We start from the raw sequence: 1,060,361 nt of genomic DNA on the forward strand, positions 1-1,060,361 counted from the left end.
TTTAAAAATACCCCGCTTTACGGATTACGGTACCAATCCGAAAAAAAATTGCTCATTGATCCGAAACCAATCTCCAAATAGACCATCCATCAATTCTGAGCTTCAAGTTTAATTAAAAATCTGCGGTTAACATTCCACATCAAAGCTTAAGCTGAGATTTTGATCAGTCAATTTGAAGGCTAGCCTTCCCACCGATCAACTATATCATTTCTTCTGCCAGAAGCTAGGGGAACCAATATTAGTTAATTGCATAAATAAGTTGCAAAAAGATGATTTTTTCAGCACGAGTTGTACATTTATCCAACGAAACTTGCCGAGTTGGATATATACTACCAGTGCTGAAACATCGAGTTTTGCAACGAGTCGCATACAAAATTTTATGCAATGTTTTTTTTCATAACGCAACCCATTTGAGTTGCATAATGTTCATAATCCAAATGAGTTGCATTATGAACATTATGCAATTCTTTTTCATTATGCAACTCATTTCAGTTGCGTGGGCTTCGTGGCCGTGCGGTCTCGGAGTGCGGGTTCGATTCCCGCTCCAGTCGGGGAAAACTTTTCGTCAAACGGAAAATTCTCTATTGGGCCACGGGGTGTTATGTGTGTTGTCCGTTATCTCGTGTATGTGATGTTCAGTCTGTGCAGCCTCTGGCTGAAGACGGTGTAGTGTCTTTTTATAATGAACCAGTACGGAAAAGTAAGTCATTATTATACTGAAATGAGTCAGATAAAGTTGAAATTATGACTCTGAATTGCATAAAAATATTTTGGCCATGCATTTAGAACGTCATAGATGTTAACTGAGAGAGAGAGAAAAGTACAGGAAATATTTATAGAGATTTGTTAATTTTAAACAACTTTGAGAATGATCGAGTACGGTTCCGGAAAACTTCTAAGGCTAGAGTGCAAAGCTTATGCAATATTTTCTAGGAACAAATTGAACTCACCGGCGGCCAAAAGCTTACATCCCAGCTGATGTATATATATGAGAACTTTTTCACATCGTGAGAAAACGATGGTGGATGTTAGCCTTTAGCCCTTTCGTCTGGCCGGGGGTCGGCGAAAGATTCGCTCATATTAGTTATTTATGCATGAAAAATTTAGTGAATCCTAGCATGAAATAAAAATGCAGATTAAATTTTTTCCCCACTATTGCCCCAATGTTGCGGAAAGATGGAGAACGAAAGAAAATATGAATGCCTGCGAATTAAGAATCGTGCGGCTTGAGCGAAGACTGGCAAAGGCAAAGTTGTGGTTTTAAGGGAGCGCGCGAGCTGATGCTAGCAAATGCCTTTTGGGGGTGCTTATATTTTTATTATACGGCCGAATGGTGCGGTTTTCTGGTTGGCCGAATCTGGATTTTGCGGCTTCCGTCCAGTGAAAAGCTCGGGGTGTGGAGGGGGAAATCATGAAATAAACTGGATGAAATAGTGGCGTCACTTTGATTAACTTTGTATGGGAATGCTTTTTCTCTAGTGGGCGAGATGTTGACTTTATTAATCATAGTCTATGTAAGTTATATTTGATTGTTTGAAATGATAGTGGGTTCATTCTTTCAGAGAATATCCTAAGCCTAATTTTGTCATACTTAACAATATTACATGATATCGAACCAAAAGTGTGTCTAACATTATAACAGGTTACGAAAATAAACATAAATTTTCCTAAGTATACTTACAGGAATAGCAGCTCTGATTGAAGTATAATCATCTTACGAAAATAAGCATCTGTCCATTTAGCATGAAATAGGATACAGCAAGGAAGACATTTTTTTCAGTTTCTACTCCTATCAACAACAGAAGGCTAACTGGGTTGATTAGATCGATTGATGGCATAGATTAATATGTATATACAGAAATTCAATAATTTCCTACCGGTGCACTTGAGGTGTGTCATCTTCAATAGTAGTTTTACTTATAAGTATCTTAAGCAACCAAAATTCATCAAACCAATAAAACTGTCATCATCAACTTAGAAGAATCAACAAAAAGCAACAAAACGCACCAACCAAAAGAACAATGTGTACGAGTGTGGCAGAGCGTGTGTTTGTTTCAGGGAGTGTGAGAGGGTAAGAAGAAAAGAAAACTCAGTTTTGCTTTGTTTTTCAATAGTCATACTCCGTTGTGGGGAGTATGATAAATGCATTCACATTTCGTAATTTTATTGATCCGTTTCTTGTCTATCTTCTATATTCTTGTCAATTTTTAAAAAAGGATTACCTCTTAGCAGTACTTTGCTGTAAAAATGATATTTTGTTCTTCTCAGTACGGTTTCATCCTACTACTTAGCATGTTACTATTCTCTTAACTCTCGTGTCTGTATGTACAACGGGAAAAATCTATAATACAATCTACTTATCAGTTAGAGTATAAATACGGCGTATGATACATAATACCACTCGTTTTGTTTTCCTTTGCATTATTTTGTTTGTCTTGCAATTAATTAATTTGTGTGTGACTCGCGCATTTGAAACCTACACCAATTCGAATGGGGAATTCGATTGTTTTACCCTAAGGTCTTCGTCGGTTCGCTGAAAACCGTATCCCCGTTGACTTTGAACAGCGTCAAGGGAGAAGTTTTCCGATTCGTGTCGTTCGATTTGCTTTGTTTATTTTTTTTTATCTTTTACACAAAGTCCAAGAATTGTGATAGCAAACTAATTGTTTTCGTCCGTTGTTTTCGAAATTAAGTGTTATCTACCTAGGAGGAGTTCTGTACATTTTTTTGTTATTTCCTAAGAAACAAGGTTACAAGCTTTCTAATTGAAACTTCGATCATTTCCATTACACCGAGTCCAGTTTAGAACAAGGGGAACGTCACTAACCGTGATAATCGAAAACATACGTATTTATACGCTGATATCCGTCGTTAACTGAGTTCAACCGCTGATCGGTTAGCAGAGGTTCGTGATGGATAGCAGAGGATTAGTTCGAATTTTTACGATTAATATGGTTAGTGACATTCCCCTTGGTTTCGAAAATCATATAATTATTCAACGTGTTCTATCATACAAAAAAAGTACGTATTACAATCAGGTTTATTACTTACGAAGCTTACATGAGGATTCCGTTTCAAACGCTGATTCCCCCCTCAAACGCTCAAACGCTCAAACGTTTTTTTTTTGTAGAACTGGATATAGAATACTAGCTCTCTCGGCAAAGGTCGAACATACTGCCTTCCTACTTTGAGAGAACTGTCCCGCAAATTTATCTGTGTGGGAGCCCACCCTTTTCGGAGGGTGAAGGGGTTTTAGACCATGCTAAGAACCTTCCCCGTCAAAAAAAAAAACCTGCATGCAAATTTCCACGCTAATTGGTCCAGTAGCTTCCGAACTCAAAAGGGTCTGACAGAGTAAACATAAAAAAAACAACATAAACACAGATCTATGTTCTTTCGCTTACGACAGTGCTGCCAGTTAATCAAAATTTAAGGTAATCACTGCACACTTAACGGAATTAAAATTTAAGTGAACATCGATTGTGTAATGTGCACTCGCATTGTGGTCACAAAAAATATGATCAATTTTCAAAGCAATTTACAATGTTGATAATTCCTTAAACGTAGAAGAAGGGATTACGTGTTTTTTGTTTCCGCAAACACACTAAAAAATCCAGATGATAGATGGCCAATCTGGGAGTCAAAAAATTATCCTAAAATTTCTCTACGTCATTACTTTTTTTGTAATAAGTTATTACTGAAAATTTGCCAAGATTTCCTCCCATAGTAGTTGAAACTCTACTTTTAATTTGTTTGATGTTTTTTTCAATGCTCTTCCTTGAAAGTTTTTCATTATTTCTTTCTGGATTACGGCCGAGGCTTCCTGATTTTGCAAGAAATTGCTCACAAGTTTTCCAGCGAAAGTTTTCTCAGAGTTTATTTCAGTATTAATCAAGCAAGGTGGCGAATGTCTCCTCCGATTTCAGTTGGAGATTTTTCTCCGAGGTTTTTTTTTTTGAGGTTTTTTGAGTTTCATTATGGTGTACATATCTCCAAGTATTATTAGATTATTAGATCCCTTTAGGTGCTATTCCCCAGATTCTTTCCGGAGATTCTCCAAGTACTTGCTCTGAAATATCTGGCAAGACTTCTGTAGAAGTTGCTACTGGGATTTTCCTGAACTCCCTCTCGGAATTTCTCTTGAATATTTCTCCGGAATTTCTTATGGTGTTTTTCTCGAGACTTCTACCAAGTGTTCTCCTAGGACCTCTTACTCGGCACATTGGATTTCTCTAATATAGTTCATAGGATTTCTCCCCGAGTTCTGATGGGATTTCTCCAGGATTATTACTTCCAACGTTCCCTCTGGTGTTTGTACCAGTTTTTTTTTTTAGATATTTTCCTTTATTTCTCTTGGAGTTCTGTTCGGAATTTCTAGTGGAAATCGTCCAAGGATTTTCCACAGGGGATTCCCTGGGATTTATTTCAATATACCAGGAATTCCAAGTAAAGAAATCGAGATTTCCTACCACCTAAGTAAAATTTTGAGGAACAATAAGTCTTATAGAAGTGTCGAAAACCATCGTTGAATTTAATACATTTTATTAGGGATTTAATGATGGTTGAAAGAAATTTCTAGAGTATATTTGACTAAGGGCCGATTTCTTCACCCTGGCTTAAGCGTTAAACCAGGTTTAACTATATGGGTAAGCCTGGCTTACCGGTTAAGCCGAGGTGAAGAAATCGGCCATAAGAAATGTTATTTGGAGCAGCATGCTGAGAGAATGGACCTACGATATTTACCCTAGGATAGTTTCTAGAAGAAATGCAGTCAGAAGTTGTTAATGCAAGCGGAGTGTAGCGTCGTAAGATGGTCCGGGAAACATCTTGACAGTAACTTATGGAGGAAATTGCCTCTTGTTAAATTTCCACATAATAAAGAGAGAATGATAATAATCCAAGAATAGCTCTGGTAAAACTTCCAGGATGAACCTTGTTTGAAATCTTGGGAAACTCACTAAGAGAAATCCCAGATGGCAATAACTGAAAAGAGCTTCGGCTGCAATCTCAATTGGAGCTCTTTGGAGTTATTTTGAGAAACTCCGCAAAACTTTGTGGGATATGCTTCGCGGGAACATTCTGGAATAAATTCGGTTTAAGGAACACCGGGAAGAATTCCGAAAGAATTTGATAAGAAATACAATAAGAAACTGCAAAAAATACAGGAAAGTTATTTTTTCAAGTAATTCTTAATGGTCGAATCTGTACAATTGGTCATCAGTTTTCACGGACATGAGTCATTAGGGAGCGTCCATAAATTACGTCACGCTTAAATTGCCAATTTTCAACCACCCCCCTCTCCTCTATGTTACACTTTTTGTATGAGACCTCTGAAATATTTGTATCGGTTCTCACACTTTACTGAACCCCTCTCCCCCCTAATAGCGTGACGTAATTTAAGGACGTTCCCCTAGGGCAACTCTCAAACAATCAAATATCTTTCGATCATCTGCCATAAGACAACAACAAAACAATTGGGAACCCAGGTGTAGCTTAGCCAAACAGTGGAAGCAGTCCCAACAAACATTTTTGCTGTATAAAAGTGGAACAAACCATTCTTAAGCAAACTTTAGCTTAAGAAACTGTTATTCAACTACTTCTGTTTCTTGGGGTGGATTACAGATGATACTTGGAGGAAGATAGAGTAGCCAAGGAACGACAAATCCAGGATAGAACGAGCGAAAATACAAGAAGCCAAAGCTGTAGCCCGTCAGTGCTATTCGGCTTTCGAGAAGGAACTAAAACGCTCATGAAAACGAGACAAAATATGCATGGCTAGGGAGTCCAACCGACGAAGCCGATAAAGTCCAAATACCGGCGACACTCGTGTCTTCCACTTTGTAGTTTGCATATTTGCTTCTGCGAACCTGAGAACTTGTTCTCTAGGAGGAGCGGCTCACTGACTGATGTCCGAGTGCCAGGGAATAACTAGAAGCTCAATTGTGCTTCCTGGTCTTCCGGAAAGTAGGGGGTTGGTGTCCGGATCGAAATTTTACAAACCGAGACCAACAGCAACGACCACAGCGGACAAAAGGACTTGCGATTGGAAACTCGGTGCGTAGAATTGTTTTATCTTAATTTCATTGGGAGCACCCGCATACTCGCCAATCTACTGAAGGTATCGGCCATTGATCCCTAACCAGCACCTTCTTAATTTCGTCGATCGACCACTAACTCATCACGCGTCTCAGAATGTCGCCCATCATGATGAAAGCTGTTCTCAGCTCGCATCGGCTGCCGCAACTCTAGTAGACGGTATGATTACCTCTAACGTTAAGTGCCATTAAGGTTAAGTCATTATGGAGAAGAAAAACGCAGCATGGGCTGTAATGCTACAGCAATGAACCCGGCAGAACGTGAAATGAACAAACAGAAGCGGAAACAGCGAGCCCGCCTCTTTCAGGAGAAAAAACCGCCGGCCGGAAGAAGCGGACTGCAAAGAAATGGAACTACTGTGCTATTCTCAAGAAACACGGAATATCTGCCAGAATCTCAACGCATCCCGTAACGGCTTCGTGCCGCGAGCCGAGATATGCAGGGATAAGGTCGGGGTCGGGTCCTCTTGACGGATAGACCTGAGGTGACTGAAAGGTGGAAGCAGCACTTAGAAGAGCTCCTGAATGACCATAGCGACAATTATTCCAGTGCAACAGAGGACGGAAATAATCCAACGCTTACGCTGAGGGAAGTTAAGGATGCCATTCACCAGCTCAAAACTAACAAAGCGGTTGGCAAAGATGGTATCGCAGCTGAACTCATTAAGATGGACTCAGAAAAGTTGGCCACCTGTCTGCACCGGTTGATAACCAGGACCTGGGAAGCAGAACAGTTGACGGAGGGGTAGAAAGAATGGGTAATTTCTTTCAACAAGCAAAAAAGACTACCATTTGTAATGTAAGAACTTCAGAGCGATCACCATTTTGAATGCCATTAATAAAGTACGACCCAGAACAGCTTTTGTAGTCTGCCACCTAAAACTAAAGAGTTCGTGGGGAGTTATCAAGCTGACTTCATTGATGATCGGTCGAATACGGACCAAAACTTCACCGTACGGCAAATACTTCCGAAAAGTCGTGAATACCAGGTTCCAATGCATCACCTGTTCAACGACTTCAGGGCGCCATACGACAGTATCGACCGACCAAGCTGATCAATGCATAGATGTGCAAAACTGCGTAAAGGTTTCGGGTGAACTATGCAGTTGCGATAAGGTGACGGACTCTCATGCCTACTCTTCAACATCGCTTTAGAAGGTGTAATACGACGAACCGGTTCAACAACCGTGGTGCACAGACAAACAGACGTAACACTTGCGAAATTTCCATCGACCACGCTTTTAACGATCATTTCAAATTTTCATAGTTGTGGCTTTCACAACCAGAGGCGCACGCATCATTTTTCTATGCGTTTGACGTTTCACACTAGCGCCTTCTGTTGACGATATTGCACAACACAGTAATTCGTGCAACTTTTCCACCAGGTGATGGTAGTGTGAACTGGGCGATGGATTTCCATGAAAATCGTTCAAGGTGTTACATCTGTTTGTCTGTGGTGGTACGATCTTTACAAAATCCTATCAATTTATGTGCTTTGTAGACGACATGGATTTCATCACCAGAACCTTTGGAATGGTGATCGAGTTGTACAAACGCCTAAAACGTGAAGCAGCAAATATTGGACTGGTGATGAACGCATCAAAAACAAAGTTCATGCTGGTTGGCAGAACCGAACTCAACTGGACCGGTGAGTCACCAGTGGAAGTCGGGCCTCAGAAGCAACTGCGGTCTAAAAAGGTTCACCGACGCACCAAATACATCACCCAAGTAACACGCATGTTATATAAAAGTTTCGACAGCGCAGGTTTTGGTTGTATAGAAGTTTATTTTACGTTATTTCAACTCAAAAAATAAACTTCTATACAACCAAAACTTGCGCTGTCGTAACTCTCTTATAACATGTGTGTTGCTTGGGCATGTACGCTTATGAAACGGATGGTCCTCTACGGACACAGGACATGGACGATGCTCGAGGAGGACCTGCAAGCACTTGGAGTTTTCGATCGACCCGCGCTAAGAACGATCTTCGGTGGTGTGCCGAAGAACGGCACAAGAAAGCGAGAAGCACATTGTAGGGAATTGCTTAAAATCAGAAAAGAATTTCGTGGTTCTAGCGTAGACCCAGAAAACTTATAATAAAACCAGTAGTTCTATAATGAGCTCTGTTCAGCCACCTCAGGATGTTAACCCCAATAAGAACATTTAATAGGAATACGACTACCCAGTGTAGTAGATGAGCATCACAATGAAGAAATGTTTAAAATAAAACTTACCAGCTAATGGTGCGAACTGAATAATAACACTAGTTTACAGCATTTTTGAACTCGGTAAGCTGATGATCATTTTTGGTGTAGAATCATGCCCTGAGTTCGAAAACGCGAAGGAAAAAAAATACAGTAGAGCGGAAAATTTTCCGGCTTTCCATACAAGGTTGATGATTTGAAATCGATTTTTGTTCTATTTTTAAGCAACGTCGCTCACTTCACACACCTCATTCTCCGTAATCAATGCTCCGATTCAGCTGAATTTTTTACTGTAACTCGTCTACATATGATATGTCAAATAAACGTCGAGAAAGAATTTTTAAGTTGGTTTTTTCTTATTGAAAAAAATACATTTCTTCAAAAAAATTAGGGAATTTTGCTAAAATTTAAGAAGATTGTCCCTAAAACTCGCCAATATCTTGAACTTCATCAATCTGACGCAAAACCTGTATTCAGATGACCGAATGGTATTGTATTCAGCTTTTAATTTATGGAAAAAGATTTAAAATTGGTTGAACAAAACGCAATTTATTTGAATTTTAGTAAATTACATATTTTTAAAAGTTGCAAAACTCGATATTCAGCTAAATCTCAAAAACTGATCTACTTAAAATTTTTTGAAGGTCGGTTTCGAAATCAGCACTAAATTGTGCTTCAAAAATGTTGGTCGTTGACAGAAGTTCACGACTTTCGTTCTATTTTGTAAACTTGTGTAATTATTATTACGGGGGAGAAATCATACGCGATTGGATCAAAACAAAACAGGCCAAATTTGACGTTTCTCACTGACTGCGGACTGCCGTCAAAGCAGCATTGAGCGATCATGAATTTTCAGTCGATCATCTAATATTGCATGCAATGTTTAGAAAGCTGCTTAAGCGCTGTTTGCAGGTCAGAAGGAATTTCTCAGCCTATCTTGATGCATGGGAAATTCCTTGCCTGAATCGCTCAAGAAACCGGTTTTTCTTTGATCGCAGTACGCAGTAGCGAAGAAATGACAGTTCAAATGGCAGTCACCGAAGAAAGTTTCTGCCAGGAATCACTCAAGAAGTTTCTTGAGCAATTCCTTTCGAACTCGAAACTGCGCTTTAAGGTGAAACGCTTTAAGAGCTTTTCGAACAAAGTGGTTACACTTAGTAGCGTTGTTAAAAAGATGGATAGCGAGTTCGACTTACAGATGTGTGTGCGTGAGAGGACGGTTGGTAGGTTCGAGGGTGCCGTTTTGAGATGATTCAGAAAACGAAGTTCAGAGCTGACAGACGCCATTTTATCGCTCATTTAATTTGCGTTTTAATTTTCTATTTTGCGGTCGGAAAATGGATGCGGGAAGTTACCACACCCAGATGTACATGTATAGTGATTATATAGTTCAATGCCGAAATGTCCATAGCAGTAAATTGTTTACTTTAGAAGGAAACGTTAACTATTTGGTCATACCATGAGAAAATTTGCCATTTATGCCGGAACAGAAAAACAAGTACCAAATAATTCGTTTTTTAGATTTTTCTTTTTTCCTTCCCTCTGTTGACTGCGGGTATTGTATGTACACTACCCGTCAAAAGTACGGACTCACAAAAAGTATTGCAACAATATTGCATCACCCTGACTCACCCCGATATCTCAAAAACTTGAAGACTTACAAAGATGCTGTCTTCAGCAAAGTTATTCAGAAGCCCAAGAGCAACAACTTTTCTGAATGCGGTATTTATGTAGGTGTTCTGGTTTTAGAGATATCGAGGTGAGTCAGGGTGATGCAATATTGTTGCAATACTTTTTGTGAGTCCGTACTTATGACGGGTAGTGTATGTGTCACTTCTGGAAACGAACTGTTACTCAAGAATTACTCCTCCAGAAATCCTCAAAATATGAATGGATATCTCCAGACCCATCTTCCTTAAGGTAACGCTTCGTTCCAAAGTGATGATTCCGTACGATTCGTTGATTTCCCTTCCTGTGAGTTATGTGTGTATGCATGAAAAGTGGGCTGACACCGTGGCGTATAGTGTTGTGTGTCTGTTCTCATCAAAAGAGGTGGGAAAATTATAAATCGGGGCTCAGGAAGTACGAACCGAATTAATATCGGAAAAATATGCGATAATTTAAATTAAAATCGACCTTTAATTTATGAATTTAAGACATAAGAGGGAAAATTTGATTTTTGCCTACTTACGAATCGTAATCCGAAAAGGGTTGCGTTCATGTTAATGATTAAAAATTTATAATCATGAATATTGGATGCACTTTTTTTTGGTTCTGGTGCTCGTTGCGGTGATGCGTGTTCCCTGGAGGCTGCCACGGGAACACCGGCTCCCTCCTGGTGATTGACGGCGGCGGTTTTCCCGGCACTCTTAAATAACGTTTGACTCCCGTCATCGATATCGAATTTAATATAATACTTTTTAATGCATTTATCGCTCTCGGTTTAATGATTTTAATAATTTATAGCAATCATTCATAAAAGTTGAAAACATTGTGTCCGTGCATACTGGTTTGGCAATAATTGTAAAATACCTATCTTTGAGCGATGTTACTGTTGGGGTTTTCGACAAAATGAAACATACTTCTGTTGAAATAATGCAAACAGTCGTCGTTTTACCTCTGCCGGGTTTTCATCAATTCCATGCGTTGTCTTGGTTGCACTCATGTCAAGCAGCAGCGATTGACAGATGGACCGATTCACATACATACACATCCAACAGTAGTCATAAAAATGTTTCCCTTTTACGTTGAATAATTAAATGACACTCACTGGTTGCATGTTTTTACGTTAAAATTAATTAATGACTCGTGAACCCGGATGATATTTATCGGTGAGCTGTTTTTGTGTTTTTTTTTATCGCTTTCATAAAAGTGCTTCTTTTGTCTATAAGTTTGCTTTTTAAATCCACTAATTAGTCCGTACTTTCTGCAAATTATCCTCAATTTACTGCCTACAATTGGATCACAATAACGTTGTTTTCTGTGTTTTTGCTTTCTTAACTATAATTCGATAGAGTCATGTTCCATACTTTTTGTTTTACTTAGTCTCGTCATCTTATGATTGTTCCGCTTCAAGGAAGAGAGGGGCTGATTAGCACAAATGAGTTCCCGCCTCGTGTGTCATGAGTTTCAATGTGAGTGATTTGCGTGCCTCGTTTCCTCTCGTTCGTATTTGTCTTTGCTTTGCCGTTTCTTCTTCAACAAGTTATTGGATTTGATAAATTCGTTCGATTCTCACTTGCTTTGCGCTCTTTGCTTGTTCACCATCTTCTTCCTTTCGTTTTGTTTCTTCTTCTTCTTCTGATTCTTAAATGTGATGAAAGTATTCACTATAAAAGTCGGAGAGAAGTGATGAGGCAATGTTAGTTTTGCATGCTTATTTTCTTCTACATCCTAACACTCAGAACAATGAGTAACTGAAGTCTTGAATTCAATGAAGGCAAATTTTACTGAAACTAAACTGGAATTCTACAAATTCATGTACTCATCTTTTAAATAAAATACATATAAAATGTACAAACTAAATTTAATTTATTTCAATTTATATTGTGAAATAAAAACAACCAAGCGAACGAAAGGTTATAATGTCACATTCCGCAAACTAATAAGAAATTCTCGCTTATACAAACGAACCGAAGAGCAAAAACCACAAAACCGAGTCAACAATTCAAGCCGAGATGATGGAATCGTGGAGCAAGTGACGATGATGATTATCGTGTCGTGGTGATACACTAAGGTAGGTATAAGGCTTTGGAAGCACTAGAATTGTAAGGTGACAGGGACTGTCCAGTGTGTTGGTGTGATTATTGGTGGTGGAGGTTGGTGAGGAGGTTTGTTTGACGGGAAGTGGCGAGAGAGGGGAAGGATTTAAAAGGTAGAAGCAGTTGGTTTGTACCCGAGATTTTTCCGCTGCAGAAACAGGTGGATCTCGCGGAAGTTGGGCCGGCTGTTTTCGTTTCGCTGCCAGCATTCGCACATCAGGTCGTAGATTTCCCGAGGGCACCCGACCGGGATCGGTAGTTGAATCTGGAAGAAAGAGAATGGGGTGAAGCATGATTAGTTGTATGGTTTTGCGGGGAATGATTAAATGTTAATCCAAAATTTGTCATTGGCAGATCTGAATGTAGTTTATAGGGTCTGGGACCATTTGGGCAGGGGGGGGGTCTATTTTCGGCACTACTGCTATAATTCAGTGAATTTGGACCAATTGACTTACCCTCTGCCCAAATGGTCCTAGACTCTACAAACATAGTTGGGGTTCATCAATTATAGCCAGGGATACCCGGGTACCTGTACAAGATTCTCGGAAGTTACTTCCAGAATCGAGTACTAGTCTAAGGCAGCACTTTCGCCTTTCGCACTAGGTTCCATCCTGGGTTCGATGTTATAGAATGTCATATACGATGAGGTTTTGAGGTTAAAGTTCCCGGTGGGAGTGGCGCTCGAGGTCTACGGTGAATCGGTCATAGAAATGGAATTGACTGCTGCCTACTCGGTCGCAGTTGTGGAGGAGTGTATGCGCTCCAGAAAACTGGAATTGACTCACCACAAAACTGAGGTGGTGGTTGTGAACAATCAAAAGTCGGAGAGCAGCAAGTTAGCCTGTTGTTGAAGGATTCGCTCCATTCATTTATTTTTATTACATTTATTTAGTTCAACATCAGATTCATCATCTTCTTCTTTATGGCTCTACGTCCCCACTGGGACTTTGCCTGCCTCACTTCAACTTAGTGTTCTTTGAGCACTTCCACAGTTATTAATTGACGAGCTTTCTTTGCCTGCCATTGCATGAATTTGTATATTGTGTGGCAAGTACAATGATACACTATGCCCAGGGAGTTGAGAAAAATTTTCCCGACTGGAACGTGAATCGAACCCGCCGTCTCCGGATTGGCGATCCATAGCCTTAACCACTACACAGCAAAAAAATATGAAAGTTAAACAGCACGTAAATTGAAGATCAACTGAAATTTGCGGCAGAAAAATGTAAATCACCAACATTTAACGTCAGCCGAGTAGCCCGCTGCTGGTCAGACGGCTTGTTTACAGATTTTAAAGCATATTCGCTTTAAATTTACATGCATCTGCTATAAACCATGCCAGACACTCTCCGTCGTCAGCTAAAGAACGGCTGCTCGCAGCTGTGGCGGTTTCCCCGTTGTCTCTCTCAGTACTCTTTGCAGCAGTCGGAGCTTGTCGGGAATGCGTGCATTATGGTTGAAGCAGTTTAACTTTGACTGTCTGCTATTCAACAAGCTGAGATAGCCGAGAGAGCTCGGGCGTGCTACTCACACCCCAAGGATCTGAGTTCAATTCTCGCTTGGAACTCGAATTTTCTTTATATTTTCTAACAGATATCTGCAATGTAATTTTAAGATCGCACAAAAATTTTCATCATATGTGACGGGGTCCTTTTGTTACATTCGATCCGTCATAAATTTACAGGTTTTTTCGAACTGTGTAGGCTAACTGGAGACCCCTACATCAAATTCATGATAACACTGAACCAACAATTTGCAGCCATAATACTCAATTTGCAGCTGCAGCTTTCCAACGTCGGTCACACCCAACGCTCGCCAAATCACGCTCCATCTGGTCCGCCCATCATACTCTCTGCGCTCCACGCCTTCTCGTACCAGCCGGATGGTTAGCAAACACCAACTTTGAAGGGTTGTTGTCCGGCATTCTTGAAACATGCCCTGCCCACCGTATCCATCCAGCTTTAGCCACTTTCAGGATTTTGGGCTCACCGTAGAGTGCAGCGAGCTCGTGGTTCATCCTTTTCCGCCACATACCGTTTTCCTGTATGCCGCCGAAGATCGTCCTTAGCACGCGTCGCTCGAAAACTCTAAACTCTGAGTGCTTGCAGGTCCTCCTCAAGCATGGTCCATGTATCGTGCCCGTAGAGAACCATTATTAGCGCCTTGTACATGGTACCTACATTTGGTGCGGGGATGAATCTTATTTGACCGTAGTTTCTTCTGGAGCCTACATAAGGCACGACTTCCACTGATGATGTGCCTTCGTATTTCATGGCTCATTGTCAGCCGTTAGCAAGAAACCGAGGTAGACGAATTCTTCTACCACCTCGAAAGTATCCCCGTATATCGTAATATTGTTGCCAAGTCTTGTCCTGTCTCGCTCAGTCCCACTTACCAGCATGTACTTTGTCTTAGCCGCATTCACCACCAGTCCGACATTTGCTGCTCCACGTTTCAGGCGGGTGCACAGTTCTGCCACTGTTCCAAATGTTTTAGCAATATTATCCATGTCATCCGCAAAACAAATTGGCCGGATTTTGTTAAGATCGTACCCCGGCTGTAGAGTCCGGCTCGTCGCATAATACCTTCCAGGGCGATGTTGAATAGGAGGCAGGAAAGTCCATCACCTTGTCGTAGTCCCCATCGAGATTCGAATGAACTGGATAGTTCACCCGAAATCCTTACGCTGTTCTGCACACCGTTTTTTGTTGCTCTTATTAGCCTGGTAAGCTTCCCGGGAAAGCTGTTCTCGTCCATGATTTTCCATAGCTCCGTGCGGTCGATACTGTCGTATGCCGCCTTGAAGTCGATGAACAGGTGGTGCGTTGGGACCTGATATTTACGGCATTTCTGGAGGATTTGCCGTACGGTGAAGACCTGGTCCGTTGTCGACCGGCCGTCGATGAAACTGGCTTGGTAATTTCCGACGAACTCATTTACTTTAGGTGAAAGACGACGGAAGATGATCTGGGGTAGCACTTTGCAGGTGGCATTTAAAATGGTGATCGCTCGAAAGTTTTCACACATTAACTTGTCTTTCTTGTGGATGGGACAGTTTATCCCTTCCTTCCACTCCTCTGGTAGCTGTTCGGTTTCTTAGATCTAGACCACTAACTGGTGCAGACAGGTGGCCTACTTATCCGGGCCCATCTTGATGAGTTCTGCTGCGATACCGTCCTTACCAGCCGCCTTATTGTTTTTGAGTTGATGGATGGCATCCTCAACTTCCCTCAGCGTGGGAGTTGCTTCGTTCCTGTCCTCTGCTGCACCAACATTGTCATTTCCTCCGCTGCCTTGATCCCCCGTGTCTGCCGTGACGCTTGAGCCTACACAGCTAGTCGCGTTCGGTAATTTTTACCGAAATCTCAACTGCTGAGCGTTCGGCAATGTTCGTTTTACCGAAATTCTGTAAAAAATTACCAAATTTCGGTAAAATGTTATCGTTTATCTGTCAAACTCTAACGAAGTTCGGTAAAATGCCGTAAAAAGATAAGCACCGAAAAATCAACAAGAGATTATTTGCCCCATATTTTCAACATATAGAATCGATCACTTATCGTCTTTTACCGAATATCTCGCTTCATCTGCTTCCCGATCAACATGAAGCCAACTCCACGTTCTGCCTTATTGCCACCGTTGTAGTAGCCGTGTTCTTAAGTTTTGGGCCAGTGTATCTCCTGGATAGCTGCCACATCCACGCCAACACTCTGCTGCCAGCGAGCCTGTAGCCCAACATATCCCGAGTAGAGGAAAAGAGCTCAATAGTAGCATATTTTTTTAATATGGATATCAAAAAGTGATATGGGTTTAATTGACATAAGAGATAAAAGATCTAAAAATAAAATCAAAAATTTACTCCTGAAACATCATCATCATATCATATTTAGATTTTGTAAGATCTAACCAATAGCAGCGAGCTATTCGTTTGATCTTGAAATATCAAAATTTGATATTGTTCAGATGTTCCAGGAACATTTTTCAGATATTATTTTCAGATCTTTTATCTCTTATATCAATCAAACCAATATCATGTTTTAATCGTCAGTATTTTACCTCTACCCGGGATACGAGTATGCTCAAAGTAGTGCTGTTTTATGTTCCGATTTTCCAATCGCTGGTCTTAGTTCGTTGCCGTATCTACTGTCGTTGAATCAATCCGCTTGTTCCACTTCTACTTTTCTTGGTGAATGTTGATTTTCAGCAGGCTACCTTACCGGAGCCGCACTACCACACTAGATATATGGTAGAGGCTTCTTTCAGGTTGTCAACTTGACGAACCAAGCTATTTTCATCACAATAAAAAAATATAATGACGTTTATTGTAATATGGTCATGTCTTATTTTAAATATGTATGAGTTTACTAAATACTTCACAATAAGTACAAAACATAAAATCATATGCGATGAATGTTATCCATCATCCGTACATATTGGCAATAGTTACTCAAAATGGTACTCTCTATTATGTGATACTTGCATCCTTATGCGACTCCTGCTTGTCTGGAGCTCTAGGTAATATAATCTGTCACCACTTGAGAGAAATATAAAATGCTTTAAAAAATCCAGGTGAAATCGATCTCTCAGCTTGTCTCAAGTAGGGATACATATTCTGCACCAGAAGGAAATTTGCCATCATGATTTATGCCTCCGAATTGGTCAAAACTCATACCGTTTCAACTTTTATGTGACTTTTAAAAGAAAGGAAAAAGTAATGCAATAGGGTAAACCTGAATCAAAGCTATTTTGCTCGCGCAAGCGAAAGGAATTCCTCCGCTCCTCTTCCCCGAAGTTCCTGCTGTGGGTAATAAAATTGATAAAACTTCACCCTCACCTGAGTCTAGCTAGGTGTATTTTTTTCGCTCTTTCACTTTTTCTGTTTGTGGCGATAGGTGGTGCACACAGAGTATTCGATTTGCGAAATATAATAAACCGGGAATGGAATTTTATCCTGGCCCTGCTTTTCCGGCGCACCACATTCCGTTCGACTACGATCCAGAAGTTCCCCGTCCCATACCTGAAGGCAAAATTTGATTTGAATCTGATACACTTTTGTGCTACTACTGTGGCTGCTGCTGCTGTTACTTCAACCACCTCCTGAGGGGGCCGTCGCATGTTTCGATCCATAGCCGTTTGGGGAGCGCAGCATTTCAGGATACTGTGGAAGCGGAAAAACCTTCCAGAAATTAGGGGGAAAATTGAATTCCCTCGGTGGCGCAGCCAGCGATGGTTGGTATCTTAATCAAAAAATTGTGCTGCTCTTTTGAGGTGAAAATATACGTCGGCATTGTTCGGCACGCTTCGTTGTGTGCATGGTGTGTACGCATGATGTAAATCTGGGAAGCGTTCCCCCGATTGATTGTTGTTCGGATTTTCTGTCATAAATTGCAGTTATATCTAATTGACGTTTTATCACTTTTGTATTGGTCGTTACATGGAGTCTTTGTAAGAATTTCTGAAGGAAACTGTGGAGTGAGGCCTGAAGATATCTCTGTAGGAATAATCCATGAAAAAATCCAGGTGCAATCCATGAATATGTACATCCCAAGTGAAATTGTTATTGATAATAAGCGGAATTCTTGAAGGAATCTCTGGATGAATTCCCGGGAAAACCCTTGCAGAAATACCTGAAAGAACCTCTGGAGAAGTTTTTGAAGGAATCTTTGAAAGAAAAAAAAAAACTCTTGAAGAAATCCCATGCTGAACTCTGCATGGGATTCCTGGACAAATTTCGAAGGAATACCTGCAGTTTCTGAAAGAATTCCTGCAGGAATTTTTGAAGCAATCCATGGAAGGGTCTCTGGAAAACTCACGAATAAATTCCTCAAACTTTAAGGAATTCTTAGATATTTTTTGGAGAAATTCCTAAGGTTTTCCTAAAGCAATCCCTGCATGGAAGGAATACCATTAAACAAGTCATCAGATGAACTTCTTAAGAAATATCCAAAAGTTTTTTAAGGTTTTTTTTTATAAATCTTTCTTGTTATTGTTTTTCTCCGATTCCAATAACACATACACGGCTTTAAAGGCAATAATTATTCATCTTTTTCAATGCTGCGAATCCGCAAACGAATGATCCATCCAGCCATCTCTATCAGACCAAGAGCCAATTGTATCTGTACCGCTAAAAAGACCGCTTCATCCTCTGTGTTTTCGATCAGGACGAAGACAAAGAGATGACACATTTGACGTCATAATGTCGGTTTGCCCGTCGTCCATCCGGAGTGCCAAAGAGTTTCATTTCGATTGGAGAGTAGGTACGATTCTCCGACCATCATCGTCGTCATCCGTTGTCGCAGACCTGTACCCCTAATCCCTGTTGGGAATTGTGGCATATTATCGGATATCGAAATTGATTGAATCCACTGCACTGGCCCTGGATGCGAGCGCTGCGAGTGAAGGAGGGTCGGGGACCTCGGTTCTCCTCATTCACCGATGAAGAGTACTTTTAATGGGCTATGGGACATTTGGTTTCCCAATCGGAAGGCCATTTTCTGCTACATTAGTGTGGTTTTTGCGGTGAGGAGTTATTAGTATCACGGGAGCACCTTAAAAGCTTTTTGCGCAAGGGGCGATTCGGTTGCTGTTGCTTGGTGGACGATAATCATTGCCATTATCCTGGCACTGAAAAATGAATAACCGATTCCGATGACGACACTGGCTGAGCGATGGGGGAGTCATGAAACACAATCCACGTTCCTCGAGCAGCCCACGTTCGACGATTTCTCAATCAAAAATGAATTTATTCCTGGATATGGATTCCGAAAGAGTGCTTCATACGAGACGGGTTGTCAACTCGATTTTATGAGATATAGCGAGAATATCGAGTAAGTGAGTAGCAACAATGCATTATCGGAAGCAACTGATTCCTACGTGGAGGAATGATTCTACGCTGGCTCGAATGATACAAAGATGACTGTAATACGTGTTACTCGGTAAAGTTTAGCAACGAGATAGAAGAAACGCTTCATATTAAAAAGTGATCCGTCTTCTTTGAAGCAGAACACGTTCGATATTGACACAGGAGTTTATTGCGATGATGGGTTTCAACCTCATTGCAATATACTAATGTCAAGCTGATCAACTACGATATGAAATAACAAGCAGTCCAACGGGTCATTGCTTCTGCCATAATTGACTCACTGCTTTTGCCATAATTGACTCTTATTTATCATCACAGGTGTGGAGCGCACATGCCTTTCACGTCGACGACTTAGGATCAAATCCCACTCCCGACAAACTCACCGAATGTGTTTTTTTTTTTTCTTCGGAAGGGAACTCAAGCCGTGGGTCCCGAGTAGACGTGTGCACCGCCGCGCCGCGCCGCCGTCGCCGACATTTTTTCCACGCCGCCGCCGCCACTCGAATTGACCCGGCGCGCCGCTGTTCAAATTTTTCCACGCCGCCGAACCAAATTTCCCACGCCGATCAGAAAGCGACTTGGGTATTTTATTTTGCTAGCCAGCACATAAAACAGTACTGTTCTTACCTGTAGAGCTGTAACAATCTGTATTGGATAATATTTTTGGCGCATTTATACTGAATATTATTTATTAATTTAGGGCGCATTTTTTTTTGGCATGAAAATTTGTATGTGGGCGTTTTTGGAGCCTGGGAGGGTCTTAGCCAGGTCTCAGACGCCTCCCTCTCAGTAAAGAATGATTCCCATACAAATGAATTGGTAGGTTCCTCAGAGAAATCTATAGAGTTTCCAGGGGTCATCCAGGCGTTCCTTGTCGGATTCCCAGGGAGTTTTGGATGAGTTTCTTCCAGAAGTTTCTCCTGAGATTTTTAAAGAGATTCCGTCTGGGATTCCTTTAAGAGCACTTGCCAGGATTTCTCCAGGAAGTACTTCCGAGATTTTTCCAGAGAATTTTTCAGGGATTTCTTATGGAGTCCCTAAATACCTTCAAAATCCCTTCCGAAATTTATCCACAAATTAGTTCCGAGTTCTTTCAGGAATCTTAGATTACCCCAACTGTGATTCTTTTGGGAATTTTTCCCGTGATGTCCTCATAAAATTAATTTCTCCATAATGATTTCTCTTGGATTTCCTTCTGTGATTTCAAGAGAAATACACCAGAACTTCAATGGCTCTGTAGTCACTTGTCCAATTTAACTATATTACATTGAACAAATGGAATATTTATGGGTGTCCATCTTGCAGAGGATCTCTTGTTTTGGTAAACCAAATTGACACTCAGTAGCGCTACTGATGCTGTAAGGGCGTGTCAAACTAGATGTTAGTCACACGAACAGTCGCGACATTGGACTTCTGTGGCTAGTTATGCTAACGTACAGGGGATGGCCAAAATGTTTGAGATAGGCAACTTTTTTTCTCCCACAAAAAAAAATTCAGCATGCTGTAACTTTTCAAAGAGTGCATAAAAAAATCTCAAATTTTGACTGTTTGTCGACCTATTATTTGTGCATCATTGGTACAAATTTGGGCTCGATTGATTAATTTTTCGCAAAGTCGTTCGGGTAAAACACTATTATTTAGACAACCAATTTTTGAACTGTCATATCTCGGAAACCAGTGAACTGAATTGAATGAACTTTTTAACATTCATCAACAATATATTGATACTTAATATAACGCTATAAAATGTAATATTTTCTCACGGCGAATTTATTTACATCGGGTTGAAATTTTTAACCATATAGAGGAAAATAAGTCAAATTTACAATACCACAGAAAAATTACTAAATGTGTTCTTTCTTCAACCTAAATATCTGATTAGAGATAACTTGAGAACAGAAGTGGAAAAACTTTGGATATCAACACTATGACTTCTATGAAAAGTTACAGTATGTTGAATTTTTTTGTGGAAGAAAAAAAGTTGCCTATCCCAAACATTTTGGCCATCCCCTGTATTTGCTCAGGGAACTCCATCTAAGATTGGTATTGGGGTTCCTTCAGAAGTTTCCGCTGGGGTTCTTTCTGAGATTCCTTAATTGTTCCTCCAGGAGCCATTCTCAGGATTCCTTCAGAGATTTCTTTTGGGTATTTCTTCCGGGATTTCTACAGACGTTCCGGGAATCCTGCAGGCATTCCATCCTTGATTCTCAATAGTTTCTTAAGGAATATCTTCGGAAGATTTTATTTTACTTCCTGAAAATATTTCCGGAATATAAACCGGGGAGTTCGCTGTCATCCGATTTTTTTTCCGGGAATCCTCCAGGAGTTCTATCTGGGATTGCTTAAATAATTTCTTCCAAAATTCCTACAGAAGCTCCTTCCAAAAATTCACTCTGGGTTTCCTTCCGAGAATTTCATGCGAGATTACTCCCGAAGGCCCTTCTGGGATTACTTCAGGAATCCGTTCTGAGATCTTCCAGTATCCTACAAGGGGGAGTATTGTGTTGTTCCTTGCTGTGCATGCATCGCCCCTGTTTGGGGTGAGTATCCCAGCATATTCGATCGCGTTCGCTATTGTCTCGCGCGAAAACGAAAACAATAGATGCGCGGGTGTTTAATGTTTAGTTTTGTGTTGTTCCATGTTGTGTATGCATATGGTTTGGTTTATCAATGTGTCCTTTGTTGCGTTCAGTTCATTTCTGCGTGGAATGGTCTAAAAGTTTTTGATCCCTGATGGGGTGGAGACGCGCGACAGGATTTCTTTTATTAGATATGTTTCGTATAGAAAAGTGGTCGATTGTGCGCAAAAGTTAGTGTTTATTGATCCATTGTCAAATCATATCACCAACCATAGGTGACTCTCAGACTGACAATGTACCTTACCCAACTAACAAAAAATTCCTTACTGAGACAAACGTGGAGATGCAGCGATTCGTGGTCTTTTTAACAACGTTTGTCTTACTAACATTTCTTTCCTTCTTCGACGTAAGGACGTGGCCGGCGCCGTTATTGACCTTAATAAAGTTCAGAGCTTTCGAACTGTGTAAATTGGGAATAGTAACCCGAGCAGAAGAAAATAACAAGTGAATAACATATCAAGGTATTAGTCTTATATACTACCATATCTTGACAAGCCCTTCATTAGGCTGTAATAAGAGGCAAAATAACAAAAACGAATACCAAAATTTTGTATAAATGACACCTACAAAATAACAGGTCTTGTTATTTCAATAAAGAATGCATACCAAAGATTTCAAGTGCTGTATTTGTTTTTCTAAAGTTATTGAATAACAAACTAATAACATTTCTTGTTATTAAATGTTTCATTTGTCCGATGACTTCATGATGTAACAGCAAATCTTGTTCTTCAATTATTTTCACTGCTAAACCAACAAATACTACAACAATACCAAACTCTGCTCAAATACCTCCACTGTTATTGTGATGTTTCCATAACATTTCGTATAATAACGCAGCAATAACAATTTTAGGTATTAGAGCACATGTTGCTCTACGCATGGCATTTGTAAGGTATGCCCTTCTGCTCGTGAAGCTAGTCCCAAGCCCTATTCATTGGTTTCTTGTGCAATTTCGATTGCTCTGGTCAATCACGGAGTAGCAACTACGAATTGTGCGGTCATCTATGCTCATGCTCATGCTCTTCCAATATCCTACAAGGGGCCGTCCATAAATGATGTAGCATTTTTTAGCCAATTTTAGACACCCCCTCCCCCTTGTTGCCTATTTTCCCATTCCTAATACATGGCTCGTAGCAATTTCAGGGATCTTCTCCCCCTAAAACGATACGTCATTTGTTGACAACCCCTAAGAGCTTATTTCAGTATTCATCTAAAAACTTCTCCGAGATTCTTTTTTGAAACTCCTTCCGGGATTGTTACAGCAACTACTTCTGGGATTGCTTTAAAAATTACGTGAATTTCTTCTGGGCTTCTGTCAGGAATTGCCTCTGGAATTTTGTCAGGAACTCTTCCGTGGAATTCCTTAGAAAATTCATGCCGGGATTCTTCCGTGAAGTTCTACTGAAATTCTTTCAGACACTGATTTCGGGAATTCTTCAGGAACTCTTTCCAGGATTCATCTAGGAACTCTTTTTTGGTTTCTTCCAAGAGAAGCTTCTAATGGACATCCTCCTAGAGTTTATTTGGGAGTATTTTGGAAAATTGTTTCTGCATTTTTTTTTATTTATGGCGTTCCTCATATTGGCAAGCCTCGTTGGATAAATGTACGACTCGTGCTCATCATTTTGCAACTCGTTACATAAATAACTATTAATGTGTCGCATTCATGGGTTGGTTCTAGACATGGGTAACTCACTCGCGAATCGGCCCAAAGAATCGATTCGCGAAACAGAGTGAGTGAACCATGATTCTTTTAAAAAGAGTTACGATTCGCTGAAGTTCATTACAAGTCCAACAAGTTGCCGAAAAGAGTTGGCTTGACTGCGCACATTGCGATTGGATCATTTTTTCGTCTGATTTTTGTGTGATTGGCTCGCACCACTGATTCGATTCTTTATTGGAAGGAATAAAAATGTGTGTATCTTACATTTTATAACGTTATTCTAAGACTGTTGAGTCGACGTCGACTTCCGTACCAAGGTAGTGGATTTTAACACTGGGCACGTAAGAAAAAAATCAGCCTGAAAAACGAAATGTTACTTCAAATTTCGAAAATGAGATACTGAATCGCTAGAAAGAGTCCGCGGTTTGATGTGTCGCATCGGTTCCGGGACACTACCGGTTCAGTATGGTCTGAGATCATTTTCATGGTTACCATTCATCAAGTTATCAAAAATTCCGTAGTTTGATGTGTCGCATGGATGGGTTTGCAGCGTTTTCATATCTGGCCCCTGCCTGGGATACCGGTCTGGAACACCTAAATGGCCATAACTTTGGAACGGCTGGACCGATGCGAACCATTTTCAATAGCAAACAATGAGACCAAATTCCGCGTCGAATGAACCGCTGGTTATTAAAATCGGTTGAGGTTTACTGCCAAAAAGTGATGTGAGTTTATTTGTACACACACATGCACTACACACACACATACACACACAGACATCACTTCAATACGTCGAGCTGAGTTGATTGGTATATGTGACTCGACCCTCCGGGCCATCTATCGAAAAGTAATTTTTGGAGTGAACATACACTCCCGTTCAAAAGTTTGGGGTCACCCCCTCAAAAACATGTCACTTTTTTAGGCCCATATCTCCGCCAATTTGCGTCCGATTTTAAAACCCTAGGTTTCATTCAAAAGATAATAAGTCAAAGAAACTTTGAACATGATTTAAAAGAAACTTCTTCAAAAAATTGTGTATGTAAACTTAACTCAAAGTTGCCAAATTTTCTAAAAAATGAATATAAACTTACGGCAGTGTCGCTGGAAGTTGGGTCGACCAAATTTTAAGATGAGAGCGGTAATATGACCCATTTTATATTAGCTTTCAACTGCTTTTTACAGAACTTAGCTAAAAAATCTAGAAAAAAGTTATTAAGTAAATTAATCCTTGATGTCATCGACCAAAAGTTTGGGGTCACCCCTCAATATGCTGTATCGGCCAAAAGTTTGGGGTCACTATCGTAAAACATGGAAAAGTGATTTGTTGATATCTTTGTTATCTTTCATTCAATTTTGATTCTTCTTGGCTTATTTGAAACAAAATTAATGATACTTACTGCATAGACATTGAACCACACATATTTGTTGAAATTTACATACTAAAACTTAACGTAAAGTTGCCTCATTTTTTGAAGCGTGGTAAAATGTGCTAACTTTACATAACATTTTTATATACAAAAATCGTTAAATACGTTAAGTTGAAGACATCAAACGTAAATTTAGTTAATTATCTTTGAAATGAGCCAAAAATAATTAGAATTGAACTATAGATGACGAAGATATCACCAAATCACTTTTCCATGTTTTACGAAAGTGACCCCAAACTTTTTTTTTTTTTCCAATTCTATTTATTTAATAGGTCCATGCGCCCGGGAGCTTAACGGGACCGAAAAGTATGTTTTTACAATAAAATGACAGACGAATTGGAATCACAGTCGCTCTGTGATCCCAGAATAGCACCACACACTTTCTTCTTCTCTTTTCCACGTTTTTTCGACAGCCGCCGCTTGTTTGTATCGTCGCAGCTTTCGTACGGAGAAGATGAGCTATCGTCGTGATCGTTCCCAACGTCGTCGTCGTCGTCGTCACCATCGGTATTTGTTCTCTGCTGCTGTACTAGGTTCGTAGCTACGTTGTTCGGTTGAGGCTCGCATTCAGCAAACGTACGTTTGTCTCTTGCTTCGACCGATGGACTGATTGGTGGGAAATCAGCCTCGTCGAATTTCTGCTCGGTGGATGATGATTGATTTATAACCGCGGCGGCGGCGGGACGTATGTTAGAGGAAGTTACCTCCAAACATTTCTGCTGCGGATGGACAGGTTTGCAGCACCATCTACACGTCTTAACTTGGTTTGGATGAAATACGGTGGCAATTTCATTGCTGATAGTAATGAACGAAGGAATGGGCTGTTTGAGTCTTATCTGCAGCACTCGGACACCGTTGAAAACACCGGGAAAATAGTTCTTCCATCGTTCACCTTGTATCGATATCACATCACCGAGCCTTCTCATATACTCCGCGACAACTACGTGGGGTATGGATGGAGGAAGGTCACACACACGAACTGTAACAGCCTCGCTATCCACATACACGGGGATCTTGAACGGCTTGCCGTTGCACACAATAGACCGTTGAATATTGTGCGCTTTTTCATACCTCAGCGCTGTCTCGTTGTCTATCATCTCAATAAAAACACAGTTGCGGGTGTTGTGTAGTTGAATACACTTTACGTCCGCGAGATTTAGTTTAAGCTCCTTTTCCATGAAACACTCGATTTTACATAATTCGGGTCGCGTAGGAAGAACGCCAAAATCAACCACAAGCGTATTTTTTCGAATACAGCTCATTTTGACAAAGGAAGAAAAGCAATGTACGGGAGCGATAGGCAAACACGACCGAAGGCTGTGAGCGAAGGCTGTCAACTGACCCCAAACTTTTGGCCGATGACATCAAGGATTAATTTACTTAATAACTTTTTTTTTCTAGATTTTTTAGCTAAGTTCTGTAAAAAGCAGTTGAAAGCTAATAAAAAATGGGTCATATTACCGCTCTCATCTTAAAATTTGGTCGACCCAACTTCCAGCGACACTGCCGTAAGTTTATATTCATTTTTTAGAAAATTTGGCAAATTTGGGTTAAGTTTACATACACAATTTTTTGAACAAGTTTCTTTTAAATCATGTTGAAAGTTTCTTTGACTTATTATCTTTTGAATGAAACCTAGGGTTTTGAAATCTGACGCAAATTGGCGGAGATATGGGCCTAAAAAAATGACATGTTTTTGAGGGGGTGACCCCAAACTTTTGAACGGGAGTGTATAGCCTTTCCAGGACACTTAGTGTACGAGAAAGGCAAAAACTGGACGAAATGTATCAAACTAAGGACAATACGGCTAAAGTGGAGCATAATATTGATGCACTTGTTGACTTCATGCAAAAGATGTCAAGGCGTCAGTGAGAATTACTCAAGCAATATCGCGATTGATGACTTCCATGGGTATGGCACTTCATATTATAATATTCATACATTTTGTTTGATCACGAAGCTACTGGGAACCAGAAGAAGGTGGATGTGAATCTTTCCAATCTTCTGGGTGACGTACATGTCATGGTGTGTAACGATGTGCTTCGCCAAGCTTATCGTGCTGAGTAATAAATATTAAATTACGTTATGAATAATGTTAATTTGGCTCTGGTTCGGCTCGGAATTGGAAAACTATTACTCTCCACTCGATGGTGTTTGTAAGATTGGCTCCGATGTTCCATCGCGCTGAACGAATGCGTCAGGATTAACTGATTCCCCGCAGCCATATCAGAGCGTCTCAATTCCGTCGCCTTCGGGCGATGATTACAACAAAGTGTGGAACACTCGTTGTCGCATAAACTTGCCCGAAAGCAAAGGCAGCTCGCAATCGCGCTCGCGCGTGTGTTTGCACGCTAGCGTTTGTAACGAGCTAATTAGTCTGTCGTCATTCTAGTTTTAAAAGGTAAATTGAAAGTTTCACCTCGATTTCGGTCCACCTGCGTCGGCGGTAACCGGTCCCGACTCCTGCCTGCATCAACGGAAAACCAAAATCTTCAGTTGAAGTGGCGCGACGGCGACGCCTCGCTGAGCCCTGGAGAGGAGTGCCATCATGAATAGGAAAGTAGCTTGCTTGCTCTTCGTTAAACTACCAATTATCACCCTGTTCCGGATGCTGGCTGGCTGGCTGTCTGTCTAGCTGGGCTTAGGGCAGGTCCCGCGCGATGGATCAAGGATATTCTAACTTACACGGAAGCCAATGAGCCGAAGGGGGTGGGTCATGAATTATTAATTGGCAATTTACATAAATTAAGCAGAGTTTAATTTGGAAAATAATTGCTTCTCCAGAAATTTCGCACTATCACCTCTCGTTGTCGAGTTGAGAGAGTTGCGAAAGACGGTGGCGGATAGTTGCTTGTAAAATATGTTAATTTTTCTTGCTAGTACTGGTTTCGAGGAGATGTCAAACTAGCTCAGGGTAATTGGTTGCTCCAGATCTCAAAAAATGTGTTATAATGTACTCTTCACATAAACGATTCGATAACCATAAACTTTTCTGGAACTGTTGGCAGTATACATTTGGGTCAGTCCAACCTTTGGGGCTGTCCATAAACCACGTGGTCATGAGGGGGGGGGGTGGGTTCGGCCTATGAGCATTTTGTATGGACGGAAAAAAAAATTTGTATGGACAAATGACCACGCGGGGGGGGGGGGGGGGTTGAGAAGTCCCAAAAAAATGACCACGTGGTTTATGGACAGCCCCTTTCACGACACCATCCCGACCCCACCCACGTCATGAAATACTCTGTTGTACAAACGTTCTGCAAAGCGATGTTCGATGGCCATTTTGACCGGTTTGCCTAGTTCTGTTTAGTGCTTGTTCAGTCTGTACAACCTCTGGTTAAAGACGGTATAGTGCCTTTTTTCTTTTCTTTAAATTAATTCTTTCTACATTGTTTCTTGTTCATGGTCAAACCTCTGTGTGTCATGCCCTAACCAGCCAACCATCTATAGTAATGGGCCGACCAGAATAAAGCCAGAACATTAGCCTACAATCTACAATAGAAGATGTTTATGCTTGAAACAGTAACTTTACCCAACCAAGCAGGATTCGTTACACTTTTGGAATCTCAAGTGAGTTTTTAAGACACTTCTGAAATATCCCATAGTAGTTGCAATAAGGTAAAACATGCTCCAGTCAATTTCATAGCGACCTGGAAGCAAAAAAGTGTGTTATAAGGTTGGTACCGGTTTGTGAACGAATATGTGTGATGATGACACGAAAAACTCGTTTAACGAAAGTTTCAACAAGCCAACAATGACTGGCGTGAATCAGAGGTTACCTACTCTTAGGTAAAGAGATCCTTCACTCCGCTACCAACAAACATGTAATGAGACTAGTGATCTTTGCTGTAGCTGAGAGGATGCCCTTACAGTGGCAAAAGCACTAAAAGAAAAGAAAGCCCCTGATTCAGATGGTATTGTAGGCTGCAATCCTGGCGTTTCCGAACATCTTCGGGAAAGTGCAGCAGATATGTATACAAGATAGCTACGTCGCAGACATTTGGAAGATTCAGAAGCTGTTGTCAGAACCAGGCAATCCGTCAGGAGACCCAGCATCCGTCCTATCAACCGACATACCTGCTGGATACTCTTGGAAAACTCCCGGGAAACATCATAATGAACTGGCTTGTGAAATGTAGCGGAAGCTTAAGCGGATTTTTAAATAGACAGTTCAGTTTCAGGAAAGTGAAGTCGATAGTAGATGCCGTCCAGACGGTCATTGCGAGTAGGTGGGAGCCTAGGTTTCTTTCCTAAGCGAATCATATCCACCTTTGGCACTGAGAGGTGATTGAGCACCGGAAGATACGAACTGCTGAAGCGGAGTCAGGCCCGTGCACAGAAGTGGCACCAAGGGAGGGTTTTTTTTTTCGCAATTTTGAGAAAAGGCAGAGGGACGCCTAGTGTATGAAGCGTCCCCCGTGAAGTGTAGCCCCCCCCGCCCCCTTTTGCACGGGCTCGAGCGGAGTAAGCATATGCGTGGCGGGGGACCAGCAGTGGGCTCAGGAACGATGCCAGTAAGCTCCTGGTTATGGTATACTGGTCATGTTTAGCAATTGGTAGCTGAGATGGCACACGCTTAGGTATGCAACTATGCACAAGTGAGCTGATGGTGACAGCATTCTATCCTCTTAGTAAGGTCGGGTGACACTGCCTTGAAACGGTGGATAGACTAATGTCGACGCTGTCTTCCGGCCCATAAAACGGTCTTAAAGTACGTTCCTGATCTGTGCCCAGCTTAGGCAACTAATTAGGTGGAAGTAGGTTCAGATGAACACTCCTGTAGCGCTGATCCGACTCTGAGCCTAATCCCCATTGAGGGCCTGGGCTAACCCTTGGCAACTACTTTATTTGCAATGAGGGATACTGGCTCTTAGGGGGGCCCAACAGACATGACTTCGAAATCCATCAACATTAACAACGTGATCGAGAATGGACCCGAGCAGGAGAAAAAAGCTGAAGAATAACTAACTCAGGTATGGAAAACCGAATACCTACAACCTGAATGAGATATTAAGTAGCCCTGCATAAGAGGTAAAATACCTAAAATAATAACTGGTGTGTATTCTGTGCATAACGCGTGAATAATGACATCAGGTATGGCAATACCTAAATAATAATCGGTGGTTTTTCCATACAATTGGCGATTTTCCATAATACCTCAAGCAGTCCTTAACTCCAAACCAATAGCTCGTTGAGGTATTTCATCAATACCTACAAAATACCAGAATAAGTTATTTTCAATACCTGGATAACCGACCAATACCTTGTCTTGGTATGATACCTGACTTTGGTATGCTCCAGTTATACGGCAGTTATTCATTCCTGCTCGGGGAGTAGCGGAAGGAGTGGCATTGAACCCGTTTGCGAAGCACAGATGACCAGTGCGGACCTCACGCGGGCGCTGTACCGCAACAGGAGCGGGTTACCAAAGATGTTGGTAGTTGCCGAACAGCTGGACGAGCTGATCGGCTACACGAGCGGGCGGAACAACATCAGCAAGAACCTGAAACAGGGCCTGCTAAAGCTCCACAAATTGCTGGCTCTGGTCTAGGAGGAGTATAATCTCCTGGTCAAGGACGGGGAGTGCGGCGTACGCGAGCAAGGAGGGACGGACCAGGCGTACGAGCAGCTTCCTCATTGCGGGTAATGCGACGATGCAGCACGAAACCATGCAGCTCGCCGGGGCCGTAGCAGAGAGGTCAAATCGGCCCACGGTTCGAGCTGCATGGTCGAAGCCTGCTGAAGAGTCGCGACCCAAGAAGCGCTCGGCAGAGAGGGGCGTAAAGCCGAAGAGGGAGAAGGGAGGGATCAGCGCAAGTAACCAGGGTGCCAAGCCGGTTGCGAAACGCGCAAGAGGTAGGAAAACCAAGTCCCAAGTCCCTAGGTCAACCCTAGGAAGAACGGAAGACAACCGGACCAAGGGAAGGAGCACCCTTGAATTACGGTAGGAAAAAATAAGGGGTGAGAAATGTGAAACCATAGGGCCCATATAGCCGAGGCGGTAAACGCACGGGTATTCAGCATGACCATGCTGAGGGTGACGGGTTCGATTCCCGGTCGGTCCAGGATCTTTTCGTAAAGGAAATTTCCTTGACTTCCTTGGGCATAGAGTATCTTCGTGCCTGCCACACGATATACACATGCAAAATGGTCATTGGCAGAGGAAGCTCTCAGTTAATAACTGTGGTAGTGCTCATAGAACACTAAGCTGAGAAGCAGGCTTTGTCCCAGTGAGGATGTTACGCCAAGAAGAGGAGAGAGGAAATGTGAAACCAGCCCGCAAACGAGAGAGAAGTGACGCACTGGCAGACACGATGAGGGCCATGCGAGGCGAAAATCGTCTCTCACTATTGGGCGCGGATTTAAAAAGCATCCAGCGTGCCAGGACGGTAGAGATAATGCTTGTGCTGAAGAAGGAAGCAGCCAAGAAAGGCACTTCCTGCAAAGCACTTGCCCAAGAAGTACTTGGCGAAACAGTGCAGGTAAGGGGCTGTCCATAAACCACGTGGTCATTTTTTTGGGACCTCTCAACCCCCCGCCACCACCCCCCCCCCCCCCGCGTGTTCATTAGTCCATACAAAATTTTTTTTTCGTTCATACAAAATGGGGCCGAGGGGCCGAACCCCCTCATGACCACGGCCGAACCACCCTCATAACGGCGGAGGCAACTCTCCAGTGTAAAAACCTGCACGAGATTGCCGACGCAGAAGAGCTCGCAGCCGCAATTAAAAAGTAGTGCGACATACGTGTACCAAGTGCATCGATCGGCCAGTGAAAAGGCCCTGCTGGAACTCCGATTGCCACGTTCAAGCTCCCCGTAAGGGGAGGCGAACAAGGTGATTACAGTCACCAAGCCCAAGGTAGCTTGGTCAGTGTGCCCGCTCAGCATTACGAGATGCCAGTGGCGTGCTTCAAGTGCTTTGAGCAAGGGCATAAGTCGTGGGCGCGCAAAGGGCCCAACCGGAGCAAGCTCTGTAGGAAGAAGGCTACCCAAGTAACCAAAAGTTCAGATAAAAAGGTACTTCATAAGCTAAGCAGCTTGTTCGAGGTTGCTCATTAGCCTTCTGAGCAGCTTCATTTTTAAGTAATTTTGGAACTTGAAAGTTCACATAAGCACGCTGGATAGCTTTCTAAGCAACTTCTGACAGAACTTTGACAAAACTCATGCAGAAATCAGTAAGTAGCCGTTGTACAGGTCGGACGTGTTTCATATTTGCTCCGCTTTGAATAAATCGCGCGCGTTTGTAAACATTTTTTTTTTGTCATTTGTAACTGCTGCGTAAGTGAACGATGCCGTGCGCGAGTAATATTTGTACCGTCAGTGACGATAGGCATGTGTGGTATTGCCATGGATCGTGCGGAAAAAAGTTCCATGCGGCATGCGTCGGTGCTCAGAGAAATCATGAGCAAAGCATTCTTGAATATATGCTACCGATCTGTAATGATTGCCAAAAGCGTTTCTTGCTTGAGGTGAACTTCGAAAAATTCTTCGACCAACAGCAGGAAAGCATCAGACTCAACAAGTTGATGATAGAGTCCAACCACAAAATTGCCGCCAATCTCAATAAATTCAATATTAATGAAGGCTTCGAGAGTATGGAAACACTTTTAAACGACCTAAAATCCGATTTCGAAGCTACGACAGCAAAAATAAGCAACGCCGCTGTCGAAATTGCCAATAACTCTGCTAAGGTGAACGAACTGACAGCCCGGATCCAAAACGGAAAACATGACGACGTTGCAATAAAAAATCATTTAACGTCGTTGTTCGACATATCGATGCAGGCAACCAAAAACAACATAATGGATTATGTTGATGCGCTGACTTCCGATCTGACAAGAGAGCTAAAACATATTTGCTCTGAATTCGAAAAAGTCAGCGGCCTTATTATCGATATGGCAGGCCATTGTACAGAGCATAACAACAGCCAATCAAATTTGATCTCAGTCGATATTATTGATGAATTGAAGCAACTTTCCTGCGCGGTTAATTCGCTCGAAATTAGAACCACATCGTTGCCATCAACAGCAGCACCTTCAAGTCTAGGAGCCGAAATGTCCGCCAAAGCAGCAAATGTAGCTAATGTATCCAACTCTGGCGGCTGGAGAATGCTTGGTGCGCGAAATGTATGGAAGGCCAGTTGGGCAGAATACGATGCACGCCAACTTCGTCGCGTGGAACAGCAGAAGCAAGCCGACAAAGCTAAGAAACGACGCAAGCGCAATGCAGTGCAGAAAAATAAAAATAATAAAACTAATCATCGATGGAATAATAGCAGCAATCCAAATATCCGCAACCAAAATGATTGTAACAACTACCGTCCTACTGTTTTCAACAACAATAAAAATAACCGTCATCAAAAAGTTGGAAAAATGCTCCCTCCGGATAAGGATCTTCTAGCAGCCGCTAAGGTAACCTTCTCCAACCCTCCAGTGGGAAATCTACGTGGGATCCAATTTCGAAGAGGTGAAGTGCTAAACCCATACCCGGTGGACAACGAAATCCCACAAACGAGCTACACATCCACGTCTAATTGGTCATGCGGTCCCACATTTTCCCAGCATTGCTCATCATGTTCATGTGAGCGATCGTGTTTTCGCTCAGCCTGACGCGTTCACCAGAACCAGACGAGGACGAACCGGATGGTAATATAAGTATAATCTCAAATCATGACTCTACTTTTGAATTAACAAGTGTTGTAACAGAAGAAGAAGAGGTACAGAGCTTAAAAAATTCCAATAATATTACTGAAACTTTTGTTCATTATCCATACTTGAAATCAGAAATTTTGGTATACTGTCAAAATTTTAATCGTATGAAGAGTGCGTCTAAGATGCACGAAATCCATAATAAAGTTTTGTCTTGTCCATATCAAATTATTCTAGGAACAGAGACTAGTTGGGATAAGACTGTTAAAAGTGAAGAAGTTTTCGGAAATAATTACAACGTTTTCAGAGATGATCGCGATTGTCTAACGTCTGAGAAGAAGTCCGGGGGTGGAGTATTAGTTGCTGTTTCGACAAATTTAAACGCAGATATCATCAAAACGACTAAATTTAAAGAGTTTGAGCATATATGGGTGAAAGTGCACATAGCAGGTGAAACACATGTTTTTGTCTCTGTGTACTTTCCACCCGGTAATGCTCGTAAAGTTATTTATGAAAAATTTTATCATAATGCTGAAAATATCATCAGCAATTTTCCCCCCGAAATAAAAGTGCATATTTATGGAGACTTCAATCAACGTGATATCGATTTCATCCCAGACGTTGACAATGAGAGCATCTTGCTACCAATTTATGGAGAGAATGAAGCGGTGCAATTTATATGCGATAGTTCTGCAAGTCTTGGTCTCAATCATATTAATAATGTTAAGAATCAACAGAATCGCTATTTGGATCTTTTAATGACGAATATTGATGAAGATTTCTGTGTGGTAGAATCATTGCATCCCTTATGGAAAAATGAACTATTTCATACAGCAATTGAATTCTCTCTAATAGTGAATGTAAACAATAGACCTGAAGAATGTGATTTTGAAGAAGTTCATGATTATCGTTCGGCAAGTTATGATAATATACGACAACAAATTTCTCTGGTGAATTGGCAAAATATATTAAGAAATGAAGAAAATGTCGAAGATGCCGTTAAAACATTTTACAGAATATTATACGGTATAATTCACGACACTATACCTTTGAAGAAAAGAAGACGTCATAATACCTCAAGGTACCCCATTTGGTTCAATCGAGAAATTAAAAACCTGAAGAACAGAAAACAGAAAGCACATAAAGAATACAAGAAATATAGGAATGATCAAAGCTTATCCAATTATTTAAATATTTGCGACCAATTAAATCATGCCATTGATATTGCATCTGAAGAGTATAACGAAAAAACTGAGCGGGAAATAAAATCATGCCCGAAGAATTTTTTTAATTACGTTAAAACTAAATTAAAATCTGACAATTTTCCACCTGAAATGCACCTTGACGAAAAAGTTGGAGTAGACTCTGAAGCAAATTGCAATCTCTTTGCAACATTCTTTGAAGAAATCTACACCACACATTCGGAGGAAAATCGTGATCGTGAATATTTTTCATTTCTTCCTGAGCTATCTAAAGACATCAACGTTAATCAAATCGAAGTACATGACATTACGGATGCATTGAAAAGTCTAGATGCCTCCAAAGGTGCTGGTCCGGATGGGATTCCACCAGTATTCTTGAAAAATGTATCAGTAGAACTTACATCCCCGTTATACTGGCTGTATAATATGTCACTGGAATCAGGTAATTTCCCTGAAACGTGGAAAAGCTCTTTTTTAGTGCCAATTTATAAAAGCGGCAAAAAATCCGACGTACGTAATTACCGTGGAATAGCTATAATCTCTTGCATTCCCAAGATCTTTGAGGCAATAATCAATAAAACTTTATTCGACATGGTCAAAAACAGAATAACTCACACGCAACACGGATTTTTCAAAGGACGTTCAACATGTACAAACTTGCTCGAATTCATACATTATTCGTTGACGGCCATGGACAATGGCAATCATGTGGAAGTTCTCTATACAGACTTCAGTAAAGCTTTTGATCGAATTGACGTACCAATGTTGCTTTTTAAACTAGAAAAAATAGGATTTGGTTCAGGTCTTCTTAAATGGGTCGGGTCATACCTTTCCAATCGTCAACAAATAGTTAGATACAAGGGAGTAAAATCCAAACCTATTCAAGTTACATCTGGAGTTCCTCAAGGATCTCATTTGGGCCCATTATTATTTATTCTGTACGTCAACGACATTTCCTTCATTCTTAAAAAAGTTAAAGCTCTCATATATGCCGATGACATGAAACTCTTCCTAGAAATAGTAAACGATGAAGACTTGCACACTTTTCAACAGGAAATCGATATGTTTTATGTGTGGTGTAAAAAAAGCCTTTTACAACTGAATGTGAAAAAATGTAATTCCATAGCCATAAGTAGGAAACGTAGCACACCAGATGTAACAATATTATTAGGTGATCAACAGGTAGAAAAATGCGTCAGAATCAGAGATTTGGGAGTGATTTTAGACTCCAAACTAACTTTTACTGATCATTATAATACAGTTATCAACAAAGCAAATAATATGTTAGGCTTCATAAAACGATTTAGTTATCATTTTCACGATCCATATACAATAAAAACATTATATGTAGCCTATGTACGTTCAATTCTAGAATACTGTAGCATAGTTTGGTCACCATTTTCGGTTACACATGAAAGTCGTATAGAATCAATTCAGAAACAATTTCTACTATTTGCGCTTCGTAAATTAGGTTGGACAAGGTTACCTCTTCCGTCTTATGAAGCACGATGTATGCTCATTAACATTCAAACACTAAAAGAACGACGCGAATTTGCAATGTTATCATTTGTAAACGACATCGTTTCGCAGCGTATTGATTCGATAGAGCTTCTTTCAAAATTAAACTTTTATGCTCCCTCTCGACAACTACGAAATCGTAGTATTTTTTATACAAACCATCACCGCACTAATTATGCTAAATTTGGTCCCATCAACCAAATAATGACAACCTACAATAAATTTTGCGAAACTATAGATTTTACAATGACGAAATCACAACTAAAAAAAATATTTACATCAAATCGTAGTTAAAAATAAAATAAGCAAACAGTTCTAGTTTTAAGTTCAAATTGTACTGAAATGGTCTACTTATGATTGACTACATGAAATAAATTTGTAAAAATTTGTAAAATTTGAAACAAAAATGTATTTTTCAGAATCACAACTCTGTTGGTGGGTTTGTGATTCATGTCTGGAAATTGCTTCTGATAATTATATTTTCACACATGTCGCTGCTATGTAGATTTGAACTGGATCCTCCTGCGTGATAGCCTGCCGACTTGCCGTTGCGCTGCTGAAGACACTTGACAAAGTCAAGCTAATTTCACTACTGTACAAATGTGCAAAACTAGCTGCCGACAGAAAATTGATTATAGTCAGACTTTACCTGCTGTTCACTCAATCGCAACTGTAATACTGTGGTAGAGCGTTGGGTTCTCACGCAGCGACTATCGGTTCGAATCCAATGGGCGGCAATTTTTTTGCTCAAGCCAAATATTCATTAATTTGATAAATTCATATTTGTCTTTTATTCGTGTATGCTTAAACAGTTATTTTCTGTAAAAGAAATAAATTTCATTGAAATACAATGCTACTGTTCAGTTCTATGAACTTGAAAGTTCCGACAAAGTTCCGAGTAGCATCTTAAGCAACTTTAAAGTTCCGCGAAGTTCAGATAAAGTTCCGAATGGAACTTTCTGGCTGCTTAAATAATGAGCCTTGCCGGAACTTGTAACCGTGGAACTTCGGCAAGGCTCATCGTTAGCCTCTTAAGCAACCAGAAAGTTCCATTTGGAACTTTATCTGAGCTTCGTGGAACTTGAAAGTGCATTTTGTCATTGGAAGCAGAACTTTTGGTTACTTGGGAAGTTGGGGTAAACATAAAACATTCATTTTGCCCGCATTCAAAAGAAGGATGACTGTTGTCATAAAACATATCAAACATTAGAGGAGTGTTATTTTTGTAGCTCAAGTAAAAAATACTTGAAAAGTGCCTAGAAAATCATCAATATCTTTTGAATGGAATGACGTAGCAATATTCTCTGCGCATGAAATTGTGCGTTTTTGGAAGCTATAAAAATGCTTCTTAGACTACTTTGACGAGAAAGTTGAAACAAAAAAAATAATAAAGCGATAAAACGATTTGTTCTAGCCTCACTCTATGAAAACTATGGGAAAATGCTCCAAATTTGGTCAAAACAGGTAAAAGGCATACTACACGATGCGTTAAACAGTTGACGTATACTAAACTAAACCCCAGTAACACAGACTGCCCGGTGGCTATGTATGTGAAGTCTGAGAATAAGTCTCGGCTTCATTGCTCTCACTTGTAATTAGTTAGTGGGCACAAAAGCAACAGTGTTGTGGATAAGCCGAAACAGAGATGAAGCTGTGAGATAGAAAGTGTTTTTGACGTGTTTTCCGGAGTCAGTTTAGTTTTCTATTCCGCAGAATTGTAATCTGTTCTGTGGCTTAGTTGGTTAAAGCACCGGTGTAGCGAATGCGGAGTCGTGGGTTCGGATCCCACGCATTTTTTTTTACAAATTCATCTCTCAATTTGCCAACTAACAACATTATGTGCCTTTTATGTAATGTAACGTTTTGACGTTTTTTTATCTTTTTAAGTAAAATGAAGTTTAAACTCAATTAGATTAAATTGTTATATTACAGTACAGTAATTAGAAGTTTTCAGTATCTTGAACCCTGTTGGATCGTTACGCCCAGGAGAAAAAGAAAGTGTTGAAGAGAAGATGAACCAATGGCAATAATAGTACTAATCAACAATTCTAATGAAATTGTTATAAGAATCAGAATTAAAAATTGAGTCAATTTAGTAATATTGAAAGTGACAATGCTAGGATAAACAGGACTATTAATGAGTTTTTTTTCACAAATATTCGTCTACCCCACATATAGACTATCCACTTCAACAGTCGTTTCTAGTCACCAACCGACGACAGTCACCATCATCATGAATGTCATCGTCGTCCGGTCGTCTCGTAGGTAGTTAGGTAGCTACCATTTTCTTCGCCTAACGAGCATCGAATTTCCGCCTGAATGAAAATGAAGTATCCTCGAGCGAACGGGCTTGAACGGGCTTTGCACTCAACTTTGCCTCCTTCATAGGCAAACCTTACACGTTGTGCGGAAGGATCCAAAGGGTGCGAAGGCGGCTCCACGAGATTCCCAAACTTTAAACGACATAGACTTCGCACATTCACTCGGTTCCAGGATGAGTGACTTCCGAGCGGCAGCAGAGGAAGTACCCTTTCCAATTCAATCCCATCTCATTCACAAACGATGTGCTCCAAAAATGTCCACTTCGACTGTCTAGTTCTTTTTGCTTCATTCTATTTTTTTCCGACAAAAGTATCCCATCAGCAGAGACGAGTGTTTGGGCCTAAATTTGATTCCTCGTTAAACCTGCAGCCCTCCCTTACGAGTAGGAGGAAAGTGTGTTCAAGCAGGATCGGTAGAGCGAGGAGGTGCGAAAAACCGGAAGAAACTTCACACTTTTAGCGAGACGAAATTGTTCGTCACCACTTGAAAACTGGTAGATGAAAAGCGCAGAAATTTGAACACTTGAAAAGGCCGGCGATGCTTGCATGATGATTAGTTTCATGTCTGCCATCGATTAATTGCGGTAAATTATGTATAAGTGTCTGTACAAAGTTAATGAGAGATGCATAACTTGTTCTTTTGAACCAGATATAAATCTATTTTCGCTTCAGTGAGAATGTAACATCCCAAGTAACACACTTGTCACACTTACTTGCTAGAAGTAAGTCACAGTGACTTCTGCGCAACAAAAACCTGCGCCGCCGTGACTCTTCTGGGACAAGTGTGTTACTTGGGATGAGTAACACATTTCAAAAAACTCTAGCAAATTTTGACATTGCCAGCTACCCTCCCGGTAGAAATTATCCCCATCCAAAGTGTCATCCTGTTTATCCAACACTGAAAGCAAATCAACCCCACCTAGGAATAGGTCAGGGATGATGTTAATAAATGATTACCACCATCGCCGTCGGCCGCCATCACTAATGCATACTTGATAGTGATTGAGAGGATTTTCAGAGCTGAACTCAAATCCCAGAGACTCTGACCAAGCTCAAACCTGGACCGAGTCCGAGGCATGAAAATGGTTTTCCCCAAACGGTCGGTGAGCGTTCTAAGCTGGACGAGAGTGGTGGGCTGACCAGGAAGAAGGTCGTAGAATTGTTCGCAATATCATAAATGCAAATTATAACGACATTTGTGGCTTTTGGCTTCAACCTCGACCAGAAATGTTGAAATGGTTTGCCCGTCGATACTCTGGTATGCGATTGCTCGTTTCGATTCGATTGAATAATTAATTGGTTTTATATGTGCCGGGTGTCAGTTTCTCAGCTTTCCATATTTCCTCCCTCTCCTGTGGCTGCTTCCAGTTTCCACCTATTTCCTCTCTTTGTGACAGCGACGACTGAATTCAATAGAGCCATCATTTCGTATGACAAGTTATTGATTCGATTGGAAACGGAAGCTATCAGTCGCCATTATTGGCTACCGGGTTGTCCTCAGAGATTCCATTTAATAGTGAATAGGAAACAATTGAAACCTTGAAATTTACTAGTAAACTAGAAACTAATAACAAGACACTGAGAATTGTCACATAAAATCTTAAATCCTAGAACTAAAAACATAAATTGAACGGGATTGAAAAAAAAAATATAAATGAAATCTACAAAAATTGACAACTGAAAATTAAAACCAATAAACTAGAAACTAGCTGTAAAGGTAAAACAAAAATAGTTAACTGAAAACTGATAACTGAAATGTGACAACAGATCAGAAAACCGAACACAGAAAATTAAAATTTAAAAACCGATTTCTGAAAACTGGAAAACAAAAACCAAGAACTGGACGAGGGTTATTTAACCGTTATGTGTCCGACAAATTTTTTGCTTTTTTCTACACCGTGCTTTTTAAATGGATGCTGGGTACCCGGGTACCCTGTCGGCCACATAAGGGTTAAAATTATGAACTTTACATCGGGAACCCCTTATACTCGTAATCATCCCAATACCACCCACCCAGCAAGAATGTAATCAAAATCATATTAAGCAACTTACGTGTTTCTTGTTGTCCTGGTACATGTGCCCGATGTTCTCAATCACCTTCTCGTCGCTCAGGTTCTCGAAGGGCTGCTCCCGGGCGAACGTCAGGATTTCCCACAGCGTCACGGCAAACGACCACACGTCAGACTTTGATGTAAATTTACCCTGCGTGCGTGGTGAAAATTTAATTAATTAGGGACATCAGCTGCGTAGTATTGGGTCGTGCGGTTTCATTTGTCGGAGCGAGGCAATAAGCGTAATCCTAGCACCTATTATCTGCAGCTTTCAAACACTCGCACACTCACGCACCTCATCCGGGAATTAGAAACGGGGGTGGTGTACTTACCATCAGGACGCTCTCCCATGCCATCCACCGGATCGGCATCGGTTGTGATTGTCTTCCTGCTCCCTCCAGGTGGCAGTAGTCTGCAGGATATGCAATGCGGTTTATCACAGTTCCTAGTGTACAGATTTTTATCTCCAGCTGTGGTCCTACTAAACAGCTCCTGCAATGGGTTGGAAAAACGAGAACGTTATTGGAGGGCGAAACAATTTAATTATGAAATGGTTTCACACCACGGAGCCCGGGAGCCGATTGATGTGTGTATTGCGGCGGTGAGTGCAGTTTTATTGACAGCAGCGTATTGTGTCGGGGAAAATTGGCTCATCAACAGAATAGCTGAACAGAGCTATTGATTTCAAAATGCTTGCAGTGGATTCACCAGTTAATTAATTGGGGCGTCATGCGATTTTTTTCAAAACTTTCAGTTATTCCTCATATTTGCAAAATTTAAAATCATTTGATTATGCTGTAGCACGCCATACATGGCATGCCATAGAGAAGAATAACGTTGATGGGATGGACCGTAGCTGGTGTGATGGTTTAAGTCCGTGACTATCACGCCGAGGAACTGGGATCGAATGCCACTCCCGACATACTCACAAAATGAGTTCTTCCTTCGGAAGTAATGATATAATCTCTCTCATGCTGGTACATCAATCGCTAACATCTTCTACGTACTTCTCTAAACCGTGGATAAATGAACGCCACGAAGCTTCGTTGTCTGGACAGGCTGGACAAATCGGGGAATCTGCATGTCCAAATCGATGCAAATAGCTTCTAAATCATCGATGGCCCAATAGAAACTGCATCAGGTGAAGCTCACTTCACCGTGTTTTCTGGTCGTGCACACCGACTCATTTGGGATGAATCGGTGAGTTTACCTTGCGTTTGTAATTAACCTTCCCTGAAAATATTCTACATTCAAGTCCAGAGTTGACCAACTTGCTAACTGCCACTATTGAACGCGTTCCTTACATTCAGAGTCACTACTGCACAGTAGCGAATTCCCCTTCTCTTACGATGGAGTGCTTTCCCGGCGATTTCTGTAACCGACAAGATAGCGTCTGCGGTCGGCTTCCCCTTTCGGAAGCCGTACTAGCTAATCGAGAATCCATCTACACTACACCCTTGGTGTGCCTCAACATTCTATTGAGGATGATCTTTTCGAACACCTTATCCGCCGTGTCGATCAAGCATTTTGGTCTATATGCTGATGGGTCTCCGGGTAGTTTCCCCGCCATTGGCAAAAGAACCAGGCTCTGTCTCTTCCAAACTTCTGGGATAACTCCGTCGTCCAGCAATTTCTCGGGAGTCTCTGCAATAGCTACTATTAAGGCCAGGTTCGGAACTCCGTCCGGACCTGGGGCCTTATCTACGCTAAGGGATTTTGTCCTCTCTTCATCGCCAGCCCCAGTCCCCGGTTGTCCTACGATAGGAGGCCAAGAACTAGGATCATGACGCGGAAAAAGCCCCTCGATGATCCCGTCCAACATTTCTGGATATTGCACTGTAAGAGCCATTACACCTCTCGTCTTGGCCATCACGATCCTGTAGGTATCATTCGCATTGGCACTCTGACAGACACCCTTTTGCTCTTCCTCAGATCGTGCTCGCTGTATCCGCTGCCTAGCCCGTAGGCAGGCGCGGCGCAGGTCCGCAATCGCGTCTGTCCACCAGTAAGCCGGTAGTCTCTCATTTCTTGGGTGGACTCGCCTGTGCATGGTCGCATCACACGCACGCGAGAGCACCGATACCAGCTCGTCGCAGTCTAAACCAGGTAGGTTTCACTTACGGCGGAGCGTCTCTGAATACCCCTTCTGTGAAGTATGATGTTTTTCACCTGCGAGGGCTTGGCCCTGGCCTAGCCATTTCTTTTGGTACCCACTGCCTGCTATTGTTGTAGTCGATACTGTGGGAACTATCAGGTGATCGCTGTGAGTATAGCTATCGTCTACTCTCCAGTCCGAACTACTTGTTAGGCCAGGACTACAAAAAAGTAACGTCAATTATTGACTCCGCACCGTTCCGACTAAAGGTACCGACATTAGCCAAGTCGACATCTTGTATGGCCAGTGTCTCTAGTAGGATCCTCATTCCACGGCCCAGCCATTAAAGTCACCCGCTATTTCCTGTTAGCACGGTCGCCATACAGTCCAGCATCTGCGTGAGCTGCTTGATCGACCACCGTCGAGATGCAAAGCAGCTACAGAAGAAGACTCCGTTTACTTTGGCGACCACAAAGCCCTCATCGGTAGTAGACATCAACTCCTGGACGGGGTATTTACCCGTCGTCGATATTGCCGCCATTTTTCTGGACCCATCCACGACCCAATTGCCGTTGCCGGCGGGTACTCGGTATGGGTCTGCTATGATGGCGATATCCGTCCGCCTGACAAAGCAGTTGCTGAGCTGCGTCACAGTGGTTCAGGATCAGCTGCGTTACCTGAACTGTGATTTGTTCACTGCGACTTTCTTGAAGGCCGGGCACCTTGGACCACCCGTTGGATGCCTGTTGTTCACGGATTTCTCGGAACAAATCCGGCAAATGGATGGACTCGTGTTGACTTGTGCCCTGGATCCAGACACCTTGAAACAAACCTCCGGTGGCTTGGAAATATCAGATGTCATACGCACCAGTCTACCTTGATTCTCCCTACTTTAACGGATTTTTTTACGGCTGCCTCAGGTAGCTGAACCAAGGTTACATGGGTCCCTGCCAGCACCTTCCGTAGCTGAACGGCTGCGGCGGCCACCTGCACGTCGCACTGTTGCCGTGCCGAGCTCTTCCGTTTTGGTGACCTCGTCTAGGTGTTTCACCTTCAAAGTCGCCTCTTGCGTAAGAGCCCTCACCTCTATCCCTTCGCTGAGGAGCTCTTCCGCCAAACTTTTGAAGGCAGCACCCTTGCGTTTACGTACACGTCAGCTCCCAGATCCACGAGCTTGGCGTTGCTTCGCATCGTCTTTAAGAAGTCCGAGCACTTCGGCTGCTCCTTCTTGATGACGAGCGCATCGCCTTTCTCGCACTTGGTACCTTTTCAGTTACGCCTTCTTGGTTTGGCGTCCCTGACTTCCTCGACCTGTGGCTTTTACTTCTTCGTCTTCCGCTAGACTTTTTTCCAAGGGGATCCTCCCCTTAATTTACCCTACTCTGTGGTTGCCGAGGGCCTAACAACGGTTGGATCCCCCTGTTTCCTTCCATCCGGAACGGGCCAGCCTTTTCAGGCCCACCCTTCCCAGCTTTCTGGGACGCCTGGCTGAGGTCCGACTTGCCGGCATTACTGCCGACCTTCGGGGCTAGTATTTTCCTAGCCTTGCGGGCATCCGCACACCTTTTGGACTTCCTGCGAAAAGCGAAGGTCTCCGTCTGGGTCATCCTCGGAACTTTTATTTTCGCCGGTTTCGCCGCTGCTGCAGTCTTCACGAGTCTCACGTGATCCTGCTTGGCCTTGTCCATCGATTTACGGAGTCGCAACAGGGTCGTTTTCAGGTCCTTACTTATGTTGGATAGTCCTTCTCTCTTTTCGTTGATGGCCCTCATGAACCACGCTCCATCCAATACCTCCACCGGCAGGCTAGCCGGAAAATGGATCGGAGCTCCTACGTTGGAGCTTCGTGTGCAGTTTCCCGCTCCTACCTCCTCGCTTCTCCTTAACGGAGACCTCGCCAACCCACTTCTTGCGAAGGGGTTAGCCTCGCCACTACCACTTCCTCCTGATTGATTATTAGTTAAATTGTTCTTCATGCTTAATCCCACGAGTAGCACGGGAAAGGAGGTCCACCACGCCAGAGCTCTGCATTAACGCGGTAAGGGACAGGCTCCGTTGACAATCGAGCTTCTTTTTCACCCCTTCGATCACTCATTCCTTGGCACGGGTCACTTGACACCTTGAATTTGGGGTTAGTAGTCCTATTCTTAGCCGGCGACTACGCGGCTGACTCGCAAGTGGGGGTTCGTCACGCCCCGGGACTGCAATCCTTGCTGCCCCAGGGCCAGGGTCTTTCTAGCCTATCGAAAATGTATTCAGGAGTCGACAATGTCCAGTTGGCAAACAAAGCTCTAAGACTAAGTTAACAACTTTGGGAGTGCTGGTAGAACACTAAGCTGAAAAACAGAGACTGTCTCAGTTAGGGAATGTAGTCAATACTAGGAGGAAAAAAGATCATCACTAAGAAAATAATAGTAGAAACACCCAATAAGTTCTATCAATGAAAAAACAGATCGATCTTAGATTTCATTTTTCAACGAAAACAATTCAACCATGTAAAACGCTCTAACAAGCGAAAAGCGCAGCCCCGTGTTCCGTTTGTTTTGATTACTTTCAATAACGTCATTATGGAATAAAGTGCAGCGTAATTTATTTTAATAATTTATCGCACACGGAGGTCGTTAAAGAGGGCAATTTCGTCGTTCTGTGTCTGTGTGCCCAACGCATTCGAACGTCCGTCCGTCGTCCGTAGCGTCGGTTGACGTTGTCGACGTCGATGGGTCATCCTCGCTCTTACCCCATACAGCACACACCCCGATGATGCGATGATGGCAGCGAGCGATACACAAAATCCATTCACATTCCGTCCATACTGCTAGATTACGTTAATAAAATATCCAATCAACTATATTGCACTCTTTTATGCTTCGAACGGGTGTGATTTTTTTCTGCTGCTGAGTTGTTGTCGTCGCATCATGGTCGCAGCCAGAGTCTGAGTGCATATTGCACACTGCGATGCATTTGAGGCAACTACCGTGGCGAGTAGTGTATCATTAGTCGTTAGCAGTGGCGTAGCTAGGAATTTGGGGGCCCGGTGCGGAAGCAAATTGGTAGGCCCCCATGAAAATTACATAATATATACATATTTTACAATGATAAATCTATACATTTAATCGTCGAATAATCTCACTGTTATATTTTGTACAAAACTTTGAAAAAATCTCGCTTTTTGTACTCAGTATTCCAGTGATTCTGGCAGTGATGGCCAACGGAAGGTTAAAAACTATCTAACTTATCTTATTTTCTGTTTTCCTTTATGATTTTTTTCGGGAGCGCGAGATTTTTTTATAAGAATTATGCTGAAAATGTTTTAACAATTTATTTAGAAATTGCACCAAATAATCACTTATAAACGCTTTCAAAGATTGCTTTACTATTTTCTTTAAGAAATTTTTCTTGAAGAATAATTTGTATTCAAGAAACTTTTAAGTTGTAAATGCAAGGATATCATTCGGTATTCCTCTAAAAGCACTCCTTCAGGAATGATATCATTAGCCTTATTAATTAGGCTTTCAGTCCCTTGGCTGGTTCACCTCAGACATGCAGGAATGTTTTCAAAATACTACAGAGTAATTCAAAAGATTCTTGCAAAGGCTTCATCGAGTATTTCTCGAAATATTAGTTCAAGAAGCTATCAATTATATTCTGAGGATTCATCTAGAAGATCATCTAAAGAATTCTTTCAAAATACCAGAAAAAAATGCTACAAAAAATCATCAATGATTCATTTAGAACCAGATGTTCTTCCAAGAAATTACATCGGGATTCCCTCAGAGGAAGAGAAGCCCTTCTAGAGTTTCTTTAAACATTCTTCCGTTTCTTTCAGAGAGTCCTCTTAATATTCCTTTGGTGATTTTCCATAGATTCTTCAAGTATTTCTCAATACTTCCCTCAAATAACTCTTTTAGATATTTCTCCAATAATTAAACTTGGAATTTTCTCAAGCATTCATCACTTATCTTAGTGTCCTTTCAAAGATTTCTTAAGAATTACTTCCTAAGATTACTTCAGAAATCCCACCAAAAATTCCCTTTTCCAAAAAAAATCTTCAAGGATTCTTCAAGAAGTTTCTCTGAGGTTATACTAAGAGATTCATCATAGGATTTCTCCATTAACCTTCACATACCCGCCCCCAACATCTCATTTTGAAAATGCTGGCATTTCGTCAATTTTCATCCGATTTTTTTGAAGTCGCCCTTAATCGATCATAAATTGTTGCAAGTTAATTACACTCAAGTGGTCATGTAATATCCGGAACCATTCCGGAGATATTCCGGATTGTACTGGGGTCAGGGGGTGGGGGAGGGTTTTGTTTTGTCAAATGGCTAAAAGTGATAATTTCGTGTGTTATTGTGTTTGAGAGGCATCCGCGGAACCCGTTTCAGGTGTTCCGAAGCAGCCATATCAGTTGCCACATACTTCAGTCAACTTTTTCTGCCCCATTCTCTTGAAATCATGAAGTTACGTATACATCACACGGCATGTTTTGGTTGCAAACCAGGAATGTCCCCGATGTCAACCCCGTGGAACGTATGCTAGATGTTCCGGGGTGGCCATATTAGTTGATACAGACTTCAGGTTATCGTTTCTGGCTCAGTCATTCGAAATCATGAAGTTTGATATGTCGCACGACATGTTTTGGATGAAAACCAGAAGTGTCCCAAATGAGGCCCCCGCGGAACCTGTCACAGTGATCCGGATGGGTCAACTTATTCAAATCTGCTTATCGCAGTTGTGTTTTATTGTTCGCAATGAAAATTCAACTGAAAATCGATGGTTCAAACACAATAACACACGAAATAATCATTTTTAGCTATTTTGGCACCCTCTCTGACCCCAGTAGAATCCGGAATATCTCCGAAATGGTTCCGGATATTGCATGGACACTTGGGTGTTATAAACTTGCACCAATTTATGATCGATTGAGGGCGACTTCAAAAAAATTGGATTAAAATTGACGAAATGCCAGCATTTTGAAAATGAGATGTTGGGGTTCGGGTACGTGAAGGTTAATTAAACAAAATCTCCAAGGGTTCCTACTGAAGAAATTGAGTTAATAAAATTAAATTAATTAAATTAAATTTATAGATGGACTTCTGTAAGAGTTCTGTAGAAATTCTTTCGAAAAATCCTTCTGCACTTCTTCTAACGAATTTTTCAATATCCATCAACTCTAGGAGTTTTCTCAAGGGTTCCTTCAGGATTTTTTGCTGGTATTCCTCTGGGCACTTTTCAAAAAAAATCTATTTCTCCAAAATTTATGATTGATTCGTCCAGAATTATTACGTTCTTTTTTATATAATCCGTGTTCACTTCTAACAAATATACAAAAATAAGAAACAGAACAAAAACTTTTTTTTTTATTTGTGAATTTTAACTTAATGCTAATTCTTCACACCAAAAACGCTTCATTCCATTGTTTTGAGTGGGATAAAAATGGCAGTGTAAATGGCTAAATAGTAAAGAAACAGATATCCTATCTTATCAAAACAAATAACTTCACCGCTCCAAGGATTTAGGAAATGTTCTAAGGTTATTCAAAATTCTAAAGAATTTCCTTCAAGGCAGCCTTTAGAAATTGCTCCCAAAATCCCTTCAGGATTTTTTCCAGAGATTTCTTTAAAGGGCGAACGCGATGAAATTGCCACACAGAAAATATTGTATAACTTTTGATTGCGTTCGTCAAAATAGCTAATTTTTTACCATGAATAGTATATTATGTGTAGCTAATACCATAAAATTTTTATTAAAATCGGTTGAGTACCTACCTTGATACCTTGTTGGCTACAAAGTAACTTTACTCCAATGCCGAGCGTATAGTAGAGCACCATCTTCGTCGGTCTTGGGCGATGTTCCTCCAGTTTCCCCGAACGTGTAGGGATCGTAGATCTTCTTCAACCGCGTGCAGCCAGCGAGTTCGCGGCCGCCCACGAAGTCGCCTACCTCTACCGGGTTCTCTGCTGAATATTGTTTTCGCTATTCTTTCTTCCGACATTCGCACTACGTGTCCAGCCCACTGAAGTCTGCCGTATTTTATACGTTTCACAATATTCGCATCTTCGTACACTTGGTACAACTCGTGATTCATGCGTCTGCGCCACATTCCATTTTCTTGTTTCCCACCGAGAATTGTCCGCAGCACTTTGCGCTCAAAAACTCCAAAAGCTTTTCGGTCTACCTCCTTTAACGTCCACGCTTCGTGACCGTAGAGGGCAACCGGAAGAATCAGCGTCTTATACAGAGCGAATTTTGTTTGCGTTTGCAAGTTACGGGACCTAAGCTGGCTACGCAATCCGTAAAAGGCCCTATTCGCAGCTGCAATACGCCTTTTCACTTCACGGGAAACGTCATTGTCACATGTCACAAGTGTTCCAAGATAAACAAATTCTTCAACAACTTCAAACACTTCCCCATCAATCACTACCTCAGCACTAACACCACTAGGCCTGCTTCTGTCTCTACCCGCTATCATGTACTTCGTCTTGGTAGAGTTAATCGTCAAGGCTATCCTCGCTGTCTCTCTCTTCAGAGGAGCATAAGCTTCCTCCACTGCCCTACGATCGATGCCGATGAGATCAATATCGTCCGCAAAACCGAGGAGCATGTGCGACCGTGTGATGATAGAGCCATTCCTCTGCACGCCTGACCTCCTAATCGCTCCTTCGAGTGCAATGTTGAACAATAAATTTGAAAGAGCATCCCCCTGCTTCAATCCATCCAAGGTCACAAACGACGTAGACACTTCGTCCGCGATCCGAATACTTGATTTTGATCCATCCAGCGTTGCGCGTATTAGCCTAATTAGTTTCGCCGGAAAACCATGTTCTGACATCATCTGCCAAAGCTCATTTCTTTTCACTGAATCGAACGCTGCTTTAAAATCAATGAACAGATGGTGAGTCTGCAAGTTATATTCCCGAAATTTATCTAGGATCATCCGCAGGGTAAACATTTGATCCGTCGTTGATCGGCCCTCACGAAAACCAGCCTGGTATTCGCCGACGAAGGACTCCTCAAGAGGTCGCAGTCTGTTGAACAGGATACGCGACAGTATCTTATACGCCGAATTCAAAAGGGTAATCCCTCTGTAATTGGCACACTCCAGTCTGTGCCCTTTCTTGTAGATTGGGCATATGAGGCCATCCAACCAACTGGTGGGCAATTCTTCATCCTCCCAAATCTTTAATATAATCTGATGGATTGATTGATGTAGCTGCTCGCTTCCGTGCTTAAGAAGTTCGACCGGGATCTCGTCCTTCCCAGCAGCCTTGCTGTTTTTCAGCTCCTTAAGGGCCTTTTTAACCTCATCCAGTGTTGGTGGTTCCACTGCTTGACTGTCATCCATTATGTTAATCCTGTTCCTGGGTGCTCCTTCGCTGCTACCATTCAACAAATCTTCGAAGTGCTCCTTCCACCTGGCTGCCACCATTGTTTTGTCTGTCAGCAAATTTCCTTCCCGGTCATTGCACATGGCGGGCACTGGCGCAGCCTTGTGCCGCGCGCCATTGACAGTTGCATAAAACCTCCGCATATCGTTCCTGTCCATACTTTCCTGCGCTTCAGCAATAACACTCTCTTCGTGTTGCCGTTTTTTCCTGCGGTGGATTCGTTTCTCTTTTGCTCTTGCAACCCTGTACCGCTCTCTGTTCTGCCGGGTACCGGCCACTAGCATTCGACTTCTGGCGGCATTCTTTTCGTTCGTCGCTCGTTGGCAGTCCTCGTCAAACCAACCATTACGTTGGCGTCGCTGAGCGATACCAATCACCTCTTGCGCTGTTGTTGTCACTGCTTCGTGGATACTTCCCCATAAGCTGTTGACATCTCCAGATCCGTTGGTCTCTCCTATCCTCTCGTCTAGCTTCTGATGGTACTGTGCAGCAACCCCTTCGGCTGACAAGCGCTGGATATTGAAACGCATCGTCCTGTTGTTTCTTGAACTCGTGACGCTGGATAATCGCGCCCGAATTTTAGCGGCTACAAGATAATGATCCGAGTCGATGTTCGGGCCTCTGTAGGACCTCACATCTATGACGTCCGAGAAATGTCGCCCGTCGACCAGCACGTGGTCTATCTGGGAGCAAGTGTCACCACTCGGGTGTCGCCAGGTGTGTTTTCGGATATTCTTACGTGCGAAGTAGGTACTGCTGATTGCCATCCCTCTAGCAGCAGCGAATGTCACAAGGCGCAGACCATTATCGTTGGTAACAGAATGAAGGCTTTCCGTTCCAATGACAGGCCGAAAGAAACTTTCTCTGCCGATCTGCGCATTTGCATCTCCGATGACTATTTTGACATCTTGTTTTGGGCACTCTCCGTAGGCCTTATCAAGGCTCTCATAGAATTCATCCTTCATGTCATCGGGTTTGTCGTTCGTTGGCGCATAGATGCTGATCAGGCTGTAGTTGAAGAACTTGCCCTTCATCCTCAACACACAGATTCGGTCGCTTATCGGCTTCCACCGAATAACTCGCTTCATCTGCTTCCCGATCACTATAAAGCCAACTCCGCGTTCTGCCTTATCGCCGCCGCTGTAGTAGATGTGGTACTTGAATGAAGTGTTGGCGATGGGATCCACCGCTCGGAATTCGCGTTCTCCAGTTTTGGGCCAGCGTATCTCCTGGATAGCGGCCACATTAACGCCGACATTCTGCAGTTCACGAGCCAGGAGCCCAACACGTGCGGGTTCATTCAAAGTTCTCACGTTCCAAGATCCGACTTTCCAATCGTTGTCCTTTATTCGTTGCCGGGTCTGTTGCCGTTGAATCAATCCATTTACTCTACTATTGCTTTTCTGGGTGTTTGAAGGTTTTCAGCAGGCTACCTTACCGGGGCCGCGCTGCCTACATTGCGTTGAAGGGGCTGCCTTCTTAGGTATAGCTGACGCAATACAGCATTTCATACTCAGCCGCTGGATGCCAGAACAGACGCTGTTTGAGCCGCACCTCCTTGGTGAACAGACGCTCGGGACGTACCTCCTCAATCTAGCTGAAGTCAGAAGGACAACAGTGCCCAGGCTGCACTACCAGCGAAGCACACAACTCTTAGCTGGCGGTCTTTGTCATCGTTTGACCCGTGGAAGCATGAGGTAGGAACTTGTGAGGACCAGAGCTATGGTGGACGCTCTCCTTATCGACTCACCGTTTTGCAGCCCAAAAATCGGTTGAGTATTGGCGCATATATTGTCGATATAATAAAATGAGATTATAGAAAATTTGTGCACCCATTTCAAAAAAATTACATAGGCTATAACTTTTTTGTTACCTCATCAAAACGTTTGAAAATTTCGCTCGACATTCTTGACATAGTATCAATTAAGTGGTAAAAATTTGATCGAAATCGGTTCAGTACTTTTTCTAGTAAATATCCAAAGCTCAAATCGCTTCATGGTAAATTTTAGGTACTTTTTGACCACTTTTAGTTTCGCGTGCACTATTTTGACTGTAGAACTGGTAACACTGTCCCGATTTTTATAAAACTTTGATAGTGTAAAATTGTTGTGTTAATCTGTTTACAGTGAAAATTTCAGCCATTTTTGTTGAGTACTTTCAAAGTAAGAGCAGTTTGAATTTCACTAGGGTAGAAGCTTCAGTTTTGGCCAGTCCGGAGTTTTGGCCATAGTGCGGTATTGAGCCTGTTGCGATCTAAATCGGCGTAAATTTAATTTTTACTAGTAGATCCTAATACAATATGATGATTACAGCTGTGAAAACCACAAATTTTGATTAAAAACTAGAAGAAAAAAATATATTTCCTTAAAAAATCTGCTCCCATATATCTATTTTGGCCAGGGTGCTTCTAATTTGGCCACTCCTATAAGAAATACACGTGATTGGCCAAAATAGAAACCAAGCTTAAAAATATGGCCAAAATTGCGGCAGAGCTTCTATTTTGGTCAGTGCTACTTTTAATACAAAAATCAAGTATTGGCTTGATTACTGCATTTTTTCTTCAAAATATAGATTGAAGCCTTTCATTTGACGCATTGGTTGTTTTCATAGGATTATTGGTTATTTTAATACAAATGATTTCCCTTAGACTGGCCAAAACCGGTGCCCGCACCTTATACCAAAAACCACATTCGCTTATTGTGACATAGAGCGACATATATGGCTATAACTTTTTAACGGTATGATCAAATTGAATGAAATTTTGACAAACTACTTCTACTTCTACTTGTAGTGGGCACAAACAGGAGTGTGTTGTGGATTGGCATCTAAGCCGAGAAGAGAGGTGAGTTTGTGAAATAGGAGTGTTCACGCGGCTTCGGAGTCAGTTTGGCTTTCTATTCCGCAGAACCATTACCTGTTCTGTGGCTTAGTTGGTTAAAGCGCCGGTCTAGCGAATACGGAGTCGTGGGTTCGAATCCCACCAGAACGCGATTTTTTTCACAAATTTCATCTCTCAATTTGCCAATTAGCAACATTTCGTGCCTTCTAATTTAAAAGTTTTTCCAGTATGTTTCAGAAATACCAGCAAACCTGGTAAAATACCAGTAAAATGAGCAATATGTATCAAAGTAACCTAATTCAACTTTGAATATTATTGCCGAGAAATTCCAAAAGAGTTATGCCGAAATAGTTTTCAAAAACATTTGCAGAGAAAATTCCAAGAATACTCTTATAGGAACTTTCGGATCAAATCCGGATCAGATTTCCCAAGAATTTGCCAAAAAAAACCGCCAAAAGATATTTGAAAGTTTTTTTCGGGTAACTTACAGAAAACTCGCCGAATAAATTACAAAAAAATGCCAAATGAATTACCCAATCAATTCCCGTAGGGATTGGCATAGAAGTTTCCAGAAAAGTGTTAAAGTTATTCCGAAAGTTATTACCAGAGGAAAGTTATTACCAGACGAATTGTCAAAAAAAAGTCTGTGAACAGTTGCAGACGGAATTCCCAACAAAATTTTCGTAGAAATAGAAATCTAAAGAAGTTCGTAGAAATAAAAATCAGATGCCATTTTTGTAGCATTTCTGAGAATTAGTTGAATAAGTTTCCAAAGGAAATTCCTAACAATTAATCAAATATATCGTCAGAGGAAATTTTCAGAGCAATAGCCGAATGGATTTTCAAATTAGTGTTTAAAGATATTCCTCAACGTATCGGTACACGGGTTTCCGAATTAATTACTGAAAAAGATAAAAAAAAATCCGAAGAAATACTTCAAAAATTGTAAAAAATGATGTAAAAATTCTCACAGGAATTGCTCCAAGAGATTCTACTGGAATTCCTCAATGAATCCTTTAGGAATTCTTCCAAGGTTTTTATCAGCTTTTTTTCTATTGATATCTTTAACGGTTTCTTTAGTGATTACACCAGTTTCGTCCGGATTTCTTTCACGAAACTTCTAACGAAATGTTTCTAACGATTTCATCAATATTTTTTACTCAAGTGCGGAGCTCCAAGAACTCTTTCTTGGATATCTTTTACGATTCATCTGGGAAATACTTCAAGGACTTGTTTACAAATTCCTCGAAGATTTTCTGCGAAAGTTGCAACAGTGATTCCTTAGGAAACTTCTTCTTCAATTCCTTGAAGGATTTTCTTCAGTATTATGTAATCCCAAGAACTCTATAAAGAGTTTCTTAAAGATATTTACAAACGATTCCCACATGTTCTCTTCAGCATTTTTTCAGAGGAATACTTTGGAGTTCCTTCAAGATTTTTTTAGAAACTTCTTCATGGGTTCTTTTTGCACTGCCTCATACGATTTTTCTTGGAAGTCCTTTCAAGGATTTCTTAAGAATTTGTTCAAGTATTTGTTTAGTAATCATACCTGCAGGGATTTCCTCATAAATTCCTCTAGTAATTATAATTTGTGTAGAACATCATTCAAAGATTCCTTAGGCAATGTTTTTAAGTCCTTTTTCACAATTCGTTCAAGAATCTTTTAAGAAATTCCAGTAAAAATTTAATCTTTTCAACAAGGATTTTGTTTTTCAAGTTACGTATAAAGATTCGTTCATGGATTTCTCGAAGTTTTTCTCCAGATAACCCTACAAGGATGGACACATTCATCCCTAAAGAATTCCTGCACAAATTTCCTCAGGGGGTCAAATTCACCCAAGGCCTCCTGCGGAAATTCTTTTGAAGATTGTTTTTTTTTTTATTTGCACCAAAAAATTTTGAATTCTTTGGGGTTTCCGTCATTGATTTCTTGAGAAATTATCTAGGCATTTCATAATTAGTTCTTCCAAAAATCCCTTTGCTTACAGATTTTTTTTTCAGGAATCCTTTAAGTAATTACTCATAGTACTCCTAGTACTTGTAGTACTACTTCATAGTACTGTAGTAATCCTTCCAGAACATCATCAAATATACCTCCAAAATCAACCCAATGATTCTTTCCTAATACATCTTAGAATTCATCTAGGCGATTCTTGAAGATTTTTTTTAGAAATTTCAACAAAAAATCCTACAGACATTTCTACAAGAGTTCCTTCGGGAATACATTCAAATTTCTTTGGAAAATCTCCCAAGGATCCATTCGGGTATGGCTTCAAAAATCTCAAAAAATCATCAAATATATTTTCCATGAGGAACTACTGCAAGATTTCTTCTTGAAGAAATCTCTAAAATCATTCTTGGAGAAATTCCTTGAGGTCCGTCTGAAGGATTTCTTGAAGAGTTTCGTGATATAATCCTTGAATGGCTTTATGAACGGTTCCGAAATGGTATTTCTGAACGACTGCTTGAAGAAATTCTTACAAAAAAAATCTCAAAGGAATTCCTGAAGGATTTCTTGATAATTGTTTGAAGAAATTCTTGAAGAAATGTCAGGAGGAGTTCCTGAAGCAATCATTGTAAGTATTCGTAAACCAATGCTTAGAAAGTTTTCTTAAGCAATCCCTGAAAAAAGTTCTGAAGTAAATCATAGAGGATTTTTTGTAGAGGTCTTTGAAGTAACTGCCAGATAAATCGAAAAATTTATTCTTGCCCGAAGGAATTCCCACAGAAACCCTTCAAGAACGTAACATGCGTTCAGTTCTTAACTTTGATAAATGGAGCCCCTGAATTTCAGCTGCTATCTTATGCTAAATCAACACCTATGTTTGGTTCTGTGGTTAGGATATCAGGGAATTTTCATAATGCTCATGAATTATACTTCCATATCGGTACTGAATATCGTAAAATTCAATTTTGATTTTATTGTATTTTGGGGCTCCTGCAGGTGCAAAGAGTAGTCATCAAATTAATATAAACAAAACTAACGAAACTACCTACATGAATAAAGTGTGTACATTTATAATTGTTAATAATAGAACATCAAAATAGCCATCTGTGTTCCCCATTCCAAAATCTCTTGATAATCACGAAGAGGCCCCTACATACCTATCAGCAGATCGGCAAGTATTTAACTTATACTTATATGTAGGAATCTTTCGCTAATCACAGAACTTTATTCAAACTGGGCCCCCGAATTCAGGGGGCCTCCAAATCAGGGAAGGTTTATAACACTAGACCTGCCGTGATTTGGAGGCCCCCTAGATTCGGGGGGACGGTGCAGACCGCACCCTCCGCCCCCCCCCCCCTTGCTACGCCACTGGTCGTTAGGGTGAAGGTGCTTGCTTATGTGGAAAGGCCCATCATCATACTGCTTCCATATGTTCATAGCAATGTTCCTCAAGGAACTATGACCTAGAAGTTGCAAACTTGTAACAAAAGTACAGTCTCTTCATAGCACCCAGAATTCAAAATTTCGAGCCATATAACGATCTCTTGCTCCACAGAGGCTGCTTAATCACTTGCGTGTCCCTCGATTCCACGCAAGGACGACCGCCGTGCCGACCGTCTACAACAGCAACCAAACTGCTGACGGGGCTCGTCGCGAATTCCGCCAGTCAGTAAGCCACAGGACTATGCCGGATTGCCGAGTGCAGCGAACTCGCGCATAGTTTTCGTTACATTCTGCGAATTTATCCCCCTGATCAGCTTAGGACAATAATCAGATCGACACACACTGCAATTCCAACAGTGAACCGCTGCCCTGCTGCTAGGTGCTCTTTCGGTTGGATGGAGAAAATGATGACTGTGATGATTGCATTTTCGGCCGATTCCCCATTCATACCGGGTGGCGTGCGAGAGACATCCGAACGCAAGTCAAAGCCTCCGAAACGAGTGAAACATATTTTCGACGACCGCGGCCGGCGATACTCCTCCGGTATGCAATGTGCTTACATACAATAATGTAGCAAATATGATTGCCAACTACATACTCTCACTGTACCTCGTCTTCTGCCTTCCAATCCGAACCGGGCAAGGTCTGTTTGAATGCACGGATGAATGCGTTGCAATGCGAGAATGCTGTGCCGATTGGCTAACGGTCACGGAGAGGTTGCGCTGGAAACCATTTATCATACGTTTATGAATTTGCCGTTCCGAACGGTGGCTTTGTGATGAACTTTGGAAGCTGTTTTTTGGATGGATGATAGGGGCAGTCAGTAGTGGAACGCAGGACATGTAGTCAACTAACAGTCAGTTTTACGCTGAAGCGATTATAACGGCAGTGTATGGAATTCCAGATAAACATTGCATGGTAATCTTTATACGAAGAGGAGTGTTCAGCAGTACGTACAATAAATGTTTAGCTAGCGTTGGAACCTTAATTTGCGCTTACCGAAAGAGTCAGGACAAAGTGGGATGGAAGCTATACCTAAAGTGGCAGCCCCACCACGGTAGATAGGAGACCTTAGGCCAAAACTTACTGTTCACGAAACTCAAAAACCGTTACAGAAACCAAAAATGAAGGATGATGGGACGACATGGTCTCGGAGAAATTGGCGCAAACGGTGAGCTGCTTGCAGAGTTTTGTGGCATCAATGACATGGTGATTGGGGGATCGCTCTTTTCCCATCGAGCAGTGCACAAAGTGACATTGGTTTCCCGTGATGGCATCACGGAAAATCAAAACGACCACATGTGCATCAGTCGGAAACGGAGACGGATAGTTCTTGATGTACGGAACAAACGTAGCACTGACATTGCGTCCGCCCAGCATCTCCTAATCGACAAGATCTGGCTGCGCACTGCTAGGGTTCAACGACCCTAGCGGGCACCGGTTTAATACATGCCTGTTTGAAGATGTCTTCATCGCTACTGGCGAAAACACGAGTAGCCAAAGCCGTAGCCCGTCAGCGCTATGTGGCTCTCAAAAAGGAAGTGATATGCTTATGTAGACGGAACAGAAGAACGTTAGCGGACTTCCTAGCCAACGAAATCGAGAAAGTCGCAAACACCGGCGACATCCGTCTCCTCTACGATGTTTCACGACGCTTTAGTGGGACTAAGATAAAAGATATGATGCCCGTGAAAGACACGTCTGGACAGTTTGATCGACTCGGCTGACCAGGTTGTTACATGAAATAACATGGAAGCCTACAACTGCTCTATTTTATTTTTCACTTGGCGCCCAGCCGCGAAAAATAAAACAGAACACTACAAATGTACAATAATGCACGACTTCACATATTGAAACACACATAAAACATGAATGGCACGGTAAAGGATGGGTATGCTGCGCAATTCAGATCCCATTGTGATCCACTAGCCTCTGCCCAGCAACTCCTATCCCTACCTCCTCGCGGTACCGACCGGAAACTATGAGCAACCTTAGGGAAGATCGGGTAACCAACCCCGGTGGGAGCTTTGGTCGTAGGCTGACAGGGAAGGGGGGGGCTTCGGCAAACCTGAGCGTCTGTTCTCAACAAGAAGCGGCTCCCTACAGCGTCTGATCCCCATGATGGGGGCGGCTGATCTACGTCCAAGCGCCGGGGAAGGACTCTAAGCTCAACTGTGCACTATGGTCCTCCGGAAAGTAGGGGGATGGTGTCAGGCCCTTCGAGCCAGCCGTAAAAAACCATTGTAACGGAAAATCAGCAACAGAATAATACGAACCGAGACCAATGGCAACGACCCCAGCGAACAAAAAGGACTTGCGATTAGAAATTCGGTACGTGGAACTGCCGATCTCTCAACTTCATTGGGAGCACCCGCATACTCGCCGATCTACTGAAGGACCGCGGGTTTGGCATCGTAGCGCTGCAGGAGGTGTGTTGGACAGGATCCATGGTGCGAACGTTTAGAGGTAATCATACCATCTACCAGAGTTGCGGCAACACACGCGAGCTGGGAACAGCTTTCATCGTGATGGGTGATATGCAGAGGCGCGTGATCGGTCGGTGTCCCATCGACGAAAGAATATGCAGGTTGAGGATCAAGGGTCGATTCTTCAATTTCAGCGTAATAAACGTGCACAGCCCACACTCCGGAAGCACTGATGATGACAAGGACGCATTTTACGCGCAGCTCGAACGCGAGTCCGACCGCTGCCCAAACCACGACGTCAAGATCATCATAGGGGATCTAAACGCTCAGGTAGGCCAGGAGGAGGAATTCAGACCGACGATTGGAAAGTTCAGCGCCCACCAGCTGACGAACGAAAATGGCCTACGCCTCATCGATTTCGCCGCCTCCAAGAACATGGCCTTCTTCCAGCACAGCCTCCCGTATCGTTACACCTGGAGATCACCACAACAAACGGAATCGCAAAGCGACCACGTTCTGATTGAAGGACGGCACTTCTCCGACATACTTCGATACGTCAGGACCTATCGTGGCGCTAATATCGACTCTGATCACTACCTGGTGATGGTTAAACTGCGCCCAAAACTCTCCGTTATTAACAATGTACATTACCGGTGGCCGCCCCGGTACGATTTAGAGCGACTGAAGCAACCGGATGTCGTCACCGCATACGCGCAGAATCTCGAGGCAACGTTGCCGAATGAGGGTGTGCTCGATGTGGCCCCTCTAGAGGACTGCTGGAGTACAGTCAAAGCAGCCATCAACAATGCAGCCGAGAGCACTATCGGGTACGTAGAACGGAGTCGACGAAACGATTGGTTCGATGAGGAGTGCAGAGCGGTTCTGGAGGAGAAGGATGCAGCGCGGGCGGTAATGCTGCAGCATGGAACCCGACAGAATGTGGAGCGATACAGACAGAAGCGGAAGCAGCAGACCCGTCTCTTCCGGGAGAAAAAGCTCCGCCTGGAAGAAGCGGAGTGCGAGGAAATGGAACTGCTGTGCCGTTCACAACAAACACGTAAGTTCTACCAGAAGCTCAACGCATCCCGCAAAGGCTACGTGCCGCAAGCCGAAATCTGCAGGGATAAGGACGGGAGCCTTCTGACGGACAAACGTGAGGTGATCGAAAGGTGGAAGCAGCACTTCGACGAGCACCTGAATGGCGAAGAGAATGTAGGCGCGGAGGACCAACGCAGCGGAGGAAATGACTATGTTGGTGCAGCAGAGGACGGAAACGAACCAACTCCCACGCTGAGGGAAGTTAAGGATGCCATCCACCAGCTCAAAAACAACAAAGCGGCTGGTAAGGACGGTATCGCAGCAGAACTCTTCAAGATGGGTCCGGAAAAGTTGGCCACCTGTCTGCACCAGTTAGTAGTCAAGATCTGGGAAACCGAACAGCTACCGGAGGAGTGGAAGGAAGGGATAATCTGTCCCATCCACAAGAAAGGCGACAAGTTAATGAGTGAGAACTTTCGAGCGATCACCATTTTGAATGCTGCCTACAAAATGTTATCCCAGATCATCTTCCGTCGTCTGTTAGCTAAAGTAAATGAGTTCGTGGGAAGTTATCAAGCCGGTTTCATCAACGGCCGGTCGACAACGGACCAGATCTTCACCGTACGGCAAATCCTCCAGAAATGCCGTGAATACCAGGTCCCAACGCATCACCTGTTCATCGACTTGAAAGCTGCATACGACAGTATCGACCGCACAGAGCTATGGAAAATTATGGACGAGAACAGCTTTCCCGGGAAGCTGACTAGACTGATAAGAGCAACGATGGACGGTGTGCAGAACAGCGTAAGGATTTCGGGTGAACTATCCAGTTCTTTCGAATCTCGATGGGGACTACGACAAGGTGATGAACTTTCCTGCCTACTATTCAACATCGCCCTGGAAGGTGTGATGCGGCGAGCCGGGCTCAACAGCCGGGGTACGATCTTCACGAAATCCAGCCAATTTGTCTGTTTTGCGGATGACATGGATATTATTGCTAGAACATTTGGAACGGTGGCAGAACAGTACACCCGCCTGAAACGTGAAGCAGCAAAGGTCGGACTGGTGGTGAATGCGGCTAAGACAAAGTACATGCTGGTAGGTGAGACTGAGCGAGACAGGACAAGCCTTGGCAGCAATGTTACGACGGGGACTTTCGAGGTGGTAGAAGAATTCGTCTACCTCGGTTCCTTGCTAACGGCTGACAATAACGTGGGCCGTGAAATACGAAGGCGCATCATCAGTGGAAGTCGTGCCTACTATGGGATCCAGAATAAACTGCGGTCAAAAAAGATTCGCCCCCGCACCAAATGTACCATGTACAAGACGTTAATAAGACCAGTGGTTCTCTACGGACACGGACGATGCTCGAGGAGGACCTGCAAGCACTCGGAGTTTTCGAGCGACGCGTGCTAAGGACGATCTTCGGCGGCGTGCAGGAGAACGGTGTGTGGCGGAGAAGGATGAACCACGAGCTCGCTGCACTTTACGGCGAACCCAGCATCACGAAGGTGGCCAAAGCCGGAAGGATACGGTGGGCAGGGCATGTTGCAAGAATGCCGGACAACAACCCTGCAAAGTTGGTGTTTGCTAACCATCCGGTTGGTACAAGAAGGCGTGGAGCGCAGAGAGCACGATGGGCGGATCAGGTGGAGCGTGATCTGGCGAGTGTTGGGCGTGACCGACGTTGGAGAGCTGCAGCTGCAAATCGAGTATTATGGCGGCAAATTTTTGATTCAGTATTATCATGAATTTGATGTAAACTAAATAAATGAATTGAGATGTATGGAAAAACAAATAGATTAGTCGATGCATCAAATTTTCAATCGAACGTCAAATCTGTGCTGCTGTACGCCAGTGAAACTTGGTGTGTATCAGTGGAGAACACTCAACGGCTGCAGGTCTTCATCAATAGATGCCTGCGGTATATAATTCGTGCATGGTGGCCTAATACATTTTTAGGAATGTGGTGGATTGATTGATGCAGGTGTTCGCTACTGCACTTAAGAAGATCACTAACAGTATGCCTAAATGACTAACGCTGTTAGGTACGCTGATTACCGCACAACCCATAGCACAACTTCCTTTTCAGAAAAACCCAAAACCTCTAGACGTACCACACGTACCGTGGTCAACGACCGACGACTCCCGACGAAGACCTCAACATGCACTGCAAATGACACAAAGTGACTGGCTAATGGATTTTTACCGGGTAAACTTTATTCTATTATTTATTTAAATGATTTGCAAATGCACTCTTACACTTGAGCTGGTTGAATGCCAAATCGTCGCACTAGTCGTCGTCGTCGTCAGTTTGTTTTGCCATCCGATCGATGGCACTACTGGCGGGTCTGTCCCGTCGTCGTCGCGTCGTCGTAACAGAGACTCGACTGCTGGAGCCCGAAGAGAAAGTAGCAAAGTTCACATCCATCAGCAGTTGGCGCTGCTAGAATCATTGCATACGCTTTAATGGTGATGACGACAACTGCGACGAGATGATGAATGCGACGACGATAGTGAGACAAAGGTCACAACCAGTCAGGAGAGGGGCTACCCTTTGGATCCCTTGCGACCCCCTAGACAGGTTACGGGCGGATTCCGATCCGAATTGGAAAGTGCAACGTCTTGGTACTGCTCGCTCGTCCCCTATCCGAGCGTTGTTGCAATGTAGAATCGTGTTAGGTATTTGCTGTCGACGAGGGGTGGAATCTTGTACCTCGGAATGATGAAGCTCGCGCGCAGGTGGAGGGTGACGACAGGAAAATCTTCGCACAGTCAGTCGGGTAAATGGGGATATAAATCACAATCATAATGAATCCACTCGTCTTTGGAAAGTGCAGAAAGTCGTTTCTCAAGTAACTTTTTTGTTGTTGGCTGCCATCATCTCCATACCAAGTGAGTGTCGTCCGTCGTCGTACCTCTCCGGCGCTGCTGGCTCGGTTGTTGATGGCTTAATGGCTGTTTGCCGGTTCTTATGAATGGGTCATCCAACCGAGTTCTCGTGACTATCAGAACGTCTGGCTCCCAGATGACCGAGGGTTGGAAGGTGAAATGCAAAAATCGGTGGACTGGAAGGGGAAAACAGATTGCATAATGGTGTACTTTTAACGAGATGCGCGAATAATGAAGTTCATTCATCACCTGTGACTTCTTTGGCTCGGCGAGAAGAAACGTGAAATCCTTGGAGCGAGCAGATTTGAAATAATCATATTTTTCATGGATTGTCACAAAGTGAAGGCGGTAGGAAGCTAAGCATTGAGTACCTTTCTCAAGTAGACACAAGTAACAGTACGTGCTTGAGTGATACAGCAAGTTCGTTCACCGAATTATTTCTTCGAGAACTAATGCGACTGTCTGTCTTAATTTTCTGATTTTTATTGTCGAACAGACAATGTTCTTGATTCATTTACTTTTGGCTCTTGGAATTAAATTGCATCTATAGATGAATTCTAAAAAGATTTCCCATTTGAAAAATAGGTATATGCAATTTTTATTTCTGTTCTTTTTTTAAGTTATAAACCCATGAAGGACAAGAGAAAAGTAAATAACTCAAATAATCAACTAATGGAGTTTAGATTATACACTCCCGATCAAAAGTTTGGGGTCACCCCCTCAAAAACTTGTCATTTTTTTAGGCCCATATTTCCGCCAATTTGCGTCCGATTTCAAAACCCTAGGTTTCATTCAAAAGATAATAAGTCAAAGAAGCTTTGAACATGATTTAAAAGAAACTTATGCAAAACGTTTTGTAAACTTAATCTAAAGTTGCCAAATTTTCTAAAAAAAAAAAAAGAATATAAACTTACGGCAGTGTCGCTGGAAATCGGGTCGACCACATTTAAAGATGAGAGCGGTAATATAACCCATTTTCTATAAGCTTTCAACTGCTTTTTATAGAACTTGGTTAAAAAGTCTAGAAAAAAGTTAATAAGTAAATTAACTCTTCATGTCATCGACCAAAAGTCTGGGGTCACTTTCGTAAAACATGGAAAAGTTATTTGGTGATATTTTTTAGAAAATTTGGCAACTTTGGGTTAAGTTTACATACAATTTTTTTTTTTGAAAAAGTTTCTTTTAAGTCATGTTCAAAGTTTCTTTGACTTATTATCTTTTGAATGAGACCTAGTGTTTTGAAATCGGACGCAAATTGGCGAAGATATGGGCCTAAAAAATTACATGTTTTTGAGGGGGTGACCCCAAATTTTGATCGGGAGTGTAGTTGGCTATGTAATGATACAATCTTCTAAACAGTACCTAGTTGTGGTTGTAGATATGGTGGAAGGAACTTCAGGATAGTTTGGAATACCCAGCCTTGCAACCTATGTATGTATAATATGCCGGTTTAGAATAGGATTTCGGATTACCTGTTCCATTGGTAAGGGTTCAGGAAAAAGGAGTTCGAGATGTTAAACGACCCGTGCTAAGGAATAAATAATCGAGGAGAGAGGAAAGATGCTCGATCGTTAACGGAGCCTATTGAGCACTGGGCGGGCACCTCTCCTTGCAGTAAGCGAGGACTTGGTCGAAAACAGGGTTGAAGACTGTTACAAGTGAGAGTTCCCCGTGTGACAGCAGACGCGGTTCATCCTGAATGATCTCCCATTGGTTTGCAACTGTTCCAAGACCGTACCACAACCGATGTCACAGTATAAATAGTCTGTTTTACGCAGGTCCAATCAGAGAGCTTCTCCAGAGTGATTCTCTCGTGCTTGCATGTATTCGTGGGTACGTGTAGCGTGGTTCATCAGCAGAAAGCAATGGAACAGATGCCCTAGTTTGCCTTCTCGGGTGGAGGTGGATCCTACGACGAATGTCGCAGTGTGAACGGACTGTTCCATATTGGACGGGTCAGATAGCTTCTCCTGAGCAGGCTCTGGGTATTTCAAGGCTGTTACTGCCGCAGTCTCGATGCTAGTCTTCACATGGCGTACCTGGTCGGCTTGGAATGCTCCTTCCAAACGTATTGGTATTTGATATCGTAGGATGGACAATTGGATGCAATTCTGTTCTTGGCTGTGTTACCGTCCCAAACGGTAACATGTTCGTGGTTTATGGCTCGGGAAAGATAATAACAACCAATCACGTCGACGTGCAATTTGAATGTACTGCGCGGTAGCACCACTAGCGTTGCGTGGGTTGTGCTTACCAACTAGCATTGAAGTCGGCTGCAATGTGGCAAGCAGCGAATATCAGAAGGCAGTTAGACCCGAAAGAGAAGTGCGTACCGAAGAGGGGCCGGTCGTTTGGGCTCGGGGGCAGTGAGATTCAGCGTTTTCGCAGCACGGACGTCTGCGCGGTCGGTGTGAAACTTTTGCTCGAAGGATAGGAGAAACCGACAGAGAGTTTCATAAAGTTTCGAGACCAACAACCTACACCCCCTTCTAATCTCAGGGAGGAGGGGCCCTCAATAGTGACATCATACACGCAAGTTGAACTCCAGGAAGTTCATGGCGCTATCAAGGCGACCGGTTTCCCATTATTGGTCCATGTGGACGTGTATCGCCGAGTCGAACAACAATTCGGTAGACCCCGGGCGAACCCAGGGCGGGAGGGATTCTTGCGCCTCACCAAGTGATAAGTGTACGCTGGATGCATGTCGCTGTGCTCTCGCTCCCAGATGAAGCTTCCCCACACGCCTCATGGACATCCTAATCCGATCCGGCATTCCGGGTCAACAACACCAGAGAGCACGACCCAGCGTAATCAACAGGCCACCCCGGGGCATCCCAAGTAAAGAGCTATGCGTCGTCGACTCCCCCCCCCCCATCTCTTCTTTGATACGGAAAGCTCCAAAAACGCTGCCGCCGTCAGGATCCAAACCAGCTGACGATTCACTCCAAGTTCGTCACGCCCACACCCTTGCCAAAAACGCTTTAATAGGTGGGATACAATAACAGTTTTTAAACGTGAGCAATCTTTAACTTTCCCCCGTCAACCGAAAACTCTCCCCACCTGTCAACGCCCTGAGACTCGGAAGCAAAACAGGGCTTTCGCACCCACCCCCGAAGCTGCCGACGGTTAGACCAGCAGCTTAAGGCTTTTTACGGCATCATCAGCATCGGCAGCCATGTTGGATATGTAGCTCGAAATTTCAAAGTGATAATTCTCAGTCACGAAAGCAAATATTTGTATGAAAAAGTATCATCCTATATGCTCACTCGCAGTGATTGCGATGATACTTTTTCAGCTGCGTTACTGCAGAATTGTCAGTTTTTTATCACTTCAAAAACGCGAGGCAAACAATCATTGAAAAGCAAAAAGTCAATGATTCGTTTGAAAGCTCAGTGATGCATCATGACACCTTAAGGTCTAGGTGGGTCCCCTTCTAGGACAGCACAAGCTCCCGAGGTCAAAACACGTTTCAGTTGACTCGAGTGCTTCTTCTGAGCGGACTCCGAGTGGTGACTTCACGGTTTAACTTGGTGAGTCAGAGCGTTCCACCCAACCGGACTCCGACTGACTATGGTTCCGTACACTGTCCGGCTGCTGTCTGATCGCATTCTCTGAATCGACGGTTCTACAATGGATGCATCAGAGAGGACTTTGCGAGTATACTGCGATTGTTGGTGAATCCGAGTTCTTCCTAAAGGTTGCCAATTCTCGCTGGCTGGTTGGATTACTTGGACGGATATCGCATTGCCACTCGGTAGCTGCGCACAGGACCAGCTGGATAGCTTTGTTGGTGTGAACTCTGCCTGGAGGGAAGTAAAACTTCTCTCTTCTCGGTAGTCTAATACCTCTGGTGGCGTTCGTCCTCTGAGTGACGGGTGTTCTTCAACTGGTCGCCTCGATGACCAAGGAAATATTTCTGCTGGAGCCAATGACCTTTATGATCAGCGGATAAACTTCTCGGCGGCAAAGATGTCGCTCTTGATGATAGTCGTACTATGACAGGTAGGATTCTTCGGCTAACTTCCTCGATATTCTTCGATGGTGTCTTTGGCGGCGGCAAGAATGTCACCGTTGGTGCCGATCGTCCACAGACCGGTGGGAATTCCTTGGCTGATTGTATCGATGACCAGTGGGACGCTTCAATGACGAACCGGGGTCTGTAAGTCGGTTCCACTACATATGTGCAGTGCCTGCAGTGATTCAAGCGAGTAGGAGATTCCGTCGGTATTCTTGGCGAGTTGTGCCTCGCAAGACCTAGGGATGCCACGGAATGCAGGGATCCGACTCGATGAAATGTTTGGGGCTCCGCAGTGCCTCAAACGGAGAATTTCTTTCCGCTGAAGAAAACGCACGGGATGTACTCCTTCATTCCCCAAGATTTTCCAAGATTCGCAGTACGTTCGGTGATATGCAAAGTCACCGAACTTTTACCGTAAGTGCAGTTGTCCAGATTACGGTAAAATTCAATGTTTTTTGTTTGTATGTATGTTCTGTTTGAAATGCTTTATTGACTGACATATTTTGCATGTTTAATCTATATTGGTGGATGTTTTGGTGATTTGAGAGACATTTTTTTTTTTTTCATTTAGTTTGAACTTTGATTTTTGATACTAACATATTCGATATCAGTTTTTTTTCACTGTCTTGTCCACTTAGCTGGAACGAAATCAAACTGTACTACCTATCAGTACTATTCAGACTACATCTAATTCTGACTGCTTTTATATTGCAATCTTCCATTAGCTGCCCTGAAAAGCAGCAGCAGAAGACAGTCTGGGATCGCAGGACCTGGGATTTGCTTTCATTCCTCGACTCGCAAACACCCATTTGGATTCTATTTAAATTAGCCTTGATTCAATTGCTCGACAAACAAACTCATCATTGCACTCTCGACATCTCCTCTTCGGCACTCGGCTCTTCGGGGCACAGTCAGTGTGTGCTTTTTTGTTTGTGTGTCAATTGAAAGGAGAGAAAAAGGGACATTACGGGTTCGTAGAGCCACACACGTTGCAGTGAGACTCCCACCCCACCTCGGACTAACCATTCCATCCAAAAGAGTGGACATTCAAACGAGGAGAGCCATTTCAGAGAAGGCAGATTTATTTAGATCTTTTCGTTCGATCCATTATGGTCATTATTTGCTCCATTTAGCTTTTGTGCTTTTGCTTTAGTGGACGTCATCCATTGATGATGAGGGGCGATCGTTGTCAAGTACGAATTGAATTATAGAACTGAACGACAAAAGAGGGGGTTTGTTTGGGCATGAATCGAAAAAAAAGCACAAAAGCGTCTGAAAACATATGACAAATACTGCCAGGTTTAAGGCGGATACAGTTGCGATCGATTGCTCGGAGAAAACCAATTTGACTTTTGCGCGAGCATTCTTTACAAAGTTTAGATGTATGCTGTGGTAATACTTCCATCTTTCAATCCACTATAGGATATCAGGCGGACAAAAATCAGAAAAGTGACTTCCACTAATGCTTGTTCTGAAATTTTCTATCGATAATAAACATATAAACTAAGAGAAATCTAGAATTTCTAGTTTCTAGCTGATGTAGTTACAAAGATATTGAGTATCAAAGTTGAGTAAAGCTAAAAAAAATGTAATTTTCGCAAAAAAACAACACATAATTGCAAATCGATATTTTCTAATTATTATCATCATTATCTATTGGTTTCAATACATCATTGGTAAGATAATGAAGCAAGCTTTCCAACAAACACGTGGTTTTGTGAAATAATTGAACCATTGTATGAAAACCCTAATTAATCCACCTAGCGGTGATGGTGCCTTTCTCGTGCTTGAAAATATCTTTTCAACAAATTTCAAGCGACATGTTGATGACATTGACATAAATACAAAATGAAAACTGCTTGCTAAATCTACTCAATATGGATACATTTTATATTAGCATAACATCCAATATTCAGCAAATATAAGACAACGATCCAAAACTCAAACCAAACAAGTGTCATGAAGCCGCAAAATTTTGAAACGTCATTTTAGATTTTCCGGTCATCATTTTATGACTCCGGATATCTACCCCAACTAAACTAACCGCCATCTTGAACATTGAGACACCATCCTGGATGTTCTGGTATTCATACTTGGACTCTGCACCTAAAATTACATAAAATAGTCGCCGTATTGAATTTTGGCATGTCGTTTATGATTTTCTGGTTACCAGTTTTGGACGAAGACCGGCATTCTTCTTCTTGGGTTTTCTGATTACAAATTTTGAATTCTGGACATATTTTCATACAAAATATGCCCATAATGCAAGAATTAAAAATCCTATAAAATAGGCACTAACTTGAATACAGGGCCATTATATTGGACTTTTGACCCCTATCTTGGATACTCTGGTGGACTCCGAACCTATTTCCCATACCAAATACACTTATTTTACATAGTTTTAGAGTTCAAAATTCCATAAAACAGCCACCATCTTCTGTTGACGCGATCAAATTCTTATTTTTCCATCTTGCTAAATTTACACCTTAGGAATCTGAAATGGTACGATTTGATGAGATCGCTTTAGTTTTGTCTATATTTTGATTTCATATATGTGAACTTAGACCTATTCGTCACTGTTGTTCATACCTAATGTTTATCAGGTCATTAAACAAAGCCACGATTTAATTTTTCACATGAATGTTGGTTCTGCAACACAACAGCTAGTCTCTAATGTAATCTAAGGCTATTTTCTTGCTAACCGTTCATTAGATTATCAAAAAATCTGCGATCTGATGTGTCGTATGTATGGGTTTGGTTCATTTTTATATTTGGTAATTTCCGATGGGATAGCCGGATCTGATTCCATGAGTCATGGACCATGACACTACCGGTTGTCCCAATTATGGTCTGAAAATGCTATTTATTCAGCTTTACCTAATCACCGCGATTTGATATATCGCATGAATGGGTTCGCTTCACTTTTACTTCTAACCACTTTCGAAGCCACAGCTGAACCCGCAACACTACCGGGAATCTAATGTGGTCTGACCCTATTTTTCCATCAGGTTGTCGATAAGTCGTGATCAGTCTTGTTAGAGATCACAGTCATTTGGGTCTTTTCGTCGATATTGGGCCTCCTTTGTCTCCGACATTCGCAACACAAGCAATCAAACTACTGTTCGAAACAAAAATGTCAAACGAATGCACTTCACCACGATAGCGGTTTCGGGAGACGGTTCGGCTTTTGTTATTCCTGTCTTCTTCCATAATAAGAGCTATGTTGCCCATCTGCACAGTTAGAAAAAATCACCGACTTCGGTAATGTTTTACCGAAATCTCAACCGTTAAGTTTGTTTTACAGGAAAAATTCGGTAAAGGTAGCAACTTCTACCGAAGTTCGTTAGAGTTTGACAGATAAACGATAACATTTTACCGAAATTTGTTATTTTTTTTACAAAACGCTCAGCGGTTGAGATTTCGGTAAAAATTACTGAACGCGATTAGCTGTGTGTGTGTCGTATTCAATGCAACATGCAATAATAAACTAATATTAACATTCATAATCGGAATAGGCTGATAATCTATGCGTAAAGCTAAAATTAGACACATGTCATCGTGTCAGATGACATTGATTTGACCCTTTCTTATGTTTATTGATCTTCGTTCTACTGCTCGTGTTGTGTGTAGGTAAGAGGTAACAATAGCGCACGAATGTAACAAGGCCGACTGACACCCGACTGCGGCAACGAAATGAAGGTAGTAAAAAGTGTCGAATGTTTACAAGACTGGTCGTGTTTTGATGTATCGTATCCATGGGTTTGGTTAAATTTTACATTTTACTACCCGGATCTGATTCCGGGTAACTACCGGCTGAACCAAATATGGTCTATCATTATTGTCTTGTTAACTGCTCATCGGTTAACCAAAAACGCTGCAAATTGAAGGTGTCACATGCAGGGTTTGACAATTTCGACGGGACTCTCGGAACCAATTCCGGAACACTACCAGTTGTCTTTAGTGTGACGTAAGGCTATTTTATAGCTAACTGTTCATCAGGCTATCACAAAAGACACGATTTGATGTGTCACATGCCTGGATTTGGTTTACTTTTACATTTAGCCTCTTCCGGCCACTCAAAACCGATTCCGAAACACTTGCTGGTCGTTCATTGGGTAAAAAGCCGCTATTTGATGTGACGCATGTACGGGTTTGTTTCTCTTTCAGATTTAACCACTCCGGCGGGAACCCCGGAAGGGGTTCCGGAACACTACTGGTTCAGATATGGTCTGAGATGGTTTTCCTGCTCATTGTCCATCAGGTCATCGAAAATGCCGTGGTTTGATGTGTCGCATGTATGGGTTTGGTTCAATTTTATATTTGGCCACTTCCAGCGGGACGCCTAGAATCGGTTCCGGAACACTACCTGTTCAGATATGGTCTGAGATGATTTTCCTGCTCATTATCCATCAGGTCATCGAAAATGCCGCGGTTTGATGTGCCGCATGCATGGGTTTGGTTCAATTGTATATTTGGCCACTTCCAGCCCGCCTAGAACCGGTTCCGGAACACTACCGGCTCAGATATGGTCTGAAATGGTTTTCCTGCTCATTGTCCATCAGGTCATCGAAAATGCCGTGGTTTGATGTGCCGCATGTATTGGTTTGGTTCAATTGTATATTTGGCCACTTTCAGCCGGACGACTATAACCGGTTCCGGAACACTACCGGTTCAGATATGGTCTGAGATGGTTTTCCTGCTCATTGTCCATCAGGTCATCGAAAATGCCGTGGTTTGATGTGTCGCTTGCATGGGTTTGGTACAATTGCATATTTGGCCACTTCCAGCGGGACGCCCAGAACCGGTTCGGGAACACTACCGGTTCAGATATGGTCTTAGACTATTTTTCTGCTTACCGCTCATCAGGTTATCGAAAATGCCGTGGTTTGATGGGTCGCATGCATGGGTTTGTTTCATTTTCATATCTGGCCCCTTCCTGGGGTACCGATCCGGAACACCTAAATGGCCATAACTCCGGAACGGCTGGACCGATCCGAACCATTTTCAATAGGAAACAATGGGACCAGATTCCGCGTCGAATGAACCGTCGGTCGTTAAAATCGGTTGATGTTTACTATCTAAAAATGAGGTGACCTTTTTTGTACACATACACACACACACATACATACACACACACACACACACACACACACACACACACACACACACACACACACACACACACACACACACACACACACACACACACACACACACATACATACACACAGACATCATCTCAACTCGTCGAGCTGAGTCGATTGGTATATAACACTTGACCCCTCCGGGGGCTCTATCAAATTTTCGTTTTTGGAGTGAACATATAGCCTTTCGGTACACCTTGGTGTACGAGAAAGGCAAAAAAGGTAAAGAAGAAGAAGAAGTTGAAAAAGGCATGAGATTCAAATTTTGATAATCGGCATCTTTTTTTCCAAACATTCCCAGGCTCAAAATCAGTTTATGGTCAAGCTTTAGGTCTACTCTAATGATTTTGTATGCGAAATGCTGCGGTAAATTGCGGTCTTGGGAGATTCAGCGTTTTTTACGCACGAGTCCGCCCGGGCGCACCCCTTGAGATTAAACAACGATTCTCAAACATTCTAAGCAAATTCCCTTGGAATTCATTTTTGAAAGTAACTACACAATAGTGTTGATCATTCTAAGCACAAAAAAAATAAAATAAAAATTTAAAAAATAAAACAAATTCAAACTTTTTATATATTATCTGTTATTTGACCATATTGATAATACGCCTTTTTCAAAACTTGGTCGTGATGTTTAAAAATGTTCATAAACAATATATTTTAGTCGAACCAACTACAGAATACTAATAAATCCTCGAAAATATGACGAAACTATTTTTGTCCGCCTGCTTGTATGGGAATCCCCCATAGTGCAATCATCACACGCTTTTTTAGGATGTTGCTGTAGGGAATCGCACCACTTGAGCGGTGGCTTCGTCTGTTTTCCACTATAACTCAGTCAAATTTGAACCAATTGACACTTTTGGAATGTGGCTATAGTATCTACCCGTGTACAACATTTCACCCAAGCAACACACATGTTATAATAGAGTTACGACAGCGCAAGTTTTGGTTGTATAGAAGTTAATTTTACGTAATTCCAACATTGTGTTGAAATAACGTAAAATTAACTTCTATAGAACCAAAACTTGCGCTGTCGTAGCTTTTATATAACATGTGTGTTACTTGGGCAAGTCAATTGGTTCAAAATTGACTGAGTTATAGAGGAAAACAGACGAATATAGAAGCCACCGCTCAAGTGGCGCGATACCCTAAATCATTTTAGAAAATATTGAAAAATCAATTTAGCATTTTCTTTTGTGAAAATCTCAAAAAAGTACGGATTTCTATTGGCAATGAAAATAGTAAACTAATGTTTATCAAGTGGTATTTTTCTGTATGTTTGTATCAAATACCTTAGTATTTTTGTAAGTATCGGAATTATTACAATCTGAAAAACGTGCTTAAATGTAGTCACCATTATTGTTGTGCTAAGCAAATAACGAGGTGGCCATTATAAGCGTCCATCTCAAGCAGAACTAAAGCGAAACGGGTCAAACACTTTATTATGGTTTAGATTTATTATTTCTAGACATGGAAAGCGAAATTTCTCCTTCTGCTCACATTATCACAGCGGAGGGTATAATTTTATACCGTATCGTACCGTTCTCCTAGCAGATGGTAGGTGGAACTATTAGAGTAACCCAGTCCCAATAATGGTAAAGCACATCGTAAAAATTATGCAAATCCCTTTCGAAATTGGACTTTCTTTCCACCAGTCCTCCCTCTTTTCTCAAGCTTTCTAACAAAGGACCTAAATTGCTTAGAATGAGCACACATAATAAAATTCAATTTTCCAATCATTTCCATCGTCTTGTTAACTCGCCTGAAACTCATATCGACAGATGATTTACATCCAAAGAAATGAACGCAGACGAAGCGGCAACGTCGATCAGACCAAGAAACTCAAGCCGCCCATTTCAGTGCAGTGGAAGGACTCTGGTCAAGCCAGGCGAAATCAGATTACTACTTCATCATCCCATTTAACGCTCGGTTTCGTCTGGCTGGACGGCGATCTCTTACAACAGCTTCAGTGCTTCGGCCAGATTCAATTTGAGAAACGAAACAGAAACCAAAATCGACCCGAAACCACACTCGAAAGTACCTAGTCCTCGTCGTTGTCGGCGTCGGCATGCAACTAACAACAACTCCTAACACGAACGGCTTGGTGTGGCATAAATCAACTCCACTCCAGGATTAATTATTCAGCACTGACCGCATGGAATAATTCATCCCAGGACTACGACAACGGACGGACGGACGCAAAAGTGTAAAGAGTATCAGTTTCGTGTCGAGTTTGTTGTCGAGGCTGCGGCTGAGAAAGAGGCAATCGGCGAGTGTGTGTAACAGCCGGCCAAACAAAACGAACGAAAAGAGGTTCCATCAGAGGGCCGGGATAAGACAGGCACAGGCCAGTTCAACAATGAAGCCCGAAATTGCCAGTCGTTAGTATAATAAATTAAAATCTAAATAAATAAACGCACTTATTTGGTGGTGGGAAACTTGCAAACTCGCGCATTTCCATCGGATGGAAATATGCATGCTTTTGTTCGGATGCAGCAGGGCTACAATTGAAACCGGTGATAAATGGTTTGAATTGTGGTGGAATTTTGTGAAGTGCCTATTATGGTTGTTTTGAAAATGTGGCATTTTTACTTTATTCGTTTATTTTGTATAAGTTTATCTCTTGCATATGTTGAAATGAGATATTTATTTATAACTTTGCTATGTTATGCTTATTAAACTATGACACATAATCTACCATGGCTCTGGAAAATGGAATGCCTTGGAGCCTCGGAACACAATATGAGAGAAATTTAGATGATTTAGGAAATCCAAAATATCTTATAGTCCAGAGCATGGACCCATGCAAGGGGTTCAGGGATCCGTTCATTCCCAAGTAACATTTGGATTACCATTACCAAAACCTTCTTTCTTTTATTTTGGTTTTAAGAACCTCTTCTAACCTATTTGATTTAAAAATATTACTTGGGTTTTTGTTTTTTCTTTTTTTAGTTTTTAACATCCCTACACTTTTAAAGCTTTCTTTAAAGCCTATTTGAACTGCTGCTTTTTTTTAGATGAAAACATATTTTAATTTTGTTTATGGCAAATTTCATTTTCCGTGAAAGTGTATTCAATTTCACTCAACTCCTTTACTATGATAGAATACTTAATGATTGGGTAAAATTTTAAATATCTAAATTGTGTCTACTACGGGCTCCAGAATAAACTGCGGTCAAAAAAGATTCATCCACACACCAAATGCACCATGTACAAAACGCTAATAAGACCGGTGGTCCTCTATGGACACGAGACATGGACCATGCTCGAGAAGGACCTGCAAGCACTAGGAGTTTTCAAGCGACGTGTACTAAGGACGATCTTCGGCGGCGTGCAGGAGAACGGTGAGTGGCGGTGAAGGATGAATCACGAGCTCGCTGCACTCTACGGTGAACCCAACATCCTGAAAGTGGCTAAAGCTGGACGGATACGGTGGGCAGGGCATGTTTCAAGAATGCCGGACAACAACCCTGCCTGGTTTGTGTTTGCAAACCATCCGGTTGAAACAAGAAGGCGTGGAGCGCATAGAGCACAATGGGCGGACCAGGTGGAGCGTGATCTGCCTAGAGCTGGGCGTGACCGACGTTGGAGGGCTGCAGCTGCAAATCGAGTATTGTGGCGGCAAATTTTTGATTAAGTGTTATCATGAATTTAATGTTAAACTAAATAAATGAAAATGAAAAGAAAGGCATGGGTCTGAAGGCATTTGGAGTTGTTTTGTCCCGTTTGCCAGTTTTTGGGATCAAAACCACACGAACCCTACGCCACGTTTAAGGAATGCCAGCTAAAGTAATACACTGGAACGTCTTTTCATGCACATCCCAACTAACAATTGCAAGTCACAAACAAGCAAGCTTGCTGAATTGTTGCTTTATAATGGTAATGATAGCTGAACTAAAATTATGCTCTACACATTACTGTTTAAATGATTTTTCAATTGAGAAAGTAGTCAATGTTCGACTTTCCTCATCGATATCAACAATGATAAATTAAAACACTTGTCAAAAGTTTAACAAGAAGTTTATTCGACAAGCATTGATTTCTTAACAAAATAGTTTAACAAAACATTTGTCTGCATCTTCTTAAGCTGATGTATCGATAAGCATATGCTCCTGAACAATATGCTTTTCACTTGTCAAATAAACGCCTTCAGCCCGTCATAGTTTGACTCGGAACTTTGTTCGGATTATGGGATAAATCATGGATCAAACTGATTAGACAACCAAGTTATTAAAGAACCAATATTTTAAACGAATCACATAAAATAAAACAGAATAGAATTATGTAGTTTAATATCGAGAGCCAAGAGACGTAATCAACGTAAGAATAAGGCAATTATTTATTATTATTAGTCTGTAACAAGATATCTTGTACCTTGATTATTATATTTTTTTTTTATCTTCCGTAGCAGTTCGATTATACGAGACGCTTGGATCGAGGCATATGACATTTCAGTGCTGTCGTGCTTACTAAATATTGTTCCCACAGTCACCTAGATAACCAAACAGCATTCAGAAATCGACACATTTCAAGTATCCCTAAACATCATTATGCAATATTTATTGAACATAATATCAAGATTCCATGACAAAAGCATAAATAAAAAAAATGCTTAACGGATCTTCGACTGAGCATGAGTAGATTACCTGAACAGATGCTGTGAATGCACCATGCCCAAGACCATACCGCACCACATAATGTCATACATTTTTAGATCGATATTTAATATTAAAAATAAAACATATTCATATTACAATTAGTACGTCTGGAAACAATATCTTCAATAAGGATCAACACTTTTTGGCCGCATTCGATACAAATTTGCTCACCGTGTGATAAAAATACTGACAGCGAAATCAGAATGGAAAACACGTGTTTTGGGCTGAACAGCTGTTGACGTTGAGGCGTTGTTCAGTTGATTACCACGTGCTGTGCTAATTCACCACTGCTGAACACAAGTTCAGGAGTGATCATTATTGAGTCATGGGAAGATTATGTTTTGCTTTGGGTGCTGCATCTCACCATCTCTAGGATGGCGCAGATAGGAAGGCATGCGGCTGGCAATCGACAGGTCTCGAGTTCTAATCCGGATTTAGGTAATTTTATATGTAATTCTTATTTCATAATAGGTGTTCTCAGCATGAGAGCAAATAATTACTCTCGTGAGAGTTCAAAATTTTTGCATTTTATTTATTTTCAGTCATTTTTGTCAATGCTGAATAACAACTTTCCTGTACATTTGTAAAACGTTTTGAAACACAAAAAATTAAGTTGGTGCACAACATGATGCTTTATAACTTCTCCAAATTTGTGTGAACAAAACCCGCACATAGGTTGTACGTGAAAATAATTCAAATGTTATTCAACATTATGCTGAATTAATTCGTCATAATGGTGCCTATTAAATGAGTGATTGTTAGTTGGGATGGCTGGGACTGCATAAATTAAAATGTGCATTAATTAAAAAAAGGTATAAAAAGAGGAAAACTCATGCATAAGTTAAATTTCTGCTTTAATGAGGGAATCTTGTTCGCGAGAACCGGTCTTGCTCCAGGACATTTGAGGTGGGGCTAAGTTCCCAGAGAGACCAAAAGGCCTCCAAAATTACCCTTAAACCTTCTCGGATCACATGTAACTCATCTGAGACCCTACGAAACACCCGAAAATGCCTGCGTAACGCCTCTGACTCTCACCAAAAATGCTCTGAAACTTCCTGAAAACCCGTCAAAATTCCTCTGAAACTCTCCCCAATACTTTCGAAACACCCTTCAGACCCCTGAAAACCCCCCATGGCATCTCCTGGTGCTCCGCTGAAACACCCAGGGCCCTCCCTGATATGCCCCTGTACTGGCTGTGAATATTTTGGTTAAAAGCGGACAAATCGCATCTTTTCCTTGTTGAAGTAAAGCTGGGGAAATTCGGTCTTTCCCGGCAGATTTATAAGGTTAAAAAGAACTTAATGCCCATTCGACCCTTGACGGAGTGAAGATTGCACAAGCTTATGGATAGGCATTGGTCGATCGTGCGTGTCTTGCCTCATCTAAGTCCTGTTCTCCATCCGAATAAGGATTCGACCATGGGAAGTGAATTTTCATCATTACTTCTAATGGTTCAGAAGAATCTACTGTAAAAGTGCCGTCTTCTTTTTTAAGACTTCCAATCCAATACCATTTGAATGGTCTTTCGAAAGGACTTTATGAAGCATTGTAAAAGCGTTAATGATGTATTTACATACCCGTCTCCAGTCCTTCTGTTTGGCTAGCCTCAATTCTCTGTTATATTCTGTAAGGACTTGTTTACACTGAAACCAATCAGATGTAACTTTTGCTCTATTGAACAACCATCAGATGGTTGTTTGTCTAGATTCTAGTTTCTTCCTCAGTTCTGCCAGCTTTCCATTCCACCAAGTGACATCCTTGTTGAATGACCTATCTCGGATTGGGCAGCTAGCATGATATGTTGAGATCATTTTATATCAATAATGCCATTTTTCAACTGTAAAACATACAAGATCACCCTTATATGAATATCCATTCATTAAATAAAATCGGTAGAAGTCCGAGTTATCCTGTCTGTTATCCTTCTTAGTTACTAAAATGGCTGTTCTTGGATTAGACTGACTTTCGTCATACAAGAATCTACAATTCTGCGTAGAGTGACCCATTACCTTTCCCATTTTACACAATTGAGCTTATGGTGAAGATATTACTAAGCCACACCTCGAATTTTCAAGAGCACAAATCTGAAGAACCAAAAGACGGTTTGCGCTGAAAAGTTGATCGATTGGTCAGCACCAGCGGGTAACCAATCGATCAACTTTTTCACCTTAGAGTCTTTCACCGGAACGCGCACGCTGATCATAAAAATAGAAGCTCAGGCTTGCAAAATAAACCGTACTCCCTTCCCTGTCAGCCAACGACCGAAGTTCCCAGCGTAATGTTTCAAGACAAATCAAACTGAATAATCATTGCTTGGATTTAAAATTGACATCCCGGGTAGAGCGAAATTGCAATTGAAGGGCAAATTTTACCATCAAAATAGAATGTTTGAATGGCATAATTTGCTATTACAGTAAGGACCCGATTTTGTCAGCCCCTGGTAGCATTTTGGGCTGACAAAATCTGGTACCTGACAAAATCGGGACATTTTATAAAATCATTTTTTATTCATGAAAAGTTGTTCTGAGCACGTCAGAGACGGAGATAGGTGTGGACGGTCTGCTTTGGGTTCGTTCAAGTATTACGTAACGCCAATGAGGGGGGGGGGGTCCAGCACTCTGTTACGCTTCATACAAAATTTTAAAATTTCTCTTTCAAAAATAGTTACGCTGTGGAGGGATAGCGGATAGGGTCTAAAATTGCCAAATTTTGCGTTACGTAATATTTGAACGAACCTTTTGTGGTAAAAAAATCGAAAGGGTGTTAAAAGCACAGAAAAAATGGTATTTGGCAAAGTTAACATTCAGTGCTTTTTTACAGCAGAACTATTAAATCTTTAATTTCTTTTTCTTCTTGTCATAACATCTCTACTGGAACACAGCCTTCTCCTAGCTTCCAGCAATTGTGGTCTATAGAAGACAGTTGACACTGGTTAGCGCAGTTTGAATCATAACATCTAACTCTAGCTGTCAACGAATGAAAATGAACCAACATCTGATTGACAAGTATGCCCTGATAAAAATATACAATAAAATCGCCATAAACTTCCATTGAATAATGATAAAGTTGATTGTTCAACAACAAATCATATTGTGTACGTATTTTCCTGCTGAAAATTATGTATTGGAACTACAATATGTGCACAATAAAATGAATGGCACTAGAGATTTCAATAATAAAAACACCATAAATTGAATGGTAGTTGACTTGAATTTGCTCCAGAAAATTTGGATTTTTTTATGGTAAAGATACATAACAACCCCCATTTTCTATTGTAAAAGTGACATTTACAATACATGCTATGGTGGAAAACCATAGGGTCTGTTGTTACTCTATCGTTTTAAACAATTGAAATCATGGTAACTACCATTCATTTCAGCGTGTTGTAACAATACATTCTGTTGTATCTCTATGATCTTTTTTTATCAGGGTGGACATTCAAACTGTCCGAAATGGCTACGTAACCCTCAAGACGTTCCGGAAGGGATCCCGTCAGTAGTTTCTGCAAAAACTTTTACAGGAGCTCCGGATAAATCCCTTAAGTAATTTCTGAAAGAATCCTTTCTGCAATCTCCGTAGAAATCTCTAGAGGTATTTCGTTAGCATTTTCTGAAAAATCATTGCAATCTTTGAAGAAATCTACTTGAGAAATCTATGGTGGAATTCCTGCAAAAAAGTACTGGGGAAATATCAGGAGCAGTTTAAGGAGAAACCATATCAGAAATGAATTGCAGAAGAATTTCCAACATAATTTTCAAAAGGAATTTCAGAAGCAATTCCAAGGGATTTTCGTAAAGAAATACTAAGAGGTAACCCAGGAGAAATCTCAAGCGGGACCTCCGGGAAATCCATAGAGGATGCCCAATTGGGAAATCTAATAGAGGAATCATAGTGAAAACTCTAGAGGAATTCTTGTAAGAGTAATAACTGAAAGCATTAATAGAGGAACATTTTACCAAATTCTTAGAAGGATCCCTGAAGGAACCCTAAGAGGAATTCTTGAAAAAATACCTAGGAAATTCGCTAGATTTATTCATCACTAGGTTGGCTCCAGGGGTACGTTCTCTTCCATTTGGAAAGGTTGTGCCTTCCGTAGATTTATTCATGTACTAATGCAGGCAGTAATTCATACACAGATAAAAATAATGAGATTTACGCGTCTTGTAAACTTCATTTAACTCATGTAAACTTAATGTTATGATGGTTTACATGATATATCATGTAAATTTATGTTATAAGTCATGTAAACTCTCAGTGTCATGCTGAATTACATGACATATAATGGAAGTTTACATGATATTTCATGAAGTTTGTCATGTAAAGTCAATAATAATAAAGTAAACTTCAATGATATCCCACGCTCCAATTATGTGCATCATATGTCACAGAATTTTACACTCTTTTTTCGATCTGTGTATAGGAAATATTTCAGAAGTATCTACAGAACACTCTGAATACAATACATCACTAGTGAAGAAATTCTGAAGGAATCTGATCAGGAGTTCGTCAACTTGGGGGTATCATGGGAAGAATACATGAACAATTCTTAGGGAAATATCTGAAAAGGTTCTTATAGACATTTCCAGAAAAGTTCTTGGAGGAACTCCAGCAGAAGTTCCTGGACTATCCAAACAGATATGTATGGAGAAATGCCAGCAGGATGTCTTGAAAGAATCGCTAGGAAAATCCCTGGATAAATCCACGTAGCAAATGTAGGAGGAATTCTTGGAGAAATCCTTGGAGAAGCCCCTAGATACATAGCTGTAAGAGGAGTTCATGTAGAAAATTTTTGAGAAAAAAATGCTGTAAGAATATACTTTTGGAGGAATCCTAGCAGGAGTTCCAGAACAAGTCTCAAGAAAAGCTTCTGGAGAAATTACAGGAGGAATTTTAAAGAGACACACCATAATTAATCGTTAAAAACTTCCGGCGGAATTCTTGGAGAAATACCAGCAAAAATTGTTACAAGAAACCACGCAAAAGTTCTTGAAGGAATCACAGCAAGATTTTTTTGGGGAATCCCATCTCGAATTCGTTAAGAATTTCCAATGAATACAATTCTGACAGCAATTTTTGAAGGGAATCTACAATACAAATCTCATAATAAATCTAGACCAACATGTAAAAAAGGGCGGAACAACCATTGCATGTCTCAACTTCTTCCACTTCGTCTAGGAGTATTTCAATTTGTTTATGCAAACTTATCCCGTTTTCAGATAGAGGGGAGTCTGCTCTATCTGTTACTGGTCAGAGATTACATGAAAAATGGGCCATGTGCAAAAATTCGAAATGGTTGTTGCGCCAAATGTTAGTCTATCTGGATCAATCCACACAAGTAAACCTAGAGGAATCCCAGAGATGCTGGAAAGAAGTAAATGGATTGACTTGTAATCACAACAACAGGTAGCGTTTATTGTTTGTTCTGTTCCTGAAGAAATTCAGAAGAATAGTCTTTAAGCCCATATAGCCGATGTGGTAAGCGCATGTGCAATCACCAAAACCATGCTGAGGGTGAAGAGTTTTATTCCCGGTTAGCTCAGAATCCATTTCACAATCGACATTTACTTAACTACCTTATGTATAAAATATCTTCATGACTACCACACAATATATGTACAAATGCCAAATAAACATTGGCCGTGATGGATCTCAGCTGAAAATTGTAAAAGTTCTCATAAAATACTTAGCTGAGGAGCAGGCTGTGTCCCAGTTGGAACGTTACGCCAAGAAGAGAGAGAGTTGGAATCTTTTAGCAATTTAAAACAATATTGGTTTAAAACATTGGCGAGGGTTGGGTGCTAAAATTGCCTCAATGTGTTGATTTGCAAAACAAGTTTGGCCATTTTCAAAAATTACACGAGTTTTGTACATTTCGTATTTTTCCTATGACGCCTAAAGACATCAACTGCATTAATAATGATTATAAAATTGAAATTCTGAATGAAATACAAATTTATTTTATTACTTCAAAAAAGGCTGACAAAATCGGGTCAATCAGCTCGGGGGTAGACAAAATCGGGGGTAGACAAAATCGGGGGCTGACAAAATCGGGTCCTCACTGTAGTTTGTTTGAAATAAGAGTTAAAATAACAAAAATAATAACTAAATTTCTATGACATAACAACTAAAGAATAACTGATTTTGCCATTGTAATAACAAAATAATAGCAAAAAGAATGTTAAAATAATAACATATTTTAATATGATGGTAAATAATATTATTGTTTTGATATTGTGGCATGATAGTGTGATAGTAACATTTGCTATTATTATGTTATTTTACTATTTGATAATAACTCCTCAATTACAAGTTTTACAATGATAGCATATTTTGTTATTCATGTGTCATCCTGAGTTATTCATAAAAAAAATTAAAGAATTGCAAATTTAGATATGATGACAAATTATGTTATTCATTAGTTATTGGTTTGTTATTCACCTCTACCCGGGATATGTAACATGTTTCGGCTCACATCATCTATTAATTTTATCTGACCATCAGTTCTCATAACGGATTACGGGTTTTTCCAAGCACACCCTGACATAAATCCTGTGGTTACTTACACACCTTCCTAGCTGTTGGCATCATTAGAAGATAATTAGTGTCCTGTGAGCCTTCCACGTATTAATAACATACAATGTGCAAACCTATTTTCCGTTGCTTGTAGCTTATCTTCCCTTTAATGGCCCGAGTCTAAATTATCTTAAAACCGGCATCGTTGCATCCAAAGCCGTACAAATTGACCATGCTTGCACCACACCCACTCACTCACACCCGCCGCCACCAGAAAATCTCCCCTCCAATAAGTCCTCCCGTGAGCGATGCCACAGTAGGAACGCGCACTTCGTGCACCACTGGCCGAAGCACATTCAGTGATTATAGATAGATTATCTTAATTTTTTCCCTCCTTTGTCCGGGTCCGGGAAATGGTTGCTTCCCTTTGTCCGGGCTTAAGGTTGGACAGCTCTCCTGGAATCCCTATAAATCTGCTTCCTCGGCTCCAGCAATAATAAGTGCACCGCCGCCGTCGCTTCTGCTTCGAATGGCGCAGTTTCTGCTCCTGATGATGATGACGCCGACGACGACGACGACGACGACTGTGTCGAGGGCTATAACCGTGTCGCCTGCAGCAGCCTTTGCCCTTCTCTCGACCGAAAGCCAGAAACATGTGTTTTTGTTGTACGGCGATTAAAGTACTTTAATTCTAATTTATTACCTAACAGGGATCGGTGTATTACACAGCCTAACATTCTTGTTAACGCCCGTGTGCATAGAAGCCGGTAGTCGCCGGCCGCTGCCCGGTGGCCACGTACCGTAAAATAAGGGGAGATTGATCGCAGATGTAATAATTGTTGGTCAAGATCTATTTGTTAGGATATGAACGCAACGCTTCAGCATGATCTTAGAGGTTGGTAAAATATTTAAATCAGCTGTATGATGTTTTACCATTATCTACTGTAGCTCGTTTCTTTTCACTGAATCGTACGTCACACCGAAATTAATGAATAGTTATTAAGTATGAAAGTTAGGGCCTATACAGCCGCCGCTCGACGATACGATTATTGGTAACCTTGCCGGTAAGTGTGCGGGTATTCTGCAAGATCATGCTGAGGGTGACGGGTTCGCTTCTTGGTCAGCCCAGGAACTTTACGTAAATTTAATTTCCTTGTTTTCCTTGGCCACAAAAAGATCTCAGTTAGCTCAGAAGAACGTGTTAATTTGGTTCCCGGAATTTGTTAATGATTTATTTGAAGAATCTTTGCATCCCAATCAACTTTGCTGAAGACGAAATTTTTCATGTAAGGTACACCGGGGCAAGTTGAAACGGATGGGGCAAGATGAAACACGAAGTTTTAAAATAGATTTCAATACAATTTGGAAATTTAGCCTTCGCTAAAAGATGGTTTGAATCAAAAACTATGTGTTATGGCGATTGAACTGTTTATCGCCATTAGAAAACATCATGTTAACCCGCTGTTTCATCTTGCCCCAGCCGTTTCAACTAGCCCCGGTGTACCTTAGTCTGGATCTCGAGATACAATGGTATATTCCTTCAAACAAAGCAGATGAAAGGTGCTCAATAAGTTCCCGTTTGACGGTACCCAGCCCAGGTAGTCCGCATCAGGTCTAGTGAGTGTCATCTTCCCATGAATTGTTCCATGGCGCTAGCGTAGATTCGGTCTGTTCCCCTGTCTGACTGCATGCCTGCCTATCCACACCGTTATTACCGAAGTGAGAGGCCTCAGGTGTGCAATGCTACTTTTGTTGTCCCCGGTCCCCGTACCACACCCACCCAGCCTAGCCCCGACTCGCACCACAATGAACGATATAACAACGTACGCCATTTGTTCGAAGGATGATAATAATCTTGCAGCGAGAGAGATTAAATGGCTTTTGTGCGATTTCAATTCCATTAAAACTCTGTCGCACCAGAAGCGGAAATTTGAAGTCGTACCTAGCAGCGCGATGAGATAGGACACGAATGTGGGTTCATGCAGAGGGAAATGTATACTTTTTTTATTTGGGGAATTACAATTCTATTCAGATTTTGGCTCAATTTTTATTCAATCGCTGAACATGAAATTTTCTTGAGCGCAATGTTGCGGGAGCTCAGCGATGGATCAGCTTATTCTCCTCAAATTTTTAAGTTTCAGGAGCAGCATTTTAATAACAATGCGTTAAACGAATTTCCAGATTTGTACAGACGACGGACGTTGCTTTCCAGCTTACCACGGTAGCTTTCGATATTTAGCGCCGTGCCCCACGTCATGGCGTCGGCCCATTTTTTCCTTGTAAACCTTAGGGAGAAAATATAATCAACAGACATCCGAACAGGAAAGTCCGGGCAGTGTGAGGCTTAGGCCGGCTTTTACAAAAGTAAAAGCCAGGATTACTCTCTCCTTGACCCACTAAGCACATTCCCATGGTCGCCAAACCCTTCATCTCTCAGGAACCACTATTGTTTAAGAGAAGGGCACTTCGCACCTACAAGGTTCGCTGCGTAGTTGCAGCAACTAACATCTATGACTCGCTTTGGAGAGTCCACCAAGATAGTATGCTGGCGCTTAGTCAGTTTCCCGAGTGGTAATCACCACCCCATTTCTCCTCGGAAGGCGGACAGGGTGAACCACCACACATCCGCCTAAGTGTTTTGCAAGCATCAAGAACTGATGCCTACGTGCAACACGATCTGACCTGCTGAAGACAAGGTTATCACTACCCTTTAGGCCCAATCAGCTGTACCAGAAGATTGCTGACAGTAGGGTCTCCATCTGCTCCGACCCTTACCGGGAACCCCTTTCCAACCGCGGGCTTGGATTCAACCCAGTAGACCGACACCACAACAGCAATGTTCTGAGGATGTTCTCTCTGCGACCACTTAACGCGCCACCTCCTCTATACCTTCAAGACGATGTGGGTGATAACCGTTGACACGGAATTCCAGTCAAACTCATCACTACACATTCTCTGGACGAAATTGTTAGGAGTTGTGTTTTCCCGCATGTGACAAGCATGCAGTCACGCATTGTGTGAAAACGCGGGCACACGAACAAAACGTGTTCCGCCGGACATTTCGGAGAACCCACATGACCGAAACAATGTAGATACTGTCGGAAGCAACCATGGCCTGAATGGACCTGTGCCAGGTGGAATGTTACTTCCCCATGGCACCTATTAATCTAAACTATCTACTCTCGGAATCAACCTATGGGTCCAATTTCCTTTGTTGGAACTGTTCCACGCGCGGTGCCATTTGACCATGAAGACCATCCTGGCAGTCCTGCGTATGCCTCTTGTGCCGGGCATTCCGAAGCACTCTATGCCCTGCCCGATAAGGATGCCGATAGGCACCATACCAGTGATGACGCAGAGCACGTCGTGTGACACGGTACGGTACCCGCTCGCAGCCCTCAGGCACATCAATATGTAAGTACTTTCCAACTTACCAAGGTAGCTCTCGGTACTTAGCGCCGTGCCCCACGCCGGGCCGCCTTAGTATGGACGTAGCGACACAAGCCATAACCTTGCGCTTACTGGCGTATTGGACATCATCCGGGACAGTGCTACTATAGCTGTGGAGGCTCTTTTGCAGGCGTAACTAACGTGCTAAAGAAGGTAAGCTTATCGTCGATCATCACGCCCAATTATTCCACTGAGCGCTTCGAAGTTATGTATAGTGCAATCGCCTACACCAATCACCGCTTGCTGCTCCGACTTCCGATTGCTCACAACCATCATCTCAGTTTTGTGGTGAGCCAACTCCAGTTTCCTGGACCTCATTCACGCCTCCACAACCTTGATCGAGTTGGTAGTAGTCAATGCTACTTCTTCGATCAACTCACCGTAGACTTCGAGCGTAATGTCATCAGCAAAGCTGACGATCTCCACTTCTACCGGGAACTTTAACCTCAACATTTCGTCGTACAGGACATTCCACAACACCGCACCCAGGATAGAACCTGGCGGGACTCCTGAGGTTATGTGAAGGCATTTTCGACCCACCTGTGTGTCGTAAACTAGTACCGTAAACCGGGGTCAAATTGATCAGCGGGGTGAAATTGATCATTTGGGTACTAAATTGTAATTGCATACCAGGAACTTCTAAGCGTCGCAATGATCTCAAATTTCTTACCTCATCTAGCTCATAGATGTCTAGAGATGAGTTTTGATTTTTATTTGTTTAGTAAACAGTTAGTTTTGCCTTACTTTTTTAGGAATTTGCAATGTATTTCTCACTTAGCTGAAGTCATTGCTTCTAAACAATCGATTGCCACTAGGACTTCCCGTAGTTTTTTTTGTTTTAACATATTTGTGGAGCCTTGGTTGGAAAGTAATGAAGCTATTCTGAATATAAATAAGTTACAAAAAAAAATCATTTTTTGACGAAAAAGTCATTTATTGTAACAAAAATCACATATTTCAAAGAAATCTGCCTACCTTTAGGCGTTAAGGGAGAATTTTCAAAATTTAATTTTGCATTTTAAGTGTAAAACCCAAGTAACAATTCAAAATCATTAATAAGCATGTCAGTTGATTAAATGTGCTACAAAGGCGCCGACAGTTGTACAAGAGTTTATGTTGAACAAAATGGCGAATAAATGTTTCATGCAGTGGAAACTGGACGTTAGTTAAACATATTTCTGCTCATTGAATAACCAATGGTATAAAAGTTTAAAAACAGTTGCTTAAGTATTCACATCATCTGTCTGATAGTGCTCTAATAATGATAGAATACAAGCTGCTTCCAACGTATTAGATGCCGTTATTCCACATAAGATCTTCAATGGAACAAGTAGCCTATATAAAGTTTAACAACTTTTGCTTGATCATTTTATTCAACTACACTGATATAGCTTAACAAAAAGATATTACCATGTTTCTTCAATACAAATGTTACACTTTTATTCAAGCAATGTTGATTAGCAGTGGTACTGTGTCACTTAATTATCGTTGTTCGCCCTGCCCCTTTTTGTAAACACGATTGCTGATCAGGAGCCTAAAAAGAGAAACCGCGGCTACAAGCTTGAAGACCAAACAAACTTCTTGCAGCAGCTCTAAATATCACACTCTTCACACTTTTAAAAACATTCTGACTTACCTTTTACATTACACGCTCCAACGGCAGCAAAATTGGTAACAAAAACACCAGAAAAAGCAGCTGAAGTGGATCCTGGGCGGCTCCTCTGTTTGGTATTGACAATCAACTCTATACATTTTGTTGCCACCGGTCAAACCGGGCTTATCTTCCACAAATTTTACACTTTCTCCTCCCGACACAAAACAGGAGCAGTGAAAATAAATAAAGTTTACTTATTTTGACGTTCAAATAAAAAAAAAAGTTCGAAGCGATACCAATCTTACAACACAACACCGTGAATTACTGACAGACTAGCAAAATAATTAGCATGCATGCCTTATGATTAAACGTTGCGGTTACAATTATTCAAACATTGATCAACTTCAATGTTTATGAAGATAATTAGTTGAATAAAATATGTAAGCAATGTTTAAGCAGCATATGTACGGTAATGCATTCGACTTAGGAATTGAATATTTATATACTGCTTTAAATCTGTCGATTCATGTAATTCGGATTGAAGCAGAGCGGATGCAGACGAGTGTGAGCCCAAAGATCCAGAGTTCGAGTCTTTCAATTGACGTGATTTGTCCCATAAAATGTAATAAAATAAAGATGTTGGGGGTACATAATCAGAGAGAGCTATTCCAGACACAAATGCAGAAATGTTGAAAGTTAAATCATTTTCTCATTTTATTGTTACATGATGTATTATACGAATCAAAATAAAATCTACTTTAGCGACTACTTTTACCCGCAATCAAAGATACACGCGAGATTGTCGCCTAAGGAAACAGACCTGTTTTCAAATTTTCCATCACAGGGCTCTTTGATAATTCTTGAAAAAGGGTCGCCACATGGCCGGGTGATGTGATGACTGCTGCGACTGCACATGCTATTTGCACCGCGATTTAAATTCGACCATCGCATAAGGCCTTGGAAAGTAGTCGCCAAAAGTGTGCTTTTCATGCAACGCACAATAACATGATGTTGAAGAAACGTTTAGAATCGTTTTTGTAGCAATTATAAAATCATATCTATAAATAGAAATAAATTTCTTAAGTTATATCACGGCTCCAGCATGTTTTGATTGTATTATGGTGGAATAAATATCGAAGAAAGCTTGTTATTATGCGCTATGCTGCTAGTGCACAATAACGGTTTCTAAAACCATTCTTAAATGATTAAACAAATAGCGTCATACAACATTGTTTAATAAACGTTGAAGTAAAGTTTATGATGTTTGTGTAAATAGCTGATGGTTCTAACGTTGAACAAGAGTTTCACAACCGATGTACGATCATTGGATAAACATTCATTTCATCGTGCTTATAGAACGGTTGACGTTGAATAGATTCTCATTTTTGGGCGAACAAGAGTTGAAGAACAGTTTTATTTCAAAATTATTCAAATACAATACGACTTCTAGTTTAATAACGTTGCTTTGAGGAACATTTCTTAAAGCAAAAATTGTTTCTTGGGAATTCACTAGTTGTAAGAGTTTTAAAGCGTTATTCGGGTTGTAACGGTCGGCTGTACTCCCCCTCCCCCTAGATCGGTACGTAATTTGTGGACGACGCCTTGGGTGTTTGTTGTTCACGGATTTCCCGGAACAATTCAAACACGGAGGAGGACTCGTGCAGTCTTGTGCCTTATACCCCTCGTCGCTGCATCGCCTGTACGACTTGCTCCTGTCAGGACCTTTACAGTCCTATGACTTGTGTCCTGGTTCCAGACACCGGAAGCAAACATCCGGTGGTTCATGCAAGTTTGTGCATCAGAGTGCTTCCGTTATCATTCCGGCACATTCCGACTTGCTGCTCGAACTCAGCACGAACTCGGCACAGTAGTTCCGTTTCTTCACACAACACTTCTCGTTTGTGACGGTTTTCTCTCGAAACAGGCTTTTGTTGCTTTTGAAGTTCACCAGGTAGTAATATGAGTTGATATTACGTGTCCAAAAATCTAAACATGGTAAATTTCACGATATCGTTTGCTGGGGTGGTTTCCAGGTGTTACAATAAGGGAAGTTATGCTGTATGAAGTCGTTGGTCTACATGTACAAAGATGTGAGCTGATGAATCTCCGAGATATTTTCATCAACAGTTATCACCTTGTTTTTGAACTTGATTATTCTATATAACTTAGCAATTTTGAAGTTCTTTCCAAACATTGTACCGAATAACAAACCATCGTTGTTGGTATAAAGGTTTCAGCTTCTATAGTCAAACCGCAGCCACTACACAAGCTCATCCTCCAAGTGAAGCTCCACGTGCTAGTGGCTAACAAGTTTTCAGGTCCCTGCCGAACCCACCCAGCAACCCTTCTGCCCATGCAACAGCAACGCCACAAACATGGAAATAATGCGCCTACAGGGACCTTAAATCATCATTAGCCCTAGAAAATGTGTTTCCCTCCGTATGCCAAAGTGTGTAGTTGTTGGTGCTTTCTCCGCTTGCATCTTGTGTTCATTCAAATTTCTCCTTACAGTAGTAGGTGAAGTAGCTACAACACCACCATCGTCAGCATCGTGGCATCATCATTCGTTGGAGAGTAGAATATGTTTTGTGTCTAGTTCGGTCGTAGATGGGTGGTAACCTTGTATATGTGGGCTGGGCGTCCGTTTTGCTACTGTTGCTCGTCGTAACACACGGAGGAACAACTTTTAGGATACATTTAATAGTGATTCATTAGATCGAACAGCACAACTTTTACCATGAATAATTATTCCGATAAACATGTAGCTCCCGCGAGAACCTAATAATGATGGTCAATATTGTAAACCATGTTTCCGAAAGTTTGATATTGAAACCCGGTGGCCAGACATCAAATTACCCGGGTTATGTTCTTCGGGGGTGAATGAAAAATGTCAACTCCCAAAGCTAGCAATTACTACGAAAGCTACGCTGTAAGAGCCCCATTAATAATTTGCAACGAAATTAAAAGCTTAGCCGCTCTGAACCGAACCGAGTGGCAGCAGCGGAACTTTTTTCCATTCGTCACTCAAAAAACGACTGAAATCCTCTTATGTGTAACTTAATTATACCTGGCGAATCGCTCATCCTCTCCATTGCCATTGCATTGTCGACGCCATCATCTATCAGACGTGTGGTATGAAGTACGAATGAAAAATATTATATCCCTTTGCGCGTGGTAAACTTGTCACATGTCAGACAATGGGCTTGGGGAAAGTTTTTTTTTTAATTCATCACTAGGTTGGTACTCTCCACGTACTCGTCATCATTTACACATTCGATGTGGGAAATGGAGTCGACAATGATGCCACAGAGTCAATGGACTTGAGGGCAGCGAAAGGGTGGTCCAAAATTGTAAGCTGTGATAAAGTCAACTGAGATGGTTTATCTACATCAGTCATATATTTCAATGCCAATATATTGGTCCTCAATGTATCGATTGCGCTATTCAATTGTTTGTTGAAGTATCGCTTTCACCTTTCAATCAAAACATATCCTTCGGTCAGTATCTTAATAAAGTTTGATTGTATCGGATTTGTGATTCTCCGATTATTCCTGTTCATCAAACCTTTTAGCACCCTAGCATGAACTAACAAACCCTGTATGCCAGGAAAATCTAGGGATCTGGGCCGGGGATCTGAATACTGAAATAAATTTTATTTATTTATTTATTTATTTATTGTGATTACCTCCATCTGACAAAATGTCTCAATGAAGCTTAAAAATTAAAAAAAAATGCCTCATATCGTACAATTAATTAAAAAACATTGGTCATGAACAAAAACAACTAACTCATGGTACGGAAGTATGACGTAAATCGTTGTTGGAGTGTGGAAACAGATACATTAAAGTCGAAAATGTGAGCTACGGTGTTGAAAGTTTGCGACATAAAACGAACAGGGTCGTGCTGTCCATAAGCGGTGTTCCGACCTTCCAACCTGAGGAGGTTTTGCCTCCGGAGCGATCGTGCTGGAGCATTAACGTTTATTCTGGCCAAAAGTTGAGAAGAATCAACGCTGCCGTTCAGTAACTTGACCACGAACATAGTCTGCGCGGTTCGGCGTCTATTCTCCAAAGTGTCGATTCCCAGTAGTTGACAGCGATCATGGTAGAGAGTCATGCGTTGATCATTTTGCCAAGGAAGATTCCTTAGCGCGAAACGCACGAACTTTTTCTGGATTGATTCGATGCGAGATATCCAGGTGGTTTGATAAGGGCACCACACGACGACGGCAAACTCAACAACGGACCGCACAAGTGCACAATACAGTGATTTTAAACAAACCGGATCGCGGAATTCATTAGCGATTTTCATTATAAAGCCAAGCTGTCTGTTCGCTCTCGATATAACGTCTTCATAGTGGAACCGGAATGTAAGCTTTTCATCTAGGATGACGCCGAGGTCGCGTATACGGTGCACTCGTTCCAGAGGTATACCAGATAGCGTATATTGGTACATGATCGGTTTCAGTTTTCTGCTAAAGCTAATCACCTGGCATTTGTTAACACTCAAGGTTAGGCAGTTATTTACGCACCACTGCTCAAATCGGCACAAGAGCGACTGTAGTTCAATACAGTCACCAAGGCTATTGACAACCATGTAAATTTTGGCGTCATCGGCATAAAACAGTCTCACCCCAGGCGGCAGAATTAAAGAAACATCGTTGATGAAGAGCGAGAAGAGTAGGGGCCCAAGGTTACTACCTTGTGGAACTCCAGAGACATTTCGGAAGTGCTCGGATTGGCAGGGTCCCAATTTAACACACAACGATCTGCCAGTCAAATACGATCTGAACCAGTCCACGCATTCTCGAGCTAATCCAATCTTTGCCAATTTTTCAAGTAGTATTCGATGGTCAACTCTGTCGAAGGCAGCCTTGAGATCGAGGTAAACAGCATCTACCTGCATTCCGGCGTCCATTGCCGGCAGGCACGTTGAGATGAATTGCGTGAGGTTGGTGGTAACTGACCGTTTTGGAAAAAACCCGTGTTGGTCGATTGAGATGTAGTGTCGACAAGAAGCAAACAGTGCATCGTTTACTATAATTTCGAATACTTTAGAGCAGGCAGAGAGCGAAGTTATTCCACGGTAGTTACCCACATCGCGTTTGTCTCCTTTTTTATGGACTGGGAACAGGAACGAATGCTTCCAGCTGTTTGGGAACTGCTTGCATTGAAAGGAGAGGTTGTAAATCGTAGCTAAGGGTTCTTGTAGAACGGAATGACAGCGCTTTAGCAATACTGGAGGTATTCCATCAGGCCCCACGGAGTACGAAAATTTTAGCTTCCTTATCGCTCTAGTGACATCTTCAGCATCGATCCGAAAACAGTTGAAGTCCAGTACATCAGACGGCGTGTCAAAAACAGCTCTTTCGACTTCAGAGGGAGTTGGTACAAAATCGTTAAAAGCCTTGTTGAACTGAGCAGCAAACAGTTCGCACTTTTCATCAGCGGAATTGGCTGAGTTAGTTCCGAGAAACATCGAAGTTGGCAATCCGTCTTCATTCCGCTTTGATCTAACAAACGACCAGAACTGCTTAGGGTTCGACCGAAGATTACGTTGAGTGCGATCTAAGTAATGTATATACAGGAGCTTGTTGTATTCCCTGTACTCCCTACTCGCGATGTTAAACTGCTGCTTGAGATACGATGAGCGACAATTGCAATATCTGCGAAGCGCAGCAGAACGATGGCGTTTTAGTGAGCGCAATCTATTATTTGCCCAAAGCGGTTTCGGAGCGGGTCTTACAAGAGGCACGTGCGTTGATACAATACGACTAACAGTATTTGTGAAATATTCAACAGCGTCGTTGACGTTCTCTGCCGAGCTTAGGGGACTCCAATCAACAGAAGTCAGAGCAGCGTTCAGCGTGGTGAAATCGGCTCTTCGGAAATCGAGAGAATTTGAGTCGAAGGTGGCTTCAAATGAGACAGGCGCCGTGTAACGAACATTTACTTCCAAGGGCGGGTGACTCTGGTCGACAGGTACGAGTGGTTCTGCAGCTGCAGTCACAGAGCAATTAGGAAAGGCTGCGTCATTAAGAAGAACGAAATCTAGCACGCGTCCTCTGATGTTTTCGATTGCGTTGATCTGCGTTAAGCCGTGGAGGTTGAAGCCGTCTAAAAGCACCTTACTAGCAACTGGAAGGTTAGACCGATCCAGATCTACCGATGGAGGCTCGGGACCAGAAGGAGTCCATAGAATCGATGATTGATTGTAATCGCCAAACAACAGAGCGTAGTCATGGGAGCCGAGGCAGGAAATAACAGATCCAATGGAGTCTACATGATTATGAACGTCAGTCAGATTACTTTTGCGATCCGGTGGCAGGTAGAGGACACCGATGCTGATAACGAACTTTGCCATGTCAAGCCGAATCCACAGTTGTTCTAGGGAATCATCTATAATGGCAGGGTCACAGTAGCTGCTGATACTCGGTGAAACGGCAATGAGAACTCCTCCACCTCTGGATTTCCTGCTATTGACAGGACTACGATCGGTTCTGTACACGCTGTAATGATTTCCAAAAAGCTGTGCAGAGAAGATGGTATCATCCAGCCACGTTTCAGTCAAAATGATGACATCATATTCCCTGTCGCTGACTGCCAGGAAAAAGTCGTCGATTTTGGTACGGAGTCCACGCACGTTCTGATAGTAAAAGCGTAGCTCGTTGGGAGAGAGGCTTGCACGAGTGTGCGTCAGTGGATGAATTTTGAAAGTTAAGTGGAAACTTGCCTGAAGCGAGAGGACGGAGGCCCCCGTCACCACACTCGACTGCAGGACCAGAACGACTGTGATGACCGGAACCTGCAAGCGCGACTGAGTCGAGGGGCTTGGGAGTCTCCTTGATGCAACAGGCAGGGCGTTCTGGTTGTAGTGATGTGTCCGAAGCTTGAGTCACAGCATGTAACCTGCAGAAGGGCGACGACATATCAGGACCGGAATTGTTCTTAGTTGAAGGATACTTGCCTGGAACAAGAGGGCGGAAGATCCCGTTGCCATACTCAACCTCAGGACCAGAACGACTACGATGACAGGAATCAGGAAGCGCGACTGGGTTGAGCGGCTCAAGGACTTCCTCAGTGCAGCAGGCAGTGCGTTCTGGTTGATGCGGTACATACTGGTCGGAGTTGTTTGCTGGTGATATCGATAAGGCAGTGTTGAAGCTGGTACTGGAAGCGGAATGTGGTTCAGAGACGGAAGGCGCAACAACGAAACTATACTTGCCGGAGAACGGATTTCGGTAGACCCTAGATCCAGACTCATACTCAGGACCGGGATGGCTGCTGTGCGCTGGCAGGAGTGGCTCGACTGAGATGAGCGGACTAGAGCCTACCTCAATACTAGCGGAGAATGTGCATCCCGGTTCACCGTCGAGAAGGAACAAATCACATGGATGCGAGGATTTTAGGAGTTTGCATTTATCGGGGCTTGTGCGGCTTGGTCGGCATCCATTTGCGGTTGATTCGATGGAGGCTCGTTGATTATGTTCCCCGTCAGTTTTACTACATTTGGCAGGTTTTTTGAACCGTAGTTGACGAATTCCCTAAACGACACATCGTCAGGCCATGTTTCAGACGACAACGCAGTAGTTTTGAACTGCGAACCAATTCCCACTTTGAACGACACAAAACTCATGTTACTAATGTCAGCATTTTTGGGCACGAGCTTGGTAGCCTTTATCACGTCTTCATTGCTTAGGCCAACACACTCACGAGTAAGCGCTATAATTTGTTCATCGGTGGTGCTAGGGTGAAACGCCGATAAATACACCCAAAACAGCTGATCGTTAGTTAAGCTCACGGTTTGAACAGACCCTTTCAAAGCTCTTGTTCCCTTCATGTTTTGCAGCTTCCGATTCGGCGTGACAATAGATCCGTCATTCCCTCGTTGACGTTTTGCTGAATTGGCCTTAAAATTGCTAGTTGCAGCAGTATTCCATGCATTAGCAGGGGGAAGTAGCGGTGTTGACGGAATCACGTCGACCTTAGAGACAAGCGTTCCAACAACATTGCTTAGTTCAGCGATGTCAGTTTTCATGTCGTTGATCGTATCCCGCAAATCATTGGTATCACAGCGATTTGTATCGGAGCGATTTGCGTCGCAGCGATTTGTCATATTTCGGAAGTGGTCATTGCAATACAAATTGGCGCACTTGCCACACATCCAGAAAACACAATCTACATTCGATCTGAGTTGGTCTAGTAGGGGCTTATCGACGTGGGCACACAAAGCATGGAACGAACCACCGCAGTATCCTCGGCACGTAACTCGCTCGTCATCTTTGACATTCTTAGTGCAGCGATCGCAATTCATTGTTGTTCGAGCTAGATATTGACTCGCCTTCCACCTAAATCAATTTCTACTTGTCTGCGATGCGATCCACTTATATGAACACACCTATGACAAGTGTGGTAGTATCGCTATTCAGCAATAGATGGCGCTGTTCAACACAGATTTGACGTTTGGGTGTTGATTAATGTGATTGTGATAAATTCCACACGAAACACTTTTTCAACAGTTCCACGAAATTCACTAATAACACTGATACGGCAATCGAACGCTTAAACTGTCTATAGTCCGTTATAGAGACGGTATCACAACGGCAGAAAACCAACCGGTAGGTAATAAAAACAAAGAATTTACGCACGAAAAATCAATTCCAAATAACACAATAAAAACACCGATTAGTCGATACAGCAGTGCTGCCAGGATTCCGTTACCATCATTAGATCGGATCAGTTACCATCATTAGATCGGCTCCAGAGGCACGTTCTCCTCCATTTGGAAAATTTGTGCCATAAACCATGCAGAAACCTGCTAATCACAAGCAGTCATTTCATAAATTACTTATGCGTAGCCAGTCTGACTGCTTGGGACTAGCGGTGCCCGCCCTAAATACACCACTGTTATTGGAACCATCAGTGACATCTAATTCGGAAATCTGCTGAAATACATTCGCTCTGGATATGAAGTACTTCTACACTACCACAACTATGAGTATCTTGTTTTGGAGAAATTTCTATTCGTTTATCCACGGCAACGATCATCGACGATGTGATACGGAGGTTGAAGACTAATTTTATTACGAACTCTATTCAGTATAGTATCGGACGGGAACCGCTGCTGGGTTTGCCCCAGCAGTCATTTTAATATGTTAATTGTACTCCTGTAAATAAATGTATAGTCCTTAAAGTAAATATATTCGGTAGTTCATGACCAAATTTGCGTGTGCATTTAATGGACGGTTAGAAAGGATTGCCGTCAAGTATGTGGGTTCCTCCTAGTCAACCTCGGATCAACAGTAGGTGCTATTGAATCCCCCCCCCCCCCCCCCCTTTAACGGACCTTCTCATGCTGGAACATCACGGTTCGTGTTGGGAGCGATCACCAAACTACAGTCCACTGGCATCGAAGACCTGCGACCCAACACTGACTAAACTGTAGCAGCTTCATAGTTTGATCTGCTGAGCTTATTGCATTGGTAAAATTCGAACCACCCTAACGATCGGCTTCAATTCTCACAAACTCCCACTGGTGAGTAAATACACGGAGTGAGTGCCGGACGATTTGATGAAGTTATGACTGATGTATTATGCATCAGGATATAGTGCGGATAGGCGGAGGCACTGCTCCACTGTATTTGCCAGAGAAGTAACTTTCCTCGAAAAGGGAAAAGTACAACTCCCTCTCTCGTCCTGCTACCGGACGATGTTTGCAGGAAATAGGGGGAAGCCCCATACCCAACTCTATGCTCTCGGACATTGTCAACCACATTTACCTCCCCCGACTCGACCCGGGCGGCTCAGGTGGAAGAGACTCCCGATGCGCTGACCGGTTCCCGATACATACAAGTGGACATGTCGCTTGTAAACCTGTACATTAAAATTTCGTCCCTGGGTTGGAGAATAAATTATTCAAACCCAGCTGGAGAAAAATAATACCCCGGACTCGTGTCGTCGGTGCAGCGCATAACAAAAACCCGTTATTAAAAATTCTTTTCTCAATTTTTCCAACATTGTTCCGCCTGGTGAATAATGAATCAGGCAAAGTTATTTGGAGCGACCCTTTTTACAATACTGCGCGCGGCAAAAACTGTCAAATCCGGTTTAAACTATAAGCGCATCAACAGAAGCAACAGCAGCAACAGCCGTTTCAAAAACATCAAACAACTCTAAAAACCGATGAAAAAGGCAATTCTATAGCTGTCTGTCGCTGTCACATATCCCATTGCGGAACGCAAATCAAAACCAGGATCAGGATTCGTGCAAGTACCTATTTCTTCACACCACCACCTGGCCACCATGGAGCTAGCTTTATCTCCAAACGTAGTGGCAGAGGCGTGTATGGGGTTTTCAGACAGGGAACAGAGAAATTCATCTATATTCATTCACTTCTTCTCTAAGCAATAGAGCGAGGGATCTGTTCAACAGGCAGCTGAGAAGAAAATTATTTAATATACTATGCTCAGGAAACGGGGAACTAGGACCAGCGCTAACGCCAAAGAAAGGCTACTTTCTCAACCTAACCCTTTGCTGCTAAACTCATTGTTTTCGTGGAGCCGCCATAAGAAGGTGTTGTTTTTCGAAAGGGTCAGCTACGAACTTCGTGACTCGCTCTTGAGGATGGTATGTCGCAGGTGTATTTCCAGGCGTATGTACAGCCGCTGGATGCCAGACCAGATGCTGTTTGAGCTTGGTGTCAAACCAAGGAGCAACTCCTTGGTGAACAGACGCTCGTGTCGTACCTACTCAATCTAGTTGAAGTCAGAAGGATAACAGTGTTCAGGCTGCACTACCAGCTTAGCACACAACTCTTAGCTGGAAGTCTTTGTCATCGTTAGACCACCCAAGTAACCAAAAGTTCCACTTCCCATGACAAAATGCACTTTCAAGTTCCGCGAAGTTCAGATAAAGTTCCAAACGGAACTTTCTGGCTGCTTAAGAGGCTAACGATGAGCCTTGCTGGAACTTGGATCACAAGTTCCGGCAAGGCTAATTGTTAGCCTCTTAAGCAGCTAGAAAGTTCCATTCGGAACTTTATCTGAACTTCGCGGAACTTCAAAGCTGCTTAAGATGCTATGTCGGAACTTTGTCGGAACTTTCAAGTTCATAGAAGTTCAGTTTAGTAGCATTGTGTTTCAATGAAGATTAAATTTATTTCTTTTACAGAAATCAACTATTTAAGCGTGCACGAATAAAAGACAAATATGAATTTATCAAATCAATGAATACTAGGCTTGAGCAAAAAAAAAAAATGCCGCCCATTGGATTCGAACCGACAGTCGCTGCGTGAGAGCCCTACGCTCTACCACAGTACTACAGCTGCGATTGAGTGGACAGCAGGTAAAGTCTGACTTGAATCGATTTTCTGTCGGCAGCTAGTTTTGCACATTTGTACTTGTACAGTAGTGAAGTTAGCTTGACTTTGTCAAGTGTCTTCAGCAGCGCAGCGGTAAGTCGGCAGGCTATCACACAGGAGGATCCAGTTCAAATCTACATAGCAACGACATATGTGCGAATATAATTATCAGTAGCAATTTCCAGACGTGAATCACAAACCCCCACCAACAGGGTGTGATTCTGAAAAACACATTTTTGTTTCTGCATGAATTTTGACAAAGTTCTGTCAGAAGCTGCTTAGAAGGCTATCCAGCGTGCTTATGTGAACTTTCAAGTTCCAAAATTACTTAAAAATGAAGCTGCTTAGAAGGCTAATGAGCGACCTCGAACAAGCTGCTTAGCTTATAAATAATCCTTTTATCTGAACTTTTGGTTACTTGGGCAGTGGAAGTATGAGGTAGGAACTTCTCAAGTTGAATGTTAATTCCCCATGGCGGTTATTGGCTCAACTATCTACCCTCGAAATCCATCCACAAAGTGCTCACCTTTCTTCAATGGAGCTGTTACACGCATAAAACTGGACTTTAGATGGAACCTTACAGAATTCCTGATGTTTTGTGAAAGCACTTCCGAGCCGCTTCTGTGTCATATACCAGTACTCGATTCTGGAAATAATTTTCGAGAACGTTGTGCAGGTACTCGGCTATACCCTGACTTGGGCGCGCTCTAGCAATAGCTGCTCATGTGGCGTTATTCAACGCATTCCTTACATCGAGGGTCACTACTGCACATACATGAAGCCGAACTGGTTGTTCGAGAGACCACCTACACCCTCGATGTACCTCAACAATCATGATCCTTTCGACATTTCCCGCCATGTCGAGCAGCATTTTGGTCTATGGACCTTTGACTACCTGGGTCTCTGGGTGGTTTCTCCGCCTTTGCCAATAGGATTAGGCTCTGCCGCTTTGAAACGTCTGGGAAGATTCTCTCGTCTAGACTTTTTTGCATAGTGCAGCTTAGCATCTCCGAGACCTCTGCAATGGCTACTTTTATGTCCTAGATCGGAGTTCCATCCGGATATGGGGCCTTACCTGCACTGATGGATTCTGCAACAATTCTAAGTTCCTCATCGGTGAGTTTCCCCTCATCACCCGCTCCAGTCCCCGGTGATTCTACAGAAAGAGACCACAGATTCGGGTTATGAAGCGGGAAGACTCTCTCGGTTTTTGAAGCTTTTTTTTTAAAGAATATCTATCCGTGATGAAAAAGATCCCTGATGACCATTTGAGGATATAAATTGTCAAAAACCTCCTGAAATCGTCAACATATTTTATACTGGCAAACTTCTGTTAAATATTCGAAATTTGCAAAAACTCCTGGAGATATTCCCAAGAATTTCCTGGAGGAAATCCCAAGAAACCTCCGTGAAATTCCAGGAGAAATTCCCGGGGAACCCTTGCAGAAATTCCCGGAGAATGAATGAATGTTCTGGGAAGTCGTGGAAAAATTGCCAGGGATCTGCAAAAACATTTGCCAGCGAACTCCTGGAGGAATATCCGGGGAACTCCTGGAAGAATTCCTGAGAAGCTCCTGGAGGAATTTCCTAAAACTTCTGTAGAAATTCCAGAGGAATTCTTGGAGGAATTCTCGTAGAACTTTTGGGCGTTTTCCCGAGGAACTCTGAGAAGTATTTCCGAGAAATTCCAGGAGGAATTGCTATGGAACTTCTGGTTGATATTCCTTTAAATTCCTGGAGGATATTCCTTTAAATTCCTGGAGGAATTTGCAAGGCACTTCTTTGAGTATTCCTAAAGAACTCCCGGACCTTGGGAAACACTTGAGAAATTCCCGCGGAACTTCTAGAGGAATTCCTGATGGACTCATGGAGAAATTCTCGAGGCACTTCTGCAGGATTTTTCAAGGAACTCCTGGACGAGTTTCCGAAGAACTTGTTTACGAAATCCTGGGTAATAAGGACTGTATCGGAAATTAACTATATATGTTCAAAACATCCTAAAAAATAATTTATTCAAGTTATAAATAATTTTATTTTTGGAGGTACTATATAAATCCTCAGAATAAGGAATGGCACTTTTGCTTTTGTAAAAATAATTATTTTACATGGTCATCAATCTCAAAGTTTAAACGCATGATCTTGAAATTTTGGACACCTCTTTAAAATTTGAAATTGCGGAAAAAATGGATTTTTTTAAATATTTTAGCGCTAATATACACACTTAGAAATTCTGAAATTTCCACGAAACGGAATCACCAAAGAACGTAAACGTTTTCAAGACTGAATCACAAATTGGACTCAATTTTACGCGCATCTTGAAAGTGCTGGTTGGTTGCGTTAGATGTCAACAAATCCGTTTCACCAGAATCGTAGAATCAGTATGACGTTCATCAGCCACCTACTAACTCGGTGAAATAGCCGAGAGGTAAGAGATGAGGCTCACGATCAGCAGATCCGCTGTTCGAATCTCATCCATGGTGATATTTTACTTTTCTTTGTTTTATCTGTCGAATCGGTTCTAGCGATTGCTAGACGCTAAGAAATAATAAGTTTTATTTTGGGGTGCCTTGAAAGACGTAAATTAACATGTTATAACCTCTAAATTTGTGTATTTGAAGATGCTCGTATATGTCAGGTTTAGGACACTTAAAATTACATGATATTTTCTAGGTGTGTATTCTTTCCCAGATTGCTCATAATATACACACTTAGAAATTCTGAAATTTCCACGAAACGGAATCACCAAAGAACGTAAACGTTTTCAAGACTGAATCACAAATTGGACTCAATTTTACGCGCATCTTGAAAGTGCTGGTTGGTTGCGTTAGATGTCAACAAATCCGTTTCACCAGAATCGTAGAATCAGTATGACGTTCATCAGCCACCTACTAACTCGGTGAAATAGCCGAGAGGTAAGAGATGAGGCTCACGATCAGCAGATCCGCTGTTCGAATCTCATCCATGGTGATATTTTACTTTTCTTTGTTTTATCTGTCGAATCGGTTCTAGCGATTGCTAGACGCTAAGAAATAATAAGTTTTATTTTGGGGTGCCTTGAAAGACGTAAATTAATATGTTATAACCTCTAAATTTGTGTATTTGAAGATGCTCGTATATGTCAGGTTTAGGACACTTAAAATTACATGATATTTTCTAGGTGTGTAGGTAAAACATTTTTTTCAAGAAAAAATTCGACTCCATTTTAGCGCAATTCTTAAAAATGAAAAAAAGGTCATTTTTCAGGGACCCCATTTTTTGATGCTCATTCAAAGCACGATTACGCAAATAAAAAATACATCAAAGTGATGATTCAATTTTTTTTTAATTGGAAATGTTTTTAAACTTAACGACGAGGTAGCTTTAGTAGAGAACGGAATTGTATAACCTTTGCAGATATTTAGAACAGACTGTCAAAGTTCGCCAAAAAATTAGTGTTTTTTTTAGGATAGGTCATTTTTCAAATGTTGAGGGTTTTTCGATCATAAATATTTTTTTTAAGTTGGTGTTCGGTGATATGTTATGTGTACATAACTGCTAAGAATAATTAATATTTTTTGGGTTTTTCGCCGTACAAGTTTTATTCGCTACAGGTTATTGAAACGCTGAAAAATCTTTAAAAAACAACAATTTGTCCAAAACTTTAATTTGTGAGATGTATTCATTCTACAATATTTTCAATAATGCTAAACATTTTTCAAATTTTTTCAGGCTGTTCTAAACTTGACTGTATTGTGAAGATTTGATAGAAGAACCGAAATGATAAGACAAAACATGCTTCGAGATAGAGCATCCTGAATGTTTATAGTTAATTTCCTATACACTCCTTACCTGGAGGGAGTTTCGAGAGTTTCGAGTTCCGTGGAACTCCTGCAAGATTTTCTAAAGGAATTGCTGGGGAAATTATCGATGACCTCCTGCAGGGATTCTCGGAGTGCTCCTTGCATTTCCGGGGAAATGCTGGAGGGATTCCCGGTGAACTTCTGCAGGAACTCCCTAGGAACACTAATTTTCGTGGCTTAGTGGATACATTTCTGGGAACTTCTAGAGACATTTCTGGGAACTTTCTTAAAGGCTTCTCAGGGAAATCCAGGATGGTTTCCTGATGAATTCTTGAAGTTGAAATTCTTGAGGAACTTCTTCATGAACTCAAAATACCTAGAAGTATTCCTGGGAAAACTATGGAGGGATTCCTGGAAAATTCCTAGAGAAAATTGTCGGAGAACTCCTGGAGGAATTCTCGGAGAACTTGGAGAGCAATTTCTGATTTGGAATTTGGATGAAATCTCTGGGAACTCTGGGAAAAATGCTCTGGGAGGAATTCCCGGGGAATGAACTGCAGCATTCATTTCAAACAGTTAAACTGAGACCATCGCAACATTCTCAAAAAGATTGATGTGATCCAAAACATCATAATTTGAAGATATGTGATTCATTTCTGAATGGAAACCGAGAAAAATGTGGTAACACTGGCCGAAAACGAGATAAAATAGTGAAAGACGGATCCGATTTCGGGGTGGTGCTTCAAATCCAGTTTGATTTTCTATTTCACAGAATCGCAACTTGTTCTGTGGCTTAGTTTTTTTTTATTAGGATCTTTAATAAAAGGACTTTCAGCCCCTGGCTGGTTCTCTCTGTGTGATGCCGGGCTAGCGATACGGAGTTGTGGGTTCGAATCCCGCTTCCGGGATGTATCTTAGAGTGTTTTAGAATTTATTTTGGACTTTCTTCCAGAATTTCTTACGGTGTTCGTTCAGAATATCAGTAGCAGATAATATTTCTTCTGCAGTTCATCCTACGATTTCTTTTAGTGGATTTTCTTAGTGTTTGTTGGCATTTGCTTCCAATATGTCTTGCTGCGATCGTCCTGAGATCTCTGCAGGAATGCTCCCAATTTTATTCTTACAATCACCACCACAAATTGTCCTGATGGAATTCATTTGACTGTTTCTTCTGGGATATAGTTTCAGATATCTATCAAAATGGCAAGGATAATATCGGAATTCTCCCTTTTTTTCGAAAATGGTAATATTCCATAATAATTTACTAATTATCCTAGCATTTTCATTAGAACCCCAACCTCAACAACTCCAAGTACAATGATCAATCGACTAGTCTGCCCAATGACCTTCCGCCTGATGACTTCTGGCCAAATGGCATTTGAACGAATGGCCAAACACCCTGAAAAAGCCATTTCCTCTACTCACACAGCATCAAATGAGGGGAGAAATGCGTCCCCACCGAGAGCACTCGAAACCGCCGCTGACTGTCGGTGCGGTCGAACGGTGGCGGTGGGATTCAACACTGTCAGACTAAATGGAGCGAAAAAAGTGCTGTTGAATAATTTATATTAATTCATTTTTACATGTTACACAATCGGTCGAGAGCGCAGTTACTCGTCGTCGTCATCATCGTCCTCGGTGCTGCGGTAGTGGCTTCCTGCTGTGGTTGATTGCCTCTGACGTGCTAATTTTCATACGATTTTCCCAACTCTACCCGCCCGCGCGCACCACCGCCGAGCACAATATACATTACGCAAATATACACACTCTGAAAGACACGGCCAGCCCACATGAAAGGCTCTCGTTTGGGGTCCGGAATGGAGTTCACTGGTCCATGATGGTGGTGGGTCCAGGTGGATGGGGTGGGGGCGGCCAGCGGTCTGGTAAAAGCTATTTGATTGATTGGTTTTCCAGTACATTTCCAATACAATTTGAATATCGAACATGTCACCGGCAGTCAGCCAACCGAGTGTGGTTGTTGGTGAGCACCTTCTCGTACAATGTTTCAACGCGGCCTGACAGTAATACGTGTGCCGTTGACAAGTGAGCCTCTGGCTGTGTGCATTTAGGCTTCAGGTGCTCAATGACACTGACAGGCAACATTTTCACCTGATGGAGTATTGGGATGGATATTTTCGACATTGACGTTGCTGGAGGCTGTTTCTCAGTAAAATTTCGGTGATCCATTTGCCATTTCTTTTTACTCTGGTAATTGAATTCAGTTTTGAGCGATTGCCAGAAAACATATTCCGTGCACTTCTACGGTAAGGGTATTAAAGCCAAGGATCAGGAAAAAATCATTTGTTTCACTTTATTTATGACTGGTACACATTTATTGGCACAGCATCACATTTAGCACATCACACTCCATCAGATGTCCCTCAAATCAAAACCCGTGTTGAAACTTAATGAATCACTCCATTGCAAGGCACGTTAATACGTTACCAAACTAGGAACTCAAATCAAAAGAAATTTTCTAGGGATTCGTTCAATAATTCCCAAAGATATTTCTACAGAAATTTCTTTAAAGGTTTTTAGGAAAAAATCCGCAGAAATTACCTCATGGGTTTTCTAAGGAGTTTTCAAAACATCTTTTCAGCATTTTTCGGAAATTGTTTATAGGTATTGTATGGGTTATTCTTCAGAAATTCCATTGGCTATTCCTCCGAAAATTCCTAAAGGATTTTTTTTGGAAAATATTACATTTTTTCAGAAATCACTGCATGGATTTCTTTTGAAACCAATGGGGCACGTTCGGTGTAGTACTAGATTTGTAGTAATGAGCTGAATTTTAGTGGTAAGAAGGTCAATTCTCCGTTTCTGCAATGAAATGGTGCAAAAAGCGTGGGTATTAAGATTCCTTGCTTAATTTGATGCTGTTTGATCAAAATTTTGTATAACTACCCAGGTAACCACTAAGCATTTGAATAAGCCTTACAGCAGACCGTATTGAGTATTTGAAGTGCTTGTCGCACCGCATAAGCACTTCGAATGCATAGCTGCCTTAAATCAGCATTAGCTGTGCTATTCAAGAACCTTCGGCTCTTAATTAGCATTTCAAATGCTTGAGGGGGAAACAATCGAAATGCTTTTCAACTGCTCTACAAATGCTAATAGCAAAGAGTATGGGTAATATATTATGCATTTGACAGCATATGCTGCCTCTCTCTTACAGAATCTATGCCTCTGTTGACAAATTTGTACTTCTGAGTTGCTTTAGCGATTTTTCCTTATTCATCCAAAAACTGCGAAGCAAATATTGCTGTAGCAGGTTTGAATTGGGAGCATTGCCGTCGAGAAATTACCACACCTCATTTTCTCGAAAAATGTGTACCAACTAGGTGGACCTTCGGTGGATCATAACATTATTCGAAAGAGATGGAAAAGGGAATGAGAACGCTTTACACACTAATGTCTCTTTGAAAACATGTTTTGGGTGTCGGAACTGAAGCTGTTTCCAAACCATTCTCTATATTGGGGATAAAATTGGCGCACACCATCGGACCAACTTTAGCGTACCCTGGAGCGTGGAGCAGCAACTTGAGAAGTAAACATGATACCGGACCATAAGTTCAAACCCCGAGAACACCAAAACAAGCAAAAAAGGTGGTGAATCAGCTGGAGTGTGGATCGACGAAAGAGCGAGAAGCAGACGTAAATCTATTTTTGTTTTGTTTTGCTCGATGAGGCGTTACCGGCGTTACGCTTCCTTGACATTTTGATACGACGTTCCTGAAGGTGTTGCACTCAGACAGCCCGTTATTTTGCCAAAACCTGCTGTTGGATAGCACTTTAGGCGTATATAGGGCCAATTTGCATTTAATGCCATGTCTTAAGGTTAACTATAATGCTGCAGAAATGCTATTTTAAATGCTTACTGGTTACTTGGGTATGTCGTTTATGTTGCAAGAATTGGAGAAAACAACAATACTATTGTCCAAAGTTTTGCTCAAACAGCATCAAATTAGGCAAGGAATCAAATATCCATACTTTTTCCACCATTTTATTCCAGAAACTACAAATCCATTACTACAAATCTAGTACTTCGCCAATATGTCCTATTGGGAAATTCGTCGATAGTTTTCGCCAGGAATTTCCCAAACGAATTCATCTATAAACCCATCAAATTCTTTCATGGATTCCTCCAAAAAACCTCTATGAGTTTCTTCAGAAATGCTTTCAGAACCCCAACAAGAATTTCTGAAGGAATTCTTGGAAAAAATTCTGGAAAAAAATGCAAGAATCTATGCAGGAACCTCCGGAGGAAATTCTGAAGGAAACACTAAAGGAATTCCCACTTGAATCGCTGGATGAATTCTTGCATGATTTTGCGACAAAATTTGGAGGAATTCCTGAAGAAATTATAAAAAAAACTTCAAGGGGAAATTCTGATAACATTCTTGGAGAAATACGTTCAGAAATTTCTGAGGGAATACTTGTACGAATTTCTGAAGCAACTTTTGAAAAAAAAAATCCAGTGGATTCTCAGAAAATTAAATACCATTTTTAAGAAATTCGTGAAAACAATCCCAAGTTTTGATTTCTTCGAGAATCTTTTGAAACATTTGAGAAGGAATTCCTGAAAATCCTTGGAAAATTTCTTGCAGGAATATTCCAACAAATGCATGCACAGGTATACATTCTAAAGGGATATAGTCAGCAGTTTTTTATGAATACTTGCAGAAATCGATAAAGAAGTTCCAGCAAAAAAATAAAAAAAGAGCAGTAAGTCCTTTAAGAAGCTCAGAGGCATTTTTAATGGTTTTCTTGAAGGTAATCGTGGAGAAAATTCTAATTGAACACATGAAGAAATTTTTGGATTAATCTTTTAAGGAATTCTTTATTAGCTTTTCTGCAAGAGAGCCTGTAGGTATATTAGTAATTCCAGAAAAAAAAACGCCGTTAAAAATATAAATTCATTCCGGGTGTCCCGGAGTACTTTTGTGTACAGTATCCTTGAAAAATATACTGATCTAGAAATGTTTTTCTCACTCCTTACCAGAACCGTTACAGAATATTCTGATAATTGATCCATAGATTTGCAGGCTTGATAATGTCCATCTAGATTGAAAATTTCGACATTAGCGCCATCTGACCGTGCTTCCACATGGAATCCTTCATTTAGCCCCTTCCAGTTCCTTCCGGAACTGGTTTTGGATGCCCACTCTGGCAATCTGACCGGGCGAAACTTTTTTGGTAAAACAACAATAATTGTAAATTTGTTTTATCAGGGTGATGAGTTTGATCAGGGGTGAGAGATGAAAGGGGTTTGGGCCGGGATGTCAGATGATTTTTGAAAAATCTGTATAACTCTTTTTAAAATCTGTATCTTATACATAATTTGGGAGAAAAATCTGCATCCCATACAAACATAAAATGGCCCTTCTAGTTGAAAAATCTGTATTTCATATAAAACGAAATCTGTATGGAAGCCTATGAATGCCTCATGAAACTCATCTGAAATCTTCCAAAACACCATGAAACGCCTTGAAATACCTTGAAACGTATTGGAACGCTTCTGAATCTACTCCTAAAGCCCTATGGGACAGATCTGAGAACATGTGCAGCCCCCCGAAACCTCATAAAATACTTCGAAATGCTCCGTAGAATCTGCAGCCCCTAAAAACACCCCTGAAACCTTCGGAAACGCTCAGAAATAGCTTGAAACGCCAAACGCTTTGAAACGTTTCTGATCTATGAGCCTAAGAAGCATAAAACCTCTATGAAACATAATGAAACGCTTTGAAATGCCTTCAATCACGTTGAAACTCCTTTGACCCCCCTCCGCTCCAAAAACTCCATGGAACTGGCTTCAAAGCCTCTGCAGTCCCCTGAATCCCATATGAAACATTCTAACTTGCCTTGAAACTTTTGAATCGTTTCTGAAATCCCTTCTTAAACTCAGTGCAACTGATCTGAATGCCTGTGTAGCTCCCTAAAACCTCATTGAAACATCTTGAAATGCCTTGAAATTCTTCTTAACCCATCCATAAAATCCCATATAACTGACCTGAGAGCCCCCATAGCCCCCTAGAACGCCTCTGAAACCTTCTGAAACTCTTCATAGAACCCCATAGAACCGACTGCTGTCGTTCTACGCCTAATTATGTCATGTATATTAGTGTGGGTCATCGGAAGCGTTTTCTCAGATCAAAGCTTTTTTGGTTCCGTTTCGGGTCCTGAGTATCTGTGCAAAATTTGAGCACGATCGGTTGCGTCTACACTTTGCGCATTGCAATTGAAATTTGTATGGGATTTTGTATGGGAAAACATACTTTTCTGCATTTTAGCCATAAGTTGAAAAAGTTTGTCTGAAACTTTTTAACCGATACTGTAAAATGATAGCCTAGGTTGTTCTGAAGAACTTTGTTGAAGACCGCAAAGCGATCCGATGCTTGTGAAAATAGTTATAACAAACGAACCGCATGCATGTGTTTATGTTTTAACATGTAAAGGAATAACAATAGCAAAAAAATCATGAGGTTTCGCCAAGCAATGCCAACGCTATAACTTTTTTCATAAGCATCAGATCACTTCGCGGTCTTCGACAAAGTTTTTCAGGACACCCTATGCTATGTTTTCCCTTTAACGGTTACACGGTTTTAGAAAAATTCGAGCTTGTTATGAGAGAAATGCAAAAAAGTGTGTTTTCCCATGTAAAACCCCATACAAACTTCAAACGCGATGCGCAAAACGTAGACATAGCCGATCGTCCCCAAATTTTGCACACTTATTTGGGTCCTGAAATGGGATCAAAAAAGCTTTGATCTGATGGGATACCATTGAATTTTTCACTTTTCCATATAAACGATGACCCACTCTAAATAGGGACTCCCAATACAGGACAATCTTCAGCACCAACCACCCCCCCCCCCAACCACTCCGAATCCTTATGAAACGACGGAACGCCTTGAAACTCAAAAAGCCTTCAAGAAACTGACTGTAACGCCTTGAAATGCATGTAAAACCTTCCCTGAAGCTCATATGAAAGCTTGTGAAGCGCTCTAAAACCCTCTGAACTCTCGTGAAACGCTTCTGAAACCCCCTCTAAAATCCCTCAGTTACGCCCTGAACTGTTCTGAACGCCTTGAAACGTAAGACGACCTTTAACATCTTGCAATTCGACTAGGTTTTCTCACTTTTCTATATGGTTTTCCTGATATATTTTTATGAGTCAAGTATTCCCAAAACATTTTTAGAAACTGCCCATTTGCTATATAAACATATACAGTCGAGTCTCTCACTGAACGAAATCCTATTAAACGGACCTATTAAACGCTTATGGGATTTCGGCTCTTTGGGGGTGTGGCCTAATATATCGGGTGTGTTAAGACACAGCGGTTCATATGATTAGTCGGCAACTTGGCCGCTTTAGGCACAATCAACAGTTTGATGCTAAATTGCACTACAGGAACCATATCAGGTTGTTAAGCAAGCGTTACGATATGCGACAGCTCAAGACCCTGATAATTTGGAAGGATAGTGTCTTCGGGAACGTTGTTGGGTACGCCGATAACTTACAGATGATGAGTTGCGAAGTTCGATTTTTCTCCACTGGGCGGCCTAATGAGCAAGTAAATTTTCAAAACCTCGTATTTCAGAATCCCGATAACTTAGAAGTTGGTGTCTTCGACAAAGTTGATCAGTATGACATAGACCTATATAAAAATAAACACTTGTTTTGGAATTCTGCCACTAGGCGGCGCTAACGAACATGCAAATTTTAGAATTCTGTTAGCTCAAAATCCTGATAAAAAAAAGTTTGTTTCCTTCGGCAAAGTTGCTCAGTATGACAAAAACTTACGTAGAAATGAATACTTGCTTCGCAATTCTGACACTAGGCTGCACTAGTGTACATGCAAATTTTAGAAATCTGATAGTTCAGATTCCTGATAACTTGGCATCTTTGGCAAAGTTGATCAGTATGACATAGACATGGTGATACGAGTTCGTTTAATATAAGCTGCATCTAATGCTTTGATAGAGATATTACTAAGATTCCACTTCAAGGTGAATTGTAACCTCTCGGTTCAGTATACTTCACTATAAGGAAAAGAAAAACAAAAAATAACTGACCGCCGCAACACCACAATAGATGTGTAAGGATGTATCCGTTTCCCCCATATTTATGGAAAAGCAATTGCACTTACCTCGCTGCTAAATCACGATGCACTACGTTCATTTGCTCTAGATACTTCATACCGGAGGCTATTTGTGTTGCGATGTAAATTAAACATCCGTAGCTGCGGAGAAAGAGAGAGAGAGAAAACACAATGAAAATTGAATTAGAAATAATAGTGTTTGCAATGCATTGCTGCGCCTGGCTTGGCTAGCCCTGCGCTGCTGGAGCTACATAGCTCGGTATTGTGTCGCTTTCGCTATCTCCGGGTGTAGATCTCTGCCACTACAGTGCTGGTGGTATCACCACCAGGATTGGATATGAATGTGGATGGTTGGTGCAAAGTTTCCGCCCAGAGAAATTGTGCCCTTGCGCTAACCCTTCCATATCTTACTATTGTATGAAGGTCTGTATCAGATTTCACAGGGACTTGGTGCTTCGGCACGTAACGTGCATTTGGTGGAGAACGTGGACTAGGTTAGTAGACGATACATAGTAGTGAATGTTTAATGTCCATAGGTGTTGTTGGTTGGCGACAAAAAGAATTCACTGCTTTTTTGTAGGCTTCCTGTTATCCACAGCTTCGAATGTAAAGCTTCCGAGTTGAACAAGAACGGGCCGGCTGAATGCAATTATGCTACATTGGAACACGTTCCAATTCCATCTTTTATACAGAAGTCATACGAACAGCATATTTGAAAACTAAAATAAAATTGGGTACTTGAATACATATTTTAGATTTTTGGATTGAATGAAACTAGAGCCACGGAGTTCTTTTTTTAAATCGAACTGATAAATTTAAATAATAGACAAGCGTCTTGTTGTAGAAGAATGAGTTTCCATGAATTTCAACGAGTTGATACCCAAATGCACACAGTAAATATTTCTGAAAATTACTCCCGACGTAAACAAACTTGACATGAAAATTTCTATTCTATAACACAATTTTACATTCAACAATTTGTTGTACGGAATGTTGAGTGCAAGCTTCATACTGAGAGCAAGCTGTAAATTTCAGAATTGATGGAATAATGTTTACGATATGATGGGGTCCTTTTGTTACAGGTTATACGATGTAACATTTTTTAACTGTGCAACGCAAATGAACAAGTCTTTACAAAACCAAGTGAGTAATAGTAAAATAACATCATCGCCCGACTCTATATATCTACAACGTCGTCCACATTTCCTAATCAACGGCGAAGCTCGCTACCAGCTGAAGCTTATGTAACGTTCCTCCCGTTTTAGTCACAATTGCTGGCACATCCGAAACACTCTTCTCTCCAGTGAGTTCTATTGGTGCAGTTGCCGCCGCACATTACGTAGCCAAAGGAAAACGAACTACCAGGCTAGAGCAGCAGGACGAAACTCGATCAGAGAGGCAGGATATAACTAAATAACCCAACACTCGGGAACCCATCCCGGTGGTCTTCGTAAAGAGTTGCTGCATTGCTTCAGTTTACATAGTAGTTTTCAAACAGTTCGATTTTAGCTAAACTTTTCTTCGATGTAATAAAAATCCGCTTCAAATATCAGAAAGTTTATAAATGAGTTTGAGTAATTATTTATATCTGAACAAGTACTAAATCGTAATGACTAAATACTTCTCGGTTGAAAACCCCTGGATCTGCTACAATATGGCAGAATTATTATTCTCTTATTGCAGTCTTGTTTTAACCTACATTGTCATCCCTCTACTCAGCAAAGGAAGAAAACGGTCGGCTGTTTTGAGGGTTTGCAGGTTTCCCAAAGCTGACATGTATACGTTTTGGATGATACCATCCTTTTTCACTTAGACTTGGGTTCACCGGCTGAAAGCCACACAGACCGCAGACAGCAGAGGGCGCAAACGAGCCCAGCTCCGGGGCCAGATGTTGTTGTGCAGCCTGCCATTGGCGATGCAGCCTCGGGGCTGAGTGATCGTTCGGGTGAATATTATAATCCTCTTGGTTGCAGTAAAACTCTCTCTCAGTTGCCCCTTTCCGAAAGAAAGCTAGGAAACTACATTCGGACGGCGGCAGGATAGCAATGGCCATGTAAGGACGTGTGCAGATTGAAGACTGTGCCTTCCTGCCATGGATCGAAATGGACTTGGAATGTGATGTGAATTGCTTAGAAGGTGAGGACCACAAACAAGAGATGGGTATTAATTATTATTGCCCAAGTGATATAACATGTTTACTAGGAAGACAAATGTCGAGCAAACGAGTGGCGAAGGCATTTATGATGTAAGAGCTTACTTGCATTTCAACAACATGTAGTCTAATCTGGGCCTTGGAAGTTGTTCTTGGAGCAGATCATGACCGACAGTCAATAGCAATGCATACAATATTAATCCTAAATATGGAAAACAGTTCAAGCACATCAGTCTTGGAGTGTTGAAATAATCGTATTGACTCGTGTGGGTGTGCCGGAAGGATTCTAAATAAATATTTAATGAAATCAAATTGCCTACGAATGAAGTTTGATTTGGAAATTGCTTTAGGTTATAATGAATTTCAATCTACACCCTCAGGCTTTTTTCTATCCCCTTACAAACTATACATTATAAATGCCATTGAACGATTCTCAATCAAGCATGGTTCTGCCACTACATTGCCTATTTAGGGCCAACCAAGCATAGAAACACTATTAACAGACAGTTTTATGAATATTCTTTCAAAAACAGAACGGTGCAAAACTTGATATTTTTCGAATCTGATTTTTTTCATCTCTCATCTGTAGAGCCTTTTAACCACTGCGTCCATTATGTAGGAATATTGTGGTATGACCCATATTTAATTTGGTGCTAGTCAACTATCCTGTCACAATTGAGCCGTGATGGGCAATGGTTGATTTCACACCTGATCCCAACTAGACACAACTCTTTTTATAAACTTTATTACCCTGTTGGGATTACTTCTCCAAATTTCCAAGGGCTCTAGAAACCCTTTACCAAATATCGCCAATCTCTGATGGGACAGGGGCATTTTTTAATTATCATACAAAGGATTCTATAACATTTACCCGAAAACCATTTACCCGAAAGACATTTACCCGAAAACCATTTACCCGAATGTAACATATACCCGAATGCCAAATACCCGAATGCGACATTTGCCCGAACGCGACATTTACCCGAATGCGACACAATGCGACACATACCCGAATGCGACGTTTATCCGAGTATTTTATTACTCTGCATAAATTATGATTTTGTGAGTAAAGTTCATTTGTTTTGTTCAATGCAAAAAGTACATGTATTATTTTGTGTTGCGGCTCAGACAAATATTTTTAATGTCGAATTCCTCAAAAACACATTTTATTAAATTTTCTCTGAAATAATCCGCGATAGGAATTCACAGGGCAAACACCAGAACAAAAATAATCACTGCAGCTTGATATTTTTTGTGTTTTCTGTTGGCATTCCCTCTAGAGATTTACCCTTCTTTGATTCATATTCTGTTCATTCGATACGCAAAGAACAGTTTATGATTTAAAGAAAAGAAAAAACTCTATTTGTAGGCAGAATGGTCATTAGATCGAATCGATTAGAGAACAGCCCTCGGCAAATCAACATAACATTAGAAAAAAAACTTTGATAAAAAAGTTTGCAATTTGTTCACGATACAGAACATCCTGTTACTAAAAGAAGGGAAAATTCTTAGGTGTACATTTGGAACCCATCACTCAATCCTGTAAAAATGAAATTTAGAAGAACATCCTATGATCGAAAGAAGAAAAAAAACTCATATACAGTTAGTAGTTCGAACGGCAATAAAATATGCAGCAGTACAACTCGAAAGAACAGCTTTTGAAGAGAAGGAGGAAAAATCTCCGAAGGATAGGAATAGTTTGGTTACCAAACAACTTAGTGAGGTTAACACTATTTCTGTAAAAGAAACTCTACCAAATTACCCCTAATGCCACTGCCCGAAATCCATAACTCCGAACAGGCCTTTATCCCAAAATCCATTACCCCGAATGGGTCATTAGGGGAGACTGGGGAGACTTGATCCCTTTTTCTTAATTTACCTGAATCTTTAAGAAAAACACAAAACTAGATCCGATTTCCGTACAAAATGGCAGGTAAATAACTATTGCAAGTTAGTACACAACAGAAGGCCTTTAAATTATTGTTAAAGTTTTCAAAACTGTGTATTTATGAAGGCATGTCTTACGATGCATTTTTCAAAAATGGGTGACACTTGATCCCCCTCTGAGCACATGGTGTATTTAAAGGGAAAATAATTCCAGAGTCTTCCTATTCATTTTCTTTTCGAGTTTTCTTGTATTTTCGATGAATATGGAGTGTTTGAAATTGTAAGATTTCCTTAAATTTTTAGGGATATGCCGAATTTTCAAAATGGGGAGACTTGATCCCTCTTTTCTTGGTTTGTACTTATGTTATAATTTTCTGACACATTTTATCGTTGAATAGACTAGAATTCCAAGTAAATAGAGGCTTCCGAATAGAATTTTATTTTTCACATGTACAATGTGTGTGTAATCCTCGAGGGATCAAGTCTCCCCATGTCACTGTTGTGTATACTAAACTGAATTAATTAAAATGTGTTAACAATAGCCTTATTTGGATAAATAAGTTTGAAAGTATTTAATTCAAACTATGTGCTGTGAAATTTTGACACGATTCGGTTCAATTTTCACAAAGTTATTGAGATTTTTCGGAATCGCCTAAAAGATTTCTGAAGGACTGAAAACAAACCATCAGCCGTTAAAAAATAATGCAGTGTACAATCGAAATCACTTATAGCCAAAACATAGTCGTTTATCCAGCAGTAGTTTTGGAAAAATTATGCTAGAAGAAAAATGTTTTTGATTCCGAGCAAATATGGGGGGAACAAGTCTCCCCAGGGATCAAGTCTCCTCAGTCTCCCCTACCCCATTACAGGTAAAGAAATGAATAGTAAGCCCAGCATACTAACCGAGTGGTCATTAGGCCGAAATAATGATAGATCGATCGATTATCAGGCCTCGAAAGAACAGTCTACTCTAAAAAAAGAAAATATCTGATCAAGTTGCAAATTTGGCCACCATTCAGTTGTGTAAATCTTAACTTGAAAGAACAGCTTATTATTCAAAGAAGGATAAATCTTTCATGGAGTTAGATGTTCGCCTGCAAATAAACTATATAACATTCCAACTCGAAAAATAGTCTCTATTTTCAGTTTGATCGACCAACTCAGCTACAGTACTCAGTTGGACACTGCAAATTCAAAAGAACAGCCTATTTTAAAAAGAAGGCAAATATTAGAAGTAGTGAAGAATACTTGCAATATGGCTGCTAAATTGTGACCGAGTATATAAATGTATATAAGTAGCTCAAAGCAGCTTGTGTCGTTAAAATGTAATAGTTTGGTAATGAAAAAGACATTACATTCGAATGTTCAGTTTTGCTAAAAACAGTTTAATTTATCTCAAACTTCTTGATGACAGTTTAGCATTCATCCTCATTATAGATAGTAAAGTAAACATAGATCCGCGTGAGATGAATCCGTTGTATCCAAACGAACTGTCAAAATCTGTATTCAAACGAGCATGACATCATGATTTGGATAACACGAATGGAGCGCACGACGTCATATTCAATCGTCGCACTTTTGAAAATTACTACTTACACGTAATTTATATATTTTAGTCACCAGTGTCCGCGGATCTATGTTTACTCTACTATCTTTAATCCTCATGACTTTCGGCATGAACAATTTTTAGCCGAATGGCTCGATGTCTTTTCGGGCATTCTCACTTATCAGAAAGCTAGCCATTTGACAAGGTCTAGGACAAGAATTCGGTACCAAATGAAGTATAATGAAAACGAACTTCGTGGGGGTATGGTTATAAGATCGTCTATTTGAAAGAACATTCAACATTTAAAAGAAGGAATCATTTCAGGTTAAAATACTTATAGCTTTCAAAGAAATAGCTGTAACTTCGAAAGAACTTTCATAGCTTGAAATAAAAAGAATTCTCAAATAAAAACTTCAACAACTACATTGTAACAGCATTTTATAGTTTCAAAGAACAGCCAATAATAAAAAGAAGGGAGAATTAGCGCCAATAGCAAATGTTTAAGCATATTTTGAGAGAACTTAATTTTTTATTTCTTTTTATTAGGGAATTTTAACTTATGCTAATTCTTCCCTCTAAGTAAACCTTTCATGAATCACAAATCTTTCATGAATATTGACAAATCATATGGGGATCAAGTCCACGGTTTTTTTTTGCATTTTTCGGGTAAGTGTCGCGTTCGGGTAAATGTCGTATTCGGGTAAATGTCGCATTCGGGTAAATGTCGCATTCGGGTAAATGTCGCATTCGGGTAAATGACGTTCGGGTAAGTGTCATTCGGGTAAATGTGTTTCGGGTAAATTGTTTTCGGGTAAATGTTATAGAACCCATACAAAGTGGGCCGAAGGGTCTCAGATTTTCATGAAACTTTTTCCACAGGCAGGGCTAATGGATGTATGAACAAAATAAAATTGAGAAAAAAATTCAGTTTTTTTCTAAAAAAAGTTTTTGAAATGCACTTTTTTTTTTGTTTTTGAATTATAGCCAATTTTGTTGAAAAATGTCCAAATGTGCCATAAAAGCCTTTTCTTTGAAAAATCATTTTTTAAATGAAAATAAAAGCAAATTTTCTCAAAAATCAAAAAAAAAAAAAAAATAAGAAGTGGATAAAGTTTTCCACAAAATTTTCCATCGTTGAGAAAATTCATAAAGAAAAGCCTGGAAAACTATGTCCGAACTCGTGGAAAATTTTCAAAAAAATATTTTTGGGAATGTAATTTTATAAGCTTTGATCGCTGAAATTTTTGGAATGTACTCTTTTCTCGTTACTGAGTTATGGTCAATTATGTATGTGAAAATGACCGTGTAAGCCTATATTATATGGTAATTTTTCACAAAATTTGCCATAACTCAGGAACGAAAATTAAGTGCATTCCAAAAATTTCAGCGATCGAAGCTTATGGAACTACCTTCTCAAACATATTTTTTATAAATTTACCACAAGTTCGGACATAGTTTTTCCAGATTTTCTTTATGAATTTCCTCAACGGTGAAACATTTTATGGAAAACTTTTTCCATTTCCTGTTAAAATTGGCTTTCATTTTCATTAAAAAACTTTTTCTCTACGATGTTTCGTCCTTGAGTTATGATTTTTCAAAGAAAAGGCTTTTATGGCACATTTGGACATTTTTCAACAAAATTGGCCATAACTCAAAAACGAAAAAAATGCATTCCAAAAATTTCAGCTATAAAAGCTTATAAAATAACCTTTTCGAAAATATTTTTTCAAAAATTTTCCACAAGTTCGGGCATAGTTTTTCCGGCTTTTCTTTCCGAATTTTCTCAACTGTGGAAAATTTTGTGGGAAACTTTTTCCAGTTCTTATTTTTTTTTGGATTTCTGAGAAAATTTGCTTTTATTTTCTAAAAAAAACTTTGTTTCTACGATGCTTTGTTCTTGAGTTATGATTTTTCAAAGTAAGTAGTGTCAGGGGAAAACAAAAAATTTCCACCTGAGTTTTCCGGGAAAATAGGCGACCCTGAATTTTCCTCAATTTTATTTTGTTCATATATCCATGAGCCCTGCCTGTGCACGCTCAGAAACCCGTTCTGATAAACGTGAACAAACAAACGCAAATATGAGAACAAGCAAATATACACCGTGAACTGGAACTAGTTCCAGTTGTCAATATGGGCGTTCTGGAAAACGTGAAATCTAGTTCACGGTGTACATTTCTTATTGTTGTTATCGTTGCTATGCATAGTTCACGATTGTTCCCGTTGCCGTGATTAGGAGTTCACGTATATCGGAACGGATTTTTTTGCGTGTGGAAAGAGTTTCATGAAAATCTGAGACCCTTCGGCCCAAACCCGTACGGTAAAAAAAAAAACCCACAGCACTCCGCAGTTGCAGAGTAGATGCTCGGTAATTTCGTTTTCCGTTTGACAAAAACGACACATTTGGAGGATTGGATTTCTCCAATCTTACTTAGACGATATTTACTCGGGCAGTGGCTAGTCATCAGACCAGTAATAGGGCACCTCACTGTTTTGAATTTGTATGGGATTTTGACGTTTCTTGGCCTTGTTGTTTACAAGATTTCTGTAAGAGTGAAAGAGATGGAGAGGATTCCATGCAGTGCCCTATAACCCTGAGATCTCTTCTGTTTAGATTCAATAAGGACCTGGCTTTTTCTGCACTGCGTTTTATGATCCTTTTCGCTTGCTTGGATGTTTCCGTGGCATTCCAATTAGATTCTACCGTGGACATTTCCCAAGTTTTTAGTTTTATCCGAAAAGCACACTCAGGAACTCCACAAAAAGGTTCAGGGCCTACAAAGCTTTATGCCGCACCCTGTCTAGCGAGAATGTCGGCATTTTCATTCCCCAGTATTTCACAATGACCGGGCACCTAGAATAAAGTTACCTCGTTCCTACTGGCCAATTGCTTCAGAGAAATAATGCATTCCCACATTGATTGGATGGATTGGCAAGTGAAAGTTCTTTGCGCATTTAGAACCGCCTGACTGTCCAAAAAAATACAAATCTCGGCAAACCTATATATATTTTTTTTTTCAGACAAATATTGGCACACTCTAGAATGGCTTGAACTTCCGCTTGAAATACAGTGGGACTGCATCCCATCGGTATAGCTTTACTGATACCAGGGCCAAAAACACCAGCTTCAGTATTTTCTCCCATCTTGGACCCATCAGTATAAAATACAACAGAACCTGGACGTTGACTTGGCCCACCAGCATCCCAAACATACACAGATCGAAAAGAGAGTGTAAAATTCTGTGACATATGATGCACATGATTGGAGCGTGCGATATCACAGAAGTTTACATAACATATCATGTAAAAGTCATAAAATATCATGTAAACTTCCATTTTATGTTATGTATTTCAGCATGACTCTGTGTGTTTACATGACATATAACACAAATTTACATGATATATCATGTAAACCATCTTAACGATAAGTTTACCTGACGTATAAATCTCATTATTTTTATCTGTGTAGCGACATCACTTTGAAGGGAACATCATACTTGGTCTCCGAAATCATCCAATCTTCTACTGTTTTTATGCCCATGTTTAATTTGAAGTCATTGATGATCCTCAAATGTCCCCGTCTAGGACTTTATTGTAACGTATAAACTGCAGGGCACTTTTTGCCGCATGAATGTGATACATACATCATATTTATGTATTCGCTAGTCTGCAGACATCTTGAATTATTCCTTAGATTTCCTGAATAAATTCAATACTTAGTTTTTTTTATTGAAAAGTTGTAAATGAAATACCGAGGAACCATTGATAGATTTTGAAAAAAATATTTGTTGAAGACTTTGTTAGGAGAGTTTAAGGTAGAGTAGTCTTCAAGAAATCGCGTAAGAATTCATAAAGATATTACTGAAGAAAAATTGAAAAAAAAAATCAAATAAATATCTGTGTGAATTCTGGAAAGTTTTCAGCAGAAAAAATGCTAACAAATCCGAGTTGAACTTGTGATGAAATCTTGGATAAATATTTGAATCACACAAACATATTTTTCTGAAATATTGTTAACACATTTTAGCGGAATATATCCTAGAAAACTTGGGTAGTTGTACTATGTTGGAATTATTTCGGCAATGGCGTAGCTGGGAAATTGGAGAACCGATGCGGAACCAAATTTGTAGTCCAATGAAAATTACAGATGTACATAATTTACAATGATAAATTTATACATTTAACACTCGAATTATCGCGCTTTTGTATTTTGTACAGAACATTGAAAAAATCTCGATTTTTTGTATTCAGCATTAGCGTGATGCTGGTCGTGCACAGTGTTTTATTTTGCCGATTTCGTGCGCTTTTTTAATAACGTTTCAAGCGATGATTTTAGCGATATAGTTTATACGGAGAAGTTTCTACATTAGACAAGGCGCATCTTTTGATATAAAGAGTTGATTGACCAATCTTCCTATAAGTGAGATGCAAAAAATAGTTTTTCAAAAAATGCATATAGACATTTGATGTCTTCGGCAAAGTTGTGCAAAATGCAATTTTGAACAACTTTGTCAAAGACGCCATAATGCTGAATTTCATACTTTACGAGATATATTGCGTTGTATGTGCATGACCCCTAGAAATCATATATTTCATCATAACTTTTAAACGGTATTTTTTAGATTTTTTGCCTCTGCTACAAAGTTTTTTGGAATATAAAAATTGCGCAGAGAACAATTTCGAACAATGAAACAACTATATTTCTACTATATGAAAATGGCTTAAACTTTTGTATGTAAGTGTGTTCTTTATGTTACAAACAATTATCAAATATTGAAATTATTCAATAACTTCTTCATTTAACGAGATAGAAAGTGGCAATGTTCAGCAAAATTGTGTATTTTTATATGCTCAACAGAACATGCAAGTAATGTAAAAATTGTGGATTAAAAGTTATAATAAAAATCAATTTCTGAGTGATTTTTATATATGTTTTTTTTAAATTCGTTAAAATAATCATAGCTTTTTACCAAGATTTTCTCCAATTTTTTCATGTTCTAGAAAGTTGTTGAGCATACAAGAATACACAATTTTGCTGAACATTGTGACGTTCTATCTCTTTAAAGTAAGAAGTTATTGAATAATTTCAATATTTACCATGACACATAAAGAATACACTTGCATAAAAAAATTTAAGCCATTTTCATGTAGTAGAAATATAGTTGTTTGATTCGAAACTGTTCTCTGCGCCATTTTGCGCCGAAAAAAGTAACACAAGTTCAAAATTATCCTATAAAAATCAGTAATTTGTAAATAACTTTGTTATTTCAAAAGCTAGCGTTTTTCGATGTTCAGCAAAAACATGTATTTTTACATTCCAAACAACTTTGTAGAAGACGCAAAAAATCTAAAAAATACCGTTTAAAAGTTATGATGAAATATATGATTTCTAGGGGAGATGCACATACAACGTAATATATCTCGTAAAGTATCAGATTCAGCATTATGGCGTCTTTGACAAAGTTGTTCAAAATTGCATTTTGCATAACTTTGCCGAAGACATCAAACGTCTTTCTGCATTTTTTGAAAAAATATTTTTTGCATCTCACTTATAGGTGGATTGATCAATCAACTCTTTATGTAAAAAGATGCGCCTTGTCTAATGTAGAAACTTCTCCGAAGAAACTATATCGCTAAAATCATCGGTTGAAATGTTATTTAAAAAAAGCGCACGAAATCGTCAAAATAAAACACTGTGCAGTGGTGGCCAACTAACTGACGGAAGGATAAGCATTATTTTCTGCATTCCTTTATGAATTTCTTCGGAGATTCCTGCAAGGATACATCCTGGAGCGTAAGATTTTTTCTAAGAATTATGTCGACATTTTTTTAAACAATTTATTCAGGAATTGCACCAAGTAATCCTTTGGAAATTAGGTAAAGATTGCTTTATCGTTTCTTTTCAAGGATTTTTTTTTCTGAAATTCCTCGAAGAATTGCTTAAAAAATCACCGCAACGCTATTTTTTCAAGAAAAATTTCTGCAAGGATTCTTCAAGAAGTTTCTCTAAGCTTTTACTAAGAGATTCATTCTAGAATTCCTCCAGGAAATTTCCAAAGAATCCATTGAATATTTTTTGTTAATCTTCAAGAGTTCATACAGAAGTTCCTCAAAGAAAATTCACAGAGGAACTAGGAATTCTATAGAAATGCTTTCGGAAAATCCTTCTGGAATTTTTTCACCAAATTCTTTATTATCCATCAACTCTAGGAGTGTTTCCAAGGATTCCTCTAGGATTTTTTTGGTAGCATTCCTCTGGGAACCTTTTTATAAATTTCTATTGTAATTTTTGATAAGACTATTTGAAATTCTAACGAGAAACCTGTTGAATTTTTTTCAAAGAATATTTTAGTAGTTCATTCAGTAAGTTCTCTTACGGTTTCTCCAAAGATTCATTTAGAATTTATTAAAGTATTCTCTTAGAATTTTCTAAATTGATTTCATTCATTCATTCTTACAGATTTCCCCAGGTATTTTACAAATTAATTGGTACAAGAAATGTTTGGAAAACTCTTTCATGCAAGGGTTTATATAATCACTACCGTCGTACGGGGCTTCTTTATACACTTTTTCATGGTTTTTCAACTTTATGACATTATAACTCCCAGAGTTATGAATGAATTTCCATAATCTTTATACACAATAATCGTGAGTATGTTTTTAATATGTATGCAAAATTTGAGCTAAATCCATCAATAAACAAAAAAAGATGTTCATACACCAATCGGACACATCTCATATAGCACTGGATGAGGGCTACTTTGGATATTTTTAACTATAACAAAACTGCATATAAAATTCCGGGATTATTTAGAAAACTACATTGTACCAATACTGTAGCATACTATATCGTACATGATTTCAATAAATATATGCGTTTTTAGATGGTTCTGTACTATCTTTAGTATTATGAGCAGCAAGATATTGTAATTTAGAGAGCCTTAAAAAAGAGCCCATCAATCCTTTATTTAGATGAAAGGTCAATTACAATGTATAACGATTCAAATATTCGGTTGTATATGCTACGCACGGTGTCAAAATTTTGATTATTATCAAACTTTCATGTACCTCGGATTTTTCTTCATAGAATGTTAGAATTTCGGCTATAATGTATAAATGTAGAACTTGAAAATATTCTATCGGGGAAAATTTGAATTAGCTGAGTTTTTGGCTATTTTCCATACTAAAAATCAATAATTACTATTTTAGCCCAAATAACGTCCCATACAAAATGTATGGAAAAATTTTCGCCGATGAAATATTTTCTAGTTTTCCGATTATGAATATATAGCCCAAATACTAATCATTTTCGAAGAAAAATCCAAGGTACATGAATGTTCGATAATAATCGAAATTTTGACACCGTGCTACGTTGATACATTTTGAATGAATTGATCAACCCTTTGAAATTTATGAATTGTAGAAACTACGTATACCGTACCGAGCAAATGTTCTGATACGTTATGTATATTTTTTTGGTTTATTCGATGTTTTGTTCGCATCCTAACAAACAATAAAGGGTTTGTTTGAAAAACAATTTCAACCAAATAAAGGGTAAAATATTGCTTCATAATAGTCCCAAGGACATCCAATAGATTAGAACCATATTTTGTACCGCATTACGGTACTGCGAGATTTTTTTTGAAGATTCTTACACACATTCCTCCAAGAAATTCTATATGAATTTCTCCAGAGGATGCTTTGCATGTTAGCCAAAAAACACTTTAATAAGCCATTCAAGGATTCAGGAGCTCCTCGCTAAGATATTCAAATAAAAAAAAATAAACGGCTTTGTGATTTTTTTTGTAGGAAATTGTTTGTGAACTTCTCTGGTAATCACTTTAATTTTTGGAAATTCCTTAAGTCATTCTTTTTAGAGTTTCTTTGACCGTTTCGTTGTAAATTCTTGGATTTTTTTTCATGTTCGCAAGAGTGTTTCTAATAGAACTTCAAGAGTAGTAACAGACAGAATTCCGAAAGGAATTATCAATAGATATTTCTAGAAGAATTAACAAAGGAATTTTCTGAGGAATTATCGGAAAAGTTTTTGAAAAATTGCCACCATAATTTACAAACCAATTGACTAAGGAATTATCAAAGCATCTGTCGAATGAATTTTTAAAGGAACTATTGAAAAAAATAAAAAAAAAGTGATTTTCAGATACAGGGGAAAGACAAAATGATCGGGACAAGCAAAATTTTCACTTTTCCAAAAATGTTCAACTAGCTGTAACTTTTCGAAAAGTGCATCAATTATTCTCAAATTTTTACTGTGAGTGCATCAACTAGTTGTGCATCAGTGGTTCATTCAAATTTAAAAAAGATCGGGCCATTCTCCACGAAATTATAAAGATTCTTGAAAAAGGTAAAATTATCCGATAGCCAACTTTGAGTTGTTATATCTCCGGATTCAATGAACCGATTGAAATGAAATTTTGACTATTAATGACTTATATAATGAACTCCAGAAAACATTTGACTTAACTTGAAATTTTTACCAAGAGACAAAATTATAGCGATTTTAATTTTTTCACGATTTTTTAGTAAATTGGTCCAATTTTTATATGCATTCTATAACTTTTTCAATTTATTGGTGGCTATGTTGTTACTTTTCTTCAAAACACATTTATGTATTAGTCAATTAGAGGGAAATCAAATGAATTATTTGCATCTTGAATTTTGAAACGATGTTGATATTTTGGAAAATTTGGTGTTTTATTAGAAAAATAATCTAATCGTTATAATTTTCTTCCGTGTTAAAAATATTAAGTTAAGTCAATGGTTTTTCATAGCTCATTATATAAGTCATAAATGGTCAAAATTTCATTGCAATCGGTTCATTGAATCCGGAGATATAACTGCTCAAAGTTGGCTATCGGATAATTTTACCTTTTTCAAGAATCTTTATAACTTCGTGGAGAATGGCTCGATCTTTTCTAATTTTGGACCACTGATACACATCTAGTTGATGAACTTACAGTAAAAATTTGAGAATATTAGATGCACTTTTCGAAAAGTTACAGTTAGTTGAACACTTTTTGAAAAGTGAAAATTTTGCCTGTCCCGATCATTTTGTCTATCCCCTGTATATTGGCAAAGGGACCGACGATAAAACTTTCAATGAAAATGCTGATATCGCGTAGCAATTGCCCAATGAGTTTCAAAAAGTAATTATTGTCAAAAATCAAAACCTAAATCAATTTCGAAGTTTCCAGAAGAGTGTTAAAGCTACTCCCACAGTAATTTTCAGAGGATTTTTCAAACGAATTGTAAAAAAAAAAAAGCCAGCGAAAAGTTGCAGACGAATTTTTTTTAAAGAGATTTGCGTTGAAATAAAAATCTGAAGAACTTCGCAAAGCCATTGCTGAAGCATTGCCAAGAATTGATAAAGAAGTTTCCGATCTTACAAAAAGAACTAAAAATTTCATGAATAACAAAAATAAAAATATCCATCGTATAGAAATAACTCTAGAGAAAAATTGCAGAAGCCCTAAATGTTATATACGGACCAGTATTTGTCCAGTTCGCTCTGGATGAAAGTAATTGACAGCCCAATGCTTATTCTGTTAATTAGTGAAACGTTTCCAGAACAAAGAAAAATATAACTTTTATTGATGACTCACCTTAACGAATTATGCTGCACCAGCGTGCCGGTTTCGGCCGTGTGCTCCTGCAGGAATTGGTTCAGGTCCGTGCCGAATTTGTAGTCTAAAACGATACAAATGGGCTCGTCCTTCAGGCAGGCACCGATCAGTTTCGCCACGTTCGGGTCGTTCAGCCGGCTGAGCTGTTTGGCCTTCGCCCGGAACTCCTTCTTGACGTGCTCCGATGCGCCGGGGCGAAGCGTTGACACTGCGACCAGGTTCGAACTGTAGGAGAGAGGAAACAAAAGGAAAACTAAAATCAAACCTCCGCAAAATTGAAAAGTGCGATTTCACGTCAAATGCGACCGGCTCAAAAACTAATTGCTCACATGGATCTCGTTCTCTGTTTGCCTTGGGGCCATTTCCGAAGCGGAGGGGTCACATTGGGAATGTCATCCATATCAGGCTCCATTCGAAACCTACTCCAAAATTCAATTCACCGTTGTTCGGGGACCCACTAGGACAGGAGGAAGCAACCGTGCTTTATCGCAGAGCTTAATTTTCTATTCACTTTACCCTTGGCTCGGTGCATACTTTATTCTCCACACCCAACCAGACCCAATAGAATCCCCCAAAATTCAAACGCTGCCCTGGAGTACCATTCCGGCGGAATTCGTGCAGAATAGTGATGTAAAATGCATGTACCCTTTACAATATATGGCTCTTGGTGCCATCGTCTCAGTTCTCGACCAGCTTTCGGAGTGTCTCGTGTTTTGTCCTGCTGGCTGGTCTGGCACCGGCGTTGCTGCCGCCGCCGGTCATGCATAGTAAGAGACCTGTCGGCTATTGCTCCGGTGGTGTCGTCGTTCTGTGCCTCGATAGAGTGCGAAACACTGGTATGGGACTCTGTGCGAGTACAATGGATTTTTTTTCCAGAGGCGAATTCAGATGCAATATTTGTTTTATTCCTGTACAGTCATAGCACAATCATGGGTTACTCACAATTATGGGCCATTTCCATTTGATTAACATGGTGAACTGACTGACTTATAATTGTGACAGACTGACCCAGAATTGTGCAATGACTGTATTTTGTTGGAAAATATGTGGAGATTTTTTTTTCTTTCCTGGCGTGGTAGATTCGTGAGATTCCAAAATGAGAAAAAAAAACTATAATAATTTAAACTCAGATAGTAGCGGTAAAGGTGAGGTTTACTCTTTCGCGTTAGGTGGGTTTGTTGAGACTCAGTCTCTCCGTAAAACCCTACAGCCGAGAGACCTTAGTGTGAACTGGAAGCATTAAGCGTGTAAGTGTCTTTTGTGAAAGTTAAATATGGCGGCCAAGCAAGACCATGGTAAGCACATGGCAACTGTGAGCCGGAGTTTACCAAGCCAGATACCTTCGCTTTCGTGTGTAGCCCGAAGGTTACGCTGAACGCGATCCTTTTATATAATGAGATTATCTGCTGATCAGATACCCAAGAGGTGGTTCCCCGGGTTATGTGGGTTTCCACCCACTAAAGACTCATTCTTTCTTGCTTACCGAGTCGGTTTTCTCGGTAGGGCGATGGAAGTGCGAGTGAAAAATCCGGGTTCAGAATCGCGCTACAATAATCGTAGATCAGTCGGTTTCCACGGTAGGGCGATGGAAACGCGAGCACGAAATCCGGGATCAGTGGTCATCGTGATCAAATAAATCATAATCGTGATGAAGACCGCGACGTGTATTTCCATATAACTAGTGGATCATATCACCTAATAGAAGTGGCTCCTAGATCCACACCTTACCCTACCCTACTAACCACCATTCCTTCCCGTGACAACTGTGGGGATGCTGTGGATTCCACGGTTTCTAGTAGCAACGGTTGTCGAACTAACATTCCTTCCCTTTCCTGATGACCGTAAGGACGTGGCCAGCGCCGTTATTGACTTTAAATAGCTGAACTCTCGAATTGTGCACATTGAGAATGGTTAGCTAGTCCCAAGCTTTCACATTCATTGGCTCTCTGTGCAACTTCGATTGTTCTGGTCAATCACGGAGTAGCAACTACGATGTGTACGGTTATCTTTGCTTTTGCTTTGCTTTTTTACTAAAGACTCATTCTTTCTTGCTTACCTTCGTGGTATGCCGGTTAGAGATGACTTCGGAAGGGGGGGGGGGGTCGTACATGAGTACTCTCTATTGGTTAGCGTTCCACCAGCTACCGCCTTGAGTTGTCCTCTCTCCTCTGGCAGCTTGTTGCCTGGCTAGTACCACCTAGTACTATAGACTACCCGATGGTCTCCTACGTACTCGATTATTGCTCCACAAACCGTGGACATTCAAAGAGCACATGCTCCGCGATGTCTTCGCAGTTTGCACATTCCGGACATGCGGAGGAGCCTGCATGTCCGAATATGTGCAGATACCACCTACAGCACCCATGGTCTGACAGAAATTGTGTCAAGTGAAAGTTCACCTCGCCATGGGGCCTGCTCGTCCATTTGGACACGCTCGATATGAGCCTGTGTGTCCATCTTATTGGAGAAATCCCATTCCCTCTGCCACTTCAACATACATGTAGATACATGTAGATGATGTTATGGCGATCCGTCTCGCGCCCTTATGCCAAGTCGCTCGAAGCACTCTTCGCTCTTTACCACCACTGCACTGGTGCTTTGGGCATATTACGACAAACAATCACAGAAGCGTGAAAGGCAGCCGTCAGGCAAGGAGCTACCAGCAAGGTGGCGCTTACAAGGCCAGGTTTACTACCTACCCCTAAACTGAAGGGCAATAGTGCCAACAAGCTAGACCCCGGGCAAGCGCCCCAGAAAGCTGGTAAGCGTGGACCTGAAAAGGCCGACTCGTCTTAGGGGGATCACTCCTTGGACCCAAGTGGATAGAAAAAAGAGGAAGTAAAAGTCGAAGGGACATAAGAACTGGGACGCCAAACCAAGGAAAGTTGGAGGGCAGGTGCCAAGGGCGAAAAGGGTGACGTGCTCCTCATCAAAATAGACGAGATCACTGACATGGAAGAGCTCGTTGTGGCACTTTGGCAAAATGCAAGGTGCAAGTTCAACTACTGAAAAGTCGCAGTCGCGAACGAAGCTCAAGCACGGTGCTCCATTTACCGTTATTATAAAATAAAATATACCATCAAAACCTGAAACGCCATTCTCTTTATTTATCTATCCTACACCTCTGGGCAAATTTTTAAAATCATCGTTGGGCGAAATTTTGAGTTACGCCCTTTTAAAGGGCCTAACCTCTAAAAAAACGTGTTTTCTATAGAATAACACCACATTTCATAACAGAATCATGAATTAAAGGCATCAATAACAAAAAATATCATGAATAATATTGAAATTTGGTAGTATGCATCCATATAAATATCGGTGAAGTGCATTTTCTATCAAAATTGGTCATTACGTCAATATACGGTAGGTGTTATTAGGACCTATAGAAAATAAACATTGCATCGGTGTAACAATTCAATTGAAAGTATATTGTGTTGTGATTCCATATGTCTATAGATGTTCGTATTACTCTCAGTCAAGGCGATAGTATTCAAATGCATCCAGCACCAACATTTCAAAAGGACGTAACTGATCTTCAACACAATATCTTCTCCCATAGCTGTGTAGATCGTAGATCTTTCCCAGGATACCAACAACCACTATCGGAAAGAATTGCATTTTCTCCGTCCAGTAGTGGTTGTACATTGCGTCGGAGATATAGAAGTTTGGTTTCGGTAAGCAGTTTCGACTTTTTGAAATGTTAGCACCGATTGAGTTTAGATAAGGGCGAAAGTAACATGATCGATTTCTTTTCATCAACTCTCTCTTCTGCACATTAAAGTGACAAGATGCAAATTCAATCGATTTTTCTCACACTTAGACGCTAGATTGCATCGCAATTTAGCGATTTATGACCAAAAAGTGCAACCATACTTACATCTTGTCACTTTAATTTGAAGAAGAGAGAGTCGATGAAGAGAACTCGCTCATGTTACTTTCGCCCTTATTTAACCCGGGAGCGGTCGCGTCGTGTACTGAGTAGACGCACCATGAAAAATGCAAGCTTGTGATACACAGTGTGAACCTTGTGCCGTTGTAGGTAGTCGAAGACGTGACTGCTCGAAGGTTGAACTCAATCTAGATTATACTAACATTTGAAAAGTGCGTAACAACCATTGCAAATTTCTCCTTCTTCAAATCCTGATGAGCGTATTTCCCATTATTCACGTAAACTCTAACCAGTAACAGGTAGAGCAGTCTCCCATCTATCTGATAACAGGATAAATTTACATGAATGAATTGAAACACGCCTAAGAGAGACGGAAGAAGTTGAGGCGTTCAACGGTTGTTCCGCCCTTTTCACATGGTGGTCTAGAGAGCGTACACTCTCTACACAGGGACAAAAGGTTTTACCTTCATATTTTGAAAGAAGAAAAAAATTCACCCTGCAAATTATGCTTGATTTTTGTTGCCTGTTCCGACTTTTTGTCTTTTGTCCTTTCCATGTTTTGGTTTCTATTCTTATACAGGCCCGGATTAAGGATTGTGGGGGCCCGGGGCCAGAGCGGATGTGGAGGCCCCTCGGAGGTACAAAAGCCAAGAGCAAATAAGCTTTTCTTTGTTTTTGTTGATGTTTAGCAAGCAAAAAGGTTTTTGTGGGGGCCCCTAAAATGTGGGGGGCCGGAGCCCTGCCCCCCTGCCCCCACCTGAGATCCGGCACTGCTTATAACTTATGTTTTGCACACAGACATATATTTTTCTTGTTTAATTTATTGTTGCCCATAGTTTTGACTATTGTTTTCAAAGCAGATTTGCTGTGTAGAGAGTGTACGCTCTTAATATATCGGTGCTAACATTTCAAAAGGGCAAAACTGCTAGCCGAAACCAAACCTTTATCTTTCCGACGCTATGTACAACCACTACTGGACGGAGAAAATGCAATTCGTTCCGATAGTGATTGTTGGTGTCCTGGGAAAGATGAGATACGATCTACACAGCTATGGGAGAAGATATTGTGTTGAAAATTGATTACGTCCTTTTGAAATGTTGGTGCTGGATGCATTTGAATACTATCGCCTTGACTGAGAGTAATACGAACATCTATAGACATATGGAATCACAACACAATATACTTTCAATTGAATTGTTACACCGATGCAATGTTTATTTTCTATAGGCCCTAATAACACCTACCGTATATTGACGTAATGACCAATTTTGATAGAAAATGCACTTCACCGATATTTATATGGATGCATTCTACCAAATTTCAATATTATTCATGATATTTTTTGTTATTGATGCCTTTAATTCATGATTCTGTTATGAAATGTGGTGTTATTCTATAGAAAACACGTTTTTTAGAGGTTAGGCCCTTTAAAAGGGCGTAACTCAAAATTTCGCCCAACGATGATTTTAAAAATTTGCCCAGAGGTGTAGGATAGATAAATAAAGAGAATGGCGTTTCAGGTTTTGATGGTATATTTTATTTTATAATAACGGTAAATGGAGCACCGTGTCAAGGTGATCTTTGCGGTATGTGAATTTGACATACATAAAACACAGGAGCTTTGGTTCAGGCGTCTTCAATCGGGACATAAGTCATGGGACTGAAATCACCCTGACTTTGTATGCGATGTGGAGGTGAAGCCCATAACGCGCAATTCTGCACAAACCCTCCCAATTTTTTGATTTGTTCTGGGAAAACCGCGATCAGTAAGCACTCGACGGGTGGCCCAAGGTGCCCAGCCTTTATAAGAGCCACAGCTGACAAGCCAAAGTGCAGGTAATGCAGTTGAACCTGACCCACTGTAGTGGCAGTGGCTGAGTGTGGAACAGGTATTGCCATCATAGCGAATCCTTAACGAATACCCGCGATTAATGGCAACTGAATCGCAAATGGGATCAAAATGGCGACGATGTGGATATCGAGGAAATATCCAGTCCAGGACTTGGTGTCAACACCTTACGAGGGCTTTGTGGTCGGCATGGTTAACAGCTAGGTTAACAGGGTCTTCTTTGTAGCCGCTTTGCAAGTCCAATCTTGGAAGTGGATCCAAGCTAATGAGAACCTGCGCCACTTCTTTGTAAGGGTTAGGCGACGGACGCCGCGAGCACGTACAGATGAGAATTGAAATTAACGACAAGTTGCGTTCGCGACTGCCAAAGTCGCGCTCAAGACTGAGATACTTAAGGGCAAGCCAAAAGGCCTGCTATGAGGGAATGCTGTAGAGTGCCTCTACGAACGCATGGAATTATGCCTACGGGGTCGTAATAGCCAAGACAAGAGCAGTAATGCTTCAGTCTGACATGTGGTCGAAATATTATGCTGAGAACTGAATGTTGATCTGTAAAAATGTCTTGTACTTTCACGCACGAAGTTTGCGAAGAGCACCCAAGCTATCCAGTTTTAAGCGTGATGGTGAAAAAAGTTGGCTTGGCAGTTTCAAAGATCCAATCACCATAGGCGAAACTACGATTTTTTGACAAGGGGTGCACTACAAACAAATATTCATTAGTTCATGCATTCATCATTCATCGCCCCATATCTTACAGCAACGTATCAAAATTCTAAGGGGTGCCTGGCAACTCCGGCTCCCCCGGTAGTTTCGCCTATGCCAATCACAGACAAACAGACGTAACACTTGCAAAATTTCCATCAAACACGCTTTTAACGATCATTTTGAATCTTCCTAGTTGTGGCTTTCACAACCAGAGGCGCGCGTTTTTCGTAGAGTTTAACGGTTTACACTAGAAAAGGCGCTATTGTACAGTGTTTCGTGAAACATTTCCACCAGGTAGTGTGAACACAGCACTAAACGTTTCTTAGCCTTGAAACAACGACTAGAAGCCCATCCAAAGCTGAAGATTCAATACTATCATTTTACCGTGAGTATGCGAATATTGGTCATTTGAAGCAGCAGGATAGCTAAGGTTCTGATTTTTCCATCCACTTTCTTCCGTGTTACTCAGGGTTGAAGCCAGACAGTATCAAGAACGAAATGCGAGTAGTTTCCGACACATCTGCGACAAAACTTCCACAGGTGTCTCGCTCTACGATGCCTTGATGGTTGTGCCTGTCGATCTGAACGATTTTCTGGCTGACGTGGAGAAAATGTACTGGAGGATCCAAGTTTCATAGTCAACTCAATGGCTCCAGTGAATAATGTGGAGGGATTCTCCAAACGATCCTAACCGCATTTATCAGTTACCTATAGCCACATACGGTACAGCATACGGTACGTACTTGGTGACCAAGCGCCTGCAACAGCTAGCAGAACTTGATGCCGAAAAGTATCCAGCTGCGTCGAAGGCGTTGAAAGACGATTACTGTCGATGATATGTTGAGCGGAGCCGATAGAATTGAAGCCGCTTTGGGGCTGTCCATTAATAACGTTTATGGGGGAAGGGGGGGCTTGAGAAATCTTACGCGCCATACAAAAATATTTGGGTTCTCATACAAAAAATCTTACAAGGGGGGGTGGGGGTGTCGAAAAATCGTAAAATTTCCCTTACGTAATTAATGGACAGCCCCTTTGCAGCTACCCAGTGCAATGCTCGATCTTTTATCCTCCGGTGATTTTACTTTGCGGAAGTAAAACACTTATTCCAGTGCGCTTCTACCAGAGAACTTCGTCGACCGTTATCGGGAGCTTGAGATAGACTCTGCGAACACACCAGTATGGAAATCCGAGGCACCCATCACTAAACGAATTGTGCTTGAGGACGAAAGTTATTGCGATGCATTGCTGACTCCTTACTTACCTTATCGGTCAGATTAAGGCCTGAGTGTCCTCTGCTGTACGTCCCCAGTCTACTCGGTCAATGACTGTGTGTCTCCAGTTCAGCACTCTGTGATAGGTTCGCAGAACCATTTAAGTCGGTTTGCTATTCAACATCCTGATGACGCGACCCGCCCACCGTAGCCTCCCGATTTTCGCGGTATGGACGATGGCTGGTTCTCTCAGCAGCTGATGCAATTCGTGGTTCATTCACCTTCTCCAAGTTTCGCCTTCCATCTGCACTCCGTCGTAGATGGTAAGCAACACCTTCCGTTTGAAAACTCCTCTGCACGTAGAGTCAATGTTTCGTGCCCATAGGGGACTACCGATACAATCAGCGTTTTGAAGATACTTAACTTCGTATGATGGCGAACTTTGTTCGATCGTAGAGTTTAAAAAAAAAACTAGTCTTCTTTTTACAATGCGTCTCTGAATTTCTCTGCTGGTATCCTTGTTGGCGGTAATCAGTGAGCCCAAGTACACGAACTCTTCAACCGCCTCGATTTCATCATCGTCGATAGAAATTCGGGGCGGCGGACGCAGTAATTTTTCCCTAGAGCCCTTTGCTATCATGAACTTTGTCTTTGACACAATGACTAATCCGATTCGCCTGGCTGCATTCTTCAGTCGAATGTACATTTCCGCCATCGTCTCAAATTTGCGAGCTATAATATCAATAGCATCAGCGAAACCAAGCAGCTGAGCGGGCTTCGTGAAAATCGTTCCACTCGTGCTTATCCCCGCTCTCCTTATTACACCCTCTAAAGCGATGTTAAACAGCAAGCACGAAAGACCATGACCTTGCCGTAACCCTCTACGAGATTCGGAGGGACTCGAGAGTGTCCCTGATACTCGAATTACGCACATCACTCGATCCATCGTCGTCTTGATCAATTGTACCAGTTTATCCCTGAATCCGTATTCGTGCATAATCTGCCATAGCTCGTCTCGATCAATTGTATCATACACCGATTAAAAATCGATGAACAAGTGATATGTGGGCACGTTGTATTCGCAGCATTTCTGCAACACATGGCGGATAGCGAACATCTGACCCATGAATCCAGTCTGATATGGCCCCACGAACTCTCTTGCAATCGGTGATAAGCGGCGGCATAAAATTTGAGAGAGTATTTGTAAAAACCGAGTGTCGCGTACGCCTTCGCGGTCGTTGCTGCTGTATGCTGGGCAATATTCAGTTTACTGTCGAGAAGAACTCCAAGGTCTTTTATGGTACTGACCCTGGTGATACTGGTTGATGACATTTTATAATCGAAAAGATCTGTGCTTGTTTTCCGACTAAATGTGATGACGTTGGATTTACAGACATTCACTTCCATACCATTCAGCTTGCATCAGCTCGATAGGACATCAATATCGGCTTGAATGGCACATCATTCAACCAGCAATGCGATTACACGAAAGAACTTCAGGTCGTCTGCGAACATCAGCTTCGGAGATTTAATAATTTCGCATAGGTCGTTGACAAACAGCACAAACAAAAGAGGGCCCAAATGACTTCCTTGAGGCACACCGGAAGTTATTTCGAAAGCGGCCGACCTCGTACCACCGATGCGCACATGGGCATTGCGTTCTGTGAGGTAGGAAAGTATCCAGCTTGAACCGCTAGAGATTCCTGTAGAAGTTTCTTCAGGGTTTCATACAGCAGTTCTGGCAGAAATTAGTCCAGAATTTTCTTCATGGATTTCTTCAGGAGTTTCTTTCAGGCTACTCCTAGGATTCCTTCTTAGATTCCTCCATAAAATTATTCGGGGATTCCTTAGTGTAAATAGTGTGACTTTATTATCAAGTTTGATTGTTTCTGTAGATTCTAAGAAAACAAAACAAAATGCTGTAGCAAAATCAATATTTAATTGTCCTTCATTTGCAATGGAGTAATGCAATATTCATTACACTAAGGATAGCGGTAATGTCTCAATATGCCTTTCTAATTGTAAATATGTGTTATCCCTAACCTCAAAACAGCCACGAGTTCTTCGGCTTCCCAAACTAATATAGTATTAAAGCAGTTAAAAATTTGAAAAATGTAAATTACTTAAAATCAAAAATGTACAAATCGTTTCGGCTCGTTTATGCCCATCTCAACAAACATTTTAGCTGTGGCGTGGAACAAAAATAACTCTTGAGCAAACTTTAGTATAAGAAACTGTCTAATCATGCAGTGACGGACCCGAACAGAAACAGAAAAGGTATTCATTCTAACGTAATAGATTATGTCATCAATGGTCATGAAAAAGCTCAGACTACAAATTCTAGAGCGTAATGACAACTTCTTTGCTTTGCCAATGTTGAAATTATAGTCAAATTTTGGCCACGCCGATTGACGCCGCCGCCGCCGAAAGCTGCCACCGGCGTGACGCCGATGACGCCGCCGCCGCCGGTCAAAAATGGCCCTCACGCCGCCGCCGAGCAAAATATAGTCGGCGCACAGGTCTACTCCTCACGTACGACCAAAAAGATTGCGGATCGTGCTTGATGTTTTCCTCCGTGCGTCGAATGTAGCAGCTAAAGCATCATGCAAGCAAAGAGTTATATTCGCTCTCTAAGCAACGCAGTTCAACTTTACGCTGTTCATTCTTCGATCGGAAATAACGTTTTCGGGACTTGCGAAGACGATTACGTAAACGTCGAAGTTCGTTATTACACCAGGGCTGCCTTCTCGTCACGCCACGCCAGCATTGCTTCAACGGGACAGCCTCCCTCAGAATATCATACACACGATCATAGAACACAGAAACTGCTTCGTCTATGGGGTTGTCCATTTATTACGTAAGGGAATTTTCACGATTTTTCGACACCCCCTCCCCCCCCTTATAAGATTTTTTGTATGAGGACTCAAATATTTTTGTAGGGCGCGTAAGATTTTTCAAACCCCCCCTCCCCCCATAATCCCTTACGTAAATAATGGACAGCCCCTATGCTGCATCCATTTAAGCATCCGCCCCAATCAACAGCCCTTATCCTTTCGTTAATCGTTGCGAAGTCACATTCATTTAAATCAAAATCGAAAGGATCCGAGACGTCCGACGCATTTGGCTTAATGGTTTCGAGTTTCAGTACAAAGGGGCTGTGATGAGCGTCAATTTTTAACAGCGGAATAGGGAGTTCCAACAACTCGATACACTTATCATCATTGACGAAAGCCAACTCAACAAGTCTCCGGTTTACATTAGTCAAATTGTTAATTTGATGTAGGGTAAGAAATCAAACTTTGAACTAGTCAAATTGTAATCTTAATTTGAACCATTTCGAAATTCATTAAAACGACGAACTTTTTAGGCAAATACTGTCCCGAAAAAGATGTTGAATAGCTTTCCGTAATATAACCTGATAACATGGACCTTAAAAGCATTGAAAAAAGCGTTTTTGTCATGGAAAACAGGCAATTGAAAAATCAATGTGATTTCATCCATTTCCCCTCATAGAAAGCACATTTTTGGTGCACTCGTACAGCTCATGCATTGTTTCACACGCAATATGTGAACACGTCAAATGAAAGCTTATTTATCGTAGAATCGATCAACCGAATAATATTCCACATTATTTGTCATAAAATTATCAATTCAAGAAATTCTTACTTGGAGAATGTTATCTTAAGTTGAACCATTTGTAATCTAAATTTGAACTAGTAAACGGGGAGCGAGCTTCCAGTGTTGGCCTGCAGACTGCGCTAGTGGTTGTTTTGTTTACTCTTGGGGGATGAAAAATTCCAAATTTAGTTTCCAAGTTCCTGAAGGTTTTAGAACATTCTTAGTCGAAATTCCACTGCCTAATGAAAAATAGTTATGGGAATTAGCAGATCCATGTGTTTTTCTATTGTTCAGCACGAAATTGGCTGTTGTGGGAGATGCTCGAGTTGCTGCCGTCAATAGTTCAAATTAAGATTAAAATTGGTTCAAATTATGATTACGATGGTTCAAATTAAGATTAAAATCATTGTTGACGAATAAACGAATTTTTCAATGAAATTCAGTGCAAGTACAAACTTTTTACTACTTAACAGAAAGCTTATACCCGTGGCTTTCATGTACAAACGATTTTGCCGTAGTAAATTATTTCCAGGTGGGACAAAAAATCTGGATAATAATATCTGAAGTGAAAAGTTGTTGATTTGGGAATGACTGCTTGAGACATGAAAGTGAATATAGATGACAGATGGTAGATAGTGTTTCGCTTCGATTGACTGCTTACTAATAGTTGTGAATTAGAGTAGTGGTAAGGCTGTAGATTGAAACGGTGAAGGTCCTGGTATCAAATCTGGGTGTGGCACAAACTATTTTTCTTATTTTTGTTTTTAAATCAAAACATTTTCAACAACAAATCGAAGCGATGTTCCATTATAACTAAAGAGGCATTGGATGCTCCTTTCCAAGTGATATTCAAATGATAACGAATTGATAGGCAAGTAGTGCGAATTCAAGTGCCAATCCCTGCGTATCAGCGTGCTGAATTTTTACCGTGTGGTAGATAGATCACGCATATAAACAGTGGAAAAGATGGTAGATCAACCCGCACGACGACTTCTTCTAGGCTATCACAATCGGGAATGGTGATAGGTACACTACGTAATCCGTTTCTCACACCAATTGAAACTCCTCCACCACGCTGAAAGATACTGGTATTGACATTTCTATCGCAGCGGTAGATTGTGTAGTTGTGCGTGAGCTCCGAGTTTACGATGTCGTTCTTGAGCCAGGTTTCCGCAAAAGCAATAACATCGCAGTCACTTTCGGATAACGCCAGAATCACGTCATTTGTTTTCGTTCGAAGACCACGTTCATTTTGATAGTACAGAGTGAAAGTGTCTTCTAGGGTTTTTGGATGATTCACGCTAGATGTCGGGTGCTGACTGTTAAGTAGCTCAGTTTCGGAGCATTCATTGATTGGATCGGTGCTACTAAGTGATGATCGGTGGTTATTGTGAATAGTTGTCCTTTGGTGATGGTTGGAAGCGAAACGTAGAGCGATTGAAATCGAATTGGCGGTTGAAGAGCGATTGAAATCGAATTGGCGGTTCAACTGCAGGTCCAGCCCAACTTTAAAAGAAACAAACGTAAGCTCATCGAGTGCTTTCCCTTTTGGCACTACCTTGACGAAATCCACAGGTTTGTCTTGTCAGTATTGAGATTCTTTTTGATCAGTTTCTCTATTTGTTGTGTGGTCGCTTGTGGGTCGAAACCGGAGAGATACAGCCAGAATTTTTCTTCCTTTTGAGTAGCTAATGGAATAGATTCGTCCGGGGCAATTTCTCTAGTATCAACGGATGCTTTTTCGTTGTGCGGTGGTTCATCCATCAGAAGTCTTGGACGTTTTCTCGGCGGCACTTGGCGGTGTTTTGTGCAATTTCCGACCTCAACTCATCGAGTGCTTTAGAGTATTCATCGGTCATCAAGCTGATCACACTATTAGTGGATATAATAGCCAGACGAAAATTGGCGTTTGACATCATTTTCGAACAGGCTTGACACATCCTGTTACCGTTGAGAAACGCTAACTTTATTTGTTAGTTCTTAAGAATAAATTTGTTAAATGGTTAGTATTTGGTAGTAGTTAGTTTGATAATTTGAGTAAAATTGTTAGTAAATTGATGTTTTGTTAATTGTATTTTGTTAGTAAATTGTACGTTAGTAAAGATTGTAAAAGATTAAATAAAATTCAGAACAATATTTGTTACTATACACCTTCACCCTACACTGAACAGACCTAACACAACACATACACCAAATGAGTCAAAAAGGGGAAGAGCTGCCATGACACAATCCACGTCAAAAAGGGAAATTAAAAGGGAAAATGGGAAGAAGGCAAGAGGGACAGGCTACTGGGTCGAACCAAGCGAAGAGCAAAGTCTTTCCGTTGTGACCTCTCGAGGCAAATAGTTCGTCTTAGCGCCAAATTCGGTACAGTCAAATTAACCGTTGGAAATATCCACGTTAGAAAGTCAATCGGAAAGTTGAATTTTGATTCGAGTGAAGTGATTATTGAATCAGGTATGAACCACTAAATAATTAGCTGGTGATTCCGTCAACGTTACGCCCAGTAGCCCTGTGAGAACCTCGCCTATAACCCCACTTTCTCAGGACCCATTATTATAGGCCTATTCAGCCTGGTAGTGGCCACCCGTGGTCTGTGACCGCCTGTGAGGCATCCCGTCCGCCATCAAGGAGGCCCGAACAACGCCCTTCCGTTCGGTTAGTGGCCCTCCCGGACAGCCCGAAGTTCCGTCTGGCGTTGAGGACCCTCTGACGCCCAGAAAGCCCCGTAAACGCCCGAAGTCCTCGGAATTCTCCGTTGAGACCCCTGGACATTAGCCACCACGCCACCCCGGTGGTCAGATCAAGCGCGAAGGTTGTGCCGCGCACCCCGTCATCCCGTCCAAGCCCGTTGGTCCACCGAACGCCCAGGATACCCGCAGGAAACCACCCCAGTGCTCCACTTCCGGCCGGCCGCAACGTTCCACACTCCACACAGACACTGCACACACACAGTAAGTCGAAAATAAAAAGTGAAAAGCAAAATAGTGTTTCACTTGGGTTCTTGACCAGCGAAACGTGCCGACCCTAAGAGTCTCGCTCGCTAGGCGTGGTCCTTCCGACCCGCCAAGTAACAATCCAATACAACTGAGAGCAACCAGATACGGAATTGCGGATATCTGTTGATTGATGAACGCCTTCCAGACGAAAAGGTGATTTACAGAAGCCATTGCATATAATTTCATCCTCTTTCTTGACACTGTTTGTGCAGGCGAAACAAATCGACTCCATTGTTGTTTGACGGATTGATTCGCTCGAAGGATGTAACACAGTTTTCAGGAAATAAGCTGGGATAGCACCGGTAATCGTTGAACTCCAGATGAATCAGATGAGTCGGTAGGTAATGCAGTTAGATTTTAGAAAAAATCAGAAAACAGCACACGAGAAACGTAAAAAAACACAGAATTAGCTCAGAGAAAAAACACTAACATACAAGTTGTTTACCTAAACACCAACACTGTTATATGAGAATCCCTATTAACGTGGGACATCTATGCTGTACTCGGCAGTAGTGCTTTCACCAATGCTTCTCCACGGTATTGTTGACTTAGACCGTTCACAATGCTGTTTTATTTTGTATGGCGAGTTTTAAAATTTTTAAAACTCGCCATACAAAATAAAACAGCATTGAGAACGGCCTTAGTGTTATCATATTTGATGTTGAGCTACATATATGAAATGAACAAAAATGAACAATGTGAAATCGGTTTGAAATATACACGAAACCCGCTGATATTAGTCTAACGCTGTCTTCGACTCATTCCTTGCGTTGACTCCTTCAATTGTTATGCAGCTAAACAAATCAACGATATGTCGAGTCTGATTGAATTCGATGCAAAGCTTCTAAATGCCGAGTTCTCCCATCCAATCAAACTGGAGTTCCCATGAATAGTACTTCAATATTTCCATGGCAGTCAATAATCCACCGCTGTTAGTACTGGAATTCATATTCCTCATCCGACAGGTGCCAATGAAGGCGCACAAATTTGATGGAGCAGGATCGATGAATAATTTGTGTGATGGTACCTTGCCTCTTTACTGCCTGTGTCTGTCTACCGTGTTTTGAAAACGTAATTCCGGGGCTACCCAAAAGCTATATCAGAAATTTTCATTTTCCAATTCGCTTCCGGCATGCCGATGCGATAGGACCTGGGTATTGGGAGCAACGGCACCGCTTCTTCACTATGGGAGGCGAAAACATATTTTGTTGTAGAATATTCGCGCTCCGCTCAGTGGGTGTTTTCGTTCTCCCGCGAAGACAATTTGCAATGAAAACAATGTTCCGCGCGGAAAGCGCGGAATGATGTGCTTCGTCCGACGACTAAGCTCCGTTGGGCGCTGGAATAATGGTTTCCGGCTGCGGCCCAATGCAATGCGAATACCGAACCGATGCCTACAACAGCGGAATTTTGGGTGGGAGTTAATTAAATCCAAACATTGGAATCGGCGGTGGTATCGGTTCCTAGAACCTAGTGAAAAGGTCACTTTGTCACGTACCTTAAAATTAAAAGGAAATCGACGTAAAAAGTTTGCATTTAACTTTGTGGGTATATTTGATATAAAGCTCCAGGTATTCAACTATTGAGCTACCTCGTTTTTGCACTGGTTTGATTTCATGCCATTGCCAAAAGTACCGTATAGCTAAACTTCGTCTTTTTTGCATGACGTTGTTTCAGTTACTCCAAAAATATATGTTTTTCAGTTATTCAAAGTCTTGTTTTCTTCAGCATACCAGCATACCTACTAAATTATTTATTTGTATTTTTGTTCAAGATCTGCGGAACGTAACCAAGAATGAAATCATAACCGAACCGGCTGGGAAGTATTCAAATACCGCTAGTCTAAAATACTATACACAATTTGACTTCCCTAAAACTTCAATTTTCCAACCTTCTTTCCGATGTGAATAAACCTTGCACACTTGTAACCGGTGGTGTATGGCCTATGTTTAAAATTCAACATAACTCTTCAACCAACGGCTCCCCCGGTGCAGGTCCTGTACCTTTTCTGTGCACTCTGACTCACTCGGACCGTCTTTCGTCCTTTTGGTTGGTCGGACGGAACGATACCCCGGTCTCTGTTTCTCCTCTCCCGTGGGACATCCAGAGAATGAACCGGGTAGCTACCGTCCTGCTTTATTCATTGACCAGAAACGGTGCATTGTAAGCGCTGACTGGGGCCCGTTTGCCGGAAGGGATCTGGAAGGTTGGAAGTAACGCACCAAGAAGCATTCCTTTCGGCTCCGAACTGAAGTTCCTCCTGGCACTTGTGCACGGCTGCTGAAGTGGTAGTTTTGCGATAGTGCAGCAACGGGTATCATAGTTGCTTGTTTAAATATTGTAATACACACTACGGAGAGCTTGGCTCGGGTGATGGCATCGGATGGATGACGACGTCGCTGTCGACGACGGTGGTCGCCATTAGGAAGGTACCTACAGTACCTACAGTTCACGTTCGCTAGCGAATTCGTCAGCTCAGGCAACTCAACCTCGAAGCCGACGAGTCGTGAAAGTGCATTTTAAATATTTATTTAATTTACTTTTTGTGTTTCAGCGTTTCTACTGTTCCATTGTGCGGAAAGGTAAAACGGTAGAATTGGCAATGAGGATGACTGCAAAATCGAGCTCATATAATATGCCATTTGCGTTTGTTTTTCAATTTTTTAGGAGAGCACAAATTGAGTGGAAAACTCCATTCAATTGAGTTTTTGCGTGATGATGCTAAAACTCTATCAAAGTTTCTCTATTCATGTTCAAGGATGGATCTTCTGATGGAATTTTCGATAAAGCAATCAGAGACACATTTTGTTGGATGTTTGAACTAGTTTTAAATCGATCGTCAGTAATTACATGTTTTCTTGGTCAGTCTAGATAGCTGTCAATTGGCTGAGAATAACACTATTGACCACCTAGCAAGATCCCGAGCAGAGGGGAATACCTTCCAAATACCATGCAAAGAACAACCTGTGCTCTAATACCAAAAATTGTAATTGCTATGCTATTCTACGAAATTTTATGAGAACATCATAATAACAATTGGAGGTATTTGAGCAGAGTTTGGTATTGATGCGGTATTTGTTTATTTAGCAGTGAAAATGACCGAAGAACAAGTTTTGCTATTACATCTTAGAGCTATCTAAAAATTTGCAATTTAACAGCTAGAAATGTTATTACTTTGTTATTCAATACCTTTTGAATAACAAAAACTGGACTTGAAATTTTAGGTATGCATTCATTATCCAAATTAAAAGACTTGTTATTTTCTAGGTGTTCCTTATACTAAATTATGGTATTCGTTTTTGTTATTTTGTCTCTTATTACAGCCTAATGAAGGGCACATCGAGGTATAATGGTATTCAAGATTAATTCCATGATTTGTTATTCAATTGTTATTCTTTTCTGCTCGGGATTCCACTAAACTTTAACTATCACCCATATTGTTTCGCGTTAGGCGTTTTACACAGTGTTTTCAACGTGTCCTTGCCTTTCAGTATTCTTCAATCGCTGCTCGTTTAATTTTTATTGACTACATTTAGGAAAAGTCCAGATCAATCGTGTTAAAAAAAATAACAGTAATAGTCAATCTTTGCAAACTTGTGCAAACATTTTTAGAGAAAAAAAATCAGCAAAGTTATCTGATTTACTCTTCAGTTGCCATTTCGTTTTGGGCCAGAACTACAAGAAGTAATGTCGATGATCGACTCCACGCCGTTCCGGCTAAAGGTACGCCGACATTAGTCAGATCGACATCTACCATGATCAGTGCCTCTCCTAGTCGACCAGTGATATGATGTTGAATAAGATGTTAAAGTGGAGGCGAATGCGTACATTTTACATGCGCCGAAATGGAGGCATGCACGTATAAGGCATCCATTTTATCGTCATATCCAACAACTTGTACGATTACTCGTTGTCTGGGTAGCAGCATTGAAGTCACCCGCTATTACAATCGCTCTGTTAGCTCAACCGTGTATATAGCATCTGCGTGATCTGCTCGAACGACCTCCGCATTGTAGCTACCGAAGAAGAATCCGTTCACCTTGGCGACTATGAAGTCCTCGTGGGATGTTGACACCAAGTTCTGGGCTGAGTACCCGAGCAAAGTCTGACAGCAAATCGAAAACAAATTTTGATGTTGTGATATTGCAAATTCTGATTACTCAGGTTGATGTTGTTTTGGTCGTTTTAACGGTTAAAACATCAAAAATGAGAGCAGAAAAATGTTCCTGTGAGATCAAGTTGAAAACAATTCCTGCTATCAGTGATGGTAAATTGATTACTATTTTTGTTATCAGTGCGAAAAATTAAAAAATCGTTAAATGTTGAGTTTTTCGAATAATATGGAAACCTAAATGCAATACGTTAATTTCACTGATGGTATATCATTAGATGCTTTATACAAGGTCACCAAGAAGTTTTGAAATGACTTAAATACTTAAACATTTGTAATAATTTTAAATGACAGCAAAACGATATCAAAATTTGAAATCAATCAAAACAATCTGATATCAAAATATGATATGAATTTGCTGCTGATTACAAATCGTGTTTTTGATTTGCTATCATTTTGTTGTTAGACTTTGCTCGGGTATTTATCCGTCGTCCTTATTGTCGCCATTTTGGACCCAAACGGCGACATGAGAGTGTTTCGGGAAGTATCATTAGAAGAATTTCTGCGTTTACCATTTGATGAACTCATCGACAAATGTTTCTGGAGCTTTCTGGAGAAATAATGAAAACGATCAAGACGAACCTTCTCAAGAATTTTAAGAGGGATGTGTCAGAGAATTTTCGCAGGAATCCATGAAATAACTTCTTAGAAAATTATCGGATAATAATTCCTGGAGATGTATTCCTGGATATATAATTCATTGATATTATTATCGAACACAGAATTTCCAAATCAATCCTTGGAAGAGCAATTCCTGAAAGCGTTTTTGCTAGAATGCTTAGAACATTTTTCGATGTATTTTTTTGGAAATAGGAGTACTCTGATTACGCTCATGCCTGCGTTGGATCTACAGTTGTCGTGAACAATCTGATCCATTGTAGATGAGGCCATATAAAGTTTGTGGATTTTGTAAATATGGGGCGATGTTATTTAGGCGGGAAAAGCGATGTGCCACCGACGCTACTGAAGTTACCTTAATAGCTTAATCAAGTTTTAGTCACTTGACAGTCACAAAACGGTTTTCTCACGAAGGAAAATGTAATATTTTTTGCCCTTGGAAGAATTCCTAAATAAACCCCTGGAAGCATCTATGTGCGAATATAAAAAAGAATTCATGGAGGAATTCTCGAAATAATTTCTGTTGCTTTCGAAGTATATCTGCAAGGCTATGGGAGAAATCTTGGGAATGATTCTTACAAAAATTCTCCTGCGAGTATCTTTAATCACTTAACCTAATTTACAGCTCTATTGTCCACTGGGGCACTACGTGAGCAATTTCAATTTACGCCTGCACTTACATTTTGTACAGCGCCTGGATTCTATTCTACTTTATCGAACTGGTTGCCTTTCTGCTGCTTTCACTTTTTCTACTTTATACCTAGTAGAATGATGAGCACAAGGATGATGATGGATGGCCGTTGTTCCTTTCCAGTCCGATTGGGGGTCCATTATGAGTAGCAAGCAGTTCGCCGATGTCCAGGTATCCAGGTCCGTTTGAGCCAAAGGGCTCAGAAGAGGGTCAGTGTCAGTTGCTCTCGGGGAAAAGCAACTGACAAAAATTGCGAGTATCTTTGAAACAGCCTACGCCATTACAATGGAATGTATGTAAAAATCATCAAAGAAATACCTAGGCAAATCCTTTTGAATGTCCTGGAGAAGTCATTCAAGGATTTCTATGAGATATCATCTGACAAATTTCTGCATAAATCCTTGTCAAAAATCATGAATGAGTCCATTAAAGAATTACTGGAGAATCCACGGAAGAATTTCTATAGGAATCCTTAGGATGATTCCTGGAGAAATCCTAGAAAAGTTCCTTGAGATATCTTTGCAAAAAAACTCAGGTGGAATACCTGAATGATTTTTTGGAGAAATTTTCGGATGAATTCCTGGAAGAATAATCAGGAGGAGTTCCTGATGAATTCTTTGATTTGCGATTCAGCATTTGACCATGGATTTTAGTCAATTATTGATTGCAATTTTCGTTTCTTTATTGCATTTTAGATACTTTTTGTTGTGAAATCTCATTTTTTTTTTATTTCAAAAGCTCTTTTTTATTGCAAATGGGATTTTTTTTTATTATCGTACAAATTGGGCCGAAGGGTCTCAGGTTTTCATGAAACTTTTTCCGCAGGTAAGGATTATGGATGTATGGATTAAAAAACGAGGAAAAAATAGGTTCACATACATATTTTCTGGAAAACCCAGGTGGATTTTTTTTTGTTTCTACCAGATACTACTTACTTTGAAAAATCATAACTCAAGAACGAAGCACCGTAGAAACAAAGTTTTTTTTTCTAAATAATGCAAATTTTCTCAGGAATCCAAATTTTCAAAAATAAGGTTGAAAAGTTAATTTCATAAGCTTTAATTGTTGAAATTTTTGGAATGCACTTTGTTTTCGTTCCTGAGTAATGGCTAATTTTGTAAAAAAATGACCATATCAGCATATATTTTCACAAAATTGGACATAACTCAGGTACGAAAATTATGTCTTCCAAACATTTCAGTGATTCAAGCTTATAAAATTACCTTCTCAAAAATATTTTCATGAAAATTTTCCGCAATTTCGAGCATAGTTTTTTCCGGCTTTTCTTTATAAATTTCCTCAACGGTGGAAAAAATTGTGGAAAACTTTTTTTACTTCATTTTTTTTTTATTACTGAGAAAATTTGCTTTCGTTTCCATAAAAAAAAAAAACTTTTTCTCTACGATGTTTCGTCGTTGAGTTATGATTTTTCAAAGAAAAGGCTTATATGGCACATTTGAAAATTTTCACAAAATTGACCATAACTCAAAAAGGAAATAAAAATCCTCAAATGATGATTTATTAATTGCATTTTCGACATTTTTCATTGCTCAAAAATCAGTTAGGGTATTGTACTATTTGGGCAGTTGCACCTATTTTGGGCACTTGTCGCTATATCTTAGTCAATTCCAAACCGATTGATTTGAGTATTTGTACAGAGTTAGATACTGTACGTGCCTAACTCTGCACAACATTTCAAATCAATCGGTTTGAAATTGACTTAGTAATAGCGTCAAGTGCCCAAAATAGGTACACCTGCCCAAATGGTACAAGACCCTATTTATAGAATATTTTGATTTACGCATTTACTCGTTTATGAAACTTTTGTTATCTATAACTGATTACACTCCTGGTTATTCACTGTGACTTTTGGATTTTTTATGGGAAATTATTTACATATTTACTATTGAACATTTTATTTTCTACCTAGGAAAAACCTTTTCCAGAAATACCGAAGGATTTCTCGAAAGAGTTCAAAAAAAAAAATCAAGAATTATTTTGAGAAATTCCTAAGAGAAAAAAGAAAGTTTTTAGAGAAATTTCATAATTTTTTTATATATTTATTTATTTTGTTAATGTTAACATTATTGCACATTCTTTAACGAACTTTTTTGAAAATTTCGGAAGATTTCTTTGAAAGAGTTCGAAGATTGTCGCAATCTCTGGAAGTTTTTCTTTGAGAAATCCGTGTATAGATTCCTAGTGGAGTCTTTGAGTTGAGTTGAAGATATTTTTGATGAATAATAAAAAAATATACCTCAAACCCTTTTGAACCCTGAAATACTTGAAGAATTTATTATGAAGACTTCTTCGAAAAACTCCTCGAAATCCTAGAAAATTTTGCGAAAAAAATCCGGAAGAATCCTTGGAAGAATTCCAAAGGGAAATTCTCGCAGGCAGTTGTGGAGAAAATATTGAAAAATGCATGGAGAGTTAATTTTTATTCTTTCAATATTCCCTATTCTCACAAGAACTATTCCATTCACTTCTCAAAGAAATTCTTCACGCTCTTTTTTAAGTTTTCAGGATTCTTCGGAAAACCTAAAATTATTTTTTCCCCAAAATTCTTCAGGAAATCTTCCGAGGATTTCCCCAATAAAGTGTGATCCAGCCCTCACAGATACTTCCAAGGATTTCTAATTGATGACCTCCAAGGGCTTCGTTGCAAATAAAAAAAAACAAAATTTCATCTAAGGCCATCTCCAGGATTTTTCCAAGAATTCTAACAGGAAAATTTTGATAATCTTATAAGATTTCTCAAAAACTTCCCTGAAAATTTCTAAAAAAACAAGAACTGTCTTAAGAATTCTTTAAAATTACTCTTCCAGGATTTCTTGTATGGATTCCGCCAAGCTATCATCCACGATTTTTTTTCAATGATATCTCCGAAAAGCGTCCAAGGTTGCTCTTAAAATTCTAACAAAAATGTCTCTAACAAATCTTAGAAGGACCCTTCCATGTAATTTGCAAGGACTCCTCCGCCATTTTTTAAAAGAGTTATAACATGGATTCCCTCAGAATACTTCATGGATTTCATAAGTAATGGTAGGGCTGTTCCAAAAATTTTCCCAAAGATTTCTCTAAAAAAACATACAAAAATAACATGTATATTTTAAGTCTTTCATGCATTTATTCAGGTATTATTATCAGGTCTGCTTCTCAGAACTCTTTCAGAAATCATGCGGGAAAATCCCCCAGGAATTATTTTAAGAATTTCTCCGGATTCTCCAGGTACTCCTTCAATGATTGCTTTAAGACAGATTCCTAGAATTCCTCCTTAAAATTTTCTAAGAGAACTCCAAAGAATTTATCCAATTATTCTTTAGAATCTCTTTCCAGGTTTCTTTCAGTCTGTCTTCCACACATTCCTTTATAAAACCTGAGGTTTCTTCAAGGTTATCCTCTTTGAATTTGTAATATATTTTCAAGTTTTTTTTTTCAATTTTTCTTGAACATCCCTGCAAGGATTCATACGGTTTTACTTCCATAAATTACTCCAAGATTTCCTCCTAGAAATTTTACAATAACCTTCCAAAACTTTCTGCAAAATATCTTTCAGGAATGTTTACAGAAATCCTCTCGGGATTTTCTCCTCAGATTGTAACTGAATGTAATCAACGATTCTTTTGATATATTTTTCCAAATAATCCATCGGCGGGTTCGTAGTATGAAGGAATATCTTCAAGAATTTGTCTAGAAATTCTTTTAGGGATCCCTTAATATTTTTAAAAACATTTCTCGAGAGTTTTCTTTTCAAGTATTTTTCCAAGGATTCCCCAACGAAATTTTCAAGAAATTTAGCCATAAATCACTGCCAGGAATCATGCTGAAAATCCTCCAGGATTTTTTCCATGCCTTTCTCCAACTGTTTTAGGAATATCTAAGGTTTTTCCATTAATTCCATTATTAATTCCTTAATCACAAGTATTCCTATAAAAATCTCAAAGAAAACCATTGAAAAATCTTTAAAAACATTTCAGTCAAATGGTTGATCAAACTACGTATGACGCAATCTTTGTCACTAACGATCAAACGTAGTTCAAGACTGAGCGAGTACATCGGACGTCGTGTGGCCAAATTTGACAAACCGTTTCGGTGTGTAGATATGCTGCAGTGTACTGAGACGTGCGACTTCAAGGCGATTCATCTACTCTGCTGGTAAAACATATAGTCGTTTTTTTTTATCTGTATTAACGAGCTTTTTAGCCCTAGGCTAGTTCATCTCGGGACCCACGCTTTACTTCCCTTCCGAAGGAAGAACTCACATTTTGCGAATTTGTCGGGAGTGGGATTCGATCCCAGGTCCTCGGCGTGATAGTCAAGTGTTCTAACCATCCCACCAGGTCCGCTCTACTATATAGTCGTTGTTTTAAACCAAATATTAAGATCTAAATAACTAGAAGACAGATATTGTTCATGTTCCTATCAAATCCCCGACATAATTACATAACACGATGTATGTGTTTCAGTATTGATCGATTAACTTTTTGTCATAAATGCCTATCACATAATGATATGAGTTTATATTTTACGATTACGTGAAATTTTCCATGAATTTTGCAACTGACTGTAACTAAGGCTGAAATTTTCCACACATTAGTTCATTTCCATCCTACCATTATCCCTATTCCGTTCCACATAGAACACCAAAACTATGCACCGCATCAAGTTTCGCGTGCGCTGCACCAAACGTTAAAAATGACTAAATCTGCACAAAATTCCTGGAAAATTCCAGCCTAGCTAAGCCGAACTATGCCAGCTATACCGTACGGCGGCAGCCAGCAATCCCCAACGGGAGCGAGGGCAATAATTTACTATTCTCGGCTATCTTTGGCCCCAAGTTTGGCTCGTCGTCGGTGTTGGCTTGGCCATAGCAAACCGGCGACCGTGTGGTATTTCGTCCGACAACAGCGAAAGAATGTGCTGCCGCTTGCTGCTAGAGCTAGAGACGAACAGAAGTCCATCGTCCGGTCGGTCGTCGGCCAGTTAGTTGCCGGTTGGTCGATAGTGGTCTCTTACGGTATTATCGGTACTCGGTTGTCGGAGTCGGGGAACCTCATCACACACAGACACCACTACTCACCTGTATCCTTTGGTTTCGCAGAGATGCAGTTCGCCGAATACGCCGCAGCCGAGCTTTTCCACTATCACCAGCTTATCCCGGGGATACTCGCTGAGCTGTAAATCATCGTCCGAGACACCGTGATCCAGATCGCTGTAAGCGTTCAGTTGCTGCTGCTGCTGTTGGTTGGTCTGTTGGTTGTTAGAGGGCGTCGTGGGGGCGGTGGATGATTTACAGATGGCAGTGGCGGCGTAGTACTTCTCCGGCGGTGGGGGCACTGGCGGCGGCTTCGGGAAGATATTGTTCAGTGTCGGTGGTGTCAGCCTAACGCTCACGTATCCGCCGGGAATCTTCGGTATCAGGTCCTGCATGTGAGGCACGGCGTACTCCTGGCACACAATATCGGGTACATCTAGAGTGGGGGTAAAGGGGGGAAAGAGAAAGAGATTGAATAACGGGGTGAGTGAGATTGGACCATATTGTTGCTTTTACGGTGGTATTGGTGGGAGGATTGCGACCATTCGGGCGGGTGAATGCCAGTCAGTGTTTGCCTTTTTGTGGGCAGTAAAAACAGTTATGGAAACACGAACTACGCCAGGATGGGTTTTGCCATAATAAAGCCATCTATTAAAACGCCATTCTGTGTGAATTTTTAATACTTTTTACCGGTTGCATCGGACGGTCGTCGGACTTGTGCACATGGTCAGTGTTTTGCAGAGTGCCATGTGACAGCTGAAGCAGTCACTACAGAAGCTAGCGCTCAATAATGTGTTTAAATATTAAAGGGTATTACCATAAATTTATATTAGCAGCTTTTCTTACCGGACAAGCTCAAGCAACCGTACTCTGGTCCGAGAGCGTAGGACTTCGATGGTGGTGGATGAAAAATCCTCCATAATCCATCCTCTAGGAGGGATATGGCTGGCGTCCGAGAAGTGCCAAACTAGAGATGTGACGAATTCGCCGAATATCTGCATCAGATAGTGTTGGGCGGGCAACAAATAAAAGATGCAACCGACCAGAGCTCATAGTCGTAGTTAGGTATAACGAAGATCAATGAAGAAAATTATGTTAGGAAAAAATAATTACGTTTTACTTTTGAAATGAACTTCCAAAGTACACACGACGACTGAATGAAACATTTAAGGCTGATCAAACGACAAACATACATATGACTGAACTGTTGATTCGGCTAACTATAAATCAGTGTCAAGCCCAAAGTTTGTATTAGGACAGAGATATGGACATGTAAGGAATTCGAAACTTTATCCAAACTTTGGTTCAGAGTCAATTAAATCATACGATGCTACAGCGCAAGGACGAGTGGAGGACGATCTGCTGACCCTTTGCAGAGTGCGGAGCTGGAGACACACAGCCATGGACCGAGCAGAATGGAGACGACTACTATGTACAGCAGAGGTCAATCAGGCCTTAGCCTGACCGGTAAGGTAAGGTATGCTACAGCGCGAGTCATTTAATTTCCAGCGATTGTAGAATGAAAAGTTACCCACTCATACACGGCGAACTGCGTTTACTGAATTCAGATACTCGATTTGAGTTCGAAAAGCGATTAGGCAGCATCCATTTATTACGTAACACTACATTTTTGACCCCCCATTTTTCCTCCATAACGCTTTTTTGTATGAAAATCCTAAAATTTTTGTACGAGCCGTAACGCTTCGTCATACTTCCTCTCTCCCTCTAGAACGTTACGTAACTTGTGGACTATAAATAGTTCGGCTACGGAAGGGCCCGGCATGGATACAGGTACAGCCCACATGTGGCGAACGCAAACAAGTCCGTTAAAGTAGGGAAGCCGATGGTGGGCTGGTCAGTATGCCAACTGACCTTGCATGAGCCACCGGACGTTTGCGTCAGAGGTCTGGAACCACACACAAGTCATGGGACTGTAAAGGCCTTGACAAGAGCAAGCTGTGCAGGCGATGCGGCGCTGAAGGCCATAAGCCACAGGGCTGCTCACGGCCCACGTGTTTGACTTGTTCCGGGAAATTCGTGAACAACAGGCACCCAACAGGTGGTCCAAGGTGCCCGGCCTTCAAGAAAGCCGTAGTGAACAAATCACAGTACAGATAACGCTGCTGAACCGGAACCACTGTGACGCAGCTCAGCAACTGCTTTGCTAGGCGGTTTCTGAGTGGGGGACGGATCTCGCCATCATTGCGGACCCATACCGAGTACGCGTCAGCAACGGCAATTGGATCGCGGATGGGTCCAGAAAATGGCGGCGATATGGACGACGGGTGAATACTCCGTCCAGGAATTGGTGTCTACTGCCTATGAGAGCTTCGTGGTCGCTAAAGTAAACGGGGTCTACTTCTGTAGCTGTTATGCGCCTCCGCGTAGATTGAGCAGTTCACGCAGATACTGGACTGTATGACGACCGTGCATATACAGGGTGAAAGACGGTGGTAATAACGGGTGACTTTAATACCTGGGCCGTGGAATGGGGAAGCCGTTTCACGAATCAGCGGGTCAGCTCCTGCTAGAAACACTGGCAATATTAGACGTCCACCTGGCTTATGTCGGTACCACGAGTACCTTCAGTAGGAACGGTGCGGAGTCGACCTGTAAGCTCAGTAGTTCGAACTGGAGAGTAGATGATGGCTACACTCACAGCGATCACCTGATGGTTCGCTACAGTATCGACTACATCAGGTAGAATGTAGAGGGAAAGGCTGCTGGGACAAGGCCAAGTCCACGAAGGTTTAAGACATCATTTTTCGATTAAGGAGTATTTAGGGAGGCGCTCCTCCGAGAGCCCAACCTTCTTGGTTTAGACGGCGACGAGCTGATAACGTTGCTCTCACGTGCGTGCGATGCGCCCATGACTAGACGAGTCTAACTTTGAAATGGGCAACCACCGGCTTACTGGTGGACTCAAGCAATTGCGGACCTACGCCGCGTTTGCCTATGGACTAGGCGGCGGATGCAGCGAGCACGATTTGAAGAAGAGCGATATGAACGACGGCTGGTGTTCGCCGCTGCAAATGACGCGCTGAAGCCCGAGATAAGGGCAAGCAAAAAGGTCTGCTTCAAGGGTCTCTGTCAGAGTGCCAATGCGAATCCATGGGGCGATGCCTACAGGACCGTGACGGCCAATACGAGAGGTGTAATGGCTCCTACAGAGCAATCTCCAGATATGTTGGAGAGAATCATCGAGGGGCTTTTTCCTCGTCATGATCCTGGTCTTTGGCCTCCTTTCGTAGGACAGCCGGTTACTGGGGCTGGCGATAAGGTGAGGGTCACCGATGTGGAACTTGCGGGGATTGCAAAGTCCCTTAGGGTAGGTAAGATTCCAGGTCCGAGTGGAGTTCCGAATCTGTCCAAAAAGTAGCTATTGCAGAAGCTTCCGAGATGTTCAGATCTTACTTACCTTACCGATCAGGCAAAGGCCGGGGTGGCCTCTGTTGTACATAGTAGACGTCTCCATTCCACTCGGTCCATGATTGTTTGTCTCCAATTCCGCACTCTGCGTAGGGTCCGAAGATCGTCCTCCACTTGGTCGACCCACCTAGCTCGCTGCGCTCCACGTCTTCTTGTTCCGGTTGGATGACTCTCGAGAACCATTTTAGTCGGGTTGCTATCCGACATCCTGATGACGTGACCCGCGCACCGTAGCCTCCCGGACGATGGTTGGTTTTCGCAGCAACTGATGCAACTCGTGGTTCATTCGCCAGTCCCGTCTTCCATCTGCACTCCGCCGTAGATGGTACGAAACACCTTCCGTTCGAAAGCTCCAAGGGTCCGTTGGTCCTCTGCACGTAGGGTCCATGTTTCGACCGGATTGTAGATAGTTAACTTCGTGTTACGGCGAACTTTATTCGATCGAAGAGTTCTGCGGAGTCCAAAGTAAGCACGATTTCCTGCCACAATGCGCCTCTGAATTTCTCTGCTGGTGTCGTTGTCGGCGGTCACCAGTGAGCCCAAGTACACGAATTCTTCAACCGCCTCAATTTCATCATCGTCGATATAAATTCGGGGTGGCGTGTGCGGAGATTCCGCCCTGGAGCCCTTTGCCATCATGAACTTTGTCTTCGACACATTAATGACTAATCCGATTCGTCTGGCTTCACTCTAGAAGTACGACGCGCTCCGTGTCATATCTGGTATAGTGCCTATCGGCATCCTTATCAGGGAGGACATGGAGTGCTTCGAAATGCGAGGTACAAGAGGTATACGCAGGACTGCCAGGATGGCCTCCATGGCCAAATGTCAGCGCGTAGGACAGTTCCACCAAAGGAAGCTGGGCCCATAGGTTGATTCCAAGATATAGTTGGAATAATAAGCGCCATAGGGAAGTAACATTCCACCTAACACGGGTCCTTTCAGGCCATGGTTGCTTCCGACAGTATCTACACCGTTTCGGGTGCAGGTTTTCCCGAATGCCCTGTTTGTGTTGGTTTGGAGGAAACGGCGGTTAGTGTGCCCGCGTTTTCGCACAATGCATGACCGCACATGCTTGCCAAATACGGGGAAGACAAAACTCCGGCCAACCTTGTCCAGAGGATGTTTAGTTTTCAATGGCTATCACCCAAATCGTCTTGGAGCTACACAGAGGCCGACACGTAGACTCGGATAACGGCTAGTTCAGATGCGGTACAAGAGGTGGTCCAGGGATTCGTTCGGAGTCGGCTTCGTAGGTCATGCCGGTGCCCTGCGGTCGAAATTGACCCTTACAGCGATTAAGTGGCCGTGAAGAGAACGTTCTGGTAGCGTTGCTGTCGTGGCGTCGGTCTACTGTGTTGGATCCGAGCCCGCGGTTGGAAAAGGGATGTTCATGACTGCAGGCTACGCAACTAACCTTGAGGGTGCGATGTGCACTAACCCCTCCACCTTCTTGGTGGTTCCGGAGAGACAAAGGGCTTGGCGGCCATAGGAATGTGTTTAGTGGGTCGAGGAGAGAGTAGTCCTGGCTTTTACTTTTTTTTGTAGAAGGCGACCTTAACCCCATACTACCCGGACCTTCCTGTTCGGGTGTCTGATGAGCAGATTTTTCCAATAGGGTTTAGAAAAAAAAAATACGAGTAAAGAGCTCAGCAAGCAGAGGATAAGCGTTTAAAAGGCGTTTATCAAAGCCCAACAACTTTTTTGTACCATACCACTGTTTTCCCCTACAGACGCCATTGGCCGTCGCCGTGGTCGTCGGTCTCAATACTTGAACTGCCATGTGCACCGGCATAGTCATCATCCTCGCTGAACGGCGATGGATGCAGTGTTTGCTATTATTGCAATTGGCAATAAAATTTTATGTCCTCGGCTGAATTGTCATTTTCAATTTCGTTCAATCGAGAGGAATTGCAGCAGCAGCAGCAGCATTGTCGGACGAAGGAAAGTACTCCCCAGAATGGCGACGGTGCACATTGTTCAAGTGTCACGGAATGTGTGGTTTGTGTAAGCGCTTACTTCCACTTCACGACCACATGGCAATTCCGTTGCCGGCTTCAGGATAATACCCCTTTTGAAAAGGATCACTAAATCGAATCTTTTGCGCAGAGTTGCAATACCCAGATGTGGTTGATTTCGACCCGACTTGTACCGCAATTTCCCGCTTTACATCACATCAAAGTGCCTCCCACTTGGTTATCTCTCCTATGACAGGCAGCACATGTTAGCAGGACTACTCGCTAGTTGTGGAACGAAGCCCCATCCAAAGAAGAAGGACCCACGGTTTGAATTATTTGTGCTTAACGATAACGATATGTTCCTCGAGTTTGTGCCGTCGTCGTCTTCCTCGCCGTTTCCATGTGAAGACAGTCAACAAACGATGATTATGTTACCCCAGTGCCTTCGTTCTTTGGTTGGTTGCTGGAGCACATTGCATTTCCTAGCGTTTGATATCCACCATTAGAGTCACATCAAGAGGCCATCATAAACGAAACTGTGTCACATTTCAGGGTTCACGTGTTCCGTGAATGGCAGAATGTGTTCTTTCGGCGGTGGCAGCGACGGTGGTTGCTGCTTGTTCCTGCTCCTGGTGCAGATAAGAGAGGTGCGAGGATGTTCCTGTCACCGTTATGGTGCTTCTAACTTATGGTGCGCTGTTGACTGAAAATCTGAAGTTTGCGACAGAAATACTAAAACTGCAAAGGTTTTGTTTGTTGATGATAGCCACCAATCGCAACCGGATCCAAAAAGATTCATACCGCACCAAAAGTACCATGCAAAAACGCTTTTAACACAGATGGTCTCTACGGACACGAGACATGGACCATGCTCGTGAAGAATTTGCAAGCTCTCGGAGTTTTCGTGGGATTTAGCACGCATAAGGACGAACGGTTGTGGCGTGTGACGCTGCATTCTATGGCAAACGCAGCAGCAAGAGCCGGAACGATACGGTGAGCAGGGCATGTTACAAGAATGCCAGACAACAACCCTGCAGAATTAGTGATCGACAAAAAGGTGAAGATCGCAGGGAGGGAGCAAGATGGGTGGACCAGAAGGACGTGACCTGACGAGCATTGAGCTTGATGAAGAATAGAGAGCGGCAGCCACAATCTCAGTATTCTGGCTTACTACTGTTAATTATGTGTGATTTTAAATTTAATATATTTCGCAGGTAATGTATGTACATGAGCACTCCAATTCATGGACAAAGGATTTACCATTCTACAAATTATCGCGAATTTTCAATTTTTGATCTATCTCGGTCCACACAGCCACTCAAAAGAAAAGTTCATCGCGCTTTTTTTTTTCGTAGTATGTACGTTCGTACGGAGGAATCAAATTGACATTTTCTTATTCCACGTTGCATCATTTCGGGCTGACAGGCGCAATAAAATATGTAGCAAGGTGAAAACAATTTTCCGCGCGTCGTGCAGCCGTCAAAGCAAATTGCGGGTAAAAATCGTCCTGACAGCTTATAGACAACGTGTTGTTACGCCGCCACCATCGCTGCTGGTTGCGCTGTGCCAAGAGTATCGGACATAAAAGTTTTGAAGTTGGTTTAATGGGCGATTGGCAATTTGGGTGATGTAGTCGGGTGGAGTTATGGGGCGATGGCTTGATGTCAATGTCCATGAATTTGTAATGCTGGGCGATCAAGGGGAGTATGGTTGTTTGCTTTACGGAGCTTTTCTAAGATGCTGAACATTTGACCGTGTGCTGCATAAAAGTTAACGTTTTGAAGAGTTTGGCGTTACTTATATTGGCTCAATCCATCCCAGTCAGTGATGAACAATGAAATTTATTGAAATTTTCTGTTATGCTTACCTGTATAATCTGGCGTGATATGATGTCGCTGCATGTCGTTCATCGAGCACCCGCTGGCAGCACTGGTGTACATGTTGACATTGAATGGCTCGTGGTAGAGACTGCTTTTGTCAATCGATTCGTTATCGTCTATCGAAACCTGCAAGAAGGAAGGTAAAAAAGAAACTATTTACTAAACTGGTTGTCAAAAATTTACGTTTCTAGTTTTTATCGATGTTGTTCTTTTTGTAATGTGATTCCTAAGGACATAACCCTGCTTAGTTTGGATGAGGTAATATTCTCAATAGCTTACAATCTTAGCATGTATGCTTGGCCGGTGTAGCTCCAAGAAATGTTCAATTAACATGATTCAAGGTGTTTTATGTGCGCTTTGAAGCATTCAAGGGAGCTACAGGGAGATTGAGATTTATTTCAAGGGGGACCTTTCAAAGGCGTAACAAAAGGTTACAAGAGGAGCGGAATGTCTCTGAGACTCCTCAATCGCTCTAGAAACCCCCTGAAACTCCCCTGCTTTCCTGAGACTCCCTAAAATTCCCTGAAACTCTTCGGAGACCTTGATACGGCTCTAAGACCTCCTTGAATCCCCTTAAGACGTCAAGAACCCCTTGGAAACTCTCGTGGAGTCCCCTGATATTCTTGGAAAACCTTCGAGGCCCCTTGAAACGCCCTGAGACTCCATGTAAACTTCTGACACTTCTAAGATTCCCTGAAATGCTCTTGAGACCCTTTGAAACAACTCTGAGAATCGTTAGAATGCCCTGAGGCCCCATGATGCCCCCACAGACCCGCTGGAATGCCCCCTGAAAACCTTGAAACTCCCTGAAGTTTCCCTGATACTTCTTAACACCGATAAAAAAACCCCTCCTTAATTCCCCTGAAGGCTCTCTTAAACGCTCCTGAGGCCCCCTCAAACTCACATGACCTCTTACACCACCCTCACCCCCATACAATCGCTTGAAACCCACCGAGGCACCCTAAAACGTCCCTGAGACCTCTTGAGACCTCCTGGAAATCCCCCCTCCCCCTGATATCTTGTGAGACCTGAGACTATTTGATACTCATTGATAACCCTTGTTTCTGTGATTCGGAGTCGCGAAGCCTAGTGCTGTAGCCGAGATACTACCTATGGCGGATCGGATGTCCCTGCAGCTATCTTCAAGTGTAGCTGCGCCAAGCTACTCTGGTACGACGGCGAATGTGAACAGCTGAAAAACGAGAAGAATGCAGCATGGGCGAGAATGCTACAACACCGTACGAGAGCGAATGAGGCACGTTACGGACAGGTGCGGAACAGGCAGAACTTAGTCTTCAAGATGAAGAAACGTCAACAGGAAGAACGAGATCGCGAAGCGATGGAAGAGCTGTACCGCGCTAAGGACACATGCAAGTTCTACAAGAAGAAGCTGCACCGCACGCGCTGAGGCTTTGTGTCACAAGCTGACATGTGCCGAGATAATCACGGGAATATTCTAACGAGCGAGTGTGAGGTGGTCGAGAGGTGGCGGCAGCACCTCACTGGCGACGTTGCAAGCACCGATTGTGGCGCGGTAACAGATCTAGGAGTATGTGCACAGGACGAAAGACTTCCGGCCCCTGACCACCAAGAGATTGAGGAGGAGGTTGGCCGGTTGAAAAACAACAAAGCCGCTGGAGCAGATCAACTACCAAGCGAGCTTCTAAAATACGGTGGAGAAGCACTGGTGAGAGCACTACACTGTGTCATTACCAAGATTTGGGAGGAGGAAGTATTACCGGAGGAATGAATAGAAGGTATTGTGTGTCCCATCTACAAAAAAAGGCGACAAGTTGGATTGCGGGAACAACCGCGCGATCACTCTACTGAGCGCTGCCTACAAGATACTCTCTCAAATTTTATGCCGCCGATTGCAAGAGAGTTCGTTAGGCAATATCAGGCTGGATTCATGAGTGAACGCGCTACAACGGACCAGATGTTCGCCATCCGCCAGGTGTTGCAGAAATGCCGCGAATACAACGTGCCCACACATCACTTGTTCATCGATTTCAAATCGGCGTATGATACAATCGATCGAGAACAGCTATGGCAGATTATGCACGAATATGGATTCCCGGATAAACTGATACGATTGATCAAGGCGACGATGGATCGAGTGAAGTGCGTAGTTCGAGTATCAGGGACACTCTCAAACCCCTTCGAATCTCGCAGAGAGTTACGGCAAGGTGATGGTCTTTCGTGCTTGCTGTTCAACATTGCGTTAGTAGAAGGTGTAATAAGGAGAGCGGGGATAAACACGAGAGGGACGATTTTCACGAAGTCCGTTCAGCTTCTTGGTTTCGCTGATGATATTGATATTATAGCTCGTAAATTTGAGACGATGACGGAAACGTACATCCGACTAAAGAGGGAAGCCAGGCGAATCGGATTAGTCATTAATGTGTCGAAGACAAAGGGCACCAGGGAGGAATCTCCGCGCCCGACACCTCGAATTTTTATCGACGGTGATGAAATCGAGGCGGTTGAAGAATTCGTGTACTTGGGCTCACTGGTGACCACCGACAACGACACCAGCAGAGAAATTCAGAGGCGCATTGTGGCAGAGAATCGTGCTTACTTTGGATTCCGCAGAACTCTACGATCGAATAAAGTTCGCCGTCACACGAAGTTAACTATCTACAAAACGCTGATTTGACCGGTAGTCCTCTATGGGCACGAAACATGGACCCTACGTGCAGAGGGTGTTGCGTACCATCTACAGCGAAGTGCAGATGGAAGACAGTACTTGGAGAAGGCGAATGAACCACGAGCTGCATCAGTTGCTGAGAGTACCAACCATCGTCCACACCGCAAAAATTGGGAGGCTACGGTGGGCGGGTCACTTCATCAGGATGTCGGATAGCAACCCGACTAAAATGGTGCTTGAGAGTCATTCTACCGGCACAAAAAGACGTGGTGCGCAGCGAGCTAGATGGGTCGATCAGGTAGAGGACGATCTGCGGACCCTTCGCAGAGTGCGGAACTGGAGACACAAAGCCATGGACCGAGTAGAATGGAGACGACTACTATGTACAGCAGAGGCCACTCAGGTCTTAGCCTGACCGGTAAGATAAGTAAGGGTACGAGTCCCAATCAAACCGCGATTATTTTTTTCACAAATACATCTCTCAATTTGTAGCAGCATTTTGTGCTGTCTAATTACAACGTTTTCCTGTACAAGAGGTAAGTTGGCCTTTGGCGTACGGACGTCCGTGCCACAGACGCGTGAACGTCATAAGAATAACAATTTGTGGATTGATTTTACTGTGCTGTGAAGTTCAAGGAAGGAAGGCTGACGCAAACCTATGTTTCTGGCTCTAGTGATGTCTATGAGTTTATATTTATGAATATTGTTTTTAAGAATAAGAATTGTTTTTAAGAATAAGATTCACATCATATTTCCAACATTGGTAAACTGAATTTAAGGAAAGGTTTTTGGAGTACATTGCTCAAAATTTCTAGAGCACCGTTTTTTAGAACCGTTGAACGGATGTGGATTAAAATGCATCACGCGTTCCCGAGCAAAAGCAGATTTCAAAATGATAACAAGTTCTGTTACCTGGTTATCATTCGTTTGATAATTGAGTTTGTTTTCATTTAGGTTGAATTAAGAGCCAACATAACAAAAATGATAACTCAAATTTATTCCACCAATACCAAAATGATAAGAAGTTAAGTAATCATTGAGTTCAAGTTGATAACTAATTGTGTTATACAATATTTTATTCAATATTACATTTAGTTATCAACATGAAAAAATACAGCTGATTGATAACAGGTTTTGTTATCATTTAGTTATCATTCTAAGCTATTTTATCGACGAAAATAGTAAAAATCTACTTTACCGACATGGTTAGCAGTTCAAAAAAGTTGCTTATAACTATAACACATGTTTTCAACTATTGCGCCCAGTGGGTCTCGAACCCTGATCGAGTGGTTACCGGTTGCAGCCGATAGCCCATATACCAACGGGACTCAATGAGAGGGAGAGTAGTTGAAGGCTACGCTTTCGTACTGCAGTCGCATTTAAGATGGAAAGCGGAATCTATTTTTAGATTCGAGGTCCACCAGACACTCAGTTTTGGGAAAACTTTGAAATGTGCGTTTGGAAACTGATAACATATTTTGTTATCATTTAGTATTTTTATGTTATCGCGACAGACCAAAATTATAGATAACTAAAATTGTTATCATCTGATTATCATCAATTGGAAAATATGATAACAAAAATAATAAAATGATAATACCGATAACATAGTTTATTATCAAAGTGATATCACTTAGTTATCCGCCTTTTCTCGGGTTGACAACCACTGAACAATTAGCGTGATGCATTTTCATCCAAATCCGTTCAACGGTTCTAAAAAACGGTGCTCTAGGAGTTTTGAGCTATGTACTCAAAATACCTTGTCCTTCATCTAGTTCCAGGCATGAACAAACTTCAAGTAACTTTATCCAACCACTCCTCTGTCAGCCACGATTTTACATCAATTGGACCAACCAACAACGTTTCCAATTTGTTGCATCCATTCCGCAGCGAGCAGAATATTGATAGCTGACAACCTCGTTGTGGCAGCCACTTATGCGCACCTACTTAATCGGCCTTCGAGTGCAGTCAGTGCAGTGCAGTGGTGCGTGTACGGTAGAAAACTGACATCGGATGCAACCGCTTATGTCCATCTAGCTTTGGCCAGTTGTCTGTCCGTCTGTCCACCCACCAAAGTGTTGCTAAAACAAGCCAGGTCCATGTCCAAGTCCCAGTCTCAGAGAGAGAGATATACCACGGTTCAGGTCTAATGGTCGAATCGAAGTGAACGCATGCATGGCACTACTGGAGATGTATGTAATGCGTCGCTGTCAGCATCAGCAGACCCGGGCTTGGCCAGGCCAAGCATCCAAAGTGCAACATCAAAGGGTAAACTCATTACCAACAACGCTGGGCATTTGGATGATTTACATTGCAATCACTCTGGTGGTGGTGGTGAGTTCGCGGATTGGCTTCGGAGCCTGACCGCTTGGCAGCACCGTAAATAGAGATGTTTGCAGCAGTCAGTGGAACGGACGATTTATGGCAGATAATGATGGGCAAACATCTTGTCAGGTCCATCTGCTGATTGGCCGATGAGTTATGAAGTGTGGTCCAGCCCAGTCCGTAGATGCGATGTTGGAAAAATGTCAAAAGGAGGAGTCGGAGGTGAAACTGGCACTGATTGACTTGATGAAATATGCTGATGAGCTAAGTAGGATAGTGTCAGCTCACTATTGATACATCAAACGGAAACGTTCTTTGGAATGTGAAAAGCAGGTGATTGATCTCGTTTTGAATAAGTTCAGTTTTGTATGATGTAGGATTGCTTGCTCAATTTTCTGCAATTACATTGCAAATTCTTACTCATGTTCGTGACTCGTGTATTTTATGGACATTCTGGACAAATTTTCAGCGCACGATTTCAAATTTTAAAATACTATTATTTGGAACATTCATCCAAAAGATAACTTGCACTTAGCTAAGAGCACAAACCCGCGCTTCTTCACATGACACAGAGTAGACAAATAAAAAAACGCATTAGAATCGCTAATTATAAATATGCATAAACGAACCTTGAAGTTGCTGTTCAGCCGCTTGTCGATCCCCAGACTGTCGGTATGCAGATTGTGCTGCAGTGCGTCCAGGACGGCCGCCGTTCGGGTGCGTTTGTTCTTGGCCACGATGAACAGGATGATGGCGATCAGCAGCAGGATAATGGTGGTCAGGACCGCGATGATGACACCGACAAAGTGCGGCTCCGGTTCCTGGTCGATGGGCTTCGGCGAGATGACTGCAACGAGTAGAAGCGAAAAAGGAAGAAGAAATTGTGAGAGATACGCACGAATGGCAAGGAAAGGGTCACGTCGTAGTTGTTGTGATAAGGTGCATCCGTTGCGTATTAAATGGACATTAAGATGAAGAGCACGCAATGTTTACTTGCCCTGCTATGGTCTGCTTGCGAAGCAAATTGTGGACAGAATTAATTTTAATTGTAAATCGCCAGCACTCCAATCAATGCAAATTTGAAACACTTTATACAATATTGTTGTGTGAAACGCACTATAAAGCATTGTCCAGTTAGAATCCGGACGCAGATAATCACTTATATCTCAGGGGTGGAATAACAAACAGAAAAGGTGAAGCCCTCAAAACAAAGATAATTTACTGTAGTTTCATGGAAAAATATCAATAAAATTATTTAATTTAATTTTTAATACATTTTCTCATTGTTTCCGTGATTACTTCCTTAAAAATCTGCACAATGGTAGTAAATTTTAACATCAACCCCTTCGGCGGATTTGTTTAACAATCAGGTCATCCCTGTAGTGTCCTGAGACCCTCTACAAATCTGATTAGCACGCGATTCTTGAGGTTATCATCTTTGTACACATTTGGTGTCAAAATCGTGATGTGAGAAAACGATGTCCAGAGCTCGAACTTCCTGGTAAATCTTGGAATTCCAAGCAGATTTATCCATGAACATAAACTTTAATCTTCCTTGGGCACTTCCTCATGGCATGGTTAACAACATCTGTGCACATCACACATAATGGTTATGGAGACATTAACAATTTTCGCGACTGTCGTACCTGACCACGCTTAATTTTCAGCGTGTTTGTGCAAGATTTTTTTCCTTCTCTTGTCTTCAATCTGAAATAACTTTTCACTCATAGCAAGAAAATCGATGAAATTTTCACCATCAATAGAGTACTTGTTTATGATCAGACTGCTGTAAAAAAAATATGATTATGATCATTGAGAGCGTCACAATAAATTATCCTTTGCGTCCGGATTCTAACTGGACAATGCTTTATTGTAGGTGTTTGAGTTTCAGTATCGGTCCCTAGAAGACTATTTTGGGTATGATACTTTACTAGATTTTTCAAATCATATCTTGTGTATATGTTTTGAGAAATCCATGAAGGAATACCTGATCCGGAAATTCCTCAAAGTATTCCCGAGAGACTTTGTAGAAGTTCGGAAGTCCTTGGAAGGTTTTTGGATCATTATTTATATGTATTGTTTTTATACGAATACAATATTTTTTCAAAGCTGTTCAATAACTGATCGGCCTCCCAAAATAACGAATAACATTTATTATACTTTTTATGTTAATTTTGTAGTCACAACTATTATTATGTCAACTCATTCTTGAGTAATAAATACAAAATAAACCCAATAAATAATAATAGTTTACTCGTTCTAAAGTAATAAATACTTTCTATCTAAAAGGCATTGTACAGCCAATGCCCCATATCAGCAAACATTATTTCCAAAGGTAACGATTGATTCAAACCTCATTAGTCCTCCTCTTGGAGCCACCATCAGCACAGCAGCCATCAGCAGCCCAGGATGCAAAGTAGCAACATCCATAAAGTATCACGTATCAGTTTCTTCTTTCTCGAATGGTCAGTTGGGGAAATCTGCAAACTGAAGTGGTCTGTGCCGCCGACAGGTCCCCGGGCTATTTTACTATTGATAGAAAATGTTTACAGCTTCTCAACGATATTACCCCATCTTCCGGGGCTTGGTCAGCAACCAAGTGGGGACGACGACGACGACGACTCGTTTGCTAATGAATCGTGTGCATCTCTGCTTTGGCTGCCGGTCGATGGGACCGATGATGGCGCTCCTGTTATGCGGGCACCACCTTAACAACGTCCAAATGGATGATGTATGCAGGGCGGTGTCTTTCTTCGACCAGATGGATGGACGGACATGCACTCAAATACTGATTACGGCGATGACGACGCATGGCCCCATACGAAGAAGAAGCATTAGATTATTGATCGATGGCACAAAGTATGTGATAATTTGAATAATTGATGATGTGCATAATAAATGCAAATTAGTGTAAGATATTTGATCTTTGCGCCATGCCTGCTGGAGCTCCAGAAGGACGAAGGTAGCCTCATCTCAGTCAGTGGCAAGTGCCCCGGTGTGTTGTTTGCTTTGATCGTGGGGCGGAAGAAATGACCACATTATTCTGTGAGGAGCACACAGTTCGGTCCAATCATCGCCAGGTGAAACTCCCGGGAGAGTTAAGCGCAGTCGGTAGAGCATGCCACTTGATTGCTTCAAAAGGTAGTTAAATTGCAATTACTTCCATGTCAATAGTTGATTAGGTTTCGGTTAAATTGGTGTACTCGATGAAATTATGGATGTTTCTCTCTCTCGCTGCTCGAATTGGCACGTGTTGGACTTGTTCAAACCGTTGAAATGAGAGAAACGTCTAACATTCAATGAACATTCTATTCGATTCTCTGTCTTTATCTCCGTATTGTAAACTTCCGTTATTGGACTCTACCTCTTAGAGGGGGGTCTAACTTTGTCAGAAGCAGGCGGCCCAAAAATGCTGAGCGGATACCCTGACCAGTCCGCTATGATCTCCTCGACTAAGGATCCCGTCTAAACAGTATAGAAAATCAGGACATTTGGTTTAATTTCTCGAAAATGAATAAATCTCATCGGATTTGTTAAGAAATATTGACCAAAATCAGTCCAAAATCAGGACATGTCCTGCTGAATCAGGACGGAAAGGGAAACATGGGCAAGCTAGATTTCAACGCTGTGAGATCACAGGAGAATACGCTCGACCCTGGAGCAGGGATGTAAAATATCACGGAATTTCTTTAAAAAAAATCATGATATTTTAGTGTTTCTACCATTTTATGAGAAAATTTCCATCCGAGTGCATCAGCAATCTGTAATGTTGATTAGTTATGGAAACTTAAACATGTCACCGAAAAAAAAATCGTCCCCTTAATGCTAGAACTAGGTAACTCTAAAATCATAGTTTCGAGAAAAACGACTGTTAATTTTTCATGCAGTTCTTCCAAAGGTATGGAGCCTTGAAAATAATATTTTTTTAGCATTGATTGCTTATTCAGCTTCTACTCTTTCTGCTACAAGAAAAAGTTTTAAAGTATTTTGGTTTAAACCTTTGATAAAAACAATAAATGGTTAAAAAAAATTGTCGAGTTACCTAGTCATAGCACTCGAAATGCAACATAAATAATGGAGGAGATGTTCAGAGATACTTAGTTTTTACCACTATTGATATCATTCTTTTCAGTTTGATCTTAATGTATAATGCAGCGTACCATTGAAAAGAAATGTGTTTTGGCTTATAGCATATTGACAAATTTGCACTTTGCATCAAAAATATTCATGTTTATTCATTAACCCTTAAAATGACAGTCCAAAAATTTTCAAAAAGCAAGTTCTCAGCGATTTTTTTAAGCTTTTATGCTGAAATTTTGTATACATCAAGGGGAATAGTTGTACTGAAGTCGTATTGATGGATATCCCCTTACACTCTCCCCCTTTTGGTGGGGTGTCGAAATTGGTGGCTTTTTTCGAATTTTTCGGAAATGTTCTGTGAAATTATTAACACTCATGATTTTTGTCATTGAAAAAAGGTTACGGAGATCCTTGATGTCCGATTTACCTCGGTGACCATATCCAATAAACCTAGAATTTCCCAATTCGTTAGGGAATTTATATCATATGCTCTGTAAGCGCCTGAATGTAATCCATGCTATATATTCAAGGGACAATTATGCAGAATACTCATAGAGCCGCAAGACATAAGCAGGCAGTTGTTTACGGTTTGTTTGAATGTTCTAGTTAGAATATGGCGCTGTCCATAAACTACGTAGACTTTTTTTCAGCCATCTCAGACCCCCCTCCCCCCTCGTAGACTTTTGTTCATACAAAATTTTCGAAATTTGTATGGAGCGTAGACTTTTGCCAGACCCCCCCCCCCGTCCCCCCTTAAAGTCTACGTAGTTTATGGACAGGACCTATCCAAAATATCCTGGAGTTAAGACTTACATGGTCAACAGGATCTACCGCAGCTCCAATTCAATATAACTTTGCGGATTTTTACCGCTAAATAAGGGCGGGATTATGAAGATGTTGTTAATTAGTTTAAATTTTCACCTATATGGTTTCGCATTATGCGATTTACACAGTGTATTCTGTGTATTCTCGAATTTGGCGTTTTCCAATCGATACCGATCTGGTTTTATTGCTGCTGTTCTATGTTGTGCTGTTGTTGCGAAGAGTTTAATCTTGCCTAGTTTGGGTAGTGGCAGCAACAATCAATCTTTGCAGACTTATGTAAAATGTTTCAGCCCAAGTGGCCTTGGTCCAAGAACCTTACCTTCGTAAGGGGAATTTCTATCTAGGAAACCTTGTGAACCCGGTGTTTACTACTTTCAGTAAACATGAAATGACAAACTCACGTGTCATGCCTCGAGCCTGTGTGCCTGTCAACAACGCAATAGTTGTTACACTCAGTTCTGAACTAACCACCAGAGATGTATGTGCTATCACAATTGATGTATCTGTTGGAAACCTCAACAGGAAATACGTCTATTGTTCGGTTTATTTACCGCATGTAAACCATCCCCTACGAATGCTTTCAAACAAGTCATCACATACTGTACTTCAAAATTGTTGGCAGTGATGCTAATGCTCACTATATCATTTGGGGTAGCTCAGACATTAACTTGAGAGGCTCCAGTTTGATGGAGTACTTAAGTAGTACAGATCTTGCATTACTTAACATAGTCAACCGCCCAACCTTCATGGCATCTGCTAGAGAGGAAGTGTTAGACATAACGCTTTGCTCTAGTAGAATTAGTCACGAGTTGACCAATTGGCATGTGTCAGATGAAGAATCTTTATCTGACCATCGCTACATCTTTTTTGAACATTTAAATGTTACTTCGCAAACATTGCGTTTCAGGAATCCCCGGTCAACAAACTGGGATCTTTTTACTGATTTGGTTGCAGTCAAATTTCATGGACACTCCAAGTGATTTAGATGATGTCTTTGATACTACAGGGTGCGGCAGGAAAAAATGTGAAAAGTTCAAGTTCGCTAAATATGGGATATATATGACTACTTTTTCATGACAGTGTATCAGTCAATGTCTATATTCTAGCACTGAAAAATAAAAATGAACATATTTGATGTTTAACATGTGATAATGTAGGGCTAATAAGCGGATATCAATAAACTGCGCGCCCAATGGTCATTAAACAAAATAACTATAACAGTAGGAAAATTAGCTCAAATTCGATGAACAACCAGATCACACTGATACAGAGCCATGTAGTTTCACATACCAGATGGAATAAGTACATATATTTGATGATTTTGTAGAGAAAATCAAAAATTTTGTTTTATCAGATGCGAAATTTAGCGACCTGTGTGATTTTCTGCGGTTTTAAAATTCTGGTTGTCTTCATCTTCAGGCGCCGCCCTGTAAAGGTTAGTGACCAAAATGGGAATTTTTTTAATTAACTTTTCAGAAAACTAGCCTATTATAGATCATGGGACGTTGAAACATAGATTGGTTAATGTCAAATGGACGAAAATGAGGTTTGAAGTTGAAAAACACTTTCGCATTTTTTCCTGCCGCATACTGTACAACGGCCTTCATCATAGAAGCTTTTGAAGAATCTTGCCCTCTGCGGTCTGTGAAGACCACAAGAGGAACCCCTTGATGGAACTCTGATCTGGCGAAGCTCAGGAAACAATGTAGAAAGAGTTGGAACAGACGACGTTCGGCCGGATCGGAGGCTTTCAGCTCGGATATTACTGTGAAGTTTATTCCGAAAGTGGGTCGTGCGTCGTATGAAGAAGCAAAGAGTTTCAGACCTATCAGTTTGACCTCTTTTCTTCTGAAATGCTTAGAACGCATTGTGGATCATCACATCCATAATGTTCATCTGGCCAACGTGCCTCTTCATGTGAACCAACATGCCTACCAATATGGACTTAGTCCATTGTGACTGTTTTACACAAAGTTGTTTACGATATCGAGAAAGCATACGCTAAAAAGCAATCTTGTTTGGGTGTTTTCTTAGATATCGAAAGTGATATTGATAGCGTTCTTTTTGATGTCATATTGGAAGCCGCACGGGATCATGGTATATCTCCAATGATTTCCAATTAGATTCACCAAATGCTCAAAAACCGACATCTCTTCTCGACATTGCGTCTATCAGGGATTAGGAAATTGAGTGTTTGTGGATGCCCCAAAGGGGGAGTCTTGTCACCGCTTTTGTGGAATCTCGTAGCAGATACGCTATTGAGGCAACTCAATAATAGTGGTTTTCCTTCTTATGGTTTTGCCGTCGACTACCAAGCATTTTTAGTTGGTATGTGTATTACCACCCTTTTCGACCTGATGCAAAGCGCAATTCAGGGTTGGTGTCGCCAATATGGCCTTTCGGTTAATCCGAGTAAAACATCTATTGTTCTTTTTGCGGAAAGGCGAAACCGTAATGGTGTTCGACCTTTGCGTCTCTTTGATTCTGAAATCGATGTGACTGAACGTGAACAGGTAAAGTACGTTGGAGTCATTCTTGATTCTAAGCTTGCATTATTGCATTCTAAGCTTTCCTGGACACCTCACATTGAGTTCAGAATCAAGAAAGCTTGTATGGTCTTCGGGTAATGCCGGCGATCCTTTGGTACAACTTGGGGTCTAAAACCCAAGTATATCAAATGGATCTACACAACTGTTGTTTGGTCAATATTGGCTTATGGATGTCTTGTGTGGTGGCAAAAGGGCGAAATGAGAACGGTCCAATCAAAGTTAGGCCATCTCCAAAGGATGTGCTTAATGGCGATGTCTGGAGCGTTCTCTTCAACTCCCACGGCAGCGCTCGAAGTTCTCTTTGACGTTGCTCCACTACACATTCATCTCAAACAAGAAGCACTTTCTTGCACTTACTGTCTACGGGTACTCGGTCTACTAGAGGAAACTCCTGTGAACTGCACATCAACACACACCTTGTTGTTTCCACTTTTGGTGAATTGGGGCAAAATTGTCCTTGTTCCAAGTGATCTTACAATTGCTTGTAATTTTCCATATAGGAAATTTTCCATGAAATTCCCTTCCCAAGAAGAGTGGACATCTGGTTATCTGGAAAGAAGTATTTCAGACGGCATCGTATGTTACACTGATGGCTCCCTTCTCGAAGGTCGAGCAGGTGCTGGTGTATATTCTCGTGAGCTAAGGCTGTATCAGTTTTACTCACTTGTTAGACACTGCACCGTTTTTCAGGCCAAAATCTTTGCTCTTATGTACGGAGTGCAATCAGCACTTCAGCAACACGTAATGGGCAAAGTAATATACTTCTGTTCAGATAGCCAGGCTGCTATTAAAGCACTTGCTTCGGCCAACTCCAGGTCGAAGATAGTTATCGCTTGTCGAACTCAAATCGAGGAGCTGAATTCAACAAACGCTGTTCACCTTCTATGGGTACCTAGTCATTCTTCCATCGCTGGAAATGAATTGGCTGATGAGTTAGCTCGCTCTGGAGCATCACATGACTTCATTGGCCCTGAGCCAGCTATTCCGATATCGAAGTGTTGGGTAAAGCTTCAGATTCACACCTGGGCTGCTACTCAACACAGACAATACTGGAATAGTTTGGAGTCATGTCGTCAAACCAAATTGTATTGTACTGGCGAAGACTGGCGCTCGAGCCTAGCTATTTAGCACTGTAGTTGGAGGAAATGCCAATGCAGAACCCGTAGCTTCCGGGAAGGTAAGCCCAGCTCCCTGGGTTAGTGGGTTGGTGTCAGGCCCTGCGAGCCAGCCGTAAAAAAGACTAGCACCGGAAAATCAACAAGAGAAGAATGCGAACCGATACCAATGGCGACGACCACAGCGACGAAAAGGGACTTGCGATTGGAAGCTCGGTACGTGGAACTGCAGATCTCTCAACTTCATCGGGAGCTCCCGCATACTCGCCGATATACTGAAGGACCGCGGGTTCGGAATCGTAGCGCTGCAGGAGGTGTGTTGGACAGGATCTATGGTGCGAACGTTTAGAGGTAATCATACCATCTACCAGAGTTGCGGCAACACACGTGAGCTGGGAACAGCTTTTATAGTGATGGGCGACATGCAGAGGCGCGTGATCGGTTGGTGGCCGATCGACGAAAGAATGTGCAGGTTGAGAATCAAGGGCCGATTCTTCAACATTAGCATAATAAACGTGCACAGCCCTCACTCCGGAAGCACTGATGATGACAAAGACGCATTTTACGCGCAGCTCGAACGCGAGTACGACCGCTGCCCAAACCACGACGTCAAGATCATCATAGGGGATCTAAACGCTCAGGTATGCCAGGAGGAGGAATTCAGACCGACGATTGGAAAGTTCAGCGCCCACCAGCTGACGAACGAAAATGGCCTACGCCTCATCGATTTCGCCGCCTCCAAGAACATGGCCATTCGTAGCACCTTCTTCCAGCACAGCCTCCCGTATCGTTACACCTGGAGATCACCACAACAAACGGAATCGCAAATCGACCACGTTCTGATTGATGGACGGCACTTCTCCGACATTATCGACGTCAGGACCTATCGTGGCGCTAATATCGACTCCGATCACTACCTGGTGATGGTTAAACTGCGCCCAAAACTCTCCGTTATTAACAACGTACATTACCGGCGGCCGCCCCGGTACGATCTAGAGCGACTGAAGCAACCGGATGTCGCCACCGCATACGCGCAGAATCTCGAGGCAGTGTTGCCGGACGAGGGTGTGCTCGATGTGGCCCCTCTAGAGGACTGCTGGAGTACAGTGAAAGCAGCCATCAACAACGCAGCCGAGAGCACAATCGGGTACGTAGAACGGAGTCGACGAAACGATTGGTTCGACGAGGAGTGCAGAGCGGTTCTGGAGGAGAAGGATGCAGCGCGGGCGGTAATGCTGCAGCATGGAACCCGACAGAATGTGGAGCGATACAGACAGAAGCGGAAGCAGCAGACCCGTCTCTTCCGGGAGAAAAAGCGCCGCCTGGAAGAAGCGGAGTGCGAGGAAATGGAACTGCTGTGCCGTTCACAGGAAACACGCAAGTTCTACCAGAAGCTCAACGCATCCCGCAAAGGCTACGTGCCGCAAGCCGAAATATGCAGGGATAAGGAAGGGAGCCTCCTGACGGACAAACGTGAGGTGATCGAAAGGTGGAAGCAGCACTTCGACGAGCACCTGAATGGCGAAGAGAATGTAGGCACGGAGGACCAAGGCAGCGGAGGAAATGACTATGTTGGTGCAGCAGAGGACGGGAACGAACCAACTCCCACGATGAGGGAAGTTAAGGATGCCATCCACCAGCTCAAAAACAACAAAGCGGCTGGTAAGGACGGTATCGCAGCAGAACTCATCAAGATGGGCCCGGAAAAGTTGGCCACCTGTCTGTACCAGTTAGTAGTCAAGATCTGGGAAACCGAACAGCTACCGGAGGAGTGGAAGGAAGGGATAATCTGTCCCATCCACAGGAAAGGCGACAAGTTAATGTGTGAGAACTTTCGAGCGATCACCGTTTTGAATGCCGCCTACAAAGTGCTATCCCAGATCATCTTCCGTCGTCTTTCACCTAAAGTAAATGAGTTCGTGGGAAGTTACCAAGCCGGTTTCATCGACGGCCGGTCGACAACGGACCAGATCTTCACCGTACGGCAAATCCTCCAGAAATGCCGTGAATACCAGGTCCCAACGCACCACCTGTTCATCGACTTCAAAGCGGCATACGACAGTATCGACCGCACAGAGCTATGGAAAATTATGGACGAGAACAGCTTTCCCGGGAAGCTGACTAGACTGATAAGAGCAACGATGGACGGTGTGCAGAACAGCGTAAGGATTTCGGGTGAGCTATCCAGTTCATTTGAATCTCGACGGGGACCACGACAAGGTGATGGACTTTCCTGCCTACTATTCAACATCGCCCTGGAAGGTGTTATGCGACGAGCCGGGCTCAACAGCCGGGGTACGATCTTCACGAAATCCAGCCAATTTGTCTGTTTTGCGGATGACATGGATATTATTGCCAGAACATTTGGAACGGTGGCAGAACTGTACACCCGCCTGAAACGTGAAGCAGCAAAGGTCGGACTGGTGGTGAATGCGGCTAAGACAAAGTACATGCTGGCAGGTGGGACTGAGCGAGACAGGACAAGCCTTGGCAGCAATGTTACGATAGACGGGGATACTTTCGAGGTGGTAGAAGAATTCGTCTCGGCTAACGGCTGACAATAACGTGAGCCGTGAAATACGAAGGCGCATCATCAGTGGAAGTCGTGCCTACTATGGGCTCCAGAAGAAACTGCGGTCAAAAAAGATTCACCCCCGCACCAAATGTACCATGTACAAGACGTTAATAAGACCGGTGGTTCTCTACGGACACGAGACATGGACGATGCTCGAGGAGGACCTGCAAGCACTCGGAGTTTTCGAGCGACGGGTGCTAAGGACGATCTTCGGCGGTGTGCAGGAGAACGGTGTGTGGCGGAGAAGAATGAACCACGAGCTCGCTGCACTTTACGGCGAACCCAGCATCCAGAAGGTGGCCAAAGCCGGAAGGATACGGTGGGCAGGGCATGTTGCAAGAATGCCGGACAACAACCCTGCAAAGCTGGTGTTTGCAACTGATCCGGTTGGCACAAGAAGGCGTGGAGCGCAGAGAGCACGATTGGCGGACCAGGTGGAGCGTGATCTGGCGAGTGTTGGGCGTGACCGAGGATGGAGAGCTGCAGCTGCAAATCGAGTATTATGGCGGCAAATTGTTGATTCAGTATTATCATGAATTTGATGTGAACTAAATAAATGAAATGAATTGTACTGAGCCATCTCCAAGGGTGGCGAAGTATCTTACAAATCTATCAAAGCCGAATTGCAGCATTCTGGTCAAAGCATTGACTGGCCATTGCCGACTCAGCTATCACATGGCAAATATTCAGCAAGCTGATTCATTTGCATGTGATAGCTGTGAATCCGATTATGGAACTTCGTATCATTTGATATGTAACTGTCCAGTTTTTGCGCAATTGCGTTTCCGAGTATTCGGTAAACACTTATTAAGTGAAACTGACTTCAGAAACCTGACTCTTCAGGATATTCTGTTGTTCTTAACCCGCTGTGGTAAAGAGCTGTAGGCACTCTCTCGCTTTATGCGTTATTACAGTGGCCTTTTCAGGGCGCTGTTTGAACCCATTGTGGTACGCTTATGCGTTAGTATCCTCTTCCAGGGTACTATTCCTATTTCCCTACCTGTCCTTATCCTCATCCCTATCCTTATTTCCTTCCTTTTCCCTCAGGTAGATGATGAAATAGGCTATTATTTTGGCGATGGCACAAATGACCCAAATGGAGGATAACGTGCCTCTGGAGCCGGCCTTCTGATACCTGATACCTGATAGGATATCCAAAATATCCTGGAGTCAAGACTTATATGGTGAACAGGATCTACCGCAGCTCCAATTCAATATAACTATGCGGATTTTTACCGTTATGTTCAGAATCTACGTCAATCAGCATCCGACCTACGTTTGCAGTTATTGTCCTTTAATATCCATGATGCGCCACAACCTTACAAGAAGCCCTTCTTCGGTTGTCAAATATTGATAGGTTTGCTACATGTCCATAAGATCAGGACTTACAAGTTCAACGAAATTTTCCATAATTACCATGCAATCTACACTTGCGGTTTACGGGTATGAGAAAATCTTTTTAGGAGGTTGTATGGCATTGTAAGGTGTGCAAAATGTCCTAGACTTCAGGGCTTTCAAGTTCTTCAGAATCTATCTCAATTGCCATTCAATCTACGTTTGCAGTTATTGTCCTGTAATATCAATGGTGCTCCCCAACCCAACGACAAAAGCCTTTTTTCGGTAGTCAAATATTTTCGAAAACCGCGAAGTGATCCGACTGCTGTGAAAAAAGTTATACCCTAGGCCAGCGGTTTTCAGATCGTGCGCCGCGGTGCACTTGGTGCACCGCGAAGCCATGGCAAGTGCACCGCAGCATGCATATTTAAGTTTAACTATAAGTTTTGCATATTTAAGTTTAACTATAAATTCATTACCTATTTCATGAAAAAATAATTCGACTTAATTAGAACAACTGAACTATTGTAAGGTGCTTGAGAGGGATTGAGAGTAATAGGGTATCGCGCCACTTGGGCGGTGGCTTCTATATTCGTCTGTTTTCCACTATAACTCAGTAAATTTTGAACCAATTGACTTGAAATGTTGTACACGGGTTGATACTATACCTGTCTCACCACATTCCAAAAGTTGTGTCAATTGGTTCAAATTTGACTGAGTTATAGTGGAAAACAGACGAATATAGAAGCCACCGCCCAAGTGGCGCGATTCCCTATTTCCATTATTCTAATCATTATTAATCATGGAACAAGTCTGCCAAAACTTTCGCAATAAATATCATATTTTTCCAAGAACTCGTAATGAATGTTTCCTACAAGGCATCTGCAATGTATCTCCAATGAATGCACTTAAAAAATCTCAGAAGAAATCTTACTAATATTTCTGTGGCTTTGCTTAACACCAGAGAAGGAATCTATCACTGATCTCGAAATCAGGTGAACACACAACTCCTTCTGAATTGACAAGAGTGCCTGGAAGGAACTTATCAAAAACATATGCCAAAGTTCTAAAAATAAAGCTGTGTCTTGCTAAACATTTTTCAGAAATCCAGTAAAAGTCTTGGAGAAACGTCTATCAAATATTTTCTAGTGGCGATTTCCTAACCTCAAACCTACCTGTCCAACGAACGTAAATTCTTGAATTTTGTTATCAAATTGGCTCGTACTTTGTAGAAAATCACTAAGGTTGTCGTTTCCGTCCCTTTTCAATTTGATTCGGATTCAAAATTCTCCACAAATTCCAGTTTTAGAGTCGTTGAAGAGAAAAAAGTGAGGTTACGAGACGCTACTGCTAGAAATAATTCACTAGTCTTGGAAGGACTTCACCGAAGTTCTTAAAAAACAAAACACCACTAATTCAGCTCAAGATTTCATTCATCATTTATAAAGATCTTGTCTGAAAGTTTCCAGATACATTCTGAGCAAGAAATACTATAAGTCGAATAACTCAGGCCAAACATGTCTAAAGGTCCTATCTGCAGGAGAGAAGCTCTCTTTGGTTTCCCTCTCTTTCGTTAATATTTCAGCTGTTTATTTGTATTATGATTGTCTCCTTGCATTGAACGATGGTCAAAACAATCGTCTTTTGATTTGTACTGCAAAAGTAGTTGAAAAGTGTACCAGTACATTGCAATAATTGAAAGAGAAAGTGAACAAAGAGAGCTTCTCAAATACAGATAGAACCTATTGAAATATTTGGCCTGAAACTGTGTCACTTCACTATGCTCCGATAAGTGATGTAAAAACGTAAGACAGTGTCATAATTGATGGGAGAAAAACTAATGTCGAGTGTATGCACCTTTGAATTGCTATGAAAAATTCGACAGTTTTTTTTACGAATTTGGAATTGTTTTTTTTTTAACAATGATGAACATGTGTACCGCGGAGCGATTTATTTCCAAAAAGTGCACCGCGAGCTGAAATGTCTGAAAACCCTTGCCCTAGGCAAAGTGAGGCAAAGTATTGAGATTTCATTATTGATATTATTCCTTTACATGTATTGGAAAAACAACAATAAAGTTTATCCTTACTTTACCTAGGGTATAACTTTTTTCACAGACGTTGAATCACTTTGCGGTCTTCGACAAAGTTGTTTGGCATATAGCCACCTACAATAATACCAAAGGGTTTGATTATTGAACGATTATAGCGCCACCTAGCGGCAAAATTCGAAAACTTAAACCTTCTGCATACATTTGGCCAAGTTTTCCCATACAAACTTCAAGCGTTTTGAGCGCCCCCTTAGGCTTAATTGATTTTGCTCAAATTTTGAACGTAGCTTCTGGGAGTCCAAATCAACTGATTTAGGAAGTAAGACTTGGCATTTTTCGAAATTTTTGTTTTTCATATAATTGTGGGCCACCTTATCCATGGTTCTCCGCAATCTAATGAGAAGTCCTTTGACGGTTGTCAGAAATTGTGAGGTTTGCAAAAATCCTGATGCTTGAGGCTTTCAGGGTCTATAAATTCTACCATAATTGACATCTAATTTACGCTTGCGGCTTATCCGGTATATTGCAATCAGAAGCAAGTAATTTTATGATTTGCAGACATGGTAAGATTTGCAAAATTTCCTCAATTGCAATGTTAGTTGATAGAAATCATACTACAAACGTGTCTGCAATTTGTTAGAATGTGATCCTTTGAACTGCTAGAAGCAAACATTTGCAAATAGCTTTGGTCATCGAAAACTTAAAATTACCTTAAACAAATCAACGTTGTACCGATCACACAGATTAATTCAGTTTCAAAGGATTCCTCATTGATCAACATCAACAACAACGACGACAACGCCAAGGATATCGAAGAAAAAATAAAGCATTCTCGAAACCGAAACTCACTTTGCGTCACATGGTTCCGCTCGCCTTTGTTGGCAGTTTGCACTTCGTCCCGCTGCAGCGGATATTCGATGGAATTTTCCTGCGAGATTGAATTTCCGTTCGCCTCTTCGTCGGAGAAGTTGCCAATCACGGGACCTGGGGAGAGAGAGAGCGTGCAGAGAAAGAACGTAAAAAGTTTATTAGTTTCCCCTCAGTTGGTGGATGTGTGTGTGTGCGAATGTTTGTGTGATCATCATCGTTCGTTTAGTTTATAGTTCGTTTTAGAATGCATCCAGGTATGTGCAACGACGACGGATATTTTCTTCCTAGTCTGTAGTCTCTGAGTGTAGCTGCGCTTTTGTATATACACGGCGGCGATGGATGCCTTTGCTGCACACTTCCTGTGGTCGTTACTAATTGCATTTATCCCAGCTGCGGGAGAAAACATGTTCACAATTTTGCCCGTGAGTTATGACCGGAGCAGAACTTCCTTTTTGCTTTTGCTCAGATGTGCTAGATCGGCAGTTGCCCGAGTAGAAAGGAATCACAAAGGTGGAACAATTTTTCCCTAAGCAACCATGGCGGTAATGCATGATTATAAACGGACACGGAAATTTCAGAGGGTTTTGGGGGAGTATCTTGAGGGATTTTGGAGGATTTCAATGGCGTTTCAGATAGTTACAAGGGGGATTCCGAAGAATTTCAGGAACAGTTTCCAGGTAGTTTCAAAGAGAGTTCAAACAATTTCAAGATTTATCAGATTTCAGTGTCTCCAGTTAGCCTAAGTGGTTAAGGTTATGGATCGCCAAACCGGAGATGGCGGGTTCGATTCCCGTTCCGATCGAAGAAATTTTCTCCCTGGGAATAGTGTATCACTGTGATTGCCCAAAAATATACTAATTCATACAGTAATGGCAGGCAAAGTAAGCCCGTCAATTAAAAACTGTGGAAGTACACAAAGAACACTAAGTTGAAGAGAGGCAGGCCAAGCTCCAGTGAGAAAGTAGAGCCATAAATAATAATAATACGAGGAAGAGATTTCAAGGGACTTTCAAGGCCGGTTGTAGACTAATTTCATGGGGTTTAGGGCTTAAAGGGATATCAGAAAGTTTTACTAGGCTTTCAGTGAGATTCCAGTTGGGTTTCAGAAGAGTTTTTATCAAAGATTTTGATGGGGTTTCTAGGGGTTTATGATGCTATAGTAAGTTTTAGGGAAATCCCAGGTTGTTTCTAGAAGATTTCAAGCGTATTTTGAGTACGCTAATTTAGGTTTTTATTGGGACTTGGTAGGTTTCAGAGGATTTTATGAGAGCCTTTCAACGAACGTACACTACGCCAGCGAACTGTTCCCAACGTGATGCGATAGTAAAGTTTAAAATGTTAAGAGTGGACTCGTCATGTTGTTAGACGTAATATCAGCAAAATTATTGTCATGACAAACTTCAATAGACCGATTTCTCAGGATTGGCATTTCCCGCATCAGCTGTATCGCTGTTATTTTTATCCACTCGGGTTAGAGAGCGTGCGCGCGACTTGAAAGTGCGAAAAACGCTGCGGTCGGTCCCCGTTAATTATTTAAACCATCGAAACGTTCAACACATCATCGAACCGCTCCTCCGGGTACAGGAAAGAACGTGTGTGGCAAAGCTGCCTAGTGCCTTCGCGAGCTGATTTGTATGCAGACTGAAAATGTTTGTTTTCCATTATGGCTAATTTTTTTGTGTTAAACAGTACTTGTTTTTGCGCATACTGTCTAATGGCAAAGATTGCACTCGAGAATGGATTAATCTCCAGTTTTTCATTCTACTGGTCTAGAGCATTTGTCACTTGTTTATTGTAAAACATTCTCTCTAATATGAAGTCTTCGAAAACCGTGCCAAACGGCAGCGCCATGCATAGCGCATCCAGCCGATATTAATTGCTCTGGTCTATTCCTCCGGGAGGACAACATCACGCCGAATGCCAACCAGCTAGCACACATGTGCCAATTTGCGGTTGAGTTTTGAAGAAAGAATGGCGTCCTCTGTGATGTGACAGTTTGCCATAATTTACGGTGTTTAATTTATTCGCTCGCTGAGCGCATCCGAATGCGTGTATGTAAACGGAGAATGTTTTATGGGATGATTTACGGTTCATTTGAATGATAGAGAAGAGTACAGGGAGTCATGGTTCTATGAGAATGAGTGCCTTATTTTTGTATTGTAAGAATTGAAACATATTCAATTCAATTCGCTTTATTTTAGAGACTTTCAGCCTTGGGCTGGTTCATCTCTAATTGAAACATACAATTTTAAATTTGATTAACTTTTTTACTAAGTTTTGATCATGCTCGATCTCATATCTCAAAACCATTCAGTTTTCCGACATCGTTTTCAGATGAATAATTTTCAGCGATGAAGTTCTCCCAGAGGGCCCATCTTTAAGTGGCTTATTGAAATGCAAATGACTGCAATGCTACCACCTATCACGAATCAGAGCTGATGCTCTTGATAGTTTAAAACGAACTTAAGACGAACCGTACCTACACAAATTGGTCCGTCTCATTATCCTGCTTTGCAGGGCGGGCACACCGACCAACAATCAGGCAGTGGCGCACAGTGACACTGATTATGATTTTGGTGGTCAAATGTTACAGAGTGATACATTGTTTATGTTGTCATACGTTTATGTACAGAAAAAGGAAGGACTTTTACCTTAATTGTGCACCATGGTAGACTGGAAAATTGGGAGCCAATCAGCCATTGAACATAAAAAGATAATACGAGCTGAGACTAATAACAATACCCCAATGATGAAACATGACTTGTGATGAGAAGCTTGGTACGCGGAACTGCCAATTTCTCAACTTCATTGGGAGCACCCACAGACTCGCCGATCTGCATTCAACGTCGTCCTCCAACCCTCTCAAGAATTGCATGCATGTTTATGTTGTCCATGACCATGTGACATGATAAAGGCACAACATATTTTTTTCTAAGCCATGGCGTCAGTTATGTCAAGCTTTTTCCTGTGTAGAGATTAAGTATCACATAAAACACAATCCTTCGCTTAGGTGGTAAAAGGGGATGATGGTCGGACTGGCTGAGTGTTTGTTTAGAACAGCCTTACCATTCGGGGGTTGTTCCTAGTAAACTTCCCGGTTGTTTTAAACTTACTTACTTACGCGATGGGCTCAATTCGAAGCTGTGAGTCTACAGCGAATAGAGCAAACGCCGATATAGAAGCTTCGTGCTAAGCCAATCCTAGCCTCCCCCCCCCCTCTTCTTGGCGTAACGTCCTCACTGGGACAAAGCCTGCTTCTCAGCTTAGTGTTCTATGAGCACTTCCACAGTTATTAACTGAGAGCTTCCTCTGCCAATGACCATTTTGCATGTGTATATCGTGTGGCAGGCACGAAGATACTCTATGCCCAAGGAAGTCAAGGAAATTTCCTTCACGAAAAGATCCTGGACCGACCGGGAATCGAACCCGTCACCCTCAGCATGGTCATGCTGAATACCCGTGTGTTTACCGCCTCGGCTATATGGGCCCTAGCCAACCCTAGCCTGCCGTGTTATATTAGCTATATCCATCTCATTAAATACTTGGGATATTCCGTAGTTCACGTGATGTCGCCAAATGCCGTCCTCCAGTTTACCGCTGAGTATTGTTCGCAGCATTCGTTACATTCGAAAACTCCAAAGGCGCTCCGATCATGGCTCTCCGATGAACTCCACGGTTCATGTCCGCATGAAGCGACCGGGAGAATCAGAGTCTTGTACAACGCGAGTCCTGTATTTGTTCGCAGCCTACGGGACTTCAGCTATTTTTGCTGGCCGGAAAAGGCTCGATTCGCAGCCGCAAATGGTCATCTCACCTCGCGGGTATGGGTAGCATCACACGTCACTTGAGTACCAAGATAAACAAATTCGTCTACAACATTAAACTTTTCACCACCTTTCGAGAGAGCATCGCCCTACTTCAGTGCGTCTTAAGGCTTCTTTCGGCATCATCAGCATCGGCAGCCATGTTGGATATGCGGCTCGAAATTTCAAAGTGATGATTCTCTGCAACCAAAGCGAATATTCGTATGAAAAAGTATCACTCTATTAGCTCACTCGCAGTGATTACGATGATTCTTTTTCTGCTGTGTTGCTGCAGAATTGACAGTTTTTTATCACTTCAAAAACGCGAGGCAAACAAACAATCATTGAAAAGCAAAAGGTCAATGCAGGGCCGGATTTAAGGGGGGGCAGGGGGGCCATGGCCCCGGGCCCCCACATTTCAGGGGCCCCCACAAAATGTTACTTCAAATGGGAAGCGAAAAAAAGTAGTACTAGAAACATCTTGATTTAAGTACTTCTACTCTCAAGATGTGTGTGAAATATTGTTTGAATTAAAAAGAAGCAGATATCTGCCTTTAAATAAAATTTCAAAATTTTCCAGAAAGTGGTTAAGATTTTTAAGGTTTGAATTGATCACTCTTGTGAATTACACAAGTTATTTTACCGAAATACATGAGAAAATCTTCACCTAAATTCTGAATGAAATCTTAAACGCTATGGAAGATAAAATCGAAAAGATCTGCTGAAAATTCGTGTTTATCTCTGTCGAAAATTATTGGTGTTATTTTTTTTTTAATTTCCTACATAATTCTTTGAAGATTTACAAGTGGTTCTATCAGAATAAAGAAAAGTTTTTAGTATTGTAGAGTTTGATTGTGCTTACCAAACTTATAAATTACATATTCAAATTGAACCACAGAATTGTTAAAATATTTCTTTTAATGAACTAGCAAGAACTTTAGGTCGGATTTAGGTGGAGATCTGGTCCGATTTTGTTTCAATATGATTAAATCCATGACGAAATTTTCTTCCCGACTTGAATGTGTAATTTAAGGCGAACTCTTAACAAATCCATAGGATCCTTATGGAAATTGCAGTAGATATTTGTGGAGAAATTCTTGAAAGATTCTGAAATATTTAAAGTTTTCCAAACATTTTTTGTTTAAATTGGCTAAAAATTCGTCCGCCAGACTGCCAGAGATTATTATGAAATTTTACTTATAACTCTATTTAAAGTGAAACAGAAATTCCATCAGGAACTCATTATAGATTTGCTATGAAAATTTTTCAGCAGCTTTTAGAAGAATTTCCGCTAAAAATATCACTATATTTTTTGCTTTTTAAAGTTTCACAAGGAATTCTTAACAAATATTCTGCGCGTTCACCAGAAACTCCTCTCGAAGTCGTGTTTGTTTATGCTTAAGTTCCACAAAAAAAAAATAAACCTGGTAATCGATCAGCAACTCTATAGATTTCATCAATGATTCCGCAAGAAATTCTGTTTGGAGGGTTTGCAATAACTGTCCCAAAGATAGCGTTATAAATTTTATCTTAAATTTATCGAAAATGCTTCCTATAATATGATTTTTAATTTTTTTTAATGGACTTTCTCATGAATTTCGACTTGATCAATGGAATCTAATACCCCGGACAGATATGTGATACGAGTGTGATACACGTACAACGGTACTCACTGTCAAGAAAATTCTAACAAGACTGACTTAAACGGAGAGAATTATCAGTGTGGCACTCATTTCAAGCGCAAATTTACAGTGATTCCTGTATCACATGTGTGTCATAAGTATAATACTATGAACACTCTCAGATAAAGCGTTATTTACTTGATAACATTTCTTTTACAATCGTCTTCAGACTAGATTTTCATATCTGGATCTCTGTTATGCTTAGTTTACAGTGGATGCCTTTTTTTTAGTTACGCTTATTAAGCTATATTATAATTTCTTCAATAACAACCCTAATTTTTGGAAGAATTTTCCATATTTTTTTGGATTTTTCTACAATGAAAAAAAAAATATCTTCTAAAAAGAGGGCCCCCACAACACTGCGGCCCCGGGCCCCCATATTTGTAAATCCGGCCCTGGGTCAATGATTCGTTTGAAAGCTTCGTGATGCATTATGACACCTTAAGTTTCGAAACAAAATTTCATCAGCAACCCGTACACTTGATTTCAATTCGTCCAGCGTCTGACAACTCGGCTTATGAGCACGTCATGAGACGCCATGGAGAAATGAGCGAAAACGGAGAGCTGTTTGCAGAGTTTTGTGGCAACAATGACATGGTGATTGGGGGATGGCTCTTTCCTCATCGACCAGTGCACAAAGTGACATGGGTTTCCAGTGATGGCGTCACGGAAAATCAAATCGACTATATCTGCATCAGCCGATGGAGACGGAGTCTTCTTGATTTGTGGAACAAATGTAGCGCTGACATTGCGTCCAACCATCATCTCCTAATCTGCGAGATCTGACTCCGCATTGCACAGTGGCTGATTTCGTCATTTTAGCGCGCTTAATTAATAACTTTTAAACTATGACGTTTAGCATCATGGTGTCTTCGAGAAAGTTTTTCGCTATAATAAGGAGCTTCTTTTGAACTATTGTAAGAAATGATCAATCCCCCTAAAAGTGAGATAGAAAAGTTATTTTTTGCATTTTTCAAGATACAAGGTTGGTGTCTTCACAAAAATTGTAGATAATGTTATTTGGAGCAACTTTGTCAAAGACGCCAAGTTTGTAATTCCGTTACTTTTCAAGATACGTTACGTTTTTTATCATCAGCCCCTTGAAAAGGGTTTTTGCGCAATAACTTTCGAAGGATTGATCCTACATTTTTCTGATGTTCTACAAAGTTATAGATAATGGTAAAACACATAACTTTGCCGAACACGACATCCTGCTAATTTCAAAAATAAAATAGTTATTACGGTTTTTGTAGTTTTTTGGGGCATATTTCAAGCATATATAAACTAGCTATAGGCAATTATATGCAAATTTCCTTTTACGCATGTAAATATACAAGTAATTGCCTCTCTTAGAATGCCAAAACCATCAAACTGTAAGAGACTGTAAGATGGTTTTTGTACAGAAACTTTCAACCATCTATGCTACTTTTATATGGGATTTATCCGTATCTTCACCATTTTTTTTTGAGAGTTCATTCCAGCTTGCATTTGTATTGTTATTGTAAGTGTGTGAATATATAGAAAGGATTGTGGTGCATTCTGCAACATTCATGAAGTACGTTACATGAAAACTTACTATCTACTTCTATTTTCTGACTAACTGGCAGTGCTGCACGTAGTCCACGAAAAGAACGCATAAAGTGTTACTTTTTTTGTCAGATCACGATTAAACAGCACCTTACTGTAAAGTACAATAAGATTTATAATTAGCTATAACTATTGTAGACATGTACTAGAGGGAGCCTTCACAAAATATGTCACGCGCAAGTTTAGAATTTGAGAAAAAAAAAATGGGACTTCATTCGCTCTTTTCGTGGACTACATGCAGCACTGTGAGTTAGTAAGAAAATATAAATAGATGATAAGTTTTCGTGTAACGTACTTCATGAATGCTCCAGAATGCATCACAATCCATTCTATATATTCACACACACGTACAATAACAATAAAAATGCAAGCTGCCATGAACTGTCCAATAAATATGTTGAAGATATGAATAAATCCCATATAAAAGTAACATAGATGGTTGAAAGTTTCTGTACAAAAACCATCTTACAGTTTCTTACAGTTTGATGCTTTTGGCTTTCTCAGAGAGGCAATTACTTGTAAATTCACATGCTTGAAAGGAAATTTGCATATAATTGCCTATAGCTAGGTTATATATGCTTGAAATATGGCCCGAAAAACTATAAAAACCGTTATAACTATTTTATTTTTGAAATTAGAAGGATGTCGTGTTCGGCGAAGTTATGTGTTTTACCATTATCTATAACTTTGTAGAACATCAGAAAAATGTAGAATCAATCCTTCGAAAGTTATTGCGCAAAAACCCTTTTCAAGGGGCTGATGATAAAAAACGTAACGTATCTTAAAAAGTAACGGAGTTACAAACTTGGCGTCTTTGACAAAGTTGCTCCAAATAACATTATCTACAACTTTTGTGAAGACACCAACCTTGTATCTTAAAAAATGCAAAAACTAAATTTTCTATCTCACTTTTAGGGGGATTGATCATATTTTACTATAGTTCAAAAGAAGCTCCTTATTATAGCGAAAAACTTTCTCGAAGACACCATGACGCTAAACATCATAGTTAAAAAGTTATTAATTAAGCGCGCTAAAATGACGAAATCAGCCACTGTGCATTGCAAGGATCCATCGACAGGAGAAGAAAATCGGGCGCCAGTTCAACACACGCCGACTGGAAGACTCTGCGGTGAAAAGGTGCTTCGTCGAGGAGCTAGAGAACCGTGCTGCGGATATTCCAGAAGGTGGAAGCGTAGAAGATCGATGGAGCGCCCTCAAGAACGCCTTCATCGCCACCGGCGAGAATAATTTGGGTGAGCTACGCACCCGGAGAAAGCAGTGGAACACAGATGATTCCTGGAGAAAGATACCCAGACAAGATGTTGCATAAGATGATAAAGTGGAGGCCATATGCGTGCATGTATCCATTTAGGCGCATGTAAAATGTACGCATATCGCCTCCACTTCAACATCTTATTTAACATCTTATACGATCTCTGGTTGTCTGAGTAGAGGAGCGTAGGAACGCCAAAGCCGCGATAGCGAGCGAAAACACGAGGAGCCAGAGCCGTAGCCCATCAGTGCTAGTCGGCTCTCGAGAAGGAAGTGAAACGCTCATGTAGACGGGACAAAACAGCGTGGACGGACTCCCTAGCCGACGAAGGCGAGAAAGCCGCAAACACCGACGACATCCGTTTCCTCTAATACCATGTCTCACGTCGCCTTAGTGGGACCAAGATGAATGCAATGATGCTCGTGACACGTTTGGACAGTTACTGACCGACCCGGCTGACCAGTTGAAACGCTGGTTTAAGCACTTTGAATACTTTTATCAAGTGCCAGCCACGCCATCAACACCTCATGCTCCATGATCCGCCAAGGGATCGACGCATTACCCGTGTCAACACCGAAGCTCCATCAGTTCAGGAGATAGAAACGGTCATATGTAGCATGAAATCGAACAGAGCCCTGGTGGTCGATCGCATATCAGCCGGGATGCTCAAAGGTGATCCCATAGTAGCTGCACAACTGCTGTGCTGAATCAATTATTCTGCAACATATGGGAAACCGCGACATTTCTGGCCGACTGGATGAAATTCAAGTACTTCATTTGCCACAGAAGAGTCACGGCGGTGCAGGTTTTTGTTGCGCAGAAGTCATTATTTCTTACTTTCAACAAATAAATACTTACTTGCTAGAAGTGAGTCACAGTGACTTTTGTGCAACATTAACCTGCGCCGCCGTGACTCTTCTGTGACAAGTGTGCTACTTGGGAAGGCGTCCTAATAAAGGTACCCAAAAAGAGTGACCTGAACTGCATGCGATAATTGGCGGGGTATCATGTTACTAGAAATCCTCTACATAGAGATGAGCGAAAGTTACATACGTCGATTCGGCAACGCTGTTTGTTTTGTTTACAACAGCTGCCAACACTTGCTACAAAGCTAGATGTTCAAACTTTGTGGTTCAAGTTGTTTTGTTTACATTTTCTAATTATGGAAGAATTTTTTTTCAAAATTTTGTTGAAATAGCGGAGCAATCGAAGAAATCTGAAATTTATTGCAAAAGTGTTACGCTAATTCATATCGGCAGAAGTGAAGCAAGAAGCAGCAATGGAAGTTTTTTCGACAAATGCAGCAACAAAAGTGTCGTCATAACAAGCCCGTGCACAAGGGGGGGGGGGTTTTGGGGGTTAAACCCTCCCCATTACCGACGCTTCATACACTAGGCGCCCCTCCGCCTTTTGCCGAAATTGGGAAAAACCCCTCCCTTGGCGCCACTTCTGTGCACGGGCCTGCGTCATAAGCATGAGTTTTTGAAAGCAGAATTAATAAATTTTTATCTTTTTACTAAACATACATATGTCGCCAATTTCTCGATATTAAAAATAAATAATTTTAATTTATTTAGTTCCGATGCAACGCAGCAGAGGCAGACCCTAGCAGAGGCAGCAGGTAGTAGTGGTGCGATCAACCCCTTCGCAAGAAGCGGATTGATGAGGTCTCCAACAATAAGAAGCGAGGAGTCAGGTGCTGGAAGCTGCTTACGCAGCTCAAGCGTGGGAGCTCCTGTCCACTCCACGGCAAGCCAGCCGGCGGAGGTTATGGACGGAGCATGGTTGCTGAGGGCCATCAGCCAAGTAGCAGGAAAAGGACGGCCCGCATTAGAGGTAGCTGAGCAGCAGCTTGGCAAAATTATCGACTTTGCGACAACTAAGTCGAATATAAGCAAGGACCTGGAAACGGCCTTGCTTCGGCTTAGAGCGTCTGTCGATGAGGCCAAGCAGGAGCACGCGGTCGCGTTGCTGGCTGCAGCAGCGGCGGAACCCGCAAAGGAGAAAGCGTCTAAGTTTACACAAACGGAGGCCTTCTCCTTCGCGGGTAGTCCGAAGAGAGTGGAAGCGAATGCTCGTGACAAACGTGACAAGCATTCGCAGAAGCGGCCGAGGCAGCCCGCAAGGCCAGGCGTATAATAACCCCGAAAGCCGGTGGTAATGCCGGAAAGTCGGACCCCAGCCAGGGTTCCCGGAAAGCTGGGAAGGGTGGGCCTGAAAAGGCCGGCCCGTCCCGGAATGATGGGAACAAGGGGTTGCGACCAATGGTGGGCCCTCAGCAGCCACAGAGCACGGCGATCCAAGGAGAGGACCCTCCTTGGACAAAGGTAGAGCGGAAGAGGAAGAAGAAGGTGAATCCGCAGGCAGAAGTGCAGGACGCCAAGCCAAGGCGTAGGATGGCAGGTGCCAGGCGCGAGAAAGGTGACGCTATCGTCATCAAGACCGAACAGTCTAAGTACTCGGACGTCTTGAAGACGATGCGAAGCGACGCCAAGCTTGAGGGTCTTGGAGCCGACGTACGCAGTATTAGACGTACTCGTACGAGTGAGATGATCCTGGAGCTGAAGTGCCAGAAGGAACACAAGGGCGCCGCCTACAAGAGGCTGGCAGAAGAGGTCCTTGGTGAGGGTGTGCAGATGAGGGCTGTGACACATGAGGCGACTCTGAAGGTCAAAGACATTGACGAGATCACCGAAGTGGAAGAGCTCGTCACGGCACTGCGGCAACAGTGCGATGTGCAGGTGGCCGCCGCAGCCGTTAAGCTACGGAGAGGGCCAGCAGGGACACAGATAGCCATAGTTCAGCTACCTGTGGCGGATGTTAAAAAGTCCGTTAAAGTAGGAAGTATAAAGGTGGGCTGGTGTGTATGTCACCTGACATTCCACGAGCCACCAGAGGTTTGCTTCAGGTGTCTGGAACCAGGACACAAGTCGTGGGACTGCAAAGGCCCCGACAGGCGCAAACTGTGTAGGCGATGCGGCGCTGAAGGTCATAAGGCCCAAAGCTGCACGAGTCCGCCCATTTGCATGATCTGTACCGGGAAAACCTCGAAAAACAGACATACGATGGGTGGTTCAGGGTGCCCGGCCTTTAAGAAAGCCGCAGTGAACAGCAAATCACAGTGCAGGTAACGCAGCTGAACCTGAATCACTGTGATGCGGCTCAGCAACTGCTTTGTCAGGCGGTTTCTGAGTGGGAGACGGATGTCGCCATCATTTCGGACCCATACCGAGTACCCGCCGGCAACGGCAACTGGGTCGCGGATGGGACCAGGAAAATGGCGGCGATATGGACGACGGGTAAATACCCCGTGCAGGAGTTGGTGTCTACTACCTACGAGGGCTTCGTGGTCGCCAAAGTAAACGGGGTCTTCTTCTGTAGCTGTTATGCACCTCCGCGGTGGCCGATCGAGCGGTTCACGCAAATGCTGGACCGCTTAACGACCGTGCTAACAGGGCGAAGGCCGGTGGTAATAGCGGGTGACTTTAATGCCTGGGCTGTGGAATGGAAAAGCCGTTTCACGAACCAGCGGGGTCAGATCCTGCTAGAAACACTGGCCATCTTAGATGTCGACTTGGCTAACGTCGGTACCAAGAGTACCTATAGTCGAAACGGAGCGGAGTCAATTATTGACGTGACCTTTTGTAGTCCTGCCTTAACAAGTAGTTCGAACTGGAGAGTAGATGATGGCTACACTCACAGCGACCACCTGGCGGTTCGCTACAGTATCGACTACAACAAGAGCAGACAGCGGATAGAAGAAGAGGCGGCTAGGCCAAGACCAAGCCCTCGTAGGTGGAAGACATCATACTTCGACGAAGAGGTATTCAGGGAAGCGCTCCGCCGTGAGCGAAACTTAATCGGTTTAGACGGCGACGAGCTGGTAGCGGTGCTCTCACGTGCGTGTGATGCGACCATGCCTAGGCGAGTCCACCCTAGAAATGGGAGGCCACCGGCTTACTGGTGGACCGACGCGATTGCGGATCTGCGCCGCGCCTGCCTACGGGCTAGGCGGCGGATGTAGCGAGCACGATCAGAGGAAGAGCGAAACGAACGGCGGGTGGTGTTCGCCGCTGCAAAAGCCGCGCTCAAGACCGAGATAAGAGCAAGCAAAAAGGCCTGCTTTGAGGGTCTCTGTCAGAGTGCCAATACGAACCCGTGGGGTGACGCCTACAGGATCGTTATGGCCAAGACGAGAGGTGTGATGGCTCCTACAGAGCAATCTCCAGAGATGTTGGAGGGGATCATTGGAGGACTTTTTCCGCGTCATGATCCTAGTCCTTGGCATATTTTCGTAGGACAGCCGGGGACTGGGGCTGGCGATGAGGAGATGGTCACCGATGTGGAACTTGCGGGGATAGCTAAGTCCCTTAGCGTAGGTAAGGCCCCAGGTCCGGACGGAGTTCCGAACCTGGCCTTAAAAGTAGCTATTGCAGAAGCTCCCGAGATGTTCAGGTCTGCTATGCAGAAATGCCTGGACGAGGGAGTTTTCCCAGAAGCTTGGAAGAGGCAGAGCCTGGTACTATTGCCAAAGGCGGGGAAACCACCCGGAGACCCGTCGGCATATAGACCAATATGCTTCATTGACACGGCGGGGAAGGTGCTCGAAAAGATCATCCTCAATAGAATGTTGAGGTTCACCGAGGGCGTAAATGGTCTCTCGAGCAACCAGTATGGCTTCCGGAAGGGGAGGTCCACCGTAGACGCTATCTTGTCGGTTACAAAAACCGCCGAGAAGGCACTCGAGCCTAAGAGGAGGGGAATTCGCTTCTGCGGGGTAGTGACTCTGGATGTAAGGAATGCATTTAATAGCGCCAGTTGGGCTGCTATTGCCGATGCGCTCTTGCGTCTGGGGATACCGGAGTACTTGTACAAGATTCTCGGAAGCTACTTCCAGAATCGCGTACTAGTTTACATCACGGAGGTGGGTCGGAAGTGCTTTCACATAACTTCAGGAGTCCCGCAAGGTTCCATCCTGGATCCGGTGTTATGGAATGTCATGTACGACGAGGTGTTGAGGTTAGAGTACCCAGTGGGAGTGGTGATTGTCGGATTTGCCGACGATATTACGCTCGAAGTCTACGGTGAAACGATCGAGGAGGTGAAGTTGACTACCGACCACTCGATCAAGGTTGTGGAGGCGTGGATGCGGTCCAGAAAACTGGAGCTGGCTCACCACAAGACAGAGGTGACGGTTGTTAACAACATGCAGTCGGCGCAGCAGACGGAGATCAGTGTAGGAGAGTGCACTATCCTGTCGAAGCGCTCTGTCAAGCACTTGCGAAGCGCAAGCTTCTGGCTAGTGTTGCTACGTCCATACTTAGGTATGGCGGCCCGGCGTCTGGTACCGCGCTAAGTACTGAATGCTACCGACGGAAGCTGGAAAGTACTTACAGGCCTATGTGTCTGAGGGTTGCAAGCGCGTACCGTACCGTGTCACACGACGCTCTCTGTGTCATTACTGGTATGGTGCCTATCAGCATTCTTATCAGTGAGGACATGGAGTGCTTCGAAATGCGCGGCACAAGAGGCATACGCAAGACTGTCAGGATGGCCTCTATGGTCAAATGGCAGCGCGCGTGGGACAGTTCCACCAAAGGAAGGTGGACCCATAGGTTGATACCGAGGGTAGATAGTTGGATTAATAAGCGCCATGGTGAAGTTACATTCCACCTGACACAGGTCCTTACAGGTCATGGTTGCTTCCGACAGTATCTACACCGTTTCGTGCATGCGGATTCTCCCGAATGCCCAGTGTGCAATGGTTTAGAGGAAACGACGGAACACGTTTTGTTCGTGTGCCCGCGTTTTCGCACAATGCGTGACCGCATGCTTGCCACATGCGGGGAGGACACAACTACGGACAACTTGGTCCAGAGAATGTGTAGGGACGAGATTAACCGGGAGACTTTTTCGGAATATACAATCGAAACGTCGGGCGTAGAAAACATGCTTTAGTTCTGACCGCTCTAAAGACTGAAAGCCGAAAAAGTCTCCCGGTACGAACTCCCAGCAGTCGAAAGCATCCAAGTTAGACGAGATTAACTGGAATGCCGTTTCAACGGCTATCACCCATATCGTCTGGGAGCTACAGAGGAGGTGGCGCGTGTACTCGGAGAATGGCTAGTCCAGATGAAGTACAAGAGGTGGTCCAGGGGTTCGAAGTCGGCTTCGTAGGTCATACCGGTGCCCTGCGGTCGAGATCGACCCTTACAGCGATTAAGTGGCCGCGGAGAGGAAGTCCCGGTGGCGGTGCTGTCGTGGCGTCAGTCTACTGGGTTGGATCTGAGCCCGCGGTTGGGAAGGGGTCCCCGGCAAGGGTCGGGGTAGGTGAGACCCTGCTGTCTGCAACCTACGGATGCATCTGATAGGGCCTGAAGGGTAGTGATACCCTTCCTTACGGGCAGGTCAGATCGGGTTGCATGTGGGCATCAGTTCTTGATGTCCGCTCAGCAGTAGGGCGCGGGCGGGGTTGACCCTGCCCGCCTTCCGAGGACAAAGGGAGTGGCGAGGACCACTCGGGATACTGGCTAAGCGCCAGCATGCTGTCGTGATGGACTCTCCAGAGCGAGTCATCGATGTTTGCTGCTACTAGGCTACGGCAGCTAACCTTGAGGGTGCGATATGCACTAGCCCCTCTCTGAAGCAATACCTTCTTGGTGGTTCCGGAAAGACGTAGGGTTTGGCGACCATAGGAATGTGTTTTAGTGGGTCGAGGAGAGAGTAGTCCTGGCTTCTACCGGCGTTGTAGAAGACGGCCTTAACCCCACACTACCCTAACCTTCCTGTTAGGGTGTCTGATGAGCAGATTTATCCCCCTATGATTTAGAAGGAAAAAAAAAGACCCAGAGGCTCATGGCGGCGCATCCTCAACAACGAAATCAAGCAAGTCGACAGAATTTTGACCTGGCCAGGACGCTGGATGCCAGGACAGACGCTATTTGAGCCGCACCTCCTTGGTGATCAGACGCTGTAGACTTTTTCTTTTTCTTTGTTCTGGATCGACAATTTCTTTGTCTACCATTGCATGAAATCGTATATTGTCAGGCAAGTACAATAATGCACTATGCCCAGAGAAGTCGAGAAAGCCTTACCACTAGGCTAACTGGAGACGCTGTAGACGTACCAACTCAATCTAGCTGTCAGCTCAAGTCAGAAGGACAACAATGCCCAGGCTGCACTACCAGTAATATTACAGGCAGTTATATTAATGCCAAACTATAAATGTGTTGCGGGAAACATTCAGTTCTTAACTTGTAAGACACTAACAGATCTTCAGCAACACACAGACATTGTATATGTAGGGATATCACTTTGAAGAAGAAGAATCAGTACAGAATATAGTTTGACCATCTTTAAGATAATAGCAACCTGTGTGCATCAACTGTGAGAACGGAGCGCAACGAACGGTAACAAAGTTCATCAAAGCCACTGGTAGGTATGCATTGCAATCGTCGGTGGTGAATTCTCGTCCGTCCACCGCTTCGCACTGGGTTGGTCCCGCCGTGCGCCGCCGTGCCGTGGCCATCATCATCATCATCATTGAATCGGATTCGCTTCGGGGAAAGATCCGCAATTGCTGATAATGCGCACCGCAGCGCATCATTTACGGAAGAAGGAGACCCCGCAGTGCAACAACGAACGAACGCGAACGGGGTGCGATATGGCACGAGTAAGTCTGGAGCCGTAGCCGCAGCCACCGCCGACGCCGCATGGTCCTGGCGCATCGAGATGGAAGCAAAACAGCAAGAAAGCGTTCGACCGGGCACCACAACCATCACCACCACCACGGGCAAGGACGGCAACGATACTCTGAACTGATGATGATGATTGCGATGATGATTATGATGGAGCGAGCGTGGGAGACACTAATGGCAAGGTAAACAGAAGCAAACAGTTTCAGTCTCTTAAGATTAAAGGGACCAGGGTGGCGGGGTGTTGACGTGGCAAAAGGCGACAGATAGTGATATTGGGATCAAGTTCTGCTGAAGTGTTTTGTATCGATTTATGCGAAGTGGAATTGAAATACTCTATCAACGTGATGGAGGAGTCTTTCGGGTACTATACAGACCAATAATGTCTTTCGAAAAAATAGCAATATTTTAAGTAGATGCTTCTTGCATAGATTGATAAAAAATCAAGTGTACACCTGAACTTGTAGAATTCACGTCCTCTATTAAAGTTACATTAAGGAGGTTTTACGAGGAATTAGTGACGGTTAAAGTGCATTTGAGACTAGTTAAAGTCGGGGAGAAAGAAGGGCGTTGGGAATCGTATGAATTATCCAAGGGTATTCAAGAAGTCCCTTGTCTATGGATAATCAGCTCTACATACTTATCAATACTATTAACAAAGTTCATGCTTACACATGCATCCAACCATGTTTGGTCAAGTAGTGAGTTCAAAGACTGTTGTAGGATTCCGAAAACTCCTTGACACCTTCTGAAATCTCCGGAATCATACCAAAAAGCATTGAAACCCCTCTTAAGTCCCTCTGAAAAACAATGAAACACCCTCCTGAACCACCATTAAAACCCTAAAACCCATGAAGAAAATGAAGAAGCGTTTGGCCCTTACAGATGTTATTAGCTTATGTGCTGTAGAGTTGTCTTGTTTTATTCCAGAAATGTTCATTTAGGTATATTGACTCTTACTGAAGTATTAATTTAGTAACATTATCTGGGAAGACAATTAGGGATTCAAAAACAACCACTTCTTCTCAAGAACCATTATTCTTCATTCCAAGAGCTAATAAATCATAATGATAACCACAGAGAGCAGCAGCAGCCAGCTCAGATTGAGCAAATACCCCCAGGGTCACATTCCCGCGGTCGGATGATTCAGGCACGTTCGCCCCCCCCCCCCGTCCGTCAGTTGTCGATAGTGGAAGTGGAAAGTTCACAAAAGGGTCCTACTGTGCACCGAAGAAGGTCAACGGGATCACCACGAGCGTGAGTTCCCCGACTCGGCTGGCTCTAGGCAAACAGGCAAACATACTTACTGGAAATAAACGATATTTCACTCAGCATAATCCACCGCATGGCGAAGTAGAGGTGAACCTGGATGTACCGTCCGATGCGGTGATGTAATTTGATCGTGACATCACGAGCGCTCTCCATAATCGCATCCGGCATGTAGGAGAACTGCACCGGCTCGCTGCTGAAGTGCTGGCCACCGATGCTGAAGTAGACCTTCGCCTGGAGGAATACCTGCAATTTTCAGTGCAAACAAAGAGAAGTAGGAGATGAGTCTCTCTTATATACGCTCGGTGTGTGTTTTGTGTAGGAAGGGGTGGTGGGATGGGGGGGTGAATTGCTAGAGGTGGATATTAGTGTGCACGATGAGTATAGTGAAATATAAGATTTATTGCTAATAAAGCTGGTATCTGTTTGCTGATAAATTATCGTTTGCTCTGCACATACAAAATCATTCGATGGGGATCCATGTTTAAACAGATAGCGAGTGAGAAGAAAAATAACAAAGCTCAACCAGTAGTAAAATTACACGCAAAATTTTAAAACCATGTTTGTTATACTATTTTTTTCAAAAGTCGTAAGTATTCCGAAACAGTGCTGCAATTTTTCGACAGGCCGTTATGATAGCGATATTTTGCTTTTTTCATTTTCTCCGTTTTGGTTTTCCTGTCAAAGTTGCTTTCCGATCAGCAACGCGGGAGCGAAATGAAATAGGTACTCACACTCGCACGCAGCGTGCTGAAAGCGAGAGCTGACAGGGCTAAATTTCCATTCAATTTTCTGTAGTTGAGTGTTTTCACCCGTGCTAACGTATAGGGCACTCACTCTCACAAGCCACCGCTTGAGACGAATGGCCTTTCAGCATGAGTAGTGTGTGGATGATTGGGAATTGATCTTGTTGGGTCGCTCACGAATGGAGCTCTCGGACTCTGTCAGTTCTCACATCGAGGAACTGAAAACGACCGCCGCAGTCATTCATTTTCAGCTGAAAAACAGGCACTGAGACTGATAGTTTGCAGGACTGTTCCGAAATATTTCTAAAAATCCTCCTCGCAGGGATTTCTCCGGGATTATACCAGGTGATTCACCCAAAGTTTCTCTCGGGTACTCTTCCAATTTTTCACGTAAGATTTCTTCCGAAGTAGTAACACCTGATCATTTTCATAAAGAAACTCACAGAATTTCTTCTAGAGGTTTTATTGGAATTTCTCTTGTTATCTTATGTTTGAATCATTTATGGCTTTAGCGGTCGTTGACAGTAGAGTACAGTAAGAGCAAGGGAGTAAATATCACAGCTTAACATTTTTTTGTCTCAGAAGCGAACTTATGTGTCTCTGACAGGTTTTGGGTCGCTGAATCCGAGTCCGGCCTCAGATTTGCTCCAGCACGTCACAATTTTGAGCTGTACCTCAATTTATAGGGAAAAATGGGTGATTTTGGGCTTTTTTGACTGCAAGCTATGGAGCATGGAAATATTTTTTTTTTAAGCAATCAAAGTGTTAATTGATCAATTAACATCAACATTTCTTTGCTACGAATGTGTTTGAGATTTATACGTCGACAGGTCAGATTGACCTCCAACGATGAACAAGCCAAAGAGCTGATGTGAACGGTGCGGAAAGTGCAGCCACAGTTACAACTACAACACCCGCAACAGCAGCCACAGGACCAGCTCCAGCAGCAGCACACCAAGAACCAAGGGCGTTGTGGAATGCGCCTCCACCCTGAAGAACCAGTGCAGTACCGTAAACCGGGGTCAAATTGATCAGCGGGGCGAAATTGATCATTTGGGTACTACATTGTAATTGCATACCAGGAACTTCTAAGCGTCACAATGATCTCAAACTTTTTACCTCATCTAGTTCATAAATGTCTAGAGATGAGTTTAGAGTTTTATTTGTTCAGAAAAAAGTTAGTTTTGCCTTATTTTTTTTAGGAATTTGCAATGTGTTTCTCACTTAGCTGAAATCTTCGCTTCTAAACAATCGATTGTCACTAGGACTTCCCGTAAATTTTTTGTTTTAACATTTTTGTGGAGCCTTGGTTGGAAAGTTATGAAACTATTCTGAAAGTTCTTTTTTTGACAAAAAAAGTCATTTATTGTAACAATAAACACTTATTTCAAAGTAAATTGCCTAACTTTAGGCGTTAAGGGGGAAATTTCAAAATTTAATTTTGCATTTTAAGTGTCAAATTCACAAGTTGTAAGAGTTTTGACGCGTTATTCGGGTTTAGAAAAGCAAAGTTAAGTGGATAAGGGGTTTTATATTTTTAACCTATGCTTAATTGTATACTGATCAATTTCGCCCCAAAGTGGCATCATAAATTTTTTGATTTTTGAATTAATTTAACTAAAAGTTTAAACTTGTTGAACAAAATTCTGTCACATGGTTTCATAGAGATCCACTGGGTACTGATTTTACAGAAATTCTTTTGGCAATATTTGAATTGTCACTCATGTTATCCGCAAAGTTGTTTTAAAGTGATCAATTTGACCCCGGATTACGGTACCTAGTGGTAAATATGGTAGTCCGTGAGTAAGTTACCTTTAGATTTAACATATGGACGACGAAATGATTATTGATAGCAAAAAAAGTTTCGCATCACCCTACAATGTGATTATTTCAGGACTTAGAGGCACAAATCACTTATGACCACCCTAATTTGCTTTGAAAATGCAACTCGTACTCACAACCTAATTGGTTCTAGGTTTACTTCATTTTCCCTCCTTATTTTGGATGATGCTAAACTTTTCGGGTGCTGCAATACCGAGTATTGCCACGATTCCATATTATTGGCGGGTAGTGTATATTAAATAAGGTAGGGCCCATATAGCCGAGGCGGTAAACGCACGGGTATTCAGCATGACCATGCTGGGGGTGACGGGTTCGATTCCCGGTCGGTCCAGGATCTTTTCGTAAAGGAAATTTCCTTGACTTCCTTGGGCATAGAATATCTTCGTGCCTGCCACACGATATACACATGCAAAATGGTCATTGGCAGAGGAAGCTCTCAGTTAATAACTGTGGAAGTGCTCATAGAACACTAAGCTGAGAAGCAGGCTTTGTCCCAGTGAGGACGTTACGCCAAGAAGAGAGAGAGAGTATATTAAATTAAGCTATAATTTATATTATGAACTCAATCAACTTATAGCTTTAAAGTTGAGAGGAGTAAGAGATAATTTCAAATTTCGGTCTAAGTTGTGTGTGGTGTTATATTTTGTCCAAGATTAAAAAACACAATAATAACTACTCTTATAGAAGTTATTAAAGTGATAGCCTTACTTGTTGCTCCGTGAAAAAGGTAATATGTTGGACCAGTGGTTATAAGGTTGAACCATAACGCGGGCCAAATTGCGGTTTGTCGTCAAAACCGTGGACCGCAGAATAAAAATCATTATATATTTAAATTATTTAAATAAAAAATATTCAAATTCAGAAACCTACATTAACAGTTATAAGTGTAGAATTAGTTTAAGTTAAAATACACGTTAATGAAAAAAAATAATACAGTAACAATAATTGATATGCAATCAACTAAACATGCCCTATTCTTCACATCACAACAATTTCCAAATCTCGAAAATAGATAAGGTACTCCGGGGCAAGTGGGACCTAAAAAAGTGCTTATTTAGTTTTGTCATGCCAAAAATTTCTGAACACAAACTATTAAATAAATTACGTAACACATAAAATAACAATTCGCTGGGAAACAGCTTGATTTAAATCTAGCAGCTCGTGCAAAATAAATTGATTTTTTAAAACAAAAAGCATCATAAAGTTAGATGACAAAATGTTTTGAAACTTGCTCTTTATATTACATAGTTGATGAATCTCGCTAATAGGAAATCTGGGGTTTCGAGATTTTCAGTAACATCTTCTCCCTTACATAAACTTACGAAATAATGTTTTTTGACCATCAATTTTCAAAGGGCGGTTTTACTACTTTTATTTATAATGGACGGTTCCTGGATGCTCATAAGAACCCATTATGCAGCGTAAAATGAAAAAAAAAAAAAATGGAAGATATATAGATAAGAACATGAAAAATACATACTCTCTAAAAAAAAATTACCCAAAGTTTTACCATTTTAAACAAGAATTTCATCAGCTTAATAGAGGTAATCATTGATTGATTGATTTGTCTTTATTAAAGAGACTTTCAGCCCTTGGCTGGTTCGTCTCTATAGAGGTAATCAAGTAAAATTCAATAGTATATTATTTAAGGTGCCAATTTTTATTGACTTTCGTCCTAATGCCATCTCAGACTGGACGGAAAAGATGAGATCAACCTAATAAATTGTGTTTGTTTATTCTCATAGGTCTCACTTGCCTCAGGTAGCGAAATGCACTGGGGCAAGTGAGAGTAGTAAACTCAAGGTAATAAATAAAAATCATTTATAACTTTTTCGCTTAAATTTATTTGCAAGAACTCCAAATATTATCCTGAAACTGAAAAAATATTTGTAGAATAACAAATCTATTTTCAAACGACGAATATAGTAGAGCACGTCAATCTCACCTAGTGAATTTAAAATTATATACATATGTACAATAGTAACAAAAACGATCTCTTTATGGTCAAACTGCCCTTTGAAGTTTTGTGATTTTGAAAACTAAATCAACAGACATTGAATGTACTTTCCTCAGGAGCTGAAATTTTGGTTTTGAATCCCACAAAATTGAAACAGGCACTATATAAATAATTAACATTTTTAAAGGGGGAAAAACAGTCGAGCCCTATCAAAACCTTCGGGTCAATCAACTTTCTTTTACATTTAACTTATGAATGTACAGTGTCACATCAATTCCACATCATACCTGAAAACTTTGCAAATACCTATCGACGGAATTTGAGGACGAAACTTTTTGACTAAATTTCGTTGCGTAATTGACTACGATACATGGATTTTTTCAAGCTTGTTACGAAAGTTAATTAGTTTGATTAAATTTCAATATTTGTTTGGTGTGCAAGCAAAATCAGCCGCTTTATCGTAGTGTAAACAATCCTTGATAGCAAGCGCACGAAACTGAAGTGAGCGAGATTGAAATCAACACGATCGGGAGAAATTTTGCTTGCAAAACGCAATGACAGCGGCACATCCGTTGAAGACCTCCCCGCCACATACAGATCGAATCCAGCAGAAGGTGTACGTTCGATGATCTACGCGGACGACAATCGATCGCTCCGTTTCGGAAAAGTGCCTCGAAACAAAAACTGCCGAAGATCACGTGTTACAACTGGTAGCAGAGAGGATTGATCAGCTTCTCAATTACAAAGTAGGTGACTAAATTGGATGTTTATGTGCAAAGCTGATGGCCGTTTTTTTGCGACTGATACGGCAACATACACGAGGCAAATCTATCGAGTTTCATAACCCCACTTTTACGACAATCGCCGGAGGGGGAACCACACCACGCCGAGCGTAGGACACCTGCACCTAGCACGACGATCCGGTCACAATAATCTGGTGGAACTGTGAAAAGCAATAATAACATGTAAGTTTAAGACAAAAAAATCCCGGAGGAAATGTACGCTAACCTAAATATTCGCCATAGTGGTTTAAACATCTCGGAGACCGAAACGGAGATCTAACCGGCGGACACTCCATTAGACGGATGTTACGTTTAAGTATGAGTTAAGAATATTACGTGTAGAAAAATTAGAATCGACTAGCACTGTTGTACGAATCACCTAACAAATTCGCAAAGCTGGCGAACGAGGACGCGAGCAACGTTTTCCGTCGTCGTCGCATCGGCAGTCCCCACACGCAAAAACGGCTACGCTCAAAAATGTGTTCGGCCTGCACATTTTTAGTAAACATCCATGCCGCACATGATTGTGTTGGAAACACATATTTTTTTTAAATTGCTGGTACGCTCACATGAGCATGTATCTTGCAATAATTTCGACATGGCAACCTCACTGGGTTTATAAACCACCTTCAAATACCGAAAAATATTGATATTTTGCAAAAATGTGATCGAACGAGCAATTTTAAAAAATGTGTGCGGCATGGGTGTGAACCAAAAATGGGAGTTTTTATTTTAGAGAGCATGGTGCGATCGGGCCCATATAGCCGAGGCGGTAAACGCACGGGTATTCAGCATGACCATGCTGTGGGTGACGGGTTCGATTCCCGGTCGGTCCAGGATCTTTTCGTAAAGGAAATTTCCTTGACTTCCTTGGGCATAGAATATCTTCGTGCCTGCCACACGATATACACATGCAAAATGGTCATTGGCAGAGGAAGCTCTCAGTTAATAACTGTGGAAGTGCTCATAGAACACTAAGCTGAGAAACAGGCTTTGTCCCAGTGAGGACGTTACGCCAAGAAGAGGAGAGGAGGTGCGATCGGTCGGATCGGTTGGCACTGCGATCGAGCGTTCTTTTTGCAAACGATTGAGTGTTTTAGTGCCGGTGCAAGAAAGAAGTTTGATTGACCGCCATAGTCGATTGGCATTCTGGTAGCGAACGATTGCGTGGTGACGCACACCATTGCCGAGAAAACATCCGGACGTAGAAGGCATCAAATGGTGAGCGAGACCCTCTCGAGTGCTAAGCAAAACCTCTAAACCAGATCCCAAATCACTGCAGTTTGTCATCGACACGTGGCCAGACGGTGCCAAAGAGAGGTTTACGGCATCTCCCTGTAAACAGCAGCGGGCGCAGATTCGGATTATTCGTACGGTGAGTCACACTACAGAAAATCGGCTGGAAGCTAAACTTTGTGCGTTAATAAGATTAGCCGCTCTCGAAGCCGACGGGCCCCACCGATCACGTGAGGAACTTTTGGCATCAGGACGGGGACAAAACGATCAACAATAAGCACACCGTAAAAACCATTGTCTTTGGTGACGTTCGTGACATCAGCGGAGAATTGGGCGGTAGGTACGATTGGCAGTGCGAACAAAATGGCCGACTAACTGGATCCCAATTACAGGCCACCGATCACGGCACCGCAGGAGCTGCATAAGAACCTCGTGGCGACTGAGGTTGGCTTTAGTTGCATTACGGCAAACACAACCAACGTTGGGTAAGTTTAGCGGAGAATGGAGTGTGAGCATCCACTAACCCGTGGAACGACAGGGTTTTTTCGTTGCAGTCTCAAATCACTTGGCACACTGAAGGAAACTGAGCCACAACCAACGCCCAGGGGTTCTCAACACGCTCGCGGTGGATCAGCCCAAGCAACACTGGAGTTTTGCGTTTGGGGCAATCGAAGGAAACCGATCTGCGGCCACGCAGTCGCGGAACCCCCGGCTGGGATTGACTTTCGGTGGACGACCCAGGTGGCACAGAAGCTGCGTGCGCCAGAGGGCGCATAGCGCTGACACCCAGCAAGAATGCGTCGTTTTGCGGGGTTGGAAGCGGCAAGAGCATGATGGCCGGTGCCGTGAGTACCGTATATTAGTTTAAGTCAGTATGTGTAGATAAGGTACCCCGGGGCAAGTGTGAGCTCTACCAAGTCGGGACACTTGCAACACGGACCGAAACGGAGGTTTAACCGGCGGACAATCGATTGGACGGAGGCGCAACAGCGCAACGCTCTCCACGATTGCTTCGGGAAGTGGGAGCCAAACCAACACTAAGCGAGAGCCTTCTGAAGAAAGTTTGGCAGAAACTCTGATCGAAAATAAATCTAACCTTTTTTCGGCATCTTAGATCGGCATTCACGAGGCCAAGCTGCTTTTCGAAACGATACCCAGTTTCCCACGAGGCCTGTCGTCAAGTGATCCACAACAGCAGATCCTGCGAGGCGAGTTTCCGTGGTCGCTCATCCTGAATCGTCGCGTGTTGGCCGCTGGCTAGCAGAGAAGAACTCGTCTGATCGACGAGAGGTGGGAGGTCTTCTGGCAATCCTGCAGCGACGAACGAAGCGAACGGATGTCATTCCGGAGATGTAGAATCCCAGCTGCTTCGCCGAGCAAGCAAGAAGATCGATTGGTGCACCCGTGAGTAACAAAGATGTTGTAGGGAGTGATGTTCTTTCACTAGGAGATTAGGGGCTAGCCAGAAGCTTCCAGAATAAGAAGGAGGGAATTAATAAAATGTTTGCACACTAAAATTATGCTTTGTGGCGTTATTTGTGGTTAGCCGGTCCGATTCTTGCCCTTTCCCACTCAGCAATATTGCTTCACAACAAGCTTTATAAATTCCAAACTCATTGAAATCCCAATCCAAACAAACTAAAAGACGAAATTTAGATAGCACCTCGTATTTAGTAAAATCTGCACTCAAAATCTCATCAAGAGTTTGTTATTTTGTCAAAAGAAATACAACCTGTAGTATTTTGCACAAGCTCAGTAATAAATGCAACTAACTATCTTGTAAAACTTATCAATATTATAAATTACACCTTTAAAATTCACAATTTAAATCTCCTTCGAATGGGATTAGATGAACATCCAACAAAAAAGAAGCAAACCCATATGCGACTGTTGAATCGAGCTCAGTTAAATGCCTACTGGCGCGGATATAGTCGAGTGACTCCGTAGCTTGAAGGAATAGAAGCGCCCGTCTAGCGAATTGGGTTCTTTAGGGGTACCCGGATTATTTCATAATCGGATTCTCCGCCCCAAAATTAGTCTAAATCCGAAATTTCATAATTTTTGGAGTCCAGGAACTATTTTTAAAATGCATTTAAAGTTTGTATGGGAAAATTTTTTTGTTCGGGTCGAACTGTCATTTTAGCGATTGAACTGTCATTCTATCCACGAAAGTTAAAACTGTTTTGTTAATTTGACCTTCAAAACAAAGGTATTGGAATCCAATAAATTGACGTAATACTCAGAAAAATGAGCTCTTTCGCTTAGGCTATAGAAAATAGCAATTTTTTATTCATTAAACAACCCAATTGGGAGTCGTGAGTCCGAGTCTCACCGGAGTACGTAAATTTCTTTTCATAATTCAAATCTCAATTTGTTCGTCGAGCACATCTTTTTGTTGTGAACATGAATGTCAGAGCATTTGCAACAGTGTAATTTCAACATGGCTTGGTCAGCCGTAGCAAAATAAAAAAAAACACATTTCTCCGAAGTTCCTCCTAATGTTTCTCATAAAGTTTAACCCGGGATATCTTTCACGAAAGATGTTTTGAAGTTCTTGGAGTTCTCCTGACACTCCTCCAAAGAATTTTACAGTAGACCTTTCAGCGATTTTATTAGAAGGTTGGAAAGAGGAATAAGCAAGAGCAATTTTAGAAGAAGTCTGGGAAAACAATTATTGATGAAACCCACAATGAAATTCGGGATGAAGAATCCCCAGGAGGAGCTCGAGCATTAATTCCGACTGGAACTTTGGGAGTTTTGTTTTTGTTTTTCAGTCCTGTGTCCAGTCTACTTCCTTGATTTCCTTGTTGATGCTGCGCCGCCATGAGCCTCTGGGTCTGCCTCTGCTGCGATGTGCTGCTGGATTATTATTGAATGTTTGCTTGCAGATTTCGTTTTCACCCCTTCGTAGAATGTGCCCTATCCACTTCCACTTCCGCTCCAAATTTCTGGGAGTCTGTCCGGCATTTTTACATAAGCGTACGCATATTGAGCGCTTCTTTAGACTTTAATCGATGTCACTCAAATTATCACCGTAGCTTCTGGGAGTCTACAGATTCAAGAGGTAAAATTCTGCATTTTTCAAACTGTCTATTTGTCATATTAATGTGGGCCAACCCAATACATATCTGCATTATAAACTAGGTTACTGTGTATACAGAAAAAAAACTCTTCCTCAAAAAACCAATCATCACTGGCCATACGGTCAATGCAAATCCATATTGGATCAAAACAGCTCATAGAACTCGCCCCTCTTTAATCCAATAATCCTATCAAGCGTGACTCCATCATCCCCGAACTCCCGAACCCCAAACCGCACCCTCACACTCACAAATTGCTCCAATATAACTCGGGAAACGGATGTTGAATCTTTGATCATCGTTTCTTTTACTCCCACCCACACAACGCCGGATGGTGGTGCCATATTCTTTCATTTTTTTTTCTCATCAGAGGAGCAAACTCAGTTAGCGCTGGTGCTGGTCAGCCAGGAGGCGGGACCCGGGGCTTGCGGGTGCGGAGCGCGACGAGGTCACCAGATCGATAGAGGATTATCGCTTTAATGGAGAAACTTATTAATTATGAGAAAATAAATGGAACAAAATATAAACGTATCTTGGCAATATAAGAAGCTTACGGCTCTGGGCTGGGGGCGTGCGAGATGGCGAGGGATGCTGAGCGGTGGGAGGTCAGGATCACTACTCCAATACGAGGAAGAACCGACAAAGAAGAGAAACGATAAGTCCTGCTTCTGCTGCATCGCTGATAATGCTCGGAGCCAGCTGGAAGAGGACTCTGGACTGATGCCACGCCGCCGCGCCACCAAGCGCTGAGTGAAGCAGAAAATTAGCACTAAAGCACAAGGTCTTTTCTTGGAAAATGTCATCTTATTATATCTTTAAGTGCTTTTTCGTTCTAATTTGAACGGTCGACGTTTGAAAAATAAAACAGAAGAGCGGAGAAAACAAGTCATTCGCTTTTTTTTATTGAGAGAGGGTGGACGGAAGTGGGTGCCCTTTGCGGGGTGGACGTTTCCCCGACCCGTTAAATAATTGTGTGTTCCGATGGAACTGGAGAAGACCAATAATCGCTTTTATCGGAGCTTTGAAGGAGAGGATGTGGAAGTTTGTTTTAAAGTGGGTTCGTTTTCAGTCATTTGGCACTATTCCGTATGCAGTTTTTCCTTAGCAAGCTACTGCACAATGCATTTAGAGAATTCTAAAATACCGTGTTTGTACTATTTGTACATATAGGCCCATATAGCCACAGCTGTAAAAGTGTAAGTATTTAGTATGGTCATGCTCAGGGTTTTGATTTCCAATCCGTCCAGGTACTTTTCGTAAAGGAAATTTTCTTAACTTGCGAAATGGTCATATGCAGAGGAAGCTCTCAGTTGATAACGGCAGCCTATTTAAACAAATAGAAACGCTCCATAGAAAATCAAAAAGCGCTCCATAAAGAAAGAACAAATGTTCCATGAAAATGTGCAATGTTACCCATAAATAATTGAAAACGTTCCATACTCTATAAAAAATGTACCGGTAAAACATAAAATTTTCTCATTAAAAGTGAAATTTTGCACCAATAAATAATACTGAAATGATCCATAATAAAATGCAAATGCTCCATAAAAAAAATGCAAATGCTCCATAAAAAAATAATATTGTACCCATAGAAAATTGAATATTGCTCCATAGAAAAACTAAATTGCACCGTAAAAAATTGAAATTGCACCATAGAAAATAGATGAATTCTCCATAAGTATTATCAAACTGCACCATAGAAAATATGAATTGCTCCATGAAAAATTGAAAATCCTCCATAGATAGCATATTCTCATAATTTAATTCGACAGGGCTGGATTGCTTTACATTGCACTGCTTCAGTGGTGCAAATGTTTAAAGTTATTGAGAATTTTTATTTTTTATGGAGCAAGTTCTATTTTATGTGGTGTAGTTTGATAATACTTATGGAGCATTTGTCTATTTTCTATGGTGCAATTTCAATTTTTTATGGTGCAATTTAATTTTTCTATGGAGCAATATTCAATTTTCTATAGGTATAATTTTATTTTTTTATGGAGCATTTGCATTTTTCTATTGAGCATTTGTATTTTGTCATGAAGCATTTCAGTATTATTTATTGGAGCAAAATTTCACTTTTAATGAGAAAATTTTGTGTTTTACCGGTACATTTTTTATAAAGTATGGAACGTTTTCAATTATTTATGGGTAACATTGCACATTTTCATGGAACATATGTTCATTCTATATGGAGCGCTTTTTGATTTTCTATGGAGCATTTGCTATTTGTTATGGTTGCAATAACCTTTTGCCGTTGATAACTGTGGAAGTGCTCCTAGAAGCTGAGAAGAAGGCTTTGTCCCAATGAGGAGGTTACTCCAAGAAGAAGAAGACTACTTGTACAAGAAATCATCATGTTCCCAATTCCCATTTGTAAAGCAAATTAACTCCTTCATTGTTCCGTCTACCGATCGCCTCCTTGGACTGGGTCGATTTTTGCCTCCTTGTGACACTCATTACCAACTCTTACCTCTACACGAGAAGAGCACATTCGTTTCGTACTCACTTGTGTACACAGCTAGGAGAGGAAAGTACAAGGACCAAACATAATCCACAGCATGGCAACAACAATGAAGGAAGCCTTAAGCGTGCATGCCTTATCGGCCCAAACGTGGTCTGGATTCCTGTTCCGTTGCAAGGTTTTCCCCCTGCATTTTTGTGTGCTTTTTTTTTGTTTTTGGTCCTCCTGCGTTCTTTGGCTTCCACCAACGCCGAGGACGATGACGACGAGGAAGAGGCATTTGTTTAATTCACCCTTTTTCACCGTTTCTTTCCATTGCCACCGCCGCTCCACCGACCGGGAGGGTCCTTTTGTGTAACCTGGCATTTTCCTTGCCATAGCGCATTGTGTGTGCTTCCTCAAGTGGGGTCGACTTTGAACTCTTTTTCCTCGGCTTTTGTCCCCCCACCCGCGTGACATGCCTTGAGATGGGCAGAAAGTGGCGAAGATGCTGGGGGTAAGACGCTCAGCAACAGCGACCAGGAACAAAAAAGTTAAATCCGAAGGAGCTGGTGCGGATGAGAAAGCACAACTCATAGGAACCAAACATTTTTCTACCGGCAGTGCGGGTTTGAATTGTGCGGGTTCAGAAGGACTTGTTGGAATGCAAATAATTTAGCTACTTTATCGGCGCTGCAGTCTTGGGGAATCAAAACGACTGTTTTAGATTTGTCCCGACGTTTCGACTCTGTTTCGAGTCTTCTTCAAAGGGAAACTGTAATGGGATCTTTATTGGTGGCATGAATTATGGGTAGTATTAGTTGACTTACATTCTGACTAGTCGCTTTTACCATGCAATGATTGCCAGCAGTGTTACATTGGTATGACTCAAAACAAATTAAAAACAAGATTGTACGGACACAAAACACATATAAACAAACTTAACAGGTTAAAAGAGTTAGGGCACACCAATATAGACACAGAGATGATAACACTAGGAGAAAAAACAGCGCTCATCAAACACTGCATCGACAACGATCATAGTTTCAACCTGGATCGTACTACAGTGATTGATAGTAGTAGAAACACAAACACATTGACATTTCTTGAAATGTGTCATATAGTTAACACACCCAACACTGTTAACCACCGCACTGACATTGACGGATTGAACACAACGTACGCAGCCATTCTCAAAACTATAGGTGAAACATTTCAATCCCAAACATAGCTAATGCATCCACCATCTTTGAACAAACCGTTACCGCGTTCACAAGTGCAGTGCAGTGCAGTACAGTGAAAATCAAGTGAAATCGCCCAAAAACTAAGCTACGGTTCACTTGACAAGAAATGTAGGTCAAAATCACACCACACGCTGTACCTATAATGCATTTATATATGAAAAATTAATTTCACAGCCGATGTATAGAAACAAACACGACACCGACAGTCCTATGTCAATTCTAACAAAAAGCGACTAGTCAGAATGTAAGTCAACTAATACTACCCATAATTCATGCCACCAATAAAGATCCCATTACAGTTTCCCTTTGAAGAAGACTCGAAACAGAGTCGAAACGTCGGGACAAATCTAAAACAGTCGTTTTGATTCCCCAAGACTGCAGCGCCGATAAAGTAGCTAGATTACACATATCAGTCGAACTCTCATAAGTACCGCAAATAATTTAGTTATTTGATGTGCAAGAACGTAAAAGCAATGAGTTGTTTTAACTAATGCGAAGCAATAGTTCTTTTGGTGTATACTGTTTTAAATTCACCATGGATGTGAACAACATATAGGGTAGCAGGCCACTTGGGCAGTGGCCGGTATTTTGGGCACTCTTTGCTATAACTCAGTCAATTCCAAACCAAGTGACTTGATATTTTGTACACCATTAGATACTATACGTATCTCGTCGCGTTCCAAAAATTGTGCCAATTGGTTCAAAATTGGCTGAGTTAAAGCAGAAAAGTGCCCAAAATAGGAGCCCTGCCGAGATGGTTCCACTTCCCTATACTTATTTTTAAATTTTGCTTGTATTGTTATCTCATTGATTTCTAACGTTCTGTTACATTTATCAAATAAATTAGTATTATTTTTATAGCATGATTAAAAGTGCAAAAATGGGTTTGAATTCACGACCTTTTGATCAGGAAGAACAATTGCAGCCACTCTACAACACAGTCTCACAAGGTGGAGTTGCGCAAACTCTGAAACAACTAATGTTCGAAGTTGCTGCATGGTTGTAAAATGCAAGTTTGTTTAAATTTTCACAAATTTCTTGTTAACTTGTCTGATTTCACTAATTTTCTCCTAGGAATGCTTGTTTACAGAACAGTTTCGTTGATTTTTTCACTGAATAATGTAATATAAACCCTTTGAAGTCCTTCTTAAGCCGACCTGAAACCCCCTCAAAAAATCCATCAAGCACTTTAAATCGCCTCGAAACTCACTTATATTCCCAGAAACTCCTAGAAACCCCCTGGTACCTCTTTCAAACTTTTTGGACATCCCTGAAGCGTTTACGAAACTGTCTAAAGCCCATTGAAATTACTTGCTATATAACTGAGCCCAGGAAACCCCTTAAAACCCTTCAAAGTATTCCTGAAACCTTTCTGAAACGATTCTGATGAGCTCTTTTACCCTCTTGGAATGCTCCTTAAACGCCTTCAAATGCTCTGCTACCCCCTGAAACGCTCTTTAATAGTTATTTATGTAACGAGTTGCAAAAAGTTGATTTTTTCAGCACGAGTCGTACATTTATCCAACGAGGCTCGCCGAGTTGGATAAATACGAAGAGTGCTGATAAAATCGAGTTTTGCAACGAGTTCCATACAACATTTTATGCAATGATTTTTTCATAATGCAACTCATTTGAGTTGCATAATATTCATAATGCAACTCAAATGACGTACGGGAAATAATAGCGAGTGGAGTTAAGAGAAGTTTATGGCGTACTCAGGGGGGAATGACAAGGAGAAGGGGAGGGATTGGTACTGTTTAAGACTTCCTAAAACATTTCTTGGGCATAAGTCATCGAATTTACATATATAACTTGTGTGTGCTTGAATGATTGAATGAAAGTCAATAGATAAGTTCAATGTTTGTTTAACCCTTATGTGGCCGACAGGTTACCCGGGTATCCAGCGCCCATTTAAAAAGCACGGTGTAGAAAAAAGCTAAAATTTTGTCGGACGCATAACGGTTAAGAATCTCTAAGAGCTCCCTTGAGTATAGATCGTAAGACACACAATCGTAAATAATCAAAACGTTCCGAATCCCTTCTAAAACCATTTTTAACGTTCACTTTGGAGCGCCGCTGAAATCTCCCTGAAGCTCACTGTAACGCAACTGAGAGCCTCAGAAACCTCCGAAAACACCTACATAACTATGTTTGGCTTTTCTGTCACGGTCAATTATAAGTGGGCTGATACGCTTTTGTTGGGTGATATAGTATCACCATAATTTAACCTGACCGAAAAGCCAACCATAGAAGCATAGCTCTGCCAATTCGTCGGTCGTTTTCACAATCACCTACATGACGTCTGCGTAACGCCTCTGAAATCTGCCAAAAATCCTATGAAGCTGCCAGAAATACCATTGAAATCCCCCTGAAACCCCTCGGACCCCATGTAACGCACCTGAGACCCTCACAAACCCCCAAAAACGCCTACAATCGTTTTGTAGGCGTTTAGGGGGGTTTGTGAGGGTCTCAGGTGCATTACATGGGGTCCGAGGGGTCATTGCCTAACGCCGATGACAAACCCCCACTCCACTTCTCCAGAAACTCCCTTGAGAGAACTCTGAAACCTTTAAATCTCCAGACCACTCGCTCTCCTTAAACTTCTTTGCAATCCTCAAACCCATTGAGGTTATAAACTGGGCAGACCCGATGCATTACCTAAATGGAGATTTAGGTGTATATCACCTCAAACGCATCTGAAACCCCTTGAATGACATAAGAATAGGTCCAAAAATGCCCTTGATGTCTTTGCTATGCTATGCTAATGAAACCGTATTAGCTTTTTCAAACGTCCTAAACCCTCCAGAACTCTACAGTTCCTCTGAAAACTCGTTCAAGATTTTCCTATGTAACTCTTTTAGGATTTTTATCGAAGAATTCCCTCAGTTATTCTGCACAAATTTTTAAAGATTCCTGAAAAAAAAGTGCTTCAGAGATTCATCTTAACTCTATCTCAAGAATTTATCACTGATGGTTTTCTGTAGAAATTCCTTAAGGAATTTCAAATTTTTTATAAAAAATCATAAATAATTACACCAGAGATTAGCATTGGAACTTTTTCAAAGTTTGGAGCAAGTCACATCAAGGATTGCTCCAAGCATTCCCTTAAGGGTTTCTCTGGGACATTCTAGTAGGGGTTTTACTAGAAGTTCTTCTAGGGATGTTTCTGAAAACTCCTGTATGGATTCCTTTGGGAATTTCTCTAGTGATTTATCTGGGAAAGCCTCCAGATATTCCTCTGAAGATTCCCCTGAAATACTTTTAGACATACTTTCAAGGGGTACTTGTAGATATTCTTTCAAATATTTCTCTTGAAGTTTTTTTTTTTTTATTATTCTTCAATCACTTAACCTAATTTACAGCTCTATTGTCCACTAGGGCACTGCGTGAGCGATTCCAATTGGAAGCTGTACATACACTTTGTACAGCGCCTAAATGTATTCTATTCTAATTCTAATTCGATATCGAACTGGTTGCCGTTGCGCTGCTTTCCATTTCTACACTATCATGGTAGAATGATGAGCACGAGGATGTTGATGTGTGGCTGTTGGTTGTTCTTGTTTCCAGTCCGATTGGGGGTCCATTATGGGTGGCCGTTCGCCGATGACCAAGTATCCGGGTTCATTTGAGCCATGGGCTCAGAAGAGGGTCAGTGTCAGCTGCTCTCAGGGGGAAAGAGCAACTGACGAAAGTGCCGGGGTTGGGATCGAACCCATGACCATCTGCTTATGAAGCAAACGTGTAGCCACTACGCCACGGGCCCTGGCATATTCTCTTGAAGTTCCTCCAGATGTTCCTCTAAGAGTTGAATATCCCTCCTCTCGAAGTCTCCATAGAAATTTCTCTGGGAATTCCACCAGGAATACATCTCTTAATCTTGGATTTCCTTCAGTAAATAATCTGGGAGTTTCTCCAGGAATTCCTCTGGGAATTCATCCAGGATTCCTCTGGGAATTCATCCAGGATTCCTCTGCAAATTTCTCCAGGAATTCCTCTAGAAATTCCTCCAGGAATTCCTCTGGAAATTCCTCTGGGAATTCTTCCGTGAATTCCTCCAGAAAATCCTCGGGGAATTCCTCCTAGAATTGCTCTAGGAATTTACCTGGGATTTCCTCCAGGAATTCACGGGGAATTCCTCCAGGAATTCATCTGAAAATTTTTCCAAGAATTTATCTGGAAATTCCTCCAGGAATTCATCTGGAAATTCTTTAATAAATTCCTCTGGAAATTCATCTGGGAATTCCTCCATGAATTACTCCAGGAATTCTTTGGGGAACTCCTTTGGGAATTGCTCCAGGAAATTCCCTGGGAATTTCTCCAGGAATTCCTCTGGGAATTCCTTCAGGAATTAATCTGGGAATTTCTCCAGGAATTCATCTGGGAATCCCTCCAGGAATTCATCTGGGAATTCCTTTATCAATTCCTTTGCGAATACCTCCATGAACTCTTTTGGGAATTTCTCCAGCAATTCCTCCAGGAATTCTTCTGGGAATTCCTTCAAGAATGAATCTGGATATTCCTCCAGGAATACCTCTAGGAATTCCTTCAGGAATTCTTCTGAGAATTCTTCCAGGAGTTAATCTGGAAATTCTTTCAAGAATGGCTCTGGAAATTTCTCCAGGATTCCTCTAGAAAATCCTCCAGGAATTTCTCTGGAAATTCTTTTAGGAATTTCTCTGGAAATTCCTTAAGGAATTCCTCGGGGAATTTCTCTGAGAATCGCTTCAGGAATTTTCTTGGGAATTTCTCCAGGTATTCCTCTAGGAATTTCTCCAAGAATTCCTCTGGGAATTCCTCCAGGAATTTCTCTGGAAATTCCTCCAGGAATTCCTCTGGAAATTCCTCCAGGAGTTCCTCTGGAAATTCCTCCAGGAGTTCCTCTGGAAATTCCTTAAGGAATTCCTCTGGAAATTCCTTAAGGAATTCCTCTGGAAATTCCTCCAGAAATTCCTCTGGGAATTCCTTCAGGAATTAATCTGGGAATTTCTCCAGGAATTCCTCTGAGGTATCCTCCAGGAATTCCTCTGGAAATTCCTCCAGGAATTCCTCTGGAAATTCCTCCAGGAATTTCTCTGGAAATTCCTCCACGTATTCCTCTGGAAATTCCTCCAGGAATTCTTCTGGAAATCCCTCCATGAGTTCCTCTGGAAATTCCTCCAGGAATTCCTCTGGAAATTCCTTCAGGAATTCCTCTGGAAATTCCTCCAGGAATTCCTCTGGAAATTCCTCCAGGAATTCCTCTGGAAATTCCTCCACGTATTCCTCTGGAAATTCCTCCAGGAATTCCTCTGGAAATTCCTCCAGGAATTCCTCTGGAAATTCTTCCAGGAATTCCTCTGGAAATTCCTCTGGGATTCCTCTGGAAATTCCTCCAAGAATTCCTCTGGAAATTCCTCCACGTATTCCTCTCGAAATTCCTCCAGGAATCCCTCTGGAAATCCCTCCATGATTCCTCCAGGGAAATTCCGCTGGGAATTCCTCCATTAATTCCTAAGAAATTTCTCGGGGAATTCCTCCTGAAATTGCTCCTCTGGAAATTCCTTCTGTAATTAATATGGGAATTCCTTCAGTAATTAATCTAGGAATTCCTCCAGGAATTCATCTGGTAATTCATCCAGATATTCATCTGGGAATTTCTCCCGGAATTCATCTGGGAATCCCTCCAGGAATTCATCTGGAAATTCCTTTATCAATTCCTCTGCGAATACCTCCATGAACCTTCTGGGAATTGCTTCAAGAATGAATCTGAATATTTCTCCAGGAATACTTCTAGGAATTCCTCCAGGAATTCTTCTGAGAATTCTTCCAGGAGTTAATCTGGAAATTATTTCAAGAATGGCTCTGGGAATTTATCCTGGAATTCCTCTGCGAATTCGTCTAGGAATTCTTCTGGGAATTCATCCAGAAATTCATTCCCTCATTCATATAAAACTTCTTTAAGGAATTCTTCTGAGGCCTCCTCTGGGAATTTTTCCAAAAATTCCTCTGTAAATTGATCCAGAAATATATCTGGGATTCCATCCAGCAATTCCTCTGAGAATTCATCCTGGAATTCCTCAAAAAAATCATCCTGGAATTCTTCAGAGAATTCCTCCAGGAACTCCTATGGAAATCCATTCGTGATGAAGATGAGGATTCTTCCAAAAGTTCCTGTGAGAATTCTTCCAGCTATTCCTCTGGTAGTACTTCCAGGAATTCCTCTAGAAATTCCTCCAGGAATTTCTGTGGAAATTCTTTAAGGAATTCTCTCAGGAACTCTTTTGGGAATTTCTCCAGGACTTCTTCTATGATTTTTTCAGGAATTTATCTGTGAATCTCTTCAAGAACTACTCTGGGAATTCCTCCAAAAATTCTTCTGGAAATTCCTTTAGAAATTTCTATGGAAATCCTTGAGGAATTCCTCTAGGAATTTCACTTGGAATTCCTCCATGATTTCCTTCAGAAATTCTCCTGGGACTTTCAACAGAAATTCTCTTGGAATTGCTATACGAATTTCTCTTCAAATGCTTCAAGGAATTCTTCCAAAAATTTCTTCAGGAATTCCTGTGGATTTTTTTCGTAAAACTTCTCTATGAATTTCTTCAGAATTTCCTCCAGAAATTTCTCTGGGAATTTCCATACGAATTTATCTGGAAATTCTTCAGAGAAATCCTCTAGGACTTCCTCCAAAAACTCTTCTGCAAATTTATCAAGGAATTCGATTGGGAATTCTGCCAAATAATTCCTCCAGCAATTTCTTTAAGAATTTCTCCAGGAATTTCTCTGGAAATTTCTCCATGTATTCCTTTAGGAATTTCCTCAAGAATTCCTATAGGTAGCACTTCAGGATTTCATCATATCTTCAGACATTTCTTTGGGAATTCCTCGAGGAATTACTCTGGGAATTCATCCAAGAATTCATCGAAGAATACTCTGGAAATACTTGAAGGAATTCATCTAGGATTTCCTATGAGAATTCCTCCGGGAATTGTTCTTGAAATATCTCCAAGAGTTCTTCTGGAAAAATACCTGGCATTCTTTTGGGAATTTATCCAGAAATTGCTCTGCGATTCATTCCAGGAATTTCTCAGCAAATTTCCCTGAGAATTTGTTAAGGGTTTTTTTTTCTGGAAATTTCTCCTGGGATTCCTCAATGAATTCCGCTTACAATTACATTGGGAATTCCTCAAGGGATTCCTTTGGAAAATCCTGGAGGAATTCTCTTGGGTTTCGTCCAGGGATTTCTTTAGGATTTTCTCCAAGAAGTCCTCTGAGAATTGAATAATGGATTTCTCGCAAAATGTCTCATGGTACATACATTCTTCCAGAAAATCCTCTGGATATTCCTCCACGGAGTGCTGTTTGGACTCCTGCAGGGATTTCTTTGGGAGTTTCTCCAGAAATTCCTCTGTGAATTTTTCTAGGGATTCCTGTGGGATTCCCTTCAAATATTGGTACTGGTTTTTCCTCCTGGGATTTGCCTGGAAATTCCTCCAAGGATTCTTCTTCGACTATTTTTCAGTTTTTTTTTCGGAAATCAAAAAAGCAATTCTTCAAGGAATTTCTCTGGGAATTCTTGCAAGTTTTCGCTGGTTATTCCGGTCCAGATATCTTCGAAATTTCCTTTGTTTTTTTTTGGGATTTCCTCGAGGGATTTATCTGAAAGTTCCTTATGGGATTCCTCTTGTAATTTTTTTGGGCATTTCTCCATGGAGTTTTCTTGGAATTGCTCCAAGATTTTTTGTGGGATTTCCATCACGGTTTTGTCTAGAAAACCCCCGATAGAATTCCATCATAAATTTATCTGGGAATTTAATAGGAATTCCTTAGGGAATTCTATTACGAAATCCTCCATCAGAGAATTTAAGAGAACACGGAAGAACTCTATCAGGAATTTATCTGTGAATTGTTCAATCAGGAATTACTCAGAGAGTCAAACCAGAAATTTCTCTGGGAATTTTCTACGAATAGCTTTGTGCGTTTAGGATCTTTCAGAGATTCCTCTGAAAATATCTCTATTCTTCTCGGATTCGTCCGCTAGGTATCCCCTGGAGGACTCTTCCGGGGAGGCATCCAGATTTTTTTTGAAAATTATTTTATTTTATTAAAAATTTCCTCTAGGATATACGATGGAATGTCAATAGTTTAGGTCATGGAGACCATCGGAGAATATTTCGCCAATACTTTTTCAAATAGAAGAATCAACAGATGTTACATGTATTTAAAATCCTTTTAGTCTAGTCTAGTCTACACATACACAGCCAATCGTTGAAAGAATCCTGGAAAATGATAGAAACGACTACTTCCATAATTTGTCATTATTAATTTTTGCAGTATATCGGAGATGCATTACAATCATTAAAGCGGCCAGGCCTAGTGTGCAGCTTTCAATTGCACGTATTTAAAATCCTTTTGAACAAATATACAATAGGAAAAGTAGGATTTGTTGGTTTCTATTTTCCAATATTTTTTATCCATAGGTGATACTCTATTCTCAGTTATTAAAAGTTTTTAACATTGTTCGATGAGAAGGACCTGTTTTGAAATCCTGTGGAAGCCAAATGAGAGTTTTTTTGGAAGGAAAGTAAAGCCGGGGTTCCCGGATGAACAAGTCCAATGCTTAAAACCTGATAATAAAGATAAAAAAAAACAACTTCGTTCGATGAACTACTGTAAGTTCCGGTAGTGCGGAACACCCGTCGGATTCCAGTGGGTGCAATGGGAGGAAGGAATGTATGTTTGTTGGACACAAAAATAAAAGGGAAAAGAATTGTGAGCAAGTGAGAATGGAAGGAAGAAGAAGAAAAAAGCACTCACCTGTACATCCTTGCTGTACATGTTGTTGGTGTGCAGAACCATGGCACTAAAGTTCCTCACCGTGTCGAACTCGAACACCATCTCGACCGGTTTTCCGGCCCAGCCAAGTGAATCATTGCGCCAGCCGACCCAGTCGTAACCTAGATATAGCGGGATTGGATGCGGATCCGGATTGGACGGAGGACGGTGGATCCGCGTCGTGGTGGCGTGAAACCGAGGCATCCCGGAAGGCAGATTTAAAGTGGGCACCCGGCATGGAAGAAAGCACAAGAAGAAAAACAAGGAAAATTAAAATTAATGTTTCCACAACATGTGATACGGTTGTATGTGTTTGGTGTTCTTTTTCATGCTGCTGCTCCATTTTTCGCTGGAAGGGGAGATCGCCGTGGTGGTGTTGGTGTCCGACAATGCACCTGACTCTGAATGATTGCATGGGCAGGTGAGATGCCTTATACTGTCAAGAGCGTGAAAACGGGAATAGTAGTCGTCGTTATAAACCGTTGTTGGTACCAGAGATCTGGGGTGGAATATGAGTAAAGAAGTACATGTCGGAAGCATATTAAGCTATGCTTCCTATGATGTCGAAGCAATTTTCAAGGATTTCGCAGCTAGTTAAAGACTTTTATAAAGAAACCAAAAAAAAAAAAAGCTGCCAATTGATTCCGATATTAACGTTTTTCTTTTCACCACGATTTGAATCAACGCTTATACAAAGTTATTCAACCAGTTTATTCTATGATTTCAATGCACCTCAGACAGCGCTGAGTACTCCAATTCAAGAATGTATTCAATTGCGCCCCATTCAAGTACCTCGTTGAAGATCGCTTACCGCAATTTTTACGATTTTCCGAACAATTTATCCCATGATTTCTATGCATGCATATGTGTGGTCCCTCAGTGACAGACACGCTCAACCCAATATTCAAATTCAAGAGCACTGAATTTAGCATCAATTTCCAAGGGCAAAGATGGGGTCAGGACGGCATCCGCAGTGCTTGCATACAAAACCCAACCAGCCGGGGAATGAGGAAGTCAAGTGGGTGGAGCAAGGATGCCACTCATATATACGATGGCTTGGCTGCTTGAGCATGATGATGGGTTGCCTGCATTGCCTGTGACCCCCTTTCTTGGATCTCAGTGGATGTGGGGACACCCAGGCTAGAGAGGGGGACTCGAGAAACTGATGCCTGCAAGTGTCGCTTGAGAGGACATAAATGGGAAAATGTATACTCGTGCACGTTATCTAGTTACACTGATTTTATCCTTGGCAGTTGTACCTGTGTGGTGAGAGGTACCGCAGCAGACATTTTTTAACTCGGAGGGTAGGTTTGTGGCGCAGAGTAGGGGAATTCCTCCTCATACTACATCTACACCATCGTCGTTGCATTCCAATAAAAATGGTTGCATTTTTGCTGTGAGTTCAACTGGCTCAATGGAGCAATTTGTTTCAATTTTTGGCCTTCTGTAGTTTTAAATTTCTCCTTAATTATAAAGAGTAGAATTTTGTTGAATGTTACTTATAGGCATGTATACTTCTTCGAGATCATTGCAACAACATTGTGAGATGTGATATTCAACTTCCATTTATAATAATTACACTAGTTTACAAAATAAAACGAAAGTCGTGAACTTCTGCCAAGGACCAAAATTTTTGAAGCATAATTTAGCGCTGATTTCGAAACCGTGCTTCAAAAAATTTAAAGTAGAACAGTTTTTGAGTTTTAGCTCAACATCGAGTTTTACAACTTTTTAAAATATGGAATTTAATAAAATTCAAATATCTTGCGTTTTGTTCAACCAATTTTAAATCTTTTTCCATAAATAAAAAGCTGAATATAATACCTTTCAATCATCTGAAAGCAGGTTTTGCGTCAGATTGATGAAATTCAAAATATTGGTGAGTTTTGGGGACGATCTCCTTAAATTTTAGCAAAATTTTCTAAAATATTTGAAGAAATGTATTTTTTTCAATAAGAAAAAAATAATTTAAAAATTCTTTCTCAACGTTTATTTGACACATCATATGTAAGCGAGTTGCAGTAAAAAATTCAGCTTAATCGGAGCATTGATTACGGAGAATGACATGTGTGAAATGAGCGACATTGCTTAAAAATAGAACAAAAATCGATTTCATATCATCAACCTTGTATGGAAAGTCGAAAAAATTTCCGCTCCACTGTAATTTTTTTCCTTCGCGTTTTCGAACTCAGGGCATGATTCTACACCAAAAACGATCATCAGCTTACCGAGTTCAAAAATGCTGTAAACTAGTGTTATAGCATGGAACGAGCTCACCAATCAATGTGAAGCCATCCATCGCAGCGTCACTGGTCAGATGTACACTAAATTCTTTTGACGTGGTTTTATTTTATACAATTTTCTCGAAATTATCTCCATTTAAGAATTTCTTAAGAAATTCTTGTTGGATTTTTTTTAGGATTTAATGATAAAGATTAATGGAAGAATGTCTCAGAAAATCTTTGGCATACCAAAAATGTTTCTAGAGATGTTTTTGAGGGTGTTCTCAATAAAAATTAAGGTGGAATGCCAAAAGAAATTTCTAAAAACATTTTGAAGGAAGTTATAAATAGATTCTTCAAAAAGAAGTCGAATCCTTGAAAAAATCTAAAGCAGAAATCCTTGAAAAAATCTTTAAAGAAATATCCATAAGAATCCCAGGGAAGTTCTTTGCAGAAATCAAAAAGAGACTTTCTGAGGACATAACTGGAGGAATACGCAAAGAAAAATCTTGGGTTGAATTCGTGCAGAAATTCCTGAAGGAATTGAACAATTGAAAGAAATCATGCTTGAATCTCTTAAGGAATCCCCGGCGAAAATTCTTGAAGGCATTCCATCGGGAATTCCCTATATAATTCTTGGAGAAATTCCTATATAGTCATTTCTGTAGATATCTTTAGATTTTTTTTTAAAGTAATAATCCTGGGATCAATTTTCAAAGGAATAATGCCTGGAATAATATATAAAGGAAAATTTGAAGGATATTTTTCTATAAATCCGTGAAGAATTTTCTATCAATTATATTAAAAAAAATCTGGGGAAATATCAGGAGGAATCATGAATCTCTGAAGCAGTTATTTCAAGATTTGCCAAATGAATCCCCAGGGAGATTCCTAAAAAAAATTCCATGGATGCACTGTTGAGTAAGTTAATGGCAGGTTTTCTAGAGAAATTCTTGGAGAAATTTCCGTAGGGAATTCTGGATACATTTCTAAAGACATTCATGAAAGTAATTTCTGAAGCAATTTATGTAATACATATTCGTGAATAATTCTTCGAGAAATTTATAAATGAACCCTTGAATGGTTTCCTTATGGAATCTCCAGATGATTTTTCTGAAGGAAGCTATACAGCGATTTCGGAAGCAATTTTTGGACGAAATTTTTAAGGAATCTCAGGAAGAATTTATAAAAGAATCCCAAGACAATTTTGTGATGGTATCCCTGAAGTTGTTTTTAAATGAAACTTTGGAGATTTTTGGAACAAAAATTTGGAGTTTTTTTATAAATCCTTGGAAAAAATCTGAAGGAATTCTTATAAGGAAGGATTCTGTGGAATATTTTTCAAAATAATTCCTGGAGTAATTCTACATTTAATGTATTCTTTGAAGATTTTTTTTTTGAGAATTCTCTGCAAGAAATTCTAGAAAAATCTCTGGAGATTCAAAAGACTCCCTGGAATAAAATTTCAAAGAATTCCATCAAGAGTTTTTCGAAGAAATCTCTGGTAGACTTTCTAAAAGAATTCCTGGAAAAAAATCTTAAGGTATTAATGGAGGATTTTCTAGCAGAATATTTGAAATAGTTTCTAAAGGAAACTTCAGAATAATTTAACCCTTTAATACCCAACTCCGCCTTTATATGGGGTATAGCTAGAGCATTTTTGTATTTTTTTTTTCTTGCCTGGGCAATCAAAACAAACAATCTCAAAATGGTTTTGGCGTCTTTTGAAGCTTATTATCATTTAGAAAATCACTGAAAAATTGATGTTTTGGTCACCTTTCAGATGTCATTGTTTCTTTTGTATTCAACTGCAACAATTGACGTATTTTTTATTTTTTCCTCAATCATTCTATTATAGCAAAACAGTTTGCAAAACAGAGTTGAATACCGACTCAAATGATTTTCCCAAAAATTACAAGGAAAATAAAAAGTTTCATAAAAAAAACATGAAAATATTCTCACAATAAACATTTAATCTCAAAATGATTTCTTCTTAAAAAATCGGTATGCTAAATAGGCTTCCAAGAAAAATGTAAAAGTGCAGGGATGTTCAAAAATAAAAACTAGAAAAATCAAACCCCAAAATTCACAAAATCAAGAATTGGGAAACATGCTTAAATTGATTTAGGTGACGAAAAATGATATTGAGATCAAAATTTTAAATTCGGGTATTAGAGGGTTAATAAATTCTTCTTGGAATTCCACCAAGAAATCCTCCAGAAATACCGCCAGAAATCACTCCGGAAATTCCCTCAGGAAGTCCTCCAGGAATTCCTCCAGGAAATCCACCAAGAATTCCTCAAGGAAATTCTACAAGATTTCATCCAGCAATTCCTCCAGCATATCTGCCCAGAATTCTTTAAAGTATCCTTCCAGGAAATCCTACACAAATTAGCCAAAGAATTTTATCGGGGGGCTCGCTAAGACTTCTGTCAAGAATCCCTTAAAAAAAACTTCAAGAATTCATCCGAAAAAAATCTGCAGAAATTCCTTCATGGATACCTCCAAGATTTTTCATGAAACCTTCAGAAACTCCTCAAGAAAATGATCCTGGGACATCTCCAGGGATTCTTCCGAGAATTCCTTCAGGGATTTCTTCAGAAACTGCTCCGAGACTTCTTCCAAGAATTCAACCAAGAATTTCTCCAAAAATCCGAACAGGAATTTCTCCAAGAATTTCTCCAAGAATCTCACCAGAAATTTCTCCAATGAATCATCAAAAAATTTCTCCAAAAATTCCTATAGTATTTTTTCCAAGAATTTCTCCAAGGTATTCCTGCAAAACTTCTGCCAAGAATTCCTCCAAGAATCTGTCAAGGAATTTCTCCAGAAATTGTTCCAAGAATTCTGACAGGAACTCTAATAAGAATTTCTCCAAGATCTGATCCAATATTTCTGTCACAAGTTCCTTCAAGAATCCCTTCAGAAAATGGCTAAGGATTCCTTTATGAATTCTTCTAGGAACACCTCCAAGGATATTTCAACAAATATTTTCAGGAATTCTTCCAGGAAATCCTTCAACATTCCCTCCAGAAATGCGTACAGGAATCGTCCAGGAATTCCTCCAAGAAATCCGCCTACAGTTCCCCCATAAATCAATCCCTTCAAGAATTCCAGGAGAAATTCCTGATATACTTTCTGGAAGAAATCATGTAGTGATTTGTGAACGAATTTTTAAAGAAGATGCTGGGGGAATTCTTAGAGGAAAGATTTCCTTGAGGAATACCTGGAGGAACTACTGGATAAAATTTTAAAGTTTTTATTTTATGGTGGGTTTTCTGGAATGATTCTTGGAGAAATTCCTGGAAAAATTTCTGAAGCAATTCTTGGAGGAATTTCTAGAATATTTCCTGGAGGAATTCCTAATGGAGTTTATGGAGGATATTCCTGTAGGAATACCAGCATATTATTTCAGGAGGAATTCCTGAAATAATTCTTAAAGGAATTCCAGGAGGAATTCCTAAAAAAAATTTCTTGTAGGAATTGCTGGAGTATTTCCTGGAACAATGCCTAGAGGAATTCCTGTAATACTTTCAGTAGGAATGCGTTGAAAAGTTCCTGGAGGAATGTCTGGAGGAAATACTGAAGCAATTCGTGAAGGAATTCCTGGAGTATTTGCTGGTGGAATTTCTGGAACATATCCTGCAGGAATTCCTGGGAATGCCTGAAAGAATTCCCAAAGGAATTCCTTGAAAAACACTGGAAGAGTTGCAGGAAGAATCCGTGTGAGGAATTCCTGGAAGAACCCCTGTTGGAATTTCTGGAGGAATTCCGGGATAAATTTGTGGAGAAATTCCTGGAGAAAATTTCTGAAGGAATACCTTGATGAATTCTTAGATAAATTAGCAGTTATTCCTGGAAAAATTCCTGGACGTAGTACTGGAGGAAGTCCTAGAGAAATTTCTAGAGAAATTGCCCAGGAAAATTACTCGGAGGAATTCCCTAGAGGTAATACTTGGAATAATCCTTGGGGGAATTTCTGGAGTATTTCCTAAAAGAATTCCTGGAGGAATTTCTGGAGGAATTTCTAGAAGATTTTTTGGAGGAATTCCTGTAGTAATTCCTACATCAATTCCTGATTGAATACCTGAATGAAACATGAGTTAATAATGGAATCCATTGAGAAATTCGTGAAAGAATTCCTGAGGGTATTCCTGAAGGAATACTTAAAGGAATTTTCTAGAGGAATCGCTAGAGGCATTCCTGGAAAAAATCCTGGAGTAAATCCAGGGAAAATTCCTGGAGGAATCCCAGGAGGATTTTCTGGAGAAACTCTTAGGAAAAATTTCCTGGAAGAGTTTTCAGGGAACTCTTGGAGAAATCCTTGGGGGACTCCCGAGGAATCCCTGAAGAACTCTCGTAGAATCCTCGGAGAATTCCCGGTGGAATTCCCGACAAACTGCCGGAGGAATTCCCGTGGAAATCCTGCAAGATTTTTTGAAAGGTTTTTGAAATAATTCCCGAGGAACTCCTGCAGGAATTTTAGAATAACTCCTGAAGAAATTTCCAAGAAACTGCCGGGAAACAAGTGAAGGATTTCCTAGGAACTTGTAGAAGTACACACGATAAATTTCTGAGAGACTGCCGGAGAAATTCCCGAGGAATTCTTGGGTAAGTTTCGACACATCAAAATACCATAAAGATCATGTCAATGGATGCACATACAACAGAAAGAGACACTCAAAATATCATGAGATTCAACAAAAATATTCGTGAATCAATTACATCGATAAAGTAGGGATACAAGAGTAGAGTTTGATGGGCTTAATTCCAGATTAGTTTGGATGACCCAGATCACCAAGTGAATGTTGCTGAGTTATCAGAATTGTACTCTGAGGCTCTAAGGGTAGCGTTGATTATATTCCGCAAACATTTGCTACAATAAAAACATTCTAAGATTTACAGATATTGCGAGATACTTCAACATACATTGCAATGTATGTTGTGCATTGGGTCCATGTGTATGCCAGTGAACACCCAAAAGCTACACATAGAGATACTCGTAATACTGAGAGGTGCAACAGACACAATCGTGAAAGAGTTATGCAGATAGAGTGATGAGAAACAAGAGTAGAGGATGTAGACCTTGAAGGTCCTAATTCCAGAATAGTTTGGAAAGCCTGGAATATCTCATGAATGTACCAAAAGCATTATAGTTCTGCACTAAGGCTCCATCAGCAATATGGACTACATTCCGAGTTGCTCGTGGCATTTCGAGGTCTGAAAAACATCAACGTGACTAAATTTCTGAAACAGAGTGAACACAAATTTTGGAAGATATTGTAGATCTTAAGAAAATTAATTCCACGGTAATGTGGATAACCTAGATCACCCAATTCATGTACCATGGATTTTCTAGGGGTACTTTGACACTTTTTGAGTACCGTAGATCATGTTCTGTGATAATTAATCTTGTATTTTATGGTTTTGTGACACAAACTTCGGAGTACTTTGGAGGCCTTAGAATAGCTCTGGAATCATAACTTCAATAGACTATGATAGATAATAATACACTGCATGCCATGGATCAGTTAAAACTATTAATGATTAGCAAAAAGAAAAAAAAATATAGCAAAAACATGTCAAACTAAACAAAAATAAATATAAAAATCCACTTATTTTTGGGTACCCACAAAAGGGGAGGGGGGGTGCAAAGGGGGGTTGATACTATGCATTTCTTAACACAACTATTCCCCTTGACTATAAAAAAAATCCAGGGTAAAATGTTTTAAAACTAATAAGATATTGCATTTTTATCAAAAGAAGATTGTTCCGGATGTATGGACAGATGGATAGCTTATTGATGAAATCACGAAAAAATTAACAGCTGTGGTTATATTACACTTAAACAGTAGACAAAAGCTTTACCAACTAAGGTACCGAGCCATTTGATGACATGGCATTCTATTTTTTTATAAAGGAATTTCTTAATTATATTATTGTCTATATTCATGGAGTAACTTCTGATGGTGGAAAATATCCTAAACCCACTTGTGATCGCGCTGTCGTATTTTGTACAAGACCGTGAAAAAAAAACTCGCTTTTTGTGTTCAGCATTAGCGTGATGCTGCTGTGGTGACCAACCGCGCGAGTTGTGGAAAGTTAAAGAAATCTTTGATAGATTTGTGAAATCCATGGAGGAAATTCTGAAGAATTTAGGAATTTCCTGAAGAAAGTGTCCGAATGAATTCTTGAAGATTTTTCGGAAGACCTCATGAAGGTATACTTACGGGATTTTCTGGTGGAATCCACTGATAAAGTGTCAACGACATTTGTGAAGAAATTCATTCAAGATTTTATGCATCCCTGGAAAAACTTTAGAATACATATCTGGCAGATTTTCTAATGAATTCCCTGGATGAATTTCTAAATAAGTAAATGGAATAATTTCTCAAGCATTCCATGCCATTTTATTTTGCAGACAAACTCTTTGGAAAAATTATTGAATTTTTTTCTGAAGGAATTTTTGAAGCGATTTCTAAAAAACAAAACCTAATGAATACTCGGAAAGTTTTTTTGAAGAATTCTTGGAGAAACTTCCAAAAAAATCAATGGAGGAATTTCGTAAAAAATGAAAGATTCTTTGAAAACTCCTAGAAGATTTGCTGAGCGAATTACTAAATAATGGAATCTTTTTCAGCTCTTAAACTTGAAGGAAGTCGAAGTCGAAGTAAATAAGACGAAAGAGAGATGGTTTGTGAAAATAGAAGTGTTCATGGTGTGGGATTGGAGTCAGTTTGGCTTTCTGTTCTTGTTCTTTGTCTTACTTGGTTAAAGCGTCGGTCCAGCGAATACGGAGTCGGGGGTTCGAATCCCACCAGAATTCGATTTTTTTTACAAATTCGTCTCTCATTTGGTCAATTATCAACATTCAGTTCCTTTTAAATACAAGTTTTTCTAGTAAATCTGGAAGAATTGCTCACAAACTCATGACTTCAAATTTTACACCAACTCACAAGTCAACTTTCCGCATACGGAGGTCAGCAGTTCCACAGGAGCAGCTACTAATCCCAAACTGAAACTTAAGCACAACTTCTTTATCATTCATGACGGCAATCTTTTCACTCCATCATCATCCCTCGGCTACGCAGTCAGTGCAGTAGTGGTGCTGTCACAGCAGGACGTTAATCCGAACCAGACGGCGATGGTGCTTGTTGTTATCTCTACTTATAGTTGGCAGCTTGACGCTCGCCATGTTTGAAACTTTGTCCAGCAGTGCCGGGGTCAGACGTCCAACGTGTGCCGACCAGGGATTTAGAGAAAAGCTTGATTCAATCTGCATATATGTAGCATAATAATGCATATGTGCTTCTTCTGGGACAGGGAACGGAGGGTTGGCTAACCGAAAGTCTGAGAAATGTGGTTTGATCCGTAGCAGCTGCTCTGGGTATTATCCCGTTCAACCTTGGCATTCTGGAGAGGACGGAGAACCGCAAACCTGTCCATGTTGTAACCCGAGACCATTGTGACAATAATTTTCGATTAAAGGAATTCAAACTGACCGAGGTGATCTGCAATTCAAAACCGCATTTTTCCATTTCCCAAGAATAGAGCTAGTCAAAATCGGGCCCGTCTATCTGACCTAACGATTTCCCAGAGCTGCTGGCCAGGTGAGCTCACATGTGCCGCATTGTCCTGCAGATTGTTGCTGTTGTTGAAAGACATCGGGGGGTTGGTTGGGCTGTGCGGTTTGGTCAATGGATTTTTATCGTCCTGTTGTGTGCATTCTCAAACAGGATTCGGATGGACGGACTGTCGTCGGTCGGGGTGGATAGCTTACTTGCAGATGGCAAGCAGTCGTCAGCGTCATCGCATCATCATCAGTAGCAGCAGCAGCAACATCTGTCCGTCCACATGAAATCTCGGATCAACTCGTCCGATGTCGTTCCATTCCTCCTCCGAGAGTTCAGCCAACTTGCTTTTTGCTGTTGTCGTCGTCGTCGTCGTTGTCCAGAAAAGGATATGGAAACTGATTGAAACCGCAACCCACTGACGATGTGGATGCCACTAGTGACTGCTTCTTGATTCGGTCGTCCTCGTCCTCGTCGTCGTCGTCGTTTGGTTGTACTGATTCTTGGTCAACCTCGTCCTTCTCCGACTGTTCAACAGTGTACAATAAAATTGTATTTCAGTCTATTGCGAAACGAACACTTTGCTGACTGTGTATATCCCGGATGTTGGTCTGAAGAAGTAGCTACATAACGACTGATGACGTCGGTGGTTTTACCCTTTTTTGCTTCCGAGTCTGACTCAGAAGACCGTTTCCAGGAAGCATATTTTCTATTGTTGTAATGGGCTGCTCTCTAACCGATGTTGTGGCTTTGCATACCGGAGTAGACCAGGTATTACCAGCAGGCAACCACTGCGCTCATTATAATTACAGATTCCGATCTCTGCGTCCCGACGAAACAAATTTCACTCATACCGGTACTGGTAAACATTCTCGACGCTTCCAAGTTCCAACCACCACAAGGCCAACCCGACATGGTTCCAATCCCCAAAATAATATTTGAACTCCCTTCCGGGCTGCGTGTGCTTGCTGATTTACGAATTTGCAAAACAAATTGTGCGACCACGCGGCTGCTGCTATGGTTGCTACCAAAAACTGTGCGCTCATTTGCGTGTTGCGTGCTGGGGAATCGAAATCGTCGTTTATCGTCCTCATCCCCTACCGTTTGGCGTGCCCTCCTTGCCCTCCGTTACGCCACACAGTCAACAGATCCGGATCCGGCCGGGTTTCCTAACATCGTTCTCGGTGTTCTTCGTGAGCAATCACGCCAACATAGGTCCCAGCCGGCATCCGAAGGGGGGGAATACTTTTCCTCATTTCCGCTCGCGTTTCGCCATTTCGACAATGTTTATTTCTTTTTACTTCGGTTACACGAGCTCGTTTTTTTTGCGGATAGAGCACATAAAAAATCGTAGGTCGTTTGGGTGGGACTCCAGTGTGTCACGCTCATTCGGTAAAGGTTTTCTGGTCGCGTGAAGTTAAAAATCATTTGATGAAGTAGTTCAGTACATTCAGTTATAGATCTATAATCAGTAATAGATCTGAAATCGAAGTCTTTGTCTACTTCTATGTGGCCGAAAGGTGTTGTCTACAGAGAGTTAACCATCAACAGATTCGATGAAAATGATTGGCTAGTGGACCAGTCGCTGCAGCCGACGATCCACTGGGCACTCCGATGAAGTTATTATGACGAAATAGACCACATTAGCCACATTTCCTGTTTTACCCTGGGATGTGTACTTTTCATCGCTAAGTCAAATCTGTGAATCCGTCCCTCCAAATCCTGCGTGTCAAGTGGACGATGGAGTTCCTATTCCACGTAATTTTTTTTTTTTTTTTTTTTTTTATGAACTTAAAAAGCAGTAGATGTTTCTTAAATTTCCAACCGTTTTAATGAAATCATCAGCGCATCTAATGCTTCTTCAAATACTGAATTGCCGAAACTATTAGACTACACTAGCGTAAGTAACAATAGAATGCGTAGCGTATCCCAAAAGATGCAGACAACGGAGGTGTTGTCCTAGCTACCATGTATATGATCATGGAAGTTAACGGTCGCTCTAAAATGTACTCCTTTTTTCACAAGCTCATCGCTCCTCCTTGAATACCAACGCAGCATGTAGAAGCCGCTGCCAATAAGTTAAAGTCATTCAAAACAGCTAGACCATGCGACATCCCTTCAATGCTTCTTGAAAATTGTATGGCACGCTGTTATCGTAATACTAAGGAAAAATACTCCTGCTGAAAGACGTAATGACCCTTTTCGTAGAGGTCTCATAGTGCCATGGCCACAAACTCCTCCAGAATCTTGGTTTTATAGTAAGTGAAGTTGATTTTCACGTTTTGCCTTTCTCGTACACTAAGTGTACTGGAAAGGCTATATGTTCACTCCAAAAATGACTTTTTGATAGAAGGCCCGGAGGGTCAAATCACATATACCAATCGACTCAGCTCGACGAATCGAGGTGATGTCTGTGTGTGTATGTGTGTGTGTGTGTGTGTGTGTGTGTATGTGTGTGCGTGTGTGTGTGTCTGTATGTGTGTGTACAAAAAAACTCACATCACTTTTTGGCAGTAAACCTCATCCGATTTCAATGACCAACGGTTCATTCGACGCGGAATCTGGTCCCATTGTTCCCTATTGAAAATGGTTCGGATCGGTTCAGCCGTTCCGGAGATATGGCCATTTAGGTGTTCCGGAACGGTACCCCACGAAGGGACCAGATATGAAAATGCATCAAACCTATGCATGCGACACATCAAACCACGGCATTTTCGATAACCTGACGAGCTGTAAGCACAAAAATAGTCTAAGACCATATCTGAACCGGTAGTGTACCGGAACCGGTTCCGGGTGTCCCGCCGGAAGTGGCAAATATCAAAGTGAACCAAACCCATGTATGAGACACATCAAACCACGGCATTTTCGATAACCTGATGAGCAGTAAGCAGGAAAACCATCTAAGACCATATCTGAACCGGTAGTGTTCCAGAACCGGTTCTAGTCGTCCCGCTGGAAGTGGCCAAATATACAATTGAACCAAGCCCATGCATGCGGCACATCAAACCACGGAATTTTCGATGACCTGATGGATAATGAGCAGGAAAATCATCTCAGACCATATCTGTACCGGTAGTGTTCCGGAACCCGTTCTAGGCGTCCCGCTGGAAGTGGCCGAATATACAATTGAACCAAACCCATACATGCGACACATCAAACCACAGTATTTTCGATGACCTGATGGACAATGAGCAGAAAAACCATCTCAGACCATATCTGAACCAGTAGTGTTCCGGAACCCGTTCCGGGGTTCCCGCCGAAGTGGTTAAATCTGAAAGAGAAACAAACCCGTACATGCGTCACATCAAATAGCGGCTTTTTAGATTACCTAATGAACGGCCAGCAAGTGTTTCGGAATCGGTTTTGAGTGGCCGGAAGAGGCCAAATGTAAAAGTAAACCTAATCCAGGCATGTGACACATCAAATCGTGGCTCTTGCGATAACCTGATGAACAGTTAGCTAGAAAATAGCCTTACGTCACACTAAAGACAACTGGTAGTGTTCCGGAATTGGTTCCGAGAGTCCCGTCGAAATTGTCAAACCCTGCATGTGACACCTTCAATTTGCAGCGTTTTTGGTTAACCGATGAGCAGTTAACAAGGCAATAATGTTAGACCATATTTGGTTCAGCCGGTAGTTACCCGGAATCAGATCCGGGTAGTAAAATGTAAAATTTAATCAAACCCATGGATGCGGTACATCAAATCACGACCAGTCTTGTAAACATTTGACACTTTTTACTACCTTCATTTCGTTGTCGCAGTCGGGTGTCAGTCGGCTTTGTTACATTCGTGCGCTATCGTTACCTCTTACCTACACACAACACGAGCAGTAGAACGAAGATCAATAAACATAAGAAAGGGTCAACGTGTCTAATTCTAGCTTTACGCATAGATTTTCAGCCAATGCCGATTATGAATGTTAATATTAGTTTATTATTGCATGTTGCATTGAGTACGACACACAGATGGGCAACATAGCTCTTATTATGGAAGAAGACAGGAATAACAAAAGTCGAACCGTCTCCCAAAGCCGCTATCCTGGTGAAGTGAATTCGTTTGACATTTTTGTTTCGAACAGTAGGTAGTTTGATTGCTTGTGTTGCGAATGTCGGAGACAAAGGAGGCCGAATATCGACGAAAAGGTTCAAATGACTGTGATCTCTAACAAGACTGATCACGACTTATCGACAACCTGATGGAAAAATAGGGTCAGACCACATTAGATTCCCGGTAGTGTTGCGGGTTCAGCTGTGGCTTCGAAAGTGGTTAGAAGTAAAAGTGAAGCAAACCCATTCATGCGATATATCAAATCGCGGTGATTAGGTAAAGGTGAATAAATAGCAATAAAATATTCTCAGACCATAATTGGGGCAACCGGTAGTGTCATGGTCCATGACTCATGGAATCAGATCCGGCTATCCCACCGGAAATTACCAAATATAAAAATGAACCAAACCCATACATACGACACATCAGATCGCAGATTTTTTGATAATCTAATGAACGGTTAGCAAGAAAATAGCCTTAGATCACATTAGAGACTAGCTGTTGTGTAGCAGAACCAACGTTCATTTGAAAAATTAAATCGTGGCTTTGTTTAATGGCCTGATAAACATTAGGTATGAACAACAGTGTCGAATGGGTCTACGTTCTCATATATGAGAACAAAATATAGACAAAACTAAAGCGATCTCATCAAATCGTACCATTTCAGATTCGTAAGGTGTAAATTTATAGCAGGATGAGTCAACGTTGAATGGAAAAATAAGAATTTGATCGCGTCAACAGAAGATGGTGGCTGTTTTAAGGAATTTTGAGCTCTAAAACTATGTAAAATAAGTGTATTTGGTATGGGAAATATGTTCGGAGTCCACCAGAGTATCCAAGATAGCGGTCCAAAGTCCAAAATAATGGCCCAGTATTCAAGTTAGTGCCTATTTTAAAGGATTTTTAATTCTTGCATTATGGGCATATTTTGTATGAAAATATGTCCAGAATTCAAAATTTGTAATCAGAAAACCCAAGCTGTGCGCTGTTTTACAAGGTCTGTAATTTGACTATAGTTTGAATGGGGAAGAATGCCGGTCTTCGTCCAAAATTGGTAACCAGAAAATCATAAACGACTTGCCAAAATTCAATACGGCGACTATTTTATGTAATTTTAGGTGCAGAGTCCAAAAATGAATACCAGAACATCCAAGATGGTGTCTCAATGTTCAAGATGGCGGTTAGTTTAGTTGGGGTAGATATCCGCAGTCATAAAATGATGACCGGAAAATCTAAAATGACGTTTCAAAATTTTGCGGCTTCATGAGTCATGACACTTGTTTGGTTTGAGTTTTGGATCGTTGTCTTATATTTTCTGAATATTGGATGTTATGCTAATATAAAATGTGTCCATATTGAGTAGATTTAGCAAGCAGTTTTCATTTTGTATTTATGTCAATGTCATCAACATGTCGATCGAGTTTTGATGAAAGGATATTTTAAAGCACGAGAAAGGCACCATCACCGCTAGGTGGATTAATTAGGGTTTTCTCAATAAACACCAGTGCTCTGCACTGCAGTTGGAGCTTTCCACGTCTGGATACGGTGCTCTAGTACTGCGGGATGTTTAAGTGAGACGAGCGGATTCTGGCCACCGACAGCCGACGATTTTGGACATTGGCGGCTATTGGAATACTAATAGATTATCTTTAGACAACTCTAATTCCTGACCTGTGTGCCACAAAAGTATAAGTTTAACATTATTGTTACCGCAGTCCAAGGAAAGAAGTCGTCGATTCTTCAGTGAACAGTTTATTGACAAATTGCTTTCAACCTTTACGTCCCAGAAGTATTTGGCGCATTCAAAATTTGATGTTCGTTTGGACCTATTTTCTTCAATTTTTACTCGATTTTGATGAAAATTTGATAGAATAACCGGAAATGACCACCATTTCATAGAATGCACCGGTTGGTGAAGTTGAATTACCGGTTCCGGATTTATACGGAAATCCAGTGGGGTACGTGGGATGGCCAAATGAGACATTTTCGTTTTTTATTAACATCTGAATCATAAAATATGCATATCTTTGGAGTCCCGTCTTCCATCTGAACTTCACCGTAGATGGTACGCAACACTCCTCTCCTCTTCTTGGCGTAACGTCCTCACTGGGACAAAGCCTGTTTCTCAGCAGTTATTAACTGAGAGTTTCCTCTGCCAATGATCATTTTGCATGTGTATATCGTGTGGCAGGCACGAAGATACTCTATGCCCAAGGAAGTCAAGGAAATTTCCTTTACGAAAAGATGCTGGACCGACCGGGAATCGAACCCGCCACCCACAGCATGGTCATACTGAATACCCGTCCGTTTACCGCCTCGGCTATATGGGCCCATGGTTAGTTCGCCGTAACACGAAGTTAACCATCTACAAAACGCTGATTAGACCGGTCGTCCTCTATGGGCACGAAACATGGACTCCACGTGCAGAGGACCAACGCGCCCTTGGAGTTTTCGAACGGAAGGTGCTGCATACCATCTACGGCGGAGTTCAGATGGAAGACGGGACTTGGAGAAGGCGAATGAACCACGAGCTGCATCAGCAGCTGAGAGAACCAACCATCGCCCATACCGTAAAAATTGGAAGGCTACGGTGGGCGGGTCACGTCATCAGGATGTCGGATAGCAACCCGACTAAACTGGTTCTTGAGAGCCATCCGACCGGTACAAGAAGACGTGGAGCGCAGCGAGCTAGGTGAGTCGACCAAGTGGAGGACGATCTGCAGACCCTACGCAGAGTGCACAAACAGTGGAGACAAACAGCCATGGACCGAGTGGAATGGAGGCGGCTACTATGTACAGCAGAGGCCACCCCGGCCTTAGCCTGATCGGTAAGGTAAGCAAGCATATCTTCGGATACTTTAAGGTCATTTGGAACTATAGTGGCCTGTTCCAAGCTATGACAAGATATTGCATACATTTAGGCGTTTACCGATGTTCGACAGGGACAAGGTTACTTAATAAAATAGGTTGTCTGAGATGGGCCAATGTGAGGGCGAGCGGAACGCGGGGGGAGGGGGTAGGCAGGGGGTGACGGAGGAGGAGTTCCCAATGGAAGAAGATTTCCCGGTGAAGGAGCGGAAGGAGGGAGGGAGGCAGGGGGTGATGGGACTGGTGAAGGATTTCCCGGTGAAGAAGGATTTCCTGCTGAAGAAAGTTCTCCCGGTGAAGGACCTACCTTGCGGAAGAAGCGTAATTGGAAAGGAGGGGAGGGGAGTGGCAGGTGGTGAGGGAGCTGGCGTAGGATTTCCCGGTGGAAGAGGATGTTCCGGGCAAAAAGCTTCCTTGCGGAAGGAGTTAACGCCTCCCGCACCTAAAATCCTACTTAGAGACGAACCAGCCAAGGGCTGAAAGTCTCTATAATAAAGACAAATCAATCAATCAATCAAAATCCACTTCACCGGCAAAAGCCCCTCCTGCACAAACACCTCCCACACAGCCTGAAAAGCTCCCACACCTGCAATCCTACTTCATCGGAAATCCAAGATGGCCACCGGGCCAAAACTGGGAGTCAGACAACCTATATATTCAACAAACCTTGGCCAGGGAGGGCAACTAGGCTCCAAAATGTCTGAATTGCACGGCGGACAAGAGTCATACGACGGGCTGGCCTAAGTGTCCAGAACCAACCGACGATAACGCAGGTTACACAACTAAACCTGAATCACTCTGAAGCCGCACAACAGTTGCTGAGGCAGTCAGTATCGTAGTCAAGTACAGACATCGCGCTACTATCGGATCCATACCGCATCCCATACCCATACCGGATACGGTCAAACTAACGGTGATCTGTACAACCGGTCGTTGTACACGTGTACACGTCGTACGAAGGCATCGCAATAGCGAAGATCAACTGGGTGTTGATTTGCCTCCTCCCAGGTGGCCGACTGACCAGTTCTCATCTATGCTGGTTTCACTATTAAGCCCACTAGTTGGATTGAGTCCCGTAGTTATCGGTGGAGACTCAACGCCTGGGCGAAAGAGTGGGGTAGCCGCTCGACTAACGCAAGAGGCTGGACTCTACTCGAAGCTATGGCTCGATTGAACGTGGATGTCACGAACGTAGGCGACAGAAAATCCTACAGTATAAACGGTGCAGAGTCCATCATTGAAGTGACCTTCGGGAGCCCGGGTCTAACCCCTAGCTCGGACTAGAGGGTCGACGATCGATACACGCTTAGTGACCATATGGCGATTCGATACAGGGTGGAATACGGAGGAAGACTGCCACTTCTGAAGGTCATCAACCGTCATCAGCGAAGCTGACCTGGTGCTTCGAACAGCCGGCATTTGTGGAGCGATTGCTTATGGAGGGTAACACTGGCGACCTATACAACGATGAACTATTAGGAACCCTAAGCCGTGCATGTAACGCCGCCGCATAGCCAAGGCGATCCCTCCCAGAAATGGACGCAAACTGGTATACTGGTGATATCTGAAAATCGCAGAACTACGTGCGTCCTGCCTAAGAGCTATAAGGAGGACGCAAAGAGCTCGCACCAATGAGGGTTAAATGGAACGAAGAAAGGTCTACACGGCGGCTAAACTGGCACTGAACAAAGAGATTAAGGTACGTAAGCGGGCGTGCTCTGAAAATCTCTGCCAGGCAACCATAACGACCCTTTGAGGTGATGCCTACAAAGTAGTCGTGACCAAATCGAAGGGCGCGTCAGCACCCCCAAAACGCTCCCCCGAGAGAAATTCCAATGACGAGCTGGTAAGAATGGTATTTCAACTAAACTAATCCAGATGGACCCAAAACGGTTGACCACCTGTCTGCACCGGTTGATAGTCAGGATCTGGGAAACTGAACAGCTACCGGATGAGTGATCTTCTTCTTTCACAATAAAGATGGTCATTTGGACTAGAATAGGTTTCCTGACTAGCTAACCGACCGATCAAAACAACGCAGAGATTGAAGAGATTCAGATTAGCTATCTTGTACCTTCGGATCACTCTGGGTCTGCAACAAGGTGGCGGACTCTTATTCCTACTCTTGATCGTCGCTCTGGAAGGTGTCATGCGATGAGTGGGGCTGAACAGACGGGGATAGGATCAATTCTTTCACGGATCGACGTACGCCACTTGGAACGAGCCCAGTACGTCGCGACCGTCAGGGAGTTGGTGACGGATATCACGACACTTCAAGTAAGTTTTTACGCGGTAGACGGGGACCTACGAGCTGCAACAAGGCATTTGAACCCTTTTTGTCTCACTCAAGTTTATCAAAGAGCATGAGTGAAAAAAAAGGCTGCCTGCGCTAAGAGAATATGTAAGTGATCACTACCATAAAGATTGTCGTCTACTTGCCACGTAAACTGACCAACGACATTTCAAGAAGCAATAGAAAGATCGACTGGACTGCTGACTGAACCCCAGTCTAGTCGATCTTCAAAATTCATTACCGAGCTACTTAGCATATCCAGTAACAGACATAACCTTTTACGTTTATCTTATGCGATCTTATGATGGGTAATGAGCGTTTCGGTCACCCAAAATCATGTAATTGCAGCACCTTATTTGGTAAATCTTACGTCACAACCAGTCCAAAGCCGCAAATTGTGGCAAATGTGAGGAATGCTTTTGCAAAAAAAATGTAAGAAAAACAGTCGGATTAGTCGACGCACACAAATATGAATTTTCAGTTCATACCAGCGCTTGAAAAGTGAAGCGTTTTATCTCAGTCGAATCAAAACTTGACCGGCGATTTTCAACCCAAAGCGGTAGCAATATGCCTTCATTGGCTAACATGCTTCTGAAACAAGTGGGAGCGGGAGCAAAAAAAATTATGAGTAAAAGTGAGGAACGAATCTCTCTCTTCACCGGTGTATACGGCAACGGATATACTTGGTTTTTATCCCGTTATTACAGTGCAAATGACATAAACTCGAATTAAATCGATTATAATAGTCACGTTCATCATTCTCTAACGGACAAATTGATTGTTTTACAAGTTTTGAGCTAAAAATAAATCCACTGAATCATTTACGCATCTTCACAGAAGCAAGTGAGAAGAATGGTTTCCAGACAGTATGCTTCACCATCCAACCGACCGATGAGGAATAGTGGTCGTAGTTGGTTCGGTTTCGCTTCGTTCGCTGTGCGTGTTCGTTCGTAGTGATGCATCATGATGGTTGGCGCTGATAACTGATCGTATTTCTCGTATTCAATCGAGTTTAAGCACTGGTTCATACGTGAAATCTGTGCAACTCTACGCCAGTGAAATCCGATGTGTATCAGTGTAATTGAAACCTACAAACAAGTTTTCCTTATTCATGGCTCGATCAATACATCTGTATCAGACCTACCCTGAAGTTCATGATTAGGAAGCCTAAGGACTTTACTTCAGCATTCTGCCTTCAGTCTATTTTAGGCTACCCTTTTCTTCTGTGTACGCCTTGCGTCATTATAATTGCGCAATTAATTCGTGCCTGATTCACAAGTTCAACGTTCTGGCGAAGGGAGTTTACCACTCCATGACGGACGGGATGCTAAATCATTCAAACGCTAACTTTACCAGCATCCAGCATCCGCTTTGCCATGCCATCCGAATCCTGATGGGCTGCGGTGGCTGACAGTATGTAGTCGACTGGCAGAAGGTGATATTTAATGCCTTTTCGGGTCGGGAAAGAGTAATGATCTCTGTTATTAGATTTCTTGCTCCAGGGGATGCAGCATCCGCCCGGAAGGAAGTGAGGAGCATGAGCTCAAGGATTTTCGTTCAAACATGATTTGAAATCGAATTCAAGAGGTGCCGCGCGTGTGGGTCTACTTAATGACTGATAACAAATCATTTTATCCAATGCAGAAGTTAGTAAATGATGTGCTGATGATATCCTAAAGACCAAACTCTGAGCAAAACATCTCGAAAAAGTAATCAATTCCACTCAAATGATGCATCTCATCAATCTCGAAAGTTGTTACCTGAATGAAGTTCCACCGAAAGATATGAAGACTCAAAGTGACAGCAACTCCACTGTGGTATTGATTTTCCGCGGGAAACTTTTCTAATCACGATAGTATACGGCGGCACCTGATGAACGCTGGCAATGCAGAAGCAATGATTTTCCAACATTCCTTCCCGGAATTTGATAGACGATGGCAAATTGCGGTATCGATGTGCGTTCCACACCAGCTCCTGTTGGAAACACCGGCTGAAATTAATCATCGAGTTTTTGAAGCGTGCTAAATGACGCAAGGAAAGTTTAAAGGAAAAGTTGGCTCCTTCGGGGTTTAGTTGCTGCTGAATCGATACACTGACTGGGATTGTAGGCTATGTAAGGGGGTTGAGTGCAGGACCAAACCGCACCTCGCAAGAAGTCAGACGGTGAAAATCAATAAAGCAAACAACGTTTTATGGGCCGCACAAACAAACGACCCAGCAAAGTCCCAGCAAAGATCCAACCTTCTTTGGTGCTGTGTTTTCATCGATGGCAGCAATAAATACCAAGATGTGCTCCTTCGGTGAGTGCGGCAATGCCAGTGAGGATGAATAAAATTTGCAGATGGCGCAAAATGGAGTGTGCGGCGGAGTGGTGAATTTTACGGAGCATCCACCTGTTCCTTGCGGTTGAACGATATTGGATCCGACTGTGAGGGAACCGATTGATGGTGTCGATGTCGTGCTGGGTTCAGGAAAAGTTCGATAGGACTCTGGGTGGGATAGAAACAGTTGGTCGGATAATGGAAGGGTACTTCGTACGATTGATTCTAGTTATTATTATTATTAATATTTATTAAAGACACTTTACCACTTATGTGGCATTCGTGTCTGGATTGATTCTAGTGTTTGCTTGTTCGTCTTTTGTGAATGTTATTACTTTTAAACTTGTTAGAATTTATGACCCGTATAAAAATAATAAAGCCACAAGGTTTCAAATTATACATTTATAGTTTTTTTTAAGTTTATCATGCTTAATAGTGTCTTTTTGCTTATTCGCACTGCACTGAATACAAAGTTTACTTGAGTCCCCGATTGATTTGGTCAAGTTGAGTGATTAGTTCAAACTCCGGTAAAGCACAGCCGAGTTTTTTTTTTCTGATGGCTGGCGTGAGTTTACGAAACGCAAATGGAAGTTTCTTCCAAATGAAAGCGTTAGTTTACTTCGAATTGCAAGCTACCTTACTTTCCTGCAATATGCTGGCTGATCCAATTTACAACCAATCGGCTTCCATCGACCGAAATTTTCAAAAAGCAAACAAATTTCTGAATTAACAAATATAGAAGCCATTACATAGATAGAACACGTTGTACTATGAAAGAAAGAATTTTAAAAAAATACTAGAACTCAATGTTCTACACTCTTGCAAATATCACGATCATTATCAAGCTGTTCATATTGCTGAGGCACCCGTATCAGTATCGAAATGTTTCTTTTCATCTACACTTATTTTTTCTACACTCGTAAAATTTGTATACCAGTGAAAGTACAGTAACTTGCTGCCATTCCACTTCATTGGCCACAAATAACTGTCACCATGCCAATCGTAGAAAAAAAACCCTCACTGAATGGAACACACGCTTCCACCAGTTTTGTATCTTCCTTCCTATAGAGAAGAAAGAAATCGTTCATCCGTAATGGCTCGTTATCGCTAGGGCAGGGACAAATGCGTCCGACCCACTTTCAACCCCAAGGACTCTTCCCAGCTCACTCCCAACAAAGCAGACAACCAGAGGAGGACTTCCAGATCAGCATCTTGTTCAACTTGTTCCGCACAGCAGTAGGCAAATTGGTCGATTCGGTCGGTGCCGTCGGTGGCCAAGTCAAAGACGCACGTTTCCATTAGATACCGATTCTTCTTCCGGTAAAGGGCAGGGGGGACGACCGAAGAAAACACTCAGGCAACGAAAAAAGAAAAACCAAACCGAAAGGATAATATTTCAGAATTCCCCACATCCCCACTCGAATTGACTTCAAGGAAAAAAAAATCGAAGAAACGGCGATTGCATCGCCGTCGTCACTCAGTCTTCTTCGACCAGGGGGGGGAAGATAAAAATCAATAACGTTGGTCTTCGCAGGCAAATAAATCGTGGTCCGTACGACTCCAATCCACACATCCCTTTGGTCTGGGAAGGCGAAGTCTTGTTCCTTCCGATGAATGGACCTAACATCCCCATATAACGAATCCGCCTTCCCAATTTGGCCCTATCAAATCAAATTGGGGAAACTTTTGTTCCAGCCCCGTGCTTTGATGTTTGTGCAAAATTGAGGGTTAAATCGATGAAGGTTATAGCAATAATATTGTGTGGGTGGAATTGGAGGATGATACTCTGTTTTTTTTTTTTTCTTTCCATTTTTATATATCGGGATAGATTGTTGACCTCTCTCGGCATGATCTTGAAGCACGTTTTGTTGACTAAAAAACTCATGTAGATTTTCAGCCTAGTGGTTAAGGCTATGGATCGCCGATTTGAAGACGGCGGGTTCGATTCCTGTTCCAGTCGGGGAAATTTCCTCGACTCCCAGGGCATAGAGAATGATTGTACTTGCGTCACAATACACAAATTCATGCAATAGCAGGCAAAGAAAGCCCTTCAATTAACCCGTAAACACCCGGGACGATCTACTTTTGGTAGAAATGCAATATCTTCTTTGTTTTAAAACATTTTACCACGGATTTGCATGGTACCTCCCCCTTTTGCGTGGAGGCAAAAATACGTGGTTTTTTTTTGTATTTTTAATAAATTCTATATGTATTTGCTCAAATTTAATCGTTTTGCTAATCATCAATAATTTTCACTGATCCTAGACATGCAATGTATTACTACCCATCATAGTCTGTTGAAGTTTTGGTTCCAGAGCTATTCTAAGGCCTCCAAAGTACTCCGAAGTTTGTGATACAAATCTAGCATTCTCAATCAAATTTTATACACGATGGATGATCACAGAACATTGTCTACGGTACTCAAAAAGCCTCAAAGCACCCCTAGAAAATTTATGGTACATGAATTGGGTGATCTAGGTCATCCAAACTACTCTGGAATTCATTTTCTTAAAATCTAAAACATCTACCATCGTTTGTGTTCACTCTGTTCAAGAAATTTAGCCATGTTGATGTCCATTAGACCTCACAATGTTATGAGCATTTTGATATTGTGGTAGTTGGACATTCCGTGAAATACAAATGGCCTCCAATACACTTTGAAGTTTGGCTTACGATATCTACATACTGTCTCATGCTTTAGTTGTGAAAATTTTTCGTGGAATGTAGTCTATAGTGCTGATGGAACCTCAGTGCACATCTATAATGCTTTTGCTACATTCATGGGATATTCAAGGCTTTCCAAACTATTCCGGAGTTAAGAACTTCAAGGTCTACAGGCTCTACTCTTGTTTTTCTTCATTCTATCTGCATAATTTTTTCACAATTGTGTCTGTTGCACCTCATTATATTACGAGTATCTGTGAGTACTTGTCTGGTGTTCCACAAGGCAGCAACTTGGGGCCATTACTGTTTTCCATATTCCTCAATGATCTGTCCAGCGTGCTTCCACCAGGAATCCGTCTGTTTTACGCAGACGACGCAAAGTTATACGTGCTAATTCGCTGCCTCCAGGATTGTGTACAACTACAGCTGTCTATTCAGTCCTTCGTCGAGTGGTGTACTACCAACTTGCTGACGGTGAGTCTGCATAAGTGCCACGTCATATCCTTCCATAGAAAACGAACACCAATTACTTATGCTTATGTCATCGGCGGTCAACCACTGGCACGTGTAACTGAGGTGCGTGATTTGGGCGTAATTCTGGATACTGCGATCACCTTCCGAGTACACTACAATGACATAATTTCCAGAGCAAACAGACAACTTGGATTCATGTTTATAATAGCTGACGAATTCCGCGATCCTCTATGTTTACGATCGTTATACTGCGCTTTGGTCCGATCTATTCTTGAATCGAATGTGGTAGTGTGGTGTCCCTATCAGTCAAGTTGGATCGCTAGGATTGAAGCGATACAACGAAAGTTCGTGAGATACGCCCTCCGTAATCTAACATGGCAGGATCCTATCAATCTTCCAAGGTATGAGAACCGTTGCAGATTGCTCGGCATCGAAACTCTTGAACAGAGAAGGAAGGACGCTCAAGCTGTATTCGTGGCCAAAATTCTGCTGGGAGAGTTGGATTCTCCTGAGATCCTTAGCCGAATCAACATTTATGCTCCAATGCGAGTACTTCGCCAACGTGGATTTTTAATGCTTGAATCGAGAAATTCAGGCTATGGAATGCATGAACCAATCCGGTTCATGTCTGACATTTTCAACAGTGTACACTACCTGTTCTAATTCAACACTTCCGCCGAGTCGTTCAAACGAAGGCTTCAGGATAGCCATCGATAGCTCAGAAGCTGAACATACTCTGTGGAAGAAACTATGTGTTTTTATTTTATGTATATATTTTTTTTGTGTTATGTGTAATGCTTTTATAGAATGACTTTATTATTTGTAACAATTTAGTTTTTAAGGCATTTTTGTATTATTATTATTATTATTATTTGCCTATGTTTTAATGTGTATATGTATTCAAAAGATGCAGGGTTTTTATGCCTATTTGAGTGATCCGTATGATGTGGGCAACTCAAAGCCAGGCTTCATTAGGGCTCTATGCCAGATGAAGGTCAAAGAAATAAATAAATAAATAAATAAAATAAATAAAAAAAATTGTTGCTAGTTGGGTGTCCACTAGCATACATATGGACCCAATGTATTTTGAAGTATGGGTCGCAATATCTGTAAATCTTAGGATATTCATATTATAGCGAATGCTTAGAACCTCAGAGTGCAATTCTGATAACATAGCAACATTCACTTTCTGATCTAGGTCATCCAACTATTCTGGAAAAAAGACCATCATGCTCTACAAGCTCTACTCTTGTATATCTTTATTTTATCGATGTACTTCTTCCACGATTACCTCTGTTGTATTAAAATTTAAAAAAAAAAGTTATGAGTATTTCTTAGTGTTGCTTGTGCATCCACTGACATACAAATGATCTTTATGATATTTGAAAGTGTCGGAAATTACCTAAGAATTCCCCAAGGTGTTCCTCGGAAATTCCTCCAGGAGTCCCTTAGAAATTCATCGCGATGTTCTCCGAGAACATCTACGAGTTCCTAGGGAATGCCTCAGGACTTCCCGTGATATTCTTCAGGAGTTTCTCAGCAGTTTTTCGAAAATTTCTTCAGGAGCTATACTCTAATTCCTTCAGGAGTTCCTCAGGAATTACTTTAAGAACTTTTCGAAAAATCCTGCAGGAGTTCCTCGGGAATTCCTCCAGAAATTCCCCAAGGATTCCACGGGAGTCTCCCAAAGATTTCTCAAGGCATTCCCTTAAAACTTCTCAAGGAAATTTTCACAAGAGTTTCTCTAGAAATTTCTCCTGGGATTCCTCCGAGAAGTTTTCCAGGGATTCCTCAAAAAACTTTCCTAAGAATTTCTTCAGGGATTCCTCCAGCAATTTCCCAAGAAATTCTTCCAGGGATTCCTTAAGAGATTCCTTCAGGGATTCCTTCAGGAAAACCCCCAGGGATTCCTTCGCGAATTTCTTCATGGACTCATCAAGGAATTCAGTCAGGTATTCCTCCTGAGCTCCTTCAGGAATTCATCCAATATTTGCTCCAACAACTAATCCAGGGACTTCTTCAGGATTCAAGGGATTCGTCCAGGGATTTCTCCAGAGTTTCCTCCAGGAATTCTTTCAGGGAATACTCCAGGAATTCCTCCAGAGAATTTCTCCGGGTAATTTCTCCAGAAATTCCTCCAGGATTACCTCCAGGACTTTGTTAATGAATAACTGCTAACTTATGTATGAATTCCTCAAGGGATTCCTTCAGAAATTCCTCCACGGTGTCCTCCAGAAATTCTTCCACGAGTTCTTCCAGGAATACCTCCAGGAATTCCTCCACAAAATTATCCCAGTATACCTCCAACAATTCCAACATTGGTTCTTCCTGGAATTCTCACAGGGATTCCTCCTTAAATTATTTCAGGAATTCCATCAGTCATTCCTCCAGGGATTCCTCCAGGAATTCTTCCTGGATATACTCCAGGATATATTCCAGAAATCCCTCCAGCAAATACTCCAGGAGTTCTTTCAGAAATTACTCCAGGAATTTCTCCAGGAATTACTCTACGTATTCCTTCTGGAAATACTACAGGAAATCGTCTAGGAATTGTTCCGGGAAACACCCCAGAAATTCCTTCAAGAAATATTCTAGGAATTTTCCGGAAATAACTGCGGGAATTTCAACAAGAATTGCTGTAGGAATTACTACAGGAATTTCTCCAGAAATTCCTTCAATTCTAGTTCTTGCGGGAAATACCTCACGTGAATTCGGAATTACTCCATGAATTCTTACAGGAAATAATTCATGAAATCTTCAATCCTCCAGGAAATTCCTCCAGAAAATACAAATTGAAAAAAAATTGAAGGAAGTTTTGAAGGAATTCTTGGAGTATTTCCTCGAGAAATATTGGAGGGATTCTTGGAAGAAGTCTCGGAGCAGTTCCTGGAGAAATCCTTGGAGGAATTCTCGGTGGAATCCCTGGAGTTGTCCCGGGAATATTTTCTTGAGGAATTTCTGGAGGTTTCCTGAAGAATCTAGGAGGTAATCGTAAAGGAATTTCTGGAGGATTTTTTAAATGGATTTTTAAAGGAATTTCTTGAAAAATACCTGGAGGAATTTCTGGCGAAATTCCTGCCGATATTATTGGCAGATATCTTAGAGGGTTCTCTGGTAAAATTCTTGGTGAAGGTTCAGTAGGAGTTTTTGGAATTCCTGGAGGGATTCTTGGAAGAATTCTAGGCAGATGTCTTGTAGGTATTTTTGGATCAACTCTTGGAGAAATTCCTTCTGAAGGAAGTTTGAGAGATATTTCTGGGGGAATTGCTGGAAGAATCCCTTGAATCCTGATTAGTTGCTGGAGGAAACCTAGGAATAATTTCTAAAGGAGCTCTGGAGGAATTCCTGGATGAATCCATCGAGGCATCCATGCAGGAATCCCTGGGTGTATTCCTGAAGGAATCCTTGAAGGAATTCATGGAAGAACTTGTAGAGAAACCGCTGGAGGAATCCCTGGAGAAATTCTTAGGAAAATTCCGGGAGAAATTTCTGGAAAACTTCCTGGAGGAATCCCAGGATAATTTTCCGGAGGAACTCTTGGGAAAACTTTCTTGATAAGTTTTTAGGGAATACCTGGAGAAATCCTTGGGAGACTCCCGTGGAATCATCGGGGAATTTTCGGAGGAATTCCTGAGGAAGTTTTAGAGGAATTCCCGAGGAACTCCTGCATGATTTTTCGAAAGGTTCTTGAAGTAATTCCTGAGGAACTCCTGAAGGAATTCCAGCATAGCTCTCGATGAAATTTTCGAGAAACTGCTGGGAAGCTCCTGAATAATTTCACGGGAAGTCCTGAGACATTCCCAAGGAACTCGTAGAGGTATTCTCGGAGAACATCACGATTAATTTTTGAAGGACTCCTGGAGGAATTTCCGAGGAACGCCTAGAGGAATTCTTAGGTAATTTCCGAAACATAAAGAACATTCGTATGTCAGTGAATGCACAAGTAACACAAATACTCAACAAATTATGAGATACAACAGAGGTAATCGTGGAAGAAGTACATCGATAAAATAAAGATATACAAGAGTAGAGCTTGTAGAGCATGATGGTCTTTATTCCAGAATAGTTTGGATGACCTAGATCACCAAGTGAATGTTTCTACGTTATCAGAATTGCACTCTGAGGTTCTAAGAGTAGCGTAGATTATATTCCGCAAGCATTCGCTACAATAGAAATATCCTAAGATTTACAGATATTGCGACCCATACTTCAAAATACATTGGGTCCATGTGTATGCTAGTGGACACCCAACTAGCAACAAATACAGATTCTCGTAATATAATGAGGTGCAACAGACACAATCATGAAAGAATTATGCAGATAGAGTGAAGAAAAACAAGAGTAGAACCTGGAGACCTTGAAAATCCTAACTCCAGAATAGTTTGGAAAGCCTGGAATATCCCATGAATGTAGCAAAAGCATTATAGACGTGCACTGAGGTTCCATCAGCACTATAGACTACATTCCACGAAAAATTTTCACAACTAAAGCATGAGACAGTATGTAGATATCGTAAGCCAAACTTCAAAGTGTATTGGAGGCCATTTGTATTTCACGGAATGTCCAACTACCACAATATCAAAATGCTCATAGCATTGTGAGGTCTAATGGACATCAACGTGGCTAAATTTCTTGAACAGAGTGAACACAAACGATGGTAGATGTTTTAGATTTTAAGTAAATGAACTCCAGAGTAGTTTGGATGACCTAGATCACCCAATTCATGTAGATGATGAATAAGGTACTGATTTTAGGTATCTGCTGTAACAGGTTTGTTATCTTTTTCCGGTGCCAACTAGGGTGTACATAGTGAGTGAGATTATTGGTGAAAAACTACATAAACGAATGAAAATACGTTCGAAAAATGATACAACGCCAGAAATTACCGTCTGGATTTCACGATATTATTTGCTGTGGTGTTATCTCTGTGCCTTCGTACAGATTCCCCTCAATAATCTTCCTTATGCCCAAGAAATCCCCTTGAAACTCGTTGTGCCCCCATTGAACCTCCTCAAAACCACGACCCTTTATTAAACCTGCCCAACTGGTCTCTTGTTGTTTAGTTTCATGTTATGGCACAAATTTTTAAAATGGAGGCCAATGTACCTCCAGTAGCCAACCTACTGATAATTCCATTTTGGCACAAATATTGGACCTTTTGAACCCCCAGATAACCTTCAAAACCAACTCTCAACCAACGCCGTTATTCCTACAACTAAAACCCATTGAAAATTCCTCATGCTCTCCTCCCTTATACACTTTTATTTCTCTTACCCCCCTTACCGCCCTCTATAAAGATGGTTATAAGTATCTATCATCACAAGCTTCTGGATGTTGATAAATGATAAACTGAACTTATTGCTAGACTGACTGTGTATGGTTTTATCCGTTTTGACCTAGAATTATCCCAACAAGCCAAAAAGTTCTCATACGCATATTAGTTTACCAAAAACTTGTTTCTTTCTAGGAGAGTGCAGCATGCTCAAGTAGCTTCGAGGAATGATGCGTTTTAAATCTGGACTCGTATTTATGGCATCTTTTGAGTAATATTTTACAAGTTAACATCGGGTGCTAAAGAGCTCTAGTTTGGTTGACCGCTCATAGTTTCTAGTCCAATGTCATGAGATCATCTACGCTCACTCATACAATCGGATGACAGCTTGGAAACTATTGGGACTAATAGTCATGGCGGTATTTCGAATATTTTAATCGAGAATGACGCTTGTCACGCCAGATTGAATAAAGTTGAGAGAAAGGAGGAGGAAGTTATTATACAATTACTTGCTCACAGGAGACATAAGATACCACTGCGTTACAGAAAATTCACTCGGTTGCCACAGTGTTTGGGCAAGTGTTTGGGAAATAACTATTTTATAGAAGTTTACATAGGTGCATGGTTGCCACACGCTATGTCCAAAGGGAAGTATTATGAAAAGTGAATGTACCTCAAAGTTTATTCGCTAGAACCATATTTTTGGACCTCTAGATTCAGAATATGTGCGATTTAAAATAATCCATCTTGGGTTTTTTCCCCATACATTTTTATATGGGATGAAATTAACCTTAAAATGATTTTTTTCGCCATTTGTATGGAAAAATAGGAAAAAAATCAAAAAAATCGAAAAACCCAAGATGAAATATTTTAAACCGCACTGATTCTGAAACTAGAGGTCCTAATCTACGATCCTATGGAATAACATTTGAGGTACATTCGGTTTTCATAATACATAAGTGACCCGATTTTGTCAGCCTCTTTTCGAAACATATTTTTTGCTTCCCCCAAAAACATAAACAGGTTTTCAAACTTTTTATTCCCCTATGTTCTGAATTTCAGCTGTAGTTTGATAGGGAATCGCGCCACTTGGGCGGTGGTTCTATATTCGTCTGTTTTCCACTATAACTCAGTCAAATTCGAACCAATTGGCAAAACTTTTGGAATGTGGTGAGATAGGTATAGTATCTACCCGTGTACAACATTTCAAGTCAATTGGTTAAAAATTGACTGAGTTATAGTGGCAAACAGACGAATATAGAAGCCACCGCCCAAGTAGCGCGATACCCTAATAAACATGAGCGAATTGATTGAAACTTGATCGTAAGATAACGAGAGCAAAAAGTTTCGCGTAACATGGGGCTGACAAAATCGGGTCCTTACTGTACTTCCCTCTGGACATAGCGTGTGCCGTATGGTTGACTGAATAAAGTGATAGATTGTATGTTAACCCAAGTAGCACACTTGTCACAGAAGAGTCACGGCGGCGCAGGTTTTTGTTGCGCAGAAGTCATTGTGACTTACTTCTAGCAAGTTTGTATTTATTTGTTAGAAGTAAGTCACTATGACTTCTGCGCAACAAAAACCTGCGCCGCCGTGACTCTTCTGTGACAAGTGTGTTACTTGGGAAGGATTACTTTGAGTTTGAAGTTAATGCTCCATAGTTCACGTGTTGTCGATTCCCAAATGTTTCACCTCTGATATGTGCTCTTTTAGTTTTAGTTTCTATTGTTGTACATTTTTTTTAATTGAAAACCAAATTCCTGATTTTGACTAAATTCATCCTCACATAAGTGTGCAATAAGAGTTAATAACTGCGGACAAATTTCCGTTGCGTTTCGTTCAGCTCACAGACCCGTACATATGTACGATATGGTGTACTAGTGAGGGAAATTAACTTTCTGGCAGTTTACAACAGCTTTTTTGCCCTACACTCAGCAACTCGAAATTTAAACAGCGGCTGCAGCATTCCTGCATTTTCCATACGCTGCTGCTGCTGCGCTACAAAGTGTGGAAATGAGCTTTGTTGTGTGTAGGCTCTAGAGCGAACATAACCGCAAATTCCTCCCGTCGTCGTCGGGGGCTCACTGCCACTGCACTGCACTGGCTGACTAGGGCAGACGTAAAAGTTTTATCTCGTATCATTAAACAAATACTTCAAATTATTGCACTATTTTCTGGTAATGAAAGCTGGGGAAAATTTATTTAGTTCAACTAGTTGGCGCGGGGGTAATTAATATAAATATTTCAACGTTTCAAACACATGCACTTTCCGGAATGGCAACAGAGCGCTTCGAACTCACAGTTGCAGCAGCAGCAGCAACAGCAGCAGTGCTTGTTCTTCTTCTGTACCGGAGAATTTCCTTTGCAATAATGTTACTTTTAGAGAAATAGAAGACATGGAAGTGCATATACGACGACGGAGACGACAACTACACGGGAAGACACAAGAAAGGACTCGAGACTGTAGCCTGTGTGGAACAACATAGCAATTTCAGGCGTGGAAACTCTCCTTGAGCCAAGTTCTGAACCCGGCCAGCCTCGGCACTGGGACCCGACAGGATGGAGGTAGCAATCTTGGTAAATGGCAAATTGTGCCTGCATGTGGCGTCTTTAATCGGTCCGAACAGGATTAGGTTGAGAGGGGGAGAGGTAGGTGGTTCCACCGTGTGTAAGGCGAGACGAGCCCAGAGAAAGGAGTGTTTTTCACTTGCGAAGCAATCAACATAAGAAACAAAACGAGGAGGAAAATTGTTTTGCTCGTTGGGCCGGCCTCGTTTGTCGGTGGGTGTGGGCGAAACTTTGCACCAAGGAGCAAGGATTGAGTTATTGTGTGGCAAATGAACATATTTGTCTGCTCTTGCCATTTCCATTGATCTTCTGTTTGAGAAAATGGTTAACGTTTCATTCCTGGTGCAATGTGTGGTTTGTGCTTTCGAATGAGCAGTTCGAGAAAAATTGTCGATACATGTGGGTTGCCTGTTCCAGTTTGGAATGCATGCAACTATCGCAGTGAAACCTTTTATGGTAGGTCAACATTAGGAAAAACGCCTGATCCTGTCAACCACAGGGAGTATTTTCATTTTTTCATATTAACTCGTCCGTCCCCATTAAATTTGAGAAGGGGTTCGGTAAGACTCCAAGCCAAAGGACCTCATTAGCTGTCGATGGATATAAATGATTTCTCTCCACTGTACCCTTTTCCATCAGATTATGGCACATCCTACGTACGAAATCCACCACAGCACAATCGATACCTAACCACCTTCTCCAAGAAAAAAAAAGAAACCATCGAACAATTTATCCCTTTCGGCACTTTCGACGCTGCCACCGCATGATAAATCCTTCAATTTATAACACCATTTGCCGGGATCGCCAAGCCGCCGTCGTGAAAAATGGAGCAGCTTTTCTTCCATTCCTGTTACCGTCCCCACCTCTGGCTCGTATAGAATTAGAACACTTACCCCAAAGTATCTAAATACCAAGGTAAGAGATTCCCGCTAATATTCGCGGATTAGTGAGAAAAGGAAAAAAGCAAAAAATAGTTATGAAGTTTGCGCTGATTTGTATGGGCGCATCACTATTTAGCAAACTTTCTTAAGAATTTAAGCACTCCAATCATAGAAGCTATTATTTAATTGCATCTCACTGGATTAAAAGTGACTTCCATGCAATAAAACAGGAAATATCGCCATTTGAAAATTGGTAACAATTTTTTTTTAATTGGTTCTAAACATATTTTTTCAGCATTTAGAAACATCTAAACTACTAAAACTTCACAAACATTGCTGAAATAATGACATTTTAGTGTAAAAACACCAACTTTTCATAACTAACGCAGATGTGTTGGTGAGTCTCATTTTTGACATTTGCGGGAATCTCTTACCTTGGGTATTTAAATACGTTGCACTTACCCTTGCCGAAACCGTGGATGTCGGTGCGAAAGTTATCGGCTCCCTTCTGCCCGTCCACCAGCTGACCGAGGCCCCCGACGAGCCGGTCGCCTTCCTCCTCGCCGTCGTAGATACGATCCGAGAGGTCAACCTCCATGCCACGGATCACACCCTTCGGTATGCTGTAGGAGAGTAATCCCTCTGTAATGAGAATGGGTTGAGAGAAATTAGGGAGTTAGGCGTGAGTTACTAGTGATGCTTCTATTCATGGCGATATGAGAATCCATTTTATTGTTCACAAACTTTTCAATTCAATACATAAAAATGTATGCTTTTCGGGCCCGTATGAATTTGATCACCAATATTAACTTCATTTCCCGATCACCCTAGATAGCTGTGTAGTGTCGGTAGCGGTTGGTTCAACTGGCTAAGAATAGCACTACGGACCGCCTGTTCCAGTGGTAGGAGTCCACTAATCAGGTGACCCCTAATTCAAGGTGTTATGCGGCTTTACGCTTACCGTGCCTATATTATAAAAACCTAATCGCAAACGGAGCCTGTGGAGTACCACCCGAGCAGAAGTGCATACCTTACAAATACCATGCAAAGAGCAACATGTGCTCTAATACCTAACATTGTTATTGCTGCGTTATTCTATGAAATGTTATGAGAACATCACAATAACAGTTGGAGGTATTTGAGCAGAGTTTGATATTGATGTAGTATTTGTTGGTTTAGCAGTGAAAATAATCGAAAATCAAGATTTGCTATTACATCATGAAGTCATCGAACAAATGAAACATTCAATAACAAGAAATGTTATTAATTTGTTATTCAATAATTTTGGAATAACAAATACAGCACTTGAAATTTTAGGTATGCATTTATTATTGAAATAACAAGACTTGTTATTTTCTAGGTGTTATTTATACTAAATTTTGATATTTATTCTTGTTATTTTGCCTCTTATTACCACCTAATGAAGGGCATATCAAGGTATGATAGTATTCAAGATAAATACCTTGATATGTTATTCACTTGATATTTTCTTCTGCTCGGGCAGGGCACCCTCCACAGTATTTGCCCTTACTGTGCTAACCGGAGCAATAGCGCGGTGGACCTTGTGTTTCTCCAAGACAATCAGCTGCCTTTCTTAAATCTCATACTTGAGGCTGAATAAGGGCGGGATTATGAACATGTTATTAATTAGTTTAAATTTTCACCTATATGGTTTTGCATTATGCGTTTTACACAGTGTATTCTGTGCACTCAAATCGATACCGATCTGGCTTTATTGTTGTTTTTACTTAATCGTTTATTTTAGGCTCATGCGCCACCAAGCATAACGGAGCCGAATTCAGTTAAAATTGTTTACAATTTCATGTTTTGACTATGAAAACTATGTTAGTTTTGGGGAACCGAAAAACTCGCGGTTTGGTCGAGGTTAGAGGGAACAAAAATATTTGAGGAAAGGATAGGGTGATGGGATCTTTTCGTTGACACATTACAGCATGGTATGGCGAATTACAGCTGGTCAACTGTAGAGTGGACAAACAACCTGTAACGATACAAACAGACGATTTTCGAAGGGACACGAGGTGGACAGGCGGAGCAACAAGACTGGGATATCAAACAAAGACAAGGTGGACAAGTGGAACAACAAGACGGGGATATCAAACGACGACTTCAGCTTGCTTCAAGAAGTCGTACACAAGCTTCATGTACTCAAGATCTAGTTTACCCAACACATCTCTAATGTCTTCCTTTTCTGGTTTCCCTCGGGCCCTGAGGGATGCACATAAATCGGATCTGGCAATACCGTATTCGGGGCATTCCCACACAACAAGGTTGATATCATGATAGCCTACACCACAGCTACAGCGATTGCTATCTGTGAGCCCTATTCGATAGAAGTGCGAGCCCAAAGAGTAGTGATTGGACATAAGTCGACACATAATCCTGATAAAATCTCGACCCATTTCCAACCCCTTGAACCACGCCGTCTTCGATACCTGTGGGAATTGAATGTAACCACCTGCCCATTTCCTCTGCATTCCATATTTGTTGCCAACTGACTAAGGCATGCTGACGAGCAATCGAAAAAAATCATTAAAGGCGATATGCCGGTCATAAATATCGCCTTCCATAGCGCCCACCTTGGCGAGCGAATCCGCTTTCTCATTACCCGGGATCGAGCAATGCGAAGGGACCCAAACCAAGGTGATATTATATGCCTGATACGATAAAGCACTCAAAGTTGATCGAATTTCGCTCAGGAAATACGGGGAGTGCTTCACCGGCCTCATTGAGCGAATAACCTCAATTGAGCTGAGACTATCCGCAGGGAATGAAATTATCAGCAAATTGAGACGAAAAACGGCGTTTTTCGAGCAACCGATTTTTTCTGCTTTTACTTTTCCTGTGAGAAATGTTTATCGGTCGTTGCTGTTTGTCCCAGATCAAAGATAGCCGAAAACTGGAAATCTCTCTTTTCATTTTCGCTATCCAACTTTATCGCCTGCAAAGTTATCGCGATAATTATCAGAAGGCAAATAACAAAAATTTGCCGCTAACGGGATTCGAACCTAGACCCTCCACAAAAATGTGTATGAGCGCGCACCATAACCACTCGACCACACAAGCTCTTCGAGAGAGGACAGAAATTTTATACATAAAAGCTACAGCCGGTGACGACGGTACTACGTAAAGGCGAACAAAGAGCAGAAAGCAAACCAGCCAACTTTTCATTGCAGATGATAATCGATTTTCGGCGCAGCGGAACGAGCGAAAACACATTCTCGGGAGAAACCCGGGTCTGAATTTATCGCACGTCTTTTTTCGCCGATAATGCGTGTGGGAGAGTTTTCTACTATCGCGATCGTGATCGATAATTTCATTCCCTGACTATCCGTAAAAATGAAATATTGATCAGAGGGAAGAGAGGCGATTCGCTCTAATGCGTAGTGTATAGCCGCCAATTCTGTGACAAATACTGAGCAAGGACTTTGAAGTTTATGGGCGCCACTATGAAGCTCATTAAATACACCAAATCCATTTGTTTTTGACCCGTCAGTGAAAAACCTTTTGTCGCAACTGACTTGACCAAACTTGCTGGCAAAAATTTTTGGAATGTGCTCCGATCGGAGCGGATCTGGAATTCCACGGATTTCTTGCAACATGGACAGATCAAAAACTATAGTGGAATTGGAGAAGTTTTGGAAGCAATCACGGTTGAGAAAATTCGAAGAAGGGTTAACCTCCAGAGTCATGTACGAGTAGTACACTGTCATAAACTTTGTTTGATGAAATCGTTCGATCAGCTTTTCAAAATTTTCAATTACCAATGGATTTTGCACCTCACAGCGGATGAGAAACCTTAACGACAATTCCACGAAACGATCTGATAAAGGGAGTACTGCTGCTAGTATCTCCAAAGTCATTGTGTGCGTCGAGTTCATGCAGCCTAACGCGATCCGAAAACAACAATACTGGATACGCTCTAGCTTCAGGATGTGTGTGTGGCTTTATTGTTGCTGTTCTTTTTTTTTTGCTGTGATTGCTAAGAGTTTATTCTTGCCTAGTTTGGGTAGTGGCTACGGTTAGGATAGCTCAGATCAATCTTCAGCACAAAAGAACAGCAACGATCAATCTTGAGCAGACTTATGCAAAATGTTACAGTCCAAGTGGCGTTAGTCCAAGAACCTTACTTTCGTAAGGGGAATTTCTGTCTAGGAAACCTTGTGAATCCGATGTTTGCTACTTTCAGTAAAAATGAAATGGCAAACTCGCGTGTCATACCTCGAGCCTGGGTGCTTGTTAACAACGTAATCGTTGCTACACTTATCTCTGAACTAAACATCAGAGATGTAAGTTTTAGAAATAATATTTAGGATTCATTAAGACTAATACTTGTTTTTAGATGAATGACTTTCAAATAAATATATGTGCTGTCACAATTGATGTTTCTGCTGGAAATCTCAATTTATTTCCTGTATTGTTCGGAGTATTTACCGCATGATGAACCATCCCCTACGGATGCGTTCAAACAAGTCATCACATACTGCACTTCAAAAGGCCACCGCTAATTGTTGGCAGTGATGCATATGCTCACCATATTATCTGGGGTAGCTCAGACATTAACTTGAGAGGCTCCAGTTTGATGGAAAACTTAAGGGCCGATTTCTTCACCTCGGCTTAACCGGTAAGCCAGGCTTACCCATACAGTTAAACCTGGCTTAACGCTTAAGCCAGGGTGAAGAAATCGCCCCTAAGTAGTACAGATCTTAGATAACTTAACATAATCAAGCGCCCAAGTTTCATGGTATCTGCTAGAGAGGAAGTGTTAGACATAACGCTTTGCTCTAGTAGAATTAGTCACGAGCTGACCAATTGGCATGTGTCAGATGAAGAATCTTGATCTGACCATCGCTACATCTTTTTTGAACATTTAAATGTTACTTCGCAAACATTGCGTTTCAGAAATCCCCGGTCAACAAACTGGGATCTTTTTACTGATTTGGTTGCGGCCGAATTTCATGGATACTCACCACCCATTGACACTTCAAGTGATTTAGATGATGCCGTTGATACAACGACCTTCATCATGGAAGCTTTTGAATAAGCATGTCCTCTACCTACGGTCTGTGAAGATCACAAGAGGAACCCCTTGGTGGAACTCTGATTTGGCGAAACTTAGGAAACAGTGTAGAAAGAGTTGGAACAGACGACATTCGGCTGGTTCGAAGGCTTTCAGATCGGCTCGCAAGGCCTATGGGAAAGCTCTCAGGTCTGCTAAAGGATGCGGCTGGAAAAACCTTTGTACAAATGTTTCCAGTTTGAGTGAAGTCGATCGGTTAAATAAAATCCTTGCGAAATCTAAGGATTTCCGAGTGAACGAACTTCGTTTGCCAAATGGCGATCTGACTTCTTCTGATGAGGAAGTTTTGGAATGCATATTCAGCACACACACTCCAGAATGTGTGGATATCACATCTTCGGATGAGCCTGATGTCTTTTATTGTAGTTATGATTCCCTGGCCTCGGCTCGGAGTATTGTAACTATAGAACCGATTGAGTGGGCACATAAAAGCTTTGCTCCTTTCAAATCTCCTGGGGCAGATGGGATTTATCCTATTTTGCTTCAGAAGGGATTTGATCATTTCAACATCCCAACATCCCAAGCAACACACTTGGACATTAATAAGTTGCTGTAATTTGTATACAACTATATTGAAAGTTATGCCATTTGAACCAATCGTCATATTAACGACTAAATTACAACCAAAAAAGCGCAAGAGGTGGAGCCAATATAAATCATCCATTCGTGATATAAACGGTTTTAATACGCAATCGAATTATAATCAAGATGCAAACTGTGACCGGTTCGACAACTAGTCAGCTAGTCACCACATTCGTCACTGCCAGTGACTATGCATCCAAAGTTTCGTTCAAGTGATCAATAATTATGTGCACAAATATACCGCAAAAAAGTCTGACAAAGAACGTCAATTTGTGTGCCGCTCCAGATTTATCGGTAAGTCACGCATTTTGGTTCCGTATTATCAACGCGCCTCAGTCTACCTATCATTTTGCGAGTGAAAATTTAAACATTTGCGTGGATCGATTAAACTTATGCTGGTAAATTGCCTTTACCTCTAGCTAAAAATTTACTCAAGAGTAGGTAAATTCAACCCAAGACCCCCTTCATTCAACCCAAATTTGGCTTATTGGCCTCAAGGGCCCCCGTTGGATAAACACATCTTCGTTTATTTACGACAACATCGGTGGGGGAGAGAGGAAAAACAACCTAAAAAAATTGATATACTCATTTTAGAGTAAAATCGACCCAATACAAAATAGTTTAAATTTTCCATGTAGAACATAAGTAACCAAAAAAGCAGGCACTTGGACGTGTACTTCCCATTTACGTCGACAAGAAGCTGCCCATTTATTACGTAAGGAAAATTTCACGTTTTTTTTTTTTTGTAAAAAATGTAAACCCGTTGTAAAATTTGTCGTGGGAAACTCCTAATGTTTTTGTACGTTACGTTAGATTTCTCAAACCCCCATATATTCCCAGTGGTAGGTACCAGTCGTTCAGTACTGCGAAAATGAGGCTTTTTTATTGAGTCATTTTTACACTTCCAATCAGATTTTATTTCTATTTTACCACTTTAACTTTATAAAATTTATAATATGTCGATAAATTTATGAAGAAAAAATTACATTTTGTTTGTACATCATTTTCATAATTTTTGAATCATTTTGGTTTTTTATGGTGCATTTTATATTTTTCACGATCACAAAAACATTTTGCCGCACATTTTGGAACTTCTACCACTCCTGTCAAAATTTTTCGTTATGTTCTAAATAAGTTCCAGGTGCAACATGTTTATAACAATCAGAATCAATGTTTTAGTTGATTTGGTTTGTAAACGGTTGTAACTAAGATTCGTTGAAACAATAATATTATACTTCAGTTACAAATTGGTTTCGCAAGTTTCGACTAATGATGACGTTTGTTTTCATTTTGCTAGTTGTTATAATGATGTTATACCTCAGTTTGGCATTACCAACAGGATTTTAATAGGTTTTAATTTTGTTTGTTTCATGAAAACTCAGTTGCAACATGTTTGCAACGATCATCATTTCCATTATAGTTGCAGGTGCTACTTGTGATGTTCTGAAAAAAAAAAAAATACTTGTTTGCAGTTTTGCTACAGGGTATATTCCCAAATCATGGCGGGATATTACTGTGAAGTTTATTCCGAAAGTGGGTCGTGCGTCGTAAGAGGAAGGAAAGAGTTTCAGACCTATCAGTATGACCTCTTTTCTTCTGAAATGCTTAGAACGCATTGTCGATCATCACATCCGTGATGTTCATCTGGACAATGTGCCTCTTCATGTGAATCAATATGCCCACCAATCTGGTAAGTCCACTGTGACTCTTTTACACAAGGTTGTTTACGATATCGAGAAAGCATTCGATCAAAAGCAATCTTGTTTGGGTGTTTTCTTAGATATCGAGGGTGCCTTGGACAATGTGCCTTTCGATGCCATATTGGAAGCCGCACGGAGTCATGGTATATCTCCAATGATTTCCAATTGGATTCATCAAATGTTTAAAAACTGATATCTCTTCTCGACATTGCGTCTAGCAGGGATTAGGAAATTGAGTGTTTGTGGATGCCCCCAAGGGGGAGTCTTGGCACCGCTTTTGTGGAATCTCGGACCAGATACGCTATTGAGGCAACTCAATAATAGCGGTTTTCCTACTTATGGTTTTGCCGACGACTACCTAGCATTGTTGGTTGGTATGTGTATCACCACCCTTTTCGACCTGATGCAAAGCGCCCTTCAGGTAGTTGAGGGTTGTTGTCGCCAATATGGCCTTTCGGTAAATCCGATTAAAACATCTATTATTTTTTTCACGGAAAGGCGAAACCGTAATGGCGTTCGACCTTTGCGTCTCTTTGATTCTGAAATCGATGTGACTGAACAGGTAAAGTACGTTGGAGTCATTCTTGATTCCAAGCTTTCCTGGACACCTCACATTGAGTTCAGAATCAAGTAAGCTTGTATGGCCTTCGGGCAATGCCGGCGAGCTTTTGGTACAACTTGGGGTCTTAAACCCAAGTATATCAAATGGATGTTGGATCAAATGGTGTTGTTCGGCCAATATTGGCCTATGGATGTCTTGTATGGTGGCAAAAGGGCGAAATGAGAACGATCCAATCAAAGTTATGCCATCTGCAAAGGATGTGCTTAATGGCGATGTCTGGAGCGTTCTCTTCAACTCCCACGGTAGCGTTCGAAGTTCTCTTTGACGTTGCTCCACTACACATTCATCTCAAACAAGAAGCACTTTCTTGCACATACCGTCTACGGATACTCAGTTTACTAGAGGAAACTCCTGTGAACCGCAGTTCAACACACACCTCGTTGTTTTCACTTTTGGTGAATTGGGACAAAATTGTCCTTGCTCCAAGTAATCTTACAATTTCCCATATATGACATTTTCCACGAAATTCCCTTCCCGGGAAGGGAACATCTGGACATCTGGATATCTGGAAAGAAGTATTCCAGACGGCATCGTATGTTACACTGATGGCTTCCTTCTCGAAGATCGAGCAGGTGCTGGTGTTTATTCTCGTGAGCTAAGGCTGTGCCTGTCTTACTCACTTGGTAAACACTGCACCGTTTTTCAGGCCGAAATCTTTGCTCTTAAAGTGCGGAGTGCAATCAGCACTTCAGCAGCGCGTAATGGACAAAGTAATATACTTCTGTTCAGATAGCCAGGCTGCTATTAAAGCACTTGCTTCGGCCAACTCCAGGTCGAAGATTGTAATCGTTTGTCGAACTCAAATTGAGGAGTTGAATTCAGCAAACGTTCTTCACCTTGTATGGGTACCTGAGCATTCTTCCATCGCTGGAAATGAATTGGCGGATGAGTTTGCTGGCACTGAGGCATTATGACCTTATTGGCCCTAATCCAGCTATTCCGGTTCCGAAGTGTTGGGTAAAGCTTCAGATTGACATCTGGGCTGCAACTCAACACAAACAATACTGGAATAGTTTGGTGTCATGTCGTCAAACAAAATTGTATTGTACTAAGCCGTCGCCAGGGGTGGCGAAGTGTTTAACAAATTTGACTTAGTAGAATTGCAGCATGCTGAAAAAAGCATTGACTGGCCACTGCCGACTCAGCTATCATATGGCGAATATTCTGAAAGCTGATTCATTTTCATGTGATAGATGTGAATCCGATTATGGAACTTCGTGTCATTTGATATGCAACTATCCAGTTTTTGCGCAACGCGGTTCCGAGTACTCGGTAAACACTTAATAAGTGAAACTGACTTCAAAAACCTGAATCTTCAGGATGTTCTGTTGTTCTTGACCCGTTGGTTGTGGTAACGAGTTATAGGCTCTCTTTACGCTTTATGCGTCATCACCGTGTCCTTTTCAGGGCGCTGTTTGAACCCATTATTGTGGTACGCATATGCTTGTATGGCGATCCTATTTCCTAACCTACCCTTTTCCTTGTCCCATCCTTTTTTCCTTCAATTCTCCCTCAGGTAAATGATGAATAGGCTCATGTTCATGGCGATTCATGGAGGAGATCGTGCCTCTGAAGCCGACCTACTGATACCTGATACCTGTACCACAGAATGGAATAGAGAAAAGACTGAAAAGTACTTCCACAAGCATCAATTAGTATTAAAACAAATCTTTCTGAATGAAGTGGCTTGCCTGGTAGCCTAAAACCATCAAACAAAGAATTCTCTTATTTTTTCCCAGCCAACTTGAATGATCAAAAATATCGCTCAATCCCCAAATTCGACACTTCGCAACTTTCCCAATATATCGCACCTTCAATGAGGGTGCGCGGGCAGCAGTCAGTGGGTATTCAACTTTTTCAATGCGGAATTTAATCCCCACTTCTCAGCTCAGCGACCAGGCCACCGGCCAACCGATTGGAAAAGTTTGAATAGTCATGAAGCAAAAAGATGAAGGGTAAAAGGGTATAATGCGCCCCACCGGGGCAAAACGCCCCACTCCATTTTCTAGCGATTCAAGCGCTTTTCGCATGCGTGATCGATTAGAAATCTCAAATATTGAAGAATTATTGCCATCAAGCTGGTCCGTTAAAGGATTGGTACAGAAAAGCAATAAAAATATCAAAAAGTCTGAAATCGAGGCTTTTGGCGTAATATTTTACCTCTTGTAAGCTGACTTCATTGTAAACGAAGCTAGTTCTGTTTGCTTGTGTTACTTTGCAACTTTTATGCAGTTAATCACTTGTTGAAAGACTCTCCTAGGATATGCATGTGGTGAAATTATCCCCTGGGACAGTTTTATCACGGGGCTGGACGTTTTTCTTTTGATGGGGCGTATTGCCCCGTTTGTTTTGAAAAGGCAAATTTTGGAACGTTTTCGAAAAACGTTTCAAAGCTTCCATAGACACCTCTCCAAAGGTAAAGTCCGCACGCAACACATCATTAACTTTAGTAACAACGATTTGCAGTGAACAATAGATGGAATAAGCCACCAGTTTCAGATATATTGCCATTTCTGCTTAGGGGGGGGCATATTATACCTGTTTACCCAAAATGGATTGAAAATATGGCGAAATGAAAATTGCTCAATTTGCCTCGGCTCTTTTGAAATTTTAATTCACCGTTGGTTGGTGCTGTCGCTGCTGCTGCTGTAACTGCCTCAATTTGCTTCTATACAATCGACGCCGACGTCGTCATCGCCGTCGTAGTAAAACTCAATGCTACCTCCAGCAGTTCAGTGGGTGGTAGGTCGCGTTCTCGCGCTGTCCACACAGCGGTCGGTGCAGTAGTTATTGCGGATGTACCACCGCAAAAGGCGAATATTGAACCAATTTTGTCGAGTCGAGTGTTCGCTGCCTGCCGCAAACGCCGTCGCCGCCATCGGTCAGTACCTACAGTATAGTAGTAGTGGGCGGCTTAATTGAATCGATTCCTACCGCAAACTTGTCAGGAAAAATCGTTTTTCGTCGCGAGGCGGGCGGCGGTTACGACGACAGTTCAGGACCAGAGGACATCAGCAGCTGACAGTTCCAGTTGATGACAGTGTATGTTCTATACTGCTTTTTGTAGTGATGTGATCACATTTCAGGATTTATGCATGTTGTTAGGCGGACCTGCTGTCATGGTTAAATCACGTGACTATCACGCCGAGGACCTGGGATCAAATCCCATTCCCGGAAAAATTCTGGAAATTTGAATTCTTTCTTCGGAAGGAAAGTATGTAAAACGTGGTTCCCGAGATGTATGAAGATAGAAGATAGAAGATAGAAGAGATGGAAGATACAAGAGATGGAAGATACAAGAGATAGAAGATACAAGAGATGGAAGATACAAGAGATGGAAGATACAAGAGATGGAAGATACAAGAAATAGAAGATACAAGAGATGGAAGATACAAGAGATAGAAGATACAAGAGATGGAAGATACAAGAGATGGAAGATACAAGAGATGGAAGAACATAAAAAATTAATCGAGCATATGATTCTGAAAAGCTGTATCTGCGGTGACACCGAACAACCAGCACGCACAGGTTCGTTCAAAACTGGCGATAGCTGAAGTTTAAATGTGGTTGGTGGGCAATTGAAAGCGAGAATGGATTTCCTTTTGCGTCATTGACGCTGGCCGTTTGTCCTCGCCAACAGGGGTTGGTCAATTCCATCCTGCTGGCTCTGCACCATGTACAAGGCCAGATGGAGACGTCAAATGGAATAGAGAGCTTTGGTCTAAAATGGACAGATGTCTGTATGATGGACGGACATACTGGTGGCGTGATACCTGCAACAAGCTTTTTCAATTAGCTTTGGAAATCAACGGGAACTATTCCGATGAATGGCAGGTCAGACTCACTTGTTTCCTGGAGATGGCTTCCAATTATGGGGGTCATGTTCTAAGTCACTCAATAGGCTTGGCAGATTTCAAACCATTTCAACTCTACGCTTATGATTTGTGCCACTTCTAATGCATATTTGAAAGTTTTAAGTCAAATAAGAATAAATCAACGAAAAAGTGACTCATTTTAAATTTTCCCTGACACTAAATACGGGATCTATTGAGGTGAAATCATTAATACAAATCGAAGGAACATCAATCAGGTTTCCGTGGAAATAAAGTTCTCAATACCAAAGATGCTTTGTGCAATCAACGGAATACTCAAGCCGTAAGCTCAATTTTCATCAAACCACCGAAAACGACTCTCCATTGAAGTACATTACGATGATTTGATTACGCTTCCTCATGGTAAATTCAGCAATCAGCTCCTTGTAATCGACACTTTGTTCACCCCAAATGCATGAACCAGTTTCAGATAACAATCAACTTAGTCTGCAAATCGATTTCATGCATCTTAAGAACTTTCTCCGCTCTTCGTCTGCGTTTCTAGAGCGATAAAACAATCCACTGACTGCATAATGCTTTCTTCTCGTTCTGAAAACCAGTCGACTTTATTACACCGACAGCTGTTCTCCAGTCGATGCCTCTGCCGCCACAAGGATCATGATGACAATGACGGCAATGCCAACAGTCTTTGCTGGAGGAGAATCGAGTTGCATTGAATAAAAGCGATGTCGTAGGCGTTTATTGAAAAAAAAACGTGGCTAAACCGAGACTGCATTAATCGAGGAGCATGCTGTTAAAATTTAAAGAAGTATTGCTCCTAGCAAGTCTCAATCACACGAACCCTGAATTATCAAGTGAAAAATAATGGCACAGAAAAGGCCAATTCTGAAGTGACTGACTACAAAAGGTAGTTATTATCTTATGTGGATATTGCACTGGAAAGGTTACTGCGAAAACTGGCTAATACTCTCAAAATCCTTTCTGGACGCAACATTTACCATTGATTTTATCATATTTTTTCCAAAACAGTTAAATACTTTCTCATTGCAGTTTTTAATCTAAGTTCATCCTAAATCAGCTCCAAAATAAACATATATTTGCGTTTTCTATGCGGGATGACAGTGCAGTGGAAACGAGTTGTTCCTGTTTGGAGGTAGAGTCTCTCGGATTCATACAAATCTCAAAATGTCTTGTTTCGTCTGTTAAAAAATGTTCATCCCGGTCATTGCTATGACGCACCAACGAAAGTTACATAAAACCTCCGCATATGGTTCCGATCCATGCTTTCTTGCGCTGCAATAGCCACACTCTCTTCGTGCTCTTGTTTATCTTTTTCTCTTGTCACCCTGTACTGCTCTCTGTTAAGCCGGGTACTGGCCACTAACAATCGGCTACTAGTAGTATTCTTCTCATTCGTCACTCGTTAGCAGGGATGCCAGATGATTTTTCGAAAAATCTGTATCGCTCTTTCCAAAAATATGTATCCCATAAAAAATTTGGGTGAAAAATATGTATCCTATACAAAAATAAAATAGCCCTTCAAGTTAAAAAATCTGTATTTCATACAAAACGAAACCTGTACGGATGCTCAAAAATCTGTATAATACAGATAAATCTGTATATATGGCATCCCTGCTCGTTAGGCATTCTTTGCCTAAACAGCTATTATTTTGGTATCATTGAACGGTAACTATCACCTCTGTTGTTGTTGTTGTTGTTGTTGTTATTGTTGTATAGATTAAATATCTGTCTTAAATGATCAAATTCTTCGGCTTCACCTATTCTCTTGTCAAACTTTCTTCGCATTGTTTCCGATCCATTATTGAAATCATAGCTTTTACCGTTAAAGAGTTCCTCCCTACCGTGTTGTCGTCAAACATGCAACACGTACAGGGCACCCATTCGAAAGCATCGAAAATAAAAGCATCAACCCAGACATAAACACTTGTCCAAACAGACATAAACATTTGGTCCAACTCGTTTGCCGCGGTACCCATTCCGCCTGGTGTGGAGGTCGGGACTAGTCCTGTGTCGCACCCAAAGACCATTTTCCGCTCTGACACGGGTAATTGCATGTAAAATAATAAATTATTATTTTAAAAGCATAATTTTCGTTACTGAAACAGAAATTATCATTTATTCGCACGTACACAACCGAGTCAAGCAGGAGGACACAGCCGACGGGGTCCTCTTCGTTTCTGTTTGTACAAGCTCGTCTGACTCTCGGGGCCAAACCTATTCCGGTTGTTCCCATAGTGGTGGTAGCACCTTCCACCGGTCAATCCCAGACTGATCCCCTGAGCTGGCTGGGTGGCTACCGGGAACCACCGACCAACCAACCGTCAGGATGGTATCGCCACCGGGCTGCTATTATGGAGTGAAAATAAACATTCAAGTGTCTGATATCTCATGCTATCTCATCCCTGAACACGTACGGCGTTGGAGTAATCGGGTTAAAATGTACCCGGGTGACGTTTTCCCAATCACATGATTGTGAGGCACTTTGGAGTTATTTTAAGGGAGTCATTCAGCAAGATCATTCTGAAGGTGATGGGTTCATTACCCGGTCGGCTCAAAGACTTTTTATAAACGGAAATTTGCTGGAATTCCTTGAGCATAGAGAATCTTCGAGCCACACGATGTAGTCGCCGGTTAAGAATAGGACTACTAACCCACATTCAAGGTGTCAAGCGACCCGTGCCGAGGAATGAGTGATTGAGGGAGTGAAAAAGATGCTGGATCATTAATAAAGCCTGTGGGGTACCTGGGCACCCCCCCCCCCCCACAGCATTTCATCCCTTAACGCGTTAATGAAGGGCTCTGGCGTGGTTGACCAAGAGGTACCAGAAGGTACAGAATTGCACGGGAAAAGATTTCCGTGCAATTCGTGGGATTTAAGCATGACAACAAATCAAAATCAAAAACAATTAACAGGAAATAGTGTTAGTGGTAAGGCTAACCCCTTCACAAGAAGTGGGTTGGCGAGATATCCGTTAAGGAGAAGCGAGGACGTAGGTGCGGGAGGCTGCGCACGCAACTCCAGCGTGCGTGGAGCTCCGAACCACGCTCCGGCAGAACAGCCGGTGGAGATACTGGACGGAGCGTGGTTGTTGAGGGTCATCAAGCAGAAAAGAGAAGGACTGCTCGCAATAAAGGTGGCTGAGCAGCCGCTTGGCAAGATCATCGACCTTGCGTCCACAAAGTCCAACATAAGTAAGGACCTAACAACGGCCCTGTTGTGACTTCGTAAGTCGATGGAGGATACCAAACAGGATCACGTGAGACTCTTGACGACTGCAGCAGCGGCGGAACCGATGAAATCTGAAGTTACGAATTGTATCCAGACGGAAGCTTTCGCTTTCGCAGGTAGTCCAAAAGGTGAGATGGATGAGACTGCTCGTGGCAAGCATTCGCAGAAGCGGGTGAGGCAGCCATCAGGTGAGGAGCTATCTGGCGGTGCTCGCAAGACTAGAAGGATAATATCCCTGAGGGTCGGCAGTGATGCCGGCAAGTCGGACCCCAGCCAGGCGTACCGGAAAGCTTGCAATGGTGGGCCTGAAAAGGCTGGTCCGTCTCGAATGGAGGGAACAGGGGGTTGCGACCGTTGTTTAGCCCTCAGCGACCATAAAGTAGGGTGAACCAAGGGGAGGACCCCTCTTGAACGAAGATCAAGCGGAAGATGACGAGGAAAAAGCCGCAGGTCGAAGAAGTCAGGGACGCCAAACCGAAAAGGCGTAAAAGAGTAGGTGCCAAGCACGAGAAAGGCACCGCGCTCGTCATCAAGACCGAACATTCGAAGCACTCGCAAGTCTGGAAGGCGATGCGAAGCGACTCCATGCTCGTGGATCTGGGAACCGACGTACTTGTACGGGCGAGATGATCCTGGAGCTGAAGCGCGATAAGGAGCGCAAGGGCGCCGCCTACAAAAGTTTAACGGAAGAGATCCACGGTGGAGGAGTAGAGGAGAGGGCTCTCACACAAGAGGCGACTCTGAAAGCGAAAAAACTACACGAGGTCACCGAAGTGAAAGAGCTCGCTCGGCAATGCGGAAAAAGTGCAAGATGCAGGTGGCCGCAGTAGCCATCAGGCTACGGAAGGGGTCGACAAGGACACAGGTAGATTTGGTTCAGCTACCTGTGGCGGACGTAAAAAAGCCCGTTAAAGTAGAGAGGATTAAGGTAGGCTGCTGCGTATGTCATCTGACATTGCACAAGCCACCGGAGGTGTGTTTCAGGTGTCTGGAACCAGGACACAAGTCATGGGACTGTGAAGGCCCTGACAGGAGGTAACTGCGTAGGAGATGCGGCGCTGAAGGTCATAAGGCCCAAAGCTGCACGAGTCCGCCCATCTGCATGATCTGTACCGGGAAATCCTCGAACAACAAAGAAAGCCGCAGTGAACAACAAATCACAGTGCAGGTAACGCAGCTGAACCTAAACCACTACAGCACATCAGCAACTGCTTTGTCAGGCGGTTTCTGAGAGGGTGACGGATATCGCCATCACAGCGAACCCATACAAGGTACCCGCCGGCAACGGCAATTGGGTCGCGGATGGGTCCAGAAAACAAGGCGGCGATATGGAAGACGGGAAATATATCATCCAGGAGTTCGTGTCTACTACTGTAATTATTTTGTTTTCAGTTTATCTTTGATTCCGACACAGTGCGCCTAGCGCACACATTAAAATATTCATACCTCTGAATCAAGAGTTCTCGTCTAGTGTATGATAGGCGGTACCGGACTTCGGTACTTGCGAAACTATATAAACAGAGCCCAAATCGTGAACGGGGCAGAAAGTATTTGTCGATCGGCTAACATCGACCAAGCCAGCAGCTCCAGCCAAGAGATCCATTTGGCTGTGTAGGATCGACAAGCCGTCGTTTCCATACCACTGGACGGCGTTCGTTGTAGGTAGCCAATTGCTAGCCTACCATCCAGCTTCATCGCTTCGATGGCTTCGCAGACGGGAAGCTGTCGACACTCGTGGTTCTACTGTCGACGAGTGAACATCTCCGAGCAGACCCGGATCATGCAGTCGGCGCTATCGTCCACTCACCATCCTCCACCCACCCCTCGCCAACAACGGTCAAACAGATCAGGTTGGAGATCTGTGGTTTTTACTGCAATCAAACCTGTCAAGAGTTATATGAAATCTTTTTTCCCATCAAGTGGGGTGGCGGTGGTCTACAGAATCGTCATGTCGGACTGCGCAGGTCTTGGAGTGCCAGCTAGTTTGCAGAGCACCAAACCAACCGACGTAAGTGATATAAAAGTGTAAACCCTAGAAGCTTAGTGATGAGTGTTAATCATCTGCAGCGCAAAGCGGTCGGTTGCGGGAGTATCGAGCAGTACTTCGTCCTGCCGGCGCCCTTCGAGGTCGTGAGTAGATGCATGCGAAGAATTGAAGAGTGTACACGAAAAAAAAAAAGCAATGTAGTATTGTTGATTGGCCAATCGTAGAGCAGAAGTAAATGTGACGAGAATTTTTGATTTCTAAATATAGTTTGCTTTTTCTTTAGATGTGATTTTGGTTGATTTTGTAGTAATTTTGATGATTTTAGCTTGTGATTTAAAGTGAACTGCGAACATATTTCGCGAGAACGGTGTGGACTCACGACGAGGCCGACGAGTTACCGGGCAAACCTTGATCTGAGACTTGGCAATCCTCGACTGGGGATTGGCGCTTAAGCCAAGTTTTATGGCGAGATTTCGTTCGTGGTTCACTCAGTGATTGTGTCTTGTTTGATTTGTTTGGTCCACCGGAGAAAAACCGTTACACTACCTGTGAGGGCTTCGTGGTCGCCAAAGTAAACGGGGTCTACCCAAGCAACACACAAGTCACAAAGAAGTGTCGACAGCGCAGGTTTTTGGTTGGACACAAGTCATTTTCAAGTTATTCTGCCTTTGAGTTAAAATTACATGAATATCGCTCCTGTACAACCAAAAATCTTCGCTGTCAAAACGCCTTTGTGACTTGTGTGTTGCTTGGGTACTTCTGTAGTTGTTATGCGCCTCTGTGGTGGCCGATCGAGCTGTTCACGCAGATGCTGGACTGTATGACGATCGTGTTAACAGGACGAAGGCTGATGGTAATAGCGGTGACATTAATGCCTGGGCCGTGGTATGGGGAAGCCGTTTCACGAACCAGCTGGGACAGATCCTGCTAGAGACACTGGCCATACCAGATGCCAACCTGGCTAATGTGGGTACCAAGAGTCGGAACGGTGCGGGGTCGATAATTGTCATTACTTTTTGTAGTCCAGGCCTAACAAGTAGATTGAACTGGAGAGTAGACGATAGCTACACTCACAGCGATCACCTCGCGGTTCGCTATAGTATCGGCTACAATAACAGCAGGCAGCGGATAGAGGAAGAGGTGAAGCCCTTGCAGGTGGATGACATCATACTTCGACGAATGGGTATTAGGGAGGCGCTCCGGCGTGAGCGAAACCTACTTGGTATAGACGGCGACGAGCTGATAACGGTGCTCTCGCGTGCGTGCGATGCGACCATGCCTAGGTAAGTCCACCCTAGAAATGGGAGGCCAATGGCTTACTGGTGGACCGACGTGATTGCTGACCTGCTCCGCGCTTGCCTACGGGCTAGGCGGCGGATACAGGGAGCACGATCTGAGGAAGAGCGAAACGAACGGCGGAGGGTGTTCGCCGCTACAAAAGCCACGCTGAAGACCGATATTAGGGCAATCAAAAAGGCCTGCTTTGAGGGACTCTGCCAGAGTGTCAATGCGAATACGTGGGGTGATGCTTACAGGATCGTGTGGGCAAAACGAGTGGTGTAATGGCTTCTACAGAGCAATCTCCAGATATGTTGAAGGGGATTATCGAGGGGCTGTTTCCACGTCATGATCATAGTCCTTTGCCTCCTTTCGCAGGACAGCCGAAGACTGGGCATGGGAATGAGAAGATGATCACCGATGAAGAACTTGTGGGGAAGCAAAGTACCTTAACGTAGGTAAGGCCCCAGGTCCAGACCGAGTTCCGAACTTGGCCTTAAAAGTAGCTATTGCAGAGGTTTCCGAGATGTTCAGGTCTGCTATGCAGAAATACCTGGACGAGGAAGTTTTGCCAGAAGTATGGAAGAGGCAGAGCTTGGTTCTATTACCAAAGGCGGGGAAACTACCCGGAGACCCATCGACATATAGACCAATATGCTTGATCAACACGGCAGGAAAGGTGCTCGAAAAAATCATCCTCAATAGAATGTTGAGGAACACCGAGGATGTAAATGGTCTCTCGAGTAGCCAGTACGGCTTCCGGAAGGGGAGGTCGACCGTAGATGCTATCCTGTCGGTTACAAAAACCGCCGGGAAAGTACTCGAGCGTAAGAAAAGGGGAATTCGCTACTGCCCGGTAGTGATTTTGAATAAATGGAATGCGTTTAATAGCGCCAGTTGGCCAGCTATTGCAGATGCGCTCCTGCGTTTGGGGATACCCGGGTTCCTGTATGAGATTCTTGGAAGTTACTACCAGAATCAAGTAAGGTACCCCGGGGCAAGTGGGACCTAAAAAAATGCTAGTTTGGTTTTGTCAAGCCAAAAAATTCTAAACATAAATAATTTTATAATTCCAATGGTTCTAAAAGACATTGTAGGTATATTCCTTCTTAGTAATTGGCATTAAAGCTGTTTCAAAATTTTTAAATTCTGTATATTATGCATATTATGAAAAGTGGAACACATCTTTATTTACACCGTATCACGGGGCAAGTGGGACCTTTTCGGATTTTTTGTAATAATGGCTTAATATAGTTGCTGCATATATGTAAGGTAGCATAAATTATAAATATGTTATGCGAATAACTATGTTTAGCGATTTATGTTGGAAAAGTTTTGTGGTATCGTGCATAAATTACGTAACACATATAATAACGAATCACTGAGAAAAAATGACTTAACTCTAGCAGCTCGTGCAAAACAAATTGATTTTATTTATACAAAAACGCCCTAAGGTTAAATGCCGAAAGATTTCCAAACTTACTTTTCATATTACGTAGTTGATGAGTCTCGCCAAAAGGTTTTTCAACATTTACAGACGTTATGTTTTCCCTTACACAATATTACGATCATTAAATAAAGATTTTAAAATCGTGAACTCCGAATAAGTCGTTTTCCAATTTTTTGATACTTTATGGCCGGTTTCTTAAAATTCAGAAAAACTCATTATGCAGTGAAAAACGAAAAAGTAATAGAATTTGCTTGAACGAAAATATGAAAAAATAGATAATTTCGAAAAAAAAGTTCTATCAAAGACTTCACCATTTAAGCTTCATCATCAGAATGGAAGTAATTAAGTATAATTCAACGATTGATTACATAAGGCGCCGATTTTTACTTCACTTTTGAGTGAATTTCGACTTATGCTGAAGAAAGCGAGATCAAACTATGAAATTGTGTTCGTTTACTCTCATAGGTCTCACTTGCCCCAGATGTTGAAATGCACTGGGGTAAGTGAGAGCAGTTAACAAAAGGTAATAAATGAAAATAAATGACAGCTTTTTCGTGTAAAATAATTTGCAACCACTCCAAATATTATCCTCAAACTGAAAAAGTTTTACTTTATCTGTTATTCTATTTTTAAACAACGAATGTAGTAGAGTACGTTAATCTCACTTAGTGAATTGAAAATTACCTATGAACAACAATAACATATATGGTCTCTTTATGGTGAGAACAATAACAATTTTTGAATACTAAGTATCCGTTGGTGTGATACCTATGTTTTCTATGAAGAATGTTTGCCTTAAAAATAAAAAAATAATAAAAATTATAGCTGTAGGTCTCACTTGCCCCGGATTCTCACTTGCCCCGGGGTACCTTACTAGTTTACGACACAGAGGTGGGCCGTAAGTGCTATCACATAACCTCAGGAGTCCCACATGGTTCCATCCTGGGTCCGGTGTTATGGAATATCATGTAAAATGCGGCGTTGAGGTTAAAGTTCTCAGTGGGAGTGGTACTCGTCGGGGCGCCGACAAAATTACGCTATATGTCTGATAGTAATGCATATTGTACTTATTCAGTAAATATTTGTTCCAATTGTTAATCATATTTTCCCTAAGAAGTTCATCCTACCCCATTTCTCTCTACTGACTGTGTAGCGGACCCCCGCACTCCAATCCACAGATCCGTTGACGGTACGTATGGCTCGACAGCAGCAGTCACACAACAATAACAAAATAAGGCAAAACTTTTTTTTTTGGTCCTGACGGAAGCTTCCATTTGACGCCGGAGCTGGTGCCAAATGAAATCGATTATTAAGGCTTCCACTGACTATGGGGGAGTATGGGGTAGAGCTATTCCATTTTAGTGGGCAACATGGACGAGACGTGTTGGAGCCCCCAACAGTAGGTAGGTATTCCCAGCACGTCCAGAGTGGTTAAGCCGAGGAAATAAAACGTGAAATCAAATCGCATTCCGCGGTCGTCGTCGTCGGCACGCAATGACAATTTGATTGTATCCGGTGTGGCGTGGTTCGTTGGGTCCAGAGTCGCGTCTGACTGCCTGGGGAGGGTGTTTAGTTCGCTTTTCGAATGTCCCGGCAGTTTTGGGTTTTGGCTGGGGTGTCATTGACTGGGCATGACTGGAAGCAAGCCTAGTTATAGAATTTGACACTTTTTAATGGCCACGGAATGGCCACGAAACGGAGCAGCTGTTGTGACTCTGCGGTACAAATTGAGTTTGTACTGGCGAAGGACGATTGCGTGTAGCGCTGAACGAGCCGAGGAATCGACGAAATTGTCGAACATGAAAGCTTATTAAGCCGTATCGGTTATTGTTAGGGAGACATTCCGTGAAACAAAAACATGAGCAATTGAACAATAATATAGGACTATCTAGACTCACCATTAAATATGTGAAGCGAGAGAAAATGCTTGTAAAAAAATGATCTCAGCATTGAAGAGTTGGATGCTCTTTGGCATCCAATGTTTACCGAGATGCAATCTTAAAGAGAAATGGAGCCTGAAAACCAAAAATCGTTCCCCATTACATTCCACTTAATCTTCCGGAGCCATCGTATATCATTTTCGTTCATCCGCCCCAAACTGGCGTTTAACAGCTCATTACTGCACCCGAATGATGTCTTATTTATCAGTAGGAAATTGTCAGCATGTGGCTCTCCCTCAGCCAGCATGTTTCCCCAAGTGATCATTCCCAAAACGGCCCGTGAAGCTTCTGCTGTTGCTGCTGCTTCGAACGCACTCAGTAAACAAACACCTCAAAGAGCTCGATCCCCGAAAAAATAAAACACAAGAAAAACATAACGACGAAGCTGTGCCGCGCTGAGGACCATGGAAAAAGAAATAAAATATCATTAATTGAATTGTCTGGTTTATGTTTAAACGAATGGCTTCCGTATTAAACAAACCGTTTAGCCACCCGCTGACTGAATGACCGGTGATGCTGCTGCTGTTGGGTGGAGTGAGTGGACGGACGGTACCAGCTCGCTTCGGCTGCATTGATCTCAGCTGAAGGCAGATGACGAACGACGACGAGGAGGCCCCAAAATGCAAACAAGCTTGGCGAGAGATCGCGATAGCAGCGCAGACCGAGCAGTCGGTGAGCTAATGATAATGATTATTATTCAATATTCAAAACAGTGTTGAGTTGTTTTCAGTTTTTAGTCGGGTGAAATGTTTACACTTAATGCTAGTTCAAAGTATGTATCTATTCAGTTAATCGTAAATGTATGTATATGGCTTGTTATATTGTAGAAATCTTCCAAAATCGTTAATTTTCCTTTACGATACTGTAATACAGATTCATTCGTTCCATGAAATGCTTTGAAGTGCCTCTCTCTCTCTCTCTTCTTGGCGTAACGTCCTCATTGGGACAAAGCCTGCTTCTCAGCTTAGTGTTCTATGAGCACTTCCACAGTTATTAACTGAGAGCTTCCTCTGCCAATGATTATTTTGCATGCGTATATCGTGTGGCAGGCACGAAGATACTCTATGCCCAAGGAAGTCAAGGAAATTTCCTTTACGAAAAGATCCTGGACCGACCGGGAATCGAACCCGTCACCCTCAGCATGGTCATGCTGAATACCCGTGCGTTTACCGCCTCGGCTTTATGGGCCTGTATGAAGTGCCTGTAAGCGCCTTTTAAACGAACGATAATCCAGATGTATATGATGATAGTTTGGAAGTGGTGAATTCATAATGAAGTAAACGTACTTCTTCTGCGGTTGTTAACCATGCATCTCCAGTTATCAGGATAATGAGTTCACTCACTCACTTTAATTTATGTTTTTACTTGTGCAATAGATTTTTTTCCAATATGGAAGAATTTATTTCGTCATCCCATCTTTCAAAATTCCTCTACCCCTAACGCTATTTCATTACCCAGGCCGGACGTTTATGAATATTTATGCCCCCAGCCAGCGCCACCAATGCCTCCCTCTGCGGGCAGCTATTTCAATCACAGCGTGCTTCATCCGCTGGCGTTGCTTCTGGCTTCCAACAGTGAATAATAAAATCGGGAAATATTTTATCACCGTCCAAATAAGCCAAATGCCACCAACTGAAACCGAACCATCCGATAGTAACCGGGAACGTTGGCTATCTGTTTCAACCTGGTGGTTTTGGGGAAATTCACCACAGCCATGGAATTTGTTATTTGAAAATTCCCATCCCGATTTGTTGGCGTTTTGTGTCTAGATATTACCATCACATGTTCTAGACTTCTAGAGATATATATGCGCAATTGTAGAAATTTCGTAGATTTGTTTTTTGATTTTAGAGATTTTCGATGATTTTTCTTGAATTGTACAATAGAGAGATATAATTTTCTCTTTTCTCCGAAAAGCTTAAAAAAAATAATAATCCTAGACAATTTCTCTGGAGATATCCGAAAGCAATCGAAGTTCTCCCCAAACCCTTACGCTGTTTTGCACACCGTCCATCGTTACTTTGTTTCAGTCTGGCCCGCCTTCCAGAAGAAACATTCTCCCCCATGATTTTCCACAGCTCTGCGCGGTCGATACTGTCATATACCAGCTTGAAGTCGATTAACAGCTGATGTGTTGGGACCTGGTATTCACGGCATGCCTGGAGCATTGGCCGTAAAGTAAGGTGAGAATCTGGTCCATTGTCGATCGGCCGTAGACGATACCACACTGATATCTATCTTCCCGAGAACACATTCTGCCGGGTTTCATGCTGCAGCATAATCGCTCACACTGCGTTCTTCTCTTCCATTCGGCACTCGTCGTCGAACCATTCGTTCTGTCGACTCCTTTCCATGCGCCTTATGGCACCCTCATCTGGCAACGCTCTTTCTCTTTCTTTCGATCAGGCTAAGGCCGGGGTGGCCTCTGCTGTACATAGTAACCGTCTCCATTCCACTCGGTCCATGGCTGTTTGTCTCCAGTTCCGCACTCTGCGTAGGGTCCGCAGATCGTCCTCCACTTGGTCGACCTACATAGCTCGCTGCACTCCACGTCGCAACACCTTCCGTTCGAAAACTCCAAGGGTGCGTTGGTCCTCTGTACGTAGGGTCCATGTTTCGTGCCCATAGAGGGCGACCGGTCTAATCAGCATTTTGTAGATACTTAGTTAACTTCGTGTTACTGCGAAGTTTATTCGACCGTAGAGTTCTGCGGAGTCCAAAGTAAGCACGATTTCCTGCCACAATGCGCCTCTGCTGGTGTCGTTGTCGGTGGTCACCAGTGAGCCCAAGTACACGAATTCTTCAACCGCTTCGATTTCATCACCGTCGATATAAAAACGGGTGGCGAGCGCGGTGATTCCTCTCTGGAGCCCTTTGCCATCATGTACTTTGTCTTCGACACATTAATGACTAATCCGATTCGCCTGGCTTCACTCCTTAGTCAGATGTACGTTTCCGCCATCGTCCTAAATTTGCGAGCAATAATACCAACATCATCGGCGAAACCAAGCAGCTGAACGGACTTCGTGAAAATCGTCCCACAAATATCCCCGCTCTCCTTATTACACCTTCCATCGCAATGTTTAACAGCAAGCACGAAAGACCATCACCTTGCCGTAACCCTCTGCGAGATACGAAGGGACTCGAGAGTGTTCCTGGTACTCGAACTACGCACATCACTCGATCCATCATCGCCTTGATCAATCGTATAAGTTTATCCGGGAATCCGTATTCGTGCATAATCTGCCATAGCTGTTCTCGATCGATTGTATCATACGCCGATTTGAAATCGATGAACAAGTGATGTGTGGGCACGTTGTATTCGCGGCATTTCTGCAACACCTGGCGGATGGCGAACATCTGGTCCGTTGTAGCGCATTCACCCATAAATCCAGCCTGATATTGCCCCACGAACTCTCTTGCAATTGGTGATAGACGGCGGCATAAGATTTGAGAGAGTATCTTGTAGCCAGCGCTCAGTAGTGTGATCGCGCGATAGTTCCCGCCATCCAACTTGTCGCCCTTTTTGTACATGGGACACACGATACCTTCCATCTACACCTCCGATAATATTTTCTCCTCCCAAATCTTGGTAATGGCCCAGTGTAGTGCTTTCACCAGTGCTTCTCCACCGTATTTTAGAAGCTCGCTTGGTAGTTGATCTGCTCCAGCGGCTTTTTTGTTTTTCAACCGGCCAACCTCCTCCTCAATCTCTTGGAGGTCAGGGGCCGGAAGTCTTTCGTCCTGTGCACATACTCCTAAATCTGTTACCACGCCACCTTCGATATTTGCAACGTCGCCATTGAGGTGCTCATCGTAATGCTGCCGCCACCTGTCGACCACCTCACGCTCGCTCGTGAGAATATTCCCGTAATTATGTCGGCACATGTCGGCTTGTGGCACGAAGCCTCTGCGCGAGCGGTTCAGCTTCTCGTAGAACTTTCGTGTGTCCTTAGCGCGGTACAGCTCTTTCATCGCTTCGCGATCTCGTTCTTCCTGCTGGCGCTTCTACATCCGGAAGACTGAGTTCTGCCTGTTTCGCGCCTGTTTGTAACGTGCCTCATTCGCTCTCGTACGGCGTTGCAGCATTCTCGCCCATGCTGCATTCTTCTCGTTTTTCAACTGTTCACATTCGCCGTCGTACCAGTCGTTTCTGTGATTCGGAATCGCGAAACCTAGTGCTGTAGCCGAATCGGATGTCCCTCCAGCCATCTTCAAGTGTAGCTGCGCCAAGCTGCTCTTCCGTTGGTAGGGCCACTGCTAAATGCTGCGCGTAGTCTTGAGCCACTTCTACGTTACGCAGCTGCTCGATGTTGAGTCGCGGCGTTCGACTTCGACGCGTGGTGATAACTGTCGAAAGTTTTGAGCGCATGCATACTAGCGTGGTTCAAAAAATCGGTTTTGCTCCACACCGCTTATTCGATTCGTAACCAGATTCTAAGCCTTCTCCCAAAATTTGAGCTAATTTGGTTGAAAATTGAGAGTGCACAAGCCCTTCAAAGTTTATATGGGATTTACTATGGGAAAACGACGTTTTTCATCCAATTGACAGTAGCATTTCCCCAAATGCCCTAGAGTGTTAATTGACCCTTGGTTCTCCTAGGCTACTCTATCAGCTACAACTTTACCGAAGACCACATTCAAATCGGACGACTCATTAATTAGTTATCGATTTTTATCTAGAATCAAAATCCTTGATCATTGTGGTTACACTATTCGATGGGCATCACTGCAATTTGCCTGGTAACATAGTAGCCATGATTTCTGTGTGCTATCTTTGGCGCCATGTGCAGCAATGTTGCCTGCTGGAAAGCTGAACGATCACTGTTAAAGTTTCTCCAGTTGGATAAAAATCGATATCTAATGAATGAGGTGTCCGATTTGCATGTGGTCTTCGGCTAAGTTGTAGCTGATAGAGTAATCTAGGCGTACCATGGGTCAACTAACCCTCTTGACCACTTGGGGAAATGCTACGGTCAATTGAATGAAAAACGTCGTTTTCCCATAGTAATTCCCATAGTAATTGAAGGGCTTGTGCACTCTCAATTTTCAACCAATTCAGCTCAAATTTTTGGAGAAAGCATAGAATCTGGTTATGAATCGAATAAGCGATGTGGAGCAAAAACGATTTTTTGAACCACGCTAAATTGCATACAGCTACTAAATAGTGATCCGAATCTATATTCGCACTGCGGTATGTGCGGACATTGGTTGTATCCGAGAAGAATATACCGTCGATTAGAACGTGGTCGATTTGGTTTTCTTTTTGATGGTCGGGTGATCTCCAGGTGGCTTTGTGGATATCTTTGCGGGGGAAGAAGGTGCTTCGAACTACCATACCACGGGAGGCTGCAAAGTTTACGCATCGCTGGCCGTTATCATTTGATACGGCGTGCAGGCTGTTTCGCCTGGCTGTTTCGACCGATTACCGGTCTGTACATTTCCTCCCTTCCTACCTGCGCGTTCATGTCGCCGACAACGATTTTCACGTCACGCGGCGAGCAACCATCGCATGTTTGCTCTAACTGCGCATAGAACGCTTCTTTCTCATCATCAGGTCTCCCTTCGTGGGGGCAGTGGACGTTGATGATGCTGTAGTTGAAGAAACGGCCCTTAACTCTTAACATGCACATCCTTGCGTTGATCGGCTGCCACCCGATCACACGTTGTCGCATCTTGCTTAACACTATAAATCCTGTTCCCAGTTCATTAGTGCTGCCACAGCTTTGGTAGAAGGTAGCCGCTCGATGCCCGCTTTTCCACACTTTCTGTCCAGTCCAACAAAGTTCCTGCAACGCCACGATGTCGAAGTTGCGGGGATGTAGTTCGTCGTAAATTATCCTGTCACATCCTGCGAAACCTAGTGACTTGCAATATCATGTTCCAAGTTTCCAATCGTAGTCCTTATTTCGTCGCGTGGGTCTTTACCGATTGTATCGAGTCGTATTTTCTCCAATGTTATTCGCAATGGGGATTTTACGGGTGGCTTATTGGGCCTACGCCAACACTCCTGTCTCGCCGGAGGGCCATCATGCCAGTTCTGTTTAACGTCCCAACCAACACTGGGACGACCACGCTGATGGGGCTACCACCTTGGATCTAGCTGGGCGTGGTGCAGCGTTTCTTATTCAGCCGCTGGATGCCAGAACAGACGCTGTTTGAGTCGCACCTCCTTGGAGAACAGACGCTCGGGTCGTACCTCCTCAATCTAGCTGAAGTCAGAAGGACAGCAGTGCCCAGGCTGCACCACCAGCTAAGCACACAACTCTTAGCTGGCGGTCTTTGTCATCGTTTGACCCGTGGAAGCATGAGGTAGGAACTTGTGATGTGAGGATCAGAGCTATGTTAGACGCTCTCCTTATCGACTCACCGTTTTGCAGCCCAAACAAAATCATTCACTCTGTAAGATTAGATGGTTGTGATTTTCATACAGCATCTTCAGTGTTGACGTCACTCCTGCAGCGTTGGATGGATGGAGACAGCGACATCAGATTGCTTCCACTACATAATGCCCTTTCCTTAAGGTACTTTGGAACTACATTCACATACAGTCAGGAGACTACGTTTGAGTATGCAGCTTTATCTCGTCGTCGATGAGGCTGTTGTTCACCACACAATGGAGTTGATCTTTCCCTGAGATTAAATGAGGCGGCTGCATGACTGCCTTTGTCCTCGACTGAGAAAGTAGTGCAGGTTGCTTTTTTAGGTTTTTATTTCTGTGTGTTTTAACCTACGCTAATTCTTCACTTAGTGCAGGTTGCACCACGTATCAGTTGAACGACTCCAGAGGCACGTTCTTTTCCATTTGGGAAATTTGTGGTTGCGCTAAACGACTACTGAAAATTTGTGAACTGGAAGTGTCGCCTGGTCGGTGATGCATCATGATGGTTGCTGGACTCCGCGAGTGAATCGCCACAGCCCAATCTTCCTCATCCTCTAGACCGAAATCTACGTCGGCATCAAAACGATCTGTATCGGCCGTACGCTGTTCGATTTTCAAAGTATTGCCCATGTAAAAAACAAAAAGATAATGATTCCTATGAAAGCTAAGCGATGCATCATATCACCGTAATGGTAACACTTCTACGATTAGTTGTGGTAGCAGTTCTACTAGGAGCACGCTGATCGACGGGCGTGCTTTCAATGACAAATCCTTTAACATGAATTCGCAAAAGAAAATCAAGGAAATTAATCCTGGTAATTCTGATAGCCAGCGATGGAAATGAAGAACGTGAAACCAACTCGAAATACTGTTCAATAAAATCTGGTGATATTTTTTTCAAGAAACTACCGATCAAAACGGTCCTTTCTACGGTGACCTTTCCTTCACTACCATCTGGATCTGGCTGTCCGACACACTGCTGTTTGTGTCGATTAAGTTAGCCGAAATTGCCTTGTATGTTTAGATATTTCGATTTCAAACAGACACACCCGGCCCCATGTGGACCGATGAGTAGCGAATAAAAATAACAAACTAAATCTTCCCATCGAGCAGATAGGTATAGACAGCGAGAGAAAAAATCCGCCAAGAATACACTCGACGTCAGTCATAGAATTTTTCTGGCACCGTATGGTGTTTATATTACATCGTTATTAATTTTTCTCGTCCCATCCCGTCGCCGTCGCCGTCGTCATCGGATCGAGCATCATCTCGTCAAGAAGAGCATCAGACGGGCAGATTGTGCACAAAAGTATACAGACACATCTTCCAGTCAGTAGTGAACGAACGAGCTCGCTGCTGCTCCTGGCTGCAACTAAGCTGAACATCGGCAGTCATTCATATAAATGAAACATTAAACTCTCTATTCCGGTACGTCGTCGTCATCCGCTTCGTTTCGACGGCTATCGCTGGTGGCTCATCCTCCTTCGACGGATGATGGTGAATGAAGCGCCGCCGTCATTTTCCAGCCGTTCGCTGGTTGTTGTGCAGCTACAGTATCCATCAAAGCGCTACCGAGGGGAGATCGGGATTTAACATAGTATTCACGGGTGCAAAACGCATGATGCGTCCAAATGGAAAACAACCTTTACTTACCGGGTGCATTTTGCTTCCCAGTCTCCCCTACTTGCTCACTCCGGTGCTGGTCAATGAATCATGAGCGTGGCGACTCCAAATAGGCAACAGCAGCAGTACCAGCAGCAGCAGCAACGAATTGAGCTTCCGTCTACGAGCCCCCAGCTCCGAAGGGGTTATAAATTGCACATCACAGCTCTATCTATCCATCGTGGCTGCAGTCCGACGACCATCAACAACCCCTGTTGAAGAGTTATCCTATCCTGGACGAACCGACATGGACAACGCTGCGAATGAGCCCAGGTCACTAGACCGGCTCAGATCCAGCTTCTAGAATCTAGACTGACCTCATGTCGAACAATCTCATGCAATGTATTGCACAAACTTCTTGAAATATTTCAAGTTTGGACTACTCCGTCGATTAAACGACGTCCTACAAATTGTATTGAACCTGTCTACTGTCCGTGATCCAACTCCCACACCCAAGCGCGTCCCGAACGATGGATACCAGATGGGAGTGTCGTCCTGCGTCCCGATTGCCAGTGCCGTAGCGTATCGTCGAGATTATTTATCAAAATGCACGATAATTTATTTAAAATTGCATTAAACAAATTGCCCAGTGCATGACTTGGTACATTTTGAAACTGGGCAACGAACGGTAGCATGATGGTAGAACCAGCTAGCTCCTCCAATGACGTTGACGGTGAAAACATATTTTTATTTCGCATAAAGTGCACACTCTGGCCAGTATGATGGGCAGCTTGATTTGCATCGCTTGCAGTAGTCGGCAGGGTTATAAAAACTGTAATCCGGCTAACTTATCGATAACTGCAGACATCATTTATCATGCCACATTCGCTTGTACATTACGAAAGCTAAATGTATTTTATGTGGCGCATTTATTAATGTAGGAAACTCAAAAAAAAATTTGACTCGATCACAGAACACAACTTAATTTTAGTGGATCACGCTTTTTTTCCTTGTTTTTTTTTGCAGAACTATGTATAGTGATTCTCGAAAAAATGTTTCTCCGAAAATTGCTGAAAAAGTTTCTTAAGAAATACTTCCTGAAGCTTCTCTTGTAATTTCTTCAAGAGTTCTCAAGGAAATTTCTTCATGAGTTTATCCTGGATAATTTTTCAAAGGCTTACTTACCTTACCGATCAGGCGAAGGCCGGGTGGCCTCTGCTATACATAGTAGCCGTCTCCATTCCACTCGGTCCATGGCTGTTTGTCCCCAGTTCCGCACTTTGCGTAGGATCCGCAGATCGTCCTCCATTTGGTCGACCCACCTAGCTCGCTGCGCACCACGTTTTCTTGTACCGGTCGGATGACTCTCGAGAACCATTTTAGTCGGGTTGTTATCCGACATCCTGATGACGTGACCCACCCACTGTAGCCTCCCGATTTTCGCGGTATGGACGATGGTTGGCTCTCTCAGCAGCTGATACAGGCTGACGGGAAGACGGGACTTGGAGAAGGCGAATGAACCACGAGCTGTATCATACAGCTCGAGGTTCATTCGCCTTCTCCAAGTCCCGTCTTCCATCTGCACTGCGCCGTAGACTGACTGGCTTTTCGGGCCCGTATGAAGTTGATCACCAATATTAACGTGTTTTCCCGATTAGCCTAGATAGCTGTGTAGTGTCGGTAGCGGTTGGTTCAACTGGCTAAGAATAGCACTACGGACCGCCTGTTCCAGTGGTAGGAGTCCACTAATCAGGTGACCCCTAATTCAAGGTGTTATGAAGCTTGTGGAGTACCTGGGCACCCTCCACAGTATTTTGCCCTTACTGCGCTAACCGGAGCAATAGCGCGGTGGACCTTGTATTTCTCCGAGACAATCAGCTGCCCTTCTTCAATCTCATACTTGAGGCTGAATAAGGGCGGGTAATGAAGATGTTATTAATTAGTTTAAATTTTCACCTATATGGTTTCGCATTATGCGTTTTACACAGTGTATTCTGTACATCTTCGCCTTTGGCGTTTTCCAATCGATACTGATTTGGTTTTATTGTTGCTGTTCTTTGTTGTGCTGTTGTTGCGAAGAGTTTAATCTTACCTAGTTTGGATAGTGGCTACGGTTAGGATAGCTCAGTCCAATCTTCAGCATAAAAGAACAGCAACGACCAATCTTCGCAGACTTATGCAAAATGGTACAGCCCAAGTGGCCTTGGAACAAGCACCTTACTTTTGTAAGGGAGATTTCTATCTAGGAAACCTTGTGAACCCGGTTTTTGCTACTTTCAGTAAACATGAAATGGCAAACTCGCGTGTCTTACCTCGAGCCTGTGTGCTTGTCAACAACGCAATTGTTGCTACGCTCATCTCTGAACTAATCACCAGAGATGTATGTGCTATCACAATTGATGTATCTGTTGGAAACAGGAAACAGGAAATACGTCTAATGTTCGGTTTATTTACCGCATGATGAACCATCCCCTACGGATGCTTTCAAACAAGTCATCGAATACTGCACTTCAAAAGGCCTTCCACTAATTGTTGGCAGTGATGCTAATGCTCACCATATCATCTGGGGCAGCTCAGACATTAACTTGAGAGGCTCCAGTTTGATGGAGTACTTAAGTAGTACAGATCTAGTATTACTTAACGGCGACCGCCCAACCTTCATGGTATCTGCTAGAGAGGAAGTGTTAGATATAAAACTTTGCTCTAGCAGAATTAGTCACGAGCTGACCAATTGGCATGTGTCAGATAAAGAACCTTTATCTGACCATCGCTACATCTTTTTTGAACATTTAAATGTTACTTCGCAAACATTGCGTTTCAGGAATCCTCGGTCAACAAACTGGGATCTTTTTACTGATTTGGTTGCGGCCAAATTTCATGGATACTCACCATCCATTGACACTCCAAGTGATTTAGATGACGCCGTTGATACTACAACGACCTTCATCATGGAAGCTTTTGAAGAAGCATGCCCTCTACGGTCTGTGAAGATCACAAGAGGAACCCCTTGGTGGAACTCTGATCTTGCGAAACTCAGGAAACAATGTAGAAAGAGTTGGAACAGACGACGTTCGGCTGGTTCGGAGGCTTTCAGGTCGGCTCGCAAGGCCTACAGTAAAGCTCTCCGGTCTGCTGAACGATCCGGCTGGAAAAACCTTTGTACAAATGTTTCCAGCTTGAGTGAAGTCAGTCGGTTAAACAAAATCCTTGAGAAATCTAAGGATTTCCGGGTGAACGAACTTCGTTTGCCTAATGGCGATCTGACTTCCTCTGATGAGGAAGTTCTGGAATGCTTATTCAGCTCACACTTCCCTGGATGTGTGGATATTACATCTTCGGATGAACCTGATGTCTTTTTTTGTAGTTATAGTGATTCTTTAGCTTCGGCTTGGAGTATTGTAACTATAGAATCGATTGAGTGGGCTCTTAATAGCTTTGCTCCTTTCAAATCTCCTGGGGCAGATGAGATTTATCCTATTTTGCTTCGGAAGGGATTTGATTATTTCAAACATGTTTTGAAAAAAAATAAACTACTTGTTTGCAGTTTTGCTACAGGGTTTATTCCCAAATCTTGGCGGGATATTACTGTAAAGTTTATTGCGAAAGTGGGTCGTGTAGCCGGGGCCCGTGGCGTAGTTGGTCACACGTTCGTTTCATATGCGGATGGTCATGGGTTTGATTCCCAGCCCCGGCACTTACTATTTTTCGTCAGTTGCTTTTCCTCCGAGAGCAACTGACACTGACCCTCTTCTGAGCCCCATGGCTCAAACGGACCCGGATACCTGGACATCGGCGAACTGCTACTCATAATGGACCCCCAATCGGACTGGAAAGGAACAACGGCCATCCATCATCATCCTTGTGCTCATCATTCTACTAGGTATAAAGTAGAAAAAGTGAAAGCAGCATAAAGGCAACCAGTTCGATAAAGTAGAATAGAATCTAGGCGATGTACAAAATGTAAGTGCAGCTGTCAATTGAAATTGCTCACGTAGTGCCCCAGTGGACAATAGAGCTGTAAATTAGGTTAAGTGATAAAGTAGTAGTAGTAGTTCATTTATTTATCTTTTAGATAGTTTACAAGAAATTCATACAATGATATACTGTTTACATAGTTCATACGACAAAAAAAGCTTAACCTATGTTAATTCTAATCCATATTGTACATTTTCGTTTGAATTCTCCAATTGTGCTTACATTTTTTATATCTTCAGGTAATTCATTGTATAGTCTTATTCCTTTGTAATATATCGATTTCTGGTTTGAAGTCATAGTAAACGGCACAACACGCAAATCGTCAACTCGTCTTGTTCTATGATGATGTAGGTTTCTTGATCTTAAAATTATATTTGATAGGTACATTGGTAAAAAATTGTTCGTCAGCTTATATATCATTAACAGTACATTATAAATAATTCGTTGTTTGACAGATTGCCATTGTAAGGTATCTAACATAGTCCGAATTGGGGTATACTTACTACAGTTTAAAATGAACCTCATGAACTTATTCTGCAACTTTTGAAGTCTACTTAGGTGTGTGTCACTTGCAAGAAACAAAACTGAGGAACAGTAATCAATGTGTGGCGCAGCTAATGATTTATATAAGAACAGTTTACTCCAAAATGTTAACTGACTTTTCAGACGTACTAACATACCGTATTTCTTAGCCATTTTCTTTACTAAATTATCTATGTGTTCACTGAACGTTAATCTGTGGTCAATTAGGACTCCCAAATATTTAAATACTTCTACTCTTTCAATGGCAGACCCGTCAATCGCAAGTGTCAGTTCCTCTGGGTTGATTTGTTTTTTATTAGATATAACCATTGATTTTGTCTTTTGTACATTTAATTTCAATTTTTTAAATTTTAGCCATTTGGTCAAGTTTGAAATATCCGCTCTCATCTTCATATTAGCGGTAGATGGATTTTTATCACCAATAAATAATACAGTGTCATCAGCAAATAAGTTAATGTCGCAAAATGTAATGCCCTTTTTCATGTCATTAATGTATAGAATAAACAGTAATGGACCCAAAACACTACCCTGCGGAACTCCTATCGGAACATCTGCGGGTGCTGAAGTAGCACCATTGTACTGACAAATTTGTGTTCGATTTCTCAAATACGACTCAAACCAACGAAGGACTTTTCCTGCAACACCATATTCGCGAAGTGTTTTCAACATAATTGAGCGTGATATTGTTTCAAATGCTCTTTTTAGATCCAAGAATAACACTACAATTGTCTTTTTCTCTTCTATCATTTGTTTCCACTTATACAACAGTAAATTGAGCGCCGATTCACAAGAGTGTTTCTGCCTAAATCCAGATTGCTCCTCGATTAGTATTTTTTCATTATTTAAGTATTCAAGCAACTGATCCTTAACTATGATTTCTAGCACTTTTTCATAAATGGGCAGCATGTTGATTGGCCTATGTTCTTCCGCTTTCATTGTTCCAGTTATCTTTGGAATCGGTACAACAACCGATTGTTTCCAACCACTTGGGCATTCACCGACTTCTAGAGATTCATTTATTACATCTAGTAAATAACCACCCGTTACCTCAAATGAGTCTTTCAGCACCTGTAGGTTCACATTATCTATACCTGATGAACTACTTATTTTGTACACTGCTTTCTTCAAAGTATCCAACGAAATCTGTTGAAATGCACTCCATTTTTCTAATAACTGGGTGTTGTCATCAAAAATATTAGGTACATCTTCTATACTATTATTTATCTCGTTTACACTATCTATAAAGTACGAATTAAAGTTATCACAAATTTCTTGACAATCATCTGTGCTTTTTCCGTTGAAACTAATACAACCAGCCGACTTTTCTTTATTTTTCCACAGTGTTTTTAAGGTTTTCCAAAGCTGCTTACTATTGTTCTTATTTTGTGATATCTTTTTTTGAATATATTCTGCCTTGGCAGTTCTGAGGGAGTGTGAATACTCATTTCGTAACACTTTATAATGTTGCCAATCAGTCTCATCCCAACTCAAACTCGCTTTTTTATAAGCATTATCTCTCAAAACTTGCAGATTTTTCAGTTCTAAGCTGTACCACTTCTTACGAGAGCGACATTTTATGCTCCTTATTACAACAAGTTCATTTACACTTTCTTTCATTATTGTTGCTAAAATATCAGCTTTTTCATCTAACAATCTTGGACTATCATTTGGTAGTTTACCCCTCAAAAGTGCTAGTAATGCGTCTTTAGAATATTTCTTCCAGCATTTTATGGTTATGAAATTATCACAAGTATTCTCAGTATTTTCATTAAAATCAATCCGTAATGTTTCGTGGTCCGATATTTTACTGTCTTCCTCAACTGAAACTTGAACTGCTTCATCATTACTAAATATTAAATCTATCATTGTTTCTGATGATCTGGTACGCCTTGTTACATCCTGAACTTTTTGACTCAAATTGAAGCACTGCGTGACATTACGCAGGTTATCGCTATCTCGCAGATTCCGCCAGTTGATATTGAAATCTCCAGCAATTAAATTCATTTGATTATCATCCAGTATGTTTTCAAACCAACTTTGCTCCAGGTATTCCAGGAAGTCAGCATCACTACTATTTGGTGAGTGATAAAGTAAACCAAATACTCCGTGTTTTAGGCCTTTGGTTACTTTCACTGCTAAAAACCAATTTTGACCTACCGTGCAATTACTTATTTCTCTATACCGTATAGAGTCATGAATATACATCATTACTCCTCCAGTATGCCTTGAGCTGGAAAAACAGCAGCATAATTTATAATTTCTTATACTATACGCAGCGACATCAATATCAACTGTCAAATGAGTTTCGGTTAGCATAACCAATTTTGGCCTTTTCTTGTCTATAATGACCTCAAGCTCTTCAAAGTGAGAAGTAATTCCAGCAATATTTAAAACAATAATGTCCGCCGTATCTTTTAATTGCTATTTTTCATAACCAATCAATTTCTTCGACTGTTTTATTTTGTGCGAATAAATCGGGCAATTAAAACTCCATGCAGCATGATTGACGTCCAATTTAGTATTTCGGTCTTTATTAGAAACTGCGCAGTTAATACATTTCAGTTGTTCAGACGAACACTCCTTAATATCGTGGCTTCCAGCACATATTAAGAATAAAAAAAAAAGTGGGTCGTGCGTCGTATGAAGAAGCAAAGAGTTTCAGACCTTATCAGTTTGAACTCTTTTCTTCTGAAATGCTTAGAACGCATGGTGGATCATCACAACCGTGATGTTCATCTGGCCTACGTGCCTCTTCATGTGAACCAACATGCCTACCAATCTGGTAAGTCCACTTTGACTCTTTTACACAATGTTGTTTACGATATCGAGAAGACATTCGCTCAAAAGCAGTCTTGTTTGGGTGTTTTCTTAGATATCGAGGGTGCCTTTGACAACGTGCCTTTCGATGCCATATTGGAAGCCGTACGGAGTCATGGTATATCTCCAATGATTTCCAATTGGATTCACCAAATGCTCAAAAGCGATATCTCTTCTCGACATTGCGTCTAGCAGGGATGAGGAAATTGAGTGTTTGTGGATGCCCCCAAGGGGGAGTCTTGTCTCCGCTTTTGTGGAATCTCGTAGCAGATACGCTATTGAGGCAACTCAATAATAGCGGATTTCCTACTTATGGTTTTGCCGACGACTACCTAGCATTGTTAGTCGGTATGTGCACCAGCACCCTTTTCGACCTGATGCAAAGCGCCCTTCAGGTAGTTGGGGGTTGGTTTCGCCAATATGGCCTTTCGGTTAATCCGGGTAAAACATCTATTGTTCTTTTCACAGAAAGGCGAAACCGTAATGGCGTTCGACCTTTGCGTCTCTTTGATTCTGAAATCGATGTGACTGAACAGGTAAAGTTCGTTGAAGTAATTCTTGATTTCAAGCTTTCCTGGACACCTCATGTTGAGTTCAGAATCAAGAAAGCTTGTATGGCCTTCGGGCAATGCCAGCGTACTTTTGGTACAACTTGGGGTCTAAAACCCAAGTATATCAAATGGATTTACACGACTGTTGTTCGTCCAATATTGGCTTATGGATGTCTTGTGTGATGGCAAAAGAGCGAAGTGAGAACGATCCAATCAAAATTAGGCCATCCCCAAAGAATGTGCTTAATGGCAATGTCTGGAGCGTTCTCTTCAACTCCCATGTCAGCGCTCGAAGTTCTCTCTGACGTTGCCCCATTACACGTTCATCTCAAACAAGAAGCACTTTCTTGCACTTACCGTCTACGGGTACTCGGTCTACTAGAGGAAACTCCTGTGAACCGCACATCATAACACACCACGTTGTTTTCACTTTTAGTGAATTGGGACAAAATTGACCTTGCTCCAAGTGATCTTACAATTGCTTGTAATTTTCCATATAGGACCTTTTCCACGAAATTCCCTTCCCGGGAAGAGTGGACATCTAGATATCTGGAAAGAAGTATTTCAGACGGCATCGTATGTTACACTGATGGCTCCCTTCTCGAAGGTCGACCAGGTGCTGGTGTTTATTCTCGTGAGCTAAGGCTGTATCAGTCTTACTCACTTGGTAGACACTGTACCGTTTTTCAGGCCGAAATCTTTGCTCTTATGTGCGGAGTGCAATCAGCGATTCAGCAGCACGTAATGGGCAAAGTAATATACTTCTGTTCAGATAGCCAGGCTGCTATTAAAGCACTTGCTTCGGCCAACTCCAGGTCGAAGATAGTTATCGTTTGTCGAACTCAAATCGAGGAGCTGAATTCATCAAACGCTGTTTACCTTGTATGGGTACCTGGTCATTCTTCCATCGCTGGAAATGAATTGGCAGATGAGTTAGCTCGCACTGGAGCATCACATGACTTCATTGGCCCTGAGCCAGCTATTCCGATATCGAAGTGTTTGGTAAAGCTTCAGATTCACACCTGGGCTGTCACTCAACACAGACAATACTGGAATAGTTTGAAGTCATGTCGTCAAACCAAATTGTATAGTGCTGAGCCATCTCTACGGGTGCCGAAGTATCTAACTAAAGACTGCCCCAGAAAGTATGGACGCACCTAGTCTTCAGTTGTCTGGGCCTGATCGATGGTTCTTGTTTCGGGCTCCGTTTTGTCTGTTTCTGCTTACTATAGGATTGAAAATTCAAACGTTCGTTGCCACGATTAACATTGGAATTCAAAATGGTAACTTTTTTGGTCATACCCCGCTCTGTGTTAGTTAGAAGATTTTTTGTTGTGCTCAAACACCTTCATTATTTGTTTATCTAGCATGATAGCATGATCTATATATTTTACCCAATTTTTGTCTATGCTTTAACGTGTTATTCCCATCGTGGTTGCTAATTGCTGGTTGCACAATTTTCTTACTTACTCCCACCATATTTTGTTCTTTTCCTAAGTGACCTTTCAAACTCTGTACATCGTTTGTGCACATTTTTTCAATGGTGTTCCTTTGAAAGTTCATGTATTTTGAAATACACTGTTGGAACCGCAAAAACCGTCATACAAATGCTGAGAAAATAGGTTGACCAACAGGATGTAGCTTTCAAAAAGAGCTAGTCATCAATAGTTATGAAATGCCAGTATTTTCTTACTGCGTCCATACTTTCTGGACCGGTGTTTAATCTGTCTATGCAGAATTGCAGCATGCTGGTCAAAGCTGATTCATTTGTATGTGATAGCTGTGAATCCGATTATGGAACTTCGTATCACTTGATATGCAACTGTCCAGTTTTTGCGTTTCCGAGTATTCGGTAAACACTTATTAAGTGAAACTGACTTCGCTGTGGTAAAGATCTATAGGCTCTCTTCCGCTTTATGCGTTATTAAAGTGCCCTTTTCGGGGCGCTATTTGAACCCTTTGTTGTACGCTTGTGCGTTAGTACCCTCTTCCAGGGTATTTTTCCTATTTCCCTACCTGTCCCTAGCCCCATCCAAATCCTTTATCCTTCCTTGTCTCTCAGGTAGATGATGAAATATGTTGTTATTTTGGCGATGGCACAAATGTCCCAAATGGAGGATAACGTGCCTCTGGAGCCGGCCATCTGATACCTGATACCCGTCTTCCATCTGCACTGCGCCGTAGATGGTACGCAACACCTTCCGTTCGAAAACTTCAAGGGCGTGTTGGTCCCATGTTTCGTGCCCAAAGAGGACTACCGGTCTAATCAGCGTTTTGTAGATAGTTAAGTTCGTGTTACGGCGAACTTTATTCGATCATGGAGTTCTGCGGAGTCCAAAGTGAGCACGATTTCTTGCCACAATGCGCCTCTGAATTTCTCTGCTGGTGTCGTTGTCGGCGATCACCAGTGAGCTACGGAATTCCCGGTGAAACTCCCAGAAGAACTAGTAACTAGGAACTAGCTGCTAGTAGAATTCCTTCTAGGACTCCTAAAACCACCTAGAGGATCTTCAATATCAATTCCTAGTAGAACTTCGCGAGGGATTCCCAGTGGAACTCACCAGATGAAACTCCAGAAACTCTAGGAGAAACTGCTAGAGGAATTCCTGGTAGAGATTCGTGAAGAATCCGATTTTCACGAACCATAGAAGCCCAACCATCCACGTAAACGTAAACAAAAATGCCATTCCCAAATGGAGTGCATCCTCTTGCATCTCTCGGATTTCTCAGTAACAGTAGCATAAGCAGCAGCACCAGCCGCCGCCTTTTTACCACCATGACAGCGAACATGTGTTTGTAATTTATAATGATTTTTCACTTTGCTCTGCTGCATCTGCATAGTATGCACCCAGCCCAGGCCTTCCCCATCCCATCCCGCTCGATTACCCCTAGTAGACCCAAATCCAGACTCGATTAACGATTAAGAACCATCCAACAAGCGCAACGACCTCGTTAGACTCTCTAGAAACACTTTTACTTTATGGCCGTGTTTTGCTTCTCGTTTTCCAAATTATGAGTCCCGTTCCTCCCTCCACCTTGGGCATCCTTCTTCAGTCTTCAGTCACTGAAGAATGTCGGGAATGTTTCTTATTTTACGCTTTTCAGGCACCAATTATGCTTTGCTTTGATGAGTATGGTTTCGGAATTTGATGCTCGGCTCGTTTAGTCTGTTAGAGAGCGATTTTTGAGCGGAAGAAGGGCGATCATGGCCAAGTGCACTACATTTGTTTATGAATGGGGACATTGATGGGGCGATAGTATTTGAAGATAATTACTTCCCAATTCCGAGCGCCAGAAGACAAGTGGCATTCTTCCACCCTAAAGCGTTTATGAGACGTGTCGGAAAAACTAATCAGATGGAGTCGAGAGATAGGCACTTGGATGTTGGTTGTTTGTGTGGTATAAATGCTGCTGACACTATCAGATGTGTGGATCTCTTGCGGAGTGAGGAGTCGTGCGTGACCGCAAGTCCAAAGCAAACATTGCAGCTAATTTACTATCGAATGAAACGAAAAGTAGTTCGCAAAAGGCGAAGATAAATCACGCATCGTCTTGCCGGGACCAAAATAAATCAATCATCCTCAGAAGTGCTCCGAATGCGAAGGGGAACGAGTCGATGTCCAGATCTGGGTCACTTCTCAAAGAAGCAGGCAGATTATTAGCTCAATCGCACAGAAACGAGTCATGTTTGCTCAGTAATGAGGCTAATAGAGCAGAAAATGCCAACAAATGCTGAGCGTTTTTCACACACAGTCCCAGTGGATAATTTCATCGAAGAAGTTAGTTAGTCATTCTCAGGCCCGGGCTGTGGCGGTTAGTCGCACGGTTCAAGCACGTCAAAATGTCACTCACTGAACGAGCGCTGTTGGTGAAAGTCACGCTAAATTCTCCCCTCCAGGAAGTCTCTAACGAACAAGCTTAGCCGACTGGGAGGGACTAATTAACAAATCAGTAACACGCACAAATTAGCACATGGAGCTATTTAGCAAAGAAATTTGTAGGTACTTATTGACCCCCTTGTTAGAGAGGAGATTGATCATTTGTTCAGAATTTGTTAGTATGAATATATATCTGCAATAGAATAAGAGTCAATTTTCTTCTTCTTTTGGGCGTGGCGTACCACCTGCTTCTCAGATTTTTCTCCTCTGTTTGGGACGTAAACTACTGTGGCCAATATTTGATCTATTGTGATTACCTAACACCTTCGAATGAGGTTCCCTAAGTGGTGTACTGGAGGTTTCACTTCTTGAGTTCTGTCACTTACAGCACATTTATTAACTCAGAGCTTTCTCTGTCAATCATCATTTTGTTTTTTAATATCTCAGTTGAATATCGGTTGTTGTCCGGCATTCTTGCAACATGCCCTGCCCACCGTATCCTTCCGGCTTTGGCCACCTTCTGGACGCTGTGTTCGCCGTAAAGTGCAGCGAGCTCGTGGTTCTTCCTTCTCCGCCACCGCCACAAACCGTTCTCCTGCACGCCATCGAAGATTCTCCTCAGCACGCGTCGCTCTAAAACTCCGAGTGCTTGCAGGTCCTCTTCAAGCATGGTCCATATGTTCGTAGGGGACCACCGCACCGGTCTTATAAGCGTTACATGGTGCATTTGGTGCGTGTGTAAATCTTTTTCTGGAGCCCGTAGTAGGCCCGACTTCCGCTGATGATGCCCCTTCGAATTTCACGACGCACATAAATGTCAGGCGTCAGTAAGGATCCAAGGTAGACGAATTGCTCCAGCACCTCGAAAGTTTCCCCGTCTATTGTAACATTACTATTCAGACGGATCCGGTCGTGGTCGATTCCATTTACCAGCATGCACTTTGTTTATGAGGCATACACCACCAGTCCGACCTTTGCTGCTTCGCTGCATCCTTCTTTCAGGCGGATGTACATCTCTGCCACCGTTCCAAATGTTCTGGCGATAATGTCCATGTCGTCCGCAAAGCACACAAATTGACCGAGTTTTGTGAAAAGCGTTTCCTGGTTGTTGAGCCCGACTCGTCGCATCACACCTTCCAGAGCGATGTTGGAAAGTAGGCATGAGAGTCCGTCACCTTGTCGCAGTCCCCGGTGAGATTCTAATGATTTGAATAGTTCACCCGAAACCCTTACGCAGTTCCATTGTCCACCGTCCATTGTCAGCTTCCCAGGAAATCCGCTTTCGTCCATGATTGTCCTTCGGTCGATACTGTCGTATGCCGCTTTGACGTCGATGAACAGATGATGCGTTGGGACCTGGTATTCACGCCATTTCAAGAGGATTTGCCGTACGGTGAAGATCTGGTATGTTGTCGACCGGCCATCGATGAAATCGGCTTGATAACTTCCCAACTGGGTCTTCAGTTAGCCTAGTGGTTAAGGCTATGGATCGCCAATCCGGAGACGGCGGGTTCGATTCCCGTTCCGGTCGGGAAATATACTCGAATCCCTGGGCATAGTGTATCATTGTGCTTGCCTCACAATATACTAATTCATGCAATGGCTGGCAAAGAAAGCCCTCCAATTAATAAATGTGGAAGTGTTCAAAGAACACTAAGTTGGAGAGAGGCAGGCCAAGTCTCAGTGGGGACGTAGAGCCATAAAGAAGAAGAAGAAGAAGAACTTCCCACGAAATCATTCGTTTTAGGTGACAGATGACGGAAGATGATCTAGGATAGCACTTTGTAGGCAGCATTCAAAATAGTGATCGCTCTGAAGTTCTCACATTCCAAATGGTCGCCTGTCTTGTGAATGGAGCAGATTACCTCTTCCGGTAGCTGCTCGGTTTCCTCCGTTGATGTGGTCTCCAGTGCCTACGTTCTCCACGCCACTCAGGTGCTGATAGAAGTGCTGCTTCCACCTTTCGATCACCACATGTCCGTCCGTAAAGAGGCTTTCGTCCTTATCCCTGCATATTTCGGTTCGCGGCACAAAACCGTTGCGGGATGCGTTGAGCTTCTCGTAGAACTGCCGTGAGAACGGCACAGCAGTTCCATTCCCTCGCACTCCGCTTCTCCCAGGCGGCTCTTCTTCCTTCGAAATAGGCGGGTTTGCTGTTTCCGCTTCTGTTTGTAACGTTCCACGTTCTGTCGGATCCCTTGCTGCAGCATTACCGCCCACGCTGCATTCTTCTCCTCTAAAACCGTTCTGCACTCTTCGTAGAACCATTCGTTCCGTCGATTCCGTTCTACATACCCGATGGTGCTTTCGGCTGCGTCGTTGACAGCTGCTTTCACTGTACTCCAGCACTCCTGTAGAGGGGCTTCAACGAGCTCGCCCTCGTCTGGAAATGCGGCCTCGAGATTCTGTGCGTATGCTCTAGGTTGTACCGTGGCGGTCGTCGGTACCGTACATTATTGATGACGGAGAGTTTTGGGCGTAGTTTGACCATCACTAAGGTAGTGGTCGGAGGCGATGTTGGCGCCACGATAAGTCCTGACGTCGATAATATCGGACGAGTGCCGTCCGTCAATCAGTACGTGGTCAATTTCCGATTGCGTCTGCTTTGGTGGTCTCCAGGTGTAACGATAAGGGAGGCTGTGTTGGAAAAAGGTGCTGCGTATGGCCATATTTTTGGAGGCGGCGAGATCAATGAGTCGTGGGCCGTTTTTGTTCGTCTGCTGGTGGGTGCTGAACTTTCCAGTCGTCGATCTGAATTTCTCCTCCTGACCTACCTTAGCGTTTAGATCTCCTATGATGACCGGAGTTTGGGCTGTGCATGTTTATTATGCTGAAGTTTCAGCGGAGAATCGGCCCTTGTTCCTCAACCTGCACATTCTTTCGTTGATCGGCCACCAACCGATCACGTGTGTCTGCATATCACCCATCACGATGAAAGCTGTTCCCAGTTCGCGTGTGTTGTCGTAGCTTTGGTAGATGGTATGATTACTTCTAAACGTCGCACCATGGATCCTGTCCAACACACCTCCTGCAGCGCTACGATGCCGAGCCCGCGGTTCTTCAGTAGATCGGCGAGTATATGGGTGCTCCCCATGAAGTTGAGAGATCGGCAGTTCCTCGTACCGAGTTCCCAATCACAAGTCCTTTTTGTTCGCTTGGATCGTTGCCGTTGGTCTCGATTCCTATTATTCTGTTGCTGATTTTCCGTTACAATGGTTTTTTTTACGGCTGGCTCGTAGGGCCTGACACCAACCCCCTAGTTTCCGGAAGACCATAGTGCACAGTTGAGCTTGGAGTCCTTCTCTGGCACTCGGACGTTCATCAGCCACCCGTAACATGAGGATCAGACACTGTTGTAAGACGCTTCTCCTGAAGACCAGACGCTCTGGTTTGCTGAAGCAAACCCCTCCCTTCCCTGTCAGCCTACGACCAAAGCCTCCACCGGGGTTGGTTACCCGATATTTCCTAAGGTTGCTTGTAGTTTCCAGCCGGTACCACGTGAAGGTAGGGATAGGAGTTTCTGGGCAGAAGCTAGTGGATCACAATGGGATCTGCATTGCGCAGCATACCCAGCCTTTACTGTGCCTGACTTATTTCCTTTCAGGCCATGGTTGCTTCGGACAGTATCTACATCGTTTCGATCATGCGGTTTCTCCCGAATTCCGGTTTTTGCTGGTTTAGAGGAAATGGCGGAATACGTTTTGTTCGCGTGCCCGCGTTTTCGCACAATGCGTGACCTCATGCTCGTCACAAGCGGGGAGAACACAACTACGGAAAATCTTGTCCAGAGGATGTGGAGGGATAAGTTTGGCTGGAATGCCGTTTCAACGGCTATCATTCATATCCTATAAGAGGTGGTCCAAGGGTTCGAAGTCGGCTACGTAGGTCATACCAGTGCCATGCGATCGAAATCGACCCTTCTTTGTGATTAAGTGGTCACGGGGACCCTTGGTTGGATCGGAGCCAGTAGTAAAGGGCCGTCGCTCTACTTGGTTGGATCCAAGCCGACTGAAAAGAGGTCCCCGGTACGGGTCGAGACAGGTGGAAGCCCCACTACAAACAACTCCTTCAGTTACCAGCTGATAGGGCCTGCAGTAGGTCAAATTGCGGTTCACGCAAATATAAGTTCAAGTGCAAGTGATGCTTGCAGGCAGAACAGTTGGGTGTGAGCGTGGTTGTTGACTCTGCTCGCCTTCCGAGGACAAAAGCAGTGGTAAGGACCACTCAGGAAGCTGGCTAAGTGCCTGCATGCTACCTTGGTGGACTTCCCTAAACGATGTTCATTACTGCATGGCTACGCAGCTAACCTTAAGGGTGCGATGTGCTCAAGCCCCTCTTTGAAGCAATTCGTGGTTCCAGAGAGGCGTAAGGTTTGGCGACCATAAGAATGTGTTTAGTTGGTCGGGGTATAGTCCTACCATCTACTTTGCCTATAGGAGTGGGTCCCCAACCCCACACGAAGTACGTGGACCTCCTTGTTCAGGTGGCGCGTTAACTCAAGGAGTGCCTAGTGCAAGCGCTAATCAAGAGGCGGTTCAAGGGTTCGGACCCGGCTACGTGGCGGTACCGTCACCGTCAATGCGCTTGTACAGGGGATGGCCAAAATGTTTGGGATAGGCAACTTTTCTTCTCCCACAAAAAAATTCAACATGCTGTAACTTTTCATAGAGTGCATCAAAAAATCTCAAATTTTGACTGTTTATCATCCTATTATATGTGCATTATTGGTACAAATTTGGGCTCGATTGATTAATGTTTCGCAAAGTTAGAACCGTTCGGGTAAAACACTATTTTTTAGACAACTAAATTTTTGAGCTGTCATATCTCGGAGACAAGTGAACCGAATTGAATGAATTTTTTATCGTTTATCAACTGTATGTTGATACTTAATTCGACGTTTTAAAATGTAATATTTTCTCAAGGCGAATTAAGTTATACCGGGTTGAATTTTTTACCCATATAGAGGAAAATAAGTCAAATTTACAATACCACACAAAAATTACTAAATGTGTTCTTCCTTCAATCTAAATAGCCTCTAATATATCTGATTAGAGATAACTTGAGAACAGAAGTGGGAAATCTTTGGATATCAACACTAAAATTTATTGACAATGATGTAAAAAAATTACCTTTTTTTGAGAAAAACCCAAAAATTGTCAATCTATGATAACTTTTTTCAACGTTTAAAAAGCACCTATGTTTTAATAGTTTGTGAAGCATTTGCATATTGTTAGTGTACGTTCAAAATTTCATTCAATTCGGTTCACTGGTTTCCGAGATATGACAGCTCAAAAATGAGTTGTCTAAAAAATAGTGTTTTACCCGAACAGTTCTTACTCCGCGAAAAATTAATCAATCGAGCCCAAATTTGTACCAATGAAGCACATATAATAGGTTGACAAACAGTCAAAATTTGAGATTTTTTGATGCAGAAAAGTTATAGCATGTTGAACTTTTTTGTGAGAGAAAAAAAAGTTGCCTATCCCAAACATTTTGGCCACCCCCTGTATACTAGGCTGGATCTAAGCCCGTGGATGGAAGAAGGTGTAAAAAGAACATGTCATACCTGCATGTACTAGCGAGAAAATCGAACCGCGGTGCACTAGTTCTTTATGCCCACTCAAATTATGCCGAAGAGTCCAATGTAATGTCAATATATGAATATACACATTCACTTTTAAATTACCAAATCCATAGTTATCATGGTGTTTTATTCTACGCGTGTATTCATACCGGAAGATAATGTAATAAATTCAGCACAAATCAGACGAAAAAGACATGGAAACAAACTACCAAAAACTAACTGTTGCAAAAGTTACTGGATTAGTCACTCACCGTCCCACTCGCAGCCGATGATTTCCGCCCGGAGGCAAACCGTCCGGTCGTACTGGCTGTACGGGTAGATGCGAATTTTCGACGCGAAGATAATTGGCTGCAGAAGGTTCTCCACCTCGCTGTAGGTGTTGGTGTTCCCGGACAGGATCTGCAAATAAATAAACGAGAGACGAAAACCGTATTATGAATCAACTGGCTGGCTGGCTGGCTATGGTGAATCCGAGGGCAGTGATATGAAACACAGAAATGCCTCGTTTGCTGGCAAAAGATTTAGTTCCACTAGTGGGAACGACTTTCTTTTCGCTTTTATGAGCTCGAATTCGCACATCTATATGCCCGCTTTTACAAGCTATGTGGCTCTAAGCTGAAAGATTTGTTCTTTATCTTCTGTTTGTGTGTGGTTATGTTGGGTGCGGACGGAGGGGGTGAGGTTGATTTCCAGCTTCCGACACCGAGTTAGTTCATCAGACGAGAACGAGAACACAAGAAGCTGCTGCTGACTGACTACTGCTGCCGTGGCTCTGTGGCGCTCCTTGAGGTGCGGATCCAAATTACTTTTTTATGAAGCTCGCCCTTCGCAGCCCAGCCAACCAAGGCAGATGTAGGCAGATTTATGGAAGGTATATTTATAAACCATTTCCCCGCAACTTCATTCCGTGCTGGAAGAAGGAGATTTATGCCGGTTCATTTTGCTTTTGTTCTTGCTTTGAATCTTTAATTTTGCACAGCCATTAGTGAACTAAGATGGTGCTGTTATTTCTGCAAAAGGTATTTCTTTTGGTGAAATTGATTTCTGGTGGGATAATGTCTTCTAAATAGGTTTCGAGAAAAATTGAGATTTTTCCATCAATTTGTACTTAGGGATCACCAAACTTTGAAGATAAATGACAAAAAAAGAAGTAGAGCCATCTTAGGGATAGAAACTTTCGGAAGATTAGCAATACATTCGAAAACTTTAGAAACTTGAAAAAAAGCTCATCCTTTAATGATATGATTCCCTTGCATGGAAACATGGAAAGCACTTGCTCCTGCTAGTATTATCGAAAGAAAGAACACGTCAAAAAGTCGTTTACTACAACTACAAGTGGCTCCATAGCTTGGAGAAGTAAAGAGTCTTATGTTCGATTCTCACTCATTTTTTGTCAATTGAATTTCAACTTGTCCATCGACCACTTGTTACTGTTGTGTACAGTACTGTCATTGTAACATCATAGTTGGGGGAATGCTTAAAAACCCTGCAGGAATATCTGAAGGATTCTACGGGACATTTTCGAAGAAGTTTCCTACATACTTGAGAAACTCTTTGGGAAGCCCCTGGTGGAATTTCCCAAAGAATCTCTTGAGGTGTTTTCAAAAGATTTCCTTCAATGTAATGCGTGGAAGATTTTCAAGAAGAATTCCTGGAAAAAACCACGACTACATTTCTGATGCAATCCTTGAATATCAGGAAAATGTGTGAATATTTCTAGGGAAAATCTCTTGTGAAATTTCTGGAGGAAATCCTTCTTGAATATATGTTTTGAGAAATTTCTGAATGAATTCCAGAAAAATCGGGGAAGAGCTTCCCACACGTATCGTTGGAGAAATTCCCAAAAAAACACCAGTAATATTTGCAGAAATTGCTGAGGATATCTCTATGTACATTTCAAGAAAACATCCATGGAGAACTTCGTGAGCTACTGGAAAAAATCATACAAGAATCTCTGAAAGAACCACTGAAGAAATTCCTGGTGACAATCCATCCATTGGAATACAAAATGAAATTTTTGGAGAAATTCCTGAGGGTATATTTGAAGGAGTTTGTGAAGCAGTATCTGATTTTTTAAAGAAATCCATGAAGGATTTTATTAAGCAATTCGTGGTTATTATTAGCTTTATTAGGGAGATTTTCAGCCCAAGGCTGGTTCATCTCCAAATTCGTGGTGAAAACTTCCAATTCAATCTTTGCGAGATCTGTGTTTTAATCCCTGGAGGGTTGTGTAAGAATAGAGAAGTTCTTAATGTATCCGTGTAAGATTTTTCAATAGAATGCCTGGAAAAATGTTGCCTGGAATGCTTGAACGAATTTCTGGAAAAAAAATTGACAACTTCGTGAAAGCCTTTTGGGAAGGATTTCTGAAGGTTTTTTTACGGAACTTAGAGGAATGTCAAAGAAATCCATGTAAGATGTTTTTAACTCATTTCTGGAGTATTTTCTAGAATTTTTATAGGAATCCCTATAGGGATTTTTAAATGATTCTTTAGAAAAGATTCTAAAACAGTAGGACGCAATCAGTTAAGTACGAAATTGTAGTAATGAGCTGAATATCTGTATGGGGAGAAGACAAATTCTGCGTTTCTGCAATAAATAATGTAAAAAGTGTGGGTATTATGTTTCTTTGCCTAATTTGATGCTGTTTGAGCAAAAATTTGGGAAACTGTGCTGTTGTAGAGACAAGAAATGTAGAAAGCAACAACATAACTACCCAAAAATTTGCTCAAACAGCATTAAATTAAACAAGGAATCATAATACTCACGCTTTTTGCACCGTTTTATTCCAGAAGAGGAGAATTTGCCTTCTCGCCATACAACAAATTAAGCTTATTACAACAAACCAAGTACTGCACTGATTGCGTTCCATTATATTGAAATCTTTTCAAATTAATCCTAAAAGAATAATGAAAAAAAAAATCCGTTATGGAATTGCTGTGGGAATTTCCAAAGGAATAACTGATGGAATCACTGAATAAATTAGCTGAAAAAAAAGGTTTCCTATAAAAAAACTCTGAAGTTCTGAAGAAACTGCTTCAGAGATTTCTGTAAGAATCCTTGAAAGATTAGATGAAGAAAATTCTGAAGAATTATCGGAAGGAATTAGTGAAAATTTTTCTGGTAGAAAATCTGGAGCAATTTTCAAGTAAATCCATTAATAATTTCTGAAGTAATCCGTCTCGAAATTTGTGAAAATTTATGAAAGAATTTTGGAACGAACTCGTGAAAGTTTCTAAGAATATACTAAAGAGAACTTCGTAGTAAACTGTAAAACAAACGCTGGATGAATTTATGAAGGCGTCGTTGGAGAACTTTCTAAAGATTTATATCGGCTCTCTGAAAGAATTTTTGAAGGAATTCGAGAGGCATTTTTTAAGAAGTCTGTGGATGAATTTCTTGAGGACTCTTTGACAGACTTTTTTTTTATGAAATCGATGGAGAACATTTTCGCTAAATATCAGACGAGAAATTTCTGAAGCAATCACTCTAGGATTTTCTAAGAGAACCCAAGAAGAAACTTCTGAAGCAATTGTTGAATAGAAATGCAAATGAATCCCTAAATGATTGTTTTGGAATCCCCTGAAGGATTTCTGTAAGTCGCTAAAAGAAATTCTTATAGAATACATTTAAGATTTGTAAATGAATTGTATAGAAAACAGTTTTTAGATGGAATATTTTCTGTAGAAACCCATTGGAAGAATTTCTGAAGGTACCCATGTTTGAAGGAATTTTTAAAGCAATCCATATAAAATTTTCCAATGGAACTCTTTGATAAATTTATGAAGGAATCCTTGAAGGAACATTTAAAGCAACATTTAAAGAAAATTGTCGAAGCCTTTTCCGAAAAATCCGAGATGGATATCCTTTGGTAATTTCAGGAGAAATCCTTGTAGTAATTTATGATTAAATCCCTGGATGAATTTCTGAAATTATTTAATGGAATGGCTTGAGGAGCTTCTGAAGGAGTTTCTAGAAGAATTTCTGGAAGAATTAAGAAAAAAAAACATGATTGTTTTTAATCTATCCATGCAAGCTTTTCTAGGACAGTTCTTTATGTAATTTCCTAACAAATTCCATTTAAATTGGAGAAATTTAAAATGTACAGGGGATAGACAAAATGATCGGGACAGGCAAAATTTTCCCTTTCCAAAAAAATTTCAAATAGCTGTAACTTTTCGAAATGTGCATGAAATATTCTCAAATTTTCACTGTAGGTTGATCAACTGGTTGTGTATCAGTGAACAAAATTTGGAAAAGATCGGACTATTCTACACGAAGATACAAAGATTCTAGAAAAAAGTTATAATTATCCGATAGTTAACTTTGACATGTTATATCTCCGGATTCAATGAAACGAATGCAATGAAATTTTGACCATTAATGACTTATATAATGATCTTTGAAGAAATTTTGACTTAACTTAAAATTCATAACACGGAAGAAAATTATATCGATTAGATTATTTTTCCAATTAAACAGCATTTTTTCTCAAATTTCAACATCGTTTCAAAATTCAAGATGCTAATTATAATTCATTTTAATTCCCTTCAATTGTCTTGAATATAGATATGTTTTGAAAGACAGTAACAACATAGCCGGAAATTCATTGAAAAAGTAATGGGATGCATATTAAAAATAGACCAATTCACTAAAAAATCATAAAATTTATGTAATCGCTATAACTTTTTCTCTTGTTAAAACTTTAAAGTTGAGTCAAACGTTTTCCAGAGCTTATTATATAAGTCATAAATGAACAAAATTTCATTGCATACGGTTCATTGAATCCGGAGATATAACAGCTCAAAGTTGGCTATCGAATAATTCTACCTTTTTCTAAAATGCATATAACTTCGTGCAGAATAGCCCGACATTTTCCAAATTTTGTCCTCTGATACACAACTAGTTGATTGACTTGCAGTGAACATTTGAGAATATTTGATGCATTTTTCGAAAACTTACAGCTAATTGGGCATTTTTTGAAAAATGAAAATTTTGCCTGTTCCGATCATTTTGTGTATCCCCTGTGATTCCCTATAGAAAAATTTCAAATCGAGCCTTCCCGAGTAGAATGGCATACCTTACAAATACCATGCGAAGAGCAACATGTGCTCTTATGCCAAAGATTGTTATTGCTGCGTTATTCTACGAAATGTTATGAGAACATCACAATAGCAGTTGGAGGTATTGGAGCAGAGTGTGGTATTGACGTAGTATTTGTTAGTTTAGCAGTGAAACTAACCGAAGAACAAGATTTGCTATTACATCATGAAGTCATCGAAAAAATGAAACTTGTTATTTAAACTTTGTTATTTAATAACTTTGGGATAAAAAATACAGCACTTGAAATTTTATGCATTAATTATTGAAATAGCAAGACTTGTTATTTTCTAGGTGTTTTTATACAAAATTTTTATATTCGTTTTTGTTATTTTGCCTCTTATTACCACCTCATGAAGGGCAAATCAAGGTATGGTAGTATTTAAGATAAATACCTTGATATGTTATTCTCTTGTTATTTTCTTTTGCTCGGGTTGGAAGAGTTTTTGAAAGAACCCGAGAACTACTGGACGAATTATTTTAGGTATTTTTGAAATATTTCCTGAAGATAAACTGGAAGAATATCTGAATTTTTGAAAGAATCACTACCAACTTTTAAAAAGATCCCTTGAAGAAATCCCTATATGGGTATGTTCTCTCGAGAAACAAAACTTTAATAAAGAGCTCCGGAGGGATGAAGTCTTGTATATCAATCGACTCAGCTTGAAGAGTTGCACGTCACCCCACAATAAGATAGTAAATATCAACGGATTTCAACGCTTTTAATTCCATTCGAAGCAGAATACTGTCCCATTGTTTAGCTGTGGTCATTTTATTGACCCAGATCCACAGCGGTAGAAGTGGCCAAACATGAAACTGATGAAAACCCTATCATTCGACACAAATTGAGGCTGAATTTTGGCTGAAATATGTCGTCTTACTTATAGTTACAGAATTTAGTTAAGGGTTCAAGAAATTCAAGATGACGGAACAAAACTCAAGATTTCGGGTAAAAATGCGAGATAGTGGACCAATATTAAGATGGCGGATGTTGTATGCAGTTTTAGGCTCTAAAGCTTAACGATGTTTGGCATGAAGGAGATGCCCCAGAGTCCAAAAATGGTGATTAATGGCGGTGGATTAATGGTGGTGAAAATGATGGGATAATGGCGGTACGAAATTCAAGATGGTAGCCTAAAATCAAGATAATCATTGAAATATTGAAATTAGAGTTCCATAACCATGCAATATGGGTATCCAATATAACCAAAAGTTCAGATAAGAGGCTACTTTATAAGCTTCCCAAGTAACATTTCAAGCTTTATGCTGCTCTATTAGTAGTTTTCATGACCAATTTTATAAAACTGCCAATAAAACCAAGTATTCCATAACAACCTTCTGACAACCGCTATAATAACGCCTTCCAACCAAGTGGACCACACTTATAGAGGTTTTCAAAGCAAAGTGGAGAGCAACAACAAGTTTGCAATAAAGCCAACATGTTTCTCATTTTTGTTCGAACAATTTCGACAACCAGTATCTATTTGCAAGTGTGAGAAAAGGACAACAAACTAATGTTGACATCGCAATCATCTTATGGATTTTCTCTATCGATTATCACTAGTAAATATGCATGATTATAAGTAACTTTGTGGTGATTTCTGAGACATTTTACTATGTGCAGAAACAATGTTACCGTGAATAAGTGGATTATGAGTGCTCAAAATTAACGCGCTTCCCAAATAGTGCTGTTTTGGAGATAAATTCTGACTTGTGAAAAAGTGAAATTTGTATATTCCATGCATATGCATCTTTCTGGATGTGGATTATTATTGGCATGCTGTCTTGTGCATCGAATTATTAGAGTATGTTTTATTTAGACGATTTTACTCGGATATCCCACTTCATAACGCAGGGGTAAAGTTCTGAATTCCAATATGGCAGCCAATATTGCCAAGAAAAAAGTGCTTCCGGTAATAAATCCGATATGCCTTCGGTATAACTCCAATAAGTGTAATTAGACATGTCATTACCACAATAACCCAGCAACAAATCCACTTGTGGTTCTCGCTACTTTGTAAGAGATGGCGCTCAAATCGGTATTGAATGACATTGCACTATGGTCGGCTATGGATGGCTAAGAATGTTTCAGTGAAAGTTTGAACATATCGAAATTTACTATATATTTTTGAAACAGAATTTTTAGATCTAATTTTGAAAATGGTGAATTAGCAAACAATCAATATTAAAAATACATTAGCGTTTGAGCCATGATTACAAATGGTATAAGTTTTGGCCATCTAATATCGACCAGGCGAGAGAACATGCAGCGTTTATTCGTCTTGGACACAATCACGGGAGCAATCGACTGCTCTTCGCTTCTTGAGCAGATACCGTTTAATATTCTACCTCGGCGGTTCCGGTACTCTTCTCTCTTGGCTGTCCCCTATCACCGAACAAATTACGGATATAATAACCCACTTGACTCTTGCATTCGCTTGTTTAACCTTCCTTTTGCATCACGTTTGCAGCAGCTCGCTGATGTCGTGTATGGTTTGGGTCAAAAATGACCCTAATGCCAAAGGAGGGTTAATAATGTTTGTGAAGTGTTCGATTTTAATATGTCCAAATCTGTTTTTAAAACTCGACTGAAGAGAATTGTTTAGATCCTAAGATAATTTAATTGTGTTAGTTTATAAGTTCAGTCTGTACGATGTATGTCGAAGACGGTGTAATAAATAAATAAATAAATAAATATGGTATAGTGCATCCACTGGCATGTTATCAAAGCTGCGATGTGTCTTTTAAAAGTTATTTTATAGTATTCTTGGTAACTGCTATAAAACCTGTTATAAATCAAATAATTTCTGTGTCGCTTAGTCTTGTGACAATTTCATCGATGCTTCATAGAAAGCTTTTAGTGTTAATTAAAACTTAGACCGGTGGCATTGGAGATGACCGTTATAAATCTTTCATAAAACTAAAATAAATCAATTAAGTTCTGTAAATGTTACTTGGAATTAGCAGCTTGTTTGAGGTTGCTCATTAGCCTTCTAAACAGCTTAATTGTTAAGTAATTTTGGAACTTAAAACATCACATAAGGTAGCTGAATAGGCTTCTAGGCAGCTTTTGACGGATCCCTCTGATTATACATAAACTATACTGCCCCCACTCGCATAACAGTCCCATCTTTGCTGGGATTCCTATTCATATGGGACAGTTATGCGAGTGGGTGCAGTATATGTACCTTGAGTTATGCTTGAAAAGATGAATTAAACACGAAAAATGAACCAATTTCAAGACTTGGTATCATCTTCCAATTCTAAAAATATGCCAATATGTATCCATGCATCTTTATGAATCACATGTCCATGTCTGAAAAAGGTGTACACACGTTGGTCCCGTTGGGAAAACCGTGTCAAGCGAGAAAATTCTTTCGTAACATAAAAAGATTTACCCTTTTGACAATCTTTTCTCATGCAAACCTATCCTATCGGAAGCTCAGCAGGTAGACACGATATGTTAAATTGAATAAAAATAAATAATAACGATAACGAGCCGGGTTGTTGCATGCTGAGCTAATATCTCTAAGCAAACATATTTCGTCCTTCAGCAGTCGGACGATGTCGAATGAAACCCTGCCTTGACCAGCAACCAGCAGAGTTCGAGTGCAGTCCTTAAAATCCTAGGCAAACATCGTCCATCTCCGACCCATCTCCACCCATCCGTGCGTCCGACGAGTGGGAAATCTGATAGAAAGTGTTTACCCACTATATTAGGACCTTTTTCCTCTGCCTACCTGGAAGTAAGGATCCCCAGGGTGCCCTTCAACCACAGAAGATGCTGCCGTAGCTGTCCTCCGCACTTTTGCGATGCGAAGGACACGACGAAGTTCCCAAGAAGAGAACATGTCACCATAACTGTGCAAGCTTTCCGTCCAATCCGAGGCCGAAGTGTGTGTAATTTCAACATAAGCCACTTATCGATTTTTACTTTTGTGTTTCGCCAACTTCCGAAAAGGGCCACCTACCACACGGTCACCGCAGGCAATAGAAGAAACACTGGCATTCAGAGCGGAGCTAATTTTCCGAGAAGGTGGATCCGTGACCGTTTCGGTTTTGCTGGTAAGCGGCGGTGCGGTGTTTGCCCGTTGGACGAGTTTTTCATGGCAACAACAGCCTCCGGATTGTTTTTCAAAGTTGCCCACCCAAAGTCACCATCCATCCGCTGCGCCGGTTCTGGTGGTGGAGGTGGCGCTGGCGAAACACTTTTTCCAAAACAAACAAAAACCTGTTAGTCCAGTTCGGTTCCGGAATGGTCCGTGGGTTGGTTGGTGGGAGACCGGGAAAAGTTTGGTTTGAACGATGGAACCGGGTACCCACCATACCAAGAGGGGAGCCAATCCAGGGGGCCACTGAAGACGGAACTGGGGCGCCGCCAAGTTCAGAAAATGAAAGACCGAAAGCATGGAAATAATTGAAAGTCGTGGAATATAGTGAAAACAACCAGCTTAATGGAAAACAGCGCTTCGGGGGATAGAACAAAAGGAAACTCCACTCCGAAGCCAACAGCGAGACCAAGAAATGTAAAACGTAAGGCTCGGAAAATTTGTCATAAATTAACGAGTGAATTTTAAATTACCTGAATCTAATTACTTGGTTTTTCCGCGACAGCCACCGGCAATGGTTTTGTGCTTCAATGAACGCCATCAGGTTGCCCGCCCCCCCTGGCGGACAATGGAGCTCGGAACTCGTTATCAAACGGAGGAAAAATAATGACGCGAACGTTGAAAGAGATGTCCTTTTTGTTCACGGCGACAAAAATAAGAAAAGCGCCAATCCCACCGGCTGTTCTCGAGGTACATAATTAATCCGCCCGAGGTTTTGCTTTGTAATATTGTGCTGGCGGGGTCCGGGCTCAGCTTTCAGGGTTGCTTTGAGGTGACCATTTCAGCTGCCACTCTTCCGACCGACTGACTGGGGTAATAAGCCCTTTGCGGAATTCGAAGTTTACTCAGCCCCACTCTGCCCAGCGAAGGGAGCGAGAGGCATTCGTTATCAAAGCACAAAGATCAATTTTCGCTGGAAAAACTTCATCAAGCGTGAAATGGCGAAAAACAACATCAACCGATGCGATGGCGAAGGCACACGAACCGAGTGGTCTTGTAATGGAAACAAAACAAGTACCCATTATCAAGCGGTGGGTAATCGAAAACTGAAAGAGCTTTCCCGGAAATGTGTGTTTTTTTCCAGCATCTACAACTGAGCTGGAAGGATTTACACCAATTGGAGGAACGAGCATCCTTGTTGTTTTGTAATTTACTAAATTAATTGAATAATTGCGGGATTTTATCGTCACGGCTGAAAATGTACAGACCCAATGTTTGTAGAATATGTAATATTGTGTATCACAATTTTAAATCAATGGTCAAGTTTCTTTTTAACATCTTCTCTATTACAGTACTTCGAATGTGTTGTAATATATTCCCATAGATGCCAATTTTGTTGGATATCTTTCATCAATTGTTTATATATACTTTCCTGCAACACTTCCAATCTAGGTTCTTTAATCACAAAGCTACTGAACCCCTCCCCTACATTTGTGTCAATAAAGAAAAGACAGTACATACCAAAGCAAACATCCTCGCAGAAAAACACAAACCCGCTGGAGTCGTCTTTCAACGGGAAACAAAAGCAAAACTCATTATAGGTTGAAATATCTTCCCATTTTCCGTCATCCGTAGTAAATTTCCCAGCGGATAAAGTCTGTATCCTCAGACTCCCCATTTCCCCTTCACAGCCTCAACGAAGAATCCTTTGCAAATCGTATTTCTTCTACTCAGCGGATGGCCTCTCTGACGATCTTTTGTGGTGTACGAAATGCGTAAGACAGCTGCCACTGACTGGCACTGGTTAATTCCTGGTGGATGCTCGACTCGCTCCACGTGGTTCATAAAACAACAAGGTACGAACCGAAAATATTGGTAATAACCAACACGAAGATATGAAAATGGAAATAGGAATCAAGCATTGAATGTTCAAATTTCTCCATTCGTATCCATATAAATTGTGATGGCTATATGTATGACATTGTAAAAAGAATATTCTCAATTTACATTTACACATTTTCCAGATTGGTAAGCATTAAGCTAATTTCTAATCATATCTCGAATCATTTAGCATGCCGTGTCCAAGTATGCTATTTATTTTTTCATTAATACTTTTAATATTTATAAAATATCCAGTCAAATATCCCATTTTTATCCATGATGTATGATTTTTATGCAGGAATTAGAAATATTATTTAGGAAAACAAAGCACTTTAGGTTACACCTGCTCAAGTAAAAGGATGGTTTTAATTTGTTTTATTTTATTATCCTTCAAAGATCCGTGTTCATAAGGCGCATTAAATTTATCGAAGTACAAATGACTATTTCACCAGAAAAAAATATTCGCACCACAATTTCTGGTCATAGAAAGCCAATTTTAAGTTGAAATAGTTTAGCTGAAATAATATCGCAAGCCATATTTTGCATTTGAATAGTTTTTTTTTTTTTTTGATAAAAAGAAGACGTGTAATTTGTTTATTGAAAGTTGTCAGAATAATGTAATGTAAAACATACTAAGAAACATTATTAAGTATGCTTTGATTCATATAGAACATGAATATAACATCTCAAATATGTTGCCGAAGCTCCACCTTCTGCGCTTTTTCGGTCATATATCTGTCTGAAAAACGGTTTTATTGTTATGAACCAAAGCACAGTAACTGGTCATATTGGAGTCGAAATTATTGCTATAAAACATGTTGTGTTACTAGGGACGGTTTTGGAGGAGACCACCCGACGTGAAACGTTACAAACAGAAGCGGAAACAGCAGACCCGCTTCTTTCGGGAGAAAAAGCGCAACCTGGAAGAAGCGGAGTGTGGAGCGGATCTGATGTGATCGTAAGATCACTTGACTATCACGACGAGGACCTGGGATCGAATCCCACTCTCGACAAACTCACTAAGCCTGGGTCCTTCCTTCGGTAGGGAAGTGAAGCGTGGGTCCCGAGATGAACTAGCCCCGGGTTAAAAATCTCGTTAATAAAGATAAAAACCCTAATTAATCCACCTAGCGGTGATGGTGCCTTTCTCGTGCTTTAAAATATCCTTTCAACAAAACTCGAGCGACATGTTGATGACATTGACATAATTACAAAATGAAAACTGCTTGCTAAATCTACTCAATATGGATACATTTTATATTAGCATAACATCCAATATTCAGAAAATTTAAGACAATGATCCAAAACTCATACCAAACAAGTGTCATGAAGCCGCAAAATTTTGAAACGTCATTTTAGATTTTCTGGTCATCATTTTATGACTCCGGATATCTACTCCAACTAAAATAACCGCCATCTGAACATTGAGACACCATCTTGGATGTTCTGGTACTCATTTTTGGACTCTGCACCTGAAATTACATAAAATAGTCGCCGTATTGAATTTTGGCATGTCGTTTATGATTTTCTGGTTACCAGTTTTGGACGAAGACCGGCATTCTTCCCCATTCAAACTATAGTCATATTGCAGACCTTGTGAAACAGCGCACAGCTTGGGTTTTCTGATTACAAATTTTGAATTCTGGACATATTTTCATACAAAACTAGCTGTACCCGGCAAACTTAGTCTTGCCTACTGCGTTTTTGACGTTTCAAGTTTCTGTCCAAGACCAAGTCCCCGGTCACAAAATGTATGAAAGATCGATTTTCAAAAACTCTCAATTTTTCCATGTTTTTTGCCTCATAAACCTTCCTTGGGTGAAAACTAACAGAACAAAACTAAGACGATCAAAATCGGACCTTCCGTTCGCAAGTTATGCGCGGTCCCACGTATGCCACTGCTTTTTTATATATATAGATACAGTATCGGACAAAAAAAATGCACCAAAGCCGTTTTTCCATACAAACTACTCAACTTCAGATTGCCATATCTCTGTTATTTCTCAAGCGACTGTTTTCATTTTTCTGTGACGAACTACAAAGCATTTCAATTTTCAAAATATTTTGAAAAAGTTCTGTAATATCTATTGATACAAAAGCTACAGATAGGTTGAATTTTGACAATAAAAATGCACCAAGACATGAAGTTCAATAACAAAAAATGGTTACGAATCTGAAATGGTACGATTTGGTGAGATCGCTTCAATTTTGTCTATATTTTGTTCTCATATATGAGGACTTAGACCTATTCGTCACTGTTGTTCATACCTAATGTTTATCAGGCCATTAAACAAAGCCACGATTTAATTTTTCACATGAACGGTTCTGCTACACAACAGCTAGTCTCTAATGTGATCTAAGGCTACTTTCTTGCTAACCGTTCATTAGATTATCAAAGAATCTGCGATCTGATGTGTCGTATGTATGGGTTTGGTTCATTTTTATATTTGGTAATTTCCGGTGGGATAGCCGGATCTGATTCCATTAGTCATGGACCATGACACTACCGGTTGTCCCAATTATGGTCTGAGAATATTTTATTGCTATTTATTCACCTTTACTTAATCACCGCGATTTGATATATCGCATGAATGGGTTTGCTTCTCTTTTACTTCTAACCACTTTCGAAGCCACAGCTGAACCCGCAACACTACCGGTAATCTAATGTGGTCTGACCCTATTTTTCCATCAGGTTGTCGATAAGTCGTGATCAGTCTTGTTAGAGATCACAGTCATTTGAACCTTTTCATCGATATTCGGCCTCCTTTGTCTCCGGTATTCGCAACACAATCAATCAAACTACTGTTCGAAGCAAAAATGTCAAACGAATGCACTTCACCACGATAGCGGCTTCGGAAGACGGTTCGGCTTTTGTTATTCCTGTCTTCTTCCATAACAAGAGCTATGTTGCCCATCTGTGTGCCGTATACAATGCAACATGCAAGAATAAACTTATATTAACATTCATAATCAGAATTGGCTGATAATCTATGCGTAATGCTAGAATTACACACGTGTCATCGTGTCAGATGACATTGATTTGACTCTTTCTTATGTTTATTGATCTTCGTTCTACTGCTCGTGTTGTGTGTAGGTAAGAGGTAACGGTAGCGCACGAATGTAACAAAGCAAGCTGACACCCGACTGCGGCAACGAAATGAAGGTAGTGAAAAGTGTCGAATGTTTACAAGACTGGTTGTGATTTGATACACCGCATCCATGGGTTTGGTTAAATTTTACATTTTACTACCCGGATCTGATTCTGGGTAACTACCGGCTGAACCAAATATGGTCTGACATTATTGTCTTGTTAACTGCTCATCGGTTAACCAAAAACGCTGCAAATTGAAGGTGGCACATGCAGAGTTTGACAATTTCGACGAGACTCTTGGAACCCATTCCGGAACACTACCAGTTGTCTTTAGTGTGAGCTAAGGCTATTTTCTAGCTAACTGTTCATCAGGTTATCGCAAAAGCCACGATTTGATGTGTCACATGCCTGGATTTGGTTTACTTTTACATTTGGCCTTTCCCGGCCACTCAAAACCGATTCCGAAACACTTGCTGGCCGTTCATTAGGTAATCTAAAAAGCCGCTATATGGCGCATGTACGGGTTTGTTTTTCTTTCAGATTTGACCACTTCGGCGGGAACCCCGGAACCGGTTCCGGAACACTACTGGTTCAAATATGGTCTGAGATGATTTTCCTGCTCATTGTCCATCAGGTCATCGAAAATGCCGTGGTTTGATGTGTCACATGCATGGGTTTGGTTCAATTGTATTTTTGGCCACTTCCTTTGGAACGCCTAGAACCGGTTCCGGAACATTACCGGTTCAGATATGGTCTGGGATGATTTTCCTGCTCATTGTCCATCAGGTCATCGAAAATGCCGTGGTTTGATGTGTCACATGCATGGGTTTGGTTCAATTGCATATTTGGCCACTTTCAGCGGGACGCCCGGAACCGGTTCGGGAACACTACCGGTTCAGATATGGTCTGAGACTATTTTCCTGCTTACCGCTCATCAGGTTATTGAAAATGCCGTGGTTTGATGTCTCGCATGCATAGGTTTGATGCATTTTCATATCTGGTCCCTTCCTGGGGTACCGTTCCGGAACACCTAAATGGCCATATCTCCGGAACGGCTGGACCGATTCGAACCATTTTCAATAGGAAACAATGGGACCAGATTCCGCGTCGAATGAACCGTCGGTCATTGAAATCGGATGAGGTTTACTGCCAAAAAGTGATGTGAGTTTTTTTGTACACACACATACACACATACATACACACACACATACATACACACAGACATCACCATAATTCATCGAGCTGAGTTGATTGGTATATGTGACTCGACCCTCCGGGCCTTCTATCGAAAAGTCATTTTTGGAGTGAACATATAGCCTTTCCAGTACACTTAGTGTACGAGAAAGGCAAAAAGAAGCGGAGTGTGATGAAATGGAACTGCTGTGCCGTTACCAAAAAACGCGGAAGTTCTACTAGAAACTCAACGCATCCCGCAAAGGCTTCGTGCCGCGAGCCGAAATATGCAGGGATAAGGACAAAGGCCTCTTGACGAATGGACGTGAGGTGAATGAAAGGTGTAAGCAGCACTTCGATCAGCACCTGAATGGCGTGGAGAACGAAGGCACGGGAGACCACGGCAACGGAGGAAATGATGATGCCAGCACAGGGGAGGAAGAAAATGAATCAACTTCCACGCTGATGGAAGTTGAGGATGCCATTCGCCAGTCCAAAACCAACAAAGTAGCTGGTAAGGATGGTATTGCAGCTGAGCTCATCATGATGAACTCATCATGATGAGTGCAGCTGCGATACCATCCTTACCAGTTGCTTTGTTAGTTTTGAGCTGATGTATGGCATCCTTAGCTTCCCTCAGCATGGGACTTGGTTCATTTCCGTCCTCCGCTTCACTAACATCGTCGTTTCCTCCGTTGCCGTGGTCTCCCGTGCCTACGTTCTCCACGCCATTCAGGTGCTGATCGAAGTGCTGCTTCCACCTTACGATCATCTCACGTCCGTCTGTCAAAAGGCCACCGTCCTTATCCCTGCACATTTCGGCTCGCGGCCCGAAGCCGATGTGGCATGCGTTGAGCCTCTGGTAGAACTTTCGTGTTTCTTGGGAACGGCACAGCAGTTCCATTTGTTCGTACTCCGCTTCTTCCAGGCGGCGCTTTTTCTACCGAAAGAGGCGGGTCTGCTGTTTCCGCTTCTGTTTGTAACGTTCCACGTTCTGTCGGGTCCCTTGCTGCAGCTTACCCTTGCTCTTCGTCGAACCATTCGTTCCGTCGTTCAACGTACTCGATGGTGCTCTCGGTTGCGTCGTTGACTGCTGCTTTCACTGTACTCCAGCAGTCCTCTAGAGGGGCCTCCTCGAGCTCATCCTCGTCTGGCAACGCGGCCTCGAGATTCTGCGCGTATGCGGAGGCGACATCCGGTTGTTTTAGTCGCTCTAGGCTGTACCGTGGCGGTCGTCGGTACCGTACATTGTTGAAGACGAAAAGTTTTGGGCGCAGTTTGACCATCACCAGATAGTGGTCGGAGTCGATGTTGGCGCCATGATAGGTCCTGACGTCGATAATGTCGGAGAAGTGCTGTCCGTCAATCAGAACGAGATTCCTTCTGCTGTAGTGATCTCCAGGTGTAACGATAAGGCTGTGTTGGAAAAAGGTGCTACGTATGGCCATGTTTTTGGAGGTGGCGAAATCAATGAGTCGTAGGCCGTTTTCATTCGTCTGCTGGTGGGCGCTGAACTTTCCAATCGTCGGTCTGAATTCCTCATCCTGGCCTACCTGAGCGTTTAAATCTCCAATGATGATCTTGACGTCGTGGCTTGGGCAGCGGTCGAACTCGCGTTCAAGCTGCGCGTCCTTGTCATCATCAGTGCTTCCGGAGTGTGGGCTCTGCACGTTTATTATGCTGAAGTTGAAGAATCGGTCAATCGGCCAATCGGTCGTCGACCAGTTCGGACGCGTTTTTTAATTGCTCCCGCACCTCGCGCGTATTTAGTTTTTTTTTTTTTAATCATTTTTGCCTTTCTCGTACACTAAGTGTACTGGAAAGGCTATATGTTCACTCCAAAAATGACTTTTTGATAGAAGGCTCGGAGGGTAGATTCACATATACCAATCAACTCAGCTCAACGAATTGAGGTGATGTCTGTGTGTGTATGTGTGTGTGTATGTATGTGTGTATGTGTGTATGTGTACAAAAAAAACTCACATCACTTTTTGGCAGTAAACCTCAACCGATTTTAATGACCGACGGTTCATTCGACGCGGAATATGGTCCCATTGTTTCCTATTGAAAATGGTTCGGATCGGTCCAGCCGTTCCGGAGTTATGGCCATTTAGGTATTCCGGACCAGTACCCTTGGAAGGGGCCATACATAAAAATGTAGCAAACACATACATGCGACACATCAAACTGCGGCATTTTCGATTACCTGATAAACAGTTAGCAAGAAAACAGTCTCAGACCATATCTGAACCGGTAGTATTCCGGAACCGGTTCCGGATGTTCCGCCGGAAGTGGCCGAATATAAAAGTCAACCAAATCCATGCATGCGACATATCAAATCGCGGCAATTTCGATAACCTGATGAACCGTTAGCAAGAAAACAGTTTCAGGTCATATCTGAACCGGTTGTGTTCCGGAACCGGTTATTTTATCAAAAAAGCCGCGCTTTGATATGTCGCATGCATGGATATAGTTTACTTTTATATTTGGCTACTTCCGGCGGGACACCCGGAACCGGTTCCAAAACACTACCGGGTAAAATATGGTCTGAGACTGTTTTTTTTGCTAACTGTTCATCAGGTTATCGAAATTGCCGCGATTTGGTGTGTCGCATGCATAGCATTTGATCACTTTTATATTTGGCCGCTTCCAGCAGGACATCCGGAACCGGTTCCGGGTGTCCTGCTGGAAGCGGCCAAATATAAAAGTGATCAAATGCTATGCATGCGACACACCAAATCGCGGCAATTTCGATAACCTGATGAACAGTTAGCAAAAAAACAGTCTCAGACCATATTTTACCCGGTAGTGTTTTGGAACCGGTTCCGGGTGTCCCGCCGGAAGTAGCCAAATATAAAAGTAAACTATATCCATGCATGCGACATATCAAAGCGCGGCTTTTTTGATAAAATAATGAAAGCTGGCAAGAAAATAGGCTCAGACCATATCTGAACTGGTAGTGTTCCGGAACTGGTTCCGGATGCCCAGATGGAATTAGCCAAATATAAAATTGATCCAAAACTATGCATGCAACACATCAAATCGAGGCAATTGCGATAACCTGATGAACGGATAGCAAGTCTCAGACCATATCTGAACTATAGACACTATAGATTCCATAGACTCGCGGAGGTGAAGACAACTGTAGTCAAACGAACTATCAGTTCGTGTAGCCAAACGAGCATGACGTCAAAATTCACGGCAAAACTCATTAAAGTCGTATTGCTCAACCATGTCTCCGCGAGTCCATGGAATCTATAGTGTTTATAATCTGAAGCACCAGAAGTGGCCAAATATAAAAGTGAACCAAATCCATGCATGCGACATATCAAAACGCGGCTTTTTTGATAATGAAAGGTTTGCATAAAAAATACTCCGACCATATCTGAACTGGTATTGTTCCGGAATCGGTTCCAGGTATCCCACCACCGGAAGTGGTCGTATATAAAAGTGAACAAAACTTTTGCATGCGATACCTCAAACCCCGGCTTTTTAGGAAATATGATGAACAGTTGCAAGAAAATAGACGCAAGCCATATCAGTGTGTTACCGCCAGAAATGGTCAAACATAAAAGAGAACCAATACATGTGACATTTCAATGACTTATTCAGTAACATGATAAACGGTTAGCCAGCAAATAATCTCAGTTCGTATTTGGGAGAACCGGTAGTGTTCCAGAACTGGTGACGAGACGTGTAACTCGCCGGGAGTGGTAGTATATAGAAGAGCAACTCGCCGGAAGTGGTAAACGAGAGCAGCGTTTTTGATAATCTGATGAACGATTAAATAGAAGTGATGAAGTTATCAAGCAGAAGTAAACCAAAATCATGCAATCATATGAATAAGGTTAACCTTCTTCATGCATGAGCTGACGCTCACCCTGCTGCCGTAATGCATGGAATGGGGTCCTTGTGACCCTAATGTACGACTAGAATTAAGGTGGTCAAACAGTCAACTGAGAGGTCTGATATTGTTTAGCTATGTTTTGTTGTTGAGCAAAACTTGTGGAGCGGACCTGGTGTGATGGTTAGAACACTTGACTATCACGCCGAGGACCTGGGATCGAATCCTACTCCCGACAAACTCACAAAATGTGAGTTCTTCCTTCGGAAGGGAAGTAAAGCGTGGGTCCCGAGATGAACTAGCCTAGGGCTAAAAATCTCGTTAATACAGATAAAATAAAATAATAAACAAAACTTCGGAATATGTACCATCAATAAGTTTCCCAAATCGATGATGGCTTTGTTAAAATTGCTGCTTTTCTATATAAAGTGTTCTCTGGATTCAGGAACATTTTAGCTAACGTCGATGGAAATTCCATGAGTACATATTCGACGAGAAAGGCACTATCACCACTAGGTGGATTAATCTGGTTTTATTAAATCAGCTTTTAATTTGCTTCGACCGTCGTGCGCGATTTTGTGTGCTTTACTATCATGATTTGCAACGCCCCGGAATGCCGTGCATCAAGCACTCAACATGTGTGGATGTGTAGTTTAACCTGTGGACAAAGCTTCCATGCAGCATGCATAGGCGCTAAGCGTGATTGGGAGGAGAATCTTCGGAATTATGTTCTCCCTTTGTGCAAAAAGTGTGCCTCAAGTTTTTTGGAGACCGTCGACCTAAAAATGCTTTGCATGCGACAAATGGAGCAACAACATAAAATACACACACAGTTGGAAGGCATTACCATTATGCTGGATATGGCTGATGCAATTGAAAGGCGGTTGACCGTTTTGGAGCAGCGTTGGTGCGAAAATGCAACCCACAGCAAAAACATTATGGACGGTTTGAGCAGCATGGCACAACAGCCTTCATCAACGGAAACCGCTGACCAAATTGGCGAAATTGTACGTAGGGGCAATTCAAGCTTTGTGGATATTATCAAACAAAATATAAGTGATTCAGTGGAACGGATAATCGAAAAAATGAATAGCGATCGTCACGATTTTCTGTCAATTGCATCAGCGTCAGGTGACTTTCCGTCAGAAGTCATCATGGAAATTATGGACGAAGTTAAAACGTTGTCCGTAGGATTTTCCAAATTTAATGATGCAAATTCGAAGGATGTTTTAAACATCTCATCGGATTTACCAGACAGTTTGGCTAATGAGCTGAATCGCGATCCAACTTTTGTAAAGAGCTCACCCAAAGCCCAATCAGGATGGCGAACCTTAGGATCTAAAACAATCTGGAGAAATGACTGGACTGACTATGATGAACGGAAGCAACGTCGTAAACTACAGCAAAAAGTGTTGCCGCAGCTTTGGTAGATGGTATGATTACCTCTAAACGTTCGCACCATGGATCCTGTCCAACACACCTCATGCAGCGCTACGATGTTGAACCCGCGGTGCTTCAGTAGATCGGCGAGTATACGGGTGCTCCCAATGAAGTTGAGAGATCGGTAGTTCCACGTACCGAGTTTCCAATCGCAAGTCCTTTTTTTCGCTGGGGTCGTTGCCGTTGGTCCCGGTTCGTATTATTCTGTTCCTGATTTTCCGTTACAATGGTTTTTTTACGGCTGGATCATAGGGCCTGACACCAACCTTCTACTTTCCAGAGGACCATAGTGCACAGCTGAGCTTAGAGTCCTTCCCTGACACGTGGATCAGCCGCACCTAACATGGAGATCAGACGCTGTTGTGAGCCGCTCCTCCTGGAGATCAGACGCTCAGGTTTGCAAAAGCAAACCTCCCTTCCCTGTCAGCGTACGACCAAAGTTCCCATCGGGGTTAGTTACCCGATCTTCCCTAAGGTTGCTCAAAGTTTCCGGCCGATACCACGAGGAGGTAGGGATGGGAGTTGGTGGTCAGAGACTAGTGGATCACAATGGGATCTGTATTGCGCAGCCTTAAGCGTGCCAAAAGTGTGAAAAATGCAGCATGTACAAAGCGCTAATAAAACCGGTGGTCCCCTACGGACACGAGACATGCACGAGAGGAGAACCTGCAAGCACTGTGGCGGAGAAGGATGAATCACGAGCTCGCTGAAATTTACGGCGAACCCAGCATCCAGAAGGTGGTCAAAGCTGGAAGGATATGGTGGGCAGGGCATGTTGCAAGAATGCCGGACAAAAACCCTGCAAAGTTGGTGTTTGCTACTGATCCGGTTGGCACAAGAAGGCGTGGAGCGCAGAGAGCACGATGGGCGGACCAGGTGAAGCGTGATCTGGCGAGCATTGGGTGTGACGGAGGATGGAGAGTGGCAGCGTGGCAGCCACAAACCGAGTATTGTGGTGTACTTTCGTTGAATAGGTAATCGCGCCACTTGGGCAGTGGCTTCTATTTTCGTCTGTTTTCCGCTATAACTCAGTCAAATTTGAACCAATTGGCACATTTTTTGGAATGCAGTGAGATAGGTATTAGTATAGGACACGCTTGTATGGAAAAAATAAATCCTCGCTCCAGTCGACTTTTTAGATCCCATATAGGTCCCATATGAACTGTACAAAATTTCAGCGCAAGCGGTTCAAAGTTTCTATAGGATTTACTACAGGAAAAGTTACACTTTCAAACAAAAAATCCCAGAGGTCGCCCTTTGTCTCCTTAGTTCAAATCGATCAACGCTTCTTGTAGGAAAATCATTTATGAAACTTTCCTTCGAAGACCGCAAAACAATTGGATGCTTGTAGAAAAAGTTTATGATTTATTACCGATTAGTGATCCAACGAACGGCTTTTTGTTTTGTTTTATCAGCAGCACTGCTGCCGCCGTTGTTGCATGAGGTGGCGGGAGGCATCACCACCCCCAGAAACAGCAACAACCAAGGCAGCAGCTACAGTGCTGCTAATAAAACAAAACAAAAAGCCGTTCGTTGGATCGCTATTCGATAATAAATCAATAACTTGTTCCACAAGCATCCAATTGTTTTGAGGTCTTCGAAGGAAAGTTTCATAAATGATTTTCCTACAAGAAGCGTTAATCGTTTTGAATTTAGGAGACAAAGGGCGACCTCTGGGATTTTTTGTTTGAAAGTGTAACTTTTCCCAACTTTAAATCGCTTGCGCTAAATTATAGTTTCACCGATTGCGCTGAAATTTTGTACAGTTCATATGGGACCTAAATGGAATCGAAAAAGTCGACTTGAGCGAGAATTTGATGTTTGTCCCATACTAATAGGTATAGTATCTACCCGTGTACAACATTTCAAGTCAATTGGTTCAAAATCGACTGAGTTATAGTGGAAAACAGACGAATATAGAAGCCACCGCCCAAGTGGCGCGATTCCCTTGTCTTGTCTTAAATGTGATGTTGTGCAAATATATGTATGTATGTAGGTGTAGACTGTAGAATAAGAAAACTCATATCTAAGTTGAAAAAAACAGCAGATTAGGCATTCTTTTAACTGTTCAAGAAAATGTATTAATCATAAACCACGCGATCATATCATTGGTGGTGGAGGGGGTTTTGGCCAAAAACCATAGTCCATACAAATTATAAAATGTTTGCATAAACGATAGACCAAAAGTGGTCTGGACCAAATGACCACGTGGTTAATGGGCAGCCCCTTATTGTTGATACTTCGAAATATTTGACAAAAAATAATAAGTGCTTATCTCAAACTTACCTCATTATCCCGGGTGTTTTTCCACCGCTTCCACTTGGAGAACCCCGGACGCCAGTATTCCAGCACGTACGCCTCGGTGTACTCGCGGCCTTGCCCCTTACCGAAGCGGCCCTGCGTCTTGATGGCCGTGACGACGTGCATCCGCTTCAGATCGATCTGCAGGTACTCGTTCAGATTGCGCGAAACCATGTGCTTCGGACACCAGGCGCCTCCATTGTTGTCCACTTTCAATCTGCAAGCGGACAAAAGAGAAGAAAAGCAATCTCTAAATTAATCTACTCCATCAAGCAGCTGATGCAGCGATGATTTAAAGCTGTTTTCCACCCGAGAGAAAATTGAAATGCTTTGTCATTCCGGTTCCGGGACGACACAGGGAAAAAAAATGTTTGTAACAGAGATTTTGCTCCCCCGGATCGCACAGTGGGATCATTCTGAAAAAAGACGATCAAAACCTCTAAGAGCCGTTAGATGACATTTTAGCATATAGGTGACTTTGGAAGATTTGTTCAGAAATATCGTCTCTATTTTTATGCATATTCACTGTATGGTAAAACTGTAGGGTGAACCCGAGCAAAAAAATATTTTTTCAAAATAATTTTTTAGAGGGTAGATGTCTTCAGCAAAGTTGTAGAAGAAGTAATTTCAAGTATCTTTGCTGAAGACACCATATAGTTTGGACTTCAGTTTTTGGGAGAAAATATGAAAGTTTAAAAAACAACCTCAAAATCAGTTTTTTGAACTTTTCCATGATTATATCGTAAAATTTCAAAGTGATATGTTCTACAAGTTTGTAGATACTACTGGAATACACTATCTTGCCGAAGACACCAACTCTGTAAAATAAAAAACTGCTCCAGTAAACCGATTTTTTTGAAAATTTTTCACTATTTTCACTATTGAATATTTTTTCAATAGGCACTTTTTGGCAGCCGTGCTATCAAAATTTCAATGGCTTATCATGTCCAGAATAGACCAAAAGTGACTTAACAATCGGGTCTGATAAGGCACTTTGATTTCTGATGCTATTTTAATAGGCATTTTGCAAAGAAAATATTCACAAATTTCATACAAATCAATTAATACCAACTGAAAACTCACGAAAACTTTTCGACATTAATATTTGTAAATCAAAATAGTATTCTTGTTGAAATAGTCTACATTTTTAACACTGTGGTTGACTTTACATTGAATACCCGACAAAAAATATCGTTTTTTTTTTTTAATTTTTAAAATAGTTAAAAACTCACTATTGAATATTTTTTGAGTAGGCACTTTTTGGCAGCCGTGCTGTCAAAATTTCTATGGTTCATTATGTCCAGAATAGACCAAAATTGACTTAACAATCGGGTCTGATAAGGTACTTTGAAATCTGAAGCTATTTTAGTAGTAATTTTCAAAGAAAATATTCACAAATCTCGTACAACCTTTCGATATTATTTTTAGCTCATCCAAGTAGTACTTCTGAATAAAAAAAAAAACAAGTTAAATAAATGTAGACTATTTCAACTGTTAGTGTCATTTATTTTGAACTACAAATTTTGAAAGAGGCAAAAGCCTCTTTCTTTGAGTGCTTTCCTCATCTTCGAAATCTTTCTCAAAAAGGCACAAAACCTTTTTATCTTTTCAAAGATCGTTATAATATAAACTTAAAAATAAAGGCTTCTCCGGAAAAGTATCCATAATCGAGCCGTGATCTTGATGCGGATTTGTCAAGGGCATTGGCGTAGCTAGGGGGGGTTCCAGGGGTGCCTGGCACCCCCTAGAACAAACTTGGCACTCCCTAGAATTTTTCCTTGATAGTTACCTAAAATTTAAAACTTCATACAATAATTCCAATGTTTATTAATGACACATTCGAATAAAATTCAAGCACACCCTTAATTACTTATATATCTGTTGTATGTTTTGGCGTTTTGAACATCGCAAGAACAATCAACAGACTTCTCCATGGATTCCTCCAGAAATACCTCTATCAGTGATTTCTCTAGGCTTCCTTTATGGATTGTTCCCGATATTTCTCAATGAACTTCCCTTAGGATTTTCCAGGCAGTCCTGATGGGGATGTACATACTAGAAATTTCTGCAGAGATTGATCCAGCAATGTCTCCTAGGATTTCTTTGGAAATTCTTACTATGATACTTCTCGGAATTCTTCTAGGGATTCCTCTTAAATTTTCTCTTAGGATTCCTTTAGGAATTCTTGATGGGATTATTCTAGAGACAATCTTCCTGGTACTCTTTCAGAAGTTCGTCAGGCGATTCCATTTATTTTATTCAGTTTTAATTCAGAGATTCTTCCAGAAATTTCTTATGAAATTTCTCCAGGTTTTATTGGCCTTCTTCCGGGAATTATGGCTTGGATTCCTCAAGTAACTCCTCCTGCGAATCTCTTAGAACTCATTCAAAAACTCTTACTGTGCCACCTTCAGGAATTCTACTGGGGGATTTTTTCTAAAAATCCCTTCGGTGATTATTCCAGAGATTTTTTCAAGGATTCAACCAGGACTTCCTCCAGAGGTACTTTCAGAAATACCACAGGGGATTTCTCCAAGAACTTCTATTGGCCTTCCTTCATGAATTCCAGCTGGAAATCTTCAAGCAATTCCCGTTGGGACTTCTTCAGAAATACTTTTAGGGATTTCTCTTGGCATACTTACTTGTTGCAACACTTTCGGGATATCTTACTGAGATTCCTCCAGAAATTCCTCCTGCGATTCCATCAGGGATTCCTCCAGTATACTTCTACCGATTCTTTCAAGGAGAACTGTAGGTATTCCTCTAGGCATATGTTAAAGGAACTTCTCTTAGGATACCTCCGGCATTCCTGATTTTAGGATGTCTCCAGAAATTACTTCTAGGAATTCCTTCAAATATTCCAGCTGGGATTCGTCAAGCAATTCCTGTGGTTCTTCCAGTTATTCTTCTTCCTCCAGAAATTCTAACTGTTGTACTTCAGAAATTATACTACGGTTTCTTTTAGAGCTTACTCCTGTCTTTTTTGCAGGTATCCTTCCAGGTAATCTTCCTGGAATTCTTGCAGAAACTTCTTTGGTTGTTCGACCAGGGACTTCTCTAAGGACTCATCTAGGAATTCCTTCAGAGATTTTATCCAAAAATTCCTCCAGAAATTCCTAATGAAATTCCTGCAGAAAATCCATTTGGCCTTCCTCCAAGAATACCTCAAACAACTCCTCCTGCGATTCTTCCAGCAATTTCTTCAGAAATTCTTTTAGTGATTCCTACACAAATTTATCCTAGCATTTATGCAAAGAATAAGAATATCAAGAAAGCCCACTCCGCTGATGCTCGGGGGGACACTACCGCAGCGCTATCTGCGGATGAAAGTTCAACCTTCATGCTGTAGTGTGCGTTACTGATTGTATGCGGATACCAAAACATACGCACACCACCTTCTCTTATGACAAATCACGAACACTGTTACACAGAGCTTCCACCTTGAAACGCTTAGAGAGCGCTACTTGTCTTGTCGCTCGACGTTTACATAGAAAAAGATAAGAGAGGGCATTCTTTCTATTTTTATTCTTTGATTTATGGCTGAAATTCTTCCGGGAAATCGTCCTGGGATTTCTTCAGAAAATCCTCCTGCGATTCCTTCAGGGCCTTCCCCATAGATTATTCCAGAATTCCGGTCCTTGCAGGGACTTCTCAAGGTATTCCATGGATTTTTCCTTTGGATTCCCAGGCATTCCTGATGGGGTTTCGCAATAAATTCCTGTATAGTTTCCTCCATCAATTCCTCCTAAAATTTTTCAATGATACACCGCAGAATACCTCCTGAGATTTTTCCTATGAGTTCTTCAGAAGCTCTCCGGTGATTCCTCTAGGAATTTTTATCCGATATAGTTTATCCAAGGACTCTTTCATAAATTTCTCATGGGATTCCTCGAAGAACTCCTCTTGGCCTTCCTCCAGAAATTTCAGCTGGATTTCTTAAGCTGTTCCTGCTGTGATTCTTCCAGCAATTCCTCCTCGGAATTCTCCAGAAATTCTTACTGTTATACCTCCCGGAATTCTTCTAGGCATTCCTCTAAGAATTTCTCTACAAATTCCTTCACAAACTTGCTGGGGTTATTCAAGGCAATCTTTCTAGGAGCCTTGCAGAAGTACCATCGAAGTTTTCTCCTGGAAACACTAAAGCATTTTTCCTGGGATTTCTTCATTTTTTTTATTGGATTCCTCCAGGAACTCCACTTGAATTTCATCCAGGAACTCCTCCTGGGATTACAATAGCGAGTCCTGCTGCATCTAATGTTTCAGGAATGCCTCTTAGGTCTCCTCTAGAAATTCTTCCTGTGATAACTTCAGAAATCACTTTAGAGATTTCTCTTGGCATTTTTGCTAGGATTCTTCAAAACATTTTTTCTAGGATACTTCCAGAAATGCCTTTGGTTCTTCCAGGCATTTTTTTTTTTTTTCAAAGACTCATCCAGGAATTCCCCTAGAGTTTTTATTCGTGGATTATTCTAGAAATTAATCATGGTATTACACCTGGGATTTCTCTTGGCCTTCTTGAAGGAGTTTCAGCGGATTAATCCTGATACAAATTTCTAGAGACATCCCTAAATGAATTTTGGGAAAAGTTGAAATTTCCAGAGAAATTAGGAGGTATTACTAGGAAAATCTCTAGTGAAATCCTATAGGATTGTACCGGAAAAACTGTAATTAATTAGAAGGCACAGAATCTTGCTGATTGACAAATTGAGAGATGAATTTGCGAAAAAAAAAGCGATGTTCTGGTGGGATTCGAACCCACGACTCCGTATTCGCTAGATCGTGGTGTGGCTAATTCTTTGAGGACTGCTTTGGCTATTTTTTATAATTTTAATGGTTATTCCTCTGAAATTATTTCAGCAATTTCTTTACCAGTGAATTAGAAATTCAAAAATTCTCAACAGGGCTTGCGCAACAAAATCCTATGAAATTCACGAAAAACTTCGTGACAAATTCCCAAAGAAATTGTCGGAAAATATTCATCAAAATTACCTTAAAAGTTTGAAAGTATTTTCTGAAGACGTGATTTATGAAAAATGAAGTGATCGGCGAAGGAATACCGAATAGCATATATAATGAAAGTCCAAAAAATCGACGAAAATCCCAAAAAAGTAGAATGACTTGCCGGAAAATTTTCAGAAAAATTGTGAGGTCCCAGAGTCATTTTCGAATGGGTTATCAATGGCTTCACTAAAAGAATTCCAAAATTTAAACTTCAAACAATATAATTTTCTCTGTAACCATGCGGCTCCATTGTGACCTGATAGAAAAAAAAAAATTTCGCGCTTAGCGCAAAAATGCGCAAACAGGGACCTATATAGCCAAAAACTAGACAAAATTGCACGTCAGATTCGGGATACGGCGTCGTTTTCTGATGTTTCCTAAACATGTACTGGATCTCTTTAAAACGAAGTTTTTCTCCAAAATTTCATAAAAGTCAATATGTTTGCATATTGTAAAAACATAATAATTTTGTGATTAAATTCCAAACAACCCCTGAAATGTAATCGTTATTCATACCCAAAAACACAAAAAATATTGTCACATTATTCAAGTCTTCCTTATTTTTACAACGAACTCATGAAGGAAGCTCATAAAATAAAGACAATAAATACTAATATTGTAGCACATGAAACTTCAACTTTGAAAAAATTTTCAGGACTCAATTTTCGACCAAATAACTTGAAAATTTGGGGTTTTCTTAGTTGGAGTATCTATAATGGAAGAAAAATATTAGAAAAATAAAATACTGAAGCAGATTTTTGAGGTTTTGTCCGGCTTCCGGCCACTGTGCAAAGATGCAAATATGTATCCTGATTTTGCAAGTAATTACAACTTTTACAATTGTTCTTGAAAACTATTTTTATATGGGTTGTTATTATGCAACAAAACAATGAAGATGTCACGATGAATACAAGTTACACGCAAATTTATGTATATTTTATAGTTTCCGAGATTTACACTTCTAATAATTTCCCTTGAAAATGTATTCTTACTGACCTGGTTGCTTTCAATCCACACAACAAAGGGGTAGTCGCGATGATTGTTAATTCCAAAATGGAAATACAAATTCCATTTATTATACGCAATTAAGTTATCAAGCGACTGAGAAATTGAGGGTGGATCGGTATTGCCTTTTACAAAAAAAAAAACAACCTGGAAGCCACTGAAACTGGCACCCCCTAGGCACCCCCTAGGAAAAAATCCTAGATACGCCAATGGTCAAGGGATGAACCAAGGTAATATGTCTACGACGAAGGAATTTTGAAAATCATGGACAGGAATCGACCTAACGGACGCAGTTCTTGAAAACTGGAAAAAATAAATTTTAAAGAGTATCAAACAGCATAACCAATTTCAATAAAATATCTGTGAAGAATTTTCATCATAACGTAAGATTTACAACCTAGAATATCTCTAACAGATACTGGCTATTTCAATGTGATGTAACAATGTTTCATTTTAGTTGATTGATTAATGTATGTAATGTAACGTAAGCAAATGCATTGGGAATTACAATAAAAAATTAGATCAAAAACACAGTTTTTAATTGGTGTTAAAAACTTATTCAATGTAAAGTCAACCACAGTGTTAGAAATGTAAACTATTTCAACAAGAATACTATTTGGATTAACAAATATTAATGTCGAAAAGTTTTAGTGAGTTTTCAGTTTGTATTAATTGATTTGTATGAAATTTGTGAATATTTTCTTTGAAAAATGCTTATTAAAATAGCATCAGAAATCAAAGTGCCTTATCAGACCCGATTGTTAAGTCACTTTTGGTCTATTCTGGACATGATAAAGCATTGAAATTTTGATAGCACGGCTGCCAAAAAGTGCCTATTGAAAAATATTCAATAGAGAAAATAGTGAAAAAATTTCAAAAAAATCGGTTTACTGGAGCAGTTTTTTATTTTACAGAGTTGGTGTCTTCGGCAAGATAGTGTATTCCAGTAGTATCTACAAACTTGTAGAACATATCACTTTGAAATTTTACGATATAATCATGGAAAAGTTCAAAAAACTGATTTTGAGGTTGTTTTTTAAACTTTCATATTTTCTCCCAAAAACTGAAGTCCAAACTATATGGTGTCTTCAGCAAAGATACTTGAAATTACTTCTTCTACAACTTTGCTGAAGACATCTACCCTCTAAAAAATTATTTTGAAAAAATATTTTTTTGCTCGGGTTCACCCTACAGATTTACCATACAGTGAATATGCATAAAAATAGAGACGATATTTCTGAACAAATCTTCCAAAGTCACCTATATGCTAAAATGTCATCTAACGGCTCTTAGAGGTTTTGATCGTCTTTTTTTTCAGAATGATCCCACTGTGGATCGGTGCGGTGGTCGCATCTAGCACAGCCGGAAGTGGAAAGCAGAGCCAGAGCAAAAAACTCGACTCACGACACAAGTTTATAAATTCAGCGGAACTTTTACTTCGTTATTTTCGCCAGAAACAAAAGTTTCAATATTAAACTTAATTTTTGTCGACAACTTTCGTCTCCTCTGTCGCTCGTGTCCGTACGTTCGGTTTGTCAAGTGTGAGATATTCTTATTCGTGGCAATGGAAAGCAAGGATGGCAGTGATGCCAGATGATAAGAGATCTTCATTTTGAGAATGTACCACAAAACCAGCTACACGTACATAATACAATGGAAATATGCTTTGATATGTGATGATGCGTTCTCTCGTCCATGGCAAAACGTTCAAATCGAAAAGCACCAAGTTCCAACAAAGGTTCCAAACCAAATACATGTTTTTCTGTTGCATTGGCTATCATAGGAATTGCTGCATTCTTTTATTTTTATTTTCTTTGAGTTAAGAGCTTATCAAACGAAGGGAAAACATTTGGAAAAAATCTTCTGGCATCCTTGATGCAGACTAGCAAAAACCTACAAACTTTTTTTCCGGGGTACCAGTCGCATCATCGTTAGGAATGCTCTTGAAAGGAAATCAGCGCTCGCGTGGAACTGAATGTTGAATTGCGAGCGATGAAGCGACGACATGTTCGTCATTCCTCTGGTTGGTAGCTACATATATTCAGATGTGGCCGTTTCTGGTACGAGCAAAAAAGAAAGTGGAACAAGAATAAGCGGGAAAAAGTTTTCCACCTTCAAGCATACCGAGACTCGAGAATGAGCATTGTGTGGCTGCTGCTGGCTGTGACGTTCGTATGAATGGCGGCGGTGGTGCCGGTGGTGATAGGAGAGAACAGATCTTCAAGAAACTGACAAAATTACGGACAAAACTGCTCACGCTTAAGTACGGATGGCTTCAGGGAGAGAACACGGAAGTTCACAATTTTCTGAGTTCTTTTCAGATAAAGTATGCCATTGTCAAGCTCTATCTGCGCTGACACAAGGATGTGGCTGATAAGAATGAATAAATTAAAAAAACTGGGATGCACCAGCTGTGGATCATAATTTGATGTGGGGAAACTTGAACGATTGTGCACTGGAAATCGATTCTGCAGTGTGGTAATACATATGTTTATTATGTTAAAAACTTTGAAATTTGATGTAATTATTCATTAATGAAAATTTTGTCAGAATCAGTAGTTTTGCATGTTTTTTTTTTCAAGGTCTTTTTAGTCCAGCTTATTTTTTTCTCTTCTTCTCCTGGCGTAACGTTCCAACTGGAACAAAGCCTGCTTCCCAGCTTGTGTTCTATGATCACTTCCCAGTTATTAATCAAGCACTTCCTCTATCAATAACCATTTACCACGTGTAAATCGAGTGGCCAATGAAGTCAAGGAAATTTCCATTACGAAAAGTTTCTGGACCAACTGGGAATTGAACACATCACCTATAGGGTCAGTCCATAAACCACGTGGCCATTTTTTAGGGACTTCTCAACCCCCCCCCCCCCCCCGCGTGATCATTAGTCCATACAAAATTTTTTATTCGTCCATACAAAATGCCCATTGGCCGGACCCCCCCCCTTCCCTCATGACCACGTGGTTTATGGACAGCCCCTTATCATGGTCATGCTCAAGAATACTCATATCATTACAGCGGTGGCTATTAGTCCACCTATGTGTAATTAGAACGAAATTTTGAGCCCTGAAAGGTCAATCGACTCAATTCGATGGACTTTGAAGTGATGTGATTCCTTCAGAAAATCTTCCAGGGAATGTTTCATATTTTTATATATTCTGTCATGAATGGCTTCGGAGATTTGTCTGAGAAATCTTTCCGTAATTCTTCAAAATTTTCTCCAAAGCTTTCCACAGGCTACCTGAGATTAACCTGGCTTATATGAAAATTTAGATTTTTTCGTTGAAACTTATCAGGTATCAGAAGGCCGGCTCCAGAGGCACGTTATCCTCCATTTGGGACATTTGTGCCATCGCCAATAGCCTATTTCATCATCTACCTGAGGGAAAAGGAAGGAAATAAGGATAAGGATGGGGATAGGTAAGGACAGGTAGGGAAATAGGAAAAGTACCCTGGAAGAGGATACTAACGCATAAGCGTACCACAATGGGTTTAAACAGCGCCCTGAAAAGGGCACTGCAATAACGCATAAAGCGAAAGAGAACCTATAGCCTCTTTACCACAGCGGGTTAAGAACAACAGAATATCCTAAATATTCAGGTCTCTGAAGTCAGTTTCACTTAATAAGTGTTTACCGAATACTCGCAAACGCAGTTGCGCAAAAACTGGACAGTTACATATCAAATGATACGAACTTCCATAATCGGATTTACAGCTATCAAATGCAAATGAATCAGCTAGCTGAATATTCGCCATGTGATAGCTGAGTCAGCAGTGGCCAGTTAATGCTTTGACCAGAATGCTGCAATTCTGCTTTGACAGATTTGTAAGATACTTCGCCACCCTTGGAGATGGCTCAGTATAATACAATTTTGTTTGAAGACATGACCCCATACTATTCCGGTATTGTTGGTGTTGAGTAGCAGCCCAGGTGTAAATCTGAAGCTTTACCCAACACTTCGATATCGGAATAGCTGGCTCAGGGCCAATGGAGTCATGTGATGCTCCAGTGCCAGTAAACTCATCCGCCAATTCATTTCCAGCGATGGAAGAATGGCCAGGCACCCATACAAGGTGAACAGCGTTTGCTGAATTCAGCTCCTCGATTTGAGTTCGACAAGCGGTAACGATCTTCGCCATGGAGTTGGCCGAAGCTAGTGCGTTAGTAGCAGCCTGGCTATCTGAACAGAAGTATATTACTTTGCCCATTACATGCTGCTGAAGTGCTGATTGCACTCCGCACATAAGAGTAAAGATTTCGGCCTGAAAAACGGTGCAGTGTCTACCAAATGAGTAAGACTGATACAGCCTTAGCTCACGAGAATAAACACCAGCACCTGCTCGACCTTCGAGAAGGGAGCCATCAGTGTAACATACGATGCCGTCTGAAATACTTCTTTCCAGATATTCAGATGTCCACTCTTCCCGGGAAGGGAATTTCGTGGAAAATGTCCTATATGGAAAATTACAAGCAATTTTAAGATCACTTGGAGCAAGGAAAATTTTGTCCCAATTCTCCAAAAGTGGAAACAACGAGGTGTGTGTTGATGTGCGGTTCACAGGAGTTTCCTCTAGTAGACAGAGTACCCGTAACCGGTAAGTGCAAAAAAGTGCTTCTTGTTTGAGATGAATGTGTAGTGGAAAAACGTCAAAGAGAACTTCGAGCGCTGCCGTGGGAGTTGAAGAGAACGCTCCAGACATCGCCATTAAGCACATCCTTTGGAGATGGCCTAATTTTGATTGGACCGTTCTCACTTTGCCCTTTTGCCACCACACAAGACATCCGTAAGCCAATATTGGACGAACAACAGTCGTGTAAATCCATTTGATATACTTGGGTTTTAGACCCCAAGTTGTACCAAAGGTTCGCTGGAATCGCCCGAAGGCCACACAAGCTTTCTTGATTCTGAACTCAATGTGAGGTGCCCAGGAAAGCTTGGAATCAAGAATGACTCCAACGTATTTTAGCTGTTCAGTCACATCGATTTCAGAATCAAAGAGACGCAAAGGTCGAACGCCATTACGGTTTCACCTTCCCGTAAAAAAAAAACAATAGATGTTTTACTCGGATTAACCGAAAGGCCGACACCAATCCTCAACTACCTGAAGGGCGATTTGCATCAGGTCGAAAAGTGTGGTGATACACATACCAACTAACAATGCTAGGTAGTCGTCGGCAAAACCATAAGTAGGAAAACCGCTATTATTGAGTTGCCTCAATAGCGTATCTGCTACGAGATTCCACAAAAGCGGTGATAAGACTCCCCCTTGGGGGCATCCACAAACACTCAATTTCCTAATCCCTGCTAGACGCAATGTCGAGAAGATATATCGGTTTTTGAGCATTTGATGAATCCAATTGGAAATCATTGGAGATATACCATGACTCCGTGCGGCTTCCAATATGGTATCGAAAGGCACATTGTCAAAGGCACCCTCGATATCTAAGAAAACACCCAAACAAGATTGCTTTTGAGCGAATGCTTTCTCGATATCGTAAACAACCTTGTGTAAAAGAGTCACAGTGGACTTAACAGATTGGTAGGCATGTTGGTTCACATGAAGAGACACGTTGGCCAGATGAACATCACGGATATGATGATCCACAATGCGTTATAAGCATTTCAGAAGAAAAGAGGTCAAACTGATAGGTCTGCAACTCTTTGCTTCTTCATACGACGCACGACCCACTTTCGGAATAAACTTGACAGTAATATCCCGCCAAGATTTGGGAATATACCCTGTAGCAAAACTGTATTTTTTTTTTCAAAACATGTTTGAAATGATGAAATCCTTTCTGAAGCAAAATAGGATAAATCCCATCTGCCCCAGGAGATTTGAAAGTAGCAAAGCTATTAAGTGCCCACTCAATCTATTCTATAGTTACAATACTCCGAGACGAAGCCAGGGAATCGTAACTACAAGAAAAGACATCAGGTTCATCCGAAGATGTAATATCCACACATCCAGGGAAGTGTGTGCTGAATAAGCAATCCAGAACTTCCTCATCAGATCGCCATTTGGCAAACGAAGTTCGTTCACTCGGAAATCCTTAGATTTCGCAAGGATTTTATTAACCGACTGACTTCACTCAAACTGGAAACATTTGTACAAAGGTTTTTCCAGCCGGATCGTTCAGCAGACCGGAGAGCTTTCCTGTAGGCCTTGCGAGCCGACCTGATAGCCTCCGAACCAGCCGAATGTCGTCTGTTCCAACCCTTTCTACATTGTTTCCTGAGTATCGCCAGATCAGAGTTCCACCAAGGGGTTCCTCTTGTGATCTTCACAGACCGTAGAGGGCATGCTTCTTCAAAAGCTTCCATGATGAAGGTCGTTGTAGTATCAACGGCATCATCTAAATCACTTGGAGTGACATAATGGATTGTGAGTATCCATGAAATTTGGCCGCAACCAAATCAGTAAAAAGATCCCAGTTTGTTGACCGAGGATTCCTGAAACGCAATGTTTGCGAAGTAACATTTAAATGTTCAAAAAAGATATAGCGATGGTCAGATAAAGATTCTTCAGCTGACACATGCCAATTCGTCAGCTCGTGACTAACTCTACTAGAGCAAAGCGTTATGTCTAACACTTCCTCTCTAGCAGATACCATGCAGGTTGGGCGGTTGCCTATGTTAAGTAATGCAAGATCTGTACTACTTAAGTACTCCATCAAACTGGAGCCTCTCAAGTTAATGTCTGAGCTGCCCCAGATGATATGGTGAGCATTAGCATCACTGCCAACAATTAGCGGAAGGCCTTTTGAAGTACAGTATGCGATGACTTGTTTGAAAGCATCCGTGGGGGATGGTTCATCATGCGGTAAATAAACCGCACAATAGACGTATTTCCTGTTGATTGTGATAGCACATACATCTCTGTTAGTTAGTTCAAAGATGAGTGTAGCAACTATTGCGTTGTTGACAAGCACACAGGCTCGAGGCATGACACGCGAGTTTGCCATTTCATGTTTGCTGAAAGTAGCAAACACCGGGTTCACAAGGTTTCCTAGATAGAAATTCCTCTTACAGAAGTAAGGTTCTTGGACCAAGGCCACTTGGGCTGGAACCATTTTGCATAAGTCTGCAAAAATTGATTGTTGCTGTTCTTTTATGCTGAAGATTGATCTGAGCTATCCTAACCGTAGCCACTACCCAAACTAAGCAAGATTAACCTTTCGCAACAACAGCACAACAAAGAACAGCAGCAACAAAACCAGATCAGTATAGATTGGAAAACGCCAAAGGCGAGGATACACGGGATACACTGTGTAAATCGCGTAATGCGAAACCAGGGACTTGGTCTTGGCTAGAAACTTGAAACGTCAAAAAACGCAGTAGGCAAGACAAAGCTTGCCGGGTATAGCTAGTCTATATATATAAAAATGCAGTGACATACGTGGGACCGCGCATAACTTGCGAACGGAAGGTCCAATTTTGGTCGTCTTAGTTTTGTTCTGTTAGTTTTCACCAAAGGAAGGTTTATGAGCCAAAAAACTTTGAAAATTGAGAGGTTTTGAAAATCGGGGTTTCATCCATTTTGAACGGGGACTTGGACTTGAGTAGAAACTTGAAACGTCAAAAAACGCAGTAGGCAAGACAAAGTTTGCCGGGTACAGCTAGTTTCTTCTAAAATTCCTTTGAGGAGATATTTTTGCCTCTGAAGACTTCTTTAGAATTCACACACACATACACGGAGGGGTAGGCTAAAGGAGTTAAATGAACTGATGCCCGGACTTAAGTTCGTGGAGTAGCCAGACTTTTGTCATGGGATAGCAACTTTATGTTGACTACCGAAGGAATTCAGGAATTTCAACTCACCCTGCTACAACAAACCATTAGGTTGATTCCTTTCTGGAGTGATTCTGCAGCCATAGGTAATCCTTGCGCTGATGGTGGGTACACTTCAATCATCATCATCATCATCATCATCTGAAGACTTCTTTAGAATTTCAGCGATATCTTCCGGAATTTCAGCAAGGGTTTAAAAGTTCTTCCAAGTAACAAGTAGCATTTTCTGTTTTGTTTGCCTGCTAGATAATAAGATCTATGCTCATGAAAATCGGAATGAATAGCATGGCGAAATAATTTCCCAGAAATTCCTGACGGTTTGTCAAAAACAATCCCTTAAGAAACTCATGGAACCTTCACAAACTCCTAAAAGAAATTCTTGAAAATTTTTAGGATGAATTCCCGGATGAAAACTCCAGAAGTAATTTTTGTTATTCCTGTGAACAATTTTTGGACGAAAGCCTACAATAATACCTAGGAAAATACCTAAGGGGGCATGCTCTCTAATAAAACACCTACATAGGCTTATGTAGGAATTCTGCAGGTAAATCCAAGGCAAAAATGCATGAGAAACCATTGGAGGAATTCCAGAAAAAATCCGCAGAAGAAGTTCAGAATCTCGAAAAATAATCAGCGGAAATTGCAGACAAAGGTACTGGTGGAATTCTTGAAGAAATCCTTTAAAAATTTCTGTGGGATCCATGGAGGATTTTCTGAAGGAATCCTTTGAAGAACTCCTAGAGATACCTCTGAAGAAATTGCTTATACAATTTTTGAAGGCATGTGTACACAAACATCACAAAAATCTACTACCTAAAGAAATTTCTGAAGAAAATTCTGAAGAATCAATAAAATAAATTCTGAAGGAATTAACTAGGAACAAAAAATGTTTTTTTTAAAGGAATGTTTGAGATAATACCTAGAAGAAGTGAAGAACCATCTGCAGGTATCCAAAGAAAACAATGTTGAAAAATGCTAAGGAATAGATTGTGGAGAATTTTTTGAAAGAATCTTTGGAAGAAAATCTGAGAGAATCCCTGAAGGAAGGTCTACAAAAATCCAATCCAGTACCTAAAAGAATTATTTCAGAAACTGTTGAAAAACTTTCAAAAGAATATCTTGATTATTTTCTAAATAAATACCCGATGAAATCCCTGGATAAATAGAACTATAACAGAAGGAACCTCTATTGAAATTAAAAACAATAATTTCTAGAAAAGTTTCTGGAAAAAAATCTATAGAAAACCCCTAGAGGAATTCTGAAAGAACCGGCAAAACTTTGTACAACAATTTCTCCCGGAATTATTTTTTTTGAAGAACCGTTTGTAGGTATTCTTGGAGAAATTCCTGGAAAAAAATCTAGAGAATTTTCGGAAAAGTCCCAAAGAAAAACTCTTGAAAAAAAGTTCTGAAAACATTTGTATGTAGTATGTTGAAAACACTAAGGATGGTAACCCGAGAGCGGTCGCGTCGTGTACTGAGTACACGCACCATGAACAATGCGCGCATGTGGTACACAGCGTGAGCGCGGCGTCGCTGCAGGTAGTCAGAGACGCGACTGCTCGAGGCTTTAACGTGATTATAACACAATGAGTTATACATATCATGGTTTGTTAGGATTATGTTATATTTTTGTTACAATTTTCTAGTCGGATACCTCCATCTCAAGTACCTCTATTTTTATGGGTGGCCTTTATCAACCACGCTCCATCTACGCTTCACTCAATCTAGCTGAACAGCAAACCGTTCGCCGGATGAGTTAAATGGTTCCTGAACAAATATTTCGAGTGATTAGTTCAAAGTAGGAAAGAAGCAATGATTTGTTATTCTCTAGACTACTTTAACATCGCACTATGATAGTTAAGTGGAAACATTTCAATAATTTGTTTAATTCCAATGATTTTGACCCTTGAATAAGTTCTCACGAAACTCCTGTCTTACGACCACACAGGCACAAATAGACAAAACAACAGATCCCTTCCACGAGTCAATAAATGTCTATTTTCCTCCATCTAGAACGGAAGCCAGTCATCCCATGTCACATTCGAGCCCTTCGGTGGTGGCCCTTTGTGTGGTATCAACCCATCCAACCATTTCACACCACGTGGTGACAGGTGACACCATCTCGAGCTCCCACGCGGATCTTTATCAGTCAATGTCGTCGTCGGTTGGCGGGGCCCAAGCAGCGCCTCGGTTGGTTTGGCACGTCAAGAAAGAAACGATGAGTTTGGTGCCGATAAATTATCAACCCTGCTCAGGTGATAAATTTCGGTTTCTCCGGGTCGACGGATGGAGACGTTTGGCATCGATCAGGGCTGTGGACTGTGTCGTTGTGAATTAAATTGGACCGAAATACCCCGGGGATGCGCAAAAGTACTTAGCTCTCTAACTCACAGTCAGGATCACACATTTGATCCACATCAAATGAAACTCAAATTCCAATGCTGTGTTGAAAGCACAAAATCGGAAAAACAACGGAATTGAATATTCATAAGTCGCCCGACCGACCGTCATCGTCGTCTGGAAGTCGGGATTGATGTGTTCTGGAGGGTGCTCCTGATGCCTGGCGCCATCCGACGAACGCGGACGGGGACCTGGTGGGTAATTGATTCCCTATGCGTTCCAGCCGGCTGCACTCATATGCTCAATTATTCCTCCCGAGTAATCACAAATTGGTGCTGCTGCTGCTGCTTCTGCTACAACTGCTGCGCTGCGGTGATGTCGACGATGATGATGACGGTGTCGAGGTTGAAGGTTGAATAAATACGGCATAATAAGAGCAATAAAATTAAATCAATGGTGCCTGCTGAGGGTTGCGGAAGGTGGCATTCGTTGACCTTCGTGTGTTTTTTCGGTCCCAGGTTGGCTGGCAAGTGCCAAAAGCACCAGCTCGTTTTACTTTCTGCAGTGGGATTAAAGTACGTAATAATGTAGTTTTATGTCCCTAGGAGCTCGTTTGGCCAGACCCTAATGTAGGGCGAGTGAAATTTGGGTGGAGTACGTCGTGAAAGGTTATGTGTACAAGACCGACGACGATGGCAGTCGTAAAGATCTTCCGGACTAGCGTCGAGGAAGAAAGTCTGGAATGGGTTAGAGCTGGATTTGAGCATTATACTTCAATTACAATAAATTCCAGGCGAGACTAGCTTGGCACGGAGCCCAAGAAAACAAAATTCAAATGTCTTGGCAACATTTACCGTACTTGGCTATTTTTTCGAGCCTGGAAAAGTTCGAAAAGGATGGCTAGACACCTTCCCGTCATGGAATCGATTATGTTGTTTTTGGGCAGATGGGTAGTTTGAATTTCAATGGTTTGTAACTAGACAAACATACAACCTTAAGCATAAGTATTTATATACAGTATATCAAACAATTGTCCGTACAGCAATTTTTTGTTCAAAATAATTTTTCATTCAAATGTTCATAACTTTTTTATACGTCAATCAAAAACGCTGAAGTTTTGACCAATCACGAATAGTATATTAAAGCTCCATTGGTAAAATTTTGAGCAAGATCGAATAAATTTTCTAAAAATTATAGAATTTTTAGAAAAACTTACTAGATTTTTGAACACATTTTTTAAAACATTATATCTCAATATGTACACGATGAAACTTTTTCATTTTTTTGTTGTGTTACAGCTGATACCTAAGGCTTTGCAATTACTTTTGAGATTATATATTCACTACAAAAAATATGAAAAATATGCTTATGTAGTTGACGATTTTTTAAAATTTACCATATTTTGCACATATAATCTGCCAAACGTTTTTCATCAATAAAAGTGCATTAACTGAAAGAAAATTACATAGGACCTACTCTTCATATGTAGTTTAGTAGGTCCTGTATAAACATATTACATTAAGAAAGTTTCAAAACGTTGAAAACACTTGGCACTTTTATTGATCAAAATATGATAAATTTCCAAATGACACTCTGAACATATACAAAATTTTCATATTTTTTGTAGTGAATATAAAACCTCAAACAAAGCTGCATATGAAAGCCTTAGGTATAAGCTGTATCACAAAAAAATTGAAAAAGTTTCATCGAGTACATATTGAGATATAATGTTTTAAAAATGTGTTCAAAAATCTAATAAGTTTTCCTAAAAATTCTATAACTTTTAGAAAATTTATGCGATCTCGCTCAAAATTTTACCAATGGAGCTTTAATATACTATTCATGATTGGTCAAAATTTCAGCGTTTTTGATTGACGTATAAAAAAGTTATGAATATTTGAATGAAAAATTATTTTGAACAAAAAATTGCTGTAAGGACAATTGTTTGATACACTGTAGATAACAGTTAAATTCGTAGCTTCCCGAAACGAGCATTTGCAAGCTTCATCATGTGATTCTGCTACGTTCAAGCGTCATGACCGAATGTTCCATATCGCTTAGATTTTTTTCTTCTAAAAATGGCTTATTTTTGATACTCTATATCACAACTGAGAGCTTCCTCTGCAAAACCTCTATCGTGTGGCAAGAACAAATATACTCTATGCCCAAGAAAGTCAAGGAAATTTCCTTTACGAAATGTTCCTGGAGCGACCGGGCATCGAATTCATTACCCTCAGCATATCCATGCCTTTACAGCTGGATTCTCAAATAGAAAGGGTAATTAAACAAATATGATAAAGGGTGGTGACCCCGCAGCATTTTCAATTTCAATTGAAATTTACATATGAAATTTATAAGTAAAGTCAATCGTCAATGTAAACAAGACGCTTTCACCGTCGCCTAGTCAGATGGACTGCTGCGTCGTCTGCGTCGACTGCTGCAGCTAATAGTGTGCAGGAAGAAGTAAGCAGACTCATCTATCCCATTTGCCAGATAGAACCTTACGCCTCAATTGACTAACAATTTTATTACCTACGAGTCTTGCTCGTCCGGACGGCCGGCCTTTCTTCCTCCTGATCCTTCGTTAACTTCTGGCCCTAACGGGTGCGGTTCAGCTCAGATCTAGCGCTTTTCAAGTTTCCATGCTAATTACACTTGCATGCAAGGTTTCAGGGTAACGTACTCATGGTTAGCTGAAGCTTACGCTTCGTAACTTTCTACTTTCCAGATTGTTCTCGAGCCCGTCACACCACGAGGAGGTTGGTTGGCAAAGGAAACATGCCTGGAGTGCGTGGGTGACGGTCGCTACTTCCTTCCCGCCCTAAACCGCCAGGCAAACTTCGGCACCATATCGCAGGTTAGATGCGTGACGTATGGTGGTGCAGCGGGACCAGAGATGCCAGGTTACTTTATCAAAAATCTGTATTAATACATTTTTTTCTGTATCGCCGTGTTCGAGGGTATGGCAGACATCGAGAGTCCTAGATTTCAATAAAAACTAACAAAAATGTTCTAGTTTTTGACGGTTTTAAATTTTTATTTTTTATTTAAGCTGCAATTCGTAAAGCTTTCATTTAACTTATTGAAAATAAGTTCAAACTTCGTGCTTTATGAAGAAATCTGTATCACACTTGAAAAATCTGATTTTTTCTGTACTCTGTATCTTGTCTGTATAGAAAGTCAAAAATCTGTATAATAAAGAAAAATTCTGTATATCTGGCATCTCTGAGCGGGCCGCTGTTTTCGCTTTTGGCTCTGTGCGGTGAACGCTATTTTTGGAAAATAAATTGAGATTTCAGTTAAAGAAATTGCTTTCGCAATTGAATTGTCTACCCATCTAAATCCGTTACAAAGCCAAGTATTCAAAAGCCAACGACTTCGGGGTTCTATCAAGATAAGGAGAACAGGAACAGTGATTCTCGATACAGTGTACGCAGTACGCAACTACGTTGCGTAGCTACTCACCTTTCTACACTTCGCGAAGTTGTATGTTATGATTTTCATTGATTATTATGTTTTGACTCAGGTTACGTCCGTGTAAATCATGCTTTAAATTACACAAATTCTAAATAACAAAAAGCTTGTAACCTCCAAGCATCTCTGGGGCTTCACAGCGTTGAAAGCGAGCATAACAAACGTGTTCAAGGCCAGCGAGGTGACGGCAGCTGTGACGGAACAATCCGGCTTCAAAGAGTTAAGGCAATGAAGGGCGTTAAAGGTGATTTAGCACATGTTAGGAGGTTTCAGGTGGGTTTATGGGGGGTTCACAGGTGTCTGGTACTGGCGTAGCCTGCCTTTTTTCTCTCTTGCTCACTCTTCTAAACAAACTCACCAAAGAGAATAATGGAGAGCAAGACCATTCGCCCTCCCTTTCATCTCGCTCTTTCACGTGTTTGTTTAGGAGAGTGAGCAAGAGAAAAAAAAGCTGGCTATGCCAGTGCCACAACTCTAAGAAACCCCTTAAAACCCACCTGAATCCTCCTAAAACGTGCTTAATCACCTTTAACTATCAACCCCAAGAAATGTGTTAAATCACCTTTAAGTTCATTATATGCCTTAAAACGCCTTGACATTCCTCCTTTCTGGTGTTTGTGTTGATGAAGTTTCAGATGGATTCATCAGGGCTTCAAGACATTTCGGACTAATTTTGATTGTAAATCTGATGACCTTAGCTTAACCATCACGTGCCCGACCTCTGACAACTCATTTTCAAAATGCTGGCATTTCGTCAATACTCATTCGATTTTTTTTAAAGTTGCCCGCAACCGACCAAACATTGGTGCAAGTTTATTATACTCAAGTGGCCATGTATTATCTGGAGCCATTCCGGAGATATTCCGGATTGTACTGGATCAGGGGTGCCAAAATGGCTAAAAGAGATCATTTCGTGTGGTGTTTGTGAGACCCCCGCGGAACATAGTCCAAGTGTTCCGAAGCGGCTATGTCAGTTGATATATACTTCAGTGTATCTTTTCTGGCCCGTTCTCTCGAAACTTGTCTAGAAATAATGTAGATTGATATGTCGCGCGGCATGTTTTGGTTGCAAACCAGAAATGCCCACGATGACGCCCTCGTGGAACCTGTGCTAGATATTCCGAGGTGCCCATTTTAGTTGATACAGACTTAACTCTATCGTTTCTGACTCATTCATTCGAAATCATGAAAATTAATATGTCACACGGCGTGTTTAGTAGGCTGCCCCAAAAAAAAAATTGATGTTCGAAAAGGCAAGGTGCTCAACTCTTAAATGAAATAAACGCATGTTTGAAGCATTTTTGTAGAACATTTCGATTTTCTAAATGCAATTAAAAAAAATGTTTTTCATCAAAAGTCTCATTTTTTTTTCAAATATATTATTTTTTTATTAAAGAAATGGCGCATATAAATAGTACTATCAGATAAAACTGTCACGGTTGAACTTAAAAAAAAGTACATGTATTTTTTTTCAGTAAATTTTGATGAAAAATGCACAAAAATATACCTTTTACCAGCCCTGGCGGAATCTCTAAACAAAATGCTTAAAATATGTATACAGTACTTTTTCGATTATATCACGAATAAAAAAAATAATCGCGTGATATACTGGAGCATGATAAAATTGAAACATATATTTTGCGAGTGTTTTTATTACTCTAAATACACCTAAATACAAAAAAAGCAAATAAAAACCGAACGAAACATCAAACCACGCAATAGAAATTGAAAATTTCAAGCAGCATTTTGAAAAAAAAAATATCCAACCGTCGATAAATATCAAGGAGTCATCCTAGACTGTATTTATGCTGCATTGTAGAGCAATGTGAAGATATCCCTTCAACGCCTCAACTAACTAGTGAAGAAGAAATGGAGCCACATGAAATGGAATGCATTAAGTCTGAAATGGCACTCAATAGTTTCCTCGAGTGGCAAGCAATAAGTAGCATTTTCAGTCTTAAGTATTATTTAAGTTATGACATCCATGCATGGTAGCAATTGATCATTTCATAACACTGCCCATAATCGCATAGTTGACGTAAGCGCCACTGTAGTTTTCAACACACTTTTGATATTTTAACAATGATTAATGAAAAGTTTATGATTTTTTTCACGTTGATATCTAGCTAGTGATTAGATCTTGTGCTCTATTGAATAAAACTGGTCACAATTATGCACATTTGATAGATATTAGCTTGTGAGTGCTGTCATTGTCAATGGTGGTTACGTCAACTATGCGATTATGGGCAGAACAGTCGTTTAAGTGATTTTAATTGTCTATTCTGACGAACATTTTTAGATTCTCTTATGCTAGGAGAGGAATTCCACGGAGTCATGTCAGTCGATCCTGAGCGACCATTTCAAAAATATCTGAAACTTTGCACAGTTTTTCAATTTCATATAAATCGCCATTTTTTGATATTAAACCTTCATATTCACTCACGACTAACTTTTCAAAAGGGTGTATGCGAAAATAGTTCTAAAATATTCTAAAAGCTGTACAGCAAAAACGGATTGTTCGATTGTTATAAATTTTTCAGCAAAGTTAGATAACTAAATGATGATTCCTTAGAAAATATACACTGTAAAAAGTTTCTTTTTCTACTTTGAAAAAATATGATATTTGTCACAAAAACTCACATATCTCAAAACCCTATCTTTTTACCAACTTCAATTTTTTAGGGGAAATGGCCCATTATATCAGCTATCTACCATAAAATTTTGGTGATGGTAAACTGATAAACAAAAAAGTTATGACATTTCAAACATTTCACAATTTTTACATTTAGTAACAAAAAAAAATTTTTTTCTGTGTAAATTATTTCGAGAATTATATTTTGATGCTGATTTTATTGTAAAGGCTACCGCCTGAATTAAACAAGTTGTTTTCATGATACTTTAGTTTGATTATTCGTAATTACTATAGTATCTATTTGAAACTTAGACGCGATCCAGTGTTGTGATCAAAAATATTGAGATTGTCATACTTTTAATTGTACGTGACTGGTGAAAAAATCCCTTGATAGTGTTGAAAAGCTGTTGATTATAAGAAAAATGGAATTGAATTTATTTTTAAGACAAAAGCTGTATAATAAAAGTTTTTTTATACGCGTATACGTCTAGTTTATCCGCAAAAAAAATCCCTCTTACACACTTATTTCTGAATTGCCTGTTCGGTACTTTTTTGACGAGATTATAACAGCAGTACGATCTCGGTAGTTTCGGTAATCGATTTTACTGAGGCTCAGTAAAACAACTGTCAAAATCGTATGGAAAAGGTAAACAATGCATTTTTGCTGAACGAGTTCGGTGCTCAGCAGTTTTAATCTCGTCAAAAAATTACCGAACTCGGTGCGGTAATCAAAATTAAGTGTGTAGAGAACAGACTTTATGATCGGAAGAATGCGAGTAACTTCAACAACAACAAATGCATAAGAGGTACATACCACAGACAAACAGACGAAACGCCTAGAACAATTTTAGTGAAAATTCATCGCCCAGTTCACACTATCACCACCTGGTGGAAATGTTTCACGAAACACTGCGTTGTGCAATATCGTCATCAGAAGGCGCTAGTGTGAAACGTCAAACGCAAACAAAAACGATGGGCGCTCTTCTTGTTATGAAAGCCACAACCAAGATTCAAAATGATCGTTGAAGGCTCTCTCTCTCTCTCTCTCTTCTTGGCGTAACGTCCTCATTGGGACAAAGCCTGCTTCTCAGCTTAGTGTTCTATGAGCACTTCCACAGTTATTAACTGAGAGCTTCCTCTGCCAATGACCATTTTGCATGCGTATATCGTGTGGCAGGCACGAAGATACTCTATGCCCAAGGAAGTCAAGGAAATTTCCTTTACGAAAAGATCCTGGACCGACCGGGAATCGAACCCGTCACCCTCAGCATGGTCATGCTGAATACCCGTGCGTTTACCGCCTCGGCTATATGGGCCCCATCGTTGAAGGCGTGGTCAATGAAAATTTCGCCAGTGTTACGTTTGTTTGTCTGTATACATACCTGACAATGCTCACGAAAAAAACAAAAAAATACTACCGCTATGAATATTAAAAATTGTATAGTATTTTTTTTCTTCAGCCACCAACACCAAACAAGTAAGTTAAAATTAATAAGTGATTTTGTTTATTATAATCTAACGAACAAGATGAACAGTCGCTTTCTCAAAGGTCTTCAACTCAACGCTCTCTTGTAGACCGTTTGATGAAAAAAAATGTTCAAAAGAGTTACGAAATCTCACCGAAAGCACCATAGATAAACTGAAAGAGACTGGTTATGCCCAAATGTCCACATTGTGTACAAAATTACGCATTTGCACGTCCTGCCGTCTAGAATTGGACAAACGAGCCATCTGTATATCATCGGTAAAGCAGGGCGCAGGAAGTTCGAAAACGACAACAACTGAGAAATTGCCATCAGCGACATCTGTTTAAACAATTTAATTACGCCCCTTTTCAAAAATGCCCTGTAATATTCTTCAACATCTATACCCATTTCAATATTTTTAACGTTGCAAAACACGCTTTCAACATTCATCTTGAAGAAGAGGGAAAACACTTGTCCTCAAATGTAACAGCAAATTAATGAATAAACGACTAATGCGCGGAGGGCGTGATAAAATCGGAACATTACGGTACATAGTATATTATATTATATGTATATATAATATATAATAAAAACAACTTGTTTTACTCACGCAAGGCCATTAACAATAAAATCAGCATCAAACTTCAATTTCCGGCCGAAATAATTTACACTAAAAAAAATTATTACTAAATGTGAAAATTGTAAAATGTTTGAATTGTCATAACTTTTTTGTTTATTTTCATGGTAGATTGCTAATACAATGGACCGTTTTCTCTAAAAAATTACGTTGGTAAAAAGATAGGGTTTTGAGATATTTGAGTTTTTGTGACAAAAATGATATTTTTTAATGTTAAAAAAGATTTTTTTCACAGTGTATATTTTCTTAGGAATCGCCATTTAGTTATCTAACTTTGCTGAACAATAAAATCAGCATCAAATCGCGATTCCCGACCGAAATAATTTACACAGAAAAAATTTTTTTACTAAATGTAAAAATTGTGAAATTTTTGAAATGTTATAACTTTTTTGTTTATTAGTTTACCATCACCAAATTTTTATGGTAGATTGCTAATACAATGGACCGTTTTCCCTAAAAAATTCAAGTTGGTAAAAAGATAGGGTTTTGAGATATTTGAGTTTTTGTGACAAAAATGATGTTTTTCAATGATAAAATAGATTTTTTTTCACAGTGTATATTTTCTTAGAAATCACCATTTAGCTATCTAACTTTGCTGGAAAATTCATAACAATCGAACAATCCGTTTTTGCTGTGCATATTTTTGAATATTTTTGAACCATTTTCACATACACCCTTTTGAAAAGTTAGTCGTGGCTCTAAATAAAAATTTGATATCGAAAAATGGCGATTTAGATGGAACTGAAAAACTGTGCAAAGTTTCAGTTCAATAGAAAATCATGAATTAAAAATTTTCCTTAATTTTGATGCTGTGTCTTGGAATCGCTCAGGAATCTTTCTAAGATTATATGAAGTTGCGAACGGCATTCTAAAGCTTGAATTTTGACATTTTAACAAACCAACTTTGATTGAAATGAGTTAAAATTGCAGTTTTATATAGCTTTCCGTTTGTTAGGTAAATATTTGAGATGTTTTAGAATGAGATTCTAGATAATCAAGTTCAGTACCCGGTCTTAAACCCCTTATCACCTTTGTCATTGAAACCATTTAGGGTTGAAGCATTAGTTTTGGCCATAATATAGATTGAAACCTTTCATATTGGCATATTGGTAGTTTTGAATGGGTAATTTGTATTTTTTAGGAGTGGTTTCCCTTAGACTGACCAAAACTGGTGAACGAACGCTACTAATGTGCAAAAGTAGCATACTTATGACAATTTATATGTCCTACTTAGTTTGAAATATGTACTCGAAAATATTTCTATCAAATATCATAGCGTGATAAAATCGAAAAAAATACCGTGCTTGAATCGAGCGTGATATAATGGAGCGTGATTCAAAAGAACCGTGACAAAATCGAAAAACCACTGTATTTTTCATTTAAGGGTTGAGCACCTTGGCTTTTCGAACATCGATTTTTTTTCGGACAGCATAGTGTTTAGGTTCAAAACCAGAAGTGTCCCCAATGAGACCTGTCGCGGTGATCCGGATGGGTCAAGTTATTCAAATATGATTATCGCAGTTGTGTTTCATTGTTCGCAACGGAAATTCCGCCGAAACTCGTAAGTTCCAGCACAATCCAGAATATCTCCGGAATGGTTCCGGATATTGCTTGGCTACTTGAGTATTATAAACTTGCACCAATTTATGATCGATTGAGAGGAACTGAAAAAAATCGGATGAAAATTGATGAAACGGCAGCATTTTGAAAATGAGTTGTCGCGGGTCGGGTACGTGAAGGTTAATACGTTAATAAATTATTTTCAGTTGCGAGTATGTAAGCAAGATAAAGTATCTGTAGTGTGAACAGTACTGAACGTAAACAATCGTAGAAATCTTAAGGAAGTAGTCTTGAAAAACCTCGTGCGATGAACATTTTACCACAAAACATTGACAAACACAACATTTGTTGTAGAGTTGTTATACGTATACAAAGCAAAGTCAGAAACTAGTCCAAAAATTAAGTATACCCAAACCTCCATGTCATTTAGATAATGAGTAGGGACTTTTTTTTTTTTATTATTTTTATTAATATGTGTTTTTTCTTACGTATTCTGGGGGATTTCAGAGGGATTATGGTGGGTTATATAGGGTCCGAGGGGGTTTTATGGGGATTTCGTTGGTATTTCAGGAAGTTTCAGACGATCTTCAGGAAGTTCCGGAGACGTTTTCAGGGGTTTAGGAGGGTCTCAGGTTCTTTACAGGGGGTGCGATGTGGTTCAGATTTTCAGCGATTTTCAGAGGCGTATTGAGGGATTCCGAAAAGTATCAAAGACGTTACAGGAAGTTTGGAGAGCGTTGCCTAGAATTCTTGAAAACACTGCTCGACAAAATTTTACAAAATTTGGTGTTATGGGATGAGAAAAAAAATAACATGGGTTTGGGACCCTAGAAGTGTGATAGTGAAAGAATTTTTGAAAAATATTGGACCGGGCCTTCACAGTTTAAAACCGAAGTTTGTATACAGAACTTGGGGTGTTCAATTGATGTGTGCATTAGAACGTGCCGTGCATATTTTTAGGCGTTTTCGGTATTTGGGTTGGTTTCGTTATTGTCTAACGCCTAAATATATGCACAGCGTGTTCTAATGCGCATATCAATTGAACACCCCAAGTTCTCCATACAAACTTCGGTTTTAAACTGTGAAGGCTCGGTCCAATATTTTTTTAAAAATCCTTTCACTATGACACTTCTAGGGTCCCAAACCCATGTTATTTTTTTTTCTCATCCCATAACAAAATTTAGTGTTGAACGGTGAAGCTTCTGGGAGATTTTAGAGACGTTTTAAATCGTTTCGTAAACGTTTCAGGTGGTTTCAGAAGGGATTCAAGACGTTCCTGATTACGCTTGTAGATTTGATGATCTATACTCAGAGGAGCTTTTGGAGATTTCTCAATATAAATATAACTAACAACTTGACAGACATCTATTTTATTCGAACACGCAAGTTATGCATGTAGATCCAATGACTTATTTGAGGGAGCCCTTATTGATCCCAACACTCTCTCTCATCTCTAACCTCTAACATGCCCTAAACCCCCCTTAACTGCACTCGTTACGCTGATCGAGCTACAGCAGCACGGGGTAGATGAACCTTCTTCCTAAAGTATGTTTTGGGGTGGTTCGTATCAGTGTCGAGTCTAAACTGAAGTCGTCTCAGGGTTTTATTTCCTTACATTCCCCAAGCTGATCCCAAGGTGTTAGGCGAGGTTGGAGCGAAGCTGCTGGAGTTCAAGTTTGCGTGCTTGAGTTGATCCGAATGAACTTACTGCCGAATAAATGCGTTTTCTATCAAGCACGACTAGCAGTGGACAGTTGGACGTTGTGTGATGTCCGATCATTTGCTGTCGTCGAAAGCGGGAATGTCAAGGACCATCGTTCGGTCGTCTCGAGCAGGCAAGTTAGAACAGTGATGGGTGAATCCTTGAGGACAAGTAGGTTTGTGATCGAAGAGAAAGAATGCACATAGGCAATTAGGGACAAGTAACAGTTCAGAGGCAAGAATGGGACGACCAAGGAGATCCAATGGCCTATACTCCAGGGAGCTGTTGGACACTCCTAGACAGTCATTGAACTCATGACATGTAGAATGTAGATCCAATGACTTATACTCCACAAAGTTTTTTAGGTTCGAATAGCCCCCACTTTATCTGGATGATATATTGACTAACACTGACCTTTTTGCATTAGATAGCAGTTTAACAATGCAATCTGCTTATGAGATGCAATGTAAGTATTTTTACTTTTTATACTGACTGACTTCAGTTAACTGAGACCAAGCGTATGGGTTACGAAGACGATTTTGAAATGTTAGTTTTAGATTGTAGAAGCAGAATTGACAATGACAAATACGTTCTTCTACCTTAACTGTAAGGTACCAAAGACGACCTGTAGTTGCAGTGTTGAAAAGGGTGGAAACATTTTGGATCTTAATTCGACAAAGCAAATCATTTCTTCGTGTTGTTTCAGATTTCAAATCTGTCTGCTTTGCGTGTGATCAATAGTCAAACCCAGAGCTATCGCGGCGCCCTTTGACATTTCCAAAAATGTCGCGGCGCACCAAAGCTTTTAACAAAGTTTTTTTTTAAATTTTAGGCAACTTTCACTTTACAGTGTGCAAGACAAAATCGTGAAATACTTTTCTAATATCATGTTTTCAGAATTCATTATTAGGAAAACTAACTATTTTTTTAAATTAATTTCTCAAAGATAGTTTAAACATTTGTAAGATTTCAAAAATCATGCTGATTTCATCATACAAGTTTTAAAAATAAGAAGAAACTCAGATGTACAGGTGAAACAAACAGCTGAATTTCAACAATTCAGTCAAAAATTCTAAAGCGTTTGCAATAATTAAAGAATTCTTATTGAATGAAAATGACTACACAGAACTTGACCAAAGCTTCAACTTTTTGCGGAAATTGCAAAGCAACACTTTTATTTATCTTGGAAAATTTCGGCAAACTAGGACACATGAAGAGATTGTAAAGACCTGCCTGGTGGGCTTTGATTGAACTTATTTTCATAAACTTCAACTTAACCCTTTGGGCCTGGATTAGCCATATATAACCCCATTGATGAAACCGAGCATAACAAACTTATTCGAGTTCAACGAGGCTGCGGCAGTACTGATGAAACAGTGCGGTTCAAAAAGGGTCAATGCTAGCTCTTTACACTACCAGATCAGCAAACCTGTATGCCGCTAAGCTGTTCCGAAGACCTTGTAGTTCTTTTGAAAAGAACGTAAATCATGTTTTTAAAATAAAAAGTTTGGACAAGTTATAGTAAAATCAAAAGCTAAGCTGAAGCTTAAGAATTCCAAAAACAATTTCAAAAACTTGAAATTTTAAAATGTGGTTTCATTAGATGTGTTCAAAAAGGATAACAGAAATCCTATGGAACAATCGAAGAGTCAGGAAAGATTTAAAGAAAATGTGAGCGACACTAGTTTTACTAATAAAAAAATTAAAGGTGTTTCGCAAATAAAGAGTTTGTTTTTTTTTTTGTTTCGTGACAAAAGCCAAAATCCTGCGGCGCACCTGGGAAAGGTTTGCGGCGCATCAGGGCGCCGCGGCGCACAGTTTGGGAAGCACTGGTCAAACCAATTATGAGTTGGCATACAAAAGTTGAACGTCATAATCATAGGTTTTGCAACCGACATCATTCGTGTAAACCTCACAGGATGTCCCATTTATATGAACCTTCATGACATCTGCCTCTATGAGATAATTAAATGAACTTAAAATTTAAACTCATGCAAACCCTTATCCTTTTTTCTCGAACAGCCAAACTCAGCAAACAGAATATGGAGCACAGATGATCCGTAACTGATTCGCTTCCCATATTTCATCTGCGCTGTAGTAGTAAACCGTATCGCCTGTCGGCCTGTAATTAATCTTGCTGTGTGCGCGCTCGCGAGGTGTTCCATTTCTCTCGCCAAATTGATACACACAGAAACGGGAGAAAATATTGACATAATTTATCAAAGGCATGATTTTCACTTCAACCCCTCCCGGACTCAGGGGTGTCAGAAGTTTTCCACTGCGATGAGCCCATCAACACACGACGTGACACATTTGCCTACACGGATGACGACGGCGGCGCGCGGTTTTGGATGTCTGCCCCTTCTTCCGGCCTCTTTTCTGCACGGGAATCACTCACACATGGCGGCGGCGGCAGCGGTTTCAAGGGAAATTGGTTCAACTCCAGCTGTAGCTGACGTATCTTCTCCGCCCATTTCTCACAATCAATTCGGCGACGGCGGCGACGGCGGCGGTGCCCATCATCGAAACACCTCTCATGAAAAAAGAGCACGTTTATTCTTCCTTTTTTTTGTGTTGAGCATGTCTATTTTCAATGAAATGTGTCACCAAGATGATAAAGCGAAAACCTATCGAGTGTATGAAAAACGACCATTTTTAAAATAGTAGGACTACGATAAAAGGGAGCAACGGACGACCGCAGGGCCAAAAGCCATAACTTATTCCTCCCCGAGTGGCGATAGAATCTAACGACCATCCAACCATCCTTCGATCGAACGTGCATATTTCAACTGTCAATAAGCTTCCGTTGTCTGATCATCATGTAACGAAACGAACGCATCCTAGAGCGGCGGCGCGCCAGACAATAAAGGACGAAGAGTGAGAGGTACAACGCGTAGTTTAAATAACGAAGAAATGCAATCCTGCCTTATCACCTATCACACCGTACCGTGTAGATGTACTCCGGCGCAAGACAGGATCTACTGGAGGAAAAAAATGACATCCTAGGCAGCGAAAAACGATACTTTATTCCGAGGCTTATGAGGTCGTCACTATCACCCCCAGGCAGCCTCCAGACAGTTCGTATCCGAAAGTTTTTTTTTTTAAGGGGGCGTCGTCGCTTCGTGTTTACTGAAGTGGGAGAAGGAAAATTGCATAGACTTTCTGCTTTGAGTGGTGTTCGGTTTACCGTTTTAGACGTAGAGGTAGGGGTTGTTTTTTGATCGAAAATGTTTCGATTAGCTCGGCTGCGGAAGCTATTTGTTGGTGAGCTCTATTGATATTTTTGTGTTTGAAGAGGTGTTTAAATAACGATGTTTATTGAAATTTGTGTTTGCAAGGCTGTTAGGTGTGATAATAAGAACTGAAGTGGACAAACGAGCTTTAAAGCATATATACTTTCTAATAATGTTGAACTGTTATGGCTTTCTCAGTCTAAGAGAATTGAAACGGCTAGTTTGGCATAGCCCGACGTTTCGGTCCCGTGTATTGGACCTTTTTCAAGGGATTACACACTACAGATAACAGCGATCGACATACATCTATCTAACATTCCAGTGCAAATGGTCCCAAAAAGTACAAGAAAAAATTATGTGTTTTATGTTAAATGGCATTACAAGAAACTCCAACTCTCAAACTGCATTCAAAAATCGCATAACGAGAGACGGTTGACTGCTTATCCCTTGAAAAAGGTCCAATATACGGGACCAAAACATCGGGCTATGCCAAACTAGTCGTTTCAATGCTCAACAGTTCAACATTTCCTCCCAGTCGTATACCTCCTCCTTTCTAATAATATGATTCGTTCGATACATGTAATTCTTTTCAGAATTTTATTATTCGAAAATATTGGATGGATCAATGAAACAACTAAAACGGCCGCTGCTATGGAATGAACATTGCAAACCACTAGTTAGTGATGTCACTTTTTGAGCTGCATTAGATCAGCGGTACAACAAAAAAATACAACTAGAGGTTTGCAGTGTTTATTTGCGCCACCTGTAACTGCACCTCATTGCCCGTAGCCTTTGTGTTTGACATAACTCCATAGCTGTCACAGTGTTTTTTTTTTCCTTCTAAACCATAGGGGGATAATCTGCTCAACAGACGCCCTAACAGGAAGGTTAGGGTAGTGTGGGGCTGAGGCTGTCTTCTACAACAAAAATAAAAGCCAGGACTACTCTCTCCTCGTACCCACTAAACCATTCCTATGGTCGCCAAACCCTTCGTCTCTGCGGAACCACCAAGAAGGCATTGCTTCAGAGAGCGGCTAGTGCACATCGCACCCTCAAGGTTAACTGCGTAGCCTGCAGCAACGAACATCGTTGACTCGCTTTGCAGAGTCCATCACGGTAGCATGCTGGCGCTAAGCCAGTTTCCCGAGTAGTCCTCACCACTCCCTTTGTTCCCGGAAGGCGGGCAGGGTCAACCCCGCCCGCGCCCAACTGCTTAGCAGACATCAAGAACTGATGCCTACGTGCAACCCGATCTGACCTGCCCGCAAAGGAAGGGTATCACCACCCTTCAGGCCCTATCAGATGCACCCGAAGGTTGCAAACAGCAGGGTCTCCACATGTTCCGACCCTTGCCGGGGACCCCTTTCCAACCGCGGGCTCGGATCCAACCCAGCAGACCGACGCCATCTTAATTGACATAGTGGAGGGCTGGATGAGGTCGAGGCAACTGACACTCGCACACCACAAGACGGAGGTGGTGGTGGTGAACAACCGCCAGTCTGCACAGCAGGCAGTGGTCACCACGGGCGGGTGCTCGATCGAGTCCTGTCGCTCACTGAAGCTTCTTGGAGTCATGGTCGACGACAAGTTGAGCTTCAGTAGTCATGTCGAGTGTGCTTGTAAGAGGGCGAGTGTAGCGGTTATGGCATTATCTAGGATGATGTCAAACAGTTCGGCAGTTGTCTCGAGTAAGCGAAAGCTGCTCGCGTCAGTAGCGATGTCCATACTACGGTATGGCGCCGCCGCATGGTCGAACGCGCTCAAGCTGCAGAGGAATGTTGACCGACTAGAGAGTGTACATAGGCTGATGTGCCTAAGGGTGGCCAGTGCATACCGGACCGTCTCGAAAGACGCGGTATGCGTGCTAGCGGCCCGACTAGAAGATTGTAACAAAAATATAACATAATCCTAACAAATCATGATATTTATAACTCATTGTGATATAATCACGTTCAACATCCTTGGTGTTTTCAAAAAACTATAACTAAATTTAATCACATTATGTTATAAATGTTGTTTCATAACTCATTGTATTATAATTTAGTATTGAATCTTCGACATTTGGGAAATAATGTAACAAAATTATATCAAATTATGATAGAAACCAGTAATCCAGAGGCTAAAATTCATATCACATTTTGTTATAATTTTGATATGATTATAACAAAATAGGATATGATCTTGATTATACCAGTGTACTTTTTGTTACAATTTTAGTTATTTTAACATCATCCTGCAGCTAGTATATAACATAATAAGTTAGAGAAAAATATTATAACATCATAACACAATATGATACAAACTTGATATAATTTTCTAGTCGGGGGGCATGATGGCGATAGCACTGGTGTTGGCCGAGGATGTTGAGTGCTACGATGAAAGAGGTACGAGAGGTGCGCGACGAAACGCGTCTATGGTGAAATGGCAAAGAGTCTGGGACTCTTCAACCAAGGGTAGGAGGACACACAGGCTCTTACCGAGCGTGTCCCGGTGGACGTGTAGGCCCCATGGCGAAGTGAACTTTCACCTGACACAATTCCTGTCGGGCCATGGGTGCTTTAGGTGGTACTTGCACAGGTTCGGGCATGCAAACTCACCCTCATGCCCGGAGTGTGCAAACAGGGCGGAAACGGCGGAATATGTGCTCTTCGAGTGCCCGCGTTTTGCGGAGCAGAGGTCGAGCATGTTAGAGGTATGCGGCAGGGATACTACTCCCGATAACATTATAGAGAGGATGTGTACGGGGGTGGACGAGTGGAATGCCGTGTCGACCACGGTATCCACAATCGTGCTCCACCTCCAAAGGAAATGGCGGGCCGACCAACAGTTAGTCGAGTTAGCCCCCTAGAGATATGCCGTATGTGATGGCTGACAGATGATAGCGAGAGTGCGAAAGCACAGTCCCCCCCCCTCCTCAACGAAGTAATCCCTAACGGGCGTGCCGCGGAGCAATGTCAGGTAGTGCAGAATGAGGTTTTTCTACGGTGTTGCTAACCAACAGATTTCCTCATTCTATAAAAAAAAGACCGACGCCATGACAGCACCACTACCGGGACTTCCTCTCCGCGGCCACTTAATTGCTGTAAGGGTCGATCTCGACCGCAGGGCACCGGTATGACCTACGAAGCCGACTCCGAACCCCTGGACCGCCTCTTGTACTGCATCTGGACTAGCCATTCTCCGAGTCCACGCGCCACCTCCTCTGTAGCTTCCAGACGATATGGGTGATAGCCGTTGAAACGACGTTCCAGCTAAACTCATCCCTACACATCCTCTGGACCAAATTGTCCGGAGTTGTGTCCTGTGGCATGTGGCAAGCATGCGGTCACACATTGTGCGAGAACGCGGGCACACGAACAAAACGTGTTCCGCCGTTTCCTCTAAACCATTGCACACTGGGCATTCGGGAGAATCCGCATGCCCAAAACGGTGTAGATACTGTCGGAAGCTACCATGACCTGAAAGGACCTGTGTCAGGTGGAATGTAACTTCCCTATGGCGCCTATCAATCCAACTATCTACCCTCGATATCAACCTATGGGTCCACCTTCCTTTGGTGGAACTGTCCCACGGACGCAGCCATTTGACCATGGAGGCCATCCTGGCAGTCCTGCGTATGCCTCTTGTGCCGCGCATTTCGAAGCATTCCATGTCCTCACTGATAAGGATGTCGATAGGCACCATACCAGTAATGACGCAGAGAGCGTCGTGTGACACGGTACGGTACGCGCAATAGCTGTGGAGGCTCTTTTACAGGCATAATCGACGTGGCTACCGAAGGTAAGCTTATCGTACCGCATCCACGCCTCCACAACGTGTGGTCGGTAGTCAACTTTACCTCCTCAATCGTTTCACCGTAGACTTCGAGCGAAATGTCGTCGGCAAATCCGACTATCTCCACTCCCACTGGGTACTCTAACCTCAACACCTCGTCGTACATGACATTCCATAACACCGAACCCAGGATGGAACCTTGCGGGACTCCTGAGGTTATGTGAAAGCACTTCCGACCCATCTCCGTGTCGTAAACTAGTACTCGATTCTGAAAGTCACTTTCGAGAATCTTGTACAGGTACCCCGGTATCCCCAGACGCTAGAGCGCATCGGCAATAGCAGACCAGCTGGCGCTATTAAACGCATTCCTAACATCCAGAATCACTACCGCACAGAAACGAATTCCCCTCCTCTTAGGCGCGAGTGCTTTCTCGGCGGTTTTTGTAACCGACAAGATAGCTTCTACGGTGGACCTCCCCTTCCGGAAGCCGTACTTGTTACTCGAAAGACCATTTTCGCCCTCGGTGAACCTCAACATTCTATTGAGGATGATCTTCTCGAGCACCTTCCCCGCCGTGTCTATCAAGCACATTGGTCTATATGCCGACTGGTCTCTGGGTGGTTTCCCCGCCTTAGGCAATAGTACCAGGCTCTGCCTCTTCCAAGCTTCTGGGAAAACTCCCTCGTCCAGGCATTTCTGCATAGCAGACCTGAACATCTCGGGATCCTCTGTAATAGCTACTTGAAGGGCCAGGTTCGGAACTCCGTCCGGACCTGGGGCCATACCTACGCTAAGGGACTTTGCTATCCCCGCAAGTTCCACATCGGTGACCCTCTCCTCATCGCCAACCCCAGTCCCCGGCTGTCCTACGAAAGGAGGCCAAGGACTAGGATCATGACGCGGAAAAAGCCCCTCGATGATCCCCTCCAACATCTCTGGAGATTGCTCTGTAGAAGCCATCACACCTCTCGTCTTGGCCATAGCGATCCTGTAGGCATCACCCCACGGGTTCACATTAGCACTCTTACAGAGACCCTCAAAGCAGGCCTTTTTGCTTAGTGCTTTTTGCAGGTGCTGCCTGGTACCTCCTCACCTGACGGCTGCCTTGCACGCTTCTGAGATTGCTTGTCATAAGCAATCGCGTCTGGTTTTTCCTTCGGGATATTCACGAATGCGAAGGCCTTCGTCTGAGTAGATTTCGGCACCCTTCGCTTCACGGGCTCTGCTGCTGACGCATTTGTTGTGAGTTTATCAATCTTTTCAAACAAGTTGTTGTTTGAGCATGTTATGCTTTTCAATAATTTTAAGATTTTTAACTTTCAATAACTGCTTCTTAATTAGTGAGCAGATTTGTGCTTACTTCCTACATTTCGTAATAATAACGAAGCATTAACTTGCCATAACCGTTTCAAGCCCACTTGCAGGAAAATCATTGCTTTTGAACATGGTACCGCACACCGGAAGACTCATAAAATGCGTCACACTTGCCATCGCTGGTTGCAGTGGAATGGAATAATCACGAACAGATTCAACTTCCTATCGCAATATGTTTCCTCAACGACGACCAAACAACGACGGCGACGTCACTTTGTCCCACTTTACTTGTGCCCTGCTAACACACAATCCTTATGGAGAAGCGGCAACTTCTCTAATGAGACACCTCCTCGTCATCTCTTCGCTTCATTTGACATGGTTACGCCAGCGCAGCTCTCGTCTATCCGGCGGCCGGCGGTCGGGCGTGGAAGCAACAGTCAGCAATCATCATGAAATTTAACGACCATTTCGACTATTTCCTGTCTTACGGGGGGTGCGCCCTATTCACCCCCACTCACAGCACGGAGAGTGACATTTCTCGCCCGAGCAAAGGTTTTTATCATTATCATTAGCCAACAGCCATAAGGAGATGATGATGAAATTTAATGTACGCATAGAGCTCCATCGCCAAGAAGGCACTGACTGACTGCTACACAACCGCCATGACCTCCATCCCTGCCATTAATGCAGGCATCATCAGTCACATCAAGTCACGGAACAAGACAAGGACGCGCGAGGAGGGGCTGTGTCGTGAGGGAAAAGGATAAATTCCAAACCTCAGAACAAAAGCTTCGCATTCGTATTTCGAGTCCGAGCTGGAGGGAGAGGAAGATTCAGTCAGCCGGGGAGGGACTTTAATGGCGACGAGGACTTGAAATATTAGATATTATTAACGGCCTGGGTGAGAGCCGTTCCGTTGGTTGGTGGCTCTGATGGAACTTGAGGACTGTGACTTCTAGGATGGAGGGAACCAGTCGGTGGAGGGTGATTTTTTATTATTTTTAATTACGTTTAATAGCGGTAATATTGCGGTACGTTGTGCTTCATTTCCTGGGAGCTTGAGAGATGGATTATTTGGAGCTGAGCGTGGTTGAACTCTAGAAAGAAGAATTTCGGTGATAAAAGTAAGAGATACAGCTCGAGCGAAAAATGCTGACGCCTTGCACTATTAGGTCACACGAAGACCTAGAAAAGATAATGATAAAATGTGAATTAAGTTTGCACGTTGTAAGGTCTTGGATTTCTAGATATCTAGAACGCAGTGGCTTGTTATTTGGACATAATGCAGATGGTATGACTGCACAATGCACAACTTTAAAGAAGGTTAACAAGTTTTCTCCCTGCATTTACTGCATAGCATTTCTAAGTGATAAATGGTCGACCATGTGCGGCCACAAACTCTCTTTTGAAGGCAATGGCTTAGCTATTTTTTTTTTCTGGTGGGGGCTCAGTGCAAGGAGGGGGTTGGTTTAGAGAGGTGGTTCGATAGTGACATAGTGCGAGTGACATAAACCTTAAATTGTTTTAGAAGAATATTTCCGAAGAAAATTAAGAACCTATTTTAAGTCTCTGAACTAACCTGCCTAACAGGAATGAATAACTTATACATAACTCGAGCATACCTAAGTCAGGTATCATACCAAGACAAGGTATTGGTCGGTTATCCAGGTATTGAAAATAACTTATTTTGGTATTTTGTAGGTATTGGTAAAATACCTCAACGAGTTATTGGTTTGGTGTTGAGGACTGCTTCACTGCCGCAATTCTGCAAAGTGACGTAAGCGCCATTCAAAATTTCGATATTTTCTGGTACATTAGATATAATATCTGGGGTAGGAATACATAACACTGTGGTATTCCTGCTGTATTAGAATGCAAGATCTAGTCGTAATCTATCATCTATGGAAAGAAACTTAGAGGATAAGTAAGAGTTTTATGCATAATGTATGTACATATGTATGTATGTAGGTAGCCACCATCCTAGCTTGAGTCTAGCTCTGCATGCAGAAAGTAAGTAAGAGTTTTATGCATAATAACCAAAAAATGGACCAAAACTATCAATGTCGCTTACGTTACTTTGCAGAATTGCGGCAGTTCAGTGAATTATGGAAAAATCGCTATTTGTATGGAATAATCGCCGATTATTATTTAGGTATTGTCACACCTGGAGTCAATATTCTCGTGTTATGCACAAAATATACACCAGTTATTATTTTAGGTATTTTACCTCTTATGCAGGGCTACTTAATACCATAGGCGAAACTACCGGGGGTGCCGGGGTTGCCAGGCACCCCCTAGAATTTTGAAGCATTGCTGTGAGATATGGGGCGATGAATGAGGCATGGATGAACTAATGAATATTTGTTCCTAGTGCACCCCCTGGCAAAAATTTGTAGTTTCGCCAATGCTTAATACCTTATTCAGGCTGTAGGTATTCGGTTTTCCATACTTGAATAAGATATTCTTCAGCTATTTTCTCCTGCTCGGACTAGTCAACCTTCCTTTGGCATCAGGGTCATTTTTGAACTAAACCGTAAACTACGTCAGCGAGCTGCTGCCAACGTGATGCAAAAGGAAGAACTAGTACTCCTTTACCTTGAAACATTCAAACTTTCCAATTCACGGAAAACTTACTTGTTTGATAACGTATACATTAATCTTCTATTGCACACAAAATGTTCTCGATAAACCAACCGAATTCCACTTCAAAACTTAGAAATCAGAACAGAGCCAAACTCCCAAGAATTCACCATTCAGATAGCATCTTTTCAGATCATTCCAAGAATAGCAAGCAGCTTAATCCCCTGGTCCCTGCCGACTCTCGCAAGGTGCGCTTGGCAATAAAGAAAAAAAAAATCTTCCAATACACTGCTTTTGTTCCAATTACGATCCTTGTGGGAACAAAAGCTCGTTCGTTGTATGTGGAAGGGTAGAGAAACATACGCTCCACTCCATCGTTTTCCATCGTGTTCCAACGAATCTAACTCTGATTCAGACGACGATGGCGATGCAGACGACGACTACGAGTTGAGGACCTATAAAATATTTTATTGCCTTCGTTCCTCGGAGTAGCAAAAAGCGCTGTGCTGGATTTCTAGAGAGAAAGAGAGTGAACTGACTGAACGTTATCCTCCCGCCGCATGTTGTGAAATCGTTTGGAACTTTGCATGCCGCATGCGATACCGAGATTTGTTGTTCGATGTATTTTTTTTTTCAATAAAAACTTTGAACAATCCACCTAATGATGATAAGGTTTCCCATACCGAAAACAGAAACATGGAACAGTACAATTCGAGTGTAGAATTAGCATAAGTTAAAATACACAAAAGTAAAAAATAAACAAACAAAAAACAACCCAGTACAATTCAATGTATTTGCTATGGTGATTGATAAGCAAATGAAAAATAACACAAACCAACACAAGGACAACTTTTCTTTCAGGAAAACTCTTATACATGGACGAATCCTACTTCTCAGATAAGTGTCCTTCATTCATTCACTCAGTATTACACCAAATTAAAGATAAAACATAATCAATAATACTTCTCCATAATACGCGGTTCGTAGCTGCCGATCTTCATCCTCGCCATGTCACGCTTCACCTGATCCGAACACCGTGCTCTTTGCGCTCCACGCCTTCTTGTGGCCACCGGATCAGTCGCGAACACCAACTTTGCAGGGTTGTTGTCCGACATTCTTGCAACATACTCTGCCTACCGTATCCTTCCGGCTTTGGCCACCTTCTGGATGCTGGGTTCGCCATAAAGTGCAGCGAACTCGTGGTTCATCCTTCTCCGCCACACACCATTCTTTCTGCACACCACCGAAGATCGTCCTAACAACGCTCCAAGTGCTTGCGGGTCAGCCGTCAATAAGAATCCGAGGTAGACGAATTCCACCACCACCTCGAAGGTATCCCCGTCTATCGTCACATTACTACCTAGGTCCTAGACGGAACCAGTCGTGTTCGGTTCCGCCTGCCAGCATGTACTTTGTTTTGGATGCATTCACCAACAGTTCGACCTTTGCTGCTTCGCGTTTCAGGCGGGTATACAGTTCTGCCACCGTTCCAAATGTTCTGGCGATAGTTTCCATATCGTCCGCAAAGCACACACATTGACAGAATTTTGTGAAAATCGTACGCCCGGCTCGTAGCATTACACCTTCCAGAGCGATATTGAAGAGAAGGCATGAGAGTCCATCACCTTGTCGCAGCCCCCCGCGAGATTCGAATTAACTTCATACTACACCTGAAACCCTTCCCGAGCAGAAGAGAATAGCAAAATAATAACTACAAAATAACATAACCTGTTTTTATATCTTGTTTTGTTATTCTCAACTTATCAAGGAATTACTTTTCCATAACATGTTTTGTTGGACAATCTTATTTTGTTATTATCCAGCTATTGATATGCACCCATTAAACATTATTTAAATAACATGTTTTGTTATGGAGCAAACTAAGTTATTATTGTGATATTGAGAGTGTACAAATATTTGATAAACAATATCACAACAATAACAAATTTTTAAATTGCAACTACAACATTGAAGATTTACGTTCATTACAGCATTCCGTACATATTACCTAATAATTCTAATTATTATTCTTGTCAGCTTATTATGTTATGTACACTTCAAAAATTATGTCCTGCTTTTTGTTACTTTTTTGTATCCAGTTACATGTAGTCGTATCTATGCCATAGAAAATCTCAGAATGTTGGTGGATTAGTAGTTCCTCGGAAATAGTTAGACTCATATGTTATAATTCGCAATAAGGATAACTCTATCCAAAAAATTTTGCTTTTGGTTTGTTATCAATAACTTTTGAAGATCAAAATTTGTTATTGAAATATTTTCTAAATTCATTGTTATTAAGTTGATATTGACACAAACAAAACATGTTATTAAATTGGTCTTCCAGGAACATTTCTTTGTTATGATATTTGTTATTTTGCCGCTTATGACACGCAAGTTTATAACAGAATATGTTATGTTAATAACATTAAAATAACTGATTTCATTATTCAGTTATTTTGCCAAAATAACGCATTTTGTTATGCGACTGTTATTTTCTTCTGCTCGGGTTACGAAATTTTGCACACTGTCCATCGTTGCTTTCAGCTTCCCAGGAAATCCGTTTTGGCCCATGATATTCCATAGCTCTGTGCGGTCGACACTGTCGTATGCCGCTTTGAAGTCGAAGATATGTGTCCTACGGCTTTTTTTTCTTTTTTTTATTTGGGTTCAATAACACTTTCGTCGGGAAAATGTATGTACTTCTTCTCAACATTAGATTAAGAACCGTAAACCAAACAACCGTTTGAACTGTGTAGCATGAGGCGAAAGGAATATAGACATAAACTTGAAAGGACGCCGTGACCCGTGTACCGCCAAAAATGGTGCTACGATAAAAGAATAGCGTATTTTTCATTGGCATTGGCAATAATACTTCTGATCGATTTAATATTAGAACAAAATAACCTAACAGAATAATAAGCGTGTTTGTTCGCAGAGCTTTTCAAATTCAATGAGAATGTGTTCGGACATGTTCATGAGCATGTACCAGGAAATCGAATACGAATCTAACGTTAATATTTTAAACCGCAAGATGACACCGGACGCGACTGCTTCTGTTAGGCGCTGTCCATAAACTACGTAGACCTCTTACTCATATACTTGCAGTCCTGAGCACCCATGGTAATGCAGAGGTTCGAATTGAAAGATCTCCATACTGGGCGATTGCCAGCCATCGCTTCGACCTGTGGTCAGGTCAAATTTCTGTCGACTTCCTTTATTACCTTGTTGAAGCCGCACCGCCACGAGCCTCTGGGTCTGCCACTACTGCGATGTCCTGCTGTATTTCAATCTAACGCTTGTTTGCAGATGTGGCCGACCCACCTCCACTTTCGCTCCCGAATTTCTGTGGCTATCGGCTTTTGATGACCTCGACGATGGAGCTCCAAGTTGGAGATCCAATGGATCACTAAAATAACTAAAACGACCGCTATGAAATGAACCGTAGGCTTGTGTGTTTGACATAACTCCACTGCTGTCACAATGTTAATGCCCATATACGGTGGCGCCTTTGTTTACATGCGGTGAATGCTAGAAAAGTTTGCTTCATTGATCCATTTGTGAGGCGACTATGCACGAAGTATATAACGCAACAGCATGAATCGCTTGATGAAGAACTGCAGCCGTTGAGTGATCTCCGCTCATACACACCAAGTTTCACTGGCACTGGCACAGATTTCACGTTTCAAATTGAACATTCGAATTTTGGGGCGTCCACTAATCTGATGATGTTTTTCCATCTCTCTCTCTCTCTCTTCTTGGCGTAACGTCCTCACTGGGACAAAGCCTGCTTCTCAGCTTAGTGGTCAATAAGCACTTCCACAGTTTTTAACTGAGAGCTTCCTCTGCCAATGACCATTTTGCATGTGTATATCGTGTGGCAGGCACGAAGATACTCTATGCCCAAGGAAGTCAAGGAAATTTCCTTTACGAAAAGATCCTGGACCGACCGGGAATCGAACCCGTCACCCTCAGCATGGTCATGCTGAATACCCGTGCGTTTACCGCCTCGGCTATATGGGCCCTCTTGTTTTTCCATAGATTGCTTGAACTCACAAAGGCAGCCCTCGCCTTCATGATTCATGCATTTATGTCGATCTTGCTGCCACCATCGGCCGCCATTTGGCTACCAAGTTATTGGAAGCTTTCAACATTCTCCACTGCTTGGCCAGCTACCGTTAAGCTGGAAAGGTTGACCGTGTTTACACCCAACGATTTGGTCTTGTTGACATTGATGGTGAAACCTGCCACCTAGGAGGGATCGGCAAGATCATCGAGCTTGCTCTGCATATCAGAGCGCCGTTGAACTAGGAGAGCAACGTCATCAGCCAATTCGAAGTCATTTAGGTGTTTCATGGTAATGGGCTGCCACAGCAACCTACGATTTGGTTCACGATCAATCCCACTTACCTGATAGAATGAGGAACAGTAGCGGTGATAATATACTCCTTGCCTCACTGCAGTAACGACCCAGATGGGACTAGACAAGACACCGTTATGCAGTGCTCTGCACGAATATGCCATGTACTTCAATGAGACCGATGATTATCTCAGGGACACCCTTGAGGGCTCCACACATGTTTTTCATGATTGAGACGGTCGAAAGCTCATTCGTAATCAATAAACACCAGGCAAAAGAGATTCTTGGAATTCATTGATTTGTTCCACGATGAGCGTGACAATATAATCCACACAGGATCGTCCGGCATGGAATCCCGTTCGCTTCCGCCGGAGAGATGCGGCAATTTTGTGTGGCTTCGTGGTCGTGTGGCTAACGAATTAAGGTGTAGGCATTCATTCATTTATTTCAGTTAAGTACTTAAATATTTTGGCTCCTGGGGTACTTAGGGTACATGATTGAGAGACAGAGAATTCTGGGGAGAATCCCTAAAAGAATCTCGAGAGGAATTTCTAAATCGAAGACTCTATGAAGGAACCCTGGAAGGATTTTTTGAAAGGATTCTGAAAGAAATCCATTAAGGAATCCAGATGAAAACCCCTGACAGAATACCGTCAGAATTTCCTAAAAAATTCCCATTAAAATCTGAGCAGTGGAGAGAATTATCAGACAAAAGAGGCACACAACAAGCAAAAAAGAAGGCGCAGCGATTACTCTTTATCCCAACTGGTAACAGGTAATGACAAAAAATCAAATCGGTCAGGCTAAGGCCGGGGTGGCCTCTGCTGTACATAGTAGCCGCCTCCATTCCACTCGGTCCATGGCTGTTTGCCTCAAGTTCCGCACTCTGCGTAGGGTCCGCAGATCGTCCTCCACTTGGTCGACCCACCTAGCTCGCTGCGCTCCACGTCTTCTTGTACCGGTCGGATGACTCTCGAGAACCATTTTAGTCGGGTTGCTATCCGACATCCTGATGACGTGACCCGCCCACCGTAGCCTCCCGATTTTCGCGGTATGGACGATGGTTGGTTCTCCCAGCAGCTGATGCAGCTCGTGGTTCATTCGCCTTCTCCAAGTCCCGTCTTCCATCTGCACTCCGCCGTAGATGGTACGCAACACCTTCCGTTCGAAAACTCCAAGGGCGCGTTGGTCCTCTGCACGTAGGGTCCATGTTTCGTGCCCATAGAGGACGACCGGTCTAATCAACGTTTTGTAGATGGTTAACTTCGTGTTACGGCGAACTTTATTCGATCGTAGAGTTCTGCGGAGTCCAAAGTAGGCACGATTTCCTGCCACAATGCGCCTCTGAATTTCTCTGCTGGTGTCGTTGTCGTCGGTCACCAGTGAGCCCAAGTACACGAATTCTTCAACCGCCTCGATTTCATCACCGTCGATATGAATTCGGGGTGGCGGGCGCGGTGATTCCTCCCTGGAGCCCTTTGCCATCATGTACTTTGTCTTCGACACATTAATGACTAATCCGATTCGCCTGGCTTCCCTCTTTAGTCGGATGTACGTTTCCGCCATCGTCTCAAATTTACGAGCAATAATATCAATATCATCGGCGAAACCAAGCAGCTGAATGGACTTCGTGAAAATCGTCCCACTCGTGTTTATCCCCGCTCTCCTTATTACACCCTCTAAAGCAATGTTGAACAGCAAGCACGAAAGACCATCACCTTGCCGTAACCCTCTGCGAGATTCGAAGGGACTCGAGAGTGTCCCTGATACTCGAACTACGCACATCACTCGATCCATCGTCGCCTTGATCAACCGTATCAGTTTATCCGGGAATCCGTATTCGTGCATAATCTGCCATAGCTGTTCTCGATCGATTGTATCATACGCCGATTTGAAATCGATGAACAAGTGATGTGTGGGCACGTTGTATTCGCGGCATTTCTGCAACACCTGGCGGATGGCGAACATCTGGTCCGTTGTAGCGCGTTCACCCATGAATCCAGCCTGATATTGCCCCACGAACTCTCTTGCAATCGGTGATAGACGGCGGCATAAAATTTGGGAGAGTATCTTGTAGGCAGCGCTCAGTAGTGTGATCGCGCGGTAGTTTCCGCAATCCAACTTGTCGCCCTTTTTGTAGATGGGACACACGATACCTTCCATCCATTCCTCCGGTAATACTTCCTCCTCCCAAATCATGGTAATGACCCAGTGTAGTGCTCTCACCAGTGCTTCTCCACCGTATTTTAGAAGCTCGCTTGGTAGTTGATCTGCTCCAGCGGCTTTGTTGTTTTTCAACCGGCCAACCTCCTCCTCAATCTCTTGAAGGTCAGGGGCCGGAAGTCTTCCGTCCTGTGCACATACTCCTAGATCTGTTACCACGCCACCTTCGGTACTTGCAACGTCGCCATTGAGGTGCTCATCGTAATGCTGCCGCCACCTTTCGACCACCACACGCTCGCTCGTGAGAATATTCCCGTGATTATCTCGGCACATGTCGGCTTGTGGCACAAAGCCTCTGCGCGAGCGGTTCAGCTTCTCGTAGAACTTTCGTGTGTCCTTAGCGCGGTACAGCTCTTCCATCGCTTCGCGATCTCGTTCTTCCTGCTGGCGCTTCTTCATCCGGAAGACTGAGTTCTGCCTGTTCCGCGCCTGTTTGTAACGTGCCTCATTCGCTCTCGTACGGTGTTGCAGCATTCTCGCCCATGCTGCATTCTTCTCGTTTTTCAACTGTTCACATTCGCCGTCGTACCAGTCGTTTCTGTGATTTGGAGTCGCGAAGCCTAGTGCTGTAGCCGAGGTACTACCTATGGCGGATCGGATGTCCCTCCAGCCATCTTCAAGTGTAGCTGCGCCAAGCTGCTCTTCCGTTGGTAGGGCCACTGCTAACTGCTGCGCGTAGTCTTGAGCCACTTCTACGTTACGAAGTTGCTCGATGTTGAGCCGCGGCGTTCGACTTCGACGCGTGGTGATAACTGTCGAAAGTTTTGAGCGCATGCATACAGCGACTAAGTAGTGATCCGAATCTATATTCGCACTGCGGTATGTGCGGACGTTGGTTATATCCGAGAAGAATTTACCGTCGATTAGAACGTGGTCGATTTGGTTTTCTGTTTGGTGGTCGGGTGATCTCCAGGTGGCTTTGTGGATATCTTTGCGGGGAAAGAAGGTGCTTCGGACTACCATACCACGGGAGGCTGCAAAGTTTACGCATCGCTGGCCGTTATCATTCGTTACGGCGTGCAGGCTGTTTCGCCCGATTACCGGTCTGTACATTTCCTCCCTTCCTACCTGCGCGTTCATGTCGCCGACAACGATTTTCACGTCACGCGGCGAGCAACCATCGTATGTTTGCTCCAACTGCGCGTAGAACGCTTCTTTCTCGTCATCGGGTCTCCCTTCGTGTGGGCAGTGGACGTTGATGATGCTGTAGTTGAAGAAACGGCCCTTAACTCTCAACATGCACATCCTTGCGTTGATCGGCTGCCACCCGATCACACGTTGTCGCATCTTGCCCAACACTATAAATCCTGTTCCCAGTTCATTGGTGGTGCCACAGCTTTGGTAGAAGGTAGTCGCTCGATGCCCGCTTTTCCACACTTTCTGTCCAGTCCAACAAAGTTCCTGCAACGCCACGATATCGAAGTTGCGGGGATGTAGTTCGTCGTAGATTATCCTGCCACATCCTGCGAAACCTAGTGACTTGCAATTCCATGTTCCAAGTTTCCAATCGTAGTCCTTATTTCGTCGCGTGGGTCTTTGCCGATTGTATCGAGTCGTATTTTCTCCTATGTTATTCGCAATGGGGATTTTTACGGGTGGCTTATTGGGCCTACGCCAACACTCCTGTCTCGCCGGAGGGCCATCGTGCCAGTTCTGTTTAACGTCCCAACCAACACTGGGACGACCACGCTGATGGGGCTACCACCTTGGATCTAGCTGGGCGTGGTGCAGCGTTTCTTACTCAGCCGCTGGATGCCAGAACAGACGCTGTTTGAGCCGCACCTCCTTGGTGAACAGACACTCGGATCGTACCTCCTCAATCTAGCTGAAGTCAGAAGGACAACAGTGCCCAGGCTGCGCTACCAGCTAAGCACACAACTCTTAGCTGGCGGTCTTTGTCATCGTTTGACCCGTGGAAGCATGAGGTAGGAACTTGTGAGGACCAGAGCTATGTTGGACGCTCTCCTTATCGACTCACCGTTTTGCAGCCCAACAGATAATGACATGATCCCGAAAATTTATGTTGCAGACAAAATGGAAGCTAAATTCGTTGCGTATTTTTTAACTCGTGAATAATCAATTATTACCAACCCAAAATCGAAACTTTTTGATGATACATCTCCAGCAACGTTGCAGTGTTTACCGACTCGAAGTTACCGCTCGAAAATCACAATGCAAGGCCTAAAAATCTGTAAACTCGTGCTGCATGATCTTTATCCCATTTTTTTTCAAGTTGGGACAATTGGGAAGAATGTTGCAACAAATTCAGGTTGCGACATTGTCGTTATTGTTGCGCGATGAATGAATTTTGATTCTCTGTCTAGGAGTTATTCCTGGAAGAATCTCAAAAAGAATCCTTTGAATATCCTGTAGGAATCCCCAAAAGAACCCCGAGAGGGATTTCAGTTAAAATCCCAGAGGAACCCCTGAAGGTGGAATTTCTTGAAAGTATATTGTGGGAATTCCCGGAGAAATACCTGGAGGAATCCTGGAAGGAGACTCTGAAAAAGACCGAGAGCAATCCCTTAACCCTTTGAAGCCAGATTTTTCCAAGCGTTATTCTAGAGTTTTTTCTACGTTTTTATGTAGTTTTGGTGATCAACAGTATGAAAACGGCAGAATATTATGCGGAATATTTTTCTGGATATCCTAGGTCATCCAAACTATTCTTGAGTTTAGATCTTCAAGTCTTTGGGTGTAACGGTAACCTATTTCATTAACCAAAGATACGATTTGTAATCTATCATGTCCAGTAAGTCTTCTGAAAGGCTAATAGACAATATCAGATCAGTCGGGATATCCTAGGTCATCCAAACTTTTCTTGAGTTAAGATCCTAACGTCTGCGGGTGTAACGGTAACTTATTTTATTATACAAAGCTATGATTTGTAATATATTATGCCCAGTAAGTCTTCTGAAAGTTCAGTTGACAGTATCAGATTAGTCGGGATATCCTTGGTCATCCAAATTGTTCTTGAGTTTAGATCCTAAAGTCTACGGGTGTAACGGTAACTTCTATCATTATACATAGCTACGATTTGTAATCTATCATGTCCAGTAAATCTTCTGAAAGTTCAATAGACAGTATCAGATCAGTCGGGATATCCTTGATCATCCAAACTGTTCTTGAGTTTAGATCCTAAGGTCTACGGATGTAATGGTAACTGCTTTCATTATTCAAAGCTATGATTTGTAATGTATTATGTCCAGTAAGTCTTCTGAAAGGTTAATAGACTGTATCAGATCAGTCGGAATATCCTAGGTCATCCAAATTGTTCTTGAGCTTAGATACTAAAGTCTACGGGTGTAACAGTAACTTCTTTCATTATACAAAGCTGTGATTTGTAATATATTATGTCCAGTAAATCTTCTGAAAGGTTAATAGACAGTATCAGATCAGTCGGGGTATTCTAGGTCATCCGTAATATTCTTGAGTTTAGATCCTTAAGTGAGGGTAACATTTCTCATTAATAGCTACGATTTGTAATCTATCATGTCCAGCAAGTCTTCTGAATGTTACAGTGGTTGTTTTTATCAACTAAGCTGCATAACAGTAAGGAGTTCAAAATATCACAAAAATATATAACAACGCATATTGTATCTCTTACTGCTTTGGTAAGTACAGTAGATTATGTAACACTACTTAACGTAGTGGCAAGAGCGAAAAATGTATCACAAGTGTAGACCTGAAGCTATGGGCTCCGGAGTAGTGTTGTTGATCTCGAATATCTCAAAACTATCTTGAATTGACTCATGATATGCCAGGGGGATGACAGATTACAGTCTTAACTTCATAGTGAGACTAACTACTGTTACTGTCAAGAGATAAACTTCAGGATAGTTTGGACGACCCTCAATCTCCCAAAGGTGCATAATAATATATAGTAGACTTCAGGTTGATCCAGTCACCGCGATTGATTATGAAACGTTACTCAGTATGTCAGATATAGCTGATGTTACGAGTGTAGACCAGAAGTTCTGAACTCATGAATAGTTTGGCTGACCTAGAACATTTCCATAGTGTCTCTAAATGACATTTGAGATGTCAAGAGCTTCACGGATCCCAGCAGATTATGCAATGCTATTATTTTTGGTGGAAACACATAAAGTAATTCTTGTAGATTTGAAAGACTTCATTATAGAACAGTTTGGATGACCCTTATTGTCCAAAGGGTTTATAATAAAAAAGTAGACTTCAGACTCTAGTAACTGCGATTGATTATGCAACGTTACTCAGTATATTAGATATGGTTACTTTTACAAGTGTAGACCTGAAGTTCTGGACTCCAAGGTAGTTTGGCTGACCTGGAATATCCCTATAGTGTCTATAAATAACATTGTAGATGTCAAGAGCTTCACGGATCCCAGTAGGTTATGCAATGCTATTATTTGTAGCGAAAATACATAAAATTATTCTTGTAGATTTAAAGGACTTCACTGTAAGACAGTTTGAAACACCTAGAACATCCCAGAATATAACTCCTTTTGATATTCTTGACGAAGGCTAAATGGGTACATATAAACAAAACCCACATCCAAATTCATCTTTTAGAACAACTGGTTTGTTAATTATTTCGTTTTTCTAAATTTCATGGTGTTTTTCTAAATTTCTAGATTATCAATGAAGTTCCAAATAAAAATATCCTCATTTTTCCCTAATAGAGGACTCAATTTGCAACAACTTTGCCAAAGATAGTATTCTGTTTTATCGAACGAGTGAATTTATACAGCCGTTTTATGTTGGGGTCTTATATGACCCCTCCGGCTCCAAAGGGTTAAGGAATTCTGGGAAGAAATTCTGAAGGAAGCCTGGAACAACTTGGTGAAGGAATCCCGGGAAAAAAATTCGAAAGAAATCCTCGAAGAAATTTCGGGAGGATAGAATGAAAAACTCACGTGTGAAACTTCCAACAGATTTCTTGAATGATCCATGAACTTGAAATCCATGACAAAATCCTGTTGTAATCCCTGAACGAATCACAAAATATTACAAAGAAATGCTTCAGGAAATACCTGCAAGAATCCCGGGAGTGCTTCTTTCTGAAATTATTCATTTTTTACTTTTGGGATTCCTCCTGGTATTTCTTTTGGAATCCATCAAAATGGTCGTTCTGAAATTTCTCAAAGACTTATATACCGTACTGTATCAGCTTTCCTAATGTTGCCTAATAAATCCATTTTTGCCTTTCTCGTGCACCAAGGTGTACCGAAAGGCTATATGTTCACTCCAAAAACGAAAATTTGATAGAGCCTCCGGAGGGGTCAAGTCTTATATACCAATCGACTCAGCTCGATGAATTGAGGTGATGTCTGTGTGTGTGTATGTATGTGTGTGTGTGTATGTATGTGTGTGTGTGCGTATGTGTGTATGTGTACAAAAAAACTCACATCCCTTTTTGGCAGTAAACCTCAACCGATTTTAATGACCGATGGTTCATTCGACGCGGAATCTGGTCCCATTGTTTCCTATTGAAAATGGTTCAAATCGGTCCAGCCGTTCCGGAGTTATGGCCATTTAGGTGTTCCGGACCGGTACCCCAGGAAGGGGTCAGATATGAAAACGCTACAAACCCATCCATGCGGCACATCAAACTACAGCATTTTCGATAAATTGATGAATGGTTGGCAGAAAAATAGTCTCAGACCATATCTGAACCGGTAGTGTCCCGGATCCAGTACCAGGTGTCCTGCCGAAAGTGGCCAAACATAAAAGTGAACTAAACCCATGCATGCGACATATCAAACCGCGTCTTTTTCGATAACGCGATGAACAGTAAGCAGGAAAAATTTTTCTGACCATATCGGAACCGGTAGTGTTCCGGAACCGGTTGCAAATGTCCCGCCGGAGGTGGCCAAGTATAAAAGTTAACCAAACCCGTGCACGCGACACATCAAATAGTGACTTTTTTTTAAATCCTGATGTACAGTAAGCAGGATAATATTCTCAGACCATATCTGAACCGGTTCCGGGTGTCTCGTTGGAAGTGGCCAATATCAAACCGAACTAAAACCATGCATGCGACATGTCAAACCGCAGCTTTTTCGGTAACCTGATGAACAGTAAGCAAGAAAGCATTCTCAGACCATACCGGAACCGGTTCCAGATGTCCCTCTGGAGGTGTCAAAGTATAAAATCTAACCAAGCCCATCCATGCGACATATCAAATAGTGGCTTTTTTTATCCTGATGAACAGTAAGCAGGGAAATATTTTCAGAACATATCTGAATCGGTAGTGATCCGAAACCGGTACCAGGTGTCCCGCCGGAAATGGCCAAATATAAAAGTGAACGAAACCCATGCAAGCGACACATCAAATCTCGGATTTTTAGGTATTTTGATTTGGCAAAACAAAGTGTCCGGCCATATTGGGGACAACCGGTAGTGTTCCGCAACCGATTACGGTTGCCCCATCGGAAGTGGTCAAATGTAAAGGAGAACCAAACCCATAAAATTACACATTACATGACTTTTAGGTAACCTGATGAACGGTTAACAAGAAAAAAAATCATAGACAATACTTTGGAAAACCAATAGTGTGCTGAAACCGATTCCATGTGCCCCGACGGAAGTGGTCAAATGTAGAACGGAGCCAAACGCACACATTAAATAACGGCTTCTTCAATAAAGCGAAGATCGATCAGCAAGAAAATAGTCTCAGGCTACATTTACCGGTAGTGTTTCGGAACCAGATTCGAGTACCTCGCCGGAACTGGTGAAATGCACAAATGAACCAAACCCATACATGCATTACATCAATTTGCGACTGTTTAGGAAAACTGATCAACAGTTTGCATGAAACTAGTCTAAGACCATAACAGAGACAATCAGTAAGTGGTAAAATGTGAACCGAAAGTGGTAAAATGTGAAATTCGACAATGATTGATGTCAAATTACCTGCGTAAACTTTTAATTCGATAAACTAACTCTATTTTTATTTTGTTTAGATTGTATTATTTGTTTTTGAACACAAATCTTACAGATATTGTGGTGGTACGAATTGATGATAGCTTGTTCATTTTACGATTGTTGGCTTCCGAGGTTCACTGCGGTTGATCACCAAACGGATCAGGTGTCGGAAAGCACCAAATTTGAACTTTCGGAAGAAGCAACTGTACGAGGAGCCGCTGCGGGCGTGAATAACACCACAATATCGGATCATTCGTATTTACAGTGTATGACACTGTGACATTTGATCACTTTTTAATTCGACAAATGTCGAATGAGCGGGGTACAAATTAAAAATTATCGTATTAAAGAGTGATGAATACGGAACGGTAATCAAACCCGCCGTTTCCGGATTGGCGATCCATAGCCTTAACCACTAAGCCAACTGGAGACCCTTTTTTGATAACACGATGATCGATTCGTAAGAACATAGCTTCAGACCATATTTTAGACAACCGGTAGTGTCCCGAAACCAGTTCTGGGTGTCCCACTGGAAGGGGTAAAATGTAAAAGTGATCTGTACCCATGCATAACATAAATCAAATCATGTTTTTTAGGTAACCTAATGAACGTTAACTATGAAATAATCTCAATATTTGGTAGACCCGGTGGTGCTCCGGAACCTGTTCCAGTGCCGCATCGAAAGTAACCAAATGTACCATGCGACACATCACATCACGGCTTTTTAAATAACCTGAGGCACGGTTAACTGAAAAATAAGCTTATACCACATTAGAGACTATCGGTAGGGTTGCACAACCAGTGATTGGTGCTTTCCCGGAACTACGAAAATAAATAAAATCAATGCAAGCGATAAATAAGAAAAAGAGAACAAAATCTTGACAAATTAAACCCACATACAAACAGACGTCTAACTATGCTCACTACGTTCTTGTTTTCAACGGTCAATCGGTCAATATAACCTAGAATGTGCAGAAAAAAACTTTTTCGAAGACCGCAAAGGGGCTGTCCATAAACCACGTGGTCATTTTTTTGGGTCTTCTTAACCCCCCCGCGTGGTCATTAGTCCATACAAATTTTTTTATTCGTTCATACAAAATGCTCATCGGCCAAACCCCCCCCCCCCCCTTCATGACCACGTGGTTTATGGACAGCCCCAAAGTGATCTGTGATTGTGTAAAAAGTTATATCTTAGCTTGTTAGTATCGTGTTGATATCGATCAGCCCCCAGTGTTAGTGAAGGTGCTCAAGCAGTCAACTGGGAAATCTGATATTATTCAGCTTTGCTTATACGTTGAACATAACGTCGGACTATGTGCCATCAATAGGTTTTAAGTAGTTTCAATGATGGCTTTGATAAGATGCTTACTTTTTTTTTAAATATCAGCATTCAAGAACACTTTGACTTACGTCGACGGAAAGGTCGTGAGAACATATACGACGAGAAAGGCATTATCACCACTAGGTGGATTAATTTGGTTTTTTGTTTTTCCTTTTGGAGTTTTTTCTGGGATTTTTGAGAAATTCTTCCAACAAATTATTCAGGGATTCCTTGGAAAGTTTCTTCACAGATCTCTCAAGAATCGCAGATTGTTTAAGGAGGTCATTCTGAGTTCTGAAAAGGAACTTCTGAAGGTATCAAATACGGAATTTCTGAAAAACCTGAGAAAGTCAATTCGATGAAAAATATCAAAAAAAAAATCCAGGAGAAACCGAAGAAGTAAATCCTTAAGGAATCTCAGAAGCATCTTCTGTAGGCATTCCAGTGAGAATCTCTCAGTAAATTTCAGAAGAATCTTCAAAGTTTCAGAAGCTATTTCTGGGATTGTTTTTGGGAATACTTTTTTGTATTCTTTTGTATATTTATTCTAAGATTCTTCGAAAAGGTCCTGCTGAATCTTCTTAAGAAGTTCTCTATAGGATTTCTTTTTTTAGAATTTCCTTGTGTTATTTATCCCAGAGCTCCCTCTAGGATATTTTCAGGAATTTGTTCAGGAACTCTTTAAAAAATATATTAGGAATTCTCAAGACGATCATCCTTAGATTCTTTTAGGAATTCATTCTGGGATCTTTCAAAAAGTTCCTTATGGAATTTCTCCTGGATTTTTTTCTGGAATTCCTTCAGTGATGCCTTATGTAATTTCCCATGAGATTGTATTTAAAATCTCTGAATGTGTGATGAGTACACGACCGAGGAGTTTGCCTTAATACTTTACCTTTTTCAAGGCGCTGTTTGAACCTATTGTGGTGCGCTAATGCGTTAGTGCCCTATTCCATAATATATTTTCTTATTTCTCTACCTAACCCTATCCTTATCCTTATCTCGATTTTTCATGCTTCTCTCTCAGGTCCTAAAGGTCAAGGCCCTAAAAGATGGATAACGTGCTGCTAGAGGCGGCCTTCTGATACCTGAGGATGAGATCCCTGCAAGGAACAAGATGTATCATTTTCACACCCTCTCTTCTCAATACAGCCGTATCGAAGAAAAACAACGTGAAATCTGACTTAGAAAGAAAAAAAGTTGACTCGTGCAGCCAGTCTGGTAGCGGGTTGTGATTCTCACTCATGCTATGATATGTGGTAAGTGTGAAACAAACAACATCATCTTATTCAGACCGGCTGACTGCTTCTTCACTGGGTGGTCGATTTGTAGATACCAGTGAGTGAATATAGCTATGCCGACCGTCGACTATCTCTACGACACAATCAACACCGTCGCCCGCACTTGGAATGTGTCGCTCCGGGAAACGGGAATGTGGAAGAAGAGACTTCGTTTCAGCTTCAGCACCAAGATCTTGCAGAATGTGATTCTCGGTAACGAAAGGGAAAATCAGTCGGAGAAAAAAAGCTGGAGAATCCGATCCGGTTGTCTTCATCCGGTCGTTCGCATTGGCGTATCTAGGATTTTTTCCTAGGGGGTGCCTTGGGGGTGCCAGTTTCAGTGGCTTCCAGGTTGTTTTGCTTCTTTTTCGTAAAAAGAAATACCGAACCACCATCAAATTCTTTCATCAAATAATGATATACTGCGAAGCGGAAAAAAATAGCCCGCAAATTTGAACGCGCTATATTTTAAAGAACACTTTTTTTTATCCGAACCGCTGTATGAATTTAACACTTTCCCCGCTATGTGAGGGGTTTGAAAACTTGATAACTTGATTGCGTATAATACATGGAATTTGTATTTTCAGTTTGAACTTAACAATCATCGAGACAACCCCTTTGTTTAGTGGATTGAAAATAGTCAGGCTCGTAAGAATACATTTTCAGAGCAAGTGTAAATCTCTGAAATCTTAAGGTGAATATAGAACGAAGCCACACCTTGAATTTTCGAAAGCACAAATCTGAGGAAGCAAACATCGCACCGAGCTGAAAAGTTGATCGATTGATCACCCGCTGATGGTGACCAATCGATCAACTTTTCAGTTCAGTGCGATACTTGGTTCTTCAGATTTGTGCTTTTGAAAATTCAAGGTGTGGCTTCGTTCTATATTCACCTTAAAATAACCACAAACAGAGACGAACCAGCCAAGGGCTGAAAGTCTCTTAAATAAAGATAAATCAATCAATCAAATATCTACAAATTTGCGTGTAACTTGTATTCATTGTGACATCCTCTTTGTTAAAATAGTTTCCAAGAACAATCGAAAGAGTTATAAATACTTAAAATTGCATATTCAGGACTTTTTTTTTAACCCGGAATTTGATTCGATTTTTCTCTTCGGGATTCTGGTGCTCGCACCAAATAACGATTTCGAATGAATTGATAATATATCTGTTGAAAGGAATTGTGTATAAAGCTCAAAATTTGAGCTACGTAAAACCAACATTGTAGTAATCAGTCAAAATTTCAGCTTCGTACATTTCGAATAATCGTGTCTGGTTTGTACGTATGATACAAGACATTTGTGTTTTCGGCAAAACATTCTTTTGGTAATACTTCAGGAAATATTCCTGGTAATTTGTTTGGAAATTGTTTAATTAAGTCTTCTTTTGCAAGTCTCCCAGCAATTGCTTTGGGTTTGGCAAATATCTTCGGTAATATCTTTGGATCTCCTTCGGCAATTTCTTTAAGAACTTTTTTTGGAAAAACGTTTGAAGTTCGATACTGAACACCTTTCACGCACCCTTTGAAAACTTTCATCGAAAATTACTTAGGAAATTTCTTCGGCAATTCCATTGAGGGTTTATTTTGCTTTTTCACATCATTGGCAAATCCTTTGAAATGTTTTCTCGGGAGTTGCTTCGCTATTTTTTTAGTAGTCTTTCAAGCATTGTTTTATTATTGTCAACAATTCTATTGATATTTGCTTTTTAAAATTCTTCAATTACTCTTCAGGCAATTTTTTTATTTTGTAATTCATTCAACAATGACTCTGGGAGGAACTTTGTTTTATACCCGTAACAACTTCCTCACAATTTTTTTTTGGAAATGTCTTCGGCAAATCATTCTACTTTTTCGTCGATTTTTTGGACTTTCATTATCTATACTATTCGGTATTTCTTCGCCATTTCCTTCGAAAACTCCTTTGGAAATTCGTTTTTAAATCGCTTCTATAATTTTAATGAAATTTCTTTAGACAATTTATTCTAGGTTTCTTCAGTAATTATGTAAGAAATTCCTGCAGCAATTCTGATTGGAATAACCTTCGGCAATTCCGATGTTACTTGCGTTGAAAATTTATTTGGGAATTTCATCAGCGATTCCTTTGGAAATTTTGAAAACTTTTTTTACTAATTTGGGAACTTCTTCGGTAATTCCTTTGAAAATTGACTCGGCAAATTTCTCAAAGATTTCCTTCGAGAATTTATTTGAAAAAAAAAACTTTGACGGTTCTTTAAAAATTCTGTCAAGGTGATTCTACGGCAATTACTTTTGAAATTGTTTCTAAATTTTATTCAGAAAATCCTTTTATGATTTCGGGAACTTCTTTAAGAATTTCTTTGAAAATTGTTTTGTGAACGTTTGTGGAAATTGTTATAGAATATATTTCAGCAATATATTTTGAGATTGATTTTGACCAATTTCTTTAAAAAACCTTAAAATTTTATTCAGAAATTCCACTAGTAATTCTTATATGAATTCTTTTGGCAACTACTTTGAAAGTTCTAGGGCAAATGTAATAGAAAATTATCCGGAAATTTCTTTGGGAATTTATCAGGAAGTTTTTCTTGAATTTCATAGGATTTTCTTCGAGCAAGCCCAGTTTAGAATTTCTGAATTTCTAATTCAGCCATTTTCGGAAGCAATATATATAACTACAATTAAATCATAAAAATAACAAAAGTAATCACGATAAAATTGCCTGAGAAAATTGCAAAAAAAAATGAAAAAAAAATTTGCTGAAATAACTTCAGAGGAATAGCCATTGAAATTCTAGAAAAAAAAATTCTGAGAAATTTGCAAAATAACTGAAAAAGAAATTGCTGAAATAATTTCAGAGGAATAGCCATTGAAATTCTAGAAAAAAAATCAAAGAAATTGCTGATGAAATTAAATTGAAACGACTGCAGAAATAAAAAAAAACAACCATGCCCTCAAAGAAATGGCCATACTGCGGTCTAGCGAATACGGAGTCGTGAGTTCAAATCCCACCAGAACGCGATTTTTTCATATATCTCACAATTTGTCAATTAGCAACGTTCTGTGCTTTCTAATTAATTACAAGTTTTTCTCGTACATTCCTATAGCATTTCACTAGGGATTTCTCTAGTAATACCCCCTAGCATTTCTCTTGAAATCCCTACTATTCCCGATCGTTTAGGGATTCCTCTAGAGATTTATATTGGGATTCCTTCAGCTGGAATTCCTTGAAGAAGGTCAAGAGATTTTCCGTGAGTAATACCATGATTTATTTCTAAAATAATCCATGAATAAAACTCTAGAGGAATTCCTGGATGAGTCTTTAGAAATATCCCTGGAAGAATCATCGACATTTCTGGAAGTATCCTAGGAAAACTGCCTAGAAGAATTCCAGCAAGAATGGCAGGAGAAATCCCTAGAGGAATTCCTGCAGGAATCGTAGTAAAAAAATCAGGAGGAGACATAGGAGGCATTGCTGAAACAATGATAAATATTTGGAGATATTCCAGGAATGAAATCCTTTAGGGTTTCCAGGAGGATATACCGAAGGCAAGGCTCATAGGAAGATTGCCTTGAATAATCCCAACAAGTTTTTCAATAAATCCCTGGAGAAATTCTTAGAAGAATCTCTAGAAGCATTCCGGGAGGTATTACAGTAAGAATTTCTGAAGGACTCCTAGGAGGAATTGCTGGAAGAATTATAGCAGAAATCCAGCTGAAATTCTCACAGGAAGACCAAGAGGAGTTCCTGGAAGAATCCCATGAGACATTCATGAAAGAATCCTTGAATAAAATGTCTTGGATAAAAATTCCTGGTGGAACCACCGGAGAGCTTCTGAAGAAATCACAGAAAAAAATATCCGGAGGTATTATTAGAAGGATTCTGGGATGTATCATTGAAGAAATCTCAGCATAAATCCTAGGAGGAATTGCTGGAGGACACTATACAGGAATTTCTAGAGAATCCTCATCAGGAATGTTTGGGGGAATCCAAAGATAAAATCCTTGGAATACCTAGAGCAAGGGGCTAGACACGTATTAGCATAATGAGTGTATTAGAAGTATATTATTATATTTGCGCTATTATTATATTAATGTATATTAATGTATTACCATCAAAGTAATCGTACTGGCGGAAATCAAGGCTGTGACAGATAAATAAAAAACAAACATTGTTTATCGAAAAACCCGACCGCAGAGTTTGCTATGATGCACTAATCTATTTCAGTATACTATCATATACTAAGCCAAGAATATATTATACGAATATATTATACGTCTGGCCCCTTGACCTTGAGAAGTTCCTGCAAGAACCGGTAGAGCTATTCTGGAAGAATCTATTGTGAAGGCCCTGAAGGAATCGCAGGAGGAATTTCTGAAGGAATCTCAGGAACATTTTCCGGAAGACTTCCAGCCACAATGCTAGCATTAATTTGTATAGGAATCACTAGAAGAATTTCTGGGCATATCATAGTAAGAATTTCCGGAGAAATTGCTGGAAGAACCGCAGAAGGAGGAAGGCCAAAAGAAGATTCTGTAGGAATTCCATGAGGAATTTATGGAGGAATCTTTGGATAAAATCTCTGAAGGAATTCTTGGATAAGTCCTTGGAGAAATCCATGGTAGAACAATCAAAGGAATTCCTGCAAGAATTTCAGGAAGTTTGCTGAAAAGATCCCAGAAAAAGCCAGAAGAAAGCTCTAGAAGAATCCGTAGCATAATTTCTGAAGTACCACAGTTCGAATTTTTGGAGAAATAAGAATAACTGGAGGAATAAGAATAACTGGAATAACCATAGGAATTGCTTGAGTAATCCCAGCTGGAATATCTGGAGGAATTCCTAGAACTCCAGGAGGTATCATAGAAATAATTTCTACAGAAATCCTAGAATCAGGAATGCCCGGGTATCCTAAGAGAAGATTCTCTAACAAATTCCTGGAGGAATACCTACAGTTCTCCTGGAAAGAATTGGTAGAAGTATACTGGAGGAATCCCTGATCCCCTGTGGAATTTCTGGAAGAACCTCTGGTGGAAGTCCTGGATAAATCATTCAAGAAATCTCTGGAAGAATCATCGAAGGGATTTTTAGAAAAATCCCAGGGAGATTTTCCGGAAGAATTTCCGGAACAACTTCCCTAGTAGAATACCTGAAGGTACCACAGTGAGAATTTTTGGAGGAGTTCTAAGATAAATTGCTGGAAGAATCACAGTAGGAGTTGCTTGAGGAATCCTAGCCACAATTCCCAGAGGAAGACCAATAAAAGCTCCTGGAGGAATTTCATGAGAAATTTCTGAAAGAATCTCTGAATAAAATCTCTGAAGAAATTCCTGGAAGAATCACCGGAGAAACTTCTGAAAGAATTCCAGGAAGATTGTCTTGAATAATACCAACAGGAATTCCTGAACGAATCCCAATAGACATTTTTAGAGGAATCGCTAGAAGAATTCCAAGAAGTATCAAAATAAGAATTTCCAAAGAAATCCTAGGAGAAATTGCTGGACCAATCTTTGCAGAAATTTCTAGTATGTACAGCCCCATCTGGACTGCCTGGAGAATTCTATGAGAAGTTTATTGAAGAAATATCGGGAGGAATCCATAGAGGAAGCCTAGAGAAATCACTGTAAGAATAAATAGAGGTATTACTGGAGGAATCCATGGAGAAGTCTGTTGATTGTTCAGGTATATAAGTATTTCCGGGTGTGATTAAGTTTTGTTCAAATGTACCATTAAAAAATTATTGTGGTAAGTTTTAAATTTTAGGTGGCTGTCAAAGATAAATTCTAGGGGGTGCCAAATTTGTTCTAGGGGGTGCCAGGCACCCCTGGAACCCCCCCTAGCTACGCCAATGGTCGTTCGGTGGCCGTGGTGGTGGATGCGAAGGATTCCGGATTGAAACGTGTCGAAACGAACGAAGCGGTTGTTGGAACGGAGACGGGAGGAGTGTGTCAAAATGACGTTACGATGCCAGTTATGTGATCCTAAAAGAATAAAGGGAATGTGTGATGTAAGAAATGCTTCGGTTTTGTCGAGTCTGCTGTGCTGACGGGCCACTTTCTGGCTGCGATTGTAATCTTTATGATGTTCTTTTATGTATCAATTTGCTCAATAAAAAGCATTGTTGGGCAGACGATGGCGACGAAGACGATGGTGGCGATGAATGCCAATCGACGGTGTCTGGAATTGCATGGATGTGGTGTTTCCAAAATTCTGTTATTGCAGTTAATTGACACGAAGAAAAGTGATAAGAATGCTGAGAGGAATGACACGGTATTGAAGAATGATCTAAAGTTGTTTGCTGCGTAAAGTAGCATATATGGATCTATATTATTTTTGTAAAATAAAGCAGACTTCTATTTCAATCAACAAGTCTTTCTATACATAGATGAAATAAAAAAAATGCAATATGTAACAATGAGCTACAACTACAGCTTTTGTTGCTTCTATGTTATCCCAACTAACAATCGCCATCCGCAAACAAGCATGCATGCTGAATTGTTGCTTTATAATAGTAATTATAGCTGAACTAATATTATGCTGTACACATTACTGTACAAATGCTATTTCAATTGAAAAGGTAGCCAATGTTCAACTTTTCGTATTGGTATTAACAATGATAATTTTAAACACTTTTGAAGCGTTTCATAAAATTTTTATTCGACTCGCAGTAATTCCTTAACAACATAGTTTAACAAGACTTTTTTATGCTTCTTGTTAAATTCATGTAAAAAAATCTCACATGTATCTGTATAATGTGTTTTTCACAAGTCAAATAAACGCTTTCGTTTCATAACACTTCGACTCAGAGCCCATGATGAAAAACACGTGTTTTTTACTGAACAACAGCCGAATTAATCTGTTTTTCAGTCGTTAACCATAATGTCTGTGGTAATTTACCACTGCTGAATTGGAGTCGAAGTCTGATCATTATTAAACCACGAGAAGTTTATGTTTTGGTTTTAGCACTGCAATACATCATCTCTAGGATGGCGCAGATAGGAAGGCATGCGGCTGGCAATCGACGGGTCTCGAGTTAGAATCTGGATTTAGGTAAATTTATGTGTTATGTATTATTTATATATTACTAGCTGTCCCGGCAAACTTTGTCTTGCCGTCTTGTGGTGGTTTGACAACTGTTAAGCTCAAAAAAACACCGCACTCTAGATTGATTTCATTTCGGTCGTGTTGATTTCCTTCCCAGCTCATGAAAAATCATTACTTTCACAGTTTTTCTACTTTTTAGTTGATTTTCGTAACTTTTGATTACATATAAACACAGCCACCATGAATACGAATCTAACCATGCAAGTGTCATCCTGATCGGTTCAGCCGTTCGTGACTTTTGTTGCCTCAAAGGGACTTCAAACTCATTTTTATATATATAGATAAATTTCACAATATTTGTTCATAGCATTGATCATAAACTCTCGTGGAAATTGAAAAATTTTGCATTTTATTTATTTTCAATCATTTTTGCTAAAGCTGAATAACAGCTTTACTTTATAGTTGTAAAACAATTTAACAACAAACAGTTCAGTTGGTACACAACACTATGCCTTATAGTTTCTCCAAATTTGTGTGAAAAACCCGAACAGGTTGTGCCTGAAAATTATCCAAATGTTATTCATCATCATGCTGAATCAATTCATCGTAAAGGTGCTTGTAAAATGAGTGATTGTTAGTTGGGATGTGCATTCAAAATGATAAATATTCTCGAAGGGCGTACCGAAATGTCTTCAAGCCTTGCCTGTATGAGAAAGATATCGGCGTCAGTCAAATCACAGAGAAGTTAAATGTAAGCCTGTTAATTTATTATTTTTTCAGGAATGCAAAGATTTTTCAGCTTCTTATTAGCTCTCGAAAAGAAAATAAATCTGGAGTGGAAAAATATTGTCCAGAAACGATTTTACCTTTTCCATGCTAGTCAATCAAAGTCTTTTTATAATGGAACAAGCAGGAGTTCAAGTTTCACACTTTTCACTCTTCCTGTTCTCATTCCCTGTTTCACACTACCATACAACGCACAAACATCTCATATCCCTGGCCCACTCCGTCCTCCATTCGAACGAGAAAAGATTTGTCAGGGCAATATCGATTCGCTTATCAAAACTTTTCTGGTAATGCTTTTGAATGGGCGCCAAAAGTGTTTCAAATGCGCGCGCTTACGGCAGTGCACAGTTCCGCCAATCCGGCCACAACCGACGACGGACGACGGTCGCGTCGACCGACGGGAGCAGAAAGAAACGGAAATCGCATTATGGTGTCTTATCACGCTGTCGTAAAATAACGGAAATGTTCCACGAAGCAAATACGCGTCGAAAAACCGACCGAAAGACCCATTGCCATCGTCGTCGTCGTCGTCGTCGGTCGTAGTCGTCATCATCATCATCGTTTACGGAAGAATATGGACGCTCGTGATCATAGGGTTATGAGGGGCGAAATGTTCTCTCTAAGATGAAACTCGCTTGAGGCCGAAGACCATAAGGCACAAGTCTGCACGAGTCAACCCATGTGTCTGATTTGTTCCGGGAAATCCATAAACAACAGGCATCCAACGGGAAGTCCAAGGTGCCAGGCATTCAAGGAAGTCGTAGTGAACAAATAACAGTGCAGGTAACGCAACTGAACCTGAACCACTGTGACGCAACTCAGCAACTGCTTTGTCAGGCGGTTTCTGAGTGGGGGACGGATATCGCCATCATAGCAGATCCATACCGAGTACGCGCTGGCAACGGTAATTAGGTCGGGGATGGGTCCAGAAAAATGGTGGTGATATGGACGACGGGTAAATATCTCGTCAAGGAGTTGGTGTCTACGACCTATGAGGGCTTCGTGGTCACCAAAGTGAACAGGGTCTTCTTCTGCAGCTACTATGCGCTTCCGCGGTGGCCGATCGAGCAATTCACGCAGATGCTGGACTGTATGAGGACCGTGCTGATAGGAAGAGGGCCGGTGGTAGTAACGGATGACTTCAATGCCTGGCCGTGGAAGCCGTTTCACGAACCAGCAGGGTCAGATCCTGCTAGATACACTGGCAATGTTCACTAGATGTCGACCTGGCTAACTTCGGTACCAAGAGTAGTCGGAACGTTGCGAAGTCGATTATTGACGTTACTTTTTGTAGTTCTGGCCTAACAAGTAGTTCCAACTGGAGAGTAGACGATAGCTAAACTCACAGCGATTAGCTGGCGTATCGATACAGTATCGACTACAACAGCAGCAGGTAGTGGAGAGAGAAAAAGGCGGCTAGGCCAAGGCCAAGCCCTAGAGGGTGGAAGATATCATACTTCGCCCATTGGCTATTTAGGATAGCGCTCCACCGTGAGCGAAACCTTCCTACTAGCGGTGCTCTCGTATGCGTGTGATGCGACCATACCTAGGCGAATCGACCCTAGAAATGGGAGACCACCGGTGAACCGGCGCCGCGCTTACCTACGGGTTTGGAGGCGGTTTCAGCGAGCACGATCTGTGGAAGAGTGAAACGAACGACGGGTGGTGTTCACCGCTGCAAAAGTCGCGCTGAAGACCGAGATAAGAGCAAGAAAAGAGGCCTGCTTCAAGGAAGGGTCTCTGTCAGAGTGCCAATGCGAATCCGTGAGGTGATGCCTACAGGATCGTGATGGGCAGCAGGACGAGAGGTGTAATGGCTCCTACAGAGAAATTGCTAGAGATGTCGGGGGTGGGGGATCATCGAGGGGATTTTTCCACGCCATGATCCTAGTCCTTGACCTTCTTTCGTAGGGCAGCCGGAGACTAGGACTGACGATGAGGAGAGGGTTACCGATGTGGAACTTGCGGGGAAAGTCGCTTACCGTAGGTAAGGCCCCAGGTTCGAACAAAGTTCCGAACCTGGCCTTAAATATAGCTATTGCAGAGGCTCCCGAGATGTTATTCAGGTCTGATATACAGAAATGCCTGGACGAGGGAATTTCCACAGAAGTTTGGAAGAGGCAGAGCCTGGTACTATTGCCAAAGGCGGGGAAACCACCCGGAGACCCATCGACATATAGACCAATATACTTGATCGACACGGCGAGGACGGTGATCGAAAAGATCATCCTCAATAGAATGTTGAGGTTTACCGAGGGTGAAAATGGTCTTTCGAGTAACCAGTACGGCTTCCGGAAGGAGAGGTCCACCGTAGACGCTATCTTGTCGGTTAAAAAACCGCCGAGAAAGCACTCGAGCCTAAGAGGAGGGGAATTCTTTTCTGTGCGGTAGTGACTCTGGATGTTAGAAATGCGTTTAATAGCGGCAGCTGGTCTGCTAATGCCGATGCGCTCTTGCGTCTGGGGATACCGGGGTACCTGTACAAGATTCTCGGAAGTTACGTTCAGAATCGAGTACTAGTTAACGACACGGGGGTGGGTCGGAAGTGCTTTCACATAACCGCGGGACAGGTTTCATCCTGGGTCCGGTGTTATGGAATATCATGTACGACGAGGTGTTGAGGTTAGAGTACCCAGTGGGAGTGGAGATTGTCGGATTTGCCGACGACATTACGCTCGAAGTCTACGGTGAAACGATCGAGGAGGTAAAGTTGACTACCGACCACTCGATCAAGGTTGTGGAGGCGTGGATGGGTCCAGGAAACTGGAGCTAGCTCACCACAAGACTGAAGTGACGGTTGTTAACAACCGGAAGTCAGAGCAGCAAGCGGAGATCAGTGTAGGTGAGTGCACTATCCTGTCTAAGCGCTTCGTCCAACACTTGGGCGTGATGATCGACGATAAGCTTACCTTCGGTAGCCACGTCGATTATGCCTGTAAAAGGAGCCTCCACAGCTATTGCGGCACTGTCCCGGATGATGTCCAATAGCTCTGTGGTGTACGCCAGTAAGCGCAAGCTTCTGGCTAGGGTTGCTACGTCCATACTTAGGTATGGCGGACCGGCATGGGGCACTGCGCTAAGTACTAAACGCTACCGACGGATGCTGGAAAGCACTTACAGGCTAATGTGCCTGAGGGTTGCGAGCGCGTACCGTACCGTGTCACACGACACTCTTTGCGGCATTACTGGTATGGTGCCTATCGGCATCCTTATCAGTGAGGACATGGAGTGCTTCAAAATGCGCGGCACAAGAGGCACACGCAGGACTGCAAGGATGGCCTCTATGGTCAAATGGCAGCGCGCGTGGGACAGTTCCACCAAAGGAAGGTGGACCCATAGGTTGATACCGAAGGTAGATAGTTGGATTGCGGGAGGACACAACTCTGGACTATCTTGTGCAGGGGATGCGTAGGGATGAGTTTGGCTGGAATGCCGTTTCAATGGCTATCATCCACATCGTCTTGGAGCTAAAGAGGAGTCAACGGGTGGATTCGAAGTATGGCTATTTCAGATGCGGTACAAGAGGTGGTCCAGGGGTTCGGAGCCGGCTTCGTAGGTCATACCGGTGCACTGCGGTCGAAATCGACCCTTACAGCGATTAAGTGGCTGCAGAGAGAACATCCTGGTAGCGTTGCTGTCGTGGCTCGGTCTACTGGGTGAGATCCGAGCTCGCGATTGGAAAGGGGTCCTCGGCAAGGTCGGGCAGATGGATGGCATACGTCGGCAAGTCCTTCAGTGTTCTGGCTAATAGGGCCTTACTTGCGGGAAGGTCAAATCGCTGTGCACGTATGCATCAGTTCTGGATACTTGCTGTGCAGTTGGAAGCAGGCGTGGTGTCGACCCTGCCTGCCTTCCGAGGACAAAGGGAGTGGTAAGGACCACTCGGGAAACTGGCTAAGCACCAGCAAGCTACCTTGGTGGACTCCCCAAAGCGAGTCATCGATGTTCGTTGTTACAGGCTACGCAGCTAACCTTGAGGTGCGCTAGCTCCACTTTGAAGCAATGCCTTCTTGGTGGTTCCGGAGAGACGAAGGGTTTGGCGACCATGGGAATGTTGTTTAGTGGGTCGTGGAAAGACTAGTCCTGGCTTTCATTTTTTTTTTTTTTGTAGAAGACGGTCCTGAATCCCAGACTACCTGGACCTTCTGTCCGGGTGTCTGCAGATTATGCCTCTCAAGATTTAGAAGAAATAAAAAAGCTGAATAGGTCTCAGGGGCAATTCAGGGCGCTGCGGGAGATTTTAAGGGGTTTCAAGGGGCACCTGCAGGTCTTAAGTAGGAGCGTTTCAGAGAGTCTCAGGGGCCGTTTTCGGGGTCTGGGTGGGTATCTGGTAGTCTTGGGAAAGTTTCAGAGGGTCTCAGGGAGTATCTGGAGCCAGGGGGTTTAGGGAGCGTTTCAGGGAATCTCTGTGGCGAAACGCTTTTGAAATCCCCGCAATACCTATAATATACTGAACACCCTTAAATTTCTGAGCTCCTCCAGAGGATCCCTTAAAACTCCAAGGCGTTTTAGGGGCACTTACCAAAATGCTTTTAAATGCCCTTGAAACCTCTATAGATACATTAAAACGCCTTTAAAATCCCTTCGTCTTCGAAACAGTGAAGAGAATTGTCAGACAAAAGAGGCGCAAAACAAGCAACGAAGAAGACGCGGCGATTACTCTTTATCCCAACTGGTAACTGGTAATTTTTGTTGCAGACAAAACGGAACCTGAATTTGTTGCGTACTTTTCAACTCGTGAATAATCAATTATTACCAATCCAAAATCGAAACTTTTTGATGATACATCTTCAGCAGCATTGCAGTGCTAACCGACTAGAAGTTACCGATCGAAAATCACAATGTAAGCCTTAAAAATCTTCAAACTCGTGGTGCACGATCTTTGTCCTATTCTGTTCAAGTTGGGACAATCTTTGTCGCATTGGGTAGAATGTCGCAACAAATTCAGGTTGCGACATTGTCGTTATTGTTGCGCGATGGTTGAATTTTAATTCACTGCTTGAAACCTTTGTCTTATGGGACTTCCAGTAGGTTAAAACTTATCCAGGGAATTCTGTAGAAAATTTCCAATATATCGCTTTTAGATTATAGCAAATCGCACAGTTTTACAATTTCACCAGGAGTGGTTGCAAAGATCTTGTTAGGAATTCCTTCTCATTCCTCCAAATACAGTGCTTGTCCCGTTTCTCTTCTAAAGAACCTTTTACATCGATTTCCCCTATATATGGGGCACCCGAAAACGAGCGGAACCGAAACTGAAAAGAAAAGCTATTCTTCCCGCGATGAGAAGAAGGGGGCCACGAGCGACATCAACTGCGATGACGAGGACGACGATTATGGATGACTGGGCAGGAAAAGCGAGCAAGGTTTTTCGCCCAGAGGAGACTCCAACCGGTCGGTCCTTCACCGACTGGTCTTCGATTTGTAAACGATATTGCTCTCCATAAATTGTTTTTCCTCGTTGGAAATCAATTGTTCATACAGCTGGAAGTAAGTAAATTGCCTTGCCTTGCCCCATTCTCTTGGCGACCGGTCGATTGACGGAGAATCCACGACACGAGAGGCAAGCGAAGGACTATGATTGCTGCTGCAGTCGAGTCGGAACGCGGCACCGGAAATCGAAGTCGTTCTCCTCAGACGACGATAAATGTGAACGGTGAATGGTTGACTTACACTAAACTTTTGATTATTTGCTGATAACTTTCCTGTTATAAATCAGATGTCGGGGAGTGGGGAGCGTGAGTTTCGCATTTGGGCGTCGTCGTCGTGCTCGAGGGCTATAATATCCGGAATTTTACGAGTACATACTCTAACTGCTGTAGCAGGGTGTATTGCGTGGGTGGAGTTTTTGTTAGGGTGATTAGGAATAGGCTAGGACCTCCGGACAGGTGAAATATATCGTCGGAGCACGTTTTTTTCGTATGCTGGTCTAAAAATATAAGATGTTCTTTGAATTAATGCAGACATAATTTGTCAATTGCGTAGATGGGGGAGAATCGACTGTATTCTGTGCAACTCGGATTTTGACGGCTACGCAGTTTTGTAAAATCAAAACGAGTTGTTATCTAACCCGACGTTTTTGTGTCAATTGCCTGCACAAAGTTTACCTTTCCTGTTTCCAGCGATCCTGTTCGGGAACAAGACTTGGGCTATAATCGAGAAGAGTCGAATTTTGCGGCGTGTAAATGGCTCAAGAAACGAAGAGCGCGGGGTATAGTTTTCAGCGGTGTTGGACTTCAGCAAATAACACAGCAGGATGAAATGAATAAATAACAGAAAAAGAACGAAATGATACGATTCATCTCTTTCATGATTATGAAATAGTTGAATGATAAAAAACACGGACACGCTCAATGCTTCCAGTGAGCCCCAGCCGAAAACTTTTCCTGACAGCTGCGGCGGGAATCGAACTCGGGCTCGTCAGTACGATGCGGCTAAGAGCATGGTGACACAAGGTCGCACGACCACGAACGGTACATATATGTACTCCACAAAATGCTTCTGGCTTAAATTCGTGCGATGGCTTTTTCGCACTCAAATCTATCTTCAACTCTATCCACACCATTCACTGAATAATTTATGTCACACCTACTGAGCATTCACAAAAGCAGCAAATTTCGGCAGTCATTCAACCGTCTACATGACTCACATCGCAAGCCCTTTCAAATATTGATAACTTTTATAGCCGAATATCGTTGGCTCAAAGAATACCATTAATCGACACTGCACCATCATCGAAGCGAACCCCTCCGGGAAAAAAAATGCCCTAACAGGAGGAACTCCATTCCCCCCGAAACAGACTTCCTCATACATTTTGTAACAGAGTGAGTTTCCCTCCTTCCGTCATTTTATGGCCGCCGCACTTTGCATTTCCCTCCAACGACCCTCGCGTCTCCTACCTTGAACAGGTAGTAACGTAAGGTGAAAGCAATGAGGTCCCCCCGTCACAAGTACCCACATCCAATCCACCCACGCCCGACAAAACGCCCAGCTATATTACGGCAATATTTTAGCCGCGCACTTCGTGTTCGCCCCCACTCAAGCCTTCCGACTGGGACTCTGCTACGCGACGCGCCCCTTTCGGAAAAGCCTTTGGAATTTTTTATGGCCCCTCATTTCTCATACACGATACGGACACGGGACGGGTCGGGACGCTGGATCCAATCGTCCTTGCTCGCCGACCGGTCGAAAAATGTATGACGGTCCCACCACTACATCGGATCGGAGGAAGGTAAGGATTTTCAGCAGCAAAGTTATGAACCAGAACGTGCCCAAAAACTAGCTTCTGGATGGTTTCGTGTTCCGGACTCCGGGCAGGTGAGTGTGTTTGTGAGTGAAAGAAGATGGAAGCACCACCGCGCCACGACTCGGCCCCAGAGGATCACTGAATGGCTCAAGTGCTGGCAGGGTCGATGAATGGGCGTGTGTAAAAAAAGATGAAAAATGGGCTTTCTTTGGCGCACTTTAGTAAGGTGCTCTTTTGAAAGCTTTTATTTTAAGCTTTTTCTGCGCTGGTTTGAAAACGAACAGGATTGTAAGGGTGTAATATTTTACACCTTACGTGGTTCTGAATAAGGCAACTCGTTACACTAACCTTTTCAAGGGATGATTCGATTAAAGTAGCGTGCTGCTGCTCCCTCATGGTTTATCTCTTCAACATTAAAGAAAGGAAAAAAATCACTAAAAACTCTGCTAAGCAAAAGACCAGCTATCCTCATTACTCAGCAATCAGAAAAATTCACAAAAGTTCCATCCAGCACGCAAACGAGCAGCGCAGCGGCCTTCCAACTTTTACTTCATATAATCGATGATGGCAGCTTTTACTCTTGCTGATGGGGAGGCTTTATGACAGCGCAGGTATCACGATGACAGGGAGCATATTTCGTGATGAAAGTTGTTCCCTTGAATTCATTAAAAATTGTTTGCAACAATAATGATTACTTTGGAACTTTGACCTGGTAGCAGTGCTTCAACAAGTATGTCAACTTGCTGGTCTAGTTGCTGGTGGCGCTTTTGTTCGCGGAGAAATCTTTGTATATCTTATTAAACTAAAAATGTTCGCTCATATGAAAGATTTTATTTCTGTAAACATTTGCTTACTCCATAACATCTGTGTCCAGTCCTTACATCTGAGCCAAAGTTGAGATATAGTTTTGAAAGACGTACTTATGGTGACGCTAATCAAGTTGACTTTCTATTCCGCTATTACAAGTTATGTTCTTTGGCTTAGTTGTTGAAAGTGCCGGACTAGCGATACGGAGTAGTTGGTTCGATTCGCAGCAGAACCAAAGTGTATTTTTTTTTTGACAAATTTATCTATCAGTTTGTCAAATAAACGCATTTTCTATCTTTAAATGCTTCAAATTTTACGTCTACGTCCACAATGGGATTTGAAAGCTTTGATGAAGATTTTTCTACAATCTCCCTGACTTATAAGAGGGATTACTCCAGATACCTGAATAAAGTTCTATCAGAATCCCGAGCAAAAATCCCCCAGAATTAAAAGAGATATTCCTTCGGAGTCTTCTTCTTCTTTCTATTATTCTTCTTTTTCTTCTTCTTTCTTCTACTTGTTGGCGTAACATCAAGCCTGCTTGACAAAGCCTGCTTCTGCTGTATTCTTTTCGCACTTCCACAGATATTAACTGAGAGTTTTCTTTGCCAATGACCGTTTTGTATGTGTCTATTGTGTAGCAGGCACGAATACACTCTATGGTCAAGGAAATTATGCCCGAAGAAGTTCATGGACCGACCGGGAATCGAACCCGTCGCTCTCAGCACGCCTTTACAGCTCTATAGGAACCCTAATCTTGGGAAGAATTCTCCCAGTAGTTCTCCAGTAACAGAAAATTGAAATGGGATTCCCGAGTATCCCGAAAGAAATCCCTTAAATTATGAAAGACATTTCTCCAGGTTCCGGATATGAATTCCCCCTGTCTCAGAATCTTCAAAGAAATTCTCACAGAATTCTGGGATAAATTCCTTCGGAAGGGAAGGTAGCCCCTGGCATTATCCCAGCGTCATGAGATGAACTTCCTAGAATCCTGACAGAAAAAAATCAACAGTCCTGAAAAAGATTATTCCAGAACCTTGAATAAAATCTCTGATAAATCTTAGGAGGGATCGAAAATAAATCCTGAGAGAGATGCTCACAGAATTCTGAGATAAATTCATCCAAAGTTCTGGGAGGGATTCTCGTATAACGGGATTTCCTCAGACTCCTAGGACAAGTTACCATAGATTTCTTCATCTTCTTCTTCTTTATGGCTCTACGTTCCCACAGGAACTTGGCCTGCCTCACTTCAACATAGTGTGCATTGAGCACTTTCACAGTTATTGATTAAAGGGCTTTCTTTGCCTACCATTGCATGAATTTGTATATTGTGAGGCAAACACAATGATACATTAGGGTAATTCGCTAATTGTTGAACACTACCCAAATGTTGAACAGTTTCTGAATATTTTATTATAAACCTTACTTAAGTAATTTTCATCCAACGTATACTTATGATGTAGATGCATATACATGTGGGTAACGATATTGCTCTAATTAAATAACAAAATTATACATATTTTACGTCAAAAAAAGTTATTGAAAATTTTGTACCGCTGATGACACGAAAACTGCACAATTCTTAGAATTAATTTTAAGAAATTGCTGTTACGAAATAAGCTTTGCGGGCAAATCGACCACAAATATCAAAGGCACACCATATTTACAAGACATGGAAGGATGTCATTAACAGTTTACCATTGTTTAAAATCACATTTTCGTTGTAATTTAATTTGGAAAAATATGTTTCTTATCACACTATCATTATGCATCCATGATCCAATTGTTGAACACTGCCATAACCTACGATGTTAGGACCATGACTGCCAGAATTTTTTTCCACTTTACCTAACCGTGCATTGCATGGGGTTTCAAGGGCGTTCCAGGGATGTTCTAGGGGTGTTCCAGTGGGATTCAGAAAGATTCCAGTGGTTTTCAATGAGTTTCAAGGGCGTTCCAGAGGTTTTCAAGAGGAATTCAGAGTGTTAAGGGGGTCCCAGGAATATTTCAAGGCGTTCCAGGAGGCTCAGGAGCAACCCACGAGTTTTCAAGGGATTTCAGGGTCGTTCCATGTGTGTTCCTAGGGGTTGAGTGGGTCCCATGGGTTTCCAGGAGAGTTTCAGGGGCTTTTAAAGGCAAATCTTTTCAGCCATTTTTGCATCTAGTCATGTTTAAAACGATTTCAGTTCACTAGAGCTCTCTTCAAATGTGCGATTCCTTGTCATTTAAATGAATTGTCACTAGCTCGGAATAGCTGGGAACAAAACACGAAAAACCCGGAAAAAAGTCCGCCAGAGTGAAAAAATGTCGGATGTCGGATCAAAGTCGGGTCAAATTTTATCAAATGTTGGACCACTGTTGGACCCACATCGGGTAACTATCGTGTCTATATTGGGTTTGGTGGCCAAAATAAAAATAGGTGAATGATAGGTTGATGTCGGGTTATACGTCATCAATTACGAACAAAGCTTCAACCGTTCAACAATTGGCGAGAACCGTCCAACATTAGGATGAGCTAGCTTAAGGAAGCGTTCAACATTTGGGTTACAGACTTCCCATACAAATGTTCTATTTTCTCTTAGAAAATGGAATTTAAGAGAATACAAATTCAATGGGCAGTATAAGGGATAAGTAGATCTAGACGTTCACTGGATATTTTTCAACTAAAGTGGAATTATGCACGCAAAAACAAACGAAAACCAAAATGCCAGTACTAACCGTTCAACAATTGGCGAATTACCCTATGCCTAGGGAGTGAAAGAAAATTTTCCCGACTGGAACACAATCGAACCCGCCGTCTCCGGATTGGCGATCCATAGCCTTAACCACTAGGCTAACTGGAGACTAAGTTTGGATATGGAGTATTGATAGATATTATCTATGAATTGTGAAAATTATTACTCCAGAACCATGCGGGTTTTCTCAGAATATTGGACCCGATTTTCTTAGAATCCTAAACTGGAGTTTTCAAAAATCCTGAGAGAAACCTCCCATAATCCGGAGAGGGACTCCGTAGAAACATGAGAGGAAAACCCCAGAGTCATGAAAAGGATGCCTTCACAATACTGGAAAGAAGTCTCCCATGATGAATGGGGTCCTCCAATAAGCTTTAGAGGTATGGGAATCTCGGTTAATTCGGGGATAATTCTGGGAAATTCGGTTATTTAATTTATTTTTTTTTTTCAGCAATTTCCATGGGATTTTTGTGTGAAATTAACAATAATAATTCTTGTCTTGTACCGACTTTTTGAACCCTCTAAGCAGAATACCCTCTTCGAATGAGTGTAATCAGTTTCGTACCTTTTAATTCCGCACTAATTCTTAATTAGCCAAACTGACTCCGAAGCCGCAACATGAACACTCCTATTTCACAAACTCATCTCTCTTTTCGGCTTAGATGCCAATCCACAACACACTCCTGTTTGTGCCCACTAACGACAAGTGCGAGCGAATTATTTATATGAAGCCGAGACAAATTAACAACAAAAAAAATGTGAAGGACCTTTCAACCGATATGCCGAAGGAATTTAGGAAGGGATTCTCAAAATATTTGCTTAGGGACCAAGAAATTACCAAACGATTTTCCAATAACAATTCAAGATAACTTTCCACGGAAATGTTGTAGGGTTCCTCGAAGGATTCACTGCACTGGAAGCATTTTCGATACTATTCCTGAAAGAAATATCAAACTACCGAAGAGTTTAAGAAGAAATTTCCAAAAAATATTCCAAAAGGATATTTGATTGACAAAATTTCAAAGAATTTACTGATTAAATTTTTAAAAAAAGTTTCCAAAGCAAGTTTCTTATTCCATCAACATTTTGCATGCAAATAATATGTGCAAGAAATTTCAGAAGGCATCTCAAAAGATTTCTAGAGGAATGTCGAAAGGTTTTCAGGAGAAAATGCCAAAGAAATTGTTTAAAGACTGCTCAGTGTAATTACTGAAGGAATTTCCAAATATATTGGTTTAGGTAATGCCGAGAGAATTTCTAAAGCTATTTTCGAGGGAGGTGTCGACAGTGTTTTAAAAAACTGCCGAAGAATTGAAAAAAAAAACAAATAAAACGGATAGGTGAACTCTTGGGTTCATGTTTTTTTGGCAGTTTTGTCGTCTTCTTCGTGTTTTTTTTTTGAACATGTTGAACTAGAGCGATTCCAAGCAACAGCATCAAAATTAAGGAAATTTTTTAATTCATGATTTTCTATTGAACTGAAACTTTGCACAGTTGTTCAGTTCCATCTAAATCGCCATTTTTCGATATCAAATTTTTATTTTGAATCACGACTAACTTTTCAAAAGGGTGTATGTGTAAATGGTTCAAAAATATTCAAAAATCTGCACAGCCAAAATGGTTCGTTCGATTGCTATGAATTTTTCAGCAAAGTTAGATAACTAAATGGTGATTCCTAAGAAAATATACACTGTGAAAAAACATCATTTTTAACATTAAAAAATATCATTTTTGTCACAAAAACTCAAATATCTCAAAACCCTATCTTTTTACCAACGTAATTTTTTTAGGGAAGACGGTCCATTGTATTAGCAATCTACCATAAAAATTTGGTGATGGTAAACTAATAAACAAAAAAGTTATAACATTTCAAACATTTCACAGTTTTCACATTTGGTAAATATTTTTTTCTGTGTAAATTATTTCGGTCAGAAATCGCAGTTTGATGCTGATTTTATTGTTCAGCAAAGTTAGATAACTAAATGGTGATTCCTAAGAAAATATACACTGTGAAAAAAATCTTTTTAACATTAAAAATATCATTTTTGTCACAAAAACTCAAATATCTCAAAACCCTATCTTTTTACCAACGTAATTTTTTAGGGAAAACGGTCCATTGTATTAGCAATCTACCATAAAAATTTGGTGATGATAAACTAATAAACAAGAAAGTTATGACAATTCAAACATTTCACAATTTTCACATTTAGTAATAATTTTTTTTTAGTGTAAATTAGGCTAATACAAATTTCAATTTTCTCTTATGTCACCGCCCCCTCGTAAAATGTTGGTCGGAATTCAACATTTTGAGGGGGGCACAAATTTTAGGTGTAATTCGAGTTCCACATAAACTTTCTTAATAAATCCGATGAGTTTATCGATGTTGCCTAATTGTTCGGATATTTTTCCATCGAATACATTTATTATTTATCATCCTCCCCCTTGATGAGTCAACGAGCGTTGTGACAAAAGAAGAAAATGAGATTTGTTCCTGCCTTATTTCGGCCGGAAATCGCAGTTTGATGCTGATTTTATTGTTAATAGCCTTGCGTGAGTAAAACAAGCTGTTTTTATTATGTATTATGTATATTATATGTACAGTAATGTTCCGATTTTATCACGCCCTCCGCGCATTAGTCGTTTATTCATTAATTTGCTGTTACATTCGACGTTGAGGACACGTGTTTTCCCTCTTCTTCAAGATGAATGTTGAAAGCATGTTTTGCAACGTTAAAAATATTGAAATGGGTATAGATGTTGAAGTATATATCAAAGCATTTTTGAAAAGGGGCGTGATTAAATTGTTTAAACTGATGTCGCTGATGGTACGGTGGCATGACTCTCTGCACTGAGCACTTCTGGCAATTTCTCAGTTGTTGTCGTTTTCGAACTTCCTGCGCCCTGATTTACCGATGATATACAGATGGCTCGTTTGTCAAAGTCTAGACGGCAGGACGTGCAAATGCGGAAATTTGTATTCAATTTGGGCATAACCAGTCTCTTTCAGTTTATCTATGGTGCTTTCGGTGAGATTTCGTAACTCCTTTGAACATTTTTTTTCATCAAACGGTCTACAAGAGAGCGTTGAGTTGAAAACCTTTGAGAAAGCGACTGTTCATGTTGTTCGTTAGATTATAATAAACAAAATCACTTATTAGTTTTAACTGACTAGTTTGGTGTTGTTTGCTTGGCTGAAGAAAAAAATTACTATTTAATATCCATAGCGGTAGTATTTTTTTGCTTTTTCGTGAGCATTGTCATGGTATGTATACAGACAAACAAACGTAACACTGACGAAATTTTCATTGACCACGCCTTTAACGATCATTTTGAATCTTGGTTGTGGCTTTCATAACCAGAAGAGTGCCTATCGTTTTTCTTTGCGTTTGACGTTTCACACTAGTGCCTTCTGATGAAGATATTGCACAACGCAGTGTTTCGTGAAACATTTCCACCAGGTGGTGGTAGTGTGAACTGGGCGATGGATTTTCAGGAAAATTGTTCTAGGCGTTTCGTCTGTTTGTATGTGGTATGTACCTCTCATGCATTTGTTGTTGTTGAAGTTACTCGCATTCTTCCGATCATAAAGTCTGTTCTTTAAGAGGTATTTTTTGCAGATAAACTAGACGTATACGCGTATATAAAACTTTTATTATACAGCTTTTGTCTTAAAAATAAGTTTAATTCCGTTTTTCTTATAATCAACAGCTTTTCAACACTATCAAGGGATTTTTTCACCAGTCACGTACAATAAAAAGTATGACACTCTCAATATTTTTGATCAAAACACTGGATCGCGTCTAAGTTTCAAATAGATACTATAGAAATTATAAAAATCAAACAAAAATATCATGAAAACAACTTGTTTAATTCAGGCGGTAGCATTAACAATAAAATCAGCATCAAAAAATAATTCTCAAAATAATTTACACAGAAAAAAAAATGTTTTTGTTACTAAATGTAAAAATTGTGAAATGTTTGAAATGTTATAACTTTTTTGTTTATCAGTTTACCATCACCAAAATTTTATGGTAGATAGCTGATATGAAGGGCCATTTCCCCTAAAAAATTGACGTTGGTAAAAAGATAGGGTTTTAAGATATTTGAGTTTTTGTGACAAAGATCATATTTTTTTAAAGTAAAAAAATAATTTTTTTACAGTGTATATTTTCTAAGGAATCATCATTTAGTTATCTAACTTTGCTGAAAAATTCATAACAATCGAACAATCCGTTTTTGCTGTACAGCTTTTAGAATATTTTTGAACTGTTTTCGCATACACCCTTTTGAAAAGTTAGTCGTGAGTGAATATGAAGGTTTGATATCGAAAAATGGCGATTTAGATGAAATTGAAAAACTGTGCAAAGTTTCAGATATTTTTGAAATGGTCGCTCAGGATCGACTGACATGACTCCGTGGAATTCCTCACTAGACGTTTGCTTCAATTTTTTCGCAACCAAGATTAATTAACGAGTCCGGACAATTTGACCTAAAGACTGCTCCAGAAAGTATGAACGCACCTAGCCTCTCCAGATGCCTGGGCCTCATCGATGGTTCTTGTTTCGGGCTTCGTTTTTGCTGTTTCTGCTTACTATAGGATTGAAAATTCAAACATTCTTTTCCACGATGAATATTGGAATTCAAAATGGCAACTTGTTTGGTCATATTTGTTAGTCGGTTTTTACTTGCGCTCAAACACCTCCATTATACATCTTTCCAAACAGAGGTTAGCAGGACCTTTAATTCTAACCCACTTTTTTGCTTATGCTCAAACGTGTTCTTCCCACCGTGCTTCCTATTTGCTGCTTACATGGTTTTCTCTCTTCATATTTTGCCCATTTCCTAAGAGGCATTTTGTACATCATTTGTGCCCAATTTTTTGACGGTGTTTCGCTGAAAGTTTATGTATTTTGAATCAAACTGCTGGAAACATAAAAACCCCTGCACAGAATAATTGATGAACAGGATGAATTAGTCATCAATTATTTTTAAGTGCCAGTATTTTCTCTCTGCGTCCATACTTTCTGGGGCGATCTTAACAAAACCCCTCATAATGAAGAGAACAATTCTTTCGATATTACCTTAAGTCAGGGAGGGCCTTTTGTACTGAAAATATACACAGGACAGTTCATTTTCATAATAAAAACGCTCGCTCTAGCTTACACACTGGGGAGCATGCCATCCCTGCCCGAAGTCCCAAATGAAAATTGCTGAAGGAATTCCAAAGAAAATTTACGAAGAAATGCGCACAGTTGATTCCAATGAATTCCTAAAAGTATTATCGAAGAAATTCTCGAAGGGAATACAGGGCAAAGGACGGGGAAAATGAAGAAATAACCACCAAAAATAAAAATATATAAGTAAAAAAAGCTATCTCTTGAAGGAATTGTCAAAGTAGTTTCCAAGGGAATAACCGATGAAATTTCCATAAGATGTGTCGAAAAATCATTTGCAGAAATTTCTGAAAAGAATCCAAAGTAATTTCCAACCAAACTTTCGAAGTTATTGACGCATTTATTTCCAAACACGTTCCAGAGCGATTTTCCAATCGAATTGCCGAAGAAATTTTTATAAACAAACAACAGAAAAAGGAAAAAAAAATCACGAAAAAATTTACAAAAACTCAAGAAAAGACGTTGCCAAAGTAATTACTAGAGCTGAGGAATATCCGAAAGAAATTTCGAAAGTAATTGTGAAGAATTTGTAGTTTCAGGCAGTGTTGGGAAATGAGCGAGTACTCACACAACTGGTTAAACTCACTCATGAGTATGAGTTGTACACTTTAAACTCACTGTGAGTATTACTCACGTTTGAGTAAGTGCTGTACAACTCACACTCACACACACTCATAAAGTATTAGGTTAAGGAGTTTTAAAGCTGTTTGTCAAGATTTCAAAAACTCCATGGGCTTCCAGGATGCTTTAAGAGAGATTTCATTTGGGTTTGAAGGTTTTTTTTTTAGTTCTTCAGTAGGTTTTAGAAGTTTTCTGGAGAGCTTCGTGGCCGTCTGATTAGAGTTCGATTATCGCTCCAGCCAGTGATAACTCAAACGCCAAACGAAACATTCACCACCTGGTTCTGTACATCATCCGTTGTGTAGTGTAGTGTTAGTAATATTCCGTAATGTTCGGAATTGTATTTTCTGGGAGTTTCCAGGGGAACTCCCGCAGGTTTCAATGAAGTTTCTGTAAGCATCATGAAGGTTTCAGGAGGGATTCAAAGCGTTTCAGCGAGTTCCGGGGGGCTTCCTAGTTATTCTAGTAATGCCCAAAAATATTCAATGCGCTTCAAGGCCTTTCAGGGGTTCTCAAAGGGTTTCAGTAAATATGTTACAGTTTTAGGTACTTTACCCTACGATCCACTCCTGAGCGAATATAAGATAGTAAGGCAGAGAGTAGAAAGGGTGAAAATATGTACACTGTTCGATGTGAATTTTTGCCGTGATACTTACTTGTTTATTGAACACAATATTATTTGAAAGAATGCTCCAACTGTAGCCCACTGCCCAAGTTACATTAAAATATAACACACGTAACATACAGTACATACATACTGTCAGTATACATACGAAGAAGTGGGAAGATCATTTGAATAATGAAACAACTATTGAAAGAAATATAAAGATTGGCCACGGCGAGATGAATGGCGGTTGGGAGATGGGCAGGGGAGGTAAAGAATCGGGTATGCCAAGAGAAAAAAAAATAAAGTAAGTTGGTATTTTCCACTCAAGATTCAGAGCAATAGAGACGGATTCCTAAAGTTATAAAACTTACCATTTGTGTGACAAGTCAAGTGACCATGGTGAATATCTGTAGTCGCATAGTCCCCCGACGATACCCGGTGAAGCACTTGGAAGCAATTTCTACGGCCAGGTATTCCCAAACCCAAAAGTTACTTCCCACGTGAAAGCTACGCCAAACACAGAGATTGGAAGCCCGTTCAGCGAGTACATTCTGCAAGTCCGCAAACTCATCCCGCCATCCCACTTGAGATGACGAGTGACCTGACCTCCAAGCAGCTAGCACTCGTTGAGTACCATCAGACCGTTCCTCCACGCTGACCAGCTTCGTCATACACACCAACACCTACACCCATAAGTTAAATAAAACCGAAATTGAAAGTGCATTATGTTTTGTACTTTTAATCACAGCGAAGAGCCGACCCTGTGACCAAGAGTTTGGGAATTCTTGGAGGCAAGGCCAGTTAGGACTTGTCCGCAGCGAGCGTCTCGGATTTATCCCCTTTTGATATATAACAGGTGTCAGGGTGTTCAGAAGTTAAGGAGAAGCTTACAAGGGTAATGAGTCGGTCCTTTCAACGTGCATGAGCTTAATGAACTTCAACGTTCAGTGCTCCTGGCATCTCATTGAAAGTTTCAGAGGAGATTCAATGATTTTTACTCCCTAATTCAAAAAGGCTTCAGGAGTGTTTTAGAGAAGTTAACCGTGATTTTAGAGGGGAGCCTCAGAAAGGTTTCAAAAGGATTGCTCGGCATTTCAGTGCATTCAGGAGGTTTAAGAGGGTTTTAGAGATCTTCAGGGGAGAAGAATTTCCGGAGATTTTGAGAGGGTTTTCAATTACCCATAAACCCATAAACCCATAGACGTTTCAAGTCGTTTCAGAAAATTTCCTAGTACCTACTTCAGGTAAATTTCATTACGGGCTTAAGGATACTTTGAAGGTCTCAAACCGCTCTCAAACACATTTTGTTACGCGGCATAAAATGTTTTTCGTTTTTGCAGAAACCATTTTTTGTGAAATTTTGTTCAAACATGGTTTCTGCAAAAACGAAAAACATTTTGTACCGCCTTAAAAAATCAGAAGATACCCTGATCCACGCTCTACATGTGCACGAAAACCGATTTTGAAAATATTGCTTCGTTATTTAATAGTACCGTAAAGCGGGGTATCTTTGATAATGCGGGTAACTTTGATAGTGCGGCAGGCATTGTGTAGTTTATCTTATAACTATGATTCCTTCAACCAGTTAAGAAAAAGGTTAACGTAAATCAATTCTATGCATATGAAAGTTCATCTTAGACGTATTTTCATTAAAATCTAGTTGGTTTACAACTTTTTGGACAAAAAATTAAAATTGTTGATATTTTTGTCATTTATCAACCCCTTCAAACAATCTGCTATACGACTTCGTTACAACTATTTTTTCAATGAATGGACGCTTATTCTCGACAGATTCATCATAGTAGATTCCAAATCTGGTCTTGAATCTCTTAACGAAGTGTGTTTTAACGAAATGGAAGCAATTTTGTAAATTGTGATGTTAATCTCCATACATTGATAAACGCCTAAAAGTATGCAATGCCCTTGTAATTTCATGTAGATAAATATGTGTTGTTAAAAATTTGTTAATAAAACATTAAAAAACTACCCAAAAAGAGAAAACTAACCATGAATAACATGTAATCATATGTTGATATACCGTTAAGGATTTATTATTACAAAGATAATGATTTTTGATAGCTAAATTTATTGTGTTTTGCACTCAATACTCCACAAACTCATTTTTATATGTAGAATTTAGTAAAAAATCAATGTTTTTGTATAAAAAATCTATGTCATATATTCCACAAGCCTTCTCTCATCGTGTTCATACCCCTAAGATTTCAATGTGAGATTATTTTTTGAGATTTGATGTGTTTTTAGGGCATTATCAAAGTTACCCCAAAATGAAAATCTGATTTTCGGTTATATGAAAAACTAAAAGTTATCCAAAATATTTCAGATTGTCTATTCTTTTAATTGCAATTGATAACTGATACCCCAGTACTTGTTTTAAAAATATAAAACTCGGGGAAATACTGTTACATGTAAAAATATTGAGAAAATTCGCTGAAAAACTATCAAAGTTACCCCATTTTACGGTACATCAAAAACCAAAAAATGAGGAAAGGCTTCCAGTTTCGTCTTAACTCATCGGTTTTGAAAATAAAAACTTCTGGAAGACTCTAATTTCACTTTAAAATTGATAAATCTATTGGTTTATTTATTTGTGCACTTCTTCAAGATGTTGAATTCCGACCAAAATTTCCAAGGGGGGACTTAAGAGAAAATCAAAATTTGTGTCAGCCTTATTCAGAAAAGCAAGAATTTTATCAAAGCCATAATTGAATTTGGAAACTTATTGATGGCTCATATTCCGACGCTATACGTTTAAATAGGCCGAGCTGAAAAATATCAAATCTCTCAGTTGACTGCTTGATCACCTTCATTAGCACTGGATGCCGATCATTATCGAGACATTTCGGCAATTTTTTTTCTGCGCACTTTAGCTTATATTTTATTATCATTAGTTATAAGATAAGTGCAAGCAATCGAAATTTCCCCTATTAAAGCCCATTCAAATTTCTACCGTGTTACAGAGCGCGAGGACTCAACCAGTTGCATCAAAATTGTTCGCAGTAATTTTAGACGCAGAAGGGGATTGGTGCTATAAAATTTATTTTTTTTTTTCCATAAAACGTTGATCCATCCTACTGTAAAATGACGCCTCAGGAATCTAAAATGATGTAATTTGACAAGATCGCTTCAATTTTTATCAAGATTTTGTTCTTTTACACATATTAATCGCTTGCATCGATTTTGTTCACCTGCGTAATTTCAGCAATGGATCCAACCCTGATTCTGCAACACTGCCGGTAATATTTAGTGTGGTCAGAGACTATTTTCTTGCTGCCCGTGTAACTGGTTAACGAACATTTTTGATGATTTGATGTTTCGCATGCATGGGTTTGGTTTTGTTTTTTAATTGGTCACTTCCGACGGGACACCTGGAACCGGTTTCGGAACACAACCGGTTTAGATACGGTATGAAACTGTTTTCTTGCTTACCGTTCATCTGATTATCGAAAAACCCCGCTCTTCCATGTGTCACATGCATCGGCTTGGTTTACTTTTTTAATTGACCACTTCCAGCGGGACAGCTGGAACCAGTTCCGGAACACAACCGGTTCAGATATAGTCTGAAACTATTTTCCTGCTTACCGTTCATCTGGTTATAGAAAAAGCCGCTCTTTGATGTGTCGCATGCCTGGGTTTGGTTCACTTTTTTAATTGGCCACTTCCGGCAGGACATCCGGAACCGGTTCCGGAATACTACTGGTTCAAACATGGTCTGAAACTATTTTCCTGCTTACCGTTCATCTGGTTATCGAAAAAGCCGCTCTTTGATGTGTCGCATGCCTGGGTTTGGATCACTTTTTTAATTGGCCACTTCCGGCAGGATATCCGGAACCGGTTCTGGAATACTACCGGTTCAAACATGGTCTGAAACTATTTTCCTGCTTACCGTTCATTTGGTTATCGAAAAAGCCGCTGTTTGATGTGTCACATGCCTAGGTTTGGTTCACTTTTTTAATTGTCCACTTCCGGCAGGACATCCGGAACCGGTTCCGGAACACTACCGGTTGAAACGAGGTTTGAACCTATTTTCCTGCTTACCGTTCATTTGGATATAAAAAAAGCCGCTCTTTGATGTGTCGCATGCCTGGGTTTGGTTCACTTTTTTAATTGGCCACTTCCGACAGGACATTCGGAACCGGTTCCGGAACACATTCGGATCAAACATGGTCCGAAACTATCTTCCTGCTTACCGTTCAACTGATTATCGAAAAAGCCGCTCTTTGATGTGTCGCATGCCTGGGTTTGGTACACATTTTTAATTGGCCACTTCCGGCAGGACATACAGAACCGGTTCCGGAATACTACCGTGTCTGAAACTATTTTCCTGCCTACCATTCAACTGGTTATCAAAAAATCCGCTATTTGACGTGTCGCATGCATGGGTTATGTTCACTTTCTTATTTGGCCACTTCCGGCGGGACACCCGGAACCGGTTCCGGAACACTACCGGTTCAGATATAGTCAGAGACTATTTTCCTTCATCCCGTTCATCAGATAATCGAAAATGCCGTGGTTTGATGGGTCGCATGCATGGGTTCGTTGCATTTTCATATCTGGCCCCTTCCTGGGGTACCGGTCCAGAACACCTAAATGGCCATAACTCCGGAACGGCTGGACCGATCTGAACCATTTTCAATAGGAAACAATGGGACAATGTACCCCGTCGAATGAACCATCGGTCGTTGAAATCGGTTCATATTTACTATCTAAAAATGAGGTGACCTTTTTGTACACATACACACATACACACGCACACACATACATACACACAGACATCATCTCAACTCGTCGAGCTGAGTCGATTGGTATATAACACTTGACCCCTCCGGGGGCTCTATCAAAATTTCGTTTTTGGAGTGAACATATAGCCTTTCGACCTTGGTGTACGAGAAAGGCAAAAAATAAGTATGGTCAGTTCATGAGTAGCTTTTCAAAAGACGAAAATATCTCGAGTTTCCACAAAATAAGGACCCCAAAATCACCGCTGTGAAAATTACCTCAACAGTATGAGTTACATCACCATCAAACAACATGAAACACAGCCCCTGCGCGCCGTCACATCTTCTCACGGGAGGAGTAAATGAACGGAACGTGAAAAGCGGGGACTGGAAACGACGCAATTCGCCCACCTGACGACGATTACCGTAACGGTTGCCGTCGTCGTCGTCGTCGTCGTCGTGCCGTGCTACGTTCGCGTTCGTTTTCAGGTTTTCAGCCCCTGGGAGTAGGTAGTGTGGGTGTGGGAGCCAAACAATGGGAGAAAATTATTTTCCATTTTCGCAAATGAGCAAGAAAACGACGTCTCCCGGTGATTTTTCACTGCGGCACCCTCGCCTTTGCTGAGGCGGTGCTGTGCTAGTGGTCGTCGGTGTCGGTTCTCTGTTTGTTTCGACGGGGAACAGAAGCTGCTAGTGCAGATCGTATTTTATTTTCGCAGTGTTTTCTGGTGCGAATTTTTTGTTCTTCCACTGAAAAGCAAAGCAAGCGAGCAACCGAACAACCGAGAGAAACATCGAGCCACAAAAGATTCCTATGTCGGTCTGTTAGTAGGTATGGGTGCCTTCTAGACAAGGACGAAGCAAAAGTTTCCTTTCAAGTTTGTTTGCTTCGATGCTGTTGCTGCTGGTGGTGGCGGTGGGTGGCGATGGCTGATGCGGCTCGCTGGCTCTTGCGGTGGTGTGGCGTGCAAGATGAAGCAACAACCAACACCAGTCGGCAGAAGGATGGAAGCTCCGCGGGAGCCAGGAGGGGGACCTTTTCAAAAGTGATGCTGCTATTTGTTTCCATTTTCCATCCGCAAAGCAAGCAGCAGTGAGATGATGGAAGTTTTGTGCTGTGAATGCACGATGATGTGTGAAGGTGTATGCTTTGTAGGGGAGGGGACCGAGTGCAAAGTATTTTCAATTTGCTGTTCATGCTGACTTCGTGTCAATCGCATCTTGCGTGTGCTTTTTGCCATTTGGATCGGCAGTTTATGATGCTCTTTTCTTGATTGTCGATACGTGAGGGATATATTCTTTTGGGGTTTGCTTGATTTGTACGGCTGAGGGTTTGAACGTGTAAATCTATAATAATGATTTGTTCGCAAGATGTGATTGAATTTTCTTGAGTTTTGAATACTTGTTTGCATTATATTTTACAAACGATAATGATACCACATTATATTGATAAAACGATATCAACTAAATTTAAGTAGTGTCTTACCATCCCCTTGATTTTTTTTCCTGAGTTTAAACTTGTGGTTGGAATTTGAAAAGTTTCGATCAAATTTGCAGTTTTCATGAAAATATATGAAGGTTCAACGATACATTTTTGATTATTTCCAATTATATCGATTGTGTTTAATAAACTGAGTTATAGTGAAAAGTGCCCAAAATACTGGCCACTGCCCAAGTGGCTCGATTTCTTATTTTTTATTAACTTTTAAAAATCTGACAAATTGATCAGGAATTCTTCCGAATGGTACCTTGAAGGTTTCTCTGGAAATATCTCTAGGAATTCCTTCGGCAATTCTTCAAGAGACTCTTTATATTATAATTCCTTTGGAAAATTCTTAATCATTTCGACAGTTTTTAATTGAGCCATTTTCTGAAAAAAAAAACAACTCATCCTCCAAATTAAAGTGCCTTCGGCAATTCTAACAGCAATATCTTCATCATGTTCTAAAAATAGCCTTAAGGAAATTCCTTAAGAGATTCCGACAACTTCCTACGGTATTGCTCCATCAATTAGCTATTTTTTCTGAAAGTTCTATTAGGAGTTTATTCAGAAAATTATAAAAATTATTCAAGAACTTCTAAGACAGTTTCTTTAACAATTTGTCAGGAAATTTCTTCGAAATTCCATAAAATTGTCATTTTAGGAATTTCTTTGACATTTGCTTAAAGATTGCTTAAAGATTGAAGTTTATTCAGAGATTTATTAATTATGAAGTTCCCCAGAATATTCTTTCATACAGTACTTTGTAAAATCGCTTCGGAATTTCTGCACAATTTTCTATTTGAATTCTTTAGATAACGTGACTAGAAACTGTTGGAAGTCAGGTAGCGTTGAACGCTCGGGTAGCGTCGAACCTTCAGGTACGAGTTTGGAGTGTTGGAGCGAGGTAGATTTGTTGGCGTAGGTATGATGTTATTAAAGAAGATAGTCAAATTGTATATACCTGGAATGAATAAAGAGTGTGGCGGTTGTTGATTGAGGTATCAGTCGGCAGCCGTCTAGTTTGATGGAAGATGTCTAGCGTTTTATTTTCATTGTAATTTAGAAACAGGCATCGACGGAGCTAGCCTCGCTATGGCCTGCGTGGCCATGGTGGACTAGTCTCCAACAGAAACTGCTCTTGCATACCTTTGGGAGATTCTACAACATTTTTTTTTTTTTTTGAGAATGGATAATACAACTTCAATTTGTACCAGTCTTTTAGCGTGGATAGATCCTTTCATACCTAGTAAAATCTGAACTGATTACTCAAGGTATCCAAATTTCAGCGCTCCCCAAGGAAATGACTTCACTATTGCGCCTAATTAAAATTTATTCTGAGAGAACCCCTTCATAGATTAGGCTGATAAAAATTTAATTTTGATTTTTTGTCTCCCCCTTCAAAATTTCTTGGCTGGATTTTGCAATTTTGAGGGGGCAGATAAAAAATATTCATCAAAATTTTGGATCTTGCTCAAAGTTCTTTAACAAATCCGATGAGTTTTTAATATTTTTCAAATTAAATGCTTTATTATTTTTATTAAAGAGTGATGGGACAAAAAGTGAAATAAATATTCGTAACGGCCTTATAAGGGACACTCTTAATGAAATTATTTTTAAAAGTTTTACAAAAACTCTTTTTTAAATTTCTAGAAAAAAAATCTCGTTGACTCCAAAGGAATCGCCAGAAGTTTCTTTAAAGCTGCTTTGCAGATTAATTCAAACATTCTAAACATTTTACAGAAACACGATTCTTGCAGTATTTCTTGAAATTATTACTGCAAGCATTCCTCTGAAGATTAATTCTAGTATCCCTTCAAAATGCATTACTGTCCATGTTTTTTTCTGAACATTTTTCCAGGGATTCCTTCAGAAATTCTCCCTGGAATTTTCTTCAACACCTCTTTAGGAATTTGTCAAAATATTTATCTTAAAAGTGGTCCAAGGTTTCTTCAGAAAAATCATCTGGAATTTCTCCTGAGATTTAATGAAAAAAATCTTCAAGTATTGCTATCTTAGTTTATGCTGGAATTCCTTCATGTATTTTTTAAAAAATTTCAAAAGGAATTCCACGAGAAATATTGACAGAACTTTTTGTCGGAGTCTTCGGGTTTTTTAACGAAAATTCTTTTAAAATTTTCTCGAGAAAGTCTTTCAAGAATTTATCCATGAGTTTTTCCAGGAATTCCTCCTAGCGTTTCGTCGAAAGATACAATTCCATGAAATATCTTTTCATTAAAAAATTCCTTAAGAGTTTTCCTTTGGAAAATTATTGCTTCAATATCTCCAGGGGTTCCTTCAGGTGGAGTTCCATTTATTCAAAAAAATTCTCGGACATTTTCCTCTACCAAATTTCTCCGGTTCTTACAGGATTATTTAATAAAAAAAATCTTCAAAAATTCTAAGGAAAATTTGTGTACAAAGCTCTTTAGAAACATGACAACTAATTTTTCTGAAAATTTCTTTAAAAGTATCTCTTAGAGTTCTTCCAAGGATTTCATCGCAAACTTTTTTAAGGAATTTCTTAAAAAATATTTCTTCCATCAAAAACGCTACCAGTACCTTTTCTCGCGGTTTCTACAAACACATTTCAAGAGATTCCTTCAGAAATTTATGTATGGTATTTTCCAGGAACCCTTCCAGGAGTTGCTCAAAGATTTTTTTTGAGAATTCAAGGAAGTAATTTCCTAGGCATTCTTTCAGAAAACTTTTTACATTGTTTGAGACATCCTCCCGAATTTCTTAGAAATTTCTTCAGGGATCCTTTGATGCATCAGTAATTTTGGAAAAATTTCTCAAAAAAAAATCTTCTAGAAAAACTGCACAAATTTTGCAGGGACATCTAGACATCCCAGGATATATTCCTGATGAAACCGCAAGAGTATTTTTCAGTCAAATGTTTGGAAGAATTTCGAGAGCAATTTCTGTAGGATTGGTAAAGAAATTTTTGAAGCCTTTCTGAAAAACTCCTTAGAAGAACTTAAAAAAAATAGCTTAGTGCCCACCGCCATCGTCAAGCCGCGACGACCACAGCATCGAGTCGACGAGGATAAGTAAAACCTGCGCAGGTATGTGTTACTTGTAGACATGGCCATGTTCTAGTGAATTTCCCGCATCGAAACTCCATCCAAATCGTCCAACCCGAAAGTGTAATAAACCCGAGAATGTTCTTGTAATCTATAGATCGAGTAGTTTTCCGTTCAGTTCTGTTACGTTCAGTGCAATAAAGGACAAGTTCACTCCATTTGCAAAGCCATACCGTATTCCGTGTCTACTTTGCTCTTCGATATCTTTGAGAAACTTCTCCTGTGGTGGTTTAGACGGTTGAATGAGTCTGAGTCTGCTACGTAGACGAGTTTCAAGCAATTGCGTTCCAATTAGATTTGAGCCAGCGACCGTTCGAGTACCCTGAGGTGAAAGTCGATATTAGTCGGGCAAATAAAACTGATCGGTGGTCTCTCAAATAAAGAGAGTTGCGCTTAAGCAATCGATTGTCTTCAAACCTCGAGCAAAAGTCGCCGAACGGTTACAGAGATCCCTAGAAAAACTTTTGAGATGCCTCTAAAGAAATTGTGAGTTATCCTTAGAGGAATTATCAAAAGTTATCCTTATAGAGATTATACAAGTTATCAATGATACATATTGCCCATTTTACTGGCATTTTACCAGATTAGCTGGTATGTCTGAAACATACTGGAAAAACTTGTAATTAAGAAGGCACGAAATGTTGCTAATTGGCAAATTGGGAGATGAAATTTGTGAAAAAAATCGCGTTCTGGTGGGATTCGAACCCACGACTCCGTATTCGCTAGACCGGCGCTTTAACCAACTAAGCCACAGAACAGGTAATGGTTCTGCGGAATAGAAAGCCAAACTGACTCCGAAGCCGCACCATGAACACTCCTATTTCACAAACTCATCTCTCTTTTCGGCTTAGATGCCAATCCACAACACACTCCTATTTGTGCCCACTAACTACAAGTGCGAGCGAATTATTTATATGAAGCCGAGACTTACTCTTTTAAAGGCTTCATATAAATAATTCGCTCGCACTTGTAGTTAGTGGGCACAATTAGGAGTGTGTTGTGGATTGGCATCTAAGCCGAAAAGAGAGATGAGTTTGTGAAATAGGAGTGTTCATGGTGCGGCTTCGGAGTCAGTTTGGCTTTCTATTCCGCAGAACCATTACCTGTTCTGTGGCTTAGTTGGTTAAAGCGCCGGTCTAGCGAATACGGAGTCGTGGGTTCGAATCCCACCAGAACGCGATTTTTTTCACAAATTTCATCTCCTAATTTGCCAATTAGCAACATTTCGTGCCTTCTTAATTACAAGTTTTTCCAGTATACAAGTTATCCTTCGAAAATTTTCTTAATAAATTGATTGGATAATACATGGATGAATATCTGGAGGGAATCCTGAAGGAATCTCTGTATGAACTCCTGTATGTATCTTGAGGAATGCTTGTCTAAATCACTGAAAGTAATAAATGCAAGATTCTCTTGGGAAATTCCTGCAGAATTTTCTACAGAAATATTTAATGGAATCCTTAGATCAATTCCTGAACAAAACTCTGGAGACCTTTCAGAAGAAATCCCTGAACGAATTTCTGATGAAATATCTGGAAAGTCAAGTTATAGAATTTGCCAAATAATCTTTGGAAGATTTTCTGTAGACAAACGAATCCCTAGAAAAAAATCTAAAGTGATCGCTGGCGAAGTTCCAGAAGGAAGCTATAGAAAGCTACCTTAAAAAAAATGTAAAAACTCACGAGGGAATATTTGTAGGAACCCTTTAGAAAGTTTTTAAAGAATCTCTGGAAAATTTTCTGGAAAACAAATCACCGAAGGATTTGCTGTAAGAAATTTTGGAAAATTTTAAGACCAATTTCCTGGAGTAATTTTTGAAGGAATCCACAGAAGATTTTCCTGGACATGAACTTCTTGGACAAATTCGTGGAAGAATTTTGGAAGAAATTTCCAGGGTAATTGCTTTAACAATCCATGAAATAATTTCTGAAGGAAGTACCATTCCAATTTTTGACGTCTTTTTATAAACATCTGATAAAATAATAAGACTGTGCTATATCTGTAATGTAATGAAGCAAGATTCAGTCGTTATCTAGTATATTTGAAAGAAAACTTATAGAATGGCCAATAGATTCATGCATAATTACTGAAAATGTGCCAACATTGTCAATGTTGCTTACGCCTTTATGCAGAGTTACGAAGATGAGGGACTTTTGAATCTGTCGATAATTTCAGATTCCTGAAAAAATCTATGAAGAATATTAAAAAAAAACAGACGCTATTCTACAGGAACATTTGGAGATATTTCTGGAAGATCAGAATTCCGAAGGAAATAAATCCATGGAAGATGGTCTAAAACCTTTAAAAGACATCCGTGAAGACTTTTCCAAGAAATTCTGGGTAGGGATAATTAATAAGTTCCCACATTAAGTTTTTTAGATATTCTTAAGGAAAACTTCGGAGCAAACTTAGATTTTTTCTCAATGAAATCAATTGAAGAATTTCTGAAGGATTTCTCAAAAAAAAAAACTCCGAAAGAATTTATGGAATATGGGCAATATATTCTGAAAGTATCACTAGATAAATTCTTGAAGGAATACCTGAAGGATTTTGAAGAATATATTTTCAGAAATTCATGAGAATCTTAATCAAATTGAGAGACCAAATGAGAAAATAAAGAAATTCCTGAAAGAAAAGTTCGGAATGAATCTTTGTCATTTGTAGGGACTTCTGAAGGGATCCCTGGAAGGAGTTCCAATATCACAGAGTAAAAAAAGTAATACCAATTTACATGAATTATTGCTCTATGTTTGAAAGTGCGCAGAAAGGTTATGAAGGTATGAAAAAAGATAATGATTCTTTAAAATTTGAGAAACGCACAGCATTTTGAGAAATTGGCACATGCTTTTCTTATTTGTATGAGACCGCAAATAATTTCATAGAAAATCACAGAGTTATCGCTTAAGGCGAAACTGGAAGTTTTTCCTCTTTTTTTTGGTTTTTGATTTTTTTTATAAAATAACGAAGCAATATTTTCAAAATCGGTTTTCGTGCACATGTAGAGCATGGATCATGGTATCTTCTGTTTTTTTTTCTGTGGTGGAAAAAGTTTTCCATTTTTGCAGAAACCATTTTTTTGTGAAATTTTATTCAAAAATGGTTTCTGCAAAAACGAAAAACATTTTCCACCACGCAAAAAAAATCAAAAGATACCTTGATCTATACTCTACATGTGTACGAAAACCGATTTTGAGAATATTGCTTCGTTATTTTATAAAAAATCAAAAACCAAAAAGTGAGGAAATGCTTCCAGTTTCGCCTTAAGATAATATATGAGGCTCTTCCACTCTTCCAAAATCAAAATTCTGCTTTTTTGCCCACATGATTAGAAATGGGAGCCCAAACAAAATTTTAAATATCAGAAAAGATATGTTTCCTTCGTGGCATACTAACATCGAAAATACCATAAAGATGATATTTCTACAATTTCAAAAGTGGAAGAGAAATTCTGAGTTCTCCATACCACAATAGAGCTTTTTAACACCTACGGAGGTGCTAGAGCTTGGAATATTCACAACAGCATTTTTTTTTCTAAAAGTCGTGAGTGTCCAAACGAAAAATCACATAGGAGATTTCAAAGGAGGTTTCCTTTTATTAGTCCGTATGACATACAGACATTGCAAGTGGTTAATTGTTGGATTTGGAGCATGACCCAGTATTGTGTTTTGTAGCTCAAGCTTCTGAACGTCTTCTCGGGGGATTTTCTTAAGAAGTTTTCGAAGAAATTTCCTCTGAAATTATCAGAGAAGTTTTTTAAAAATCTGCCGCGTAGTCTTAAATTAGGAAAAAGAAAACCTGTAACACAAATTAGGTGTCCTAATGTGCTTAATTCAGATTTCTTATGATATTATGCTAGATCTCCTTGGAAATGGATTCCTAGCTAAAGACTAGTTCTAGGAATTATATTATATGTAAAAATGAGGGGCCCAGAATCAAAGGGGTGTAAGTGACCATTTTGTCGATTTTGAGCTGAGCATATCATAAAATTCTTCAGATTTCAAGCTTTCAGGAACTTTTTTAAGATTGTTTCTCCGATGATTGGGAATATTACAATAAATCATAGAAAATTGGGTTGATTTTGAAGCTCCATACATTTTGTATGAGAAGAAAATTTGGTCAAAAACTTCAAACCTCATTTACTCGAAAGTGGGTTTTTGTCACTTACACTCCTTTGCTTCTAACCCCCTCAAATATAATATAAGTTATTAAAAAATTATCTAAGTTGTTTTCAGGAAGGCCAATAGTTTTCTTTAATATTACAGCAGAACATAAGAGACTATTTAGTCTGCTGATGCACCAATTCCTAAACAGACTTGCTTACTTGAACACGCTATCCTAGAAGAAAGGCAAAACATTCACCTGTTCGTAAGCATCGGCTGAACACCCCCCCTATCAGATAGGACTTCAAAACTCACCGCAGCAGGAGGCAGATTATTCTACTTCTTGCTTGAGGGTGCAGTTCCTCGTATACTAACCTCTGGTGGTGGTGAATGGATTCGCGCAGAACAAAAGCAACATCAGAACCAACCGAGGAAAACGTTACCGGTCGGCGTAACGGACCACCGCGCCGCCACAACATTCAGCTCCTCACCCATCCGCACACATACACATACAGACTGGGTTGTGATTTTTCATTTTAAATGAGAGCAATTTGTTATCCCGATGAGAATAATGTGGGATTGTTATCCTCTGCAGCCGACAGAGGCCCACTTTCTCAATCCGTCGTCGGTGTCGGGACGTCGGTCGGTTGCAGGCTGGCAAAGGAGTTCCAAGCGTGCTTCTCAACAATGTAAGTACACATTTCCCGGGATCCGGTGGCTGCTTGCTGCGCGTAACCGTCTTTTATCCTGGTTTCCGGGAAAAGGTTGGTACAAAGGTACACATCAGAGAAGAAGATGGTAGTCAGTTATTACAAAAGTCCACGGTGCACTGCACTGCCAGACCGTGTTCAACGGACGACGGGAGATTAAAAAATGAACCATAAAGTGTGGTTCTCCCGCGGATGCTGATTCTGAGTAAATTCCGAGGAACAAAAGGGCGTCATCGTTTGGCGACCACCACCTTGTTGAGGGGAGATAAGTGAGTGTATTTGGAAAATTGTTAACAGCAGTTCTCAATTGTCCGACAAGTGGATCAGAGCTTAGACTGAAAAACCAGGAGATCAAAAGACTTGATCTTACGTTTTTCTGGTTTTCTGATGTCTCGAAATTTGACATTCTCGTCTTCTGATATTTTTGTCTTCTGGCCTTCTGATCTCATGGTATTATAATTTTTGATCTTCTGAACTTCATGCCTTCTGATCTGTAAGCTCTCTGATTTGCTGATATTCAGCATCTTTATTCCTTTGAATCTCTGGTCTTCTGATTAATTGCTCTACTGATTTGCAGATCCTTCCTATGACTTAATGACTATGACTTCCTTGGGCATAGAGTATCTTCGTGCCTGCCACACGATATACACATGCAAAATGGTCATTGGCAGAGGAAGCTCTCAGTTAAAAACTGTGGAAGTGCTCATTGAACACTAAGCTGAGAAGCAGGCTTTGTCCCAGTGAGGACGCTACGCCAAGAAGAAGAAGAAGAAGAAGATTTGCAGATCCTATGGCATTTTGATCTTATGATTTTATTACTTCTGTAGTTCCGCCATTCGGATGTTTCTTGTTTTCTTGCTTTGCTTTGGTGTTTTGGTTATTTTTGAGTTTATATCGTTTTGTTTTGCGGTCTCCTGTTCTCTTAAATCCTTCATGTCTTCTTGTATTTTGCGCAACGGAATTTATGGTCATCAAATCTTTTTACTCTTCTTGTCTTTTGATCTTCTTTTCATCTAGTATTTCGATCTTTTGACCTTTTTATAATTATTTCTTTATTATGGAGATTTACAGCCTCAGTCTGGTTTATTTCTAAAGCAGTAGGTCAGATTCTTATTTTAGTTTTCTGGTACTCTAGCCTTCTGATCATCTGGTCTAGTAATCTTTCGAAAAAAAAAACCAAAATACAAGCAGACAAAAAGACTGAAAGATCAGAAGGCTGGCAAACTTGAAGATTCGAAGATCAGAAGAACCATAAACCAGCAAACCAGAAGGTCAGAAACCAGAATAACTCAAGTTCCAACCACCAAAGCCAACAGACCAGAAGATCCGAAGATTGGAAGATCAAATAACTAGAAGACCAAGCAGATTGTAGACTAGAAGATCGAGGTCTTCTGTTGTTCAAGAATTCTGGCATTCGGTTTTCTGGTCTTATGATGTGTATAAGTGTTACCGTCGTGGTAAAATTAGAGATTCACGCTTTCCAAATTTCAACGCCCCTATGCTGGAATTCCTGATTTTTTTTTTCTCTTGGAACGGAAGTTTGGAAAAAAAAGTTTGATGAACTTGCTTCTAAAAGTCCTGAAGAATTCCTTGGAATACTTAAGAAGCTCTGAAGATGTTTCTGAGCATTTTGATAAATGTATTATGAAGAAGTTTCTTAATTAATTCTTCAAGGAAACCTTCAGACGAATCCATGTGGAACTCTCTGGCGAAATTCTTGAAAGAATTTTTCGATGAATATCTGAAGGAAAATTTCTGAACAAGTCAAAGGGGTTGATTTGAAGAAAATGCTGCATGAGTCCCTACCTTGTTCAAAAATATCATTAGTAGAATTCCGGTAGAAACTACTTTAAAAAATAAAAAGAAATTTCTGGTGGAATCTGTGTACATGTACATAAGTCTAAAGTTATTTTTGAAAATATTTTTGAGAAATTTCTAGACGAATTTCTGAACAAACTTAAGGAAAATATTTTTGGAGAAGTTTCTGAACGAATTTCTAGGAACAATACGTAGAGAAACACCTAAGAGGAAAAATTGTGAAATTTCTAAGAAAATGCTTATAGGAATACTCGGAGAATTTCCTGAAACATTTTTTGTAGAAATTTCTGCTGGCAACTCTGATGAAATTCCTACTAGAACTTTTGAAATAAATCATACATAAGTCTTAGGAAAAAATCGTATAATACACATGTAGATATTTCTTCGGGAATTTTCAATGGAGTCCCTGAAGAAATTTATGAAGGAATCTTTGGAGGAGCTCGTGAAGGATAACCTGGAATATATATTTCCAGGAAGGAGCCTATCAAAGAAATTTCAAAACAATCCACGGAAGAATCTTGGAATCTTGGAAGAAATCCTTGGAGAAAGTTCTAGAGGAATCCTAGATGAAATTTCCGAGAAAAAAATTAATGAACATCTCTTGTATGTCTTTATTACGAAATTTTTGAACCGAGGCTAGTTCATCTAGAAAAACCCTAATTAATCCACCTAGCGCTAGCGGTGATGGTGTCTTTCTTGTGGTTTCGAAACCCCATTTCATCAAAACTCAAGTGAAATGTTAATGTATATCGCACTTTCAGACAGAAATTAATTTCATGGCACCAGAAATCATATCGTTTATCTGGCTTTTGATGTTTGAGCCTCAAACTCTTAGGAAAAAGTCGCCATCTTGGATTTTGAACCGCTGTCTTGGTTATTCTGGTCGCCATTTTTGGAACCCAAGAATCTTCCTAATGCAAAATATACCCACAATGCATGGTTTTAAGGCCTAAAGCTCCATAAAACAGCCACCATCTTGAATTTTGAGCCACCATCTTGAATTTTTAGACTCCGGACAGCTTCTCCATACCAAATATACCCACAATGCATGGTTGTAAAGCATAAAACTCTATTAAACAGTAGCCATCTTGAATTTGGTGCCGCCATCTCAGATTTTAGACCGCCATCTTGATTATTCTGGTCACCAGTTTTTCAATTCACATATCTTCCCCATACCAAATATACCCGTATTGCGTGGTTTTAGAGCATAAATCGCCATCTTGAATATTAGGCTGCCATCTCGAATTCTGGGCCGACATCGAGCAATTTCTGGTCTTCAATGTCGATTTCCGCACAAAATTCGTCAATCATGCTAAAGGTTCCAAATCGCCGTAGTTTGATGTGTCGCATGATGGGGCTTGGTTCAGTTTTATATACGGCCAGTTCTACCGGTGCTGATCCGGATCACTGAAATTGCCATAACTCCAGAACGCCTCGACCGATCTGGACCATTTTGAATAGCAAAAAAAGCGGTGAAATTCCGGTTGAATTCAAGCTATAATCTGAAAAAAGGGCAATGAGAAGTGCCTTAAAAGTGAGCGAACTTTTTTGTTCACAGACATGCATACACACAGACATCATCTCAATTCGTCGAACTGAGTTGATTGGTATATGTTTGACTTGACCCTCCGAGCCTTCTATCGTAAATTCGTGTTTCATTTCACTTCAATTCACGAAAAAGGGAAAAAGGAATATCTGAAGGAATTTCTGGAGAATGTTTTTCAAATTCTAATCCAATTTTTTGCAAAGTCCTTGGAAGATTCAATAAAGAAATTTCTAGAGTAGTTTCTGAAAGAATCCAGGTTTTCTACTTAGAAGAACCATTTGAAAAACTTCTGCAGGAATTGGTAAATTTCTGAAGAAATTTTGAACCATTTTTTTAATGGAAAAGTGCAACTACAAAAATCATAATAAAAAACTTATAGAGGAAGCATTTGAGGGATTCCTTAGTGAACCTGGAGAAGTTTCTACATGAAATCCTGGCCGAGTTGCATTAGGACACTTTGAAGAAAGAATTCTGAATTTATGATTTTCTGAAGAAATTGGAAATTGCTGGATAAATTCTTTAAAGATTCCCAGGAGGGATTTCTAAACAAGTAAATGGAACATTTTTCGAGCATGCCTATGGAAGGATTTTGAAGGAATCCAAAAATATCAAAAGCAATCGCTATTAATTTCTGGCCAAAACTCAAGTAAAATTTCTGAGTTATTTCATCGCGAAATTAAGGTTGTCTTTGGAAAATATTTTTAAAAATTTCTGGAAGTTTTTTTTTCAAGGATTCGCTGGAGGAACTTCTGAAGGAATCCGGGGAATATTTTCCAAAAAAATCCCTGAAGGGATTTTTAAACCAATTTATAGGGAGTCTACTGGGGAAATCTATGATGCGTTTTCCCACAGCATCCTTGGAGAAAGCTTTGAGTTTCCTTTAGAAAATTTTCTTGAAGAACACTCTGGAGAATTTTTAGAAACAAATACTTGGCGAAATTTCTGAAATAACCCATGGACAATATTTTTAGAAAAATCTTCTTCTTTATGGCTCGACGTTCGCATCAGAACTTGGCCTGCCTCTCTTCAATTTAGTGTACTTCCACAGTTATTGATTGAAGGGATTTTTTTGCCTGCCATTGTATGAATTTGTGCATTGTGTGGCAAGTACAATGATACATTATGCCCAGGGAGTCGAGAAAATTTTCCCGACCGGAACGGGAATTGAACCCACCTTCTTCGGATTGGCGATCCATAGCCTTAACCACTGGGCTAACTGGAGAAACATCACTGGAGTATTTTTCAGAAAAATCTTGAACCAATATTTGAAGAAATCCCTGGAAACTTTCTAAGAGAATTTATGAAGATATGCCAGCAGTATTTTCGAAAGAAAACCATGGAAGAATTTCTAGTGAAAGCCGCTGAAGGTAAGAATATCTGAAAAACAATCATGGCAATTCATACAAGATTCTAAAAAACATCTTTGTAAAATCCTTGGAAACAAACCCGAATGAATCCTTGCAAGATTTTTTTTAAGGACAAGGTATTTGGAGTACATTGCTCAAATTTTCTAGAGCACCGTTTTTTAGAACTGTTGAACGGATTTGGATTAAAATGCATCACGCTGTTGACAACCACTGAACAATTATCGTGATGCATTTTCATCCAAATCCGTTCAACGGTTCTAAAAAACGGTGCTCTAGAAATTTTGAGCTATGTACTCGAAATACCTTGCCCTTAAGGATTTGTGAAGAAATCGCAAATTTTCACAGGCATCCTTTTCGAAGAATTTATGAAATCTTTTCTAGAAAGGGCCGAAAATTTTTCTAAAGGGGTTTTTATTCAGGAATCATAGGAGAATACCTAGAAGGGCGTTTGTAGGAATTCCTAGCGAAAAAATCTGAAAGAATTCCTGGACAGGTTCTGAAATCGTTTTGAAGGAATCTGCGTGAGATTTGCCGAGGGATTTCGGAAGGAATCCTTGGAAAAATTATGAATTTTCCAGAGCAATTCTGAAAAAAAAATATTTGAAAAAAAAAACTATAGCATGAAAAAATTCTTAAAGAATCCATAGAAGATTGTCCATTTCAATAGTTGGAGAAATTCATGGAAGAATTTTTAGAATATTTTTGGAGAATTTTTTGGAAAACTTCCTGAAAAACTTTCCGGAGAAGTTTTGGAAGAACTCCCTGTAGAATTTCCTAAAGGAATCCATGGAGAAATTTTTGAAGAAATCAATAGGACACAACCAGTGAAGTACTAGATTTGAAGTAATGAGCAGAAGTTTCTGTGTGGTGAGATGATGCATTCTAAGTTTCTGAATAATTTTGGAAGATTTTCTAAAAAGAAACGAAAAATTTTATGAAGGAATCATTTTTTAAGGGACCATTTTAAGGAACAAATTTCTCTAAAAACATAACTAGGAGAGCAATTGTAGGACTTCCTTGAAAATTATTTAAAGAGTCTCTGGAAAAAAATTTGATTAATATCTGCAAAATCTGTAAAAAAAATTGCACCTGAAGAAAACTTGCGAATAACTTTTTGGAGTTTTGAAAAAATCCGTGAAGAAATTCCTAGCGTAATATATTGAGGCATACTTAGGGTAATTGAGGTCAAAAAAATCCCAAAAGAAATTATAGGAGTTCGTGGAGAAATTTATGCATAAATATCCCTGAAGAAAAAATCCGTGTGAATCGTCGGAAGATTTGTTTTGAAACAATATGTGAAAAAAAAACTTCAGAATTCATTGGAAAAATATTCAAAGGAATCCTTTTAAAGATTGTTTGGAAATTTTTCTGAAGAGTGCATAAAAAATCCGAAAGTTTCCATTAGGTATTCGTCCATAAATTTTACGAAAAATTCTTCTCGAAATCCCGACAAGGAGTGCATAAGAAATTCCATGAATTTCTTCGGGTATTCTGAATTTTCTGGACATTTTGTCCTCCGATTTTGTTGCCGTCTGGTCTGGTTTGTCCTTCGGATTTTTGATGTTCTGTATTTTTTGGCGCTCCGAATATTTGGTCTTTAAGTCTGTCTGCTGGTCATTAAGTGTGTATTCTGATCTTCTGATTTCTGACCTTGGAGTCATCTTGTCTTTTGGTTATATTTAATTATTCATTTGTGGATGTTTTACTCAATGTTCTGGCCTCTTTTGTTTTCTGTTCTTCTTGTTTACTTTTGTTTGAAACTTCTTATTTTTATTCATTTTTATTTGGTTTGAATTTCCCATCTTTGTGATTTTTGTTGTTTGAAATCATTCGATTTTTTTATTACCATATCTCCTTTTTAATACGTTTGGAACGCAAGAGAGAGAGAATCTTGTGTGGAACTGGAACACTGAGTTAATCTCCCACATCATTTGTCCACCACTGTCCACTGTCCAACTTACCTCGCGTGCTGGGGGCCAACGTTGCCAATGTCGTGCGCCGAGCTGGCCGATATCTGGGAATCGTTGATGGCACCGGACTCCATTCCTAATGGATTTTTGCATTTTTCTGTAATTAGAAGGGTCACCGAGAAGCGGACAACCGAGATTCGGACAGAAAGAGAGAGAGAAAGAGAAAAATCGATTAGTCTTGACTCATTAGCAACAGGTTTGGTTGGGGTCCGATTCGGGCTTTCACCGTTTTGCATGCGAGCGAACAAAGCGGACAAAGCGACCGGTTCCCATCAGTGCGCAAAGTTTCCACCCACTTCTGAAAATGTGTCCACAACATTGAGACACGGGCAAGTGTGATTCGGAAGAGCAGAAAAGAGGTGAGTTGATGAGGAGCATGAGGAGCTCGTTCATCTCGGTCGCCTCTGTCGGTGACGGACGTTGAGGTATGATTTGTGGGTCGGCTTTCAAATAGTAATTACTTTACCTTCTTTCGGTGTTCTCAGATCATCGCTTCTGTTGCCGAACGGAACGGTTTCGGAGGAAGTGCCAAGGGTTTAGCGTTACCGGACCAGGAGATTAGGTTCGGTTGAGGTGATTTTCGTTTAGACTTGGCTAAAGGGTTGAACCGGACCGGAAGTGATTGATGACAGGTCATTTAGTGAGGGTTTTCTTTTTCGGAGTGATTGATTTTGGAGCAGAGAAGAAAATGTTGCTCCAGCCGAGACGGATTTGAAAGACGTTTTTTTGGTAAATGGATTGTTTGCGTAGTAAATGTGGGGTTTCTTACCAGCTGATGAGACTTAGTAGCAACGGTTTTGGAATTGAATAGTGGTTGACGATGGTGAGTAATACCAGAGCAATTAAGGTGATCTCTTCCAAGTGGCAAACAACAGCAGCTCAGTATTGATTCTAGCATCCGTTGAAGTTCTTCACCGACAACTAGGCATCATTACCTTAACCCCACTTCAATAAACTGTTGACGGAAAATCTGCAAGTGAAATATGTACTGTAATATTTCAACCCCTGATTGCCACTCAAAGTTATCGATACGGCGTTGCATAGTTATCCCAAGTATCTACGTACCGAGCTGTGAGTCGTTAACTTGTTCGGCCTACGCTTGGCTCCTACCCATCCAGGCATCGAACATAACACCAACGACCACGGCAATCATCATCCAACCTGATGCAGCCTGATGAGAAAATTAATTTACTGCCCTTAAAGTCCGGGATCGTTTTGCTCAGCAAGCTGCACTCCGACATGTTTTACATGGACTTCTTGCTTCCTATGCCATGGAAGACGAAGGGCCTTCCAACCGACGACGACGACGATTCCGATATTAAAAGTGTGTAATTACAGAGCTCTTGTAAGTTTGAACCGAATCCCGAACCGAAGAGTCCGAGGTCAGCTGGGACCATGAACTGGCTGGCTGACTGCATCATCTTGTGTCTTGTTGTTTGGCCGGCCGGCCCAGATGGCAGAGAGTGGCGCAGGTATAGGGCACCATCATCGCCGCCGCCGTCATGGGAAAAGTGCAAGCCGTGCGTATTCTGAGAATTTCATATTTTCGACGTCGCTCGTTCCAGCTACGGCACACGTTTTAAAATTTATATTTATGTACCGCACCATAAATTTAATTTAATTTAAAGCTTGATGTGCAAGAAACGAGCCATCAAGGTGGCTGGTGAGGTTGAAGAGAGGGCTTGCAAGGGGGAAGGCACTGAGGATCTTGGAATCTGCCGAAGAAATAGTTTCGAAGCTGGAGCTCGAGAGGAACGTCTGCTTCTTGTTCTCGTCCTCCTGTGGCGTTATTGTCTTGGATGGATTAGCATTTCTTGAATACTGTTGGTGGCGGTGATGGTTGTTATTGTTGTTGAGTTTGTCGAGGAATGCTTCTATTTCTCGGTTTCAGGATTCTGGAGATCAGACGGAGCACGATGCTTTGAATGCCACACCGAAGTAAGTGAGGTATGCCACAGGCACAGACAAACAGTACAGTACGGTACATACAGATAGACAGACAGACAGATGGAAGAAGCTCTGGATTCTCATTCAAATGTTGTAAATTTAATTAAAAACTTGATGTGGAAAGTATATTAGAAATTGAATTTAAGCCGTTGCAGCACAAATTAATTTATAATGATTTCCCCTCGGTAGGGAAGCTCACATCAGCCAACAGCATTGGCGTAGTTGGCTGGGGCCAGGTGCAGATACATTACTTAAGCTTTTTGTTGTGTCTTCCAGGACAAATATGTGGTGGGTGGGCCCAATTTCCATTAGATAAAATGGCCTGTGGCGGGAGCCCATGGAGCAGTTAGTTTCACATTCATTTCAGTAGCGGATGATCATCGTTTTGCCGAGCAGGCTCACTTGCGAGTTTTAATCAGTTGCTCTTCTCCTAGATATCAGTTGGCACTGACCTTCTGCTGTCTGTAGTTAAATAGAATACATTTAGGCGTTGTGGATAGTGTAAGTGCATCAGTCAGTTGTAATCGTTCTTCTCGCTCCGCTATGATACCTTCTTCACAGTCTCTCCTTCGGTGTCCGTCTCGGTTTGTTGTCTTCCGTCGCGTTGGAGGCCGTTCTATATCCGATTCGCGATTTCGTCGAGCCTTTAGAAAGCACATGATTCCATGATTGCTCCCGGTGAGTCCGTTCCATTTATTTCGCATGTGATTAGCAGTAGCCATTTCCGTTCGTTGCTTGAATACCGTGATTTCGGGTGAAATTGATCACTTTTCGCAGTTTTTTGCGTCTTATTTTTGAATGTTTGTCGATATGGTTAAATTCAATGCTTTAAAACAAGTACGACCATGGTTTTCATCAGTCAACGAGGTTGAAACTTTTACAGCAAATCATTTTATTATAATAAATAATATTTTTCCTAAAAAATCAAAAATTTTACTTTCGGGGTGAAATTGATCAGTCAGTGAAATGCCTTTGTAAGTGCTGAAAATTATTTTTCCATCTGAATTAACCACCCTAGAATGCAGACAGCTTTGCAAAACTGTTACAAGTTTACTACATTTTTAATTATTTAAGTTTAAAGTTTAACAAATCGAAAGAAAACGCCTAAAAGTATGCAATTTCCTCACTAATTATGTGTATCCATATTGTACTTCCGAAAAAGTGCAACTTTATGCATAAATTACAATATATATAGAACTTTTGATGACGAAATCGGGTTTAGCGAATACTTGGCAGCTATGAACATTCATTTGAATATTCATTACATGTGCGATACAACTACGGTAACAAAAGTTTGGAAGTGTCTATGAAGATCGCCTAACACGCAGTTCCGGAAAATATTGAATTTAATACCGAAATATGTAACTAATTGGCTGTAAAACATGTTAACTCATCATTCAATAACCCTTGAGCAAGGTGATGGCCATTTTCCACAAATTGTTTTAAGTTAAAAGCGTTATTTTTAACAAATAAAAATGGACCTTTCGTCGATCAATTTCACCCCACTGATCAATTTCACCCGAAATCACGGTACCTGAGATGGTGAGATTTATTCGCGACTGCTGAACGAAGATTACATTGATTGTTAAAGGGTCATCGGAAACCTGGATAAACAGTTGAAATTGGGAAAGTACATTGACGAGTGTGCGGACTTGGAGCAACGATTCTTCAGCGTAAAGGGCTTCCTGTTCTCGAAACGCATAGCCGACGCAAACCAGTCACCCAAGAGCGCAGTTTGGGCACGAGTCATTTTTAATCCCACAAAGGTAGTGCCAGAAAATCATTGAAATCAGCGAAAATCAAAGCCAGCAAATATCCGACGGACATGGAACGCACTGCAGAAGATGTATAACAACCTGCCAACAGCCAAGTAGGGCTGTGAATCGCGACGATTACCATTTCGCGCCCTGTCCAAGCTGGAACTTGCCAGTCATAAACCTACTCTCCAGTAAGCTGGATCAAGCGACCTTCACGCCGGGGAGGACAAAACCAGCCTGAAGGAAAGTCGTGTAGTACGATGAACTGGTCGAATTTTTATACCAATGGGTACGGAATCTTCAGTTCGTAAGACCATACATTTTGCCTCGTAGAAAGTGGCTTGCAACCCGCAGAAAAGCTTCAAGTAGCAGGTGTCAGCCAACGCAACGCTGCAATTGTATCTTCTCCAAGCTATTCGTGTCCACTTTCATGTTCGGACAGTCATTCCTTGTAAACTTGTCCTGTGCTCGTTGAAAAAAGTGTCGGTAAGCATCGTGAGCTGGTTTCCCATGTTACCGAACGGTAACTTGATTATGTTTGGTGTGGAAGAATACGGATAAATAGTGTAAAGTACGAAAACGTTTAATTTAAATAAACTGATCGTGGTTGATTATCAGGTCATCGACAAGCTGGTAAACTTATACCTACGTGTGTCATAAATTTGCTTAACCCGTTAACGCCCAAGGTGTCTCACAATTTAAATCTTCAAATAAATTTGTTATCAAATGTCAAGTTCCAATAAAATAAGCATGATTTGATGAAAAAAATGGAAGTCTATGGTGTAGTTCCAAAAAAATTCTTCATTGTAGGTCCTCAATATCTGATAATTTTCTTGAGTTCTACTTCAGCACAACTTCTACGCTATCGTTATATTCTGATCCGTATAGATAAACTGCAGCTCTAAACAAGTGAGAGAGATGATAAACACTCAAAAAGAATAGAAAAAGGACTTATAAATTGGGGCAGAAATATAACTCGATAAACGCCTAAAAGTATGCAATGCATGGTTCTTGTAATTTCATGCATTTTCGACTGCAGTGTTCAACATTTCTCATTTTTTTTTTAACAAATCAAATAAAGAGAGCTCACTATGTGTGGCATAAGCAAACGTTAAAATACTTTAGAAGTTAGATTTTACACAGATAATTATTTCTAATAAAGTAATTGAGTTTTTCCTTCAGCACCCCACGAACTCTGTTTACGTACTCATCATACGTAAACTTTGCAGAAGTTTTTTTTTATATTTAAAAAAGAAAATCGTGTTAAGTAATGTTCCATTTAATTTGTCTCCTTTGACAGATACGTATTTCGACCTCAACTATATGGTCGTCTTCGGTGTCTCGTATTTACAGGCATTTACTAACACGCCCAGGTTCATCATCATTCAATGTTTTGATATAAAATTTCAACCAGATATACTCTACACCGCTTCTCCACTTATGTTTGTACTACTCCATGATTGTTTATTCGTGAACAATATGTTAATTTTATGGTGTTATTCTGGGCACTATCACAGTTACATCGAAAAGATAATGTGGAATTCCCGAATGAATCCCGGGAGGATATACAGAAGGAATTCTGAGAGTCATATTCATATCTGGTGGAGTTCTGACGGAATCTCAACTGAAAGCTTGGTAAGAATCCCTGAAATAATCACTGAAGAAATTGCTGTATAAATCCCGAGCGAGGATCCCGGCTTATAGAAAGAATTCCATTAGGATTCTCTGAATATGTTTCGACAGAACACTTTGAAAGTATACTAAAATGAATCTATGAAGTAATTCCAGAAGAAATCCGTGAAAGAATGCTGTGTAAAATTTCTGAAAGAATCCTTTCAGGATTTTCTAAAGCAATTCTGGCAGAAATCCCTGAAGTTATTCCTGAAGGAATCCCGTAAAGAATACCTGATGTATTCCTTAGAGAGATCATGACAGGAATGCCAGACAGAAGCTGAGCAGACATTCCTGCAAGAACCATAGAAGATGTCTATGATCTAGGGTTGCCTGAAAACAATCTCGGACGAAACATATATTTTTTTCATTTTTTTCGGGAGGGATCCCTTAAGGAATAACAGCAGGAATCATGGAAGGAATCTTTGAAGGAATTCCAGCACAAATCCCTGAAATAATGCAGAAAAGAATAACTAACAGAATCTTTTCAGGATTTTCCAAAACAACGACTGCAAAAAATCCTTGAAGAGAACTCCGGAGCAATCCATATAGCAATCTCGGAAGCAATATCTGAAGGAATCTCGGGAATAAACCTGAGAAGATTATCGAAAGAATGCCTGAAGAAATCTCAAAAAAGAACCTCAGCTCATCTAATCTCATCTCAATTCTTCACCCTATCTCTAGCCTCTATCTTACTGTCTTCTTTGCACTCTATTCCAACCCTCAATCCTACGCTCTATCATAACCTTCAACCCTACCATCTGTCCTACCCTCTAAACTATCCTCTACTATAACGACTGCCATATCCTTTACCGTACCCTCTAGTCTATATTGTGCTTAATCGTACCGTCTACCCTACTCTCTATCCTAACATTTTTCCTACCGTCAGTGGGGGTGTCATTGGGCCAAAATTGTATAATACATCTCTTTGTAGGTCGTCACAACAATATTTTAGCTCTTAATCAATGTTGTATTCGGTAGGCACGTTCATTTTTATACTATTTAGAATTATTTAAAGTGAAAATGTTTTAACTTCAATTTTGACAATGATATAGCTTAAATGAAATTGGCCCAATTCCACCCCTTCTAGGGGGTGACATTGGGCCAAACACTAAAATTCAAACAAAACAGTTCAATGTGAGATAATATCGCTTGAAAATCGAAACTATCAAATATATAGATACTTGCCTACAACCTCTCAGTGTCTAGTCCCTTCAAAATAACATCACAGACAAACAAACGTGACAATTTTACCACATTCATTGTAAACGATCAACGTTCCTACACAATATACCCGCTATCCCATAAATATAACTCCATCTAACATTCTCAAAAGACGAAAGTAATTTTTCTTTATCATCTGCCTAGCAACTGATATGCGTGAATTTTAATTTTGCATGAATCTAACATTTATTTCCAAAATTTAACACCGTATTATGCATAAAATAATGTGAATACTCTCAGTCGTTTTAATTCACATTTGTAAGGTTCTCGTACTGATTGCATTGCTTTTATATGGCCCAAAGTCACCCCCAAAACGAAGTATTTGTACTACAGCTTGAGTAAATAAGTTTTTCATGCAAAATAGCATACAAAACCAAGAAAATTAATTATACTTTCCAAAACAACTACCCAACACACCGAGAAAACAGTAATTCATTACATGTTCGGTTTTCAGCTGTTTTCTGCTGGGCATTTTAAAACAACGATATTGTACAGTACGCCTAATCATAAAATTCACATCAAGTTTTCTTAATAGAAAATTGACTAAATGTGACTTTTTTCTACATCGGATGGTCAACGCAAGTTATATTTACCATATACCATCCACTTTTTGATAATCACTTTGATAAATTTTAGCATTTTGAGCGAAACATCTTTCTTGATTTTTGGCCCAAAGTTACCCCCCAGGCCCAATGTCACCCCGACTGGCGGTACCCTCAAACCTACTCTCTATTCTACCCTTCTCCCTACCGTCTACCCTATCCTCTACCCTAACCTTCTACTCCAATCCCTCTACTCTAATATTTTCCTGAACCCTCTACCCGAACATCTGCTCCACCTTTTATCCTACCCGCTACCCTACCATCTACCCTTTAAATACGCATATTGCATGGTATTATAGCTCAAACTACCATTCTGTGGCCACTAACTTGGAAATGGTCCGCCATCTTGGGTTTCAAAATGGCGTCGGATATTCATTTTTGAGTTATATTCATGATGCCCGATCGATAGATACCCATATTGCATGGTTTTATAGCTCAAACTCTCATTCTGTGGCCGCCATCTTGGATATGGGCCGCCATCTTGGATTTCTAAACAGAGCCAAATATCGTTCTTTGACTTCTACTCATGAAGCCCGATCGATAGATACCCATATTGCATAGTATCATAGCTCAAACTACCATTCCGTGGCCGCCATCTTGGATATGGTCCGCCATCTTGAATTTCAAAATGGCGTAAAATATCGATTTTTACTTCTACTCATCATGCCCGATCGATCGATACCCATATTGCATGGTATCATAGCTCAAACTACCATTCCGTAGCCGCCATCTTGGATATGGTCCACCATCTTTAATTTCAAAATGGCGTAAAATATCGATTTTTGGCTTCTACTCATCAAGCCCGATCGATAGATACCCATATTGCATGGTATTGGATATGGTCCGCCATCTTTGATTTCAAAATGGCATCGGATATTCATTTTTGAGTTCTACTTGTGAAGCCCGATCGATAGATACCCATATTGCATAGTATCCGAAGCAGCATTGTCGTTAAAAAGCATATATTCTGGAGTTTTGACCGCCATCTTGGAACCTAAGTCGCCATCTTGAATTTAAATATCCTTGCTACCACCTCCACATCCTAAGGAATGTGTGATTAACAACTCTGCCGAAGAAATGAACTGCAAATTAATAAACATTGTCAAGATTCCAGGGAATCAATTTTTTTTCGCATTGGAAATGATGCTCACAGATCGTGACAATATGCATTCTTCGCAGCATCGTTTACGCCACCTAGTGTACCAGTCACATACTATATTGTCCACTATGAGCAAGGTATGGGTGTGGAGAACATCTTCTCTGAAGATAGTATTCTAAAATTTTGCATAATTCTGGAGATATTCACATCCAAAGGACTGTCCTATTTATAGGACGCTGGGCGTTCGGGGCATCTGTCCTATAAATAGGACGCTGGGCGGATATGGGTTAAGTGATCGAGTGCAGACCCAATTTGGTAGCGGCCGCGCCCATCATAGCTTTTCCCAGTAAACACGCGATCGCATATGATGTTGAATAGGATGCTAAATTGGATATCACACGCATATCACACTTTACTTGTTGTTCAATGGGAGCATGTACGCATATGGCCTCCACTTTAGCATCCTATTAAACATCATATGCGACTTTGTGTTTGTTTTCTTGTCTTTTCCAACAGCGCCAGTTGCTTCGCCGGAAGGCCCACTTTGCCTGGCAGCCCGAAAGTCCGCTAGATTCGCTAAACTCGGCAAGACTTCCCAGAATCCATTTCGTCCCGGAGAGCCCGCTTTGCCACCGGAAAGTCCGCTGCGCCGACAGATGCCCCGCTCCTTCGCCGGAAGGCAGCAGCGCTAATTGGAAATCTTTTTCTTCACCGCCAGAAGGCCGACTTTAACGCCGGAGGAACCGCTCCACCAAAGGATCCGCTTCGTCGATGGAGGTCCCACTCCGCCATCCAAAACTGTACCGGCCATTGATGCGCAAAGCCGTTTCGCCATCTCAAGATCGCCTGACAGCTCCTTCTCGCTCCTTAAGCTTAGTTTCTTGTTGCCAAGTAGAGCGCTCAAGTAAAATTCCACCTTATTCCGCAAGTAATTTTGACAACTGCTCCAGTGTATTAGGTCCTTCACACCCGCAAGTCGAAAGCAGCATTTTAAGGCCACCCCGGAAGCTAGACCAGCAGCCTGAGACTTTGGCCTGTCTCCGTCATAGACGGCGCATAGAACTCCCGGGATCAAATTGAGTTTTACTCGGAAGCAGCTGTGTTGGAACTGTCTCAGCTATGGTCACCAATGCAAGAAATGTGATTCCTAGTTCAGCAGCCGTACGCGTACGAGAAGCACCACTCCCTTGAGTACGATTCCACTCCAATGCAAATATTTGTTATTCCAGCCATCCAAACAAGCTCAGCCGATGCTCCAGTGGTCCAACAACCACGTCCATCCGTTTCTCATTTTGTGAATACTTCGGATTCCCGTCAAGACTTCGTCCGGCTACTCCTTGAAAGACACGATCCTGGTTGTACCACTCATAAGGGGCTGTCCATAAACCACGTGGTCATGAGGGGGGGGGGGAGTTCGGCCAATGACCATTTTGTATGGACAAATAAAATTTTTTATATGGACCAATGACCACGCGGGGGGGGGGGTTGAAAAGTCCCAAAAAAAATGACCACGTGGTTTATGGACAGCTCCTAAAGCAGAACATTTACTCCCTCTATTTGAGGTTCATGCGCGAATCATTGAATCATTGTGGCAGATGTGGAAGAGCTGTACTGGCAAGTCTTAGCATGTTTATCTGATGTCCAAGGTGCCTGGCCTCAAGAAAGCCGCAGTGACAAATCATAGTGCAGGTAACGCAGCTGAACCTGAACTACTGTAACGCAGCTCAGCAACTGCTTTGTCAGGAAGGGGGCCAGATATCGGCATCATAGCGAACTATACCAAGTACCCACCGGCAACGTCAATTGGGTCTCGGATGGGTCCCGAAAAATGGCGGCGATATGAACTACAGGTAAATAACCCGTCCAGGAGTTGGTGCCTACTACCTATGAGGGCTTCTTGGTCGCCAAAGTAAATGGAGCCTTCTTCTGTAGCTGTTATGCGCCTCCGTGGTGGTCGATCGAGTAGTTCACGCAGATGCTAGACTGCATGACGACCGTGCTAACAGGGCGGAGGCCGTTGGTAATAGCAGGTGACATTAATGCCTGGGCCCTGAAATGGGGAAGCCGTTTCACGAACCAGTGGGTTCAGATCCTGCTAGAGACACTGGCCATACTAGATGTCGACCTGGTTAACGTCGGTACCAAGAGTATCTTTAGTCGGAACGATGCGGAGTCGATTAATGGCGTTACTTTTTGTAGTTCTGACCTAACAAGTAGTTCGAACTGGAGAGTAAGCGACAGCTACACTCACAACGAACACCTGGCGGTTCGCTACAGCCGCGTTTCCCAAACTCTGTTTTTGCGCCGCACCAGTGTCTTGCAAGCTCGCTTAAACGAGTTGAGAAAAGCGAGCCTGCGACACGTTGGTGCGCTGCGAAAATCGAGTGTGGGAAGCGCTGCGTTACAGTATACACTACAACAACAGATTGCCACGGAATGGTATTTCGCTGCCATAGAAACAGTTATGGAAAATTTCCACGTCGACGATATTCTGTGTGCCGTACCGGACGTGGAGCTCGCTGTAGCTCTCCAACAGCTTGCCAATGCTATGCTTGGATCCACTACACTGGGTTCACCTTGAAGAAATCAAAGTCGAACGCTCATAAAGTGCTACAGGATGTTCCACCGGAACCGTTTCACGACGTGCTGCATTAGCAGGTAATCTTCACGCTCGGTCTTCCGTGGGACCCCAAGGCCGACAACCTCTGATTCAAGGTAAAACTACCACTCCATGCTGGTAGCCTAACCAAGCGCAAAGTGATATCATACATCGCTAAGATCTTTGACCCTCTGGGCCTGCTTGGTCCGGTTATCGCGAAAGCAAATCATACAGCGTCTACAAGCGCTAAGGCAGGACAATAGTGTCTACTATAAGTACGATGTTTCATTGCCAGAAAAACCTCAGCACGAGTCGAAGCTGCTCCACACTACTATTCTCTCCGAGGCTAGAGTTTCTCGTCTGGTGATTTCTACTGATATCGTTAGTCTTCTCCATTGTGGCTCTACGTTCCCACTGGAACTTGGCCTACCTCTCATAAACTTTTTTTCTTTGAGCGCTTCTTTTGCATGAATGTGTATATTGTGAGGCAAATACAATGATACACTATGCCCAGGGAAGCCGAAAAAAGTTCTCGACGCGAACGAGAATTGAACCCACATTCTCCGGATTGGCCATCCATAGCCTTCACCATTAGGCTTACTGGAGATCCTGTCAGTATTCAGCTCTTTTTCCTCGTCGATGCATCCTTCTTGCGTATGCATAGTCTGCTGCTTTGTTTGCATGGAGTCGGCGGATGGTGGACTTTGCCCTACTGACGTCGGAGTCGAAGGTTTCTCCGCTGTGTTCAAACCATTCCATCGCCAGTTCAGAACTATGTGCCGCAATTATAGCAACGCAAATCTGTAAGAAGTTCGAAACAACTCTGAAGATACTCCTGCTGACTATTTCTTGTAAGATTCCTGTACCGTGCTTCAATGGCTGCGCGCTTCTCCAACCCGCCGCAGCGCTGGATGATATTTGTCTTTAAGCGGATGTCCCAGATCCAGAACACCGGAGGCACATCGCTGGTTTCGAGAAACCTGCAGACAAGCCCGTGCACAAGGGTTTAAATCCCTTCTATTGCCGATGTTCCATACACTGTGCCCCTCCGTCCTTTGCCAAAAATAATATACACCCCTCCCTTGTCGTGGGCCTGCCTGCAGCAGACATCCTGAATTCCTCTCGCTTGTGGCATGGATCATCCTGGCTCTCTCTAGCTGCGGACTGCTGGCTTAGGACCATCACCGACCAAGTATACTTCCCCGCGACGTCCGAGGTAGGTCACACAATTCCAATTGTGGCGATGACCGCCACACCGTAATGTGAGACATGTCCCTCAAAATGAAGACTTTTGTTCATAACTGATATCAATACAAGTTTTAAACTATAAACACCAAGATCTTATTGTTCAGTGATTTGGAAAATTGGATTCCTTGGTCCAAGGACCTTGGACATAGAGTGTATTCATGCTTGTTCACGATGTACACATGCGTAAATAGAAAATTAGTCAAATAAAAATCAGAGGAAACTAGTGTGGAAATGTTCTACAAACGCTAGAAGTGGCATACTGTACATGAAACACTGGGAAGAAGAAACAAAACATGCACTTCAAAGATTCCCTCACTACGCCAATGCTTAAAATCATGATTTATTCAGTAACTTCTGGAATCGCCTTGCCGACGACGACCGCGGATTGTTTTCCCTCGATTCTTTAAGACGCCTCCGGGCGGAAACTGTACCAGCAGCAGCAGCAGCAGCCAAAAGTTCCTTTCTCCGACTCAATTATAACTAAACTCACTTCCCTCGAACCCGGAAGCCCAGTCACGCCGGCAACGACGAAAACGACCGGCACGGCACGAGGCGACAATAAGGGGGTGAACCGATCGGAGTAACTTTCATTGGAACTCCATCAGGGCACCCTCTCGTCGTGGCGACGGCGGTGGCACCCAGCTCTTTTCCGGGGGATTTCAATCACTCTGCGTCAGCTGGTCTTTGGCGAGGACAGCGAACCGCGCCTCGTTGATACCCCAACAACCGATTGCCGTCAACCATGTAAAGAATTCCAAATTCGATAAGCGCTTCGCCAAAACGAGTGCTATTAAACTAATTCACTTTGGCTCGGGAAAAGAATCCGTTCCCATGGATGGGGTAGGGCAGCGCAGCGAGGCGGAAGCCAATGTCGGTTCTTTGATGGACTCTCGCTGGGTGTCGATAAAGTTAGTGTGCTTGCGACGATGGGGAGACCGATGACGACGATGGCGACGACAAGCAGCCAAGAAGTTCGAAATGCAGAAGTGGACACAAAAGTTGTTGGTCCGCTTTGATGGATGGAAACTTGAAGCGATCCGCAACAAAGAGGAAGTTTGCGTTGCCTTCTCAGTGTATGTGTGTGTGTGTGGTGGTAGTGGTGATGAGGTCCCAACTGGCGGAAGATGGGTAAATTAAGTGAGTAAACTCACACTAGATTGATGCGCATGAGCATGAGCATGAGCATAGATGACCGCACAATTCGTAGTTGCTACTCCGTGATTGACCAGAGCAATCGAAATTGCACAAGGAACCAATGAATAGGGCTTGGGACTAGCTTACTATTCTCAATGTACACAGGTCGAGAGCTCTCAACTTTAATAAGGTCAATAACGGCGCCGGCCACGTCCTTACGGTCATCGAGGATGGAAGGGAATGTTAGTAAGACAAACGTTGTTAAAAAGACCGCGAATCGCTGCATCTCCACGTTTGTCTCAGGAAGGAATTTTTTGTTAGTAGGGTAAGGTACATTGTCAGTCCGGGAGTCACCTATGGTTGGTGATATGATTTGACAATGGATCAATATACACAAACCGCCGTTAACAACCGACCACTTTTCGACGCAAGAACTAGCCAAAAAGAAAATTCTATCGCGCGTCTCCACTCCACTAGGGAGCAGAAACCTTTAGTCTATTCCACACAGAAATACACTGAACGCGACTGACTTGTCGGCGCCCGGATTTTTTCTCGACCGGCGAACCCGAACTAACATTTTTTACTCTTTTGTGTAAATGCAAAAAATGAAAGAAAATATTTATTATCAACTAAAAGTGTATTGGAAACTAGCGCCGAAGGGAAGCGAAAAATTCGGAACCGACTCAACCACGGCGCGCGCACACTCGTCCCGTGGTCGGAGCCCTGCAGAGAGAAAAGAAAAAAAAAATCGCAAAAATCTAGCAAAGCGAGCGCGCGAAACTTTGCTGCTGCCGAACTACCGCACACTACTGACTGCTTGGCTTCCCGTCGTCGATGCCCCGCAGAGAAGAAAAACAAATCGCAAAAATCTAGCAAAGCGAGCGCGCGAAGCTTTGCTGCTGCCGAACTACCGCACACTACTGACTGCTTGGCTTCCCGTCGTCGATGCCCCGCAGAGAAGAAAAACAAATCGCAAAAATCTAGCAAAGCGAGCGCGCGAAGCTTTGCTGCTGCCGAACTACCGCACACTGACACTACTGACTGCTTGGCGTCCCGTCGTCGGTGCCCCGCAGAGAAGAAAAACAAATCGCAAAAATCTAGCAAAGCGAGCGCGCGAAGCTTTGCTGCTGCCGAACTACCGCACACTACTGACTGCTTGGCTTCCCGTCGTCGATGCCCCGCAGAGAAGAAAAACAAATCGCAAAAATCTAGCAAAGCGAGCGCGCGAAGCTTTGCTGCTGCCGAACTACCGCACACTGACACTACTGACTGCTTGGCGTCCCGTCGTCGGTGCCCCGCAGAGAAGAAAAACAAATCGCAAAAATCTAGCAAAGCGAGCGCGCGAAGCTTTGCTGCTGCCGAACTACCGCACACTACTGACTGCTTGGCTTCCCGTCGTCGATGCCCCGCAGAGAAGAAAAACAAATCGCAAAAATCTAGCAAAGCGAGCGCGCGAAGCTTTGCTGCTGCCGAACTACCGCACACTACTCAGTAAACTCACACTAGATTGATGCGACGGAAAATGTATCCAGTTGGTGTGTGGGCTTCGGAAGTTGAGTTTTGGTTGGGTAAGGGAAAGGGAGTGGAAGAAGGAGTTTGAACTAGTTTTCGTGGTGAATGGGTCAGCTTTGAAACCAATGCCATTTTATTATCTTCTCAATATTAGGTGATACTGCAAAACTTGGTAATCATTATGAAGCAATAAGCTTCTTATCGATATGAGACCTAAGCTTCAATTCAACCACGTTCTGATTAATGGATGGCACTTTTCCGATATAACGATATAGAAATGCGGAAGAATTGCAATGCGTCCCTCAGAGGCTTCTACAACAAAAGTAAAAACCAGTACTGTTCTCTCCTCGACCCACTAAACACATTCCTATGGTCACCAAACCCTACGTCTCTTCAATACCACCAATAAGTCATTACTTTAGAGAAGGGTTAGCTGCGTAGCCTGCAGCAACGAATATCGATGACTCATTTTGGAAAGTCCATCAAGATAGCATGCTGGCTCTTAACCAGTTTTCCGAGTGGTCCTCACCTCTTCATTTTTCCTCGGAAGGCGGACAGGGCAACCGCCACGCCCTCGCCCAACTGTTTTGCAAGCATCAAGAACTGATGCTTACGTGCAACACGACCTGACCTGCTTAAGGCGAGAGCATCACTACCATTCAGGCCCTATTAGCTGCACCAGAAGGTTGCTAACAGTAGGGCCTCCATCTGCCCGATCATTACCGAGGACTCCTTTCCAACCGTGGACTCGGATTCAACTCAGTAGACCGACGCCACGACAGCACTTAATCGCTGTAGTGGTCGATTTCGACCGCAGGTCACCGGTATGACCTATGACTAAACAAGATTTTCCGGGGTTGTGTCCTCCCCGCATGTGGCAAGCATGCGGTCATCACGCCCAAGTGTTTGACGGAGCGCTTTGACAGGATTGTGCACTCACTTACATTGATCTCCGCCTGCTGCTCCAACTTCCGGTTGTTAACCACCGTCTCCTCAGTCTTGTGGTGAGCCAGCTCCAGTTTCCTGGACCGCATCCACGCCTCCACAACCTTGATCGAGCCTTCTGCTCCTCGATCGTTTCACCGTAGACTTCGAGCGTAATGTCGTCGGCAAATCCGACAATCTCCACTTCCACTGGGTACTCTAACCTCAACACCTCGTCGTGCATGACATTCCATAACACTGGACCCAGGATGGAACCTTGCGGGACTCCTGGGGTGAAAGCACTTCCGACCCACCTCCCAAACTAGTACTCGATCCTGAAAGTAACTATCGAGAATCTTGTACAGGTGCCCCGGTGGCCAAGACGCAAGAGCGCATCGGCAATAGCAGACCAGCTGGCGCTATTAAACTCATTTCTTACATCCAGAGTCACTACCGCACAGAAACGAATTCTCCTCCTCTTAGGCTCGAGTGCTTTCTCGGCGATTTTTGTAATCGACAAGACCTGGACCTTACCTACGCTAAGGGACTTTGCTATACCCGCAAGTTCCACATCGGTGACCCTCTCCTCATTGCCAGGATCTGACCCCGCTGCTTCGTGAAAGAGCTTCCCCATTCCACGGCACATGCATTGCAGTTACCTGCTATTACAACTGGCCTTCGCCCAGTCAGCACAGTCGTCGTACAGACCATCATCTGCGTGAACTACACGATCGACTCGTGTCCTGACTCCAGACATCTGACACCTGCTGGACAGTCGCTGCAATTCCCTCGGAGCTACAGTGGAATTTGCGTTTGGAAACGAGGAATGGCTCATCTGGAAGCAATATGAAGGTGTTCCCATGGTTAGGTTTCGATTGCGCAGGGTCTACTTGGTGGTGCCAATGCGGAATCGACTTCGTAACTATTGTGATATCAGTGGTGTGGCGGGAAGCTGGCGTGATGACAGAAGGAGAGACGAGGCCACATGGGTATCTGACAGTTGGACAGCGGCCAACCAGAGTGATTCCTTGAAAATTAAGTCTGATGCTGCAAGTCGTGTGGCACCTTCACTTGTTCATACCTACTAGCAATACCTTGCGGTGGTTCTGGAAAGACGAAAGGTATGCGTACAAGTGTTCTGGCTTCAAATACCTCGGGATGGTAGTTCCTTGGCACAAAGAAAACAATACACCAGCATTTACACCTACCATATGATTCCAAGCCATATCATAGCAAGGTCTAATTATCTTGTTTTTTCTCCTTCTCACAAAGACCCATTCAACTTGAACTTCAACTTCATCAGACAAATGCACCCGGAAGCACCCGTTCTCGCAATGGGCTGTCGAATGGGTTAATTGCTTGGTAGCTGTTGTTCCGTCCAACTGACGCCGAGCCGCCATCATGTGGGTGGAAAGCACTTGTTTTCGTTCTGAAGCGGTTAAATTATAACTCCCCGAGCCCCGAATCCACCCAGCCCAACCCAACTCCACATCGTTCAACCCTGGGTTTCGACACGCGATGCAGACTGCGGTGGGATTTCGCCTGCATGCACTTCCGGCTATGTTGACGGACGGACGGACGGACAAACGGCGCTCAACAAAGCCCCGACTTGGGTTCAAGTGGTCTTTTGTGGCTGGGTGTGTGCTCGTGTGCGCCGGATGCAAAGAATGTGCATATTTTGTGTCGGCGAACAACTTATTTCTGCTCTAGTTCTGGGGAGTTCTAGGAAAAAATCCATCCTTGCCGTTCATCACACCGACGACGATGATGCCCCGGAATGCTTAGCTCTATGCTAAAATGCTGAAATGTGTGCCACATGGTTGGCGGAATTTTGCGAGCGCGCCAGGATGTGAGTGTTCATGAAAATTGTTTATGAATTTATGAAAAGTGAAAAGCACCATGCTTCAAAAGAATCTGGGCTCTTTGCGAGAATGGGGAGGTGAGGTGGATTCCAGCGTGCTCTCTAAAATAGGAAGTATTTCAAGCAAATTCTGCTGAATCGGGCGGGGTTGCAGTCCTGTAGTGCAGAGTGCGGTATGGACCGAAATTAAGGGCATCATGTTGCGAGCGGAGCATGGTGAAAACAATAAGGGAAATTAAGCATATTTCCGAAATTGGTTTTCTCCTGCTGTCAGCTCGGCCATTGTGTAGCGTAGTTACACAATCAGTGCTGGCTTAGCCTTTTCAGGGCCAAACAGGATGTTCGGTTAGAAAGGAAAGTTTGGTTTTGTAGTTTAATAGAACAGAATTTGTTGAAATTATCAAACTCTTCTGAAGTCCAAAATCCAATAATTTGTACGCACCCTGTACTTCGAAAATTTGAGTGTTGAACCGCGTCCTCGAGCAAAACAACGAACGAAGACATGATTTCGATGGAAGCGAAGGCCGGAGCGCCCTTTCGAGGTGAGAGCATTTTGCAGCTGACAAAGATCGTTTTCCGACCAGACAGCCAGAAGCAGCACTCTATCTGGCAGCTAGCTACTAGAGCTGTAGCTACCGACCACATAAAAGGCCGTCGTCCTTCGATTTTCGTGAAGGGTTCTGGCTGGCCAGCTATAGCTAGTCACCGGATGCATCCTCCGTCTAATGATGGTGTGAAGTGAACCTACCACCAACACTGCCAAGCGAAAGTAGAAATTTCTTGCTGTTTTAGCAGTTCCTTCTATATCAAGTGCCAGACACGAAACTTAGTGTTGCACCAGTGTGGAAGGGAGAGTACGTGGAGGGAGCCGATCTTTTCCCTGCAATCACTTGCTTGTGAGTGTATACTTGGGTATTTTGGAACGCTGGCGCTGACTGACCACTCGGTATGAAGAAGGAAGAATGGTTGCATGTTTTTGGCTCTTGGCGATAAAGAGTGATGGGAACCCGGACTGGGGTGGAGTGAAACTTAATTTAGTTTGAAATGGAATGCATTTTGGTGGAGCATGTAGGAAACAAATGGTATGATCTGCGATGATTGGATGAAGTACGAGTAGTGGTAAACACCATGTCATGTAAACTCGCCTTTTATCCCGTACGTAGTTTGACTTCAGTCAGAATGGTAACGTAATAAGGTATCGAATTGAATATAATGAAGATGACTTATTTAAAGCTGCCCGGAAACCGTGACGTTGTTGGATTTATGTTCGCTTCGTTTGTGGGATAGTCATGGGTTTGAATTCCAGTTCAGGTAATATGTTTATTATTAGTATTAGTATTAAGGTACGTATGTTTTTTGTTCAGTCGTATAAAGAGAAAAAGTGACATGTTTAACATAACTGCATATAATTTTTGATAGGTGAAAAGGACATCTTCAATTGTTTGACATATTGTGTCAAAATGTCTAAGCTTTGGTGTCAAATGGATTTTAATAGTGGAGGTGGTGTTTTTATGGAACGCCCAAGCTTACCTTCCTAACTTAAAACATAAAGTATTCAAATACTCTTAGTCTTCTGAGAACCTGATTGAGGGCAAAAGAAACAACATGACATTGACATTTTCCACTTGACATTGTCGTTTTCTAATGTGTTAAAAATTGCACCCCTCAAATTGTCCAACAACTTATATGATACTGTTCACGATTTGAACAACAATGTCTGCAAATTGCCCCCCATCGCCACCCCTTTAAGCATCCCCATCGCCCCACTGACTGACTGCATGCTTCTGTTTGTATGTTTGTTCAACAAAAGCCAACTCGCTTCCAACACATCCGAAAGCACAATATTTTCAAACAGCATCATAATTGCAAAAAAAAAAATTGTATACCTACTGCTGCTGTTGTTGTTGTTGTTGTTGCAGGATACGAGAAACATCGTCGGCCTTCCTTCCGTATTCGTCCCACCACCACTCAAAAACGCAGAGCGAGCTCCCTCGGTGAACCCTAGTGGAGCTGCATCCGGCATATGTACAGTGCTTCCGTAGATAAACCCCAGCTCAAATACACCGACCCACAAACATACACACACCCTCCCCAACGTCGACAGTGACTCACATCCTACTGTATGTACCTATCTCTAACACTAACGTGGATGTCAAAGTGCACCACCGACATGAGGCTCATCAGCAGCCGTACCATTCGTTCGAGACGGGCCGGGATAGGGGTGGTGCACCGGAGATGTTCAGGAAATGGAGAAAGCTGATGTTTGGGGATTTATTGAGGCCTTGCCACGTCGTAGTGTGGTCAGCGTTTGGGAGATTTTTTGTGGACCTACGTTGAGGCTGAATGGTTTTATTTTCTGATTTTTGATAAGAGATGTGAATGTTGTTGAGTTGGGGAACATCCATAAATAATGTAGCATTTTCTGCAAAATGTTGACACCTGTTTCTCCCTTTGTAGCCTATTTTCCCAAGCCTAAAACATTCATTCATTTCATTTATTTACCCTAATAAAAATGTATCATACAACGAAGATAACACTAATAATAGTATGATTCTGTGTATCATCATCATGATAGCCCGAAAGGGTTGTTAAGCACGTTGTATCATATTTTTTTATTAGGGTAGCATAACATTTAAATCATAAGAAAACTGAATCAGCAATTTTTCGTCATAACACTCGGTTCGAGGCTGCAGTCCTCTATCCTCAGCCGCTTCCCACACTTGCCAGATCGATCTGTCTGGGCCCATCTTGATGCGTTCAGCTCCGATATCATACCAGCTGACTTATTGTTCGATGCTGTACTGACGTAGCCATTTCTCTCGCCGGATCCTCAATGTCTGCGTTCTCTGTACCATTCAGGTGCTCGTCGAATTGCTGCTTTTACCTTTCGATCACCCCACGTGCGTCAGTCAAGGTTCAGGTCTGCAAAATATCAGTGTCAGTGCCTGTTTTTCAGCCGAAAATGAATGACTGCGGTGGTCGTTTTCAGTTCCTCGTTGTGAGAACTGACAGAGCCCGAGAGCTCCATTCGTGAGCGACTCAACAAGGTCAATTCCCAAACATCCACACACTACTCATGCTGACAGGCCATTCGTTTCAAGCGGTGGCTTGTGAGAGTGAGTGCCCTAGGGTAACCTGGGGTAATACGCAGCCCCGGGGGCAAAACGCCCTCACGCTATTTCATTATATAAATGAAGTTCCATTTGATGCAAGCAAACTAGACGTAAAACTGAGCCGGACAAGCCCAAGAATGCAAAGAATATTCGAATGAAAGGCGTGGAAAATGATGATTTTCCACATTTTGAAAGATTGCAACTTATGCAATTGCGCGCTGATTATATGAAATCAACCTATTAACTACCATCCGCCTCCTACTCCCTCCATATGATTCCCTAAATAGTCTGATGGAGCCGCCTGGTATTTCATTAGAATTCAAAGCAGAAAATACCAGAGGTCGTATTGCCCCACCTTGGTGCGATTTGTCCCAAATTGTTTTTCAGAACCCAAAACGTAACACTTTTTTAAATTGCTAATTTGGTGAATGGAAATTTAGCCCTGTCAGCTCTCGCTTTCAGCACGGTGCATGCGAGTGTGAGTACCTATTTCATTTCTCTCCCGTGTTGCTGATCGGAAAGCAACAATGACAGGAAAACCAAAACGGAGAAAATGAAAAAAAGCAAAATATCGCTATCATAAAGGCCTGTCGCAAAACTGCAGCACTGGTCAAGATGCTTGCGTCCTTATCCCTGCAACTTCCGTATTTCTTGTGAGCGGCACAGCAGTTCCATTTCTTCACATTCCGCTTCTTCCAGGGGACGCTCTTTCCCCCGTAAGATACGGGTCTGCCGTTTCCGCGTTCTTATATTTCGCTCCACGATGTGCCGGGTCCCGTGCTGCAGCATGACCGCCGGCATGCTCTCCACCAAATTCTCTACACTCATCGTCGAACCAATCGTTCCTTCGGCTCCGTTCCTCATACCCAACGTTGGTCTCAGCTGTGATGTTGATTGCTGCTTTTATCGTACTTCAACCGTCCTCGAGAGGGGTTTCATTGAACTCGTCCTCGTCTAGCAAAGCTGCTTCGAGAATCTGCGCGTATGTGACGGCGACATCCGGTTGCTTCAGTAGCTTCAGATTATACCGAGGCGGTACCGTAATTGTCGGTCTAAATTCCGCCTCCTGACCTACCTGAGCGTTTAAGTCTCCTATGATGATCTCGACGTCGTGTTTTGGACAGCTGTCGTACTTGCGTTCGAACTGTGCGTAGAAACCGTCCTTGTCATCATCAGTGCTTCCGGAGTGTCGGCTGTGCACGTTTATTATGCTAAAGTTGAAGAACCGACCCTTGACCCTCAACTTAAACATTCTTACGAGGACTAAGGTCGGCATCGCCTTCCGTCCCATAAGATCGTAGCGAGACTTCGAAGTACGCTCCCGACCTCTATCTAGCTTAGACAATTTACCGGATGGGTTTGGGATAGCGTTGGGCAATTTTGAATCGATATTCGCAACATCGATGTTTTTGTTCCGATTCATCGATTTTTTTTTTTTTTTTTTTTTTAATTGTGGCGGGCTTGGTGGTCTAGTGGCTACCGCTTCTGATTAATATGCAGAAGGTCCTGGGTTCAATCCCTGGCCCGTCCCTTTCCTCCTACTTTGTATCTTTCTATATACTTTCTCTCTGCTCTCTACATATACAACTCATGTATATAAACATGTTCATAGCCGTCGCTAGAACAGAAACGGGTTGAAAAAGCCGTTTCCCTTCCTTCCCAAAAACTTTCACAGCACAGTGTCACAATCCTATTAGAAATCGCCTACAAGTTATGCAATCAAGCGAACTGTGCCGCACATCTTCAAAATAATAAAAAAAACCTTCCCCTGGTATCCACACACCAATGTGTGAACCATCTGCCAACCAATTCCCACCAACACTCCAACATCCGCATGAGTTTGTGCTGGCGCAGAGGTATATTCGGCCAGATGTGGATACAAACGATTGCAATCATCACTTCCTTACCCCTTCCCCACATTGACCTGCAACCTGACGTGGCAGGCGCCATTGTCGCCTAAAAAATAGAAGATCAACAACGCTCACACACTGAAGATTCCTGCTAGTCCCCGGCAGTTATCTCATTGGTCCTTGTGTGAGTGTAGCTGGTCTGGCGATACTGGAGTAGCATCCACGGGCGGTCAATCAAGCTCAAGCTCAAGCTCTCAAGCGATTAATCGATTTTTTTAATTGATGTTGAAACTCCACGAAATCGACCGAATCGATCTTGTACATTCGATTTTTCTTTCAAAAATATAAAATTACTTTTTTTTCAGAATCCACAGAATTTAACCATTAACAAAAAGTACATGAAATCGACGTAAAATGTTCATAAAATCAAAGTACATAAAATAGAGGATCTAGGGTTCACTCAATCGAGGCATACCTGTATATCTCAGATTTCTTGGGCAATCCCTCCCAGGAGTCTAAGTGAATCTTTCTCAGGATGCTAAAGGAATTCTCCTTATGGCCTAGAGTGACCCTATCATGATTCTAGCGCACCCTTCTCAGGAACCTAGGTCAGTCCATCTCTGGGTTCCGAACATTTTTTTAGAACCCCTTGCAGGATTGAATTTCTCTTGGTAATGTGGAGGATCTCTCTCAGAGTTCTGGGGCAAGCTATTTCAGGATCCAAATGTGATGTCTTTCAATACTGAGGAGAATTTCTCTCAGGATTTTAGGAGAATCCCCCTCAGGATTCTGCAAGAATCCGCCAGGGAGTTTTGGGGAGCATTCTGGGAGAATCCCGAGGAAAAACTTCACAGGATTCAGGGAGAATCAATCTCGGGAATCTGAGGAAATCCCTCAGGATTCTGGTAGAATTCCTATAAAATATTCCGAGATAATCCTTTTCAGAAAACTGAAGTACACTCTCACTGCGGATCCCTCTCAGAATTCTGAGGAAATCTTTCTCAGCATTCTCAGGAACTCTTCTCGGACTTCTTGAAGAATCATTCTCAGAATTGTGGCGAAATTCATCTCAGAATTCTGGGGGAATATTTCTTAGGATTCTAGGGGAATTTCACACAAGATTCTAGTGGTATCCTTCTCAGGATTCTACTTTAGATCCTTTCAAGATTCTGGGGAGTATCACTAAGTATTCTGCGGGTACTATTCCCAAGATTCTCTGGAAATTCGTCTTCCTGGAGTAATCCCCGTCAGGTTTCTGGGTAAATTTCTCTCAAGATTATGGGGAATTTGTCTAATAATTCTTGAAAAATCCTTGATATTCTGTGGCTATATTTTTCAAGATTCTAGGGCTCGTTTTTTTTAGAATTAATAATTATTGAAGAATTTCTCACAAGATTCTGTGTAGAATTGTCTAGAAAAAAATGGATTTTGGAAAATCCCTCGCATAGATTTTGTGATTCCTCTAAGGCTTCGGAAGAAATCCTTCTCAGTATTCTACGAGAATTCCAGTAGAATTCAGTTTTCTATAATCTGGAGCAGTTGCTCCCATTCAGGATTCTGAGAGTGTCACTCTTAGTAATCAGGGAAAATTCCTGACATGATAAGGGAAAGATTCTCTTGAGATTCTGGTGTAATAATTTAAAGTAATCTGAGGAACTCTGAGAGTAGTTCTGGGACAATCCCTTTTAGAAGTTAAGAGGAGTCCTTTCAATGATTCTGGGGGAATGTCTTTCAGGAATCTGCGGTAATTTTTCTGTTTTATGTGGGAATACCTCTCAGAATTCCAGAGAATCGTTCTCAAGATGCTGGGGAAGTCCATTTGAGATGCTTTCGTAATCCCTTTCAGGAAGAATCAGATAAGATTTTCGGAAAAATGCTTCTTAGGTTTCTACATATATTTCTCTTAAGAATCTGGAAGAACCACTCATATGATCTCTCTCAGGATTCTTGGGGAATTACTGGTAGAATTCTGGGGTATACCTTTCGAAATTCTGGCAGAATTATTCTCAGCGTTCTAAAGGATTCTACCCAGGATTTTAGGGGGATTCTGGGAGAACACTTAAAAGGATTCGGAGGCATTCTCTCAGGATTTTGGGGGAATACTATCTCCCGGAATTCTGTGAGAGTATATTTCAGGTTTCTTTGGCAATCCTGCCCAGTATTTTGAGGGAATCTTCTTCAGGATTCTGGAGATATCCTTCTTAGGGTTCTAAGCTACCCTTTCCAGAATTCTGGATCATTTCCTTTAAGTTTCTTGGGTAATTCATCTTAGAATTCCGATTTTGTGTGAGAATCTCTCAGTATTCTAGATGAATTTATCTCAAAAATGTGGAAAATCCGCTCTTGAAATTTCTTTCAGGGTTCTGGGAGAATTCATCTTAGGATTCTGGGATAATCCTATTCAGGATTCTGGGATAATCCATCTTTGGGTTCTGGAACATTTTGGGGGAATCCCAAGGGTAAGCTTCTCTTAGGATTCTGAGAATCTATCATATAAATCTGGGAGAATTCCTCTCGGAGCTTTGAGACAATCCGTCTCATGGATATGAAATAATCTCTCAGGATTCTAGGGAAATCCTTAATAGAATTCAGAGAGAACTCCTACCAAGATACCGGAAGAGTCTTGTTTTTTTTTTTCTAAATAATGTCGCTCAGGATTCTGGTGTAATCATTTTCAGCATTTTGAAGAAATCTCTCTCATAATTCTAGAGGAACTTCTTTCAGAATTCTAGAGGAGCCTTTTTAAAGATTCTAAGGCAATTTCTCTCAGCAGTCTGCGGGAATTTATCTTAGTACTATATGGGGGAATAAAATAAAAAATATTAAATTTCTTTTTTTTTAGAGTACACTGTCTCAACATTATATCCATTTTCGAATCAGAGTCGCGAATAGTTCGATGTGCAACCTCAAATGTTGATATCGAATTTACGTAGACAATGAACTTGAACTTACATGCAGCAAACGAATCAGTAATATTCTGTAATATTTTAAAAATCGAATCGATGTGAAAACATCGATTCAAAGCATTCGATTAAATCAGTGAATCGATTCTGCTGATCCGATTCGAATCGATGTCTCAGCCAGATTTGCCCAATGCTAGTTTGATGATGAACATTCCCGATTAGCGCTGATTCGGCTCCGAGTAAAACCCTCATCAGCAGATGTTCCAACCCTCGGATGACCTCCCTATTTGCATAGATAATCTATAGAATCATCGGCACCGCCGTACATGCTGCGCGAAACCATGCGGCTCGCCGGAGCCACGAGCGAAAGGAAAAATTTCACACTATTGGTAGAGCTCAGCAAGGAAAACGCCCCGACTCACTGAGGGCAAGAGACATTTCAAGACCAACAATTGAAAAGGCCGCAACAACATTGCGTAAACAAACACGTTTCTGTCGACTTAGGGCCTTCTGGAATCCACCCACGCATCTCACCACCATTAACAGAAAGCTTGATGTTTGCGCTTTCTGTTATTGGTGGTGAGGTGTGCGGGTGGAGTTCAAAAGGCCTCAAGTCGACAGAAACATGTTTGTTTACAAAATGTTGATGTGGCCTTTTCAATTGTTGGTCTTGATTTAGATGAGTGTGGTATAAGAAATCGTGCCAAAGACAACCCCAAAAAGTGCAACCCTTCTAAACAGCAACTGAAGAACCAGCCTGGTAAGGGTAACAAGGTTCCCTGAATCACAGTTGGTGGTCGTTGAAGTTGAAGTCGAGACAATATCCAACCGGTTCACAGGCACGACAAAAGCGAGATGCGAGTTTTCAAGACTGAGACATCTAAGTTTGCCAATATGTTGAAGGCAATGATTCATCTCTCATCGGCTGTCGGTACTGGATATGATTGTTCTGTTTTAGAAAGAGGTAGTACAAAAAGGCACTTCTTACAAGGCGCTAGCCCAAGCTAGGTGACCTCAGACCTCTAGTTTTAGCCTGGATGCAATTACCCAAGCAACACACATGTTATATAAAAGTTACGACAGCGCAGGTTTTGGTTGTATAGAAGTTTATTTTACGTTATTTCAACGTAATGTTATAATTACGTAAAATAAACTTTTATACAACCAAAACTTGCGCTGTCGTAACTGTATTATAACATGTGTGTTGCTTGGGTACCTACTCCGAAGAGCTCGCAGCGGTTCCGTAATAGTAGTGTAAGGTCAATGAAAGGCCCGTCCGGCCCCAAATCGCCACGGCAAAGCTCTCACTGGAGGAGGGAATAAGGCGAGCAGAATTAGCAGTATGCTCAATCTGCATATCCAAGCCGCCAGAGGCGTGCTTCAGGCTGTTTGAGCAAGGGCATCGTAGGACAGTCGTCGTAAGCACCGATAGAAAAGAACTCTGCAGGACATGCAATGTTGAAGGACACATCGCCACCCAAGTACCTGGTCTGCACAGTGAATAGAAGCCGTGCCCAGGTAATTGTGGACGACTCAAAGACCCACAATATACAGTCAGTCTTGGAGTCATGTAACATGGAGTCATTGCGGCCCAGGCCTGATCACTTACTGAGTCTCGAGGATTGACAAAGGATACACGCGCCGGGCCCCGTGGCGTAGTGGTCCACACGTTCGGTTCATAAGCGGATGGTCATGGGTTCGATCCTAACCCCGGTACTGTGTCAGTTGCTCTTCCCCCTGAGAGCAGCTGGTACCTGACCCTCTTCTGAGCTCTCATAGCTCTAAGGGGCTGTCCATAAACCACGTGGTCATTAGGGGGGGGGGAGGGGCTCGGCCAATGACCGTTTTGTATGGACAAATAAAAATTTTTGTATGAGGTAATGACCACGCGCGGGGGAGGGGGGGGAGGGTTGGAAAAGTCCCAAAAAAATTACCACGTGGTTTATGGACAGCCCCTAATGGATCCGAATAATTGGATATCGGCGAAATGGCAACTCATAATGGACCCTCAATCGGACTGGTAAAAGGAACATCAGCCACACATCAACATCCTCGTGCTCATCATTCTACCATGGACAGGGTAGGAAAGTGACAGCAGCACATAGGCTGCCGGTTAGATATAGTAGAATTAGAATAGAATACATTTAGGCGCTGCATATAAGTGTAAATGCAGCTGCCAATTGGAATCGCTCACGTAGTGCCCCAGTGGACAAAAGAGCTGTAAATCAGGTTAAGTGATTAATAATAATAAAAAAAAGAATACACGCAAAGTGACCGTCTGGTAAATAATCAGTGTTGAATATGGAGAAAGCAAGATGGCTAACCTCGCGCTTCAATAATAATCTGGCATTTGTGAAGAGATTGCTTATGGAGACTAATTCCGGAATCCTCTAGCATGCGTGTGGCGTCGCATTGCTTGACCCGAAATGACCTCCCAGTAGTACTGCCTAAGAACAAAGAAAAGGATGCAAAGAGCTCGCATCGATGAGAGTAAAACGGAGCGAAAAGTGCTCTACAAAGCGGTTAACCCGGCTCCTGTGTACAAGGAGATTAATGCGCGCAAGCGGTCGACTTTCTTTTATCTCTGCCAGAAAGCCAATTCAACTCCCTGAGATTACGCTTACATAAATGCTTGACGAAATGCTCGATGGCTGCCACGGAACGTTTGTCAGAGATACTTCAGAGGACAAGTCCATGAGCTCCTGTTCCCTACATGCAATTTGTCCAAAGTAAGGTTATCCCGGTGTCAATCGAGGAACTCATCGTAATAACGAAGTCGCTCACAGTGTATTGTAGAATAACTTGCTTCTCTTGATCTTTGTTCAAGCTAAAAGCATTTCTGACGCCATTTATTTGATTAAAATTCCCTCGAATTGCCCTTCTATCTTCTGTAGTTTTTGTTCCATAGAGTTCACCTATTTCAATATTTCCACAAAGCTTCCAGTTCTCGCTACCAGACCAAAAGTCACCGGCAGGCTGACTGACTGGTGTGACTAACCTACATTGTGCCAGCATAAATCCAGAAGAGGAAAAAAATACTGCACGGAGAAAGGCTTCGTGATCGATTTGAAATCCGTTCTGCTCTCTTGACATCGCCGCCGTGCCGCTCTGCACCGATATCGTTCGCTTGATCTGAGCCGAGCGAGCGCCAAGTTCAAATGAATTTAAAAATGAAAAGCAACCACGACCGACACGCTGCCGCCGCCTACCCCTGCGCTGCAGTTGCTTCTGTTGCTTTCGATATCAGTCAATTTCTCCGGGGTGCATACACGCTGGGGAAGGTGAGCTCAAATGCCTTCCTTGGATAAACTTGCCTCATTGATGAGTCTTCATCGCAGTCACGTCTAGTTACCGGGTGGAGTTTGCCGTCAGGTTGAAACGGGATGTCCGACTACTAATTTCGAACATCTCTGCATTTCCACAAAAGTCACAGGAAAGATTATTCATTACTAGGATTTAAATTTCAGTAGAACAGCTTAAGAACCGCATTTCACTCCACCCTCTCTAGGCGGTGCACAACCAGCGTGATAGAGAGAACGCGAGGTGCCAAAGAGCAATCAGTGCCGATTTCGTTGCACCCGATCCGCGGTGGTGTCGGTGACGGTGACGGCAACGGTGTCGGGACCGGGTCCCGGGAAACACCCTCGGGTTGTCATCGTCGTCGGTCGTCGGTCGTTCGGATTAAAACAAAAGAACAGTAGGAATGAAAATAAATTCATCAACATAAATTATTTCTGACATCATACTGTTGATTTTCGCTTTTGATTTTTCCGAAATTGACTCTTGACAAGGGGAATGGGGTGGGGGCGACGACTTACGGTATGGGCACGATTTTGAGTCATCGGAGTCACCGACGAACGACGACGACCGACGGAGGACTTGAAGAGTTTTGAGTTCTGTGCTTGTGCTCGGGTTTCTAGCTTAGACTTTCGTCACGTTTTGCGACTTGCCGTTCACGGTATCGCAAATTCAGGGCAAAAAAGGTCGATAGTAAGTGGAATTTCATTCGCTGGAACCTATGGCTAGACGCGAAAAAAAAATCGTGCAATGATAGCCATGATTGATGTGGTGCGGTTTGGTGTTTGGCAAAATGATGAACTTTAAACGGATTTTAAGGTTACCACTCAATCCTATATGCATTTTGAATGGTAGCTAATGTCAAACAAGAAATAACGTGAGTACCTAGATGTTTGTAAAAAATCCTCAAGAGGTACCGGGGCCCGTGGCGTAGTGGCTACACGTTCACTTCATAAGTGGATGGTCATGGGTTCGATCCCAGCAATGTTTCGTCACTTGTTCTTCCCCCCGAGAGCGGCTGAGTTCTGATCCTCTTCTGAGCATATGCTCTAACTCTAACGGACCCGGAAACTTGGATTTCGGCAACGGCAACTCAAAATGGACCCGCAATTGGACTGGAAAAGGAACAAGAGTACACATCAACATGCTCGTGCTTACAATTCTACCATGAACAGGGTAGAAAAGTGACAGCAGCGCAAAAGGGGCTGTCCATAAACCACGTGGTCATTTTTTTGGGACTTCTCAATAGTTGGATCCAAACCAACCCGAAGCACTCAAGATATTTCAAGAAGCAAGAGCAGCAGCCCGCAGGACGATTAAAAAAGCAGAAGGGCAATCGTGGGAAAATTTCGTGGCAAACATTTCACCAAGCAGCACGACAACCGAACTGTAGCGTACAGTGAACACTTTGCGTGGAAACCGGCAACAGCGTCTGGTAGTATGTACTCAAACCGGTTGACGGATTCTCGGACGACCCAGAAGAAGCAGCGAAAGAACTGGCAACACACTACAGCGAAAGATCGGCGACATCCAACTACCTTCCATCGTTCCAGATGGTGAAAGCGGCAGATGTAAGAGAGTCCATTGATTTTTTGCCCAACACCGGTGACGTGTGTAGAGTAGATGTGACGCTCAAGCGTAACAATAGCGTGCTCGAATACAGAGGGTAGTCAGACGGTTATGTACTTGGGGATATGTAGAGAGAAAGAGGCAATAAAGAATTCAGTTGATTGTTACACACCAAGCGACGTGGTTGACTTTGATTTGTCCGAAGACACTACAACGTGTACAACATTGACATAACCCTGGCTGAACTTCTGTGGGCTCTCGACAAAGGGCGAGGGGCCTCGACAGGCGCCGATATGGTAGGGTACCCTCTGCTTCAACGTCTTCCTGTGTGTCTTAAAATAATCCTCCTTGAACTTCTCAATAATATTTGGCGCAGCGGCGAGTTTTCTACTAGTTGGCGAAACGCTATCGTTGTACCAATTCCAAAACCACACTGTCATGATACTGGAGCTGCCGCATTTCGACCAATCTCGTTCACTAGCTGCATGGCAAAGCTACTCGAACGAATCATCAACCGCCGATTGTTTACAGAGTTGGAAACGAATGGACCACTTGACCAGCGCCAACATGCTTTTCGTACAAGCCACGGTGCAGACACTTACTTTGCGGAGCTAGAAAGATCTCTACCACGCGTCGATGAGCACTGTCTAATAGCCTCATTGAATCTATCACAGGCATACGACACCACATGGCGATATGGTATAGTGCGAACACTTAAATCATGGCGGATACGTGGCCGAATGATTAACATGCTGCAAAGTTTCCTTTCAGAGCGGACATTTTAGGTGTCTGTTGCCGGATATTTGTCTCGCGAACACCAGCTAGAGATTGAAGTACCAGAAGGGTCCGTACCTGAAACGAGACCAGTCAATAGGTAGCTCGATATGGGGCCAAAACGGACCAGCTGCTGATTGGTTGATTTCATGCTATTAGAAAAAAGCAAAAACCATCCGACCGTTCCCGACCGCGTGTGGACAGTGTTGTCAAAAGCGATTGAAAATACGGTCCGCATACATTTTCATTATGGTAAAAGTGCATTATAATAATGAAAGAGAATTATTTTTTTCATTCGTAATAATTAATTAAATGTATTGAAAATTTAACAAAAATTCAACTTTCAAAAACTGTTATTACGAAGATTGTTTCAACTGATCGGGGGGTTGCTTTATCAATTCAATCCTACTCAAAATGAAAGATTGAAGCGCGGTTTGTTTTGTTCACTATTTTTTGTATTTTTGTTAGAAATGAGCACTTTTAATAACACCAAAAGAAGGCAATGAATCGGTGCCTTCTCGCTTTTTTTCGATGATGAATTTGGGAGTGATTCTATTTTGAACAATTTGACCTTGTTTGTTTTGTAACTGAGGCTACAAAAAAAAATATTTAGCTTAAATCAAAACCGAAGACGTTTCTTCTCGTCAAAATGTTTGCCTAATCTTTCACCAGGAAGAAGAGTTACAGCATCTCAACGGTGACTATTTTGTATGAAAATCATGATACGTGATCAATTTTGAAGAAAATCTAGCTTTAGCGTTAAGGCATTTTTTCCAAAGGATTATGTTTACAAATATCATTTAGAACTAATCCTTCATTAGTTTTGATTTACGAACACGCTATGGATAATCAATTATGGAAGTTTCCTTCATTTGCCCGTCCCCCTAAACTCATGACAAAATTTATGGGCACTTCTCATTCATGTTTCATCCGTAAAAAAAACTTGAATCTTGAAGCAACATAAAATGTTTGGCAGCACTATCCCGAACGACGATCGGAGCGAAACGTAAATAAACAACAAACATTTTGGAAGGAAAGAAGATCAATAAGAAGCCAGTTGTCCGGTCTCGTCTCAGGTCCGTACTGTCCGTTACGCTATTCCTAGTTGTTATGCAGCATATTTTTCGAGCAGTTCCAAATGGAGTCGAAATACTTCTATACGCCGATGACATCCTACTTATAGTGCGTGGAACCAAAGCGTGTAAAGGTCTCCATCGAAAACTGCAAGCCGCCGTCAAAGCGGTCGATAGATGGGCGAAGTGCGTGGGTTTCACCATATCAGCATCGAAGTCGTACATATTTTAATGCAGCCCGAATGCACGTCGAGAACCGGCGAAGAAGATAACCATCTTGGTGTTTTTTCGGCTTTCAGTCACAGAAAAAGCGTTGATTGTTTCAAATCATTGCCTACGTTTCGATCCTGCGGTTGCGTTCAATCCGGTAAACAAGAACAGAAGTGTTCCCAAAGTGCCTAGTGTTGCGACTCGAACGGTTAAGCGTACCACCCACCCACCATCTCAACCAGGGTGCTGGTTGGTCCAATGCTACAAGTGCGGTGCTCAACGCTCATGAAAACGACCATCCTCCGTGTGATCAACACGATCTTTACAAGTTGATTCATATCGAGCCCTGATGAAGATCCCAACTGCAGGATCGAAACGTAGGCAATGATTTGAAACAATCAACGCTTTTTCTGTGACTGAAAGCCGAAAAAACAACAAGTTTCCGTAAAACCCAGATAACCATCGATCGTATTCCCATCCCAAAGACCAACCGACTGAAGATTCTCGGTATCACCATGGACCGGACATTGACGTTCAAGCCCCATTGCCAAACAGTTAAAAAGTCATGTGACACTCGTCTAAGAATACTTCAGATGATCGGTGCTAAACTTCCGCGTGGAAACCGAACCACTCTCTTGCAAGTTGGCTCGGTACTGATAACGGCGAAGTTAACCTATGGTATAGGACTCATAAGCCGAGGAGGACCAGAGACTTTGCAGACCCTTGCCCCGGCATACAACAAAATGGTCCGGTACGCTTCTGGAGCATTCGCAACCAGCCCGACTAATGCAGTGATGGCTGAGGCAGGCACTCTACCTTTCGAGCTACTGACATTACAGTCTGTCGCACGGATCGCCATTCAAGTTGTGGCAAAACAAAGTAGCAATGCAACCCTTCCCCTGATCCAACGAACGTCTAACCGTTTGACTGAAGTAACAGGAACACCACTCCCCGGTGTTGGCCAGATCGTAAGACAGGGTAATCGTGCGTGACCCATCGATCGTGTGGGACGTTAAAAAAGTGTCCGAGCCGGCGATCCACCGGAAAGAGTCCACCCGACCGTCCAACAAATTCTCTCGACACGCTTCCAAGAATCTACTGTCATCTACACCGACGGGTCCAAAATGAATGACACGGTAGGAGCTGCATTCCATGCTAATAGTCGGACAGGTTAATACAGTCTCCCAAAAGATTGCAGCGTTTTTTTCTACAGAGGCATACGCCATAAAAATGGCGGTATCCATCCCTAATGCGAGAAGAGAGATAGTGATTTTTACGGATTCTGCCTGCAAGCATTGGAATCAGAAAAGTTAAAACACCCGTGGATTCAGGAGATCGAAAATATAGTGAGAAACAAATCTGTTCGATTCTGCTGGATCATCGGACACGCCGGCATCACCGGAAATGTAGAAGCTGACCGGCTAGCAAACAAGGCTAGAAACCAACCTATCATCGATACACCAATTCCAGGGAGGATGCGTTGAGAACAGTGAAACGAGCAATAAGACATCGATGGGATATCCAGTGGCACAGAAGTAGAGATGCACAGCTACGTGAGGTTAAATGCGACACGTACAGGTGGACAAACCAGAGCAACAGAGCGCTTAGCTAACAAGGCTAAGAATCGGCCACCAGGGTGGCCACTCAGAGCGGAAAATAAAATTCCCGAGTTTTTCCCGGTTTTCCCGATAGGTTTTTGAAATTTTTCCCGATTCTAAAATAGAATGATTTACAGTGAAAATTGAATGTAACTTACTAAGAAAAATTTAAGAGAATTAATATTGAATATTTTCAAATCCTTGGATTTAACATAGTATTCATATGAACTCGAAAATAAGTTATGTGTTGTTTGTCTCGTATCCAATGATGGGCATTGAAATTACGACATCTTCATTAAACATTCTTTAAATTCATAGATGACCAACTAGTACTAATTATGCAGTTGTTTAAGCAAATAAAAATAAAAAAACATAATCCTGAGGGGGTCAAAATTCTCAGTATGATTATAGGATTTATGAACTTCTTATTAGTGGATTTCTTAGTAATATTCCAAAACTCTTCTAAAAATTGCTTGGTAAGTTTGTTTGGGAAACTAGGCAATAACAGAATGCCCAGAAAAAAAACTTTCTGGATGAACTTTTGGTGGAATATCTGGAAAGATTACTCGTGAAAGAATTTTGGAAACGATTTTTTGGGAAATCTACAGTGTAGTATTTTGATGGTCATTTTTAAGATATTCAAGGGTAATTTTCCAATTGTTGCACAGCTAAAAAATCGCCTATTGTTGCACACTCCATGTTATTCTTATGAGGTGTGCAATAATTGGCGAATTTTTAACCGTACAACAATTGGAAAATTACCCTAATAGAAAACCAGTGGCAAACTTTATGGTACCGTAAATGGCTACTGCAGAAAGTCAGGCAGGTTACTTAGGCTGGAATCGTAAACTCTAGGAGAAATTTGAGTGATTAAAGAAATCTTAGATTTTGTCTGATAATCGTCTAGCATTCAGTTTTTTCATCAGCGATTGCAATATGAAGCTCTCAGAGATTTAATTTCTGATCACATTTTCAAATATGTCAAGAATTTCTCCAGGAATTCCTGAAAGATTAGTTTTTGAGAAAGTATTTCCCCCAAAATATATAGGCAGATTAATCATTTGGGAATTATTTATTTCCATACATCATACAACTATATTGCTCCAGATGCTTTTGAATACTCACTGGAACTCCCGCGAGATTTTCGATTGAGAGTTTAACTGGAAACTACGAATACACAAAATTCTCGAGAAATTGCTGAATTAGGAGTTTTACCAGGGACTTCTGCTAAAGCTTCGCCAAAAAGGGATTTTCTCGATAACTTTCTCCAGTTTGCTCCGAACATTTTTATTCACAAATTCAATAAATGAGTACATCCAAGAATTTCATGAAAAACAACAGAATTCTTTCAAACAAAATATTAGAAATACTTTTATGATCTACAATAGGCATGCTTTGAGAAATTCCATCAGATACTAAAAATTCTCGCACTAACTATTTTTAAATTTTAAAAATGTTTTCACCAGAATTACTCATCCACAATTTCATAATTTTAAATTTTAATTTTAATTATTCTTTTAATTTTAATTTATTCTTGAGATAATTCATTCATTCATTCAAACTTTTATCAGCATCCTATCCAAATTTCTCAAAGACTTTTCGCTCAAAGGACAAAGGCTATATCAAATATTCTCCTAAAGATTGTACAAGGATATTGCTTTTAGAAAGAAGTTATAATTCTTGTTATGTTTTATAAAACTTTTATTGGACGCTTGATGTTTTCAGAAACATGTACATCCTGAAATGCATAAGTGACATAAGTGGCCCTTCCACCAGAATGTTCTTTAGAATATCTTTGAAATTGTTCAAATTGTGATGTTAGGTAACATCACTATGATTAACTTAAATTGTCATGACTCGACGACAAGATATTAATTTCCAAGAATGGTTTTTACGCCAGTTCACCCACTATGTTATATAGTTCACCAGTTGTTGACTGCATTTCCCACAGATTCTCGTACTTATGTTCCATTACAAATTTTAGAATTTTGGAAATTCCCGATGGCTAGCAACAATTCCCGAGGTTTTCCCGACTTTTTCCCGGTGGTTACGAATTCCCGAGCTTTTCCCGGTTTTCCCGAAATTCCCGACTGGGTAGCCACCCTGGGCCACACACAGCTAACCCACACCTTTCTATTGAAAAACGAACCCGCACCAACCTGTGAATGTTGCGGAGTAATTATGGACGTGCGGTATTTGATATTGCCCTGTAGAAAGTTCAATGAAGAAAGAGCGAATAGCGACATCAGCACTACAAGTCTACAAGACGCTCTAGACAACTCAGAAGAAAAAACAACAAAACTGTTGAATTTCCTGCGCGAAACAGGATTATTCAAGCAACTTCAAGCTAAACAAAATCAATCATGGGAAATAAGAATTGTAGTATGGTAGATGAGGAGATAGTTTTCAAACGCATGACATGGGTTTCCCGTGATATCGTCACGGAAAATCAAATCGACCACATCTGCGTCAGCCGAAAATGGAGACGGAGCCTTCCTGATGTGCGGAACAAACGTAGCGCCGACATTGCGTCCGACCATCACTTCTCTCATCAGCGAGATCCAGCTGCTCATCGCTAGGATCCATCGACAGGAGGAGAAAATCGGGCGCCGGTTCAACACACGCCGACTGGAAGACGCTGCGGTGAAAAGGTCCTTCGTCGAGGAGCTGGAGAACCGTCCTGCGGATATTCCGGAAGGTGAAAGCTGAGAAGATCAATGTAGCGCCATCAAGAACGCCTTCATCGTCACCGGCGAGAATCATTTGGGTGGGCTACGTAGAGCGTGCTATTCGGCTCTCGAGAAGAAAATGAAGCGCTCATGTTTTTGTCCGACCCTGCTGACCAGCTTGAGGTTCGAGCACTTTGGAAACCTTTTCCTTTTTCAAATTTCGCCCACCCCGAGTAGAAGTAAAAATCAAAACAATATCATCATTTGATATTCCTCAGCGAAGTACTCAATATCATAATTAGCTGTTGGTTTGTTTGACATAAGAGATAAAAGATCAAAAATAAGATCAAAAATTAGTATGGGGAAGAACATAATAATATCTCATTTTGATGTTATAAGATCAGACTAATATCTGGGGAGATCTGGGCTTTAGCACATCTAACCAATATCATAAAATGATCTGACAGATAAATTTTGAGTAAAAAAAAAGAAAAATGGCTGCGACCAGAATCGAACTTATGACCTTATGATTTATGACCAGTGACATTACCACTGCACTACGACTCATATCTGTAAATAGGAGGTAACAAGAGCATCAAGTTCTACGTTTTCCAAGGTGTTTGCGAGTCATGGTAGTTGTGTTGGTTTGATTCCGCCATGTTGTAGGTGAGTGTGTGAAAGAACTAATTATGATCTTGAATAGTAGTTCTTAGATCTTACAATTTTCGGATGTTATAGATGAATGTGCGAAAGAACTGATTTTGATCTTGAGCAGTCATTTTCAGATCTTTCGATTTCTGGATGTTGCAGATGGAAATGTGAAGAGCTAATTTTATCTTAAGCAGTATTTTTCAAATTTTGCAATGATAAATGTTCTGTTGTAGAATATTAGCACAGTTTCGACCCAAAATTTGTAAACTGAGGCAATAGCATGGAAAATAAAAATGAATTAAAGCTCAATTGAGAGTTGAGTGTTTTCCTGAACGAAAAGAGCACTTTTCTCTAGATGATTTCGCATTTTATGCCTATGCTACGAATTGTTAACAAAGCTAGTGATCCAAACTTCAAAAACGACATGTGTAGAAACATGTTTGGTTTATTTTGCGCCTAAAACAGGACGAATTTCCACCAATAGGACGCAATCAGTAAAGTACTAGATTGTAGTAATGAGCTGAATTTTAGTATGATGAGAAGGTAAATTCTCAATCTCCGCAACGAAATGACGCAAGAAGCCTGGCTATTATGATTCCTTGCCTAACCTCACCTAACCTCATGGTGTTTGAGCTAAACTTTGGGTAACTGTGTTATTGTTTTCTCCTTTCCTTTTCCTAAGTTTTATTCCAAGAGTACCAAATAATGCAAGGAGTCATAACACCCACGCCTCCTGCATAATTTCGTTGCAGAAACTTTTTTGCCGTTTTTAAAGAAAAGCAAATACCGATTATATGCATTTTTTGTGCCGATTATTCTGTTTTTTTTTTTGTTCAATTGCCGCATCCATAAACCCGCTTATTAAAAATGAAGGCCACTTCTACTTCCTTTTTGTCCCAGTGCTTGTTTGTAAAATTTGTGGTGTACATAAGGGAACATCTATTTATTATGTAACGCTAAATTCGACATTTTTGAACTCGGTTGTTGGTTCATTAGGGTCTGGCGGCCACCATAATGTGTTTTTGTTTGATAACTCCAACTTTTTTGTATGGACCGTAACGCTAGGCTGTATTTCCTATTCCCCTGTAGCGTTACGTAATTTATTTAACCCCTATCTCCTGAAGCGTTACGTTATTTGAGAACGGCACATAATGAAAGCTGAAAACCTAAAATAGTTTTTATGCGCAATGTTGGAAAATTTCAACATTTATACAGCGGGTCGCACTAGGCTTTTCAAAGATCAAAATAAGATCTAATTTTGAAATCATATCACGATGAGATATTGAGCAGATATTTGGTAACTTTTTGAATATCTCATCAATATCATATTAAGATATGACATCAAAATTTGATCGTTTTAAGATATGATTATGATATTCACGTCTACCCGGGACGCCATTAACACCTCAGCATGATCCGCTATAATAACACTAGTTTACAGCATTTTTGAACTCGGTAAGCTGATGATCAGTTTTGGTGTAGAATCATGCCCTGAGTTTGAAAACGTGAAGGAAAAAAATTACAGTAGAGCGGATTTTTTTCGACTTTCCATACAAGGTTGAGGATTTGAAATCGAATTTTGTTCTATTTTTAAGCCAAGCACTTCACACATCTCATTCTCCGTAATCAATGCTCCGATTGAGCTGATTTTTTTACTGTAACTCGCCTACATATGATATGTCAAATTAACGTTGAGAAAGATTTTTTAGATTGTTTTCTTCTTATGGAAAAAAATACATTTCTTCATATATTTTCGGAAATTTTGCTAAAATTTAAGGAGATCGTCCCTAAAACTCGCCAATATCTTGAATTTCATCAATCTGACGCAAAACCTGCATTCAGATGATCGAATGGTATTGTATTCAGCTTTTAATTTATGGAAAAAGATTTGAAATTGATTGAACATAACGCAAGATATTTGAATTTTAGTAAATTCCATATTTTAAAAAATTGTAAAACTCGATATTGAGCTAAAACACAAAAACTGCTCTACTTAAAATTTTTTGAAGCGCGGTTTCGAAATCAGCACTAAATTTTACTTCAAATATTTTGGTCGTTGACAGAAGTTCACGACTTTCGTTTTATTTTGTAAACTAGTGTAATTGGCGGGGCATCATTTTACTGTATATTGTTCTCAAAGGCTTCTGCAAAGTGACCCGTAACAGGATACAGGAGAAGACTGACGCAACTCTCAGACGGCAGCAAGCACGATTCCGTGACGGACGATCCTGTGTAGACCTATTGTCACGCTCCGTATCATCCTGGAGCAAATCAATGAATTCCATGTGTCGCTCAACTTGGTGATTATTGATTACGATCGTCTCAATCAAAAACATCGGCCTTATTCAAGCACAGTACGAGGCATTTTCGTGCAGAGTACTGCACAACGGTGTCTTGTCCGGACCCATCCGGGTCGTTGCTGAAATGAGGCAAAGATGTGTACTATCACCGCTTCTGTTCCTCCACGTAATCGAAAAGATCCTGGAATGTGTGATTGTTCGTGAGCCTAATCGTACGTGTATGTGGCAGTCCATTACCATGGAGCACCTACACCTACAGGGCCCATATAGCCGAGGCGGTAAACGCACGGGTATTCAGCATGACCATGCTGAGGGTGACGGGTTCGATTCCCGGTCGGTCCAGGATCTTTTCGTAAAGGAAATTTCCTTGACTTCCTTGGGCATAGAGTATCTTCGTGCCTGCCACACGATATACGCATGCAAAATGGTCATTGGCAGAGGAAGCTCTCAGTTAATAACTGTGGAAGTGCTCATAGAACACTAAGCTGAGAAGCAGGCTTTGTCCCAATGAGGACGTTACGCCAAGAAGAAGAAGAAGAAGAAGAAGACCTACATCGTGTCCAATAAGTTCTCATACAAAATCAAATTCAATTCATTTCTCATCTGTAATTAGGATTTTCAAAGTAAGTTTATTTATTGAAAGGCCAACTAACATTGATCAAATACAGCATATGTTTTGGAATTAATTGTCCTTTATCCTTCTCTGCTGATCGCTTATGTGTCGTAAGTCGATTTCAGCTGGCACGCACGCCATTTCATTGGTATTTCGTCTCATTTTAACAGGTAAAGGTTTTAGGTTTAAACAAATTAGGTTCCTGTCCTCACCATTGCTAGTAGCAACTATGGCCGGAAGAGAAAAAATATAACATTCTGTATTGGTGAAGTACGAAGCCGTTTTATGTTGTACAAAATAAAACGTAAATTAAACAAAAATGTCCATTCACCTGTTTTATTGAAATTTGTTGTGTCAAAGAGGCATGGCTGCATATTATCTTGTTGATTCACACCATTCTCACTCCTAAAACATGCTTGTGTCCCTATTGTGGTAAATTTTGTTCAAAATTAAGGTTTTATGATGTTTATCTTTAATATAACGGTAATTTTCAAGAAAATCAGCCAAGTTGAGCTTATTTGTAAATTTCTTACCATATCATCACTAAAATTGCTTAAATTTAACCTTAGTATATCCGTTTGGTACAATTCTGGGGATAAACACTCAAAATTTAACCTTATGGACTCTATTTGGCTACCGTAGAATGAAGAACTTTTCGAATATTTTTCTTGCGTGCCGGAGCAAACGGATTTCAGAAAACGGAAGTGTACTGCTAGGCTTCTAAAAACAAACAAAAAATATCGTTATTCTAAACCGTATGCTTTATTGAATCAGTATTATGTGGCCCTTCAATACATGCATTCATTTTGAAAATATGATTAACAGATGTGAAATAAAATTATAATTTCTAAATTTGTATTTTGTATGAGAACTTATTGGACACGGTGTAAATGACTTCGAATTGGCTGATGATGTTGCTCTCCTAGTTCAACGGCGTTCTGAAATGCAGAGTAAGCTCGATGATCTAGCCGATCACTGCTCGGTGGCGAGTCTTACCATTAACGTCAACAAGACAAAATCTTTGGATGTAAACTAGGTCAACCCTTCCAGCTTCACGGTAGCTGGCCAAGCAGTGGAGAATGTTGAAAGCTTCCAATACCTTGGTAGCCAAATGGCGGTTTCAACGGCCTAACGGCTGCAGGTCTTAATCAATAGATGCCTGCGGTATACATGGCATCACAATTGGATCTTCAACGTGGAGCTCCATCGTCGATGTCATCAAAAGCCGATAGCGACATAAATTCGGGAGTGTATCGGGAGTGGTGGTGGTGGGAGTGTACGCAGGGCCGGAAACGAAATCTGCAAGCAAGCGAGACTGGAACCACAGATTAAGGCGATGACGGGCAATCGCCAAGGATGGAAATCTGATAATTTGGCCCTCTGCACCACCGTGGGTTCTCGGGACTGAAAGTAAATAAGTAGACTACGGTCGACCAGAAGTTGACCTTATCATCCAGGCTATCTCGAAGATCTACGGAGCAGTTGTATCGCTGCCGTCGTCTAGCTCGGACGGAATCAAACGGTCTCTTCTGTTAGGTTTCGCATTGTGACCCGCTTACAGTGTGCGCGTGTTTTGTTCCTCGGTCGTTCACTTTTGCTTCATTTGACGCCGCTGCTAACGGTCCCGTAAGAATTGCAGCAAATAGACATGAGAGAAATAATGATATTGTGGATTTAGCACTAAGTAGGTGTCGGAAGTAACTTCATTGACTTCCGCTGCCTTTCCTATGCGTTAAACATTGCGTCGGAATTAGTGCGCTGTATAGAGCATCAGATTTACTATACAGCGCACTACTTCCGACGTTATGTTTAACACATAGGAAAGGCAGCGGAAGTCAATGAAGTTACTTCCGACACCAATTTGGTGCTAAATCCACAATAAACACTGTGCAGTATCGCTTCCCGACGGGTTGTCCACCACCGTCATTGGTGGAAATGGCAACCTTTTTGAAACAATTGGACACGGAACTGACATCGATTGAAGCTACCTACAAGTCAGCTCAAGACCGCTCGCTGTGCATAAAATATAGATCACCGCAGGCTATGCAGGAATCGCTGCGTAGAAATATGGAACCGCGGCATTTTACCTATGAAAACGGTAAGAGTATTGTAGTGAGGATGCCCATCGCAGGAGTGAACATACAGTATGTACGTGTGTTCGATCTACCGCCGGAACTGCCAGATGTTACTCTTTCATCGGTCCTCGGAAAGTTCGGAGAAATAGACCATGTGGTACGGGGAAAGTTCCCACCGGGCTTTGGTTTGGATCACATGTACATAGGAGTGCGAGGAATATACATGAGTGTGTAAGCAAACATTCCGCCATCGGTAGATGTCGGTGATAGGAAGGCCAGGATATTCTATGAAGGCCTGAAAGACACTTGCCTTCTGTGTAGAGAATTGGGTCACCGGAAAGATTTTTGCCCACAGCGAGAAATTCGGAAGAAGAAGGAGAAGAAAAAGCACCCAGTTCATATGCTGACATCGTTTCTGGGAACGGAACAACTTTGGAAGGACAACAAATTGCGGAAGCATCGGTTGGCAACGTGATTGAAGTTCTGGAGGAATATGAGGAAGAATGTATTCACCAGTGAACGGTGGAAGTGTAACAGACCTGTAATTCAGCAGCCGTTTCTGAGAAAGAGAGGCGGCGTAAAGAGGGCTTGGAGACACTGGAAGAAGTTGCCAAAGCTATCACGGAAGCGATGCGAAACTCACAAGCAGATGGAAGATTCTGATGCTGTGGAGCTGAGTTGAATCGACACCCTACCGTTAACTGCTGGCAAGATAACTGACGCTGAGGAAGATTACAAGTGGTAGTCGAAATAAGCGTACATATCTGTAAAAGGATAAGCAAATATGGGCGGAATAAAATGGTACAAAACTGATTACACTCATTCGAAGAGGTTATTCTGCTTAGAGGGTTCGAAAAGTCGCTATAAGATCATGCTGGCAAGTTACTGCTGATGATCAAACCGTGCAGAAGTCAATCGAAGGAATTAATCATGATCAATCGGTGGAAGCAAAGAATCGTTTCGGTGTAGAACATCACGAGTTCTCCCTCAAAACGGGATGCATGTTTTAAGGAATTCTAGTGTACAATCCGTACGAAGTCGATAATAAAAGGAGGGTGACCTAGTTTGGACTTGGATATAGAGAAAATGGTAGTGAAACGTACTGACATTGATGGTTCACTCTGAGTACTCCTCTCCATAGGACTCATGTCGACTTTGCTGATCACTTCATGATTGCTTACTTCATCATCTACGTGTACGCCTACAGTAAGTAGCCGGAGGTTCAGGTATGCAGAGAAACTCGGTAAACTGTGATGTGTTGTGCGTCTTGACGATGGGCGAATCTGGGAACGGAACATTGACCACATAGTCGGTGTGGGCGCTGATCTTCAAGACGTATTAGACCAAGCCCACTCATGGGCTCAATCAAGCGTTTTTACGTTAAGTAGAGCCCCGAACAAAGAAGCGAACCGCACCGGTCGCTGCTAAGTAGGGCTCGAAAGCGAAAAGTTTACATACGGTTCGTAGCAGGGCTTAGAATATAGAGACACGCAAAGTACGGTCTCTATCCGTAGGCAAGGATGGGAAATAATCAATAATTTATTGCGTATCCCTCACTCACATCCACGCACAATCTGATGCGAGTGTGCTTCTCCCCCAGCCAAGCAAAATCTTTCCACTTTCATTGCCCATTCTTTCTAATCGCCGAGCTCCGAGCGACGCAAGCAACGACGGCCGAATGAATCGCTACCGAATCTGAGTGCCGAAGGCGAACGAACCAAGATTGAACGAGTATTTGCGTACTGAGTCGGGTGCGAGAGCATTCATATTGGAACGTTCACTTAGCGTTCAGTGGAAGCATTCAGTACTGGTAATTGAATCAGTGAGTGCGTTTAGATTCAATCAGCTGAATGCCACTCGGTAGTTGAGAGAGCGAACGTTCTTGTCGTATACACCGATACAAGCTGAATCATTTCGCACTCTATTTGTTTCTCTCCCGATTCGCTTCGGTGGCGTCGGTGGCGAGCCGTTCCTGTTGCGTTCGTTCCTAGTGCGCCGTGCTCTCACTCAGCATTGGGTTGTTGGCGTTCTTTTTGCTATTTTGCATCGCCGGCATTCGGGTGAGCGAATGAGTTTTCCCATGCTTGTCCGTAGGCTCGTGCGCTCTCTCGCGTTTAGCTCTCTGGGTAGCGTAAAGAGGAGACGAAAGAACATGAGTATGGATTTTTTGCCAGGCATATAGTTTCTAGAGAATGATTTTCTTGTTTTGTATAGGTAGGAATTTATTTTAGTTTGCAGCAAATATTTAAAATTTTCATTTTTACTTGCTTTGAAATTTTCAACCAAATAACATCATAGATAGTTACACGAATAACACAACAAATTATCTGACATACAATTGTGATAGAGTGACAATACAAACGCAGAAAATTAATAGGTTTAAATTGACAAGCTTTGCTTACGTATGTTATGAATAAAGTTTTCCCTTCTTCGCCAATTTTAGGATCATGCATAACGAAAATGTATTGATTTTCCTATAAAAATAGTTACGAGTGTTCATAATCACACCTTCAGTTTTTGATTCGGCCAATCGTTTCCAAACTAATATTTGAAGAAATGTATAGTGATTCAGTGAGTTTTGCTATTTTAACACGTACATGTTTGAGCCGAGGTTTCTACGCAGCAAGTAAAGTTTGGTTTCGCACATTTAGAAAAATGGCCAAATAAATAACTCGCGAAGTTCGTTACGACAAGTTCCAAAATTATCGTCATCCGTCGCAGATTCCGGTGAGAAGATGTGCATATTTTCTAACCCGGAAAGATACCATTTGACGGTAATAAGTGACCACAAGGTTTTCTTTCTTCATTTTCTGGGCTGAGATCACCCGCTTTGAAAGAGCTGTGCCTCGCCTTTCGTTTTGTAGTGAATATTTCGAGTTTTGGTTTGATTGCTGTTTTTGAAAATGGTGGTTGTCAGTAGGTGGTTTATTAAATAGGGTACGAGTGCCATTGTTAATCTCACGCTCCCATGTTCATCCTATTCGAAAACAAGCGATTACGGCACCGATTGATTCCGTTCTTTTTGGTTTCATGCGTGCTCACTTCTAACAAAAAATACAAAAATAAGAAACAAAACAAACAACGCTTCATTCCTTTGTTTTCAGTAGTATGAAAATGGGAGCCACATGCTTAATAAGGGAACCAATACCCTATAAATTTAAAAATATAAATTAAATAAACGAGACATTAGGAAGTAAGTGTGCGAAATGGGTAACTTCACCCTTGTAGAAACAATAAGGCAAAGCAGAAAAAAAATCGGCGAAGACCCCATGCGAATAACACCTATCATACAGAATAGGAGGTTCGACATTAGATCTACAAAAACAACCCAACAATTGGGGAGATCTTTCCAATATTACACATTTATTCACAGCTCTTTTATCCACATTTTCATATATTTAAAACATATTTATCAACATGTTATCTGAATCGTTTTATACAATATGTCCACGCATCCTTCCTCCCCTGTAAATTCGAGAAGTACCTTAAGGTGTGCAGGACTGCCATCCCAAGTAACACAGAAAACATCTTCAAAAATAAAAATTGCACAAGATGTATTATAATTGTACTATTGGTGGATCAGAAAACTTCTTATGTTATTCAAAAGTTGTAAATTAGTCGGTCAAAAACAAACAGAATGAAATTTTTATTTGTCTTAATTCCGTATGGAATGTGTTGAATCTCCATGTAAACATCATAGTTTTAACATGAAATATTATAGGATTTGCTCACGATGTCAATCTTAATTTAAGCGATCAGCGGTTCAAGTTGACTTGCCTGACCGACCTCTACTAAAATCAAGTACCAGCTCAGTTTTTGAGAAGAACTAGCTAAAATCAATAGAACGCACTACAAGCGAACACATTTGGTCGCTTTCTTCTAAATTTCTAGGTTCATACGGCCTCATAAAGCCTCTTTTTGATAGACGACGATCTCTTCCCAAACAAAACATTCACAGACTGACGTCAAAATAGCAGCATCTTGGGTGCACCAACATCAAACTTATCAACATAAAATCATAAAGTGTAGCACTGTGTTTGCTATCCTGGTCCTATTTTTTGGAGCAAAACTGCGGAACCTGCATTCTGGCCGCCGTGAGCTTCTTCCACACGGTGCTGTCTAGGCGCCACCGTGAATACCGGCACTGCTTATGGTGCAACTCCCTGCAGGTGGATGTCTTACCTGGATCCTGTCTCACAGATTCGGCATGCTGCGTCGGATACATTTTCAGCCTCCCGGGATCTCGAGAAAACTACAATCCGCCGACCACCGCGCGGTCAAGAACGTGAGCAGCACGATTATTAGTGAAAATAATTTTGACATTTGACAACTACCTTTGTCAAAAGTTTAGCTGTATATAAGTTATTTTGGTGTCGGAATTACTTTTAAAATAACAAAAATATGAATGAAGTTTCGGTATGTTGAAAAAACGCTATCCAGATGTATTTTTACCGTTCACTACAAATGGATCCTCAAATTTATATCGAGTTGTTCGTGGGATGTAATTTTTTGCGTAAATTCGACTTATTTACAACCTGTGCTTAAGGTGTGAAGAAATTTTCTGTGTTCCACCAAAAACATAAGTCAGATGACAGTGCTGGCCAAAAGTATGAAGACACAAATAAAAATTTGATATAAATAGACAGTTTTATTTCTCTTCGTTTGTTTATAATTCTAAAAACAATATTTTCCTTAGTTGTAAAGTATTTCAATCTTATTTGTGGCATAACCAGAATAGTGCTATTGATCAAATTTCAATTATGGTTCAACATTTAATATTAGTAATATTTTTGAACGATACTGTAATTCTCCTGAAAAGCTGCCATACAAGCTGCCATATTGCTTTTCGAGTGGATTTGTAAATAAATTCTCTAAATTTCAATATTTATAGTGACATTTTTAGTTCGGCTGTGAGGCGGTTCAATTTTGATGGAGTAAAACCAAAAGATTCACCATAAATCTAGCAGCGCAGGTGAAACAAAACTACTGGCCCTGAGTATAACCCATTTCATAATTTTATTTCCCAAATAGTTTATTAGCTATTATACCCGAAAATAAACTTTTTGACTTTGAAATCATTTTTCAGCTTGACAAGTCATGAATTGTTTTTTTACTAGTTCTTACATACAGTACCTTTTCATGTAGTTCGTTTGGCATTATGTATGATTGGTGGGAATCTAAAGTTATAATACCGTCATATTGCTTAGTTCAAACTAATGCATATGGCATGTAATATAACAGTATTCTGCCAGCTGTATTACTTGAAAATTGCCTTATTACAACAAGCTAAAGAGGATGTATTATATAAGTATTTGCAGCTTGTCATTTACTACAATCAACTTCATAACAACTAATTATCATTCAAGAGATAAATATGTTAGCACTATAAGTGTACTAGCATACATCTTATATAACTTATAAGATGTTGTATAAGCCGCCATTTTTTGCGCTGTTTTGATTATATAAGTGTTCCATATTACGTAAATAATGCAAGAAAAATACAACAGAACTAGTATGATATGTGAAATATTAACAGTTATATAACAAGTTGTGTTACTTGGGATATTGTAGGTTCCTCGTTATAGAAAAAGCAAAGTGTTGGATGTTAAAATAGGGGAAATTACCCTAGCAGAGTCTGACAGCAAATCGAAAACAAATTTTGATGTTGTGATATTGCAAATTCTGATTACTCAGGTTGATGTCGTTTTGGTCGTTTTAACGGTTAAAACATCAAAAATGAGAGCAGAAAAATGTTCCTGTGAGAGCAAGTTGAAAACAATTCCTGCTATCAGTGATGGCAAATTGATTACTATTTTTGCTATCAGTGCGAAAAAAATTAAAAAATCGTTTAATGTAGAGTTTTTTTTGAATAATATGGAAACCTAAATGCAATACGTTAATTTCACTGATGGTACATCATTAGATGCTTTATACAAGGTCGCCAAGAAGTTTTGAAACGACTTAAATACTTAAATATTTGTAATAATTTTAAATGACTACAAAACGATATCAAAATTTGAAATCGAAATCAATCAAGACAATCTGATATCAAAATATGATATCAATTTGCTGCTGATTACAAATCGTGTTTTCGATTTGCTATCATTTTGTTGTTAGACTTTGCTCGGGTACCTATTCTCGGCCGTTTTGTTCTCTTCGTCTTGGGGGGTTTTTTGAATCCTGTTGAACTCAGAGTTGGCCTCAAATCCTTCCCAACTAAGCTGAATGATATGGCCAAGTTTCAGGCAATTTGGTAGACAAAAACCCCCCATGACGAAGAGAACAAACCTGCCGATAATACCCAATGTCACCCTACATCGATTGTTGTATGAAATGCCAAAAAGGAGAGTGGGCTCATTATGTACTTTGACAAATACGCAGTCTACTTCAAGCGCATAGAATCTGCTCCCAACAAAATATTCATACATCAGCACCCAAAAGATCGCAATATATATAAAGATTTCCGATTGATGCTTTGTAACTAAAAGGTTATGACTGAGTATATTAGCTGATGTTAAAATACACGTTAATGGAAAAAGGTTACGCAAACTTATCGCAGACTGTTAGAAGACAACTTGTACTATGACCAGGATTCAAGAATCTTGACCTACGTGAAGTTGTAAAGGAGACAACTACGTTATATTGCTAATTTAGAGAAAACTTTCCGTTTCACGGTAGAACAAAAAGCTACCGTAGCGGTCAGAGTACTGATTTTCACTGAGGTATCATCGATCTACCTTAGCGAGCCCTAGCGATGCCTTGGATACGACGCCGATGATCATTGTTTGTTGTTGGTTTTCAGTTCAATTCACCTTGCAAGCATGCTTTGATTTGGAATTCAGTTTTATTGATAGGATGATTTTCAAGCCTGCGGTAGGACTTTGACAGCTGCGGTAGAACTCGGCGGCTACCGCAGAGTGGAAATTTTTCTAAAAAACCGCAATAAATGTGTTGGAAATGCAAGGGATGTAATTATTCAATAAACCTAATTATTAAAAAGATGCTCAAAATCTCAAATTCAGATAAATATCTTGCGAGAAAGGCAACATGGATATCGAAGAGATGGATATTATTTTAGATAAAAATTCAACCTACAAGTCATACAGTAAGCAACAAACACATAATTTAAAAAAAGATTGCTTGAATTCCGAGATTAAATACAATCATACATTATTGCGAAAATAATATCTTTAAACGCACCAAAACTGGTACAAATCTCCAAGGGAATTATTTATTTGAGTTCAATTTTTACTAACTGTTTTCAGTCTTATCCAAAACCCCTTCTTTCAAAATATGAGCACAGATTATTATACTGAATAAGATTTGCAATAACACCATAGAAATACACAAAATATTGCGATGATTTACAGAAGTGCAAAATACCGATGAAATGGATAGAATATTGACCACCGGTGCGCAAAGGCGACCGATCATTATTTTACTCACATGGAAACGAACGACCGGTGCGAAAATGGGTGGATAACGAAATTAAAAATCCTTAACGACGTGCTGTTGCGTGTGTAGTATTAAGCCCACGAGTGGGCTTGGTCTTAGTGAACAATCCGTGGGAGGAGGAGTTCATTGGACGATGCCAGCCAATCATACCCGCTACTTCTGCGGTGGGTGCTGCAGCTGATGTGGCGATTTTCACTGCCAATATTTCAGATAGAGAGACTTCTGATACGACACCGGTGAAGTGATATTTCGAAACTTACAAACGAAAATGCGTAGCTTCCAATGGACTGGTCCCCTAGTGCGAATACTGAAAGAAATAATAACAAAAGCTATACGAATAAAGAAATCAGGTGACCTTGGTGACTTCGTGGACAGTCCCGAACGCGCTGGCTTCACCTTGATGCTTCGGAATCCCTAAAACTTCGGGATAAATTGAAGGAACATGCCCCTAGGACCGTATTTGCTCCAATTGGCATTCTCAGTTAGATTCTTGGTCAAAAGTGTTCATCTTCTTGAAAGTTTTACAAAATCTAGAGGAGCCGAAAGTTTTAAAATGTTTCACCTAGTCAGAATACCTACATTGAGCAAACCAAAATCACCTTCCAACAAAAGCAGGAATCATTCAAAACCCAGTCCGCACAAGAAACAACTATGCTCGAATTAGTTCATATTTCATCGTTTGAAAGTTTTCCATTTTTACCCCGTTCCGTGAATCCCCACAGCAGCAGTAGCAGTGCCCTTTGTCCAGCAGAAGCACTCAGTATGGCCCAGTAGTCCGAACCTGATGTCTGTGGGAAGAAGAAACCGACCCGGCCCCCGGCTCGAAAGAGGCAAGTTTTGCAAACGGTTGCTGCTGCTGGATGCAGGAAAGTTTCCTGCTTGATTGATGCTTACCATAATAAAGCATCCGCAAGCGAACAACTTTTGTTCGTTGCTATGCGCCTCAACAGTTCCGGATGATGCTCGGTGGGGAGGCATCACCGTCCATGATTCGAAACTGAACCGGAAAAGGAATCGGTGCAACCGATCCCGGGGTGCGAGGATGAATGGGTGAGACGGAAGTGCGGAAATAGAGAAGAATCTGCACAGTTTTCATTGTGGACTATAAACAAACATTAAATTAAACTATCTTCGAGCAAAAGTTTTTTGCACGATTTTTTTCATAAGGATTCTTTGGTCTTAGTTTGTTGTTGGGTTTCAGTGTGGTTCTGCCGCAGGGCATCCAGCAGACCGTTGGAAATTATGATTTATGCCGAAGACGGGTAGGGTTTCGTTGAATGTTTATATTATAGAAAAATAGTTCATTGAGAAAAGTTTGCTTTGAAATCATGATCTTTGATCAAATACATAATTTAACCGTAACTTTCGATGCGTATTGCGTACATATCCCGTAGGACTGTATATAGGGTGTTCCAAAAAATCCCTTGAATAATGGTCATTGCATCAGCAAACGGCTGTAAAATGGTAAGTCGACAACCTGGAAGGAGTCTCCACCATAGCTCTGGTCCTCATAAGTTCCTACCACTTACTTTTACGGCTAAGTCACTGGCAAAGACCACCCACTAAAAGTTGAATGCCTAGCTGGTAGTGTAGTCAGGGAACTGTTGTCCTTCAGATTCAAGCTAGATTGAAGAGCACACCGTGCGTATATTTACCATGGAGGTGCGGCTCAATCAACATCTGAATTATAATAGATCTAAAGGAAGAACGCCAGTAAGTGGTAAGTGATAAATCTGATGTTTATCTTTCACTTCTTGCAATGTTGTTTTCAGCATTCCGTTGATTAACTTTTACATAATGTAGTGGTTGTCACACTCGTTAACACGTTTCCAGCTATTTGTCTAACTTTCTAACGCACGATTAGTCTATTAAACAAATGCACATGTCGATACACGCCTAACATGTTAAAATCGACCACCAAAGTAGACCAACAACAGGCGCTAACAGTTCCGTTCAGTCGTACAATTTGTGGTCACTACCGCCCGGTCGTCACCATCGAACCGAAAAGGCACGAATGTCATCACTTGTGCAGTTTTATTTGAAAATTTTACAACCCTCGTACACATTTATTATCTTTTTATAGCGCTCATAAGGAACGTCCGTCCGTCCGACCGACCAACCGACCGGTGCGGGCCCGGAGAAAGATGTCTTACAAGCTGTTCTGTGGCATCCACCTTGCTCCCCTTCACCTCCCTCGCCACACGGAAAGACCAACGACCGAAGACGACGGACAGGTCCCGAGACAGGCGCAATAAAAATGCTTCACAGCATCCCTTCGGTGAACCGTGCAAATCCATTGGACCGTGATCCGATGTTACCTGTCCTCTGACACTGATGGCGATGGCGAGGGGACACAAATCTCACGTGGTGGACAAACCGTAACATCTGTCCACCTGGACGACGACGACGACGAAGGCAGAAAACATCAACTGGGCCATCGAATGGCACAGGGAAGATTGCCGGTCGTTACCCAGCAAAGAAAGAAACTCTGCAGCAAACAGCTCCGTCCTTCTGGGAGATATATCTTCATCATTCGTTCGGGTTCGGCGGACCAGCTAGTGCGGGGTCAGAGCGAAGAATTGTACCGATTTTGCATAATTTATGATGTTCCCGAATAAAACCGGCACTGACTTCTGTCGACCAGCAGCCAACAGCAGCTCAAACATGTTGATTTGGACCACGTTTCAACCCCGGAGGACGTTCCGGAATGAGCTGTTTGGAACACCGAGGGTCAAAGTTTTCGTTTGATTGTGTGTGCCGAAAGCAGTTCTAGGCACATTTCTCCGACACTACTGGTTCATACGTTGGGTTCAAATGTTTGCCAAAGGAAATCATCCATTCATGCAGAGTCGCACGTGAGAATGAATTATATGTATTATTGATGAAGCCTTTGCTGTGTGGTTGGTTGCGATTTGAGGAGCAGAATACTACCCTAAGGGAGGTGCCGTAAATGACGTAGCATGGTTTATCACTTGTAACAACCCTTCACGGACAAATACTTTTTACACGACTCGTCACAAACTTGGAAACACAGTCTCTCTTCAAAAGCTACGTAATTTATAGATAATATTTAAACAAAAGTAGACAGTGTTGAAACGACAATTATAATAATTTATTAACCTTTAAATAGTTTGGCCAAGGTATTAAGACTCCAATTCCAAGCAATAATTTGAGGTTTAATATGTTCAAGTTTCAGACCAATTACTGTAAAGATCAGTGTAGCACCGTCGGGGCCTCCAATTAACCTTGTGGTAAGACTTCGAATCACCAATCCGGAGACAGCGGGTTCGATTCCCGTTCTCTTCTTGACTTCTCTGGGCACAGCGCATCATTGTAGGGTAGAAACTTCAGTTTTGGCCAGCCCGGAGTTTTGGCCATAGTGCGGTATTCAGCCTGTTACGATCTAAATCGGCAAAAAAATATTTTTTACTAGTAGATTCTAGTATAATACGATGATTACAGCTGTGAAAACCATACATTTTGATTAAAAACTGGAAGAAAAAAATAATTTTCCTTAAAAAATCAGCTCCCATATATCTATTTTGGCCACTCCCATAAGAAATCTAGACCAACATTTGAAAAGGGCGTAACAGCCATTGCGAATTTCTGCTTCTCCCGCCGCTCCTAGGCTTACCCCCCATTATTCATTAAATCTGCTACCAGTAACAGATAGATCTGACTCCCCTCTATCTGTTAACGGGAAAAGTTTGCATAAAAATGTTGAAATACGCCCAGGAGGGACGAAACAAGTGAGAATTTGCAATGGTTGTTCCGCCCTTTTCAAATGTTGGTCTAGAAATACACGTGATTGGCCAAAATAGAAACCAAAGCTGAGAATATGGCCAAAACTGCGGCAATGCTTCTATTTTGGCCAGTGCCACTTTTAATACAAAAATCAAGTATTAGCTTGATTTCTGCATTTTTCTATCAAAGTATAGATCGAAACCTTTCATTTGACACATTGGTAGTTTTTATTGGATTATTGGTTTTTTTATAAAAATGATTTCCCTTAGACTGGCCAAAACCGGTGCCCGCACCCTACTTGTCTTACAATGTACACATTTATGCAATGACAAGCAAAGAATGTCCTTCAATTAATAACTGTGGAAGTGCTAAAAAAACACTAAGTTGAAATGGCTGGTTAAGTTTCAGTGGGAACGTAGACCCATAAATAAAAATAAGAAGCACCATCTTTCAGCACAGTCTGCATTATTGTTACACCTGAGATCGCCACATCATATGGAATCGCACATCGATTGCAGTCTGATTGATGGACGGCACTCCTGACGAGAACGTTGAACGATACATACAAGCAAGCGGAAACAGCGGACCTGTGGATAATAACTACGGGAGTCTGTTACCAAACGGACGAGAGATTTTTGAAAAGTGGAAGCAATACTTTGATGAGCACTCGAATAGCGCAGAAAATGTGGGTACGGGATACCAAAACAACACTGCAAATGACTAATGTCATTTTCGTTTTTGATTTACCTGGGTTGGAACAGGATCAGATCACAGTTGCAACATCAACCCGACTAATGTTCGGTTGTGCTGGAATTTGTTTGGTGTTTGTTTGTTTGTACATTTTACACCGATCCAGTTCCAACTCAGGTTCAACAACGAATTCCACATAAGTTAGTGCAGTAGAGGACGAAAATTATCCAACATCCACGCTGAGAGAAGTTGAGGAAACCATTCACTATAGGTATTGGTATTGAACAACAAAGCAGCTGGTAAGGGTGATATCGCAGTTGAATTCGTCCAACTGAACCCAGAAAAGTACTTCGACATTTTTCTCCATTAGTCAGGTCACAATCGATGATATTCGTGCAGAGTTCAATAAGGGCTTTGTGTACCGAGTCGTTATCGCTGCCTACATTGCTGCCAGTGCACAGTGTTTTATTTTACCGATTTCGTGCGCTTTTTCAATAACGTTACAACCGACGATTTTAGCGATGTAGTTTCTTCGGAGAAGTTTCTGCATTAGACAAGGCGCATCTTTTGACATAAAGAGTTGATCAATCCACCTATAAGTGAAATGAAAAAAAAAAATTTCAAAAAATGCAGGTAGACGTTTGATGCCTTCGGCAAAGTTGTGCAAAATGCAATTTTGAACAACTTTGTCAAAGACACCATAATGCTGAATCTCATACTTTACGAGATATATTGTGTTGTATGTGCATGACCCCTAGAAATCATATATTTCATCATTTTTTAGATTTTTGCGTCTTCTACAAAGTTGTTTGGAATATAAAAATACATGTTTTTGCTGAACATTGAAAAAGGCTAGCTTTTAAAGTTACAAAGTTATTTACAAATTACTGATATTTATAGAGTAACTTTGAACTCGTCTAACTTCTTTCGGCGCAAAATGGCGCAGAGAACCGTTTCGAATAATGAAACAACTATATTTCTACTATATCAAAATGGCTTAAGCTTTTGTATACAAGTGTATTCTTGATGTGTTATGGTAAATAAACAAACAATTATCAAATATTGAAATTATTTAATAACTTCTTCATTTAACGAGTTATAATGTCGCAATGTTCAGCAAAATTGTGTATTTGTGTAAATTGTGTAATGTTGATCGATCACCATTGAATGCTGTAAGTGCTGTTAACATCCCTCGACCCGTAATACACTTACGGTTTCACTGCTACTTTTATATCTCTTTCTTGGAGCAGGACCAGCTTTAATACGAGGCGACTCCTGCAGTCTATACAACCGCCTGACGAAGACGTTCATCTCTGCCTTGTATGCCGGAAAGAACCCGACATCTAGTCTACCCATTCCGATGTTAACCGTTAACAGTAACATTTAATCGTTTTCAGGTGACTCGGCAGTTAAAGACAACCATCCGTAGCATGAAATCGAACAGAGCCCCAGGGGTCGATCGCATATCAGCTGAGATGCTCAAAGCTGACCCCGTAGTATCCGCACAACTACCGCATCAATTATTCTGCAACATATGGGAAACCACGACATTTTCGGCCGACTGGATGCAAGGCGTCTTAGTAAAGGTACCCAAAAAGGGTGACCTGACTGTATGCAATAATTGGCGGGGCATCATGTTGCTGTGTATCGTTCTCAAAGTCCTTTGCAAAGTGATCCTTAACCGGATACAGGAGAAGATTGACGCAACTCTCCGACGGCAGCAAGCAGGATTCCGTGCCGGACGATCCTGTGTGGACCATATTGTCACGCTCCGTATCATTCTGGAGCAAATCAATGAATTCCAAGAGTCTCTCTACCTGGTGTTCATTGATTACGAAAAAGCTTTCGACCGTCTCAATCACGGAAACATGTGGGAAGCCCTCAGGCGCAAGGGTGTCCCTGTGAAAATCATCGGCCTCATTGAAGCACAGTACAGAGCATTTTCGTGCAGAGTACTGCAGTACTGTGTTTTGTCTGATCCCATCCCATGGGTCGTTGCTGGAGTGAGGCAAGGATGTATACTATCACCGTTACTGTTCCTCATCGTAATCGACGAGATCCTGGTTGGTGCGATTAACCGTGAACCAAATCGTGCATTGCTGTGGCAACCCATTACCATGGAGCACCTAAATGACTTCGAACTGGCTGATGACGTTGCTCTCCTAGCTCAACGGCGCGGCGCTCTGATATCGACATAGGTGCACGGATCAAGAAGGCGAGGGCTGCTTTTGCGAGTTTAAGGAATGTATGAAAAAACAACCACATTAGTCGACATACCAAAATCCGAATTTTCAACTCGAACGTGAAATCTGTGCTGCTATACGCTAGTGAAACATGGTGTGAACACTCAACGGCTGCAGGTCTTCATAAATAGATGCGATATGTAATTCGTGTATGGTGGCCTCACAATTGGATCTCCAACGTGGAGCTCCATCGTCGATGTCATCAAAAGCCGATAGCGACAGAAATTTGGGAGCGAAAGTGGAGGTGGGTCGGCCACACTCTACACAGGGGCGGAAACGAAATCTGCAAACAAGCGTTGGACTGGAACCCAGCAGGACATCGTAGCAGAGGCAGATCCAGAGGCTCATGGCGGCGCAGCCTCAATAACGAAATCAAGCAATTCGACAGAAATTTGCCCGTTTTTATCGGGCAGCCAATTGATCGTCCCATAATAAATTAAAATTTTTCTATAAATAATTCGAAAATTGCCAATAAATAAATAGGGTTGGAAGCAATAATCTATATATATATAAAAATGAATTTCTGTCTGTCTGTCTGTCTGTCTGTCTGTCTGTCTGTCTGTCTGACAGCTATGGATTCAAAAACTACTGGACCGATCGGTGTGAAATTTTGTATGTGGTTATTTTTGGGGCCGGGGAAGGTTCTTAGCTTGGTGCGGGACCTCTTCGGTCTCTGGAACGGAGGGCTGCCATACAGATGACTTCGCCGGGGACGCGCCTATGGAGCTGCATGTTAAAAAACACAGTAGGCAGGCAGAACGACGTTTGCCGGGACAGCTAGTAAACTATAAAAGTTCCATAAACAATTCAAAAAGCGCATAAATAAATCAAAACTTCCCATAAATAATTGATTTTCGAGCAATAAAAAATGTCAGAATTTCCACAATTAAATCAACAATTGCAATAAAAAAACTATATTTTTTCTAACAAAAAATTTCGAACATACTACATCATAGAACTATGATAGAAAAACTGAAACTATTGTGCAATTAAACAGACAATCGCTTGCTGTCCGAACTCACTAACGCTCGTCGGACTTTAAAAAAGGATAACATCTCTGTTTGCATTATACCGGGCAAATTATTGGATCTGTGGATTGCCTAGAACCGAATCGACGCAGTAACGGCGCATCGGATTTCGGAAACTTCGGCGGCCTTCTGCCGCCTCAATTCCTTAATCCTCTATGCGGCTACGCCGCATGGCTCGGCCGCTACTTTTACTTTGCTCATTAGTTCGTATTAATTGCTAAATTTCCAATTGCTTTTTTGACGTTTTTCAATTGGAAATTTTTAAATGATTTATGGAAAAATCACATTTATTTATAGAAAATTTGAACTTTTTTGAAAAACATAGTTTTTTATTGCAATTGTTGATTTATTTGTGGAAATTCTGACTTTTTAAATTGCTCGAAAATCAATTATTTATGGGAAATTTTGATTTATTTATGCACTTTTTGATTTGTTTATGGAAATTTTGTAGTTTATTATTGCTCCCACCTCTACTTTTTTATTGGCAATTTCTGATTTTGTTATGGAAAATGATCACTTTTTTATAAGTCGTTTATATTTTAGCCTTTTTATCGCTTCTTTGTATTCTTTATACCATTTGGTACGCCAAGTAATCGCCGGCAAATACTCCAGTCCTCCATCGCGTATAGAAGAAAAGAAATCACGGTTCCTTATCCAGTTTGTTCGGACTACCGTCAAGGAATTAGCAAACTTCTTCGAGGTTTGAACGATACCATTCGAATTCATCAATATCACGATTCTGCGATAAGGCTTCTCGAGCTGAATCATCCAGCGTAATAAAGGTTAGAAGTCTAGAGTGGATACCCGATTCAGCATCTACTGCGATAATTCTCAAAGTTCCTCGTCTAGGTTTCTCTCTGAAAACAATAATGGTCCCATTTCCTATTTAATTGGCATCATGAGGAGCTTCCACGAGCCACCAAAATCCGCGGAAGGTGGGTTAAATTCTTACTTGGGATAGGAAGTAGTCCTGAAAATGAGTTCTGCTATCAGATTAAAGCGTCCATTCGCAATCCCCGGCATTTGAAATCGTCGTTGAATGAAAATAACTTGTGTATCGGGCTTGTCATTTTGATAACCTTCCTGGATTTCTCGTTTCCTTGTAACAGGATCGCCACTTTATTGGAGTAAGCTGTAAACTGAAAAATACACCAGTGACTATCCTGCGTCCTTTGTTACTCTTTCTTCTTTGGATTCCCAATATTTTCTTTTCACTCATTTCACGCAAAAGCTGTGCGTATGCTGTTGCTACTAGGTTATAGGGAGACTTTCTCACTTGGAGAAGTTTTTTTTTCATGGAGTACTTCCTCTGTGGAGCCACCACTGAAGGACCACAGATAGTCGAAGCTCTACACATGTAACGAAAGGTGCCAATGACGAGTTGCTTTACCATTCCGCTACCGACAGATATATGTAGTTAACTAGGCAGCCTACTAAACTGCTACACCAGTGCATGGATCTTTTCCCCACTTGGTGGCCTCATCGGCTACGTAATGTTGCGTACAGACCCATCTTCATTGTGTTGCCTCCATTTTACTTAGAATGTCTCTCACTCGAATTTCATCAAACTGTCGATATCAATGTGGCCGAAGAATTTGTTCATGGAACTCATTGACAAATGGAACTTACCTTACCGGCCTAAGTGTCTTCTGCTGTACGTAGGGGTCGTCTCATTCTACGGCTCATGGCCGTGTGTCTCCAGTTCCGCACTCTGCAGAAGGTCCGCAAATCGTCCTCCACTTGATCGACCCACCTAGCTCGCTGCGCATCACGTCTCTATGTACCGGTCGAATGACTCTCGAGAACCATTTATTTCAGTCGGGTTGTTATTCGATATTCTGATGATGTGACCGTCACCGTACTCTACCGATTTTCGCGGTGTGGACGATGGTTGGTTCTTTCAGTTGCTGATGCAGTTCGTGGTTAATGCGCCTTCTCCAAGTCCCATCTTCAATCTGCACTCCGCCGTAGATGGTACGTAACACCTTCCGTTCGAAAACTCCAAAGGAGCGTTGGTCACCTGAACGTGGACTCCATGCCTCGTGCGCATAGAGGACTATCGGTCTAATCAGCGTTTTGTAGATAGTTAACTTCGTGTGACGGCGAGCTTTGTTCGATCGTAGGGGTCTGCGGAGTCTAAAGTAAACGATTTCCTGCCACAATGCGTCTCTGAATTTCACTGCTGGTGTCGTTATCGGCGGTCGCAAGTGAGCCCAAGTACACGAATTCTTCATCCATCTCGATTTCATCACCGTCGATAGAAATTCGGAGCGGTGGGCGCGGCGATTCTTCCCTGGAGCCCTTTGCCATCATGTACTTTGTCTTCGACACATTACTGACTAATCTGATTCTCCTGGCTTTATTCTTCAATCGGATATACGTTTCCGCCATCGTCTAAAATATGCGATCTATAATATCAATATCACCAGCGAAACCAAGCAGCTGAACGGACTTCGTTAAAATCGTTCCACTCGTGTTTATCCCCGCTCTCCTAATTACACTTTCTAAAGCAATGTTGAACAGCAAGCATGAAAGACCATCACCTTGCCGTAACCCTCTGCGAGATTCGAAAGAACTCGAGAGTGTCCCAATTTATCCGAGAATCCGCACACCAAAAAAATGCCGAGGTCGGCTGTGCGAATCTCGGTTAGAGTTCATTTGCTGAAATCTCGGCTAAACGCTTGACGTTTAATGTTTGATGCTAGCGGTACCCATGGATGTTGCTATGAATAAACTTGACTTTTAGCTTACATCTCAGTTAAATTGTGATAGCCGAGCTCTCGGCTGTGCGAATCTCGACAAAATAATGGAAAGTAGCCTTGCTCAACTGAGTAAGCGTATGAACAAGTGATGTGTGAGCACGTTGTATTCGCGGTATTTCTACAACACCTGGCAGATGACCAACATCTGATCCGGTGTAGCGCGTTCACTCATGAATCCAGCCTGATATTGCCCCACCAACTCTCTTGCAATCGGTGATAGACGGCGGCATACAACTTGTAATTTGTAGGCAGCGCTCGAGCACTACTGATCAGTAGTGTGACCGTGCGATAGCTTTTGTAATTCAACGTGTGTGTGTGTTCAGAGACGTGTCGCCTTTTTTGTAGATGGGACACACATCAATTCCTCCGGTAATACTTCCTCTTCCCCAATTTTGGTAATGACCCGACCCAGTGTAATGCTCTCACCCGTGCTTTTCCACCGTATTTTTGAAGCTCGCTTGATAGTTGATCTGCTGCAGCGGCTATGTTGTTTTCAACCGGACAACCTCCTCCTTAATCTCATGGAGGTTAGGGGCTGGAAATTTTTTGTCCTGCGCACGTACTCCTAGATCTGTTACCAAGCCGACGTACTAACTATGGCGAATCGGATGTCCCTCTAGCCATCTTCAAGTGAAGCTGCGCTAAACTGCACTTCCGTTAGTAGGGCCACTGCTAACTGCTGCGCGTAGTCTTGAGCCACTTCTACGTTACGCAGCTTAGTCAAGCTGAATAACCACGTCTTTACAGCTGCGGCTATAGGGGTCCTAGGCGATTTGATCTGATCAGTGATCACCAGAACGCAATTTTTCTTCAAAATTTTATCTCTCAATTTGTCAATTATTCAACATTCTGTATCTTTTAATTTTCAAGTTATTTTTTCCAGTACATGAAATATATTCGATACTATTTTGCAAATCAAAGTCTGACCCTTGTAAGAAATTAAATTTGTAAGTTTTACGAGCTCTGCTCGAAGGTTAACACAATTTCGATGCAGTCCACCGTAAAATATTGGCTTGATACGTTCATCCTTCTTAGCAAAGAAAAGTTTCCTTTTATGGATAGGACCAGTACTGCAGCACCGGATCCGGAATCCGGAAGGTAGGGTAATAGAAATACATATTTTATTCACTGGCGTGTTTATTATTTAACGAATTTTGTTTGCGCTCCGCTCGGTCACTGAGCAATTGGGTACGGAGGTATGAAGAAAAACGGTCCGAATGGCATGGCAATCCAAACGGATGGAACTAGTGATGGACACTGGACAACGGGTGGAATTCCCAGCTGAGAGACCCAAAAGTTTTGCTTGCCCAAATTGGAAAACAGCAATATGTTGTGATTGGGATCGATATTTTCATTCTGAAGTGGGTCATCCAGCTGGAAATGCGTGATGCAACAGGCTGAGATGTATTGATGGATGATGGGTAAAAGATTTGAAGCGTGAGTAGCATGTAAAGATAATAATCAATAGTGACACGTTTCCAGATTTTGATCCTTGTTTCACCTTTAACTTAATCTACTTTGTGAAACTCTCATGATGAACATACATTTTTGGCCCAGTATATCCTGACAAACCTTCATGAATTTGGGTACGTTCCAAAAACCACCAGTTTACACCATCGATGCCATCAACATCGACCCGGTGGTCGATTGAAATTTAAAATTCAAAACTATAGCTGTGTGGATTCAATTTAGATTTTGCATAAATTTCCAATATCCAGTGCCTGGATCAGATAATCCTCCGAGGCTGTTTTCCCATTTGGTTCCATGGTGGCAGTCAGTAGCCAGGCAGCCAGCCAGAGTCCCGTACCTAGTTACTATGGATGGAGCAAGTTAAATGGAGTTTTGCTCTAGAGTGGCGGTTGAAACTTTCTAACGAGTTTGATGTGTTATTCAAGGTTCATCAGAGAGCGCAGATAAAGTTTCAGCCACTAGTGACTCCTGATGGTGGATAGTGTAACGACCAGCAGAGGTGGGGAAATATGATTAAAAATATCGCCTTCGTCTGGTTGACCCGTTCCGTACGGTCGGACTGCAATCCACGCCGTTCGAAATTCTAAAATTTCCAACCGAAAGTGCTCCATGCCCAGGAAAAAGCAATAAATCAAAAGTAACACAATAGAACCATTCTCTCGGAAATCCCACCATACGTAAACTAATTTTCCCATCCAACGATCTAAACCGCCTCCACCGCTTTCCTAAATGGCCGTAAATCGTCCGGAATGAAAGGAAACGTATAATTCACTTGCCGAGGGTAGAAGATTATATCAAACCATAACACTTCAGTAATTCATTTAAGCCTATCAAAATTCGATTAGAACCGGCATTCCATTCACTCAGCCAACCGATTTTTTTCCTCGACACGAGATATCGGTCCGGATCGGGCCGGAGGAAAAACCCTTTGCTCCATTCTCGAGAGGAGCACTCATCGAACAGCAGTCAGCAGCCTCCGAGAATTGTGCCACTCAAATTCGACCCAACACAAAAGAATATAAACCGTATGATCGTCTCAATCTTCTGCTGGAAATCGACGACGACGACGTCGACGGATGTGGATTGGCATCCACATCGACGACCAGCCAGCAGGGAAAAAGTGAAGCCTTGTTGCTTTCGTCGGAGTGGGTCTCTGAGAGAGTGCGAAAGCTCATTGAAATTCACCTCACAGCAATGAGCAGAAAGCATTTCCATCACCATCAAGCGCCATCGCAGGTCCTGCTCCCAGGGGGTAGGCTAGGTAAAATGAACCCTTAAAATAAATTTAAATTTGTATGGTTTCTGTTCTTTTAATTTTTAATTCATTTTTTTATTCTTTACTGATCTTTTTTTTGTAAAATAAAAACTGACGGAATATGAGGTGGGTTGTTTCACCATTCCTCCCCATAAAAATGAAGCAATTGCCAAACCAGTGGCTCCAAAGGACCAGATCCTTTCGTCGAATTCACGCTCATCTGGGTTCGCAGGTTGGTCGGTCGGTCGACTGCTGCCCCTCGGGCGAGGTATCATCGCGCAGACTGGCTGGCTGGCTTGCTGGCGGTCTGTTTGCCACGGTTTGTGGTTTGAACCCCCCCAGCCGAAGAAAACGATCCCTTCTCAACAATCTGATGGCGAAGGCGAGGCGCTCCACCGAGGGGATGGAAACATTTTCGGCACGGTCCCACGTCAAATCGACCGACATAATTTTCGCATTTAAATTCAATAAAGTCGTTGACCGTAGTAGTGCTCCTTTTACCTGTACAATATGGGTTCGCTATAGCATATGTGCCACAGTACGATGCGAACGTGATTAGGAATGTATGAGGCAAGATACGAGCTAGGGAAAACAAGAGAATTCCAAAATTAAGGAGGACAGAACAGATACAGAAAATTACTTCATTGGAATACAGCAGATGCACGATTTGAACATAATAAAAAAATAGGATTATTGGAAGAAGTGTTCTAAATAAAACGATGACTAATATTTATGTATAAGGCTGAAAAATAGTCAGTCGATTAACTGGAAGGAGTTAGTTGCCACCTGGGCACTTTTGTCCTTTTTACTTTTCAGTTTTCAGTTAGATCGAGGAGGTGCGTTCGGATCTGTTTACCAAGGTGGTGAAACTGGTTTAAGTTACCAATAAAGAATGCCGTATTTTGATTGAGATCACAGGACCGAGCGAAATCCGTTGGATAAACTTTAGAAAACACAGATTTACAAACATCATTTATCCTCTGGCCAAGGAAGCGCTCCTCGTCACCATAGAGCTGGTTTCCTGCTCTGCGCTTATGCCCTCTATTTGCAGAGTTTTGTGGCAACAAGCACATGAAAATCGTAGAATCGCCTTTTTCCCAAGGATCATTGCAGGAAATGACATGAGTTTCCCATGGCAGCTTTACGGAATTTGAAATCAGCCCCCTCTGCACTAGCCGTAAATGGAGACTTAGTCTTCATATTGCGCGAAATCAGCGTAGCACTGATATTGGACCTTCATTAAGAATACGAGAATAATGTGGATAGCCTACGCACCCAGAAAACGCAGCACGCAACCTGAGATTGGCAGATTCTAATACATTTGGGTATGAAACATATACAAATATTGTATTAGGGCCTTGCAAATACAAAAATTGGTAGGTGGCAGTATACCAAAAATTGTATTGGCTTCCTAGAATCTGGAAAAGGAAAATTTCGCATGTGTGCGTGTGCTCTGTCGCACTGGTTTCTCATTATTTGTTCTATGTTTAGACTGATCATGGCAGCAGCGGCGGCATCAAATACCAATACATGTTTAAAAAGAAATACGGGCGGCGGCGTGAATCGAACCGACACACTAACACGGTGATACACAGTACCCTGCGCTCTAACCGGCACGGCTACAACTGCACATGGATAGACGAGGGGCTGAAAGCCATTATTAACAACACAAACGTGGCTTGGTGATGGAAGTGATACAGCCGCCACACTGCATAATGGGTCCAGAGACGTATTTGCGCAGACAAAACTGTTTAAGCTTCAGCTTTAAGTTTTTAGACACATATTGTGTTTTAGAAAGTTTATTTTCAATTGTTGACCCTATTCCCTATTATTGTTATGTTAGGGTGGTTCGTCTGGTTAAACTGATTCAAAAATCTGCTTTCTAATAATTTTATTTGCGATACCATGATCGATGGTGATGGACACGCAACCAGAGAATGGCAGATTTTAATACAATACGGTGTGAAACATATACAAATATTGTATTAGGGCCTTGCAAATACAAAAATTGGTAGGTGGCAGTATACCAAAAAATGTATTGGCTTCCTAGAATCTGGAAAAGGAAAATTTCGCATGTGTGCGTGTGCTCTCTGTCACACTGGTTTCTCATTATTTGTTCTATTTTTAGACTCGTCATGGCAGCAGCGGCGGCATCAATTACCAAAACATGTTTAAAAAGAAATACAAACGGCGGCGGGATTCGAACCGACACACTATCATGGTGATACACAGTACCCTGCGCTCTAACCGGCACGGCTACAACTGCACATGGATAGACGAGGGGCTGAAAGCCATTATTAACAACACAAACGTGGCTTGGTGATGGAAGTGATACAGCCGCCACACTGCACAATGGGTCCAGAGACGTATTTACGAAGACAAAACTGTCTAAGATTAAACATATTGTGTTTTAGAAAGTTTCTCTTTAATTGTTGACCCTATTCCCCATCATTGTTATGGTGGTTTATCTGGTTCAAAACTGTGCTTTCTAATAATTTTATTTACGATTTCATGATGGATGGTGATGGATCGTTCAATGGGAAATTTCAGAGGTCAAGCAAATTTTAAATTTCATATGTCTCAGGACTCTCACCACTTAGAAAGTTGGTGTCTTCGGCAATGTTATTCAGTTAGTCAAAGGCATACAGTTAATGGTCCACTTGTTTTGAAATTTCGTCACTAGGCGGCGCTAGTTACACATTTGCAAAATCATTCAAATGATTGTTTTTTTTCGGGAAGTAATCAACAAGCTGTAAATTTGTTTTCTTTGAACGTGTATTAGTCAAGTCAAAGGTTTTTCAAAGAGCTATGAATTAGTCATAAATGTGCGACAATTCATTTCATTCAGTTCACTAAATCCAGAGAAACAGCAACTTTACGAAGAACACTGAAATATGAATTACTTTACTAGAGTTGATTCAACTTCATGTAAAGTTATCCAATCGAGCCCAAATTTGTACCGTTTATAGCTAACTAGTTGTGCAACTGGCAGGTAAAATTTGAGAATATTTGGTGTAGTTTAAAAAAAGTTACAGCTTACTTAATATATTCGAAATAATAAATAAGAGTTGCATGCTTCAATTAATTTGCAATCAGCGCCGTCTACTGGCAGGACCTTGAACCAATCAGCTAATCAACTGAGAGGCCTTAACCAACCTAACAACATCACCGAAGACATCAACTTTCTAATTGAACAGAGTCCTGAGATATATGGAATATAAAATGTGTTTTCTCACTAGCGCCACCTAGTGGTGGAATTTTGAATCAAACGGCCCATCATTTGTTAGTTCTTGATCAGCCAAATAATATTGCCGAAGACACCAACTCTCTAAGTAATCATGATCATGAGATATTTGGTATAAACATTTCATCAGTGTTACGTCTGTTTGTCTCTGGCATGACAGATATCACAGACAGCACTTGCAAAATTTCCATACCGTATATCTTAGCACCATGATCACTTATATATTCGGTGTGTTTGACAAAGTTGTTAAGTCAGCCAAGGTCTTACTGGTGATGGACCGTTTGGTTCAAAATTCCACCACTGGGTAGCGCTGATGATAAATCAATTTTTATTTTCCATATATCTCAGGACTCTGATCATTTAGAAAGTTGATTTTTTCGGCAATGTTGTTTGGTTTATTAAGGCCTTTCAGCTGATTAGTTCAACATTCTGCCAGTAGACGGCGCTACTTGCAAATTAGTAGAAGCATGCAACTTTTACTTATTATCTCGAAAATATTCAGCAAGCTGTAACTTTTTATAAAGTGTAGGGAAAATTCTCAAATTTTTTCTGCTAATTGCACAACTAATAGGAGGCAATCAGTGAAGTACTAGATTGAAAGTAGTGAGCTGGATTTTAGTATGGTGAGATGATCGATTCTCCATTTCTGCAATGAAATGGTGCAAACAGCGTGGGTTATATGATTTCTTGCCTAATTTGATGCTGATTGAGCAAAAGTTTGGATAACTGTGTTGTTGTATCATTTATTTCTTGCAACTTCAACCACACAGTTACCCAAGCTTTTGCTCAAACAGCATCAAATTAGACAAGAAATCCTATAACCCACGCTGTTTGCACCATTTCATTGCAGAAATGGAGAATCGATCATCTCACCATACAAAAATCCAGCTCACTACTTTCAATCTAGTACTTCACTGATTGCCTCCTATTAGCTATAAATGATACAAATTTGAGCTTGATTGGATAGTTTTACATGAAGTTAGAGCGACTCCAGTAAGGGGCTGTCCATAAACCACGTGGTCATTTTTTTGGGACTTTTCAAAACCCCCCCCCCCACCCCGCGTGGTCATTTGTCCATACAAAATTTTTTATTTGTTCATACAAAATGGTGATTGGCCAAACCCCCCCCCCCTATTGACGACGTGGTTATGGACAGCCCCTAAAATGTTTCATATTTGAGTGTTCTTCGTTAAACTGCTATATCTCATGATTAAGAGTATCAAATGAAATGAAATTTTGCACATTTATGACTAATACATAACTCTTTGAAAATTCTTTGACTTGATTTAAATACGCTCACAGAAAACAAAATTACAGCTTTTTGATTATTTTACGAAAAAAATCATTCATTTGCATAATTTCGCAAATGTGTAACTAGCGCTTCCTAGTGGGAAAATTTTGAAAAAAGTGGACCATTAACTGTAAGCCCTTCACCTACCAAACAACATTGTCGAAGACACCTACTTTGTAAGTGACCAGAGTTCTGAGATATATGAAATTTAAAATTTGCTTGACATCTAGCGTTGCCTAGTGGTATATGCAAAAGAAGCTAAGTTTTATAAATTGCCTAAAACATTTTTAGCAAGTTGTAACCTTTTATAAAGTCCACTAAACTATTCAAATTTTGATAACTTGTCCCTCAACCAGTTAGATATAATTGGTACAAATTTGGGCTTGATTGATTAACACTACACGTAATTAGAGCTTTTCTAGTAGAATCCCAAGCAACACATTTGGACATTAATAAGTTCCTGTAATTTGTATGCAACTATATTGAAAGTTATGCCATTTGAACCAATCGTCTTATTAACGACTAAATTGCAACCAAAAAAGCGCAAGAGGTGGAGCCAATATAAAACATCCATTCGTGATATAATCGGTTTTAATACGCAATCGAATTATAACCAAGATACAACTTATAGTCGACTTAAAAAATGGTGACCGATTCGACAACTAGTCAGCTAGTCACCACATTCGTCACTGCCAGTTATTATGCATCAGTAGTTTCGTTCATGTAATTAATAAATTGTGTGCATAAATATACCGCAAATAAGGCTGACCGAGAACGTCAATTTGTGTGCCGTTCTAGATTTATCGGTAAGTTACGCATTTTAGCTCCATATTCTCAACGCGCCTCAGTCTACCTATCATTTTGCGAGTGAAAATTTAGGCATTTGTGGTAAAAATTAACTCGCCATATTGCTTTGCCGGAGTGCATATCAGCAGCTTATTTAATGCACCCATAAAACGCTGAAAATAATTTTATAATTTAGAACGATACTATTTGCTGAATCATGTTTATGGGAATCCGTATTGACAAAGTACAACAATGCTGCACATGGTACACGGAACCGCCAAACTACCAAAAATTGGATTCTTTTGACGCAATCTTATACTTCGGCCCAATAAGTCAACATTTGAGTGAATCGATTAAACTCACGCAAGGTAAATTGCCTTTACCTCCAACTAAAAATACACTCAAGAGTAGGTAAATTCAACCCAAGACCCCCTTCATTCAACCCAAATATGGGTAAATCTACATTTACCCAAAATAGGCTTATTGGCCTTAAGGACCCCCGTTGGATAGACGCATATACAAAACTCTCTGGGGGGAGAGGAAAAACAACCTAACTTTGGGTAACTAATCAATTTGATATACTCATTTCAGGGTAAAATCGACCCAAAATAAGGTAGTTTGAATTTTCCGTATAGGAAATAAATCAACACTGATTTTTCATTTGGACCTAACTGACATTTTCGAGTTCTCTTCATCGATCATCTCTTTGTGTTATCACAGAATTTGCATTGAGTTTTCCAAAGATTTTTTGGTTGAAATGCGAAGAAGACGACTACATGTTGCTATAGAAACAAAAAGAATAATGATTTTGTTTGTTTTGTTAGCGAAAGAGAGAGTCGACGAAGAGAAATCGATCAAGTTAGTTTGGCCCTTATGAAAAACCATTGTCAAAATAATCAAAAAAGCAGATGCTTGGACTGGTACTTCCCATTTAAGTCGACAAGAGGCTGTTCATTTATTACGTACCGAAAGTTTCACGTTTTTTGTAAAAAATGTAAACCCCTTTGTTAAATTTTTCGTGGGAAACTCCCAATATTTTTTTATGTTACGTTGGATTTCTCAAAACCCCATATATTCAAATCTTCCCAGTGGTAGGTAGCAGTCTTTCAGTACTGCTAAATGAGGCAGATTTTTTTTATTGGGTCAATCAGATTTTTTTTTCTATTTTGCTACTTTAATTTTATAAAATTTGGAATATGTCGATAAATTTATGAAGAAAAGGTTACATTTTATTTGTACATGATTTCGTTATTTTTGAAACATTTTGGTTTTTTATAGTGCATTTTATATTTTTCGTGATCACAAAAACATTTTGCCGCACTCCTGTCAAATTTTTTCGTTATGTTCTAAATAAGTTCCAGGTGCAACATGTTTATAACAATCAGAATCAATGTTTTGGTTGATTTGGTTTGTAAACGGTTGTAACTAAGATTCGTTGAAACAATCAGATTATACTTTAGTTACAAATTGGTTTCGAAAGTTTCGACTAATGATGACGTTTGTTTTCATTTTGCTAGTTGTTATAAAACTGTTACACCTCAGTTTGGCATTAACAACAGGATTTTAATAGGTTTTAATTTTGTTTGTTTCATGAAAACTCAGTTGCAACATGTTTGCAACGATGATCATTTCCATTTTAGTTGCAGGTGCTACTTGGGATACCTATTTGACTTCCATTTATCAAATTACTGTACCTTAGGATTAAGCGAACCGAATTAAATTAAATTTTGGAAGTTTAGGACTAATGTGTTGGTCTTTATGTACCGTTGGACTCGACTAAAATATGTCCAAAGGGAAATTGCAATTTACAATTTACCGGATTACAATTTATTGAAAACTTTTCGAAAAGTTCTAATCATTTGAATGTTTTTTTTTTTTTGCAAATTTGTTACAACTTTGTAGAACATTTTGAAATATAGAGAATAATTAATCAGCAGATTTTTTGATAAGCCACACTAGAGTGACTGTACTTATTTTACAATATAAAAAAAAAAAAAATGACGGAACTTAGCAGAAACATTTTTGACTTCGTAAATACGACTCTAGACCCATTGTGCACTGAAAAGCCCGCATCCAGCAGTGTGCTGTTTGCAAGAGGAAAATTCCTAGTAGACAATAGGACGCGAAGCTCAGCAACGAAGCGAAAGTTATTTTTAGACGCAACCCGGTTCATCTTATCGGGTTTGAATAGAGATGTTTGTGTGTAGCGGTATGGAACCTGTGGAACCGTGTAGCGCATCCTAATACAACGAATGGATTATGATTTATCACATTTTCTGTACGTTTTTAATACATAAATTGGTAGAAAAGGCATATCTCAATTTTTGGTAGCTTTTCTTGTTTTGCGTGACACGGGTAGATACGATACCTATCTCACTGCATTCCAAAAAGTGTGTTAATTGGTTCAAATTTGACTGAATTATAGCGGGAAACAGACTAAAATAGAAGCCTCCGCCCAAGGGGCGCGATTCTCTGCTTACTTTTAGTCCTGAGGACCCACGGTGGTACAGAGGGCTGAATTGAAAGATCTCCATCCTGGGCGATTTTCAGCCTTGACCTGTGGTTTGGTCAAATTTCTGTGGACGTTGGAGATCCAATTGTGAGGCCACCATGCACGAATCATATAACGCAGGCATCTATTAATGAAGACCTGCACTCCTGCAGCCGTTCAGTGTTCTCCACTGATATACATCAAGTTTCAGTGGCGTACAACAGCACACCGTGTTTACAACCAACGGTTTGATTTTGTTGTCGTTATTGGTAAGACCTGCCACCGAGGAGCGATTGGCAAAATCATCGAGCTCGCTCTGCAGATCACAGCGCCGTTGAGCTAGGAGAGCAACGTTATCAGTCAGTTTGAAGTTATTTAAATGCTTCACGGTAAAGGGCTACCACAGCAATCCACGATTAGATTCACGATCAATCGCAATGACCAGGATCTCGTCGATTACGATGAGGAACAGTAGCGATGATAGTATACATCCCAAGTAACACACTTACCACAGAAGAGTCACGGTAGCGCAGGTTTTTGTTGAGCAGAAGTCACTGTGACTTACTTCTAACAAATAAATACTATCTTACAAGAAATAAGTCACAGTTACCTCTGCGTAACAAAAACCTGCGCCGCCGTGACTCTTCCGTGACAAGTGTATTATTTGGGATCCTTGTCTCACTCCAGTAACGACCCGGATGGGATCGGACAAAACACCGAAGTGCAGTACTCCGCACGAAAATGCCCTGTACTGAGGCCGATGATTTTCTCAGGGAGACCCTTTCAGACCCCTGAAAGTTTCCCACATGTTTTCGTGACTGAGACGATCGAAAACTTTTTCGTAATTAATGAACACCAGATAGAGAGACTCTTGGAATACATTGATTTGCTCCAGAATACGACAAGCAATCGCTAAAACCTGTGAGGCAACCGTCAGGTGAGAAGCTACCAGGCGGCGTACGCAAGGCTGGAAAGTACTTTACTTCAGATGTTGGACTGGCGTGCAGGAAAACTGGGAAGCCTGGGCCTGAAAAGCCACCACAGATCGGGTTTGGGGGAGGACGCCCACTGGACCTTAGTGAACCGGCAAAAGAAGAAGATTAAGAAGAAAGAGGAATATGAGCTTGGGACCGCTAAACAAACAAGAGGCAGAAGGGTACGTTTAAAGCTTGAGAAGGAAGAAGTCTTCGTTTTCAAGTTGAACGAGCCTAAGTAATCAGATGTTTTGAATGAGATGAGGAGCATTGCCAAGCTCATGCATCTTGGAGTCGACGTAATAGAACTGGCGAAATGGTCTTTGAACTGAAACGCAACGAGAACCACAATGGCGGGTGTCTGGCGGGAAAAGTCCTTGGTTGGAGCAGCAGGGACGGTAACTCAGGGACCTTACGATTTAGTACCTTACCGCGCTACTGCAGGGCTCTCTCGTGGTGGATCTTTTTTCCTGTGCTACTCGTGGGATTCAATATGAGTCATAGCAAACATACTAATAATAATCAAAGTGGTAGTGGTGTGGCGAGGCTTACCCCTTTGCGAGAAGCGGGTTGGTTAGGTCTCCGTTAAGGAGAGGAAAATAAGGAGTAGAAGGCTATGTACGAAGTGACAGCGTTGGAAGTCCGATTCCCTCCCCGATTAGTTTGTCAGGAGAGGTAGAGGATGGAGTAAGGTTGACCATCATCCAAAAACAAGATGGAATCTCAGCGATGGAGGTTGCTGTGCAGTTGCTTGGCTCCAACATAAACTTTGCATCCTAGAAGCCCAACATAAGCCAAACCTTAAGAAGGCGACTCCGAAAGTCAATTACCAAAGCAATGCAAGACCATAAAGAACTCATGGAAACTGCAGCAGCGACAGAAACCGCGAAAACAAAGCTCACGACGTCCACCGAGACGGAGGCCTTCGCTTACACAGGTAGCCCAAAGGGTGCGGCAGATGCGGCTGCTTTTGACAAGCATTTGCAGATGCGGGTGAGGGAGCGGTCAGGTTGGGAACTGCCAGGCGGTGCCCGCAAGGCTAGGCGGGTACTAACCCCAAAAGCCGACAATAATGTCGGTAAGCCGGACGTCAGCCACCCGTTCCGGGAAGCTGGGAAAGGTGGTCTGAAATAGCCGGCCCGTCCCGGATTGAAGGGAACAGGGAGTTGCAACAATTTTTAGGCTCTCAGCAACCGCAAAGTAGGGCGGATCAGGAGGAGGACCCCTCTTGGACCACAGTTGAGCAGAAGAGGAAGAAAAGAAACCGCTTGATGTGCAGGAGTGTAGGCACACCACCAAGAGTGCCGCCTACAAAAGACAGACGGAAGAGGCTTTTGGCGAGAGTGTCGAGGTGAGGGCTCTTATGACGGAGGCGACTCTGAGGGTGAAGAACTTAGTTAAGATCACTGTGCGCGGTACCGCTGGTGCCACTGCAGCCGTTAAGCTACGGAAGGGGCCGGCAGGAACACAGGTAGCCTTGGTACCGCTGTGGTGGACGTAAATAAGTCCGTTAAAGCAGGGAAGATGAAGGTGGGCTGGTCAGTATATCAACTGACCTTTCATGAGCCACCGGAGGTTTGTTTCAGGTGTCTGGAACCAGGTCACAAGTCATGAGACTACAAAGGCCCTGACAGGAGCAAGCTGTGCAGACGATGCAGTGCTAAAGGCCATGAGGCACAAGGCTGCACGAGTCCACCCATGTGTTTGATTTGTTCCGAGAAATCCGTGAGCAACAGGCACCCAACGGGTAGTCCAAGATGCCCAGATTCAAGGAATCCGAGTAAACAAATGACAGTGCAGGTAACGCAGCTGTACCTGAACCACTGTGCCAAGGCTCAGCAACTGGGGACGGATATTGCCATCTTAGCGGACCCATATCGAATACCCGGCAACGGCAATTGGGTCGCGAATGGGTCCAGAAAAACGATATGGACGACGGGTTAAGTCCCCCTTCCAGGAGTGTGTGTCTACTACCTATGAGGACTTCGTTGTCGTTAAAGTAAACGGTGTCTTCTTCTGTAGCTGTTATGCGCCTCCAAGGAGCAGTTCACGCAGATGCTGGACTGTATGACGACCGTGGTTATAGAGCGGAGGCCGGCGATAATAGCGGGTGACTTCAATGCCTGGTCCGTGGAATGGGGAAGCAGTTTCATGGGTCAGATCCTGTTAAAAACACCAACCATACTAGATGTCGACCTGGATAATGCCGGTACCACGAGTTCCTTCAATCAAAACGGTACGTAGTCAATTATTGACGTAACTTTTTGTACTCCTGACTCAACAAGTAGTTCGAACTGGAGAGTAGGCGATGGCTACACTCACAGCGATCACCTGGTGGTTCGCAACAGTATCGGCTACAACAACAGCAGGCAGCGGGTAGAAGAAGATGCTAGGCCAAAGCCAAGCCCTCGCAGGTGGAAGACATCATACTTCGAAGAAGGGGTATTTAGGGAGGCGCTCTGCCGTGAGCGAAACTTACTCGACTTAAGCGGGGACGAGCTTTGTGCGGAGCTCTCGCGTGCGTGCGATGTGACCATGCCTAAGCGAGTCCACCCTAGACATAGGACACAACAGCCTTACTGGTGGACTCAAGCGATTGCGGACCTGCGCCGTGCCTGCCTACGGACTAGGCGGTGGATGCAGCAAGAACGATCTGAGGAAGAGCAACACAAACGGCAGGTGGTGTTTGCCGCTACAAAAGCCTTGCTCAAAACCGAGATAAGGGCAAGCAAAAACAAAAAGGCCTGCTTCGAGGGTCTCTGTCAGAGTGCCAATGTGAACCCGTGGGGTGATGCCTACAAGATCGTGATGGCCAAGACGAGAGGTGTTGTGAATCCTACAGAGCAATCTCTAAAGATGTTGGAGGGGCTAATCGAAGGGCTTTTCCGCGCCATGATCCTAGTCCTTGGCCTCCTTTCAGGCAAGGACGCGGACTGGGGCTGGCGATGAGGAGAGGTCACCGATGTGGAACTTGCCGGTATATCAAAGATCATCAACGTAGGTAAAGCCCCAGATCCGGACGGAGTTTCAAACCTGGCCTTAAAAGTAGCTATTACAGAGGCACCTGAGATGTCCAGGTCTGATATGTAGAAATGCCTGGACGAGAGAGTTTTCCCTCGTTTGGAGTTTTCGAGGTTTGGAAGTGCAGATCCTTGTTTTATTGCCAAAGGCGGGGAAACCAACCAGAGATCCGTAGACATATAGACCTATATGGTTGATCGACACGGTGGGAATGTGCTCGAAAAGATTATCCTCAACACCATGTTGAGGCATACCGAGGGTGTTAATGATCTCTCGAGCAAGCAATTCGGCTTTCGAAGGGGGAGGTCGACCGTATACGCTATCCTGTCAGCTACAGTAGCGGGTCAGGAGGGGAAATCGCTACAGTACAGTAGTGACAGTACAGTAGGAACGCGATCAATAGCGCCTGTTGGGTGGTCATTGCTTGCCTCTTGGGGATACCCGCGTACATGTACAAGATTGGAAGCGCTTTTGCATAATCTCAGAAGTCCCGCAAGGCTCCATCCTAGGTCCGTTGTTATGGAATTTCATGTAGGATGAGGTTCTGAGGTTAAAGTTGCCGGTGGAAGTGGCAATAGTCGGCTTCGCTGACGACATTACGCTGGAGGTCTACGGTGAAGAACCGATCGATGAAGTGTGTGAGCTCCAGGAAACAGGAATTGATTCATCACACAATTGAGGTGGTGGTTGTGAACAACCGGAATTACTAGATGTCTGCCGGAGCGATTTTACCATCACATAGCTGCTAAGTATACGGTTTTATATAAGGTTCATATTTTTTTTTACGATACCTAAGTACTGCTGCTCTTACATATTCTCTTCCGCACGAAGTATACTAGCAAACACGAGTACAGAAAATTGGCTTTTGCAGTTAGTTGTAAGAAAAGGCACTGCAGTTTAACAACGATTTGTTTTGTTTGTAAAGATTACTCCAAAAACTTCTGCCTACAAAACAAAAGAAGTAACCTTCGAATCACCGAGCCTTTCCTATTCCTTGGAATATAACTTCAAAATTAGTGCCATGCAAAAACAACTGCTCTCCCTCTTCAAACCCACTTCCACAGAAAACCCATCCATCAACCGTTTTGGGCAAAAGTTCTCCTTCGGATGAGGCAACTCCTCCGTCGTTGCCATCGCCGACCGTTCGAACAAAGCCGGTAATTGAAATAAATGATTCATATTGGGTGACACTTGACCGGTCGCCACATAACTCAATAAAAGGCCGATATTGGGTGGTTGGTCGGTAGGGTTGCCTCGTTCTCTGGAGACCGTAGGAATCGATATGGCGACCGTCATCGTAGTCGTCGTCATCCTCATGGGTAGAAAAGTGAAATTCCTTCACATTATGGGCTCTCGCTGTGGGCCGGAGTTTGAATGGGGTCCATTGGGCCGACCGACATTCTGCTCTCCGGTGTAAGCGTTCGAGGGCCGTTTGTCAGCGAGGGGGGATTTTGTGGCCGTTTTGAAACACCAAGATTGAGTTTTATTGCTTTCCCTAGTGATTTATAGCTGCCGAGAGTTACTTGGTTTTCTTTAGTGGCTGAAAGAGTAATAGAACGAAGCTGTAGTCTTGGTAGTGAAAAAGGATAACCGTAAAGTGAAATTTTATAATTGAATTTTCAGAATTGTTATGCTACATCTGAACGATTTTAGGAATTCTCTAATTGGTGTAGTAAGATATGCCGTCGAACATATTTGTTACCAAATAACATTTTACTCTTTTCTTATAATAACAGTTGATGAATTCTGGGCAGAACAATGTTACTAGCCGTCTGATAAATTATCACAGTAAGTGTTTAAAATAGTTCAAACAATCCAAACACGAAGTAACGCTGAAAGCTCTCCCATACATATAAATATTGCATTCAATTAAATCGTTTGCAAAACTACACCCAACCAGGTGCATCGAAATTAATTCCAACGGAGTGAACTTCCATTCGGGACGATTTGAGGTTACACGAGTCATTAACACGTGAATTGCATTACACCAATAGAATGAAGTTTGATTCAACTTTCAAATGCTACACACCTTCGTATACTGCGAGGTTGTTGGATTTAAATGTTCACCAGAATGAAACCCAATGTAACCACCACCATCAGCCATCAACACCATTCACCATTGTTTCTATTATTGACCGTGATTGCAGTCGTGTGGTTGGATGGACGATTGCTCCCGCGAAATGGCTTTTGCACTCATAAATTGACTTTCAGGTATGCATTTTATCGCTTCTATTTGCTGAATGTTTTCAATTTAATCTTGTTTAATTACAAGCTTTACATTTACTATGAGTTATTATCTTTAGCGGAACGGATTCACTTTGTTCCTTCAAATTAAGATAAATACTATCAAAAAGCATAGAACATGAGAAGAAGCAGGCACTGTCTGAGTTGGGCCGTAGGGCTAGCATGTAAGTATGATCATCCTTCCATCGGTTACGTATACTCGAGCAGAGGAGAATACAGTATTGTTCCGATTTTATCACGCCCCTTTTCAAAAATTCTTTAGAATATTTTTCAAAATCTATAATCATTATCAATATTTTTAACGTTGCAAAACACGCCTTCAACATTCATCTTCAAGAAGAGAGGAAACACTTGTTTTCAAATGTACCAGTAAATTAATTAAAAATAAAGGACTGATGGGCGGAGGGCGTGATAAAATCGGAACATTACTGTATCAAGTTAATAACTACGAAATCACATAACCTGTTTTATATCTTGTTTTGTTATTATTAAATCATCAAGGATTAGCTTTTCCATAACAAATTTTGTTGAACAACCTCATTTTGTTATAATCAAGCTATTGATATACATCAACTAAATTACATTATAATAACATGTTTTGTTGAAGTATATGTTCAGTTTTTGTTGTACTATTGATCAACTTATCAACAATAATACAACAGTAACAAATTTTGAAATCACGGCAACAATTCGACGATTACGAACTGTCCCTTTGTGTTGTTCCTTCCATCAGAAGGAAATTTCTGAACTACTCCTTTAAAGAATTCCTTAAATAATTTTCACATAAGCACTTTGAAGTTCTGAAGGAACCTTTCGATAAATCCCTTGGCAGAATCTTTAGAAAAACTCCTAGAGAATCATTCGGAAAAACTTTGGTGAAATCCCCAAAGAAATTTTCAGAGAAATCTTAAAAAGAAATTCAGCACTAAACATCACAGGAAATTCCGAAGAAATCCTTGAAGGGATTCTATGCAGGATTCCGGAGGAATTTCTACAGGAGTCTTTAAAAATCCACGAAAGATTCCGTCGAAGAACTCTCGGAGAAATTTCTGGAATATTTTTCATGTAATTTATGGAAAAGTTTATGGCGAAATCTGTCGACGAATTTCTGGAAGAATTTTATGTCAAAGTCACTTGATAAACACAAAAGGAGTTTTTGACGGAATCCTTAGAGAAATAAACAGAGTAATTTTTGAAAATATATTGCAAACATTTCTGGTGAAAGTCCTGTAGGAATCATCAGAGGAAGTTCAGGAGAAATTATAGCAAAATTTTTGGAGGACTCCTTGTAGAACTCAGGAGGAATATTTGACATAATTCATGAATCCAGGGCAAATCGTAGGAATTAAAACAAAGTTTCCAGAAAAGTTGTTCCGAAAACAATTAAAGTAGAACAGTTTGTGAATTACAGGTTGAAATCGAAGCTCGTCGTATTTGATAATATATAAATTACTAAAATTCGATTATCTTGCGACTTCATATCTCTTAGAATGAATTAAAAGCTGAGTATGGTATGCTTCGATCATTTGAAAATATTTCTTACGTCAAAGTGATGAACCTCATGTTATTGTTTGTGAGACAAAGCGAATCATTTAATATATTAAGTATTATAACTTATTTAGTAACGAGTTTGATATCATAGCAAATTCTGCTCTCCGATTACTATCAATAACATAATAATATCAAAATTTGTTATTGAAATATTTTCCGAATTCATTGTTATTAAGTTGTTATTTAAACTAACAAAACAAGTTATTGAAATGGTTTTCCAGGAACATTTTTGCCTTTCTCGTACACTAAGTGTACTGGAAAGGCTATATGTTCACTCCAAAAATGACTTTTTGATAGAAGGCTCGGAGTGTCGAGTCACATATACCAATCAACTCAGCTCGACGAATTGAGATGATGTCTGTATGTGTGTATGTATGTGTGTATGTGTGTGTGTGTGTGTGTGAGTGTACAAATAAACTCACATCACTTTTTGGCAGTAAACCTCAACCGATTTTAACGACCGACGGTTCATTCGGCGGGGAATCTGGTCCCATTGTTTCCTATTGAAAATGGTTCGGATCGGTCCAGCCGTTCCGGAGTTATGACCATTTAGGTGTTCCGGAACGGTACCCCAGGAAGGGACCAGATATGAAAACGCATCAAACCTATGCATGCGACACATCAAACCATGGCATTTTCGATAACCTGATGAGCGGTAAGCAGAAAAATAGTCCAAGACCATATTTGAACCGGTAGTGTTCCGGAACCGTTTCCGGGTATCCCGCCGGAAGTGGCCAAATATACAATTGAACCAAACCCATGCATGCGACACATCAAACCACGGCATTTTCGATGACCCGGTGGACAATGAGCAGGAAAATCATCTCAGACCATATCTGAACCGGTAGTGTTCCGGAACCGTTTCCGGGTGTCCCGCCGGAAGTGGCCAAATATACAATTGAACCAAACCTATGCATGCGACACATCAAACCACGGCATTTTCGATGACCCGATGGACAATGAGCAGGAAAATCATCTCAGACCATATCTGAACCGGTAGTGTTCCGGAACCGGTTCTAGGCGTCCCGCTGGAAGTGGCCAAATATACTAGTAAACCAAACCCATGCATGCGACACATCCAACCACGGCATTTTCGATAACCTGATGAGCGGTAAGCAGGAAAATAGTCTCAGACCATATCTGAACCGGTAGTGTTCAAGAACCGGTTCTAGGCGTCCCGCTGGAAGTGGCCAAATAAACAATTGAACCAAACCCATACATGCGACTCATCAAACCACGGCATTTTCGATGACCCGATGGACAATGAGCAGGAAAATCATCTCAGACCATATCTGAACCGGTAGTGTTCCGGAACCAGTTCTAGGCGTCCCGCTGGAAGTGGCAAAACACACAATTGAACCAAACCCGAGCTTGCGACACATCCAACCACGGCATTTCCGATAACCTGATGAGCGGTAAGCAGGAAAATAGTCTCAGACCATAGCTGAACCGGTAGTGTTCCGGAACCGGTTCTAGGCGTCCCGCTGGAAGTGGCCAAATATACAATTGAACCAAACCCATACATGCAACACATCAAATCACCGCATTTTCGATTACCTGATGGACAATGAGCAGGAAAATCATCTCAGACCATATCTGAACCAGTAGTGTTCCAGAACCGGTTCCGGGGTTCCCGCCGAAGTGGTCAAATCTGAAAAAGAAACAAGCCCGTGCATGCGTCACATCAAATAGCGGCTTTTTAGATTATCTAATGCAACCAGGCCAGCAAGTGTTTCGGAATCGGAAGAGGCCAAATATAAAATTAAACCAAATCCAGGCATGTGACACATCAAATCGTGGCTTTTGCGATAACCTGATGAACAGTTAGCCAGAAAATAGCCTTAGATCACACTAGAGACAACTGGTAGTGTTCCGGAATTGATTCTGAGAGTCCCGTCGAAATTGTCAAACCCTGCATGTGACATTGTGACACCTTCAATTTGCAACGTTTTTGGTTAACCGATGAACAGTTAACAAGACAATAGTGTCAGACCATATTTGGTTCAGCCGGGAGTTACCCGGAATCAGATCCGGGTAGTAAAATGTAAAATTCAACCAAACCCATGGATGCGGTACATCAAATCACGACCAGTCTTGACGACATTCGACACTTTTTACTACCTTCATTTCGCGACCGCAGTCGTGTGTCAGTTTGCTTTGTTACATTCGTGCGCTACCGTTACCTCTTACACACAACACGAGCAGTAGAACGAAGATCAATAAACATAAGAAAGGGCCAAATTAATGTCATTTGACACGATGACATTTGTCTAATTCTAGCTTTACGCATAGATTTTCAGCCAATTCCGATTATGAATGTTAATATAAGTTTATTCTTCCATGTTGCATTGAGTGCGACACATAGATGGGCAATATAGCTCTTATTATGGAAGAAGACAGGAATAACAAAAGCCGAACCGTCTCCTGAAGCCGCTATTGTCGTGAAGTGCATGCGTTTGACATTTTTGTTTCGAACAGTAGTTTGATTGCTTGTGTTGCGAATGTCGGAGACAAAGGAGGCCGAATATCGACGAAAAGGTTCAAATGACTGTGATCTCTAACAAGACTGATTACGACTTATCGACAACCTGATGGAAAAATAGGGTCAGACCACAGATTCCCGGTAGTGATGCGGGTTCAGCTGTGGCTTCGAAAGTGATTAGAAGTAAAAGTGAATCAAACCCATACATGCGATAAATCAAATCGCGATGATTAGGTGAAGGTGAAGAATTAGCAATAAAATATTCTCAGACCATAATTGGGACAACCGGTAGTGTCATGAAATCAGATCCGGGTATACCACCGGATATTACCAAATATAAAAATGGACTAAACCCATACATACGACACATCAGATCGCAGATTTTTTGATAATCTAATGAACGGTTAGCAAGAAAATAGCCTTAGACGACATTAGAGACTAACTGTTGTGTAGCAGAACCAACGTTCATGTGAAAAATTAAATCGTGGCTTTGTTTAATGGCCTGATAAACGTTAGGTATGAACAACAGTGACGAATAAGTCTAAGTTCTCATATATGAAAGAGAACAAAATATAGACAAATCTAAAGCGATCTCATCAAATCGCACCATTCCAGATTCCTAAGGTATAAATTTATAGCAGGATGGGTCAACGTTGAATGGAAATATAAGAATTTGATCGCGTCAACAGAAGATGGCGGCTGTTTTAATGAATTTTGAGCTCTAAAACTATGTAAAATAAGTGTATTTGGTATGGGAAATATGTTCGGAGTCCACCAGAGTATCCAACATAGCGGTCCAAAATCCAAGATAATGGCCCAGTATTCAAGTTAGCGCCTATTTGAAAGGGTTTTAAAAGTCTTGCATTATGAGCATATTTTGTATGGAAATATGTCCAGAATTCAAAATTTGTAATCAGAAATCCCAAGCTGTGCGCTGTTTCACAAGGTCTGCAATATGACTATATGTAGTTTGAATGGGGAAGAATGCCGGTCTTCGTCCAAAATTGGTAACCAGAAAACCATAAACGATATGCCAAAATTCAATACGGTGACTATTTTATGTAATTTTAGGTGCAGAATCCAAAAATGAATACCAGAACATCCAAGATGGTGTCTCAATGTTCAAGATGGCGCTTAGTTTAGTTGGGGTAGATATCCGGAGTCAAAAAATGATGACCGATATTTTACGGCTTCATAACACTTGTTTGGTTTGAATTTTGGATCGTTGTCTTATATTTTCTGAATATTGGATGTTCTGCTAATATAAAATGTATCCACATTGAGTAGATTTAGCAAGCAGTTTCCATTTTGTATTTATGTCAATGTCATCAACACGTCGCTTGAGTTTTGTTGAAAGGATATTTTAAAGCACGAGAAAGGCATCATCACCACTAGGTGGATTAATTAGGGTTTTTTGTTATGGAATTTGTTATTTTGCCGCTTATGACAGACAAGTTTATAACACAATATGTTATGGTAATTACTTTAAAATAATCGACTTTATTATTCGATTATTTTGCAAAATAACACAGCTCCTTATGCTGTTGTTATTCCCTTCTGCTCGGGCAAATTCGATTATGATACATAGGGTACGAGTGCTATCAGTAATCTCACGCTCCCACATTCATCCGATTCCGTTCTTTTTGTTTTCATGCGTGCTCACTTCTAACCAAAAATACAAAAAACAGAAACAAAACATACAGCGCTTAAATTCTTTGTTTTCAATGGGATGAAAATGGGAGCCATATGCTTAATAAGGGAACCAATACCCTAGTACAGAAGGAAACTTAATTCGCAATTGGAAATTAGTCCTCAAAACTCAAATTTTCAAGTCCAAGTTCTAACAACGTCCCAAATCAAACAAGAAAAACAAAATCGCACCATGTACGTGCTAATTGTGGCACGTTCCAGCGCGACACCTATCAGTTCCGAATAATAATCCATAAAATGCTAATCTTCTCGTTCCGTGTAGGCCAATGCTGTTTGCCTTTTAAAGTGGATTAATTTTGGCTTGTTCATTTCCCTAAATTTAATTAAAACGGAATTTGCTCGCTCGTTGCACCCCGAGAACGAACCACACGAAAGGCGACGCGATGATGGCAAAGAAGCGCTTGTGATCGTGCGGTGGCTTCCTTTGAAAAAGTCGAACCTCTAAGACGGCGACGACGTCGGGGCGGCCTTAAAAGAAAAAGAAGTTTATTCGGCTGTATCCTTAATAAATTTGGTTGTTTGGTGAGGCCCGTGCCCGTTCCTCCTCGTGTGATGTGGCTTCGGCATCGCATCGGTGCGGGAAATGAGGTGAATGTTGTGGAAAATTTTTAAGGTTCTTTCCTCGGCCGCCGTTTCCTGTTCCTCTCCGGCAGGCGCTGTAAACTTGGCTCCAATTAACATAATGCTTGTTTCGGAAACTTTGTAATGTATTCGTTCGCCGGAAAATTCGACATCGTCAGCATCATCAACATTGGCTTGGCAATATAGGATAGGATAGCAGCAGCACACGCACAGAGATGTGGGAATGGCACGGTAAGGGCCTCCTCCAACCCAATCCAATCAGATTCGAACAAACATTCAATTAAGAAAAACGGGCGTAATGAAGCGTTGGCTCTGGAGTTGATATTTGAAATACATTCCAAGCATGAGATACAAATGATGATAGGAAAAAATAATACTTCTAAAGGTTTATACCCTGGACGATAGGATGAAGTTGAATAATAATTCAACCATCCAACCCTATCAATCTCACTGAAATTGGAGTCATCAACGTCGTCCTTGCCGATATAGGTGTACAATTAGGAACCGGGCTACTCTTTCATGAGCGAGCAGTTTCATCGGTATAAATACCATGACCGAAAACACCCTTCAAAATGCAATGATATGGAACAGGCGCGTAGCAGGGATTAGGGAAATGCTCTTCCCTATGTGGCACGACAAAATTTATGCCAAACGGCGTTGTGTCAAATGGCATAACACTTAATTCAAACTTTTTCTTTCATAGTTTTTTGCCCCGACGTAACATCTAGAACAATTTTCGTGAAAATCCATCGCCCATGTCACACCACCATCACCTGGTGGAAATGTTTTACGAAACACTGCGCTGTGCAATATCGTTAACAGAAGGCCTAGTGTGAAATGTCAAACGCAAAGAAAAACGATGCGCGCGCCTCTGGTTGTGAAGCCATAACTTTGAAGATTTAAAACGCTCGTTAAAAGCGTGGTTGATTGAAATTTCGCAAGTGTTACGTCTGTTTGTCTGTGCTCATACGTTTCAGTCTATTAACTATTGACATGTTGAAAAATGTTGTAATCGTCTTCGTAATTAAAAAAAAATCTATTCTAAATGGAGGAAACTCACTTTTTGAACTTATTTTGCGTCCCGGATTATTTTTTTATTATATTTTTGGGCTTTGTATATTTTTACGTTCTTACAAATTAATGATAATTACTCTAGTGAGTGTGCTAGTGGTTAATCTTTAGTTTCCCATGCTAAATAAAGTAAAATTCCTCAAATGATTTTTTTAAATCTTGTTGTGACCGCATAAGAACTTCAAAACAATAATGATCTTTCTAAAGTTTTAGCGCACTTATACATTTGAAACTTCGTGAATTTTTCAATTAGCTCGTGCCTCGTGCAAAAAAAAACTCTGTGTGTGGAACTTCTTCCTGGGATTCCTTAATAACCCAAGTAACACACTTGTAACCGAAGAGTCACGGCGGCGCAGGTTTATGCTGCGCAGAAGTCACAGTGACTTAATCCAAACAAATAAATACTTACTTGCTATAAGTAAGTCGCAGTCACTTCTGCGCAGCATAAACCTACGCCGCCGTGACTCTTCGGTGACAAGTGTGTTACTTGGGAAAATCCTCTAGATATTTCATTAGAAGTTTCTTTACGTATTCTTTTATAAAATCCTTGAGATTCTTTCAGAAAATCTTCCAAAAATTATATCAGAAATTCCTCCAAATATATTTGAAAATTTCTCCAAATCTTCTTCAAGAAAATACGCCAGGCATTACTACACGGGTTATTCAAAAATATTACGGGTCCATTAGGGATTGCTGTAACGAATACCCTCAGGGATTCTTTCAAAAAGTTCAAGAAGTTTTTCAAAACAAACTTCTAGGAAATCTTATTATAGCGTCAGTTATTATTTGATTTTTTTTAATTCTTCCAGAAACCGCTTTAGAAAAGCCTTTTAAAACATTTTTAAAATATTTTTTTAGAATTTCTTTGTGTAATTCTTCAGAAATTTCTTCAAAAATTCTTCTGGGGATTTTCAAAAAAATGCCTCAGAAACTCCTCTATTTCTCTAGGAAAGTTCACAAAGATTATTCGAACAATTCCTTCGAAGATTTTTTGAATAAATGGAAAGGTTGGCTAACGACTGGATATTGCAGTTCCGGAAACGTTATGTTTTTTTACCTTTGCAGTCCTTATGAACAAAATTTCTATTTCATGAAAATGGTTTAATACATTACCGAAAGCGTCGATAATTAATACAACATTGTTCTTGCTGCTCAAAAAGATAGCAAAGCTTTGCAAAGGTCGGAAAATATAACGCTCCTCTTTCAAAAAGTCTTTTAAGAACTTATCCAGAATATTGTAAAGGAAATTCTACTGAAGACTCCATCAAAAAAATTTAAAAGAACTCATTTAGAAAATCTTGCATGGTTTGTTGCATAAACTGCTTCGTAAATTTCTTCAGGATTCACCATTTGTAGCACAGTTTGTAGCAAATAACTTCTGAAAATTCCCGATTGAATATTTTGGAAAACTTTCTAGGGATTACTTCAAAACTTTCTCTTTGGGTTTCTTTGGAAAACCCCACAGGGATTTCGTCAGAAACTCGCACAGGTTTAAATTAGAATCAAATATTCTTTGAAAATTTAGCTGAACATTTGTTCAGAAAGTTTTGTAGAATTTTCTTTATATATTTTTCAATATTCCTTTAGAAATTGTTCCAGGGGCTTTCAGAAAATCTTCCAAAAATTTATTCAGTGAGAAACTCTTTCAGTTTTTTTTTTGAAATAGTACTTTGATTCCTTTTAAAATTCTTCCTGAGATTCCTCAGGAGAAACCTCCACCTCTAGGGATTCCTTTCACAAAAATTTCTTGTGTTTTCTTGAGGAATTTCTCCTAGAATTTATCTTAAATATCATCAAGAGCTCCTTCCGAAAGTCTTTCATGAATTGCTTTTAAAGTTTCGGATTCTATCGAACTATTATGGCATGGATTGCTTCAGAAACTTCCCCGTGAGTTTCTTAAAAATGACCCAAGATTTCCATAAAAAAAATCGTTCATATATTTCTTCCGTAATTTCTTCATGTACTTTTCTTGATACCTTCCATAGACTGCGTCAAGAATTTTTCCATGAATGCTGTCAGAAATTTCTCCAAGAAAATCTTGCAGTGTTTTTTTAGAACATCAGAATATGTACCAGAATTTCTTTAGAAGTTTAAGTTTCCAAAACCCTTCAAGGATTCATTAAAGGATTACTTCAATGTTACCTTCATAAATTCTTATAGTGATTAACTAAAAAAATCTCATGTATTCGTTCGGAAATTACCAAATATTCCTCATACAATTTTCTTTCGATTCTTTCGGCATGGTTTTACAACGGTTAAACACTGGACTCGAAAAAGTGAGACACACAAAATAATGTATAACTTTTGAATGCGTGCACAAAAATATCATATTTAGAATAGCATATAATGTGTAGTAATTACCATACAAATTTTATCAAATTGGGTTTAGTATTGGTGCAGATATTGTCGATACATTTATTAACAGTTCAAACAAAAGAAAAACGTTTATTTATAATTTTGGGCACTTTTTAACATTTTAAAATTAATGTGCACCTTTTTGACTGTAGAACTGGCAATACTGTTCCAATTTTGTTTCCAAATGTTGTGTTAAACTGTTTTCGATGAAAATTTTAGCCATTTTGGTTGAGTGCTTTCAAAGTTAGAGTAGTTTGAATTTCATGTTTTCTTCGCCATGGGAGGTTTTTGTCGGCCAAATTTTCTGAAATTTGGTCGTGTAATTCAGCTTGGTTGGGAAGGATTTGAGGCTGACTCAGAGCTCAACAGCTGTCAAAAAAATCCCATGACGAACAGAACAAAACTGACAAAAATACACAATTTTCCCTATATGGCTATTATTTATTTATTTATTTCTACGTCTTCGGCAAAACTGCCGTACAGACTGATAAAACAGAAAAATAAAATTAACTTATATTTCTAATACACGTTTTGAATTGTGTTCTACTATTATTAAAATCAAACCAAGGCAAATCGAAGAATGAAGAATTAGAATAGAATTGAATGAAGTTTTGACACAATACTTCTACATACATACTTCATGTACAGATTTTTTTTATTCATATCGGTTTCGTATTTTTAGCTCTACAGTTTTAGGTAATAAAGTGATATTTTTTAAAGTCTTCGTTTGCCCAAGGTTCTCAAATGGTAAGTCTTTTGTTTAGACGATATATCCGCCAACACTTAACGGATTTTGTCGAAGTTTTTATTGTATTAGCTACACGTAATGCACTTTTTTAGGTAAACTTTTTTTTTTGTGCACGCAAACAAAAGTTATACATCATTTTATGTGTCTCACTTTTTTCGAGTCCAGTCTTTATAATAAAATCGCCAATAAATATGACTTTTTTAATCTTGTTGTGCAGTCTTGAGAACTTGCGAATAATTACCCATGTGCATATGTGTTTTTTTGCGTTTACATGTAAGAAAATGTAAGAAATATCTCCATCATAACAATGGAAACATCCCCTCAGTAATGTAGGACAATCGCTAAATTGATCATTTTTACAGTCACATATATTAAAATATATACCTTTGTGGACTTTTCAATATATATATTTTTTTATTTTGTCACCAAACGTGCAAAAAATCTGCTTCCTAAGATTCCTTATGAAATTCCTCTAGGTATTTCATCATAAATTTCCTAATGTATTTATTCGGATTCAAAAACTAGCTTCAGAATTTTTTTCGAACATTTCTCCAACTACTTTTTAAGAAATTACTTCAGGAGTTCCTTCATGGATTCTTCCGAGAATAAATTTAAAAATTCCCAGCGATTGCTTCACAAATTTCTTCAAAAAGTTCGCATTAGTGCTAAAGTTTATCAATAAATTCTTTTAGTAAACCTAACATTGAATGTTTAAGCAATTCCGACAGGTTTTTTAGAACTTCTTCCTGAAACTCCTTCAGATATATAAGGAGCGGACCTGGTGTGGTGGTTTAATCACCTGACTATCACGCCGAGGACCTGAGATCGAATCCCACTTCCGACAAACTCACAAAATGTGAGTTCTTCTTTCGGAAGGGAAGCAAAACGTGGGTCCAGAGATGAACTGGCCTAGGGCTAAAAATCTCGTTAACCCTTTGGAGCCGGATTATTTTGCCTTCGCTGCCGCAACCTCGTTAGCCTCGTTTCTTATGCTCGGTTTCATCGCCGGGGTCATATTGACCCCTTCGGCTCCAAAGGGTTAATCCAGATAACAAAAAAATCCTTCAGATATTTTTCAGAAATTTATTCAGGGATTTCCTATGAAAGTTCTTCAGAGATTCCATCAGAAAATCCTCCCGGAGGATTTCAAGGCATCTCTCAAAAATTCCGTCAGATACTCCTTCAAGGATTCTTTTAGGGAAATTCAAAAGATTCTTCATTAAGTACTTTCACGGATTCTTTCAAAAAATTTCGCAAGGATTTGTTCGGGAAATTATTGGGGATTGCCTTAAAATGTCTTGCTAAGATTCCTTCAGAAACTCCACTAGAGATTCCTCCAAAACATTTTTAAAGAATTGATTTAGAAAACCCTGCATGAATTGTTGTAGAAATTCCTTCGTGAATTTCTTCAGATTTCATTACTTCTGCAATCCTTTCAGGAAATTCTTAAAACATCTTTCATGAACTCTGTAAGAAATTCATCTTGGGACTCCATTTAGAAATCGCTCTTATAACTCATTTAGAAAAGCTTCCCGTATTTTATCAAATAGTCCATAGTATCTTTTAGAAATTCTACCAGAGATTCCATCAAAAACTTCTTCATATTCTTCTTCTGTCTTTCTGCACAGAAGGATTCCTTAAAAAAACTACAGGAATTCCTTAGAAAAAAAAACAACATATTACAGAAACAGATGAATTTCTTCAAAAATTTATCCTAAGAGACCATAACAAAATCCTCCTTGCCCCATTTCATTTTAGAGATCCGAGATTTTTTTTAGAAATTTGCCCTGGGATTCTCAAAAAAATCATTCTTCGACCGGTTTCTTCATAAATTCACACCTAGATGAAATTCGGATAATATTTTCGAGGGTCTTTTTGAAAAATCCCGGAGGAACGTCTCCCGAAATTTCTTCACGTGTTCCTCCATAGATCATTTTACAACTTCTTTAGGGAGTTCCAGTAGGAATGCCTCCCGGGGTTTTCTGCAGAAATGAATACAGAAAATGTTGCAGAAACTTATTCGGGTATTTCCCCTATGCAATTTCCCAAAAGTTTCTCCGATATTTGCCGCTAGGATGCCTCTTGTAATTTCTTCACGAACTGTTTTAGTATCTCATTATAGGATGTTTCTTAAAAAATATTTACCGGAAAATTCTCTAGGAGTTACGAAAAACATTTCTTAATAAATTTTCCCAGGAATGTTTAGCGAGGATTATTCATATGTATCTCTAGATATTCCTGCATGGATTCCTTCAGAAAATCGTCCTGAATTTTTTCAACGAACTTTTTCAAAATTTCTTCTTAAAAATATTTCAAGAGGATGGAGTATAAAGAATGATACCAGAGAAATCCCAAAGAGAGAACAAGAAAAATAATAAGGAGGAGGAGAAAGAGAAAAAGCAAAAGAAAAAGAAGGAAAACAATAAGAAAAGAGATAGAAAAACAGAACAAGAATAAGAGAAGAAGATATATAATAAACCGATGTTATATTTTCACTCCGTACAGAAACATGCTATGTTATTACATAAGATTTGTTTCCGTCTACTCGATTAGAAATCCCTTATGCATTTGGAAAACCCTTTCCCCCCTACGCATCTGGTCAACATCACCATCGACACGAACGCCATCACCACCACAGCAAGCTTCTCAGGTGCATGTGCGATGATCTCGACACGACAGCCGAAACCGTTTCGAAAAGAATCCCAATTAGCAGAACGATGCTTCAGCTCAGTCGACCGACACCACACCCACAAAACACCGCCCAGTCTGCATCGTCGTCGCATCGTACCTACCGTCAAGTGCGGAGCTCTTCCGATTCGCGAAATCAGTTCCTATGAATAAAAACCTGCCCCGGTCTGTGCGCGTTGGGTAGTTCCAATCTCGGCCGAAACTGGTCGAAAAAAGATCCCCTGGATATTTTTTCTGCTCGTTTCCACCTTTCATGATAATAAATTTCCCAATAAGTGAAATGCGATCGTTTCGCCCTGTCGAACATCATAATCAATGCCGGACGCGGTCAGTCACGACTACGAGCCAGAGGACGATGAAGGGACGACGACGACTAACTACGAACGACACACGTTCGTTCGTTGCCAAGCGTCTCCATCGTCGCCGGTGCGAAATTGAATCTTTCGTCGTCGTCGTCATCGTTGGAGGGACACATGATGTGCGTCCGAGTGAATTAGCTGTCGCTTCCCCTGCAGGCCATCAGGAAGCGCTATTTGTTTTGCGCCTAAATGAAGGATCTCCGGTGATTGGGAAGTCACTCTCACTCGTCCCGGGTGGTGCGTCATCGTTATGAGATTCGAAATGCACTCTCGGACGAAGGGATTTCCTTCGAGCGGATGGTGAGACATGCACATGACTGCACCCGAGGCAGCATGCATGGTGGAAGTTAAACGATAGATATGATACAGCGTAGGTGCATACATTGATTCATTTAGTTTGAAGGTTTTTTTTTAAGTGAAACGGAGGCTCAGCATTAATTACTTTTCAGACGATGTGTCTATGTAATGTCGTTGCAACGAATGTACTTTTGCGCATAAAGGCATCAAAGGCCGTGAATTTGGTAAAGTATTCTAGCAAGGTGACCATGGGAATGTTGTTTAGTACCCACCAAACATTATAGCTGTACATCAAATTAATTAACCGCTATTAAGCTTGACTTTGAATTTTTTAGCTTAATAAGCTGTTAATAAGTGGGGTGAGTCGATGAAAGACTAGTCCTAGCTTTCACTTTTTTTTTTGTAGAAGACGGTCCTTCACCCCACACCACCAGAATCTCCCTGTTCAGAAGTCTGTTGAGCAGATTATCCGCCCATGGTTTAGAACATCGCTTCTCAACCTTGGCTCTCGCGACCCTCTAGTCTGTTGTCACCCCGCTTTTCGTAGAACAATCGCATCGTGCCTGCAAGCAGTTGGGGGTTGCGAAACGAAGGTTGGGAAACCGTTGTTTAGAACATAAAATTAATATGCAGGTCACAGAAAGTGTGAGGTTTCCATAGAGTTTGACCTAGACAGCTGGTAGTTGTGAGGTAGTCTTAAGCAGGCTTGACAGAAACTCCCTCGCGAGAAAATGAGGATGCGATTTTGGCGATTTTCTGAGGAGTGAAAATAAAACTCAGAAATCACAACGGAAATTCTCAACAGCACCGAGCGCGAGCTTGCCGCGCAGCGAGGAGTTCGTCCAACACTCATAATTGCTTGTTGTGTTTCTCACGTCCCTTCACACTCAAAAAGCTCTCGCGAGTTCCACTCTCATAGAAAGAAAGACTCTCGAGGCGAAAATCGCACTCAAAAACCCGAAATAATCATCGACTCTTTTTTCGTTCCCCTCTTCCTCGCTCAGTTTTTATTGCCTCTCTGTTTGGGGTTTGTTCGCTCCCTCGCGACGAAGCAAAAGCAAAACACTGCTCTAGAGCATGTTGCAAAACTTTTGATTTCGAGGAGGATTATCAAGCCTGGTCTTAAGGGAGACGGTTGGAGCTGCTTCCAAAATCTGGAGAGTGACGGAGACGTGCTGAACAGTAAGTTCGATAGAACATCGTTCGGTTTCAGTCCAACTGAGATTACGAACGATGAATAAATTTCATCCGCAACCCGTACACTTCATACCGATCCGTCAAGCGTCACACAAAACAGTCTAATCAGCTTCGCCGGAAAACCATGTTCGATCGTCATCTGCTATAACTCGTTTCCCTTCACTGAATCATATGCCACCTTGAAATTAATTAACAGATGATGGGTTTGAAAGTTGCACTCCCGAAATGTATCGTGAACCTGCCGCAGGGTGAACATCTGATTCGTCGTTGATCGGTCCTCATGAAAACCCGCCAGATTTTTCCGACGAAGAACTCCTCAATCCTCGATGTAATAGTTGATACAGATGCTCACTACCGTGCTTGAGAAGCTCGGCCGGGAGTTCATCCTTCCCAGCAGTCTTGTTATTCTTCACCTCTCTAATGGCTGTCTTGACCTCGTCTAGCGTTGTAGGTGCCATAGCCTGTCCACTGTCGGCGATTCGAATTCTGTAAATCGCTCTTCCATTTCCACCGTTCAACAGTTCTTCGGAGTGCTCTCTGCCTGGCAGCAACCATTGTTTCGTCACCATTGACAGTTTCGTAAAACTTCCGCATGTTCCATACTCTCTTACGCCCGAGCAATCACATTTTCGTCATGCTCTCTATTCTTTTTGCAGTGGATTCGTTTTTCGACTACTTTTGTTCCCCTATATTGCTCCCTGATCTGCCGGTCCCCGGACACCAGCATCCGAAGTCTGGCAACATTCTTTTTAAGGGGAGGGGGAGTCTGGGATTGTGTAACGAGCCATGTATTAGGTATGGGAAAATATGATACGAGGGGGAGGGGGAGTAAAAACCGGCCTAAAAATGCTACGTCATTTATGGACACTCCCTAGGAGTTCTAACATCAATGACGTTTGAAAAGTGTCGGTCATCTCTCAGCAAGAACATGGTTGATTTGGTTGCTAACTTCGCCGTTTGAGTCTCTCCAGATGCCAGTGCCAAGAGGCAGCAGGGACAGGAGTACAGGGTCTTGATGAACCCCCCCTTCTGCGAGTCAGGTCCCAAGTAACACACTTGTCACCGATGAATCACGGCGGCGCAGGTTCATGTTGCGCAGAGTCACTGTGACTTACTTCTAGCAAGTAAGTATTTATTTGTTAGAAGTAAATCACAGTGACTTCTGCATAACATAAACCGCCGTCACTCTCCTGTGACAAGTGTGTTACTTGGGATGAGACCCGAGGAAGGTGACCGAGCACCGAGGCATGCGGATTGCTCAAGCGGAGTAAGCCTAGACGTCGCAGGGGTCCAGCAATGGGCTCTGTTGGGCCTCTTCAGAAATTCCACACATTCGGAAGCAGCTCTATATGTACAAGCGATACGACACCGCACAGTGTCACAGCCCAGCTAGTAGTGCCGGGCACATCAGGAACGACGCCAGTAAGTTCCTGATTACGGCATACTGGTCTTGCTTTACAATTGGTAACTGAGACGGCACACGCTTAGATAACTGTGCACAAGTGAGCTGGTAGCGGCAGCATCAATTCCTCTTAGTAAGATCGGGTGACACTGACTTGAAACGGCGGATGGGCTAATGTCGGTGCTGGTTTCCGTCCCATGACACCGAGGCGTGCCCTTAAAGTAAGTTCCTGATCTATGCCCATCATAGGCAACTAACTGGGTGGAATTAGGTTCATATGAACACTCCTGATTAACGTTGATCCGACTCTGAGATCAATCCCCATAAGGGCCTGGGTCAAGGCACTAGCTCAGAAGGTACTGGGCAAAAAAAAATGCAGGTGAGAGCTCTAACGGCGGAGGTGACTCTCCAGTGTAAAAACCTGGACGAGATCGCCGAGGCATAGGAGCTCGCAGCCGCACTTAAACAGCAGTGTGAGGTAGATGCACCAAGTGCATCGATCCGCCTGCAAAATGGTGCAGCAAGTATGCGCCGCCAGAGGCGTGTTTCAAGTGCTTCGAGGAAAAACATAAGTCGTGGGCGTGTAAAGGTTCCAACAGGAGCAAACTCTGCATGAAGTGCGGAGTGGATGGCCACATCATCAGGGAGTGCAACTCGGCCCCAAAATGTCTGATTTGCACGGCGAGCAAGAGTCACCCGATGGGCGGGTCTATATGTCCAAGCACGCGAGAAGGTCGAACCAGTCGATGACAATACAGGCCGAACTTGCGCTGCAGAAAAAGAGGAGAGGCATACGGTACTGCACGATCGTCACGCTAGACGTTAGAAACGCCTTTAATAGTGTTAGTTGGGCCGCCATAGAGAGCGCCATATTTCGCTTAGGAGTCCCAGCTAGCCTAAGGCATATTCTGGGAAGCTACTTCCAGAACAGGATGCTGATTTACGACACCGAGGAAGGCCAAAAACAGTACAATGTCACTGCGGGGGTACCGCAAGGATCAATCTTGGGCCCGGTACTGTGGAACGCAGGTGGAGGTGGTGAACAACCGCAAGTCTACACAACAGGGAGTGGTCACCACGGGCAGGTGCTCGATCGAGTCTTGTCGCTCACTGAAGCTTCTTGTGCATTATCTAGGATGATGTCAAGCAGTTCGGCAGTTGTCTCGAGTGTGCGAAAGCTGCTCGCGTCAGTAGCGGTGTCCAACGAAGAAAGAGGTACACGTGGTGCGCGACGAAACGCCGTAGCTTCGTCCATGGTGAAATGGCAGAGAGTCTGGGACTCTTCGACCAAGGGTAGATGGACACACAGGCTCATACCGAGCGTGTCCCGGTGGACGTGTAGGCCCCATGGCAAAGTGAACTTTCCCCTGACACAATTCCTGTCGGACCATGGGTGCTTTAGGTGGTACTTGCACAGGATCGGGCATGCAAATTCGCCCTCATGTCCGGAATGCGCAAATAGGGCGGAGACGGCGGAACATGTGCACTTTGAATACCCGCGCTTCGCGGAGCAGAGGTCGAGCATGTGGGAGGTATGCGGTAGGGATACTACTCCCGATAACATAGTAGAGAGGATGTGTACGGGGGTGGACGAGTGGAATACCGTGTCGGCCACGGTATCTACAATCGTGCTTCACCTCCAGAGGAAATGGCGGGCCGACCAACAGTTAGTCGAGTTGACCCCCTAGAGAGCAGCTGTATGTATGTGGTGGCTGACGTTTCACAGTGAGAGTGCGCAAGTACGGCCCCCCTCTACGAAGTAATCCCTAACGGGCGTACCGTGGAGGCAAGGTCAGATAGTGCAGAATGAGGTTTTTCTAAGGTGTTGCCAACCAACAGATTTCCTCATTCCATAAAAAAGAGGCACGTTCTGCTCCATCCAGGAGCTTTAGTTCAACGGGTAGTCTAAGTATTTACTAGCCAGGACCCGAACCTCCAGGGGAGAATGTACAACTTAAGGCGGTAGCTAGTGGAACGCTTACTATTAGACTGTACTCATGTACGATCCCCCGTTCTCGAAGTCGAAGCTCGAGGGTTAACGTCATGTTTGGACATTCTCCATAGGTCCTGCCAAGACATTCCTAAAACGCATCCTTCACATCATTGGTTTTGTCGTTGGTCGACGCATAGACATTGATCTAATACTGCGTCTACCTACGTTCGCTTTTTCCGCAAAATCAATGCAGCTACCTTCAACCGTTCCAATTAATTACGAAACAATGCCGTTTCCATAATAAACCCTTACTTCAAATCTCAAACTGTTGATTTGTGGCTCATTTGGAGCCTCATTGTCCTCATCAAACACGCCAACCTCATGCAACAATCCAACCCAAAGTTGCCAATTTGTGCCATCGTCAGCAACATCAACTCTAACCCGTTGTACACCGGACGATGGAACGGTTTGTTCTGTTATAGGCAGAAAGGAAAGTTTCACAAACGGACCCAAAACGAGTGGATTCAATTTTCTTTACGACCAATTTACGGTTTTATAACTTTGAGAATTTGCTGCCCATCGTCGTCGGTCGGCTGGCACAGCAGAATTGCCAGAACCCCCCAACGGCGTAGGAGACCTAAAGTCAAGCAAGCAACAGATTGATGTTGCACCGGTCTCGAAAACGACAAACATCATCCCCATTTGCAACCGGCGTTGCTGCTCGGGGATGCGTGTATGGATGTAACTGTGTGAACTTCGAATGAAATAGTTGTGTTTATTTGCATACTTATTTTGGTCGATCGGGGTGTCCCCAGAGTAAGAACTACGCCAAAAAGTGAACTAAAAATACACACACGTGTAACTGGAATCTCTCGGTCTTTCCCGCAGATGGAACTGGCTTACACTGTATGCCATCGGATCGGAAGAAGACCGAGTTTGGAATTGAAATGTTGTGTTGGAAATTTTCATTACTTTTTCTCCATGTCATCAACTGGGGGATTGCTGGGGTTATTCCGGTCCACACATAGATCCATCTAGTCTCCGGTCCGGTGGCCGACCGGGTGGCGTTGGCGTGGACAAATCGAGAAGGGACACTCAGTTGTGCATATGGTTTACTCTCTGTACCTGGTTGTCGTATTGTTTGTTGGGCAGGGTGGGGATAGGGGCGTAGGACGAAAGTGGATGGAAATGGTGAAACAGGATTATGGATGTGGGTCGTTCGGAATGGACAAGTAGAAGTAGATGGAATACTTTAGCAGATGTTCGGCACTATGGGCTTTGGAAGAGACATACATTACCATTACGTTCTAGGAACAAACCATAGGTGTCATACCAGGGAAACGAAAATTTGATTGAAGGTATAAAAACGACCCATTTAAGAATTTACGGAAATTGAATGGATCATTAGAGATAGAGAACCATTTGATCCATTAAAACATTCAAGTTGAAAAAAAAACAAGCAGGAAAAAATATTAGATATGTGAGGCTGATAACCGTGAAGTTGGAAAGTATTGTAGGCAAATACGAAATAGAATAAAAAAAAATCCAGAGATTACAATGCAATCGTCAATTAGGGGTACGTTATGTTTTGACGATGCAACATATTAGGCCCTTCGTACAACTAGTGATATTCAGATTGAAGAGCCAACTACATTTCCGAAGTAATTTCCGAGCTGACCAAATTGCACTCTAGGACAACTGTTGATGTTGAGGAGGAGTGACCTGCTAATACACGGATATTTCAGGTCATTCGAAAATAACCGAAGTTTCCCTGTCTGCCAGTCGCCCTGAGCACCAACAGCTCAAATTTGGCTGACTTTTTTAATTGATCCTGGAAATGGTGAAACTGTGCCCAGAAATTCTCCGTTATTAACAATGTTTGATTATGACGGCCTCATCAGAACGATTCGTACGATCATTAAATAGTGTAGAGCAGTTTTAAAAGAGATGAATACAGTGCTAACGATCATGCTGCAGTAAGGAACCCGGCAAAACATTGAACTTTCCAAATTGGAGTGTTAGCAGGAGACCCACGTCTTTTGAGAAAGCATAGTGCGAAGAAATCAAATCGAAAATCTACCAGAAGCTCAACTCATCCCGCATCAGGCTCGTGTCGCGAATCAAAGTGTTCAAAATGGAATGAGAGCCTTTCAAGGGACTAACGGTGATCGAAAGGAGGAACAGTCCTTCGATGAACAGTTAACGAATGGCATTCAATAGCTCAAAATATCAACGTTTGTATTTTATTCTCACAAGTTTAATGGAATCGGCTTGAAAACATGGTTTCTATATAAAAGATTTATATCTTAAGTCAGTTGTAATGAACTTAAATGTAGGTTTCTTATCTTTATATCAGCACTTTTTTAAGCTTGTATATAGTACACCAATTGAACATTTTCAGGTAGTGCATTTTGGTGAGCAATGTTGCCATTGAATGGCGCTATTATACTTCAGCATGTGCAATTTTTGACATATCTTAAATTATGATCTAGTCCACCAAGAAAGTTCGTGTAAATTTTCACTGTCCTCTACAAAGTTTATGTTTTAGTGAAGTTGTTTAGTTCTTAAATGATTGGTGTGCAATTCATCTGAAACGTAATATTAGTTTACATTTTATGTAGATCTAGCATAAAAGATTTCATTTCTTAGAAAGTTAAGGTCTGCAGTGAAGTTATCGAGAAGCCGTATGGCTCTCAAGTTGTGGAATTAAACCGCAACTTGGTGACGCTAGTATGAACTTTTAAAATAGGATTTGGACAAACATGTATTGTCTTTATGTTAAGAAAGGCCGTGGAATACTCTCAGCAAACTGTTCTGGTGATTTTCAAATTATTCCTCTACTGAAGATTGCCTTAAGGGTTCCTTCAGGAATCTCTCCGACAGTTTTCTTGACTTGAATTCTCACTGATAATTCCCCAGGCAAAAATTCAGGTATTTTCTTAAAGATATTTTTCTTGGATTTCTTCCGGAAATCAACAATTCTCTCAATTTTTTTTAGAAATATTTAAAACTCATTTAAAAAGTTTTCAATAGGTTTTTTTTCAAATTTTTACTAGTGGTTCCGTTACGAGCTTCTACACCAATGATTCCCAAAGTGGGTAACATTGCCCCCTAGGGGGCGAAAATGATGTCTAACGGGGCGAAACTGGCAAAACCAAAATTAGGAAACGAAAATACTTGATGGGTGGATGGGAGGTGGATGCCGGTTTTTTTGAACTATTGGAAACATCCAATAGCATGAAAAAATGAGTTCCCCAATATTGCTAGGTAATTTATAGCATCTTTGAACAAAGACCCTGGATTTGAACATTATAAATTTTACAGAATCGGTATGGTTTTTGGGGACAAACCTCATAGAAATAAAAATAAGTCAGACTTCTACAGGAATTTACGGAGGAATTCGCTGGCAACTTAGATATCTAATAGGTTTTCATTGATGAGGAAATTAGAATCAAACTTGATGGCGAATGTTTGAGGTTATTTTTTTTTCTCTAAATAATGTAAAGAACATTTTTTCCGGACCAGAATGTTGTTTTCAATTCATAAGCTTAGGTCTTTATTGAGTTTCTGTGAAAAACTTGGAGAAGCATTCGTAGAGCTCAATGAGTTTTTTCTCTAGTGGCACTACAATGCTACTAGTGAAGTAATTGTTGAGAACATTTTTGGAGAGATTCACGATCTTTAAAAGAAATAATAGAGACTTTTCTAGAGTAAGCCGTTATAGAATTTTCGGGAATATTTCAGAGAAACTTTACAGAATAATTCAAAGCTTTGTTCATTCCTAGAATTATGTAGACCGATTAACAAAACACCAAGATACGATTTTCAGTTTATTCTTCGGCAGTTACAACGAATACTCATTCCAAAATTCTTGCTACTATTCTTTGGGCATATCTTTAGAAAACTCTTTTGGAAATGTATTCATTGATAAATTACATATATCTCCACGGATCCTTTGAAATATTTCATCAAGTATTCAGTCAAGCATTTATCATTTTTTTTACCAAAGATTCCCTTAGACATTTCTCGATGGATATCTTCAGAAATTTCTCCAAGGCTTCGTTCAGATTTTTTTGATAAGTCTACCAAAGAAATCTTTTTGTAATTTCTCTGAGTATGCCGAAATTTTGGACCCGAAAAGGAAAGAATGCCAACATTTTTCCAAAGATTTATTTTGGTATCCCTTCAAGGATTCAAGCAGAAATTCAGACTTGTATTACGTCTAGAGTTTACCTTTAGATATTTTAGGAAATTCCCACAGGTAATCTTATGGAAATTTCTAGGTGATTCTTTAAGAAAATCCTGTATTTCCTGTATTCTTATTGATTGTTTTTTTTTTTTTTTTCAAGGATTCATTTAAAAATTTCTTCAATGATTTTCTAAGGTATTCCTTGGAAGAATCTGTAGAAGTATACTCATAAGATCTCCAAAGATTTCTTTAGGATTTCCTACTTGAATACTATCAAGTATTCTTCCAGGAATTTATACAAAGGCAGCCATTTGAACGTTTCATAACATATTTTAAAAAATTAATAAATAATAAAAAAAAAATTGCCAATTACGAAATAGGGGTGGAGGCAATAAAAAAAACTATAAAAGTTGCATAAACAAATCAAAAAGCGCATAAATAAATTAAAATTTTCCAAAAATAATTGATTTTCGTGCAATAAAAAGAAAATGCCAGAATTTCCACAAATAAATCACCAATTGCATTAAAAAAACCGCCAAAAATTTCGAACATACTACATTATAGTACAATGACAGAAAAACTGATTAAGTAGACGGTAAAAACTAACTAGAAATGTATTTAAGTTATTTGCTTGTTGTTTCGTATTTATTGTCCTATTTGAAATTGCTTTTTTGGTGTTTTACAATTTTCTCATTTTTGAATTTATTATAAAAAAAAATCGGATTTATTTATGGAAAATTTAAACTGTTTTGGTGACATAAATAAATTATTTATGGGAATTTTGATTCATTTATGCACTTTTTGATTTGTTTATGGAACTTTTGTAGTTTATCATTGCTCCCACCACTACTTCTTTATTGGCAATTTATTTTTTTGTTCAGGAAGTCTACAACCTGGAAAAAAACTGGAAAACCAGGAATCCTCAGGGAATTTTATTTAACAGGGAAAAACCTGGAATACTCAGGGAAACTTTGCACCGATGAAAAAACAACGAAACATTGGGTCGTATGAATGAAAAGTTGCAAATTTTATTAGGCGGATACAAATTTTGTTTTGACTTTTTGTCTCCCCACCCCCCCCCCCCCTTCAAAATTTTTTGGCTAGATTTTGCATTTTGAGGGGGCAGATAAAAAAATATTTATCAAAATATCGAGTGTTGCTAAAAATTCTTTAACAAATTCGATAAGTTTTTAATATTTTTCAGATTAAATGCTTTATTATTTTCATCCCCCCCCCTCGACCAGCCAAAGAGTGGTGGGACAAAAAGTGAAATAAATATTTGTAACGGCCTTACTTGTAGATCTACTCCGAAATAGAGTTCACAGAGTTTACTACATCATAGGTCTGAAAAAACAAGTTTACTATTATGTGGTGTTAGCATATATGGATATATCCATCTACAAAATCGGCTACAACGATTTTTCCAGAAATTCTGTCAGGGTTTCTTTCTGTAATTTATTTGGAAATCCTTCTTGAAATTTCTCCCAGGGTCCCCTACCATCATTTTTCGAAATCTCGGACATTTCTTTTCGGGATTCTTCCTTGTGAATTTTCCAGAAATCCGGTTGATTTCTTCTGGATTTTTTAACGGGGACCACACAGAATTTTGATAGAGATTTTCCCAGAATTGCTCCCAGAGTTTCCGTGGGTTTCCCCGGTTTATCCCGAGATCTCCACAAGAGTTTCTTTCAAGATATACCGCAGATGTTGTCACAAAATATCGGTTAGAGTTTTTCTCGGAATTTATTTTGAAGGAGTTATTTCTGGGATTTCAACCTCAACAGTCAACACGTTCCAACGGTCCAACAGTTTTAATGAGTTTTTCACAATTTTTTTGCAGGAATTCCTTCCGGAAGTCCCTCGTGTGGTTTCTTCAAGAAATTTCCTATAGCTTTCTTCTGAAGTTTCTCCTTGGACTTCTACAGAAAGCAAAGCTGGTATGTTTCCCGAAGGTTCTCGCGAGACTTCTTTTAAAATTTCTTTCTGAGCTTCTTAGAGAAAGATCCTTTCAGTGTTGATCCTTGTATATCTCTCAGAGATTTTCAGAATATATCCTGGCCTTCATCCTAAGATGTTTTCGAGAGTCTTCTAGGATTTCTGCAGAAGCTACAGCTGGTATTTCTCATGGAGTTCATCCCGTGATTTTTTGCAGATATTTGAAGGAGTCTCAGTCATATTTTTCGAAAATCTCCACAAAGACTTATTGTAGAAATCTTGAGAGGAACTACGAAAAAAAAATCCTGAGAGAAACTGGGACATCTCGGGAAAAAATGTTCTAGGACTAAACCCAGGAGGAAATGTTTATGAAATTTACGGAGGAACTATGAAACCCTCTAAAAGTAATCCCGGGAGAAATCCCACAAGGAAATCTACTAGAAATATCTGAAAACTATCTCTGGAAGAAATCCCTGGAAGAACTTCTGCAAAATCCCTAGACAAACTCTTGGAAAACTATACAGAAACCACAAAGACAAATTCTTGGAAGAACTTTGGACAAGTTAGGAAAGATCTCCGGGAGGAATCCAGCGAGAAATTTTGGAAGAAAGTCCGGAGGGTACATATACTCTAGAAGAGACCCCGTGAAAAACCTCGAAAAACCTGAATTTAACGGTCATATAGTATGTGGAATCACTTATTGAACTCCTGAAAGTTTTTTTACTGATTTTTAAGAGAACTTGGATGTCACTGTAGGTGAAGATATTATATCATTTTTTTGCAATTAATCCAAAAGAACTTTGGGAAAAGTTAAGAAATATTCCTCAACTGATTTATGCATTTTATTCGAAAGAGTTTTGTCAAACACTTCTTGGAAGAATTCAGCGATTTGGTAGAATCTCTTAAACAATGAATAGTGCGCATTTTGTTTGAGGGTATATCTGTATAGTTTTTGAGAAGTATAGGAATGTTATTAAATTTGGATTAATTTTTAATTTATTAACATTTAAAATGTCCCCTTGGAAAAATCTGGAAAACTCAGGGAATTTTATTTTGTCTTATGAGTAGACACCCTGGTTATGGAAAATGAGCACTATTTTTATTCCTAAAGGGACTCCTCCACGAGTTCCATTGAGTGCTACACCTCTCATTCTGAAAATTACTTCTATTATTCTTTCAGAAATGTCTACATGCAATATCGAAAGGATTTCTCCAGAGGATCCTTTATGGGCAATTCCTTCAGAAATTACATAAACCATGGACTCCCAAACTGTGGGATTGCGAGAAACAGTTCTGTTTCGTAGTTTTATTCCACATTTTTGAATATTTCACATAAATGGGCAGTTAATTTCGTTGATGCTTCAAGCCTGCTGAGTCTCTTTCAGAGTGCCAATACAAAATCCGTGGGCTGATACCTACAGGATCGTGATGACCAAGGCGATAGGTGTGATGGCTCCTATAGAGCAATCTTCACAGATGTTGGAGGTGATCCTTAAGGGGCTTTTTCCGCGCAATGATCATAGTCTTTGGCCTCCTTTCGTAGGACAGGCGGGGATTGAGGCTGGCGATGAGGAGAGGGTCACCGATGTGGAACTTCCGGGGATAGCTAAGTCCCTTAGCGTAGGTAAGGCCCCAGATCCGGACAGAGTTCCGAACCTGGCCTTAAAAGTGGCTATTGCAGAAGCTCCCGAGATGTTCAGGTCTTCTATGCAGAAATACCTGAACGAAGTAGTTTGGAAGAGGCAGATCCTGATTCTATTGCCAAAGGCGGGGAAACCACCCGTCAGCATATAGACCAATATGCTTGAGCTTGATCGACACGGCTAGGAGGGTGCTCGATAAGATCTTCCTCAATAAAATGCTGAGGCACACCGAGGTTGTGAATGATCTCTCGAGTAACCAGTACGGCTTCCGGAAGAGAAGGTTGACCGTAGACGCTATCCTGTCGGTTACAAAAACCGCCGAGGTAGCGCTCCAGCGTAAGCGAAGGGGGATTTGCTACTGTGCAGTAGTGGCTCTGGATGTAAGGAACGCGTTCAGTAGTGCCAGTTGGCCAGCTATTACAGATGCACCCCTGCGTCTGAAGATACCCAGGTGAAGGTGGAGATCTTCGACTTTGCTAAAGACATTACGCTGGAAGTCTGCGGTGAACAGATCGAAGAAATGGAGTTGACTACTACGTACTTGAGTAAGCTCTGCATCATCACTGGTATGGTGCCTATCGATATTCTTATCAGGAAGGACATAGAGTGCTTCGAAATGCGCCGCACGAGAGGCATTCGCAGGACTGCTAGGATGGCTGAGGACCACTACGGAAACTGGATAAGCGCCAACATTCCATCGTGGTGGACTCTCCAAACAGAGTCATCCATGTTCGTGCTGCAGGCTACGCAGCTAACCTTGAGGGTGCCATGTGCACTAGCCCCTCTCTAAATCAATGCCTTCTTGGTGGTTCCGGAGGTGTTCTGGTGTCTGTTGCGCAGATTATTTCCCTATGGTTTAGAAAGAAAAAAGAGTTACACACTAATGTGAAACTGGACTCAAAGGTGGGAAACCTATTTGATGAACTATTGCAGTTGATGGCTATAAATAAATCCATATACGAAGAGAAAGCACGAAAAAAAATAACAAATGCCATTTAATTCGCAAATTTTGGCATACAAAGCGATAGTCATCAAAGGCAGTTGAAATGCTTTGGTAAACAATTCATGCATTAGTTGTCCTTATCACTGAACTCCAAAATTGGTTAAAGTTTAACCCTGAATTCAGAAAGTTAATAGTTCGGTTCCAGGATACATATTTTGACAAAAGAGTTTATAGTTCGTACCAACTCAGTATATTTTCAACAGCATCAACTGATCAACTTCTAACCACTAACGAACCCAAACAGTCCAACAGTGCCACCCCGCTTAGAGAGCGGCTCTTGGTATTTTATCCAGGTTTACATTTGGAATAAAGTACAAACGGCAAGCTTGGACTTTTCTCCCCATCTGGTCAGCTTATTCCTGTGGAGTTTTGCATATCGCATTTACAGACAGACAAACACTTGCCGTTCACTCTTGCCGTACTCTGGGGCGCTGCTGCTCCTCCTGACGGGAATCCAAGCCAAACGCCGTAATACGCACACACGGCATCCGACGAATCCAAAATAAGCATCTGCTCTCCGGTCTCCGGTACGCTGTCGATTCATGGAGCTCTGCTACTATGAATCCCCCCCTCGACCGGGGTATGATGGAAGAAGAGGAATAAAGTCGCCCTGCTGCTGTCCCCGAGTCTAACCTAGTCCAGCAGCTAGGAGGACCTTTCGCCTGGAGAGAAAAGTTTATCCTCCTGACTTCGGGTAGTATTTGATGCAGATGTTATTTGGATTTTTCCGGTGACACTCCATGTGCTTCGTACTCACTGCTGCTGCCCCTAATCCCAGCCGGCCCGGTGGGTGTGCTGGTGTATTTAAATAGCATGGCCAAATGGTTCACGGAGGAATTCTTCTCTATTTGTACTAGTGGACAAAAATAAACATGAGCTTTCCGATGTATCAGCTAGGGAAACTCAATAAATAATATCAGGCTTGCAATAAGAATAGCTATTACGGACTGCTTCTCATAATGAAGCTAGAGCGTTTAGTTGAACAAATAAGTGACATTTACAACTTAAAATGACTTTTCAGTAGGACAAAATTAGAAGGTTTCAGATCAATAACATCAAATTAAATTCCATTATTGTACTTTTGAAATCTTTAGAAAAAATAGAGCTTTTATCCATGCGAAACATCAGTCTTATAAAAATAAGCCTTTTTAAGTATCTGCTAATGAAAAACAAAAAAAACTTACTAAACTACAACTTTTTCGTCTTTAATTATGAGGTTTTCAGCTTGAAAACTGGTTCGTCTCCTAAACGACAACTTGATTCATCAACTGGATTTTTTTTCAAGCTTTAAAATTAAAACATCTCCATTATATTTTTTATTGTTCAGAAAATTAGGTATGTAAAAAAGTAAACATTTATGAAATTAGCAAAGCTCTGAAAGTTTCTTGATGAGAATATAGAAAATTCCGAAAAACCACCACTACTCGCAGCTTACACCATACCTATTCTCGGTAGCGAGCAAAAGTTTCAGCCAATCAAGAATCACTCACCTGCAACCGAGAGACTGAACGAGCGAAGCAGTTTATCTGTCAAAAAGTGAGACATTTTAACCTTAAAAATCATAATAACGTTAGGAAAACTTTCGCCCCTGTGAAAATTCTTTCAGTTTTCCACTTTTTTTCTCCTCAGGAGGACTGTTTCGAAACCACGACGCCGCCGTCGCTCTGCCTCCGGCTAAGCACATTTTGATTTTAATGCTTAATTTATGAAAATTAGTTTTACACCGCTGCCGCCGCCACCGCCAGGTAAAAGTTTCAACGGCACGGCACTCACTAGTAACGAGAGGCATGTAGCTCCCCGGTTAGTTTACCCTGTTCCGATGAGAGTGTCTTGCTCGACTGGCGCAAGGACCGTCGAGGACGAGTATGATGGTTATGAACGGCAACTCGAGCGCTATTCGCCGCTGGCGCTGATGAAAAAAGTTTCGCAAATATGAATTTGTCTGGATCGTTTACGAGGAAAAAAAAAACTGCGACTATGCCCATCATCAGCGATGTTTTATGGTCTAGTTTCTCTGGGCTCAAGTGGAAGCTGGCGGGGAAAAAAGTTGCACATTATTAATTTTCTGATTGTTGATCACTTTAACTTGGAAAATGTGGGACGGGTTTCAACCTGGCCTGTCTATTAATCGGTAGCATAGCACTGGTCTATTTTCCACTAAGGTTCACTTCTGGCGGGACATTTGGAACCGATTCCATGACAATACCAAATATCTCAAATATGGTCTGAATCAATTTCATTACTAAGTGTTACTTAAAAAGCCTCAACTTGATGTATCGCATGTAAAGGGCTGCAAAACGGTGAGTCGATAAGGAGAGCGTCCAACATAGCTCTGGTTTTCACAAGTTCCTACCTCATAGTTCCACGAGTCAAGTCATGACAAAGACCGACAGCTAAGAGTTGCGTGCTTAGCTGGTAGTACAGCCTGGGCACTGTTGTCCTTCTGATTTAAGCTAGATTGAGGAGGTACGACCCGAGCGTCTGTTCACCAAGGAGGTGCGGCTCAAACAGCGTCTGTTCTGGTATCCAACGACTGAGTAAGAAATGATGCATCACGCTGAGCTAGATCCAAGGTGGTGACCCCATCAGCGTGGTCGTCTCAGTGTTGGTTGGGACATTAAACAGAACTGGCACGATGGCCCTCCGGCGAAACATGAGTGTTGGCCTAGGCCCAATAAGCCACCCATAAAAATCCCCATTGCGAATAACATAGGAGAATATACAACTCGATGCAATCGGCAAAGACCCACGCGACGAAATAAGGACTACGATTGGAAACTTGGAACATATAACTTGCAAGTCACTTGGTTTCGCAGGATGTGACAATCTACGACAAACTACATCCTCGCAACTTCAACATCGTGGCGTTGCAGGTACTTCGTTGGACTGGATAGAAAGTGTGGAAAAGCGGGCATCGAGCAGCTATCTTCTACCAAAGCTATGACACCACCAATGAACTGGGAACAGGATTTATACTGCTGGGCAAGATGCGAGAACGGGTGATCGGGTGGCAGTCGATCAACGCCAGGATGGGCATGTTGAGAGTTAAGTACCGTTTCTTCAACTACAGCATCATTGACGTGCACTGCCCACACGAAGGGAGAAAGAAGGGTACTACGCGCAGTTGGAGCCAACATACGATGGTTGCTCGCCGCGTAACGTGAAAATCATTGTCGGCGACATGAACGCGCAGGTAAGAAAAGAGGAAATGTACCGACCGGTAATCGGGTGAAACAGCCTGCACATATGTACATATCGCAGTACGAATAAAGATTCGGATCACTACTTAGTAGCTGTATGCATGCGCTTAAAACTTTCGACGGTTATCACCACGCGACGAAATCGAACGCCGCAGCTCAACATCGAGCAACTGCGTATTGTAGAAGTGGCTCAAGAATACGCGCAGCAGTTAGCAGTAGCCCTACCAACGGAAGAGCAGCTTAGCGCAGCTACACTTGAAGATAGCTTGAGAGACGTCCGATCCGTCATAGGTAGTACCTCGGCTACATCACTAGGCTTCGCGACTCCGAATCACAGAAACGACTGGTACGACGGCGAATGTGAACAGTTGAAAAACGAAAAGAGTGCAGCATGGGCGAGAATGCTGCAACACCGTACGAAAGCGAAAGAGGCACGTTATGGATAGGCGCGGAAAATGCAGAACTCAGTCTTTCGGAGGAATGAACGCCAGCAGGAAGAACAGCTATGGAAGAGCTGTACCGCGCTAAGGACACACGCAAGTTCTACGAGAAGCAGAACCGCTCGCGCAGAGGCTTCGCGCCACAAGCTGACATGTGCCGTGACCATCACGGGAGTCTTCTCACGAGCGAGCTTGAGATGGTCGAAATGTGGCGGCAGCATTACGATGAGCACCTCAATGGCGACATTGCTAGCAGCAAAGGCGGCGTGGTAGGAGTACGTGCACAGGACGAAAGATTTCCAGCCCCTAAGCTCCAAGAGATTGTGGAGGAGGTTGGCCGGTTGAAAACCAGCAAAGCCGCTGGAGCAGATCAACTATCAAGCGAGTTTCTAAAATACGGTGGATAAGCACTGGTGATAACACTACACTGGGTCATTACCAAGATTTGGGAGAAGGAAGTATTACCGGAGGAATGGATGGAAGGTATCGAGTGGCCCATGTACAAAAAGAGTGACAAGTTGGATTGCGAGAACTATCGCGTGATCACCTTTCTAAGCGCTGCCTACAAGATACTCTCTCAAATTTTATACCGCCGTCTATCACCGATTGCAAGAGAGTTCGTGGGGCAATATCAGGCTGCATTCATGGGTGGTTCGCCATCCGCCCAGTGTTGCAGAAATGCCGCGAATACAACGTGCCCACACATTGGTTCGCTGATGATTTTGATATTATAGCTGGTAAATTTGAGACGATGGCGGAAACGTTCATCCGACTAAAGAGTGAAGCCAAGCGAATCAGATTAATCGTTTATGTGTGAAAGACAAAGTACATGATGGCAAAGCGCTCCAGGAAGGAATCACCGCGCCCACCACCCCAAATTTCTATCGACGGTGATGAAATCGAGGCGGTTGAATAATTCGTGTACTTGGGCTCACTGGCGACCGCCGACCACGACATCAGCAGAGAAATTCAGAGGCGCATTATGGCAGGAAATCGAGCTTACTTTGGACTCCGCAGAACTCTACGATCGAACAAAGTTCGTCGTCACACGTGGGCACGTAGCATGGACCGTACGTACAGAGGAGGAAGGTGCTGCATACCATCTATGGCGGAGTGCAAATGGAGGACGGGACTTGGAGAATGCGAATGAACGAGGTGCATCAGCTGCTGAGAGAATCAACCATCATCACCGCGAAAATCGTGACGCTACGGTAGGCGGGTCATGTCATCAGGATGTCGGATAGCAACCCGACTAAAATGGTTCTTAGAGTCATCTAACCGTTACAAGAAGACGTGGTGTGCAGCGAGCTAGATGGGTCGATCAAGTGGAGGACGATTTACGGACCCTTCGCAGAGTGCGGATCTGGAGACACACAGCCTTGGACCGCGTAGACTGGAGGCGACTCCTACGTACAGCAGAGGACACTCAGGCTTTAGTCTGACCCGTAAGGTAAGGTAAGGAAGTTGGCGTTCCAAGAGGCTAGAGCCGCATTTAAAAAGGAGATAATCGTAAGCAATCAAACTGCCATAAGGAGGTGTGCCGAGATACCGACGCAAACCTCTGGGGTGACCGGTATAGACCGATATGCCTGCTGGACACACGCTGTTGGAGAAGGTCATCCTTAACAGGGTGGAGCCGTTCACAGAAGAATTTCGGAAGGAAAAGTCAACGGTGGATGCTATCCAGACGGTTCTGAAGAGAGCCGAGATTGCGCCCAAAGAGAAGAGGAGAAGAAACCGGTTCAGTGCTTTAATCACAATTGACGTCAAGAACACGTTCAATCGCAGCAGCTGGGAGGTCATCGCCGTAGCGCATTAGCGCAACACAAAATTCGGCTTCCAGACTACCTGTGTCGGACCTTGAAAAGCTAGGTCCAGAATATAATCTTGGTGTACGATACTGAAGCAGGACAGAGGAGGATGAAAATAACGGCGGGAGTTCCACAAGGCTCCATCCTCTGACCAACGCTGTGGAACGCTATGTGCAACGGAGTGCATACGCTGCAGTTACCCACAGGCGTCGTGCTCGTGGGTTTCGCGGACGATATCGTCCCATGAGTAACAAGCGAGACACCGGAAGAGGTAGAAATGTTGGCGGCAGAATCGATCGGCAACCTCGAAAACTGGATGAAAGGAGTCAAGTTGAGGATGAGTGCTGCGAGGAAATCTCCGTCAAAGAACTCATAGTGGCGTCGAAGCGAGAACTCAAGCATCTGGGTGTGATGATCGACGATCGGCTAAACTTTAACAGCCCCGCCGACCACGTCTGTGAAAAGGCGACGAAGGCGATCAACGCACTGTCGAGGATTATGCCAAACAACCGGTGGTCCGAGAAGCAGCAAGAGGCGGCTGCTTGCGAGCGTGTCATCTTCGATACTACGGTACAGAGCTCCAGCCTAAGGTGAGGCCAACTAAAAACCAACAGAATCAGGTGAAGCTAAACAGCGCGTTCTGGCTCATGGTCATGCGAGTAGCGAGCGCGTAGGTATAGAACAATATCGTCGAGGGCAGTTTGTGTGATTGCAGGAATGATCCCGATCTGCGTCACCTTGGAGAAGTACATCAAGTGCTACGAGCGGAGGACGACCAGTCAAGTGAGAATGTTGGTGCGAACGGCCTCAATGGCAAAGTGGCAACAGGAATGATATTCCATCGGCTCATCCCTAATGTATCAACTTGAGTGAACAGAAAGCATGGAGAAGTGAACTTCCATCAAACCCAGTTTTTGTCCGGTCATGGCTGTTTCAGGCAGTATCTACATCGGTTTGGTCAAGCCACTTCGCCCTTCTATCCGGACTGCGAGAACGTGGAGGAGACGCCGGTGTACGTAGTGTTCATCTGCCCCAGATTCGGGGCAATAAGCGTGGACAACGAAATACGAGAAGTGCATGAGCACAGATTAGTTAAGCGCCAAAAAGTGCATGAGCACAGCAACAGAAGAGTTCATTTGCACATTTCTCCAAACCCACCCCCCCCCCCCCCCTCTGAAGCAATCGAACGGGGATCGAGGCATATAGGTGTGGCAGAGGAAGGATGGGAGGAAAAACACTTTGATTTAGTGGCATTTGTGTTGTACATTGCATATTACAAACAAATAAATAAACAATTGATTATGGCTTATTAAGAGCCACGAGCTTGTTGTCGTTGGGAACTGTCCCATAATATTATGTTAATCTTATTTTTTTTTACCTCAAGACATGATACAATTTTTAAAACACACAGCCACGAAAAAAATACCCTCACAACTTCGCCAGATACGATCTGGGCTTCATTATTTTTTCTCATCAAAATTTAATCAGAGCTATCATCAACCGCACACTCCCTCGGTAATCATACCATTCTGTTCTGCTTTCCCAGTCTTGCTGCGAAACCTTCCGCAGCTCTTTCGGTGCATCCCCCAACTCTCTACCGTTTAATCTCGCTGGTGGTGCCCTGGCTCTACCCAAAATGTTCATCTGTTTAACTCTAAATTGGCCGCTTGTTTATTTGATTCCATCCTCCGCGGCCAAACTCGATAATCAACAGACAGCAGAGGAAAAAAAATCATCAACGCGAAAAAAAATGCCAGCGCTGCCCTTATTCTCGCACCCATTAAACGTTATCTCGCTGGGGCAGTCTCCCTGTCCAGCGTTTTTTTTTTTTGCCTTCGTTTTCTGTTCGCGAGGTCCAACTCCGCCAAGTTCGAAGAAAAATACCGAAAATGAAATCAACCATTTTCGGTTGGATCTTATAACTTTATACACATCTGCTAGTAGTGTCCGTAAAGTTTCGCGCCAACCGTATCACCCACTGCGACCGCCACCGCCACCGCTGCTAGTCTGCAACTTTTAATCCCCGTCACAAGCGAGCGTGGTAGCGCGGTGTGATCATCAATTTGGCCTCGTCTTCCCTTCAATCGTGCTGCGGTTCATCGGTGGCCAAAAAGTGGTGGTTTCGCTTGGTGGGAGGATGGGATTCTTTCACTTTGCTGGATCCTGCTCGCAATCCCTTTGCATGTTTGTGGGTCAGCGATCCCAACCAAAGTGACGACGATTCGGGGCAGCCAGCGTATAAAAATTAAAGACCTATTAACTTTCGCAGTTTTCTTGGCGATTTTGCTTCGGTTACGAGTTTTGATGGTTGGCAATTATTAGTGGGGGTCTTGTGTTGAGCTTATTATTAATTTTGTACCAATTTGTAGCAAATTTCAATTTTGCAGATAAAACCAATCATTTTCCTTGAAAAAGCAACTTTGATAGCTTATGTTATGTTGTTTAAATAAATGTTATACTAATGGGCCCCGATTTCGTCAGCCCTTTTTCGAAACACATATTTTACTACCGTTAAAGGCCTAAACAGTTTTTCAAACTTTTTATCTTTCTATGTTCTACCATTTAGCAGTAGTTTGATGGTGAAAATGGAAGAACTGGTCAAAGCTAAGATGAGAGCAAAAAAAGTCGTCATAACATCGGGCTGACCAAATCGGCTCCATACTGTATTCATGATTGTTCTTCTCCTCAAAGAGAGAACATTTGTTGACAAAGTTACTACATTGATTTTTGATGCAGTATAACTTCTTATTCCCTGGGGCCACAGTAATCCGAAAACGATACTACATTGCATTCTACTTATATTGATCATACAACAAAGGCTGAGTATCGCGTAACAAAGACCCCATCAGTCTCTTTCGAGCAACTAATATCCCTACCTCCTCGTAGCGCCGACCGGACTGCAAGAACTCCTAGGAAAGTTCAAGTAGTCAATCTTGGTGGGAGCTTTGGTCATAGATTACCGCTGAAGCAAAGGTAAAAAAAACCCTAATTATTCCACCTAGCGGTGATGGCGCCCTTCTCGTGTCTTCGAAAACCTATTTGAACAAACTCTAGTGACATGTTGATGAATATAAGTTTAACAAAGATCCATTTCATGGCACCAGAAATCATTTCGTTTATCTGCCTTTGATGTTTGAGTCTCAAACTAGATTAAAAGCCACTATCTTAAATTTGAGCAGTAATTTTGGATTTTAGACCACCATCTTGGATATTCTGGTCGCCATTTTTGGACTCCAGGCCTTTTCTCCACACCAGATATACCCATATCGCGTGGTTTTAGAGTCTAAGCCTCCATTAAGCAGTGAATTTTGAGACGCCATCTTAGATATGCTGGTATCCATTTTTGAACTCCGGTCATCTTCCTCATACCAAATATATCCATATTGCATGGTTTTAAAGCCTCAAATTCTATTAAACAGCCGCCATCTTGAATTTGGAGCCGCTTCTCTTGGATTTTAAGCCACCATGTTTGATATTGTGGTCGCCATTTTGGGAGTCCAGATATTTTCCCCATGCTAAACATACCCATATTGTATGGTTCTAGTGTCCAAACTCCATTAAAAAGCCTTCATCTTAAATTTGGAGCCCCCAACTTGGATGTTAGATCGCCATATTGGAAATTCTGGTCCCCATTTTTGGACTCCAGACATCTTCCCCATATCAAATGTATCCATACTGCATGATGTTGGGGCCCAAAACTCTTTTATACAGACGCCATATTGGATTTGAAGCCCCCATCTTGGATTTTAGACCGTCATCTTTATTCCATTTTAGGACTCCGGACATCTCCATACCAAATATTTATATCCATATTTCATGGTTTTAAGAACTGAAACTTCATCAAACAGCCATTTGGAGCCGCCATCATGGATTTTAGGTCACCATCTTGGATATTTTGGGCGCCATTTTTGGACTCCGGACATCTTCTTCATGCTAAATATACCCATCTTGCATGGTTTTAGAGCCTAAAACTCTATTACACAGGCACAATATTGAATTTGGAGCCGCCATCTTAGATTTCAGGCCACCATATTGGAAATTCTGGTCGCCGTTTTTGGATTTTGGACATCTTCCTCATACCAAATATACCCATATTGCATGGTTTTAGAGCCTAGAACACCATTAATCAAATGTCTGGTCTCTAGTGTTGATTTCCGTACAAAATTCGTCAGCCATGGTAAAGGTTACAAAAATTGCCGCAGTTTGATTTGCCGCATGATGGGGTAAATTTTACATATATGTATATGCGGCCAGTGCTACCAGTGCTGGTCCGGATCACTGAAATGGCCATAACTCCGGAACGACTTGACCGATTCGCACTATTTTCAATAACAAACAATAACAAACAAAATTTGTTCGATTCGTAAAATCGGCCAATGGGAAGTGCCTTACAAATGAGTGAACTTTTTTTGCGCACAGACATACATACATACACACATACATACACACATACAGACATCATCTCTATTCGTCGAACTGAGTTTATCGATATATGTAACTTGACTTTCCGAGCCTTCAATCGAAAATTCGTTTTTTGAGTGAACATATAGACTTACACTACACTTTGGTGTACGAGAAATGCAAAACCTAGACTACATCACTGACGAGGAAGAGCTTATCACACACTGCAAGCTGCAAGGCCCAGCAGGAACACGGGTGGCCTTGGCTCAGTTATTTGTAGAGGACGTTAACAAGACCCTTAAGATAGGGAAAGTCAAGGTGGGCTTTTCACGAGCCACCGGTTCAAGCGGTTTGAACCGGGGCACAAGCCGTGGGACTGTAAAGGTCCGGATAGGAGCAAGGATGATAGGCGATGTGAAGATGAATGCCATAATGCGCAAGGCTGCACAAACACTCCCAAATGCGTGATTTGTCCCGAGAAATCTGCAAAGAGCAAGCATCCAACAGAAGGCCCAAGGGGCCCAGCCTTCAAAAGACCCAGAACTGACAATTCACAATACATGTAATGCAAATGAAGCTAAATCCCTGTGACACTGCCCAGCAACTGCTGTGTTAGGCAGTCGCTGAGTGGGGGACCGGACGAATATCGCCATTATAGCGGATCTATACCGAGTTCCCGCCGATAACGGCAACCGGGTCATTGATGGGCCCAAAATGGCGGCGATGTGGACAATGGATAAATACCCAGTCTAGGTGCTGGTTTCTAACGAGGGCTTTGTGATCGCCAAAGTCAACGAGGTCTCCTTCTGCAGCTGTGTGACTCCGCGGAGGTCAATCGAGCAGTTCACGTAGGTGAACACTGTATGACTGCCGTATTGATTAGGCGAAGGCCAATGGTAATAGAGGATGCCTTCAATGCCTGGACCGTGGAATTGGGAAGCCGTTTCACGAACTAGCTATATCAGAGCCTGCTAGAGGAACTGACCATGCTCGATGCCGATGTGGCTAATGTTGGTACTAAAAGTATGGAGTAAAGTCGATCATCGACGTTACTTTCTGCAGTTTCGACCAAATAGTTAGGAGTGGAGGGTATATGATAACATAGCGGTTTGCTACAGCATCGGATACAACAGCAGGTAGCGGGAGAAGAAGGGACGACTAGGTCATGGCGAAACCCTCGTAAGTGGTAAGACATCATACTTCAACGACGAGGTAATTAGTGAGGATGACCCCTTGGTAGCGGCACACTCGAGTGCATACGATGCCACCATGCCTAGGCAAGTCCTCCTTAGGAGTTGGACACCACCGGCTTACTGATGGACTCAAGCTATTGTGAACCTGCAGTACGCCTGCCTATGGACTAGGTGACGGATGCAGCGAGCATGCACTGATGAGGAGCGAAATGAAAGATAGGTGGCGTTCACGGCTGCTGAAGTCGCACGCAAGATTGAGATAAGGGTAAGGAAACGGGCCTGATTTGAGGGTCTCTGTGAGGTAATACCTACAGAGCCGTAATGTCCATTAGGTGTAAATGGTCCTCCCGGGTAGTCTCAAAAATGTTGGAGAGGATCAACGAGCCACTCTTTCCGCATCATGATCTGATTCATAGGCCTCATTTCATAGAACTACTGGGGATTAGGGCTGGGAAAGAGGTGATCATTAGCGATGAGGAACTTGGAAGGATTGGAAACTCGTTTAGCGTAGGTAAGGCACCAGGTCCAGACGTAGTTCCGAACCTTGCCCTGAAAAAATCTATTGCAGAGGGCCCTGGCTGTAAAAGGAGGCTGCAAAACGGTGAGTCGATAAGGAGAGCGTCCAACAAAGCTGTGGTCCTCACAAGTTCCTACCTCATGCTTCCACGGATCAAACGATGACAAAGACCCCCAGCTAAGAGTTCTGTACTTAGCTGGTAGTGCAGCCTGGGCACTATTGTCTTTCTGACATCAGCTAGATTGAGGAGGTACGTCTCGAGCGTCTGTTCACCAAGGAGATGCGGCTCAAACAGCGTCTGCTCTGGCATCCAGTGGCTGAGTATGAAATGCTGCTCCATCGGAAGCTATACCAAAGGAGACAGGCCCGTGCACAGAAGTGGCGCCAAGGGAGGGGTTTTTCCCAATTTCGGCAAAAGGCGGAGGGGCGCCTAGTGTATGGATCATCGAAAATGGGGGGGGGGGGTTAAAACCCAACCTCCCCCCCCCCCCCTATTGCACGGGCTTGAAAGGAGGCAGCCCCACCACGGTGGATAGGGGACCTTAGGCCAACAACCTACGGTTCTCGAAACTCAAAAACCGTTACAGAGACCGAAAGTGCAACGGACAAGAATTGAAGCTTACTAAACCTAGCCCAGCAGTGTAAACTGGCACAAATAGCAAATGAGGCATGCCGTATTAAGCTTGAGATCCTAGGACTGAGTGAAGCCCGTTGGCCGAACTTCGGAGAACGCAGATTGGCGTCGGGTCAAATTCTGCTAATACTCTGGCCTACAAGGTGAACACCGTGGGTTTGGTTTACTGCTAAGCGATCACGTCCACGTTGCGCTCATGAAGTGGAAACCTATGAACGAGAGGATAATTGCAGCCAGATTCAGAACACAAGTTTAAAACCTTACCATGATCCACTGTTACTCGCCAACCGATGCTGGCGAATTGCAAGACACAGAGAACTTTTACAGCCAACTGAATACTGTCGTGGATACGATTTCAAAAGGTGATATCAAGATCCTCACAGACGACTTCAACGCAAAGGCTGGTTCCGACAACTCGGACTATGAGCACGTCATGGGACGCCATGGTCTCGGAGAAATGAGCGACAAACGGTGAGCTGTTTGCAGAGTTTGGAGGCAACAACATGAAGAGTGGAGGATCACTCTTTCCCCATCGACCAGTGCACAAATGGACATGGGTTTTCCGTGATAGCATCACGGAAAATCAAATCAACCACACCTGCATCAGCCGGAAATGAACCATCATCTCCCAATCGACGAGATCCGGCTGCGCATTGCGAGGATCCATCGACAGGAGGAGAAAATCGGCGCCGGTTCAACACACGCCGACTGGAAGACGCTGCGGTGAAAAGGTCCTTCGTCTAGGATCTAGAGTACCGTGTTGCGGATATTCCGGAAGACGAAGCACCATCAAGAACGCCTTCATCGCCTCCGGCGAGAATAATTTGGGTGAGCCACGCACCCAGAGAAAGAAGCGGATTACAGGTGACACCTGGATGAAGATAGAGGAGCGAAGGAACGCCAAAGCCGCGATAGATTGAGCGAAAACACGAGGAGCCAAACCCGTAGCCCATCAGCGGTATGCAGAGGAACCTGGCATGTGCAGTTCAGAAATGTCTGTACGAATGAATCTTCCTAGAAGCTTGGAAGCCACAGAGCCTGGTCCTATTTCTAAAGGCGGTGAAACAAGACGATTGGCATATGAAAGGGTGGAGCGCTACGAGTATGATGGGCGGAGCTGGTGCAAAGTGATCTGGCTAGCATTGGGCGTTAGCAGCAGCCGCTTACCGAGTATTGTGGCGTAGTATTCTTAGATTGATGTGAATAAATAATAAACCTAACATTCTCAAACCGAAAGCTCTCCTTTAACTTTAAATCTCAGAACATAGCCAACATCTGCCGAAGCAATCCTGCAAGATAATGGCCAAACTTTTGCACATCCCGAACACATCTGCCGCACAGTAATTGACTCACAGGTGGCGGAACATTTGATTAATCTGTTTTCGGCGTAATTATGCAAATGGCCTATTTTGGCCTCGTTTTGCTTCCGCTGCCTCACTCACACACATGCCAATCGGAGGCGCCATCATCTCATCGTTCCGCGCCGCGCCATTATCGTCGTCAAATGGGGGAAAAGGGGGCGTTTTCATCATCTCCGATGATGATTGATTTACGCACCGGATCATGAATGTAATTATATGCTGCCCGAAATTTGCACCACATTTCAACACAAAAACACTCTCGTATCGTGGTGTGGCTGGAGGTCTGAGCGAGGGGAGGCAGAAGATGAATGGCTTTGGACCTCCGGGCTGGGAATCCTCCAAGGGGCGCACATTTTAACTCATTTCAACACTTGAATGCCTGCCCCGCACAGTCGGCCGATCCTCCGGAACAAAGGCAATGCAAACTCGGGAAAAAAGGAGATCAGCTGGAGATAAACAAGCGACACAATGAAACCATAATTTGCATACATAATTGTCGGGGGCTTACATTTGCATACTGACAGCGGTTGTTGTGTATAATTTGGATTCGAGCCGAGTGAATACGACAAATGTCAGCAGTTTGGGGCCATATCTAAACTAATTACGGTGGGAATTTGAGGGCAGGCTTGATATGATGTTATTTTAATACATACCTTCTATACCAATTGTATAAATTAGATTTTCTTTCTAGATTTTGGCATTAGTCTTTTTAATATCGACTCATAGAGAGGCTTGAAAAAAATCGGGTGTCCTACGTTAGGCGGAAACACGAAAGGCGGAATCACAAAAGGCGGAAATACAAAAGGCGGAATTATCGAAAGGCGGAAAGTCACAAAAGGCATAGTTACGAAAGGCGGAATCACAAAAGGCAGAATCACATAAGGCTAATTAAAATTTGCCGGACGTTTTGAACCAGCAGAGCAAACGGCCGGCCGTTTGCTCTGCTGGTTCAAAACGTCCGGCAAATTTTAATTAGCCTTATGTGATTCTGACATTTATTATCGTCGCACCACCAAATCGAAGTCGTCGCTAGAAGCACATGCGAAGTTGCAGCTGCGAAGTAAATTTGAATCTATTTTTTCTGTTGCGCATCAATAAGCTAATTAAGAGCAACAATATGCACTAATCCAAATTGAGTTGCGACATTTCTAAGTAGGTTAAAAATCAATTTTCGAACGTTCGGTCACTTTGTATTTCGACCAAAAGCATAATATGCCACAGTTAGTGAAATCGACATTAGAAAAAGAGGTTGCCCTTTTAGGCATTGTTTAGTGTGTGTCAACTGTACCTTCTACCGTCAATCCACTTCCACCGAGACGAACCAACACTTGACTGCAAGGCTGAAAGCCCCCGAATTCCATTACCTCAAATGACCCATCACCCCGGACATTTTTTCTCAATTATAAATGTTCTTTTTTCATGAACAAAGGAAACTCATGTCGTTCGTCCCGGAATGAACTAGCTTGACTGATAAAATTTCATTCAGCTATAACTTGAAAGAACAGCCTATGATTAAAAGAAGGGGAAAATCTCAGATACAAATATTTACAGTTGCAACGCCAACAAATTCCTTAAAAGAACAACTAGAACAGCCTATGTCTGAAAGAAGGATACATAATGATTACATTAGCAGTTAGACTGCCAAAAAAGTCCTTAGTAGTAAGGCCAGAAAAATCTTTGTTAAAAACGTGATCCATTACTTGGTGCACCGTTAATTATCCAGAGGAAGTCTCTAGATAGGCTTGTGGATACTTCATACGGGGTAATGGAATTCGGGGTGATGGAATTCGGGGCAATGGAATTCAGGATAATGTCCTAAAGCCGATTTAAAGAAGGAACAATCTTTGATAAAAATATGTGCAGTTTCAAAGCTAACTAATTCCCAAATGGTTAAACTAGAAAGAATACCCTATGAAAAAAGAAGGAAATATTTCAGATGATCGTATTGGTAGTCAGAACGTCAAAAACTCCTAATAAATAAAACTAAAAAGAACAGCTAGGGGTCTCCAGTTAGCCTAGTGGTTAAGGCTATGGATCGCCAATCCGGAAACGGCGGGTTTAATTCGCGTTCCAGTCGGGAAAATTTTTCGATTCCCTGGGCATAGTGTATCATTGTACTTGCCTCACAATGTACAAATTCATGCAATGGCAGGCAAATAATGCTCTTCAATTAATAACTGTGGAAGTGGTCCAAGAACACAAAGTTGATGCGAGGCAGGCCAAGTCCCAGTGGGGACGTAGAGCCATAAAGAAGAAGAAAAAGAACAGCTTATGTTGAAAGAAGAGCAAATCTTTGCAGAAAACTTGAACAACCCATTCAATCTCACTGTTGGTTCCCTGAAGTTTGTCCGCAGTTCTAAAACGGCATTTGGCAATGGCCAGACACCAACACTTTCTTGTACTCGGTTTAAAAAGGTCATCAATTTCCCTAGAACCCTATTCTGATAGGTTTCGATGGTTTTTACTGATTCCGCCATTTCAAAATTACGCCTTATGTTATTTTCCGCCTTTCGTTACACTCTTAAGGTGGTCTGCCTTTCGAGTTTCTGCCTTTCATGATTCCGCCTTTCGTGTTTCCGCCTTTTGATAGGGTCCCTCTATACCAATTGTATAAATTAGATTTTCTTTCTAGATTTTGGCATTAGTCTTTTTAATATCGACTCATAGAGAGGCTTGAAAAAAATCGTTGTAAATCTTCATAAAGAAATGCTTTGAAATGTTTGATGATAAGGGGTTTTCATAAAGCACGTAGATTCAGGAGTGGAGGGGATGAATCTGTCCTAAGTTTACGGTCCATAACAAACTCAGAAAAAAAAATGTATGGATCAAATTTTACGTAGGAGGAGAGGGGTCCGAGATGGCCAAAAATCAGTCTACGTAGTTTACGGACAGCGCGAGCTAAGACGGTTTCAATGACGTATTGTATAATGATGGACCATGATGGATGCTCCGAATCATATCCCGCAGTATACCTTGATACTTTTCTGCTCTTCCGGAAAAAAGTTTCACAAAGTCAAATAAAAAGAAAAAAAAACAAAAAGTACTCACCAAGATCCAGTGTTTCAACGTGGGCAAACACCTCCAGGAAGATCAGCACCAGCACAAACTTGTTCCACCAAGAGACGGCATTTGTCAGCACTTCCGGTGAGCGAATCACGGCCATTTTCTCATTCAATCGCGCGCGCTTCAAACCAACAAACAGTTACAACAATCGTTATCAATTATCACGAGGAGTGATGAATCGCTCGTTGATTCGATCCTGCTCCCCCTTGGTGATGTACTGTGTTTCGCGATCGCGTTCACGAATTATGTCGTTTTCTCCGATATGTGTTTAAACCTGCTCAGACGATCTGACGACGACGGGTGTGGCTGGTTCCGCTGGTGCGCTGATGAGTGATGATATTTTACATTTTCCCGCCGTCTGTAGAATAACAAGAAACAAAAGAAAAGGAACGATCAGTGTTGAATTTCATTGCCATGCTGTGCAGTCTAGCGTCTAACGATTCATAAAGGAAACCCCCGCAATTTAAATTTCGGAAGTCTAAATTTAGCAAGCGACAAGCGGTGAGGCAGTCGCTTTTCGGGCACGGCACGACACAGTTTACCAACTTTGTCTGTTCAATTAACGCTAATTGAGACCAGACTCGCAGCACCGACCGGCGAGTTCTTCAACTCCGCCGATGACGACACTATCGTAGCTGCTGCGGTTGATTTAAAACACGTTCATCTGCGATTTCGGTCTGGTAAGAATGAATAAATAAAGATTGAATCAAACTGCATGTATGGCAAACAACATGCATTCTTTTTTATGGTTATGGTCTAGATGATGCATGGTTTTTGACCTGCCAGTCTTAATTTGAAGATGTTCAAATGCTCAGTTGTGTGCATTCGTTGGGTGTAACACTGACCGCAGTCTAGACATGAAAGGGACTAATGTGGGTGTAACTGCAATAATGACCTATGGTGGGTGAAAGAATCGTTTGAAACGAATACCGAACTCTGTTCAATCTCATATTATCCAAGAACCTACATTTGATGTAACGATTCCTTCATTTACAGCATATACGAAGCATAAACCATAAGGATACGCATCGTGGCTGCTATTACAATATTGACTACAACAATCAAAAATGCGCAGAGAACCAATGCGAAAGAGACTTGTGACTAGTTAACTATTGGGACAACGATGTTGAAGAGTCGGCATGAGAATCTTTCTTCCTGTCGTAGTCAACGGCGAGATTAAGATCTGGTCCGTTGTCGACTGGCCGTGGATGAAGCCGGCTTGAAACTTTTCACGAACTCATTTATTTCAGGTGACAGATAAGTGAAGATGATTTGGGATAGGATTTTGTAGGCGGAATGGCGGAAACAAAATGGTTACCGTTCGGCAGACAATTAAACGTTCCATAATAAATACAAAATTTCCCATAAATAATTCGAAAAGTCCCTGTGAAGAAACAGGGGTGCAAGCAGTAATAAATAACAAAAGTTCCATAAACAAATAAGAAAATGCATCAATAAATCAAAAGTTTCCATAAATAATTGATTTTTGAGCAATTAAAAACGTCAAAAATGCAATGAATAAATCAACTGTTGCAATAAAAAAAGCCATTTTTCCCACCAAATAACTTCGAATTTTCCATAAATAAATCCGATTTTTCAATAATAAATTAGAAAATTCACAATAAAAAAATATTAAAAAAGCAATACAAAATTCAAAAAATGCAATAAAAAATGACGAAATTACCCATGAAAAACAAATGCAGGAAAGTATGAGACAGTGAAATGCTGAATCGCACTTATATGACTGAAACGACTGAAAAGCTTGCGTAACCATGATTGCAATTTATCGAGCATTTGCTTGCTGTCCGAACTCGCTATCGCTCGTCGGACCTAAAAAAGGGATAACAACTAAATACACTGCAAAATGTTTTTGCTGGTAATCAGCAAACTTTGCTGATTTTTTGCGTGCTGATTGCATTCAGCAATACAAATTACTGAGTATCAGCAATTATTTTTCAACTTACTGAACAATCCAGCAATTTTGACAGTTGATCAGCAACTTTGTGCTGAAATTCAGCAAAAATGTTGCTGAAATTCAGCAATTTATTTTGCTGATTTTTTGCGTGCTGGAAGCATTTCAAAAATTTTGGTGTGTATGTGTGCATTACACCGGGCAAATTCTTGGATTTGTGGTTTGCCTAGAACTGAATCGATGCAGTTGCGGTGCATCGGATATCGGAAACTTCAGCGGCCTTCTGCCGCCTCAGTTCCTCAATCCTCTATGCGGCTTGCCGCATGGTCTACATAATGTTTTGGCTCAAAACGCATTAACGTTTATTGCTCGTTTTTCGACATTTATTGATAACTTATTTTTTTGTTTATTGCACCTTTTGAATTATTTATTGCTCTTTCGATATTTTTTTATTGAGAATTTTCTAATTTATTATGGAAAAATCGAATTTATTTATTGAAAATTCAAAGTTTTTTGGTGGGAAAATTGGCTTTTTTTTATTGCAACAGTTGAATTATTCATTGCATTTTTGACATTTTTAATTGTTCAAAAATTAATTATTTATGGATTTTGATTTATTTATGCATTTTTTATTTGTTTATGGAAATTTTGTTATTTATTACTGCTTGCACCCCTGTTTCTTCACTGGGACTTTTGGAATTATTTATGAAGAATGACCACTTTCTTATGAGTCGTTTATATTTAAGCCGTTACCGTTCTGAAATTTTTACATTTCAAATGGTCGCCTTTCTTGTGAATGGAAAGATTACCTCTAGCGGCCTACTTCACTGGACCTATCTTAACCCTCCTAAGATGTTAAACTAGACGCACTAAGATGACGTGGCGCACGTATAGCGAGCCTGTCTGGTCACCACGACATCCTACTTGGGTTGATGGGCTAAGCTGCGATACCTCTATAGGGTATTAGGCGGACAAAAATAAGAAAAGTGACTTTCACCAATGCTTATTCTGAAATTTTCTATCAATAATAAACATATAAACTAAGAGAAATCTAGAATTTCAAGTTTCTAGCTGATGTAGTTACAAAGATATTGTGCATCAAAGTTAAGTAAAGTTAAAAAATCGATTTTCGCTAAAAAATAACATATAATTTCAAGTCGATATTTTCTAGTTTGTATCATCATTATCTATTGGTTTTAATACATCATTGGTAAGGTAATGAAGCAAGCTTTCCAGCAAACAGGTGGTTTTGTGAAATATTTGAACAATTGTAAGAAAAACGGTAAAAGAAGAAGAAGAAGAAGTTGAAAACGGCATGAAATATGAATTTTGTTAATCGGCATCTTTTTTTCCCACGCATTCCCAGGCCCAAAATCAATTTAAGGTCAAACTTTAGGTCTACACTAACGACTTTCAATGAGAAATGCTGCGGTAAATTGCGGTCTTGGAAGATTAGATCATTTGGTCGAAAATACGCTTGGTCGAATGGACATTTGGTTGAAAGTACATTAAAAGCAAATATTTCATTCAAGAATATTTAGTATTGCTATTCATGTCGTAACTTGCTTCCCAGGTGTAGTTTTTATTGATATTGTAGAAGAAGTTGATTTTTCAACGACTGATTGCGTGATTTCTTCCTCCTACCACGCGAAACAAACGCACACTAAGCTTCTCCAGGAATACCATCCTAGATTCTCATTAAAGTTTCTTTTGGAATGTCTTCAGAAGTTTATTTTTACTTCCAGAAGGTATTTCTGGGAATTCCAGCAATTTTACCCGAGATTCCTTTCGGGATTGCTTCAGGAGTTCTTCAGGAATTCGTACCAGAAACTTTTTCGAGAAAAAAAATCCATTTATTTATTACGTAAGCGCAAAAATTGCCATTTTTACCTCCCCCTCCCCTTTTCATAACGCTTCTTTGTTTTTTTTTTGTTTATATTTATGTGTATTTTAACTTATAGCTACGAACGCTACGAAAAAAAAAATGTATGAAGCGTAACACTCGGCCGTATACACCCCCCCCCCCCCTCCTCGTAGAGCGTCACATGATTTGTGGACGGCGCCCAGGAATTCTATGCGATATTCCTCCAAAAACTCCTTCCTGGATTCTATCAAGAAATATTTTTGGTATTGCTTCCGGCATTCCTCCAAGAAGCTCTTGGAGCTCCATCAGGGATTTCTCCAAAACTTTACTGGGCTTCTGGCAGGAATTGCTTCATAAATTTCTTCAGAAACTTCTTCCGGAATTTCTTTCAGAAACTGCCAACAAACATTGTTGTTGTACAAGAGTGGAACAAACCACTCTCAAGAAAAAGCTAACTCAAGAAGCTGTTATTCAGCTAGTTCTGTTTTATGGCTGGCTTGCAGCATTCATTTGGGAACTCTTTTTTGGTTTCCTCCATGAGTTCCGTTTGGGATTCCTGCAGTTTCTGGAATTTCTCTGGAAAACAGTTCTGGAATTCTTGCAGATGTTCTAAGGGAAATTTTCCAGGAGTATATTCTGTAAATTCAACCTGTAGTTTTTGTTTTTTGAATTCCTCATGGAGTCCCAAGCAGAAGAAAATATCAACAGCATAATAAAATATGTTATTTTGGCTTAATAACTGAATAATAGAATTAGTAATTTGTATGTTATTAGCATAACATATTATGTTATAAACCCTTCTGTCATAAACGGCAAAATAACAAATATCATAACAAAAAAAAATTGTCCTGGAAGACTAATTCAATAGCATTTTTTTTTGTCTGCATTAACGAGATTTTTAACCCTCACGCAGAAAAATGAGGCTTTTTTAAAACAATAAAACGCATGGTTGTTTTTCAAACTGAGCATTTACTTATTGCGAAGTTATATTTCTTTGTTCTTACATAGAATTTATCGATCAAAACAACCAATTCCCATCATTCCGTATAACGTTAAAATCTTCATTTGTTTCAAGAAAATGGGGACCATAAACATGGCCCAAAAGCACTCACACATCTTTAAAATTTTTACCCCAACCCCGATCAGAAAGGCATAACAAAAATGTAACAGAATTATATCAGCGGTTGATAGATATATCAACGTTTGATATATTTAGATATATTTGACAAAAATGATTTGAAAACCTGATTTAATTATATCAGAATTATAACAAGGTCAGTTATAATACAAAAAAAATATATTTTGATCATCTTTATAGGAACATTATAACAAACTCAGTTATAGTTTTGAAAATGCAGTTTGTGTCAAATGAATATTTTACAGGTGGTGTTTGGTACGCAATTACACCGCTGTGTGGCGGTACTGCGCCTGTGAAATGCAGGATTTTTAACAAGTTCGAATCATGATCCAGACCTTTAAGAAAATTCAGATTAATCATTAAATTTATTTATTGACATACTTGTATTTAGATTCAGGGTTATCCCTCATTGGAAGTTCAAAATCAATTTTTTGATTATCTTCAAATTCACTAACACAAATTGAAATTCAAACCTTAAATGAACAAATGCAGTATTTTTGACATGTTTGAATCATGATCCAAATTTTTAAGAAAGCTCAGATGGATATTTTCGCGCTAATATTCACTGTACTTCACATGATTAATAGAATGCAGTGAATATATTTTCATGGTCGATGTTTTGATTTACAGCGAGAAAACTGCTTTTTATTTTCCAAAAAATGATGACGGATGCTTAAAGCCTTAAGATCATCAGTATCTTAGTGATAAGGCCACAATATTCAGTTCCTTAGCGAATGATTCTATATAGCATCACACAGCAACGTAGTTAAAAAAAATAAGAAATGAGTATCCCAGCAGTTGTCATTGTAGGTGAGCCACACTAGAGTATCTAGTAAAATTTAATGCCCAACGTATGCAATGATTTAACCCTCCTAATATGTTAGTGTTTACGCGTATGTCCTTCCCCTCAACAATTGGAACTGGTCCTGTCCTTCCCCCCATCGATTTCAAGCTAGTCGAATGTCAGCAACATCCGCCTCCGTTCGAGCATAGTCGACGGCGGAAACCCAGAGGAAAAATTTTGTTAGTTTTAAGCGCAGCCATTGTAGAGAAACGATGCAATAAAACTACAGTCCGCAAAATCGAGTGTTATTCCACGTTTTATTTCGTTTTCCGACTCGGATTTCGGTTTCCTCCGTTTCCTGCTACGGTGTTTGAGTTTCGTGTTTGGCATTCCCGCGTACAGTTAGGCTTTTGCACCACGAAGGCGTAGCGTACGTTCAGCGTGCTTGTCTGGGTCATATTGACCCCAACTTCCTACTAGGGTTGATGCAACTCTCAAACGATCACATGAAGCTATGATAAGTGAGGCAACAAAATGGATATTAAAAGGATGACTTTCATTGAAACTGTTAACACTCATGAAGTATGTTTTAAGTTTCACAAACCTCCATAGGTTTTGCAGTATGTGGTCCCATTCAAGATTATTCTAATAAATTATTCTGAAATTAGAAGTTTTACCATTAACATGATACAACTGGAACAATTAGTCGTCTGCAAATGAAAATCACCTTAGTTTTTTAAGAATTGATTATTATCTAAATAATTTGTGGAGCTTTGAAATTTATATCTAATTTGGTCGCGCCATGCCGTTAGTCACGTTTCATTGCCATGCAATTAACGTCCATATCAATTCAGTAGAAATACAGCTTCTTATTATCTGCAAACATGCGGTGTGGATGTTACATACTCAAAGATGAAGGAAGGCCGTTGATAAATAAGGCTAACATCAATGGTCCTAAAACCGATCTTTGTGGCATGCTCGATAGAGTACCGATCAGGCTTCAATGATTTCCTTTAACTTCCATAATTTTAAAGCGGTTATTCAAATAGGATTTACTTAATGAAACAGAATCTCAACTGAAATCAAATAGATGTGATAATCTGTGCAGTAGTTCAAAATGAGAAACACTGTTGAAAGCTTTTAAAAAACCAATCAATAGCAGAAGGTTATTTCTTTTTAACCGATGTGTTGATGGATATCGTCATGCATGCCGAAGAAAATGCCGAACACGTGGGAGAATTTCTTGTTTAAACTATTTTTGCTGAAAATTAAAACATTGATATCACGAGGCAAAGCAAACGCCACAGTTTGTCAATTCTTGTACCATGTAATGTTGAAATTGTGCTTTAAACACTGCATTTTTTTTATTTTATAAGCCATCTAAAACTGACAATCTTCAGAAATGCACACTAACGCCACGATGCGGTGAAATTTTAAACCACCAGACTACTGCATAACTTTGCCATAGGCAGGAACTTTCTTGATGGTGAGGAACATTAGATAATTATTTAATAACACATGTCGAAATGTGTTGCAAGTTCCCGACCCGGTAGAGCAATGCTACCATAAGCGAAATGGGATTCGGATCACAAACACTGAAGGCTAAAGCACCACAAAAAACCAAAACGAAAATCTCATTCTACAAACATGTATTATAGGGTTTTGCTTAACATGTCGCCTACTCTGTGTTCCTAGCTCTCCTATTCTAGTCAACTTAATCTAAGCGTTTACAATGGGTTTGACTCACGGTTACCATCGGCGCCGCTTTGCAGAAACCACGGACCTCTCCTGAACGGATGATCGCAGATGCTCGTTGGGTGCTGGAGATCGGTCCATCGCTGCTCATGCTTGGTGGGCATGCACCGGTTCGAGGTTCTACCGGTCGCTACTGTTCCTCAAAACCAAGCCTTCGAATACCACGGATCCTATTCGTTCCTCCTCGGCCGTGGGGTGTAGAATTCGCTCCCAGCCGGACGATGACCTCTCCTCTCTGCTACCGCCTCGCGCTCGTAAATGCTCCGCGGAATGCGACCCGGTGTTCAGCGATTGACCTCCGATTGAGTCACGAGTGCCCAAAGACTGCAAGTAAAAAAGAGCCCTGCGGATGGTCGGGCGTTATTGACGGGTCGCCGCAGATCTTTCCTAGACGCCTTACCCTTTTAAGGAGCTCTTTTCTGTCCCGTTGCTGCAATCGCTCTTTGGCCAGTTGGCCGTGTTGGTTGCGCGTACGCTCTCCTTGGCGTAATGGTCGTCGTGCCTGTCCCATAAATGAGGAATCAAATTAGGCAATTCAACACGATTCTGATGAAGTTTGGCTCACCTGCTTTTTCCCGATACCTTCCAGCGAATGTTTATTGACCGACCAAAATCTGCAATGCCGATCCTGGTCTGTTCGGTTTCGATCCGGCCGTCACTTCCCGTAGTGCATTTGCTTCCCTGGAAGCCGAAGTAGCTGTGTTGGATTGATCAGTAGTTTAGCGGGGATCTCAATTCAATGTCGACTGGGTCACCTCTCACCTGATTTTGGGATCTTTTCTGCGAGCACGGTCCGTGAATGCCAAAACCACGTTTGCTACCACGTTTTTCCTCTAGCGGTTTTCGTCCCTCCGTGCGTGTGTGCAGCGTTGGCGTCTCTGACTGAAACCAGCAGGCAAAATGGTCGCTGATGAATTTTTTGTTTGGCGATGTCACACAAAACACTAGCTCACCTGTGCTCACGTAGTCTGTCCCTCCACCAAAACGGATTCTAGATCTGTCCAGACGATGTCTGGCTTTCCTAAACTGGGAATCGGATTGACCGCAAGCTGTTGAAATTAACTTCTCTTTGTCCGTCCGGCCTCAAGGATGAACGCTGAGACGATGCCAATTGCGCGCACTGAACTGCACCGGGGATTAACACGACACCAACTGATCTTTCGCAAAACGCAAGACTGCTTTGTTCTGCCGATCATTGTACGAGTACCGGTCGGGGTTTTCAACTGATGCTTTCTCCCTCTTCACACGCTCGCCAGAAGACTCGATGCTCGATGGTGGTGTGGCCCACACGTTGCCGCATTTGCACTGATCAATGATGGGCTGATTGCTGATGATGAACATTGCTCTGCTGTGCGGGTAGCCAAGCGTGTGTGTGTTTTTCGCTTGCGACTAAGTAAACGGTGCAGCTGTCGCCTTGTTGACTGGTTGAGCATTTCAGAGGTTCTCTAACTGCGACTTACGTCCCGATGGTTTTTTATTTTTGGTTTGGTTATCAACTTACAGAGTATTCGTACTACTATTCTAACATATGTATGACTCAGCAAAACTAAACGTAACACAACTCTACCGTAGCGGAAGAATTTTTCATAAATCGATGATCAAGCGATTTATGAAAAATTCACAAAATCTTCAGTCATCCTTCTAGGATGATGGTCAGAGACAAGTCGGTCAACCTAACTCTTGAGCAGACCTCAAGTTACATCGTTTCCTCAACTAAAACCAAACTCATACGCAAGCCTCGGCTGCTTGCCAAATCTTCTCTAACCTTCAAACTGCATAATCTCAATGCTAAACTAAATCTCACGCCAGCTGCGCCTGGCAGAATCTTCGACCTCTCAAATCGTCTCTGACCAATGTCCTTGTCCAGCTTCCACGAATCCTACGGCAAAACACTCAAATCGGATTCTAGCCTATTGTATTGACTAAAATAGGCTTAATCGCACACAAAACATTAAGAAGCTATATTTACAGACTATCTACAAGGACAAAATTGGTTTGTTTTGGTGAGTGCATATTCTGAGAAAAGAAAAATTTACTAATCTAAATCGTCATGAGCCCGAGAAATAGGGTTTTACCGCGCCCCTGGTCGCGTTACTTTTGGGATGAAGATTTCATGACGACCCCCAGATCTTTAACCCTTGGCCACGCATTCGAATTGACTGGAAACACTTGAGGGTTCGTGTGCACCATCCAGTCGTGGATGTGCTTGGATTGCCGAGATCGTGTTCTCTTCCTTCGTAGTGGTGCCACTCATAGCTCTGTGTTAGTGAGGATGGTCGAGTTCTTGATGATGGGCTCGATTTGTCTCGATCGGCTAACGGCATGACCATTTGGTGTGCTTCGGTGTGAGGGTTCCTCGGGGTGTTGTTGCGCTTCACTCGTTGTCTGGATCGTTTGGTATCTGGAGCCTCCCTACTCACGACGGTTTTCAGGGTCCCAGTCTCCCTCGCCCGCTGTAGGCTGTTGGTTGCTGCGCATCTTCGTCCTGGTATTTGGAGCCTCCCTACTCACTGCTGTTTTCAGGGTTCCAATCTCCCTCGCCCGCCGTAGGCTGCCTGCTACGTCCTTCTGCTCTCTCAATGCCCTCCAGTTGCTGTCTCACTGCGCCTGATAGTGGCCGTAAGCTTCGACTCCGCGCCGAACCGATGTTTGGTCGTCGATCTCCGGGTCTTCACTCCTCCTATCAGAGAATACATCTGGTGCGTTGACGAGATCCCTGTGTCCCGTTTCCAGAATCACAGGGTCGCCATTTCTCTCGATTGGCGAACGGCTCACGTTACACCTCCTGGCGCGATGGAAGTGTTTAGGTACCGCATGTTGATCGCTCTTTGTAGTCTGTCGATTCGCTGGGCTGTTCGTAGTGGTATTTGGAGCCTCCCTACTCACTGCTGTTTTCAGGGTCCCAATCTCCCTCGCCCGCTGTAGGCTGATGACTGCTGTGCTCTCTGTACTGGTATCTGGAGCCTCCCTACTCCCTACTGTTTTCAGGGTCCCAGTCTCCCTTGCCCGCTGTAGGCTGATGGTTGCGGCGCTCTTTGACATGGTATCTGGAGCCTCCCTACTCACTGCTGTTTTCAGGGTCCCAGTCTCCCTCGCCTTCAGTAGGCTGTCGATTCGTCCTGGTGTTTGGCGTGTCTTCGTCCTGGTATTTGGAGCCTCCCTACTCACGATGGTTTTCAGGGTTCCAATTTCCCGCGCCCGCTGTAGGCTTCTTGCTACATCCTCCTGCTCTCCCAAAGCTCTCCAGTTGCTGTCTCCCTGCGCCTGATAGTGGCCGTAAGCTTTGACTCCGCGTCGAACCGATGTTTGGTCGTCGATCTCCGGGTCTCCACTCCTCCTATCAGAGAATACATCTGGTGCCTTGACGAGAAACCTGCGTCCCGTTTTCAGAATCACAGGGTGCCATTTCTCTCGCTTGGCGAACGGCTCACGGTACACCTCCTGGCGCGATGGAAGTGTTTGGGTACCGCATGTTGATTCTCCTACTTGCTACTCTTCGGCCTTCTGACGGACCGGGTGAAGATATCGCTAATCGTTCAGTGCTTCCGACGAAGATCGTGGTCTACACAAAGCTGGCTGATTTGTCGAGGTGGAGAGGTAGTCGTAAAGAAGTTATTGCTCATCACACCTGACTTTCTACCATTTTCCCGTTTGTTACGTGTTTTTGGAGCGTGGTACTCATGGTTGACAGGCATTGCCTGCGGACATAGCTTTAACATAGTGGAACCTCGTACGGATGTACGGAAATCCTTGCTGTCGACTCACAATCGGTGTTGCTGCGGTGGAGCAGTATTGCGACGGCTTCTCACCCTCAGCTCTCGTGGTCAAATCTCCCAATGATTGGTGTTTCTGCTAGCTTGACTGCTTCGTGGTTGACAGGCACCGCCTGTGTACATAGCTTGAACATGTTCGTTTAGTCCGCCTTGATGTCCTTCGCGTGGAACCTTCCCTTCTTGCCGCTCAGAACATCCTCTAGCACGTACAGGTTCGTCCCGATGATCTCCTTGACGATGGCCGGAACGAATTTCGGCTCAAGCTTGCTGTTGATTTGGTCCGCCTTCGAGGAGAGTACGAACGATCGCCGCCAAACCAAGTCTCCGACTTTGAACGCTACTGATCTTTTGCGAAGATTGTATCGCTGCTTCGCCCGTTGGTGGCTGTTCTTGATTCGCTCGATGATTAGCTTCTGGATTCGACGAATCGCAGAGAGTCGCAGGTCCTGCGCTACCTTCGGGTCTTCTGGCGTGTTGAGCTCCTGCTGCGTGTACAGATCCGTGTGCAACAACAGGTTTCGTCCAAAGTTGGCTTCGTGTGGACTGACGCCCGTCGCTTCGTGCCGAGCAGCGTTTATAGCCGCCGTGATCGCCGGTAGCTTTTCGTCCCACTCTCTATGATCGCCGTCCAACAATGCCCGGATGCAGGTTACTACGACGCGGTTGACGCGTTCGGCGTTATTGACCTGCGGACAGTAGAACGCTGTCTTCATGTGGCCGATCTTGTGTTTCGCTAGCCAGGACTTGAACACCATCGATTCGAACTGCTTCCCGTTATCGGACAGTATCAGCCGTGGCCGAGAGAACTTCAGGCAAACTTCTTCTTCCAGGAACTCCACCATTTTCTGCGAATCTGCTGCGCGCATCGGCTTGACAATTACGTATTTGCTGACCCAGTCGACTACTACCAACAGCACTGTGTTTCCTCGCTTGGAACGTGTGAGCGGACCGACAAAGTCTACCGATATCATCTCCCAAGGAGTCTTCGCCGGCTTCGGGTTTCCCATTTGCGGCATCATTATTTTCCCCGGTGCCTTGCACGCTTTGCAGGTCGCACAGTTCATAACGTAATCGTGGATCTCTTGTTGCATCTGTGGCCAGTAGTAGTGGGCTTGCAGCTTGTGCCAGGTCTTGTAGAAACCAAGATGCGCTGCTGCTGGTTCGTCGTGGAATCTTCGGATTAGCTGGAGCCTTTCTTCTTTCGGAACGACTTGCTTCCACCTGTGGTAAACTGCTCCCACTTCGTCCTTGCAACGGCAGTTCTTGAATAGCGTGTCGTTGGCTATGCGGAAGTCCGGGAACTTATCTCCTTCGCTCTTCACTCTTTCCACCAGCTTTCTGTACCACGGATCCTGAACTTGGTCTACCGTGAAAACGGCTTCTGCCACCGTCCTCGAGAGAGCATCTGGGACAACGTTGATGGAACCCTTCCTGTACCGGATCTCGAAATCAAACGCGTTCAGACGCAACAGCCACCGGCTCATCAAGGCCGTCGGGTTCTTCATCGACTTCAGGTAGCTGAGTGCTGCATGATCACAGTGGACAACGAACCGGATTCCTTCCACGTAGCCTCTAAACTTCTCGATCGCTCGGATCACTGCGAGGCACTCCCGTTCCGTGACCGAGTACTTCCTCTCCGACGCTGACAACTTCTGCGAGAAGTAGCTGATGGGATGTTCCTCGCCGTTGATCTCCTGCGTTAGCACTGCTCCGATTGCTGTGTCGCTGGCATCGCACGCTATGGCGAACGGTTTGCTGTAGTCCGGCATCGCCAGTACCGGTGCCGAAACCAGAGCTGCTTTTAGCTTGAGGAACGCTTCTTCAGCTATTGGATTCCAACGGAACTTGGTCTTGCCTGATGTCAAGTTTGTTAGCGGAGCTGCTAGCTGCGAGAAACCGGCGATAAAGCGTCGGTACCAGTTGCACACACCGAGAAATCGCTGCACTTCTTTTCGTGTCGTCGGAGTCGGAAACTGAACAATCGCTTGGATCTTCTCGTCGTCTACACGCCAACCTTGCTCGTCGATTACGTAGCCGAGGTACTTCATGCTCTTCCGGCAGAACTTGGACTTCTCCGATGAAATCGTGAGATTCGCTTGTCGTAGCCGGCGGGCTACTTCTTCGAGCAGAGCGATGTGCTCTTCGAATGTCTCGGAACAGATGATGATGTCGTCCAGGTAATGGAACACCAGCGGTTCTAGATCAGCGAATAGGTGGGTCATAAGTCGCGCTAGGGCTTGGCTTGCTGTACACAGCCCGAAAGGCACCACCTTGAATTGGAAGTGGCCTCTGGATGGAACGGTGAAGGCTGTCAGTTGTCTCGAACCTGGATGAAGTGGTAGCTGCCAAAAGGCATCCTTGAGATCGATCGAAGAAATGTATCTGCTGCTTCGGAGGTTGTTGGTGATCGCTGCAATCTGGGGTATCGGATAGCCCTCGTTCACCATGATGGAGTTGAGGTGACGCGCGTCCAGACAGACGCGATACTGCCCAGTCTTCTTCTTGACGGCGACCAGCGGATTGTTCCATGGCGAGAACTGCGCCTCCTCAATGACGTCCAGCGCGATCATCCGGTCGATCTCTCTGTTGACCTCCTGCAGAACGTACGGCGACATGGGGTAATGCCGTTGTTTGCGGGGCGGTGCGTTCCCTACATCGATTCGATGCTCGTACAGCTTTGTGCGTCCTAATCTTCCATCTACCGCTTTCGGAAACTTCTGAATCGCCTGCTCCAGGCGCCTCTGCTGTTCCGGACTGAGCTGCTTCATCTCCTGTTCTTCGCTGATCTGATCTTCCTGCTCCGTTTCGAGTGTGCAACACACCGCTTTTACACCGAATTTGTCCCAGAAATTCATTCCCAGGATGATGCAGTCTGGAATCGAAGGCACCAACAGCACTGGAAGAACTTCGTTGCGGTTGTTGTACACGATCGGTAAATAGACGAAGTTTGCGATGCTGTGTCTCGTGCCGTCTGCTGTCTTTATTCCGCCGCTGACGGTTCCTTTCTGCAATCCGCATTCCTCTGCCAGTTCGACTCTTCTTCCTCCTAGCAGAGAGCAGTTCGCTCCACTGTCTAGCAAAGCTGTCAACTCCTTTCCCAGCACTGATATGACGGCGTGCGGTCGATTGTCACTTCCGGGGTTGATAATGATTGAGTTGAGGTTTTGAAATTCCGGGATATCGGAGGGGTCTCCGAGATTTTGCGGAGAGCTGCTCCCCTCTACTGCTGGTTCTCCGCTTGGTAGTTTACCGCGTCCATGCGGCACGTGAAGCAACTGCGCAGCGAGTAGCCTTTCCTTCCACAACGGTAGCAGAATAGGATGGCTTGCGGCTTCGGACAGTCCATGAATCTGTGACCCTCTTCGTCGCAGTTCCAGCAAAGCATTGCTATTCGTTGGCCGTTCGGAGCTTCTTCCTGTTGTATTTGGCGATCTTCCCGTTGCCTGGCTGGTTCTGGCAGCATACGTTGGCTTCTTCGGTTATTGTCGCTCTGATCCGAGCTTGGCATCCACTGTCGTGCATGCCAGCCCTGTGCTCTTTGCGGCTGTTCTTGCTGTTGTTGTGGTAGCCGAGTCTGGTACGATGCGGTTTGCGGCCGCTGCTGCTGTGCCGGCGTTTGCGCCTCTCTTGTGTACTGCCGCGCTGCTCGCAGGACGTCAGCCTCTGTCCGGTTGTACCTATCCGTTGGCCTTGTCTGCCTTTCGTCGCGTGCGGCAAAGCTTGGTCTCGCAGATCTCCGCTCAATGTTCAACTTCAACGCGTTGACTTGCTCCACCAGCTCGTCGATGTGCTGCCAATTGTCTTCTGGTCCTTCCTCCGCTGCTTCGTGCTCGAATGCGCCTTCTTCTACCTCCACGGCGTGAACTCTGTTGAATCGCTGTGGCTGTTGGTGATGCTGTATCGGTGGTGGTCTGCTGGTTACTACTGGTGTAGCGAAGTTCGGTTCCAGAAGCGCGCTGTGCGGAATGGGAATCCTGCGTTGCCTGTTCAGAAGCATCCTCGTCTCGTCGTATCCGGTGCAGACTTCCACCATTTCTTCCAGTGAACGAGGCCTCGCTGCTGTTACGATGGCTGCGTAGTTCTCGTTCATGTTTTTCTTCACCAGGAAGAACTTTTCGTCGTCTGGAATGGGTGGATCGACGAAGCGGAAGAGCGCTGAGATGTCTCGGTAGAACTTCGCAAAGGATTCCTCCCTTCCTTGAAATCGAAAGCTGGCTTCCAGACGCAGAATTTGGGAGTATCCGCTGGGCAGGAATTCCCTTCTGATCTCTCGCTTGAACTGGTCCCAGGTCCGCAACAGGTTTTGCGATGTTGCTCGCGAGTACCAGTCGATTGCGTCCTCCTGGAGTAGATGCTTGATCGAACTCAGGAGTGTGGCATCGCTCATACCTTCCGACCTCGCGAATGTCTCCACGCGATCTAGGAACACGTTGAGTGATGTCGTGTCCTTCTCGCCGCGAAATTTGAAAGGCCAGTTGTGCACCGCCTTCTGTATTCGGCGATCGTCCGCTCGTTCCGGTGCTGGTCGATCTCGCCGGATTAGCCGCTCCAGGTCGTCCCGCATTCGGCAGTATTCTTCGTGCATCCGCTGCTCTCTTTCCTGCATCTCCACTAATCTCGATTGCAGCTCGTGAACTTCTCGTGATTGTGTTTCTCGAGCTGTCCGGTTCCATGTTTCTCGCTCCCGTGGAAGGTAGGGAGGCGGTGGTGAGGTGTTCCGTTGTCTAGGCTGTGTTTCACCTCCATCTTCGTTGTCTCGCGCTCGAAACGAACTCGAAAACAGCAATCCTCGTCCCTGTCCACCCGAGAATGACGTCATCAGAGGCGGCTGTGATGCTGGCGGTGGTGTGGATTCTTGATTTGAATTGTTGCCCACTGGAATCGTGGCATCCGCCGTTCCACCGACTGCTCCTTCCTCTTCGTTGTTGCTTCTTCTTATGGCACCCGTTGAACTTGTGTGGTTCACCTCATTTTCACCTCGTTGCACACAACTCACTACACTAGTACCATTCACTTTGTTGAGCAAAACCGTCACGTGCATGGTTAGCATCCCATGCAGCTCTCTCAGTTCGACCGGAGGGTGGATTAACCGTAATCTGTCGCGATAGTGGATAAGACGCGTTCGGCTTTGACTGATTGCAGCCCTATCGGCTGTTCGAATGGCCGCTTCAGTGCTAATGTGCAGCTGCTGTATCTGAGTTTCACAGTGTTCAATGTTAGACTGTGGACTCATTACATGGGCTGAGCTAGTGGGCTGGTTATCTCTTAAGGCTTCCTCCTGGACGAGTGCCTTTAGACGGAGGACCTTTCCTCTGTGGGTGGTAGGCCCTAAATTTACCACGTGACGCAGAGCCAACTCATACGTCACCTCCTCATCTGTTAAGTGTGTGTAATCCATGTCTTATGTTGAATCTTATATGCGTAAGGGCTAAAATTGTTTCGATAATCGTATGCCAGATAATCGAAATTGCACAAATCCAAATCTCAACAAAACCAAAACTCAAAACGCTAAACGGTAGTTCATAATGTGTGGATTTTCAGTTGGGCGCCAGTGTTGCAAGTTCCCGACCCGGTAGAGCAATGCTACCATAAGCGAAATGGGATTCGGATCACAAACACTGAAGGCTAAAGCACCACAAAAAACCAAAACGAAAATCTCATTCTACAAACATGTATTATAGGGTTTTGCTTAACATGTCGCCTACTCTGTGTTCCTAGCTCTCCTATTCTAGTCAACTTAATCTAAGCGTTTACAATGGGTTTGACTCACGGTTACCATCGGCGCCGCTTTGCAGAAACCACGGACCTCTCCTGAACGGATGATCGCAGATGCTCGTTGGGTGCTGGAGATCGGTCCATCGCTGCTCATGCTTGGTGGGCATGCACCGGTTCGAGGTTCTACCGGTCGCTACTGTTCCTCAAAACCAAGCCTTCGAATACCACGGATCCTATTCGTTCCTCCTCGGCCGTGGGGTGTAGAATTCGCTCCCAGCCGGACGATGACCTCTCCTCTCTGCTACCGCCTCGCGCTCGTAAATGCTCCGCGGAATGCGACCCGGTGTTCAGCGATTGACCTCCGATTGAGTCACGAGTGCCCAAAGACTGCAAGTAAAAAAGAGCCCTGCGGATGGTCGGGCGTTATTGACGGGTCGCCGCAGATCTTTCCTAGACGCCTTACCCTTTTAAGGAGCTCTTTTCTGTCCCGTTGCTGCAATCGCTCTTTGGCCAGTTGGCCGTGTTGGTTGCGCGTACGCTCTCCTTGGCGTAATGGTCGTCGTGCCTGTCCCATAAATGAGGAATCAAATTAGGCAATTCAACACGATTCTGATGAAGTTTGGCTCACCTGCTTTTTCCCGATACCTTCCAGCGAATGTTTATTGACCGACCAAAATCTGCAATGCCGATCCTGGTCTGTTCGGTTTCGATCCGGCCGTCACTTCCCGTAGTGCATTTGCTTCCCTGGAAGCCGAAGTAGCTGTGTTGGATTGATCAGTAGTTTAGCGGGGATCTCAATTCAATGTCGACTGGGTCACCTCTCACCTGATTTTGGGATCTTTTCTGCGAGCACGGTCCGTGAATGCCAAAACCACGTTTGCTACCACGTTTTTCCTCTAGCGGTTTTCGTCCCTCCGTGCGTGTGTGCAGCGTTGGCGTCTCTGACTGAAACCAGCAGGCAAAATGGTCGCTGATGAATTTTTTGTTTGGCGATGTCACACAAAACACTAGCTCACCTGTGCTCACGTAGTCTGTCCCTCCACCAAAACGGATTCTAGATCTGTCCAGACGATGTCTGGCTTTCCTAAACTGGGAATCGGATTGACCGCAAGCTGTTGAAATTAACTTCTCTTTGTCCGTCCGGCCTCAAGGATGAACGCTGAGACGATGCCAATTGCGCGCACTGAACTGCACCGGGGATTAACACGACACCAACTGATCTTTCGCAAAACGCAAGACTGCTTTGTTCTGCCGATCATTGTACGAGTACCGGTCGGGGTTTTCAACTGATGCTTTCTCCCTCTTCACACGCTCGCCAGAAGACTCGATGCTCGATGGTGGTGTGGCCCACACGTTGCCGCATTTGCACTGATCAATGATGGGCTGATTGCTGATGATGAACATTGCTCTGCTGTGCGGGTAGCCAAGCGTGTGTGTGTTTTTCGCTTGCGACTAAGTAAACGGTGCAGCTGTCGCCTTGTTGACTGGTTGAGCATTTCAGAGGTTCTCTAACTGCGACTTACGTCCCGATGGTTTTTTATTTTTGGTTTGGTTATCAACTTACAGAGTATTCGTACTACTATTCTAACATATGTATGACTCAGCAAAACTAAACGTAACAAATGTTCTGATTTAATTGCTCGCTAGGGGCTGTCCATTAATTACGTAAGGGTTTTTAGGGGAGGGGGGTTTGAGAAATCTTACGCTACATAAAAAATATTTGGTTTCTCATACAAAAAATCTTACAAGAGGGGGAGGGGGAGTTAAAAATCGTAAAAAATCCCTTACGTAATAAATGGACAGCCCCCTAGCACCGAGAGAAGGTGAAATTTAATACCACTCTTTTCACTGTTTAGCCATTAACTATCTCTACAACTTTGATGAAGATACGACATGTATTTCGGGTCTGAATCATGAGATAAAGCATGCCAAAATGCAGAACAAATTATTGAGTTACAATTATAACCAAATTATATCCACTTTTGTTATATTCTAAGATGACGTAATTGCGATCAACTGTATCAAGAACACTTTTATGTGACGTCATATTTTCTCTCTCCTGTACGTTGGACAAATGAGTCTATTTATAGACCAGCCGCCAAAACGAAGAACCACTTGATCGTATACCGCCTTTCACTTCAAGTGCTGCAATGGTCTCATTGATAAAGGCGCCGGATTGCAGTTAAAAGCTGGCGTCCTTGGTTCGATTCCCGTCTGGGTGAGGGTTTTTTATATACTACGTAGGGCAAGTTTTTTATACAAAAAACTTTTTGCTTAAAATAAATAACACTCTTAATAAAAATTACCCAAAAAATGAGTTAAAATTTACCCAACTCAATTTTTACCCAATTTATTTATATCTAATTTATAACAACATGTGTTATAACTTTTTGATCATTCCAATATTTATTATATCTCACGTTGTTATAAATTTGTAAAATTGTATCAACACCTGTTATAATTATGTTATGGCTAGAGCAATTTTAGTTATATTTTTTGTTATTTTAACACCTAACCGGCGAATTTTATAACTCATTCTGTTATGAAAAATCTTTGAAATAAATAACTCAATCGGTTATAATTTTGTTATGCCTTTCTGATCGGGACATCGCCACAACGAAGAAAGTGTAGCAAATGCATCACTCCAACTTCCAAGTGCAGTTTTGGCCGTGATGGATAACGCGCAGGTACTCAAGATAGCACCGACCAAAAAGTTGGTCGGTTTCTATTTTTTGCCTTTTTTTATTCGTTCTCGCTTCCATCCGCTTGCCGAGTGTCTAAAAATAGATTTCCGAGCTGCCGCAGGAGCTGCCGTCCCCAACACAATCACTTTCCGGCTTTGTTAGTGGCACAGATAACAGATGTTTATGCTAGAACATTTTTTCTGCAAAATCCTGTGTAAATTTTTGAACTCAAATACGTTGGAAACTGGTTGCTCACTACTGCCATCTATACAACTGATTGCGGCAATATGAACCATTTGACACGATTCATTTGCGCGCGCAAATTTCACATCAAAACAAAAGCAGTGTTTTGATTACTGTTTGTTTTTGTTTACATCGTGTTTATGAATCGCATTAATCCAGTGTAACCTCGAGTGTAACTAATAAAAACGTTGAATGGAATGCGCCTAAATACAAAGCGATCACCATCGAATAAGCTCAGCAATTATTCCCGTTGAAGCCAGTGCTTTCATTCATTTGGTGCAGGAACGATTGGCAACCGGATAGTGGCTAACGACAGAGTTTTTAGGGGTGAGTGTCGTCCACTTTGCCCTCGTTAATCTGATCCTCGTCGGGCAAGAATTGGCTACCGGGCTGTAACTGCAACAGTATTCTTTTACGGAAAGCCTGCACTCTTCCCATCAACAAAGTGCTTGTTGTTTCCGGCGAGGCAGGCTTTTTTGCATGGTACATCTAAGAGTTTCATATTAAATTTCGAAGGTTTGCAGTCGATAATCCTTCTTATTGTATTTGGGAAACTAACCTTTCCCCTGGCGGGTTGACCAGTTTCGATCTTTTTTTTTATCTGTATTAACGAAGTTTTTAGCCCTAGGCTAGTTCATCTCGGGAGCCACGCTTTACTTCCCTTCCGAAGGAAGAACTCACATTTTGCGAATTAGTCGGGAGTGGGATTCGATAGTTTCGATTTTTTTTGCTAGGCCACCGACATCATTCGGCATCAATTGCAGTCATGGACGCTAGCATAATCATCTGTTATCTGTGGTTCAGTTTAAACTAGAAATCAGTTTGTCGCTATAGCAAACTGAAAAATCGGTTGTTTTGAACTAGAATTCAATTATGTTTACAATTTATTTTTCTGCGTGTAGGCTAGTTTATCTCGGGACCTACGTTTTACTTCCCTTCCGAAGGAAGAACCCACATTTAGTTAGTATGTTGGGAGTGGGATTCGATCCCAGGTCCTCGGCGTGATAGTCAAGTGTTCTAACCACAACACCAGGCCCGCTCCCCGAAATTCAATAACAAGTTTTGTTAGATAAATTACAACTTAATACATAACAGGAAATTTGCGAGCTTGTTATTGTTGTGTTACATTCGCTTTAGAAGATAATAACTTAACTTGTTCCACAACAAAATATATTATTAAAATGTTATGTTGTGGATATATCCCAATAATTTGAACATAACATAACATAACATAACAGATTGCCCTACAAAACATTAAAACATATTAAAAAGATATATTTTGATAAGCTCACAATAACAAAATTATATTATAAAAACAGGCTATGTGATTCTGTTGTAATCAATTTGCTATTCTCCTCTGCTCGGTGTTCCTATCGGATTTCTTCGAGAAATTACTCCAGCTAGTTCCTTCTGGTTTTGCTCAGAAGCTGTAAGGAGAATCTCGGATGGAACTCCTGGAGGATTCCCGGAACACCATGAGAAATCCCGGTGTTCTTGTAGAAAAAAAAACTCTCTGTAGCAGTTCCTTTTATCAACGCAGCTCAAAGCTGAACAATTTATATTTTGGTATCGAGTAACATACGGAGTTTCTTGCATTTTTTCTTCTCCCAATAAATTGACCGAACTTTTCGAACTGCAGTAGGAGTTAATGTTGCCCCAATTCACCATATGAGTTGATACTATAATTTGATAGCGAAAGATAGGAATTGTAATTGGTTTGGAGATTGATTAATTTGGCTCTGAGTTGCGATGGGGATCTCGGTCGCGTTTCATTGTTCGTAGAAAAAAGTGAAACAGCCGCGTGTTTGGGGCAGGTGCACATTGTCCTTCCTCGTGAAGTGATAAAAATGGACGCACACTTGGTAGCCAACAGTATTACAGAAAATTGAAGGAGTCGAGGACTGGTTGCGGTCATTCGACGACATGAAACTGGGTGAGATCATTCCGATTTTTTTCTTTATATCCTAGAAAGAGGTGGGGTAATTTCGCCAATGCTTTTCCGTGAGGACTCCTGGAGTAATAACTGAATTAATCTTGTAGCTCTGGTGCTGGCCTTATATTGAAGCAATTAAAATGTTAGAAGAAAATAATTGCAGTTCACAACAATAATTGAGCAAATAAAAAATAATTGGCTTGATTACCTCAACGGCTGTTGATCACAGATAATACATGGGACTTCTCTTAGTAGTTAAAGTCATCTAAGCTTGAAAGTATATTCACCGTATACTCTAAGTTCAATACACCAAAACCTCTATTATTTAGGTAATGAGGCGGGACTGCCTAATTAGAATTTTTACCTAAATGGATTCAGTTTATTACCTAAATGGAATACAAGGTTGCAAAGAAATTTAATAAGGGAGAGTAACTAGGGGATTTAAAGGTGGTCCTGCGGAGTTTCAGAGGGCTTTCAAGGGAGTCTCAGGAAGGGGAGGGGCTTCAGGGGCGTTTTCGGGGGCTTAGAAGGGGCTCAGGTCAGAATTGTCATTCAATTGACTAGCTAGGCACGAAACACGAAAAACCTGCAAAAAATGTTAACCAAATAAATCATAATCGGGATGAAGACCGTGCCGTGTATTTTCATATAACTAGTGGATCAAATCACCTACCAAAGGTGGCTCCAAGATCCACGCCTCATCCTACCCTACTAACAAATACTCCTTTTCGAGACAACTATTGGGGATGCTGTGGATTCCACGGTTTCTAGTAACAACGGTTGTTGAACTAACATTCCTTCCCTTTCCCGATGACCGTAAGGACGTGGCCGGCGCCGTTATTGACTTAAAAATGAACTCTCGATTTGTGCACATTGAGAGTGTGTAGCTAGTCCCAAGCACCATTCATTGGATCTCTGTGAAACTTCGATTGTGCTGGTCAATCACGAAATAGCAACTACGATGTGTATGGTTATCTTTGCTTTGCTTTGCTTGGAGATTGATTGATTTGGCTCTATTATAGATACTTTCACCGGTTTGGAGATTTGCGAATAAGTAAATACACTCCCGATCAAAAGTTTGGGGTCACCCCCTCAAAAACATGCCATTTTTTTAGGCCCATATCTCCGCCAATTTGTGTCCGATTACAAAACCTGGTCTGATTCAAAAGATAATAAGACAAAGAAACTTTGAACATGATTTAGAAAAAACTTTTTCAAAAAAAAATTGTTTCTTAACTTAATTCAAAGTTGCCAAATTTTCTAAAAAATGAATATAAACTTACAGCAGTGTCGCTGGAAATTGGGTCGACCAAATTTTAAGATGAGAGCGGTAATATAACCTATTTTCTATTAGCTTTCAACTGCTTTTTACAGAAATTAGCCTAAAAATCTAGAAAAAAGTTCTTAAGTAAATTAACTCTTCATGTCATCGACCAAAAGTTTGGGGTCACCCCTCAATATGATGTATCAGCCAAAAGTTTGGGGTCACTTTCGTAAAACATGGAAAAGTGATTTGGTGATATCTTCGCCATCTATAGTTCAATTTTAACTCTTTTTGGCTCATTTAAAGATAATACACAAAATTTACGTTTGATGTCTTTAACTTAACGTGTTTAACGATTTTTGAATATGAAAATGTTATGTAAAGTTAACACATTTCACCACACTTCAAAAAATGAGGCAACTTTACGTTAAGTTTAAGAATGTAAATTTTTACAAATATGCGTGGTTCAATGTCTATGCAGTAAGTTTCATTCATTTTGTTTCAAATAAGCAAAGCAGAATTAAAATTGAATGAAAGATGACAAAGATATCAAAAAATCACTTTTCCATGTTTTACGATAGTGGCCCCAAACGTTTGGCTGATACATCATATTGAGGGGTGACCCCAAACTTTTGATCGGGAGTGTACCTCTTACGTAAATAACCTTTCCGAAATAAATCGCCAAGGTCTGCACCTATAAGGATATAAGATTTGGAAAACTCGTTAACCTAGAAAATGAACAGTTAAGCCGCGGACTACTAGAAATTCATACCAGCTAACGCAGAGATGGGCACCGTTAACCAAGAAAATTATCGTCGTTAACCGTTAGCGTTAATGCTTCGAAATTGAACGCGTTAACGTTAAATCGTTAATATTTTATAGAAATTTATCTAAGCAACCGCAGCTTGCAGTAGCCAAGGCAAACTACAAGAAAGCAAAGCAACTACGTTAGCTTTTGTCTGCGAAAAGCTAGTTTATGGGACGTATTTGGTTTTCCCGAATTTTGATATTTTTTGCTCAATTCCTACAACATTAATGTCAAAGAAGCAAATAACCACAAAACGTTAGAGAATGTGGTGCCTTTTTAAAATATTCAACTTATTACGTATATTAGGGTGTTCCAGAACAAAATCTATCAAAAATCCAGACAATTTTGCTCATCTTTCCTATCAGAGAAGTTAAGTGATTACGCTATTCTTAATGAAAGTATTTTTCTGGTAGGAGATTTTAATACTGACATGTTTCGTCCTGGTAGTGAACGTACGCAGTTCGAAGCACAGCTTTTTAGTCACTCTCTGACACTTGTTAGTGTAGAGCCAACGTTTTTCTACGATGGAGGTTGCTCGCGACTTGATCTTTCACTTACAAGCAGTAAGCAGAAAGTGTATTACGATTCGGCCAGGTCAGATTTCTGATATTGTCACATCATGATCTTATTTTTGCGTCGTTAGACTATGACATTGCTGCACCTCTCAACCGTTACACTTATCGTGATTACACCAATTTTGACTCACACGCATTGGAGAACACTATTTTATCAATCCCATGGAACCGTTTCTATGAATATGAGAACTCTTAATGACGCTATGGAATTCTTTAATGCGCATACCCGAGCAGGAGAAAATAGCTGAAGAATACCAAACTCAGGTATGGAAAACCGAATACCTACAACCTGAATGAGGTATTATAAGGCCCTGCATAAGAGGCAAAATACCTAAAATAATAACTGGTGCATATTCTGTGCATAACACGTGAATAATGACATCAGGTATGGCCAAGGGTATGGCAATACCTAAATAATAAACGGCGATTTTTCCATACAAATAGTGATTTTTCCATAACTGAATAATACCTCAAGCAGTTCTCAATACCAAACCAATAACTCGTCGAGGTATTATATAAATACCTAGAAAATACCAAAAGAAGTTATTTTCAATCGACCAATACCTCGTCTTGGTATGATACCTGATTTTGGTATGCTGCAGTTATGTGTCAGTTATTTGTTCCTGCTCGGGTATTAAAGAAGCACACGATATTTGTATTCCTCTACGCGTGGGTTCCATCCGAACGCGGCCGGCACAATCCATGGTTTTCTGCTAGTATACGTCAGTCGCTACTTGAACGGGACTTAGCATACAAGCACATACAAGGATTGGTTGCAAGCTACAACGCAATTGAAGAATGCGAAACGGCAACGATACAAGGTGAAAAGGAACCGTGCGAATACGAAAATAGCTCAGGCAAAACAACAGTATCTAACACGGTTTTTAGACAGCAGTACTCCATCAAAAACTCTCTAGATATCTCTGGAAACGGGTGAAGAGCCTTGGAATCGGAAGGAATAAAGAGTGACGACCATGTGAGTTTGATCCAGATGAGTTTAATCGAATGTTTCTTAGTAATTTCCAGAACAGCACCCAGCGTGTAGTTAGTCCGCTACAACCCCAAGTAATCAAAAGTTCCGCTTCCCATGACAAAACGCTTTCAAGTTCTGCGAAGTTCAGACAAACTTCCAAATGGAACTTTCTGGCTGCTTAAGAGGCTAACGATGAGCCTTGCTGGAACTTCAGTCATAGGTTCCGGCAAGGCTCATTATTAGCCTCTTAAGCAGCCAGAAAGTTCCATTCGGAACTTAATCTGAACTTCGCGAAACTTCAAAACTGCTTAAGATGCTACTCGGAACTACTCGGAGTTCAGTAGCATAGTGTTTCAATGAAGACTAAATTTATTTCTTTTACAGAAAACATTAAACAGTTGCATACACGAATAAAAGGCAAATATGAATTTGTCAAATCAATAAATACTAGGCTTGAGCCTCAGCTTGAGTCAAAGTTCTGTCAGAATCTTTTTAGAAGGCCAGCACGCCAGCGTGCTTATGTGAACTTCCAACTTCCAAAATTACTTAAAAATGAAGCTGCTTAGAAGGCTCGAACAAGCTGCTTAGCTTATGAAGTAGGTACCCTTTTATCTGAAGTTTTGGTTACTCGAGACAGCACCTTCGTCGACTAACAGCTTTCCTTTTCGACCGGTGCGGTACTGGGAAGTTGTCAATGCTATCTGGGATATTAGATCAAATGCAGTTGGCTTAGACGGGTTGCCGATTAACTTCGTTAAAATCATTTTACCACTGATTGTGCACCACCAAACGCGTTTGTTTACCATGTTTATACGAAAAGCTGCGTTTCCGGATAGCTGGATTAGCATGTTTCCAGTTCCAGCGATTCTGCCTTTTAAGAAAAAAGGACACCTACGCGACATTAATCTGCGTCCTATCAGCATACCCCTGCTTTGTCGAAGGCCTTTGAAAAGCTACTAAAACGTAGACTATAGCTGTGCTGAGCAAAACCTGGCATCGAAATCTTTATCTGACACTCGTTTTTGAACAAGTAAAAGGGTATTTGCATTATTTTTTTTTGTTTCAAGAATCCCTGGTCAATAAACTGGGACTTCTGCACTATTTTGGTTTCTCGATAATTTCATAGTTGATCACCATCCTCTAAGTGATTTGGATGATGCCGTTGAAACTGTTTATCTGATTAACCTCTACCACCAAGCGCCATCCAATCAGATCACAAATGACCAACTTTAAAACATCAAATTGATGTCGAATCCCCAGGCGACCGACCCGTCGCAACCCGTCAGTCACTTATGATCCAATTCATGGTCGATAAAATTCGATTTGATGTCCCCCGTCTGCAAAGCCATCAGATGATTGCCGCTCTGCTTAGATTGAAATGGGCTCGCACTGCGGAAGACGCGTTGTTCCGGACAGAAATGCGATGACGACGCGTTCATCCGACCACCGACCTCCTCCATTACATCAATCGATTTCGGCAGCTCCTTGAAGTCGCTGGCGACGGCGTTGGATGGATGCTGCTGATGGGCCATCATCGGATGTTTGTGTGTTTTTATTAATTTTTAATGAACTAGAAAGTCTCTGCCGGGCCGACCGTCGTCGGATGGTTCTGCTTCATAAAGTGACTGCGGCCGCCTCGTTCCCTCTGATGAGCCGGTGATGAATGAGTTGAAAACCAAGTGCGAGAAAAACGCACACTTTTCATCAATTTCCCATCTGCGTGGTGCCGAAATCCCTCTGGCAACTCAGCCGGGGAAAGAGCATCTTCTCGTTTCATGTGTCGACACCAGCACCAGCACCGCCATCACCAGGTTTGTAAGAACTCCTGCCGATGGATATAGACACATGAGTAGAATGATTTGAAGGAAGGTTCCATCCAACAGCAACGCAATACGGAAGATGAAAGGGCTGCGCAATTCACTGCGGAGAGACGCTGTAACCGCTTCAATCGACACGACCAACCCAACTCTTCACATGCGTTCATGGTTTCGTCGAGGTCGGAGGAAAAGTTACGATTAAAAGTCGGAAAACTACAGCTACCTACGGTCGGACTCTCTAGGGTGGTTGGTGCGGGAGGTGAGGACCATGCGAGCAATGAAAGTAAACGATTGGCTTGATGGAAGGATGGAAAATTGGAAATTAATTAACCCCTTTTGCGAGTGGAGCAGAACTTGGGAGAGAGGAGGCAAGTTTTCGAACGGTTGGCTGCATGTGGTTGAGGCCGGTTCGAGTTGAGTCATGTGTTGATTGAGTTTCCCTGGTGTGGTGTGTAGTTTTCCGAAGAACGCAGTCTTGATAGGGATACTTTTCCGAGAAAACTATAATTTGATTGACGTCGGGGAAATTCATCAGCAGAGAGTTGTGTGATGTGATTTGCACTTGAAAGCGTTTGGTCCGTTGGGGGATCATTGCTAGTTTGGCGGATGCTTGAATGGAAACTTCAATCACTGTCATTCTAGGAATCACTAACAAATGGATTTTTCACAATTTTGGCGCATTCTTTGCCACTTGGAATTGGAGCGCCATTCTAAGAAGAAGAAGAAGAAGCAAAATTAAAAGATGGTCCACCAGAAGCAAGTTCAACCCCAACTCAAAGGACCAATTGTTTTCATTCTAATCCCTTCCGGGAAATTCCAATAGTGTCAATTTTGTTTGAACAGGATTACCAACAGACTGTTTAATCGATATCCACTTCACTCGACCCGGATGAGTCCAAGCCGAGATCCGGATGCAATTCGGAATACCCAGTGACAACGCTCTCTCTCTCTGCTGAACAACAACGATCCACCATCAGGCGGACGGCAAATCGAACGGAAAAACAACAACACACACACTGCCTGCTGGAGTTCTGCTGGAGAGGTAGGTATTATTGCAAACCATTTACGTTTCCTTTATTCGGAAAACCTGTTGTAGGCAGTGGTGGAAAGCATCATGCGCTTGACGTGTTTTTTGGTTCGCATCAAACATAATCTTTGCTCACGCGCTCGCGAACCCAAAAAGAGAGAACGGTTCACGATTTCCCGGATCGACGAACCAACACAAAACAAATGTTGAACGAGCAGAATCGCAGTTGGTTCGCCAGAAAGATCACAATGTAAAACACTTGGTTTGTTGCCCTTTTTTGTACGCTTAAAGGTAATTAGTTGGGTGTTTTTTTGATTATACTGGTTAGGTACCATTCCAATATATGATATCGACGAAAAAGTTTACCAACATTTGATTTCATTACAGAAATATCGGCCGCGAACCTCTAAAATAAAAAAAGCATCGCGCTTGCAAAAGATGCGATGCACTCGTTGGCGTTCGTGTCGTACGATCGTGAGCCACAGACGTACGAACACCATCGCACAGCAAAGGTTTGCGATGCGATGGCATTTTTTTGTAGCGCGTAAGCACACGTTCGCGATCAATTTCCACCACTGGTTGTAGGCAAATGTGGGTGCCACTGGAGGACCAGATTAGTTGGTTGCATCACGGGGAATCGATTCCCATCTGAACGGATGCTTCGCTGCTTGAAACTGGACGTTTATATGGCCAAACAGGGCTACCGGCACGATTCTCTACAGTATGGGTATCTCAAAAAACCGAACTTCTGTTGTAAGCAATATTTTATTTTTGTTGATTATTTCCTCAATACCCAATAATCAAGTCTAGCCTTTGATTGCAAAGTTTTATTTTCACCTTAGTTGTGCACCGGTAAGGTCAACCGATATTTTATTGTTTTTTATAGATCATGCTGTAAGTGTACTAGTTAGTAGCACACCGGCAGAAAGATGGAAAATGCAAACTCACCAATGGGATATACCTATCTGTAACAAGGAAAAGTATTCCTGTAGATACAAGCGAAATGGATTTTTTTCTGGAATCCATTTTTAGAGGATTTGTTGTCCGACACAAAAACTGGGTCAGTTGCATATGGTGAAGCTTCACGATGGGATTTCAAATCTGGTTACCAAATACAATGTTTCTAAACAACTTGTGACACGGTGAAGGCTGGGTAATTCGCGCAATACAGATCCTATTGAGATCACCAGCCTCTGCACAGCAACTCCTATCCCTACCTCCAAGTGGCACCGACCGGACTGCGAGCAACCTTGGGGAAGATCGGGTAATCAACCCCGGTGGGAACTTTGGTCGTAGGCTGACAGAGAAGTGGCGGTATGCTTCTGCAAACTTGGGCGTCTGTTCTACAGGAGGGGCGGTTCACAACAGTGTCTGATCCCCATATTAGGGCGGCTGATCAACATCCGAGTGTCAGGGCGGAACTCTAAGCTCAGATGTGTACTATGGTCCTCCGGAAAACAGGCGGTTGGTGTCAGGCGCTACGAAAAAGCCATAAAGAATATTGTAACGGAAAATCAGCAACAGAATAATACGAACCGAGACCAACGACATCGACCTCAGCGAACAAAAAGGACTTGCGATTGGAAATTGGATACGTGAAACTGCCGAACTCTCAAGTTCATTGGGAGCACCCGTATACTCGCCGATCTACTGAAGGACCGCGGGTTCGGCATCGTAGCGCTACAGAAGATGTGGTGGACTGGATCCATGGTGCGAACGTTTAGAGGTAACCATACCTCCATAGATTAACGGCTACGCAGTCTTAGGGTTCAAAAAACGAATTTTATTATTCACCCGACGTTTCGACACGGAGATAGTGTCTTCATCAGGGGGGAAATAAATATTAACGTTTTTGGTCAAATGTTTTGTCTAACTTTAACTGTCTCGCTTTGTGTCGTTTTCATGACTTCGAAATCACTTAAACAGTTCAACGTTTTTTTGGCAATGGCAATAATAAAACTCGTTTTTGAACCCTAAGACTGCGTAGCCGTTAATCTATGGAGTCAAGATTACAGTCGATTCCCAACAGCGGTAATCATATCATCTACCATCACGTGAGCTGGGAACAATTTTTATCGTGATGGGCGATATACAAAGCCGCGTGATCGGTTGGTGGCCGATCGACGAAAAAATGTGCTGATTGAGAAGTATGCGATACAATCGCTGCCCAAGCCACGACGTCAAGACCATCGTAGAAGATCTAAGCGCTCATGTAGGCCAGAAGAAGGAATTGAGACCGACGAAGGGGAACTCGCTTTTGCGCGGTAGTGACTCTGGATGTAAGGAATGCGTTTAATAGCGCCAGTTGGTCTGCTATTGCCGATGCGCTCTTGCGTCTGGGGATACCGGAGTACCTGTACAAGATTCTCGGAAGTTATTTTCAGAATCGTGTACTGGTATACGACACGGAGGTGGGTCGGAAGTGCTTTCACATAACCTCAGGAGTCCCGCAAGGTTCCATCCTGGGTCCGGTGTTATGGAATGTCATGGACGACGAGGTGTTGAGGTTAGAGTATCCAGTGGGAGTGGTGATTGTCGGATTTGCCGACGACATTACGCTCGAAGTCTACGGTGAAACGATCGAGGAGGTAAAGTTGACTACCAATCACTCGATCAAGGTTGTGGAGGCGTGGATGCGGTCCAGGAAACTGGAGCTGGCTCACCACAAGACAGAGGTGACGGTTGTTAATAACCTGAAGTCGGAGCAGCAGACGGAGATCAGTGTAGGAGAGTGTACTATCCTGTCAAAGCGCTCCGTCAAACACTTGGGCGTGATGATCGACGATAAGCTTACCTTCGGTAGGCACGTCAATTATGCCTGTAAAAGAGCCTCCACAGCTATTGCGGCACTGTCCCGGATGATGTCCAATAGCTCTGCGGTGTACACCAGTAAGCGCAAGCTTCTGGCTAGTGTTGCTACGTCCATACTTAGGTATGGCGGCCCGGCGTGGGGCACCGCGCTAAGTACTAAATGCTACCGTCGGAAGCTGGAAAGTACTTACAGGCTTATGTGCCTGAGGGTTGCGAGCGCGTACCGTACCGTGTCACACGACGCTCTCTGCGTCATTACTGGTATGGTGTCTATCAGCATTCTTATCAGTGAGGACATGGAGTGCTTCGAAATGCGCGGCACAAGAGGCATACGCAGGACTGCCAGGATGGCCTCCATGGTCAAATGGCAGCGCGCGTGGGACAGTTCCACAAAAGGAAGGTGGACCCATAGGTTGATACCGAGGGTAGATAGTTGGAGTAATAGGCGCCATGGGGAAGTTACATTCCACCTAACACAGGTCCTTACAGAACATGGTTGCTTCCGACAGTATCTACACCGTTTCAGGCATGCGGATTCTCCCGAATGCCCAGTGTGCAGTGGTTTAGAGGAAACGGCGGAACACGTTTTGTTCGTGTGCCCGCGTTTTCGCACAATGCGTGACCGCATGCTTGCCACATGCGGGGAGGACACAACTCCGGACAACTTGGTCCAGAGGATGTGTAGGGATGAGTTTGGCTGGAACCCACATCGTCTGGGAGCTACAGAGGAGGTGGCGCGTGGACTCGGAGAATGGCTAGTCCAGATGCAGTACAAGAGGTGGTCCAGGGGTTCGGAGTCGGCTTCGTAGGTCATACCGGTGCCCTGCTATCGAGATCGACCCTTACAGCGATTAAGTGGCCGCGGAGAGGAAGTCCCGGTAGCGGTGCTGTCGTGGCGTCGGTCTACTGGGTTGGATTCGAGCCCGCGGTTGGAAAGGAGTCCCCGGCAAGGGTCGGGGCAGGTGGAGACCCTGCTGTCAGCAACCTTCTGGTGCAGCTGATAGGGCCTGAAGGGTAGTGATACCCTTGCCTTCAGCAGGTCAGATCGGGTTGCACGTGAGCATCAGTTCTTGATGTCTGCAAAGCAGTTGGGCGCGGGCGGGGTTGACCCTGCCCGCCTTCCGAGGACAAAGGGAGTGGCGAGGACCACTCGGGAAACTGGCTAAGCGCCAGCATGTTACCATGATGGATTCTCCAGAGCGAGTCATCGATGTTCGTTGCTGCTAGGCTACGCAGCTAACCTTGAGGGTGCGATGTGCACTAGCCCCTCTCTGAAGCAATACCTTCTGGGTGGTTCCGGAGAGACGTACACACTTAATTCAGATTGCCGGGATATCAGCATTTTTCCATTCTTTTGCCGAGATTTGCACAGCCGAGTAATCAGCAAACAACAATTTTGCTGAGATCTCAGCAATTTTGACAGTTCATTGCTGAGCTTCGGCAATCGTTTTGCTAAGAGTCAGCTAACAAATGTCACTTTTTGCTGGGATATCAGCTGATAGTTTTACTGAGCAGACGGCTGTGCGCGTTTTTGCCGAACCCGCAAATCTGTTTTGAGTGTGTAGGGTTTGGCGACCATAGGAATGTGTTTAGTGGGTACGAGGAGAGAGCAGTCCTGGCTTTTACTTTTGTTGTAGAAGACGGCCTCAGACCTACACTACCCTAACCTTCTGTTAGGGTGTCTGTTGAGCAGATTATCCCCCTATGGTTTAGAAGGAAAAAATAAATAGACCGACGATTGGAAAGTTCAGCGCCCACCAGCAGACGAACGAAAGCGGCCTACGACTCATTGATTTCGCCGCCTCCAAAAATATGGCCATACGTAGGAGGGGATTTATTTTTATTACCGAACACTTTGGGCCGAAGGGTCTCCGATTTCAATAAAATTTCACCAGAGCTAGAGGTCGTGGATATATGATCATATATGGAATTAAAAAAATCATAATGGACTATTTTCCCGAAAAAACGCTAGATTTTCCAAAATTTTCTCAAATACCCCAAACTTCAAAAAACCATATCTCAAAAACTATGCATCGCAGAACAAACTTTTATTAGTGAAATCGACGCCAAATTACCTCAGCAATCTAATAAAAATACACGGAGAAAAAAGTTTCCCAGAAAATTTTCCACCATAGAGAAAAAACTTCTAAAAATGCTAATAAAAGTACCGTCTGTATCATAGATTATTATGAACAATTTTTTTCCTAGCGCAAAAACTAATGTTCTTACTTTCGTTCTTTGACGCCAAAATGGAATCTCTTACTGTTTTAGAGATACATATAGACAAAAACCAACGGCCAGGCGCTATATTTTCATAGGAAGCCATCTACAACAGCGTTCACCTGTTGCAACATATTTGCTTTGTAACGAGCACGACCACGACCACGAAATTTTCATTGAAATCGGAGACCCTTCGACCCAAAGTGTTCGGTGATAAAAAAAAATCGCCAGGACCTTTTTCCAACACAGCACCCCTTATCGTTACATCTGGAGATCTCCACAGCAGTTGGAACCGTAAACCGGGCGGACGGCACTTTTCCGACATTATCAACGTCAGGACCTATCGTGGCACTAATATCGCCTCCTACCACTATCTGGTGATGGTGAAACTACGCCCAAAACTTTCCGTCATCAATAATGTACGGTACCGGTGACCGCCACGTGCCAACCTTGAGCGACTGAGGCAACCGGATGTCGCCTCAGAATACGAGTAGAATCTCAAGGCCGCGTTACCAGACGAGGGTGAGCTCGATGTGGCCCCTCTAGAGGACTGCTGGAGGACAGTTAAAGCAATCATCAACGACGCAGCCGAGAGCACCACCGAGAACGTGGAAGGCATTTGAAAAACGAATGGTTCGACGAGAAGTATAGAGTTATTTTGGAGAAGAAGAACGCAGCGTGGACAGTCATGCTGCAGCAAGGGACCCGAAAAAACGTGCGATGTTACAAAAAGAAGCGGAAACAGCAGAAAGCGCCTCTGTCGGGTGATAAAGCGCCACCTAGAAGAAACAGAGTGCGAAGAAATGCAACTGCTGTGCCGTTCCCATGAAACACGGAAGTTCTACGAGAACCTCAACGCATCCCGCAATGGCTTCGTGTCGCGAGCCGAAATATGCAGGGATAAGGACGGAGGCCGTTTGACGGACGGACGTGAGGTGATCGAAAGGTGGAAGCAGCATTTCGACTAGCACCTAAATGGTGTGGAAGACATAGGCACGGGAGACCAAGACAATGGAGGGAACGACTATGCCAATGCAGCAGAGGACGGAAACGAACCAATCCCACGCTGAGGGAAATTAAGGATGCCATTAACCAGTTCAAAACCAACTGTTTCGGCCAGGACGTCTTGCCCCACGTTGTGATTGATTTAAATTGCCCCGGGCGGCGGAGAAGAAACACTACTTGAACTGGATGTTTACTATTTATTCCCACCACCGTGTGGCAGTGCTCCACACGGCGGTGATATGACGAGATACACACTAATAGGTACAGACTGTGCAGTCGTCTTTTATAGGCGACTGCTAGTACGGATGGAACATACAAACGTAACAGAGATAGGTACAAAATACAAAGAATGAATAGCAGCTGTGCGCTGCTCTGCTGCATGCATGGAGCCCGACGCAATATCAGGCTGCCGCGGTGACAATGAGTTGGCTGTTGAATGGGCTGCTTCTGCACACTGCGTTGTGCGGTAGAAGAGCCTACGGTGACGCCAAAGCAGAGGAGCGAGATCCAACACCAACAAAGCAGCTGGTAAGGATGGTATTGCAGCTGAATGAATCAAGATGGACCCAGGAAAGTTGGCACCTGTCTTCTCCGGTTGATAGCCAGGACCTGAAAAACCGAACAGCTACCGGAAATGCCGTGAGTACTAGTTGTCAAAGCATCACCTGTTCATCGACTTCAAAGCGGCATCCGACAGTACCGCGCAGAGCTATGGAGAATCATGGATGAAACGGCAGAAAGCTGACTAGACTGATTAAAGCAACGATGGACGGTGTACAAAACTGCGTAAGAGTTTCAGATGAACTATGTATCCAGTATATTCAAATCTCGCCGTGGACTGCGACAAGGTGACGGACTCTCATGCCTACTCTCCAATATCGCTCTGGAAGGTGAGGGATTCCACGGAGGCACGCAAGTCGATCCTGAGCGACCATTTCAAAAATATCTGAAACTTTGCACAGTTTTTCAATTTCATCTAAAACGTCATTTTTCGATATCAAATCTTCATATAGAGTCACGTCTAACTTTTCAAAAGGGTGTATGTGAAAATGGTTGAAAAATATTCAAAAAGCTGCACAGCAAAAACGGTTCGTTCGATTGTTATGATTTTTTCAGCAAAGTTAGATAACTTAATGAGGATTGCTAAGAAAATATACACTGTAAAAAATTTTTTTTTTTGCATTAAAAAAATATCATTTTTGTCACACAAACTCAAATATCTCAAAACCCTATCTTTTTACCAACGTGATTTTTTCAGGGAAAACGGTCCATTATATTAGCTATCTACCATAAAAATTTGGTGATGGTAAACTAATAAACAAAACCCAGATTAATCCACCTAGTGGTGATAGTGCCTTTCTCGTCGAATATGTACTCAAGATTTTTCCGTCGCCATAAGCCGAAGTGTTCCTGAATCCAGAGAACTGAAGTCTAGAACGGAACATATTTCATTTTCTTCTTTGGTCACACTGCTCGTTGACTCGTCAATGAGGGGGAGGGGTGGAGTTGATAAATAATAAATGTATTTGATGAAAAAATACCCAAACAATTAAGCAAAACCGCTTAAATCATCGGATTTGGTAAGAAATTTTCTGGAAGACTCTAATTTCACCTTAAAATTTGAAAATTTATTGGATTATTTATATGTGCCCCCTTGAATTCAGACAAAAATTTTCCAAGGGGGACCCCTCTTGACTTAAGAGAAAATCGAAAATTGTGTCAGCCTTATCCAGAAAAGCAAGAATTTATCAAAGCCATAATCTAATTTGGAAACTTAATGATGGCTCAGATGCCGACGTTACGTAAACGTATAGGCAGAGCTGAAAAATATCAAACCTCTCAGTTGACTGCTTGACCACCTTCACTAGCACTGGATGCCGATAATTATCGAGACATTTCGACAAACAAATATCTGCACACTTTAGCCTTTATTTTATTATCATTGGTTATACGATTCTTGTTAAATTTGACAATAAAAAAATGGAAGCAAGTGAAATATCCCATAATAAAACCCATTCAAATTTCAACTGTGTTACAGAGCGCGAGGGCTCAACCAGTTGCATCAAAATTATGCGCAATAATTTTAGACGCAAAAGGGAATTGATGCTATAAAATTTAAATTTTCCCATACAACGTTGATCCATCCTACTGTATAATTACGTCTCAGGAATCTAAATGGTTTGATTTGACAAGATCGCTTAAATTTTTATCCAGGGATGGGAACATTCACTCAACCCAGAAGCGTGCAATCAAAAAACAATGTATGGACGACTTTTGCGTTGTGATTTTATATAAAAGTTTTCAGAATAGAGTAGGGGTCGAACACACATACCAAAGTCGTGACAGAGCTGTGAAAGCGACTCTCCACGAGGTGAGTGTAATTTACATTCAGCTTGTGGAGACTTGCATTCGCAGCTCTGTCACGACTTCGGTATGCGTTTGCGACCCCTACTCTATTCTGAAAACTTTTTTATAAAATCGCAACGCAAAAGTCGTCCATAAATTGTTTTTTTGATTGCACGCTTCTGAGCTGAGAAAATAGCAAGTGAGTGTAACTCTTTGCAAGTGAGTATTCCCATCCTTGTTTTTATCAAGATTTTGTTCTTTTACGCATATTTATCGCTTGCATCGATTTTGTTCACCTTTGTAATTTCAGCAATGCATCCAATCCTAATTCTGCAACGTTGCTGGTATATTAGGTGTGACCAGAGACTATTTTCTTGCTGCCCGTTTATCTCGTTATCGAACGTTTTTGTTGATTTGATATTTCGCATGCATGGGTTTGGTTCACTTTTTTAATTGGCCTTTTCCGACGGGACACCTGGAACCGGTTCCGGAACACAACCTGTTCAAATATGTTATTTGTGGATTGATTGGTAATTGTCGGTGACAAATATCGGAAACATCTTGTTTAGCGTGACGCGTTTCGACCTACTATTCTTCGGTCATAATCAGACACATTTAGCTGGATGTATCCCTTCATCTTCGTCAGTTTAATATATAAGCGGTTCAGATATGGTCTTACACTATTTTCCTGTTTACTGTTCATCTGGTTATTGATAAAGCCGCTATTTGGTGTGCCGCATGCATAGGTTTGGTTCACTTTTTCAATTGGCCACTTCCAGCGGGACATGTGGAACCGGTTCCGGAACACTACCGGTTCAGATATGGTCTGAAACTATTTTCATGCTTACCGTTCATCTGGTTATTGATAAAGTCGCTATTTGATGTGTTGCATGCATAGGTTTGGTTCAGTTTTTTAACTGGTCACTTCCGATGGGAGACCTGGAACCGGTTCCGGAACACAACCGGTTCAGATACGGTATGCAACTATTTTCCTGCTTACCGTTCATCTGGTTATCGAAAACGCCGCTTTTTTATGTGTCGCATGGCTGGGTTTGGTTTATAAGACCTCTTTTCTACCCGGAATCCCCTAGTCCAGCTCCAGACGGGAACTGACGTCAAAACCCAGGCTGCTGGTCTTGACCTACGGCAGCCAACGGGGTGGGCGCTCAAGGCCTCTTGTAGATTCCGGGTCTCAGGGCGTTCCAGCTCGTGGAGGCGGGTACAGTGTAGTTTGCCGGCCGTGACGAATCCGAATTGGCGAGGATGGCTTCGTCGGATCCGGAACTTTCAGGCAAGGCCGGTTCGGTGGAGATAGGCCGACCGGCCAGCGGGCGGCGGCCGAGGAACAAGGGCCAAAAAATAAATAAATTTGTAACACGCCCGTTGGTTAGCAGCAGGTCGGTTAGAGGGCGTCCAATCCTGACTCGTAGTGTGGTCCTCAACACTGGCCTCCAAGGACGGTGGGAGAGTGTCCTCGACGGGCCGTTAGGGCACGGCGGTCTTCCGATCCGATCGATCCGAAATCGGATGATCTAGTATCACTTCAACAACTGTCGGTACGCATCCAAATTGCCGTCACTACGGATGGTCTGCACTCTCGGTCTTGTTCGATGGGTAGCCAAAAATCAGCTGCCCGCCTTTTGCTTCCGCCTCCCGATACTGATCAACTTCACGCCGCTTGTTTGCGCCACCCACCATCAAACGCAAAATTCGAGGGTAAGTCAATATGCAGGAGTTTGAAACGACCGTTTCTAAACTTACAATAATGTCAATACCAGTCCACATATCCATTGCGAAAATACAAACAATGTTACTTGTTAGTAAAAGGTTCACTTTTTTAATTGGCCAGTTCCAGCGGGACATGCGGAACTGGTTCCGGAACACTACCGGTTCAGATATGGTCTTAAAATATTTTTCTTGTTTACCGTTCATCTGGTAATTGATAAAGCCGCTATTTGGTGTGTCGCATGCATAGGTTTGGTTCACTTTTTTAATTGGCCACTTCCAGCGAGACATGCGGAACCGGTTCCGGAGCACAACTGGTACAGATATGGTCCGAAACTATTTTCCTGCTTACCGTTCATTTGGTTATCGAAAAAGCCGCTATTTGATGTGTCGCGTGCATGGGATTGATTCACTTTTATATTTGGCCACTTCCGGTGGAACACCCGAAACCGGTTCCGGAACACAACCGGTTCAAATATAGTATGAGACTATTTTCCTACTTCCCATTCATCAGACGATCAAAAATGCCGCTATTTGATGTGTCCCATGCCTGGGTTTGGTTCACTTTTTTAATTGGCCACTTCCAGCGGGACATGCGGAACCGGTTCCGGAACACAACTGGTACAGATATGGTCCGAAACTATTTTCCTGCTAACCGTTCATCTGATTATCAAAAAAGCCGCTATTTGATGTGTCGCGTGCATGGGTTAGATTCACTTTTATATTTGGCCACTTCCGGTGGGACACCCTGAACCGGTTCCGGAACACAACCGGTTCAAATATAGTATGAGACTATTTTCCTACTTCCCATTCATCAGATAATCGAAAATGCCGTGGTTTGATGGGTCGCATGCATGGGTTTGTTGCATTTTCATATCTGGCCCCTTCCTGGGGTACCGGTCTGGAACACCTAAATGGCCATAACTCTGGAACGGCTGGACCGATCTGAACCATTTTCAATAGGAAACAATGGGACCAGATGCCGCATCGAATGAACCATCGGTCGTTGAAATCGGTTCATATTTACTATCTAAAAATGAGGTGACCTTTTTTGTACACATACACACACACACACACATACATACACACACACACACACACATACATACACACAGACATCACCTCAACTCGTCGAGCTGAGTCGATTGGTATATAACACTTGACCCCTCCGGGGGCTCTATCAAATTTTCGTTTTTGGAGTGAACATATAGCCTTTCGGTACACCTTGGTGTACGAGAAAGGCAAAAAGTTATGATATTTCAAACATTTCACAATTTTTACATTTAGTAAAAAAAATATGTTTTTTTTACCGTGTACATTATTCAGAGAATCGCATTATGATGCTGATTTTATTGTTAAGGCTACCGCATGAATTAAACAAGTTATTTTCATGATATTTTTATTTAATTATTCATAACTATTATAGCATCTATTAGAAACTTAGACGCGATCCAGTGTAGTGATCAAAAGTATTGATAGTGTCATTATTTTTATTGTACGTGACTGGCGAAAAATTCTGTTAATAGGGTTAAAACCTGTTGATAATAAGAAACATAAGTAATATTATTTTTAAGATAAAAGCTGCAAAACAAAAGTTTTATATAGACGAATGCGTCTAGTTTACCTGCAAAAAACTTACCTCTTAGATAATAGATTTTATGATGGAGAGAAAGCGAGTAACTGCAACACCAACAAATACATAATAGGTGCATACCACGACAATGCTCTAGACGTCTAGTTTACCTGCAAAAATTTACCTATCAGAGAATAGAATCATAAATATCGGGAGGAAGCGAGTAACTTCAACAACAACAAATGCATGATAGGTACCATGACAATGCTCACGAAAAAGCAAAAAATTACTACCGCTATGGTTATTAAGGATTGTAAAGTAAAAGTTTTCTTCAGTCAAGTAAACGACACCAAACTAGTCAGTAAAAACTTGAAAGTGATTTTGTTTATTAAAATCTAACGAACAACATGAGTAGTCGCTTTCTCAACTGTTGTAGGCCGTTTGCAGAAAAAAAGTGCTCAAAAGAGTTACGAAATCTCACCGAAAGCACCATAGATAAACTGAAAGCGACAGGTTATGCTCCAATGTCCACATTGAATACAAATTTACGCATTTGCACGTCCTGCCGTCTAAACGTTGACAAACGAGCAATCTGTATATCATCGGAAGAGCAGGGCGCAGGAAGTTCGAAAACGACAACAACTGAGGAATTACTAGAAGTTCCAAGTGCAGAGAGCCTTGCCACCGTACCATCAGCGACATCTGTTTCAACAAATCAATCGGAAGATGAGTGTATTCAAAAGGTAAACATCGAACGCTTTAACGAGGGCATAGCTGGGATAAAAGTGACTCCGATTAAATGGACGAAGATGGACTACGTTTATTATCCAGAGAAAAAATACCGTGAAATAAACGAAGCTGTACGTAGAAACCTCTTCAAATTAGGACCTGAGGATGTGGAAAATACAGACTACGATGAGGTAATTATGAATATGAAGGAAAGGTTCTCGAATCCAGCCACGACAAGGAAAGAAAAATTATTGATTTTGTCGATGCTGCCAAGTTCGTGGTCTATTCAAGATGCCATTGATGAGTTCGAAACCAATAGATATACAGTAAAAGAGGCAAAACTATTTAAGAATAACTGTCTTTCAACCAAAAATACTAGGTCTAGTAATGCGTTAACAGACGAGGCAAAAGAAATAGTAGTTCAATATTTTGAAGATGATGAAGTAAGTCGAGCTATGCCTGCACATTGGTCGGGCTCCATACAAAGGGGCGGCCAAAACTCCCAAAAAACGGAATTGATATTTTTAAACTTTTTTTCGCCTTATAACAAGGATAATGTATTGTAGTTTTATGATTCTTAATTAAAAGCATACCAGCTTTTGTATTTCAATGACATTTTCACTGCCAAAGTGGCCTAAGTTATAAAATTGAAAAATGAATTATTCGAAAAAAAGTAAAATAATAATATTTTGAGAATGGAATATATATTTTATATTATCCTGCATATGAAAGCTTGTTATTGGACTATTTGAATGCACGTATTGTACAAAATTGATATGTAACAAAACTTTTTAAATTTTCATATATTGTACCTTTTATGCTCAGGGCTGCATAAAAACGTTTAAACTTTTTGCAGAAATTTGCAGTTTTTCAAATTAGAGCTATTTAAAAAAGTCATGTTTTTTCATATGTTTTACGTTATTTTTCCATTTTTGACTGAAATAAAATTTATCTTCCCACATTTTTCACACGTTTTGAACAAACTTGATTGGATTTGATCGTAAGAAATTCAAATTGATGTTCTAACAAAAAACGCAAAAAATGTGGGTTTTGCTGATTTTGACCGTTTTTTAAATTATTGAAGTTACGTAATTTTTGAATACCCCTTTTTAAACACTAAAAATACTATATAACATATCTAGACAACCTATAACTTCGATTAAACACATAAAAAGAGTTTTGGCCGAACTTCATCTTTTTCCGACCATTGTGGCCTGGCCAGAAAGATTATGTATCAGTAAAACAAGATGGAAAGCGTCAAGCAATCCAAAAACGATTAATGATGACGACATTGAAAGAAGCTTACACACGCTTCAAGGAAATTCACAATAATATTAAAGTAGGTTTTTCCTCATTTGCAAGCCTTCGGCCAAGGCAATGCAAGCTTCTTTCCAATTCAGGAACACATAATGTTTGTGTGTGCACAACCCATGAGAATATTAACCTTATTTTACATAGTTTGAAAAGAATAAATTTAACAAAGGATATTAAAATGTTAACTGGTAGTCTTTTGTGTGAAAATACAACATCAAATTGCTATCTACGATCTTGTTCGGATTGTCCAGATTCTTCATTATTGGAAAATACTTTATTCGGTGAGTTTGAAGAAAAATATATTGATCAGTTATCATTTGAGCAATGGGTAACCACGGATAGGTGTGACCTAGAAACAATTGTAAAACCTGTAGATGAGTTTGTGTCATATTTTTGCTTGAAATTAGAAAGTTTAATCCCTCACGATTTCATTAAAACAGAGCAATCCAGCTTTTTAAAAAATACGAAAAATACGTTACAAAATGGTGAATTTTTAGTCATTTGTGATTTTTCTGAAAATTACAGTTTTTTATTGCAAGATGAAGTTCAGTCCCATCACTGGAACGTGCAACAAGCTACAATTCATCCATTCGTTATTTATTTTAATGGAAGTTCGCAAATTGAACACTTTAGTTTCATTGTAATTTCCGAAGATTTAAGGCACGATTCAATATCCGTAAACTTGTTCATTGCCAAAATGATTAACTTTTTACGCGTTGATAAACATAAAGAAGTCAAAAAGATTTTATTATATTAATATTAATATTTTATGTCTGATGGAGCAGCGTCGCAGTACAAAAACCGTAAGAATTTTTCGAGCCTATGTCAATTTAAATCAATGTACGGAATTGATGCAGAATGGCATTTTTTTGCTACGTCACATGGCAAAGGTCCTTGTGATGCTATTGGAGGAACAATAAAGCGCATGGCCACAAGAGCAAGTTTAGCCAAAGAACGTGAGCATCCAATTAAAACTGCGAAAGAACTTTTTGAATGGGCGAATCGTAGAAAAGAAGAAGATTTAACCAAATTATCATTTTGTTTTACTACTACGGAAGAGTACGAAATAAAGGCTTCAGAGCTCAGCGAGCAATATAATAACGCGAAAGCGATCCAAGGAACCCAAAAATTCCATTGTTTCATTCCATTGTCAGAAAATAAAATTAAAGCAAAACTATACTCAAACTGTTCTGACAATAATGCCAAAGTGTTCGATATTGTAAAAAAATAAATAAAATCAAATAAAAAATAAGTAAAACTGTTTTCATGATCTAATAACCCATAATAAAATCCAAACCCAAAACTCTAAGCCCTCTCTTACCCCTATTGTGTCAAATCTATGATTATTGTTGTGTAATTTGAGAATTCATTTATATGTATAAATATTATATGTATATATATTATATGTATATATATATATTACATGTATATACATATAATATAAATACATATAATATTTATACATATAATATACATAAGTTATAGTTGCTTCCCACCAACCAAACAAACCGAACATCGTAAACGACCAGAATAGTCAACACCATCAAGTAAGGAATCTGCAACGTCAGCAGGTGGAGCTAGAGAAGGAGCTGCAACGACTCCGCGCGCATTTCTACGAAGAACAGTCTACAGCACCGCAACCGGACACCACCACGAGGCACCACAACGCGATCCAATAGAGTGTGCATACTCAGCAAGTAGCTGGACAGGGCTCATAGGTAGTCAGGGACTCAGGATAGGTATAATAAATCAGTCTAGAGTCAGAGCTCTAAGTGTGAAGTTCAATTTTGTGTTTTTTAAAAACCTCTATCCACAGCCCCGTTTTATAACTGGCTTAGTGCGGTAGGATACAGTGGTGCAGTGATAATTAAGTGAGTGCGTTCGTGGAATCGTCGACGAGGGAATATCGACCGACGAGGAAACATCCCCAAAGGAATATTGGAGATTTGCAGCGAACTCCGGAATTGTCACCACCCACGGACCTGATTGCTGACTCCCATCATCACCCGCGCGACGGCTTATCGCGCAAAAATAAGGTTAGTAACTTAGTTAAGAGACAGTGAAAAGTGATCCCCACCAAACATAAGTGAAACGATAAAGAATTTTGAAATAAGGCGCAGTCGAGATAAAAAGATTATTCCAACCAAATATAAGTGAAACGATAAAGAATTTTGAAATAAAGCGCAGTCGAGATAAAAAGATATTCCAACCAAATATAAGTGAAACGATAAGGAATTTTGAAAAAAGGCGCAGTCGAGATTATAAGGTTATAATCGATAAAAATATCAAAAAGTGATTTGAAAACGGACAAGCTATTGATAAGTGCGTGAAAGTTACGGTGAATGCAGAATTTTAGTAGTTAGTGAATACACATTTTCCCAGTAATCCCAAAATTTTAGTGAACCAAAGTCTCAATTATTCCATTTTATTTTTCTGAAAAGCGTGCGAAAAATTACAGTGAACGCAGAATTTGAGTAATCAGTGAATACACATTTTCCCAGTAATCCCAAAATTTTAGTGAACCAAAATCTCAATTATTCCATTTTATTTTTCTGAAAAGCGTGCGAAAAATTACAGTGAACGCAGAATTTTAGTAATCAGTGAATACGCATTTTTCCCAGTAATCCCAAAATATTAGTGAACCAAAATTTCAGTTAATCAAAAATTGAGATTTTGAAGAAAATTTAAGCGAACCAGGATCTCAGTTGATCTAAATTGAGATTTTGACGTAAATTTTTTGAAAGCCGACTTTTTAAGTGAAATCTAGTATACTGCATGTTCACCCGAACAATGTCGATGGAACTACAGCAATTGGTGGATGAGCTGATGGCAAAAATGGAGCAACAACGGCTCCAGATTTCTGCCCTTGAGGCCTCCCAAAACCAATCAAGTAGTCCGTCACAGCAAGCTACTGTGGCAGTTGAGAAAAGGTTCGATGGTTTCAATGTACCTGATCCCATCAAACTTATTCCAACTTTTTCGGGAGAACCGGCAATGTTATTCTCCTGGATCGACTCCGTCGACCAGAAAATAGCGTATTGCCGGGCCACTATAAACGACCAAACCACTGTGGACAGAGTAATGCCACTCTGGACTGGTCTCATCCGAGACAAAATTGTCAAAGATGCAAATGATGTATTAGTCAGAAACCAAGTAAAAAACGATTGGAATGAAATAAAGCAGACCTTAAAGGATGAGCTGGGAGATAAACGTGACTTAGCCACGCTAAGTACAAAAATAGCTCAGCTGAAACAAGGCAACCAAGATCTGACTTCATATTATCAGTCATGCAAGAAGTTAAAAGCGGACATAAATGCTAACCTTCTTGCAAACGACGATACCAGACCGTGTGTCAAGATCTTAATGGTTAACTACGAGGCAATGATAACTAACGCATTCATTGACGGCCTTCCCGACCATCTCTCGTCTTTAACACGAATTTATAGGCCCAAAAACCTGCAAGAGGCTTATGAAGGAGCCTTAGAACAGCATTTGGCCAATCAGCGGAGACGCGAAAAATTGTCAAAATTTCATGACTCAAACACTTCAAGAAATCTTAACAGTAATTCGAAAGGTTATCCCTTTGGACAAACCGGGCGTGGGTATAATGCTCCACAACCCCAAAACAGACCCCAAAATTCAAACCCCCATAATTCGAATTCATCCCAAAATAATCGCTTCATTCCCCAACAAAAGCATGCCAGTAACTTTATCCCACAACACAACAATCGCTTCAGTCCACAACCTGGCCGACTCCAAATTAAACCAGAGATAATGTCGCAACAAACTAGACAATATCACTCTAATTTAAATCACCATGAATCCGTTCAACCCCAGTGCGAACAACCAGATGTTACTGGTTACGACACCCAATGTTGTAACTGCGAACCAAGTTACGGTCAGATGACAAACGATGAACACCAAGCTAACATTCCGGTTGAAGAAAATTCGAATTCTGATTCACCTGTCAATGGTGAAAACCTAAATTTTCATCTGGGACTGGACATTCCCCAAGAGGAATGACCAACAACTTCCTTCCCTATATCGTGATACAATCACCCAAATTTGGAGAGATTAAATTGCTTATTGACACTGGTGCCAATAAAAACTACATCTCACCGAAATTGGTCCCATATAATTCCATTAGATTAGGTGCTCAACATAAAATTACTAACATAAGTGGAACCTTCTCTGTGGATAAATTCACATATTTTAATCCGTTCGTAAATTTCAATAAAAACCTCCCATCTCAAAAATTCTTCTTATTCGACTTCCACAATTTCTTTCAAGGACTGATAGGATACGAATCTTTAAAGTCATTGAGAGCTGTTATCGATACGGCTAAGGATACCTTGAGAATTGGATCGATAGAAGTCCCACTCCACAAAAAATTCCCTGAAACGATAAATATAAATGCAAACGAGACCAAGGCTATCTTCATGCCAACGTCCGTTTCGGACGGAGATTTCCTTTTCGGAAATGAGGTCAAACTGCTGAAAAACGTCCACATTTTGGCTGGACTCTACACCAGCAAGAATCATCGCGCTGAAATCCTCATTCACAACTTCAGTAATGAATCCCAAGAAGTCAGCCTTGGTGATATTCTTAACGTGGAGCTTAATAATTTCGAAGTCAATTCCCCACAAAAGTCGGATTCTAACAAAACGGAGTCTTTAAACCAACATATTCGTATGGATCACTTAAATTCAGAGGAAAGGACAGAACTAACAAAGGTGCTTGGTAAATTTCAAGACGTGTTTCACCACGGAAATGAACCTTTAACCTTTACAAGTGCAATTCAACATGAGATCAATACAAGGGATGAACTTCCCGTATACACAAAGTCGTATAGATACCCCTTCTGTCACAAAGAAGAGGTACAACGACAAATTATGAAAATGCTCGAACAAGGAATCGTTCGACATTCAAGCAGTCCATGGTCTTCCCCAGTATGGGTAGTGCCAAAGAAGCTAGATGCTTCTGGACAAAGGAAATGGAGATTGGTTATAGATTATCGAAAGTTGAACGAAAAAACTTTAGATGATCGTTACCCGATCCCCAACATAACGGACATTCTAGATAAACTAGGAAAATGTCAGTATTTTTCAACATTGGATCTAGCTTCTGGCTTCCACCAGATAGAGCTAGCAAAAAAGGATATTCATAAGACAGCTTTTAGTGTCGAAGGAGGACACTACGAGTTTCTCAGAATGCCCTTTGGATTAAAGAACGCTCCCGCCACATTTCAAAGAGTGATGGATAACATCCTCCGAGAACATGTCGGTGTGATTTGCCTGGTGTACATGGATGATATCATCATCTATTCAACCAGCCTGCAGGAGCATTTGATAAATATATCCAAAGTAATGGAGACTCTTCGCAAACACAATCTGAAAATTCAGATTGATAAAAGCGAATTTCTCCAGAAGGAGGTAGCCTTCTTAGGACACATAGTTACTCCTGAAGGAGTAAAACCCAATCCGGATAAAATCAAAGTTATCCAAAATTGGCCTTTGCCAAAAAATGAAACCGAACTCAAAGGGTTCTTAGGAACCATGGGTTACTACCGAAAATTCATAAAGGATTTTGCTAAAATTGCAAAACCTTTAACCCGGCAACTACGTAAAGGCGAAAAGATCACTCATTCACCCGAGTTTGTATCAGCCTTCAATCGTTGCAAAAATATCCTGACCAGTAGCCATGTGCTTCAACGTCCGGATCTTTCGAAGCCATTTGTGCTCACCACAGATGCTTCTAACTACGCTATAGGCGCGGTTTTGTCACAAGGGCCCATTGGGAAAGACAAACCTATAGCCTTCGCGTCACGTACGCTGACGAAAAGCGAAGAAAAGTACTCTACAATTGAGAAGGAACTTCTCGCTATCGATTGGGCGTGCAGATATTTCAGACCATATCTGTTTGGTCGGAAATTTACTTTATACACGGATCACAAGCCGTTGACTTACGCCTTGAATATGAAAACATCAAATGATAGGCTCATTAGGATGAAACTGCGGCTTGAACAATTCGACTACGAAATTCAATATCGCCCCGGAAAACAAAACGTCGTCGCAGACGGTTTGTCTCGTCTTCACCATGAAATAAATATTAACCCGGCAATAAATGCTAACGAACAAGAATCTTTATCATCATCCAGCGACGAAGATAAATCTGATGACAATAACGATAATGATGACAGTGATAGTGGGACCGTCCACTCCAGCTCATCTGATGCAAGTGACTTGATCAAAATGACCTTACGACCAATTAATGTCTTCAAAAATCAAGTTTTAATTACAGAAGGGCCAAGGAACGATGAATCGTACGAGGAAATTTTCCCCTCTGTATTCAGACGAACCATCACCAGAGCAACATTTGGATTGGTGAACGCCATAAGTATCTTCCGAGACTACATGCATCCGACCCGAACGAGTTGTATCCTATGCCCAGAAAAATGGTTAAAATGGATACAATTAGCTTATAAAAACTATTTTTCCCGTAATAAATCCTTCAAAGTTGTACTCACCCAGTCTATTTTGCAGGATATTCTTACCGAAGAGGGACAAGACCAGATCATCGAGGAAACGCACGACCGCGCCCACCGCGGAATCGAAGATAATTACAAGGTGATCTCTGGAAAATACTTCTTCCCAAGGATGCGGAACAAGGTAACAAGTTTCGTTAACCTTTGTAATATTTGCCTTCAAAACAAATACGAGAGGAACCCATATAAAATAAAGTTCGCATACACCCCAATCCCTGCTAAACCTCTCGATATCGTTCATATGGACATCTTCATATCCAGTCCAAATATCTTTCTATCCGCAGTGGATAAGCTATCTCGATTCGCGATGCTTATCCCTGTCAAGTCAAGGTCTATTCCGGACATTAAAAGGGGTCTCGTTAAATTACTCACGACATTTAGAACCCCAAAGATGATTGTGTGTGACAACGAAGTCGCTTTTAAGGCAATAGAAATACGAGGTCTCCTTCAGAGGCTTAATATAGAAATTTATCACACACCATCAGATCACAGCGAAGTGAATGGTATCGTGGAACGATTCCATTCAACTTTAAGCGAGATCTTTAGGTGTATTAAACATAAGTTTCCCGATCTTTTGAACAAAGAAATATACAAAATAGCGACGGAACTGTACAACACAACCATACATTCGGCAACTCAACTAACGCCCTTTGAAGTATTTTTCGGATGCAAAGATGGCGACGAAAGACCACTTGATCTCCCAAAGATACTTGAAAATAGGGACGAACTCTTTGATGAAATTATTCAAGAATTAGAAGCGCGTCAGAAAAAACAAATTGATTCTCGTAATAAAACTAGGGAGGACGACCCAATTTTTGAACCAAATCAAGACATTTTTGTAAAAACTTCCGGTATTCCTAATAAAAGAAAATCTAAATTCAGAAAACAGAAAGTTAGGGTCAACAGGAGGAAAACAGTGATAGATTTCAGAGATATTAAGCTACACAAAGGAAATTTAAAAAGGAAAAGGAAAGCTTGAAAGATAAAAGAATCTGTCCCCTCCAATCTTGAATTGCCTAATCGAAAAAAAAAAAAAAAAACCATAATCATACTAAATCCATACTAACACACTAACTTTAACTTTACAGCTAATATGTGCTTCGATCATTATATACAGTATAATTCCATACACATTGGCAGACTCATTTTTGAATGTTATAAACATAGGAAATAACCCAATTGTCGAAATCAAAATAACCAATTGTAAGATACAAACCGGAAACATAAAAATCATACACCCAGTGAAGCTAGATAGAATTGAGGAGAGCATGGAAATTATAACGAATTCATTCTATAACAAACTAACAAATACTAACAACCCCTTACACGAAGTGATCAAGTTCAGGATTAAGAAGCTATATGCAACTCTCTATGGATTGAAGCCACAGCAGGCACGTCGCCACCGACGATGGGATTCACTAGGCACCGCGTGGAAATGGATAGCTGGATCACCGGATGCGCAGGACTTACACATCATCAACTCTACCATGAACGAGCTTATTAACCAAAACAACCACCAATACAAGATAAACGACAACATCAACAACAGGATTACGCAGCTCACGATAACCGTTAACCAAATAGCTAACTCCCTCAACAGTAAAAACAAGGCAAACCTGGATGCCTTAGATGCAGTCACAACAATGTTAAACGTCGACGTCATCAACGAACGAACAAATTGCGGACCAGATACCAGAAGAATCACCGGAAATTTCATCATCAAATTCAACAACTGCACCGTCAACTTCAACGGCCAATCATTCCGAAGTTCGGAAACGTTCATCGACACCGAAGTAATCAACAATGCATTTCACAACAGTTTAATGGAATGGAGTCTTCATAAACCACACGACATAGCAGAGATCAGCAATACTGCAGTTAGTAACCGGCAAAAATTGGACCACGTATATCTGCAACAAGACAGTCTACATTTCAAACTTTGGACAACGTTCGGAGGAATTTCGATATCAACCATACTTGGATTTTGCGGTATTTGCATCATCATCAAAGTCATCGTGAAAAACATAACCAACGGACCGGGACGTTCCGTACTTGAGGAGGGTTCAGTTATAGTTGCTTCCCACCAACCAAACAAACCGAACATCGTAAACGACCAGAATAGTCAACACCATCAAGTAAGGAATCTGCAACGTCAGCAGGTGGAGCTAGAGAAGGAGCTGCAACGACTCCGCGCGCATTTCTACGAAGAACAGTCTACAGCACCGCAACCGGACACCACCACGAGGCACCACAACGCGATCCAATAGAGTGTGCATACTCAGCAAGTAGCTGGACAGGGCTCATAGGTAGTCAGGGACTCAGGATAGGTATAATAAATCAGTCTAGAGTCAGAGCTCTAAGTGTGAAGTTCAATTTTGTGTTTTTTAAAAACCTCTATCCACAGCCCCGTTTTATAACTCATAATACAAATGAATACACAAATATTGAATATCGTAAAAACAACTTGTTTAACTCCCGCAAGACCCTTAACAAAAAAAACAGCACCAAACTGTGATTCTCGAAATAATTTACACGGTAAAAAAATTTTTTTCTACTAAATGTAAAAAATTGTGAAATGTTTGAAATGTCATAACTTTTTGCCTTTCTCGTACACCAAGGTGTACCGAAAGGCTATATGTTCACTCCAAAAACGAAAATTTGATAGAGCCCCCGGAGGGGTCAAGTGTTATATACCAATCGACTCAGCTCGACGAGTTGAGGTGATGTCTGTGTGTATGTATGTGTGTGTGTGTGTGTGTATGTATGTGTGTGTGTGTATGTGTACAAAAAGGTCACCTAATTTTTAGATAGTAAATATGAACCGATTTCAATGACCGATGGTTCATTCGACGGGGTATATTGCCTCATTGTTTCCTATTGAAAATGGTTCAGATCGGTCCAGCCGTTCCGGAGTTATGGCCATTTAGGTGTTCCGGACCGGTACCCCAGGAAGGGGCCAGATATGGAAATGCAACAAACCCATGCATGCGACCCATCAAACCGCGGCATTTTCGATTATCTGATGGACGGGAAGTAGAAAAATAGTCTCAGACTATATCTGAACCGGTAGTGTTCCGGAACCGGTTCCGGGTGCCCCGCCGGAAGTGGCCAAATAAGAAAGGTAACATAACCCATGCATGCGACACGTCAAATAGCGTCTTTTTCGATAACCAGTTGAATGGTAAGCAGGAAAATAGTTTCAGACCATATATGAACCGGTAGTGTTCCGGAACCGGTTCCGGATGTCCGGCCGGAAGTGGCCAATTAGAAAAGTGAACCAAACCCAGGCATGCGACACATCAAAGAGCGGCTTTTTCAATCACCAGTTGAACGGTAAGCAGGAAAATAGTTTCAGACCATATATGAACCGGTTGTGTTCCGGAACCGGTAACAGGTGTCCCGCCGGAAGTGGCCAATTAAAAAAGTGAACCAAACCTAGGCATGCGAAACATCAAAAAGCGGCTTTTTCGATAACCAGATGAACAGTGAGCAGGAAAATAGTTTCAGACTATATCTGAACCGGTTGTGTTCCGGAACCGGTCCTTGGTGTCCCGCTGGAAGTGGCCAATTAAAAAAGTGAACCAAACCCAGTCATGCGAGACTTCAAAGAGCGGCTTTTTCGATAATCAGATGAACGGTAAGCAGAAAAATAGTTTCAGACCGTATCTGAACCGGTTGTGTTCCGGAACCGGTTCTTGGTGTCCCGCTGGAAGTGGTCAATTAAAAAATTGAACCAAACCCATGCATGCGAGACATCAAAGAGCGGCTTTTTCAATAACCAGATGAACGGTAAGCAGAAAATAGTTTCAGACCGTATCTGAACCGGCTGTCTTCCGGAACCGGCTCTTGGTGTCCCGCTGGAAGTGGCCAATTAAAAAAGTGAACCAAACCCAGGCATGCGAGACATCAAAGAGCGGCTTTTTCAATAACCAGATGAACGTAAGCAGGAAAATAGTTTCAGACCCTGTCTAAACCGGTTGTGTTCCGGAACCCGTTCCAGGTGTGCCGTCGGAAGAGACCAATTAAAAAACTGAACCAAACCCATGCATGCGACACATCAAATCATCAAAACGTTCGATAACCAGATAAACGGGCGGCAAGAATATAGTCTCTGACCACACCTTACATTACCGGCAGTATTGCAGAATCAGGATTGGATGCATCGCTGAAATTACGAAGGTGAACAAAATCGATGCGAGCGATTAATATGCGTGAATGAACAAAACCTTGATAAAAATTTAAGCGATCTTGTCAAATTACACCATTTTAGATTCCTGATGCGTCATTATGCAGTAGGATGGATCAACGTTGTATATAAAAAAATAATTTTTATAGCACCAATTCGCTTTTGCGTCTAAAATTATCCAGCTTTTTACATTAGCTTTCCATAAATTTATAATCACCTTTCCCTGACAATTCTTGATGCCACTATAATTTTATTATGGTTTGATCGAAGCAAGCTTTTTGGCGTTGAACATTTAAATTGTTGTTGAAAAAACGTCATAAATTTCAATTCTGGTTTCCGGAAATGGAAATTAAATAGCAAAAATTTCATAACATTATTTATTAAATTTTTCTTTTTAGATTGATTTACATGGTACCGCGAGTTATGAGGTACGAACAAATGCCAAAAGAGTTAATCCAAGAAAGATAAAAACTCTACTACGGTACTGGCAGAAGGCGACAGCAGAACAATACAAAAGCCTGTTCTACTTTACCGGAACTGGATAGTGTGGAATTCTGGTGCTGTTGGTCGAATTTGTTTGGACTAGGATTACGATCAAATTTTTACAAAGTTGTGCCACGCAATGAACAATGGACTGAACATGCCCAGTTCGGGAAAAGTACAGTTGACTCTGTAATAAAAATATTTACCAGGAGCCCTTACGGGTCCGCCATGTATACTTCTCTTTACCTCACACCAAAGCCGAAATAGGCCATTAACTTATGTTTGTTAGTTTTGTATTTTAGGTATTGTAGGTAGATACAGTATCACTTTCCACATAATTTGAGCAGTTTCATGGCCCTCGCGAAGGAGTTGATAAAGAGTGAGCAGTCGATCCTTAGGTATAACTTGGATGACCAAAAAAGAGACTATCCGAAACGAAAGGGATTTGGCTGCTCCCGGCTGCGATGTCGAAGGCGACGGAATATTCGTGGGACAAGACGACACTTCTACGCATGCATCGGATCGGACTCGATTTTCGTAATCCAGCAGCAGCAAATCAATCTTGAATCTAATAAATTCTCCGCACTCCGCACATAAAACAGAAATCTGATATGTTCAGGGATATCTCGGCTGCCAATGAAAATGTTGATCCTTTTCATTTAATTTAATTTCGCTTACTCGCACTTTTTTATCCAATTTTACATGAAATTTGTAATCAATGATAATAAAATATAGGCTTAAGTGTGCAGAAATTTTTTTGCCGAAATGTGTTGATAATGATCAGCATCCAGTGCAAGCGAAAGTGGTCAAGCAGTCAACTGAGAGGTTTGATATTTTTCAGCTCTGTCTATAGTTTAACATAGCATCGGAATATGAGCCATCAATAAGTTTCCAAATTCGATTATGGCTTTGATAAAAAAAAATTTGAATAAGGCTGACACAAATTTCGATTTTCTCTTAAGTCAAGAGGCCTCCCCCTTGGAAATTTTGGTCTGAATTCAACATATTGAGGAAGGGCTCAAATAAATAAACCAATAAATTTTTCAATTTTAAGAGTAATTTAGAGTCTTCCAGAAAATTTCTCATCAAATCCGATGAGTTAAGCGGTTTTTCCTAAATGTTTGAGTATTTTTTCATCAAATACATTTATTATTTATCAACTCCACCTCCCCATTGACGAGTCAACGTGCACTGGGACCAGAGATGCCAGATACACAGATTTTTCTGTATTATACAGATTTTTGACCTTCTATAGAGACAAGATACAGAGTACAGAAAAATACAGATTTTTAAAATATGATACAGATTTCTCCAGAAAACGTAATATTTTTAATAAATTTAATGAAAAGTTCATCAATTGCTGTTTGAACTTTGAAGAATTCGTGAAAATTTGTATATTTTCACACATGTTTTAGAAAAATAAATACCAGTTAAAATTAAAAACCGTCAAAAAGTAGTACATTTTTATTAGTATCTATTGAAAACTAGAACTCTCGGTGTCTGCTATATCCTCAAATACGGCGATACAGAAAAATCTGTATTGATACAGATTTTTTGATAGAATAATCTGGCATCTCTGACTGGGACAAAAAAAGAAAATGAGATTTATTCCGTTCTAGAGTATTCTCAGGATTCAGGAACGCTTCGGCTAATGGCGACGGAAAAATCTTGAGTACATATTCGACGAGAAAGGCACTACCACCACTAGGTGGATTAATTTGGGTTTTTGTTTATTAGTTTACCATCACCAAATTTTTATGGTAGATAGCTAATATAACGGACCATTTTCCCTAAAAAAATGACGTTGGTAAAAAGATAGGATTTTGAGATATTTAAGTTTTTGTGACAAAAATTATATTTTTTAATGCAAAAAAAAATATTTTTTTACAGTGTATATTTTTTAGTAATCACCATTTAGTTGTCTAACTTTGCTGAAAAAATCATAACAATGGAACGAACCGTTTTTGCTGTGCAGCTTTTTGAATATTTTTCAACCATTTTCATATACACCCTTTTGAAAAGTTAGTCGTGACTCAACATGAAGATATGATATCGAAAAATGGTGATTTAGATGGAACTGAAAAACTGTGCAAAGTTTCATCTCAATAGAAAATCATGAATTAAAAAAAAGTCCTAAATTTTGATGCTGTTGCTTGGAATCGCTCAGGTGTAATGCGACGAGCCGGGCTCAACAGCCGGGGACGATTTTCACAAAATCCTTTCAATTTGTGTGCTTTGTGGATGACGTGGACATTATCGCCAGAACATTTGGAACGGTTCCATCGCCATTATACATCACGGTATCTGTTATCGAAAAATCGAAACGTGAATCGGTGAATTTATGAATTTATTTCCAGCGTTGAATCGGCGTACGAAAAAAATTATAAATTCCTACGAAGGATAATTATATTTAGATAAGACTGATGATAGGGAGTTCATTTTACCTACATTTGGTGATTCACATCTGTCTCATACATGTGGTAATTGCACGATTCACAATTCTATTCCAAATCTGCATAACGAGTGGCAAAATTTAACTAAGATTCAATTCAATATGGGTGAGTCGCTTAGCCTAGCGTCGGCTCAAACAATAGATTTCTTCAATTTGACCGATTGTAGAATAACAATTTTGCATGTGACCTATATCATTAAGTAAATTCATAATTTAAGTTTAGATTAAGTCGAACTTTAGCCACTTGCAATTAATTTACCTAATTTAAGCCAAAAATTTAGTTTTTAGTTTAGTTTTAAGAAAAAATAGGTATAAACTCAGATTATCAAAACAACTGTGCTCTGGGATCGTTGATTCTATTCTTCCATCCACTGCTGTCAGATTGTTTCGTCCAACCTTCACATCTAACGATCCTTCGGCCGGTGCATGGGTGTGTCTATATCGTTCGAGGGGCTCGCGGATCGACTAGGCGCTACTAACAGTATCATTCCAAACAAACAGTCTGCAGACCTTCTAGTAAACCGTCATAAAAACCTCACGATTACGTGTCCATCATGCAGTAATGTTTTAGCATTACATGGCAATAGGTTAATACGAAAACCATAACTTCAATCGCTCCACCCAATCCAATAAATAACTTTAACGCCATTAGTGCGCACAGTGCGTGCGCGATCGCGTTCCAAGTGTTGGCATGGCAGCCAAACTACTCCACTTGTTGGCGCCCTCTCACGTACGGACGGCCGGCTGAACAACAACATCGATAACGTCACATGCGATCACGGATCGCTGCTCCGACGATTGCGGTTCGGAGCAAGCCAAGATTCCCTTCTGATTCGTGGCACAAAACGGTCGTAAAATATCCCCGGCAGACACATGTTGCGTGTTTTTTTATTTTTCTCTTCTGCAGTTGTTTGCTATTTTTGGATTATCGTGCATGTTCAATAGAACAATTTCAATTGGGCTAGGCTTACTTCGGTTCCTTGGGTGTTTCTCTTCTCGTGAAGTGACGAGGAAAGCAAAGCAGGCGCAGCGCCTCTCAACATTTCGGCGCACGGCTGTCTGTTTAGTGTTACCAACGCGACACGACAGACATGACCTGCTTGGATTTATGCGCGGTGTGTACCTACCTATAGATATCTGGGTGTCTTGTCTGGTTGTCGGCCCTGCGAAGGCAACAACAACAACAGCGGTCAGCAGCGGATGTGTTACATAAATTGCGTAAGTAAACAACTCGAATTAGCTGGATTAAGCAATAATTTATCGTTTCGACAAGTCGCCCGCATCTGCCCGGCTGATGATGATGGTGAGGCTGGAATGAGGACCGCAGGGTGTTTGTTTTCTCTCGAGGGGTTTTTGCACCTTCCGCTAACGGATTTTTTTTCTGTTTGTATCTCCGAAATCACCATGTGAACATGAAGACAGTCTAATGAGAGCTAAGATGATCATTAACAGAGCCAAGCCTAACTTGTAACTTGTGTCATATTTGGGTTTATTGCAGGAAACAGCAGTTGACTAATTTGCGTTGGTTTTTTTACTTGAGTTATTCACATGGGAACGTAAGGATTGACCCAATTATTTGCTTTTGTTATTACCATTGAAACAATTAAAATTGTTTCAAACTAAGGGCTGACTCTGAAAACCAGTTCAGTAATACATATTCGCAAAACTTACAGTATAATGTTAACGCGTGGAAAATCAATAATATTTTCGTTGTTGCGTGCAGTGGCGGATTAAGGCATTGGAGATTCCGAACACTTGAATCATAAAGCTATTATATGATCTGTTCGGGGGGTTACCCTGATAAAAAAGATCATAGAGATAAAACAGAATGTATTGTTACAACACGATGAAATAAATGGTATTTACCATTATTTCAATTGTTTAAAACGATAGAGTAACAACAGACTTTATGGTTTTCCACCATAGCATGTATTGTAGATGTCACTTTTACAATAAAAAATGGGGGTTGTTATGTATCTTTACCATAAAAAAATCCAAATTTTCTGGAGCAAATTCAAGGCAACTACCATTCAATTTATGGTGTTTTCATTATTGGAATCTCTAATGCCATTGATTTTATTGTGCACGTATTGTAGTTCCAATACAGCATTTTCAGCAGGGAAATACGAACACAATATAATTTGTTGTTGAACAGCCAGTATTATCATTATTCAATGGCAGTGTATGACGATTGTATTGGAATTTTTTATTAGGGAGGGGTTGGAGGAACCCAATTGCAGCACGGAAAAAAGTGTATAACATCAGTATTGCGACATTTGCACCCATTTAGACTCGGCCGAAATTCATTATCATCACAGTCGAATTTCGCACACGACTTCGCAGCGGCTGGCATGCACAAGTTCGGTTGAGTTCAAGACAGGGGCGTCGGATGCACAACAGGTAAACAAAATAAGTTTGGTTAGTGTGAAATTTCGCTGGGAAATGATGATTCAGTGGATTCTCAAATTATCACAGTAGTCTAAACATTAATGAGAAACCCAATAGAATCGCAACAGGTTGAGCGCGCGAGAGGCTGCACTTTCAAAACTGTCACGTGTTTTCTTTGCTCTGCGTTGCTTTGATTATAGCAGGCCGAATTGAGAAACGGCTGGTGTTGCAAATTTTGTCTCGGAAAGTGCTTGCAAATTGACCTCCGGATAATTCGCGATTGTTATGAGAGTTTGTCTTATCTCCATCGGGGTTACTCGTCTTCATTTTCGGGTGGATTGGGTGCTGGAATTTGTATAATTTGGTTAGTCTGTTCCTGTTGTTTCTGCTAGTGACGTCCACACGTCTGTTCAGTGAACGTCCGTACGCCCCTAACTAGCTCACCGTTGTGATAGATCTTAGGGTCGGCTCTTATATGCTCAAGGGATTCACTGTCACATTCATGAAGGGGACAGGACACAAAGAATAACGCAATTGCATGCATAAAAGGACTTCAGAACGCAGTTAATTTATAGACATCAAGTACATTTTACTTATTTATTTTCTTCTTATGGGTTAGTGGTTTGGGTTAGTTATTCGTTGCGGCCGTTTGAGATGTTGGGGTCCATGGGGCATGCGCATTTTGGAACTAGATAACGACTGCCATACCTTTGGGGCTAGGGAAATCATTGAAAAGGCGGCAGGGCACTCGTGGGCCGCCGGGGTTTTGATGAATTAGCCTTTCTAGTGACTCGTCGGGGTGGCTTGGGTGGTCTCCGGTAGGCACGACTGGTGCTGCGCCGGCAGGATACTCGTTGGCCCACCGAAGGCTTGATGGGTTGCCTTCCTAGTGACCCACAGGGATAGCTTGGGGTAGTCTCCTGTAGGCACGACTGGGGCCAAGACAGCAGGGCACTCGTTGGCCCGCCGAGGGTTTGATCAATTCGCTCAACGACGGCCCAGCGTGGGTTATGATGCCTGCTCGGGTGGATGATTGGCCGCCCGGCAGTAATGGAGGGTCCACGTGGAAAGGAAAGATGGGCGTCACGGTATTGTTCGGACCATTGTTCGAATCCAGCTATGGGCAGCGTGTCATCGAGGTATCTGGTTTTGATTTTGGACCGGCTTCTGCTTGGGAGTTGATAGGCCGCCCAGCAGTAATGGAGCGCCCCACGTGGAGTGGCCGAATTGATGATTCGGCAGTTCCGGAATCGACACCCGTTTCGCGAGGTAACCCGCCGCTCTTCGGTGGTGGTATTCTGCGGCTTCGTACTATGGGCACTCGGGAAAACCGTCCTCACTGTCCTGGCTGCGGGTATCTCGTGGGCAGGCCTGTTCCGCGTGGCTTTTCGGAGCTTTTCTCCAAGTCTCTCGATGGGGTAGTTTTTTCCCGAACTATCATCTTTGACGGACTCTACTCGACTATTGTCTTCCTCTATTCCTTTCTCCTTCTATCTGTACTCCTTTTCTTTCTTTTCCATCCTTTCCATTCGCCCCGACTTGGGTTGCCCAACGTGGCGAATTGCAGGGGTGGGTTAGTATACAATAATTGCAGAATAGACAGGTAATAGTGTAATTATCCATCTACATATTATCTACGATGCGGTAGCATTGATAAAACACTCAATGATAGCATTTCCGATTTGCCGAATCTGCATTGGATGTGTGATGAATGTTCGAAGTTGGTGAAGATTGCGCGCTTCCGAAAGACTGTTTCTTCGCTCGGAAACACTATTACTGAGCTTACTAAGTATCAGGAAACAGCCAATGCAGAACTGAAAAGTGTATTGGCTAAGCATAGTGAGCAAATTGCTGAGCTTTCCAACCGAATCAATGTCGCAACTCCTTCTCTTCCTGCTTCCGCCACTTCCGTCAATCGCCGCGCAACAAAGCGGCGCCGTACGGAGAATGATAAACCGACTGTTAAACCATTAATCGGTGGAACTAAATCAATTGTCGACATCGGCATCGCAACCGTGCAACCGCCAAAGCCGATGTTCTGGATCTATCTCTCTCGTTTGCACCCTAGAGTAAAATCGGAATCTGTGGAAAAGCTTACGATGGATTGCTTGAACTGCGAATCAACAAAAGCGATTCCATTGATCAAGAAGGGAACAGATGTAAACTCTTTGAATTTCATCTCGTTTAAAAGTGGGCGTAGATCCCAAATATCGTGCAATCGCTGTAGACCCGTCATCATGGCCAAAAGGTATTCTTTTCCGAGAATTTGAGGACAATCGTGCCCAAAGTTACTGGATGCCTGAACCTAGTACTCCGTCGATCGCCATCACGTCGGACTCTGCAGAAACTCCTCAACATGTTACAGCTTCCATGGACACAGAAGAATGCTGACACCAGAGCGTACGCACAAGATTATTACCAAAGTGTTTTGACACTGCACTAACCAACTCAACTGATGACGAAGAAGTATCTACTGCTGCCAACAACAACCTTCTGCACCCAGGACGCACTGCCTACAGCTCTGAGGGAGTCCCCGAGCCCCGAGTCGATTGTCGGGTAAGTGTATTAGTATTGCCTTTGCAAGTGCGTCGTTGGATCACATTGTTATCGCATGCGGTAACACTCTACATCGTTGTGGTGCCTTAACCCTTCCACTAACAATACCCAAATTCCCGTAACACCTAGGCCTGAGAGGACGAATTATATTTCCTTTCCCATCCCTCAGATGTCGCAAGGGCATGGCCAGGACAGCTCTCGGCCGTTGGAGGATTGCGTCAATCTTGTCTTAGAGTCAGAGATTAGCACGTATTTACAGCTATGACTATAAAAGCCCTGTTTCGTACATGTACATCTAATTTAAGGTGGGAGCCTCTTAACGTGAAATGATTCATGTAATGCTTATTTCATACCGCTTATTGTATACCATGTACAATCAGAACTGCCTATCAGCATCATGAGATTAGCTCACCTGTAAAAAGAAAATATAGAAAAAAAACTTCATTGTAGTACTCTACACATAAATTGATGTTAAAAGCCTAATGTTTAGGCGGATATTTTAAAGAAGATTTCAGATTAAACAATAATATTGCTATAGAACCCAACTCACTCGTTTCGAGATGTGGAAAAAAAAAACCTATATAGCTAACGCGTTGTGCACAAAAATGTAACTAATTTGATACAGTGGCTCAGGATACAGTGGGGTAGGGAAAAAACTACAGCTTTAAGCCCAGTTTCGTGTTCAAAAGGAATCGCTCAATAAAGTTCGTACTGGCAGAAACTTCGTACAGAGACTGCCATTTGAACTGTCATTTCTTCGCAACTGAGTACTGCGATCAACGAAAATCGTCTTCTTGAGCGATTCAGGCAAGGAATTTCCCATGCATTTACATATCTTGATGCTGAGAAATTCCTTCTGAACTGCAAACAGTGCTTTACATGTAAAAAAGGTATGCGCTTGAAACGGAATCGCTCAAGTAATTTTCGTTCAGTGCATCATTTTTCCGTGACCGGAATGGTCAAGAAATTTAACAAAGCAAGCCCCATTTGATTTGACGTTTCGTTTCAGCTAGGATCCGGAATAAAGCGACGCTTCCTTATTTCTTGAGCGATTCCTTGCCTGAATTTTCCACGCATCGAGATAGGCCAAGAAATTTCTTGCGATCTACGTACTACCCATAAATCGGCACAATCATTTCGAAAGGGTCTAACCAGTGACGGCAATTGTCAAATTACGGTCGTCTGCACCGACGCCCAGCGGCGCCAGCGTCGTTGATTTGTTTTTGTTTTTATAGTCGTCTTGACAACCCGAGCGGAATTCTCAGAAATGTATGCTTTCGAAATTCTATTGACCGCTGTCTGCTGAACTTCAACCACCTACTGATACTCAAAATCAGTATTTTCAATTTCAACTGATTGGTTTTAATTAAGCACGATGCAGAAGCAAAATATGCAGTTGTTTTGCATCACTCACCAAAAGTAACTATAATGCATTGAATTAAGGTAACATATCGGTATTTGCATGCCTAAAACCATAATAAATCAATTACAAATTGAAATATTTATATTCGAATTCGTCGAGCTGAAGTTCAGCTGAACTGAACTTCAACTGCAGTGCATGACACTACAAGACGCCGCTTTCATTGTCTCGTCTCTTCATTGTCATGTTCATTCTCGGCCTCGTGTCTATGGGTAACTGTGTTTGTTTATTTGTGTTCGTTTTCGCACAAATTGAACATCTTTGTGCTGATTTTTTTCGACACTGGGTCTAACTGCATTTCGAGACTTCCACAACTGTGGATCGTATTTCATTGCTCCCACGCAATTCACCGTCAGAAGTTTCGGAAAGATGAAAAATTTCTCTGTCAAGTAATGTTCGTGAATGACGTGGGAAATATAAAATAAGTTACGCCCTTTTGAAATGTTGGTGCCGAGTTAAACTAAGGTTAACGATTTAATATTTAACAAAACCATGCTAAGGGCTCTGGGTTCGATTCATAAGTAGACAAACGAGAACCTTTTCGTAATGAAAATGAACTTGACGCCAAGAATACGAATATGAAAAACTTTCATCTCAAATCCGACCCTGATTCCAACCCTGTCCGGATGTATTCTGCAAGAAAATAAAACCTCAAGCATCACCAATAAATCCGATGCAATAAAATTCGAATTCGAAATAAAACTACGCAAATGCAAACCATCGAGTGGAGCTCGTCGAAAGAGCACCGAACACCGGGTTGCTTGGATTTGCTCAATGACGCGTGCCGCACCAGTCAGCACACAGTGTTCCGAAACCAATCGAAGCAACCTGATGGAAAGCCACAAAATTCTCGCCACCATGGGAACCTTGCTTGAAGCGCTCACCAGCAATGTTTCCAGCTTTCCCTCTTGAGCAACAACTTTTTACTTCATCGCACACTCCCGAAAAAAAACTAAAATCTCATGTGCGCTTGTCGAAATGGGGAAACAAATTGGTGCCAACGCATCGAATTGCTATATAGCATTGAACATTCGATGAACAAACATCGAGTTGAGAAAAAAAAAACAACCTTGCCGCTTGCTTGATTTGTTCCCGGCGAAAATAAAAGTATAAAAATGAAATTTGAATAGTTTGCACACGTTATCAAGCAGTTTTGCAGCTCCAGGGGTTGGTTGGTTGGCTGAAAAGCAAGAAGTCGTGAAAATCGGTCCACTGAACCGAAAATCTGGTCGCAGAAACTTTCGTTCGATTCGGTTCGTTTTTCTTCTTATTTGAACGTACCTACTAGCTAGTTGGTAGGTAAGGTACGTTGAGTGGCGCCTCGTGGCACTCGAATAGTTTTTTTTTCTCTTCGTTTATTCAAATCAACTTCTAGCTGTAGACTTGAATTCGCCGACTTTTTATATGCACTTCCCGAGTGTTTGTTGGCGGCCATTTGTGACGGTGGAGCGAAAGATCCGATTCGTTTGGGTGATGATTTTCTCGGAAAAGATAAATCACCGTTTGTCAGGGAGTTTTCTTTTTCTTGAACAATAGAGTTCGGCTGTGGAGCAAAGAAAAGATACTTAAAGATTTTGTTTTATCTCTTACGAAAGAATCAGGTAAACGAAAGCAATCAGCACATAAGTGAAATTATTAACGAATGAAGCTAGGTATCAATTTGCGTAGCCAGCTGTTTCTTCTTTCTAATCAACTACGAAAAAGATAAGGATGGAAGAGAGGGACACTTGTTCTTTTTGTTCTATCAAAGCCGACGATGGCCACGCCGAGTGGAAACTTCAACCTCAACATCTCGTCGTACCTGATATTCCATAACACTGGACTCAGGATGGACCCTTGCAAAGCTTTTGAGATTATGTGACAGCATTTCCGACGCACCTTTGTGTCGTATGCCTGTACAGGTCGGACTCGATTATCCGGGGGCTCAATTAACCGGGGGCCCAATTATCCGGGGCTCGATTATCCGGCAAAAATGGCTCGATTATCCGAGGAAAAGTTTGTTTATGCTTTGTTTACAAGATTTAAGATTATAATATGTCAAAAAATGTGATAAACATCAAATACAATTTCTGAAAATTGGATTTAACCTATTTGAGAATTGTTTTTATTTTTTCACATTTTTCAGCTAAAATTTCATTTTTAAAAAACATGGTTATAATAATACCTGACGTTAAGTTCAGGCACTACAACGTCATGTATGTTAGCTTCTATGTTTAACGAACAGTTCTTGATTGAAGAACATCAAAAATAAAAGAAAAGAAGCATGGCTCGTTTATCCGGGTGATTCGATTATCCGGGGTGAAATAATTTTGGAGTCACCCGGATAATCGAGTCCGACCTGTATTTGATTCTGGATGTAACTCTCGAGAATATTGTAGAGGTGCTCGAGTATACTTAGAATTGAGAACGCTCTGGCAATAGCTACCAAGCTGGCGCTATTGAACACATCCATTACGTCGATGATTCCCCACTTCTTTCTCTGGTGATCGTTCACAGTCCCTCTCGAATGCCGAACTGGTTACTCGAAAGACCATTCTACACCCTCAGTGTACCTCAACATTCTACCAAGGCTACCAACTGGTCAGCGCTAAGTTACGCTCACGGCGAAGCGCCTCGCTAATACCTCGTCGTTTAAGTATGATGTCTTCCATCTGTCTGGGGTTTACCTGATCGCCTTCAATGGTTCTTCATTCCACTACTATGGTCTTAAATCATCCGTCATTACCACTAGCCTTTAACCTATAAGCACAACAGTCATACAAACCAGTAGCTACATGGACGGGTCGATCAACCACCGAGGAGAAGCAAAACGGTTGCAGAAGAGTGAGCAGGGTCAACCACCACGCCCGCCGCCCAACTATTTTGCAAGCTACAAGTACTGATGCTTACGTGCAGCACGATCTGACCTGCTGAAGACACGGGTATTACTACCTTTTAAGCCTTCTCAGCAGCTCCAAAAGGTTGCTGAAAGTAAGGCCTTTATCTGCCCTGGCCCTTACCGGGGACCTCTTTCCAACCGCGGGTTCGTATCCAACTCAATAGATCGACGCAACGAGAGCAATGCTACCAGGATGTTCATTCTGCGGCCACTTAATCGCTGTAAGGGTCGATTTCGACCGCAGGACACCGGTATGACCTACGAAGCCGACTCCGAACCCCTGGACCACGTCTTGAACCGCATCTGAACTAGCTATTCTCCGAGTCCTCGCGCTACCTCCTCTGTAGCTTCAAGACGATGTAGATGATAGATGTTGAAACGGCAATTCAGCCAAACTCATTCCTACACATCCACTGGACAATATTGTTCGGAGCTGGTGTCTTCCCCGCATTTGATCAACGTGAAAGACATAAGAACGACGTCACATCTTTACATCCAAAATAGATATTTACATAGGCTACTAGCCTGCCTTGTGATTTTTATGCCGTGGTTGTGAGCTGCTGCGTCACAAAGTTAGTAAAAGTAAGGTAGGCAGCCAAACGTCAAATTTGGGTACCGGGGATCAAATGAAGTACTAGAAGTGGTACCCGGTTTGAGCCCAACTGCTACGACTTAATTTGGACATTGGCCTTGTGCCTTATGATCTTCGGCGCCACATCTCCTACACAGTTTGCTCCTGTCAGGGCCTTTACAGTCCCATGACTTGTGTCCTGGTTCCAGACACCTGAAACATACCTCCGGTGGATCATGGAATGTCAGATGACATACATATACCAGCCTACCTTGATCCTTGATTGCCATAGTGTGACGAGTTCTTCCATGTCAGTGACCTCGCCAAGGATCTCTCCCGCCAAACTTTGTAGGCGGCGCCCTTGCGTTCCTTATGGCGCCTTAGCTCCAGGATCTCGCTCGTACATCTGGTACTGCGCAAGTCGGCTCCCAGATCTACGAGGTTGGCGTCGCTTCGCATCGCCATCAAGACGCCGTGTACTTAGACTGTTCGGTCTTGATGACGAGCGCCTGTCGCCTTTCTCGTGATTGGCACCTACTCTTCTACGCCTTCTTGGTTTAACGTCCCAGTTCTCCTCAACCTGTTACTTCTTCTTTTTCTTCTTCTTCCTCTTCCGTTCGACTTTCGTCCACGGCGGGTCCTCCTCTTCGTTCACCTAGCCTTGCGGGCACCGCCAGACTGCTCCTCACCTCACGGCTGCCTCATCCGCTTCTGCGAGTGCTTATCACGAACACTCGCATCTGCCACACATTTTGAACATCTTGCGACAGCGAAGGCCTTCGTCTGTGTAGACTTCGTAACCTTTACTTTCACCGATTCCTCCGGTGCTGCAGTCTTCACGAGTCTCACGTGATCCTGCTTGGCATCGGCCATCGACTTATGAAATCGCAACAGGGCCGATTTCAGGTCCTTAATTACGTTGGACTTCGTGGACGCAAAGTCGATGAGCTTGCCAAGCTGCTGCTCAGCCACCTCGATCGCGGGCAGTCCTTCTCTCCTTTGGTTGATGGCCCTCATCAACCATGCTTCGTCTAGTATCTGCGTGCGCAGCTTCCCGCTCCTATTGGACCTACCTACGCGCTTCTCCTTAATGGAGACCTCGCATTAACGCGGTAAAAGAAAATACTTTGAAAAGGGGGGGGGGGTGAGTTCGGTTGGGGCCCTGTTCCCCAGAGGCTTCGTTAACGATCGAGCATCTTTCTCACCCCCTCGATCACTCATTCCTCGGTACGGGTCGCTTGACAACTTGAATTGGGGTTGGTAGTCCTATTCATAGCCAGCGACTACGTGGCTGACTCGCAAACGAGAGAGTTCGTCAGGTTCTGGGACCGTAATCCCTGCTGTCCCTAACATTTGTTGGCGACTTCCTTACTGGTTTTATCGAGCTTGAGAGCGATGATCATTAATTCTGTACAAATACGTCGAAACTATGAATGCCAGCTCCCAGCTTCACGAGCTTGCCATCGCTCCTCATTGTACTTCAAGACTTTCGAGTTCCTATACTCGTTCCAGGCAGATTCCAGGCGGCGTCCTCCTCCTGACCTGCCCTTGCCTGTGGTGGCTGAGGACCTACCAATCGTCACAACACCCTGCTCCCATCGATCCGGAACGGGTTTCCCTTTCTAGGCTCACCCCTCCCAGCTTTTCGGGACATCTGGTCAAGGTCCGACTTGCCTACATTACAGCCCTTCACTATCGGGGTTAACAACCTCCTGGCCTTACGAGCGTCGCTCGGTAGCCTCTCACCTGATGGCCGATTCGTACGTACGCTTCTACGATTGCTTGACGTAAGTAAAGGGTGGACTTCGGCCCCGTCAGCTTCACGGACTCTGTCGCTGCCGCAGTTGCCATGAGTTTTTCATGGTCCTTTTTGGCCGTTTTCGTTGACTTAAGAAATGTTAACTTTATTTTTCATACAGCTCAAGTACTGTTCAAAAACAAGAAAAATTATTTTCCCCATCGCTCCCCACAATGCTTAATCCGGGCCTGGATGTCCTTACTGATGTTCGACTTCGAGGACGCAACGTGAATGATGGAGTCAAGCTATTCCCCAAGACTGTAGCACCGAAACAAGCTCCCTTAGCAATTAGAACTAGTAAATGGCTTGATCAAAAACGGCGTAACTTTTACCCATCTTTTACCTGTTTACTGACTCCACACTGATTCTACGAAACTACTCTCAATCATGTAATCAGACCTTCCTCATAATGTTATAAATACATTTAATTAAGCGCTTTTACCTGACATAGGTAGCTTGCCATGTTGCCACAGACTACTCTGGGTGAAGGTCACACGCCAACGCCAAATCGCGAGTTCACTTCCACTCGATTAGCAACGTCATGTATGTACCTAGTTGCAGCTGCAACTGCACCGCACCTCAAGTGCCTAGGCAGCTACAACTGAAGCGTTGCTAATTTGCTTCAACTTCTGCTCTCGAACTTCAAATGCACCGAAGAACATCTCCTCGTTCGCTAGAACTGAGCAAGTTCCAGCAGCCTGAACCGACCGGTAGCACGAGCGTCGACGAGCAAATAAATTTAATCCATCCCAGGCACTTTGTAGCAAATATTTGCTTTCCAACAGCTCGTCAAGTTCTCTTGCTTGGCTCGGCTCGGCTCGTCGGGGTACGCTTCCGTTCGGTTCGAACGACGAGATCTCATCAGCAAGCCAGTCGAAGGGCCTCCCGTGCCCGTCCCGGAGTTGCTCGGCCGGATCCAGAGTCTAGTGAAGTGTGTACTATGTGGAGTGGAGTATGATTGATGCGACTAATAAAAACACTAATTAATTACAAAAAGCATTCATCATATCGTTCCAAATGAATCAAAGAGTTTATTTAATTAGTAGCGTGCTAGGTTCAATTTTCGAGACATGCTCCTGATCCCAGTTTGGGACCGTTTACGACCCGGGAATGGGAACTGTGAACGACATCCATCGCATAATTGGACTGTGATGGGATGCAGTGATGGCAGGGCGTAGGAAGTTGCTGATGAGGTGCTTGGTGAGACATTACCTAAAAATCTGGCAACACTGACACACCCCGGAGTCAGATGAGGAACAAAACCGTAAAGTTTTATTGCACTCTGGAGCAGCAGTGTCTCCTACGCCGACATGACTTTGATATCATTTTCGGTCTCTTTATGGCGTTTCAGTGACACCCTTCAACCGAACATTACCACGTACTGAGGACTGGTGAAATGGAAGGCGAAGCGGGTTCCCCAACCGAATAATGAGAAATTTTCGCATGCAATCAAAATAGTACACCACCAGTCAGTCAGAGCGCAGTGGTGGCAGCCATTGGTGCACCTCCCCGTCTTCGTTCCGGGAAAACCCAAAGGAACTCGAGACACTGGCAAATGGATCGTTTTTCAGCGCCATTCAACTGGGAATGCATCAGCGGAGAAGTGTGAACATTAGGTACCGAATCGAAAGCGAAACCTCGTCTGATGGCATGCATTCGTCGAATGAAGAAGGGTGAAGTGCATGAAATGAGTGATTCCGTTCTGAGTCATCGCCGAGGCTCCACCGTCGTTTGTCGTTGGTGTTGGCGTGTTGTTCTGGAAAATGGGGGGCATAGGACACGGAACGGAACTAAACGTTCGACATGGAAAACGGCGTCAAGTGGCAGCCAGCAGCACCCCAGAGGCAGTCAGTCGGTAAGAACGACCAAGGTTTTGGTTTTAATGCTAATTTGAAGTCGTTTATGCTGCTGCGAAATATTCCAACCGCGAACAACGGAAACGTTGTGGATTTCCAGGCTGGAAGGATAGGAAATGCTAGGTTTGTTGTTTTGCTGTGGTACTATTAAGGGGCTTTTTATGGGGTGAAACGGTAGTGAAACACGTTATGATGAGAAGAATGGGACAATTGAATTTTGATTCCAGACAAAACCCTCTAATGACAGTAGTATCGGTTTTCTTTATATTTGATCCTTCAAAACCATTTTAACCAACAGGAATCCTAATCAGGGTATAATTCATTACATAAAGCCAGTTAAAGTATATCTGACAATTTATGTCTGGAAATGCTTTGGCTACTCGTGTTTAAGTTTAAGTCTCACTAGTGCCACCTAGCGGATAAACATAGTAGCAACTAGTTCTTTATCAAAAAGCCCTCGATGTATTGATCAATGTTTTAATTTTATGCCGCCGTCTATCAAACATTGCAAAAGAGTTCGTGGGGCAATATAAGGCTGGATTCATGGGTGAACGTGCTACAGCGGACCAGATGTTCGCCATCCGCCAGGTGTTGCAGAAATGCCGTGAATACAACGGTGATGAAATCAAGGCGGTTGAAGAATTCGTGTACATGGGCTCACTGGCGACCGCCGACAACGACACCAGCAGAGAAAATCAGAGAAGCACTGTGGCAGGAAATCGAGCATACTTTGGACTCCGCAAATCTCTACGATCGAATAAAGTTCACCGTCACATGCAGTTAACTATCTGCAAAACGCTGGCGCTTATTAGACCGGTAGTTCTCTATGGGCACGAAGCATGGACTCTACGTGCAGGAGGACCAACGCGCATTTATAGTTTTCGAACAGTACCATCTACTGCGAAGTGCAGATGGAAAACGGGACTTGGATTAGCTTTAGAATGAACCACGAACTGCATCAGCTGCTGAGAGAACCAACCATCGTCCACTCCTCATAAATCGGGAGGCTACGGTGGGCGTCACGTCATCAGGATGTCGGATAGCAACCCAACTAAAATGGTTGTCTAGAGTCATCCGACCGGTACAAGAAGACGTGGTGCGCAGCGAACTAGGTGGGTCGATCAGGTGGAGGACGATTTGCGGACCCTTCGCAGAGTGCGTCCTAGATTGAAAAAGGTTTCAACTAATACTGGGTATCCTATGCATTGCAAAACTACGTTTGTTTCGTACACCACAGCTGTTGGCGCAACTCATATTAAAGTAAATTGTATCATGTTCACTTAAGTCACCTAGTGGGACAAATGTGTATGGGAGAGTTCCTGACCTTCTCAACTACTCTGCTGATACTAGCCCTCCAGCATGGCTCATTTCTCCATCGTAGTTGTAAAAGTTACTGATCTTATAATAGATCATTGAATGCTAGAGGCTTCTGATCTTCAAGATTACTGAGCGTTAATGGGTTAGCCTCGTAGAACGCGGTCGGCCCAGCCACCACAAGCATGTGTCATTGCTCCCTAATCGGCCACCGTCAATCTCCCGCTGGTCTTCTGCGCTGGACGATTGCTGTCAGCCCTCGTCTGCGCCAGTATATAATATCGTCTCTCACGACCATCGGCTGACATTATGCGCTTGACTCACCGCGTCCAAGAAAACACTTGAAGTTCAATTTGCAACACTCATTACCCCCTTTATTAACTAACTTTTGTGCACACAGGTACCTTCATTTCTACCCCACTTCCTCACAGCATATCTCCTACCTTAACTGTATAACTTTCTTCTTCCCTTCACGGCGGGGACCTTTCTTCTTCCGCGGGCACACTTTCCACTTTCCTCCGTCGACGCTGGCTCGCTTTGCTCGTCCGGCGTCGCTACGTCGGCTTCGATTCCTCCTCCCGCTCGCCGAGCGTTCGCGGTTGTAGCTTGACGAAGCCGCGAAGCTCCGGGTAAAATGGCAGGGCTCGAGAACATCAGGTATGGTTGCCCTAGGACACGCGGCCCTCTTCCGTCAGGATTCCGTCTTATGGAGACGATTGGGGCTTTGGCGGGGGTGTGTTACCTGGATATTATACGTTGGTCAGCTTACTCCACTGTCTTGTAAGTGTTCGCAGTACAGTACAGTTTTTGATTTTTTTTATAAATTTTAAATCGTGATTTTAATAGTTTTCTCCAGCATTTACGCCACCATTCATGTTACTTTCAAACCCCACCACCAGAGGAAAAACGAAGTTCTTTCGGTAGCCTGATAGGGCTGGCATATGCTGAATCAAGATGGAAGGATGTCTGCATACGAAAGGGTTAACGGAAACGAAAACTGCAGCACATTATCTCTAGTCGCTGCCCTAACACTGACCCAAGTATACTCCACTCGATAATACTTGAGAAGACTGGTAGAAGAACCGCCATCCTGAAAAGTTACAGTGAGTGGTCGTGGGGCGGGGACGTTGGTCATTTTCATCATGTCCCGACGTCGACTGAGTCCGTCCACACACTCAGCAACCTGATGACTGGATGGACCCGCGGTAGTCGCTATCGTTATTCCGAAGGAAACTACGTAATGCCACCAGCGTACATTATGTGGTGGAGACTATTGGTGAAAGGTGGAAGATAAACGGAGCCCCGATAAGAAAAGGGAAGATCAGGTTAGAGTAGGATTAACAATGGGGGAAAGTGTGTAGAAGAGGCCGAAAAAGTCCGGGCCGGAGATTCCCTGCCCGCGATTAACTGGTCGAGAAGCATGCCGACCTGAGGTGTTCTATCAGGGAGTCTCAGGAATGTTCTCATCTTGAGCTAGTCGGCAGTTACAGTCTCTCACTTTTGTCAAGTATTTTTGGATTTCCAATTAACAATTCTTCATACGTCTGCTTAACCCTAAAAGGGATACCTTCATGGCCTCAGTTTCGTCACCTCGCTGAGTGTGTTCCATCAAAGACGAGCTTTGAAAGGCGCCTGGGGTCCAATGGACCTTAGGTATCCCTTTTAGGGTTAATTTGGCTTTCAGCTTGATAGTGGTGTGGAGCAATGGCGCATGACCTATCCAGACTTCCCGACCGAGAGTTTCCCGATTTGACGGGATTCGCCCCATCATGGCACCTTGTACGACACCCCTCACGGCTGCCTCATCTTTGAGCGGTGCCTGGTGGTGAGTAGCAGAACCTCGCCATATGGCTGTTAGCTTTCCGGTGGGCGGTGGGTGGTTGTTCGTGATGCTCAAAGGATATTCAATAATTTTCTTGTTTATTTTTTTTTCTTGAGAACGAAACACTACAACGCGAAAGGGTTACCGATGAGGAACTAGCGGGGATAGGAAAGTACTAAAGCGTAGGCTCCAGGTCTGGACGGAATTCCGAACTTGACCGTAACAGTAGCTATTGCTGAAGCTCCCGGGATGTTCAGGTCTGCCATGCAGAAATGCCTGGACGAGGAAGTTTTCCCAGAGGTTTGGAAGTGGCAGAGCCTGGTTCTATTGTCAAAGGCCACTATGCTTGATCTATACGGCGGAGCAGGTGCTCGAAAAGATCATCCTCAATAGAATGTTGAGGCACACTGAGGGAGAAATGGGTTTCTCAAGCAACCAGCTGCCCTGGCTACCGCAAGGGGACGTTGATCGTAGACGCTTTCCTGTTGGTTACAGAGACATCCGAGATAGCGCTCCAGCAGCGTAAGAAGAGGGGAATTCGCTCCTGTGCAGTAGAGACTCTAGATGTAAGGAACGCGTTCAATAGCGCAAGTGGGGCGGCGATTGCCGATGCGCTCCTGCATCTGGGGTAACCGTGTATCTGTGCAAGCTACTTCCAGAATCGAATACTAGTGTAGGACTCAGAGGTGGGTTGGAAGTGTTTTCACATAACCTCAGGAGTCCCGCAAGGTTTCATCCTGGGTCCGGTGTTATGGAATATCATGTACGACAAGGTGTTGAGGTTAAAGTTCGCGGTGAGAGTGGCAATCGTCGGCTTCGCTGACGACATTGTGCTAGAGGTCAGCGGTAAATCGATCGTAGAAGTAAAATTGACTGCTGCCCACTCGATTGCAGTTGTGGAGGAGTGGATGAGATCCAGGAAAATGGAATTGGCTCACCAAAAAACTGAGGTGGTGGTTGTGAATAACCAAAAGTCGGCGCAGCAAGCGGCGATCAGTGTAGGCGATTGCACTATCACTTCAAAGCGCTCCAGGGTTGCTCTGTCCCGGATGATATTCAACAGCTCTGAGGTGTATGCCAACAAACGCAAGCTTCTGGCAAGTGTCGCCTAGTCCATACTGACTACTGAGGTATGGCCACCGACGAACCGACGTGACAGCTAGAACAAATAAATTCAAGTTTGTTGTCCCCGACGCCATGATGAAAATTAGCCGAACACTACCGCCTCCTCTATAACGGTTCGCGTTGTTTTGATAGCTTGACTCCAAACCCCGTGTATTCATATAGGAAAAGGTTTGCGTCTGTGCTGGTTTGACAGAAGCGTTCGCTCGCTTCGCTGGTCGACCGTTAAACTTAGAGGGACAGTTTTGAAACACCACTGTCACGTCGGTTCGTCGGTGGTATGGCGGCCTGGCTTGGGACACGGTGCTAATAACTAAAAGATACCGTGGTAAGCTAGAAAGTACTTATAGGCTAATGCTAGAGTTGCGATCGCATACCGTACCGTGTCACACGATGCACTCTGCGTTATCACTGATATGGTGCCTCTCGGTATCCTTATTGGGGAGGACAAAGAGTGCTTCGAAATGCGCGGCACAAAAGGCATACGCAGGACTGCCAGATTGGCTCCCGTGGTCAAATGGCAGCGCGCGTGGCATAGTTCCACTAAAGGAAAGTGAACCCACAGGTTGATCCCGAGGGTGGATAGATGGGTTAACAGGCACCATGGGGAAGTAACATCCCACCTGACTTAGGTCCTTTCGGGCCATGTTTGCTTCCGACATCATCTACATTGTTTCGGTCACGAGGGTTCTCCCGATTTAGAGACAACGGCGGAACACGTTTTGTTCGTGTGCAAATAAATAAATAAATAAATAAATAAATACGTGACCACATACTTGCTGCATGCAGGGAGGACACAACTCCGCACAATCCTGTCCAAAGGATGTGTAGGGATCAGTTTGGCTGGAATGTCATTTCAACGGCTATCACCCACATAGTCTTGAAGCTACGGAGGAGGTGACGCATGGTTTCGGAGAATAGTTGGTTCAGACGGTGTACTACAGGTGATCCAAGGCTACGTATATCATACTGGAGCCATGCGGTCGAAATCGACCCTTACAGCGATTAAGTGGCCAGTGGAAAGAATACCCTGGTTACGTTACTGTCGTGGCGTCGGTCAACTGGGTTGGATCCGAGCCCGCGGTTGGAAAGGGGTCCTCGGCAAGGTCGTGGCAGGTGGAGACCCCATGTCGGCACGTCCTTCTGTGTGCTCGCCGATAGGGCCTTACTTGCGGAAAGGTCAAAACGCTGTGTACACAGCACAGTTCTTGATACTTGTGGTACAGTTTGAAGCAGGTGCGGTATCGACCCTGCGGATCTTTGGTGGTGATCCTAGAAGTTATCTATATACCTATATTGACTTGACAATCTGGTTAACATTAAATTGTTTCTACGCAGCTCATCAAAATTAATCACACCGGTTGCGATGAAGGCGTTCCCAATAACGGTCCATTAATCTTACCTGTTGTCAGCGACTGAACATTTTTTATCGTTCACTCATTTCCAGAGTACCAAGTGGAAGCAACAGAAGACCAACTGCAAAATGGTGAGTCGACAAGTTCGTACCTTATTCTAACAATTCTACCTAACATAAAAAAGCAGATTCATTCCTCATAACGCGGGATACTCAAAATTAATCTCGTCTGCAATCTTCGTCCGTCCATTTTCATCTCTTACCCAAATAATACCGAGTGACAAATTATGACAATATCAATTTTCGCCAGATCACGAGGAATTTCATAACCATTCTCTGCCACTGCCTGCCTCCGGACGAGTGGACAAACCTTGAAGCTTTACAAATTCCAGATTGAGCTGCTCAACCACTTCGGTACGCAAATCACGTGCTAATATTGATTTTGTCGCATACCGTCCTGTTCCTGTGCGGATTCGTTGCGAATCGAGCCCAACCAGTCAGCCAGCCAACCAGCCGCCAACGCGCGCTCGCTGCTGGTCTTTCTTGAATGAATGTGGTACAAAGGAATTCATATCACCGGCCGTTTCGTTTCTCCACTTCACGGCTAGTTATCTTTCCTTTCACCGGGACACCGCCATCACCGCTGAAGACGACGACGACGCGCAAATCGGAATGCAAATAAGGAAAAAAATCAAAGACCGTTGAGCTGAGAGAGAACCCGAAATGAAGGAGCTCTGCCTGCCGACCGACCAACCGAAGCGACGACGACGGTGATGATGATTATAATAACGCCGATGACAGGCGATGCGATGGCACGGACAAGACTCGCGTAAATTAAACTCGTAATTTCGAGAATCTCGCATCCATCAGCATGTTTCATCCGCGAGCGCGAGCGGTGGTTTGCCCGCCCGGGACATTCAGAACGTAGCAGAAGACGAAAATTGACTACGAGGAATGAATTTGAAATTGTGCTACTTGTGCACTGTAAAGGTATACGGTTGAGTGGTTTGTATTGATGACAGTCCTAGATGGAGAGGTAGCAAATTGAAATCCACCATCAGACGGTATGATGATGATGACGATGCGATGGTACGTACGTGTAGGTTGGGAAGGCCTTGCGGCAGGAGATCCGCAGATATGGGCACGATGGAACCGTTTCCGGTGTTTATGTTCGACAACGGAAGCTGCAGGCTAGACTTGTGTATTGATTCGATGAGACTCGATTTCCGACTGTCTATAGGTTATTTATGAGTTGAAGTAGTTTTTTCGCCTTTTATGAATACCAAAACAATCAGCACTTCACATAGCCCAAGCAGCACACAAGTCACAAAGGAGTATCGACAGCGCAAGTATTTGGTTGTACAGGAGTTGAATTCATGTAATTTAAACACAAAGGCAAAGTAACTTAAAAAACAAAAACCTGCGCAGTAAGGTGGCCCACACTTATATGAAAAACAAAAATTTCGAAAAATGCTAAGTCTTACCTCTTAAATCAGTTGTTATGGACTCCCAGAAGCTACGTTCAAAATTTGAGCAAAATCGGTTGAGCCTAAGGGGGCGCTCAAAACACTTGAAGTTTGTATGGGAAAACTTGGCCAAATGTATGCAGAAATTTTATATTTTCGAATTTCGCCGCTAGGTGGCTCTGTAAACGTTCATTAATCAAACCCTTTGGTATTATTGTAGGTGACTATATGCCAAACAACTTTGTCGAAGACCGCAAAGTGATCCAAAGTCGTTGAAAAAAGTTATACCCTAGGTAAAGTGAGGATAAACTTTATTGTTGTTTTTCCAATACATGTAAAGGAATAATATCAATAATGAAATCTCAATACTTTGCCTCACTTTGCCTAGGGTATAACATTTTTCACAGCCGTCGGATCACTTCGCGGTCTTCGACAAAGTTCTTTGGCATATAGTCACCTACAATAATACCAAAGGGTTTGATTACACAGCGCAACATTTTTTTGTCTCAAGAGCAAACTTATGTGTCTCCGAAGGATTTTGGGCCGCTGAATCCGAATCCGGGCTCAGATTTGCTCCAACACGTAACAATTTTGAGCTATACCTCAATTTATAGGGCAAAATATGCGATTTTGGGCTTTTTTGATTGCAAACCATCAAGCATGGAAATATTTTTTTAAGCAATCAAAAGGTTAATTGGTCAATTAACATCTAAATTAACGACTCATGCCAAATATTTCGTTTTACCTAATCAAATTTGATAGTATTCAGCATTTTATGTTAGTATGAAAACTTGCATGCAACTTTTGAAGGGTGACTTGTATGGGAAATATCGTACCTAACATAAATCGCTTAAAACTATCAAATTCGATTAGGTAAAACGAAATATTTTGCATGAGTCGTTAATTTGGATGTTTATTGACCAATTAACCTTTTGATTGCTGTTCCGGCAGTCGCCGGGAATACGGTATGTGAAGGCTTACTTAACGGCTTGAAGCCTCTGGTCCATAAGAAAAGTCACCACTCGATCACCTTTCCGCTTCTCCCACTTTTGCCACAAAAGAGCGGTCAGATAGCGTTTTCCCCCAACTAAAGGTATGGTAATTTCCTTCTTTCTGCCTGGAAAGGGCTGGACAATTACTCCTTCGCAAATGGGCTCGTATCGCGACGACGAAATAGTACCACTAACAACGTAGGATTTCGGACTCGTTAGAACTTCGACCGGGTACGGTTGAACAATGCGACACGTCTGTCTCGTATGAACTGTCGTATATTACTAAAAACTAGATACAATTCTCGATTGCTCGTTTAGTTGTATGATGTAGAACACGATGAAAAACGACTTCAAATGGAACGATCGTATAGTAAGCATGTGTGCAGTTTCCTATTGAAGATAGCCTTAAAATTAGATTGATTTCAATTTGTCTAGGGTAAGATACAAATAGTGGACTGTAATTCATTTTTAGTTGCATGACGAATTCAAATTTTATGTAGAATAACAAATTCTAATTTTAAGTAGAATAATCAATTTAAGCTAAGTAGGAATTCAAATTTCTAGGCAATTATTTAATTCAGTAACATTCCGGCCACCTTAAAATGGCTGAGCCGTTTTAACTAATGTAGTAAATCACTTATCTGCATCTGCTCTGTCCTCGACGTCGTCTGCTGGCATCGGCAGGAAGGCCAACTTGGCGACTGGACGCGTCATGCTGTTGGTTGTTGCCGTTCGAAGTGTAACAACGCCTACAATCCCGTCTGGTCCAGGGTGGATGCTGGTGATACGGCCCAGGGGCCACTGAGCTGGAGGCAGATTGTCGTCCTTCACGATCACTAGTCTGCCAACTTGAATGTCGACCGATGATTTGATGCCCTTCGTCGAACGTGCTTGAAGTTGCTGCAGATATTCGGTGCTCCAGCGCTTCCAAATAGCCTGAAGTCTTTTCTGCACCAGTTGCCACCGGTTGAGTCTGTTGTCTGGTGTTTGCTTGAGGTCTTTTTCCGGTATAGCTTGCAGGTTCGTCCCGACCAAAAAGTGGCCCGGCGTGAGGGCCTCCAAACCAGAAGGATCGTTGGAGAGCTCCGTGATAGGCCGAGAGTTCAAACACATTTCGACCTGGTTGAGTAGCGTCAACATTTCTTCATACGAAACAGTGGTGTTGCCGACTTCTTTGAGGAGGTGGTTTTTTGTGGATTTTACCGCCGCCTCCCATAAGCCGCCAAAGTGGGGGGCACGCGGCGGGATGAATTTCCACGCGATTTCCGAGTTGGCACACCAGTCAAATATGAGTTTTCGGCTGCTTTCGTCGGATTTTAGCAGCTTGTAGAGTTGATTTAGTTCGTTGGCGGCTCCCTTGTAGTTTGTGGCATTGTCCGAGTGGATTTCGGACACCTTGCCACGCCGCGCAACGAACCGTTTGAGGGCAGCCAAGAATGCCGCCGTTGAGAGGTCCCCGACGAGCTCCAAGTGCACGGCGCGGGTGGAGAAGCACACAAACACTGCGATGTATGCTTTGGTAGGACTTGCTCTTCGATGTGGGGCACGAAGGTACACCGGGCCGCAATAATCGACCCCGGAGACAGCAAACGGGCGGGATGGGCTTACTCTGGCGCTAGGTAGGTCTGCAGTTGCTTGCTGGATCAGGGAGGGCCTACGGCGGAAGCACGTATGGCACTGATGGTACACTTGGCGAAGCAGATCTCTACCACCGAGCAGCCAGAATTTTTGCTTGATGGTGGTCATCATTAGCTGCGGCCCCGCATGCAGCAAGGTTTGGTGATGATGATCCGCCAATAGAAAGGCCAACCGATGCTTCTTGGTGAGGACTATGGGGTGCTTCATTGATTCGGGGGCTTCAGCGTAACGGATTCGGCCACCGACCCGGATCAGGCCATCGTTGGAGATTTCGGGCTTGATCCACTTCATGGGAGACGATTTGTCGACCGATTGACCGTTGTTCAGAGCACTTAGCTCCATAGGGAACGATTGACGCTGAGCAAGTCGGCACAGAGAACGTTCTGCTGCTTGCAACTCGCTGGCAGTCAAGTACGGTGATGCTTCGTAGGGATCCGTTGGCGATGACGCACACGCACCACTTGGGCGGGACCTGGCCGCCGATGCGTGCAGAGCCCGTTTGTACCGGAGAACATAGGCCATGACCCGCCGTAATCGGGTATACGAGGAGTAGCGGCTGAACAGCAGGTCGCTGAACGGGTCGTTCACCGGCTTGAGGGACACCAGGCATTGTTTTCGCTCTTCGACGAACGCTTTGGACGATGATGCAGCATCAACGGGTTGATTTGGCCAGCATTCACCTTTGAGTTTGAGCCATTCAGGCCCGGTCCACCAACGGTCTTGATGGAGAAGCTCGCCCGGGGTAAGGCCACGAGAGATGTCGTCGGCCGGATTATTCTTTCCCGGAACATGATTCCAGGGGCAACCAATCGTCGATTCTTGGATGGAGGAAACGCGGTTGCCTACGAACGTCTTCCCGGAGGGCGACGACTTCAGCCATTGAAGCACCGTCGTAGAATCTACCCAGAAAAATACATCGGCATTCGTTTTCAGGGAAGCAATTACCTTTTTGTAGAGCTGAGTCGATAGAAGTGCTCCGCAGAGCTCCAAACGATTGATGGTGTGCCGGGTTTTCAGCGGGGCGACCTTCGATTTGGCCGCTAGAAGTTGAACGAACACGTTGCCGTCGGTGTCCTCAGAGCGCACGTATACACACGCGCCGTAGGCCTTCTCAGACGCGTCCGAGAAGAAGTGTAGCTGAAGACAGGTTGCTCCGGCCACCGAAGCAAAACGGGGGACTTGGATATCGCGTAGAAGGTTCAAGGTGGCGTGGAACTCCTTCCACTCTTGCTGCAGTTTCTCGGGAAGCGGTTGATCCCAGGAATATGGCTTTCCGTCCTTCGTGGTTAACGACCACAGGCGCTGCATGTATTGTTTGGCAGCGGAAATCACGGGGCCCACAAGGCCTAGCGGGTCGTAGATTTGGGCGATGTAGGAAAGGACGATTCGCCTGGAGAGAATAGCCGCCGGCAACGGCAGATTGATGTTGAATCGAAGGATGTCGGGGCTAGGTTCCCAGACAAGTCCGAGCGTGGATACCGACTGGTTGTCGGAGAGATCGTAGAATGGCTGAATTCCAAGCTCAGCCTCAGGAATTTCCGCCAGCACTTCTGACGAATTGGACGCCCACTTCCGCAATGGTAATCCAGCGGAACTTAACATGGCGCTTGTTTGTCGGCGAACTTGGAGAGCAGTTGAAACATCTTCGGCGCCGCTGATGAAGTCGTCAACATAAAAATCTTCGGCCACAGCAGTCTTGGCCAACGGAAACATTTCGCCTTCATCCTGGGAGAGTCGCTTGAGGGTGCGGGTGGCAAGATAGGGCGCAGAAGCGGTCCCGTACGTGACCGTCCGTAGTTCGTAGGTAGAGATGGGGTCTGACGGGGTTTTCCGCCAGAGGATTCGTTGCAGCGGCTGATCTTCAGGGTGGACTTCTATTTGGCGGTACATTTTCTCTATGTCCGCCACCAGCGCAATCGGTTTGGACCGAAAACGCATGACAATGGACAGGAGGTCCTCTTGCACCACCGGCCCGACAAGCAAAGTATCGTTGAGCGAATGACCAGATGCAGTGCGGCAAGACGCATCGAATACGACGCGGGTTTTGGTCGTGGTGCTGGAGGTTTTGAAGACCGCATGGTGCGGCAGGTAGCAGTGGTCGATGGTGTCATTCGGTGGATCAGCAATCCTCCGCATGTGGCCGAGTCGCAAATACTCGTCCATGAACTCGTGGTACGCAGCCTTGGTTGTTTCATCCCGCTGCAATCGGCGCTCGATACTCAGCAGTCGCTTTTCGGCAATGTCCCTAGATTCGCCGAGTCGAACACTTGAATCATCCGTTCTTGGAAGTCGGACGACGTATCGCCCATCTGGGTTGCGTGTGGTGGTGGATTCAAACAGCTCCTCACAAGAAGCTTCTTCTGCTGTAAACAGCCGGCCTGGCTCTACAGCTTCCAGTTCCCAGAACTTTTCTAGGAATGATTCTAGGCTACGTTGGGAAACGGCGGTGTTACACACTGGAGATGAGGGTACAGTTGAGCCGTACCAGCGACCGATGACGGCCCATCCAAAGACAGTCTCGAACAGAACCGGCGAGCCTTCGCCGAGGAATATTCTGCCGCACTTCAGGTACTCATGCAGCAGTTCTGAGCCCAGTAACAAGTCGATGGGACCCGAAACGTTGAACGTAGGGTCGGCAAGGGCCACGTTCGTGGGAATGTTCCACGAGGAGACGTCGACGTTGGTTGAGGGAAGCTCCGCGGTGGGCTTCGGAATAACCAGGAACTCCAGCTCATCGGAAAACTTGTCATTCTTGGAAAGGATGGTGGAGACGACGGATTGGCTTACCGTCACAATTGCTTCACCGATGCCGGTGATAGGGACGCTGACTCTTTCTGGCCGCAGACAAAGGCGACGGGCAAGTTTCTTCGAAATGAAGTTCGACTGCGACCCGGAGTCGATCAATGCTCGGGCAGAGTGATGTTTCCCGAATCGATCTTTGATCCAGAGTGCAACCGTGGCGAGGAAAACAGTACTTGGAGCACTTCGATGAGCGGGAACGCTAACTTCAGCCAAAGGAATGTCCGATCCGTTGCAGGCTTCTTGCTGGGGCACAGACTGGTTCGGATGCTGAACTACAGGATTGGAGGTAGACTTACTTGGATTCGGTGCTTGATGCAACAACGAGTGGTGCCGCTCATGGCAATGCCGGCAGGTATGCTTCGAGTCGCAATTCCGTGCGACGTGGGAGGATTTGAAGCAATTCCAACAAAGCCGCTTCTGGGAGATGAGTTCTCGACGCTGTCCGACGGCCATTCCTTGGAACGACGGACATTGGAACAACAGGTGTTTCTCCGAGCACGCAATGCACGAAGGAGGTGTTGGCCGAGAGCTCGTTGTAGAAGCGGTATTCGCAACCGCTTTGCTAGGGGAGGGTTTCTTGGAGAAGGATTGTGAACCGGCCACCTTGACCGGTCCACTTTGTGACCGATGTTGAATTTCCGAGGAAACGGTCTGCAAAATCCGCACCCTTTGATACAGGAACTCGATGCATGCCTCATACCCAACGTCGTCTGATGTTGCAGCATGCTCTTCCCACGCACGAAGGGTAGCTGGGTCGATCTTGTAGGGAAGCATACACACCAGCGGGGTATCCCAGGTTTCCACGGCTTCACCCAGTTTTCCCAACGCCTTGACGTGGCGTTGAAACTCGTCAACAAGGTTGTGGAGATCCTGTGCTGATTCTTTCCGGATTGGTGGGAGGTCGTGCAAGGTCCGGTACAGCTGCTTCTTCAGAAAGCGCTTGTTATCGTAGCGCTTGAGGAGGGCCTCCCAGGTGGTGACGTAATTGGCTCCCACAATGTCCACCGTTTCGAAAGGTTTTCGCGCATCACCTTCTAAAGACTGGAGCAAGAATTGCAGCTTGGCAACCAGCGGAATATCATGGGCATCGTGCACCATGGACTTGAAGGTATCACGAAATCCCAGCCACCGAGAATAATCGCCGTCAAACTTTGGCAGATCTATCTTCGGCAGCCGCAAATGGAAGTTGGTTGACGGTGGGGGAGCAGTGCCTGGAGCGTTGATCGTGGCGTTCAGGTCGGCCACTCTCCTATTAAGCAACCAGCCTTTGGCAGCACAAAATCGCGATTCGAACTCCCTGCGTTCTTGGAGGTGTTTCACTAACGGGGCGTCTCCGCTGTCGAGCTTTTCGAGGTCCGCCTGGACCTTCACGTGATCGCGAAACAATTGGTCTAGCAGGTCCAACCACACGGCCACTTGCTGAAAATCACGGTCCTCTTCGTAATTCTCGACGAACGCCTCGACCGTTTCGAGTGACGACACTAACGAACGCCGCGCGACTAGCTTTTCTTTAAGCTTTTTGTCCTTTAACTTCTTGGTGGCCATCTCGCGACGAAGTCACTATCCGAGCGACTACACTAACGGTTTGCACACGCGACGACACGTGGGTGCAACGGCACGTGCGAGCTCCTTCCCGATCGCGAACACGGAAAACTGTCGAAAGTTCTTTCGAATTGCACTCGGGCCACCAAGGAAAGTTTGAGCACCACTGTTCGCAAATATCACTAAATGCACTTGATCGGCTTTGATGCTACCGATTTTTTTCGAGCACTAGAACCACCCGGGGAATGATAGAAGCTTTGCCTCCAACAACACGTCTATCGAGAACGTTCACTTCTCACTCGGGAATATAGAAGCCACCGCCCAAGTGGCGCGATACCCTAGAATAGTGAGGCACAATCGATTGTTTCGAACTGAATTCACACTCTGCCCGCGTGGCGTCGGCTAGGTACTTCACAATTTTCAGTACAAAAAACACAATCAGGCTCGGCTGCTTTATGCCTCAGACAATACAATATGCCTAGCGTTGCTCGCTATTTCACACTTGTTGAAGCTATTGGTTCACTTTGGTTTTTCATGCCAAACGTGGCCACAACTCTTCTTAGACCTTGGAATGTCCTTCACATCCGGCTCGAAGGACCAATGTTCCGGCAGTCGCCGGGAATACGGTATGTGAAGGCTTACTTAACGGCTTGAAGCCTCTGGTCCATAAGAAAAGTCACCACTCGATCACCTTTCCGCTTCTCCCACTTTTGCCACAAAAGAGCGGTCAGATAGCGTTTTCCCCCAACTAAAGGTATGGTAATTTCCTTCTTTCTGCCTGGAAAGGGCTGGACAATTACTCCTTCGCAAATGGGCTCGTATCGCGACGACGAAATAGTACCACTAACAACGTAGGATTTCGGACTCGTTAGAACTTCGACCGGGTACGGTTGAACAATGCGACACGTCTGTCTCGTATGAACTGTCGTATATTACTAAAAACTAGATACAATTCTCGATTGCTCGTTTAGTTGTATGATGTAGAACACGATGAAAAACGACTTCAAATGGAACGATCGTATAGTAAGCATGTGTGCAGTTTCCTATTGAAGATAGCCTTAAAATTAGATTGATTTCAATTTGTCTAGGGTAAGATACAAATAGTGGACTGTAATTCATTTTTAGTTGCATGACGAATTCAAATTTTATGTAGAATAACAAATTCTAATTTTAAGTAGAATAATCAATTTAAGCTAAGTAGGAATTCAAATTTCTAGGCAATTATTTAATTCAGTAACAATTGCTTAAAAAAAATATTCCATGCTTAATGGCTTGCAGTCAAAAAAGCACAAAATCGCATATTTTGCCCTATAAATTGAGGTATAGCTCAAAATTGTGACGTGTTGGAGCAAATCTGAGCCCGGATTCGGATTTAGCGGCCCAAAATCTGTCAGAGTCACATAAGTTTGCTCTTGAGACAGACCAAAAGTAATTTTTGTTACGCTGTGTTATTGAACGTTTACAGCGCCACCTAGCGGTAAAATTCGAAAATATAAAATTTCTGCATACATTTGGCCAAGTTTTCCCATACAAACTGCAAGCGTTTTGAGCGCCCCCTTAGGCTCAACCGATTTTGCTCAAATTTTGAACGTAGATTCTGGGAGTCTAAAACATCTGATTTAGGAGATAAGACTTGGCATTTTTCGAAATTTTGGTTTTTCATATAAGTGTGGGCCACCCTACTGCGCAGTCGATACTCCTTTGTAACATGTGTGTTGCTTGGGAGTATTCATGATAAACAAGGACGACCTACTGTTAGCCACCTATCAAGAAACCGACTTTAAGCACAAAACAACGGACTATAGAATTGAAATTTGTGATGCATCAACCAACGGCCTGAGAGAAGTTCTTCGGAGACCTTTATAGTCTTCTAGCAAGAAAGATCTTTACGACTGTAGCACTCAGCAATTTTTGGGATTTTCGGCCTTTTCAGTCGGTAAAATCAGCGAAAACTATTTTACCTCTAATCCGACGGTTTCGGTTGCTTTATTCAACCTTTTTCAAGGACTCTAGAATTTTAAAAAGCGGGGGGGGGGGATATTTCAAGAATAGTTTCTCATCGCTTTTTAACTCTACCCTACACCCTACTACTATCAACTTACAGAGGTCTGTTCCGTTGTTAAGAGAAGGGAGGGGAGGTGTTCTGTACACGGTTGTCCACATCTAAGAATGCCCCCCCCCACTAGCCGAAGTGAGCCGCCATTTCTAGCTGTGGACAACCGTGTATAGAACACCTCCTCTCCCCCCTCTTAACAACGGAACAGACCTCTGTAATGTGATAGTAGTAGGGTGTAGGGTAGAGTTAAAAAACGATGAGAAACTATTCTTGAAATATCCCCCCCCCCCTCTTTTTAAAATTCTAGAGTCCTTGAAAAAGGTTGAATAAAGCAACCGAAACCGTCGGATGTAGAGGTAAAATAGTTTTCGCTGATTTTACCGACTGAAAAGGCCGAAAATCCCTAAAATTTATAGTCTTCGAAGGTTAAGTGTTACCAACAATACTCGGCGGTAAACTGCATCTTGTGGCGTCGCATGAACTACAATTTGTACCAAGTATAGAAAGAGATTGATACAGTGAAACGAAAAAAAAACACGGTAGGCTGGGGTGGGCTGGTCACGAAGCATGTATGCCGGGGGATGGCAAGCTAAAAACGCAATAAACAGAGATCCAGGAAGGGGTGATTGGCTTCGTGGAAGGCCGCGTACACTTTGGCAGTTGAGGTCCACCTAAGGATCGTATGTGTAAACATACCTGTGAGAGTTTTCTTACATTGTGGTTTATTCGAGGATTCAAATAAAATAAAACATTTTTGGAGGATTTGAGCAATTTGTCCTAGGATTACTTCACAAATTAATTCAAAAGCTATATCTTACAAATTCCTCAAGCAATTTCTGTATGGGCTCTTTAATAATTCATTCGCAAATTATCTGCAGAAATTAGGAATTTAGTTCCTTAAAGAGATTATTTTTGATATTTTACTAAATATTCCTCCAAAATTTCTCAGAATATTATTTTAGAAAATGTTGCATAGATTAATCAGAATCCCTGAGAGATTTCTTCAAAAATTTACCGAGGTATTTGTTATAAAACCATCCATGGACATCCTTACAAATGCCTCCATGAATTATTGCAGAAAAATTCAGGTATTTTTTCAACAATTTCTCCAAAAATCTTCCAGGGATCTTTTAAGATACACTGCCAGAAATGAGTTCGGAGATTTCTATGAGAATCCCTTCAAGAAATTTTCTGGGGATTAATTTGGGAAATCCATATTTTTCTTTTAACTTTTTTTTTCAAAGTTTTTTTTTAGATGAATCCAGAAATTATTTTAAAAATTCCTTTAAAAAACCTTCCTTGGATTACTTCTAAGACATCTAGAATTGTTCAGAAATTCCTCTGGAATTTAATGTAGAATTTCCTACTGAGTATCCTCCAGAAATTCCTTAAACAGATCCTCAAGAAAAGCTCCCATGAGTGAACTCAGAAGTTCCTCCATACATTCTTCGAAAAATTTAGAACGAGACTTTTTTCAGCGATGTATCCTAGGATTCCTTCAGAAATGTTTCCAGTAACTCTTTAAAAAACTCCAAAGTTTAGAAAAATTTCTCAGAAAATCTTCTTCAGAAAATCTTCTAGATTTCTTCAGAAATTCGTCTAATTTTCATCCACAAAGTCTTCCTTTTATAAATCTGCTGGAGATTATTTCAAAAACTCTTTATGAGATCCCTCCATAAATTTGTCCAAGGCATCTTTTCAATGGATTCCTTCCATAATTGCTTCATATGTTACTATAGAAATTCCACTAGGAATTCAGTGTGAAAATCTACGACGTTTTTTTTCAGGAGCTTGCCCTGTGGTTTCTTTAGAAATTCTTCCAAGGGTTTTTGAAGAAATTTCTCCAGGGCTTTCTTATCATATTTCCTAAAGAATTTGGTTTTGGTGGCTTCGTGGCCGTGCGGCTAGTTTCGTGACAATCGTGCTAAGAAGCATCGTGCTAAGAAGCGCGGGTTCAAATCCCGCCGCAGCTGTCTGGAAAAGTTTTCGGCTGTGACACTGGGCGTTGTATGCTAGTCCGTTGTCTAGTGTCGTGCTTGTTCCAAAGAGCGAATAGCTCACTGGAAGCATTTAAACGTGTCCGTGTCTTTTTAAAGCATTTCTACGGAAGTTTCTTCAAGAGTCCCTTTCTAGAGCTTACCATAGTCTCCGCCAGAGATTCCTCTAGACTTTTTTCATGGGCTTGTTTTGATTATTCTTCGGAAATTTCTTAGGGATTTTTTGAATTCCTTCATATTTTTTTTCGGTGAAGAAGGTTCTAAGAGATTCCCTCAGAAGTTTGTGCACGTATTTCTATTCCATAATTCTATTGTAAATTTCCACAGATATGTGTCAAGGGTTTCAGTGATTCCTCCAGAAAATCCTCCATGAATCCCTTCAGAGATTCTTGCATAATTACGTTCGAGCAAGAATTCCTCAAGAGATATCTACAGTAGTCCGTACAGCGCAAGCTTCAAGATTTTCTGCAGATATTGCTCTATGTATTTAGCTAGAAATTAATCTGGCATTTCTTCTGAGTCTAACTCTAAGATTTTTACCACGGATACATAAAGTAATATCCACAGGAATTAAATAAGAAATATCTCAAGAGATTTTACTAGAAATATCTACATAATTTTTTTCTTATATTTAACGGAAAAACGTCCACAGATTGTTCCAGGAATTCTTTCAAAAATACTTAAAATGGATAATTTCACTTTTTTTCTCAGAATTTCACAAACAGTTTCGCGTGGAGTTTACCAAACAATTTATTCAAAAAGATTTTTAATATTACCTCCTGAGAATCCTTCAAAAACTTCCGTGGAAAATTTTTCAATTCTTTCTCTAGAAATTCATGCAAGTGTACTTCCTGACATTCCACAGAGATTTTACTGAATATATCTTCCGAAATTCCTTCAAAGATTCTTTCAGAAGTTCCTGCTCAAATTCCTTCTGAAATTCCTTCAAATATATATCCAGAGACTTTTAGTATTTAGGGGACTTCTTCAAGAATTTTAGCAAGGTGTTTCTCCAAAAAAATCCATGGAGCTTTTTAGAAACTCTTTTGAAAACTTCTCTAATATTCGGGAAGAGATTCCTTCGGAAATTCTTCGAAAGGTACCTGTAAGAATTTCTAGAGGAATTCCTTCAGAGGTTCCTGCAGAAACTGTTACAAGGATTTTTCGAAGAGATTGCTTATGTGGTGTCCTGAGATTCCAGCTGCATTCTTTTCAGATATTACTCTAGGATTATTTTCATGAATTCTTCCAGAAATTGCATAAAGATTATTGAAAGAATTCGAGGAAGAATCTCTGAAATAATTTCTGAAGAAATTTCTGGATGATTATCTGAATCCCTTATAATATTTCTGATTACACCTTTGAAAATTTTAAAAAGAAATGTTGTAACATTTTCTTGGGAGATACCCGGATAAAATTCCAGAAACAAATTTTAAAGCTATTTCTGAAGCGATTCCTGAAGAAGTCTTGAAAAGAATACTGAAGAATCTCTGAAAAAAAATGACCGAAGAAATTTTAGAGAATGGCAATAGTGGTAGTTCTTGAAGGAACCACTCAACAAATTTCTGAGGGATCCCTGGAGTTATTTCTGAAGAAACCCTTAGAAGAGCTCCTGTAGAAATCTCTGGAGGAATTCATAGAGGGTTTTTAGAGATCCACCAGAAAACGATTTTTTTTACAGGAAACTTTGGAAGAATACTAAGCTGAACTGGATAACTCTACGCAGGTATGGTTAGAAGAATTTAGAAGAAACATTCTTTAAAAGTGATTTAAGAAATGGAGTAACTTTTGTAGAAACTAATGAAATAAACAATGAAAAAATTTCTGAAAGAAATTCTGAAGAAAGGTCTTAATAAATTGTTATCAATTTCTGATGGAATACCTGAATTCTGAACTTCTGGAGTAACCCATGTAGGAAATAATTTCAGAAAGATCTGTCGAGAAAATGTCTGAATTTCTGATAGTCAACCCTGAGAGAATTTCTAAAAGAGTATATTGACGAATTTTCTGAGAAATTTCTGGAAGAATTCCTGAAGACATTCCAAAGAAAATCACTGGAGCAGTTTCTTCAGAAATATTTGAAGAAATTCATGACGGAGTACATGCACGAACTTGTGCAGCAATCCTTAAAAGAATTTTCTAAAGAACATCTGAAGGAATTCCAGGAGGAATCCCAGAAAATTTATGGAGGTACTAGCTATCCCCGTCATTTGGTTTGCTTACAGCGTTTTTACGTTCCAAGCCCAAGCCCCCTGTTTAAAACGTATGAAGAATCGATTTTCAAAAAATCTCAATTTGTCAATGTTTTTTTACCTCATAACCTTCCTTGGGTGAAAACCAACAGAACAAAAGACGACCTAAATCAAACGTTCCGTTCGCAAGTTATACGTAGTTCCAGGCCGAGATGAACCAGCTCAGGGCTGAAAATCTCGTAAATAAAGATAATAATAATAATTTACGGAGGGATTTCCTGGCATTTTTCATGATAAAGCACCATATTGAAGTCAGTTCTATGCACACTGGGCCAGGAACAGGAATTAGCAAGACAAAACCTCTAGCACATTGGGGATGCGTCCTGTAAAGTTGGTGTCTTCGGCAAAATTGTTGGGTTTTATCTGCGCCTCAAATTGCGCTTGGAATTTAATTCGTAAAACCGCCGCATAGGTGGCGCTGCGGTGCTAACTTCTTTATTTTACATCTTAGAGCTTTGGCGTCTTCGGCAAAGTTGTAGAACAGGCAAAAATATGAAAAGTTTTCGAAGACATCAAAGCTCTAGCTCCTTAAATAACATAATTACATTGAATATTATAAACGAACAACTTAAATTTGCGCTTTTATGTCATTCTCTTGTTTATCACCCTACATGTTGCCATGGTAACAGAAAACATTAATCGCAGTAGTCGAACAAGATCGTAAATTTGAAATTATACTTCACTCTTGCAACAATGATGCATTTGAGGAATAATACATACATTTGTCTAGGTATTACTAGTAGAAATTCCTGTTTTAGTGTATATGCAGGCCCGGATTAAGGATTGTGGGGGCCCGGAGCCCGAGCGGATGTGGAGGCCCCTCGGAGAGATGAACAAAAATGTTTTTCTTCATTTTTGAACAGTACATGAGCAATATGAAAAATAAAGCTAATGTTAGCAACCAAAAAAAGTTTTTGTGGGGGCCCCTAAAATGTTTTGCCTGAATGAAACGTACGTTCCGTAGGTGAGTATTTCACCTCTTGAATCTTTTAAAACAATGGGAATCCTGCAAGACGTTGCCACTCACTTTACGCCCACCGCAAATTCCAGGTTGTCGTGTATCCAAATAAGTTTATTTTCAGTATTTGACCAGTCGAAAGAGGAGCCTAATTTGAGACTAATCAAATTCAAAAAATAAACTGAGTCGGATATAAGTTAGCTGAGATATTGTGTTTGGCGTAAAGTGGATGGCAGCGTATTATATGAGTCACAACTTTACACCCTAATTGTTATATCAAGCGTAATGCGTTTGCTAAGAACTTTCATGAGCATCTTTTGAAACATTTCACCATCGGGGCAATTGATTTTGATTTTCATATGAGATTCCATCTACTTCATCTACTTTTTTTCAAGAAAAGTCCCGAAATATCCCGCATGCTAATGCTGCTTACTTTAATTATACTTAATATAATAAATATGTTAGTAAATTAAAATAATTTACCTTTAATTTGCTATCTTGACATTTGTGGGCCGTTAATTAGTAATTTGTCAACATTTCAGTTCAGTTCAGCTGTTGACATTGTTTCTGATTTGATATTAAAACGAATTAAATAAAAGTATAAAACAGTAACAAATTTTGAAAACGACGTATAATCAATGGTGTAGCATTTTCATTCATGGCATTCATAGCATTCATAGCATCGTTTTCAAAATTTGTTACTGAAAAGATACTAATAGTGAGTTCACCTACGAATAATGTGTTAAATTCAGGCAAAATCAGGAAGGTGCACATCGACAGCTAGCGATATAACATTGAAACAGGAATTTCTACTAGTAATACCTAGACAAACATATATATTATTCCTCAAAATGCATGATTTTTGCAAGAGTTTCAAATTTCAAATATACGATCTTGTTCGACTACTGCGATTATTGTTTTCTATTGCCATGGCAACATGTAGGGTGATAAACAAGAGAATGACATATGCAAAAGCGCAAATTTAAATTGTTCGTTTATAATATTCAATATTACTTTGTTATTTTAAGAGCTAGAGTTTTGGTGTCTTCGACAACATTTCATATTTTTGCCTGTTCTACAACTTTGCCGAAGACGCCAAAGCCCTAGGATGTGAAATAAAGAAGTTAGCACCGCAGCGCCATCTATGCGGCGGTTTTATGAATTAAACTCCAAGCGCAATTTAAGGCACAGATAAAACCCAACAACTTTACCGAAGACACCAACTTGATAGGATGTAACCCCAATGCGCTAGAGGTTTTGTCTTGCTAATTGCTGTTCCTGGCCCAGTGTGCAATGTAATGAAATATTTCAATAAGCAGGTAATCATGACTTAAACTGTTTAGTGAGTCTCCCTTCCTTATATGTGTCTACCCTGTTTATAAGGTTTCCAGGTAGACATTCAAGATACCGAGTAGTTGTTAAGTAACTACGTTATATGTACATCTTTAACCTTCCCTGTAAAGGATCACTCAATTGGATGCCAAAGATGGGTCAAATCGATACCTCTCCAGTAATCAAGTCGTTAGCAATCGTTTGTCATACTTTCTGTAATCGATGAAATTGTCCATCTTCCCTTTCCTCGCCAATCCCTCTCAAAAGTTTCACCCTCTGCATCGGTTGTCCTCCCCCAAAGCCCCGCAGAGGAAAAGTCATACCAGCACTGGAAAACTTTCAACAACAGTGTGGAAATAGATAAATTGCATTTCGTGAAATTGTATTTCCATTCTTCGCACACTGCCGGCAAACAAGAAGGACGACTACGACTACGACGACGACGAGCAACCGACGGAACTCGTTTCGGTTGTTTACTCGTCTCCTCGTGTGAGTCGGACTCGGTATCTTCCAGGCGACAGCATGCATAAGATTTCCCTTTGCCGGTTGAAGGAAACTTTTTTCCCCTCCCCATACTGAGGAGTCATTTGGGGGTGCATTCTGGGAAAATTGTCGCACAAAAGTGCATTTCACTTTGCAGCTCGTTTGCTCAACAGCCAGCAGCAGTCAGTGCAGTGGAGTTGATGCATGTGGACGACCGCGTGGAAGTGCCGAAAGGGTGCTCGGCTTTGAGGACTGTTACAACATTTCATTCAACGACACTTTTTACCTCGTTCTGCTGTGTGTGTTACTGCTGGCTGCCCGTAATAGGATTTCGTCTGATGTAAAGGGGTAAGAAACGATGACGACGACGACAACTCGGAAGACGTCGACCGGAATGGCATTGATTTATAAGGTGCAAAACGAGTGGCTGCACAATAATGCCAACAAGAGTGTGTCAAAGTCGAAATACCGAGACCGAGAAAGCCAAACTGCAAAACTATCAACAAAAGGCAGCAAAATGTTTTTACGACGACTTCAGCGACGACGACGGCAACAACTGTGCTGGTAAGGAAGGAGAAAGTATTTGCTGCAAATGAAATTTCGCTTGACTTTGTGGCTGAGAGTGGTTACTTCAGGCAACTCTGTTACAAGGAGAGGAGACGTTTCAGATTAGGAAATCTTAAATTTTCTTCGTTCACAGAAAAAATCCTACTCAGTGACTGAGTTGAACTTCCTCCCAGAAATCAATGAATCTTTTGTTTCAATACTGTGTTTCCGCTAAAAGTGGGACAACTCATTGCCAATGAGAGGGGAAAAATTGACCAATGTTTGAAAAAAATGGAGTTCTACTTGGTAGAGGATCTACCAAGTCACTGAATTCCCAAGAATATGTTTCAACTTTTAATTTCACTGCAACACAATAGCCACCAAAAACGAGTCCAATATTGTCAACAACAATAATTTCCTATTCAATTTTCTATGCTTCGAGCGTCGCCAAAGAGTAAGCATGCCACGAGCAACAGTCGGACAGCAATGCTTTAGACGACGCTCCAGAAGGATAAATCATTTCATTTGTTTGTTTTTCATCCTTCCCCTTTTGTCTCCGCCAGTCTCCATCTTTCAACTAGAAAACTGCGTTAACCCCTTGGGTTTCCCCTTCTTTTTCCTGTGCTTACCATTCAACTTTTGCGTTATTGGATTTTCACAATTTTACGTTTCCTACCATGATGCCACTTTGAAGCAAATAAACACCCATCCCTCTCAGCTCAGCACAAAAACTCAAACAGAACCTAGCCCACATACACACATTTCGCCGTGGTTCTTTCTTTTCCTACAGAGTGCCGGAAAAGTGGTGGAACGGTAGGATCATTTGGCACCAGGTTGGTGAAACTGCTGTAAATCAGTTAATTTTATACCAATTATTGACTTTTTATGTACACGGCGAGATTAACAGCTAATTAGTCCCACATTTGCTTCTGCAAGCCTGAGCGTCTGTTCTCCAGGAGGAGCGGTTCACGACAGCGTCTGATCCCCATGTTAGAGGCGACTGATCAACGTTCGAGTGCCAGGGAAGGACTCTAAGCTCAACTGTGCACTTTAGTTCTTCGGAAAGTAGGGGGTTGGTGTCAGGTCCTACGAGCCAGCCATGAAAAATCATTGTGACGGAAAATCAGCAACAGAATAATAGAATAATACGAATCACCGGCAACGACTCCAGCGAACAAAAAGGACTTGCGAGAGAACTGTCGATCTCTCAACTTCATTGGGAGCACCCATATACATGCCGATCTACTGAAGGACCGGGGGTTCGGCATCGTAGTGCTGCAGGAGGTGTGTTGGACAGGATCCATGGTTCGAACGCGTAGAGGTAATCATACAATCTACCAGAGCTGCGGAAACACACGCGATCTTGGGCACGAATGCCAACTTATTTGGTAAGGAGTCTTTAATAAAATATTATAATAATAGTAATAAAAACACGCGATCTGGGAAAAGCTTCCATTGTGATGGGTGATATGCAAAGGCGCGTGATCGTTTGGTGGCCGATCGACGAAACAATATGCAGATTGAGGATCAAGGGCCAATTCTTCAACTTCAGCATAATAAACGTACACAGCCCACACTCCGGAAGCACTGATTATGACAAGGATGCCTTTTACAAGCAGCTCGAACGCGAATACGACCGCTACCCAATCCACGACGTCAAGATTATCATTGGAGATCTAAACGCACAGATAGGCCAGGAGGGGGAATTCAGACCGACGATTGGAAAGTTCAGCGCCCACCAACGGACGAACGAAAACGGCCTATGACTCATTGATTTCGCCGCCTCAAAAATCATGGCCATACGTAGCACCTTTTCCCAACACAGCCTCCCTTATCGTTACATCTGGAGATCACCACATCAGACGTAATCTCAAATCGACCACGTTCTGATTGACGTACGACACTTCTCCGACATTATCGACGTCAGGATCTATCGTGGCGCCAACATCGACTCCGACCACTATCTGGTGATGGGTAAAACTGCGCCCAAAACTTTCCGTCATCAACAATGTACGGTAACAGCGACCGCCACGGTACAACCTAGGGCGACTAAAACAAGCGGATGTCGCCTCAGCATACGCGCAGAATCTCGAGACCACGTAGCAAGATGAGCGCGAGCTCGATGCGGCCTTTCTAGAGGTCTGCTGGAGTACAGTAAAAGCAGCCATCAACGACGCAGCCAAGAGTACCATCGGATACGTGGAACGGAATCGACGGAACGAATGGTTCGACGAAGAGTGCAGAACAGTTTTGAAGGAGAAGAACGCAGTGCGGGCGGTAATGCTGCAGCAAGGGACCAGATAGAACGTAGAACGTTACAAACAGAAGCGGAAACAGCAGACCCGCCTCTTTCGGGAGAAAAAGCGCCGCCTGGAAGGAGCGGAGTGTGAAGAAATGGAAATGCTGTGCCGTTCTCAAATAAACATGGAAGTTCTACCTGAAGCTCAACGCATCCCGCAACGGCTTCGTACCACGAGCCGAAATATGCAGGGATAAGGACGGAGGCCGCTTGACGGACGGACGTGAGGTGATCGAAATATGGAAACAGCACTACGATCAGCATCTGGATGGGGTTCGGGGATTCCTCCTAAGGTTCCTTTGGGGATTTGTCCTGGAATTATTTCGGGGAATGCTCCTGGAGTTCTTTCGGAAATTCCTGCTGAACTTCCTTCAAGGATTCCTCCTGACTTCGGGGATTCCTCCTGATATTCCGTCGGGGATTCCTCCTGAAATTTCTATGGGAACTCCTCCTACAATTGCTTTGAAGATTCCTCCTGCATTTCCTTCGGAGTATCCTCTTGAAATTCCTGTTATGATTCCTCCTGTGGGAATTCCTTCAGAAATTTCTGATGGTATTAATCCGAGGATTCCAGCTACAATTCCTTCGGGGATTCCACCTAGAATTCCTTCGGGATTTCCTACTGGAATTCCTTGGAGAATTTCTTCTGAAATTCATTCGGGGATTTCTCTTGGAATTCCTTCAGTGATACCTTTAAGAATTCCCTCACGAATTTCTCTAGGAACTCTTTCAGCTCTGGATATTTTTCGTTGATCCCGTCTAGAGATCCTTTGGGGATTCTTCATTGTATTCCCTTGGAAATTCCCACAGGAAATTTTTTGAGGAGTCCTGCTGGAATTTCTTTGTGGATAATTGCTGGAATTCGTTTGGGATTCACGCAGGATTTTTTTCCGGAATTACTCTTGAAATTCCTGCAGGGATTCCTCCTAAGTGAGTAAGTAAGTAAGTAGTTCCTCATGGAATTTCTTCGAGGATTCCTGTAGGTTTTTTTATGGTTCCTCCTAGAAATCTTTCAAGGATTCTTTCACGAATTACTTTGAAAATTCTTTCTGGATTTTCTTTGGAGATTCCTCCTGGACATCCTTCATAGATTCCTCCTGAAATTCTTCCGGAGATTCCTCTTGATATTCCGTCGGGGATTCCTCTGGGAATTCCTTCGGGGTGTCCTCTTAGGGTTCCTTCGGGGATTTGTCTTGGACTACCTGCTGGACTTCCTTCAAAGTTTCCTTCAGAAATTTCTTCGGGTATTCCTCCTGCTATTCCGTCAGGAATTCTGCCTTAAATTTAGACGGTAAGTCCTCCTGGAATAACTTTGGAATTTCCTCTTGGAATTCCTGTGGTGATTCCTCTTTTATTTTTTTCGGAGATTTCTCCTGGAATTCCTTAAATTCTTCATGGAATTCCTCCATGATTCCTCCTGGAATTTTTTCGGGGTTTCCTTCTTGTATTTATTTGGTGATTTCTCCAAGAATTCCTTCGGAAATTCTTTCTAAGATTCGTGGATTCTTCCTAGAGATCCTTTGAGGATTCCTTCTTGAATTTCTTCGGGGATTCCTTCTGACTTCCAATGGGGATTCCTCTTGGAATTCCTTCGGGGTTTCCTTAAAAAAAAAACCATTGAGAATTCCGCCCGGAATTTCTTCGGAGATTTCTACCGGAATTCTTTCGGTGGCTCCTCCTGGGCTTTCTGCAGAAATTTCTACTGTAATTTCTTGGGAGATTCCTCCTAGACTTCCTTCGATGATTCCTTCTGGAATTCCTGCGGGGATTCCTCTTAGAATTTTCTCAGGGATTTCTTCTGGAATTCCTCCAGGAATACTTCTAAGCTATTTTTCGTTGATTCCTTTTAGAAATCCCTCGGGGATTCACTTTCGAATTCTCTTGGAATCTCCCACTAGAATTCCTTTAAGGATTCCTGCTGGAGATCTTTTTCGGGATTTCTCCTGGATAGTTTTCGTTGATCCCTCCTAAAAATCCTTGCTTAAAGCATTCCTTCTCCAATTCGTTTAGAAATTCCCGCTGGAATTCCTTCGGGAATTCCTGCTGTAAATCCATTAAGATTTCTTCTTGAATTCATTTAGGGAATCCTCCTGGATTTCCTTCTGAAATTCCTCGAAAATTTCATTCATGGATTCCTTTAGAAGTTTCTGCAGGAATCTCTCTAAGACATATTCTTGAACCACCAGAGATTGCTAAAGAAGTTCCTTCAGGGTTTTATACAGCAATTCGTGCAGAGATAAGTCCAGAATTTTCCTCATGGATTTCTCCAGGAGTTTCTTTCAAGATTCCTCCTGGAATTCCTTCTGAGATTCCTCCCTGAAATCATTCGGAGATTGTTTAGTGTAAATAGTGCGATCATATTTGATAGCTTCTGAATTCTCTAAGAAAACGAAACAAAAACTGTAGCAAAATTGATAATGTATTGCCTTCATTTGCAATGGAGTAATGCAACATGATACTAAGGATACGGGTAATGTCACAATAGGTCTAATCACTGGCACTGGTCGCAGTGTCGGATCTGAACAGGTTTTCATTCAATCGTAATAATTTTTGTCACCAATGGTCATGAAATAGCTCTGACTATAAATTCTAGAGCGTAATGATAACTTACCATGTAACATTATGGTAAAATTTAGGTCACGCCTATTCACGCCGCCGCCGCCGGAAGCTGCCACCGGCGTGACGCCGATTACGCCGCCACCGCCGATCAAAAAAGGGCCACACACCGCCGCCTAGCAATATATAGTCGGCTCACAGGTCTAGGTGGTCAGAATTATGATATAAACCACGTCAAAGTACATCGTTTTAAATGCGCGCTGGTGTCACATAGCGACGGAATTACGTACCAAACATTCCACTATTTGAGGGTCATAAACCTGCTGAACAACTTTGCTGAAGGTCTAAACTTTGCAGAGGATATGGTTGTTGAAATATAGTTTAGTTTAACATAAGGTTTTCGGGTGATGCCAAACTTTTCGGGGTGCTGCAATATTCAATTGGGGTGTTGCAATACTAGACGATGCGATTCCATATTTATGGCAGGTAGTGTATGTCTAGTGTAATTTGTAGCCCAATAAACAGAAAGTAAGTTACTAAAACGAGCTCTTGATATCATACATATTGCTCATTCTGTATAGCCTCTGGAGGAGTCTGCGTCATTTTTTATAGTGTAAATTATTGAAGTAATATTTTCGATAGATTATGTGAGAAATGACAAAGGTTTTGGCTGTACCAGCAACTTTTCGACACCCTGTAGTTAGCAGAGCTGTGGGTGCTGATTGCAACTTTCTTCCTCGGAAGGCAGCCAACAAAGATGAAAAGTTTCCCTTTGGAAAGTAAATACAACCCCAGCCAACCAACTCCAACGAAATTGAGAGCGAATCGGACTCGGACCGGGTCTGAGGGACACGCAGGCGACAAGGAGGATGCTCTTTTCAATTCCGTTGATCTACGCAGCTGGCACGTAGCAGCATAAGGCAGCCAGAACCAGTCCCAAGAAAACGCTCCGGGTCTAGATGAATAGGTTTCCGGTTCCTTCGACGTTGGTAAAGGATTGGGTTGGAGTGGTGTTGCTCAAGAAACTGGCTGCTTGCTTCTACTACTATTAAGAGGTTGCGACTGGGTTGATGTTTGCTTTTGGTTTCTCCCAGGAGCGAGCGGTCGTCGGTTTTCAAGGGTGCATCTCAGTAGATTTATTTACCAGATGAGTTTATAAAATAAGCCACTTGAGCGGGATCCGAGAAGCAGTGCAGAAGATCAAACGGATCTTCTGCTTGATGGCGCTGAGGATGGTTCTTGGGTCGCTGGCTGCTAGAGCTGAGATTATTGCATTTACCCAGTTCTGAGTGAAGGTGAAGAATGATATTTCCTTACGGGAGAGAGCTATGAAATTGTCATGAAAACTAGTGTCATGGAGCTGTTTCATCGTAGATTTTCACTTGTTTGATTTTTGTCAAGAATTGATTTTTTTAGAAAACGCAAGTGGAAATTTTTGAGTGAAAATAAATTCATCCTCTAGGCTTAACCATTCTGCAATTTTCTGATTAACTCAGTTATCCGTCCATCTTTCATCTATTCTACGACGATGCATCTAGATCCTTTATTCAACGGCAATTCATTGAAGTGGATGATTATCAACAAGCAGCTTCTTCTCTGACGTACCCTCTTCTTGAAACGCATTTTCCTGAATATTTTGCTTATACCGAGGTGTGACCACTCTGTCACTCGTTAAAGCTGAAAATGTATTCAAAGTGCATCCTTTGAAAAACACACTCATTTTCTCCTCAACTTCACGATGCTTTTCACTCTCAACTTTGTTGCTGTCATAGTCGCTGGGCTGAATTGTGTACTTTGTGCGATGGGCATACATTAGAATATAAAAAAAATCCAGGCGTGGAGGGGTGTGTTTCACTTTCCACTCTGCCTTGTAATTATGCTGCATAGGTGTGCTCTGGCTCTACAGAGTCAAAGCCATGGCAAAAAGAGCTTGACGAGAGTCTCTACTCTGCAGCAAGTCACTTGAGTAAACAAAATAGCTACGGAAAGCAAACATCCCTCTAGTCGTTCGAAAGTCACCGTTGTTGGTTGGATGGATGCGTCATACACAACGACGATGATGCCTTCCCGCATAGAGAAGACCACCCCCGGGTCAAGAGTTACAGTTTTTATCTAGATAGGGCTGGAATTACCCATTTGCCCCATACTGGATCCACGACCGAACTCCACTCTGACTAGGTAAACTGACGACGGACGGCGCCAACCCGCTAGAAACTGCCGACATTCACAAGCAGTCTTTTCATGCGCATAGTGTTGACCATTTATGGAGGCGCACGATCTGGCATGGTTGTGTTTTCTTTCGTCGACTGCGACCTCACAACCTGCCGCTCGGTGTATGCAACCCCTGTGGAACCAAGCGACGTGCAGCGACGGCGACGGCGACGCGCTCTTTGCTAATGGTGAGGTAATATCGTACAGAGATTAGATCAATTTTGAGACTCTCCTCTCCGCAGTCTAGACCGAGTGGCGAATGGCAAATATTTCTTGTTTGAGGAGAAGTTATTTGCGTGAAGTCCGATGCCTAAACGTCCATATGGCTGTGGCGGTGGCGCACCGTATGCTGTTCGAGTCAGCGAGTGGTCATATTTATATTTTTGTTGTAACGCAAAGTGTTTTTTTTTTTGCAGAGTCCAGCTCCGCAAATGAGCGTGAAATCCAGTGCGCTAGAAAGATTGAGCATTTATGATTAATACAGTATTACAACACGGTCCTTTTTCAGTGAACGGTCCAATGCGCGAGTCGTGTACTAGCCGAAACTATTTGTAAGGTCTGCATATATGGCCATATAGAGTGGGTCATCGTTTATATGGAAAAATGAAAAATTCAATGGTATCCCATCAGATCAAAGCTTTTTTGATCCCAATTCAGGACCCAAATAAGTGTGCAAAATTTGGGCACGATTGGTTATGCCTACGTTTTGCGCATCGCGTTTGAAGTTTGTATGGGGTTTTACATGGGAAAACACACTTTTTTGCATTTCTCTCATAACAAGCTCGAATTTTTCTAAACCCATGTAATCGATAAAGTGAAAACATAGCTTAGGGTGTCCTGAAAAACTTTGTCGAAGACCGCGAAGTGATCTGATGCTTATGAAAAAAGTTATAGCGTTGGCATTACTTGGCGAAAGAGCATGATTTTGTTGCTATTGTTATTCCTTTACATGTTAAAACATAAACACATGCATGCGGTTCGTTGGTTATAACTATTTTCACAAGCATCGGATCGCTTTGCTGTCTTCACCAAAGTTTTTCAGAACATCCTAGGCTATCATTTTACAGTATCGGTTAAAAAGTTTCAGACAAACTTTTTCAACTTATGTCAAAAATGCAAAAAAGTATGTTTTCCCATACAAAATCCCATACAAATTTCAATTGCAATGCGCAAAGTGTAGACGCAACCGATCGTGCTCAAATTTTGCACAGATACTCAGGACCCGAAACGGAACCAAAAAAGCTTTGATCTGAGAAAACGGTTCCGATGACCCACACTAATGGCCAAGTATGTGGTATTATGAAATTTTGCGTTTAGCAAAGGTTAGCATCATTCGTGTGCGAACTGTCGACCGAAACGGACGTATATCTGAGAGTGCAAAAATAAAGTGTCCGTGACAATAGTCACATCAGCATCTATTGTGCTGTAGAATAATAGCTCTTGAACAAAGGGCAAAATGGAAACCCAAGTGCGAAAGAACACCGTAAAATTAGTGTGCTCCTCTGGTAGCAAGACCCCAGCTCACCTCGAAGTGCTCAAATTTGCCCTGCAACAACTGAAAGTCCCCCCCGCCGATCTGCATTCCGTGTATCGGGATGAAAATGAAAACAAGTTCTACCTTAAGTTTATTGATGACTCAAAGTTTGCGACCTTCATGAGTGGCCTCGAAGAGGCCTACACATTTCCATACGATGACGGCACTGCGACACGCGTTCAGCTGGAATTGGCCAGCAGGATCTTCAGGTACGTCCGAATATTCAGTTTACCCCCGGAAATCGAGGACAAAGACATCGCTCAGGTCCTGAGCCAGTTCGGTACCATCCGTCAACAAGTGAGAGAACGATTTGCGGCAGCACATGGCGTCAACATCTTCACGGGTGTACGGGGAGTCCACATGGAAGTGGCAAAGGAGATCCCCCCACATCTGTACATCGGTCACTTTCGAGCCAGGATCTTCTACGATGGCCTGAAGAACAAATGTTTCCTCTGCAGAAGCGAAGGCCATGTAAAGTCGGACTGTCCCAAAATGGTGACCAACAAGAGCAGCAGCAGTGAATCATCGTACGCCAATGTGACCGCATTGGGCGCAGCTGCAAAGTGTGCACCTCTGAGTGCTAACGTGCAGCAATCCGAACCAACTACAAATACCACCGAAGACCAGGACACAATGCCACCAGCCACAACAGCATCGAACACAGCGATAACCGAAACATCCCCGAATACTACTAGCGCTGTAGGAGACAACCGAACGGCGGCCCCCCTCGAAGCATCGAGCAGCGAGGGCTGTAAAGAATCATCGCAACCCCAAACAGCAGATGTGTTTAGCAGCGACGACATGGACGTGGACGAGAAAAAAGCGGCTCTGAAGCGTGCAATGATCTCCTCGTCGGAAGATGACACGGCGTCAGGTACAGAAACCCCGTTTCTTACGGTCCAACAGCGAAAAGGTAAGATTGATACGAAGAAAGGTAAAGTAGCTGAATCGCTGCCTACCGTAGCTCTGGAAAAAAGGTCAGTATCGAAAAGTAATCTAGCGACAACTTCGAAAGTAGTTCCCAACCAAACCAAACGTTCAAAATGAACTTTACTCGTAAAATTGCTACGTTGAATATCAACGCAATTGGAACAGCTGTGAAAAAGGCTTTGCTCAAAGATTTTATTTGGAACAACGATCTCGATGTCGTTTTCCTCCAAGAAGTGTCGTTTGAATGTTTCTCCTTCATACCCTCTCATTGCGCTTTCGTTAATATCAGCACGACAAACAAAGCCACAGCAATTCTTCTTCGTAAGAACATTGATCCAAAAAGTATGTTACTCAATCCCAACGGTAGAATCTCTTCTATCGTTTTTGACAATACGAACTACATAAACATTTATGCACACTCCGGAACAAACTTTCGGAAGCAAAGAGAGCAGTTTTTCACGGAAGATGTTATCCCACATCTGTCCAATGACTACCCTAACGTTTTACTCGGTGATTTCAATTGTATTCTCGATGCAAACGACTCGAATTCCGAAGCAAAAAACTTCTGCAAAGGGCTGCAAACACTCGTTTCCTCGCTGCAACTCGTAGATGTTGAGAAAGTTCTGAAAAAAAGCATTTCCTTCACGTTCCACCGAGGAACTTCAAAGTCAAGACTAGACCGAATTTATTGCCCAAATGCGTATCTGAAATTAGTGAAGTCGATTGATGTTTATCCAACGGCTTTCTCCGACCACCACTCAGTAATTTTGAAGTATGTTGTAACTGATGCCAGTTGTATGATATTACAAGGCAGAGGTTTTTGGAAAGTAAACCCATCTCTATTGGATGACCCAGAAATTTCTACAAAATTCGTTCAATTGTACAATAGCATAAAACTGCAAAATTGTTTCCGTGAAAATTTCAATGTTTGGTGGAACGTAAACTTCAAAAACAAAATTAAAAATTTCTTCAAAGGAGAATCCTTTGCAATCAATGAACAAATCCGCCGGGAAAAGTCCTTTCTCTACAAATGCTTAAAAGAGATATCTGATTCTATGATGCTTGGTCGATCGTGCCCGGATGAAATGGCCTATGTGAAATCCAAACTAATCGAAATCGAGAACAGACGGTTACAAAATTATAAATTAAAATATCAGCCCAATACCATTCACGAAGAAGAAAAGATAGGATTTTACCAAATTTCTTCTAGATTGAATCAAAGGAATGCCCCAAACATGCTCAAGTTAAAGATAGATGGAATCGTCACGTCAAATAGTACCGTTTTAAAACAATTTCTAGAAGATCATTACCGCCAACTCTTCGAAAAAAAGGATTTAGATCAAACGGGCATTCAGCCAATTCTCGAACATGTTAACAAGTCGTTAAGTCCATTAGAACAAACCAATTTGATGAAACCAATTACCGTCGAAGAGCTTGAAATTGTTCTCAGGCAGTGCGCAAAGAAAAAAAGCCCTGGACCAGACGGCTTAACATACGAGTTTTACAGTTCCTTTAAAGACCAACTAAAAATTGAAATGGTTAAATTATTCAATGTGTACCTTTTGGAGGGAACTCCTCCACCGGCGGCATTTTCTGAAGGGATAATAACGCTTATTCCAAAGAAAGGTGATATTTTAGAAATTTCCAATCGTCGGCCCATATCAATGTTAAATTGCGACTATAAAATTTTCTCGAAGATTCTTATGAACCGTATTCAGCCTCTTATGAACAGGCTTCTTGGGCCTGGTCAAGCTGCCTGCGACCCAGATAAATCATGTATTACGAACCTTAAATTACTAAGAAATATTGTAACCCGCTCTCAACAAACTAAACGTTTCAAAGGCCTTCTCATATCCCTTGATTTAGAAAAAGCGTTTGATCAAGTTAATCACGAATTTCTATGGATTCTTCTGGACAAGTATAAATTTCCTAGATGTTTTATTAAATGTATTCAAAATTTGTACACTGCTGCTTCATCAAGGGTATTGTTCAACGGTTTTTTGACAAACCCAATTAAAGTAACCACTTCGGTAAGACAGGGCTGCCCGTTGAGCATGGCGTTGTTTGTGCTTTACATTGAGCCCCTCATTCGAATGATATACAGCAATATCAGAGGTGTGCTAATCGATAACGTGTTCGTCAAAATTGTAGCTTTTGCAGATGATATCAATATATTTGTTTTAAATGACAGTGAATTCGACACAGTTCTAGAAATAATAAATTACTTCAGTATTTACTCCAAAATCAAATTGAACCTGCAAAAGTCTCAATTTATGAGAATCAACAACTGTGTATCAGGACCACAAAAATTGGTTGAAGTAGATAAATTAAAAATTCTTGGAATAGTTTTTACTACCAGTTTTAAAAATATTGTGAACGAAAACTATGACGACCTAATCCGAAAAATGAAATTTGCTATAAAAAACCATTCTAAGCGCAAGTTAAATTTTTTGCAAAAAGTACAGATCCTAAATTGCTACATACTTTCAAAGATTTGGTATGTCGCACAAATCTTTCCAGCTGAAAACAAACACATAGCTCAAATAAAAACTATGTGTTCGCAATTCATTTTTAATGCCCACATTTTTAAAGTGCAAATGCAGCAACTATATCTAAGTTTAGAAAAGGGAGGTTTGGCCTTAATTGACGTAGAATCTAAAATGAAAGCTTTGTTCATAAAGAATTTGATATTTTCAAAAGGTGAACAACCGGTGGATAATTATATGTTGTCACAGAAAACGAATAGATCACTTACGCGTAATACCCGGGAATGGATCAGTTTGGCAGAAGAAAAAAGACAATACGACCGGTCAAATACATGTAGTTTGATTTATAAAAGCCTCATAAATGAGCTAAACATAACTCCAAAAATTGAACTCGAGTTACCAGAGCTAAATTGGGAAATCATCTGGCAAAACATGCAACATAGCTTTTTATCAACCGACGGAAAACATGCACTTTTCGTTACACTCAATGATCTAGTTCCTTACAAAGATAAATTATTCAGGCATAACATACGTGGTACTGTTTCGAGTTTATGTGAAACTTGTGGAGTGGTAGATTCTTCAAAACACCGGATAAAAGAGTGTATATCGTCTAAATGTATTTGGGAATGGGTTAAAAAAGTCATTCAAGACAAAATGAAGATAGGAATTGTTGATCCGGAAGAACTGGTATGTACGAAGATAAACAAAAAATGTAGCAAACAAAAAGCAGGATTGTATCTCTGTGCTGAAGCGATAGCATACAATTTGTCACATTTTGACTCAGGATCGGTGTACCATTTTCAAAGCATAATACGTGATAAACGATGGAATAGTCGACAGTTATTCAAAAAGCATTTTGGAAAGGCTATGAACATTTGTTAATTGTAATACTAGTTATAAGTTTCTTTGTAAAAATTGTTTTTGTTAAATAAAAAAAAAAAAAATGGTATTTAAGGTATGATCTCTTCAATTAGATTGCTTTACACGCTCATCACAATAACATTAGCAAAGAGCCAGTATGGGCTCGTGTAGATGATGTGTAGATAATACTACTGGTGTCCATGGTTCGAGTCTGGACGTTTTTTTTTATTTTTTTATCATTCCCCCTCGTTTATGTTGCATAAGAATACAGAATCTGCGCTTTTTGGGTTCCAGATAAGAAGCAATTGTATTCTGTTGTCCGTGATAAGGACAGTGAATAAATTGCTCTAAGGTTGCTGTTACTGGCTTAGAAACAAGTCGTATTGCTTGAGAGCAATACCGATCACCTATTACAATTGTAAGAGTCTACCAATCAGACGGCATCCCGGAAAGCTGGGAAGGTTGAAAAGCCCGTCGTGGATCGCATTGAGCAGAGGGGTGCGATCATTAGTAGGTACTCAGCCACCACAGACTAGGGCGGATCAAAGGTTCGATACTCCCTGGGGCAGCAGGGATTATAGTCCCGGGACCTGAAGAATAGGACTTCTAACTCCAATTCAAGGTGTCAAGTGACCCGTGCCGAGGAATGAGTGATCGTATTTCGTCCCTTACCACGTTAATGCAGGTCTCTGATGTGGTGGACCTCCTTTCCCGTGCAACTCTTGTGTTTAACATGAAGACTAATGAACATAGATATCAATCAGGAGCTAGTGGTTGGGGTGAGGCTAACCCCTTCGCAATAAGTGGGTTGGCTAGATCTCCGTTAAGGAGAAGCGAGGAGGCAGGAGCGGGAAGCTGTGTACGCAGCTCCAGCATAGGAGCTCCTATGCATTCCCCGGCTAGCCTGTCGGTGGAGATATTGGACGTAGCGTGGTTGATGAGGACCATCAACCAAAGGCGAGAAGAGCTGTCCACGATTGAGAAGGCTGAGGAGCAGCTCGGTAAGATTATCGGCTTTGCGTCCACGAGGTCCAACATAAGTAAGGACCTGAAAACGGCCCTATTGCGACTTCATAAGTCGATGGACGATGCCAAGCAGGATCACGTGAAAACTACATGTGCTGCGGCGGCGTGGAAACAGTGATAAGCACTTGCAGAAGTGGGTGAGACGGCTGTTTGGGAGTACCCGCAAGGGTAGGCGAATACTAACTCCAAAGGTGGTTAGTATTGCCGACAAGTCAGGCTTCCCGGAAAGCTGAAAAGGCTGGCCCATCCCGGATGGAAGAGAGCAACCGTTGTTAGGCCCTCAGCAACCACAGAGAAGGGCAAACCAAGGGGATAACCCCCCTTGGTCGAAGGTTGAGCGGAAGAAGAAGAGAAAAAAGACGCAGGTCGAGGAAGTCAGGGATGCCAAACCGAGAAGGCGTAAAGGAGAAGGTGCCAAGCGCAAGAAAGGCGACGCGCTCGCAATCAAGACCAAAAAATCTAAGTACTCGGTCATCTTGAAGGTGATGTGAAGCGACGCCACCCTCGTCGATCTGGAAGCCAGCGTGCGCAGTATCAGACGTACTCGTACGGGCGAGATGATCCTGGAGCTAAAGCACGATACACAACACAAGGGCGCCGCCTACAAAAGTTTGGCGGAAGAGGTCCTTGACGAAGGAGTAGTGGTGAGAGCTCTCACACAAAAGGCAACTCTGAAGGTAAAAAACCTAGACGAGATCACCGAAGTGGAAGAGCTTCACACGGCACTGCGGCAACAGTGCGAAGTATAGGTGGCCGCCGCAGCCGCTAAGCTACGGAAGGGGCCAGTAGGGATACAGGTAGCTTTGGTTCAGCTACCTATGGCGGACGTAAAAAAGTCCGGAAGATTAGGGTAGGCTGGTGCGTACGTCATTTGACATTCCACGAGCCACCGAAGGTTTGTTTCAGGTGTGTGTAACCAGGACACAGTCATAAGACTGCAAAAGCCCTGACAGGAGCAAACTGTGGAGGAAATGCGGCGCCGAAGACCATAAGGCACAAGGCTGCACGAGTCCACCCATTTGTCTAATTTTTACCGGGAAATCCGTGAACAACAGGCATTAAACGAGTGGTCCAATGTACACGGCCTTCAAGAAAACAGCAGTGAACAATTCACAGTGCAGGTAAGGCTGCTAAACCTGAACCACTGTGACGCAGCTGAGCAACTGCTTTGTCAAGCGGTTTCTGAGTGGAGGACAGATATCGGCATCATAGTGGACCCATACCGAGTACCCGCCGGTAACGGAACTTGAGGCAGATGGATCCAGAAAATGGCGGTGATATGGACGACGGGTAAATACCCCGTCTAGGAGTTGGTGTCTACTACCTATGAGGGCATTGTAGGCGCCAAAGTAAACGGGGTCTCCTTCTTTAGCTGTTATGCGCCTCCGCGGTGGCCGATCGAGCAGTTCACGCAGATGCTGGACTGTATGACTACCGTGCTAACAAGGCGAAGGCCGGTGGTAATAGCAGGTAACTGTAATGTCTTGGCCGTGGAATGGGAAAGCCGTTTCACGAACCAGCGGGATCAGATCCTGCTAGAGACGTTAGCCATACTAGACGTCGACCTGGCTAATGTCGGTACCGAGAGCTTTTTGCAGTCCTGGCCTATCAAGTAGTTCGAGCTGGGAAGTTCACGATAGCTACAAGCACAGCGATCACCTGGCGGTTCGCTACAGTATCGACTACAACAAAAGCAGGCAGCGGGTAAAGGAGGAGGCGGCAAGGCCAAGCCCTCGCAAGTATGGAAGACGCCATACTTCGACGAAGGGGCATTAAGAGAGGCGCTCCACCATGAGCGAAACCTAGTCGGTTTAGACGGGGACGAGCTGGTAGCGGTGCTCCTGCAGCGAGCTCGATCTGAGGAAGAGCGAAACGAACCACGGGTGATTTTCGCCGCTGCAAAAGCCGCCCTGAAGACCGAAATAAGGGCAAACAAAAAGGCCTGTTTTGAGGATCTCTGTCAGAGTGCCCATTCGAATCCGTGGTGTGATGCCTACAGGATCGTGATGGCCAAGACAAGAGGTGTAATGTCTCTTACAGAGCAATCTCCGGAGATGTTGGAGGGGATCATCGAGATGATTTTTCTGCATAATGACCCTAGTCCTTGGCCTCCTTTCGTAGGATAGTTGAGGACTGAGACTGGCGATGAAGAGAAAGTCACCGATGAGGAATTTGCAGGGATAACCAAGTCCCTTGACGTTGGCAAGGCCCCAGGTCCGGACGGAGTTCCAGACTTGGCCTTAAGAGAAACTCCCAAGATGTTTCCCGAGAGTTTTCCCAGACGTTTGGAAGCGGCAGAGCCTAGTTCTATCACCAAAGGTGAGGAAACCACTCGGAGACCCGTTAGCATATAGATCAATATCACGGCGGGGAAGGTGCTCGAAAAGATCATCCTCAACAAAATGTTGAGGCACACTGACGGTGTAAATGGTCTTCCAAGCAACCAGTTCGGCTTCCGGAAAGAGAAATCCACCGAGATAGCACTGCCGATACGCTCCTACGTCTGCAATACCCGAGTACTTGTACAAGATTCACGGAAGTTACTTAGAGAATTGAGTAGTAGTTTACGGTACAGAGGCACATAGTACCGTGATTTCGGGTGAAATTGATCACTTTTCGCAGTTTTTTGCGTCTTATTTTTGAATGTTTGTCGATATGGTTAAATTCAATGCTTTAAAACAAGTACGACCATGGTTTTCATCAGTCAACGAGGTTGAAACTTTTACAGCAAATCATTTTATTATAATAAATAATATTTTTCCTAAAAAATCAAAAATTTTACTTTCGGGGTGAAATTGATCAGTCAGTGAAATGCCTTTGTAAGTGCTGAAAATTATTTTTCCATCTGAATTAACCACCCTAGAATGCAGACAGCTTTGCAAAACTGTTACAAGTTTACTACATTTTTAATTATTTAAGTTTAAAGTTTAACAAATCGAAAGAAAACGCCTAAAAGTATGCAATTTCCTCACTAATTATGTGTATCCATATTGTACTTCCGAAAAAGTGCAACTTTATGCATAAATTACAATATATATAGAACTTTTGATGACGAAATCGGGTTTAGCGAATACTTGGCAGCTATGAACATTCATTTGAATATTCATTACATGTGCGATACAACTACGGTAACAAAAGTTTGGAAGTGTCTATGAAGATCGCCTAACACGCAGTTCCGGAAAATATTGAATTTAATACCGAAATATGTAACTAATTGGCTGTAAAACATGTTAACTCATCATTCAATAACCCTTGAGCAAGGTGATGGCCATTTTCCACAAATTGTTTTAAGTTAAAAGCGTTATTTTTAACAAATAAAAATGGACCTTTCGTCGATCAATTTCACCCCACTGATCAATTTCACCCGAAATCACGGTATCTATTCTTGATATTGCAAGTGCAGCGGGAATGCAGGAGTAGTATCCGACACTGCCGTCGTTCCATGGACATAAGGAACGATAAGGCCACTTAGGAAGCAGGAAATACTCCAGCACCATACCTTGGTTTCCTCCTAAAATTCCACCCCAGCGTTTATTTACCCACTCTCACAAATACGTGGGTATTATGACCCTTTCAGGGTAATAGCTTTAGAAATAACAGGATTTATTTAGAAGTGGGTGGAATCATTTTATGGATTCTATAAGGTCATACTGTCACAAATTTCTCAAATGGAAGCGAACGTGCCTCTGGAGTCGACCTACTGAAGGTTCTACTACAGTCTAACAACACAAAATATATTATTCGTGGATGCATAATCTATTTAGAACAAACAAACTAACTTTACCCTGGTTACACCACAAAAGTCGAAAGATCAAAGTTGCAAATGGATTAAATTACAAGTTCTGATGAAAATGCACCGCAGCCAAGACAAACAACTCTCAAACAGATTTTTTTTCTATAAACGGCGAAAAACTCCGTTTCCTCTTGCATTCCGACGGCGGAAAAGAGTGAGTGTGTAATGTCATAAATAGCGTCCAAGATTACAGCATTATTTATGAAGCTTGTTGGAGGTGCGATTCTGTTGCACAAAGCTGCCTGCCACGCGCCCCAGCCCAACGAACGCAAACGCAACGCCGCGGCGCGGCATTGGCTACTTGAAACTCGCAAAGAAGAAGGTACATTTCGTAACCGGTCCATTTTTCTTTTATGGCTAGAGCTCCCTTTCGGGACCCCGTGTCGCGGATGCAGGTTGGCTCCACTTTTTCACGCGGTGAGTTATTGCTTTTCAAGTGAATTATTACCACATTAATAGCGATGTTTACTTCAACTTATTTCCGCTGAGTGGTGCTGCTGCTCGGCATGAAGCTGATCACAAAAATTATTACTGCCCATCTGGAAACTTAAGCATCAGTGGCCAACTGCCGGTGCCCATAAATCTCGAATCTTTAATCGCAAACGAATATGGCTTGGGCCCTCGGAATTGAGATTCAGGAGGTGTTCCAACTAGACAATCCCGAAAGTTCCACCAATTACGGCGGCCCATGCACGCAATTAGTATTCCAGTCAACCAGAAACCTATCGGAAAGTCATCGATTCTACCTCGAGCGATAATCTTCAATCATCGCGTGAGTAATTAGGAGAGTTGCCGCATTTTTCCCATCCTTCATCAACGAACGCGAAAGCGCGAAATCCACCCGACCAAACTCAAAGTCAAACATGTTCACTCAGCCCGTCGTCGTCGTCGTCGTCGGTCCCCCCTTTGCACTCATTAGTATTAATGATTCGGTAAACAGAGAATAAGGCAACGCGCGAAGAAACCCGAAGTAGCAAAACCCCATTCCTGCTTGGGGCGCGTTATCTTGAGGCTGACTAGGCGTGATTTCGCAGGTGAACGTTGGTCCAAATTGGAGAATTCGAGGAAAGCAACATTTCGAATTTGAAAAAAAAAAATTTAAAAAAAAAACATTTTGTAGGTGTAGGGTCTGGGACCATTAAGGCAGGAGAACCTATTTGAGGCATGCAGTATGAAGCTTGAGATCCTAGGACTGAGCGAAGTCCATTGGTTGAACTTTGGAGAAGACAGATTAACGTCGGGTCAAATTCTGCTATACTCTGGCCTACGAGGTGAACACGCTCCTCGTCACCGTGGAGTTGGTCTACTGTTTAGCGCTCACGCCAACGCAGCGCTCATGAAGTGGGAACATATTAATGAGAGGATAATTGTAGGCAAATTCAGAACACGGGTTTTAAACCTTACCACAATTCAATGATACTGCCGAATTGCAAGACAAAGACAATGTGTACAGCCAACTGAATTCTGTCGTGGACAAGATTCCGAAAGGTGATATCAAGATCCTCATGGATGACTATAACGCTTCAAGGTTAGTTTTGACAACTCCAACAATGAGCACGTCATGGGACGCCAAGGTCTCGGATAAATGAGCGAAATCTGTGAAATGTTTACAGAGTTTTGTGGTAACAATGACACGATGATTGGGGGATCGCTCTTTTCCCATCGACCTGTGCACAAAGTGTCATGGGTTTCCCGCGATGGCGTCACGGAAAATCATATAGGCCACAACTGCATCAGCCGAAGAGGAGAAGAAACTCGGCCGTCGGTTCAACACACGCCAACTGGAAGACGCTGCAATGAAATGGTCTGTCGTTGAAAAGCTGGAGAACCATGGTGCGGATATTCCGGAAGCTGGAAGCGTAGAAGATCAATGAAGCGCCATCAAGAACGCCTTCAACGCCACCGGCGAAAACAGTTTGGGTGAGCTACGCACCCAGAGAAAGCAGTGGATCACATATGACAGCTGGAGGAAAATATAGGAGCGAAGGAACGCCGAAGCCGCGATAGAGCGAGCAAAAACACGAGGAGCCAAAGCCGTAGCCCGTCAGCGCTCATGTAGGCGGGACAAAAGAGCGTGGGTGAACCCTCTAGCCGACGAAGGTGAGAAAGCCGCAAATACCGGCCTCATTCGTCTCCTCTACGTTGTCTCACTTCGCCTTAGTGGGACTAAAATGAATGCCACGATGCCCGTGAAAGAAGCTTCTGAACAGTTATTGACCGACCCGGCTGACCAGTTGAAACGCTGGTTCGAGCATATTGAAAACCTTTTTCAAGTGTCGGTCACGCCATTAACACCTCAGCATGATCCGCCAAGCGTTTGACGCATTATCCGTTTGACACCGAAGCTCCATCATTGCAGGAGATCAGTCATTCGTAGCATCCCGAATAACACATATGTTGTAGATGAGTCTATATGACTCCTATATGACCAAATTTGGTCACATTAGAGTCATACCGACTCATGTATGACATGTGTGCTACTAGGGATGAAGTCGAATAGGGCCCGGGAGTCGATCGCCTATCACCCAAGAAACTCAAAGCTCACCCTGCAGAATCTGCACAACTGCTGCATTATTTATTCTGCAACATATTGGAAATCACGACATTTCGGGCCGACTGGATGCAAGGTATCTTAGTAAAGATACTCAAAAAGGGTAGCCTGACTGTTTGCAATAATTGACGTGGCATCATGTTACTCAAAGTCCTCTGCAAAGTGATCCTTAACCGGATACACGAGAAGATTGACGCAACTCTCCGACGGCAGCTAGCAGAATTTCGTGCCGGAAGATCCTGTGTTTATCATATTGTCACGCTCTGTATCAGCTTGGAACAAATCTTCATTAAAAAGTTTTGGACCGTCTCAATCACGAAAACGTGTGGGGAGCCGTCAGACGCAAGCGTGTCCCTGATAAAATCATCGACCTCATTCAAGCACAGTACATGCCATTTTCGTACGACGGGTAAATACCCCGTCCAGGAGTTGGTGTCTACTACCTATGAGGGCTTCGTGGTCGCCAAAGTAAACGGAGTCTTCTTCAGTAGCTGTTATGCGCCTCCGCGGTGGCCGATCGAGCAGTTCACGCAAATGCTGGACCGCATAACGACCGTACTAACGGGGCGAAGGCCGGTGGTAATAGCGGGTGACTTTAATGTCTGGGCCGTGGAATGGGGAAGCCGTTTCACGAACCAGCGGGGTCACATCCTGCTAGAAACACTGGCCATCTTAGATGTCGGCTTAGCTTATGTCGGACCAAGAGTACCAGCGAGCACGATCAGAAGAAGAGCGAAACGAACGGCGGGTGGTGTTTGCCGCTGCAAAAGCCGTGCTTAAGACCGAGATAAGAGCAAGCAAAAAGGCCTGCTTTGAGGGTCTCTGTCAGAGTGCCAATACGAACCCGTGGAGTGACGCCTACAGGTTCGTTATGGCCAAGACGAGAGGTGTGATCGCTCCTACAGAGCAATCTCCAGAGATGTTAGAGGGGATCATGGGAGGACTTTTTCCGCGTCATGATCCTAGTCCTTGGCCTCCTTTCGTAGGACAGCCGGGGACTGGGGCTGGCGATGAGGAAAGGGTCACCGATGTGGAACTTGCGGGGATAGCTAAGTCCCTTAGCGTAGGTAAGGCCCCAGGTCCGGACGGAGTTCCGAACCTGGCCTTAAAAGTAGCTATTGCAGAGGCTCCCGAGATGTTCAGGTCTGCTATGCAGAAATGCCTGGACGAGGGAGTTTTCCCAGAAGCTTGGAAGAGGCAGAGCCTGGTACTATTGCCAAAGGCGGGGAAACCACCGGAGACCCGTCGGCATATAGACCAATATGCTTGATTGACACGGCGGGGAAGGTGCTCGAAAAGATCATCCTCAATAGAATGTTGAGGTTCACTGAGGGCGAAAATGGTCTTTCGAGCAACTAGTTTGGCTTTCGGAAGGGGAGGTCCACCGTAGACGCTATCTTATCGGTTACAAAAACCGCCGAGAAAGCACTCGTGCCTAAGAGGAGGGAAATTCGCTTTTGCGTGGTAGTGAATGCGTTAGCGCCAGCTGGTCTGCTATTGCCGATGCGCTCTTGCGTCTGGGGATACCGCATTACCTGTACAAGATTCTCGGAAGTTACTTTCAGAATCGTGTACTGGTATACGACACGGAGGTGGGTCGGAAGTGCTTTCACATAACCTCAGGAGTCCCGCAAGGTTCCATCCTGGGTCCGGTGTTATGGAATGTCATGTATGACAAGGTGTTGAGGTTAGAGTACCCAGTGGGAGTGGAGATTGTCGGATTTGCCGACGACATTACGCTCGAAGTCTAGGTGAAACGATCGAGGAGGTAAAGTTGACTACCAACCACTCGATCAAGGTTGTGGAGGCGTGGATGCGGTCCAGGAAACTGGAGCTGACTCACCACAAGACAGAGGTGACGGTTGTGAACAATCGGAAGTCGGAGCAGCAGACGGAGATCAGTGTAGGAGAGTGCACTATCCTGTCAAAGCGCTCCGTCAAACACTTGGGCGTTATGATCGACGATAAGCTTACCTTCGGTAGCCACGTGGATTATGCCTGTAAAAGAGCCTCCACAGCTATTGCGGCACTGTCCCGGATGATGTCCAATAGCTCTGCGGTGTACACCAGTAAGCGCAAGCTTCTGTCTAGTGTCGCTACGTCCATACTAAGATATGGCGGCCCGGCGTGGGGCACCGCGCTAAGTACCAAATGCTACCAACGGAAGCTGGAATGTACTTACAGGCTTATATGCCTGAGGGTTGTGAGCGCGTACAGTACCGTGTCACACGACGCTCTCTGCGTCATTACTGGTATGGTGCCTATCAGCATTCTTATCAGTAAGGACATGGAGTGCTTCGAAATGCGCGGCACAAGAGGCATACGCAGGACTACCAGGATGGCCTCTATGGTCAAATGGCAGCGCACGTGGGACAGTTCCACCAAAGGAAGGTGGACCCATAGGTTGTTACTGAGGGTAGATAGTTGGATTAATAGGCGCCATGGGGAAGTTACATTCCACCTGACACAGGTCCTTACAGGTCATGATTGCTTCCGACAATATCCACACCGTTTCGGGTCTGCGGATTCTCCCGAATGCCCAGCGTGCAATGGTTTAGAGGAAACGGCGAAACACGTTTTGTTCGTGTGCCCGCGTTTTCGCACAATGCGTGACCGCATGCTTGTCACATGCGGGGAGGACACAACTTCGGACAACTTGGTCCAGAGGATGTGTAGGGATCAGTTTGGCTGGAATGCCGTTTCAACGGCTATCACCCATACCGTCTGGGAGCTACAGAGGAGGTGACGCGTGGACTCGGAGAATGGCTAGTCCAGATGCAGTACAAGAGGTGGTCCAGGGGTTCGGAGTCGGCTTCGTAGGTCATACCGGTGCCCTGCGGTCGAGATCGACCCTTCCAGCGAATTTAAGTGGCCGCGGAAAGGAAGTCCCGGTAGCGGTGCTGTCGTGGCGTCGGTCTACTGGGTTGGATCCGAACCCGCGGTTGGAAAGGGGTCCCCGGCAAGGGTCGAGGCAGGTGGAGACCCTGCTGTCAGCAACCTTCTGGTGCAGCTGATAGGGCCTGAAGGGTAGTGATACCCTTGCCTTCAGCAGGTCAGATCCGGTTGCACGTGGGCATCAGTTCTTGATGTCTGCAAAGCAGTTGGGCGCGGGCGGGGTTGACCCTGCCCGCCTTCCGAGGACAAAGGGAGTGGCGAGGATCACTCGAGAAACTGGCTAAGCGCCAGCATGTTACCGTGATGGATTCTCCAGAGCGAGTCATCGATGTTCGTTGCTGCTAGGCTACGCAGCTAACCTTGAGGGTGCGATGTGCACTAGCCCCTCTCTGAAGCAATACCTTCTTGGTGGTTCCGGAGAGACGTAGGGTTTGGCGACCATAGGAATGGTTTAGTTGGTACGAGGAGAGAGTAGTCCTGGCTTTTACTTTTGTTTTAGAAGACGGCCTCAGCCCCACACTACCCTAACCTTCCTGTTAGGGTGTCTGTTGAGCAGATTATCCCCCTATGGTTTAGAAAAAAAGGGCTGCCTTTGCGTGTTTAAGAAATGTATGGAAAAACAATCAGATAAGTCGACGCAACAAAATCCGAATTTTCAGTTCGAACGTGAAATCTGTACTGCTATACGCCAGTGAAACTTGGTGTGTATCAGTGGAGAACATTCAACGTCTGCAGGTTTTCATCAATAGAAGCCTGTGGTATATAATTCGTGCATGGTGGCCTCACAAGTGTATTTCCAACGTATTGTAGCTCCATTGTCGATGTAATCAAAAGCCGATAGCGATCGATTCGGGAGCAAAAGTGGAGGTTTGTCGGCCACATTCTACGCAGTGGCGGAACCAAAATCTGCAAGCACGCGTTAGATTGGAACCCAGCAGGACATAGCAACAGAGGCAGACCCAGAGGCTCATGGCGGCGCAGCCTCAACAAGGAAATAAAGGAATTCGACAGAAATTTGACCTGGCCACAGGAAAGTAAGTTATGATTTGGATGATAAGATCTATTGTTGAAAACTTTAAAGCTCTGAATGTTTTAGGTGCAGACGATTTTGTATATCCTCATCAAACAATTTCCTGAAATTTGTCAATCGTTTTTAGTTAATATATTTATAGATGTTTTGAATTGGCGTTGTGAATTCCTAAAATGACCAAATTCGACAGCTTTTACCCAAATTAGACCACACTGCACCGGGGGCGCTGCTCGCCCAAATTCGGGGAAACGTGAGCCGGATAATGTTTATTCAAATTCCACGCGCCACCGAGCAATCTTCCGCGCCGGGCCTCGAACAGTCAGCCTTTCGTCTTGCTTGTCGTGATGCCTTGGCGGAGGAGGTGATGAGCTTAACCAATTCCGGCGAAAGAGACCTTGAGGTTCCACCAGCAGATTGTGGAATTGTACGTACTAATGTCAATACGGTAGGTATAAGTTGGCAGTCACGACGACGAACAAGCCGCGGTAGGCACGCAGAAATCAATATTCCTTCCGCGGCAGTCGAATAAGAGGAAGGAAACCAAAATATGGAGGTGTATGTTCGTCGAATCGCTCGCTCGGGTACCTACAGATGTTTCTTTGGTCGCAATTATCGGATCGCTGTTAAGGTGGAGGGCGGGGCTGCTATGGTGGAAATAGATGAGGTGCGTTATGCGAAAAGTTGAATCCTCGGCGGAAGAGAGAGTGAGTTAATAACCGCGAGCGTGTGTCGTTCGGTTTGAGGGTATCGTTAGCAGGAAAATGAAATGGTTTATTTTTCGTCGATGTTAACGATTCCACGGAAATGTTTGGCAGATATGAGATCATTAAAGCTTCATTTATATCAGTGAAGTTGGGTGATTGGGTTTCATTTGAGTAAATTTAATAAAATCGAATATTGTAATTTCTTATAATTATTACTTATCCAGATGATCCATAGAATTGTCCACATCGGTTGGTATTTACCTGAAAAACAAAAAGGAAAAAGTAACGATTATTGATGGTCATCATCGCTAGTAGAGTGCTACACAACTTCCTTCAAATCCAAAGAGCAAATACATCCCATTCATGCACTCCCCACAACTGCCAAAAAAGTAATCGCCTTCCATATATCAACAACGAATGGAATCAATTTGCAACAATGCTTCACGCTAGAAACAACACGCTCCAACGGCAAATGAACATATTGGAAAACATCAGAACCAGAAGCTCTGAACCACCTTCCCCACCACCACGGGAAAGGAGCAAATTTGTACGGGTTGAAAAATTGTGCACATGAAGCTTGTTTGGTTCTTGCCGCCGTTTTTGTTTTTCCTCGGAAAGTTTGAACACCCAAACACACACGCCGCTGCACGCTGGAACCGAACTGAACCTGCTGAAAAATGATTAATGGTATTCTGTACCCCCGAACGAATTAGAAACAATATCTGCACTTGCTACTTGCTGCTTGGGTTGGGTGGCTCAAGCATTCCACAATGGGCCCGCATCGCCATGAAGCGATGGAACCGAACCGAAGCTTGTTTTTCATTTTCATGCTCGTTCAATTTTCAGCTTTTTACAAAATTAAACCGCAAGAAACAATATGATTCATGTACACCTCTCCAGCATTGAAAGTGGCGTTTTTTGCACCGGAGCATGTGACGGGCGGTGCCGAGTTGAAAGTTATAAGCGAATCAATACAGAATTTACCGATACCTTGAACGATACATTTACAAACTCTTCAAAATGACGTCAAAACATTCAAAAACAACGTAAGGCAGCAATCGATTCAAACTAACAGTAACAAAATTACAGTCATTACATCGGTTAACAATTGTGGATAACAAATATACCTTATTTCAAAATGATCAGAAAAAAAATCAAAGCCTAAAACTACCTAATTATTATCCTGAAACTAATGTTTCTACTTTCATCGCAAAATTCCATTCAACTCGGGCTGCAAAGCTCGGGCAAAAGAGCAACAGCAAGCTCGCGCGACAGCAAAGCAAAAAGAATCCTGGAAACGAAGAACACGGTTTGTGCATTTCACCATCGTCACTCCCATTCGCAGGATCTACCTGGCGTGGCGGGAAAAGTCTGGTGCACGGCAGTGACGTCGGGTTATTGGCTATGTAGAAGAAAGTGTTTTAGAATGCCCGGGCAAGCTGTATCGAAATATTGGCCTTCAAGGATGAGGAATAAATTCGCTTATAAGTAGTGGTTTTACTTTCAAGAAGATCTTGAATCCTTGAAATATGGACACCGCCTTCTATAGTTCACTACTAATAAGAAGAAAGACAGCAAACAGACTCCGGAAGCACTGATGACGACAAAGACGCATTTTACGCGCAGCTCGAACGCGAGTACGACCGCTGCCCAAACCACGACGTCAAGATCATCATAGGGGATCTAAACGCTCAGGTAGGCCAGGCCCATCAGCTGACGAACGAAAATGACCTACGCCTCATCGATTTCGCCGCCTCCAAGAACATGACCTGGGTCATCGTTTATATGGAAAAATGAAAAACTCAATGGTATCCCATCAGATCAAAGCTTTTTTGGTCCCATTTCAGGACCCAAATAAGTGTGCAAAATTTGGGCACGATCGGTTATGTCGACGTTTTGCACATTGCGTTTGAAGTTTGCATGGGGTTTTACATGGGAAAACGCCCTTTTTGAATTTCTCTCACAACATGCTCGAATTTTTCTAAAACCGTGTAACCGATAAAGTGAAAACATAGCCTAGGGTGTCCTGAAAAACCGCGAAGTGATCTGATGCTTATGGAAAAAGTTATAGCGTTGGCATTGCTTGGCGAAACAGCATGATTTTGTTGCTATTGTTATTCTTTTACATGTTAAAACATAAACACATGCGTGCGGTTCGTTAATTATAACTATTTTCACAAGCTTCGGATCGCTTTGCGGTGTTCAACAAAGTTTTTCAGAACATCCTAGGCCACCATTTTACAGTATCGGGTAAAAAGTTTCAAACAAACTTTTTCAACTTATGGCTAAAATGTAAAAAAGTATGTTTTCCCATACAAAATCCCATACAAATTTTAATTGCATTGCGCAAAGTGTAGACGCAACCGATCGTGCTCAAATTTTGCACAGATACTCAGGACCCGAAACGGAACCAAAAAAGCTTTGATCTGAGAAAACGCTTCCGATGACCCGCACTGATGGCCATTCGTAGCACCTACTTCCAGCACAGCCTCCCGTATCGTTACACTTGGCGATCACCACAACAAACGGAATCGCAAATCGACCACGTTCTGATTGATGGACGGCACTTCGCCGACATTATCGACGTCAGGACCTATCGTGGCGCTAATATCGACTCTGATCACTACCTGGTGATGGTTAAACTGCACTCAAACAAAACTCTCCGTTATTAGCAATGTACAGTACCGGCGGCCGCCCCGGTACGATCTAGAGCGACTGAAGCAACCCACAGCATACGCGCAGAATCTCGAGGCAGCGTTGCCGGACGAGGGTGTGCTCGATGTGGCCCCTCTAGAGGACTGCTGGAGTACAGTCAAAGCAGCCATCAACAACGCAGCCGAGAGCACTATCGGGTACGTGGAACGGAGTCGACGAAACGATTGGTTTGACGAGGAGTAGTGCAGAGCGGTTCTGGAGGAGAAGGATGCAGCGCGGGCGGTAATGCTGCAGCATGGAACCCGACAGAATGTGGAGCGATACAGACAGAAGCGGAAGCAGCAGACCCGTCTCTTCCGGGAGAAAAGCGCCGCTTGGAAGAAGCGGAGTGCGAGGAAATGAAACTGCTGTGCCGTTCACAGGAAACACGTTAGTTCTACCAGAAGCTCAACGCACCCCGCAAAGGCTACGTGCCGCAAGCCGAAATCTGCAGGGATAAGGACGGGAGCCTTCTGACGGACAAACGTGAGGTGATCGAAAGGTGGAAGCAGCACTTCGACGAGCACCTGAATGGCGAAGAGAATGTAGGCACGGAGGACCAAGGCAGCGGAGGAAATGACTATGTTGGTGCAGAAGAGGACGGGAACGAACCAACTCCCACGCTGAGGGAAGTTAAGGATGCCATCCACCAGCTCAAAAACAACAAAGCGGCTGGTAAGGACGGTATCACAGCAGATATCATCAATATGGGCCCAGGAAAGTTGGCCACCTGTCTGCTCCAGTTAGTAGTCAAGATCCGGGAAACCGAACAGCTACCGGAGGAGTGGAAGGAAGGGATAATCTTTCCCATCCACAAGAAAGGCGTCAAGTTAATGTGTGAGAACTTTCGAGCGATCACCATTTTGAATGCCGCCTACAAAGTGCTATCCCAGATCATCTTCCGTCGTCTTTCACCTAAAGTAAATGAGTTCGTGGGAAGTTACCAAGCCGGTTTCATCGACGACTGGTCGACAACGGACCAGATCTTCACCGTACGGCAAATCCTCCAGAAATGCCGTGAACACCAGGCATCACCTGTTCATCGACTTCAAAGCGGCATACGACAGTATCGACCACACAGAGCTATGTAAAATTATGGACGAGAACAGCTTTCCCGGGAAGCTGACAAGACTGATAAGAGCAACGATGGACGGTGTGCAGAACAGCGTGAGGATTACGGGTGAACTATCCAGTTCATTCGAATCTCGACGGCGACTACGAAAAGGTGATGGACCTTTCTGCCTACTATTGAACATCGCCCTGGAAGGTGTTATGCGACGAGCTGGGCTCAACAGCCGGAGTACGATCTTCACGAAATCCAGCCAATTTGTCTGTTTTGCGTATGACATGGATATTATTGCTAGAACATTTGGAACGTTGGCAGAACTGTACACCCGCCTGAAACGTGAAGCAGCAAAGGTCGGACTGGTGGTGAATGCGGCTAAGACAAAGTACATGCTGGTTGGTAGAACTGAGCGAGACAGGACAAGCCTTGGCAGCAATGTTACGATAGTCGGGGATACTTTCGAGGTGGTAGAAGAATTCGTCTACCTCGGTTCCTGGCTAACGGCTGACAATAACGTGGAAGTTGTAGCAGTCAGGAAATTTGTATATAATTTTTGTGTTTATTCTAACGTGAAGTTTGTAAATATTAAAGTATGTTAGGAACAAGATTGTAAATAACCAAATTGAATTCGATAGTGCACTTGTAAATTTGAAATAAATCCCTTAGCATAGGCAATCGCAGGCATAGGCAATCTGCTGAGGAGGGCTCACGATTATCTTCGAAAGGTTGGAAAGGGACAGCAGCACGACCATCGTATCGAGTAATCCTTCGTGACTTGCGATTACGAAAGTGTACGATGAGTTTTCGGGAAATGACGAATTTCCGGTTCGTCCGAGAATTCACTGTCTTATTCTGAGGAGATACAGACTTGATCATTTCGTTCGTGACTACTTAGCAAATTAGAAGTGTGCGCGTTTGTAGTCTGTTCGTTGCCTATTGTAAAGTAAGAATTTTCCTAGTGACGTTTAGTGCATGTTGATTGATTAAATTTCGTTCTCTAGAGTATGAAAAGTGTGCGTATAGTAGAATTTGTGTGCGAAAAAGTTGAAAGTTAGAAGCAAAGGTAATTGTGCTCTGAATGTGCTATGTTGTGCTCGTGCTAAATGTTCGTTTTGCCAGAAGGCTATTCACTTCGCAGCAATCCTACTCGCACCCAAACGTGTGGACTTCCCCTCAACGAACGGAAAGCTTCCCGGCCAATCGTCAACCTGCCGGAAGTCGGTCGATACGTCACCTAATCGACCGAGTGAGGCTCAGGGGACCTCTACGAACCGCAAGTCAGTTCGTCATCCATAAACCTGACCAAGACCGCCATTACGTGGGCTGCGAAACGCGCGATACACCATTCATCGATAGCGGCCATTGGTGATCGTCGTTCAACATGCCTGTCTCGGACGGGGCACTGGCCACAGGTCAACGACATCGATCAAGTAAACCAGCGAAGTCGGTGATTCGAACAAACCTCTTTTTTGCGTGGAGTGGGGCGTCCGCTGAGGGCGCCTCGGAGTTCTTTTTTGGCCAGTCACAAGATTGAAGACGATGTACTGCTAAGGCCTCGTATCGAAATGGAGATCGTCGTGCGTGCGTGACGAATTGCCGCCGCCCAGATCCGGTTGACACACCAGGAGCGCAAACTAGCCCGCAGATGCGCCGTCCAGGAACGTGACGTCACACCATGAACATGTAGAGCACATGAGCACGTTAGACAGATAAGAAGAAAGAACTAGGGAGAGAAATCGCGCACAGGATAGGAAGTTAGAGAGAACGAACACTTACACACAAAACGAAAGCTTCAAAATATATGCTAGCATTAGATATGTATTAAACCCACCAAATATATTCGTTTCTACCAAACTATGTAGTGTTAAGTCCAATAAAACGTCCCAGTTATGTGTAATAATGTTCTCTAGTGTTTGACTAGTTTTCATGTATTGCCGTCACTACGCGTTTTGATGTCGTTCCCATCCTTCTCAAATGGAGTTTGATTGGGGTTCTCAGTCCGTTTCTTATTTGCTGATGCGTACACGGAAAGATCGATGTACACAGAGCAAGGAGTAACTTTCACGCAGCGGTCGAAAAAACAAACGATTTCATGCAAACTTGTGTGAAATTTTACGCAAATTTGTGTAACACCGGATCAGCACATTTTTTGTGCTGATCCAGTCGTACGCAAATATGAGTGAAAAATCCTTTGTCTTTTCGCAAGTTACTCATTCGCTGTGTACTTTCGTTTAAGGGTGTATCGCGTCGAGTGTCGAATCTGCCAGTGATGAGAATTGGTGAGCAACCGCGAATGTTGTCTCACTTTGAGCATGCGTGATTCTCTCACCGAACTTTCTGAGTGCCTTCGGGATTAATGGTTGCGTTGAGGTAATAGGGTGAACCCGTTCGGTCGTTTGGCTCGTATGCTAGCTAGAACGATCCGTAAAATTTCTTTCGGAAATATTAAATGGACTCGCCCTCAGGAGAGTCTCATCCGGTCAAAATGAAATTGAGCATGTGGTCTCCCTTGTGGAGTGGCGCTTAAACCACGTGTTTTAAGATGGATCGCCCGGGCTGGCTACAAAGTCGTGCCTACTATGGGCTCCAGAAGAAACTGAGGTCAAAAAAGATTCACCCCCGCACCAAATGTACCATGTACAAATCGCTAATAAGACCGGTGATTCTCTACGGACACGAGACATGGACGATGCTCGAGGAGGACCTGCAAGCACTCGGAGTTTTCGAGCGACGGGTGCTAAGGACGATCTTCGGTGGCATGCAGGAGAACAGTGTGTGGCGGAGAAGGATGAACCACGAGCTCGCTGTACTTTACGACGAACCCAGCATCCAGAAAGTGGTCAAAGCCGGAAAGATACGGTGGGCAGGGCATGTTGCAAGAATGCCGGACAACAACCCTGCAAAGTTGGTGCTTGCTAACCATCCGGTTGGTACAAGAAGGCGTGGAGCGCAGAGAGCATGATGGGCGGACCAGGTGGAGCGTGATCTGGCGAGTGTTGGGCGTGACCGACGTTGGAGAGCTGCAGTTGCAAATCAAGTATTATGATGGCAAATTGTTGATTCAATATTATCATGAATTTGATGTTATCTAAATAAATGAAGAAGAAAGACATCTGTAGATTATCCGTGAGGGTCCCCGGCGAGTTCGCAGGGAGTAACCAAAGTGGAAGTAATCGAGCTCAAGAGGGACAATACCTGCAAGGGCGCCAACGAGTGTCTGGCGAAAGAGGTCATTGGTGAGGATGTTGAGTTAAGGGCTCTCACCGCTAAAAAGACTTTTGAGGTCAAAAAACCTGGGCGACATCATGGACGTGGAAAAGCGCGTCAAGGTCCTGCGGCAAATCGTGACACTGTAAAGTCCCAGGAGCAAGCTTTGTAGGCGATGTGACGGTGTAGGCTATAAGGCACAAGGCTACACAAACCCTCCCAAGTGTTTGATTTGTTTCAGGAAGTCCGCGAACAGCAAGCACCCGACGGGAAGCTCAAGGTAGCTTGTCTTCACAGTAGACACACCTGACAAAACACAGTGCAGGTAGCTGAACCTGAACGACAGCTACGTAGCCCAGCAACTTCTTTGTCAGGTAGTCGCTGAATGGAGGATCAATATCGCCATCATACCGAGTACTCACCGGTAACGGCAACTGCATCACGGATGGATCTAAAATGTCAGCGATATGGACAACGAGCAAATACCCCGTCCAGAAATTGGTGTCTACATTTTACGAGGGCTGCGTGGTCGCCGGGTAAACCGGGTCTTCTTCTGTTGCTGCTGCGTCTCCACGGTAGTCGATCGAGCAGTTCACGCAGATGCTGCACTCTAAGACGGCTGAGCTGACAGGGCGAAGGCCGGTGGTAATAGTGGGTGACTGCAATGCCAGGGCCGTGGAAAGGGTCAGCCGTTTCACAGACCAACGGAGTCATTTCTCGCTAGAGACACTGGCACTTCTCGGGTATCTTAGCAGATGGTTCAGCAGAATGTCGACACCCGTTTTCCCTGACTTAGAATAAAGGATTCCAGTAACTCAAAACTTATCACACTTTTAAAATAAGGTAAAGGTCATAAAGTGGATAAAGTTTTACTACACCTTCAGGTCTTAGGTTGCCTCCGGACGAACAAGCTCTAGCCGCTCCACAGGTTGGAATGGAGTCTTCTCAGGACGTTCGTAGTCTTCCTCCAGGACAAAGAATACAGCATCGTTTTGAGTGCCTCTCCTGGGTCATACTTTGGTTTTTGGGAGATTCGAATCTCCCACAAATTATCCACAGGATTAACCTTTTTATGACGCTCAGCAGATGTGAATCGAGCCATCTTATGATGATGAAAGTATCCTTTTAAACAATGGTTATCATCAAGGCATATGGGTTTTTTTTTTCTCCCACCTGACTGATATCCTTAGTTTTCTGGTGACTCAAGTGTTCCATTAGATCTGAAAACGACAGGACAGTCTTGTTTCGGACATTTGGCAGGTCGAAACGGAGTCGTCCTAGGAATTTTGAAGTCTCTCTCAAGACGTAGGTTACCATTGTGTCGAATGGACTTCTGTTTCTCACCAGATTCTATGGAGATTCGAATTTTCATTCATTTATCAGGTTATCCTCTGAACGAACCTGTATCAAACACTTGGCAGAACCAAATGGATCCTTCTCAGCTTGTTCAAATTTTCTTTTTAGCTCTTTCAAATTGCCCTTCGAGAAACAGATTATCTTGCCTTCTGATAGCAAGGAGCATTTCACACGCTTCACCCTTAGCTGCAGCGGCACCACACCAGCTCACGTTGTCAAGTTTCAACTTTTCTTTTCGATTTTCATCGTGTGCTGCTGCTCGCTGCTCTAACAACGGCTCCAACCGTAACGTTAAGCCTGGTGGTGGTTGAGCAAGCTACCAACCAATTCTCCTGCATGTTTCTGACGTACCGCAGCTCAGCAGCAGCCAGGCAGTCAGTGTGGTGGTTGTGTAAAAGCGTTTTGGTGGAAATCCTTCACCCGCGCGCGCTCGTTTGTGTGTGCTAACAAGTAGGTAAGTGCAACGAGTCTTGTGGCGTTGGAAACATGAAACAAGGATGACTCTCTTTACCAAAGTGGTAGCGAATAATTAATCAATGTAAGCTGGATGTGTGTACGTGTAGGTGGGTGGGGTGTTCGCGCGCAATGTTTTGGAAGGTGTTCTTTATTCGCTCCATCAGACAACAATGAGAGGTGAGGTGAACTTTCTTGTTTTTGATCCTATCATGACATTGAAGCTTCGGTAGAGCACCTGTCAAAGTGATTCCTTTTAGGTAGTCTGCTAATGCTAAATTGCTTTCAAGACACACTCAATTTTCAATGCATCTAAAATGCTAGTTTTAAAGCATTTTGTGTCTTTCCATAATTTGAACTATTTCTTCGTCTGTCTGTTCTTCTTCAACTGGGTCTTTTAAGCCACCACTTTGTCTAATTTTGACAAAGTACTACTTTCACCTTTCAATCACCTAACTACTCATTAAGACTCACTGCTGATGTTATTTTTTTGTGGATAAAATTATTATTTCTATCTCTCTCTTCATATCCCTTTTCTTTCAGACGGCGTCTGTTTCCCAGGAAAAACATATTTTCCTGCGACTTCTGTTCCTTTCTTCATATAACTTCTTATTTTTTTTTTTTTTCATTTAAGCCAACTCAACGATTTGTAAATGAGCGAACGAATTTAATATTTTAGAGTGACTTGAACGTTTGATAAGCCTTACCAACAACTAACCATCAACAAACCTGAAACGAAGGACCTATCTCGATACCACCAAGCCAACCTCCGATTAGTTTTCGATGAACGGTGAGGAGGTGCTAATTTATGGAATCACTCTCAGGATCGAAAGCTTCTTGTTCTCGGAAAAACACTTTTCTTATCCCAGGTAGATTAACATACATGCCGGAGAAAAGTGCTTCTCCTTCGCCTTTCTTCTGGAAACTCTTGCCGAACGGAAGCGAAAAGTGTTACTCAGCAAGAAAAGCAAAACTAACTAGTTACCCATGCGGTGGTTCTCCCTCTGCGTCTCCCCATCGAACGTAAGTCTTCCTCGCACACGATCCTTCTGTTCCGCTTGATGGCTTAAGGCGTTACAAAAGTTGAATCTATCCGCACTTTGTTTCCTGAGTCGAGTGCTCTTCCGCACTCCCGGTAAGCGGGTGCTGGGGGTAAAATGGACATAATTTTAAACTTCAAGTTCTACTATCGTAATCTGCCTTTTTCACTTGCAATGTTTATTTTTCATGAGAGAACAGGGAAACGCCTATAAGTATGCTACAAAAAATGTTGATCTCCTCGAGATATCCGCGCATGTTCAGCCAATTGGTGGCACATTTGGCTATACATTTAAAACAACAATGAAGACTTCGTTTAAACCAGTCTGTTTCCGTAACACGGATCGTTGCACTCCTACTTCTCCCAATAGGTACCCAAGCTTGGAGAAGGCATCGACAAACGAAGCACTGTTGCTTATCCGCATCCTTCTCGCTCGTCGCATGCGTGCCGACCGTGTGTAGGTATCCACTTGATCTCAAGCTGTTCCGTCCGTCCAGGCCGACGCCGTCGTCGTCATTGTTGTTGTTGCATCAGCCAACCCCATCCCGGCGGCAGCCGGAAGGAAAAGTTTGCTGGAGCTAAGATTAAAACGATACAAAGAGGCTCCTTCCCCCCCTTCCCACGGTCGGTCGTCTTAATCTTTTAAACACATTTCCATGTAGAGAGCTCGGGTTAGGTCCCCTCTCTCTCTATCACAGTTAGTGAGGGTAAGCTTGTTGGGGAGCAGCTTTTCCTCGAGGCTTTTGTTTTTCCACCCACCTTCGCGGTGAACACGGCCATCGTCGTCCTCATCAGCTCGGTGGCACACGTGTTGTCAGTTCGTTCGGTTTGAGGAAACGGAAAAACAGAGCCGACAAGTTAAGCGCCTGCTGTCGTTTCTCGTTCGCTGACTGTCTTGTTGTGGGGCTGAGTGGGTCCTGCGACTGAGTTCTTCACTCACTCCGGCTTCGACTCCGTGATGGCTCACGGGGTTTAGGAGTTGGAGCCTGATGTTTTACATTTAAAAAAACGGAGGAGAAAAAGGATATATTTTTCCCTCTGGAGATTGAAACTGTCAACCTTAATGGAAGTCTCGTCGTCTTGTGCCAAACAAAGAAGTCGGCGTTGTTTGTAAGAAAGAAAAACCCTCGAAGGAATCCGGAAGGTGAACCGGTAACGAAGTCACTCAGTGCAGGGCTGTTTGGTGAAAGTTGAGGTTAAACATTAACTTGTCTTCTGCTGAAGTCGGCATGTGGTTGAGGATAAAGTTTGCGGAATTACGGACACATAATTGTAATCAATTGGTGACTGAAGTTTATGGTGGGAAAAGTCTTGGAACGTTGAAAGTTCAAATGAGGAAATCATAAGTATTTCAGAGTCTACTTAAATTGGATAAGTTTATTTTGTCTGTGCTCCTCACAGCATAGTGTAACTAATCAACCATATTACGCCTACAAATAGACAACCCTCGAACTGTGCCATATCATCTTCACAGTAATGTTGAAGTTCACTGCATCTGAACAAATTCATGCGAAGGTCAGATGCTGTTTGGCAGAGGTTCACGCTGGTGCGCAGGTGCCTTTCGGTAAACATAACAATTACTGACGATACTTTACATTAATGAAGGGGTACTTTCACAATGAAATTATTAATCTCGTTCGGTAAAACATAGCTCAAGCAATAAGTTGAAAGCAAACCAAAAATCGGCTTTAGCTGCATTACTACACTGTCAAAATGTGGGCGTTACTTCAATCAACGTATTTTATTCATTCGCGCGCAAACATTCCAACGCATCAAACCGTAAATGCAAACAATGTTGCGTTCCCAGCGAACATTTCCGAAAGAGGTCACGCCACGCCAAACATCCATTTACAGTATTTTCGGTCACACGTTCGGGGAATTGGTCGCTTTTGCTCGCAAAAACCTCATAATGCCACTGTCAGCTGGCGCTTAAATCATTCTGGTTGAATCGATTCCCCTGACTATACTATATACGGTGGTAGAGGTAGAGGTACAGCTATAGTTGATGCCACTCGGCGAAGCTTTTCCACCATCCAGGAGGGACATCAAATCAGCTTATGGCACTCGAATCCATCCTGAAAGGAAGGGCGGCGAACGTTCGTCAAACCTCGCTGCGGATGTCTGTCTATCTGTCTGTCTACCCACCGAGCCAAGCACTACACCTTACCGGTTGGAGGAACGCCATGCCACCGATATCGATTCAACTTTGTTCGACCGAAGAACATATGGAGAAATCCCGGAATGGGAATTTCGCTCGGGGAACCGGCGCAAAGTATACAAACGCTGGCTGAAAGCAACGAAAATATTATATTGCAACATTTTCCTGACACTAATCTTTTTTGATATTTTCATACTTGCGCCAAATAATTCCTGCATTATAGTGTGTGACTGGAGTCCCTTGCGGGAAGGACTTCTGACTATGCGATGGAGGGAGCAGCAGCAGCGGGTGGACCGTATACAATAATGTGGAAAGGTATGTTGATCCCTTGGCGGCTGCTGCTAGTGCTGCCAACCTGAGTCCTACATATAGTATACGGCACAAGAAAGCAGCCAGCAGATGCTACTTTCCCACATGCTGCATTGTGGAGGGAGATCGGCTTGGGCCGACTTATGAAGACGGGCGAAGGTAGATGGACACTTACAGCATAGGGCATTTATATGGGGAGAGAGGTAGGACATTTTACATTGCTGTTGAGGATAGAGAATCAGATGGTAAGCAAGCTTATGGCTGGGAAAATTGGCAATTGTTCTGGAATTATAAACATAAGAAATAAAGGCAGTCACTCTCTAGGTCAACAGAGAGCGCACTTGGAGTCCACCATAGTCCTGTTCGTCGACTCGACACACGTCGAACAACAGCACTATCTCATTGGCAAACCAACCGTCCCTGCAGGGTAATCATGCAGGAGCGTGGAAAAGAAAACTAGCTACAGCCCCCCTCCCCAACTCTCCCACCGTGACGCGTCGGACGCGGTAAAAAGCTCGAGATCACGCTGCGCACGGTCGGCCAAGACACTTTCGCAAGGAGCCGCCACAGGTCTATCTGTCAAGCAAACCGTCGACTAAGACGGACACAAATCAGAAACAGGAAAATACTCGGAAAAAGTCCGACGTATCTCCAGTCGACTAAAGAAATCGCATCGAGGAACCCGTCGTTATGATCTTACTTTCAGTCCTGAGCACCTATGGTTGTGCAGAGGGCCGAATTGAAAGATCTCCTCCATCCTGGGCGATTGCCCGCCATCATCGCCTTGACCTGTGGCCAGGTCAAATTTTTGTTGACTGGCTGAGTCAAGGATCATGACAAGGCTGTGTTGTCGTGATCCTTGCCTCGGCCTGCTTCTACTGCGATGTCCTGCTGGTTTCCAATCTAACGCTTATCTGTAGATTTCGTTCCCTTCCCTGCGTAGGTTGTGGATGACCCACCTCCATTTTCGCTCCCGAATTTCTTGTCGATATCGGCTTTTGATGACGATGGAACTCCACGTTACAGTTCCAAGTGTATGTAAGGCTATCATGTACAGATTATATGTAGATTATCATATGATAATTGATGAAGACCTGCAGTCGTTGAGTATTCTCCACTGATGGTTGGTCCACGTTGATAGTGAGACCTGCCGCTGAGGAGCGATCGGCAATACTATCAAGCTTAATCTGCATATCAGAGCACCGTTGAGCTAAGAGAGCAACGTCATCAGCTTGTTCGAAGTCATTTAGGTGCTCCATAGTAATGGGTTGCCACAGCAATCCACGATTTGGTTCACGGTCAATCGCACCAACCAGGATCTCGTCGATTACGATGAGGAACACTAGCGGTGATAGTATACATCCTTGCCTCACTCCAGCAACGATCCGGATGGGATCGGACAAGACACCGTTGTGCGGTACTCTGCGCGAAAATGCCTTGTACTGAGCCTCAATGAGGCCAATGATTTCTCAGGAACACCCTTGCGGCTTAGAGCTCCCTGCATATTTTTTTGTAATTAAGGCGGTCGTAATCTTTTTCTTTATCAATCAACACCAGGTATAGACACTCTTGGAATTCATTGATTTGCTCCAGGATGATACGGAGCGTGACAATATGGTCCACACAGGATCGTTCGACACGGAGTCCTGTTTGTTGCCGTCGGAGAGTTGCTTCAATCTTCTCCTGTATCCTGTAGGATAACTTTGCAGAGGACTTTGAGAATGATATACTGTAACTTGATGCCCCGCCAATTATCGCATACAATCGGGTCACTCTTTTGAATACCTTTATTGAGACGCCTTGCATCCAGTCAATCAGAAATGTCGCGGTTTCCCATATTTTGCAGAAGATGCAGCAGACGTGCAGATAGGGGTGGTGGGGGTAAAGTGGACAACCTAAGCATTTTAGTCGTTTCCCGCGGAAATGCGGCAAAATCCATCTGCTTTTCCGAGTAACATGGAAGGCAATGATATACTCAAGAAATCTTGTAAGAGGGTGCATTTAAAAAATATTGTTTTCTTTGATTATTTTCTTCACCAAATCGTGCATCAAAATAGCGTGAAAAAAAATTGGTGGGGGTAAAATGGACAATCAACGGGGTAAAATGTCGTTAAAAGTTATATAACTTCATATTGTTTCTATATTTTTAACCTTCCGTGACTCGCGCGTTTGACTACCTGCGTCAGCACCACACTAATGCTGAGTACAAGAAGCGAGATTTTTTCAACGTGTTGTACAAAATACAACAGAGCGATCGCTCGAGGGTTAAATACAAACTATCAAAATTCATACGATACCTTTATTTTGTTGTTTTCAAACTTTTGATACAAACTTTGAAATACACTTAAATAATTATTGTAAAAAAAGTGTAAAAAACAAGCACTGTTTTGGATGAAAATTATATTTTGTTGATATAAAATATTTGTTTATAACTTTTTACTTCATCTATCTTACGATAGATATGACGGCTGATGATTCTGAAGTTTGCAAAAAAAAAAAAAAAAGTTTTGGTGAAATTTGAACCGATTGTCCATTTTACCCCCACGGTCTGATTTTGTTAAAATTATTTCCAAAACTTTTTTTTTTCAAAACCTATTTTTTTTTTCGGTCAAATATAGTCTTCTACGTGGGCTTTATTGGTTTAGGGTGTAAAACTTGTAATAATTTGAAAATAACTTACGAGAAATCCTTAGCAATTATAAGCAGATTTCACATCATTTCCGATTTTTCAAGTGGTTTTTGAAGTTTTCGTCATCTTGAAGAGGTTTATTTGATTTTAATGTTCAAGATCAACAAAAGTATAATGATTCAAGCTCAGGCATAAGCTTCAATCGTTGAAACATTTTGAAAAATAATAAAAGCCATGAAACTGTACCCTGTCCATTTTACCCCCACCGCCCCTACTACGGGGTCAGCTTTGAGCATCTCGGCTGATATGCGGCAAATGGGGCTCTGTTTGGCTTTATGCTACGGATGGCTAATGAAGCTTCGGTGTTGACACGCGAAATGCGTCGATCCCTTGGCGGATCATTCTGAGGTGCTGGTGGTGTCGGACGACACTTGAAAAAGGTTTCCGAAGTGCTCGTACCAGCTTTTTCGCCTTCGTCGGCTAATGAGTCCGCCCACACTCTTTTGTTCCGGCTACGTGAGCGTTTCACTTCCTTCTCGAGAGCCAATCAGCGCTGACGGGCTACGGCTTTGGCTCTTCGTGTTTTTGCTCGCTCTATCGCAGCTGTGGCGTTCCTTCGCTCCTCTATCTTCCTCCAGATGTCATCTGTGATCCACTGATTTCTCTGGCTCCGTAGCTTAGCCAAATTATTCACGCCGTTGGCAATGAATGCGTCCTTGATGACGCTCTATTGAGTTTCTACGCTTGCACCTTCAGGAATATCTAGTTTCTCGACGAAGAACCTTTTCACCGCAGTGTCTTTCAGTCGACGTGTGTTGAATCGGCACCCGATGTTCTTCTGTCGATAGATCCTTGCAATGCGCAGCCGGATCTCGCCGATTAGAAGATTATGGTCGGATGCAATGTTGGCACCACACCTACGAGATTCCTCAATAGTCATGGCAAGACTCCCGCATGGGGGCATCCACAAACACTCGATTTCCTAATCGCTGCTTGACGTAATGCCGAGAAGAGATGTTGGTTTTGAGCATTTGGTAAATCCAATTGGAAATCATTGAAAGATAAATAGGACAATCCATGCGGCTTCCAATATGGAATCGAAAGGTTCGTGTTCAAAAGTATCCTGGAAATCCGAGAAAACAGCCAAACAAAATTATTTTTGAATGAATGCGCTTCCGATATCGTAAACAACATTGTGTAAACAAATCACAGTGGACTTTACATTTTGGTGAGCATGTTGGTTCCCATGGAGAGGCATGTTTGCTAGAAAAACATCACGGGTGTGATGCTCGACAAAGCGTGCTAATCATTTCAAAAGAAAGAGGTCAAATTGATAGATTTGATCTTCATACGAAGACATTATCCACTTACGGAATAAACTTGGCAGTATAATCCCACCAAGATTTGGGAATGGCAAGGCTGCAAGCAAGTAGTTTTATCAAAACATTTTGGGGCTCGAGGCATGACACGCAAGACTGTCATTTCAATTTTACTGAAAGTAGCAAACATCGGGTCAAACGCAAAATGCGAAACCATATTGGTGTTAATTGTAATGTTTTACACAGAAATCCTCCCTACAAAAGTAACGTTCTTGGACCAAAGCTGTTCTTTTATGCTGAAGATTGATCTGAGCTGTCATAACCATAGCCACTACCCAAACTAGGCACGATCAAACTCTTACAATCACAACACAAGAAAAAAGAACAGCGATAAAAACCAATTCGGTATCGATTGAAGAGCGTCAGAGACGAACATACACAGAGGACACTGTGAAGAACGCATAATGCGAAAAGCCATATAGGTTATAATTAAAACTAATAAACAACATACAATCCCACCCTTATTGAGCCTCGCAGTTGAGGCTTAAGAAGGATAGCAGATTATCTCGGAGAAACACAAGGTCATCTGCACCATTGCTCCGGTTAGCGCAGTAAGGGCAGAATACTGTGGAGGGCGCGTTTGTAGTTAGGTTTTTATTAGACCCCCCTAACCATTCATTCTTTGGCACGGTAAGCATAAAGCCGCATAACACCATGAATTAGGGGTCACCTGTTTAGTGGACTCTTACCACTGGATCAGGCGATCCGTAGTGTTATTCTTAGCTAATTGAGACAACCGCTACCGACACTACACAGCTATCTAGGCTGATCGGGAAAAGAAGTTAACATTGATGGCCAACTTCCAAACGAGCCCGAACAGCCCACAACATTAAAGATCGAGAAACAAACACAGACGAGTGCCAGTGAAGGATACTAAAGTCTACTAAGTACCATGGTCCCACGGAGTTCGGGAGTTGCGAACCAGCCGTAAAACGAACAAGCGGTGGAAAGAAAACAAGACAAAAATACGAATTAGATCCAATGCAACGACCCCTACGACCACATCACTTTTCACTTTCTACATAAACTTATTGTACAACTCTACACTTTCTTGGCTAGTTCCTGACACTTTATTCTCCCACTTTCTGTCCTTTCTGTTGCGAGCTCCCTTTCTCTACCTGCTCCACCACTTCTCATTCCTAGTCTCCAACGGCGACTCGAGTGCGGGCGTGGATTCTCAGCTCGCTTTATGCAGTTTCCGAGGGTGGTGTAGAACATGCGCTGATCCGTCTTCAGGTTGTCTACTTGTTTAGGTCTTGCCGATACTTTGGTGGAACGGCTCTCAGTCGTTGTTGACTTGTACTTGTACTTGTACTTCATACGACGTAGGGCACTTCTTCGAGGATTCAAACCAAAAACGGCGAGGCCTATTCGCAACCCAATTTCTCCTCACTACTCTGCTCTTTCACTTATCCACTTTTCTTTCACTACGCTTTCTAAGTTAAAAAGATTTAGGACATCGATTGGCTGCAATGTTCTAGACCTCGTTCCGCGGTCATTCACCCCTTGACGGTTCCATCACGCTACCCCTCATGGCCGCCCAAGGATGGTAACCGTACATCTGGTGGTGCGTTTTGGAACTGAAGTGGGTGGATAATCAACTAACCTTACCGCTGTCGGGAGTTAGGCTAGGAAAAAAATCTATACTTAACACGAATACTAGCTGTCCATTTATACACTCACGATTTACACAAAATTACACAAAATTCTTGGTAGCATTTACGACACGATTCATACAATACTTCCAAAATTGAAGATCAAGGGTCGATTCTTCAACTTCAGCATAATCATCGTCCCTCACTCCGGACACAATTCGACGCGCAGCTCGAACGTGAATTCGACCGCTGTGCAAGACATGACGACAAGATCATCAAAGAAAAACTATACTGCCGTTCTGAGCATAATCGTCCTACAACGGGATTCCCATACAACATGGTACACTTGGGCGTAAAACGGCGTATACGCTCAGGTAGGCTAGGAGGAGGAATGATGAAAGACGATTGGAAAGCTCAACAACTATTTTCCCGCATATACGAACATTCATAGCACCTTCTTCCAACATAGCCTCCCTTATGAGTCGTATATCGCTTCAGCATACGCGCAGAATCTTAAGGCAAGGTTGTCGGTGGTGTGAGAGGTCCCTCTATATGACTGCTAAAGTACAGTTAATACAACCATCAGTTACGCAGCCGAGAGCACCGTTGGGTAAGCGGAAATGGTTCGAACGAGGGGTGCAGAGAAATTTTGTAGGAGAAGAACGCGGTGTGTGTGTGTGTGTGTGTGTGGTCATGCTGCAGCAAGGAACCCGGCAGAACGTGAGACGTTACTAACAGAAGCGGAAAATTTTACTTGTATACTTCCCCGAGCAGAAGGGAATAACAACAGCATAAGGAGCAGTGTTATTTGGGCAAAGTAACTGAATAATAAAATCGATTATTGTAAAGTTATCACCATAAAATATTGTGTTAAAAACTTGTCTGTCATAAGCGGCAAAATAACAAATTCCTTAACAAAAAAAAAGTTCCTGGAAAACCATTTCAATAACTTGTTTTGTTAGTTTCAATAACAATTTAATAACAGTGAATTCGGAAAATATTTCAATAACAAATTTTGATACTAATATGTTATTGATAGTAATCGGTGAGCAGAATTTGCTATGATATCAAACTCGTTACTAAATAATTTATAATACTTATTATATAAAATTATTCGCTTTGTCTCACAAACCCGCCTATAACATGAGGTTCATCACTCTGACGTAAGAAATATTTTCAAATATTCAGCTTTTAATTTATTCTAAGAGATTTGAAGTCGCAAGATAATCGAACTTTAGTAATTTCTATATTATCGACGAGATTAGATTTCCACCTGTTATTCAAAAACTGTTCTACTTAAATTGTTTTCAGAGCACGGTTTTGAAATCAACACGTGAACTTGAAAATGTTTGATCGTTGATAGCAATTTGTGACTTTTGTTTTGTTTTTTTTTTTCAGCATAGGAACTGTAGAATTTTTTGAATGCTCAACAGTTTTGCAGAAAATTTTTGGGATATTGGAAATATTATACAGACTGTTACAACTTTTCTGAAAACTCTGTTTTAATTCTTCCGATTTTCCCTGGATTCAAGAATTATGTCGAATATTCCTCCTGGATTCTACAAGGATTCCTTCAAGAATTTTGCTATAATTTCTCCTGAACTTCCACTGATGATTCTTACAGGACTCTCGCCGGAAATTTTTGCAATATTTTTTTTCTAAAATCACTCTATTTCTCTAAGGATTCCGTCAAAAACTCCTTTTGTGTTTATCAAGTGAATTTGTCATAAAATTCCTCCAGAAATTCATCGACAGATTTGGTCATAAACTTTTCCATAAATTACTTCAAAAAAATTCCAGAAATTTCTTCGAGAGCTTCGATGCAATCTTTCATAGATTTTCAAAGACTCCTCTAGAAATTCATCCAGAATCCTGCATTGAATCCTTTCAAGGATTTCTTCAGAATTTCCTGTGATCAATAGTCCTGAAGTTCATTTTAAGATTTCTCTGAAAATTTCTTTGAGGATTTCACCAGGAGTTTTTCGAAAGCTTCTGACAAGAATTTTAATGATTGCTGAGAAGAATTACCTTCGGAATTTCTAAGAAAATTGCGCCAGGAGTTCTCTTGAAGACTTCTCCAAGGATTTATCGAAAGGTTCCTGCAGAACTTCCAAGTGCTTATCCGAAAATTATTTAAGGAATTCTTAAAAGAAGTCGTTCAGAAATTTTCTTCTTAACTGAATACAAAAATGGAACAACACAAAGGGACAGGTCATAATCGTCGAATTGTTGCTGTGATTTCAAAATGTGTTACTGTTGTATTATTGTTGATAAGTTGATCAACAGTACAACAATAAATAAACATGTACTTCAACAAAACATGTTATTTAAATGTAATTTAGTTAATGTATATCAATAGCTTGATTATAACAAAATGAGATTGTCCAACAAAATTTGTTATGGAAAAGCTATGCCTTGATAATTTAATAATAACAAAACAAGATATAAAAACAGGTTATGTGATTTCGTAGTTATTAACTTGATATTCTCCTCTGCTCGGATCGGTAGAAAAACCGCGGCCTGGAAAAAGCAGAGTGTGTCGAAATGGAACTACTGTGTCGTTCTCAAGAATCGCGGAAGTTCTACCAGAAGCTCAATGCATACTGCAACGGCTACGTGCTGCGAGTTGAAATGTGCTGGGGTGAGGACGAAAGCCTCTTGACAAACAGACATGAGGTGATCGAAAGGTGGAAGCAGCACTTTGATGAACTTATGAATGGTACAAAGAACGCAGGCCCTGAGAATCAATGTTGCGGAAAAAGTGACTACATTAGTATCAGTACGACAGAAAATGGGAAGCAACCAACTCCCATGGAGGGTGAAATTGGCAATTTGTCTGCACCAGCTGACCACTTCAGTTCGTTCGGATTTTGGCGTAGACGACAATATGATGGTGCTTCGAGTTTGCAGTTTAACATTGCGCAAGATGGTTTATGCCGGATATTGCAAGGAGATACGATTTTCCGTTGTATGGTGGTGAAGAATTAACCGCGAGCTCGTCGCGCTCTGAGACGAACTCAGCATCCAGAAGTGTGCCAAATTAGCAATGATCTACAGGATCTGGGAACAACTGGCTTCGTGGCCGTGCGGCTAGTGTCACCGAGCATTTAGTCGTATCGTGCTGAGGAGCGCGGGTTCGATTCGCGTCGCAGCTGTCATGAAAAGTTTTCGGCTGTGCCACTGGGCGTTGCATGCTAGTCCCTTGTCTAGTGTCGTGCAGCCTTCAAAGAGCGAATAGCTCACTGGAAGCATCAAACGTGTCCGTGTCTTAAAAAAAAAACTCCCATGACCGACATACTCAGAAAATGTGACTTCTAATAGACATAATTTGAACCTGCCGTAAGTTACTTTTATGAGTACGTTTTTTTTTCTAAATTGATTGGAAGGCAACTGAGAAACTGCGATAGGCGTAAAAGGGGTGGTCTCAACTGCAATTAATTCCTTTACTGAGCTTTTCACAAATTAATTTCTAACTACCTGATCAATGCCCATATAATGCGCTGATTTCCTCCCAAAAGCACTTCGTTATTTGAATGCCTACTCGTTCGGTAATTCAATTCATTCAATAAGGGTTAATTATCGTCCAAATTGAACAACGACTTCATTAACATCTCTAATTACCAAAACAAATGGTCCTGCCGGAGGAAATCCGAGTTGTGAAATTCAATAATAGCCAGGCTTGTGTCGATTCGATGGGAACCACACGCCTAATGATAATGGCACACAACAATGCAATAATGGTCCATTGGTTGGACAGGTAGGAGGTCTGAAAAAGCAATCTGCCTACCAACCAACTCAACTAGGTACTAGGGGCAATTTGATCACACATTTTAGAGTCTAAAATACCACCCTCTCACCTCACCAACCTTGCGAAGGAGGAGGAACATTAGACCGTAGAGAGTCAACCAGCTGGTCGGGGTCTCTTCAGTACGAGGATGTGCTTGCTGACGGTGTGTGAGTGCGCACGCTCGCTAACGAATCAGTTAATGGAATAAAAACCTGATTCCGCTATTATGGTGCGCGGCCGGAGATTTATTCCCATTATAAAACGCCGGCTTTCCGTCGTGTCCGCCGTACAAGAAGGTTCCTGCCATGGGGCATTAGGTACCTACCATTTGGACGATGGCGTAGTTGGATGGGGCAGATAGAAGGTTCATCTTTCTTTTATTCCCTTCTGACTTTTAGCTTATAACTTTCACTATCTAGCTCTAAGTTGCTGTGTTCCAACTTCTAGCGATTTGCTTCAAGTTTTAATCTTCTATTTTCATCATCTATCTTATCAATACCGCACAGCTTCGCCACTGCACTCGGCGTAGGAATCAAGCCGAACTACACTCAACGGCAGTCGACCGAACGAACGTTCTGTTCTTTTCACTAAACCGCCACATTATTAGACTACCGAGCCACGCCACGCCACGACCGGGGGAATTCTTTGTGCCATCGTCGTCCCGTTTGTAACATGATATCTTTTGGCTCCGTCCTGTGGTTGGTCATGGCCACGGCAACGACGCGATGTTTCGGAAGCGCGTTCGTCGTCCCCGTCGGCCGTAAATACAGATTTTCTTCAACATTATACTCGGTCCAATAGTATACCGAAGCAGATTATAAATATCGTTTATCTAAACGCAATATTAATGGACTTCTGTTTCGCTGGCGGGCTTCCTTCACTGTTCAAAACCTCTATTGAGAAGAGAGCCGAAGAGGGCTTCCCCCATTCAGCATCGGCAGAGCAACGCCACATCGCATCGCTTGATGGTCATATTTCGTCACCACCTTCATTGTTGGCGTCGCACCCTCGCTGCTATAAGAATCAGGAAGTAGAGGCAGCATCACGCCATCAAATGGAACCGGTCTAAAAAAAATCACGGAATTTTCTTGTGAACCTTGCCATACGGTCATCTTTGCGACGGTGTAATGGCCGTATCTAACTACTGTGGTCTTTGTGAAATAAATGATAAGGATTTTGGAAACTATTTGTGGAGATGTATCTAGTTATCACCATCTGCCCTAAATCGCATATCAGTCCCATGTTTGCTGGATTTCCTAAGCAAATCACTACTCACGAGTAGTAGACAGCTTATGTATTCCCCTTTATTGGTTATACCACCAGGCTTCACTTTCTTGAAGCTTCTACACAAATGTTACTATACAAATGTTAATCAACTTGTGACAAATAGAAACAAAGAGATAGAATAGAAAAAATGAGCCTCTTTGCGTGGGAAGACGCATGTAGTGCTTACTATTTATTACTTATTAGAACTACTTACTATTACGTATCAAAAATAGCTATCGACATCTGAGGGATCAGCTTACCTGTAAAAAGAGAAGGAAGGAAAAAGAAAAATAATAAAATTCGAACAAACTACATTATATAACTATGATAGAAAGACCGAAACTATGTGTGCAATTTAGCAGGCAATGGCTTGCTGTCCGAACTCGCTAACGCTCGTCGGAATTTAAAGAAGGGATAACATCTCTGTTCGCATTATACCGGGCAAATTCTTGGATCTGTGAATTGCCCAGAACCGAAACGACGCAGTTACGGTGCGTCGGATTTCGGAAACTTCGCTGCTTGGCTCAGCCGAAATTTTTAGCTAAAATTGCATTCAAGTTAATAACTCGTTATTATGTATTTATCGCTAAATTTTCAATTGCTTTTTTGATGTTTTTCCATTGGGAATTTTTAATTTTTTTATGGAAAAATCTGATTTATGGAAAATGCAAACTTTTTTTTTGTGGAAAAAATGTATTTATTAATTGCAATTATTGAATTATTCATGGAAATTTCGACATTTTCTTTGCTCGAAAATCAATTTGAATGGGGAATTTTAATTTGTTTATGGAAATTTTGTAGTTTATTATTGCTCTCACCCCTACTTCTTTTTTTTGGCAATTTCTGATTTTGTTCTGAAAATGATCACTTTTTTATGAGTCATTTATATTTTAGTCCCCTAGAAATGTCTCATAAAAACACAATACATTCTGGAATTCTCTTGTGGTGAGCCAGCTCCAGTTTGCTGGATCGCATCCACGCCTCCACAACCTTGATCGAGTGGTCGGTAGTCAACTTCATCTCCTCGATCGTTTCACCGTAGACTTCGAGCGTAATGTCGTCGGCAAATCCGACAATCTCCACTCCCACTGGGTACTCTAACCTCAACACCTCGTCGTACATGACATTCCATAACACCGGACCCAGGATGGAACCTTGCGGGACTCCTGAGGTTATGTGAAAGCACTTCCGACCCACCTCCGTATCGTAAACTAGTACGCGATTCTGAAAGTAACTTCCGAGAATCTTGTACAGCCTACGCCCTGTTAGCACGGTCGTTAAGCGGTCCAGCATTTGCGTGAACTGCTCGATCGGCCACCGCGGAAGCGCATAACAACTACAGAAGAAAACACCGTTTACTTTGGCGACCACGAAGCCATCATAGGTAGTAGACACCAACTCCTGGACGGGGTATTTACCCGTCGTCCATATCACCCCATCCGTGACCCAGTTGCCGTTGCCGGCGGGTACTCGGTATGGGTCCGATATGATGGCGATATCCGTCTCCCACTCAGAAACCGCCTGACAAAGCAGTTGCTGAGCCGCATCACAGTGGTTCAGGTTCAGCTGCGTTACCTGCACTGTGGTTTGTTGTTCACTGCGGCTTTCTTGAAGGCCGGGCACCTTGGACCACCCATCGGATGTCTGTTGTTCGAGGATTTCCCGGTATGGATCATGCAGATGGGCGGACTCGTGCAGCTTTGGGCCTTACGACCTACAGCGCCGCATCGCCTGCACTGTTTGCGCCTGTCGGGGCCTTTGCAGTCCCACGACTTGTGTCCTGGTTCCAGACACCTGAAGCAAACCTCTGGTGGCTCGTGGAATGTCAGGTGACATACACACCAACCCACCTTTATGCTCCCTACTTTAACGGACATTTTGACGTCCGCCACAGGTAGCTGAACCAAAGCTATCTGTGTCCCTGCTGGCCCTTTCCGTAGCTTAACGGCTGCGGCGGCCACCTGCACATCGCACTGTTGACGCAGTGCCGTGACGAGCTCTTCCACTTCGGTGATCTCATTAATGTCCTTGACCTTCAGAGTCGCCTCATGTGTCAGAGCCCTCACCTACACACCCCACCAAGGACCTCTTCTGCCAGCCTTTTATAGGCGGCGCCCTTGTGCTTTTTCTGGCGCTTCAGCTCCAGGATCATCTCGCCCGTACGAGTACGTCTAATACTGCGTACGTCGGCTCCAAGACCCTCAAGCTTAGCGTCGCTTCGCATCATCTTCAAGACGTCCGAGTACTTGGACTGTTCCTCTTCCGCTCTACCTTCGTCCTGGGGGGGTCCTCCCCTTGGATCGCCCTGCTCTGTGGCTGTTGAGGGCCCACCAGCAGTGGTCGAAACCGCTTGTTCCCATCGTTCCGGGGTGGGCCAGCCTTTTCAGGCCCACCCTTCCCAGATTTCCGGGAACCCTGGCTGGGGTCCGACCTTCCGGCATTATTACCGACTTTCGGGGTAATGATTCGCCTGGCCTTGCGGGCACCGCCAGACAGCTCCTCGCCTGACGGTTGCCTCGCCCGCTTCTGCGATTGCTTGCCCCGTTTGTCGCGAGCAGTCGCTTCCGCCTTATTCGGACTTCCTGCGAAGGAGAAGGCCTCGTTTGGGTAAACTTCGGCACTTTCTCAATTGCAGGCTCCGCTGCTGCAGCAGTCAGCAACGCGAGTGCCGCGTGCTTCTGCTTGGCATCGTCGATCGACGCCCTAAGTCGCAAAATTTGAATCAAGCAATTTGTGCTATAACCGTCACAGTTTTTCAAGCTCTTGGCGTGGGAACATAGGTTGTTGGCCAAACAATTGTATTATGATTCATATTTAATGCAACCCAAATTAGTTGCATTATGAATCATAATGCAACTGCTATAGTGAGGAAAAGTAGGCCGTAGTGACACTAAAACGGCATGTATAAAATACAATATTATAGTGCCAAGTTTCAAAAACAGTATTTAGTGAATTACTAAGCTAAAAATGTCTCCGATACAGGGTAACATGATTCAGTTGATTGTACCATTGAACTAACATTTGATCTGTTCCAGCTCCTCAAGAACAGACTCATATTTTACTACATATTACTTAAGTGTGAAAGTTGACAGTCCATTTGAATCAAAATCCCCAAATTTAATGGTACGTAAATACAGACACATCGGGTAAATTCTCCTTCCACACAGTCAGTGGGCGGCACTTCTGCTACTACTGCAGTAAAGTGAAAAATCGACTTCTTCGTCCTAGACTTCCCGGTCGTCGCCGCATTCCCTGGGGGTTGTGTGTTATAGCCGAAAGCTTCAAACTAATGGCAGTCTGCCATATACGAGCATGTCGTTATGTATTTCGGCTCTTTCCTGGCTCTACACCCCCCGCGCGTGGGTCCCTGGGAACGGCGCGTCGTCCGCTACTCGGACGGATACAAAGTGCAGGTGGAAGTCGGAATGGATGGAATAACTTTTTGGCGGATAATGGTGCTTAAAATTCTCCCGAGACTTTAAAGTACCGTAGTTCGTGTGGAATGTTTTCTTTCGACGGGGATTTCCATGTTCGGGCGGTGGCGGGTGGCGGGCCAAGAAAAGTGAAAATTTACCTCCATCCCCCGCTGCCTGGTGAAAATGGAGGACGAAATGAAGAAAAATTGCATTTGAGAGACGCGTTTTTATTCTTGCGCTGTTTCGGTGGAATCAAGAAGGAGAAGAAATGTCACAAATTTATTCAATATCCATCGCCACGGAACGAAGACGACGACTGGGACAACTTTTCGATGCAAGTTGAATATTTCTGAGCTGAAATATTTTTGCGATGACATGTGTTCGTTACGGTTGTCATCATCGGGCGTGTTTCGCAAACAAGTTTTGAATCACATATTGAAAGCTTTCGGAAAGTTGCAACAGATTTATGTTTTTTTTTTGCAGTGCTGATCGCTGTTTCACAGCTTGTTTCCATTTAGCTGGGTATTAATCATGCTGTTTCTTGCGTCGATTTCCTAATCATCCAGTGGAACAGTTTCACTCAATCTCACCGGCGAACAGCTGCTCAAAGCCTAATGAGATTGACTTGGCACGGGACCGCCTTACCAGCTCCAGGTTTTTCGTGTTATTAATGATGATCCAAATCCGTCGAAAATTTACAGCCAAATTTCAAACATAATTAATTCCACACGCCTCTTTCTCTCTCCCTTTCCTGCTGTTTCCTCTTTGGAGCTAATCGTTTAGCAACTAAACATGACAGACAATTAATTAATTCATTTTCTATCGCACACGGACACGCCTGGCTAATCGGGAAAAATGTGTTTGCCTCGTTTGTTTGCGAGATGGGAGTCGGGAGGAAGCGTTTTATAGGCAGTGGTTTTCAACTGAAAGCAACTTTGCAGTTCTCATGATTACATACACTTAGACTGGATTAACGGCGTATGAGGAAACTGAAATTTGATCGCATCAATCGAGAACAAGGCTTTTCCGATATTTAACTGTAAACTATAAGTTTCGAAGTGAACTCTTATGAGATAACTACGGAGAAGTTCTCTAAGGCTTAAACTGAGAATTGCTCTACGAATGTTAATGGAAATTCCTCTTTATATTCCAAAGCCTAATTCTCTGAAACACCTCTGGAACACCTTTCAGATGTTTCTTCGAGAATTTCATCAAAAAGCTTATTTTAACCCTCGAGCGATCACGCTGTTGTATTTTGTAGATCACGTTGAAAAAATCTCACTTTTCGTACTCAGCATTAGCGTGGTGCTGGTGGTGGTGACAAATCGCGCAAGTTACGGACGGCTAAAATTCTTCTATAAGTTCCTCCGGATATTTCAAAAGTTTTTTTTAGAATTCTTCTAAAGTCCTTTAGAGAATTCTTCCAGGGGTTCCTCCGGAATATCGATTTTTTTTTTGTGGGAACCCTAATAAACCAACACCATACACGAACCGTAATGCAGACGGTTCAACAATATCGCATCCATTGGCGTAGCTAAAGGGGGTCCTGGGGGGCCAGGCCCCCCCCAGAGTCTGCCAGGCCCCCTCCAGAAATTTTTCATGATTTTATTTATGAAAATAAGAAAACAATTGAAATCTGCTGTTTTAATGACAAACATAGATCTATTATAGAAATTTATTAGGCATAATATGTGTTTAAATTGATAGACTATTGTCAACTTGTCACACTTTACAAGATCATTGTCCAAAAAGGGTAAATGCAATTTAGTCTGTTAGAACCAGAATTATCCAATTTATTTTTTAAATCATCAAGTGTAATCTTTATGGTAGTTTTCAAAGGAATTCTTGGATGGGTATCCCAAAAGAACCTCTGAATCTTCTAGCAGCATTACTGCCAAATATTGTTGAGTGCTTCCTTGTGTAATTCATCATGGGGAAAAGAGTCTCTTAGAATATGCAATGGAATTTCTGCAGAAGTTTTCGAACCGTTAGAGAAAAAATATGTCACAATATAAGAAAGAGCCCTGTTTGGGCAAACGTATCGTCCATATTTGCTACTTCAGATATAGATATCATAAGTGTAAAATTTGTACGTATTAATACCATACTATGAGATCAATAAAGATACAAATCAGTTGCTTTACCTCCGCCATGGCAGGATGGTCGAAATTAGGTGTAGTCAGTTTATTCACAGAGAACAGACATCCAAGTCCAGTTCCGAAAATGTGTAAGGAATTTAACGGCCATTTGAAATCGGCAACTCAAGTGGCAATAGCGTGGCGCTGCAATCGCTTAATTTCCCATACTAATTCAATTCACCACTTGAAATGTTTAAATTCACCACTGACTGTGGCAATATGGTGTCTGGTGGCGTTAGTGTTGTCATCGTGTATTGGTTTGCAACCTTACTCAAGTAAAGATTCAAATCCTTACACAACTTTCCGAATGAAATTTGTTCTAGCCTGGATGTCTGTTCTCTGTGGTTTATTACACAAAAAACGACACATAACGGCCCATATAATTGAGGGTGAAGATGATTCCTAGTCGGTCACTATGAATTCCCTTGAGTTTCTTGCGTATTGTGTATTTGCGCACAAATACAAATCATCATTGAGAAAGTTAAAATATCTTTAAAATCTCTCATTAAACTTCATTCAGGCGTTATCGTAATTTCGAAATTACGCCAAAAACGAAAAGAAGACAAGAGCGTAGCCAGCTTTTCGGTCAGGGGCGAGCAAATTTATGACTTTTATGACTAAACGTAACACGATTAGGTTGAAAATATTATATTTTTAAAACAATTCTTCACTCTTCAGGAGTCCACTGTTGTATTTTGAACATTGCGTTGGAAAAAAATCTCGCCTATTCTATACACATCAGCGTGGTGCTGGTAGCGGTGGTCAATATCTGAAAAAATAATGTTTTTTCTTTACTCATGCATATTTTTTTTTTCTGGAGCTTAAATCTAATTTTTTTGTTACTATCTTTATCTGGATAGTCCTTGACTTGACTTAAAGTTATGTTTACGTAGAATAATAAATTACAACTTACAAAAAGTATACCAGAAGGAATCCCTGGGGGAATCCTTAGAGCAAATAAAAGGAATCCTCAGATAAATTTCTAAAGAAATCGCTTGAAGAATCCTGGGAGGAGTTCCTAGACAAATTTCTGAAGTTTCCTTAAAGAAATTTTTGGACGAATTCCTGGAGGAATTTCTAGAGGAATTTTTGGAGTAATCATTGAATTCTTGAAAAAAATCCCTGAAGCAATTCCTAGAGGAATCTCTGAAAGAAATCCTGGTGGAGCTTCTGGACAAATTCCTAGTGAAATCCCTGCAGAATTTCCTGAACGAATGCCCAAAAAAAATCTAGAGAAATCTTTGGATAAATTCGTGGAGGAATTCCTGAAGGAATCCCTGGAGGAATTCCAAGAGAAGTTCCTGCATGACTTACTGGAGAATTGTCTGAATAAGTTCCTGGAGCAAACCCTGAGACACATCCTAGAGGAATTCCTGGAGGATTCTTTAGAAGAATTATGGGAAGAATCCTTGAAGAAATTTGAGAAGAAACCTATTGGGAATTTCCGGAGGAACTCTTAGAGAAATTTGCGCAGAAATTCTTGAGTGGATCCCAGGAGAATTATTGGAAAAAATCCTGAAGGAATCCCTGAAGCAACTTCTGGATGTACCTCAGGAGGAATGCCTAGAGAAACTTTTGGACAAATTCCTGGCGGAATTCCGGGAGAAAATACTGGAGAAATTCATGGGATACTTCCGAGGAACTATCCCTAGTAGAACACCTGGAGGAATCCCTGAATGAAATTCTGGGGGAATCTCTAGAGGAATTTTGGAAGAGTTCTTGAAAAAAATTTTGAAAAAAATCTTAGAGATATTTCTAGAGGAATTTCTGCAGGTATGCCTTAGCAAATCCAGGAATCTCTGGAGGAATTTCCTAAATTATACCTGGAGGAATCTCTGAATGAACTCCTGGAGAAATATGGGACGAATCCTAGGAGAAATTGCTGAAGAAATCGTTTGAGGAATCCCGGGAGAAATTCCTAGTCAAATTTCTAGAGGAATCTTTGAAGAAATTTTCTAGATGAATTCCTGGAAGAATTTCAAGAGGAATTCTTGAAGAAATCCTTACCAGAATTCCTGGAAAAATCCCTGAAGCAATTCCTAGAGGAATTTCTGGTGGAAATCCTGGAAGAACTACTGAACAAATCCCTGGAGAAATTCTTTGAGAATCGCTAGAGGAATTCTTGGAGAAATCCCAGAAGGAATTTGTGAGAAAATTATTGGAGGATTTCCTGGAGGCATCATCCCTGGAAAAATTCCTGGACGATTGCCTGGTGTATTCCCTTGATAAATTTCTAATGAAATTCCTGGATGAATCCGTGGGGGAAACCCTGGAGGATCTCTTGGAGAAACTCTTGGAGGACATACTGCATAAATTCCTGTAGCAATCCCTGGGAGAAATTCTGATGATTTCCCACAGAAATTATGGGAAGAATCCCTGGAGAATTTAGAATCTTTATAGACATTTCTAGAAAAAAGGGAGGAATTCCTGAAGCAATTTCTGGAGGAACTTCTGGCGGAATTCCAGGAGGAATTCCTGAAGAAATCCCTGGAGGATTTCTTGTGGTACTTACGTTGAACTATTACTTGAAGAATTCTTGGAGGAATCTGTAAATGAAACTCTTGAGGAAATCTGGATAAATTTCTGAATAATTTCGTAGAGAATTCCCAGAGGAATTTCTGGATGAATTGCTGGAGAAAGCCCTTGAAAAATATCCGGCGGAATCCCTGGAATAAATCCTCCAAGAATTACGGAAGAAAATCTTGATAGAATTTCTGGAGGAATTCCCTATAGGATTTTCTGGAAAAAAAAATCTGAAGATATTCATGGGATAACTCCTGAAGGAATTCTTGGTGGAATTCCCGGTATTATTCCTGGAGGATCCCTGGGGAAATGCCTCGATGAAATCCTGGAGGAATACCTGGAATAATTCCTGGATAAATACCGGGAGCAATCTCTAAAGAATTTCCTGGGAGATTCATGAAGAAATTCTTGAGTGTACATTCCTAGAGGAATCCCAGGAGAAATTCATGCAGGAGTCTCTAGAGGAGTTCTTGGAATCATGTCCGTGTAAACTCCGTGAGGAGGATTTCAGGAATTCCTGGTGGAATTCTTAATTCCTGGAGAAGTCCCTGAATGAAATCCTGGATCTCCAGTGGTATTCCTTGAGGTATCTCTATAGGAGTATCTGAGAATCTCTGGAGGAATTCCTAGAGGAATCCTTGAGAAATCTCCACTAGAACTCCTGATGGAATCCCTGCATAAATTTCACGAGGAATCCCTGGAGGAATTTCTGGAGGATTTTCTTCAAGAATCCCTGGACAATCTCTAGAGGAATCTCTGAAACAATTCCTGGAGGAATTCCTTGAGATATCTCTAGTGGAACATCTGGAGGAATCTCCGGAGGAAGTCTTAGAGGAATCTCTAGCGGGAAATTCGTGGACGAATTCATGTAAGAATTTTTAGACGATTTAGACGAATTCACAAAGAAATCCTGGAACAATTCCTTGAGGGATTTCTAGAGACATCAATGAGGTATTCTTTGAGGAATCCCAGGGAGAAATTCAAGGATCAATTTCTGAGGGATTCCAGAAGAAGTACATATCTGGAGGAAGTTTTGAAGAAATCCTAAAAAGAGTGCGTAGAGAAACTTTTAGAGGAGTTCCCGAAGGAATCCCTGGAATAGTTCCTGAAGAAACCCCAGGAGGAATTTCGCAAGGAATCATTCACATATCGGGAGACCATGCCGCTTAGAAGTCATCTTAAGTCAGGCCCCCCTGGGCCCCCTCCAGAAAAAAATCCTAGCTACGCCAATGCCGCATACTGTTCGAATTGTATCCCGAATGGGTGGTTAAGCACATCTTATGGTTATAGTTTATTGAAGCTATGGTTATTGTTCCATGGAGCTACTATGAGAATGTTATCATGATTTTCTCTTTTTCTCTGAGAACTTCCGAAACTTCCCCCATAAAATTTGACCGAAAATTCCAATGGGAATCATGGATGGTTATCGATGTATGCTTCCGGAAACACCTTATGAATTTCATCCAAAAATTGCTTCGAAAATTATTCCAGAATGTAGAAGCTATTGTTTGATCTACTCATTAAGATCCACCAGAAATTCTTCCAAAGAATCCTCGCAAAATTCTCCTAAGAGGTGCTCCGAGAAGTAGTTCAGAAGTTTCTTTGAGATTTATTCCAGAAACTTGTTCAAGAATTCATCTGGAAATTCTTCCGGTATCTTTCTTCAGGAAGAAAGTTTTCCTTTAGGAATTTGTCTATAAGTTCTCTGTTAAATCCTCGAGAGCTCCTCCGCAAGTTTCTTCGAAAACTAATTTAGAAAACCCTCTAAGAATTGGTCTGAGAAAGTTTTTCTAGGATATTTCCATCAATTGCTCCATTTTCTAAAAGTTCTTTCGGGAAATCTTCTGGAAGTTCCTTTGCGAATGCTTCGGAGAAAATTTACGCAAATTTTCCTGAAAGTTTCGGAAATTAACGTGAGAATTATTCCTACACTATAGGAAATTTTCGACCTACCGAGGAAACTTCCAAAAAATAACAAACAGTTCCAACAATAAACGCCAAACCCTTCGGCAAGGAATCAACAGAAAAGAATGTTAAAGGATATCCCAATAAATTATCGGAGTGTTTTTCACCGAAATTTTTTGAAGAAATTTTCCCCAATTGAATTGCCATAGAAAATGCTTTGAGAATTCCACCATGATTTTCTCCGAGAAACTCCGGGACATCCTCCTTAGAATTTGACCAGAAATTCCTCAAAGAATTGGTTCAAAACATCCTACGTGAGCTCTGTCATAAGTTACATAAGCGAAATATTCAAGGTTATCGAGTTACTCTTCCGGAAACACCTAAAAAATTTCTTCCAAAAGTTTACTCGGCAATTTAGTTGGATTATTCTCGAGTATTCTAATGTTCCTTCGAAAATATTTCCTGAAATCTAGCAGTGCTTCTGTGACCAATTTCAAAAGATCCATCGAAAGTTCTTCCAAAAGTTTTTCGCATAATCCTTCTAAGAGTTGCACCAGGAAGTAATTCAAAAGTTTTTTTAGGATTTATTTCAGAAAATTCTCCAAGAATTCATTTGGAAGTTCCTTCGGAATCTTTCAAAAGTTTTTTTTTTCAGAAACTCATTTGAAAACTCATCCGAGATTTCTTCGGAAAGTTCCTTTTATATCTTTCTCTAGAAGTTCCCCCGGGAATTCCTCAGAAGCTCCTCCAAAAGTTTCTTCGCAAACTAATTCAGAAATTCCTCTGTTAATTGTGCCAAAGCTCTCTCTAGGAAGTTTTACAACAATTTCTCCATGATACCTTCTAGAAGTTCGTCCGGGAAATCTTCTTGAAGCTCCTCAACGAATTCTTCTGAAACTTCATCAAGAAGTTTACTAATTATTTTTTGGATTTTTTTCGGAAATTTTCCTGAGAATTACCCTAAAATTTTCTCGTTTTTTTTCAGTAGCGAAGCGAATTTTTCTAGGAATTTTGTTTGAAAATCTGACGGTTGAAGCTCAAACAAAATGTTTGTGGCCTTCGGAGTTCCTTTCGACATTGCTCCTCCGAAAATTCCTCAAAGAAGCTCTCAGGGATATTAAGAATTCGTACACAATGTTCTTTAGGATTTTCTAAAAGACATCCAAGAAGTTTCTCTGCGAGCTCCCGCAGAATGTTTTCAGTACTCTCTCAAGGAGTTCTTTTGTGAGTGTGTTAGGGTTTCTCTCGAATATTTCTGAATTAATTTCTACATACCGAAGTTTTTTCGGGAATTCCTTCAAAATAATTTCGGACATTTCATACAAAAGTGCTTTTGAAAATTCCTCAAAGGTTATCACATGAAAATGCAATGTAAACTTATATGAAAGCCAACATTCTTCTGAGGTGTTAATAGTTCATTGAAGTATTTAGTTTCCGTGTTTTTTTTTATAATTCCCTTTAATCCTTGCGTTTCTATAGAAATTTCTCAAGGAACATTTGAAGGATTTCATACAGAAACTCTTAAAAACTCGAAGACGACAGCGGGAATCTCTCAATTATCTCATAGAGGAATACTCAGAGAAACCCCTGATTTTTTTTAGAAAAGTTTCGCAACTCTGGGAGAAATTCCTGGAGAAATTTCTGGAAAAACTTCTGGAGGAGCAACGAGCAATCGCGGAAACAAAAAAAAAAACTAGAAAATGCTAAAAATAATCAAGTAAAATTCATAGAGAAATGTAAACTGTCTAAGGGATTTCCAAAAGAGCTTCAAATAAAAATACTGCAGTCATTATCATGAGAATTCCAAAAACTGCCTGAAGGGGATTGATTACCTGAAAGGGGTCTTTTTTCCTTCAGGTACGCGTTACCATGCAAACCACCATAGCTCGGTTCTGCTTTCATTAATCGTAATAATCAAAAGCTAAACGATATGCAATTGTTTGAAAACCACTGAGCGTTTTAAAGCGATCGATGGACTCAGTTTGGTGGTCTAAGTCGAAGAACCGCAAACGATTCGATCGTAGTGAGAGAGAGCTGAAAGTAAACTTTGCCCGCATCCCCGGCACACATGATTAATCATCGGCATCCAAAGTGAAAGACGGTATAACGGCGACGAACGGCCAAGTGAGAAACGAAGTGACTGGACCACGCGCCCGCCGCCACAGCAGCGTGATCATCAATTTTGGCGCTTGCCATTCATCAGGACGGATGGTGGACCGCTCCGCTAGCTTGCACTCTCATTGAGGGCGCACATTGGCGAATCTGACAGTATCATAATCTGTGAGTGAGAGTTCATTAGGGACGCTTTTTTCTACGTTTTGCCTTTCTCGTACACCAAGGTGTACCGAAAGGCTATATGTTCACTCCAAAAACGAAAATTTGATAGAGCCCCCGGAGGGGTCAAGTGTTATATACCAATCGACTCAGCTCGACGAGTTGAGATGATGTCTGTGTGTATGTATGTGTGTGTGTATGTATGTGTGTGCGTGTGTATGTGTGTATGTGTACAAAAAGGTCACCTCATTTTTAGATAGTAAATATGAACCGATTTCAACGACCGATGGTTCATTCGACGGGGTACATTGTCCCATTGTTTCCTATTGAAAATGATTCAGATCGGTCCAGCCGTTCCGGAGTTATGGCCATTTAGGTGTTCCGGACCGGTACCCCAGGAAGGGGCCAGATATGAAAATGCAACAAACCCATGCATGCGACCCATCAAACCCCGGCATTTTCGATTATCTGATGAACGGGATGAAGGAAAATAGTCTCTGACTATATCTGAACCGGTAGTGTTCCGGAACCGGTTCCGGGTGTGCCGCCGGAAGTGGCCAAATAAGAAAGTGAACATAACCCATGCATGCGACACGTCAAATAGCGGATTTTTCGATAACCAGTTGGATGGTAAGCAGGAAAATAGTTTCAGACCATGTTTGAACCGGTAGTATTCCGGAACCGGTTCCGGATGTCCTGCCGGAAGTGGCCAATTAAAAAAGTGAACCAAACCCAGGCATGCGACACATCAAAGAGCGGCTTTTTCGATAACCAGAAGAACGGTAAGCAGGAAAATAGTTTCAAACCTCATTTGAACCGGTAGTGTTCTGGAACCGGTTCCGGATGTCCTGCCGGAAGTGGCCAATTAAAAAAGTGAACCAAACCCAGGCATGCGACGCATCAAACAGCGGCTTTTTCGATAACCAGATGAACGGTAAGCAGGAAAATAGTTTCAGACCATGTTTGAACCAGTAGCATTCCGGAACCGGATCCGGATGTCCTGCCGGAAGTGGCCGATTAAAAAAGTGAACCAAACCCAGGCATGCGACACATCAAAGAGCGGCTTTTTCGATAACCAGATGAACGGTAAGCAGGAAAATAGTTTCAGACTATATCTGAACCGGTTGTGTTCCGGAACCGGTTCCAGCTGTCCCGCCGGAAGTGGCCAATTAAAAAAGTGAACCAAACTAGGGGTCGCAGTACCGATCGCTTTTGATGAGTATCGGTATTTCGGTACGGAGGCTTACAGTACCGGTAGTACCGGTAAAATACCGGTACTGGAAATTTTCCACTAAAATGAAGAGTAATCAAATTTGTATAGAAATTCTACAATTTACCAGACATTTGTGAATTCCGGTTTTCAGGGATGTCATAAAATCGAACCAGAAAATTTCAGATTGATAAAAACATTGAAAGTTGTATGAACCTGTTTTTTTTTTCAGCTATTGTTTGGCTTATGCGTAGCTCAACAGGCAGTATCTTGGTCAGTCTAAAATAAAACAGGGACAACCTTACATTAACAAAATCAGATAGATAGCTAGACAAGAAGATTTGATTGATTTTTCCTTGATGATGGTATCAGCGGGTTTTAAGAATTGGTGACCCCAATCCAACAAGTTTTATCCAAAGCTAGTAAATACATTTCAAAAATGCAACGTTCATTAACCCTTTCGACCTAATATGACCCCGGCGATGAAACTGAGCATAAGAAACGTGTTAGAGGCCAGCGAGGTTGCGACAGTGAAGACAAAACAATCCGGTTCCAAAAGGTTAAGTCAATCATTGCTATGATAACCTGGATTTGAGAAAGGTTGCATATATGATAAAGTAAGTAGGGAATCGCGCCACTTGGGCGGTGGCTTCTATATTCGTCTGTTTTCCACTATAACTCAGTCAAATTTGAACCAATTGACACAATTTTTGTACGAAGAGCGAAAGCGATTTGTTTATTGTTTGAAACTCGAAATATGTACAACAGAGATGGTTATATTTGCGGTTTAGGGGAAGATGATATAGATCGATGAGATTAGAATTGAACCTTATGACAACTAAGTTGCCAGGTCATTAATTGGCTCGGTAGCTTAGTTGGTAAAGCACTTGTCTAGCGAATAAGGGTCGTGAGTTCAAATCTCACCTGAGCTGTGGATTTTTTCCCAATTTAACCAATAATTTACCCATCTGTACATATGTACGTTGAGTTATTTGAATTTCAGATTTATCAATTTTAAAGTGAAATTAGAGTCTTCCAGAAGTTTTTTTTTATCAAAACCGATGAGTTAAGGCGAAACTGGAAGCCTTTCCTCATTTTTTGGTTTTTGATATATGTACTATTAAATAACGAAGCAATATTTTCAAAATCGGTTTTCGTGCACATGTAGAGTGTGGACCAGGGAATCTTCTGATTTTTTTACGCGGTATAAAATGTTTTATGCAATTCAGTATCATAATTTACATTTTATATAACTAATTTTTGTATCATAATGGCCAATTTTTCCGAACTGGCTCATTATGCAACTGAAATGAGTTGCATAATGAAAAATAGTTGCATAATGTTCATAATGCAACTCATTTCAGTTGCATTATGAACATTATGCAACTCAAATGGGCAATGAAAAAAATCATTGCATAAAATTTTGTATGGAACTCGTTGCAAAACTCGATTTTTTCAGCACTCTTCGTATTCATCCAACTCGGCAAGCCTCGTTAGATAAATGTACGACTCGTGCCTAAAAAATCAACTTTTTGCAACTCGTTACATAAATAACTATTTCGTTTTTGCAGAAACCATGTTTGAACAAAATTTCACTAAAAATGGTTTCTGCAAAAACAAAAAACATTTTATGCCGCGTAACAAAATCAGAATATACCCTGATCCATACTCAACATGTGCACGAAAACCGATTTTGAAAATTTTGCTTCGTTATTTTATAAAAAAATCAAAAACCAAAAAAAAATAGGAAATGCTTCCAGTTTCGCCTTAAGCGGTTTTGCTTAATTTTTTTAAGAATTTTTTCATCAAATACATTTATTATTCATCAACTTCACCCCTCATTGACGAGTCAACGAGCACTGTGACAAAAGAAGAAAATGAGATTTATTCCGTTCTAGAGTATTCTCAGGATTCAGGAACACTTCGGCTTATGGCCGGAAAAATTGGTGAGTACATATTCGACGAGAAAGGCACTATCACCGCTAGGTGGATTAACCTGGGTTTTTTTTTCGCAAAGCCACCGAGCGTCGCCGTCGTCACGCGGAAACATGATATACGCGGGGTGAATTGGCCAATTGTTGATGGAGCCCACACAGATTGTCGTCCGCCCGCCCGTAAAATGTGCTGCTGGAAGTGGATCCAAATGGGTCGCCGGTCGGAGGAGTCACCATAACAGGATGACAAATAGCATTGTGTCGTAAATTGTGATTGCATATAGGAATGAATGCTGACCGCAACAATGGGACTTCAATTATGATTGATTAATATATTTCTATCAAAAGGTAAACCGGCGAAGAGATCGGTAACCAAGGGAATGGAATGGGATCTCCCGCCCTCAACATATAGGGTAACCAATATAATTTGGACCCCCATATATTTTGGACCCCCTGGGTCGTATTATCACAACTTACACAGGTTTAATGATAGGATTACGGAAATTTTTAGAACCATTCGCTAAATAAGATTGCTCTGCACGGGCAGCAATCATTTGCTTACTGGAAATATCCTTATTTGCCTTGAAATTATTTTTTGCCAATCTCGTCATCCGTGCGAGTGTCGTTCATGTTTACAAAAAAAGATTGCGGTGTTGAGGAAACTTGCAGATGTAAACAAAAATGTTTATCATTCTAGCGCATTAAATTCGCAATGTTCGTCTAATCAGCCTTTGTCAATCAAGTAATTAGGATGTGATCCAGCATATTCAAGCGGCAAAATGTTCCAAAATAGTTTCAAACAAGTTTAAACACCGGGTGTCCAAAATATATACTGAGGAGGGTCCAAAATATATTGGGGTGTCCAAAACAGTGAAAACTGATGCTTCAAAAATCAGTTATTTTCATCAAATTTTCAGCCAGAAATGACTTTGTGGATATTTTTAACGGACAGTGGAGGCTTTTACGAATATACTAACATCATTATTATGTGTAAATACCCTCTGAATCTGTTTGATTTTGACTTAAATTCAAACTAATGTCCTCTAGGGGTCCAAAATTCAACCGTTACCCTATAACTGCTCAAGAAGTCATCGGGCAGCTCTACATAAAGTTAGAAAGATTCTAGAAAAAGGAAAAAATATTCGATAGCCATCTTTTAGCCGTTATATCTCCGACTTCAATGAACTGAATGCAAAGAAAGTTGGGGCGTTTATGACTAATCTAATGAGCTTTGAAAAACTTTTGACTTATCTTAAACTATAGCGTGATAAGGAATTTACGGTGATTGCAAAATATTTTAATGTAGGTAGGGTATGTGTTCCATCAGTAATCTCACGCTCCCTTATTCATCCTATTCGAAAACAAGCGATTACGGCACCGATTGATTCCGTTCTTTTTGTTTTCATGCGTGCTCACTCCTAACAAAAAATACAAAAATAAGAAACAAAACAAACAAGACTTCAATCCTTTGTTTATCGTAGGATGAAAATGGGAGCTACATGCTTAATAAGGGAACCAGTACCCTATGTTTTAGCTCCGCACGGAGCTGTCTTTAGGTAGCCATTGCAGAGGTTTCCAGAATATTCAGATCTGGTATGCAAAAATACTATCTCTACAATGGAGTTTGCTCAGAGGTTCGGAAACGACAGACCCTGGTCTTACGTCCAGGGACCCATTGGTATATCGACTGCACAGCAGGTAATGTGCTCAAACGAATCATCTTCAGCAGTAGAGGTACATCGAGTGTATAAAAAAATCTGGGGCAACCAGTTTGGTTCCCGAATTATGTTCAATAGTTTAGCAGGTGTAGCGCGTGAGCTCCATGAGAGGTTCGGTCAGTCACCAACATAGGATGATCTCAGGGTTCAAAAACCAATAACGTAGGTTATTCTGGTGCCCTTCTATCGGCACCGTACCGAGGACGTTTCCAACCTACATTCCCCTTGGGCAATTGACTGGGTAGAAGCAGGTTCAGACAAACATATACAATGCCGATGATCTGGCTCTGAGTTAAACACAAACAAACTCGCGCATCCTACATAAGAACTAGGAGAAGGATGCAAGGAGCCTACACTAAACCCGTGACAAGGGCGGGGTTTTGGGGGTTAAACCTTTCCCATTGCCGATGTTTCATATACTAGGCATCCTCCGCCCTTTGCCAAATTTGGGAAAAACTCCTTCCTTGTCGCCTTTCCTATGCATGCGCCTACACGGATAAGGGTAGAGCGGATCGAAGAGAGACCTACAAGGCGGCTAAACTGGCTCTGAACAGAAGGGCTTTAGAAAAAAAAAATCATCGCCAGCCAGTCAAAAGGGATCGTTGGGGCGTTGCTTTTGTGGTTTGATCAACAGAGAGAGGGAAACTTGACGCTTTGGTCGGTGAAGCGCGTACCATAGAAGAGTACTCCTCGCACGGTTATCCCTTCTAGAAATCATACCTGTCATACATGACGGGTGTACCGTGAAGGAAAGCAAAGAGATAGGAAAGATGTTATAGTTATTTTGAGGTTTTCAATAGATACACCAAGGGTCACTATAGCCACAGCAGTAAAGGCGTCGGTTTTCAGCGTGACCATGCTGAGGGTAACGGGTTCTCGGTTGGTTCAAGAACTTTTTGTAATGGAAATTTTCTTGACTTCCTAGGGCATAGAGTATCTTCGTGCCGTGCCTGTCACATAATATACATATGCAAAGTGGCCATTTACAGAGAAAGCTTTAAGTTAACAATTGGGACGTTATGCCTAGAAGAAGAATATTATGAAGAAGAAGAAGTTCAATTGCTACAATATATAGCATCTCTGATAGCTAGTTCAGAAACGAGTGTAGCAACGATTCTATTGTTGACATGCACGAATGCTCGAGGCATGACACATGAGTTTGCCATTTCTTGTTACTGAAAATAGCGTTGATTATGGATTATAGAAATATCCCATGGATTGATGTAATGTATTATTGTTTATGTGACACCTCCCAGTGGCCTTTTCGAATTGTAAGCCTGAATGGAGACTGATCATAAAGCTATAAACGCGCGGTATTAAGCAAAAACACCATGAGTTTGTTTTGGAGGATGATTCACAAGTCTTTACTTCCTTGGGCATTAGTGCCCTTTGTGTCTGCCATTAAATGTTCAAAGCTCTCTGTTCATAATTGCGGAAGAAATCATTAAACACTTTAGGAATTTAGGCTCCCAGTTGAGATCATTGTTCCAAGAACAAAGGGGATCACTTCTCCGACTCTTAATAGCAGAACGCAGGTCAGACTTTGGTGCTAATTCAGCTTTAAGCTAAAATATTTATTTTGGTTAGTTTAAATTTTAGGTACAATCAAGGAGCACTTACAATTGTTCGGTTAGACCCTGGCACAAATTGTTCTTTGTTCGCCAATAATTCAGTATACAACCAACCTGTGATTTTAGAGTTAGGTTAGATTTAAGTTACATTAAGTTTCAGAATCATACTTTTCAACCAACTGTGATAAGCAAACTGTGATAGCGCTAGTTTAGGTATCTCCTACAACTCTTTAGAAATAAGCTCACTAGAAATATAAGGATAAATTTAGCAAATTTAAATTCAATAATTTCAACGTTGTTTCACTAACAGATAACACGTTTAACGTTTTACTCTGTCGTAGCCAGAAATGACAATGAGCCTGCACTATCTACCTGACGTCTACCAACGAGTGACATTTCGGCCCACTTCACAAACGTTCAGCTGCGACGACACCGTGGGCAGGGCTGGCAGCAACATCCTCCCCCCCGTAACACTGGCCACCGGATCCAGTTTTACCACCTAACTCTACCTCCAACACGGCCAACTTTGATACCGGTCTACGCAATACCCCCCTCGCAGTCTGAACCATAGCTTGGCGAATCCTCCCGTCTTCAGCAATAACGACTTCCTTGACTCTCCCACGTGTCCAACCGTTCCTGCGGGTACCGTCCACAATGAGTACAAGATCTCCTACCGCTACCGGTACTGCTTCACCGAACCACTTCATCCGCTTGGTCAGCATCGGAAGGTATTCTCGCACCCAACGCTTCCAGAAGATATCCAGTTGATGTTGTATTAGGTTCCATGAATTCTTCGCCGCTGTAGCTGGATCGCTGAACGGGACGGCAGGCTGGCGGACACCCCTGGAGCTTCCAAGAAGGAAATGATTCGGGGTAAGAGCTTCTGTTTCGGCAGACTCCAGAGGCAGATACGTGAGCGGCCGACTGTTAACTATGCCCTCGGCTTCTACGGCCAGCGTCTCTAATCCTTCATCGTCCAATTTCCGATCACAGTTATAGGCCGTTTCCATTGCTATCTTTATCGACCGCACCATCCTCTCCCACGCACCCCCCATGTGAGGAGCACTTGGCGGGATAAACACCCATTTTGTTTCTGTATTGGTGAATGTTTCCGCCAAATCATCTCGTATTTCCTCTAATTGATCTCGTAGCTGATGCTCTGCTCCTTGGAAGTTAGTCCCATTATCCGTATAGATCTCCGCTGGCGCTCCGCGCCGACTGACGAATCGTCGAATGCACTTCACACATGAAGACGTAGAAAGGCTGTGCGCAACTTCGACATGAACTGCTCGTATAGTGAGACAAGTGAAGAGGCAGATCCAGCGTTTGGCGGTACTCCTTCCTACCTTTACAGGCAATGGTCCAAAAAAGTCGATACCGGTATACGTGAACGGTCGAGTGTACGACGCCATGCGAGCTACAGGTAACGGCGCCATTCTTGGAACCTTCGGAACCGCTTTCATCATCTTACACCATTGGCACGTTTTCGCAACTTGCTTTACTAATGTTCTTAGATGCGAGATATAATAGAACTGTCTGACTTCGTTTACGATTGTTTCGGAATTCCCATGACGGAAGACCCAATGGAAATCGGCTACCACCAACTGAGTCACCGGGTGCTTTCTGGAAAGAATCACGGGAAATCTGGTATCAAACGAAGCATTCGGAGCAGCACCAATTCTTCCGTCGACACGAAGCACTCCACATTCATCGAGGGCTGGCGTTAACTGGTACAAGCTACTCGATTTAGGTATATCGGTTTGTCCTTTCGAAAGTAGAACCATCTCATCGGGAAAGTCCTGCCACTGCACAATTCGCATCACTGTATTTTTTGCTTTCCTTAGTTCCTCCTGGCTCAAATACCGTAGTTCAAGATTTTCCCCTCGACATTTGCGCCTACAGTTGTCCATGAAACGATGCACATACCCTATTGCACGCAGCAGCCGCGGCCATTTAGAGAATCGGCTGAAATCCACTACACTCTCTGCAATCGTAAATCCCTGGATCGTGAAACACGGTCGTAAATCTTCCTCAGGTTGGATTATAATTGGTGCTTGTCTCGGCCAATGCTGTTCTGAGAGCCGAAGAAATTCCGGTTCGGTAAACCATTCGCTGCTTACGTCGATACACGATTGTTTTCCCCATTTAGTTGCCTGGTCCGCCGGGTTTTGCTTACTTGGTACCCATCGCCATTCAGTTACATCTGTCTCAGACAGTAACTCTCCTATTCGGCATGCTACATATTGTTTGTACCGGCGATGATCAGACCGTAACCAGGCTAAGACTGTTGCGGAATCACTCCATAAAAAGCGCTGTTTGACTTCAACACTGTGGTTCTTTTGCACGGACGACATTAAGCGACTGCCCAGAACTGCGGCTTGCAACTCCAAGCGAGGAATCGAAAGCGGTCTCAGTGGTGCGACCCAAGGTAAGTTTAAGGAAGGTACAAGCATATCAGCAATCAGTGGATGAGGGGAGAGGTGTGTAGCGGGGCAGCGGAAGTTGGCAGCTGGCGAGTTTGTGTACACTGCGCTCTATCACTGTCGACGGCAAGGACGATGGGGTTGCTAGGGTTGCTAGGAATTGTTTATTTATCTCTGGTCAATTGAAAAAAAAATCAAGGAAAAGCCAACAGCTTGTGGTCACGGCTTGAGGTGTCCATCAAATTTTTGGCTTCAAAAATACACGTGTAGTTGCATACACAGGACCCCCAGCAGGGCACATTGAACGACGGACTAGGCGCTCTTCATTCTTCACCCGGCCGGGCCCCGGTCATTGATTTCTTTCCAACGATATCTATGGCGTGCTTCTCACTAGCCCGGCCGGCGTCCGACCGAGCCCCGCACGGTTTGTTGTGAAACACGCCATTGGAATCGCATGCTAGAAATCGGTGACCGGGGCACGGCTGGGGCCCGACACGGTCCCGGCCCAGCGTAATGGGAATAGCCCTTTAAGAATCTGTCCTCGGATTGCTGCCCAGTGAGAGCATTTTTTTTGTCCATCGTACCATCCTACAATCCCCGATGAGATACTGTCAGATTTCCAATCATGGCTTGCTACATTTCAAATAGCCCAAAACCAAAACAAACTTGCCAGCTGTCGTTCACATTTCCAATATGGCGGATTGTTGAATCTGGTATATTGGATTACCTTCCTTATACTTACCTTGGTGCGACCTTTGTTTTTGCGGCAATTATAGAACATTCTGGTATACCGTCACCATTGATGACTCTGAAGTAAGCAACGGCCGAGAAGGCTGCCTCACTAGCATCAACGAAGATATGTAGTTGAAGTTGTTCGTACACCTGTACAGTTGCTCCTTTGAAATAGCATCGTGGAATTCGCAAGTTTTCTATCGTAGGAAACAAACTTGTCCATCTCATCCATCGTTCGAAGATTTCTTCTGGCACCTTTTCGTCCCATTGAAGTCCAGCACGCCACACGTCCTGGAGAAGAATTTTACCATGCACGAGGAATACGCTGAGAAGTCCCAGTGGATCAAATATGCCCATCAAGCACCGTAGCATTTGGCGTTTAGTTGGCCGCTCACCACTTTCTAACACTTTCTGTACTTCTACTTTCATTTAAATAGGAAACCACAGCTCGTCATCAGCCGTCTGCCATAACATTCCCAAAACACGATCACTTTTTTCCGCTCCGCTTAAGCAAAGGTTTTTGCTCGCTTTTGGTTCTTCTTCATTAAGTCCATGTATAACTCGGGAACTATTGGACAGCCAGTTTCTGAGCAGAAATCCACCTCTTTGGTGTATGGACCGCACCTCTCGTGACACCTGTTCCGCCTCGTCTTCGTTCTCGAAGCTGTCGAGGTAATCGTCGACGTAGTGATTTTCTAGAATACCCTCGACTGCCCTTGGTAACTGATCAACAAACTCTTCGGCGTTTTTGTTTTTAACAAATTGTGCCGAAGCCGGCGAACATGTGGATCCAAAAGTCGCCACGTCCATTAGGTAGATATCTATCGGATCTTCTAGGTTTTCCCGGAACAAGAAACGCTGAGAGTGACGGTCTGGCCGGCGGATCAACAGTTGATGGAACATTTCTTTTATGTCTGCTGAAACGGCAACTGTATACTGCCGGAATCGTGATAGCGGAAGCGATGTCAATTGGTCCGGACCTTTGAGTAGCATGGAATTCAGGGATATTCCATCCACCTTAGCCGCCGCGTCCCATATTAGCCGCACTTTCCCAGGTTTCCTTGGGTTCGTTACTGCTCCCAAGGGCAGGTACCACACTCGCTTTGGATTTGCCTGAGCAAGTTCTTCTTCCGTCGCTCGATGCGCATAACCTTTACGTTGATATTCCATGATCTGAGTCTTCAGGTTCGTCGCCAGTTCGGGATCCCGCATCATCCGGCGTTCCAAGCACTCCAAACGTTTAACCGCCATGTTGTAGCTGTTTGGAAATTCAACATCGTCGTACTTCCACAGTAAACCCGTTTCGAACTTCTCACCTACACGGATAGTCGTCTGCTCCATGATTTTCCTTGCACGCTTGTCGTCTTCGGATTCTAGCACAACGGGTGGTTTCACTCCTGCATCTTCCATTGCGAAATACTCTTTCACTGTATCGTGCAGATCCTCGTCATTTGAACAGCTGCAGGCATGATAATTCAGAGAATGAGCTGCCTCGTTGCCACGACCACCGAAGATGCACCATCCTAGTCTGGTCTTCACTGCAATGGGTTCGTTCTTTCGACCTTCTCTTATTTGGAGTGGGACGGTGAGGCTTGCGTTGTTGACGCCTATCAATAAACGAGGAAGCGCTTTGTTATAGCTATCCACTGGCAATCCTCGAAGATAACGATAGCGTTGCGACAGCTCATCATAGTCCAGACTTTGTTCTGGAAGTGTAAGCTCCTGCACGGATATCGTTGAGCGAGTATTGTTGCTGACTTTTCGCACCACTAATTGTGACTCGAACGTGCTTCGACTCTGTCTCAATTCTAGTGACATTCCCTGTCCACTTCAGACACAGAGGTTTCTTGCAACCATCGATGCCCAACTGTTCCACTAGACTGCTCTCAATAAGCGATAGATCTGAGCCATCATCCAGAAAGGCGTATGTTTCGATTGTCGCTTGCGGTCCAGAAACTACAACGGGAATGATACGGAACAACAACGCTTGCTGGAGTTGTCGATGCGTGTGATTCTGCACTGTTGATACTCCTTGCCGCTCACTGACACTATTAGGACGGTTTGAGTGCAAAAGCGGATGATGGCGATATTGGCATCCTTCTACCGCGCATTGCGTCGCATTCCTACAAATTCGTCTTCCATGCGTGTTAAAACAGCTGCGGCATAATCCTTTGTTTTGGGCAAATTTCCACCGTTCATCTACCGTATACGCCTTGAACACGGTACACTCGGCAACACGGTGACCCGGCTTCCTGCAGCAGAAACATAGACGGGTTTCCTCCGGTGCTGGTTCGTCCGTCACATCAACATCGCTAGTGTGAGCGTACACAGATCCCTTCAGCTTAGCTTTCTGATGGTCGCTGCTGTTCCTACCGGCGTACATTGTCACTCGGCTGACTGCTGTAACGACACGTAACATGAAGTCACCAAATGTCTTCATGTTCACTACTGGATGCTGTTGAATATAATCTGCCCACTGCAATTTAGTGTGCGCCGGTAGTTTCTCCACCATTTCCATCAGCAACGTTGGGTTTGAGAGATGTTCTTGTTGTCCAGCCGCTTCCAAATGATCACAGAGACTACGTACAGCCAGGCCGAAATCGATGATTGTTTCTAATTTGTCTGCTTTCGGTGATGGAACACTTCGCACTTTCTGTAGTAGAGCACTGATTAATAACTCGGGACGTCCATACAATAAACGAAGGGTATCTATCACTTGGGGCACTGATTCTGGGAGCAATAACCGGCTTTTGACAGATTCGTACGCGGACCCTTTCAAACAACGTTGAAGACGCGAGAGATTTTCTGCACTGTTGTATCCACAAGCCCTGGTACTGTTCATAAAGCTGCTTATAAAAATTGGCCAATCTGCAGGGTCGCCAGAGAACGTCGGTAGATCGCGTGACATGACCTGACGTGCGGCTAACTGCGAGGGGGAGGGAGTGAAGGTATCGGCAATCGGTAGTCCCGGCGGTGGGGGCACTGTTCCGATTGAAACGACTGGATTTGCGTGTGGCAAGGAGCCAACGTTTTGCAGTCCCACCAGGGGGGGCACTGATTGGGAATATGGAATCGAATTTCCATGTGGCAACGAGCCAACGTTTGGCCGTTCCGCGGGTTGGGGAACCGGCCCGGAAGATAACAATGGGCTTGCCGATGGCATAAAGCCAGTACACGTTCCAGACAGTGGAGTAGTACTCTTTACTTGTGGAAGCAGATTCGTTTGAAAAGAGGAAACCATGGCTGGTGGCGCCAGGCTTCCAAACTGCTTTATCATATGTTGGAGGGAGTTTTCTGATTTTGGTGGCAAACATGCATCAATAGTTGGATCAAAAAGTGGCTTACCTTGTTGTGCTACGGGGGGCACTAGAGTGTCGACATTACCTGGTTTGTTGGCTACCTTCTGCTGCTTGGGGATCGCGCCGGTGTTCTGCTGCTGGTCCCGCTTAGCATTAATTATCTCAGGAAACTCAGGTGACTTTACGGTTGAGTTCAGCGGAGGCTTGTAGAACCTGGCATCCTGACGGCCGCCGGTGACGATGGCATCGGTACGTTGATCTGGCTCGTTGATGTTGACTTCAGCCTGCTGATGTGGGTATTGACTACTCGGGATCACTGGAGGCGCATCAGCGCTCGACGGACCAGCAAAACGCCCACGAATGTCTTCTTCCAAGTTCTGCGGGTTGCATTGTCCTTCTGGCGGAATTGCGGATTGCTCAGCACACTTCCGTTGCCACAGCTTCACTCTTTTGAGACTCGTTCTTTTGCTTACCCTGCTTCGGTTGCTACCCGCTTCGTCCAGTTCCTCTAGCTCTTCTTCCATAAGCTTGTACTTTTCGGCGAGGTGGCGTTGTTCCATCGCTTGCTGTTCCTCCAATTGCTTCTTTTTCAACGCCAAGCGGGCCGCCCTGACGCTGGACGTTGTGGTTCTTGAGCAAACGCTCAACGGCAAGCAGTGACCACAAGTCCACGATCTATCTGCTACCGAAGCTGTCACTTCCGCACACACCATGTGCCACCACCCGTTACATTGGTCACATTGGACACAATCATCAATGGTATCCGAGCGATCACAGCACACACAGCTAGTGGTTTGTTCCTTGTTTCCCGGTGTCTTCGGGTTGGAAGCGTTGGTCGGTTGATCCGGATTCGACATGGCGAACAATTCTTAAAGTTTTGTTCCAAGAACAAAGGGGATCACTTCTCCGACTCTTAATAGCAGAACGCAGGTCAGACTTTGGTGCTAATTCAGCTTTAAGCTAAAATATTTATTTTGGTTAGTTTAAATTTTAGGTACAATCAAGGAGCACTTACAATTGTTCGGTTAGACCCTGGCACAAATTGTTCTTTGTTCGCCAATAATTCAGTATACAACCAACCTGTGATTTTAGAGTTAGGTTAGATTTAAGTTACATTAAGTTTCAGAATCATACTTTTCAACCAACTGTGATAAGCAAACTGTGATAGCGCTAGTTTAGGTATCTCCTACAACTCTTTAGAAATAAGCTCACTAGAAATATAAGGATAAATTTGGCAAATTTAAATTCAATAATTTCAACGTTGTTTCACTAACAGATAACACGTTTAACGTTTTACTCTGTCGTAGCCAGAAATGACAATGAGCCTGCACTATCTACCTGACGTCTACCAACGAGTGACATTTCGGCCCACTTCACAAACGTTCAGCTGCGACGACACCGTGGGCAGGGCTGGCAGCAACAATCATTTCACTGGGAAAAAGAGGATGGTTATGATTCTACTACGTTGAGCATAAACTTGTTATAAACCGTTGGACATGAATGTGTCCATAATACCTAAACCGCGTAAACTTTTAAGGGGAGACTTCCCCCTTCAAAGTGCCTTGAGAAAAGTCTAAGATTATAACAAATGTAAAAAAAGAATGAAGATTGAAATTATAAAAATAAATCGGTAAACGTTAAAATTTGCCGGGGTCCGTGGCGTAGTTGGTCACACGTTCGCTTCATATGTGAATGGTCATGGGTTTAATTCCCAGCCCCGGCACTTGCAATTTTTCGTCACTTGCTCTTCACCGAGAGTGGCTGACACTGACCCTCTTCTGAACCCCATGGCTCAAACGGACCCGGATACCTGGACATCGGCGAATTGCTACTCATAATGGACCCCCAATCGGACTGGAAAAGAACAACGGACACCTATCATCCTTGTGCTCATCATTCTACCATGTAGAGTAGAAAAGTGAAAGCAGCAGAAAGACAACCAGTTCGATAAAGTATAATAGAGCACATGTAGGTTCTGTACAATACTGTAGGTACAGCTGTCAATTGAAATCGCTCACGTAGTGCCCTAGTGGACAATAGAGCTGTAAGTAATTAAGAATAATCAAAAAACCCTAATTAATCCACCTAGCGGTGGTAGCGCCTTTCCCGTGCCTTCGAAACCCCATTTCAATAAAACTAAAGCGAAATGTTGATGTATATCGCACTTTCATACAATTAACAGACATCCGTTTCATGATCCCAGAAATCATATTGTTTATCTGGCTTTTTATGTTTGAGCATCAAACTCTTAAGAAAAAGACGCTATCTTGAATTTGAAGCCGTCATTTAGGATTTAAGATTGCCATCTTGGATGTTCTGGTCGCCATTTTTGGCGTCTAGGCGTCCAGGCATCTTTGCTACAAAAAATATACTTCATTAAACAGTTGCCATCTTGAATTTGGAGCCACTATCTTGGATTTTAAACCAACATCTTGGATATTTTAGCTGCCATTTTTGGAATCCAGACATCATCCCCATACCAAATATACCAATAATGCATTGTTTCAGGCCCTAAAACTCCATTAAACAGCCGCGATTTTGAATTCGGAGCCGCAATCTTAAATTTTAGATCGCCATCTTGAATATCCTGATCGCCATTTTGGACTCTGGAAGGCTTCCCCATACCAAATATACCAATATTGCATGGTTTTAGGATCCTAAAACTTCAGCCGTTAGAGCCTAAATCTCCATCAAACAGCCGCCATATTGAAAGTGAAGCCGCCATCTTGGATTTTAGATCGGCATCTTGTACATTCTGGTCGCCATTTTTTGACTCCGGACATCTTCCCCATACCAAATATACCCATATTGCATGGTTTTACAGCCTTAAGCTTCTTTAAACAGACGCCTTCTTGAATTTGAAGCCACCATCTTGGATTTCAGACCGCCATCTTGGATATTCTATTCACCATTATAGGATCCCTGACATCTTCCCCATATCAAATATTCCCATATAGCATGCTTTAAGAGCGTAAATCTCTATTAAACAGCCGCCATATTGAGTTGTGAGCCGCCATCTTGAACATTTGGCTGTCATCTTGAATTTTTGGCCGACATCGTGGAGCTTCTGGTCTCCAGTGTTGATTTCCGCACAAAACTCGCCAACCATGCTAAAGGTTACAAAAATCGCGCAGTTTGATGTATCGCAACATGGGGCTAGTTCAGTTTTATATACGGCCAGTTCTACCGGTGCTGGTCCGGATCACTGAAATGGCCATAATTCCGGAACGCCTTGGCCGATCTGGACCATTTTTGATAGCAAACAATTGCGGTTTGAATCAAGCTTTAATCCGAAAAATCGGCCAATGGGAAGTGCCTTTAAAGTGAGTGAACTTATTTTGCGCACATACATACATGCCCATAATCTCAGTTCGTTGAACTGAGTTGATTGGTATATGCGACTTGATCCTCCGAGCCTTTTTTCGAAAAAATCGTTTTTTGAGTGAACATATAGTTTTTTAGTACACTAAGTGTACGAGAAAGGCAAAACACTACTTTCGAGCTTTTTGGCTTCAGTTATCTAACTAAACCAATATATTCCAAGATCTTTTTTGGTAGCAAATTTAAAAATCTTTCAAATGCGATAAGTTTGACCATTTCAAGTTATAGCCAGTTTGAGACAAGCAAAGTCATGTAAAGTTAAATTACTACGTAACGGTTGAGATTTGATCATATGCGTAAAACATTTTTTTCACCGGTCTGAACATGTTTGCTTGCTAACGTTCATAAGGATATTAAAAATCCTAGCTTTGCTGTGCGCATACATAGGTTCAGTTAAATTTTATATTTAGCCGCTTTCGGAGGGACACCCGGAGCTGGTTACCAGTCATCAGGTTATCAGAAAAGCCGTTATTTGTTGGATCGCATGCATGGGTTTGGTACTCTTTCATGTTTGGCCACATCAGTCAGTATCCCCGGAACCGGTTCCGGACATCTACCGGTTCAGATATGGTCTGATACTGTTTTCCTGCTGACCGTTCATCAGGTTATCAAAAATGCCGTTGTTTGATGTGTCGCATGCATGGGTTTGGTTTACTTTAATATTTGGCCACTTCTGGTGGGACATCCGGAAGTGGTTTCGGAACACTACCGGTTCAGATGTGGTCTGATACTGTTTTCCTGCTAACCGTTCATCAGATTATCGAAAAAGCCGCTGTTTGATGTGTTGCATGCATGAGTTATGTTCAATTTGATATTTGACCACTTCCGGCGGGACACCCAGAACCGGTTCCGGAACACTACCGGTTCAGATATGGTTTGAGACTATTTTGCTGCCTACCGTTCATCAGATAATCGTAAATGCCGTGGTTTGATGGGTCGCATGCATGGATTTGGTGCATTATCATGTCTGGCCCCTTCCAGGGGTACCGATCCGGAACACCTAAATGGCCATAACTCCGGAACGGCTGGACCGATCCGAACCATTTTCAATAGGAAATAATGGGACCAGATTCCGCGTCGAATGAGCCGTCGATCGTTAAAATCGGTTGATATTTACTATCTATAAGTGAGGTGACCTTTTTTTGTACACATACACACACACACATACATACACACACACATACACACACAGACATCATCTCAACTCGTCGAGCTGAGTCGTTTGGTATAAGCAAATCAGTGCAGGACAATAGTTCAAAGTCAGAAATATTATTCGTATTGAGATAACGTCTTCCTAGGAGACATGTTTTCTCGTAAAAGAACATCTACCGCAATCAACTCAAAAGCTAATTACAATCCTATGATGGATCGAATGCACCGTTGAAAGTTGGCCTAATTTCTCCCGGAACCCTCCGTAGGCTTTCAGCCGCTGCACGATCCAGAAGAGGAAAAGCAGTGCAGCAAATTTTCTGTGTCACCGTTGTGCTGGGACAATCAATTATCGTCACGTCGAAGCAGCAGCAAATCAATCAAATTTGACGCGACGACTTTTGCCTAATGACATTGTGTCACGGAGCTAAATGGTCTCTTTAGTGTTACCGGAGAAAATTTACCTTCCTTCCGAACAACTCGGGAGGTATATCGACAAAGCCCATTAATGGACGGTGGCCATTTGGTCAGGCGCTCATCCATTAATTTACTCTGAGAGTAGTAGTCGTAAAAGGAAAAAGCGCCACACTTTGGGACAGCCCGGTCCATCACAGAAATTGAGCGGAGCCTACCTTCGCCGAACAATGAACATCCAGTGCTAAAATATACACTTGAGAAAATTGCGGCACCGAATCATTTCGACCGAGCACGTCGTCGACCGGCGTCCAACCAACCAGCCAACCCTTCCCGAACTCGGGTGGGACCGGCAACAGTTGGACGTGCCCATGCTCTAGCTCTAGCACTGCCGCTATCTTATTGTAGATAAAGACAAACAGACTCGACAAACTACCGCTCATCCTTCCGCACTTGGCCCGTTGTTTCAATTTACTTCTAATTAGCTGTAATTTTAGGATTATTATTGTCCCACTGCCAGTTTCCTTTCTGGGTTCCGTTTTGTTCTCCGAAAAGGTTTTTTTTTGTGTGCTGGCTTTTCCGAAAGAGTTTGTCCTAGTTTTCTCGGATGGGTTTGTGATGAAGCTGCAAATGGAAGCTCCTCGATCCGGTCTCTGCCTGCCTGAGTAGATGGCACGCGATGGAGATAGTGGTTTAGTGTAAATACGGATTTCGAAGCGGCCTGAGTGGTGAATGGGAAAAAAGTTACTCTTTCGCCAACTGACACAACGCTTTGTTTGAAAAGTTTGTCCTTAGGTTTTTTAGTTTCAAATTAAGGCACTCTTTGTGATGGACATACAAATGTAAAATTGTCATTTAGAAGTGTTTTTCGATAGATGTGCTGCTAACAGTTTAATTGTAAACTGTTAGTAGCACATTATCTCCTTTGAGCTGTTTTGCGGTGATGTGGTGACAGTGACACTCAAGAAAGCTTTCATTAGCTTCAATTGATTCGCCTTTAGTTTTGAGATTAAAAACTTCCGAGATTATGGGACGAAGCATGTCAGAAAAAGCCCTCTGGATGAAGCGGAGCGTGACGAAAAAGAACTGTTATGACGTTCTTAAGAAAACAAGGAAGTTCTAGCTGAAGCTCACTGTAACTGGTGACGCAACGACGAAGCACCTTCACGGCGCAAGGAAATCGGAGCTGATTACTCAAAGTTACCAAATTGCTGCACCCCCTCTACTGGCACGCCTCCATGGAAATTTCTTCGATATTGCACCGAACTAAGCATTATTCTAGGAAAACCCCTCCATGAATTTTTTTTTTTTTTCGAAATTTTTAATTATCACGGAAGGGGTAGTAGAATTATTTTAGAAAGTATTCCTTCCCATGAACTCCTTTAGAGTTTCCTCCATGAAAACCTCCAGGGACCTTAAGGATTTACCGAATGTTTTCCGAAATTATGATAGAGAGAAGATTCTCTCAGAATTTTCAAGAACGATTTCAGCAGGATTGCTACAGAAGTTCGTGCATGCATTCCCTAATGTTTTTCTTCAAACATTTCTTGAAAAATTCCTCTAGATGTATTGTCATATGTATTTTCACCCGGAGTATTCCATTGGGATTTCTTCAGAAATTCTTTTGGAAATTTCTCAAGAAAATCTTCTAAAAATTACTCCAGGAGTTTCTCCAAGAAATCCCCTGCGGATCTTCTTCTTCTTCTTTATGGCTCAACGTCCCCACTGGGACTTGGCCTGCCTCTCTTCAACTTAGTATTCTTTGAGCATTTCCACAGTTATCAATTGAAGGGCTTTCTTTGCCTGCCATCGCATGAATTTATATATTGAGAGGCAAGGACAATGATACACTATGCCCAGGGAGTCTCAACTGGAACGGGAATTGAACCCGCCGTCTTCGGATTGGCGATCCATAGCCGTAACCACTACGCTAACTGGGGAACCCCTGCGGATTATAAGATGCAATTCTAGGATATTTTTTTCACAAAGAATCAGAGATTATTTCAGAATTTCTTCAAAGATTATCACAGCAATTCCTGCAGAAACTACTCCCCAATCTATTCCCTGGCATTTTCTAGAAATTCTTCTTTACATATCTGCAGAGAGTTCTCCAGTTCTACCGGTATTCTTCAAAAGATTCCATCAAACCCGGGTAGATGAGAATATCTAAATCATATCTCAAATCGAACACTTTTTGCTGTCAAAGCTCGATGTGATTTTGATATGTTGTTCAAAAATCTAATGAATATCGCACGAATAGCTCAAATTGATATGGAAAAATATGAAAATTTCTACATAAGAACAAGATTAGCTCTTTTGCACGAAATGGAACTCATATACCTACAGAGATGGCTTAATGTTAGTGAAATACCATGTGCGCCTTTCTGAGATGGGGAAACGAAGAACCGCATGCTCTTATTCCCAGGTTATTTGCAACAGCGAGCCACAGTTGAGTGGTAAGCATCACTGCCTGTGAATCCGTAGGTCGTAAGTATGATGCTGACATTTTTTTATTTTATTTTTTCCTAGAAAATAAGTGACATATCTTGTTTGCTATTATTTTGATCTTGTAATATCTTAACGAGCTATTATTGAGTAGTTCACCATATTAGATTTTGCTATTATTTCTGTTCTTTTACCTCTTATATCAATCAAACCAATATCAGTTTTTGCTCTTCAGTAATTCAATCAATCATAACTGAATATGCTATTCATCATATTTTTCCACCTACTCGGGAAGATACATTTTTTATCTGAAATTGCTTCAGTGATTCTCTATAGAATTCCTTCAATATTTTTAGTTTCTGTAGGATTTATTTCGCCAGTACTTCAAGGATTTTAATACTAAACCCTTCAGAAATTATATAAGACATACTTCTAAGAATTCCTTCGAAGTTATCATCAGGAGGTCTTACAAGGATTTTTTTTTTTTCAGAAAATCCTCCAGAAATCCCGCAGAAATGTATTAGAGGATTCCTTGAACATCTTCACCAGTATCTTTGTCTGTAGTTTCTGGAGGGATTTCTGTAGACATTTTTGAAGAGATTGCTCGAGTAATTCCTCTAAGAGTTGCTCCAGGAATCTTTCCAGGATTTTTTCTTAACGTTTCCTTGGAATTTTTGCTAGAGCTCCTCCTTCATGATTTTTTTTCAATAATTTAGAAGGTATCTTGAACAGTTCCATCAGGTTTTATCCCAGGAATTTCTCCAAAGATAACGTCAGAAACTGCTTCAGCATTTTTTTTTTTCTTTGATAATCCCTCAAGAAAATTTTCAAATGTTCATGAGCTAGGAATTTCGAGAAGCAACACCAGGAAATTGGAACCGGAACAATGTCTCAAGAAATTCTTGGAAGAATTTCTGAAAGCATCTCTGTGGGATGTTTAAAGATTTTTTTTTTGAGGAATTGCCATAGAAAGGCTTCTGAAAAATCCTTTGCTAAAATTCCAGAAGAAATCTCTACAATTATAAAATACTTCTGAAGATATTTTTGAAGGAGTATCAGACGAAAGTTCTGAAAAAAGTTCCAATAGAACCCATGTAAAAATCTCAAGAAATATTATTAAATGAATGTCTTGTCTGGAAATTCTTGAAGGTATCCAAGAAAAAATTCCTGCAAAACGCCCTGAACATAAATTTTGGAAAACTCCTCGAGAAACATTTGGTTGAATCCCATGAAAGTCTATTGAAAAATTTTAGGAAAATTCATGGAGAAATCCTTTGATAAAATTATTAGAAAAGAGGAGCGGTATGTGCACATATTTCAGACGGGATTCATGGAGACACGTGTAGATAAGCTTCTGCAAAGGTCCCTAGAAAAAAAAAACTTGGAATTCGTGTAGATATACCCAGGAAATGTTTCTGATTTAATTACTTAAAGAATTTAAATTCTTATAGCTTAAAGGAAATGCCATAAAAACTTCTCAGAAAAACATATGTAAGATAGGTTATCTAAACGAATCTTTGAAGACATTCCAAAATAATCCCAGGCGGAGGTTCATAAGGTGCCCATAGAAATTCTTAGAGAAATTTTAGTGGGAAAATTTGAAAGATGCCCTGAAGCAATTTCCTTAAGAATCCCTGGAAGAATTTCTGAAAAAAATAAACGATGGAGGAGCTTCTCAAAAAATGTTTTGTTTGATTTCAAAACCGAATCCATGGAGTGATTTTAGAAGAAATCCATGAAGCAATTTTGGAAGAATCCATAAAAGTTTTTTAAAAGGAATCCTTTAACAAATTCATGGAGCAATCTTTATAAGAGTTTCTGAAAGAATGTCCTGAAATTTTTTTTAAAATTTCTGGAAAAATTTCTGAATGGAACTTTTACAGAATTGAGGAATATTTTCTAAAGAAATCCTTAGTGGAATTTCTGGAGGTATTCTGAGCATTCGATTTTCTGAAGACATCGCTGAAGTATTTTTGAATCCATACATGATTCCTGAAAAACTTCTTATACGGACTTGGGAATTTTTCTAGAGATTTTTTTTTTTTTTGACAAAAGTTTTCGAAGGTCGGATGCTGAAATTATTTCAGCAAATCATATTTCGTAGCATGGTGGGTTAGCTAAAGCTAAAGCAGAGGGATTTATTAATTCACTTCGAAATAAATTCATAAATCTTATATTACAATATTTCAGTGCAACCAATATACAGGGGGTGGCCATTTTGGCCACCTGCCATTTTGGGATAGGCAACTTTTTTTCTCACAAAAAAGTTAAACATGCTGTACTTTTCATAGAGTGCATCAAAAATTCTCAAACTTTGAATGTTTGTTGACCTATTATATGTGCATCATTGGTACAAATTTGGGCTCGATTGATTAATCTTTCGCGAAGCTAGAACCGTTCTCGTAATACACTATTTTTTAGCCAACCAATTTTTAAACTGTCATATCTCCGAAACCAGTGAACTAAACAGAATGAAATTTTGAACGTTCATCAACAATATATTGATACTTTATGTGACATTATAAAATCTAATATTTTCTCATGACGAATAAAGTTATACCGGTTTGACATTTTCACCCATATAAAGGAAAATAAGTCAAATTTACAATACCACACAAAAATTATTAAATGTGTTCTTACTTCAATCCAAATAGGCTCTAAAATACCTTATAAGAGATATCTTGAGAACAGAAGTAGAAAATCTTTTGTTATCAAAACTAAAATTTAATGTCATTGTTGTAAAAGATTTCCTTTTTTTTTCGAGAAAGAACCAAAAAGTGTCAAGCCATGATAACTTTTTTAAATGATTAAAAAGTATCTATGTTTTAATAACTTGTGATGCAACAATGTATTGTTGACAAACGTTTAAAATTCAATTAGGTGCACTGGTTTCTGAGATATGGCAGTTTGAAATAAGCTGTCTGAAAAATAGTGTTTTACAAAAACGGTCATAGCTTCGCGAAAGATTAACCAATCGAGCTCAAATTTGTAACAATTATGCACATATAACAGGTAAAAAAACAGTTAAAATTTGAGAATTTTTGATGCACTTTTTGCAAAGGTACAGCATGTTGAACTTTTCTATGAGAAAAAAAAAGTTGCCTATCCCAAACATTTTGGCCACCCCCTGTATAAACGCCCTGTCATCCAATTCAGCAAACGTCAGCTGGGATCGACATTCGACGGATCTATCCTGTGTAAGCTGCAATCTGAAGTGATGTAAGACACTTAAATAGTACACTTTTTAGCAAGCTGAGTGGTACCTTACTAACTAATTTAATATTCTATAATAAGAGAAAATGTAATATTCTAATATGTTCTAGACTTCTAGTTGTATGTCTTCGAACGGATTACTTTGCACCGGTCACTATCAGTCTTTCTTCTATTCCTGTTATTATATTATACTTTGAAAGAAACTTTGTTCCCGCTTAGCTGGCTGTATACGGCAAAATGCGGATGCGAAATGTTATTGCAGCAATAAACTTATGGAGTAAAATCTTCCTGGATAGAATTTCAAGAGGATTTTATAAATGAATCCATGGAGCGATAGAATTCTAAGAAGGCTTTTTTTTATTCTTCAATCACTTAACCTAATTTACAGCTCTTTTTGTCCACTAGGGCACTGCGTGAGCGATTCCAATTGGTAGCTGCACTTTCACTTTGTACAGCGCCTTAATGTATTCTATTAATTCTACTGTATCGAACTGGTTGACTTTTGCGCTGCTACTTTTCTACCCTGTCCATGGTAGAATGATGAGCACGAAGATGTTGATGTGTGGGGCTCTTGTTCCTTTTCCAGTCCGATTGGGGGTCCGTTATGAGTTGCTGATTAGCCGATATCCATGTTTCCGGGTCCGGTAGAACATATGCTCAGAAGAGGGTCAAGTGTCATCCGCTCTCGGGGGGAAGAGCAACTGACGAAAAATTTCAAGTGCCGGGGCTGGGTTCGAACCCATGACCATCCACTTATGAAGTGAACGTGCAGCCACTACGCCACGGACCCCGGCTTAAGAAGGCTTTATAAAAAAGATCTTAAATAAACTGCTGAGGTTATCATTTTTTTAAGAAACTCAAAAGGAAAATAAGATTTTCTAAAGGAATCTCTGTAGGAATTGTCAGAGAAATCTCTCCGAAGAAAGCCCTCTTGGCTTAATCTCCAATGCATAGGAGTAATAACTGTGCTCGCGAACAAAATTCCTCATCAAATTCATTACTTAATTTATCCACATTTCTAATGTTATGCAGCTCATGCTCGAGAAAAAAATGCCTTCCCCTCATCATGAAAAAAAAAATCATGTTCATATAATGTCTGCCAAGTCATAACATCATAGTTATGATTCATAATATCACGAATGAGTTGACCAGAATCATGAATAAAAACAAGCATTTTTGTAATTTTTTTTCATGGTCGCTTCCTAGCGTCACACTTATCTGCCATACATGCAATTATATAATTCGCGCGGTCGTTCAACACAAACATGTGGAAAAATTAAGCTGCTATTTTGGCAAAGTTTTTATTTGGTTAGAGTAGTAAAAGTAATTTTTGATTTCATGAATTCTATGCATGGTTCCACCTCACCAAACTATAATTTTATGAATCTGGTAGTAAAGCATCAGGATCTGCATCAATGATTATGAAAATTATTCTTGGCTTCATGAGTGCTTCTCGTAATCCCATTTTTGGTTGTCGAAAGCCAAAACAATAACGGGTGCATAGCGTTATGGTGAAATCAATCATAAAGTCATAAATGATAATCATGGTGTATATTTATAACATGAAATCATAAAAATATTTCAAGTTATGAGTCATATTCATGATTTCGGGAAAGGAATTTTTTCCTTGCGTCATAAAAAGAGGTTTCTGTGTATTTGAAGAATATATTTGGGATGCGAAAGAGTAATTTTCAAGTCATAAATGAGACTTTTCTTATAGGGAATCGCGCCACTTAGGCGGTGGCTTCTATATTCGTCTGTTTTCCACTATAACTCAGTCAAATTTGAACCAATTGACACAACTTTTGGAATGTGGTGAGATAGTTATAGAATCTACCCGTGTACAACTTTTCAAGTCAATTGGTTCAAATTTGACTGAGTTATAGTGGAAAACAGACGAATATAGAAGCCACCACCCAAGTAGCGCGATACCCTACGTCTAGAGACGCAAAAAGTTTTTTTTATGAGATATCAAAAATATCTCATACGTCTTTTCTTTAATTAGGAAAGTGCAACCATCTCGGCAGGGGTCCTATTTTGGGCACTTTTTTGCTATAACTCAGCCAATTCTGACCCAATTGACACAATTTTTGGAGCGCGACGAGATACATATAGTATCTAGCCGTGTTTAGCATTTGAAGTTAATTGGTTCGGAATTGACTGAGTTATAGTAAAGAGTGCCCAAAATACCGGCCGCTGCCCAAGTGGTTCGCTACCCTATATCTAGTAGACCGGAAACAATTCCTAATTTCACTTAAAAGCTATTTTGGACAGTGGCATAGCTGGGAATAAACATAAAAGTTTTTGTGTGAAGGCCATAAATCACGGTACGTTCAAGAGGCTGTAAAAAATTCAAATTTCCATGAATCAATCTGAAATTTATGAATTAGACAGTTGAAATACTTAGGAAGCTGACAAGCAGCGTGAAAAGCATTTTCATTTTTTTAGGTTTCGACCGCTCTCGCACCACTGTGCATGGGTATCACAGCAAAGCTGTCGGGCCTGAGATGTCTAAGGGCCAAAACAGGGCTTTAAATGAAGCATAAATACGCGAAGGTTTCTGGCGTAATAATACAACATATTAAAAATATTCTATATTTTCAGCTTTTTTTTCCTAGTTGGGACGTTATGCAAAGACGGGCTTTGTGGTCGAGTGGCTACCGCTTCTGATCCATATGCAGAAGGTCCTGGGTTCAATTCCTGGCCCGTCCCTTTTCTTCTACTTTGTATCTTTCTATCTATTTTCTTTATACTCTCCTCTATATATATACAACTCATGTTCATAGCCATAGCTAGAACCAGGAACGGTTGAAAAGCCGTTTCCCTTCCTTCCAACTTTCACAGCACAGTGTCAATATATCAGATAACGCCTAGAAGTTATGCAATCGAGCGAACTGTGCACCCTACGCCTGGCATCCACGCACCAGTGTGTGAGCCCTCTGCCAACCATATCCCACCAACACTCCGACATCCGCATGAGTTTGTGCAGGCGCAGAGGTAAATTCGGTCTGATGTGGATACAAACGATTCCTCTTCCCCACATTGACGTGCAACCTGACGTGGCAGGCGCCATTGTCGCCTAAAAATAGATGATCACCAACGCACGCACACTGAAGATGCCTGCTAGTCCCCAGCAGATAACCTCATTGGTTCCTTGTGTAAATGTAGCTGGTCTGGCGATACTGGAGTAGCACCTACGGGTGGTGAACCAAGCTGAAGCTCTCAAGCTCAAGCTCAAGCCCAGTTGGGACGTTATGCAAAGACGAAAAAGTAGAAATTGAATCATCAGTGACGCCAAAGGCCAACAGCGAAACTCAAGTCTCGACGGACCTCGGCTCCGAAATAACAAAGCCATTCTTCAACGAGTTTGTTCTGTGGTTTTCCATTTCTTTAGCGAATAACTCAATTAAAATGGAATTTGCCCAATTATATTTGCATCCCCCCTTTCTATTGGCCAACGCGGTGCGGTGGAGGGTACTCTGAATTGGACACCGTCTAGGAGATCTGAAAAGCACCGGGAATAAATTTCCCTCGGACAACAATGGCTGTCGGTGCGGGCGCCCGCCCGTCATAGCATCTTGTTAGTAACTTTTGAGCCCAGTCCGAGTCCTAGTCCAGGTCCCGGTCCCGGTCCTAGTCACAATCAATCACCGGGCGGCGGCCCACCCGTCACAGATGGTGCAAAAAGGTCATCCCGACGACCGACGACTGGCTGGCTGGACAACTGTCGGAAGGAGCAATGAATAGAGCAGAGCGTCGAGGAGTTTGGTTTGCCACAATAACGTGCTTCACAACAATCGTAAAGAAATCGTCGTCGTCAGATCAAAGCTCTACACGACAACGACGAACGGCGACCACCAGCAGGGGGCACAATCACAATCACAATCACGCGCCGTCAGAAGAATGGGTCAATTGAAAGGGAATCACCTTGTACGGAGATCATGGGTCGTTTGCTCAGCTCCGTGGGGATTTTGCCGAAGGATGAATGGGTAGGGTCTATTCAATTGATGGTGGTAGTTGGGTGAATGCATCCATTTGACACACAATATATTGCATATCTTTGTGGAAGTGTTGATTGTAAACTTTTATTTCAGCTTCTTTGAAAGAGATAAAAATCAACTAAAACGGTAGAAAACATTCCAATTAATTTACACTTTGTAATACGGTGAACTCGATTTTAATTCGAACACTAAATTGAACGTTGATTGAGGCTTTTTTATTGTCGCAAAAAATCTTTCACATTTAAAGCTCAACTCCTAGGAGAAACCATAACTGAAACGTGGGCAACGCTAAATTTGTCGACTCGATTATCAATTAAGCAAGTTCAATCTGTGCGCCCTCGTAGCCATAATAATGCTTCCTTGTAATCTTATCCTCTGAAAAAGTGCATCAGATTAAAAATTCAATTACAGATCAGACTATCGCGCGCCCGTCATGTGCACCACTCGCCCATAGGCCATCATACAATGAAGGAACAGTTGAAATCCCTTCAGTCTTGTGCTGCCCATCGAAACTCATAAATCCGACCCGATTTGGCTGTTCCATGAACGATGACGGCGCGGTGCTCCCCGGTGACTGCTGGCTGCTTCTGCTGCTGCCGCCGTTCGTTCCATTGAATTGAATCATGGGAGTGGATGAAATAATCTTAATTTCATTAATAAGAAGATTACATCTCGCTTGTCCCGGCTCGCTCGGCCTCTTCAACGGCGACGGACGACGTCGGCATCGGTCGGTGTCGCGTCGGTGACGATGTTTTGTAAAGTTTCTCGAGTCCAAAGACCCATGTCGTATAGCTAGAGACGTTGCGTACTTCATCCGCTCGCCCGCTCGACGGATTCAAACTCAGTCTGCGCGATGGATGTGTCAGGTCCTTTCCACTTGTGCTGTCCGAAGAAGTTGATCCGATATGCAGCAGGCAATTTATGTTGCAGGGTTTTAGTGTCATGTTTTCTTCACGCTTTTTTTTATTGGATTTTGTTGTCCTGGACACTTCCATTCGGTGGCGTGGTGATTGTTTTGTAGTGAGTAGGTGACAGACGAACGTGAGCATTCGACGTGGTTTCAACGGCCAGTTGCTGTCGCCGTCGTTGGAAGGGTCTGAGATTACACGTTTGCGATATATGTGAACGATGTTGCACTGTTTTGTACGCACTGATAGAATTATAATTCAAAGTGGGACGAACACGGAGTGAGATACGTCTACACATTTGCTGCATCAAACATTCTGCAACATATGAGAAACCGCGAAATTACTTGCCAATTGGATGCAAGGCGTCTTAGTACACATACCCAACAAGGGTGATCTAACGGTATGCGATAATTGACGAAGCATCATGTTATTGTGTATCGCTCTCTGCAAAGTAATCCTTAACAGGATTCTTATGAAAATTGACACAATTATTCGATAATCCGAAGGACTTCTAGGTAGCGAGCACCTACGCATTGCGGCGTCGCATGCACGGCTTAGAGTTCCGACTAGATCTTCACTGGACAGATAAGCAGGCGTTCAACAAATCTCGACCTATCGAAGCGCGAGGTCAGCCATCCTCGATGACTGTCGATGACCTTCGGCTATGCCGTCTTTCCTCCATATTCCACCCTACATCTTACCGCCAGATGGTCACTGTGCGTGTGTCCATCGTTGACCTTCCAGTCCGAGCTAGGGTTTAGATCTTAGCTCCAGAAAGTCACTTCAACGATGGACTCTGTAGCGTTTCTACTGAAGGTTTTTTTTTGTCGCCTAAGTTCACGACATTCACGTTCAGTCTAGCGTATGCGTCGAGTAGAGCCCAGCCTTTCGCGTTATTCAAACGGCTACCCCACTCAATTGCCCAGGCGTTGAAGTCTCCACCAATGATCACGAGACTCAATCCCACTAGTGCCCTTGATAGCGAATCCAGCATAGACGTGAACTGTTAAATCGGCCACGTATTAAGAGCATAACAACTGCAGTAGTAAATCCAGTTGATCTTTGCTATTCTGAAGCTCTCGTGCGACGTGGAAGTTATTTCCTGGACCGGAATGACCCTTGTTTGCCAAGTAAATCAGGCGTTTTGGTGCCTAGTTGTATTTCCTGGCGATGTGGCCTTCCACTTTCGCACTTCCAGCAGAGTTTGCTCCTGTCGGGGCCTCTACACGCCCACGCTCGAAGCACTTGAAACACACTCTGGTGGCGCGTAGATGCTCAGCCGGTACACTGATCAGCCTACTCTTGCCGACAACAGTCAACTTGTTCACCTCCCCTACAGGGAGCTTGATCGTGGCGATCTGCGTGCCGGCCGGACCCTTTCACAGACGGATCGATGCACTTGGTGCATCTACCTCGCATTGCTGCTTAACTACGGCTGCGAGCTTCTCTGCGTCGGTGATCTCGTCCAGTTTTGTGCACTGGAGAGTCGCCTCCGCCGTTAGGGTTCTCACCTGCACTTTTGAGCCCAATACCTCCTAAGCTAGTGCCTTGTAGGACGTGCCTTTCTTGGCCGCCTCCTTTTTCAGCACTAGCATAACCTCTACAGTCGTGGTGCGTCTGATGCTTTTTACATCCGCGTCAAGCGGTGAGAGACGAGTTTCGCCGGCGCATGTATCTGCCTCAGCCATCGTGGCGTTCCGCTGGCACTTGCGGGCTGGTTCCACTTTTCTCATCTACTTCTTTCCAACTGTAATCCAAGGGTTCTCCTTCCCTTGGTCCGATCGGAACCCGTTTCTCTTAGGATTGGCCTCTTGGGGTTTGGTTTCCCTGTCACTTGCGCGTTTCGATACTGATTTAGGAGACTGGTTCCTCGCGCTGTCCGTCCCTTTCTTCCTCTTCGGCTATTCGTGCGCCTCCAGCGGACGCTTCTTGCTCCCGGTGGGCCGCGTCTTCTCGACAAGTTCTGATCATGCAACTCGAACCGCAGGGCGGTTTGACTTTTTCTCTACGGCTACGACGAGCTACATAGTCTCATGCGCCATTGTCGTGTTGCCAGCAAAGAAGGTGCTGTCCATTTGGGTGGACCGCTCTTCCCTTATCGCATTAGCCGTACTCCGCTCTTCAACCAGGAGGTCGTACTCCTTCTTGACTAGAGCTATCGATTTTCGGAGCTTCAGTAGGTCTCATCCCGCTCGTGAAGCCGATCAGCTCATCCAGCTGTTCGGTAACTACCAACACCTTTGGCAGCCCACTCCTGCTGCGGTTCAGCGCCCGCGTGAGGTCCGCGCCGGTCATCTGCGCATCCTCGACCGACCGGTGCTGCGCCGCCTCAAGATCCACCGGTTGAACCTCCTACCATCTACTCGTAGCCCCTCGTAGTGGCGATCTCACCAGTTCTCCTCGGGTTCAACGCCGTTGCCCCTGCCTCTCCACTCTCGATCACATGGGGTCTGTTGGGTTTCCCTTAGAGCCGCTATCCCTCACTGCAAATGAAGTAGTCGCTCATGATCCTGATGGTTATCTATGCAAGCAGGGAGGCCACCCGAGGAGCCCTTATTGAGAATGAGCTCAGAACCGAATCAGTGCTAATCAGGAGTGTTTACCTGAACCTACTTTCACCCAGTTAGTTTCCTAAGCTGAGCACAGGTCAGGAACGTACTTTAAGGCCACGCCACGGTTTTATTATTATTATATTTTATTAAAGGTATTTTGCCAAATAAGTTGGCATTCGTGTCCGCCCACGGTTTTATGGGACAGAAGACCGCGCCGACATTAACCCATCCGCTGCTTCTTCTTGTTGTAACCATAGTCGTCCTGAACACACTTCTCTATGTGCTAGTTTTGAACGTTTTTCATCTAGTACAGAAGTTTGTGTTTAGTTTTCTAATAAAATTCTGTATTTTAAACAACTATTTGTGTTTCAATTACCTTTACAGCAAGTAAAACCCATGTTATTCATAACACCAGAAAATCCATTAACCAGCGGCACCAACGTACCTGAAATAAAAATAAAATAAACTCCGGTTAGTTTAACATTGTAGGAACGTAATCCATTTAGGATGAGAATAATCTGTTTTCGTAGCACATAAAGTCTTAAAAAGTTGCAGCATCTGATTAAGACACAAAACTCTTTGTGTCGATTCGAGAGGGCTTTCGTTTTTACGAGCCATGTTCCATCATCATGGTGCTGCTGCTGCCGTTGCTGTTTCACGGTTAAGTATGTATACGGTTTGTAGTGTGTCGCTCGTTACAATAGTGACAACAGAACCCACGAGGATTAAAGTGCCATTTTCCCACATTCAAAAACACATACACACATCCACATCGACAAACTCAAATCTCCTCCTGTCTCCTACAAAAGCAAGCGTGTGTAGGTACGTGTGTGCATGCATGTGCTCATCATCTGATCCACCAGCTTGGGAAACAATTTTGCCTGCAGCATAGTGATAAGTCACGTCGAGAACGTGCGCTTTCGCGAATGTCTCCCCACCGTCGTCGTCGTCGTCGTCGCCGTCGTTGGATGGAAGCTGAGCTGGTTGACACACAACTTTCGTGAACATCCCACAACAGTAGGTACCTACGTCGACCATACAGAGATGGGGCCGCCGGATGAGACAAAGTTTTAATCTTGCTCTCATCAGAGCCTGCCGCATCCACCACACACATGCACGCGACCCGAGGAGAGGCGGAAAACTAAAAAAGAACGACTTTACTAGAACGGAGCAGCTCGGGCGTGTTTGTGCCCCCTTTCGACCCCGTTCGGTGGAGACGAGTGCGCGATGATCACCACCAGGGCTGACGACCGGCTCGAGAGCTCTTTAAGACGATGAGGCACCCTCGACGACTTGAAGGCGGTTTCGTTTGGTCATTAGCGTCTCTAGTGGACGTTAGTTTCGTAGAATTGTAAGTTTTTTTTTTGCGGACTATGATACTGTTTTGAAGTATTTAGTCACAAAGCCGAGTGCGAGTATGAATTGGGAGACCGACAGAGTCATACTTCATTATCATCAAACTGTGTGAGTTTGAATAGAATGCAATGGACGGAAAACCAAGAACTGTTTCATGTTCTAGCAGCATTAATTCAGATTCAACAAAACTCCCAACAAACTTTTACTTAGCAATGTTATCAAATCTGGATTAGACAACAAAAGACGAAGCAGTCGTTTAGGAAGCCCTTTATCACCCTTCTCATTTTCAGCTCGTTTTCTTAAGATTGCTAGTAAAATCCCGATTAAAATCAACGGAGAATGGCTTTGGATCGTCAAACCACCAATATGACTTCCAAATTCTGAACTTTCCGAGTGAAGGTTCCTCGCCTGTCTATCTTCGTTATTCTGATCGTCACGTCATTAGAAGCCCTGTCTGGGAATAGTGATGTAACTTCTTGGTAATCATATTCAGGAGCCTTTGTTGACCCAGTGTCGTCAACTTTGCCACGATCTGAGCATTACTTTTGACGGGTTGCCGACCTGCTGTTGCTCATCACGATCAGCACATTACCAAACCTCGGATTAGCCAATTTGTTTTTCACATAATGATGGACCTCCCACAATCCTCCTGTAGAAGCCGCATGCCTCACAATTGCTACAGTAACCCTTTTGGTCACAAAACCGCCATTGCTAACACCATGCCAGTCTACAGCCGTAGTGTCGATGACCTCTGTCAAATTCTCCGTAGTCATTTCCTCCGCTGCCTTGATCTCCCGTATCTTACGCCCGTCTGTCAATAGGCTTCTGTCCTTATCTCTTAATCCCAGTAAGCACAACAATTCATCGTCAGACATGACGTTCCCAAAGAACTTTAGATCTATTGTGACGATCCTGTCGAGGGGCCGCTATTAATCAAATGCTTCCAGAGCACAACCCCACTTTGTGGATGTTCATATGGTGAGAACTTGATGTGTCTTCAACAAAGTCTTAATGGAAACGCCCATGGTCATAAAATATGTACTGTAAAAGGTGTGTGCAAGCCTATCCCCAAAAAAAAATAAGATCTGCAATAATTGATATTGTTAGCACTGGCAGCCCTTCCGTGACCACTGTTGACGTCTTCGGTGACGGACAGCGACCTTCACCATGACACGTCTGCGAAAACGTCAGAGCTAAAGCAGAGTGAAAACAGATATGCTACATGTGAAACTACAAACCAATTAATTTTCCTAAATTTCTTATATTTTCTACTATTCTATTGAATTTGTTTATTTGAGTGCCTAAATTTGATTGAGCAAGCAAAGTGCAGCTTCTAACCTCTGTTGTTCGAGGAATAAAAAAACTAATGAGTCACTGAATGTGTAAGCCCCTTTTGTAGTACAAACCTCAATGAATCTATAAACTAAATATATACTCTAATTGCAGCTTAAAGCAATCGCTGAAAAGATCCGTGATTTTCATTTCGTTCCCGAACAAACTTTAAGACATTCAACCACAAGATGTCTGAGTCCCGTGATAAGACACCGGATAACAGCAACGCATATAGCTGTGTTGCCTGTCAAAGGCCGGACTCCGCTGACAACATTGTTGCCTGTGATAAGTGCTCCGATTGGTGGCATTACTCCTGTGCCGGCGTAACAGATTCTGTGAAGACCGCGAAATGGTTGTGCCGAAATTGCTTCCCACAAGCAGCCCAGTCAGTTTCCAACGCCTCGACATCAGCTTCCCGGAAAGCTCGCTTAGAACTGAGCATGAAGCGCCTGGAGGAGCAGCGAGAGCTGGACAAGAAACTAATGGAGCTGGAACTGGAAAAGAAATACTTGAAGCAAAAGTACCAACTATTGGAGGAGACGCTGCAGGAAGAGTTTGAAACTCGAAGCGTCCGTAGTCGGGTCAACGAGATAGAGTCTCGGCAGAACAACGTTAGGCGATGGGTGGAACAACAAGCATCCGAGAAATCAGCGGCCAAGGAAGATGATGTCCCCGCAGTCACGTCGGATAACCGACAGGATGTTCACCAAGGTCCACCTGTTCACATCACGGACGCGGAAGACGGAGCAGTAAGCGGGGTCGATTGTGCGATTAGAGATCCACAAGCCGTCCCTGGAAGCAATGCCTTCGGTAATCTCCGTCGCACTTTGCAGAACTGCAAGCAGGACCAGCCAACGCTGCAGCAACTGCAAGAATTGCAAGAGCAATTAAAAATATGCCAGCTTCAGTTGCAACAACAATCTACTCCTATTTCTTCAAGACGCCCGGACGTTTCAAAGGGAGCCATTCGCAAAACGCACCGGGATGAGATCGTCAGGCCCGCTGAAGATATGCCGCGTTCGGCGGTACCAAACCCCATGGTGCATGAGGCCCATGATCAACACAGAAATCACCGTTATCCGGAGCCGCTCCGGAATCCAAATCAGTTTGCTCCCTCCGTTCCGCTTGTACGTCATCGTGTAGAAGTACCGATTCCGTCCGTTAGCTCGTTTGTTCCTCGTGGCCCGTCTCCCGAACAAATTGCCGCTAGACAAGTGATGACCCGTGACTTGCCGGAATTTACTGGCGATCCCGAAGAGTGGCCAATGTTCGAGAGTAGCTTTAACAATACGACTGCAGCTTGCGGCTACAACCATGCCGAGAATCTCTCTAGGCTCCAGCGGTGCCTGAAAGGCGCTGCACACAAGTCAGTCAGGTATTACCTGATGTCGCCGGAATCGGTTCCGGACGTCATGAAGACATTAAAAATGCTTTATGGCCGCCCGGAGATGATAGTCAACAAACTCATTAGAAACGTTCGTGAAACTCCATCTCCGAAACCGGAGAAATTGGAAACGCTGATTGAGTTTGGGATGGCCATTCGCAACTTAACCCAGCACCTAATCGCCGCCGGTCAGCAATCACATCTGTCCAACCCAATACTGCTGCAAGAACTGGTGGACAAACTTCCTGCAGGTGTCAAATTGCAATGGGCGCAGCATCTCCAGAATCATCCGGTCGCATCACTACAGATTCTCAGTCAGTTCATGACAACTGTCGTGGATTCTGTCAGCAAGGTTGTCGTGTATGTTGGTGAGCCAATACAGAAGCACGAAAAGTCCAAAATCCGTGAGAAAGGGTTTCTTCACGCCCACGCTGAAGCAAATGGAGCAGGTGCTTACGCTGCGACAAAACGTTGCCCAATATGCACCAAAGATGATCATCGAGTTCCAGATTGCACCTCGTTTAAAAGAATCAGTGTCGAAAATCGGTGGAAGAGCGTTACATCCCTGAAACTCTGCCGTTGTTGCTTGAACTTCCATGGTCGTCGAACATGTAAAAGTACAAATCGCTGCGGAGTCAATGGCTGCGAGCTGCGACACCATCCCCTTTTGCATTCACCACCTCCAACATCCACAACTACGGGCAATCAGCGAGTGACCCAGTCGTCCGAAAATCACGCTCATCACCACTGTGGACAATCCGTGTTGTTCAGAATTATACCTGTGGTACTACACGGACCTTCCAAATCGATGACAGTTTTCGCCTTTCTCGACGAGGGATCCTCAGCGACACTCATCGAGCACGACCTTATCGGACAACTGGGGATTGAAGGACAAAATGCTCCACTGTGCCTCACGTGGACGGCAAACATGTCCCGGCTGGAATCGAAATCGCAACTGGTTTCTCTGGACATTTCCGGAATTGGTCAGCAGAAAAGATATCAACTTGCGAATGTCAGGTCCGTTGAAGTCCTCAATCTGCCCCGCCAGACCTTACGTTTTGGAGAACTGCAAAAAAGCTTTCGACACTTGGCTGAACTTTCAGTTGATAGTTATGAGGATGCTGTACCACAAATTTTGGTTGGACTCCGAAACCTGAAGCTTGCTGTACCGCTAGAGACAAGGGAAGGCAATCGGGGACCAATTGCAACCAAAACAAGTTTGGGTTGGTGCGTTTATGGAAGTCTCGATTATGGATGTAAACCCGAACACGTCAGCCTTCATATCTGCGAATGCGATACCAACCGGAAGCTTGAATCGATGATGAAGGAGTACATCAATGCGGATTACACTGGAGTTGCTCCGATTGAACCACTGGTGTCCGAGGATAACAAACGAGCCCAAAGGATCCTTGAAGAGACGACGACAAGGGTTGGAAACCGATTCCAAACTGGTTTGATTTGGCGGTACGATGAAATTGATCTACCAGACAGTTTCCACATGGCTTTACAGCGTCTTCAATGTTTGGAGCGAAGGATGACACGGGATGCAGCTTTGAAGGAGAATCTCCATCGGCAGATCCGTGAATATCAGGACAAGGGTTACGCTCATCGACTAACGCAGGCAGAACTACTTGCAGCGGATCCTGCGTATCTGCCTATCAGCGCTGTGACAAATCCCAATAAGCCCGGAAAAGTCCGCCTCGTATGGGATGCGGCAGCGAAAGTGGCCGGTATTTCGCTGAACAGTCTCCTACTGCCAGGACCGGATTTGTTAACTCCATTACCCCATGTCCTGTTCCGTTTCCGACAATTTCCGGTGGCCGTCTCTGGTGACATCAAAGAGATGTTTCACCAGGTCGGTATCATTGAGTCCGATCGGCATTCGCAGCGTTTCTTGTGGCGCGACAACCCCGAACAAACTCCGCAAATCTTTGCGATGGACGTCGCCATTTTTGGTGCTGCGTGCTCACCGTCATCCGCGCAATTTGTAAAAAACAAAAATGCGCAAGAGCATGCATCACGATTTCCCAAGGCATCGGAAGATATAGTAAAGTGCCATTACGTGGACGATTACCTTGGGAGCTACGAGACCGTCGATGAAGCCAAAGAAGTCGCCGAAGGCGTGAAGGTGGTGCATTCCAAAGGAGGATTTGAGATCCGAAATTGGGTATCAAATAGTCAAGCTGTCGTGGAACATTTGGGCGGAGAACCAGCGAACGGGATGAAGGAGCTAATTTCGAAGGGAAACGGCAATACGGAGCGTGTTTTGGGAATGCCCTGGCAATCGGCAGCGGACGAATTGCGATTTTCAACGACATTCCGTAGAGAAATCGTGCAACTAGTCGACTGCGAAGTTAGGCTAACAAAACGACAGATGTTGAAGTGCATCATGAGTCTCTTTGACCCGCTAGGCCTGCTAGCATCGTTCTTGGTGCATGGCAAAATAATGATGCAGGAGGTATGGAAAACGAAAATTCAATGGGACGAGCGAGTTGACGACCACATCTACGACCGTTGGAAGAAATGGATCGCTCTATTTAGCAAGATCGAGGACCTCCAAGTGCCACGTTGCTACTTCCAGCACGCTAACGCCAACATGTACTCGGCACTCCAACTCCACATATTTGTTGACGCAAGTGAAGACGCGTACTCGGCGGTTGGATATTTCCGTGTAGAGGCTCCCGACAAGAGCGTTCTTTGCACGTTAGTAGCAGCAAAAACAAAGGTTGCACCGATACACCACGTCACTGGAATTGATGGCGGCGGTATTAGGAAGCAGACTAGCAGCCTTCATTTCTGAAGGCCATTCGATACCGATCAAACGAAGAATCTTCTGGTCTGATTCGCGAACCACTCTCGCTTGGATCGGATCGGAACACCGACGTTATCGATCGACAGTTTGTCGCATGCAGGATTGGCGAAATACTATCATCGACAACCACGAGCGAATGGAGATGGATGCCGAGTAAACTCAATGTCGCCGACGAAGCTACCAAGTGGGGCAGAGGGCCCTGCTTCGACGTTCACAGCCGCTGGTACCAAGGACCTGATTTTTTGTACCAAAATGAACAGTCTTGGCCTCAGCCGGACCAGAGGATCACTACCACCGAAGAGGAAATACGACCGTGCTATGTTCATCAAATACTCACGATGCCGCTATTACAATTCGAACGGTTTTCCAAGTGGGATCGTTTGTTACGGACAGTAGCATACGTCGGACGTTTCGTGAGCACGTGCAGGAGACGCATTGAAGGGCATTATACAGCCAAGAGACTGACACAACCAGAACTGCAGGACGCTGAAATATTGTTATGGAGAATGGTGCAATTGGAAGCATATGCGGACGAGTTGGCCATTATCAGGAAGAACGAAGAGTTGTCCGTCGACGAACGAATGTCACTGGAGAAAGACAGCATTCTTTTCAAACTAACTCCGGTACTGGATGAGCATGGAATACTCCGCGTGGACGGCCGCATAGGTTCATTACAAGTAGTACCAGTGGACATGAAATGGCCTATCATTCTACCCAGACACCATCGTGTAACATTCTTGATTGTAGACGACTATCACCGTAAGTATCTTCACGCTAACTCTGAGACGATCGTGAATGAGCTGCGGCAGCGTTTTTACATTCCACGGCTGCGTGTGATTGTGAAAACTGTTGCAAATCGTTGCCAGGTTTGCAAAATTAAGAAAGCTAAACCTTGCGCACCTAGAATGGGACCGTTACCAATAGCGAGACTTTCTCCTTTCGTCCGCCCATTCAGTTACGTTGGGTTGGATTATTTTGGTCCAATTACTGTTAAGATAGGTAGGGCCAACGCAAAAAGGTGGATTGCACTTTTCACGTGCCTTACGATTCGGGCTGTGCACGTGGAAGTTGCCTTCGATCTTTCCACCCATAGCTGCATAGCGTGCATTAGGAGATTCATCGCTCGGAGGGGAGCTCCAATCGAGATTTACTCCGACAACGGGCGGAATTTTGTAGGAGCTCAACGTGTTTTGAAGGACCAGGTTGCTCGCATCTATGAGGACGTCGCTATCACATTCACTCATACCAAATGGGTGTTGATTCCACCTTATGCTCCCCACATGGGGGGTTCATGGGAACGCTTAGTTCGATCAATCAAAGTTGCCATGAAAAGCCTTCCGCAAGAACGTAAACTGGACGACGACGCGTTACATACTACGGCGGTGGAAGCGGAGGCCATCGTCAACACACGGCCGTTAACCTATCTGCCTCTAGATTCAGCAGAGCAGGAAGCCCTTAGCCCCAACCATTTCTTGCTGGGGTCTTCTAACGGGGTAAAACAACCAACGACCAGGATGGAAGATACTCCAAGAACAAACCGTCACATGTGGAATTTGATTCAGCACAACCTTGACCATTTTTGGCGCCGCTGGATCAGGGAATATTTACCCACGTTGACGAAAAGAACCAAATGGTTTGGCGAATCAAAGCCACTCCAAACCGGAGATTTGGTCGTGGTGATCGACGAGACGAAACGGAATGGATGGATACGAGGGAAAGTGCTGGAGATCAACCCAGGACGCGACGGAAGGATAAGGCAGGCAGTAGTTCAAACCTCAGACGGAGTGTTTCGGAGGCCTGCGGCCAAGTTGGCCATTTTGGAAGTGCAGTCGGATGCTAAAGCTGTGTCTGGTACCCACCTTTACGGGGAGGGGAATGTTAGCACTGGCAGCCCTTCCGTGACCACTGTTGACGTCTTCGGTGACGGACAGCGACCTTCACCATGACACGTCTGCGAAAACGTCAGAGCTAAAGCAGAGTGAAAACAGATATGCTACATGTGAAACTACAAACCAATTAATTTTCCTAAATTTCTTATATTTTCTACTATTCTATTGAATTTGTTTATTTGAGTGCCTAAATTTGATTGAGCAAGCAAAGTGCAGCTTCTAACCTCTGTTGTTCGAGGAATAAAAAAACTAATGAGTCACTGAATGTGTAAGCCCCTTTTGTAGTACAAACCTCAATGAATCTATAAACTAAATATATACTCTAATTGCAGCTTAAAGCAATCGCTGAAAAGATCCGTGATTTTCATTTCGTTCCCGAACAGATATTCTTCGTTCTCGTTTGTCAGAATCTGTGCAGGCATCTACGTGCCTGTAGGCCCACTATTTCAACCCAGCCCTGTTCCAGGGGTTGGTAAGAAAACGTTAGCCGAATATCAAGTTGGACTGAGCTCTCTTCAGGAAAATGTGCCCGGTGGTTGAGCTAGAAATCTTCGGTGACTACAGCATGGCCCAATTAGTTCTTGTAGCTCTCCTCTCCAGCTATTTGACGCACATCATACTAATTCAGAGGAGAGAAAACGACGAGGAGGGCTGTGACAATCATGCTTGTCTTCAAATTCTCAAACGGAGCCACTCGAGATTTGGAGGTCAGTAGAGGAACTGACACGCTCCCATCTTCTGTCACCGTACGAACGTATACGCATGCACCGTTTGCCTTGTTCGAAGCGTCGCAGAATCCGTGCAGCTCAACATTGTACTGCTAGTTCCAATCCATCATCGGGAAAGTGCAATCCCGTCTAGACCTGCTAGATTTCAGCAATACTCGTGACACTGCTCTTGAAACTGCGGGCTTAGCGGTTCATCCCACTCGCGGTCGTGCTTCCAGAGATCCTGGAGAAAAGTCTTCGCCTGAATGATCACCGAACCCACCAGTCCTAATGGGTCGAATAGTCGAGATGTATCAGACAAAGACTTCGTAATCTCCGGGGACTCAATCCAATTTCGCAAACTGAATCGGAAGCAGTCCGTGCTAGGCTCCCATGTCAAGTCTAACATTTTCACGGCAGCGGTAGACGAATCTTGCTCCAGAATCGAACGCCCATCTCTCAAACCTTCCGGCACCACTGACAGCAACTCTTTGCTGTGAGAATTCCACTTTCGCAAGGAGAATCCGGCAGACTGCAGGAGTTCTATCATCTGACTAGCCTCTTTCAATCTTTAATGTCATTTACGCCGGGTAGCATATCATCGACGTAGAAGTCCTTTCTGAGGACCTTTTCCGCTGCAGGATGCGACTTTTCACCTTCATCTGCCAGACACTGAAGACACTTCGTTGCTAGGTATAGAGCGGACGCTGCACCGTAGGTGACTGCGTGAGAGCGAAAGTGCGGATCGGCTCAGAAGCGCTATCTCTCCAAACAATCCATTGCAGCTGCTGATTGGTTGCATTCATCCATACGGTACATTTTAGCGACGTCTCCTACGAGGGCGAATCGGTGCTGGACGTCTTACAGAAAGCATCGACAAGCAGCTTCGAAGTTGTGCTGTCTGGCTTCAGAACAGCGTGGTAAGGCAAGTAGTACAACAACGCGCTCGTATCACGTATTTACCCAGAAAAGCTCCCTCCTGTGGTCCATGTCCAGATATTCGCGCCTGTACTCCGTGTACTGCTTCTTCAGTTCCGGATTCATCACGAGCCGCCGCTCTACTCCCAAGAAGAGCTTGATTGCTCTGAATCGGGAACCGCCAAGCTGCAGGATCATCCGCTCCTTCTTCGGCAGCGTGACTACGCACCTCTCTTCTTCGTTCCGGAAAACTCCTCGCAGGCCGATTCTTCGACCGACATCGTGCTGGTTGACTGGCAAGTCCCTGCTTCCCAGAATTGGGAAAGTTGATCTTGGATCTCCACCGTCGAACAAATGCGGGTTAGAGAGCAAATGCGGGTTAGAGAGCATGATGCAGTAGTCGGGACCGGAAACAATCCATCCGAACACGGTGTCTTGTAGAGTCAGGCTGTCGTCTATTACCTTTCGCCGTTCATGCTTGAGCAGCTCCATGTAGTATTCTGCTCCGATGATGATGTCTATCGGTCTCATCTCGAAGAGCTTGGGATCCGCTAGAAGCGCTGGATTCGGAGAGATTTGTCGACACTGCTTGAGACGATCCAATGGCTTGAATCGACATATAGACTGGTGTTTCTTCTAGCTTCAGCTTGCTAGCGAAACCGTCGAGCAGCGCTCATGCTATCATGGACTTGTCGTAGTGGTCTTTTATGCTAAGAGAATGATGTTTTGTGTCAGTGTGATTGGGAGAGCTACATGTGTTTGGCTTGTGATGGCGTGTTCTGTGGCTGGCTGAGTGTGTGAGTCTGGTGTGTTTGCAGTGTCAGCCGTTCGTGTCTATTGGTTTGGTATTGGCGGCATGGATTGCGGCTATCTGGGTTGTTGATTGACTGTCGATGGTATTGAATGCCCGGGATACAAACAATTCTTGTTGAGCTTGAGTTGAGCTTGTTCCTATTTGCAGCCTAAATCCTCTCCGACTTGTTAATCCACAGAGTGTCGTAGCTCGCTGCAGAAGAGACACTTCAGAGCAAACTTTAAAGATGTGTAGCACACCGCTGGAAAATATTGTCGTTTCTGAATGGGAATCGTAGGCCTCGCTGGAGCGATCGACTGCAAAACGGAGCAAGCTTGCTATTTGATGAAAACATTCGCGAAATGATGTGATTTGCTTTCGACAACGAATACGTTTTCACCCATCCTCGCTTTATTCAATCAACCTCCCATACGAGTAGCACACGAACGGACTCAACACTGATCAGCATAGTTGACTCTTCCTTTTCGCCGTTGAGCCGTTGCGTTCTAGCCAAGCATCTCTTTTCATTGCTTTCGATGCTTTTCGACAGCTTATCGCGAAGCATCGTTGGCTGGAAGCTTTATTAGTATGGTATCGGTACATGCGAATGTTGCTTCTGTGTGCGTGTCGAGCGTTCATGCCGTAGCTTCGCAAACCAACCTATTCGGTATGGCTCGGCTGTTCGGGCGAGCGTGTGACGGCCCAGTCAGATGTGTGCAAAATCGTTTGGGATTTACATCATGTTCGTTTTGCCACCTCTTTGCTGCTGGTCATCGCTGATCAGTGCACAGTTCAATCGCACGCGATAAATATATAGTTGATGAGTTGTGATGAGCACTAGTGAGGTGATAATTTGCATCATTGAAACGGAGAAGTGAATCTTCAGAAAGTCAATCACAGCGGCCATGTCCAATCGGGAACAAAACATATAAGTAATCGTGCTCCCGCCCGATGGTTTTCCTCCGATTTTTTCCAGCATTTGCAGATTCTTCCCGAAAGCACTGATCAACCGGTTGAGCTCCTTTTTTGAGTGCCTCCACGGCGAAAACTACACCGAGGTGCGTCTTGACGATCTACTAATAATTCTCGTACAGGCTCCAACGCCTTCCACACCACCGCGTAAATGCAGTTTATTCCCTGCAGCGCATCACCGGACAAGGAAGACCTCTAATAGGTGAACTTGTCCACTTCCATGAGGAGAGTACTATCATGTATGAGGTATCAGTAGGTCGGCTCTAGAGGCACGTTCTCCTCCATTCGGGAAATTTGTGCCATCATGTATGAGACTACTGAAGCTGTCACGGTACAGCATCCATTCGCAGATCTTTTCAGTGAACGATGGCAGCCTTATTTCTGGGAAATCGAGACCAGATCAGACTTCCACGAGCGGGCAACCAGGGCTACTGTTCTTGAAATAAAGATTGACTCACATCACATGCATTTCATTCATTTATTTTTACGGCCACAAAGTTTAAACGGTACCTACTCATGCAAACATGTGACGATTGGAAAGTTCAGCGCCCACAAGCAAACAAACGAAACGGCTTACGACACATTGATTTCGTCGCCTCCAAAAACATGGCCATACGTAGCACATTTTTCCAACACAGCCTCCTTATCGTTACACCTGGAGATTACCACAGCAGACGGAATCGCAAATCGACTACATTCTGATTGACGGATGGCACTTCTCCGACATTATTGACGTCAAGACATACCGTGGCGCCCACATCGACTCCGATCACTGCATAGTGATGGTCAAACTGTGCCCAAAACTCTCCGTCATCAACAATAATGTACGGTATCGGCGACCGCCACGGTACAACCTAGAGTGACTAAAACAACCGGATGTCGCCTCAGCATACGCGCAGAATCTCGAGACAGCGTTGCCAGACGAGGGCGAGCTCGTTGAGGCCTCTCTAGAGGACTGCCGGAATACAGTGAAAGCAGTCATCAACGACGCAGCCGAGAGCACCATCGGGTACGTGGAACGGAACCGACGGAACGATTGGTTCGACGAGGAGTGCAGAACGGTTTTGAAGGAGAATACCTCAGCGTGGGTGGTAATGCTGCAGCAAGGGACGCGACCGAACGTGGAATGTTACAAGCAGAAGCGGAAACAGCAAACACGTCGTTTGGGAGAAAACGCCGCCTGGATCCGCTTCTTCCAAGGAAATGGAACTACTGTGCCGTTCCTAAGAAACACGGAAGTTCTACCAGAAATTGAACGCATCCCCCAACGGCTTCGTGCCGCGAGCCGAAATATGGGATAAGGGCGGAGGTCTCTTGAAGCAGCACTTCAACGAGCACCTGAATGGTGGTTCTTTCGAGGTTGGAGTGTTTGGTCGACCGGAACGGTGCAGTGGTTTGGTAGAGTTGTGTGCCGGCGGCACCGGGACCGGATTAAGATCGCTGAATAGTTCAGGTAATTGAATGGAACGAGTATAAGGCGATTTGTCTAGGATCGAAGTAGGAACATCGGCGCCAGAGAAATTCCACAAAATCTCTTGGTTAATGAAAAAGACAATGCACACCCAGAGGTGGTCGTAGCTTGTGCTATATCTCAACCATTTCATCTATCGGCTTACCTCCCTACTTAGAACCATTCTTCGGGTTTAAGCGAGATTGTCACCGGCGGAACGTGCCCTTCTGCTGCTGGTTGTTGGAAGAATTAGCTTCTCCTTTACAGAATGACAATCTTCTGCTGCGGCAGCAGCATCCAGATCTATATCTGCTTCACGTCTTTCCACAGTCACCCCCTCTATCTCTCTCCCTCAAGTGTCGTGTGTGTAAAATCGGTTGGAAAAATATTGGCCGTGACAACGAATTGATGTGTGTTTACAATTGGACTTATCCACTCTACTACCAGACAGACGAAGACTCCACTTCTGCCGGGGTTTTGACTGTGGTGTGTGGTGGTGGTGTTGGCAGGAACATCGGTAGCGGCGGCGGAGGTGGACAGTTTGGAAGTGAAATTTTGTATCTTGTCAAAATAGCTGTCTCTGGGGGATTAGGGACATCAGGTTGTGAAGCAGATTCCGTGGCGGCAGGCACGCGCACCATAAGTTTGAAATTTGGGTGTGGGTTATTTGGAAAGAAAAGTGTCACTAATTTGGTGATATTAATGGTAGAACAAATTGACTGTGCATACTCCGTCGGTTGGGATGATATATCAACCGGAAAGAATTCGTGTTTTACATAGGTGAGGATTAAACAGATGCAGATGTTTTGAAATATGTTTGGTGTGAGAAATTCGTACTAGAGTCGTGGATATTGAAATGATTCTTGTATGTTCCTAAGAAGAAATGCACTAGGTTTTTTGTCATTTGCTAGCCAAGCCCAACTTTCTGATGGTGACCCAAACTCGCTATCGTAGAGCCTACAACAATAACTCCAGCTCACTAGGCACTTATATACCACGCCTGGATGCCTAATCTCTTATCATTCGATAATGTGCAAGTTCGAGCGCATCGAATACGAACACGAGATTAACGAGCACGATGTATACGAACTCCTCCGTTGCCATCGTCAACCACAGCATCAGTTACGAGGACAGCCTAGCCAGTTCCTCAATCCCAAAACGCACTGAACCGAAACTACAATGAAGACGATGACGCTGATGATGTCCTCATATCGACATTACGTTGGTATGTTATTAACTTGTGAACGATTAAACACGCAGATATCCTCTTACACGCACAGTCAGCAGTAGTCGCTGTCGTTTCATTGATTCCATCCCAGCAGCAGTCAACCAACCGTTTGAGAGATGCTAATAACGCCGGATATTGAAAGCGGTGGCGGGAAGATGACGATTATTGTCTTTTGGATGCTGTCGTCGTTGGAATGTGCCCAGGACATCCGATTGCAAGGATCAGATTTCAATTTGCGGTTTTGATGATTATTAACATGACGACACGGCATAGACGATGCCCGATTCAAATGGCATGTGCTGAATTATCATCGCACACGCATATGCAGGTTTCAATCGGAGAAGATTTTGGGTGGTTGTGGGTGTTTTAGGCATTTCGGATTGTTATATAACCTGATGTTTACTCTAGAATCTAGATAGACTCGGAAAGTGAATAGAATTTTCATGTACTGGGCATTTCAGCGGTTTACAGAACGAAGTCTTTGAAATATGTTTTGAAATTCTACTGCTTGTAGGTCCTCCTCGAGCATGGTCCATGTTTCGTGTTTGTAGAGGACCATCGGTCTCTTTGGCGTTTTGTTCATGGTGTACTTGATGCGTGGATGAATCTTTTTGGACCGCAGCTTCGTATGCCGCCTTGAAGTCGATGAACAGGTGGTGCGTTGGGACCTTGTATTCACGGTATTTCTATAGGATTTGCCGTAACGTTATAATCTGGTCCGTTGTCGACCGGCCGTCGATGATGCCAGCTTAATAACTTCCAACGAACTCATTCGGTTTAGGTGACAGGCGACGGAAGATGATCTGCGATAGCACTTCGTACGCAGCATTCAAAATAGTGATCGCATTGAAATTCTCACATTCCAAATGATCGCCTTTCTAGTGAATAGGGCAGATTACCCCTTTCTGTAGCTGTTCGGTTTCCCAGATCCTGACTATCAGTCGGTGCAGACAAGTGGCCAACTTTTATGGTCCCATCTTGATGAGTTCAGCTTCGATTCCATCCTTACCAGCTGCCTTGTTATTTCTGAGCTGATGATTGGCATCCTTTACTTCGCTCAGCGTGGGAGTTGGCTCATTTCCGTTCTCTGCTGCATTGGCTTAGTCGTTCCCTCCGAATGTTGTGGTCTCCCGTGCCTATGTTCTCCACGCTATTCAAGTGCTCGTCGAAGTGTTGCTTCCATCTTTCGATCACCTCACGTCCGTCCGTCAATAGGCCTCCACCCTTATCCCTGCACATTAAGGTTTGCAGCACGAAGCCGTTGCGGGATCCGTTGAGCTTTTCGTAGAACTTCCGTGTTTCATAGGAACTGCACAGTAGATTTTTATTTCCTTGCACTACGCTTCTTCCAGGTTGCGCTTTCCCCCGAAAGAGGGCGAGTCTGCTGTTTCCGCTTCTGTTTGTAACGTTCCACGTTCTGCCGGTTTCCTTGTTACAGCATTGCCGCTCGTGCTGCGTTCTTCTCCTCCAAAATCGCTCTGCACTTCTCGTCGAACCATTCGTTTCGTCGACTCCTTTCCACGTACCTGATGGTGCCTTGGCTGCGTCGTTGATGGCTGATTTTACTGTTCTCCAGCAGTTCTCTAGAGGGACCACATCGAACTCGCCCTCGTCTAGCAATACTGCCTCTAGATCATGCGCGTATGCTGAGGCGACATCCGGTTGCTTCAGTCGCTAAAGGTTGCACCGTGGCGGTCGCCGGTACCGTACATTATTGATGACGAAAAGTTTTGGGCGCAGTTTGACCATCACCAGATAGTGGTCGGCGTCGATATTAGCGCCACAATAGGTCCTGACGTCGATACTAACCACCCGGTTGGTGGCGTTTTTAATTGGCGTTCTTCCTGCGCTTTCATCCCAACGCATTGGTAAGAAGAATTTCTAAAATAGATCAATATTGGTCGCAGTGGTTCATGTCCCGGAACAGAGAAAAGACCGTATGGCCCAGTCCGTGATCCATAAAATATCCACGGTTGATCTACCTCGAACTAGATACGTTTCATATTTTCCACCACACCTAATGAGGCGGTGAGCAAAGCTCCTAAATCCGTCGTTCCGGGGGGAAGTTTTTCCCGTTAATTATCTCCTGTCCCTCCCATGCGTCGTGGTCGTCGTCATCGTCGGCCCGGTTTGTTCCGGTCTGGTGGGATTTATTCCTCCGGAGGGACCGGAAATTGGTAGTCTGCTAGGCTCATAATGACAGCATCCATGAAATATGCAGGCCAACAACAAGAACAACAAATAAATAAAAACCAAAATCTGACCAAGCCGAGAACAGAAAGAGAGGGTACACGGTCCGATCTCGTATTTTTAATTAGAAAGGCAGGAAGAGAGAAAATCCCATACCCCACAACAGCTCGACTGGACGGAGTTTGCAAACAATCGTAATTTCCACAATTATCCCTAGCGCTGCTGGCTGGTCAGCGAACAGAGATGTGATGATGGTTGGTCCATTGTAATGGGGACCGTGCAAGAAAGGAAACGAACCAGACCAGCCATGAAACGCCAGAGCGGTGCGGAGGACCCCGTGATTACTCACGTTGATGCTGATATGCGGGAAATTTTGGGTTAGTGTAATTAGTCTGAACCACCACCGCACCGTTTTGGACATGTTGTAGGGTCGTCGCCGTTCCAAAGTTGGTACGCGTATGCTCTTTCTAGTAGAACCATCGGAAGCGTGCATTTCGCTGACATCCCACACTGATGATGACGGTGGTGAACGCAACTCTCTGATGGACGACTCGGTGTGGTGGACGAACGACTGGTTAGTTGTTTATTGGTATCTATCAACATTTAATGTTGATAAATATTTAGCAAGGATGAAAGGTATTAAACAAAACATACGCTAATCCTTGCTCTGTCATTAAGCGCCCGCGCTTAATGTTTCGGTGGGTGTTTTCCCTATAATTTGAGCAACGCCCTCGAAACCGTAGACTATGCTAGGGCTGGGATGGAATACGGCGACAGTAGCACTAGCCAGCAAGGAGTGACATCCGAGCGACACCGGCAATCATCATCGGTTGATGCGACCACGTCGTCGTCGGTCGTTGGTTGTTGGCTCCGGTGGTATGCATTTAGCTGACGAGTGCATGAGCAGATAATGGGGCGTTTATCTTTCACACAGGGCATTTGTGTCATTTGTATAAGCGGAAACTAATGGTTCTGCTGCTGTAAGAGTTCAAGAAACATGTGGAATACATCTACTTCGAATACAGATTGAAAGCTACTTGACATAAGTGTAAACTGTTTTACTGAAGTTCACAAACATTTCAATCTTCAATAATGCCCAGCTACCCACTTTTGCGTCCTCTGCATTTCTTGGCAGTATCTTACGCAAGCTGATGTTTGTTGAAACAATTTGAATCTACTGATCGGATGGGTAGTTCCCCGCTGGGGAACTCCTCCAGGTGCTTCCCTTGGGATTTCCCCCATAAGTTCCCTCTGGGGCATCCCTCCAGGAGTTCCCCGAGAATGCCTCCAGGAGTTCACTAGGAATTCTTTGAGAAGTTCCAAGAGTTCCTACAATAGTCCCGTGGGAATTTCACCAAGAGTTCCTCAGGAATTTCTCCAGAAGTTTCTTGGGAATTCCTTCAGAAACGCGTCGGGAATTCTTCAAAAAGATTTTCAGGAATTCCTTCAGAAGTTTCTTGAGAGTTTCTAAGGATCCTCTAGAAGTTTCTCGGAAATTCTCCCAGGAGTTCCTCGCGAATTCCTCCAAGAGTTTCTAAGGAATTCTTCCAGGAGTTTTTTAACTGCAGGAGTTCGTCGTAAATTCTTTAAAAAGATCGTCGGGAGTTCCTCCAGGAGTTTTTCCAGGAGTTCTTCCGGAAGTTCCTCGGGAATTTCTCCAGGAATTTCTCGGGAAATCCTCCAGGAGTTCCTCGGGAATACCTTCAGGAGTTTCTCGAAGAATTCGTTAAATACTTCTAGAACTACACCTAGTCCTTTTTTACGTCCATGCTTGGCTTTCTACCGTCAAGACAATGAACAAACTCAACATTTTTAAATTTTTTATAACATCTCCTTGATTAGGAGAAGTGCACAAAAATGTAAATATGGCCATTTTGATTATTATTTTGGCAGTAGAATTTAATTTCCCTAAGCCAATAGTGGACGTAAAATAAGGTTTGAGTGTACTCCAGGAGCTTGTCGAAAATTCTCTTAAAAGTTCGTCGGGAGCTCCTCCAGGAGTTTCTCGAGAATTTTTCCTGGAGTTCCTCGTAAATTTCTCCCAGAGTTTCTAAGGAATTCCTCCAAGAGTTTTTAAGAATTCGTTAAATACTTCGAGAACTACTTCAGGAGTTCGTCGGAAATTCTCTTAAAAAATCGTCGGCAGTTCCGTCAGGAGTTCCTCCAAGAGATGCTGTGGGAATTCCTGCAGGAGTTTCTCAGGAATTCCTCCAGGAGTTCCTCATAAATTCCTCCAGGAGTACCTCGAGAAGATCTCTGGGAGTTCCTGAAAAAAATCTTCAAGAGCCAGGAGTTCCTCCAAGAGAAGCTCCGGGAGTTCCTCCAGGAGTTTCTCAGGAATTTCTCCAGGAGTTCCGCAGGGATTCCTCCAGGTGTTCTTCGGGAATTCCTCTAGGAGTACTTCGAGAAGATCTCTAGGATTTCCTGAAAAATTTCTTCAAGAGCTTCTTAGAAAAACCTATAGAAGTTCTCCAGGAATTCCTCCAGAAGTTCCATAGTTACCCCTCATATACACCCTGGAACTCCTCTAGGAGTTTTTCTGGAATTCCTTTAGGAGTTTTTCGGGAATTGAGTGTGTTTTTGGAGGCAACGTCGAAATGCCGCTTTTTCATTTGGTTCGGCCGCGAGCGCGTCGTCGTCGTCGTCTATTTCACAGTGCTCATCTTCGTACAGGGCAGTTTAGTGTGTTTTTGTAGGCAACGTCGAAATGCCGCTTTGAGTTTTTGGAGGCAAAGTGTACAGGCCGCGTTTTCATTCGGATCGTCCGTCGTCGTCGTCTATTTGACTGTGCTCATCTGCGTGATTTTGGAGGCAAAGTGAAGAGGCCATTTTTTCATTTGGGGCTACCGCGTCGTCGTCGTCGTCAATTTGAATGTCCACGTCGTCGTACCCGTGTGTAGTTGTAGCGGTTCAGTGTGATTTCGGAGAAGAGGTCAATTAGTGGAAGATGCTGTAGGACACTTCGAATGATGTTAATTGGTGAGCTCTTTCCATTTTATCATAACAATAATAATAATAATAATTAATGCTAAAGGATTTATACAATTCTGCTCTGGTTTTTGTGTATTTATCTAACAAATATTGAAAAGTTCGTCACGTCATGTGTCGGCGCTAGTTCCAAATGCACATTTAGTTGATAATAAATAATTTCCTTTCATTTTTTGCATGAACAACAATTTGGATGGTTCGTCATCGTCGGTATCGACATTTGTAATATTTTAGTTTAAATGAATAAATGTTTTGACTCAAATAAAGGTTGCATGAATTTCTGGAAAAAGAGAGGGTCGGTAAAAGATTGACGGCGAACCATGCGGTAAGATCTTTCTGATTTATTCTGATTGTCTCGCGCGTAAACGCAAACTACAGATGCGTCGGTGTTTAGCATTGTGTTCTCCTTAGTTGCGAATGAATAACTTATGTAGGGTGAATTTTGAGGCACAAAAGATCGCGTTCGTCGTCCAAGGTATAGAAGGGTATTTCTTCGCGAGCGCATTATTAATCGCGAATCAAAACATTACACGCGTTTACCACGACAAAATCCTCAACACATCTCCATTTCCCCTGTCCAAACTCCTAGTGATTTCTCGTAGTAACGCAGAGAATTCCTCGGTTATTGGCCTAAGCGAGAATCACGTCATCACTTCCTTCCCTATCCTCAATTGACCTGCATTCGGACGCGGCCGGCGCTGGTATTGCTTATTGAAAAGTATTGGGATTCCAGCATTTACACAATGAAGAGAAAGCTAATCCCAAGCATCATCTGTTGGTTCTTTGTATAAATGCAGTTGTCCTTGCAATAACAGAGGAGCAACCGCGGGCGGTCAATCATGCTCATGCTCATCCTCATGCTCAATTCCTTTAGGAGTTTTTCGGGAATTCTTCCAGAAGTTCCTTGGGCAATCCTCCACAAGTTAATGGGCAATTTCTCCAGGAGTTCCGTAAAAAATTCTAAAGGAAAGAGTTCCTCGGACATTCCTTCATGTTCCACGGCAATTCCTCCAAGTTCCCCGGGAATTTCTCCAGGAGTTTCATAGAAATTCTTTCAGAAGCGCATCCAAAATTCCTCAATGAGGTTTTCGGAAACTCCTTCATGAGTTCCTCCAGGAGTTTCTAAGGATCCTCCAGAAGTTCCTCGAGATTTCTTCCAGGAGTTAAGAATCTCAGGAGGAATTCCAGAAGAAAGCTCCAGAGGAATTTCTGGAGGAATCTCCGGAGAAATTCCTGGAGGAATCTCTGGAGGAATTTCTGGAGGAATCTTCGGAAGAATCCTGGAAGAATCTCCGGAGGAATTCCTGAAGGAATCTCCGGAGGAATTCCTGGAGAAATCTCCGGAGGAATTTCTGGAGGAATCTCCGGAGGAATTCCTGGAGGTGTATAACATATGCAAAATGATCATTGGAAAGGAAGCTTTCAGTTGATAAGTGTAGAAGTGCTTACAAGTTGAATAGTAGGTTTTGTCCCAGTTAGGACGTTAAGCCAAGAAGAAGAAGAAGAAGAAGAGGAAGTTTAACTTTTAATAAAAACCTAGCTTTAAGTTCATTTGCCAGAACCTCTTAATTCTATAACGAAACAGTATTTGTGCAATTGCTTACGCTCCCGCAGTTCAGGGAATAATTCAGCCCGCCCGACGTGCATTCAAGTAATTTATTTTGTAGACGTTTTGTCATTCGCACAACATCACCTCGCTGCCCTCATAACTAGGTTAAGAGAAAGGAAAGTCTCGACATCCCATAAAGAAGACACCCCCTCTCGAGAGTCATTTCCCGGCGAAACGTGTCTCATTTCAACTCCATGACTGTCTCGTTCTCATTACCCTTAATGAACGGATTGAAAATTGGAAAATTCTGCTCCTGACAAGAGCCGAAACCTGGGACTGAACCGGACCAGGCGGACGGAGTTGAATGGTGGAAACGGTTGAAATTAAAAAGCGGAGTCGAGAAGCATAAAACCCAAAAGTACGTGCCAGCGGGCACGTTATGGACTCCTCCCTTTGTCAACGACCAACCAACGACCGAAGAAGCGAGTGGAGGAAATTGTTGTTATCAAAACAAAATCACATTACATTGCTCAAATTCCAAAATTGCCGAAAGGGCTTTCGCCGAAACATCTAAATTGAATTTCATTGTTATTACTGACTGCTCTTTTCACAGTCCCTTTATGTACCTCTCCGCGTCTGAAGTCACCGGGATTTTTCTGCAGGATTTTCAGAGACCGCTCTCCGCTACCCAGCTCCCAGACTCCCGCGCCATCGGGACCTCCCCATAAAAGGTTATTGCAATATCTTGAACCATTATTTTTATTATTCATTTTTCGGGAGTGCTCGTGATAAAAAGCAAATACGCACTTGGGGACACAAAACCGAACCGAACCAAAGTGTTTAGGTAAGGCTTAGTCGACCACCACCGCATCGACCGGAGCGAACTTTTGCTCGGAGTTTTTCTGGAAACATGTTTGAAAAGCGAGTGCTCTTCAATTCCAAGCATCCTTTTTTACCCGTTCGATAAAGCTGTAGAGAAAACATTGAAGCGTCGTCGTTGCTGAGTTAAGCTGAAATGGTCGTTTTTTTTTGCTCGGATGTATGTGCCAGTGCATTCGGGACCGACATTTTTCTCCCACTCGATAGCCCATGTGCTCGCGTTGGACTTCGTCGTCGGTCTGTTTGCCCATGTCTGGAGCCCCAAGGCAGATTGTTATAAGCGTATTTCGGGTACATGCATATCTACTTCATTTGGATCCAGTTCAGTTGTCTGCCAACGAGTGTCTTCATGTAAGTAGCAGAGCGCACAGATAGACTCGTAGTTTTTGTGTGGAAAAGAATTGAGTCAGCTAGGCGTAACACTAGGATCTTCTTTTTGCACGAATTTTAGGGATACTCATTGAAGTTGAAGGCATTTTGAATGTACTGATCTTAGATTGGAACTAAATTTTCAAAACATTTTCTTCTTCTTTGTGGCTTTACGTTTCCACTGGAAGTTGGCCTGCCTTATCTTCCACTTAGAGTTCTTTGAGCACTTCCACAGTTATTAATTGAAGGAAGGGCTTCCTTTGCCAGCCATTGCATGAATTTGTATATTGTGAGGCAAGGACAATGATACACTATGCCCAGGAAAGTCGAGAAAAGTTCCCGACCAGAACGGGAATTGAACCTGCCATCTCCAAATTGGTGATTGAAAGCCTTATCCATAAGGCTAGCTAGAGACTCCTAATTAACCAAACATTGCAATAGGAAAATGTAAGCCATGTTTTAAAAATCCACGCACGTGTTCTCTTCCTTTTCCCGCTCCGACTCCTCAAGTATTCTGATTCCAGCATAAAACTTTGCGCCGTCGCAAACTCAAAACTCAAAGAGATTGCGGCAAAACCAGCGAAGGCAGAGGCAAGATGTTTATAAGGAAGGTGTTAGCGTATAAGCAGTAAGTGGATGCGGGGAGTGCGGCACACTGCGGGGGGATGGAGGTGACAGCCGGCCAGTTTGTTTATGCTGCAGAACGCTACAGAAGCGTTGCTGCGCCACATCGGCAACAACATTCTCAACACGGATAACCAATGTTGACATATTTCCATGGCACTCATAAAATGAGTAATATTCCCCCAGGTTTAAAATTTGCTCGTGCCCCCGCAATTTGTTAATTATGAATACAATGGTGATTTCTTAACCAAAAGAGATTGCTTTGCCGAGAATATTGCAAAATATTTGCTTGAGTGGGTGTACGAGCTAATTTGCAATCCGTGTAAGTAGGAAACACTCGATGAGTGTCATGGAGTTTGTTCGATTTTAGTGCTGAGAAAGTTAAGCGTGCATGGTTTCTGTGGGGTTGCTACGTTGCTAGGGCGGAAAGTTTTTGTTTGTCATCTCACTAGTGAAAAAAATTGAATACAAACTTGCCAGCTGTCGTTAGGTTTTCCAATATGGCGGATGGTGGAATCTGACATATTGGATTACCTTCCTTTTACTTACCTTGGGCAGAGGTTACGAAGTCTACCCAGACGGAGGCCTTCGCTTTCGCAGGAAGCCCTAAAGGTGTGGCGGATACGACTGGTTTTGATAAGCATTCGCAGAAGCGGGTGAGGCAGTCGTCAGGTGAGGAAGGCACAAGGCTATGCGGTTACTAACCCCGAAGGTCGGCAGTAATGCCGGCAAGTAGAACCCCAGCTAGACGTCCCGGAAAGCTGGCAAGGGTGGACCTGAACAGGCTGGCCCGTCCCGGATGGAAGGGAACAGAGGGATGTGATCGTTGTTAGACCCCCAGCAATCACAGAGTAGAGCGAACCAAAGGGAGTTGAACGGAAAAGAAAGAAGAAAAAACCGCAAGATCAGCAAGAGCGCAGGAACACCAAACCATAAAGACGTAAGAGGACAGGTGACATGCGCGAGAAAGATGACGCGCTCTTCATCAAGATCGAACTGCCTGAGTACTCGGACGTCTTGAAGGCGATGCGAAGCGACGCCAAGCTCATGGATCTGGGAGCCGACGTGCGCAGTATTAGACGTACACGGACAGGTGAAATGATCCTAGAGCTTAAGTGCGACAAGGAGCGCTTACTTTTTGTAGTCCTGGTCTAATAAGTAGTTCCAACTGCAGAGTAGACGGTAGATACATTCACAGAGATCACCTGGCGGTTTACTACAGTATCGACTACAACAACAGCAGACAGCGGATAGAGGAAGAAGCGGCTAGGCCAAGGCCAAGCCCTCGTAGGTGGAATACATCATGCATTATTGAAGGAGTATTTAGGGAGGCGCTCTGCCATGAGCGACTCCTACTTGGTTTAAAGTGTTTAGATGGTGACGAGTGGGGGTAGTGGTGCTCTCGCCTATGGACTAGGCGGCAAATGCAGAGAGCACGATCTGAGGAAGTGCGAAACGAACAACGGATGGAGTTCGACACAGCTAAAGCCGCATTGAAGATCGAGATGAGGGCAAGCAAAAAGGTCTGGTATGAGAGTCTCTGTCAGAGTGCCAATGTGAATCCGTGGGTGATGCCTACAGGATCGTGGTGGCCAAGACGAGAGCAGTAATGGCTCCTACAGAGGCATCTCTGTATATCTGATCGCCTCCACTTTTTCATCCTATTCAACATCATATGCGATCGTGTATTGACTGGGCAGGGGACTGGGGCTAGCGACGAGGAGAGGGTCACCGATGTGAAAACTGCGGAATAGCAAAATCCTTTAGCGTAGGTAAGGCCCCAGGTCCGGACGGAGCTCAAAACCTGGCCTTGAAAGTAGCTATTGCAGAGGCCTACGGGATGTTCAGGTCTGCTATGCAGAAATGCCTGGACGAGGGAGTGTTCCGAGAAATATGAAAGAGGCAGAGCCTGGTTCTATCCCGCCAAAGGCGGGAAAACCACTCGGAGACCCGTCGGCATGTAGACCAATATGCTTGATAGGCGGGAAAGGTGTTCGAAAAGATCATCCTCAATAGAATGTTAAGGTTCACCGAGGGTGTAAATGGTCTTTCGAGCAGCCTGTCGGTTACATAAACCGCCGAGATAGCGCTCCAGCGTAAGAGAAGGGGGACGCCTTCAATATCGCCAGTTGGCTGGCTGTTGCCGATGCGCTCCTGCGTCTGGGGATACCCGGGTTCCTGTAGTTGGAAGTTACTTCCAGAATCGAATACTGGTTTACGATACAGAGATGGCTCAAGTTCTTTCATAAAACCCCAAGAATCCCGCAAGGTTTTATCCTGAGTCCGGTGTTATGGATCGTCATGCACGACGAGGTGTTGAGGTTGGAGTTCCCGGTGGGGATGGAGATCGTCGGCTTCGCTGACGACATTACTCTGGAAGTCTACGGTGAATCTATCGAAGAAGTGGAGTTGACTACTGCCCACTCAATCAAGATTGTGGAGGCGTGGGTGAAATCCATGAAACTGGAGTTGGCTTACCATAAAACTGAGGTGATGGCCGTGAACAACCGAAAGTTGGATCAGAAAGCGGTGATCAGTGTGGGCGATTGCACCATCACTTAGAAGCGCTCCGTCAAGCACTTGGGTGTGATGATCGACGGAGAATGGCTAGTTCAGATGCAATACAAGAGGTGGTTCAGAGCATGGTCTGTAGAATATATAGGTTGTATGACTCCTTGATTTGAACTGGCGGCCATCTTGGGAGGGTTTCAGGTGTAGGAGGTCCAATAGGCTAAATAGAATATCGCCATGATCAATCTAGGAGCCGTCTTGCAAGTTTTACCTGTATATGCTGAGGGGAAAATGTATACGTACCTACAATAAAAAATGTAGGGCACTATTAACTTTAGTGAAGACTGCGTAGACCCGTGTAGCGAGTAAACCTCCTTAATCGATAAAATCCACTTCACTGGGAAGCTACCTCTGCACATGCACCCCCTCTGCTCCTTCCGCAAGAAACCTCCTTCACCGGGAAATCCTCTTTCAGTTCCCTCAAACCCCAACCTCTCCCATTTTCTTCCCCGTGCCTGCCTTGTCACCAAGTTGACCCATCTCAGACAACCTATTTCATTTACAGACCTTGGTCCAGAAGTTCGGAGTCGGCTTCGTAGGTCTGCTGTCGAAATCGATCCTTACTGCGATTAAGTGGCCGAGGAAACAATATCCTGGTTGCGTTGGTGTAGTGGAGTCGGTCTACTGGGTTGGATCGGAGCCCGCGGTTGGAAAGCGGTCCCCGGTAAGGGCCATAAAATTGGCGACCATGGGAATGTGTTTAGTGGGTCGAGGTGAGAATAGTCCTGATTTTTACATTTGCTGTAGAAGACGGCATTAATCCCACGCTACACGGATCTTCTTTTTCGGGTGTCTGTTTAGCACATTATCCCCCTATGGTTATAGAAGCAACAAAAAAAGTGTTTTTAAATTAAACTAGAGTCTGAAACAAAAAAAGGTCACAGGTTCTATAGCTTGGCTCCAGAGGCACGTTCTCCTCCTTTAGGGAAATTTGTGTCAAACATTCTAACCTCACAGTTTAATGAAACCCACAGTTATAGCGTAGCTGTCGTGGCGTCGGTTATTGAGTTGGATCCGAGCCCAACGATGGAAGGGGGACCCCGGCAAGACCCGAGCATGTGAGGGCTCTATGTCAGCTGGCCCATCTGTGTGCTATGCGGGCAGGCCGTCAATTACAAGTTGCGGAGCACGCGGTATCAATCCTGATACTTGCTGCACAGTTGGGTTGCACGAGTGGTGTCGATCCTGTTCACCTTCCCCGGACAAAGGACGGTCTTGAGACCACTCGGAAAGTTAGCAATGCACCGTTAATGTGCTGACGTTGATATCTTTCTACAAGAGCGTGTCACGATCGCAGCAAAACTACGCAGCTAATCTCTATAGATTGCGATGTACACTAGTCCTTTGTGGGCCCTGAGGAGACATATGGATTGGAGGCTATGGAAACGGGGATGTAGTTCTGCCTCCTTCTTTGTTTGTCCACACTACCTGAGCGTATTTCTCAGTTGTCTGATGATCAGATTACAAATCTACCTTACAGGCGTATGGTGTAGCAACGTACCTGAAACAGAAGCAAGAAAAATTTCAATTAGTATTTTAAGCACTTTTGGAATAAGTATGCAACAGAATCAAGTTCCTTAAAACATGTCTAAGAATTGAAAACTACACATAGATATAATCAGGCTTCACTGGTTCAAGGAAACACAAGAGCCAAGCAAATCAACACAGGCACGGGAAAATTCATTCACTCACATTCATCTTGCCAACTGTGCTCTTTGTTTTGATTGCTTTGTATCGTTCGCTCACGGTTGGATCAAACCGTTCCAATGAACTCCACCGAGTCTCAATACAAACGAACTGCAGAAAGAAAGAATGCATAAAGAGAATGGCACCTAAGCAATTGAATCATGTCGATCGTGGTTCTTTGGTTGGGCCGTGATTCAATGAATCTTTACGCGAACGTTCACACACGAATCAAATTTTAGATTCAGTGTGAATGAAAGATTGCATTCGCGTGATTGTTATGACAATATTATTTTGCGGGTTTGGTGCGTTTTCTCAATTTATTGCTAGATGGGAAGGTAAAACATGTCTATTCGTGTTATATTTCCTTAGTCGTGCGAGGGCAAAGGGGGAAAATGCGTTGACCTTGGCGGTGACATTGTGCAAATGGTGCGGCGTGGAAACGGTTAATTCGGTAAAATATATCTACTATTGTACCATGTATCATGATGAGAAGTGCTAGCTTTCTATCAGAAAATATTTCTACATACGGTATGCCGTACTTGAATGCATGCATGTCTACCGCGCCGCCGGGACATTGATGAGGATCAAACTCGTCGATTTGTGCCTGATTTGCCTGAACGATAAATATTTGACCACTTTTGACAAATACATTGCGGTTTTTTCTTTGATTTGTTTTTTGAGAGTGACAAATATTTTCGTTTGCCCTGTACTCCTTGGCCAAACTATAACTGTCAAAATTAGTGAAATAGTGAAATCTTTGGTTTACATTAAAAATATAGATTCTCTGATCTATTAAAACACGGTACAATATAGCGGTAGTATTTTCTTTCCTTTGTCAAGTATGTAAACTTGATAGTTTATTGCCCTTTTCCGGTTATATTATAATATTGTTTTCCTAAATCAGAAATTAGCCCATCTTTGCTATAAGCCCAAATAAATAATGTACGTTTGGCGATGTTATCCACATGCACTAGTAAAATTGCCTGATTTCAAATTACGTGGAAATCTATAGACCCTTTCCCGAGCAGAGGGGAATATCAAATTAATAACAACGAAATTACAAAACCTGTTTTTATATCTCGTTTTGTTATTATTGCATTATCAAGGCATTACGTTTCCATAACATGTTTTGTTGGACAATCTCATTTTGTTATGACCAAGCTATTGGTATACAGCCATTAAATAACATTTCAATATTACATTTTATTGTGGAACAAGTTTGATTATTATTGTATTATTGAGAGTGTACAAATACTTTATGCTATTGCTATCAAAACTAAAACAAGTTTTGAAATAAATCCTACGTAATTCAACAACGTTATTTACAGTATTTCGCGAGTTATGCTTACGGTATCACATTTGATAAGAGGTGTGGTATATTACGTGACATGGAGATGCTGTAATGTGTACAAATCCAAGTCCCTGCTGGGCGCCGCGATGTTTGAAATTGATTGAGTTGTAGCTGAAAAGTTCCCAAAATATCAGCCACTGCCCAAGTGGCGCAGCACCCTACATACATCAAAACGAGAACATAGCAGACGAAATTGAAGGTGGGGTTCGTTCCAGATTCCGCATTTGACATGAGAATTTCAATGATAAAAATGTCAAACTTATTGAGTAAACTTGTTTGAACGAAGCTAATACAGACAGCTGAATCCAAAATTGTAGATGGTTTTGAATGGAATTTTTCAGAAAGATTTGGTATTTTCACATGTTTTTCCTGTCGTTCCAGAGGATGAAGTCGGATCTACCAATTTGTGGTAAAAGATTACATGAATAGTTGAAAATACGCCTATGGTGGAAGAGAGAAACTGAAGTTCGCAATAATTGTTCCGTCATTCTCACATGCTGGTCTAAATATGTATAGCATTCTCAGCCAACACGAAGTCATATATTATGTAGAAAAGGATGCTAATGTGGAGGCCATATGCGTATATGCTTTCATTTAACCACGGGTAAAAAATACGCATATCGCCTCCACTTTAGCATCCTATTCAACAACATGTGCGATTGTTTGATATCATAACTAATTTTGCTTTCGGGATGTTATCAATAACTCTTTAATATCAAAATTTGTTATTGAAATATTTCCCAAACACTGTTATTAAGTTGTTATTGACTCTAACAAAACGTGTTATTAAATTGATTTTCCAGGAACAAATTTTTGTTATGTGACTTGTTATTTTGCCGCTTATGACAGACAAGCTTATAACTCAATATGTTATGTTAATAACATAAAAATAACTAATTCCATTATGCAGTTATTTTGCCCAAATAACGCATTTTGTTATGCTGTTGTTATTCTCTTCTGCTCGGGTTCATATTTACCATCGATACTAGCTAATTTCCTAATTAGTTAAAACATGCAATTCTTAATACCCCCAACAAACGGGATAGATAAAACTAGCACCATCAGCATCAGCAACAGTACGACGAACGAAATGAAAGAATCGCCGCGATTGAAGGAATGCATTCACGTGTGATCCTTTCAAGACATTCGCCTTGCGATTGCAGTCCCGTACCGAATGAGTCAACGGGTGAACGTGAACAACGATGAACGCTACCATAATTTTCGTGTATTTGTTTTTCCCCTTCATTCGCCCGAGTGCGTAACACACTATGTACAGGATTGCTGGGATTGTGTTTCGTTCCGCGAGAATGTTTGTGGGAGAGCTCAAAATGAATGAATCGTGAACGATTATTTCCATGCCTGTCAACAAGTAAACAGTAGTGGCATGAATGGCTCTAAAACATTACCAGAGAGTACAATACATTAGAAAGAATTAGAAAACATTAAAATGATAAAACAAAATGACAAAAAAAAATGCTTCCACAATGTCCGTATAATACGCAACATCATGCCACCAGACAGTAGCACGCCCGAACTGATAAAAATCAATACCCATCACGTCCACCGTCCATAATTAACACATCAATCCCACGGGACCCTGCAATCATCCGTCGCTTTGCCAGATCCGCCCACGGAACACGACCTCTAACACGCCACGTGAGCAAAAGTGAAAAATTACCGCCCCGAGCCGATAATGCCAGCTCTGATCCCAACGACCAGTCAGTTCCATCCTAATGGATGTGACAATACAAATCCCTCCTCGTCCGTCGTCAGGCGGCTGGCGGCGCTGGAAGACCAAAGCGAAAAATAAAAACAAGCTCCGGTTACGGTTTAGGTTCTTCCCATCGAGTCCTGAACCCTTCATCCCATTCATCGTTTGGACCATTTTGCCGCCTCGCCGCCGGTTTCGTTACTGCGTGCGAAGGGTTGCCAGCTAGCTTCTTCGTTCAGCCACCTTCTAGCGGTCGGTTCAAACACGGGCCACCCTCTAACCAGAGCAGACCGATATCGTCAGCTACATTCGCCAAACTGATGCTCTCTTTTATTACTTCTAGAATATTACTTTTCATGACCCTGTTGCTTATTTTTCTTTCGCAAAGAAGCCCGAGGGTGAAATCAGCGCCAACGCAACCAACCACACCTCCCGGATCTCCTCCTTCGATCTCGCACAACCCCGTCCGTCAAGGATGGGAGGAGAAGTTATCAAATTATCTCCAGGCAGCACAGCAACGGTGGTGGGCAGTGTGTTGGAAAGCTCTTAGGTCCTGGCTTTCCCTATCCTCCCAGGCGGCGGTGGTGGTGCTCCGTCTGTGGGAGGAATGAAATTAAATCTGGAAATCTCGATAACCGTTTGGCAGAACGAACCTAGTCGCAGAGGCAGAAACGGGGAATCTTGCCGTGGGAACTAACTTCTGATTGCTTTTTCCCATCCCAGAACAGGTCGGCGGGGGTCTCCAACCGAGCGACAGAACAACCTGAGAACGTATCCGATGCAAGACCGGTGAATCTGCATGGAATCGGTGAAAGTTTTTTTTTCGCTTGGTTCGTTGTTTCTCGGGTTCCACTGCTGATTGTCTCGGCAAGTTCGTTTAGCTGGTGGGCAGGTTGTTGACAGTGGAACTGAATGAACTCTGTGTGGCCTCGGATGGAGATGCTGACTACTGCAGCTGGCTGCTGTTTTAGCTGGGAACGGCGCGGAGACGACGACGATGGCATTGTGTACCACTATGCGGTGAAGTGTGAACATTCTGTCTACTCCGACAAGTGCACTGATTGGATCGTTCTTATCAGACTATGTTTTTTTCCTTCGTACATGGTTATCGTTGTCGTTTTTTAAAGTTTATAATTGTTGTTCAGGTTGTGAATGTTTTTATATTTTTTTATGATTTTTTCCAGTGCAGTGACAATTACGGATTAGGAGGTAGGTACTCATATTATCATTTGAATTAAAACAGATTCTGCCCAGACAACCAATTTGCACGTATAATGAAGTTTATGTTCATGTTATACGTACTTTTATACGGTAAAGTTACATCGCATAAGATGCAGTAAAAGTGCCTTATGCGTACAAAAGTGGAGGCGCTATACGTGCATTGACGGGAAAATAATGACGCTATATGACTTGCAGCCATATTTTATGCGATGTACGGTATGCACTATTGCGACGTAATATAGCACCTTATGCGACTTAAAATATTCAAAATAAAAAAATCTTGTCACCTAAGTATCGAACTAATAACCTTTGGATTATCGAGCCGCACTTCACACTTAGCACCAAACACTACTTATGAAACACACTGATTAAATGTCATGACATTCTAACTCACCTCAGTGCTTGTTGGAATGCACTTGGTTTCCGTGCGCTGTACGTGTTCGGCAGGCTCTTTGGAAATCAAAATGATGTAGCATGATTTCCCGCACAGTTACCACTACTCCTCTCTTGCTAACACCATCCATTGTTAATTATAAGGTCAACAAAACTAAAATGATGACTTTGTAACTTGTTTTGTAACTAAAATGATGACTTTTCACTTTCTTTTAACTTTTTGGTACACCAACAGCACCTCTTCCATTGTTATCACATATCACATCGTAATATGTTAACGTTAACGATTCTAGCTTATGCGAGTTTGTATGTACATTTGAACGAGTTCATTTTCACTTTTATGCGATTTAGTTTGTACACCAATGCGAGTTAAACTGACATAATTAGAAAAGCACCAAGCGAAGTCGTATAATCATCGCAGTACGCAATTATGCGAATTCAATTGACACTTTGCGAGTTCACTCGAACGCTTTTGAGAATAAGCAAAGTTCGTCGCAACAAAACATCGGAATGTCGTCTACTACGATGTAGTCATACATTATAAAAGTTAATTTGCACTCTTATATGATTTTACCAGATACATCGCAGTAAGTTCAAAAAATAACATCATATGCGATGAAAATTGCCCCTCAGCCGTACATATATGCGATAGTGACTTAAAATAGTACTTTATACGATGTACAGTGTGCATCCTTATGCGATTCCTGGTTGTCTGGGTGATACATTTGGCTGATATCGCTGTTTTCAATAGCATAACAATTTGTAGCATCTTGCACTGCAATACTTTCAGGTATACCTCGATTTAGTGGACATTTTAATTTCCAAAATGTCTATAAAATTGAAGCCATTTCTTTTATTTTATTTTTTTATTTCAAATGTGAACCAAAATATACCAAAACATGTTGACACTGCATTAAAACTGAGTTTTCGATAAAAGGTTCGGAGTGTTTGGCATTTATTAGTTATTCTCGCAAAATAACGAATAAAGTAATATTTAGCTAGCTTGTTACGATCGAAACCTTTTGTCTACAAAAATATATATGGTTGATTCAAAAGACAATATTTTGAGCAATGGACATACACAATGACGTTATTTGCATAAATTTCCAAAAAAAAAGTTAAGAATACCTTTGGTATCCGAGGATTTATTTAACCTGAAAACATTTAACGAATTGCTTCAAAAACTCTTACAGGAATAGTTTCTGAAATTCCTTTAGGGATTCTTTTGGAAATTTAGAGATGTAGGTTTGTACTGCTGCTCGATCACCTCACGCTTTGTCCAAAAGAAAGTGTTATGAAAAATGAATGTACCTCAAAATGTATTCGCTGGAACCCTATTTTTGGACCTCTAGATTCAGAATATGTGCGATTTAAAATAATCCATCTTGGGTTTTTTTACCATACATTTTTGTATGGGATGAAATTGACCTTAAATTGACTTTTTTCGACATTTGTATGGAAAAATAGGAAAAACTCAAAAATACAAAAAAAAAACAAGATGAAATATTTTAAGCCGCACAGATTCTGAAACAAGAGGTCAAAACCTACGATTGTAGGGAATAACATTTGAGGTACTTACATTCACTTTTCATGATACTTCCCTCCAGGCCTGTGCACAGAAACGAGGACAAGGGAGGGGTTTTTCTTAATTTTGGCAAAGGGCGAAGGTGCGCCTAGTGCAAGGAACATCGAAAATGTTTAAGCCCCAAAACCCCTCTCTTGTGCACAGCCCGTGCTTCCCTCTGGGCATAGCGTGCACCTTTCGTTGCAATTCTGCGGTGCGGTGATAAAGATAAGTAAGTGAACCCAGAATTTTTATTATGGCGGTCTCCGAAGAAAACTTCTCAAATAAAATCATCATGTTACAGATTATTTCAGAAAATCTTCCATGTGTTCCTGCAGAAGTGTCGCAAAATATTTTTTTACGAAATCTGGCTTGAAATGCCTCCAAATCCAGCACAAACATCATTTCAGACATTGTTTGAGAAATTCACCCAGGGATTACTTCAGAAATTCCACTGGTTATTAATACAGAAACATCTCTAGGCATTCGATTAAAGAATGTTATGAGGCTGCTACTCGGAGCAGCCTCTTGCTACACTGAAATAAATATTGTTGTGGAAACTACCGATTCCATAGTAAAATTACTAACCGTGCCTATGATTCTCAACCGACAACAATTTCCAGTTAATTCTACTAAAACACTGCCAAGTTACTGCACATTACTAAAAACAATCTTAATTTAACAAATGAGCATTGGATTTTCAACCACATTGTGTTGTAAAATGCGTGTCCAGGAAAAATTAACAATGTTTTGTTGTGGAGACGACCATGCTTTTAGTTGAATTTACTACAATGCATTGTAATTTAAAGCATATTTCAGTTACCTTAACAGATTTTGTTGGCGGTTGAGAATCATAGGCACGGTTAATAATTTTACTATGGAATCGGTAGTTTCTACAACAAAATTTATTTCAGTGTAGCCTTCAGCTACTGCTTGCTTAATGTGGACCTCAAGAAGATTGTCGTTTTTCGATAAAGGTGAACGAGGCACATGTAGAGTATTCGTCGGTTGTGATTCCGGATAGTTTTTGGACGTATCGCGGTGTTTTGTATCTTGGTGCCCTAATGCCTTCTGTGTGTGGTCAAGCAGTGAAATCAGTAAAACCAAACGGGGAAAGAAAAAAGCGAAAATTAGAAGTTTCTGTGCATTCTAGAATCTGTTTTAACCCCTATGCATGCTGTCAATTCCGGAAGCAAATTTGGACTAAATTTCTGATCATTCAGTTCACTCATAAGGTGAATCGACATTTCGCTCTCCAGGATATGGGTGAACTTGCTGTTTTTTTTCTTTGAAGTTTTGTCACGAAATGACATCTCCTGCGAATACATCCGGAAAGGAACTGCATGATCGTAATATTTGGGTAACTTGATTTGTTACTGTAATTTTAATGTTATAATTTTAGAAAATGAAATACAGGGGATGGCCAAAATGTTTGGGATAGGCAACTTTTTTTCTCTCACAAAAAAGTTCAACATGCTATAACTTTTCATAGAGTGCATCAAAAAATCTCAAATTTTGACTGTTTGTCAACCTATTATATGTGCATAATTGGTACAAATTTGGGCTCGATTGATTAATCTTTGGCGAAGTTAGAACCGTTCGGGTAAAACACTATTTTTTAGACAACTCATTTTTGGGCTGTCATATCTCGGAAACCAGTGAACCGAATTGAATGAAAATTTGAACGTACACTAACAATATACAAATGCTTCACTAACTATTAAAACATAGATACTTTTTGAACGTTGAAAAAAGTTATCATGGATAGACACTTTTTGGATTTTTCTCAAAAAAATGTAATTTTTTTACGTCAATGTCAATAAATTTTAGAGTTGATGTCCAAAGATTTTCCACTTCTGTTCTCAAGTTATCTTCAATCAGATATATTGGAGCCAATTTAGCTTAAAGGAAGAACACATTTAGTAACTTTTGGGTGGTACTGTAAATTTGACTAATTTTCCTCTATATGGGTAAAATTTTCAACCAGGTATAACTTAATTCGCCGTGAAAGAATATAACATTTTATAATGTTGTATTGAGCATCAATATATTGTTGATAAACGTTTAAAAAATCATTCAATTCGGTTCACTGGTTTCCGAGATATGACAGCTCAAAAATGAGTTGTCTAAAAAATATTGTTTTACCCGAACGGTTCTAACTTTGTGAAAAACTATTCAATCAAGCCCAAATTTGTACCAATGATACACATATAATAGACTAACAAACAGTCAAAATTTGAGATTTTTTGATGCACTCTATGAAAAGTTACAGCATGTTGAATTTTTTTGTGGGAGAAAAAAAGTTGCCTATCCCAAACATTTTGGCCACCCCCTGTATGTATTCCTGTAATAGTGGGAGGGATTAGTATTTTCTTTTCGTTTCAAAGAGCGAGTAAAGGCGCTTAAGACTAGGCATTAGGGCCAGGACATAAGGAGTAAATACCTGTGTCCCATCCCAGGATTCCAAGGACCAAGGAGCGACAATCACCTTCTTAGCAACGTCACTCTCACCTTTAATATTTCATATTCATGCTTCGTATACAGAACGGTTGGTACAATGGTACGAGATGTCCCCGTTCTTTGATTTCAATAACAATAACAACGCTGCACAGTAGGCCTGGACGCTTTAATGTTTGTAATACATCTCCGATGTGCTACAAGGATTAATAGTGACAAGAAAAATGATGAAATTTGTCGATTCAATCATTTTCCAGGATTCTTTCAATGAGTGGCTGTGTATGTGAAGGCTAGACTAAACTATTATTATTATTATATTTTATTAAAGATTTCTTAATGGATTCTTTCAGGGATGAGAGATTCTTACAGAAATCCAACTTAAAAACTCCACTTCTAAAAAGAATGCGCTTGAGAGAAAAAAGTTTCAATTAACGGTGTTCTTTATTTGTTTACTAAAGGATTACACAGCGCAACATTTTTTGTCTCAAGAGCAAACTTATGTGTCTCTGACAGGTTTTGAGTCGCTGAATCCGAATCCGGGCTCAGATTTGCTCCAGAACGTCACCATTTTGAGCAATACCTCAATTTATAGGGCAAAATGTGCGGTTTTGGGCTTTTTTTGACTGCAAGCCATTAAGCATGGAAATATTTTTTTTTTAAGCAATCAAAAGGTAAATTGGTCAATTTACATCTAAATTAACCATTCATGCAAAATATTTCGTTTTACCAAATCAAATATGATAGATTTAAGCATGTTATGTTAGTATGTAAACTTGTATGCAACTTTTGGAGGGTGATTTGTATTGGAAATTTCGTGCCTAACATATATCGCTTAAAACTATCAAATTCGATTTGGTAAAACGAAATATTTTGCATGAGTCGTTAAATTAGATGTTAATTGACCAATTTACTTTTTAATTGCCTAAAAAAATATTTCCATGCTTAATGGCTTAGAGTAAAAAAAGCCCAAAATCGCGCATTTCGCCCTAAAAATTGAGGTAAAGCTCGAAATTGTGACGTGCTGGAGCAAATCTGAGCCCGGATTCGGATTCAGCGACTCAAAACCTGTCAGAGACACTTAAGTTTGCTCTTGAGACAGACCAAAAGTTAATTTTTGTTACGCTGTGTTATCAGAAAGATTAAGGTCGCAATATGTACTGAATTTATCTTCATAAGAACGCTTTAATTTGGAAAGCTGATTTCACCATGACAGCACTGCCTTGATCGAGAACACTAGAATGTAGCAGGTTTGCAAGGGATACGTTGAGCTTAAACTTGAAAACGCGAGTTCCAAGTGGTGGTAAATCGTCAGTTTTGATTTTTTTTTTTTTGATGAACATGGGGGCGTAATGATACCCTTACCTGTGTTGGGTAACGCAGTGAAACCTTTTAATTGAATGAAAACTACTAAACAATCATGAAAATGTATATTAAATTCAGTTTCTTAACCTTTGTACTATGGACTTCGATTGAAAAAAAAAAAAAATAAACAGTTTAGCTGATATGCATCTAAACTGTAATGTTGTTTCTAAAATTTAAGCAGCGAAGCACAAACATCCACGAAGCAACAAATTCACTCGAGCCGAACAAAACCTAATTCGGTTTATGTTGGGCTGTCAAAGTTAATCCCGTTAAGTTGACAGATGATGCCGCTTATTTTGTTGCTGTAATTGAGCCTTCTGTTGTTTCTGTAACGTGACAGGAGGGGGATGACTCACATATAGACAAACAAACTTAAGCTTATTCTCTATACCTACTGTGAATGGAACCTTCCGGTAGCGAATGATGGTCCAATTTGTGTTATTTTTTTTTTTTTTTTTTTTTCCTCCCCTGTTGGGGAAATTAAGCCACTGCGTCCAATAGGCTGAACTTTTGTGGCATGTCCCGTTTTGATATTCGCATCTAGCCAGCTAATTACCATGTGTCAAGTAATCAGCTACTGCCACGACGCGTCGTCTCCCAGTCAGGTGCAATGGAATTAATAAACTCCAAGACCTTCCCAGGTTTTGCAGACCAGATCTCACTGGGTTGCAAGCAACCACTATTTAGAAATCTTTGCCTGCGCGTGTATAAAGCACCACAACTGCAAAGCAGATGTTCCGAGGTTTCACGTTCCGTATTACAGAAACGACAGATATCACTCTGAATATGGCCAATATTTTTCAAGTGATACCTGCTCGGGCAGTGTCCAGTTACTAGGCCAGTGTATGTACATAGAGCTCTCTTGTTGAGCTCTAAGAGCTTTTTGGTTTTAGAAGCATTTGGTGTTATAAATCGTTTTGACTGATTGCAATTTTTGACGTCCATCCAATTGGATATCACCCTCTGCTCAGCCCAGCGTTTCAGGTCAATTTTAATTGTACAGTTTGATATACCACAGAATGGTTCTGGACCAGCAAACTGTAAATTGGAACCACTTTTAGCAAGCTCGTCTGCCATTTCATTTCCTTCAATGCCACAGTGACCTGGAACCCAGTATAAGTTTACTGAATTCCCTTGGCACAGCCTGCGCAGTGAAAGAATGCATTCCCAGACAAGCTTTGAAGTACATTTGTAAGCGCACAATGTTTTTAGTGCAGCTTGACTATCTGAGAAAATACAAATATTTGCGTATCTGTATTTTCTCTCAAGGCAGATATTTGCGCATTTCAAAATAGCAAGAATCTCTGCTTGAAACACCGTAGGATAGTGTCCCATCGCCACTGAAATTTGTATTCCAGGGCCGTAGATTCCCGCTCCCGTTTTTATTCCAACTTTTGAGCCATCTGTGAAGAATTTGATTGACCCTTGACGAACAGTGGGACCTCCGACTTCCCAATCTGCACGAGTTGTTTCGTGCAACTTGTAAGGAACATCATGGTTCTCCACAGGTTTCATCCAGTCTTTAATCATTTTCATTACTGGCCTATTTTGGAAGTATTGTGAAATGCTCAGGTGACCTACAAGATCACCTGGCATAAACATTTCAACTCGTTCAAGTCTCAGCAATTCCTTTTCTGCTTCTAATTGCACGTACTCGTGCAAAGGTAGCAGATTGAGAATCGCATCTAAAGCTTTTGATGGAGTGCTTCGCATCGCTCCTGTAACAGCAATGGACGCAAGACGTTGAATTTTCGCAAGCTTTGTTTGTGTGGTAGCCTCTTTCGTTTTTGGCCACCAGACAAACGAAGCATACGTCACTTTTGGGCGGATTATGGCAGTATAAATCCACATTATCATTTTTGGTTTCAAGCCCCACTTCCTGCCAATAGTTTTGGAGCATAACCAGAACGCACTTGTTGCCTTACCGATCACGGACTCAATTTGAGCATTCCAGTTCAGTTTAGCATCCAGTATCAAACCTAAGTATTTGACTCGATCACTAGGATGAATTTGTATCCCTCCAAGCCGAAAAGCTTTTAGGTTGATCTTCCTTCTCCTAGTGAAAGGGACAATTACGGCTTTTGACGGGTTGATGCTAAGGCCCTCCTTAATACACCATGAATGTGTATAGTTTAGGGCCCTTTGCATTCTCTCCGAAACAGTTTCGTCATACTTTCCTCTCACTATTATGACTATATCGTCTGCAAAGCCCACAACTTCGAAACCTTTTTCCTTCAAGCTTCTTAGAAGATCGTCTACAACTAAGGACCACAATAGTGGTGAGAGGACTCCTCCTTGAGGGCAACCTTTCGTTGCCCTTACTGTTATAGAAGAACTTCCCAGCTCAGAGGTGATTTCTCTTTTTGCAAGCACAGTATAAATCCAATGTATGATACATTGGTCGAAGTTTTTGTTCTCCATGGCACGCTTCATAGATGAATAGGAGGCATTATCAAATGCTCCTTCTATGTCTAAAAAGGCGCATAGAGCTATTTCTTTTGCTGAAAACGTTTTTTCCACTTTTGTTACTAGCGAATGAAGTGCTGTAACCGTTGACTTACCAGATTGATAAGCAAACTGGAAGTCAGATAGGGGATGGTCTTTTATGTAAGAAGAATTGATAAAATCCTTCAAAACCTTTTCCATAGTCTTCAACAAAACTGAAGAAAGACTAATTGGCCTGTATGCTTTGGGATGCGTCTTGTCTCGCTTCCCCTTTTTTGGTATAAAGATAACTTTTACAAGTCTCCATTTTGATGGAACGTAATTCAATCTTAAACTAGCCTTGAACATCTCAATTAGTGATGGTACCAACACCGCTTCTCCATTTTGAATCAGTGCTGGAAATATTCCATCAACTCCTGCAGATTTAAAAGGCTGAAAAGATCTAATTGCATTTTCCACTCTGGCCTTCGTGAAGATTTCATCAGCTAAATCTGAGGTGGTGTTTATTGTCCTAGTTGACTCCGAAGAGTTTATACTAGGACATCCTTCACCTTCCAGAGATATAGTATCATTGGAATCCACACTTAGAACCGAACCCGGAAAATGGGTTTCCATCATCAAATCCAAAGTTTCACGAGGAGTTTTGGTAAAAGCTCCATCGTCGCGCTTCAGGTTTCCCAATTCATTTGAATGATCTTTTGCGAGCGTTTTCTGTAGTCTTGCAACTACAGGAGTGCTGTTTATGTTTTCACATGTCAGCATCCAAGACTTTCTTTTAGATTTTCGTATTTCGTTGTTGTACTCAGTCAGGGCTTTCCTGTACTGAGTCCAATCTCCCGTTTGTTTCGCTCTATTGAACATTTTACGAGAAAATTTTCTAAGGCGATCCAGTTTAAAGTTCCACCATGGCACGTCTCTAGTAGAAGACGATTGTAATTTGTGTTAATTCTGAATGTTGTAATTGGATACCATTTCTGTGAGACACTTGTTTAAAACTCAAAATGTGATTCTTCAGTGGTCAATGATGTTTTTTCTGCGTTCTTTACTTACTCAGTTAATAACTTTACCAATTGCATTCGAATACCTATCGACCTATCGTGTGGTGAACGCGAAGGAAAAAAAAGGGGAATTGGACCCAACTACCCCAGGTATGGTCTTGCTAAAACGTGCGTGTTAACCGCTTAGACTACATGAGCCAGTTGCTAGTATGTTCCAGGTGAAAATTAAATAGCTTCCATGACTTTCCCACGATACTATGAAAGCAACTTGATTGCACACTATACACCTAGAGGACTAACGGAACAGAAGAGAGCTCAATCAAACGCGGATATTGCGTTTGATTGACACTTTGTAACACGCGGGCCGCCGTGCCGCCAGGTCTGAGCTGCATCACTGACTGACCGACTGCAGGCAACTTGAAATTATTTTACACGCACCATCAGTCATTCTCGGACTCGGGCCTTTTGGGTCTCTTTGTGTGTTTCTCTGCTTCCTCGTCCGGAACGGAACCCAGATGAAATGCAGCCGTTACGCTCTGCGTTGATATATGTACCGAGTGGGTGCCAAAAAGTGCTTTCAAATTTGTACGAGTGCGAGAGCTGGTTTGGCCGGAAACTCGATTATTGAGCATCAACCTGTTTCAGATGGCTTTTTTTTTGACTGACCAATACGATTACCAGACTTTCATTCTAATGTATCGAAATTCCGAATTCTACTAATCATTACGATTAGACCGTATTTAATAAAAATCATCTCACCTTTGTTATACCAATCGACTTGTTCTTTTAGAACACATTCCAAGGATTGCTTCAGAAATTTCAGGAAATTGTTCAGGATTTCCTCTAGAGATCTTTCCAGACGTATTTTCAAAGATTCCTCTGGAAAATCCTCCATAAATTTTCTCAGAAATTCATCCTAAACATCGAGAGTTTCTCCATGGTTGTTTAAAGAATTTTTTTCGGAAATTTTTCCTATGAGTCTCCACAGAAATTCCGTTGGAAAAATTTCGAGATTTTTTTCTAGGGATCATTACACAAGCTTAACATGCGTTTTTCATATATTTCCACAGAAACTCCGTAAGGAGTACGTACACAGATTGCTCCAGCTACACTTTCAGAAAACCCTTCAGGAATTTGTTTAAAAGGATTTTTTTTTCAGGATTATTAAAAAAACGATGATAGAGGTATTCACTAAACAGAATGAATTGCTGCGTAAGCTATGATTTTCTGCTTTATTTGAAATGTTTCATGATTTTTCGAATGAAATAATCAAAGATTGCCTTGGTGATAGCGATGTTTAATCAGTTTACGCTGTTTTAAGTGAATACCCCTTGTAAACTTTACTATAAATACTACCAAGCGTAGAGTCAGTCCAGGTATTTCTTCAGGAAAATCTTCACAAATTCTTCCTAAATTTTCTTCAAGAATTTAGTATTTTTTCAGAGATTCATTGTACAGTACTTGGGGAGATTTCTGCATGGATCCTATTGGAGATTTCTTTGAAAATTTCTTCGAGGATTCACATAGACATTCCTGCTCGAATTAGTTCGGAAATTCAGGGATTCTTCCATGAATACATCAGGAGGTTTCCTCAGAATACACAAGTTTACAAAATAAAACGAAAGTCGTGAACTTCTGTCAACGACCAAAATTTTTGAAGCACAATTTAGTGGTGATTTCGAAACCGACCTTCAAAAAATTTAAAGTAGAACAGTTTTTGAGATTTAGTTCAATATCGAGTTTTGCAACTTTTCAAAATATGTAATTTACTAAAATTCAAATATATTGCGTTTTGTTCAACCAATTTTAAATCTTTTTCCATAAATTAAAAGCTGAATACAATACCATTCGGTCATCTGAATACAGGTTTTGCGTCAGATTGATGAAATTCAAGATATTGTCGAGTTTTAGGAACGATCTTCTTAAATTTAAGCAAAATTCCCTAATTTTTTTGAAGAAATGTATTTTTTTCAATGAGAAAAAAACCAACTTAAAAATTCTTTCTCGACGTTTATTTGACATATCATATGTAGGCGAGTTACAGTAAAAAATTCAGCTCAATCGGAGCATTGATTACGGAGAATGAGGTGTGTGAAGTGAGCGACGTTGCTTAAAAATAGAACAAAAATCGATTTCAAATCATCAACCTTGTATGGAAAGTCGAAAAATTTTCCGCTCTACTGTAATTTTTTTCCTTCGCGTTTTCGAACTCAGGGTATGATTCTACACCAAAAATGATCATCAGCTTACCGAGTTCAAAAATGCTGTAAACTAGTGATATTAGAGTTTCGTTCAGGGATTCAGGCATTTCTTCAAAATTTCTTCCATTGAATTTTTCAGATGTTCGTCCAAATTCTTTTTTTTTTCTTCGGAAACGCTTTCGAAAGTTTTCCCCACAAATTTCTTACAACGATTTTTTGTTAAGAAATTGCTCCTGCGTTTCCGGTATAAATGTCTCCGGACATTCCTTTATAGATTCGTGCAGGAATTGCTCCGGATGTAAATCCAGGGATTTTCCAGAAGTTCTTCCAGAAATTGCACAAAAAATTCTGCAAGAGTTTGAATTGCAATTTTTGAAAGAATCCGTGAAAAAATGTTTTGAAAAATCTCTGTAAAATTGTCCAAAGGAATCCCATGAAAAACTTATGCAGATTCCCGTAAGAAATTCTCAGAAACAAACAAACATATCCGTAATTAATTAATTTTTATAGCTATATCTAGGGTATTCCTGAAATAAGTTCTTAAAATACCTCCTTGATTCTTAGAAACTTCCGAGAAACTTCTAGAGGAACTTTGAAAGAGATTCCAACCAAAAAAAAGCTTGAGCATTTTTTGGAGGGATTTCTGGAGAAATCCATGAAGAAACTTCTGGAGGAAAAAAAATTGGAAAATTATCTGAAGGAATCCACGCAAAAACTTTTGAAAACTCCTCTGGGAGAATTCTCAGAAAAAAAATTTCAATATCTGAAACAGATTAGTACACCTGGAAATTTCAGAAGGAAATCCTACAAAATCAAAAATAAACCTGGGGAAATGCATTGGAGAACTACTGAAGGATTTAAAACTGAACTTTGAACTTAACACTTAAAACTTTGAACGAATCTTTGAAAAAAAAACCCAAATTAATCCACCTAGAGGTGATAGTGCCTTTCTCGTCGTATATGTTCTCACGATCTTTCCGTCGACGTAAGTCAAAGTGTTCTTGAATTCTGATATTTTTTAAGACAAGTAAGCATTTTATCAAAGCCATCATTGAATTGACTTAAAACCTATTGATGGCACATAGGTATTCCGACGTTGTGTTCAGCGTATAAGCAGAGCTGAATAATATCAGATTTCTAAGTTGACTGCTTGAGTACCTTCACTAACATTGGGAGCTGATCAATATCAAGACGATACTAACAAGCAAAGATTTAACTTTTGACACAATCACAGATCACTTTGCGATCTTCTATAAAGTTTTTTTTCTGCACATTCTAGATTATATTTCATTGACCGTTGAAAACAAGAACGTAGTGAGTATAGTGAGACGTTTGTTTGTATATGGGTTTAATATGTCAAGATTTTGTTCTCTTACACATATTTATCGCTTGCATTGATTTTATTTACTTTCGTAGTTCCGGCGAAGCATCAAACGCTGGTTGTGCAACCCTAGCGGTAGTCTCTAATGTGGTATGAGCCTATTTTCTAGTTAACCGTTCCTCAGGTTATTAAAAAGCCGTGATGTGGTGTGTCGCATGGTACATTTGGTTACTTTCCGGAACAGGTTCCGGAGCACCACTGGATCTCCAAATATAGTCTGAGGCAATATCACTGCTAACGTATATTAGGTTACCTAAAAAACACGATTTGATTTATCTTATGCATGGGTACAGATCACTTTTACATTTGACCACTTCCAGTGGGACACCCAGAACTAGTTTCGGGACACTACCGGTTGTCTAAAATATGGTCTGAGGTTCTTACGAATCGATCATCGTGTTATCAAAAAAGGGTCTCCAGTTGGCCTAGTGGTTAAGGCTATGAATCGCCAATCTGGAAACGGCGGGTTTGATTTCCGTTCCGGTCCGGAACATTTTCTCGACTTTCTGGGCATAGTATATCATTGTACTTGCCTCACAATAGACAGATTCATGCAATGGCAGGCAAAGAAAACCCTTCAATTAATAACTGTGTAAGTGCACAAAGAACACTAAGTTGAAGAGAGACAGGCCAAGTTCCAATGCGAACGTCGAGCCATAAAGAAGCAGCAGTTATCAAAAAAGCTGCTATATGATGTACTGTCAAACCCCGCGTATTCATCACTCTTTAATACGACACTTTTTAATTTGTATCCCGCTTATTCGAAATTTGTTGAATTAAAAAATGATCAAATGTCACAGTGTAACACACTGTAAATACGAATGATACGATATTGTGATGCTACTCACACCCGAAGCTGCTACTTCCGAAAGTTCTAATTTGGTGCTTTCCGACACCTGATCCGTTTGGTGATCAACCGCAGTGAACCTCGGAAGCCAACAATCGTAAAATGAACAAGCTATCAATTCGTACCACCACAATATCTGTAAGATTTGTGTTCAAAAACAAATCATACAATCTAAACAAAACTAAAATAGAGTTAGTTTATCGAATTAAAAGTTTATCCAGGTAATTTGACAGCAATCATTGTCGAATTAGCGTGGTTTTATGGTACGACACGCATGGGTATGGTCCAATTTCACATTTACCACTTTCGGTTCACATTTTACCACATACCGATTATCCCTGATGTGGTCTTAGACTATAGTTTCATGAAAATTATCAATCAGTTTTTTTTCTAAAAAGTCGCAAATTGATGTAATGCATGTATGGGTTTGGTTCATTTGTGCATTTCGCCAGTTCCGGCAAAGCACTCGGATCTGGTTCAAGAACACTACTAATCAGAGACTATTTTCTTGCTGACCATTCTTCGCGTTGTCGAAGAAGCCGTTATTTAATGTGCTGCGTGTATGCGTTTGGATCTTTTCTACATTTGACCACTTCCGTCGGGGCACCTGGAACCGGTTTCGGCATACTATTGATTACCTAAAAAGTCGAATTTATGGGTTTGGTTCTCCTTTACCACTTCCGATGGGGCAACCGTAATCGGTTGCGGAACACTACCGGTTGTCCCCAATATGGCCGGAAACTTTTTTTGCCTAATCAAGAGGCCAAAAAATCCGCGAATTGATGTGTCGCTTGCACGGGTTTGGTTCCCTTTTATAGTTGGCCATTTCCAGTGGGACACCCGGAACCGGTTCCGGATCACAACCGATTCAGATATGTTCTGAAAATATTTTCCTGCTTACTGTTCATCAGGATATCAAAAAAGCCACTATTTGATATGTCGCTTGCATGGGTTTAATTAACTTTTATACTTTTCCATCTCCGGCGGAACATCTGGAACCGGTTCCGATATGGTCTGAGAATGCTTTCCTGCTTACTGTTCATCAGGTTATCGAAAAAGCTGCGGTTTGATATGTCGCATGCATGGTTTTAGTTCAATTTTATATTTGGCCACTTCCGATGGGACACCCGGAACCGGTTCCAGGACACAACCGGTTCAGATATGGTCTGAGAATATTATCCTGCTTACTGTTCATCAGGATATCGAAAAAGCCACTATTTGATATGTCGCATGCATTGTTTTAGTTAACTTTTATACTTGGCCACTTCCGGCGGGACATTTGCAACCGGTTCCGGAACACTACCGGTTCCGATATGGTCTGACAATGTTTTCCTGCTTACTGTTCATCATGTTATCGAAAAAGCCGCGGTTTGATATGTCGCAAGCATTGGTTTGATTCACTTTTATGTTTGATCACTTCCGGCGGGACACCCGGACCCGGAACCGGTAACACTACCGATTCAGATATGGTCTGAGACTATTTTTCTGTTTATCATTCATCAAGTTATCGAAAATGCCGTAGCTTGATGTGCCGCATGGATGGGTTTGTAGCGTTTTCATATCTGGCCCCTTCCTGGGGTACCGGTCCGGAACACCTAAATGGCCATAACTCCGGAACGGCTGGACCGATCTGAACCATTTTCAATAGGAAACAATGGGACCAGATTCCGCGTCGAATGAACCGTCGGTCATTAAAATCGGTTGAGGTTTACTGCCAAAAAGTGATGTGAGTTTTTTTTGTACACATACACACATACACACACACACACATACACACACACAGACATCACCTCAATTCGTCGAGCTGAGTCGATTGGTATATAAGACTTGACCCCTCCGGAGGCTCTATCAAATTTTCGTTTTTGGAGTGAACATATAGCCTTTCGGTACACCTTGGTGCACGAGAAAGGCAAAAATACAGGAGTTGCTGAGAGAATCTTTGGAGAAACTCCTAAAAAATCTGGAATAATCCTTGAAAAACGGTCTGAATAAATCCTTTGCTAGCTCTGAACGAGTACTTGCAAAAGTTTATGGCGAAACGCCTGGAGGAATTTTCAGAATATATTTCAAAAATTTCCTAGGGGATTTTCAAAATTTCCGAGTTTCTGAAAAATATAGGCATTTCATAAGGAATCTTTAGATATCTGTAAAAAAATTTCCCCAAAGTTGTATCTGTTGCAGCAATGTTTGAAGGATATCCTGCAAATTCCCCCTAAAGGAATTTCAAACTTTTTAAGGAATTTCGAGAAAAACTCCTGGAGAGTATCAAAAGAAAAACTCCTGCAGTGAACTCTGACAAAATTCCATCAAAAATGTTTGAAAAACTACATGATGGAATATATGCACAAACTTCTGTAACAGTCCTTAGAGGAATTCCTTATAAAATCTTTGAAAGAACCCTAGGAGGAATTTCTTGAAAACTCCCAAAGAAGACCCTATGAAATTTCCTGTAAAAAATTCTAAACGAATATAAGGAGAAATCCCTGGAGTAATCTGAAAAAAATTGGTCCCGAGTTCATGAAAACGTAAAAAAACTAATATATTTGCATATTTTCCTCCTCTTCTTGGCGTAACGTCCTCACTGGGACAAAGCCTGCTTCTCAGCTTAGTGTTCTATGAGCACTTCCACAGTTATTAACTGAGAGCTTCCTCTGCCAATGACCATTTTTGCATGTGTATATCGTGTGGCAGGCACGAAGATACTCTATGCCCAAGGAAGTCAAGGAAATTTCCTTTACGAAAAGATCCTGGACCGACCGGGAATCGAACCCGTCACCCTCAGCATGGTCATGCTGAATACCCGTGCGTTTACCGCCTCGGCTATATGGGCCCTTATTTGCATATTTTATAGTACTAACTTCTTTTTTTTTTTTTTTTTTTTTTTTTTTTTTTTTTTTTTTTTTTTTTTTTTTTTTTTTTTTTTTTTGAAAGCTATTGAATTTTAGTTTTCAGGAAAAATACGTTAAAGGGGTTAAAATGTAAAGAGTACTATAAAATATTTGCATATTTTATAGTACTCTTTACATTTTAACCCCTTTAACGTATTTTTCCTGAAAACTAAAATTCAATAGCTTTCAAACAAAAAAAAAAAGAAGTTTAAAATCGGTCAAATGGTTCAAAAGTAACGATTTTTTGAAAAATTTTAGTTTTGAAAAACCTTGGTTTTTTGGACCACCCTATTTGAAAATTGGTCACCCTAATGACGAAATAAAAAATACGGGTCTAATTATTTCCGAAGAACTACAAGCCCACCAAGTTTCACGACAATCGGAGATGCACTATATCGTTTTTCTATGGAATGGCTGTATACATATATGGACAAGAATGCATTCTACAGGGAGCCTTTGGAGGAATTCTTGCTGAAATCATTCTAGGAATTACTGTGACTATCTTCCCAGCCAACCACATATCGTAAATCATTGTGTGGAAAAAATCGTATATTTTCATATATTGAATCAGAATTGTATAATAATATGTATATTTGTTGACAATGATTGCGTAATTTCGCATTTTATGCCAAATGCAATTTCAATTGCGATTTGGTTTCATTTAGTCGTCTCCGATCGTAAAAGGTGCGAGATACTATCGGTAGGATCGCACAGAATCGGATAGAATCGTGAAAAAAAAAACATACATTCTAAGTGTCAAGCTGCAAGTTCGCTAGCATCGTATATATGATTTCTTTGAATCGTGGAAATCATCGCTTCATATCGTATATGAATCTGCTAAATCGTGCTTGCTACCTAAAGGTATGATGAAAATCGGTGAAATCGTATACAACTATAACAATGTTGTATATTGATCGTTTGCGTCATACTTGCGTCGCATACGAAGTGAATGAAATCGTAGATATCGTATATTCATTTTTACTGTCGTATTTGATTGTCAATGCACTTTTAATAGTCGAATCTTAATCTCGGAAATCGTAAATGATTTTTTGCAATTTCTCATCGTAATAGGCTGTTTTACCTCACGCAAATATGACAGGAAAAGGCCTACTTTCCCACACCAAATTAACAGTGCTGTAATGGTTCATTACAGCACTGATTTGCGTTGCGTAATGAACCATTACAGCACTGTTTTCAGTTTTGGTCAACTTCTTGATGCTTTCTGGACGCAGTTTTGAAAAATTGTGACAACTGCACAGTATAACCTGTTATGTTCAGATTTTCTTAAACATGGCTATGAACATCAGTGCGCAGTTTGATGAAAAAGTTTTGTTAAAAACTATCCTCAAGGGTAATTTATGAAATTGCAAAAAACATTGTACGCAACTCGGTGCAGAACTCGATTTTTCCAGCACTCGTCGTAATTATCCAACTCGGCAAGCCTCGTTGGATAAATGTACGACTCGTGCTGTAAAAATCGTCTTTCTGCACCTTGTTGCGTAAACTACTATTGTTTACATATTTGTATGCTGGAGAAAAAGAAAAAAAGGTATTCATCACAGATTTGTATTTTTGTTGTTGTTGACACATTCCAACCATGGTAGCAATTATTTCAACCAAATATATAGGTTTTCATACTAGCAGATGACTTACAATAAGTGATGTATAGATTCCAACAATGGTGTGAATTCCGGGCCTCTTGCACGGCACCACTTTTGGTGCCACTCAATGCACAACAACAATGCTCCCGTCACAAGTCTCGCACCGTATCATGCTCATTTTTATTCATTTCATGCCATTCATTTTGATCTCTCTATTTTCAACTTGGCAATATAGCCAATAGAGATAACGCGCAGTTCTCAATCAAAGGACCTGAGTTCGATTCCGGCTGAAGACCAATGGTTTTTTTTAATTTGAAAATCTTGAGTCGTATATTGGTACTCTCAATCGTAATAAGATCATGCATAATCGTATATTTAGACGGATAAAATCGATGAAATCGTAGAAATTTTTCGAGAAATCGTAAATTATGTTGGATGGAATCGCAGTAATCGTATATATGTTTCGATATGGCCTCCACTTTAGTATGTATATGCCTGTTTCGTGCATTGAATACGATTTCTTTGGTGCTATATATGTGTGACTATTTCAGTTGCAACATCGATATAGAAACCAAATTGCTGGCTGGGTTCTTTGTATAAACATTCCACAAATTAACCAAATGGAGGAGAACGTGCCTCTGGAACCGACCTACTGATACCTGTATAAAAATTCCGGAAAAGTTTCGGAAAATAAAACTAAAAGAATCCCTAAAAAATTCCGGCAGTGCTTTTCTCGTTCACCAAACTATACTTAGAGGCAATATGTTCACTCAAAAAAAAAACTAATTTTCGATAGAAAGCTGGGAGGGGCAAGTCACATATACCAATCAACAGAGTTCAACGAATTAAGCAAATGTCTGTATATGTTTATGTATGTGTGCGTGTGTATATATGTCTGTGTACAAAAAGGTCACTCACTTTAAAGGCACTTCCTTTTGGCCGATTTTTCGGATTTTAACACGAATCGACCTGGAATTTTACCGCATTGCTATCAAAATGGTCCGGATCGGTCAAGGCGTTCCGGAGTTATGGCCAATTTAGTGACAAACTGAACCAAGCCCCATCATGCGGCACATCAGACTGCGCCAATTTTTGTAACCTTTAGCAACCTTTTTTTTCAAAGAGTTTAATGCTCAAACATAAAAACTAGGTAAACGATGTGATTTCTGGCACCATGAAATTTAAAACGTATGAAAGTGTGACATTAATCAACATATCCCTTTAGTTTTGTTGAAGTGAGTAGTTGAAGGAACGAGAAAGACGTTATCATCACAAGGTGGATTCATTGGGATTTTTCCATGACAGCACTGGTGCCAAAGTCAGTGCCAGAAGCAGAGACAGAGAAAGAGCCTGTGCCAGAGTCAAATACAGAACCACAGCAAAAAGCAGAGTCGAAGCTAAAGCCAGAACCGAACCAAGAGCAATGGTCAAATTCAGATCCAGAGCTAGATACAGAGCCAGTGTCATAACCAGAACCTGAGTTAGAGACAAAAGCAGAGTCAGGATCAAATCCAAAGCCATCGCCAGGGCCTGAGCCAAATCCAGAGTCAGATACTGACGCTGAGCCAGAACCAGAACCAAGGCCAGAGCCAGAACAAAGTGCTGGTCCAGAGCTAGAGTTGTTTAGAAGCAAAATCAGAGTCAGAGCCAGAGCCAGGGCCAAAGTCAAAGCCAGGTCTAAATTCAAAACCAGAACAAGGGCACATCTAGATCCTGATCCAGAACTATATAAAGCGCCAAATCCAGCACTGGATGCAGGATAGGAGTCACAGCTAGATCCAATGCCGTAGCCAGAGTCAATTCCAGAGCCAGAATCAATGTCACAGCTAGATCTCGAGCCGAAACCAGAGTCATAGCCAGAGTCAGATTCAGAGCCTGAGCTAAGTCCAGATCCAGAACCAGGATCAGAGCCTGAAGCAGTACCATCTTCAGGGCCAGAGCACATAACATAAGTGGAACTCTGGCTCAAAAAGTTGATGCCTTTCCGATTTCGTACGCTGGTATACAGGGCATCGAAATGTCAAATGCGTTATAACATTATCGCCATACTATTTTTCAGCATGTATACCATATTCCATTGCTATAAAGTAAAACAAAGACCTCATAGATCTAGACTGGCAGCCCGTGGCGATCAAAAATAGGACATTAATTGTGATGAAACTTTGTAAACTCAAGTCAAAAATACGTTTTCTAGCCTCAAATATTATAAAGGGAGATCGATATGTAAATGTAGATGTGTTATTTCGAAGATTTAAATGAATTCATGACAAAATGAATAAGTGGATTTCCAGCAGTTTGTTTTGCGCATGTTTCAGTTGCTAATCTTCCTTCATTCTGACTATGGAGTTCCACTTATGTTATGTGGCCAGAGTCCTAGTCAGAGCCATAGTAATATCAACCACCAGATCTAGAACCAGGAGTAAAGTCAAAGTCAAAGCTAGATCAGAATCAGATCCAGAGCCAGATTCAGAGATAGAATCAGAGCATAAACCCAGATCAAGATCAACAGCCAAAGTCAAAGCAAGTTCTAGATCCAGAGCCTGAAAAGAGATCAGAGTCAGAGCCAGAACCAGATTCAAACCCATAACCAGAAGCAGAGCTAGAATCAGATTCAGAACTGTAGCTAGGGCCAAAGCCAAGTCAAGAGCCAGAACCAGGACCAGAGTTCAAGGCCAGATCAGTATCTGGCCAAATTTGTAGCCAGATCCAGAGCCAGAAGCAGAGTAAGATCTAGAACTAGAACCAGAGTTAGAGCCAGGGCCAGATCCAGGATTAGATAAAGTGCCAGAGAAATAAACAGAGTGGGAGCCAGATCGAAAGTTAGAACCAGTATCAGAGCCATATTTGAAACCTCCGAAGTAACATTTTGATTGCTAATTAGTCTTGTAGAAATTTTGAAAGCCGTCATAAAACCTAAAACCTTTTATTTTGGTTTTATGATGGTTCTAAGAGCCTCCTCTAGTCTATTTGACTAAAAAATGTTACTTGGGCTGGATCAAACCCAGATTTAGGGCCAGAAGCAGAATCAGATCCAGAACCAGAGCCAGGGCCAGCAGTAGAGTCGGATCCAGAGTTAGATCTTAAGTCAGAATTAGAGCTTGAGCTACTAGCAACTAGCTACTACAAACTAGCTCACCTTTCAAAATATGCACATTTCGAGAGGTTTTGACTTCAGAAAGACAGGTAATGGCAACGGCAACGTCCTGGCAGATCAGGTTTGATATTTGCGGTACTCACGTGTGCCTTGAATAAACTTGCTTTTTTTTTGCTAATAAATAACTTAAATAATGCAGCTCGCCAAATCTCGTTAAAAAAGCCAGGCTTAACTTATTGCGAATTTAATAAGTATTGTTATAAAAGTCCGAGTATAGCTCTGCATCTTCAAGAAGAAGCTTGAACATAATTGGAGACGAATTCTGAGAGCAAACCTTAATGACATCTTACTCTTACATTATGATTTCAGTGAAAAAGTTAAAACTGCTAGTGGTGAACGCTCACAACATTTCTTGAAAAAGACGATCAAGTTCAATCTCATTATTCACTCACCCGCCAATTGAGCTACTACTACGAATTTATAAATGTCTGTGCCAGTAGTTCCACCCTCTCCAAATAGACGATGAAACCTCCTCGACAAGAGGAGGACAAACGGTACAGAGCAAAAGTCGCCTATAATACAGTTATTAGGGTTATAGGTGAAATCGATACCGACCGACGACGCGATGCGACAGAATAGTGGGATGACGTATGGAATTTGTCGTTTCGAGTCTACGTTTTGCTCCTGTCCGGACCCAACCCGGTATTTGCTGTGTAATTGCGATGGACCAGAACGGACAGGGGCATATGAAAGCGCCATAAGCCACGGAACGAGCTCTGGATCGCTCGGCGCAGCAAAAAGATGGTCCTTCATATGACGACGGACGGTGTATTTGGTATGAACAACATCGTCGAAGAGTGGTGCTTTCAAAGAGATTGGAAAGGCAACGGAAAATAAGATAAGCGAATAAAGATCGACGCATGCTGGCAGAGAGCCCGGTGTGATGGCGCGGCGGCGATGTCGAGTGTTGTTCGGCGGAGATGATGAATGAGAAAAAAATCATTCCAAACGTGGAATGGACACGACGCGACGGATTGATGATGACGGGATGAAGTGGAATAGAGAATAAAGCAGTTCCAGACATGTTGCATATGACAGTCTAGTGATGTTAATTTAATTAGCTCGGTTATCAGTCAGCGCAGCATGACGCAGCGGCCGCCATCGGGGCCACGCGGACGAGTGGACAGCCGAAAGGAGGGCTGGCTTCAAAACATATTTCTGTTGGCAGGGTATTGTTTCATGAGAAAAAATAAGGGACATGTTGACGTGGAACACTAAATCGGCGAAAAAAATGATTTTAAAAGTATGATCTGTATTTACATCCAAAACTTTATACATTCAAACAGTAGCTTGTACGAATTTGTTATTCTTTCTGGTGTGGTGTCAAAACTAAGATATTACATACGTATATTGTGTAGAGTATCTATGCCCAGGTAAATCAAGAAAATTTGCATGGTGACACAGACACCGGTATTGAAAAATCCCAACTTAAGACACCATTCAACTTGAAATACTATTAGCTCCGCTGAAACGATCCTGCGAACGTATTCTCAATTAGCAATTCGAAATTTCACCGACAAAAATCTATTGTAAAATTTGACCCAGAAAAAGTACAAATAACATCCGAAGTGCTGAAACATGAAACCTACTTGTCCCGAAAGTGCATTCTCTGCCATCAAAACCTTATGCCTCACCAACTCTTCGATCCGATACTACCATTGTCACAATTTTGACACGTGTCAACGCACTGATTGAACCATGAATAAAAACCATTTCCCCATCGCCATGTGTCTCGACGACGCGACACGGCGCTGCTGTTGCAACGAAGTCAGCAAGCGTGTGGCAAAGCCATAAATTGAAAAAAGAAAAATCATCAATGCATCAGACTGACTGGCTGGTCGTTGCACGGTTGGGCATGGGCACTTGCCATAAAAAGTCAACCAGAAACTCGCGCCCTCGAGAGAGGCACAGGCACATTGTTAGCCGAGTGGGACCCCAATCGCACTGGAGCCCCCGGGTCTCTCGCACTTGAGCGCACCCAAGCCCATCGTCCATGAAGCGGGGCGGCAGGGCAGGAAACCATCGCGATGACGTTCGATCGATATAGGTGGAATTGATTCGGGATTTACAGGTTGACCGAACACACAGCGAAGCACAGCAACAAAAATGGGAAAGTGCACTGTCAGCAATGTCACCCGCCCCGTTGACAATCACGCCAAGTTTGACACAGTGACGGTGTGAAATTGAAAAGCCCGTGTCATTGGAGCTGGTGCGCTGCTGCTGGCTGCGGATGGGTGGCTGGTGACGAACGAGGACGGTTTGGTTTCCTTTGTAAACCCGGTACCAATATTGAATGTTAGTTCCAGGTCGCGTTTTGAACCATGTCGGTTATGTGTAAATATGGTAGTAGTGTAAATATGGTAGTAGGGCTTGGGGTAATCAATAAACTATGGAATGAACATGTAGAAACAAGGGAAATCTCTTTTTCTAATATATTCATGGGTGCTATCAAATAGTACGCTGACAATATAAAAGAAGTTGCCAACAGTGCACCACATGGCGCTTCACATGTCAACGACCGTATGCTTTTACAGATCAGGCGATGATAATGGTTGACCAATGGTAGGTTACGTACACTACGGTAAAGACTGGATAATGCAAACTGCGCACGCAGTGTGGGGTACCCGATCTATGCTCCGGCTAGCCTACCGGGGAGATGAACGGAGCGTGGTTGATAAAGTCCATCAATCAAAAAAGAGATGAGCTATCTGCTAAAGAGATGTCTGAGCAGCAGCTTTGCAAGAATATCGACTTGCGTTCTCAAAGTCCAACATATGCAAGGACCCCGTTGCGACTTTGTTAGTCGATGGACGATGCCAAACAAGATCACGAGAGACTCGTGAAGACTGCAACAGCGCCAGCGGCAGAACCGGCGAAAGCAGAGATTATGAAGTATATCCAAACGGAGGCCTTCGTTTTCGCAGGAAGCCCAAAAGGTGTGGCGGATGCGACTGCTCTCGATAAGCACTCGCTGAAGCGGGTAAGGCAGCCGTCAGGTGAGGAGTTGTCTTGCGATCCCCACAAGGCTACCCGAATACTAACTCCGAAGGTCGACAGTAACGCCTGTAAGTCGGACCCCAGCTGGGCGTCCCGGAAAGCTGGGAAGGATGGGCCTGAATAGGCTGGCCCGTACTAGATGGAAAGGAAAGGGGAGTTGCGACCGTTGTTAGGCCCTCAGCAACCACAGAGTAGAGATGCATTTGAACGCGTTCTGCTCATGTTCTGTTCAAAAGCTGTGCTCACGTGAGCCGTGTTCATGTTCAAACATTGCAAGCGCCTGATCACAGTGCTCTTCGTAGCTAGTAGCAACAGGTAGCAGATAGTAACAAATTTCTACCGTGCGTATGTGTCATGCAGCTATTCTTCCTGCAAATGCTAGATCTAGTTCCAAACTGCAAAATGGAATTTCGAATTGAAAATTTAATCAACAATTTAATGATTGGATAATCGAATGATGGATAAAGGTATTAAATGTGTGAACGTATTACATTTACAGTAAACTATTTGGAAGACATCCGAGCAATTACGGCATAATGCGTGGGCCCCACAGTGTGGGACAACCGACGGAGGCTTAACTGCTCCACGAATACCTAGGTATCGAATAAAAGGGATTTTCTCACCACACCCGGCCAAGCTCGGACATCTGTTTGTGTTCAACGGTATTATGACGTGGTTCTTACGGCGCCATTACTCGACCTGTTGTAATCAGAATGGCATACCTAACGATAATTAAGGACTCGGAAGCATTGCAATGTTTCTTTCTCGTCGATATAAAACGCTACTTCCAATTTTCCAACCAAAACCAAACGCATGTGATCTGTCAATTTTGAACACCGCTCTGTGTTCAATCTAGTAATCTAGATTGTGTTCAAAATTTTGAACATGCTCTCGAGAGCTTCAAGGGAACAGTTTTAGCACGCTCACAGCTCATGAGCGTTCAAAATGCATCTCTGAGAGTAGGGCAAACCAACGGGAGGACTTCCCAGGGGCGAAAATCGAAGGAATGAGGAAGAAGAAAAACCGCAAATCAAGGAGACTAGGGACGCCATACCAAGGAGGCGTAGAAAAGTAGGTGCCAAGCGCGTGAAGGGTGGCACGCTCTTGAGGACGGGCGCAGTATTAGACCTACTCGCCCGACCGAAATGATCCTAGAGCTGAATGTGAAGAACCTAGGCAAGGTCACCGAAGCGGAAGAGCTCGTCACGGCACTGCGGCAACAATGCGAGGTGCAAGTGGCCACCGCAGCCGTTCGATTGTGAAAGGGGCCGACAGGGACACTGGTAGCCTTGTATCAGCTACCTGTGGCGGACGTAACTAAGTCCGTTAAAATAGAAAAGATCATTGTGAGCTGATCAGTATGCCATCTGACCTTTCATGAGCCACCGGAGGTTTGCTTCAGGTGTCTGGACACAAGTCATGGAACTGAAAAGGCCCTGAGAAGAACAAGCTGTGCAGGCGATGTGGCGCCGAAGGCCATAAGGCACGAGGCTGCAGAGTTTCCCTTTTTGACTGATTCGTACCGGGAAATCCATGAACAACAGTCATCCAACGGGTGCCCGGCCTTTAAAAAAGCTGCTGTGAACAAATCACAGTGCAGGTAACGCAGCCGAACCTGAACCACAGTGACGCAGCTCATCAAATACTTTGTCAGGTGGTTTCTGAGTGATGGATGGATAACGCCATCATAGCGGACCCATACCGAGTACCCGCTGGCAACGGCAATCGGGTCTCGGATGGGTCCAGAAAAATGGCGACGATATGGACGACCATCCAAGAGTTGGTATCTCATACCTATGAGGACTTCGTGATCTCAAAGTAAACGGGGTCTTCTTCTATAACTGTTACGCACCTCCGTGGTGGCCGATCGAGTAGATCACGCAGATTCTGGACTGTATGACGACCGTGCGGAGAGGGCGAAGGCCGGTGGTAATTGCGGGTGACTTCGATGCCTGGGCCGTGGAATGGGGAAGCCGTTTCACCAACCAACGGGGTCAGATCTTGCTAGAGACACTGGCCATATTAGATGTCGACCAAGAGTACCTTAAGTCGGGACGGTGCAAAGTCGATTATTGTCGTTTTTTTTAGTCCTGGCATAACAAGTAGTTCTAAACGGAAAGTGGACGATAGCTACACTCACAGCGATAATCTGGCAGTTCGCTACAGTATCGACTACAACAACAGCAGGCAGCGGGTACAGAAAGAGGCAGCTAGGCCAAGGCCAAGCCCTCGCAGGTGGAAGACATCATACTCCGATGAATGGGATATTTAGGGAGGCGCTCCGCCGTGAGCTTATTCGGTTGAGACGGCGATGAGCACGCAGGCAAGTCCACCCTAGAAATGGGAGACCGTATTACTGGTGGACTCGAGCGATTGCGGACCTCCGCCTACGGGCTAGGCGGCGGATGCATCGAGCTCGATCTGAGGAAGAGCGAAACGAACGACGGGTGATGTTCGCCGTTGCAAAAGCCGCGCTGAAGACCGAGATAAGGGCAAGCAAAAAGGCCTGCTTCAAGGATCTCCGTCAGAGTGCCAATGCAAATCCATGTGGTGATGCCTACAGGATCGAGATGGCCAAGACGAGAGGTGTAATGGCTCCTTCAGAGCAATCTCCATAGATGTTGGAGGGGATCATCGAGAGGCTTTTTCCGCGTCATGATCCTAGTCCTTTGCCTCCTTTTGTAGGACAGCCAGGGACTGAAGCTGGCGATGAGGAGAGGGTCACCGATGTGGGAGAACTGTACACACCCGTCTGAAACGTAGGAAAAGTCGAACTGTAGGCGAGCTCGTCAAAAAAACGAAGTACACGCTAGTAGGCGGAACCGCGAATGATAGGGCAAGCCTAGGCAGCAGTGTTTTACGATAGACGGGAAAATTTTTGATGTGGTGGTTCCACCCGGGCCCCACAATCCTTAAATCAGGCGTAAGCAGACAGCTTACTGCCAAAATTTAAAAACATTACAAGGTTCAACACCAGTCTTAAATAGCCCAATTTGATCATCCGAGACAGCTCAAAAGAAACTGTCGAACCGAAACGCAAATTACACAGACAATTTGAACTACTGTCTTTCGTTGTCAACTACCGCCGCGCCGTCACGATGACGAGCAAACAGCACCCAACCAGCCAGTGCAACGCCTCCGCACAATGCCATTGCCATGACCCATAGCAAACCAAAGCAGAGAGAGGGATTACATTTCCTAACTTTCTTTGGTCGTGTGTTGGTTGTTGTTGTAGTCGTCGTCGTCGAGTTCTTTCTTTTCCACTTTACTCGCGGTGTGTTGTTTCAATTCTACTCACCGACCGTCCACCGATGTAATTCAATATGCAACCAAGTGACAAACATAGTTTTCCCCTCTTCCGAAACAAAACCCCAAAGAATGCACACAGTGTTTTTAACTTGGATGCGTTCTGTTTCTCTTTTACTTTGTTGTGTTTATTTACAAATAAATTATAACAGCGTTTATGTGGTACGCCAGGGTAATGTTATTAGTGACAGAGGAGGATATAAATATTACCAAACATGCCAAGTGAATGCGGCGTTGTAGATCGAGACGGTAGGTTAGCGTAGGAGTAAGCGAATGGAAACCAAATTAAAAGATCGTAAGAATGAAGCCGAGCTCAATTGGAGCCACTCACGGCTGTCAATTTGGTTGGCAAGCTGAATTATGGTTTAGTTTTCAATCTGCTATGTAGCATGAAATAGAGACTGTTGGAATTTTCGGAGACATGAAAATTCCGTCGTTACCATGTTTTACTAGTGGGCTGCAAAATGGTGAGATGACAAGTAGCGTTCAACAGCTCTGGGCCTCACAAGTTCATAACTCATGCTTCCACGGAGTTGTGTGCTTAGCTGGTAGTGTAGCCTTGGCACTGTTGGCCTTCTGACTTCAACTAGATTGAGGAGGTACGTCCCGAACCTCTGTTCACCAAGGAGGTGCGGCTCAAACAGCGTCTGTTCTGGCATCCAGCGGCTGAGTATGAAATTCTCCTCAAACGGAAGCTATACACACTTCGAAAAATCCATGTAATTTTGTGTCATTTAACGCCGACATATGACAGCGAGCAAAACGACACAAAATTATGTATGATCTTATTTTTACACGATGCTGATTCCAGCGGTCTTGTAATTTTACAGCAGGCGTCTCCCGCATATTAACCTAACCTCAATCCCTACTTTTTCCAGAGCTCTTTTCTGCAGGTTTTTCTTTCGATATAAATACAACAATGACTAGAAACATCATTTGAACACACTTTATTGGGGGTTTTACTTGGTTTAAGTCGATTTGGATACAAACGAGTTAATAAAAAAACTGTTTACACTAGAACAACACATCATCCGGACAGCCTCCTCCTCCGTATAGGCACATCGCATCACAATTTTATTCCTTAACCAACAGCATCCGAGAGAATCGTATCGTTCCGTAATCCGTATGTTGTCGTCCTGCTCTCGTTTATCCAGAATTAATCACTAACTCACTGCACAATTTGATTATTAAACTTTTTGATTACTTGCTTGAAAAAGATTGAACAAGCAACCGCCGGCGTTTGACGTTTCATCGTCAACAAACATTGCTCGATGGATTGCGTTATTAGTCATGTAAAATTTTGGCACATAGACCTGAAAAGTAAGTCTTATGCTTGATTATTACTAGCAAACGCTTAAAAGCATATCCAACATATCTAAAAAATACTCGACAATGATTTTCTTTGCGATCACGTCTGCAATGACTCAAAAATGTGCCATATTTTTTTTTACGTCACGAATTATTATGTCCATTTCTCCAATTGTGTCACTATCAAAATTGAGATTTTTTTAGTGTGTACATAAAGTGGCAGCCCCATTATGGTTGATAGGAGAACTTAGACCAACAACCTACTGTTCCAGAAACCCAATAACCGTTACAGAAACCGAAAATGAAAAATTACGAACTGATTCTACAGCATCGACTTCCAGCGCGAAACAACAGAGAAGAATTGGAACATGGAATGTACCAACTCAAGCCCAGCAGGATAAACTAGGACAACTAGAAGCTTGAGATCCTAGGACTGAGCGAAGTCCGTTGCCTGAACTTTGGAGAACACAGATTGGCGTTGGGTATATTCTGCTATACACTGGCATACGAGGTAAACACGCTCCTCGCCACCGTGGAGCTGGTTTCCTGCTCAGCGCTCAGCTCACGCCCATGCTGCGCCCATGAAAGTGGGAACCTATTAACGGGAGGATAATTGTAGCCAGGGTTGGAAACCTTACCATGATCTAACGTTTACGCACCACCGATGCAAGATTCCGAAAGGATAAATCAAGATCCTCATGGGCGACTTCAACGCGAAGGTTGATTCCAAAGGTTGGTAGCCAAATGGCGACCGATGGTGGCACTAAGATCAACATAGGTTAGAGCGTTAACATAGGATCAAGAAAGTTAGTTTGCGAGTTTAAGAAATGTATGGAAAAACAACCAGATCAGTCGACGCACGAAAATCCGAATGTCCAACTCAAACGTGAAATCTGTGCCGCTGTCAGGGATGTTTTTGATCACCTGACAATCGTTTGACTCATTTGTCCATAACTCAGTTCAGAAACCTAATATTGAAATGTGGTGTTCGGCAAAGTTGTAGATTAGTGTTTTTCCTACAATTATTACCGAAGACGCTATATTCTAACACCTATATATACGGCGCTTGAGGGCTAGTATCACCTACTCCGATCGATTAGTATGAGTAGGTGGTACTAACGCTTTTACGCGGTAAATATTAGAGTTAGAATATGGCGTCCTTGGTGATAGTTGTAGGAAAAACACTGATCTATACAACTTTGCCGAATATCACATTTAAATATTAGGTTTCTGAACTGAGTTATGGACAAATGAGTCAAATGATTGCCAGGTGATCGAAAACATCCTTGGCTGCTGCAGCTGTACGCCAGTGAAACTTGGTGTGTATCAGCGGAGAACACTCAACGGCTGCAGGTCTTCATCAATAGATTTCGGCGGGTCCTCGGTATATAATTCGTGCATGGTGGCCTCACAATTGCATCTCTAATATGGACCTCCATTGTCGATGCCATCAAAAGCCGATAGCGACGGGAATTCGGGAACGGAGCTGGAGATGGGTCGGCCACACTACGCAGGGGCAGCAACGAAATCTGCAAGCAAGCGTTAGATAGGAACCCAGCAGGATATCGCAGCATAGGCAGACATAGAAGCTCATGGCGGCGCAGACTTAACAACGAAATAAAGCAAGTCAACAGAAATTCGGCCTCTGCACCACCGTGGGTGCTCACTGCTCAGGACTGAAAGTAAGCAGTAATTTTTAACAGTTTCCCTTTCAGGTCGCTGTTCTAAGCCATCGTGGTACGCTTATGCGTTAGTGCCCTTTGCTAGTGTGACGATCCCATTCCCCACCATGTCTGTATCCCCATTTCATTCCTTTCTTTCTTAATGACAGTTCTACATCAGCTGACGAAACAATGCTGGCTTTTCAGTCTCCTGGGAAAATCGAAACAATTATATGTTTCTTAGTCCGACGTTTCGATCCTTTTTGTACCTTTTTTAGTCTTCGTTATCGTGTTTGTTTGAACTATTATCCAATGAGGACCAAAACATCGGATCAAGAAAACATATAGTTGTTTTTATTCTCCCAGAAGACTGACAGGCTCGTGCTTTTGTGATGCTAGAAACCATATGAAAATAGCATTTGAAGCACGTTTTAGAGCGTTCAACGTTTAAATATTTTTTGCTGCTCGTAAGTCATACAAGCATATCTAAATAATAACAAAATACACATGCAAAGCTAATGCAAACATGGATGATACCGCTTCAACCGCACGAGCCAGCTCCGGAAGGATGTCAGACTTATAATATGTAATGTCCTACCTGCGACTACACCACCAGGCACCACACTATGCCTACCAATGTTGTGCCACATTTGATATGGGAAGCACGCCATCGCCGATAGGAAAGAAACGGCCCTGCTAACGCGCACCGCCACCAGTGACCGGAAATGAGGTGTTGGTTCAGTGAAAGTTCATCCGTGCATAGATGTGCTAACCGTGATCGATTGTGACAACGCACGACGACAACGCTACGACGGTTTAGAATCCTCTCACCCTTGGAAAACGGCACATGTCCGACCATTCCGTTCGCCGCACAATTCAACGATGGAAGCAAATCATGGACTAGTTGCGTTCATGGAAGCGCATGACAACCATGTCCACATAAAAATGATTTTAATGTTCAAATATTTATCTCTAACTGGAAAGTGCACAGTGCATTCGTCGCTTCACACTGGACTGTGGGATAAAAATCCATATGTTATGGCCAAACCCAAAACTCTATGAAGAAGTTTCATTCTACACACTAAAAAAATCTCAATTTTGATAGTGACACAATTGGAGAAATGGACATAATAATTCGTGACGTAAAAAAAAATATGGCACATTTTTGAGTCATTGCAGACGTGATCGCAAAGAAAATCATTGTCGAGTATTTTTTAGATATGTTGGATATGCTTTTAAGCGTTTGCTAGTAATAATCAAGCATAAGACTTACTTTTCAGGTCTATGTGCCAAAATTTTACATGACTAATAACGCAATCCATCGAGCAATGTTTGTTGACGATGAAACGTCAAACGCCGGCGGTTGCTTGTTCAATCTTTTTCAAGCAAGTAATCAAAAAGTTTAATAATCAAATTGTGCAGTGAGTTAGTGATTAATTCTGGATAAACGAGAGCAGGACGACAACATACGGATTACGGAACGATACGATTCTCTCGGATGCTGTTGGTTAAGGAATAAAATTGTGATGCGATGTGCCTATACGGAGGAGGAGGCTGTCCGGATGATGTGTTGTTCTAGTGTAAACAGTTTTTTTATTAACTCGTTTGTATCCAAATCGACTTAAACCAAGTAAAACCCCCAATAAAGTGTGTTCAAATGATGTTTCTACACAGAAAGAAATTCTGAAAACTACACGTGACGTAAATATTTGAACGTTGAAATTTCCATTTGATGTCATTCGATTTCACATTAAAGAATTTATTGTACGCAAAGTTGTAGGCAAGCTCCATACTGCAGACCACCTGTAATTTTACAATCCGATGAAGAATTGTGTTGAAAGCGATGGAGGTCATTTTGTTACAGTGAACTCGATGTAACAATTTTGAACAGTGTAGTCATTGTTGTATTTATATCGAAAGAAAAACCTGCAGAAAAGAGCTCTGGAAAAAGTAGGGATTGAGGTTAGGTTAATATGCGGGAGACGCCTGCTGTAAAATTACAAGACCGCTGGAATCAGCATCGTGTAAAAATAAGATCATACATAATTTTGTGTCGTTTTGCTCGCTGTCATATGTCGGCGTTAAATGACACAAAATTACATGGATTTTTCGAAGTGTGTAGGCGATCGCTCAGCAACTCAGACCAACTGTCTGTAATACAAAATGTTTAAAACTTGTAACTACATCATATCCCATAGTGAGCGACAGTAAAAAAAAGCACACTCACTGAAAATTGAATGGGTTCGTGCAGGACACAATGAATTCGATGCCATTTCCGTCACGTACGATCCACAACAACCCCATCGAACGTTGCGTGATGCATCGCAAGAAGTGCAATATTTCATCGCTCGTCGTTCGGCGTTCCCCGATTGATGCATCACGCAGAAAGTGTAACTTGTGTCGTCCCCTGGCAAGGGAAATAAAAATCCAGTTATTTTTCAATTCCACAAACAAGGCGACAAACTCCATCAATTGCTGTCTGCTTCTCGAAAAGATTGTTACAGAGAAGAATGACTACGCTGGAAGACGACTCAGTTGCAGTGCGAAGATGTCCTCAACAGCGAACTTTCCTACAAATTCATCGATCCAATAAAGTTTATGTGGGTATCCGGTATCGGTATACACTTTCGCTCCATTATGCGGCTATTGGCTGCGTGGTGGGAAGTGCAGCTCTGCCAGTAAGTATCCTTGTTCGGTGAAACCACCACCGCAAACAGCTGCGCTATCAGAGTGTTGACACGGTGCCGACCGACCAACCAACCAACAGACGACGATGAGGAAGACGGCTCTCTCTCACAAAGATGTGCTCCCGGCCCGGCTTCTTCTTCATCATCATCCAATTTCAACTACTGCGACACTATTAAACAGTATTAAATTCCACTTCGTGAGTCGAACCGCACCTGATCCTTCCGTCCATGCACACACAATGTTGTTGGTTGGCTCGTTGGCGGCGCTTGACGAGCGAGGAGCGGCTGTGGAAATTGAGCAGGAGCTGCCGCCGGGACCGGAAGATACCCACAAGGACGAGGAAAATGTTTTCCCTCGAAGAATGATGAGTTTGTTCCCATCGATACTCCGTCACCATGGTTGGTCCGGATGAGGGGGTGTGGAAGCTTAGGTGAAGATGCTCTGAACGTGAAGGTAATGTTCCAAAATAAGAAAGGGCCGTGGACTACAAACAAATTGTCATCCTTGCCAATGAGTTTGTTTACAAAAAATGAAAACATTTCTGATTAATTGCACAGTCTTCAAGGAAAATGAGTGTACCAGATGAGGGTAGGAAATATTTTGATATACATACATCAAAGTTATTGTGTAAGCTTGACTCCACATCAGCAAATCGCAAAGAACTGGTATTGTAGATCGTACCTGAAAAGAAAACGAAAAACATTTCGATGACATTAATGCATACATTCGTAAACACTGGACTTAATAAGACTCAAAATCCTCATCACAGAAAAAAATATGTAATTAAAATTCAGCGAGAAATCATGTACATAAAGGGAATGCTAGGGTTAGTGCACTTTTACATCAGATATAATGTGAAATTACATTACCTTCGTGTAAATTTCCGCCAACCATCGTGTAAACCCTCATGGACTCCAACCGGTTACGTGACTATTAGCGGAAATTTACACGATTGTACATAATTTTACATGCTATCTCATGTAAGTCTGCACTCACTCTAGCATTCCCTGTATGTGTATGATTTCTCGCTGAATTCTACTTGAATATTTTTTTCTTTGATGGTTAAACCTGCATTTGGTGTTTCGGTGGGTGTTTTTGGACATATGACATTTTTAGCTGAACTAGACGAATCCGTTCCATATTAACATATTCCAAGTAACGCACTTGTCGCAGAAGAGAACAGGTTTTGGTTGCGCAGAAGTAACTACATAACAGCAGCAGCAGCAGCAGTAGTCAGACAAAGGCCTGAGTGACCTCTGCTGTACATAGGAGTCGTCTCCATGCTACATATCAGGAGACCAAAATTCACCCACCCAGCATGTCGCCGACCCCTAATAAGTCACATAACCCCGATCAATCAACTTCTACTGACCATTGCACCATCACCAACACCAATTCCACTATCAACACTACCAACCAAAATAGGTTTGGGAGAGGAGAAAGTGTAGTGCCCCTCCCACTACCACAAGCGGTAACGCAACCGAGTGGAAGACCTATCAGGGAAGCAATATCCCAACCCGTTCATAGCGAGTCCCTCAGTGCGGCCTACGAGAAACGAATTATAGTAAATAGAAGAAAAACATCCAGCTGTACAAACCCAAACACCCCAGTCGTCAACATTTCCATAGGTTTGAGAAACCCTAGGCCTAGCCCTAGGCCTTTCCCTGCACCAACCGTAACCGAGAATGTCCCACTATCCTGTGAAGAGCTCTCAGCGGCAGTTGGTGTGGGGGGTCTGCTATCACAGACAAGTACCATCGATATGAACCCACAACTGTCCAATACAATCCCGCGCTATACAATCTTTCCAGCCCATAATCTCCACCAGCAAATTCAATCCAGAAATTCCACCACCTCGATATCTGCATCCAACCTTAATAGTACTTGGATCACCAGTCCCGTCAACGATTCCATGGGTTCGCAAAACCCTAGGCCTTTCCCCATACCAACCCTGGCCGAGGATGTTCCACAACCCTGTGATAAGCCTTCGGCGGCAAACGCCCAACTTTTCAGCCCATAAGCTGCAGTCTCCTAGTGGCGAATACCAAGACCAGCAAAGCGAAATGCAAGCAACGATCCTTTCCCTAACAAGACGTCCTCAGCCAGCATCGAACACAGGCGACTATACGATGTACGATGTAACCACCAACTCTCTCAACGTTTCCATGTTGAGAAACCCGAGGTCTTTCTCTGCACCAACCCTGACTGAGGATGTCCCACAACCCTGTGATGGGCCCTCGGCGGAAGTTGGTGTAGAGGGCCTGTTATCACAGGCAAGCAACATCAACGAAACCCTGATTGCGCCACATACAACCCACTCCAAACTTCCAGTTTCTCCACAACTCACTTCCGACTACGAGAGACAATATCGACAGAACGACATGCAGACAATGAACTCAAATCCTACCAGGCCCTTCTAACCCAATCGAACACCACTTCATCATTTTCGCCAACTTCGACCCCAGTTCATCGTTGTATTTCTCCAAAATCAGCTGTATCCACCCTCTCCACTCGACATGAAAAGCTAACTCGCATCGCATTGCAATGGAGTATTAACGGTCTGTTCAACATCTGGAATAATTAGAAGTATTTCAGAAGCAATATCTTCCAGAAACCATTTCAGGAAATTTTACCAGAGATTAGCTAAAAATTGATCCAGGAGATCCTTGAAACATTGTACAAAACATTGTTTTGAGAGTCCATCCAAAGATTCCAACAATAATTCGTGCAATAATTATTGCAGACATGGACTCCTTCATATTTGTTTTTCCTACAGAAATTCCTCCAGGAATTTGTTAGGAAAGCTTTCCTGCGATTTCCTAAGGAATTCCCCATGGGACTGCTTCCGGAATTCAGGAACTCCTGCCAAGGGCGTAGCCAGCTTTTCGGTCAGGGGGGGGGGGGGGGGCAAGCACCCTTACCAACTTTGTTCCTACTTGCTTCTATATCTATACGCAATACGATGAAATTGAATATAATAACATTATATTCTAAAAGCATTATTTAACCCTTCAGCAATCAGCAGTCACACTGTTGTATTTTGTACAATACGTTAAAAAATCTCGCCTGATCTACATGATTCAAGGTGGGGCTGGTAGCGGTGAGCAATTTTTGGAGGATTAAGGATTTTTAGGACTTCCTGAATAAATCCCTGGAGCGATTCATACAGGAATGCCTGGAGGAAGCCCTATAGAATCCCTGGAGGAATTCCCGGAGGAATTCCTGGAGAAATTTCCGGAGGAATCCCTGGCAGAATTTCTGAAAGTATACCTGGAGGAATTTCTGTATAAATTAGAGAAATATCTGAAGAGATCTCATGAGGAAATCGTAGATGAAATTCTAGATGAATTTCTGGAGAATTCCTTGGGATGAGTTCTGGAGAAATTCCTGGAGTAATTCTGGGAGGAATCCCTAGAAAAAAAATCAGAATAAATCCCTTGAGGAATTCCTAGAGGAAATCTTAGAGAAATTTAAAAAATCCTTGGGGGAGTTCTTGGAGAAATCTCTGAAGGAATTCCAGGAGGAATCCCTGAAGCAATTCCTGGAAAAATCTCTAGAGAGAATCCTGGAGAAATGCCTGGAGAAACTTCTAAACAAATTCCTGACATAATTGCTGGAAGAATAATTGAATGACACCCAACAGGAAATCCTGAAGAATTTCCTGGAGAAACTTCTTGGATGAATTCTTGGAGCAATCTCTGGAAAAAATACTGGAGAAATCTCCAGAGGAATTCTGGGATGAATTGCTGGAGAAATTTCTGAAAAAAAAACCTTGAGAAATTCCAGGAGAATTCCCTGGAAGAACCCTTGGAGGAATTTCTGGGAATATCCCTGAAGAAATTCGAGGACAATTACCGGGAGGAATCCCTGAAGCAATTCCTGGATAAATTTCTGAAAGAATTCCTGGAGGAATGTCTGGAGGAATCCCTTGAAAATTCCCAAAAGCATTCCTGAAGAGTCTCTGAAGAAATCCCTTAATTCATTTCATTTATTTAGTTAACATCAAATTCATGATAATACTGAATCAACAATTTGCCGCCGTAATACTCGATTTGCAGCTGCAGCTCTCCAACGTCGGTCACGCCCAACACTCGCCAGATCACGCTCCACCTGGTCCGCCCATCGTGCTCTCTGCGCTCCACGCCTTCTTGTACCAACCGGATGGTTAGCAAACACCAACTTTGCAGGGTTGTTGTCCGGCATTCTTGCAACATGCCCTGCCCACCGTATCCTTCCGGCTTTGGCTACCTTCTGGATGCTGGGTTCGCCGTAAAGTGCAGCGAGCTCGTGGTTCATCCTTCTCCGCCACACACCGTTTTCCTGTACGCCGCCGAAGATCGTCCTTAGCACCCGTCGCTCGAAAACTCCGAGTGCTTGCATGTCCTCCTCGAGCATCGTCCACGTCTCGTGCCCGTAGAGAACCACCGGTCTTATTAGCGTCTTGTACATGGTACATTTGGTGCGGGGGTGAATCTTTTTTGACCGCAGTTTCTTCTGGAGCCCATAATAGGCACGACTTCCACTGATGATGCGCCTTCGCATTTCACGGCTCACGTTATTGTCAGCCGTTAGCAAGGAACCGAGGTAGACGAATTCTTCTACCACCTCGAAAGTATCCCCGTCTATCGTAACATTGCTGCCAAGGCTTGTCCTGTCTCGCTCAGTCCCACCTACCAGCATGTACTTTGTCTTAGCCGCATTCACCACCAGTCCGACCTTTGCTGCTTCACGTTTCAGGCGGGTGTACTGTTCTACCACCGTTCCAAATGTCCTAGCAATAATATCCATGTCATCCGCAAAACATACAAATTGGCTGGATTTCGTGAAGATCGTACCCCGGCTGTTGAGCCCGGCTCGTCGCATAACACCTTCCAGGGCGATGTTGAATAGTAGGCAGGAAAGTCCATCACCTTGTCGTAGTCCCCGTCGAGATTCAAATGAACTGGATAGTTCACCCGAAATCCTTACGCTGTTCTGCACACCGTCCATCGTTGCTCTTATCAGTCTAGTCAGCTTCCCGGGAAAGCTGTTCTCGTCCATAATTTTCCATAGCTCTGTGCGGTCGATACTGTCGTATGCCGCTTTGAAGTCGATGAACAGGTGATGCGTTGGGACCTGGTATTCACGGCATTTCTGGAGGATTTGCCGTACGGTGAAGATCTGGTCCGTTGTCGACCGGCCGTCGATGAAACCGGCTTGGTAACTTCCCACGAACTCATTTACTTTAGGTGAAAGACGACGGAAGATGATCTGGGATAGCACTTTGTAGGCGGCATTCAAAATGGTGATCGCTCGAAAGTTCTCACACATTAGCTTGTCGCCTTTCTTGTGGATGGGACAGATTATCCCTTCCTTCCACTCCTCCGGTAGCTGTTCGGTTTCCCAGATCTTGACAACTAACTGGTGCAGACAGGTGGCCAACTTTTCCGGGCCCATCTTGATGAGTTCCGCTGCGATACCGTCCTTACCAGCCGCTTTGTTGTTTTTGAGCTGGTGGATGGCATCCTTAACTTCCCTCAACGTGGGAGTTGGTTCGTTCCCGTCCTCTGCTGCACCAACATAGTAATTTCCTCCGCTGCCTTGGTCCTCCGTGCCTACATTCTCTTCGCCATTCAGGTGCTCGTCGAAGTGCTGCTTCCACCTTTCGATCACCTCACGTTTGTCCGTCAGGAGGCTCCCGTCCTTATCCCTGCAGATTTCGGCTTGCGGCACGTAGCCTTTGCGGGATGCGTTGAGCTTCTGGTAGAACTTGCGTGTTTCCTGTGAACGGCACAGCAGTTCCATTTCCTCGCACTCCGCTTCTTCCAGGCGGCGCTTTTTCTCCCGGAAGAGACGGGTCTGCTGCTTCCGCTTCTGTCTGTATCGCTCCACATTCTGTCGGGTTCCATGCTGCAGCATTACCGCCCGCGCTGCATCCTTCTCCTCCAGAACCGCTCTGCACTCCTCGTCGAACCAATCGTTTCGTCGACTCCGTTCTACGTACCCGATAGTGCTCTCAGCTGCGTTGTTGATGGCTGCTTTGATTGTACTCCAGCAGTCCTCTAGAGGGGCCACATCGAGCACACCCTCGTCCGGCAACGCTGCCTCGAGATTCTGCGCGTATGCGGTGGCGACATTCGGTTGCTTCAGTCGCTCTAGATCGTACCGGGGCGGCCGCCGGTAATGTACGTTGTTAATAACGGAGAGTTTTGGGCACAGTTTAACCATCACTAGGTAGTGATCGGAGTCGATATTAGCGCCACGATAGGTCCTGACGTCGATAATGTCGGAGAAGTGCCGTCCATCAATCAGAACGTGGTCGATTTGCGATTCCGTTTGTTGTGGTGATCTCCAGGTGTAACGATAAGGGAGGCTGTGCTGGAAGAAGGTGCTACGAATGGCCATGTTCTTGGAGGCGGCGAAATCGATGAGGCGTAGGCCATTTTCGTTCGTCAGCTGGTGGGCGCTGAACTTTCCAATCGTCGGTCTGAATTCCTCCTCCTGGCCTACCTGAGCGTTTAGATCCCCTATGATGATTTTGACGTCGTGGTTTGGGCAGCGGTCGTACTCGCGTTCGAGCTGCGCGTAAAATGCGTCTTTGTCATCATCAGTGCTTCCGGAGTGAGGGCTGTGCACGTTTATTATGCTAATGTTGAAGAATCGGCCCTTGATCCTCAACCTGCACATTCTTTCGTCGATCGGCCACCAACCGATCACGCGCCTCTGCATGTCGCCCATCACTATAAAAGCTGTTCCCAGCTCACGTGTGTTGCCGCAACTCTGGTAGATGGTATGATTACCTCTAAACGTTCGCACCATAGATCCTGTCCAACACACCTCCTGCAGCGCTACGATTCCGAACCCGCGGTCCTTCAGTATATCGGCGAGTATGCGGGTGCTCCCGATGAAGTTGAGAGATCTGCAGTTCCACGTACCGAGCTTCCAATCGCAAGTCCATTTTCGTCGCTGTGGTCGTCGCCATTGGTATCGGTTCGCATTCTTCTCTTGTTGATTTTCCGGTGCTAGTCTTTTTTACGGCTGGCTCGCAGGGCCTGACACCAACCCACTAACCCAGGGAGCTGGGCTTACCTTCCCGGAAGCTACGGGTTCCTTAAGTATTTCCTGAATTGCTGACATAGTTTCTGAAGGATGTCAGGGAGATATTCCTGGAGAATTTCTTAGAGAAGTTCCTGAAGAAACTCATGGGGTAATTCCTGCTGGAATTCCTCGATAAAATCCTAGATAATTCGCTGGAGGAATTCCTAGATATGTTCCTGTCATAATTGCTGGAGGAATCTCTAGAGGAGTTCTTGGAAGAAATACTGGATGAATTTCTAGAGGAATCTCCAGAGAAATTCATGAAAATTTCAATTTCTATATCTGAAAAATCCCTTGAGAAATTTCTGGAGCGGAATTTCTGGAGGGATTCCTGGAGAAATCCTTGAAGGAATTCCTGAAGGAATCCCAGGGGGATCCTTGAAAAAATTTGTGGAGAAATCCCTGAAGAAATCCTGGGGAATCCCTGAGAAATTCCTGAAGGATTTCCAAAAAGTTCTCCTCCTGGAAAAATTTCTGAAGAAATCCTTAGAATCTTTGGAGAAACTTCTGGAGGATTTCCTGGAGGAATCTTCGAAGGATTTCCTGGAGGAATCCATGGGAAAATCCCTGGAAAAATTCGTGCAGAAATCTCAGAGGAGTTCCTGAAGCAAATTCTGATGGAATCTCAGGAGAAATTCCTGGAGAAATGCCAATGGAATTGCTAACAAAATTTATGAAGGATGTCCTGGGGTAATTTCTGGAGGAATTCCTGGAGCAGTTCCTGGAGAAATTCCAGTATAAAATCCTGGAGGAATGCCTGGAGGAATTCTTAGAGGAATTTTTGTAGGAATTGCTGGAGGATTCCATGATGAAATTCCTGGAAGAATTTCTAGAGGAATTCTTAAAAGAATTACTGGATAAGTTTCTAGAGGAACATTCAGAGGAATTTTGGCAGAATTATATTATTCTTCTATTTCTGAAAAAAAATCCCATTAGAATTTCTGGCGGAATTTCTGGAGGAATTCCTGGAGAAATCCTCCAAGGAATCTCTGGGGGAACCCTTGAAATAATTTGTGAAGAAATCCCTGGAGGAATCTGTAGAGAAATTCCTGGAGGAATCTCTGAAAAATTACTGAAGGTATTTCTGGAGAATTTCCTGCAAGAATTTCTGAAGAAACCCCAAGACGATTTGCTTGAAGTATACTTAGAAGAACTTCTGGAGGATTTCCTGGAGAAATCTTCGAAGGATTTTCTGGAGGAATCCGTGGGAAAATTCCTGGAGAAATTCGAGGAGAAATCCCTGAATTCCTGAAGCAATTCATGAAGGAATATCAGGAGAATTTCCTGGAAAAATGCCTGGAGGAATCCCTGAAAAATTACTGAGGGTATTCCTGGAAGAACTTCTGAAAAAATCTCAGAAGATTTTCTGGAAAAATTCCTGGAAAAATTGCTGACATAATTTCTGAAGGATGTGCAGGGGCGATTCCTGGATGAATTCCTTGAGTAATTATGAATACATGAAGAAATTCTTGGGGCAATTTCCTGGAGGAGTTCCTGGAGATAGTCCTGGATTAAAAAAGACACTACACCGTCTTCAGCCAGAGGCTACACAGACTGAACATTACTAACACGAGACAACGGACAACACTCATAACACCCAGTGGCCCATTGAAGAATGTTCCGTTTGACGAAAAGTGTTCCCCGACTGGAGCAGGAATCGAATCCGCACTTCGAGGCTTACGAAACGCCTAGACGACTGACATCGCTAACCGCACGGCCACGAAGCCCACAAACCTGGAGGATGGAGGAATGTCTGGAGGAATTTCTGGAGGTTTCCCTTTGAGAATTGCTGCAGGAATCCTCGAATAAATTCCTGAAGGAATCTTTGGAGAAATTCTTGCAATAATTACTGGATGAATTTCTTGGGGAATCTCTAGAGTAACTCTGGGAGAAATTTCTGAAAAAATCCCATGAGAAATTCCTGGAGGAATTTCTAGGGAAATTTCTGGAGCAATTTCTGGACAAATCCGCGAAGGAATCCCTGGGAGAATTCTTGGGGAAATTCGTGGAGAAATCCCTGGAAAAATCCCTGAAGATATTCCTGGAAGAATTTTTAGTGAAATTCCTAGAGGAATCCATGCCTGGAGGAAAATCTACATGAATTCTTGGAGGAATTTCTGAAAAAAAATTAGAAGGTATTTCTAGAGAAAATCCTGGATGAATTACTGACATAACTTATGATGGAATTCCTCGATTATTTCCTGGTGAAATTCCTGGAGAAATCTTGAAGTAATTCTGAAAAGGAGATCCTGGAGCAATTCATGGAAGAAATCCTGGAAGAATGCCTGCGTGGATTTCTGAAGGAATCCCAGGAGAAACTCCTGGAACAACTCCAGGGGAATTCCTGAAGGAGTTTCTGGAGGAATCCCTGAAGCAATTCCTGGAGAAATATCTGGTTGAATTGCTGAAGGAATCACTGATAAAAATTCCTGGAGAAATCTCTGCAAGAATCCAAGGATGAATCTCTAGAAGAATGCCCGGAAAATTTCCTGGAAGAATGCCTAGGAGAATTCCTAGTGGAATTCTTGGAGGATGCCCTGAAGTAATTCCTTCAGAAATCTTTGGATGAAATCCTGTAGGAGTCTCTGGGAAAAAATCCTTAGAAGAATCCCTTGAAGATTTCTTGGATAATTTTCTGTAGGAATTCTTGGTGGAATTCTTGGAATAATCCCGGAAGCAATTATTAGAACTCCTGGAGAAATCTCTAGAGGAATATCTGGCGGAGTTTTTGGAGGAATCTCAAGATGAAATAAATTTTTAAGAGTTATTCCTGAGAAAATTCGTGGATGGATCTCTTAAGAAATTCATTGAGGAATACCAGAAAAAAAAATCCTAAAGAAATCGCAGATGGAATTCTTGGAAAAATTCTGGAGGAATTCTTAGATGAGTACCTGATGAAACTCCGGAAGGAATCCCGGAAGCAATTTCAAAAGCAATTCCTAAGGGAATTCCTAAACAGTCCCTGGAGGAAGTACTGAATTATTTCCTGGAGGAGTTCCTTAAAGAATACTGAACTATACTTAATGAATTTCTGAAGGAATCTTAAGAAGAGTTCCTGGGAGAATCTTTGTAGAAATTTTTAAAATAGGTTGTTCCAGAAAGAATCACAGAAGGTATTCCCGTGTTAAGCCCTGCAGAAAATCTTTAAGGAATCCATGGAGGAATTCCTGGATGATATCCTAAAGAAATACCTGTAGGATTAACGGATAAATCTCTGGAAATACTCCTGGAAGAATCTCTAGAATAATTCCTGGAGGAGTTACTGGAGGAATCTCTAGAAGCATTTCTGATTGTTTAGAGGAATGCCTGCAGCAATTCCCAGAGGAATCCCTGGAATAATTCCTGGAGGAATCTCTGAAAAAATTCGTGGAGGAATCCCTTGAGAAATTCCTGTAGGAATCCCAGGAAGAACTCCTGAAGAAATTGCAGATGGAATCCTTGAAGAAATCCTGAAGGAATTCTAAGAAGAGTTATTGGAGGAACTCCTTGAGGAATCCCGTTAGCAGTTCCTCAAGGAATCCCTGCAGAAACTCCTGAAGAAATCCAAGGAGGAAACCCGGAAGCATTTCCTAGAGGCATTCCTAAAGGAATCTCTAAGCAGTCCATGGAGGAAATACTGGTTTAATTCCTGAAAGAATTTCAAGAGGAACTCCTTAAAAAGTGCTCCTGGAGGAATCGTTCGAGGATTTTTGTTAAATAATCCCTTGAGTTGTTCCTAAAAGAAACACAGAAGAAATTCCCCGGTGAATAACTGGAGGAATTCTTGAAGGGAAACATGGAGAAATTCCTGAAAAAAACCATGAGGAATCCAGGAAGCAATCCCAAGAGGAATCCCTTAGGAAATCCCAGGAAAACTTTCTTAACAAATTACTGGAAAAAATATGGAAGAATGCATGTCTACAATAATTTTTGGTCGAATTATTGTTGGACTCTTTGGATGGACTCAAAACAATTGTTTTGTACAATGTTTTAAGGAACTCCTAGATTTTTTTAGCAAATCTCTGATAAAATTTCCTGTAAGGGCTTCTGGAAGATATTCCTGCTGAAATATTTTGAGTTATTCCAGATTGGATTATAGCTCTAGTGGAGTTCTTGAAGAAATATATGAAGGAATTCTTGAAGAAATCTCTGAAGGAACACTTGCAGAAATACTCAAAAGAATTTCTGTTGACATTCCTTTGAGAATCACTGAAGAAATTCCTGGAGGAAACCTCGAAAAAAAAAACCCTGGAACAATCACTGGGGGAATCTCTATAGATATCCCAGGATAAATTCCCGGAGGAATGTCTGGTATAACCCATAGAGGAACTCTTGAAAATTTCTCTGGGGCGATCTATGATGGAATAACTGACGGAAGCTATGGATAAAAAATCTGGAGGTATTCGTCGATGCATCCTTGCAGAAGTATCTATAAAAAATCTGAAGGAATCGTGGGAGGAATTCTTGATGCATTTCTTGGAACAAACCCTGAAACAATCACTATCGGAACCCTGCAAGATGCTCATGGATGAATTCACGAAGGAAAAACTCCTGGAGAAGTCTCTGAATTTTCTGAAAGAATCCCTGAGGTAGTTCCAGAATAAATGCCTAAAGGATTTTTTGAAGGTGTCCTTAAAAGTATTCGTAAAGAAATCCCAGGTGTTTTGCTCTTAGCATAAAGTTTTTTTTTAATTAAATACTAGTGAAAATTCGTGTTGCAGCATTACATAACTGCACTGCATGTGGTTCTACAAAGTCCTTTCTTTTCCTTACCGGAACCGGTTCCGGCATATCTGGAAAATTTGGCATGCTGTTTGTATTCCATGAATAAACATTACCAAATTTAGCCATTCAACCAAGCTTGTTATTTGGTAGAAAAAATCTAAGATAAGATTGATGTGGTTCTCTTGGAGAAATATTTGGCGAAATTTCCTGTGGTTCTCGAGTAAAAAAGGTATTATAATTGTGGATAAAAACCTGAATTATTAAAATAATAATTGTTTTGAGATTTTTTTTTCCGGAACTCTGAATTATTGATAATCTTTGAATTGGCTCAATATTTAAAAAAAAATCTGGCGGCCAGGGGGGAGCCGTGCCCACCCCCCCCTGCCCCCCTCTGGCTACGCCCATGACTCCTGCAGGTATTCCTTTAGGAACTGTTACAGGGATTCCTCAAGGAGTTCCTCCGCGAACTCTTCTTAGAATTCCTCCAGGATTTCTCCAAGAATTCCATTTGCAATTTTTTCAGGAATTCCTTCTGGGATTCCTCCCGGAATTCCTCAAGGGATTCTTCCACGAATTTCTCAAGAGATTCTAACGGGATTTATTCCTCTGGCAATCGCTGCAGGGATTTCCCTAAAAATTCATCCAGGAATTTCTTCAGAAATGCCTCTAGAGATTCCTTCTGAAATTCTTCTACAGATTTCTCCAGGAATATTTCCATAGACTTCTTCGTTAATCCCTACAGTCATTTCGCTGGGATATCCTTCAGGGATCTCCAAGAATTTTTACAGAGCTTAACTCGGGAATTGCTTCTGTGATTTCTTTGGAACAACTTATTTAAAAACTCCTCCAAAGATTCTCGCTGCAACTCTTCTTAAGATTTCTTCGGGGATTCCTCCTTGTATTCTTTAACGGATTCCTCCAGGTATTAATTCAGTATTTCCTCCAGGAACTGTTAAGGGATTCCCTAAGGAATTCCACTTGAAATTGCTTCCACGGTTCCTTCTGGAGTTTCTTCTGGAACTCTTCTAAGGATTCCTCCAAAATTTTTCCAAAAGTTCCATCTGCGATTTCTTCAGGAATTATTCCTGGTATTCTTCTACAAATTCCTTAAGAAATTTATCCACGATTTTTTTTTCGGGAAAACCTCTAGGAATTTTTCCAGTTACTCTGGGAGATTACTTTTAAAATTCCTCCAGGAATTCATCTAGAGATTCCTCCAGAAATTCTGACAGAGATACCTCCAGAGGTTTCTCCAGGCATTCCTCTGGGATATCCTCCATGAATTGCTCCAGAAATTGCGTTCGGGATTGTTCAAAGAATTTCACCTGGAATTCCTACAGAAATTTATCCAGGAATTCTTTAAAGGATTTCTCCATGGATTTTTTCCAGAGACTCGTACAGGAATTCCTCTAAAGATTTTTCCAAGTGATGATTAACCTGGGCTTGTTAGGGGAATATCTGTAAGTAAAAAGAAAATTGCGTTGAGTACTGTTCCTTTGAGTTCCACTAATAATTTGCATCCTTTGACAGATACGTATTTCGACCTCAACTGTAAGGTCGTCTTCAGTGTCTTGTACTTGACTCGACTTGACTGAGTGGAGAAATACCTCCAGCGAAAAGTATTGGAAGATAATTTAACTCATAAACGCTGGCGCAAAGCACCACACTTTCCACAATTTGAAAGCCATTAGCTATCTGTACAACTTTGCTAAGTTCTGGGGTAATGGTAAACATAATAATTTAAAATGAAATTTAATGGAAATAGGCAATAGCAATATGTATTCCACTTCGAGTGCACCTGACTGCCAGTAGAAGAAGAAACTGTAATGACTTAAAAAATCGTATTTAAGAACCTGTTTTGAACCAATGAAGTGCATCAGCATATAGACGACCTTTTCAATACTTTTTTTTGACTTTTGCCCCCATTTCTCTGACTCAAGAGCTCCATTAGTTTGCAATTGACATATGCAAAAGAAGAGAAGTTGCACTCCATAACCTCTCCACTTGGGGCGATGAACTCAGGCGTAAATGACTTTTACACTTTTTGCATCGTCGCATTTCTTCTGTGTGCAAGCTCCCCGGATCGACAGGCAGCCTTCTCTCCTGTGGGAATCAGTTAAGGTTGAGCTATGCATTTTTCCCCAACCGGTCGGTCTTCGCCCACACAGTGGGCCACACGACTCACACTCAGGAGACAAGGTGACATTTGCTCCTGACTTTTTGCAGCCTCGTTAACGACCTGGGGCGCCATCCGTTCTCGTTCCCGACGAGTTCTTTAATCACCTCCATCCCACTTACCTGCCCGATCGATCACGCCGCTTATTCCCGCACGCTTTCGAATCATTGCCAAATTGTGTGACTAAAGAGAATCGACAGGACTTCTTCGAGCTGGTGTGAGCTGAGCAAGCACCGGGGTGGAAAAGGTTGAAAATCAATATTCCAGCACCTGTCTTTCGGTGTCGGAGGCGGGTTGCGGTGGCGGGCGGCAGTAGGGACGCCAAGTCTCAAGTCTCACTCAGTTAATGGTTGTCGCTCGGTGAACAAGGCGTAGCATGGAACGAGGAGCGGCAGGAATCGTTCCAAGGCAAAGCTTTTCACGTGTTCCCCATCCTAGACTATGGGGATTGTGAATATCCACAAAACCGAGTGACGACGCACCCGAGGAGAACGGAGAAGCAGCAGAAGCACCATTTGTTCACGCTAACGTATTTTACATAAGAAAACAACGCGGGATTCATGTTTATATAATGAACCAAACCAAGCGAAAGGAGTCGAGAAGCCAAGAATTTACAGCGCCAAGGTTGCGGGTGAACAATTTTCAAGTGGGAAAATTATCTTGCCTACAACGACGCTGCTGCTTACGGCAAACGGCGTGATCGGTGGCAGTAATGTACCCAAGGATAGGGAAAATTTCGACATGTTCTAGTCGGACGGAAAATTGGATGTGAAATTGTTTTCGCAACAAACCAGTAGCAAGGCGCCGTCCACAAATTACGTAACGCTCTAGGGGGAGGGGGGGAGTACAGCCGAGTGTTACGGCCCATACAAAAATTTTAGGGTTTTCATACAAAAAAGCGTTACGGAGGGGGGAGGGGGGGTCAAAAATTGTCGATTTTAGCGTTACGTAATAAATGGATGCTGCCCAATGTATTCAAAAGGATGTTCGGAGAATGTCTACACTACTACTGGAGGCAGTTTATATTGTCAGGACTGTGTATTATTTGGGCACGAGTGCCAACCGTAGTGGATTGTTTGTCCAATTTTCTCAACTATTTATCCAGTCAAGTTTACCACAAACTGCTGCGAACAATTTCACTAAGCGGCTGTGGTCTTTTGACAAAATTATTCATACTCGTTAAAGTCATAAACTTTTTGGAATCACAGATAAAACACTTAAAAAATATTTTTTCTTAAAAAAATCAAAAAACATCTTCAATTTCTCATTGATAGATTCCGCCGACCAGATGATCACGTTCGATATGTCAAGACTAACTTACTAACTTTCAGTTCTACACAGTATATTCCTAGTGGTGCAGTGCCATCACTATTAATATACAAAATAGCCCCAATACCGGCAATGTTTACTCTTTAAACACAATAGCTGACTATCTCTGTATCACATACAAACTCATTAGTGATGAAAGCATTAACATGTAGGTAACTACCACCAGGTTCATACTTTCAATAGCAACCCAACGTACGTTATCGTCACTCGGATGCAGAAATTATGACACTCATTTGTGAATGACCATCATCATTTTTGGTCCGGATAAGGATCAACTTGTAGTAAATGACTGTCCACACTAGTGAGTAATTGTAATGTGTTGATAAAGTATCGTCATTAACCCGTTAACGCCCAAGGTGTCTCACAATTTTAATCTCCAAATAAATTTGTTATCAAAGGTCAAGTTTCATTAAAATAAGCATGATTTGATGAAAAAATGGAAGTCTATGGTGTAGTTCCAAAAAAATTCTTCATTGTAGGTCTTCAATGTCTGATAATTTTCTCGAATACTATTTCAGCCCAACTTCTACGCTATTGTTATATTCTGATCCGTATAGATACAATACAGCTCTAAACAAGTGAGAGAGATGATAACCACTCAAAAAGAATAGAAAAATGATTTATAAATTGGTACAGAAATATAACCCGATAAACGCCGCCTAAAAGTATGCAATGCATGATTCTTGTAATATTTTTTTATGTAATTATGTAATTATTATTTTTTATAATAATTTTATGTAATTTCGACTGTTGAACACTGCCAACATTTCTCATTTTTAAACAAATCAAACAAAGAGAGCTCACAATGTGTGGCATAAGCAAACGTTAAAATGCTGTAGAAGTTAGATTTTACAGATAATGATTTCTAATAAAGTAATTGAGTTGTTCCTTCAGCACCCCACAAACTCTCTTAACGTACTCACCATACGTAAACTTTTCAGAAGTTTTCCATAGAAAATCGTACTGTTCCATTTAATTTGTATCCTTTGACAAATACGTATTTCGACCTCAATTATAAGGTCGTCTTCGGTGTCTCATATTTACAAGTATTCCACTAACACGCCCAGGTTCATCATAATTCCATGTTTTGATATAAAATTTCAACCAAATATACTCGACACGGCTTCTCCACTTATGTTTGTACTTTTTTATTTTTTTTATTTATTTATTTACTAGTCTTCGAATACATCGTACAGACAGTTAATACTATGAACTAGAACTTATCCTACTTTTAAACATATGCTTAGTCACATTAAAATCAAAATTTACAGACACTTTATTAAAACGACGACAACAAACATCAAATGGATTATTTTGTCCAAAAAGAGTACGATGAAGGGGATTACGAAGAAAGTCAGCCCGTCTGGTTCTTCTGGGCGGAACGTTGAGAAGTATGTTGCTCAGCAGTAACGGGCAGTCCACATTGTCACGCATGATGTCAAACACAAAGAGGCGCTGCAATAAAATCCTCCTACTTTCCAAGGTTGGCAGGTGTATCAAAGCACTACGATGTTCGTATGGTGGCAGTCGAATGGGATCATTCCACGGCAGTTGACGCAGTGCGAATCGAAGGAAGTTTCGTTGAATACGTTCAATGTGGTGTTTATGAACGGCATGGTAGGGCGCCCACACGAGCACGCCGTATTCTAGTATACTGCGCACTAGTGTGCAATACAAACTCTTCAAACAGTACACATCCGTGAAATACTTTGTGTTCCGCTTGATGAATCCAAGAATTGCAAATGCCTTTGCAATCGTTGCTGCAATGTGTTGTGCAAAGTTTAGCTTGCTATCCAACAGCACACCTAGGTCCCTGATAGCATCAACTCTGGCGATAGAAGTTGTTGACATCCTGTAGTCGAAACCGATTTTACTTCTTGAGCGGCAAAACGAAATCACATTACATTTCCGGATATTTAATTCCATTCCATTGAGCAGGCACCAGTTCGATAGTCTGTCGATGTCAGCTTGAAGTGCACAGCATTCCACAAGCGAAGAAATTGTGCGAAAAAATTTCAAGTCATCAGCAAACATGAGTTTCGGAGATTGTATGGTTTCGCAAAGGTCGTTGATAAAAAGTATGAAGAGAAGAGGGCCCAAGTGACTACCTTGGGGTACCCCGGATGTAATGCCAAAAGCATCCGAGTTCGTTCCACTGATGCGCACGTAAGCGCTTCGTCCAGTAAGATATGACAATATCCACCGTGTCAACCAGCTTGGTAAGCCCATTCTGTCCAATTTATCAACAGCCAATAAGTGGGGCACTCTGTCGAACGCTTTGGTAAAGTCGACATACACGGCATCTACTTGCTGTCGCTTTTCCAAAGTATTTACCAACGTTGAGACGTATGTCATCAAATTGGTAGTAGTAGAACGTTTTTTAACAAATCCATGTTGGAATTCGGAAATGACATGTTTCACTTGTGGATATAGCGAATCATGCACTAGGCTTTCAAAAACTTTCGGCATGCAGCTCAGAATGGAAATACCACGGTAGTTCTCCACATCATGAACCGTACCCGACTTGTGAATCGGCGTTATGGCAGCAGTTTTCCATACATTCGGAAATATTCCTTCCGCAACGGATCGGTTGAAAAGAATAGCAGCTGGAACTGCAAGCGATTCGGCACAGCTCTTGATAAACAGCGGAGGTAGATGATCCGGTCCAGCGCCTTTACTGCCATCCAACCCTCGCAGCTTGCGTAGAACTTCATCCGGAGAAAAGTTGAAGCGGGCCACGTTCAAATCATATTGGGGCAAATTGCTCAAGTACGCGTCTGACGAAGGTGATCGGTTATTACTTAGCACACTTCGAAAGAAGGCCGAGAACAGATTTGCTGAGTCAACTGGAGTATCGGCTGTCATTCCGTTGTAACATACACGCTGAGGAATTCCATTAGATTGCTTCCGGCTTCTGACGAATGACCAGAACGACTTGGGATCCTGTTTGATGCTCTCTTCGGTGCGTCGAATGTAGCAGCTAAAGCATTGCTCATGCAAAGAGTTATATTCGCCCTCTAAAGCACGCAGCTCAACTTTACGCTGTTCATTCCTTGTCCGAAAATAACGTTTTCTCGCTTTTCGCAGACGGTTTCGTAGATGCCGCAGTTCGTTGGTCCACCAAGGTTGTCTCCTCTCCCAACGTGGACGTTGTTGCTTCACTGGAACATTTACACGGAGAATATCGTACACACGCTCATAAAAATTTGCAACAGCATCGTCAAGGTTGCACCCATTCAGGCATTCATCCCAACGCACTGAGGTGAGTGAGAGGTTGAGCGACTCGAAATCACATTGGCTAAAATCAAAGTTGAGGGGGTCAACACCGCTCCAACCATCACATCTTCCTATGATTTCAAATTTCATCACGAATGGCATATGATGACTGTCAATTTTCATCAGTGGTGATGGAGGCTCCAGTAGCTCAACGTTATTCATCCCATTCACAAAAACTAAATCGAGAAGCCTCCTATTTGCATTCGTCAAATAATTAATTTGAAACAGCCCGCTACCTACAACCGATTCAATGAGCGCTATCTCTTGCTCAGACGATGCATTGACCGGCAAAAAACAGTTCATTTCTTCCTCAAACATCCAACACAAGTTTGGCAGGTTGTAGTCACCTACGACTAGAACACGACCGTCGTCGCCAGCGAGATCGAGAAGAGTCCGAATACAGGTAGCATGTTGTTCATAGAGGATCGTTTCACTGTTCGGTGGCAGATAAATTGTGCAAATAAACAGCTCAAACTCTGGCAGTGAAACTCGAACAACGATTTGTTCTAATCGTCCACTACCTTCCACACAAACAGTAGAGCTTTGGATGCCATTTCTCACACCAATCAACACTCCACCACCACGGGAAAAGCGGCTGGTTTCCGAATTTCTATCCTGTCGATATATTGTGTAGTTGTGGGCGAGTTCAGAGTTGCAGATATTACTGTTGAGCCAGGTTTCGGTGAACGTAATGACGTCATAATCACAGCTGGACAAGGCCAATAACAAACTGTTTGTTTTGGTACGTGGACATCGAACGTTTTGGTAGTAGAGTGTGAAGGTGTTGAGTTCGGTTGTACGGTCATTCAAAAACGGTTGGACTGAAGCGTGTGATGACGACGGATGCGTTGTTCGGAGCTGTGTGGTGATTCGTTGGTTGATGGTAGTGGGGTCAACAGTGCGGAGCGTTGCTTGACGATTATTGTTGTCGGGTTTCTCTCGGTGTTGGTTGGAAACGAAAAGTTTGGCGCGTTGATGAGGTGTGACTGAAATCAAATGGACGGAAGGTAATTCCCTTCTGCCATGACGATGCAGACAGTGCTACGTCCTTCAGCCCTTGGTTCATCCTGACTTTGAAAGAGACGAATGAAAGTTCATCCAGAGATCTCCCTTCCGGTACTAGCTTGGCGACATCGACAGTTTCATCAGTTTTGAGGTTGCTCTTTACCAGGTTTTCGATCTGCTGTGATGTTGCCTGCGGGTCGAAACCGGACAGATACAACCAAAACTTTTCTTCTGTGCGCGATGCAGCTAACGGGATGGATTCGTCAGCAGATATTTCTTTGGTGCCGACGGTTGTGTTGTCATGATGCAATGGTTCTTCGATGACAAGTCGTGGTCGTTTACGAGACGGTAACGGTGGTTGCGATCGTGGAGCGAGAGGTGTTGTTTGTGATGGCGTGCGTTGTAGGATAGCATTGATTTTGGTAGTGTTGAGTGCAATTTCTTTCCGCATTTCATCCAGTGCTTTGGTTTGTTGTTCGGCCATCATTTCCATAACACTGTTAGTGGAGGAAATGGCCTGACGAAAATTAGCGTTTTCCATCATCTTTGCGCATGCTTCGCACATCCAATAGAGCTGGGAACAGGCAGCTACACTGTTGCGCATTTCAGAGGACTGATGCGCGCATTCTAGATGAAACGTTGACCTACAGAAACCCTTGCACACAATTTCATCAGTTTGGTTCACCGTCTGTGTGCAAGCGAAGCAAATAGACTCCATTGCTGGGGTTTGCTATCGGACGAAGTGGTGACTCCAGAAAAATGACAAAATTTCAGCTTAGAAATCGCAGCAATTCGTTGTACTCCAGGTGGCACGGATGGAACGATGAGGAAAATATCCGGTTTGGTGAGTAACACAACCAGAAAATATCGAGAACGTAGAAAAAAGTACAGAATTAGCACTCGGACAAAACAAACCTACTGAATTGTTTACCTCACAAACACAAACTACTCCATGATTTCTTATTCGTGAACAAAATGTGGGTTTTATGGTGTTATTCTGGGCACTATCAAAGTTACATCGAAAAGATAATATGAAATCCCCGAAGGAATCCCGGGAGGATTTACAGAAGGAATCCTGAGAGGCATATCTGGTAGAGTTCTGAGAGAATCACAACTGTAAGCTTGGTGGGAATCCCAGAAATAGTCACAGAAGAAATCCCGGGAGGAATTGCTGTATAAATCCCGAGCGAGGATCCCGGCTCATAGAAAGAATTCCATTAGGATTCTCTGAATATGTTTCGACAGATCACTTTGAAAGTATGCTAAAAAAATGACAGAATGCTGAGTAAAATTTCTGAAAGAATCCTTTCATGATCTTCCAAAGCAATTCTGGTAGAAATCCCTGAAGTTGTTCCTGAAGGAATCCCGTAAAGAATACCTGATGGAATCCTTAGAAAGATCATGACAGGCATGCCGGTCAGAAGCTGAGCAGGCATTCCTGCAAAAACCATAGAAGATGTCTCTATGATTTAGGATTGCCTGCAAACAATCTCGGAAGAAATATATATTTTTTCATATTTTTTGTCGGGAGGAATATCTTAAGGAATAACAGCAGGAATCCTGAAAGGAATCTTTGAAGGAATTCCTGCACAAATCCCTGAAAGAATACGGAAAAGAATAACTAACAGAATACTTTCAGGATTTTCCAATTGATTGATTTGTCTTTATTAAAAAGACTTTCATCAGGATTTTCCAAAGCAAAATATCCCTGAAGAGAACTCCGGAGCAATCCATACAGCAATCTCGGAAGTAATATCTGAAGAAATGCTGGGAATAAACCTGGGAAGGTTCTCGAAAGGAATGCATGAAGAAATCCTGAAAAGAATTCCTGAAGGTATCTCAAAAAAGAATTGATTGATTGATTTGTCTTTATTTGAGAGACTTTCAGCCCTTGGTCTCAAAAAAGAACCTCAGCTCATCTAATCTCATCTCAATTCTTCACACTACTTTCTAGCCTCTACCTTACTGTCTTCTTTGCCCTCTATTCCAACCCTCTATCCTACGCTCTATCATAACCTTCAACCCTACCATCTGCCTTACCCTCTCAACTGTCCTCTACCACAAACACTGCCCTATCCTTTACCGTACCCTCTAGTCTATATTGTGATTAATCGTACCGTCTACCCTACTCTCTACCCTAACATTTTTCCTACCCTAAAACCTACACTCTATTCTACCCTTCTCCCTACCATCCACCCTATCCTCTACCCTAACCTTCTACTCCACTCCCTCTACTCTATCCTTCACCCAAACCCTCTACCCGACCGTCTGCTCCACCCTTTATCCTACCCGCTACCCTACCATCTACCATGACTCTCTACCCTGTGTCTCATAAAGCTCTACCATTCCGTGGCCACCATCTTAGGTGTGGTCCGCCATCTTGGGTTTCAAAATGGCGTCGGATATTCATTTTTGAGTTCTACTCATGAAGCCCGATCGATAGATACCCATACTGCATAGTATCATAGCTCAAACTACCATTCCGTGGCCGCCATCTTGGATATAGTCCGCCATCTTGGATTTCAAAGTGGCGTTAAATATCGATTTTTTACATCTACTCATTATGCTCGATCGATAGATACCCATATTGCACGGTATCGTAGTTCAAACTACCATTCCATGGCCGTCATCTTGGATATAATCCGCCATCTTTGATTCCGAAATGGGGTCAAACATCGATTTTTAATTTCTACTCATGAAGCCCGATAGTTCGATACCCATATTGCATGGTATCATGCTCAAACTACAATTCCGTGACCGCTATATCTTCGATATGATCCGCTATCTTCGATTTCAAAATGGAGTAAAATAACGATTTTTGACTTCTACTCATCAAGTCCGATCGATAGATGTCCATATTGCATCTATCGATCGGGCTTGATGCATGGTATTATAGATCAAACTACCATTCCATGGCCGCCATATTGGATATGGTCCGCCATCTTGGATTTCAAAATGGCGTCGGATATTAATGTTTGAGTTCTACTTGTGAAGCCTGATCGATAGATACCCATATTGCATAGTATCCAAAGCAATGCGTTAAAAACATATATTCTGGAGTTTTTACCGCCATCTCGGAACCTAAGCCGCCATCTTGAATTTCAATATCCCTGCTACCACCTCCACATCCTAAGGAATGTGTATACCAAATTTGATTGAAATTTCTTGACGCATTTCAGAGTTATGCCTATGTTCCGGCATACATATATACATACATACATACAGACATATAAACATACAAATAGACAAACATACAAGCATATAAACATACAATTATACATACATCGACTTTTGTATGTATTGATTAACAACTCTGCCGAAGAAATGAATTGTAAATTATTAACCATAGTCAAGATTCCAGGGAAATATTTTTTTTTCGCATTGGAAATGAAGCTCACAGATCGTGACAATATGCATTCTTTGCAGCATCGTTTACGCCACCTAGTGAACCAGTCACAAACTATATTGTCTACTATGAGCAAGGTATGGGTATGGAGAACATCTTCTCTGAAGAAAGTATTCTAAAATTTTGCATAATTGTAGAGATATTCACATCAAAAGGACTGTCCTATTTACAGGACGCTGGGCGTTCGGGGCATCTGTCCTATAAATTGGACGCTGGGTGGATATGTGTATACAAATAATGAATTCAATTGTAAACTATTATTACAGGGAAAGATTCTCACATTGCCTATATGTTGGGCTCAAATTGCAGTCCCTGAAATAAGGTCTGGAGAAATTCCTGCAGGAACTCGTCAAAATGTTAGGGTTGCCTGGAGCGATCCCTCAAAGAACTCCTGGAGGGACATGTAAGGAAAATGTATAAGGATTTTCTTAAAAAATCGTGGAAGAGGTATTTCAGTAGGAATCTCTGCAGGGTCTCATGAAGAAATGCCTTAGGGAATTCCTGAAGAAATACCCAAAGGAATTCCTGAAGTAATCCCAAGAGGAAATCCTTGAGAAATCTCTGAAGCGATGCCTGAAAGAATCCCTAAAGCACATAACATAATTGCATTATACCATTGTCACCATACTGCCATTTTTCATTTATGTGAAGTTAAACAAATACTTCAATAATATATAGACTGGAAGCACGTCAAAATTCCAATAAAATATAAATTCTGACGAAACTTTGTAAACTTTGGTCTAGAATGCGTTTTTCTTGTCTCAAATAAAAACATAAATCGATATGTAGTACGTGGATGTGTTGTGGAAACGGTAAACGCCGTCTAGTGGCAGAATTTTGAAACAAGTGTTGATTTTTATGTAAGTTCATTTCATACTGATCAACTTTGCCAAAGACACCAACTTTCTAATTTAGGCTGATACAAATTTTATTTTGACTTTTTGTCTCCCCCCCCCCCCCTTTAAAAATTTTTGGTTGGAATTAGCATTTTGAGGGGGCAGAGAAAAAAATATTTATCAAAATATCGGGCTTTGGTGAAAATTCTTTAACAAATCCGATGAGTTTTTAATATTTTTCAGATTAAATGCTTTATTATTTTTATCCCCCCCCCCCCTCGACCCATCAAAGAGTGGTGGGACAAAAAATATAAAAAAAATATTTGTAACGGCCTTATCGAGATTCTGGGATATGTGATTTACTTGCTCACTAGCTCCGCCCAGTGGAGGAATTTCGAACTTCGCAACTCATCATCAGTGAGTTATTGGCGTACCCAACAACTTTCCCGAAGACACTATCCTTCCAAATTATCAGGGTCTTGACCTGTCGCGTATCGTAACGTTTGCTTGGCAACCTGATATGGTTCCTGTAGTGCAATTTAGCATCAAACTGTTGATGGTCCCTCTAGCGGCCAAGTTTCCAAATAATCATATGAACCAAAGTTCTAAATGGTAGATCTTATCAAGCCCTAAAACATTGCCGAAGAAAGTATTGCGCTAACTCTTAACACACCCGATATAATAGGCCACACCCCCAAAAATCCGAAATCCCATTAGCTCTTAGTCTCCTATTATGCGGATTCCTATTGCGCCCCCCGACCAGTGATCTTATAAGAGTCTCGACTGTATAAAACTCGATATTGAGCTGAAACTCAAAAACTGTTCTACTTCATTTTTTTTTTTTTTTGAAGAACGGTTTCGAAATCAGCGCTAAATTATGCTTCAAAAATTTTGGTCGTTGACTGAGGTTCACGACTTTCGTTTTATTTTGTAAACTAGTGTTATCAATGACAGTTTAATCCCTTGTATACTAGATATACCAGTTCCGAGTGCTGGTGAAAGGATGCAACTTTTTCCTTCGTTTTGACTGTAGAGTTCCGCTTATGTTAGGTGCCTAAAGGAATCTCTGGAGTAACTCTTGGAGACATCCCTGAAGGAACTCCTGGAGGAATCCCTAGAGAAATCCCTACAGGAATTCCTGGAAGAATTTGTAGAGGAATCCTGAAGGAATCATTGGAGGAATTTCTGGGGAATTTTTAGAGGAATCCCTGGAGAAATTCCTGGAGGAATCGCTGGATGAATTCCTGGAGGAAACCCTGGAGAAATTCCTGGAAGAATCCCTGGAGAAATACCTGAAGAATTTCCAGGAGGAATCCGTGGAGGCATCTCTAGATGAATTTCTGGAGGCTATGGTAGAACTGGCTTTGCCAGTCAGTCAAAACCACTGCTTACCCGTTAATAACTTCATTACTTGGCGTACCTAATGTTATCCTCAGCCCGTTCCTTGCAACCAGAATTAAGAATGGCCATTAAGATGAGCCAAAGGGCATGTATTACATACCTACCAACAGTCTGACGCTGACCAACGACCACAACGATACCAAACAATACCATCAGAGCTCCTGGATTGCGTGAAAATATGTGTATTCGCCGTTCATTGACCATCAATCTCTAGTTTTTCCACAAAACCTAACAGCCAGCGGTCACCGCCGCCCATGCCAGTGGTCAGTGGAAGTGAAAATCTGGCTCCAGTCCGTCATTGCAGCGCACGTACCTACCAATAATAGTCCACCACCGCGCGCCGCCGTAGCCATCAATTATTCCTGGTCGCATTTTCCTTTGTGATTTGAATCCCCGGTTCAGCTGGTTGCGTTGGTTGTTGCTGTTGTTATTGGGTGACTCATTATTTGGGAGAGCCGGTTGGTGTTTTTGTAGGTATTCTGGCCGACGCTTCCTTGTAGGTACGATTGTCATCATCATTACGAGTGGATCGACCCATGGGTTGAGTGATGGAAACATTTTTTTTTTAGGAAAATAACAACCACGGAAACGGTGAATGCTATCAACGTAAAAACTGGATTACGTGGCAAACGTATGGGGTTCGGTGGAATTGACGCTAGTGGGATACCATCCTCTGAGCTAGCGTTGTAATATGACAATGTTATGAGACAAATTGATCTGATTAGCGATTAGTGAAACAAAAACGGTAACGGTATTTCTGATATGAGCAGCAGAGCTGGTATGAGGTAACAAATGTGTTATTGTGTTTGGCTATTCCATAAAAATATGGTCAATAAATTATTGAACCTGCACGGTAATGGCCCTTGATGAGTGTTCGGAATTGTGAGGGAGCAACAATTAATGACGTATCATTTTTTGTTCAATTTTGGACACCCTGTTCCCCATTGTAGCATGTTTTACAATGCCAAATACATAACTCGTCATGAAAATCGTCCCACTCGTGTTTATCCCGCTCTCCTTATTACACATTCTAAGGCGATGTTAAACAGCAAGCACGAAAGACCATCACCTTGCCGTAACCCTCTGCGAGATTCGAAGGGACTCGAGAGTGTCCCTGATACTCGAACTACGCACATCACTCGATCCATCGTCGCCTTGATCAACCGTATCAGTTTATCCGGGAATCCGTATTCGTGCATAATCTGCCATAGCTGTTCTCGATTGATTGTATCATACGCCGATTTGAAATCGATAAACAAGTGATGTGTGGGCACGTTGTATTCGCGGCATTTCTGCAACACCTGGCGGATGGCGAACATCTGGTCCGTTGTAGCGCGTTCACCCATAAATCCAGCCTGATATTGCCCCACGAACTCTCTTGCAATCGGTGATAGACGGCGGCATAAAATTTGAGAGAGTATCTTGTAGGCAGCGCTCAGTAGTGTGAACGCGCGGTAGTTCTCGCAATCCAACTTGTCGCCCTTTTTGTAGATGGGACACACGATACCTTCCATCCATTCCTCCGGTAATACTTCCTCCTCCCAAATATTGGTAATGACCCAGTGTAGTGCTCTCACGAGTGCTGCTCCACCGTATTTAAGAAGCTCGCTTGGTAGTTGATCTGCTCCAGCGGCTTTGTTGTTTTTCAACTGGTCAACTTCTTCCCCAATCCCTTGGAGGTTAGGGACTAGAAATCTTTCGTCCTGCGCTTGCAACATTGCAATTAAGGTGCTCATCGTAATACTGCCACCATCTCTCGACCACCTCACGCTCGCTCGTGAGACGATTTCCGTGATTGTCTCGGCACATGTTGGCTTGTGGCACAAAGCCACTGCGTGAGCGGTTCAGCTTCTCGTAGAAGTTCCGTGTGTCCTTAGCGCGGTGCAGCTCTTCCATCGCTTCGTGATCTCGTTATGCATGCTGGCGCTGTTTTCTGCCTGTTCAGCGCCTGTCTACAACGTGCCTTATTCGCCCTCACACGGTGTTTCAACATTCTCGCCCATGCTGCATCAATCTGCTCTTCCGTAGTTAGGGCAAGTACTAACTGCTGCGCGAAGTCTTGAGCCAAATCAATGTTACGCAGCTTTTCGATGTTGAGCCGCGGTGCTCGACTTCGACGCGTGGTAATAACGGTTGAAAGTTCTGAGCGCATGCATACAGCTACTACGTAGTGATCCGAATCTATGTTCTTACTGCGGCATGTGTGAACATTGGTTATATCCGGGGAAAGAAATTGCTTCGGACTACAATACCACGGAAGGCTGCAAAGTTCCATCGCTGGCCGTCATCATTCGATACGGCGTGCAAGCTGTTTCGCCCGATTACCTATCTGTACATTTTCTCTATTCCTACATGCGCGTTCATGTCGCCGACAACGATTTTCACGTCACGCGGCGAGCAACCATCGTATGTTTATTCTAAATGAGCGAAAAACGCTCCTTTCTCGTCATCAAATCTCCCTTCGTGTGGGCAGTGCACGTTGATAATGCTGTAGTTGAAGAAACGGCCCTTTACTCTCAACATGTACATCCTTGCGTTGACCGGTTTCCATCGTATCATACATTGTCGCATCTTGACCACTATAAATCTTGTTCCTAGTTCATTGTTGGTGCCACAGCTTTGGTAAAAGGTAGCCACTCGATGCCCGCTTTTTCATAATTTCTAGCCAGTTCAACAAAGTTCCTGCAACGCCACGATGTCGAAGTTGCGGCGATGTAATACGTCGTAGATTATTCTGTCACATCCTGCGAAACAAAGTGACTTGCAATTCCTTGTTCCAAGTTTCTAATCGTAGTCCTTTTTTCGTTCCGTAAGTCTTTGCCGATTGCTTAGAGTTGTACCTTCCTATATGTTATTCGTAATGTAGATTTTTACGGGTGGCTTATTGGGCCTACGCCAACACTCCTGTCTCGTCAGAGGGCCATCGAGTCAGTTCTGTTTAGCATCCCAACCAACACTAGGACGACCACGCTGATGGGGCTACCACCTTGGATCTAGCTGGGCGTGGTGCAGCGTTTCTTACTCAGCCGCTGAATGCCAGAACAGACGCTGTTTGAGCCGCACCTCCTTGGTGAAAAGACGATCGGGTGGTACCTCCTCAAACTATCTGACGTCAGAAGAACAATAGTGCTCAGGCTACACTAGCAGCTAAGTATACAATTCTTAGCTGGCGGTCTTTGTCATCGTTCGACCCGTTAAAGTATGATATTGGAACTTGTGAGGACCAAAGCTATGTTAGATGTTCTCCTTTTCGACTCGCCGTTTTCCAGCCACGTCTGAAAAACGCTGCGGTGAACAGGCCCTTCATCGAGGAGCTAGAGAACCGTGCTGTGGATATTTCAGAAGGTGGAAGCATAGAAGATCAATGGAGCGCCATCAAGAACGCCTTCATCGTTACCGGCGACAATAATTTGACTGAGCTACGTACCCAGGGAAAGCAGTGGATCACTGATAACATCTGGACGAAGATAGAGGAGCGAAGGAACGCCAAAGCCACGATAGAGCGAGCGAAAACACGAGGAGCCAAAGCCGAAGCCCGCCGGCGCTATTCAGCTCTCAAATAGCTGGTGAAACGCTCATGGAGATGGGATAAACGTGCGTAGGCGGACTTCCTAACCGACGACGGCGAGAAAGCCGCTAACACCGGCGACATCCGTCTCCTCTACGATGTTTCACGTCGTCTTAGTGGGACTAAGATGAATGCTACGATGCCAGAGACACGTCTTGACAATTGAAACGAATAATCTTGCCTTTTCGGACATGAAAATTGGCTTTGTAATTTTGGTCTCTTTAAAGATTATTTTCAATGCTTTTGAATTACCGTCAGTGTTTAGTGATTTTCGATGTTTCATCAAGGTTGTTTTTCAGATAACCGATTAATCCCGTCGTTCCAATTCACTAAACAGCCAATAACCCCTGTCGGAGGAAATCTGTAACGTCTGCAAGGTAAAACGTAAGAACATTGAAAGCTAATGGGCACTTTGTAAAGTAACTGGCAGTCATTACAATTGCCTTTTGTCGTCCTCGAATCAAGAGTCCTCGCCATGAACCACCACCGATCAGCATCAAGATTGAAATGGTGTTTCACCTAGAAGAGGGTCCAGAGATCATCATCAGCATCGCCGTCGTCCTTCGTCAGTCCCTTTTCTTGGGCCCGGGCTATAAAACGTTCCTTTATGAGCACCGAGCACAATCATTTCTGTTGGCTCGTAAAATAAAATCAATTACAATTAACACACCACCCAGTCCGGCGGCGCAGCATGCTATCACGAGAAGTAAAATGTGTTCTCGTCGCTTGGTCATCGAGGAAATCGGGGTTGGGGCGGGGGCAGTTAAATTGTTTTCTTCCCAGTGCCCTCTGACCCCCACGCTTATCGGTTTCCACAGGACCAATCAGCCGCCCACAGGGATCCCACGCCAGGAAAATTGAATAAGAAAGGAAAATCAAATCAACTCGCCGACCATGAAGGTGCGCACTACCTCTGGAGAGAGGTACCTAAGTACCTATCGTTACATTCATAAAAGGCAAAAGAAGGAAAAATCGAGCGTATCTTATGCTAATCGAATGTAAAATAGCGCTCGATGGCTAATGGGATAGAATGAAACCGAAAGCAGGCTGCAATGGGAAAATTGAATTAATCCCGAAGCGTAAGCAAATTCTTCGGAGTCCACTTTTCCTTCGAGAATGTACCTACCTAACTTGGAATCGGAGGATTTCCTCGGGGTTTAATTATCTCGAGGAAAGTGCGCTGACAGTGCGTTTTTCAAGTGCCGAGGCTGTCAGTTTGGGGATTTTCCACTTTCTTATCAGCAGGAGGTGTAATCAATTTTAATCGTTTCAGTGGAATCGAGTTTCTTTCCTCTCGCTGAAAGAGAAATGAATTCTGGAAAAGGTAAAAGCCGAAGTGTTCATTATCGTGCGCATTATAAATCCGAAAACCGCAGTTGTTACAGTTTGAACATTGTTAAAATCGATGTTGGAAAGACAGACTTACTTCAAGATGCGATGCTACTATAATATTATATGTATTTATTTAGAATATTATAAAAAAGTCTCTCCTTATTTATATTAAGCTGGATGCAGGAAAATGTAAACAGGATTCTTTGATGGCAAAGGCAGGATTCGGTTCCTTAGGATCCTGTGTGAGCTATATTATCATGCTCCGTAACCTGCTTTTTATTGGCCACGAACAAATTTTCGATGTTCTCAACTACGTAAATACGTGAGTATATGGGGAGCACTACACCGAACCACCAAACTACCCAAAATTGAGTTCTTTTGACGCAATCCCATAGTTCCGCCCAATAAGCCAAATTTGAGTAAATCGATTAAACTCCCACTAGGTAAGTTGCCTTTACCTCCAGCAAAAAAATGTACTTAAGAGTAGGTAAAGTCAACCCAAGACCCCCCCTCATTCAACCCAAATTTGAGTATACCTACATTTACTCAAAATTGGCTTATTGGGCTCAAGGACCCCCATTAGGTAGACGCATCTCTGTTTGTTTTTGACAACATCGGTGGGGGAAAGAGGAAAAACAGCCTAATTTTGGGTAACTAGTTCATTCGATATACTCAACTTTGAGTAAAATCGACCCAAAAATTAGGTAGTTTGATTTCTCCGTGTAAGATTCACTTGCATGCGCGTCTTTTTTTTTCTCTCACGCCCTTAAGGCTCAAGCATCCGTCATCATTTTTCCGAAAATAAAAAGCAGTTTTCTCGCTGTAAATCAAAACATCGACCAGAGCGTTAATGATTAATCATAAATTTAATCATGATTAATGATTAAGATTGATCAAAATCATTAATCATAATCACAAAAAAAAAATCTCATTTAATCATTAATCATTAATCTTAATCACACTGTTTTTGCAATCTAATCATTAATCAGTAATCATAATCATAAGAAAAAATATTATCAATCATTAATCTTTCATCACCAAAAATGATTCATCATATAAAATATATGATCCAATTTAAATTGGTTCAAATGCTGTTCCAAATAAAATAATTTATGATTCTTTTTTTCAAAAATCTCCCGAACAGAGTTACCTTTAACTTTTGAAACTACAAAAACATGTTAAACAATAAATATATTCTAATCATTTCCAGTTTTTTTGTGATTGATTAATCATTATTAATCATGATTTTTAATCAATGAGCCATTTTTAATCATTAATCATAATCAATAATCAAAGATAAAACCAATTTTAATCATTAATCATAATCTTTAATCATCCTAAAAATAAAATTAATCATTAATCATAATCAATAATCACCAAAATTGGAATTTTAATCATCAATGATAAATCATGATTAAAATTTTTGTTAATCATGAACGCTCTGACATCGACCATGAAAATATATTCACTGCATTCTATTCCTTATGTGGAGTACAGTGAACATATGTTCATAGCAAAGACTTTTGTTTTGAACGAAAAAACTGCTTTCAAATGTTTGATGATGACGATGATTTCAATGACGAATTGTTCAACGTTAAACAAACACAAGAAAGAGAGATAAAAAAGGGGGCCTCTTTCTCTTTCTAGTGTTTGTTTAAGGGCGTGAGAGAGAAAAAAAGAAAAAGGTGCGCACCCTAGAACTTAGCAATAAGGGTGTCTCTGAGAAAACTGTTGCCTCATTGAAGCACAGAGCTAGTCATTTTTGGTCATTTTTAGGTGCTTTCACGAACAACTCGTTAAATTACGTCGATAAATGTACCGAACTTATGGTTTGAGGTGACAAAGTTAATAAATTCAAATCGAATACACCAGACCTTATTCCATTAGCCTGCACAATTTATATTAGTTTGTGGTTTATAGTTACAGAAGCTATTTGGAGCAAGCTAATGATTGAAGCCTTCCGTTATATTACCGGAGAGAACTGCTTTAATCTAATCGAAATTTAAGCAGTTTATCATACACGACTAGCTCGTAAAAGTCACCATAAATTTTCCAACAAAATAATCCCAATTTGGTAGCCATCTCGAAGCGACAACCCATAACATCCAATCTGATTCTCGAGATCAAGAAAACATATGTGAGAGAAATAAAACAAATCTACCGAAGAAAACGCACAAACACGAAACACCCTTGTCTTGGTCTTGGCTGCAATGGCATGGCATGAAGCCTTTCGGATCCACATCCGAGCGGGCACGAGCTGAGGAGACAAGCCCCCCACGAAAAACCCAAGTCAACAAACAAAGCCTTTTTATTATTTTCTCGCCCAACCATAACAAATCACTTTTTGAAAGTGTTTCTTAATCCTCCTCTAATGTCGTCGCAATTTACATCTTTTATGGCGGTCGTCGGTCGATAGCTCTTCGGGAAGCTGTTGCTGCTGGCTGCCTTTTTTATATCCACCCTTCCGAATCATCTGCCGAAAAACTCTTGACATTATTTTTTCTCTCCTCCATACGATTCGATCCGTTTGGAACGGTCTACGCGGTCCCACATGCTATGGCTAAAGACGAGCACACCCGCAAGTGGAGGTGTTCAACAACGTGTATGAAATCGTTATCCACAGCAGAATCACATCGTCGCAGGGTGGGAGGACGACGACGACGACGACGACGCACACACATGTGGTGGGAAGAAGATAAGTCGATGGGAACACGCCCTCCAACACATGACATTCCATTTTCTTGGGAGGCAGACTGGCGGAGCCAGACTCGGAAGATAGACTGTTTCGTATGCTGTTCGTATGAAACAAGGATGAGAATGCAAAAATTAAATAAGGAAAGTGACCTTGCAAATTATGGGGGTGGCCGATTACGAACATCTCCCCTTTTGTCAGAATATTTATAGGTATATGAGACGACTAAGAACACGAGGAAGAAACGACGAAGTTGTTCAGCTGTTTTCAGCGTTGTGACATAATATTCAACTGAGACAGTGTGCAATTGTAATTATAACTCCAAAAAACCCTAATTAATCCACCTAGCGGTGATGGTGCCTTTCTCGTGCCCTCGAAAACACATTTCAACACAACTCAAGTAACATGTTGATGAATATCGTACTTTCATACGTTTAACAGAAATCCATTTCATGGCATCAGAGATCATATCATATATCTGGTTTTTGATTTTTGAGCCTTGAACTCTTAAACAACAGCCACAATCTTGAATTTTGAGCGGGTTTATGTCCAGCAGCTTGGAAATTGTGGTCGCTATTTTTGGACTCCGGACTTCTTCCCCATATCAGATACACCCATATTGAATGGTTTTAGAGCGTAAACCTCCATTGAACAGCTGCCGTCTTGAAGTTTTTGCCGCCATCTTGAATTTTGAGACGCCATATATGGCAGTCTCCAGTTAGCCTAGTGGTTAAGACTATGGATCGCCAATCCGGAGACGGCGGGTTCAATTCCCGTTCCGGTCGGGAAAATTTTCTCGACTCCCTGGGCATAGTGTATCATTGTACTTGCCTCACAATATACAAATTCATGCAATGGCAGGCAAAGAAAGCCCTTCAATTAACAACTGTGGAAGTGCTCAGAGAACACTAAGTTGAAGTAAGGCAGGCCAAGTCCCAGTGGGGACGTCGAGCCATAAAGAAGAAGAAGAAGAAGAAGAAGAAGATATATGGCAGTGAACATATATAGCCTTTCAGTACACTTCGGTGCACGAGAAAGGCAAAACAATATTTTCGAGCTTAAATTCTGTAGAAAACTAAGATATTTGACTAAACCATTAGATTAAAAGATCTGTTTTTGATAGAAAATTAAATAAATTTTCAAATGAGGGTTAAAAAGCTGCGATAAGTTTGATAATTTTCAAGTTATAGCCAGTTTTAGACCAGCAAAGTCAAAAACAACTAAAGTTAATTACTATGTAACGGTTGAGATTTGACCATATGCGTACACATCACTCCTTAAAAAGTTTGCATTCACCCATTGAGACCCCCCGGAACCGGTTCCGGAACACTACCGGTTCAGATATGGACTGATAGTGTTTTCCTGCTAACCGTTGATCAGGTTATCGCTGTTTGTTGTGTCGGCGGAATACCCAGAACCGGTTCCGGAACACAACCAGTTCATATATGATCTGATACTGTTTTCCTGCTAACTGTTCATCACGTTATCAAAAATGCCGCTGTCGCATGCATGGGTTTGGTTCTCTTTTATATTTGACCACTTCCGGCGGGACATCCGGAACCGGTTCCGGAGCACTACCGGTTCTGATATGGTTCTCTCTTGTGTATGGCCACTTCCGGCGGGACATCTGGAACCGGTTCCGGAACACTACCGGTTCAGATATGGTCTGAGACTATTTTCCTGCTTACCGATCATCAGGTTATCGAAAATGCCACGGTTCGATGTGTCGCATGCATGGGTTTGGTTCTCTTTTATATTTGGCCACTTCCGGTGGGAAATCCGGAACCGGTTCCGGAACACTACCGGTTCAGATATGATCTGAGACTATTTTCCTGCTTTCCATTTATCAGATGATCGAAAATGCCATGGTTTGATATGTCGCATGCATGGGTTTGTTGCATTTTCATGTCTGGTCCCTCCCAGAGGTACCGATCCGGAACACCTAAATGGCCATAACTCCGGAACGGCTGGACCGATCCGAACCATTTTCAATATTAAACAATGGGACTATATGCCGCATCGAATGAACCGTCGGTCATTAAAATCGGTTGAGGTTTACTGTGAGTTTTTTGTACAGACACATACACACACATACACACAAACACAGACATCACCTCAATTCGTCGAGCTGAGTCGATTGGTATATGTGACTCGACCCTCCGGGCCTTCTATCAAAAAGTCATTTTTGGAGTGAACATATAGCCTTTCCAGTACACTTAGTGTACGAGAAAGGCAAAAAATGCAAATCTAGAGCTCGATATTTGTAACATAACTTTACAGTTCTTGGTTCTCGGCGAATTTCTTGCTGGTGGCCGTGACTGAGGTGTGGGTTCAGCTTGCTAAACCCAAAATCCGAGGGTCTCGTCTATGACTCGCTTTGGAGAGTCCCCCACGATAGTATGCTGGTGCTTATCCAGTTTCCCGAGTGGTCCTCACAACTCCCTTTGTCCAGGCGGGGAGGGTCAACCCCACACTCGCGCTTAACAGTTTTGCAAGCCTCATGCCTACGTGCAACCCGATCTAACCTGCTGAAGACAAGGGTATCACTACGCTTCAGGCCCTATCAACTGCACCAGAAGATTGCTGATAGTAGGGTACCTTTCGGTACATATCGCCGTGCCCCACGCCGGGCCGCCATACCTTAGTATGGACGTAGCGACAATATCCAGAAGCTTACGCTTACTGGCGTACACTGCAGAGCTATTGGACATCATGCGGGACAGTGCAACAATAGCTATGGAGGCTTTTTTACAGACGTTATCTTGGACGTAATCAAAGTGGCTACAGAAGGTAAGCTTATCTTCGATCATCACACCGAAGTGCCTGACGGAGCGCTTCGAAGTGATAGTGTAATTGCCTACACTGATCACCGCTTGCCGCTCCGACTTTTGATTATTCATAACCACCCCCTAAGTTTTATGGTAAGCCAACTCCAATTTCCTGGACCTCATTCACGCCTCCACAACCTTGATCGAGTGGGCTGTAGTCAACTTCACCTCCTCGATCGTTTCACCGTAGACCTCCAGCGTAATGTCATCAGCGAAGCCGTACATCTCCACTACCATCGGGAACTTTAACCTCAACACCTCATCGTACATGACATTCAATAACACCGGACCTAGGATGACACCTTGTGGGACTCCTGAGGTTATATGAAAGCACTTCCGACCCACCTCTGTATCGAAAACTAGTACTCGATTCTGAAAGTAACTTCCCAAGCAACACACATGTTATAATAGAGTTACGACAGCGCAAGTTTTGGTTGTATAGAAGTTTATTTTACGTAATCCTAACATTGTGTTGAAATAACGTAAAATAAACTTCTATACAACCAAAACTTGCGCTGTCGTAACTTTTATATAACATGTGTGTTATTTGGGTTTCGAGAATCTTGTACAGGTACCCCGGTATCCCCAGACGCAGGAGCGCATCGGCAATACCCGGCCAACTGGCGCTATTGAACACGTTCTTTACATCCGCAACAAGTCACTACTGCACAGTAGCGAATCTCCCTTCTTTTATACTGGAGTGCTATCCCGGCGGTATTTGTAACCGACAGAATAGCGTTTACGTTCGACCTCCCATTCCGGAAGCCGTACTGGCTACGCGAGAGACCATTTACACCATCCGGTGAACCTCAACATTCTATTGAGGATGATCTTTTCTAGCACCTTCCCCGCGTCGATCAAACATATTGGTCTACATGCCGACGGGTCTCTGGGTGGTTTCCCCGACTTTGGCAATAGAACCAGGCTCTGGCTCTCCCATACTTCTGGGAAAACTCCCTCGCCCAGGTATTTCTGCATAGCAGACCCGAACATCTCTGGAGCCTCTGCAATAGCTACTTTCAAGGCCAGAATCGGATTTCCGTTCGGACCTGTGGCCTTACCTACGCTAAGGGGCTTTGCTATTTCCCCAAGTTTCACATCGATGATCCTCTCCTAATCGCCAGCCCCAGTCCCCAGCTGTCCTATGAATTTGTATTGGCACTCTGACAGAGACCCTCAAAGCAGGCTTTTTTGCTTGCCCTTATCTCGGTATTCAGCGCGGCTTTCCTCAGATCGTGCTCGCTGCATCCGCTGTCTAGCCTGCCTGTAAGCAGGCACGGCACAGGTCCGCCAGTAAGCCGGTGGCCTCTCATGATGATATCTTCCACCTGCAAGGGCTTGGCCTTGACCTAGCTGCTTCTTCCACTACCCGCTGCTTGCTGTTGTTGTAGTCGATACTGCAGCGAACTGCCAGGTGATCGCTGTGAGTGTAGCTATCATCTACTCTTTAGTTCGATCTACTTGTTAGGCCAAGACTACAAAAAGTAACGTCAAAAATCGACTGTATGGCCAGAGTCTCTAGCAGGATCTGACCCCGCTGGTCCGTAAGACGGCTTCCCCATTTCTCGGCCTAGGCATTGAAGTTACTGACTATTACCACTGGCCTTTGCCCTGTTAGCACGGTCGTCATACAGTTCAGTATCTGCATGAACTGCTCGATCGGCCACCCTGGTGGCGCATAACAGCTGCAGATGAAGACACCGTATACTTTGACGACCACGAAGCCCTCATAGGTAGTATATACCAACTCCTGGACTGGGTATTTTCCCGTCGTTCATATCACCGGCATATTTCTGGACCCATCCGCGACCTTATTGCCGTTGCCGGCGGGTACTCGGTATGAGTCCGCTCCCAAGCAACAAAATTTTATGTTGCTTTTGAAGAATTCTTCAACACCTGGTCTTTAAAACCAAGCATAAACCAAAATACCCTGCATAACTACGACGTTAAAGCTATCATAAACCCTTCATAAGACGAAAGAGGACCATCCTAAGATAGTCTTGGAGAACTGATTTTAAGATTCTCTTAAAACCTGTTGTACTTCACAAGTTGTCCTCGAGGCAAATTGGTATCTTCTTGCAGAGCTCTTAGAGTGTACCATAAAACGATAATAAAATTGACTGCAGTTGACAGCTTCTGTTGCTGCTGCAGCTTTTATGTTGCAGGAAAAGTAAATTGACTCGGGAAAAACTTCTTGAAAATCAATAGCACAACATTATAATTGGGATTAGTTTCTGACACAAAATGGGAATATTTCCTTAGTGTAACAAGGTTGTTAACTGCCAAGCGAAATTTGTCGTATAAACGTTGCAAAATACTTCTGAGAATTGCAACGCGCTTCGATAATAATGCAAAAAGAGAATCTTATATATTATAATTTCAAGTCACGAGAGCATTACTCATGAGTTTTCTCAACATGGCTTCCGATGAAATCCACTAAGACGTTATTATTTTTTGCTGGTTTTAATCAACATCACCATAAGATCATCTTAAACTCCTTTCAACTCAAGCAAGAGTTGAAAGGGTAACTCAACAAGTGTACTTAGATTTATAACGTTCTCCACCAAAAACATCAAAAAACCGTCTTAAATTTATTTGAACTTAACCAAGAGTACGAAGTGTTACTCAAGAGTACTCCAATTTATGACGTTCTTGTTGCGGATTTATGCAAACTCCGTCGAGAACGTCATAAATTTTGCAGAAAATTGTAAACAAACCAAATTATTCCATGACACCGCGATATATCTGAGCGGACAATGAAAACTTGGCTCCTCCATCGGATGCATTACATCAGCAGCCCAGTACCACTGCCAACCGGGAGCACCTGTCCTGAAAACAAGTCATAATGCGGTGCAGTGATCAGCATTTCCAACAGATTAGTAATTGTTGATTTTCAAAATGTTGTGTCTGCAGTCCAATGAATTAACCGATTGCACAGGAATCGACGTCCCATGGTCAAATCTACTTCCTTTGGAATCTGAAATCGAAGGAATTTGGCAATGTGCCGCTCAGGGTCTGGTTTCAGGACGGATGCAATAGTGAATCGACGACAATTGGAATCTGATGCTTTTTTTTTATTTGCCAAACTATTCTCACTCGAGAACAGTTACTCTTGCTCAAAAAAGAATTAAAATTGAAGATAACTACAAGAGCCTCTTAAAACTGACATTAAGGTCAATAGTTCTTATCGTGTCTGTGGTTTTATGCACTGTCTTGCAAGTATTCTTGGAGTTTGTTTCAGAACCACTGATTGATGAAGAGTAGTTGTGCTCAGTAGAAACAATGATAAGATTGATTAGAATTTGCAATGCTGTGATAAAACTATCATAAAAACAAATAAATCAAATAGAATTAACATTGTTACTTGGGCTATGATGCCGATATCCGTCCCCCACTCAGAAACCGCCTGACAGAGCAGTTGCTGAGCTGCGTCACAGTGGTTCAGACGTTTAGCTGCGTTACCTGCATTGTGATGTGTTCACTACGGCTTTCCTGAAGGCCGGGCACCTTGGACCACCCGTTGTTCACGGATTTTCCGGTGCAAATCAGACAAATGGGTGGGCTCGTGCAGCCTTGTGCCTTATGGCCTTCGGCGCCGCATCTCCTACACAGCTTGCGCTTGTCAGGGTCTTCGCAGTACCATGACTTGCGTCCTGGACGCCTGTAACAAACCTCCGGTGACTCGTAGCCGAACGGCTGCGGTGGCGACCTGCACGTCGCACTGTTGCCGCAGTGCCGTGACGAGCTCTTTCACTGCGGTGACTTCGTCTAGGTTTTTCACCTTCAGGATCAGGTTTAGCTGCGTTATCTGTACTGTGACTTGTCAGCTGAGGCCTCCCGTCGAGTGTTTGCTTTTCACGGATTTCCTGGAACAAATCAAACACATAAGAGGCTTCGTGCAGCTTTGTAAAAATCCTCTTGCTTCCGATTGTGGAGAATAATTGCGTAGGAGTGATGAGCTACGATTGACAAGAAGCTTTTCATGAAGAGGTTGTCAAGTTCTTCTGAAATACTGGTTGAGCATAAACTTCACAGCCAAATTTCAACCAAGCCTGCTATCGCATCGAGCGCATCTTAGTTCCAAAAGCCGAGTAATTAAATATCTATTTTCAGCACTATCAGCGTAACTCAACAAACAGCTTCCAAACTTGCGATTAAATAACCCGTTCCAGTCGTAAATAAATAACGACACCAACTCGGTGGCCAAAGTGCACGCTTGCTGGTTCCGTTCCGGGTTTGCCTAGTTGTCGCTTCCGGCAAAAGCGAAGATTATCTACCAGCGCATCTCCTGATGATCTAAAATAGACGACCAACGAACGGAGAAACTGCACCAGGCTGAGGCTGTACAGCCAGCCAGCGCAGCCTTCGAAATTAATTCTCACCCCTTCCTGGTCGCTCCGGTGGCAGCTCACACAATTCCCACGGTTGGTATTGGAAGCTGCCCTCCTTTTCATGGCACCAATGTAAACCAGAAAGCTTTGCATTTATGGAGAACGGTTCTCCGCCAGGACACCAAACTAGCAGAGGACACCCAGAGTGGATCCCCGTGCAAAGTCAGCATCATTTGCCTTGAGAGCCTTCCGGCAGCTGTTAGTAGTGCATAAATTTTATAATTTGAGTGCTATTAAGGCTCGCAGCGATAGGACGCATAGCAGCTCGTTGCTCGTTTTGCACCCAGTCGGCAGCCAGTAGTGGAAAAAAGGACCAAACTAGAGAATGACTCTCCTCGAGTAATGACAGTGTGGATGTTTCCTGCTATCATCACCACCAGCGGCCGGTCGGTCGGGGGTAAACTGCACGTTTGCATTTGGGGTTTATTTTTTATTACCGGGAGCTCGTTGTCGACCGGGTTCGGAAGAACAGAGCAAACTGCACCACACTCGGAGTGACAAAGCGAGAGTAAAAATTAAACAACATCATGTGACTTATCGCGCCGATCGCAAGCAGGCTTCACCACCGGAACGAAAAAAGTGCGCACGGCAGCTCTTGTTGAGTCTTTGCACGCTTGCAGCACCGACGACCGGCGTGGCGGCGCCCTGACGAAGAGAGTGAAAAACTGGCAAATATCAGGTCGGTTGTCGGTGTAAAGGTACTATATTTACTTGTTAGCATACTCATAAAATGCGATGTTTAAACCCAGTAGCGATGGGTTTGTTTGAGCACATTGTGTTTCAAATTTGATGCAGTTCAAGAGCTGTAAAATATACTCCACTCTGTCAACTAATTAAAAAGTTGATGTAACAGATGAACTACCAAGAGCTGCAGAGAAAGCATTTCAACTACAGAGAATGAAATTTGCTGCAAGGCACTTTCATGTAATGGTTTTTGAATGTTGATGGGACATAATCTCATAGATAACTATGCGCTACTGTAATGTTCTGCTCGTTTTTGTAACCTTACCAAAGAATATCAATGTTTTTTTTTTTGCGCAGCTGCATTTGTATAAGAATTAAATATTACACTGAAGGAGGCATGTTGGGCAGCTTGCATCGTGCGAGCGTTTGGAGGTAATCATATCATCAGAGCAGAGGAATAGCGAGACGAACGGTGGGTGGTGTTCCCCGCTACAAAAGCCGCGCTGGAGATCGAGATAAGAGCAAGCTAAAAGGCCTGCTTTGAGAGTCTCTGCCAGAGTGCCAATGCGAATACGTGGGGTGATGCCTACAGGATCGTGTGGGCAAAACGAGAGGTGTAATGGCTCCTACAGAGCAATCTCCAGAGATGTTGGAGGAGATCATCGAGGGGCTTTTCCGCGTCATGGTCCTAGTCCTTGGCCTGCTTTCGTAGGACTGCCGGGAATTGGGGCTGGCGATGAGGGGAGGGTCACCAATGTGGATTTTGCGGGATAGCGAAGTCCCTTAGCAAAAGTAAGGCGCCAGGTCCGGACGGAGTCCCGGTAGCTGTTGCAGAAGCACCCGAGATGTTCAGGTCTGCTATGCACAAATGCCTGGACGAGGGAGTTTTCCCCGAAAGTTGGAAGAGGCGGAGTCTGGTTCTATTGCCAAAGGCGGATAAACCACCCGGAGACCCGTCGGCATATAGACCAATATGCTTGATAGACACGGCGGGGAAGGTGCTCGAAAAGATCATCCTCAACAGAATGATGAGGAACACCGAGGGCAAAAATGGTCTCTCGAGTAACCAGTACCGCTTCCCGAAGGGGAGATCGACCGTAGACGCTATCTTGTCGGTTACAAAAACCGCCGAGAAAGCACTCGAGCCTAAGAGACGGGGATTCGCTACTGTGCAGTATTGACTCGGGATGTATGGATTGCGTTTAATAGCGCCAGCTGGTCTACTATTGCCAATGCCCTCTTGCGTCTGGGGATACCGTAAACCGGGGTCAAATTGATCAGCGGGGTGAAATTGATCAATCAGGGACTACATTGTAATTTCATTCTAGCAACTTCTATACGTCGTTATGATCATAATGTTCTTACGTCATTCAGTTCATGAATGCCTAGAGATGAGTATGCACTTTCTAGTTTTTAGAAAAAGTTACTCTTACATTACTTTTTTAAAGGTTTTTCAATGTGTTTATTACTTAGATGAAACCGTTGGTTCTAAACAATCAATTGCCACTAGTATTACCTGTGAACTTTTTGTGTTCACATTTTTATGGAACCTTTATTGTGATGCTATGTACCTATTCTAGACAAGAATCAGTTATTAAACTGTTGTATTTTGTTTAAAATGTAATTTAATGTGGCTGAACTCACTAATTTCATAGAAAATTGCCTACCTTCAGGCGTTTAAGAGTCAATTTCTAATGTTAATTTAGCTTTTTAGCAGCCAAATTCACAAGTTGTAAGAGTTTTGACACGTTATTCGTGTTCAGAAGGTCAAAATTAAGTGGATAAGGTGGTTTAGAAGTTTAACTGATGTTGAATTGTATGCTGATCAATTTCACCCCAAAATGGTATTTTCAATTTTTTAGGGTTTGAAGTTATTTAACTTAAAGTTAAAATTTGTTGAACCAAAATTGTGTCATGCACTTTTATAGAGGTCCACCCAGTAGGGGATTCTGGGGTAATACGCACCACTTAAGGAAGATGCGTCCAAATGCATATAAAAAGGCAATAATTTATTGGTTTAATGCATGCATTCATTGCATATACTTTCATTCTAAGAGAAACCAAACAAAATTTCAGCCTTAATACAGTTCAGCTCTTGAAAATAACGTTTTTGTAAAGACTAACATTACGGCTTCGTATGTTTATGCGGGGCAGTATGCACCCTTGCTCGGGGTAAAATGCACTACAACAATGGGGCAGGATTCACTCAAACAAAGGGGCAAGACGCACCACAATATTGAGGCAAGATGCACCGTCAAGTTTGGAAATATTTTTACATCTTAAACAAAATGCATTTTTTATAAGGTTTTAAGACAAACAATAGCTCAATTTTGTTTGCGATTACTTACAGAGCACTCAAAGATATTATTACAGCTTGTTTTCTATAGGTGCGTTTTGCCCCAACCAATGGAGTGCATATTGCCCCAATCAATAGCAAAAAATAAAATAGTTTAAAACATATAATTTACGTAGATTACTGTTTAAGTTATTTTTCCTATGCTTAGCATTGCCCTCAATGAACTGAATAAACAATAGCATTAGATGTTTGGTCGGTTTTCACCATCAAATCATTCGACAAACGATCAGGAAAATTACATCAGAATCGTGCTTTTCAATTTTATTCATTTTTCTCACTAATTACGTAACACAGATATGTAAAATTTTCCAGATGCTCATTTTTTAAGACGTTCTATTAGACTGATAAGGTTTCAAAGCTCTAAAACCCATAAACCCTGAAAAACAAAGGGGGTGCGTTTTGCCTCGACAGTGCGTATTACCCCAGATGCCCCTACTGATTTTCCATAAATTCTTTTGATAATATTTGGATTGATACTCGCGTTATCAACAAAAGGTGTTTTAAAGTGATCAATTTGACCCCGGTTTACGGTACCCGGGTACTTGTACAAGATTCTCGGAAGTTACTTTCAGAATCGAGTACCTTTTTACGACACAGAGGTGAATCGGAAGTGCTTTCACATAACCTCAGGAGTCCCGCAAGATTCCATTCTGAGTCCGGTGTTATGAAATGTCATGTACGACGAGATGTTGAGGTTAGAGTACCCAGTGAGAGTGAAGATTCTCGGATTTGCCGATGACATTACGCACGAAGTCTACGGCGAAACGATCGAAGAGGTAAAGTTGACTGCACCCCTCGATCAAGGTTGTGGAGGCGTGGATGAGGTCCAAGAAACTGAAGTTGGCTCATCAAAATACTGAGGCGACGGTTGTGAACAACCGGAAGTCGGAGCAGCAGGTGGTGATCTGATCAGTGTAGGCGAGTGCACTATCCCGCCGAAGCGCTCCGTCAAATACTTGGGCATGATGATCAACGATAAGCTCACCTTCGGTAGCCACGTTGATTATGCCTGTAAAAAAATCTCCACAGCTATTGCGGCACTCTCCCAGATGATGTCCAAAAGCTCTGCGGTATACGCCAGTAAGCGCAAGCTTCTGGCTAGTGACGCTACGTCCATACTAAGGTATGGCGGCCCGGCGTGGGGCACGGCGCTATCGACGGAAGCTGTACCTACAGGCTTACGTGCCTGAGGGTTGCGAGCACGTGTCACACGACGCTCTCTGCGTCATTACTGGTATGGTCCCTATCGGCATCGTTATCAGTGAGGACGTGGAGTGATTTGAAATGCGCGACCCAAGAGGCATACGCAGGACTGCAGGATGGCGTCTATAGTCAAATTGCAGCACGCATGGGACAGTTCCACCAAAGAAAGGTGGACCCATAGGTTGATACCGAGGGTAGATAGTTGGATTAACAGGTGCCATGGGAAAGTTAATTCCATCTGATACAGGTCCTTTCAGGCCATGGTTGCATCCGATAGTATCTACACCGTTTTGAGCATGCGGATTCTCCCGAATGCCCAGTGTGCAATGGTTTAGAGGAAACGGCTGTACACGTTTTGTTCGTGTGCCCGTGTTTTCGAACAATGCGTGACCATATGCTTGCCATATGCGAAGAGGGCACAACTCCGGACAATCTTGTCCAGAGGATGTGTAGGGATGAGTTTGACTGGAACGTCGTTTCAACGGCTATCACTCATATCGTCTGGGCTCGGAGAATGGCTAGTTAAAATGCGGTACAAGAGGTGGTCCGGGGGTTCGGAGTCGGCTTCGTAGGTCATACCGGACCCTTACAGCGATTAAGGGGCCGCTGAGAGAAAGTCCCGGTAGCGGTGCTGTCGTGACGTCGGTTGGATCCGAGCCCACGGTTGGAAAAGGGACCCCTGTAAGGGCCGGGCAGGTGGAGACCTGCTGTTTGGAACCTTCTGGTGCATCTGATAGGGCCTGAAGGGTGGCGATATCCTTCCTTTGTGGGCAGGTCAGATCGAGTTGCACGTGGGCATCAGTTCTTGATGTCTGCTAAGAAGTTGGGCGCGGGCGTGGTTGACCCAGCCCGCCTTCCGATGACAAAGAAAGTGGTGAAGAGCACTCAGGAAACTGGATAAGCGCCTGCATGCTACCGTGATGGACTCTCTAAAACGAGTGATCGATGTTCGTTGCTGCAGGCTTCGCAGCTAACCTCGAGAGTGCGATGTGCACTAGCCCCTCTCTGAAGCAATACCTTCTTGGTGGTTCCGGAGAGACGTAGGGTTTGTCGGCCATAGGAATGTGTTTAGTGGGTACGAGGAGAGAGTAGTCCTGGCTTTTACTATTGTTGTAGAAGACGGCCTCAGCCCCACACTACCCTATCCTTGATATTAGGGTGTCTGTTTGCAGATTATCACCCTATGGTTAAGAAGTAAAAAGCAATTTCATCAATGCAGCGTAACACACGTGAGCTGGAAGTACATAGCTTTGACCGTGATGGGTGATATGCAGAGGCGCGTGATAGGTTGCTGGCCGATCAACAAATGAATGTGCAAGTAGAAGATCGAGGGCCGATTCATTAACTTCGGAAAAATGAAAATTTATTTCCACACTGCACAAGCACTGATGATGAGAAGGACGCATTTCATGCGAAGTTCGAACACGAGTAAGAAAAATTAGAACCCCTCAAGAGGAAAAATCAAAAACGATGTTTTCCCATTTAAACTATCATACAAACTTCAAACGAGTTTAGCTTGAATAGGATCATGTTTATGGCGATAGCACAAATTTCCCAAATGGAGCAGAACGTGCCTCTGGAGCCGATATCTACGAGTGAAGATCGTCCCGGAATGAGACTGTCTGCGGTAGAAAATCCCGCTATAAACCATTGATTGAGTCAAGGACTAACAAAACGATCAGATTATATTTCTAACATTTAAGAAAGCAACTACAAAATTGTGGGCTCAACATTATAACTAACTTTTGTTTCGTCCGCTCAGTCCCAAGGTCTCCCAAAAATTTGGCTTCGCAAAAGAGTGAGAAGCAGCAAATGTTCTACTTAATGACGGCTTTATTACGGAGCCTGACCGTCTCGTTGGCAGGTGCCGCTGTCGCTTGTGTCCTGTCCGGCAAGGATTGACTGCTTGCCGGTAATGCCGTTGCTTAGCGCTCGTATTGCTACTGCCCGGTCGGGATTGGCCGAGTCCTTTGGAGACCTGCCGGCTACCGTTGGCCTGCTCACCGCGGCTGCCTGGGATTTTCTAGCCAGTCCGAAGACGTCACACGTGTCTCGCCTTCGTGTTCGTTTATTTAGTATTACATCAAATTCAAGATAAAACAGAATCAACAATATTTCTCCATAATACACGGTTCGTGGCTGCATCCTCGTTCGCACCCGATGCTCGCCAAGTCACGCTCCACCTGGTCCGCCCATCGCGCTCCACGCCTTCTTGTGCCAACCGGATCAGTTGCAAACACCAGCTTTGCAGGGTTGTTGTCCGGCATTCTTGCAACATGCCTTGGCCAACGTATCCTTCCGGCTTCGGCCACCTTCTGGATGCTGGGTTCGCCGTAAAGTGCAGCGAGCTCGTGGTTCATTCGCCACACACCGTTCTTCTGCACACCGCCGAAGATCGTCCTTAGCACGCGTCGTTCGAAAACTCCGAGTGCTTGCAGGTCCTCTGCGAGCATGGTCCATGTCTCGTGCCCGTAGAAGATTACCGGTCTTATTAGCGTTTTGTACATGGCGCATTTGGTGCGTGGGTGAATCTTTTTCGACCGCAGTTTCTTCTGGAGCCCGTAGTAGGCCCGACTTCCGCTGATGATGCGCCTCCGAATTTCACGGCTCACGTTGTTGTCAGCCGTCAGTAAGGATCCGAGGTAGACGTCCTCTACCACCTCGAAAGTATCCCCGTCTATCGTAACATTACTACCCAGACGGATCCGGTCGTGTTCGGTTCCGCCTACCAGCATGTACTTTGTTTTTGAGGCATTCACCACCAGTCCGACCTTTGCTGCTTCGCGTTTCAGGCGGGTGTACAGCTCTGCCACCGTTCCAAATGTTCTGGCAATAATGTCCATGTCGTCCGCAAAGCACACAAATTGACCAGATTTTGTGAAAATCGTTCCCCGGCTGTTGAGTCCGGCTCGTCGCATCACACCTTCCAGAGCGATGTTGAAGAGTAGACATGAGAGTCCATCACCTTGTCGCAGTCCCCGGCGAGATTCGAATGAACTAGATAGTTCACCCGAAACCCTTACGCAGTTTTGCACACCGTCCATCGTTGCTTCAATCAGTCTAGTCAGCTTCCCAGGAAAGCCGTTTTCGTCCATGATTCTCCATAGCTCTGCGCGGTCGATACTGTCGTATGCCGCTTTGAAATCGATGAACAGGTGATGCGTTGGGACCTGGTATTCACGGCATTTCTGGAGGATTTGCCGTTCGGTAAAGATCTGGTCCGTTGTCGACCGGCCGTCGATGAAGCCGGCTTGATAACTTCCCACGAACTCTTTTGTTTCAGGTGACAGACAACGGAAGAAGATCTGGGATAGCACTTTGTAGGCAGCATTCAAAATAGTGATCGCCCTGTAGTTCTCATATTCCCCGCCTTTCTTGTGAATGGGGCAGATTACCCCTTCCTTCCACTCCTCCGGTAGCTGTTCGGTTTCCCAGATCCTGACTATCAGCCGATGCAGACAGGTGGCCAACTTTTCTGGGCCCATCTTGATGAGTTCAGCTGCGATACCATTCTTACCAGCTGCTTTGTTGGTTTTGAGCTGGTGAATGGCATCCTTAACTTCCCTCAGCGTGGGAGTTGGTTCATTTCCGTCCTCCGCTGCACTTGCGTCGTCGTTTCCTCCGTTGCCGTGGGCTCTCGTGCCTACGTTCTCCACGCCGTTCAGGTGCTGATCGAAGTGCTGCTTCCACCTTTCGATCACCTCACGTCCGTCCGTCAAGAGGCCTCCGTCTTTATCCCTGCATATTTCGGCTCGCGGCACGAAGCCGTTGCGGGATGCGTTGAGCTTCTGATAGAACTTCCGTGTTTCTTGGGAACGGCACAGCAGTTCCATTTCTTCACACTCCGCTTCTTCCACGCAGTCCTAATCTGGAGCACTTTCCTGTGGTCTAAGCTATCGATAAATGCAGTCCTCAAAGGACTCCTTGCTCCACCGAACCTTTGCAGCGACTTCACAATATACAGGTATACTGCCAATCTAACCTGGGAGAATCGAGCCCCGTCCCAACACTCTCATGCAACTTCTCAAAACTTCCAAAGTTCTACAGTGGTCTACCAAAAAGTGCACGAGCCTAGGTCTCGGATCCCACTCGGAACCGGAGAACAGCACTTTTCCAGCGGTTAGTAGCTGTCGAAATGTCAAACTGCATCGGCTACCAAGCGCTGTCTGCGCCCCATTTTCGTTTTGTATTAGGGTCTGGGACCATTTGGGCAGGAGCACCAATTTTGGGCACTTGCTGCTATAGCTCAGTCAGTTTTCAGCCAATTGATTTGAGTTTTGGGATACGATAAGATACGCACAGTATCTAGTCACGAACGAAATTTCATATCAATTGGTTTGAAATTTCCTGAGTTTTAGCAGCAAGTGCCCAAAATAGGTGCTCCTGCCCAAATGGTCCCAGACCCTATGTATCAATTAACAAATTGTGTTCTGTAGTTTGTGTTAGGCTTTAATTTGACCGTTTGCGTCCTCGTATTAGGCTCGTATCGGGTCCTGTTGTAGATTGGGATTGTTTGAATAGGTTTTATCATTTAAATTATTTATTTATATTTGTTTTCTTACTTGCTTGCTGAGTATATTCGTTGCTTTTCCTCTTATATTATGTAATTATCTGAGTTTTGGCTGAGAGTCGTTGAAATAAAAAGTGGACTTCGCGAAGTGACTGGGCACAACATGCTCCAAAACAAATTCTGAATGCGCCTTTGGGAAGGTTCACGATTACTCAGAGATTAGTGGATTTTTTTATGTTATGTAATGGGTATACTTTCTATTTATCAAACATACTGTACCACTACTGGTTAGGAAGCTGACCATGCCATTGATCATCTATGGGATAAATGCGTTGAGCTCCTTGAGTCGTACCTGAAAGAAAATAGAAAAAGTTATTCAGAATTACCATCGATTAATCAATTATTGCAACAAAAAATGAGACAACACAAGTCATCTTAATTTTGACCATTATTTATGAATAGCCGAGTTAGTCATAAATTGTCTGATTTATTGTTAATTATTATTGATAGCAATACGTTTTGAGAATTTCAAATATTTATCTGTTTGATATATGTAATAAAATTACCATCGGCGAGACTATTTTTTATCAGCTGTGCCCCTCTTCATATTTTTATATGAATATTCAATCAACAAAAATGAAGCACAGCATTTTTAATGTTTATCATAACCAGAGCCATGTGTTGTATTGAACCATGACATGCTTCCATAAGAAAACATTTATTGAAGGATTCCATTTGATTGAAACGCACATGTGCAAACACAACAAAGCCACTGAATCAACGACACGACGACGAGGAGGGTCAATCGTCCTCCGGAGAGGGCTATCAAATTCAATTGGCAGCAAAGTTGCACTGACGAACGACCGACTGACCGCCCAACCGAAACACATACAAATTAGTCACACGCAGCTGAGTCAACTTTTTGAATGTCGCTTTGTAGGTACGAGAGCCCAATCGAATGTTGACATTACACAGCCCGGGAGAGAAAGAGGCGACAGCACAATAACATGTAATTGCAACCGTTTTGAACGACTCGCAATTGGTGCTAATTTCCAGCAATTCGATCCACTCACAACAATCCGTATGAGCAGCAAATCCCGGCGACAGGGCCGTGTGCCTCCGAATCCCTCGCTCGAGTGGTCCTTTGTAAGCAGCAGCAAGTAACCATTCACAAAACCCTTCTGTCACCAGTTTCCAGAAGCTCTGCTGTATCCCTTGGAATTGTGTACCGATATAAACTAATTATCGGAAATTTGTTAAACTCAATCCCGGTCGACGACGAGGACGGTCTGCGATGCAACCGGTCCTCTACCCAAGTTCAGAAAAAAAATAACTGTGAAATAGAATTATGTACACACCGGTTCAGGTACTAAACAAAACATTTTCTTCCCTAAATAAGCAAAAGAACCGAGGGACAGGCAGGCCTCTCCATCAGCCAACACCCGGAACTTCAGTGTCCCGGCTGCTCGCAAAGAGGGGAGAAAATCAAAAGCCAAAAAACCAATAAAGTGAAACCGGAAAAGAGTGAAAAGAAAACAAATGCTCCGGCAGATAGCGGACGACGGAACCGGGGTTCTTTCAACTTTGCAAACGACGCAGGGTTGGTGCCGCGCTGAGGGTCAGGAAAACGAGGAGCGAACATTTGCGGAACCGTCGTACATGTATTCGCCCGGCGTAAAATATGCTCCGTGATAATGAATAGCGAAGCAGGAAGGTTCAAGGATGAGAGTGAAAACAGCTGGGCAACTGGGCACAGGGAGAGGTGGCAGTGGCATTAATGGATGGAGGACGTGACCGAGAAGGGTGGTTTGCCGAAAAATAAATTTAGCCAGGGAAAAGCGGGATGGGACGGAGGAACTGCCGTGCCTATGTTTGGCACAGTGAGTTAGATGACAGGGTAAACATAGATTTTGATTACTGATTAGCGGTATAGCAGGAGTCTTTAACTGAACTGTTTTGAACCTTATAACAGATTGAATTCTCCTTCGTCGAAATGTATTTCAATTTCACATTCACAGCTTGCAGTGATGCCAACGGTTTTTTTGGCTATGCGAGGGGCTACCTGATTGTCCATCCAGAGAATAACATTGTTCACTTTCAAATCCAGTGACCTAGAGTTTTCATTACTCCCTCTGAGCCGTCCAGTTCCACGATCTGCTTTTGGAATGCGATGTAGAAGCTCCGGAGATTTGGATATGGAACCCACCGGATTTCAGTATTCCAAATAGCGGGGTCTGGCCCTCGATGGCTTCAGTTTCTGTATCAGCTTCTTGATCAGCTCTGGTGAGCAGGTCGACACAGCAAACTTCTCGGTTGAAGTTGGCTGCGATTAGGAAACAATCGGTCGCACCAATACTCAGTTGCAACGAACACCCTGTAGCGAGCTTTGTACTTGAGCTGGACCACAGAGATGTAGGTATACTGCTACCGGTACTGATGGGGCATGATGGGCTGGTTCGGTAAGCCAAAGTCCTCACTGACTTTGCGGCAGTGTCCAAGGATTTTGTAGTCCTCGATGAACTTGCAGTATTGGAACTCCACAGCAGGGCCCTTCTTCATCCGCCTTTCATGACAAAAGAAGCATCGCTGGGCCATTATCAGCCAGCTGAGGAGGATACTCATGGAAAGGTATCGGAATCTGCCTAGCAGCGAACCCCAACCCACCATGACAAATTTCAAGAGTGGAAAAAAAGTCACAAAACGCTCCCCTCCGCGATTCAAAATCCAGGAAGAACGAGACTTTCGAATTCTCAACCGGAAAGACAGCATTCGGAGCACCAGGAGCAACCTCAGGGTGCGCCATTGTTTACGCTCTCTGGCATCGTAGACATCATCCTCAGCTTCTTCAATGCTTCAAATTCCGTGAAGAACATTGTAAAAGGACTTCTTCCTTGTGTGACTCCTCTTTTGAAGCAGTTGGCTTCTAAAATGCCCCTCCTTGCGACAATCGTATCTTTCAATGGCTAATTTAACCACCGAGGTTGAAGATACGATTTCTGTTCTGCACTGGAACTGTCGTAGTATTACACCGAAATTAGGCGTTTTTTAAATTTTTAGTTAACAATTTACAATGCGATGTTTTTGCACTATCCGAAACATGGCTTACACTCGATGTAACCTTACCTTTTCCCGATTATAATATCATACGCCTTGATCGATCCGACTCGTACGGAGGGGTGCTTCTAGGCATCAAGAAGCAGCACTCATTTTACAGAGTCGATTTTAATCCGGCAACCGGCATTGAAGCCGTCGCATGTGAGGTGACTATCCGAGGTAAAACCCTCAGTGTTGCCTCCATATATCTTCCACCGAGAACTGCGATATCTCGCAGGGATCTCGCCCACATCTGCTCGGTTATGCCTGAGCCTCGGTTGCTTATGGGAGATTTCAACTCCCATGGTACAGGCTGGGGGGAACTGTACGATGACAGCCGTTCAACTTTGATATATGACCTCAGCGACGACTTCAACATAACAATTTTGAACACCGGAGAAGTTACACGAGTGGCGCCTCCATCTCAAGATGGCAGCCCTAGAAACAGCCGATTAGACCTCTCAATCTGTTCGTGCTCACTATCGCTGGAGTGTACATGGAAGGTTATCCAGGATCCCCATGGTAGTGATCATCTGCCGATTGTTGTTTCTATTTCCAATGGGTCACATCAACCACCATCTATCGACATCACCTACGATATCACCAAGCACATTGACTGGGAGAAATACGCAGAAGCAATTATCGACGGTGAGCAATCGGTAGAAGTCCTTCCACCGCGGGAAGAGTATCGGTTTCTGTCCGAGCCGATCATCAGTAGCGCACTTCAGGCACAACGGTTCGCAGGAAACCCCCCCAATCCGTGGTGGGATGGTGAGTGTACAGAAATCTACAGAATGCGTAACGCGTCATCGGTTAACGAAGATCGAGAAGCCTCTCCTCGGTGGATTCTCAAGTTCACAAAAAAAGTTTGTCCAGATTCCGTACACGTGGAGCGAATAATTCGTGATGTTTCCGAAGATAGGGACGACATGGATAGGCCGTTTTCGATGGTTGAATTCTCACTTGCTCTTCTTTCATGTAACAATTCCGCTCCATGAATGGATCGAATTAAGCTCAACTTGCTTAAAACCCTCTCCGACGTCGCTAAGAGGCGCTTGTTGAACTTGTTCAATCAGTTCCTGGTTAACAACATCGTTCCGGATGATTGGAGACAAGTGAGGGTGATAGCTGTTCAAAAACCCGGGCAACCCGCGTCGGATCATAATTTGTACCGTCCAATCGCGATGTTGTCTTGCCTACGGAAGTTGTTGGAGAAGATGATTCCCTTTCGACTGGACAAATGGGTTGAATTGAATGGCATATTGTCAGATACACAATTTGGTTTCCGCAGAGACAAAGGAACGAACGACTGTCTTGCGTTACTTTCTTCAGAAATTCAGCCTTTGCTCAAAAGCAGCAAATGGGCTCAGTGTTTTTGGACATTAGGGTGGCTTTTGATTCAGTTTGTATCGATGTTTTTTTTTCGACAAACTACACGAAAGTGGCCTTTCACCAATTATGAACAACTTTTTGTATAATTTGCTGTTTGAGAAGCAGATGAGTTTTGCTCATGGCGACTTGACAGTTTCACGAATTAGCTACATGGGTCTCCCCCAGGGTTCATGTCTAAGCCCCCTTCTTTACAACTTTCATGTTACAGACATAAATGATTGTCTCATGGAAAACTGCACGTTATGACAGCTTGCGGATGACTATGTTGTTTCTGTAACGGGATCAATAGCAGTCGATCTGCAAGGACCACTACAGGATACTTTGGACAACTTGTCTACTTGGGCTCTCAAGCTGGGTATCGAGTTCTCTCCGGAGAAAACTGAGATGGTTGTCTTTTCTAAAAAAATATAAACCGGCTAAGTTTCCGCTTGTTCTGATGGGTAAGACAATCACTCATAGCATGTCTTCTCAATATCTCGGCGTCTGGTTCGACTCCAAATGCACCTGGGGGAAGCACATTGTGTACCTGATACAGAAATGCCAGAAACGAATCAACTTTATGCGAACTATTACCGGAACATGGTGGGGAGCGCATCCTGAAGATCTGATAAGGCTGTACCAAACAACCATTCTGTCGGTTTTAGCATGCGGTAGTTTTTGTTTTCAATCCGCGGCGAAAACACACTTGCTGAAGCTTCAACGGGTTCAGTACCGTTGCCTTCGGATCGCGTTGGATTGCATGAACTCGACTCACACAATGAGTTTAGAGGAACTTGCTGGTGTACAGCCTCTGACAGACCGCTTTGCGCAGTTGTCGTTCCGGTTCCTCATCCGATGCGAGGTTGTGAATCCATTGGTCATAGAAAATTTCGAAAATCTGCTCAAACAGAATCCCTAAACTCGTTTTATGAGTGTGTACTACTGGTACATGACGCTGAAGGGAAGCCCATCTCCGGTTAACACCAATCGTGACAACTTCTCAAGCTTCGACAGCGCCTCAGTGGATTTTGATCTCTCTATGAAGGATGAGATCACCGGTATTCCGGAATCTTTTAGTTCCGTAGGTATTCCAAGTATGTTCGGGCAGGTTAGCGGGGACAGACAGTTCTTCACAGATGGTTCAAAAACCGATGATTCGTCTGGATTCGGTGTCTACAACGAATTTCATAGCGCCACCTTCATGCTTCAAAAGCCCTGTTCTGTATACGTAGCTGAGCTAGCGTCTAAATACTACACCTTAGAGTATATTTACACTCTTTTACCTGAGCACTACTTCATTTTTACTGACAGTCTAAGTTCTCTGGAGGCTGTTTGGTCAATGAAACGGATGAAGCACTCAGCGTACTTCCTGAACGGAATACGCCAAGTATGGAGTGCTTTGACGAAACGCTCATACACCATCACCATAGCTTGGGTCCCTTCATATTGCTTGAATCCGGGCAATGAGAAAGCGGACTCACTGGCTAAGGTGGGCGCTAGTGAAGGCGATATTTACGAGCGTCAAATCGCCTTCGATTTTTTTACATTGGCCCATCAGGAGACCTTGATCAGCTGGCAACACAAATGGAGAGATGGAGAGATGAGTAGATGGTTGCACTCCATCATTCCACAGGTGTCGAAGAAGCCATGGTTCAAAGGGTTGGATTTAGGCCGCGATTTCATTCGTGTAATGTGTCGGCTGATGTTCAACCACTATTTGTTGAACGCACATACCTTCCGTATTGGGCTCTCAGAAAGCAACCTCTGTGTCTGTGGCGTGGCTTACCAGGATAACGAACATGTCGTGTGGGGATGCAATGAGTACCGTGAGGTCAGATATGAGCTGCATGATATTCTCCGGGTCCGAGGTAAACAACAGAAACCCGTTAGAGAAGTGTTGACAGGACTTGATTTGGAATACATGAACCTGATTTACCAGTTTTTGAAACGTGTTGATGTCAGAGTTTGATGTAGTACGTTCCTTGTTTTGGTTGTCCGCCTTTTGGTTTTGCTGTTCGCCCCTGTCTGTCGTCGCTTCCCTTCCGTTTGTCCTCTTCTTGTCGTTGTCTACCGATAAAGTCCTTTCTTTTTGGTTCCGTTACAGATATGGACAATTTGTCCCATCAATGTTTTAGTATAAGTTATAAGCAAATAATTTAGTTTTAAACCCATATATATTTTTTTTTAATCCTTAACCTCGAAACAGCCGCGAGTACTTCAGCTTCCCAAACTAACATAGTATTAAGGCAGTAATAAATTGTAAAATGTAAAATCAATGTAAAACAAAAGATCTCGGCTCATGCCCATGTGGCGCCCGAGCCTTCCAAATAAACGAATAAGTAAAAAGAAAAAGTTTTACCCTAGGTAAAGTGGGGTGAGACATTACGGTTGTTTTACCAGTTGGGTACGCTACGTCAGAGCCTGTTCTACCCCGCGTGCCCCATGTAGACAAAGAAGAATACTCATTCTCGCCACGCCCTGCGCCTGTCAAAGGGACTGATAGCAAGCCGAATGAGGAGAAGGCAAACGCCAACGGAATAACCGATGACACCGAAACAATAGATGGACGGAGTGAAATTGGTCGCTACGAATATTTCGGCTAGTAACAATACTAGAAAATAGTTTAAATTGCACCTTGAATTCGATATTTTCTTTATTTTTAACATTACTATCGTATAAGGTATTGAAAATGCTATGAAGTTATGTGAAATCCTATTGTTTTTTAACCATGAATGCCCCTTGTTTACAGTACTTAAAGCGATCCCGCTAACAAGAACGGTTCTAAATGTGTTGAATTGGAAGCCTATTATTATTATATAATCCTATTTGAACGGTAAGATCATGGCTAAACTCGGGATATGAAATTCGTTACAGTATTTATATTCTAGTATTTATATTACAAACAGATTGAGTTCAGACATAGACAAAGTAGATTTTGTCACCAGACTTTACACTGTTTTTCTAAGTAACTAAAGGTGAGTAATTTAAGCATACATTAGACTGCAAGTCAAATTCAAACGTATGTTCTTTGTAGGAAGTTTGATCAGCAATCTTAGTATAACTAAGCGCAAATATCTTTGTTTGGTGGTAGCGAACACTATCGTAAGTTATATTTATGGACTTAAGAACATCTTGTGGACTCTAACAGTTTTTTTTTGTATGTCTTCAGGAATTTTGTAATTACAGCAATAAATTCACAAAATTATCTCGCCTGCCACCCCAACACCAGTACATGTAAAGGAATAATATCAATAATGAAATCTCAATACTTCGCCTCACTTTGCCTAGGGTATAATTTTTTTCACAGGCTTCGGATCACTTTGCGGTCTTTGACAAATATATGGCATATAGTCACCTACAATAATACCAAAGGGTTTCATCACTACGTACCTGAGGCGCCATTTAGCGGCAAAAATCAAAAACTTTAGTTTCTGCATACATTTGGTCACGTTTTTCCTGCCCCGTAACGTGGGTAGATCACCTTAGAATGGTGCGTTGCGGCGTAAGATCTACCACCACACCAAATTTCAATCTTGTTAATGTTTTCATGCCTAAAGTGGCCGATCAGTGGTGAGCAGACATCCCAGGATCGAGATTTGATGTGCTTTTTTTAATGTTTTGTTGCTAATCCACATTTTATTTCAGGAGTAATCAGGTAAATGTTTTGTTTATAAATGCTTATTAATCATGATTATGATTGTTTTTCAAACAAATGTATAACAAAACATACACAACACACACGGACATACATTACATATACAAACATATCTCATCATATATTGGGAAAGGGAGGGACCATCAGGGCACCCGATTGAAACGATTTGGACTGGAGCTTGGAACTGCCTCCTCCTTGTTGTTAACATTTCGTGGATTGAGGACGGGCTCTTCGACCCCATCTATTGGGAGTATTCTGTCAATCGATGGCTTGATTTTGCAGTTGTTCGTGAGAACTTTCTTCTGGAAGGAGATTCTTTTACCCTGACGCGGGTTTCGCGCAAGTGTCTCTGCTTGCGGGTCCGCACAACCCTTTTTGGCCCTTCATACAGGAGCATGACTGACCACTAACAACAGCACAATCTTGATCAAATCGCTTTTCAGATTATTTCAGTGCTATAGGCAGCTGCCTTGCTACAATAGATGGTAGAACAATATCATCATCATCATCATCATCACATTTGGTCACGTTTTTCCTTACAAATTTCAAGCACTTTGAGCGCCCCCTTAGGCCTAATCGATTTCGCTCAAATTTTGAACGTAGCTGCTGGGAGTCCAAAATAACCGATTCAGGAGGTAAGACTTGGCTTTTTTCAAAATTTTTGTTTTTCATTTGAGTGATGGCCACCCTTTTATATATATATATATATATATATATATATATATATATATATATATATATATATATATATATATATATATATATATATATATATATATATATATATATATATATATATATATATATATATATATAATATATATCCGGCTCGAAGGACCAAATGTTCCCGAGAGGGAAACCGGTTTTTAAAGCAGCCGTTTTATTTACAGCGATGCTTAAACTGCAATTTATTAAACGCAATAATTAAATATTTTTCTTACATAACTTATCTTAATACTACTCACAATTAAGTGGTTTCCTCTACTACGATTTCTTGTCCGAATGATTCGACCGCGTTGGATGATAATTGGGACCGTTACCCTAATCGGTGTTCGTCGCACGGATGAATGTGATTTAGTCGCGCGGTAGCTTTTTGGGCTACTTTTCCTTGTTTCAGGATTCTACACTTATCGGTATGCAGGTTGTGATCGAGGTACGGATAATTTCCCGATATTGCATTTCACCGCACTCCTATGTTTCAACTAAATTAAACGCACTTCAATGTAATATAATTCCAAATAAATTCAAACTGCATCAACTTGGGTGTTTTTACGATGGCGAAACTGTTTTGGTTCTTTTTCCTTCTACTGCATCACACATCTCATCTACGTATTTCTCATTCCACCTACCACTACTATCACGCATGCGAACTGTCATGCTGCAGTTATGCTACGGCTAGACTGATCCATTATTAGGCCGGTTCAAAAAATCTTATTTAGTAGCGGCGTCGCAACACCCCAGCCCGTAACATCCGGCATTTCCGGATTTACCTTACTTTCTAACGCCGCAAACTTTACTACGTCTCGTCTCTGCACCTTACCATCTACGTCCTCCCGTTGGTCTATCGAGCTCGTCCATCTGAGACCTTGATGACCGCAACGATAAAGCTCTATCTCCAAGAATTCCGGGATTTCCCGTCGACCACGAATAATCACACTCTTCGATCTGTTGCTGATCGTCGAACCATTGCCAGCCGCCTCCGGTAGTGTCATTGACAGGATTCCACTCGGCAACTTGCGCCCCTCATCGAGCGCGCACATCACCCCACACTTTTTACGCTGATCGATTTTGACTTCCTCCGGTTTTGCGCCACTTGCCACGAGCCTTCTCGTCGACCGCTTTCCCTTGTACAGATACGGCAAGAACTCGCCGCGGTGCCTCGTCGAGAACGCTGGTCCCCACTTGGGTCTCAGATCGCTCCTAGGAATCTTTCCTTCACCATCTGCAGGATGCCACGGTTCAAATGCGCCGGTGTCGCTGGCTTCGCCTCTTGTAGGCCCCGTAGAGCTTCCAGCGGATTTCGGATTTCGAACCCGCCTATTGTGTTGTTCAATCTGTCTTCTTGCGTTCGGAACGAGAATCGCTATGTTCGTTGTGGTTCTTCCAGGTCTGTAGTGTCGAACGCCTAACATCCTCGGTGCTGGGCGGGCTTTCGACAGCAAGTCGGTATCACAGCGATCGCCGGCAAGTGGGGTAGTTCGCTCTCGTATTTTTAGGACACATTTCTTCTTTCCCCGTGGAATTGCCACCTCCGATTCTTCCAACGAAAATTGGCTCTTGAATAGCTCGGGCGGCAGATCGTCGTTTGCTATCTGCCGATGGTAGCCGAAATAGTTACCGGCCGCCGCCGAGGTTGTCTGCCGCGGCCCATACACAGTCCATCCCAGTTTGGTACGCACTGCAATCGGTTCCCTGGGCGTACCCACCTTTGTCTCTATCGGCGCAAACGCGTGGATATTGTTCGCCCCAATCAGCAACTGCGGCTGTCCATCGTATGACTCGATGGGCAGCCCTCGCATATACTTGTACTGTGCTGCAAGCTCCTTCGAATCCAGCTTTTGATGCGGCAGCATCAAGTTATTCACCGTGTGCACAGTGTGCAACAGCATCTTGCCGCCGGCTGCAGCCTCTGTTCCCGACGCCCAAAGGCTTATTCTTCGGGAATCCTCCACTCTCGACATGTTTCCCGTCCACTGGATGGTCAATCGCTCTTGTACTCCGACCGCGCCCAGGCGGTCGGCGAGCTTTTTCTCCACCAGCGTGACGGAAGCTCCTTCGTCCAGGAATGCCAACACCGAAACTGTTTTATCTCCGCAGTGAAGCTGTACCGGAACGATCCGAAACAAGACCGTGCAGTTTGCCCGGATTTGTGCACTCAGCCCGACCGTGTTTCCGACCGGATGCATGAGCGGGTGGTGGGACTTTCTGCAATCGCCGATGTTGCAACGGATTCCGAATTTGCACTGCCCGCCATGCTCGTTGAGGCAGACATGGCACAATTTCTCGTGCGTCACCAGCTTCAAACGCTCATCGTACCGCAACTTCTTGAAATCCGCGCAGTGCTGCAGACGATGATCCTTGGATTGGCACATCTTGCACGGTTTCAGCTTACTCTCTTCACTTGCATTGTAGGTCGAACTGCTGGCTTCGCAGTGACAGTATAGTCCAGCCTCGTTCGAACTCTCCTCTTCGGATTGGGAATCTGATTCGGGCGACGGCGTTGGATTGAACTCCACGTCAACGTTAGCTTCGCAGGCGTCTTCCACGATGTCCATCAGGAAATCCGTCAGCGTTCGCAACGTTGTTTCCCCTCGACCTCGCCGGTAGTGGACCCACTCACGCTTTTCCCGATCCGGCAGCTTGGCAACCAACGACTTTATCAGCAGCGGGTTGACGAGGTGTTGCCGTAGATCCGCTGCCTCCAGATGGCCGCAGAGTTGCTCCACTGTGTTTCCGAATGGAACAAAACTCCTCAGATCGTCCGGCCTCGGGGGTTCCAGCCGGTTCACCTTGTCCAGCAGGCATTGAAGCAGTTGTTCCGGGCGGCCGAAGTGCCGGCGCAGCTTCTCGATGACCTGCGGAATGGTTTCGGGAAGTAGCAACTGCCCGGACACTAGCTCGAGAGCGTCGCCTTCCAGGGCTTCCTGTAGTCGCATCAAGTTCTCGTGGTTCATGTAGCCGCAGACATCGTTGGACACTTTGTAGGCCGCATAGAACAATGGCCATTGCGCTGGTTTGCCGGAGAATTTTGGGAGTTTGTAAGTTAACCCCATCCTCGCGGCCAGCTGGGCCTTCGTCGGTCCGGTCTGCTGCTTCCCCAGCCCGTTTTGGCTGACACTTCCCACTTTCTTGCACGTCTTCCTTGGAACGCTTTTTCTCGCCCTGGCTTCCATGGAAGAATCCGAACTCTGGGTTGACAGATCGGAATCGTCGGAGATTTCGTCGTCCTCGTCTCCTCCGTCGGTGCTCTCGTAGTCTCGCGTTAGCTTCTTCACGTTCGCCTTTCTCAGCTTCAACACGTTTTTGTTGATTTTGCCGGAAGGACCCGCTCGCGAAACGTCCTTGACTACTTTCAGCGCCGGCTTTGACTTTCGACGCGAAAGTTCCGCTAACTCCTCATCCATCGCCGCCATTTGCATCTCGAACGACGACTCCCGGTTCGCCTTCAGCCGCTGAATCTGCTCCTTCTTCTTTTGGAGCATCTCCGCTTGCCATGTCCTTTGTTCTTCTTGTTCCTCAGCGCGCATCTGCAGCTCCAATTCCATCTTTCGCTGTTCGAACGCACGCTGCATCTCCCTTTCCTTTTTCTGCAGCAGCCGCTCCGCCTCCATCTCCTCGTACTGTCGCTTCTGTTTCTCCTCTAGCGCTCGCACCTTCGCTTCCACGCTAGACGAAGCTAGGCGAGAGCTGACGCTGGATTTGTCAGACTCGTTGCCGTTTTTCCGGGTGCGAGCCTGCTTCTTGGCGTCCTTCTGCTTCTGCTGGTACTCCTGGGCCTTCTCCTGACAGGCCTTGCTTTGGCAGTACCACTTCTTCGGCAGTTTGCCCTCCTCGATGCCGACGCAACGGATGTGGAACCATTCCGCGCATCCGTCACAGCCGACCATCACTTCGTCGCGCGTAGACGGGCCACAGATGGCGCACGGAGTCGCCGTCAGGTCCATGATGGTTTGGTCGTGGGTGGATTCTGCATCGGAAGCCATCTTGCTGCAGGTTGACACTCTTCACAACGCGGGAATCACTTCGCGGGTGTCACTTAATTTTTAAGATAAGTTATGTAAGAAAAATATTTAATTATTGCGTTTAATAAATTGCAGTTTAAGCATCGCTGTAAATAAAACGGCTGCTTTAAAAACCGGTTTCCCTCTCGGGAACATATATATATATATATATATATATATATATATATATATATATATATATATATATATATATATATATATATATATATATATATATATATATATATATATATATATATATATATATATATATATATATATAAGTTATCGCATCAGTTTGCCCCAACTCCGAAGAAGCCATACTTAGCCAACTAGGAGACATCCAACAACAACAACAACAACAACAACAACAACAGTTAGCAACATCGCTAGCAACTTTGTACGAGCCACACAACGGACGATGAGCAAGATCAGCAGTTTCCACGGAATCCACACCTGTCTTCAACCTTACTGAAACCAGCATGTCAGCATCGCGCCACCGGACGACGCGATCCAATTACGCATATGATAAATTAGCCAGGGAGCCATTCCTCTTCCTAGCCAGGCCTCTGTAAGCTTAAAATAATAAACGACAGTTAGTCTTTGTCTATTAATCGACGAGTTCAGTTCTGTTTTGTTTTTTTAAAAAACCCGATCCTAAAGCCGAACTCAAAGCTGGCGCAGTCTCGACTTGGGGGATAGCCACCCGTTGTGTTTCATAGTGAAATCGTAGTGTGAAAGCAGATAGGAAACATTGTGCTCATCTAGAAGCTGCAACAAGCGATCATCACCGGCAGAACCAACGTAGGAAGAGCGCCCCAAGGAACCAGAACGCTCGGTAGGCCCGACCAAATCATCTTACCCGCTCTTGGCGTCGCTGGCTGCATACCAGTCGACTCGAGGTAAGTGATCTTTTTTTTTATCTATTCAGTGTTAGTTATAAGAAGTGAATAAAGTGTTAGTTATAAAAAGTGAATAAAGTGTATGATAACTAGGAATATGGAGGCTTTACAAAGGTTGGTTGATGAACTCACCAACCAAATGAAGGCTCAACGGCTCCAAATACAAAATTTGGAGGAAATTAGGCAGGCTTCGGCGGTCCGACCTGTCCCTTCAGTAGTGTCACCTACAAACTTCGATGCATCTAGGATTCCTGATGCAATTAAAATGGTCGTACCGTATGCCGGCGACCCCAAATTACTAGCAACCTGGCTGAAATCAGTCGAAGATAAAATTAAATTGGCGGAAGCAACTTGCCCGTCACAGCAAGACATCGATCGTGCTATGCCCCTATGGACTAGCATTATACGAGACAAAATCGTTGATAAAGCTAACGAAGCTTTGGTGTCAAACCATACTCCGGTTGTGTGGGCTGATATACAAAGCACTTTGAGAGAATATTTTGGGGACAAGAGAGATCTCGGTACACTTGTCACCAAAATATCATACCTTCAACAAGGCCCGAGAAGCATTACCGATTTCTATAATGAATGCAGAGAACTTTTGGCGGATATAATAGCCAAGATTTCTCTCGACAACGACACGGCGGCGTGTGCTAAACCACTAGCAACAAGCTATGAATACATGGTAACCAACGCGTATATTGATGGGTTGAACGAACCCTACTCGACACTCACTAGAGTGTCTCGTCCGGCCTCATTGAATGAAGCGCATCAAAGCGCAATAGAGCAGTACAACGCGTCTCAACGAAAAAAGGATAAGTTCCCTAAACAACCAGTCACTTTTCAAAAACCAGCCTTAAATAAACCACAAAATAGCTGGCAAAATTCTAGACCACCATACAAACCCTTTCCTTCAGTTCAGCACACACCCTACGGCAATAGATTCCCACCATTTCCATCGCAAAACCCATCATTTAACAGATTCCAAGGTAATGCGTCTTCAAACAATGCGTCTCCGCCACCTCAAGCGATTAAACCCGATCCATCGGGTCAAAATAGATACCCTTTTGGTCAGAACAGTTATAAGCAAGTAGTTCCTTACCAAAGGACAGCACCTACACAAGTAAATTCGCACGAAAGTTCGGAAGAAATTCCTACCGAACTCTCCTATGCCGAGGATCCTTACATCAACAACCCAACACAGCAAGAAATTTATCCACAGACGGAACAATGTGATGAGCTAAATTTTTGTACAGATCCGGATCAACAGAACCCGGAATGAAAAATAATTTCCTTCCGTATCTAGAAATACCCAGAAGAGACGGCAGACCTCTGAGATTTCTAATTGATACGGGGGCAAATAAAAATTACATTACCCCTGAGCTGATACCTGCTAGTAGTATTGCAACTGGACCCCAGCAAAACATTAGGAACTTGAGCGGTACGCATCGTATTAATCAGTACACATATGTGAATCCATTTGTCAACTTTATAAAAGACCTACCTAAATTAAAATTCTTCTTGTTCCGATTCCATGATTTTTTTGACGGATTGATCGGATTTGAATCTCTTCGAACTATCGGTGCGGTAATTGACACAGCATCGAATACCCTTGCAATAAACAATACAACGATAACACTAAAAAAAAAGTTCCCAACTAAGGAACAACTCAACTTCCACGAAGGCGAGACCTTAGTGAAAGAATTTCCCGTTCGAATAAAAGACGGTGATTTCTTAATTGAACATGACATTATGATTGGTCCAGATGTCGTTATACCCTCAGGAGTATACAATGCTCATAATGGTATAGCCACCTTCCCGTTGATCAACCAGAGTAATAAACCAGCAGTAATGAGCATCGACAATGAGGCGATATTTACAGAACTCCTGAATTTTGAAGAGATTGCTCCTAGCCAATCTTTCAAAGATAAAATAAAGGTTAAATTAGAATTTACGAAAAACATTCGAACGGACCATCTAAACAAAGAAGAAGAAGAAAAACTCTTCAAAGTTTTAAAACAGGTTCCAGAGGTATTCTACACAAATGATGAAAAGTTAACATTCACCAATGCTGTAAGACATACCATTCACACGAAGGACGAATTACCCGTCTATTCGAAAAACTATCGCTACCCCTTCTGTCATAGAGAAGAGGTCCAAAAACAAATCGTACAAATGTTGGACCAAGGAATAATTCGTCCATCGAACAGTCCCTGGTCCTCGCCAATATGGGTCGTACCCAAGAAGGCCGACGCTTCGGGTACAAGGAAGTGGCGACTTATAATCGATTACCGGAAACTCAACCAAAAAACCACCGATGATCGATACCCTATCCCCAATATCACGGACATACTCGATAAGTTGGGGAGGTGTCAATACTTTTCAACCCTGGACCTTGCTTCAGGGTTCCATCAAATAGAGGTCCATGTAAAAGACATTCCTAAAACTGCGTTTAGTGTCGAAGGCGGACACTACGAGTTTGTCCGAATGCCTTTTGGACTGAAAAACGCACCTGCCACGTTCCAGCGGGTGATGGACAACGTTCTCCGAGAACATATCGGGGTATACGTTGCTTAGTGTATATGGATGATATCATCATCTATTCCACTAGTTTACAGGAACACTTGGTTAACCTCAAAAAGGTTATGGAGACACTTCGCAAATACAATTTCAAAATTCAAATTGATAAATGCGAATTTCTTCAGAAAGAGGTAGCCTTACTTGGACACATTGTTACTCCCGAGGGAGTGAAACCTAATCCAGAAAAAATAAGTGCTATTAAAGGTTGGCCATTGCCCAACAACGAAACTGAGCTTAGAGGATTCCTGGGAGTAGTTGGTTATTACCGCAAGTTCATCAAAGACTTTGCACAGATAGTCAAACCCTTGACTCAGCCGTTACGAAAAGGAGAAAAGATTGAACATACGCATGAATTTGTTTCCGCGTTCAATCGGTTGAAAAGTATTCTAACTAGTAGCCATGTGCTACAATATCCAGACTTCTCCAAGCGATTCATTTTAACAACGGATGCTTCTAACTACGCGTTAGGTGCGGTTTTATCTCAGGGCCCCATTGGCCATGATAAGCCGATTGCATTCGCCTCGCGCACGCTCACAAAAACTGAGGAGAACTATTCGGCTATCGAAAAGGAGCTCCTTGCTATTGATTGGGCGTGTAAATATTTTCGACCATACTTGTTTGGCCGAAAGTTCACTCTTTTTACTGATCATAAGCCGCTCACTTACGCTCTAAATCTCAAGTCGCCAAATGATAGGTTGATCAAAATGAAATTGCGTTTAGAGGAGTTTGACTATGAAATCCAGTACAAACCGGGCAAACAGAATGTGGTAGCCGACGGATTGTCTAGGATTTCACACGAAATTAACATGAATGAAAGTGAATCATCATCATCATCATCGGATTCAGAGACGGTACATTCAGCTGAATCAGATAATGAAGACTTAATCCGCATGGTCGAAACACCGCTGAACTTTTTCAAAAACCAAATTCTTATTGAAAAGGGAGAAAAGAATGAGGAAAAATACGAAGAGATATTTCCAGGAATCTTCAGGCGGACAATGACGCGTGCTTTCTTCGGAGTCCCTATTGCAGTAAAAATCTTCCGCGAATACATGCACCCTACAAGAGTAAATTGTATTCTTTGCCCGGAGGAATGGTTGAACATCATGCAAGTGACCTACAAGAATCACTTCTCACGCGCTAAAAGTTTCAAAATAAAATTAACACAGTTAATTTTACAGGACGTCACCATAGAAGAAGAACAAAATGACATCATTGAGAACACACACCAGCGTGCCCATAGAGGAGCAGTGGAGAACTACGAAATCAAGGACAAGGTACAACGCTTTATCAACCTCTGTGAGACGTGCCTTGAGAGTAAGTACGAAAGAAAACCTTACAAACTCAAATTTGCCGAAACCCCTTTACCAAGAAAACCTCTCGACATGGTCCATATTGATATCTTTATATCAAGCCCTAACATATTCCTTTCGGCAGTAGATAAACTTTCAAAATTTGCAATGTTAATACCCATAAAATCCAGGTCTATACCAGACGTAAAACGCGGCCTCGTTAAATTAATTTCAACATATGGAACTCCTTCCATGATAGTATGGGACAACGAAGCTGCGTTCAAGTCAATTGAAGTCCGAGGACTTCTCCAAAGGTTAAGAGTGCAGTTGTACTACACCCCATCGAACCACAGTGAGGTCAATGGAACGGTAGAACGATTCCACTCTACCCTTAACGAAATATTCATTTGCATTAAAAATAAATATGACGATCTCTCTAATAAAGAAATATATCGCATCGCGACTACTTTGTACAACTCCACGATTCATAGCGTTACTAAATTAAAACCAATTGAAATTTTCTATGGCATAAAAGAAGGAGAAGAGAGACCCTTAAACTTGGAAACCATACTAGAAAACCGCAATAGAATCTTCGACGAAATTATAGAAAAACTACAAAAAACCAACAACAAACATTAGAAAACAGAAACAAACACAGAGAAGATGATCCAAATTTCATTAGAAACGAACGAGTCTACAATAAAATTCAAGGTATCAAAAATAAAAGAAAAGCCAGGTATAAAAAAGTTGTAATTAAACATAATAGAAGGAAAACTTACGTGGATCACAGAGATATTAAATTGCATAAAACCAAATTGAAACGGAAGAGGAATCTCTTACATAATTAACCATATAGTCTCAAACCTCTATCTAACCTACTAACACCCTGCTATATTTGTTAATTTACAGACCGGAATAATCCCCTTACTGATATTGACGATCACCCTTACTCAAGCACAAAAACTAACCATTAGAAACCTGCACGACGAACCTTTATTGCTTGTAAAGGAAAGACATTGTAAAATTCAAACTGGAACAATTAAAATAATCCACCCGATAAATCTGTCTTCTATAGAAGAAACAGCGGAGATCCTGATTAAATCATCTTACCATAATAATGCCGAAACTACTAATCCACTAACAAATATTTTAAAGTATAAAGCGAAGAAATTATACAGCAACATATATCAACTGAAACCTCAACCACACCACCGATCAAGGAGGTGGAACACCGTTGGAACTGTGTGGAAATGGATCGCGGGAACCCCCGACGCATCTGATCTCCAAGCCATCAATACTACGATGAACGACTTGATTGACCAAAACAACCAACAGATCATAGTTAATCAAAATCTCAACACTCGGATTCAGCAACTTACTCACGCTATACAGGAAGTAACCAATCAGGCCAACCTAAACGACTTGCTAATGGACGACATCGAAACAATTACATCCATCGTAAACGTAGATATTCTCAATCAGCTGCTCGAGGACATTCAAGACGCAATTCTGCTCTCAAAAATGTCTATTACTTCAAACAAAATCCTATCTATTCGAGAAATTACAACGATAAGAGAACTTCTTCAAGACCAAGGAATTAACATTCACTTACCGGATGAAGCACTACAATATGTTACGCCAAAATTCGCAACGAGTCATGGAACATTATTATATTTTATGCATGTACCACTGTTAGAGGAGAACACCGCGGAAATCATCAGAATATACCCAATCATCAATAGTAATCAATCAATCATCCAATTCCCAGAATTCATAGTCAAAAGTGGTAACCGTATTTTTGTCACAAAAAAACCGGAAGACTTCGTTCAAAAATCTTCATTCTTGACGGATCTCGGGGACGAATGTATCAAACCGTTAATAACCGGAGTGAAGCCTAAATGCAACGTTGTATTCAATAACCAAACAATAATCAAACTAATTTCTGACAACACCATTTTGATATCCAATATAAGGAATCAAACATTAAAATCAACCTGCGGACCAGATAACCGAAGCCTAGAAGGAAATGTGATCATCAATTTTGAAAACTGCACAATACAACTCAACAACGAAACATTTAGAAACGAGGAATATATCGGCGAGCCCAATATCATGTATAACGCATTTTATAATCTCAAACCAAACTGGAAGCTACAGGAAGACATCGATTTAGGAAAAATTCATCACGACACAATACAAAACCGACGACACCTCGAGCATGTATACCTAGAACAAAACAATCTCAACTTTAAGTTTTGGAGCCTGTTTGGAGGATTTTCTTTTACCGGAATTACAACAGTGATTATCATCATGCTAATCATAATCAGATACGGTGGAAAAGGACCGGGACGTTCCTCACTTAGGGAGGGAGAAGTTATCGCATCAGTTTGCCCCAACTCCGAAGAAGCCATACTTAGCCAACTAGGAGACATCCAACAACAACAACAACAACAACAACAACAACAACAGTTAGCAACATCGCTAGCAACTTTGTACGAGCCACACAACGGACGATGAGCAAGATCAGCAGTTTCCACGGAATCCACACCTGTCTTCAACCTTACTGAAACCAGCATGTCAGCATCGCGCCACCGGACGACGCGATCCAATTACGCATATGATAAATTAGCCAGGGAACCATTCCTCTTCCTAGCCAGGCCTCTGTAAGCTTAAAATAATAAACGACAGTTAGTCTTTGTCCATTAATCGACGAGTTCAGTTCTGTTTTGTTTTTTTAAAAAACCCGATCCTAAAGCCGAACTCAAAGCTTATATATATATATATATATATATATATATATATATATATATATATATATATATATATATATATATATATATATATATATATAGGTAGGGGAACGTCCATAAATTACGTCACGCTTCTAGAGGGGAGGGGGGGGGGTGTGTTCAGTGAAGTGTGACAACCCATACAAAAAAATCAGAGGTCTCATACAAAAAGTGAGACATAAGGGTAAGGGGGGGTGAAAATGGGAAAGTTTTGCGTGACGTTATTTATGGACGCTCCCTAGATATAGGTTGTAGAAATTCGTAGAGATTTTTTTTTTTTAATTTCCATAGGGAATTCAAAAGAAATTGTAAGAAGATTTAAGACAATATGAAATCCCGGTAGAGTTTTCGCATTTCCGAAAAACTTTCCTCAACGATTGCCCAAGTAGTTTTTAAATAAATTCGGAAAGACTAGCGGAGGAATTCTTAACGGAGTTTCCAAAGGGATATTTAGAGAAACAGTCAGGAGATTTTTGAATACTTTCCTGAGGGAAAAAGTGTCAGAGAAGTTTCTCAATAAATTGCTAGGGAAATTGCTGAAGAAATTTCCGAAGGTATTCTTTAAGAAATTGCCAGAGATTTTTTTCCAAAAACGACGAAAAGTCCTAAGGAATTTTTTGAGGTTCCGGTGAAAATCCTGTAAAATGATGAAGCAGACATAAATTTTTGAAGGTTTTCTCAAAGAACTCGTTGAAGAAATTTCCCACAAAATTAAAATGAAAAGAACGGAATTTACTGAAGAAAACCTTGAGGCCGGAAGAAATTCTGAAGAAATTGTTTGAGGCATTCTTAAAGAAATTACCAGAGAAATTTCCTCAAGCAATTGCCGGGGCATGCCAAACGGGACTATCGAAGAAATTTAAAAATAAACTGAATGGATATGATGCTTAAACCATGGCAATGGAACCTGTAAGCACTTGGAGAATTCAAGCTAGAAGGGCTAGTAATGTTCTTGAATATGGAAGGTATGTATTTGTAAGTCAATATAAACTGAACATATTACAATATAACGAGTGCATTACAGCTTCCTTTTACTCAAAACTTTCAAAAGAGAATGTTTTAACCTTAATAATAATTGGATTTTAAATCCTAATCTACCCTCATTCAATTCAACTGTGCAGCCGGCGCTGACTGTCGTCATCATCACCGTAGCCGACGCCGTCGCCGTCTCCTTCCGGCTGTTTCGAGGCGCGGTTAGTGCGGTACCAACCGTGTGTCTCCTAGATGTAGAACGTCCTAGTAGTTGTTGGGTGATAGGTAGGTAGTCTTCCATATATCATCCTGGAATGGTTCCGGTGGAAGCACCGAGTCATCAGAAGAAGAAACACGCAACGCCGACACTGGGCAAAGGTTGTGCAAAAAAAGGGACGCTAAAAAGAAAGGGAAAAGCATTTTCCGGCGTAGGTCGGGTCGGTCGGTCGGTAGGTAGACGCAGGCCGGAATGCGAGGTGTGTATGTTTAGAGGTTTAAATTAGGGTGAATTTCTTGCCGTAAAGTTTTCCCTTCGGGAAGGATGTATGTGTGGCTGTGTGAAATACTATAAATTAACGTGAGTCAGGCCGTCGCCCAGGGTAGGGAGCCTCCGTAGAATTTACTGCTGTAATTCAGCGCAGAAATAACTTTGCGTGGGTATCAATTTCCGTCTAGACAGCAGCGCTGGAGAACCCATGGCAGGAGAAAAATCGACAACACAACGAAATAATCTACTTTAAACGAGCACTCATTACCAGCAAGCGGTTCCTTCAACGCTCATTAACCTAGATTAAACCGATTTGTTACCATCTTCATCGGAAAATGTTAATCAGCTGTCTCCTGAGTTATTGCACCGCATCTCTTGGAACAAATAATACCTCGTTTCAACGAGGGACGGGCTGTTCGATTCCATTATAGGGTACAAAGGGGAAAACACGCTTGCTTATTGATGAAGTTATGCAACTGATGTTTAAAATAAAAAAAAGACATTCGCAATTCCTAAGTGAAAAACACTGGTAATATCCACATTGAGGCGAATCTGGCATATGAAGTACCTACTAGAGATTTGAACGTTCCATTTTCATTCAATTACGATTCACCCTACGCACGCCTAATCGTCCCGATAACAGCTGTGGAAAAGAGCACAGCCCAAGACGGCAAACAACTTAAGTCGAAGTAAATCACTATCATTTCCTTGCGATCTAACATTGCCGCCTCGATGGAGCGGTAGGAGTTCGCTGTCGTTGTCGCCCGTCACCGCATGTTTTCACCTCATCGCACCCCTACCAGTCCACTTGGAGGTTCCCCGCGAGCTGGGTAGTCTTCCTAGACGGATTGGATGGCGACCGCCCGCTCTGCCTCGGGCCCGACATAAAGTGTCATCAGGGTCTTTGGAATCGTTTGTTTGCTCAAGCCGCCACCACCGCAGCACTGTTCAATAACGCGCAGTCTTCGAAGCCGTTTCCTCACACCAGCCCGGAATTGGTCATACATAATAACAAAAGCAAATACAACGAATTTACAAAACAAGCACTCTTGGAAAAGCACAACGCAGCGGCTGCACCACAAATTATGTCTGTTGGAACTTTTCGATGGGTCCTATTTCGGAAGGGATCCATTCTTGTTTATTATATAAAGAACAATTGTATGGCTCTCTTGAAGATGTCAACTTCTAAAATAATTCCAAGCGATGTATTGCTTCACGTAAGGTTATGCAGTTCTTGCTCAGAGCTGAACAACATTTATAACTAAAAACAAAATTACCAAAATGCCTTCCTTTACAAACCAATAGGACCATTACAATCTACCATCCAGCTATTTAACAGATTCCCAACAAACACTCAGAAATGATCCACCATAAAAAAAAATCAACAAACATCACTACAGCGGTTAGGCCGCCGACGGTAATATTGTCGATAAATCGTTTAAATTATCCAATTAAATTAATGGCTATCCAATAAGCACAGGTCGTCACCGTTTGCGCAGAGTGCATATTGCCGCTGCCGCCATCGTCGTCGTCCCCGGAATTGGTCGATAAGGGTTGCGTTGTGTGGTTATCGCCCCAATGTGACTCAATACGACGACGGCGTGGGATAGTGCGCAACCTGTGATGAAGACGGCGGCCACCACCGACCGGTGGAATTGTGCGGATGGATGCGTTGGGACAACGACGACGCCGGCTACGCGGGGTGTCTTAAATAAGATTCATCAGAGAGCTACTAAAAAGATGGAAATCGAAAAACATACACAACATGAGCGGGTGCTGTCTTGTTCCGAGGAGGAGGCCCGATGTCTGTCGGCAAGTTGTAGCATCGATGAAATCAGGGTTGAAGCGAGGTAGGGATACCGTTAATCTGAGACTTGCTGTGACCTGTGAGATAGTAACTTGAAACTGAAACAAAACCATAACTGTTACATCAATGTTCTCTACCTACCTGGTAATCATACATACATTTATTTGTTCAACATCACATTTAAGACAAGACATAATCAACAATAATACGCCACAATACTCGGCTTGTGGCTGCCGCTTCCCATCCTCGGTCGCGCCGAATGCTCGCCAGGTCACGTTCCACCTGGTCCGCCCATCGTGCTCTCTGCGCTCCACGCCTTCTTGTGCCAACCGGATCAGTTGCAAACACCAGCTTTGCAGGGTTGTTGTCCGGCATTCTTGCAACATGTCCTGCCCACCGTATCCTTCCGGCTTTGGCCACTTTCTGGATGCTGGGTTCGCCGTAAAGTGCAGCGAGCTCGTGGTTCATCCTTCTCCGCCACACACCGTTCTCCTGCACACCACCGTAGATCGTCCTTAGCACGCGTCGCTCAAAAACTCCGAGTGCTTGCAGGTCCTCCTCGAGCATGGTCCATGTCTCGTGCCCGTAGAGGATCACCGGTCTTATTAGCGTTTTGTACATGGTGCATTTGGTGCGTGAGCAGGGTTCCTGATTTCCACTTTTCATCTTCTTCCGCATTCGAAGACAGTCAGCAGCGAACGGTTGTCGCTTATGTTTGTGTGTTTGCTTGTCAGCGACGACAGCTTACTCCGGCGAAAGGTGGGAAGCCCAACTTGGAAATTACTCATTTCGTCCACATTCGCATCACAAGCGATCGAGCGGTGATGCGATTCGTGAGTGATACGAGCGATATTTTGCATACAAATTTCTGATATTTCCAAAAAAAATAATTATTTTCTTTGCTAATCTTGCATTTCAACAACAATACACTAAAAATGTACGCATTACATGCAAAAATTCTTTTCTAGTTATGATAATAGCCGCTTCGATCGCTCACCAGCATTCTTCACCTTTCACCATTCTTTCATTCGCATGTGATCCAAACTGCGACGAACGGCAACGAATATCCATGTCAAACAATTTGCGCATCGCTTCCCACTGATGATGGGGTTGCATGTTTGATCATGACTATCCGTTTGCTGCATCTTTCTCGATTCGCTTCAGCAAAGAGGAGTGAATATGAATGGAGTGAGGCGAATATACCGATCCTTGTGCGTGGGTGAATCTTTTTCGATCGCAGTTTCTTCTGGAGCCCTTAGTATACCCGACTTCCGCTGATGATGCGCCTCCGAATTTCACGGCTCACGTTGTTGTCAGCCGTCAGAAAGGATCCGAGGTAGACGAATTCCTCCACCACCTCGAAAGTATCCCCGTCTATCGTAACATTACTACCCAGACGGATCCGGTCGTGTTCGGTTCCTCCTACCAGCATGTACTTTGTTTTTGAGGCATTCACCACCAGTCCGACCTTTGCTGCTTCGCGTGTCAGGCGGATGTACAGCTCTGCCACCGTTCCAAATGTTCTAGCGATAATGTCCATGTCGTCCGCAAAGCACACAAATTGACCGGATTTTGTGAAAATCGTTCCCCGGCTGTTGAGCCCGGCTCGTCGCATCACACCTTTCAGAGCGATGTTGAAGAGTAGGCATGTGAGTCCGTCACCTTGTCGCAGTCCCCGACAAGATTCGAATGAACTGGATAGTTCACCCGAAACCCTTACGCAGTTTTGCACACCGTCCATCGTTGCTTTAATCAGTCTAGTCAGCCTCCCAGGAAAGCCGTTTTCGTCCATGATTCTCCATAGCTCTGCGCGGTCGATACTGTCGTATGCCGCTTTGAAGACGATGACCAGGTGATGCGTTGGGACCTGGTATTCACGGCATTTCTGGAGGATTTGCCGTACGGTAAAGATCTGGTCCGTTGTCGACCGGTCGTCGATGAAGCCGGCTTGATAACTTCCCACGAACTCAATCGTTTTAGGTGACAGACGACGGAAGATGATCTGGGATAGCACTTTGTAGGCAGCATTCAAAATAGTGATCGCCCTGAAGTTCTCACATTCCAAATGGTCCCCTTTCTTGTGAATGGGGCAGATTACCCCTTCCTTTTACTCCTCCGGTAGCTGTTCGGTTTCCCAGATCCTGACTTTCAGCCGATGCAGACAGTTGGCCAACTTTTCTGGGCCCATCTTGATGAATAAATATATAAATACCTTGTCGACTACAACGTAGCTTTACTCTAGTGCCGAACGTATAGTAAAACACCATCTTCGCCGGTCTTGGGTGATATTCCTCCAGTTTAGCCGAATAATAAGGGTTCTCCTTCAACCGTGAGCAACCTTCCATGAAGTCACCGCCCACCTCTTTCTCTATCTGACTCCCTGCTGTGTTGCGTTTATGGTAAGCGTCCACGCATAGTGATCGTAAAGGGCCACCGGAAGAATCGGCGTTTTATACAGAGCGAATTTCGTTTGGAATTGCAAGTTGCGGGACCTAAGCTGGTTGACAGTAGACAGTAAGGCAGCATCCATCCATTTATTACGTAACGCTAAAATCGACTCCCCTCCTCCCTCTGTAACGCTTTTTTGTATGAAAATCCCAAAAAAGTTGAATGGGTCGTGTTTATGCACATAGAGCGACGACGGTTCTATCAATCCCGGTACAAATCTCCAAGGGCGCGCGGTGATATTTCCACTGTCGAAACACTCGGTAGTTCGCGGTTAATGACCTCGGCACTTTATTTATTACGAATCGACACACTTTATTTTACTGGTAAAAGTACAAGTCGTGTTTTATTACGTACGAAGTGATCGCGGCGGCGGGCGGAGGTTTTTTTTTTTTTTTTTTTTTTTTTTTTTTTTTTTTTTTTTTTTTTTTTTTTTTTATGAGCTAACTGGTTTATTTCTGCTTTGGTACAATCTGTCTCACCCGCTTGCGGGGTCTGCTCTCGAGAAGCGAGAGTATTATTGCTCTTTTCATGAGGTTCAATCCGGAGGAAGGTGATCTAAAGAGATCTTATGAGATCATAATCAGTGGTTCTCCATCTGACTATTTCGGACCGAACATGCCGGCCGCCTTGAAACCAGACGGGTTTCAAACAAGGGCTAGTACATGTGATTTCAAGTTGGATTTGATCTTTGATCTACTACTACTAATTCACTTCTTAAACTAACATTTTTGGAATTGTATTGGATTGTCGCCGCCCAAGAAGAGGATAAAATCTCGCCATTGCGATAGTGGATATTGGCGCACCGCCGCCGTCGAAGAAGTGCCCAGTGAAAACCCGCCATCTCATTAATTGAATTGTGGTGGATTGTTGCGCCGCCGCCGCGCCGTTGAAGTGCATGAGAACGTTGCTGATTGCTGTTGCTGCTACTGGACGAAGACGGCGAGGACGAAATTGGAGCGGAATTTGGTACAACGACGAAGATCACCGGAACCTGAGCGCCTACGGACAGGCTGTGGACACAGGGAAGTAATTACGTGTGTAGGTCTGTGGCTTCGATGCATGACGATAGCCATTAGACTGTGGGGAAAAGGTGCGAAGTGATTGCCAATAAAATATCAATTGCATGCGAAACTGTGTCTTTTGACTCTTAACGGTTCTGGTCCCTGTGGTTCGTTCGTTGTGCTGTTGGTCTTGGATTCTGCTGGTACCTGGTTGGCTCGATTTTCCGTTGGTTGAATTCCCCTCCGCTGCTGTTGTCAATCATTGGGTTGGTCAGTTCGTCTCGCGGCGCGTGGAACGTCGAGTCGTTACGTTGTCACCAGTGCACAGTGGCTCAAATAGTGATCTTCTCACGGTAAAAGTGAAGTGAATTTTCGATCAGTGCAAACGAACTTCCAGTGTTGTAACTTTGAACAGTGACTTCGGTGTGACTATTTAGTGGCTAAAACTAGTGACAATGAAGCCGGAAGATCTGAGAAGTTTGCTTAAGAAGGAGAAGCGCCTTCTGAACAGTTTAGAGCTAGTGGAGAGTTTCGTCAGTGACTATGATGAAGAGCGTGATCGAAAAGAAATTGAAGTTCGTTTGCAGCTGCTGGAAAGTGTTGTGAATGAGTTCTTCGATGTGCGTGATAAGATTGAAGTGCTAATGGATGAAGTTGCAGATGACGAAGTTCCTGATCCAGAGGAGTCAGAGAAGGCTCGAAAGGCGAGGCTGGAGAGTGCATCGAAGAAGAGAGACGAGGAAAGTGAAGCCATAATCAGTGATGTGCAGAACCGTTTTTGCAAGGCCAAGGCAGCGTTGATGGAGCGGCGTCCGAAGAAGCAGGTTGATCGTGCTGGGCCGTCAGGCCCGGCTGCCGGAAGTACCCTCTCGAGAGTGAAACTGCCCGAGATCAAGCTACCAACCTTCGGCGGCAAACTTCGAGACTGGGTGTCGTATCGCGATGCATTCCGAAGCTTGATCCACCAGAATCGGGAGCTCACCGACATGGACAAGTTCACGTACCTTCGTTCATCGTTGACGGGCGAGGCCCTTCAGGAAGTCAGCACCGTTGAACTTTCCGCAGCAAATTATGCAGTTGCCTGGACTGCATTGGAGGAGCGCTACCACAACGAGAAGCTCATCGTGAAGGCATATCTCGACGCCATCTTTGGCATTGAACCGATGCGGAAGGAGAGCTACGAAGCGCTGAGCCAGCTCATCAGCGACTTCGAAAAGAATCTGCAGATGCTGCAGAAGCTGGGACAAGACACCAATGGCTGGAGCACTATCCTAGTCCACATGGTTTGTTCCAAGCTGGGCAGTGTTACGCTGCGGTTCTGGGAGTCGTCGCACAACTCCAAGAACGTACCCACCTACCGAAACCTGATGAACTTTTTGAAGAACCATTGTGCAGTTCTTCAATCAGTTGGAGTGAGCAAACCTCCTTCCGCCGAAGTGAAGAAGCCCAAGGTAAGCGTCAGCCATTCGTCCACATCCTTCGGCCGGTGCTGTTTCTGCTCGGAAGCGTTCCATCCGGCGTTCATGTGCAAGAAGTTCCAGAAGTGGAAGATCTCGGAGCGCTACGATGCCGTTCGGAAGAATGGCCTGTGCATGAACTGCCTATCGTCGGGTCACTTGGCGCGGAATTGCAGCAAAGGATCATGCCGTAAATGTGGGAGGAGACACCACACCCTGCTTCACGCTGAAAGCAACAGTGTCAACCCGCAATCCTCCGTTCCACAGACGACAAAACGACCCCCAAGTGAACAACCATCTCAGACACAGCAAACACAGGCGGGAAAACCAACACACCAAAAAGCACCAACCACAAACCACAACGAACCCAGCACTTCCTTGTCAATCGTACAGACACAATCGCATAGCACCAACCCACAGATCGCCACAGACCATTCAGACACACTGCAACACACTGTAGCACTCCCAACACAAACAAACCCTTCCACACGACAAGTTCTGTTATCAACCGCACTTGTGCGTATCTGCGATGCCACCGGGCGATCAATGCTGGCCAGAGCACTGCTAGACTCGTGTTCTCAGTATTGCTTCGTCACCTCTGAATTTTGTCGCCGCATGGATCTGGACGAGTTTCCTGATTATCTAGCGGTGAAGGGAATTGGCGGTTCGGGAAGCGTTTCGCAGAAAGCTGTTCGTGCAACAGTCAGCCCTCGCTTTACCAGCATCTCGGACTTCGAGGAAATTATACGCTTCAACGTCTTGGCAAAGCTGACTATTCCACCCCCGTACGAAGGGTTCGAAACAAGCCAGTGGAAGCTGCCGGCCGACATCGTTTTAGCTGACCCGGAGTTCTACCGAACATCAGAGATCGACATGATCATCGGCGCCGAATATTATCTCGATCTGCTGCAGGATGGGCGGTTCAGACTCAACGAGGACGGTCCGACGTTCCAGAACACCGTCTTTGGATGGATCGTCTCCGGTCGCATCTCCAACAGCACACTCTCCGCACCTGCAACGACCACTACGCTTTGTTCCACGTCGGAACTCCAAGAACAGCTCACTCGTTTCTGGGAGCTCGAAAGTTGTCACCTAACGAGCACCTATTCCGTGGAAGAGTCCACATGCGAGGAGATTTTTAAGCAAACGACCACCCGCGATGAAGCCGGACGCTTCGTCGTATCGCTGCCCAGGAAGGAGCACATTATCGATCACCTGGGAAATTCCAGAAGTAGCGCCGAGCGTCGTTTCATGAGCTTGGAGCGCCTGTTCGCTACGAACCCAGAGCTGAAGAGGTTGTATTGCGAGTTCATGGAGGAATATGCGTCGATGGGCCACATGGAGAGAGTGAATGAGGAGGAACTGTCTGGATCAGTGTGCTACTTTCTGCCGCACCACGCTGTATTGAAACCGGACAGCACAACAACAAAACTTCGCGTTGTGTTCGATGCTTCGTGCAAGACCACGTCCGGCGATTCCCTCAACGATGGGTTGATGGTAGGCCCCGTTGTTCAGGACGACCTGATCTCAATACACGCTCGTTTCCGCCTGCACCGAATCGGCATAGTAGCTGACGTAGCGAAAATGTACAGGATGATCAAAATGCAGCCACGAGATCAGAAGCTACAGCTGATTTTGTGGAGAGCCACGCCAGAGGAACCTATCCAGGTGTTCCAGTTGACGACCGTTACGTACGGAACCGCATCCGCTCCGTTTTTGGCTACACGTTGCCTAGTACAGCTAGCAGAAGAAGGTCAATCCACCCACCCAACCGCGGCGAAAGTTGTTCGGAAGGATTTTTACGTCGATGACACGATCACTGGCGTCGATAGCCCTGCAGAAGGCAAGGCATTTGTGGAGGAGATGGTCAACCTGACCGATTCTGCCGGTATGATGTTGAGAAAGTGGAATTCGAACTGCGGAGAAGTGTTGAGCGAGCTGCAACCGCATCTACGGGATGACCGAGTTGTATTCGAGATGGATTCCCCGCCGTCGATCGCTACCGTGAAGACGCTGGGCCTTGTTTGGTGCCCTTCATCCGACGATTTCTACTTCACGGTGCCAAAGTGGAATACGACACCGGTGGTTACGAAGCGAATCGTGATTTCCGATGCATCCAAGCTTTTCGATCCCTTGGGACTAATAGGACCGGTGGTCGTCGAAGCCAAGATCTTCATCCAAACTTTGTGGAAGTTGCTTGTGAACTGGGACGATCCGCTCCCGGAAAACCTGCAAACTATTTGGTTGGAGTACCGCAGGAACTTGAGTGCTCTCGAGTCCATCCGTATTCCACGATGGGTCGGTTACACCAAGGAGTGCACTACGATCGAATGGCATGGATTTTGCGACGCTTCCGACAGCGCATACGGCGCGTGTCTGTACCTCCGATGTAGCTACGAGGATGGCTCTGTGCGCGTTCAGCTGATGATGTCCAAGTCACGAGTCGCGCCATTGGAGGATTTGAAGAAGAAGAAGCGCAAGCAGTCGACGCCCCGACTGGAACTTTCATCTGCTCTTCTGCTAAGCCATCTTTACGAAAAGGTCAGCCAAGCCACTGGACTGACAATTCCGTCGTTCTTCTGGACAGATTCGAACATTGTGAAGCATTGGATTGCGTCCACACCATCCAGATGGCAGACCTTCGTCGCGAACAGGGTGTCCGAAATCCAACACCTGACGAAGGGTGGAGTCTGGAATCACGTCGCAGGCATCGAAAATCCAGCAGACGTACTGTCGCGAGGTATTTCGGCCACGCAGTTGGAATATCACTCCCTCTGGTTCAACGGTCCAGTTTGGCTGAGTCAAGGTCGGAATTTCTGACCGGAGAACTCCGAAGTCGACGTTGAACAGCTCGATCCTGCTTCCCTTGAAGAACGAAAGTCCGTAGCCCTACCGCTGCAAGCAGCAGCTCCGAACGAGATCTTTTCGCTCCGCTCGTCACTATTCGCTCTGGTTCGACTGGTAGCGGTAATCCGTCGCTTCCGTCATAACGCCCAGAGAGCTAACCGAAATGCCCGGAAACTCGGTTCAGTCAGCACGCAGGAATATGAAGAAGCTTTGTTGCAGCTGGTTCGTCTGTCGCAAGAAGAATGTTTCCCGGAGGAGATTGCAAGTCTGTCCCGGGAAGATCAGGTGAAGCAGTCGTCCAGAATATCGTCTTTGAATCCCAAACTACGAGATGGGATACTCCATGTTGGCGGCCGGCTCCGGAATGCATCGGTTTCCGAAAATTGGAAGCATCCAATGATCATCGATCACCGTCATCCCCTCGCCACGTTGGTAGTTCGTCATTACCATGTAAAGATGCTTCATTCCGGACAACAAGTCGTCATTGCAAGCGCCAGAGAACGATTCTGGATCCCGAGCATTCGGAACCTCGTGCGAAAGGTCCTGCATGAGTGTATTACCTGCTTCCGAATAAAACCAAGATGCCAGGAACAGCTGATGGCAGAGCTGCCACCTGAAAGGGTCAACCCGGCACCACCGTTCCTCAAGGTCGGTGTAGATTATTGCGGCCCGTTTCTGGTCACCTACCCACAGCGTCGCAGTTCTCCCGTCAAGTGCTTCGTAGCGATATTTGTCTGCCTTGTCACCAAAGCCGTTCACGTGGAGTTAGTCGCCGACCTCACCACGGCCGCGTTCCTAGCGGCCCTGCGGCGTTTCACGGCCCGTCGAGGACGTCCAGCCGTAATCATGTGCGACAATGCCAAGAACTTTGTTGGAGCCAGGCGGGAACTTCGGCAGCTGTTAAACCTGTTCGAGCAGCAGCAATTCCAAAACGCTGTAGCCAGCAACGCCACGGATGAGAGAATCGAGTTTAAGTTCATCCCGGCCAGATCGCCTAATTTCGGTGGTCTGTGGGAAGCAGCCGTAAAAAGCTTCAAAAACTGCTTCAAAAAGATCATCGGAACTCGGACTCTCCTGTATGACGAGATGCAGACGGTGCTCACCCAGATCGAAGCGGTTCTAAACTCCAGGCCCCTCACACCACTCAGCAATGATCCTGGAGACTTCGAGGCGCTTACGCCAAGACATTTTCTGGTTCAACGTCCACTGACGGCGATTGCTGAACCCGATCTGGAGAATGTTGCAGCTAACCGTCTCTCCGTCTGGCAAAGGGCGCAGGACTACGGCCAGCTGCTCTGGAAGAAGTGGAGCACACTTTACCTCTCCGATTTGCATAACCGGACCAAGTGGACCCGCCAGCGGGATAACATCGCCGTTGGAACCATGGTTCTGCTGATGGACGAGCGGCTTCCGCCGTTGAAGTGGAACCTCGGCCGCGTTACCGAAGTATTCAGAGGCTCCGACGATAACATCCGCGTGGTAGACGTGCGCACAGCAAATGGGGTTTTCCGACGAGCGATTTCGAAGATTTGCGTCCTTCCAATCAGGGATAACGCAACATCTACCAGCGATGAGGCATAATTCGCCTCCACCGGTGGTGCTTCGGCACCCGCGGAGGTCCTTGCGGCCTCCGCATCCCAGTAAGTTATGTATTTTATCAATATTTCAAAAAACTTAAGGAATGTTTATACCCCATAGCCGTCGTTGTACCCGTCCCGGGTCTCCGGGACAACGTATTGTTTGGAGCCAACCGATCTTCCGCCCAAGACCCTGTCCATAAGTCCACCGATTCGAGGTATAATCGTCTGTTGGTGAAGGTAGTCGTGAGCGTCCAGTCCAGTTATGAAGTCCTGTGATGTCCTGTCAGTCAAATCGAAGCTTTAGTTCGAGCAACCCGTTTGTTCCGAGTCCATCGGATCTGTCACTTTGCGAACCTAATCACTTCCATCCCGTCGAGGTACAACCTGACCACCACCGCTGGTTTAGCATGCTGTAGCGTCAGTTAGAGTTTGGCCAACTCATCGACCGTCGTCATAGTTGCCGGATCAGCCCGAGATGCGGCAAGAGCTCGCCGCGACCGTTTGGTTCAGCCTTGACACCTGGATTTGGTCTGTATCGCACCACGTTTTCATCCGATTGGACATCCCCACCGCCGCTGGTAGCGGCCGCGGAGGCCACGGAGGCCTCCGCTCCAGGCAAGTTGTTGTATTGTACATAAATCCAAGTGAAAAAGCACCCTCTCATTTGCAGCAACGTTGACCCCCTCCCTCGTCGTCGAGGACGACCGCAGGACAACCGAAGGACGCCCCAAGACACCCCGAAGAATCCTCTAGCGATCGATGTTTATCTCGCTCGGACCACCATCCGCATCGTCAAGCCCACCGAAGAATCCACCACCGGCATACCGCCGTACAGTTCATCGTCAGAAACCAAATCGCAGTATTTCCCGAAGAGCAAGCAGCCGATTCCGTCGAACATGTACCATGAAGCATCCGAAGACCAGAAGTTCGTCACCACCCCGAACCGTGTTTCGCGCACGGTAGCCGAAGAAGACTGGCAACGAGAGCGAGCCGGAGAAAGCCCTTCGTCGTCGCCGACAGTCGACCACCCAGAAACCATCCCATCGATGTCCGTGGACCATCCCCGCGGAACATAAGCACCGAAAGAAGAAGAGAGTGATGATTAGGAATAGTGTGAAGTAGACCTCCAAGTACCAACTGAATTCCCATGTTAGGTTATCATCATGAATTAGGTTATCAAATTAGTAGTTGAAATCCGCTGCTTTCAAGGCGGCCGGCGTATGATTGCGCCAGACTTAAACTAGAATAATCAATTTATGTTGCGAGAGCCACCCTAGCGTGTGGTTACTCACGTCCACCGAACGCACACTATTTGCCCCTATACGCTATATTGAATAGGCTTTTTATACCGATCGCCTCCCGATCGTGTATTGCGATCTAGCTGCCTCTACCTAGCAGAGGCAGTTGATTAGAGAAACAGGAGTTAGTAGTAAATAAACCTCCGCCGCGATCGTACGCATTGAATAAACACCGCTTGTATTTAATCGCCAAAATAAAGTGTGTTACTACCCGCGAATCGATTGTGTTTTCAGTAGCGAGATTATCACCGCGCGAACCCAGTGATACCGGGGTTGATTTTATTAGACTTCGCTCTATGTGCGTAAACAGGTCGTTACGCCATACTCCCCCCCCCCCTTCCCCTAGAGCGTTATGTGATTTGTGGACGGCGCATAATGCCGTATTCTTAGTTGCAATACGCCTTTCTGACACGCTACAGCGCGCTGGTTCGAGCACTTTGGAAACCTTTTCAAGTGTCTGCCCCACCACCAACACCTCAGGCGCTGTCCATAAACTACGTAGACTCATTTTTGGCCATCTCAGACCCTCCTCCACCCTAGTAGACTTTTGTTCAAATAAAATTTTCGAAATTTGTATGGAGCGTAGACTTTGGCCAGACGCCCGGTCCCCCCTAAGGTCTACGTAGTTTATGGGCAGGCTCTCAGCATGATCCGCCAAGAGTTCAACGCAAGACCCATGTCAACACCGGAGCTCCATCATTGCAGGAGATATAAACAGCCATCCGTAGCATGAAATCGAACAGTGCCCCGGGGGTCGATCGCATATCAGCTGAGTACTTAATTCTGTACAATTGCTGCATCAATTATTCTGCAACATATAGGAAACCGCGACATTTCCAGCCGACTGGATGCAAGGCGTTTTAGTAAAGGTACCCAGAAAGGGCGACCTGACTGTATGCGATAATTGGCGGGGCATCATGTTACTGTGTATCGTTCTCAAAGTCCTCTGCAAAGTGATCCTCAACCGGATGCAGGAGAATATTGACGCAACTCTCCGGTGGCAGCAGGATTCCGTGCCGTACAATCATGTGTGAACCACATTGTCACGCTCCGTATCATTCTGGAGTAAATCAATGAGTTCCAAGAGTCTCTCTACATGGTACTCATTGATTACGAAAAAGCATTCGACCGTCTCAATCACGAAAACATGTGGGTAGCCCTCAGACGCAAGGGTGTCCCTGAGAAAATCATCAGCATCATCGAAGCACAGTAGAGGGCATTTTCGTGTAGAGTACTGTTCAACGGCGTCTTGTCTGATCCCATCCGAATCGTTGCTAGAGTAAGGCAAGGATAGTATACATCCTGGCCGCTACTGTTCCTCATTGTAATGGACGAGATCCTGGTAGGTGCGATTGATCGTGAACCAACCGTGATCTGATATGCAGAGTAAGCTCGATGATCTTGAAGATCGCTGCGGTAAGTCTTACCATCAACGTGAACAAGAATCGAATCGTTGCGTTGGATGTAAGCACGGACCTGCGCCGCGCCTGCCTACGGGCTAGGCAGCGGATACAGCGAGCACAATCTGAAGAAGAGCGAAACGTACGACGGGTGGTGTTCGCCGCTGCTTAAGCCGCGCAGAAGACCGAGATAAGGACAAGCAAAAAGGCCTGATTTGAGGGTCTCTGGCAGACTGCCAATGCGAATCCGTGGGGTGATGCCTACAGGATCTGACGATAGAAATGACCACCTGGAGACCCATCGGCATATAGACCAATATGCTTGATCGACACGACGGGGAAGGTGCTCGAAAAGATCATCTGAATGGAATGTTGAGGTACACCGAGGGTTTAAATGGTCTCCAGAGTAGCCAGCACGGCTTCCGGAAGGGGAGGTCGACCGTAGACGCGAATCCTGTCGGTTACAAAAATCGCCGGGATAGCGTTCCAGCGTAAGAGAAAGGGGATTCACTACTGTGCAGCAGTGAATCAGAATGTAAGAAACGCGTTTCATAGCGCCATATGGCCAGCTATTGCCGGTGCGCTCCTGTGTCTGGGCCCGTGTACCTGTACAAGATTCTCAGAAGTTACTTCCGATATCGAGTACTAGTTTGCGACACAGAGGTGGGTCGGAAGTGCTTTCACATATCATATTTACATTCACATATCAGCAGTTCCGCAAGGTTCCATCCTGGGTCCGGTGTTATGGAATGTCATGTACGACGAGGTGTTGAGGTTAGAATTCCCGGTGGGAGTGGAGATTCTCAGCTTTGCTGAATACATTTCGTACAAAGTCCACGATGAGTCGATCGAAGAAGTGGAGTTGAGTACCACCCACTTGATCAAGGTTGTGGAGGCGTGGATGAGGTCCAGGAAACTGCAGTCTGCTCAACACAAAACTAAGGTGATGATTGTGAACAACCGAAAGTCGGAGCAGCTAGCGATGATCGGCATAGGTGATTGCACTATCACGTCGAAGCGATCAGTCTTCGGGCGTGATGATCGACGATAAGCTTACCTTCGGTAGCCACGTCGATTATGCCTGTAAAAGAGCCTCCACACCTATAGTGGCACTGTCCCAGATGATGTCCAATAGAGGCTGTTCATAAACCACGTAGACCAAAATTTGGTCATCACAGACCCCCCCTTCCCTCTCGTAGACTTTTTTCATACAAAAATATTGAAATTGTGTATGGAGCGTAGACTTTGGCTGGCCCGGCGTGGAGCACTGCACTAAGTACTGAAAGCTACCGTGGTAAGCTGGAAAGTACTTACAGGCGTATGTGCCTGAGGGCTGAGAGCGCGTGCCGTACCTTGTCACACGGAGCTTTGCAATGCGCGATACAAGAGGCATATACAGGACTACCAGGATGGGCTTCATGATCAAACAACAACACGCGTGGGACACTTACACCGAAAGAACGTTGATCCATAGGTTGATCCCTAGGGTAGACAGTTGGATTAAGAGGTGCCATGGGGAAGTTACATTCCACCTGACTCAGGTCCTTGCAGATCATGGCTGCTTCAACATCGGTTCGGACATGTCGGCTCTCCAGAATGTCCGGTTTGTGCTGGTTTAGAGGAAACGGCGGAATACGTTTTGGTCGTGTGCCCGCGTTTTCGCACAATGCGTGACCGCATGCTTGCCACATGCGGGGAGGCAACTCCGGGCTATCTTGTCAAAAGGATGGATATGTAGGGATAAGTTTGGTTGGAATGCCATTTCAATGGCTATCACCCGCATCGTCTTGGAGCTACAGAGTAGGTGGCGCGTGGACTCGGAAGTGGGACAAGAGGTGGTCCAGAGGTTTGGAGCCGGCTTCGTAGGTCATACCGGTGCCCTGCGGACGAAATCAACCCTTACAGCGATTAAGTGGCCGCGAAGAGAACATCCTGGTAGTGCTGTAGCCGTGGCGTCGGCCTACTGGGTTGAATCCGAGTCCGTGGTTGGAAAGGGGTAGGTGGAAGCCCTACTGTCAGCATCCTTCTGGTGCAGCTGATAGGGCCTTAAGAGTAGCGATATAATTCTTGATGCCTACAAAACAGTTGGGCGCGGGCATGGTGGCTGACCCTGTCCGCCTTCCGAAGACAAAGGAAGTGGTGAGAACCACTCGAGAAACTGGCTAAGCTCCAACATGCTATCTTGGTGGACTCTCCAAAGCGAGCCATCATTGCTGCATGGCTACACAGCTAAACTTAAGGGTGCGATGTGCACTAGCCCCTCTCTGAAGCAATGTCTTCTTGGTGATTCCGGAGAGACGTAGGGTTTGGCGAACCTAGGAATGTGTTTGGTGGATCATGGAGAGGGTAGTCCTGGTGTTTTGTTGTTGTAGAAGACGGTCATTTTTTTAACCCCAATTCCCTGACCTTGCTGTTCGAGTGTCTGTTGAGCCAATTTTTCTTCCATGGTTTAGAAGGGTAGGAGCTTGTGAGAGCTAGATTTATGTTGGAAGCTCCTCACCATTTTGCTAAACTTGTTGCTAAAAATGTTCATGGAGTCCAGCAAGCATGATGAAGAACTGACCTTTTCAACTTGCTTCCTAAATCCAAAACTACGTCCCTGATGTTTATTGCTGCGTGAAGTACGCCGCGTAACCAGAGCCTACATCCAAGCCAAAGCCGAAGAAACGATACTCACTACCCTGCTCTTGCGCCAGCATCCCAACATACTTTCGTGCTTCTCAGCCAGCGAGCGCTTCGGGATCTGTTGCCTCCCGTCCTGTGTGTACCACCTTACGCTCGCTAATGATGTGGTGCCTCGTTGTGATTGAATTAGCATATTGATATTGGAATTATGAAAATGAGCGAAGATGTCTCCCAACTGAGCTCTCTCTCTCGCGAGGAGGCCCGCTGCTGGCTGCTGGCGGTGGTGTGAACCTTGGTGCGTCGTCGTCGTCGCCATCTCCATCTTAGCGCGTACCAAACGAAGATTCGATCTACCGTTCGGTACAGAGCTGCTCAGCGAGCAGCTCCCAACTAACTAGGTAAGAGCCCAAAAGCAATGGCAATAAAAATCAAGATTAAGTTAAATATAATACCTTTCCGCTACATCTTGTTATCTCGGTGTAGAACATGGGTAAGCTTCGGTAAGAGAGGAAAAAAAGGATTCCATGGTCTAGGGTGGTGGCTGAGAGTGACGCAGATTGACTGAAGTACGTTAAAGTAGTGAACTTTTAAATCGCTTTTTGCAAAGCTCATTAAAATCAGCTTCGCGGAAGATTCTTGCATCCGCTCGTTTGGGAGCAAGCTGTTTTGCATACCATTCGACGGTGCCGGCGAAGAGCTTGGGGTTGACTGATGTTTCAAGATGAGCACGTGAAAGTTTGCGGGGTGCGTTGGTTGTTATAGATGGAAAGCATCTTTCGTGTCGAGGAATGTTGTTATTGGGATTCCCGCAATGCTGCGCTGACTAACAGAACATATGCTTCATTTATGGCGTACCTTTATTAATCATTTAACGAGATGAGTTTCGGAAATTGAAAACTTTGCTATATGCTTATGAACATGTTTTCATTGCAAGACATTTTTTTGTCTTTATTAAAGAGATTTTCAGCCCTAGGCTGGATCATCTTTTTTTTTGCTTGTCATCGCAATGACCTTGAGAAGGCGCGATGTACACTAGCCCCTCTCTGAAACAATGCCATCTTGGTGATTCCAAAGAGACGCAGAGCTTGGTGGCCTTGGGAATGTTTAGTGGTTCGAAAAAATGGTAGTCCTAGCTTTTACTTTGGTTGTAGAAGGCGGTCCCTTACCCCTCACTACCTGGACCTCCCTGTTCAGACGTCCGTTGAGTAGCTTAGTTGTTTGGGAGATGCTTCTGCGTGTTTATGGCCAAGATCCACCAGATGGTTTGTTTGGTTTGAGTGGGTGGATGAAGTAGAGGAGAAGAAGGAACAATGTTATGATCTAAAGCGACCTTCACCTTAAGTCGATTACCTATAATGGCTCCAGTAGTAATTTTATTGAAACAAAAGTTACTACGTTAATACCAAAAATTACTGCTGCATATCGCTAGAAAAAAAAAATGTTCTAACTGGTTAATCACACGTTTTCCATTCTATTTGTTTTAGTTTTCTAAACTCTGATGCCCTCCTACCTCTAAATTTCTAGTCAAAAAACTTTGACGCGTGCCTTCGCCATTATGTGCAAAAGTTATGCCAGATAAACGAAAATGCCACATCTCAGCATGTGCCACCGAGTGAACGTGTATGCTAGACTAATTTGTATGCCAAATAAAGCCAGCGGCGGCGCAACGTTCAACAGCAAGTTTTGTCCAAACTAGCAAAGAAATTTTAAATGCTCCGCAGGAAACCCTTTTTCGGCATCTCATCCGCTGCTGCTGGCTGACTGGCCTACATCACAAACGGCGCGGCACTCTACAAGAAAACGTCTACTATGCCGTGCCATGCCATGATGGTGCGAAAGTTAGGGCATTCCTTTCTCCCCAACAATCATCTACTAATGAGCTTTTGAAGCTCGGCAGACAGACAAACAGACAGACAGAGCAGAGCAGAGCGGTACAAACTTAAAGCTGTCACTGTCGTGTCAGTCGGTGTTGGGTTTAATTTCCTCTTGTCTTTCCGACTATTTGCCGCCGCACTGAGATGCGCTTTTTGCATCCACCTACCCCCTCAAAGTGATGCATTAGTGGTGCACTTTCTAGAACACAGTGCAGTGGTACGATAGATCCCTTCGAAGAAGCTTCACTTCCTTGGCAAAGAAACGTTTTGCTAGTTCTTGCCGAAAGCACCGGAAACCGGGTGGCACACGACACGAGGATGGAAATATTCAAATGAAGTCGGAGACGTCGCTTGACACTAGTAATTACACGACAGGTCGGTGATACATTTGGGTAACGGGTGTCGTCATTGGCTTTGCACATCTGTTTCAAACGACATGCCATTAGAAGGGTTGTTCGGGAGGAATGGAGCGATGTTGCATGTCAAATGATGAATGTTGGGTTTCTTCAATTGCTAGCTATTATGGGCTGATGGGTATGTGTTATGTGTGGTCGTATGAAAATCACTACGTGAAAAGACGTTCTTATTCATAGTATTGGCATCCTTGTGAACCATTTTGATTCCACACCTTCGAGAACAGCATTAAAGTACAGAGTGGTTTTTATACAAAATGGTGAACTCGTTTCAAAATTTTCGGCTGTTATTACCACGCGTCGAAGTCGAATGCCGCGGCTCAACATCGAGCAGCTGCGTAATGTAGAAGTGGCTCAAGACTACACGTAGCAGCTAGCCGTGACCTACCAACGGAAGAGCATCTTGGCGCAGCTACACTGGAAGCTGGCTGGCGGAACATCCGATCCGCCATAGGTAGAACCTCGGCTGCAGCACTAGGCTTCGCGACTCCAAATCACAGAAACAACTGGTACGATGACGGCAAATGTGACCAGTTGAAAAACGAGACGAATGGAGCATGGGAGAGAATGTTGCAACACCGTACGAGGGCGAATGAGGCGCGTTATAGACAGGCGCGGAACAAGCAGAACTCAGTCTTCCGGAGGAAGAAGCGCCAGCAGGAAGAACGAGATCGCGAAGCGATGGAAGAGCTATACCGCGTTAAGTACACACGGAAGTTCTACGAGAAGCTAAACCGCTCGCGCAGAGGCTTTGTGCCACAAGCCGACATGTGCTGAGACAATCACGAGAATCTCCTCACGAGCGAGCGTGAGGTGGTCGAGAGGTGGCGGCAGAGTAACGATGAGCACCTCAATGGCGACGTTGCAAGAGCAGGGCGAAAGAATTCCAGCCCCTAACCTCCAAGGGATTGAGGAGGATGTTGTCCGGTTGATAACAACAAAGAAGCTCTAGCAGAGCAACTACCAAGCGAACTTCTAAATGACACTTGAGTCATTACCAAGATTTGGGAGGAGGAAGTATGGAGGAGGAATGGATGGAAGGTATTGTGTGTCCCATCTACAAAAAGAGCGACAAATTGTATTGCGTGAGCTATCGCGCAATCACACTATTGAGTACTGCCAACATAATACTCTCGCTAATCTTGTGCCGCCGTCTATCACCGATTGCAAGAGAATTCATGGGAAAATATCAGGCTGGATTCATGGGTAAACGCGCTGCAACGGACCAGATGTTCGCCATCCGCCAGGTGTTGCAGAAATGCCGCGAATACAATGTGCCCACACATCACTCGTTCATCGATTTTAAATCGGCGAGAACAGCTATGGCAGATTATGCACGAATACGGATTTCCGGATGAACTGATACGATTGATCAAAACGACGATGGATCAATGGAGTGATGTGCGTAGTTCGAGTATCAGGGACACTCTCGAGTCTCTTCGAATCTCGCAAAGGGTTACGGCAAGATGATGGTCTTTCGTGATTACTGTTTAATATTACTTTAGAGGGTGTAATGAGGAAAGCGGGGATAAACACGAGTGGGACGATTTTCACGAAGTCCATTCAGCTGCTTGATTTCTTAAAAAAAAAAAACGCGCTCGCCACCCCGAGTTTCTATCGACGATGATGAAATCAAGGCGGTTGAAGAATTCGTGTACTTGGGCTCACTGGTGACCGGCGACAACGACACCAGTAGAAATTTTCAGTGCGCATTTTGGCAGGAAATCGAGCTTCCTTTGGACTCCGCAGAACTCTACGATCGAACAAAGTTCGCCATCACACGAAGTTAACTATCTACAAACCGCTGATTAGTTTAGTCCTCTATGGGTACGAAGCATTGACTCTAACGTGCAGAAAACCAACGCGCCCTAGGAGTTTTCGAATGGAAGGTGTTGCATACCATCTACGGCAGAGTGCAGATGGAAGACGGGACTTTGTGAAGGCGAATGAACCACGAACTGCATCAGCTGCTGAGAGAACCAAGCATCGTCCACATCGCGAAAATCGGGAGGCTACGGTGGGCGGGTCACGTCATCAGGATGACGAATAGCAACCCGACTAAAATGGTTCTCGAGAGTCATCCGACTGGTACAAGAAGATGTGGTGCGCAGCGAGCTAGGTTGGTCAAGTAGAGGACGATCTGCGGACCCTTCGCAGAGTGCGAAACTGGAGACACACAGCCATGGACCGAGTAGAATGGACATGACTACTATGTACAGCAGAGGTCACTCAGGCCTTAGTCTGACCGGTAAAGGTAAACGACTGAAAGCAAAAGTTTTGACGTAAAATTCTGTCTCAAGATAACTGATTTTTATAATTTTTCCATTGTCTATGAATGACCATTTTACGGAAGTGCATATGGTGGTACTATAGATTGGGGTAGTTTTCGTAAGCCGTTGGACATCTTCCCATGGGATGGTTGAGAAGAAGCATAGTAGAAGTGGTATACAAGTTTTAACTGTTAATCTTACAATTCAATTTATCATTTTATCTACTCACATTCTCCTCATAACAACTACACTCTGTTGAAATAAAAATAATGCACCTTTTGTGTGGGGTACTGATCTAAATGAAGTATAAAATTTCAATTATAATCTTCCATACGGACAAAAAAAAACTCAGCGTCTGATTCGATTTTCCATTCTGACGTAGACAGCTGTATTTTCCCTCGTGCAACCCGAAACTAGTTTTTGCCCTTCTTGGTTTCTTCTACTTCCTTCCTATCACTTTGTGTTATTCTAATGGCCATGAATAAAATGTTAATAACCATAATAATTTATTCAGCACGCACCCCTTCTAGATTTAGTGTTTGCCTTCGTATATTAAAATTTTCAAGTGTTTTTGCTCCTCGCGCTAGCGTTGCGTTGGCAGGGACAAAAAAGGAGACTCCGACCCGTGTGCAGGAAAAAAAAAAAAAAACGGGTGAATCTGCTTCGGCGTGAACAAAAGTATTTTCCGAAGGGCTTCATAAATCTTTCTCCTTTCACTTGAAGGATATCGCGCCGCACACACAAAACAAAAAAACGGAACAAGCGGTGGAAATATTTCCGCAGCCAACCAACCAACCAGCCCATGGGATAAAAACAACAGAAAAGGATTCTTTTCGGCAGGGGCTTCCATCTCCCGGTGGCCGCTAATTCCTGCTCTTTGACGGAGAAAATTTCACATTCTATGGACGATAAAGTCATCAAAGCATATTTTAGATTTCACCTTTCTTTACGGTTCGTGTTTTACATTGTGTCGAGATGCTTTCTCCCTGTTTACTCACCAGGCCAGGGATTGGATTAAAGGGGAATCACCTCTATTGCATCGAAAAGACAAAAGCGTTTTCTATGCGGGCTTCCCTACTTTCAGATGTTTCATATAGATTCAGGCAGTTCTCAAACTGTTGTAAATTGCAACGCTCCAGTAACAATGTGTGCATAGTATAGTATGGACAAAAAAAGGAAAGTCAAGTATTATTTTCAAGATTCCTTTACAAAATTTTTGATGACGACACGGTGGCACCCCTCTAGGATGTCCTTTTGGGATTCCACAAGAATTCCAGGAATCTTTCGTGGTTTCTCCACAAAACTGTTCCAGGACTCCTCCAGGAGTTTTTTAAGGGATTTCCAGGGACTTCTTGATGATATTCTCCCTCTAGGATTTATGAGGAATTCCTTTAGAAGTTCCCCCTGGGGTTCTTCCAGGAGTTTCTTCTGAGATTCCTAAAGGAATGCCGTCTGAGATTGCTTCAAAAGCTCTTACCAGGATACCTCCAGGAAATACTAACGGGATTCTTCCAGATATTCTTTCCTGGTTTTCTTCAGAAATACCGTCTGAGGTTATTTTAGAAGTTCCTAGGTTTCTTAAGAACTCCTTTCGATTTTCTCTAGAAATTGGTTCCGATAACCCTTACTCCTTCCAAGACTACCCCAGCAATTTTTTCTTGAGATCGTTTCAGGAATTCTTTCCGTGATTTCCACATATTTTTTTCCAGGATCCCTCTAGGATTTCCTTTTGTGATTCCTCAAGGAGGTATATCTGAGATTCTTTTTGGGGTTTCTCTGCAGTTCCCTCTGATGTCCTTCTAGGGATTTATTCTGAGATTCCTGAAAAAATCCACTAGAACTTTCCGGAATAAGTTCCAACCCAAGTAACAATTCCATTGCTGATTAGTTTTGATTGATTTTTATTAAGGTTTTATTACAGCAATAATTAAAACTCACTGTTTTATGACTGCTTTTATGAAAACCATTGATGAAATGTTTTATAGTATACTTAAAGATATCCATAAAGACAGATTTCAAGAGTAAACAAAACTTTCCGATATGTAAACCTTCTGGCAATCATTATTACCACAATAAAACTGTTAAAACTCTCAACAGATGGCGATCCGACATCTGTTGGCGGAAAAGCAGAAACTACGACACTGCTAGGTTTATTGCGGTCATCATAAAAGTAAACTTGCTTTCGTTTTGTTTTCGCTGATTATGGTCGTCGCCATATTGAAGAATTAGCTTACGTGAATGGAAAACAGTTAATTTTGCTTGAATTAGCAATGAATTGATAGTTTGCCACCATTTTCATAACATGCTCACATAAATAAACTCTCTCTGTTGAGTTTTCTTGTGATTCGAGATAGTTTTACTTAATTCACAAATTGATTTATTGGATTCCAAGATGATAATATTGACTATTTCCGAAGCGCATTAATTTTATGCTTCTGCAACCCCAATATTCACGATAAATTCGAATGCGCATAAGCCTACCAGCACAATAACTACTAAAATATAACTTTGTAATGATCGCTTTCTACTTACGAATAATGTGTCCTCCTGAACTTAACGTGCCATCGAAGAAGCTTCTCTGCATTTTAAGCTGTCATAGTTTTTGTTGAAAAAAAAAAACAACAACAATCGAGAGGTTTTAAAACGGGTTTATTGCTACTCTTAATGCGGTTTGCAAAACCTCTCCGAGAGTGGCCCACTTAGCCGGAAGATGCTTTTAAAGAGGTTATCAAGAGGTTTTGATGTATAATTCAGTTTTATTGCAAGTTTCATAAAATTGGTCATGAAGATCTCTTGAAGAGCCGAAGAAAACTTAAAATGTTACTTGGGAAGAGGAATCCCAAAAAGAGCTCAAAAGAGATATCGGAAGAAGTTTTCGAAGAAACCCACGAAGGAGTTCCTGCAGAAGCAATTCCTGACAGAAGCCTAGAAAAAAATCCCGGAGGAATCACTGATGGAGCTCCCAAAGGAATCCTGGGCGGAGTTCCCGAAAGAATCCTGGAAGTAGTTCATGGAGGAATCCCACCCAAACAACCAGTACTCGTATAAGATGTTGCATAAGATGATAAAGTGGAGGCCATAAGCGTGCATGCCTCCATTTAGGCGCATGTAAAATGTTCGTATATCGCCTCCACTTTAACATCTTATGCGACATCTTATACGATCACTGGTTGACTGGGCATGTTGGGGAGATGTTCCAAGTAGAATTACCGTAGTAATCTCGGAAGGAATTATTGAAGCAATCCCAGAAGTAGTTCCTGTAAGAACCCCGGAAGGCGCTACAGGGAAAAACTTGGAAATTAGAAGACACAGAGTATTGATTAATTGGCAAATTGATAGAAGAAATGTTTTTTGGTGGCTTTTCAGTCTAGCGTAAAATCAAGACAAGTGCTAGTTGTTTAAAGCCACCCGAAAACGGTTAATTCTACAGTCGAACCTAATTCAAAAGATAGGAGAAATTGTGAAATAAATCACGTTCTGTTGGGATTCGAACTCACAGCCACAGAACAGGTAAAGATTTTGCGGAATAGAAAGCCAAACCGACCCTACACCATAAACACTCCTGTTTGCACCATTCCATCTATCTTTCGACTTAGATGCCAACATCTCCACACGCTCGGGGTTGTGCCTGAGGTGGTTAAAGCGCCGGTCTAGCTAATACGGACTCGTGGGTTAAAATCCCACCAAAGTGCATTTTTTTCACAGTTCCATCACTCAATTTGCCAATTATTCAACACTCTGTGTCTTCTAATTTTCAAGTTTTTCCTTGTACGATCTGTCGTACCAGAAAATTGGTGCATGCGTGTAAAAAGCAACATAGACATGTGTATCCCCAAAGGAGCTCCAGGAAAAATCCTGAAGAAGTTTTTTGGAGAAGTTCTTGTTCGGAACGATTCCTGGAAGGATCTCCTAAAGAATTCCTGAAGAACTATGGGAGGAATCTTGCATAGAATTCCTGGAAGAAATGCCTGGTAGAATTTTGGAAGGAGTTTCTGAAAGAATCTCGGAACGAATTCCTGAAGTGAAAATATCTAAAAGAATCCCGGGAGTACATCCTGGAGGAAACCTGGTAAGAGTTCTTGAAGGAATCACAGGTGGAATCTCTTTAGGAATCTAAGAAGAAGTCTTTGAAAAACCCCAAAATGCCACATAAACCTCCTGGAGGAGGCCTTGGGCAAATTTGTGGAGAAATCGCGATGGATTTCTTGAAGCAATTCCGGATGGAATTCCTGCGGAATGCCAGAAAGACCTTCTGAAGAGGTGCCACCGTGCCGTCGTCAAGCCATAAATCAGCACACTTTTCCACGTTCGCGAACCCCATATTTTGAATTATTCCAAACCACTTCTGAAAAGCTGGCCTAATTCTTCTAAGTCCGAAAGCTGCAGATTTTTTTTTAAGTCTGAATCGTTGTTTACCCTCTAAGTTCCCTTCTAAGGTTTCATCAGAGATTCCTCCTGAAACTCCTTCCAGAATTCCTTCAAATATTAATACTGCGACTTCAAGAAATGTCTTATGGGATTTCTCAATGAGTTCCAGGAGTTCTCCTAGAATTAAATCCGAGATTCTCCCGAAAGTTTCTTTTAGAATGTCTTTGAAAGTTTCGTTGGACTTCCAGAAAATATTCCTGGAAATTTCAGCAATTCACCCGGGATTCCTCAAGGAGTTCTTTCACGGATTGCTTAAGGAATTCTTTCCGAAACTCCTTCCAAAATACCGGCAGAGATTCCTTCCAGGAATTCCATGTGAGATTCCTCTTGCAATTCCTTCAGGGATTTCTTAAGCAATTCTTTCTGAGATTCTTCCAGTATTCCTACAAGAACGCTGACTAAAATTTCTTTCAGTATTCCTCCAGAATCATTTTCGGGATCCTTTCAGGAACTACTGCCAGGAAATCCTCCAGGGATTCTTCCGGGAACTTCTTCTTGACTTCAGTCAGGATTGCAACTGGAATTTCTTCCGGATCTCTTTCATGGATTCCTTTGAGAACTTTTTTTTTGTTAAAAGAGTAATACTGAAGAAATCTCAGAAATAATTTCTAGAACAATCCAGGAAAGTTTCTCTGGAAGAATCTCGGGAATACTTCTAGGAGGAATCCTGGCAAGTGCTTTTGATAATATGTATCCCAAACGGAACCGTTTTAAGAATCTCAGAAGAAACACCTGGAAAATGAACTAGAAGCTTCTCAAAATCCCAGAAGAAACTCGTGGAACAAATTTGTGGAGAAATCCCGGATAAAATTCTTGTTCAATCCTAGTAGGACCTGAAGGGGTACCATCGTGCTACCATCAGGTCATAAATCAGTACACTTACTGTGATTAGTTTTAAGTTAATACAAGTGATTTTACCAAATTCAGTGGTTCCCAATCTGTGTTAACAGGCAATATTATTTGCTCAAGAACTGGCAATTCTAGGAAAGAGTACAAGTATGTTTCGATCCATCCAGCTTCCAGGGTTCAAATCCAACAGGTTGGATTATCAAATCTACAAGGGGAAAAAGCTATCGCTCGCTGTATTATGAGCAACGTTTGTACTCAAGCTCGTACATATAAAAAGGGATCCGAATCCAAGCTACTTAAACAGTGGCTTCTATTTATGGGCACTTCCCACTATAACTCAGTCTGTTTTAAAGCAATTGGCACAATTTTTGGAACGCGGTGAGATAGGTATAGTATCTAATCGTGTACAAAATTTTAAGTCAATTGGTTCAAAATTGACTGAGTTATAGCGGAAAAAAAAGCCCAAAATGAAAGCCACTGCCCAAGTGGCTACCAAATGTTTCCAAAAACTTCTTAGAAACCCCCTGAAACTCCTCGAAACGCCTTGAAAGCTATTTGAAAGCTCTCTTCAGATTCCCGAAAATTTGCCTAAAACTTCCCTTTGGCCCTCTGGATTACCCAGAAACTCCATAAAATCCTCTAAAACTTCACGAAACGCCCTGTGAAATTCACCTATAACATCTCTGCATGCCCTATGAAAGCTCCTAAAATACCCGGATTCCCCACTGCACTAAGACCCTCCTGAATCCATTGAATTGTTTTGAAACACCCTGAAACGCCTTGAAAGTCCCACTGAGACACCAGTAGATTGTCCTTCCCTTCCTAGTATTGTACCTGAACAACCCTGAATTTTCTCGAAGCCTTCTGAAATTCACTGAAACGCCTAGAAACCTCTAGAAAATCCTCCTGAGACCCCCATAGGCTCCCCTGAAACTCTACGGATGCTACTTTCAGTCCTGGGCACCCACGGTGCCCATGCAGAGGGCCGAGTTGAAAGATCTCCATCCTGAGCGATTGCCTGTCATCGCCTTGACCTATGGCCAGGTTAAACTTCTTTCGACTTCCTTTATTTCCTTGTTGAGGCCGCGTTGTCATGGGCCTCTGGATCTGCCTCTGCTTCTATGTCCTGCTGGGTTCCAATCTAACGCTTGCTTGCTTATTTCGTTCCCGCCCCTGTCGTTGGAGGTTCAATTGTGAAGCCACCATGCACGAATTGTATACCTCAAGCATCTATTGATAAAGACCTGGAGCCGGAGTGTTTTCCACTCATACACAGCCGGTTTCACTGGCGTATAGCAGCCCAGATTTCACGTTCAAGTTCAAAATTTGGACTTTGGTGCGTCGAGTAAACTGATTGTTTTTCCTCACATTCCTTAAACTCGCAAAAGCAGCCCTCGCCTTCTTGATTCGTGCACCTCTGCCGATCTTGATGCCACCATCGGCCGCCATTTGTCTACCAAGATATTGGAAGCTTTCAATCTTCTCCACTGCTTGGCAAGTTACCGTAGAACAGGAATGGTTTACATTCAACGATTTGATCTTGTTACCGTAGATGGTAAGACCTGCCGCCGAGGATTGATTGGCAAGATTATCGAGCATGCTCTGCATATCGAAGCGCCGGTGAGCTAGGAAAGCAGCGTCATCAGACACTTCGAAGTAATTTGGGTGCTTCATGGTAATGGGCTGCCACAGCAATCCACGATTTGGTTCACGATCAATCGCACCTACCAGGATCTCGTCGATTACGATGAGGAACAGTAGTGGTGATAGGACACATCCTTGCCTCACTCCAGCAACGACCCGGATGGGATCGGACAAGACACCGTTGTGCAGTACTCTGCACGAAATTGCCCTGTACTGTGCTTCAATTAGGCCGATGATTTTCGCAGGGACACCCTTGCGCCTGAGGGCTTCCCACATGTTTTCATGATTGAGACGGTCGAAAGCTTTTCCATAATCAATGAGCACCATTGATTTGCTCCAAGATGATACGGAGCGTGATAATGTGGTCCACACAGGATCGTCCGGAACGGAGTCCTGCTTTTTGCCGCCGGAGAGTTGCGTCAATTTTCTCCTGTATCCGGTTAAGAATCACTTTGCCAAAGGACGTTGTGAACTATGCACATCAACATGATACCCCGCCACGCCAAAATCAACGCTCTGAGACGTCTTGAAGTTGTAGCGCTTTAAAATTTCATGGAATGTCACCCTGAGATTATGATAATTTCCCAAAATCTTTACTTATATTTTGAAATTGACGAACTAAGAATTATTGAATTTCGATTGACTTGGTCAGGTATTCTTATGATGAAAGAAAAATCAAGAGTTAGACCCTGGATCGCGGAAGAGAATCGGCTTCTTGATCCAAAAATGCACCCTGAAGCTTATGACAAACAATGCAGGAAGATATGAATGGTAAAAAGCCATCGCCTTGTCCATATGGTTCCGAAACAATTAATCATTGGGGTTTTAATAAGTTTTTCTTGCTGAAATGAAGGGGTTGTTGACTTGCAAAAAAGAATAGGAGCTGTATGGATTAAATTTTTCATTTGAAAACATACTTCAAATATATGGAAGTCAGTCGGAAATTAAGACATAACGCAGATATAATTGATTTATTTTGAATTTTGCATACATTTTGCAGTTAACACTTCACCGCTCATGAATATTCATAGCAATCTACCCATTCTCTCACGGCGCGAGCAATGATTTATTATCACAGCAGAAGCAATATGTGCCGAAAACTGCTTCTCATTATGAATTCATCTGCCTGCCCACCAAAGTGCGGCGTCCCACCGTGTGCTTAGTAGTGTAATAACGCTAATCAACCCTAAAGTGAACCCCAAGCGGCCGTTCAATGCAGCAAAACTAGACCCCTATCGATTCACTTTGGACAAGGGAAGTCAAACGTATCTACTGAAAGGCAAAAATAAGTACCCGTCGGTCCCTATTGCGACCCGGTCATGCGATTCGGGGAGAAAATTAAGTTTAAACATATTCCAAATTAAATCAAGGTTCTGCCTTCTGGCAGCGAATAATGGGAACGCACGGCGGCACACGGATATCTGATGGGCCTTTCGGGGCTCAACCTGGCCAATGACGACGACGACGACCTCTCGAAACGGTTGAAAGCCACGCACACTCGAACTCTCGCACCGCACCGGGAGAGAGAGCTGAATAAACAAAATTCACGAAATTAGCTAATAATTCAATCGCAGCCCAGGTCAACCCCCGAAGGCGGCGGCGGCGGCGGCCGGCAAATGGACCTAGATCGGCGTGTACGTTGATGTTGACTGCTGACTGCTGCGCCTTAGTAAAGGGGTGTTAATTCCGAGTTAGCAAACCTCTCCAAGGGAAAACATGTACGACTTCCTGTGAGTTTACGAGGTTTGGCAGGAAGTTTCGTGGAAGTGGTGGGAAGGGGGTAATTTATACTGCCTAGAATTTCACGCCATGCTACTGCATTATAGTGTTTCGATTGTTGAACTTGCGGCGGCCGTCTAGGTCCGTTCTTTCAGGTATTTAACGACGGCGATAGTGATCGTGTGTTTCTTAATGTGTTTTTTTTACTTTCACAGAATGCGTATATTATGCTGATTTCTGAATGATTTAGGATGCACTTACTGGACAAATTATGTGGCTAGTGTAGTTTTGCTGACTTGAATTGATGACTTAGAGCACCTTTAACGGTGCGCTTCTATAGTTCGTTTGGCAGCCCTCCATCATTGCAGCAAACTTTACCGGTCGCTGCTGGATGCGCTCGCAAAATAGTAGCGCTATGGGTGGGTGACCAAATATAGTAGCGGGACAGTTGCGCTGCTAAAAATGTTATGGAAATATGACAGCCCTCCCGATACGAACCAGGGTGACTAATTTCATTGCTACCGGTGTGGAAAAGGGTGATTAAGTCAAAATGGTAGCACTGCGCGGGTTGCTCGAATAGTAGCCGCCGTTAATGTTGCTCTTACAACACTAATGAGACCTTAAGGCGTTTCATGAGGATTCAGCACAGTTTTATAAAAGTACACGGGTGTCTTAGAAGAGTTTTGAAGGAGTTTCAATACATTTGAATTAATTGGCAAAGGTTTCATAGGTCACGCCGAGGACCTGGGATCGAATCCCACTCCCGACAAACTCGCAAAATGTGAGTTCTTCCTTCGGAAGAGAAGTAAAGCTTGGGTCCCGAGATGAACTAGCCAAGGGCTAAAAATATCGTTAATACAGAAAAAAAATAAAATAAACGTTTCATAGGCTTCGGGTGGACTCTCTGGGGTCTCAATGGGACTCCGAAGGGTTTTGGTTTGTTTTAGGCAGTCTCAGGTGGTTTCAGGGGGTATAAAAGTGCTTGAAGAGAGTTCCAGAGTTTCAGAAAGGCTAGAAGGTGTTTAAGAGATATTTGAGATGAGTTTAACAAGTTTTAGATTAGCTTCAAGGCGTTTCAGAGGTTTTAGAGAGCTTCAAGTGGTTTCGGAGGGCTTCAAGAAAGTTTCCTGGTCTTATGGGGTTTCAACGATGTTTCAAGGCGTTCCAAAGGGGGTTTCAGGGAGCTACATGGAGCTTTAGGAAAGTTTTAGATAAATTCACGGGGATTAGTGACATTTCAAGGCGTTCAAGCGGGTTCTGAGAGGTTTCAAGGGAGAGAGGGAGGTTGGAATTATGGTGTGATTCGTATCTTTGAATGTACAACTTAAATCTCCAATCCCGGATGCTCACATATTTGCTGCGCTTGTTTTTGTTTTGCCTTCATACTCCAAGATCCATGAGATTTTGCAGTATCGTCAAGATCATGTTATTTTCATTTTAGCTTGATTTCTGATTACATTTAATGAGGTACTTATTGAGTATGTATAATCGGTAAAACTAACTTATAAATCAGCAGTCAGCAACATTTATTTTTCGTAGCGACCAAGCCCAAACAGAAATTACACAATCATCTCTCTTTTGGATTCTTTACCAATGCGAGAACTCAATAGTGAGTCCGTAGTTGACCAAAGTTTATAGCTATCATAGTCGCAGTTGCCACACAAATAACCTGAAGGATGTTGCACGGCATTATGAATGAAACAACAATTCATTGATTACACTTGTAGATCCTAAGGGCTTTATTCATGAAAGTCCTTGGGAAATCTAGAACATCTTTGGAAATTAGTTCATTACACAACAATGCTCTACGGACCTGCGGGATGTTGCACAGCATCAGTAATACAATGAAAATTTATAGATTTCCCTCGTAAATCTTAGGGCCTCTACTCGCTGAAGTTCTTGGAGGACTTATAATATATGTGTAGATTTGTTCTTTGTAGCTCAATGCTCCATGGTCCTGTATGATCTTGCATCGTATAAGTAATGTTAGAATTGATTGATTGATTTGTCTTTATTTAAGAGACTTTCAGCCCTTGGCAGGTTCGTCTCTAGTAATGTAAGAACAATCCATTGATTACGCTTGTCGATCTTAAGGCTTTTACTAATGGAAGTTCTTTAAGGACCTAGAAGATCTTTGGCAATTAGTTTTCAACAGAACTATGCTCCCTGGACCTCTAGGACACTACACTGTATTAGTAATGTGGCAACAAACCATTGATAAAGCTCGTAGTTCTTCGGGTCCTTACTCGTGGAACTTCTTGGAGGACCTAGAATATCTTTGGAAATTAGTTCCTTCCAGAAAAATAGTTCATGGACCTGTAGGATGTTACAACATATCAGTAATGTAACAACAAACCATTGATTACGCTTGTAGATCTTAACGCCTTTACTTGCGGGAGTTCATAGAGGGCCTAGATCATCTTTGGAAAATAGCTCAAGAACCATGCTCCACGGACCTATAGAATGTTACACCGTATCAGTCATGTAAGAACAATCCATTGATTACGCTTGTAGATCTTAAGGCCTTAACTCGCAGAAGTGCATGAAAGACCTAATATATCTTTGGAAATGAGTTCTCTTCAGCACGATGTTCAATGGACCTGTAGGACGTTACACTGCATCAGCACTGGTTCCCGAATCAGCACTGTATTTTTACACGATTTCTCGAATTAACACGGTTTTCTTTTACACGGTTTCGCGAATTATGGTTCCTTTTGCACGGTGTTTTTACATGGTACGCATCCCCCGTTTAAAAAAAGACCTTAGTGTACTATACATACTTCTACAAACCTACTACCAACTGACTGTTCAAGGGATTGTGTCCTCTTTTCGGCATTGCACCCAACTAATCGACATCAGTAGATCAGCTTACCTGTAAAAAATAGAAAGAAACGAAAACGAAACAGATTAGCATGGGAACGACCAAAAATGAGTAGATTAACGAACCATTTTCCCACAGTCAACAAGCCCCGAAATGCTCCAGCACAGTTCTCAACCTCGCAACCAAATCAAAAAGATGTCATATTTCAGCCCGAACTGCTGCAATTCCTCAGAGAACTGTAACAAAATTCCCGATAAAAGAGACGTCGTCAACGACGGCAACGACAAGTAACTGTACCGCGTACCCCCGAAGGGAAGCTCATCTCCAAGGCAATCATAAACTCATTAAGGGAAAACATATTGTAAGGTTATATTTGAGGTCACCCTCGCAGACAAACGCCACGCCAACAACGGCGCGGCGTCGACAACGAAGGAAACCCACAGCTGGGACTTTTCTCCGTGACGGTCTTCCCGGGCGTCGTCGTCGTCGTTCGATACGGTTGCTCCGTGTCATAACTTTAGTCGGCTGTCTGTCGAAGGAAAACGAAAGACGTTCACCAGAAAACCGGGGTAGCAGCTCTGCTATCTGACTACAGTTCGGTTCAGCACACTATAACCGGGGAGTCAGTCTATCGGCACTTCGACAGGCACCAACTCATCACAGAACAACGGAGTAGGGACCTAGTGAGTGGATGCTTCTTGTTTCCTTATTTCGCTTGAACTGATTCACCCGTGGCTGGCACGCTATCAGAGAAAAAAAGTACATATTACAAAGAGCCATGGCTGATCCACCTAGTGGTTATGATAAACTTGTCAGTAAGATCATGCTTAAAATATTTGGGTTAAATCTCTTTTCGTAATGGCCTTTGGTATGAAATATATTTGAACTTAATAACTGTACAGTGTACAATGTACATACACTTAGCTGAAAAGCAGGTTTTGTAGCAGTTGAGATAACTCGTCACAAATCAGAAAAAGCAAACAAAAAACAAACAATGTATTAGCAAAAAATATCAGTAAGCAGTAACTAACAAATCAATAAACATGATGCAATAGAACAGACTTCGTTTGACGAATTATCACTACCTTACGCTTAGAGAATTCCAACGGATAGTCTGGCTGGAAAGTGGTTAAGGCTATGGATCGCCAATCTGGAGACGGCGGGTTCGATGCCCGTTCTGGTCGGGAAAATTTTCTCGACTCTCAGGGCATAGTGTCTCATTGTACTTGCCCCACAATATACAAATTCATGCAATGACAGGCAAAGGAAGCCCTTCAATTAATAACTGTGGAAATGCTCAAAGAACACTAAGTTGAAACGAGGCATGTCAAGTCCCAGTGGGGGCGTAGAGCCATAGAAAAGAAGAAGAAGTCTGGCTGAAACCCTGGAGTTTTCTTCGTAGGAATCTCAAAACGATTCCAGGCAGCAATCAGAAGAGGCACCTCTGGAGTAATTTATACAAATCTTTTAATGAAACTGTAGACATTCCGAGAGAAAACCTCAGAGACGGTAAGAGTTCCTGGAAAAATCCCGAGAAGAATCTTCACAAGAATCCTGTAGGAATCCCAATAAATTTAACAAAAAAAATCGATGAAGGATTTGTTGGAGAATCTCGGAAGAAACACAGGAACTAAAAAAAATCCTGCCAGGAATCGCTGGAAAAGTTCTTGGAGGATTTAAAAAATCCTTAAGGAATCCCGAAAAAATAGGAGAAATTCCAAGAATAATGTCTGTAACCAGTGATCGCAGATGATGTTGCCACTTGTTTTGATGTATTGGTTTTCCACTTACGAGTTGCTTCACGATGAGAATAATTCAAGCTCTGGCTAGCTCCGGCTATAACTCACTTCAGTTCACTGAATCGTATGATTCATTTCGGATTTATCATTGACTAAATACTGGAACCATCGTAGATCGGCCCTCATGAAAACCGTTTGGGTATTCACCAATGAAGAAATCCTCCATCGATCGCAATCCTTTAACAGAATACTGTTGATGTTGTATGCCGAGGGGAGAACTGTGATTATACTGAAAGTAGCGCATTTCAGTCCTGTAAGAATTCTTTATCAAATTCCAGATGACATCTATGGTGAATTAAAAAGAAGTCAAGAACTCCCGCCTGAAGTCATCACTGGAGGAATCCCTGAAGAAATTCCTAATGACATGGCAATTCTTGAAGGTATTCCTAAAGTAATTCCTGTAGGATACAGGAGAAATAACTGAAAAAGAAGTTCCTGGATAAATTCCTGAAGGAACTCCTGGATAGATCCCTGAAGAAATTCCAGAACATATTCCAGGAGGAATCACTCGAGGAGTTCTTGAATGAATATCCTAAATTCCTAAAAAAAATCCTGGTGAAATCTCTGAAGGCATTCCTGTAGGAAGACCTGAAGGATTTCTTGGAGAATTCTCTGATTGATTTTTTTTAGAAACCTCCCGCGCCCCCTTAAGAAATTCACGGATGGGAAAGGGAATCCCTGGAGAAACCCCTGGGATATTCCTAGAGGAATACCTGAAAAATTTTCTGGTGGAATTTTTGAAGAAATCCCTGAAGCATTTCTTGGAAGAATCGTTGGAAGAATTTCTTGAAGAATATCTAAAGAAATACCTAAAGGAATACCAGAAGCAAATCCTGAAGGAAATCCTGGAGAAATCGCTGAAAGAATCCTTGAATGAATTCCTGGATGAATTCCTGTATGAATTCCTTGATGAATTCCTGGATGAATCCCTAAAGGAATTCATGGAAGCATCCCAAAAGAAGTTTCGGAAAAATCCCTGAATAAATTCCTGGAAGAATCCCTGAAGAAAGTCCTAGAGGGATCCCGGAATGAGGTTCCTGTAGAAATTCCTTAATGGATTCCTGAAGAGATCCCTGGAGGAATTCTTGAATAAATCCATGAAATAATTGTTGGAGAAATCCCAGGACGAATTAGTGAATGAATTCCTGAAGGAAATCTTGGAGAAATTTCTGAAGGAATTCGTACAGAATTCCATGGCTGAATTCTTGGATGCCTTCCTAGGGAAATTCCTGAAGAAATTCTTGGAGGAATCCCTGGTAGAATATCGGTATGCCTATAGGAATCCCGGAAGAATCCTAGAGGAATACCTTAAGGAATTCTTTGGGAAATTTCTGAATGATTTTCTGGTGGCATCCCTGAATGAATTCTTGGAGAAGTCCCCGAAAGAATTCATGGAGGAATCCTTGCAAGAGTTTCTGAAGGAATCTTTAAACCTGATTGTATTCATAATGAAATTTCTGGGTGATTCCATAAAGAAATTCGCGGATGAATCCCTGAAGGAATTCTGGAGAAATCCGTAAGGTAATTCCTGGTGAAATCCCTAAAAGTTTTCCTAGAGAAATCCCCAAAGAATTTTGTGCTGGATTCTTTGAAAGAATCCCTGAAGTATTTCTTGGAGGACTCCCTGAAGGACTTCCTGGTCTAACCCTGACGAAATTCCCAGAGAAATCCCTGAAGACATTCCTGATGGAAACTCTGCAGGCATTCCTGAATGAATTCCTGGAGGAAATCCTGGATAAATTTATGAAGGAATTTCTGGAAGAATCCCTAAATAATTCCTGGAGCAATCACTGAAAGAACGCATTTCGAAATCCTTGTATGAATTCCTGGTAAAAATTCAAGAGGAATTAGAGATATACCTGGTAGAATTTCTTTAAAAAAAATCCATGAAGAAATTCCTAGAGGAATCCGAGAAGGAATTTGTGGCGGAATCCCATAAACCCCGAAGAAATATCTGATGCAATTTCTGGAACAATCCTTGAAGGGATTCATGGATCAATCGCTGAAAGAATTTCTGAAAAAAAACAAACTTGAAGATATTCCTAGAAAATCCAGGAAGCATTACTGAATCAATTACTGAAGGAAAGCTTGTAGAAATTTCTGAAGGAATTTCTGGAAGAATCCTTGAAGGAATTCTTGAAGTAATGGCTGAAATTCCTAGAGATATCCCTATGACGATTTTCTGGGGAATCCCTTCAGGAGTTCCTGAATGATTTCCGGAACAAAAACCCGGAGAAAATCCTAAATGAATTCCAAGAGCAATCCTTCATGTAATTATTAAATGCATTCTTCGAGGAATTCTTGCATGAATTCGTGAAAGAAATTCTGGGGAAATTTCAAAAGGAATTCTTAGAGAAATCCTTGAAAGTAATTCTGTAGGAATCTCTAAAGGATTTACTTAAGAAATACCTTGAGGGTGTTCATGAAGAAATTTCTGGAAGATTTCCTGTAGAAATTCGCGGAAGATTCCATGAAGGAATTGTGGAAAATCCCTGCTGGAATTCCTAGAGAAACCCCTAGAGGAATTCCTAAAGAATTTGTTGATGGAATCTTTCACGGAATCCTTGAAGGTATCCCTTAACCTTTTGGAGCCGATTTGTTTCGCGGCTGTCGACGCAACCTCGCTGGTGTCGAACACGTTTGTTATGCTCGGTTTCTTCGCCGGGGTCATATATGACCCCTCCGGCTTCAAAGGGTTAAGGCATTCCCAGAGAAATTTCTGTGAATGTTCTTAAAGGAATTCTTGAAGTTTTTTTTTGAATGATTTCCTGGAAGAATACCTGAGGAACTCCTGGGGAAACCCCTAACTCCCGGACGAATCCCTGAAGGAGTTCCTTAAGGAGTTCCTGGAGGAATCTCTATTAAAATTCCTGGAGAAAGAAATTTCGGAGGAATTCCAAAATGCATTTCTAGAGAGGACTTCTAAAGGTATTTTTGAAAAATACATGGAATACATTACTGTAAATATTCCCAAAAGAATTTACACTCGAACGACACACATACTCCCCCTAATGCACTTGAACTATTTTAAACACCAGAGAAAGCCTTTTGTTCTTTTTGAGGTTTCTCCTTTATTTTCTAGGTTTTTAAGAATCCGTCCTGAAACTTTTCCAGAAATTTCTTCCGGCTTTCCTCCAAAAGGTTTTCCTGATATGTTTCTAGGAGTGCTTTCTGAGAGTTCTCCTGTATTAACTTCTGAGATTTTTAAGGAGTCCCTTCTGGTCTGTCTCAGATTCGTCAAACAGTAACTTTGGAAATTCCACAAGAAGTTTTTTTTTAATTACTCCTGGAGTGTCTTCAACAAAATCCATTTTTTATGTAACGGTAAAATCGACATTTTTGAAAAGTCTACCATTTCCCCTCCGAGATGCTTATTTGTATGAAAAACCTTAAACATTAGTATGGACTGCAACGCTAGACCCTTCCCCACAGCGTTACGTAACTTGTTGACGGTGACTTTTATGTTTCTCCAAAAATATTCCAATTATTTCTTTAGAAAGTACTCCAGAAATTTATCCTGAGATTGTTTAAGAAATTTCATCTGAGATTCCTCAAGATCTTTTTCAAGAATCTTTTCTGGAGTTGCTTCTGAGATTTTTTCTGGAATTCCTTTTCAGCATCAAAATGTTTCTTCGAGAATTTTCCGGAAAAAAATCTCCTACAGTTTATCCATAAACTTCTTCAGGAATTTTTCCAGAGTGTTAGGATTTTTAATGTTTTATTTCACCTGGAGTACCTCATGGTATTTTTGCAGTTATTACTTGGGGGTCGTTCATAAACCATATAGACTTGGAGGGGAAGGAGGTCCGGCGTAAGTCTACGCTGCATATACATTTTCAAATTTTTGTATGGACAATAGCCTACGGGGGGAGGAATGGTCTGAGATGGCCAAATTTTGTTCAACGCTATTTCTGGACGTCCCCTTGCTCTTCCAAAATTCTAGAAGGAGCTCTTTCTGGAAATTCTCTTGGATTATCTTCTGGCACTCTTCCAGCAGATGCAATTTGTTACAATTGTTTTTTTTTTTCGAAGATATCTAGATAAGGATTTCTATAGGAATTATTCAAGAATTTGTCTAAAAGTTCCCTGACATTCCAGGAGGAATTCCTCGAGAAATATTAAAAGGCATCAATTGATAAACTTAAGAATAATCTCCAGTACAGTAAGCATCCCTGATGGAACTTTTCAAAAGATTCCAGAAAGAATCAGGTATGATATTATGTTTGTAAGGAAACTAGTTTATGTATGCTTTTTCTAATGAATAAACGTCTGCTCAATTTTGACCCAGCGATCAATTTGACACTGGTTACGATGCCTTGTTCACTAAGTAAGACTCATTGATCTTTGACAGTTAGCTTTAGTACTGAGTAAATTTTATGATACGCACATCAGAAGCAGTGTCCTATAAACAAGACGCATAAATCTAGGACTTTGAGAAATTAATATTATCTGGCAATGGAAAAACTGTTCCTGGAATTGTTAACAATTTTTACCACTAACTTTCCATTCAACCAAAACCGTAAAAATCCACCAAACAGACGAGTCTCTTACACAACGCCATTCGTTCCACCACCTTCGCGTCGACGGCGTGCACCATATTGACGCACGATCGCCTTCGCAGAACACCCCGAACAAACGGGAAACGACTCGTTACAAAAGCAATAGTTTCCCAAACTCCATGAAAGGACCCGTGAAATGTGCTTCTGCTTTTACTACGTAGGTACACGAAACGGCGAACGCGTTTGACGACTATGCGTCGCGTTTTGTCGATGGTTGAAAAACGAAACCTTATGTCTTGGTTGCATGCATTTTTTTTTTGCTGGTTGCTCCCTTTGTTTGGTGTTCTCAGGCTTGCCAAGTGTATACACAGTACACACGTATGTAGGTTCCGGGGATAGCAGCAGCCATTCAACTGAACCTTCAAACAACGCAACGTAACGAACGCAACAAACTTACAGGAAGGCAGCTAGGCCAGGCGCAGGACCAGATGTTTTCCATTTTCCGCTTGTCACTGAGAGGTAAGTTTTCGGTTGTATCGTTTTCTTGTTAAGTACACGGGGGTATAGCGGTGGTGCCTTGCGTGATGCAGGCTTCTCTAAGGGCAAATGAACATGGGCTGTGATGGCTCGTCAGGGTTTTTTTCTCATGCACGAGCAGAAGAATGTGTGCATCGGTTAGTTTACGTTTTGTGGAGGAGCGGTGATTCTCTGGAAAATCCATATACCTATCGTTACATCCAGCGATGATTTGGAAAAATAACAATGTTCTTATTAAGTTTTAGGATAGATGCACAAGTGTTAGCCCTACAAAATTCTGCTATCACTCATAGTTAGATTGGAAAATTTGATAAGCGTGAATTTCTTTTATGTGGAGTTTTGATCAACCGTAAAGAGCTATTTTAAGATCAATTGATTAGCACGTTCCATATTATTTTAATTCTATACAGCATTTCCGTATAATGGATAAGATTCTTTTCTTCGAATTAATCCAGAATGATCAAACTTTCAATTGATACGATTCAATTCAATTAAGATTCGAGTGATCTCATATTCTAGTCTGATGGAAGGCGACTAAGACTAGTATCTAGAACAGTATTAACAACCGAAAATGATTTGCCAACCAGGTTAACGAAAAAGAAAATAGATGATGAGAAATCAAGCATTGCAATTCATGAACGTTCTTTAAACGATATCCGGTAAAAGACGTATATTGACTTAGTTCAAATGCGCTATTTGGCTAAACTGTTTACCCTTTTAAGCTGATTCCCAATCAAATATAAATATCTATCCATGTTGTTTGAAGTTGCTCATATGTAGCTTTCGTTATGATTTTAAACATATCGCGTTCTATCTTTCAGCCACGATTCCACGCCATCCAAGAAACAGATAAGAGAATTTTCTCAATCTACGCCGTTGTCGCCTTAACAGTGCAGCACTGTGTTTATTCTATCACTTTTCCCGTCGATGTTGGACAACAATCTGATCCGAACGCCGATAATTTACGGGGGACCCGTGTCAATCACGGCAAGGCGGACACTGACATGTGCACGACTAGAAAGAGTCAACAACACGGTGGTGATAAGCGACTCAGCGTACCGCCGAGCCGCAACCACGCTGTTATCGTTCGGTTTGAGCAAATACGGAAAAATAAGCGTTGCGCTGCGGTCTCTTGCTTTTACCAGGTTGTACTCGAAATGGAACTTCCTCTGATTCATGTGCGCGCACAAATGACATTGTTTGCGTACCAAAAGAGGAACTCCACGAATGCGCACGGATTTCTGTGTTCCGTCCGGGCCGGGGGCCAAACTTCAAAAGAATATATCAGCAATAAAGCGCTCAGCAGCAATTCCTAATCGATATCATCAAAATACGATTACCAGCACCGCGCGGAGACCGACCGGAATCAGACGATATACGTGGATCAGCATTAGCAAACATATCTGTGAATATCTAAGCATTACCACCGCCCGGTAGAATTAGTGGAATAGTTCATTGTCGAGGAAATAGTGGAATGGAATGCGCCTGGATTCGTCGCTGTTTGCTGCTCGGAAAGCATTCGGAGGATCCGTGTGTCGAGGAATTTCATTGAACTCTTCCGTGCGCGCGTGATTGCGATTATGGTTCGAAGTGCGTGGTGAATTTGTGCTTGTGCCAAGCAGAGATGCCAGGTTATTTGAATGTGTTGCTGGTCATAGAAATTGATTATTTGAGAACAACACCTTCAGCGTAATGTCGTCAGCAAAGCCGACGGTTGCCACTCCCACCGGGAACTTTGACATCAACATCTCGTCTTACATGACATTCCATAACACCAGACCCAGGATGGAATCTTGTGGGACTCCTGAAGTTGTGTGAAGGCACTTTCTGCCCACTTATGTGTCGTAAACTAGTACTCAATTCCGGAAGTAACTTCTAGAGCGCTATAGTTTTTGTAACCGACCAGATAGCGTCTACGGTTGACCTCCTTTTTCGGAAGCCAAACTAGTTACTCGAAAGACCATCAACGCTCTCGATGTGCCTCAACATTCTGTTGAGGATGATCTTTTCGAGTACCTTCCTTGCCGTGTCGATCTAGTATATTGGTCTATGCCGACGGGTCTCCGGGTGATTAACCCGCCTTTGGCAAAAGAACCAGGTTCTAAACCTCTGAGAAGACTCCCTAGTTCAGACATTTCTGCATAGCAGACCAGAACATCCCGGGTGTCTCTGCAATAGCAACTATAAAGGCTAAGTTCGTAGCTACGTCCGGACTTGGGGCCTTACCTACAAGGGACTTTACTATCCACACAAGTTCCTCATCGGTGACCCTCACCTCATCAACAGTCGCAGTCCCTAGCTGTACCACGAATGGAGACCAAGGACCAGGATCTTGATGCGGAAAAAGGCCCTCGATGATCCCCATCAACATCTCTGGAGACTGCTCCTGCAGAAGCCATTACACTTCTTGTCTTGGCCATCACGATCCTGTAGGCATCACACCACGGATTCGCATTGACATTCTGACAGAGACCCACGAAGCAGGCCTTTTTGTTTGCCCTTATGTCAGTCTTTATCGCGACTTTAGCAGCGGCGAACATCACCCGCCGTTCATTTCGCTCTTTTTCAGTACGTACTCGCTGCATCCGCTGCCTAGCCCGTAGGCAGGCGCGGCGCAACTCCGCAATCTCTTGAGTTTACCAGTAGGCCGGTGGTCTCCGATTTCTAGGGTGGACTTGTCTAGGCATGGTCACTTTGCACGCACGCGAGAGCACCGCTACCAGCTCGTCTCCGCTCAAAACGAGGTTTTGCTCACGGCAGAATTCCTCCCTAAATAACTTGTGGTTGAAGTATGATGTCTTCCACCTACGAGGGCATGGCCTTGGCCTAGCCGCCTTTTTCTCTACCCGCTGCCCGCAGTTGTTCTAGTCGATACTGCGCTGCGTTCCGACTGAAGATGCTTTTGGTACTGACATTAGCCTGACCGTCATCTAGCATAGCCGGTGCCTCTAGCAGGATTTGACCCCACTCTTTCGTGAAACGGCTTCCCCATTCCACGGCCCAGACATTGAAGTCACCCGCTATTACCAACGGCCTTCGCCCTGTCAGCACGGTCGTCATACCCAAGTAACACACTTGTCACAGAAGAGTCACCGCAGCGCAGGTCCAAGGCCGGGCACCTTGAACCTCTCGTTGGCTGCTTGTTGTTCGCGGATTCCCCGCACCAAATCAAACATGTGGGTGACTTGGTGGCCTGCAGCCTTGTCCCATGACTTATGTCCTGGTTCCAGACTTGACACACTGACCTTGACCTTCCCCAGTTTAACGGACTTGTTTTCGTCCGCCTGTACCAAGACTACCTGAGGCACTGCCGGGACCCCAGGGTTAAAAACCTTGAAAATGCCGTCTGCTAACCTGGCGGCTGTAACGCTCGCTTCTGTTTTATTGTCGTAAGGACTTCGGCACCCCAGCTTCAAGGGATCTGCTGTTGTTGTAGTTATCGTGAGTTTGTCGTGGTCCTGCTTGGTCACCAATATCGACCTACGAAGTCTTATAAAGGCCTGCTTGTGGTCCTTGGGCTGCAAAACGGTAATTCAACAAGGAGAGCGTGCGACATAGCTCTCGTCCCCACAATTTCCTAGCGCATGCTTCCACGATTCAGACGATGGCAAAGACCGCATACTAAGAGTTGAGTGCTTAGCCGGTGTGCAGCCTGGGCACTGTTGTCCTTCTGATTTCAGCTAGATTAAGGAGGTACGACCCGAGCGACTGTTCACCAAGGAGATGCGGCTCAAACAACTTCTGTTCTGACATCCAGTGGTTGAGTAAGAAAATGCTGCATCACACCCAGCTAGATCCAAAATGGTATACCTGGGGCTATAGCCCCAGCAACGCGGCCGTCCTAGTGTTGGTTGGGACGCTAATCAGAACGGGCACGATGGCCTTCCGGCGAGACAGGAGTGCTGGCGTAAGCCCAATAAGCCACCCGTATAAATCCCCATTATGAACTGGGAACTGGAAACAGGATCTATAGTAAAGAGCAAGATGCGACAACGTGTGATCGGGTGGCAGCCGATCAACGCTAGGATGTGCATGTTGAGAGTTAAGGGATGTAGTTCTTCAACTACAGCATCATTAACGTGCACTGCCCACACGAAGGGAGACCTGATGACGAGAAAGAAGCGTTGATCACGGTCAGCAATACGTAACCTTTGCAGCCTACCGTGGTATTTATTTATTTATTTATTTGTTATAATCCATCTGACTAAAAAGTCTTAATGAATAAAACTCCTAACATTAACACAAAAACAAATTATTAAACAGACGTATGACTTATCTTATTTTTGAAACGCACTAATGTCTCTCCAAAGTCAAAAAAGCTCTCTACCAACGTGAACGTTCGAACCATTGATGTCATCGGTTCATTATAGCCGTACGTAGTTTGGTGAACTGTAGTGTTACCATTGTGGAACAAAATCCCTTATTGTTTGCCGTATAAAAATGCACAAAGATAAATGATACGAAGATTAAAGCTTGTTCCTAATTTTTATTGTTAGTATTGTTTTGCTGTTATTTGTATTTACAATAAACGTTATTAAAATCTTAGCTAGAAAGATAAATAGAAGCAAGCACACCAAATAAATTTATACATAAAATAAAAAACTGTCAATCCAAAACTAAAGTTAAGAACAAAATTTGTAAACAGTTAGGTACAATACACAATACACTCTTCAAATGCTGCATGGGGCAAATTTACGAGTCTTGTCGCGAGGTGGAGAAAGGACCACGAATAGAGCAAGGAAAAGGAGGTATGATAGGGAAAAGGTTTAGCTACTGGGTTCGGTACTGTAGATAGCTCTCTTTTCCACATCGTTCGTCAACATCGTTAAGACGTTGAGCTAAAGCCTGTGATACTTTTGAAAAGTTACTGCACAAATCATCAGTGCACATCCATTCAGTGCTATAGTGTGGAAAATTACCGGATTTGCATAAGCAGAAAGGATCAGGTATCCTAAATACTACGGTTAAACTCCGGACAGAACCAAAAACCCAGTAGCCATCAGAACCCTAACCTCTATATAGGGTAATTCATGTATTTTGGACAGGCTGAGGACAACTTTGGAAAAAATCGTCCCATAGCTCCCTTAGAAAGCAATTGATTATTTTGCAAAGTACTAATACGCTTATTAAATGATTGTACTTTGCATTCCTGGTGACAAAAACCTTAACGAAAGCATTTAAAGCTGAGAAAATCACAATTTCCAATCGCCTGTTAGAATTGCATTTTGGACACCGAATATATGTTTTGGACACCCTCAGATATATATAATTTGGACAGGGCAATTATCTCAATGTTTAGCCATGAATACTGTTAAATCATGGAAGTAGCATAAATTAAGAAATATTTTCTTACGTATAATCATATTTCTCCGCTTAACAGGCGTCTGTTTTGATAACTATTACAGTTTTTGTTAAAATCGAGGAAATATCTCCAGACCCACAGAATACGCCTCCAATTATGCAATCGCACAGCATCCCCATGTAGTTCGTCAGGTGACCAAAATATATTTACAGTAGAAAACTTGTAATGTATTTTGGACACCACCTATTTTAAGCGTTCTAGATGAATGTTAAGAGATTGGCTGCCTAATGCTTCTTTATTGAACATGTTTCATTGCAATAAGGCTTTTAAAATTCTTACAATTATTGATTCAACGATTTTGAGGTGAATATTGTATGTGACTGCGAAGTGTATGTCGTCTTGCATACCTGTACATTTGAAGGGTTTTAGTGAAATAATTTACATTTTCGATAATTTTGAAGTAAATTCTTAATTGTTAAGCGTATTTTCACCGTAAGTCATCAGAATAGGGTCTACTTTATCCAATAATCGATACTAAGAAGTATCTACATTTATTAGTGTAGTGTATAGAGGCTTAACTATGAAATTAATTTAATAAATTGTAAAATGTGTTTATATGCTAGAGAAGAATCGATTTTGGTTTATCCATATGATCGGGATACGTACCGCCAATGCCGAACATGAACAGTTTGCCTGCTGGCTGCATGATCACCAGCCGCAGAGTCAGTCGCAATACGCGACCAGATCGGTGATGATTGATGATTCACCGACACATGCAAGCGCCCTTATGTACATCCAGTCAGCTTCATTCACACAACGGTGTACATAAGGGCGCTTGCATGTGTCGGTGAATCATCAACCATCACCGATCTGGTCGAAGTTTACCGCCAAGTCAACGGCAAAGGGGTGTCCAGTGCCCAGCGAGTTTCCAGAGCTTAAGCGAATCCCCGGACGACCGGCCAGAAATACCCAGAAGTCGACCTCCGCCTGGTGTCCATGAGGCCCGTCGAATCCTCTCCCCCGGTTCTACAGACTCCTCGCATCTCCTACCGCAGCTACTGCCGGCCGTCTAACTACACCACTACACCCAATCATTGTAAGATTAGCATGAATAAAAGACAATTAATGATAGTTCTTTGAGTATGCCTTGATTGATTTCTTGATTAGCCTAACGTACGAAGCCGACCCGATCGTTAAAGGTCTCGAGCTCATGCTTGCTGGCCCCTAGGTCTCTGTTAGGAATCAGTCCATCGAGGACGTGACAGTGGCAATGACCAATTCCGTATGGTAGCCCGAAGCACCTTCTTCCCCCGCAAAGATATCCACAAAGCCACCTGGAGATCACCCGATCATCAAACAGAAAACCAAATCGACCACGTTCTAATCGACGGTAAATTCTTCTCAAATACATATAACCAAGGTCCGTACATACCGCAGTGTGATTATTGACTATGATCGCTACCTAGTCGCTGTATGCATGTGCTCAAAACTTTCGGCAGTTATTACCACGCGTCCAGGTTAAACACCGCGACTCAACATCAATCGACTGCGTAACGTTGAAGAGGCTCAAGAATACGCGCAGCAGTTAGCAGTGGCCCTACCAACGGAGATGCAGCTTGGCGCAACTACGCTTGAAGATGGCTGGAGGGACATCCGATCCGCCATAGGTAGTACCTTGGCTACAGCCGTAGGCTTCGCGACTCTGAATCTCAGAAACGACTGGTACGACGGCGAATGTGTGCAGTTGACAAACGAGAAGAATGATGCACGTTATAGACAAGCGCGGAACAGGCAAAACTCAGTCTTCCGGAGGAAGAAGCGCCAGCAGGAAGAACGAGATCGCAAAGCGATGGAAGAGCTGTACCGCGCTAAGGACACACGAAAGTTCCACGAGAAACTGAACCGCTCGCGCAGAGGCTTTGTACCATAAGCCTACATTTGCGGAGAAAATCACGGGAATCTTCTCACGAGCGAGCGTGATGTGGTCGAGAGGTGGCGACAGCATTACGATGAGCACCTCAATGACGACGTTGCAAGCACCGAAGGTGGCATGGAAACAGATCTAGGAGTACGTGCGGAGGACGAAAGATTTTCAGCCCCTCACCTCCAAGAGATTGAGGAGGAGGTAAGCCAGTTGAAAAACAACAAAGCCACTGGAGCAGATCAACTACCAAGCGAGCTTCTAAAATACGGTGGAGAAGCCCTAGTGAGAGCTCTACACTGGGTCAATACCAAGATTTGGGAGGAGGAAGTATTACCGGAGGAATGGATGGAAGGTATCGTGTGTCCCATCTACAAAAAGGGCGACAAGTTGGATTGCGGGAACTATCGCGCGTTCACACTACTGAGCGCTACAACGAACCAGATGTTCGCCATCCGCCAAGTGTTACAGAAATATCGCTAATACAACGTGCCCATACATCACTTGTGCATCGATTTCAAATCGGCGTATGATACAATCTATCGAGGCCAGCTATGTCAGATTATGCACGAATACGAATTCCCGTATAAACTGATACGCTTGATCAAGGCGACTATGGATCGAGTGAAGTGCGTAGTTCGAGAATCAGGGACACTCTCGAGTTCCTTCGAATCTCGAAGAGGGTTACAGCATGGGTCTGATGATCTTTCGTGTTTTCTGTTAAACATTGCTTTAGAGGGTGTAATTAGGAGAGCGGGGATAAACACGAGTGGAACGATTCTCACGAAGTCTGGACGGGTTACGTCATCAGGATGTCCGATATCAATCCGACTAAAATGGTTTTCGAAAGTCATCCGATCGGTACAAAATTTCGTGATGCACAACGAGCTAGGTGTGTCGATCAGGTGGAGGACGATTTGCGGACCTGGAGCCACACAGCCATGGACCGAGTAGAATGAAGACAACTTCTATGTACAACAGAGGACACTTAGCACTTAGTCTGACCGGTAAGGCAAGTAAAAGGTCCTTGTTTGTCTTAAAACATAGATTGTTCTCTTCAAGTTCAAAAATCTTCAGTTTCTGGCATCCCTGGCAGCCAACTAATACGAATTCCTTCCTTCAATCCCGAAGAGCAAAAGTAATGTGCATGCCAGAGGAAAAACATGCCCGAAACGGTCTAATTTATGGACACCCGATCGATGAGCAAACGCAGCCCGCGCGGTAACCAACCGACTAAATGGATTCTTCCTCCCCATCACCCGTTCCGCTTCGAGCACTTCCGCGTGAGAGTGTGTGTGCGAGTGCGAGTGCGCGCGGCCGAGCTGATTTCCGATTATTATCGCGTAGGACCGGTAATGAAATATCGCCAGATAATGATATCGAATTATGGCAGGGCGTGATTTTTGGGCCCGAAGCCGCCGCCGCCACTGCCGTCGCTTTCGTCGCTCTTGTTGGCGCAATCAGGCCCGTGCTGCGGCCGGTGATGACACCGTCCACCTATCCAGGTGTGTAGATAGATATATGGAATGCCTTCACTATACCATAAACCGTGGCTCATGGTTCAATCGATCGATTCGGCAGGGGTCGTTAGTCATCGTCGTCGTCGTTGTCGGCGATTAGCAATTGTTATTTTATCTCTTGGAAATACCGTTTTCGTAAATAGATTCTACGGTAATAATTCTCCACAATGGTCGGGTGTGAACGTGACTGACTCAGTATATTTCTCTCGCATCATTGACAAATTTAGCTTTTTCTAAGCTGCAAATTGAATTCATAATTATAATCTGCGAAATTTCGATTCAAGAAGTAAGTACATCTTTTCATTGGCTCATTTGGACAAAATATATGTGGCTCTCTTTGTTACTGACTAATTATAACAATAGTGCAATAAATATGATAAACTTAAAAATTAATTGAGAAGTTTTAAACTATGTCAAAAGTACCCAAAATACCTCCATGTAATTGTAGAAATAATAATACTCTTTTTCTGCATCACAAGTTAAAGATCAAACACTCCACCTGCAGACCAAAGAATCTGATTTTCCATGGGCTGTTAGTTCAGGACTAAACATTTCAAGCAGTCTGAAGTAGTCGTCGGCCCTGCCCAGCTTCCAAAGCCCGGCTATTTTCATTCATGAGCAAATTCAAGAGCCCATTCTCCAACGAGATTAGCAATCTTCAAACGAACTGTGTGTGGAGATATGTAGAGGTACAATAAATATTCATTAGAATAGTTGTAAATTTAGAAAAATAAATGTATATAAAAAAAAAACATTTCTTTTGAGTATCTAACGAGAAAATCCTCTACAATGATTTCTAGTAAACTAAGAAACTGAAACTGAAAGTTTTGCGCATTGACATAATGAAAAAAAAAAAGAAAAAAAAAGCGCAAATTTCAAGGCCGTGAGGGGAATCTAGAAGAATTTCCCCTCCACGCGACTGCTATAAATACGCCGGCAATTCTGGACTGAGAGCATTCAACATTCGGACGGCGACACGTTTGCAACTTCTCCTACAAGTTAGCAAACATCCAGCTACTAGCCAGCGAGCGAAGAAAGCGGCGCGAAACCCGCGGTTGCCACAAGCAACCACCACCCGAACCAGCAGACAGCCAGCAGTACGTGGCGCGGCGCGCGACACGTGGTTGCTAGGGGCAACTACCACAGCAAGCGACTCGGCTGCTATATAGGTCGCGGTGCGCGGCCTCCTGTGGCATTCAACAATCGGACGGCAAAGCGGATACATCACTTGAGTAAGGCAACCGCCTCTCAAGCAACCCACCAGCGATAATCACCCTCGAGCACCCATCGAGCCAGCCGTACCCAAGCGTGGAAAAGAGCGCGGAACCAACGGTTGCTAGGAGCAACCATTCGATCGAACCATCGGCAGGGTAGCCCGGGCGCATCAATCCATCGCGCCACGCAAACTGGTACGTGAAACTTGGCGCGCAATTCACGCTTGTTGAAGCGTGATGCCAGCGGTATTTGCATACCAAATCCACAAGAGTTGTGATACCGTTCCACTAAGAGTTGGTATTGAAATCCACACAAGAGTTTTGATACTGTCCCACTAAGAGTTGATCGAAGTTATGTGGGAAATTCCCACATCAAAATTGCTTATAGCTTTCATAAGAAAGCTATTTGCACTTTCAAAAGAGTTATTAGAAACATTTTCTACCAGTTTCCACAAGGGTTGAGGATCTCCCCATCGGAGCAACGGAGTACGATGGAGCACTTGGATGGCTCCCGCATCGGCAGCGAAGACGACGAGCCCAACCGCAGCCCGCGAGTTCACGACACTGTGATTCCCAAATTTGACTGCCCCGGCTGACTTCTCGGCAATCGACCAAGTTCAATGGAATCATTTTTAATTCATCAACTCGGAGTATTGCTGCTGCTGCTGCTGTCCGCTCGCTCGAGCCGGTCAACCTTTTCCGTGAGGCAAAAAGCAGCCCGGCCTCAGGTACCAAAACTGTCATCGGTCGGGCCGTGTTTGGTGCGTCGTCGATTCCTTTGAAGTGCAAATTCCTACATTTCACGTTGCGCCCCATTTGTAATGTCACTTCTCGGGTAACTCCGGCTGGATATTTACGTTTTCGTTTCCCGCCGGCACCCTTCCTCATCCTCACCCCATTCAGCTTCGGGGCGAGTTGATGGTGCGATGCTCGGTTGCTCCTGCTGTCACTACCAGAACCTCCCTGTCGATTTGCGAGGATGATGTGGAATCAACCAGGCAGGCAACCGACAGATTGGCAGTCTTCTTGACTTCTCTGCAAGCGCGCCCGCCTCCACTACTGCACAATCCATCCGTTTGTACCGCAGGGGCACTGGTTGACTGACTGGTTGGTAGGTACATTGCACATCTGGTGGGATCACGATCAGAGCAAATCCCGGCGTCCGTCAACGCGTCGAAAAAAGCAAAACCGAGAGAGGGTGGAACACGGGGGATGCGATGTTTGAGTTGTTTGTTCTTCTCGCCTCACAGCGCGCTCCGAAAAGTTCAATTGCATTTATTCTTCTCGCTGGGATTGAAGTGGGTATACCTATATACTTACTTTTCTTTGCTTCATTATCTCATTAGGCGGGATGAAATTTTAATGAATCACACTCTCTGTCTGGCTGCCAGTTCGTTTATCTTTCGAGTTTGGACAGTTGTGGCTTTTGAATGACGGATTTAATGTAGCCATCTGCATTAAACTTGTCAGTGAAAGCGTATATCTTTGAATGTTTTTTTTTTGCATTATATTTAGTCATGAGCATTCTACTGAAGGCATTTCATAGACGAAGATCAAAATCAGTCCACTCATTAACGCTATTCGATTAGATACAGTTAGGTTTGCTATAAGACACTGCCACATGCAGTTTCCGATATTTTGGCACGGGGTCTTATTTTGACACATTCAGCCAAAATTCAGTTCATTTTATGCAAATTGGCTACAATTTTATGTTCACGGCCAGATACTGTACGGCATGGTGTAAGCTGGGTATGTTGCGCAATTCAGATCCCATTGTGATCCATCAGTCTCGGCCCAGCAACTCCTATCCCTACCTCTGCGTGGTACCGGCTGGAAACCATGAGCAACCTTAGGGAAGATCGGGTAATCAACCCCGGTGGGAACTTTGGTCGTAGGCTGACAGGGAAGGGGGGGTTTGCTACTGAGTGCCGAGTGCCAGGGAAGGACTCAAAGCTCAACTTTGCACTATGGTCCTCCGGAAAGAAGGGGGTTGGTGTCATGCCCTACGAGCCAGCCGTAAAAAAAATATTGTAACGAAAAGTCAACAACAGAGTAATACGAACCGAAACCAACGGCAACGATCCCACGAACGAAAAGGACTTGCGATTGGTACGTTGAACTGTCGATCTCTCAAATTCATTGGGAGCACCCGCATACTCGCCGGTCTACTGAAGGATCGCGGGTTCGACATCATAGCGCTGCAGAAGGTGTGTTTGACAGAATCCATGGTGCGAACGCTTAGAGGTAATCATACCATCTACCAGAGCTGCGGCAACACAAGCGAGCTGGGAACAGCTTTCATCGTGATGGGTGATATGCAGAAGCGCGTCATTGATTGGTGGCCGATCGACGAAAGAATATGCAAGTTGAAGATCAAGGGCCGATACTTCAACATCAGCATAATAAACGTGCAAAGCCCACACTCTGGAAGCACTGATGATGACAGGGACGCATTTTACGCGCAACTCGAACGCGAGTACGACCGCTGCCCAAGCCACGACGTCAAGATCATCATAGGAGATCCAAACACTCAGGAGGAGGAATTCAGACCGATGATTGGAAAGTTCAGCGCCCACCAGCTGACGAACAAAAACGGACTACGCCTCATCGATTTCGCCGCCTCCAAAAACATTGCCAGCACCTAGGCCAGCACCTTTTTTCCAACACAGCCTTCCTTATCGTTACACCTGGAGATCACCACAGCAGACGGAATCGCAAATCGACCACGTTCTGATTGACGGACGGCACTTCTCCGAAATTATCGACGTCAAGACCTATCGTGGCGCCAACATCGACTTCAACCACTATCTAGTGATGGTGAAACTACGCCCAAAACTCTCCGTCATCAACTATGTACGGTACCGCCCAAGTAACAATCCAAATTCTATTTGGTTTTATTTGTTTTTATGTCAGTTTTATCGGAACATTGCATATTCTAGTTGATCTTATCGGAGTTTCTGCTGAGCACAACTATTCTTCGTCAATATGTGGTTTTAAGAACACCTCCAAGAATACTTGAGGTTCAGTTCATAAAACCATAAACACAACAAGAACTGTTGAACTTATTTTCAGTTTTATAAGGTTCTTGTAGCTATCTTCAATTATTCGTTCTTGATCAAGAGCAACTGTTCTCGCATGAGAACAGTTTGGTACATGAAAAATACAAGGAGAAACTCAAGCATCAGATTTTGATTCTCATCGTTCCATTATTGCTGCCAATCAAGAACACCTACCTGGAATCCCAACCGCGACGCGGTGCAGTGCCAAGTTCCTCCGGTTGCAGCATCCGAAATGAGGTGGGTATGGTCATCCAGGACGTCGATTCCAGTGCAATCGGGGTTCCAATCATCGATCTTCAAAATCAACAACTACTTACCTCTTGGAAGTGCTGACCGGAGGAATGAGGCACTGCACCGCATCAAGGCCGGTTATCGAAAAGGTCTGCCTGGTTGGCAATGGTACCGGGCTGATGATTAAATTCATCGGACGAGATTCAGAAAATCCACCGCGGTGCGATAATTTGTTGTTTGTTTACAATTTGGCGTACATGATTTATGACGTTCTCGGCGGAGTTTGCATAAACCTACATCAAGAACGTTATAAACCTGAGTACTCTTGAGTAATACTTCTTACCCTTGCATAAGATGAAATAAATTTAAGACGTTCTTGATGGAGGCCAACTAGGCTGCATTGAGAACGTTATAAATCCTAGTATTCTTGAGTTATGCTTTTAGCTCTGGCATGAGTTGAAAGAAATTTAAGACGATCTTATGGTGATGTTGATTAAAACCATCGATGATGGACCGACCACCGGCCTAGATTTCAATGGAAGCCATGTTGAGAAAACTCATGAGAAATGTTCGCATGACCAGGAATAATATTTTTAAATATTTTATTAGTGCGTTATAATGGAAGCGCGTTGCAATTTTTGGAAGTATCTTGCAACATATATACGATGAATTTTGCTTAGCATTTTGCATTCTTGTTACTCTCCGGAAATATTTCCAATTTGTGTAATAAATTAATCCCGATTACAATAATGTGTCATTTTCATTGTGTTTTAATTTTAATTTAATTCACCAAACTTTTCTGTCGACATAAAAGCTGCATCAGCAACAACACTGACAATTTTATTATTGTTTTATCGTGCACTTGAAGAATTCTACAAGGAGAGAGCAATTCGCCTTGAGGACAATTTGGGAAGTACAACAAGTTTTAAGAGAAATTTAAAAACAACTCTCCAAGAGCATCTTAGGATGGGCCTCTTTGATCTTATGGCGGGTTTATGGTTGAGTTGATGTCGTGTTGCAGAGCAATTTAGTTTATGCATGGTTTTAAAGAACAGGTGTTGAAGAATACTTCAGAAGCATTATAAAATTAATTTTGTTACTTGGGCGGCGACCGCCACGGTACAACCTAGAGCAACTAAAACAACCGGATGTGGCCTCAGCATACGCGCAGAATCTCGAGGCCGCTTTACCAGACGAGGGCGAGCTCGATGAGGTACCTCTAGAGGACTACCGGAGAACAGTGAAAGCAACCATCAACGACGCAGCCGAGAGCACCATCGGGTACGTGGAACGGAATTGACGGAACAAATTGTTTGACGAATAGTGCAGAACGGTTTTGGAGAAGAACAACGCAGTGCGGGCGGTAATGGTGCAGCAAGGAACCCTACAGAACGTGGAACTTTACAACGCCGCCAGGAAGAATCGAAGTGCGAAGAAATGGAACTGCTGCGCCGTTCCCAAGAAACACGGATGTTCTACCAGAAGCTCAAGGCATCCCGCAACGGCTACGTGCCGCGAGCCGAAATATGCAGGGATAAGGACGGAGGCATCTTGATGGATGAACGTGAGGTGATCGAAAGGGCGAAGCAGCACTTCGACGAGCACCTGAATGACTTGGAGGACGTGCACAAAGTGATATCCCGTGATTTCGTCACGAAAAATCAAATCGACCACATCTGCATCAGTCGAAACTGGAGACGGAGCCTTCTTGATGTTCGGAACAAACGTTCGACCATCACCTACTAATCGGCGAGATCCGACTGTGCATTGCTAGGATCCATCGACAGCAGGAGAAGAACAGGCGCCGGTTCAATACTGGACTGGAAGACGCTGTAGAGGAGACGAATGTCGCCAGTGTTTGCGGCTTTCTCGCCTTCGTCGGAAAAGAAGTCCGCCCTCGCTCTTTTGTCCCGTTTACATGAGCGTTCCACTTCCTTCTTGAGAGCCGAATAGCGCTGACGGGCTACGGCGTTGGCTTCTCGGGTTTTCGCTAGCTCTATCGCGGCTTTGGCGTTCCTTCGTACCTCTATCTTCCTCCAGGTATCATCTGTGACCAATGTTTTCTCCGGGTGCGTAGCTCACCCAAATTATTTTCACCGGTAGCGATGAAGACGTTCTTGATGGCCTTAGTTCAGAACGTCGCCTTAGTGGGATTGAGATGAACGCTACTATTCCCGTGAAAGACAAGTCTGGACAGTTACTGACCGACTCGGCGGACCAGTTAAAACGCTGGTTCGAGCACTTTAGAAACCATTTTGAAGTGTCGGTCACGCCATCAACACCTCAGCATGATCCGCCAAGGGTTCGACGCATTACCCGTGTCAACACCGAAGCTCCATCAGTGCAGGAGATAAAAACAGCCATCCGTAGCATGAAATCGAACAAGGCCCGGGGGTTGATCGCATATCAGCCGAGATTCTCAATGCTGATCCCGTAGTTTCTGCACAACTGCGGCATCAATTACTCTCCAACATATAGAAAACCGCGACATTTCCAGTAGACTGGATGCAAGGCGTCTTAGTAAAGGTACCCAAAAAGGGTGACCTGTTTGTATGCGACAATTGGCGGGACATCATGTTACTTACTGTGTATCGTTCTCAAAGTCCTCTGCAAAGTGATCCTTAATCGGATACAGGAGAAGATTGACGCAACTCTCCGACGGCAGCAAGCAGGATTTCATGCCGGACGATCCTGTGTGGACCATATTGTCACGCTCCGTATCATCCTGGAGCAAATCAATGAATTCCTAGAGTTTCTCTACCTGGTGTTCATTGCTTACGAAAAAGCTTTCGACCGCCTCAATCACGAAAACATGTGGGAAGCCCTCAGGCGCAAGGGTCTCCCTGACAATGAGAAAATCATCGGCCTCATTGAAGCACAGTACAGAGCATTTTCGTGCAGAGTACTGTACAACGGTGTTTTGTCCGATCCCATCCGGATCGTTGCTGTAGTGAGGCAAGGATTTATCCTATCACCGCTACTGTTCCTCATCGTAATTGACGAGATCCTCGTTGGTGCGATTGACCATGAACCAAATCGTGGATTGCTTTGGCAGCCCATTACCATGTTTTATTTTGCCGATAACTTTTCAACCGTTGATTTTTGCGATATAGTTTCTTCGGAGAAGTTTCTACGTAAGACAAAGCGCATCTTTTGACATGTAGAGTTGAATGATCAATCCACCTATAAGTGAGATGAAATAAATATTTTTTTTTTTCAAAAAATGCAGATAGGCCTTTGATGTATTCGGCAAAGTTGTGCAAAATGCAATTTTGAACCACTTTGTCAAAGACGCCATGACCCATATGCAACCCTCGATGTCTACATCACCAACATGGACAACATCTCTCAGCCGGTTGTACACCAGGAGCTCAGCTCGGACCACTTCCCAGTGGTGGCCGAGTTTGGGTCCCTGGTCAACCGGCATCGTCACCTCCGACACAACTATCATCAAGTCGATTGGCGGCATTGGCGCCTCTTTCAGCGGTGCGTCGACGACAATGTGGACTACGAGGTCTTCCCCGAGACGGCTGAAGACATCGATAGGCAGCTGAAAAGCATGGAGGCGGCTATTACCCAGGCCAGAAAACAACATGTGCCGGCAGCACATCAGGTAAGCAACTCCCTTGTAATAGACAGGCTCACCAAAAACTTGATTCGGTTGCGAAACACCACACGCAGGCAGTACCAGCGTTATGGTCTGCCTGCCTTAAAAAGCGATGTCAATCGCATGCACAAAATCATCAAGGCCAGATTGGTGGACCTCCGAAACAACGATTTTTCGAACAAGATCCGCACTCTTCCAGATTGCTCCAAACCATTCTAGAAAATGACCAAAATTTTGAAATCACGGCCCAGGCCTATTCCACCGTTGATCCCATTAGGCAATGCTGACTCTCGGGATCGTTTGATAACCCCAGAGAAGAAGGCTGATGAGTTAGGTCGACACTTCGTCAGCTCACACAACCTTGGGCATGACATTGTCAGCCCCCACGAAGCAGCTGTCTCCGAACATGCTGCCAACTTACATCTGATCCCCACGACCATCACAGCTGAAGAACTGTCGACCTATATCAAAAAATCAAAAAAACATGAAGGCCTCAGGCTTCAATAACACGCTGAACTAGGAGCTCAAGAACTTGAGTCTCCAGTTCTATCAACATCTGGCACTGATCTTTAATCAGTGCCTCCGACTAAGCTACTTACCCTCATCCTGGAAGTCAGCCAAAGTTATCCCCATCAGTAAGCCTGGAAAAGATCCTTCATCGCCCAAGAGCAATCGTCCCATCAGTCTTCTCTCAGCATTGTCCAAACTCTTTGAGAAAGCGATTCATAACCGACTACTCTCCGCAACCGATCAACATAACATCTTGCTCGAGGAACAGTTTGGTTTTCGGCGCGGTCGATCAACCGTTCGCCAACTGTCCCGAGTAACAAACAACCTCAGACGGAACAAGTCCCTCTCCAAAACCTCTGCCATGACGTTGCTCGATGTTGAAAAGTCATTCGACAACATCTGGATGATGGCCTGGTGAACAAGCTGCCCCAGTACAATATTCCCAACTACTTGATGAAAATCATCAGCAATTATCTCTCTGACAGGACATTCAGAGTCTCCACCAATGGAGAAATATCCTGTCCACAAAACATCCCCGCCGGAGTTCCACAGGGAAGTATATTAGGTCCACTCTTGTACAACCTGTTCACCTCGGATATTCCACCGCTGCCAGAGAATGGTTCGCTATCGTTGTTCGCCGATGATACGTCAGTCGTCCATAGTGGTAGGTTCATTAGGGCGCTCACCTCTAGACTCCAAAGAAGCCTGAATATCCTGTCAGACTATTTGACCAGTTGGAAGATCTGTATCAACGCGACGAAGACCCAGGTCATCCTTTTCCCTCATTCCAAATCCCCCCGACTTGTTCCGGCTGAGGATTGTAAAATCACCCTAAATGGATCAACGGTGGAATGGTCTGGTGAGGCCGATTACCTGGGCTTGACCCTGGACAGCAAGCTACTCTTCAGACAGCAAGTTGGTAAAACTGTCACCAAGTCCAACATACTGCTTAAGTTGCTATATCCCTTGATCAAACGCAAGTCAACGCTGTCCCTGAAGAACGAGCTTGCTGTCTACAAGCAAATCATCCTCCCCGTCATCGAATACGGAGTACCAATTTGGGAGAGTTGCGCCCAAACTCATCATCTGAAACTCCAACGTGTTCAGAACAATTTCCTAAGGATGATTGTCAACAGTCCTCCGAGAATGCTAACATCAGAGGTCCACCGTCTGGCCGGAATCACAACCCTAGATGAAAGATTTGGTGAGTCTGTCATTAGGTACATGGCGAGTTGCTGCCGTTCAGACCAACAGGTCATCCGGGACATTGTTCCCCACAATTAGGTTATTAAATTTTGTAAATAGTAGATTTGTAAATAAGTAGTTAGGTTATCAAATTTTTTCCCCTTTTTTGAATACTAGAGCTCTTAGAGAACGGACCTGTAAATTAGAATAATCAATTGAAGCAATTACCAGTCACCCAGACTATAAAAATTAAAAACCCAAAGATGTAGAGCTACTAAGGCTATATCACTTGATATGTATATAGAAAATAATGTAAAACCATAAATGAAACAAATAAAATTAATTTTATCTAAACTAACAAAAATTCCGAGCGAAAGTGGAGGTGGGGCGGCCACACTCTTGGCAGGGGTGGAAACGAAATCTTCAAGCAAGCGTTAGATTGGAACCCAGCAGGACATCGTTGCAGAGGCTCATGACGGCGCAGCCTTAACAACGAAATCCAGCAAGTCGACAGAAATTTGACATGGCCACAGGTCAAGGCGATGGCTGGCATTAGCCCAGGATGGACATCTTTCAATTCGGCCCTCTGCACCACCGTGGGTGTCCAGGACTGAAAGTTAGTTATATTGGTAGCCAAATATCGGCCGATGGTCGGCCAAGAATGGCATAGAAGGAAAGGAAATGTATAAAAAAGTGGAGCGGATCTGGTGTGATGGTTAGAACACTTGAGTATCACGCCGAGGACCTGGGATCGAATCCCACTTCCGACAAACTCGCAAAATGTGAGTTCTTCCTTCGGAAGGGCAGTAAGGGGCTGTCCATAAACCACGTGGTCATTTTTTTGGGACTTTTCAACCCCCCCCCCCCCCCCCGCGTGGTCATTTGTCCATACAAAAAATTTTATTTGTCCATACAAAATGGTCATTGGCCGAACCCCCCCCCCCCCCCCCCTCATGACCACGTGGTTTATGGACAGCCCCTAAATTGTGGGTCCCGAGACGAACTAGCCTAGGGCTAAAATCTCGTCAATACAGTTTAAAAAAAATGTATAAAAAACAGTCAGACTAGTCAACACACCAAAATACGTATTGTAAACTCATACGTGTGTTGTTCTACGCCTGTAACACTATGTGTGTATTGGTGGAGAACACTCAACGGTAGCCGTTATCAACAGATGGCAAAGGCGATGGCGGGTAATCGCCCAGGATGGAAATCTTTCATTTCTATCATATGTACCACTGAGAGTGCTCATGACTGAAAGTAGTAAGTAGTACTCGCCATTGCCCTGCTATTTCTAGGATTCAAATCTCTGGTTGAACTTCATACAATAAACTATTCAGTCAACTTTCGGTACTACACAGTATAAAAATCTAATAAACGTTTCAGCTGCTAATCTAGTCATAGCGTGTGCAAACCTAAGTTTTTACTCGGACTAAGCAAACAATAAATCATTTTCTTTTTCCTCTCGCAATGAGCTCATCACGCTGCGGCTGGCTCGGAATTTGGTCAAACAAACAGGAAACGGAAAGTCACGATTTGCATACCGCGTGAACCAGCATCGTCGTCCCCGACCAACCATCATCATCGCGCCACCACCATCATCATCACGAGACGAGAGTAAACCGCACATAAAAATAACCGTCAATCCGTGAACGAAAACGTACAGAATAAAAGAAACACACTTTTACTGCATCCAGATTTTCTTTTCTTGCGCCGCGGCACTGCCAATCACTCAGCCTGGTCCGTGACGACGACGAACGACGAACGCCGCGCCACGCCGTTCGGAAAGTGCCCAAGTTAGGTAGTTTGAAGTGTTGCTCTTTCATATCCAATTACTTCAATCACTTTGTTGGTTTGGACTTTATGGTTCGGTTTCTTGGACTGCGCGTATGTCACCACATTTGACATGGTTCAAATATCGCATCGCTCCCTTTTTGCCATCAGCTCAGTTCAGTCACCAGCAACGGGAAACTCTCGTGAATCACTCAGTGGAACAAAACGACGACTGACGTCGGTCAAAAGTAAAGTGGCTGCTCTCGATCACACCAGACGTCATGCAGTCACTGTCAAAGCAGGAGGGTGGGGTACAGCTCGAAGATGTCGCACTCTTTCCCGGTTTGATGTATTGGCTGGTTCAGGATACAGCTCCTCTCAAGCTTATTGTTGAGGATCGCTCGTTTCTTTCGTTTCTATCGGTGCGGGTTAGGTTTCCGCTTTTTGTTCTGGTTTGTTTTGAGATTTAATTATTATTTTTATGTTCGAAGGCTGACAAACCAAACTGACGGCTGGCAACAGGCTGGGTAGGGTACGGCTGTTGCATGTGGGCCGAACAATGTACTAAGTGGTTCAATGAAATTTTACCGAAATCTGCGCGGTTGAACGATGCGAGATAATCATATTCTATCAGGGATGTCTTGAGATAGCTGGCTTTTGGGTTTAAAAACTGATTCATGATCATATTAGTTATTCGTATCATATTTTTTCCAGAACTGTCTTCATGATAGTTTAACCTGGTGATAACCACAGCAGATGTGTGAATCGGTCACATTCTGAATGATGAACGGCTGTTCTTCGACATTGTCGACGTCAGGACCTAACATGGCACTAACGACTTTAAGCACTACCTGGTGATAATCAAGCTACGCCTAAAACTCCCCGCCAGCGGGGACTATCACGGTACAGTCTTAAGCGACTGAAGCAACTGGTATCGTTTCAACATACGCGCATAATCTCGAGGCAACGTTGCCAGACTAGAGCGAGCTTGTTGTGCCCTCCCTAAACCTATCAACGACCCAAGAGAGCACAATTGTATATGTGGAACGGAATCGAGAGAATGGTTCGATGAGAATCAGAGCGATTTTGGAGAAGAACAACGCAGTGCGGGCGGTAAAGCTGCAGCAAGGAACCCAGCAGAACGTGGAACTATACAAACAGAAGTGGAAATTGCAGGCTCGCCGCCTGGAAGAAGCAGAGTGCGATGAATTGGAGCCGCTGTGTCGTCAACGTGAACATGAGCGAGACAGACTTCCAATTCGTCTTCACATACGATGTTTACTCGTATACTACCCAAGTAACCAGTAAGCATTTAAAATAGCATTCCTTCAGCATTATAGTTGCCTTTACGACAAGGCGTTTAATGCTAATTAGCCGTATATGCGCCTATAGTGCTATCTCACAGCAGGTTTTGGCAAAATAACGGGCTGTCTAAGTGCTATCCCTTCAGGAACGTCGTGACGAAATGTCAAAGAAGCGTAACGCCTCGTCGAGCAAAAAAAAAAAACAAAAATAGATTGACGTCTGCTTCTCGTTCTCTCAGCCTGCTTCCCCGCTTCATCGTCCTTCCATATTCCAGCCGGTGCTAGGTGGTACTTTTTTGCTGATTTTTGTAGTGATGTAGGTTTGAACTTACGATCCGGAGATGATTAATCATATCTGCTTCGGATTCTGTTGCTCCTGATCCACGATGCTAAAGCTGTCCCGGTGGCGTGCGTTGATTTAATCGCCAATATAAAGAATGATTCGATAACAGCTTCAGATTCAACATCCAAAACTTGTTTTCATTGAGATATTTCATTGTGATAGAGCATTACGATCCCTTCTTTTATATATCTGTGGAATAAGATTGTTTCTTCCCTCTTTCAAACAATCCTGTGATCCACCAAAGCATCCACCTATTCGGCACATATTTTCCGACGAAATGATAAATAATTGGTGATTTTTTTATGGACAAGTTCCCAATTCAATCCAGCTGCAGTAATGTTTTCTTTGGTGCTTTTGGATGAGTAGGGGAAAATGAAGAAACAAATGAGATGCACAAATTTGTAAACAGAAGCATAGGCTCTGTAAGAGAGAGACAAAATGTGTTGCCAAATGCGTAACATTTCTCCCAACCTTTTTGCTCCTAGCATTTAAAGAGCAGTTGAAAAGCATTCTGTATGCTCCCAAGTGAAACTACTTCAAGCAGTTGAAATGCTAATTAACAGCCGAAAGCTTTTCAGCAGCACAGCTTATGCTAACTCAAGGCAGCTATGCATTCGAACTGCTTATGTAGGGCAGCAAGCAGTTTAAATGCGAAATACGGGCTGATACACGGCTTATTCAAATGCTTAGTGGTTACCTGGGTAGTATACGTATTGTAGAGATAAAAGTATCCCAGCCTTTCAGAGAGCCACAGATTCCTTTTGAGTAATTCCAAAACAGTTCTGCCGTGGATCAACTCGGACACAATTGGTTAAATTCTAGAAGAAATTCAGTCCGAAGAAAGGCGCCAGGTTTCCATCAAACTCAATGTACCGGTTGAGGGTAGCAAATGAGAAAAGGTCCCACGATGTATTCGAATGGTAACTGTTACAAGGCAGTTAATAATACTCATTTGTGAACCGTTGTGAAAATCAAGAGGCTGGTTGGTCGTGGTATGCAGTAGAAGGATCTTTTTCGAACCGAGAGATCGTAGTGGCGGCTCGTACAGGCAGAATTATTCGCAGAATAGATACCCATTCTGAAGAAAAATAAGGCGGCAAAAGAAAAAAATTAAGGTTTGAGGCAGATAGTCGGACCACTATTCGTCGTTCGTTGACGAACTCATCGTGAAGCGTATTAATGGTAGTACAGAAGCGTCTTCACTAGTGGCGTACGATGGGCAATATCATGTGATCCTGCCAATAACCCATCAAAACGCGAGATTTTTTCATCCACGATCTTATCCGCACAAAGTCGATGCATGGCAAAGATGATTAGAACAGCGAAAACAGCCAAGGAATCAGTCAACAACTGTCGTGCCCCGCCAGGAGAACTGTTTCAGGGTATTCTCTACTACGGCCGTTACCTGCTTTAATTGTTAGTTGACCCGTAAACACCCGGGATGATCTTCTTTTGGATGAAATGCAATATCATCTTTGTTTTAAAACATTTTACCCTGGAGTCTTTTTAATAGTCAGAGGGAATAGTTGTGCTATGAAATGCATGGTACCTCCCCCCTTTGCGACCTTTCTCTTTTTCTGGCGCCTCTACAGGCCTTCAAAGTAGTCCGAAGTTTGTGTAACAAATCCAACTATCTGAACCAAATTATAACCACAGAACATAGACTACGGTACTCAAAAAGCCTCAAAACACCTCTACAAAATTCATGGTACAATAATTGGGACATCTAGGCCATCCAAAGTACTTTGGAATTTATTTTCTTAAGATCTTCTAAATCTACCATCATTTGTGTTTACTCTGTTCAAGAAATTTAGTCATTTAGTCATAGGACCTCGCAATGCTACGAGCAACTTCATATTGTGGTAGTTACACATTCCATGAAATACAAATAGCCTCCAATACACTTTGAAGTTTGGAAAACGGTATCTACATACTGTATGATACTTTAATTGTAAAAGCTATTCATCGAATGTAGTCTATACCGCTGATGGAGCCTCAGTTCACAGTTATAATGCGTTTGGTACATTCATGGGACATTGCAGGCATTCCAAACTATACTGGTATTAGGATCATCAAGGTCTACAGGCTCTACCATTGTTCCTCTTCACTTTATCGGCATAACTCTTCCAAGATTGTGTCTGTTACACCTCATAACATTAGGAGTATCTCAATGTGTTGCTACTTGTATGTCCACTGGCATATAAATAGACCCTAATGTATTTAGAAGTATGGCTAATATTATCTGTAAGTATTTGGATGTTTCTATTGTAGCGAATGCTCGCGGAATATAATCTACGCTACTCTAAGAGCCTCAGAGTGCAATTCCGACAACTAAGCGACATTCACTTGGTGATCTAGGTCATCCAAACTATTCTGGAATGAAGACGTTCAAAGTCCGCAGGCTCTACTCTTGTTTCTCTTTTATCTATCAGTAAAATTCATTCACAATTCTGCTGTACTCCAAGACTACTGCCAAGATTTTTGTTCAAGAACCTATTCAGGAATTTCTCCAGGAATTGAAACCTCCAAAACTTGATCCATGTATACCTCCAGGATCCACCGTGAAATCCTCTAGACATTATTCCTGGCATTGCTCCAAAAATTCCTCCAGGAATTCTTTAATAATTCCTCCCGGAATTTCTTTACAAATTTATCTAAGAAATCCTCAAAAATTACTGCAGGAATTACTCCAAGAATTTATCTCGGAATTGCTTCGAAAATTTCTCCAGGGATTTTTTTCGGATATTTTTCAAGAAAACTCTCTACGAAATCCTACAGAAATTGCTCCAGAAATGCCTACAAGAATTCCTCCTGGAATTCCACCAAGAATTTCCTCAAGTAACATACTTGTTATAGAAGAGTCATGGTGGCGCAGGTTTTTGTTGCACAGAAGTCACTGTGACTTACTTCTAACAAACAAACACTTACTTGCTAGAAGTAAGCCACAGTGACTTCTGCGCAACAAAAACCTGCGCCGCCGGGACTCTTCTGTGACAAGTGTGTTGCTTGGGTCTTCAGGAATTCCTCCAAGCATTCCTCCAGAAATGCTTCCAAGAATTCTCCAGGGATTGCCCCAGGAACTCTTCCATAAGTTCCTCCAAATAATCCCTCATAAATTCCTCCATGACATTCGCCAAGAATTCCTCAAAGAATCTCTCCAAGTATTCCTCCAAAACATTCTGCCGATAATTCCTCCAGGAATTTCCCAAGAAATTCCTCAAAAATTCTTCCAGGAATTTCTCCAAGAATTCTACCCCAAATTCTTACAAGAATCCATCCAGGAATATCTCCAGGTATTCCTTCTAGAGTTAACCAGGAATTTCTTCAAGAATTGATCCACATATTTCTGAATTTCTCTAACATTTCTACCAAGAATTCCTCAAAGAATTCCTCTAGGTATTCCTCCATAAAAATTTCTCCAGGAAGTCCTCCAAGGCTTGCCAAGAAATTTTCTAAGCATTCCTCCAGGAATTCCTCCAAGAGTTTCTCCATCAATTTCTCAAGGCATGCCTCCAAGAATTTCTCCTGAAATTCCTCGAAGAATTCCTCTAGAAACCTGCAGGAAATCCCCCAGAAATTCTTCCAAAAAATACTCTAGGAATTCCTCCGAGATTTGTTTCAGGCATTTCTCCAGAAATTCATCCAGGAATTTGTCGTGATTTTTTTCAAGAACCTCCTATAGATATTACTTCAGCAATTCCTTTAGGAACTTCTTCAGGAATTCTTCGAAGAAGTCTGGAGGAAATTTCGAAGGAATTCCTAGAGTACTTTCTGGAAGAATTCATGTAGTAGTTTGTAAAGGAATTTTTAAAGAATTTCGTGAGAAATATTTAAGAGGAATTCCTGGATTTCCTGAAGTATTTCCTGTAAGAATCATGAAAAAAAATCTGGAGGAATCCTGAAAATAATTGCTGGAGGTATTCCGGGAATATTTTCAGGAGGAATTCTAAAAGTATTCTGTAATGCCTGGAGGAGTTCCTGAAGGAACATCTGGAATATTTCTTGTAGGAATTCCTGGAGGATTTTCTGGAACACATCCCAAAGAAATTCCTATAATAATTCCTGGAGGAATTCTTAGAGTATTTGCTGGATGAATTTCTGGATTATATCCTGGAGGAATTCCTAGAGAAGTTCCTGAAAGAATACCTGAATTGATATATGACTGATGGAATTCATGGAAAAATTTGTGGAGTAATTCAATAAGGATTTCTGGAGGAAACTCTAGAGAATTTCTAGGAGCAGTTACGGAAAGAATTTATGGAGGAATCTTTGTATAAACCAGTTAAGGAATTATTGAAGGAGTTCCATAAAGAATTCCAAGCGGAAACCTTGGGAAAATCCCATGATAAACTTCTTGAGAAGTAACCGAAGGAATTTTTTTAATGAACTTGTAATTCCCAACGGAATATTTGATTGTATCCGTTGCGGAATTCCTTGAAGGCAATAAGGAGCTATACCATACTCACGGATCTTGGACGTACCGTAAACCGGGGTCAAATTGATCTCCGGGTCGAAATTGATCAGACTATTTTCCGTTAGATAAAACATACTTCAAATAGTTTTCAAGCAAATAACGTTTAGTAGCGGTTCCCAACTGCACGATAGTTGAAAGTAAATTATTTAAAATATGCTAAACCTAACCGAAAAACGCGTGATCAATTTCGACCCGAAGATCAATTTGACCCCGGTTTACGGTACGCAGTACCTATTCGACGGTGAAATGCCTCAAGATGAAGCGTAGCAAACCCCGTAAGGACATAATATACAAGTTTCTGGAGAAAAGTCCTTGAGGCGGGTTTTGAGGTGAGGGCTCTTACCGCTTAAGGTGAAACTGCAAGCATTTCTTCCACATGTAGAGTATGGATCAGGGTATCTTCTGGTTTTTTACGCGGTAGAAAATGTTTTTCGTTTTTGCAGAAACCATTTTTGAACTAGTGTGATTTTGGAGGCAAAGTGAAAAAGCCGCTATTTTTCAAGCCGCTTCGTCGTCGTGCCGATTTGGCTGTGCTCATCATCTGGTGAGCTCGTTCCATTTTATCATAATATATAATGCTAAAGGATGTATAAAATTCTGCTCTGGCTTTTGTGTATTTATCTAACAAATATTGAAAAGTTCGTCACGTCATGTGTCGGCGCTAGTTCCCAAAGCACATTCAGTTGATAATAAATATTTTTCTTTCATTTTTTGCATTTACACAAAAATTTGAATGGTTCGTCATCTTCGGTGACGACATCTGTAATATTTTCGTCAGCTTCCTGTGACGGACACTAGTAAGTCCGATAAGGCCGTTACAAATATTTATTTCACTTTTTGTCCCACCGCTCTTTAGCTGGTCAAGGGGGGGGGGGGGATCCCAAGTAACATTCTAAGTTTTGTTCGGCTCTACAAGAGATCTTCATGACCAATTTTAAAAAAATCGCAATAAAACTGATTTATACATCAAAACCTCTTGATAAACTTTTTAAGAGCATCTTCCGGCTAAGTGGACCACTCTCGGAGAGGTTTTGCAAACCGCATTAAAACCGTTTTAAAACCTACCCAAGTAACAATTCAAAATCATTAATAAGCATGCGAGATTCAAAATCATTAATAAGCATGCGAGATAATCAAATGTTCTACAAAAGCGCCGACAGTTGAACAAGAGTATATGTTGAACAAAGTCGCGAATAAATGCTTCATGCATCGAAAACTGCACGTTTGTTAATCATATTTCTGCTCATTGAATAACACAACGTACCAAATAGCCCAGTACTTGTCGAGCATCCTCGGAAAAATCGTTGGGAAAACGGAAAATCATGTCGTCAACAGTTTCGTCTTTGCCACGGAGGTACCAGGAACGCAGATCAGCGAAGACGAAGTCATGTTTTCGTTGGATGTTACTTCGTTATACACGAACGTGCCGGTTGACTACGCGATAGAATGTATCAACCGACGATGGAACGAAGTTGAAGCACACACACCAATCGACCAGAACAGCTTCGTAGCAGCCGTCAAGCTTGTGTTGGGGTCCACCTTTTTTGTACACAGAGGAGTGTTCTACAAACAAAATTTCGGCGTACCAATGGGTTCCCCTCTATCACCGGTTGTGGCAAATCTAGTGATGGAGAGGCTGGAACAAGAAAGCATACGCAAGTTGGAGGAAAAGCAGACACCGATGAAGATATATCGCCGCTACGTAGACGACTGCTTCTGTGTGGCTAAACGGAACTACATCGACACGATAGTAGCAACCTTCAATGAGTTTCACGAGAAACTGAAATTCACCGTAGAAAATGAGGAAGACAACAAACTTAAATTTCTTGACATGACGCTACAAAGAAGGGATGGAGTAATCGTGAAAATTTGGACACCTAAACAGACGAATGGACGCTACTTGGACTACAATTCGGAAAGCCCGTTTCAACATAAACGTAACACGGCGATAGCGCTTATTGACCGTACAATAAAACTGACGAACGCTAGTGAACGACACAAAACAATTATGACAGTCAAACAAATTTTAGTAAAAAACCACTACCCAAATTGGTTCATTAACAAATTGTTAAAACAAAGAACAGACAGACACTATAACACCTTAAGACACGAAGAAAGACAAACACAAGACAAAAAATATGTTTCTACACCCTACATTCCATATCTGAGCGAAAAGCTAACGAAAATTCTAAACAAACACGACATTACATTAGCCTACCAACCACGGAACAAAATAAAACAGACAATATTTAGTAAACTTAAGGACCCAATCCCGAAAGAAAAGACAAAAAATGTAGTATATGCAGTACCATGCAGCTCAGACGATGGAAAGATTTACGTAGGACAAACAGGTAGAATGTTAGAGACGCGGCTAAACGAGCATAGAAATAACATAAGGAAGAAGGAAGCGAAAACAGGACTAGGACAACACCACATTGAAGAAGGATACGATTTCGACTTCCAAAAAACCGAGATCCTAGAAAGAATTGACAACCAGGAGAGCAGAACTATCGCAGAGGCCTTCCATATAAAGCTACTAGGGAATAACACTACTGTAAACCTACAGCGCGAGTGTGGTGGTATAGACGCAGCGTACAACGGACTAGCGTGCAAAATACGAACGTTGTCGAAGCGCACACAGCCGAGACGAGCCGAATGACGCAATCTGACGAAATAATATACATAGAAATAGGACTTAGGGTTAGTTGTTAGACCACAGTGGTGGAGAACAAACGTTTTGTGTAAGTGGGTGGTAATTTCAAATTGTAGACCAAGAAGGAAAATTGTATTAACTTAACTCAATAAATGTTCACAGATCTGATGATGGCTGAATGAAGTAGGCCGAAACGTTATGCCAAAACGATTTGGAAAGTCTTTTTTCACCGAAAAAAATCAACAAATCTCGAAACACGAAACATAATCGAACAGAAGTTTAAAGAATGTTGTTTAGGTATTCACATCATCTGCCTAACAATGCTCTAATAATGACAGAGTACAAGCTGCTTCCGATGAATTAGATGCCGTTATTCTACATATGATCTATAAATGGAACAAGTAGCTTATTAACAGTTTAACAATTTTTGCTTGATCATTTTATTCAGCTTCAATAATATAGCTTAACAACAAGATGTTATCAGCTTTCTTCGGAACAAATGTAACGCTTTTATTCAAGCAATGTTGTAGCAGTGGAACTGTATTACTTGATTATCGTTGTTCGCCATGTCCCATTAGTAAACACAATTGTTGATTTAGAGTCTAAGAAGAGCATCCGTGGCTACAATCTTGAACACCAAACAAATATCTCGCAGCAGCTTAACATATTACAAAATCATTCTGGCTCACCTTTTGCACTACACACTCCAACGATAGCAAAGCCGCCAGCAGAAACACCAGAAAAGGCAGCTGAAATGGCTCCTGGGCGGCTCTTCTATTTGGTATTGACGAATAGAATAAACACTTTGATGCCACCGGTAAAACCGGGATCAGCTTCCGTGTGTTCAATTTTTTTTTGGCTTCTTGGAGATATGCACCAACGTCACCCTTTTCCTACCTCCGAAACAAATCAGGAGCGGTAATAATAAAACAAAGTTCACTTGTTTGGGCGTTCAAATAAAACAAATGTTCGAAGATTTACCAAACTTTGTGACACAACAACAAACAATACCGTGAATGACTGACGGATTGACACATTTATCAGCATACTCCTATGCCTAGCATATGCCTAATGAATAAACGTTGCAGTTACAATATTCAAACATTGATCAGCTTCAATGTTTATGAAGATAATTTTTTGAATAAAATAATTAAGCAATGTTTAAGCAACATATGTACGCTAAAGTATTCAACTCAGGAATTGAATATAAATGCTGCTTTAAATCTGCCGATTCATGTACATAATTCTGATTGAAGCCGAGCGAATGCAGACGACTGTCAACCAAAAGGTCCCGAGTTCAAGTCTTTCCATTAGTGTGATTTGTTCCATAAAAATGTAATAAAATGGTGATGTTGTAGGTATATATATGATCAGAAATAGATAGTCCAGATTACATACAAATGCAGAAACATAGAAAGTAAAATTATTTTTGCCATTTTATTTTTACAATGATATTGAAGAAACGTTTAAGAAACGTTTTTGCTTCAGTTGAAAAATCATATTTATTAATAGAGATGAAATCCGCATGGGATGTGTCATAACACCAGCATGTTTTGATTGTATTATGGTGGAATAAATGTCGAAGAAAGCTTGGTATTATGCACTTTGCTGCTAATGCACAAGAATGGTGTCTAAAGCCATTCTTAAACGATTAAACAAATAGTGTCAAACATCATTGTTTAAAAAACGTTGAAGAAATGTTTACGATATTTGTGTAAATAGTTGATGGTTTAAACGTTGAACAAGAGTTTATCAAACGATGTACGATCAGTGAATGAACATTCATTTCATCGTGCTGATGGATCTGTTGATGTTGAAAAGATTCTCATTTTTTGAGCGAACAAGAGTTTGGTTTATTTATTTGGCGAACAAGAGAATGGTTTTATTTCAAAATTATTCAAATATAATACGACATGCAGCTTAACAACGTTGCTTTGAGAAACATTTCTTAAAGCAAAAATTGTTTCTTGGGTAGTTGAAAAATTTCCCATTCTCGAGTGTTGTTGTTTTTTTTTTTCAACAAAAACTATGACAGCTCAAGATGCAGAGAAGCTTCTTCGATGGCACGTAAAGTTCAGGACGATACATCATTCGTAAGTAGAAGCGGTCATTTCAAAGTAATATTTTGTTGTTATTGTGTTGGTGGGCTTATGCGCATTCAATTTTACCGTGAATATTGGGGTGGCAGAATCATAAAATTAATGCGCTTCAAAAATAGTGAATATTATCATCTTGGAATGAAATAAATCAATTTGTTTATTTAGTAAAACTATCTCGAATCACAAGAAAACTCAGCAGAATGAGTTTATTTAAGTGAGCATGTTATGGAAATGGTGACAAACTATCAATTCATTGCTCATTTGATCAAAATTAACTATTTTTCATTCCCGTTAGCTAATTCTTCAATATAGCGACAACCATAATCATGCCAGAAAGTTTACAAATCGGAAAGTTTTGTTTACTCTTAAAATCTGTCTTTATGGATATCTCCATCATACTATAAAACATTTTATCAATGGTTTTCATAAAAGCAGTCATAAAACTGCGAGTTTTAATTATTGCTGTAATAAAACCCTAATAAAAATCAAACAAAACTAACCAGCAATGAAATTGTTACTTGGGATGAAAATAATAAAGCATTTAATCAGAAAAAATATTTATAACTCATCGAATTTGTTACAGAATTTTTGGCAAGACCCGATTTTTTGACAAATATTTTTTTATTTGCCTCCTCAAAATGCAAAATCCAGCCAAAATATTTTGAAGGGGGGGGGGGGGGGGGTGACAAGAAGTCAAAATTAAATTTGTATCAGGCTAAATTAGGGAAGCTGAAAATGGGCTCGTTGGTATGCCCGATGGAACGAGCCACCGAAGGCTTGTTTTGAATCAGGACACAAATTAGGGGAAAAATTGCAAAAGGAGTTCAGAGTTTCAAAAATGGTGGAATAATAATATATGGGAGAACCTTAGGAAATCACCAGAAGGAATTCCTGAAGAATTCTTGGAAGAAATACGTGGACTAAAGGCAAAATGAGTTTCTTTAAAAAATTGAACAACTCGGAAGCAACTGCCTATGGAATTTCAAAAGATTTCCATGAAATGGCAGACAAAGATAGCCCCTTATTCCATAGCTGCGAAGGTGTTGAATGTTCGTGCCCGACCTGCAATACAAATTATTTCTCTACAAGCTTTTTGTGCTCTTATCTAACGAAGGGTCTATGACATCATAAAAAAGAAATATAATTTATTAGTTTCTATAATAATATTGATCTCACAACTATGATACTCATTTTGCTGCACCGCAAATAATAACCTAATGCCAATAAAGTGTAAGAACACTTGGCTATAAGTTCGATAACTGATTTTTCTCACGACACCTCCCGCTCTGCGATAAGACTCGTTCATTTTCAACAACCTCGCTTAAGATATTAAGCTGTCAACAATTTTACGACACGTCGCCGTCACTTTCCAATCTTATCTAGAGTGTGTGTGGTGCTGTGTGCTTGCTAAGCAATGTGCATAGAGCCATAGAGCCCCACCTTTTCTCCGTGGGAAGTAATGCAATTGGCCTCGTTGAACCCCGTAAACCTGCCTCGAATGAAAAGACCCACTCAAACACAGTCAACAGCTCTTCCACACACTACTGCACCAAGTGCAGTCAGTCAGTGGGGGCAGAGAAGCAGGATGGGGACCGCGCAGTTTCACAGAGTGGAGCAGCCAGCTAGAGCTTCCATGATTTCCCAGATGGGACATTTTCAACCCAGCTGGTCCCCATAGCGGCCGGGGCTCGACTGGTGTGGCTGGGCTGCACGACACGCAGGGTGGTCCACTTCAATGAAACTCCTGAATCACATTCTTTGTTCTATAGCTGTACCGGAAAATTGTGTGACATTGTCTTTTTGGGTGAACGATACATATAGACCTTATGAACTTTACTGGTTGTGTTCATCGATTCCATTTTAAGCTTTTGGTGGAAAACGGTCAAACGTCCACTTTACTGCTTGATGTCACACCGTTTCACGGTACTTTCTTTCCGCCAAGCAGCGCTCAGCCTGCAGTGCAAACATCGCAATCAAGTAGCTGAGCTGCTGTGTATGAATAGTTACTGAGCTGGGTGCTGATGATCATAAAACCAGCTAGAAGAAAACTTTTCCTGAGTGCTGCTGCTGCTGCTGGCTCCAAATGAGAGATTAACTGAGCTGTGTGCTGTTTGTGGGGCCACCATCGCATCAGACAGGAGGGATTTTGGTGGCGATGAAGAAGAGTAAGAAGAAGAACGGGAGCAACCAGGGCTACCTAATTAGTAAAACAAACATCGTTTCTTCTGCTGTGCTCTCCGAATGAAATTGTTGGTGCTACACTACTACACTACAGTCAGTAGCAGGTTGGTATGGCAGCAGACATCAACTGGAGATTTATGCCTTCATTTGCGTTCATTTAGCTGGATTTGGCGATGATATCATTGCGGTTCGGCGGTGTAGTGGAGTTGTGCAATGTTGTTTTATTTTTGCTCGACTGCCAATGAGTTGCTAATCTGAGTTGGAAATAAATTCCAACTGGTGGTCGGTGTGCCCTATGTTGGAATGGGGTGAAACAGTAGAGTTTGAAAACAGAGTTTCGACAGTTATTAGTTAACAGACGATTTGTTAAAGAAATAATAATGAAAATATTAACATGTCAGTGCCTTCCTCGTACTTTAAAATATCCTTTCAGCAAATTTCAGGTGACATGTTGATGGCCTTAACATTTTTTACTAGCCTGATATCCGGTATTCAGAGAATCTAACACAACTTTCTAAAATTTAATTGTAGATCTCCATCTTTGACTTCCAGCACAAATTTTTCAATATTTCTTTCTGGTCATCATTTTTGAACTCCCAACATCTTCCCCACACCAAATATACCCATATTGCATAGCTTTAGAGTTTAAAACTCATCAAAACAACTGCAATCTTGAATATTGAGTCACCATATTGAATTTCGGACCGCCATCTTGAATTTTCTGGCTACCATTTCTAGATAATGACGATAAATATCGTCAACTATGAGCATGATTACCCAACTTGGCACAGTTTTAGAGCTCAAAACTTCACAAAACAGCCGCAATCTTGATTTTTTTCCGCCATCTTGGATTTTCGACCGCCATTTCAGTTTCTCTGGTCACCATTTTGGAACTCCGAACATATCAAATACACCCATATTGCATTGTTTTAGAGCTCAAAGCTTCACAAAACAACCACTATCTTGAATTTTTGACCGCCATCTTGGATTTTCTAGTCATTATTTTTGGACTCTAAACAAGGACGTAGCCAGCTTTTCGGTCAGGGGGGGGGGCGGCAAGCACCGTTAGTAAAAATGTACCTACTAGCTTTTATAACTAAACGCAACACGATGAAATTGAATATAATAACATTATATTCTAAAAGCATTATTTAACCCTTCAGCAGTCACGCTGTTGTATTTTGTACAATACGTTAACAAAAACTCGCCTGATCTACACAAATCAACGTGGTGCTGGTAGCGATGGCCAATTTCTGGAAGATTAAGAATTTTTATTTACTCGTGCAATATTTTGCTCTGATTTTGTTGTCAATGTCTACAAAACATTCATCAGAAATTATAGCTGAACTCTTTTGGAAATTACCAACTCTTTTGAGTATTAACCTAGAATTTCCTGGTTCCTGTATGCTTCCATTTATCTTCCAATACTATTTGCTGGAGAAATTCCTCCAGAATGTTTTGAATTTTTGAATTTCAGAAGGAATTCCTGTAAGAATTTCAAAAACTAAACCTGTACGAATTTCTGGATAAATTATGGGAGGGATACCTAGTGAAATTTCTGAAGAGATCTCATGAGGAAATCCAAGATAAATTTCTGGAGGATTCCTTGGAAGAAATTCTGCAGAAATTCCTGGAGGAATTCTGGACGGAATCCCTAGTAAAATTTCATAAGAAATGTCTTTAAAAATTCCTATATAAAATCTTAGAGAAATTTGTGAAGGAATCATTGGAGGAATGCCTGTAGAAACTTCTGAGCAAATTCCTGGCGTAATTCCTGGAAGAATTCCTGGAGAATTTCCTTGAGCATTTTTTGGGTGAATTCTTGGAATCCCTAGGAGAATTCTGGGAGAAATTCCTGAAGAAATCTCCAGAGGAACTCTGGGAGGAATTGCAGGAGAATTTTCTGAAAAAAATTACTTGAAAAATTCCAGGAGGATTTCTGAAAGAACCATTGGAGGGATTTCTGGAGGATTCCCTGGTGGAATCTCTGGAAATATCCCTCGAAAAATTCGTGGAGAAATCCCTGAAGTAATTGCTGGAGGAATATCTGGAGGAATCCCTGAAAATTTCCTCAAAGTATTCCTGGAGAATTTCCTGAAAGAATCTCTGAAGAAATCCCAAAAGGATTTCCAGGAGAAATTCCTGGACGAATTGCTGGCATAATTCCTGGGGTATTTCCTGGAGGTATTCCGGAAGAAATTTCCTGGGGAAATTCCTAGATAACATCCCGGAGGAATAAATGGAGGAGCTCCTAGTGGTATTCCTGTGGAAATTTGTGGAGGAATCTCTAGAGAAATTCTTGAAAGAATTACTGGATGAATATCTAGAGGAATCTCCAGAAGAATTCTGAGAGATTTCTGTAAATATTTCTGTTATTTTTCTATTTTTAAAAGAACCCCTTGAGAGATTCCTGGAGGAATTTCTAGTGGAGTTGCAAGTGGAGTTCCTGGAGAAATTCTCGAAGGAATTCCTGAAGGAATCCCAGGGGGTTTCCTTGAAGAAATTTGTGAAGAAATCCTTGGAGGAATATCTGTAGGAATCACTGGTGGAATACCTGGAGGAATTCCTGAAAAATTCCTGGAGGAATTCCTGAAGAATATTCTTGAAGAATTTCTGAAGAAATCACTGGAGTATTTCCTGGAAGAATCTTTGGGGAAACTTCTGGAGGATTTCCTAAAGGAATCTTCAAAGAATTTCCTGAAGAGATTTTTCATGGAGAAATCTCTGGAGGAATCCCTTCAGGAGGGAAATCCCCTGGAGGAATATCTGGAGGAATCAGGAAGCAATTCCTGATAAAATCTCGGGAGAAATTCCTGGAGAAATACCTAGAGGAATTGCTGACATAATTTCTGAAAGATGTCCAGGAGCAATTCCTGGGGTAGTTCCTGATGAAATTACTGGGGATATTCCTGGAGAAATTACTGGATAAAATCCTGGAGGAATACCTGGAGGAATTACTAGAGGTATTTCTTTGGGAATTTCTGGAGGAACCTCTAAGAGAAATTCTCGGAAGAATTACTAGATGAATTTCTAGATAAATTCTGGGAGAATTCTATTTCTATTCTATTATTTTTCTGTTTCTGAAATCCTGAAGGAATTTCTAACGGAATTTCTGGAGGAATCCTTGAAAGAATGCCTGAAGGAATCTCTGGAGGAATCCTAGAAGCAGTTTGTAAAGAAGTCCCTGTGGGAATCCCTAAAAAATTACTGATGGTATTCCTCCAGGAATTTCCTGGAAGAATTTATGAAGAAATCCCTAGAGGATTTCCAGGCAGAATCCTTTGGAGGATTTCCTGGAGGAAACCCTGAAATTTTCCTGAGGGTATTCCTGGAGAATTTCCTGAAAGAATTTCTGAGATAATCTCCGGAAGAATTTCTGGAATAATTGCTGGAGAAATTGTTGACATAATTTCTGAAGGATGTCCAGGAGCAATTCTTGGATCAATTCCTAGAGAAATTTCTGGAGGAATTCCTGATGAAATTCTTGGGGTAATTCCTGAAGGATTTCCTGGAATAGTTCTTGGAGATATTCCTGGATAAAATCTTGGAGGAATTTCTGGAGGTTCTTTTTTTGGGAATTGCTGGTGGAATCCGTGAGGGAATCTCTGGAGGAATTGCTTCAACAACTTCTGGATGAGTTTCTGAAGTAATCTATGGAGAAGCTCTGGGAGAAATTTCCGAAAAAAATCCCCTGAGAAATTCACGGAGGGATTTCAAGAGAAATCTCTGGAGGAATTCCTGGAGAAATCTCTGAAAAAATCCCTGAAAAGTTTCTGGACGAGTTTTAGCGGAATTCCTAGAGAAATATCTGATCTGGAAATATCTAAAAACTAGAAATCTTCCAGAAGGTATTCCTAGAAAAAACCCTGGAGGAATTTCTGAAGCAATCCCTAATTTATGATGGTGTTCCTTGATTAATTCCTGGTGTAATTCCTGGAGGAATCCCTGAAAAATTCTTGAAGGTATTCCTGGAGAATATTCTTGAAGAATTTCTGAAGAAATCCCTAGGGTATTTCCTGGACGAACCCTTGGAGAAACTTCTGCAGGATTTTCTGGAGGAATCTTCAAAGAATTTCCTGAACAGATTCCATGGAGAAATCTCTGGAGGAATCCCTTAAGCAATTCCTGATGGAATCTAATGAGAAATTCCCGGAGAAATACCTAGAGGAATGCCGGAAGGAATTTCTAGCAGAATTTCTGGAGGAATTCTTGGATAAATCCTCGAGAGAATTCCTGAAGAAATCCTTGGAGGGATCCTAGAAGCAGTTTGTGAAGAAATTCCTGGGGGAATCCCTGAACAAATGCTGATGGTATTCCTCCAGGAATTTTCTGGAAGAATTTATGAAAAAATCCCTAGAGGATTTCCAAAAATATTCTTCAGAGGAACTTCTGGGGGATTTCCTGGAGGAATAATCGGAGGAATTCCTGGAGGAATTCCTGAAAAATTCCTGGAGGAATTCCTGAAGAATATTCTTGAAGAATTTCTGAAGAAATCTCTAGAGGATTTCCTGGTAGAATCTTTGGGGAAACTTCTGGAGGATTTCCTGAATGAATCTTCAAAGAATTTCCTGAAGAGATTTTTCATGGAGAAATCTCTGGAGGAATCCCTTCAGGAGGGAAATCCCCTGGAGGAATATCTGGAGGAATCAGGAAGCAATTCCTGAAAAAATTTCGGGAGAAATTCCTGGAGAAATACCTAGAGGAATTGCTGACATAATTTCTAAAAGATGTCCAGGAGCAATTCCTGGGGTAGTTCCTGTTGAAATTACTGGGGTTATCCCTGGAGAAATTCCTGGATAAAATCCTGGAGGAATACCTGGAGGAATTACTAGAGGTATTTATTTAGGAATTTCTGGAGGAATCTCTAAGAGAAATTCTCGGAAGAATTACTGGATGAATTTCTACAGAAATTCTGGGAGAATTCTATTTCTGTTCTATTATTTTTCTGTTTCTGAAATCCTGGAGGAATTTCTAGCGGGGGTATTCCACCAGGAATTTCCTGGAAGAATTTATGAAGAAATCCCAAGAAGATTTCCAGGTAGAATCCTTTGGAGGATTTCCTGGAGGAAACCCTGAAATATTCCTGAGGGTATTCCTGGAGAATTTCCTGGAAGAATTTCTGAGAAAATCTCCAGAAGCATTTCTGGAAAAATTCCTGGAGAAATTGTTTACATAATTTCTGAAGGATGTCCAGGAGCAATTCCTGGATCAATTCCTAGAGAAATTTCTGGAGGAATTAATGATGAAATTCTTGGGGTAATTCCTGAAGAATTTCCTAGAATAGTTCTTGGAGAAATTCCTGGATAAAATCTTGTAGGAATTGCTGGAGGTTCTTTTTTGGGAATTGCTGGCGGAATCCGTGAGGGAATCTCTGGAGGAATTCCTTCAACAACTTCTGGATGAATTTCTGGAGGAATCTATGGAGAAGCTCTGGGAGAAATTTCTGAAAAAAATCCCCTGAGAAATTCACGGAGGGATTTCAAGAGAAATCTCTGGAGGAATTCCTGGAGAAATCTCTGGAAAAATTCCTGAAAAAGTTTCTGGACGAGTTTTAGCGGAATTCCTGGAGAAATATTTGATCTGGAAATATCTAAAAACTAGAAATCTTCCAGAAGGTATTTCCAGAAAAAAAACCTGGAAGAATTTCTGAAGCAATCCCTAATTTATGATGGTGTTCCTTGATTAATTCCTGCTGTAATTCCTGGAGGAATCCCTGAAAAATTCTTGAAGGTATTCCTGGAGAATATTCTTGAAGAATTTCTGAAGAAATCCCTAGGGGATTTCCTGGACGAACCCTTGGAGAAACTTCTGCAGGATTTTCTGGAGGAATCTTCAAAGAATTTCCTGATCAGATTCCATGGAGAAATCTCTGGAGGAATCCCTTAAGCAATTCCTGATGGAATCTCATGAGAAATTCCCGGAGAAATACCTAGAGGAATACCGGAAGGAATTTCTAGCAGAATTTCTGGAGGAATTCTTGGATAAATCCTCGAAGGAATTCCTGAAGAAATCCTTGGTGGAATCCTAGAAGCAGTTTGTAAAAAAATTCCTGGGGGAATCCCTGAACAAATGCTGATGGTATTCCTCCAGGAATTTTCTGGAAGAATTTATTAAAAAAAATCCTAGAGGATTTCCAAAACTATTCTTCAGAGGAACTTCTGGGGGATTTTCTGGAGGAATCATCGGAGGATTTCCTGGAGGAATCCCTGAAAAATTTCTGAGGGTATTCCTGGAAAATTTACTGGAAGAATGTCTGAAAAAATTTCCAGAAAAATTTCTGGAAAAAAATCCTGGAGACATTGTTTACATAACTTTTGAAGGATGTCCAGGAGCAATTCCTGCATCAATTCCTAGAGAAATTGCTGGAGATATTCCTGAAGAAATTCTTGGGGTAATTCCTGGAGAATTTCCTAGAATAGTTCTTGGAGAAATTCCTAAATGAAATCCTGGAGGAATTGCTGGAGGTTATCCTTTGGGAATTGCTGGTGGAGTCCTTGAAGGACTTCTAGGAGGAATCTCTGTAGTAATTCCTTCAACAATTTGTGGATGAATTTCCGGGGGAATCTCTAGAGGAGCTCTGGGAGAAATTTCTGAAAAAATCGCCTGAGAAATTCCCGGAGGAATTTCTGAAGAAATCCCTGGAAAAATCACTAGAAAAGTTCCTGGAGGAGGTTTTAGTGCAAATCCTGAAGGAATGCCTGTGGCAATTCCTGGAGGGAATACTGAAAGATTTCTTGGCGGAATTTCTGGAAAAAATCCAGAAGGTATTCCTAGAAAAAATCCTGAAAGAATTTCTGAAGGAATCCCTGAAGGATTTCCTGGAGTAATTCTTAGAGGAATTCCTGAACAAATTCGTGGATGAATCTCTTAGGGAATTTGTATAGGAATACCAGAAATAATTCTCCAAGAAATCGCAGATGGAGTTCTTAAACAAATTCGGGAGGAATCCTTAGAAGAGTTTCTGAAGAAACTCCAGAAGGAAACCCGGAAGAAATTTGAAGAGGAATTACTAAGGGAATCCCTAAGCAGTTCTTGGAGGAAGTACTGAATCAATTCCTAAAAAAGTTCCTTAAAAATACAATGAGAAATTGCTGGAGGAACCCTAAAAAGAGTTCGTGGGAGAATCTTTGGAGGATGTTTAAAATAAGTTGTTTCAGAAAGAATCACAGAAGGAAGTCCCGAGTTAAGTCCTGCGAAAAATTCTTGGTGGAATCCCTAGGGGATATCCTAGAAGAATACCCGTAGAGATTAACGGAGGAATCTCTAGAAATACTCCGGGAGGAATCTCTATAAGAATTCCTGGAGGAATTTCTAGAGAAATATCTATACGCATTTCAATTCCCAGAGAATCCCTGGAATAATTCTTAGAGGAATCTCTGAAGAAATTCATGGAGAATTCCCAGTAAAAATTTCAGAAGAAATTTCAGATGGAATCCTTGGAGAAATCCTGAAGGAATACTAATAAGAGTTCGTGAAAGAACACCTTGGGGAATCCCTGTAGCAGTTCCTGAAGAAACCCCAGGAGAAATCCTGGGGAATTCCTAAATAGTTCTGCTGTAAACTAGTGTTATTGACAATCTTTGAGTCGGCTTAAATTAAAAAAAAAAAACTGTCGGCCAGGGGGGGGGGGGGGGACGGCCACCCCCCCCCCTGCCCCCCTCTGGCTACGCCCTTGAATCCAAACATCTTTTTCATATTACCCGTATTCATTAGCGGAGCCAGCATTTTCTTTTTTCTTACTCACTCTCCTAAACATGCAGGAAAATAAGCGAGATGAAAGAGGAGGCAAGCTGCTCCCTCTTCCATCTGTTTCTTTCTCGTGTATGTTTAGGAGAGTGAGTAAGAAAAAAGAAAATGCTGGCTCCGCCGATGCCCGTATTGTATAGTTTAGAGCTCAAAACTCTATAAAACAGCAACCATGTCGATTTCAAGCCGCTATCTTGCATCTTGGACCGCCATCATGGATTTTCTCATTACCATTTTTAGATTACGGTAAATATCGTCAACTGTGAGCAAGATTATCGAATTTGGCGTAATGGCTTCACATGATAGGGTTTTGTGCAGTTCCACTTCTGCCGGAGCGGGTCCGGATAACTTAAATGACCATAACTTCGGAAAGCCTGGACCGATCCGCACCATTTTCAATAGGAAACAATGGGACAATATTCCGCGTCGATTGCAACCAAGAGCGTTGCAATCGATTGATATTTACTATCTAAAAGTGAGGTGATCTATTTGTATACATACATACATACAAACATACACACACATACACACACAGACATCATCTCAACTTGTCGAGCAAAGTCGATTGATTATAATACTTTGCCCATCCGGGGGTTCTATTAAAATTTCATTTTTGGAGTGATCATATAGCCTTCGAAAAAATAACGATTGATTTCAAAGGTATTTGGAATAAAATTTGAAAATACACTGCTATCAACATTTTTGAGAATCAAATTTATTGTTTAAATTGTTGAAATAAAATCTGCAAATGCCTCCTAGAATTATTTGAAATAAATATTAAAACTGCAGAAGCAACCTCTATTGTCTGTTAGACTTCGTTTTATTGGATTATGATGGCCGAGTACATGGTACGGCTCTGAGCAGAGTTATCTGATTTTACGATATCGATTATCGGCTCCACAAACTAGCAACCTGAAAACTACCCGGACCGAACCAATTGATATTTATCGCTAATAAAACCTGAATGAGCTCTCCTTTTCAATTCTACCTGAGCTGTGATGCCACATTAGATCATCATAAATCTTAATTACGGACGTCAATCTTGATCAGCATTATCCCACGCTACGTTACGGGTGCTGTAGCAGTTGTCGTTGCCATCGTCGTCGACGTTGTTGCTCTCCAGTCAGCTCGGCATTCCCGGGAGGCTGTAACTCGCAGCCAGTAGCAACCACAGCCGCAGCATCGTGTTCACAACACATCTTTTACACAGCATCCAACTGCCATCGGCAGCCCAGCAGTCGAGAAGGTAACACTCAGCGATGTAAGTCACGTGCGGGTCCCAAGAAAAACCACTCTGGCTTCCGTTCCGCATTCGGTTTGAATCATTTATGTGGAATTTTCGTATACGCTGCCCTTCTTTTTACATTAGTAAGTGCCAAACCAAACTGAGGGCGACACCGACGACGACGACGACGACACAAGTGGCGCCTCGTGTAGCAACTTTTGAACTGTTACCACCAAAAACCACAATCCATTCATCACCCAGCTTTCGGTTCCTCCGTCCGGCCCTCTCGAAAAAGTCAAGCCAACTCAAAGCCGGATCCCACAAAACTATTTAACCGTGACCGAAAGAGTCCTTCTCCTTTATTTTCCTTTCCACACACGGCCCTAATGGGTCCCGTTTTCGACAACCGTGCGACAGAAAAAAGGAAGAATCCCGAAAACACACTACTGAATGAGGCTGGGCGGACGGAGTCAGGAGCCGCCGCGCCACAGCCGCACAAATCCCATAAGGTTAAGGGCGAAGTGACAATGGACGAAAATGAAAATGTGAACCAGATGTTCAATGTAGTGAATCATTATGAATAATGAATGAGGAACAAGGACTATCGTTGTCACTTTTGGTTGCTCGGTCTTCTCGGTTACCAGAACGTCCGTCGCCGAACTCGGCAGCACGGCACTCGAGTGATAGTGCGGAGAGGATGTACTTTGGAGTGCCACTTGCTTGGGTCGTACATTTTGAAATTCAGAATGGCAAATGAAAAAAGGAAAAAAAACTCAAATTGATTTATCTATTGTAATATCGAATCTTTCTCATACATATCAGAAACAAATTTTTGCAAGAAAACATTCACATGCAAGTTCAAATGACATTAAGTCATGTAGATTGAATAACTATAACAACGATATCCTGGGCTGCAAGTCGATAAGGAGAACGTCCAACATAGCTCTGGTCCTCACAAGTTCCTAACTCATGCTTCCACAGGTCAAGCGATGACAAAGACCGCCAGCTAAGAGTTGTGTGCTTAGCTGGTAGTGCAGCATGGGCACTGTTGTACTTCTGACTTCAGCTAGATTGAGGAGGTACGATCCGAGCGTCTGTTCACCAAGGAGGTGCGGCTCAAACAGCGTCTGTTCTTGCATCCAGGGCTGAGTAAGAAATACTGCATCACGTCGAAGTTGATCTGGTATTCTCTGAACAGCTTGTTTCATGGACAAATTATAACAAAGGAACTGTCATTGGTGATGTGTACATGAAGAGGATTATAACCTGGAAGGACTATATCGGATGACATGTAGAAAAGATAGATTCTCATGAATTTTGACTGAGTCTTCAGAGTGAGCATTTCTTCGAAGTTTTCAATACAGCCATTCCATAGAAAAACGATATAGTACATCTCCGATTGTTGTGAAACTTGGTGGGCTTGTAGTTCTTCGGAAATAATTAGACTCGTATTTTTTTATTTCGTAATTAGGGTGACCAATTTTCATATAGGGTGGTCAAAAAAATTAAGGTTTTTCAAAATTAGAAATTTTAAAAAAATCGTAACTTTTGAACCAGTTGACCAATTTTAAACTTTTTTTTTGTTTGAAAGCTATTGAACTGTAGTTTTCAGGAAAAAATACGTTAAAGGGGCTAAAATATAAAGAGTACTATAAAATATGCAAATATATTAGTTTTTTCATGTTTTCATGGTCTCGGGACCAAAGAGGTACCCTGGTTTTATACTTTTATCAGAAAATTCAGGAAATTTAGCGTAACATATCAAAAAGTCAGAGATGTATGTTTTTTAGTTTTTGAGATATGATTTTTTGAAAATAAAAGGTCAAATTTTCCCATACAAGACACTTTTTTAAATTTGATTATATTTTGATTCCTTATAATATTATGGATACCAAAACCACCAGGAATCACTTTAAAAAGCAAAATTCTGCATAGTTTTATGAGAGTTTGCAATTTTAAGCAATTTCAGAGTATCTAGTATTAAAATATACGACTCTCTATATTCAAAAAATCATATCTCAAAAACAAAACAACATACATTTCTGATTTTTTGATACGTTACGCCAAATTTCCTGAATTTTCTGATAAAAATATAAAACCAGGGTACCTTTTTGGTCCTGAGACCATGAAAACGTGAAAAAACTAACATTTTTGCATATTTTATAGTACTCTTTACATTTTAGCCCCTTTAACGTATTTTTCCTGAAAACTACAATTCAATAGCTTTCGAACAAAAAAAAAGTTTTGAAATCGGTCAACTGGTTCAAAAGTTACGATTTTTTGAAAAATTTTAGTTTTGAAAACCTTGATTTTTTGGACCAACCTATATGGAAATTGGTCACCCTAATGACGAAATAAAAAAATACGGGTCTAATTATTTCCGAAGAACTACAAACCCACCAAGTTTTACGACAATCGGAGTTGCACTATATCGTTTTTCTATGGAATGGCTGAATAACAAGTAAGTTGCTCACTCCACACTTGATAAGTAACCTAAGTGAGAGTTTCCAGAAGCGATTCTGGGAATATCTTCCAGAAACCCTTACAGGAAATTTTACCAGATATTAGCTAAAAACTAATCCAGGAGTTCCTAAAACATTGTACAAAACATTGATTTGTCAGTCCATCCAAAAATTCCAACAACAATTTTTTTCCTACAGATTGACAGATTATTTTAAAAATTCCTTCAAGTATTCCTCCAGAAACACTTTTTAGAATTCCTTCAGGAGTTCCTCTTGGAATTCTTTCAGAAACTCCTCCAAGAATCAATCTAGTACTTTCTCCAGGGACTGTTAAGGGTTTCCCTCAAGAATGCCTCGAGGAATTTCTTCCGGGATTCCTCCTGGAGTTTTTTTCAGGAATTCTTGCAGGTATTCTTCAAGGAGATCCTCCACGAATTTATCTTAGAATTCCTTCAGGATTTCTCCAAGGACTCCATCTGTAATTTCTTCAGGAATTCTTCCTGGGATTCATCCAGGAATTTCTCAAGGGATTCCTCCACGGATTTCTTCAGATATTACTCCAAGAATTATTCCAGGGATTTCTTTGGGAATTTCTGCAGGGATTCCCCTAAAAATTCATCTAGGGATTCCTTCAGAAATGCCTCTAGAGCCTCCATGAGCATTTCTAGAGATTCCTCCGTTAATCCCTACAGGCATTTCTCTGGGATATCCTCCAGGGATTCCTCCATGGATTCCTCCAAGAGTTACTGAAGGGCTTAACTCGGATAAGGGCTTCCTTTTGAAATTGCTTCCGGGATTCCTTCTGAAGTTTCTCCAGGAACTATTGTAAAGATTCCTCCAGAATTTCTCCAAGAACTCCATCTGTGATTTCTTCAGGAATTATTGCTGGTATTACTCTAAGAATTCCTTAAAAGATTCATCCACAAATTTCTTCAGGAATTCCTCTAGGAGTTTTTCCCGAGATTCCTCTGGGAACTCCTGCAGGAATTCATCTAGAGATTCCTCCAGAAATTCCGCCATTTCTTCAGGACTTCCTCCATTTATTCCTACAGAGATTCCACCTTTAATTGCTTCTGGGACTTTTCCAAGAATTTCATCAGGAATTCCTACAGAAATTTAATCAGGAAATCTTCAAGTAAATTTATGCAGACTCCTACAGGAATTTCTTCAAAGATTTCTCGAGGAATTACTTAAGGGAATCCTCCATGAATTCCACCAAGCATTCTCCCAGGCATTCTTCCAGGAAATTTTCCAGGCATTTTCCAGGGATTCCTTCTTGGATCCTTGCAGAGACTTTGTCCAGACTTTTTTTCTGCGATTTCACTAGATATTCCTCCAGGAATTGCGTCAGGGACTCATCCAGGAGTTCATCTTGGATTGCTTCAGGGATTCTTCCTGGGATACCTTTAGAAATTCATGCAGGTATCCTGGAGGATTTCATCCATTAATTTCTCCAGATTCTCCTCGAGGAATTCCTCTAGAAATATCTTCAGGGAAACCTCCAGGAATTTCACCAGAAATCAATCAAGGAATTCCTCTATAAATTATGTCAGAAATTCATCCAGGAATTCCTCCAGGAAATCCTTAAAAAGTTCTTCCGGGATTTTCTTTAGGAATACGTTCTAGGTTTTTTTTTAGGAATTCATGAATTCTTCCAGATTTTCCTCCAGAAATTGCTTCAGGGATTCCTCCAGGAACTCTTCAGGGGTTTCCAAGGATTTCTCCACGAAATTCTCCAAGGATTTACTCAGGGATTCCTACAGAAATTCCTTCGAGGATTCCTCCAGGAATTTCTCAGGGGATTTTTTCAGAAATTAATCCAGTAATTGTTGCAAGAATTCCTAAGATTCCTCCAGGAATTCCATCAAGGATTGCTCCAGCAATTCCCAAAGAAAACCTCCAGGAATTCCAAAAGGCATTCCAGCAGGATTTTATCCAGGAATTTCTCCAGGAATTACCCCAAGAATTTCTGCAGGAATTCCTCCAACAATTTCTCTAGGAATTGATCCAGGAATTGCTGTCCTTCAGAAATTATGTTCTGAATTTCTCCAGGATTTTTTTCAGAAAAATCTTCTAGGGTTTTTTGTCAGAAATTCTCCCACGAAATTCTCCAGGAATACCCTCAGGAATTTTTCAAGGATTCCGCCGGGCATTTCTCCAGGAATTTCTCCTGATATTCCTTCATGAATTGGTTCAAGGATTCCCCCAGGGATTTCTCCTCGAATTTCTCCAGGGATGCCTCCAGGAAATCCTTCGAAGATTTCTCCAGGGAATCCTCCAGAAGTTCCTCTAAGGATTCTTCCAGCAAATTCTCTAGGAATTTCTTCAGAAATTCTTTTAGGAAAATCTCCAGGAATACCTGCCGGTATTTTTCAGGGATTTCTTCAGTATTCCTCCAGGAATTCCTCTAGAGATTCCTCCTGAGATATCTTCACAAATTTCTTCAAGAATTCCCGCAGAGATTTCTTCAGAAATTCCTTCGAGGATTTTTCCAGAAATTCCGCCAGAAATTCCTCCAAAGTTTTTTTCACCCAGAATTTCTATAGAGATTTCTCTAGAAATGTATCCAGTAATTCTTTCAAGAATTCCTCTGGAGATTCCTCCAGGAATTTCATCATGGCTTCCTTCAGCAATTCCCCCAGTCATTCCTTCAGGATTTTATCCAGGAATTTCTACACACATTTTTTATAAAGGCATTTTTCAGGAATTCATTCAAGGATTTCTCCCGGAATTCCTCTAGGAATTCTGCTAGCAATTCCTCTAGGAATTCCACTAGCAATTCCTCCAGGAATTTCCCAAGGGATTTTTTCAGATATAAAAAAATAACAGAAATAGATATCGAAATCCCTCAGAATTCCTCTAGAGATTCCATCAGCAATTCCCAAAGGAATTGCTCTAGGATTTCTAGGAACCTCTAGGATTTTTTCCAGCCATTCCTCCAGGATTTTATCCAGGAACTTTTCCAGGAATTCTTCCAGGAAATACCCCAGGAATTTCTTCAGGAATTCGTCTAGAAATTTCTCCAGGAATTGCTCCTGGACATCTTCCAGAAACTATGTCAGCAATTCCTCCAGGAATTTCTTCAGGAAATTCTCTAGAGATTTCTTCATAGATTGTTCCTGGAAATTTCCAGGAATACTTTCAGGAATTTCTCAGAGATTCCTCCAGACTTTCCTCCAGGAATTCCTCCAGAGATTCGCCCAGGAATTGCTTCAGGGATTCCTTCAGGGATTTCTTCACAAATTTCTCCAGGGATATTCCCAGAGATGCTTCCAGGGAATCCTCTAGAAATTTCTCCAAGGCTTCTTCCAGGAATTCCTCCTGGAATTTCTCAATGGACTTTTTCAGAAATTGCTCCAGCAATTTCTTTTAGAATTCCTCTGGAGATTTCTCCAGGAATTCCTCCAGGATTTTTTTTTCTAGGGATTGCTCAAAGAATTCATCCAAGAAATTTCTCCAGGAATTCCTGGTGGGTCTTCCCAGGAATTACTCCAGGAATTTGTTCAGAAATTTCTCCAGGCATTCCTTTAGGATTCTCTCTAGAGATTTTCTCAAGAATTGCTTCAGGAAATCCTCCAGCAATTCCTTCGGGAATTTTTCCAAGGATTTCTTCTGAAATTTCTCTAAGATTTTATTTATTTATTTCATTTCGTCAACCGACGTAGACTAGTACATTATACATATACATATTTTTTTTCTTATTTCTTAATATTATAATTATGAAAAACATTGAAAAATATATAAAAAAAAATGAATTAAATTATGTAGTGTTTTGTTTTTTTTTAAGTGTTCCTATTTCTAATGGTACGAAAATATGTTTTTAAATTTTGCCTGGACATGGTAAAGTCAATCGTTTCGCAATGTTTATTATAAGCAACCATCATGCGATTTATAGGCCCAAATTTGGCGTAGTTTGTTCGGTGGTGGTTACTTGCGAAAGTATTCCGATTTCTTAATTGCCGAGAGGGTATATAAAAATTTAGTTTTGATAAGATTTCAGGCGAGTCTATACGATGCGAAACGATATCGTTTACGAATGAAATCATTGCGATTTCACGCCGCTCTTGCAGAGTTTGTATGTCAATAAGCATGCAGCGTGCTTTGTAAGACGGAAGTGGAAATGATGTCCAGCCTAATTTACGAAGAGCAAACAGTAGAAATTGTTTTTGCACTGATTCTAATCTTTCTTCGTGCGTGGTTGAAAAAGGAGACCATACAGTGCTGCAGTATTCTAAAATAGATCTAACATAGGCAATATAAAGTGTTTTAATTGTATATGGGTCATGAAAGTTATAGCAGAAGCGCTTAATGAACCCTAGCATATTATTAGCCCTGTGAATGATTGTGTTGTAGTGGTCAACGAATGTAAGTTTAGAGTCTAAGATTACTCCTAAATCCCTAACCCTTTCACATTTTTTCACATTCTTATTTCCTAATGCGATAGAGACATTCGGTGTTGTTCTTTTTCTGCTAAATGATATTAGATTGCATTTTTTAACATTCAGTTCTAATAGGCTTTTGTTGCACCATGTGTAGAATATGTTTATTTCATTGCGGAATACATTGATGTCTTCATCATTTCTTATTTCCAAAAAGAGCTTCATGTCGTCGGCATAAATTAACACTTTTAATTTCTTGAGAATGAAGGAAATATCGTTTACATAAATGATAAAAAGAAGAGGTCCCAAATGAGAACCTTGTGGTACACCGGAAGTGACTTGAATTGGTTTTGATTTGTATCCATCAAATTTAATTATTTGTTGGCGGTCACTCAGGTATGATTCAAGCCATTTCAGGTGACCTGGTTCAATTCCAATTTTCTGCAATTTGAAAAGCAGCATTGGTATGTCGATGCGATCAAATGCCTTACTAAAGTCCGTATAAAGAGCTTCCACGTGATTTCCATTATCCATTGCATTCAGTACATAGTCAACAAATTGAAGCAAATTTGTTGAAGTTGATCGGCCTTTAAAAAAGCCATGCTGCATGTTAGTTATTCTGTTTTTGATTTGTAGAAATAACTTTTTGTTGACAATTGCCTCAAATAGTTTTGGAATGCAAGAGATAATGGCTATGCCGCGATAATTACGTACGTCTGATTTACGACCAGATTTAAAAATAGGCACTAAAAAAGAGGTTTTCCATACTTTTGGGAAGTTTGCAGTATCGAGTGATATTTTAAAAAGCCAAAATAAAGGAGCAGTGAGCTCCTTAGCTAAATTTTTCAGAAATATTGGAGGAATTTTGTCAGGACCATGTCCTTTAGAGGCGTCCAAGTTTAAAAGTGCTTCAAAAATTTCATTTGGTTGAATTTGATTCACACCAACATTCCTAATAAAATCTGGGTAGAAAGCAAAGTAATCGCGGTCACGATCTTCTTCAGAAAAAGTTGTATAGATTTCCTGGAAAAAATCCGCAAATAGATTGCAATTCTTTTCCGGGTTGTCTCCAACTTTTTCGTCAAGATGCATAACGGATGGAAAATTGTCAGATTTTAATTTGCTTTTTACGTAATTAAAGAAGTTCTTTGGGCAGGACTTTATTTCGAGTTCAGTTCTCGTATTATATTCTTCAAATGCATTATTAATTTCAAAATTTAATTGGTCGCATATGTTCAAATATTTAGCTAAATTTTCATCAGTTTCATATTTTTTGTAAATTTTGTGTGCTTTTTGTTTGCGATTTTTCAGATTTTTGATTTGTTGATTATACCATATTGGATATTTTGAATTTATATGACGACGTTTCGTTTTTATTGGAGTTTCTTGCCCAATAATTTCATTTAAAATTCTGTAGAATTCTTCTACGGCAGATTCGGCATTTCCTTCATTCTTAAGAATAGCTTGCCAATCTACACTACTTAATTTACATTTTATGTTTTCGTACTTCGCTAATTTGTATTCAAACACTTCCTCATATTCGCAGTCGTTGGGGATTTTGTGCTCATGTATGAACAAAGAATATTCGATTGCTGTGTGGAAAGCTTCATTTTTCCATAATGGAGACAATGATTCGCTGACACAGAAGTCGTCAAAGATATTCGTTAATAAAAAGTCTAGGTAGCAATTTTGGCGTTTTTTTATGTGATTGATTTGGTTTAGACCTAAATTTGCAGTTTTGTCAAAAATAAATTGCAAGGTTTCATTCTCCCCAACGACTGGGAGTAAAATACTTTCATTTTCAGAGTCCAAAATGAAATCAGCATTACGTTGATTAAAGTCCCCGTATATGTGGACCTTAATCTCGGGAGGAAGTTCAGACATGATTTGTTCAGCACATTGAAAAAAGTTTTCGTATGTAGTTTTGTTCGCATGGTCTGGTGGAAAATACACTGAGGCGAAAATATGTGTTTCACCTGCTATGTGAGATTTCACCCAGACATGCTCAAATTCTTTAAATTTAGATGTGTTCATGATTTCTGAATCAAAATTGGCCGAAATAGCCACGAGAACTCCTCCTCCTGATTTCCTCTGGGACTCATGAAAATTTCGGTCGTTTCGGAATACATTAAAAGCACTTCCAAAAATTTCTTCGCTTCGAACACTTTCATCCCAGCTTGTCTCAGTTGCCAATACTACCGAGAAGGATGAGCCTAATAAATTTTTTTGGATTTCTTGTATTTTGGCTGGACTTTTCATTCGATTGAAATTTTGACAATAAATCAAAATTTCGGTCGAGTTGTTTTTTGTCGAAGAAGTAGTTGGAAGTGTGTCGGATTGTGAAATATTTAAAATACAGTCAGATTGAGAATTACCCGTTGATGGTTCGTCATGAATTTCTGCTTCCAAAGAAGGCGTCGTTATTTCCGAAAATGTGGGACGGGAGAGTAAAATTTGTTGGCACTCTCGCGTAGGTGCTGCAATCGGTTGGTCCTTTCGCTGGTCAGGAATCGTCCGTATGATAGCAAGTCAGCTGCCGCTTCAGTTGCATCCACTCCATACTCTTGATGAACTTCGACGAAGATGCGATTTAGATGCTCTGGAACCGTAGGCAAGCCTTCCGATGCCAGCAGCATTCTAATGCTTGTAGATGTCATGCCCTCTACACAGACCGTTGTAGGCTGGTCTTTCATGTAGGCAAGATATAAGCGGACAATTTTCATAATTTTTGGGTCACGCAGTCTGGCCTTTAAAAAGCGCCCATCACCTTGCACAGATTGCTGCGTCAGGCGTACAATGGGTGGACGCATTGGATCAAATTCGAATTGACCGTCTGTGCTTTCAGTTGAAGGTGCTGAGTGGAAGTCATTTTGATTGCCAGTCGTTTGTTGTGGCATGTGCGGGCTTGGATGCTGCTGGATATTGTTTTTGCGCAGTGGTTGTAGTTGTTGCTTCTGGTTGCTAGTAGACTGTTGATGACTGTTGGATGATGATGGCTTCTGATTAATTGTTTCACCTTTTTCGAAAGTGATAAAAGATTTTGCAGCAGATATAGAAAGCGCTGCAATTGGGTGGTCTGTGGATTCTGGAGGGCTGGAGAATTGACTTTTGGCCATATTTAATAACTGCTTGTCTGTTTTTTTGTTGATTGTGGTGTTGTGGTCGCTATTGTTGTTGTTGTTGTTGTTGTTGTTGTTGTTGTTGTTGTTGTTGTTATTGTTGTTGTTGTTGTTGTTGTTGCTGTTGTTTTTGTTGTTGTTGTTGTTGTTGTTGTTGTTGTTGTTGTTGTTGTTGTTGTTGTTGTTGTTGTTGTTGTTGTTGTTGTTGTTGTTGTTGTTGTTGTTGTTGTTGTTGTTGTTGTTGTTGTTGTTGTTGTTGTTGATGATGTTGTTGCTATTGTTGCTAGTATGCTGCTTACGACGTCTCTTATTGCGAGGCATCTTTTCAGCAATTTTGGCATCAAGCTTAGACCAGTCTCTGCGCCAAAGCAGTTTTCTGCCGCTGTCTATAAACCGCCAACCACTGTCTGGTGGCTGTGAAACACGCATTTTCGCTCGACGTTCAGCAAAGAGCTCAGCAATAGCATCGCGCTTTGGTGTTGCAGGAGGTGATTGACGAGTGTTGCTTGAAGAATTAGTTAGTGGTACTTCTGCTAACTCTTCCGCCAATGTTTGATTAGCCTGCGGTGAGCGATTTTCTGAGCTGCTCTCAAGAGCTTCGACAACAGCGGATACAGATTTAACCTCATTTAAAATTTCCTTGGATAGAGAAAGTAGATGAGGTAGTTCCAAAATTTCATGTGGGCTTCTTTCCGCCTGTATAATTTCTGTTACTGCTGCGGTTGCAGCTGATTTGGCTAAAGATACTAAGTCATTCCTGACCGAGTCAATTATTTGCGGAAGTGGGTCAATTGGATGCCCCGGTGAGTTCGTTGCGTTAATTGTTTTTACGGCTGCTTCTTCAGCTGCTGACTGTGCAGCCTTCTGAATAGCCCTGGTGAGCGCTGAAGGTGTGTCGCAGAGTGCTGATATTTGATTCTTTATTTCTGTAGCGCTGTTTTTGCTACTACTAGTAAGTACAGATATATTCTGTTTGATAACATCAAACAGTTTTTCCACGCGCTCAAGCGTTTCGTCATGGATAGCGCTAAGTGTTTCGAAGTTTGATTGCAGCTTGTGGTTTGCTGCCAGACTGGATTCAATGCTGTCCTTTATGTTGGCGAAAGACGTTGCCAATTGTTTCAGGTTCAGCTCGGGGGTGAAGTTTTCTTGACAATCCTGGCAAAGAGGCAGCATAAAGGTCCGCAGAACTTCTTCGTGATGTCGTTGTGCTCCTACACAAGCTGCGTGGAATTGCCGGTTACAGTTTCCGCGACAACGCCATAGGAAGCGGTTGTCAGTCAGCATGCAATTAATTATACCACACTTCATTGCACTCGCGGTGGGTAAAAAAAAAAATAAAGTCACACACGGCGGCGGCGATTCGCGTGAGGCGAAAAGTAGAGAAAAAAAAAATACTAACGCAGGTTCGCGTACGGACGGACCCGGGGTCAAAATAAATAATAAGTTAAGTTTTAAAAATATTTACAAGCGCGCTGTTACGCACGTCCGAACTCAAAGGTGGTTCGACTAGACCTCCAGGAAATCCTCAAGAGATTTCTTCTGAATTTTATATAGGGATTCGTCCCAGAATTCCACCCGGAATTTCTCCAGAACTTCCTCCAAGTAATCCTCAAGAAATTTATCTAGGATTTCTTCTAGGTTTTCTTCATGAGATCTTTTCAGATATTTCTCTAGGTATCCCTCCCACTTAAACAGGAATTCCTCTAGGTAGACTTTCAGAAATTCTTCCAAGAATTCCTCCGGGCATTCCTCTAGGGATTCTACAGGGTTTCCTCCAGGCATTCTTCCAGGGATTGCTCCAGGATTTTCTCAAATGATTTCTTTAGAAATACCTCTCAGGTTCTCTTCAAAAATTCATGCAGGAGTTCCTTCGGAAATTTCAGAAATCTTTCAATCATCTTTTCAGGAATGTACCCAAGAGTTTCTCCAGAATTACTGCGTACTGCGATCGAAAAAAAAATAGTTTATTGACCGATTCAGGCAGAGAAATTCCTTCTGAACTGCAAACAGCCCTCAAGTAAAGATCCCTAATCTTCCAGAAATTGATCACCGCTACCAGCACACTAAGGGGATTCAGGTGGCCAAAAATCGAAAATTGACTTTATTCAATTTGAGATTCAGGTTCGGTAGTTGGAAGTAGACCACTTGGACCAGTAAACCCTAGAATATTAGTTTGCTAATCCCTATACTTATCGAGATATTAACAGCAGAATTAGACGAATGACGTATCAGACGTAGACATGTTGCTTGTAAAACTAATAAACGATGCCACATCAAAAAAATATTTTTTTCCCATACAAACCGTTCCATACAAAAAAAGTTTCGCTGAGTTTCGCTTCGGGACTACTTCTATGTCTTTGTTTAGGATCCCTGGGAGGCATTGTAATCAAATTTGGCTGCTACTATCTGTTATTCTGCAATTCCAATCATGTTGTCGGCGATGATTGAGATATGGCTACATAAAATCACCCTATTGGCCATTAAGTACCTCTGAAGAAACATTTGGTCGTTATGGCCACTTTTATCGGTAGATCAATCATAGTGCAGTCTGAATCTGGTCTTGAATCTCTTAGCGAAGCGTGTTTTTACGAATTGGAATCCATTTTGTAACTAGAAACAGATATCCTTAAACGCCTAAAAGTATGCAATGCCCTTGTAATCTCATGCTGTTTGAAACTGTCGTGTTGAAACAACCTGTTTAAAATGTTTTTCATAGTTTTCAGGCATAAATCCGACGAATAGGAGCAAGACATTATACAATTAACGCTAAAATATTTTTGGCCACCTGTTTGTATGGAGCCGCCCCATAGTGCAGCACCACGTTGATTTATGTAGACCAGGCGAGCTTATTTAACGTATTATACAAAACACAACAGCTTGACTGCTGAAGGGTTTAATAATGCTTTCAGAATATAATGTTATATTAAATTTCACCGTATTCCATATAGTTATAAAAGCTAGTAGGTACAAATTTGCTAAGGGTGCTTGCCCCTCCCTGAATTGGAATTTTGGAAAAAGTTGTTCAACTAGAAATGTTTATAAATGAACGTAAAACTTGGTCTAAGTCCTTCTCGGATAATGTAATCAGTATCACTCTAGCAATTTGAGATACGAGAGCTCTTTACAAAATCTGCCACTCTTATAAGATTTTGGATACACTGGAAAGTTAATGAAAACATAAGTAAATTTCGTACCCATTTCACATGTAAGAAAGGTAGAACCTTCCTGTGCACTTTTGGACAGTAGTTCAGTAAGACCAGCAACGTTTGCCAATAGATAACAGCAACCGAAACGTGAGCACATAAAAAGCACTTAAATTCACCCCCAGAGCTCACACACGTTTGGTTTGGTGGTGGAGGCTATCGGTTTCTGGTTCTCCTCGACAACCGAACCGACACCCGACACGGTCGGTGGTGCTGCATCGATCGTCGCAATAAAGGGAAAGCGAAGAGGATTCAACTATTCAACCGTAACGACACATGAGGGTGAGCTGAGCAGAGCAGAACAGACTTGAACAGAGTATGTACAGCGAAAGCCGAATGCAATTTTGAAAATTGAAAAAAGAAGTGCACCAAAACGAGATCCAAAAACCATAAATTATGGTTTTTACAAGTTCTACACATGCATTTTATTTTATTGCACTTTTAAATCGTTTTGTTCGCTGGTGAACATCTTTTGTGTTTGCACAACAGTGAAATTGGTGAGGGCCGCCGCAGTTGCAGTCCATCGACTGCTGCTGGGGCGCTGGGAAAGAGTCCTGCTGCTGCTGCTGCTATTGCTGGGTCGTGTTGGACAAATTTCACGCTCCAAGTTCGGACGACTGAGTGTTGTTTCATGCGAGAGTTGTGTCCCTTTTACGAACCAACGAACGGCGACGGACTGCATATGGGTTCATGTAAATGTCACGGTGACAGTGAATGAATGTGAGTTGTAATTTATTTTTTTGTAACTGTCACGCAAATGAGATTAACAATGAAAGAGGAGTGTAAAAGTACAAATCATTTACTTTTTCTCGCTTGAAAATTGCTACAATATAAACTTTTTATCGATACAGATTGAAAGAAATTGGCAGAAAACCAGCGATTCGGTAATGATCAGCTTAAAACTTACCAAAGTCATAATCCACCATAAAGCAGATTGTGTGAACATCATAAAAGTTCGCCTTTCAGGAATCAACCACCAGATCAGCATCCATTCGCATACTTCCGTCGTAATTTTCCGCAGTCCGTCTGCATCACGAAACGAACCCACCCCAACCGACCACTGCGTGTGAATTTTATCAACTTCACCGCAAGAAGACAATTTACACAATGATATGTTTACGACTTTGGAAGTGGAAAGTCATAAAAAAGTAACATTCAAATATGGGCAAATTTATGACAGCCAAAACGATAGCTTAAGGAATACCCCAGACAAGAATAAAAAAAAATGTGAGGAAGAACAATCTTGCGCGGAACCCAAACATCAGGTGAAGAACTGAAGCCTGAGGAAGAAGGTGCAATAGACGAAGAGACACGGAAAACAGAACCAGACAGCACCTAAAACACCGAAAGATGATGATGATGGAATGATGGTGTTTAAAGAGATGTTTAAACGGGGAATAACAGAGGTCCCACCTTAACAACCAGCAAACATCAAACATAAAACGATCGTCCGGTCTCCGTCTGTCTGGTCTGTATAGTGGAAAGTCGTTGGCGTTCATCGTTGTTCGTCATAATGAAATTATTCAATTAATTTACGATTTGTTCCTGTGTTTCTTTCGGAACGACGACGACTGCTAGCTCCTCGATCATATCCACGACAACGAGAACGACGTCGACGTGATGTCGTAGTCGCGGTGACGTTGAACGGAGGTTATCGTTACGTCTTTTTGTTTATTTCAATTTGATGGCTCTTTCTCCGCAGCGAAAACAGCTACAGACAGCATTGGAAACGACGAAGATGCGACGGAAGGAGGAACCCTGAAACCCATGCACTTCCTCTCGTTCCGTCTATTTGATGGTTGGTGGTGCGCTTTCGCCTCGCTTTGATTCCGTACGAACGAACGAGAAGTTGGGCGGAACGGAAATTCCTACGATGATTTCACTTTACACACGTGCCACGTGCCTCTTCCGCTTCCAGATGATTAAGTGCAGACAATGCGATGTAAAGTCGAGTGTTTTCGGTCTGTTCGATGCAATTAATTTTAATGTGCGTTGCCAGGGATTGGAGGGGAATTGCGTTTGATTGCTCAAGACGACTCATTAGGACATAAATTGTATTTGAGACACTTGTTGTTAAGGGTATTGCGGAAACGTTTATATGAGACAGTGCTTATGATATAAGTTTCCGATTTTGTAAATATTGATTTTAAAATAATGTAAACAATATGCTCAATGTAATCCTATTTCCACATTGTTTTACACAGACGCGCTTGTAACGCTGAAATGATCTTGGAGCATTTAAGAAGGCCATCGAGCCCAAAGGTCTCGCTTAAACATGTTTGGCGCAATAGTAGAGGCGAGAGCTCTCGCTACTGTAGCGACTCTTCAATGCAAAACCTTGATGAGATCTTGGATACTGAGCACGGAGGATCCCCTCACAGCACTGCGGCAAGAGTGCGATGTGCTTTTTGGCCACCGCACCTAAGAACGATTTGGATGTCCATACAGGAATCAGTCCATACAAAGAAGCAACGAAATAAGAGCTATGATTGGAAATTCGGTATCTGGAGCATCAGGACCTATGGAGAATATAAAAAACACGACGTTAAGGTTGTCATCGGTTAAAGCAACGTTCAATCGGAAGGGATCACTGTTTCCATCCAGACATACTGGTATGGAGAGTCTTTGCTCTGCAACAGACGAAAAAACTTGAAGTATTTTTAGGCAAAGTACGTTTAATTGGCAAATTGAGAGATAAATTTGTGAAAAAAAAAATCCACTTGTTCTGATGGGATTCGAACCCACGACTCCGTATCGCTAGTTCAATGCTTTAAACAACTAAGCCATAGAACAAGTTACGATTCTGCGGAATAGAAAGTCAAAGTGGATCCGAAGCACCACCCTAACCTGAGCGCTCAACGCATACTGAGTTTGCACCGATCAGATAGTTGGTGACGAAGTATGTGTCTGTCGAGCTTCAATATCAACATTCTAAAAACATAACAAAACGCGCACACTTTGTTGTTCATGGGCCGCGAGAGTGCTGGAGATTGGCATCTAAGAGCCGAAAAGAGATATATAGTTTTGAAAGCCGGACCTGGTTAGGGTGGTGCTTCGAATCCAGTTTGACTGTCTGTTTCGCAGAATCGTAACTTGTTCTGTGGCTTAGTTGGTTAAATCGCCGGACTAGTGATACGGAGTCGTGGGTTCGAATCCCACCAAAACAAGTAGGGATTTTTTCACAAATTAATTTGGGCAGGTGTACCTATTTTGGGCACTTGTCGCTATAACCGATTGATTTGAATTAATGTACAGAACTAGATACTGTACGTGCCTAACTCTGGACAAAATTTCAAATCAATCGGTTTGAAATTGACTTAGTTATAGCGGCAAGTGACCAAAATAGATACACCTGCCAAAATGGTACAAGACCCTATTTTAAGTTTTTACGTCTGTTTCAGACATACTGGTATAGCCGGAAAAGGGCAATAAAATCATTGTCTTTACTCTGTCACTAAAGATAACGGCCTGAGATAAGTCAACTTCGCTGCTACCATTGGTAGGCTATTGCACAGACAACCAGGTGTCGTATAAGAATGCACGCTGTACATCGTATAAAGTACCATTTCAATTTGTTTGATTTGTCTTTATTTAAGAGACATTCAGCCCTTGGCTGCCCATTTTAATTCACTATCGCATATATGTACGGCGGACGGAAAATATTCATCGCATATGATGATATTTTTTGAACTTATTACGACGTATCAGGTAAAGTCATATAAGAATACAAATCAACTTTTATTTGGTATGTGTACATCGTAAGAGATGACATTCTGATGTTTTATTATGATAAACTCGTAAAAGCTTGCGAGTAAACCCGCGAAGCGTCAAACGAATTCGCATAATTTGGTACTGCGATGATTATACGGCTTCGCTTAGTATTTTCCATTTTGAGACTGTATAACTCGCATTGGTGTACGGATAAAAACGCATAGAAGTACAAATAAACTCGTTAAAGTGTGCATACAAACTCGTATATGCTAGAAGTGGTTATGTTGACATAATGCGATTTTATATGTGGTAACAATGAAAGAGTTGCTGTTGGACTGTGGAAGCAGTGCGAAAATGCTACAAGAAAGTGAACAGCCGTAATAATGATTTATTGACTTGATAACACTGTTCGACAAAAAAAACTTTTGCCGTGATCAGAGACCCCATTAGTAGGGCATAAAAGCGCATGGAAAATGTTTAAAAATGCCATTTTCAAATCTGTTGGAGCACCCCTAGAAACTTTTTCAGATGAGTTTGAATTTTATTCATTTTTGAAGGTTCGACAAGAGCTTAAGAAATCATCATAAACACATTTGAAATACAATATCTTTGAAATACAGTTTAGTGCACCGCTGAAATTATCACAGATCTGAGAAGCAACTTTGATACATAACTAGTTAAAATTTGAGCCTATTACGGCATTCCATTTCATTGATACATGTCCGGGAAGAATCAAATATGACTTATATAATACAATTCCTTGAAGTTTTCTCTTAATTCAATCACAAAAAGCAAGCCCCTATCCTTATCTAATCGCAACAAAATAACTAGTTTACTTTAATTTGACTACGAAACGCTACACTTATGATCTAAATAATTGAATTCAAATTTTCGAGAAGAAAATCGGTCGATTTTTTAAATTACTAACGTGGTAAGCCTGTGTAAAAAAATCTAATACATTTATATTTTGCGATCAATACAAAAAAAAACCTTTTCCAATGTTTTCGTGGGTTGTCTATATTCACTTAATGTTTGGAAGAACCTCCTAGCCATACCAAGGTGGTAAAATTGGTAACTTTATTGAATAAAACAAATCTATTTCAATACAATGAATTGAAGCTGGCATTACGCAGAAAACATGGTTTAAGTTCACAACTGTTCAAAACAATGCAACCCTAAAAAAATGCAAGCCAAAAATGAGAACATTCTACATTTACTATTAGTAATCGTACAAGCACTGTTGTTTTAATCACATTTTAGTTAGTTTCACAATAAAGAATGTGTACGTTGGGCCATTATCATTGAAGACATTTTTATAAAATCAATTGAATTTGTCATGTAGTAAAATATTTCCAATCTTAATTTCAAGCTCAATAATGTCCTCCAAGATTCTAAATGCTTTATTAGTTCCAGCGGCATAGGATCTGGAACCATTTGGGCAGGATCACCTATTTTGGGCACTTTGTGTCTATAACTCAGTCGACTTAGAACTTATTGGCTTGATTTTTGAGAAACGATCAGATACGCACAGTATCCAGCTATGTGCAACAATTCAAGTCAATCGATTTGGAATTGACTGAGTTATAGTAGCAGCAAGTGCCCAAAATAGGTGCTCCTGCCTAAATGGTCCTAGCACAGAGAACAGACGTCTATCTTCGCTTTCTGCCTTGTTTAAAACTTTATAACGGTCATATCAGAGTATATGGTTATGCTCCCGTTGCGTGGCGCTAGCGTCCCATCACTTATGCCGTTTTTCTTTATTATCCAGTTCCAACCTGGGTTGAAACTGGATCAGATCACAGTTTCAACCCCAACCCGACTTCGGTTTCGCTTGTACTAAAGTTTGTTTGACGTTGTTTGTTTACACATTTTCCGCCAATCCAGTTCCAACCTAGGTTAAAAAAGAAAAACGGCATTACATTGTTGTGTTGTCAAATTCGTTTCCAGTGCTCACCGTTTTTGGCTGTTTGGCGCTCGTGTCGTTTTGTGGGCTAGTGTATTTTAACGATGAATACTGCCATCGTGGGGTCAAATCGACTTTATAAGTGGGGCAGTCTCCGTTGGTGGCGTTGAGGTGCACTTAAATTCTTTACACACGATTTCGACGTGTTTTTGTTCGAGCTTGAATGTCTGTTCTCTGTGGTAATAGACCCTATTTGTTAATATAGTGTTAAATACTATCTATCCAGAAGCACTAAGGTAAATTAATAAAATTTATTTACTTAAATAAGTCCAAATTTGTTTCAATTCACATTCAATTCAAGGTCGTTGGAATTTGAATATATTTTCCGCATCGTATTTAAATTTTAAAGAAAACGGAACTGCTTGATATCCACCAGGTCAAGCAATCTTATTTAGTTATTTAGGTACAAACCAAATCATTGAAAAGCATTCTCATCCATATGCGATATATGGATGATTAAATTTGGGCACGACTCGAAATTCGATCAAAACAAAATACTTCCTTGAATTGAGTAGACGTAGTGTATTTTGCCTGAATTGTGATCCTAATCTATCGCATTCAAAATCGCAGTTTATTGGTATTTCAACATGATTATGAAAGTAACATTTGATGTCAAATGTTATTATAAACTTTGTTAAGGAAAAGTTTTTCCTTAAAACACTCATGCTGACCTCAATGAATTAATTTAACTTTCCTCTTGTGGATCCTTTGTAAACATATCCTAAAATTTCTCGTATAGCTTTCCAGAATCATACTTAGTTAAACCAGGTGCCTTAAATACAATTTTTATATTCTTCAGTCAGAGACTGAAAAATAACATTAACACTAGAAAACGATCGTCACATCTAGTGACCTAGTGGAGAACTTGTAAAGAAACGTTTTCTCCTAATGGAGCGGAAACCCATCCAATATTCCGAGGCGTTCAAAGTATCCGAAAGACTGACGCTGCACGGCATTGACGCATAGAAGTTTTTTAAATGGATATGAATATGGGCGTGCTTTATGGGATCAGATTAAAAAAAAAAAACATAAAAGATTTTCAATATATAAGTCAGAGTTAAGCGTTCACGGATATGTATCAATGAAACGGAATATCGTAATAGGTAGAAATTTTGACTAGTTATGTATCAAAGTTTTTTCTCAGATCTGTGAAAATTTCAGCGGTGCACTAAACTGTATTTCAAAGATATTGTATTTCAAATGTGTTTATGATGATTTCTTAAGCTCTTGTCGAGCCTTCAAAAATGAATAAAATTCAAACTCATCTGAAAAAGTTTCTAGGGGTGCTCCAACAGATTTGAAAATGGCATTTTACTACATTTTCCATGCGCTTTTATGCCCTACTAATGGGGTCTCTGATCACGGCAAAAGTTTTTTTTTGTCGAACAGTGTAATCAACAATGGGAGGCGCTAGCCAGTGAGATGTAGTGAAAACTGTGCGGGAAATGGTGCCTCGTCGTTTTTAACTCCAGATAGTCTGTCAAACACGCACAGCGCAGGTGAACCAAGCGCATACCAACAAACACTGAGGTGAGTTGATAAATAATCAGCTTGTTTTACAAGTTGCGTTTGGTGTTGAGTGTGAAGTGTAACTCAACAATCCAAAGGTTATTCGTTCGATATCGAGCTGACAAGATTTTTTTTTTCGAATATTATTAAGTCGCATAAGATGCTGAATAACTTCGAAATAGTGCTCACGGTGCATCGCATAAGATATCGCTTCAAGTCATATAGCGTTGTTATTGTCCCGTCAATGTACTTATAGCGCTTCCACTTTTGTACGCATAAGGCACTTAAAGTGCATCTTATGCGATATAACTTTAACGCATAAAAGTACGTATAACATGAAAATAAACTTCATTATACGTGTAAATTGGTTGTCTGGATGGTAGCACCTACTTAGCTCGCAAGAATATCCGCAAACACACCTAGAGAAACCCAAACGGTGAAGTTTGCTATCAAATCGACTCAAATTCGAGAAGATTCGAGCTTGGTTATCCTCCCTGTTGGACTCTAAGAACCGGCGATTGATGCACTTCAACATCCAGAAGGTTTCAGCAGATAGTACGATAGCTCGGGAGTGGCAGGATGTGGCTTCGGAAGGACCCTACTTTAACGGGACGACTCACCATCCAACGGCCAACCAGTCATCGAAGCACCAAAACTGCATGCGGGAACTCGGAGGTCACGGCGATAGGTTCCAGGACTTTTCCGGGACGGAATTTGGCGATTAAGAACCACACACAATTCTTTACTGCACTACACTTTATTGATCATGAAAGTACACTGCACTCTATTTGGGGATCGACTGTAGGGTTTATTTAAACTTCTCTCTTTGAGCTTCTGTAACAGACTGATTGTATTTCTGACTTGCAAGTGGGTATTTAAATCCAATTAGAATGGACAGCTGACTCGAGCTCTATGTGTTTGTGACAACTCCTATACTAAACACAATGGCGCCATACAGCGGTTAATTTTCGCACTAAACATTACCAAAAAATATTGATTAGTTACACATTGCATTTTAAAAATTATTACTGAGTTTGTTATAATGATGATCAAATCACATATTCATTAATTGTAACTGACTTTGTTAGAACCTTGAAATAATACAAACTAGTTTTCGTACCGATTTCAACAAATATATCTATATATAACAAACCTTGATATAGATATCAACCGTTGATATAATTATGTTATGTTTTTGTTATGCCTTTCTGATCGGGTCCAGGACTAAAAGTGTTTGCGTCTATGGATAAAAGTTGAAAATAGGTGCAGACATTTTTCTTCCATAAAAGCACTGCCGGTCAGTGGGAGATGGATTGTACATACATACATATGGTATTAGTTCCCTTATTAAGCATGTGGCTCCCATTTTCATCCTACGAAAAACAGAGGATTTAAGCGCTGTTTGTTTTGTTTCTTATTTTTGTATTTTTTGTTAGAAGTGAGCACCCATGAAAAAATCGGTGCCGTAATCGCTTGTTTTCGAATAGGATGAATATGGGAGCGTGAGATTACTAATGGAACACAGACCCTACATACATACAATGGACTTCGTGACCGAGTGGTCAGCGATGCCATACAATCAAGTGGACATGTATGACACAATGAGGTTTCGGTTCCCACCCCAGCTGGAAATCAATTGGATTCATAAATTTGATCAGCTTCCTTGTCCTCTATCTTATACGCCCGTCATTTTCAGCGTGACAAATCAATCGAAATCACGCCGCGGCTACTTCCGTGATTGCTGTTTCCAAAATGACAAACAGATCTCTTACTCGATTGGATCCATAAATCATCGTTTCCTTTCGTCGCTGTCATCGTTAAGCGATCATCATCATCGTCGTCAGTCAGTCATCAAAGACACGCCATTCATCCGTTGCGAACCATCATCGGCACGGCTTGCCAACCGTTTTTGTATTGCTCGTCCCAACACTTTATTTTCTCACAATTCCAACTCGATTGATAAAGATTTCCGACCGCGCACACGGGACAATCGACAACTTGAACATTTATGGACAGAGTGAAGGAGGTATGTTCTAATATCCATCGTTTAGAAGTCTTTGTATCCCGGTTTTCTGTAATGGGTGGATGGAGGACGGCACCCACTGGAAAAAGCGGTGACACAGCGACAGAAGTGAGGAGCAGCAATTCACCAAAAAGGAAGAGCATAATTGAGCACGAATAAACAATATGATTGCGGGAAGAATATCGTTCGTTTTAGGTTGCTTCTCTGCTGACAGGGCTGTTTTTTTTCTCGTTCGCCCGAGTGCCACCATCCATCCAGCATGCTCTCCGGTTAGACATCCATCGTTTGTTGTCGTCTCGTTGCTGTCGTCAACTCGAGAGGTTCAAGGCGGTCGATATCTCAATTTTTCAATCATTTTCTTTCGCCGGCAGCTGTGATTATTATGTTTTGTTTTGTCAGTTGGAACGGGTTCAGTCGGTCGTGGAATTGTCGATTATCGTGTGATTCAATTCGAGAAATGCGATTTTGAGCGTTCCGCTTAGAATGTGTCATCTTTAGTTGAAGCCCAGCAAACCAGAAATCGTATGAGAATGTTAATATCAAATTGTATTAGTTCTTCTATTTCTTCTTTGCGGTTCTACATTCCCTCTGGAACTTGGCTTGCCTGGTTTTACTTAGTGTTCTTTGAGCATTTCCACTATTATTAGTTGAAGGGTTTTCTTTGCTTGCCATTGCATGAATTAGTACAGTGTATCAGGTATCAGTAGGTCGGCTCCAGAGGCGCGTTCTCCTCCATTTGGGAAATAAGGATGGGGATAAGGACAGGTAGGGAAATAGGAAAAGTACCCTGGGAGAGGATACTAACGCATAAGCGTACCACAAAGGGTTCAATCAGCGCCCTGAAAAGGGCACTGTAATAACGCAAAAAGCGAAAGAGAGCCTGTAGCTCTTTACCACAGCGGGTTAAGAACAACAGAATATCCTGCATATTCAGGTCTCTGAAGTCAGTTTCACTTAATAAGTGTTCACCGAATACTCGGAAATACAGTTGCGCAAAAACTGGACAGTTACATATCAAATGATACGAAGTTCCATAATCGGATTCACAACTATCACATGCAAATGAATCAGCTTGCTGAATATTCGCCATGTGATAGCTGAGTCGGCAATGGCCAGTCAATGCTTTGACCAGAATGCTGCAATTCTGCTTTGACAGATTTGTAAGATACTTCGCCACCCTTGGAGATGGCTCAGTGCAATACAATTTGGTTTGATGACATGACTCCAAACTATTCCAGTATTGTCTGTGTTGAGTGGCAGCCCAGGTGTGAATCTGAAGCTTTACCCAACACTTCGATATCGGAATAGCTGGCTCAGGGCCAATGAAGTCATGCGATGCTCCAGTGCGAGCTAACTCACCAGCCAATTCATTTCCAGCGATGGCCAGGTACCCATACAAAGTAAACAGCGTTTGCTGAATTCAGCTCCTCGATTTGAGTCCGACAAGCGATAACTATCTTCGACCTGGAGTTGGCCGGAGCAGGTGCTTTAATAGCAGCCTGGCTATCTGAACAGAAGTATATTACTTTGCCCATTACGTGCTGCTGAAGTGCTGATTGCACTCCACACATAAGAGCAAAGATTTTGGCCTGAAAAACGGTGCAGTGTCTACCAAGTGAGTAAGACTGATGCAGCCTTAGCTCACGAGAATAAACACCAGCACCTGCTCGACCTTCGAGAAGGGAGCCATCAGTGTAACATACGATGCTGGTTGAAATACTTCTTTCCAGATATCCAGATGTCCACAATTCCCGAGAAGGGAATTTCGTGGAAAATGTCCTATATGGAAAATTACAAGCAATTGTAAGATAACTTGGAGCAAGGACAATTTTATCCCAATTCACCAAAAGTGGAAACAACGAGGTGTGTGTTGATGTGCGGTTCACAGGAGTTTCCTCTAGTAGACCGAGTACCCGTAGACGGTAAGTACAAGAAAGTGCTTCTTGTTTAAGATTAATGTGTAGTGGAGCAACGTCAAAGAGAACTTCAAGCGTTGCCGTGGGAGTTAAAGAGAACGCTGCAGAGATCGCCATTAAACAGAAATGGCCTAATTTTGGATAATTCTCACTTCGCCCTTTTGCCTCCACACAAGACATTCATAGGCCAATATTGTCCAAACAACAGCTGTGTAAATGCATTTGTATGCTTGGGCTTAAGACCCCAAGTTTTTCCAAAGATTCTCCGGCATTGCCCAAAGGCAAGCATTCTTGATTCTGAACTCAATATGAGGTGTCCAGGAAAGCTTGGAATCAAGAATGACTCCAACGTACTTTACCTGTTCAGTCACATCGATTTCAGAATCAAAGAGACCAAAGGTTGAACGACATTACGGTTTCGCCTTTCCGTAAAAAGAACAATGGATGTTTTACTCGGATTAACCAAAAGGCCTATTGGCGACAACCAACCCTCAACTACCTGAAGAGCGTTTTGCATCAGGTCGAAAAGGGTGTTGATGCACATACCAACTAACAATGTTAGGTAGTCGTCGGCAAAACCATAAGTAGGAAAACCGCTATTATTTAGTTGCCTCAATAGCGTATCTGCTACGAGATTCCACAAAAGCGGTGATAAGACTCCCCCTTGGGGGCATCCACAAACACTCAATTTCCTAATCCCTGCTAGACGCAATGTCGAGAAGAGATATCGGTTTTTAAGCATTTGGTGAATCCAATTGGAAATCATTGGAGATATGCCATGACTCCGTGCGGCTTCCAATATGGCATCGAAAGGCTCGTTGTCAAAGGCACCCTCGATATCTAAGAAAACACCCAGACAAAACTGCTTTTAAGCGAATGCCTTCTCAATATCGTAAACAACCTTGTGTAAAAGAGTCACAGTGGACTTACCAGATTGGTAGGCATGTTGGTTTACATGAAGAGGCACGTTGGCCAGATGAACATCACGGATGTGATGATCCACAACGCGTTCTAAGCATTTCAGAAGTAAAGAGGTCAAACTGATTGGTCTGAAACTCTTTGCTACTTCATACGACGCACGACCGACTTTTGGAATACACTTTACAGTAATATCCTGCCAGGATTTGGGAATATACCCTGTAGCAAAACTGCAAACAAGTAGTTTTTTCAAAACATGTTTGAAATAATCAGATCCTTTCTGAAGCAAAATAGGATAAATCCCATCTGCCCCAGGAGATTTGAAAGGAACAAAGCTATTAAGAGCCCATTAAATCGATTCTATAGTTACAATGCTCCGAGCCAAAGCTAAAGAATCATAACTACAAGGAAAGACATCAGGTTCATCCGAAGATGTAATATCCACATATCCAGGGAAGTGTGTGCTGAATAAGCATTCCAGAACTTCCTCATCAGAGGAAGTCAGATCGCGATTTGGCAAACGAAGTTCGTTCACCCGGAAATCCTTAGATTTCGCAAGGATTTTGTTTAACCGACTGACTTCACTCAAGCTGGAATCATTTGTACAAAGTTTTTTCCAGCCCGTTCAGCAGACCGGAGAGCTTTCCTGTGGGCCTTACAAGCCGACCTGAAAGCCTCCAAACCAGCCGAGCGTCGTCTGTTCCAACTCTTTCTACATTGTTTCCAGAGACGAACCAGCCAAGGGCTGAAAGTCTCTTAAATAAAGACAAATCAATCAAAATACATTGTTTCCTGAGTTTTGCCAGATGAGAGTTCCACCAAGGGTTCCTCCTGTGATCTTCGCAGATCGTATAGAACATGCATCTTCAAAAGCATCCATGATGAAGGTCGTTGTAGTATCAAGTGATATAGATCACTTGTGAGTGTCAATAGATGGTGAGTATCCATGGAATTTGGCTGCAACCAAATCGGTAAAGAGATCCCAGTTTGTTGACCGGGGATTCCTGAAACGCAAAGTTTGCGAAGTAACATTCACTTGTTCACAATAGATGTAGCGATGGTCAAATAAAGATTCTTCATCTGAAACATGCCAATTGGTCAGATCGTGACTAATTCTACTAAAGCAAAGCGATATGTCTAACACTTCCTCTCTAGCAGATACCATGAAGGTTGGGCGGTTGCCTATGTTAAGTAATACAAGATCTGTACTACTTAAGTACTCCATCAAACTAGAGCCTCTCAAGTTAATGTCTTAGCTGCCCCAGGTGATATGGTGAGCATTAGCATCACTGCATCACTGCCAACAATCAACGGAAGGCCTTTTGAAATACAGTATGCGATTAGGGTATCGCGCTACTTGGGCGGTGGTTTTCTTCGTCTGTTATTTTCGTCTGTTTTCCACTGTAACTCGGTCAATTTTGAACCGATTGACTTGAAATTTTGTACACGGGTAGATACTATACCTATCTCACCGCATTCCAAGAATTGTGTCAATTGGTTCAAGATTGACTGAGTTATAGTGGAAAACAGACGAATATAGAAGCCACCGCCCAAGTAGCGCGATTCCCTACTTGTTTGAAGCATCCGTAGGAGATGGTTCATCATGCGGTACATAAACCGAACAATAGATGTATTCCCTATTGAGGTTTTCAACGGATACATCAATTGTGACAAAACATACTTCTCTGGTGTTTAATTCAGAGACGAGTGTTGCAACGATTGTTGACAAGCACACAGGCGCGTGTCTTGCGAGTTTGCCATTTCCTTTTTACTGAAAGTAGCAAACTCTGGGTTCACAGGGTTTCCTGGATATAAATTCCCCTTACAAGAGTAAGGTTCTTGGACTAAGGCCACTTGGGCTGTACCATTTTGCATAAGTCTACAAAGATTCATCGTTTCTGTTCTTTTATGCTGAAGATTGATGTGAGCTATCCTAACCGTAGCCATTACCCAAACTAGGCAAGATTAACTCTAAACAGTCACAGCACAACAAAGAACAGCAGCAATAAAACCAGATCGGTATCGATTGGAAAACGCCAAAGGCGAGGATACACAGAATACACTGTGTAAATCGCATAGTACGAAACCGTACAGGTGAAAATGTTAACTAATTAAAACCATCTTCATATGCCCACCCTTATTTAGCCTCAAGTTTGAAATTAAGAAGGGCAGCCGATTGTCTTGGAGAAACACAAGGTCCACTGCGCTATTGTTCCGATTGACGCAGTAAGGACAAAATACTGTGGAGGTCGCCCTGGTACTGCACAGGCTCCGTTATTGATTAGGTTTTTATGAAACCCCCCTAACAATTCATTCCTAGGCACGGTAAGCATATAGCCGTATCACACCATGAATTAGGGGTCACCTGTTGGTTAGCTCTTACCACCGGAACAGGCGGTCCGTAGTGTTATTCTTATCCGATTGAGACAACCGCTACTACACAGCTATCTAGGCTGATCGAGAAAAGAAGTTAGTATTGATGATCAACTTCATACGAGCTCTAACAGCCGACAAAACTAGTAAAAAAAAACTAACCGTGCCTACATGTGTACAAAATTTCATGAGAATCGGTTCAAAATTGACAGAGTTATAGCAACAACCAGACCCGCGCAAAAGTAGAATCCGGTGTAATGAGCTGGTGCAATTGGAATATTTTCAAACATAATTATAAAAGAATGTTGTATTGCATGCCAAAAAATACGTATGGAATTTATAACTCAAAGTGATTTTCTCGAAAGATACGTATATGACTTCCAAGTGTATGCGAATAGAACATAATTGGCGAATCTTATATATTATTCGAAATGGTAAATATACAAGCTACGGATACAAGAAATAACTTAAAGTTTTAGTAAATAGACGCTAAAACATAGAACATTACGTCTACAGTAATGTATGCTGCAGCGTAACCAAACGCCAATCACCGTGTCAACAGAAATGTTGTGGGATGATGAAAATCTACTATATCGTGTAACGAATGCTTGATGTGGTCAAGTATCATTGAAGTGAATGTTCCAAGGAATTTATCATATGTCGAGACCAGAATGTGTAAAGATAAATCATCCCACATAATGAGACACTCCAGTCCCGACATCAAATCGGCACTACTTTTTAATCAATGAAATCTCCGCCATTATGTGCACACTAACTGCTGTGTAAACACTTGGCAATTAACAATCAGGTCCACTTGGCCCAAAGCAAACAACAATCATGAAGTCACCAACAAACCACGACCGGACGCACCTCTCAATCATTACTCAACCCTAATTAAGTCACTCCCCGTCGTCGTCGTAGCCAGGCCCAAAACCCAAATAATCTCAGCACGCGATAATCTTCAAAAACCATCATCGCAGCGCGCACCGCCGATCACCATGAATGAAATCGATTGCAAATAGGCGCGACCACCGAGTAACATCTTGATCTCCAGCAGCAGCACCGACATATTTCTTCAAGCGGCAATATCGTCGGTAAATATTTGCCGATATCGTTTGCTTCCTAATGTCTCTCGGGTCAGACCTCGTCGGGTCGCCGTCGTCGTCATGGGAAGCAAGCGGACACACGCAGCTCGGGGCCATCGTCCATGTTTGGGTAAACAATCACTAGAGGGAATTACATCCAAAATCCAGACTCTCGAGACTCACCTTGCCTTACGGTGTGAAGTGTGATTTGTTCCAGGTTTCGGTTTCGGTTTCGATTCTTCTTCTTCTTCGCCTGCAGGGTGGTGCCCGAAAATCAATCAATAACTCATCGAGCGGCCTCTTATCACGCAATCACGACGAAACCCACGGCCTATCGGTATCAGAAATCTTCACGTAGCACTCAATCACTTCACAATGGAGCACAAGAATACACACGGAGCACAACGGCAATTCGGTAGCAGCGCTCTTCTCCAATTTCCAGAAGTAGATAATCTTATCACTGAAACATTCCTTCACAGCTCATCGAGCAATTTTCTTTTTTTCCACTTTGTCGTGGTCAGCTTGATTGATTTGAGCGCCCACCGAGGGATAGGACACTTGAGTAATCCCCGTAAGCTTCAATAGTTATCACTGAACCGGCTAAACCTCAAGATTCCGTTCCGAGCGAGTGACGGCCGCTTTTGGCCCGGGTCTCGTAATCGCGTTTCGTGTGGTCACTGATTCTGTGGTCAACCGCAGCTTCTCGTAATCTAATAATGATTAAGCACTCGCCACCGCATGCACACTTGGGACTGCTGATTATGCCAAAACGGAAGCTTTGCACTTGGAATCAATTTATAGCACCAACTAGCACAGCAGGGTCACCACAGCAGCACGCTCGAACGCACACACGCTCTGGGAGGTTCCGAAAGGGCAAAATATTTCTTGTGTGCACTAGCGTCGAATGATTTATTCATGTGCGTAACTTCTGGTCACATAGAACGGCGCGCACTACGCTCTTCGCTCACTAGGCTATGACTCGGGTTGCACTTTGCGGTCAACGCAGATATAATTAATACGATGGCACTATAATTGATATTACACGAGGCCACTCGTCCTGACCGGGAGCATCAACAACAATTTTCAAGCACATTAACACACTTGAGGTCGTCCACGGCCAAAGTGGCTCTCATAGGGAATTTCAACTATATGGGTGTGTAATGTATATTGACATAAATTAGACTCGAGCCTCGTTGTCTGGAGGTGATGGCTGCACTGACCTCTTCCTGTCGCACACCTTCCGGCCAGCCAGTCAGTCAGTCCCGGTCAACCCAACAACTATCAGATTTCACGACCCCGTTGATGGCTTTCGCATCTAATTGAATCCGATGGACGTGTCACTCAAAACTATACACTCCTTCCAGGGCGATAAATTAACTCACGCAATTTCCCATAAACTTCACCGCCAGATGTTTGAGCAATTTCTCGCGTAAAGTCGTCCACAGAACACTTCCGAGCACGATATCGATTAAAGCAACCCCCTGGATCCCTGGACTGCAAACGGGACTGGGAGGACCGTGGAGCACAAATATTTTCCTCCTTGCGTTGTCCTGTCGTGAGCAGCGCCCATAAACCGTTACACTTTTATCATTTTCTCGGTTCTTTAATTTATGCAAATTAAAAAATAATAACAACGATACACCCGACAAAAAGTAAACCGCCCTCCCTAGCTGAGCAAAATGGGGAGGGGAAGCACACGACACTGCCGTATCGACCGCGCCTGCTAGTATTCTTCCACAGCACCCTCTTCGACGGCCGGCCCCTGCATGTAGACTACGGAACCCCCCAAAGGCTCACGATAGCTCCTGTTGCTGTGCTTCCTTGTCTTCCTTGGCTCGGCTGCCAGCGCAATGTGATTTACGAACACGGACAATCCTTTGTACAGGTTCCAAACACACACCCCGTTGTCGCCGTGGCAGGACACCGAATTTGCAATAAATTACTAAAAACCCTCCGTGCACAACGTATACATATGTGTATCTTTCTCCCAATTTTGTTCACAGGTATAACCGCGAAGGACCACCGCGCGCGAAATGTCCACCGTGACTCCGTGACTCGAGCTTGCTTTCCAGCAGTTCTGAACCTCACGAACCGAACGTCGAAGAATGACTGAAGGGACTCCGGTCCGGCTGGAACGCGGAACGACCGGCCTCGGGCACGCTTCACACGATCTCCTCGCAGCAAACCCGACCGACCGACACGAAGGGTATCGCATATCCCCAAAGCATAAACAGAGCACGCGCGTGAAATGCACACTTTCTCGCGCTCTCGCGCAGCATCGAACGCTCTCGCCGCCCAACATATATGTTACAACAACGCAACGGGTGCGGGAGATTATGCTGCTGATGCAACTATGTTGCCTGCATTTGACATTGATAATACAAAATCCGTTGTTCTCGCGAGAGAGACCAGGGCCCTCTCCTCTCCGGTTTCGCAACAAAGTTGATGTAAAGAGTAAAGGAAAACATTAATAATTTACTATGGCACTCTGCGCGCTGTTCATTGATGGTCGGTCGGTTGATGCGACGACAAAGACGACGACGACGACGGGACGGGATGACTCAATGTTTCACCCCCTTTGCCGACCCAGGCACGCTCAAAATAAGCTATTGGGCAATACTTAAAAACGTATGGTAAAAATTTAAAATTTTAAAGTTGGGCCCAACGTAAGTCTACGGTATGTGCTGCTTTAAATGCCGATCCCGTAATAAATTCTGCAGTTTTAACAACGTCAACGATATTGGCAATTAAGGGTTTCGGGGAATTTCAAAGACTTTCAGGAGATTTCAGGGGCATTCACGGACATCCATGAGAGCTTCAAAGGGGTTTCAGAAGTGGAAGCCCTTAGATCTCAGCGAGCTTCAGAGTTTGAAAGAAGACTACAGGGACCTCAAAAGGGGTTGCTGATGAATTTCAAGTTGTTTTAGTGAAATTAAGAAGGTGTCGGAAAGTTTCATTGGGTTTCTGACAGTTTCAAGGAGCTGCAACAAAGTTTCAGGAGTGATACCGAGGGTTTAATGGAGTTTTCTGGTGGGTGTCAAGGCGTTTCAAGAAATTTGAGAAAGTTTCACGGACGCACGTCAGTAAAATTTGAGGGAAGCCTACGGGGGTCTCTGGAGGTTTTCTGAAGAGTTTCAAAGCGTTTTAAGATGTTTCAAAGGATTTCAGGGGGTTTCAGTGACCTAGAATTTAAAGAAATTCTACCAGAGGTTCAGGGGGATTTTTAAAGAGGTTTTATTATGTTTCAAGATGTTTCTTAAAGTATATGGCCACAAAACCACACGGCCACAAATCGAAGATCATAGTCGATCAGGCAAGGGCCCATATAGCCGAGGCGGTAAACGCACGGGTATTCAGCATGACCATGCTGAGGGTTCGATTCCCGGTCGGTCCAGGATCTTTTCGTAAAGGAAATTTCCTTGACTTCCTTGGGCATAGAGTATCTTCGTGCCTGCCACACGATATACACATGCAAAATGGTCATTGGCAGAGGAAGCTCTCAGTTAATAACTGTGGAAGTGCTCATAGAACACTAAGCTGAGAAGCACGCTTTGTCCCAGTGAGGACGTTACGCCAAGAAGAGAGAGAGAGAGTCGATCAGGCAGATTTAAGGTCATTTTCAGCGGTGGTCCATTTTTTGTTCCATATTTATAACAGTTTTAAAAATTTGGATCGTCATATTCCGCTCGCCTTCAGCGGTATTGTCGTCGCGGTTGAAACCCGAAGATTCCCCACACCCGACAATCGAATTTTCTCAAAATCCATACGTGAAACCTAACGTCGGACGTAGTGCGCTGGTCAGCGGACCTGGTTTTCTATCCAGTGCACTGTGCCCGACGTACGTCCGACACACGGTTTAGGAGAAAAATCGATTATCGCGTGTCAAAAATTCCGATTTTCAACTGCACGAACAATATTTGTTTCAAATTCCAAATCCCGCATGATACGACAACGCGTCTCAGTTTTGAAGGTAGAAATAGGTAGTTATCTCTCATGATAACATGAATTTTGTTTTCAGTGGTTTTACCAAGGCACCATGTTCCCAATAATTTTTTTGTTTCAGTTCCGTTTGTGATTTTCCTAGAATTTTTATCTCGGGTTATTCCAAAAATTTCAAATGGAATTAGCCTAGTAGTTCCACTTGAATTTCCTCCAGGAGTTTTGCTTGGAGTTGTTCCTTGAATTCCAGCTGGAACTCCTCGGCTGGAGCTCTTCTTGGAGTTTTACTTCGAGTTTCTTCAGGATATCCTGGAGTTCCACCTGGATTTTCAGCTGGAGCTCCACTAGGAGTTCCAGCTGGAGTTCCTCTAGCAGTTCCACCTGGAGTTCCTCCAGGATTTCCGTTTAGAGTTCCTCCTGGAGCTCCACCTGAAGTTCTACCCGGAGTTTCTACAAGATTTTCACCTAGAGTTCCACCAGGTTATCCAGCTGGACTTCCACCTGGAGTTCCACCTGGAGTTCCAACTGGAATTCCTCCAGGAGTTCCAGCTGGAGTTCCTAGAGGAGTTCCACCTAGAGTTCTTCCAGAAGTTTGCTGGCTGTTCGTGTCCGTATGAAGTTGATCATCAATATTAACTTGTTTTCTCGATCAGCCCAGATAGCTGTGTAGTGTCGGTAGCGGTTGTCACAATTGGATAAGAATAACATTACGGCCTGTCTGTTCCGGTGGTAAGAGTCCATTAAACAGGTGACCCCTAATTCATGGTGTGATGCGGCTATATGCTTACCGTGCCTAGGAATGAGTGGTTAGGGGGGTCTAATAAAATTCTAGTCGCTTAACGGAGCCTGTAGAGTACTGGGGCGCCCTCCAAAGTATTCTGCCCTTACTGCGCTAACCGGAGCAATAGTGCTCCGAGATAATCTGCTATCATTCAACTGCGAGGCTTAATAAAGGTAGGATTATTAGTATGTTGTTTATAAGCTTTAATCACCACTTATATGGCTCTTCGCATTATGCGTTTTACACAGTGTCCTCTGTGTACCTTCAACTTTGGCGCTCTTCAATCGATACCGCGATTATCGCTGCCGTTATTTTCTGGTGTTGTGATTGTAAGAGTATGATCATGCCTAATTTGGGTAGTGGCTATGGTTATGACAGCTCAGATCAATCTTCAGCATAAAAGAACAGCTTTAGTCCAAGAACCTTACTTTCGTAGGGGAGATTTCTATCTAGGTGTCTTGGCATTAATTAACACCTATATGGCTTCGAATTATGCGTTTTACCCGATGTTTGCTACTTTCAGTTAAAATGAAATGGCAATCTCGCGTGTCATGCCTCGAGTGATAATTAACTTCCTCTGATGATTATTTCCTGAAATGCTTATACGATGCTCACTTCTGCTGATGTGTGGATATAACTTCTTCGTATGTTTTGAATCCGAAGATCCGGAACCAATAATTCACTTTACTTTAAACAGCCAACGGATGGAACTACAGCAAACTACGACACTTTAGACTTTGTGATTAAAACCAGTTAATTAACACTCCCACTGCCATGCTATAAATCACTTACACCAACTGCCATGCCTCAAAACAGTGGGAACGGTATTTTTCAACTGCTAATATCTCAGCCGTTTTTCATCCGATTTGAAAAATTTTTAAAGCTATGAATTTTCCCAGCCTTCTAGATGAATATAAAATTTTCAAACTATGGATTTGACCAAAGTTCTATTTTTGAGTACTCAAAAACTCGGAGCAAGTACCTTAAAAAATGCTGTTTTTCTGGAGCCATTCCGAATGTAAAGTAGTTTCAATGCATATTTTAATGTTGATTTGCCCATATTAATAAAGCAAAATTATTGCAAAGAAATATATGGAGATACTCAATATTTAAGACTATAAAATCTTCACAAAATTACGTATAATACAGAAAATTTGTATATTCGGTTTGAACTTTGTATTCATCGCGACAACCCCTGTGTTTTATTGCTTGAAAACAATCACGTGCACATAAGAAAGTTTTTCCAAACGATTGTGAAAAGTGTGAATCTTAGAAACTACAAAATTTTCATAAAATCACGTATAATACAGAAAATGAGTATTTTCAGTTTGAAATTTACGTTCATCGCGACAATCTCCATGTTATATTGCTTGAAAACAACCACGTGTACATAAAAATACATTTACAGATAAATGGGGACAAGTGCGAAGCATAAAAACTACAAAATCTTCACAAATTTACGTATAATACAGAAAATTTGTATATTCGGTTTGAACTTTGTATTCATCGCGACAACCCCTGTGTTTAATTGCTTGAAAACAATCACGTGTACATGAGAAAACTTTTTCCGAACGATTGTGAAAAGTGTGTATCTTAGGAACTACAACATTTTCACAAAATCACGTATAATACAGGAAATTTGTATTTTCAGTTTGAACTTCACGTCCATCACGACAACCCTTGTGTTTATTGCTTGAAAACAATCACGTGCACATGAGAAAGCTTTTTCTAAACGATTGTGAAAAGTGTGAATCTTAGAAACTACAAAATTTTCATAAAATGACGTATAATACAGGAAATTAGTATTTTCAGTTTGAACTTTACGTTCATAGCGACAATCCCATGTTATATTGCTTGAAAACAATCACGTGTACATAAGAATACATTTACAGATAAATGGGGACAAGTGTGAATCATAAAAACTACAAAATCTTCACAAAACTACGTATAATACAAAAAAATGTAAATTCGGTTTGAACTTTACATTCATCGCGACAACACCTGTGTTTTATTGCTTGAAAACAATCATGTGTACATGAAAAAACTTTCTCCTAACGATTGTGAAAAGTGTGTATCTCAGGAACTACAACATTTTCACAAAATCACGTATAATACAGAAAATTTGTATTTTCAGTTTGAACTTCACGTCCATCGCGACAACCCTTGTGTTTAATGCTAAAAAACAATCACGTGCACATAGGAAAACTTTTTCAAAGCATTTGTGACAAGTGTGAACCATCATAACTACAAAATCTTCACAAAATTAGGTTTAATACAGAATTAATGTTGTATATTCGGTTCGAACTTTACATTCATCGTGACAATCCTTGTGTTATATTGTTTCAAAGCAATCACGTGTACATAGGAATAAATTTACAGAGCACTGGGAACAAGGATTCCTTCATATTTATTTTCTAGACATTCCTACAGAAATTGTTTCATGAATTGTTGAGAAAACTTTCCTGAGATTTCCTTACTTATTCTTCGGACCTGGTGTGATGGAACTGTTTAGGGATTCCCTTGGGAATTCCTTGGGATTCTTCAGGAATTCCTCTAGGGGTTTCTTCAGGAACTGCTATAGAATTCCACCAGGAATTTCCCTAGGAATTCCTATAGGATTTTTTCCAGGAATTCCAGGGATTCCTCCAAGGGTTTTTTCCAGATACTCCTACAGGAATTCCTCCAAAGATTTCTCCAGGAATTTATTCAAGGGTTCCTCCAAGAATTCCACTACGAATTCTCCTCGGCATTCTTCCAGGAATTTTTTCAGGGATTTTCCAGGGATTCCAACTTGGATTCATGAAGAAAGTTTTCCAGGATTCTTTTCAGCGATTCCTTCAGGTATTCAGGTTTCTTCAGGTATTCCTCCAGATATTCCTTCAGGTATTCCTCCAGATATTCCTCCAGGAATTCATGCAGGCATTCCTCAAGGATATGATTTCATCCAGGAATTTCTGTAGGGTCTCCTAGAAATTACATAAGAAATTTCTTCATTGATTCCTCCAGAAAATTAACCAGGAATCGATCTAGAAATTCCTCCATAAATTCTGTCATCTAAGAATTTCTCCAGGAAATCCTTCAGGGATTCCTTCAAAAATTCTTCCAAGATTATCTCTAGGAATACCCTTTGGATTTTTTCCAGGGATTCCTTAAGGAATTCTTCCAATTTTTCCTCCAGCAATTGCTGCAGCGATTCCCTCAGGAATTCTGCAATAAGAATTTATCCAGGAAATTCTACGGGGATTTCTGCACGAATTTCTCCAAGGATTCCCCCAGGGATTTTTCAAAAATTCCCTTGAGGATTTCTTCATCAATTCCTCCAGGAATTCCGCTAGAAATTCCTCCAAGAACTTTTCAAAATTTTTACAAATTTTTACAAAAACATCTCCCAGAGTTCCTCTAAAGATTCCTAAAAAATTCATCTAATAATTGTTTCAAGAATTCCTCTAGAGATTCCTCCAGGTAATCTTCCAGGATGTCTAAGGGAATAGTTGAAAAAAGTTTTGAATGAAGATATAGGGTTATTTTTGGAGGTTATTGCTGCATAAATTCTTAGAGTAATTTGTTATGCATCCTATGGAAGATTTCTTGAATAATCCTCGAAAAATATAAGAAGAAACTGCTAAAGGAATCCAGGGGATACTTAAAAAATACTGCGGAAAGTTCTGAATGAATCTCTGAAAGAAATTCTAAACAGAATCGCTGGAATTTTTTCATAAAAGAAAACTTGGTGCAGAATCTACCAGAATCCATGAAGTTTTTCTCATTGGATGCTTTGGGAAATTTTTGGAGGAATCTCTAGACTAATTTCTTAAGAAATCCTTGGAAAACTTCTTAAAGCCTTTCTATTAAAAAAGGAATTAAAAATAAAATATGGAAGATTTTCGAAAGGAATCCGTCGAGAAATTTGCGAGGCACTTCTGAAGAAATACATGGAATCCATGCAAGGATTCCTAAAAGAATTCTTTAAGAAATTTCTGGAGATCTCATGAGAAATTTTCAAAAAAACCTTGAAGAAATTTTCAAATGAATCAATTGAGAATTTTTTGAATCAATCCGTGAACAAATTCCTAGGGGAACTTTTGAGGAAATTCGTAGATACTTAAATTTTCAAAGGAACCGCACGAGAAGTCCTCCAGAAATTCTCACAGAAATATCTCCAGGAATTCCTCTAGGATTTAATCCAGGAAAATCTCCAGGAATTTCTCCAGGAGTTGATACAAAAATTGCTCCTGGACATTCTTCAGAAATTAAGTCAGCAATTTCTCCAGAAAATTCTCCAGGAATACCTTCAGGATTTTTTTAGGAATTCCTTCAGGCATTTTTCCAGGAATAACTCTGCAGATTGTTTCAATGATCCCTCCTGGGATTTCTCCATGAATTTCTCCAGGGCGTTTCTGAAGAAATCCTTTAAAGATTCCTCCAGGAAATACTTCAAAGATTCATCCTGGAAATCCTCCAGAAATTCCTCTAAGAATCTTCTAGAGATTTCTTCAGAAATCCTTCCAAGATTTTTCCAGGGGTACTTTCAGGAATTCCTCAAGAGATTCCTCTAGGAGTTGCTTCAGGAATTCCTCCTGGGATTTCTCACAAATTTCTCTTAGGATTCCCCTAGGCATTAGTTCAGTAATTCCTTCGAAAATTTCTCCAGGAATCCCTTCAGAAATTCCTCTAGAAAATCCTCCAGGAATTTCTCAAGGGTTTTTTTTAGAAAAAGAAATTTCACAGAATTCCTTTAGGGATATCTCCAAAAATGAATCCAGTAAATTTTTCAAGAATTCCTCTAGAGATTCATTCAGGAATTCCTTCAGGGATTCCTCCAGCACTTCTCAAAGGAATACTTCTAGGAATTCCTCCAAGCATTCCTTCAGGATTTTATCAAGGAATTTCTCCAGGAATTTCTTCAGGAATTCTTCCAGGAAATGCTCCTGGACATCCTTCAGATTTCTCCACGAATTTCTGCAGGGATTCTAAGATTCATCCAGGAAATCCTTCAGAAATTCCTCCAAGAATTCTTCCAGGAAATCCTTCTGGAATTCCTCAAGAGATTTTTCTTGAAATTCCTCCAGAAATTCCTTCCAGAATTCCTCTGGAGATTTCACCAGGAGTTGCTCCAAGAGTTCCACCAGGTTTATCCAGGAATTGCTGCTGGGTCTGATCAAGAATTCCTCCAGGAATTCATTTAAAAGTTGCCCCAGGCATTCCTTCAGGATTCTCTCTAGAGATATTCAGGAATTGCTTCAGGGATTTCTCCAGTTCCTTCACGGACTACTCCAAGAATTTCGTCTGAGGTTCCTTCAGTAATTTCTCCAAGACTTTGTCTAGGAATTCCTCAAGAGATTTCTTCAAAAACTTTTCAAGGGATCCCTCCCAAAATTCCTCCAGGTTTTTTTCAAGAGATTTCTTCACAAATTTCTCGAGGGACTCCTCCCAGACTTTATCCAATAATTCCTCTTGGTATACTTTTCAATGATACTCCAGGGATTACTTCGGAAATTCTTACGCGATTTTTCCTGGAATTCTTCCAGGGATTGCTCCAGGAATTCTACAAGTGATATCTTCACAAATTCCTCTCAGGTTCTTTTCTAAATGTATTTTGAAGTTCCTTAAGAAATTTCAGAAATCCTTCAGTCATCTTTTCCAGGGATGTACCCTAGAATTTCTCTAGGATTACCTGATAGTTTTTTTTATTATTTCAACAATTTCTGGAGGAATTTATCCAGCGAAAAGTAGTGGAAGATAATTTAATAAAGATGCATACAAGAACCAGGAAATTATCCGAGGATTCTTTCAGTAATCCCTCCAGCAGTTTCTTCAGAAGTTTACTCAGGGATTCCATTAGTAATTCTTTCAATAAGCGAGACTATTAGTCCTCCATGGAATCTTCCAAGCAACACACATGCCACAAAAGAGTCATGGCAGGGCAGGTTTTGGATTATGCACAGTGACTTATTTTAAACATCTATTTACTTACATGCTAAAAGTGCTTTCATAAATTTCTCCAGGGAATCCTTCAGGAAATCACCCAGGGAAGACTCTTTCAGAATTCTCCCATAAATTCATCCCGAAATTGCTCTAAAAATTGCACCAAAAATTCCTCCAGGAAATTCATCTCAAATTCTTCCAAACATTTCTTTTTGAATAAACTCTAGGATTTTTTTCAATTCTTCTAAGGATCCTTCTGGAAATACGTTAATTGACATTTCTGTAGGATTATGCTCTGACATGAGTGCATATGGGTGTATAATACCTCCTTTAGAAAGATTCCAGCAAGGATGTACTCGGAACAATTCAACAGAAGGTTTATTTTCCGAGGAATAGAGGTCCAGGACATTCCAAGATTGCCAATAAGCATTTGGACGGGTTTTCACTATGTTGTACTGGAAAAAATATGTTGAAGGAAATCATGAAGAAAAGTCTGGGTTAGTCCTCAAAAGAGTTCGATATTTCCAAAAAAGTTTACTTATAATTACTTATGAATGCTTTCTTGATGCACAAAAATTCTGAGCTTCAGAAGAAATAACGCACGAGTAAATAAAAATCCTGAATCTTTTAGAAATTGGCCACCGCTACCAGCACTACCTCGATTTGTGTAGAACAGGCGATCTTTTCGTATTCTTATCGTATTGTACAAAATACAACAGTGTGACTGCTAAAGGGTTAAAAACGCTTTTGAATATAATGTTATTAGGGGTACTCACTAAACAGATTAAATTGCTGCGTAAGCCATGATTTTCTGCTTATTTGAAATGTTTCATGATTTTTCGAATGAAATAATCAAAGATTGCCTTGGTGATCGCGACGTTTAATCAGATTAATCAGTTTACGCTGTTTAGTGAATCCCCCTATTATTTTCATTTTCATCGCGTTGCGTTTATTTGCTAGTAGGTACACATTTGCTTAAGGTGCAAATGCAATAAACTCCAGGGGTTGTTACGATGAATGTGAAGTTCAAACTGAAAAAAAAAATTCCTTGTATTATTCGCAACTTTGTGAAAGTTTTGTGGTTTATAGGAATCAAAATTCTTTCAATTGTTTTTTATGAGTGTTGTTCTCATGTTCTTGTGATTGTGTGTGTGTGTGTGTGTGTGTGTGTGTGTGTGTGTGTGTGTGTGTGTGTGTGTGTGTGTGTGTGTGTGTGTTTGTATATACAATTCAACCCCCACTGTCCGGCAGTGGTATTATAGAAGAAAGATGTCTGCAGTTGTCTGTACGATTTCAACTGAATGTCACATTAAAAACTGAAATCATCTTTAGCCCGGGAGTTGAAAGGTGATAGCTCTGTTGGGATCCAGTGACCCGTTTCAGAATGCCTGGTTACTCACGTCCATTCCGAGGTCACTTTCACTTACAACAAGCCCCGCATGTGTACATTATCGTTATCAAATGGATAATGATATTGCAAACACACTTCCTGCTTCAAAGATAATCTTCGAAGCTGGCGCGTATTTAGTTCATTTTGTTGTAGTAATATGCATTGGCGGAGACAAAGGGGGGCAAGAGGGGGCACTTGCCCCCCCTAACTATAAATTTCTGTTTAAATACGCCAAAAAATGTTTTAGAAAAATTAACAAAATAAATTGAATTAATTTGGCGCCAGCAAATTTCACTAGATACGCCAAAAACTGTTTCAGAAAAATTAACAAAATAAATTGAATTAATTTGGCGCCAGCAAATTTCACTAGATACGCCAAAAAATGTTTCAGAAAAATTAACAAAATAAATTGAATTAATTTGGCGCCAGCAAATTTCACTAGATACGCCAAAAAATGTTTCAGAAAAATTAACAAAATAAATTGAATTAATTTGGCGCCAGCAAATTTCACTAGATACGCCAGAAAATGTTTCAGAAAAATTAACAAAATAAACTGAATTAATTTGGTGCTAGCAAATTTCACTAGATACGCCAAAAAATGTTTCAGAAAAGTTAACAAAATAAATTGAATTAATTTGGCGCCAGCAAATTTCACTAGATACACCAGAAAATGTTTCAGAAAAATTAACAAAATAAATTGAATTAATTTGGTGCCAGCAAATTTCACTAGATACGCCAAAAACTGTTTCAGAAAAATTAAAAAAATAAATTGAATTAATTTGGCGCCAGCAAATTCCACTAGATACGCCAGAAAATGTTTCAGAAAAATTAACAAAATAAATTTAATTAATTTGGCGCCAGCAAATTTCACTAGATACGCCAAAAAATGTTTCAGAAAAATTAATAAAATAGATAGAATCACTTGGGCATCTGAAAGTTGAACTAGATTTGCCAAAGTAGTTTTTTTCAACTTAAAGAAAATATTTGATTTTGAGTCGGCTGCATTGGCGGAGACAAAGGGGGGCAAGAGGGGGCACTTGCCCCCCCTAACTATAAATTTCTGTTTAAATACGCCAAAAAATGTTTCAGAAAAATTAACAAAATAAATTGAATTAATTTGGCGCCAGCAAATTTCACTAGATACGCCAAAAACTGTTTCAGAAAAATTAACAAAATAAATTGAATTAATTTGGCGCCAGCAAATTTCACTAGATACGCCAAAAACTGTTTCAGAAAAATTAACAAAATAAATTGAATTAATTTGGCGCCAGCAAATTTCACTAGATACGCCAGAAAATGTTTCAGAAAAATTAACAAAATAAACTGAATTAATTTGGTGCTAGCAAATTTCACTAGATACGCCAAAAAATGTTTCAGAAAAATCACTTCACTTCACTGAACTGAACTGAAGATGTTTATATATAGGGACTCTGACTTTCTTAGCACTTACTCTGGTAAGGCATGTTTCTCTAGCGATAGCATGATCGCATTTGTAGTTTTGCATAGGGTAATAGAAGTTTCAGTTTTTCGCGTTGGTATTTGATTGAGAACACTATAACGGACGTTTTAGGTTGGAATATAATTTCTTTTAAGTGAAACTTTGCCTACTATTTGGCGTTTTCTGATCAGGTTTTTGCTGCACTCTAGGCCATGCTGTATTTTAGTAGAAGCATTGTGCAAAAAATAAAAACGATTTTTCGCTTAAAATCATAAAACCGATCATGCTACTGCATTTCTTTCTCTATTCAATACACAGTTTATACTATTTCTCTTGAATAATAAGAGAAGAAAAATTACAGTTGTGAATTAGGAAACTTCTTTCGATTGGTACTTCGCCGATAATTCAACATTTAAAACAAATTGATGCCCGAAAGCATGTAACTTGCATGTAACATTTCGCTACCGTAGAACAGGGTACTTTTGATAATGCGGGTAACGTTGATTGTGCGGGATGTATTGTATTTTGGATTTTATAACATAGAATCTGTCAATCAGTTAAGCAAAAGGCACACGTAGGTCAAAATAATACATATGAAGAGCCATCTCAGGTGATTTTATTAATTGGAAGCAATTTTGTGAATTGGGACAGAAACCCCCATACGCCGATAAACGCGCAAAAGTATGCAATGCCCTTGGATTTTCATCTAGTTTAAACTGTTGTGATCAAAATTTGTTACAACAATCCAATCAATGTGAATACAAATTTGGGATTCATTGATGCACTTAACGAAAAGTTTTTTAAATGAGAAAATTTTGCCTGTCTAGATAATTTCATTTTTCCCTGTATACAGTGACCCCACAATTTATGAATCGGCAAAAATGACCACAGTTTATGGATCACTCATTTGATTAACGTGGTAATTCATAAATAGTGTACAAAATCAAGGTGATTCATCGGTGTGGGGTCACTGTACTTATGTGCGTTTGCGGAGTACTGAGTGAAACTCCGTGAACTGAGCTATCAAGATTCATTGTCTGAGAAATAATATAACATTTACAGTTCATAAACATTTGATCATGCTACGCATAGTAAGTTCGAATTGATTGGATTGTTGCAACAAATTTTGACCATATCAGTTTAACCTTCCTTTTGCATCACGTTGGCAGCAGCTCGCTGATGTAATGTATGGTTTGAGTCAAAAATGACCCTAATGCCAAAGGAGGTTTAAACTAGATTAAAATCCAAGGGCATTGCATACTTTTAGGCGTTTATCGGTGTATGGGAGTTGCTGTCCCAATTCACAAAAATGTTGATCATCTAGTTGTCTATCAGTGGTTCAAATTGCGGGAAGATCGGGCTATTTTACATGAAGCTTCAATGACTTAACCCGGGAGCGGTCGCGTCGTGTACTGAGTACACGCACCATGAAAAATGCACGCTTGAGGTACACAGCGTGAGCGTGACGTCGCTGCAGATAGTCAAAGACGCGACTGCTCGAGGGTTAATGAGCTTTGAAAAACGTTTGACTTAACCTAAAACTGTTTGTAGAAAAAAAAGTTATAGCGATTTAAATTATTTTATGAATTTTAAGTAAATTGGTGTATTTATTAATGAATGTATATTGAACCCAAGTAACCACGGACCTGAAGCCGTATTGCATGCAAAGGAGACTGGGCGAATCTGGGCCCGGAATGTACACCAATGACCCATAGCTCTTTCGAAAGGTCTAATTGAGGCAAGAAAAAGTTGCTATGGGGCCAAAAATATTCATCATGGGAGAAAAAAGTTATTTGACATTGTATGGGACGGATTTTAGTTGATTTTATTGTAATTATTTGCATTATTTTTTACAAGCAACCTATCTCAAATAAACCAAATGTCACATCTGTCAGTGTTATACACAATAATAAGTCAATCTATTACAAAAAGCAGATACTAAAGATTTCAGGAACACGCCTGTGCATAGAAAAGGTTGGGGTTTCTGCAAGTTTTTTCGGAAAAGTGGAGGGGCACGTAGTGTATTAATCTATAGTCCCTCTGTTATTGGCTGTTTCCGGTCAAAATGGATTTTTAGGCAGAATTACTTTATATCTTCCAACGTTTCGGCCCTTGGTTTGGGCCTTCCTCAGGGAGGTTATAGGCCCAAACCAAGGGCCGAAACGTTGGAAGATTTAAAGTAATTCCGCCTAAAAATCCATTTTGACCGGAAACAGCCAATAACAGAGGAACTATTCAACAAAACCCTGGTCGCATTCCAAATAGTATTAATCTATGTAATAATATTATTATAGTGGAATGGGTATAACCAAAGGTATTATACCTAAAAACCCTTCCCTTGAACAAGTGCTTGTGCAATGTACGGATTCTAATGTTGAAACACAGTGAAACATGTCAAAATATAAGGGGAGTATGAAAAATAACTATTTTGAGTCAAGTGAAACTTGGCATTTAATTAAGGTGTTTTAATTATGTACTAGGTTCTATGGATAATATTTATTGCTGTACCGTGAGGATACCAGAAATACTGTGACTTTAGGTAGACGACAATGCTTTCAATAAGAAGCTCGGTTACTTGGGATGTTTGATCTCAGCAAAAACATTGTAACCTTGGGAATAGTAAGTGAATTCAATATACATATAATGGATCTAAGAAGATTCGGATACCGAGAGAAATACCTAGGGCTATTCCAAAACTAAAACGGGATTCATGGAGCAAGATGCTAGTAAAAAGCAAAGAGTTATTGGAAAAGGCTGACGATTTGAGTAAATAGCTCATATTAGAGCAGGAAGTTGAAGATTCTGGGAAGAAGCAGATGAATCCTATAGAAGTCGTGGAAAACCTTAAGAAACTTAAAAAACTGAGTTTTCTGGAAAGCATCCGAGGGCTCTAGAAACATGCTGGTGGTTCTGAGGAAGAAGTGGTGATTTCAAGGGAACTAGAAAAAATATTGGAATTCAAAGATAGAAGCTTTGGATTCTAGCTAGGATTGGATAAGACTGAAGGGAACAAGGGTTTCTTAGGGACAGCTGTTTGTGTTTGAATAAACTGGCGATTAATTGTGATATGATATCACTGATATCGAGAGGCACAATAGCAAGCTTTGTAGGCGATGTGGGGACGAATATCATAAGGCGCAAGGTAGGTCAAACCATCCCAAGTGCTTGATTTGTTGCGGGAAATACGCGAACAACATGTACAGCGGTCCTAGTCTTCAAAAGAACTTTGTTGATAAGTCACAGTACAAACCTGAACTACTGTGACGCAAACCAGCAACTGCTGATTCAGACAGTCGCTGAGTGGGAGATAGATATCGCCGTCATAACGGACCACCCATACCGAATACCCACCGATATCGGCGATATGAACAACGGGTGAATACTCCGTCCAGGAGTAGGTGTTGGAACAGTTCACTCAGATACTGGACTGTATGACCGCTGAGCTGATAGGGCAAAGACCGAGTGACAGGTGATGCCAATGCCTGGATCGTGTAAAAGGGATGCCGTTTCACGAACCAGCTTGGTCAGACTCTGCTAAAAGCTCTGATCATACTAGGTTTCGCACTGGCTAATGTCGGTACTGAAATGCCCTTAGCCGGAAAGGAGACGATTATTGACTATAAATATTCATCCATGTCAATGAGTACTTGTAGGCCGTGCTTTTGTAGATTTTGTCGTGCTTTAACACGAGGATTTTTTTTTTAGTGCGACGGCTTCAGAGTCAGTGAACTTGGCATTGTTCATCATCGCCTTCAAAATCTCTTAGTGCTTAGACTCGTTTGTCTGGATGACGAGGGTGTCTTCCTTCTTGCCTTAGCGACTCTAAGCTCATGTTCCTCATTCATCTTTCTTTTCTTCTTCTACCTGTCCACAAGCTCCAGAAAGCGTTCTCCCCCTTACCCGCCCTAATCTGTGGTCGCTGAGGACCTACACATAGTCGCAAGCCCCTGCTCCCTTCGATCTGGGACGAGCCGGCCGATCAAGTCCCACTCTTCCAAGCTTGCAAGTATTACTGCTCTTCACTCTCCGGGTAAAAACCGGCCTTCCGAACGCCGCCTGGTAGCACCTCTCCTGTCGGCTGCGCAGCCACCTCCATTTTTCTGCACTCTACTCATCCCTATTTTGTATGGCCTTCATCAAACATGATGCATCCATAACCTCTCCCGCCATGCTAGTCAGGAAGAAAATGAGGTTCCCTATACTGGCACTTCGCACACAACTACCTCATACTGTCCCAACATTGCTTAAAGAATTACCTAGCTTACCCAGTTCTTGCGAAGAGGTTAAACCCCAGGCAATCAGGAGTCGCATAAGGATGCACGCAGTACACCGTAAAAAAATACTATTTTAAGCATCTATCGCATAATTTTTATCGCATAGGATGTTATTTTTGTACTTATTGCGATGTATCTGGAAAAGTCGCATAAGAATATAAATCAACTATTATTTTTTTTTTCAAATCGTATCAAATAAATTCGCTTAATAGCCTACTGCGATGATTACATATACGATTTCTCTTGGTACTTGTCATATTATGCCAGTTTAACTCGCATTGGTATACGGATGAAATCGCATGAATGAAGAAATAAACTCGTTAAAGGGTGCATAACAACTCGCATAAGCTAGAAACGTTTACGATGACATAATGCGATTTTATATGTGAAAACATTGAAATATTGAAAGAGGCGCTGTTGGACTGTCGATACAGTGCCAAATAACTACAAAACAGTGAATAGTCATAGTTATGGTTATAAACTCATGAGTTTTGTTTTGTGGTTCTGATAATCAACAATAGATGACGCTAGCCAGAGAGGGGAAGTGGAAACAGTGCGGGAAATCACGCTTAGTCGGTTTTATCTCCTGATAGTCAGGCGAACACGCACGTAAAGTGGAGACCGATAATTCAAAGGTCATTAGTTTGACACTGAGATGACAATAATTGTTTTTTTTTAATATTATAAGGTTGCATAAGGTGTTATGTTACGTCGCAATAAGGCACACCGTACTTCACATAAGATGTAGCTTCAAGTCTTATGGCGTCATTGTTGTCCCACCAATGCACGTATATTAGCTCCACTTTTGCACGCATAAGGCACTTTTGCTGGATCGTATGCGATGTAACTTAACTGCATAAAAGTACGTATAACACGGTCATAAACTTCATTATACATGCCAACTGGTTGTCTGGGGCTCGCCACTACCGCTACTAACTGATTTTTGATTATTGTTGTTCTCAGTTTGCAATCCCACGAGTGACAGTGGAAAAACGTCCACCACGCCATGCATTGACGTGTGAGGGACAAGCTACTGTGACGGGTGCATTGCATAGGTACCCCACAGGCTTCGTTAACAATGGAGCACCTTCTTCACCACTTTAATCATTTATTTCTTAATTCCAAGATATCCAAGATATTAAAAGTTTTTGACCCTCACTTCTACTCTTCCAGCTACTGTTAAGTTGGATGGGTAGTCCGTGTTGACGTATATTGATTTGGTCTTGCTGACATTGATAGTTAGGCCTGCGCAAAGAAACGTTCGGCTAGGTCATTGAGCTTACTCTGCTTGATAAAGCACCATTGGTCTAGTAGGACTACATCATTAGTTAAATGGAAGTCATTCAGATGATCCATAGTAATGGGCTGCTACAATTCGATGCACGGTCAAATTCCCCCACAAATATCTCGTTGATTAAGATAAGGAACAGTAGCGGTGACAGTACATCCTTGCCTCACAACCCTTGCGACAACCCGGTTGGTCGAATAAAGCTTGACTCTAATCAAAGCGATTTTTGCATACTCGACATGTTTCACTGTGTTTCAGCATTAGAATCTGTACATTTCACAATCACTTACTCAAGAGAAGGGATTTTAGGTATAATACCTTCGGTTGTACCCATTCCACTATAATAATATTAATACATAGATTAATACACTACGTGCCCCTCCACTTTTCCGAAAAAACTTGCAGAAACCCCAACCTTTTCTATGCACAGGCGTAATCCTGAAATCTTTAGTATCTGCTTTTTGTAATAGATTGACTTATTATTGTGTATAACACTGACAGATGAGACATTTGGTTTATTTGAGATAGGTTGCTTGTAAAAAATAATGCAAATAATTACAATAAAATCAACTAAAATCCATCCCATACAATGTCAAATAACTTTTTTCTCCCATGATGAATATTTTTGGCCCCATAGCAACTTTTTCTTGTCTCAATTAGACCTTTCGAAAGAGCTATGGGTCATTGGTGTACATTCCGGGCCCAGACTCCATACATTTTTGCCCAGTCTCCTTTCTGGAGGAATTCTGAACTTTATAATTTCTGAAAGAAATTACTTGAAATATGTTTGAAGTAATCCGTGGGTGATTGTCCGAAAGAATCTCAGGAGAGATTTTTGAAAGAATCCATTGAGCATTTCTTTCAAAAGCTTATGGAGCTCTGGAGGAATTTCTGTACAAGTTCATGGATGAATTTTTAAAAGAATCCCCGGAGAATTTTATAAAGGAATCTATGTAAGATTTTTTGAACGAAATCATTGGAGGATTTTTTAAAACAATCCATGGAATGATTTCGAATGGAAGCCATTCTTTATAGAAGAGTTCTTTTTTTAGTTCTTAATTTCCGGATAAATCTTTAGGGAATTTCAGAGAAATTTCTGAATGAATCTATGGATTTACTAAAAGAATCCCTGAAACAATTCTTAAAGAAATTCTCAGAGAAATGATTCCATGGAAAACTTTATAAAGGAATCACTAGAGGAATTTTTGTAGGAATCCATGAATGGTTTTCTGAATGAATTATTTGAGAAATTTCTGGAGAAAGTTCTCGAAGAGTTTCTGAAAAAAATCTGATGAAGTTCATGGACGAATGTTTGAAACAATCCTGCAAGATTTTCTAAAACAAACCGTTAAGATTTTTTTGCAGTTTCTAATTGAATTTCCGAATAAATTTCCGAATGATTGCTTGATAGATTTCTTGGAATAATTATTAAAGGAATCCCTTGAGGAATTCCTGAAGACGTTTTCGAAGGAATCCCTGAGAGAATTTTCAAAGAAATATCTAGAAGAATTTCTGAAGACATCGGAGGAAGAATTTTTGAATTAACCCCAGGGAGTGGTTCCAATATCACAGAGGTTTTTTTTGTAAATATGAGTGTGCAAAAATAATCAATAATCAATTCGGCGGTTTTCTTATATTCAGGAGAAGCAATGTCTAAAATCATAGAGGATATTTTTTAACGTATGGAGGCATTGTAATATTCACAGGCGCAGAATATTTCTAAAAATCATTTTATTAAATTGAAGAAGGCGGAATAAAATTTTCTTCATACTGGAAAAAAGATTTTACTTACAATATGGGAAGCAAAACATTTTGAAAAATGACACAGGTAACTTTTAATAAATTTATGAGGAAGCTCAAAATTTCGAGAAAATTACGTGAACATGTTTACATACAGGAGGCTCCTCAGCTCTTCCAAAATCACAAAGGATTTTTTTCTTCCTCCAAAGGGGGCGAAAAAAAATATCAAAAGGGAAATTTTTCCATGTGGACGCAGAAATATAAATCAAATAGGCGATTTTCTTGCAGCAACAAGAAGGGAAGAAACATTCTTTAAAAAAAAGTATAGGCGACTTTTCAACAATAAATAAGTAAAGGTATAGTGATAATAATGATAATGATAAATGGAGAAATTTCTTCATAAAGGCTTTTTATGTTTTTAAGAGAACAAAAAATCTTAAAGTTTGAGTAAAATTATGTTTGGACGAAAACAGGATTGGTTATCATTTTACAAGAAGCGTCTTCTCATTCTTGACCATTTTTTATTTAATTTCCTGAAGAGCTGGTTACTCAGTGATTGACTTGGAGTAAACTTGATGACACGTGGTGCCACTGGTAATGAAAACCATATTTGTTTCTTATAAACTAAATTGTCAGTTGCATATTGATATATAAAATCTCCTGGATGCACTGATATGAAACATTATTGAATATAACAAAAACATATTTTAGTGACGTGATCGAAAATAACATTGATTTGGAAAGTCTCGAAACATGGATATGGGTAATTCTCGCTGAGACCGGCCCACTATTTACACCTTGTCTTCAAAAATGTTTAAGGTGCCGATTTTCTGAAAGCCCTCGCCTAAAAAGTGAGAAAAATGCATTTGGTTACTCAAATTGATGGACCCCCCGTTAGTTAGAGCCACAACAATTTTTGCAGACCCCTCGATTTTGGTCAAATGGTGACTCACTTAAACCATTATAACTCGAAAGTTTCTCCAACAACCACCTCAAAACGAATTGTTGTTGAATCGAGGAAAGATAGAGCTACTATTTGCAATAATAAAAAGTTGGGTCGGCCATATTGATTTTGGCCGCCATCTTGGATTTTTATACCAAAACATTTTTTTCACCATGAGGGCAACCACCGATTTTCAAAATTTTTACATCAATTGAAAGTTGGGACATTTATACAAAACATATAAAAAAATTAGAGATGTCTTTTTCTTCTTTCAAAAGTTATCTGCCGTTTTGTAAACCATACCACTGGGCCCGGTGCCGACCGTTTACATAAATGCAGCGTTATTTCGCAGTGTTTACGAACACGAATTAAAATTCTGAACCCACTAATAGAAAGTTGAAGGTTTAAGCTTTTCAAAACACTAAAAAAGTAATAAAAACAATGCCCGCATCATTGAGAAACAGTCGAAAACGGAAACGCACCTCCGATTTGGCCAAATTTTGCGGCACGCGCCTTTGTGTATGCATGCAGGCGTAAACTCGGATGCTGTTGTATGTCTTTGCCGGTGCGCATGGAAATGTATGGAGAAAACGTGGCATAATTTACAAAACTGTAGATAACTTTTGAAAGAAGAAAAAGACATCTCTAATTTTTTGATATGTTATGTATAAATGTCCCAACTTTCAATTGATGTAAAAATTTTGAAAATCGGTGGTTGCCCTCATGGTGAAAAAAATGTTTTGGTATAAAAATCCAAGATGGCGGCCAAAATCAATATGGCCGACCCAATTTTTATTATTGTAAATAGTAGCTCTATCTTTCCTCTTTTCAACAACAATTCGTTTTGAGGTGGTTGTTGGAGAAACTTTCGAGTTATAACGGTTTAAATGAGCCACCATTCAACCAAAATCGAGGGGTCTGCAAAAATTGTTGTGGCTCTAACTAACGGGGGGTCCATCAATTTGAGTAACCAAATGCATTTTCCTTACTTTTCAGGCGAGGGCTTTCAGAAAATCGGCACCTTAAACATTTTTGAAGACAAGGTGTAAATAGTGGGCCGGTCTCAGCGAGAATTACCCATATTAAATTAACAAATATAGACTGTTTCAGAAATTATAAATACACTTACGATTGACTGCCATTTCAGTTTGGGCACAATATCCTAAAAAGTTTCTTCTAGCCCTTATAGTAAACATGCTAACGAAGAAAATAATACCAACTTTGTTGATGTTTCTTGTACAACTTAAAAAATAGGGCTCTGTAAACTAGATGATCAAAATTTGAAGTTACACAAAGTGGTCAAAAAATATAGCATAATAGAAAATTAAAAAATCTCACAAATAAAATATTTAATTTCCAAACATATGAAAATTACTGTATCAATAAGAAAAGATGTTTTTCGATTGGTATAAGTAATTTTCACTGGAATATTCGATCAAGAACCATTATTACGGGCCTTCTCAATGCAAAAAATTGTTTTTCAAATTTCTCAACAACATCAGTAGCAACAAACATTGAGCAAACGAATGTCTTTATTACTGCTAACTGCATTCGTTTTTGTGGTATGATACGCTTTGCCATCTGAAGGGTCAAATGTGCTGAAAAAAAAAAATTGTTTAAATTAAATGCGTTAAGGAAAGCTAAGAAAATGTGTGGAAGTTCTTATGTTCCGTTGAAAACTTTAAAAAATAAGAAACTCGATCTCAGAAAAAACGTTGTGGAAACGCCTATATCGATTTTACCCAGATTTTGATCAAGGCATTCGTTAGACAACTTGTTGAGAAAGCGAATGTGATTAAAAGTTAGATAATTTTTGGTATTTAGTGATTAATAATGTTAATTTCATTAAAAAACACCTTTGTGCAAATTAAATTTCGGGGAATGATGTTAATTGTTAGAGAACTCGACTGTTCTTCAAAATATCAAGACAATTGAAAGGAAATACAAAAATATGGAGTACAATATGCTATATTCTGAAATAAGTTGGTAAAAATCATTAGAACAGTTCATTTTATTTAATAAACAAATTTATAATTTCTGAAACAGTCTATACCAGTCAAATAAAACGCATGGAAAGGAAACATCCTAGAAAAATCTCAAGTAACAATTTTGATTTTATCGAAGTTTTTTAGCGATTCAAAAACCCTAAACATAAAACCATTGATGCCGACTTTACAGTCATCTCGAGTTCTATCATGCCTCCATAAGCCCACGTTCTGGCTAGTTGGCCCAGTCTTATTACGATCTACAGGACTTTCGTATGCAAACCGGCTTAGGATTTCGGATTATATCATCGTTTTATCGTATCCCCGATACAACCTTCTAAATAAAACCATCTTCTGACTTGTCAAACATTTGTTTTGTTTATTTCTCACTAATGTTCGATCTTCAGAATAAATTATGATTGTGTTTTTTATACAGCCATCAATTGGAAATATGTCGATCTGGAATTCAGATTTGTTTTTCTATTTAATACGTGTTAGGAGACATGCCACGGGAAATTTGTGGTGAATGTGACTGTGATAATGACAAAAAATAAGTGCGCCACACAAACTGTGCATTAATTGGAAGTTAAATGCATTTAATTTACTCGATGGAATTGGGTGCTTAAAAGGTTTTTTCAACATAGCGGTGTTTCAAAGACATTATGTAATTTTTCTGAAAATAAGCATGACGAAAACGTGTTGAATCGTTAAGTTTGATCCCAAGCTGTACGTAAAATCATAATATTTAGTAATGATTTTTCTGTACTTACATAAATTATCCCGGCTAGGCGACATATTTTTCTGATAAAACTCTGTGTTCCTGATGATTCCTCCAATAGGGCTAACCCTCCTGAGGTGGTCATATCAGAGCTCATGACAGAGCTAGCAGTTTTATCACAGCATTTTTTGGTGTATGTTACGGCCACGAAATCTTTTGTTGGTTTTATGCATTGCCTCACAGTTTTGTGTATTTGTTTACAAAAAAAAATCTCCGACAACAACCGCAAATGAAAGTTTTATTAAAATGGTATATAATAAGTGATAAAACCAATGCATGACTACTTGCTAGTGTTTAACTGAAGATGTTTATAGCATAAGTTATATGATAGTTTTATGGAATGCCAAAGGTACAAAGTAAAAAACTATCACATAAAACTAATATAGAACAACCAGCTTTTTCACATGCTCGTATAAAACCAGGATAAAACATGAATAAACCTTCAAGGCATGCTGATTGTTACTTGGGTATGGTATTGCAAAAAGTTTTTGCTGTCTGCGTAAAATAGTCTATGAAACTTTCTATCAACATTGTAGCACACTGAGAATATTTTTTGGTCATGTAAAAACAAGTCGGAATGTTAAACGTCTTAAGCGCCGCCATGATGCGATAGTATTTTAAAAAGCGCAATTTGAACCAACTTATGATCATGACCAACATTGTGCCACCGCCAAATTATGAATCGAATTCCATGATTTAAGCTCTTTTAACATGTACATATGTCTCTTGCCGCCAAATTACTATAACACTGGATACGCCAAATAATCGCTGCCCCCCCATTATCAGGATCCTGGCTCCGCTACTGGTAATATGTAATTAGAACAATCTCACCAGAGACCATCCAAGATAGCGCTGCCATCACTATGGAAACTTCTTTACAGCGCGGTCACGCTTACACCTTGCCTCGCCAGCGTCGCGTACGCAGTTCGTCATCATTGGAACAAACTGTGCTTCATCATTCACAATTCACAAAGTTATGCACATGAACCTACATTGTGATTTTCTAGCCACTCGCGAATCACTTATGGCGTGGCCTAGGGCGTGGCATTTTAGCCAAAGACGTGAAAAACTGGAGCAAATCAAAGCCAACGACAAATTTTCACACTCTTGCCACCGTTTGCGAGCCTCGAGCGGTGGGCAGCGGCGTGCAATTATCCAGAAAACTTTACTTTCATCAACGCCGGATTGCGTAGCACTACCAGACGTTCCATCAACGAGGAACTAAGGTTGAACACAATTCTTCACATTTCTTCTCAAAATCAACAAATTATTTCAAAACTACATATAACAAACACTCTCACCCGCGGAAGTGCCACCCGGATGGCGTAGCACCGGTCAAACCGTCGTCGGCGGAATCGAGATAAAGAAAAAAAAACTAACAAACGCGAACAAAATGTGACGTGCAGCTCAGAAAACGTCTGCACGCGGCCGTTCTCATGTTCTTGTGATTGTTTTCAAAAAATAAAGACAGTGGTAATGGCGATGAATTCTGAGTTTGAGCCGCAAATAAGAACTTCCTGTATTATACGTAATTTTGTGAAGATTTTGTAGTTTCCTAAATTCAAACTTCTTAGAATCACTCTGAAAAAGTATTCTTATGTACACGTGATTGTTTTCAAGCAATCAAACACAGGGGCTGTCGCGACGAACGTGTAGTTAAAATCGAGAATTAAAATTCCCTGTATTGCACGTATTTTTTTGAAGATTTTGTAGTTTTCAAGAATCATACTTATCATGCGTATGTGATTGTTTAAAAAAATAATACACAGGGGTTGTCGCGATAAATGTTGAGTTCCAACCACAAATACAAACTTCCTGTATTATACGTAAAATTGTGAAAACTGTGCAGTTTTTATGATTCATACTTCTCCCTATCGCTGTGGAAATGTATTATTATGTATGTATGTAATTGTTTTGAAGCAATGAGAGACATGGATTGTTGCGACGGACGTGAAGTGTAAAACATAAAATACAAATTTCCAGTATTTCACGTAATTTTGTGTTATTTTTTTAGTTCCTAAGATTTACACATTTCACAATTGTGTTGAAAAAGTATTCTTATGAACATGCGATTGTTCTCAAGCAATAAAACACAGGGGTTGTTACGACAAATGTAAAGTTCAAACCGAATACACTTATTTTCTGTATTATACATAATTTTGTGAAAATTTTATATTTTTACGACTCACACTTCTCACTTTCGCTTTGAAAAGTATTCCTATGTACAAGTGATTGATTTCAAGCAATAAACACAGGTGTTGTCGCGATAAACGTGAAGTTCAAACTGAAAATACAATTTTTCTGTATTATACGTGATTTTGTGAAGATTTTGTAGTTTTTATGATTCACACTTGTCCCCATTTATCTGTAAATGTATTTTTATGTACACGAGATTGTTTTCAAGCAATACAACATGGGATTGTCGCAATGAACGTAGAGTTCAAACTGAAAATATTCATTTCCTGTATTGTACGTGATTTTATGAAAATTTTGTAGGTTCTAAGATTCACACTTTTCACAACCGTTTGGAAAAAGCTTTCTCATGTGCACGTGGTTATTTTCAAGCAATAAAACACAGGGGTTGTCGCGATGAATACAAAGTTCAAACCAAATATACAAATTTTCTGTATTATACGTAATTTTGTGAAAATTTTATAGTCTTAAATATTGAGCATCTCCATATATTTCTTTGCAATATTTTTGCTTTATTATTATGGGCAATTCAACATTAAAATATGCGTGGAAACTACTATGCATTCGGAATGGCTCCAAAAAACAGCATTATTTAAAGTACTTGCTCCGAGTTTTTGAGTACTCAAAAATAGAACTTTGGTCAAATCCATAGTTTGAAAATTTTATATTCATCTAGATGGCTGGGAAAATTCATAGCTTTAAAAATTTTGCAAATCGGATGAAAAACGGCTGAGTTACATCAAGTTGAAATTACCGTTCCCACTGTTTGGGAGGCATGGCAGTGGGAGTGTTAAAGGTAAATCTCGGGGAGTTTCTTTTGGGGTAAGAAAGACACTTGTTGTTCGTTTGGAGTACAAAACTTAAGAGAGCGTCAACGCTCGGTTTCTTTACCTTTATAGTTTTGACAGCGCTGAGCCGCATTCGCTTGCACGTACTCTCGCGCAAGCGATACCTGATCATCAATGATTATAAATGATTGTTCAAAAGCACTCTAAACTACATTTACATAAAGTGTTGTTGTAAAGACACATTAGTATGAACTTGATACATATCGATTGGATGTGCACTAAATCGCATTGCTTCTTTTAAATCTCTAAAATGTGAATACTTTTAACATGTTTTGATAAAACTGCTTGCAATTACTATTCCCAAATCATGGCGGGATTATACTGCCAAGTTTATTCCGAGATTGGATAATGCATCGTATGAAGATCAGACCTATCAGTTTGGCCTCTTTCTTCTGAAATGATAAGAACGCTTTGTCGAGCATCACATGCCTCTCCATGAGAACCAATATACTTACTAAAATGGAAAGTCCACTGTGATTCGTTTACACAATGTAACTTACGACATCAAGAAATCATTCACTCAAAAGCAATATTGTTGGGGTGTTTTCTTACAGATCTACTTTTGAACACGTACTTTTCGATTCCATATCGGATGCCGCACGGATTTTCCTGTTTATCTTTAATGATTTCCAATTGGATTTACCAAATGCTCATAAACCGACATCTCTTCTCGGCATTACGTCAAGCAGCGATTAGGAAATTGAGTGTATGCGTCCAAGCGGGAGTCTTGTCGCCACTTTGAGGGAATCTCGTAGCAGAAGCGCAAGTGAGATAACTCAATGTGGTTTTTCCACTTATGATTTTGACCACGACAAGCCTCAACAGGCTGCTTAATTTGTATATCTTAACTGAGAATCCGACTATGGAACTTCGTATCATTTGATATGTAATTATCCAGTTTTTACGCAACTGGGCTTCCGAATACTCCGTAAACACTTGATTAAGTAAAACTGACCTAAGAAGCCTGAATCTTCAGGTTTTTCTTCTGGTCTGAACCCGTTGTGGTAAGCAGCTATAGGCTTACTTTACGCTTTATGCATTTTTTACTGTGCCCTTTTCAGGGCGCTGTTTGAACCCGTTGTGGTACGCTTATGCGATTATGACGAGCCTATTCCCTTACCTTCCTTTTCCCTATCCCATCCCTTATTCCTCCTTTCCCTCTCCCTCAGGTAAATGATGAATAAAGCCTGTATCCGCAATAATCGGGACACAGAAATGCAGCAGTAACTTTGTAATAGATACATTAAAACTGCTCAAATTTTGTCTAATAACATCTTAAGATGTGTTCATTTCACCTACAAAATTCCATGTGAATCGATGCAGTACTTTTTGTTGTAGCAACGAAAGAGTAAAATGTGCGCCATTGAATTTTGTACAGTCCCTAGTTTTGCTCGTCAGCGCTGTAACTTTTGAATTTGGCAAAGGATATGGCTGAAATTTTGAACACAAACCTCTCTATCTACATTTGTTGCATAGGCAAAATTTCAAAAAAATCGATGCACTATCAACAATTTTATAGTCGAAACATGTATTGGGACTGAACGTGATTTTTGCCCCTCAGACAGCAATTAATAAGCACCCTTCATATTTTCGATTGTACTATTGAAAGTACTCCACCAAATTTTGCAGGTATAATATACACATAATCAACTAGCTTCTGTGAAAATTTCATGAAAATTGTCAGAGAAATTCAAAAGTTATGGATAGGCAAAAATCGCACATGAAAAACACGAAAAATTTTCACTAACACTCGCCTCTATCAACGCCAATAGCTTTCAAGCCAATTGATCAAAGTTGACGAAATTTTGCAAGAAAGTGTCTCTATAAGTATCATAACTGCTAACGAAATTTCATAATTATCATCACAGAACTTTGAACTGTAGCGTAAAAGAAACATCTAGTATGCGAATTAAAATTGGTCATGATTGTACAAAATGCTTAAAACCACGTCTGTTTGTTTTTCATTCACAGTTAAAAGTAATGCATCGATTTTTATGAAATTTGGCACAAATAATAAACATACAACAAAGAATTCTCAGTCAATTATTTGGCCAATTTTACCGATTCATTACAGAGCTACTGACGTACTTCTGTGTCCCGATTATTGCGGATACAGGCTTTAGTCTCGTATTCATGGCAATGGCACAAATTTCCCAAATGGAGGAGAACGTGCCTCTGGAGCCGGGCTACTGATACCTGATACCTTGAATTCCAGTTGGAGTTTCTCGAGGAGTTCCAGGTGGAGTTCTTCTCGGAGTTTTACTTGGAGTTACTTTAGTTTTTCCTGTAGTTCCACATGGAGTTTCTGGAGCTCCTCCGGTAGTTACAGCTGGAGTTCCTCCAGAAGTTCAACCTGGAGTTCCTCCAGGATTTCCGTTTGGAGTTCCTCCAGGAGTTCCACCTGGAGCTCCACCTGGAGTTACTGCAAAATTTTCACCTAGAGTTCCACCAGGAGTTCCACCAGGAGTTCCACCAGTAGTTCCACCAGTAGTTCCAACAGGAGTTCCACCTGGAGTTCCTTCAGGAGTTCCTCGAGGAGTGCCACCTAGAATTCTTCCGGGAGTTTCAGCTGTAGCTCTTTCAGGAGTTTCAACAGGAACTCCAACAGGAGTTCAACCTGGAGTTGGTGCAGAAGTTCCACCTAAAGTCCCTTTAGGAGTTCCATCTGGGATTCCTCGAGGAGTTTCACATGTAATTCTTACAGGAATTCCATCTAGAATTCCTCCAAGAGTTCCATTTTAAAATTTTCGGGCATTCTTTCAAGAGATTCACCTAAAAATTCCACAGAAGTACAACATAAAATATTGCAAGTGAACAGTCTAGGATATTTTCAGTAGTTGGAACTCCTCCAGCGATTTCTGCAAGATTTCGAGCTGAAATCTCTTCAGGTTTTCCATCAATGATTGCTCAAGCATTTTCACCTGAAATTTCTCCAAGAGTTTTACCTCAGATTCTTCAGAAGTTCCACCTAGAATTCCTCTAGAAGTTATTTGTCCAAGAGTTCCACCTATAGTTCCTCCAGGGAGTTCTACCTAGGATTTTTCAATACTTTCACGTGGGTTTTTTTTTCTAGTAGTTATATTTACAATTGCTCCAGTAATTCCATTTGGAATTTGTTTAGATTGTTTGATTTTTTTTTTTTTCAGGAATCCCACCCATAACTACTACAAGATAACCAGGGACTTCTCCAGGAGTTCCACGTTGCATTCTTCCGTAGTTCAACCAGGGCTTTTTTTTCAAAAGTTCTATCTGTGATTTGTCCAAAAGTTTCTTCTAGGACTTCTCCAGGAGCTGATCCCTCATATTCTTCCAAGAGTTCCATCTATCCTCCAGGATTTTCACCTGGGATTTCTTCTGGAATGCCACTTTGATTTATACAAATCTTGTCAAATGCTCCCTGAGCTTTTACATATGTATATGTTTTTTTTTTGTATATAAAAAATATTTTAACAAATTTCTCTACACGACTCCAGAAAAAAATCCGAGCAACCTTACATGATATTACCAGAGGAACCAGAAAAATAATTCCTGGGTGAACTTCGAAATGAACCCTGGGACAAATTCTTTCAGGAACTCCCGAAAAAGATTTCTGGAAGAGATTTCTGGATGAACTCCAGCAGAACATCCATAGAAGCACCAGAATAAATTACTGGAGGAACTACGAAAAGAAATTTCGAAGGAACTCCTGAAGGAATTCTTAAAGTAACTTTCGATAAAACTCTCTAAGAAACTCTGTAAGAGATTTCTGGAGGAATTCTAGAAGTCCATCGGAAGGAATTTCTGAAGGAACTCCGAAAGAAATTTTGGGAAAAACTCCGGAAGAAATTCAATGGGAATTACTAGAAGGAATTTGCGGTGGAACACTGAAAAAAATACTGGTAGAAATAACGGAGAGCTTCCAAAGCCCAATAAGACCGCAGCATACTCACTGCATGTCGAAAAATCCTAGGCGTTCCAAAATAATCCGAATTAACTTTTCTATGAATTCTCATAGCAAAAGTTGAAAGGCTCCTGTAGAAACTCCGGAAGCAACTTTTTGAGGATCATCGGAAGGGATTTCCAAAAGAATAACTGGAGAATTGACGGATGACCACCTGGTACATTCCGAAGGAAGCTGCAAGATTTTCTGAGCGATCTTCCGATGAAATTCATGCACAAACTTCCGAAAGAATTACCGCAGGATCTCAAAAAAGGGGAATTCTGATGAAACTTATGATTGACTTAAGCAGGAACTTAAGAATAATTCAAATCTCATGGATATCCGCTGAGGATCTCCGGAAAAAAAAGTAAATAGGAACTCTGGTAGAAATACCCGCAGGTGTTCTGGAAGGAAATTTAAAAATATTTTCTGGAAGAACTCCGAGAAAAAAACGACAAATGGAATTTCGGGAGGAGCTCCATAGGATATTTGCCACACAGTATAATTCTGGATGAACTTCAGAAGGAATTTAAGGAGGATTTTCAAAAGGATATTGAAAAGGATTTACGGAGAAATTCTAGGAGAAACTTAGAAAATAATCTCCAGAGTATTGTGGAAGAAGCTCCATCAGAAAAATGGAAGAATTTCTCAGATGATCGTAGGAGGAAATTTACGGTTGAATGATTGAAAGAACTCCCGGAAGAAATTCAAAAGGAATTTCCGACAGCGCCTTTTTGAATAACAAATGGATCTCCAGAAACAAATCCAGAAAAAAAAACTCTGGAATGAATTCCTAGGATTTTCAGAGGAAATATTTTTTTGAGAAAACCTGAAAGAAACACTAAAAGAAATTCCCAAACGGAAGCAATAATCCAGGAAGTGTTACCGGAAGGATTGAGGGTACGACTCCCGAAGAATCTCAAGATATATTTTCTTTCATCCAGGAATTCCTTTATAAATTCCCACAGGGATTCCTCTAGAGATTCCTTCAGCTATTTCTCCTGGGATTATTTTTTTCCAGTATCTTCCAGAAATCCTTCAAGGATTCCACCAAGAATATCTCAACGATTCCTCTAGGAAACCAGCGATCCCTTCAAGATCTCTTTCGAGAAATTCTTAACGGATTCCTCTAGGAAATCCTTCCAAGAATTTTCCAAGAAATTCTTTGGAAAGTATTTATCCAATAACCTAACGAGTCAGTCCCCTTTCCACATACTGCGCGAAATGGAGCAACGTGTAGCACAGTTTCTTTTTATTTAGACCGGGTCTGTTCGAAAGCGGAATTTAGAACGTCCCGCCGGAGATCTAAAATTTAGATTTGGACCTAAGGGTTTCAAATTTATTTCATTTGGCTTCAGTGGCTTCACTGCTTTTTTAGGTTTTTTTAATGGAATTTCAATGAGGTACCAGGACCCCTCAGGAGCTTTCAGTGGCAATTCAGGGCAGCTCAGGAGGTGTCAGGAGGGTATTTATAGGTTTTTCAGGGGCGTTCATCGGACTTAAGGAGAGGTTTTCAGGAGTATTTCATGGGATCTCATGGTATTTCGAAGGGTTTCAGGAAGTGTCATGGGATTAAGGAAGTGGATTAAAGGCATTTCGGAGTGTTTCAGCGAGTGCAGAGAGTATCAAGAATTTTTCTGAAGCGTTTCAGGGTGTTTCAGGGGAGTTTCAGAATCGTTTCAGAGTCTCAGATATCAAAGAGTTTCTAAAGCTTTTTGGTGTGTTTTTGGAGGCTTTAGGAAGTTTCATAAGAGTTTTTAGGATGTTTCAGGGCTTTTCAGGGGTCTTGGGAGCTTTTGGGAGGTTCTTAAGGGGAGTTTCAGAGGGCCTCGTGAAGTATTCAAGTGCTGCGCAGGCGTTAATCCATTTGAACGGCACCTTAAACCCTTTGAAAGGGAACATTTATGAAGAGCATAGCATTTTTCAACACACACTTCCCCTCGTAACCTTTTCTCCCATACCTAATACATGTTAGTAGCAAAATCAGAGAATCCCCCTCCCGTCTAAAATGCTACGCAATTTATGGTTTATCCCAAAGGGCTTCAAACCCGCTAAACAACTCTGAACCCACTGTTAGTTGTTGAAATAGTAAAATAACATAAATATGAATTCTATTGTTAAAACTACAAATTAAAACTTACAGCTAGGATTGAGCAGGTTAAAATTCAAACTGTTATACACAACACCGAACACACAGTATGCCTAAGAATGTTAGTAACAATATGTGAGATATAAGATGTACTGCATAAAGCTGTGGAAAGGAGATTGATCACAGCAGGCGATATAGCGCATTTGAATGTGATGCGAACTGTCAAGCAGACAACGTTAGCATCCCTGCTTGCATAGCAACAACTCCAGGCGTCACCCAACCGCGTTCACTCTTGCCACTTCCGAACCGACGTCAGCCTGGGTAAGTTGTGTGTGCTGCACGTGAGGGGTGATTCCTTCCCAGTGAAATACTAAACTCCACATTGGCGAATTCCTGCCAGTTTTTTCATTCAAGTGAGGAAATGGAACCTATATTTTTGCTGGGAGGAATCACCCTTCAATGTGCATGCATTAGTGAACAAGTGAGGGAAACACAAAACCCATATGTGAAAAGTGGAAGTTCGGTGTGATATTTTTCGGGGACGTAGCTCCCGCTGGAGCATGCCTGCGGAAAACTGTTAGTGAATGGGTAATTATTGACGGGAAAGAGTGTGAAAGTTCAACAAAAGAACAAATTCCAGCAGCGCTAGAGTGATCGAATTGTTTTGTTTTGTGCTTACAGCGTGTTGTTTGTCGTGGAGGAAGACTCCCGGCAATGTCCGCTTACGAAAAGCTAGGTTAGAAAGATCCTGTTGTTTTGCTTCGCGCAAATGTCGGATCGGAAGCTTACAGCGTGTTGTTTGTCGTGGGGGAAGACTCCCGGCAATGTCCGCTTACGAAAAGCTAGGTTAGAAAGATCCCGTTGTTTTGCTTCGCGCAAATGTCGGATCGGAAGCTTACAGCGTGTTGTTTGTCGTGGAGGAAGACTCCCGGCAATGTCCGCTTACGAAAAGCTAGGTTAGAAAGATCCTGTTGTTTTGCTTCGCGCAAATGTCGGATCGGAAGCTTACAGCGTGTTGTTTGTCGTGGAGGAAGACTCCCGGCAATGTCCGCTTACGAAAAGCTAGGTTAGAAAGATCCCGTTGTTTTGCTTCGCGCAAATGTCGGATCGGAAGCTTACAGCGTGTTGTTTGTCGTGGAGGAAGACTCCCGGCAATGTCCGCTTACGAAAAGCTAGGTTAGAAAGATCCCGTTGTTTTGCTTCGCGCAAATGTCGGATCGGAAGCTTACAGCGTGTTGTTTGTCGTGGAGGAAGACTCCCGGCAATGTCCGCTTACGAAAAGTTAGGTTAGAAAGATCCCGTTGTTTTGCTTCGCGCAAATGTCGAATTGGAAGCTTACAGCGTGTTGTTTGTCGTGGAGGAAGACTCCCGGCAATGTCTGCTTACGAAAAGCTAGGTTAGAAAGATCCTGCTGTTTTGCTTCGCGCAAATGTCGGATCGGAAGCTTACAGCGTGTTGTTTGTCGTGGGGGAAGACTCCCGGCAATGTTCGCTTACGAAAAGCTAGGTTAGAAAGATCCCGTTGTTTTGCTTCGCGCAAATGTCGGATCGGAAGCTTACAGCGTGTTGTTTGTCATGGGGGAAGACTCCCGGCAATGTTCGCTTACGAAAAGCTAGGTTAGAAAAATCCCGTTGTTTTGCTTCGCGCAAATGTCGGATCGGAAGCTTACAGCGTGTTGTTTGTCGTGAAGAGAGAGTCCCGGCAATTTCCGCTGACGAAAAGCTAGATTGGAAAGATCCCGTTGTTTTGCTTCGCGCAAATATAGGATTGGAAGTTTGCATCGTGTTGTTTGTCATAGCAGATAAACATTGGCAATGTACGCAAAAAAAAAATATAAGAAAAATCACGTAGTTTTGATTTGTGCAAATGTGGTATCGAATGGTTACAATATATTATTTATCAAAGAGTGTCGTCAATGTTGGCTGGCCAGAAGAAGGATTATGTTAATGCAGTTTGTTTTCTGTGACTAGTGTTCCAATGAACGGCAAGGCAATAAACTTTATCTATAATGTATTTTATCAGATATATCGAATTTAAACGACGGAGCAATGGGATAAATTTGGGTATAAAATTAAATAAAAAGACTCAAAGAACAAGATTTTTTTTTCTGGATCACCCAGTACCAAAACGGTAATTTCTTTTAAATACTACAAGTATAGAGGCTTGCATTACCAACATAACTAACGAAATGAGATACAATTTGTAAGAATTGCCGAACGAGAGAAAGAGAGATGATGACGTCACTGTGCAAGCTCCTATTGCTCGTCGGAAAATATCATTCCCACAATTTAGCACTAAAATGTTCGAGCTATTTTGAAAAAAGTAGCGGCAGCATAGTCAGAATGGTACCTCACAATGAAACTGTATTCGGTAGCTTTATGGCAGCAATTGCAACGTATGCGATGATGTAATATAACAGTAACTTATTGTCCGTTGTGATGATTTATAGATTCCGACGCAAATGATTAGGCTCATTTTCAGCGTAGGTGCGTTATAAATGTTTGCTTACAATGCAAAAGTATCATCAAATGTGTACCTAGCAACACAGCGTAAAATATTCACCAGGATGCGGTCTGGTTTTATATCTGTGGGCCCACGCAACTAATTTTTGCGCAGAAGTCTAAACAGGTGGAATCTCCGCAATATGTTAAATCGTTATAAGTAAACACTCCAAATTGAGATACGGAAATTCTTTTTTTGTTAAAAATGTGTAAAACTTCTTTAGAGTAGAAGAAGGATGTGAGATATAAGATGTACTGCATAAAGCTGTGGAAAGGAGATTGATCACAGCAGGCGATATAGCGCATTTGAATGTGATGCGAACTGTCAAGCAGACAACGTTAGCATCCCTGCTTGCATAGCAACAACTCCAGGCGTCACCCAACCGCGTTCACTCTTGCCACTTCCGAACCGACGTCAGCCTGGGTAAGTTGTGTGTGCTGCACGTGAGGGGTGATTCCTTCCCAGTGAAATACTAAACTCCACACAATACAGTTAAAAACTAACAACACTCAACACAAAGATACGACGACGATGCTGATGTATAGGTAGTCTTAGCGACCTGAGATTCAAATACGAGATTTCGAAAATAACAACTCAAGTCAGTAGCCAATCGATCGTTCTACAATAAAGACGTGTAGATTAGAAATTTTCGTTCCTACAATAAACTATCTGACTTTGGTTTCAATAAAGCTTGTGAATTTCAACGGAAAGTAAAGCGTTATCAGTGAGGTCGCCGAGGAAGAATTACACAATAGTGTCTAGTGTGGAGAGCAAGTTTAATTTGCGTGATTGGACAGAAGTGGTGGCTGGGAATTTGCACTAAAGCCAGAAAAGTGCCTTCTAAACCCGCGAACCGTGGAGGTTGAAGAACATTATTTGGTGCCGTGACCAGGATTCTGCGGTTCGAGAAGGTCATTATTCGTGAAGTACATTGTTCTCGGGAAGAATAATCCTACCAGCGGGCATTTTTTGGGGTAACGGAATCGCTATTACCGTAATCATCAACGGGAGGAGAAATTGTTCTCCATAGCACTACACCCCTATTCTATCGTGCTTCATACGTTGGACGTCCGACCGAGCTGTGTTGCGCGACAACCGTTGCAATTGTACAATTAATTACAAGGCCTATTTCACTCAGGCCACAGGTGAGTGGCTTTCCAACTGTATCTGGCTGTCCTGCGGGTACTTTTGAGATTTTTCTTTGGTTCTATGATCACCGAGTTGAACTGCCACGCGTGACGTCGCACGGATTGGATAATTTGCATCGGCTCCGAGTACACAACACGACTTGCTGTATGCTTTGGAAGAGGATTGGATGGTGATTTCGATCATCATCTGAGATTGTTTTTGTAGTGCTATTTGGAAGCTGGCGACTGGAATCGACAAATTCGAAAATCAAGGCCTATTGTTGACAGGCCTCAGGTGAGTGTCTGTCCAAGAGCTATACGAGTTTTTGGTGGTGCTATAAGATTCGTTTTTGACCCTTTCTCGGTCTGGTGATCATTGGCTACGCGGGGGATCATCAAATACGCGATCGTGACTACACTGGGTAACGGCGTTTGTGCTGAAATCATCGCAACTTCAACACTAGTTCGATAGGCGAACAGGTTCTTCTGTGAAAATCGTTATAGACAGAGTAAAGCGGATCCAACTCAACTGCTGGGAGGCGTGACGTCATACGTTGCGTGCAGTGCATCACGGAACGATTCACCTCCATCTGGACGGCTTACGATAGAGGTGGTGATCAGCGAAATACAAGGTCAGTGGTATCGAACCATTACTGTTTCTGGGCAATTTGGTACATTGGAGGCGATTTCATTAAAAACACAAGGCCTGTTGTAGACAGGTACAAGGTTAGTACCTGTCCAACCTATTATTATCCTATAGCCAGTGCTATCTTGGATTTTCTCTCCTTTTTCGGATTTTTGCTGAGTTCCTTGTAACTTCCTGCATCGCGAGAAACTTGTCAGCAACGCAGTCTGCATTGCTAGTTGCGCTTTTCAACATCTTTCAACGGGCCTCAACTCGAAGTACGACGACGATCATCCCAAGGTTTATCATTACACGGGGACCGGCAGAAGCTGCATAAATTTGAATACAAGGCCTATTTGAGACAGGCCTCAGGTGAGTACCTGTCCAACAGCCTCACTTGGAGTTTTGCAGTGCTTCTTGGGTCGTTTCATTTCTCATTCTCGGTCGTCATCGTTCGTACTTCGACTTGCTGTGCTGGTAGTGGTTTTGGGAAATGACTGAGAAGAAAATTAAAGAAAAGGTCAAAAAGCGGGAGCGTATTGTCGCATCATTACAGCGACATGCACAATTTCTGGGCAGTTTCAACCCAGATATTCATACGGGGGAAGTTCAGTCAAGACTGGACAAGATTGAGGCAAAGTTTGAAGAGTTTGAGGAGGTTCAAGAAGAAATCGCAGAGCTGGACGCGGAAGGGATCTATGAGGAGGACTGCACCACGGCCTACGAGGAATTCGAGAAGCTGTACTATCGTTTACGGGCGGCTTTGCTGGCAAAACTACCAACGGAGGAGACTGCTGTTGAGCTGAACAACACGTTAGCGCGGAATGGTCAACATGTAGGGGCGCACACTGGTGTTCGTCTGCCGCAGATTTCTCTACCGGAGTTCGACGGCGACTACAAGGGATGGCTGTCGTTCAAGCCAACGTACGTGTCGCTGATTCACGATTCTGGGGAGCTAAGTGACGTGCAGAAGTTCCATTACCTGAAGTCAGCGCTTAAAGGGGAAGCAGCCATACTTATCGAATCGCTAACGCTTACCAACGGTAACTATTCGATTGCTTGGAGCACGATTACGAAGCGGTATTCCAACGAGTACCTGTTGAAGAAGAGGCATTTGCAGGCACTGATGGAGTACCCGAAAGTGGAAAAGGAGTCGTCTGTGGCTCTTCATGCTCTGGTGGATGAATTCGAACAGCGGCTGAAGATTCTGAAGCAGTTGGGAGAGAAGACGGACGAGTGGGGTGCGATGATCGTTCATTGGATGTGCTCCAAGCTGGATACGCAGACACTTCAGCTTTGGGAAGACCACGCAGCGTCTACAAAGGATCCGACGTTCACGATTCTAGTGAATTTTTTGGAAAAGCGGACAAGGGTTTTAGAAGCAGTTTCATCGAATGTTGAATTGAAAGGCAGTTCGCAGAAGGTGGAATTCAAGCGTCAAAAGGTGACCGTTCACGCTGCTACAGAAGGGGAAAGATGTGGTTCAGTCTGCTGTTGTTGTGGGGATTCGCATTTCTTGGGCCGGTGTAGTAAATTTTCTAAAATGTCACTGAAAGAGAAGCTGCAGTTTGTGAACAGCAAAAGGCTTTGCAGCAATTGCTTGAAGTCTGGCCATTGGGTACGCGATTGTTCATCAAAGTTTAGCTGTCGTGAGTGTGGAAAAAAGCATAATTCACTGATTCATCCCGGATTTCCGTTGAGCAGCAGCGGTATTGGAAGCAGTGATCAGCCGGTGAGCAAACCGGAGAAGACACGGAACGAAAAATCGGTGGTAACTAACGTGGCGGCTAGCGGGGTAGAATCTGAAGACGAAGGCGATCAAGGAGCGATTGGAACATACAACGTAGGATTCAAGGGCGGGAAAACTTCGAATGTACTACTGTCAACGGTTGTACTGGTCATTCGGGACCAGCACGGAGGGAAACAGATGGCTCGAGCATTATTGGACAACGGTTCGCAAGCCAACATCATGAGTGAGAGGTTGTGCCAGATGCTTAGCCTGAAACGACGGACGATAAACGTGCCAATTAGCGGTGTTGGTGAAGCAGAAACACGAGCCAGATTCCTAGTGAACTCCACAGTTAGCTCACGGGTTCAGGACTTCTCAGTGGGGATGGAATTCTTAGTGCTTCAGAAGGTAACGTCGGAGTTGCCATCAGCGCACATACCCGTGGCACACTGGAAGATTCCAAAGGATATTCAATTGGCTGATCCAAACTTCAACATCAGCAATCGGATTGATCTTTTGATTGGAGCAGAGCACTTCTACAGGTTCCTGTTCGAGCGGAATACAAAACGGATCACGTTGGGCCCGGGACTACCTATGCTGATTAACTCGGTATTCGGTTGGATAGTCACGGGGAAGGTTTCTGATGCTTCAACTCAAGCAGTTAGCTGTTGCGTGGCGGCGGCTCCAGACAACTTGGAAGCCCAGTTGCACAGGTTTTGGGAGGTCGAAAGCAATGATAATCGGCCAGCTTGGTCGAAAGAGGAACAGGACAGCGAGGATCATTTTCAGCGGACGTTCAGCCGCACGAAGGAAGGTCGGTACGTTGTACGTTTACCAAAGCACGTGAATTTCGATCAGATGCTTGGTGAATCTCGCACGATGGCTCTATCCAGATACAAGAGACTAGAGCAACAACTAGGATGGAACACAGAGAAGCGCTTGCAGTATAATGCCTTCATGCAGGAATATCTAGATCTTGGGCATATGAGAGAGGTTAACAGCGCGGAGCTATTGCAGGAGACGACAGCAGCAAACCCCCGGAAGGTGTATTACCTGCCGCATCACGCGGTTTTGAAGGAATCCAGCACTACAACAAAAGTTCGTGTTGTTTTCGATGGATCGGCCAGAACGGACAGCGGTTTTTCGTTGAACGACGCGCTTCTGAAAGGTCCTGTCATTCAGGACGAGCTTCTCAGCCTTCTTTTGCGGTTTCGGAAGCACGAAGTGGCGCTTGTTGGAGACGTTGAAAAGATGTACCGGCAGGTGCAGGTACACGTTGATGATACCAGTTTGCAGCGCGTCTTTTTTCGATTTTCTGCGGACGAACCCATAAAGGTATACGAGCTATCAACCGTCACATATGGGTTGACGCCTTCATCATTCTTGGCGATACGCGCTTTACATCAACTGGCGGCAGATGAAGGAGCTGAATGCCCGGAAGCAGCTGAAGCTATAATTGAAGACTTTTATGTCGATGACTACATCGGAGGAGCATCCAGCGTAGATGAGGCCATCCAGCTCCAAAACAATCTCGATACGCTGATGAAGAAAGGAGGGTTCGCGTTACGAAAATGGTGCTCCAATAAGCCGGAAGTTCTAGCCGGGATCCCGGCAGATCAACTTGGAACCAATTTATCCTATTCCTTCGAAATAAACCCGGACGACAAGGTGAAGACTTTGGGAATCACCTGGGAACCTGGGACAGACCAATTGCGGTTTTTGTATGACTCCATGAACAGCGAGCAGAAGTGGACGAGAAGAAGCATCCTGTCATCGATAGCTAGATTATTCGATCCGCTGGGATTGATATCACCAGTGATCGTTACAGCAAAAATGCTAATGCAAGAGCTCGCGTTGCTTAGCACAGAATGGGATGCATGTGTTCCCGTTAACATCGAAGAGAAGTGGAAAGCGTTCCACTCACAACTAGACAAAATCTCGGAAATGCGAATCAACCGATTCGCTTTCATCTCCAATTGGGTGGATATCCAATTCCACTGCTTCGCTGACGCTTCAACCCTAGCGTACGGGGCGTGTTTATATGTACGGACGATGGATTCAGCGGGAAACGTGTGGATTGAACTACTTGCTTCGAAATCACGCGTCGCACCGCTCAAAAGATTGACGTTACCGCGGCTCGAACTTTGTGCCGCGAAGGAAGCTGCGCTTCTACACTCGAAAGTGACTAAATCTCTGTCGATGGAAAAGGTACGAACCATTTTCTGGTCTGACAGCACAATCGTACTTCATTGGCTACGAGCACCGCCAAATACGTGGCAGACCTTCGTGGCAAACAGAGTCTCGACTATTCAGACTACCACCTATATGCATTACACTAGTTTACAGCATTTTTGAACTCGGTAAGCTGATGATCATTTTTGGTGTAGAATCATGCCCTGAGTTCGAAAACGCGAAGGAAAAAAATTACAGTAGAGCGGAAAATTTTTCGACTTTCCATACAAGGTTGATGATTTGAAATCGATTTTTGTTCTATTTTTAAGCAACGTCGCTCACTTCACACACCTCATTCTCCGTAATCAATGCTCCGATTGAGCTGAATTTTTTACTGTAACTCGCCTATGATATATCAAATAAACGTCGAGAAAGAATTTTTAACTTGGTTTTTTCTTATTGAAAAAAATACATTTCTTCAAAAAAAATTAGGGAATTTTGCTAAAATTTAAGAAGATCGTCCCTAAAACTCGCCAATATCTTGAATTTCATCAATCTGACGCAAAACCTGTATTCAGATGACCGAATGGTATTGTATTCAGCTTTTAATTTATGGAAAAAGATTTAAAATTGGTTGAACAAAACGCAATATATTTGAATTTTAGTAAATTACATATTTTGAAAAGTTGCAGAACTCGATATTGAGCTAAATCTCAAAAACTGTTCTACTTTAAATTTTTTGAAGGTCGGTTTCGAAATCAGCACTAAATTGTGCTTCAAAAATTTTGGTCGTTGACAGAAGTTCACGACTTTCGTTTTATTTTGTAAACTTGTGTTATTGGCGCCACGTAGCAGGAAAGGAAAACCCTGCTGATTTAGTGTCGCGGGGAATGGCAATCGACGATTTCCTAAAAAGTCAGCTGTGGAAAGTAGGACCCCCATGGCTAAGTGACAGCGAGGATCGATGGCCTAATAATGGCGAAAATTGTGTTCCTTCGGAAGAACAGCTGGAAATTCGTAGAAATGTCCACACCATCACTATTGCAGAACCTCCGAACGAACTGTTCAGCCTCCGTTCTTCATTGCCTTCTTTATTACGTGTTATCGCCTATTGTATTCGTTTTGCCCATAATTGTCGCAATCCAAACGACAGAACGGATTCTTGTACGTTAGCTCCTGATGAAATACAATCGGCAAAGATTGCGTTAACCCGCTTAGCTCAGATCGAACGGTTTCCAGATGAGCTAAAAACTCTGCAGAAGCAACAGCGAATCCATCCTAAATCGAGCCTGCAGAGACTTTTTCCGTTCCTGGACAACGATGGAGTGTTAAGAGTCGGTGGACGCCTCCGCCTTTCTAACGAAAGTTATACGGTAAAACATCCCGCTGTTTTGCCAGGTCATCATCCATTCACAGACCTCGTAGTACAGTTCTTCCATTCTCAGAACTTCCACAGTGGGCCTCTACTTACATTGTCCGAAATACGCCAGGAATTCTGGCCCATACATGGCAAACGTGTCGTCAATGCTGTGCTTCGCAAGTGCGTTCAATGTTTCCGAACTAACCCAACGCCTATTCAACAACCTATGGGACAACTACCGACTGGTCGCGTACGTCCAGGAAGACCATTTCTGATCACCGGCGTAGATTATTGCGGGCCGTTCTACTTAAAGCCTCCACGTCGAAACAGCGCTTCTCCCAAGGTGTATATTGCAGTGTTCGTTTGTTTTTCGACAAAAGCCATGCACCTGGAGATGTCTAGCGATCTCTCTACTGCTAGTTTCATCTCAGTTCTACGAAGGTTCATCGGCTACCGAGGAATTCCTGCTGAAATACACTCGGACAATGCTAAAAAATTCTCTGGAGCGCGCAACGAGCTAAAAGCGTTGTACGACCTGCTCAATGACCCACTCAGCTACTCTGCTATTATCAAGGAACTCTCCCAGAAAGGAATTAAATGGCAGTTCATTCCTCCACGCGCTCCAAACTTTGGAAGATTATGGGAAGCCGCCGTACGTTCCGTCAAGACTGCGTTAAAGAAAGAGGTGGGTCTGAGGCAGTTGACTTACGACAACTTCACCACGCTTCTGGTGCAGATCACCGCTACACTGAACTCCAGACCTTTATCTCCTCTATCCGATGACCCCACGGAATTTGAAGCCCTCACCCCCGCTCATTTTTTGATTGGCTCGGCAATGAAAGCACTCCCAGAGCCCAATTTAACGACCATTCCCATAAACCGCCTTGACCACTACCAGCAAACACAGCAAATGTTCCAGCGCTTCTGGTAACGATGGAGCAAGCAGTACCTCACGCAGCTACAGGTCTCTACAAAGAACTTGCCGATCAACCCCATCCAAGTTGAAGCTATTGGTGTCCTGCGAGAAGACAACATGCCACCACTCTGCTGGCCACTAGCGAGGATCATTGGCCTACACCCTGGCTCAGATGGCGTCGTGCGAGTTGTTACGATAAAGACAGCGGCCGGAGTATACAAACGCGCGGTCAACCGTTTTTGTCCCCTGCCTAATGAGGACCTAGATAAATGAGCTATGAGATCTTCAGTGTTGCCAACAATGTTGTATTTGTAGAATTAGGAACAATCACATTGCATACTCCAGTAGGTTAGTTTAGTTGATTGAAGCCAGTTCAAGGCGGGCGGTAATGTTAGTTGTTGAAATAGTAAAATAACATAAATATGAATTCTATTGTTAAAACTACAAATTAAAACTTACAGCTAGGATTGAGCAGGTTAAAATTCAAACTGTTATACACAACACCGAACACACAGTATGCCTAAGAATGTTAGTAACAATACAGTTAAAAACTAACAACACTCAACACAAAGATACGACGACGATGCTGATGTATAGGTAGTCTTAGCGACCTGAGATTCAAATACGAGATTTCGAAAATAACAACTCAAGTCAGTAGCCAATCGATCGTTCTACAATAAAGACGTGTAGATTAGAAATTTTCGTTCCTACAATAAACTATCTGACTTTGGTTTCAATAAAGCTTGTGAATTTCAACGGAAAGTAAAGCGTTATCAGTGAGGTCGCCGAGGAAGAATTACACAATAGTGTCTAGTGTGGAGAGCAAGTTTAATTTGCGTGATTGGACAGAAGTGGTGGCTGGGAATTTGCACTAAAGCCAGAAAAGTGCCTTCTAAACCCGCGAACCGTGGAGGTTGAAGAACAAAATCTCCCTGGAAGCCATTAAACACTGAACTCGGCTTTAACCCTTATGTGGCCGGCAGGGTACCCGGGTACCCAGCACCCATTTTAAATACACGGTGTAGAAAAAAGCAAAAAGTTTGCCGGCCACATAACGGTTAAAAGAACTTTCCGTGTACCTATATATATTTAACTTGATGATTTTGTGGCTATATCGGTCTCTTTCTACTCATAAGTATAAGGGAGTAGAGATCAAAGTGGATAATGAAATGATAGATATGATAGAATTCAATACATGGCCTACTTGCCAATACATGGCCTACTTGCCTAATTTCACCTTCTATAAAATTTTCACACTTGTTCGCTACCTAGCGAATTCTATCTTATCTATCATTTCATTATCCACTTTGATCTCTACTCCCTTATACTTATAAGTAGAAAGAGACCGATATAGCCACAAAATCATCAAGTTAATTATAGAATACGGTCGATAAATCAGTACATGGTACCTATATATAATTAACCTAAATGTATTCTACCTTAAAATTTCGTAAGAAAATGCCCGTGATTATTATGGGAGCTGGTGCAATACGGCTTCACGATAATCCATTATATCTAAGATGTATTGGGATTGAATCCCCAACAAGCTACCACGCGTCTCCTTTCCCTTCCAATGCTGCTGCAAAAAGTTCGATGGAGTCCCTAGGTATGTATTTCATTTCAAGCCATAGCCAATAAGCCAGTAGGCGTATTTCCTCAGCCCAGAAGAGTTTTGAAGGAGACCACATTTCCTTAGATGGGGTGCTATCTCACCGATCTCCTAACTAAAATCTTCGAATAGCAACGTTGTATTTTGTTGTATTCATATGGCAGGCACGATTATGGTCTATGTTAAAGGATTGATTGATTGATTTATCTTTATTTGAGAGACTATGTTAAAGGAAGTCTTCCTGAAAAGCTGTGCGATTTCCAACTACATTGACCTACATTGATTGACTATTACATTTTATTCCAACATCTCTAAGAATCCAACAATTTCTAGGTAGAATCACTCAACTCTATTTTAACTGGAAGTAAGCCATGTCATACCAACATAGTAACGTATCAACATAAACACAGCACGGCTGCCACAGTCCGGAGCGTAGGCTGTGTAAATTTTCTCACTCTCATTCTCGTTTCAGGGTCAGCCTCTCGCACGTAATGCATGCAACACCCTAAAATGAAACAACACAGGCATGTGTACAATGTACACAGGCTTGTGTACAATGTACACAGATTTGTGTACTACTAGATCAGCCTCCACCCCTGTGTCAAATGTACACAGTCACTTTTCTGGCTCTAGCGCTGGTATGGGAGCAAAGTTCATAACTAATTTTCTCTGAACGATGACATGCATTATCAGGAATCGATCAGTGCAAAAATAATTGTTAATTTTGTTTTCATGCCAGCGCTGGAACCGGAAAACTATCTGTGTACATTTGACACAGCGGTGAGGCTGATCTAGTAGTACACAAATCTGTGTAACTTCTGTAACCGTGAAGGGGTTTCTTCTCTCGCATTGCAGTCAGTTGCGTGACATCCGCACCTACAGTGCGACAAATTGAGAGTTCATGCGACGAGAAAGGAATCATCTGTTGAATGTTTTGTAGCAGCATGCTGTTATAAGTAGAGCAGCGATGCATACTTTGAATGAGAAATGAATATGTACAACATGATGATGATACGCAACTTTCCTATGGGAATAATATGCATGGCAATAATATAAAATCATTCCTTAGTGTGACTTTATCATATTAGTGTAAAGTGAAGTAATGCAGGGATCATTTGTAAATGGGCATCAATTAACGATTTTTCAAGTAGGCTCGTAAAATTTCATGGCAGCTTTGTTTTCAACCATGTGTTTACAACGAGATTGAGAACAAGATTGAGAAACACATGGAGACGCTTGGTTGTCGCACACTAATACATACTTTGGATCACCAAGTCCGATAACTTTTTCATGCGATTAGAACAGCTAAACATCTTACTTGACAGAAGAATATGGAAAAAAAATAAATAAAATGCAATAACAGCAACTCAACGTATTCAAACAATTGTCACATTTATCGTATATGTCAACTTGATAATCAATTTAGTTCAACCAATAAGTGGTGTTTATCCTTTTTATCATATTCTAGCAAATAAGCAAGACATACCGTCAAGGCACCATTCACCGTGGATCTAAGAGGATTCGGGGCAAATAAGGGCTGTCATTTGACAACAGTCTTATAAACATTGTTGGTGCCGCTTTTAAGGCTTTTTACGGCATCATCAGCATCGGCAGCCATGTTGGATATGTGGCTCGAAATTTCAAAGTGATAATTCTCTGCCACTAAAGCGAATATTTGCATTAAAAAGTATCATCCTATAATATATTATGCTCACTCGCAGTGATTGCGATGTTACTTTTTCTGGTGCGTTGCTGCAGAATTGACAGTTTTTATCACTTCAAAAACGCGAGGCAAACAATCATTGAAAAGCAAAAAGTCAATGATTCGTTTGAAAGCTTAGTGATGCATCATGACACCTTAATTGCCTTCATTAAGGTGAAAATTAAAGCAATATCCACAGAAGTAGAAAATTTTTCACAAAATTTGGTGGTAAGAGTAAAGGGTAGTAGGGTCGCCTAATTCCGTGGTAGGTCACCATTCACCGTGGTAGTAGGGACCCATTCACCGTGTATGAGAAATTTTATTCTACTTTGTTTAAAAATGATCAAAACAAGCCAAGGAAATGTTCTTCGTTCAAATTCATTTCAAGTAATAACTTGCAAGATTTTATTAGAAAAACGAATGTTCACATTTTCGATTTTTTCTAGATATATGGGACAATATGGGGCACGGTGAATGGAGACCATTGATTTTTAGGGTACCCATTTACCGTGCCTTTTTGTTTCAATTAAAAAGTACGAGTAATCGTACTTTCTTGTTAAACTTACTTCGGTAATGCAAAATACATACCTGATATGTGAATTTAATTGCTTCTTGGTGGAATAAAAACGTTACCTACTTCATTTAGTTTATCGCTTAAACCACCTTAGCGCAGTTTTCGTTTTTTCACTATGAATGCAGTAAACGAGCAGAAACCCGCTTCATGTAAACACACTTTAGTGTCAAAATGATTAAATGTTTTTTAATGAGCGTTTTGACATGGTAACAATACATTAGTGTTGTATAGGTGAAATTGAAGGGAAATTGTCATATCATTCAATGATAATATGGAAATAATGAAAAAATATTAGAAGACACACGGGTCTTAGAAACAATAGTTCCATACATGAAAACTTAATCAAAAAATATTTAGAGGTTGCACGCATCGATTTATGAAAAATGGACGATTTTTGGTATTTTTACCAAAAAAAAATGCTAATACAAGTTGAAAAATAAAAGAAATAAAAGTCATCAATCAAAGTAAATCATAGTTCTGGGTCCCGCAAACAAAGTTTGGAGGGAGTTTAGGTCGTCAAAGCTGATTTTATATATTTGGCAAAGGTTACAATATCAAAAAATCGCGATTTCTTTCACCATTTTTTTTTATTAGGATTTTGAAATTTTTCCTGCGATTCGCAATTCCCTTATTCAATAGCAAATTTTGTGTGGATTATTTCGGCTGAAGACAGTTTTGAGCTATCTCTTTCATGAGCTGAGGTATCGGTATAATAATGATAACACAATCAATGAAAAGTCGTGTTTTCTTACGTTAATCGATTTCGTTCACTAGTTTCCATGACTACCATGCAACTAAAACAACACACGACAAATGTTTGACATAATAGTACGTGCAAGTGTTCATTTTTGAAGAATTTCAGGAATAATTGGGTTGCTTTGATCATTACTGGTTAATACTGCATGACAGTAACAATATGTAATGGTTTTGAGAGTTAATCATCGTTTTATATCTACATATGCTGAACATAACTTTTCACACCCTCTTTGTGAATACGAAAATATTTTTTTTTTTCTTAGATTTCATCTGTTGAACAGATAACAAAAGCAAGCCATCGATTCAAAACTTGTTATTTTGGTTGAAAATTTTGTTTTAACAAGTAAGCTGCGCAGCAGAAAGATTTCAACATTGACATTTATTAGGTTAACACCTCTTGTAACATATTAGGCCAGTCACTAAGATATATTTTTTTTAATAATAGTGGAATCTAAACATCCTGATGCTTTCAGAAATCCAACCCTAGCTGCAAATATGTGCACTAATGGTTTGCTTTTAAAATCGAATTATATAAAAGATCTCAATATTGTGTAAAGAATTAGCTTTAGTTAAAATTCGCGTATAAAATGAAGAAATATCCTAATATTCGTAAAATAACTGCATTTCCATGCACATATTTAAATGTTTATGTCGATTGGCTGAAACTATAAAACTATATTTTTCTTTCTTACAGTTTTATTAGCTATTTTATTTCCATTTTAGTTGTTTTCAATGATAGAGCACTAGTTCTGGTATAACTTGAAAGAACCTATTTGTTTGCATAACAAGAGCACCAAAAGCTATTTAAAAAAGGTAAACATTGTTGAGCGATCTACACATCACTCAAAATATATCATAGAACTTCACACATGGAATTTGATTGTCTGACTTGCGATCACTTATATTATTAAAATTTCGCAGCGAGTCACTTTTTGAGTCTTTCTTTGAACCGTTAAGCTCAATCAATGTAAAATTATCAAAGTACAATTGTTTATGGAAATCTTCAAAAATGTACTTGCATAACATAACATGTAAAACACTTGTTAGTTGCTTTTTTTGCATGGTAGTCATAGAAACTAATGAACAAAAACAAATAACATAAGAAAATCCGTTTTTTTCATTGATTGTGTTATCATTTTTAAGCCGATATCTCAACTCATGAAGGAGATAGCTCAAAACTGCCTTCAGCCGAAATAATCTACATAAAATTTGCTATAAAATAAGGGAATTGCGAATCGCAGGAAAAATTTCAAAATTCTAATAAATTGAGCATTTTTGAAAAAAATGGTGAAAGAAATCGCGATTTTTTGATATTGCAACCTTTGCCAAATATATAAAATCAGCTTTGACGACCTAAACTCCCTCCAAACTTTGTTTGCGGGACCCAGAACTATGATTTACTTTGATTGATGACTTTTATTTCTTTTATTTTTCAACTTATATTAGCATTTTAATGGTAAAAATACCAAAAATCGTCCATTTTTCATAAAACCGATGCGTGCAACCTCTAAATATTTTTTTATTGAGTTTTTATGTGTGGAACTATTGTTGCTAGGACCCTAATCTATCATTCTAAGAGTGAGCAAGTTAACTTTTTGACACTTTTTCTATTTTGGGACATGTGCATTGATATGTGCATTACTTCGGAAATTACTTGAGAACTACTTATGCATTCCTTTTACAAGATCAATCCTTACTCTCTAAAATGAAAACTCTCATTTTTGAGTAGCGCCCATGCCGCACAGGGACTGTGTTGGAAACACACATTTTTTTAAATTGCTCGTACGCTCACATTTTTGCAAAATATCAATATTTTTCGGTATTTGAAGGTGGTTTATAAACACAGTGAGGTTGCCATGTCGAAATTATTGCAAAATACATGCTCATGTGAGCGTACGAGCAATTTTAAAAAAATGTGTGTTTCCAACACAGTCATGTGCGGCATGGATGTTTACTAAAAATGTGCAGGCCGAACACATTTTTGAGCGTAGCCGTTTTTGCGTGTAAGTAGTTCCTTTAAAATTTAGTCACTAAACTATTTCAAAAAAAAAATGTGATGATTTTTCGGCTATATGGGTCTTTTTCTACTCATAGTATAAGGGAGTAGAGATCAAAGTGGGTAATGATAGATATGATAGTATTCGCTAGGAAGTGAACAAGTGTGAAAATTTTATAGAAGGTGAAATTAGGCAAGTAGGCCATGTATTGAACGAATACATCGAATGTCGTACGACCTGTGCTTTTTAACAGATCAGCTTGGTTGGTAGTTAATACCACCTTACCAAGACTGGCAAAAGTTTCAGGCACCCGACTGCCTATGTATTGTTCTGTTTTCATCACAAATTCTATCGATCGGAATTCTCACTCCAAAAGGAATATAGCCACAAAATCATCAAATTATTAATAGAATACGGCCGAGAAATCAGAATATGAAAATCTCAAAGATATTTCTGATGAAATTACCAGGAAAAATCTTGATAATTTTCCAAAAGGATTAGCAGAAGGACTTTCAAACGAAATTGCCATAGAAATTCCCAAAACACTTTTCAAAGAAGTTGTCAAAGAACTGTCCAAATAAATGAACAATAGAATTTTTAAAGAAATTTCACAAAAAATTCAAAGGAATTTCTGAATACATTTCTAAATAAATAACAGAAGTAAAAAAATCCGGAGGAGTTTCAAGGGTTTAGCCAGCTTTTCGGTCAGGGAGGGACGAGCATGAATTCCTCAAGGAATCCGTAGAGGAATTTCAGGAGGAACCCATAGATAAATTTCTGGAGGAATTCCTGTAGAATTTCCCGGAGGAATGCCTGGAGAAATCCCTAGAGAGATTTCTGGACAAATTCCTGGCGGAATCTCAGGAGGGATTCCAGGCGGCATCCCTGGAGGAATCCCTAGAGGATTTTTTGGAGGAATACCGGGAATAGTTCCTGGAGAAAACCCTAGAGTAAAAAAAAGAGAAAACCCAAATATACAAGTGAACCAAACCCATACATGCGACACATCAAACCACGGCATTTTCGATGACCTGATGGACAATGAACAGGAAAACCATCTCAGACCATATCTGAACCAGTAGTGTTCCGGAACCCGTTCCGGGGTTAAATCTGAAAGAGAAACGAACCCGTACATGCGTCACATCAAATAGCGGCTTTTTAGATTACCTAATGAACGGCCAGCAAGTGTTTCGGAATCGGTTTTGAGTGGCCGGAAGAGGCCAAATGTAAAAGTAAACCAAATCCAGGCATGTGACACATCAAATCGTGGCTTTTGCGATAACCTGATGAACAGTTAGCTAGAAAATAGCCTTACGTCACACTAAAGACAACTGGTAGTGTTCCGGAATTGGTTCCGAGAGTTGTCAAACCCTGCATGTTGACACCTTCAATTTGCAGCGTTTTTGGTTAACCGATGAGCAGTTAACATGACATTAATGTTAGACCATATTTGGTTCATAATATTGGGTTGCATTGGCTTTTCTCGGTGACCTGTCACCGAGAAAAGCCAATGCAACCCAATATTATATATTGCACGGTGATTACTCGAGTTTATCATGTTTGGTTCAGCCGGTAGTTACCCGGAATCAGATCCGGGTAGTAAAATGTAAAATTTAACCAAACCCATGGATGCGGTACATCAAATCACGACCAGTTTTGTAAACATTCGACACTTTTTACTACCTTCATTTCGTTGCTGCAGTCGGGTGTCAGTCGGCTTTGTTACATTCGTGCGCTATCGTTACCTCTTACCTACACACAACACGAGCAGTAGAACGAAGATCAATAAACATAAGAAAGGGTCAAATCAATGTCATCTGACACGATGACATGTGTCTAATTCTAGCTTTACGCATAGATTTTCAGCCAATTCCGATTATGAATGTTAATATTAGTTTATTATTGCATATTGCATTGAATACGACACACAGATGGGCAACATAGCTCTTATTATGGAAGAAGACAGGAATAACAAAAGCCGAACCGTCTCCCGGAGCCGCTATCGTGGTGAAGTGCATTCGTTTGACATTTTTGTATCGAACAGTAGTTTGATTGCTTGTGTTGCGAATGTCGGAGACAAAGGAGGCCGAATATCGACGAAAAGGTTCAAATCAACCCCATGAAACGGCTGTCATCCACATACAACTGGATTGAAGCCAAAAATATGGTGCTGGACGTGGTGCTGATTTAAAAAGGCGGTTGCATAAGGCTGAAAACACAGTGTTTTTTTCTGTTGGAGCAGGTGCGACATTCAAATTTAATTGACTTTAGTGTTGTTTTAAATGGCTTAAATGTATTTTCATACTTGTGCGTCTTGTAAATTTAACAAAGAACACTAAACCCATTGAACAATATGTGGAAATGATCGATTTTTGCTCACGAATTTATCTTCGCACGACAAAGTTCGCTTCCGCACGTAGCAGATTGGCCAGCAGACTGAAATTTCGTAAACAAACCTGTGGCGCCCCACCAAAGGCGGCGGCTTCAAGAACTAACGCTTTCTTCAGGGGGTTGGTTCAAATGAGTGTGATCTCTAACAAGACTGATCACGACTTATCGACAACCTGATGGAAAAATAGCGTCAGACCACATTAGATTCCCGGTAGTGTTGTGGGTTCAACTGTGGCTTCGAATGTGGTTAGAAGTAAAAGTGAAGCAAACCCATTCATGCGATATATCAAATCGCGGTGATTATGTAAAGGTGAATAAATAGCAATAAAATAAGTATTCTCAGACCATAGTTGGGACAACCGGCAGTGTCATGGTCCATGACTCATGGAATCAGATCCGGCTATCCCACCGGAAATTACCAAATATAAAAATGAACCAAACCCATACATACGACACATCAGATCGCAGATTTTTTGATAATCTAATGAACGGTTAGCAAGAAAATAGCCTTAGATCACATTAGAGACTAGCTGTTGTGTAGCAGAACCAACGTTCATGTGAAAAATTAAATCCTGACTATTAAACAAAGGCCTGGTAAACATTAGGTATGAACAACAGTGACGAATAGGTCTAAGTTCTCATATATGAGAACAAAATATAGACAAAACTAAAGCGATCTCATCAAATCGTACCATTTCAGATTCCTAAGGTGTAAATTTATAGCAGGATGGGTCAACGTTGAATGGAAAAATAAGAATATGATCGCGTCAACAGAAGATGGTGGCTGTTTTAAGGAATATTGAGCTCTAAAACTATGTAAAATAAGTGTATTTGGTATGGGAAATATGTTCGGAGTCCACCAGAGTATCCAAGATAGCGGCCGGTCCAAAGTCCTAGATAATGGCCCAGTATTCAAGTTAGTGCATATTTTATAGGATTTTCAATTCTTGCATTATGGGCATATTTTGTATGAAAATATGTCCAGAATTCAAAATTTGTAATCAGAAAACCCAAGCTGTGCGCTGTTTCACAAGGTCTGCAATATGACTATAGTTTGAATGGGGAAGAATGCCGGTCTTCGTCCAAAACTGGTAACCAGGAAATCATAAACGACATGCCAAAATTCAATACGGCGACTATTTTATGTAATTTTAGGTGCAGAGTCCAAAAATGCATACCAGAACATCCAAGATGGTGTCTCAATGTTCAAGATGGCGGTTAGTTTAGTTAGGGTAGATATCCGGAGTAAAAAAATGAAGACCGGAAAATCTAAAATGACGTTTCAAAATTTTGCGGCTTTATGACACTTGTTTGGTTTGAGTTTTGGATCGTTGTCTTATATTTTCTGAATATTGGATGTTATGCTAATATAGAATGTATCCATATTGAGTAGTTTTAGCAAGCAGTTTTCATTTTGTATTTATGTCGATGTCATCAACATGTCGCTCGAGTTTTGTTGAAAGGATATTTTAAAGCACGAGAAAGGCACCATCACCGCTAGGTGGATTAATTAGGGTTTTTTGTTTGTGCGTGCTTACTTCTTACAAAAAATACAAAAATAAACAGCGAAACAGAAACAAAACAAACAGCGTTCCATTGCTTTGTTTTTCGTATGATGAAAATGGGAGCCACATGTTTAATAAGGGAACCAATATCCTATCTTCATCTGCTGAAGTTTTTTTTATAATGGAATATTCAACTTAGGTCTAACTCTTGCCCCACCTAACTCGAACTGCTTTCGCTAAAATAGTGCAGTTTTCGAGATTTTCACATCAAACTGAGACCACTCACAGCTACAAGAGCACTCGCATCACGAAACATATTTTCTACTCTCGGTGAGTACAACAATAATCAGAAGAATATCCTTTCATTCCGTTTGCATAATATTGCGTTACATCCCCATCCACTCAACAGGCTTGTGAATATTTAACCATCACAGATCAGGCGTAATCTCATTACATCAGGCCAAGCAGCCTAGCACTGGCACTGAGAGGCTTTTTTCCTGGAGGGTTTCCTTCTATCTACTGACTGACGAGTGTGTTGCTGCTTACAAATGCTGGATGCGTGCGTGCGTGTGTGTTTGTAAAAGCCGTGCATGTTTGTTCTTAGCCTTGGAACAGAAAAGAAAATATCATTTGCGAAAGCTGCATGTTACGCTTTCGGTAGAACTTGGTTGTCCCGGCCGCCTGCGTACGTTGCGGAAGCATGTCCAAGTATGGCTACACAGGCGGTGGAACTGCTTGTCTACTTTTCAAAAAAAAAAAATGGAACCTGATCAAGTCGAATTGGGGATAATTACATATGTGTCCTTAAAAATCCTAAATATGTCGGTACATATAAGTTTATTTATGTCCCCATACAACTTCTAGAGTGTATATTTGAACCAAAAATGTTATAAAATTATAAACGAGCGCTACGTTTTTTCTTATGTTGATTGTGGACGAAGATAATTTAACCCTATGGACTAAAATGATATGCTCAGATTTTCGAAACGATCAACGACTTCCAGGATAGAGCATACATTTGTCCGCCACGTCTTCGATAAAATGAAAAAAATCGTCATCTGGACTGTCAAGTGAATGGAGCATATTTATAGACAAAGTTATCCTGTAGTCCTTCGAAATTCCTGACCTTCTATTTTTGTTTGTTTGTTTGTTTGTTTTGTTCTAAAACGACGTTACACAACACACCGTGCAATCAGTAGAAAACAGAAAAATGCAAAAAAAATAACAAAATCCCAGGAAGGATAAAAGCACGAATGAAGTAGAACCTAATTGAAACTCGGAGAAGCAGCATTTCCTTCCGACAACCCGGCAAACAACTTCACCTCAAATTGTGCCGCGTCGTGCATCGACGTCGATGGTACGACACGCCAGCCAGCCAGCTTCTCTGCTGAAGGGAATGCTTCCTGTTGCTGATTCTTTCTCCGGAGTTTTTACCTCCCAGGCCCACCACCAGCCAACACATTCCGAAAACGGTCGACCGAGGCCGAGGCCAAGGCGGAAAAAAGGCGTGTAAATATATTTATATCCTCATTTTGGTTGGGCGCTGGCAAACTCGTTAATAAGTAATTTTGTTATTTGATTTTCTAATTATTATCAGCATGGAATGTGATTTTGGTTGAGTTTACTGCTCGTTGCTGGAGTTGCGGTGGAGTCGCTGTCTATGAAAGTTACTATTGGCTTCCTTGACGTCCAGTTCTAATTCGAGAAAATGACAGAAAGGCTGGATAAGAACTGGGTAACGCGTAATACATACCCGTAATACTTATAATGTCATCAGCCTCTTTCCAGAATCTCCTATCCCTCGTGATACCGGTCGGATTGCGAGCAACCCTGTGGGAGCCACAGATAGGTCCGTCATGAATGAACTTTATAGTTTAAAGTGACGTGGGTATTCAACATGACCATGCTGAGGATAACGGGTTCGATTCCCGCTCGTCTATGCTGGATTCGCTATCAAGCGCACTAGTGGGATTGAGCCCCTGGTCATCGGTGAAGACATCAACGCCTGGACGATTGAGTGGGGTAGCCACTCGACTAACGCGAAAGGCTGGGCTCTATAGAGTTTACTCGAAGCTATGACTAGACTGAACGTGGACGTCGCGAACGTAGGCGACAGAGAAGCCTACAGTATGAATGGTGCAGAGTCCATCATTAATGTGATCTTCTGCAGGAGATAGACAAAATGATCAAGACAGGCAAAATTTTCACTTCTCAAAAAAATATCATGTAACTGTAACTTTTCTGAAAGTGAACCAAATATTCTCAAATTTTCACTGTAAGTTGATCAACAAGTTGTGTATCAGTGGACAAAATTTGGAAAAGATCGGACTATTCTGCACGAAGTTATAAGCATTTTGGGAAAAGGTAGAATTATTCGATAGTCAACTTTGAGCTGTCATATCTCCGGATTCAATGAACCGAATCCAATGAAATTTTGTCCATTTATGACTTATATAATGAGCTCTGAAAAACGTTCGACTTAACTTGAAATAATTAACAAGAGAAAAAGTTTTAGCAATTTCATTAATTTTATGATTTTTTAGTAAATTGGTATATTTTTAATATGCATCCCATTACTTTTTCAATGAATTGCCGCCTATGTTGTTACTTTCGTTCAAAACATATCTGTATTCAAGACAATTGGAGGGAGTTACAATGAACTATAATTAGCATCTTGAATTTAGGAACGATGTTGAAATTTAAGAAAATTTGATGTTTTTTTTTAGAAAAATAATGTAATCGTTATAATTTTCTTCCATGTTCAGAATTTTAAGTTGTGTCAGAAGTTTTTCAAAGCTCATTATATAAGTCATTAATGGTCAAAATTTCATGGCATTCTGTTCATTGAATCCGGAGATATATCAGCACAAAGTTGGCTATCGGACTAGTTGATCAACTTACAGGGAAAATTTGAGAAAATTTGATGCACTTTTCGAAAAGTTACAGCTATTTAATTTTTTTGAGAATAGAAAATTTTACCTATCCCGATCATTTGGTCTATCCCCTGTATATCCCGGGTCTAAGCCCTAGATCGGACTGAAGGGTCGACTATGGATACACACACATTGACCATCTGGCGGTTCGATACAGAGTGGAACACGGAGGACGACGGCCACATCCGAAGGTCATCGTCATCGAACGGAGTCGGGGAGGCCGGACCTGGCGCTTCGATAAGCCGACATTTGTGGAGCGATTGCTTATGGAGGGTAATACCGACCATCTATCTAGCGATGATATAGTCGGAACCCTAAGCCGTGCATGTGACGCTGCAAAGCCAAGGCGATCCCTACCAAGCAATGGATGCAAACCTGTATACTGGTGGTGTCCAGAAGTCGCAGAACTCCGCGCATCCTACCTAAGAGCTAGAAGGAGGATGCAAAGAGCTCACACCGATGAGAACGGAGTGAAGTGAGCCCTACAGGGTGGCTAAACTGGCACTGAACAATGAGATTATTTAGGCGCGTAAGCGGGCGTGCTTCGAAAATCTCTTCCAGGTAGCCAACACGACACCATGGGCCGATGCTTGGGCCGATGCATACAGAGTAGTCATGGCCAAAACGAAGGGCTCGTCAGCACCCTCAAAACGCTCCCTCGAAACGCTGCAGAAGATTGTGGAAACGCCGTTCCCGCGCCACGATACAAGGCCAAGGAACCCGTACCCTGGGGCCAAAAACGTCCAAAGCGAAGTCGCGATCGTCCTGGTAACGAACGACGAGCTCATCGCAATAGCGAAGTCGCTTAAGTTGAACAAGGCTTCGGGTCCAGACGGTATCCCGACAGCAGCCATCAAGACGACCATCGAGGCTAGCCCTGACATGTTCAGAATGGCTATGCAGATGTGCCTGGTTGGAGGCGAATTTCCGGAGAGGTAGAAAAGGCGGAGATTAGATCGATTGCCTCTAAACCATGGTAAGGCGACTCGTCGGCATATAGGCCTATCTGATTTCTGGACACTGCTGGTAAACTGTTGGAACGGATCATTCTATTGAGGCTGATGGTCTATATACCGAGAAATCCGATGACTCTGGCCGAGGAACTACATTTTGGGTATCTGATCAGCAGATTTTCTCATTATATAAAAAAGACACATGAGAACATTTGAGATGTTGTAGATCTTCAAAGAAATCAGGACATTCACTATGTCCAGCTGTGACAAAAATATCAATTAAACTATGACAAAGATCAAGGATAACGAAACGATTTACATTGTCGATAGATAGAGTTTTAATATATGTTGTAACATTTGTCCTAACGTATTAGTTTGTGGAGTACGGTCATTTAGGGCAATAATCATCGCCGACCAGTATGAACCGCTATAACCAGAACGCACTGCCTTTTGCACCAAGAGACTCCCAAGCCCCTCGCATCAGTCGCGCTTGCAGATTCCGGCCATCACAGTCGTTCTGGTCCTGCAGTCGAATATGGTGACGGGGGCCTCCGACCTCTCTCTTCAGGCAAGTTTCCACTTAACTCTCAAGATTCATCCACTGACAAACTCTCATGTTATTGATATGTTCGGATAATAACATCAAGTCTATGTTTTCTCACTGAAGTGAATACTGACGCCAGGTCACTTTCTCTTCGATCCTCTCTTGCTGATGGCAACATCCTCGTTGATCGGCTTGGGTAGCTGGAGCGTCACATTACGCCTTCGCCCAGTCTGATCCCGAATTTTCACCTGCTCCTTGTGAGCCGAGATGAGGGCTGTTCCGATTGAGATCTTCTTCCTCACTTTCGGAATCGTAGTCTACCCGGAGTCTCTTGAAATAGTCGTGGACTTCCTTTGGCTTTATGACCTCCTTCACCGAGTTGACCGAATCTCCTTGACTATCCTTATATCGATAACAATTTTTCTGGATGTGGTCCCGCTTCCTACAAAAATGGCAGACAAAATTGGCAGCTCGAATTCCGTTGTCCCGACCTTGATCGTCCTTCTCGTCCTTCATATTTCCTATAAACTGCACGCGAATATCCATTTTTACCGATTTGTCTGTCCCTAGACCTACTACGGTCGCGATCATATCTATCCATCCGAGACTGTCTGTTTCTTAGGCGATTCTTAACAGAATTCACTCCAGCAACAGTAGTTGTCTCGGCAAAATATAGGCTGTTGTTGTTCGCCATTTCAAATCCCTTAATTATCCTTTCAGCCGAACGCAAATTCAATTCTTCTTCATTTAACAGTCGCTTTTGAAGCTCCCTATTATATATACCGAAAACCAATTGATCACGAATAGCGGAGTCACGAAACGCGCCAAAATCGCACGATTCAGCCAAATGCTTAACGGCCAGAACATAATTTTCTCCACTTTCCGTAGGGCTTTGCCGTCTACAGCAAAACTTATAGCGCAACATTATTTCAGAGTCAATTTTGTCTAGCCGTTCTTTCAATTTTTTTGTTATTTCCAGGTATGTTAACGTCTTAAGATCCGTGGCTGGATACAAGAGTTTCAATTCTTCAAACACCGCTAGTCCCGCACAACTCATGAATATGTCCTTCTTCCGTTCTTCCGCAATATTGTTTGATGAAAAAAAATATTCAATTAACTCTACGTAATTCGAAAAACTGGTGCCGGGGACGTACGGATCGATTGTGCCGATCAACGCCATTTTGATTGTCTAGCCGCAACTGGAGATGTCCTGGTCTCGCTGCAATCCGCTGTTGACCGGTCGCCGGTTCGGACCGTTCCTTAAAGTTGCACTTCCGTGGCCGTCGTCACCACCGTTCTCAGTACTAGTTATTCCTTCCTACACGTAACCGATTTGTAATTCCGTTCCCAGACCCAAATAACACCACTGTGAAAATTGCTCAGGCGTCGCTTTTCGACCGGCTGAAAGCACAACAAACAAAACCACAATTAGAATGGCCTCGCACAATAACACTGTTCCGTAAAACTTTTCGCCGGACAAGATTTCACCTTGTGCGAATCACCAACTGCCAAAGCCACTATTCTCACGCGGCCAGATACAGCACCTCTCCTCTCCTCTTCTTGGCGTAACGTCCTCACTGGGACAAAGCCTGCTTCTCAGCTTAGTGTTCTATGAGCACTTCCACAGTTTTTAACTGAGAGCTTCCTCTGCCAATGACCATTTTGCATGTGTATATCGTGTGGCAGGCACGAAGATACTCTATGCCCAAGGAAGTCAAGGAAATTTCCTTTACGAAAAGATCCTGGACCGACCGGGAATCGAACCCGTCACCCTCAGCATGGTCATGCTGAATACCCGTGCGTTTACCGCCTCGGCTACATGGGCCCTTCATGGGCCAGATACAGCACCACACTCTAATTCTCCGTATAATGGCCACTTCCACCGAAAAATCCTTCCGTATTCCACGAACCGCGATAACAATTGCGCTCCCGAATATCAACCAACTCTTTGCCAACGTTTGTAACACTGCCCACTGATATGTCTGCTCTTCTGCTTCTTTTGTTCAACCTTCACTTTCACTTTTATCTCGCCGCCAACTGATATGTTCGGATAAAAACATCAAGTCTATGTTTTCTCACTGAATACTGACGCCAGGTCACTTTATTGCCCGTGCTATTTATAGTCCTTATCAACAATATCAATCATCAAGTTGCTTTGTTTATTTGTATACAATGCACGGCTCATCATCAACACTGCTACTATAAAATAGAACACAACGTTGATTGTCAACATTGATCAGTTAAGCTGCTGGCCGTGTTGCTAGTAATTCAAATTGGAACTTAACAGTTATAATGTAAGCCTTTTTTCCAACGAACTACGCTTTTACTATCAGAACGTGCATGGACGCCGTACTAAAATCGACGACTTCTTCCTTGCAGTCAGCGGCAGGGAATATGGTGTCATCATTTTGACTGAAACGTGGCTGGATGATGCCATCTTTTCTGCACAGTTGTTTGGAAATCATGTAACCGTGCGGTTTCAATATTAACTTGTTGGCTCCACCATCAATCCTTTTGCCCAATTCTACAGAAACGTTCACACTGGGAGAGACACACTCACGGCCACGGGTTGACAACACCAGCGGCAAGTGAGCGTCCCCCTTTCTCGAAATTTACCAATCTAGACAAATCGACTGATTCGAGCAGTTTGAACATGGAAAAACATCATAGCTCACAGGCCTAGTGGTTTATGCTACGTTCACACTGCGCTCTATATCAAGTAATATAGCGAGATGATATCCTATATCAAGTAAGGTGTTCACACTACGCCAACTTGATATAGGTTGACGTTTATGTTGGCGAATTAAAAAAACGAAAAAACAATAACATTGCGCGGAAACGAAACTAAGTTCTGGTTGGCGATTTCGGTGAAATTACGGGGTAAATTAAAGTTCCCAGGAAGTTTCTGGAGATATTCTGGATTAGAAAAGCAGGAAAACCAGGATGAATGTTGTCGGCTCGGTTGTCGGTAATCTCATCCATGACTTTTTTTATGCGGTTCCTCAAGGAGTCCGCGATTCTCTCAACGGTTTTTTTTTTTTCAGGAGTACTTTCTGGGAGCTATCGGTTTCCTCTTGGAGTTCTCCCAAAATTCCTTCTGGGATGTTTTTAAAAAGTGGTTCTAAAATTGTCGCAAGGAGTTCTTCAATAATTCCCAAGAGTTTCTCGGGAATTTCTCTAGAATAACCCTGGAAATTCCACCAGAACTTCCGCATACATTCCCCCAGGAGTACTCCGGGAATACCCCCAGGAGCTTTCCGAGAATTTCTCCAGGATTTCCCCGAGAATACTGCAGAATTTTCATGTAATTCTTCTAGGGATTCCTCGGGAATTCTTCCAATAATTTGCCGGGAAGATTCCCGGCTTCTTCAGATATATTTCTAGGAATTCCACGAGAGTTATATAAGTTTCCCTAAATGTGTGGTGTATTTTATACTAGAAATTTCATTAAAATTTCTTTGGAAATTTCTCCATAAAATATACGAAAATTCCCTTCCGAAATTTCCAAGAAATACTCCAGTAATTATGCATGAATCCCTTCAAGATTTCCCTAAGATTTCATCCTCAATTTTCCTGGAACATTCTTCCGCAGTTCCACGGGAATGTTTACAAGAGTTCCACAAAAAATCATGCAGTCTCCCGGGTAATTCTCCAGATATTCTCCGTGGAATTCCTCAAGGAGATCCCCAGAAGTTTCTCAATCATTTCTCCAGCAGTTCTTAGAGAATTACTCCAGGAGTTCATCAGGAATTCCTCAAGAAGTATCTCAGGAAAACTTTATGAAGGTCCTCGTAAATATCAGTTGCAAATTTTCAGGAATTTCTCTTGGACTTCCTTTGAGTTTTTCCATAAGTTCCCCATGGATTTTTCAAGATATCCTCAGGGATTTTTATCAGGTGTTCACAGGGGATCTCCAGCAATTCCTCCAAGAGCTTCCACAAATTCCTCCAGGAGTTTCCTGGGGATTCCTCCACGAGTTTCATGGAGATTCCTCCAGAGTTCCCTGGGGATTCCTGCATGAGTTCCCTGGGGATTCCTCCAGGAGTTCCCTGGGGATTCCTCCAGGAGTTTCATGGAGATTCCTCCAGGGTTCCCTGGGGATTCCTTCAGGAGTTCTCTGGGGAATCCTCCAGAAATTCCTCCAGGAGTTCTCCGGGGATTTTTCAGGAGTTCCGAAAGGATTCCGCCGGGAGTTCCCCGAAAATTCCTTCAGGACTTTCCTGGAAATTCCACCAGAAGCACTCTAATGATTTCTCCAGGAGCGTCCTGCTGAATCCTCCAGCAGATCTGGAGATTTCTGCAGGAGTTCCCTGGGGATTCCTCCTAGAGTTCCATGAGGATTCTTCCAGGAGTTCCCTAGGGATTCCTTCGGGAGTTCTCTGGGGATTCCTCCAGAAGTTCCCTGGGGAAACCTCCAGAAGTTCCCTGGGGAATCCTCAAGGAGTTCCCTAGGGATTCCTCCAGAAGTTCCCCGAGGATTCCTCCAGGAGTTCCCTGGGAATTCATCCAAGAGTTCACTGAGGTTTCTTCCAGGAGTTCCCTGGGAAATCCTCCAGAAATTTCTTCAGGAGTTCTCCGGGGATTTTTCAGGAGTTCCGTAAGGATTCCTCCGGGAGTTCCCCGAGTATTCCTCCGGTAGTTCCCCGAGAATTGCTCCAGGAATTCCCTGGGGATTCCTCCATGAGTTTTCTGGGGATTCCTCCAAAAGTTCCATGAGAATTCCTCCAAGAGTTCCATGAGGATTCTTGCAGAAGTTCCCTAGAAATTCCTCCAGAAGTTCCCCGAAGATTCCTCCAGGAGTTCCCTGGGAATTCCTCCGGAAGTTCCCTATGTATTCCTCCAGGATTTCCCAAGAGATTCCTTCAGGAGTTCTCTGGAGATTCCTCCAGGAGTTCTCTGGGGATCCCTCCAGAAGTTCCCCGAGAATTCCTCCAGAAGTTCCCCGAGAATTCCTCCAGAAGTTCCCTGGAAATTCCTTCAAGAGTTTCCTGAGGATTCTTCCAGGAGTTCCCTAGGGATTTCTCCGGGAGTTCTCTGGGGATTTCTCCGGGAGTTCTCTGGGGATTCCTCAAGTAGTTCCCCGAGAATTCCTCCAAGAGTTCCCTGGAAATTCCTCCAGGAGTTCCCTGAGGATTCTTCCAGGAGTTCCCTAGGGATTCCTCCGGTATTTCTCTGGAGATTTCTCTAAGAGTTCCCTGGGGATATCTCCAGGGCTTTTCTGGGGATTCCTCCAGGAGCTCCCCAAGGAATTCTTCTAGGAATTCCTCGAGAATTCTTCTAGGAATTCCTCGAGAATTCTTCTAGGAATTCCTCAGGAATTCTTCTAGGAAATCCTCGGGAATTTTTTTAGGAATTCCTCCGGAATTCTTCTACAAATTTCTCGGGAATTCTTCCATGAGTTCCTAAGGATTTATTCCAGAAATCCCTCAGGAATTCTTCCAGAAGTTCCTCGGGCATTCTTCCAGAAAATCCTCAGGATTTCTTCCAGCAGTTCCTCGGAAATTATTCCAGAAATTCCTCGTGAATTGTTCCAGAAGTTCCTCGGGAATTGTTCTAGAAGTTCCTCAGGAATTCTTCTAGAAGTTCCTCAGGAATTTTTTCCAGAAATTCCTGATAAATTCTTCTAGGAATTCCTTGGGAATTTTTCTAAGAATTCCTCGGGAATTCTTCTAGGAATTCTTCGAGAATTCTTTTAGGAATTCCTCGGGAATTCTTCTAGGAATTCCTCAGAAATTCTTCTAGGAATTCCTCGCAAATTTATCTAGGAATTCCTCGGGAATTCTTCTAGGAATTTCTCGGGAATTTTTCTAGGAGTTCTTCCAGAAGTCCCTCGGGAATTCTTCCAGAAGTTCCTCGGGAATTGTTCCAGAAGTTCCTCGGGGATTGTTCCAGAAGTTCCTCGGGAATTGTTCCAGAAGTTCCTCGAGAATTCTTGCAGAAGTTCCTCGGGAATTCTTCCAGAAGTTCCTCGGGATTTTTTCCAGAAGTTCCTCGGCAATTCTTCCAGAAGTTCTTCAGGAATTCTTGCAGAAGTTCCTCGGGAATTCTTGCAGAAGTTCCTCGGGATTTTTTTCAGAAGTTCCTCGGGAATTCTTCCAGAAGTTCCTCGGGAATTCTTCCAGAAGTTCCTCGGCATTTCTTACAGAAGTTCCTCGGAAATTGTTCCAGAAGTTCCTCGAAAATTGTTCCAGAAGTTCCTCGGGAATTGTTCCAGAAGTTCCTCGGGAATTGTTCCAGAAGTCCCTCGAGAATTGTTCCAGAAGTTCCTCGGGAATTCTTCCAGAAGTTCCTCGGGAATTCTTCCAGAAGTTCCTTGGGAATTCTTCCAGAAGTTCCTCGGGAATTCTTCCAGAAGTTCCTCGGGAATTCTTCCAGAAGTTCCTCGGGAATTCTTCCAGAAGTTCCTCGGGAATTCTTCCAGAAGTTCCTCGGGAATTCTTCCAGAAGTTCCTCGGGAATTCTTCCAGAAGTTCCTCGGGAATTCTTCCAGAAGTTCCTCGGGAATTCTTCCAGAAGTTCCTCGGGAATTCTTCCAGAAGTTCCTCGGGAATTCTTCCAGAAGTTCCTCGGGAATTCTTCCAGAAGTTCCTCGGCATTTCTTCCAGAAGTTCCTCGGGAATTGTTCCAGAAGTTCCTCGGGAATTGTTCCAGAAGTTCCTCGGGAATTGTTCCAGAAGTTCCTCGGGAATTGTTCCAGAAGTTCCTCGGGAATTGTTCCAGAAGTTCCTCGGGAATTGTTCCAGAAGTTCCTCGGGAATTGTTCCAGAAGTTCCTCGGGAATTGTTCCAGAAGTTCCTCGGGAATTGTTCCAGAAGTTCCTCGGGAATTGTTCCAGAAGTTCCTCGGGAATTCTTCCAGAAGTTCCTCGGGAATTCTTCCAGAAGTTCCTCGGGAATTCTTCCAGAAGTTCCTCGGGAATTCTTCCAGAAGTTCCTCGGGAATTCTTCCAGAAGTTCCTCGGGAATTCTTCCAGAAGTTCCTCGGGAATTCTTCCAGAAGTTCCTCGGGAATTCTTCCAGAAGTTCCTCGGCATTTCTTCCAGAAGTTTCTCGGGAATTCTTCCAGAAGTTCCTCGGGAATTGTTCCAGAAGGTCCTCGGGAATTGTTCAAGAAGTTCCTCGGGAATTCTTCCAGAAGTTCCTCGGGAATTCTTCCAGAAGTCCCTCGGGAATTCTTCCAGAAGTTCCTCGGGAATTCTTCCAGAAGATCCTCGGGAATTCTTCCAGAAGTTCCTCGGGAATTCTTCCAGAAGTTCCTCGGGAATTCTTCCAGAAGATCCTCGGGAATTCTTCCAGAAGTTCCTCGGGAATTCTTCCAGAAGTTCCTCGGCATTTCTTCCAGAAGTTCCTCGGGAATTGTTCCAGAAGTTCCTCGGGAATTGTTCCAGAAGTTCCTCGGGAATTGTTCCAGAAGTTCCTCGGGAATTGTTCCAGAAGTTCCTCGGGAATTGTTCCAGAAGTTCCTCGGGAATTCTTCCAGAAGTTCCTCGGCATTTCTTCCAGAAGTTCCTCGGGAATTGTTCCAGAAGTTCCTCAAGAATTGTTCCAGAAGTTCCTCGGGAATTGTTCCAGAAGTTCCTCGAGAATTCTTGCAGAAGTTCCTCGGGAATTCTTCCAGAAGTTCCTCGGGATTTTTTCCAGAAGTTCCTCGGCAATTCTTCCAGAAGTTCTTCAGGAATTCTTGCAGAAGTTCCTCGGGAATTCTTGCAGAAGTTCCTCGGGAATTCTTCCAGAAGTTCCTCGGGAATTCTTCCAGAAGTTCCTCGGGAATTCTTCCAGAAGTTCCTCGGGAATTCTTCCAGAAGTTCCTCGGGAATTCTTCCAGAAGTTCCTCGGGAATTCTTCCAGAAGTTCCTCGGGAATTCTTCCAGAAGATCCTCGGGAATTCTTCCAGAAGTTCCTCGGGAATTCTTCCAGAAGTTCCTCGGCATTTCTTCCAGTAGTTCCTCGGGAATTGTTCCAGAAGTTCCTCGGGAATTGTTCCAGAAGTTCCTCGGGAATTGTTCCAGAAGTTCCTCGGGAATTGTTCCAGAAGTTCCTCGGGAATTCTTCCAGAAGTTCCTCGGGAATTCTTCCAGAAGTTCCTCGGGAATTCTTCCAGAAGTTCCTCGGGAATTCTTCCAGAAGTTCCTCGGGAATTCTTCCAGAAGTTCCTCGGGAATTCTTCCAGAAGTTCCTCGGGAATTCTTCCAGAAGTTCCTCGGCATTTCTTCCAGAAGTTCCTCGGGAATTCTTCCAGAAGTTCCTCGAGAATTGTTCCAGAAGTTCCTCGGGAATTGTTCCAGAAGTTCCTCGGGAATTGTTCCAGAAGTTCCTCGGGAATTGTTCAAGAAGTTCCTCGGGAATTGTTCCAGAAGTTCCTCGGGAATTCTTCCAGAAGTTCCTCGGGAATTCTTCCAGAAGTTCCTCGGGAATTCTTCCAGAAGTTCCTCGGGAATTCTTCCAGAAGTTCCTCGGGAATTCTTCCAGAAGTTTCTCGGCATTTCTTCCAGAAGTTCCTCGGGAATTGTTCCAGAAGTTCCTCGGGAATTGTTCCAGAAGTTCCTCGGGAATTGTTCCAGAAGTTCCTCGGGAATTGTTCCAGAAGTTCCTCGGGAATTGTTCCCGAGGAATTCCTAAAAAAAATCCCGAGGAATTCTTAGAAGATTTCCCGCGGAAATCCTAGAAGAATTTCCTTGGAATTTCTGAAAGAATTTCTGAAGAACTTCTAGAAGAATCCCCGAGGAACTTCTGGAAGAATTCCCGGGGAACTCCTGGAACAGTTCCCGAGGAACTTCTTAAACAATTCCCGAGGAACTTCTGGAACAATTCCCGTGGAACTTCTGGGAGAATTCCCGAGAAACTTCTGGTAAAAATCCCGAGAAACTTCTGGAAGAATTCCCGAAGAACTTCTGCAAGAATTCCCGAGAAACTTCTGGAAGAATTCCCGAGAAACTTCTGGAAGAATTTCCGAGGAACTTCTGGAAGAATTCCCGAGGAACTTCTGGAAGAATTCCCGAGGAACTTCTGGAAGAATTCCCGAGGAACTTCTGGAAGAATTCCCGAGGAACTTCTGGAAGAATTCCCGAGGAACTTCTGGAAGAATTCCCGAGGAACTTCTGGAAGAATTCCCGAGGAACTTCTGGAAGAATTCCCGAGGAACTTCTGGAAGAATTCCCGAGGAACTTCTGGAAGAATTCCCGAGGAACTTCTGGAAGAATTCCCGAGGAACTTCTGGAAGAATTCCCGAGGAACTTCTGGAAGAATTCCCGAGGAACTTCTGGAAGAATTCCCGAGGAACTTCTGGAAGAATTCCCGAGGAACTTCTGGAAGAATTCCCGAGGAACTTCTGGAAGAATTCCCGAGGAACTTCTGGAAGAATTTCCAAGGAACTTCTGGAAGAATTTCCGAGGAACTTCTGGAAGAATTCCCGAGGAACTTCTGGAAGAATTCCCGAGGAACTTCTGGAAGAATTCCCGAGGAACTTCTGGAAGAATTCCCGAGGAACTTCTGGAAGAATTCCCGAGGAACTTCTGGAAGAATTCCCGAGGAACTTCTGGAAGAATTCCCGAGGAACTTCTGGAAGAATTCCCGAGGAACTTCTGGAAGAATTTCCAAGGAACTTCTGGAAGAATTTCCGAGGAACTTCTGGAAGAATTCCCGAGGAACTTCTGGAAGAATTCCCGAGGAACTTCTGGAAGAATTCCCGAGGAACTTCTGGAAGAATTCCCGAGGAACTTCTGGAAGAATTCCCGAGGAACTTCTGGAAGAATTCCCGAGGAACTTCTGGAAGAATTCCCGAGGAACTTCTGGAAGAATTCCCGAGGAACTTCTGGAAGAATTCCCGAGGAACTTCTGGAAGAATTCCCGAGGAACTTCTGGAAGAATTCCCAAGGAACTTCTGGAAGAATTGCCGAGGAACTTCTGGAAGAATTCCCGAGGAACTTCTGGAAGAATTCCCGAGGAACTTCTGGAAGAATTCCCGAGGAACTTCTGGAAGAATTCCCGAGGAACTTCTGGAAGAATTCCCGAGGAACTTCTGGAAGAATTCCCGAGGAACTTCTGGAAGAATTCCCGAGGAACTTCTGGAAGAATTCCCGAGGAACTTCTGGAAGAATTCCCGAGGAACTTCTGGAAGAATTCCCGAGGAACTTCTGGAAGAATTCCCGAGGAACTTCTGGAAGAATTCCCGAGGAACTTCTGGAAGAATTCCCGAGGAACTTCTGGAAGAATTCCCGAGGAACTTCTGGAAGAATTCCCGAGGAACTTCTGGAAGAATTCCCGAGGAACTTCTGGAAGAATTCCCGAGGAACTTCTGGAAGAATTCCCGAGGAACTTCTGGAAGAATTCCCGAGGAACTTCTGGAAGAATTCCCGAGGAACTTCTGGAAGAATTCCCGAGGAACTTCTGGAAGAATTCCCGAGGAACTTCTGGAAGAATTCCCGAGGAACTTCTGGAAGAATTTCCGAGGAACTTCTGGAAGAATTCCCGAGGAACTTCTGGAACAATTCCCGAGGAACTTCTGGAAGAATTTCCGAGGAACTTCTGGAAGAATTCCCGATGAACTTCTGGAAGAATTCCCGAGGACTTCTGGAAGAATTCCCGAGGAACTTCTGGAAGAATTCCCGAGGAACTTCTGGAAGAATTCCCGAGGAACTTCTGGAAGAATTCCCGAGGAACTTCTGGAAGAATTCCCGAGGAACTTCTGGAAGAATTCCCGAGGAACTTCTGGAAGAATTCCCGAGGAACTTCTGGAAGAATTCCCGAGGAACTTCTGGAAGAATTCCCGAGGAACTTCTGGAAGAATTCCCAAGGAACTTCTGGAAGAATTCCCAAGGAACTTCTGGAAGAATTCCCAAGGAACTTCTGGAAGAATTCCCAAGGAACTTCTGGAAGAATTCCCAAGGAACTTCTGGAAGAATTCCCAAGGAACTTCTGGAAGAATTCCCAAGGAACTTCTGGAAGAATTCCCGAGGAACTACTGGAAGAATTCTCGAAGAACTTCTGGAAAATTTCCGGGGAACTACTGGAAGAATTCTCGAAGAACTTCTGGAAAATTTCCGGGGAACTACTGGAAGAATTCTCGAGGATCTTTTGGAAGAATTTCCGAGGAGCTTCAGGGAGAAATTCCGAGGCATTTCTGGAAGAATTTCAAATTGAATGTATTCCCGAGCAACTTCTGAAGAATGCTTGAAGAACTGCTGGGAGAATTCTCGACGAACTTCTGGAAGTATTCATGAGACACTTCTGGAAGACCTGCCGAAGAACTTCAGCAAGAATTCCCAAGGAACTTCTAGAGGGTTTTCTGAAGAACTTCTAAAATAATTTCCGAGGAAATTTTTTGAAAAATTCTCGGAGAGCTCCTGGAGAGTCTTTGGATGAATTTCCGTGAAACTCCTGAAGGAATTCCTGGAGACATTCCCGGGGAACTTCAAAAATTCCCAAGGAACTCTTTCCGAGGATCCTGAAGTAACTTTCAAGGAACTTCTGAGGAACTCCTGGAGATATTCCCGGGTAATTTTCAGAGGAACTCCCTTAAGAATTCTTGAAAAACTCCTGTGGGATTCCCCTAGTAACTAGGAGATAGTCTCGATTTCCGAGAAAACCCTGCTGGAATTTTGGAAGTATTGGGGGAATTTGCGAAGAAATCCAGGAAGAATTTCCGAAGATGGTTCTTTAGGAACTCCTGGAGGGATTCCCGAAGAACTGCAGGAGGAATTTCCGAAAAACACCTTGAATTAGAATGAGTTCCCGAGAATCTCCCGGAGATATCCCCGAATCCTGAACCGTTCACCGAGGAAATCTTGGAGGGATTCTTTAGGAACTTTTGGAAGAATTCCTGAAGAGCTTCTAAAGGAACTTTTGAAGAACTACTGAAGGAATCCCCGAGAAACTCCTGAAGGAATTTTCGAGGAACTCCTGGTGATATTATAGGAGCAACTTTTATAGGAATTTCTGATAAACTAGTGAAGAAATTCCTAGGGAACTCATTGAGTAATTCTCAAGGAACTTTTAGGAAATTCCCGTGGGTATTCTGAAACAACTCTCCGGGAACTCCTGGATTTAAAATGCTTGATGAATTTGCGGAAAATTTCTGCTAAAGGACTTCTTTGGGAAATCCTGGAGATATTTTGAAATTAAGGAATTTTCGTAGCACTGCTGTAGAAGTTCCTGAAGATTTGCTAAAAGAATTTCTGGGGTCTGGAGGGATTCCCGGTTAACTTCTGGAGGCATTACCGTGGAACTCGCAGAAATATCTCCATAGAACTTCTGGGGGAATTACCGTGGTAAGTCTGGAGGAATTCCGAAAGAAATCCTGCAAGAATTCACGTAGAATTTCTAGAAAAATACCAGGGGAACTCCTAGAGGAGCTCCAGGAAGAATTCCCGGGGAGCTTCTACAGATATTCCCGGTGGAACTCCTGTAGAAATTCTTTCGAATTTCCTGTAGCAATTTAGGGAAAACTGCTGGATAAATTCCCGTGAAACTCCTAAAGGAATTCCCAAGAAACATCTGATAGAATATGATGATGATGGACAAATTTTAAATTCTTGATGAATTTCCGGGGACTTTGGGGAAGAATACCCGGGTACATTCTGGATGAATTTCCATAGAACTTATAAACGCATTCCCAGGGATTCTCGCATAAACTCTGGAGTAATTTGCGGGAAAACGGTCGAATAATTCCTTAAAAACACTAAATCAATTTTCGAGCAAATCTTGGGATTATTCCCAGGGAAATCCAGGAGGAATAACAGGTGAAATTGTGCAGCTATTGCCAGGGAAATCCTGGGGTACATCCTGTGAAAATGCTTATGAGTTCCTGATTATGCAGTCTGACAAGAAATATTGTCGAACAAAGTTCAGGGATACACACATAAATGCTCGAGGATGTTGCGGGAACCATCTAGAGAAATTCCTATAGAGCTCTTCCAAGTATTCCTGAGGAAATCCGAGAGAAAACTCTCATGGTACTGTAGGAGGGAATTCCAGGTAAACTTTTGGAGGGATTCCCGATGAACTAATGCATTCCCGGGGTAAATTCTGCAGCTGCTGTTGCTCTCAACACACAAGGTTTCATCCGTTATTTCCTCCTATTGTGTCTGGAATTGCCTGGAAAGTTTCCCAAGCAAACTGCCGAAGAAACTCCAGAACAACATTAAATAAAAAAATTTTGTTCTCACTTTTTACTACTCCGCACGAAAATCATCCGAGTTCAAAGTATATAAATATGTACCAAGGTAAGAGATTCCCGTAAATGTCAAAAATGAGACTCACCAACACATCTGCGTTAGTTATGAAAAGTTGGTATTTTTACACTAAAATGTCATTATTTCAGCAAAGTTTGTGAAGTTTTGTTAGTTTGGATGTTTCTAAATGCTGAAAAAATATGTTTAGAATCAATTAAAAAAAATTGTTACCGATTTTCAAATAGCGATATTTTCTGTTTTATTGCATGGAGGTCACATTTAATCCAGTCAGATACAATTAAATAATAGCTTCTAAGATGGGAGTGCTTAATTTCTTAAGAAAGTTTGCTAAATAGTGATGTGCCCATACAAATCAGCGCAAACTTCATAACTATTTTTTGCTTTTTTCCTTTTCTCACTAATCCGTGAATATTAGCGGGAATCTCTTACCTTGGTATTTAGATACTTTGATCCGAGTTCACCATTTTTTTTTCCTTTTTCTGATGTATGGTTTTTGTTTTGGTTGCGTGCGTCTTGACGGTCTTGACGTTTCGCAACATAAAATATCGCCCAGCGCTATGTTGGCCGGGTTGCCAACCACAACTTTTCGGGTTTATATTACGAAACGAACTTGATATACGCTATATCACGTTCCATTCTTAATATAGGATGACAACTGATTTGTATGGTATATCAAGTAATATTGAACTTGATATAGCCTCTATATCAAGAATCGCTCTATATTACTTGATATAGGGCGTAGTGTGAACGTAGCATTAGTGTCCAATCCACAGATGGCGATACAACGTAAAGGGTGGACAAATATGGCCCTTAACATAAAGTTTATGTGTAATAGATGTTATAAAAGCGGCAATTATCTACAAAAAAAAACTCTCTTGGTGACTTTGATCCTCGAACGGAATCGTAGTGCGCGCGGTTATTAGTCGAGATTAGAAAAGAAAACCTCTTTTGTGGTGTAAAGTTTTATATTTTTTGAGTTGTTTTTTGTTAAGGGTTGAGTACAAAGAATCGTTACAAAACCAGTATCTGTACAACAAAATGTGTTAGTAAAATTAGTGAACTGTGTTAGTATGGTTAGTGTGTTAATGTGTTAATTAGTAAAAATCGTATCCTAAAAACCTAATTCGAATTAAAATGTAGCTAAAAGTATGTAATTCCACGAACAAAAATAAACAAATTAAAAAGATAAGAAAAAGGTAACTATTAAACTAGAACAAAATTGTGAGGTTAGTTACAGTGATGTCGCAGGGCATTAATACTTGGTGGTCAGGTCCATGCAAGGGGCCTTTTTCTTTTGTGCCTTTTTTATTAAACAGCCAGTTCTCTACCACGGCGGACAAGTTCACGGAAGAACCCGAACGAAGTTGTGAAGAGGCTGTGGGAATAAAGTGAACGTTGTGCCCATTGTAGACGTTCGGCAGGCTATCCAGAAACCGCCATTCGACTATTCGGCTATTTCACCGCCATCTTCCAAAAGTCCATCGGGAAGATATCTGTGAGACACGCCGTAACAACTCTCGGCCAATGTCAGGCAACCCGTCTGCACACCTGGACAAGCAGCCACCAGTGATGACGTTGGTCTTCGACCGGCTACCCCCAGCTACCTCATCAACCAGGATCCGGATCCACGTCGACCCCTTTTGACGTCACCAATAAATGATTGTAAATTGTAATTAACTTCCGTGGTAGCTTATTAGTAGAAAGTGCAACGCTGAATGTGAAACTCTTACACCACTTTGCCCCGTTTTACCGAGTTCATAACGAAACTTCCAATCCTCGCAATTCGGGGATTCCAGTTCTCATTCCATTTACAGACGTTGCCCAGTTATGTTTGTCCGTCCTCAGTGCCGGGTTTGGGCTTCGGGGGGGCCGGGGCAAACTCTGTAAAGTGGGCCCCCAAAAGCAAGGTTTTTAAGCAAGATTTTTAAACTTTTTGTTTTCAATGTTGTGTATTATTTGTATTTTTATATTTTTAATGTTTTTTTTTTTGCGATTCAGGAAAAAAACTAAGTCACACAACTATTTTGTTCATTCAAATTATTATTTTATCATTTATTTTGCATTATTTTCAAGGATATGGTATTGTTGTATGGAATATTCAGGCCGAATATTCTTAATACCGATGTCCTATAAAAATGTACTTTTAACAATGCAGTTCTTAAAAATGACGACATATTATTCAAATAAAGAAAAAAAATACGAACATTTATTTTAAAACTTTTGCTAAATCATCAAGATACTGCATTCAAATTTACAGCGTAAACGTCATCTTATTCAGATAGGTATAACATATACTTTAAACATTCATTCGAATTCATAAGATTCATGCAAATTCTAGAACTAAGCTTTCATTTTAATACCTATGAATGTGGAGAAGTTTTCATTAGGATTGCAATATTCTGCGAGTATTCTAAGATTCTGATTGAACAAAGTTAGTACGCCAGGGAGCAACTTTGACAATAAATTCTAAAAAAAAATGACAGTGAAACAGATATGTAAAACCACTGTTCCGAGATGTTTCTTGAAACTAGATATTCAAAACTAACCAGAATTTTCCAGGAACATTTCCAGGAATCATTATCTGCTATTTCCCATGATAAAATCTGTCCTCAATGAACTTGTGCAGATGGATATTAAGTAGTTGTTTTCAGAATATGATCGTATAATCAACATACTGATGTACAAGTATTGTTTAAGATCTTTTAACGCACTCTGTTTGGAGACGCTTTTGTGCAGTAATTTTAACATAAAGAAGTTGTTCGGATATTAATCGAGTAATTCAAACTATGTTTTGTAGTAGCCATTGAGGACGTACTCAAACTGTAATTATTTGAAATATAGTTAATTTTATGGATACATAAATGAATTCAGACTTACAATAAATAGTTTTTTTTCCTCGACTTCTCATACAACAACATCGATATCTGCAAGCTCAACAGGACGACTTCTTCCTAAACCGCAATTTCGAAAATATTTTAGTTAATTAATCGTTCGCTGGACTCGTTCTGTAGTACCGGTACTAGTTACCTTATGCACTGAACTTCTACTTCACTAACTGTACACTACTTTTCCCAAACTAATCACAAATCTCTTTCTTTTCGTGTCGACCAATTTAATTGCTTTTGTTTTTGTTTTGATTTTATCGCTTTTCGTCTACCCCGTCGTCGTTGTTATGTGGTAAAGAAAATCAATGACACCCTACCGCAGTTGACCGGTTGCGCATACTCTACGCTTCGGTGGCGATGTTCACGTCTCACTGTCTCGCTACGGAATGCACGTATGGAAGAGCCCGACGCCGCCAACAGAAGTTTTTCTTCTGATCTCAACAAGAACTTTCAAGGGGTTTTGGAAAAAAAACTCGCATATACCAAAATAAAACAAAAACTTTGTTTTACTAAATTGTTGAATACTGTATTATATCTCTAGAGCTGAATTTTCTGCATCCAAGCAGTCTAAAAACAATTGAATTGTAAAGAAATTGAAATATTGTTTTGCAGTTTAATCAAAAGATCAAAATTTCTTTGTTTCAAAACATAAATTGACAAAAGTTTTATGACTTTAGAATTGCAGCTCATACCGAAAAAAAAAGAAATCCCACAAAAACTTTGAATCCAATCTGCAAATAGTTCCAATGCTTCAAAATTATGAAATTTTGGATTTCGATTTCAGATTATAAGCAATCTGGATACCCTTAAAGGACCCAATTACAACAACTCTAGGACATACAATCAAATATAATCGTCTTTGGTGTGCATTTTTATGGATTCGTTAAACAAAATATATAGTGCTTATAGATTCTTGAGGGCGCTTGCCCCCTTTGCCCCCCTTAAATCCGGGCCTGGGTCCGTCCTTGATTGTTTAACCGTTTGTGGAAAGTAGATTCGTAAATTATCCTGTCCTGCTTGATTATCTCATTTGTGGCTCATTTGTGCACGCTCAGAAAACCGTTCTGATAAACTTGAACAAACAAACCCAAATATGAGAACAAGCAAATACTCACCGTGAATAGGAACTAGTTCCAGCTGTCAATATGAGCATTCTAGAAAACGTGAAATCTAGTTCACGGTGTACATTTGTTATCGTTGCTATGCATAGTTCCCGGTGTTAAACGACCCTGTAGATCCCTATCCCATGAGCAGCCGAGTTACAATTATTACAGTGCGTGTTTACAGAACCGATCGTAGTCCTATCAATAGCAGGAAATCCAGAGATGGAGGAGTACTCATTGGCGTTTCACCGAGTATCAGCAGCTATTGTGACCCAGCCGTTATAGATGATTCCCTAAAACAACTGTGGATTCGGCTTGATATGGCAAAGTTCGTTATCTGCATCGGTGTGTACTCTGTGGGGCCTGATGGAATATTTACAGTATGTTGCTAGAACGTTGTCATTCCATTGTACAAGGGCCGTTAGCAACGATTTACAACCTCTCCTTTAAATGCCAGCAGTTCCTGATCAGCTGGAAGTATTCGTTTCTGTTCCCAGCCCAAAGGGGACAAACGTGATGCGGGTAACTACCGTGAAATAACTTTGCTCTCTGCTTTCTCTAAAGTATTCGAAATTATAGTAAACAATGCATTGTTTGCTTCTTTTCGACACTACAGTGTATCAAACAATTGTCCGTACCATTTTTTTTTGAAAGTTTTACACCGTATTATGCATAAAATAATGTGAATACTCTCAGTCGTTTTAATTCACATTTGTAAGGTTCTCGTACTGATTGCATTGCTTTTATATGGCCCAAAGTCACCCCCAAAACGAAGTATTTGTACTACAGCTTGAGTAAATAAGTTTTTCATGCAAAATAGCATACCAAACCAAGAAAACTTATTATACCTTTCAAAACAACCACACAACACACCGAGAAAACAGTAAATCATTACATGTTCGGTTTTCAGCTGTTTTCTGCTGGGCATTTTATAACAATGATATTGTGCAGTACGCCTAATGATAAAATTCACATCAAGTTTTCTTAATAGAAAATTGACTAAATGTGACTTTTTTCTACATCGAATGGTCAACGCAAGTTATATTTACCGTATACCATCCACTTTTTGACAATCACTTTGATAAATTTTAGTATTTTGAGCGAAACATCTTTCTTGATTTTTGGCCCAAAGTTACCCCCCAGGCCCAATGTCACCCCGACTGGCGGTACAGCAATTTTTTTTGTCTAAATATTTTTTCATACAAATATTCATAACTTTTTTATATGTTATTCAAAAACGTTGAAATTTTGACCAATCGAAGCTCCATTGGTAAAATCTTGAGCTAGATTGGATAAGTTTTCTGGAAGTTATAAAACTTTAAGTAAAAGCTTGACAGTTTATTAAACAAGCTTTCAATAATCTATATCTCAAAGAATATTGGATGAAATATATTCAAACTTTTTTGAGAGAAAATTAAGGACAAACATCTTGAAATCCCGCCTCAATAGTGCATCCGAACTTCAAACGCACAAATCTCAAGAAGCAAGCTTCAAACAACAATGCATTTCATTATTCTGTTCTTGCTCACTTGTACTAAGCTTAAAATAAGAAGATCAGGTGCACTGGTTTTGTTTACAACGAGATTTGTGCGCTCGAAATTGTGAGTATGTGCCAAAGTCGGCCATTGTGGCAGCCATGTTGGGATTCGAACAAGTCTGTCCTTAACACATGAACATTTCAAACGCAATCTTGGTAGGGTTAATTTGTTCACTACAAAAATATGAAAAATGTTTATGTAGTTGACAATGTTCATAAATTTACCATATTTTGCCCATATAATCTGCCAAACGTTTTGCACCAATTAAAGGAAAAAATAATGGGACCTACTCTGCATATGTAGTTTAGTAGGTCCTGTATAAAATATTACATTAAGGAAGTTGTAAGAAGTTGAAAACACTTGGCACTTTTACTGATCAAAATATGATAAATTTACAAATAATGCTCTGAACATATACAGATTTTTTATATTTTTTGTAGTGAATAATAAACCTCAAACAAAGCAGCATATGTAAGCATCATGTATAAGCTTTATGTCACAGCTTAAAAAAGTTTCATAAAGTACATATTAAGATATAATGTTTCAAAAATCATTTAAGTTTTACGAAAAGTTCTATAATTTTCAGAAAACTTATTCGATCTTGCTAAAAATTTTACCAATGGAGCATTAATACATTGTTTATGATTGGTCAGCGCTTTTGATAGACGTATAAAAAAGTTATGAGCATTTGAATGAAAAACTATTTTGACGAAAAAATTGCTCTACGGACAATTGTTTGATACACTGTACATGGTTGTCAATAGCCTTGGTGACTGTATTGAACTGCAGACGCTCTTGGGCCGATTTGAGCAGTGGTGTGTAAATAACTGCCCAACCTAATCAGTAAAGGCTGACCCGAGAGAGTGAGCGTCCTTTCGAAGAAGAGTTAGGCTCGGCGAGAAAAATCGTCGGGATAGTTGGAAGATAGCCGTAAAGAGAAGAGGTAATACAAATTGGATAATGTTGTGCTACCGAAATCCGTGACCCGTAATTACGACCGGCTACTCCAAAGGTCAATGTACACCGGCGGCCGATCAGGAAAAAGTCCCAAGAAATCGACGCGCCCAGCCAACGCAGGTCATCTTCCAGCCGCCACCATCTCGTCCGTCTCGGAACGAAGCCCGGCCAATTCCACCCCGTGAACATCTCTTCAGGCCGAAGCCATCACCTTCTCGGCCATTCGTTCAGCGCTCGGCCGTCGAAAGTCGGCCATTTTGGACCAAAGCACGGACAAGTTCACGTGTCCGTAGCCACACCGGGTCAGCCTGATCACCCGCGTCCGACCACCCCAAGAACATTTCCTCCGGCCAAACGTTTCATGTCCGGCCGTCGAAAGCCGGTCCTTTCGGAATGAAGTAAGGGTGCATCCACGCGCCCCAAAGCCCACCAGGTAGGCCTGCCTCCTCGATCTCGGCCGCCCCGGCTGCATTTCCTTGAGCCTGGACTGCTCCCTTCCGCTGTCAGCGCCACTGCTCCAAGCTACCGCCGTCGTCACCGCGTCGCCCGCCACCGAAGATACCGCCCTGCCCCCCGAAGCCATCAGCATCGCCAGTGAAGACGCGTGTCTGCCCAGGTTCGGTATTTTTACGGAGTATTGCTATTAATTAGGATCTTGCACTCCGAAAGCTCCCCCTCCTTCCGTTTGCCCTGAGGCCCGGATCCAGAAGAGGTCGTGAGAGCACACCCCAGAGGCTGTCGTCGGCTTAGACCAGCAGCCTGGGGATTTGGGGCCGGTTTCCCTCTGAAACTGAAACCGATTGGTTCGGGGCCAAAAGTAAGAGTCTTATACCTGGTTTTACTAGATTTGCTCCGTTCACGATCGCAAGTGTAAGTGGACCATCAGGGAGATTCCCGAAGCCAGCAGTCTCGACGGCCCGATCGACCCCTGGTTCATCCAAAAATCAGGTCTAAAGGAAATTTAAAAAAAACCAGTGGCATCGTTCAATAAAACTAAGACTGAGCCATCCCCAGGCAAGCTGAAAAAACTTCCAATTGCAATGCTTAGCTATGATTTAATTTAAAATTTAATACCTGTTACGGTATGTAACAAATTATTTATCATGAAATCGCTTCATTAAAATATTGTGTAAAATTTGTGTTAAAATGATATACTATCCAGCATTGCAATAATTCATCACTTAAAATGAGTCAGACTTCCAAGAAACAACGGTCTCAAACCCAGCTCTACCTTGGCGAACCGCTCTAATGGGATGCAATTTTTATTATCTTCCCGAACATCAGCAACTCCGGAGCGTTGTTGAACTACTCATTCATCGAGTGAATTATTACGTTTCCATATTAGTTCGACATAATTAAACTCGACAGAAATTTACGACCGCCGATCGCCGGATTCAGGTAGGTTGGCTTCTTCCTTTCGCCCGCTCAATCATTATTAGGTCGCTCCACTCCGTTCTCTGTGAATGGAAGTTCCCTCTGAAACTCCGGCGAAGACTCGAAGACAGATGTGGTAACTTTGCCCCGTTCGTTGATCAAGATTTCAACAGCCATTCATCGCGGTTGACTTTATGAGCGTGTGTCTGGTTCTCCACGGGGGTGACCCGCTTGATCTTCTCTCTGCTTTCTAGAGATGCGCCGCCAAGTTGTCGTACCTGATTCGATGCATATCATTTGAATATTAACTGGGCTGCATCTCCCGTCGAACAAGACAAGATGCAGCAGCTCCAGCTCGATGGGGCCCATCGAGGCTCGCTCATATCTGGTCGTTACTACCGGTAGGGGGTCTCTGCACGGACACAAGCTGTCCTTCGCTGCTTAGAATAAAAGGTGAACCGCAATGCAACCAGCCACACGGTGTAACCTTTCCCAGAAGAGGTGGCGCTTGGCACTCGAGTCGAGTCGGCGGCGAGAGCGAAATTCCAACGAAAGGCTACGGCGATCGATCCATCCATTTCTTGCTGCCGCCGCTGCGATCGCCGTGTTGTCGATCTTATCTTGATCATTTGAGTACCACTTATTCAAACGAAGACAGATTATTATCTAAACGAGGGCTCATAAAAGCCCACTGCAGTCAGAGCTCTCGCAACGCGGAACGTTAACAGTGAACTCAATCTTCAGGCTCAAGAGTCACCTTCTGATCTTTTGAACAACAAGCATGGAGTTTGGAATATACTGCATATGTGGAATCGGGTGGTTCCTTCAGCGAGCCTCATTTGGCTTATTGAAACGCAAGGAAAGGGTCACCCTACCATCTCGTATAACTTGATAAATTGGAAAAGTGTTTTCAAATAAAACAAATTTAGATAAGTATCTCAGCTGCTATCTTCGAACTTCTTGTATTCATTTCTCATTTCGTTTTGGACTTTTCCTTTGGTCAGTGGTTTCAGCGCTCTCCATTCACATATCTATATCTGTCTGCAAGTGGTGAATGTTTGCCGAGTGTGTTTTTCAACTTAACTCACCAGCAGAGCTGACCCCACACGCCAGCGACGCGTCGAAAGGGAATGCTTGAGATGTTTGGTTGGAATCCCTGTCCGGTGAGCTATGCGGCTGAGCTGTTTATGCTTAGCCCTTATCTCGAGTTTATAATTTATCGACTGTTTGTTTGTTTTGTATGGCTTTTTAAAAAGCTGAATGGTTATTGAAACGGGTTGAAGATTCTCGGAAACTGTTGGAAATGACAGGCATTTGAAACAAACACATTCGTTAGTGTTATCTTTGGAAATCAAAACATATTGCAAACAATATAATTACATACTAGTTCAACCGAAATGAATAAGATCAACTTCACTACTATACCATTCCTGATAGAACAACAGAATACCCAGTGTAGGCTTTGATATTGGTATTGGTATTATTATTATTATATTGGGTTTCTCGTTACTGTTTAGACTACTGTGATAATTTGATAATCCATTGAATCATCATTTCCCAGCGAAATTTCACACTAATCAAACTTATTTTGTTTACCTGTTGTGCATTCATTCATTCATTCATTGTTTATTGTCCAGTAGCGTAAGATATACATCTTTTTTAAATTACTACCTCCGATTTCAAAATAAGTCTCAACATTTCTTAACTAAAACAATTTTTCACTTAATCTATAAAAAACATTTCTTAATTAATCTATAAAAAAACATTTGTTTTTCCTACTTGGTGTCATTTATCTACACATTACGATTCCAAAAGTCGATGCAGCCCCTCTTGAAAAATGCTTCTGACGACGATCGTTTAATAGTTGGTGGTAACCTGTTCCAATTCACCACACCTCGTACGAACAGTGAATTTCCGTAGCATGCTGTATTATTGGCTGGAATAATCAGGTTCTGCAATCGAAGACCCCTGCACTGTATGAGTCTTCCATATAATGTTGCTGGGGTTCGTGTCATCTGCAGACTTCTCAGAAAAACGCAGGAACGATGTGCATAGAAGGCTTCGAAAGGACATCCAATGAGATTCCGTTGTAGGTGACTAACATGATCATAGCGATTTAGTCCGTAGACATAACGTACACAGCAGTTGAGCGCCACACGGAGTCTATTAAAAGAGCTTGCACTGGGACGTACATGTAAAATGTCTCCGAACATAAAATGCGGCAAAATTAAAGACTTGAATAGCTTCAACTTGGTATCAGGTGGGGCGGCGGAGGTACAGCAGTATAACGTTCGAAGACTGGCGTAGATCTTTCCACACTGTTGGTCAATCAACCTGTCCCACTGTAAATCACTTTGGAAAATATAACCTAGGTTGCTAGCGTTTTCTGACCAATCGATGTTCTGACCATCCATCACGATTCTTGGGACGGATGAAGTTATAACTTCAGCATTTCGACGTCGGCTAGTAATGAATAGCGCCTTGCTCTTAGCAGGATTTACTTGAAGGTTGTTGCGTCGCGACCAATCAGCAACACGTTCGAGGTCTGCATTCACCATCCTCACGAGGTCATAGGCACAAGGACCTAGCCGGCCAATATAAAGTTCGACATCATCAGCGTAAACTTGGATGGAGCAGTACTGTAAAACCGTTGGTAGGTCATTTATATGACAACTGAAAAGTAGAGGACCAAGAACCGATCCTTGTGGCACACCAGATGAAACTACAGCGCTAATAGAGTGACGTTCGCCGCAGAAGACCGTCTGCCTCCTACCGGACAAGTATGACTCCATAAGACTCACTGCGCTATTGGAGAACCCAAACTGCGAATCCAATTTGTCCAATAGTTTTCCATGTGGGATACTATCAAAAGCTTTGGAGAAGTCCAACAGTAACAGTATACCAGAGCCTTTTTTGTCGACAATGTTCCCAAGGTCGTCGTATACTCTCAGAACAGCGGTTTTGATACTCTGCCCTCTACGAAAGCCAGCCTGAAAATCCGACAACAGGTTATTTGCATCAATAAAACAGGTCATTTGTTGTTTTAGTAGCTTTTCAAAAGCCTTCGACAGAGCAGGGAGTATGCTGATAGGACGCAGGTTGGTAATGTCGCGTAGGTGTCCTTTTTTCTTCAAAGGCAGAATCTTAGCATGTTTCCAGCAATCCGGAAACGCAGCTGTTCATATAAACATGGTAAACAAATGCGTTAGGTGGTGCACAATCAGTGGTAAAATGATTTTAACGAAGTTAATCGGCAACCCGTCTAAGCCAACTGCATTTGATCTAATATCCCAGATAGCATTGACGACTTCCCAGTACCGCACCGGACGAAAAGAAAAGCTGTTAGTTGACGAAGGTGCTGTTGTAGCAGGTCTAACTACACGCTGGGTACTGTCCTGAAAATTACTAAGAAACATTCGATTAACCTCATCTGGATCAAACTCACACGGTCGTGACTCTTTATTTTTTCCGATTCCAAGGCTTTTCCCCCTTTTCCAGAGAGTTTTTGATGGAGTACTGCTGTCTAAAAACCGTCTTAGATGCTGTTGCTTTGCCTGAGCTATTTTCGTATTCGCACGGTTCCTCAACACCTTGTATCGTTGCCGTTTCTCACTCTTCAACTGCGTTGTAGATTGCAACCAATCCTTGTATGCTAAGTCCCGTTCAAGTAGCGACCGACGTATACTATCCGAAAACCATGGATTGTGCCGCGTTCGGATGGAACCCACGCGCAGAGGAATACAAATATCGTGTGCTTCTTTAATATGCGCATTAAAGAATTCCATAGCGTCATTAGGGCTCTCATATTCATAGAATCGGTTCCATGGGATTGATAAAATAGTATTCTCCAATGCGTGTGAGTCAAAATTGGTGTAATCACGATAAGTGTAACGGTTGAGAGGTGCAGCAATGTCATAATCTAACGACGCAAAAAAAAGATCATGATGTGACAATCCCGGAAAACTGACCTGGCCGAATTGTAATACACTTTCACTACTGCTTGTAGTAAAAGATCAAGTTGCGAGCAACCTCCATCGTAGAAAAACGTTGGCTCTTCACTAACAAGTGTCAGAGAGTGACTAAAAAGCATTGCTTCAAACTGCGTACGTTTATTACCAGGACGAAGCATGTCGGTATTAAAGTCTCCTACCAGAAAAATACTTTCATAACGAATAGCGTAATCACTTAACTTCTCTGATAGAAACGATGAGCAGTCATTGTCTGGAGGATTATACACGACCAGTAACAATATTTTTTGGCTATTCACCCGAAACTCCAACGCCATACATTCCGTTTTATCAACCGATGCGTCAGTTAGCACTGTGCCGAACACTTTGGAACACGTGAGATTCTCTCTGTAGTACACTACGATTCCTCCACCGCGCCTGTACGTTCTATCATTCCTCATAACGGAGTAACCTGAGATGCCAATACTACGATCACTGTTTTTTGATGTAAGCCATGATTCGGTGAAACATGCCACTTCTATTTTAGATCCTAACAAAACGAGGCGTATTTCGTCGAGTTTACTCATATTACGCGCCATAAGACTTTGAGCATTTCCGTGGCAAATATTGAGTTTTTTAGGAAACAGAGCAGCGTTCATCACTGCCCCCGGAATGTTCGTAGAGGTGTGGTTGTATGACGGAAGCATCAGACATAAAAGGGGAAGCATTTTCTAGAGGGCTGCATTATTACGGAGGCAAATGAAACAAATTTCTCTGACATACAATCTTCAATACAAACACAAACTAAAAATCAGACATCACATAAACAAAACTTCAAAAAATGAACGGAAAAAATACTAGTAATAAAAAGTAACATATTGCTACGAATACTTCTGTAGGTCATTTTCCGATCGTATTACCACTGCTAGTTCGCTACCTGTAGGTTTCACATGAACGACTCCCTGTTTGGTGTAAACGGATGTCAACTTGCCCAACTTCTTCAGGTGTAGTGCCGCAGATTTCAGCTTACGTGCTTCGGTAGTCAAACTTTCGTTGATGTAAATACGGCGATCAGAGTCCAATCCGATGTGTCTCAGCTTGAGGTTTCTTTCCCGCAGATAAGCACCGTAGAACTCGTCCCGTGCTGCCTTAAGCGCGAACTCGACCACGATGAGACCGTCTCTGTCCGAATTGGGACCAGGTTTGATTCGTCTTGTTTCCACCATCTGGGTTGTTGCGCTTTTTACCGCAAGGTGCCTACCGATAGCATTCACTGTTGACTGCAAATTTTCACCGTCTACGGATGGAACGCCGCTGATGATAAGCTCGTTCCGATTTTCCAAAGCCCCAAGTTTGTGGGAAACACAATCCATCCTCTTGTTTAGGGAAACCAATGCAGAGTCGTGTTGCTGAAGTTTCGCTGCGCACTCATCTTTCACCGATTTTATGTCGTCCTTCAGTTCGGTTTTAACCACATCAATCCTTTTGTTGACATCTCTGATTTCACCCCGCACTGTATCTATCAGCTGCCTTGTTTCCGCGAACTGCTGCAGCATCATCTTCATCATACCGTCCAAAGAAATTGAGCAAGGTCCTGCGGCATCATCCATAGAAGTCATATTTTCCCAGCTTTGGTCGTCGATTCGCTGTCGCTTCTTTGTCAGTGACGTGTTGTTGTTGGCGGTGGATTTACCAGCTGGAGGAGTGCGTTGTAGGTTCGCCATCGCGTATGAATAGATGAACGCAGAACAACACAACTAGGTAGCTTAGGTGACCAGTGAGATGAACAGAACAATCACGAACACAATTTCACTGTAGGGGAGCTGCAGCAATGTTTGATGCGATTAAACCGGTTAAGTTGCACAGATTCCGACTTGCAAACGGGTGTGGAATCGCCACAGTTACACCGGAACGGGATAAAACGGTTGTTGAGATTTTTAAAACGGTGGAACTTCACTTTTGAAGCTGTTTACTTAGCAACTGTTATCGACACATTTCTCGCGTCTCTCACGTCTCACGTCTCAATCGGATATGGATCCGGATGGATGGCATCCGACGCCTCTGGTATGAACTCAACCGAAATTGTGCATGCCAGCCGCTGCGAAGTCGTGTGCGAAATTCGACTGTGATGATAATGAATTTCGGCCGAGTCTAAATGGGTGCAAATGTCGAAAATTATTAAATTAGGTGCGATTTGATCGTCAATTTCACCCCTTGGCAAACGAGGGCTCCATAAAATTAACCCAACAAAAGTGGTTTTCATCCTGTTTATCATGTTTTGCGAATAAGCAAGAGAAATTTGAAATCCTTGACTTTATGCAAAAGGTTTCAGAGAGATTTACCCACCAGCTGCTTTGTTGGTTTTGAGTGGTGAATGGTACCCTTAACATCCCTAAAAAAGCGTGGAAGTTGGACCACCGATGAACCGACGTGACAGTGGTGTTTCAAAAGTGTCCCCCCCCCCCTAAATTTAACGGTCGACCAGCGAAGCGAGCGAACGCTTCTGTCAAACCAGCGCAGACGCGAACCTTTTCCTATATGAACACACAGGGGTTTGGGGCCAAGCTATCAAATCAACGCGAACCGTTATAGAGGTGGCGGTAGTGTTCGGCAATTTTTCATCATGACGTCGAGGACAATAAATTTGAATTTGTTTGTTCAAGGTGTCACGTCGGTTCGTCAGTGGTTGGACGTCCTCTGCTGCACTGACTCAGTTGTTCCCTCCGTTCCCGTGCCTATAAGATCGGTGAACTGGTAGGTTCCAGCACCTGGAGAACCTTTCGGTCCGGGATTTGTATTGGCCACAAGCTAAGAGAAAGATGTGAACATAAGACGATCACAACGAAGACTCTTTTAAGCTGGGTTATCTACGGCAGTCGACGAGCAGCGGAAACCAATTTTCTGCACAGGCAGACGTATATCTGCATGAAACAAGAAGAATAGAGTATTCCCATGAAGCCATGGCTGAAAAGCTACTTCAACGGTTTAAATAATCCGAAACGTATCTAGTTTCTTCTGTTGTGGGTTGTGCAGAATCCCAAGAAACTCAGCAAAGTACTTAAGGGCTAGTGTGAGATTCAATGGCCACGGTCGATATAGTATCGCTAAACACAGGTCCTGATGGCCTGCTATGGTCCTTCGGAAAGTAGGGGGTTGGTTTCAGGCCCTACGAGCTAGCCACAAAAAACATTATACCGAAAAATCAGCAACAGAATAATACGAGCCGAGACCAACGGCAACGACCCCCGCGTACAAAAAGAACTTGCGATTGGAAACTCGGTACGTGGAACTGCCGCCATTTGGGAGCACCCGTATAGTCGTTGATCTACTGAAGGGCCGCGGGTTCGGGATCGTAGCGCCGCAAGACTAGATCCATGGTACGAACGTTTAGAGGTAACCATACCATTTACCAGAGCTGCGGCAACACACACGAGCTGGGAACAGCTTTCATCGTGATGGGTGCAGAGAAGCGTGATCGGTTGGTGGCCGATCAACGAAATAATGTGCAAGTTGAGGATCAAGGGCCGATTCTTCTACTTCAGCATAATAAACGTGCACACCTACAAACCTCACTCCGGAAGCACTGATGATGACAAGGACGCATTCTACGCGCAGCTCGGACACGGGTACGATAACTGCCCTAGACACGACGTCAAGATCATCATAGGACACCTAAACGCTTGTACAGTAGACGTTCGATAACTGCAACATGTTTACGTTTCACTTAGCGAATAAAATTCGATAATTGCAACGACTGACAGACTTCAAAGAACTGTCAGTTGCTGCAGAATGCAGCCAATGTGCATACGAAAAACATCGCACTGCAACAAAAGTGCATGCGAAAAACATCGCATCGCTGTTGACGTTTCGTTTTGACGGATAGCGGTGCGATAACTGCAAAATTGTTGCACTTAGCGGACTTGCAATTAAAAAGCATTGCGGTTAAAGCGTTTGCACCGAGCGAACGTCTACTG

The 1,060,361-nt window shown here is 42.1% G+C and overlaps 11 protein-coding genes and 1 non-coding gene across 13 annotated transcripts; 6 read left to right on the forward strand and 6 right to left on the reverse strand.

The window, feature by feature from the left end:
• Positions 1–11,588: 11,588 nt before the first annotated feature.
• On the reverse strand, positions 11,589–972,734 carry LOC109427861 (discoidin domain-containing receptor 2). Of its 2 annotated transcripts, XM_062851500.1 has the most exons (18): positions 972,653–972,734; positions 542,445–542,817; positions 421,715–421,820; positions 321,302–321,533; positions 298,689–298,836; positions 251,828–252,007; positions 218,162–218,301; positions 196,077–196,284; positions 178,710–178,844; positions 163,961–164,178; positions 158,347–158,485; positions 151,138–151,528; positions 126,283–126,528; positions 111,126–111,218; positions 40,722–40,881; positions 40,391–40,540; positions 12,195–12,325; positions 11,589–11,628 (listed from the first exon to the last, which is right to left on the reverse strand). In XM_062851500.1, the coding sequence occupies exons 2-18, from the start codon at positions 542,557–542,559 to the stop codon at positions 11,607–11,609; spliced, it is 2,814 nt and encodes a 937-aa protein (XP_062707484.1). In that variant the 5' UTR covers positions 542,560–542,817; positions 972,653–972,734; the 3' UTR covers positions 11,589–11,606. The 2 variants fall into 2 exon arrangements, with proteins under 2 accessions (XP_062707484.1, XP_062707483.1); XM_062851499.1 differs by having other exon boundaries at positions 11,589–12,325.
• Positions 198,574–203,435, forward strand: LOC134288798 (uncharacterized). Its single transcript, XM_062854678.1, has 5 exons — positions 198,574–198,583; positions 202,631–202,740; positions 202,799–202,937; positions 202,994–203,045; positions 203,156–203,435. Exons 1-5 carry the CDS (start codon positions 198,574–198,576, stop codon positions 203,376–203,378), a joined length of 534 nt encoding a protein of 177 aa, XP_062710662.1. The 3' UTR covers positions 203,379–203,435.
• Positions 556,439–561,017, reverse strand: LOC134288005 (uncharacterized). Its single transcript, XM_062851498.1, has 5 exons — positions 560,417–561,017; positions 560,226–560,345; positions 560,029–560,160; positions 559,864–559,965; positions 556,439–559,806 (listed from the first exon to the last, which is right to left on the reverse strand). The coding sequence occupies exon 5, from the start codon at positions 559,081–559,083 to the stop codon at positions 556,906–556,908; it is 2,178 nt and encodes a 725-aa protein (XP_062707482.1). The 5' UTR covers positions 559,084–559,806; positions 559,864–559,965; positions 560,029–560,160; positions 560,226–560,345; positions 560,417–561,017; the 3' UTR covers positions 556,439–556,905.
• LOC134286456 (uncharacterized) lies at positions 620,283–625,634 on the reverse strand. The gene has a single exon (XM_062848068.1). It carries the CDS (start codon positions 625,632–625,634, stop codon positions 620,283–620,285), a length of 5,352 nt encoding a protein of 1,783 aa, XP_062704052.1.
• On the reverse strand, positions 705,343–706,731 carry LOC134286457 (uncharacterized). Its single transcript, XM_062848069.1, has one exon. The coding sequence runs from the start codon at positions 706,729–706,731 to the stop codon at positions 705,343–705,345; it is 1,389 nt and encodes a 462-aa protein (XP_062704053.1).
• Positions 728,831–733,147, forward strand: LOC134286458 (uncharacterized). The gene is made up of 2 exons (XM_062848070.1): positions 728,831–729,013; positions 729,078–733,147. The coding sequence occupies exon 2, from the start codon at positions 729,152–729,154 to the stop codon at positions 733,145–733,147; it is 3,996 nt and encodes a 1,331-aa protein (XP_062704054.1). The 5' UTR covers positions 728,831–729,013; positions 729,078–729,151.
• LOC134286459 (uncharacterized) lies at positions 733,306–735,105 on the forward strand. The gene has a single exon (XM_062848071.1). It carries the CDS (start codon positions 733,306–733,308, stop codon positions 735,103–735,105), a length of 1,800 nt encoding a protein of 599 aa, XP_062704055.1.
• LOC134286460 (uncharacterized) lies at positions 736,707–737,204 on the reverse strand. Its single transcript, XM_062848072.1, has one exon. The coding sequence runs from the start codon at positions 737,202–737,204 to the stop codon at positions 736,707–736,709; it is 498 nt and encodes a 165-aa protein (XP_062704056.1).
• LOC134287082 (uncharacterized) lies at positions 849,228–853,145 on the reverse strand. The gene is made up of 2 exons (XM_062848786.1): positions 849,365–853,145; positions 849,228–849,300 (listed from the first exon to the last, which is right to left on the reverse strand). Exon 1 carries the CDS (start codon positions 853,100–853,102, stop codon positions 849,821–849,823), a length of 3,282 nt encoding a protein of 1,093 aa, XP_062704770.1. The 5' UTR covers positions 853,103–853,145; the 3' UTR covers positions 849,228–849,300; positions 849,365–849,820.
• LOC134286461 (uncharacterized) lies at positions 867,854–873,283 on the forward strand. Its single transcript, XM_062848073.1, has 2 exons — positions 867,854–871,661; positions 871,728–873,283. The coding sequence occupies exons 1-2, from the start codon at positions 867,854–867,856 to the stop codon at positions 873,281–873,283; spliced, it is 5,364 nt and encodes a 1,787-aa protein (XP_062704057.1).
• Positions 960,066–960,138, forward strand: Trnat-agu (transfer RNA threonine (anticodon AGU)). Its single transcript has one exon. It is a non-coding gene; the product is annotated as a tRNA-Thr (tRNA).
• Positions 972,735–1,010,746: 38,012 nt separating the features above from the next.
• On the forward strand, positions 1,010,747–1,031,487 carry LOC134286462 (uncharacterized). The gene is made up of 3 exons (XM_062848074.1): positions 1,010,747–1,014,190; positions 1,030,459–1,030,665; positions 1,031,311–1,031,487. The coding sequence occupies exons 1-3, from the start codon at positions 1,010,747–1,010,749 to the stop codon at positions 1,031,485–1,031,487; spliced, it is 3,828 nt and encodes a 1,275-aa protein (XP_062704058.1).
• The last annotated feature ends 28,874 nt before the right edge of the window (positions 1,031,488–1,060,361 follow it).

Source organism: Aedes albopictus, chromosome 2, assembly GCF_035046485.1.
Source record: "Aedes albopictus strain Foshan chromosome 2, AalbF5, whole genome shotgun sequence".
Classification (NCBI taxonomy): domain Eukaryota; kingdom Metazoa; phylum Arthropoda; class Insecta; order Diptera; family Culicidae; genus Aedes; species Aedes albopictus.

Bases quoted from the DNA above. Each gene is read 5' to 3' on its own strand.
- LOC134286458 (XM_062848070.1), top strand. From the start codon at position 729,152: ATGTCTGAGTCCCGTGATAAGACACCGGATAACAGCAACGCATATAGC.
- LOC134286459 (XM_062848071.1), top strand. From the start codon at position 733,306: ATGCCGAGTAAACTCAATGTCGCCGACGAAGCTACCAAGTGGGGCAGA.
- LOC134288798 (XM_062854678.1), top strand. The intron at 202,741-202,798 runs GTGAGTCACACT...TAATAAGATTAG, and splicing joins AGATTCGGATTATTCGTACG to CCGCTCTCGAAGCCGACGGG. The intron at 203,046-203,155 runs GTTGGCTTTAGT...TTTTCGTTGCAG, and splicing joins AGAACCTCGTGGCGACTGAG to TCTCAAATCACTTGGCACAC.
- LOC134286462 (XM_062848074.1), top strand. From the start codon at position 1,010,747: ATGACTGAGAAGAAAATTAAAGAAAAGGTCAAAAAGCGGGAGCGTATT. The intron at 1,014,191-1,030,458 runs GTACGAACCATT...AATCTCTTCCAG, and splicing joins AATCTCTGTCGATGGAAAAG to GTAGCCAACACGACACCATG. The intron at 1,030,666-1,031,310 runs GTAACGAACGAC...TTTTGCACCAAG, and splicing joins GCGAAGTCGCGATCGTCCTG to AGACTCCCAAGCCCCTCGCA.
- LOC134286461 (XM_062848073.1), top strand. From the start codon at position 867,854: ATGAAGCCGGAAGATCTGAGAAGTTTGCTTAAGAAGGAGAAGCGCCTT. The intron at 871,662-871,727 runs GTCGGAATTTCT...CTTCCCTTGAAG, and splicing joins TCCAGTTTGGCTGAGTCAAG to AACGAAAGTCCGTAGCCCTA.
- LOC134286456 (XM_062848068.1), bottom strand. From the start codon at position 625,634: ATGGCCACCAAGAAGTTAAAGGACAAAAAGCTTAAAGAAAAGCTAGTC.
- LOC134288005 (XM_062851498.1), bottom strand. From the start codon at position 559,083: ATGGATTACACACACTTAACAGATGAGGAGGTGACGTATGAGTTGGCT.
- LOC134286460 (XM_062848072.1), bottom strand. From the start codon at position 737,204: ATGAGACCGATAGACATCATCATCGGAGCAGAATACTACATGGAGCTG.
- LOC134286457 (XM_062848069.1), bottom strand. From the start codon at position 706,731: ATGTCACTAGAATTGAGACAGAGTCGAAGCACGTTCGAGTCACAATTA.
- LOC109427861 (XM_062851499.1), bottom strand. From the start codon at position 542,559: ATGGCCGTGATTCGCTCACCGGAAGTGCTGACAAATGCCGTCTCTTGG. The intron at 298,837-321,301 runs GTAAGTTTGAGA...ATTTATTTGCAG, and splicing joins AAAACACCCGGGATAATGAG to ATCCTGTCCGGGAACACCAA. The intron at 126,529-151,137 runs GTGAGTAGTGGT...TCTCTCCTACAG, and splicing joins TGCGAAACCAAAGGATACAG to TTCGAACCTGGTCGCAGTGT.
- LOC134287082 (XM_062848786.1), bottom strand. From the start codon at position 853,102: ATGGCTTCCGATGCAGAATCCACCCACGACCAAACCATCATGGACCTG.